At 44.4% G+C, this 1018710-nt stretch overlaps 10 protein-coding genes, 8 long non-coding RNA genes and 2 pseudogenes across 58 annotated transcripts in view; 13 read left to right on the top strand and 7 right to left on the bottom strand.

The window, feature by feature from the left end:
• The first annotated feature begins 10226 nt into the window (after nucleotides 1-10226).
• On the top strand, nucleotides 10227-22616 carry LOC309615478. Its single transcript, XR_014236865.1, has 2 exons — nucleotides 10227-12474; nucleotides 18608-22616. It is a non-coding gene; the product is annotated as an uncharacterized lncRNA (long non-coding RNA).
• A 26163-nt stretch (nucleotides 22617-48779) lies between these two features.
• Nucleotides 48780-241002, bottom strand: KATNAL1 (katanin catalytic subunit A1 like 1). 13 transcript variants are annotated; one of them, XR_014236887.1, is made up of 13 exons: nucleotides 240115-240999; nucleotides 224324-224496; nucleotides 222348-222508; nucleotides 204191-204359; nucleotides 187807-187934; nucleotides 187305-187410; nucleotides 182931-183089; nucleotides 182068-182194; nucleotides 180666-180800; nucleotides 167569-167695; nucleotides 165941-166164; nucleotides 161235-162117; nucleotides 153587-153762 (listed from the first exon to the last, which is right to left on the bottom strand). XR_014236887.1 is itself a non-coding variant. In XM_082365169.1 (12 exons), the coding sequence occupies exons 1-11, from the start codon at nucleotides 240173-240175 to the stop codon at nucleotides 165966-165968; spliced, it is 1545 nt and encodes a 514-aa protein (XP_082221295.1). In that variant the 5' UTR covers nucleotides 240176-240999; the 3' UTR covers nucleotides 161039-162117; nucleotides 165941-165965. The 13 variants fall into 13 exon arrangements, 11 of the variants coding, with proteins under 11 accessions (XP_082221305.1, XP_082221299.1, XP_082221304.1 ...); XR_014236888.1 differs by lacking the exon at nucleotides 153587-153762 and having other exon boundaries at nucleotides 161039-161428; nucleotides 162031-162117; XM_082365169.1 differs by lacking the exon at nucleotides 153587-153762 and having other exon boundaries at nucleotides 161039-162117.
• Nucleotides 241003-251049: 10047 nt separating this feature from the next.
• LOC309615511 lies at nucleotides 251050-345248 on the bottom strand. 2 transcript variants are annotated; one of them, XR_014236891.1, is made up of 6 exons: nucleotides 334375-345248; nucleotides 261538-261636; nucleotides 258821-258899; nucleotides 258426-258646; nucleotides 252746-252854; nucleotides 251050-252265 (listed from the first exon to the last, which is right to left on the bottom strand). It is a non-coding gene; the product is annotated as an uncharacterized lncRNA (long non-coding RNA). The 2 variants fall into 2 exon arrangements; XR_014236892.1 differs by having other exon boundaries at nucleotides 251050-252854.
• On the top strand, nucleotides 278182-288005 carry LOC309615513. Its single transcript, XR_014236896.1, has 3 exons — nucleotides 278182-285361; nucleotides 286499-287062; nucleotides 287552-288005. It is a non-coding gene; the product is annotated as an uncharacterized lncRNA (long non-coding RNA).
• Nucleotides 345249-345566: 318 nt separating the features above from the next.
• On the top strand, nucleotides 345567-374625 carry LOC309615510. 2 transcript variants are annotated; one of them, XR_014236889.1, is made up of 5 exons: nucleotides 345567-345701; nucleotides 345973-346092; nucleotides 348215-353860; nucleotides 362239-364292; nucleotides 364724-374625. It is a non-coding gene; the product is annotated as an uncharacterized lncRNA (long non-coding RNA). The 2 variants fall into 2 exon arrangements; XR_014236890.1 differs by having other exon boundaries at nucleotides 348215-348359; nucleotides 362351-374625.
• Nucleotides 374408-379592, bottom strand: HMGB1 (high mobility group box 1). The gene is made up of 5 exons (XM_082365180.1): nucleotides 379436-379592; nucleotides 377126-377289; nucleotides 376761-376906; nucleotides 376088-376262; nucleotides 374408-375050 (listed from the first exon to the last, which is right to left on the bottom strand). The coding sequence occupies exons 2-5, from the start codon at nucleotides 377273-377275 to the stop codon at nucleotides 374874-374876; spliced, it is 648 nt and encodes a 215-aa protein (XP_082221306.1). The 5' UTR covers nucleotides 377276-377289; nucleotides 379436-379592; the 3' UTR covers nucleotides 374408-374873.
• On the bottom strand, nucleotides 377529-379632 carry LOC309615796 (uncharacterized protein; the record flags this gene model as incomplete). Its single annotated transcript, XM_082365771.1, has 4 exons — nucleotides 377529-377602; nucleotides 377752-378907; nucleotides 379162-379522; nucleotides 379609-379632. 3 exons carry the CDS (start codon nucleotides 379630-379632, stop codon nucleotides 377937-377939), a joined length of 1356 nt encoding a protein of 451 aa, XP_082221897.1. The 3' UTR covers nucleotides 377529-377602; nucleotides 377752-377936.
• A 529-nt stretch (nucleotides 379633-380161) lies between these two features.
• LOC309615512 lies at nucleotides 380162-484887 on the bottom strand. 3 transcript variants are annotated; one of them, XR_014236895.1, is made up of 4 exons: nucleotides 484235-484526; nucleotides 482597-482749; nucleotides 382605-382662; nucleotides 380162-380361 (listed from the first exon to the last, which is right to left on the bottom strand). It is a non-coding gene; the product is annotated as an uncharacterized lncRNA (long non-coding RNA). The 3 variants fall into 3 exon arrangements; XR_014236893.1 differs by lacking the exons at nucleotides 482597-482749; nucleotides 484235-484526 and adding an exon at nucleotides 484753-484887; XR_014236894.1 differs by lacking the exon at nucleotides 482597-482749.
• On the top strand, nucleotides 474664-479117 carry LOC309615782 (pre-B-cell leukemia transcription factor 1 pseudogene; annotated as a pseudogene). Its single transcript has 2 exons — nucleotides 474664-474688; nucleotides 478311-479117. The product of its transcript is annotated as a pre-B-cell leukemia transcription factor 1 pseudogene (transcript).
• Nucleotides 484888-484978: 91 nt separating the features above from the next.
• USPL1 (ubiquitin specific peptidase like 1) lies at nucleotides 484979-524900 on the top strand. Of its 8 annotated transcripts, none has more exons than XM_082365158.1 (10): nucleotides 484986-485100; nucleotides 486171-486346; nucleotides 493505-493670; nucleotides 494187-494315; nucleotides 500111-500756; nucleotides 504471-504584; nucleotides 510246-510375; nucleotides 513491-513616; nucleotides 519129-519286; nucleotides 521219-524900. In XM_082365158.1, exons 3-10 carry the CDS (start codon nucleotides 493572-493574, stop codon nucleotides 523117-523119), a joined length of 3303 nt encoding a protein of 1100 aa, XP_082221284.1. In that variant the 5' UTR covers nucleotides 484986-485100; nucleotides 486171-486346; nucleotides 493505-493571; the 3' UTR covers nucleotides 523120-524900. The 8 variants fall into 8 exon arrangements, 7 of the variants coding, with proteins under 7 accessions (XP_082221289.1, XP_082221283.1, XP_082221286.1 ...); XM_082365159.1 differs by having other exon boundaries at nucleotides 486171-486316; XM_082365157.1 differs by lacking the exon at nucleotides 486171-486346 and having other exon boundaries at nucleotides 484982-485100.
• An 8432-nt stretch (nucleotides 524901-533332) lies between these two features.
• Nucleotides 533333-608231, top strand: ALOX5AP (arachidonate 5-lipoxygenase activating protein). The gene is made up of 8 exons (XM_082366310.1): nucleotides 533333-533600; nucleotides 536528-536625; nucleotides 541098-541138; nucleotides 577203-577328; nucleotides 584412-584511; nucleotides 598875-598945; nucleotides 602556-602637; nucleotides 607786-608231. Exons 4-8 carry the CDS (start codon nucleotides 577259-577261, stop codon nucleotides 607946-607948), a joined length of 486 nt encoding a protein of 161 aa, XP_082222436.1. The 5' UTR covers nucleotides 533333-533600; nucleotides 536528-536625; nucleotides 541098-541138; nucleotides 577203-577258; the 3' UTR covers nucleotides 607949-608231.
• LOC309616102 lies at nucleotides 608122-647883 on the bottom strand. Of its 5 annotated transcripts, none has more exons than XR_014237277.1 (6): nucleotides 647542-647883; nucleotides 632222-632423; nucleotides 620592-620782; nucleotides 619724-619802; nucleotides 611673-615529; nucleotides 608799-610307 (listed from the first exon to the last, which is right to left on the bottom strand). It is a non-coding gene; the product is annotated as an uncharacterized lncRNA (long non-coding RNA). The 5 variants fall into 5 exon arrangements; XR_014237278.1 differs by lacking the exons at nucleotides 632222-632423; nucleotides 647542-647883 and adding an exon at nucleotides 623497-624867 and having other exon boundaries at nucleotides 611673-611821; nucleotides 613102-615529; XR_014237276.1 differs by lacking the exons at nucleotides 608799-610307; nucleotides 632222-632423; nucleotides 647542-647883 and adding exons at nucleotides 608122-608208; nucleotides 623497-624867.
• Nucleotides 647884-728144: 80261 nt separating this feature from the next.
• MEDAG (mesenteric estrogen dependent adipogenesis) lies at nucleotides 728145-745417 on the top strand. Its single transcript, XM_082366304.1, has 5 exons — nucleotides 728145-728659; nucleotides 737330-737439; nucleotides 740210-740322; nucleotides 742094-742379; nucleotides 744216-745417. Exons 1-5 carry the CDS (start codon nucleotides 728382-728384, stop codon nucleotides 744338-744340), a joined length of 912 nt encoding a protein of 303 aa, XP_082222430.1. The 5' UTR covers nucleotides 728145-728381; the 3' UTR covers nucleotides 744341-745417.
• Nucleotides 745418-745517: 100 nt separating this feature from the next.
• Nucleotides 745518-812512, top strand: TEX26 (testis expressed 26). 9 transcript variants are annotated; one of them, XR_014237271.1, is made up of 9 exons: nucleotides 745518-751823; nucleotides 755740-755824; nucleotides 762924-763092; nucleotides 766539-766695; nucleotides 773457-773633; nucleotides 775669-775734; nucleotides 789461-789556; nucleotides 806836-807165; nucleotides 811281-812512. XR_014237271.1 is itself a non-coding variant. In XM_082366300.1 (8 exons), the coding sequence occupies exons 1-7, from the start codon at nucleotides 751682-751684 to the stop codon at nucleotides 789535-789537; spliced, it is 873 nt and encodes a 290-aa protein (XP_082222426.1). In that variant the 5' UTR covers nucleotides 745518-751681; the 3' UTR covers nucleotides 789538-789556; nucleotides 806836-812512. The 9 variants fall into 9 exon arrangements, 7 of the variants coding, with proteins under 7 accessions (XP_082222426.1, XP_082222427.1, XP_082222424.1 ...); XR_014237272.1 differs by having other exon boundaries at nucleotides 806836-806985; nucleotides 807082-812512; XM_082366300.1 differs by having other exon boundaries at nucleotides 806836-812512.
• Nucleotides 812513-812540: 28 nt separating this feature from the next.
• Nucleotides 812541-853559, top strand: LOC309616100. 3 transcript variants are annotated; one of them, XR_014237273.1, is made up of 4 exons: nucleotides 812541-814511; nucleotides 832270-832315; nucleotides 840385-840431; nucleotides 853546-853559. It is a non-coding gene; the product is annotated as an uncharacterized lncRNA (long non-coding RNA). The 3 variants fall into 3 exon arrangements; XR_014237274.1 differs by lacking the exons at nucleotides 812541-814511; nucleotides 853546-853559 and adding exons at nucleotides 843655-843868; nucleotides 850131-851445 and having other exon boundaries at nucleotides 827496-832315; XR_014237275.1 differs by lacking the exons at nucleotides 812541-814511; nucleotides 853546-853559 and adding exons at nucleotides 843655-843868; nucleotides 845851-849569 and having other exon boundaries at nucleotides 827496-832315.
• Nucleotides 853560-863075: 9516 nt separating this feature from the next.
• On the top strand, nucleotides 863076-888589 carry LOC309615797 (annotated as a pseudogene). Its single transcript, XR_014249805.1, has 10 exons — nucleotides 863076-863133; nucleotides 863201-863267; nucleotides 874176-874577; nucleotides 875384-875518; nucleotides 879915-880061; nucleotides 880454-880533; nucleotides 881519-881573; nucleotides 882600-882645; nucleotides 884269-884328; nucleotides 886777-888589. The product of XR_014249805.1 is annotated as an uncharacterized misc_RNA (transcript).
• A 2565-nt stretch (nucleotides 888590-891154) lies between these two features.
• LOC309616099 (uncharacterized protein) lies at nucleotides 891155-898180 on the top strand. The gene is made up of 5 exons (XM_082366311.1): nucleotides 891155-891399; nucleotides 893205-893350; nucleotides 895114-895153; nucleotides 895760-895848; nucleotides 896905-898180. Exons 2-5 carry the CDS (start codon nucleotides 893311-893313, stop codon nucleotides 897135-897137), a joined length of 402 nt encoding a protein of 133 aa, XP_082222437.1. The 5' UTR covers nucleotides 891155-891399; nucleotides 893205-893310; the 3' UTR covers nucleotides 897138-898180.
• A 17981-nt stretch (nucleotides 898181-916161) lies between these two features.
• On the bottom strand, nucleotides 916162-941596 carry HSPH1 (heat shock protein family H (Hsp110) member 1). 2 transcript variants are annotated; one of them, XM_082366287.1, is made up of 18 exons: nucleotides 941090-941596; nucleotides 938415-938472; nucleotides 936174-936314; nucleotides 935309-935431; nucleotides 933008-933107; nucleotides 931736-931869; nucleotides 931045-931289; nucleotides 930188-930416; nucleotides 928168-928274; nucleotides 927791-927924; nucleotides 925700-925908; nucleotides 923637-923768; nucleotides 921067-921204; nucleotides 920045-920170; nucleotides 918579-918686; nucleotides 918358-918477; nucleotides 917977-918138; nucleotides 916162-917058 (listed from the first exon to the last, which is right to left on the bottom strand). In XM_082366287.1, exons 1-18 carry the CDS (start codon nucleotides 941194-941196, stop codon nucleotides 916852-916854), a joined length of 2580 nt encoding a protein of 859 aa, XP_082222413.1. In that variant the 5' UTR covers nucleotides 941197-941596; the 3' UTR covers nucleotides 916162-916851. The 2 variants fall into 2 exon arrangements, with proteins under 2 accessions (XP_082222413.1, XP_082222414.1); XM_082366288.1 differs by lacking the exon at nucleotides 923637-923768 and having other exon boundaries at nucleotides 941090-941571.
• On the top strand, nucleotides 923775-925516 carry LOC309616103. Its single transcript, XR_014237281.1, has 2 exons — nucleotides 923775-924977; nucleotides 925270-925516. It is a non-coding gene; the product is annotated as an uncharacterized lncRNA (long non-coding RNA).
• Nucleotides 941597-967786: 26190 nt separating the features above from the next.
• Nucleotides 967787-1018710, top strand: part of B3GLCT (beta 3-glucosyltransferase) — a 115594-nt gene continuing 64670 nt past the window's right edge. Inside the window, exons 1-6 of the mRNA XM_082366312.1 lie at nucleotides 967787-968011; nucleotides 981803-981852; nucleotides 987631-987670; nucleotides 1001591-1001700; nucleotides 1017716-1017792; nucleotides 1018606-1018710. The exon at nucleotides 1018606-1018710 is cut by the window's right edge and continues 7 nt beyond it. Of these exons, the coding sequence (XP_082222438.1) occupies nucleotides 967939-968011; nucleotides 981803-981852; nucleotides 987631-987670; nucleotides 1001591-1001700; nucleotides 1017716-1017792; nucleotides 1018606-1018710 (455 nt within the window). The 5' untranslated portion in view covers nucleotides 967787-967938. The remainder of the gene's footprint in view (nucleotides 968012-981802; nucleotides 981853-987630; nucleotides 987671-1001590; nucleotides 1001701-1017715; nucleotides 1017793-1018605) is intronic.

The raw sequence follows: 1018710 nt of genomic DNA on the forward strand, positions 1-1018710 counted from the left end.
CTGTAAGCTTCTAGAGAAAAGGCCTATGCGTCTGTTGTGCACCACTGCAATCCTGTTGCTAGGCACATAGTAGACTCTCAATTAAAGATTATTGAATGCCAAATGAATGAAGCATTACAAGTCCTTTGTACTTCCTTGGGCAAATTTAATTATTCACACTAGATGCAATTCTTCAAAAGAGACCTTCAAAATGTTTTCACATGAGCAAGGACGAATGCTTTGATAACAATGGCAATGCTAACATGCTGTCCTTCCATGGGACCGTATACCTCTGGCTCTCTCTCGATGTTCTCTGAAAAGCTCATAAGTTTCACGTGATAATATCTCTGCAAGATAGATGAGTATTTTTCCATTTTACATATAAGGGAGCTGAATCACCAGAGGCTGGGTCATTCCATCAAGACCACAAATAGGGTGGATAGAATCTGACAGAGTTTGGGATCCCCATTTTGGGCTGTTTCTCCATCTTCCTGAGAACTCTGTGTTTTCGGAATCATAATATTTTCTCTCCATAATGTAGCATTTCAGCTTGGAGAAAGCTGGCCAATTCCTGTGGAAAGTTAAAGTGTCTCTACAATTTTGTTTCTGGCAAAATGCATAGTGGGTGTTCTTTCACAGGTGGATTTAGAACATGAAGGAAGGGGAGCTGGAGGAGAAGTCGGCAGACCTGGGGTTCAGTCCTGGCCCTACCAATCATCCCAGGTCCCCTCCTGAGACAGACTGGGGACACAGGCTGCTCTGCCTGGTGACCGCTGAGAGCTTGCATGTACCAGGCGCTTTGCAAAGTCCCTCCCTGGAGCAAGGGGGGCCCCATCTCAGGGGCAGTTTACATACCACAGTCATCACAGTTTCCAATAATTTTCTGACAAATGGAAATAAAATGTCTTGAGGAAAAGGCTTCTTGTTCTAATTTACCCAGAAGTTTCATATGTGCCCCAAAGCCTTCCTCGTCCTGTTATAATCCCCGTCTTCCAGAGGAAGAAGCTTTAGCTCAGTTTTTACCCAAAGTAAAATACAGTAGCTGACAGAGACTTCCCTGGTGGTCCACTGGTTAAGAATCCGCCTTCCTATGCAGGGGATGCGGGTTGGATCCCTGGTCAGGGAACTAAGATCCCACATGCTGCGGGGCAACTAAGCCCCTGCGCCACAACTAGGGAGCCCGCACGCTGCAACTATAGAGCCCACGCACTCTGGAGCCCTCGCGCCACAACTAGAGAGAAGCCCATGCGCCGCAACGAAAGATCCCACGTGCTGCAACTAAGACCCGACGCAGCCAAAAATAAATAAATAAATAAATATTTTAAAAAGATATATACAGTAACTGACAGAGCTGGGATTTAAAGCCGGAGTGTCTGACTCCAAAACACTATGCTGTTTCTGCTACCCCAGCCCTGCCTCTCACAGGGGTGGTAGGGCAGGAATGAGACGGTGGGTGTAAACAAGGGGCGTGCCCCCAGAGCACCATAAACCATGGGGAATCACTGTTCAGATCCGCCTTTGAGCAGGACGGTTCATGTTCCCGATGGGCTTTTCCTGGCGGGGGACGAGCCATCGTGCTATGTGGCCTTTGAAGAGCATCCCACACTCTACCAGGACAGGAGCGCCCAGAGACAGGAGCTACATCTGAATCAGACGATGCTGACGGCAGAGAGCAGTCATGGCCATGGCTCACAGTGGGCCCGGGTACCACATCTGCCACCATCGTGTGCACAGGCACCTCTCGTGCACACGCCCCCCTCTTCGGGGACAACTAAGGGCTTGGGTGAAAGTTACACTGGCTCTCAGCTCCCAGCCCCACACTCACTTTTGCTCGCCCTGTTCCTCGTGGCCTGTCCTTCGTGGCCTGTCCTCCGTGGTGCTCTTGTTCCCGCTCCTCTGTCCTGGCCGCCCACCCCCTAGCGCGCCTACCACGGATGTGTTCTGTCTGCCACCGGGGCCTCCCAGCCTGTCCCCTATATGATTCTGGCCTTTCAGATGAAGATCAGAAGCTCCACGGGCCTTTGGCATTTCTTTTATGTGCGAGGAGTTCGAGAATGTAAGCGATATTCACTTACGCTACCCCCAAGTGACTCAGAGACCGCGTGGAGGAAGGTGCCAGCTTCCACCACGCGGCCGCACTGGGCGGCCCAAAGGGGGTTTAGATGGTGTAAGGCCCCCCTCCCCTAGAAAGTTCCATCCGGTGCCCCCCAGAACTAGCCCCAGAAATATAAAATCTAAGCAGAAACGAGGTGCTTGCTGTGCACACCCAGAACCCCTTCCTTGCCGCCTCTGTAGGCGCTTCGCCGACCTACGCCCTCCAAGTTACAATTCCTGGGGCTGCCATCGTCATGCAGGCAGCTCCCAAAGCCCCTCCCCTGAGTATGCTTCAGCTGCCCGGATTGAAGGCCGGGCGCAGCTTTACCTGTTTTCTGTACTAGTCCAAGGCGAGTTCCCCCATGCCCCCCTCCTGAAAGCCATAGATATGACATCTAAGCCTAGAAACTAAAGTGATTGTCCCTCCCCTGGTTCTGGTCAACAGAATCAGGCTGACCATGGCTCGGAAGTGAAGACCAGGACAAGGGGCAGGGCTGAGGGCAGGCCTGAGCATTGCCCACGGTTTGAGAGGGGGCCCTGCACCTGGCCGTGAGCGGACAAAACCGCTGACCAGCCTCTCAGCCGTGAACTTCCAGCAGCGGCCGGGCCCCGCACACCGTGGGCGCGTGGTGAGCAGCTGTGGACTTGAACGCTCCAGATGCATGAAAAGCGGGCTATTGTCAAAGAAAAGGAAGAAAATCTACCTCATCTAAGACGTCCTGCTTACACGACAAAAAAGGGGACCTATTTTGACTTTTAAGGGCTATTTTCAGGAGCCAGCGAAGTGGAGAACTTCAGGGGTGCACAGCCCTGGCTTCACTCTGGGTCCGGCCAGTCACTCGTCTCCTCTGGAACTCAGAGGAGCTGGAGCTCCCGGTCCCTAAGCGAATCCAGCCCCGCCGTGCTGTGACGCTGATTCTAAAGTCATTTAGAAAACACGTGCACACATATGCACATAAGTACGTACATATTTTTTTTCTTTGTAAAGTAGGCTAATTAGTGCTTTTCAAACTCTTAGAGAAAGTACCAAAAAAAAAATGTTTTAAGTGACCAAAGGGCTTTTGTGTTAGCACATTGTGGGGAGGCCTTGTGGCCTGGTGGAAAGAGCTGTGAGCAAGAACCCAGAGAGCTGGATTCTAGCACCATCTCTTAGACCAAGCAATTCTGAGTGATCGGACATGTGACCTAACATCTCTGAGTCTCATATTCCTCATCTACAAAATTTTTAAAAGCTGGATTACGAGAGCTCTGAGGTTAGTCGCTAGTGGTTTTATCCACTCATAGGATCTGCTACAACCTTCTCCGTAGCCCTTTCTCCGAGATGAGTGAGGGGGGACCCACCGGTTGAGCACCTGGGCCACGCAGGTGCCAAGGGCTGCAGGCGGGGACGAACCAGGACCTAAGGGTGGTGCAGAATTGGAGGTCCCTACCCACCTCTAGGAGCATTTCTTTTGATTTCATTAATTGTATTTTATTTAGCTCATGTAAGAGCCAATTTCCGCCTCAAAGTCAAGTCACAGAAAAAGAAAACAGTACTAGATGGGGTGAAAGACGGGAGAGGCCCAGCATCCCTTGGTGTTCCCAGTGCCTCCCGCCCAGCGTCATGGAGGTTGTTTCCAGGACAAGCCCCCGAGAGTCTGCTTTCTTGGATGGAGCTGAAATTCTTCTTAAAATGCCCCACTCCCATGAGGAAGTCGATGCCGCTGAGCATAAAACACACAGAAGTGTGCGAACTAGCAAGAGGGGAATTGAACGAAAAGTTCTGGAATTCTTAAGTAAAATGTAGAGGAGGAGAAACCGGACCAGAAAGAGGGGAGAAGCAAGGGAGCAGAGAATCCAGAAAGCGACAGGAGGCGGCGGGGAGGGACCTCCGGAGAATCGGAAGCAGCTGCAGGCAGGCTGACCCTCGAACAGTCAGCCCAGCACCCGCTGCCTGCCTCCAGGGAAAGGCCCTGAGCCAGCGGACTGTCTTGAAATCGTAAAAGCAGGTGACAGGAGAAGGAGGTGGGAATCTTGCGCTCACTCCGCAGGCACCGAGGGAATCCAGGGCAGGGGGAGATGCCTGGAACAGGGGCTTCAGAGGGGGCGCCAGCCTTTCCCACATCACTCACTCTCCGGGAGCCACCCAGGGGAAACAGCTCCCTTGTCATCAGCTCTGATGTGTATTAGTATTTTTTTTAAAGACTTTAAAATACTATTTTTACCCAGAGCACTTTTTTTTTCTTCCAAAGGAACAAAAGCATCACAACCCACATGCTCCTCAAACTGGCAGCCCTGAGAAAAGGCAGGGCTGGGATCTGCATATGGAGGGAGCTGCTACCCCCGCTTTCCCACCCCCTCCTCATTCCCACAGAAATGAAACCAAAAGGAATGCCATGGGCTTGCTATTGTCACCCATCCTGAAATACACGAGCAAAAATAGTACGAAAAGATGAATGATGGGGCTTCACAGCTAATGTGATCATCTGTAGTAGTTTTGGCCATTAATAGTGTCGTGGTTCTAAGAATGGAAGGGGGTCTATCTCCCTCTCTCTCTCTCTCTCTCTCTGTCTCTCTCTCTCACACACACACACACACAGCCTGGTAGCCTGGGTTTTTCCACCACAAAGGAGTTATGTTCTGCTCTTTCGTATTTCAGATTTCCAACGTCCCTTAAAATTTCAGCTAATTAAGTATTATTGGGTCATTTGGTAGTTTAGGAAAGGCTGAAACTTCCACTCACTGTTTTTCTTGTCTTTCTTTACTTCAAAATAACTACCACTTAGGGATCTTGTTCAGAAACATCCACATGGGGTTCTCCTCCTTGTTTTCCCATGTGACTAGGTCAGAGTTTGATAGCGAAGGACTTAACCTCTGATGTGTGCGTGTGGGAGAGACATGTTTACATATATATATGAGGATTTTTTTTAAAGAAAAAAATCTGGTGAAAGTCACACAAGAGCCCCCGGTCTATCTTAGCTTTCTGAATTTCTCTTAAAGTGGAAAATATGAAGAGTATTACTCATACACTCATTTTAGAAATGGAAGACAAAGGGACAGCAGATGATTCATTCCAACACCAGAGACAAGGAACAAACCAAGGCTAGAATGACTTTTCTCAGGCCTTTGAACTTTGGGTGAAGGACTTGGTGTCCCCATGTGGGAGCTGCACGGGGCATCCCCCAGAGCCACTCAGCCTCGCTGCCCTCCCACCCGGAGCCCATATTCATCTGGGAGATCTTGGATGGGATCTGCCTGGGACCTTGCACACGACCAATGGGGCATCTTGGCTCTGTGTGGGGTGGGTATTCCTTGGGTACCTGCTTCCTGGCACACTGGGAGTTCCTCCCAAAGGTCACAGGAACCCGGGGTAGCCCCCTGCTGAAGGTCATGCGCTTCCTTACCACTTTCCTCCTGGCGTCATCCCTGATGCTCTGAAATGGTCTCGCCCATCAGAGGCCGAGGGGCCAGGTGGACAGGGCCTGGCTTAGCTCCTGAGACTTCCTGGGCCCCAAATCCACACAGCACTTAAGGCACAGAGAATCAAGAGAGGCACTGAAAATTCATGACAAAAAAAAAGTACAGATATGACTTAAGGAACACCCATTACTGGATATTTGCTGCAGAGGAAACAATAAATCAAAGTAATGATCCTTAGAGCAGGCACCTGATAACATTTTTTGTAAAGATAAGCCAGTCTATCTTAAAGAAGGATATTAAACAGATCCGTCAACCGCAGGCAAGCTAGGTTTGCTAAATAAACTGACAATTAATAGATAGCCCGGAAGATAAACACCGTTCAGGGAAGAGTCGCTAAAAGGCTGGTATTTTAAAGGGGGGTGTTTACCTTAGGAAAGAGAAAATGAAGTTAAAAGATCAAGTACCAGATAGAAAACGCTCCTCCCAGGCCCCAGCCCCGTGTCTGGTTCTGAACCGATGCTCTGCCTCTTAGAGCTGAAATCTTACCTTGTGAATCACTTTACCAGAAAAATCACCTCTCTTTAAAGGTCTGATTTTTAAAAGGTTAACCCACTCTTCAGTGTTTTTCTTTTAAATGCAATAAGGTCTTTTTTTTTTAAGTTGAGATAACTTTCCAAAACACATGATAGACACCTGGAAAGATGGTCTATTACTATAAAATAACATGATTTAAAGCAGTCTCCTAGGAACACACCCGAGCCCATACATCTGAAGACTTGTTTATTGTTATTTGTTCACAGCCGAAGACAGAAGGTCAACCCGAGGTCAAACTCAGGTTCATCAGCACATTTATTAACTGTGGTTGCGGTTTGTAAATCTATTCCAGATGTTAACTGTTTAAGTGGGAGCTTCTTTCTGATGATTTCTGATCGGGAACTGCTGTTTCACAGCCATGTTCTGATTTCTACAAGTGTCTCTTTTTCCGGTTTGCTGGCGAGCGGGGACCGGGGCAGGTGGAGAGCATCCGGGCGCGGCAGGGCGATCGCCCCATCTCTCCACGGGCCGAACCTCCTTGTCGCCACAGCACGGCCTCCCGTTCCTTTCCTAGGAGTGCTCTTGACATGAAATGACTCCACGTCACCGCAGCGCAGCTAGAACGGTCTCCATGCCAACTCGGGCTCCGCGGGCCCCTGGGAGGGCCTCGAGAACGCTGCGGAAGGCTGGTGTGCCGCATCTTCAGCGGCCTGGGCCTGCTGCATCCCTCTTCCCAAGCAGTCAAGTGAGAGCTGCTCTCCTCTGCCCCGCTAGCATCTTTCTTTTCCGGCAGGATTAGACAACAGGAGCGGGTCAGGGAAGGGAGGCTCTCCCCTTCGCAGCTTCAGTCTCTTCCCAAGTCCCTGCGTCCTTTGCTTTCTCCAGGACCTGTACACACACCGTGCACGCCTGAGTCCGGGACCCGGAAGGGGTTCCCTGTTTCTTCCACTTCTGCGCCATGTAGAGCCAAGGCGCGGCTTCCTGTGGTGTTACAGACAAGCCGTGTTCTGTTGCCACTCCCTATTTTGGCCTTTGCTCTGCCTTTGGGGTCTGGATGGCTGTCCCTAACGTCGCCGCGATCCTCGATCCCGGCAGCTACACTCTCTGCCTGACTGCCACCCAGAGCCCGTGCCCTCCGCCCTCCGGCCTTGTTGCTAACCTAATCCCCTTCCTGAGAGCACAGCACTGCCTCCCTGTGGGCACCTTTGCAAATTGTCCCCAGATGTCCCCGCCTGCCTGACATCCAGGTCCTGAATTCGGCTTGGGGTCCTTGCCCCTGGGCTCTTCCCTTTGAGGGGACTCTTCTTCTTCATTCCAGAATTCCCAAGATTAAATATTTCTCAGAACCACCCTGAGGATGTGATGTATCCTGCCAGCTCTGTCTCTGGTACCAGCTGTTTCTCTGAAGCTGGATGGGTTCCCCTGACTCAGCCCGACAGGTGGGCTGCCTCCTTGCTCCCTGCCTGCCCAGTGGTGTGAGAAGTCACAGGGCTGGACCCATGGCCACCCCCGGCCTTCAGGGAGGACATCACGCATAATGACACATCCGTGCAGCCTGGGACTGGGCAGTAACGGCCCAGCCATCGGACCATTAGGGAGATTGGGCTCCTGGCTGTATGAGCCCCCCACTGCCGAGTTTCTGCAGTAGTGATGCACCGGGATGTCCCCAGACCCGCTGACAAGGGGCTGCAGATGTGGGCACCAGGTCAGCACGGACCACTGGCCAAGCTTCTCCAGATGTGCTTCCTCTTGCAGTGTCAGCATTCAGATTTGGTCTTTGGGGTGTCCTGTTGCCGCTGAACCTTTTCGTACCCTCTCCTCACTCAAAGATGTTCTTTCTATTGTGAGAGAGAGAATATAGCAGTGTTCTGAATAATAGAGGGACAGTCACCGTTGTCCATGGCAACAAAGCTGTGCTAGAATGCACTGTTTGGTAAATAGAGTGAGTCTGAATCCTGTGGATGTGGGCTTATCGCACCTGGGGCGGGGGTGGCCAGGAGCAGGGGGTTGGGTATGGCCTCTCGTGGAATCTCTGCTAGATCTCTTCTGCCAGTGGACCTGAATCTCTACGTGGGATCTTGGCCTGCATTATAGGGAAAGAACCCAGAATAGATGCCTGGAGAGCATTTGCCATCATGAAGGGAAGGGAGGGAACTGGCTAAGGGCCAAGTTCAGACCTTATGTGCATCCTCTGTGTCATCATTTCGTCCTCCCAACAGCCCTGCATGGTGGATAAGCTTAGCCCATCTCACAGATGAGGGGCCCAAGGCTTAGGGAGAATCCAGCCACAGGCCCAAGGGCTTGAGTGCCGGCTGTGCACTTTGCAGCTCTGTGGCCCGGGACAGCCCCGTGGGTGGGACGGCAGCTTCAGAGGCTAATCCCAGTGGGGATTAGAACCAGGCCCATCTGACTCCAATGGCTGTGACATCCCACTGCGTCCTGAGCCGAGATGCTTTCAGGACCACGGCATCTTCTGTCCTTCCCTCTCCTGCAGGCGCCAGTGCTCTAAACAGCGGAGGGTTTTCCGAAGGCACCTGGCTTCCAGTCCAGCTCTTCTCAGCGGTGGGAAGATATTTGGGTTCAGTGTCTTGCTTGCTGACACTGTGGCAAGCAGGACGTGGCAGTGAGGAGTATCTACGAACAAGCGTTTTGTAAAAATAGAATTTGATTATAAACAGAGACTTCTAACCCCAGGTGTGACCAAGAGGAGATTTAAAGATGGGAAAGTGGACACGGCCGTAGACTCTGTGAACCTGGGAGAACATGACAGGCTGCTGGGGACAGCCCCAGGGTCACATGGGAGAACGTCCCCATAGGGCCTGGCCACCTCGGTTCAGGACCAAAGCAATCAGGTCGGAGATGGCAGGACCCAGAGCAGGAGAAACGCGATGGTTTCATTCTACCCCCAGGATTCACCTTTGCCTGTTTTCAGGCAGAGTGCCTATGCGCAGATTTTACAGCAGGAGGGAGGGGAAGGGGCCAGTGGGGCGGACAGAGCAACAGAGTCAGCGGCCGAGCTCCCGCCGGGGTTTCTCAGCACCGGGAGCCCCGTGCAAGCTCACAGGAGCCTGAGAGGTGCGGGACCCACGATGGGCTTCACGGCATGTTTGGAACCGTCTCCCAGTTCCTTCCACGCTGAGGGTCACGGGAAGGGGGCTTGTGGAGCGGCGAAGAGCACGTGGGCTTTGACAGTCACGGCCACGGCTTGAGCTGAGCTCACTCACGGCCACCAGTGAGAGCTGAGCCTCGGTTTCCTCAGGTGCAACAGGGGGGGCAGTGGACGTGTTCATCAGGGTTTTGGCGGGAACCAGGTGGCCCCACGCAAGTGGGATGGGGAGGGTATAATGAGACGTGGGTAGGGTGGTGGAGCACCCAGCTCAGGGCCTGGCAACCCAGGGAGGCCAAGGTCAGCTGTGTTGGAACTTGGTGAGAGACAGAGGTGGGAGAGGACACCCCCACCCCTGCCCCACCCAGCCTGCAGGGAGGGTAACAGATGCCCTGGTCCCTCTTCCCGCCCTCCCGGCTCCTATCTGTACCTCCCAGGGGCCAAACCCGGTCAGAGCCAGAGTACAAGGGGCCTGAGTGATGCAGCCCGTAAGGAGCAGCCCCCAGGACATGGGGGAGAGGGGAGGGGAGGGGAGAGGGAAGGGGGGAGGGAAGGGGGGAGGGAAGGGGGAGGGAAGGGGGAGGGAAGGGGGAGGGAAGGGGGGAGGGGAGGGGAGAGGGAAGGGGGGAGGGAAGGAGGAGGGAAAAGGGAGGGAAGGGGGGAGGGAAGGGGGAGGGAAGGGGGAGGGAAGGGGGGAGGGAAGGGGAGGGAAGGGGAGGGAAGGGGGAGGGAAGGGGGGAGGGAATGGGGGAGGGAAGGGGGAGGGAAGGGGGAGGGAAGGGGGGAGGATGGAGCCTCAGCGTCAAGCGCAGACGTAGCAGGACTTTGAACTGAAACTCACGGAGTGTCCCACACTCTGCGCCACGCCTGAAGCTGCAGACATGAGGGTTCACAGGCACCGTGGTCGTGGTCTGGCTGGGGAGCCAGTTAGTTGTTCAAAAAAGTGGAAATCATCACATAATTGCAAACGATAAGAGGTCATGTGAAGAAAAAGTATAAGCAATAATGAGAGTCACTCGCATAGTAGCCCCAGACCAAGGGCATCAGGAAAAGATGCATCCAGAAGCCACTCTCAGGACAAGGTTGGAAGGAGATGGGGAGGTCATTTCGGAGGGTGAGTCGGGGAGGAGAACGTGCGGAGCACAGGCTCTGAGACGGGGGTGGGGCTGTGCATACCTGACTTTTCAGCCGGTGAGGAATATGGTCTATAACAACATGAGCCCCAGGAGGCCGCTGGGTGGGAGAGCGAGTCGTGCATGTTTGTTAAGAATCAAGCTGGCTACAGAGACAAAACTAATTGGAAGGTCCAGAGTGGATGTTGGGGGACCGGTCAAGAGGCTGCTGCAGGGACCCAAGCGAGGGTGACAGCAGCTTGGCTTGCAGCCCTGGCGATCGTTCCTTCATCCGGCCATCCATCCATTTAGGACTGTCCGGGCTTCGGGCAACTGTCAAGGCCTGTGGATGGTGCAATGAACAAGACGATGAGGCTTCCGTCCTCATGAAGCTTAGATTCTCGTGGGGAAAGATGTGACAACGGCTGGGAAAAACGAGAAGACGGAATCAGGACATACTTAGTGGATGCAGCCAGTGGAACTCAGGTACTGGGTCAGGGAATCAGAAGTATGGAGGAACACCCGGGTTTCTGACTTACACCCCTGGGAGAACAGTTGGGCCATTCCCGACCTAAGGGACTGCGGTGGAGAAGCGGACTTTGGGGAACGAGTTCTGTTCTGGACGTGCTGGGCTGGAGCTGGCTTTGCTGTGTACTGCATTGCAGAGCAGCCGAGGTACCTGAATGATGGAGGGTCTTGGAGGGCACCGCGCAGAGTCTGGTATTAGGTGCTCAGTGAGTGTTAGCAGCTCTCACCCTGTCTGTGAAAAGCTCCAGTAAGAAACGTCTGTTGGAGGATCAGTCAGTGGCGGTGTCTGAAACAGCTGGACTCAGTGGCTTCTGTTCTGCTGGGGGGGACCAACGAAACCTCCCCCAGAGCAGCATCCGACATGCTGGAGGACTTGGCCCTGAGGGGGAAGTGAACTGTATCCCCCCTGGCCCTGGCAGTTGGCAGCTGGGTCGGCTCTGAGACAGATCTGAATTCCACAGACTCTTTGAAACTCTCAGATGTCTTAGGGTCCCCCCAGAACGATCTCAGTGGGAGAAGTCCCAGGGGTTGGTTCGTCTTGGAGTTTTTCCTGGTGGGCAGTTGGAGGAAGGTCCAGGTGGCTTCAGGCCAGTCTGTGCAGCTCCAGAGCCTGGAATGGCTGGAATCCTTGGCAATTCTAAATTCTGGGTCTGTTCTAAAATCAGGGACTTCTCAGGGGAGTCTGGGGCCCGACAAAACACACAGGGTAAGTCACTGCCCAGCCAACTGCGCTAAAACAAAGTCTGCTTAAGATAAAAATCAAAGAGAGCCTTGGAGCAAGAAAAAAAGGGAGAGGGCCTCAGAGGAGAGCAAAACGCAGCCTAGGGGCATCTCTGGAAGCAAGCAAGGCTGGACCCATTGATTGCCTTGTGCCTTGTTATGGCCTTTCTTTTTTTTTTTTTTTTTTTCCTTTGCAGCATCTGATGGAATCAGCTTCTGCTCACAGGCTGCCAATCCCAGCTTCTGGGTTAAAATAGGACGGGCCCCTAGACCCTGTGAAGCCTGGTTTATCACATCTCCAGTTGTAGCGACCACTGGGGATTCCTTGGGAAGGAGTGGCTTGGGCTGGCTTTGTGCTTTGTTCAACACCGAGCTCGTCGCGTTCTCCAAGGCTCATTTGTCAGCCTTTATTGAGCATCTGCTATGTGCCAGAAAATGTGCTCAATAGTGAGGCTACCACAGAATGAACCCACAGGTGCAGGAGTGGGAGGGGAAGGTGCAGAGGAAGGGTAGGGAAGAGAAGGGAGGGAGCATTTTGCCCATTGTCTTTGCTGGTCTATTGATTCAAACCTCAAAGAGGAAAGAGGAAAAACACCTGAGGCAATAACAGCCCAGAGCGATATCAGTATTGATGTCGGTTTTATTTTTAAATACGCATAAATAGAATCAAGGATGCTTGTTTCTGGAATTTTCTATGTGAGCCGTCAGAGATGATAGCATCTAGGGCATGGTTGATACCCAGCAAGCCTTAGATGAGAGTCAGTGCTGAAAACATTTTTCTGCCTTTAGCACAGGCGAGCTGACAACTGGGATACATTGGCTGTAGCTAGAATTCTTTTTTTCCCCTCCTTTCTTTTATAGTGATTTTTAAAATTTGACTTCAGAATTGGACAGAAAAAGCATCTCAACCAATGTTGTGTATTTGAAAAAGATGGCAAATCGCTCGACAGAGAGATGTATAATTCAGGCCACTACTGAATTATATGCCTAGAAGCCAACCAAGTAAGTACTTTGTTGCTAAGGGGATTAGTTAATACTTATAAAGGGCTTTAATGGTGAAAAATGCTCTATAAATGTAAAGTATTATTAATATCACCAGTAGTTCTACTGCCTTTATATTAGGTAGGAAGACTTGTTCTTTAGTCTGGTTATGGATTCTTATGGTGAAAATGAAAAGGAGAAAAAAGAACAGCAAGAACTTACAAAAGACTGCGACCCACTGGTTTTTGTTTATTTTAAAGGAATTTCCATAACTGAAGAAGGCTTTCTGGACATCTCGTCCAAAACGGGAATGTGTGCTTACAATTCTTTGTATTTTATATGTTGGCATCACATCCCTCTGCCTCCTCAGTTTCTCCTGCTTTCTTGGGCAAGTGGGTGGAGTTTTGGAAAACTGGGTCTTGCAGAAAGAGAGGTAGCTGTCGTCTCCCACTCAGTGTCAGGCTGAGAGGACGAACAAATGGTCCAGCCTGCCGGGGGAGTCTTTTTGGTGTGCGAGTGGCCAGTGGCGGTGATTTCCCTCACTGTGACATGCAATGCACTGCGGGGTTTGGTGACAACGTAGCCAGGTGTGACCCAGGTAATTCCCAAGGGCTTTGGGACATGAATCATTTTTATTAACATAGTAGCTAAGGTCGGTGAACTAGAGGGGGGTGGCCTTCCCAGAGACCTTCTTCTGGGAGCCTCTGGTTACATCTTGTGCCAGTTTAAATGCTAAAGCGTTGAGTCAAGGGGCCTAGGGACCTAAGGTGGCACCGATGGGGAGAAGGCAGATCCCTGGAAGGTTCTCGGGAAGCTGTATGTTCAGCAGTAGGTACCGACCACCTGTAATTCTGGAGGATGCCCTGGAATAGAGGACAAAACAGGGTCGGCCAGGCCGGAGGTGACCGTTAACACTGGATCCCTTTGCCACGTGACCAGGCACTTCCTCCTTATCAAGCACATATGACGGGCCTCCCCAGGTGTTGTTCACAAAGTTACACACTTTGTGAGGCTCAGAGGAAGTTAGGAGAAAGGCATGCGTGTAAATAAGATCAGGAAGAAAGCAAGGTGGGCAGGATGATGGAAAGCGGAGACATTCCAGAGGATGGGATGGGGTCTCGCGTGGAGCTAACCTCTCCGGTCTCCAAGTGAGGTCTCACCTACTAATAGGCCTGTGCACATATTTCATAGACCAGGGACTGAGGATCTGTTTTTGCAGCTGGAAAACGAATGCACACAAGGAATCACACGGCAGAGAGCTGGCAGTTTGACCCATGATTTGTGAGTTCGGCTGCACTTCTGAGTGCCGCTCTTCTGGGTTTTACATGGGCCCAACGAAAGGTGCCGTTTGGGGAAATGCGGTGGAGCCTCAGGCATCTTCACAAAGAAAACCATTTTTCAGAATGCCAGGATCGTTCCCCTAGTTCGACCGCTGCAAGGCAGCAATAGCACCCGTGACATCCCTGCAAAAGGGAGAACCCTCCAGCTGTCTTTTGTTCTGGGCTTGGTGTTGAAGCTGCTCCAGTGACTGTTTCTTCCCCGTCATTCTCCAAGGCTCCCGCATTTCCTTAACAGCCAGAAAGACCCACACAACGACGCCTGCAATCTCCTTGTCTTAGAATATTTAACCATCGCTCCTGACATGCAGTACCTGTGTCATTTTAACACCTGCCTCATGGCGGGAATACTAGAGTCAGGGAGAAGCCCAGGTACCAAGATGCTGAACCGAATGTCAGGAAGAGATGGGAAGGGATTACCAGAGGTAAACACCCCCCAGAGAAAGGAGAGTGGTGGCAAGCCAATTGCTCCCTCCCCTGTTGATGGGACTCTGCACCCCCCGTCACGGGAAGGTGGTCCCTAGGGTGCTGGGGTGGCAGAAACTGGGAGGAAATCACTAGATGGAGGCGTATAAGCCTCCTTCAGGATGCCCATTTTGGAGTTAGGCCGGAATCACCCACGCTCTAGTTCCCTGATTCCTATGGTGTTCAGCTGGATATCATGGTACCAATAAAATTATCATGAATCCAGCAAGGCAGACAGACCTTTGTTTTCTTCTAAGATAACCCAGAACCCAAAAGGGACATGGCTGCTGTAAAAGGAGCCCCACCACCAGCAACAATGCCGATCTATCAATCTTCCATCACTTCTGCATCTCTTCCTCCTGTTTCCATGGGTGCATTTCAGCAAAGCTGATAAAGGAAACTGCCAGGAGTGACCATGTAGCAGCGGAAACAGATTTTGTGTTGTGCATGTGTGTACGTGTGTGTGTGCTTGTGTGTCTGCATGCACGCCTGTGCACACGCATGTGCCTCTAGTGTGTGCATGTGTGCGCGTATGTGTGCATTTGTGTGCGTGTGTGTGCACACGTGCCTGTACCAAGGGTGGCCGGCACCGAGGGCAGCATGCGAGGCTGAGCCACTGTGCACTGGTGTCCACCCCACCTGCCCACGAGGCAGAGAACAGGCTGCGTTTGTCACTAGTAACCTGCTTGCTCCTGGGCCTCCGCCTTGACTGCTTTTTATTTCCACTGCCTTCACTGTCATTGTTTCATATTTTTCTGTCTAGGTTTGCTCTCCCAAGTGAGTTTATAAATTGCTTGAGAACAAAGACCGTGTCATATTTTGTGTGTGATTGTGAGACAGCTCCTGTGGACCTTTGTTCAGACTCTCCCGACCGCCGGGTGACTGCACCACGGCTGCCTCATTTTGGCTCCTGGAGTAATAAACGGGCCTGTCTGCAGACCGTCACGGAGGGTCCAGACCCCAGCAGCCCGCCATCAGTAGGAGGGCAGTCTCTGGCGGTGATGGCCGGCAGGTGGGACACACCGAGCCCCCCACTCTGTGCTCTGGGCACAGGGGCTGGGACTCCAGCGTGAGCATGTTCAATCCTTTCACCCCATCCCACCGCCCAGGGGACACACAGGGGCACCGGGTTGCCCCCTCTCATTGCCCCCAGCTCCATTCTCCCCCTTTCCCTGCTGCTCCGTGCCTGGATGCGATCCCTGAGGTCTGCAGCCTATGGGTGCTCTGGCCCTCTGGCTACCAAGTGGGTTCAGCCCTGGGAGACCAGAGGTGGGAGGGGAGAAGAGGTCAAGGCATTTGTCAAACGCACCCCCTCGCCCTCCCCCCTCCCCCCACCAGATGAGATTCTGATAGAGACTGCATCCTCTTCCGGGTCCAGCTCCTATAGGGTGACCCTCTCAGCAGAATTCTCTCGTGGGCTCTACTACTTCCTCTCTTGCCCCTTCGGGCTGCGGCAGTAACGGCTTCTCCTGTTACTGCCCTAGTGCCTGAGTATCCCTCACTGGTCCCCGTAAGCCCGCCCACCCTCAGTGAAGAGTCTCCTCCTTAAACTTGCCTCCGATGAATCCTTTTAACGTGCCCTCTTTTGTCCTCACCCACCCTCCAACTTAACAATAAAGCCACAAACTGTGAGCGCCCCGGGGGGCGGGGGGGCTCTGCCTGATTCCTTGTTGATTCCCAAGCTGAGCAGGTAGGTCACCAACGGATGTTTGTTAAATGAACACGGACCGGGTGATGCGCGGATGAATCATGTGTGTGAATGTCTGGTAACCACAGGGGAGTCAGTGGTGTCTTAAAGCAAAAGAACAGAACGCAGAGGGGACGAGAAGGGCCTTCAACAGGAAGGGCGGTGGAATTCTTGACTATGACGGCTGCGGCGTGTCACTCGGCCAAACCGTGTGACGGTGTAACGCAGTCAGTTTGTAGCTGGAGCTCCCCGTTCCAGCCTCGGGAATAGCTGCGCAATCGTTGGAAACATCCTCGGGCTTCCTGGCAGGTGGAGGCCACACGATGTTTCTCTGGAATGCTGACGATGGCCTTCAAATGCACCTGGAGAGGGGATCGCTTCCCTTCTGAAGCTGGAGCAGGCTAGAAAGAGGAAGAGGGACAGCGGCCGCAGAGCCGGAGGGCGGAGGAGGGGTGAAGGCTGCCGAAGTGGACCGGCCCGCGGACCTTTCTCCGGCCCCCACGAGAGCTGAGAGCTGCTGAGCGTAGCCCGTCGGAGAGACGGCGGATTTGGAGGAGGAATGAACCACGTCCGTGACGGGAAACTTCCTAAGCACGCTGCACATTCCCTGTGGAAGAGCAGAGATGCTTTTCGAGCAAGGATCCCTTTGGGTAACTCCTTTTGCATTACTGCCTAGGAAAGAATTGCACATGTAGAGGTAATGAATAAACATGTCCCGGAATTGGAGGGTTTCAGGGCAGGTGGTGGAAGGGACACTATCCGACAGTCATCCCGGGAGGAGACTCCAGGCTCTTACTCTCTGCTACAGGAAGTGAACTCACTCACGGGACGAATTGGGTCGGGTTCCCCCAGTGTCCCTCCAGGTGCCCGTAAAGCCACGCCCCCCCTCCCCTCCGCTCCAACCAGACAGCGTTCCCATCACTGTCTTACGTGTTAAGACAGCCCCATGAACAGCAAAGACAGTGAAGGCTGATCACAACGGACTACGCTCTGTCAAGGATCTGTTTCGTCTGGACGATTTAAAGCTCTTTCCTGGTCAGAGGGCATCCTCAGCTCCACCAAAGTCTCAGGGGAGCTTGGACTCATGATAGTGGTGCACGTGGCTGTATTTATTACTCATTCACTTACCCTTTAGGGAACTCTTTTGTGGCCTCTCACGATATTTTCTCCTCTAGAAGAATCTCATCTCTATTGAGCTGGACGTCTATAATGGGAACCAATTCTATTATAGATATATTTAAGGAAGATGATTTCCTTATCTCTCTGAATAGCATGCATCGTATGAAAGCTCTTTGTTACAGCATCTATCTCGTTCTTAACCTACTTATTAATCAATTGATCAATTTGCCAGGCACTATTCTAAATGTTCTGTGTGGTTTAACTCATTTAATCCTCTACAACCATGATTGGGGTATTATGATCACCTACATTTTTAGACTGAGACTCTCTGAGGCTCAGAGAGGTTAAGCCACTTGCCCCAGGTCACACAGCTAGGAAGTGTCAGTGATGGTTTTCATACTCAGGCATTCTGATTTCATAGCCAATAAATAATCATCCACTACATTCCCCTGAGTTTTTGAAAACATCTTTTATATAATATGGTTTAACTGGGAATAGAGGCTACCTGGGCACTGTCCCTGAACACTGTCTTTCTACACTACTTTGGTTTAGTATAATGTCTTTAGAAAAAGTGATCAAGTATGGGGTTAAAAGATGTGGCAGTCCATTCCAGCAGGGAATCCATTCCTATCAACGGGAAGGGTGTTCAATTCTCCCAGTGATCCTCCCTGAAGAATGTGAAGGATACCTTTGACTAGACTTTATAGGGTCTTTGCCTTGGTTTCCCGTCATTGAATACCTCCTGAGCATTTTAAATTACAATTTGTTCTAAATATTTTGTAAAAGCTTTCAACCAGTTTCCAATACTTTTCCTTTGAGTATATATAATTTCCATACAGTTTAAACAAATGAAGAGAAACACAAACAAATTGTTAATGATTTATTTATATATTGCTCACAAGGGTTCTCTTTTGGTCAGTTTAATGATAAACTGTCTCCAATATTTATGAAAATCTTATGCTCAATCTTTGGGGGTTTTTTCTTGTATTATCTACAGAGATAGAAATCTTATATGGGCAATAAGAGTTATAAAGAATTTCCTTGCCATGGAGTGAGTTGTATATAACAAATTGAGTTCGAAATGTACCAAAGTGAAATAAATTGGATTCGAATGAATCTGTGTAGAAACTTTATTTCATTTGAATTCAGATTCACTATGAAGTCAGAACATTGCTGGCTTGCTCTATTACGGCTTCTAAGACCACACCATCCTGTGGTCCCTCATAAGCTCAACGCCATGGCTCAGGGCTCAGGAGGGGCTGTCTCCCCTACACCCCACCCCCACTGTCCCCTGCAGTCTGTGGCAAATGACATCGACAGTTCTTTCAGTTCAGTTCAACCAACCTTTACGGAGCGTCAGGCTGTATGCTTGGTGGGTTTGGGGATGTTTTTGATGGTATATAGCGAGAGATGTGTCTTATAGAACTAGGAGTTACTAAACTCCAATATGTTACTAAATTTATTGATTGTCTCTTATTATTAATAATGTATTGTTTACAAAGCAGTCCACATATATGTCATTGTACCATCACACCTGTCTTTCCAGGTCTATTGCCCTGATCTTATTATATGGAAAGGAAACGGAAGCTGGAAAGGTCAAGGAAGTTGCCCCGAGTCGTCATACAAGTCCTAACATCAACAGCAAAGTCCACGGAGTCTCTGATGCTGCATCCGACACAACAGATGCTTGGTAAGTATTTGTTGAAAAAATCTATGAAGCAGTGGATTGGTGGGAGGTGGGCTGAGAGGATGATTTTTACTTTGTTTCCACGTCCATTGAAGGGAAGAGATAGCTGCCCGAGATGGGAGAAGGAATTTCCCCCCTTCAATGCCAACCACCCCAGGCTATTGCCCAGGATGAGTGCAGGTGCCATGTATTCAATAACGACGCAGGATGCTGTCTGTGCAGAATGGTCCAGGAAGTGGAGTACAAGGTCGGTTAAAAACGAAAAGAAATCAAAAGAAATGAAATGGGCTCCAAAGGCCTTGCAAATAGGACTCAGTCCGTATTTAAAACTAATGACACAGAAACCATTGCTCGTGGAAATGATGGAGGAATGTTGTCTCCTGGCCAGGACGGCACAGACCACCCTCCCCACGTGGCCCCAGAAACGTCGTCTTCTTTCTGCCCAGCTGCAGGCAGCTTCAGCCGACCCTGGCTTTCTCAGGATACCTGCAACCTTGGTGAAGTCAACAGATATAAAGCTGGAAACCAGAGGCCAAGCCAAATCACGCAGAAGCCTTTCACGAGCGACAGGTCTAAAAGTCAGACCTCTGTTTTCAGTACTGTCACATGACCACTTATGAATGGAACCTCCTTGGAAAGTGCCAGGGAATGCCTTGCTTCCGCACTATCAAAGGACCAAAATGACAATATAGCATTTGGGATCTAGGTGAGAAGTTTCCCATGTTGGAACTCTCTTCCTGAGCTGGGTGACAAGGCAAGATCCCTTTGACCTTGTGGACAAAACGTAATAGGCACCTAAAAGGTTTTTTTCTTTTTAATTTTTCTTTTTAATTTCAGTTGTTTCCTAAAATTTAGCTCATTCCCTCCTTTCAAAAGCTCACCACTGTCTATGGGATAAAGACCAAACTCTTGGGTGCGGCCTTCAGGTCTGTCTGTTCCAGCTGTTTACTCTCCCAGTGCCATCTCCCTGCCACATCTCTCCTTGCTCTACTTTGCTTCCAGAAAGAGCCCAAACAAACCCACATGGCCACATGGCTGTGTCTCTGCTCATGCTGTTTCCTCAGCCTTGGGTCTTTTTCCTCTTTTCCAGTTACCAAAATCCCATTCATCTTTAAAAAGTGATCCCAGGGCGTCCCTGGTGGCACAGTGGTTGAGAATCTGCCTGCCAATGCAGAGGACACGGGTTCGAGCCCTGGTCTGGGAAGATCCCACATGCCGCGGAGCAACTGGGCCCGTGAGCCACAACTGCTGAGCCTGCGCGTCTGGAGCCTGTGCTCCGCAACAAGAGAGGCCGCGACAGTGAGAGGCCCACGCACCGCGATGAAGAGTGGCCTCCGCTTGCCACAACTAGAGAAAGCCCTCGCACAGAAACGAAGACCCAACACAGCCATAAATAAATAAATAAATAAATAAATAAATTTTTAAATGCTTTAAAAAAAAAAAAAAAGTGATCCCAGTTGCCACCTCTTCTGGGATCGTTTATCCATTGCTGACCCATCATAAATGATTTCTTCTTCCAAACCCCCTCCACCCTTCGCTTCAACCTCCAACTTTTTGCCTATTTCGTTTGGCCTCAGGTTCCCATGAACAACCTTGTCTCAAATTAGATATCAGTTCTTTAAGGTTAGAGTCAATGCCCTGTTTTCACCCTCTCCTGCTCCAAAACTTCCCCGGGCTTTGCAAATGACGGCTACCCAGTGCATGCTTGCTGAACGCACTTGGTTGAATTTTCATGCACTCGGTCCAGAATGGGAAAGGCAGTTCCCACTGGGATAGGTGGCCGGGGATGTTTTCAGACTCGCATGACGGGGAAGGAGGCTGAGAGGTTACCTCATCTATCTCTGCCTTTAGGCAAGCTCAGCAAAGCCCGCCAAGAAAGATGAGCCTCGTTGTGCTTGCTAAGGAAGGGGAGCGAGCCTGAGATGAATCCTTAATACTCCTTGTCAGGAAATCCTCCTCACAATCCATCCTAAAGCCTGTAAGTTGGTCATTATTGTTACAACAGCGTTTTAGCTGCTGGTTGTTATTATTATGGGATTAACTGGGATCGCTTTGCATCCCCCCAGAGGCTTTTTAAAGCAACTGCGTTAAAAATTGAAAGCACCGTCAGTGAGTGGAGCTAATAAAATGTGCTTGGTGGGGACATCCTATTTAGCAAAATTTCATACCTCCAGCCCCCAGGACTGGTAAAAATTAAAGATTTCCCCGTATTTCCGCATTAGAAAAAAAACTAGCTGTGATTTTATCTTCCACATTGGTTTGGAGTCACCCTGTCATTGCAAAAGGGGGGCGGGGAAGAAAGGCTGTACGGCCCCCTCTTCTTTCCCATTTTCTTTTACATCATTAGTGGAGCCATTTCTTGTAAAATGGCTTTTTTTCAGCACTAACTCCCAAGCGATGGATCTTTACTGAGACGTCTGAGTGTTGGTGGCTGGATTCATTTAACGAATCTTTACACTATTAATTTAAATCATTGCCAAGCTAAATCCAATGAGTACTTGATGCAGGGGGTGTGGACCCCCAGTGGGGAAGTCAGAGGGCGGTCTGGCCCTGGGCTCCCAACAGGCAGGAAATATTCCCACCCCCATCTCCAGCTCCCCCCCCACTACTCACCCCCTTTCCCTGAACCCCCAAGACCCTTCCTGCCAAACAAGCTCATTCTCTGCCCCTGGGGGATTCCACATGGGCCTGTCAGGTAGAAAACACCTGACCACTGACCCTAGCCCTAGCCCTGACCTTGTCTAACCCATGAAACAGTCATGATATTCATGGTGGATGCTGGTGACATAGTCTAGAGAGAACAGTGTGAAGAATGTTGGCTCCGGTATCAGAAAGTCCAGGGTTTGAATCCCTTTCAGTAAACTGATTAGCTTTGTGACCCTGGGTAAACTACTTACCCACTGGGCCTCCATTTCCTCATCTGTAAAATGGGGATAAAAATAATGACCTCGGGACTTCCCTGGTGGTGCAGTGGTTAAGACTCAGGGCTTCCACTGCACGGGGCACAGGTTTGATCCCCATTTGGGGAACTAAGATTGTGCATGCTGTGCCGCGTGGCCAAAAGGAAGAAAGAAAGAAAAAAGGAATGAGCTGTTGATATATGCAACATGGATCTCAAAATAATTAAAATAATAATAGTGACCTCATGGGAGGTCAATCCCTCACGGGATTGCTGAGCTGACAGGATGAACCCTGTGAACAAAGCACTGAACAGGGTACTTGGGGTTCCATGGTACAGGTTTGCATGTGGACGCCACGGGCAATGCTATGATTTCAGTTTCAGTTCCACGGGAGGTTGCCAGTGGGCCGTCTTTGGGGAACTGAAGAACCTCTGCACCTTGATTGCCACCGATACCCTCCGCCTCAGGGCTTTGCAAATACCCCTCCTCTTTGCTGACCCACTATGTCAAATGGCAGTTGACTACCCCGCCTTTGCTTTATTTTTCTCCATCGAATATCTCCCCATCTGCTGCTCAGGACATCCCTCTAAGTTCATATTCTAACGGTAGGATCCCTCTGGTTTTTAATTCCCTAACTTCAAAGAATATACACATCTCAAAAGCAACATTTTCTTCAGCTGACGCTTATATAGGAAAAACGTATACTTCCATCCCACTGGCTCAGCGTGACGTCTTTAATAAAATGATGCACAGTAGAATCTTGAATTAGAGTCCAGATACGGTCGGTAGAACGTTGGAGGCATGTGTAGGTGTTTTGAAAGGCTTTCTGGGTGACAGCAAAGGGCTGTGCATCTAGACGTTTCTCCACCCCTCCAGCCTCAAAATTCTTCACTTGGGGAATAACAGTTCATTTTAGGAAATTGCTTTGTGCTTTTTACTGGAAAAATAAAAATTTACTGTAAATATTATCTGTGTTTTTGTCTACAAATGGTTCATGACTGACATTTGCCTTATTTATTTGCCATGACTCACCTTAAAGGTAATGCTTGTGACATGGCATGCAAACCATGTGTGTCACTGCACACAGGTGACTGTCAGCAACCTTATTAATTGGTTAGGGACCAAGAAGTGATGATTTAAGCATTCATAATTATGTACTCTATGGGTGTTAGCTGAGTTGGGTTACGCATTAGGAAACTGACTGGAGGTTTTGATAGATTTGTAACATCGTGATTTTCCCATTGAATATAATACATCGAATTATATTATTTATCTTTTTTATTTTCTATCTGTCCTCACTAAAGCCTGAGCTCCGTGTGAGCCAGAACTTCGGTCTGTTTTTTCCCTGTCACCTCCCAGCACGAAGTAGGAGCTCAGTAAGTACTTGGAGGAAATCTGTCTCTGGTCTCCTTGGGCTACAGCAGGAGTTACCTAATAAGGACCTGCTCGCCTCGGGGCAGCCCTGCGTCCTGTTCTAGGCTCACTCCTCTCCCCCAACGGAAGGCTGCAGTGTGGGGAGGGGGTTCCACCTCAGGGAAGATTGAAAAATCTGTGCAGCTCTGGATGGCTTGTGGCCGATGCCCGCGGTCCATAGACTATACCCTATCCAAGTGGGGATGTCATTGCAGCACTAAAGCTCTAGATGTCTGACAGCTAGAGGAAGAAGGCTGTGATGCCGAAAGCTCGGCTTCTCTGTACACTGGCGCTGATTCGAATCTCGGAGACAGAGTTTTGGGTGAAGTAGAAAAGGACAGCTTTATTACTTTGCCAGGCAAAGGGGGACACAGTGGGCTCCTGCCTCGAAAAACTATGTGTCCCCATTTGGAGAGGATAGTGAGAAGTTTTATAGTAATGGTTCAAAGAGGGCGTGTTCGGCTCATGGACATTCTTCTGATAGGTTGGTGGTGAGGTAAGTAGGAGTCGGCAACATCAACCTTCAGGTTCCAACCGGTCTGGCGTCTACGTGCTTGTGGGCAGCACACCATTGATAATCATAACTTCCCCCACCTGGAGAGGGTTTCAGTATCTGCAAAACAGCTCAAAGATATTGTTGTGTATATCCGTTGATGGGGAACCAAGACCTTGCCCCAAGGCTCCACTATGGTTTCTCTTGACTGTTTGTTTCTCCCTGGTCTTGCAACCCCTCCCTTCCCTAATTAGCAACTGCTTGAATCTGCCCTTTGGAACTCAGGGAAGTTCATGGAGGCTGAAAGAAGGCTATGTCCTGTAATCAAAGGAATGGGGGACACAGAAAGGCTTTGTGCCCAGGAGCCCCTCAGGGCCCTGCTCAGTATCAGCTGCTGCATTCACTGAGCACCAACCAAGGGAAGCAATGATAGGCACTTTATGTATGCGCCATGAGGTAGACTGCTTCTGAAATGTCTCCCAATGATCCCGCCTCCTGGTATCCAGACCCTGCATAACCTCTTCCTTTGGGAGGTATGCAGATCTAGTGTCTCACTTTTAACAAGTAGAATACAGCGGAAGTGATGGGATGTCCTTTCCAAGATTAGGCTATGAGAAACCGTGACTTCCTTCTTTCTCCCTCTAACTCTGCTCCCTGACTTGCTCTGATGAAGCAAGCTTCTGAGTTGTGAGCTGCCCTATGGGCAGACCCACATGGCAAAGAACTGAGAGAGGCCCCCAGCCAGCAGGGTGTGAGGACCTGGGGCCTCAGTCTGACAGCCCACAAGAAACCACAGCCTGCCAACAGCCACGTGAGCGAGCTTGGAAGTGACGCCTTCCACTGAGCCTTCAGATGACCTCAGCCTGGCTGACACCTGGATTGTCCTCTTACGAAACCTTGAGTTAGAGGACCCAACTGAGAAGATACACAGAAACTGTGACATAACACATGTTGTTGCTTTAAGTTAGTAAGTTTTGGGGTAATTTGTTATGCAGCAGCAATCGATCACTAATACAAGTTATTTCATTTACTCTTCACTACAGCTCATTTTACAGGTCTGGACACAGAGGCTCAGAGAAATAAGGCAAATTGCCAAAGTTCACTACTATTGCCAGACCAAAAATCAAACCACAGATTGTCTGGGTCCAACCCTCTTGTACTTTCCCACAATCTGGTTCTTCCTCTGGAGGTTCACCACAGACCTACCAGGAGTCCGCTCTCTGGAGCATCTGTGCTTTCATTTCACAGATTTCTGATTGTCTGTCTCACTGCAATACGCAACATAAAACCACATGGACATCTTCAGAGAGGATCCTTCAAACACTGGATCCAGCTACTTCCCCTCAAACAGGCTGCAAAACTTCAGGGGATTAAATCTATTTTTACTTTCAGGAAGCCATCTGCCTCCCTTCCAGTTTAGAAATTTGACCAGAGCTGGAAAATAATAATGAGATATTTGAGGACAGTGTGCAGTTGGGCTAATTTCCCTCACACCCCTCTGTAATCTTTTATTTTGTCAAAGGGCTGGTGCCAAGGACAAAGGAGGATTGAAGGATTGGTGTATCACTTATTATCAATACCTGAAGTGTGGGCTAAGTGAAGCAGATGTTAATCTGGGCTACACGCTCCTCAGAAAACATGCGGGGGGCCTGATGAGACAGAATGAAGTAGAAGAGACCCTCCCCGGCCTCCCTGAGCTCTCTGCCTCCCCGTGCCCACACTTTTCAGGGTGCCTATTCCCCACGACATGGCTAAAGAGCTCCCCTTCCAGGGACTGTACCCCATTCAGCATCCCCTAATCAGAAGGCAAGGCTGGCCAGCCTTTTCTGGAGCTCTTCAGGGATGACTTGGTGATGGAGTGGCTTCCATCTGTGCTCATCAGAGGCTGTGTCCGCAGGCTGGTTCCTCATCCTAGAATAAAACACTGAGCTGCATGGCTTTTATTATTTCTTCAGGGAAAATCTACACTAACAAATGAAATTAATTAATTCAAACCTGACCATTGTCAGTCATAACATAGACTCAAATAGACTCAAAAAGGATTTCTTCCCATAATAGTCGAAGTGTGGACCAGAATCACCCAGAAAACACGTCCGCTCTGCGTTTTGTCTGGGGGGCTGCCTTTCCTGTTCTACTTTCACTTCTGCACGTTCCTTCTGGTTGTAGAGAAGCAGAAATCCTCCTCCCTCTGACTCACTCTCAGGGTCATGAACTCTCTCTGGAAAGTTCCCCAGCAAAACACCGATTGGTTAGTTCAGAACAACATTACCTGGTTGGTTTTAGCTCTGGCTGAATAAATATGGTTAATCAATATCTAACCAGGAAGCAGGAGGTTATATGAGGTAGAGATTAGGGCTGTACATAAATAAAAATTAAAATTAATCTAACAAGACTAATGTGCTGTTTTACTCAAGGACACATTTTTTATTCACTATTTTTATTGCAATATCTTATTGCACATGGTAATTAGGCAGAAATTCAATTTATAAAAGTGATGGGTGTACTAACAAATATGGGATCCACCTGCTTCGAGTGTTCATAGTTTTCTTATGTAGTTGTAATCAAAAATGGTGGTCCCCATTCTCTACTGTACTATGCCCTCTCATAATTAAACAAAAGACAAAGGTAGAGATGAACACTCTGGACCTGGGTGCCATGTCCCCACTCTCTCTCCATGGCCCTGTCTGCTGGGCACAGAGACCTTATTTCATCAAAAGAGCACATCTTCAGGTTTTGCACTGGGAAAGAGATACTGCTCTGGTGGGAAGTGGTGAGGTCATGATCAGGGAACTTGGGGATGATGGGGAGGGAAGAGGGCAGTTTGGGCTGACCGGGAGCGTGGAGAAGGAGGCCAGGATGAGTGCAAATAGAAAAATGTTGAGCAGAGGAGCACAGGTGCAAGAATCTTGGAGGCGGGACTCAGGCAGCTAAGAAAGGTCCAGCTGGAAGAACAAACACCGGGACGAGGGCAAGTCAGGACCTGACCCGGGTGATCGGCAGGGTCCAGAGCAGAGACTGTCCCCAAGCAAGTCACACAGGGGGTGGAGCATGAAGGAACAGCAGGAGTGAGTATCTTAGAGAGGCATCTCGGGTCCAGAAATATCTGTTCCACTACAAAAAAATCCCAGCAACGAGCAAGCAGTGGGAATTACCAGGAAGTAGTATGTGCAGTGATCCCAAGCTTGGGCTTGCCATGCGCCAAACATTAGTTAACTAACTAGCTCAGTGACCTTAATTAACCTTAAACTAGTCAGCTCCCTTGCCCTCCATTTCCTCACCTGTAAAATGAAGGTAATAACAGTAGCTAACTTACTGGTTTGTTGTGAGGATTAAAGAAGATAATGCATTAATGAATGTGCTTAGCACAGCTTCCAGGGTAGTTGGTGCTCAATAAATGGAAACAATGTTTACTATTACCGTTAACAATAAGCTCGAGTGTGACGTCCAACGCTGGTCCACCTTAAGGGACGAGAGGAAGCCCAGTCAGACATCTCTTGGCAGGTGCCAGGTGATGCCGTTAAGATGCTGTAGGCGGGAATCTTTTACAGGCAACACTGAGACTTCCCACAAGGCGGAATTAAGTAATTCATCTGGACACGTGTCCAACAGTCCTCACCCTGGTTATGATGCCTGCGGTTTCAGACTCTGAATCTCCAGCTCCTGCTCTGAGGTGAAGCTTCCAGAACCTCAAAATAGCTATGAAAAGGAATATTCTCTGCACTGTATAGAGGAGGAAACCGAGGCTGAAGAGGTTAAATAAATTGCCCGAAGCTCACAGTGAATGAAGTGGTGGAGTTGAGATGAAGATCAATCCAGATTCGACTCCAGAGCTCTCGTCTGGTACCCAGCACCTCCCTGCCTCCCAGATGCATGGGACTGCGTCAGACAGGGAGAGGGCTGGAGGTGGCCTGGATGGTGAGTGCCTAAAGGGAGAGGGAACAGAGAAGGAAGGCTCGAATGCCCAAGATAAAGTCTCCAGCTTTACCCATTGCTCAGACCTCCTGAGTGCTTCCAGCGGGGTGTGTCCTGCCAGAGAAAGTACCCAGACATGGTTTGTGCTGGGGCCAGCCAGACACTTGTACACCAGGCCAGGGTCCACACCCAGGCCAACAATTACACCCAGGGCCAACAAAATATCCCTAGCCAGGCCTCCTCCCACCTAAATAAGCTGAGTCAGCAAGTTGGTACCACAAGGGCTGCAGAGACAGCATCTTGCATATCAAGGAGGTATTCCCGTGCCCAGGGATGACGGGCTTTCTAATTTTTAAAAAAGTATCAGACAAACAAGTAATCATCTCATTTAGGGTTTGAAAGCTTCATCAGAGTTAGTCCTCCACGTATAGGCCAAACATAGCATCTTACTCTTGTAAGCCCCCGCAAGCACTACCTCTAATTAAGGATTATTGGAAGCCCAACTGCCCATCTTTGCTGACTGTATGGGAACATCGCACTGGTCACCTTTAAGAGCAACCAATGTAGTTCAAAGTAAGGCATCCTCAACCTAACAGGAGGCTGTGGTTCCAAACATCCATTTGTAAGTAGGGTGCTTGGGATGAGGGCAGCATTTCTGCAAACAAACAGTGCTGTTAGACATCGGCTAGCACACAATTAGCACACACCTTAACTCTAGCACACAAACATCTAAAGAACCTATGGTAAACATTCTGTAGGGTTTGGCGTAGCCATGGAGTTTGGGCTTTGCTCTGAATTTCTTGGGGAGCTGTGAATGAATTTTCTTCCTGGGAGTTACTTGATGAAAGTGATGCTTCGAGACAGTGAATCTGGATGAGTTACGCAGTGTCAGCTGACGCAGAGAGACCAGTAAGGAGGGCGTTGCAAAATTCCAGTTTTGAGTCGCTAGAGGCTTGAATTGAAGTAAGGTGATTACAATTGAAACAGACAGAAATTTATTTATAGTCATTAATTCAACCAGTTCTTATCGGGCATCTCCTATGTACCCCGGAGATTCGTTGATTCGTTCTTCAATTATTAGACAAAAATATTATTGAGCATCTTTTATGTGTGGAGGACTGTGTGGACCTTATGAAAGTCTGCAGCCTAGAAAGGAATATATATATGAAAACTAATAATTACCGGCGTGATGCTCGAGAGGAAGAGGGAGGGAGAAGTGTGATGGAACTGTGCCCCAGGAGAAGAGTTAAGTGGTGAGGGTGAGTAGGAAAAGCCTGGCCAAGGAAGTGGGACTTATAAACTGAGACTGGAAGATTGAGCTGGGGTCAGTCAGATCAAGACACGAGAGAGAACTATTCCAGGGAGAAGGAACAGTGCATACAAAGCTCAGGAGGGAAGAGAGAGTAAGCGCGTTTAAAGAACGAAAGGAAGTTTTAATATGGTGGGAACAGAGTACACGGGAGAAGCTGGAAGCAGGTGCCAGGTTGCCAGTGGCTTTGTAAACCACAGAAAGGAGCTCCGCCTCAATGCTTAGGGTTACTGTAGTTTTAAACAGGGTAGTTATGTGATCAGATTGAGGTGGGCTGATTTTTTTTTCCCTAAATCACTCTTGGTATAACCTAGGGAAGGGATGGCAGAGGAGTAAGACGGGAGGCAAGAAAACCAGATAGGAGGTTACTGATGGAGCCCAGGTGAGTGTACCTGGTAGCCTACACTCAGCGGCGGTGGCGGAGAAGAAAGTCAGTCATTCTAAAGATACTGAAGAGGCTGACTGGTCAAGGCTTGGTAATGAGCAAGACGCAGGAGGAGAGGGAGAAAGAGAAACAAAGGATGCCGGGTGTCAGCAAGTGGGTAGAGTCACTTACTGAAGTAGGAATCATTAGGGGAAGAGCCGGTTGTCAGAGAAAATGACAAGATCGGTGTGGACAGGGTTTGCCCAGCACTTCCAAGATAAACGAGTAGAGATTTAAGTAGGGGGTTGAAGAGCTGAGTCTGGAACTCAGGTCATCTGAGCCCATGATAAGGATCCGGAAGTGATCAGCATAGAACTGGAAATTGTAGTCACCGAGGAGAATGGAGACATGGGGGTTGGCGGGGGAGTGACGGGGGGATATTTGGAGCGAGAAAGAGTTATAGGGACAAGTCAAAGAAGACTGGGCAGAAACTGATGTCCAGCTAGCTGCAAAGGACAGAGAGAGGAAGGAGGTAAAGATGGCCAGTGCATCCTGGGTGACGAGGAGAATTTCAACCTGGAGGATTTACCAGGCTCCTCTCCCTGTGAAGATAGAGTGGTAATGAATAGACAGATGATTGACTGATCATTCGATAGATAGAGTCTGTCCATATTTAGGGAACACCTGCCCTAAGTGTGTTAGCCACTTTCTCTTGCTCTGGAGACACTAAATAAAGACACTAACCCACTAGAGAAATCCCATCTCGAGGAGGAGATAGACATGAAAACAGATAATGATCCACATTGTGACTTGGTCAATTATGTGCCAGGAACTTCACTAAAGGTGTGAAGGAAGGAGTGGCCCTTCCAGTTCCCAGAAGGGGTTCAACCCAGGATCTGTATTGGTTTCCTAGGGCTGCCATCACAAAATACCACTGACTTGGTGGCAATAAGAAATTTGTTCATAAGCAACAGAATTTGTTCTATAAACAACAGACATTTATTCTCTCGTGGTTCTGGAAGCTAGAAGTCTGAAATCAAGGTGTGGCCAGCACCATGGTCTCTCTGAAGTCTCTAAGGAGGAACCCTCCCTTGCTTCTTTCTAGACCCTGGTGGCTCCCGGAAATCTTTGGCTTTCCCTGGTTTGTGGCAGTTTCTTGGCCTCTGTCTCCACGTGTCCTTCTTCCCTGTGTCTCTGTGTTCAAATCTTCGTTCTCCTATAAAGATGCCAGTCATTGGGCTTAGGCCAAGCCTTGTCCAGTATGACTGCATCTGAACTTGATTACATCTGCAAAGATTCTGTTTCCAAATCAGGTCCCGTTCACAGGTACCAGGTACTGTACAGAGGAATTGTACATATGTTGTATGTACAGGACTTGAACATATCTCTTGGGGGACACAAGTCAACCTACTAATAGTATTCTTCTCTTTCTAGCGCCAAGTTTGGTGCCTGATACCCAGTAGATGCTCAAACTATGTTTGTTTAATTGCATCTGTGGCCCTATCACATCAGAAGAGGAGAGATGAGTGCCTTTGCTGAAACGGATGGCAATTTGTATCTGATATGCAGTTCTAAGGTCAATTCTGGGAAAGGATTTTCAGCTCATGATCATCAGCATTTCTTTGCTGAATCCCTCTCAATTAATAAATGAATCTTACAGTACCTTGTACCCAGTTATAGGGTCTATTGAAGCCTTTCTCCTTTCAAAGGAGAAAAACCAATTACTTCACCAAGAAATATTCTAAAATGGAGTTAAGCTTTTGATCATGTATTTATCAGGCTTAATATGGATGACTTCTCGCCAGCACATTGAGAATTCTCCAAGAATTGGTACCACTTTGTGGAGACATATCAGCAATATCTATCAAAGTTAAAAATGTATGTACCCTTTGACCCAGTGATTCTAGTTCTAGGAATTTACTCCATGGATATACTCTCATGCATGGAAAACTACAAATTTTTCTTTTTTAAATCACAGTATTTTCCATCTAGAGAAGACTAGTTAAATAAATAATGATCTATCCAGACAATGAAATAGTGTCACATCATTTAGGATTGGATTCTACTGCACGTAACAGAAATTGGACAACTCTGGATTTAACAATTAAGAAGTTTCTTTTCCCAGATAAGGAGAAGTCCGGAGGTTGGTGGCCCAGAGCAGACATGATGGACCCATCCCATCCCTTAGGTCAGGATGGCATATAAGTCCAAGCTTCACGACTTGCCCTGGGGTCTCATATCCTTACGGGGCTCTTGTATGTACGTAATTAAATTTTTCTCTTGCTAATCTGTCTGATGTTAATTTGATTATTAAGCCAGACAAAGAACCAAGAAGGACAGAGGAAAAAATTTTCCTCCTCTATGGTATGTATACTTGGTATTTATAATGCTAGTCACATTTATGAGAAGTTGGTATGTAAGAGCAGCTAACAGATTAGCCTTGTGATTCCAACTTGATATGTAATGGAGTGATTGATTTAAATTTAAGATTTTAAGCTGAAAAGTGTAAGAGAATAAAGCTAGTAAACAAGATTGAAATGCCTAAGAGAATTTGAGTCACCATACTTATAAGTTTAACTTATATTTATAAAAATCACCGAATTTTAGGGAAGGCTGTGTTATTCTACTTGAAGTACTAAGGAAACAAACCAAAGTATTTATACATGTTTAAGGAAATTTAATTAACTAAATTGTAAACGGCTTTTGAAAGTAATTGTTAAATTTTACTAATTTTTAAAACAATTATAAGAGTTATACTTTCAAAGCCCAAGGAAAGAGTTTTTTTTTTTAATTTGTAACTTAAATTAAATATTAGATGAAGTAACAAAATAACCATAAACTACTTTTTTTTTCCCCCATTTCTCAGAGTTGCTTTCAAGGATCTAAGAAATTCTCAGTGACATCTTTGAGGCCTAACTAGCAGAAAAGCTTCTCAAATTCCCCTGTGACAACCTTGCTGGTGGCTGGGTTTCCACCAGGATGGCTTTCCCTGGCACCTGTACAGAGCATCACAGGGGGCCCACCTGCACAGACACTGTCCTACCCCCTTACCCTGCTGTGCCCGTTCTTTTCCATAGCACTAGTCACCTTCAAACATACTTCATAATTTACTTTTAAAAAGTTATTTATTCGGAGATTTTGGGGGTGGGTGGTAAAATATAAAACTTACCATTTTAACCAGGTGTAAGGGTAAGATTCAGCAGTGTTCAGTACATTCACAACGTGATGGGACCACCAGGTTGCCTAAGGAGGGGTGAACCAGCTCAGGTCGGAAACGGAGCAGGTCAAAATTCCCGTGCTGGTCAGGTTGCCTTTTTATTGTGCTTATTGCTTACTGTGACCTTCCCCTCAAGAACATAAGCACGTGGAGGGTGGGGGTCTGGTTTTGTTCACTGATGTCTTCAAGCACCTGGCCTAGCGTGCTCACCACCTGAGTGGGATCTGACCAGCTGCCCTGCACTCAGCTGCTGATGTGCTGGGGGAGGGAGCTGAGAGATGCAGGTTGCTGGTGTCTTCTGTAAACCACGGCTGACAGCAGCTCCCCTTGACTGTGATCGTGAAGTCTTACTATCAGGCCACAACATCCTCATTTTTCTATCCTTCATGCCCACTCGTCTACTATTAAAAATAGAAGTACCCTTGAACAAGCTCCTGTTAACACCCCCCTTGACTTACAGCATCAGTATTGAGTGTTCACCACTTGTTAACCCTGAAACTGGCTGCACCAAAGGAATTGATTAAGGCAGCGCTGCTCAAAGTGTGGTCTGCGGGTCTGTAGCTGTCTGCCAGCTGTTACCACCCCGTGACAAGAGATTGAGAGCAATCAGTAGAAACTTTCTAGCAATTTGACAGAATATTTTTATGTTGTTGACTTAATAGTAAAAACTGGCACTTACATTTTGCACGTTTGGAGGGATTTGCTGTTTCATTTTTATACTGATTTTTCTAATAATTCACATTTATTATATTTTCTGAAAGTACCAGTCCATGATGGGTTGGACATTTTTAAATGAACTGAATGACATGGGGAAGCTCAGAGATTCTCGCAAGGGCTGTGAATCAAGCTGGGAGGCTACCAGCCGGGAAGAAGGCTGGAAACATACCAGGCCCCTCCCGCCTTTGGACACCAGGCCCCAGCTCTCAGTCACAGACACCCCCATCGTATTAATTATCAATTAACATCACCTCCTTACTTCCTTCCACCATCTACTTCCTGAGCGAGGCTAGTGGAGCAAGGCCACTGCTGAGAAACCAAGAGACAAATTCTTAAAGACTACTCGAATCAGTAGGAGAGTTTGGTAACGTGGCCAGACACAACAAGAAAGTAGAACGAAGACCCCAAAACCACTAATATTAGTAAGAGAGTTTTGGTATTAGTAAGGGAGTTATATATATAATAGCTTTTCTCTTTACAGTAATAAGCACGTAGAATAGAAATATGGGGCTCCATTCATAATAATAACAAAATCTGTGTAATGTCTTATTGAAGAGCCTAAAACAAGATCTGAATAAAGGAAAAGATGTACTATGTATTCAGATAGAAAGGCTAAACAACAAAAATAAAAAGTGTCCAAAAAATTATCACATGTATTTAATGAAACTCAAATTTGAAATAACAAATGTGTTAGTGTTTTATTTGAAGTAAGTAATCTTGACTTTATTCGGAAGAATAAATGCCTGAGAATAGCCCAGAAAAGTACTTAAAAATGGTAAGGAAGGTTTTTGGTTTTAACCAGATATTAGAACATACTAGAAAATCAGGTTAGTCAAATTAATATTGTAACAGCATATAGAAAAATGAGAGTTTAGTAGAACAGACAAAATAATCCTAAAATTATAGATTTTATAGTCTATATAGATTTTATATATAGATTTCAGGATCTATAGAAATAGATCCTAAAAGATAAGGAATTTAATATAAGCAAAGGTGATATTTAATCCAACAGGAAATTTTGATAAATGATGCTATCACAACTGATTAGTCATCCAAAAGAAAAGTGGGACTCCAATTTCAGACCAAAAACAAAAATAAACCCCACTTGAATCCATGGCTTAAATGTGAAAACGAAAGCAAAATGGTTTTAAAGGAAATCTAGGAGACTTAGTAAAATCCAGGAGTGAAGCCCCTCTCAGCCAAGTCATAAAACCCAGAAAAAAAGACAGAAAAAAAAAAGATAGACATATTTGACTCCATACAAAAAAAGAAATTTTCTTAAATGACAAAAAAAAAAAAAAAGAAAAATTATAAAGGAGATCAGTAGAGGAACAATTGATTTGTAAAAACATTTTCAATGCAAGTAACAAAGGACCAGTATCTGTAACATATAAAAGACATTTACAAATGGACAAGGCAAACAAGCCGATGTAAAAGCGGGCAAAGGATGTATCACTGCAGTTGATAGAATACAACAGCTAACTTCCTTCTAGCATTTCTGCATGCTAGACACTGCTCTGCAAGCTTTGCATGTATTAATTCATTTAATTTTTATAACAGTCCTGTGAGATAGGTCTTGTTTCTATCTTTATTTTATATATGGGAAAACTGAGGCACAGAGAGTTTAAGTAACTTGCTTGAGGTCACACAGCTAGTGAGTGGCAGAGCTATGATTTTAACCCAAGCGTCTTGGATCTAGAATACCTGTTAAATTGCCTATTCAAATGACCAAAAACGTGAAATAATGTTCAAATCTGATTGACGTCAGGGCAGTCCAAATTAAAGTTACAGTAAACAATGAGTTACCACTTTAAATCTACTAAACTGGAAAAAAAAATGTATAAAAAACATTAATACCTATTGCTCTCAGAGATGCTGGGAAAAAGAGTACTCTCTTACATTACTGGTAGAAATGTGAATTGTAGCTGCCTTTTAAGAAAGCTGTTTGAAAAACAATCTGGCAGCATTTATTAAAATTTTTGAAAATCCACATTCATTTTTGAGCCAACAATCTCACTCGCTGGGAATCTAGCCCATAGAAGCCCATAAAAGAATCAATTTGAAGAATGTAGTTATAAAGTTATGTAACGCGTCACTGTTAGTACTGGGGAGGGAAACTTGGAAACAAAAGAAGGCTCATCAATGGAAAGGGGTTGTACTCATTGTAGAACCTTCTCGCGGTAGTTTGCTGGAATCAGCTCCCGACACAATGCACACACCTCTTCCCAGAGCCACTCTATCCCACCAGCATGTCACTCAGGTTTGAAATGAACCAGGGTGGGGGAATATTTAGGGCACGATATCAGCAAACACTGCCAATCAGGGTTTTCCCTGAGAGAGCTGGTTGTTAAACATTTACCAGCACAAAACTGCCTCCACTGCATAAAATGATATACAGCCATTAAAAATCGTGCACCAAAACTGTTACATTGTAGGTATTTTCATGAGGTTTTAATTGGGTGGAAGAGGAGAAGTATGAATACAATCCAGTTTTGATACAGATAATGAAAAAAACCTTACAGAAACATACGTGTGTGTTAACAGTTTACATGATTATATCAACTTGGAGGAAAGTATGAAAGATATGTAGGGAAGAGGCAATATCTTTAGGGGCAGTGGTGGAGGGGAAGATTTTTTTTTAAATGATTCCATACACAACTCACACACACATATGTTTGTAGGTGTGTGTTCATAAAGAAATTAAGGAACAAATACCAAGTAATTTCATATCCACAGAGTGGTAGGGGTGCCTACGATGTACCATCAAATGAGAAAGCAAGTTGCAAAGCCATCCACTCGGTGTGATTCCACTTCAGTAAATAGAAATAAACCCAAATCCCAATACAGGTGTGTATTTGCCTGTTTGAGCAGCATAAAAGCTTGTAAGTGCATAGACTCTGGATAGCCCGGGAAAGTAGGATTGGAAGTTAGTCACGGGGAGCTTTTCTTCATCTATCTTTAAACTGTTTCACATGTTACAACCAACAGGTATTTGGTTGAAAAAAATCAAATCCAAAAAAGTTTAAGAAAAAAAAAATCATCCATTCTAATTGTCAGTGCTCTTTCACCCACTGTATCACCTTTGCACCTCCTAACTGTGTGAAAAGAACAAACACTTTTATCACCATTTTACTGTTAAGGGAACAGAGCTCAGAGATGCAAACTGCCTTGCCCGAGACCACACAACTGTTCACGGTGGAACCCGTCTCCCATCCAGGCCTCTGATCTACAGTACAGCGGTCTGAGCAGATACCCCCATGGATACAGGGGGAGAAAAGCAGTAGCAACACCAGAAAGGGACCAGTGGTGTCTTTCCAGGTCAGGACAACTATGCAGGCAAGAATGAAGTCTGCTATGAAATAAAACACCCCTGAATACGTAATTATCAACATTTACCATGTATGACTAAGAAGTTTGTCTAACCTTTCTTGAAGCAGTCAGCATTTGCTAGCAATCTGATTGCATCATCTGGAGCCTTCGGTGCTAGTTTCACAGGGTTGTGTGAGGTCATGTGGCCCAAAGGATATTCAGAAACATCACCTACTGGGGGAAGAGGGAGTGGTGATGCGTCCTTCCCCAGGATCAGTGAGCTGCTGTCCGAGGCCCCGGCTGATGGCGCCACAACAAGGGGACCAAGTTGGAAACCTGGCCAGTTCTTAACCTGCTAGAAGCCTCCTCGGGGCGCGGATCTGTGTACTTTGCCATATCAGCGTCTTTAAAAACACACCTGTGCTTATTTAAGAGATCTCCGAGTCCCTAAAAATGGACGCGTGTGCACTGTGACGTGGCCAAATGAATCACAGTGGGAGCCCTGGGCGGCACCATGCCGGCTGGCACTGCCACACCCGTCTTATCTTCCTCAATGGCAGTGAGCACATTCTTGTCTCTATGGGCAATGCTTGTCTTTTGCAAATGGAATGGGAATTATCTTTAGAGGCTCAGAAATGCTCTTTCCACGTCTCCATTGCTTGGGGTGTGTTTGACCAAGACCAGTGAGTTTTGGTGGGTCTGGCTGTAATGTGTTGAGGACCTACAGACAGGCTCAGCTCTGCTACCAGCTGTGGGACTTCGAGCAAGTCAGAACCACTTCCTGGGTCAGTGCCCTCATCTCTAATATAAGGATTGTAAAATCCTTACAATCCTCTCTTGTGGACCATTGTGAAAATCGAACTAGGAAATGTATGAGAAGATGCTTTGCAGATCATAAAGCCCTTTATTGCTTTGCCATGTCATAAGAAATGAGAGATCTCCTCCATAGGGTCCCTATTCTCAGGTACATATTTTTAAAATATGTATCTATATATCTATACAGATCTCTATCTATCTATCATCTATCCATCTTCAATATGAAATCACTCATGGTTAATCCAAGTTCCCTGGGAAATCATTCTGTAATGTTGAATGAAATTCCCTCAGGAGATTCTGTTGATATAAGTGCAAGGACAAAAAAAACAGCAATGTTTGCCATCAACAAATAGGAATTTTTAAAAGATGCTTTTTTCTTGGCTGTAGTGATTTCTGCTTGGCGCTATACAAATGCCTTTATTTCAACAATGTTTTCTCCTTGTTTCTGAGAGGGGAGCTTTGGGAACAGGCTTAGTACAATGTGTTGCTTGAGACTTTTAAAATGCAAATAAGTCTTTCAATTCAAAGTTCAGAATATTCTTCTAAATTTAAGCGATATCTACTGTAAAATTTTGGAAAGCAATCTGGCAAAGATTGTTAAAATTAAAAATAATAATCCCTCTGGCTATGAATATGACAGAGCACGTCGTGACGCTAACATCTGTCGACTGTTTCCTACGTGCCAGGCACAAGGCTAAGTGTTTGGTGAGGCTGGTCTCATTTAATCCTCACAACTCAGTGAGTAGGTGTGTTTTTATCCCCCATTTTGCCAACCAGGAAAGACTCCACTTTTCCCCAAACGTATGCGTGGAAACGTCACTGCTAAAGTGCATATCGGTTGCATTTAGAACATCACCAAGCCCTGACAGATGGGCTAAGAGCACAGGAAGAGCCACCCTTTCTGTACGCCAGCCACTGTGCGAGACCCTTGTCACAAAGCATTTCCTTGCAGCTCCTGTCCCCCGCCATTCCCAGAGAAGGAAACGAGGCTCAGAAAGGGCGCAAACTCATACTTGCTGAGATGGCTCTTGGCTGCCAGGCCTTATCCTAGGCGCCTTCCAGCAGTTTTCCCAATTAAACACATAAGGAAGGGCAGAAAATACAGATAATAAGCAAACATGGGGGGAAATGATCACCATCTCTGGTGGTTCAAAATTACAACTTGAAACATCAGTGAGGTACCAAGGGCACCTATCACGTTAGCCAAAGTTAAACGCCGATGGCAGTGACTTCATAGTGAAGCTAACTTATGTATGCATTGCTGCTGGTGCTTTTATGACCAAACACTAAATGAAGAAGCAGATTACGAGTGCACGGTGCTCTCTCTAAGGGGATCCACGTGCATGACGGGGACCCGGCAAAATGAAAACAGCTGGTGTGTTAGAGGGGATGAAATTTTTAATCTCTTAAGTTGTCTTTACTATTTTCTAATATTGTTTTTACAAGAAATAAAACTGGGAAGGAAAGAGATTTTTCTCTCCCCATTGCACCATTTTACAGCTGAGGGTTGCCTTCCTGACTTAAATAAATCAGGGATATCACCCATAAATGACGGAAAAGCCAAGATTCAGTCATTTTGAACTTCTGCCTTCACCTGAATTATTGAAAGTGTACTTTAAAGTAGCAAATTTGATGATCATTATTCAACCCCTTCATTTTCTTGATGAGGAAATAGAGGCCCAGAGACTTGGATTTCCTGGTCAGGGTCACGTAGTTGCCTGTAAAGCTGAGGCTAGCGCCTGTTGTTTCATTTTATAAACATTCTATAAAATGAAAATGCATATATCATTTATAAGAAAGCACCTTGAGGTGTTCTACGACCAGCACTTCTGACCCCTCATGTGTGGTGCTTTTCCCAGCACCAGCAAATTCCCCAATTCTCTGGACACCAGCTGGGTGTCCAACAATCCGATTCTGGCGCTACCTCCGTGGAGTTGGTATAGACCCCCCTGGTTAAGGGCTCAGTCCCGCAAGACTGTCCCCACTTCAGACATCCAGTCACAAGCCCCAGGCTGTCACCTGTGCTTCTGACCCACTGGCCATAAACCTGGAGCGCCCATGAGCGCCCCCTCAGCTTCAATAACGTGTTAGCACAGCTCACAGAACTCAGGGAAAGGACTTATTTATTATTACTGGTACATGGTAAAGGATCTTATAAAGGATAAAAATGAACTGCCAGGGGAAGAGGTACACAGGGTGAGGTCCCGAGCATGGAGCTTCTGTTCCCATGGAGTTTGGCGTGTGCACCCTCCCAACACACGCATGCCTTCACCAACCTGGAAGCTCTCGGAATCCCATCGTTTCGGGGGGTTTGTGCAGACTTCGTTAGTGAAATAATTGACCCCTGGTGATTGAACTCACCTTCCAGGCCCTCTTCACTCCCTGGAGGTTGGGGGTGGGTCTGAAGCTCCCAGTTCTCTAATCCTGCCTTGCTCTTTCTGGCCACCAGTCCCCAATCTGAGGCTATGAAGGGGTCCCCAGCCCCTAGTTATCTCATGCAAAAGACACTCATACAAAACCAAACATATATATATATATATTTATATATTTATATATATATATATATATATATATATATATATATATATATATATATATATTTCTTACCGTATCACACCAAAAATTCATCACTGAAGAAAATGAGTAGACCTCAGAATCCAAACAGTGGAGTAAGCATGTCCCTAGAGTTCATTCTAGAACTTGTGGTCGGGTATGTTGGCCACCGGTCTTGAGGTCTGGGCTCGCTCTCGGGCAGTGTTCTCACTGTGGGGTCCCCGGACCCCAGCTGCATCACATCACCTGGGGACTTGTTAGACACGCACATGCTCAGGACCTGTCCACAATGTAGTGAATCATGAACTCTGAGAGGGGAACCCAGCAATCCGTCTTTTCTTGGGCTCTCCAGGAGCTTCTGATGCACGCGAAAGGCTGAGAGCCAAGCTCAAAGGCAGTGCTTCTCCAAACTCCATGGGCATCAGAATCCCCTGAGGGTCCAGTTAAATTGCAGGTTCTGATTCTGTAGGCCTGGGGGGATGGGTTCAGAGAAAAAGCCTTTCTAACAAGCTCAGGATCTGTCAGTGCTGCTTCTTTGGGGACCACAGTCCTAGGAGCAAGATTCTACTACAGCTGCGTGCCCACAGGCAAGCTGTGAATGGGTTCCAGCAGCTCAGATACTGAACGTCCGCCCTCCGTGTCCTCAAGACTCAGTGTGGTGCAGGAGTAGCAGCTCGGGCATCCAATGAAGCTTGTGAGAAAGGCAGAATCTCAGCACCTCCCCAGACCCACTCAAGAAATCTGCATTTAAACAAGATCCTCAGATTTGTTTGTAACATTAATGTTTGGGAAGTGCTTCTGGAAGCTGCTAGATGCCGAAGTTGCTGAGCCAGCCTCCTCCAGCCCAGGCAGACTCAGACGCTACCCCAACGTGACTTCCAAATGTTATCACCTTCCACTTTCGAAAAAGGCTGGTGGCTCAGGTGTAAGAGGTGAAAACCTAGGGTTTCACCAGACACAAGAACCAAAGTGGGGATGCGGGGGTGAAAGAATGGGGAACAGTCATCATGCAGAACTATTTTTAAATGTGAAAGCTTTGAGAAATGAGGACTCTGCCCCGTCCCCACCAAAAAAAAAAAAAAAATTGATCTTGATAGTTTTTCCCAAGCAGTACAACTTCATCCCAGGGGGGTGGGTGGTTGGCAAACACTGAGGTTACTTTTACCCCCTCTAAACCTTCCCTCCCACCCCTGCTCCTGCTCCTGACCCTTCCAGAAACAAAGGAAGCAAGAAAGAAATGCACGATGAAGAAAGCGTTCTATTTAGAAGCATTTTAGAGCAATTGTCTACAGTATTAGTTTCCTGTTGCTGCTGTAACAAATTACCACACACTTAGTGGCTTAAAACACCACAGATTTACTAATTTACAGTTCTGGAGGTCAGAAGTCAGGGACTAGTTTCACTGGACTGAAGTCAAGGGGTAGGAAGGCTCGCATGCCTTCTGCAAGCTCTAGGAGAAAATAAATTCCCTTGCCTTTTCCAGTGTCTAGAGGTCACCTGCATTCCTTGACTTGTGGTCCCTCCTCCGTCTTCAAAGCCAGATGCACAGCAGGTTTAAACCTTTCTCCTCTCTCCAACTTCTGCTTCTGTCACCCCATCTGCTTCTCTGATTCTGACTCTTCTGTCTCCCTCTTTCCCTTGTAAGGACCCTGTGATGACTTTGGCCAACCCAGATAATTCAGGATCACCTCCATCCCAAGGTCTTTAACTTAATCACATCTGCAAAGTCCCTTTTGCTATGTAAGGTAATATATTCGCAGGTGCCAGGGATTAGGACATGAACGTCTTTGGGGAGCATTATTCTGCCCACCCCAGCTCCTTTTTAAACTTCCTCTGAAGGGTCTAGGGTGAAGGATGCCACCTTGCCAGGGGCTCTGCTAGGCTCCAGTGGGCCCTGTCTTGGAACTGGTGATGGTAATGGATGTGTCACTGCCTCATTCAGAGCTGGGAACAGTGCAGTAGTTCAGTGTCAGACTTCCCACTGTCAGCAGGACTCAGCTTAAGTTATTTATAGTGTCAATGGCTTGCCTTTTGCATTAAGTAACCATTTGCATTAAATGAATTTTTAAAATAGGAGCCGCTCGGTGCCAAGCTGGAGAGTGTCTTCTGTTCGTGGGGCTCACAGTGAGAGCTGAAAGATGCTGAATGAGTATTTTTATTTATCAGGCCCAGCTGCCCACACACCAACCACAGTTACATCTGAAATACACTTATCTCATGACGTCTCCGTTGAGGACCGGCTCTTCTTTCTTGCTCTCAATGACCAGATCCAGTGATGGGCGTTGTATAGGAGCTGGTCATCAAGGCCTTCCGCTGCTCAGAGGGCCGTGACCTTCAGCAGGAAGTCTGTGGATTCAGAGGCCCCTCAGCCCCTGGCCGTTGTGAATTTATGCTCACACATTTCCTTCTGGGAACCGGAAGTAATGATAGAGGTGCTCCCTGCAGCTGGCGCTGGGGGAACCCGTATTCCTTCAGCAGCCCTGAGCACCTGGGGACACGACAAGAAAAGGCCCAGTGCCCACCCCGCGGGAGCTTCCTTAGAATGAGGAGGAAAGAGTGATCATGCAGAGTGGCAGGTGTCACACTAACGTTAAGTAAGGGGCATCATGGGGACAGAGGAGGAGCCCCCATCCAGCCTGGGAGACAAGAGCAGGGGCTTGGAGAATGGGGAGTTAATAGGCACAGAGAGAAGCAGGATGCGTGGAGAGCACTAGGTAGGTGTAACCTATTAGTACGTATGTTACTGTTGTTGTTGTTGTTATTATTATTATTATTAACTTACTGTTGCACTCATGCTACACACAAAGGCTGCTGTGATCATAATAACACCTAACACTTAACCCAGCACTTACCACATGCTGTGCACCAAGGGTGTTCCATCCACTGACTTCTGTAATGCTCACAACCACCTCCTGAAGCAGTGGCCATCATTATACTGGAAGGAAACTGAGGCACAGGGAGCTGCAAACAGGGATGACACACCTGCAAGTGTTGCCCTTCCTCAGGGTCTGACTCCCAGAGCCCTGGCTCTGGGACTCACGATGCTCTGAGTTCTGGGTACCAGGTACCACGGCAGACACAGGCGAGGTGGAGTGAGTAGCAGCATGGTACTGGATAAAGGGTTCTAGAATCTTCCAATCGAGAGCTCTGAGTCTTGAAGAAGGTGAACAGAGCCCAGCCTCCATGTGCCGCGTGTGGAAGCTGTAAGAGGGGAAGGAGGAGGTGGGGACAGGTAGGGGGCAGGGGGAGGACAAGCAAGCCTTCCAGGGACAGGGCGAGGGGGTCCCCGAGTTCGCCGCTCCCCGCTGTGGTTGGTGAGTGGCTCCTGGGCCCCCAGCAGAGACCACAGCCCACACTTTGGCTCTCAAACCTTTGAACCTGGGAGGACAGTGCCCTTCGCGAGGCCGCCCCTGTATAGCACAGCAGGTGCCTTGGCCCCAGGGGAGGAGCGGGGACTCCCTAGGCTCTGTGGCTGACAAGCCCACGACAGATGGCCCTGGAGTGGCCGATTCGAGGTGGTGGAACAGACCAGCGCCAGGGCCTGGGTCCAGGGAGACATCCATGGACGCTCACAGAACGAGTCCCAGAGACCCCACTCCTGTACGCTCTCCCTCTGCCGCCTCTGTTACAGCCCCTCTTCCAGCCCCGGCAGCAATGGGCTCTTCAGGGTCTGGTACAACTTAGCAACAACTCGGTCCTTCCGACGACCCACCTGAGGCCTCCAGAGCTCCGTCTCAGCCCTGAAACTTCTTCACTGGGAAGTGAGGAGCCATGCAAAGGCTCTTTGGGCAGGCTTCCCATCCACGTATTCGGTTAACTCAACCTTGCCAGCGGGCGATTGGTGGAGATTCTCGCTCTGACGACCTGGGTGCAGCCAGCCTGGAGAGGGAGCAGGGAGAGCCTCAGGCCATTCTGAGGAATCTCCCATCATCACGTTCTTCTCTCTAAACGCCCTATAAAAAAAAGTCTTGATATCTGAGGGAAAATTGGGTGTCTTGGGCAAATCATTCCAAGTGCCCTGCCAAGTATTACTGGCTTTTATTGTATTCTCTTAGTTGTTTTTAGTTGTCCTGATTATACTTTAAGAATAGAGTTGTTGTTTTGTTTTTTTCTTTTTTTACTTTTTGGCTGTACCACGTGGCACGTGGGATGTTAGCTCCCCGACCAGAGAGCGAACCCTCACTCCTTGCAGCGGAAGCGTGGAGTCTTAACCGCTGGACCACCAGGGAAGTCCCCAGAGAATTTTGAGTTAGTCAGATTCCTCTGTTCTTAACTGTCACCAGCAGCCATGGTGAAGAGCCGGCAGGTCCAAATCCTGGTGCCACCGCTTAGTGACCATGTGGCCTGGGCAGTGTGCTCAGTCTTTCTGTTAACTATGGATAAAAACGAGACCTGTGGGGGCTCCCCTGGTGGCGCAGTGGTTGAGAGTCTGCCCGCCAGTGCGGGGGACACGGGTTCGAGCCCTGGTCTAGGAAGATCCCACATGCCACGGAGCAACTAAGCCCGTGAGCCACAATTACTGAGCCTGCGCGTCTGGAGCCTGTGCTCTGCAACAAGAGAGGCCACCATAGTGAGAGGCCCGCGCACCGTGATGAAGAGTGGCCCCCCGCTTGCCGCAACTAGAGAGAGCCCTCGCGCACAAACGAAGACCCAACACAGCCAAAAATAAATAAATAAATAAATAAATAAAACAGCACCAAAAAAACGAGACCTGTCACCAGAGCCCGTCGTGAGGATAAAATGAGTAATTGCTCGTAAAACACTGAGAGCTGAGGCTGTGCGTAGTAGGTGCTTTGTACGTGTTTCTAATATTGTTATTATTATTGTTTATCTAACTTTTCTCCTTCTTCCCTGGTCCCTGTTTACCTTCCCCTCTCCAGGAAAGCAGCCTAAAGTGTTTGACATATGACCTGCTTTCCTTGTAGACAGGCTTTTCAAGTCAGAATTAATTCCGGGCCACAAGTCACAGCTAACAGCCCATGATGCTGTAGTAACAATTCCCACGAGGGCCGTGTGAATTATGACCAGCTACAGTGAACGCCATGCTCTGGCCTAACAATGCAATTTACCCATAAAGTAAATTCCTTATAGGCAGATCATTTTTACTGACAGAGTTTATGTCTGGATCCTTAGTGACAAGCAACAGAAATTGATCCTGGCTGAGAACCTCACAGAATGACCAGCAGGTGGTGAGAGCTGGGGAGGTGCTCCTTTAATCCACGCCCTCTTACTGGAACCTGGCCTGAAAAAGCTTCTGTCATCTTCAGCATCAGTCTTCTAAGGCTGCCCTGGGCATCAATATCCAGAAAATGGGAAGAGTAAGTGGGGAAAAAAAGAGGGGGTCATGCAGGGGACATCTCATTGGCCAGGCTTGGAAGTAGCTCCAAGCCATTGGCTAGAATTCAGTCACATGGTCTAACCACAAAGGAGGCTGGGAATATCTTCTGGCCACGTGCCTCGGAGAGAAAAGGAAACAGGTTTAGTGATTAGCGAGCAGTCTCTGCAACAGAAAGCAAGCATGTGGTCCTTTCAGGTACCAGCCGTCCTCAAAGCTCCCACTACACAGGCTGCTCCAGACACTGAGACCCCCCCCACCACGTGACAGGAGATTGTGATAAATTGCCCTGTTATTTCACTCTTTAAGACGCCTTTCTTCTCTTAGGCAAGGGCAAGTCCCATTTGATACATAAGGCACATAGCTCTTCCTTTCGTTTTACAATCCGGCCCAAAGGGCAGGCGCACAGCTGGGTTCTAACACTGGCGGGAGCTTGGGGGGTAGGGGTGGGGAAGCAACGTACCCCCTTCCCTACCTGCCTATCTTGCTGTCTCAGTGCTGCCTCGAAGACCTTTCTTCTCAAGCCTACCAAGCACCTTGTCACGTCCTGCTCAGAAGTTGTTGCTAAGAGGGCTGGGGGCAGGGCTGGGGGGAGAGGGAGTGAGCGTTTCACGGGGACAGAGCTCCATTTGGGGAAGATAAGAAAGCTCTGGAGGTGGATGGTGGGGAGGGTGGCAGAGCAGTGTGAATGTGCTTAATGCCGCGGAACTGTGCCCTTAATAATGGTTAAAATGGTAAAATTGTGTATTTTACCACATTTTTTTTTAACGGAAAGAGCTATTGAGAAAAAACAACAGCTTGGATGACCGTCAAAGGGCATTATGCCAAAAGAAAAAAGCCAAACGCACAGGGCTAAATGCTGGATGGTTCCATTGATAAGAAGTTCTGGAAATGTCAACACTACAGGGGAAAAAATCCAATCAGTCATTTGCAGGAGCCAGGGTTACGGGAAGGCTGCTCATTGCAGAGGGGCCTGGGGGAGCCTCTGGGGGTTCCATATTGTGATTAGGTACAACTGTCTACACTGGTCGAAACACACCATATGTACGCTTAAAATGGATTTTTATTTTATGTAAATTATACTTGAATTAGCTGATGAAAGAAACTGTTACCTCAAAATTGTGGGCTTCCTGCCCCCGTTTCCCAGGGACCGGAGGGACTCCACACACCTATAGTTTCCCACATTTAGAGAGAAAACAACAGGGAGTCCCAAGAAGGGGCAGAGCCACTGGCGAGATGGAGATGGGGAGGTGGGTGAGGACAGGTAATGGGGTGTCGCAGGGCCTGTCCGGCCCCGGCTCTCCTGCGGCCTTGCTGGCCCCGCCCGGTGAGGTGCAGCCTGTCGGGGCCTCCTTGCGGGAAGCCGTCGGGTCTCCTCGGGGGCCATACTCTGTGCTCAGCCCAGTGGCCCACCGCTTGTACCTGAGGGCACCTTGGGCAGGCTGCAACACACCGCCCTTCCTATTCCACACTCTTCTGGTGCTGAGTCTGGAAAAGCAATGCAGGCTCAGCTGAACATTTCATTTCTCTTTACTTCCCATCCTTGCTGTTCTCTCAGCTCTGGCCCTTGTCCTGGTCGGGACCAGGCCCTGGGTAACGTGCTCCAGTGTGATATCTATCGAGAGGCGTCTGTGGGTGTGGGGAGCAGAGCACCAAAGTGCAATGAAAGGGTCTGCGCTGGGTTGGGCCCCCTGCACCCCAGCACCTCCCTCGAGGTCCCAGCCCCCAGGCCCGGCTCATTCCTTACGCTTCTTTCCTCTGCGGCCCCTTAGGGGTCCCTGTCCAACCAGAAGTCAGAAGGAACCTGGCTCATGAAAGTGAGTTCCTCAGTCACAAAGACAAATCACTGTTAAAGGCAGACCTCGTGGGGAGAAATTGCTCCCTTCTGATGGGCTCCATCCCCCTGCTGGCTGTGGATTCTGTAAACTGGGTGACCGACTGCAAGGGTTGGTTATGTCCCCAAAAGATACGTCCAGGTCCCAATCCCCACTACCTGTGAGTGTGCCCGTATTTGGAAACAATGTCTTTGCCAATTTCAGGAAGCTAAGGCTCTCGAGATGAGATCATCTGGTGGCCTTATAAGAGGAAGGGGAGGGGGATTTGCGACTCAGAGGCACAGGGGAGAAGCCCTGGAGGCGATGAGAAGATAGAGGCAGAGCCTGGAGTGAAGCGTCCACAAGCCAAGGAATGAACGGAGCCTCCAGAAGTTAGGAGAGAGGTGAACAACAGGCTCCCTCAGAGCCTCCAGAAGGAGCGGCCCTGCTGACACTTTGCTTTTGGACTTCTGGCCTCCACAACCGTAAGAAAATTAATTTCTGTTGTTTTGTGTTAGTTTTTTAAGGCAGCCCTGGGAAACTAACCCACCACCTCTCCTGGAGCTCAGGGCCTGCCTTGGGGAAGCCCCAGACGGGGATGGAGAGAGCAGGTCCTCATCCCATCCTCCACAGACATGTAGCAGCTCCGGGCCGGCCTCCAGCTGTTCAGCCCCAGCCTCTCAGTGACATTTTGATGGCAGTCTGGAAGATGAATTTGATGGTCTTTGGGGGTCCCTTCCAGTTCTCATGTATATGATGGCTTACCAATTTAAAGAGCCAGCAGAGCACAATAAAGTGGTGTTCAAACTTTTTTAAGCAGTGGAACCCTTTAGGTATCAAAGGGAATTATATGCCAAACCTTAACCTATGAAGTGGCGTCATCTGCTTGGAGCATGATGGCGGGGCTGTCCTGGCAGACCCGGTGAGAGGCCTCAAGCCCCACCCCACCCGCCGCCAGCCTCTCCCTCCGCACAATCGCCTCCAAATAGCCACTCCAGCCCTGAAGCACCTCCAAGGTCCTGGGAATTCCAGAACACAGCCTGAAGCCACAGGTGCTGGGGAACCTGCATCCACCCTGGAATCAGACACGGGGGTCTCAGTGCCAGCTCCACCAATGGCCACCAGGTGGCCTCAGACAAGTAGTTGCTTCTCTGAGCCTCAGTCTCCTCACCTGTAAAATGGGGATCCTATTTCCCACTTCCTCTGATATTTGGGGGGTTAAGTGACAAACGTAGGTGCCTGCAGCAGCCCACAACAGACATAACATGACTTCCTGTCTCTCCTCTTTTCTCACTCCGCTGTTCCTGGCCCTCCCCTGTCTTACCTGGGCCTCGACCTGCAGCTTCATTCTGAGCCGCCCCACTCCACGCACACTCCTGATAAACTCACAGCCGTGCCTTTGCACAAGCAGGTCCCTCAGTGTAGCCTGCTTCTCCCCTTACTTGCCCTTCACACACACACACACACACACACACACACACACGCCCTCCAGGCCCACCTGACAGACCTCTGTTCATCTTTCAAGACCACCCCAAGTGGCTCGGCAGCGGTAGTCACCCCACGTGTCCCCTGCAGGGCCGCCCTGCCCACACACCCTGCTGCTCTGTAATTTTTCACGTGATCCTCCTCTCACACTGTCTCCCCTTGTCGCTCCACTGAACTGTGCCCATTTCCAGAGCATAAGAGCACGGCAGGCCCTGCGGGTTGACAGTGAGCAGCCGTGCCCGCCCCTCCCTCACAGAGCCCTGGTTCTACGTGAATCGCGCCTGGCCCGAGCCCCTCGTGGAAATTCCCTTCCCTGTGCCAGTTGTTGGTCCAGGGCGTCATGTGACCCAACCTGCCCAATGAGCTGGAAGGGGCGGTGGGCTTCCCCTCCCTGCCCACACCCCCCGAGAGAGAAGGATGCTGTCCTGTGAGGATGGGATGCTTGGCCCTGCTGCAGTCACAATGTCACCAGGAGGGACCAGAAGAATCTCGGAGACACCAACACATTGTGGAGCCCCTGACACAACTCTGGAATCAAGTACTTCCAAGCTTCTTCTGAAGCTGGGTAATAAATATCTGTATTGTCTGACTATAAGTCAGGAATTGTTAAACACATTGCGCACCTCACTGGGTTGGTCCGGTGATTAAGTGGATTAATTCATGCCGACCACTTGGCACCTAAAGCAGTCCAGTCAGCCTTGATCTCCCACCATGTGTCCCCGTGCCCCGCGCTGAGGCTGCCCATGGACCCTCCACATCCATCTGAGGAAAGAGCACACGGGTTCTTATTGCTGACGACCGAGAGGAAGCACCAAGCTTGGGGCCGCTTCCCAGCACACGCCTGGGACCGAGTAGCCTAATATCTCATCACTGGCAAAACCCACGTGCAGGTGCGTAAAGTACCCGGTGGGTGAGGGTCACCACGTTTGGCCTGAGTCAAAGGTTACTGACTTGACTAGAAGGTAGGCTCACAAACGTTTGTCCCTTCTCACATTATCACTTTTCTGCTCTCATGATCTTTTTTTTATACCCAACTCACCTTAAAACAGTTGCCAACAGAGCCCAGGGCCGCGTGGCCCACACAGCACAGCCAAAAGCCCCGAGGCTCCAGCCCATGAGGCACTTTCCAGGTGGAGACTCTGCCTCCCGGCCTAGAGGTCCTGGTGCTCCGCAGGCGACTGGACAAATGTCCACTTGCACCCCAGAGCACCTGACCTTGCACGGTGGACATATAGCTACTCTTGGAAAGATAAGGGGATCGTGGACAAATGCGCATTAGGCAACAGGGCAGAGGACAGAACTGGTCTCAGAATCACGAGCCCCAGGTTTTGGTTCTGATTTTGTCACTGGCAAACTGGGGCACTTCGGAAGGTTCCCACAACATCACTGAAGCCCCTCCCTTGCCTGTGCAATAGGAGCCTGAGTTAGCTAGCCACTGGTAGCCTGCGAACTTGAAAACTGACTCCACCACTTGCTAATTGTATAACTTTGGGCTAGTTCTATGTTTGACCTCCCAAAGTTCCAATTTTTCTTATCTGTAACATAGTAAGGCATGATAATAATCCCGATTTTGTAAGCTTTACAAATAACACGTGTAAAGTACCCGACACAGGACGAGCCACACAATAGGCAAGCACATAGATATTCTCATCGTCATCACTTCTGGCTTTAGGAGTCTTAACCTCGTGATAGACTTGTGAGCCAGGCCAACACTATCACTTTTTAAACTCAAGGATCACAGGAGGCCTTGCCCCGTGGGGCTGGTGAATAAATCAGGGATGAATCCGGCACAGAGCCAGGGCGGCAAGCCCCGGCCCCTGCAATGTTGCCCAGACCAACTTCCTCCCGAGTATGGGAATTTAAAAAGACATCTAGGTCAGAGTCATAATTAGAAGTGACTGAGGGTCTTCCATGAAAACAGCAGGCTTTCGCTGATCAATAGCTGCCATTTATTTCAAAGAGAGGAAGAGAGAATTCCAAAAGGAGTCTGGGATTGGATATGTGTCTGGAGTCCTCAGCCTGAGGGCTGAGTGGGTGTTGAATAGCAGCCCAACCTCAGAACGGGAAAGATCCTTCTTCCTTCCCCACCAACCAGCCCCACCGAGGAGAAGTACCCACCAGTAAAGCCCCTCTAAGCCCAATGACTCCCCGCATTGGGAACCCCCAGGCTCTGGTCAGCCAGCCACCCTGGGACCAGCTTTCTCAAGATTTCCAGCGTCTCGATAGTAAACCATCCTTCTGCTTTTCTGTTCTGGAAACCAAGCCCCTCTGACATGACATAGAACTTTTTTATCTTCTCACTCCTTCCTCCTAGACAGCTACTTTGCAACCAAACAAATGTTCACGTACTATCCTCAGACCTTAAATGAAGCCCCTGTGGGATTAAAAAAAAAAAAAAAGTTGTCAGAAGTCCCAAAATCAGAGCCTTAGGAGCTCCTGATACTAAACTCATGGACACGCCAACCCAGCCACACGTGGGCATACGCCCTCTCAACGTGGCCTATGTACTACCCAAGCACCTCCAAATATGCATGAATATTTTTGCTTGTTTGTTGCATTCTGGTTCAATTCTGGTTTAATTCTGGTTTTTAGTTGGCCAATGGTTTCAGTTCACTTATCTCCACATCTGTGCTCCAAAAAAGGAACAAGAGAGTTGTTTCAAAAGGACCTTTCAAATCCAAGCTATGAAAACTCTGAATTTTTTCAAGGCTACTTTTAAACAGATTTTCATTATGAGCATCCTTGCGTGCATGCACATACGCTCCTCTGGCCAGTTGCTGTTCAGCAAAACTATGGCGGAGACGATGCTCATTTGCATTCCTCTGTCTCTTGTAGCTCTGCCCCCCAGTCAGGTTGGTGTCATGTGACCAGTGCTGGCCAATGAAATGTGAGCAGAAGTCACTCCTTTCATTCCAGGCTGAGGTAGTTAAGAACTGGTATGACCCTCCAGTTCCTCTTTTCCAGCCACAGTGGCCTCCATCTCCCTCATCTTCTGCAGATAGTGTAGCTGCAAGATGGAGAAGGGCTGCCTGACCCACCCTGTGAGTGAGATTCAAGCCTGGGACTGAGGGGTGTGGCTACTGTTTCAGCATCAGTAACTTGGACTAATGTAGGATTAGTCTTCAGACTGACTTCACCTTCATTCAAAGTAGATCATTCACTTTCAGTCCATTTCATGTTCTTAGAAGTAGGTCATTGGTGTAATTCATTATCCCACACTCATCTCTCGAGCTTGTACGGAGCCCTACCATGGGCCAGGCACTTGTGGGCCTGGGGTTAGGGAGCTGAGTAAATCCTTCCCCACATCTTCCCTAAAGGATTGTACAGTCTATTGAGGCAAGACAGACACACAGCCAATGAGCACTCCTGAACACATCTGTCTAGATGGTGTGAGCAAAATAATTATCTCCAGGGAATTGTCTCAAAGCTGTCATAGGTGCTGACAGGAGATACAGGAATCAAAGCATATACTTTCTTTGATCAGACTTAATTGGACAGATGTTCCACTGAACGATATTCAGTTAGGCTATTGATTCTTTAATTCCTCATCTATTAAGCACATAGTGACCCAGATCCATCCCATGTGTGAGAAAGATACCCCACCCCAGGAAACAGGTAAAAATATGACAATCAAACAAACTCATGGCAAAGTGTTCCTTCTCTCAAATTACAAAAACTTAAAGCATGCCTGAGGGCTCATTTTGTACCCACTAGGTTGTAAAAAAATAAAGTTTTTATATGAAACGTCTATATTAGTTTGCTCAAGCTGCTGTAACAAAGTACCACAAACTGGACGGCTTAAACAATAGAAACTGATTATTCCACATTCTGGAGGCCAGAAGGCCAAGGTCAAGGTGTCAGCAGGGTTGGATCCTTCTACAGATTGTGAGGGAGAATCTGTTCAGCCCACTCTCCCAGCTTCTGGAGACTGGCTGAAGCCTTTGCTGTTCCTTGGATGCTTTACCTTGATCTCTGCCTTCATCTTCACATGACATTCTCCCTGTGTGTGTACCTATCTCTGTGTCCAAATTTCTCCTTTTTATAAGGACACCAGTCATATTGGATTAGGGGCCACCTTCTCCAATATGACCTCATCTTAAGTTGATCATCTACAACAACCCTATTTCCAAATAAGGTCACATTCACAGGTCCTGGGGAGTTAGGACTTCAGCATTTTTTTATTTTATTATTTTATTTTATTTTATTTTATTTTATTTGTATTCAACCCATAACAATACCCAGCACTGGCAAGGTTGGGGTAAACTTGTATGCTTATACTGTGATGTTTCTAGCAATAAAATGTTAGGCACCTCTAAATTAGACCAGTGCTTGGAACACAGAAGGCCCTCAAGATATATGTTAAGTATATAAATGATGGCTCTGGGGACCACATGCCATGTAGATAAGATTGCCAGTTTTGCTCTTTTCTCACTGTGTGACCTCAGGCAAGTGGCTTCCCCTCTCTGGGCCGTAGCTCTCAACTATGAACTTGGGATGGTCATGCTTGCTGCTTTGTAGGACTAATGTAAAGAGCTAATGAGGTCGTATCTGTCAGATGCTTAGCAGAGAGATATGCAAACAAGTGCTTAATAAACATTTGATATTATTGTTAAAAAATGTTAGGGAAGTAACGTGCATCAGTAACTATCAAGATGAATACCCTTTGGCCCACAGATCTCACGCTCAGGAATGTATCTTATACCTGCTGTGCGGGTCAAATCTGGGTGTTAGCTTTTCCAGGGTCATACAGAGATGAACAGAAAGAGTCAAAGCAATAGCTTACAAAAATTATTCTAGATCCAAGTCATTGTAATTATACTTAAATATACTTATATATTATAGTCACGGAGGTTCATTTTCTACTGCTGCTAGAACTTTGATGGGAAAGTCTGAAAAGATCTGTCTTCAGGAAATAATCCAACTGAAGCTGAAGCCGCTAGATACAAAGATGATTGTTGTGGCATAGTTTCTATTCCCAAACTGGAAACAAAGAGACATTATTTATTCAGCTAATATTTACGGAGCACCTTCTATCTGCAGGGCTTTCTGCTAGGGGCTGGGGATGCAGTGGTAAAGAATCATTCTAGTCCCTGTTTGCAAAGAGCCTACAGTCCCAACTGGTGAATGTTTTCATGAATTTTATTCTTAACATGTTGGCATAACATGCAGGCATTTAATGGTAATTAAGAAAGATGCAAATACCATTTGAAATTCACAAAGATTAACTTCGAATGGTATCTACGTTATACTAGAACTATTTGAAATATGCATGCTTGTTGACTTTAATCTATTTGGTTCACTTCTGTTTGCTCCATAAGAACTTGTTGAACTAAATGAATGCATTGAGGACTGGCAGGTTATATGCAAAATCAAAAAATCAAAAAAGCAAGAGAGACCATTGTTGTACTTGGGCAATAGAATTATGAATATGTTTTCCAAAAATTTCCTTGATACAGTTGTTACTATAGTTTATTGAAAAGTAAGTTAATAAATTAAAAAAGAGAGTCCTAACTGCCTCTAGAACTCATATGTCAAGGGAATGGAAATCTTAAAGAAATTAAAAATAAAAGAACTTTGAGTCTGGGATGTCCCCAGGGCTGAGAGGCTGTGAACCTGGATCTTGGTCATTCTTCAATCCTCCCCAGGGCAGACAAGTCCGAGGATGTTGCGAAGGTCCGAGGGAGACGTGGTGAGGGTCTGAAGTGAGAAAGTGACAGGAGTGGTGAGGAGGATCCAATAGGAGAGAATTGCTCATCTTCTGTGCGAGATTCTCCACTCCAACTTCCTGAATGCTGCACTGGCTCTGCTCCCCTTCCTCTCTGTGCTTTTCTAGAAGGAGTGAGACTTGTTATCCCACATTTGGATGACTTCTAGATACGTTTAGAAAAGCTTATTTGGACAACGTTCTGGTATGGTCAACCAGTTGAGACAGGAAGACAAAATTTCTGCCTGTTTTGACAAAATACGTGCATGCAAATAAAACCCAGAATGAACTCTTAATATCCAATGGGCCTTGCAAGCCCCTTGACTGATGTGACTTGACAGCTCCCTGTCTCTCACTGCCCCCAACATATACCCAAGCGATCCAACCCCCAAACCTGATAGATTCTACCTAAAACCACATCTCAAGTCCTTCCACTCCCTCCACCCCATAGCCACCGAGTCCAAGGCCCCAGAAACTCTCGCCTGGATTCCTGCAACGCCCCCTACTGGTCTCACGGCTTCTACCCTTGGTCTCCCTGGTCCATTCTATGCACAGGAGCCAAAGAGATCTTTTTAAAAACACAACTCAGAGTATGTCACTCCTGCTTCGAGTGACCTTCAGTAGCACCCATTTCACTTAGGCTACGATACAGAATCCTTAACACGGACGGCAAGGCTCCTCACGTGCAGCTTCTGCCCGCCTCTCCAGCCCTTCTCCTTGCTGGACCCTCACGCACTTCACTGACCACATTGCCCTCTTTCAAGCTCCCAAATGAGTCAAGCTCTTTCATGCCTCGGGGCCTTTGCACGTGCTGTTCTTCCCGCCTGGAATGTCCTCTCCACACTCTGCCTAGCGAACAGATATTCATTTTTCAGCTCTCAGCTTAAAGTCATCTCCTTCAAAGGGTCTTTTCTCACCTCTTCATATGGATTAGAAACCCCTGCTACTACTCAGTACTTTCATACAATTATCTAAATACATAAATTTCTTGTTTATCTGTGCGAGTATTGGTTTAATGTCTGTCTCTCCCATTAGCTTATAACTTCTACGAGGGCAAAGACCGTGTCTGTTTTGCTTCTCATTGTATACCCACCCGGTGCCTAGCGAGGTTCATGGTGAGCCCTCAACATTGGATTTACCGAATGAATGATTCAATGAACCAACCCAGACATCAGTTCAATCACAAGAAATATTTCCTGGTTGTGTCCTTCATCTGTTGAATGCAAATTTATTCAACAGTTACACAATGAAGAGTAACAGAAACATATAATAATTCTTTTGCTAACATGGAGGATGTAGTCCAAGGACATACTTCTTGGTCTGACAGTTTATTGCTAGAGATAGAAGTGCAGCAGGCAATGAGATTTGGCCCAGGGTGCCAGATAAAGAATTGTCTTAGAAACATCATTAAATACTTTATAAATTAGGCAATTTCAGGCTGTGAGGGATAAAGACATACTCAGTTTGTCTCAGTAAATGGAAGTCTATCAGTTAGACTCTTAATATTGTATGTGACAGAGGACCCATCTCAAACCGCCTTGAACAACAGAGAGGATTTATTGGCTTCATAATGGAAAAGTCTAGAGACAAGTCTGTCTTTCTTAGGGAGAGGCTTGATGCTGGGGCCTAATGATGTCACCAGGACCAGTTTCTCTCTGCCTCTGCCCTGCTCTCCACCCGAGGCTTTGTTCTGAGGCTGCACAAGGTCACCTAGGTTCTCATTTCATAAAAGCAAAAGGGTTGCAGCTGTCCAGACCTCACGTCCTCACACCCCCTGAGCTACAGAAGAGAACGCCTTTCTTCTAGAAGCTTCTATAGAACCTGACAGATCAGCAGAATCACATGACAAGCTGATTCCTGACACCCCCCCCCCAGCACCTCCCCGCACAAACGTAGTATAGCTGGTGGATAGCCTGAGAATCTGGAATTTTTGAATTTTTTTTACAGAATACTATAAAGGAGAAACCAAAATTGCTCCATCATTCCACCATCCAGAAGACACTTAAAGTTTTCCAGTAAAAGTAACCAATGCACAAAATAAGAAAATCAAACAGTACAGAATGGAGTGTTAAACCTTCTCTTCCCATCCCTTCCCTCAAAGGTGTTGCTGTTATCACTTTCTTGTATATTTTCCATCAAAAAAAAGAATGTGTGCATTAACCAAAATACATAGTGTATCATTTTTTAAATTTTATGGAAAACAGATCCTACTATTTGTATTCTTCTGCTTCTTACTTTTTTCACTACACAATGTTACTCAGAGTCTGTGCTATCTCAGCAAACGGAGTTCCTCTTCAACCTTTTAAAAAGATGTAAGAATGTAACCCCAGTTTATTTAACTGGTTCTCTGTTGATGGACATTTAGGTTGTTTGTTACAAGAACAACGCTGCAGTAGACTTCCTTCCTTATCTGTCTTGACCTTCTCTGTGGGTGATGGCACAGAGCCAGCTCCTAGCGGTGGGATCACTGAGTCAAAAGTTATCCACGTTTTAAAAATGTTAACAAGATCCTACTGTATAGCACAGGGAACTATATTCAATATTCTATGATAAACCATCATGGAAAAGAATATATATAATATATTCTTAGTATATATATTAAGTCCCCTACACACGAACCTTCAAGTTGCGAACTTTCAAACACGTGAATGTGCATTCCATCAACGTCAGGCGTGAGTGAAACTGCAGCTCGCCCTCCGTCTCCTGTTGCTGACGATCCTTCAGCTCTACCATCTCCCACCTCCTCTCTCTCCTCCATCAGTAACTCTTCTTGCCTGGTCACTCAATGCCAGCCCCTGGATGCCAGCTGTTGTACTGTACTACTGTACTTTTCAAGGTACTGTACTGTAAGATTAAAAATGTTTTCTTTATTTTTTGTGTTTGTATTTTTATTTATTATTTGTGTGAAAAGTATTCTAAAACTATTACAGTACAGTACTATATAGCCGATTGTGTTGGTTGGGTACCTAGGCTAACTTTGTTGGACTTACGAACAAACTGGACTTACGAATGCACTCTCGGAATGGAACTTGTTCATATGTAGGGGACTTACTGTATATAGCTGAATCAATTTGCTTTACAATAGAAATTAACACAACATTGGGACTTCCCTGGCCATCCAGTGGTTAAGACTCCATGCTTCATGCAGGGGGCACGGGTTCCATCCCTGGTCGGGGAACTAAGATCCCGCATGTCGCGCAGCGCGGCCAGAAAAAAAAAAATTAACACAACATTGTAAATCAACCACACTTCAGTAAAATAAAATTTTTTTAAAATGTTGATGTACGTTGAGGTTCACGAATGCAGTCTCTATTACCATTTGAACTTCACAGTTGTTGCCCTTAACTACACGTGGGTGAATATGATGATACTGGAGTGGGGGGTTCTGGGAATCTGTGTTGTTCAAAGCCCATTATGTGATTCTGGAGCTCATCCAGCTGTGAGGACCACTGCCCCGCCAGGCTTCCCAGGTGCCACCAAAGTTGCATTCGTTGTCACTCCCTCTGAGCTGTTAAAGGCTGGTCCTTCCCCCATATTCTCACCAGCCTGGGCGTTATGAAATTTTATGATCTTTATCAATCAGAGTCATGAAGAATGGTCATGTGTCGCCCTGATTTGCATCTCCTTACTTCCGAGTAAGGCTGAATGACTCTTCCTATGTTCATTGGTCTCTGGTATTTCTTCTCGCTCTGCCAGTTTGGATCTTCTGCCCCGCAGTTAGTAGGGTGTTTGTATTATGTACAGGAGCTCTTTGCAAATTAAAGATAGTAGTGCTTGTTCATCTGTGTTCCAAAGAGTCTCTCCCTTGTTTATGATTTCTTCTGACTGATTCATGGGTCTGTTTGCTTGGTTTTTTAGCTATAAAGGTTTCGTTTTGTTCTGTTCTAATGTGGTCAGAATTTAAAATCTTGTGCCTTTATGGTTTCTGGAGGAATTTATTTTTTAAACGCCTCCCCCCCCCAGGTGATTTGCCAAGTTTGTGAGTTACTGCCTTACAGGATATAAATAAGGAACAGAATACAGCCCCTGCCCTTAGGGAGTTTACAACCGCTTGGGAGAGAGAAGTCAACACAGGAAAGAGCACGAGTGATAACGAGCGAGCGAGATCTGAGAACTTTCAAATGAGCCATATCTGACCTGCCTCCAAAGACCTGCTTGGTCTCGGTCCTCTCCTGGGGGCTCCCACCCGCAGACCCCGTTGTGGAGAATGGGAGACCCTGTAAGGTAGCCGAAGGCACAGAAAAGCCAGCCACACAGAGTGAAGGGCGAGGTGACGGGGTGACAGTGCAGGGCAGTAGAATCAAGGCCTGAGGGCCGACTCCACACAACAGGGTCTCAGAGTACCTGCTGGGGGGCTGGCCCTGCCTTCCTCTGGATGTGCAGCGGGGAGCAGGTTTCTTTCCTCCTTTGTCTTGTCTAACCTTCAACAATCAAGTAAACAAGTCAAAGCACTTGAGTCAGTTTCTGTTTCTCGCCACCCAAAGATCCTGACTCACGTGGGGCTGTAGGAATTTGGAAAAAAGCTAGATCTCCACGGGCGGGGTGAAGAACATAAAGTTTTGTGGGAAAAAACAGAGAGATTTCTAGCCGGGGGGGTCTCTGGAGGGAAAGAACTAGTTTTCACTCAACTCTGTAGCCCTCATAGCTTCTAGAACAGGGTCCTAGTTTAGATATATTATGAATGATTGAGTCAATTAATGAGTGAGTCAATTGATCAATCAACATGAAAGGATTTGAGTTGGGCCTGCAAAGGCCAAGGGTGAGGACCGCTTCTTTCTCTTCCCAGGGAAAAGAACACCTGAGCACCTGCTCGGTGGCGCTGGTCTGAACTGCCAGGTGAGGTGGAGGTGAGGGCTCAGAGGTGAGAACCTGAAGATAACATTCACAGGGCAGGGAGAGTAGCCTATTTGACGACGAAGGATTCTATGAGGATATGCAAATGGAAAAGCAAGTTGAGGGTCTGGAATGCCAGGCTGTGGGTCTCAATCTGTCCACGGTATGGAGTCACTGACGATTTAGTTCAGGCGCAGACATGGCTCAAATCAGCGTTTCAGGAAGACTTGCCTGATGACGTAAGTGGAACGGATTCCAAGTCAGGAAGAAATTGGAAAACGTTCAGATAAGAGGGGCTCGGTATCTGGGCTACGGTTGGGACAGTGAAAATGGAAAAGTAGGGACAGATTCGAGAAACTTCATCAAGGGAGACCTGAGGGGACCCAGTGACTGATCTGTCCTGGAGGGGAGGAAGCGGGGTGGGGGGGGGTGAGGGGGGCACGGACAGGCCGGGAGACGCAGTTCACCTGCTCTCCCCATGCCAGCTGGTCCTTCCTGTATTTTCCAGTCCCTGGAATCTGTCACTAGGGTCTTCTTAACCCCACTCTAGTCTCACACTTTGTCTTCTTAGAACATCTAGAATGTCAAAGGGAAAAGCGTCAGGAAGACAAAGACAAAGACAATTGCCAGGCGGAAGCTACGCTCTGGGCCTGGGCCTGGGCCTGTGCTTGGGATCAGGGAGGAGACAGGACCCGCTGGGCAGGAGGGCCCATACTAGGGGGCTGTGTTTCCATAAGGGCTCCCAGGGAGGATGGAGCCCCATCAGGAAAGGTCTCGAATACCAGGCTGCCTTGGGACTCTTTCCTGCAGGGAATAGGGGAGACCCTGGAGAGTTCCAGGCAGGGGAACGAAATTGGCTGCCAGCTCCGGGTATCGCAGACTGGCGCACAGAACCCAGAGGCAGAGGAGCTGTTGCACTAACCAGGGCGGGAACTGACAAGAACTGACACTAGGGCAGCGGCAGCAGGAAGGAGGGGGCACGGTAAGGGAGGGAGGGACGGGACCGCGGCCAGACAACGAGGATGACGCAGAAGGAGGCCTGGAGCCGGCCCGGGGCCCCCTTCTCCTTCCCTCTTCTGTCCCCTTCAAGCCTTTGGCATGGCAACCCCAGAGGTGCAGGAGCCCTGCCAGTCAGGCACTGGAGGGAGGAGGGTAAAGGGTGCTGCCGGCTGGTCCCGCTCCATCCTGAGTCCCAGCACAGCTCACGGGGCTGGCACTACCGATGGCTTAAATCCCAGAGCCTGTTGCCAAGGGGAGAACCTCAGCTCTCGCAAGGTTGGTGTCGCTTCACGGGCAGCTGGTCCCCGAAGGGGGACTCTACCCGGGCTTCATTACGTACACAGGGTCCCCTGAACTGATGGTTCTTCCAGGAGCCTCGTAAAAAATATGTCCAAATTCTGACTTTCAGCTTTCCATACACCTGAAAGGTAACTTCTTAAATAATTAATTAATTGGCTGTGCCGTGCGGCTCGTGGGATCTTACTCCCCTGACCAGGGATTGAACCTGGGCCCTGGCAGTGAAAGAGCCGAGTCCTAAGCACTGGACCGCCAGGGAATTCCCGAAAGGTAACTCTTTAGAATTCCGTATTCTCAAGAAAATGGGGCTCCTCATTACGAAGAAAGGTCAACAGCTCTCCCAAGTTTAAATGCGTGGAGAAGAAAGGTTGATTTCACAGCACCAGCCTATGCCCAGGGTCTCTGCTCCTGACTTTGGGTCACGCCCATCTGCATCAGAATTGCTCAAGCCTATTTCCTTCTTTAATAAAAAATGGAGTAATATTCCGTACATCCCAAAGAATCAATATATTTACACAATTATAAATCCAATAATATTATATGATGATGAAGCCTATTCATAAAACCCACCATCCAGGAAGATTCTAGTCTTCCAGAGGTTGGGGAATGCCTTTAAATTCCAACTTCACAGCAGCTGGTGGCCGTGTTCCCACCACGGCACTAAGGATGTAATAAAAGCATGAGAATGAGCGTGCAGTACTTGAAACCAGTAAGGAAAATTATTGTACACTGTTTTAATCATGGCAACTCATGCAGTTTTGGTGTAATTAGCCTTTTCTTCTTACTCATATTTTAATTTTGAAACAAATATGCAGATTTATGCTAATAGTATAGCTAAGCAAATTATCCATTGCATTTGAGGAAGCACTCCAGCAAATTATAAAACGGGATCATCTTTCTGACAAAGAGATCCAGAAACAGATTTAGGAACAGTGGACAAAACGCGCGGTGAACTTGGCCCTAGAGACACAGCTCTTGGGAGAGCTTCCGTGAACGTGTATTGAGAGGTTCAGAGAGAAACGAATGTCCCCCACCCCTCAGTTCCTTCTGAGACTTCTGGATTCAGAGCCTGGATCTGCCCAGGATCCAAGAGGGGCTTGTGTGCTAAAGCTTCCAAGGGTGTGGAATTATGACGTGCTTCCTTACACGGGTATTTCCATAATCCCATTGAAGCCGTGACCCACGTGGTCAGTCTCAGACCAGCATTAGAGTCAAGAAACACCATCCATCAACCCCAGAGCGACCCAAAATAATCGACATTGTTTCTATGCATTTCCTAAACAGAGTAACAGACACTCGGGCAACGGCAATACTTCTTAAAATCTCTTTCCCTTTTCCATCCAGTTCCCTCGCATCTCTTTCCTCAGGTCTACCTGAAAAATCTCTCCCTGGCCATTGACTGAGCAGGCAAAGCCGCCCTCTGACAATGGCAGACCCTTCCCGGTGGACAGGGCAGGGAAGGAGAGCCTCCCCAGGTGCAAAGTCCTCCTGATGGGCAGGAAGGGAAGCCTGGAGTACTCATGCCTCACTCATTTCAGCCCATCGTCACTGTCTCCTTTTGCATACGTTAGACCGTGAGCCTCTGCAGCAGGGGGACCATCACCTGCAGAGGGAAATCCAGCCACAGATGAATAGCTTGGTGAGACCTGTGTTGCCTTGGATGCAACAAGCAGGATGCTGGTGGGGGGTCCCTGGGCGCAGCTCCAGTGATGAAATCCTTCTGTTACCAGAGGCGTAAAGAATCATCAGATCAAGTGAACAACAAGGTCGGAAACGCAAGCATCACCAGCAGATGCCATTTTAATAGATCTGGAGAATACACCCCTCCTTCCCTAGCTCGGGGTCTTAACTGAGCTGCCTTCAGCCGATGGCTCCTTTCACCAGCCACGCCCCCTGCTGCCATCTCCTACCTGGTGCCCACCTCCCTCCCCATCATGCCCTGTGAAAACCATCGTCTACTGAGCCACCAAGGGAGGGCTCAGAAGAAACCCCTGAATCCACCTTTTAAATGCATGGGTTGGTCTTAAACCCAGGCCTTTTCTCTTACTATTACTCCCCCAAGCTGAATAGTTCTTACCCTCTGCCAGTGTTTCCTGGGCCCATTTTAAGAGCTGGGTGCCCAGAGGAAAGCTTCAAGGAGATAGTAAGGTAAAGGGGGATATAAAAAGAGACTCCCTCCTTCACACCAGGGATCTGATCTTCCCCGCCTTGTTTTGCCCTCAAAGACAAACTGCTCTAGCCTGGCTTCCCACATTGATCTAATCAAAAGTCCAAACACAATTTCGGGACTGTCAAAACAAGCCCCGAAGACCTGACACAGACAATTAACATAAGTCAAGGCAACCCACCCTCCTCCTCCTGACTCTCCTCCGCGTCTCATCCAGACGCCTTGCTCCTGGCCCTGCCATCGCCGCCAGCAGGTGGTTGTGCTGGGATCTCCTGACTTAGGCTGGAAGCTATATTACCTGGTGTATAATTTGGCTGCTAAATGGACTGTTTACAAAGGTGCACGTGATGAAATCACAGGCATGGCGGCGCATAGGGATGAGGCTGGCTGGGAGGGGCCGGCTCCACCTGCCACCACGGCTGCTGCAGACTCTGAGTGCCCAGGTCACCTGGGCCCGGGGCCCCGTGACGTATGGAAATACCTGGCCTTCCTCCCTCAGGTGTCATCAGGTAATGAACCCCGGGCGGAAGCAGACTCCCCTCGGCACAGGACAGGAGATGGAGCTCTGCCAAGCCACTGGCTCCCAGCTTGGAAGGAAAACGGGCCCAGCGGGAGACCCAGGGTTCCAGTGGAAAGGTCAAGGTCACAGGGCTCATTCCGGGCAGGTCATGGAATTGGGGACTGTCCTATCAAAGTTGCATGGAACCACAGGCCATCAACCTCTCTGCACAGTGGCTGAGATGTCAGAAAGCCTTTCTGAGATCAGAGAAATGACTTGTCAAAAGGAAGATGACATCCCATAGGGACAAGGGCAAAGCCAAGACCCCATTTGGGAATCTGGAACGAGCTAGCGACCCACAATATGAATAAGGGGTTAAACACAAAACGACCCGCGGGGTCTGATCATCTCTCAGGTCCAACATGCTTCTGTAATGAAATGTTATTTTAAAACAAAACAAAAGAAACAAAAAAAAGACTCACAGACACAGAAAATAAATTTATGGTTACTGAAGGGGAAAGGGGGTGGGGGAGGAATAAATTAGGGGTTTGGGATTAGCAGATACAAACTCCTATATATAAAATAGATAAACAACAAGGTCCTACTGTGTAGCACAGGGAACTATATTCAATATCTTATAATAAACCACAATGGAAAAGAATATATATATATATATATATATATATATATATATATATATATATATATATAACTGAATCCCTTTGTTGTACACCAGAAACTAACACAACATTGTAAATCAACTATACTTCAATAAAAAATAAATAAATAAAACAAAGAAAAGTCCCAGGATAATCAACGGGTATTTACCTCCAAAGAATTTAAGAGTAAAAGAATTTAAGAATTTGAAAGAAATGATGTTTCTAGTGCTAAAAATGGAAATTTTGGAAAGGCATGGGAATATTAGAGAGGGTTGGTGAAGAGGAAATAAATAACTAAAGGGATGGAAAACTGGACCAATGAAGAACGGGTAAAGAATTCAACGGTATTCACTCCACACAGAAGCAGGTGAGGGGGATTATACCCTCATAGCACTAGGTGGTCTCAGAAATTCTAGGCACAGTGGTGCTGAATTCCATCTAACACGGGTCTTTTTGGACCATGTCCCAGGAGAGTGAGTTCATAATGCCCTGCGATAATAATAACATGAGTTTCATCTGCAAAGCAGTCCCGCTCTTCCTACCAGAAACCCAGAGACAGGCTGGTGGCTGGAAAACCAGGAACCAAGTCTTCTTTCTCTGCAACGGCGACACTTACAGAATATATGGGGCACCCACTTGACACCAGGCAGGCTGGGAAGCCTCGGCATCCTTGCCCAGCAACACGTCAGGCTCTGTCTTCACTGTCAAGGGGAGTCACAGTGAAGGAAGCGCTGCCCAAGAGTGTGGATGATAAAATCCACGGTAAATTCCCATCAATTTTAGGGACCTAAAGAATGGAGCGGACAACTTTACATTTTGGCAGGGGGACAAAATCTGACTGAGGGACTTCCCTGGTGGTCCAGTGGTTAAAACTCTGCACTTCCAATACAAGGGGCGAGGGTTGGATCCCTGGTCGGGGAACTAAGGTCCCACAGGCCACACGGTGTGGCAAAAAAAAAAAAATTCTGACCCGAGGACCCTTCCATCTCCACCAAGCAGCCAGTGGAGGAGCCTGAGATCGCTCAGAAACACTCTCAGCTCAGGGACCTGCCTCTCCTCTTCCCAGGCTGAATAGTGTTTCCAGGCAGCAAGCAGGAGTGACAGCTGTCTAGTCCTATCATGTGTCTGTCTGTTCCGTCTGGCCTGTGTGCTGACTCTGAGCTTGGGGTCCAGAACCTCCCAGGCTGCTTTCTGATGAGGTGGACAGTTTGGGTCTAGTCTAGCCCCTAACAAGAGCTGGGGTCCCCCAGGGCCCCACCACTGCCAGCAGGGACGGAGCAGAGGAATAAACACCCTGACTTTTCTCTCCTCCAGCCGACAGCCAAGCCCAGCTGGAAGAGAGAGGGCAGGAGAGCTGGGGGGACACAGCACCTGGGGCGCTGAGCAGGCTGGAGAACGTTGGAGAATGAATGGGGATTTGGGGGACAATTGGAGACCGGCCAGCACAGAGGGTAAAATATGCAGCCAGGACTGAGAATGACTGCGGCATCCAGCTTTTCCCAGTGAAGAGGAGAAGGCAGAGCATTTGCTGTGGAAAATCAGCTCCAGCAGGACTTCAGAACAAGCAGCCTCCGGGCAGTCCAGGAGAGCATTTTCAACAGATAAACCACCTATCTTCCTGCCCTTGCCATTGCCCACCAGGACCCGAGGAGACAGGGCTGCAATCTTGAGTCCCCCGCCTATCCTCCCACAATAGCTGAGGAGGGTGGTATGTGAGCATCTCGGGGAAAGCACTTCTGCAGCTGCACAGCATTTACAGCTCCGCAGCACAGGGCCCGGAGGGAGAGTGGGACAAAATAAGCTTTCTATTTCACAAACACCTTCTCATCTCCTTCTGTAAGGATGCCCTCTCTTTTTCTGACATTATGCTGTAAAACCCAGAGGATTCAGTCCTCTGCGTTCAGGTGAGCCAGGATCTTCAGCAGAAACAAGAGTCTGTGCTCAGCTACTCTGGGGGACGAGACAGGGTGCCCGGGGGGTGGGGAGCCGCATGGGATCGAGATCTGGAAGATTTGGTACAATCCCAATTAGAACAGCCACGGAAGATGCCTCACATTTCTGACAGAGAAGCAACAGCTCCTGATAATAATAACCATTTCCGCTTTGCTCAGTTATGATGCCTAGATTACAGGCGTCTTGTTACCGCCCCCAAACAAACAAACAAACAACTGACTTTATTCCATTAGAGTCAGAGCCGTCGGTTTCTTTTTGATTGAAGAAAGCCTACTTCAAGAATGACTGAACAAAAAAAAAAAAAAAAAAAAGAATGACTGAACGCATTCTTCATTCAAACCCGATCCAGAGCCTGGGCTGGGGCTGCAGTCATTTTTGTCTCCTCCTTGCCTCTGCCCGGGGCTCCATCTAGTGTCCTCTGGAGGGTACTACACTCTCCATCCCGCTTCTTAAAGATGCCTTTTCTCCTAATGAGCTGGCTTCACAGAAAATCATGAGACTTGAGAGGGGAAAAAAAAAAATTGGCCTCTATGACAGACATTTTACAAAAGTGGTTGAGCAATAAAGACTTCCCATTTATTGGATTTCACACATGATTTTGCTTGAGCCAAACCAAAGACTCATGACCCTTAAAAAACAACGAATAGGCAGAGTACAGAGTTTGGGCAATTTTCTCATGACTGTCTTGTTTTTAGGAACAATGTCTGTGTGGACACATAAAAAGCTGACTGATTTGCACATGGAGCATGGAGTTTTCAGGGTCAGGCCTCCTACGGCTAAGACTTATCTGAGCCCCTGTTTTGGGCTGAATTGTGTCCCAACACCCAAAATTCAAATAAGTCCTACCCCCAGTACCTCAGAATGGAACCACATTGGAGATGAGGCAGTTAAAAGGAGGTCTTTAAGGTGGGTCCTAATCCAACGTGACCGCTGTCCTTCCTTATAAGAAGAGGAAATTTACACACAGACCGTGCAGGCACAGGCGGAAAGCCAGGTGAGGACAGAGTGAGAAGGTGGCCACCCACCAGCCAAGGGGAGAGGCCTCAGGAGAAACCAACCCCGCCGGCACCTTGATCTTGGACCTCCAGCCTCCAGAGCTGTGAGACAATAAATTTCTCGTTTAAGCCCCCAAGTCTGCAGTGTTTTGTTATGGTGGCCCTACCAAACGAGTACACCCCCTAAACGTTTTTTCCCCCGCAAGCTGGGCAAATGTTGGGATACCAGAGGAAACATTGGTCACGCTGAGTTATGAGTGACCAATGCAAGTTTGCGTCCCTGCATTTCATACCCAGTGAGCCCTGAACCTTGCAATATTGGGCAGTAGCTCTGGGAGTCCCCCTTTGCCCACTCCTCCCTTCTATGAGCAGGGGAGCTAATAAGGGTTAAACCTATTCCAGAACTGGGTTCCTGGATGGAGGTTTAAAGGAATCAAGACCCTCCCTTGGGGTGGGGGGCGGCAGTTGGGTGACAGATCTGCCTTTGACCACAGCCAGGTGTGTAAGCTTTGGGAGTTCCTGCACCTCTCCCAACCCCGATTCTATCCTCTGTAAAATGAGGGCGATCAGGTTGCTAGGAAAATTAAAGGTGCTCATTTAGTCTGAGGCTTAGCGGGGCATCTGGCCTGTGCCTGCTCAGGACACTTCCGCCAGCCACACCTAAGCCAGGACGTGAAAATCGTGAAAATCGGAATCGCCAGACTTCCCAAGGTGAAGGGCTGCAGAACCCCGCCCGAGCGGGGAGAGGAGCTGGCTGCGCGGGTGTAGACATTAAACACCCGTGTCCGTGTCCCCCACCCCCCACCCCACCCCACTGCAGTGCCCAGTGGACTCTCGGATAAAAGCCAATTTCAGAAAATTGCTTCCAGTGACCTCTAATTTCAAATGATCTCCTATAAGGATAGGAGCCTTTGGCTGGAAATTTAGAGACACGATTTTTTAAGGCACAGAAGCACGATGGCTGCAGCGGTTGCACGAGGCAAGGGCATCCGGAGCGAGGAGCCAGACTCCGGGAACCGCAGCGCCGACTCAGCCGTTTCCGAGCGAGATCAATCTCCGTCCGGCAGGGCCATTTCCTCCGCCGGCGGCTCCGGGCCTGCGGCCGCGAGGCCCATTAGTGACTCTGGGACCCGATCGCGCAGCGCGCTGCCCGGCGCCGCGCCCTCGCTGCCCGGCGCCGCGCCCTCGCCACCCGGCCGGAGCGCCACCCGCCCCGCCGCCCGCTCCGCTGCGGACGCCGCAGGGCCGGGCAGGGACCAGCCCCCCTTATCCCCGCAGCCCGAGTCCCCGCGCAACGGGCGGTGCACACCGTGCGTCCCCGCGCGGCCGCGCCCTGCAGGTGCAGATGCCCTGGGGTCCCCCCGCGCGGTCCCCCCGGCTCCCCCTGGCGGACACCAGCTCCCTCGAGCCGTTTTAGAGGTTCAATTTCAGCCATCTGGGGGGTGGTTTTCCAGCTAACACACACACACACACACACACACACACACACACACAAAGTTGGCTGCATCAGCGATCTCGGTGTCAAGATTCACACAGGCTAAGGAGTCAAAGCACAGAAATGCAATAAAAATGAAAAGTGGGTTAGGCCAGAAGAGTGCTGAGAATGCTTTGTAACCGAACGCTACGTACCAAACAGCCACAGAGCACTCAGTGTTCCGTCTGGATTTATCTGCCCGGGGAAACAGAGGCGTGTTGGATTTCTCTCCTGGAACCACTGTATGTTTGGCAAGGAATGAATTCCTTACAAATGCAACATTTTTTAAATATATATATATTGAATGTATAGCACTGAGTGGGAATTTTCTGTCAGAAAGGGGAATGCATCCTGTAGGCTCAGTGAAGAAGAGAGTTAAAGCACCATAAACTTTAGGGGTTCCATTTGTTGGTTTGATGGAAACAGAAATGATAAATGTGTTTCCATGAACATCTGAAAAAGCTTGTAACTCTCACCGGCAACCCTAATCCAGCCTTGTGTTTTATTCCCTTAATAAAACATATAAATGTGGGAAATGTCCGGGAGTTTGGGCCATCTAAGTTGGGCAGTCAGCCCCCGTGATGTAGACCCTCTTCTGTCATTTGTTCTGTGCGTGGGCAGCTGTCAGTCATGCAGAGGGACCTCACATAAGCCTCAGCAGCCGTGACACGCTGACACCTCTGAACGAAGCTGCCGGCGATGGAGAGAGGAAAAAAGGAGGAAGAGGAGTCAAAGGGGAGAGAGATATATATTCTTGTTTACTTTGCAAACTAAACTAGCAGCCATATGCCTTTTGGACCAAACTGACAAGGTGGGGATGTGTCCCTCTGGGCCTGGCATCCTCAACCCTAGGGAAACCAGAGAGGCAGAGAAGCTGAGAGGGATGAAGGTTCTCCTGGGCGGCCCAAGGCCCAGCCTGACTTCGCAGACGTCTCTTGGCCAGCACTTGGCCACGTGGAGACCATCTTCGGCCACTGAGAAAAGCCAACGTGATGGTCTAGGCTTTGTACCCATCCCTCGGCCTGACCAAGATAGGACTGTCCTTCCTGCCTGGAGGAGGCCTGCCGTTACTGTTTAGGAGAAACAGAAGAGCCCAGGGCGCTGGAGGTTGAAATGGATCTAGGGAGAGGAGACTTTCAGAAGTGGGGGAGAGGAGTGGTCTTAAATTTACATAATTTGGATAAAAAATGGTATATGTTCTGCTTTAGCCTCTGTGTTAAGCCTTCAACTCAAGTCATCATGTGTTTACAAATGCTTTTTAACTGGAGAAGACAGGAATAATTGGAAAACAAAGAAGTAAGGAATGAAGGTAACTTGATGTCCATGTACTGGTGAAAGAATAACTTTTCCTACCTAATCGAGACTACGTAACACCAAAGAGAGCCAGCATCACTCCATTATTGTGTAGCAAATATGTGACACCTGTTGTGGCCAAACATGCTCGTGAGGAAAGTCCTGACATCTTTGTTGATCTGAAGATGTAATGGAACTCTGCCTACTTTACATCCGTGATTCCCAAAAAGCATCACCTTGGAACATATGAGAAATGCAGATTCTCAGGTCTCTCCCTAGACCTACTGAATCAGAAACTCTGAAGGTGGCCCCAGCAATCTGTATTTTAACAAGCCCTCCAGGCAATTCTGAGGCACCCTAAAGTTCGAGAACCTCTGCTCTGCGTTATGTCTTCCTTGTGGTGTCAAGTATTTAACTTTGATTTAAAAGTCAGAGTAAATCCATGAGTGATGGGTTTAAAATAGGGTTTGGAATATGGGAAATGAAGCTTGATAAATACGAAATCATCACTCCCAGCTCCTACTCAGTGCAAGACACTACATATATCAGCAGAGCGCCTATGAGAAGAGACAGATGAGATGAAAGGGGAGGGGAACAGGCTTCATGGAACCTGGAGGGAGGTTTCCAGTGATGTGTCACAGGGCTCTGCTTCCAGCCAGGCCCACGAACATCTTGATCACTGACTGATAAAGCTGCTTACCAACTTTAAAATTTACAGATTTAAATAAGTTCGTAGAAATCCCAAGTGTTTCATTGATAGGTCTGGGAAGACAGCAACAAAATTGGTACGATGGTTTAAAGTTAATAGCATGTCATTTATCTGGGATAATGTACTGTAGTCAGGATCAAGCAGCCAACAGCACCGATGCAAACTAATTAGGGTCTGTAGAGACAATATACTCAGTGTAAAAGTCAATAGTGTGAGGTGACCGCCAGAGGAAGTTTGTTTTTTTCTGGCTGCACCACACGGCTTGTGGGATCTTAGTTCCCCAACCGGGGATTGAACCCGGGCGCTGGCAGTGAGCGCGCAGAGTCCCAACTGCTAGACCACCAGGGAATTCCCAAGAAAGTCTTGTCTTTTAAGAGGAGTGTGGTAGACTGGGACAATTCCCTCCGAAGATATCCACATCCTTATCTCTGGAACCTGTGAATGCTACCTTACACGGGGAGAAGGGGCTTTGCAGGTGTGGGGGAGTTTTGGTTCTTGAGATGGGGAGATGATCCGAAATTCTCCAGGTGGGCTCTAAATGCAATCAGATGCATTCTTCTAAGAGGGAGGCAGAGGGAGAGTTGACTAAACACAAAAGAGACAGTGATGTGAAGACAGACAGAGGGATTTGAAAGCGCTGGCCTTGAAGACTGGAGCAATGCAGCCGCAAACCAAGGAATGCCAGCAGCCATCAGGAGCTGGAAGAGGCAAAAGATTCTCCCTTAGAGTCTCTGGACGGGGCACCATCCTGCCGACATCTTGATTTTGGCCCAGTGATACTGATTTTGGAATTCTGGCTTCCAGAACTGTGAGAGAATACATTTCTGTCGTTTCAAGCCACGATGTTTGTGGTAGTTTGTTACAGGAGCCACAGGGACAGAGAAGAGAGTTCCGTCCCATCTTTCCCTTGGTAGGACTGTGTTTGGTTCTGAGCACACTTGGGAGATGTATCTACCAAGTGTGGCATTAAGAGTTGTTCTGAACGGTCCCAAGAGGGCAAGTTAAGACCAACAGTTGTAAACTACAAGGTGACAAAGTTCAGCTTAACACAAGGAGGCTTCCTCTGGGCAAAGAGGGAATCAACAGCCTCAAAAGGTAGTGACTCCCCCATGACTGAAGGCGTTCAAGCAGAGACTGAGCAGCATTTGTTAGGAATGTGAATATCATAAAGGAAGCTCCAGCCCCAGAGGCAAGGTGGATTGAAGGCTAGATAAGTTCCCTTTGAACCCGGCAGGGGGGTGGGGGTGGTGATTTTACAGCCCTTCTCTGCTCTCACTGGAGCGGAGACAGACAGGAAGAAGGCACAAACGGTTGTAAAAGTCTGAAGGTGCAATGATTAAACCCAGGCACGGATGTGGCTTTGGAGATGGAAAGGAAGGAATGCATTTTTTAAAAGGTTTTGGAGGCTTAAGTAATCAGTCTTTGGCCGCAGCTTGAATTTGGAGACAGAAGAGTATTTATTAGGTGTCTACTAAGAGCATTGACCTGGAGCGGTGGGCAAAATAAATATAGGATGGATGCTTATCCCCGGGAGGGAGGAGAGCCTAGGGGAAATAATTAGGGAATCGGGTTCAGTAAGGAAGTTGCTGTGATGTGGGTGACGGTGTAGAATGGAACGGATCAGAGAAGGCTAGAGCCATCCGAGTTTGGTGTTTGGTTTTTGAGGAAGTGGGCGTTGAAAGGGGGAGGAGGGGAGTGGGGCTGGGCTTGGAGCTGCAGTGCCAACAATGACAAAGGTTGTGAAGATGCAAAACACCATCATTCAGTTGTCACGTTCAATTTGAATATGGCTGCAGCGCCTCCAGAGAGGATCTTGGTGGCCTCGAAGTGGGAAAGCACTTCTTAAACAAAAACTCCAAAGTGCAAAGCCTACAGCAAGCGCTTAACGGATTTGAATACATCCAAATTAAAGGATTTTAATCAGAGAAAGGACAAGGTCATCAGACAGATGACAGATTGGGAGAAGATACCTGCAATGTCAAAACCGACTAGGAACCAGTATCTAGAATATGCAAGAACCCTGTGAATCCACAAAAGGTGTCGAAGTCCCCTCTCCTCAATGAACAAAGGATCAGAAGAGGCAAGTCACAGAAGAGGAAACCATTCCGAATAACAGGCATGTGAAGAGATGCTCAAACTCATTAGCAGTTAGAAAAATACAAATTAAAGTAACAGTGGGGTATCACTTACACCCATTTGATTGGCCAAAATTGGGGAGCTGGATATTGCCAGGTGGTGGCCAGGATGTGGGAAATTCCCGGGCTCTGCGGGAGGCTTGTAGAACAATGCAGCCATTCTGGGGGGCAGCACTTAAGTCAAACTCAATATACGGATCTGTAACCCATCACCACCACCCCACGCATGTACCCTAGGGACATTCTCCTCTCCGTCCTAAGGGCCTGGCGGGAAGACGCTTACTGCAGTTCTGTTTGTGGCTGAGGGGGGCGTCCACCTATGGGCGGGGGGATGGGAACAAGTGGAGAAGGCGCTCTCTGAAATACTCTGCTGGAGTCGGAAGGAATGGCGGAAATGAATAGAACTTTGAAAACAGTGTGTGTCAGGAAGTGAGAAACAACGAGAGCTGCCGGATATTTGCGTACATTTCATAGCACGTGCATATGAAACAGCACAGGTTTGACGATCACGTTAGGGTGGGTGCCTGGAGGGGAAGGGGAAAGGAAGTGGGAAATGAAAACCAAAAAAATAAACGCGTGCGTGCATGCCTGGACGCGTGAAGGAATGAGATGGGGCTGTGCGGGAACCAGGGGTAAAGTGCAGTATCACCTGAGGACCGTCATTACCCCAACCCTCCGCTTCTGAGAGCAAAATGAGAACTCCTACGCATTATGTCAGTTACTAGTGCAATTCTAGACCTGAAGAGTAAACAGATGACTTCTGAGATGGGCTATAAAGTTGAAGTCATGACACACACAAAATATTTTTTAATGTAGAGAGCAACCAAACTAGTAGATCAAGGAATGTCGTTTAGACATGACATTGCATTTTTCCGCAAAACGTTGGCATGGTCTCTGTCAAAGGAGCAAAGAAAGGTGGCCAGGATAAGAAGTACCGGGTATGCTGTTTGTAGTTAAGCAACTAAATCCAATAACGCTTGGTTAATCAATTTAATTTCTGTCTAGAGCTGTGATTCTTAAGAGTTTTCAGGTTTGTAGTTTTCGAGACTCTTATCAAAGTGTTGGCCCCTCTTCCCAGAAAAATACACACAGGCGTTTACAAAATTATGTGTTCAATATTGGGAGTGGGGGCAGCGTGAGCCCTTGGAGCCATGGGTCTCAGGCTAAGAACCAAGTTCAAGGACCAAGTTTGTAACCAGTGATATTCACCATTGAGACTTGAATAGGAATCTCTAAGGGTCACATTTGTGGTTTTAAAAATGTCCCCAGGTTGTCTTGATATGTATCCATAGCTAAAGTAGTACATCAAAACTGCTGACCAACAGAATCACAGAAGGACCTTTTGTAAAGAGATTTTCAGGCCTCATCACCAAAGGGTTCTGCTATATTAGGGCCTAGGAGTCTGTGTGTTTCTACTTTTCCCCAAGTTGATACAAGGGTAGGACCTAAGCTGGGCCAATCGCAGCCCTTCCTTGGGATGTTTCTAAGTACAAGCAGTGTGGGAGATGCAATCTATAATCAACCTCAGACACTTGCCTTTGCTGGGAACTCCTGGGGGAGCATGTATCCTTCACTTACTAGCTCTGTGATCTTGGGCAGCCTACTTAACTTCTCTGCTTGGACATCGTTAGTAGTGAATTTGAGAGAAAAGCAAAGTAACTCAGAGGGAAGAATTCAACAAACTAAATGTTTGTTACAGAGCCTTGGCACCCAGGAGGAACTCAACACATGGTGTTACTACACTGTATCTTACTTTTATCATTATTTGATCATTATAAAATTATATAAAGTGATATAAATACAAGCCTCTGGGGAAGGATAAGAGCCCTCTTCAAATGTTTAAAGGGATAGTGATGAGAGAGGGATTAGACACATTTAGAGAATCACCAGAAAGCAGACCACCTGGACCCAAAGGATGGGCGATACAGGAGGCAGGGTTCACACAATATATCTAGCAAAATATATCCGGCTCTCTCAAGAGGTAAGGAGAGAAAAAAGTGGAAAGGAGCTCCCAGCCCTGGAAGTGTTTAAGCGGAGGTTGATTGAGGAATCTCTGGCCACATGACAATTTAGAAAAGTAGGACTAGCCTTGGATGTCTCTTCTAGTTCATAACTTCAGGTGTGTTAACCAGCTCTAGAATCCTGGGCTGCTAAGAGTTAACTCTCATTGGGCATGGACGCTGCCTTTTGAGTGTTTGCTCAAAAAAAAAAAAAAAAAATTTAAGGAAACTCAGTAATTGGGCAAGCATACAAAGGTGCAACAGTGTCTCAGCCTCATTTATACTAGGTGATGGGGAACAACCTAAATATCAATAGGGGATTTGTTAAATAAAGTATGGGATGTTCACATAACAGAGTAATCTATAGCCATTAAACATGGTCCTGATAAACATTAAAAATGATAACACAGACCTGGTCGGGGTCTGATGTCTGCAACGTTTACTAACTGGGAGGGCAGAGGCACTGACCCCGCAGAGTGGACCCGGCCACAGCCAGAGGCTCTGCTAGGACGCACCCCCAGAGGACTGTCCTGTGTAAGATCTATGCCCACTGACATTCGTGTAAAATCATGCATAGATTGTATGTGCAAAAGAGATACCTAAAAAGGTGGTCACCAAAAATCAACAGTGGTTATTTTCCATGGGGGTGAGACTTGGGGTGACTTTTTTTAAACTTTCTTCTTTACATTTCCTGTATTGCTTGAATTTTTTTTTTAAATGAGTGTACTTTGTTTTAATTTAAAAAATAAAGTGTTAATTTATAGAATGAAGGTAAAATCAATTAGCAGTCTTTCATGAAAGGGCTCTTGGGTTTCTGTGTCAGTTTGAAGGACCCTCTTTCAGAGTCTGGTTGGGCGCCCTGCTCCTTCTCCTGCTTCCACTCCTGAGAACTGCCTTCCTGCCTCCCCTTCTCCTGCTCACCCCTCGCATCAGGGGTCACTGCGGAGCATGCTGTGGTCCAGGCCGCAGGAAGCAGCCCAGCCTCTATCACTAACTAGCTGCGGGACCCTGAGAAGCTCTCTTACGTTCTCTGTGCTTGATGCCTTGTCTATGAAATTGAGGTGATTTAGACTGAATGGTCTTTCAGCTCTATGATTTCTGAAATCTGAATAACATATCCATAAGCTTTGGATAAGAGTCATGAACATGAAATATAAGCACAGTTCGAAGAACTCTTTTTGCCCCTGAACCTCTTGAGAACAAGCAGCCTTAGTCGACCTGATGCAGAGCCCCCTGAATATCTGAATGTGTGTTTCCTACGACCAAGGATATTCACCCACTTCACTGCAGGGCAACCATCAGAATCAGGAAAACAACGTGATGTGTTAGCACCAGAGACCTCGTTCAAGTTTCACCAATTGTCCCTTTCTAGAGAAAAGATCCGGTCCTGAATCACGAGCTGTGTTTAGCTGTCCTGTCTCCTGAGTCCCCTTCAGCCTAGGACACTTCCTCACAGCTCCCTGAACCCTCAGGAACTGGATGCTTTTGAAGATGACAGGCCAGTAATTTTGTAGAACGTCACTCAAATTGGCTTTGTCTGATTTTTTTCTGGTGATTCCACACAGGTTACACATCTTCAGAAGGAGTGTTCACAAGTGTGATGCTGTGTATTTCTCACTGGATCCTATCAGGTGGCACAAAATTGTGATTTGTCCCTTTACTGACTGACCCTTTGATCACCTGATTAGGAGAAGGCCAGCCAGTCTTCTCTGTAAAATCACTCATTTCCCCTCTGTTATTAATAACTATTTCATGGGGAGGTATGTTTAAACTGTACAAAAACCATGTTCCTTATCAATTTATCCTTTCATTTATGTACATATATTCTTTCTATTTATTATTTCATTTATTTATATCTATATATACTTGTGGTCTCCTCTTTTATTCATCAGGTTATCTCTTACTATAATTTTATATTTTGATGTTCATACTGCCCCTGGTTTGGCCACTGAAAGCCCCTTCAAGCTGTCTTCTGTTATTTAGAAACCAAGATCTGGGTGTTAAGTGTGCTCATTGCAATTTGAGTGTCACTGCTCCCAGACTCTCCCAGCAGACAGAGCTGGGGAAGGTATGTATAGATACAGATATAGACACAGATGTAGATGTCGATGTAGATGGATACATACACAGCTATATTTATCTCTATATCTATCTATTGAAAAATGAGTCCAGACAAATACCTCTAACTCTAGTCTAACTAGGGATTCTCATTTTCTCCCTCTCCATATTTGTGCCTTCTTTCCCTGACAGTGACAAACTTGCTCCTCACCATCCTTAATATATTCACTTATTTGGCCAGTCTCCCTGTGAGTGGCCCATCTCCTGCCTCCCCCATCACCCCCCTCCTCCCCCCGCTAGGGCTCTGACCCCCCAACTTTGCCAGCACGCTGCCCTTCCCCCTCGAGGATTTACCTAATTGAGTTGTCAGCTCCTAAGCTAACAGAGACCTTAAAACTATAAATAGCTCGAAAAACATTCAAGGTATTTTTACTTTACCTCCTATTTTAAAACCACAGTTCCTCCCACCTCTGTGCATAAGATGATGAGAAATCCGCCACCTCTGCTCGCAGGCCTACAGATCGGCACAGAACCTACACACAGCAGGTAAGCCCAGGGCAGGTAACCCTGCATCGCCACCGCCGACGCCCTCGGAGCCGCAGCTTCATGTCCTGCTGCCTCCTGGACGTCCCCGCACGGAAGCTTCATCAGCACCTGGACAGAACACGGCCGAGCAGACCTTCAGCCCCCGACCTGTCCTTCCACGGCCTCCTCGGCTGGGGACCGGAACCCCCGCGGCTCAGTTACTCTGCAAACCCAGAAGTTATTCTTGATTCTCTTCTTGCCCCAATACCCACCTCCACACCTAACACGGAGGCCCTTCCTCCCAAACGGAGCCCAAATCCGTCCCTTTCCGTCCACCCCACACCCGTCACCCTGACCTGGTTGCCTCCACCAGCCCTTGAGCCATCCCAGCCACTCCTCACGGGTCTCCTGGCGCCGCCTCCTCCCTGATGGGTGGTACTGCCATCCTACTGTCGCCGTCGCCACACCTCCTGCCCCATCAGCTTCGGCCTGTGCGCCTGTCCGCGGGATGGGATGTGAGCAGGGCTGGGCTCCACCGCTGGCTGCTGGTGTCAGCTGCAGGCGACGGTCCCTGTGTCCCCGCACCGCCTGGTCCTGGTGAGAAGGCGCGGGGGCAGGGCAGCGGCCTCCGGAAACATGAGCCGGAACTAAATGTTGCCATCGGAAGCGTAGGCAATTTGGCGGGGGCGTATCTTACCGCGGGAAAGCTTGCTAATAAGCCCTGGGCAGTCTATTCTGTGAGCAGCCGTAAGTCATCCTTCAAAAAAAATAAATGGGACTTCCCTGGCCGTCCAGTGGTTAAGACTCCGCGCTTCCACTGCAGGGGGCGCGGGTTCGATCCCTGGTCAGGGAAGTTCCACGTGCCGCGCGGTGGGGCGGGAAAAAAAAGAATCACTCCCAGTGACTTCACCCAGTCCCTGCACTGTCCAGTGGCGCCCCGAGTCCTGCAGGGGAAACGCCCAGCCCCTGAGGCTGCTCTGCAAAGGCCCTGAGCTCTGGGCCTCCTTGCCCACCACGTGGTTACAGTGACCTGCCCCCAGCCTCGCCGCCGGTCAGCTGTAATCGCAGGACTCCTGTCACTCATCTTCCTGAGCAGGAAACTCGCCTGCTTCTCCATTCACTGATGTGGTGGTACCAGCCATGCCAGGCAGTGGGGAACACACACTCCATAAATATTCATTCCTTACTTCTCGTGCGCTTTTCAGCAGTGCATTAACTTGGTCCTGCAAAGAAACGCTTTTCTGCCTTCTGTAAATTAATGCCAGTAGCCAACAGCCTTGGAGGGTTATTTTGCTCCAGGCTCTGGATTGGGTGTGTGTTGAACTTCTACCAGTGCTCTGTTGCCAGTTGCTTCTACCACCTCGGGTTCCAGCAGCAGGCTGTAGTGTGCCCTGTACACACACAGCTTGGAAAAGCTCTGTGGGATAGATGCACGGTGTTGGCTGGACATGAGTCATTGTCACAGGTGTGGCAAGGATTAAGTCGGAGCCAAGTGAGGCTACAGACAGAACACTCAAAACCACTTCTGAAAGCACGCAGAAACGCATCTTGCTCTTGAGCCTATATGTGTGTGTGTGTGTATATATATATATATATTTTTTTTTTTTTTTTTTTTTTTGGCTGCACATGGCTTGTGGGATCTTAGTTCCCCGACCAGGGATTGAACCCGAGCACTCGGCAATGGAATCGTGGAGTCCTAACCGCTGGACCACCAGGGAGTTCTCAGGACCTGATACATATGTAAAAATTCTAATTTTGCTGAAATGTTTTATTGATTATTCTAAAAATTAATTACCTAAAGTTTTTCTTTTTTTTCAATTAAAAAGCTCAGGGAGAAAAACTGGATTCTTCTGTGATTCTTTTTTTTTTTTCCCTAGGCTCTTACACATAATCATGAGACTTGTGAGCTGTGAGGAACTGTAGAAATCATTTACTTCAATCCCTTCCTGTTGTAGTGAGCGAACTGGGACCTGGAGACGTTACCATGTGGTCAAAGGCACTTGGTGAGTTAAAAGGAACCCAATTTCTAGGTGTCTTTAATCAGAGCCTCTCAGGTTAGGAACTTTAAGGACCAAATGAGTCCAACTCCCCTGCCAGAAAATTTGTGTCTCTTTTACAACCTGACCATCCTCTGTGCTTGAGTCTGTCTAGTCTGGCAGCCCTCAAGGGGGCCTGTCCATCTTTAAGGAGTTCTGAGTGTTAAAAAACGCTTGTTATTGATCAGGATGTGATCTCATGTGACTCCCACCTGTATTGACCTGCTGCTGGAACTCGAGAATTCAGAATCTAGAGTTTCTGAGTCCATTCCTGGCTCTGGACTACATGCAAACTACACATGTAGTTTGCCTGTACATTTCCCTGTGGATAAGGACCACCGAAAATAATATCACGGCTTGAGCTTATCCTTAGTTTCTGCTTTGGATGAAATTTTTCTAAACCTGGGCAGAGGGCTCAGCCCTAGAGGAGACCCCTCTGCCCTGGGCATCAATGCTGCTTTCACGGGTGTCGTGGTCAGGCTCGCGGCTCTGACGGTGCTCCCGTAAGAGAGCTCCCTGGGGGGTCTCTTCCTGTGCGGCCACCAGCTAAGAATCCACCCAGCCCATAAATCACAGCCAGCAAAGTGCTACAAAACCTGCCCAGAGCTTCTGTGCTGCACTCAAGTCAAGAACACCTTGTCAAGGTCTTGAATCAGAACCTACAAGGTGCTGAAGGCTAGCTGGCCTTTTCTGGGCAGAAAGTGGAGGAGCCAGAGTTTACACAGGGGTCCTAGCCAGCTGTCAGGTGGTGGAGAAGCAAAGCCAGGTGGAAGGGCACAGAATTACCGGGAGAAGGAAAGTCATCAAGTACACTGCATCTTAAAGAAGTCAGTTAAGAGGTACCATTTGTTAATTACTGGATGTCAGCCTCTATGCTAAACATCTTTGTATGTTATCTCATTAAATTGCAATTAACTTCACTAAACATAGTAAGGAAGTGACTGTCATTCTATTTTGCAGAGAGGAAACGGAGGCACGGGGAGGTGGGATCATTAGTAAAAGTCCTTCTTTAATAAACGGCAGAGAGAGGATTCAAACCTAGATTCTCCAAATTGAGACTCTGAACCCCTACCTCCTTTGCCTCCTTCCTGTGCAGACCCTCCCTGAAGCCAAGGGAAGGTGCCCCCCTGCCAGACACCTTGGCCTGGAAGCGCCCAGATCTTCAGCGTCTGGCTGTCTCCCACCCCCAGCCTGAGTGTCATATGCTGCTGCAGGATTCAGTTTTTTGAGCGAAACGCCAAGTCACATGGCGGACCTAACTCATTTCCTCTCTCAACGCTTTACCCTCCCCAGAAACCAAGTGGCCAGTCAGTGGTCAGAAAGGCCATTCTCTTCAGTGGAACGAGAGATCTGATGGAAGGCTCCAGTCACCTCCGGAGCCTCTAGGTACTTCAAGGGCTTCCAGAACGAAAGCTTCTGGAGGCCTCCTCCAAGCAAACCCCTGAAGCGCTAGCAATTATGGTGGGGCTGCCCCCAGCCGAAATCCGACCAAACTTCCTGAACACGGATAACCAGAGACTGGGGCCCAGAGCGTCTCCAGTCCATCCAGGGCAGCTGCGGCGGTCCCACCTGCCTGGGGGCAAGACTCTGCATTCCGACGCTGGCCGAGGCTCAGGGCGCCCCTATTCTTACCCTGCTAGCGATCCCCAGTGTCGCTCCTCCTTGCCAGCAGGAGCAGGCGGGGTCTGAAGGCCGTCTCACAGCACGCAAGGCCTTTTACAACCTCCTTTCCTAGTGCCACTTGCTATCTGACACACACTCCCCCTTCCCCGCTTCCACACTCCGTGACTGCCAAGGTCTTCCTTGGTCTGAGCCTGAGCGCACGCCACTCTCTCTACCTGGAATGAACTCCTGCTTATTCTTCAAGACACAGCTCAAAGGTCCCATCGTCTCCAGAACCTTCCCTGATCCCCAAGTGATATTTCCTCTTATGTATCACACGGTCAATTATTTGAACATCTGTTCTGCTAACGAATGTCCTGGACTCTTATTACGCATTTGTGTATGTCTTCTCTATCAGACCCCAAACTTCTCATAGCCGTTGTCATAGTAACAACAGCACTATCTCTACCTGGTATGGCATGTCGTCTGGTAGGACATTGCCATGACTATCAGTAAAGAATCACCATATCTATTCAATAGGTGTCAGGTTCTCCCCAGCACCTCACTTTGCTTATACGAATGGTCCTTATTTCCTATCTTGGAATCTTAAGTCCATATGGCTTGTTGGTGACTCACCACCTGGTCCTGCAATTTGATCAACCCTGCAGTTTTCACTTTTCTCCTTTCTAACCATTCCCCTTTTCCTCCAGGCTGTGGGTCCATATTCATGAAGTTGTCATTTGGATCTCATGGCCTGTTTGATCTCTCTTCCAGTGTCTGATTACCATTTCTGCATCTCTTAGACTTGTTATACACAAGTCAGCCATTTTTAATTGCCTAAAACTTCTAAACCTTGGATTAAATAAAATCTAGAAATGCATACAATTCTTCCAAAGAATCACTAATAGTTACTATATAGTGATATCAAAAGTTTAATCATCACCAATGCGGTCACGGCTGCTTGAATGTTACTGGCTAGTGTGGTCACAGCACCTCACACCCAGTGGTCCTTGGGGACATGACCTAGAGTCATTGGTGCAGGCAGGTATTGAAATTGGTATCCAGTTCCGGCGAGAGATGAAGGCATGACATGCAGAGGTGGTGATGGCACTTACAGGGTCCTAGCCACATGCTGCCAGCTCCACCTAAGGGCTTTATATGCTCAAGAGCTGCTGAGCCTTGTAATAACTTCTGAGGAAGCTGTCAGGACAAGAAAGTCAGAGGGGCTGTCTGAACACTCTTTCCCCTCCCTTTACCCTAGAGCCCAACATGGTGTTTCTTCAATAGATCATCCCTATACATGTTAGGAGAATTAATGATTGGGTAAGAGTAAATGAATGGATGGCAGCCTCATACATGTCATCAAGACATGGCCACTTCAGGAACTAATGGAAACATCGCGTCCACTGGGATATAAGATGCTGGTGACGGTGTCGATGGGAGGATGATAGGAGTAATGGTGCCTAAGAGTGTGGGTCATTTCACCCTTCCGAGAGATGTGGTCTCTTAAGCAGGTGACGAAGCAAATCTACTCAGATGTGGGAAGAGGAAACTAAAAGTTCTATATATAATCATTTGGTTTAAAAATAAGAATTTGAGTTCTTAGTTGATAATATAAATATTTGATATGTAGAATGACAGCAACAATATTTAAGTGTGCAGTATATATAATTTAAAATAAACATATGTATCTTGGGAGATATATGCTCAGAGGTTTTTAATGTTGGGGAGCAGAGTCAGAATCGCTTGGAGACCACTTATTTAGGAAGGGAGCAGCCAATCCGATTGGATTTACCTGGGGGAGCTTGGAAGGCCTGGAGGAAGTCTCCCATCCCCCTAAAAGGACCACAGACCGCCTGGAAGCAGAGGAGATACAAGTTTCTTTCCAGAAGAGCGGAAGTGTCTCTCTGAGGACCCCAACCGCCTATAGCCATTAGGAAACTATTCTAGATTTTTCGGCCCACAATAGCCCACTCCTCTTGTGCGCTGGCATCTCCGACACACAGAGCGGATCGCGGTCAGCGTTTCGAAGATCGCGCGCCACTTACCGAGGTGACCCTTGCCTTGTCAAAAGCTACACCGGATTCTCACCACCTCGAGATAGTTCCAGCTAGTGAGTGGCAAAGCCGAGATCCCCACCGAGGCCTGCCCAGCTCCGATCCCCACGCTCTTTCCCCGCTAAGGCTCGGATGACGCCTGCGCTGGCCGCGTGGAAGGCATCCTCTCCCAGGATTGCCGGGACCCCCTCCGGGCTTAGGTTGCTCTGTTCGCAGAAGCGACTTTGCAGTTCCTCACCTCAGCTGGGCATATGTCCGGGCGCCCTCCGTGGTGTAAGTTACTTAATATAATCAGGATAAAAGCCAGACATTAGAAACCTTGATCGGAGCTCCGGAACTGGACACGAGGAATAAAATAACTCAAGGAAGCCCTCAGGCCATGCCAAGGGCTATGCCGCGTGGGCCCAAACCAAGGGCAGACTCTTACCAGAAGACTAAAGTTTAACCAAACATACCCACAAATAGGGATGCCCACGCCTTCCTGCCAAATACCAGTGATTAATAAACACATTCACTTGTGTGTTAAAGAAGACACATGCCCATCCCTCCCAGGGGATCATTATTTCCCTGTCACACTGAAATAAATGTTCAGTTCTAAAAATTCACAATCCTGGTGCTGAGTTTGAGTTTTGAGAGTTTAATGATTACTTTCTATTTCCTTTCCTATAACTATTAACCTTTTTCTTGTCTTCTGAGATGAAATTATATCCAACACACATTGTCAACTTTCAACGGGCATTCAGTGTCAACAGCTGGAATTGGCAGGAGGAACGGCAGTAAGAAAGAAAATGAGGAAAAGAGGAAAAGGGTGAGGGAAAACCGCAGCTTTTAAAACTTTTAACAATTGCCTGCAATCTCCCAGGCCTGCTTCTCCCTTTGGTGGGAGGCGTTGGGGGCGGGGGAGCAGGGAGGGGGCGGTCCTGGTTCTCTCAGCCCGTGTGTGGTATCACCAAGCGTGACCAGCAGAGGGCGGCTTCTGCTTGTTTAAGGCAGAAAGCTGGGCACCTGGAGATGCTATTCTCCCCGAAGGATGCAGGTTTAAAGGAGCTTGCATAAGCAGAGATCTTCCCACCACGAAATGTAAATACATCTCCTCTTAGCCTTTGCCTCTGTTGAAAGGGCAAGAAAGGGCTGGCGAAGAAACAAACCGGTTGGCAAGGTCGTCAGCCCACACGCACACGTGTTCATTCATCATCCAGCTCTGGCTGAATAAGGGTTTGGAGGTGGGGCTGGGTGTGAGGACGGCAAAGCGGGACGAGACCCACACCGCTTGGAAGGAGTTCAGTCTTCGGGAAGGGGTCCGAGGTCCATGGACGAGCAAGGGGAGCCCAGAGGCCAGCCAGACAGCCCCGGGGAGGCGGGGGCACGCGTACCCACCCCTCCTTGGGTGAGCCGTGCAGGGGCAAGACCCCCGTGGTCTCTCCTCACAGGTCCCCAGAGCAGCCTCCCCTCCCATCCCTTCCCCTAGATTTCTGCTTCTCCCTGACCAACCCTTACCCCATGTCCTCGCTGCCATCAGAACCTTTAATAGAACCTTTTTAATAGAGCAGTGGGTGGGGTTTCTTGGGTACCTTTCCCTCCTCTGCCCTCCTGTCCCACCCGGAGGTGTTGGCCATCCACTCCTGACACAGGTCGGCCCCTCATGCATGGCTGTCACCAGCCCAGGCCACAGCCCAGCCACGAGGGGAGCTCCCCCACCTGCAGAGTGGGGCATCTGAGTCCAGAAGATATCCCTGGACAACTGGAGCTATTGTAACCTAAGAGGTCCACTAACTCCTCAGACCACCAGGCTGTAAGTGATGTGATGATACCCAGACTTTTTTTGGCCTCAGATCCTGGGCCCATCTCATCACACGATTCCATCTCTGGTGGGTTATTTATTCAGTGTTTTAGGTTGACTTGTCCTCTTTTACATAAACCAATAAAGGGAAAGTGGGAGAAAATAGGAAGTGGTACCAGGGTTATTAGGAAGCCAGAAATCTAAAACTAGCTTCTGTGAAGAGCGGCAGACTCAGCTGTGGTTTCTCTTTTATCTTGAAGAAGCCTCAGCTAATGACCAACACAGGCCTGCTTCATCTAGGAGGTAACGAGCCACCGGACACCGGCGGCATGGTAACCAGGATCACAGCCTCCTGAGGACAGGGCGCCTGCCGGCAGCAGGGGGCCAGGGCAGGGTGCCTGCAGCATCCTGGGCTTCTCTGGGGACTTCAGCTCGCTCAGCATCAGCAGAGAGGGGTGGGACAAAGGTCAACCAGCGAGGATATTTTAAAGTAGTGATCACAAATACTTCAGTTATCAGCCCAGGAAGCCAGTCACTGCCTCCCCCCCTTCAGATCTTATAAAAATGGGAAAAAATTCCATGACACCTCTAGGTGACAGCGGTGCTGAGTGCTTTACTTGTATCACGTTATTGAATCGTCACAACTCTGTAAGGTACCCCATCTTACAGCCAAGGAAATAAAGGCTTTAAGAGGTTAAGTAACTTCCCAAGACTTGCATGGCTAGTAAGCTGCAGAAGCTGGATTTAAACCCAGTTTTAACCGTCTTTCCGCCATGGTCTGAACTGCTATGCTCGGCTGCTTCAGCTATGAAACCGTGATTCGGTAAAAACAAATGTGAGCTCGGTCAAGCAGAAACAGTGTCCTAATCTGGAGGGCTCTCAAACCTTAAACAGCTCCTGAAGGAAGACAACAGACCTTAAGACATTGTTTAGCTCCCTGGGATAAGACGGGCTTGCACTGCACATGCCCTTGCAACTGTGCAACGCCCATCAACAAAGGTTTAATTGAGCACCTACTCTGTGCGGGCAACAGTAGCGCACAAGACCAAGTCCTCACTCTGATGAACTCGTGTTCTAGGAGGAGCGCAGCAGGTAATAAGCTGGTGAATGAATGTGCAAGATAAATCCAGGAAGTAAGAACTGCTGTGACAACAGGGTGATGTGACAGAGAACCTGGGGGAGAGGGGCAACCTGGGCAGGGGTGGGTGCAGCACAAGCTTTCCAGGGTTGTGATTTGCAGCTGAATCTGCATTCATTGTTCAGAACATCACTCAGGAAGGATCAGCTGTTTACCTTCTGGGGTAGGTCCTTTCCAGCCAAGGGACCAGCAGAGACGCCCAGGTGGAAGCAGGCTTGAAACTGGGCGGGCAAAGTGATCCGATTAGTGTTTTTAGGAGGCCACTCTGGCTGCTGTCTGGAGAATGGGCCGCGGAGGCCGGAGAGGACCGGAGACCGTGGTCCAGTGGACCTCAGTGGGCCAGGCCAGAGAGGACGGGGCCTGCCCTCAGAGGGCAGAGCGTCGGAGGAGACGCTACCCACCGCGCAAGCTCCCGCAGGCGGGGGTTCCACTCCAGTCCCCGGGAGAGAATCAAGGACCACTTCCGGCCCCGCCGCCCACGGGGAGATTGACGAGCCCACCGGGAAGAAGGGACGGTGGCCCTCACAGCTTCCTCCCTCGCCCTCCCCCCTTCCCGGTGACCCCCTGGGAGCCGTCTGTCCTCAGAGAGGACACATTCTGCTCGGCTCTCCTCCTCCAGGCTCTGCCCGAGCCCCGGGTGTGGGTGGGGTGGTGAGAACGGGGGAGAGAAGCTGGTCCAAGCCCTTCTCCAGCCCAGCCTCGGGCTCCAGCTGATGGTCTGGCCCCTGGAGGGCTAGGGGGACTGTCATTGATGGGCCCCTAAACGCGCCCCAGAATCGGCGCATTTGGGAACGAGCTTGGAGGGAGAGCCATCCAGGGGACTTGCTGGTTGATTCTGGTGGTGCCGGGATGAGGGATGGGGGAGGGGGAGGTGTTTAAGGATGCCTCTGGGGTTTTTGGTCCAGACAAGATGATGACAAGATGACCATTTCCTGAGACAAGGAAAATTCAAGAGTTCTGTTTATTTAAGTTTGCACCAGTCTGTCAACCTCCAAGTGGCGAAGTCAAGTCGGCAGTGGGAGGAAATAGGGAGAGATTGCTAAGGACTAAGGCTGTCCCCTCGCCCCCGCCCCGACTCGCCTTTCCACCCTCAGCCCTCACTCCCCTGGGACAGCAATGAGATAATCCAAGGGTGCAGGCCAACCCCAGACTGCTTTCTCCTGGAAGCTTAATTAAAAAGTAATTTTATTTTAAAGCCATGGGCTCAGTTATAGAAGAACTGACCCGACAGGGGAGATGTTGAGCCCAGCAAAGGCTGGTTATGTTATAAGGGGTCTTCTTCCTGCTGCTGTGTCTGGGGCCCCTCCCTTAAGGAAGTAGTAATAAAGCCAGGTGACATGAACGTGAGCCTTTGCAGTGAATCAGGCCCTGAGGCAAGCACTTCACATGTTTCATCCTTTCAATGACCCTGGGCGGTGGGTAAATACCATTGTCCCCATTTTCAGGTGGGGTAAGCGAGGTTTGGAGATTTTAGTAAGTGAGTAACCCAACATCTCACAGGTAATAATAATAATAATAAGGGACAGAGGTGATATTCAAACCCAAGCCTGCTGACCCTAGCATGCTGTGTTCCCAGCCTGCCCATGGGCCTCTGGAGCAGCCCGAGAAGACAGCCTAGGAAGAACCAGGCCTTTGCCTCAACGTCTGTTCCCGGCCTGTCCTCAACTGAGGCAACCCCACCACTGCCATCAGCACACAGAGAAATCAGTTTTCCACACGCAGGTTCCCAGCTACCGCTCGCTGCTGGATCCTTTCTCTCCTGAACCAGGCTCTTCGTTTGTACGTCGCCGCTTTTCCCTTCTTCCTCTAGGCTGGACCTTCTTGGTCTCCTTTGCTCTCTGCTCTCACTCAAAGTGCTCCCCCAATTTTGACATCTTCCAAGGACCAGACCTGGCGTGTCTTCATCTCACTCTGCACACCCCACCCCTGTGTTCTGTCTGCCCCTAAATCTGTGACAAGACACTGTGCCCAGACAATGTGGCCACACTGTCTCCCAGGCCGGGCGGTCCTGGCTGCTTCCCTCATTCAGCCCCGTCCATGGCTCCAGGAGGTGTGGAGAAGCTGGGAAGGCAGTGAGTGGAAGACCAAGAGGGTGATAGCAGGGCCCTGGGCGTTGCTGCAGCCACAGTTTCCCCGACCCATTCCTCCTGGAGCGCAAGCAGGAGATGACGTGAAGACCACGTGTGGGGAGGGGAAGCAGGGGCTCCAAGCAGAATCCGTAATCTGGCTCTGTCTCGTACTAGCTGATGACCTGATTCAGGTCACAGGCTGTCTCTGAGCCTCAGCTTACCCCATCTGTACAACGGGAACACCTACGTTTGTAGCTCTACTGGGAGATCAGTGATGGTGAACGTGAAGACAGTGCCACGCTGATCTCAGGCCCTCAGAGAGTGAATTCTGGAACAAGGCATTTGGATTCTGCTTCCAGTAAGTTATTTAACACATTTAAACCTGGTTTACTCAAATGTAGAAAGACAATAGCAACAGTACCTACCTCACAGGGTTGCTGTGAGGATTGAATAAAATGATGCATACAAACAGCTTAGCATTGAACCCGGCAATAAGCTTTAGCTGTTATCACCATAATCATTTTTTTAATTACTGAAAGGCCTAGAAGCAATGACATCTCAATAGCAATAAACACACTAGCACCCACGTTTTGTTTTCTAAATACCATTCCTACTAAAAGAGGCCAGAGCTCCTTAGAGAAATAGCCAGGTCCAGGTTGGGAGCAAGAAAAGTCCCAGGTGAGCCTAGAACATTAATCAGGGCTTGGCTAAGGGGCATGTGTCAAAAGTACAACAGGAGCCAACTTGAAGGAGCTCCCACTGACCAAATTTGGGACAATGAGGCCATCAAAATCAATAATGATGGCAGTTGATTATAACACATGGAATTAAAAATTTATAATCCATAGTGATACCAAAAACAAATCGAAGGGATTGAATTTTGCAACCCACCAGTGTAGTAAGTAATTCAGGCAAGGATCATCAACGGACCAATGGATGCTAAGGCCGTCAATGAAGTTTGCTGGGGAACGGAATATTCCCACGATCTTAAAGTAACACCCCGCAAGCTTCTCATTAACTACAGAATGTAAAAGGTGCCTTTTCTGTGGAAAGATCTGGCTGTCATTACTTGTTATTAAAGTTAGCATTACCAGTAATGGGGTTAGGGTCGTTGAAACAGCCTCCCAGGGTGTTTCTCTGGGAAGAGAAACAGAGAGATGGCAAATGTGGCAAAATGTCAGTTGGTGAATCCAGGTGAAGGATATATTCGTTGTACTATTCTTTCAAATTTTCTGTAGGTGTAACATCTTTCCAAATAAAATGTGTGTGTGAGTGTGTGATGGAAATGGGGGCGTGGGGGCGGAGCATTGGGATGGGGTGAGCTCTGGGGCTGTGTTGGCCTTGACTCTTCCTCAACTTTGTCCCAAGCACAAGGCTCAGCTCCGGCTGCTTGAAGCTTGATGCTCTAAGAAGAGAGGCAAGAATTTCAACACGGGAGAGCTCAAGCACGGCATCTTAGTAGTCGGAGGGAATCTCTCCTAGCTGTCCATAGGGAGATGGGAGCAGAAAGAGAGCTCTCTGGGCTAAAGGACCAGGGGGAGACGAAAGGTGAGGCCTGGCAGATGTGTAGGAGGAGCTGGTGCAGAAGACCTGGCATTCGTTCAGCCTTCTGATGCGACGGCACTGGGGCTGGAGACCTTCACGTCATCCCAGCGGGAGTCAACACCCTCCCTTTCTCTGTCCTCTTCCCTTTCTCACTCTGCCCATCACTCAACTCGGCTACCGCTGCTGGATCCTCTCTCTCCTGAACCAGGATCTTCAGCTGTACGCCTCTGCTTTTCCCTTCTTCCTCCAGGCTTCGCCTTCTCGGTCTCCTTTGTTCACTGCTCTTCAAACTGCTCCTCCAATCCTGCCATTTTCCAAGGATCAGACCTGGGCTGTCTTAGCCTCACTCTGCACACTCCGCCCTCTGTGTTCTGTCTGCCCCTGAATCTACGTCTTTCTCCCCAGTCGGTGGCCCAGTATCCAGGCACGAGCTCTCCGCTCTCTGCTGGACACCTCCATGTGCACAGCCTCCAGTCACCTTAAACCGGACAGACCCCAAATCAATGAGGCGCGTTGCCCGTACCCCAAACCCACTCTTCTCCTCTGTATCTTTTCCGGGTTAACGGTGACTCTGTCCATTCTTCTGAAATCTAGGCAACCTCCTGGCTTCTCCACCTCACCCATCCCCTGAATCCCATCAGCCACCCAGATCCTGCAGATTCGACCTTCTGAGTGCCTCTCGCATCCACCCCTTCCTTCCATGCTCACCGCCTTTGCGCAGATCTCACCAGTTTCCCTATGGATTAACTGAGAGAACGTTCGATCGCTCCCCAGGTTTTCAGCCTTGCTTCCTCCCAAACAGCTCCCACGCTGCCCACACAGCAAGCTGAGATACAAACCTGGGCCTGTCACTTTGCTGTGGAGCAAGAAGCCCTACTATAATTAGCCCCGGGTTCTGGTATTTCCCTCGTTCTGGTCAGAGTGGACTATTCTCAGAACCCCAGCGTGATGTTGTGATTTATAATAAGAAACATATATTTGGTCTCAGTCTGTCAGGTTACCTTGTCCCCACTTTCCTGGCAGAGTTCTTAAACGCTGGGAATTTCCTAAGTGTTGACAGAGATAAAGGTGGTTTTTGTTATGCTAATGAGGTGAGTTTTGGAAAGCCCCTAAGTCACTGAGGGATGGGGGCCCCTCACCAGAAGAACCAACCACGGGATTAGAGGGTTGGAAATTTCAGTCCCACCCCCAGACCTCCCTGGAGGAGAGAGGGGCTGGAGGTGGAATCCATCACCCGCAGCCAATGACGTAGTCAATCCTGCCCACGTAATGAAGCCTCCATAAAAACCCTAAAGGAAGGCGTTTGTTTGCAGAGCTTCCAAGTTGGGGAGGGTATCCACGAGCTGCCGTGCTAGGCCCCAAACTCCACGGGTGCCAAAGCTCCTTTGAGGGAAACCTCACCTATGTATCTCTTCATCTGGCTGTTGACTCTTATCCTTTGTAATAAACCAGCAGTCTAGTGAGTAAGCTGGTTTCCTGAGTTCTGCGAGCCCCTCTAGAAAATTAATCGAACCGCAGATGGGGGTCGGGAGAATCTCTGATTTACAGGCAGTTGGTCAGAAGCACAGGGCGAGTGATTGGCGTCTGAAGTGGAGGGTCTTGTAGGGCTGAGCCCTTGACTCCTAGCATCTGATGCCCCCCCTGGGTAGAGAGTTTCAGAATCGGGTTGAATTGTGGGATACCCAGCTGGTGTTGTGCAGGGAAACCCCCTACGCTGGACCTGGGGTCGGGATTTCACCCAGACGCCCCTTGCTGGTTCCCACCTCTAGGCTCTACCCCGGTTTCCCTCCGTCTACGGTGCTCACCACTTCAAGGACGCCTGACGTCCTGCCAGACTCAGCACTGACCGCAGAATCCCTTTCAGGGCTCCCTCAGCAACTCGGATGTGAGTCTAGCACCTCCAGTTGTGCACTGTGTTCTAAGAATTCACTTCTACGTGTGTGTCCCGCTGGGCTCGCGAGAGGCAGGGACAACATCTTACTCCCCGTATCTCCCCAGTGCCCATCATTGCGCTTGACCTTGTCGATATCTGACTGTTCCAAGAAATCAATCTGAGAACATCTTGGAGTCATGAAACATTTAGAACTGGAAGGGAAGCACAGAACACCTAGACAAACACCCTCATTTTCACCTGAAGAAGGTGAGGCTTGTTGTTGCTAGAACTGAGATTTATCTTTCCCTTTAGTCCGTGTGAAATCAGGTGTGTAGATGAATAAAAGAACGTGCGTGTGGGTGTGAGGGGACTCCAGATGCCCGCATGCCGTACCCGGGAACATCTCCTAGTTTTGGAGATCCTTGGAATTACAAAAGATAGGCAGGTACATCGCGTATCCTCTCTAGCGTCCTGCCTGCATTCAGGACTCTGACTCCTGGCCTGATTTCTGTTACACCCTCCCTCCCAGCACGAGGCTGGCTCATGTGACGGATGAATCTTCTGCCTGGCTCAGAGGGCATCTCCAGGGCCCTTGTTCCTTTTATTACCATTTTATACTCATCAGGGTTGTTAAGCCATTTGGTATCCCAGGCAACCTGAAAACAGCTCCTGGACATTTTAACCCAAAAAAAAAGATGGGGAAGAAAGAGCAATCCTCGCCAGGTTTTACCGTCACACGCTTGGAAAAGCTACTGTATAACCTTTCAAGGGACTCCTCTCCGGGGACGGGAAGGTCTTGGGCTTTGGGGGGTGGAAGGGAAGGACTGAGAGAAGAAGACCAGCTATGTAAGAACAGATCTTTGGTTTCTAGCTATGAAAATAGATTTCTGGGGTGTGAAACCCCAGCTGAGCGTTTCTGCAGGGGAATCCACAAGTTTCTCCATCAGCCTAAATGCAGGTTCGTCTTGAAATCGCTCGGCCTGAGTTATGAGGTGTAGACAGTGGTTTCCTGAAACGTTCTGAGAACCCCCCAACCCCCTTCCAGAGGGCATCATCCAGCCCACTGCCCCTCACACAGCCACAAAAGTGCTACCAAGCCAGCCTGCTTGCGAAGCTCGTTGCGCCTGCCCCCTCCTCCACGCCACCACCTCTTTTGCAGCTTCCTTTGAAACCTTGCCCTTGAATTCAGCTTCAGGATTCCTGCAAGTCCCCAGATAGAGAACATCAGGTGTGATGATTTTACAGGGCCTCCATTCGTAAAACGCTGGGCCACCACTTCCACGTGGGGTGTCTTGTTCCTCAAAGGAAAAGAAACAAAGGAAGTTGCCAAGCCTGCGTCTCCATGAGTCGTTAAACCCTCCCGCTGGAGGACCGCGGGCCTCTGCTGCCCCGAGGTCTGCACACTCGCAGTGGGGAAAGCAAAAGGATGTTTGTTCTGAGCCTCCAGGGCAAGCAGAGCCTTTGATAAACAGACACGTTCTTCAGGCCGGAGGGCGGCCTGGGAACTCTTTGCTGTGTCTTAACTGTGTCGTCGGCAGGGAGGCGCGGGGTGTCCACGCCGGCAGCTCGCTGCGGGGAGCAGAGCCTGGCGCGGTGCACCCTCCGCGGGTGGCGCCCAGAGGCGTGGCTGCGAATCCGCCTTGCGGAAGGTCCCCTGCAAGCTTTCTGGTGTAGCCCGTCCTCCCCAGGCCGTCCGCGAGGGGTGCGGGTGTTTCCCTCGCCCGATATTTCGCAGAACCTGGCGCCTCTTCGCTCTGTTACTTCTGGGGTCTCCAAGGCCATGTGACATGCTCACCATGAGCCCTGCGGGCGGCCTGGAGTCTACCTTGCCCCTTCTCCACCCCGCTCTGCTCCTGTGGTTTCTAATGCCCTGGTTACACGGGGGCTGTGGTCCTGAGGCTACCACCGATTGTCAAGGGCACAGGCCCCCCCCTGGATCTTCGAAAGGCACTGACCCCCATTAGCCCAGGAAGCTCGCACCCTGCTGATGCGTCAAAGCTTCACCACTTCCTGAGCCAAGGCTGGAAGAGCTCTCCCCCTCCCCATTCCTTCTGGCTTGTTTTCTTACCTGGTCATCCACCTCCCCCCCCTCACCCTGCCCCCCCAGAGCTCTGACTCAGCCCTAAGGTGTGTAAGGGTGGGGGAGAGTAGAGGTGTGGCCAGGGGACCCTGTGGCAGCAGATGCTCTTCCCCACTAAGATGTTGATGAGGACTCCAGTTCTTTCTTCCTTTAAAAGAACTCATTGCCTGGAAGGAAACTCAGACCCTCCTGGCAGGGCCATTCTCCCGATAGGGCTAGATCCTAGGCTGAATGCTGCTTAATCTTAAACTGAGACCCCGTATTAGTAAACATTAGCCTCCACCATGAATAACTGAAAAAAAAACCAAACAATAGTAGCTTAAACAAGACAGACGTTTGTGTCTCTCTTTCATCCCCACAAAGCCTGGAGTTGGTTAGTCCCAGGCAGTTATAGGGACCCTGAGGGGCCTAGGCTGCTTCCATCTTGCAGCTCTGCTATATGTGCTTCGGTTCCCAAGGGCTCCTTGGGTGTCGGCATCCCTGTTCCAGCAAACAGGGAAGAGAAAAGCCAGAAAGGGTACAGCCCCTCTTTTTAAGGGCGCTTCCTGGAAGCTGTAGCCACCACTTCTGCTGACATTCCATTGGCCAGAATGTGGTCACTTAGCCATATTGACCTGCAGGGAAGGCTGGGAAATGTAGTCTTTATCCCCAGTAGACTGTGCTCAGCAAAAACTTGGAGTAAGTTCTAAAAGGAGGGGACAATGGATAGAAGTCTCTACCACAGGGGACTTCCCTGGTGGTCCAGTGGTTAAGACTCCACGCTCCCAATGCGGGAGGCCTAGGTTCAATCCCTGGTCGGGGAACTATGATCCCACATACTGCAATTAAGCCCACGCGCCGCAACTAGAGAAGCCCGTGAGCCGCAACGAAGACCCAGCACAGCCAAAATAACTAAATTAATTAATTTTTAAAAATTTAGAAGTCTCTGCCACAGACTCCACTCCTTGTTCATGTGAGTATTAATGCCCCAGAAAAAGTGTAAGACCCTAAAGGGACACCCATTTTGGGAATCCTTAATTATCACGCTGGGCCCCTCACTTTCCTATGTTGATGAACACACTTGCCACTTCCACACCCACCCCACACACACCAGGCAGCTTCTCCAAGTGCAGTCTGCAATCCACCTGCCTCAGAACCCCTGAGCTGCTTGTTAAAATTGCAGATTCCTGAGTCCTCCAGGTTCATTGGATTTGAATCTTGGGGTAAGCCCTACGAATCTGCAATTTATATACACTTTTTAGGTCATTCTTACACACACTAAAATTCCAGGCCCACAATTTAGTCCATCTTGGAGAAATCAGAAGATGTCTGAGACTGCTAAACATAAGAATACCAGAACTAACACTAATACTTAGTGAGTTGGGGGAGAAGGCGTTTAGGAGATTACAAGTTGTGACGTCTGGTGATGCCACTCGAAAATCATCTGACCCTGCCTCGAGGACTTGGTCCCGGATCTTCAAGGGCAGGCCTGCTATCTTCTGGTCACCAAATAAAAATCAGTCATCATTGGAGGTAAAAGAGCCTTCTCCCGTGCAGTGGAGGCAGGGGGGCGGCCTCAATGGTGAGGCCATGGGAGAGAGGCGAGGGGTCGGACGTCAGGTAAGCACAAGCCAGCCCCACGGGAGCCCAGAGCTGGTGGGACCCTCTGAGAAATGGAAAGTCCAAACACCAGGGCTGTCACAGGGCTGAGGTTTAGGAAGCGAAGACTTGGCATCCGGGTGAGCTGGTCCCCGATGGGGACAGAGCTACTATTTGCAGGGAGTGGGTGGGCATTTTTATGGTCACAGTGATGGGGGAGGGGGATGTTACTGGCATTTAGAGACCAGTGATGCTAGACATTCTGAAATGTGAAGGACATTCCCACACCGTGAAGAGTTTTCTCAAGTCCCACGGGATATTAAGGTTTCTATAATAATTATCTAAGCTTAGAAATGAACTCCATTTGACATAATTTACCAAAAACTGCATGTGATATTTTTTGAACTACTTAAATATATATTGAAATCTTCAAGCGTGCAACTGTCAAGGTTTTTTTTCAGAACTCTATGAAGAGTTGTTCCCAGTTTCAGAAATATATGTCAACTGCCACAGCTCCATTCATAGTAACTGACTTGCCCTTGGAACAATTCAGCCTGTTTCTGGTGTCAAATTCAGAGGGATTTACATATATGTGCAAACTTGTGAGTCCCCTCTTAGGCCTTGTAGAAGAGACATGACCGAGCATTTACAAGTTTTTAAGTGTACTATTTTGTTATAAGTTACTTTCCCTCTAGTTTTTCTTTAGAGTAATATATGGATTTTTTCCCTTAATTCTATGAATTTAATTTCAGGCGGATAAAGGAAAGTCACAAAACATTTGTCATCAAAGGGGTTGCTGGGTGTGATGGGGAGACCTCTGCCAGGTGCTGGCCTGGGCGTAGCCTCAGAGCAAATGAAGGCTGACCATGACCTCTGTGTGCTTCCTGAGCATCTACACCTCTTCTCATTTACAAAGGCTCCTGCCAACCAGCCGGCTGCTCTCAGTTGACTGTGGGTCTGCGGCAAAGACCCAGCTCTCAAAACCCTCCCCCTTCAGTACAGGCCACGTGGTTTCCCGTGTTGCCGGCACAGACTCATCCAGGAGGGTTTGTGACAATTCAACACAGTCATTTTGTGACCAGGGACATTCCAACGTACTTGCTTTACTCTTGCTTTGACCCAAGAACATTTTGATACGGACAGAAATCAAGCTTTCAGCTATTTTTATTACCAAGTAACAAATGAAATAGACATTCTGTCCCCACGCCTCGGCCTCACCTATGTCTCCCGCCATGCCAAGCCCCCCACCTCCTGGGAAATGGGGTGCTTACGGCTCAGAGATGGGCTGAAGGTCAGGAAGGTCTGCTGTGCCAATTTCTTGGTAATAAGGATCTGTTTCTACATGTTGCTGTGGGTCTTTCTGGTATAGAACAGCCACCCAAAATGGCCTCATCAAAAGAATTTTCTCAAAATTCTCTGTTTCTCCCCAACACCAGAGGAAATAGGGCTAAGAAATGGGGCACACCAATAAGGACCATCTTGGCTGACCCCAGATGAGCAGAAAGCACCCAGAAAGCTCAGCAGAGGTGACGTGATGGGCTCTTCCTACCCCGCCTGTCTCTGCCTCTTCCCTGCCTTTGGACAGGGGTGACAGCCAAGGGGCCCTGGATGGGATTCTATAGCCCTGGGGTTCTCAACCTGTTGGAATCAGCTAGATTGCTTTAGACAAGTACAGACACCTGGGTCGCACCCCGAAAGGGTCACCTTTCATTGGTCTGGGGTGCACCCTGGGCACTGGTATTTCTCAACCCGCCCCTGCCCTCGGTGATTTGAAACCTGTACCACCAGGAACCTGCACTATAGCTGCTCTCAACAGCTCTCTCCAACATGCCTTTATTTTGGCATTTCCCATTTCTTCTAGCTCCAGGGAGAAGGCTTTGGTGATCAACTGCAAAGCAAAGCTGTTCATTACTCCTTAATAAGATGAATTTGTGTCACCCACGATACGGCATCCTGTCTCTGCCCTGATTCCACTCCTGACAAGTCTGTGTGCCAGCGCTGTCTTCTCTTCAGACTGATATTCGGATCAGTCCCTATATTTTGAAAGGCATCCTGGTCACCAGAGGGCTTTTTTGCAGGGGAGGAGAGAGGATGCTGTTACGGGGAGAGCTAATAGCCAGTACATCAAATTTAACCCAAGGAGATTTTGCAGAACTGGGAGCTTTGAGACACCTCTAGAGGTTCCCGGTCCCGGGCGGAGGGCTGGCACTGGAGTGGGTAAATTCTGGGAAGGGGCTAACTCAGCTCTTTTAACAAGTTGCCACTCATGCGTGGTCAGCTTATATGCCTTTTCTTTAGAGTCATGTGTGCCCACCCAGCTATAAATCAAAGTTACTTCCCCCTTGTTTTATGTTCAATGTCAATTAAAAATAATTACAGCACCTGTTATGGAGGGAATTACGTTCCCCCCAAAATAGATATGCTCAAGTCCTAATCCCCAGCGCTTCTGAATGTGACCTTCTTTGGAAATAGGATCGTTAGAAAAGTAACTTGTTAAGTTACAATATGGTCATAGGAGTAATCTGATATGACTTGTGTCCTTATAAGAAGCTGGCCTTGTGAAGACAGACACGCACATGAAAAACGTCACGTGGAGACGGAGGGTTGGTGTGATGCGGCCTCAAGCCAAGGGACACCCAGGATTGCTGGCAACCCCAGAAGCTAAGAAAAAGGCACGGGACAGATTCTCCCCTAGAGCCCTTGAGCAAGCACTGCCCTGCCGACACCTTGATCTTGGACTTCTGGTCTCCAGAACCATAAGAGAAAAAATTTCTGTCGTTTTAAGCTACCTGTCTCTTGGTACTTTGTTACAGCAGCTGCCGGAAACGAATACAAACCAAGTTATAATGCCCACTGTTGTTTGTTTAAAAGAGGCAGTAGATTGTGATGGTTGAGAGCATGGGCTTTTGTGTCAAGCAGACCTGGGTTCTGCACCCTCCTAGGACTACCTGTGTGACTTTTCTCATCTGGCAAATGAGGGCACCAACACCCTAATGCATAGAGCTGTTTAGGAAACTTGAAACAGATGATGTCTAAGAAGTACCCAGGCCCGGCACTCAGAGAGGCCCTCCCAAAGCACAGGGGCAAGCGATGGGCAGGGCCTTAAGCAGGGAGCCAGGCCGTCTGTCTGGATAATGGAGGGCAGAGGCCAGGCCAAGTGCCTGACCCTCCCGGGATGCTGTCAGGGTTGTGGGGGTGGGGGGGGGACGTGCGGGAGCCCTTGGAGTGAGCTGCGGCCTTAGCGTCATATCACCATCATTATTTTTCCAAATATTCATCACTGACTGTTTCAGACTTTCAACAAGACGGTTTTCAGTGCAACGCAGAGAGCTGTGTGCTGGGCCTTGGTTCACACCCCAGGCATCTGGCTGTCACGCGGCAACAGCAAACCCATTCACTTGGGTCTTGCTGCTTAATTATTGCAAATTGGCACGGCTTTGGGTGCCTTGAGAGCCCTTGGACACGCACCATACGTTTTGGGCAGGAAGGCTCTCCTGGCACAGGGAAGTGCCTGTCACGCCTGCAGCTCCGCTCTGCTAAGTGGTGGATCCTCTCCAAACGCTCGGCCCCAAATGCACAGGAAGCAAAGGCCTGGCACTCGGAGGCGCCAGTGCCATGCTCACCCAGGACCAGCCTGTCAGCCGTGCCGTCCAGCATTTGTCACCAGTGGCGGTTTCCAGCCTGGCAGTGGAAAGAGGCAAGCGGAGGGGAGTCAGGCAGTCGCTCTGACGTTTCATGTATGAGCAGGACTCACGCAGGACACGTAGAACCCAAAAGCCCCTCCCCGCCGGCCCGAGTGAAGAGCTATGTCCCTGCCCATCTTGGGTGGCCGTTGACTATGGGCACAGAGCAGAGGGGAGCTTGACCGGAACCTACCTCGCTCACTCGTTCATTCCTTCGATCAATCAGCCAATATTTACTGAGCATCTACTATGTGTCAGGGCTGTGCTCAGCCCTGGTGACACAGAAATGATGGAGAAAGGGGGCTTCCCGAAGCTCAGTGGGGAGAGGGCAGGGCCTGGGTGTGGGCGCCCTGTGTTCCAGGAGGAGCCTTGGCTAGAGCGCCCTCGGGAGGCTGGAGGGAGCTGGCCCAGTCACCAAGCCTGTTAATGACACTCATTTCCTCATTTCTACCTCTGTGATGGGCTGGGCACGGGCCTGGGAGCCTGAGTTTCACTGATGAATTTTACAAAGGTCTCAGCCCTCAGCGTTTACATTAAGGCCCCGGGAATGTGAAATCTGCAACCTGAATATTTTCTAATCCTTCTTGACCTGAGAATATTCCAGTGAAACTGGGCTCCTGGGAAACCCAGCCTCTGCCTCACCCACAACAGTCATGAGGCAGAGCGCTTGGTCTGCGCCCCCCTTAGGACGTGGAAACTTCTCCTTCCCTACTCTGCCGGCAGCGCGAGGTTGGCCAGAGGTGGGAGGGCTGCGTGTTACGCGCTGTAGTGGGACGATGCTGGTGGGAGGGAAGAGCGGGGGGAGGGCTGTTTTCTAAGGCCTGATGCCAGGAAGACTTGGCCCCAAGCATTTCCTAGAGAACTAGGAAGATATCCTGACTTCTCAAACTCCCAGCCTAGCGACAGGGTAAACACAGTACACTCTCTCTCAAAGAGCTGGACGCCAAAGCCAGAGCCCACGGGCCATCTCAGCGCTTCCTGCTGGACAAGGCAGGCCTCTCGCAAAGGGGGATCCAGCTCCTGCCCGAGGCCGCAGCAAAGCCACCGGCTCCTGGGAAGACTGACATGGCCGTGACCTACACGGTCCTCCTTGGGAGGCAGGAAGAGGGTCTGGCGCTGGTCAGGCAGAGGCACAGGGAGAGGGGCCCAGCAAGGAGGCCGTGCTGGCCTGTCCGGGGTGGCACGTCCCGTTCTTGCGCGGAGGCAGGGACAGCGGGGGCACATTCTGAAGGAAGAGAGGCCTTTATCTTTAGAGGTTATTAGAGGGATATTCCTGCCCCAGGAATTGACATGGAAGCCGAAGGCAAGTGAAATTTCAGAAGGGATTCAGGACCGGGAATCCCAGCCGGGACGGACATCTGGGGCCAGGTACTTAATTCTCTGTCGTGTGTGGGGGGGTGTCCTGTGCACGGTGGGATGTCTAGCAGTGTCCTTGGCCTCTGCCCGCTAGTTGCAGTGGCACCCCCTACCCCCAGCTTTGGCGGCCACAAATGTCTCCAGATACTGCCAGGTGTCCCCTGGGGACAAAACCACTCCCAGCTGAGAGCCGCAGGTCCAGCTGTCTCCCTGGACCAAGCTTCCCCCGCGCCCGCCCCGCCTGCTCTTAGGCTCCGCCTCCTCTTCCCAGTGTGCCGGGACTTCGGTACGGAAACTCCAGCATCCGCTCAGGCGCAGGCGGACTGGGGCGGGTGCTCACTCCCGGCTCCTCCCCCGCGCCCGCGGGAGCCCCATCCTCGCCATGCCCGAATCCGTGCTCGTTGCAGCCCCGCACCAACCTCCCCTGCGTTCCCTGTCTCTCCTATTCTGCTCTCTACTCTCTTTATTCCACAGCACTTACCACCTTCTAACATACTATTTCATTGAGTGTATCGTTTACTATCTGTCCCTCCTCCTGCCCACCGTCCACCGCCCCCATAAAAGCTACTTCAGGGCCGGGATCTTTGCTTATTCCACAGATGTGTCCCAAGTGCCCATAACAGTGTCAGGCCCATGGGAGATGCTGAACAAACATTGTTGCATGAAGCATCAGGACTCTACAAACACTATGAGCATCTGTGACCTTTGTCATCACTCCGCTGTTGGCTGCTTTCTCTTTCCCAGCATGTGGCCTGTCGGTGCTTAGCAGGAAACCCTTCACAGGAGCAGGGCCTGGCGTGCGTCTTTGGGACGGCTGAGACTCTGCCTTCCTGCAGCTGGTGGGGAAGGGGTGAGGAGAGAGAGTCCCAAGGAGTGGGCAGCCCAGGGTCTGGGGGAGGCCACAGGTGAGTTCCCTGGCCTGCTATGAGGATGGCGGGCGGGCGGGCCTGAAGCCAGCACTGGGGAGGCCAGTGCTACACCAATGCTGCCAGGGCCCACCTCTCAGCATCCTGGGGCAGGATTTGTCCTCTAAGGCCTGGCAGTGTGCTGGGCACAAAGCAGGATCTCAATAAATGCTTTCCAGACTGAGCATTTACAAGGAAATATAATGTAGCGCTGTAGGTAAGAGCTTGGGCTTTGGGGCCGGAGGCTTTGTGTTCCAACCCTGGCATTGCCACCTGTCTATCTGACCTTGGGCAAATCCCTTCCCCTGCCTGGGCCCTCACACCTTCATCTATTAGATGGAAATTAAAACAATACTCATCTCATGAGCATCAGTCTGTAAGTGGGAGCTAGTACAGGATTCCTTCCGAAGAGAGCAGCAGGAGGCACTGTACTTATTATCTAATTCTACAGAGCAGATCATCCTAAACTTTGTGGCTTAAGACCAGCAATGTTCCTTTATTGACATCTCTCACAGTTTCTGTGTGTCAGGCGTTCAGGAGCGGCTTGGCTGTAGGTTCTGGTTCAGGCTATGTCGTGAGCCTGCGGTCAGATGTCAGCCAGGGCTGTGGTCTCATCTGAAGGCTCCACCGGGACTAGAGGCCCTGCTCCCAGGCGGCTCCCTCACGTGCTGGCTTGTTGGCAAGAGGCTTCAGTTCTTCTTCACGTGGGCCTCTCCACCGGGCTACCTGAGTGTCCACAAGACATGTTGGTGGCTTTCACCAGAGTGAGTGGTCCAGGAGAACAAGGTGACGTTCATCGCCCCTTAGGTCTAGCCTTGGAAGATGCATATCATCAGTGCTGTCGTGCTCTGTCTGCTGAGGGCTCCCAGACGAGCCCTGGCCCCATGTGGGAAGAGACTACACAGGTGTGAGTACCAGGTGGAGAGGCCACTGGGGCCACCTTGGAGGCTGGCTCCCATCGATACACCTGAGAGTCAATCTCGAAACTGGGAGCGGCTCCATCCAGCCCCTGGCGACTGCATTGCATTTCCACCTTCGTCTGCTCCTCTGCAAAATGACATACATTGCTGAGCACTGTCTGCCTGGTTGGTTTAAGCATCTGTTTCCAGGCGAGTCTGTGAGCTTTTTAAGAAAGGGGCCTGCAGCGTCTTTGTATCCCTGTGCTCACAATGCCTCAGTAAATGCCGGAAGAAATGAATGTCATCTCACATCTCACTTTCGTACAGTTTCCACTTTGTCCCCGAGTTCTAACCAGCGAAAGCCCAGGAACATTCAGAGCCTCAAAGGTCCAACACGGCTCAACACAGGGCAGAGGTGTAGAGCTGAGCGGGCGTGGATGTGACCCTGCAGGGATCTGCCGGCACCCAGTAAGGGCCATTAAGACACAGCTGTGCCCAGGCCAGCCCTCAAGCCACCTCTGGACGCCTCCTGCCCTGATCACATCCATTGCCAAGCCTGGGTGGACAAGGATGAAGCAATTATAAATCACATCCTTCCTTCCTCAGTTTTGGGATTCAATCCAGGCATTAGGATCGTGGATGATCTTGCCTTTTCTGTATTTTTTCAGATTTACCACAATGAAATTGCATTTGTTTAATGATGAGAAAAAAAACAGGGAAAAATATAAACCTTACTCTGCTTGTGATTTTCACCATGACTGGTCCCAGTAGGGCCTGGGATCTGGTTCTTCCGCAGGACACGCTGAGGTCTGCCTGAGGGTCACTTCCCCTGAGTCCCCACTGTTTGCTGGAGGACTCAGTGAGCGATCTGTGAAATGGGCTGTTGAGTTTTACTTTTCATTTTGCAGATTGCTTGCAAGGATTAGTGGGGCACCCTGGACACATGGTTGATGGAGGCCAGATGGCCTGTGACAGAGGGGCAGAGGACGGACTCGTTGTCAGGATAACTCTGACCACCCCCTAGAAGTGAGTTGTGGCCTATATGGCCTGAACAGTTACACCAGCTCTCTAAGGGATCGTGCCAGAAGAAACCTGACTTTGAGGCTCACATTCAATCATTATCACCATTATGATGGTAATTAGCAATGCCTGGTGGATTCTGGACTTCCTGCTTTGCTACAACGTAACAGCTGAGTTCCCAGTTCCGCGCTGGGAGAAGACAGACATTCCGGGGTCTCATGAGAGATCGTCATGACATGTATTAACACCACTGACATCCTGATATCCACCAGGCCTGACGTTAATAAGCATTTTTTCCCCTGTTTCTTTTCCGCTCCCTCTCCAGAAACAGCTTCTCAGTGAAAATTGTCATGACAACCTGAGCGCGGGCACTTCGGCGGGCGGAGCAGGGACAGAGGGTCTGGGCGTCGGATGAAAGAGCCTGATGACGGTGGCGGCCCGGCCGCGGGAAGCTTGGCAGCGCAAAATCAAAGTGAGTGTTGAAGGTCACGCTCGGTTTCACGAATGGAAAGCTAGGTGAGGGGCTTCTCCGCGCAGAGGCTCCAGGCCCCCAGCATGGTCTGGAGGATGCCCGGAGCCTGCATGGGGCTGGTCCTGCCCGCCGGCGCCCACCCGCCCCGCCCTGGGGATCACGGTCTCATTGTGCCTTCAGCCTGGGTAACCTTTGTGCAAACAGGGGAGTGACACCCCTTTGATTCCTCCGACCCAGAGCCGTTGGGGAAAGCAGGTTGTTTACCACAGCAGAGCTGTAAGAGCTCTGTACAAAGCCTGGCGGGCTACTGGGGGCAGCGAGTTCTCCGCAGCCTGGAACAGAGAGCGAGGCCCGAGTCTCCTCTCTCTGGCTGCGCAGGCAAACCTTAGCCTCCGGGTCCCTGGCCTGTCCCTAAGGTGGAGCTCCTCCTGCCCGAAGTCCCCGGCCTGTCCCTGGCCTGTCCCTAAGGTGGAGCTCCTCCTGCCCGAAGTCCCCGGCCTGTCCCTGGCCTGTCCCTAAGGTGGAGCTCCTCCTGCCCGAAGTCCCTGGCCTGTCCCTGGCCTGTCCCTGGCCTGTCCCTAAGGTGGAGCTCCTCCTGCCCGAAGTCCCTGGCCTGTCCCTGGCCTGTCCCTAAGGTGGAGCTCCTCCTGCCCGAAGTCCCTGGCCTGTCCCTGGCCTGACCCTAAGGTGGAGCTCCTCCTGCCCAAAGTCCCTGGCCTGTCCCTGGCCTGTCCCTGGCCTGTCCCTAAGATGCAGCTCCTCCTGCCCGAAGGCCCTGGCCTGTCCCTGGCCTGTCCCTGGCCTGTCCCTAAGGTGGAGCTCCTCCTGCCCGAAGTCCCTGGCCTGTCCCTGGCCTGTCCCTAAGGTGGAGCTCCTCCTGCCCGAAGTCCCTGGCCTGTCCCTGGCCTGTCCCTAAGGTGGAGCTCCTCCTGCCCGAAGGCCCTGGCCTGTCCCTGGCCTGTCCCTGGCCTGTCCCTAAGATGCAGCTCCTCCTGCCCGAAGGCAGATGGCTCACCGGGCGCTCTCCCCAGTCGCTCTGACCAGAAGATCTGAGATCCCAGAAAACTGGCTTGTGCCACGGAAAGAACAGGCTTCAGTTGTCAGGACGATCTGGATGGAATCCTAGCTCTGCCACCCGCCCTGTGTGACCCTGGGCAAGTTACAGAAACTTCTCCAAAGTGCAGCCTCCTCACACACCCGGCTCTCAAGCCCAAGGGGGGGCTACGCTAACCTCTCGGCAGACACCGTTCTAAATGCTGTACGCATGTTAACTCAGAGCAGCCCTACAACGTGCGACATCTATTACCATACACTTCCATTTTATAGATGAGGAACCTGAGGCCCAGAGAGGTTAGGGTTCTTGCCCCAAATCACAGACTAGTGAGAGGCAGAGCCCAGAATTAGACCCAGGCGGTCTGACCCCAAGTCTATACACTTAGCCCCACGCAGGATTGTTCCAGACCCTACACCACCTCCTGCAAGACCCTCACCAGTCTCAGTTTTCACCACGCTCCTCCGTCCCTACGTTCCACGCACCCAGGCCTTCGTGAAGCGGCTGAGCCCACGCTGACCCCGGGGCCTTGGTGCACGCTGAGCCTCTGCCCGTGTCTTCATCCCCCTCGCTGCCTGGCGGCACCCTCCCCCTTTGCCCCTCCGCCTACACGTCCCCTCCTCAAAGGGACACCCTGACCGCCTGGTCCAGCGACAGCGCAACTGCAAGGAGAGAGGGCTCTGTTCGTTTCCCCGGGTCTGTGAGACCCGTGAGGACGCGCCCGGGTCCGCTCCCTTCGCCGTGGTCCACGCTGGCACAGAGAGCTCGATGTCCAGCTCTACTCCAGGTGGGGTACCTGTCAGAGGTGCCGGGGAGGGGACTTCAAGGCTGAAGTGAGAGCTAGAAGAGGTCGTACCGGAGGGCTGCCCGTCCAGCCGGCGGGGGGCCTCGAATGTGGGCACGGCAAAGGCGAGGCTGAGAGTAACACGGCCCGCACTGCCTGGAGCGGTGGCAGCTTGCCTCGAGCCCACCACCTTCTCCCCACAGAGGGCCGGGGCCGTTCCGGATCAGAGCTCGTGGGCGGTGTGCCATGGGGCCGACCAGTGCAGAGGAAGGGAACCGCCTAGACCTGCATCCGGGCCCCCTGTTAAAATGGACGTGTAACTAGATGGTCCTTATCCACCAAGGGGCCTCACTGTCACCCACTCCTGTCTGCTGGGGAAGACCATCCATCCCATCCTCTGGGCTCAGTGTCACCACACTGTCCAGTTCATCATCCCACCTTTACGGGACCCGGCGCAGTACAGGGGCGACATGCCAGCCTGGCCGTCGGGAAACCAGGTCTGTGGTCTGCCGTTACCTCCCTGATCTTGGACACGTCAGTTACGCTCTCTGGGCATGAAAATTTTCATCTTTCAAGTAAGAGGCTTAGATTAGAAAGGCAATCTTTCAACATTTTTTTAAACAGTTGGATACTTTTTTAAATTAAAAAGATTGAACAAATATTTTAAAAACTGAAATCTTCATGGAACTTCAATATCGAGGGCAGATAATGGTAAAACACCGCTGCTGTAATAGGGATGGGCAGGCCCACCTATTCACTGTCTCCCCAAACTCCCCTACCCCTCGGCTCCAAAGAACTGCCAGGGCCCCAAGGAGCGCAGCTTGAAGCCTCCTGACGCAGGTGCTCCCCAGGAACGTCCCTGCAGTGTCCCCCGCGCTCCCTGGAGGCAAGAGGCCTGAGATAGGGCTGGACCCCAGAGCTGCCAGGAGATGTCCGTGGGCCCTAAGGGCGTGGTGGCAGCACCATCATTTTCCATGCAGCCGGGAGGCCACGGAATTCCTTCCACGCTGGGGCAGCTGTCACCAGGCATTAACGGTTGGGTTAAGAGTGGACGCTGGGGAGTCCCAACCAGAGGTGTGATGCGTTGCCTCGGCAGGTACGGGGGCTCGTGCTGCTGCAGTAAATGTGCCGGCAGCCCATACACGGGGCCTGATGAATGTCGGCTTTGGCAAGTCCTAACCCAGGCACTGATGCTAGATCACAGACAACATCCACTGAGCCCATCACCCCACAAACATCCGTGAATGAGAACGCCTCAGGGCTGTGACTAATTAATGCTGATCAAAAACAAATGTTAAATGTCAAAAAAAAAAAAGAACACCTCGGGAACGGTACCACTTTGTGGTTCACAGCCCAGGCTGTGCAGGCGGCTAGATTTAGTCAAATCCCCCAGCTCGTTTTCTCATCTGTAAAATGGGAAAACTAATATTGACATCCTAGGGTCGTTGTTTGGAGTAAACGAGAAAGCGTGTGTACAGCTCACAGCGTACTCAGATACCATTATTATTAACATCACGGGGCCGGTTTCCAAGCAGCTGCTAGGAGGCATCACACACAAAGAGAACACACAACTACAGAAAACCCTGGACAGCACCCCAGCCATTTCTTAACCTGGATCTTAGAGCTATCTGTCTGCCTGTTTTGAATGCTAGATATGCTGCATATAAAATTATAGAGATAATCTGAGGGGTTTTTAAAAATTAATTAATTAACTTATTTTTGGCTGCGTTGGATCTTCGTTGCTGCGTGTGGGCTTTCTCTATTTGCAGCGAGCAGGGGCTACTCTTCGTTGCAGTGCGTGGGCTTCTCATTGTGGTGGCTTCTCTTGTTGCGGAGCACGGGCTCTAGGCGCGCAGGCTTCAGTGGTTGTGGCACACGGGCTCAGTAGTTGTGGCTCGCGGGCGCTAGAGTGTAGGCTCAGTAGTTGTGGTGCACGGGCTTAGTTGCTCCACAGCATGTGGGACCAGGGTTCAAACCCGTGTCCTCTGCATTGGCAGGCGATTCTCAACCACTGCGCCACCAGGGAAGTCCTAATCTGAGGTTTTAAAAGGATGTTATCTGCCTGCCTCCAGAGAAGATTTACTTTTATTTTGAGTAGTCACTTGGGCAGATTATCTTAACCCATCCTACATGAGCTGATTCAAAGCTGGTTTCAGTCTGTGAAGGCTGGTCCATTCCTGACTCACCCTTATGCCTGGGGGTAACCCCTTTGTTGCCCCACTCAAAAGCCTGGAGTAAAGTTTACTAAGCCCCCTCCTCCTTGGCAGGACCCAAGCTCGAATGTTTGTTCCTCCAGCCTCATGGGACTGAAAGTTCTACTCAGTTTCTCAGCCCCTCAGCTGGCACTTAGAAATTAGCAAATGCCTCATGGGGTAGGGGAATGGAAGGCTCCCCTCTCTGTAACTCCCTCTTCTCCTTGATTTTGGCCCCTCAAGTCCCGGCTGCCTTGGGAGCTCTCTGATAGCTTCAACAGAGTTTGTAAAAACTCTGTTCATCTGGTTTTTCTAGTTGTTCTCAAGGTGAGGTTGATGTGGTTATTAGGTAGTCCACCATACTGGAAGTGAAAGTCTCTGTTTGAGTTAATACTCATTTAGGTTTTTTGGGTTTTTTTATTGTTCTGTTTTCCCATGCTTTGTTAATTTAAAGGTCTCACCACGATGGTTGGGGGAAGTGAGAATCCATCTCTTTTATGCCAGTCTAGGATCAAATTCCTCAGGAGGCAGAAAGGTAGGATGTGAGGAGGGTGTCTGGTCATGGATTCAGATGGCACCTTGTCATAAAGCAAAGTCAAAGAAGGCATGTTGACTGCAGGTTTCCTCAGCAGCTGAACTCTGGAGGCATTTTTCCTCAGCAAGTCCACACACTAGTTTGATTAATGCTAACTTTTCCTCCAAATGATACAGCTTAGAAACAAGGTAAGAGAGCCATCTCCTGGTAAGAAATATGGTGATGTTGAGACTTACAGAGATTCTCAAACTGTGTGGGACCCTGAGGGTCCTGGGAAGAGGGGGTTTGGGAAGGTGTTCAGAGTGAGTGCATTCCTGTCTCTGTCTTCACATCACCTTCAACCAGTGCAGCTCCCACTTTGTCCATTTTATGCACTGGATTTCTGATCCAGGTTTCCACCATGTGGAATCTGAGAAATTATTCCATCAAACAAGTTTGAAACAGTTTCATCTTATTGATAATCTGAGTTCTCCAGACATAAGTGACTTTCCTAGGGCCATACAAACGATTCCTGGTAACGCCAGGACAAAACCCAGCTGTTCTGACGCCAGTTCAAGCACTTTCCACCACCCCACACTCTGTCACTTGGAGATTCAGTTTCCCAAAGGTTCTTTGCTTTAGAAAAATGTTTCTCTTAAAGAGCACTGTTCCTTGCTTTTTGTAGAGCTTCGGGGGCTCTTCTCACGAGCTCCCCCTGGAGGACATGGAGTGAAGAAGGCTGCTGTCTTTCCACTGATGGGACCAGAGGCAGCAAAGCTCCCTGGAAGCACAGTAGTACTTTGCAGCAGATGCCCCGGGGGACCGTGCCATCCTAGCTCTCGTGACTCACCATGTGACCTTGATAAGTCAGGCCGCCTCGCTGGCCCCAGTTTTCTCTTCTGTAAAATTAGAAAACCAGGAAGCTGAAGATCTTTGCACTTTGTTGTGGGAGGTCCTTCAGAGAATCCCCCAAGAAGGCCTGAGGCACCCCGACGTGGGCACGTGATTCCTCCTTCTCTTGGGAAGCCAAGGATGTCAACAAACCCAGATTATTGGTCCGTTCCAAGAGAGGAGCTACATCTCTGCCTCAAGGGAGGAGGATATATAACCTCAGAGTTCTGGGCTCACCTGTATCCCCCCGCCCAAATTCCTATATTGAAGCCCTAACCCCCAGTACCTCAGAAAGTGACTGTATTTGGAGGAAGGGCCTTTAAAGGGGTTAATTAAGGTAATAAGATCACTAGTTTGGGTCCCAATCCAATATGACTGGTGCCCTTATAAGCAGCCAAGGAGAGAGGCCTCAGGAAAACCCAAATCTGCCGACACCTTGATCCTGGACATCTAGCCTCCAGAACTGTGAGCAAATAAATTCCTGTTGTTCAAGCCCCCCCGTCCGTGGTACCTTGTACGGCAGCTCTAGCAATCTAATACAGTCGGCAAATTCCCTGCTCAGTGACCGACTCCCCGTTTTGGGAATCATCCCTGTTTGCTCTTTTAACAATCTCTTTGTCAATAAATTGGAGAGAAATGCATCCCTTAGAATGAGTAAGATAAATAAAGTTATGATGAGATGTGACTACGGACCTACAATTCCGGCGCTGAGGGAGAAGTCACGGCAACTCGCACGCATCCTTTTGCTAGAAGAGGCACGGGCTGTCCTTGCAAGGGCTGGGCTGAGATGGGCCAGCAAATCCTCTGTTTGCCCTCATCACTAAAGGATCCGTGCCAGCTCTAGGGTCCCGGACTGCTTGGATCATTGAAGGATCCCACGCTTCGCAGGGGGCTGGAGCCAGGAGGTATGACCTGGGTGGTACTTGGCATTGCATTTAGCAGGAAAAAATGGAACATGAAGCCCATAGCTTGTCTCTGCCTTTCGGCGTCCTGCAATTCCCATCTCATTGGAGTAAAATGAACCCAAGTACCATCTGGTACAGGAAGGTGAAGTCCATGTCTGTCAGACCCTAAAACACACCTGAAGGGGTTTACTGACTTGGGGCCAGGTGGATGGAAGCTTTATCCATTGAGGAAAGAACAAAACAATGGCTCCCAATACAGAGATATGTACAAAAAGCTAAAATAAAGTCCTCTGCTTAGCCAAGAAATGGCCTGTCAATCTAGGATTAATAAGCAAGTGTGGCTGGCCTCTGCTGCCCCGTCACCACACAAAGGTCATACATTCTCTTGAGTTGAAAGGCTGAGGAAAGAGCACGAGCTCTGGAGTCAGGCCTGAGTTCAGACCCTGGCTTTTCTGCCAACAGCGGCATAACTTGGTCTCTCTCATCCTCGGCTTCTCGATCTGTGAAATAGGGATAACAACGCCTTTCTCGTGGCTGTGAAGAGCACATGAAATAACGGTGTTAAGGTCCAAGTGCGCGGAGCCTAGGGCCCTGCTATTTTTCAGTGTTAACGTCGGCGTCTCCCACTGTCCATCACTGAGCCCACGGTGGGACCAGCACACACAAAGGCACGCCCGGCATGATCAACAACTTGAAAATTTGATCAGGTTTGTTAAGGCTGAATGGGGCTCGAAAGAGTGGAGAGACTCTTTTTCCTTTGACTTAGAAAGACCCAAGGGCAGGTTTCAGACAGGATGTCCAAATGCCCAAGGCCCCCTCCTGTGACGAGGTGTGCAGTTTTGATGAGGTATATTGAGCCCCATCAGTCGCTTGGCCCTAGAAGCTGAGTCTGCTGGCAAATAAGCCTAAAGGAAAAGTCTTTGGTCTGGTCAGTGAGCAGAGTTCACCAAGAACATATGCAAGAGCACAGCCAACCCCATGTCCCTAATTAACCAGGAAGGGAGGCCCAGCACGAGGAGAAAGGCTCTTAAACGGAACTCACTCCCTCTCCATGCTGATTAAGCAACAGAGTCTGTCCTTATGTGCACTGGTGGTCTTTACATCATAGCCCAGGGTAAGGGCTGCTGAGAGTCTAACATCCCATAATTAGTCCCCCACTATCATCGGGACTAAACCCAGACAAAACCCAACATGCCTTGACAGGACCCACAAGAGACGACTGCTTGCATGACATGATCTGGGAAAGCCCCACAGGCTGGCCCACTCTCAGATCTCTCTTCCAGTCTGTGTCAGGCACAGTCCCCATGAGACCCATGTCAGAATGGACGCAGGTCGCCAGAGAGGGAAGTTGGCCCATGATCTGTAATCACCACCTTCATACTGCCAGCCCACCTCAACGAGAAGACAGCTCTACGGGGTACTAGGACACAGACACTCTTTGAGAGAAGTAGGAGAGTCAGGGAAAGATGCTAGAAACAGGGTATCACCTGGGATCATCACCTGGGATCACCAGGTCTCAGTGAGATGCTAGGTGAAGCCCCAGTGTCCCCCGAGTCAGACAGCCCTGGCTTCCAATCCAGCTCCTCCACTCACCTACTAGCTCTGTGATATTGAGAAGATTACTTAACTTCTCTAAGTAACAGCATCTAGAAAATGCAGATATTTTCTACTCCGTGGTGTTGGAGGCCTAAAGGAGCTCCCGTGGGGGAAGACTAAACAGTGCCTGGCTCGCTAACTATGCCTTCCTCTCCTCTGCGGGCAGGACTGTGGCGGCTTCCTCTTCCTCGTGGTCCTTTGGCCTCTTCCTCAGGGTACCCTCTCCCAAATCTCCCCATCTTGCCTTTGCTTTTCCTCTAGTGACAGTTCAGGCAACACTAAGGGCCAATTCACCCGCAGCAGCTCTGGGCTGAAGTTGCAAGTGGATGCCCCCTTACCTGCAGCCCTGAGCCGCGCACACTGGAAACACTAACAAAGGCCAAACATAGTGACTTCTATGTTTTTCTTTACTCCCCAGGGACTATCTACAAGGGCAACTCAGACGGCTATTAATTTTTTAATTGTGTTACAATCAGCTCTACCTTTAGGCTTAATTGCAAGACTTGCATTTTTCACCGCTGAATCAATAGTGAGCTGTTAATTTTCTATTTCACCACGTGATGACGTGGACAGTTATAAGGTCAACAGTCTAGGAAGCCCCTGCTCTTCCCCAGCAGCACGCGGGCACTAGGAGAACAGATGTGAGACTAATCCGTACCCTCTTGGCATTCACAGCCTAGGTGAGGAAATGGAAATTATGTACAAGAAGAATGAGAAGGGTATCAGGGAGGAAATGGTTAGGTGGTAAATGGGAAAGGCAGGTGGTGAGCCTGAGAGGAGACTGACGTGCCCTTGGGACTTAGAACTGGAGGAAATCCGATTGCTGAGGCAACTATAAATCTACACAGGACAGGAGGTAGGGAGGGTGGAAGGGAGCCTTGGCTGTAATCTTAGAGAAGGTATTCAAAGCTGAGGAATAAATGTGTCAATCTGGAGAGACGGACATGGTAACCACAAAGGCAATGGTCCCCCCAAAGCAGGGGGCCTCCATCCCAGGGGGTACCAGAATGATCCACTGGGTAATGGGACAAAAACTAGAACTTCTTTTTACATCTTGTTTATCCTTTAAAATCTCTATATGTGGGTATGCTTTTTTCTTTAAAACATCTTTATTGGAGTATAATTGCTTTACATTGTTGTGTTAGTTTCTGCTGTATATAGTTTCTGCTGTATAACAAAGTGAATCAGCTATACATATACATATGTCCCCATATCTCTTCCCTCTTGCATCTCCCTCCCTCCCACCCTCCCTATCCCACCCCTCTAGGTGGTCACAAAGCACCGAGCTGATCTCCCTGTGCTATGTGGCTGCTTCCCACTAGCTATCTATTTTACGTTTGGTAGTGTATATATGTCCATGCCACTCTCTCACTTCGTCCCAGCTTACCCTTCCCCCTCCCCGTGTCCTCAAGTCCATCCCCTACATCTGCGTCTTTATTCCTGTTCTGCTCCTAGGTTCATCAGAACCATTTTTTTTAAGATTCCATATATTTGCGTTAGCATACGGTATTTGTTTTTCTCTTTCTGACTTACTTCACTCTGTATGACAGACTCTAGGTCCATCCACTGCACTACAAATAACTCAATTTCATTTCTTTTTATGGCTGAGTAATATTCCATTGTATATATGTGCCACATCTTCTTTATCCATTCATCTGTTGATGGACACTTAGGTTGCTCTTATGACCTGGCTATTGTAAATAGTGCTGCAATGAACATTGGGGTGCATGTGTCTTTTTGAATTATGGTTTTCTCAGGGTATATGCCCAGTAGTGGGATTGCTGGGTCATACGGTAGTTCTATTTTTAGTTTTTTAAGGAACCTTCATACTGTTCTCCATAGTGGCTGTATCAATTTACATTCCCACCAACAGTGCAAGAGGGTTCCCTTTTCTCCATACCCTCTCCAGCATGTATTGTTTGTAGATTTTTTTTTTTTTTTGCTTTCCTATATCCTTTATTTATTTATTTATTTTTAACATCTTTATTGGAGTATAATTTTGATGATGGCCTTCTGACCGGTGTGAGGTGACACCTCATTGTGGTTTTGATTTGCATTTCTCTAATGATTAAGGTTGTTGAGCATTCTTTCATGTGTCTGTTGGCAATCTGTATATCTTCTTTGGAGAAATGTCTATTTAGGTCTTCCACCCATTTTTGGATTGGGTTGTTTTTTTGATATTGAGCTGCATGAGTGTCTTGTATATTTTGGAGATTAATCCTTTGTCAGCTGCTTCATTTGCAAATATTTTCTCCCATTCTGAGGGTTGTCTTTTTTGCCACACCACATGGCTTGCAGGATCTTAGCTCCCCCAACCAGGGATTGAACCTGGGCCCACGGCAGTGAAAGTGCCAGGTCCTAACCACTGGACCACCAGAGAATTCCCCGGATATGCTTTTTTTTTTTTTTTTAATATTTATTTATTTGGCTGCACTGGGTCTTAGTTGTGGCGTGTGGGATCTTTTTAGTTGTGGCATGCAGGATCTTTAGTTGTGGCATGTGGACTCTTAGTTGTGGCATGCATGTGAGATCTTAATTCCCTGACCAGGGATCAAACCCAGGCCCCCTGCATTGGGAGCGTGGAGTCTTAGCCACTGGATCACCAGGGAAGTCCCTTTCTGGGTATGCTTTCTAATGTGCAAAATATACTAGTCCAGAAGAATATGATTTGTAAATAATTAAATAGGTTCTTCGGGAGTTCACACTCAAAATGTGTCTTTTCTGTGGAGCAGAAAATTAATGATCAAAGCAATCTGGTGACCACTGTAAAATCATTGTTTGGGGCTGGATTCTGTCCCCCCCTCCCCATATTCATATGAAATCCTAACCCTCACTACCTCAGAATGTGAGTCTATTTGGAGAGGGGGTCTTTAAAGTGGTAATTAAGTCAAAATGAGGTCACTAGGGTGGGTCCTAATCCAATAGGACCAGTGTCCTTATAAGAAGAGGAAATTTAGACACAAACAGGCAGAGGGGAGACCATGTGAGGGAGAAGAGAGACGCAAACAGGCAGAGGGGAGACCACATGAGGGAGAAGACGGCCGTCTGCAAGCCAAGGAGAGAGGTCTCAGAGGAAACCAACCCTCCTGACATCTTCATCTTGTACTTCCAGCCTCCAGAACTGTGAGAAAATGCATTTCTGTTGTTTAAGCCCCCCAGTCTGTGGCACTTTGTGAAGGTAGCTCTAGCAGACTAAGACAACGGCCCTCATTCTGACCCCTGCTGGAAGGAGACTGGAAATCTCTCCCATCTGAGTCGAATCCTTCCCTCTTTGTATAGAGTCCTGTGGGTTCTCCATCTCCTGGCCTCACTATTCTAAGGGTACCTCATGGTGGAGTCCTTTGTAAGCTGCAAAGACATATCAGGAAATACCTCTCCTGCCTGGTCCCACACTACCGCCAGCCCAGCCTTCCACTTGCCCACCGCCCCCCCTTATACACCTGGCCGTGGAGACCCTTATTCCAGCCCCACCAGGACTGAGGCCATCGCTGGGTCAGTGACTTGCCCAATTTCACTAAATAAGTTGTTGGCTAAGAATGGTGTTAAAATCCATCCCTAATTATTCAATCTATAACCTTGGCAAACATGTGTTCCCAATGTCTGCCAAGTGACTTCAAAACATTTTTGACCAACTTCCCCTCTCCTAGAATAAGTATCCACTAGTAGCCTGAAAAAAACCCTAAGATTTAATTAAAATTATTAGTTGCCAGTGTGAATGTCTTTCTTTCACCTGAGCCCTCTTGGCTGGAGTTAATTTGTCATGATACTGTAACCCAAATTTTATAATTACCTGGTTGTGGCACAGTCAAAAACTTTCAAGTGGTATAAAATGTCTGCTCTAAAGCAGGGTTACAGGTTTGGAAAATAAACCATTTAAAAGAAGTTCTAAGTCTAGCCATCCTACTTAAACCTGTTACTCTTAGTGTAATTGGTCACGTGCATCTGTGCAGTTTTTTGTTTTTGTTTTTTAATTTATTTTTGGCTGTGTTGGGTCTTCGTTGCTGCATGCGGGCTTTCTCTAGTTGCAGTGAGCGGGAGCTACTCTTCGTTGCAGTGCGCAGACTTCTCATTGCGGTGGCTTCTCTTGTTGCAGAGCACAGGCTCTAGGTGCGCGGGCTTCAGGAGTTGTGGCGTGCAGGCTCAGTAGTTGTGGCACATGGGCTTAGTTGCTCTGCGGCATGTGGGATCTTCCCGGACCAGGGCTCGAACCCGTGTCCCCTGCATTGGCAGGTGGATTCTTAACCACTGCGCCACCAGGGAAGCCCTGTGCAGTATTTTTCTAGTAGTTGACACACAATGTATTAGAATATTTGGCAAAAAACAAGCATGAGATATTTTTATTCAGATTGTGATTCCTATGCAAAAATGCACAAACGTAAAAAGAAATTCTTCCTGGGAGGTGATATTGATCTCACGAGGGGCAGTGGACACTGTTGTGAAGAAAACTCACTGGCTTTAAGCAAGGTATTTACGTTCTTTGGCCTCAGTTGTCCCATCAATAAAGTGGGATTAAAACAGTTTCCTCGCCTGGGTGCTGTAAGCATTGTGTTTAGTACCTAGTTAAGCTCAGGAATAGTCAAGAAATAACTTTTGGGGGAAAAAAAAAAAACGTAAAGTTGCATGACATACAGGCATACACATTTCTATTTCATTAATATCCTGTGACAAAGTGAGATGCAGAAGTCTAATGAAAGGATACAATAGTAGCTGATTTTTCATTGAGAGGGGAAAAGTGGTTTCTTTTTCCATCCCAGAACCAAGGGCTGGTCAGAGGAAAGAATGGAGACAATTTCAACAGAAAATAACCAAATGTTGGAAGAACATTTGCAAAAACAATGGATTTCCTTCCCAAGGACTGGAAATGGCGTGGGCAGTTGGGCAATAAAGGAGCTGCAGCCATTTTCTGTCCCATTCCTACAAATGACAACAAAAACATGATGGCGGAGAACAACGCCAAGTGACAATCTTCATTTCATTCCTCGGGGATAGAAAACACATCCGTTTATTAAGTCTTTAAAAGCCATAACCACAGATTGCAGCAACAAGACGCTACAGAGAAAAGAGTGCTTGGGCTGAGCCAACCGTATGTGGCAACCAAATGAAAAGATGATTCCCGTATGGAGGAGGAGCGGGCCAGCCCCCGGGGAGAGCATGAACACAGAGCTCTCATTTACAGTGGAGATGTTGACATGCGGTGTGTTTTCCTCCGCAGACAGGCAAGCTCCCTGGAAAAGGAAGATGAATGCAAGCGGAGAACATGAACTCTCTCTAGCAAACCATGTCCATTTTCTGCCTGGGGAGACGTCTAAGAAATGGATGGCCCTGACCCTGGATTAGGAGGATGTGAATGAGTTCTGCCCCAAGTACTGCCCCTGCTTGCCGACTCTGCCCAACTTGACTTTCGCAGTGAAGTCTCACTTGCCCCATCATCCCTGGGCAAAAGCTTGTCCACCTGAATTCATTTTACCAAAAACGGAGCCCTTCCCGTTTAAATTGCAAAGGTGTGTTTATGTCAAGTTTAACATATTTTTGTAGAAATCTTTTCAAAATGAATGTCAGACCCCCCTGATCTCTCAGCATACACTGAACGTTAGTGAGATGGCACACGAGTAAGTACAGAGCGTGTGGCACCGAACACGCACTAGGCGGTGCCCTATGCCTGTTGCTCTGTTTGTTCCTTTTTATAGCACAAGGTCATCAGTGTGACTATTGCTGATGGAGGGATGCCTCTGCAGAGGGGGACAAGGTGCAAGATGAAGTTGGAGAGACACAGACGACTATGCTTTTTGAGGATTTGTGTCTGTGGTTTCTCTCCCCTCCCCCCTTCACCATTAGGCTATTCATGGTCATTTCTTGGTCCCCTTCTCTACACTGTTTCGCTTACGCAGGCTCAGTCCCTTCCCTGAACAACAGATCTGTTCATAAAACTCTCTACGAGCAAACTCCACGAGGGCACCGACTAGGTGACGCAGCCACACACGCCCTGACACGGCAGCTGTTCGGGTTCCCCAAACCTCTGTCTACTACTCTTGCCCCTCTCAGCAAGGGAAACACCACCCTTCCAGCTGCTGAAGCCCCCAGACGCCGGAGTCATTCTTGACAACCCTCCTTGCTCGCTCCCCACCCCCAGGCAATCAGCAAATCCTGTAACCTCTCCTTTCAGAATAGGGACAGAAGCTGATCACGCCTCACCTCATCCTCTGCTACCACCTTGGTCCAAGGCACCGCCTCCTCTCTCCCAGATTACCGGCCTTGTCTTCCTATTCTCAGCTCATAAGCAGAGGTCATCCTTTTAATCATGTCACTCCTCAAAGTCGAACTCCTTTTAGTGGCCTGCGAGGCCCACTCATCTGGAGGCTCATGACCCCTCTGACCTTGTCTCCTTATACTCTTCCTCCTGGGTCACTCAGCTTCACCCACCGCCCTGGCCCCCTTGCTGTGCTTCGCACAAGCCAGACACTTGCCTGCCTCGGGGCCTCTGCACTTGCCCTTTCTTCTGTCTACAGTGCTGTTCACCTAGATGTGGACATGATTTTGTCCCAGCTTCAGATCCCTGCTCAAACATTACTTTCTAGCAAGGCCCTCTCTCTTCCTCTCCTTATTCTGCTTTAACACTTATCACTACCCAACATAAAGTAGAGTTTGCTTGTATATCTTGTTTATTGCTTCCACCAACTAGAATGTGAGCTCCATGAGAACAGGGATTTTTTTTTTCATATCTTGTTCACTACTATATCCCTAACTCCTAAAACAGTACCTGGCACACAGCTGGTCATTAATAAATATTTGCTGAGTGAAGATTGTTTTTTACTGTAGTCATTGAGCCTGCTCCTAGACGTATAGGGTAGTGATTACGCGCAAGGATTTTAAAGTCAGACTAATGAAGATCCAAAAACCTGCTCTAACCCCATTTTAGCTGCGTGACCTTAGGCAAGGTGTTGAACTTCTCTAAATGTAGTTTTATCATCTTTAAAACAAGAATGATGGTGTACAAAAAAGTATGTAAAGCACTGAGCACAGAACCTAGCAAACTCATCATTCAATACATATGCCTTGTTATGAGTACTATTCCCATGGCCACCCCTCAGTGCAGGTGGCTATCGTCTGTCCCCTGTTGACCACAAAACCCCCAGCTCATCTCCTTGACTCCAGCGTTTCCCCACACCCCAGCATCTTCTACACACTAGGACCAGATTGATCTTCCAGAACACAAATCTAATTGGTAATACAGCGATCCAAAAAATCTCTCTTCCAAAAAAACTGACAATAAATTGTCAAAACCAACTTGGCCAGAAGTCACGAAGTTATCAAAGGCTTGCAGTAATCTGGGAAGCTTTTACTCAACCTAAATGGCTAAATCTTGGTAAGAACAGTGAGGCTTATGGTGTTTTAACTTGCCCTGTTCCAATCTACCCACCTCCAGCTCCATGGTTGCCTTGAAAACCAGTCCTAGTAAAACCAGTAGCCTGAGAGCCATCAGACAGATGGAAATGGAGTCGGAGCTCCTCTAAAGCTTCATGCCTGGGGAACTGTCAGTGTTTGACCTCTCTGGTAGCTCCCTGGAAGACTCCACTTGCAAAGTCACCCTTGTTTCACCTGACTTGGCGTTCACTCCACCAAAATGCCTTTTCCCCGGGGGTGATTGTCAAAAAAAACCAGTAAAGGCAACTGTTTAACTTTGCGCTGGGAGCTTTGTAGCTGCCTGAGGCAGTGAACAACAGTTGGGACAAACAATTAGCTAGCCAAAAAGCTTCAGAGGAAAAGCTGAGGAATGAATCTCCAAAGGGGCTTTGAAAAGCTTCCACATATTCATGGGAATCTCGAAGGCCATGTGCGTGTGCAGGGCTATGAGTGTGCCTAGGGCTGTGCGTATGCTCACAAAAGACCTCAGAAGGCCCTACGTTCTCACCTCTAGCTGACCTTGATGCTCTGCACAACCAGAAGTGAAAGCTAAGGCATAGTTGTCGACTTCCTGGCTGAGTGTTGAAGATGAGCCCCACCAAGACACAGAGCCCTTGGCAAAGACTGGGAGGTTTACTGGTTATAGAAATTTAAGGAAATATCTGTCCATTCATTAACTGACCACTGAGCTAACTGAGCACAGAGTATAATGACTAAACATGAAAAAGATTACAGACTTTACAGAATTAGTTCGGAAAAGCTATTTAAAAAAAACCAAACAATAACAACAACAAACACTGGAGAAAGGGCAGAATCTGATTTCCAGAGTTACCATATTATCAGTTTGCCCAAAAAGTTCATTCAGGTTTTTCCATACGATGAAAAACCCGAACGAACTTTTTAGCCAACCCAACACGTTATTTAAAATGTCTACTTTTCGGGATGGAGTCAAGATGGCAGACTAGGAGGACACGGAATTCGCATCTTCTCACAACGAGGGCACCTACCAGGCACCGGTGGGGGACCACGGACACCTAAGGGGACGGGAGGAACCCCCAGCGACCGGGTAGGATGTGGGGCGTGGGGGGAGTGAGGGGGGAGGAGAAGTGGAGGCGGGACGGGACTGGCGCCCCTGAGGGGTGGCTGGGGGAGGGGAAGGGATCCCACGCCCGAATGGGGAAATTGGGGGACCATCGAGAGGGCAGAGGATCAAAAGGGAGCATGGCCAGGTTTCCCCTGCCCACATGGGCCCCCAGGAACCTGCTGAGATCCCGGGCCTGACCCTCTGCCCACCGAGGCCCCCTCCAGCCGTGCGGGTCCTGAGGGAGAGGGAGGGAGGGAAGGGGGAGCAAAAGTAAAGGCCAGACCTCCAGGACCGGCACCACTGGGGGCAGCTGGGGGAGGGGAGGAGTTCCTACACCCAGCGGGACCCACCCACGGTTAGGGGTCCAGGGGCGACAGGGGAGACCCTGGGGGACGCAGTGCGGGGGGGGCAGGGAGGGGGGCACGAAAGAACATAAGGGAATGGGAACAGTGCTTTCCCTGTCCGCTCAGGCACTGGGGAGCCTGCTGGGCTCCTGGGCCTAATCCTCTGCCCGCGGAGCCTCCCTCCTGCCGTGCAGAGCCCAAGCCCCACCCCTGCACCCCCAGCCAGGGCCCCACCTCTACACTCGGAGACCCCCTCCAACGCACTGGGCCTAAACCCCACCCACACACCCCCACTGAGGGCCCTACCTCCAAACTCCGGAACGCCACACTCCAGAGGCCCTCCTTCCACATGCTGCCTCTCCCCTTCTGTGCAGGTCCTAAGCAGAGGCCCCGCCCCATGCTTGAACATTCGCCACCTAGGCCCCACCCCACGCTCAAATGTCACCCCCCCCACCGCACCCGCCTAGGTCCCACCCCACCCAAAACCCCGCCCCTGCCTAAGTTCCACCCCCCCCACCTAAACTCCACCCCCATAGTCAAGCCCTTTTATTTTCTTTTTTCCTCTTTTAGATTGGGGTTCTGTTTTACCTTGCTGATTCATTGTTGTTGATTCGTTTATATTTTTACTTTTCCTAGTAAAGCTTCTATTTTTCTAATTTTATTTTAATCTTTATACTTCGTTATTGTTCTCTCCTTTTGGCTTCTTCCCCCCCACCCGCGCTTTTTTTTTCTATTTTCTTTTGCTGTTTTATTTTACCTTGTTGCAGTTGTTTCAATTATAGTTTTATTTTTCCTAATATAATTTTTATCTTTCTAATTTTATTTTGTTTTTTATTCTTTGATATTGTACTACTCCTTTTTTTCTTTCTTTCTTCCTTTTTTTTTTTTTTTTTTACTGTGCCACGAAGCTTGCGGGATCTTGGTTCCCAGGCTGGAGGTGGTGGGAGCTCCAAGTCCAAACCTCTGGACTAACAGAGAACCTCAGACCCCAGGGAATATCAATCGGAGTGAGGCCTCCCGGAGGTCCTCATCTCAGCACCAAGACCCAGCTCTATCCAGCTGCCTGCAAACGCCAGTGCTGGATGTCTCAGGCCAAACAACCAGTAAGACAGGACTACAGCACCACCCATCAAAAAAAAAAAAAAAAGAAACAACAAAAAAATACGTTACAGACGAAGGAGCAAGGTAAAAACCTACAAGACCAAATAAATGAGGACAAAATAGGCAACCTACCTGAAAAAGAATTCAGAGTAGTGATAGTAAAGATGACCCAGAATCTCGGAAACAAAATGGAGAAAATGCAAGAAACATTTAACAAGGAACTAGAAGAACTAAAGAGCAAACAAACAGTGATGAACAACACAAATACTGAAATTATAAATACTCTAGAAGGAATCAATAACAGAATAACAGAGGCAGAAGAACAGATAAGTGAGCTGGAAGATAAAATGGTGGAAATAACTGCCAGGGAGCCAAATAAAGAAAAAAGAATGAAAATAATTGAGGACAGTCTCAAAGACCTCTGGGACAACATTAAACACACCAACATTCGAATTATAGGGGTCCCAGAAGAAGAAGAGAAAAAGAAAGGGTCTGAGAAAATATTTGAAGAGATTATAGTCGAAAACTTCCCTAATATGGGAAAGGAAATAGTCACCCAAGTCCAGGAAGCACAGAGAGTACCATACAGGATAAACCCAAAGAGAAGCATGCCAAGACACATATTAATCAAACTATCAAAAATTAAATACAAAGAAAAAATACTGAAAGCAGCAAGGGAAAAGCAACAAATAACATACAAGGGAATCCCCATAAGGTGGACAGCTGATCTTTCAGCAGAAACTCTGCAAGCCAGAAGGGAGTGGCAGGACATATTTAAAGTGATGAAAGGGAAAAACCTACAACCAAGATTACTTTACCCAGCAAGGATCTCATTCAGATTTGATGGAGAAATTAAAACCTTTACAGATAAGCAAAAGTTAAGAGAATTCAGCACCACCAAACCAGCTTTACAATAAATGCTAAAGGAACTTCTCTAGGCAGGAAACACAAGAGAAGGAAAAGACCTTCAAAAACAAACCCAAAACAATTAAGAAAATGGCAATAGGAACATACATATCGATAATTACCTTAAATATAAATGGATTAAATGCTCCAACCAAAAGACACAGACTGGCTGAATGGATTCAAAAACAAGTCCTGTACATATGCTGTCTACAAGAGACCCACTTCAGACCTAGGGACACCTACAGACTGAAAGTGAGGGGACGGAAAAAGATATTCCATGCAAATGGAAATCAAAAGAAAGCTGGAGTAGCAATTCTCATATCAGACAAAATAGACTTTAAAATAAAGACTATTACAAGAGACAAAGACGGACACTACATAATGATCAAGCGATCAATCCAAGAAGAAGATATAACAATTGTAAATATTTATGCACCCAACATAGGAGCACCTCAATACATAAGGCAAATGCTAACAGCCATAAAAGGGGAAATTGACAGTAACACAATCATAGGAGGGGACTTTAACACCCGCTTTCACCAATGGACAGATCATCCAAAATGAAAATAAATAAGGAAACACAAGCTTTAAATGATACGTTAAACAAGATGGACTTAATTGATATTTATAGAACATTCCATCCAAAAGCAACAGAATACACTTTCTTCTCAAGTGCTCATGGAACATTCTCCAGGATAGATCATATCTTGGGTCACAAATCAAGCCTTGGTAAATTTAAGAAAATTGAATTCGTATCAAGTATCTTTTCCGACCACAATGCTATGAGACTAGATATCAATTACAGGAAAAAATCTGTAAAAAGTACAAACACATGGAGGCTAAACAATACACTACTAAATAACCAAGAGATCACTGAAGAGGAAATCAAAAAATACCTAGAAACAAATGACAATGAAAACACGACAACCCAAAACCTATGGGATGCAGCAAAAGCAGTTCTAAGAGGGAAGTTTATAGGAATACAATCCTACCTCAAGAAACAAGAAACATCTCAAATAAACAACCTAACCTTACACCTAAAGCAATTAGAGATAGAAGAACAACAACAACAAAAAAAACCCAAAGTTAGCAGAAGGAAAGAAATCATAAAGATCAGATAAGAAATAAATGAAAAAGAAATGAAGGAAACAATAGCAAAGATCAATAAATCTAAAAGCTGGTTCTTTGAGAAGATAAATAAAATTGATAAACCATTAGCCAGACTCATCAAGAAAAAAAGGGAGAAGACTCAAATCAACAGAATTAGAAATGGAAAAGGAGAAGTAACAACTGACACTGCAGAAACACAAAGGATCATGAGAGATTACTACAAGCAACTATATGCCAATAAAATGGACAACCTGGAAGAAATGGACAAATTCTTAGAAAAGCACAACTTTCCGAGACTGAGCAAGGAAGAAATAGAAAATATAAACAGACAGATCACAAGCACTGAAATTGAAACTGTGATTAAAAATCTTCCAACAAACAAAAGCCCAGGACCAGATGGCTTCACAGTCGAATTCTATCAAACATTTAGAGGAGAGCTAACACCCATCCTTCTCAAACTCTTTCAAAATATAGCAGAGGGAGGAACACTCCCAAACTCATTCTACGAGGCCACCATCACCCTGATACCAAAACCAGACAAAGATGTCACAAAAAAAGAAAACTACAGACCAATATCACTGATGAACATAGATGCAAAGATCCTCAACAAAATACGAGCAAACAGAATCCAACAGCACTTTAAAAGGATCATACACCATGATCAAGTGGGATTTATCCCAGGAATGCAAGGATTCTTCAATATATGCAAATCAATCAATGTGATAAACCATATTAACAAATTGAAGGAGAAAAACAATATGATCATGTCAATAGATGCAGAAAAAGCTTTCAACAAAATTCAACACCCGTTTATGATAAAAACCCTCCAGAAAGTAGGCATAGAGGGAACCTACCTCAACATAATAAAGGCCATATATGACAAACCCACAGCCAACATCGTTCTCATTGTTTTTCAATGGTGAAAAACTGAAACCATTTCCCGTAAGATCAGCAACAAGACAAGGTTACTCACTCTCACCACTATTATTCAACATAGTTTTGGAAGTTTTAGCCCCAGCAATCAGAGAAGAAAAAGAAATATAATGAATCCAAATCGGAAAAGAAGAAGTAAAACTGTCACTGTTTGCAGATGACATGATACTATACATAGAGAATTCTAAAGATGCTACCAGAAAACTACCAGAGCTAATCAATGAATTTGGTAAAGTAGCAGGATACAAAATTAATGCACAGAAGCCTTTTGTATTCCTATATACTAATGATGAAAAATCTGAAAGAGAAATTAAGGAAGCACTCCCATTTACCATTACAACAAAAAGAATAAAATACCTAGGAATAAACCTACCTAAGGAGCCAAAAGAGCTGTATGCAGAAAAATATAAGACACTGATGAAAGAAATTAAAGACGATACAAACAGATGGAGAGATATACCATGTTCTTGGATTGGAAGAATCAACATTGCGAAAATGACTATACTACCCAAAGCAATCTACAGATTCAATGCAATCCCTATCAAACTACCACAGGCATTTTTCACAGAACTAGAACAAAAAATTTCACAATTTTTATGGAAACACAAAAGCCCGAATAGCCAAAGCAATCTTGAGAAAGAAAAATGGAGCTGGAGGAATCAGGCTCCTGGACTTCAGACTATACTACAAAGCTACAGTAATCAAGACAGTATGGTACTGGCACAAAAACAGAAATATAGATCAATGGAACAGGATAGAAAGCCCAGAGATAAACCCATGCACGTATGGTCACCTTATCTTTGATAAAGGAGGCAAGAGTATACAATGGAGAAAAGACAGCCTCTTCAATAAGTGGTGCTGGGAAAACTGGACAGCTACATGTAAAAGAATGAAATTAGAACACTCCCTAACATCATACACAAAAAGAAACTCAAAATGGATTAAAGACCTAAATGTAAGGGCAGACACTATCAAACTCTTAGAGGAAAACATAGGCAGAACACTCTATGACATAAATCACAGCAAGATCCTTTTTGACCCACCTCCTAGAGAAATGGAAATAAAAACAAAAATAAACAAATGGGACCTAATGAAACTTAAAAGCTTTTGCACAGCAAAGGAAACCGTAAAAAAGACCAAAAGACAACCCTCAGAATGGGAGAAATTATTTGCAAACCAAGCAACTGACAAAGGATTAATCTCCAAAATATACATGCAGCTCATGCAGCTCAATATTAAAATGTCTATTTTTCAGCAAAAAATTATGAGGCATGCAAAGAAAAAGGAAAGTATGGGCCATACACAGGGGGAAAAAATAATTAATAGAGATTTTCCCTGAGGCAGCTCAGACACTGGACTTTCTAGATAAAGACTTGAAATCAATTATTTTAAATATGTTCAAAGATATAAAGGAAACTGTATCTAAAGAACTAAACAGGCTTCCGTGGTGGTGCAGTGATTAAGAATCCACCTGCCAATGCATGGGATATGGGTTCAAGCCCTGTTCTGGGAAGATCCCACCTACCGTGGAGCAACTAAGCCCATGCACCACAACTACTGAGCCCATGTACCTAGAGCCCATGCTCCACAACAAGAGAAGCCGCCGCAATGAGAAGCCCGTGCACCACAACGAAGAGTAGCCCCCACTCACCAAATTAGAGAAAGCCCACACACTGCAACAAAGACCCAATGCAGCCAAAAATAAATACCAATTTAAAATATTTAAAAAAAAAAGAACTATAGGAAAGTATGATAACAATGTCTTACCAAATAGAGAATATCAGTAAAGAGAGGAAATTAGGAAAAAAGAACCAAATACCAATTCTGCAGTTGAGAAGTGCAGTAATTAAAATGAAAAATTCACTAGAGGGACTCAACATCAGATTTGAGCAGGTGGAAGAAGCTTGAAGATGGGTCGATTAAGATTACCCACTGTGAAGAACTGAAGGAAAAAAGGAAGAAGAAAAATGAACAAAGCTCAAAGACCTTTGGGGCACCATCAAAAGTTCCATTATGTGCTTAATGGGCATCTCTGAATGAGAGGAGGAAAAAGGGCAGAAAGAACATTTGAAGAAATGATGGCAAAAAACTTTCTAAATTTGATGAAAAGCATTAACCCACACATTCAAGAAGGTCAATTCAAGAAGTTTTGGCTAGGATAAACTCAAAGAGATCCACACCTGTACATCACAATCAAAATGTCTAAAATTAAAGAAAAAGAGAGAATCTTTAAAGCATCAAGAGAAAAGTGACTCATCACATACTAGGCATCCCCAAGAAGATTAACAGCTGATTTCTCATAAATAACCATAGAGGAATGGGACCTAATTAAACTTAAAAGTTTTTGCACAGCAAAAGAAACTATCGACAAAATGAAAAGACAACCTACTGAATGGGAGAAAATATTTGCAAATGATATGACTGATAAGGGGTTAATATCCAAAAAAAAAACAACAAAAAAAGAATAGCTCATACAACTTAATGTCAACAAAACAAAACAAAACAAAAAAAAAAACTGAAATAAAAAATGGGCAGAAGACCTGAATAGACATTTTTCAAAAGAAGACATACCAATGGCCAACACACATGAAAACATGTTCAACATCGTTAATCATCAGAGAAATGCAAATTAAAACCACACCTGTCAGAATGACTATCATCAGAAAGAACATAGGGGCTTCCCTGGTGGTGCAGTGGTTAAGAATCCACCTGCCAATGCAGGGGACACAGGTTCCATCCCTGGTCCGGGAAGATCCCACATGCCACAGAGCTACTAAGCCCATGCACCACAACTACTGAGCCTGCACTCTAGAGCCCATGAGCCACAACTACTGAGCCCGTGAGCCACAACTACTGAAGCCTGTGCACCTACAGCCCGTGCTCTGCAACAACAGAAGCCACTGCAATGAGAAGCCCGTGCACCACAACGAAGAGTAGCTCCCTCTCACTGCAACTAGAGAAAGCCTGCGCACAGCAACAAAGACCCAACGCAGCCAAAAATAAAATAAAAATAAATTTATTTTTTTTAAAAACCCACAAATAACAAATGTTGGCAAGGATGTAGTAAAAAGGCAACCCATGTACACTGTTGGTGGGAATGTAAATTGGTCCAGCCACTGTGGAAAACAGTATGGAGTTTTCTGAAAAAAAACTAAAAATAGAACTATCATATGACCCAGCAATTCCACTCTTGTGTGTATATCCAAAAAAGAAAACACTAATCTGAAAAGATACTTGCCACCCCAATATTCATAGCAACATTACTGACAAGAGCCAAGATATGGAAACAACCTAAGTGTCCATCAACAGAGGAATGGATAAAGAAGATGTGTTATATATATGCAATGGAATACTAATCAGCCATAAAAAAGAATGAAATTTTGCCATTTGCAACAACATGGATGGACTTGGAGAGTATTATGCTAAGTGAAATAAATCAGATAAAGACAAATACTATACAATATCACTTATATTTGGAATCTAAAAAATAAAAGAAACTAGTGAATCTAGCAAAAAGGAAACAGACTCACAGATATAGAGAACAAACTAGTGGTTACCAGTGGGGAGAGGGAAGAAGGGAGGGGCAAGATAGGGGTATGGAATTAAGAGATTAAAAACTACTATGTGCAAAATAAATAAGCTATAAGGATATATTGTACAACATGGTGAATATAGCCAATGTTTTATTATAACTATAAATGGAATATAACCTTTAAAAATTGTGAATCACTATGTTGTACACCTGAAATATATAATATTGTACATCAACTATACCTCAATTTAAAAAAAAAAACGATGGAGGGCAGAAGGCAGTAGGATGACACGTTCAAAATGCTGAAAGAAAAAGCGCACCACCCAAGAACTCTATACCCAGCAAGAAAGACTATCCCTCAAAACATGAAAGCAAAGTTAAGACATTCTCAAATTAAAAAAAAAAAGAAAAAAAAACCTTGAGAGAATTTGTTGCTAGCAGGTTGGCCTTACAAGAAATACTAAAATGAGTCCTTCAGACAAATAAAAGGACACTGGATATCAACTCAAATCCACATGAAGAAATAAAGAGCATCAGTAAAGGTAACTGCTTAGGTAAATATAAAAAAGAGTATAAATGTATTTTTTGTTTGTAACTCTTTTTTTTCTCCTCTCTGCTTTAAAAGACATTTGCCGGGACTTCCCTGGTGGTGCAGTGGTTAAGAATCCACCTGCCAATGCAGGAGACACGGGTTTGAGCCCTGGTCCAGGAAGATCCCACATGCCGTGGAGCAACTAAGCCCGTGCGTCACAACTACTGAGCCCTTGTGCCACAACAACTGAAGCCCGTATCCCTAGAGCCCTTGCTCCACAACAAGAGAAGTCACCGCAATGAGAAGCTTGCACACTGCAACGAAGAGTAGCCCCCGCTCACCGCAACTAGAGAAAGCCCGCGGGCAGCAACGAAGACCCAACGCAGCCAAAATAAATAAATTTTTAAAAATGACAAAAAGGAAGTAAAAGTTCATGACAACAAAAAGTTAAAAAAAAATAAAAAGACGTTTGCCTACAATAGTTAAAATCCATGTTGTTGAGCACACAATTGTATAAAGGTATAATTTGTATGGCAATAACAGCACATAGAAGGGGGAAGTGAATGAAACTATCTAGAAGCAAAGTTTTTGTTTACTATTTAAGTTGATTGGTATTAATCCAAACTAGATTTTTGTAAGTCAAGAGTTAATTGTAACCCCGAGAGCAACCACTAAGAAATTAATTTAAATATACATAGTAAAATAAATGGCAAAGGAATTGAAATAATACACTAGAAAATATCTAACATAAAAGGAGACAGTAATGGAGGAATAGAGGAATGAAAAAGCCATGAGATATATAGAGAAAACAAATAGCAAGATGACAGACATAAATGCTGCCTTATCAGTAATTATGTTAAGTGTAAATGGATTAATCACTCCCATTAAAAGGAAGAGATTGGTAGATTAAAAAAATGATCCAACTATATGCTGTCTACAAGAGGTTCACTTTAGATTCAAAGACACGAATAGGTTGAAAGTAAAAGGATAGAAAAAAGATATACCACACAAAAACAGTAACCAAAGGAAAGCTGGAGTGGCTATATTAATATCAGACAGAAGAGACTTTAAAACAAAATTTGTTACTAGATATAAAGAAGGCCATTTTTTAATGATAAAAGGGTCAGTCCATCAAAAAGATATTTTCTAGTGTATCATTTAATTCCTTTGTCATTTATGCTACTACAAATATAGTCAGGAAAGTGAGACCAGCAGTCACGGCTCTGGGGTGCAGGGCTGTGCTCAAGGTAACAGAGGAAGTGCTGAAGGACATCATGAAAAGGGGGTGAGAACTGCCCCCGGCAGGAGAAACTGGGAAAGGCCTGGAAGTGAGAACAAACACAGTGTCTTGGAGAAAAATGAGGCACATAAGGTCCACTTGGGAGGGTTTTAAATATCATGTCAATGAGTTCAGTGTTTTTTCCTGTTGACAATAGGGAGTCACTGAACACTTTTGAGCCAAGGAGAAAGTGATGTCATGCCGAGTGGTGTTTTTGAAGATTAACCGGGCAGGGGTTTGTAGGGCGGTTAGAGAGGTTGAGGAAGGAAGCCCAGCAGTCCAGTCACCAAGCAGGGTGGCCCTATCAAGAAAGGAGGAGAGGGACTTCCCTGGTGGTCCAGTGGGTAAGACTCCATGCTCCCAGTGCAGGGGGCCTGGGTTCGATCCCGGGTCAGAGAACTTGATCCCGCATGAATGCCGCAACTAAGAAGTCCGCATGCCGCAACTAAGAAGTCCGCATGCCGCAACTAAGAAGTCCACATGCTGCAACTAAGAAGTCCACATGCCGCAACTAAGAAGTCCACATGCTGCCACTAAGACCTGGCGCAGCCAAAATAAATAAATAAATATTAAAAATAAAGAAAGGAGGAGATAATGAGACACGGGTGGGAGGGGAAGTGCAAATGCTCTGCATGTGCCAGCTCAGGTGACCTTCACACCCACCTGCGAAGGCACTGTTCTTATCTCACAGATGGTTCAAAACCAGTGCCAGTGCAGTCAGGTAACTTGCTGTGGTCATACAGCCAGGAAGTGGCAGGGGAGGCGGGGCGTGGCCCCTGAGAATCTGATGTGAGCATCCCTACTCTTCACCTTCAGGCAGATCTGCGGGGGGAACACCTGATGTGCCTTTAAAACACCCGCGAGCTGTTTGAAGTAGTCATTAGCTGAATAAATGCTTTTCCAGCAAGGGATAATAATTATATCAATAATCAGGTTCATCATGTATTGGGTGCTACACTTACAAGCACTACCAGAGCAGAACTGGTCTCTATCTTTTTCACACGCACCAGGTAGTTTGACACAGTCCCCGAGCCTCACCGGATATTCATAAGTACTTATTGACTGAAAGTCCTGGGGCCACTTGGAAAGTCACTGGAGCGAAATTATCGGAGTCCACGCGTTTTCAAGCGTCATTTCAATAGGTTTCCATCTGGAGGCAGCATGACATTGCTGGCGTCACCCTCAGTTCTGTCACCCACAGGCTACAGGCGGTTTTTAATGGACCTGTTTAACACCAAACCGGTAGGTGGGGTCTGAGTGGCCATTTTTAAAAATGGCTAAGCTCTGAACTGGTTAATTTTTGCTCGTGTTCAATAACTTCTAAAAACTAGAATACGCTCAGGGTTAAAAGACTTTCTCAATATCCCTGCCTCACAACGAAGAAGGAGTGTAGTATTAGACTCCACTGTGTGTCATAACCTTAAGTTGACATTCTGACCCGACTTTGGACTACACAGACTTAAAACAGTATTTCACAAGAAGAAACAATTCTATTACATCCTAAATTTTAAGAGCTTTTAACTTTGCCTTTTTTCTCCTCTTGTAACCATTAATGTAGATGGAGCATGGAAATCATCTTGCGGGAAGAATAGCATCCTTTGTTGGCTAATGTTTTTTCCTTTTACTCACTGTTGTGAAATGGAATTCTTTAATAGGTGATGCTTAATGTTCTGTGTTAACCTGTCTTAAGGCTCTGTTGAGCATGACAAATGTGTGGATGATTACTTCTCGGTTTTCATTGAGAAGATAAAACATTAATATATTAAATTTGTATTTTAAGCAAGTTCTTCTACACGAGGCCTTTAACTGTTTAGCCTTGTCATTGACACATATGAGTTGGGTTGCCCAGTTTCCAGCCGATGCTGCCCTTTCCCTTCAAGGTGCCGGGTGCTGTCCGGCTTCTGCACAACCTTCTCCATCCGGCTTTCCCAGGAGGCAGAGCTGGTGTCCAGAGCAGCTGCATCGTGTGCTCACTTCTAACTCTGAGGACTACAGAGCAGCGGGATGTCCCTCACAATTCGGGGGAGTAAGGGGTGCTGCTTTTGAATCGCACACTTCTCTCTAGCATGAGCTCAATCCAACACACGAAGGACTGCACATTCACTTCCTGTCTCATCAACTTGTCATGGAAAGTTTCAAGTTGCAAAACAGCCTGTCCTTTTATCTTCAAAGCTTGAAAGCTCTTGGATCTAAGAAGGAAATAGCTTAATTGGGTTGAAAAAAGACAATTTGATTTTAGGATGGTTAAACACAGGGTTACTGAAACATTGAAACCAAACAACTTTTAGCCTAATAAGAGATTCGGGTGGTTATCGATCTGCTGGTAACTCATTAATGCCACCTAAAACCAGGCATCCTTCCATTGGAGATGTGCAGTACTGAGGGGCTTACGGGGTGAGGGGAGAGGAAGCCGCCTTAGAGGCTCTAATGAGACAGGTAAGGAGAGCATATTTTGGAACAGAACTGTGAGCCATGAGACAACAACCACGTGGTCCAAAGTTATCTTGTGCCCAGACACACGTGTGCGCGTGAACAGACGCCCCCTCCCCTCCACACACGCACAGCCTACAAGCCTGCGGCGTTTGCAAAAGTCACTTGCCTGCAAAGCCAACAGGACTCTCACTAACCACGTGGTCTGGCAGGACTCTGACAGATGAGGTTCGACCATAGTGATTTAAAACCTTATTATTACCGGGTTATTCAATTACTCACTGTGTGACCTTAGACAAAGTACCCAACCTTTCTGAGCCTCAGTTTCTTAATCTATGACATTGATTAAATAATTCCTTTTAGGCAGGGTTGTTGGTGAGGATTAGCAATAACAGTGAGTGGAACATAGCCAGTGCCCAGTACACAGTACTGATTGCTATGACTTTCATTCTTATTTTTAATCAGGGGATGAAGATCAGGGATTTGAGGAAAATGAATGTCAATTGTCTTTTTAAAAGAAATGTTGCAGGGCTAAAGTAGTTTTTCTTTAAAATGTTGCCCACAGTATCCTTACCAGATCTTTAAGATTGTGACCCTGTGTGTGTGTGTGTGTGTGTGTGTGTGTGTGTGTGTGAGATAAAACCTGCTTTAACAGCTATTTTTAAAATTAATTATTTAATTTATTTTTGGCTGCATTGGGTCTTCGTTGCTGCACGTGGGCTTTCTCTAGTTGCGGCGAGCGGGGGCTACTCTTCGTTGCGGTGCGCGGGCTTCTCATTGCGGTGGCTTCTCTTGTTGCAGAGCATGGGCTCTAGGCACGCAGGCTCAGTAGTAGTGGCTCGCGGGCTGTAGAGCACAGGCTCAATAGTTGTGTCTCGCGGGCTCTAGAGTACAGGCTCAGTAGTTGTGGCGCACGGGCTTAGTTGCTCCGCAGCATGTGGGATCTTCCCGGACCAGGGATCGAACCCGTGTCCCCTGAATTGGCAGGTGGATTCTTAACCACTGCACCTCCAGGGAAGTCCAACAGCTATTTTTAAATCTTTTAAAATGTGTTGAAATTACATGTTTACAGGAAAGGATGGGACTTCTGTTTCTGGTTCTGCAGGTAAGAAGCTTGCAAGTTGCCCCTCTGTCCTAACAAGTAAAAGTTGAACAGACTGAAAACCAACCCTGGGATCCAGTAAGAGAGGGAGGGGACACAGGACAAACCTTGGCCCCCAAGATTTGGAGAGACAGCCAGGCAAGTACAGGGAGGGGCAGCTGCCCAGAGCAGACTCGGTGGGAACCAGTGCCGGGAGGAAAACCTCGGCTGTGACGGACAAACCCCTAGAGGCTCCGAGCAGACAAGTGTGAGAGCTAAAATCTCCAGGGGGACCCAGTCATAGGGGGCCCACAATCCTATGAGATTTACCTCCAGGAGCTCGGTCAGGTTCCCACAGTAAATGTCAGAACAAAGGCCCCTCCTGCTCCCAGTGGTGGGAGGGGAAAAGGAACTGTGTTGAAATACACCAGACATATTTCTCTTGGGACTGACACATACACACTACTATACATAAAATAGATAACTAATAAAGACCTACTGTATAGCACAGGGAACTCTACTCAATATTCTGTAATGGCCTATATGGGAAAAGAATCTAAGAAAGGGTGAATATATGTATATGTATAACTGATTCACTGTGCTGTACACCTGAAACTAACACAACATTATAAGTTAACTCTACTCCAGTAAAAATAAAATAAAATAAAAGGAAGTACACCGGAGCCCTCTATTCTTCTTAACAAGGCCTGCCATCAGGGGAAACTAGGTAACAAGACCTGCTGGGGTGTGAGCAGAGCCAGACTGACCGGGGACGGGACATAGTCACCTCCAGCCCACCCCAGCCATCCTGTCCCACCTAAAAGAGGAGAAAGAAAACCTGAGAGGGGCTTCCCTGGTGGCACAGTGGTTGAGAATCTGCCTGCCAATGCAGGGGACAGGGGTTCGAGCCCTGGTCTGGGAAGATCCCACATGCCGCGGAGCAACTAGGCCCGTGAGCCACAACTACTGAGCCTGCGCGTCTGGAGCCTGTGCTCCGCAACAAGAGAGGCTGCGACGGTGAGAGGCCCGCGCACCGCGATGAAGAGTGGCCCCCGCTTGCCGCAGCTAGAGAAAGCCCTCGCACAGGAACGAAGACCCAACACAGCCAAATAAATAAATAAGTAAATAAATAATAATTAAAGGTGCTAATAATTAAAAAAAAAAAACCTGAGACACACTTGTGAAGCTCACAGGCCAGAGGTACAGACTCACGAAAGCACTGTCACCTAATCATAGAATTAGAACACTTCCCCGCCCTTCACACCTCACTGCCACATCACTGAAGGCCTATTTACGGCAGTTCCTTTTATCCAGCTCCAGCACATCATGTCTGGCTATTAAGAAAAATTACAAGGTCTACCAAAAGGCAAAAATCACAGAGACAGAGAGAGCATCAGAACCAGACCTGGAAAGCACGTTGTAATTATCAGACCAGGAATTTAAAACAACTCTGATTAATATGCTAAGGGCTCTAATGGAGAAAGAAGACAGCACACAAGGACAGATGGGCAACGAAAGCAGCGAGACTGAAATCCTAAGAAGGAACCAAAAAGAAAGGCTAGAGATCAAAAGCGCTGTAACAGAAATGAAGAATGCCTTTGATGGGCTTATAGGCAGACCTTGTTTTATTGCACTTTGCTTTATTTTGAGTCACAGATACCGCATTTTTTTACCAGTTGAAGCAACCCTGCCTAGAACAAGTCTATCTGCACTATTTTTCCAACAGCATTTGCTCACTTTTATGTGTCTGTGTCACGTTTTGGTAATCCTCACAATATTTCAAACTTTTTCATTATTATTATATTGGTCAGAGTGCTATGTGATCAGTGATCTTTGATGTTCCTATTGTAATTGTTTTGGGATGCCTCATACCACACCCACAGAAGATGGAGAACTTAATAAATGTGTGTTCTTTTTTTTTTTCCCCCCCCCTTTTTTGGCTGCGCCACATGGCTTGCGGGATCTTAGTTCCCCAACCAGGGATTGAACCCGCACCGTTGGCAGTGAAATCACGGAGTCCTAACCACTGGACCGCCAGGGAATTCCCAATAAATGTGTGTTCTGACTGCTCACCAGGGCCATTACCCTGTCTCTCTCCCTCCCTATTCCTTGAGACACAACGATATTGAAATTAGGCCAATGAATAACCTTACAATGGCCTTTAAGTGTTCAAGTGAAAGAAAGCACTGAACATCTCTCACTTTAAATCAAGAGCTAGAAATGATTAAGCTTAGTGAGGAAGGCATATTGAAAGACTAGATAGGCTGCAAGCTAGGCTTCTTGAGCCAGTTAGCCAAGTTGTGAATAAAAAGGAAAAGTTCTTAAAGGAAAATGAGCATTGGCTTCAATTTAAAGTCACCAGCTACATTAGTCCTTAACCAGAGTGTCAGCCTGTCCGTTGAAGCTTTGAAGCCTTGAAGCCAGGCATTGACTTTTCCTCTCCAGCTATGAAAGTCCTAGAAGGCTGTTTAGTCCACGTTGAAAACCTGGATGACAGCACATCTGTTTACAACGTGGTTTACTGAATATTTTAAACCCACAGTTGAGACCTACTGCACAGAAGAAGAAAAAAAAAGATTCCTTTCAAAATATTACTGCTCACTGGTGACTGCTGAGAAAAAAACCCACCCACCTGGAATTCTGTACCCTACAAAATTATCCTTCAAAAGTGAAGGAGAAATAAAGACTTTTTCAGACAAACATTCAGGAAATTTGTTGCCAGTAGACCTGCAATATATGTCAAAAGAAGTTCTTTCAAGAGAATGAAAAAATATAGGTCAGAAACTCAGATCTATGTAAAGAAAGAAAGAATATCAAAGAAAGAATAAGTGGGGACTCCCCCTGTGGCACAGTGGTTAAGAATCTGCCTGCCAATGCAGGGGACACAGGTTCGAGCCCTGGTCCGAGAAGATCCCACATGCCGCGGAGCAACTAAGCCCGTGCAGCACAACTACTGAGCCTGTGCTCTAGAGCCCGTGAGCCACAACTACTGAGCCTGCGTGCCACAACTACTGAAGCCTGCATGCCTAGAGCCTGTGCTCTGCAACAAGAGAAGCCACCGCAATGAGAAGCCCGCGCACCACAACGAAGAGTAGCCCCCGCTCGCCGCAACTAGAGAAAGCCCGCACGCAGCAATGAAGACCCAATGCAGCCAAAAATAAATAAATAAATAAAAGAATAAGTGAAGGTAAAAAAACAAAAACTTTTATTTTTCTTATTCTCAATAATATTAGCAACAACATATTTGATTATGTATACTTATGTATTTGGTAACCTAGGTGAAATAGACCAATACCTTCAAAGACACAATCTGTCAAAAAAAATGGAAGATATGAATAGGCCTGTATCTATTAAAGAAATTGAATCAAGAATTAAAACCTTCCAACCCAGAAATCACCATGCCCAGATGGGTTCACTGGTGAATTCAACCAAACATTTAAGAAAGAAATTATACCAATTTCCTACTATCTATTTCAGAGGATAGAAACAAAGGGAATACCTCTAGCTCATTCTATGGGGCTACTATTATCCTGATACCAAAATCATACAAAGACATTACAAAGAAAAAATTAAAGATCAGTATCTTTCATGAATATAGAAGCAAAAATCCTCAACAAAATATTAGCAAATTGAATCCAAAAAAGTGTAAAAAGAATTATACACCATGACCAAGTGGGATTTATTCCAACTATGCAAAGCTGGTTCAACATTCAAAAATCAATTAATATAACCCATCACATCAACAGACTGAAAAAGGAGCACAAGAATGTTCTGGAAGAGTTTAAGCCCAGCTCTCACCATTCCCCACCACACTGTCTGGGGATTATTGAAGCCCACCTGTTCCCACAGAAATAGGCAGCAACAGCCCAGTTCTTGGTAATACCAGCTCCCCTCAACCCAGCTGAGCTGAGGTGCCGATGACCCCAGGACTGGAGCCTGGCAACCTGGGGGCCCTGAGGGTTTACAGGTACAGCTCTGGGCAGTGCCATCGGTGGTGGGGTGACTGCAGTGTTTCTGTGGTTCCCGGGGCTTTACTCGGGAGCTTCCCTCCCCTCCCCTTAAACTCACCGCGGGAGACACACGAGGGCCTCCATCGTGGCTTCTTGGTAACACACGTTAGCAGAGAGGGAAGCGGACACGGTCAGGGAAACAGAGCTCCTAGGCCAAACCACACCTCTGCGGAGAACAACCACTAGAAGAAAGACATCAAGCCAACAGCATGCATCCCTGAAGCAGAAGTGTTGGGATAAATGGACCAAGGGGTAAGTTAACACAATAAATAAGCTCAAAGAGGAAAGGGAGCATAAAAGTAATGCGAACCAGGAAAAGCAGTTACCGAATAGGAAGCAAGTGCCTGATATACTCAAAGTGGGGCCGGAGGTCATTCCGAGATCCAGTGGAATTCTCAGCACAGCAGATGGAACTCCAGCTCCCTTGTCTACCCCCCCAGTGAGAGTGAGAGAGGTTACGGGGATACCGTTAGCCGCAGCCCTCCTCAGATGTTAAGGGTGTCCTCTGCAGACCTTAATCAGTCCCTCACCACACACCAGCGAGCTGCAGCACAGACGTGGAGAACGGTGCACTGCACTGCACAGAGAGTTTATTTCTAAACCACGGGTCTGACTGGGTGATTCTCCAGCTTAAACACGTTTAGTGGCTTTCTGTCATCAGCAGAAGGAACTCAGAATGACACGTGAAGCTCTTTACATCCTGGCCCCAAACTACCTCCTGCCATTCTCCTCTAAGCACCTTACGATCTAACAACACGGAAGTCTGCATCCCAGATGGCAAAGCAAAGAGGTTCCTTCCAAGCACTGATTCTGCAGATCTGTGATCGCTGCCTGGAACCTCTGGGGAGGAGGAGTGGGAGAGACGGCCGTGGTCCATCGGCGTGTCTGCCAGGGGCTCACGAGGTGGGGAAAGCTTGCCATGCTGTGAATTAATGAGCCTCTGCCAGAAGTCCTCACGCATACCATGGTTTTTCATAGCTTCATGCCTTAGAAAATGCTGTTGCACTCGCCTAGAAGGTTCTTTCCCGCTCTATCCACCAATTAAGCTCCTACTCATCCTTCTAGACCCCAGCCCCTCACCAGGAGCCTTAGCATCTTCCTTTCCACGAGGCCGCAGCTAGGATTCCAGGCACACATCACACAGCACTGGGGGGTTGTCTATGGATTCATCTCTCCAACTGTGAACGCCTGGAGGGCAGGGACCAGGTTTCACTCCCCTCTTCATCCCCTGTGGGATGGGCAGTGCCTGTCACATAGAGACCATTTAATACATGCTTGACTTATTAATTAAATATGAATGTCTAGCTAGCTAATTAATCATAATGGATAATTATACATTACTAGAGGATCTGTCCAGGATGATTCCTTGGAATTCCTGCCTTGAGGGAAAGTAAAATTAGTCTAGTCGGGCTGATCCTAGAGGCAGCTCAGCATCATTTAATTACAGGTCTTGTTAGGCCTCCTCTGAGCACCTGCCGTCCTCTAGCCTGAGGCCCCCCTGAAGGGTCCCCTGGTTTCCACCACAGAGGCTGCCGGCCTAGCAGTGCCGGCCAGTGTCAAGCAGGGAATGTGTCCGAGATTAAAGGTTTGGTTTTCAAATCTCCCAGACCCCCAAAGATTACCCTGTTCTGCGGAGGGAGACTTCACGCTCTTTAACAGGCAGGAGAACCGGGGCTGTCTGAACAGCCAGAATGAATGATTTTCGGTACCAAGCTGAGCTTCCTTGAGGGTCGGGGCTCCGTCCAGAGTGAGCACAGGGGTCCTGGGCACCCTTTACTGTCTCGTCTCTCACTGCACCCTCCCCCATGCACATCCCCTGGGCTGCTTCGTCTCTGGGGGAGGTGTTTCCTCAACCTGGAATTCTCATCCCACTCCCGCCCAGCCCACCGTCTACTGGTAAACACCTACTCACTGGTCTTTTAAAACTCAGGTCAGTAGGTTCATTTGTACCATTTTTTTAGATTCCATATATAGGTGATGTCATATGATATTTGTCTTTCTCTGTCTCACTTACTTCACGCAGTAGGTCAAATGAACCTACTTACAAAGCAGAAATAGACTCACAGATGTAGAAGACAAACTTATGGGTCCCAGGGAGGGAAGGGAGGGAGGGATAAATTGGGAGGTTGGGATTGACATATATACACTAGTATGTATAAAATAGATAGATAAGATAGATAGATAAGGACCTACTGTAGAGCACAGGGAACTCTACTCCATACTCTGTAATGACCTATATGGGAAAAGAATCTAAAAAAGAGTGGATACATGTATAACTGATTCGTTTTGCTGTATAGCAGAAACTAACACAACATCGTAAATCAACTATATGCCAATAAAAGTTAATTTTAAAAAATAACTTAAAAAAAATAAAACTCAGGTCAGGCATCACCTCGCTGAGGAAGGCTCTCTGATCCCCCAGCCCCCAGCCCCAGGCCCCAGGAAGCACGGACCCTCCTTCTTTCAGGCCCTTCTAGCCAAGCCCCTCCCACTCGATAGTGTTATCTGTGGGACTGAGTCTGCAGAGATCCCTGCTGGGAGGCCAGGACAGTTAGGGACAAAGGGACAGGTTCTCCCACCATCGCAGGAAACAGTCCCAGGCCAAAGCCTGAGACAGCTACCCCAGCAGCAGGGCAGGCAGGCGGGAGCATCTGGCACAGCCATGGCGGGCTGTGTGGTCCTGCTGGGCGTAGACCATCAAAGGCGGGCAGGGCCGGGCTTTGGTGCAAGCAGAGAGGGCTGGCACCACTGCGGCTTCAGGCCTCCCCTGGGAATTTGTCTGCCCTCAATGTCGACATGCATCTTTGAAGCACTTCTTCCTTCCTGCCTCTGCTAGAGAAAGGAAACTAACTTGGAGCACAAGAATATATTGCCAAGTAGGGATTCCCTGGCCGTCCAGTGATTAGGCCTCTGCGCTTTCACTGCTGAGGGCGCGGGTTCAATGGGGAACTAAGATCCCGCAAGCTGTGCGGTGTGGCCAAATTAAAAAAATATATATTGCCAAATGAATTAGGAATGCCAAATATATTGCATTCCTTCATTGCAAGGAATGCACTCCTTCATTGCAAGGAATGCAAACCTCCTTGGCGGGCTGTAGAGGCCACCTGGGGTTGACGGGAGCTCAACCTGCCTCACTGAGGGATGGGAGCCCCGTGGGGCGACAAAGAGCCAGAGGCAGCAGAGAACACGCCCCCCCGCCCCCCATCAGAAGAGCATCAGAGCTAAGATCCTGAGTCAGTTGACAAAGGAGGATAAGAATTAGAGAAAATGGTACCAACTTTTTGTAGGCATTTCTTCCATGGTTGTTTTTCAAGAACTCTCTGCTTCAGGAGTTAATACTCAGCTCAACTTTTTTAGGGGAGAGAACTCTTTCTGAAAGTTACAGACAGAAAAGCATCTGGAATTCCCTCCCCCTCCCCTAAACGTGGTTTTGATTTTAGCCTGCCCATCCAGGCTGGGCGGCCAGGCACCCTAGGCACGATGCAAGAGCGGGGCTCCCAGAGTTACAGAAACAGTGTTTTACAGCTGGCTTAGCTTTTAAAGATTAACCTAGAAAAATAGTAAATGCATAGCACTTATTATGTGCTGGGCCCTGTTCTAAAGTCTTCATGTGAATTATTTATTTAATCTTCCCAACAACCTTCTCGGGTAGCTACCATTATGACCTCTGTTTAACAGATAAGGAACCTGGGGCTGAAAAGTGCCAGCGACTTGCCCCAGGTCTCCCAGCTAGAGGGAGAGACAGCTGGGGTGAACAGAGCCAGGCAGCGGCCGGCCTCCAGAGCGCCCACTTTTAACCACCACACCGTCCCACCTTCAGCATGAAAGCCAGGGGGAGGTGTGCAGGACACAGAGGATGGTCACCCCATCACGGTGGGGTGACGGAAAGGCTAAATTGGATTTGGGGGTGACTCAGGGCGAGGATGGATGAGGGAAAGGAATGAAAAGCTGGGGCGTCCGTGGGGCTCTGGTCAAAGATGCGATCGCCTGGGATGAATAAGAGCAGCCAGAGGGCCAGTGTGGACGCGTCGGAGGGACAGTCAAGGGTCAGAACTCGAGAGACCCAGAAGACAAGCAAAAGCCAAGATGCATCCTCAAGTGGAGGATAAGAGTGGAAGCCACCGGGGGCCGAAACCAACACAGACAAGGAACCAGGAGGTGGGAACCCATGTGCAGAGGCAGTGATGGCCCAGCTGGAGCCTCCTGGTGTGTCCAAAGATCAGCCACCTGAAGGCCACGGGGTCGGGCTGGGCACAAGGAGGAGGTCTGGGTCAGGGGTGTCATATGGTAAGATGACCACAGGTGTTTGAAGTCCTACCACCAGTGGTGAAAACTGCACCCTAGAGAGATGAACCAGGATGGACTCCTTGGGAGCACGTGGTCAGGAAACACTTGGACCGGCCTCTGAATCCCACTGGGCGGGGAGGCCACGATTTCGGGCCTCTCCCTAAAAGGCCCCGGGGAAAATCTCCCTTCTGCGGCCACTGACTCACCTGCCGTGGCCTCGCTCACTGAGGGTGCTGATGACAGGGCAAACCTGCCACCATGTCACGTCCTATAAATTCTGGGCACTAAGCATATATTAAGCTATAAAACAGGAGCATGGAAATCATTAGCAATGTACCAGTGATCTCATAATGTCACTGTGGAGATTTCCCAAGGAAATAATTTCCTTTCCAAACACCAAGTACCATAATGATACAACCAAGACAGGTTTCTATTTATTCCTGGCCAGTCTCTCTCAGATTTATGTTCCAATCCTGAGATGGGACCTCTCACTGCATTTCGGCGCATTACTTAATCGAATGGTATGCTGGTTGACCCCAGTGTGTTTTAAGGTTGCGGTTATTTATGGATATGGTTTCGCCTGTGAGGTCACTGTGAGGCCTGATCCGCACATGTCTGTCAGGAGAGCTGGGGCGCTATTTGCATAAGAAGCCCTAGATCTCTTGGGAGGGCCCACAAAGAGGACCGCGGCGCTGCTGAAGGGCAGATTCCGCCCGTTTAGGGACCAGCTACCCAAGGGAAGACTCTAGTCAAGCCCCAAAGGAGAGCACTTTGGGAAAGCGGGGTCCCCACCCCACCTCAAGTCTAAAGTGAGCCAGTGAACACGTGCTCTGCTACAGAGGGCATCTCAGTGGGTACCGTGCATCATGGCACCACGAGCGGCTGCAGTCTCCCCAGTTCCTCCCAGGCCCTTCCTGGAAAAGGGGGTGTCCTTATGGGCCACACTGCACTGCAATGGACTTTCACTAAATTTTATGAAAACCGTTTCTTAAGCACCTCCTGGGGCAGGTGGGGTGAGAGCACAAGACCAGTAGGTGTGATTCCTGCCCTCCAAGTCTCTTAACGGTCCTGTGAGGAAGAGAGACTTGTGCCATGGAAGCCAGAGCAGTGGTTTATCTTACTGCTTTATGTCTTCCTGGTGGCCTGAGCCTTCTGTTATAAGTAATGGCCCTCTTTGCCTCTAGTAATTTTCTTTGCTGTGAAGTCTACTTTACCAAATGTCAATATAGCCACTCCTGCTTTTTATTATTATTTTCATGGTATATCTTTTTCTATTCTTTTAAATTCAACCTACCCATGTTGTTGTATTTGAAGTGAGTTTCTTGTAAACAACATATGTTGGATTTTTTTATCCATTCAATGTCTGTCTTTTCATTGGTGTACTTAGACCATTCACATTTAAGGTAATTGTTGATGTTTCAGGGCTTAAATCTGCCGCTTTATTATTTGTTTTCTGTTTGTGTCTTCTTATTCCACCATTTCTCTTTTCTTACCTTCCTCTGGTTACTTGAGCATTTTTTAGGGTTCCGTCTTGATATATTTATAACGTCTTTGAGTATTTTGTTTGGCATAGTTTTCTCAGTAGTTGATGTAGACATTACAATATACATATACAATTTATCACAGTCTACTGGTATCAGTGGTACTGGTGCCACTTTGAGTGAAGTATAGAAACCTTATTAGTCCTCTTACCTTCCCCATTTTTAAAAGTTCGTTTTCTTAAGTATTTCCTCCTCCACATATATTGAATACTAGTCAAATGATGTTATAATTGCTTCAACCAACAAATATGTTTTAAGAAACTCATGAGAAGTAGGATAGTCTACTTACCTCTATTCTTACCCATTCTGAGGTTCTTGTTAAAGCTCTAAGGATTCTTCTGTTATGTCCTTTATGTCTATAGAACTTTCTAAAAGGATAGGTTTACTAGCAACAAAAATCTCCTCGTTTTTCTTTGTCTGAGAATGTCTTTATTTCCCCTTCATTCTTGAAAGACATTTTCAATAGATACAGAATTTGTGGTTGACAGTTCTTTGCTTTCAATACTTGAAAAATGTTGTGCCACTTCCTTCTGGCCACCATGTTTTCAGATGAGAAATCTGCTGTCATTTGATTATTGTCTCCATATAAGTAAAGCCTTGTTTCTCTCTGGCTGCTGTCAAGAATTTTCTTTTTTTGGTCTTTAGCTTTTAAAATTTATTATACGTCTTGCCATGGGTTTCACACCATTTGGGTTCATCCCATTTGGATTTCGCTCAGCACCTTGAATCAATAGATTCTTGGCTCAACCCCACTGGTAACCCTCCCTGCAAAAGTAGGGCACCTACTCCCACTGCCCCTTGTCTCCCAGGATCAATGTGAGCTCAGCTTCCCTCCAGGGTCCCACCGACACCTGGCAGTGGGGAGGTGAAGGGCTGACTCATGCTGTTTTGCTACTGCAGGGGTGGGGCAGAAGCTCAGCTCCTGCTCGGCCCTGCTGACACAGGGAAGTGGAGGAGGTGAATCAGCCTGCCGTCTAGCCCCATTCTGCTTCCCACCTCATTCTGTCTCCGATACCAGAGACAGGAGTGTGAGGTTCAACTAGCTACTGGACTCCACCGCCACGACCCTGGCAGGGAAATTGGAGCTCTGCCTACTTCCACTGAGCAGGGCGCAGAAGATCAAGTACCAACTTGGTCCCTAGACATCACCCAGCCAGAGGATTAGAGCATCACTGCTTCTACCAAGTCAGAGATGGAAGATTAGCCCTCTGCTTAGCTGTACTGAGCAGGGTAATCAGGGTGCTGCTGCCTGCTTCCACAGGGCAGTGGGGTTGTGGCAGAAGACCAGCTCCCTGCTTGGCCCTGCTGAAACTCGGGGGTGGAGATGTAGTTTTTCCATTGGTGTTTGGCTACAGCAAGGCGAGTATTGCCAAAAAGGGTTTCTGTTGTTAGGTCACCCCTTTCTCAGTCTTTGGGCTATGGGGAACAGGCTTTTCTTGAAGATATTTTCGGTCTGGGTGGGCCTGTGGGCAAGTCCAGGTTGGAGGTTTATGTAGAACCCTGTCTGGAATATACTGGAGGCAATAAAGAAACCCCGGGGACCCACCACTGTGATGTTCCTCAAGTCCTGAGGACCCTGGGAAGTCTGCTTTCTTCTTTCTGCCTTTCAGAGCCTTCTTATCCTTTTCTGTTGTGTTATGTCCACAGTCTTTTAGTTGTGAGAGGGAGGGGCTGGGAGGAATGCAGCTACTTCATCTTGGCTGGAACCGAAGTCTGACCGTATCTGGCATATTTAGGAGAGATCAGATATGTTCCGAGAGACCTATAGTTCCCCTTGGGGTTACAGGCAATCTCAGAGTTCCCTCCTGACCAAGTGGGGTGGAGAAGTAGCTGAGAGAAAGAGCCAGTGAGCGTGCCAAAAGGTTACCATGACACGATAGGAAGTTTTTATTGCTTTGAACATAATGCCTTTCCCACAAATTAACACTAAGTCATGATCCAGGAACCCTGCACACTGAGCCAGTTTCAAAACATAAACTACAAACTTTACAGAGCACAGCTCACTTTCCCATGTTGGTCGGATACATTTGGTTGTTAGTAATTACTCAGTAGGCGACCCAAGGCACTTAAAACACCACCATGAACACCATAAGTGAGTCAACGTTTCTAGAACCTAAATTCGAACATTGCTTAACTGTGGCTTTTTCAGCCTTGATCTTCAAAGGCATTTTATGAAGTATAACATACACAAGGCACCATGGTTGCATCCAAGCACGATGGAGCAGCGCGTGCGGTTAATCGATACGGGCTTTACTGGGAACTTGATGTGAAGAAACTGAGTCAATAAGATGCCCACTGAAAAGGAGGACTTTGATATGCTGCAAGAAATAGTGACTTTTGTCCTCGATTTCTGACATCTCTTTTAACATGACGTTTTTAAACATCTGTTTCTGAAGCAGAGCAGGAAATCTCTAAGCATCCATAACTCTTTGGTTGTGTCACATGGCAACTACAGGCTGTATTTTTTTTTAATCCAACCAGGAAATCTTTCTTTTTCCTTTTAAACTAGTTCAAAGCAGAGCATTTAACGGGCATTTATACGTAGGGAGAGTTTGAGAGGCCACTTTTACAAATGGTGTCATGAGATGAGTCATGGTAAAGGATGTGATTCTGCTTTTGGCAAGTTTATGAATGGGGCTGCTTTATTAGCAAGCTGGGGGCGAGGGAGGTGCCACCTGATATTCTGAGTCAGTCCCATAGAAAAGGAAGGCAAATTGCAAGTGTACTTGTCAGGTACCTCGCTTCTGGGCACCTCTTTGAAGCAAGAGTAACTGTTCTGGCCCTTTGTTTGACTGAATGGCTTTCAAAACTGTGTTTCCAATCTCTATGACAGAAGCTTCTATGGCTTCAGTGGTCGTGGATTACACAGAGAGGGTGTGTGTGTGTGTGCATGTGCGTGCCTGCACAGTAGGGGGAGGTCAAGGTAGTTTTTTTTCTCTCTGTGAAATATATGAGGTGCCATATGGTGGAACAACCTGAGAATACCAGGTGTGCCTGCATCGGAATCTAATGTGCCGTTACCATGGAGACCAGAGCTCCCTCAGCTATGCAGGGCCTCTACTTCCCCCATCTGAGGCGCTTACTTGTCTAACAGAAACAGGGGCTCTGACATACAAAAGAAGTAAACCTTGAAGGCAACCCTTTAGCAATTTCTAATTTGCTTTTCCTTGATTCTTTCTAAAGAGCTTTCTCCCTCTCTACTCATGGCTTATTTGAGCAAAGGGTTTGTTGAACTAGCAATAATAATAGCGGCATTTATTAAGATGGTGCTTTGTGTTATACATACTCTATCTACCCTCTGGAGTGAGTGTTCTATCTATATTTTTACAGAGGAGAAAACCAAGGCTTCAAGAAAATAGGATATTTTTCCAAGTCATAAATCTCATAAATAGCTGTCCAAGTTGGAACTTGAACCCAGAGCCATCTGATTTCAGCCTGTGCACTTAACTCCCTGCCAAAGGGCGTTGAATTCTTTACATCTGGAGTATGTCTTTTCAAAGGATCTCAAGCTTTTTAGTCCTATGAACTAAGAACTGAGAAGTAAAAGAAAAAGGATGTGAAGTTCCTGAAAGCTTTAGAATAGCCAAGTAATGACCTATTAACGGAACAAACCACAACCACATTGAGAACAAATGGCTAAGATTTACTGAGCATCTGTATGTGTCACTCATTCTTTCAGCAAATACATATTGAGACCTACTTTATGCCAAGCATTGTTCTAAGTCCTGTGGATGCAATGGTGAAGAAAACTAACGAATCAGACAAAAATCCCTGCCTGTGGGGGCTTCTTAGACTCCCCAGTTTGTGTCTGCATCAGACACTTGGCCATGGGAACTCAGAAGTGGTAAAACATGGTCCTTACCCTGGAGTTTATGATTAAGCAGCCAAGACAGACGCACAGATAACCTAACTGTAATGCACTGAGATAAGTGCTAGACTCCAGAGGGGTATGAAGTTCTGGGAATGCTGGCTACTGGGTGGGCATGGGGTCTTCCAAGGTTCTTCTTGCTAGCTTTAGATGGCTAGAGCCCTCAAGAGATCTCAGATCCACTGACCTGCCTGGAGGTCCTCTGGGACCTTCATGGCCAACTCTTGAGAAACAGGAACCCCTCAGGTGGCACATTCTCAGGCAGGCCTTTGTCCTGTAGTGACTATCCTACCAGGTCTCCCTCACTTGTGTATCAGGCAATTGATAAGTATAGGATTTTACATCTGTTCCTAACTCACTGCATTTCTTTACATTTCAGTTTGCTCATTCTAGTTCTTCCTTCCACCTGAGCCCTTTTTAAACATTGTTTCAATAACCTTAAATATAATCTGTTCTTCCCAGCTTTGGGTCATCTAGAAATTTGATATCTTCACCTTCTATTAAAACACTTGGAGAACAGGGTCAAGGACAGGCCTAGAGCAAGGTATTAAAGCCTTCTTTCCAGGCCAGCAGAAATCCACTAAATAATACCCTTTGGTGTAGTCGTTTGACCAGCCAAGTACCCACGTAACTATCACTGAGGTTACATCTCTCTGCAGTGTCCATAAGGACATCATTGGAGATGGTACCAAATGCCTTGGCAAAGTTCCTCCTTCCATCCCCACAGACACACACACGCGCGCGCGCGCGCGCACACACACACACACACACACACACACACACACTTCTATCTTGGTAGACGGTTGAGGAGATTGCAGTTGCTTTAAAATTCAAAATGTAAGATGAGAATACCGAATTATCTGGCTCTAGCCATGACAGTAAACTCAGGCCTGTTGTTTACACTTGGGTTTTGCTGAAATGGTGCCAGACTGTCAAACACATATGAAAAGTTACCAAACAATTGTCCCACTTTGTTTTATTAATTTTTGAGTAGACAAGCAGTATCGGAGCCACACATAAATGGAGTTTGTTGTTAGCATTAAATAAAACAACAAAGTAAATCTAATATATTTTAATGAAATGCACAGCCATGATTGTGCTGTATGGTAATTAAATAGAATTATAAGACATTAACAGCAATTGAAATAACTTTCTTACACAGTAGAAAATCCTGGGGGTGAGAACTGGGTAAAGAAAGATCCTTAAAAAAAAGGAAAAGATACGGGTAGGGGGAGGAAATTAGGGCCATCTAATAAGATCAGGGTTAGGGGTGGGTTTTGCCCTTATTTAAGCCAAGCAATTCCAAAGACTGTGAAGTTTCCAATCCCTGCCCCTGACTAAATTTACAAGCTGGGAATTTGGGCAGGGAGAATAGAGTCTAAGAATATTTGCTCAGCTCTTCTAAGAGAAAAGAAACTGAAGAGTTCTAAAAATCAAAAATCAACTAGAGCTGATTCTAGGAGTATTGTTAACGTGCTAAAAGGTGAAAGGCAGTGCTTCCCTCTATTACAGCAACAAGAGGAAAGCGGGTCTTCCTGTTCAAGAACTTGGTGAGTCAGTTCAAATTATCTAGGAACCCATTAAAAGTTCAGGCACCTAGATCACTCCGAAGCCTACTGATCAAGACCTCAAGGAAGGGAGTTTAGGCATGTGTATTTTTAAAAGTTCCCTAAGCGGTCCTGACAATTACCCAAGTTGATTATCTAGAACCTTTATGCAGATAAATTCTGCACACCTAAGGGTAATTAGAAATCACAGCCAAAGAGAGAAGAAAGATTGGGGAAAGCAAGCTGAAGTAGTAGAAAACCCCAAGGGCTACAATGCCAATGTGTGTAAGAAAATTTAACCAGGTTGCTTTCCTAACGCCTGCCACCACTCAGGGGAAAGGTACTCTGAAGGAGACGGTCGAGGGGGAGCTCGTTTTGATGCAGCATCGAGCAGGCCATGTGGGATATTAAAACATGAGGCTTGAGAAAACCTAAGTGAGGGAACTGAGCACTTGATTTGCGGAGAGAAGATGTTCTAGGAGGCGAGAGGAAGTGATGAAACAGAGGCCTTTTCAAAATTTAGTCAGACTGATCTTGCCTCTAGTCTGCAGAAGCCAAAGCAATTTTCAGTTAACTCCTTCCTCCTCGTTTCCCTTTCACTGCCACAGGCTAAGGGTGGAAACTGTGTCCAGGGAGGGGCGCTCTCTCTAGCCTAGAGCACAGCCCATATGAGCCACTTAACCTCAACGACGCTGGCAGCTCTACAAGAAATTCCGTACTTCTGTGACCTATTTCGTCTAACACACTCACAAATGCAAACAAATATTTAAATTATGCTGGTCACAGATCTAAGAGATTTTAGAATGTGAAGTGTGACTGTCAACCAAGCTTTGTGCATCGGTCGGTGCTTGCCTGGGAGCTGCCCCTCAGAGAGAGGGACCGCACTGTACACTGAAGGCTTACTGGGGCACACGGGCTGTCACCCCATTCGCGTTCCTTCTGAATCTTATCTGTGAGCCTCTCATGCAATAGGCACTGGTCTCCCCGGTAACCAGCCCCTCCCCAAAGCAGAGGCAGCTCCTATTCTGCCTCTTTCTGTTGTGTCCCAAACACAGTCCTCTACATGAGGCTCTTCCAGTAACTTCCATCTACTGTATCACTTTTCCATTGGTCCCTGACCTCAGAACTTGAAATCTCTGAAGAGCAGAAGTGGGGTGCTAGGAAAGCCAGTGGCTAAATAAAGGTTATCCACATTTCCCACAGGCAGTGCTGGGTCTTGCTATTTTTTATCAGCTGAACCCCTCGAGAACATTAGAAGCCCGTGGAATCCCCGGCGAACAGCTCTCACACAGTTTAACGTCTCCAGTATTGACAGCCCTCCACCTACTGTTCCCCCCCAAAGGCTAAACGTACTCCATACAGGTTTTATTTTAAATCAAATCAGCACAGGGTGCAGACTATTTATAAAATAGAGATGCAATCTGCCTTGGCAGGAACTGTGACTTACTATTGTACTAAACAACTCCGGGTGCTCTGTTGATGCTACGTGGTAAATTTAAATAAGTTGCCTCTAATGTGAATGTGGCTGGAAAAAAAACTGATAGAAAATTGCGCCAGTTTTCATCCCAAGACCGACCACTCAGGTTCTGTGTTATTCCTGCCTCCAGAAGGGGTATGATTTCAGCAATGGTAAAAGCATTTTCTTATCCGATTAGCAAAGCACTTCTTCCCTGAGATTTTCACGAGTTGATGTTACGAAGAGAGTACTGTTGTGAGGTCTTGCTGTGTGACCTTGGGCAAATCACCTCCCTAGGCCTCAGTTCCTCCACTAGAAAAATAAGAGCATGAGATCTCTAAATGTCCATCCAGCCCTACAGCTTTCTGGCCTTCTAATTCTAAAACCTCCAAAAATGAAAATTAAAAACAGAAAGCCAATTGAACAGCCTGCTCAGCCAGGATGGCAAGTGGTTGTGAAGGGCAGTTACATGGGTGGGCACCACCTGTGCGGAGTGCATTCCTGTGCCCAATTACTCACCGCCCCCCACCCCCGGAGGAGGGTTATACATCTCCAGCCTCCACCATGTGACGCCTCTTGGAGAGAATATTTCCCGGTTCCACTGACAAAAGGTTTGGCCATATGACTTGTTTTGACCAGTGGAACGTAACAGATACGACGTATGCGACATCTCAAGAGGAGTTCGAAGAGCCTCTGAGGGCTTCCGAGACCTCCTGCTCTCCTCCCTGTGCCACGAGGACAGGGGCCACTGAAGGTTTTAGGGGTCTCAAGAAGACACCGCGCAGGGAGCAGAATCAGAGCCAAAGCAGAGCTGCAGATGGCATGAGAACAGGAAGCACGCCTTTGCTAGTGCGGCCACTGAAAAGTGCGGGTCACTTCACTCCCTCAGTCTCACCTAGAGAAAGCTGACTGGTCCACCACCCCACGGGGCACATAGGATAAACACCCAAAGAAGGACAAGCATGATCTGGCTAACGTGTGCTCTTTGGATGAGCGCTCCTGGGGGCGGCCGCCTTATAACATGGCACCATGGACACCGGAAATACGCAACTCTCCAAATTCGCAGCACCGGCTGCCTCAGACAGGAATTTGGGGCTGGCAAGACGCCACCGTTACGGTGAGGCCCTCGGTTCACTATGCATCTAACTGGGGCTCAATGGGGTAAAGAGGGACCCGGGACGTATCAGCCAGAGGCGCCGGGCCACTCCCTGATGACTGAATTCCCGCATGTCTGCAGAAAACCTTGATCCTATCCCTGAAGCCAAGTCACGCCACCTTTGAAACCTCACAGCGGTTCTCAGTTCAGAGAGGTCATCTCCAGGGGCCAGTCTGGGCTTCTATTGTTTTGCGGTTGTTCATCTGAATGAAAACGCAGTATTTAAAGATTTCGCATAGAACAAATGTCTTCTCTCACTCAGTATGAGGAACGCCCGATTCAACGATCTGCAAGGTCCCTTTCAGCTCTGAAACAGACCAGGCTTAAACCATTACCTAATCTGGACGTCACCGTCCTCACCATTTGACAGGCGGATATCGTATCTATTAGTGGCACACATCAACTTTATGCAGCAAATTAGGGCAGAAAAACAGATGAATTTTCCAAGTGAACTGACATCATAGTCTAGGTGAGATGAACATGGTTATAAGGCAAACCTGCGCCTACTTATCAGTCTTTGTTCAGAGAGTAATGTGTATGTTACTTTAAGAGAAAAAAAGAGAAAGAGAACTAATTAGATTTACATGTGAACACAGTCAAAATAAAGAACTCAAATCTATTTTTTTTTCGTTCTTATACAGCCTGAGGGCAATAGCCAAAAGAAATTACTATTAAGTGTGAGTAATGCAAAACAGATTGTGTGAATTTCAATTTGAAATGTGCGAAGTTAATATACAACTGCAAATTAAGAAGTGCCTTTTGATTTATAAAGTAGGCTTGATCCACACGTGGAAAAAATTCTATCCCATAGACAACTCCAAGATGGGCTCCCAGGCCGCATGCGGACCTGGAGGAATGGAGGGGAATTTCGTAGCACTGAGAAGACCCTGTGACCGCGGAGCAGTGCCGTCACGCATGGCAGTCACGACCAAAGCACCCGAGGCGTGCTGCTGCGGGTGTACACGCAGGGACTATGCTGCTGCGGGTGTACACGCAGGGACTATGCTGCTGCGGGTGTACACGCAGGGACTATGGCCGGGCCACAGCCCTTCCTGAGAAGACCGGCAAGGCAGTCTCGCGACAACTCCACAACCAGTGCTCAAGATAAGGGACCTTTAAGCTACATAAAAATGAACGGAAATGAAGTTTTGTGTTTACTAAGGCCAGGTCCACAGACTAACGTCCAGCTTTGCCATCATCACACAGTGAATGTTTCTTCGTGTCAGTGTTCTTCGCAAGGGCTTTGCTTACGGGGTCACAGTGAAGAAAGAGGCTTCTTGTAGGATTCTCACTGCCCACTGGGGACGGAGCCCCTCCTGTGTGCGGAGTCCTGCGGGGGAGACGGCGATGACCCCCGCTCCCTGCCCTCCCAGAGCTCACCGTCTAGTGTGTAATAGAACCTGCTCTGGTAAAAGGCAACTAATAACTGTAACACAAGTCATCAGGAAGGCGGTGACCGTCGCCGCTACTGGGCTAGGATTCCCACTCTCGCCATGTGGTGAACTCCTCTTCATGATTCAGGACATCACCTCCTCTGCGGTTCTCCTCCTCCACACTGCTGCTCAGTCACATGCTCACTGTGGCTCATGCATCTAGGATTCGGTGATGGTTTGTTTCAGGGCTTTCTCGACCGGGACGAGTTCCTTAAGGCAATGGCTGGGCCTCAAATCTACCGGGCATTCAATAAGTTAAACTGACTTTATATAGGTCTAAATAATAGACCTACATAAATCAATTAACATCTGTATGAGATTCAAATTAGAAAACCTGGAGAACTAAGTCCTGGCTAGACCTTTCCAGGCGCCCTTCGTGCACAATCCCCCATGGATTACACAGAAAACTTCCTTACCCAGAAGACCTTGGAAAACTCCCCTTTATGGAAGCTGAAACCCTCTGACATCATGTAATGCTTTTTCTTTCTGTGAAAAGCAAATGGGACTAACAAACTGCAACTCTGGTCTGTGATTCTTAAGCGAAGTGCACGAAGCTCTACCTGTGAGACCTTCTCTAGGACATGTGCATGTATCTGCAGTAAGGAAAGACAGTAAGACAGTGTGTAGTTTGTAAATTCCATATTTAAAGTGCCTCTTTTTGAGAAATTATGCTTGCTTTTTTTGTTCCTATTGTAAAGAGGGAGAAATTTGAGCCTTAGTCTGCTAAATGAGGCAAGAGAGTTCGAGCTGAGCGCTACTACAACCCGTGTTTTGGTTCACAAAAGGTACTAAAAGCAGTGAGAGCAGGATCCTCTCTTCATCCTGCCTCTCTTACCTTTGCTGGAAAAATAGCCTAAGAGCTCTCACAAGCATTTGGCAAAACACTTCTGTGTACACGGGTCTACCATGACCGCTAGGGAAGCCACGCCAATGCGGGGGTGACTGCAGAATCTCACCTTTGCTGAGAGGCTGAAAGCAGTGTGGGTACCGCCTAGATACAGCTCAGGCAGTGTGTGTCAGGGAATGAAAGGGTACTGGGACACTTTGGTCTATTTCTGGTGTCCTAAGATTTCTGTTACATCACAATAAAAGTGTCGGAGCAAACTCTAGCTCAGGGAAGAGAGGGGTCCCTAATTACGGCAGATCCAAAGCAGCCATTCCCCCCTTGAGTCCAAATGGCGCACTGCCAAGCAAACAGACCCCATGCGCTCTGAGCACAAGGTCAGGAGTCTTCCTCACCACTGCATCTACGTATCTGAGAGGGACTGACAAAGAGCCAGGCTAGGCATCCAGAGCTGCTTTATTTGCAGGAACAAACAAAACCCATATTAAATAAAAAGAGCTAACCAGTGATGTGCTGTCAACTGGCTCCGCAAGGGGGCGTGTGGAGGAGGAATCCTCACTTGCACTGTTTGCCGATTTCCACGGTGTAAATACTCTCACCATAGCCAATTTCAGGCTATCAACAGGTTGAAAGACTTGCAACATTTTAAAATATTCAACAATTGGCTCCGAGGGACATTCATGGTGGCTCAGTGGTTAAGAATCCACCTGCCAATGCAGGGAACACGGGTTCGAGCCCTGGTTCAGGAAGATCCCACAGGCTGTGGAGCAACTAAGCCCGTGTGCCACAACTACTGAGCCTGCGCTCTAGAGCCCACCAGCCACAACTACTGAGCCCGCACGCCTAGAGCCCGTGCTCTGCAGCAAGAGAAGCCACGGCAATGAGAAGCCCGCGCCCCGCAGCAAAGAGTGGCCGCCGCTCTCCGCAACTAGAGAAAACCCGTGTGCAGCAACGAAGACCCAACGCAGCCAAAGGAAAAAAAACAAAACAAAACAACTTAAAAAAAAAATTGGCTCTGAGAAAGCCTGTGGGGAGCCAGCTCGAGCAGACGGGTGCGGCTCACATTTATTGAGGGTTTATTATGGGGCCAGAAACTGACAAGCACTTTATATTTCAAGTATCTCATTCCATCTTCCCAGCAGTCCTGTAGGGAAGGTCCATCATCATCATCTCCATCTGAAGGTGAGAAAACAGAGGCACAGAGAGGATGAGCAACTTGCCCCGTGTCACCCAGCTGGGAAGCGGCAGAGCTGGGGCTGGAATCCCGGTTCTGGCTCCCGAGCTGAAGTTCTCCCAACCCCACAGTGCTCGCCTGGGACAGATCCTTGTTCCCAAAACAACAGATCTCTAGCCAAAGGGCCGGGATGGTGCGATGACCAGAGTATGCACGGCCCAAATAAGACCAGACATTTGCAGTTCATGCCAACCTCCCTCACCCAGTCACAGAACACACGGAGATTGCTTCCCTCTGAAAACTCAGCCTCCTCCTTTCTCAATTCTTCCTTCCGGTCTGACTCTCACCCCTTTGCACTTCCCTGTCAGGAACGAGAGCCTCTGTCCTGCTCTCCGTCCCCCGACAAGCCCACTCACATTTAGCTGAGCAGCTCTATTCCTCCATGAACAAGGACAGGTGGGCAAGCGCCGTCCTCCTCGGGAGCGACAGCTACCTGCACGTCCCCCCAACCAGGACAGGAGCCAACGTTCCCAGTACAGGAAGCAGCGAGCGCACCGCCCGGGGCATGCTTTCCACACGCGGTGGAGGAACCGTGGTGGACGCGGCCCAGGGATCACTGATAAATGAAGAGGAAGAAATGGACAGTGATAGATTCATATCATATCCAGAAGTCAGGAATTATTCCAAGTCTGACGAGAAATGAAAACTCAGGACGGGAATTAAACTTGTCCTAAGTCATTTAAGGACCATCACCTCCAGACTGAGAAGAATCAGGAAAACAATCAGTGGGACTGACTGAGAACTGGAATTTATGGGCATATGAGGGTCAGGGTGGCCAGCGGAGGGAAGACTCCCAGGCCCTGATCTCGAGGATTTGTTTCCATTGTTCTGTCACTTTGTTGCCGAAAACAGTGAGTTTCTTATTAGAAACTCTAATATGTGCAATTTAAACTTGAGACAATTTTCCCTATTTAAATATCTTCCACATTGCAATTATTCAAAAAATATTGATCATTCACAATGCAAATTATGAAACACATATATGCCTGTGTAATACATTATGAAGCTAATTCACAAAGACAGATTTTAGAGACCTTGAGCAAATTCATCTTAAGAGGAACCCATTTTGTGTTCCAGCTATTACCACGTTTAGGTTATTAGATTCTCCTCAGCAGTGGAACTGTAGTCATTCACATTATAATGTGCACACAAGTGTTCTTTAGAATAAAATAAAATGTAAACTCATGGTGATAAAAAAATAATAATAAAAATCTTCCAAATGAAGAGGTTCAGTGGGTTTTGAAACTATTCATACAAAATGTAACCTTCCAATTAATTTGCAAGAACTGACTGACACCAGGGAAGATGCAAATTTAACAGCCAAAGTTAAATGAAAAGTTCTGCATAATTAGTGGCTGTGATTAAAAAATGAAGCTCATGATTTATAACTGCAGCCATTGATTTATTTCTTCCACTTGGATCTACACACTTTTGTCAGGTAACTTTTTCATCTACAAAAGTCATTAAAACTAAGCACTAAAATTAACTAAATCGCTGTACCTAGTTAGTCTAGCCCAAGGTTTTTTTTAAAAAAGTGAACCATATTTAATCTCATGGTTCTCGTTACAAATATTATTCATGATTTTTGGAGGGCATTTTATGCCAATAAAATTATTTTTCATGTTTTCATATTTACAGTACTTAAATTTTCTAATTTTGTGCATATTTTTATAAATTACAAATATTCTGTAGATTATCAATATAGTAAATATATTGTAATATGGTGTAAACTATCGTGTAAAACTCACAAACATCTTCCTGATGGAAGGCATCGTCACAGGAGTTTGTAGAGCACTGTCCCCGGCCACACGAAATGACCAGCACAACCCTGCCCTACGAGGCACATGCAATGAGGTCAAGAGCCACGACTGACTTTCAGGCCGAGGGCTTCTAGGAGGCAGAAGTAAGGGCAACCACTGACTGGATTTCTATAAATACTGCTCCTTAAAAACCACCTTAATAAATTTGTAAGCATATTTCCTTTGTAAAGTAAAATAATTATCATATAAAAGCAAAAGATAAAAGTCTCCCTTCCTGCAAGAGGTTTTTCATTTTAGTTTGAATAAAGAAAAATTCAGGTGCTAAATTTCAAAAGGAATTCATCTATCATAAAAGATTTTTCTAAAATATTAAAAGTTCATTTATAGTACAAACTAATAAAATATATAAGAAACTGGTATACTTTGAAAAGCACAGAAAAGATGTTTTCATTGTTTAATAATCCCACACTAAAAAAAAATCAGGGGGAAAATGAGAGCTGTCATTAAGAATAGGAACTAAAGAGGTTGTTTCTTATGATAAACAAATATGTATTTCATACCATTCCCTAATGAGAACCTAGGAAAATGGTGCTTTTCTTTTACCATGAATATTTCTGGATGCAGTTTCTAGCTGCCTTGAGCAAAGTCCATTCTTATGTTGCTATGTTTCTGCAAATCTCTTCCAGAGCCGCTGTGCTGGATGACATTTTGTCCAATTAGTTGTCAGCATATTTCCTTTTACCTTCACTGCAATAACCTTACTTTTTCTAAGAAGATTTCACACCATCAACCCGTTCATTTAAAACTATACAAAAAACTGTTCTCAAAGACCCACTGCTAGGCAACAGAAACCTGTGAACTAAATCTCAGGTGAAAAACAGTTCTCTTCGAAGAGAGATGAGAACAATTACGGTCATTTCACAGTAAATTATTAATTTAATCCAGAATACAATATCATCTTGTTAAATTTCTAAATAGAGGTCAAAACAAAAAAGACAACCTACAAGGACTTAAGCATTTTTATGAGTGTGTACATGTATATCTGAATACGTACAAACATGTATACACGATCAGCACACGACAGATCCCTGATGAACAGCTAATTCGGTTTGCTGTGTTTGATCAACGCACGTCTGTCCCCTGTGCTACAACTCCGGGAGACGGCACAGAATGTCGGTGCGCTGGGTTTTCAAGAGAGCACTGTTATTACCAGGTCTTCACAGAGACGTGCTTTGAAGAGACACAAACGAAGCCAGTTCTTACAGTAAAGGCAGAATAACTTGTACTAAATTCAGAACTAGCTTAGATTTTGAAACATGGGCTCTGCATTGTAAACCAAACTAAAACATTTCACACACATTTATCTTTGAGGAAAAAAAGTTTGATTCGGGAAAAGGCTTTTAAAAGCTTACAGATTTCATGAGAAGGGTTTCCTAAGGCCTTAGAAACCAAGTTGTTCTTAAAAAATAATTTCTATGAGTTAAGCACAAATGAATCATAAACTTATGGATTGAATTCACCTTGAAATACACAAGGGTTTAAAACTTAAAGGAAATATGCTTGGTAAAGTATGTTTGAGAAATGTTATAAAATATATTTCAGAAAGTTTGAAAAATAGCTGGAGGTATTTTACAAATCCCAAATGAAGCTTGATTCACCCATCTCTAATTACAACACTAATTACTAACACTATAGTTTAGGATTTATGTTATGGAATACAGTAGTCATACCATGATTAGTTATTTGTTGAAAGAAGTTATTTAAGATGTGCTGATTGAAAGCATTTTGAACGTTCAGAGCTAAACTCGGCTCTGGGGTAGTTCTTCAAATACGGACACTGAAGCCAGGGCAAGTACACGGGGCTGCTCTCCTGGTAACTGATGGCGACCATACGTACAGCTGAGGACTTTGGAGCTGCCGCCCTCTGTGCAGAACACGGTCAGGAATCTTATTAGTAAAAATAAACGACTGAGCTCTATATCACTTAAGTTGGTGATTTAAATATGATTCATGGAAACTCTTAGAATGATCAGTTCATTTCATAAAACCGGCCCTGAAGAAGAAACAGCTGTATATTGACACTCTGATATAACGTAGGGCAACAATATTCCCAAAGTCATGTCAATCCCACAACACAAGCCATTATTTTTTCCTATTATTATAAACATAAATACTGTAACAGAATATATCACTGTAGTCTGCCCAGAAGTCTCCTGGTAAAAAAAGCGTTACAGGAAAGGGACGGTAAAACGGTGATTAATAACCTCAGAAAAATGGGTGAATGTCAACATATTTATTTCAAGAATTGAGTACTTTTGCATTTAACGTTGTTGAAAGTAACCTTGGAATATGGCAAAGGACTAGGCTCTGGAACTAGACTGACTTAGGTTCCATCCCTTCTTCTACTTCTTAGGAGCCAAATGACTAGAGCAAATCACTCTATAAGCCTCAGTTTCTTCTTCTGCAACAAGAGCATAATAGTAAATACATCTTAGAACTAATGTGTGGATTTAATAAAGCAATAAAAGTACAGTATCTTGCATACAGTAAACATTATAAATGTTAGCGCCAGTCCTATGATGTTAATTTATCTGATACTTCTTAACTATCATCAACTTAGGTGAACAGTCTGTATTGGCACCATGCTGCAGAGGCTTTAAGGTCCTTAATAAATGTTCCCCTGTCTGGCTTGCTTTCTTTATACCTTACCTGCATATTTGTTAAGATCAGAAATAGATGCAAGTCCCATTTCCCAGTTCAGAATGTGATCTTGAACACAGATCTTAAAATCTCCCTGGGCACAGTTCCTTTACCTGTGACACGAGGGGACTGGACCAAGTCATTTGCTCCCAGGTTCGGGTCTGCTGGGCCAGGAGCAGCTGAACGCGGTGATACCCAGGCAGACAGGGAGGAAAGCACGGTGCACCAGTCTCCTGAATCTGAGCCTGGGTTGATGCAATCAGCCAGGTGAGACTTGAGCCCACCCTGCCTTTCCACCCATCCATTTGCAAGGCAGCTGCTGCCGCTGGCCAGGCAACGCTTCCATCTTGCCTCGCCGTTTCCACCTGAACTCCTGGCCCCGAGCAGGCCCCCTAGCACTCCAGTGTGCTCTGCCGTCAGCCACCTCAAGGCGGCACCGGCCATACACCTGGAGAAAGTAGGAAGGACGGAAGGGAAGGCCCGAGCCACACGTGTGTCCTACTTTTGTCCTTAATTAATTTTGTACCTCATTCTTTTTCTTCGTATCCTTTAAGAGATCAAAACCTCAATGGTGACAGCAAGAAAAAAAGTGGAGCCATGGAATTAAATTGTTGCTAGGTGCCTTCCAGCTATAAATATTATACAACTACATGACAAAATAATGATGCATAAATATCTACTTCACACTTGGTCTACCTGGAACACTCTGGGAACTAAAGATAAAGCTAGAAAGGGCACAGATGGCCTAGATAAATGACACAAACACGAACGCTCGAGGAACAGACCTCCCTATCACTCCTCATCCCCAAATGGCTGTACTCCTAATTTACCTGCAATTCTAACACGCCTAACAACTGTTTCTTTTCATTAGGTTCACTGAAGACCACAGGTTGGAAACTGGAAGAGAAATAAAGGTTGACAGCCTGATAACAGAAGAGTAAAAATGCTATAGAAGCAAACACCAAAACTCAAAGACCACTGAGTGACAGGCAGAAAAGCCCTGCTGTCCCTCCACTAGCTGCTGAGGGTAGCACATCACAAGGAGAACTCTGAATCACAAAGAAAAGGTTACGTTCAAATTCTCTACTTTACAAAGTCAGAGAACAAGGGTGGTATCTTTTAGAAAGGTTTCAATAAAAACCAATTAAAAATAGATAAGCATATGAAAAGATGTTCAACATCATGTCATTAGAGAACTGAAAATTAAAACAGCAATGAGAACCCACGACACACCTATCAGCACGGCACCGTCGGAACCCTGACAACACCAAGTGCCGGTGAGGATGTGGAACGACGGGGCTCTCACTCATCACCGGTGGGAATGCAAACGGTGCGGCCACTCTGAAAGGCAGTCTGGCAGCTTCTCACAAAGCTAAACATACTCTTACCATACATTCCACCAACAGTACTCTTAAGTATTTACTCAAATGAGTTGAAAACTTATGTCCAAACAAAACCCTGCGCAGGAATGTTTACAGCAGTTTTATTCATAAATGCTAAAACCTGGAAGCAACCAGAATGCCCTTCAGTAGGTGATGGATAAACAAACTGGCACATCCATGTAATGGAGTATTATTCCATGATGAAAAGAAATGAACTATCAAGCCACAAAAAGACAAGGAGGAACCGTAAATGCATATGGCTAAGTGCAAGAAGCCTGTCTAAAGAGGGTACATACTGCATGATCGCAGCTATATGACGTTCTGGAAAAGGCAAACTGTGGAGACAGTAGAGAGATCAGTGGGTGCCAGGGGTTAAGAGGAGGGGCAAAGATGAACAGGCACAGCAGGGAAGATTTTAGGCCAGTGAAACGATTCTGTACGACACTGCGATGGTGGATATGTGACACTATGCTTTTGTCAAAACCCAGTGAACTGTAATATAAACTATGAACTTTAGTAATAATCAATACTGACCCAACTAAAACAAGCAGATCACACTAAAGCGAGATACTGATAAAAGGGGAAATAGCGGGCGGGGGAGAAGTATATGAGAACTTTCCTCATATACAGGTTAATTTTTCTGTAAACATAAAATTGCTCAAAAAATAAAGCCTGTGAAGTAAAAAAAAAAAAAGTTTTGGAGAATTCATAACATAAAGACACAGTCATGTGGCGCAGATGTAGAGAACGGACTTGAGGACACGGGGAGGGGGAAGGGTAAGCTGGGACAAAGTGAGAGAGTGGCATGGACATATATACACTACCAAATGTAAAATAGATAGCTAATGGGAAGCAGCCGCATAGCACAGGGAGATCAGCTCGGTGCTTTGTGACCACCTAGAGGGGTGGGAGGGAGACGCAAGAGGGAAGAGATATGGGGATATATGTATATATATAGCTGATTCACTTTGTTATATAGCAGAAACTAACACAACATTGTAAAGCAATTATACTCCAATAAAGATGTTAAAAAAAAAATGGAAACAGGAAAGAAAAAAAAAAAAGACACAGTCACGTGGAAAATTCACCTTATGGAACATCCACTTTGCAATGGTGCTACACAAATACGTGTATTTGTTAAACCAGTTAGAATTAATTGAAAAGCCATTCTTATCTTACCCGCATCAACCTTGAAATTATTAGCATAATGCACGGCAAACACAGAATGTCAGGTTCACAATATGTGATTTTATAAGAACGAAAACTCCGGAAAAAGTCATCCCTTACTAGTGAGGGATTTGTTACTCCCACTGGCGGCAATAAGTGGACCAGCGACTGTAGATCAAATATGAACCACAAAGAAAACACCGACAAGCCACACTCTAGAAATTTATTACCAAACTACAACCTATGCACAGACACAGCTAAGCTCATGAAGCTAGTGATGTAGCCGCACAAAAGGTAAGGAAAAGCACATTTAATAAATACAATTTGGAAACGTCTTTTTCTTTAAATTAGGTTCAAAATACTGGGAGACAGACACTGAAACAAAAATCTTAACGAAACACTTACAGCACATAGTGATCTCGCTGGACACCGAGTCCGCACGGTGTTAACCGAAGGCGACGCCTGCTGCCCTGCTGCCGTGTGAACACACATGTCACGTGTCCACCTCTGTGTGTCTCCATGAAGTACTTAGGTCCTCGTACAGGAACAGTGAGGTCCCGAGTCTTTTAATGCTGTCACATGAGTCTGTATTTACGGAGCTATGAGAAAACGGGAGGACGTGTGTTGTGTTTGAAACCACTCCTTGACACGAGGCACACGGAGGGATGAAGCCGTCCCAACAACGAGGGCAAGCCTCTCCCAGACATGCTGTAGAGGCTTCACTTGGAATATATGGCTTTCCCAGAGGAGGAACAACAAATATTTCCAAGGGAAATTTCAGTGTTAAAAAAAGTGAGTGAGAGAGGAGAGGGAAGGAAGTGCTTAGACGAACACATAGGTACGATAGATGACGAACTGAATTTCAATATGGTTTCAATTCATTCGCACCTAAAACTAAGCCTGTTTGACTGAGGTAGACTCTGGAAATAACATGTGCAAAGATTCAGGTTTTCCAAAGGGCAATATTTAGTCATTTCAGAGGTTGTAAAACAAAGGTGCATTTTATAATTTTGAACATAAAATCAAATGGGAGTCCTAGGAGGAAAACCTCCACGTTAATTCCCTACCAAATTTCCATATGTACAGAAACCTACACACTGCTGGTGACAAAGCAGAATCTAGGTTATTTCTATACATATAAAATAAAATCAATCAACAAAGGAGAAAGGTAAAATAAAAAGAATAAATTTGATGACGTTACCTTAATATTTTTCCTGTTTTTATTAACAAGTCATGTGGAAATTGAGAAATATTCCTAAAGTTAAAGAGTTGTCCGGAGCCAAAAAACCTAATAAAAATTCAAAGAATTATTGTTAATTTGTGAATGTTTAAAAACATATGTGTTATCTTAGGGACTTTATTTTTTAAATATTCATACAGTTTTCACAAGAGAAAACAATATTAAAAGCAAATGTCCTAAAAAATCAAATAAATAAGTACAAAAAGCCTAATTTAAAAGTATAAATAAGTAAACATAGTAATTATTAGTTTTTAGCTTTTTCTGAAAAAAAAAAAATTAGCGGAGATAAGGATAAAACATTTGGGGTTTAAATATTTGTATTCCCCTAACACGCCTTCCAACTGTAATTCCTACCCTTTTCTATCGTGACAGATTCTTAGATTCACATAAATATTATGTACATCACAAATTAAGTGGTATGTAAAAACTACTACACAATCAAAACCATTATGGAACAGAAGATACAAAACAAATGTTAAAAGAAGGATTACTATTGTTTCTTCATATGGTTAAAGTGGCCCTTTCTTGGAAAAGGGCAGCAATTATCCTTAACATTTTATGCCTATCACACAGGAAATACCCTGAGGTGACTTATCATTCACAAGAGAAAAGGAGTGGGAATCTACTATTATGCCAAAAGATTCAATAATCAAGACAACACAGAAGGAGCCAAAGCCCACATGACAAGCAATACCTGCCTCATCCTTCACTTTACCTCAAGGTTGTTAGGGTCAGGAAAGTGAAACAGAACTGCATCAACTGGTCTATGATTCTCATCATGGATACGGCAGTGTATACAGAAACTTCCAAGGAGGGAATTCAAACAAACTCAAGCTGTTCAAAACCTACAGTATCAATACTTTCTGTTCAAAAGAGTCAGGCTACATGTAGCGAAGTGAAAGAGTGACACTTATATTGAAAATCTGGGCTGTATACACACATTTTTCCTGATGTAGATGTATGTTGTTTTACGGTAGATTCACCAGACGCTTGCTCACTTTTTGAGTAATTAGTGATTTCAGCCTATTTTTGGACAGTCAAATATCACATCATAAAAACTGCAGTCTCTGGAGCCCAAACGAAACCCCCAGTTAGGCAGCTAGACCACAACATGTTACCTCTTCCAAGCTGTCTTGGCATTTTGGGAGGTAGAGGTCCAAGCCCAAAGTGTGTTTGGTCATTCTGGAATGCCCACACTGCTGCTGACTGAAGATAAAGTCTGTGATGCCATCGTCTATTTTCTACGTGGATTACTAGAAGGTTTCAGCCTACATTAGAGAGCCATTTGTCTGGCACATTCCATTGATATTAATTTCTTTTTAAAAATAAAGGAATTGTGCAAGCAAAATGTTTGAAATAAACATGTAACATGTTTACATGTTTGCCATAATTGCATGTGTATGTGTTTACAATAAACATGTAGCTTGGGAAATGACAAAAATTGTTCATGAAAATAGCCAAGATCTATAATAGTTCTGTTGTTCAAGCAAATGGATACCACTTCTAATTTTAAAGCAAATTTAAAGAGAGAAAAACTTTTAAATGTTATCTTTCCAAAGCAACACGCAGGTTACTGTGCCTTCCATTTATAAACTGAAATCGCTTCATTAGTTGGAGCCAGAAGCTACACGGTGTAATTACAGGAAGTGCCCAGTCGGTACTGCACTGCCTGGTCCAACTCTGTGGCCACAGAGCGCCCACCCAAGGGACAGGTACACGGTAAGCAACCAACATGATCCTACTAAAATGGAGGACTATCTGATCAGATATCTGCGAGACAGAAGTGTAGAAAACTTAGTCCCGACATCACTGTGTTGAAGAACCCCAAGCACTCAGGTTTTCAGATGAATTAAAGGAACCAAATCTTTCTAATTTGATAATACAACAGAAAAAATAAAATAAAACACAAAAATTCTCTCATTCTGGGTAAGGCAACACAGTCTTACAATAAAGACAATGTACATACCACGTGCAGGAAAGGTTGGACAGAACGCCCTAGGGATCTCCTCAGGATCCTTTAAGGGGTTAATACATACAAAGCATTCACCATCCACTGACAGAGCAAAATGAGAAACAAGGGAAATAAAAAAGCACACCGGACTGACTTAACACAGTAAAGATAAGCTCCTAGGAGGCTTGAGTCTCCAAGTACTGCTCAACTGATAGTTTTTAAAAAATCAAAATTACCATGTCATTATGCATGAAGAATTCAGAAAAAAATTGAAATGTAAGCCAAGACAAATAACATGAAATCTAGAAAAATGGTCTGACTAATCAACTAAACTATGCAAACAAGTTTTGGCAATCAAAACACTAAGGTTTTAATGACTGCCCCCTAGGACTTCAGGAAAAAAATAACTTACTGGATGGCAATAGTCTGCAAGATTATCTTAGTGGGATTATTTATTTCTTTATTTTAAAAGTTCATGAATAAAAGGAAAGTTCTCTCATTTCAACTTTTAAGATGAACTAAATCAATTAAAATAAAATCATGATATCTCATGATTTTAACTCTTATAAATCTATGCCTCAGAGGAAAGGGGGGTAATTTAAAGCATTAGATGAATACTGTGGTATATAGTTCTAAGTAGGGGGAAGAAATCTCTTAAGGAAACTGTTAAGAGTTTATCTTTAACTGTCAAAAAAAGCTATATGTTATTTTTGGTTTTAAACTGTCCAAAATTGAAAATTCAGGATATCATCAAATACAAATTTTTTAAAGCTTGACTATTAAAGCAGAGGTTGCCCAATCAAAATAGGATAAATGCAATTTTTAAAAACTAACACTAGGCTACTCTACTTGTGACTAGATACATGGCCTCTCCTTTTCTGGCCTCCTTCTACAGTCTAATTCCTGCTGAAAAGAATGGGCATGTCATATTTCTAACCTAATCTTAGCGTGCGTACAAGCACTCAATCTAGACAAGGAATGATTCCTAAATGTTCGTTGTTCATTATGCACGATGTTATTTTGTTAATAAACAAGGCTCGAAAACCATAAAGATTTTGCTTTGTTTGTTTTGCATTAGCCACAAGAGAGTGGACTTGTTTAGAATACCAAAGCATTTATTTAGAATATGAAAGGCAAATTCAGCAAAAAACAATGTTTGAGCTGAGAAAAATCAAGGGTTTATCTGTTGAACATATTGAAAGAAAAGTGAAAACAAACTCAGAAGTCTAGAATGAAAAAGAGCATCTTACGCAAACATGATGTTCTTTCCACCCTTCCAATATGAAATGTTGCCAGCAAAAAAAATACTGAAGACCAGAGAAGCCACTTGGCAAAAGGATTCAAAAACCACAAAGCATGAGGCTATTCCCCCATAAAGCTCAATAAGTGATTAAATAGCTAGTAGAGGGAATGGTGAGGGAAAGGAAGGGAAAACTCAAACTATATAACAGACTCTAACAGTAGTAGGTGAATTCTAAAGGTTTAACTAGCAGATTCATTATTTAATCCAAAACCATAATTCTTAACAACAAATAATAGATCTGACACAAACCCAGTTTTGATGTTAAAAGCCAACAGATATAGGTCCCTCATGTTCAGAGCAAAGAATAGAAAAAACTAAAAAACAATGAACACTAGTGAGAAACAGAGCTCCTTCTACATTTTCTGTAAACAAGTTTCTACAATAGCACACTGGTCGCTTTCTTCAGCCCCCGATACTCTGGTTAGGGTGTGCAACTGTAATGCATGGATACGTGGATATCAGGCTCTCTATGTAAGCTTTTCTTACTTCTCAAGTATATGTATGTTCTTTGTGTTTTAAATTTTTTCTTTAAGAGAAAATCTCTCCAATGTAAAGTTCCAAACCTGTTTTTTTAAAAAAATTGCTGGAATTTCTTCACATTTTATAAACAAAAATACCAGAAATGAAAGAGCTGACAGAAATTCAAGCAGATCCAAATTCAACCATCCACTTTTCATATTTCTCCAAGTCTGCAGCAGAGACAGACTTAGCAATTTTCTTAAGAGCCAATTCAAAGTCTCCTTTGGTAACAGGCATCTGAAGTTCCTCTTTAGAAAGTGCACGGATCTCTTCTGGACTTAGGCCATTGATTCGTCGTCTCATTGCCATTAAAGAGGCATCCCTAAAAATATACCAAAATCAGTGAATACTTATTGTTGCAAATTTTTTAAACATACTCAATTATGATAATGTTAAGGGAAAACATTCAAAAGATCATTTTATATGTTTTTACCATGCTGCTCAGAATTTTCCACTTCAGAGACATCCTGAGGGCTCAGGAAAGGTTAAAACAGGATGCAAAGGACTTAAACATAAAAAGTACTGTAATGAATCCTAAAAGTCTAGGTTGGGCTCAGATGGTACTGAATTTTCTTTTCCCCACTTGCTCCTCAAAGACAGCCCAGAAGTCTAGGAAACTGAAGGAGAATTATGAAATACTGAATTGCATACTTGGAAATAAACATACGGCTAACATTAAGATAACTCAAATATTATACCAGTTTGTCTACAACCTAATTAGAGGAGGTAAAGCCAGGAATCTCTCTCTCTCTGGAGCATGAATATATCTAAATATAGTGGATGTGGAATTCCCTACATGGAATATTTGTGGGCAAGTGAAGAGAGAAAATCTGGCTTCTCTGGGTCCTATTTTCAGCTCATTCTGATCACTTGTAAATAATTACGCAGGTTAGGAAGAAGTGTACAACTAGTGCTCACGAAAAAGCTATTAGGCAGCCAAGCCAACCAAAACTTCAGATTTTTATACATTTTACTATGGTAATAGTAGAAGCTATTGTGAGCTTATTGAGTGCCACTAAACTTACACGCGTATAGGACAAATACTCGTAGAAAAAATGAGTAACACAGATGTTATGGTTTTAAAGAAAGGCTACTGATGTCAATTTAAGTATTGTTAGGGAAGGTAAGTACTAAAAACAAATCCTCTTCACTGAGTGATGTGAATTGTCTAAAAGTTATGATGTCACTAAATTGAAAGGGAAATTTACATACATATATCTATATCTATCTATCTATCTATATATATATAATTGATCACCTTTGTTCATCTGCGTATAGTAAAATAATGCCAACCAAAACAAAATGATATTATTTTATGTTGATGCAGCTAGTCTCCAATTTAGGGCTAAATTAACATTAGGTTGTCAAAGTCATTTATTACCAAGTTGGGCAAAACAATTTCTTAAAAATCAAAGGCTATAAAAGGTGAACTACAGTTGACCCTTGAACAACACGGGGGTTAGGGGTGCAGACCCTTGGCACAGTTGAAAATCCAGGAATAACTTATCGGCAGCCCTCTGAACGAGCAATTCCTCCTTACCCACAATTCCAGATTCAACCAACCGCAGATCCTGTAGTACTACAGTATATATTTAGTGAAAAAAATCCACACAGTTCAAACCTTCATCGTTCAAGGGTCAACTGCACACTGACTTTAAGACAAGTCCTCCTGATAAATCCATAACTAATGTCTAACGTCACGGATCATTAAAAAAAAAAAAAATACCTGCAAACATTAGTTATATCAGCACCAGAATAGCCCTCAATCTTCTCTGCTATATCTTCCAGTTGAATATCAGGATCCAATTCAACCTCACGAAGATTGATTTTCAGAAGCTCAGTTCTTCCTTTTGCTGTTAGAAGATTTTTTTTGTTGTTATTATTAGACGTTTTACTTTACAAATCATTTTGATAAGAAATCACCTATTTAACATTCAGGAAAAGAAAGAGTCTAATGCAAAGAAAAGTCAACAACTGTGAGTCCACTAATATTACTAATTCACTGCATGACTAGTGGAATCATTTAACTTCCTGTGTGCCTTGGCTGTAATAACTAATAATTGAAACAAAACTCAGAGTTTTCCTAATAGATTGTGAAGATACTTGCTATGAGAACAAAGGGTCTGAGATCCTTTATGAAAAATAAAAACATTAGTATTCAAGCACCAGAAATGCTTTTGTAAAAAAAATATTTAGCCTAGCTTTATGAAACTAGATTGCATGGTGTGTAACTCCTGTGAGTTACTTTGCTCACCTTTTAGTGTGACATAGGAAAAGATTTCCAGAACTCTAATCAGTATTTTTTTAAAATCCAGTTTTCTTTTCCTAGCAATCAGCAATTGGCACAAAACGCTTATTAACATATTTTTTACTTGGAGAGCTGGCCCACAGACATTTGCTGTTCCAATATGATTGAAATGTGTATCGAGTAAGCTGAAACAAACAGAATTTTTTAATAACCAATCTTGCTTGCTGTTTCACCATCAGTTTTTGTGACAAATCTGCTTAATATAGGACACTAAGATAATGCAAAATTAGCTCGGATCCGGCTCTCTACGATTTCCTGATATACAAAATGAAATTTAATTTTCCCAATTTTTATTCTGAAAAATTTTAAATCTTCAGGTAAAAAAAAAAAATAGTGAACACTCATTAACCTTTTCTCTAGATTCACCAATTGTCAACATTTTGCCATTATCACTCCCTTGCCCTCTCCTCTCCTCCCCACTCTCATTTATGAACTGAGAGCTAGCTATAGGCCACACAACACTTTATCTTGAATTCTTCAGCATGTATCTCCTAAGAACAAAGGTATCCATACAATCATCACACTTAACAGGAAATTTAACACTGGTACATTAGTATCATCTAATACACAATCCAGATTAAAATGTACGCATTTGTCCCAGGCCTTTATTACTTTCTTAAAAACCATTACACATTACATTAAAGTTATTGTCTCTCTTTAGTCTTCTTCAAACAGTTCCCCAGTGTTACTTTGTTTTGTCTTTCATGACATTGACAATTCCCCCCCAAATGATCTTACAGAGTTAAGGCATTCCATCGAAGACCCCAACGGGTCTGTTTGTGGAACCTGACAGGCAGATATGAAAATGTTAATGGAAAGAACCAAGAATAACCAAGACACTCTGGACAATAACAAGGCAGGAGGAACTGCTCTACTACAAAGCAATAGGATTCAAATCTGTCTAACACTCTTGCAGAGAGAGACAAGCAGATCCGTGACACAGAATGGAGAGCCAAGGAGCAGAGCAGAGCCTATACTATGGACACCTGATTTGTGACGCAGGTGGTTCGGGGCAGTGGGAGAAAGGAGGGTCTTATCAATAAACGATGCCAGAACTGACTACTCACAGAGAAAAAATGGGACTGGGTCATCCTCACCATACATAAAAATCAGTGCCAGATATATTACTGATCTAAACATAAGGTGCAAAATTATAAGCATTTTAGAAGATAAAACAGGAATCTATCTTAATGACCTCAGAGTAAATATTCTTAAGATACATTAAAAAATCGACTACAAGGAAAAAGACGGATAAACTGACCACATTAAAATTAGGAATGCCTATTCATCAAAAGACACTGTAAAACAGTGAAAACACACAATCTACAGAGTTTGAGAAAATATTTACACCAGATTTAACAAAAAACTTATATCTAGAATATTTAAGGACTTCCTACAAATCATTAAGAAAAAGTCAGACCACCTAATAGAAAAATGGACAAAAAACTTGAACAAATATATCACAAAATCAAAATGGCCAAACAATAAAGGAAAAGATGTTCAAATTCTTTAATAATATAGGAAATACAAATTAAACCGCAATAAGCACTGCACACGAAAAGACTGGTACGCATTTAAAAGTCTGACAATACCAAGTGATGGAGAAATGTGAAACAATGGGAACTCTCATACATTGCTGGGAGGAGTGTAAACTGAAGCAACCACTCTGGAAGACAGACTGGATTTATCCACTGACAAGTGTTTCACTGATGAAACATTGTATGAAACAATGTATCCACTGATGTTTCAGCTATGCAACATGACCTAGCAATTCACTCCTAGCATGGAATGCTCCATCCTGGCCTAAAGAAACTTAGGCACTTGCACCATTATACATGTAGAAGAATGCTCATAGCAGTATAATAGCCTAAAACTGGAAATAATCATAACGTCCATCAAAAAATATGATGGATAATTGTGGCAGAATCACATAATGGATGTTATGGGCTGAACTGTGTCCCCTGCTAAATTCTTATGCTGAAGCTCTAACCTCTGATACCTCAGAATGTGACTGTATTTGGAGACAGGACCTTTAAAGAGGTAATTAAGGTAAAATGAGTCAGATGGGTGGGCCCTAATCCAATATGACTGGTATCTTTACAAGAAGACTAGGACACAGAGACACACAACATGAGGAAAGACCACATGAGGACATTAAAAGAAAATGGCCACCTACAAGCTAAGGAAAGAGGCCCTAGAAGGAAACCAATCCTGCCAACACCTTCATCTTGGACCTGTAGCCTACAGAACTGTGGGAAAATAAGCTTCCCTTGTTGAAGTCACCCAGTCTGTGGGTGTACTGTGTTATGGCAGCCCCAGCAAACTAATACAATGGAACAGCACACCGCCACAAACACGAGGTGCCTCTACATGTCACAACATGGATGAATCTTAAAAACACACTGAGCAAAATATGCAAGATACAAATGAGCACAATTAACGTGATTCATTTATGTAAAGTTTAAAAGGAGGTAAAACTGCGTGTGGGGGGATACATGACTAGGTGATAAAGTTATAAGGAAAAACAATAAATTGTTTCCATAAAAGGAGTGACAGCGATCGCCAGCAGAGCAGGAAGGGCGCCGTGCTGGGAACGAGCACACCCGGGGCGTCGGGGGTCTGGTGCTGGGAAGGAACATACCCGGGGCGTCGGGGGTCTGGTGCTGGGAAGGAACATACCTGGGGCGTCGGGGGTCTGGTGCTGGGAAGGAACATACCCGGGGCGTCGGGGGTCTGGTGCTGGGAAGGAACATACCCGGGGCGTCGGGGGTCTGGTGCTGCCCCGCTTCCTGTCCTAGCAGATGGCTCGACGGTTGTTGGCTTTGCCAATTATTGGATAAATTGGACATTTTAACAGATTTTTCTGTATCTGAGTTATATTTCACTCACACACACACACACTTGAAGTAAGACGGAGCAAAGCAACGCAAAGAGCAGCCAGAGTGAAGAGAGAAGCAGCAAGCAGGCAGGACCTGCGTGTGACTAGGAAACTGTGACCTCCAGAATCCCTTCACCTCGGGCGCTCCCATCCTTGACCATCTTCAGCCACAGGTCCCCCCTGCAGTGAGCAGGGGTACCCACAGGCGGTGCGGGCCCAGGAAGTCCTCCGCCCAGGTGGTCGGCCAGAGGGCTGTGGGGAGAAAGACGGGGAAGGGAGGGAGCTCGCAGGGCCGCTGCTGCGCGAGGTGCTCGTGCCCCAGATGCCGCAGGGGAAGCTCCACGTTCAGCCCAAGAGCTCCACACACAGCAGGTGGACGGTAGTGAACGAACATCGCTTTGCTCTTTCAGTTCCCATGTTAGAACACCACTGTATCTGCAAATCAGAATGCTTTACTGTGGTCTGCCCTAAGAACTTAAAGCATCGAGTTTAATATAACGCATTCGCCCCCAGAAACAAAGTTCCTGACAGTCAACTTAAATGAACTTTGGAGCATAAACCTGCTCAAAAGTGAGGGCCTGGTGGGACTGAAGCTTAGTAGGAAGCATTCTCCTCTTCCCTAGTAACTATGGTTTGGGAAAGATAACTTTTAACACTGGTTGTATCTATGATTTGTTAGAAGATTCTAAGCAGGATTTATCATCTCTATAAAACTGAATTAATGATATGTAATAAGCTTGTGAAAGGATTTAACGAGGGGTTAATGTGTTAACAACAGTATAAAGAACTGCCAATGCTACGTAACCAAGTTAATACACATTTGAAATTTAAATAAACACTGTTAGATGGATCACACAACTTCTTCTTGAGTACCGGAGGCAGTCCAGCACGGCAGATAAGGAGCGTGTGCTCTGGGGCCAGATGGCCGGGGCGCACATCCCTGCTCTGCTGCACCGGGCAGGATACCTAACTGCTCGGGGCCTCAGTTCCTCATAAGTAAAGATAAGAACAGAATCTGCCTCACAAGCCTGATGTGAGGGTTAAATGAGCTAATACACGTAAAGCCCGGTCCACAGGCAGCGCTCAGTAAATGGCGGTTGCCCCATCACACACACCACCTTCAGTCAATCAACAAACAGGATTAGAGGGAGACAGAGAATAGCCAGATCCCTTCTATTAAGGACCACCTGGGGGATAGATAACAGAGGAAACACCCAGGGGAGTGAAGTCCACACAGGGAGAGAGACCTGGGCAAAGAAGACTTCATAGAATTGGTATGCTTTCATGTCGACTTTGAAAAATCAATAAAATTTAAATACGAAGGAAGAGAGAGAACAATCTGGGAAATGAGAGCACCATAAATTATGACATGGAAGTAGGAAGAAGCACGAATGAAAAAAAAGGTAAGTAGAAAAGTACAACACAGTATTAAGAAATGCAAATAGACACAAATAGGATAGATAAGGTATGAACTTACAGTTTAAAAAAAATGTACTCTGACCCTGATGTGATAGGAAATAAGAATCACTCAGAGTCTAAGAGACTCTGTGATGCCTTGGTGGTTTAGGGAGGTTAGTCTAAAAGCAAAACATAACTAAATGAAGGGGGCTGGAGAAAGGAGTTCATTAGGCTGAGCAGTGGTTGCTGCCATAATTCAGATGCATAAAGTAAGAAGAGACTTGGTGTAAGGCCAAGCTCCACCTGTGCCTGTTATCTGACTTCTCCCATCTGTTGACTACGGCAGATTGTATTTACCAAGATGGTGCAAGAGCCCCTCCTCCCACACACGCTTCTACAATGTGGCCTTCCACTCCTCCACCCAGAGGTAGTCTGATTCCCCTCCTCTTGAAAATGGGTGGGCTTGTAAATGCTTCAACCCAGAGTACAGCAGAGGTGACACTGCGTGACCCCCAAGGCTAGGTCATAAGAAGCAGTGCACCTTCCACCTTTTCCAGTGGAACAATCACACCTGGGGCGCTGAGCTACCACGTATGAAATGTGACAAGCTGAGGCCACCATGCCTGAGGAAGCCCAGGCCACATGGAATAACCCCAAGTAACACAGCGGTGCTCCAGAAAGACAGCCCCCCCTGAGGCCCCAGGCCTCAGCTGCCAGGCATGTGAGTGAAGACACTCCAGATGATGCCAGGCTCCAGATGTGGAGTCACCCTCAGCCGCTGATCTTCCAGTTGTGACCCAGACATCGTGGAACAGACACAAACCATCCCTGTGGTGCCCTATCCGAATTCCTGATCCCAGAATCTGTGAGCAAAATAAGACTGTTTGGAATGGTATGTTAAACAGCAAGAGTAACTGATACACTGACTTTTCTTGCCATCAAGTTCTAATTGCCTCGCAATCTTAAAGAAATCTGCATATTTCTTCATGTAAATTACATAACTTACAATATGCCTTTTTGGGTGGCTTTCCTTGTTTTATCTATTTTCATTCTTATACTTCTTGCCTTTTCCAACTAAAAATTGCTTTTCATGGTTGCTTTTGTTCATAAAATGTCCTTCAATTTTTTTACTTTAATATAATCTACTTTTCTTTCCATTAATTTTACCCTAGATTTCCAAATCATTCTTTCAGTTCTCTCATCTTTCCAAATTTTCTTTATAGTTCTGTCTCTTCCAGACCCTTTTATCCCACCAGATGCTCCGGCCACAACAGCTGTCCATTCACTTTCAAGCAACCATGCCTTTGTTTCTGTGCTTCTCTATGGAAATTCAGCGAAAACGCAACTTCCTCCATGAAGTCTCCCCTAAGCACCTCAGTCAGAATTTACTATTCCACGTTTCCACCCCAAAAGTACTATGGGCAACTCCAGTATCACATGCTCCCTTGTTTCCCTGCAGTTAGGGTAGGTGTATGCCCCCTTCCAACCACACGGTGAGTTCTCTAAGGACAAGGATTGTACGCTTTATATTCCCACAGTACCTAATAAATGTCTTTCAGATAGCAAAGAGCTAAATAAACACCTGTTAAATTAATTAACACAGATAAAAGAAGTTAGAAAGGGTGGGGTTCTAATTATGATTATTTGTTTGGGAGCCCTTTAGCAGAAAGCAATTTCTCAAGTTCTATGGTCATGAGGTACACACATTCAGACTAGTAATGAGCAAAGAGAAGCACCTAAAAGTCATTACCTATAATGACTATTACCTTTACCATTACCTATAACATAACCTTTTCATAAAGGAAAACAAGTTTAGAAAAAATCCCAATAGTCAGCCAGGTCTATGTCCTTCTCCAATATTTCAAAGAAAGCTGAATTCCTACCTTTGTATCATAAAGTATATCTTTCTCCCCAACCCAAGCTTTCCTCAGCGGTTTATAAAATTCCTATCATCAATTATTTTTCTAACTATATTTTTTCTGTCTGTTATAGTGGATTAAAGTTCAAAGTACAAAAGCTCAAATGATGTCAATTCAAGCAGTAAAGCTTTTATTTTCCTCATCAGTATTAATTTTTTATTTATAATCATTGTGCACAATAGCAAAATTAAAAGATTTCATATAAATATACTAGGTGTCATACACATATTTTGTTTAGAAAGCAAGGAAGAAGAGAAAAAAGGGGGAAAGAGAAAGGGAAGAAATTTATTAAATCAGAAGTGATAATAAACCACTCAAATTTCAAATCTTCATGTGACTAATATAAGAGCAAGACAGACACTAAAGAGCTGCTTCTGGGAGGAGTAATATTTCAGGACAGTTTGAATCACTTCCATTATTGCTTTAAATAAGTTTATTATTTTGTAAGCTCAATTAGTAAGTTAAGCATTATTTTAAGAAAATTTTTTCTGTTTAAGTAATGATATTATTAGAATTAATAGAATATGTAGTAGCAGTCAGGAAAGACAATACGAGATGTAATCTGTGAACTAGAAATCTACCAATTATTTATATACACCCTTGAGATCTAGTTGCAAAAGTGAATAAGGAATATATTACAATAATTAAGTTTCAAAAGTCATAGGTGAGGCTATGACTTCTGGCCATCATTAAAAAAAAATGGTATCAGACTTATCCTTCTATGGTAAACAACTATTAAAATATAACAGGCAACTGTTTTCATGCATTAGCCAACAGATAGTAAAGAACTGCAAAGTGACTTTTTAAGTTCTGCCCATAATTTGAGTGCCTGCCAGAACAAATCTCAACACCGTTTAAAAGAAAACAACATAATCCAGACACTCTAAAATGTAGAGCATACAATAAAAATTACTGAATGTGTGAAGAAACAGAAAAATGTGACCCATAAACAAAAAATTTTTTAAATAGCAAATAGAAACAGATGTTCCACATGTTAGAATTAGCTGACAAAAACTATAAAGTAATATATCAATTACCTATTTCAGAACAGCATATTATACTAAAACTTAGTGGCTTAAAACAAGTTATTACCCACATAGTTTCTGTGCATCAGGAGTTTGGGAGCAGTTTAGCTAGAGAATTCTAGTTTAGGATCTGTGATGGTTAATTTTATGTGTCAAAATGGTGCCCAGCCATAGTGCCCAGATATCTGTTCAAACATTATTCTAGATGTTTCTGTGAGGGTGTCTTTGGATGAGATTAATATGTAAGTTGCTGGACTCTTAGTACAGCAGACTGTGCTCCATAATGTGGGTGGGCCTCAATCTATCATCTGAAGGCCTGAACAGAACAAAAGAGGTCCCCAGAGCAAGAGGGAATTCTGTCAGCAGATGGCCTTCAGACAAAAAGGTTTAATCCTTTTTATGATCTAGCCTTGGAAGTCATATGGCATCACTTCTGCCATATTCTTTTCCTTAGAAGCAAATCACTAAGTCCAATCCATTTTCAAGAGGAGGGGAATTAAGCTCCACCTTTTGGAGAGAAACATCTCAAAGAATTAAAGGAAAATATACACAAAACCAATGATCAGATGAGGAATCCCAGTAAAGCAACAGAAACTATAAAAAAAAAAAAACCAGAAATGCTAGATTTGCAAAATGTCAATACATCTGAAATGAAAAATTCACTGGACAGGATTAAAAGCAGATTGGCGATGGCAGAAGAAAACAGTGTCAGTGAACATGAAGACAAGTGAACAGAAACTACCAACCTGAGGAATAGAAAGAAAAAAGATTGAAAAAAAATTTAACAGAGTCCCGGTGATCTGTGCAGCAATATCAGAAAGTCCAACACACATGCCGGATAAATAAAAGGAAAACCCCACAGAGGTACATCACAGTCAAACTGCTGAAAAACAATGATAAATAGAATATCTAAAAAGTCAACTGTAGAGGACAAACACTCAAGAAAATACCAGCTTGTTTTCTATAGTTAAACATATACTCACAGGTATTTATCCAAGAGAAATGAAAACATATGTCTACACAAAGAACTGAACATGAATGTTTATAGCAACTTTACTTATAACAGTCCCAAACTAGAAATCATCTAAATATCCATCAATAAGAGAATAGATAAATAATCTGTGCATGGTCATATAACAGAATACTACTCACCAATAAAAAACAACAACATCGATGAATCTCAAAATAATCATGCTGAGTGAAAAAAGCCAGTCACAAAATAATACCTACTGTATGATCCTATTTATGTGAAATTCAAAATAATCTATAGTGACAAAAATCAGATCAGTGGTTGCCTGAGGTGGGAAGTGTTTTGGGGAGAGAGGAATGGACTGCAAAGGGGCACAAGAAATCCTTTCAGGATGAAAGATATGCTCTGCATCTTGATTGCGGTATGTTTCATGGCTGTATGCAATTGTCAAACTCATCAAATTTTATGTGGATAAAGCTTATTATATATAAATTATTCCTCAATAAAGCTGAATTTAAAAAAATAACCAGAGGGAAAAAGATATATTACATACAATGATCGGAATGGCAGCTGACCTCACATGAAAAACACAATGGAGGCCAGAAGATTACAGAATGATATCTTTATAAGCACTGAGAGAAAAAAACCAAAACAAAAAACAAACAAAAAGCCCTCTTCCAACCCAGAATTATTTATCAGTCAAAAACAGCCTTCAGAAATAAGAGTGAAATAAAGACATTTCAGAAAACAAAAACTGAATTTGATGCTAGCAGACCTTAACTACTAAATGAAGTTCTTTAGACAAATGAGAGATGGACCCAGCTGGAAACTTGAACCTTAAAGAAGGAAAGCAGAGCAGTGGATGGTAAATATGTAGGTAAATAGAAAAGACTACTATTTGTGCTCCTCTTAATTTAAGTTTGAACTGACAATTTAAGCCCCATTATATGTTTGGATTTACAATGTATGCAGATGTAAAATACATGACAAAATAGCACAAAGGCTGGGGGAGGCAAATGGTTCTTACATTTTACATGAAGTGGTACAATATTAGCTCTACAGTGACTGTAATAAGTTACAGACGCATATTGTAAATCCCTAGAGTAACTGCTAAAAAATATACAGTTAAGTATAGCTAAAAGCCAATAAGGAAATTAAAATGGATACTAAAAAATAGTCGACTATTAAAAGAAATTAAGAAAGGAGGTACAGAGTAACAAACAAACAAAAGGGACAAATAGCAAAATGGCAGACTTAAACATAACCATATCAATAATTACATTATATTTCAATGGACAAAATATTCCAATTAAAAAGCAAAGATAAACTATACAAATAGTAAGACCCAATTATATGCTGTCTACAAGAACTGCACTGCAAATACAAACACGTACAAGGTGAAAATTAAAGGAAGGAAGCAGATATATCATGCAAACAGTAGCAAAAGAAAGCTGGTGAGGCTATATTAATATCAAAGTAAACATCAAGTCAAAGGATTTAATCAGAGATGAAGAGATGTTTCATAAAGGTAGAAGGATCAAGAAGATATAATAATGATAACTGTTTATGTACCTAATGACAGAACTTCAAACTGCATGAAGCAAAAATTTACAGAATTAAAGTGAAAAATAAACAAATTCACAATCATACTTAAAGAGTTTAACCACCCACTCTCAATAACTGATAGAAAAAACCAGAGCAAAAAATCATTAAGGATCTAGAAGATTTAAACAATACTATCACAACAACTTGATCTAACTGACATTTATGGAATATTGTCTCAACAAGTACAGAATAAACATTCTATTCAACTGCAGCTGAAACATTCAGCAAGATACACTATATGCTGAATCATAAAATCTCAACAAAATTCAAAAATTGACATCTTACAGAGTAGTTCCTAATTATAGTGGAATTAAATTAGAAATCAACAACAACAAGACATCCAGAAAATCCTCAAATATTTGGATACTAAACCACATACTTCTTTTTTTTTTTTTTCATTCTTGCCTCATGGCTTGTGGGATCTTAGCTCTCCAACCAGGGATTGAACCCGGGCCCTCAGCAGTGAGAGGACGGAGTCCTAACCACTGGACCACCAGGGAATTCCCTAAACCACATACTTCTAAATAACTCAAGAGTCAAAGATAAAAAGAAAAAGAAAAATTTTTTAATATTTCTAATTGAATAGTAAAGAAAATATAACAAAATTTGTGGGATGAAGCCAAAGCAGTGCTTTAAGAGAAATACAACCTTAAATGTTTATATTAAAAAAAAAGAAAAAAGGTTTAAAATCAACAGTCTAAGTTTCTAACTTAATAAAAAAAGAGAAAATTAAACTCAGGAGTATAAGGGAGAAATAAGAAGAGATAAAATCAATGAAATACAAAACAGAACATTAACAAAGCAAGAAGTTGGTTCTTTGAAAAGATTAATAACACTGATAAATGTCTAGCAAGAATGATCAAGAACAACAGGGATGAAACACAAATTACCTCTTCTGGGAATGAAAATTGAGCCATTATTATAGATCATACAGACGAAACAGAAAATAAGGTGTGTGGATTTGTACTGTGTCAACTTCAGTGAAGCTAGAATTTCACTTCTCAGAATTCTCTTCATTACATAGTTCTGGGTTAGTGCGGACCACATCAGTCATTATGGACGAGATGTGAAAGGCAGAACTGAAATCAACTCAGAAAGTTAGTTCAGGGCATGAAGAGCATTTGTAGCTGAGGCCCATTTCACACTTACTAGAATGACTAAAATTAAAATACTGGCGATACCAAATGTTGGCAAAAATGTGGAAGTATTGGAATTCTCATTCATTGATGGTGAGAGTGTAAAATGGTACATCCACTTAGGAAAATGGTTTGCGCATTATGAAGTTAAACACATACCTACCCTATGATCCACCTATTCTCTTCTTATCTATATTACCCAAAAGAATTGAAAACATTCATCTATAAAAAGATCTATACAAAAATATTTATAGCTTCATTCATAATAGCCAAAAACTAGAAATAACTCAAATGTCCATCAGAAAGAGAATAAACAAATTGTCATGTAATCACACCACAAATAAACTACTGATACATGTAACCACATGGATGAATTTCAGAAACATTATGTTGTGTGGAAGTAGCCAGACGCACAAGAGTACATATGTCATGGTTCCATTTATATGAAGTTTAATAATAGGTAAAACTAATCTATGGTGTTAAAAATCAGGAAGGTGAATGACTGTTCAGGGTTTGAATCAACTGGTAGGGGCACAGAGAAACCTTCTGAGGCGAAAGAAATGTCCACATCTTGAGTAGGGTATTGATTAAACAAGAGTATTCATTTGTCAAAACTCATCAAACTATACACTTAAGATTTGTACATTTCACACTGTATGTACATTTTATCTCAATATAAAAAGAAAAAACTCACTTATGAAAATGTCAACATTCATCAACAGAATATTTTTTTCAAAGCAGCATACTTCAAAAAAGATCCCAAGAGAACTTTATTTTTAATCACTTAAGTTTTTTTCATTATAAAATGTTTTTAAATTTTCACATTCTTATCAACGTACATTGTTTTTTGTAGTACAGGGACACGTAAGTATCACGTAAGTTTTAATGAAGACTCAAGTTTAAAAGTAAAACTTAGGGACTTCCCTTGGTGGCGCAGTGGTTAAGAATCCGCCTGCCAATGCAAGGGACATGGGGTTCGATCCCTGGTCGGGGAAGATCCCACATGCCGTAGAACAGCTAAGCCCATGCACCACACTACTGAGCCTGCGCTCTAGAGCCCATGACCCACAACTACTGAGCCCGCATGCCACAACTACTGAGCCCACACGCCACAACTACTAAAGCCTGTGCGCTCTAGGGCCCACGTCCCACAACTACTGAGCCCGTGTGCTGCAACTACTGAAGCCCAAGCACCTAGAGCCTGTGCTCCGCAACGAGAGAAGCCACCATAATGAGAAGCCCGCACACCACAACGAAGAGCAGCTCCCACTTGCCACAACTAGAGAAAGCCTGCGCGCAGCAACAAAGACCCAACGCAGCCAAAAAAATAAATTAATTAAAAATAAATAAATAAATAAAAGTAAAACTTAGATGTCTTATCAACTTATTAACACAACCACTCCTCTGAATGTAAGAAACTTCAGCAGAGTACTGCGGTCTCTGTTTTGATAAATAACAAATGGGTTTTGTGATGCTATAAACTTCTTTAAGCAGAATGCCAAGGGAATAAAGACTTAGAGAAATAGAAAAATGTAACAGAGAGTAAAAGAAAGATCAAAATATAGTAAAAGGAAGGCATCATACCTGTTGGGAGAGGTATATATATCCTTTTTTCTAATCTCCTTCGCAATGCTTCATCAATGTCCCATGGGAAATTAGTAGCAGCCAATACCATAACCATTTTGGAAGGATCGTCATTCTCTAAAGCTCCTCCAACTCCTATATACAGTAAGGGGGAAAGATGAGTGTTTTTCTTACAGTCCTTTATTCTTTCATTCAACTAACATTTCTAAGCATCAGCCACAGGCTTGGTGGTAGGCTCAATGACGAACATGACGCAGTTCTGACCTCTGGATGGTGTCAGAACCAGACAAATGAACAGATAGCTATAGAACAAACACAACACAGTCACTCCTTTCTCTCATATTATACTTTAACAGAAATTAAGATGGTTAACTCATTGAGGGAAGGAACTCCTGGTACTACATTATTTTATGTATCTTATAGTGCCTGGCAATGTATGCAACACACGTTTTAAGTATTCAATTAGTATCTATGGTTGGTGGATAACCACAGCTATTTTAAAACAATGCACTGTGGATATATATATATATATATATATATATATATATATATATATATAAATAAATATATACTTTTTTTTAACACACTTTATGTTTTCTCATAATTTGCCTAAATAGCCTCCTATTCACCATACAACTACCAGAGTGATACATCTCTAAAAAGTAGCTCTGGGCCCATCACTCTCTTCCTCCAATGGCTCCCCAAAGCCTTTTCTTCTTTGTCTGAATGACTTCTACCAATATTTCAAAGCCCAAGTCGGCTATTCCCTTCTATGACTCCCTTAGTCCGGGTGGTACCTCTTGTACTGTGTTTTCACTACACCCAGAGTTTAGTGCTACCACAGAATTCATAATGTATCGTAACTGTCTGTGAAGTGCCTGCTTCTCAACTAGATCAGTGGTTCTCAAACATTTTGGTCCCAGAATCCTTTTTATACCCTTAAAGACTACTGAGCTCCAAAGAGCTTTTGTGTGCATGTAGTATATCAACATTTATTATTAAAAATTAAAAATGAGACTTGTGAGAGAATGAAAGTGAAAAAGGTAAATAACATCTTGATATTACTATGAAAATAGTTTGGCCTTTGCACACCTTTTAAAAGAGTCTTAAAGACCCCTGGGACCCTGAGCCACAACTCTAAAGGCTTTGCTCTAAATAGTAAGCTCCTTGAAGGCCACATCAGTCCTTTTCTTTGTAACCTCAGAACCTGAGATGGTGCAAGTAAGCAACAGATGCTTTCTGAGTGCATGAGCAAATGCACAAGTGCGTGGACGAACAAATGATTACAAATACATTCAGGCTGCCTTCTAGTCCAGTCGTTGAGAATTTCCAAAGTATGAATCTACACACAATTCAAAAAGGAACCAGAACAGTTTAGAGACAGTAATTAAATATCAATTACCATCCATCTGAATGAGCAGCTCAGACTTGACCCTGCGACTTGCCTCATGCTCATCAGAGGTCCCTCTTCGACTGCAGATAGAATCTATCTCATCAATGAAGATGGTGGTGGGGGCATAAAACCTAGCCTTTGTGAAAACAGTTTAAAGACATCATTTAGTGACCTCCTGAAATAATCTGAAGTTTTTAAAAGACATTTCCTCCGACCAAAACAATGGTGAAAAAGCGCAGAAATTTCTCACTGCTTTAATGCCATCACTTGCTTATAGACAGAGGTTAAATTAATCAATCATATCAGACACAGGAAAATTTCTAAACATAAAAGATAAGTTATATGGTTGGTGAAGTCAGGTGACAGATACACGAGGATCCACGGTACTGTTCTTTCTACTTTTGTGTTTGAAAATTTCCATAATACAAAAAGTTTCTAAAGATAAATCACCAATCTATCCTCAAATATGCAATCTTAAGTAACTACTGCAAACTACTTTGAAAAAGGAACAAACTTTAATGATAGATCAATTTCTAATTGATTTGCAAAATGTATGTTAAAACATACTTCTGCTCACCAGCTCATGAGAGATCCAGAAATGTCAGTCAAACCACACACATTTCCAAAGTCTCTTCTGCCCTCACTGGACGGGATGCCAAAGGGCTCTTACCGCAGAGAGGAAGGTGCGCTGAAGACACGTCAGGCACTCCACAAAACACGCCGCCCGTGTCTTATTAGCGTGTCAACAACTGTGAAACTACAAGTACACTTGCCCTTTCTTAAAAAGATCCCTGGGTGAACGGATCTAGATTAGAGGGATACCATGTGCTTACACAAACAGTGCTTTGAAATCCGAATATAACATCACTCACCATTTCAAACAACAGACGAACTAACTTCTCAGATTCCCCTCTGTACTTCGATGTCAGCGTGGAAGAGGAGACGTTGAAGAATGTTGTGCCACACTCAGTGGCGACAGCTTTAGCCAGCATGGTCTTTCCAGTGCCTGGGGGCCCGGCCATCAGCACACCCTGAAATTCCAAAGGACACACAAAATGATTTACCAGATTAAAGTGCTTTCTTATAAAATATCAGCAACTATTAATGTACACAAAACTCTTCCCATCAAAAGATAAGCTCAACTGTCACCGTAAAATCATGGTGCATTTGGCACGAATATCGTTTCACAGAAAAAACAAAAATGAAGAATGATTTCTCAAAATGTCTCAAATCAGAGGTACTCAGAGATGGGCTAACAAAGGGCCTAGACAACAAGGAATCTCCTGGCACATTTAGAAAGGACCCACCGAGTTTACTGAACCTGGCAGAAGACAAATATGTGTGGTCTTGAGCACCGCTTAAGAGTGACTGCTCTGTTTCAGCAATGAAAAGAAGATGACATTTTCTACCACATGGAGCAGAATTATATATCCCTCGCCCTCCTAAGGTACAAAAGCTATCTTCAACAACACACTTACAATGTACACTTTTAATCAGAAATAAAGATCCATTCATCAGTTAATAAATAAGGTAGCTAAAATCTAGTGGTGATTCAAACATAATCAAATTAGCTAGCCTTTTATCAGTTTAACTGTGCTAGGCAGTTAAGAGTTTACATAAAATAGTGTTAGTAATGAAAAAGTCACTAAATATAACATAGACTAAAATATAAATTTTAGTTACTTCTCACCTTTGAAACGAACAGAAAAATGTTCCATAAAAATGAATCAATGAGGAGTAAAAATTATCCAAGAATACCAATCCTCTAGTCTTGAAGACTAACGGATTTTTAAATACATATTATTTTCTTCTAACACTTTTAATGAGAGTTCAGATATATAGTTAACACTACATTTCCTTTGCATAATAGTTCATGATCTTAAGAGGAATTTGGAGCCATTTGTTAATTTAATTCAATAAGCTTTTGGGGATTTAAACTTTGAAAACTATGTGCATATCAGAGTTTCATAAACTCTAAATTCAGAAACTGTCCAAATGCTCTTCTAGCTATAGAATTTTGATACCCAGGACAACCAGGGATCACTAGGATTTGAAACACTAGTTTTACAAGAAAAATTTGTGCTTTGCAAGAAGCCTTTATACATGAGATTGATATTTTGAAAACTGTAAAGACAACTAATGGTATTGGCACAGCTATAGAAAAGTTCCTATTTCTCTTTCCACCATCCCCTCTCAATGCCCCCTCAGTTCCCGTAATGTCATTAACGTGGTCACGTCCATCTCAGTTCCCATAATGTCATTAACGTGGTCACGTCCAGCAGGAGATAAATTCCAGGGTTAGCATCTGTGTGCAGACACAGCTCATAGATACAGTACAGCGTTTATAAATTTCCCCTCCTCATGACATTACCCTGTCAATTATCTCCTCTATTTCCTGTATCTCCTCCTGTGTTGGCTCTATTTATTTTAAAAATAAAATCCTTCACTTGACCCTACAAATCCTCTGGCTACTATCTACCTCTTCCTTCCCCTTCCCAGCCAACCTTCTTAAAGAAACGGTTTACGTTTACTATTTGTTCTTCACAAGCTACAGTCTGACTTCTGCCACTACTCCTTCACTAAAAATACCTAATTTACTAATCCAATGGTCACTTCTCTTTCCTTTTCTGTTTTGAGTTTTACGTATTTTTTTTTGGCTGCGCCACTGCGCAGTACGCGGGATCCTAGTTCCCTGACCAGGGATCGAACCCGCACCCACCGATTGGAAGCACGGAGTCTTAACCACTGGATCTCCAGGGAAGTCCCAACCAATGGTCACTTTTCAACTCACAGCTTCTTTCCATCTCTCGGACCTTTGATGGTGCCGATACCTGGTGTTCATTCCCTCCTCCCTGAAACCCTTTCTCCCTAGGTTGGTTCTATGACACGGTTCTTTCCTGACGCTTCTCCTACTCATGACCATCTTCAGTGGCTTTCAGGTCTCCTCTTCCCCCTGCCCTTTACATTCCCAAAGCAATTCTAAATCTTCTGCTCTTTTGAAAACCCTTTATAAAACCCCTTGAACAATTTCATCCATACCCAAATTATCAACCACCACTTATATCTCAAAATTTTAATTTAAACTTAAACTCTAGCCCAAGCTCCAGACCTCTATTTCCAATTACCCACTGAGTTTTCACCGAAATATATTTTGTTTCTATTTAAACCTGCTCCTCTCCTCAATTTCCAGTATCAGTTCACTGTATCCTGTTTAATGAAGAATTTGGCTGCCCTTTTCCCTAGTTCCTGGGAGGCAGACTCTAAACCTTTGGAATTTCCCAAGTGATAGGAGTGCCTTTGTTGTTCATGTTGGGCCCTGAAATTTTAGGCTAATGAGGTGGCTCATGGTGGGTCCCTATATAGATTATGCTAATGAGATGACTCAGGATGGGGGCTGGCCTTGCCCGAAAAACCAACCATGTGATTAGCAGGCTGGGGCTTTGAGCCATGTGATATCAATCAGACCTCTGGGGAGAGAAGGGAGACTGGAGATTGAGACATATGGGCAACAATTCAATCGATTATGACTATGCAGCGAAACCTCAGTAAAAACTCTGGACACTGAAGCCTGAGTGAGCCTCCCTGTTGGCAGTGCTGTACGCACTGTCACACATCCACGCGCTAGCTAGGCGCGTAAAGCATCCTGCTTGCAAGGGAAAGGACAACAGAAGCTACACTTTCAGCATCCTCCCAGATCTCACCCTACGCATTTCTTCCTTTGGCTAGTCCTGATTTGCCTCCTTTTGCTGTAACAAAAACCACAATCGGAAGTACAATGCTTTCCTAAGTTCTGTGAGTCATTCTAGAGAATTAGCAAACCTGAGGGTGCAGTGAGAACCCCCAAATTTACAGCCAGCTGTCACAGTGAGGGTGACCTGGGGACCCCCAAATTTGTGGTTGGCATCTGAAGTGAGGGCAGTCTTGTGGAAAACTAACCTCAACCTGTGAAGTTTGGTCCAATTTTGGGTAGTTGGTATCTGAGCAACTGCATACTCCTTCAATTCAAGCCTGGAATCTAAGAGTCATACAACTTGTTCCTCTCCCTACCCCTATAAACCATCACGTCATAATGTTATCACTTATACCTTTTAAATATCTCTCACAAATCCACTCATTCTTCATTGGCCAAATAACGAATGCCTTTGTCCAGGTCCTCATCGTTTGGCTAGACTATTGCAACAGCCTCCTGACCAGACTCCTCTCTGTATCCATCTACGCCCATCTCCAATCCAGCCTGCATACTGCTGCCAAGGTGATCATCATACATTTGCAAATTACCCTCTTGCTAAAAGTTTACAGGGCTCGTCATGATACATAGGTTATACCTACCATTCTAGCTGTTTTAAAACTCCTTTAAATACCTATTTTATCAAGGCCTTATTATTTATTTTAAACATTGTTTTTAAAGTTATAATAAAGGGGAAATTTATGGTAATATGGTCCCCAAATTAGGTAAATCTATAACAAACAGTCTATAAAAGTTTTTAAGTTGTGGGAGGCAATCAAAATGCCATGGGTGTTCCAAGCCATTTATGTAAACGCACAATTTCTCCTCCTCTCTACTTTCAGGCACATCGAACAAGGAAGAGGTACTGTGAAGGTAAACGACCTTCCCAGCTAATTCAGAAGGGCAAAGTAAGATCATGCTTTTATTTCACTCTACCAGTCAGAGTAAAGAAAGACTCTGCCTATGGCTAAGACCAAAAAAAGTTCCAGGCAGCAGCTGTTGGAAGGGTTTTTAATATGTTAAAATGAAAACACTGAACTTAGGAGGAACTAGTCCTGGGCAAGCTAGAAAGATATAAACATTCTGATTACATCTGAGAATTACACCAAGCCTAGATGAAGTGATCAAACTAATTAATTACTGAGAAATATGCCAGTTTTTAAAAAGATAATTTGATCAAACACTTATTCTATGACTATGCACTATTACTATTTAATTTGCTTGCTAACTTTTTATTTACAAAAACAGACATCTAGCAAATTCTTAAAACTCATCTCTAGCTCAGCGCCCCTGAGGGAAGTGACTTTAAAGACTACAGTTCCAACACTCCAGGCCCCTCTCCCGCCAGGCAGAGGCAGCATATCTCAACTACAAATCCAAATCCAGGTATCTGAGGTATGCCCAACCTCCCCCAACCTTTACAAACTGTGTTAATAAATACACAAAGAAACTACAGTGCTGGCTTTCTTTACCATGCAAGCAGCAGTTTTATACTTATATTATTTCAATAAATTCTCACCTTCCATGGCCTTCTAATCCCTTTGAAAAAGTCAGGCATCCACATGGGAAGAACAACAGCTTCCCTTAGCAACCTTTTAGCTTCTTCCAGATCTGCTATGTCATCCCTTTGTAAGAAGAGCAAAGTTTCATGCTTATTCAGGGACACCTTTGATTTATGATCAATACTAATTGTTTTAATTATTTTTAATTATGAAATTTTTCTTACATTAAGAACATTATTCTAATTTTTACTGTATAAAATGATCAGTGAAAACATATTGCAATTATAAATTAGGACATGTTATTCAATTAACAACCTTTGTCAGTTATGTCAACATCAAATTAGTATGAAAATGTCTTGGTTATATTCTGGAAGAAGAACTGTCCTACCAATTCTGCACACTCATATTACGGATGAAGTCATAATCAGGAGATGAATGGATAACAAGACAAGACTCACACCAAGCCAACCTACAATTTGTTTTCTCCACTACTGTAATTCAAGAACTTAACAGACTAACCAGTGAATGCTAGGATTCCTAGAGATGATGTCTCTCTCAAGGGCTTCCACCAGATCCTTATCATATGCAGCACCATCAAATTTGGGAATTTCACCATCACTTGCACCGTCTTGCATATTTTTCCTTCCCTGGGGACAGGTACAAAAAAATGCTGATCAATAACAAGATAATTTTAATTAACATCATTAAGCTTGCAAAATATTGCAATGTAACCATTTTAAATGGCTTACTATTTTTTTAAATACTGTTTGCTAATTACCCAAATGCCATCCTCCCCTATTTAATTCATCAGAAATAGATGAACTGGCCAACTTTATTAGACACTTCAAATTTACATTCTTGAGGGGACAGTTGCACGTAAGACTGAAATGAGCTAGGTACCTCTAAATTTGTGGATGCAAGGGATTTCTACCACCACTGAAAAATACTTGAGTATTAACACAGAGGAAGAAAAGAAATCAACTGAAAACCTACTGCATGGCAAGAAATCTCACATATATTATCTCATTTAATACAACTACCCTACAAGGTAGGTATTATAACCCTATTTTTACAGATAAGGAACTGGGACTCAGAAAGTTAAGTAACTTAAGTTCACAATTATTAAATGTCAGAGTACAGATTTTAACTCAGATCTTCCTGACTCCCCAGATCCATGCTTTTTCACAGCATCAGACCACCTCATGCCTGGCTGAGTCGGCTTAAAGCTTAAAAGCAGGTTATGGCGGAGAGGGATAAATTAAGAGGATGGGATTAGCATACACACACTACTATATATAAAATAGGTAACCAGCAAGGACCTACTGTAGAGCACTATACAGTACTATACTCAATATTTTGTAATAACCTATAAGGAAAAAGAATCTGGAAAAAAAAAAATACATATATATATATATATAAAATGTGTATAACTGAATCACTGTGCTGTACACCTGAAACTAACACATTATAAATCAACTATACTTCATTAAAAAAAACAAAAGACTAGGTTATGTATGGCAGAACTATCCTCCTAAGCATCCAAGAAAGAGGCTGCAGATGAGGAAAGAGGTGGGACTCTGAACTGCATCTTACAAAGCCTTTTCCCTGTCACTGTAAGTACCCACTCAGGGTTGAGGGTTTCTTCCTAGTAAGGTCCTTGGACCACATCATAAAGTCACTGTAATTACAACGATAAAAGGACCTTTTAAAATAGTATCATTAGGACCATTAAAGCAATACACTTTACCCCAAATTCTTTATTTAATAATATAGTAGCTTTAAAAAAGAATTATATGCTATGGAGTTCTGCCAAGATTTACTCGGCTCCGAAGAGCTTTAAATGAAACATGCTCAGCTGCCAGAGATAGTTCAACCACTGGAACTACTTCAGCAGACAGAGCCAAGCACCTCCCCAGAGCTTCAGCTCCACAGTTACTGTTAATGTAAAAATGAAAGGAAATATGGTCCAAAAATGAGTCAGTTTCCTAAGCTTCAATCTGAAGAGAAAGAAGAGGATGAACCTCTCCTACCACACTCCATCTGAGATAAACCATAAACTAGATCCTAAGTGCTGAGAGAAGCCTAAATGGCTCCCTTTGGGCAAACACTCTAGCTCTTTAAGCCACTAGGTAAATGACCAAACAGTACTCTGGTGACTTGACCCCAAAATGAATAATTTACTGTCTCTGGGTAGCATGGCAACAGTATTAAGCTAAGTTTTCAGAAAGATTCTTGTATTTCACATGACAGATCCCAATACTGACACTTAAAAGGAATAAATTTCTGGCATGCCTACACAACAAAAATAACATCAACAAATTTAAAACAAGCACGGCCTAGAATCACATTTTATAATAATGATAGGCCAAGGCTAGTCACATTCAAACAAATCACTGGGAACACTATGTAATCATTTTAAAACTCTTCTGGAAATAAATCAACCAAAGAATGCAACAGACACTGATATATCTGGGACTTAACAAGCTTTGACATGACTGTAACTTTATTTTATTTATTTATTTATTTTTGGCTGCGTTGGGTCTTCACTGCTGTGCATGGGCTTTCTCTAGTTGCGGCGAGCGGGGGCTACTCTTCATTGCAATGCACGGGCTTCTCATTGCAGTGGCTTCTCTTGTTGAGAAGCACGGGCTCTAGGCACGTGGGCTTCAGCAGTTGTGGCACACGGGCTCAGTAGTTGTGGCTCACGGGCTCAGTAGTTGAGGCACACGGGCTTAGTCGCTCCTTGGCATGTGGGATCTTCCTGGCCCAAGGATCAAACCCGTGTCCCCTGCATTGGCAGACGGATTCTTAACCACTGCATCACCAGGGAAGTCCTGACATGGTTATTTTAGACTTACCAAAAAATTAGTATTAAAAAATATAGGCAGAGTCATTTTAATATGAATGTCCAAGTGGTGGGGGAGGATTTGATAAACACTACCAAGGGAAAGGAAAAGCTGCACACTTATCTGGAAGTAATAGGAATCATAGGATTTTAAGAACAATAAATATGTGACCATCTATGTCCAACACATTCAGTTTCAGATCAGTGAATGAAAATACATTATCTGCCCTCACTGAGCATCCAGTCTTGTGGTGGAAACAATTAACAAGTAAACAAACCCAAAACGTACATAACTACAAATTATTAAGTGCTGTGAAAAAACTGAATGGTCACTATAGCTAAAAGGTATTGAGCAAAAAGAATAGGTTGGAGAGACGATCAGAGGCCAGCTCACTGGGCCCCTATAGGCCGTGGGGAGGAATTTAGATTTTATTCTAAGTACATGGGGAAATTTTTGAAATGTGCTAAGCAGGGAATGACAGGATCTGATTTACATTTTTAAATGACCCTGCTAGCTGCGAAATGGAAAAAGGATGGGCCGGAGGGAGAAGGAGAAGCAGAAAAACAAAGGCCTATTGCAGTAGTCAAGGTCAAGGCTCTCAATTCACAGAAGAGGATACGTGTATAAAGCTAGTCAAAAAAAAAAAAAAAAAGGTTCTGAAGAACCTAGGGGCAGGACAGGAATAAAGACACAGACTTCGGGTAGACTTGAGGACATGGGGAGGGGGAAGGTAAGCTGGGACGAAGTGAGAGAATGGCATGGACTTATATACACTACCAAATGTAAAATAGATAGCTAGAGGGAAGCAGCCACATAGCACAGGGAGATCAGCTCGGTGCTTTGTGACCACCTAGAGGGGTGGGATAGGGAGGGTGGGAGGGAGACCCAAGAGGGAGGAGGTATGGGGATATATGTATATGTATAGCTGATTCAGTTTGTTATACAGCAGAAACTAACACAACATTGTAAAGCAATTATATGCTAATAAAGATGTTAAAAAAAAGAAGCTAGTCAAAGGACTTGCCCCAGCACCCAAAGTTTCTCAATGGTAGAAATGAGACCTGAATATAAAATAAGTACTACAAAGAAGATTCTAGAACTTTTTCAAACCAAAATGGTGAGGTTACTAAACAACAAATTAAGGAAACTAAAAATAAATAATTTATTTGGTTATATTGGGAAATCAACAAAATGGGTGACAATTATCCTTTTTAACAAATACTCAGATAAATTAAAATAAGGATATCAAATATAAGTTAGTAGCTCTGGTTTCAGTTAACCAACTAGATTAACTACAACACCTAAAAGAAGTTTAGTTTTCAGGCAATAAAGCTAACCTCACCCAAGATATTATTACCTGTACAGTTTATAATAATAATAATAGCTGCAACATCACTGAAATGATCTTAGAAATCTTTGCTTAAATTTTCACATTAATTAATTAGCAAAAATTTGATTATTAGCATGAAGGCTGATATACTTTTTCTCATTAAAGTAAAGTATTTTAGCTTCTTTTTACGAGTGTCTAAATTACCCATATCAAAAAGTTTGGGGCTTCCCTGGTGGCGCAGTGGTTGAGAGTCTGCCTGCCAATGCAGGGGACACGGGTTCGAGCCCTGGTCTGGGAAGATCCCACATGCCGCGGAGCAACTGGGCACGTGAGCCACAACTACTGAGCCCGCGCGTCTGGAGCCTGTGCTCCGCAACAAGAGAGGCCGCGACAGTGAGAGGCCCGTGCACCGTGATGAAGAGTGGCCCCCGCTTGCCGCAACTAGAGAAAGCCCTCGCACAGAAACGAAGACCCAACACAGACAAAAATAAAATAAATAAATAAATAAAAATTAAAAAAAAAAAAGTTTGTTTATGATCTTTCATTAGTATTCTATTTGAGGAAGATGAGGCTAAAATTAGTGACCAACTCAACATTATAGAGTTAATTAATGACACAGATTGGCCTAAAATGCAAATAATAGTTTTTATATTTCACTGTGTGCCATCTAAGAGAAACATGCTCAGTTACTAGCTCTGGGTCTTACATTTTAAGAAAAATGTTGACAAATAAATTATAACGAGAGAAGAGTGATAAAGGGTTCAAAACCCATGTCATATGGAGGAGGATCAGGGACCCTAGAGACATTTAAGCTGAAGAAGAAAATGTTAACGGAGCAACAAAACCAACTGACCTCCTTACCTGTATGTACTCTGTATTACTCCAAAGGAAAGAACCAGGACCAGTACAAAGTGACAGAAGAGGTAAATTTCAGATCGACAAAAGAAAGAATTTTCTAACAATGAGTCCATCCATCGGGGGAGTCATCTCTCTTGTAGGTAGTGAGCTACCCGACGTTAGAATCACTGGCTAATTAGTAATAAAAACCACCGGCCCCCAATCACAGGGATGTCTGAGCTAAATTATAGCTGACCTTTGGTTCTTTGGGTAAAGCCACTGCCTCTCACTTGCCCACTTATTCATCTGTTTCCTGAGTTCAACAGCCCAAGGCAAGTGCAAAATTGCTTGGAAATCTCACTGTTTCTCTTTTTTTTTTTTTTTTACGTTATCTTTATTCTGTATCATACCTGTGTTAGTTCCCCACTGTCATGTTACCTTTACAGCTAACACGCGTTTACAGCTTGCTATATGCCAGGCACTGTTCTAAGCACTTGACATAACAATCTTAAAGGTCCTATGAGTTAGGTACTCGTATTATTTTTACCTCATAGATGAGAAAACTGAGGCACCAAGAGCTTGAGTAAATTGTCCAAGGACACACAGCTAGATCCTAGGCAGTCTGGCTCCAGAACCAGTGCTTTCAACCCCTTTGTACACTATGGCATAAGGCTGCACACTTTGCGCTACTCCTACCCCAGTGTGAGAAGCAAACACAGGAAAAGTTAGACAAGATCTCTAAACTGATATTTTAGAGATAAGACTTTATTATTTACAAGGGAAAGTACGTTGATAAATGCAAAATGCTTACTAATTTCAGTGTCATGCCTTGCATTAGAGTGTTAATACAAAATACATTTAAGTTGAAATAATGAATCAATAGCATTCTGCTTACTTATCAATAAATGCATTCTTGCAGCAATATTTATGAATACTTACTCTGTACCAGGCACTATTCTAGGTACTGGGAAATAGCAGTGATCTAAGCAGACAAAAATCCTGCCCTCAGAGGCATACACTCACATTAGGGGACACAATATACAAACAAGTAAAACACAGTAAAACATTCAGGGACAGAACAGCAAGTAACTACTTTACTATAATCTAATGTAATAAAATTTAAAAAAATAAAAATAAAAGCAAAAACCAACACTATTAATCAGCTGCCAAGAGAGAAAAAATCTGTGGAGTGATTTAATATCCAAAGGACAGAACAGGATATTTCTTAAAAACAAGTCACTGATAATACGAATGGCCAATAAACATATGAAAGAACTTTTAACCTCAGAAGTTATCAGATAAGTACACCACACATGGTAGATATGCTGGTAAAATCACAACGAGATTCACCCACAAGAGACAGACAATATCAAGTGTTGGCGAGGATGTGGAGCAACTAGAACTTTCGTGCTCTGCAGGCAGACGTGGAAATTGGTATAATCACTTTGGAAAACTATTTGGTGTTACCTACTAAAGTTTAACAGATGCATATCCTATGGCCCATCAATTCCACTCCTAGGTATATGCTCACTAGAAAGGTATATATGCTCACATATATACCAAAGGATAAGTATAAAACTATCCAAGGTAGCATTATTAATAATAGTTTCAAACTGAAAGCAATCCAAAAGTTCACTAATAGTAAAACAGATTCAACTTGGTATAATACTGTATATTAATGAAAATAAACAAACTTCAGATATATGCAACAGGATGGCAAAATCTCACCAACGTATGTTGAGCAAAAAGAGCCAGACGAAAAAAGAATACTTACTGTACGTAAAGTTTCAAAAAAGGTATAACTAATTTATGGTATTAGAAATCAGAATAATGGTTATCTTTGGAAACAAAGTGGCAGAATAGTGGTTACTTTTGAGAAAGAAGTGTCAGGGATCAGAAGGGATCCTGAGTATGGCTTCTGAGGTGCTAAATGTTCTATTCTTGACCCCTGAGTGATAGTTACATGGATTACATGGTAGTTACAGAGGTTAAATGCAGTCAGCCGAAGCAGACTCTTACTGGTTTGTAAGAGCCAATTATTAAATTTTCAGGAATTTTTCTATAAAAAACAGCCATTGATAAAAATTAAATTACACAAACAGAATAAATTATATTAAAAACAAAAGTGGTAATTACTCAAAACTCCGCACTTCTAACTATTTAACTATTACCTATGCACTTAGGGTTACTTAAGTCTACTGTGTCTACACTATAGAATGGCAGGCTACTACCCATCTTATCTTGACTCTGAGTTCAGTGACCTCATGTTGGTAGCTTGAAATCCATCATAGTGAAAGTATTTATACCAGAGAAACCAGCAAATGCTACAAAACAGGGCTTGATTTCTTGTTTTGTTAACTGTCTAGACTTAAAGTAATGGGGAAAATATTACATTTAAAAGTGTGTCATTTCTATAGTTGTTACAATGTAAATAGCACAAAAAATGAAGGAAATAATTTTCCAGTATTTGAAAACCATGATCTGATTCATCAAAGTTGCTCAAGTGATTGATCAATGAGTGAAGTTCCCACATATGTTTCTGTTGTTTCACTTTCATGTGACTCATTAATAAAAACAAAATATCAACCAATATCCTAACAGAACTACATTCCTAATCATCTGTCAACTGCAACCATAGGTTTGCAAGAGTTAAGCAAAAAGCAGCAAAGGCATTCTGTGAGGGTCCATTGGCTCTATAAAGTTTGCACTAAAGAGTACTGTATATTTTATTATTTGTAATACATCCTTTATATCAGTCAGATTTATAATAAATTTGTGTGTAAATATGTACGTGTTTATATACACATACATTTTTTTTTTCTTCAGAAAACTAGTTATTAAACATTTACCAGTACACTGCTGGTGAGACGATCATCATTCATCAAATATACCCTTATAATGTATACACTTTTCTTCAATAAAAAGATTTTTTTTTAAAGTCACTGTTTACTTGTATAACCACCGATCAACAGTTCTCAAAAGAATACTCCAACCCAGTTTACAATGTCTCTCCATATCAGACATCCCTACATTTAATCAGAGAAGGAAAATATTCAAAAAAATGGCCAGTTGTTATAATTCAATGAAATGAAGTCCTTTAATAGCTTTAAATGAAGTCTCTGAAGCTGATTTACCATACTTTAATCTTAATTCTACCTAAAAGCACACACAGCTTTAATCATGAGATCATAATGGAAGCACTGCTCATTTCACTAAGAGTTAATTAACCATAAAGCCATAGTCTTATAAATCCTTGAGAATCAGAATTTTATTAATTAAATTTATTTTTGGTTTATAATACAAAAACATCTATTCTGCTACCTAATAGTTTACTTTTAGACTATCCTTTTTAAATTAAAAAATGCATTTGCTATTTCTATGTATATTTCTACACTGACTCTAGACTTAGAGAGTAAAATAAAAATAACCATTTTTCTCAGGTACATTCAAATAAGACTAAAAAATATGGCTGTAAAGTTTAATTTATTCATCTGATTCCCTCTCATCAATAACAATCAACTTGAGGCCAGGAGTCACATATTAAAGTTTGCCTTCCTAGTACCTAGAAGTATGACTAACACAAAGTATGCACTTAATAAAGGTACATTAAGTAAATGGCGTAACAAACTGGCCTCATGATGACTCTGTACCTCAAGGGAAAAAACTGTAAGGCTTGAATAACAGATCACTATACACAGTGACTGTTATTTATTGAAAAATAGCATTTTTAAGATTGGACCTAACTTGAAGCCTGTTAGCAGTTTAAAAAAAAAAAAGAAGAAAAAGATTTAATCACTCTCAGAAAGTGAACTGGTACTCTTAAAACAAATAGATATTTGTGATACATTAAAATAAGACAGCAAGCATTTTCAAATAAGAGGCTGCATAGCATAATGGTTAAAAGCTCAGGTTATCAGAGTTCAAATCCTAGTTCCACCACCTACTTGCAGTTGTAACTTCAGTGTCTCAATTTCTTCATACACAGTACAGGGAAAATAACACTGAGTCCACAGGAATTTGTAGGGAGGACTGGTACAGGTTAAGAATGCTCAAGGCAGAGTGAGACCTGTTACTACTGCTTTTATTACTAGCTGCTTCCTCATACAGCTCACAAGACTAAACTAAGAATCCAAAGATACTGAGAGTCTTAAGCAAAACATGTAATTTCTCCTGTCCTCTCTTTTTTTTAACATCTATAAAGTTAAGTGGCTAGAGCAGAAAAGCAGCTTTCAAACTTCTGACCATGACACAAAGTAATAAATTCATCTTAGATCATGAGCTAGTGTATACAAATATATAACTAAATTTTTACATACTTATATAACAAATTTTTTTCTCAAAATAATACTGTCCTTATAATGGGCAATGCAGTCTGAATTTTCTAGTCTATTTCATTTTTTTTTAAGCTGGTTGCAACACACAAAACTGATTTTAAAAAACCAACAACACTGAGGACCCTTCAGTACTCGATTTCAAATTAGCTTTCAATGGCAATGGATATCTGTCAGTTTCATCTAAACTGCCTCAAACCCTATCACCGCTTCCAGTGAGTTTAAGGACTCCAGTGTTCTAATGAATATCTGAGTGCTTACGATGATCATAACTGAACCAAGCACACCTTTCATATTCTAATGAAGTTTCTATGAGTTTGTTGTTTTTTTTAACTGTAATCCCTTTTGTTTCCAGAGTGACTCAGAAAGTCTCTTTTATCTTCAAACAACTGTTCTTTTTCTTTTATTAAAAGGCTTATTTTCCAGTGACATTCCGAGTACTTACATGTGAATGAAGAACAACTAAGATTTAGAAAATTATTTGGAACTTTTTAAGTAAAAGGCTATTTACAATATCCAGAGAAATTTATCTGACATTCAACAAATGCTGCCTGGTTGTTTCGTTCTTTGCTTAAGAATCACATTTTAAAATCAACATTTATTTAATTTTTCTGGAATTCTTTTCAAATCCAACCAGACTTTTAATCTAGTTTGGTAGGGATACTACCAATATGAAAAATACTAAAATAAAGAAGAAAAAGATCTGTGATTCACAAAGCTCCATTCCTTACTCTATGACTTTGGTCATAAGATACTTTAGCTCTATCTCAGTTTCTTCATTTGTAAAAATGGGGATAAAATGACTGCCTACTACTTGGGATTATTTCATAAATTATTGTGTAATCACTCCAAATGGTACCTAGCAGGGAAGCATCCAATAAACCATGACCAAGATTCTTCTCTTGTGTTATGTGAAGTTAAGATAAAGACTGAAAGTTCCTTACCTGGTTCTAAAAGTTTACCTAAAAGCTACTAGCAGAGTGATGGGTGGACTTCAGTCACTACTTTATTCTCTAAAATGCAAACCAAGGTTAGCAACACAAAAATGAAGAACAGAGGAAGAAACAAAGATGACATATAAGATACAGATTTTTAAGTATCCATTATGTGGCTTTTGATAATGGGGAGAACCAGTTCAATTTCATCAGCAGGAAAATTTGTTTATATATTAGTACCCCTCACTGATCCCAAAAGGATATGAAATGGAATCACTTACTGTTTTACGACATAATAGCTCGAACAAATTACAAACATAAAAAAATCTAATTCATTTTCAGTGTCCTAGTGAGGTAGAGAGAATATGTCTTTGGCTCTATCTCATGAATAGAGATATTCAGAAAACATCAGTTTTAGTCCATTATGGACTAAAAAACCACAAGGTGTAGGAAGTTGGTCTGTGTAGAGTCCTTACCACTGACTGAAATCATATATAGTAAAAATATTCAAATATAGTATGTAATTTTTAAGGATAACCACTTGCTATTAGTTATAAGCTGTATTTTCACGATAAATATCACGGCATAAATGTGATGACATATAGAACCCTTAGCTAGGAAAATAAAACTTCTTTGTGGCAATTCAATAACATCCTCATTCACTTATGACATCAGAAAGGAAACAGGAAATGCTATCACTAAAAATTTATTTTTGTCTTTTCATTAAAATTAAGGCTAAGAGAAATGTCAGGTCATCCTGGCTCCTTACTATGAAAAATTATTTTCAGCACATTTTCCTAAAGTCCATTTTAAGGACAGCACAGAATTTCTACCCAGTATTATGTTTATTCACCAATCAATTTCTCAGGTAAAGTAAATGTACATACTGAACCCTAACCAAAGGAAATTTTCTCATTAAGAAAAAAAATCTTGTTTTGCTCTAAAATTTAAAGATAAATCAAAGTTTTAAAAAATTTTAGCAATAGTAAAGCATATCTATCATCTTATTCTGTGAACACTGCAGACACATCAACTTCCTTATAAATCTTTCCCCTACAATTATGTTTTCATTTTAATTCAGAATACTAGTTAAAATATTTTTTAAGTTTTAAAACTTTATTTTGAATATCTCTATAAAAGCTCAGGACTTCCCTGGCGGTCCAGTGGTTAGGACTCTGCACTTCCACTGCAGGGGGCATGGGCTTGATCCCTGGTCGGGGAACTAAAATCTGGCCAAAAAAAAGCTCCATTTTAGAGGGCAGACAGCAGGAGCAAGAACTACAATCCTGCAGCCTGTGGAACAAAAAGCACATTCACAGAAAGATAGACAAAATGAAAAGGCAGAGGGCTATGTACCAGATGAAGGAACAAGATAAAACCCCAGAAAAACAACTAAATGAAGTGGAGATAGGCAACCTTCCAGAAAAAGAATTCAGAAAAATGATAGTGAAGATGATCCAGGACCTCGGAAAAAGAATGGAGGCAAAGATCGAGAAGATGCAAGAAATGTTTAACAAAGACCTAGAAGAATTAAAGAACAAACAAACAGAGATGAACAATACAATAACTGAAATGAAAACTACACTAGAAGGAATCAATAGCAGAATAACTGAGGCAGAAGAACGGATAAGTGACCTGGAAGACAGAATGGTGGAATTCACTGTTGCAGAACAGAATAAAGAAAAAAGAATGAAAAGAAATGAAGACAGCCTAAGAGACCTCTGGGACAACATTAAATGCAACAACGTTCGCATTATACAGGTCCCAGAAGGAGAAGAGAGAGAGAAAGGACCCAAGAAAATATTTGAAGAGATTATAGTCGAAAACTTCCCCAACATGGGTAAGGAAATAGCCACCCAAGTCCAGGAAGCACAGCGAGTCCCATACAGGATAAACCCAAGGAGAAACACGCCAAGACACATAGTAATCAAATTGGTAAAAATTAAAGACAAAAAAAAATTATTGAAAGCAGCAAGGGAAAAACGACAAATAACATACAAGGGAACTCCCATAAGGTTAAGAGCTGATTTCTCAGCAGAAACTCTACAAGCCAGAAGGGAGTGGCATGATATACTTAAAGGGATGAAAGGGAAGAACCTACAACCAAGATTACTCTACCCGGCAAGGATCTCATTCAGATTCGATGGAGAAATCAAAAGCTTTACAGACAAGCAAAGGCTAAGAGAATTCAGCACCACCAAACCACCTCTACAACAAATGCTAAAGGAACTTCTCAAAGTGGGAAACACAAGAGAAGAAAAGGACCTACAAAAACAAACCCAAAACATTTAAGAAAATGGTCATAGGAACATACATATCGATAATTACCTTAAACGTGAATGGATTAAATGCTCCAACCAAAAGACACAGGCTTGCTGAATGGATACAAAAACAAGATCCATATATATGCTGTCTACAAGAGACCACTTCAGACCTAGGGACACATACAGACTGAAAGTGAGGGGATGGAAAAAGATATTCCATGCAAATAGAAATCTAAAGAAAGCTGGAGTAGCAATACTCATATCAGATAAAATAGACTTTAAAATAAAGAATGTTACAAAAGACAAGGAAGGACACTACATAATGATCAAGGGATCATTCCAAGAAGAAGATATAACAATTATAAATATGTATGCACCCAACATAGGAGCACCTCAATACATAAGGCAACTGCTAGCAGCTATAAAAGAGGAAATTGACAGTAACACAATAATAGTGGGGGACTTTAACACCTCACTTACACCAATGGACAGATCATCCAAAATGAAAATAAATAAGGAAACAGAAGCTTTAAATGACACAATAGACCAGATAGATTTAATTGATACTTATAGGACATTCCATCCAAAAACAGCAGATTACACTTTCTTCTCAAGTGCGCATGGAACATTCTCCAGGATAGATCACATCTTGGGCCACAAATCAAGCCTCAGTAAATTTAAGAAAACTGAAATCATATCAAGCATCTTTTCTGACCACAACGCTATGAGATTAGAAATGAATTACAGGGAAATAAATGTAAAAAACACATACACATGGAGGCTAAACAATATGTTCCTAAATAACCAAGAGACCACTTAAGAAATCAAAGAGGAAATCAAAAAATACCTAGAGACAAATGACAATGAAAACACGATGATCCAAAACCTATGGGATGCAGCAAAAGCAGTTCTAAGAGGGAAGTTTATAGTCATACAAGCCTACCTCAAGAAACAAGAAAAATCTCAAATAAACAATCTAACCTTACACCTAAAGGAACTAGAGAAAGAAGAACAAACAAAACCCAAAGTTAGCAGAAGGAAAGAAATCATAAAGATCAGAGCAGAAATAAATGAAATAGAAACAAAGAAAACAATAGCAAAGATCAATAAAACTAAAAGCTGGTTCTTTGAGAAGATAAACAAAATTGATAAACCATTAGACAGACTCATCAAGAAAAAGAGGGAGATGACTCAAATCAATAAAATTAGAAATGAAAAAGGAGAAGTTACAACAGACACTGCAGAAATACAAAGCATCCTAAGAGACTACTACAAGCAACCCTATGCCAATAAAATGGACAACCTGGAAGAAATGGACAAATTCTTAGAAAGGTATAACCTTCCAAGACTGAACCAGGAAGAAACAGAAAATATGAACAGACCAATCACAAGTAATGAAATTGAAACTGTGATTAAGAATCTTCCAACAAACAAAAGTCCAGGACCAGATGGCTTCACAGGTGAATTCTATCAAACATTTAGAGAAGAGCTAACACCCATCCTTTTCAAACTCTTCCAAAAAATTGCAGAGGAAGGAACACTCCCAAACTCATTCTACGAGGCCACCATCACCCTGATACCAAAACCAGACAAAGATACTACAAAAAAAGAAAATTACAGACCAATATCACTGATGAATATAGATGCAAAAATCCTCAACAAAATACTAGCAAACAGAATCCAACAACACATTAAAAGGATCATACACCACGATGAAGTGGGATTTATCCCAGGGATGCAAGGATTCTTCAATATATGCAAATCAATCAATGTGATACACCATATTAACAAATTGAAGAATAAAAACCATATGATCACCTCAATAGATGCAGAAAAAGCTTTTGACAAAATTCAACACCCATTTATGATAAAAACTCTCCAGAAAATGGGCACAGAGGGAAACTACCTCAACATAATAAAGACCATATATGACAAACCCACAGCAAACATCATTCTCAATGGTGAAAAACTGAAAGCATTTCCTCTAAGATCAGGAATGAGACAAGGATGTCCATTCTCACCACTATTATTCAACATAGTTTTGGAAGTCCTAGCCACAGCAATCAGAGAAGAAAAAGAAATAAAAGGAATACAAATTGGAAAAGAAGTAAAACTGTCAGTGTTTGCAGATTACATGATACTATACATAGAGAATCCTAAAAATGCCACCAGAAAACTACTAGAGCTAATCAATGAATTTGGTAAAGTAGCAGGATACAAAATTAATGCACAAAAATCTCTTGCATTCCTCTACACTAATGATGAAAAATCTGAAAGAGACATTATGGAAACACTCCCATTTACCATTGCAATAAAAAGAATAAAATACCTAGGAATAAACCTACCTAGGGACACAAAAGACCTGTATGCAGAAAACTATAAGACACTGATGAAAGAAATTAAAGATGATACCAACAGATGGAGAGGTATACCATGTTCTTGGATTGGAAGAATCAATATTGTGAAAATGACTATACTACCCAAAGCAATCTACAGATTCAATGCAATCCCTGTCAAATTACCAATGGCATTTTTAATGGAACTAGAACAAATCATCTCAAAATTTGTATGGAGACACAAAAGACCCCGAATAGCCAAAGCAGTCTTGAGGGAAGAAAACGGAGCTGGAGGAATCAGACTCCCTGACTTCAGACTACTATACTACAAAGCTATAGTAATCAAGACAATATGGTACTGGCACAAAAACAGAAACAGAGATCAATGCAACAAGATAAAAAGCCCAGAGATAAACCCACACATGGTCAACTATGGTCAACTAATCTATGACAAAGGAGGCAAAGATATACAATGGAGAAAAGACAGTCTCTTCAATAAGTGGTGCTGGGAAAACTGGATAGCTACATGTAAAAGAATGAAATTAGAACACTCCCTAACACCATACACAAAAATAAACTCAAAATGGATTTGAGACCTAAATGTAAGACCGGACACTATAAAACTCTTAGAGGAAAACATAGGAAGAACACTCTTTGACATAAATCACAGCAAGATCTTTTTTCATCTACCTCCTAGAGTAATGGAAATAAAAACAAAAATAAACAAATGGGACCTAATGAAACTTAAAAGCTTTTTCTCAGCAAAGTAAACCATAAACAAGATGAAAAGACAACCCTCAGAATGGGAGAAAATATTCGCAAACAAATCAACAGACAAAGGATTAATCTCCAAATTATATAAACAGCTCATGCAGCTCAATATTAAAGAAACAAACAACCCGATCCAAAAATGGGCAGAAGACCTAAATAGACATTTCTCCAAAGAAGACATACAGATGGCCAAGAAGCACATGAAAAGCTGCTCAACATCACTAATTATTAGAGAAATGCAAATCAAAACTACCATGAGGTATCACCTCACACCAGTTAGAATGGGCATCATCAGAAAATCTACAAACAACAAATGCTGGAGAGGGTGTGGAGAAAAGGGAACCCTCTTGCACTGTTGGTGGGAATGTAAATTGATAGAGCCACTATGGAGAACAATATGGAGGTTCCTTAAAAAACTAAAAATAGAATTACCATATGATCCAGCAATCCCACTACTGGGCATATACCCAGAGATAACCATAATTCAAAAGGACACATGTACCCCAATGTTCATTGCAGCACTATTTACAATAGCCAGTACATGGAACAACCTAAATGTCCAATGACAGATGAATGGATAAAGAAGATGTGGTACATATATACAATGGAATATTACTCAGCCATAAAAAGGAATGAAATTAGGTCATTTGTTGAGACGTGGATGGATCTAGAGACTGTCATACAGAGTGAAGTAAGTCAGAAAGAGAAAAACAAATATCGTATATTAACGCATGTATGTGGAACCTAGAAAAATGGTACACATGAACCGGTTTGCAGGGCAGAAGTTGAGACACAGATGTAGAGAACAAACGTATGGACACCAAGGGGGGAAAACTGCAGGGGGGGGTGGGAAAAAAAAAATTCAAACTACCTCCTCCTCATCCTCTTCTAAGTAAATGTGGACTACTATTTAAGATTCAAAATTATTTCCTATTTAATTTTGTCATTTTTTATCTTTAATTATTAGAATTGTGATGATATTTAATACAATTTTGAAATTCAAAAAAAGAAAAAAAGCTCCATTTTACTTAAAATTTCTGTGTGTGTGTATTAAGAAATATATACACCTCTGAGGTTACGGACATTGCAGAATGGCCTTCAAAATGCAAAGACTGCATAGGTTTTTGATTCAAAGTTTTTAAAAAAATCTCTTCCATGTCAAAACCAGGGTCCTCTGAAAAGCCCACTAGAAGTATAATAAGCAACAAATGTCACAGGCTTAAAGTGAGTGGGTTACAAAGAGGTAGTCTTGCCTTGTCATCTCTCCCTCTTGCTCTACAATCCTTGTCCCTACTTGTAGAGGGTTTTTCACTCTTTGATATAGGATGTGCTCGGCCTACAGGTCCCCGGGCTCCTCCTCCTGGCATTTCTTTCCTCAGAGGTCTTACTTCTCGATTGGGACGCCTTATCTGAGGTGGAGCTCTGACAAAAAAATAAATACATAAAATTAAAATTAATCAAAGGCAAAAGTATTTCAATACTACCTTAGTCAATAAAACTATTAAATCAATAAGCCCATAAGGTCAATTTTTCCCCCTTTTGCCAATTCATGGCCACAACTATTAGGTCAGTTTTTAAAGTGCTTTTCTGTAAAGTACACTGGTTGATACAAACATTAAATACATATAAATGACACATACAGCAATTATTTTGTCAAAAATAACATTCACCAATAGAGGGCAATACAGACTATTCCCATCTAATAATCTTAATAGTGTAACAGAAAATCAATTCCTTTATTCATTACTGTCCTAAGCCAAATAAGTAACTTTAAAAAAAAATTATTAAAAGCTGAAAGGACAATAATTCAAAGTATATTTATTTGCATAGCTTACTAGTTTATCCCTTACAACCAAAATGATTTTCTCTGCTTCCATGTTGGAAAAACCATTTCATTCATCAAATTACAAACAGCAGGGCTTAATGAAATCTTCTTAATTTATGTGCAAAGTTTATGTGTAAAAATATTACTCATGCTTTGAGGGTGTCAAAAATCACAGGATCATTCAAATTATACAGGCCCCCAAATGTGAATCAAGAATTTTGATAACTATATGTGGCAAAGGATGTTAATTCTATTTATGGTGTTGATCATTTCGCAATATACACAAATATTGAATCATTATGTTGTACAGCTGAAACCAATGTAATATATGTCAATTATACAGCAATTTTAAAAAAGAATTTTGATAAATACATAAATATAACTATGCTTACAAAGTGGCATATTTTGTCTCATGTAATGTGAAACATGTCTTCTTCAAATAGTGAAATTATGGGGCTTCTCAGAACAGTATTTATTTGCCTCTCTCTGGGTGTTGGGGGAGACTCCATCACTTTGTGTCTAAGCTCTTAGTTCTTCTTCCCTGAACTGTCTCTGCCTCTGTTTTCCTACCTTCACTCTCTTTACAGCTCTGCCTGTATTTGCAGCCCTTCACATCCCATATGTGTGTTCCTTTTCCACCCATGTGCCAAAATCTATTCTTATCCCTTTTCCAGCTTCATGCTTTTAATTCATCTAATTCATCACGGAGTTTCTCTTCCTGGTATCAGAAAAGGTTTCACATGTGTATAACTCAATGAACTCAGCAAAACAGGAAAATGGATGAAAAGCCAGGAAGGTTGAAAACTCAACCTAACTAAAAAATAGTTAACATATTGCAGCATCTTCAGACTACTGGAATTAGACCGCTACATGAAAGTGCTGAGGATGAGAGAGGCTGGTGAAAAGTGTATGTCTTTCTACTAGGTTACCATACACTGACATCTGAATCCTTGGAGTCCAATCCAGTTAAACAGTTATTTACTGAACACCCACACCTGTTAGGAGGTATATATCCTCTACTGTGCTAGGCCCTAGGAGGAGACAAAGATGAACAAGCAATCTTGAGGGGAAAAAAATCCACAGGAAAGGAACCTGAAAATCGTGTATAGTGAAATAGTTATAAGGCATTCTCAAATTTAAAGGTATTATTATGTTTTTGGTTCTAGCGCATTATTAGTCTTAAGTATTCTGTCAATAAGGTAAAAATGTAATGAGACTGGTAAAGAATAAAAAACTAAAAATGTTATGTTGCTCTACTCCTAGTATTTCATTGCAACCATTGTTTTTTGAATGAATTTCTGTTTTCTTTTGATGAAGAGGTGTAAAGTAGTAGAGTAGAACTTTACTGTTTTATATATACATAAAATATATGTATGTATGTATGTATGTGTAATGTCTTTCCTGAATCGGATTCCTGGCCAAAGACAATAAAAAGCGACTGACAATCTCTTCCACACAGAACACACGTCAAGTTTGCCCTTCTGTTAGCAGCTGCGCCTGCTATTTAAATAGTCTGTCATTGTTTGTGGTCCTGCTTTCTGGAGGCACAGCCAGCCCGAAGCTTTGGCTCACAAACAGCAAGCCCGTCCTTTACAGCTGCGCGCCAGGCTGCCCGGTGGGCTCGCTGAGGAGGGGTGAATTGTAGGGACCCTTGAAACACTTCTTCTGCCTCCTCAGCTTGTGCTCTCCCACCTCAGCTTGCTATTTAGCGCTCACCGAGGAGTCCTGCACACACATCCAGTTCAGTAAAGCTGTGCTGCGAGAATTATGTCAACGCTCGTACACAGGCTGCACTCCAAGTGTTTGCTGCTGCTGACCTTGTCCTGCCCCTCAATATTCTGACGGGCTCATAAACGGTCTGAATGAAACTGATCAAGAGGCCAGATGTGGCATTTGTGGCAAGTCCCACGTCTCACAGAAAGTGTGCCTGTGCTTTGCAGGTCTTCAGTTCCGTCTCACTGCAGTTTGGTATTACATTCGAAACAGACTCTGTCAGCTTCCCAAAGGACATCCTTGACTCTGTTCTGTACTTCTTCCTCCATTAGGGCATCACTGCCCAATGGCATGCTTCAGTTTAAGGACTCAGTGACAGCTTCCAGGCTGTAAAAAGTAAGTCTCAGGGCTTCTTTACTGGCCTCTTTTGAAAAAGAGACTGTATTCGTAGGGTTGCACATCACCGTCAGCCTCCGCCCCAATGGGCAAACACAGGCTGACACCCTGCTAGCTTACAGCATTCCAAATACAGAGAATGGCTGGAAACCTGCAGATAAAAGAGTAGCATGTCTACACTGAGCTCAGTTCTCCTATTGGAGGATATTTCCCCACAGGAATGGGAAGAAAGATGCCTTACCCTATCATATGCAAATAAGCCTGACTTCCTCCAAAAGCCAATACTCCCTTTCTAAACCATATTAAATATCAATATGATATGTAAATGTTCTTACAGCACTGCTTGTAATAACAGTAAACACCTGGAAACAACCCAAAGGTCCAGTATCAGAATAGATGCATAAATTATTATACGTTCACATACTGGGATACTATATTCACGTGAACATGAATTATAGCCACATGCAATAATAATAGATCAAACTCAGGACCACAATGTTGAGTGAAAAAGTAAGTTCAAAGAACACATACAGTATGATTCTAAGCAAAACGAGATACTGTGTGGAGATTAAAATGTATGTGGTAAAAGTATAAAGGAAGGCAAAGGAATGATAAACCCCAAACCCAGGAGAGGGGCTAACTCTGAAAGCGGAGGGGAGGGAAGAGGATGCAGAGGGGCCCACAGGGGCCTTCAAGGTAATGCTAATGTTCTTCGTCTTCAACTCCATGGTGGGTACATAGATCCTACTGTAGTATAACTCCTTATTCCTTACATAAATCTTATTATTCATATTACCTACTTGGTAGTTAATAAACTTTAAATATGATGAATATAACAACACCACTAATTAAATTATTTGAGCACCTAAAAAAATGAAATTATAGGGTTGCTACAAAGCTTTTGGCATGTTCTGGAAACACACATGTGGTAGTGATGTGGGCTCAGAGTACACATCCTCAGTTGAACCTACTGTATTTCTGCCTGGCAAATCTCCATAAAAGATTGTGCAACAGAAACAGAACTGTCTGTCAGACAGCACCACTCATCCAGGATTCCAGAAGTCAAAGGGAAAGAGACGTCTTCTGAAGATGCCTTCATTCCACACCATATTTAGAAACAGGGTCAAAGATACTATCACAATTTTCTCCAATTGCTATACAGGCCCCTTCTTAAGATTCCCATCTATTCAGCTCTTTCTGTTTCTTCTAGCTTTCTGTTTCATGATTATTCTAAATTCTTTGGTTATATCTGTTTGTTCATACATTGTTAGAATTCTAGTATAAGAATACGAAATTTGGAACAGGTCTTATATATGCCCAAGAACATAAACCAAATTACTGAAACTTCTGGAAAAGGAAGAAAAATAATCTTACTTTGCTATGACATTAATCCATATGAATTAAACAGGAAAACATACCTCCCCATAGCTAATGAAAAAAAACACGAGTTCCAAGTAGTTCATACTGATATTTTTACTATAAGGACTTGGAGTCAATATACGAGACTTTGAGTCCAAGAGAAATTATTTAGTAAGAAATCAGGAGGCAAGAAAACAAAGCTTAAACAGAAATTAGAGGACTTATTTTAAATTAATGATTAAGAATTTTAATGTCCACTCTCATCAAATATATGACTGCTATTTTTTCAAATCAGAAAATATATGTTTATCTAATAAGCACAGGAACTATACTGGCTGTTGACATAAAAACGTTGCAAACACTATTCCTCCCTTCACAGAAAAACAGCATGCTGATCTGGAGTTAGCATTAGTTTTAGAATCCTAAACCCTGGGTGCCTTCCTACTCCCAGGTCCACCAATCACTGACTATATGAGCGTATCACCTAACATCTACAAGCCTCATATTCTTCCTCTGTAAATGGGGATGATTAATACTTAACAGAATTTTTAAAATCTATTTTTCATTGAGGTATACCATATATTCAGTAAAATGTACATATATTAGGTATACAACTCAATAAATTTTGGTACTGTATAACCACCAGTAGAAAAAAGAGCATTTCCCAATACCCCAGAAAGTTTTTTTCATGGTCTCTGTTAGTAAATATCAGCTGGTAAAGGTAACCACTATTTTGACCTTACTATCATAGATTAGGTTTGCCTGTTCTAGTCTCATAAAATGGAATCCTATAGTACATACTCTTTCAACATTACCTGTGAAATTCATCCATGTTCCTGTATATAGCCGTTTATCTTTCTTCACTGCTGTGGAGTATTCTATTGCATAAATATACAACTTATCAATTCTGTGAATGGACACCTGAGCTGTTTTCTGTTTGAGGTTTATTATTAAAGCCTCTATGAATATGGGAATTATCCTCATGGTAAACAGAAGCATTCATTTCTTTGGGATCTGTACCCAGGAGTAGAACAGCTGCATCATAAAGTGTACATAAGATTAGTTTTAGTAAATATAGCCAACAGTTTTCCAGAGTAGTGATGCCATTCTACACCCCCATCAGCCATGTACGAGAGTGCCAGATGTCCCACCCTAGTCATTCTGGGGCGGGGGGGGGGGGGGGTGTAATGGTGTCTCATTGTGGTTCTACTTTGCCTTTCTTGAATGGCTACAGATGTTAAACACCTTTTCAACAAGATGCTTATTAGCCATGTGAATATCTTCTTTTGTATAGTATCTGTTCCAGTCTTTAGTCCATTTTTTTTCAACTGGGTTGCCTGACTTTTTCTTATTGATTTATTGATCGTTGTTCTTTATATATTCTGGATACAAGTCCTTTGTCATACATATGCATTGCAAACATCTTCTACGAGTATATGGCTTGCCTTTTTTTTAACTGCCTTTCTACCAGTATATGGCTTGTCTTAATGGTGTATCTCTGGATGAAAAGAAGTTCATAATTTTAGAATTCTGACTTATTGATCTTTTATCTTTAATGCTTTATTGTCCAGTTTAATAAATCTTTGCTACCCCAAGAAGATGATAATATCCCTTCCATGTTTTCTTCTGAAAGTTTTATTTTATTACCTTTTTACATTTTAGGTGGTGATCTATTTCAAATTAGTTTTTCTATACGATGTGAGGTAAGGGGCCAAGATTTTCCTCACCACATGGACATTCAATTAACCCAGAAGCACTTACTGACAAGACCCACCTTTCCCTACTGAATTGCAGTGGTGCCTCTTCATAAATCAAGTGACTCCATAGAATTTAACCTTTAATAAGTTCTAGTTCTAAAAAGAACTTTAGAAATTTTAGTTATTTGCTATCAGAAAATTATAAACAAATATTTTAGTATGATATATTCCAGAGTCTGTTCAAAATATTAATTTTTCAACAAATATCTGAACTTTTAATGAATGCAAGATACTATGCTACATAATATAAAAGGCTTTTTGTATACTGGGTTAAGTCGTCCCTCACTATCTAACAAGCAAATCAATCACACTCAGAAACACATGGAGTACTACAAGCCATGCTGATACGAGTTGTTTTATATCCTCAAGGGTACTTTTTGTGCAAAAAAATCTCTTCAAAGGTTTACTTTGATTTTTTAAATATTCAATTTATTAAAGTTAAAACTGCAAAACTTCAGTTAGTCCTTAAAGCTTTTAGATTCACTTACAAATCTTTTTCTGTGTACAAGAGTAGCAGATTTTAGGAGTCACTTAAGAGGCTTTTGAATAATGCTTGATGCCATTTACAAACCTGGCTAATTAAATGCCACTAAAATTTTTAACATACGTTTATAAATGTAATATATTTTATTTCCTTCTTAGTTCTTCAATTGTCTTACTTAACAAAGCATAACTTACATATAAATACTTTCATAAACTTAGTAAGTTAAACTTATAAATGAGGTAAGCCTAATTTCTCCTAAATGTTCCCCAAAAGTACTTAACATAAGTTTTCATGTAAAATCACAGATCTAAATTATTCCATACTACACTTAAAATTGGAATTGCATGCTTATCACCCTCATTAGCCATATTGTCTTAAATTACAAGTACATAAAAATAATAAATAAATATGTACATATCCCTTAACAAAAAATACTACTATTACAGTTTTGAGTCTCTTAGACATTTCTATTCTTAATTCTAAATGTCACTGGAGTTGAAAGATGCTTACCCACTATGGAAGACAACTATCCAAGTTAACCAAGGTAATATTTAGCCAAAAATTTCAGCTGGTATGAGATCTGGAGCTGCAGACATACTTCTCACACCAAATATTATACAGTCCCATTTAATATCACGGGGGCTGCCCTCTTAGCATTTTGATGTTACCCACAACTAGGTATTTCAGCAAGAACAGGGGTGAGAGTCTTGTCAGAGACTCTGATGGGACGTACTAATCCTTATTTAAAGTTGCTAAGCTAGTCATTCTATCACTTCTAAGGTAGGGGAAGGGGACGATAACATTACTAATTATTTCGTGTAATGGTAGAATGCCACTACTCCCAGGCAGGTTGATTATTTAATTTTACCTTGCTCTTCTTTGGTTCTAAAGATAGGCCCTTGCCTTTTCCATTTAACTCTAGAGACCTCTGAACTTGAAAAACTTAAAATATTTAATTTATCTTATGTCTAACTCTAAAGACCTTAAAACTAGATGGACAATGGCATTCTTTCAGAGTATAGGGACTACACAACTTTTACAGATTATATTAAAATACTATCATTTGAACTTTAAATATCTCATAGTTCTTTGTCTAGTTTATAGTCAAGTTCTGAAAATATTCTACTGATTTTCAAAACACTGGAATACAAAAAAATATGATATAGTCCATGCATTCAAGAAGCTTATAGTTTAGCTAAAAATATATACATATTTTATGTATTATATTGGACATCCCTTTCTATCCACATATAAATCCTGCAACTAAAGCCTCGCTGAAGAAGAGTTCCCAACTAAACTATAAATAAAAGTCCTCAAAAGTAACAAACTGGAGGATAAGACCCTCAAGAACTTATGATAAATATATAGATACAGTTTCTCTCTAATGAATTGAATTTTCTACCTTTCAGTTTTCTTTTCTGTAACATTAAAAAAAAAAATTCTGGATAAAATGTAACAAATATCCTGTTTATACATAGGTGATCTTACCAGAAGATAAGAGAAATACCTAACAACCAAAAAATAAATAAAATACAGCTGACGGCATGGCAGTCCTTGAGGGTTTCCAGGTCTCAGCCACCTAAGGGCTTCAGATTTAATGAGCACAAAGTGAGGCCTGAGCCAAGGCCTGAGGCCTACAAATGTCAAAGCTGAACTGAGACGGGCAAGTGAAGCCAGGACTCTCAAACGGCACACTTTAAACACGCACACGGAAGAAACAAGTCCGTCTGTCCATCTGAGCCTATGCTCTACATGTGTGGAGTAAGGTACAAGGCTCCCCTAGAAACAGTAACCAGGGCCTCCACTCATGTGATTTGGGATTTAGTTTTATACTCCCTTAAGTGAAGAAATTTACCTAAAAGTGGTCCAGGCAGGTGACATCCTGAAGGCACCTGGCTGAACCCAACACAGACCCTCTGAGGAGTGACATCCCCCTAAACAAGCCACACATTAGAATGACTCAAACCTTGAAGGGACATTCTCAACTTTACCACAAACAAGAGCCATCAGAAATAACCAAAAAGATAAGGCTCCAAATAACTTCTGATAATAGAACCATCAGTTATGAACTATAAAAATGAATGTTTAAAATGGTTAAAAGCATAAAAAAGAATTTGAAACAAAAGAAACACAAGTCTTAAGTAGGGTTAAATAAAAATAAATCCATATTCAGATAATCTGTAGTGAAACTATTTAACACCAAGACAAAAAATAAAATCATAAAAACAATGAGAGAGAAAAGAGAAGTTATCTACGACCGACAATTAGACTGCGCACGCAAACCAGAAGGCACAGTCCTCCTGTCACTCATGTCATCTGCAAAGCATAGAGAGAGTGGGGCTGGGTATGAGGAGCTGAAGTGAATATGGAACGAGCAGGGGGACAGCACTAGGGAACAAGAGGAGGAGATGAGAGAAGGGGCCACAGTTAGGAAAAAAAAAGAGGAAGGAAAATACAGTGTAACAGAAGCCAAAAGAAGAGGAGCATTCCAAAGAAGAAAGATGGTAAATACTATCAACTGTTACAAAAGTTAAATACCTTAACTCTTGAGAATTTGGCATTCCATTTTAAATTAGGAAGCGGTCTTCAAGAAGTCAGCCCCATACTGCAATGAATAGAGATCCAGGGTTTCTACTCATTAAGGAAAGAGAAGCAGTGAAAGGCAACACAGGGAGAGTACACGTCACAGCAGTTTGCCAGAGGAAAGAAGAAGGGAGAAAACAGTGGTAAAGCGCAGCAAGGCAAAGATTTCTTTCAAGAAAAACAAAACTGATGTGTTATGATTTCATTCTGACTTACCACTATCTTGTTCCCATTCCTTAGTTTATCTCTAATGAATTAAAATTTCTATCTTTCAGTTGTCTTTTCTGTAACATAAAAAAAAAACGATAGAAATACCAAGTTTTTAGGCACTCATTGTAATAAATACCTAGAATTCCAAAATAAAGATTTCAAATGAATGACTACTGAGTTCTACAAAATAAGACAAATGCTTCCTAGAAAACTTACATAAAAGAAATAAAATAGCCAAATGGAATGGATGTCCCCTCTTGGGACACTTCAGGTGAGAATTTAAACCCTGGAAAACACCTGCACCCCTGCCGTCACTCTCAGATGATCTTGCTTGCTCTTCTTCCCTCATCGAAATAATCAGGAGAGAACTTCCACAAGCGCTCACCTCCGCATCTGCCCACTTCTCTGCGTCCACAGCCTTTCTAACTAACTGCCTTCCCTCCGGCTACTCTGAATCAGCTATCCTGCCCCGCTCCACCTGTACACTGGATTCTGCCTCCTCTTGCCTGCTCAGGGACATCGCTCCAGTAGTGCCTCTTTCTCCCAGGCATCGTCAATCTTCCCCTTTCTGCTGCAGCATTCTCATCAGCATACAAAAGTCTCTGAAACAACAACAAATTTTGATTCCACTTCCCCAACTACCACTCAACTTCTATGCTCCCCTTTTCAACAAGACTCGCTGAAAGAACTGCACGCGTTCATTGTTTTCAATTCCTCTCTCCCCATTATCTGAACCCACTCCATTATTCTCCACCATTCCACCCAAACCACGCATCATGGTCACCAGTGAGCTCCATGTTGCTAAATCCAATCCAATTCTCAATCCTTATCTTACTTAACCTACATGCAGCATTTGATAAAGTTGCTTAGAATCTTTAAGCTTCAATTTCTTCTAAAAAAAAATAGGGATGATATTAATAGTACCTATTTTAGACGGTGGTTGTGAAGATTAAGAAAAAAGCCATGTAGAGAGTTTATTAGCATAGTACCTGGTTCACAGTTAAAAACTCAATAAATGTCAATGATTATTGGTTAATCAGCACTGCTACCTAATTCTTCCCATAGTCTAAATATAGAGTCCATCTCACACTCCAGAAACAGAATTCTGGAAGAGAATATGACTCCAGAATGGTTAGAAATGAGTATAATCTCAACCTGCCAATCATACTCAGCAATAACCTACTCTACCACATGAAGAATGACCTTAAAATTTCTTTCTTAAAATTCCATACTTGCTGATGATTCCTAAGTAACTGCTACTAATTCCGATCTCTCTTAAACTCTGGTTCTCATTTCCAATTCCTATTCAACAGCTTCATCTAGATATTTAATTACCTGCTCCAATTCTCTCATTCTCTTATCTCATTAATCACCAAATCCAGTCCATTCTACCTCAGTAATGGCTCTCACACCCATTTTACAAGACTGTAAGCTCAGGAAGGCAGGGACTGCGTCTGTTTCTGCATCCCACCGTATCCCCACCATAGTACTGGCACCCAGCATAGTATTTGGTATACAATAGGTGCCAGCATCCTAGGTTAAGCTTTCCAGAATGTCTGGATTATTTTTCTGATGGTTTCTTGAGGCCAAGGTCTGTGCTGTTTTTTTTAATTACCTTTATACTTTCCACAGGGCCAAAAATAAAGTTGAGTATATGATGAATGCTCATAAAATATACGTTGGATAGAGCAATAATAGTGTTTTTCTTCCTAAGACTTGAAAACAACTTTACAAAACAATCTCATCATGATGTACATTTTACAGAGGTGAAAAATGAGGCACAGAGAAGTGAAATTAACTTGGAGGACCACTCAATTAGTGGTGGAACTGATACAAAAGCTTCCTCTCCTACTTCCCAATTCCAGGAAAATTTCCCAGAGCCTGGGCGAGATACCAGTAAGGATGAGACGGCAGTTTACTATCTATCGGTACTTGACCTTGGCTTTAACTGATCTTTTTCCAGTGCAAACTAGGATTTAATATGCGAGCAGTTACTTAATCTATTAGGGTACCCAAAGAAAACATAAAGCAACAATTTTAATACCAAGTCAACAAGAATTTCCTCTTTGCTGAAATGCTACAGAATAGCACAAATTTGATAAAAATCAATCATCCTATCTATCTGTATACAGAAACACTCTATGCCATTTCCCTTGGTTCCAGATGAAATAACGTTAGAGAGCCTATCAGAGTTCTCTTTTTCAACCTGTATGGAATAAGCCAAATGATTATTTTCAGGCTTGTGTATCCTGTTGCTACTGCCATATCTCCCAAAAGATGTAACTTTAAAAGACCTAACACATTTACTTTTTAAGTTGAATAAAGAATACTTTATTGAATATAATCTATGTCAAATACTGTTCCAATACAGAAAATCTTAGCTTCATGGCCTCAGGTCTCACCAGGAGAGATCATTTTTAAATGGCCTCATTAAAGAGAATGTGCTTAATAAACTTACATGGAAAATATTATAAAATAATTTAATTAATACATATCTTGAATTAAGGTATCTCCTTTTAACTTAGGACACTAAGAATGATCTGGAGGCTTCATCTCTTTGGAGTTTAATTCTCATATTGCCAGAACCTCCCATTATAATCCTACTTTTGTAGCTCAATTTCCTCATACTTAAGGCAATAAATCTAATTCACTTTAAAAGGTTGTTCTGATTTATCCAAGCAGCTGCTGGTAAACAGGATCATGATTAAACCCAGAGGACACATGACATATAAGGTATAACTTCAAACAATGTGGCAAACCACCACCGAAAACCACCAGTGGTAATGGACATTACCTCACTGTGCCATAACAGGGACAGAGGAGAAGTTTTGTGTTAAAGTCCATGAGGTGAAAAGGACAGACCCACAAGCAGGGCTACCAAATTAGTGGCTAACAATAAACCCAACAGATGTGTCCCGGAAACATTTTGTACAAAACAAGGTAAATTATACTTTCCGACTGGCCTACACTGCAATTTCAGTGTGTTATTCTCAAAGAGAAATTTTTTAAATTACATTATTTATTTCATTGAGCATTTTCAGCTTCTTTATTCTCCTACCACCTCTAGTAAGAATTTAATCAAGTGGTTAATAGAACTATATATATTAGGATATATAGATAAATATCAAAATAGACCCATAGATACTACCAAGTATGTGCAGCAAAGTAACATGGCAGAGTGGATATAAATAAGACTCCTGAAGTGAGGAGATCTGGGTTCAAATCCTGGCTCTGCCACTTTCTTGTTCAGATGACTTTGGGAAAATAACAAACTTTGTAAGCTTCAATTTCCTCAGCTGTAAACGACAGCTTCACAGGATTTATTCGTAACAATAGATCAGCAATAGTAATATGGGTACACAATACAAGTAGCTACTTCAGAGGATCACTGTAGGTTTAAATAAGATATTGCTTGTAAAACATAAATTGACCAATAACTAGTTATCATGCTTTTCCTAAAAGTGACTGCCCACTTCATGAGACTTGGACATTTAAAAAACCATATTCTCTCTGCCAGAGTTATTCAAAATGTTTCAGAAAACTAAGGATTTATATCGAATGTACAGGAAGGAAAAAAAATTCCTTAAGGAATTTTACAAATGAGGCTATGTCATTTTTAAAATTCTGTTAGTCTCTTCCTATTTATCCGAAAGAACGCTGTAGTCTTTCATTTCAGAGTTGATGATTCACTTTACTTATTACATGGCAGTTACTGTCCTAAACATTAAATTTTCTTAATTAATTCCATGAGGTAGACACCCCCATTTTACAGACAGTGAAGCTAATGTTTAGAGGTTAAATAACCTGCACAAGGTCATAAAGCAAAGAGGTGTCAGAAGTAGAATTCAAACTCAGATCTCGTGGGCTCCAGTCAATTGTCTTCCCATTACACCAAGAATATCTAAGGACTATATCCACTTTTCACTATCTCTAGGTGGAAATTTTAGTACTTTTGCTTTATACGACCTGTAGAAGAAACAAAATTATAAAAGGAAAAAATTATACAATTTTAACCTCCCATAACTTTTAACCCTAAACTTACAATCTTAATATTTGCTTATTCTATCAGCTCATGCACACATTCTGTGCTACAAACCTGTGTAAAGTTTACTTCATTAACATCTGCCTTACATAGGTATCACTATGATGTTATTACTTGGTGAAGGATATGTGGATTTGCTTATGTAAAGATTTTATTCTTAAAGATTAAAACTGCTAATCCCATGATACTACTCAAGGTATTAAACAGAATTCCTTCACTAGTAGAACCTTGTGGAGTTGTTGGGTGTTTTTCCACTGTTGTTGATGATATATGTGGAAATGGGAATCTTTTTTTCCCCAGGCAATATACAATCTTAGATTTGCTTTTATTAAGGATTTCTGATCCACAGAGAAAAACAAAAAATACACACAATGGTTACACACAAGGGAAACTTTTTTTAAAATTTAGTATGGAGGAAGGAGGTTTGGAGAAACATATTCTGGTCCATTCATCTTTCACTTTCATTGAGAATAACGATTAAAACACAAGTATAAAAATAAGTCAGATCTGTGCTATGGGCAGTTAAAGGAGGCCAAAGAAAAAGAAATAATTGCACTCCTCCAATGAGGAGAAGTTTTCAGGAAAGTGTTCATCAATGGGAAAATGCCAGCCACACTTTCTATTCAGTCTGAGCCACAGATATTAGATATTAGAGTTATTATCTGTGGCCACTGCTTTCTGAAATACATCATGGTGCTCTAGCAATTACGAACAGGTACTTCCTATACTGAAAGTTATTCCCAGGACCAGATGGCTTCACTGGCGAATTCTACCAAACATTTAAAAAAGAATTAATGCCAATCCTCCTTGAACTCTTCCAAAAAACTGAGGAAGAGGGAACACTTCCAAACTCATTTTATGAAGCCAGCATTACTCTGATACCAAAGCCAGATAAGGACACGATGAGAAAAGAAAACTATAGACCAATATCCTCAATGAATACAGAGGCAAAAATTCTCAACAGAATATCAGCAAACCAAATTCAACCAAATTCTATTGGTCTATAGAAAACTATAAATCAATATCCTCAATGAATACGGAGGCAAAAATTCTCAACAGAATATTAGCAAACCAAATTCAATATTAGCAAACCAAATTCAAATACGACATGACCAAGTGGGATTTATCCTTGGGATGCCAGGGTGGTTCAACATATACAAATCAATAAATATGATACACCACATCAATAGAATAAAAGATAAAAATCATACGATCATCTCGACAGATGAAGATAAGCATCTGACAAAATATGACATCCTTTCATGATAAAAACCCTCAAAAAATTGAAGGAACATACCTCAGCATGATAAAGGCCATATACAACAACAGCTAACATTATACTCAACAATGAAAAACTGAAAGCTTCTCTTCTTGAACAGCAACAAGACAAGAATGCCCACACTCTCATCACCCTTATTCAACATAATACTGGAAGTCCTAGCTAGAGTAATTAGGCAAAACAAAGAAATAAAAGGCATCCAAATTGGAAAGGAATATGTAAAATTGTCTGTATTTGCAAATGGTATGATCTTAAATATAGAAAACCCTAAAGACTCAACCAAAAAACTATTGGAAACTAATCAATGAATTCACTAAAGTTGCAGGATATAAGATCAACATACAAAAATCAGTTGTGCCTCTATACATTAACAACAAAATATCTGAAAAAGAAACAAAATTATCCCATTCACATTGGCATCAAAAGCAATAAAGTACTTAGGAATAAATTTAACCAAGTGAAAGATCTGTACAATGAAAACTACCAGACTTTAATGAAAGAAATTGAAGAAAACGCAAACAAACGGAAAGATATCCTACATTTATGGATCAGAAGATTAATACTGTTAAAATATCCATACTACCCAAAGCCATCTACAGATTCAACACAATCCATGTCAAAATTCCAATGGCGTTTTTCACAGAACTAGAAAGAAGAATCCTAAAATTTGTATGGAAACACAAAAGACCAAAAATAGCCAAAGCAATCATGAGAAAGAAGAACAAAGCCAGAGGCATCACACTTCCTGATTTCAAACTATACTACTGATACAAAACTATAGTAATTAAAACAGTATAAAAACAGACACATAGACCAGTGGAACAGAATAGAGAGCTCAGAAATAAACCCCTGCATTTACAGTCAACTATTATGTGACAAGGGAGCCAAGAACACTCAATGGGGGAGAGGATAATCTCTCCAACAAATCCTGTTGAGAAAACTGGATAACCACAGTGAAAAAATGAAACTGAACCCTTATCTTACACCACTCACAAAAATGAACTCGAAATGGATTTAAAAGGCTTAAACATAAGGCCCGATACTGCAAAACCCTAGAAGAAAACACAGGAAGGAAGCTCCTTGATATTGGTCTTGGCAATGATCTTTTTAGATGACACCAAAAGCACAAGCAACAAAAGCAAAAATCAACAAGTGGGACGACATCAAACTAAAAAGCTCCTGCATAGCAAAAGAAGCAATAAAAATAAATAAACAAAAAGGCAACCTACCAAATGCGAGAAAATATTTGCAAACCATAAGTCAGATAGGGGGTTAATATCCAAAATGTTAAGTAAATATATATAAAGAACTCATACAATTCAATGACAACAACAACAACCCAATTAGAAAATGGGGAGAGGAACTAAACAGACAGTTTTCCAAAGAAGACATCCAAATGACCAACATGTACACGAAACGATGCTAAACATTACTAATCATCAGGGAAATGCAAATCAAAACCACAATGAGATATTACCTCGTATCTGCTGGAATGACTATTATCAAGAAGACAAGGGATAAGGGTTGGCAAGGATGTGGAAAGAAGGGAATCCTTGTGCACTGTCGGTGGGAATGAAAATTGGTTCAGCCACTATGGAAAACAGTATTAAGGTTCCTCAAAAAATTAAAAATAGAACTACCAGACCATCCAGCAATTCCACTCCCAGATATATAACCGAAAGAAATAAAAACAGGATACTGAAGAGATAAATGCATTCCCACATTCACTGCAGCTTTATTTACAATAACCAAGATATGAAAACAATGTAAGTGACCACTAACAGATGAATGGATAAAGATGATGTGGTACACATATACTACAATGGAATATTATTCAGCCGTGACAAAGAAGGAAATCCTGCCATTTGCAACAACATGGATAAACCTTGAAGGCATTATGCTAAGTGAGTTAAGTCAGACAAAGAAGGACTAATGCATATTACTTATATGTGGAATCTGAAAAAGCCAAACTTGTAAAAACAGCAAGTTGAAGGGTAGTTACCAGCGGCTGGGAGATGGGGGTTGGGGGCAGGGAGTTGGGAAGACGGTGTTTAACGGTACAAACTTGCAACCAGTAGTTAAATAAGTCCTAGAAATCTAATGCACAGCACAGCGATTAAACACTACAATACTGCATCACGTACTTCAGAGTTGCTAAGACACTATATCTTAATTCCCACCAGAAAAAGAAATAACTATGTGACGTGATAGAAGTGTTAGCTAAGGCTACTGTGATAATCCTATCACAATATATAAATATATCAAATCAACAGACTGTACACCTTAAACTTACACAATGCTATGTCAATTATATCTAAATAAAAATAGTGTCAGCTTTTAGCTTTAAACTAGAAATGTATTTCTAAATTAATGACTTTCAGGAAAAAACAAGGTATTTATTACGCATACATAATATTTTCAAGTCTGATCCATCAAAATGCCATTATATTTACTTTGGAACTTCCTATGACTCTTGAAACAGTGCTTTTTGAGGGGTAACAGTCACCTTAATCCAAAACACCTGAGGGTGGCTACATCTGAGGAAAGCACTATATTACTGTAGACCTTAGAAAAGAATCATCATCTAGTGTTTTTATAATGGGAATCATAAAATTATCTCTAACTCAGTGGAAAAAACCCTGAAGGAATAAATTAACTACTTTTCACAGTTCTTTAAATGCTTTGAGGAAATTTTAAGAGATCAACAAGCTAAATACATGATCACAGCTACTAACCAAAGGGATATTTATTTTCTATGATGCAACACTCTGGCCACAATATACAACTTCACAAAAAAGGGGACTGAAAGCCAGAAAGACCTAAGCTCAGTTCCTGGTCTAGCCTAACGTACAGGTCAAGGTCTCCCGGACCTCAGTTTCTTGTGGAATTAATGAAGTTACTCATTCAATGTTGGCTGAATGCCTACTATGTGCCAAACACTGTGTGAGCAGTGGAAGTTTGCTATTTGTTATCTGTTTTGAGTAAATAAAACATGGTCCTTGCCCTTGCAAAACCCCTAATCTTGTCAAGAGACAAAGAAACACAACATAACTAGGATGAACACTGTTATGTGGGGGCAAACCAGAAAAGGCTGCAGAGAAGACAAACAGTTCAGCTGAGACTCGAAGAATGAGCATGAGTTGCTTAGATGGGGACTATGGTTATTCCTCGAGGAAGAACAGACTATGCAAAGACAGGAAGACAGCACAGAAGAAGAAGAGAGAGGTTTAATGCAGATGATGCACAGACAGAGCATCAAGGAGATAAACGTCAAGCCTTATTGCCACACTAGGGAATTTGCCCTTCCACCTTTAAGGAAAGGTTAGGTTCCTTCAACACTAAGATTCAGGAAACTGGCTGTATGCCCAACCAGATGAATCCAATTTGTCCACCATTTCATCTAAAGTTGTTAGTCCTTTAAAGCAAAAAAGCTCTGATGCTGACATTATGAAATCTAAAAGAACTCGCTTAACTGATAAATTTATCAGTTAAACTAAAAATTTAGGACTAGCAGTAGATTTCTATTGTTTTGATTACAGTAGTAAAATATTCCAAAAGCAAGATATATGACAAATGATATACTTCTGTTCTTTATCAAATACAAACCCTGTAAACACACGTGTGAAAATTATAAATAGGTATTCAATTTACATGCCCCCCAAAACAGTTTTTCATACTTTGTTCAAATTAAGCTTTACTCTCGTCACTCTGAATATCAATTAACTATAGAAATACCTAGAGAGAATATAAAGTCCCATTTACCTGTGTTCTGCAGGTACAGGGGGCGGCCAAACAGCAGGATCTCTAAACGGTTCATCTTGACAGGACACAGGGAAATCTGGGGGCTTGTCGATTTTAAAACTTTCCAAAGTGCTGACAATACTTTTAACTTGTTCATATTCTTCCAATAATTCCTGCCGAACCTTAAAAAAATAGCCTTTATGCTACAAAATATTTATATAAATTACAAATAACAAATTGCTATAGAATGCTAGTTTTCTTAATGTCTTTCAAAGTATGCAAAATGAGTAATTAAAACATAGTTAATAAAAACAACTATTTAAAGTTACATAGGAGGCCAGGAATTGGTTTGAAGACATACGTGTAATATATATCTTTTCTTAGTGCAAGTCGTTATATATCTTTCATGAAGAAATTCTTTCTACCAAAGAATGTGATGACCATTAAGACAATTTAAAACAAGCAACTAAGTTAGTAAGAAGTTAACCATTCCCAGAAATCTATAATGTTATGCTAAATACTTTTAATATATTTGTAAATAGCTTCCTCAAAAATTGTCAGCCAAAATGCTGATAGGAAATCAGCATCTCCTATCCCCAATATCACAAAATACGAAATGCCCGTCGTGAGCATCTGAAAGCCTGAAGTGGTGTAATATTGATACTAAGACTTACCCATTTCCAATTTAAATTCTGCCTCACCAAAGTCTGAATTCTTTTCGCCTTGTTTAAAATCTTTCAAGTCCTGGCTAAAGTTTATTTTGAGCTCAAAGGCAAGATTTTTCCCATATTTAAAAAACTTCACTGAGCACCAACTATGTGGAAATTCTCATGTTTTCAAACTTTGAGCCCAAACTAATTTTCAAAGGCAAGCAGATAATAGATTGAAAGTTACATTTATAAATTAATTTTAACAATTTTAATTTTCTTAACCAGAAAGCACACTTTACTATAAAGCAGAGCATAAGAAACTTTCCCTTAAACTTTATCTCAAATAATATATAGAAAGGAACATATAAAGGAGTCACAGAACCAAAGAAAAATCTAAATTCAACTAATATATGCAATTATATGCTACACTTAGAGAAATGAAATTTCAGGACCTAATGGAAAGAAACATAGTAGAAGCACCAGAACAGAAATGGTCACTATTTAACACAATTAAGAACAGGTCAAAAATATTTCCATGCTAGATTAATAAACAACTCTTGCCTGGGGCTAGGATGCAGGATAGAACACAACTAAAAATTTCAACTTGAGTTAAAGCGAGTGTATTGTTCTCACTCAACATAATTTGGTTAACACTTAAGTTGGAAAATAAGCCAAATTTACCCTGAAAACTTAGTAAAACATCAATTTCTGACCAGTGGAAAACTTAAAAGAAACACTTGAAAGGCATTAGCACATAAATGAAACTTCAAAGAAATGCCTGACTTTGTACTTTTAATTTTAAAAGGATTTTAAGTTTTAAGAGTAAGTGGGGAAATTCTAATTCAAGTTTTTATTAACTGTAATATTATATAACCAAGTTGTATAGTCAAGAGGCACAGCAAATATATTAGTGTTTTTTATTAGATTACTGACTCCTTTGTATTTGTAAGGAGTCTTTCAAAAGAAGAGGAAATCTTCTTAAAGGAAAAGTTTTATGAAATGCGTCAAAATTACATGTAAAATGAAAGGGGAAAAGGCAAGTAGAAATACCTTATTTCAAGAATTTGTAATCACACAAAATTAGTCAACTGATCAGGAAAAAGAATTAAAAGTAGATTCAATTTGAATTAAATATCTTCAAAATATGTCTCATAAAATATACTATCGAAAGTATATAAAATATTAACTGGGAAAGACAGAAAATTATTCAGAGTACATTTTAAATATATTTCAGTATTCAGACAAATAAGAGCTATTTACAAAATCTCAAACTAATTCTCTAACTCTTATCTTTCAAGTATAACAGACCACTGCCCTTATTCACTGAATACTTGAACATGATCTTACCTGCTGCCATCTGCCTTTGACAGCTGGGTCTCTGATTGACTGGCAATGTCTCTGAATCTGCTGTATCACCCCCTGGTAATACACCATTGATGAGTCATAATTTCCAAGAAGTGCATATTCTCTTCCTTTCTTTGCATTGTCACAAATCTCAGCCAAATTCATCTTTCGGAGACCTAAACATAAAATATGACTTTTTATTAAGTTTTCAGTACTGACTCTAAAGCATTTCTTATTATGATTTAAAAGATCTGCTTAAAACTACTTTGAAAGTCAAAATGGTTCTCTCATTCTTTGAGGTTATCTGAATGCATCTTATAATACTGAACAAAATTCCCAATTTTGGAAATACAAAGGAGATCACAAAAGAACACACAAAAAGATAATAAGGAGACAAATTACACAGCTCTGAACTATCGATTTATGTTACAGGTACATAAATTAGACACTAGTTCTCCTTGCTCATTTATAATTACTATAAGCTGCAATAATAGTAAAGATGAACTTGCTTTATTTTAGTCAACTTATTCTTGACAATGTAAAAATAAATATATGAATATCTCACATTTTCCAATGACATCAATTAAAACTGCAGAAACTATTTCTCACTAAAACTATTTGGCCCCAAGAACAAAAAGTTAAGGAACTTTTTGACTTAAGGAACACATTTTAAAAGAACAGCCTATAGTTGTCCATGCATCATTTATATACATTTAATTGTTCCATACAATTTAAATCTAAGCAAAAACCTGTGAATTAAACTACCTGAGCTCTTTTTGCTCCTCATCTTGTAATCTTCTATGACCTTGTCATTTGTAGCTTTTTGTCTGTGCAAATAACTATCGTTAATCTTTCCCCTTCTATAAGATGCTAGGAAAAAATATCATCTGAACCTCTGGTTTCCACCAAAGCCCTCCAGCCCAGTAATTCTGGCTTTTCTTCCAGGCTTCTCTAAAGTCTCCCAAGATCATCCAAGGCTTCTAAGCAAAGTTGCTTTCCACCGAAAACTACAAAGATTAGGAAGTCCAGAGATACAGGAGAATGACATCTTGGGAAAGAGTCCAAATTGACCTACTCTTACTTCCTGGAACAGTAAACCAATGAATACACTTGGTAGAGAAAAATCAAAATATTTCTCCATGCCTTCCTGAGGGAATTAAATTTTGACGTGGGTAGCTTGGCTCTTCCTCTCTACTTCTTATCTATTCTTAAGGGGCTCAAAAACTCTTCCTCAAAATTAACCGCCTCTAGTTCTAGTCATTTCAGCTGACTCCAGTACCTTTTTGAGAATAAAACTGTTTCCTTTATGTGTTTTGGCATATTATTTGCCCCTTCTCCAGGCATAGGTTCCTTGAAGGCAGCATCTATGTTACTTGAGACTCACACTGCAGCAAATAGTACACTACTTTTACACAAATTTAAGAAATTTCAACATTCAGTAGATCTACCCACAGAAAATAGGACAACCATGGAAAGCCTCCTCTTCAAATTAGAACAATTCTTCAAATTAGTCATTGTGAGACAAAAGCATTAATTCTGCTAATATGTACAGGCACACAAATATGCAGACTGAAAATATCTCGATGTAAAGCAGGGGTCAGCAAACTTTTTCTGGAAAGGGCCAGAGAGTAAATATTTTTAGCTTTGAGGGGCAATGGGCAAAATCGAGGATATTATGTAAGTACTTATATAATGAGACAAAAATGTCCACAATTTTTATTGACAAAATTCAAAATATTATAGTAGTAATAGTTGAGTACAACTTTTTGCAAAACAGGTCTACTAATAAGAATGGAACTCTTCTGTAGGGGGATATTTCCTGTAGTTCGGATTCAAAGTTACTGTTCCCTATCATCAAAATCAATTGCAAATGTTCATATGTTAATGCTGCTCTTTAATAAGACTTATGCATTTCATGTTTAAAAGTATCTTTTTACCCAGATAGGTACTGTCACATAATGATATCAAATCACAAGCATATGATTTCATCCAGCATAGTCACTGTTTGGAAAGCATTTAAAGATTTTATTCTTCTCTTGATATGTCTTTTAGCATGTCATTACATTGCATGTTAATCACTTCCAATTGAAGGGTAAGTGGAAGTATCTCAATTACACACTTAAATGGATTTCATAATATGGAAATTTCCTTTGCACTTGCATCAAAGTAGTTTGAGCTCAAAAAAATATACTGAAAATCTGGGTGGGAATGGAGATCTCACTTCTTTGCTTTAACTTTTGACAGCAAGGAAAGCTATATAAAATAGCTTGGTATTACTTGTGATTCAAACATTAGTTGGCATTGAAATAACTTTTAGTTTTGCATATAAGCACTGTTTGGTCCTGTAATTTTCAGTTGATTCATAAAGAAACATTATCAAGTCTGCAGCCAAACTGATTTCCAAAGCCATTCAGTGTTCAGTAATAGTGGGTGAGAGCAGTTCCTCTCATTCAGAAAAATTTCAAATCAGCCCTTAGCTCAAACGATTACAATAGAACTTTACCACTACAAGCCACCAAACTGCTGTGTGGTAGGGGCAAGTCTATTTCTGACAAAAATTCATGGAACTGAGAATGGCTAAGTCCTCAAGAGGGACACTCAAGTCTTAAGACACTAATGGTTCCTTACTACATGAGAGATTCAAATATTCTCTGCAAAACACCTGCTGATAAAAAAAAAAAACAGTGAAGGGCTTCCCTGGTGGCACAGTGGTTAAGAATCCACCTGCCAATGCAGGGGACACGGGTTCGAGCCCTGGTCCGGGAAGATCCCACATGGCACAGAGCAACTAAGCCTGTGCGCCACAACTACTGAGCCTGCACTCTAGAGCCTGCGAGCCACAACTACTGAGCCAGCGTGCTGCAACTACTGAAGCCCGTGCACCTACAGCCCGTGCTCCGCAACAAGAGAAGCCACCGCAATGAGAAGCCCGTGAGCCGCAACGAAGAGTAGCCCCTGCTCGCCGCAACTAGAGAAAGCCCGTGCGCAGCAACGAAGACCCAACACAGCCAAAAATAAATAAAATAAAAAATAAATAAATTTTTAAAAAACAGTGAAGAGCCAACAACTTTAACCATGCTACATTTTCACAGCTTTGTAAATTTGTTCACCTAAGCCTTTTTCTGTTCTACACATATTTTCGGCCACCCCGAGTTTCAACACATCTTAACAGATTCTACTTCAGGTTGTACAGAATTCGTGTTTTCTCAACTTCTTATAAGTATTCCTGTCTGTAGCTATTCCACAAACACTATTCATTAAATGTAATTTTTCAGTAACTTCAAACTCAGCATTGACTTCTCAAACACTTAAGCTGTTTTGGTAACATCTGTCAATTCATCAAGAGCCAAGGAAAACCACTCAGAATCATTTGCCTTTTTTTTTTTTAATTGATTATTGATGTCCTCAACTCTTCTAGCAACTGTTCTCACCAGAAGGCTAATAGTCACAAGCAAGTTTATTTTCTCCAGACACATTTCTTTGGCTGCTACAATCAAACAAGATTTACTTAAATTACCATCGGTAAATGACTTCCTTGTTTGGCCAACAAATGAGACACTCAGAAACTTACTCTGGGTGCAGCCTGATTTTCGTTTTTTAATTTTGTGAAGAAATTCTGCTTAAAAAGATATTCCTTTTTAAGTTTTCTAAGTTTTCTAACCACTGCTTTCCTATGAATTGGGAATACCATGACGAATGATTAGTCTGGTAATGTCAGTGTAAATTGTATGTCTTTAGCACAGCTATAGTGTCATTGCATAATAATCACAATGCTTTGTCATTTAGTTCAATATTCTACACTCCACTGTGCTTTAAAAGCATAAATATGTCAAGTCCATTTTTCTCATCTTTTCTTGTTTTGACATGATGGGAATCCGCTGACAATAAATGAAGTAAAATGTCACAGTACAGTGATATGCAGGGCACATGAAACACTGTGATTATAGTGCACATCAAGCAGCAATGCAAAGCAATGAGAACATCACAAAGTCTCTACTCCAACTACTGAACTCTGCACAAAAGTAGCCATAAACAATATGTAAACAAATGAGTGTGGTTGTGTTCCAATAAAACTTTATTTACAGACACTGATATCTGAATTTCATTTATTTTCACGTCACAGAACACTATTCTTCTTTTGACTTCTTTAACCATTAAAAAAAAATGAAAATAACATTCTTAGTTCATGGGCCATACAAAAATAAGGAGCAGACTGAATTTGGCCCCCAGACTATAGTTTGCCAACTCCTGTTTTCAGCTTGTCTTAAGAATCTAGGAAAATAAACACATACTAACCCAAAAGAAGTAGAAGGAAGAACATAATAAGGTTAAGAGCAAAAATCAATAAAATAGAACAGAAAAAAATAAAAAAGAAATTTCTATGTAGCCAAAAGCTGGTTCTTTGGAAAGATCATTAAAAATGATTAAACCTCTAGTATTACTGACCAAGAAAGGGAGAGAGAAAACACAAATTACCAAAATCAGAAATGATGAAGAGGTTATCACTACAAACTTTAGAGCTATTAAAAGGCAAAAGAGGGCTTAATGAAATGGACAAATTCTATGAAAGTCACAACATACCAAAGCTATTTCTCAAGAAGAAACAGAGTAATTAATCTGAATAGTCCTCTGTCAATCAATGAAATTCAATTTGTAATTTAAAATCTTTCCACCAAAAAACAAAACAAACAAAAAAAACCCCAAAACACTCCATATCCAAAAGGTTTCACAAGTGAATTCTCTCAAGTACTCAGGGAAAAAATAAACCAATTCCAAACAAACTCTCTCAGAAAAAGGAAGAGGTGGAAAAACCTCCAACTCATATTTTAAGGCCAGCTTTACCCTGATACCAAAACCAGACATTATAAGAAAAGAAATTTACCTACCAGTATCCCTCAGGAACACGGATACAAAAATATTTAAATTTTAGCTAATCAAATCCAGTATATAAAAAGGATAACACATTATGACCAAGTGGGGTTTATACCAAAAATTCAAGGTGGTTTCTATTAAAAAACCAATCAATATAATTTTAAGAGACTAGAAATGAAACATATGATCATCTGAGTAGATGCAGAAAAAGTACTGGACAAAATTCAACATCATTAATGGTAAGAGCTCTCAGCAAACTGACAATAGAATTTCCTCAACCTAGTAAAGAGAATCTATGAAATACCTGCAGCTAACGTCACATTTACTGTGAAAAAATTGAATGCTCTCTCCCAAGATCAAGAAAGAACAAGGCCAGTGTATTTCCTCTCACCCCTTCTATTCAACGTTAAAACTAGAGGTTCTAACCAGTGCAACTAGCCAAGAAAAAAATAAAAGGGATAAAGATTAGAAAAGAAGAAGTAAAACTGCTTTTATTCACATACAACATAATTGTTAATGGAGAAAATCCTAGGGAATCTATAATAACTACTAGAACTAATAAGTTAGTTTTGTAAAGCTTCAGGATACAAGGTCAATATTCAAAAATCAATTGTATTTCTATATATTAACAATAAACAATTGAAAACTAAAATCAAAACAATGAAATCATTCAAAAATATTAAATATTTAAGGGATAAATTTAACAAAACATATGCAAGATCTGGACACTGAGAAAGTAAAGATGACCTAAGTTAATGGAAATACATACGTGTATGTGTATGTGCACATGCATTTATGAATTGAAACTCTCAATAATGGTAAGATGTCAATTCCGTGGAAAGTGAGCCACAGACTCAATGAAATCCCAATCAAAATCCCAGCAGCCTTTCTTGTAAAAATCTACAAGCTGATTCTAAAACTTAGATGGAAATACAAAGGACATAAAATAGTCAAAACAATTTCAAAAAATAGTAAAGCAGGACAACTTATATTGATTCCAAGATTTATTATAAAATTACAGGAATCAAGACAGTGTGGGACTGGCATAAAGATAGACACACAGACCAATGGAACAAATTACAGAGTCCAGAAAGATCCATACATATATGGCAAATTAATTTTTGACAAAGTTGACAAGGCAAGTCAATTAAAAAAAAAGTTTTCTCCAAAAAAGGGTGCTGAAACAACTAGATATCCATATGCGGGGGAAAAAAACTGAATCTCAACTCTTATCTCACATCATAAAAATTAACTCAAAATGAATGACTGACCTAAATGTAAGAGTTAAAACTACAAAACTTCCAGAAGACAACCCAACAACCTAAGATTGTTGAGGTTTTTAGCACTGGTCCCCCAAACCCCAGTTCCCACAGGGCAACACATAATGGGCCAAGTGATATCAGCATATGCAGGAGCCTGCGTTACAGGAGAAGAATCCTAAGTTTAGGGAACCCAAATCTATTATATTGAACACCATGCATGCCTACCCTTTGTTCCAAATGAAGATAATATCTTTCTTTCAAGGCTGTAAGGAAGCCTAACCTTTGCTCTGGAGGAAGACACTCCATCTACCCTCCAAGGCTGTTCAACCTGGTATCTCAATTCATCTTGGGGAGTCCCTTTGTCTCTTCTATTTTGAATCATGTTTTTGTCTATCACGTGCCTTTCTTTCTGGTTTTACTCCCTTACCTTTACGGAACACATTTTCCATAGATGGGGGGTAAAGTTTCTGAGCTCGTGCATGTCTGAAAACTCCTTTATTCTACCCTCATACTTCAGTAATAGTTTGGCTGGCTATTGAATCCTCACTTGCAAATAATTTTCCTTCAAAAATTTAAAGGCATTGCTCTATTACCTTCTAAGTTTCAAGATTAAGTTGAGGAAACGGAAGTCATTCAAACTGTCTTTTCCCCTTTCTGAAAATTTGTAGGATTGTTTTTGACAAAGTTTTCTAAAACTGTTGATGATATGCTTGATATGGGTCTATCTGGGATTCTTTCAATCTAGAAATTAATATCCTTCAATTTTAGGAAAATTGCTGAATTAGTTCATTGATGATTTCTTTCCATTTTTTCTCTCTTCCTAAAACACCATTTATTTAGCTATTGGACTTTCTAGGTTGATCCTCTAATTTTCTTATCTTTTCTCTCCTATTTTCCATCTCTTTGTCCTTTTGCTCTACTTTTTCGAGATTTTCTCAACTTTATATTCTAACCCCTCTCTAGAGTATTTTCCTCCTTTTGCATTTTATTATTGAAGTATATAACGTAGAGGTCCACAAGTCTGCAGTGAATTTTAACATTGGTTACACCCAGGTAACACCCACATCAAGATACGGAAAATTTCCATACCCCATAGAATCCAGGTCTCCTCACAGTTAGTACTTCTCCTCTAGGGCAATTACTATTCTGACTTCTGTTACCATTGAGTTTTGCCTGTTTCTTTAAAATAAGCTTTACTGAGGTATAATTTTTATGCAATGAAATTCACTAATTTTAAGAGTACAATTTGATTTCTTTTGAAAAATGTATACAACTGCATACATTCTTCTGTTCACTAATCACTAAAGATTTGTCTTTTCTGGAATGTGACATAAATAGAATGATACAGTATATATTCTGGTGTCTGACTTCTTTCATTTAGAATAATACTTTTGGGATTCAACCATGCTGTTCATATATCAGTAATTTAACGCTTTTATTGCTGAGCAGTATCTCATTATATGGATATATCAAATTTGTTTATTCATTCACCAGTTCTCCATATAGCACTTCACAGAAATAAACACAAAAGTACAGGATACATCCTTGACCAAGGCTTCACAGTATTTCCACTGAGGTTACATCCAAAATTTCAAGGTACAAGAAATACAATCCATCATGAGGGTGAGTCAAAGGCTACAACATATAGCTGAATCAGTGCTACTATCAAAAGCACTTGATAATCTAATAGTTACTATAAAATAAGTACATCTAAAAACATAGGGTCATTTAAAAATGAATAGGCACATGTGAAAAAGAATCAAAAAGAACTTCTAGCATTAAAAAATACAGTCACTGAAATGAAAAACTCAGTGGACTGAGAAAATAGCAGATTAGGCACAGATGAAAGGGGAATCAAGAAACCAGAACACAGAGCTATAGAAACTGCCCAGAATGCAGCATATAGAGATAGAATAAGTAAGCAAAGATAAGAAGTGCAGAGAGCAGAAAGATAGGATCCATCATATGTCTATTATGAATTTTAGAAGGAAAAAAGGAGAGAGCAATATCCAATATATAATGGCTAAAAAATTTCCAAAATATATAGAGGACAGTAACTCTCTGTTTCAAAATAAATAAAAATAAATCCACATCTAGAGACCGTGTAGTAAAACTGAAGAACCTAAAAGCAATAGAGAGAAATGATATATTATCAACAAAGGAAAAATAATATATTGACAGCTAACTTTTCAAAAAGAACGCTGGAAGACTGGAGGCAGCAGAACAGTACCTTGCATGTGCTGGGGGTGGGAGCTGCCAACCTAGAATCGCATACCAAGCTAAACTCTTCAAGCGTGAAGGCAATAGAAAAATTTCAGACAGAAAAACCTGGGTAGGGATCCAGGCACCACAAATTTTCTGTTGTGACCTCAGGCAAATCATGTAATTTCTCACTTCTACATCTATAAAAGAGGGAGAATAATATCTCTCGCCATAAGGTTATTGTAAAAATTAAGTGTGATAATACATTAGCATCATTCCTAGCGTATGATGACACTGAATCAACATAAACTATTTTACTCCACACTCAACATTAAAACAGAGGTTTGGAGCAGCTAATTTTTCCTCAAAAATAACAGTAAATCAACGGATCCAGTTTTCATTATAAATTCCTAGAAGCTATACCACAACTTTAATTACTTTTAACCATAATCTTGAAGTATAAGAGGGTTTTTTAAAATCTCCTTTAGTTTAAATTAGAAGAGTTTCTAGGACTTTTAAACGGTCAGGTTACATGTAAAGGAGGCATGAAATATTTTGGCAATGTCGCACACTTGACAATACTTCTCTTACTGAGGTATAATTTTATCATGTATTCAAAAATGAATCAGCATCTTCTTGCAACATTTACTACTGAACTGATCCAGTCATGCTGCCCTACACAGAACGATCCAAGTATATCTTCAAGGAGAGTTCTATTCTCAGAATGAAAAGAAGAGCTCAGTTCAAGTTCATGCTCAGACCAAGAAGAAAAAAACATTGCTTCACTTGGTTCTAGATAATTATGACTTGTCTCCTTCATGACTCAGATCTAAACATAACAAATAAACCCCTGGTTCCAAGCTCTCCCTCCAGCTGCACCTCCAACCACACCCTTCCCCCCACCATCCTGCACAAAACACACACACACGCGAGCACACACACACGCGCACACACAGCTTTCTCCGCCAACATACCTGGATTTTTATCTTATACCAAGACTAAGACATACATTTGGGAAAACTAATAACTAGTTTACTTTCAAAACCCAAAACTGCTTAGGATGTCACTAATAATTCCTTTTTAAATTAAAACATGGTATTTATAATTCTTTTGTCTCCACAGTAATGGTTTTTAAATAGGAAAGAAAACATTGTTTTCAAACTAATTTTTAATGTGAGTGATATCTATCCAATTCAGTTATAATACATGTGAGGCTTAAGAAAAAAGTCTGCGTTAAACTATTTTCATTCTTACACTTCTGTATTTCTCTCACATTGCTCCTTTTCCTACCACAAGCTGTAAATTCCTGAAAGTAGATATTTATTCTAGAAACACTGAAGCAGCCTCAACTATAGCAATGTGAACAAAATAACACTAGTTAGAATAGTGGTAGCAAAACAACAAATTGAGTTTAATTTTCAGCATTTTGTACCACACTGAATGCAACCAATGTCCAGGCTCCACATATTTTTTTAATGTTTATCCAAATCACCAAATTCCAGTTTATTTCATGCAATGACTGCTATAAATACAAGCAATCAAACAAACATATAACCACAACTTCTCAAATTACTGCATCTTGAAGTGTGTTTTAATAGCAATAAATTAACCTACTATGTGAATACTAGTCACCAAAATAGTTAACTTTGAAAGTCATGATACCTCCCACCTCTTTATGTGGGGTTATAGTCTCAAGGACTGTAGCTTGCCATGAATAATGGAGAATATGACTTAATCATATACCCAGAGATAAGACGAAAATATCTGTAGCAATGAAGCTTTTTCATTTGTTTCCTCACCTGAGCTCACTTCACAAATACTTGAGAAACAGAAAATAACTGTCTGTGCAACACGAGAGAATCTAGATAGAGAATTTGAACAGCTTAAATGTTTCTCAGAAGTAACCATTACAATAATTTCTGCCCATGTACTAAATTCCACTGGCATTGTTAAAACATTAAAAAAGATAGAAAATGTTTATCATCCGCCACTGTCTCAAAATGGCAGCTTAAATTATAAATTTTCTCTTAAGTGCATAAATACCCTTTAAGCATGAAAATAATAGTAAGAACATTTACTGAATGCTTACTCCACATCAAGCAGTGTGATAAAAATGGCTTTCTAGACATCTACTGGAGATGAAACAATGCACCTTGGAAAATTACTGCATTTTTTTTTTAACTCTTCTCAATCTACACCTTAAATTTATCTAGCAAATGCCTGTATATGCCTGATTTTTACTAGGTATTCTAAGGCATAGTTTCACTAGGTCTACCATTTGTATTACGATTATCGAGGAAAGAAAATGTTTAAAATAATGCTGAGTACATTAAAATATATACATATTTTCATTTACAAATAGATGCTCAAATATTATTGAAATCATAATATGGATCAGTCCAAAAATGAGATGAGTCAGAGAATCAAAGAATTTTGGAGCTGTTGGGATCTCAAAACTTGTACTGGAACCCCCTGTTTCTTTGAAGACAAAACTAAGGCAAAGACATTGTTACTATTAACAGTCTATATAAAATAACATTTTATAGCACTTAAGCTTCATTTAAAAGAATAATTGATGAATCTTTTTATATAGATCAAATTATCATTTTGTAATGTAACTACTACCTGATCTACCTGCTTAATATGGTCAAGTAAAGTCACAGAACATGGCCTTTTGTCAAAGAGAACTGACGATCCTGCCATGTTGTTGGTAAGGAAGGGGGAGAAGGGGAAGAGAAAGGCCTTCGGTTATGGAGCACTTCAGGTTCACCTCCATTAAACTGTCTAATTTTCCCCAAAATCTTATAGATAGTATTAACATCTTTTTTGAGTGGGGCGCAGGTTGGGAAACATGCGCACGATCACATGGAAAATAAGCTGTAGTTCCAGAAGTGGACAACAGATCTATCTGACCCCTCCCACTGCACCACACTCAGGAAATGATCCTTGGAGAAATGTTCTCTGTAAAAGAATATCACTGTACATGTTGAGAAAATAAAGTATTGATCCAAAAGCTCTGTCAGGGCCTTTCTAGTTTTAGTGTGATATTTATACAAATAGACAGCAATTATCAGTTTAAATGAATAAATCTAAAGTTACTGAGGAATGGTCCAATCATAAGTTCTTGGCCTGAATTCTCTTCTCTTCAGGAACACATTAGCATATTGGTTTCCTCAATATTTTAAGCTTTCCCTTAGTAAACCAAACAAATTTTAAGGAAAAAAAAAATTACACCGCCTGGTGTTTTGCTGTCATCTAATCAATGAAACAATTCTTACTTGTCCTAGCTCAGGTCCCCTTCTATAGTGGCTATTTCAAATCTCCACTATTCTCCTTTCCTAACCCCAATCTCATCTCTCATCAATTGACCTTTACTTCTCTCCACCTCTTAGGGGCCATAAGCTTTGAACTCTCACCTTTTACCACCCAACCTATAAATACCTGTATCTATTCGCATCTCTTCCTTTTTCAGAGCGTCTCCCCTCCTATCAACGCTAGCATCCTGCCTAGTAACACAGCTAGCACTTAGCTGCTGCTTAGGAAAAGTACCAAATTCATTCTAGCCTAATTCTTCCACCCTGCTCGCCCCATCCTTCCCCACTTTCTCAGGGACCTCGATCAGCTCTCTCCTCGCTCCTCGTCGCCTACATCGTCACACATTTCCTCTTTATTGGCTCTTTCCTTAATAGCTTGTCATCAATCTTTTTTAAAAAAAACAACCTACAAACCTCTTTTAGTTTGCCTCAACTCTTTTTCTTCACAGTCAAGCTTCTTTAAAAAGAAGTGTGACTGGAAATTTTATGTTAAGGAAGTACTGTTGAATTTTTTAAGTAGGTAATATTACAGTTTTATTTTTTTTTTTTAAAGAATCCTTAACTTTCAAAGATACATATTGAAATAACTACAGATAAAAAGATACGATACCTCAGACTAGCTTAAAAATAATACATGGGACTTCCCTGGTGGCACAGTGGTTAAGAATCTGCCTACCAATGCAGGGGACACCCTTCGATCCCTGCTCTGGGAAGATCCCACATGCCGCGGAGCAACTAAGCCCGTGAGCCACAACTACTGAGCCTGCGCTCTAGAGCCTGCGAGCCACAACTACTGAAGCCCGCGCGCCTAGAGCCCGTGCTCTGCAACCGACAACGAACAGTAGCCCCCGCTCGCCACAACTAGAGAAAGCCCGCACGCAGCAACGAACACCCAACGCAGTCAAAAATAAAAATTAATTAATTAAAAGAGAAATAAATAAAATAATCCAACTGCGGGCAGAGATGATAGATGAAACAAAATTGGTCATGTGTTCATTCTCCAAGCTAGGTGATGGTTACATGGGGCTCATTATTCTGTTTTCTTTTGTATATGTATTAATACGGAAACTTTTTTCAAGTAGCCTATGCCCAGATTCCTCTTCTTCATTTTTGCAAAGTTTGGAAATGATATGCAGTCACTAAATCCACTGGACACATTTCAATCTTTGCCTTACTCGCCCTCTCCGAGGCACCTGGACCACTCCCTCCCTGCTTCCTACTTTCCTCTCCTTCGTCATTTGTTGTGAAGCTCTCTGTGGTTCTTCTCCTTGCTCTCTGCCTCCTGACCTCTCAGCCTCAACTGTGGGCTCCCGCTTCCTTTCAAATACACCCCCCTCTCCCCAGAAACTCAACCCCCCTGTAAATGCTGCTGTTTCCCAAGAGTTCCATAGCCAAACCTCTTCTTTTTTCATAGCTACACATTCCTCCTATGTGAGCTGGTCCATTCTCTCCTATAACTACTTAACTACACGTAAACCTCTACCTCTGAGCTCTGTCCTGAACTCCGGATACAAATGCCTCCTTACCTGAATATCCTACAGGAACCTGGAACAAATACGCAAAAGTAAACTGATTTATCTTTACCTTTTGCCCCGATAAAAACCTGTTCCTCCTCATCTCAATCAGTGGTTTCACTATCCCATCAGTCACCCTAGCCAGAAAACTAAGAATCATTCGTCTTAGGATTCCAAATCTTTCTAGCCCCCAACATCCAAACTCTTATTAAGTCATATCAATTTTACCTCTTAAATACTCCTGCAATCCATCTCTTTCCATAACTCCGACTGCTTACTTTAGGCTCTTTTCATTTCCTTACTGGACATTTTTGGGTTTTTTTCCCCTAAAACTGGTTTTCCTATCACCACTCTCCTGGATCCATTCTCCACACTGGAGCCGGAGGTCTTTCTAAAATACAAACCCAATAAATGGCACTACTCCATCAGAAATTCTTCAACAGTCACCCCATGTTGAGGAAAAATTCTAAACGCTTTGTCATGGTACCAAGTACTTCGAGATCTGGTCTCTCCCACTACATTGCAAGTATTCTGGGATTTAGTCATCAGAATGACCTAGGGTTCCGCAAACACAAAGCACTCCAATTTTTCCTTTGCTTTTGTTATGCCATTTGCGTAGAATGACTTTCCTCAGCCTCTCTCCAGTAAAAGCTTAAGCAACTTTCCTAACACAAGTCAAATGTCACATCATTCTGGAGGCTTCTCCTAATCTCCCTAGACAGAGTCAGGCTCTTTCTTCCAAAGGGTGTGGAAAACGGCATCAGTGGTTGAGATCCTGACTGAGATGAGTTAGACCCACTTGGGATGAAATCCCAGGTTCACACCTTATCATCTATGACTTTGGGCAAGGTCTCTAAGGCTGCTTTCTCATCTCTAGATAACAGCAGCGACTTCACAGGATTGCTGTGAGGATTAAATAAGGGGCTGCATGCAAAATACGCCAAAGAGTACCTCCCACAGAGTAAGTATTCAATACACGTCACTGTGATATTACCACGTATTCCCACGCGAGGCTCACAGCAACTTGCACCTCTCTCCCACACTACTGTGATGACACGAATGTGTGCCCACGCAGGACACAGACTATATTCTATCATCTCTTAATTCCCACCACCTGGCATATATTGCCTGGCACATAATAGGTCCTTAACAAATCTTGAATGAATGAATAAACAAATCTTGAATGAATAAATAAGATATTTCAAATCCTTATACTGTATACCATAAGGTCTTGATTTTTTTCTAGTGGTCTTACTAAACCTACTTTTTATCTCCTCCTATGAAACTGCTACTTTAAGTATAGTTTACAGAGCCCAACTTCATTTAATGGAAATAAAAGGAATTTTATAGTGGCCTTATGTTGTTTTCTTGTTTTAAAACATACACACACAAAATAAGTCCACAATACATCAATAATTTTCCAACATACCACTGTAAAATGCCAAATTTCTAAGATGGTATTCTACCTGTCGAAAAATGTTAAAGGGTAGACAAGGCAGGTTTTCTAAATCTGTGTCAGCTTCCTTACCGCCAGGGCCTGAGCAAACTTCAGGTGCTAAGATGTATTCCAGAGCATTAAAAAAAAGAAAGAAAGAAAGAACATGGCGCTTTTCATTCTGAAAAATGGTCCTGAAAAATTCTGAAAAATGTTATAAAAAAGAGAATAATTACTACCCACTGCTAAAAAAAATGAAATAAAAAGACAAGTCTGTATTTCAAAAACAGTTATTTAAAGTTGAACTAAGGTTTCAAATAGAATCAAAATATGTGTAGGCAGTGTTCAGGCTAGTAGGCGGGGGTGGATCTTGACCCTCAATAAATAAAATACAAAATGCAAAACGGTAAAAATATCAGATACTACCATATAACAGCATGGTATCTTTTCTCTACTTCCACACTTAACCTTTAAACATTAATGCCCTTTGAGTAATTATTCATCAATGGGTTTAATTAATGCAAACACCTCCTACTTCAGAACAAATCTGATCAAATACCTAGAAATAAAGGAGGGAATCAGGGAAAAGGAGAAACGCCTGTTAAAATATAGTTTTTCGGGTCTCCCATCAAACGTGTGCGATACATACGGTTCTGCACCGAGAGGCAGCAACCTGGGGGGGAGAGGCGCCGAAGGCCCGAGGCCCTGCAGCCTGGGCGGCCGCTCCTCCCAGAGACTACGCGGGGCAGTGGCCGGGCCGGGGTGGGGCCAGTGCTGCAACCGGGGCGGGCCAAATGGCGGGGCGGAAAGCCCGAGTCTCACCTCCACTTCCCCTTCCCAGCGCTCAGAACCCAATTCCGCGACCACCCCACAGCCCCCCTCAACACAAAGAGAAAGATTGTCTCTCCCCGCTCGGCTCAGTTTATCGGTCTTTCCCAGCTGTCGGGGACGCCGGGCTTTGTAGTTCTCCCGTCCAGGCCGCCCCGCCAAGGCCGCGAGCCCAGGGAGCCGCTGAACTACAATCCCCATCATGCCATGCGCGCCCGCGGCTCTCCCCGTCCCTCACGGCACGCACTGCCTCCCCCGCCGCGCACGGCCCCCGCGTCTCCCGCGGCGGGAGCAGGGGTGGGGCTGTCAAGCCGGATACCCCACCGCCGGCTCTGTAGCTGGCGCCCGTCTCCTTCGGATTCATTACCTAGGTGCCGCAGGTCGACCGACCGTTTTGCTGCGGTCCAGGTGGGGTTGGGGTGGGGCATAGGCCGCCGCCGCCGCCGCGGAGTCCGTTAGTTCGCGACGTGCGTGTAGAGGCGGCGGCGGCGGCGGCGGCGTACGGTTGCCATGGCAGCCGTGGGCCTGTAGGGCGTGGGGCTCGAAGTCAGCTCTGGGGAGGAGCCTGGGAACCCACCCAGATGCCGGGGCAGGGAGGCACTAGGGTGCGCCTAGGAGCGGAGGGAGACGGTGGCATGGAGGGGGACGGGTGACGAATTGAACTCCAGTGCTGCCGATGAGCCCTGCGCGGCAGCGTCCAATCCCCGTGGCAGGACGCGTGTCCGTTCTCTCGGCGAGTGCGGCGAGCCTGCTCTATTCGGAGAGGATGCCTGTGGCGTCAGAGGAAGGAGCGGCGCCAGGCTCCTTAAAGGTCGCTGGTCCAGCCCTTCCCTCTCCGCCTATCCCGGCATCCCCGCGGGCCCTGCCTCGAGGCATGTTTGGAGCCTAAGCCACCTCATTTGGGTTTTTTCACCAGTAAAACCGAATTTGCAACCTCTCACATCTCCTTTCTGCCGTTTTCTGTGTAGGATAGAAACGAATCATTTAGTAAAGTGTAATGCATGCGGCCTTTAGGATTATTCGGGAGGCTTGAGAATTTGTAAATGGCATTGATTTCACTTGAACATTGATCTATAATATTTCTTAAATAATCGTATGTGGGCTGGCCATGACCCGTCTCAGAGATGCCGTGAGTCTATAACCCACTTCTTCGTTCACGTCCTGCCGCTACACTGGGTGGCTGGCTGATAACCAGGGGCAACTTAATTGGTCTGATGCTCAACGTTTTAATCTGCAAAATGGAGATAAGAGCCATTTCACAGTGCTCGTGAGAAATAAAAGCACTGATGCTGATGAAGCACTCTAAAACAAAGCCTGGCATTCAACAGTAACTTTAAAGTATTAGTCCTTTGATCCATCGTGATAAAAGCCAGAAGGGTGGGCTCCTGGAGGTGAGGGTGTGGTTTGAAGAGGGAATTTTTCTGTAGTGATAGAAAAGCTCTATATCTTGCTTAGATTTGGGTTCCAAGGGTATATGCGTTTGTCAAAACTCATGAAATGCTACACTTGAGATTTGTACATTTCACTGTAGGTAAATTTACCTCAAAAAAAGAACATTAAAATAGCAGCTATTATTATTAGAGCTGTAGACTCTAATTGAGACCACAGACATATTCTAGGTCCAATTTCCAGAATATGCAGGTGAGGAAAATGAGGCCTACAGATTTAAGTAAATGGAGGAGGAAGGAGGCATTACTGACCCTGTCATTTTCTAGTAATAAAAGCCTCTCGAGAATTTATGATTGAAAATAGCAAGCTGCTGTGTGTCATCAATTTTCAGTCGGGGTCACCTTGTCCATAGAGATTTTGTGGAAGGCCAGTGTTCTCTCCAAGACTGCATATTCCTTGGGGGCTTACAATTTCAGGGTCACTTCTGGCTCTGAGCTCTTGTTTTCTCTAAACAGACTGACTCACATCTTACCTCCTGCAACGCTTTTTTCTCCTGCTGACACACAATGTGGAAAGCAGACTCTTTTCTTTGGTTGTTCGTATAGCAGACTCTTCTGAAGGTTTGGAGCAACCAAAGGGTTCTGAATGAAAGATGCAAATAACCTAAAATTATAATTCCCTGCTCTTAAAAGTCCTTCAGTATCCCAGCGGCCTTGGTATCCACCGACCCCCATCCTCTTTAAGTATGAACCGCAGCTTCCCACTCTCCATCATCTCTGTGGTCCCATCCCTCCCCTCCTCTTTTCTCTTCTTATATAGCACTTTTACTTATCTCTGTCTCCGAATCTATACTTAGGGTCACCTTCCATTCCTAAATTGTTTATCAAAGTACTTTCCTACACACAAAAAAGTGCCTTGCCAAGAGAAACTGTAATGCCAGCTATTAAAATAATTGTCTTCACCCCAGAATATTTCTGCATATTCTATTTGATTCAGCCCACAGTATAGTTACTCAATAAGTAAGCAGCTTTTGCACATGACGTGCTTAGGCTACCTACAGAGTGGATTCAATTATGAAAACTATTTAGTATAAGTGAGGAAGCAGTTGATAGTAGCTAGAATCTGATGTCCAAGAGAAAGAAAAGAAACCAAAGTCTTCGTGATCACAGCTTATATTGTGCAGAAGAAATGACAGCATTCAAAAAAGAAAATCCAGAACAAAACCTGAGTATGAAGCAATCACAGAAGCAACACCCGGACCTGTCACCTCTAGCAATTTGGTCACAACTGTGCGTATATTTTAAGGCTATAAATAGACTCTCCTTTACTCCTGGGGAAGATGATACTGATCAGCTCCCAGCTGAACACATGTTTAGTCAGGGTGACAGGTTCACCTGATCCATTGATCCTTCACCTGGTGTCCTGTGTTCACAGTCACTTGCATTTGCAAAGCAGCTGGCCGGGGTCGCAGTGCAGCCTACAACCATGAAGAGGTCTCCAAACGCAAGGTCCCAACGCATAACCCTCCTTGTTTTCTGAAATTGGGATCCTAGAGCCTCCATGCAGCGGGACAAGCCCCTTGAGGAGAGCGGATGACAGCAGCGAAAGGAAACAGCTGCTTTGCAGGAAGCTGAAGGAGGGCAGTCACGCACAGGAAGACCACGAGCCACTGAAGCACAGCCTTAAAAAACCTGGCGTGGCTCTGGACGGCTGGGAAACTACGGGGACTGCCCGTAAACTTTAGTTGGGTGTTTCCACTGGATACTTTCTACCAGTTCAAGTGATAGTTAAACACACTGTGCAAATTCAAAAGATGGGGCTGAAAGTAATACCAGATTTATCTCCTGACATAGACAATATGGTCAAGAGCCACCGCCCTCATTAAAGAGACTCTGTGGGAATTCCCTGGCGGTCCAGTGGGGAGGACTCATCGCTTTCACTGCTGTGGCCCGGGGTTCTATCCCTGGTCAGGGAACGAAGATCCCACAAGCCACAAGACAGCCAAAAAAAAAAAGAGACTTGGCGCTTCTGGTTCAAAGCCAGAAGTTTTCCCTCAGTTCTCAGTCCCCTGGCCTTGGTAGCCTTTGACTTTACCGACCCCCCTCCTTTGTGCTCCGTGACCTTGGTTCTCTTCAAAGCATCATCACTGCATTCCTCACCAGCTCTCCTACCTGCTCCTTAAACGTGGGAATGGCTCCCAGCGTTCAGTCCACAGACCCTGTCCATGTGCAAGGCTTCATCCCGGCCCCGGGCGACGCTCAGATCTCCCTCACTGGTTCTGGCCCCCAGGTTCCAGCGCCGCACCAAGCACGCAGGGGCTTGTTCTATTGCTCCTAATGTTCTCTTCACCTGGCATGCTCCCCCCTCCACTAAATTCTACCTGTTCCATCAAAACTAACTCAGGCCTTTACATGAAACCTTTCCAGGTCATTCCTGCTCACAATCCTACTATCCTGCCCTGTACTCACAATATTTCCCACCTATATCACCCACCTGACAACTAACCATACTGCCTCGTGACAGATCATGTATTGACTTCTCATTGGCTTTTGTCTTTTCTCCTCACTAGACTTCAAGCTCCTCTGATGTGCATTTCCGGGTACTCCCCAAAGCACCTTTATAATACCTTTTCTGGAAAAAGGACACAATAAATATTTTTGATTGGTGGTTCCTTAGCTTTTCTCCTTAGTGCAACCTCTCTCTGGCGGTCCTCCCCCTTCTGGTACTATACAGGACACCTGCAGCCTCTTAATACAGCCTGAATCCTGTGGGAAGGTGGGGCCACCCACATGGATTCAGGGGAGACGTACCCTGGGAGACAGTTCCCTTAAGACTTTTGGTATGGAAGGAGTTCAGGAGATAAGTGGCACTGAGTCCAATGTGCAAAGTCACCGTTACCCTTGAAGGTGTCCTAGAGCAGAATTGAGCAGGCCCCATCAGCTTTTTAATATGTAAAATGTGCTAGGCTAAGGTAGAGTCGGGTAAGACGAAATAGAATAGAAAGTGATTGAAAATTAAATGCAGACTGTATCTCATATTCCAGCAAAGCGTTGTGAGGCAGTTACTGAGCTGCAGTCTTTCAGCTTCAAACCTACCCTCTACTGCTTTGAGTTGCTGGTGCTGGAACTGCACAAACCACACTTCTCCTTTGCCATCTGGCTACCGGGGGCCCTGGAGGCAGAGCATGTGCCGGAGGAAAGGGAAGGGACTTGCTCCGTGCCAGCATCGTCCCCCCACCCCCGACGGCCCTCTAGCCTGGTAGCGGTGTTTCCTGTCTCCAGCTTCTTACTGCTCTTCCAGAACCAGCCTTACCCCCCCTCTTCTCCCTCTACCCCCAACTTACCCCCATCAGCCAGGCAGCACCCCCTTCAGAAGTCAGGGCCCCAGCTCCATGGCACCTCTCTTCGAAGCTGCTGGGTTCTGGGTGGTGGTCCAGTGGTCCCTGGTGGCCCAGTGGTTAGGACTCCGAGCTCTCACTGCCAAGGGCCTGGGTTCAATCCCTGGTCAGGGAACTAAAATTCCACGAGCTGCGCGGCACGGCCAAAAAAAAAAAAAAAGCTGCTGGGTTCTGATAACCACAGCCCCCTCTCTGCTCTGATCTCCAGCTCCCAAGGCAGTAGCTGCTTCTTGCAGCTAATTTGTTCAGTCCTCCAACATCTGTTTAACCAACTCCCTACGTTAAATTCTCTCTGTTGAAACACACTCTGGTTTCTTCTTTCCTGACTGGTGGACCCTGACCAATACGGATCAGGAAGTAAAATATATTTCCTACTGTGAATGTCGGTGGAAAAGAGCCAAGAACACTACCTTAGAGGAGTCGGGGTTCTTAAATAAACAAGCAGACGTCCTGCATGTCGAGGGACCAGTCCTGACAGGTGGAGGTGCTCTGCATTTCAGGTCTGCGAAGAGCAAAGACCCAGCTCCTCCACAGCAGCTGTCTCTGTTGGACCCCAGGCCTAGTCTGGCCCCTGAGCCTCACTGCCAATGAGCCTGCAGTGTTCTCCCAGAGCTTGGCCTGAACCCCAAGCTTCGTCTGGAATCTGACCTCTCTCAGAATGTGGAAACTCAGCTTTTTCACTTGCTTCCCTTGTATTCCTCATTGGCAAGTGGGAGGAAGCAAATAGCTAATGATGCAAAAAGCCAGGAAGTGGTACCAGAGGCCTCATAAAGTGAACTGGAATTTGGTGAATGGAAGGGAAGGATTAAAAAGATTTTCAGGGCAGCAATTTTGTCTCTCTGATGCTGTCTTTTCTTAAAGGTAATGGAGGAGATAATAAGAGAAGGAAATGAAGAAACTTGTACCTGTGTTTCTGTCTTATCCAGCCAAAATGAGGCTTTGCTCTGTTTTATTCACGAACTGTAGTTCTGCTTCAGTGCTCCCATTAGAAGTGAGACTTTCTTTAAAGACCAGAACTATTTTAGACCAGCCTCACTTAATCACATATTCCTAATGAAAAGAACTGCTCCCCATTTTAGGGCTTCAGAATATTTCCTATGTGCACCAAAATAAACACAAAACCTCTTGGCAGTAGCCTATGGGGATTCTCCTTGCTTGTGATTCTGTATTTCTTTATGCTAATTTAGAAATATGAACAGAAAACTCAGGATTCAAGGTTGTTAAGTGGATTTGTAGCACTCTGGAGTGTTGTGGGTACATAACTCAATGAATGAACCCATAGTCCCCTGTGACAGCTGGAGTCATGGTATTTCTTTGAGCACTGCAGTAAGTCATCGTGAATACTCTGCAAGGTGCTAATATATTCGCAATGCTTCTTTCCCCTAACTATTGTAGGACCTTATATTTAGCAGAAGGATACATAACCAAATATGCATTACTCGAAAATGTTGGCAAGAGTTACTTCGTTTGTGACAAGCAGAATATCTTCTAGCGAATTGAAAAGCACGTCACCTTCTGATTCAGCCACTGAAGCATGTTACGATGTAGGTGGCGTGTCACAGAGGAAAAGCAGCTTGTGATCAGGTTTTCTATTCTTAGAAGGCAGTCTTGTGGCAAGCAACCCCAGCCATGAAACATTGCAGGTCTGAATGAAAAACGGAACAGTTCAGCTGGGATCCCCTTCCTCCTTCCCGTTGCAAGAAAATACAAGCCATGCTAGAGGGACCCTCCCGTTCCTGGAATACCTCTTTTTCCCCCCTGGTTTCCTGTGTCCTGTTCTACTGTGACTGTAGAATGGAGAATGATGGGGTTGGGAGGTGCAAATTCCATTTCCTTTTCTGGCTCTTGTTTTTCTGCTACATTTTAGGTCTTCTTTGTGATTTATGTGCATAAATGCTACAACATCATAAATATTGGCTGCATGAATCATTCCTAAATGGTTAACTACTCAAGCAAACCGTTCATCATCCCATCTCTCCTTGGTATTCTCTGCTTGTATTCACCAGGCTGCCGCCTTCCTTTCTCAAATCTCACCTCAAATTTCATGTTTCCAGAAAACCCTCACTGAGAGCTGTGATAAAGAATTCTAACAGCCCTTACTCAACCTCATCTCTGTCCCTTTTCCCCCCAACTCACGGGTTACCTGTTCTCGCTCTCTGAAAGTGAAGTTACAATGACATGAAGTAGGACAGCAATTACACAAGTTTTGTAAAGTGTCTTCTTGATCTGTGCCAGGATTTACAGCCTCATGGCCAATAAGCATTTCAGTTTTGTTTTGTTTTGTTTAACATGTAAAACATACATAAAAAGTATAGAGTTGCATAACAACAACACCTGGTACCCACCACATCCTGATTTGGATTTTGATTATTTTTCAGATGCATGTTTTTTACTATTACTCTATCTCTGTGTTGTAAGCATTCTATAATATTGTTTTATGTGTTTTCAAGCTTTTTATAAATGTTATACTATGCTTTCTTGAGATTGCCTTTTTCTGTTCAAAGTTGTGTTTCTGAGGTTGATCCATGTTTATAAACGTAAAGTTAGTTCATTCATTTTATTTATTTTATTTGTGTGTTATTTTTGGCTGCGTTGGGTCTTTGTTGCTGCATGCGGGGTTTCTCTAGTTGCGGCGAGCGGGGGCTACTCTTCGTTGCGGTGCACGGGTGTCTCATTGCGGTGGCTTCTCTTGTTGCGGAGCACGGGCTCTAGGCGCACGGGCTTCAGTAGTTGTGGCTCGCAGGCTCTAGAGCGCAGGCTCAGTAGTTGTGGTGCACGGGCTTAGCTGCTCCGCGGCATGTGGGATCTTCCCGGACCAGGGCTCGAACCCATGTCCCCTGCACTGGCAGGCAGATTCTTAACCACTGTGCCACCAGGGAAGCCCAGTTCATTCATTTTAATTGCTGTAACAATATAATACAGTTCGTCCATTTTCTATTGATGGATATTTAGGTCGTTTTCAACCTTGGTGTCTTCAGGCATTCAGGCTGCTATAACAAAAAACCGTAGACTGGACGGCATATAAACAACAGAAATTTATTTTTCACAGTTCTGGAAGCTAGGAACCAGCAGATTCGGTGTGAGATTTCTAGTCATGGACAGCTGTCTTCTTGCTGTGTCCTCACATGGCAGAAGGGGAGGGGGAGCCCTCTGGAGTCTCTTTTAAAAGGGCAATAATCCCATTCACGAGGGCTCCATCCTCATGACCTAATCACCTCCCAAACACCCCACCGCTAAATACATACCATTGCATTGGGGGTTAGGACTTCAACATATGAACTGGGGAGATGGGACAGAAACATTCAGTCTATAGCAGTCCACCCTTGGCCCTCCAAAATTTATGTTGTACTCACATGTCAACTCAAAAGTGTAAAGTCCAAAATCTCCTCCAAATACCATCTAAATCGGATATGGGTGAGACTCAAGGTAAGATTTATCCTGAGGCAAATTCCCCAGCTGTGAGCCTGTGAAAGCAAACGTGCCTTGTGCTTCCAAAATACAAAGTGGTAGGATGGGCACAGGACCGATATTCCCAGTCCAAAGAGGAGAAATGGGAAAGAAGAAAGCAGAGACAGGTCCCACCCCTGTGGCTCCATGGCTTGTTGGTCCCATCCTTTGAGACCTAGCTGGAGGCAGCCGTGCCCCCAGGGCTCCTACACTCTGGGGGCAGTATGGATGCTGCCCAAGTTTGCTGCCCGAGCCGCACCTGGGGCAGCCGAGGACCATCCTGCCCGAGCGCAGGTTGCAGACATGTGATGTAAAGCAGTGCTGACGGCTACCCCTGAGCTCCTGAGAGCGCCAGCGGCCCCTCCTGCTCTCGCCCGCCCTGAACACAGGCCTGTGATGGAAGTGGCAGCCCCGACAATCTCTGAATCACCTTGGGGGGAAAGGAGGGCTATTCTTCCGTTGTCATGGAGAAGACCTCCTGGCTTCTATGGAGATGGCAGATCCATACCCCCCTCCTTGTCGAATGCTCACTAGGCCACATCCTTAGTGTTCTCTCCCAAAGAGCCCTTCTCATTCTTTTCAATATGGACACTCTGAGAATTTTACAAATCTTTAAGTTCTGTTTCCTTTTTTTAGTAACAATTTTGTCTTTAAGTCATTTCTCTCTTTTCACATTTTACCCTAAATAGTCAGGAAGAATCAGGCTACTTCTGCAACTCTTTGCTTAGAAACTGCTTCAGCTAAATATCCAACTTCATTGCTTGCAAGTTCTAACTTCCACAAAACATTAGAACATGAACACAATTCAGTTCTTTGCCACTTTATAAAAAGTACAGCCTTTCCTCTATTGTGCAATAAAATGTTCCTCATTTCCAGCTAAGACTTCATCAGAATGGCTTTTTCCATCTCTATTTCTACAACATTCTGTTCAGGATTACTTAAGAGGATTGAGGCTTTCTCCATGGCTCTCATCAGAATCGCCCCTAATGGTCTGTTCATGGCCATTCTAGCAGGCATCTCGAAACTTTTTCTAGCAGGCATCTCAAAACTCTTCAAGCCTCTACCCATCACCCAGTTCCAAAGCCACTTCCACATTTTTGAGTGTTTATTACTGCAGCACCCCACTCCTGGGACTTCACTGATACTAAAGATTGTACAATGAATATTCTTGGATCTTACCTTGTGCATATGCATAAAAGTTTTTTAGGGTTTATGTCAAGAAGTAGAATAATGGATGGTAAAGCATGTTGATCTTCAATTTTCTGAGATTTTACCCATTATTTCCTAAAGTGGTTATTCCATTTACAGTCACAAGTGCAAAAGCATTCCTGCTTCACCATATCTTGGAATTATCCAGCATTTTTATTTTGCTGGTCTAATGAGCATGGAAGTATGAAGGTGTATTTGGGTTTGAAATGGGTGTCTCTGTATGAGTGTTGCTGGTCAGGAATATGAGGCTGAAACCAAGGAAGCAGAGGAAGGCAAATATAAATTAGACAGTGTATTATCTATTGCTGCATAATGAATTACCACAATCTTATAGGCTCAGTATAGCACACATTTATTATCACAGTTTCTGTGGGTCAGAAGTCCAGGGACAATTTAGCTAGGTTCTCAGCTTCAGGGTGTCTCCCAAGACTATAATCGAGGTGTTGGCCAGAGCTCAGGTCTCATCTGAAAGCTTTACTGGGGAAGGACCCAGTTCCAAGCTCACCTGGTTGTTGGCAGGATTCAGCTCTTTGCAGAAAGTTGGACTGGGGGCCTTAGTTACTTGCTGGCTGTTGGCCAGAAGCTGCCTTCAGTTCTCTGCCCTCTGAGCCTCTTCATAGGGCAACTTATAACATGCCAACTTGCTTCATCAAAGCCAGCAAAAGTAAGACTTGCTAACAAAATGGAAGTCAGTATCTTAAGTGATCTATTCGTGGAAATATCATTCTTGGCATATTCTATTGGTTAGAGGCAAATCACAGATCCCACCCATACTGTAGGGGAGGGGATTACCCAGAAATGTGATACCAAGAGGTGGGGATCATTACAGGTCATCTTAGGCTCCATCTGCCACAGGCAGGTATAATGGTTAAGGATATTGGTTAGCCTACCATTACAGACCCAAACAACAGTGAGCTAAACAAGACTAGAGCTTTATTTCTCTCTAATTTAGAAGTCTGGATAGGCAGTATAGGGCTGGTATGGCAGCTCCATAATCATCAGGGAACCATGCTCCTTCTGTCTCATTGATCTGCCATTCATAACAGGTGGCTCCTACCTCATTATACAAGATAGCTGCTCCAGCACTTGCCATTGTGCTGCATTCCAACCACTCAAATCCATTCTACATACTGTAGCCAGAATAACTGTAGCACAGTTGTGCTAAAATGCAAACCTAATCGTGTTGCTCCTCTGGGTAAAAACCTTTCAGTGGCACTTCCAGCCTACAACAGAGCATCTCAAACATGTTTTACCTGTACTCAGTACAGGCATACATTTTTATGTACACACACGCACACCTATAACTGAAACATAAGTTTCATGCAACAAAACTCACCCTTGCTACATATCATAGTCTCTGATAGTCCCTGTTCTATTTCATTTTTATTTAATTCATAAACTACTAAGGAATGTGGGAAAACACTGGCCTACAGGATATCCAGGGTATACGGTGACCCGGTTGTGCTTGCTTTTTCTTGCTCTCTGCACTCCAGCCTCCTCCGGCCCCTGACCTCTGTGCCTATATAACTCCTCTACAGGTGCCTATAATCACCTCTCCTCCCAACTGTCCATCTCACCTCCCAGCCCCTCTTGCTCTTCCAGAACCGGCTTACGCATTCCCTCTGGAACCCATTTCCTGGCCCCCAGTCCCCTTCCGTGTGCCTCCCACCATCACACACTTATGCTGATTCTAGTCATCTGTTCACGCTCTGCTTCCCCACAAAACAATCAGTTCCTTAAAAATGGGAACCATGTCTTTATGGCTGTTTACCCCCAGCTCCTGTATAGTGCCTGACATCAAGTCAAAACTTAATAAATGTTTCTTACATGAATAAATAAATGAATGAATGCCACAGAGAAAAAAGTTCCTGCCAACATTTATTGAAAATCTATTGAATGCAGAGTATTGTGCTGGAGAGAATTATGGAAAAAAATAGTGGAAGTTGACAGTGATAAATTTTTTAAAATAGGTATTAAATGACCTGTATTTATAAATAAGAAGTGTCTTTATATACAACGAAGTGCCATCAGATTTCTCACTGACAGCGCACTGAATGATGAAAGTGGGATTGAAGGAACGCATTTTTTTATCCCTTCTCCTAACTGATTCCCTATTTTTATCTCTTATGAGAGAAACCTCAGACATTCCTCAGACATCGCTCTCCTAACCCAGGTCTACTCTCCAACAGCAAAGCCCAGTGTTGAGCCAAGAACAGAGCTGTTCAAGTGATAATGATCAAGTACCCACATGACTAATTCAGGGCCCTCCATATAGGCCCAGGAACCACAGTGAGATATCACCTCACGCCTGTCAGAATGGCTGTTATCAAAACGTGTTGGCGAGGACGCTGAGAAAAGGGAGCCCTTGCGCGCTGCTGGTGGGGATGTAAACTGGTAAAGGCACCATGGAGAACAGTATGGACGCTCCTCAAAAAACTCAGAACGGAACCATCATATGATCCAGCTCTTCCACTTCTGGGTATTTATCCAAAGAATATGAAAACACTGATTAGATGAGATATATGCACCCCCATGTTCACGGCAGCATTATTCACAATAGCCAAGATACGGAAACAACCCAAGTGTCCATCAATGGATGAACGGATAAAGGAGATGTGATATATATGTACACACATATGATGGAATATATGTATATGATTGAATGTTACTCAGCCATAAATAGGAATGAGATCTTGCCATTCACATGACAGCATGGATGAACCTCAAGGATATTGTGCCAAGTGAGATAAGTCAGACAGAGAAATTCAACTACCATGTGATTGCACTCATATGCGGAATCTAAAAAACAACACAAAACAGGCCCAGGGAGCCCCAGTGAAGTAATGTGACATGTTACAGATCTTAACTTGGTTAAGGACACATACAGCAGCTGCTTCAGATGCCATCGTGAGCCAGAAAATTCAGAAACGCAGCAGGAAGGGAAGTGTGACTCCAATGTGGATTCAGCATCTCACTCAGATGTTCCTTTGACCCTGGGAAGCCCAGTCTGCTCTGATCAATTCTGCAATCCCGGCTGGTAAATCAGTGAACAAAGCAGACCAAAAACATATGCAGACTATATTGGAAAGAATGAAGTATTGTCAGGTAACAACTTATAATTTGCTAGTTAATTTTAAGTCCCAAGTGCAGGAAAACAGCATTATAAATAACCTGACCTCTCTCAAACCACTGCTTTTTCCCTGTAGGTAATAATAACAGCAGCAGTTTACATTTGTACTGACTTTTATAGTCTATGAGAAGCTTTATCCCGTTCGATCCCAGAGCGGCCCCGTGAGGTAGGTCCACGTAGTAACCCCATTTTATAGAAGAATAAAAAGAGAGGTCACATAACCACGCACAGTCACACAGTGAGTGAATAACTAGAACTATATGGGATTCTAAGTCATAATACGACCACTTGTTACAAGGGAATAGCAATCAGAAACCTGGATTCTAACCCCAGCGCTGCTAGCTACTTAGCTGTGTGGCCCTGGACATGACATTCAGCCTTTCTGAACTTAATTTCCTCACCTGTAAAGAATGTACATAACAATACCTTCCTCGGCTGCCTCACAGGGTCCTTATGAGGACAAAGCTGGCGGTATGTTGAACGTGCTTTATAACTGGGAGGGTGTTCCACAGATGTCGGGGCTCAGCAATCTTTTCTAACAAAATAAGGAGAGTAATCGTTGTCATCATCTTTTTACTTTGACAGGACCTTTCATTGCAGCCTTTTGATAATTTTGCGGCATATTATTACCAATACAACACCCCTGTTGCTACCATCTCTACAGGTATGCCAGCAACTGGCCAATGAGGGAGGAGGAAGCTTCTTTCTTCTAGAATGAATTTAGAGCAGTGATCAGTGTCACCTGGAGAAATTTAAATATACAGGCGTCTAGGCCTCACACTGCGGCCAATTAAATTTTAATCTGGGGGTGGGCAGGAACTGGGCATCAGGAGTTTTTAAAGTTCCTCAAGAGGACTGACATGTGCACACTGCTATATTTTAAATGGATAACCAACAAGGACCTACTGTATAGCACAGGGAGTTCTGCTCAATATTATGCAACAACCTAAATGGGAAAAGAATTGAAAAAAGAATAGATACATGTATACGTATAACTGAATCACTTTGCTGTACACCTGAAACTATCACAATATTGTTAATCAACTATACTCCAATATAAAATAAAAAGTTAAAATAAATAAATAAATAAATAGAGTTCCCCAAGAGATTCTAATTTGCTGCTGAGCTTGGGACCCACTGCTGTAGAGACTACAAGTCTGTCTACTTGTTCCAGAGATGGAAGCACATAACCTGAGCATGTCTGAGGTCACTTGGGAAAGCGATCCAGAAGTTGGACCTCGGACCTCAAAGATCCTAAAGTCCCACCATCACATATGCAGCAGACCTCCTTTCTGGACTGGCACCTTTGGAGGAAAGCATGGGCATTGTGTGTGGTGGGAAAGATGCTAAACACACGGGAGAAGCCTGAACAATGCAGAGTACCCTTCCTCATCACTGTTCCTCTATTAAGGTCTGCTTCTCAGTAACTTACTGCTTCCACAGTAACTTCCCTACATCATAAGGATTGGAAAAGTGAATACATTTATTTTAAAAAAGAAATCTCAGAAAATAAGCAAATATTCTACAAGTGGCCAATCCTATAATTTTTCCCACCGATAATAAGGAAATAATCATGTGTTATTTAATGTTAACTTCTTCCACTCAATTCCAATGCACTTGCAAATTAACAATGTTCTGTATGTTTCATTTTAGAGTTAACCAAATAAGCATAAAATTACAAGTGTCATATATTTCATATCTATTAAAAGTATTTAGTTTCTAGTAAAAATACAGGTTTAGCTGTTTGGTTCAAATTTCTTAAAGAAATTTCCATTATTGGAAGAAAATATCCAGCAAAAAGCCAGGGTATTACTATAATTAGAACTTTACCTTTGTGTCTTCATAGGAAACAAAGTAACACTTCCTCAACTATTCACTTGTGAATTCCCTTCTCATACCAGAAATGGAGAAACAAAGTAAATAAAATGATTTGATTTTTCAGGATCCCCTTTTAGATGTGGGCACCAGATTTTTATACTTTTAAGGGTGGGGGGGGACATCCCTCCCCTTAAACTGGCCCCATTAGAAACTATCTCAGGCTGAGTTACATTGTCTCATTTGATCACTTCTCTTAGGAGACTTGAAACAATTTGGTTGGAGTAAAATCCTCTTACAAAACCTGGAGGTTTAAATAATGAAGAGATTTATCTCTCATCTGAGAAGAGTTTATGGTCCAGAGCAATGGCCTGGAGACAAATACTCTGGCCTCTGTGACCCCACAAAAGCAGTAATTAGGCAGCACTTTATCCTGATGCAGTGAGGGTGCAAAAGATGGAGCAGGGCTACTCTCTGGGGTTTAGGAATGAAACTGGCTTCCTGGAGAGGCAACAGAAGAAATCAGGCAACCTAAAAATATTTAAAGAGCTAGGACGCCCCTGGGAGAAGTTCCAACTATTGAAGTAGAAAAGATTAGCATTTGCTAAGTCCGAAAAGGAGCTTTTTAATGAAAAACTCAGCAAAGTGCAGACTTTTATGACATCTTTAAAAATAATAATAATAATTAAGATCATACCTATCATATACAGAGTAATCAGAGACTTTATATTTTCTCTACAATGACCTAAGGAAAAGGATCTAAAAATAGACTCTACAGATAATGAGCTGTTCTTTCTCCAGAGTTTGTTAGAATCCAACACCTTTTTCATACAGACGGTATGTTCCATCTCACAATCTCTCAGGCATAAATCTTGACATGGTCAAGATCTTTTCCTCTGGCCTCTAATTACAATTCTGCTTCTTATTCCTCAACATTGTCTACATTTCATATGCTCCTCATATGAATGAGATGCATTGTGTGCTGTGGTTAAACTCTTGGGCACCAGGCCCAGCTGCCTGGCCCAAACTCTCTGACCTTGGCAATGACTTCCCCACTTGGTGCTTTGGTTTCCTTGGCTGTATAATGGGAATAACAGCCTCAGTGGGTTGTCAGGAGAACTAAAGCAGTTATGCCATGGAAAAACACTTGGGAAAGTGTCTGACACACAGTCAGAACCCAATAAATATTTACTGTTGTTATCACCACACTTGCACTTCCTTAGTGCTTACAAAAAATATTTAAGATATATATATATATATTTTTTTTTTTTTTTTTTAAAGATGCATGGTCTAACAAAGGATTGTTTTCAGATTCTTGGATTTGCTTGCATTGGAAGTCTCAACACACCACTGAATTACACATTTAGAGGATTTTTTTTTTTTTTTACATGTAATCCTAAAGCCCAGGAAGTATTCTATAATGTGGTCCCTGATCTCAACCTGTTTATACTGGTTATTTAAGAAAGAGAATATAGGCTCATGAAACGCTCATTAAAAATCAAAAGCAGGGCTTCCCTGGTGGCGCAGTGGTTGAGAGTCTGCCTGCCAATGCAGGAGACACGGGTTCGAGCCCTGGTCTGGGGAGATCCCACATGCCGCGGAGCAACTGGGCCCGTGAGCCACAACTACTGAGCCTGCGCGTCTGGAGCCTGTGCTCCGCAACAAGAGAGGCCGCGACAGTGAAAGGCCCGCGCACCGTGATGAAGAGCGGCCCCCGCTTGCCGCCAACTAGAGAAAGCCCTCGCACAGAAACGAAGACCCAACACAGCCAAAAAATAAATAAATAAATAAATAAAAAACCTAAACCAAAGCCTGGCTTAAAAAAAAAAAAAAAAATCAAAAACAGCTCGTGATTGTGTATAAAGTGAGTAGTTCAGACCATAACAGCTACAAAAATATGGAAGAGAAAGAATTCGGAGGGTACAAAGTCTTCACCGTGTACATAAAGTTGACAGAGAATAGCATGTGGAGCACGAAACACAGGAAAGGAAGATGAAGGGATGTTCCAACAGGAGGGACGCCATGAAGATGAGGGCAAGTGAACGGAACCGCCCGCCTGAAACTGATGGCCTGTGCTTAGAATTAGGTGAGATGGGTTGACAGAGCCACTCCAGGTACAGGCTGCACGGTTGAGGGCTTCAAATGCCAGGCTGAAGCGTTTGATTTCGCCCCAAGAGTTCCTGAAATTGTGTTCGTTGGGAAGTGGCATAAACACAGTTACATGCAAGACAGGTTAATGTGGGGAGAGACCAGAAGCAAGGAGAAACGTTGGATGGCTTTTAATAATAATTTAAACATGAGGTGATGAGGTCCTGGACCAAGGTGGGGACCTCGGGAAAAGAAAGGGACAGTCATGAAAGGCATGACTGTCCCCCTCACTTCATTCTCGCAGCCAAAGTGTTCCCTAGACTGTGTTACCTGAGCACACCAGGTGCCCCAGGAAACAAGTCCAACGCCCTGGTGGACCCTCTCGTCCTGATTCTCATCTGCTCCCTCTTGCCCTTCTGTCGTATGTGTGTGTCACACAGATTCCAGACAGTAAGATAAAATCATATTCATCTTGCTCCCTCTGAAGGTCAGATAGTATTTCCCAATTGTGTAGGGTTTTTAAATTATTTTTTATTTGTATTGGTGAATAATTTTTAATTAACAAGTCATTAGTAAGTTAGTAGTTTAAAAGGTTAGAAGAGTATGTACTTTAAATGGATGTAGTTTATTGTACCTAAATTACTCCTCAATAAAGTTGATAAGGGGCTTCCCTGGTGGCGCAGTGGTTAAGAATCCGCCTGCCAATGCAGAGGACACGGGTTCGAGCCCTGGTCCGGGAGGATCCCATACTCGGCCACCATCACCTACGAGTGCGTCTCGTCTTCACGAGGAGAACAAGGATCTTAGCATATTCTTTGCATCTCCTGCAGCTCTTAACGCACAACCTCGTACAGAGACACTTAGTAAACATTCATTGAGAGAATTAACGTTTCCTATACTCACTATTTTCCTTTTATATATATAAAAGGAGAATAGTGCAATGCTCATGATGTCTCTTTTTCAGGGAGACTCTGAGTTTTTCTTAGATTCTCAGCCTGTTTTTCAAGCACAAATGGATTCACGACTGCGTCAATCGTATCCTCCAACTTGTGCACCCACCAAACACACCCCACCTGTCACTGCACAAACAGAAATCTCCTCTATGGTTGCGTCTGCTGGGGGGCAACAGGCAAGTGGTCGGTGCTTTTAACTTTTTTTGGAGGGAGGGCTATGATAGTTTCAGTTCTCTGAAAAATGAATCCAAAACAATAAAACAGGCTGAATGTTTCCCTCCAGTAGAAGAAAAGAAAGCAAACCCTACTACAGGTAAATTGAAATCTTCAAATAGACCCATAACGCATCGCTGAGACATTCTTGAGATAATGGCTTTAGTTAGACTGGGGCCACAAATCTTTACATTTCTTCATTCGCCTGGCAGGACTAATGAGATTTTATGGCGGGCAAACTGTTTATCCCTTGGGTGACATTGGCAAGAACAACTGTATCTTTATCAATCAAGAGTTTTCTGCACTGCAGCTTCCTTCCCCACAAAAGACTGCCCCAGCCGAGATCACGATGTTTACTACACCTAAGAACCTCATTTCTCCGCGTAAACGCTCCACCCGTCCCCTTGTGTTGGTTGGGTCTACTCATTCCTTCCTACAGTCACATTATTCCATAAAAGGGGCTGGCAGAAGAAATGGAAAAAAGCAAAGAGAAGAAAAGAGAGTTTCATGAGGGACCTGGGAAGAGATGCAGGGCTGACGGCTGTGCATCCGGAATGCGACATGCACCCCACGGGCCATTAGGAAGAGAGCTGCCTGCGGCACCGTCACGTTAAGCAGGCGGGGCAGGCTCTGCGCCCGTCAGCGGTGCGTGGGCGTAAGAGGCGAACGGTTGCTCCTCCAGCCTGGGACAAGGATTGGGCCGCTCCCTAGAGGGTCCATGTTGCCCACGAGAGGCTGCAATGTCTTTTCTCAGCACTTCAGTAGCACAGACTCACGTTATTTGACTGACAACTGCCCTCATACACTCCTATGATGACATGTCCATTCTCCCTTTGGAAAGAGTCCCCAGTTCTCGGACCAAAGAGATCTGGAGAAATGGCTCAGCAAAAGTCAATGAACAGCTTCTAGATCGGGATAAGATGGAGTAAGCTCCCTCTCTCTACCCTGGCTCACCCACTGAGTTCCGGGACAGAATGCAGGGGCAGCTCTCTGAGGACCAAGCAGGCTGATGGAGAGAAAACATGAATTCACAGTACCATCAGCTGGCTGCGGATCCACCATTTTCCCCCTGGAATTCCCGCGAAGGGACGCAAGGCAGCCTGAAGCCCAGAAGCGGGCATCAGCGTGGACCGAGAACACTCCAGCAGAAATCTTCTAGTTCAGCCTCCAGGTGTGAGAAAGGAGTCTCCTGGCCGTGTAGACAGCAGTGTAAGTTCACAGCCTCGGGAGCCTCCTGCGTGAAATCTGAAGCCGGCCCCTGTACAGGGAGGGCAGGGAGAGACAGAGGAAAGAAGCAGCCTCCTCCAGATGGGTCGGTGGCAGGCTTCATAAGCAAGGGGACTTACATAAGATGCTCATCTTGAGCGGCCACAGGACAAACAGATCACTGCACCTGCCCGCCAGAATCTTAGAAGGTTATAAGAAGCCTTACCTGGGTCCAGTCACGTATACCGTCCAGAGGGTCTCAGCAACACCTGACTCCCAAGGCTGTGTCCTTGGAACAGCTCCCGCTGCGGGAATGGTGGGCAGAATGTACATTCAGGGGAGGGGAGGGGGTGAGGAGCCTCTGCCTGCCCCGGTCCAGCTCGTGGGTCAACTGGAGGTCACATCCTCTCCATCACCTCCTCTAACAAGCACGGAAGGCACGCAGCATGGAGAATGCTGGGGAAGGGGACACTTCCTCTCCAATTAAAGGAGGGGTGGTCCCAAGAGTAGGGGTTTCCCTCTCTCAGTGCCCCCACCATTTGGCCCTGGACATGGGCAGAGTCACAGGAATTGCACAGAAGAGCAGGGAAAATAAAAGCCCAGCTTTCTGGATGGACAACCAAAAAGGGAAACCCCAGGAAACTGGAAAATACCAGGGAGATTATAGAGAGAAAGGAGTTTGGGAAAACAAACCGTGACGTTATCTGCTAAATCCTGGGCTCACCGCCACGCCATGTGTGCTTGGATTTGATCACAAACAGCATAACAAAGACTCAGAACTAAACTAACAGATACGTCACCATCTAGGTCCCAGCCTGACCATGAGATGGTGGGCATTCAGGAGAAATGTGAATAGCGCTGCAAAGACTTTGAAAGTGGAACTGACATTAGAACCACAACCCACAGAAATCTGGTCAGAACTTGCAGACTGAGCCCAACTGTGTCGATCGTCTGCTTAAAAAAAAACAACAACAACATTCTCTACCCGATTTAAACAAGACCCAGTATCTCATAATACTCAAAATGTCTGTGATATGATCCAAAAATATTTGGCATATGAACCAGGAAAATCTCAACTCACATGGGAAAATGCAACCAATGGATATCAGTGCCAAGATGATACAGATGCGAAAGTTATCTGACAAAGACTTCAAAGCAACAATTATAAAAATGCTCCAAGAAGTAAAAACAAATACTCTAGAAAGCCTCAGCAAAAAAAAATAGGAGATGAACCAAATAGATATTTTAGAACTGAAAATACATTAACAAAAATGTAAAATTCACTGAATGGGTTAAAAAACAGAATGGAGATAACAGAGGGAAAAGCTGATCTACTTGAAGACTGAGCAATAGAAATTATCCAATCTTAACAAGAGAGAATGTATATATATATATATATATATATATATATATATATATATGTATAACTGAATCAGTTTACTGCACACTTTACCTGAAACTAACATAACACTGTAAATCAACTATATTCTAATAAAAAAATTTTTTAAAAGACAGGAAAAAATAAAAAACTGAAAAGAGAGAGAGCATGAAGATTGAAAACAAAAATGAACAGAGCTTCAGAGTCCTATGGAACAATTCCAAAAAGTCTAATAATTGTGGCATTAGAGTCCCAGAGGATAGGAAAAAGAGTATGATGTAGAAAAATAGATGAAAAATACAGACTGAAAACTTCCCAAATTTATCAAAACTTCCCAAATTTATTTAGATTCCAGAATCTCAGCAGACCCCAAACAGGATAAACCCAAGAAATCCATGCCCAGACACATCATAATTAAACTGCTGAAAACTGAAAAAAAAAATCATGACAGCACTCAGAGAAAAACAACATATTATGTTGGAACAACAGTTTAACAACTGGAATTCTCATCTGAAACAACTGGAGGAGAGAAAGTAGTTGAACAACAGTGTTTATGTGCAGAAAGAAAAAAAAAACTGTCATCCTGGAATCCTATATTCTAAGAAAATATCCTTCAGGAATGAAGGAGGAATGAAGGTGAAATGAAAACCTTCTCAGGTGAATGAAAAATAAGAGAATTCATCAGAAGCAGACTTGCTCTGGAAGAATTGCTAAAAGACTAAAGAAAGATCTTCAGACAAAATCACCCTGTGTGAAAGAAGCCAGACTCAAAAGGTTATGTACTATAATAATTTCATGTATATGATGCTCTCAAAGAGATAAAGCTGTGGTGATGGAGAACCGATCAGTGGTTGCTAGGAGTCAGGGGTGGGATGAGGGTGTGAGTAAATGGGATAGCAGGAGAGAATTTTGGAAGGACCAGGCTGTCTGTATCCTGACTGTGATGGTGGTTATAAAGATCTCTACATGCAGAAAAACGCATGGAACTCTGCAGACACACACATACAAAGTCAATACTGCTCCATATTAATTTCTTTTAAAAAGTCAACGAACAGAGATGTTGCTCCTTAAGAACCGCCTGGTCTTTGAATAATACTTGAGGCTTCCCCACCTCCCTTGGACGCCTGCTTGCAAGGGCAATCAGTAAGGCCATGGCCATGGCCGATGCCAGGCTGTTTCTGCTGCCCTTGAGTGCAGCTGATAGCTGGATTTACCCTCCCCACCTGCCTGGCTACCAGTTCAAGGGAAGAGTGTATCACATGCTTAAACTGGGCAGTGAATAAGAAGTCAGGAGTCATTTTGACAGCGTTAGAGTTCTACAAAAACTGTAAAGCTGACCTCCCCCATCCCTGCCCCCAAACAAGAAAAAACCCACTGGACTCATCAGCATCAGGGCTTACGGATCTATATGACCCCTCATCGTTGGAGCACCGGCTTCCGGGGCTGCTTCTTAGCAGCTGCACCCACAGAAGTGCAGCAAAACCCCGAGGGCCCCGGAGCCCCTCCCCCACTGTACCACGCTGGTGTTTGGCCAACGGGTGGAGTATTTCTCTTATGACACATACCCTTTCAGTCAAAGTAATGATCCTCCTTTTGTGTTCGGTGGTTGGTATCACAATTTTTGCCTTTGACAGACCCATCTGAGGAAGAGGAAATCTGCACGTCTGCAGGGGAAGAAGTAAGAGAAAAGCAAAGTCTTGAGCACCTTGCAGATACCGCATCGTTTAAAAGTTGTGTTTATGTGACTCTCTCCTCCTAAGGCAGGAATGGTGCTTTCCTCAGTCTTGTGTCTCCAGAGATGGACACAGTAACAGACAGAGCCGCTCGCACCAGTGTGGGCTGCAAGCTGGTGACGGATACAAACATAAATGGACCGCATGGCTGATAGAGGTCAAGTCCTGCAAACATATCAGGTGCCGAGCTCCCCCGTCCAACTTTGTCTCTTGCCACTGACGGGAGGTGATGGGCAGTGGCGATCCGGTGGCCTAGGAGAGACTAGGGTCTAACAGAGGGGCTTAGTCTGGCCGGGGGGAGGCAGGAGAATCGGACCACAGCAGGTGACTCACCATCCAGCCCCAGGCACTGGCATGAGCTGCCCCCTCTGGGTCGAGGAGGAAGGAAATAAGCAGCAGAAAACAGTCAGCGGATAAGATGCACTAAGTCAATGTGCAAACCCCACCGTCCTCTAAAGCATTTTCTGTTCCCTGGATGGGCCTTCAAAGTGTGGCCCATCTTCAAATATGGTTAAGAAACACTCTGTCCTGTGTCTCCTTCTTAAAGATTTATGATACATATTTGCTGGATTAACTCCTCTGAAAAGTCCCACCATAAAGAAGTATGTTGAACTTTTTGAAAGATTTAATTGCAGTATCATTAGCATAGGCGCACACCTTAAGTGTTCAGGTCAATGAGTTTTAAAAGTTGAATGAATCTACCACCACCCAAAACAAGATACAGGACGTTTCCATCACCCCAGGAAGTCTCCTCGTTCCAGTGCATCCCCTCTCCTGGTCCAGCAGTAAACAGTGTCTGACTTCTCATCATTACCATAGTCTGGCTTTGCTACTTCTTAGACTTCACAAAAATCGAATCATGTTGCATGGATTTATTTCTCTGTGTGTGGGGTGGCAGGTCTGGCTTCTTTTGCTCAGTGTGAGACTTCTTTCTTTCATCAAAGTTACTGTGTATATCAGCTCATTCTCTTTTTTGTAATTGCTGAGCTGTATTCCATTGTATATGGATAAATACATATATCTCATGATCTGCTTATCCACCCCCCTTTTGACAGAAATTGGATTGTTTCCGGGCCTTGACTATTATGAATAAGGCAGGTATGAACATTCTTGTGCAAGTTCTTTTGTGGTCATATGCTTTCATTTTTCTTGGATAAATACTTAAGAGAGAAATGACTGGGTCATAGGGTAGATATACTTAACTTCATAAAAACTGCCAAAACAGTTCTCCAAAGTGGTTGCACCTGTTTAACTTTGTAAACTTAGTATTTCCTGTATTCATTTGACAACAGAACCCTACACATCTATAAAATGAGCAGGTACGATTAGATAGCTTTTAAGATTCCTCCCAGCTTTACACTATGAGAAAATGGCCAAGGCATCAGAAGTGTAATTGTTTTGTCTTCTCTGTGTGTATCTTGTAGACAAAAGCAAATGAAGTGAAACCAGAAGGACCAGAAAGAGCTAAAAACGTTGGGACTAGGAAGAGAGAAGGCAGCCTTGAGTCCAAGGAGTGGGGGAAGAGGTGCCAGCAGGCAGCCATGTGGATGGAGGCATGAAAAAGCCAGAAGGAAGCTGAGATGCCAAAGTTAAAACGATTAAAGCGGAGACAATGGTGTACCAAGACTCCCACAGTGTTTAAGAAGTTTCTCTGCTCTGGGGACATCAATAACGACAAGATATTAATAAAACTCTCCAACATCACTTTTTCTAAAAGGGAGAAATGAGTAGACAATTTGGGGTAAAAGTAAAAATAAGGTACTGGATAATTTTATTCATTCCAACTCCATTTATTAAGAATTTAAGCTTATAAAGACATTACTGTAGGGGTATAATTCTTCATGGCTCTTTCAAATTCCTGCACATCCTGAGCAGAGAAACTGACTGCCTTTTGTTCTGGACTATCTTTTGAAGGATGTTTATGTAATGACCAGCCTTGATAAAGAGAGACAGTGTCTCCCTCTGGAGCAAAATGCAGGTTTGCTTACATCCTTGTAAGATAGAGATAATGTCTATCTCTGAAGCAAAGGGCATTATATGCCTATTGCTTTTTATAAAAGATTCAGGTTCCCTAAACTCAGGATTCCTCTCCTGAAATGCAACCCACTGCAGGAGCAGGTAAAATCCAGCCCTCTTTGCAATGCCCTCTGGGAATTGAGGGTAGAGAGATCAGTAACCCAAAAGTGCTGATAGTCTCTACTGCTATGGCTGTGAATAATAAACAGCCTTCCCTGACCCAGGAGTCTCCTGTCTTTACCGTATCCACGAAACTAGCCACTAACTTGTTAGTGTGCAAGTGGGGTAAAAGCTCAGTCCTTCAAACTTCTTGACAATTATGTGTAAACTTCTTGAATGATAATAGCAAAAACCCTTCCTCCACACTTTTCCAAAGTTTAATTTGTGAGCAAGGGGAATTAATTGTAAAACCAGGAGATTTTTAAAAAACAGAGTTCAAGAAATTTAAAATTTCTCAATACACTGTTAATTTCTAAACCTGGGCCCTGGGGCAAGTATTTTCCTGCCTGTTTTAGAAAGTTATTTTGTTGGCACCATTTGGGAAAAGATATTCCCTTCATCCTAAGAACCAACACAGTAAAACTTCTCTCTCAGATTCTGTATCACAAAGAAAAGAATCAAACTCAGCCTCAGCTGCCCAGCTCACTAGTGTCGCCCAAGGGCGAGGTTCTCTCCTGCTTCTCCAGTTTCAGAGGCTGACTGGTTCACTGCTCCCCAGGAGGCCCTGAGGAGGACATACTTCCTTCATGGTTTTTGAAAGGGAGAGGACAAGTGTCTGTCCACAAGGCAAACAGTCAGAGAAACCTTAAACAAATCTCCAGCCAGAAAGCAGAGGGTCAGCGGAAGGGCGCCCATCCATCCAACTCGCCAGGAACAATCCAGGTTCACACGTGTTCCCCGCGTGGACAGTAAATTGGTCATCCTGGTCAAAGGATCCAGGGAGACCCTTCACCCCTTAAGTCTAACCTCCAAGCCCACGCGTCGCCTCCTCTTACGTTCGTCACCTCATTGAATCACCTTGGGAAGCGACTGAGGGCACATGAGCGCTCCCCACACCTGCCAGCATCTTCACGTGAATTTCATCACCTCTAAAATCGTGACCCTTGGGCTTCCCTGGTGGTGCGGTGGTTGAGGGTCTGCCTGTCAATGCAGGGGACATGGGTTCGAGCCCTGGTCCGGGAAGATCCCACATGCCGCGGAGCAACTAGGTCCGTTAGCCACAACTACTGAGCCTGCGTGTCTGGAGCCTGTGCTCCGCAACAAGAGAGGCCATGATAGTGAGAGGCCCGCGCACCGCGATGAAGAGTGGCCCCCACTTGCCGCAACTGGAGAAAGCCCTCGCACAGAAACGAAGACCCAACACAGCCATAAGTAAATAAATAAATAAATAAATAAATAAAAGAAATTGATGATTCAGATTTAAAAAAAAAAAAAATCGTGACCTTCCCTCACCCCTTTCTATGCAGGACCAGCACGTCACCCATCGGGGGGGGGGGGGGCGAGCCCCGTCCCCACTTTGAAATCAGTGTTCCCCTTCATCATCAGCATTCACCCTCACCTTCAACTGTTGAACCGGATAATTTCTCGAGATTCCTTCCAGATCTGATATCTATCGTTCAGTGTTCCCCATTCACTTATTCATGCTCCTCAAAATATGCACGTCCCCCAAAATTGACAGTGACCCTTCCCCTTCTAATCCAACCCCCTGAAGGGATCGATTTACAAGTCTATTTGCTCCTGAATGGTTTCCGAGGTATATTTTCTGTCTGTATGCCACAGAGGCAGCGTGCTTCCTAAGCTCCCTAAAGGCCTACTCATTTCAGATCAGATGGGCTCTTCCCCTCCCTCCTCCTCCTTGCCCTTTATTCGAGGATGTGTGTGTGTGTGTGCACGTGCACACACATGCAGTTTACTGGTCCTTAATCTTCTTATGCCTGGCACACTATTCCAATGTGGTACGCTTAGGGTTCTGCGGAGAATACGCATTCTATTCTACACACTGCCGTCTGCATAGTGTATCATTCTGCTCAGGCTGCCCTAACAAAATACTACAGACTGGGGGCAATAGAAACTTATTGTCTAAACAACAGAAACGTACTTTCTCAACAACAGAAACTTACTTTCTCACAGTTCTAGAGACGAGAAGACCAAGATCAAAGTGCGAGCAGGGTTGGGGGTCTGGTGAGACCTCTCTTCCTGGCTTGCAGACGGCTGACTTCTCCCTGTGTCCTCACGTGGCCTTTCTTCTGTGAGGGAGGGGGAGCCCTCTGGTGCCTCTTCCCCTTTTCACAAGGACACCTATCCTATCGAATTAGGGCCCCACCCTTATGACCTATTTTAACCTTACCTCCTGAAAAGTCCCATTTCCAAACATAGTCACATGGGAGTTAGGACTTCAACGTATGAATTTGGGGAGACAGAGTTTTGTCCATAACAATAGGATACAAAGCATACGTGAAACATTAGATAATTACAGAGTGGCAGAGCTAACAGTAAAGGTCACACTGAAGGCAGAACGCTAGCTGTTATCGGTAGAAACAAGGAACAGAGTGCAAAGGCATGGGTCGTTTTGTTTATATTTTAAATAAGCTCTTCTTTTAGCGAATGTGTGAATGTCTTGCTTACTCACCTTTAGTGGCCATTGAGAAATACAACTGCTAACTTTCTAAGCACAATACATTTCACAAAAAGGGCAAGCTCAGTCGATATTTTCACACAGTCCCACACATGACAGAGGGGGGATATGTGACTTTAACATTAAATGCAGGGACTTCCCTGGCGGTCCAGTGGTTAGGACTCTGCGCTTCCACTGCAGGGGGCAAGGGTTAGATCCCTGGTCGGGGAACGAAGATCCCACACGCCGAGTGGTGCAGCCAAAAAAAAACCATTAAATGCAAAGAGGCAGATAAGTCATTAATGGCTCTGATTTCACCTTTCTGACATTAATTGGAGATCTTTGCTTAAGAACCAATCGTTTTGAGACATTTAGGGAAATTGGAACATGGGTTGTGTCTTAGAAAACATTAGAGAATTATTGTTAATTTTGTTCGATATGATCATGATATTCTGGTTACGAAAGAAAATGGAGAAACAGAGAGAAGTATTTAGGGGTGAAACAGAAGGAAGAGGAAGAGGAGGGGAAGGAGGAGGAGGGAAGGAAAAGAGAAATATGAAGCAAATATAGGAAAATGTTGATAACGAAGTGGGGGGAAAGAACATGAGGTTCTTTATATGATATGTCTACTTTTGTGTAAGTTTGAAAGTCTTCATTAAGAAGTGTTTTTAAAATTTTATCAGTGAACATTTACTGAATGCCTACAACAGGGGTTAAGTGGTTGCCTGCTATCAGGCGTAGATCCAAGTTTTGTGAGGCTTGAAGCTCTTACAATTTGGAGACCCCTCTTTAAGAAAAAGCATGAACACAAAATTCTCTTGGAAGGGCCTGTGAGAGGTCTGAAAACGGGTTTCATCAGCTTCATGGTAAATCTACCTCTGTCTGCCATGTGTTTGTGCTGGCTAGCCCAGTGATTTTTCCTCTTTTAGCCTTTTTTCCCCCTCTTTTTATTATGAACAGTTCAAATGAAGCAAAAATTAAAGCAATGAAGACAATGATCTTTATGCACCTGCCATCCTGCTTCTACAACGATCAGTCCTTGGCGAGCATCAGTTCATCCACAGTCCCATCCACCCGCCTCCACACACACTGTGTTATTTTGAAGCAAATCTCTAGCATCATTTTATCCCTAAAACATTTCAGTATGCATCTCTAAAAGATAAGGGCTCTTTCAGAAACATAACCACAATATCGTTACCTGGAAAATAATAATTCCCTAAGCAAGTCAGTGTTCAAATTTCTCTAATTGTCTCAAATATTTTTTTACAGTGTGTTTGAATCAGGATCCATATAAAGTGTATTGCAACTGGTTGATAAGTCTCTCTTAGTCTATAGGTTTGCCCTCCCAATGTTTTACTTTCCTTGCAATTTCTGTTGCAGGAACTGAGTCATTTTGTCCTGTAGGGCTTCCCACGGTCTGCATCTTGCTAACTGCATTCCTGTGCTATCATTTCACGTGTTCCCCTATCTCCTTTCTTTCCTGTAAATTGGTAGTAATATCTAGAAGCTTGATCAGATCCAGGTTTGACTTTCTGACAAGAATTCTTCTTAGGTGAGTGCTTCTATAGGAAGGCACCAGATAAATTGTGTTTCTTTTAGTCAGGTTAGTAGCCACTGCTTGATCTAATGTTTGGTTTGTATTTAAACATGAGCCCCTTTGGGCAGGTGGTGGGTACCAGCCAGCGTGCTGTTCCTTTTTACCCCAGGCCCGCTTCACACTTCACAGTTTACCTGGCTTGGCTCTCAAAGGCGCTGAGCTTTCGGGAGGATTAGGGTGGCGACTGCAGCAGACAAAGATAAACAAGGAGCAGACCTTGTACTAAAGGAGTTTATAGTGTGGTTGTCATGAGCACAGGAAAGTAACAATAAAAGAAGTGTCATAAAGTGGTACAAATAGCTCCTGCAGCGCTGCCGCTGGGGGGTACAGAGGAGTCACATACCAGGTAACGACTGTGACCCAGACACTGGCTTCTCTAACCAAAACAGAATACTGTACTGATGACAGCTCTGTAGTCCCAGATGCAAGTCAGCATCCCCCCCTCCCCGGGCTTCCTTTACAAACTGTCCTGTCCATCCTTCTCCACTGTTTTAGGGGCCAAAGGATTCACGGCCAGGTTTCTGACTCCCTCTTCATTCCATGTCACATGCTACCTTGTGGTACGACCAACCGTGAAGAAAGGGAAGAAGAGATCAACCATCATCTGCTGCGGGGAATGTAGGAAGAAGAATATCTATTGCACGTCTACTCCCGGGCGGGCACGGAGTGTTTTCTCTGTTATGCGTATCTAATGCACACCTGAGAGGTCTGCGTCCATGGCAAATGCTACTAGCTACTTACCCAGTATCTGCATTTTCCGTCTTTCTTTCTAACAGAATCCCAATTTTATTCACAAAGTGCCCACTACCACTTGCTCACCAAGATGCCCTCGTAGCTGGGAGTGACCGTGTGGATGGATGCTGACCAGTGAGTTCTAGCTGGAAGTCAGCTGGGGATTTCTGAGACAGTTTGCGGGGCTGCCCTTTCTTCCTTTCCTTCCTTCACCTTCCTGCCCGGGATGCAGAGTTTAGTGGGAGGTAGAGCAGCTACCTCGTGACCGTGAGGAGACGAACGTGAAGACGAAAGCCTCACACTGAGGATCACGCAGCAGGAAGAAAAAAGCAACCTTCCTGGTGTCACCAACCCTCCCCCAAATGCCTGCCTCTGGAATTCCTGAGAAGTGTGGAAAAAAAAGAAAGCCTTACTTGGTTAAACCGCCATAGTCAGCCTTCCGTTACAAACAGCCCGAATGTAATCTATCTGACAGTTGTTATTATTATGATAATTTGACTTACGTATTAAGATATCAACGTTCAGATAGGTAAAGAAACTCAGCCAGTTCGCACAGCCAGAATAAGGCGTAGCTGGTATCCAGCACTTAACTCCCGTCCCCTGCCACCTGATTATCAATGAATGAACCTTTTGCAATTCCATGATACACTGGGCAAGCCAGAGGCTCTCTCAGTGTTTGAAAGCCAGGTGGTAAAGGCATTTTCCCTTCCCCTGGAGTCTCTGCCATTCTTCTCCTCAGCACTGGACCATCGTGTTCTTCTGCCAGTCAGTCAGACCCTAGGTTTCTGGCAATGAGGACCCTCTCCCTTCCTTTCCGGGCCAGCCTTCCTGAAAATAGACCAACGGCAGCTTCTGGAAATCCCTTCTCCCCTCAAATGCCTCCTCTACTGGACTTTACCACACTGCCCACGTTCTACCACTGGAGCATAATCAAGACACCCCTGGGAAAATAGAGCTCTCTTGCCCAGTAATTCCCCACGAGGCATTCCGCAAAACCCTAGTCTCAAGCGAAGTTACTAGTATTACTGGATTTACTTAAGACTAAGATGAACAATCGTTCACATTTTAACATCTCTGAAATCAGGATGTTTGTTATAATCGATGTACCATATAATCTTCATTGACCATTTTTCTCTTTAATATCTCTGAAATCATAATGCATCTTATAGGCACTGGTGTCTTAATTTTGGAATACGGTACTTGAAAATAAAAAGGTTCCATGGTCAAATAAGTTTGGAGAACTTATTAGTAATGAATAAACTAATTCAAACTAAAGTTTTGAATGCAGACCTTCTCAGAGCCTTTCATATGCTAAAGTACATCTCAAGAGATCTGCTAAGATTATGTGGGCGTGAAATTCTCTTTTTTTTTTTTTTTTTGAGCACCTTATAGTGCTAGTGTTATATGGAACACAAATTTTAAAACACTGCATTAAGCCATTATATTCTGGATTAATTGATCAGATTTGCCAACCAACTCTCCTCCGTCAGAGAATTCTGTGAAAGTTGGTCAGAAAATATGTAATATGTAAACTGTGAAACTGGCAAGTCTGAAGCATGGCCCTTTAATGGGAGGGTCCAAGACCTCACAGAGGCACCATTCACCTGAGTCAGTCACTGGAAAACAGCAGATACCTTTTGGAGGGACTATTGGAAAGTAGGGGCTGCAATAATGCTAAGCTTTACCTATTTGACTCTTTCTATTGGCAGTCAAGCCTGCTTGCCCTCATCCAGTCCAAAGAGACAAGAGTGTGATTAGAGTCACAACTCCTTAAAGCCTGGGGACTGTGTCTGATGCCCAGAACCTTAGGACAACATCCTTGGTCTCAGAGATACATAGAATCCTGGTGTGGCTCCTGCAATGCTGCTACCTCAGTGCTGTAATGCTGAAGACCCGAAACATATATAATTCTGAGTACTTTTAAAATTCCCCAGGTAATTCCAGTACGCAAACACAGTCGAGGGCCATACTTTCACGGAAGGAACTGACTTGATTAAACAGAGTTTAACTGTAACAGCTGGTGAAAGATGTATTTAGCTGTTGCAGTAATCTAAGCCCTCGGCGATCACGGCAAAAAGGATGGTGGAAATAGAAACGGGAGATGGAGGCAAGAAATATTTCAGAGGAAGAATCCGCAGGGAGGGGCTTAAAAATAACTCTGATTCTGAGAAGACTGAAAGAATATTTTACCACTGAAAAGCACAGGACAGTGATGGGAGGGGTGGGGAGGTCCTGGGTTTTGGAGAGAAGATCATTGCTTGAGTTTACACGTGGAGCTGTAGTTTTTAGAATGAGATCCAAGTGGAGATGTCCAGGAGGCAGTTGGAGATGGGGACTAGGTCGCAGAGGGCAGATTATAAACTTTGAAGTCATTTGTGCCCGGGCGATGTTTGAAGTCTTAGGAGTTTAAAGATAGTCTTTCCCACAATGTGATCCTGTTCAGGTGAGCACACGTGCAGAACTGCTGGGAGTCAGTGTGAAAGACTCGAAGTTCAAGTTCAATGCTGCCAACCAGCTGTGTAGCCTTGCACAAGACCCTCTACCTTCCGAGCCTCAGTTTCCTTAACTGGAAAACAGGAACAACCATACCAAGCTGTCTGGGCTGTTGCAAATATTAAACAAGGAAATCTTTGTGCAGTGCCTGGCATAATGCCTGGTGTGCAGTATGACCTCGAGCCTTGCTAGGTCTCTCTGATGCCCCTGGGCCCACCCCATGCAACGCCCACGCAGGTCACGATACAAGTCCACTTCTCTTCGGTGTCAAGATTCAGTTCAGCAGCAACAAGCAATCAGTTTGCACTCACCTCAATGGTAGGTGAAGATCAAAGCTCGGCAGGCCAATTTAATGTTCTTCCATGATACATAGGCCATGTAGATAAGGAATGAGCAGGGGATGTAATCTCTCTGTGCTGAAGTATGACCTTAGATTCCATTGCCAAAGACTTTTCATCAGTGAGGTAGAAAGAAATAAGACTCTTTTCTTTCTTAAGAGCTGAATAATATCACCCAAGAAGTGGCTTATCGATGACTCAGCCTCAACCTGGAAGCATCCTGCGTGATCTCACTCGTGTCAGAGCTGGAGCTCATGCTGAACATCTCTATCTTTACCCCAGTGATGTAACTGAGAACTTCCTAATTAAGATCACAGATGACACCAAGTTGTGAGGCATTAGTAAAAAGGCAGGAACAGAAGTCAAAATAGCATTAACCGAACAAAGAGTTCATAAAGAGGGTGAGGTTCAACAGGAACAAGTGTAACATTTTTTTAAAACAACCTATGTAGACAAAAGGAAGGATATCTATTGACTAAGTCACCGGCTCATCACCTGTTTCACCCGGAGCTGTAGCAAGGTAAGCAAGGATGCCCAAGGGTGGCCGGGGCGCCTGGGTCCTCCCGATGCGTTTAACACATAACAGAGAAGAAAGGAGAAGACAGAAGGAAAGGGAAGGCGAGGCGGGATGAGAAAGAGACAGGGAGTGGATGATTCTAGTTAGCTGGAATTCTAATTCGCTTACAGAGTGAATACATAATTTGTGGAGCACATGGTGAGTGCAGGCCCTGCGTCCGGTGCTGGGCATGGGGCAGCGAACAAGACATTCAGCATTCTGCCCTCGTGCCTTCTTCCTCCCCCACCTGACTTCTAAATGTTGTTGGGCCTGTTATGAGTCCTGACGCCCCTTCTTTCTCTCCGCACTCACCCCCTTGGCAATGCCGTCCGCTACCCAGGCTCTCCGCACCATCCGCCTGCTGATGACTCGCCAATCCAGACCTCCGTCCCACACGCAGGTGACCAGTAGTCTAAGTGTCCTCTCAACGGATCACAAACTTGGTCCACGGGAAGCGGAGCCTCGAGGGTTCCTTCTGCCCAAACCTTTCCTTCCCCACTCTTCCCCTACCCCACACACGGCAGCAAACGGCCGAAACAGAGGACTTGTCCTTGACTCCTGCATCCCATGTCCTGTTGGTTTTAATTCTTCAGAATGAGGATTAGACCTCACAGCTGAAAAGCAGCGAGTCCTGATAATCTCAGCCTAAAGATGACGGCAAACAGCTGGGCAGACACTGCCCCACCTCCTGCTCTGTGCTCCCCCACCCAGCCCTGAGGTCGACCTGGCAGCCTGCGGAAGGAGCGACAGCGTTCGGGGTGCGTTGTCTCTGGAGCCGCAGCTGCAGTGTCCGTGAGGACAGGTTACCATGGGGGAAGCAAGGAGATGGATCCCCAGGTTATATGGGAGGCTCCGAGACACAGGGCAGTAAACTTGCTCCGTGAAGGGCCAGATGAAATACTGTAGGATTTGCTGTGCATACAGAGTGGTCTCTGCCACAGCTGCTCAACACGGCCACGTTAGTGAAAGCAGCCACAGACGTAATGAATGAGACACACATGAAGGAGCAAGGCTGTGTTCTAATAAAGGTACTTATGGACACAAATTTCCATTTCCTGTGATTTTCACACATCACAAAACAGTGTTCTTCTTTTGATTTTTTTCCAACCACTTCAAAGTTTCAAACAAACAAACAGAAAAAAGTCTTATCTCACAGGCTATGTGAAAACAGGCAGTGGGCCAGATGTGGGCCCTGGTCTGTAGTTTGCCAACCCTTAATCCAAGAGAGTCTTGCAGACGCTGGTGCGCCTGGTCCCCAGTAGACACCTGATGAGCCACAGGGCTTCCCGCCCAACCCACAGAGGAGCAGAGCACAGCGGGGGGTTTGTCCTCTGGAGGCTGAGGACACACGCGGCATAAGGCAAGGGCCTGCTTCCTCACCGCGGCTCTGAACACAGGACCCTTGGGGAAGCTGCTCTGGCCCCAGGAGGAATAGGACTGATTTGTACTTGTAACTCTCTCTCAAGGAAAAAACCCCGTTTCTTAAACTCCAGCTGTCTCTGCAGTAAATGTAAACTGTAGCAACATGGCTGCAGGTGATTTATGGGAGCTTCTGCACAGATTTTTGCAATTTAAAATTTTCCACTATTGTTGGTGTAACAAAAAAAAAAAGAAGTTATTCAGATGAAAACAGGTTGAGCACTGATACCAGTTAACAAGGGAGGCCGCAGAATGTCTATCCCGGGATCTTTAAAACTCTGATCAACAACCATCTGTTTAGGAGGTTTAAGGAGAGCCCAGCCCGCCTTAAGGGGCTGGGGGGCTAACCGCTCTGAGTTTCCTCCATCTCCATGATTCCACGTTACAAAAGGAGACAGATGCCCACAGGGAAGAGTGGTTAGAGAGAGTAGCTCTTCTTTCCTTCTCCCCGACAACAGAAACAGTGAAGATTAACTCCCCAAATCCCTGTGTAACACTGAATACCCAGCAAAAGAAGTTTCCTTTGAAATTGCATCTGTCTGCATAAGAGGTCCACAAAGCCTGTATTTTAATGCCGAAATAACTCGTTATTTGAGCTGCTGTTACTGCTGAAAGATTTTTGAAGAGGAAGAAGAAAAAGGGTTCTCAAGATGACAAGGAATTTGTCGGAAAGGACTCGGTACAAACAAGGTGCTGATTTTTTTCCCTACAAAAGGGGTGGGTACAGTTGAGAAATTGTCCCCGTCCCTGAAGAGAGGCAGATGGACCTTTTCGGGTCACAGATTTCTCTGCATCAGGTGGCCAATGAGTCTCTCTGCTGAGTGTCTGTAAGTCAGGCCATTCTCTCTCCACCTTCTGAGTTTTCCCTGGTGCTAGAGATTCTGCAAATCCAGATGTGATTGGCAAACGGTCTTGACATCACAGAGAGCAAAATGCAGTGCTGCTTGCTCTTCTGGGGCTGATTTCAAACCACTGCGTTAACAAGAGCCAGCACTGAGTCCCCACCCCCCCCACCCCAAATTAGACTGTATAATCCATTTTTTAAAAATAACGCAGGGATAGATACTATGTAAGATTTTCCGAAATTTTTTTCTGGCCATCACCTTTTCATGATCAATTTTGCTGCCACGGTACACAGCAGAAGGTTGGCAGTTTTGTGGTACTTTTTATACTATGTCATCATCAGTCAAAGTGTCCAGATAAATCACTTAACAGGGAGGCTGTAGAGACACTGCTAAGTTAGCTCCATAACCATCCAGCTGAGATAAGAGTCTGCACTCACTCACTCCCTTCTGTCCTGGACAGAATCGTGTGGTTTACATTTGCCAGAAATAGATGTGCAAATATTTTCTCTTGGCTGGAGCTCCTTCTCTCTATTGTAGTATCAATAATTATGAAAAGATGAATACAGAAGAAGAGCAGCATCGCTTTTGATAATCATCACCCTTCATCAAGCACCTACCGCAGACCTGCCTCCAGAATACAGCCTCCCCTCCCCTCCCCCAACATCTGCACAAGTAGGCATTTATTCATCCATTTTTACAGCTACGTAAACTAACCTGCAGGAAGTTAACTTGTCTGGGCTCACATTTCTGGTATGAAGTGGAGCCTGGCTTCCAGCCGAGCTCTGTTGGCCGGCAGCACCTCGCTCTTTCCAATATTCAGCAAAGCCTCCCTAAGTAACCCAGCACTTTCCATGACTGTCCCTCTGTCCCTTTGATTGACCCAGCACTTTCCATGACTGTCCCTCCAGCACATTCACTTACCTCTTTCCATGAACCTCTTCCCACCTCTTTCAAAACTGTTACTTTTCCTTGTAATCGCACACCGATGACTTTAAAGAAAAATTCCAAACGTGGGGTACCGCTCTCTCTCACAACTATTTTCAGTTTCTATGCTTTCTTCCAGTCTTCGCCTACATGGACTTAAGTAGTATATCGTTTTAAATACTAAAAATGTATAACCTTCTTTTGCATTTAACATTATATCATGAATACATTCCCATGTTTCTACATAGTTGTTATAATTGCTAATTTAACAACTGTATAATATTCCATCAAGTTGATAGACCCCAATTTCTTAAGCCATTTCTCAAACCATTTCTCCTCTGTTGTTTATAATGTTTCCCTACTATAAGTGATGTTACAATAAACGTTTTTCAAGTATATACCCTTTTTCCTTTCAGTGAGATTTTTCTTTAGGCTAAATTCCCAAAAGTATAATTACCGGACCAAAGGGTTTGAATATTTTATGTTTGGCTGTCTTTCTTACATCCTGAATGCATACGTATGAGTTCCAACATTCCCCTCCTCATCTTCTAAGCATAATCGGGGAGAGACAGTCAATCCATTGCTTCATTTCCCTCACACTTGACAAGGCATTGGCTGGAGCGGAGCCTACTTACACTCATAGATGCTGACAATTTCTGAATGTAAGTTAGACTTCTCCTGAAATCCTTGTGTTACCCATTCAGATACCAGGCCAGAAAGATAAAAATAGTTGCTCAGTGCTGGCAAGGGTATGAAGAATTAGACACATGAATAAACTATAAAGTGGTAGACCTCTCTGGAAGGCAATTTGGCAATATGTAGGAAAAGCTCTAAAAATGTATATGTGTTTAAGCCAACCATTCTACTTTAATAATTTAATCCCACAGGGGAAAAGTCAAGGAGAGGTACAAATATTTAGCTACAAACATATTCCTTATAACATTTCGTATAAGAGCAAAAGTAGAAACACATTTATGTCCAACAAAAAGAATTGGCTTAAAAAATTATGGTATCTGTATAATGGAGTGCTATGCAGTCATTTTAGATTATAATTGTAGGGACTTCCCTGGCGGTCCAGTGGTAAAGAATCCGCCTTCCAATGCAGGGGACGCAGCTTCCATCCCTGGTCAGGAAACTAAGATCGCACACGCCGTGGGGCAACTAAGCCCACACGCCACAACTACTGAGCCCGGGTGCCTCAACTAGAAAGCCCACGTGCCACAAACTACAGAGCACACGTGGTCTGGAGCTCATGCGCCACAACTAGAGAGAGAAAAACCCGCGTGCCACAACTAGAGAGACGCCCGCGTGCCGCAACAAAAGATCCTCCACACCTCAATGAAGATCCCACCTGCCGCAACTAAGAGCCGATGCAGCCATAAAAATAAATAAGTGAAAATAAATAAATTCCCTTTCTTTAAAAAAAATATATAATTGTAGATGACCTAATAGGTTAATGACATAAACACAGGTTCACAAAATATTTAATGAAAAAACGAGTCACAAACTAGCACTTATTATATTCTCTATTTGTGTAAAATGTATAGAGATAGAAATAGTTATAGAAATGCTTCAATGATTAACAGCATTTATTGGATATACCTGCATACTGGAATTATGGGTGCTTAATGGTCTTGCTTTTAAAAAAATTTTTATACCACATATATTACTGCTTTTGTAATAAGAAATAAAGTTTATTTTTTCTTATTTATACCCACTTCTAAAGCCTACATGTGCACAAAAGTTCTTCTCATACCCCTCCCAGCTGGGACACAGACAAGAAGAACTGTGTGTGTCATCCTGTAGATCCCGTGTGTACTTCTCATCCACGTGTCCAAACATCGGGGATAACAAAGGTGTGACAATGACAGCAAAGGGAATGAGGGTGCCTCGACCCCTACAATCAGGGGCCTGGACATCTCTCCCTGCAGAAGTAAGGAGGGACTCCTTGAGGAAATAAGGGCAGCAGGAATAAATACTGTCTCCCCTCCCTGTATGAATTTTCTATTGTTGCATAATGAATCACCCCCAGGCTCAGGAACTTAAAACAACAGACGTGTATGATCTCTCACAGTTTCTGAGAGTCAGGAATCTGGGAGTGAGCTCACAGAGTGGCTCTGACTCAGGCCCCTCATGAGACTGTAGTCAAGCCAGGACTGCGGTCATCGTGAGGCTCGACTGGGGCTGGAGGAGCCACGCCGCAGGGCACCACGCAGTTGTCATGAGACAGGCTGGGACCTGGGACCTGGGGCCCTTTGCTGCAGTGCTGCAATACTTGCACCCGGACAAGGGTCTCCTTGAGCAACAAAACACAAAGAAACTATAAGAGACTAAAACTAACTGCGTGCAAGGCAGTTAGGGCAAGTTATGGACAACAAGATACAAAGAGACCAAAAATCCAACTGCCACTTCTGAGGAGCCAGGAGCAAAAGGAGGGTACTGCGCGCGCGCCCTGCACACACCACCACCAAAAGGGTGGGCAGACCACCTAAGCCAGCCCTCTGGCCCGATCCCTGGACCCGCCCCTACCCTCACCCCATGTAAGGAACCAGCTCGCCGTCCCCTTGGGGAGCGAGCAAGCAAGGAAACCTGTTGTTTGTTCTCCCTCCCCGCTGCTGCAGCAGGGGCCCCGATAAAGCCTTGCCTGAATTTCTTGTCTGGCCTCTGATCAATTTCTATTGACTGGGGAAGGCCAAGAACCCTGGTCGGTAACAGTTGGGGACCTCAGTTCCTCACTGGCTCTTAGCTAGCAGTCTCATTTCCTTGCCTCATGCGCCTCTCCGTACACGGTGTGTCCTCGTGACATGACGGCGGGCTTCCTGAACGAGGGATTCAAGAGAGAGTGAGAGAGAAAGCACTTGACATGGAAGCTGCAGTGTGTTTTAAAACCTAATCTTGGGGGCTTCCCTTCCCTGGTGGCGCAGTGGTTGAGAGTCTGCCTGCTAATACAGGGCACACGGGTTCGAGCCCTGGTCTGGGAAGATCCCACATGCCGCGGAGCAACTGGGCCTGTGAGCCACAGCTACTGAGCCTGCGCGTCTGGAGCCTGTGCTCCGCAACAAGAGAGGCCGCGATAGTGAGAGGCCCGCGCACCGCGATGAAGAGTGGCCCCCGCTTGCCACAACTAGAGAAAGCCCTCGCACAGAAACGAAGACCCAACACAGCCAAAAATAAATTAATAAAAAAAACAAAACAAAACAAAACCTAATCTTGGAAGTAAACTCCAGTCACTTCTGTATCCTATTGGTCACACAGACCAACTCTGATATAGTGTGGGAGGGACCAGGCAGGAGCGTGAACGTCAGGAAGGGTCTTCTTGGAGGCTGCCTACCACACTCCCCAACCCAAGTGCTACATCACTGAAACCCCCTCCGCCAGAGAACCGGGGGCTCAGAAACTAAAAGCCACCTAGAAGAAGTAAAGTTGGGGGACCATGGCTAAAAATGAATCTACAGGGAATTTCCTGGTGGTCCAGTGGTTAAGACTCGGCACTTTCACTGCAGTGGTCCCGGGTTCGATCCCTGGCTGGGGAACTAAGATCCCACAAGCTGCGTGGCATGGCCAAAACATAAAATAAAATAAAATAAAACAAGATGAGATAAGATAAAATAAAATAAAAATCTACAAAATTCTAATAGGTAAGTTTTACTTTCATTGAAATAAAACACTAGACAATATAGTATGCAAAGCGCTTATCAAGGGCATATTAAATTAAAAGTAATGGGTGCTGTACAATTAATTTCCATTTCACTACGCTTTGCTTACTAGAATCTTTTTCAGATTCCCTTGCCAGCAATTTTAAGGAGATTCTTACAAATTTATATTGGTTCGTTGGATGCAGATACTACGTACACCAAGAAGGCTTTTTCTGTGTCTGGTCCTTTGTGCAATGTGAGTGCCTCTCTCACTGATTTGCTCTGAGCCTTGCTTTGGTTATAATCCTAACGGCACAACTTTGGCCAAATGTAGTTTACTATTCAGTTACATGAAGGTGAGAATGATTACATTCCCTCAAGGCTCAACATCAGGGTTATAAAGCCTCAACATCACCCTTACCTACTTCATGCCAAAGCCAGAGCACAGAGGCCTCCCACTTCCCTTAGCTCCTGGGCTGGCACCCCTGTAGGGCAGGCTGTGCCCTTTGTCTGCACTGCTCCCCACACCTGGCCCAAGGCTGCACTACATCAGTCTCTACTGCCAGGGCTTCCTCTTCACCTCCTTTTCCCTTCCTGGCTTCCAACCCGTTTTTTAAATTATTGTCAACAAGAATGACTGACAATCTGCTTATACTCTGCCCTGAATTTTGGAAGGTAACCAGAGGTATCAAGTGAAGTGAAGAATGGAATTTTAGGAAGAAGAGTTAGTGTGACCTTTATAGTCATCTAGTGACTTGACTGTAAGGTTGCTTTATACCCTCAGGGCTTACAGCAGCGTATTTACTAGACTTGTTAATAAATGTATGAATGAATGAAGAGTTGGAGAAGGATAAATTTCAGCCTTCTGAATCTATCTGGCAGAATGAAAAGTTGACTACTCTGTTACATTCCCCCAACATTCACCCTATCAAAAAAGAGGCTGGCCTGTGAAATTCTGGCCAATGGGCCATCGTATCTTTGTATTGTTAGTACCATGGCTTTTCTCTTGCCTCTTGAGGTCAGAAGACAAAGTCATGCATATGGACTCTTAAGCTGACCACATTATCACAATATAGCGTATTTGCATTAGGAGTCTTGAGCCAAGTAACAAGAGACAGAGAAGAATCTTATGGATGAGACGCAGAATGTGTCTAGAAGTAGAAGGAGGGCTGTACTGTGAGGAAAGTTTACCTGCTTGCAGACTTGACAGAGATTGGGCTAAGTCCAAAGGGGTAAATATGGTAATGTCTAGCAAGGGGATAGCAGGGGCTTAAACACTTGTGTTGGTCAGGCTCTCGCAGGGGCCAAGTGACAAACTGAACTCACACTAGCTTAGATAAGGGAGGCAGGGACTCAGAGGCAAGGATTTTAATTCCGTAGGAATTCTTTCTCCCCGTTTTGTCTCTGCTTTTTTGTGTGTGGATTTCATTCTCTCCTCCTACAGAGACCTTTCTTCACACAGCAGTGGATATGGGAGCCCACCTCACTGGGTTCCCAGTCAAATGACCCTTTGACCAGGGAAGGAAGGGTTCTTCTTCTGGGTCCAGCTCAGTATACCCTGAGTTGAGACTCTGTTGGGTGACAGGTCCATCTCTACACCAATCACTGTAGCCAAGAAGCTGGCTGTGTTTCCTTAAACTCTGTAAGCTTCACTTTCCTCGTGTGTAAAGTAGGGATAATATTAACACCAACCACAAGTTGTTATTGTGAAGATTAAATTAATTTAAATGAGATAACACATGTAAAGCACTAAATTCCATATGTGGCACACAGTAAATGCTCAAACAGTCTACTGTCTATTTGGGCAGTTGTTAATGCTCTGTGCTCTGCGCAGTATGGAGACCAAACCACAGTATCTGCTCTTCTACTTGTTACCCAAATGGCACAGTCTTCTGCTCTGGCCAACCCGCCCCTATTCCTAGAGCCAGACTGGAGTTACGTTGAATAATATACATAAAATACTATAAAATCATGCATGTAGGAAGGTGTGAGAGGGTCAACAGAGGTCAAAACCAGAATCATACAATTTAGACTTAAAAGAGCTTTTTGATATTTCAGAGAACAACACTTGCACCCTTACTTATAGAGGCAGAAAACATAAATTAGTGCCTAAGATCCTGTTATCATGAAATGATAGCATACTGGATTTGCAGGCTGACGAGCCAGTCTCAGCTATTGTTGATTTGCTTTTCGGCCTCTGTTTCTTCCTTCTGTAAAATGGGGATAATGATATTCCCCTTCAACTCCCACACTGGGGTGTGGTGAGACTTAATGAGGCACTTTGGGTAAAATGCTTTGAGCTTAGCTAATGAAACCCTCTGTGCAGTCACTCGATGCTATGACACGGTCAGGTGTGTCTGGAGTGAGAAGTTGGTTGGCACTACTTCAGAGATCTGCTAAGAAACACACATACACTAAACGGTCTTTTTAAAAACGGAGATTAAATCAAAACAGAAAGTTTGGCCCAGTTACTGCCTTGTCCTAGCAGGACCTCCTGCCCGATCTCGTTGACAGCCCTTTCCCCTGAGTGCCACCTGTACTGATTACCTACCCTCTCCTCATTGTCACTCCTCTATTTACTCTCAAGTCAAACATCATCCATTCCACTGAGGTGTCATCCTTCCCTCACCACAGCTGGAGATTTATAGTTAGATAATGTGAATTTTGGATGAATTACCATTGTGTTAACATCATATGAATTATATGTCAATTATATCTCAATAAAACTGGGGGGAAAGCCCCAATATATGAGGAAAGATAATTGTATGCTATAGAGCAGCAAATTGAAAAACAGTTTATTTAATTAAAGTATAGTTGATTTACAATATTGCATTAGTTTCAGGTGTACAGCACTGTGATTCAGTATTTTTGCAGATTATATTCCATTACAGGTTATTACAAGATAATAGGTGTAACTCCCTGTGCTATACAGTATATCCATGTTGCTTACATAGTTTACATATAGTAGTTTGTTAATCTCATTCCCCTAATTTGACCATCCTCCCTTCTCTCTCCCCTTTGGTAACCACTAGTTTGTTTTCTGTATCTGTGAGTCTGTTTCTGTTTTGCATATACATTCACTTGTATTATTTTTTAGATTCCACATATAAGTGATATCATATAGTATTTGTCTCTCTCTGACTTATTTCACTGAGCATAATATTCTCTAGGTCCATCCATGTTGCTGCAGTTGGTATTATTTCATTCTTTTTTGTGGTTGAGTAATATTCCATTCTGTATACGTACCACATCTTCTTAATCCAATCATCTGTTGATCGGCCTTTGGTTGCTTCCATGTCTTGGCTATTGTAAATAGTGCTTCTATGAACACTGGGGTGCATGTATCTTTTTGAATTAGTGTTTTTATTTGAAAAACAGTTTTTCCATAATGTACTGAAATGACAGTTAAACTGTTAAAAAGGCATTAACCCAGTGGTATGCTGGGGCCAGCTGATACTGACTTGTGAGAACTGATTGTTAAATTTTTAGGAATTTTTTGAACCAGTTGTTAAATACAGTTATTTTTGAAGCTAAATTATATAAGCTTACAATTTTAAAAATTACATTGAAAACAAAGCTAATAATTTCTCAAAACTTATCCCTTCATAGTAATTTTGCGATTATATATTCTCTTGAGGTTATTTATAGCTAGTGTTTATGTCTATTGTATCTGTATGGTGGAAATATTATATAATGATGTGCTTCTCTGTATTTCTTCCCATCTGCCTGTTCAGTGATACCCTCTTGGTTGCCTGAAATAGCCACAGTAGGAGCATTTACACCGCAGAAACTGGACTGCTACAAATCAGGGCTCCCCCTCCCCCCAGGAGCCACTTGTCAAACATTTACCAACACACTTTGTCTAGCCCCATAAGGACAAAGAGAGAACAGGAATGGAGACCACAGGAGACAAAAAAATGTCAACAATATTCTGGAAACTAGACAAGCAGATGAATGAGAGTTAATTAATTTAGCAGAGAAGATACAGCCAAAACCCAAGCCCATAGGGAGGCAAGCCTGGAAGAAGCAAGCCAGCTTCCACAGAACCTTAGAAAGAAACAGAAATTGGTTCCCTTTGTGCAGAATATAGGTGCAGGTGCGCTGAAAACAAATGTGTTGAAAATTTGTGCAAGGAACGAGGAGACTCCCTATTTCTTCCCACAGCCCTGCACAGCCAGGCCATGCCCCTGCCCAGCCCTGGGAGAAAAGGTTGAATCGGAGATCATCTGGGCAGCGGGCACAACTGGGAGCTGGCATGTGACCTGCTGCTGAAACAGGATTAAGTGACAGTCTGCATTTTGGATTATAACACCCTGCAGTCTCTTCCCCCCTCTTGGCTCCCAGAATGCTGGCAGTGAGGCTTATACCCCAAGGCAGATCAGATGATTCATCTCTAGGGAAGCTGGCAAGTCCAAGAGAAAACACTTCCAGAGACTGGCCTAGCAGGGTCCCCCCGTGAAACATCCAGGTTGCTGCAGGACCACCAACCCAGAGCCCACTGGCTCATAAACTTCGCCCAGGCACGCATCCCCTTACTGTGAGCACTAAATCACCAGACATTGGCGGGAAGCCTCTAACATGAAGAAAAATTAATTGCAAAGTCAAATTCTATATCCAGACAAGCTATCAAGTGCAACAGTCGAATAAAGACACTTACAAGGTCCCCAGACATTGACCTGCCATGAACCCTTTCTCAGGAATCTACTGAAGGATGGGCTTCAACAAAACAAAGAATTACCTAAGGAAGAAGAGAAAAGCCCCAGGAGACAGAGGATCCAACGTAGGAGAGAAGGAAAGAGGATTCCCAGGGTGATGCTAAAGGGAAGCTCTGAGCTGGTAACTGCCGTGGGCCAAGGGGGGAGCAGCCCCGAGCTTGGAGCAGGAAGACAGCTCCAGCAAGACATCCCCACAGGGAGGGAAACACAACTGAGAGATTACTAATGTGTTCACCACGCTGAGGAGCGTCTGGGGATGAATTACTCATAAACACCCAAAAAACTACACAGTTAAATAGATAAGGCAGTTATTAACTCGGGGTGGGGGGCGCAGGGAGATGCACAAGAACCGAAATGTAATTATAGTGCACGACGTAGACAGTCAAAATAATGCAAATACTGAGAGTGATTTAATCAAAAATTGTGCCGTCCCATAATTTATAGTATTCTAACATGCACATACTTCTCACATTTTAACATCTTGGAAGTCAGACTGCACCTCCTAGTCAATGTGATAAGAAAGTATTGTTTCTAAGTTTAACTGGGAGCACGTTCCTACTTTTGTAGCGACTCATAAATAATGGTACATCTTATAACGGATGGCATCTAAGATGGGAAGAGAACTCTATGGGAAAGTGAGGGAGAAGTATGAACACCTGTGTCTAGGAGAGGGAGGAAAGCTGAACACTCATCTTCCACAGCAGTAAGTCAGTAGAACATTTCTAAAATTATGAAAGTAAAGATGCAGCTTTATAAACATATTGTTTAGAACGATTGCTGCCAGTACCAGGAGTACCAGTAAGAGCACAGCCAGCCGTTGGCTCTGGGGAACAGTTAACTGGAGGTAAGAATGGGTGAGGCAGGAGGCACTGGGCTGTGATGTTTCTATAAGCCTCATAAACATGTGAATTTTAAAACTATATACATTAGAAGGAGAAGTAATATGTATAGAAATAAGAATAATAAAACGCAGCGCTCCATTTCAAGCCTCGCCAGATCGTAAGTTTTCGGATCGTGAAAATGAAGACACATCTTTATGGTCTCCTCTTTCAGGACAAGGCGCCTAACCATCCCCGGGCCCCATCCCAGGCTGGTCTCAGGAAGGGAGGCTCCTGGGTGACATGTACATTGTCTCACATGCCACCTCTCGCCTCCCATCTCAGGAAACTCTGGCTGCCTAATTTTTCACTCTCAGATGAGATAGCCGGTCTTCCGAGAAAGTGGAAACTGCAGGGCGTACGACACATTTTCCAAATGCTCCCGTTCCCCAGAGCCCTTGAGACTGAGAAAGGAAGCTGGCGGCTTGGCAGGTGTGGAGGCCCCTTCCCGCAGACATCTGTCAGTGGCTCTGGAAGCCTGGGCCCTCCTCTTTACAGAGACAAAACCCTGGATTCCTGCTGAGATGAGGCACCAGCATGTGCCAGCTGCACGGCAGCCTGGAAGGAGAGGGTGAGGAAACAAGAGAAAGATGCCTCCTGGTAAAGCAAAAGCTGCCGGCTCCTCGAATGTCAGCCACGCGCACACGAGTCCCACAGGCCAGGGGGCGCCCAGCTGCTCCCCGGGACATCCGGGCAAGGCCCGACTCTGCCAGGGAACGGGGTGAGGCCACCGATGCTGGGAGTGATTTGCAATAAGCACCCAGGGAGCTCGAGGCGGCGGACAGGCACTCGGGGCCGGCGGCTCTGACGCGGGGCCCCCCACACCGACATTCCGCTGCTGTGAGACGCTGCGGCCGCACCACGCGTTCGTGTGCACACACTTCACACCGGCTGGTAAACAGCCGCCGCCGCTCCCCCAACACCTCCCGCCCCCCCACCAGCCAGCGGGGAACACACGGCCCAGCAGAGGGCCTCCAGGAGCTGGCGCGGAGGCCCCCCCCCCCCTCCTCCCCACCGCGGACGGCGGCTCTGCTTGGTCGGGCTGGCGTGTTAAATATTTTAAATCTCTCCCTCTGTAACTAGATCAGTGAGACGCCAGAAAGCTGACTTCCTGCACAAACCCCTCCACCTTCCTCTCCCCGCCTCCTTTCTCCCTAGCCCAGCGTTTGCCAGTTTAGGACACCGGGGAGTATCTTTTGCAGTAAAAATGTCTTTTTCTACGTGCAAGAAGAGACGCCCTCTTCTCATTCCGTGGAAGATCCTGATACTCCAGACTGCAAGGAAATTTTCCTATGTGCCTCTTCCTTCTGCTTCCCTAACTTGTTTATCCTGATTAAATTAGGTTAAAATGGCCAGGGACAGCGTCCTAAAAGGGGAAGATAAAGTCAGTAGAGGCCAATGTGCAGCCTCAGGGGCGCGTGCCGACTGGGAGGAAAACAGCCGGGGCCCGGGGCGAAGTTGGGGGGGGGCGGTGCACAGCCCAGCCGGGCTTGCTGGAGGCCTCTGGGTACCACACGTTTTCATCCTGGCTGCCAGGGGCCCTCTTTCCCTTCACCTTCCCCCCTCTCTCAGCCGCATTTTCCATCTCCAGCCCCTGAAAGAGAGGGATCCCCTTGAGCCCTGTGCAGGGCCCAGGTCGCAGATCTGAGGACTTCCCTAAGGATACTCTGGGCTCCTCTTGTGCAGCCATGGGAAGGGGGCTGCTCTTTCCGCAGAGCGGAGGTTTAACGGCTGTCTTACCCTTGGGTGGAGGCAGGCTCAGGTCTTGCCAGCAGAGCCAAAGACAAGGCCCCCAGCTCTCCTGGCTCAGAGAGGGCTGAGTACCCAAGGGCACCCCACAAATGGCCTTTGGCCCTCACGGACGTGCACGGTGATATGGGGAACAGTTCAAACTGTTTCTTCTACCTCTATAGAAAACTTCCTCAATTCGTCAAAAGTATAAGACTTGGGACAATTTAGCAAATGATCATTTTGGTTTTGTTTTTGTTTTGCTTATTTGTTTTTTGGTTTGTTTTTAATGTAAAATCAAAGGCAGGCTGCAGAGTGGAAAGGGCCCACCCACTAAGGACTTAGAAGACCAATGTAAATGCTGATCTCTCTGACCGAGGCCTTCTCTTCCTGAAATGCCTGCCCCAAAGGGTCGTGGTGAGTAGTAAATTTAATCCAGTTTGTAAAATGCCTTAAAAAGTGTAAAGTAAAAAATCTACAAACAATAAATGCTGGAGAGGGTGTGGAGAAAAGGGAACCCTCTTGCACTGTTGGTGGGAATGTAAATTGATAGAGCCACTATGGAGAACAGTATGGAGGTTCCTTAAAAAACTAAAAATAGAACTACCATACAACCCAGCAATCCCACTACTGGGCATATACCCTGAGAAAACCATAATTCGAAAAGAGTCATGTACCAAAATGTTCACTGCAGCTCTATTTACAATAGCCAGGACACGGAAGCAACCTAAGTGTCCATCAACAGATGAATGGATAAAGAAGATGTGGCACATATATACAATGGAATATTACTCAGCCATAAAAAGGAACGAAACTGAGTTATTTGTAGTGAGGTGGATGGACCTAGAGACTGTCAGACAGAGTGAAGTAAGTCAGAAAGAGAAAAACAAATACAGTATGCTAACACATATATATGGAATCTAAAAAAAAAAAAAAAAAGGTCAGAAGAACCTAGGGGCAAGATGGGAATAAAGATGCAGACCTACTAGAGAATGGACTTGAGGATACGGGGAGGGGGAAGGGTAAGCTGGGACAAAGTGAGAGAGTGGCATGGACATATATACACTGCCAAACGTAAAATAGATACCTAGTGGGAAACAGCCGCATAGCACAGGGAGATCAGCTCGGTGCTTTGTGACCACCTAGAGGGGTGTGAAAGGGAGGGTGGGAGGGAGGGAGATGCAAGAGGGAAGAGATATGGGGACATATGTATATGTATAACTGATTCACTTTGTTATAAAGCAGAAACTAACACACCATTGTAAAGCAATTATACTCCAATAAAGATGTTAAAAAAAAAAAAAGTGTAAAGTAGAATTGCCAATTTAAGGATACTGGTTTTCTCTTCTATTCCAGCAAATCGTAATCACTCTGCTTGCACTAGCTGCTCCAGACAGGGTCTATCCTCTGCCACCGTGCATGGGCTTCAGCCTGTCAAGGATGCCCATGGTCCTGCTACAGCACTGCAGGTTCTGGGCCAGCCGGGCCAGGTAACCAGGTGGCAAAAGTGGAAGAGATGATGTAAAGATGCGGCTTGTTTAACCTGGCGAAGAGCAGCTGGTCCAAGGGGCCATGGTTAGAAGTCTTCAAATGCATGCGTTGTAGGAAAAAGATGAAAGTGTTCTGTACAGCTCTGAGAGGTGGAATCAAGTGGGCCCAGTGCTAGGATTTAAGAGGTCAGATTTTTTTTTTTCTAACCATCTTAACCATTTTAAAGTGTACAATTTGGTATTGTTAAGTATATTCACATCATTGTACAACATCTTGCAAAACGGAAACTCTATGCCCATTAAACACTAATTCCCACTCACCCAAGCCCTTGGCAACCACCTTTCTACTTTCTGTCTCTATGATTTTCACTATTTTAGATACTTCATGTGAGTGGAATCATACAGTATCTGTCCTGTTGTGACTGATTTATTTCACTTCGTACAGTGTGCTTAAAGTTCATCCATATTCTGGCATGTGACAGGATTTCCCTCTTTTTCTAAGGCTATATAATATTTCATCGTACGCATAGACCACATTTTATCTATTCGTCTGTCGACTGGCATTTGCGTTGCTTCCACCTGTTAGTTACTGTGAATAACGGTGCAGTAAACATGGATGTGCAACTATCTCTTTGAAATCCTGCTTTGAATTCTTTGGGGTATATGCCCAGGAGTGGAATTTCTGGATTACATGGTAATTCTATTTTTAATTTTTTTAAGGAAATTCCATACTGTTTTCCATATGGCTGCACCATTTTACATTCCCACCAATGGTGCACAAGGGTTCCAGTTTCTCCACATCCTCGCCAACACTTATTATTTTCTGGTCTTTTGATAGTGCCCATCCTAATGCGTGTGAGGTGATACCTCATTGTGGCTTCGATTTGCATTTATCTGATGATTAGTGATGTGGAGCATCCTTTCATGTGTTTGTTGGTCATTTTTATATCATCTTTGGAGAATGGTCTATTCAAGTCCTTTGCCCATTTTAAAATTGGGTTGTTGGGGCTTCCCTGGTGGCGCAGTGGTTGAGAATCTGCCTGCCAATGCAGGGGACACGGGTTCGAGCCCTGGTCTGGGAAGATCCCACATGCCGCGGAGCAACTGGGCCCGTGAGCCACAGCTACTGAGCCTGCGCGTCTGGAGCCTGTGCTCCGCAACGGGAGAGGCCGCGATAGTGAGAGGCCTGCGCATCGCGATGAAGAGTGACCCCCTCTTGCTGCAACTAGAGAAAGCCCTTGCACAGAAACGAAGACCCAACACAACCAAAAATAAATAAATTAATTAATTAATTAAGAAAAAAAATTAGGTTGTTTTTGTTGATTTCTAGAAGTTCCTTACACATTCTGGATATTAATCTATTATCAGATACATGATTTGCTAATATTTTCTCCCATTCTGTAGGTTGCCTTATCACTCTGTTGATTGTTTCCTTTGATTCACTGAAGTTTTTAAGTTGGATATAGTCTCACTGGTCTATCTTTGCTTTTGTTGCCTGAAGGCGTATTTTTAAAGAAGTAAAGTGATACATGTGCAGGGTAAATAAAATGTCAAAAGAAAAAAGAAAGATATATAGATATATACATATATATACATATATATATATAAAAACATATGTATATGTCTACCTATACATATATTCATAAACATATACACATAAAATTCTCCCTTCCACCCCTGACACCCAATCTCACAGTTTCCTTTCTCAGAGGCAACCACAGTTGCCAGTATCTTTCCAGATAAAACCTAAACACACACTCATGTGTATCCTTCTTTTCAATTATATAAATGTCAAATGTATTATGGAGCCAATCTTTTTCCCACTAAACAACATAACCAGGAGCAGAAGAATCGATGTAAAGACTTTTCTGTCAGTACATGAGAACAGTTTGTTTAACAGCTGCCTGATATTCCGCAGAATAGACATTCCATAACTTGTGTAATCAATCCCCTGGTTAAACATTTAAATGATTTCCAGGGACTTCCCTGGTGGCGCAGTGGTTAAGAATCCACCTGCCAATGCAGGGGGCACGGGTTCGAGCCCTGGTCCGGGAAGATCCCACATGACGTGGAGCAACTAAGCCCATGCGCCACAACTACTGAAGCCTGCGCTCTAGAGCCCGCGTGCCACAACTACTGAGCCTGTGTGCCTAGAGCCCGTGCTCCGCAACAAGAGAAGCCACCGCAATGAGTAGCCTGCGCACCACAACGAAGGGTAGCCCCCGCTCACCACAACTAGAGAAAGCCCGCGCGCAGCAACGAAGACCCAACACAGCCAAAAATAAATAAATAAATAAATAAATAGATAGATAGATAGATAGATTTTTAAATAAATAAATAAATAAATGATTTCCAACCCTTCGCTGCAGTGAATATCTTTGACACATGGCTTTGAGCCCATGGGGATTATATCTGTAGGATAAATTGTTAAAAGTGGAATTGCTGGTCAAAGGCTTTGTGCATTTTAAACTTTGATAGATATAGCCACATAGTGGGTAGATTTTACCTCAAAGTAAGAAAGAATTTTAGCAACTGAAACTGCCCAAAGTGGTGTGGATTACTTTAGGAGATTGTGTGTTTTAAGGAAATCAAGACCAGGTTACAAATCAACTTGTCGAGAATGCTATTGGATATATTCAAGCGTTGTAAACTCATTGATCACAAAGTCCCTTCCCACTCTGATACTGTAATTTTCTAATAAATGCTATAGCCCAAGAGACTTCACGCATTTTTGCTGAATGTTGTTCAGTGATAAAGCAAGACGTGGGCTTGATTCACACTGAAAAGTACATGAAGGATGCACATTAATACAACCCACCCCAAAAGAGGCCCTTGTGCGAAGCAATGCTCTGAATTAAGGACTCGCACATGGTATGCTTGTACCATGTGGCCCTGGGCAGGTGGTTTGAGAGGATGTTTGGAGGCCCTTCGTGTCCTCTCCATCTGTCATCACTCACATTGTGCACATCTGGAACTCCACATACGGAAAAGTGCTCTGTAGTAGATGTGGCCCAACAGGGAGAGCTGTTTCTGTGAAAGCCTTTGGTCAGGGCCCTCCGCAGCAAGGCCATGACATGGTGTGCTGTCATCTGATGCGACGAGTGTCCTCGTTGCGCATGCTAATTAAAGAACTGAGGCTTCCCAGGGATGGAAAGCTCCCTACCTTGCACCAGCTCATTTAATTTCCAGCTGTAGATTTTGTTTTTGGTAAGATCTTTCTTATATATGCTGAATTGAGCTGAAATCTGTCCCCCTTTAAAGTCTGTTTGTTGGTTTTATTTCTTCCTTTTAGAGCCATTAAATACAAAATTCTTCTTCTACATTCCAGACCTTCAGATACCTGAGAACAGCCGTCAGGTGCCCATCAGTCTTCTCTTCTTTGGGTTCAGTCTCCTCAAGTCATTACCCATTTCTTAGGTGTCGTGTTTTCCAGATGTTCACCATCTTGGTTACTCTTTTTGAACACCTCCCAAGCAGTCAAAGGCCTCTGAAAGTGTGCTGCCCAGAACTGGGCCTGATCCTGGCCAGGGAAGGATAAGATGGAATCATTTCCTTGTTTTCCTGTGGTCCTTTTCTTTTAAACAATGAAGCCTAAAAATGGCATGCCAGAGGTTTCTTGCTTCTTCAGCCTGTCAAACATGCCTTTCCACTTTTTTGGGTAAAAGCACCCTGACTTCCCAGTAGGAAATTACTCTTCCCTTATTCTGAGAAGTTTTGAGGGCACCCTAGTCAGGGTTCTCCCTGCCCCCTCCTGCTGGGGTGGGAGGGGGCACAGAGAACCCACTTTAAGCCATTCAGACTCTGGTTCATAGGGTTTTGAGCCTTGGGGAGAATGATGTAGCAGAAAACAGTACAGCAGAGAAGTTCTGATGGGGTAGGAGGAGACACAAAGTCGGTCCATTCATTCCTGCTAACGGCCCGATCCTCTTCTCCCTGAGGCTTGGTCCTTCAGCATCCACAACTATTCCGTACCTTTCCAGCAAAGGCCTTTTCCACTAAGAGTGTCCAAGTCTGTTTCCATCGCTTGCAACTAAAGAACCCTGAGACCGTCAGATTACCTTGTCGTGCCCCGCTCCCAACAGGGGCACACGTGGACCAGACACCTAAATCTATTTCACAGGTTATGATCTGTTACTGTTCACACTCCTGACACCAGAGGTATGGGTTTTTTTCCCACACCAGCCAATTCTCCAACTCTCTGGACACCAACTGGGTGTTCTATGACTTAATTCAATTCTGACACTAACTCTCCAGAGTTAGCACAGACCCCACAGGTTAAGGACTCAGTCCTACAAAACTGCACCCTCTTCAGATGCCAATTGCAAGTCCCAGGGCCTCCTGTACTCCTGACCGGCCAGCTATGAAGTCGGAGGTTCCCCAAGCTCCCTCTTCAGATTCAATGATTTGCTAGAATAGCTCACAGAACCCAGGGGAACACTTTACTTGCTAGTACCAGTTTATTATAAAGGACATTCTAAAGGATACAAATGACTAGTCAAATGGAAGAGGTGCACAGGGGAGGGGGGTAGGTGGACCTTCCATGCCCTCTCCGGGCACATCGCCCTCCCAGGACCTCAGTGTGTTCACCAACCCAGAAGCTCTCTAAACCCCATCACTTAGGGGTTTTGATGGAACTTTCATTACATAAGTATGATTGATCGAATCTTTGGCTTTTGGTGATTAACTCAGTCTCCAGCCCCTCTCCCCTCCCTGGAGGTCAGAAGGTGGGGCTGAAAGTTCCAGCGCTCTAATCACTTAGCTGGTTCCTCTGGTAACCAACCCCCACCCTGAAGCTCTCAAGCCCCCTCCCCTAAAAAAGTCACTTCAATAGCATAAACTCAGGTTTGGTTGAAAGGGGCTTATTACGAGTAACAAAAGATGCTCCTCTCAGCTCTATCACTCGGGAAATTCCAAGGGTTTGAGAAGCTCTTGTGCTAGGAACTGGGGAATAAAGACCAAATACAGATTTCTTATTATATCGCAGGATCACACAGATGCTGCCATTAAATCACATGTCCCCCCAGTTCTGTACTTGGAAAGTTGATTTGGGACAAAAACACAGCCTTTGAGGATCACGAGTCTCTCTCGTTTGTTCCCATCTATCCAACAGAAGATAACTGCCTGCTGATTTGCTAACGTACCATCAAGATCCATTCAAGTCACTGGCAAAAATGTTAAGCACCTGATTATAGCTCATGTGTATCGACTGCTAACTTACTCTGTGCCTCCCTTCAAGGCGAGAAAATCAGTGTTCACGGAGGTTTCCTAACTGGCCAATAAGCGATGGACCTAAGCTTCAAACCCAAGTCTGGACGCCCCAAAGCCAGGGAGAAATGAGGGATTCTCATAGGGTTCAGAGCCCACAAGTGACCTGGGGAGAAGCTGTTATCTCCAACGATTTCGGAAGACCTGGAAGAAAAGGGCAGAAGAGGTCCTTGGAGCCTGCTTCAGGACGCAAAAGCCTGTCTCAGATTCCATGTGCTAATTAACAGAGTGGTACAGCTAGAGGTTGAAGTCCCTGAGTGTTGAGGTGGAGGTTTAAGGCATCAGGTTTCCTGTGAGACGGAGACCTGGGTGGGAAGGCTCCTCCCACCTAGCTCGCTCAGCATCCCGAGCAATGGACCAACATACTGACGCACCCCACACGCGTGTGGCGGCATCTCGTGGCGCCCTCTTTTGGATTCGGAGGTCACAAGAAAGACACCCCCCGCGTCCTCACAGGACCTGCTCACCCCATCCCCTCTCCCCTACTCCCTGCCTTGCTGCAATAGGGATAGCTCTTAGTAGAGGGAATTAACCAACAGGAGAGATCCGACACGTCCAAAGACAAGACAAACATCCTGGGGAAATGTAAGCTATATTAAGGTAGATTCAGATGTTGCTTTTACTGAAGTTCTGGTTTTGTTTTGTTTCTCACCCGGATTTGGTAGTTTTAGATCCTAATTCTATAACCTTGGTCACGGGGAGAACCCTGACTGATTCCTATCACTTTAAAACAGCCTTTTATAGTCACAGAATCTACAGTACATTTCCTCTTCTTTTTCAACATATCACATTTCTTGGCAGAAATCTCTAGCAGAAAGCACCAAAATTTTTATAATGAGGATAAAATCAAAATTTCACACATCAGATTTCTCTTGTAGACTATTTCTTCCTGTTCAGTCTTTCCCTATTTTAACTTTATTTTAGTGGCTAACAATTTAAAATTTGATTTCAGCGTTATCCATTCATCGTATAGGATTTGGTTGCCAAACGGCATTTGCTCTTTGCTCTGACTTTAAAGTTTCTAAATTGAAGGACTTTGCCTCAGGAGCCTGACTGCATTCAGGCAGTGGTCCCCTCCCACTTGAATTCCCAGGGTGAACTCCGGAATAGCTTCCCTGTCTCCATTTCACTTGCCTGCTAAGATTTTCCATTTTAAAATGTGTGCTGTGCTCTTGCTTCCAATGTGAAGGTTGTCTGTGACTGCTGTTAAGAGTGAAGATCAAGTTCAAACCCCAAATACCAACAAGACCCACTGCAGGGAACCACATGAAGAATCCTTCACTTAACGACCAAACGAGGCCAGGAGGCCAAAGTGGCTTTTGTCACTTCTAGCCGAGTCACCATGGTCCCTGAACCTTTTGCTTTTTCCCCTGAATGTGCTTTCCCATCTCTGCTCAGTGACTAACTCCGTCACGAATTTGACCCAGTTTGTTTGGCAAGATGTGATTTTTTTTTAACTCACGCTGCTTTTCCTGGTCACGACTCTCTCCCAGGCATTTAGCGACTCCCTCTCGGCATCCATCTGGCCCTGCTGCCGAGCTGGATTGATGGCTGTCTCCCCAGCTGTTCCCTTCCAGCCCTCTCTCCTCTCCCTGGCAAATCCATATTCCACTTGCTTTTCTGCAGCATTTTGATATCTCCAGAGTCTCCTTAAAATAGATAGATAAACACTGCTCTCCAAGGGAAGTGGCAAAGCAGAGGCCACAGATTTGTACCAGCTCAATAATCTTCTCAGAAGGGAAGCATAATAACAACAGTAGTCACTGGTGTAAAGGCTTTTCATCATTTCCAAGTACTTTGGACTCACATGGTCTCATTTAACGTCCACGATCACCCACAGTGCAGGTATGAGTGGTCCTTCCATTTTACAGGTAGGAAAGCAAGGCTCAAAGTGGTGAAGAACTTGTCCATACAGGGAGTAAGAGAGGCCAGGAGTTGAACCGACCCTCTTAGAAACTGCTGTATAATTTACATTCGTAAAATACGCAGATCTTCAGGGCTGTTTGATGAGTTTTGACAAATGTATATACTTGTGTAACTACCACCTGAAAAGAGTCTAGAACATTTCCATCACCCACAAACTCTGGGTGGGTGGGAAATCAGGAAGACTATTCTGGAGTTCACCCAGGGAACTGTAGCACCCGTCCCCACCCTCCCCAGCCCTGTACCCTTTCCCAGGAAACCCTCCACCACTTTCTGGCTTCTACAACCTAGATTAGTTTGCCTTGAGCCTGTCCTCTGACACCAAACTCCATATTCCACATTCCGTCCTTTTTCTGTTATACCATGCCGCGTCTTTGAAATGAACTCAACAGCACCTACCTGGCTGGAATCTATAGACAGAGGACTGTAGGAAGCCAGGCCATAGTCTTTCAGCTGAAAAAGTAGGTCAGCTGGTGGAGTGGACGTTGAGGTCTGCAATTCGGGGTACGTAGGGAGTGCAATCCCAAAACCACAGAAAGGCCCTCCCTCCAAAGTCCACCGTGAAGTTCAACTCACTGCTCTCGGGCCTCAAAAGCACTTCTACGTACAGAGGGTTACTGAGGAAAAGGTTTAAAAGAGAGAGGTCAGATTCTGCTTCGAGATCAAAAACACCAGTCTCCAGTCCACACTTCCAGGACCTCCCTACCCCCCTGAGCTGCCACCGAGGTGTCTGGGGCCACCAGTGACAAGCAATGCTCTGAATTTTTACACTGGACTCGGGGACTTTTCATGACCATCAGGCATGTGTAATCTGTCAACTGGGAGTTTTGCAACTGGAGGCCTCTGTTTTAGGGGGAAAAAAAAAGAAAGAAAGAAAAAAGAAATAACAAAAGTCCATTCGATTACTTCCAAGGATATACAGTAAAGGGAACTAACTGCCGAGTCACTTTAGGTCAAATTCCTATCAGGCTTCCATTAATGAAGGGACACATAATACAATTAACCTTATCTGCTTATTTGTCCACAGTTTTATGCCAAACTCTTTGTTCACCGTAGCAGGTTAACTGGTTCCTCTTGCATCTTGTTTATACACAGTGGCGCGCTGGTCAATGTTTAACAGTTGATTCTCTGCGAGGGGAAAACGTAGGCCTGATTTGCAGCATTTGCCGGTTTCTGCCTGGCCCTGACGGTGGGTTTGGGAGACAGGCTGTGTAATCAGGCTCCTGCACCACCCGAAGCACGTAACACCTTCCACTGACTGAACACACGTTTCCCCCACAGGCAGCACAGGCAACTGGGAGTGGCGGGAGGGTTGGCGGGAGGGCGGCCCCGCCAGGCACGTCAGCCATCTCCAGGGTGAGTGATCTGTGGGTGGCCCTGTGCCCTCTGCCTGCTCTCCCAGGCTCTCCCACAGCAGTCTTCTCTCTCCAGAAGATATACTGTACAGTCAAGGGTCTGCAAGGGACGCCTCACCTGGGCTGGAATTTCCAAATAAGCCTTCAAAGTCATTTTGAAGTGCAGAATAAACATAAGCCAGCCTGAGATGAATTCCCACAAATCCTCAATCCAGAGAACCTGAGTGACCAGCCTCTACTTTTGATTCCTTTGCCTGAATTACTAGCTAGTCTTTTAAATGTTTTTAGACTCTCCCTAAACATCCAGCCTTCTTGTTTTGTTTTGTTCTTCCCTTTAGAAGACTAATTGCAGAAAAGCACAAACATGTAATCATTTCCTGCTCCCGGATGAGCATCTACAGGCTTGCAGAGAGGAAGGGATTGCAGGAAGGCGCTGCAGCCTAAGCTGCGGCCAGAAGCCGGTTCTAAGGTTAATTCGCGTAGGGAGCGTGCCGTCACGCTCCTCACCTATAAAGCGATGAGAGTAGGAGAAAAGATTCTTGGATATTTGCAGGCTCATAAAACAGTTTGTGTGGTGGAAAGACTGTGTTCCTTTTTTATCGACATGCGTTAGGTCAGCCAAGCAGCCCAGCTCCCACTTTGCTGGCATTCGCTGCATCACGCGGCCTCTTCACCCCTTTAATTAGCGCTCACGCCTTCCTCCAGAACTTGACCTGATTCTGCATGACCTTTCCCAGTCTCCCCTCCACTTCCTGTCCCAACTTGTCCCTGCTCTTTGCATTCTGCTCGCACAGTTCTTTTACAGAAGCATTGTGTTACATTTTTAAGCCTTCTGATGACTTTAACGTATTTCAAATAATTGTCTCGGCTTCCTGTCTCTCTTGTTCAGCCCAGCCTCTTTCATGTCATATGGTCATTAAATTCCTCATACGGGCACTTTGCTGACTGTTATGGAGGGATTCAAAGATATCCAAGAAGAGGTCCCTGCCCTCAACGATTTTGAAATCTAGGAGAGGGGATACTTATAATAATACCTAAGCAAAATTGACAGCTTTCTCTCTGTCAGGACATTTCCTTCCATTACCTTCAGCCTCATAATAATCCTTGAAATAGACACTAATGTTATTCTCACTTTACATATGTGATCACTAAGGCTCAGAGAGGTTAAGTAACTTGCTGAAGTCACACAGCTGGTAAACAGTGAATGTAATTACGACCTGGGAGTTCTAGCCCAAATGATTCCAAAAGCTGAGCCCTAACCACTGTGTGACATGGTAAGCACCAAGTAGCAATAACATGAGAAGGGAAAGTGCTGACGGCAAAGCCAAAACAGAATTTAAGAGCTGGGTGGTTTTAGAAGATGAGATAAAAACCAAAAGTGCTAGATGAGAACCTCTTCTTTGGGAAGGACCAGGCTCCCTGGCCCCAGGGTACTCAGGCAGAAGCTGGAGCCATCTGTGACGTTCTGGGTGCACGCCAGCACCTGGAAGAGGCCTCTGTAAGTCCTTCAGCTCTTGGTATGATGATTTTGGCAAGTGGCCTATAAGCTGAGCCTGGAAGGAAGGCTTCTTGTTTGGTGTGGACTGAGGGGAGAAGGTGTTTGGGGTGGAAAGAACCCAGGGACCAAATCTCCAGAGTCAGAACACACGAGGCATGCCTCTCATTTTGACTGGAGTCCCCACAAAGCTCACGCATTACCTGGGTCAGGAATATATATATATATATAAACACAATTGCTGTGTGACAGTTAAAGAAGCAATAAATGCGATCATTTAAGCCAGTGATTCTCAAACTATGCTCCTGAATTTATTCCATAAGCTAGACTCAGGAGTTCTGCAGGTAAAACTAAATAATTGCAGTTATTACAAATTTTCAGGGGCGGTAGAAGCATCTGGGTGTCCCAAAGGCATCTTGACCTCAATAGATTCATTTGAAATTTGTCTCTTAAATTTTTCTTCAAACTTTGGCAACTGCTATCCCTTATCTGCCAGTGAACGGTGACACAATAAAACAAATAAATGAGCAGAGCTAACAAAAATGAACAGAAAAACACAGAAATAACCAATTAGGCTTGGTATGACAGCTTGATTTTTCTTCACGGATAGTTGGTGGTACTTTTAGATTGCATACATATATTATAGTCATCCTTTCCACCCATAAGATTGTTCTTGGATCACTTCATAGAAACAAACACATCAGTATTTCATGGTGTTCTACAAAGAGCACCGCAGCTTCAGGTGCTCTCCTTTGCCTTCTGAATGTGCCGTGTGGCTGAGTGATGATTATGTAATTACTTTACTGCAGCGTGGATAAAAGTGTAGAAATTCTAGGGACTTCCCTGGTGGCGCAGTGGTTAAGAACGCAGGGGACACGGGTTCGAGCCCTGGTCCGGGAAGATCCCACACGCCGCGGAGCAACTAAGCCCGCGCGCCACAACTACGGAGCCTGAGAGCCGCAACTACTGAAGCCCGCGCGCCTAGAGCCCGTGCTCCACAACAAGAGGAGCCACCGCAATGAGAAGCCCGCGCACCGCAACGAAGAGTAGCCCCCGCTCGCCGCAACTAGAGAAAGCCCGCGCGCAGCAACAAAGACCCAACGCAGCCAAAAATAAATAAATAAATAAATAAAATTGATTCTTTAAAGAAAATAATAATAATAGAAGTGTAGAAATTCTAAATGTGGGACGTACGGTTAGGCTGGGGGAGGACATTTTGAAGGGTTGGTGGAACATGGTTCCATTTAAGGATACAACTACAACACAAGGAGGTGCCAAGCCTTCTCTCCCATTAGCTGTGCTTCCCCCGCAGCAGGGACCCTCCACCCATGAGGCTGCATCGGAATCACCCCGGGAGCTTTTTCAAAACGGACCCAAACCACTAGCTCCCCCGAGGACAGCTCACCCCCAAGCCTGTCTCAAGCCTCTGGCTTGTGAGAGTCTCAGAGGCCCATGGGAGGAGGAGGCCAGCACAGTATGAAAGGGCCCCACAGGAGATCTCCACCCCTTCACCTGCTTTGAGAACCTCCACCTAGACGCCAATGATCAGGACCTTTAACGATGGTTCACCAATGATCTAAATGTTCCCATTTTAAACAGTCCCTTTGGCCAGCAGGGGGCTGTGACCCTCATCTCCTCCCCGAGCCCACCCTTCTCCCCTGCCCTGCAAGACAACCAGCACTGGGATACGATGTCCCAAGCCCTGAAAGAGGCCCCTGTGACCGATCCTCCTGCAAAGCCAATGTGGACCAGAGCAGCTCTGCCCTCTGGAGCCTGGTCGGCACCAGTGCCTTGCGCTACTCAGCCTGGAGCTGATGCCACCCCAGCCTCACACCGCTGGTACTGCCAGAGCCCCCCCGTCTGCTCCCAGCGGAGCCCGCCAGGAACCTCCAACTCAACATACTCAAGACTGAGCTCGTCATCTCCCGTTCTAACCCAGCTCCTCTCCTGTAACTTCAAACTCAGGGGGCAGTACCACCATCCACCGGGCTGCCCAAGCTAGAAACCTGGGCGCCACCACTGAATTCTCATTCTCTCTCCCATGACCCTTCACCCATAACTGATCAAACATCGAGACCTGCTCATTTTATTTACCTGGCTTTCCTATGATCACAATCCTAGCTCAGGTCCTCATCATCCCATCTGGATTTACTGCAACAGGTCTCCTGGGCTCAGCCTTTTCCCCCATGAATTCCATCCTCCGTGATGCTGTCAGAGGGGTCTATATATTTACAAAGCAACTCACATAACCAATGACACCATCATTGCTGGACAGCCAATAGAGCCCAAGCCCCTTCATATATTACACAAGCCCTGTGTTCCCCACCTTTATCCCCTACCTCGCCTTGCCTGGTATTTTAAGCCCCATCAAGACAAAACTGTTTCTCTGTTGCCTCCCTGTTACTTGAACCTGATCATGCTACCACCTCCTTTTGCCTTGAAGGCTGACATTCAACAGATATCACCAGCCATTTCTGATCCCACCTCTCCCCTCCCAGGGTCAGATGCCCTTCCCAAAGCCCCCATGATCCCCAGTGCTTGCCCCCAGGTCACCCTATCGATTTATATTGTCTGTTTATGTTTGTCTCTTGCAGTGAATGTGAGCTCCTTGAGGGCAGGGGCTGTGTTTTCTACTGTCCCTGAATTGCCAGTCATAGAGCAGAATTTCACAGAGGGTGAAAATGTAAAGCAAACTGCAGCACAGAAGCATGGGCCTCCCCGGCCTTCCACCAGGAAGTATCAAAGTCGTGACCACCCACAAACCTGTACATGGTGTCTCATCCTGTGGGCGTCTCTTGCCTATTAAGACATCTCCCCTAGTCTCTAAAACAGAGGCCTGTGGGAGGGGAGGACGCACAGTGCCTTCTCTCATTCAGCCCTGATCATCCTTCTCCGTCTCCACATGTGGACGTACCAGAGACATCAGCCAAGACCCAACACCCCACCAAGCTCTGTTTCCCAGGACCGGAAGCCATCTGAGGTGCTCTGTCACCTCCCTAGACACACACACAGGTCAGGCGTCTCCTCCCTGCCCAGCTCTGCTCCCATGCGCCCCCCCACTGGCTTCCCCCATGGCCTGAGTGCCCCACCACTGGCTTGGCCCCATTCAGCAGCCACCTGACGATTGGCCTGACACCCTGCCAGACTTCTGCTTGCCCAACCTGACCCTCTGAGAAGCAGAGAGTACTGCTGGGCCTTCAAAGGGCCGCCCATGCCTCTTAGCATAGTGTCAGAGAGGAGAAACATGGCTTCTGACATGGAAATCTGTTCTGCTCCCCCTTTCTGATATTTAGTTGGGTATTTACCAAGTGCGTGGCACTCATCAACCATCTTACAAAGGGCAATTTAATGTCATGGGTGAGAATATGGGCTCCATAGACAGGCCCGGGTTCAAATCCCAGGCCTGGCACTTAGTGGTTGTGTGACCTTGGGCAAGTTACTCTCTGTGCCTTTCTGTGCCTCAGCTTCCCATCTGTAAAATGGGAATGATAGCAGCACCGTCTCCATCACAGGATCGCTCTGAGGAATAAACGAGCTAGCGAAGAACGGTGCCGGGGATGTCGTGAGGGTTACCCAAGTACCAGCTACCATCACACACCGTATGTGTGTATCTCAGCAACTCCTCACCACGACCTCATTTTACAGATGAGGGAGGACTGAGACGCGAGCCAGGCCAGAGCCGAGCTCCCCCAGCCTCCACATCCTCAACGGCACAGGCTGCACGCGGCCCAGATCCCCTCAGTCAGGGAGCCAGGCTTCTGTTCCCAAGGGTTAAACTGCGCAAGACGTTCTGCACCCTCATACAAATATTGCTTATCTTTTTAGTAGGAAGCGTGATCTAAGCTAATTCGGAAGTAGGGAATGTCTCATACTAAAAAACAGTTCTTTTTATGAAAGCCAAAGCGAATAAACAAGAACCCTTGCCAATTAAAACCCGACCAAGCCACTCCATTAGCAGGAAAATGATGGGGTGGCGGAGCAAGGGCTCAGGGTTTTGAGTTCTGACTCGATGTCTTCAACAGGCACCTCCACGGTGCCCCGGGACCATCAGAGACCGGTGCACACAGACTGTGGCTGCAGGTGGGGCTCCCGTGCCTTCAGCTGCCGAAGGCTGTCTGGCAGGAAGCACGTTGGTGCCCTGGCGGTTTCTGGGGCCACGTGAGCTAACTGCCAGGTTATACTTCTGCAATTACAGCCCCCGGGGACCAGCCATGTGAAACGGACATTGGTTGCTCTAATTTAGAAAGGCTCAAGCAGTAGCCCTTCTAGAGCAAGGGAAAACTCGGGAAGGAAAAATTGACTTGAGTTCAGGTTCTGTGGTGACAAACAGCATGATAAACAGGAGTGTTGCAGCTGGATGATTAATGAGGCTTGGGAGCCTGTGCATTTGGCTTTGAAAGATTGTAAATACATGGGGCTCCTCGAGCACAGCCCTTCGGTTACAAATTACAAGTCATCTTTCAATTGTTGTCCCGTTCCACCTCTTGTTTTGAACAGAGTGAGCACGCAACTTTCAACCCGCCAGCCGTGGAGCTGCAGGCACCCCGGGGCCTGGAGAACCACCTGCACCCACCAAGCTGCTCTGCGTGAGCACGGTTAACAAGGCATTCAGCTGGGATTCGACCGGCAACGTTCCTCCACCTCACTGCACGCTTTGGTGTCGACTGGGAGGCTTGGTTCTGACTGTTCAGTGTTCAGGGATAGTGACTTCATGAACACTTCTGAGATCCCATTTCTGCACGTATCACCAGTCACGGAGATAAAGAGCTGTGCAGGCCATTACTTTTAAAATGTAGTAGATGTATTTGTGTTTGGAGAGGCTTAATGATACACTCAAGAATCCACTATTAGGAGTTGTTTGCTTTCAGGAAGAGAACGTTATACCTGAAAGATATGTTTGAAGAAAACGGCCACGTGGCAACAATCCACAGTACGTCAGTGCATTTGTAGCATAATCATTACACCTGCTAACTGGGGCTTCTGTGTGATTTCAGTCCTTGGTGTGAGACACACACACACACACACACACACACACACACACACACACACACACACACACACCAGCAAGCATATATGCTCTGCAGCTTAAAATCTCAGGCTCAACAATACAAAAGACATCTGCGCCATTTGTCTCAGACTCAGTCAGAGCCTACTTCTCCTAACATGAATTCCCTTACCTTTTGAAATTCAGGACAGTAGATATTTAGTTTACCTGGGCTCTTTGTAATTAAACTCAACCTTCATCTTAGTTGGAAGAAATTCTCTTTCGAACTGAGAAAGAAGCTTCCCTCCAAGTTTAACCAAATCTGAGAAAAGTACAATTTGTTTTTGTTTTCATTTCTTTTCCTTAAATGCATTGGCCAGAATTGTCCCTGGTCTTTAAGCCAATCAGTTGAGCAATATCTGGTCAGACCCCCTTAAAAACACATTTCTTTCTCTTTGCTGTATTTCTCCCATACAGTTAAAGTATGAAATATTTCATAACCTATGGGGTTTGCACCTGGCAGAGTGGCTCAGCCAGAGCCGTCTGAGCTTCACGTGGTGCCGCCCTTGCCCCTCCGTTCTCTAGAAAGCTCTGTGAGTCAACAGCAGATACTTTACTTGAAGTGTTTCCTCCTGGGGGGAGAACAAAGGCAAAGGCTCCTGCCCTTATCTGCTCTTATTCAAAGGCTCTACTAGTTACGGGATAGAATTTCATCAGAAAAGATGGGACAATTAAATAAATTCTGTTTCCCAAAAGTAACCCACAGTCCGGGACTTCCCTGGCGGTCCAGTGGTCAGGACTCTGTGCTTTCACTGCAGAGGGCCGGGCTTCAATCCCTGGTCGGGCAGCACAGCCAAAAGGAAAAAAAACAGAAAAGTAACCCACAGGAAACCAGAGGTACCGAGAATATCCCATGACTTTTGTTGCTGCTGTGTTCGAAGACAATGTGGACTAAAGCACGACCACCCACCTCATCACGTGAGCCAGAAACCCGGAAGTCACCCATGTGCTCGCCTCTTGGCTTTGTCCCCACGTGCAGTCAGTCACCTCGTGCGGCTGAGCGCACCTCTCGCCAGCCTGGAATCCACCCGCGGGCTTCGTCCCCTCACCCCTGCCCCCCGAACCGGCGGTCTCTGTGCTGCAGGCCTGCCTTCCCCGTCCCTCCAGCACGGCTCCGGCAGTGAGGGCTCCAAATGCAAGTTCAACCAACTCCCCTTCCTAGCGGGCTCCTCGCCGCCCACAAAACAGCGTCGCAGCGCCTTAGCGTGGCGCGCAAAGACCTGCAGGACTGTGCCTCGGCCGCCCCTCTTCTTCCCGGTGACCACACACACCTCACCGTCCTGGGATTAGATGTGCGTGGGTCGGCCTCACCTCCTTCACTGCGAGATCCTTGAGGGCAGGCCCCGTCTCTTTCAGATCGGGACCACCAGCGCCTTACATGGGAAGAGCTCCCTTGCTAAATGAATCTATAACCTAAAAAATAATTTTTATGCCCTGCCTTAGTCCAGACAGGATTTGAGCTATAGCAAATGAGTAAAGTTTACAAATACAATCTCCATCCCACTCAGACGGTAAATACACTGACCCCTAGCTTATTTGACGTGTTCACATGGGTCTGTGAATGCATCAAATAAGCTATGAGGTCTGTGACCACCTTCAGAGGGCTCCGCTGTAAATATTAATAATATTAATAATCGCTGCCATTTGATGTATGTATCAAGCACTTCATATTACATCCCCACAAGTCTCTAAAGCAGAGTTTCCTCTTTCACAGGTGAAGAAGCTAAGGCAAGGAAAGCTTAAGAAATGTGTCCAGAGTCACACAATCAATAACGAGAGAAGACTCGGTCCCGGGGACTTTTTCTCTCCAAGGCCCGGGCTCCTCCCGCTGTGTCATGCTGCCTCTCTGTTTAAAGCCTGGCTTCTGACCTGACGAGCGCTGCCAAGAGTTTAAAACAGTTTGCTTATGTCATTGTCATGGGCGGCAAAGGCTGTGGCGGACACTGCAGTGTGGCCTTAAAGGAAGAGGCGAGAACTTATGCTTAGAGGAAGTATTACCCGAACCCTGATCACGTCTGCCTTTACCCCTACCCGCACCTCCGGGCTCATACTCGGGAGCCCTAGAAGCTGCCGAAGAGACACCCTGACCGAACCTAGTAAACAGGCAACCTGACTATTGGCATCGATTGCCCAAAGGGTACCCTGGAAACAACTGTAAGATCTGCAAGCCCCTGGGAGAGAGGGTTTGCTCCAAACCCCTTTGCAACTCACCCACGACAGGATATCTGGTCTGCTTTCTAGGGATGGAATCAGCCCCGGAGGCTCCCAGGACAGAGGCGGCACACCGGGGTTCCAGGCTCTGGGGATGGGGGTGTGGAGGGAGGAGCTGCGGAGACCGCTCTGGGGAAAGACGCAGTGACTTAGACCCCTGTGAGCCAAGCGGAGCGACCCCTAGATGGGAAGAGCTTCAGGCCAGCTTGTTGCAGCAAGCATTCTGCTCCCCTGGATAGCCAGTGTGTTCAAAGAGCCCACCTCATTGCTGGAAAAGGCAGAGAAGTGCCCAGCCAGGAGCCAGGCAAACCCCCAGCCAAGACCCGGCAGCACGCTGTAGGGGAGTGACTGAGGCTAGCAGACCAGGGTGGGAGGAGAGAGGAGGGAGCTATCATTTACTGTGCCAAGTCCTAGGGCTTAGGCCCTGACCCAAGATGAAAAACGCCGTCCATGGAAGATGCTGCTCCTGCCTCACTCAAAACCACTCCAACCTCCTTCTAGCAAGACTTCCTATGCACTCAAGTCCGTAACGCTAGAGATCTTCCAACGCCCCTGCCCTGGGGTTTCCGTAAGTAACCTCCCAGGTCAATTATAAGAACAATAGCATCTTTTCCCAGGCTTACTCCCTGCTCCAGGTGCAGGATGTAGTGTGAGACTGTTCGTGGCCACCACACTGCCCTCCGGAACCACAGAGGTGGGCGTGCTTTGGAGCTTCTCCAGCAGGGGTGACAAAGGCACTAATGTCTAGTCAATCTCTAACCTCATGGGTGCCGAGCAGCACCAACACAGCTTCCTGGTTCGGCAGCTTTCCTGCCTGCAGCAGAGGCAGCGTGGTCTGGGCAGCAACGACCTGCCCAGGCCAGTTTTGCAGCCGGGCTCTGGGAGCTGGACCTGCATGCCCTGCCTGGAGCCTCCTTCTCCAGCCACCATTCTGTAACCCGGTGGTTCTCAGAGGGAGACTACTGGGCCAGCGGTATCATCAGTAACTGGGAACTAGTTATAAATGCACATTCTTGGGCCCCACCCCAGACCTGCTGAATCAGAAGCTCTGGCAGTGTGGCCCAGTCATCTTGGCTTTAACAAGCCCTTCTGGTGATTCTGACGCATGTAAAGTCTAAGAGCCTGTGCTACAAGCCAACAGCCTACAATAAATCCACTTTGGCTGAAACCAACTAGAGTGGAGTCTGTTGTCTGCAACTGAACCCTGACTGAATCACGGTTCCCGCTCTCATGCTGTCCATAAGGATCACAATCAATTATGACAAAACAGCAGGATGTTCTGGAGAAGAACAAAATACACTCACTTCACCCAGTCAAGAATGGTGATCTCCCAACTTCTTTTATTATATAGCCTTCTCAAAACTTTTGAACATCTACCCTCAATAGTTACACTTATTCCTAAATTGTATAAATACTCTATTAATATATCATAAAACACATATAAACAGAACCTTAGCAGATGAGATTTTTAAATGAACATAAAACAAAAATTCTAATGTTTTCATCCTGCACCCCTATGGGTGACACTTTTAGTGATCACTGGTCTAGAATGTAGGAAAACCTTCCAGCAGAAGTAATAGCAGAATCAAAGAAATTAAAAGATGGTGAATGATGCATTTGTGGAAATGTAAGTAGACAACAGTGACTGTAAAGAAGGAGGGAGTAACCAGAGATGATGATGATGATGGCGACAATAAATAATATTATTGAGCAAATAACACTGTCATTTAGCTCTGAAAGCAACCCTATGAAGTAGGGTTATTATTACCTCCATTTTTCAGGTTGGGAAACTGAGGCTCAAACGTCTCCTGTCTAGTAAGAGGCAGAGCTGGGTTTTAAAACCAAAATCTGAGTCTTTCTACTGGCAGTTTCTGGCTTGGGCTACTGTGTGGTTCGTAGAGCCATTGGCTGGGACAGAGAATTCCAGAGGGAAGATGATAAGTTTTGTTTTGACGTTTGAGGTACCCATGGGATATCCCACTGGAGCCATCCAATACACAACTTAATATATGACAAAGATGCTGAAACAACTGAACATCCATATGCAAAAAAAAAAGCACTTTGATTCATACCTCATACCATATATAAAAATGAACTTGACATGGGCATAAACCTAAAGGTAAAACCTAAATCTATGTTTTGAAGAAAACATAGGAGAAAATTTTTGTGACAAGATTAGGCAAAGATTTCTTAGATATGACAGCAAAAGCACAATCCATAAAAGAAAACATTGATAAATTGGATTTCATCAAAATTTTAAATTCTGCTCTTTGAATGACACTTCTGAGAGAATGAAAATAAAAATCACAGATTCCAGAAAATATTTGCAAAGTACGTATCTGTACCTGTATCCAGAATACATAATGAACTCTCAAAACTCAATAGGAAGAAAATGAACAATGCAATTTAAAAATAGGCAAAAGATTTGAGTGGACACATCATTTAAAAGGAGATACATGATGGGGACTTCACCGGTGGTCCAGTGGGTAAGACTCTGTGCTCCCAGTGCAGGGGGCCCAGGTTCGATCCCTGGTCAGGGAACTAGATCCCACATGCATGCCACAACTAAGAGTCCGCATGCTGCAACGAAGATCCCACATGCTGCAACTAAGACCCGGAGCAGCCAAAATAAATAGGTAAATAAATAATTTTAAAAAGGAGATATATGAATGGCAGCGATCGATGCTCAACATCATTAGGGAAATGCAAATTAATATCATAATGATATACCACTACATACCTATTAGAAAGGCTAAAATCAAGAAGACCAGCTATACTAAGTATTGGCAAAGACGGAGAGGAACTGGAACTCTCATATGCTGCTGGTGACAATGCAAAATGGTGTAGCCATTTTGGAAAAAGTTTGGCAGTTTTTAAAAAGTTAAATGCACCTTCCATATAATCCAACCATGCCACTTCCAAGTATCTTCCCAAAAGAAAGAACAGCATGTGTTCATACAAACACTTGTGCATAAATGTTTGCAGCAGCTCTATTCAGAGTCTCAAAAAATTATAAACAAAAAAAATGATTAAACCAGGTGAAAAAAGGAGACAAAACCATTATGGTTGAAGATAATAACTTGGTATAGTCAAGAATCAACTAAAATCAAGATCATGTTCTTGAAACCCCCGTTCTAGGACACTCCAACATTAAGAAATTAAACCCTTATAGGAAAACAATAGGGAAATTTATCATCAGCAGAAAAGTTATAATTATTTTCATATTTTTAAAATAAAATAACATGGATAAGACAGTAAGTAAAGACAATGTGGTACTTCATCACTTTATATTCCTATTAATAAATGAAAACTTATTTTTTATTAGAAAGAAACTGTAAACAAACTTTAACATGTCCTTTCACAGGTAAATGGATAAACTGTGGTGTGTCCATCCCAAGGAATACTACTTAGTCGTGAAAAAGGAATGAACTATTGATACACACAACGACCTGGATGAATCTCCAAATCATTACACAAAGTGAAAGAAGTTACACAAAAAAGAGTGCATACTATATGATTCCATTTCTATAAAACTCTAGAAATGGCAAATTAATCTATAGTGACAGAAAGGAGATTGAGTGGTAGCCTGGAAGTGAGGGAAGGAGGAGGGACAGAGAGATTACAAAGGAGCTGGAGGAAACTTTGAAGATGACAGATACGTTCATTATCCTGATCATGGTGATGTTTTCATGAGTGAAGACAGATGTCAAAATTTATCATATTGTACATTTAAAGTATATATAGATTATTGTATGCTAATTATCCCTCAATTAAGCTGTTAAAAAGGAAAAATAAATTAAAACAAAAAGTCACTCAATTTACATGGTAATTTTTTTTTTTTAAAAAAGGTTATTCACAATAACCTTTGTGAACTGATTGATTAAAAATCACAGTGCAGCTATGATTAAACCATGGATTGGTCTGCTAGGGCTCCCATAACAAAGCATCACAGACCTGGTGGCTTAAACAGCAGAAATGTATTGTCTTACAGTCTGGAGGGTAGAAGTCCAAGGTCAAGGCGTCAGCAGTGTTGGTTTTTTCTGAGGCCTCTCCCCTTGGCTTGTAGATGCCACCTTCTTCCTTGTCCTCACATGGTCTTCTCTCTGCACATGTGCAAGTCTGTGTCTTAGTCACTTCTTCCCATGAGGACATGAGTCATATGTGATTACAGCCCACCCTAATGGCCTCATTTTAATTCAATCACCTCTTTAAAGACTCTGTCTCCAAATACAGTCATGTTCTGAGGTTCTGGGGGTTAGGGCTTCAACATATGAATTGGGGAATAAGACACAATTCAACCCATAATAAACCATAAACCGTGTTTCCATTTATATTACAGCACTTACCGCACAGTTCATTTAGACGTGGCCTAATTTCTTTTAGGATGTTCTGGTTATATGATTTGCATGATTCATAGAAGAGAGATTTTCTTGAATTAGCAATTCTACTAAACTGCCAAAAGCTGTACCTGAGCCTCTAAAAAACCCCAGACAGACAAGAGATAAACAGGCAGGAGGAAATGTGATCTTTGGGGAGGTGGGTTGGTGGGGGAGACAGGGCTGGAGACATAAAGGAAGGCCTGGCAGTTATTCCTTCCAATGACATCCAGTAGGAATGAGAAAAGAGACAGGATCACAAAGTTGGTTTCCCTTTATGTCCGGTCCTGGCTTACCATCAGTCTGCCTGGATGGACCCACATGACGTTTCTGTCTAGTCTGGTCTGAGGCCTATTAGTCCTGGGTAACTGGAGAGACACCGCAACCTCCAAAGGAAAATCGTGACTTTACGACTTGAACAAACGGCCACATTTCCAGGCAAAGCTCCTTCCTTGCTGTGAGGCCAAACTGGCAGCTGCTGCATTTGTGAGCCCCCCTTTCTGTAGATGCCAAGGGCAGGAAATTCAAGCCAGAAATTCAGGCAGGTGGGAAGATCAGGTGTGATGTGAAGCAGGATACCCAGCGGACAACCACCTGCTCAGTGAAGCCCAAGCGTGGGCCTTTGAAAAGCCCTGGGTCACTAGTTCACACGCTGAACTGTGTTTTTGTTCAGAGGAGCTAATAAAGTTCGATTTAGAATCTGCATGGGTTTCTAGATGTCAAAGCATTTTTACTGGACCTGTGATGAAAATGTCCCCTTTGGTGTGAGACCCTTGGACTTGTATGTGGAATCGGGGAGCAAATATCTTACCTTGGGCTGGAGTTGAATTACCTGCAAACTGATAACGTGAGTGACAGATGAGCATCATCCGTTTAGCTGTCAGATATGCACCCCTACCTTGTACTACACCCAAAGGAATCATAATCCCTTTTCCAGAGACGTTTTTAAAAGAAAAGGTAAATTACTTCATTTAGTTACGTGTTTGACAACCCTCCCATACATTATTCCAACGCTGAGGTGGAAATAGGAGGATCCGAGGACCCAGCTGTGCTGCCAATTTGGGGGATTCATTTTGCCCTCTCCAGGCCTCCTTTCTTCACAAGGAACTGCTGCTGATTCTTTGATTTCTACCTAAACCCTCACAGAGTAAATTAAGAGGCAGGAAGACCTTAATACAGTATTTGAGCTGGACTTAAGGTCAAGTGGGCAACTAGAGAATTATGATTATTAAGGATTATGATTTTATTGATAATTATTATGGTGACCATTTATTATCTGCTATGTGTCAAGCACTGTTCCAGACTATAATTATAAAATTTAATTCTCACCATAGCAAGAAGTAGATAATAATATTCACCATTTTTACATCAACAAAAGGAGGTTCAAGGAAATTCCTTGCCCAGGGACACACAAATCTTAAGCAGCAAAGCTGAATTCAGACCTCGATTTGTCTGATTTCAAAGCCCACCTCTTGCTTCTCCACCACCTCTCACTTTTCCGAAAAAAGGCCCTAAAATATATTTTGGATTGTGTTTGAGTGTTGTTATTTGGTGAGTTATCTTTGTATGTCTATTTAGAATGTAAGCTCCTTAATACGAAAAGACTAGGTCTTTTTCTGGCTTTTGTTTAGCAGAATACACAAATTTGTCTCTTTAAAATGTGACTTGAAGGTCTGTATCTGACTCGATTTTTGTACCAACATCAGGCTCCTGGTTTTGACAATGGACTGTTGTTACATAAAATTGTATTGTCAAAAAAAAAAAAAAATTGTATTGTCGGGGAAGCTGAGTGAAGTGTACGTGGGACTTCTCTGTACTACTTTGCAACTTTTTATGAGTCTTTATCTAGTTCAAAATAAAAGTATTTTTTAAATGTTACTTGATAATGATAATAAGGGGCACTGTGGTATATAGAACAAACAGAACCTGGGTCCCAGGTTCTAAAGCTGCTCTCCAATAACTGCTCTGTGTGGCTTTGTATAAGTCCTATGTCCACCTGAGGCCTGGCAAAGTCCAGATGGTGTCCAAGTCCCATTTAAGCCTTGAGTTATAATTTCTGTTGTTAAAAATAATACATTCTACAGGAGTTATTAAGTGACCAGGTTGGGATTTGAACTTTTGATGGCTGGGTACCAACCTATATTCTTTCCTCTATAAAACACTGGAAAAGAAGTTTCTGTGACCGCAGAGATGATTTTTACTTGTTCTGATTAATTGTGGCTAGTTGCTAATAATTGTGCAAATAATTGCTAATTAGTAAACTGTTAAAGTAGCATTCTGGAATTCCCAGGACCGTCTGACTGTAAAAAAAAAAAGAAATTTTAAATCTTGGCTAGGAAAAAAAAAAAAAACAACATTCTAGACTTCCACTTTTGGATGCAAGAGTCTATATACATCTAACTTGCTCCCTCCCAAAACACACTAAAACTATAGTAAAGAGATGTTTTACAGACATATCCACAAGGACAGACGGGACAGGAGAGGAGACAACAGCAAGGAAATGACAGAAGCTGGGAGGCGGGTGAGTGAGTGAGGAAGGATTGACAGGCCTGGAGCTGGCGGCAGTAGACAAAGCTAAGGACGAACCCATTTCACACTCCAGAACCTTCACGAAGCCCAGGAACCAACAGCACCCGGTACCTCTGGAGACGGGAACACAAAGAGGGTGGCTAAAGGCCTGGGTGAAAGCCCCGGAGACACAGATCTCTAGACTGCTTTCCCCACTCTGCACCTCTGGGAGCCAGCTTTTCCTCATCCGACCAGAGTGTAGAGATTTCACGCTCCTAAGAGTGCAAGATAGAAGTGTGTGGGCCGGGAAGTTGAAAGTATCATGTGAAAACCAAGACGGGTAGATGACTGTACACACAATGAACGCTGAGCACTGAGACCTCCCTCCCTCCTCCCCCAGCTTAGCTCCCAGAACACGGGCAGTCAAGTCTAAAGCTTCCAGGCAGGAGGCTAAAATTCTGCTATGGAGAATCTGACCAGCCCAAGAAAAACAGGCCCAAGATACTGAAGTTCGGGAATGCTCAACAAATGGTCCACGCAGCCAGCTTGCCCCACAGGGAAGCTCACACTCAGCAAATCCTGCCTGGAGCTCAGAGCTTCCCGTTAGCTTTTTGGTTCTAACTCTATCATGACGACAGATACAAAACAAACAAGAGAAAAAAAGCGACTGGGAGTTTATGCAGGGAGAAGAAAACTTTCCCCCAAATAATTAATATCCTCAGAGAGTTGACAGAGGAGATATGCAAAAGGAACAGAGTGCTATTAAAAAAAGAAACATGTAGAGAACAACAGCAGAAAGAGCTCTGGGAATTAAAAACATGAGTGCACAGATGACAAATTAAATAGAGAGGCTGGAAAAAAAAGTTGGTGGGAAGTATCCCAGAAACTAGAGCAAAAAGACAGAAAATGCTAGAGAAAAGAAAACTAGAGGATGAGTCCTGTAAGTGTGATGTTTAAATAGTAGAAAAAGTCTCAGAAAGAGAGAAAAGAAAAATAGAAAAGGGAATAGTCTCAGAAAGAGAGAAAAGAGAAACAGAAAAGAGGAAATCATTCACAAAACTCTTCAAGAAGTTTTCCCAGAACAGAAGTACAGGAGATTCCAGAATGAAAGTGTCTACCAAGTACCCAACACAATGGATGAAAATAGACCAAGGAACATCACTGGGACATTTCTAAACACTGGAGACCACTGGGATCAAACAAGATCCTACGGGTTTCCATAAAGATAAAATAGGTCAAATTCAAGGATCAGGAAACACACTGACCTCAGACTTTTAAAAGGAAAAAGACAATGGACAGAGGGTCCAGTTCTCGGTAAGATGCCAAACGGATCCTCCACCCAGACTCTCCTGTGGATTGCCCTTATAAAACCTGGGCAGAATGACACAGCAGCTGCTAGAGGAATCTGAAAAGTAAACAGAAACAGGCAGATTGACAAAGAAGACTGGAATCCAAAGTACCACTAAACCAACAGTGTGAGCGTCATTTTTTCCTCTGGAATATCCAGCTTTGACTCAAGGCAGTGTGACAGTCATGGCACCAATAGCCTGGAGTACCAGAAAGTGGAATATTATTCAGCAATAAAAAGGAACAAATTATTGACTCATGCAATAGAATGGATGACTCAGATGCATTTTGCTAAATGAAATAAGCCAGATGCAAAAGACTATTATATGCTTCCCTTTATTTAACATTCTGGAAAAGGCTACACTATAGGGACAGAAAACAGATCAGAGATCACTAGGAGACAAGGTACAGGGAGGGACTGACCATAAAGAGGAAGCATGAGGGCATTTTTGTGATAGAATTATTCTGCATCGTAACTGTAGTGGTAGATACACAACTCTATGCATTTGTCAAAATCCATAGACCTGTACACCACAAAGAGTGAAATTTGCTACGTGTAAATTAAAAAAAAAAAAAAAAACCAGGATGTGGGAGTGACCCCACAATAATTGAAGCCGTAACAAATTAACTTAAGTGTCACCAATGAATAACATAACCACACGGAAAGGGGTGAAGAAAAGAACTTTTGGAGCTTTGAAAACAGTATTTAACAGGATACTGTCAGGTTTAAGACAAAAAGCACTCTATACAAATATAATACCTACTCCAGTCAGTAAATCTGTTTTTCAGAGGGGATGGGCTAGCACTTCTCAAATTACTTTATGTGCATACTAGGGTTGAACAACACAGTAAATACCATGTAGATCATGAGAGCCAGGTTTCTCATTGTCAGAGAAAGAAGTTACAAATAGGGAAAGGGGGAAGGTTGGAATGAACTTTGTGGTGCTGGGTTAGAATCAGAGGTATCATATGAACTCATGTGATTTAAGTTGTGATTTAAGTATGTATACAGATTGATAAAGAAGGAAAGAAATATGTGTATATACATGGGTCATTAGATATACATACATTTCCTAGCCCTGTCTCCTGGGAAGACCTAGAAGCAATGACACCACAGTAACAGTGAGCACACCTAGTGCCTGGATGTTGGTCTCTAAATAAGATGATTTATTAAAGGGAACCAGGGGTCCTTGGAGAAGTGGTTGATCCAGCTGGGAAAGCGAAAACATAAATGAGCCTGGGGTATCTTGTGAGGTCAGAAAGTAAGAAAGTGTTCAAAAAAGGATGGGGGGACAGGACTGAAATAACACAGAAACCAACCTGAAAGTGTTCCCAATGGCCAAAACTGGAACAATTCAAAATATAATATAAACGACCGTATAATTAGATTAGCGCCCATAGGATAAAATAAATACCCATGAGTCCATACTAATGTATATACATACATACATACATAGGGGGAGAAGAGGCAGCTCTTCCTTACAGAAGGATTCCAATTAACAAATGTAGAAGAAATGAGGAAAATACAAAATCACCATTAGAACACCACAGTAATAACTGATGCAGGCAAGAGTCACCAATGAACGCTACAATTAGTGAACAAAAGCTTGAAGAGAAACGGGATATTTGCATAATCTAACAGTATCTCCCCCCAAGATATTTATTAACTAAAAAAGGAAAAATAGTAACTCTACCCAGTCTCTTAGGCAAATGAGGAAGGTAAACATCACCAGTAATAAGAATTATCAACATCACGAATCCCTTGACATGATACACTGAGAAGGGCACATTCCTTCTGTTGTATCCTTGCTAAGAATTCATCATGAGAAATCAACAGACAAACCAACCCAAACGGAGGGATGTTCTACAAAATAACGGATTGGTATTCTTCAATAGTGACAAAATCATGAAAATGATCAGGTGAAGACTGAGGAACTGTCACAGATTGGGAAAAACTAAGCAGAAGTAACATCTAAATGTAACGTGGGATCCTGGATTGGATCCTGGGACAGAAAAGGGGCATCAGTGGGAAAACTGATGAACTCCAAATAAACCTATAGTTAATAGTATTAAACCAAAGTTAATGTCTTGGTTTTGATAATTGTACTATGATTATGTAAGATGTAAACATTAGGGAAAGCTGGGTGAGGGATATATGAATATCCTCTTACTATTTTCACTTTTCTGTAAGTCTAAAATTATTGCAAAATAAAAGGTGTTTGTTTTTTTTTTTAAGTACATACTACGTTAAAACGTCACTTTACATCCTAAGCTGACCTGTCCCAGCTAACTGCTGAGGTTTATCCAGTAATGATGTAGACTTATAAATCACACCAGAGCTCAACCCTAACAGACGTGTGAGTTGGTGTCCGGGCCAGCTGCCTGGCCGGCCCTCTTGCCCATTTCTCTAGTATACGTCAGCCACAGGCTTGGTTACAATTCCCAGGCCTTGGACTTTGCTGGACCAGAAAAAGGAAGAGGAAGGGGAAGCGAATAGCCTCTGGGATGGAAGCTGCCTTCTGTGCTCTTTTCAGCTGCTTTCGGCTCCGGCTCTGTGGCGCTCAAATCTCTAAGGAAGCTACTCTTTCACCGTGCCCAAAAGATTACAGAATGATAGAAGGTAGGCTGGACCTGTGCCGTCTGTTTATGCCCTCAGGATTTTAAAAACCGTCTCTATGTTTACAGATCTGAGTTTCCATTTCACGTTTGTGGGGAAATAGCTAAGCAGCCTTGCCAGGCGGTAGCAAGACTCTTCATGTTCAGAAGCTCCTCCATGTAGAAGAGCAGGTTAAGTCCTGAAAGCCTTTCTTAAGAGCACCGTGTCCTTCCAGTTGCCTGGGAGGGGTTTATGCTTGCAGCCCTCAGATTTACTTCCACTAAACAGGAGTGTTTCAAAACCAAGCCTAGGCTCCTCCTCTGAGCTGGTGTACGTCCTCTCAAGCATATTTTCCCCAGCAAATCAGCGTTCTCTGCACTGGAAGCGCACTGGGAGAGACCCCATCCGCAAATACTGTCAGAATCTCCCCAGCAGTGTCACAGACACCGCCCCACGCACTTGAAGTCAGGCACGTTCAGAAGGGTCTTGTATGGAGGAAACATCCATGGCTTGGGGCCAATGCGTCATCACTCCAGGTCTTCAGACAAACTCCTGGCATGCTCCTGAGGGAGCCTGTTGATGTGGAACCTCCAAGCCAGGACACTCCAGATCCTTTGGGTTTCGTCTATCACTTGTCCTGTCTCTTGCTGATTATTGTTGACTGTTGAGAGGAGGCAGCTTCAGACATTACACAGCTACCCTTGTCTTTTAGAACCTTTCCTAACATTGAATGACTCGGTCCATACACAAGGCCGACATTCACGATTTTTTTCACTGTTTTCCATTTTTTTCTAATCCTCTCTTGTTTGTAATGTATATTCGTAAACCCCTCATGGACATGACATAGGGTTAAAAATGTTGGTAAAATACCTCAGGCTCAGCATGAGCAGAGCAAGCACACTGCAAACCAAGGTGCTTGTGGCCAAGACCCTGACCCTGGTCACTGGTGGGGAGCAGAGATTTCTCAGGAGGGCACGGCTTTGTCGTAACCACAGAGAGGGCATCTGCAGCTCCCACAAAGAACAAGGAGATTCTAAAGCTGATGCTTGGTACACTGTTTCCAGAACCAACACAGCGGGAGGTTGACACAGTTATGTGGAAGGTTTGCGCAGAAATCTACTTGTCTACATAATTCTAAAAAAATCAAAGATTGGTTCAGAAATTTTAAAAAGGGTTACATTGTTTAGTCGCTTACTATGTGTCAAGCACACACATCGCCTCATTGAATTCTGAGAGCCGCTCCACAATATAGATGTTATGGTTCCCAGATCACAAACAAGGAAACGGAGGCAGTGACAGGTAAAGGAACTTGTCCAAAGTCACACAGCTAATTAGGGGCAACGCTGGGACTCAAACCTGGGTCTCTGACTGCAGAACTCTTAACCACCAAGCTAAACTTTCTGGGTAACCACCCCAGTTGCAGGGGCCCCAGGTTCACTCCCTGGTTGGGAAACTAAGATCCCACGAGCCACGAGGTGCAGCCACAAAAAAAAAAAAAAGAATCACAGTCTCTTCAGTGCACCAATAGCGCTAATATGCATCATGCATCATAGACATGGTGACAGGATTTAAAAAAACAAAAACAACTGTGGAGAAGTGAGTGTGCTTCTCCCATCAGAGGTATGACCCTTCTCCTCACACTCTCATCCAGGAGGGCTGGACTGTGAGCCCCAGGCCGACCTCAGGACACTCCCACTGTGGTCGCCTCCCTGCGTGGCCTGACCCCATGCCTTAAGAATCCACACAACTGGAAGCCAATGGCAGCTGTCTGCTGACAGGGCTCAGGAAGTGGCCCTCAACCAGGGGCGATGTGGCCCCCAGGGGACATTTGGCAACGTCGGAAGGTAGCTTTGATTGTCACAACTGGGTGTCTGCTGGGGGGTGGGTACTACAGGCTGCAGCCAGGAGGAGGGTAATCATCCTACAGAGCACAGGGCGGGTCCCCAGCCCCTCACCCCCGTCCAGCCCTAAAAGACAATGGTCTTGAGGTTGAGAAGCCCGCGCTAAAGGAGCAGCAATGCTCCTGAGCTGTCGTCCAGCTGGGCACGGACGAAGGGTCACTGCTACCTCGGTCAGGAAGCTGGGTCAGACGACGGCTCACTGGGAGGGCGGGAGGGGCATGTGCCACTCACTCTGGGGCTCCTTCCATCCAGCTAATGAGCGCATTTACAGACTGTCTGAACCCACAGCTACCTCTCCCCCATAAACAACACGTTGGCAAGCCGTTCCAAATTCAAAATACTGTCCGGATAAGCTAAGCAAATGATTCGACCAGGTGACTCTCCACTGTGCTGCGGCGTATCTCAGGGGGATCCATGGGAGAGAGAGGTGTGGCAGCGATAAGGTTGCAGGGGCCTTGGCAGGCGACGCCAGAGAAGAACGTGACCATCAGAGGAGAAGAGGAGGCCCTGAGGCCTGGCCAGGAGTCCTGGTCCCTAACTACGTGAGCAGGCCAGGAGATCATCTTCTGCAAGAGGGGAGGCAGGTGAAGGGGGAGCTATAACTGGATACCGCTGCAGACACAGCTCCGCTGAAGGAACTAAAACAAGACGTGTGTTACACTCACTTCTTGAGAAGTTTAAGGTCAGAGTTCTGCCAGGAAGGAACCAGCCTGGGGAGTCAGACAGACCTGGCTTTGAGTTCCAACCTTAAAATGCTCTTGCCATGTGACTGCGGCCAGGAAACAATCTCTCTGAGCCTCCTGGGTCTCTCATCTGCAAGCAGGACTAATTATCAGCCACCTTGCAGGGTCCTCTGGAGGAGCAAGGTGTGACGCGTGGAACAAAGCACGTGGTGGCGCTGGGTGCAGAGCACAGGCGGAGGAAGTGCCATGCCCTGCCCACCCCACCTGCTCCCTGCACTGGCACATGCGAAGGAGACTGGTTTTCCCTGAGTGTGGCTGGGAGGAGGGACCCTGCGAGGGGCTGAGTCAGAGCCCAACAGCGGCTTCCTTTTTTTTTTTTTTTAAATATTCATTTATTTATTTTTGCCTGCGTTGGGTCTTAGTAGCAACATGTGGGATCTTTCATTGCGGCTTGTGGGCTCTTCGTTGAGGTGCGTGGGCTTAATTGCCCCACGGCATGTGGGATCTTAGTTCCCCAACCAGGGATCGAACCGGTGACCCCTGCATTGCAAGACGGCGTTTTAACCACTGGACCACCAGGGAAGTCCCAAGGCTTTTTATTAAATGGAATTTACCTTGACGAATCATTCCATGCAAGACACCCAGATAAGCAAGCTTGCCTCAAACAAGTATTTTTGAATCTAGGACCCAGAAAATGACTCCCTGAGATACACTTACTATGTACCTAGAAGCAGATTTAGCCCGAAGCTAATGAAATGAAACTTCAGGACTCTCACTTCCCCGCCCCTGGTGGGGGCCCAGGCAGGAGGCGCAGCCGCACATTCATGGTCATTTGCTTCTGTAAACTTGGCAATGGTAAGATAATATGACCTTAATTTCTTAAGATCGCTGCCTCTTTCTCCTCTGACTTCTCTTTGGCCATACTCCTCCTCCTTCTGGGTGACTTTGGAGTGGCCACGGACATTGTGGGTCTGGCAAAGAGGAATCTGAGCTAAACATACCTTTACTTTGGCTTAAGATAGATTTATAAATTTACAAACTATATTTATAGTTAAGTTACTGAAGGCTGTTCTGGAGTAGGGAAGGTTTCCAGGAATGTTCCTATGGCCCACTGTGCCAACTCCCCAGCATGGAGATGGGAAGGCTCCGATCCAGAGGTCGTATCACAATATGAGTGTGTCCTGCAGGGTTTGGCAACAGCAGTATTGTGGTCGGGGAGGAGAAACAAGATGAGAAATAGAGCCAGAAGAGACCAGCCCGAAGCTAGTCAGGAGAAAAGTATTCCGATCATCAAACTTGTACAATTGTAAGCACACGTAAAACTGATTAAGTGCTCAAGAAAGTTCTCTCCCTTCAAGAACATGAGACCGTCAAACAAAGATGCACCCCAAAATGCAGGTTAAAAGGATTTTAGAGGTGTGTCAAGCAAGCAATAAGTATTTTTCTGAATTTTGTGGTACTTTGATACCTAGTTTTCTCTGTAATTTTCTATTCTCTTCAAAAGGGTTCCCAAATTGTAAAAGCTTCAGGCCTTACAAAACCTGGATCCACCCCTTTAGGTCACACATTTTTATCTTTTCGAAGAGAGTAAAGTGGGGCAAAGGTGAAGAGGGAGACAACTAAACTCCCTAACTAAATTTCCTGAAATAACTATATTTCAGTGATACAGTGAACCTAGAAAATCGGACATTCTTTGGGTATTTGTTCTTTCCGAAGAGAGTTAAATAAAATATGAATATAAGGCTCCAGACTACACCAGGAGATTTTCTTCTGAGTCTGTATTGCACCGTGTTTTGGAAAGTACTTTATGTATAATGTGAAATGAAACACATGTAGGTTTTTTTAAAAAGCGTTGTCAGTTTCTGCTCGGGCCTTTTATCTGTATTTAGCTATCCTTTCCCTCCAGCCAAGATTCTAAACTCCTTATTCACTCCCACTATTGTCGCCTCTACACTAAAATCAAAGAAACTCAGCTTGATAATTACAGTTTTTGAAAGCACAAAGTAACACTATACAAGTTCCAGAAAGTGAAAGAACTTCTTTCTAAATTCAAACGACTGAACAAGGAAACATTCAGGTAGGCAGAGTGCTTGCAGTCTGTGTTCTCGCCACAGGAAGATTTAAAGGAGCCACACTCTGGATGCTGGCTTTCATTTTAATGACAACTCCAGAAGCGCCCACGGGCTCCCCGTGCCTTTCCCCACCCTTCACCCCTCCCCGAACTCCACCCACCCAGAAGCACGAATGTCCTAAGGGAGAGGAAAGGGGGCTTTCTGCTCCTGGAGAACGCGGTCCTCCACCTCCCGAGCGCGGGGCCAGCGCCCAATCCGCCTGCGCCTCCCGCCGCTCCTCCCTGTTTGGAAAAGGGGGCTACGCTGGGCGAGTTTGTAAAGTCCTGGGAGCAGAGCAAAGCCAACGGAGTATTTGTTGGCTCTTTTCCTTTCCTTGGAAAGCACTTCGCAACAGAAAGTCACCCCACCCACCCTGTCTACCTTCGATCGCAGTCCTGGTTGTTTTTATAAAAAGAGAGTTCGTGCCTTTAAAACCTTCATTTTCTCCCCGGGAGTAAGCATTAGTTAATGATTGCCAGCCGGTTTCTGTGTCTCGGCACCACCTGACCAGGACACGTGACTTGGAGCCGGCTGTGGTTGTTCCTTGTAGCTGAATAAAAAGATCAAGCTTATTACTGCACGAAAAGCCTGGGGAGCCCATCGGGGCAACGTGGGCAACGTGATTCCCGGGCGGGTTACACAACGCGCGGCCCCGCTGGGCTCGCAGCTCTCGCCGCCCGGCCTCGCTCCGCCGCGGCGCAGGGAGGCGTTTCCTAAAGAACACAGAACAAACGCGGTTTTATGTTTTCCGAAGTGAGAGTCCATTTTCCCCTCGGAAAATGTATGACGATCCTGGAGAAGGATGACACCCAGTTTCTCCAAGCCACGTTCGCCCTCTTGCTGGGATAAGATAGGACGGCTGCACAGCACACAGATACCGCAGCAAAGAGGAGACCCGACCCCCTCTCAGCTGAAGATTCAGAACTGACCATTTGCCTTCCTCCCTCCCTGGAAAGTCTCCAAAATGTGCTCTTCTCTATTTATACAAAAGGGAAACTAAAAATGACATTTGAAAATTTAAAATTTAAATGACATGTTCATCTCGTGTTTTCCCCCGAAGAGTTCTAGAACCTTAGCAATTCAATTTTGATTCAGCACATCCTGCAAAGGAGACAGCAGAAGGATTAGTCTTTTCTAGGTAGAAAGAGCCGGGCGTCCCTTTGCAGGTTCGGTGTAGATGTGTGTATGCAAACATATGCAGATTTGCCTCCAAATGGCCCCCTCCCCCGCCCGGAAGGTGCCGCCCTTACTGTGCTCATTCTGCTTTCTCTTGTCTCTAGCACAGGCTTCAGTGATGACTCAATTACAGGAGAAAGATAGGGGAGGAACAATAACCTTGGTTATGTACAGCCCAGGGCCTCCTCTGGATGGAACTGCAAAGGAGAACCACAGTCACTTTCCCACCAGCGCCTGTTCTAGAACAAGAGGCGAGCGAGCCCTTCCCAGCTCAGGCCGGGTTTCAGCTAAGGATCGCCGAACTCCACGAATGTTGACGGAGTGACTCCTCCGCCTGGCGCAATTCCAGGTGCTGAGGAAGCAGGAGCGAGCAAGGGAGACAGCTCCCTGCTGCCGGGAGCCGGGCCCCCGAAAGGCAGAGTTATCTCCAAGAGGCCAAGCCCAGGAGGCCGGCTCTGGCCAGGAGGCGGGGGAGGGGGCCGGCCTGTGAGACCTCCTCCTGCTGTAGCCCCGGGGCTCCGACCACGAGGGCCCCTTCTCTACTGGCCGTTAAGGACTAACTCATTCGCCAACTGATGCTTTGGAAATAAGAGCTACATCTTTGCTGACAGGTTGGTGGGATCCTGTCTCTTAGACACCTTCTAAGTCGGCATTGAGGAGCCTTCTCTCCCGTTCCTCATCCTGCACGGTCAAGAGTCTGTGTGGACGTCTCACTGCTGCTGGCAGCGGGACTAAAAATATAGCAGAGCTTCTGGGGGGTGATCGCTCCATGAGCTGTAATCAAAGCATTGCCCGGAGAGACAGCCCTCCTTCAGAGGGCACCTGAGCAACTCTGGCAGGAGCTGCGTGAGAGGCCAGCGGGTCTGGAGTGCCAGGGGGCCACGGTGCGGCTTCGGGCAGGCTTCCAAAGGACAGGATGCCAGCCAGGACTGCTGGCGCTCCTCCACGAGGGGCGGGCATGAGCCTCCCAACTTGTCAGATCGGACGTGGATCAGAGAGCGCAAGTGTGTTCTCAAAGTGCTCTGACACCCAGAAAAAGCACTGGCCAGGGAATAGGAGTGAGAAACTGAGGGAAAGGATGAGCTATTACCTTCTTAATGAGATCCTGACTGCATTCTGATGGACACTCAGTAAACACTCTTCTCTAGAACTGTACAGTCAGCCCTCCATATCTGCGGGGGGGTTCCGCATCCTTGGATTTAACCAACTGTGTATCCAAAATATTCACACACACACACACACAGAATTTTCCAGAAAGTTCCAAAAAGCAAAAGTTGAATTTGCTGCACACCAGCAACTATTTACATAGCATTCACAACTATTTACATTGTATTGGGTATTATAAGTAATCTAGAGATGATGTAAAGTATACAGGATGATATGTGTAGGTTATATGAAAATACTGCACCATTTTATATAAGATTTTGGTATTCTTGGCGTCCTGGAACCAATCCCCCACGAATACAAAGGGGTGACTGTATACCACATCAAAGGAAAAGGAAGATGGCAAGCTTAAACAAAAGTCAGAAATGCAGGTGCAATTGTCTGCATCACCTCAGAGAAGGTCCTTGATATCCATGTCTGATAAGCAGTACAGATGTCAGACCTTAGCCACCCAACCCTGACCTGTGCAGCAGAAGAAGAGAGGACACAGGCTCTGGGCCTGGGAACTCAGGGTATTTTAAACCACATTTCTTCTCCCAGTCTATCTCAACAACACTTCCCACAGGCCCTGGTTTTCCTGAGAGGAAGAGTAGCTGCCATCTTCCTTCTGCAGACGGGGAACCTAGGGCAGAAACATGGTGACACCCCCAGCATCAGCAAGTCCTTGGAAAATCAAAGAGTAAAATTCATGTCCTCTCCAGGCCCACCTCTTGCAAATTCCTGTACTACGAATAGTGTCACGACAGTGCAGCCACTGTGGAAAACAATATGGCAGTTCCTCAAAAAATTAACCCTAGAATTACCATATGATCCAGCAAACCCACTTCTGGGTACACACCCACAAGAATTGAAAGCAAGGACTCAAACACATTATTTGCACACCCATGTTTGTAGCAGCATTATTCACAATAGTTAAAAGGTGGAAGCAACCCACATGTCCATAGATGAAGAAAATGTGGTATACATATACAATGGAATATTATTCAGCCTTAAAAAAGAAGGAAATCCTGTCACATACTAAACATGGATGAACCTTCAGAACATTATGCTAAGTGAAATAAGCCAGTCACATAAAGGACAAATACAATTCCACTCATAGGGATTACTTAAGAGTCAAATTCATAGAAACAGAAAGTAGAATGGCGGTTGCCAGGGGTTGCGGGGAGGGGGAAAATGGTGAGTTAGTGTTTAATGTGTGCAGAGTTTCAGTTTAGGAAGATGAAAAAGTCCTGGAGATGGATGGTGGTGATTTACAACAGCGTGAATGTACTCACTGCCACTGAGGTGTACACTTAAAAATATTAAAATGTTAAATTTTCTGTGATGTATATTTTACCACAATAGAAATAATTTTTTAAAATAGTATCAGAGTATCACCTAAACATTTTTTGGAGTTTCAGGTGATCTCAGACAATCTTTGTCCTGGAAGTTGTGTCCTGCGTATCAGCAGAATCTGTGAGAATTACCCACATCCATCCCTTTTGATGTCCAAGGAGATGGAGTAAAAAAGTGGACACATGGGCTGTGATGCTATCTCTCTTGTCCTTTAGCCTTGGTTCTACATTGCCTACAGTCCTTAGAGGTTGAGAACTCCCCTTCATCAGGCCATCCTCACCTCCCGCAGCCCCTTCAGCCCATTGATCTGATTTGCTAGCAAGAGAAATGGTAGCGTATAAGAAGGAAGATTAAGGATTAAGCTCCACCCGCCCAACCCCTCCAGTGGAAAACGTTATAGATTTAAGATAGCAACTTCCCTGGTGGCACAGTGGTTAAGAATCCACCTGCCAATGCAGGGGACACAGGTTCGATCTCTGGTCCGGGAAGATTCCACATGCCGCAGAGCAACTGAGCCCGTGCGCCGCAACTACTGAGCCTGCGTGCTGTGACTACTGAGCCCGCGTGCCTAGAGCTCATGCTCCACAACAAGAGAAGCCACCACAATGAGAAGCCTGCGCCCGGCAACGAAGAGCAGCCCCTGCTCGCCGCAACTAGAGAAAGCCCGCGCTCAGCAACGAAGACCCAACGCAGCCAAAAAAAAAAAAAAAAAAAGATTTAAGATCAATTTTCTTGCCCACACTGTAAATTTTCTCTCACCTATTAATAGACAGATTTTGTGGAAGGTTTTGGGAAATACCTGATGGAGTGTTAGCACAGAAGCTGAGCTTCAAAGGACATGAGGGAAGCAGATACCAGGAAGCATGAGAGCAGAGATTGTAGACTGCATGTTTTAAGTGCTCTCTGCCTTGGCTTTATGACTTAACACACAATAGAATAGTGCATGTTACCAGAAACCATAAACAATATTCTATCCTTCTATAAAGATTGTACTTAATAATTCTAAGTAAAGAGGGTCTTTTGAGCTGCTTGAAAAGAAGGATAGCCCTCATGTGGAAAAGCCACAGGCCTCCTTGGAAGAAGTTAAGCTGGTGGTTAGAATAGCCAAGAATTGTCTGTATTGACAGCTGACCATCGCCGTGAGTCCTCCATAAACCTGCCAGTGGGTCGGGAATGGAAGCCTTCTGCTGCAACTCTCCAGCAAGCTTGGCCCCTGCTTCCTCCTTCCTCAAGTCAGACCTCACGTAGGCAGAAAGGTCATTAGGAAAAAACGTATGGATGACGAAGCCATAAATAAAGATACTACCTTAACCTGTCTCACCTACCGGCCTCGTTTGGTGGTCAAGCAAGAGTGCTTACTTAGCTCTGTGCTTGTCATTAACAAACGTTTGGTTTATTGGGTGTCATTATTATTATTGTTATTCTGGATATCCCACAGATACAGCAGTCATGTTTTCCAAGTCCCAAATTAGGAACTTCTGGTGTAAGATTTGTACAGTTTACTCAGGCAGAGAGCAAGATAGGTTATTTCAATCCAAAGCTGTCTGGAAAATTCCAGGCCGTGTAGCCCTTCTTGTGGGCCCACCACTGACAGACACTCTAACTTAAATATGAAACTTACCCAAGTTCCCATATCTCTGGGGGAAGGTGAGGGTAATGGTTTATCCAGCTAACACAATCCGCGTTGCTGCATTCAATTCAGTTTGCAAACACACATGGACACCTAAATGCCAAATAACTGAGTTGAATGCTGTGAGGAACAGAGAAGTGAAAAGGAAGTGGCCGTGTCCCCCAGAAGCTCAGAGACCTGGGGGGATGGGAGCAGGGGACACAGGGAGCTGGGGGAGCTGATCCACTACTAGTCCCTGATCACGCCTGACCGTTGCCTCCAAGGCTTTCGATGGCAGTTTAAGGTATTTACACTTGATTAGAGCTCAGAAGGTCATGAGTAATATCCATCAGAACCGGAGGAAAAGACTTCACAGCTGGAGCCTGGCTGAGGCCTCCAGCGCGGCCAAGAGAATGACCATGGTCCAAGCTGAGATTCTCACACTGCCCAGAGAGATCCACTTTCCCTGTGCTTACAGATCTTTCAGGAGCCTTTCTACATGGTCAAAATAAACCTATCCTTGAACAACTAATTAGTGCTAATGTGTCAGGAGAGGTTAATAGATTCGTGGTTCTACACGCCCCTCGGCAGGGTACTTGGGTTTGATGGTGGAATTTTGGTGCGGTGAGCAGTGAGGGAACAGTTTGAGCAGAGAGCATTTCCATTTCCTTCCTCTCGGGTGATGGAGGCCATCTCCTTTGCTTGCATGCACAGCTGCCTCCAAGGGGAAAATTCTCCTCATGGCCATGTCCTATGCAGCCACGAACACAGACGCATTCCTACAGCCCTTCAGAAACCACGCAGAGAGCGCTGCTGGGGCCCAGAGGCAGCCATGGGAGAACCTGCAGGTGGAACATCCCACAGAGCTGGTCTAGCCCGACTCACAATCCCAAGCTGAGAAACAGCGTCCCTTCTTCAGAAGAAGAGACGAGAGCCTTCTTGAGCTGCTTTCTTCCTGCAATCATAGCCAAGTTTAAAGTCAAAGACATTAGTACCTACTCAGGGGCCCTTTTGATACCAGCAGAGCTCACAGCATTGAAAAATGGAGAGTGTGGAGAATCTAGAACAACCCAGCAGAGCAGCAATGGCTATGGGACGGGGTAGTGTGTTCAGACACGGATTGGGGGCATTTCTGGCTTAGCCCATCCTAGGCCTTTTATATTCACTAAGTGATCTTCTGACTTGAACTGTTTCCCAAACAGGCTCTGCCGTCAGAAAGAAAGAGTCATTCGTTTTTTTCAACAAATATATTGATCCCCCACTATCTAAGCCAGAATGAAAGAATACAGTAGGAAAGGTAGATGGTAGTAAAGAGGCCTCTCATGGTGTGTATGGCCACCAGGGGAAGCCCAGGGTATTACAGTGGCATGGAGGGGGCATCTCGATCAGAGGGTTGGGTCAGGGACAGCTGCTGACTGGAAGATGATCGGATATGAAGGACAAGTACAAGTCGAGAGACGAAGTGAAGGAAGGCATCCCAGGATGAGGCACCCACATGGGTGCACCAGGAGGAGGCATGAAATGTCCTGGCCCCTCCCTTACTGCTCTGGAACAGTCCCTCAGGGCTGAGACTCTGCCATCCCGGGCTAGAGTCCTCAGTAAGGCCACCAAGTAAAGCAGAATTCTCAACACAATGCTGGAAATCAACTACAATTGAAAAAAAACAAACACATAATTCTCAACTTTTATGTTGTGCGTTTTTTTTTTTCAGTCAACATACCTTAAATTATGACACTGAATTCTTGTGGGTATGGTCTGCCAAGCAGGTCATCCTGGGACCACATCACCCACCCTAGTCTCGTTTCTAAGTCTCAAAGTTGCAGCCCAGAGGATGTAGGAAACCAATCCTTGGAATCCTGATGTGTGGCCAAGACTTGCCTTTTACCCCATCTGGAGTAAAGGGGTGCAGGCCATCTGTGTAGCTGCAGGGGACGGAGTGGCAGGTGCTAGAGCTAGAAAGGAGAGCTGGGGACCAATTTCAAAAGGGCTCCTAGGCCATGCCAGCAAGTTGCCACATGTCTTATAAGCAAAGGATTGTCTGTATGTTATCAACGTGTTCCATTTTCAACCTAATGCAGGAAGGACATATTGAAGCCTGAATACACATTGTTGAAAGTGGTGACTTGCCAACCACTCTTCTGCAACCCCTACAGGGCATAGGGAGGCAGCGGGGGACATACTAGTACTAAAACCCCGCAGAAATGATAGATGGTTGTACTTTACCTCATCAGCTTTCATCTAAATTAATGGAAAATGGTTTCTTGTTCCCTTTACTCTTAAATTTTACTGTAGGCTCCCTTATGGACCTGAGGTTGGAATCCCAGGTGGGGAGGTGATATATCTCAGGCCTTGTTCAGGGGTGGAACTCGCTTCTCAAGTCTCAACTCCAAGATAAATATGTCGTTCCTGCCAAGCACTTAGCTTCCAGAAACACGGCCATGATGAAAATGCTTTGTGCAATGCAGTGCCAGAGGCACAACCAAACTTCAAAAGGGTATCGACTGCGTCGTGTTCAGGAAAAGTGTAGAAAAAGAAAAGCCCCTCGAAAAGAAAAACTAAAACATCCCACCACCTAAATTCATCCTGGGAAGAAGGAAAAGAAACTGAGCTGATCTCTTGGGGCACCACATTTGCTCCAAGAGGTCCTCTGTTCACATTGTGTTGGAGTGTGTGGACTTGTGTCCAGCCGTGTCCAAATCTACTCTTTGTAAACAGACAACTTCCAGGATTCTGGTTACCATCATGCCTCCTGAGCAAAAGAGGTAATGAAACATTTATATAATTATCACAAACTATATAATTATCACATGCCAATATATTTCATGTTTTTTAGATCATTTTTTTTTTGGGAAAAAGGGCAAGGGCCCTAGAGACAGATGGCTCGTTTCAAATTCTAGTGGAGTCTTTCTGACCTCCCTAAGCCTCAGTTTCCTCAGCTATAAAATAGAGGCAATAAGTAGCACCTACCTTAGAAAACTGTGGCAAGGGTTAAATGAGTCATTGCACAGGAAAATTCAGGACTCAGATTGGCACATACTGAATAGCCAATAAATATTAACACCTATTATGGTTTGATCATTCCCACCAGGAGTCAGAGTCTCAGGTTTTGTCTGGGACACATCAGTTTGTTTTGCAAAGACAGACTTTGCCCTGTAGCTAAAATTTCTGCCTCTCCTCTCAGCTAACACCTTTAAATGCATGTTTTTAAGGGCCTAGGCAAGAGGGTGAGCATGAGTCAGCTACCAAACATCAAATTAAAGTCAGTGGCATTTTGTCCATATATAAAAAGCAACACTTGTACTATGAAATGATATGGATTTTTAAGGAAGAATCATGCCAGGGGTCTCCATTCCAAACCTACTTAAAGATATGTCAAGCAGAGAAGCAACATACATCACCATTCAAAATCCCAAAAGTCACACTTTGCCAAAACTTCAAATTACTAAGGATGAGATTGGCACTATACTTCTAAAGACAGAAATCCTAAAGACAATGAACAACAACAACAAGAAAAAAGACACCTTACAAAGGAAAACCCAGCTCCTTTCATACCTGTCTGTAGCTGTCTGGGCTTGCTTAACATTGAAGGACTGTTTTTAAAAAAAAAAAAAAAAAAAAAAAAAGCCAAATCAGGTTTCATGAACTAATCTGTGTGGTTTACAAAAAGGTAATCATTTGGTTTGTCAAACAGTTGACAGCCCGACTTCCGATTTTAAATTTTGCCACCCTGAATTATTATCATCTTTAAAACGTTAGGAAAAGTAGACGCAAAGCCTTGCCCTTTTTTTTCTGGCCTCTCTTGTTTGCTTGCAGTGAGGCTCTATTTAATACCTTCAGAATTTGCTCTTGCCTTGAAGCAATAGACAAGTATGTGCTGCTCTGTTCTAAATATGGGAACCGCGAGTACAAATAGAAGATTGAAGATTTGCTTTGAAGCTGGATGTTGCCAATGCACAGCCTCTCCCAAATGCTGGGAGCAGGCAGCAGGGCCCTGCAGAGGGAGAGCTCCCTGCTTTTAACCATAACATATTAATTCTGGGCAGTGTTTGGTTAGACCGAAGGTCAGGAATCTGATTTTGACCTCAGTGCTCACAGGAATCCCATGGGAATCCTGAGAGTGGCTGAATGAGTACTGTAATATTACTAATAATTAATAATGATAATGTCCCAAGTTTCTTGTTTTAGTGCTTTTCACCTCCCAAAGGTTTCAAATCACTTCACAGACCCCTCGTTTCACTCCCTGTTGACCTGTAACCGAGTCAGGCACAGAATATTGCCCAGTTGTCAAGAATACAGCCACACTAAGCCTGTTTAAGCAGGAACTGAAGAAAGATAACCACTGAAAATTAAAGTGTAAATTTTAGGTAGGCAGGTTATAATTATCCACTTGAAATCAAGCCAAGAAATGAAATTTAATACCCTTCTTTTGTGAAAAGCACCCGGGCAGCTTTTCCTGACCATAAACAGAACTCAGATCTTCATCTCCTGTAACTCACCGTTTCTCAGCCTTGGCACTGTTGATGTTTGAGACTGGATCATTTTCTGTTGTGGGGTGGAGTGGCGTCTCGTGCGCTGTAGGGCGTTTAGCAGCAACCCTGGCCTCTACCCACTAAATGCCAGTAACACACACACATACACACACACACAGAGTTGTGACAATTGAAAATGTCTCCAGACATTGCCAGATGTCTCCTGGGGGGCAAAATTGCCCTCAATTGGGAACCACACTGCTCTAACTCAATACCTTAGCAAGGGAGGTTAGAAGCTACTGAATTCCCAGAACCTTTCGTTCCTCCAGATTGCTTAAAGGATTCCTTGTGAAAGAGGGACACTTACCTGCTTTTAGGATTCAGAGAAACTTCAATTATGAAATAGGACTCCGATTATGAAACAGAGACCTAAAATTAAGTAACCCCCCCCCAAAAAAATTTAAAGAAAATACACAACCCTAGACTATCAGATGCACCCTCCCCCGGGTAACAGGGGGTCTCTTCCTGGCATGTAATCTCCCCCAAAGGACTGTTGTAGGTTATAACAGGATAGCACTGCAACATCCAGACATCCACTGTTCCCACCCAGCTCTCAAACTTCCTCGGGTCGGAGTGCCTCTCTCTTCTGGAATCTACGGCCTCTGTCAAACTGCAGAACTGAGGCCTGCATCTAATTGCCTGCAGACACTGTGATAATCCCAGCCCCCCCCTCTCTGACCACACCCATGCCCTGCAGCTTCTCATCCTCCCCCAAGGCACCCAAAAAACCTCCTGGGACCTCAGCTCCAGGAGCGCTCCCTCACTGCCTGGTCCACATGCCCTCCACACCCCAGAAGACAGTGGGGATCTCAAATTTTCTCATTATAGTTTGTATCGTGAACCCCTTCCCTGCTCACATCTACAAAAATACATTTTGTACTTTTTAAACTTTTTATTTTGAACTAATTTTAGACTCACAGAACAGTTGCAAAAATGGTACAGAGATTTCCGTATATCCCTTTTTATGATCTGAATGCGGTGTCCCCCGGACCCCCCAAATTCATATGTTGAAACCCTATTGCCCAGTGTGATGGTATTAGGAGGTCAGGTTTGGGGAGATGCTTAGGTCATGAGGCTGGGACCCTCATGAATGAAATTAGTACCTTACAAAAGAGGCTCGAGAGCTCCCTATCGCCCCTAAGACACAGCAAGAAGGCAGCATTTATGAACCAGGAAGCGGGTTGTCACCACAGACTCTGTCGGCACCATGATTCTGCATTTCCAACCTCCAAAATGGTAAGAAAGAAATGTCTGCTGTTTATAAGCCACCCCGTCTGTGGCATTTAGTTATAGCAGCCAGTACAGACTAAGAGCTCCTCATCCAGCTTCCCCGAGTGTTAACATCTTACAGACCCATACTGCAATTGTCAAAACCGTCACTCGCAAAGCCTACTGGGGTCCCTGGGGAAGATAAGACGGCATCTAGGTGATAAGGTCTAAACTCTTCTTTTGCGCTTAGTGTAGTTTCACTTGCCTGTAGGGGGCCACGTGCAGAGGCATCGCACCTAACGAGTCGCATTAGGGTTCCCAGCGCAGGACTGCCCCATCAGACACTTCAGCTGCAGGCCGTGCGCAAAAGCACCCCACAAGACACCGCGATTCAAGATGGCGGAATCGGGCCGAGTGCAGAGAGGCTGCACCCAGCACTGGATCCGGAGCTGGAGCAGCACAGCTGCGCATGCGCCTGTCCCGCAATAACCCCGCCCCCTCCCTGCCGCCGGAGACCTTATAAAGCAGCCCCGCCCACGGCCTGTCCCGGGAGCACATCCTCCCTCTAGAGCCTGAGCTCCCACCTCCACGTTCCTCGATCACAGAATAAAATTTTCCACAGCATCTGAACTGAACTGGGTCTTGTTTTATTGGCTCAAACAACACCAGCCAGGAGAACCCTTGTTGGGGACCGATGTGAGAGAGAGCCAATAACAAAACCAGGAAATTAACATCAGTGCAATACTGTTATCCAAACTAAAGGCCCCAGTTTTCAACTAATGTCCCTTTTCTGTTCCGGGATCCTATCCAGGATCCCGAACGGCATTTAGTTATTTCTCCTCAGTCCCCTGAATCTGTGACAGCGCCTCAGCCTTCTCTTGACTTTTATGATCTTGACGCTTTTGAAGAATATTGATCAGTTTTTTTGTCAAGTCTCTCAATTTTGGTTTCTCTGATGTTTTTTCAAGTTGCCCGAACGTTATACATTTTTGGCAAGAATGACACAGAAATGATGTTGTCCCCCCCCCAAAAAAAACATATCAAACAGAAGTTTCACGAAACCCTATCTTTGCTATGTAAGATACACGCTGACATTTTCTATTACTCTTTGAAATGCTGGTTTCACACCCTTATTGCTTCACAGCCGTCTAATGGGTCAGAAAACACTGCCCTAGGCCAGCTCGTGTCTGAGACCTCCTCCTCCCAGTGGTTCTTTCTTGAATCTCTTTCCTTTCTTTGCCTCAGTGGCACCGCACTGACTGGGTTTTCCTTCTTCCTCACTGACCAGCTCTTCCCCGTAAGTTTTGTCCCACCCCCATCCCCGTGTCCTAGATGGTGGCGATGGGTGTACAACACCGTGAATGTTCTATCTGAACATATGTCACTAGGCTTATTTCCTCTGTGAGCTGACCCACTCCTTCCGTTGCAGCTCCACACAGGTTTGCCCACCCCGGCTCTCCCACCTGTGTTCCAGGCTCTGCCTTCCCGCTGCCTCCAGGAATTTCCATGTGGGTGTCCTGCCCTCACATCAACGGGACCAAAATAACATTTACTCAGCACTCTCTCCCTCACAAACTGGATCCCCTTCCCTCCAGCCTATGCCTGTCAGCGTTACGCCCTTATTCCTACTTACTTATTGGCAAGAAGCCCGGCTTTCACTGTCTGGCACCGGGACGGCCACCCAGCCGGCTCCTTTATTCTCCATTTCCTAATCCAGGGGTTCTCAAACTTTAGAGAACACCACAATCACCTAGAGGGCTTGTTAAAAACTGATTGCTGGGGCCCACCCCCAGAGACTGTAATTCAGTGTCCAGGGTGGGACCCCCAAATCTGCATTTCTAACGAGTTCCCAGGAGAGGGTGATGCCGCTTTGAGAACCATCGCTCTAACCATCCCAAGTAGGAATTCCAGACTCATTTTGCACTTCCGGGACCGCAGGGAACCCGCGGCGGCGCGCACCATTCCACCTGCCCTGCCCAGCCCGGAGCAGCTCACCCTAAGCCACTGTTTTCCCGACATGGAAGGCCTAATCCATCCCCTTGCCTTACAAGGACTCAAATCTCCCTCATTCTGAGGGGATTCGCTCCAGACCAGCAGCCCCAAGATTTTTTTTCTTCTCCAGCCTTCGTGGAGTTGTTTCTCTTAGGACTCGGTGGCAAGGAAAGTAGCGATTACCGTCGCAAGGTTAGTCCTGCCTCTCCAACTAGGTCCCAGGCTCGTAGTAAGTCGTTCTTCCTCTGTGCTCACTGCAGTTTGTTTGCTTCTCTCATTGCGATTTCTAGTACATCCCGTTTTCACCTTGCACACCCTCCCATACACGCGCGGGCACACGCACGCACACACACACAGAGGTACAGGCACTGGTTTAGGACTCTGCCTGAAGCAGAGCGTGGGCAACTGCTTGCCCGAGAGCCGTCTTGCTAGCCTCCGTGAACTTGAAAGAAACAGAGTGAGGCCTTGCCCTGCCTTTCAAGGACCCGCTGCTTGCGGACGGCGGCTCTCGGGTTCTCTCCGCCCGGGGGCTCTGCGAACAGTCGGTGCGAGGGGCCTGGGTGGCGGGAGACGTCGAGAGGAACCGAGGCAAGGGGACATTTGGGCTGCCCTACACGGGAACACATGTCTTTTAAAATCTTTTGGAGGGCGTCCAAAGAAGAGATCACGTTGAGCCCTTGGAGGTGGAATCAAGACCTGGCTCGCGAAGGACACGAACGCCCCGTGCCGCGCGGACCCTCCCCGGCTCGCCGGCTCGCCGGCTCCCGGGGCGCAGCCTGCGCGGCGGAGGGCGGAGCCGCAGCGCCGCGTCCCGCCGGCAGGGGTCTCCGTCCTGGCTCCGGAGCCGACGAGGAACTCACCAAATGGAGGCGTGGGGGAGGGAGCGCGGCGGGGCGGAGAGCCGCGCCTGCCGCTGCCGCCGCCGCAGTTCTTCAGCCCTCACCTTTGAGACACTTGGTGGCCGCGCGGATCCGGCAGGAGTCGGAGCAGTGACCTTGTCACGTGGGGGAGGAAATGCCTTCCTCGCCTCCCAACCTGCCGGCTCTGGTTCTGGGGCTTTTCTGGCGTGATGAGCGAGGCCGGGAACGCCCGCTCACCGCGGCAACCCAAGGCCGGCGGTCCGTGGGGGACCGTGACCCTGGGAAGTCTCGTCCCAGGTTTCTCTTCACCTTCCCAGAGAGCGGTAGGAAAAGGGCTGCTACCCCAACATCTTTGCCCTTCAGGGCGATTCCGTTTCCTAACGTGCCTCTTTTGAAAGAGGCCCATTTAGTCGGTAATAACAGCAGCCGAGTAGGCACGAGTCGGGCCAGTAGCGATAACTTTATTTTAACAAGTGCTCGTGGGTCATCTCCGGGTGCCAGGCACTGTACCCCGAGATTCAATGGTGAGCAAGGACTCAGACCCTGTCCTCACTACCCGGACCGCCAAAGAACTGAGTTTTCAGGTGACCAGATGGGCTTCTGGTGCCCATTACCTGAACATCCAAGACCACATGGCGGAAGAAAACCCTCCCTCAAACCCAAGCGCGCAGTCTGTGCCACCGTTCGAAGCGGGTTCGTTCAGGCTTGCGTTAACTTTTTGGACCTTTTCACTTCATTTAACAGTAACGTGCAAAAAACCTTCACTGACGGCTGCCTTCGGGGCTGGGCCGTGCTGGGTGCTGGGGACGCAGTGGGGAACAAGATGTGTCCGTGTCCTGGGGAGCGAGAAGCCCAGTGCAGGTAGTGGGCGGGTAAAGCATAAACAAGAAATTGCAGTGTGGCTGGGACCCTGGTCCACTAGTTGTCTGGATTCCACTGATCTATTCTATAGGGCACAAGAGGGACCAGGAGAGAGAGGTCCCGCCCACACTGCTGGGTCAGACCCAAAGCCCAGCCCCAATGATGAAGAGTCCCTTAGGAAAGCCACCATCTGGTGCCGAGGCCCAGGGAAACATCAGTTGTCCTGTATCCCCGGACCAAGTAACAGGAGCATCCTAATTTCTGACCCTGGGGTTGCTCTGGCTTCACTGATCTCATTTCCCTTCAAATTCATTTCCTGGGAAGTTCCTCAGGAACTAGTATCCAGCAACCAAATACTCTGCTTCCCATCTCATGAAACTGTGCTCTAGAATCTGGCTGATGCTGGGAGAGAAAGAAGGTTCACTCTTTATTTATTTATATTTTAAAATTTATTTGTTTGTTTGTTTTTTGGCTGCACCCCGCGGCTTGTGGGATCCTAGTTCCCAGACCAGGGACTGAACCCAGGCCCTCTGCCCTGAGAGCACACAGAGCCCTAACCACTGGATCGCCAAGGAATTCCCAAGGTTCACTCTTTATATAGCTTTCATATAGCTCAGTTTCTGCTGCTGTTGTTTTAATGTGCTGAAATTATGTTTGGGCTTTCTTGTTCGCTTTTTGAAATAAGTTTTAAAAATTCAGACTTCCAGGAAAGACCTTCTTTTCTACATATTAGGTTAACAGAACACTAGCTGTGTGGTTCCAACCTCCAACGTTTCTAGGCAGCAAAAATCTCATCGCGTAGCCAGAGAAACAGTCACAAATTCCCATGACACACTTTCAGGCCGTATCTCTCTGCTCTGGGCCTGCTTCAGGACTGTGGGAGTAAGGCAGTGCTACAGAGATTAGCTAGGAGGCACTTGGAATCTCTCCACACTGATATTTTGTGCTTTTTCCCCGAGTGAGAAACACAGAGTCCTCTACAAGCACTGTTATGTTTTTTTGTTTGTTTTAATTTATAAAAATACACAGACCTCTATGTTCTGTGTTCTCTGAGCTCTGTGTTAATACACAGCATTTAGTGCTATAAGAAAGAAAACTGCCTTGTTGAAAAAGCAAAGCAGAGTCTTGTTTACTCTTGTCTGTCTGTCCACACCAGGATAATTCCTGCCTGACTACCTAAAGTGCCCGAGCAGTTACAAAGGGATAATTCACTTCCTTTCTCAGCTGTTGAGTGCTAAAATCATTCTCCTTGGGAGAGATGCCATGTCTTATCTAGAAAGATACTCAGAAAGCAAAGTTTATGATTATTTATAAGTGTGGTAAGCACATCAGACATGTGAATAAGAAAAATTAGGTACATTCTGATGATTCTTAGGATGCCCTCAGAGAATGACACACATTTCCCATGAAATCAAAGTCTTTCTCCTCTAAATCTCACATATTCTGTTCTGTGTTTCTGAAAATGGGCATCATTTCTACAAACTGAATCCCATTATCACATGCAAAACACTAAAAATGTGTTCACATAGAAAAACTATTTCAGTAGACTAAATTCAAAATTGTTTTAACGAGAAAGAGGTGGGCTGACCTGCGACAATCTCACAAAATTTGGGAATGGAAAAAAAGTCTTCAGTACTAGCGAATTCAACTTCCAAACAATATCCCTGGCAAGTAGCCTCCTCACACCTGAGGACACACGCCTAGTGGCAGGGATGCTCCCAGAGGCCCACCCTTTCCAACTCTTGGAAACAGTTCTTTACCCGGAGCCTGAGATTCCTGAAGCTCCCTTCCTCGGTGCCCACTCGCCACTCTAGCCCGGCCACATGGGAAAAGCCTCATCCACGAAGTAGCTCCTTCAGTGTCTGAGTAGCTCTCAGAGGTTTTACTCTTGTAGGTTTGCAATAGGGCCTCGTTGTACTCATTGAGTCTGTTAAAAATTGCTCATTGAGGTGTCTGGGGGGCGGGGGGGGGGGATGGAAGAGGGAGCCGGACAAGGCCCCAGCCCTCCTGGTTCTCGTCTTCTATTGAGGAAGACAGAAAATAAACAGTTAAACAAGTAAATGGATAATATTATGTCAGGTAATGATAAAAACACTGAAGGAAAAGCAAGTTCAGAGACTGGGAAAGGGGAGTGCCTTTCCCCTAGGCTGGGAGGCAAGGGAGCCCTAATGAGGAGATGACATTTGAGCAAAGACCTGAGTGAATTGAGGGGATGAGCCATGTGAATGGGGGGAGGGGAGGGAGTGAAGGCCCTGCAATGATATATGTGTGATGTTTGAGGAATATCAAGGAGGTCAGCAAGACAGTAAGGGGAAGTGAGACAGTAAGTAGGAAGTGAGGTTTGAGAGGCAGCCAGGAGTCCTGTGGCCTCGACAGGGCCTCACTCTGCAGGGTTGAGAGCAGGGATGTGATGTGATCTCAAGACCCTTCCCATCTTAGTTGCTGCCTTCTCTATTTTTCTGGCTGGCCAAAGTCTCTGTAAAAGGTGGTAACCCAGACTTGCCTCCAACATTCCAGGTGAGGCCTAACTTGCAGAGTACAGCAGGACCATCCCCTCCTTTATTCTGGACATAATATTCCTATTAATACAATCTGAGACCTCTGAGATGGCATTTTAGGAAGCAATTTATTGAGTTTGCTGTTTTCTTTTGCACATCATACTTTTTTTCTCTTTCTTTTTCTTTTTCTTTCTTTCTTCCCTCCCTCCTTTCTTTCTTTTCTTCCTTCCTTCCTTTCTTCCTTCCTTCCTTTCTTCCTTTCTCTCTTTCTCTCTCTCTTTCTTTCTTTCTTTCTTCCTTTCTTCACATTATACTCTTAAACCACATGCCCCACCTGAGTTTCTTCCCCACCGTCACCCTCGTCCCCCCCTGGCCTAATACCTACTGTTACCATGGAGCTTAAGGAAACATCCTAGAGCCAAGTGGGAGCCTACTCAGAACAAGGTCTTTACAGACACATTTTTGTATTTGCCTCATCCTGGTTCCATTTAACATGTCAGGTTCCAAACATCCTAGACTTGTCTGGATGGCTTTTGGGGGCTCAGTGGTGGATACTTTCCTCTTAAATTCTGTCTTATTAGACTGGGCACATTGTTTCAGTTTTTAAAAATATTTTTGGACCCTGGTTCTAGCATCTTAATGTATAAGCTATTCCTCCCATCTTTGCCGTCAACAGATTTCTTCAGGATATCACTTATAACAACGTTGTATAGAGGGCAGCTGAAGATAGAGCCCTGTGGCAAGTCAACAGAGACCTCCGTCAAAGTTGGAATGGATCCATTACCAAGACTTTTGGTAAGTGATTGTTCAACCAGCTGCAAATCACTCTAATTTGCCCTATATCTACCCTACATCTCTTCATTAATCAACGAGGACACAATAAAAGATTTTTGTCTAAGATACTAAGACGTACACGCACTGTCTTGACCTTCCAGCCCAACCATGCTATAAAACAAAGAAATGAACTTATACCTCACAGTTCTTATTTGCTTTGCCACCTCTCTTACCAACTCCGGACTTTTCCTCCTGGCATGAGGCTCACCTAACATCAGACACAGGCCATACCTAGAAGCTTACTTCCTTCTTTTTTACTGTAACTGTACACTGTAGTTTTGTCTTCCTAAATGCATTATACATGTTACTGAAAAGCTGTGATAATTTGAATCATATTCTAAGTATACAATGAACTGTTCATTCCATCAATAAAGGTATTGATCATTCCCTTGATAAGTCCAATATTTCCAAAAAGAAAACTCTTTTTGAAATACAAGTATAATACTTTCTAATATAGATTTTTGTTTACCTGTACTGAATTTTCTCAAAACGTATCATACCTTCCAAGACAATAATAACAGACCAGGGCTGCTGTAACTTGAATCACCCGTAAATCCAATACCTGGCACATGATGTCCTCCTGCCAGGAAATTCTTTAGCCTCAAATCTTCAGACTCAGTAAAATAAATAGTATTTCTTTTAATTGGTAGTTCATGTGAAGATAAACAAAAGCAGTTTCCATCTGGTTTTACATTGATCCTGAATTATTTTCAAGTCAACCTTGTGCCCCTTTTGCAAACTAGATCACAAATCTCCACGAGGGCAGGGAGATTGCCCTTTACTGCCTTCACAGAGTCAGGCAGCACACCTGGAACATACATAACAAGGGCTCAATAAATGTTTCTTGAATAGATAAAATGAGCAATAAACAAATGTATGTTTACAAAAATAATACTTTATTCATAAAACGATTTTAGTTTTGCCAAGGATCAAACAGAGACATGCCCAATGCCTTCTAAAATGGAATTTTGGGGGCAAAAATCACCATCTCAGGTACATAAATAATAGTGAGATTCTCGATAGCAATTCTCGCACATTTTGGTCTCAGGACTCCTTTAACACTGTTAAAAATTATTGAGAACCCCAGAGTTTTTGCTTATATAGGATATATCCATCAACACTTACCATATTAAAAATTAAAATTTATTAATTCATTTAAAATAATAGCATTGACTCAAAATAGATCAACATAATTAATGGTTTGTGAAAATACATTTTACATAATAAAAATAAATTAGTGAGAAGAGTGATATTATTTTAAATTTCTGTAAATCTTTTGAATGTCTAGCTTAGTAGAAGACAGCTGGATTCTCATACCTGCTTTTGCATGCAATCTGTGGGCATGTTACATGACATGTAGCCTTTAGAACATGGGTCCCCAACCCCTGGGCCAGGCCACACAGCGGAGGTGAGCGGCCTGCGAGCGAAGCTTCATCTGTATTTACAGTGGCTCCCCATCGGTCGCATTACCGCCTGAGCTCCGCCCCCATCAGCATTATGGTGAGTTGTATAATTATTTCATTATATATTACAAGGTAATAATAATAGAAATAAAGTGCACAATAAATGTAATGTACTTGAATCATCCCAAAACCATCCACCCCCCCACCGGTCCGTGGAAAAATTGTCTTCCACGCAACCGGTCCTTGGTGCCAAAAAGGTTGGGGACAGCTGCTCTAGAAAACTCCACTGTACACTCATAAGAATGAGACTAAAAGAGGCAAACAGTGTCTTGATTTTATTATGAAAATAGTTTTGATCTATGGAACCCCCTTGAAAGGGTTTTGAGGACCCCAGGAGGCCCTGGACTATATTCTGAGATCCACTATTCTAGATGTTTCCACTATTCTAGATGTTTCCATCTAGATGTTATTCTAGATGCTTAAATAATAATAGCCACTCAATTCATAAATTTTCTTCTTTCTCTTGAATATTAGAAAGTTCAGAGCCAAGTTGAGTAATCAGTTCAGGCCAGGAATTAGAGTTTGTCCATCTCGGCCACTCTGCTCAACTGCAACCTGTTTGCTACTTGACTTTTACATCTTTTTAATGTTAATGGTTTTTTGTCATATTTCTCCTATTTTTATTAGAATTTGCTCCAATCCTTTCTGGAAGTAGGTTGGATGTTTTAAAATGTAGGTATGGACTTCCCTGGTGGTGCAGTGGTTAAGAATCTGCCTGCCAATGCAGGGGACACGGGTTTGAGCCCTGGTCACGGAAGGTCCCACATGCCACAGAGCAACTAAGCCAGTGCGCCACAGCTACTGAGCCCGCGCACCTAGAGCCCGTGCTCCGCCACAAAAGAAGCCACCGCAATGAGAAGCCCGCGCACCGCAACGAAGAGTAGCCCCTGCTCGCCGCAACTAGAGAAAGCCCGCACGCAGCAACGAAGACTCAACACAGCCAAAAATAATAAATAAAGAAAATAAATTAAAAAGAAAAAAAATGCATTTTTAAAAAGTACTCTTAAAAATAATAATAATAATAAATAAATAAGTAAAAATGTAGGTATGTGTACGTGTATGTATATGTTAGGTTGGCCAAAAAGTTCGTTTGGGGCTTTTGTAACATTGTGCGGAAAACCCCAAATGAACTTTTTGGCCAACCCAATATATACATACGCACATACCTATATATATCAACCATACAAATTTAATATTACACCTTTATTTCATTCTCAGTATCTATCCAGCTAACACCCTTCAACAGGACGAAAATATATATGATAACCACATAAAGGATTAAGACCTTCCTCAGGTTGATTGAATGGGCTTTCTTAGAGTCCAGAGGACAGGGGTTGAACTGCAAGGAAACAGCTCTCTAAAAAGACAGAGTTACATGATAGAGAATTTGTCACTCAAGAATTTAGGCAAATTAAGTCTCTAGAGTGTCTGATTTATCCCAGACTCCCACCTGCATCTACCACTTTTCTATATCAATGGCTAATTGGATCGAAGCCTAGGATAGTCACCCATGGGAAATGTCTGCCCACCGCACTTCATTCTCCTGTCAGGGAGAACCGCCCCTCAGTCTGCCTTGGGGCACCCTACCTGCGGCCACCTTGTTTGGATCAGGTTGTGTACCTGCCTCAGGCTGGGCCAACCACATTCTCCCTCCTGGGAATTCGGTATTGGGCTGAGGACGGCCAGTCGCCTGGCTAATCTCTGCAGGAGAGGAGATGTAAGCGTGGCAATCATAGCAGATCATCTCCTCCCCAGTCCAGCTGCCCACCAAGAAGAAGAAAGTCGATCGCAGAGCGAGACGGGAAGCAGAGACAAAGCTGGAGAGGGGTCCTGCCTCGGTGCCTGGCAGCCATCCGTCCTTGGACTTGATGACACACGGCTTCGTCTACACACTTCCCTGCACGCTTCAGCCAGCTCAAGTTGATGACTTGCAACCCAAAGGTGTTAACTGAGGCAAAGACAAAGCCAGAACCATCTGTGGGTTTTTTTTGACAGCCGAGTCCCTTAAAGGATTCTGGAGAGCACTGCAGGCCCTAAATACACATTTGCTCTTTGAAGGCTTCCACTGGGCAAAAGCATCTTTCCATCCAAGGCCAATGAGATTAGGAATTGGCATTTCCTCCAGCCTTACATTCCCGGAGGGCAAATGTACAGATGACTGGAGTTGGCAGTTGACTCTGTGGGTTAGTATTTGCTGAGGGCACACACCCAGGGACTCGAGCGACAGAATCCCCAGGCGCCAGCCAGCAGGCTGGCTGCTTTGCTTCCAACCACCTGCCTGTTCTCCCTCCTCTCAATCAGCACTCACCAGAGCCCTGACCCTCAATGACCGGCAGGATGACCCACTTTTTAAAATGCCAATTTTTAGCAGCTGGAAACAATAAACGTAGAGGGAGGTGAAGATGCCGGAGGAAGGATTTCTCTTTGCCTGTTTTCAAAAGTCGAAAGATGCCCTAGGACTAGGGAACAGCAAGGATGGAGTGCAAAGGTCACAGAATGCTGGTGCAACTCCTGCCTCGGAGCCGCTGTGGGACCGTCAGTTAGTCCACACACCTCCCTGGGCCTCGGCTTTTACAGCCGCGGAATGAGGAGGTAGAAGTAGATGGTCTTTAATATCCCTTTCATCTTCCACTTTCTATAATCTTTGTAAGCTGGAAAGATTTACACAGAACTTCGTCTTGATTTTATTACTTGTAGTTCATCTTCTTGTGACAGAGCCGGCGGCAGAGCCGGCGTGCAGAAGTAAGTGGCTCTCTCTCTGGGATGATTTAAGAGGTGCTGAAAACCCCAAGTACCTCCCTCACTGTTCTGCCACAGCAAAGGCCTGAAGCTTCCCTGTCCCAGAGCCAGCCCTGGCATCCAAGTATTGTCTGTCGATGGTCCTGGTGAAAAGGCAAACACCTACATTGCCCACTGTTTCTCACGGAGCAGATTAGCCTGGACTTGCCTCTGGATTCCCTAGGAAAGGTACTAGGAATGGGATCCAGCAGAGGCACCATGGCCGGGAAGGGTCTGGGGCCCAGGGCACGGCGGTGGCAGACACGCCCGGGCAGTCAAGGGTACAGGGGAGCCCACGAGCAGCAAAGGCTCCAAGGCCAGATGAGGAAGCGGCTCTGAGCCAACTGTCCTTGCAAAGGGAGGTGGGTTGTCAGATTCATTTGACTCCCCTGATTCTCTTCTCCTCTTCAGGGTGCCTGGCAGGAAGCAGGAGATTCTCTGACCACCCTCCAGGGGTCCCTCCTCAACACAAGGAAAGCCTGCCCCTAGGCCCCCACAGGCTGTCATGAAAAAAGACTAGGGAAGTTGACCACCTGGAGGCAATAGCCCGATTCTGCTGGGGAGCAGCTGCCCAGATCCACCGAGGCCCCTCGCATTGCCGGGGTTCACGACTACTGCCACAGCCGGCCCGGGCACCGGCTTCCTTCCTCTCCTGGCTGTCTGCCTAAGGAGCCGCAGGCCCACCACGGCACCCACCCACCCCAAAAACAAGGCTTGGGTGTCAGGTTGTACTAATTCTCATTTCTGGTGGCTTCAGCTCTTAACCTGTAGAAAAGGAGAAAGGATAACCAGGAGGAGAACTTCCTAGTGCTCCTATGGGGGATTTAGTCAACATGGGAGCTGTATGAGGTTTAGGAATAAATGAAACATCAGCTAGCACCCTGAGGTATTATTCTACAACACAGCATCTTAAACACCGATTCCCCTGCACTGTATTGAAACGTGTGTCAAACATGTTCCCTTGGACTTTCTTGGAAGGCTAGACTTGTCAAATCTTTACCTCGTTTTGGGGTGACGATTAGGGTGTGTTCTGGTGACTGATGAATGTGTAGATACTAAGTAGAAGTAAAAATAGCAACTGAAGCCAAAACCATCCTTAGTGGTATCTTGAAATCTTCTGAAAAGAAACTACTATCCAAGAGCCTAAGTGAACCAGGTGTATTTTGTATTTGCTGGGAATAAACAGGAAAGGGGCACACATACTTGGGGGACCACAAATGTCCCATCACCATCACTACCCATCTCCTTAGTCTCCAGAGTAAACAGTTTGTAAAATACCAAAGGGGCCAAAGTCCCAGTTTTTCCCAGGGGTTCTTCATGGTCCAGCAGAACTTTCTGGGTATGTTGCAAGAGTGCCATTAAACCTTCAAGTTTAACTTGCCTTGCTGGTCTCCCCGCCCTCACTATCATAGATTTCCTTTGTAGGAGAATGGGAATTGGGGGGATTTAAAAACTCTTATTGGATAGTCCAGCAATTATGCACCGGGGATATGGGCCTAGGGCCCAGGGAATCTCCCTAATGAGCCACAAGGAGACTCGGGTTGACTGGAGACAACAGCTCCTTAAGCACTCCCTCTGGAGAGAGTCTAGGAATTCAGATTCCTGCTAATGAAAGGCCTCCTCAACATCCTGAGGGGTAAAGATGCACTGATTATGTCCATTGTGAAATACAAGTCTGGATGAATTCTGAGCACATACCTACCTGCAAATCTACCTGCCTGTGCTCCAGACAAGGCATGGATTCAATCGGTGCTAAAGCTAAGCCATTTGTCTGAACCAGCAAATACTAGGTCACAGTAGAATAGGGGTTTGGAGTCAGAGAGATGTAGGTTTGAGTCCTGGGTCGGCCACTAAGAGCTGTGTGGCGGTGGCCGAGTCACTTAGCCTGTCCCTGCCTCAGTGTCCTCCTGTGCAAATGGGAATAAAACAGACTCACGCGATCTGATCTGGATCTACTGAGCCTGAAGAAGTGGGAAACAAGACTGTGTGGCCTCATTTCGGGCAGCAGAAATACCACACACTTCTCTGCCTGGGAATCCGTTGTCCGGCCACCTTGTCTTTGCACCCACCCACCTCTGCGCGGAATCCGACGATGCAATTCCGCCCTAAAGGACCCTCCATCCCCAGCCCACCGGCGCCAACCTGCTCCCCGGCTCTCGCGCCACCCCCTCGCCTCTCTCCCTCTCGGTGCCATTCGGCTGCCTCGTTTTCTTCTCTAAAACAGAAAGGATTGCCGCTCTTTAATCCGTGCTCAACTTCAGGGGCAGAATCGTCGTGAAAGTGAGCAGACAAGCGGAGGGCGCTGCCACCCGCCCTTGTGTGAATGCCGCGCTTTCCGGGCGCTGACGGGCCGGGCCCGAGGGCGGCCCAGGCGCTGGAGCTGCCAGCAAACTTTCCCGTCTGAATTCCAGATCGAGAGCCTGGGAACCACACTCTGCCCAGACGTGTGTGCGACGCCGAAACCAGGGAGCCGCCCGCAGCCCTGGGGGCCGGGGGAGGGGAGAGAAGGGGAAAGGGATGGGGTGGGAGGAGGCGGAGGAAGGAGGAGGTGGGAGGTGAGAGGAGGCGGGGGAAGGGAAGAGTGGGGGGAAGTTGGAGACAGGGAGGTGGGAGGAGTGGGGGAGGGGCGGGTGGGGGAGGGGCGTGGGTGGGTGGGTGGGAGGGAGGGAGAGAGGGGAGGAGGGGATGGGAGGAGGAGAAGGCGGGGGCATGGGGAGGGGGCGGGGGAGAGGGGGAAGGGAGGTAGGAGGGTGGGGGAGGGGCGAGGCGGAGGAAGGAGGAAGTGCGGGGTAAGAGGAGCGGGAGGGAGCGGAGCCCTGCCGGCGGCCAGAGGACCGGCGGGCGCTGACTGCGACCACCGCTCTCGGGCAGCGGACGCGCTTTGGAAGATGAGGTCAGCACCGCGGAGCTTTCCTGAAACACACCCCCCCCACCCCCCAAAAAAGAAAAAAACAAGCGCAGCCCGCCCCGCCCTGGCCTGGGCAGCAGCGGCGGCGGGGGCGGCAGCACGCAGGCCGGTGGGCGCGGGGCGCGGGGCGCGGGGGGCGCTCCCCGTGGCCGCGGCCGCTCAGTCCGGGATCTGGGCTCTGTCAGACTTCCGGGAGAGAGGAGGTTTTTCTTCTCCAAAATCCACCAGACTCCTTTGATTCGCTTTTGTTTTACAGTGGAAAACTACAATAAAAAAAACATAGCCATGAAAATAAGTGAGATTAAAACCTGCCGGCTTCACTTCCTGGAGGCTTTTTGTTGGGTCTTGAAACTAGGAGTCTTTGCGGGTCATCCTCGTAAGTGCCTTTTTAATCCGTTCCCACTGATGCTTGTGCGTCTATACTGCGTTTAACATCCATTATTAGACGGGTGACGTTGTGACATTGTGTTCAGTTGATTTGATGATGATTTGTGCTTTGGTCGGTTGACGTTGCTTCACTTGATAACACGACATAAATGCATACACGTTGCAAGAATAAACCCTGTCTTAAAATAGAGATGAAAATATTCCCTAAGGCGCTGCCAATACCAAAAGAGTGAAGTGTTATTTAGACCGTGGAAGTGTTAGAAACAACAATAATTCATTGGCTAGTTCATAGTCCTTCTACGTAAGTTAACATTTTAAATCATTAAATAATAAGGATAGAACCCCTATTAGTTGTTCTAAACTTCCTGTTTTCGAACGTGTATCATTACATCATATGTAGCGAATCGCATTATTAGCTCTCTATGTGAGAGAGAATTTCTGCTCTAAAACAGAGCAGTTTTAATGCTTAAGTACCAAGAAGTTATTCTTAGGAAATCTCCAAATGCAGTCAATTAATATTAAACAGATGCAGGGACTTCCCTTGTGGTCCAGTAAAGACTACCCACTCCCAATGCAGGGGGCCAGGGTTCGATCCCTGGTCAGGGAACTAAATCCCACATGCCGCAACTAAGACCTGGCACAGCCAAATAAATAAATATTAAAAAATAAAATTAAATTAAAAAAATAAAGCAGATGCAGTAGGGGGGTGCTTACTAAAACTGAAGGCTCTTCCCCCGGAGAATTTACTCCGTTTTCCTTTAAAATGAGCCAGCGAATCATTAATTTTAAATTGGCCAATGCCAATTGAAGATCACTCCAAAACCAGAATGAGGCATCCCAACAATGGTAAGTAAATAGAAAGGCCCAATTCAGTTTACAAAAATGTGGCCTTCAGGCTGTGTCTCATACACCTGCATAAAGTCAAAGACGATGTGATGCACATTTTATCACATTAAACCAGAAGCAGTGATAGGGTGTACCTTCATGTAAACAGGATGCACAGACACACGTTTCACGGAACTATTAATATCCCAGTTACTCCATGTAGCTTAAGTCCCTGGGAGGGAGCTCCAGACCAGAGGCTGTAGACTGGCGCTGCATGGGCCCGTCCTTGTTTTCCAGACCTGTTTGTTTGCCCTTTGAAGTGTGTTTTAAACTTTTGAATTCATTATCTATATTTAAAAATCAGGCGACTTCCCTGGTGGCGCAGTGGTTAAGAATCCGCCTGCCAATGCAGGAGACACGGGTTCGAGCCCTGGTCCGGGAAGATCCCACATGCCACGGAGCAACTAAGCCCGCGAGCCACAACTACTGAGCCCTCACGCCGCAACTACTGAAGCCCGGGCACCTAGAGCCTGTGCTCCGCAACCAGAGAAGCTACCACAGTGAGAAGCCCGTGCACCGCAACGAAGAGTAGCCCCTGCTCACTGCAACTAGAGATAAGCCCGCGCTCAGCAATGAAGACCCAACGCAGCCAAAAATAAACAAATAAATTTTTAAAAATAAATAAAAAATAAATATCAGGATATTTCACAGGGAAAGCTGGACTTTTGGCTTCTCTTCTTTGGCTGCATTGGGTCTTCGTTGCTGCTCACGGGCTTTCTCTAGTTGCTGCGAGCGGGGGCTACTCTTCGTTGCGGTGCGCCGGCTTCTCATTGTGGTGGCTTTTCTCGTTGCGGAGCACGCGCTCTAGGCACGCGGGCTTCAGTAGTTCTGGTTTCTGGGCTCTAGAGCGCAGGCTCAGTAGTTGTGGAGCACGGGCTTAGTTGCTCCGCGGCATGTGGCATCTTCCTGGACCTGGGATCGAACATGGTCTCCTGCACTGGCAGGCGGATTCTTAACCACTGCACCACCAGGCAAGTCCTTTGGGCTCTCTCTGAAATCTGAGAAGACCTGGAGCAGAGCGGCAGTGTCAGATGTGACAGTCTGCACCTCCCCTGTTGTCCTCTTAAGGTACTTGTCTGCCCTATGCGCGAGTTTTCTGCCCCAGACAAATCACTTCATTTGGTGTTTGGCCTTTTTATAAGGATTATTAAAGTCATAGGTGGTTTAGACACTCTCTGTCTAGACCTAATGCATGTATAATTAAAACCTCAAATCTTGATTTCCAGAAATTCATCTTGACAGATTCAACCAATCAGAAACTGAGTCTGCGTACATTCCCTAAAGACAGGCGCTACGGAATGTCCGGATTCCCTCCAGAATGTCCGGATTCCCTCCATTCTGCATTCGCCCAAGATGCAGCAAGACATAGGGGTGCGTGTGGTCTCAGGAATTAAACAGACCTGGTTTGGATTCCCACTAGGTACTTGCTGTGCAGTGTTAGGCAAGTTATATACTATCCTTGAGCTTGTTTCCTTAAAAATAGATATAATAAAACTACCCCTTTGAATTATTGAATATTAAGTAGTTATATGTGAAAGCATCTTAAACAGTCCCTGCTCCATAGGAACCACCCAAAATATTAATTTCTCATGCCCTGGGGATTTCAGTTACTAATGCGGATACTTGAGAGAGAATTCTTACTAGATCTTTTTTCTTGTCTATGAAATCCTACTTTAGTAGAATCCAAACTTTGGTATGTGTAGGAGACTCACCCAGATACTTGATTACAGTGCTAGTTTCTGGGTCCCTCTTCTAAGATATAGGAAGTCTCAAGTAGGGCCATGGGGTTTGACATTTTAACATTTCATTCTGGGGCACGAGTCCTCAGCCCTCATTCTGGACTTGGCCCTGGTCATTCAAGGGAGTGAGGTGGAGACAGAGGCAGGCCTGAGCCGAGTCCCAGGCTGGTCCCGGCCAGCTTGCTGATCCCAAGGCTAGATTGGATGCCTCCCTTGATCCCTATTGCCAGCTCCTGGATCCACAGGCCTTTATTGAGCACCTGCTGGAAAGTGCCCTGAGCGGGCACCAGGCACGCAAGGCAAAGGAAGCAGTGCCTGTCCTCGGGGAGCTCAGGGAACTGAATTCCAAGGTTAGGCCTGGCATTTGGGTCCCAGTTTCTGCCTTTCCTACCGTCCAGCATTTAATACCGTCCCAAATGGCTGTATTCCCGAAGACACTCCTTGATCTCATCAGCGCCTCTCTCCCTCCATCCCCCCCACCCCTGCCCAGAGCCATGCTTTCCCACGCGGCACTGCAGCGACTTCTGCATTACACAAGGACACTTAGCATAGCACTGCTTAGGTGCTCATTAGATATTTGTGGAATTTAATTTCCTTGGACAAATATGTCTTCTGAAACTTAGTTTATGTTCATTCACTCATCAAATATTTATAAGCCAGGAACTGTTCCAGAAGCTGGGGATAACTGCCATGAACAAAATGCAAAATCCCTGCCCACGTGGAACTTCTATTCCAGTTGGGGAAGAAAGGCCATATCAACAACCTACTTTGAATTCTTGTATATTGGGTTGTTATCTGTACCTGGACATTTGCTGCAATCTTGTTTGCTCTGACTGCCACCTCAGTCACCTGCCACATGGCCTTCTTTCCCAACCCTGGTCTACACAACCCTTACTCAGCGGCGATTCTATCTGAGGCCAAAGAGCAAACCGGTTATCTTATTGCATCTTGAATCAGTGTCTGCATATCTCCTCTAGGCTTTAACCAAGATCAGCCATTCATTTCCAAATGCGGGAGGCTTCCACAACAAATGCAACTTGTATATTCTCTTACAGAATATTAGGGAGAAGACTTGATAGGAACCAAGTGACTCTGCTGTCCCATTGTTTGGTCCTGTTATAATACTGCATTTCTTTTTAAGCTTCTTAGCTATTATGCCAAATATAAAAGTAACTCTGACTACTTTGCATTCATATTCTGTAGCTTAATTTGAGTAGACTTCTAATCATTTATCAGTAAGAGATAATCTTACCTTTAGATATGTGATTTTGCGGGGTACATTTTGCTGCATTCTTACTGAGCGCTTTGTATTTTTCTGGGTCTAATACTTGTTATAGAGAAATACAAGTCCAATTGTGTCATAAAAATGAGAGAGGATTTCAGTATTCCAAGTATTCTACAAAGTGAGTTACACCTGAAAATTCAGGTAAAGAAGTATAATTTTAATTTCTTCTCCAAAGGGGTAACTTTTCGTGAAAATGCCCCCAAATGTATTATTTCTATCTCTTTGCATGTGTATATTTTTATATCTGACCTCTAACTATGATCATCTTTGGCTCTCAATTGCATACATTCGATCATTTCCTGAGTCTGTATGACTTCCTGTTGAGAAATATGAACTGGGTCAATGGAAAGTCTTTGGGAAACAAACTCAGACACCCAGGATTTCCCTTTGTCCTGTGAAATGCAAGATAAGCAATTTGATTTGGACATAATATCATTCTTTAGTCAGGCAACTGATGAATAAGCAGGTAGAATTAAAACATGCTGGACCATGGATGGTCACTCTAGCAAGTGGGCCAGTTGCTGTGCTTCGCACAATTTCAGACTGTTCCGTCAGAACTTCAGTTGAGAGTCTGTATATACGCACTATTGAAAGTGGCCATTAGGGACGTGCCTGGTGGTCCAGTGGTTAAGACTTGGCCTTCCAATGCAGGGGGTGCAGGTTTGATCCCTGGTTGGGGAGCTAAGATCCCGCATGCCTCATGCCCAAAACATAAAACAGAAGCAATATTGTAACAAATTCAATAAAGACTTTAAAAATGTTCCAAATCAAAAAAAAAAAAAAAATCTTAAAAGAAAGTGGGCATTAATAGATGCAACTACCCATCAGAGCCGTTGGAGTTTTAAAGCCATGAGATCTGGCTACTCTGATAATCAAAATTCAGACTGTGTGTTAATATCAGGATATTAACACACAGTCAGACCAGAACCGGAAGTTTACTTAGAGAAACTGAAAGGAAAGAAATTATATGCTCCATGCCTTTCTAGTACTTTTTTTCCCCAACCGGGAGTGAGGGTTGAGAGGGAAGGTGGGATAAGGGTGAAAATTTGGAACCTGGGCCTACGCAAGCCACAATAATAATTGTGAGAAGTCCACTTTTGTTTTAATTGACGTTTCCCCTCACTGAACTGACATTTAGTGATTGAAATATCTGGAATGCACACCATAACTTGGGTGTCTTTACTTTAGGCTAAAGGTGCAGACGGCAGAAGGTAGGGTACAAGGGGTCAGATGACATTGGTAAAGGGAACAAAACAAATGCGAATTTCCCAGGCAAAAAAGGTAGCTTCTCCAACTCTAGGCTGTGCTGGGCTGCTCTAAAGCGCTGCATCTTTTTTCAAGCCTAGCCCTGCGTTCCCCTCAGTGACACTGTCAGGTGCTTCCCATCACCTTTTCAGTCAGATCTTTAACAAGCGCGCTGGGACCCCTGCACTTCCGTTTAGTAATTGGTGGTAGGATTTCTCCTGTAGTACAGATACGCATAGATTTGTTCACTCTCCTGCTTTTATGATATTATTTTAGAAATTGAGCTGTCAAAGGTTGTGTTTGAACACTTTTTGAATCAGCACTTTAATTAAGGGATCAAAAAGCTTAAGCTCATGCTTTTTAATAACTGAAACCAGTGTCTATAATTTTTCATATCTAAAATCTATAGATGCTAATATCAGCCTAGCTTCTTTTACTTTCAACTCGTAAAGAAAGTTTTCCTTCTTCTTTTTTTAAATTTTTAAATTTTATTTGTTTATTTTTTGGCTGCGTTGGGTCTTTGTTGCTGCGCACGGGCTTCCTCTAGTTGCGGCGAGCGGGGGCTACTCGTCGTTGTGGTGCGCGGGCTTCTCATTGCAGTGGCTTCTCTTGTTGTGGAGCACAGGCTTTAGGCACGAGGGGTCAGTAGTTGTGGCTCGCGAGCTCTAGAGCGCAGGCTCAGCAGTTGTGGCACACGGGCTTAGTTGCTCCTGTGGCATGTGGGATCTTCCCGGACTGGGGATCGAACCCGTGCCCCCTGCATTTGCAGGCGGATTCTTAACCACTGCGCCACCAGGGGAGTCCCTCTTCTTCTTCTTAAGTTCCCTTTTTTACATCCAGTAGGACCAGCTCTTGTGATTATCGTCAGCAGAAAGCGATATACCACAGTGGGCAACATGAAATTGCCAAGTTGTCAAGAATTCTAGGGATTTTCTTTCTTCTCTAGTTATTGTCACAGCCAATGTCTTCTTGAAAGATGTATCTTCATTTCATTGCCATATTAGGTGGCTAAGAGTTTTCTGGTCAATTTGGTAAACTTTAGACTATCTTAGAATTTAATTAGCTCAATAAAGTGGCCAAAGGAACCTACAGATGACCACATGTACAAATACATATGAAATCAACGATACAGGCTGACTGGGGTAGGTGGGCCAGTCCTCCTGTTACTCTGGGGATGTGTGTGTGAGCTGCTTTGTTTTTGTTCTGGAGGGTGAGGGCTACTGGTGTGGGTAAATTTCCAAACTCCCCAAGAGAACATAATCAGAAAACACACAGCAGGCATGGAGAGGAGTCACACAGCTGGATGAAAAGGGAACTAGAAGGAGATTGGATTGTTAAAGGAACTAGAATTGTTTCACATGCAAAGTATGAAGCAGGGGCAAGAGAACTGGAAGAACCAAGGTGGTTCCAACCAACTTCTACGATTATTTTATTGAATCGGAGAAAATATGAGCTTCAACCACAGCTGAACCTAAAAAGGGGAAACTTTTCGTTTAGCACCAATCATTGCCATGCATTGATTAATAACATTAGCTGGCATAAGGGTAGTGTGGAAGAAGCTTGTTCAGTCGCCCACTGTACTCCCTTCAGCCTCTACCATTTTGTCTCCAGTACAAGCATCTAGGTAAAGACAGAAAAAAGTGGCTATTTGGGAAGTCAGCTTTCACCCAAACATAAGAAATTTAAAAAAAAATTTTTAAGTGTTTTATTTTATTTTAAATTTTTTTAAATTAATTAATTAATTTTTTGGCCGCGTTGGGTCTTCACTGCTGTGCGCGGGCTTTCTCTAGTTGCGGCGAGCGGAGGCTACTCTTCATTGCAGTGCCCTGGCTTCTCTTGTTGCGGAGCACGGGCTCTAGGCGCACAGGCTTCAGTAGTTGTGGCACACGGGCTCAGCAGTTGTGGCTCGCGGGCTCTAGAGTGTAGGCTCAGTAGTTGTGGCGCACGGGCTTAGTTGCTCCGCGGCATGTGGGATCTTCCGGGACCAGGGTTCAAACCTGTGTCCCCTGCACTGGCAGGCGGATTCTTAACCACTGCGCCACCAGGGAAGTCCCAAGAAAATTTTTAAAATGTCAAGTGGGCTTAGATGTTGGTCTTGCCACTCGGGGGCATTTTTCTCGCAGTTGGGATAGGGGTGGGAAAGTCATGAGGGCCCTGACCTGCTCCATGAAACCCACTTCAAAAGCTGGAGCTATCTTCTAGCTTCCTAATAACCCAACTGTAGCTTTATCATGAGATAAGTTTTCTACAAACTTTTCTGAATATATTTTTATTTTCACTTCGTTGGCTTGGGAGCCGTGAGTAAACGCTAAATGATTTCCCCCCTTCATCTACATGTCGACCATTTAGAAACACAGACTAACAGACCTCCAAAATGAATAAATATCTCCTGCTGTTTAATAGCCAACCTTCAAACTGATTCAGGAGCCACCCAGGCAGGCACTCTGAGTTCCCTGTGATTCCGGACATGTCACTGACCTCTCTTCAGGCTGAAGTGAAGTTAATGTTTTTCCCTCCCATCAACTCACAGCGGTGCTTTGGGGATAGAAGAATGGATGTGGCAAAGTCCAGTGCAGAGTTTTAAATGCCACCAGCAAAACCAGGTAAAAAGCACTTGTCTTTTGTGAAATGTAGCTGCCGTGTAAGAGACCCACGGCACACTGTCTTCCGGCCTCGGGAACACACAGGTCCGTCTTTCTAGAATTCAAAACTGAAGGTGGAATGACACGGTGGAAGGTTTTTTGTTGTTGTTGTTTTTCTTTAATTAATTAATTTTTGGCTGCATTGCAGTGGCTACCAGAGGTGGATGGAAAAGTTTAAAGGGCGTTTGGATTTCTGTTTGGTTGGTTGGTTTTTTGGCCTCGCCAGTGTAGCCAGATGGTTTGGGAGACATAATTTAGAAAGCACCAATGCCTTTCTCCAGATTAAGGTTCTCTTCGATTCCCATGGGAACTTTGGAGAAACAGACATTTAATTTGCTTATTATTCTTTCATTAATTTATCCAACAAAATTCATGGAGCATCTACGATGTACAAAGGCACTGCGTTTAGTCCTGGAGATACAGCATAGAGGAGACCAGAACCCTGAGTTCAGGAGCCTCCAGCCTGTTCTCCAGGTTCTGCAGGTGTGGTTTCAGGCAAATTTGCCTAACTGGACCATCCATTCTGAACATCAGAATCAGAGACAAGTGATTTCTTGAACTCATCAATAACCAATTCTCACCAACAATGCTGTCTAGATATAAGAGATTCCTGTGACCTGTTTTCAAAGACTTCATTTAAAAATACACTTGGAAAACAAAACAGCAGACTTTTTAATTCTAAAATGAGGTGGTGTTACTTGGCACCCGTATATGTTTGTGTATTTACAACAGCAGAGCAGGAAAGGGGAGGTTGAGGGGAGGCTTGCTGGGGCCCCTTCAGTTCATCATCTTAGACTCGTAATCCCTCTTCTCTGCATTTGAGAGGCTTAGGAGGCCGTCACCCACGAGAGGCCAAGGAAGCAAATCCAGCTGTAATGGCTTCACACGGTGTAATCAGACAGACTTGTTTTTTCAGAGGAGAAAAAGCCTTCCAGATAATGAGACTGGACAGAGCCTGGATGTGGAAGTAAACGTCCAGTCTTGAAATGACCCCTCTGATATTTGCCTTGGGCTCTGGCCAGTCACCTTACATCTTTGGGGCTGCAGTGTCCTCACTTGTAAAACGAGGGCACTGTGCTGGGTGACACCTGATGCCCTTCCCATTCTAACCTCCTATGATCTGTGATAAAGGTGGCACCATGCAGTGTGTTTCGTGATTTTAATTCATTGATCAGGCATTTCATCAATGGCCAAAGTTGCTTCAATGCTGAGATTAGAATAATTATGGTGAGGCTTCAGGGTTAATAATTAACTAAAATAACTGAGCCATTTCACACCTCTGCCAGTGTTCTCCTTTCCAACTCTCAACAAAAGAACAAATAAACAGCAAACAGCAATGAATTAATTCACAAGCAAAGATTATTTCTGGCAATTAGAAAAGTTGGACACTTCTCTGTTTATACATACCCCTTATATACATAAATAGGTGTATACATTTTAAGTGTGTATGTATATGCTACCATTTGTCATTAAATGTGCATATTCCTGAATAATAAAATTATATAACTAATATTCATTGAGCACATACCATAGGCTGAGCACTGTTGAAGACTTTATCTACATTTTTTATTTATTTTGGCTGCACCGTGCTGCTTGCGGGATCTTAGTTCCCTGACCAGGTATTGAACCCGGGCCCTGGCAGTGAAAGCGCCGAGCCGTAACGGCTGGACTGCCAGGGAATTCCCAATTTACATTGTCAATAACTTCTTTTCATTAATTTCTTCTGTTTTCAGTCTTAACACCCACAATTGATTGCTCAAAATATGGAAGTTTGTGAAGTTTATTGCAAACATCTTGTCTGGCAGGCATAACTGTTAGGGTGTAAAGAAACGATATTTCATAAAAAGGACTCCAATTTGTCTGAACTTTTGGGCAAAGCCTCGCTGGAAAGGCATGCATTTGATCACGTTTATGTCTGGGGGTGGGGATTCTGCCTCGAAATGACTCTCTTTTGGAGAGAGAGGGAAAATCTTGGAGTTTATGGAGAGTGGAAAACATTTTCATCTCTAGTGAGATCAGAAAAAAGAATCTCAGTGAGGCTCAAGGAAACTTTTCCTGGCAATGAGGGTTATATTTGATAAGTTACTATGATATTTGAATCACAGCTTCTGGAAACAGGTTATAAAATAAATTTTCACAGAACTGAGACAGTTCCGGTGCGGGTCTTTCTGTCCGGCCCATACACAGTCCATAGTAGTACTGAAACTTCACGGGATCACGAATTTCTATACTATCTGCCCATGCAGCGTTCCCGAAGCAGAGATGAAACATTCAGTAGCATAAGGGACGTGTTTCATATTATGATGATTATAATTCTACATGTTTTCCCAAAATGTACAAATATGAAATGTGCTATGTTCTACTCATATGCTTGCATATGGAAAACAGAAATAAAAATTGTTTACTTTGGCTACAACAAATGTCATTCTCTTGCTTAGTGGCTTTTGATATCCTTCAGCCAAACCAAACGTGCAGCTTCTCAAGATACCAGGATCTGTATTTAATACAATAATGAGTTTCTCACTCCCAGCCTCCCTCTCTCTCTCTTTTTTAATGACTCCGTTGTTAAATAAGAAATGGATAATGTCAACTTGTCCAATAGCACCACTAGTATTTGTTGCTGTTTCATAAGTAATTTAGGAAAGCAACTGAAGCATAAAGAAGCTAAATTATTTATTATAGTATTTTCCTCTCCTGGATATCATGATAATCTTCAATATTAATGCCCTCCTTACAAGTGTAAGGTTAGGAAATTGAAGTCAGTGGGTTAAATTGATCAATTATACAATTATGAAATGTTTTCAGGTGAATAGTTGATTTTATCATCAAACCAAAATAGTGCCTCATTTCTTGCATGCATTATCTAGATATTTATCTAATATGTGTTGATGTATTCTTAATTGTTGTAATACCTTCTCTGAATGATTCGCTTTGAGAGTCATACGCAGTTTCATTCAGTTCTCCTAAGTCAAGTGCAAGCTTACCCATCACAAATTCAGTGACTACTGTGGTGTGGGCAAGACGGCCAGGATAAGCAGTGCCCCCAGTAATGAAAACCAGTGGTCAGAACCCCACCTTGCCAGAGCTGGTAATCTGGGCAGTTTACAGGTTAACTCAAAACCTGTGGTTAGTAGAGACGTGTCTGACGTGTATGCTGTCTGGGAGTTTGTGCATTGGGCATTCAGAGTAAGTTGGAAGAAACACTGGTTCTAATATGCTTCTCTCCAGCCAAACATGAAAGGATTTAGGCAGAGATCATTAAGCAAATGAATAACCAAAAAAAGCATAGGAGACTCCTTGCCTGGTTCAGTTATCACCTCTGTAGGGCATTCCACGTAAAGTCTGCACAGGTAACCTTGATTTCTCACCTGCTTGCCCAGGGAACATCTTGATTCAAGGAGTATGAAAATACCTGAAGCTTTTCAGCTGAAACCTGAAGTCATCTTCATTAAGTGAGCATCACCTCTTCCCGTGTTTTCTGGAATTAGGGACACTAATGTCATCCTCTTGATTCCTGTGGAATTTTTGTGGACCCTGTTCCTTACTGTCCGTTTCAGCTGCCACACTCTGACCCAGACTCCCAACTCCAACCGCGCTGGAAACCAGCAGCACACCCTGCCTATGTCGCTGTTTTTAACCCTGCCCATCTCCTGCTTCAGAACGTACAGTGGCTTCTGCTTGCTTCAGCAACTGTGCCCTCCCTGTGACCCCTTGCTGCCTCCAACTGCTGAGCGCCTCTTCTATTCCTGAGCTAATCTATTTATTATCTCCCTCTGTGCTTGGCTTATAAATCCTGAGCCCAAGCCTTACCATTTGCTAGTTTCCTTCCAAATTTGCATTTCCTTCCCCTCCCACCTCCCCCATCTCCTTAAGCCATGCCCACTGTTCCTTTTGCATTTAAGACTGTGTTGCTTTGTATCTTCTCTTCTTGGGGGCATATCTGTGATGGGGGCATAAGGTTTTAATTATTTTGGTTTGTTTTTTTTTAAATTTTTATTGGGGTGTAATTGATTTACAATCTTGTGTTAATTTCAGGTGTACAGCAAAGTGAATCTGTCATACAAATACATAGACCCACTCTTTCTTAGATTCTTTTCCCTTATAGGCCATTACAGAGCATTGAGTAGGGTTCCCTGTGCTATACAATAGGTCCTTAGTAGTTATCTATTTTATATATAGTAGCGTGTATGTGTCAATCCCAATCTCCCAGTTTATGGGCACAAGGTCTTGAGCGGCCCCTCCCCCTCCTCGAAGAGTAGGTACCCAGTGAGTGGATGAAGGCATGCGTGAATGAATGTTGGGATGGTAGAGGCTGCTCCAGTGCTAAAGTGACATTGCTTTTCAGTATAGAAAAAGCTAGGAATATTTTTCCAGCACACAATAAAGAAAATGCTACATTGAAGCAAATGAATATATCGTAATATGATGGAGAGTGCAGTAGGAATTACTTTTTAAATGATGTTTGGAAATAGAAGAAGCTGAAAAGACAGTGGAGAAATGAATGCGACTAATATCTCCCAACAGACAAGGAAGGGGATATAAATTTGTGATGGGAGATACCATACTGCCGCCTTCACACACCCACACACTGTGTGACTTCTGAGTAGGATTAGAAAAGTCAAATTCCATGGCCCCAAAATAGTAGGCACGACTAACTGATGAATAGGTTAGTCCAAAAGACAGCTTCCAACTGCCCACCGGCCCTACCCCCAATTAAAGTAACTTCTAGAAATAAATTCTTCTTCGAATTGAATTATCTATGCAAAGGATTCGTTTTTAATAAACTACATCAGGGTTTGGCGAACTATCCAGGGGCCAAATCCAGCCCACCTCCAGTTTTGGTAACTAAAATTTTCCTGGAACACAGCCCACCCCTTCATTTTTGTGTTGTCCCTGGCTGCACCCCACTATAAGGACCCAGTTGAGTAGTTGTGACAGAGACCCTGTGACCCACAAAATAAAAAATGGCCCTCCAGGGGAAAGGTTTGCCAGTGCTTGACCTACATGATCAAAGGATATAGTAATTTGGTCAGATGTGCCATTAACTTGCTTTCTCCGGTGGGAATGTAATATGGTTGGATATATTATTTTCTGAAATAAGTGAGGGATTCAGGCCTCCCATCCTTCCCACCGGGGGCAGACCTGGGGCCTGGAATCTGGTTGGCTGGCTAAGGGAGCAGTAACCTCTGGTTACCAAGTAGAGTAACCAACATGTCCTGGTTTTCTGGGGACTGTCATGGTTTTAAAACTGAGTCCCATGTCCTGGGCAAACCAGGACAGTTGACCACCCTGACATGTAGTGAATAGCTTATGGGGTCTGGGGCAGACTGACTCGGGTTCAAATCCCATTTTTGTGACTTCACACTGTGCAGCCTTAAGTTACTTCATCAATTACCCTATCTATGAATCGGGATTGATTCTATTTTGAGGAGATATTGTAAGGATTAAAGGAAATTATGCACAGAAAGAGCCTAGCACAGAATAGGCACTTACTAAATATTCATTCCCTTCCTACACTTTAGACCATTATAAGCTAATTTGCTTATCCAATCTTTAGCCAAAATTCCCTTTTTCATAAAATAATCAGAAGGGAAACTTTAAAATACCATTCTTTTTCAAACAAAAAAAAATTATTTAATTGGTTGCTCCGGGTCTTAGTTGCAGCACGTGGGCTCCTTAGTTGTGGCATGTGAACTCTTACTTGCAGCATGCATGTGGGATCTAGTTCCCTGACCAGGGATCGAACCCCAGCCCCCTGCATCGGGAGCGCGGAGTCTCATCCTCTGTGCCACCAGGGAAGTCCCTAAAATACTGTTCTTATCCCCTGTATTTTCTAATGATGTCATTTCTTTGCCCCTGACAAATAAATAGCCAAATTAATAAATAACTTGTACTGCAGTGGGGGAAGTAGCCCATCCACGTAAAATTGCCTGATTTTCAACTTGATAACTGTTTTATGTTTTAAACATAAACACTTGGAGACAAGTGGTGGTTGAATTTTGTTTTGTCCAGCTATGGAAGCATCCCAGGAAGGTCTGCTGTGCCCAGCTACTTCAAGTAGCTTGTGATAGGAGTTCCCAGGCGGTCCAGTGGTTAGGACTTGGCGCTTTCACTGCGGGGCCCGGGTTCAATCCCTGGTCCGGGAACTAAGATCCCGCAAGCCTCTCGGCGCAGCCAGAAAAAAAAAAAAGTAGCTTGTGATGTCTCAGGTCCATGACCAGATCCAGAACTTCTGGGGAACAAGGTTCAGGGACTTTTTCTAATCTAGCATTTTGTGTGTCCAGCAGAAAATGTTGACAGGAAGTTGACAGAGGCTGTGAATGCTACCTCACTCATGATTCACCTGATGGGTCACTATGACCGAAGCGCTAAGTGGACGAACACGCTCCTTAATTTTTTTAGAGAGGTTAATTATACACAGACAGTGGTGTCCAAATCTGATAGCAACCTACATGCTGTCAAAAGTCCCCAGGACGAGATCAAAGGGACAAGACAACATTAATCTCATCCCAACTATCAGCATTTTCATTTAATAACCCGTTGGTTAGCAAGTGTGCAGGACGGAATTAAATAGTGTGTACTCCTGTAGTAGTTTATATTCCCAATTACACTTAAAATCCTAGTTGGCCCCCAACAAATTCAATTTCCGTTAGCCTGTAGCTATAGGACTTTGAGAGATCAAATATTTTACTGAACGAATTGGTCAAATCAGTCCAAAACTATCAGCATTTTTATTTAATATCCTATTTCTTAGCAAATGTACAGAATGGAATTAAATAAGGTGAACTTCTGTGGTAATGTACAATCTAAAAACTTCCAAATACCTACACAATCATAGCTGATTTCCAACAGATTCAATTTACTTGAGGCTGTGGCCATGTGATTTCAATGAATCAAACTTTTTAACCGAATTAATTGGTCAACTCAGTCAAAGCTTATAAATTCAGTGAATATATAAGTCAGTCGATTGGCTGATTTGAATGGCTAATGCAGCAAAATGAGTCAAATTATTAGCTCAGAATACAGACTGCTTTAATTTTATTTGAACTATAAACATCTGCTTGCCCTTTTGTCTAGGGCAACACCAAAAAGCACCGGTTTCCAAACTTGGCTGTACATTAGAATCACCTGGGGAGCTTTCAAAATTTCCAAAGCCCAGGCCACACCCCAGATCAGTTAAATCAGAATCCCTGTGGGTGAGACCTGGGCATCAGTCCCTTTGTAATCTCCCTGGGTGATTGGGAACCACTGGCATCAAATTCAAATAATTAGGAATAAAGCCACTATAGTATGTTTTGCATTAAGGTGGAAGCCCAAATTGGAGGAGAAAAGAATGAGACTTTGTAATAACATAATAGTAATTATAATAAGCTAATAATTTATTATGTAATTTGTTATTGTTATGTAAAAAGTAGTAGCTCACTATTTATTGAGTTCTAACCAAGTGCCAAGCATTGTGCCACATTTTACATGGATTATTTTATTAAATTCTCACACATGGCCGTGAAGCTTTATGAAGTCAATTATTGTGCCCATTTTACAAATGGGTAAATCAAGGCACCGGAGGTTAAATATTTGTCCAAGGACATGCATGTAGCAAGTGGTCAGGTGAGGGCTGGCACAAAGCAGTGTGAGTCCAAAGCCTGTGCTTGAACTATTTTTGAAAATCAGTGACTTGAAACTCAGTGCTTTATAGGTCTTTGGACGTCACACTCTTATTTCTTTGGGGCATTGTTTTTGTTTTCTTCTTCCACTTTTGTTTCTGGATGCAAAAGCCTCACCAAACGGTGCACAAAAGCAATTTCTGATGCCCCTGGGAGAGAGGTAGGCCTGGGTTTATGCATACAATAGGCAGAGGAGTTAATATTCCACATTAAGAGCTCCTTCTCTCTTGGGGGAGATTCTGGCAGACTAAAGCACTCTCAGGCAGCAGAAAGGAACCCTGAAACAAAACGCCCACCTGAGGGGAACAGACATATTTGCTAAAGCATGTTTAAAATTTAATTGAAAAAGGGTAAGAATATAATGGGGCTTCCCATTCACTGCAAATCTGGTTATTTCACAAAATCTTCAGTGTTGACCTGTCAACCTGTATGGGTTTGTTTTAAAAGTTTTCTGGTTTTTGTTTTTTGTTTTTTTGAGGTAGTCCTCCTAAGTAACACGTATTCAGTACCAGCTGAAATCTTAACATTTTTGGTTGCACAATGAAAAACAAAATAAAAAGAAGAAAGAAAGATGAAAATACGATATAATGTCACGGTCATTTGCAGCCGTTTCCTGTGACAGTTACGGTGCTGTACACTCATTTCTGAATTGTGTCTTGTCTCTCCTTTGCTGAGAATGAAGCTAAAACTGTCCCGAGAAGCTCCCCCAGGACCGAGGCCGACCGTCAGAGCAGAATCTGGGCCGGTCTCAGCAGCTGTGTGTGTGCTTTTGTTTGATTTTTTTCAGCCCACTTACCTCCGGAGAGCAGGTTTTCTCCATCCAAAGACTCCCTGACCCCAGCACCTCCGGCCCCGGGTTGGGCTCTGGCTGCAGCCTCCAGGCCACTGCCCGGGTGGGACCGGGCCTGCGACACCAGCCAGCCTCCAGCCTCCCTGCTAGGACACCTGGGCCTGGGAAGGGACCGGAACTCCCCTCCAGCACCAGGCAGGGGCTGGGGGGAAGCGACCCCCTGTCCCCGTGGAAGGCCGGGTCCCAGCAGCTCCCTGCTGCCAGCTGCGCCCCCATCAAACGTGCGCCCACCTTCGAGAAGGGTGAGTGCCCTGGGCACCAACTCCACTCTCCTTCCCCGATATCACCTGCCACTTGCCTTTGGGGAGAACTGCGCGGGGCTGGGGGCCACCAGGACCCCTTCCCCGTTCTGAGTGTGGGCAGAGCAAGGGGTCCGTTTTAATTTCCTTTTAGGCTTCCTTCTTTCAAGATGAACTTGCAGGGCTTCCCTGGCGGTCCAGTGGTTAGGACTCCGCGCTTTCACAGCCCGTGGGCCCGGGGTTCAGTGCGGGGCAAAAAAAAAAAAAAAAAAAAAGGATAAAGCCGAACTTGCCATAGTGCTTTCTAAATAAGACCTATGTTTGCAAGTTCAGGAGTGTGGCCAGAGGAGAATGTGAGTCTTGTAACTAGCAGGAAACTCAGGAGAAAAATATTTTAAGGCGATGATGTCAAAAGACTGAACAAATCCGAGGGGAAGGCCAGGCACCGAGATCCCGGAGGGCCTGGACTGGCTTCCCGGCCCCCGGGCGTCAGCCCTGCTCACCGCGGCCCGTCCGCTCTCACCTCGCGCGGAGAGGGCATCAGTGGTGCGGGCCGCCCCGGCCGCCGCCGTGGGGGGAAGTCGCAAACGTTGCACGCGCACGCGGTAGTTGTTCGTCCCTCGCCCCGGGCGCGCCAGCGGGGCGGTAGAGGGCACCCTCTGCGCCGGCCGCGGGGCCTCAGTGGGCGCGGGTTCTGCTCGGCGGCGGCGGCTGGCGCGCTTCCCGGCGGCTCCCGGCCGCAGCTGGCCGTGCTACTTGCATCCTCCACATCCTGAGAGCCGAGAGCAGGCCTCTCCCTGGAGCGACTGGGAAAACGCGAGGCCCGGCAAGGCCTTCCCGGATCGGGGAGAGGCCGGGAAGTTGGGAAAGAGCGGCCTGCAGGGGCCCGAGGAGCTGCGGCTGCCCGGGGGCGGGGGGCCTGAGCCTCAGGGCCCCGGAAAGAGGGCGAGCAGGCGGGCAACTAACCGAGCTGGAAAATGAGCGAACGTTTTTGCTACATCTTCTGGAAAGAGACCTTTCCTTCCAGACGGCCCCCCGTGTCGCCCACCTCCACCACTCAGCCTTTATCACATTACCCTGAGCAGCATTTTTTTTTAAATAAATTCGTTTATTTTGTTTATTTATTTACTTTTGGCTGCGTTGGGTCTTCGTTGCGGTGCACAGGCTTCTCACTGCGGTGGCTTCTCTTGTTGTGGAGCACAGGCTTCAGTTGTGGCACGTGGGCTCAGTAGTTGTGGCTCTCGGGCTCTAGAGCGCAGGCTCAGTAGTTGTGCTGCACGGGCTTAGTTGCTCCGCGGCATGTGGGATTTTCCCGGACCAGGGCTCGAACCCGTGTCCCCTGCACTGGCAGGCGGATTCTTAACCACTTCGCCACCAGGGGAGCCCCGCAATGCTCTTTCTTCTGTGTTTGTTTACTTGTTCATGTTTGCCTCCTCCAGGAACATGTGGGCTCCTAGACACTCGTGCGGGCAGCGCTGGGTCTCCAGTGCCAAGCAGGGTGCCTGGCTCCTTTGCAAGTGAATGAACGGACCCTGAAGCAAAGCTACCTCCTAATCAGTCAAGGAGCTGGATTTCTCAGCTTTCCATTCTTAGGCGGTGTTGTCATCAACCTGTGGAGAGAAACTGGATTTATCTGGGGGGTAAGGAAATTCATTCTCCCTGGCTTTATATATTTTCCAACCCACAGTGTCGGATCGGCTAAATATTAGTGGTCTTTAGTTTCTTTATGTGATGTATACCACTTGTCACTGTTTAATGTAATCTTATGTCATTTAAAGGTTAAATTATAGGGTAACTAGAAAGCGACAATAATACAATCTTAAGCACAATCATTTAGAGGAAGATTTCCCGCTAAAACTTGGTTAAAATAAATTTGAGAAAGATGCAGTTCAGTTCATTCAACAAATTTGACTTTGTGACAGATCGAACGTAGTCTGTTGTATTTAATAAGAATTCAGCCCATAAAGGAAGATTTAATGACATTAATGAAATTAGCTTTATGTATTAATGGAACTGAAGGAGTCAACTCTAAAAGCAAATGTTCTCTAAACCTAAATATTTTATACTCAAGAAAATCCGCTGGGAACTTCCCTGGTGGCGCATTGGTTAAGAATCCACCTGCCAATGCAGGGGACAGGGGTTCGATCCCTGGTCTGGGAAGATCCCACATGCCGCGGAGCAACTAAGCGGGTGAGCCACAACTACTGAGCCCCTGCGCCACAACTACTGAAGCCCGTGCACCACAACTACTGAAGCCCGCGCGCCTAGAGCCCATGCTCCACAAGAGAAGCCACCACAGCGAGAAGTCCGCGCACCACAACGAAGAGTAGCCCCCGCTTGCTGCAACTAGAGGAAGCCCGCGTGCAGCAACGAAGACCCAACGCAGCCAAAAACAAATAAATAAATAAATAATTTTTTTAAAAAAATTGAAAGACTTCTTTGTACTGGGTGAAAACTTAAGATTTCAAACCTAATTTTGATCAGCTTTATCATGAATACATTTTGCTAGTTTATTCCTTAAAAATCTTTCTCAGAATCTCTCCTCTTAACTCTCTGAAGTGATACCAGATGGGTTTTATTTTATGTTTTTAGCTAAAATTGGATCCTGGGAAAGAATCTAGAATAGATGATAGGAAGATGACTGTCATCTGACAATTTCCATTACTTACCTAACTCCCTTCCTCCCTGGAATTAAAGAGAACAGACACTTTATGGAGACCCACATTCCCAAACCCTTGGGAGGAAGAATAACAGTTTTAGGAATTCCTTTGTGTTTCTGAAAATTAGTAATAGCTACTCCTTGTAAGTCTATTGCAGTGAAATCACAGCCAGCTGCCTATCTCTAGAAAAAAAGGTTCCAGGTTTCCTTTCCCTGGAATGTGGCTCAAGAGAGGCTGTTCCATTTCAAAGGAGGTGCTCAGTAGGTCCCTCAAATAAGGCAATGTCAACCGTTGTAAAGAAAGTTCCCTAGAACAGACCCTCCATACCCAATTACCTGGGAGCTCCTGCTCAAGCTTTGGGTCAGTTACCCTGCCATCCATGCTAGCTGCCATCCTTGGCCCAAGTGTTGTCCGCTAACTTGCCAAAGCGTGGCTGGAACATCATCAAACTCCCAAACAGTATCCCAGGCTCCTGGGTAAGTCCACTTATTTATCATATGCTTTACTCTTGGTCTACAGATTTAAATAAAAAGAAGTAAAGCATGGATTAAACTCTGACATCAGCATTTATTCATTTTTTTGGTCATCCTTTCGTCCTATTTGATGGTGGAGGCATGAAAGCTAGTAAAGATATATTTTGAGGTTAACTTCTGTTTGCACTAGCAGTTTCTTAATAATTTTCCCATTTAAAAAGAGATTTATAATAAAACAAAATAGAAATGTTTCTATGATTTTTAAGTGAGGTTTTAAACATTACTATTATTATTAATAATAGCCTACTAAGACTCCTTGGTCTTAAAGGTGAGAAAAAGTTAGATTTGGCCTAAAAATGAAGACATAGCAAAAAACAATAATAATAAAACTGCATCTCTGTTGTTTTTTTCAAGTCAGTTTGATTCTGAACTACAATTCTTTAAAAACCCTCAAGATGGGCTTCCCTGGTGGACAGTGGTTAAGAATCCGCCTGCCAATGCAGGGGACACGGGTTCGAGCCCTGGTCCGGGAAGTTCCCACATGCCGCGGAGCAACTAAGCCCGTGCGCCACAACTACTGAGCCTGCGCTCTAGAGCCCACGAACCACAACTACTGAAGCCCTTGCGCCTAGAGCCCGTGCTCCACAACAAGAGAAGCCACCACAATGAGAAGCCCACGCACTGTAACGAAGAGTAGCCCCCGCTCGCCGCAACTGGAGAAAGCACGCACGCAGCAAGGAAGACCCAACGCAGCCAAAAATAAATAAATCAAATACATGAAAAAAAAAAAAACCCTCAAGACCTTAACATTTAAAAAAAACTTCAAGTATTATATTTACAATAACATATCTCTTACCTAAGTAAAAAAAATAAAATCAGTATTATTTCTAATGGTTCATTATAATTATCTGTAAAAGCTCAGTGTATATAAATTCATGACATAAAGTTTTGCAATGTTGACCTCTAAAATTTAGGTCCTTAAAAAAATGAGAAATTTACACTGCTTTTCAGGTTTGATCTATATAGTGTAAAATCCAGTACTCAACAGTGTATGAAATAGATCCCTATGGGACTGACTAGAAGATAAGTTTTTTTATAATTAATCCAATCTCATGTTGACCTGTTGGCCACCATTTGATAAGACATGTACTCCCCAGAACTGTAGACTGTCTTGGTCTTAAATCATATGTGAAAACACAGTTAACCTTATTTAAAGAAAAAAATTCTGATACAAATGACGAATACGTTTTGGAAATCATGTAGATTATTATGAAGAACAATGATACAATGAAATGAAAAGCAAGAAAGCTCTAATGCTTTTGCAAAATTTTCACAGTTTTTTCACCCATTCCAATTGATCTACACGTTCTCTTTTTGCAGTGCTGCAATTACTTGTATATAAAAGCTCTTTCTGTTAATCTTCAACCTGAAAAGTAGTAAAATAACAGAAGCATAAAGGGGAATGGACATTTCAACCCAATGGCTCTCCAGTTTTTTCAAGCTTTTCATCTGCTCTCTTTTGAAGGTTTATCCCTTTCACGATTTCCCCCACTGCTATAGGCTCGAACCTTTATGGAATCTTAGAAATCATGACCCTACATATCCCTTATATGTAAAATTGTCTCAATAGCCTTTTAAAAAGTTACTACATTTGGGTGAAAACTTGCTGAAGGCAGCTTGGTAGCACTCACCAAATTCATCGTTTCACTTCAATCAAAAACTGACTTCAGGGCTTCCCTGGTGGCGCAGTGGTTGAGAATCTGCCTGCCAATGCAGGGGACACAGGTTCAAGCCCTGGTCTGGGAAGATCCCACATGCCCAGAGCAGCTGGGCCCGTGAGCCACAATTACTGAGCCTGCGCGTCTGGAGCCTGTGCTCTGCAACAAGAGAGGCTGCGATAGTGAGAGGCCCGCGCACCGCGATGAAGAGTGGCCCCCGCTTGCCACAACTAGAGAGAGCCCTCGCACAGAAATGAAGACCCAACACAGCCATAAATAAATAAATAATAATAATTAAAAAAAAAAAAAACAACTGACTTCAATTTCGGCCATTTCACTTTGAGGAATATATTTATAACCTAACAAAATAATCATGGACACAGAAGTATGGGTATAAGGAAAGTCTAGTCATCTTAGCCTTGGTCATAATAGTAAAAAAAATCCATAAACAACAAGGTCCTACTGTATAGCGCAGGGAACATTTCAATATCCTGTGATAAACCATAATGGAAAAGAATATGTAAAAGAATGTGTATATATATGTATAACTGAATCACTTTGCTGTACAGCAGAAATTAACACAACATTGTAAATCAACTATGCTTATGCTTCAATAAAACTAATTAAAAAATCAGAAACTACCCAAATGTCTAATAAGATGGGATCGACAAGATAATTTATGGTATTTTACATTTATTCAGTGGAATAACATGCAGGCAGTAAAAATGATGCAGTGCAGAGCGGAATAAGGATATATGATGACAAAGTTTTGTTTAAGATAGACTCTTAGCAGTAAAAGTAGTTTTCAAGTAGAGTGTTTGTAAATATATTGCCATTTTTTGTAAAGCAGACATATATATACAACAACCAAAAGACAACCTAACTTAAAAATCGGCAAAGGACTTGAATTAGTTCCCCAAAAAGGTATACAAATGGCCAACAAGCACATGAAAAGATGCTCAGTATCATTAGTCATTAGGGTAATGCAAATCAAAACCACGAGATACTACTTCACACCCACCCACTACGATGGCTATTATTTAAAAAAAAAAAAAAAGGCAATAGGAAGTGCTGGTGGGGTTGTGGAAAAATTGGAATGCTTATACATTGCTAGAGGGAACGTAAAATGATTCAGTTGCTGTGGAAGGGTCATCTTAGCCATTGTGGTCCCTCAAAAAGTTAAACAGAATTACCGTATGATCCAGTAATTCCATTCCTAGATATGTACCCCCAAAGAGTTGAAAATAGGGAGTCAAACAAATACTTGTACATGCATGTTCATAGCAGCACTAGTCAAGTGTCCATCAATGAATGAATGAATAAGTGAATTGTGATATATATACATGCACTGGAATATTACTCAGCCACGAAAAGGAATGAAATATGATACATACCACAGTGTGAATGAACCTTGAAAACATTATGCTAAGTGAAAGAAGCCAGACGCAAAAGGTCACATACTGTATGATTCCATTTATGCGAAACAGCCACAATAGGTAAATCCATGGAGATGATGCAGATTGGTTGTTGCCAAGGGCTAAGGGGGAAGGGCAGAATTAATGGGTATAGGATTTCCTTTTGGGGTGATGAAAATGTTTGGAACTAGAGGCGGTGGTTGCACAACACTGTGAATGTACTAAATGCCATTGAATTGTTAATTTTAAAATGGTTCATTTTTTGTTATGTGAATCTCACCTCAGATTAAAAAATTATATATATATATACACATATAATTTATATATTAATCAAATATATATCTGTATATATATATCATGTTATATATATAAAACTAGAAGGGCACACAATATGTGAATAGTTTTCCTGACTAATAGAACTGTAGATGTTTGTTTCCCTGCTTATTTGTTTTCTTTCAATGAACGCAAATTTCATTCACAATAAGGGTAAACAAGTTTTTCAAAAGTGATTGTAGTGTATTGCTATCCTTCCTTCTACTTCTGGAAGTTCATGCTGCAATTCTAAGGACACATAAGCAGTACACATTCTTCTGGTGCTTCCCAGCCTGTTAGAATCAGGTAGCTCATCACTTTCTAAATGATCGGCAGTATTTTAGTTTTGTTTTGTCAGCAAGTGTCCTGAGTCCAAGTAAAGCTAAGGAGGAAGGCCAGAGAGGAATCACAGTGATGGCGGAGTGTGCTGACCTGCTTGAATATCCACAATTGTAGCCGAGGCAGGAGGACCCAGGCAGGAAAGTGAGGGTTAGGGAGGAAGCCTTCCAGCCCCTAGTTACCGTCCTTACAGAGAAGGGGAAGGAACTCGAAAATTTTCTGCACCTGCTGTGAGCCTGGCACTGCTATTGTTTTGATGCTGCTTTTGGTCCTTGAGCCTCTGAGTCTTGATGGGCCTTTGCCCACTGCTCTGTGAAAAGGCACAGGTTGGACTGCAAGAGCCTAGAGCCTTTTACCTCTAATGCGCTAGGACCCTACACTGGTGCCATACTTTATTCTGTTGTCAGTCCCCAAAGCAATGGCACCTCTTGTTCCTCTTGTTAAAAAAAAAAAAAAAGTCTGTCTGGTCCTTCTCAGCCTGAGTGTGCCTAGCCCACTCACTATGCCCAAGTCCCAGCCAGGCAGACTCCAGATGGCAGAGCAAGACCTGAGCTTCCCTGAAATGTAGGCTGGGGAGTGGGGAAGGGGCTGCCATATCCTTGCTCTGAGTAGCCTGCAAGTTCTTACTCTTCCTTCACACATTTGTGGGCATTACACTGAGTACTCTTACCCTCAGTCGATACTTCTTTTGCTTTAGGACTTATTTACTTACCTGGTTATGTTCAGAACACTTTATAGGATGATCCGTAGTTGAAACCCAGTGAACAAAAATATGGTGAAGACTGTAACTAGAGATTCTATGTACCTCTAAGGAACTAAGTTTAATTCCACTTCAAAGTCTGTTAATACAGTTGCATTTATAAATGCGTTTGGGGTACGCCCTTTACCTAAAGTACCATCTCCAGCAAGGAGGTGAAGCAGTGGTCAATTTTATTCCATTTAAGGCAGATCCTCAGTATCCATTCCTTTTTTACAAATAACTATCTCCTAATGCCCAGAATCCAGCCCACACAATCCTTGACTAGTTTCCAAAACCGTTGGCTGTAGCTTCTGTAAAGATTGACACACAATCTCTGCTAGAAAAAGCCCTCCCCAGATAAAGCTACTGGATTGAAGATGCCAAAATAGGAAGTTCCTCATTTTCACACAATGGATTACTTAAATATTTAGTTACTGCAGTAACTTTATAGAGAAATAATTTGTTAGAGTAGTTTAAATAGTCAATAGTCAACCCAAGGGTCTTTCAGTTCTGATTCTACCTTCTTGTGTTGGCGTGGCTCTGAATAAATGGCAGTATTTCAGTATTTTAATTTCTTATCTTTTAAAAATGGACATTTATTTCATGGAGCCAAAGAAATAGCCATTAAAAACCTGATTTATTATATCTTAAAAATCATTGTTAAAAAGTTTCACAATAAGGATAGTCTTGGGGGAGGGGTCAATTTGTCAATATCTGCCAAAATTTTAAATGCACCTATCTGTTGACTCAGCAATTCTACTTCAAGGTATCTAGAGCTACACAAGCCTAACAAAAATGTACACAGACGTTCATTGCAGTATTGTTGGGAATAGCAAAAAATAGGAAGCAACATGAATGACCGTCAGCAAAAGTATCAAATATATCACGGGGCATCATACCATGAAATGTCACTTATGTTTGAATTGTGTGACTAAAGAGAAAAAAAAAAGTACATCATAAAAATTTACAAGAATCTCTTTAATCCCTTTTCACTGATTTTCTCACCACTACTGGCTTTCAGTCTCCACATACCTCACGCTACCACTTAAAGGTCTATCATAATTCCTCATCTTATTCCAGATCTATATTACCACTTCCTTTTTCAGCAGGTGACCGATAAATACAGAAGGTTCAAACCAATGGACATGCCTAGAGGCCTAAGTGATTAAATTTCCTCCTGGTAGGTATGATTTCAGACTGAAACCCACTGGAAGATGGGGCTATACATTCTGGAGTGTGGCTTGTTCAGTTATGCCTGTCATTCTTTGTCCTGTGTCATGGTGTAACGTTAAATAGCAGCATTCCTAGAACAGGGCCACATTTTGCCTTATTACTGCAGGGAGCAACTTGGCTTAGACCCAGGGAACTTCCCAGGTTCTGGCGAGTGTTAGCCCTGCTGTTCACGTCTTTGCTATGAGGGGGACAAGAAATGAACCAGCTTGCATCTTTTGTTGCATAGGTATCCAGACCGTTTCCTGGCTTTTACGTTGCTTTAAAAGCATTTCAAGAGTCATTTTAAAATGACAAAGCACAAATATGGAAATATTTAAAAATAACTTAACCACAACTTATTAATTAAGCAAGGTAATTACTGGCCAATGGTTCACACTTGAGCAGCAGTTAATCCTGATTTAAGCTGTATTGGATTTGTGCAAATTTACAGTGATACCATCATACGCAAAAAGTACCTGGCTGGTACTGAAAAAGAGCTATTTCAGGCCCTTTCAGAAGGCCTGTTGTACCAAGCAGACCTAGATCTGAACTTCTGTCACAGTTTATGTGATGCCAAGCAAGGGAGTTGGCCACGCTTTCCATTCAAAAATTTCCATCTTGTCTTTCCAGTGCAGTTTTCAATATAGCCAGATACTACCCTACCGTCTAAGCAACACTTACAATCCCCCAGGCAGTGAGGGAAGTATCTGAACAGCTTCTGTGACACAGGCACTTTCCATCTCTATCATTTAAGTCTTACCCCTGTGGTGCACAGCACACACGAAAGATTTTTTTTCAGATTTCACTCTAATTAATAAAAACAGAGCAAGTATCAACACCTGATGGAAGATCATGAGAACAATTACAGGCACTAACCAGCAACAGCTCCCAACCTTTAGGAGACAATTACTTTGGTTAAGTGTTAATCAGTATGCCGCTTTTGTATCAATTTTTAAAATGCAGACAACTTAATACTGAAGTTTATACTGTTTAATCTTTTGATGTTAAGAAAATCTTTATACCCCATAGTGCTGTTAACTATTTCTAGACATTAAAACAGTTCCTATGCATTAACTTAAAAAAAATCTGTTATGCCTCCTACCTCCCATTTACTTGAGTTTTGCACATCCAAGTTTCAGGGTATACTGTTGAAATACTAAACAGAGCTAGTATGTTTTCAGATTGAAAAGGGTTTTTGTCCATGTCTTCCTGTCAAGATCTGAATCCAGTTAACCCAAAAAAACCTGTTCCCGTTCTCAACATCTTAAAAAAACAGTAGCTGTCACAAGACACCCACTGAAGTTCCTTGAGGCAGAATTCGTTTTAACTGGATCACCTACTAGCAATAAACAATGATTCTATAGCTACAGCAAACTTCTATGTAAATGAGATAACTGCTTGTTCCTCTTGACTAAAAATTTGATAAATTCTGACACAATTTCAGCCCCTCTACTGCGGTCCTCTCCTTTAGCTTAGAAAACTTAAGTTTAGATTTATAATCACTATTCCTGCTTTTCACTTACATGTGCCTTGCTTTAGAAAACTATCTTGTTTAACCCAATAGTCTGAAAGCAAAATTAGTTTTTCCTGATTCATGTAAACAGCAGCCTTTAAGAACACATGGAATGTTTCACAAAAATATTTATCAGCCCATTAACCTATTTACAAGGGTAAAGTGAGTATTTTTTAAGGGATAAACTTTGCCCGCCCTTACACTTATTTAAATGATGTTGCTAAGAGGTATTAACTGAGACTAAGATTAGAATATGTATATAACAAAACCTTAAAATCTTAAGTGAAAGCCATTTAACTAATATTTAAAACCTCTGCAATTATTAGTTTATTAGTATCATCCAGGACTCAGATGTTCAGTATTCTTCCTGAAATTACATAAAACAAATGCAAATGGAAAGAATCCAAGTCAAAATTATATAACAAAACAGCACTCCATCACAAAAGCGTGTAAAATTACAAGAACGCTATTTTAAAACACTGGCACTTTAAGAGAACGATAATCTCAAAAACCACAAAATTGCCAAATTGTTCCCTAAACTGTTAAGCAGATAAACATATGACCCTGATCAATGAGCTTGAGTTTTGTAAAGAAAAATCAAATTCAAATAAATCAGGTAATTCATACTGAAATACAAAGTTTAAGTGTCTTCTTCCCTCATGTCTATTTGATTTATAAAGGGGCAAACCATAATATAGGAAAATATACCTGATTTAAAATGTGGTATAGAATTTTAAAAGTTGGCCCAATTAATTAAAAATACCTTTAATGGAGGATCTCAAGTTTCCTAAACAATCCATATTTAGATAAACAGGAGAAGACATTTACAGCCAGCACTTTTTCTCCAGAGCCTTTGTTGGGACTAATATCAACAACAAAAAAAAACATAATATGGCAGTCTTGTATTTTAAGCTCACGCTTTTGGGGATACATTCTCAGTCTTAAACGTGGGAACTGCAAATATAACTGCCATTACACGGTAATGGGAGTTAAAGGATGTAGAGTCCTCATGTAAAGATTAGAACATACTTTTCTATTAGTCCTTCAAGGACAGACTTTCAAAATGTTTGATTCTAATAATCCCGTGCTGTGAGTAGATTGGTTACTCTTCACTTTGTAAATGAACCTGGGCTATGTGAAATCTGTTATCAACCGATCAAGATTTGAGTTTCAGTTATGGATGAAAACTGTCTCAATTAAACTTTTATTACCCTCATCATGAGTATGCAGGGTGTGTACACAAAAGCTTTTTATCAGCTAACTATACGAAAGATAAACACTGTAATAATTCGTGTGATCCAAAATGGGCAAAAAGCAAAAGACTAGCTTCCCCTTAAGAAGAAAATTTTCAGACCTATGAAAAGGACAACAATACTAATAAAAAAAATTGTATTTACTTAGAAGCATTCAGAATGTCAACAAAACAGCTGCAACTTTTTTTCTTTTTTTTGCAATTACAGAGTGGTATTCAGTTAACAGAACAACAATTATTTCATATAAGCTGCATCAGAGACAACTGAAGATGAAAAAACTACCATCCCCATATATAACTAATTTGTGCTGTGCACCAACAAGAACCTGCTTTAAATTTCCATGCCAATTTACAACCCCCATACTGTACCAGGCAAGGTTAGTGGCTATTGAAAATACCACCAGGACAGGGCTATCTAAAGACACATTCGGTAGTGTGTTAACTATACAAAAAAAGACACTGTACAGTTTAAAAACAAATCTTACACAGCCTTACATTTCAATTTTTTTCTTTAAAAGGAGTGAGTTGTGTACAGGGGGGTTAAATGCTTTATAGACAAGAAAAAAAAAAAACTGCGCTAGAACCAACTTATTCATCATCATCATCTTCTTCTTCCTCTTCATCCTCTTCATCTTCCTCCTCCTCCTCATCCTCTTCATCTTCCTCATCTTCCTCCTCTTCCTTCTTTTTCTTGCTTTTTTCAGCCTTGACGACTCCCTTTTTTGCTGCATCAGGCTTCCCTTTAGCTCGGTATGCAGCAATATCCTTCCAAAATAAAGGCAGGAAAAAAGTGGTTGGAAAGACAAAACAGTTAAGGAGAGAAATAAAAGTAACATGGCAAAACTTTATGAAAAAACAAGGACTCAGATATACTAAAATAACACATTATCTGCAGACTCACATCTGTGGACTTTCAGAAACACACATGAAAATATTATAATTGTAAATAGTCCGTAACTCATGGAATGACATGGTTTGAGATTGGCATTGTTATGCCTCACTGAAGTACAACCACGTACCACATCCTAAGTTCAGTTTATTAAAACTAGAATGTAGAGACTGATTAAAGGGTAGACACTGCCACCTTCTGAATGCAAAAACGCATTCTACAGGTTTATACTGTCAGACCCTAATCCATAGTAGAAAACCTTGTCTTAAAAAAAAAAAAAAAAAGTTATTTGCCACTGAGCATGCAATTTGGTTAAGAAACATCTAGAAATAGATACATTTCTCCAAAATGACTAAATAAGCTAAACTCTAACTTTACTTTTAATATTTCAACTCAAAAGTATAGAGGCTACAGCTTTTTCTTATTATATCAATTTACTGTACAGATCAACAAACTCATAACTTTCTGACTTAGTAAAGTTTTTTTTTTTAATCTAAGGGAGGGAACGTAAGTGTTTCAGGGTGTTTATGAACAATACAGATCTACGTTATTTGGTCCAGCCTATTTTTATGTTGTGTGCCTGATCATTTAAAATAGTTAAACCATTTGACTCAAAGTGACTACCAAAATCTTCATCAATCTGGATACTGGAGAATAACAAAACCACCCGAGTCAAATAATGTTAAGTCAAACAACACTGACAATTTATTTGACCTTCTACGTTCTTTAAAACACGGAATGGGACTTAAGAGTACAGCCAATGGCACACTGAATAGCTGTTATACTTAAAACGGCATTACACCTCCAACTCTTAGGAATCGTAATAGGAAATTAAGATGCAGTACCAAGTATAGTCATTCATCTGACATCTGGCACACCCTTCCATCACTACACCACGCCAATCCATACTCACCTTCTCGTACTTTTCCTTCAGCTTAGCGGCCTTCTTCTCATAAGGCTGCTTGTCATCTGCAGCAGTGTTATTCCACATCTCTCCCAGCTTCTTTGCAACATCACCAATGGATAGGCCAGGATGTTCTCCTTTGATTTTTGGACGATACTCAGAACAAAACAAGAAAAAGGCCGAACTAAAAAGAGAGATTTAATTTTAGAATTGTAGGTTTACTAACAACTGTGTTGTATTGCTGTATAAAAGCTGCTTCTAATTTCTACCACGTATCTCACAGGATATAAATGTTATAAAATGCTAAATATCCCTCATTAAACTTAATTTACACAATGATTTAACTTATGACACCACTAGCTGAACATACACTATTTATTAGCGTTCCAAGAGAACATTCTGCAAATTACTCTCAGACTGATGGTATTTCTCAAGAAAGAAAAGGAGCAAAATTAAAATTACACTTAGGAGATATATTGGGTGAAGGAGGCCAGAATCCAATTCCACTGCTCTAACTAAAACTGCCATCCAACAGGAATTTTATTTACAAAATTTAAACATACCAATGTGAGTTAGCGAAGAAACTTTGATTACAGACTCCAAATCCACAAGGTGGCTTGCTAAATTTGTCTGATTCTACTGCAAAACACTCCTTGAAAATAACAACAGGCAAGATACTTACGGAGGCCTCTTGGGTGCATTGGGATCCTTGAACTTCTTTTTTGTTTCCCCTTTAGGAGGGATATAAGTTTTCATTTCTCTTTCATAACGGGCCTTGTCCGCCTTTGCCATGTCTTCAAACTTTCCTTTCTCTTTAGCAGACATGGTCTATAAAATAACAACTCGTGAACTTAACTCGACAACAAAGTTTTAACAAGTTGTCCTCTTAAGTATTAAAATGAACAAACCCAGTGTCCTTTGCTGAATATTTAGCAGCCTGTTCCAACACCACCACTCACGTTATGCAAATTGCACCGAGGCTTTTGAGAAATCCCAATGTGGACGTCACCCTTTCGTACCTGCTTAGTACGTTTTAGGCCCTCTTACCTTCCACCGCTCTGAGCACTTCTTAGAAAACTCTGAGAAGTTGACGGAAGCATCTGGGTGCTTCTTCTTGTGCTCCTCCCGGCAAGTTTGCACAAAGAAGGCATATGATGACATTTTGCCTCTCGGCTTCTTAGGATCTCCTTTGCCCATGCTTAATTATTTTTCTAAAAAATAAATAGACGCGTAATGTTAACAATGAAATTTACGGCATTTCAGAGCACTCTAACTTCTTGGAGAGGGAATGAAAAGCAAGGCACTGGTTGTTTAACGCGGCAGTGGCATTAACCCCTCATAATACCACAGAAAATGGCAGTGATCGTCAATTCCTAGAAAAGGCTACACCACGCGAAAAACGGTCCTTGAGTGTGATCTCCAAAAAGCGGAGACACAGCGGTATACTCACACGGCGCTTGTTACTTCGCTGCCTGTATCTGTTCTGGGTGAACACCCAACCGGTCATTTAAAAGAAACGAAGAACTAAATGCAAAAAACCGTTTTCAATCAACAAAACCAAAGGTCAGAAAAGCGACGCTGCCGATTCACGGCTCCGCGCTACGTAAGGAACAAATAGGTGAGAGCCAAAGCGGGCAGACCTTTCCGGATCGTGGGCCAAGTCCACGGCTCACCTAAAGCTGTCCCAGGGATCACTGAAAAATACTCTCTCGGCATAAAAGTTTGCCGGGAGGAGGGAGCGGGAGGAGCGCCAGCGCTCGGGCCCGGGCTGGGGGATGGCGGCGCTATCTGCGCGGCTGCCACCGCCAGGCAGCTTCCTTTGCTATCGGCTTGGCCCCGAGACGCATTTCGGTTCTGACTAAACACGTCCGGTCTGAAGTTTCTTCGAGTAAACAAGGATGAGGGACAAAAGCCACTCCTGCTCGCTGCTCGGGCTGCCCCCCGCCCCCACCAGGGCAGTATTTTTTTTTTCTGAGCCGTGGAAGTCGGGGCGCCGCGCGGGGCGGGCTCCGCACACCTTCCCGCCACCGCCCCCCCCCGGGCCGCCCGCCCGCTGCGGGGCCGCGAGGGGAGGCCGCCCGGGGCGGCGGGGCCGCGGCCCGGCCTCCGGGCCCGGCTCCCCGCCCCGCGCGGCGCCGCCACGTGCGCCCGGCCGCCCGCCGCCCGCGCAGGCCTGCCGGCCTCCCCCATTTTGTCGGCTCGGCGGAGGGAGCAGCCCCGCTCGAAATGGGGGCTGGCTCCGCCCGCGGCCGCCGGGGCCGGCGCGCACGGAATGGCCGCTGCGCGTCTTCCCCGCCTGCGCCGCCGCCGCCGCCGCGAGGGCGAGCGCGAGCGAGAATATGGCTCCTTCCCTTTGTGTGTGTGTGTGTGTGTGTGTCTGTGTGTGTGTGTGTGCGCCAGTGAGTGTGCGAGAGTGTGAGTGCGAGCGCAGGCGGGCGGGGTGCGCGCCGCGCTCTGGCGCACACACTCGGCCATGACGGCCGGGGGGAGGGGCGGGGGGCGCGCGGCCGGACCCTCCCCCCGCCCGCCGCCCGCGGGGGGGCCGCCCCGGGAGGCGCCCCCGGCCCGCCGCTCCCCTTCTCCCTCCGCGCGGCCCGCGCGCCCCGCTGCCCCCGCACGGACGACGCGGGGCTGTGAGAAGACGAAAAAAAAAGTTGCCTCGGAACTGCTGCGCCCAGCTCCCCCGCCCGCGCCCGCCCGCCTTGTTTTCTCTCCAGCCAGCAGCGCCGGGCCGAGTCAGCCATGTTCCAGCGAGCGCCGCGGCGCCGCTCCCCCCGCCGCCGGGCCGCCGCCGCCGCTGCCGCGCCCGGGCACTGGCTCGGGCTCGGGCTCAGGCCGGCGGGCCCGGCCCCGCGCCGCCGCCCCCGGCCCCGGCCCCGCGCCGCCGCCCGCCCGCCCGCAGCGCCCGCCGCCCGCGCTCGCCCGCCGCCGGCGCCCGGCTCTGCGGCGGCCAATGCAGCCGTGAAGCGCCGCCCGCCCGCCCGCCGGCCCGCCGCCCCCCGCGCACGCCGGCCGCCCGAACGCTCGGCCCGGGGGCCGAAAACACGTTAAAAAATTTTTTTAATGAAAAAAAATTTTTTTGCGCCAGTCAGCGCGGACGCCGCCGGGGGTGGAAACTCGCGGGGCTCGGGGCTCGCGGCGCCTCCGGCGGCCCGGGGGCCGGGGCTCCGGCGCGCGGCCGGGCTCCCGGCGCCCGAGGGGAGGCTCGCTCCGTGCGCAGTTCCCCCCACGGTCCCCCCTCATTTGCCTTTGTGTGGATCCTGACCCGCCGGCTCCCGGCCGCGGGGATCCGGCCGCCGCGCGGGCTGGGGAGCTGCCGGAGGCGCTCTCCCCGCCGCGGCGCTGCCCCAGACTCACCTTCCGCGAGGCACAGAGTCGCCCAGTGCCCGTCCGGCTCTCACTTGCCCCGGCGCTGTCTCTATGGAGCTCAATGTACTGCAATGGCTGTGAGAGCGGGAGCCAGACGCAGCCTCCTCACTCTCTCCGCTCTGTAACATTACTCTCCAGCCAGCGCGGCTCCTATTGGCTACCGCCAACTCACGGGGCTCGCTCATTGGCCCGATACCTCCCATTGTCCTGACCAGAGCCCGTTTGCTATTGGCTGTCTCCGGGGACACGTCATCAAGGATTGAAACAGCGCGCAAATCTGAATGTGTGTGTATGCCGGGCAAAGAGGCTGAGGCGGGAGAGGCAGAGGCAGAGGCAGCAGCTGCTACGGGAAAGCAGAGCTCTATGGTGTATGTGTGCATGTGTCTAACCCAAGCCAGCCCCACGCCCGAGCGGCCGCCGGAGCGAAAAGGGCCTGACTTTTCCACAAGTGTCTCCAACTCCTCAGGCAAAAGAGACACCCACAGGCCTCCCCCCCCTTCTCACCCCAAACTCACTTCCAAAGCCGTTAAGATAAGAGGCCCCAGACTCTTTAACAGACCTTCAAAAGTGAGAGCGACACGATGAGATCACGGCCCCTGAAAACCGGGGTTTCTGCTCGTGCAGAGGGGCGAAGGCAGCCAAGATTCGAGCTCCTCAGCAACATATGGTTGCATTACACTCTAGATCTCTGGGAAGGCAGGGCTTTTCCTATAAGAAAGTGACACGATCCAGTCAGCCGGCTTTAAAACACCCCTTTTCTGAGCTCCTAAACCCGTACCGTCGTCAGGCTTGCTGAGCAGCTGAAACCTTGACTCACCGAACAGGCATTTAGTTTCACCCTTTTTCTTGGTTTGATCGAGTTTCACAGCTCGTCTGGAACTTTTTATTTAAATACAAAGCACGGTCTCAACTTCCTGGAAATCAAATGATTATTCCATGTAATTAAAGCACACAGCCACTTCGTTTTGATATGGGGTACTCTAGCAGGAAATGTTTGCGAGGGCCTGCTAGAATTAGCAAATTCATTAGAGACCACCTTTTTAACTGTTTGGCTGTTTTATTTGACTTGGTGTGGATTACTGTTATAATCAAACGAATCCTTGTGATGCTATCTTTCCCTCCCATCACACCACTTAGTGCATCCATGTAACTGCTCTAGGATTACAGGAGTTGTAGGTATATTGTTACCCGGAGGATTAGATAGAGGCAGAGAGTGTGTTTCTCTAACTCACCAAGCTGGCGGTATTAATAGCCATACTTATTATGTCTGTAAAGAAAAATGTGCTAGCTATAATAGCCAGTTCTGAAGACTCTACAGTTATATCAGCCCTTTATGAAACTATTATCTATTCCTCTGTAGCCTGAGCAGACCACACCCCTATTCAGTTATAACAGACTTCCCTTTTTTTCACTCTCTGATGGTATGTTTATACACTTCTAAACCCACCAGCCAATTCCTCCAAATGTAACAGACCAAAGTTAAAATCACTCATTTTATTATGTTAATTCTATTTCATATATCCAGTCTAAGCATCCATAACATAATGTATTTGCTCAAATTTATTAAGCTATTTGAGAATAGACTTAGAGATAACCTCTCCTGACCTATGATGTTAATGTTTATTCCTTTTATTAAAAAAATACATAATTGGTCTCAGGGATTATAGTCTTGGTGAATGGACAATGCATGTCATATGATCATGAAAAAGTATGATATTAAGACCATATAAACTAGTATAATGTACACTCGGTGTTTAAAAAGCAAACATCTAAAGTTAACCGTTATATTGTTACGTTCACACATATTTACTCTTCTTTACTTCCCTCTATTAATCAAATTTTATGCTTTCTTTAAATCCAGGTATTTATTTCAATTCTGTTTTATCTTCTCGATGACTATATTACAAAATATTCATGAGAATTATCCACACTTTAGATGGCATCCGTGATATCAAAATTTGACTATTATCTGAAGATAGCACTATCAGTATTTTCCAGGAGCAGTGTTGGGTTTGCCCTGGTCCAACCATTTTTTTAGGTTCTTTTACCAGTTGTCTCTAATAGCTTACTCCTGCCAGGGTAAGTTTATGGTCACAGAACAACTCAAGAGCAATGGGCCCACACAGGTTTCTATTTCAGCAGGATGGTACGGTGAATTACAGGCACCGGATTTAAATAGACCTGGGTTCAAATCCCAGCTCTGCTACTTACTAGCTGTATGATCTCTGGCAAGTTTTTTTTTTTTTTTTTTTTTTACTCCTTTGTGCTTCCAATCTCTCAGCTATAAAATGGAAGTGATCACGGGCTTGTTGTAAAGATTAAACTTTTTCTTCAAAGGTTTAAAATTATGTTATGCAGACCTCTTCAAACCCATGACTTAGAAAACATCAAGTGCAGTTAGTTAACCTTGAGTTTTTCTTCATATTTTAATTTTATATGAGGGCAGTGGTTGCAAATTAAGTTTTTTTTTTTTTTTTTTTTTTAATTCTAGCCTCAGACAGCACTAAATCCTCATCCAGTCTAGTGATGGTGCCTTCAGTTATTCCCAAGTATAACAGAGGCCATGTCACAGAGCATTAAAACCTGCACTTCTAGGCACATTTCTCTTATTTGCTTTTTGTGATACAAAGGGAGGAACATAAAAAGGAGAGAAACTTTTTAAGTAAACCCTACAACTTCTAGCTCTAACCCTGCAACCTTAACGTTCACTTACTTTATTATATTAGACACTCTCCGTCTTCAACATGAATCATTAGCCACAAATTGGCATATATTTTACTTTAGGGTAATTGGGTGTTTTAATCCCAACTTACGAAGTTATCTAATTCAAAAAGCCTGAACACTCTCTCCCATGCCCAATTTAGCCAACTAAATTACAGATTTTCATGAATAGGGGTTATGCCCTTCCTGGAGCCTGCCTCTAAGATAGGAGAAGTGCCTCTCTTCTGGAATCTCATAATATTCTGTACATTAATTACTGTGCTCACAATTGTAATTATCCAGTTATATGCCTGTTTGTCCCATGGCAATGCACCCCTTAAAGGCAGGAATCCTATCTTATCTTTGCATCCCAAGCACCTAGCACAGTGCCTGGCATACAGCAGGCAGTAAATAAAGTCTGTTGAATAAATGATTTAATAGCTGAAAGAGTACTTACTGCAAATTATTGTTTTAATCTTCCTCTTCCATCTTTGGCGATAAACATTGGGGTATTTCTAAATCAGAAGGCAGGAAAATAGAACAATACATAAATGTTAGGATTAATATTGAGGATGGATGTCAACTGCACCTCATTCTTATAACTTAAAAAGAGGAAGGTGGAGTTGGGGGCTAGGGGCAATCGCAAATAAAGACAAACACATATATTTGTAGTATTTACCAGCTCCCAACTAGGCCAAGGTTATTCCTAGTTGGATACAGTGAACTATGGCAAGCCAAATAAGAATTTATCACAGAAAACTGCAAGAATGTCTGCCCAAAGGTTGCTTCCAGTGGGCCTTTGAAACAACTCTAATGTAAAAAAATACAAAAAGCAGACAGGGGGCTGTAAGTCTTTGGCTGGAGGATATTGATTCCTCCTCATGCAATGAAGCCTAAAGTCAAGTTATATGAATTCTCTGTTGTCTCTCCTTCTCAGAAAGGGCCAGTTTCTGAAAAGGAATAGAAACAGTAAACCGAAATGTCTGATGAGGTCAGCCGCACTAAGGATCCTGTACACTTAAAACCTTCTTCTTCTTCTTTTTTTTTCTTTTTTGGATGCTGACAATAAAGGAGAGGAATTCAGGCAGAGAAAAGTGTACAGGTTGTGACCCAGGACACTGAGTCCCACCCCTCGATCCACCACGTGTGGCCTCGGGTAGCCACTAAGGTCTGTGCTCATTTCCCTAACTCTTGCTTAGATGTAGTGCTGCTTCCTCTCACTTGCAAGGACATTACAGGATTAAACAGATGGGCACAAAGAAAGACCCGAGGAAGGCAGAGAGGTGGTGTTATTATATCTGTCAGCGTGTGGAGAAGGGGAACCTTGTCCTGGGCTGCTTAAGTACTTCTGCCTAGGCCCGAGTCTTCTGTGCCGATGTGGCTTGCAGGTGGGGAAATCAGTGGCTTCAGCTGTGGGCAGCACTGATGGCTGAGGCAAAGAAAACGGTATGGAAGTGATTTTTTTTTTTTTTTTTTTCTGGGTTGCGCTCTGCGGCTTGCGGGATCCCAGTTCCCTGACCAGGGATTGAACCCCAGCTCTCCACAGTGAAAGCACAGAGTCCTAACCACTGGACTGCCAGGGAATTCCCAGAAGCGAATTTATACCAATAATATCTCTAGAATTGTAATATTTCACTGGTGAATAAGGAAGAAAAATTACCTTTTCTTAATAAGGTTCCTATTCTCTGGTTAGCCAAAGAATGTTACACATGAAGAGGGGGACACTCATTAGCAAATGTTTTTATAAAATGGTGATCTAAACTCAGAAAAGATCAGTATTTTAGGTCTTGATCTCAAGAACCACGTCAACAGGCCAAATTCAGCTGCCCCATGAGAAGTGCCATAAACCTTAAAAACAAATGTCTTAGCTCACCTGCTAGGATGGCTATGATCAAAAAGACAGACATGGGGAGCATGAGTGAAAATGGAGAAATTGGTAGCATCATACACTGCTGGTGGGAATGTAAAACGGTGCAGCCGATTTGGAAAACAGTCTGACAGTTCCTCCCAAGGTTAAACATAGAGTTACCACGTGACCCAGCAATTCCACTCCTAGGTATGTACCCAAGAGAAACAAAAACGTGTCCACACAAAAACCTACACATAAATGTTCATAGCAGCATGATTTGTGATAGTCAAAAAGCAACCCAAATGTTCATCAACTGTTGAGGGGATGAATAAAATGTAGTGTATCTTTGTGATTGAATATTATTCGTCGATAGAGTGGACTGAAGTAATGACACATGTTACAGCATGGATGAACCTTGAAAACATTATGATAAGTGAAAGAAGCCAGACACACACACAAAAACCCACATATTGTATGGTTCCATTTATATGAAATGTCCAGAAGAGGAAATTTATAAAGACGGAAAGTAGATTAAGGGTAGCCAGGGGTGGAGGATGGGGGGAAGGGGGGTAACTGCTGGTGGGTGTGACGCTTCTTTTAAGAAGATGAAAATGATCTAAAATTACATCATAGTAATGGTTGCGCAACTCTGAAGACACCAAAAATCATCAGATTGTACGTATGTGAATTATCTCTCAATAAAGCTGTTTTTTAAGAAACGAATTAATGTTTTATGAAACAAACACAGAAAGGGACAACGGATCGCTACCCACTTGCTAATTTTGCCCCGTATTTTCCTGCTGCCTCGTGAAAATGATGTTCTTCCTCTTCATTCGGTGGAAATTTCTTCTATTAGTGGACTTATATATTCTGTGCTTAAAGTGTGTTTTTGCTACAAAATTATGTTAAAAGAGCACTCTCCAGGGGTACCTTGGGAGGTTTCCCTCGAGCGCCTGAGGTGACTGTACTGTCGGCTGAGCCGTGAAGTGTTAGGTCAGACGGTGCAAACCGGCAGGGCCTCTGGCTTATGTGACCCTCAGATGTGCCAATTGGTTAACATGGTGTTTTTAAAAAGTTGGATGTTTTTTTTTTTTTCACGTTAAAAAAAATCCAGATATTTGGCTTCTTTTGAAAAAGCAGAGATCCCATAACCTTGGCTCCATGGCTGGGCAGGGTTACGATACTGTGGCGTGAACAGGGGCCGCCTCCCTCTGAGGAGGTGTGTTCTGTCTTCTGCGCGGCCCCACCGTTCCCTAAGCACCTGGCCTGCCGTCTTGCCTGCCTGGCTCCTGCGGACATTTGAGTTCTGCCAGTCCTGAGTTGGGTCCTTAGAATTTCAGCACTACGACCTGCGGTTCGGAAACGTCCTTCCTCAGAGACTCTTTTCGTAGGAAACGCTTATCATCATCACACAGGACACAGAGCGGGAAACTGAACTAGAGGGCTGCCTCCGGTGCGGAACAGAACCACGTTTGGTGCTGTCACAGGTAGCATGTACTCCTGATGTGAAACAGAGTCGGGCTGTGCTGCAGACGATGTCCTACAGCCCAGACGAAAGTAAGCTTTATTGATCCTATCTCTCCTGTATGCTGAGCACTTTACACGGATAATTTCGTTTAATCCTCACAGCGATCCTATAGGCCAGGATGCTTATCTCTCTTCTACAAATAATTCTAAGGAGGCTCAGAGAGATCCCTTAAGTTGTCCAAGGTCACACAGCTAGTGAGAGAGTAATAGTAAACCCAGTTCTGACTCCAAAGCTGAAGTTTTCTCCACTAAGCCGCATGACCTTCCAGTTATTAGCCTAGCTAATAAAATTAAAAATGATCACATTTTCCCACCTAAATATAACCCATATCCTCACGGGAATCTGACGTGAGTTTACAGCCTGGACTCTCAAGATTTTTGAATAGGACACATACATTTTGCATATATAAAACTTGAAAAAATGTATGGGAATTCCCTGGTGGTCCAGTGGTTAGGACTACGAGCTTTCACTGCTGAGGGCCCGGGTTCCACGATCCCTGGTCAGGGAACTAAGATCCTACAAGCCGCGCGGTGTGGCCAAAACAAAACAAAACAAAACAAATTTATGGGACTTCCCTGGCGGTCCAGTGGTTAAGACTTCACGCTTCCACTGCAGGGGGCGCGGGTTCGACTCCTGGTCAGGGAACTAAGATCCCACAAGCTGAGTAGTGTGGCAAAAAATACAAACAAACTTGAAAACAGTTTCATGAAACAATACCTACCATTGTGATGGAGTCTGACATTTTTTTTTCTTAAAGTCCTAAGTTAATTTTCCAACCCGCGCCAATGGGCTCTGCAGTTTGCAAAACATTGCATTAAAGCCCGAGTAAAGAAGCCCCATTTCCCACCAAGGGTAACTTCAGCCCTAAGTGACAAGTGTGGGTGCTGCCAGCTGATGGGATGGGACTGAAGGGAGGAAAGGCCAGGACAGATGCCTGGAATCCAGGACCTGCGACCAGAGCTCCCCAGCACACTTAAGGAGGCTGGTGCCAAGACTGTGGACCGTCTCAAGTCCAGAGAAACAGTCTGGAGACAGGAAAGGAGAGCGCCTTGCTCTGCCTGGGAGACCAAGACAAAATCAGGCGCTCCTGGCCTCCAGGAAATGCAAAGGAGACGTCTGAAAATCCCCGAGGCGTAGGAGAGAAATCCTAGCAGACCTGATAAACACCTTCCTCACCTGGGTGGGGTTCACCACCTTGGATTTGTCTTTGTCAGAGGCGGAGAGCAGGAGTCTCTGCCAGCAGAAGCTGCACCGATGGGAAGATGGCCTCAGCTCCCACAAAGACAGCATTTTTGTTTAAAAAACAGTGCCCAAAATGGCTTGTGGGCTAAATAGAAGGTGACCGCCAACCCATACCTGTTGTTCATGAAGGTGTTGAAAAAAAAATCAACAACAACGAAAAACCTGTATGCTTTTTTTTGAAAGGTTGCTGTTGATCCTTGTTCTAAGGTTTCCTTTTGCTTTCCAAGAACGGAAATAAGGAAGTAGGAAGGAGATAGCATGATTTAGTATATTCTAACAAAAGTACTACCAGCAAATTGAGAGTCACATTCAGGAACAGAACCCTGCCTTGGAAACATTCATGGCATTTGACCAGTGATTTTGCTTCAAAAAATACTAAGAAAATAATCAGAAATAAGTAAAAGGCACAAAGATGTGAATAAGAATATTAACTGCAGAATTATCTATAATGTGTCAACAACCTAGATGTTCAATGAGAGTGGGTTGGTTTAATACGTTTTGGTCCATCCTCATGATGGTTTATTATTATGCCACTATCAAATTGTTATGAATACTAAATTTAATGCCACGTAAAAATATTCATATTACCTTATCATGACAAAGACTATTTTCAGAAGGATCCCTGGTTTGAAAGAAGTGTGTATGTGAATCCAACAAAGATTGGAAGAATATACTAAAAAACATTAATAGTGTTTATTTCAGGTGAAAGGTAAGCTTTGCTTTCTCCTTAGACTCGTCAATATTTCCTTAGTTTTCTACAATTTATACTACTTCTAAAGTTAGAAACAAAAACTCCAATTTTTTAAGAGAAGAAATTTGCTAATAGAAGACTCAAAGATTTACATCATTTAAAGAAATTCAGACCTCATCGTTACTCTAGAAATTCTTCCCTGTAAAGAGATATACACTATATATAAAAATCATGCACATTTATCATGGCCCTAAAGTTAAGGTGTCTCTACTGTCATCCAAATACGACCACCCTGTTAACACAAATCAGAATCAGGTATGTGCTAGGAGGAAAAGTATCAGTGTTTACACGAAAACCTTGTTACCTCTCATCACTACTGCTGTATCTTCTTTAATCACTATTCCTTCTTTTCCCATAATTCAGTCCTGAGTCATCTTCTCTTTGCTTCTCTACTCTCTTAGAGACCCCCGTGACCAACTCCACGTGGAGTTTTAACCTCCATTTCTATGTAAATGACTCTAAGTTTCCCTTTCAGCCTTAGGCTCTATCCTGGACCCCACCGTGTACCAGTTTCTCAAGCTCACAGGTTTGCTCTCTAAGCCAGACCCCTTTCTGATTTCCCTACTTGCCAACTTCCCACACCAGCTCCAGTTCTAGGAGTCTAATTCCCCCTCTTCCTCTTCCCTCACATCAAATTCTGTAACATCTATGTCACAGTACTTTTGAATCAACGCCCCACACCTTTATTTTCATTTCTATTGCCCCCAACTCTAGTTCTGGCCTTTATTATTTTGTGGTTAAGAATGGTGGCTTTGGAACCAGACACTACTAGGTTAAAATCCTGGCCTTTGCACTAGCTAGCTGTGTTGCCTTGGGCAGAGTGAATTAACTTCTCTGAGGCTCAGCTGCTTTTGTAAAATGATAATACCCCTTTCAAAGGGAAGTTGTGAGTTTAAATTAGCTCATATACATAAAGAGCTGAGCCTAGTATGCAAATTGCTTAGAGTTCTGTAAATGAGCACCAGATGTTGGCTGTTTATTTTAGATTATTTTAAAAACTGGTATTATTAATATTTTCCTAATGCATAAAGCTCCACCACTGCTTAAAAACTTTCCATTTAATTACAACATTTTCTTCCCAATTAACTACAAGATCCTCACCTGGCCTTCAAGTCCTTCCCTAGTCAGGCAAAATTTCTCCCTTGCTTTCCCTCCCACTGCTTTCCTAATTTCCAATCAAACTGGACCTTGTACTTTCCTACTTTTGAGCTTCTGGCCACACTTTTGCTTTGTAGCGTCCTTCCCCCACCTGTGCTGCAAAATCCAACCTGTCTTTTAAAACTTTCCCAACCGTTTACAGTTGTCAACTTGATGAGCATTCTTTCATTTTTGAGCTCTGTCACTTTTGGTTGTACCTTTCTAATGGCTTTTATAGTGTTATAAATATAATGACAATAGATTATTATATATTTTATAACCTATATAAATATATTACATATTATGTTGTTTTACTCATCTTGTTTCTCCAGCACTCTTTGCCCATCACAGGTACTCAGTAAATGATAGCTGAATGTCAAGGTGAGGTTCGATTTTCTGTCCACACCTATCACACCGTTGATACTCAATTTTAATAAACCATGTCTACAATTCCCTTCCCTTCATAGATTGAATTACATCCTAGTACGACATGGAGCAAAACCTATTGTTGTGTTGTCATCTTTGTTGGTCAAAATCAGTGGATATTGGCAACTTTATGTGGTTAAATTCTATTCAGGTTGGCCCCTATCCTGACGATCTGGGGCAGTGGTTTGATGAACTGCTGTTTTCACAGATTTTCTTTTTTGCTTTTTACTGGGTAAGGTTGTTATAGTTCAGAAGCTTGTAAATATATTTATTTTTTAAATTCCCGGATCTTATGAAAAGTCCTTAAAGTCAAAACAGTAACACCAGGTTTCTTATCGGTTGCATTCATGTGGCAGATTTTGAGGTTAACACACTTTTTTCCTGCATATTACCAGATATCACAAAAATTAATAAACTCCCCCAAAATGGTACTCCTTCTTGTGTAGCAAATTCATTTTGGCACCAAAATGGGCGCCATCGAAGAATTCAACAAATTCAATCTAGGTTTTACATTTGGGTACAACTAGTTCAGATTTGCCTGAAACCACTCCAGATCTATTGGGAGCAGTATGGGTGACCAGGATTCCCTGGGTGGAGCCGGCAGTGGTGGGATAGGGGAAGTCAAGCAAGGCGGACCTGCAAGGCCCCAGCAAGGACCGGCTCTCCCGTCTGGGTCACTCCCACCCACTGCTAGGGTTTCTAGCCCCAGCGCTCCGAGCTCCCTCCCTCCCCAGCCTCGCTCCTCCCCGCCCGCGCCCTACTAACAGCAGTTCCTGCTTCACAAACACAGTACTTAAAGCACCTAGTTCCTGGGATTTATACTTGCCAAGTGGCTGTGAGGAACAAGTTTTTCTCGAGCCCAGGCATCAAAAGGCACTTATTTCAACACTTCAGGGAAAAATAGTAACTAAGAAAATCAATAATCTCATCCGAAGCAGAAGAATGGATTTTTGTCAGGCTATCTCCATGGTTTCCTGCCCATGTTTTAAAAGAAGCGTAGTATTAGTCTCTTGAATCATTTTTCGTCTTGTGTTTTCTTACCTTACCTAAAGAAATGTAATCTTTTTGCAGATAGAAACTATATCCTGACCTAAATATTATATGGTAACAAGGTGTCTTTAAAAGCTACATGTTTCCTAAAGATAATTAGAAGACTCAAAGAATATCTTTATGTGGCTACAAATTCTTCAATGGCTAAAATCGAGCCTCCTATCTTTTTCAAAGGGTTTTTTTGCCTTTTTTTTTTTTTTTTTTTGATGGAGCAAAAGAACACAAATGAGATTAGAGGAAGAACTGCTAGAGCAACAGAAGGAAAGAATGCCAAAGAGGGGAAGGGGGACGGCTACCGAAGTAGAAGCCAGTGCCAAAGAGTGTTCCACTCAAAAATGTTCCCTGAATCTATCCAACATCTAAGAAAGTTAGCCTGAGGCGGGTTGTGAGCCCTAAATGCAAGAGTCAGATGCTATCTAAAACCAGAAAGAGTAGTAAGAAAGAATGTACATGCATATCTCCCAAAGCAGAAAGATCTGAAGAGGACTCAAGGCAGAAGACCCGCATTTTTCTACAGTGAGCTGCCGATCGCATCATAGCTTAGAACTCTAAGATTCAAGGACAGACAGGTGAAGCCGAGTCAGCCTATTAAGGGAGGGAAGCCACTGTCTTACTCATGAGCCTGGTATTCTCCCTCAGTTCAAGTATTCTTAGTCTTAACTGTGCTACCAAAGACCCATACGATTGTCACAAGCCATAGGTTAACATTTGTAGTTGAGAAAGAACCGATGTTAAGACACTTGAAAGAGTTTTAGGCAAAACTTACACTTAGAAAAGTTCCCAAGTTTAATTCGGATCCCTTCCCCCTCCTCTCTTCTTTCCTTTTCTCTTCCTTTCTCTCTGTTGCCTAAGAAATTTAAAAAAACAAACAAAAAGATCCCACCCATTTTAAAGTATTTATTTATTTATTGGCTGCGCAGCACGTGGGATGTTAGTTTTCCGACCAGGGATCGGACCTGCCCCCTCCTCCCTCCCCGCTCCTCCCTCCTCGCATTGGAAGCGCGGAGTCTTACCCCCTGGACCGCCAGGGAAGCCCCCAAACCCTCCCATTTGTTAGCGAGACAGTAAAGGGAAGGGCAGCGCGGGGCTTCTCCCATCAGAGTGAGAAGGCAGTGTTGTTCAGGGGTCAGTGTCCACGGATGGGGGTGGGGAGGAGGGCAGAAACTAATACTTAGTGGGCATTTACACGTGCTAGGCACCGAAAATGCTTTTACCTCCTTGTAATTCTCGCAGCAAGTCCTTGGCGTGGGTGCTACTTTTCTTATTTTACGGAGCAGGAAATTAAGGTCGCCTAGGCTGACCCACTTAGTCTCTCTGGCTCCAAAGCCCAACCCCTTTACATGACGTCCGGCGTGGATGTCTCCTTATGGTCTCTGCTTTGGCACTAAAAACCAACAATCTCAAAAAGATACATTCCAAAGGTAGCAAAATGACAGCTGTAGCCGAACTGTGCAGTACTGCTTCCTTCTAGGGTCTGTGTGGGAAGTGAGAAAACTGATGTCCTTTACCAATTATTGAGGAGAAATTTCAACGGAACATTTGAGAGGTCAGAGAATCTCCTCAAGGGGTAGCGCCCCAGCACTCTTTTTTTTTTTAAATAAATTTATTTATTCATTTATTTATTTTTGGCTGCGTTGGGTCTTCGTTGCTGTGCGCAGGCTTTCTCCAGTTGCGGTGAGCGGGGCTACTCTTCGTTGCGGTGCGCGGGCTTCTCATTGCGGGGGCTTCTCTTGTTGCGGAGCAGGGGCTCTAGGCGCGTGGGCTTCAGTAGTTATGGCACGTGGGCTCAGTAGTTGTGGCTCGCGGGCTCCAGAGCGCCGGCTCAGCAGTTGTGGCGCCCGGGCTTAGTTGCTCGGCGGCATGTGGGATCCTCCCGGACCGGGGCTCAGACCCGTGTCCCTTGCATAGGCAGGCGGACTCTCAACCACTGCGCCACCAGGGAAGTCCGCCCCAGCACTCTTGACCCAAAGGTGAGTGGGCCACGGAGGCACAGAAAACCCACTTCATTCTTAAAATAGTCCCTCATCATTCTGAGTCCTCCAGGATTGGGAAACTCAGCACTGCGTTAAGGTGGCCCTGAGAATCAAGGTTTCATCCAGCTTTGCACGCATCATTAGAAACTTCTCCTGGCCCTCTCTAGCTCAGCACCCTGGCCCAGAAACCTGAATTGCATCATTGATTCCTCCCTTTTCCTAACTCCCGACAATCAACAAATCATCGAGTCCTGTGGTCTCTACCTCTTTCATTTATGTCTCTGATCTACCCACTTCCCTCCTTTCGAAGACCACCATCTTAGCTGAACCTATGGTCTCCTGCTTGGTTTACTTCAACAAAGTACCTAACGTCTCTGGGCCTTAGCCTTAGAAAACTCCAAGTGATTTTTCTAAAGTAAATAAGATAATATGGTCATGATATTCCCCTACTTGAAAAATCCCTCTATGACTTCCCACTGCCCTCAAGAGAACGTTCACACATTTTAGCAGACCATCGTGTTCAGCATCTGCCGATAGATCCAGCCCTGTGCTCTGAGCTCCCACTGTCTTGAGCCATTGGGAGGTCCTAGACTGTGTGCTTCTTCAGGTACTTATTCCTTCAATCAGGATAATTCTCCACTGACCCACCTCCTGCCTTCCAGCTTAAACATCTCCGCTCTGAGAAGCCTCCCCTGACCGCCCCACTCTGGGCCCACTCCTACCCTGGCATCCTCACCCAGGCCTGCAGCTGCCCATGTGTGTAGCTGTCTAGTCTGCAAATCCCTCAAGGGCAGGGTGAGTTTTATTCACCATTTTTCTTGGCATCTAGCCTAGTGCTTGGCCTATAGGAGCCACTCAGTCCATGAGTAAATGCTTAAATGTGATGGAGTGGGGAAAGTAATGAAGAGATGTGAGTCTAATCATGACTTTGCTACCAACTCCTGTATAACCTGCCACTAAAATTCACGTTAAAACAAAATGCTAATGGTACAAACTACTCTGTATAAAATAAATAAGCCACAAGGATATATTGTAGAGCACGCGGAATATAGCCAATATTTTATAATAACTATAAATGGAGTATAATCTATAAAAATTTTGAGTCACACATACACACACAAAATGCTAAGTTTTCCCGTCCTTCAGGTAGGATCTGCATCTCATTCCTCACTCACCGTCCCCCACCAACTGCTACCCTCTCCCAGGGAGCAGGATGAGTATGAGAGTTTGTTTTTTTTCAACATTTGGAAAAATAACATGGGGACTTTCCTGGTGGTGCAGTGGATAGGACTCTGCACTCCCAATGCAGGGAGCCTGGGTTCGATCCCTGGTCAGGGAACTAGATCCCACAGGCATGCCACAGCTAAGGAGCTGGCGAGCTGCAACTAAGACCTGGTGCAACCAACTAAATAAATAGATACAAAAAAAAATTTTAAATAACATGGAAGTGGAAATATATGGTACAACTTTCAATTCTGTAGATGATTCCTCTTCCAGGTGATAAAGATCCAAGGGGATGAACAACCAAAAGATCTCACAAAGCTCTGTGAATGTGCAAAGAGTGGGAGATATGTACTCATGTGGCAAAGAGTAAAATATTGGGGGGAAAGTTTCAAATGTTTATAAGATGATGGACTCTGAATTCCTATTTATAACACAGGAAAGGCATCTTGGGAGGGATTGTGGGCAGCCCCCCAACGACACAAACTCAGTGTGCTGCTGCTGTCACAAAGCCACCAGACTGTGGGGTAAACAGTAAACACCATTATCCTGCCTTGAGTTCGGATTATTTCCTTCAGGGCTAAGGTCTCTCTTAGAGATAGGCAACAAAAATAATCTCTCTTAGAGATAGGTAACAAAAACAAGAGCATCTTGAGACCTTGTTGGAAAGTTTATAAAAGTAGATTTATAAAGAGAAAAAAAAGGGACTTCCCTGGTGGTCCAGTGGTTAAGAATCCGCCTTCCAACGCAGGGGACTCAGGTTTGATCCCGGTCGGGGAATTAAGATCCCACATGCCTCAGGGCAACTAAGCCCGCACGCACGCCACAACTAGAGAGCCGCAACAAAGACCTGATGCAGCCAAAGAAAGAAAGAAAGAAAGATTAAAGAAAAAAAAGACAATAGGTCTGTAATCAGTAGGGTAAACCTATAAGACTAGAAATAGAGGTATTTCCTTAAAGTTGAACCAAAGTAATGCAGGGGCAATTGTGGGGGAAACAGTATCATACGATATTATTTTACTATTTATTTATTTATTATTTACTTGGTTGTGCTGGGTCTTAGTTGTGGCAGGTAGGCTCCTTAGTTGCGGCTCACGGGCTCCTTAGTTGTGTCATATGATATTATTTTAAATACTATTTTCTATTTACTATACTATTCAGTAGTAGTTTAAAGAAGACTCATGGAGTTTTAGAACACGGTTGTAATCAAATCCAGACCCCAGTGTTTTAAATGAAGGCCCAGAGAAGGTAAATGCCCAAAGTCATACCTTACCATATGACAGAGCTACAGAAAGAACCCACGATTCCTGACTCTGAGCCTAACTAATGCTCTTTCCTTTAGATTATTTAATACAAAAACACTGTGACGGATGATTGAGGCCCAAAATAGAGAAATTGGAGACAGTGCCAGATAAACATACTGTTAAGGAAAACCAGAATGGCGTGTGCAGTAATCCTCAACGTTTGAGGTTGACGTGGTAGAGAGCAACAATGTTTTCTCACAAAATAGCCCTTTGTGCCTCTGTCAGAGGCAGGAGACTGGCCTGGCTGATCTGCTGAGCTAAACCCATCTGACTTGCTTACTCAGACCACCTATTCTCTGAACTCGGATGATACACACTGCCCACAGGGGTAGTGCCCAAGATGGTTCGCTCTGTTGCATTCCCTTCAAGGTTGGATGTCCATGCCAATCCCAGCCCCTCTAGGAATGTTGAGGTCAGTGGAATTCTACCAACACTTGCAGGGTGGGGAGGGGAGACAGCTGCCAGTGGAAGTGGTATGGAGGATGGGAGGGCCGAACATCCCAGAAAATCCGACTGCTGCCTCTGCCGGGAGTCTGGTGGTCAGAATGCTTAGTACCCAGGAAGACTGGGAGCGGGAAATATCTGAAGTATTCCAGTCCTCCCCTCTTGGCACTGCAGAAGCAAGAGAAAATAAAGCAGGGGAACCTGTTGGACTAGACCGTCAAGGCCGCTGGCTTGCTGTTGGCGGCTGCCACCTGCTAGAGGGGGCCTGATGGTTCTTCCTTCTGAGCGGAGAATAGAGTGAGGACCAGAGAGACCCGAGCAAGCAGGCGGGATGCCGATTTGCCAAGATGTGTAGGGAAGAGCTTGGGCAATGCTCGCTGGGAGAGGCCAAGTTTGCGCCTGGTCCTTCCGGGCTGGGGTGACCCGTACAAGTGCCCAAACAGCATCGTCGTGGGGAGAAAAGGAAGCTGCTCGAACAGAGAGAGAAATACTCGGCAGAGGTGTGCAGCCGAGGGATCAGATTTCAAAAGTTTGTCTCAGGAGGGAAAAAAGGGACACAAACATTTCACCTTTTGAAATGCTGGTCTTCTTTCCTCTGGGTCATTTTATGTTAATGAAAAGATGGTTCTAAGGGGAAAAAAGGGATACGAGGACTAGGACAGAGAAAGGTATGAGTGCGGGGCTGAAGGACAGAAATGCAGATGAGTGAGAGATGTGTGGGTGCCTGTTTTGGGGAGAGATCTCGGTATCCTTCCCTCTGACACCCTGCAGGATTAGGAAGTGGCTGTTTTCAACTATGTAGAACATCTGTCCACTAACAACCTCTACCCCGAAGAGGCCCATGTCCCCGGCTCACCAGGCCTGAGTTCTGCACTCAGTGAGTTTTGAGTTAAGCATTTTACCTCTGTGTCTTCACCTGCAAGGGGTGGGATTAAACATTCAGCAAAGAGCAGACCACAGGAGATGGTTTGTTGGACACACTTCTGGAGGTGATGACCAAAAGCGATGCTCTTTCCCCCACATTTTTCTCAGGGAGGGGCCGGGATTCATGTGCATTTATGCAGAAATTTGCAGAAAAAATAAGTATTCAAATTGAATTCTGACTTGGTGATTTCTAACAACCTATATATAAACTTTGTGTAACTCAATATCTAAGACATAAGGTACTTATCTTTTCATTGTAAGAAAGAAGCTAAATGACTTTTTTTCCTTCTTACCATTCCCTCCCCCTCCCCTCATTTTCTTTGCAAAAGCTGCCATATCTATTTTATTTTATGGTCTAAAAAAGGTTGTATCACATTTGGTATTCCACAAAGAGGAAATGGAAAAAATTATTAAAAAATGAAGAAAAACAGGACTGCTTGCTTAGAAAATAAGATGTATGAACCCTTAAGAATGGGAAAACACCAGCTACTATGGCAGAGAGAAGGCATTTTTGCCAAATTTAGAACCCACTTGAAAATCACGGGTTCTAAGTTTAGAACTGAACTAAAAAACTTGAGCTCACATTGCATTTGGCATTCGTTAAAAAAAAATTCTAAAATACTAATTAAAGGAAAAAAAATTTATTCTCTTAGTAGTCCTAGAAGCTGGGAATTATTTTCAAACAAATTCTTTATTGGCTCAATAGACTGGCCTGCACTTAGAAAAGAAACATCTTTTTTCCAATTAAATTTTCCTTACAAAATAATGATTTAAAATCAAGAGGGAAGGCACTTTGCCAAAGTCTTTAAAGAGTTACAGAATTGCTGTGTAACCTTTGGACACAAGCGAATATACCAGGTGGTCGTACAAACTTTATGTTTATGTATTAGATGGAAGTAATTATATCTACTGCTGATAAACTTTAAATAATAAAAATGCAATAAAATTGGAAACTATCTCTCTAAACAAAACAAACTCTTAACAGCATTATTTTAATTTTCTAATTTAGATGCTACGCCAGTAATTGCAACATCATCAAGAAGTGGATCAGAATTGCTGCTTGGAGGTCAACTATAAAAAGTTTCAGACTCAAAAGGTCCAAAGAAGTAAATCAAGAACTAGTAGTGGATAGACAGTGTTCAAAATGCATCCATTGGCTTACCATGATTTCAGACAGCTAACAACTTTTCTAATTATAAAAATTATAGAAAACGTCTTATGCTGTCTTACACACACACACACTCACTCACACATATCTATAGATATAGATATATAGATAATACCTTGAGAACCTGAATTCAAATAATTAAACAAAAGGTTAAACATGAATATTCAGTGCAAATATATGCCACGGCAAACAAAACCACAAATGTTGGGAAAATTTTTAATTTATTTTTTGGCTGTGTTGGGTCTTCGTTTCTGTGCGAGGGCTTTCTCTAGTTGTGGCAAGCGGGGGCCACTCTTCATCGCGGTGCGCGGGCCTCTCACTATCGCGGCCTCTCTTGTTGCAGAGCGCAGGCTCAGTAAGTGTGGCTCACGGGCCCAGTTGTTACGCGGCATGTGGGATCTTCCCAGACCAGGGCTCGAACCCGTGTCCCCTGTATTGGCAGGCAGATTCTCAACCACTGCGCCACCAGGGAAGCCCCCAGGGAAAATTTTTGTTTTCCTTTCTGTTTATTGCCTTGGAATCTAAATACATTTTTTTTTTCTAAATACATTTTTAAGTGACTTTAGGGGCAGGTTTAGCAACTGGTGAACTTGACACTTTTTTTTCAGGAAGCTCATTAACTCAGCAGTTCAAAACCCTATAACTTTAATTTCCAGGCACTTTCAGAAACTCTTGTTGAAGGACGAAAGAGTGATCCTTGAGTTGACTGACTTTATTTTTCTTACCAAGAAGAGGCAGTTTGTACTGGCGCAAAGAGGGTCAAAATTTTAAGTTGTAAAAGCAAAAAAAAAAACCCCCCAAAACACTGCATATGTAAGTGGGAAAGGATTTGTCTAGAATATAATTTTAAATTTACTTGTTATTACATAAGCATAGGTAAGCAGACATCATGCAGTTCTCCTAATAGCACGTGTAGCTCTCATTAAGACACGGGACAGAGGTGACCATTTCTAAGATGTGTGCCAAAATCAGAATACGAACTTAGATCCCCTGGGTCCACTGGGTCACACACTTCTGAATCCACATTCTTCAGCAATCTTTCTCTCCTTTTAAATGAGCCACTAAAACTAAATTTCATAGTCTCTTCTATTATGTCTTCAAAATTGCCCTCATATTTATTTAAAATTCTTGTTTATAATAAATTTAATATCTTGGACCAGTTTCCTTCTTTCCTCAGGTCTTGATACCTAGATAAATGGAGGGAAATAAGAGAGAACCTTTGTGGTAACAGAAAATATTTCTTGAACCTCTGTGAGGTGGGAGGGGCACTATTCTCAGATGGTGGTTGAATCCATTTCTGTGAAGGATTTGCTTTTCTTGGAGTCTAGAGACAGAAAGGCCCGCACACCTACACCCGTGCCAGGGAAACCTGGCCAGTGGTCCTGTGCCCTGGAAGATTACTTTATGCGGCATGAATAGGACCAAGAAAAAGCTGAGTAGTCTGCTGATGTCCAGATTCCTGATTGTCTTTGCAGAGACAGCTCCCAGATCCTTAAGGTGTCTTCCAGGCATTTTCATTTCTTTCTCCTGTAAGTTTTTCCACAGAAATAACACATGAATAAGTTTAGTAAACAATTAGGGAGCCCAAATACTTGGTGCCATTGTGCATTCGACCAAGTCTTAACCCAAGTTTTCGTATTTTCCTTTGCCTTATAATTGTAGGTCTTGGCTCTAATTCTAGCCCATAAGAAATATGTATTTCAATCCAGAATTTAAGAATTGAAGAGCAAACTTGACGGCGGGAGGTAGGCTTTCCTGAAGAGAGATGCTTTTCTCCGTGGGCTGGGCAAAGATATATTGCTGATAGTCAGCAAAAAAAAAAAAAAAAGCTCCAATTTCCTATATCAAACATCTTTTTTTAAAAAAAATTTTTAATTAATTAATTAATTAATTAATTAATTAATTAATTTATGGCTGTGTTGGGTCTTCGTTTCTGTGCGAGGGCTTTCTCTAGTTGCAGCAAGCAGGGGCCACTCTTCATCGTGGTGCGCGGGCCTCTCACTGTCGCGGCCTCTCTTGTTGCGGAGCACAGGCTCCAGACGCGCAGGCTCAGCAGTTGTGGCTCACGGGCCTAGTCGCTCCGCGGCATGTGGGATCTTCCTAGACCAGGGCTCGAACCCATGTCCCCTGCATTGGCAGGCAGATTCTCAACCACTGCGCCACCAGGGAAGCCCCAAACATCTTATTAGATACCTCCACCTGGAACAGAACAGAGACTCCAGAAAGAGACCCACATGTATATGGTCAACTGATTTTCAACAAGGGTAGTAAGACAGTTCAGTGGGGGAAAGGAAAATCTTTTCAACAAATTTTGCTGAAACAACTACAGACCCACTGGGGAAAAAAAGAACAGTGACCCTTACTTCACATAATCCACAAGAATTAACTCAAAATGAGTGATAAACCTAAATGCGAAATGTAAAACTAGAAAAGGCTTAGAGTTAATCAGAGGGAAAAAAATCTACTCAATATTGAAGGAGGCAAAAGTGTCTTACAAGGGACACAAAAACAAAATTTCATGCAAAAGAAAACTGATAAACTGAACTTTATCAAAACTTAAAATTTACTCTTAGAAAGATATTGTTAAGAAAATGAAAAAATAATGCATAGAATGGAAAATATTTACAATACATAAATCTGATAAAGGGCTGGTATCCAGAATATATAAAGAACTATTATGTCTCAGCAAGAAGACAACCAAGGCAATTTTTTAAATGGGCAAAGATTTGAACAGACACGTCACAAAAGAAATTACATGAATATCTGATAAGCACATGAAAAAGTGGTCAACATCATTAGGCATCAGGAAAGTGCAAATCAAAACCACAATGAGATACTACTACACACCAATTAAAAAGGCTAAGTTTAAAAAGTTGATAATACCAAGTGTTGAGGAAGATGTTGAACTGCTGATAAGAATGTAAAATGGTACAATCACTTTGGAAAACTAAGAGTTTCTTTTTTTTTTTAAACCAGAAATTAAAAAATAAATAAATGTATGTATGTATGTATGTATGTATTTATTTATGGCTGTGTTGGGTCTTTGTTGCTGCGCGCGGGCTATCTCTACTTGTGGCGAGCGGGGGCTACTCTTCATTGTGGTGCGCGGGCTTCTCACTGTGGTGGCTTCTCTTGTTGCAGAGCACGGGCTCTAGGCACGCGGGCTTCAGTAGTTGTGGCACGCAGGCTTCAGTAGTTGTAGCTCACGGGCTCTAGAGCACAGGCTCAGTAGCTGTGGCGCACGGGCTTAGTTGCTCCACGGCCTGTGGGATCTTCCTGGACCAGGGCTCGAACCTGTGTCCCATGCATTGGCAGGCAGATTCTTAACCACTGCGCCACCAAGGAAGTCCAAAACCAGAAATTTTTTTCAAATTTATTTTTATTTATTATTTGGCTGCGTTGGGTCTTCGCTGCTGCGCACGGGCTTTCTCTAGTTGCTGCGAGCGGGGGCTACTCTTCATTGCGGTGCGCGGGCTTCTCATTGTGGTGGCTTCTCTTCTTGCGGCGCACGGGCTTTAGGTGTGAGGGCTTCAGTAGCTGTGGCGCGTGGGCTCACTAGTTGTGGCTTGCGGGCTCTAGAGCACAGGCTCACTAGTTGTGGCGCACAGACTTAGTTGCTCTGCGGCATGTGGGATCTTCCAGGACCAGGGATCGAACCCGTGATCCCTGCATTGGCAGGCAGATTCTTAACCACTGCACCACCAGGGAAGTCCTACTAAGAGTTTCTTAAAACGGTAAACATGCAACCCTGTCATTCAACTCCAAGGTATTCACCCAAGAGAAATGAAAACAGGTGTCTACACAAAGACTTCACTGGAATGTTCATAGTAGCTTTATTTGTAATAGCCAAAAACTAGAAACAAACCAAATGCCCAATAACTAATAAATGGATAAACAAGCTGTGAAATATCCATACAGTGGAGCATCAGTTAGTAATAAAAAGGAATAACTACTGATGCAGACAACAACATGGGCGGTTCTCAGAATCATTATGCTGTGTGAAATAAGTCAGATACAGAAAAACCACATACCATATAATTCCGTTTATATAAAACTCTAGAAAATGCAAACTAATCTGTAAGTGGCAGAAAGCGTATCAGTCCTTGTCTGGGGGAGGGATGGGATGATGGAATGTCCAGTATCTTGGTTGTGATGGATTCATGGGTATATGTGGCTCTCAAAACTTTTTCAATTGTAGACTTTAAGCAGGTGCAATTTATTGTGTAAAATTCAATAAAGTTGTTATTTAAAAAATCTCCATCTGAATGTTCTTCAGGCCACTCAAACTTCATATTTCTAAAACTGAGCTCATAATCTTCCCCTCCCAAGCCTATTTCTCTCTTTGGTTAATGATCTCTTTCTTGGTTGATGGCCTCATCATCTACCTGGTCAGCTCAGCTAAATAGCTTGGTAACTACCTTCACTCCTCCTTCTTCACACCTTTAAACCTTCTCTAGTTTCTCTCTCTCTTTTTAAAAAATTCAGAAGTGTATTTTAAAAATTATGGTAAAACATACACAGCATGAAATTTACCATTTTAACCATTTTTATGTGTACAGTTCAATAGCATTAAGTACATTCACATTGCTGTGCAAGCATCACCACCATCCATCTCCAAAACTTTTTCATCTTCCAAAACTGAACCTCTGTCCCCGTTAAACACTAATTCCTCATTCCCCTCCTCCCCCAACCCCTGGTAACCAGCATTCTACTTTCTGTCTCTATGAATTTGACTACTCTAGGTACTTCATATAAGTGGAGTCAGACAGTATTTGCCTTTTGGTGACTGCTTTATTTCACTAAGCATAAAGTCTTTAACGTTCTCCATGTTGTAGCATGTGTCAAAACTGCCTTCCTTCTTAAGGTTGCATAATATCTCACTGTATGCATAAACCACATTTTGTTGATCCATTCATCCGTCAATGGATGGCTGGGTCATCTTTGACTCGGAATGCCCACTGCTACTGAAATAATGCTCTGGAGTATTCCAGTGGTCTATTAACTGGCCATCCTTGCCTACTTCTTTCACGCACCTTCTAAACTGCTGCCAGCGTGGTTTTTCTGTCCCTCCACTGCTCAAAGACTTTGTGTACAATTTCACACTAAAATGGGATCATATGTCTAATGCTGTTCTGCAGATTTTTTCCCATTCCACTTTTGACCACCTCTCATTAGCTGAAATTTCTTTATTTTAATCCAGTATATATTTCCTGGTCACATCCTCCCATTGCTCCTAGTTCTGCCCTTCAGAACAACACTGAATAATAACTACTTTGTTCTTCTACATGGCAGACAACCCTTCAAGTATCTGAAGATAGTCACTGGGTCTCCGTTTTCCAGGCCTTTAGTCATTTCTCGGAGAACAGGGTGGCCCTGGCTATTCTTCTCTGCCTGTGATCCAAGTTGGTCAGTGTCCCCCTAAAAATGGGACGCCTAGGACAGTATCTAGTCCTCTAGATGGAAGGTAGGATTGCCACCTCCTTTCTTCTGCTGCTCTATTACTGTAATGCAGCCTGACATGCCACTAACCTTTTTAGCTCCAAAGCTGATGTATATTAACTTGCAGTAAATTCAAATATTCAGAGGGGTTTTTTTTCCAAGTAAATTTTAATGACACCATCGGGCATCTGAAGAAAGGGTGGCCAAAAGAAGGAAGAGGGTGAGAGTCGAAGATAGGAGAGAATTTCTTCCTTGTCAATTCTGCCTATTTATTAAATGTTTACCACTCCTGATAGCAAATGCAGGCCACGTCCACACCCACTCCTCCCTTCAGGCCTCCTATCAGTTAGTTACCTACCGAACTCCAGTCCCTAGTAAGTAATCGCCTCTTCGACAATCTGCCTGCACGCACAATCTCACACACGGGTCTCCTCCTCGTACCATCAGTTCTATCCCTGATAGCTACTGGGCACTTGTGGCCAGTGATTAGAAGCAGGAAATGTTGGCAATTGCCGTAGAACACACATATCCAGGAAATGCATTTATCTTAAAGTTCCTGGCAGTTCAGATGCTGAGCATCAAATAAAAGCCTTATCAAAAAATATGCAGGGAGGGCTTCCCTGGAGGCGCAGTGGTTAAGAATCCGCCTGCCAATGCAGGGGACACGGGTTCGATCCCTGGTCCAGGAAGATCCCACATGCCGCGGAGCAACTAAGCCCGTGAGCCACCACTACTGAAGCCTGCGCACCTAAAGCCTGTGCTCCGCAACAAGAGAAGCCACTGCAATGAGAAGCCCGCGCACCGCAATGAAGAGTAGCCCCCGCTCACCGCAACTAGAGAAAGCCCACGCGCAGCAACGAAGACCCAACGCAGCCAAAAATAAATAAATAAATAAATAAATATGCAGGGAAATGGACCAAGAAACCAGTCTCTTATCTTGCCTTTTTCCAGGGAGATTCTTCATGAAAGAAATGTTGCATCTTTTTTGTTGGATTTTTAAAGTAAAGTACAATATATTCAATGGGAGAGGAGAAGGACTGCTTTTCCAGGCAATTTCCTTGAAACTTCAAGTCATTTAGGAGGAAAGACAGTTGAACAAATTTTGGTACTTTTTCCTTTTATAGTCAACTTCAGGCTGATGGTTACTTAATAATCCTCCATACCGACATTCCTTCCATCAGATCAAAGACGTCCACCCTCCTAACACACACACTACCAACACTGTCATCATTCTCAGAGCCTCTTAGAAATTCAGAGCTAATATTCTTCCGCATGGGAAAACTATCCCCTCCGTGGCGTTCAGCCTTCTCTCCCTTCCATCCTAGACAGGGACGTTAAGGACCTCGGTCATCCCTTCTTTTTCCAAAATTATCCCCTAGCTCTTTCCATTGGCTCTTTCCTCTCCTCCTTTCAATACAACCAGGACCCTCCAATGTGGAAAACATATTTGTTCAATACCACCGCACCAACCCATCTCTCTTTTTTTCCCTCATAGCTGAACATCTCAAATGATTATTCAACATTTATTCCTTTCTTGGATTCACCATTTACTCCGTTTTCGTTAACCTGCAAAATTATATCCTCCGAAGGTCAATAGGGACGTTGGGTTGGACAAATTCAATGGTCTTCATTTGGAACTGATCTTCGCATATGCTTTTCCGTATCTCTTTGGGATCCAGCAGGAGTGGGGGAGACTTGAGAGCAGTAATAGATGCTGGGGGTTTGTGGAGGTTGCTGGGATTGGTTTCCCCTGCCAGACTGTCATCACCCACGCTACGCCCTTAGGCACAGCCCTATGGAGAAAAGTTTCTTCGTGTAGGAAAGCAGCAAATTCTTTGCCCTGAAGATGGCGTCAGAAATGACCCCAACCCCTTCCTTTCCCTACTAATTGTAACTGGATGATAGGTGTGCTTAGGTCTGAGATGGGCCCCGTTGCATCTCTGATTTCCACATTGGGTGGCTCGTCACCTGAAAATCTCTCAGTCGTCCTTTTTCAAGAATTGCAGCTCTCAGCCATCCTTAATTCTTTTTTTTTTTTTTTTATAAATTTCTTTATTTTTATTTATTTATTTTTGGCTGTGTTGGGTCTTCGCCTCTGCGCGAGGGCCCCCTCCAGCCGCGGCAAGTAAGGGCCACTCTTCATCGCGGTGCACGGCCTCTCACCATCGCGGCCTCTCCCGTTGCGGAGCACAGGCTCCAGACGCGCAGGCTCAGCAGCTGTGGCTTACGGGCCCAGTTGGTCCGCGGCATGTGGGATCCTCCCAGACCAGGGCCCGAACCCGTGTCCCCTGCATCGGCAGGCAGACTCCCAACCACTGCACCACCAGGGAAGCCCCCATCCTTAATTCTTAATTCAGTATCTTCTCCATTTCTTTGTCCTTGTTTCAAACTGTGTTTCTCTCGGTATCGTTGTCTTTCACTCAGCCTCGTGGTCTGTCCCAACAATGATCTTTCCATTATCACGAGCATCCCCCAAACCACACTCAAAAATCACAATTCCCTCCTCTTGTTCTCACAGAAGCACTAAGTTGAGAAATAAGTCTTAATTAATTGTAGACTCCCTCTTCTTTAAAAACCATAGTTGCTAGTCTTGAACTTCTTACTATCATAAGGCCAAAACGGAATCTTGAGAAGTCAATCCTTTAGTTACATCACCTTTAAACAATTATGTAATGACTTTATCTGAAGAACTCAGAACTCTGCCCCAAGCCACTGGGGTTTTGGTTAATGTGAACCTACAGTTCATCTGCCAATCATCCTAGAGTCACCTGAGTACCTTATACCTGGAGAAGCAAGAATGATATTCTAATAAGGGAATTTGATAGCTTAAAGAGCCACAGGTTAAATGTGAAAGTCTCCATCAATACAAAGCTAGGAGCCTTGGTCAAATTCCATGGGTTCAGGTTAAATATACGGATGTGAAGATATCTATGATACCTCCATTCATTTTAATGATTGAGAAAGTTATTAACTTGAGGTTTGAAACCAATTTCAAATGTGTACAGTTTTCTAGTGCAAAGGTTCATCACTTTCATCAGATCCTTAAGGGGTTTGTGGCCTCCAAAAGGTTTAAGAACCTCTGTGTTAGGGGAAAGATAAGATTAAAATCAAGATATTACTATTTTATGCATTACTAAATGCAGTAAATAGAAACAGCAAATAACTTCCATTTCAGCAAACAGCAAGAAAAAATGTTGAATACTGTAACTAGTTATAACATGATTAGTAACCGTTTGAATGCTAATATAGACAATATTATTCTAGCATTTTAGACACATATGGACAAGTATTTACCTTAATATACATAAAACAAGTTTATCAGGGAGGGGCAAGTTCAAATACAGATTTTAACCTAGATTGAAAACTACCAATAGACTTATTTCCACTATTGTCTAAGAAAAACTTCAATCAGGCAATTTAAAGGCAATGCGAATACAAATAAAATCACAATTTAACATAGTTCCTCAGTTACAGCACCTATTTTCTTATACTGGATAAGAAAAATAAATTATTGTACATGCTTTATAACAGACTGATTAATAAAAGATATACTGTGGAAACTCCTTTCATAGGCAATTTCTGCAGCCAAAAATCAAATTCAGAGCCCACATTTTTAAAGCCAGGTCCCATTCAGAGTATTCTAAGAATAGTTCTCAAACTGCTGAAAAGCATCACTTCCATAAATCTTAGAAATGGGTTTTTAAAATTAGCAAGTTTGTGAGAGCCATACACAAACCCATCAAGTTTCCGTGCACACTGTTTTTTTACATTTAAAATGTAATTTATTTATTTATCCATTCACTCGACAAATATGTATTGAACCTCTGCTATATGCAGGTACTGATCTAGGTGACACTTACAGCAGTGAACAACACAGACCAAATATATATAATAACACATAAATATAGCTTCATTATAAAACATTCAGATACAGAAGCATATAGAATAAAAAAATCAAAGTTGTCCTCCTGGAGGCCTGCTCCATCTCAGTTCTTCTTTTGTAGTAATTACTATTAGCAGTATTTTCCTCCAGACTTTTTGTTTATTTATCTTAGAAGGATTTTTAATTAATTAATTAATTAATTTAACATCTTTATTGGAGTATAACTGCTTCACAATGGTGTGTTAGTTTCTGCTGTATAACAAAGTGAATCAGCTATACATATACATATGTCCCCATATCTCTTCCCTCTTGCATCTCCCTCCCTCCCACCCCCCCTTTCACACCCCTCTAGGTGGTCACAAAGCACTGAGCTGATCTCCCTGTGCTATGCGGCTGCTTCCCACTAGCTATCTATTTTACGTTTGGTAGTGTATATATGTCCATGCCACTGTCTCACTTTGTCCCAGCTTACCTAGGAAGGATTTTTAAAACAGCCGTGGGCCAGGGGTCAATCCCTGGTCAGGGAACTAAGGTCCCACATGCCTAGCGGCACGGCCAAAAAAGTAAAAATAAAAATTCACTTGCGTAAAGTGTACAATTCAATGAATTTTAGTATATTTGCAGGTTTGTGCAACCATCATCATAATCTAGGTAAGTGGATTTTAAAATTATAAATATATGTATTATATCTATAATTTATTTTAAAATTCACTTATCTAGATTATGGTGATATACAGATATATGTATATATAACTTTCATTTTTCAGTTAGGACTAAACCTTGAAGACGGTCTCTCAATGTCAGCATAGACAGATTTGCAATTACTTTCTACAAAGAGAGGAATGTGTCCTAGCTCCGTCTCCCTTGTCAGATTCCTTAGAAAAAGGATGCTGAAAGACAGCAATTAGACAGGACTGAATATAGTAACCCTGTTATTTCAACAGACGAAGAGAAGTTAGTTGATTTACAAAATGTCTTGAGTCCAAAAGTGAACTGGGAAAAAAAAAAAAAAGTATAGAAAATATTTTAAAACACACAAAAAGCTGGCAATTTTGAGTATCTTGAAATAATAACAACATTAAGAGCTAACAAGTTATTTAACCTTTACTACGCGCAAGACACTGTTCTAAAAGCTGAACACACAGTAACTCCTAAGTCATCACCATTCCATGAAGTATTTTTACTGTTATCATACCCATTTTACAGACGTGGAGACTAAGGCACAAGAGATCAGGTAATCTGTCTACGAAACCAATAAGCTGAAAAGAGGCAGAGTTGGGCTTCACATCCAGGCAGACTGGCTTCGGAGTCCACACTCTTAACTGATTTGATGGAATGCTGGGGAAGCGGGTGAAGGACAGGGAGTGGTTTAGGATAAAAGTCAGACAAAGCAGGTAAAGGGTTTAGCATAGTGGCTGGCTCCTAGTGAGCACACAATAAAAACAAACAAACAAATACAATAAAATAATTATTATATTCTGTGCTTATCTTTTAGGGAGAATGCTCCTCCACTATTAGAACAGTAACATTTCTGTCGCCAGTCTACGGGTTTGTTTAATTAGCTGTCCTCATCTTGAGCTGCTCCCATTCTGCAGGGTGACTGATGCCACTAGGCTTTCTGGGGGAGCCTCCCGGGTGTGAAGCATAGTGCTGCAAAGGTAAAGGAGACTACAGCTGAGCCCAAGGAGCTTGTAGGAGGGAAAACAACAGTTAAGGTGCTGAGGGCTGGATCCTGCGGCAGCCACCAGTGGAGAAATCAGAATGATTTAGGCACTAAGGAAGGTTCCCAGGAAGGAAACGTTGAGACAAGAGTTGAGAGGTGGGTTGAGTCAGATGTCAAGTAACCTTAAATGCCCCTGAAGAAAACGCAGAGTCGCTAAGAAGGTGGAAAGGAGTGGGGAGGCCTGGAGGGAATACTTAGGAGGCTGAATGTGAATGACTCCGCCCCAGCCTGGGACACACGCTCCACCCAAAACATCTGCTGTTGTTGCCAGTTGGTTCCTTATCTTTTGAGTCATAAACTTACTTGTCTTTGAGTTTCTCAATCACAATGTAGTCTCAACTGAAAATAATCTCAGACTGGTTTTGCATGCTTATTACTGAAGCATCTTTTCAGCGCTGGAGAAGTTTTAGTCCCTTTTTAAAACATCAGAGACCTATGAAAAAGCTGGACAAGAAAGTATTTTACAGACGCCCAAGGGGGTAATTTAAAAACAAGTATGACAACCAGCAAATCCCTGTCACTTCAAAGTCACAGCCGGAGTGGAAGGAAGAGCTTAGTCTAGGGCAAGGTTTGGGTTAGGTCTACATGCAACTTCCTTACAATCAGGGTTAGCCTTTCAAATTCACAACAGAGATAGCGGAAGGTGCCCTTTCGCAAGTATGCTCAGACAGAAGGAATGGATTCTGATTAAAACCAAGGAGGGAAAATGCCAGCTTAGCACTGTCAACAGGCAGAGCTGGAGGTGAGAGAGGAAGGAGAAATCCAAACCAGCAGTGTTCTCTTAAGACAGTTCCTGCATTTTTTTTTTTTACACTGGTAAATAATATATGTTTATTCACATGAACTGGCAAAAATGAAGTATTATTGTAAATTCACAGTATTTTCAAATACCAACTATTTTATTTATTATATTTCAACTTTTTATTATGGAAAATTGCAAACATGCAAAAGTAGACAGAAGAGTGTGATAAAACCTCGTGTACCTACTGTCCAGCTTTAACCATTACCAACACACTGGCTGATCCTGTTTTCATCCGTACTTCATCTTACTGGATTATTTTGAAGCCTTCATTTCATCTGTAATTCCCTCAGAGAGCACAGTCATTTTATAGTGTGTGTGTGTGTGTGTGTGTGTGTGTGTTTTGGCTGCGCCGCGTGCCCTTCGGGATCTTATTTCCCCGGGATCCAACCCGAGGCCCCTGCAGTGGTCCTAACCACTGGACCTCCGGGGAAGACCCAATCATTCTCCGGTCCAGCCTGCTTTTCCGATCCTGCCTTTCTCTTCACTCTCTTCCATCCACTCTGGGCAGTAATCTGAAGACAACAAGGAGACCGATTTCAGGAGAGAAGAAAAGTCTCCATAGAAATACCAAACTGGCCCACAGGGAGAGAGTGAAAGCCCCGAATCAGGAAGAGATCAGGAGGCGGACCCAGGCCCTTTCCCACCCCCTTCCCACGTGGGGACGTCGGGGGCCTCTGGGAGCTGGAGTGGGGCCTTTGAATGGCAGAAGCCTTTAAGATCTGCTGACTTTCATTCTGGCTGCTTGACATAGCTTTAGAGGCAGAGGAAGCAGGCACTGCCTGAGGACAGGTAAGATGCATTCCCAGAACCACCCGAGGGTGCTGCTGAGGACACGGTACTGTGACCCGACTGACCGAACCAACCTCTGGTGAAACCCTGTCTGTCCCCAAGCCCCTCTTTACACCAACCTGTGGCCTCATCTACCCTGACACCTTTCCCTCCAACCTTAGGAGGATGTGTCCTTTTTTTTCCTAATAAATTTATTTATTTATTTTGGGCTGCATTGGGTCTTTGTTGCTACGTGCGGGCTTTTCTCTAGTTGTGGCGAGCAGGGCTACTTTTTGATGCAGTGCGCGGGCTTCTCCTTGCAGTGGTTTCTCTTGTTGTGGAGCACAGGCTCTAGGCGCGTGGGCTTCAGCAGTTGTGGCACACGGGCTCAGTAGTTGTGGTTCGTGGGCTCTAGAGCACAGGCTCAGTAGTTGTGGCTCATGGGCTTAGTTGCTCCGCGGCATGTGGGATCTTCTTGGACCAGGGCTCGAATCCGTGTCTCCTTCATTGGCAGGCAGATTCTTAACCATTGCGCCACCAGGAAGCCCAGGATGTGTCCTTTTTGCTCCTGGTCAACGTGTCTCCTTCCACCCTGCGCCCTCCTGCTCCCTCCTCTGCTTTGCCCAGCGGCCATTCTGCCTCTCAACGGGCAAGTCCTCTGCAACACACCCAAATGCCATCTATCCGTCCACACGCACTCCGACCGCCCACCTCCGGCCCTCCTCTTGCGGCTGCTCCCCCAGCTCTCCCTTCTTTGAAGCCTCACCATCTTCAGGAAACATTTCTGAACTTGCCACTTTCCCTGCCAAGTCACAGCTCCTGCCGTGCCTGTGCTGACTCACCGGCAGTGTGCGTTTGCACCCTCTCCGTGTGCTCAGTGTACCGCCCGCTGGTGCGGTGTGGGGTGCATCCCTCTCTTCCAGCGGGGCTGAAGCCCCGAGGCCAGAGGCCGAGTCTTTCTACTGCATCCCTGGCTCTCAGGCTGCTCACTCAGAAGGTGCTCAGAAGTGTTTGTGGGAAAACAACGGGGACCCAAAGATGAACAAAACCATCCGTGCTCTCAGAGTAGCTCAGTCTATACAGTGGCCGCCCTCCAAAAGCGAGGGGTCAGAGTGCTTGCCTACTTCCTGTTCTTCAGGAGGCTTCCCCTCACTTTCACGGGAAAACTCCAGATCCTTTGGCACGACCTGCAGGGCCCTTCTGAGCCTCACGACCTCTCAGTCCAAGCTTCTGCTGCTCACTGAGAAGAAAGCCACCTCCCACTACAACAGGAACTTCTCCCAGCCCCCTTCTGAGTTCTCTCTTGTGGTTCTCTCCCTTGCCGGGGATCTCAACCCTCAATCCAACTGGCCACTTCCTGCTGAGCCTTTCAGACTCAGTTTCAGTGTCAGCACCTGTGGGAAGCGAGCCCTGGCCCTAACCCTGGTGTCTTCTCCACCGGACTGGAAGATTCCTGGGGGCAAGGACTTTTTCTTCAACCATGCATGTGTCCCTAGCCATGAGCACGATGTCTGGCACATATAAACGCCTCAATAAACGTTTGATGAATGACTGAATGAGGGGAAAAAGGAGCCGATTCCTTTAATTTCTGCCACTGTAGAAACACAAACTGATTCTTCACGCCAAAGGAAGGCTAGCATCGCAGTTTGAATTTTTAGGCCTTACGAATTAAACTTTCAGGAAACAAGCCCACCGTGCTTTGCTGAGAGTAGATTAAGCAAATTTCTAGCACAAGGTGACCCGTCTTTCTCCCCAGTTTAACTTCTGAGACACAGTGACTACTTGCACAGTGGACATACCTACGCAGCAATTAACACAAGCCAGAAAACTCAATGACTCACTGAATGTGGCATTGAGCCACTGCTCCCATACCATACTGTATAAAAAATTTAAAATTGAGCGTAAATGTGTCCCTTTCTATTCCCAGTCATGTCCTAACCCATGGAGTTAGTTATATTAACATCATCCATAAAAATAAAGATTAATCTATGAAATTTGCTTTTAAACCATAGTTTCACGGAGCTGAAAATGACCAAAACAGTAAACCTTTAAAAAAAAAAAAACCTCTTTGTCACCTATTAACATCTTTGTACCCAATCAAAACAGTGCTGCTACACTTAATCTCCTCCAGTTTTGCTCTGAAGGTATCCTGGTACCTCTTCTAAAGGTATCCTGGCTTTCCCCTGTCTTTCATTTTGACAATCAGGGGCTTTCCTGATCAGAACTTGAATTCTTCCTCCCAAATTTCTCTAAATTCCCCCTCCTCCTCACTTTTCAATGGTCAGAATATCTGAAAATATTCTTTGCCCGTTAATCATTCATTAGTTGTGCTTTTAGAAATCACGCTCAACAGCAGCACAGCCATTCTGCTTTCCATTATCTTCCCGCCTCTCGGTTCCTGATTAGATGGGTCTTTCATATCTAAAATACACTTCGGAATCTCATATTCTTAATTTCTATTCAAAGCCCAGATATCAAGACCTATTCCTATTTGGCTCTTTGACCTCTGCCTGGGGGTGTGATGATAATGAGAGAGGACTATTAGTGCAAAATTTTGGTCTTCTCTGAGGAATTTGCTAAGCTGTTTGGTTAGAGAAGATGCTGATACTATAGTGATGAAAAATCAGTAATAATATTTTCTTTTCTTTTCGCTGCATCGTGCAGCATGTAAGATCTTTGTTCCTTGACCAGGGATGAACCTCGCCCCCTGCATTGGAAGCACAGAGTCTTAACCACTGGATGGCCAGGGAATTCCCAATAATATTTTCAATTTACGTAATGCTTTGCTGTTTTCCAGGCCCACTCATGTTCATTTGACCTAAGATAATGCTGTGATGTAGATGCTATCTCCTTCATTTCCCACAGAAAGAAACTGAAGCTCAGCATTGTTAAGTGTCTTAACCAAGATCTCTCGGGTCATCTAATCCACTCTCGGTTTTAACTTTCACCTATAGGCTAATAATTTCCAAATCTGTTGCATATCCCAGACCGCGTCCCTGAAAAAGCCAAACTTTTCTGTAAAATTACCTACTTGGCAGTTGCACCCGGGTGTCCACAGGCAGCCTGAACTCACAGGGTGGAAATCTGGGCAATCAGCATCAGATACTCCACCGTTTCCTGGGCAGGCAATGGCACCATCATCTATGTGGTAGCCCCAGCCAGGAATCTGGAAACCTAGCACCAGTGGCTAGACGGGGCACATCATCGACCCTCAGGAAGGATTTGTTGTATGAGTACTTTGGTGAGTGAATGAGTGAGTGAGTGGGGGCAGGGCATCCTATCTCTTCCCTCACCCTCAACCAGAAGATTAATTGGTCATCAAATCCTGCTGTTTCTACATCATAAATCTCTTTCAAATCCTTTCCCTCTTTAGAATCCCCACCTTGCCTCCCTTGCTGGATTGTGTCAGAGCTAAAATGAGATTAATACACATAAAAGTGTTTTGCACAGAATAAACCTCTGGGAGAAAAAAAAAAAAAAAAAGAAAGGATAAATCCCTCTGGAAGCTGTTACTAAACTTACTTGGCCCCAGTTTGCCTATTCCTTTCAAGCTATGATTTTTCTGCCCTCCTGACCTTGCTGTTTTCTCTGCTGTGGCTTCCAGAGGCCCATCGCCCAGTCTGTACCTAAATACCGCTGATCTCCACGCACCAGCTTAGCAGCTCAGCTATGTACCCTTTTATGTTACTTGCTTCTTGATGACTGATGGGCTATGGCAGACAGAAAAGAGGAAAACGTGACCTACTAATTTTCTTCAGTTACATGATTATTGGCAGTGTTTCAGGTATTTTAATTAACGTTGTACTTTGTTGCAGGTGTATGTTTACAAGCACTATACATGTAAAACGTTCTGGTTTTCCACGGACACGGGAGAATGTGAGCCTGCAGGCTCTGACGCAAGCGAACACTGGAATCACCCAACCATCCCCTTCGCCCCCTCACGAGCCCAGAGCAAATTCCGACCAGTTGGGTTTCCCACGGAAGGGGTCCTGGTCAGCCCGGCAGGAGTACCGCCCCTCCTGCAGGTGGATCACTGCCTTCGGGTGTGTGTGCACGTGTATGAGTGATCAGTCGCGGTGAGCTTGGTTAACGTGAGGCCACTGCTGAGAAATGGAGCCGCTTCCGCTCCAACCATAATAATGGTCACTCACAAAATAACTCAGATTTCTGAGCCGGACAAAGAGCGTCACGACCACAGCAAAGTGGCCAAGGTAAAGGTGCTCTGGGGAGGCCTTGTGGTAGATAGTCTGCTCACCTTGTGGGCACGGTGCCCACGTCACTCTGTGCTGAGTGCACCACTGGAAAACCACGTTGCTAAATATAACACTATCTCTATCCAGATTCCATTTTCTCTCCAGCTACCCCCATTTTTGGCTCTCTAGGCATTTTTCACTTGTTCTACAGAAGATCCGTTTCACTACTCCCTCCTGGTTTTACTCCTGTCTCCCTAGAATCATTGTCTTAGGCAGTCACCCCACATGTAGGTCGTGCACGTGCCCATCACATCACTGCAACGTCTGCACGTGTGTTCGGATGTCTCTACGTACTTGGATGTAATACAGATAATTCAACCTTAATTTGGCCAATACTGGATTTTCCCTCCTTACGGCAGTCAGTGGTACCATCATCCAAACAAGCTAAATCAGACCCAAGAGTCATTCTAAATCTGTCCCTATTCATGTCCTACATCTCATCAGTCAGCAAGTCTCATCTATTCACTGTCCCTTCACATTGTCTGCTTTGCCTCTTACCTCAGGCCCCTGACATCACTCATCTGGGTTGTGATGTGGTCTTCTAACTGGTATCCCTGCTCTCCTCCTGTTCTTCTCAAATATATCCTCCACTTGAATACTAAAATTATCTTTTTTGGGTATAACTCTGTCCATGTTATTTTCCTGCTTAAAACAACTCAATGGATTCCCTACTTATGAGATAAATCCAAACTGGCCACTACGTCCTGCAAGTCCCTTTATGACGGCACCCCTGGCTTCTCTTCCAGCCCCACCTCTTATCTTTCCCAGTCACCCAGGATCCAGTCGTGCAGAACCACCAGGATACACTAGCAATTTCGGAAGTAGGTCACATGGTTTCATTCTTCCTTGCCTTTGCCCACATCTGGAATTTCTCCTTGTGCGTCCCAACCCTCCACACTCTCCTGGAGAACTATTCATTCTTCAGATCTAGCCCAGGTGTCAGTTCTTCTGAGAAGCCCTTGGTAACCCACTGAAGCAGAGCTGATCGCTCCTTGTTCTGTGAAGCCATTGTACTGTTATTGCATGTTACATACTCTAGGGCAATGATTTATTTTCTCAACCCTCCCTCTTTTTGTGAAGTCCTAAGGGTGGGAATTGTATCTTACTTTTTTTTTAGCAGCAACTAGCAAAGTGCCTGGCACAGCGAACAAAGGTTTGTTACACTGAATAGTGAGGAGGAGTTCACTGGCTTGACACTGCTCCTGGCTCTGCCACTGGCCAGTGCTTTCACCTCTCTAAACTTCTGTTTCCTCAACTGTAAAATGGGAATAACTACAGGATTTTTGTAAAGATTGAATGAGATAATACTGGTAAATAGCACAGTACCTGGGCTTATAAGCCATTGCTTTTTTTTTTTTTTTTTTAACAGTTTTTTCTTTTGGCCGCACGTGAGGCTTGAGGGATCGTAGTTCCCCGACCAGGGATTGAACCCGTGCCCCCTGCAGTGGAAGCTCGGAGTCTTACCCACTGGACCACTAGGGAAGTCCTGTGTCATGCTCATTTTATATTTGTTAAATTGCTTAAAACACATTATATTCCAGAAGCAGTGTTTTTTATAAAACATGAAAAGAATTACTTAAGCAGAGATGCACCTAGAGACACACTGCATATACCTAGGGACTACACTTTAGTTTGAGGACCCCAATCCTACCAATCCAGTTGGTAGGATTATTTTACAAATGAAGGTAATCATCAGAAGAATTTACAGGCAAAATTTCTTTGCATAAATTACCATTACAAAGGAGAATTCTATATAACAAATATTTCCATGTCAATGCAGAAGGTCCTTGGAAACAATGCTTTATTGATTTGTGCCCCCCAAATTTTTATTAGAAAAATCTGGCGCATGCTGTGTAGTACATACCCCCTGGAGATTCACAGTACATATTACCATACTAACAACTCAAAGACGTCATGAAGGGAATCTACCTATTTCTTTCTTTTTTTTTTTTCTTGCCACGTGACTTGCAGGATCTTAGTTCCCTGACCAGGAATCAAAGCCCTACAGTGAAAGCGTGGAGTTCTAACCACTGGACCACCAGGGAATTCTCCCGATATTTAATTTTTTTTAATACAGCATTCCCCAGATGTATGTACCACAGAACCTTTGCTTTGAGAAACAACTTGACATCTTGCAGGAACCCCATTTGGGAAATGCTGATCTAAACAAATTTTTCACTTCTCCAGTCCAAGTATCAAATCAAAATATTAGTAGAGAAAGAAATATTTCAGAAACCAGAAAAGTATCTTCCCTCTTTCCCTATTGGCTATAGCTAGTTTTCACTATTTTTTTTTTCTAGAGTCAATAAATTGGAAAAGTGATTTTTAACAACTATATTAACAAAATACCTATTCAGCAAAATAAATGTGCCAAGGAATTTTCTAGAATAGTTTTAGTGACATCCTATATCTATTTGTGCATTACTGAAGAGGATATATTTCAAAATTAATTGGAACAAGGTGGTTTTTGTCATCAAATACCTTACAATTTAATGCAGACAACCCTTCAGACTGACAAATACCTTAACAAAAGGTATTTTTAGTCAATGTTCATTGCTAAGGAGGAGAGTAGAATAGGTTCAGATTTTTAGGCTAGGATACTTGTGCTTTTAAATACTATACACGCTGAAAGAGATTTAAAGTATAAAATATGAAAATAAATATTTTAAATTGAATTTGAAATAAGAGTTGTGGTGGATTTCCAAAAAGGAGGAATAACCTTAGGATTCTACCCAAATTTTTGCTCCAGTTCAGGGGTTCTCACACTTTAGCAGGCTTCAGGAACTACTGCAAGGCTTCGTCAAGCACAGATTGCTGGACCCCATACCCAGAGTCCCTGGTCCAGAGGTCTGGGGTGGGGCCCAAGAATCTTCATGTCTAACAAGTTCCCAGTGATACAGATGCTGCAGTCCGGGAAGCCTATTCTGAGAACCACTGAGAATCTAGTTCTTGTACTGACTCCCTTGAGATTCTCACTCAACAAGTCTGGAAAAAGCTTCATAGGTGGTTTCAATGTGTGCCCATCTCAGAGCTCCTTTTTAGCTCTGAAGTCCCATGTTTGGGGATTTGGGTATAGGATATCCTTGTTCTGGCTCTGTACCTCAAATCCTTTGCAGTTCTCTCCACGGGTATTTCAGCACACAAAAGCAAAACCAGAATGCTTGGAGAATAAAGGTGGAAGACAGAAATGTAATTAGTTTTATAGCTGATCAGCAGAATTTACTTGAGGAGATAGTTGGAACACGTAACTACAGATTCTCAGTTGTCTTTGCTCCGACCTCCTTCCAGTAACCTGGAAAACGCAGTTGACCGAGCTGACCAGCAGTGTAATTAGAGGTTGCCCAGAAGTCTGCAACTACCATATACTTCTACATCCATCTTCCTTTTCCTATTTCCCTTCACATTTGTTTAATTGTCTGTGATTTTAAGACTCAATTTAGAATCAGCCATAAAGGTATTCCGGTACAGTGGTCAACAGTCAGATGGATTCAAGTCCTGGCTCTGTCATTTAGTTGCTGAAGGACTCTGGGAGAGTTATTTAATATTTCCTAACCTCAGTTTCTTTTACTATAAAATAGGAAATACTTCGTATCATTGTTGTTAGAAGACAATGAGAAAATGCATGAAAAGCACTTAGCCAGTGCCTGGCACAGAGTAAGGGGGCGATAGATAACCCACAACTCATATTACTAACAAAAACTCTATGAAAGTCCTATAACAAGTGTCAATTTCAATCTTGAGAATCAAGAATCATATTAAATATTTTCCTTCCTTCCTTCCTTTTCTTTTTTCTTTTTCTTTTTTTTGATGGATGACCAGGTAGGCAGGTCTGGGGCCTGGCCCGACAGGCCTGGACTCACTATAGTATTTTTCAATGAAACAGCCAGAGATGTCACTTTCAACGTAGAAGTTCCTGCTACCCTCATGACCACCTTTAGTATTGTTATTTTTTTGGCTGGGCCATGCAGCTTGTGGGGTCTTAGTTCCCCTACCAGGGACTGAACCCGGGCCCTTAGCAGTGAGAGTGCAGAGTCCTAACCACCGACCACTGGACTGCCAGTGAATTCCCATGAACTACCTTTAGTAAGTACCAAATATGATCAAGTATAAGGCTTCTGATTCTAAGATGCAGCATTATATTATGTAGCACTTAGGAATAAAAAAGGCTACCAACTTAACTATGAGATAATGCTTTCTTTTTTTTTTATAAATTTATTTATTATTTATTTTTATTTTTGGCTGCGTTGGGTCTTCGTTGCTGTGCGCGGGCTTTCTCTAGTTGCGATGAGTGGGGGCCCCTCTTTGTTGTGGTGCGTGGGCTTCTCATTGCGGTGGCTTCTCTTGTTGCGGAGCACGGGCTCTAGGCGCACCGGCTTCAGTAGTTGTGTCACTCAGGCTCAGGAGTTGTGGTGCACGGGCTTAGTTGTTCTGCGGCACGTGGGATCTTCCCGGACCAGGGCTCGAACCCGTGTCCCCTGCATTGGCAGGTGGATTCTTAACCACTGCGCCACCAGGGAAGGCCGGCAGGCGGATTCTTAACCACTGCACCACCAGGGAAGTCCCAATGCTTTCTTATTTACAATTTTTATTTTATACTTTATGAAGCTGTCTTTTAGACTTAGATTTTTAAAAATATCTATCATTCTTTTGCATACACAAGAAGGAAAATACAGGCAAAACAAATTGCTTTAAAATATTCCTAAGTTGTCTCCACATTCAGAGTCCCAGTCTTCGGAATCCCTGCTTGACTCAGAGTCTTGTCACTGCCTATTCACTCAATGTCATCCTTTGTACCATCAAGGGCACTGGCGATGCAGCATTTCTTAAGAGAATCCGAAAGTACTGAGAGCTCTTGGGGCTAGATTCTTTGCTTGCCTATTTTTGATTCCTGTTTTAAGAATATTGCCAAGCACATGATGATTTATCATTTCCCCCACTCCCTTTCCCATAAACATTTGGTTCCCAGGGATTAAAAGAGTGCTTCACTCTTCCTTCTGGGATTTTATTGCAAGCAACTGACACCCGTTTTCCAAGTCCGGACACTGGTGTTTTTGATGTTCACGGATATGTAGGCAATGACAACTGTAGCCTGGCCAACAGATTGTGAGAATCCTCATTTATAAGAAGTGTCTTGATTTCATAGATGTTGGTAATAAGTAAGTCAATCAAGCCCTGAACTGATCCTTGCTAGAGTTCAGCTCTGTATGGTCATTTGCAGAAAACACAGTATTATTATTATTATTATTAAATAAATAAATTTATTTATTTATTTTTGGCTGCATTGGGTCTTTGTTGCTGTGTGCAGGCTTTCTCCAGTTGCGGCTAGCGGGGGCTACTCTTCTTTGCGGTGCGCAGGCTTCTCATTGCGGTGGCTTCTCTTGTTGCGGAGCACGGGCTCTAGGCACGTGGCTTCAGTAGTTGTGGCATGAGGGCTCAGTAGTTGTGGCATGCGGGCTCTAGAGCTCAGGCTCAGTAGTTGTGGCCCATGGGCTTAGTTGCTCTGCGGCATGTGGGATCTTCCCAGACCAGGGATCGAACCCGTGATCCCTGCATTGGCAGGCAGATTCTTTACCACTGTGCCACCAGGGAAGCCCAGTAGTATTATTATTAATAGTCTTTGCATTGCACCTATTTTTCCCCCCATAACAGCTTGAGATAAAATTCACATACCATATAATTTACTCATTTAAAGTGCAAAATTCTATGATTTCTAGTGTATTCACAGAGTATAACAATAAATCAATTTTAGAACAACTGCATCACCCCCAAAAGAAACCCTGGTTTCATTAGCAGCCAGTAACCATTCCTCCCCTCAACTCCCAGCCTTCCTAACAATTAATCTACTTTTCAACTCTACAGATTTGCCTAATCTGGATATTTCAAACAAATGGAATCACAATATACGGTCTTTTGTGATTGGCTTCTTTCACTTAGCATATGTTTTCAAGGCTCATCCATGTTGTAGCGTGAATCAATACTTCATTCCTTTTTATTGTTGAATAATATTCAATTGTATGGAGAGACCATATTTTGTTTATCCACTCATCAGGTGATGGACACTTGGGTTGTTTCCACTTTTTTGGCTCTTATGAATAAAACTGCTATGAACATTCATGTACAGGTTTTTGTGTAGACGTCATCGGTCTTCATTTCCCTTGGGTATATACCTAGGAGTGAAACTTCTGGGTCACATGGTAACTCTAGGTTAAACCATTTGAAGAACTGCCAGACTGTTTTCCAAGGCAGCTGCACCATTTCGCAATCCTACCAGCAATATACAAGGTTCCCAATTCCTCCACATCCTTGACATCATTTGTTATTATCTGTCTTTGATTATAGCCATCAATATAAACATAGTGGGTGTGGAATGATATCTTCATTGTCTGGACCGCACTTATTATTTTTTTGTATTTTTATTGGAGTATAATTGCTTTACAACGTTGTGTTAGTTTTTGCTGTACAACAAAGTGAATCAGCTATATGTATACATATATCCCCAGATCCCCTCCCTCTTGAGCCTCCCTCCCACCCTCCCTATCCCACCCCTCTAGGTCGTCAACAAAGCACCGAGCTGATCTCCCTGTGCTATGCAGCAGCTTCCCACTAGCTATCAGTTTTACATTTGGTAGTGTATATATGTCAGTGCTACTCTCTCACTTCGTCCCAGCTTACCCTTCGCCCTCCCTGTGTCCTCAAGTCCAGTCTCTACGTTTGTGTCTATATTCCTGCTCTGCCACTCGGTTCATCAGTACAGTTTTTTTTAGATTCCATATATGTGTGTTAGCATACGGTATTTGTTTTTCTCTTTCTGACTTACCTCACTCTGTATGACAGACTCTAGGTCCATCCACCTCATTACAGATAACTCAATTTTGTTCCTCTTTTATGGTTGAGTAATATTCCATTGTATGTATGTGCCACATCTTCTTTATCCATTCATCTGTCGATGGACATTTAGGTTGCTTCCATGTCCTGGCTATTGTAAATAGTGCTGCAATGAACATTGTGGTACATGTGTCTTTTTGAATTATGGTTTTACTCAGGGTATATGCCCAGGAGTCGGATTGCTGAGTCATATGGTAGTTCTATTTTCAGTTTTTTAAGGAACCTCCATACTGTTCTCCATAGTGGCTGTATCAATTTACATTCCCACCAACAGTGCAAGAGGGTTCCATTTTCTCCACACCCTCTCCAGCATTTATTGTTTGTAGATTTTTTGATGATGGCCATTCTGACCGGTGTGAGGTGATATCTCATTGTGGTTTTGATTTGCATTTCTCTAATGATTAGTGATGTTGAGCATCCTTTCATGTGTTTGTTGGCCATCTGTATGTCTTCTTTAGAGAAATGTCTATTTAAGTCTTCCACCCATTTTTGGATTGGGTTGTTTGTTTTTCTGATATTGAGCTGCATGAGCTGCTTGTATATTTTGGAGATTAATCCTTTGTCAGTTGCTCATTTGCAAATATTTTCTCCCATTCTGAGGGTTGTCTTTTTGTCTTGTTTATGGTTTCCTTTGCTGCGTTGCACTTATTTTTAAAGTACTTTCACTTGCACTTTCTCATTTGATCCTCACAACATGTGTCAACATTCTTTATCCACAATTAAGGAAGCAAACACTGACTGAATCACTGACTTTCTCAAGATAGTTCAGTTTGTGACAGCATATGAACTAACACGCTTGTAGATTCTGAAACCATGGCTCTTCTACCACACCAGGCTAGTCTAACCTCAGCATAGCTACCTGCTACAGAGTAAGGTCAAGAATGATGGCGGGTTATAGGTAAGATGTGGAGGGTGGGAGGAGGTTGGTACAGGATGTAGTACTGCCATAGCATTTTTGGTGATGTGACGTTGTTACTGGTTTTCACAAGGCAGTAATAGCTAGCGGACCATAATGACCTGCAACAGCTCGGTAAGATGAGTCTGATTTTGGGAAAAGGCCCAGTTGCAGTTTGGGAAGTATAGAGGCAAAAGAAGTCTACAACTTTCAACAAAGTCTACGGCTTTGCCTTCACAGCCTACAGTAAAAGACTGTGCAATCCACGTTAGTCTCTTTTTGCCACATCTGTTTTTGAAATTATAACATTAAGGAAGAATAATATTCTAGGTCTGCCTGTTTCACAGTAGGTATAGTAGACAGCAACCTTGGTTGGTAAGCTAGATTCATTATTTTTGGTGTTCATAAACCGAGAGACCACAAGAATTTTCGCTTATGCTTACATTTTCTATTCATGAACTATCTCCTTTATGTGTAAAAAAAATCAGTCTTTTATGAAATAATCTCCTTGGAGGTGAAGTGCTTCAGCACCACTCTTTTCTAGTTAAAGAAAATCTGCATGATACTAAAGGCAGAAGGCGTTTAAAAGGAAGCTTTCCTACCTCACTAGTAAAGTCTACTTCCAATCTTTGGACCATGAAACATTACTGGAGTTAAGGAGTGCAGCAGGTTGATTAGCATGTGGTAGTATGTCTACTGAAGCCAAAAATTTTTTTTCAGAGTTTTTCAGATGTGTTACATTCTTAGTATAACAACAACAAAATGATGTTATTGATAGGGCCCACTCTCCGAATATGCTGGTGTGTTGAAAAGGATTGGTGTCCTTTGCACATCTGAGACATGCTGGGGTTACCCTGATCATGCTGACAGCAGCTGCTACTTGTAGCACCTGGCACTGCTTTGTTTTTATTTTTTTTTTCAATTGGAAGGCAATATATAACAACATTAAATAACTTATATCTAACAACTTTTAATTATTATATTTTGCTTTGAAACCCTTGCTTACACTGTAATTTATAGTTGTCACCAACATGCATATACTATTTTGTATATTCTTTATTAATCTAACATAATATTATAAAACTTTCTACTTTATATTGTATTCATAAATATTTTAGTGGCTGTATAATATTCTGTCATCAAGTGCTAAGCCTTTTCCTATGGTTGGACACGAAGCTGGCTTCTAGGCTGTATCCTTGTACCTAAGGCCTTTTGCTCCTTTTTTTTTATTATTTCATTAAGAGTAATTCTCATGGAGGAAAATTTACAGTTACTGAACACCTCTTGTACACCACAGACTTGATGTGAATTATTCATTATTTCTCCAACTCTATGAAATCGTGTTTTTTAAATTCCCATTTGGCAGGCAAGAAATGAAGGTGGAGAGAGGTTGGATAAGAGAATAGTGACACTGGCTCCATCTGTGGGCATTTAACTTATGTGTCTCACATTCCTCATCTATAAAATAGAGAAAATAATAGTGACCACCTCATAGGGCTATTGGGAGACAGCAGCTATAAAGCACTGAAAGTGCTCGGTACATAGTAAGACCTCAATACTCATGAAGAGCAAGAACCACTATCACGGTCCCCCTTCCACTGTCACTACTAAGTCACATGTCCTAAGACAAATAACCAGAAGGGGCCTGGCCTATTTGACAGCAAAGCTCATGCTTTCCCCCCCCATACCACATTGCCTTCCTGTGGGAGGGCTAGGTCAAAGAAGACCTTTATTCTCTTGCCATTTCCACAAGTGTTCTAACAGCTTAGAAACACCTGGCACTGTTCCGTCTCAGCCTCTCTGATCACAATCAGCCTGAAGTCTTCGCTCCTATGAGCCACTTGTTTCTTATCTCAGTGTTTTCAACACCTCCTGCTGACGGCCCCTTTCTTTGCTTCACAGCCATGCAGGCTCCTGGGCCGGTCAGATCACCAAGGGGGCCGAGGGTCTGCATTGCCAGCAAGCAGCCTGAGTAGTCAGGGTTGGCGGCCAAGAATCCGCACGAGAGCAGGGTCCACGGTGGCCACGGATCAGGGGCGGTGTTCTCCCCGCAGGGAGGTAGGGGAGCAGGCAAGAAGGAGCGGTTACCTCAGAAAGGGGACAGGACCCTGACTCGGGAGACTGGTGCTGGGGCCCAGGACTTAGGCCCACTGGCTCCTGTTCGCCGGAACTTAAGCTTCAGTTCTGAGAGAAACTTCGGGGACAGGGGACGCTGGTCCGAGACAGGAGGCTGGACAAAGTCCTTGGCCTCCTCTCACCTTGCCCTTCAGCTAATCCAGGAAAGAACTGCTTCCCCTTCCCTCTAGGGGACCCCAGAGGCAGTGTAGCTGGGTGAATAAAGCCTGAACATTAGGCGACAGCTCCCACCACTGAGCCTCTGCTCACCTTTCCCGGGGTCCGCGAGTCTGCGATGATTCAGGCCGGGACGTGCTTCTATGGGTGAAATATGATTGTCTGTCTTCTAGCTCTTCCTCCCCCGTGGGCTATCCCTTCCTCAGGGTCAGCATCACCATGTAGCATCCAGAGCTCCCTTAAATACCGATGCACTGGACGGCTCCGATTCATCGTGATAGAAAACGAGACGGGAAAGGAGATGGGCAAGTACCCCTTACTGAGCCAGGACCCGGCGCCAGGGGTCTGCTGTTACGATTTAATGTTCACAACAAGCCTGCAAGGTAGTAGTATCCCACTCACCCGGATGTGGATCAAGACTTAAAAGCAACTTTCCCAAGGTCACGATAGCCAAATATTTGGTGAAGCCAGGGTTCAAAGTCAAAGACGTCTAATGATGAAAACCTTGTGTCCTTCCCCTTATATTGGAATGCCTTCCACAGCCCCCAGATCTACACTCTCCCCCTGTCCTACCTCACACATCAAAAAATTTTAAAAAGCAAACCAGGACTTCCCTGGTGGCGCAGTGGTTAAGAATCCACCTGCTAATGCAGTGGACACGGGTCCGGGAAGATCCCACATGCCGTGGTGCAACTAAGCCCGTGCGCCACAACTACTGAGACTGCGCTGTAGAGCCCGTGCTCTGCAACAAGAGAAGCCACCGCAATGAGAAGCACGTGCACCGCAACGAAGAGTAGCCCCCGCTCGCCGCCAACTAGAGAAAGCCCGCGTGCAGCAACGAAGACCCAATGTAGCCAAAAACAATAAATACATTTATTAAAAAGAAAAAGCAAACCAGGTGTTAATTTCTTTAAAATTTTATTTAAAGTGGAGAAGAACTGTTTACAGAAACTGTCAGGGGACTTATGGACTCTGGTAAAGCTAAATTGAAAAGGAAGACACTTTTATAGCACCTCATCTTCCTGTGATCTTAACAACCTGATCCCAGGCAGGGAACTCGATGTGCTGTAGCACCAGTGACCGGGCAACTCGCTTCCTAGGCTGTTTTCTGCATAAAATTTTGGACTCAGTGCTCCTGTCACTGGCAAAATGTGAACGTGAAATGTCCTTTTTCAGGTAAGAGAGTGAGGTGAGTGATCTTGAGCCACTTACTCTCTTTCACGACCAACCACAAGCTAATTAGGAAAGCCGGAGGGCTGGAGTAAAGGAAATTCGAACCATTTAGAAGGGATAACTTAAGGGGTTCCCAGCCCAGAGCCCTTCCCTTTTTAGGAATATAAGGAAATTAACTACTGTGTTGGGGGAGGGTAAGATCATGTTTACCCACAAAAGTACTAACATATTACCTTCCCTTGCTGGTGACTGAGTTTACATAAACTCATGAGGTAACAGTGGTTGCCAAAGGTTGACCAGAAGCCCTATGCGCAGTCATATACATATTTGAATATGACTTAAAAAAGAAGAGAAACAACGAACTAGTTGTGAATGCAGAGGGTTCGGAAGACATGAACTCTCAAGATGTGAAAAAAGATGAAAACCACTGGGTCTACCTGGAAAGCAGCAGAAGAAGGAGGGAAATTTCCTTGACTGAAGATTGCGTGAGATTGAATCGTTTCTGGAGGAGCTGAGAGGTCAGAAAGAAACATGTTCTTTCACAAGTAGGTATCTCTGGATCGGGAGATGGAGAAACCAGTAAGGACATTCTCAACAGTGAACAAGACAGCAGTGTCTGTTCATTCCTCACTGGGAGCCCCGTCTCTCTATTTGCCCCCACCTAGTGACAGCCCCTGCTGATCAGGGAGGCGTTACCTCTACCAAGGCTACTCGTTCTGAAAGGGGGATATAACGTGTATTGGAACAAACTTTATAGTTCACATATGCTGGGTCACAGATGCCCTATAAACCAATGACAACTAAGGGGGTGAAAGTGACTGAACTATTACCAAAAAACTGGTTGCAAAGGTATCTGAACACTCTTTTTGCAATGGAGGTCTTGCCTACATTTTTCCACATTTACAGAGTTTGTTGACAGAGGTTTGAGACGTGACCGTTTCAAGCAGTGACTCTGAGATGGAGTTTCATGAAATCCCTTAGGCATGTGAGGCACTGTTACGTGATGGATGCGGACTTGATAAACTGGTACTGGCTCCTCCAGATGCTGAACCAGTATCATGCCAGATTTCTGTGGGGACAAATACATAGAGAATAACGGACCAGATTTCCACAGTTTCAAGAAAAGCTGGCCTGGAATGGAGGACGCATTTCAGACAGGTGAGGGGCTCGGGAATGCTGAATCAGCAGCCATACACTTACTGAGTTCTATGCATGGAAATATGCCACCATCCAAACCGTCCCTCACCCCTGCCATAGTTGTCCAAAATGAAGCCATAAATACACTAAACTGCACCATCTTCTCTGTCTACTCTTCCTCAATGCTCTATCTTGGACCACATACCAAAGCATATTAATATGTCCTTACCAGCATGTAGCAAGGACTGCAAATTCTAGGCCAGCCTTCCTGTTAGATCTGCAGAAACTGCACAAGATTTCCAAATAGGTGGTGGCAACAAAGAGACGTTTATCTTCACCCAATGAAAGAAATTCAAACTGAACAGTGAGATCTGTTTTTTTTCTCTCACATATTAGATTAACAAAGATTTGAAGACAACAACAATAATAATAATAGTTTCAATATAGGTGAAGGTGTGTGTGTAGGGAAAGGAATTCATACATTCACTGCTGGTAGGAGTGTAAATTCATGCACCATGATAATAATTATTATCCAGGTAGATCTATTTTGACCAACACTAATTCCACTTGTAGCAACTTATTCTACAGATCTCCTTACTGAAGTGGGAAAAGGTATATACAAACATATTTTTGCAGCACTGCTAGCCATAGCAAAAATTATATCAGTAGGGGAATAGTGAAATAAATGATACACCTGTAAGGTAGAATATTATGCAGCTCTTAAAAAGGGTCTAAGCCTATGATATTTATTGGTATTTATCACATGATCTTATTTGTAAAACAAAAATACACATGTTTGCATATGTATAAAAGTTTTGAAGACCATACATGGAACCAGCTCTATCTTTGGCGAATGGAACTTAAGGGCAAGGGTGAGAATGAGGACTTTAAGTTTTTATTTTACAAACTTCAGTATTGTTTGAATATTTAAGATGAGCTTAGATTGCTATTATGGCATAGCCTGTGAGGGGTGCCCTGAGCCCACTGATTAAAGCTAATAATAAAGAAGAAAAGAGAACAGGCCTCAACTATAATAATGAGTCTATCAAGAAATAAAAAGGAACTTCCCTGGTGGTCCAGTGGTAAAGAATCCGCCTTCCAATGCAGGGGACGCGGGTTCGATCTCTGGTCGGGAAGCTAAGATCCTACATGCCTCGGGGCAACTAAACCCGTGAGCCACAACTCCTGAGCCTGCACACCTCAACTAGAGAGAGAAAACCCACACGCCACAACTAGAGAGAAGCCCGTGCACTGCAATGAAAGATCCCGCATGCCTTGACAAAGACCCTGCATGCCGCAACTAAGACCCGACACAGGCAAAAAATAAATAATAAATAAAAAATTTTTTTTAAAAAAGGTGGGACTTCCCTGGTGGTCCAGTGGTTAAGACTTTGCCTTCCAATCAGGGGGTGTGGGTTCAATCCCTGGTCGGGGAGCTAAGATCCCACATGCCTCATGGCCAAAAAACAACCAAAACATAAAACAGAAGCAATATTGTAACAAATTCAATAAGTACTTTAAAAATGGTCCACATTGAAAAAAATTAAAGGGACTTCCCTGGTGGCGCAGTGGTTAAGACTCTGAGCTCCCAATGCAGGGAGCCCGGGTTCGATCCCTGGTCAGGGAACTAGATCCTACTAAGAGTTCGCATGCCACAACTAAGGAGCCCTCCTGCCACAACTAAGACCTGGCACAACCAAATAAATAAATAATTTAAAAAATAATGCTAAATTAAAAAAAATTTTTAATTAAAAAAGGTATATTTTCCCTTGTCAATTGCAAATAAATAAATAAATAAATAAATAAATAAAAATAAAAATAAAAATAAAAAATAAAAAAGGTATATTTTCACACAGAAATCCTAGGCACAATGGTTGTTCCACAGGTACAGGAATGTTTGATTTGAAGATGCAAAACACCCATGCTGAAACTGAATTCTCATAACAACTACCATGAGGGTCTAGCTATGTGCCCAGAATTACTATGCTAGGGTAATACATGCTTGTACATGTATGTATATTCAGCTAAACTTTTTTCTGAATATAAAATTCACACACGCCCACTGTAAAAATAGAAAAATTTACAAAACAGAAATTTAAACTCCCTCATAATTGTGACTTCCAGAGACAACTACTATAGCCATCTATATGTGACTACAGCATCTTTTATGCATGTCCAAAAAACTATATATTTTCAAAAATGGGATAATGGTTTTACAACTTTTCTTTCCAAATAATAGTACTGCAAGTATCTTTCCATATCAGTAGATCTAGGTCTGTCTCATTCTTCTTAATGGCTGCATAGCATTCCATTCTATTGATACATCATAATTTAAAAAAATCAATCACCTATTAGATATTTAAGTGTTCCTAAATTTTTGGTTGATAAGATTGCAATCAACCATCCACGCATATGAATCTTTGCACATATGAGTATTTACATAGATATGCTCCTAGAAGTAGAATATAGCTTGACAGAAGGGGACATATATTCTTTTAAATCCTCATTATAACCTGTGAGATAGGTATGACTTCCTCCCATTTTTACAGAAAAGGCAACTGAGGCTCAGAATGGCTTAACACCTCTGTCAGTAAGTGGCTGAACTAGCTTCAGACGCAGGGCCAGCTGAGTCCGAAACATGTACTCCTACTACACTACATGGACGGACTCACACTCAGGAGAGAGTGAAGGACTGAACAGAGGTGGGGAGTCCAATACACCTTGGGATACACCTTGGGAGGTCCCGAGCCAGGGGGGGCTGGGATTGGAGCACGAGGAACATCTGTGCTCCCACAGCCTGAAGACCTCACAGTAGTGTGGTGTGCTCTGACATGTCTCTATGCCAGGGCTTCCCAGTATTTTAAATCCGTGACAGAACCACAGGGTTTCTTCTGTACCAGTGTCTTTGATTACATAATTCTCAGTAAGAAAAACATTTCACCTTGTGACCCGGCATGCGTGCACGCAATATGCAACTGAAACAGAAGTGTCATGACACAATACTTAACGTTTGCTATATGCAAAGCATTGTGAAATTTTCTCTTTCATTAAAAGAATAATGCTGGTCAAAACCCCCAGTATGAAAACTCTGCACTATATCCTGGATAAGATCATCTTTATTCCCCAGGTGGGTGGGCAGAAAAAACAAAGAAAGTCCATCCAAATCCCTCATTCTGTATTCAGGTTCCTTCATGACCTGCTCCCCTTTCACCTACTCAGTCTCAGCCACTTCTCAAGTCTTCAGGCAAATCACACCCTACGGTCTAGGCCAGGTTCAGTCCTGCCTCTCATTTTAGCCTCACAGGGCTCACCCTTTAGGGGAAAGCTCTGCTTTCTCTAACCTCTAGGTTATCAATCCAAAGAGTAACATTCCTTAGAAGTCCAGCTGAAGTACAACCTGCCCTGGACATTCTGCCCCACACGGATCTCTTTCTTTTCTATCTCTTAGAACTTAATACCTGAGCCTGTATGTTGTGACACAGATCCTGTCCTGCACTGTCCCATGTGAGAGACCAGGCCTCGTCAATGAGATCGTGTGCATTCTGGTGGCCATGTCTGACTGACAGATTGATTAACGTGATTGATGTGATGCCTCATTCTATCTAGAAAGGATATGGGGTACTTCATGATAACAACTTATCACAGCATAAAAATATAACAGAAATATGAATTAGGAATCTGGACCAGGAAAAACTTAAATAAGAGAAGAAGTTCAAGGCCGAGGCAAGAAAAAAAAGAACATAAACTTTTGGATCATGAAGGTCCACATAAATGTTACAGTTGAACCCTGATTTAGCCTGAAAGCTTCCTGACCATCAAAGGCAAAAGGGGATTAAAGACATACATACAGACCAAAGGTACAAAAGAGAGAGCCCAGAAATAAATCCTTGCATAAATGGTCAAATTATATTGAACAAGGGAGCCAAAACTACTTAATGGGGAAAGAACAGTCACTTCAACAAATGGTGTTAGGAAAACAATATTCACATTCAAAAGAATGAAATTGGACCCTTACCTTATGCCATATACAAAAATTAACTCAAAATGGATTAATGTAAGACCTAAAACTATAAAATTCCTAGAGAAGAACACTGGGAAGAGCTTCATAACATTGGACTTCTTGGATATGCCACCAAAAAAAAAGCACAGGCAAGAAAAGCAAAAAGTATTATCAAACTCATAACTTCTGTACATCAAAGGACACAATCAACAGAGTGAAAAGCCGATCATCTGCAAATCACATATGCAGTAAGGGGTCAATATTCAGAATATATAAGGAACTCCTACAACTCAACAATAAAATTCAAATAACCTGATTTAAAAATGGGCAAAAGACTTAAATAGACATTTCTCCAAAGATAATACACAAATGGCCAACAAGCATATGAAAGGATGCTCAGATGCTCAACATTACTAATCATCAGAGAAATGCAAATCAAAACCACAATGAGGGGCTTCGCTGGTGGCGCAGTGGTTAAGAGTCCGCCTGCTAATGCTGGGGACATGGGTTCAAGCCCTGGTCTGGGACGATCCCACATGCTGCGGAGCAACTAAGCCCGTGCGCCACAACTACTGAGCCTCTGCTCTAGAGTCCGCGAGCCAAAACTACTGAGCCCGCATGCTACAACTACTGAAGCCCGTGTGCCTAGAGCTCGTGCTCCACAACAAGAGAAGCCACCGCGATGAGAAGCCCGCAAACCACAACGAAGAGTAGCCCCTGCTCGCCACAACTAGAGAAAGCCTGTGCACAGCAACGAAGACTCAACGCGGCCAAAAAATAAAATAAATTGAAAAAAAAAAAAGAATCAGCCATCCTGAATTCCTGACTCACAGATACTGTAACAGATAATAAAATGAAATTGGTGCAGCCACTATGGAGAACAGCATGGAGGTTCCTTAAAAAACTAAAAATAGAATTATCATATGATCCAGCAATCCTACTCCTGGGCATATATGTGGAAAAGATAAAACAAACAAAAAAACCCCACAATGAGATATCACCTCCCACCTGTTAGGATGATTACGATCCCCTCTCCCCCATCAAAAGAAAGAAGAACCGCTCCCACCCCTCCACAAAAAAAACCTGGAAAATAACAAGTGTTGATGAGGATGTGGAGAAACTGGAACCCCTGTGCACAGTTGGTGAGAATGTAAAATGGTGCGGTCACCATGGAAAACATGTGGCCCAGCAATCCCACTTCTGGGTATACATCCAAAAGAATTGAAAGCAGTATCTCAAATTTCCATAAACAAAATGTGATATATCTATACAATGGAAGATTATTCAGCCTTAAAAAGGGAGGTATTCTGACACATACTACAACATGGATAAACCTTGAGGACATCATGCTAAATGAAATAAGTCAGTCACAAAAAGACAAATACTGTATAATTCCACTTATCTAAAATATAATAAGGTATCTAAAATAGTCAAAATCATAGAAACAGAAAGTAGAATGGTGGCTGCTAGGGTCTGGGGCAGGGGGAAATGGGCAGTTGTTGTTTACACAGAGATCACAAAGTTTCAGTTCTGCAAGATGATAAAGTTCTGAAGATCCACTGGAGAGCGACGTGAATATACTTAACACTACTTAAATTGTACACTTAAACGGGGTTAAGATGGTAAATTCGGTTATGCATATTTTACCACAATTGAAAAAAGAAAGGTAAAACGTGAGACATGGTCAGTTACATCATTTTCTTATCAGATAGAATCATACACTTTCTCAGGGATATAAGGTTTTTCCTAATACCAAATTCTAAAAGAATCATAAGTCCCTTCCCATCTGGTCTATAGCTGCGATTACCCATAGTAAAAACAGCTGCAGTTACCTCCTTAGCTGAGGAATTTGCTGTCATTTGTCTCCAATCCTTTGTGAAACCTTTCTACTCTTCTTTGCGTTTCCTTATCCGTCCCCCCCCCCACCCTTGGCTTGGCAGTGTATTCATCCTTTCCTTGGCCCTAGGACCAGTGACATTCACCCCTGCATTCAACCTGGGTTCCCTCTCCCTGTACCTCCAGGCAAGGTGCCCAAGTCTGGCGCCCTACTTGCATGAGGGGGTAGATTTCACAAAAATGACAGAGAAAACAATGTTCTAGACCACTTTCCTACAGCAATTATATATATAATTTATTTCTTATAATGCCCTTTAATTAAAGCCAAGGGCAGAATATCAAAATGCAAATCAGCAGTGAGGATAATTCTTTAGTGGGCCAAAATAATATGCAAAGATTTGTGTTTTAAAGTCCCTCTTCTCTAAAGAAAACACTTCTTTTAAGCCCTGAGATACTCTCTCCTTCTGTGCCATCTCTGTACATTTTCCTGAGTTCTTGCATTGCAGCTATCTGTTTGTATCATTTTGTTTTTCCTGTTACACTGTGAGCTCCATGAAGGCAAGAAATATATCTTATTCATCTCTGTATCTCTAATATTAAGTAAATAAAAGGGTATGTTTAATGTTGGCTGTGCTCTTTATATAAAAATGTGTGAATTTTATTATAGACTACACCATTGAGTCATGCTGTACACTCATTAAGCGTAGACATTAATCAATGTGAAAAATAACAGATACACCTATAAAATACATTTTAAAAGTAATAGAGGAGATGCTTACACCTAAAAAAAAATGACACCAGAAAAGGCCACTTAAAATCAATTCACATGAATGGGGCTTAAATTTTGGAATAAAACTTTCAGAGAAAAAAGGTTTAATTAATGAAACTAAATATTATGAAAATGTTTATTTCATTTTATGTTGATCAAAATTTAGGTTTAATTTCAAAAACATGCCAGTTCTTAGAATAACAAAGTGAATAAATTACTGACTTTTGGGGGTGTATTTTTCTGATAAAATGCTTGCTAGCACAATACAGCACGCTTTTTTAATTTTTGGCTGTGTTGGGTCTTCGTTGCTGCGCGCAGGCTTTCTCTAGTTGCGGCGAGCAGGGTCTACTCTTCGTTGCAGTGCGCGGGCTTCTCATTGCGGTGGCTTCTCTTGTTGCTGGACCATGGGCTCTAGGCGTGCGGCTTCAGTAGTTGCAGCACACAGGCTCTGTAGTTGCAGCACATGGGCTCAGTAGTTGTGGCATGTGGGCTCTAGAGTGCAGGCCCAGTAGTTGTGGCACACGGGCTTAGTTGCTCAGCGGCTTGTGGGATCTTAGTTCCCCGACCAGGGATCGAACCCGCGTCCCCTGCATTGGAAGGTGGATTCTTTACCACTGGACCACCAGGGAAGTCCCCGCTAAACATTCTTAGTGAAGGTTTAATAATTATGTATGGTGGCAAAACCTAGTGAACCTAATATAGGGCAAGGTTATATATATATATATATATATATATATGTTTAAATATTTATTTATTTTGGTTGCGCCGGGTCTTAGTTACGGCCTGCGGGATGTTTTAGTTGCGGCGTGCATACAGGATCTAGTTCCCCGACCAGGGATCCAACCCAGGCCCTTTACATTGGGGGCACACAGTCTTACCCACTGGACCACCAGGGAAGTGCCATAGGGCAAGGTTATTTTCATCTGACTAAATATGTGTCCTTTACCCACAGCTTGAAGCAGAGCAATCCAGCTGAGCCCATCCTATATAAGTTAGACCTTGGTCAACCTTAAGACTTGTGAGTATGAGAATAAATACATGGTGATATAAACCACTGTGTTTGGGGTGATTTGTTGCAAGACATTATTATTGCAATAGCTGTCTAATACCATGGGATAAGGGTCTTTACAAACAGGGCTCTAGCATTTAGAAAAATAAATAAAGGCACCTATGTTTAGGAGAAAGTAAAAATTCTCACTCTACAATGGAAAGCCCTTTCTCATCATTTGTTGTATTTCATCTAAAGGCGTTTTCCTAACAGAACTTGAGACGGGAACGCCGTTATATTTCAGCGTTCTAAATCGTGACATAAGCACCTGTCATGGGAAACTGTGACATCACGAATATTTTTTTCTTTCCACTAAGAAGGATATTTTATTAATAAGCAGTGACTAGTGTGCAAATTACATGAAGATCTGTGTGCCTCTTTCCCCAAAGATAAATTATATGCATTGTAACAAAATAGAGAATATGTACTGTTTGCAAAATTCTTATGAGAGAAGTCCTTCTTTGCCCAGAATTATGCTTGCTTGCTGCTCAGTGTTTCCACCGGGTTATGATAAGATGTCACTCAGGACCTGGAGTTGTTGCCCCAGGGGACGTATAAAAGAGTCAGAACATCTCTCCCAGGGAAGCAGCTGCCCACAGAGCTGTGCTGTGAATTGTGGACTAACTCCTCAAGGTCCCTAAGGCTAAACGAACCACTGTTTTGGAAGTGCTGACCTTGGGCAGCAAAGGCCATTGTGCAGAGAGCTGGAAGCGGTCACTATTAAGTGTCCCTAATAGTAAATAAAGGGGATAGTGTGAGCCCCTTTGGCTGCTTTCTCTTTTGGTATCCCGAAATTTTCATTTTATTGAAATCAGAAGAACTGGAGAAAGCTCTGGCCAGACTGGGGCAGTACCCTTGTATTTGGCGGATCCCAAAACAACACTTCAGGAATAAGTACTAATTTGTAAAGCATGTGAGCTTAGATGATTTTACAAGTTAATATTCATATTTACTAGAAAGACTTTAAATGGAATATGTGTGTATACTATTTAAAAATCTCATGTTTTCTTTAAAATACTAAACTGCAACTGATTACAAAGAAAAGGGTTAATACTAGTCCTGTTATGACTATAGGGACCTGTGATCCTTTTGGGAAGTCATGCATGTTCATTCGTCCGTACGTTCATTCATATATGTAAAAAACCACAGAGCTCTGACCTTGAGCTAAGCACGATGTTAACTGCTAGGGACACAAGGGGGGTGGCTTTCACAGGGCTTATGTAAAGTCTAAGGAGGATAGTAAACAATTATAAGCTATTATAACAAGTGTAATACGTCTGTGGTTGAGTCAGATGAGAGCACACGGTTTCCCTAATAGGATGGGGGAGGGATGTCAAGGCCAGAAAATCTAAATTGAATCCTGGCGTCTTTCATGTTTCCTTGGCTTAGGGAGCCTCTTTCTGTAACTACCTATCATTTACTTGTCTTCTTTGTTCAGCTCACCACCCACCAAAGGAATTGCTCCCATCCTAGGGATCCTTTGATGACACACCCAGGCCACCTCTTCTTTTGCCAGAGTACCTGCAATGTCTAGGTGTGCCTGGCTTCAGTACCATATTTATTCTGTCACTGCTTCTCAAGCACAGGCATTACTCCTGAGAAGAAATTTTATATTGCAAGTTCATGTTATATGAAATATGTTTATAACTTTGCAAGTTCTGTAAATGCACATTTCATGCATTAAGTTTACTAAGAAGCAGAAATACCTGTACTTTTAAAACTGAGACAATAAACTAGTTGGTGGAAGACAAGTAATTCTAGACACATCTGATAGATTTTAAAAAGTGCAGGTACTTTAAGTGGCACTACCCTGGCATGTGCTCATTGTAGATTGCATGTAAAACAGTCCAACAGGTGTTAGGAGACAGATGTTTGCCAAATGCTTAGCCCCCAGGGAGAAAACATTAACAAAATATAGAGCCTATTTCCCCTGATATCAGCAACTGAAGAAGGCATTTTACTATCCACTTTCATGATCTTTAAAAACAATTTCAAAAATTTATTGAATACTCACTATATGCCAAGCAGTACCAGATATGGTGATAAAAGATAAATAAACCCTTGATGTATAAACCAATCTCCTTAATTTATCAGTCATGGCTAAAGAAGTTGTAGAACTAATTTCATCCGTCTCATGTCTTGCTTTTTCCTTTGGGTTTAAAAGACTCATCAAACGGAACTGAACCAAGTCAGCTTTCTTACGAACTTACTGAAACTGATTGCCAAGTCCTGGTGATTCTTCTGCCCTATACAGTCTCAAAGTTGGCTTCTCCCCTTTATCTTCGGCACCATTTTCCTTCAGGCCTACAGAATTTGTCATCTGAACTATTATAATTTCTTATGAACTAATCTTTCTGCCATGATTTTGCCCGTTTCTAATCCATCCTTGTTAAACTGCTGCTAATGTAGATCACCTAAAACACAGGTGTGTGGAATCCTTCAGTGTCACCCTGATGCCCTCGGGATACAGCCCAGGCACTCCTGCACGGCTCACAGCTTCTCTCGCCTCACCTCCGTCATTCCCCTCCCATAAGCATTCCGCGTTCCAGTCACACCTAATCACTAGCAATTCTTGAAAAGCCCCAAGTTTCCTCCTGCCTTGGAGTCTGTGTCAGTCTCATCCTAGATTGCTCCCCCCCCCTCACATTCTCCCAGCCCCTGCCCATGGCCCCCAATTAATTAACTTTTCCCTCCAATTTTTTTATTTTGGAAAATTTCACAAAGTTTAGTACAATAAACACCTACATATCCTTCACCTACATTCATCACTTGTTAAAATTTTGCCACATTTGTGTTCCTTTGTTCATTTGTTTCCCATGCATGTTTACTTTTGCCAAATCATTTGAAAGTCAGTTGCAGACATTAGGACACTTTACTCTTAAATTGTTCAGCATGTATCTCCAAAAAATAGGGCATTCTCTTACATAAACACAACACAATGATCACACTCAGGAAATTTAACATTAAAATACTAAAATTTAATTGGAATACACAGTCAATATTCAAATTTCTCACAATTCCCCAACTGGCTGACTATTATTTATCATTCAAGACTAAGCTCGAATCAATTATACGCCAATAAAAATTTTAAAAAAAGATAAAGCTTTAGAAAAAGGACATGCCTTTCTAACACACACACAATGCGTCAGGTGTCTCTCTTCCTTATTTTTACTACACTTTTCATACTTCTATGGAAGCACTTCCCACACTATCACATTGTCTATTTCCTTTTTTGTAGTATCTGAAACTCAACTAGACTCATTTCAACTTCTCTTGCACTTCGTAAGTACCTGCCGTTCGTTGTTGACTGAATGGATGAATGAATGGTGACATTCGAGATGTTCATTCCACTCTCTCATTATAACTGGTCAATGTGTCTCACAGCCTCTGGGCACCACTCACGTCTCCTCAATTTCACCTCTTATTTCAAAAGCTGCCACTGGTGCCCAGTCCTGTATAGGCTTCTACCAGCCTTGTAAGCAGATGCGACCTGACAGCACCTCAGCCTGTGCTGTGAACTCCCCTTTCTGGCCCCAGGGTTACACTGGTGTGGGGACAAAGGACTCCAACGGGAACCACTTGGCCTTCCATCTGGCACGCACAATATGGAAACAGGGTGGTGAAGGTCTCTAGGGCCACCTCTGACCATTGAGAGACAGGAGCTCAAGGAAAAATGCTTCTCCCACTTCTGACCCCAAGGTGGCCCATTCTCAGATACATTCTGTAAGGTTCCTCAAATGCTCCCACAGGAACAAGCAGCAGATATTCACATGGTTGCCAATTTGAAGAGGATCCACAGATGGGCCTTCTCTCCTTGCTGGGGTCATTCCCCTGTCTCTCACAGCCTGTTCCCTGGGGTCACATTCTCAAACGAGCTGCCTGCATCCAAGTCTTCGGGACAGTCTCTGCTTTCAGGAGAGCCCAGACTGACACGGTGTGGTAAAGGGACAAGAACACAGGCTTGGGAGTCAGACAGACTTGAATTTGAATCCCAATTTGGTCATTCACTAGCTATGATCTTGAGCTGGTAATTTAACTTCTCTCAGTCTCACTTTCTTCAGTTCATAATGAGGATAATAATACTTTGCAGGATTATGATAATTAGAAATTAAAAATTCCTTCCTGGGAATTCCCTGGCGGTCCAGTGGTTAGGACTCCGTGCTTCCACTGCAGGCAGCACAGGTTCAACCCCTGGTCAGGGAACTAAGATCCTGTATGCTGCGTGGCGTGGCCAAAAAAAAAAAAAAAAAAAAAAAAAAATTCCTTCCCTTCCTCATATATGATGTGTGTGTACATGTACATGGATTCCTAGAGTAATACTTGAACATAATAAACCATGTTGGGTGTCTGTCCAGCCTAGGAACCATCTTCCTCCTTTCCATTTCCCTTAAAACTTACCACCTCTCGCCCTCAGCTCCTTGGGAGTGGGCTCATGTGCTCACACGTCTACTAGGAAACTTTGTGATCCTCCCTCTCTAGCCATAGCTAATTGGTCTGTGAGTGGATTCTTTATCTTAGGAAATTGAACTTTAGAAAAAAAAAAATAGTTAACCTCTCACATGGCTTTAGCTATAAAATATAAATTCCGGGTCTGTGGATTGGTCATACTCTGCCACGTGGATGAAGACACACAAAAACCTAGCCCACAGAAAGAAGCAAATATGAAGTGTAGTACTTCATTATGGTATTTCATGAAGCAGCAGAGACAAGGGACAGAGAGGACGGAGAAAGAACTTCCTGGAGTCTTGATGGCTCCTAATACCAGCGTCCATCCCCTTCTTGAGGCCCAGCTGCATTCTTCTACCTACATCCCTTTTTTCACATTGGCTACTTTTAATTAGTCATTTTTATTAGCAACCAAAGTTCTAACTAATGCACTGAATACACTAGTACCCTGAAAAAACAATGTATACAATTATTTTAAAAAATAACCATCCTAAATTTAGGAAAAGACAAACCACATTACACAGTACAATGTAACATAGTAAATCTAAATTTCTGGAAGAAATTCTCAATCCGTAGATGAGAAATTTAAGAAAACTAGTATAGCATTAATATCTCATAGGAATATGTTGTCTTATTTCTACCTAGGATTTTCAAAGCCTTGGGACCTCAGAAGCAGTCTTGATCAAAACCTCTATTCATTACCATAATCTCCATAATCAAACCAGAACGTATAAGGATTATTATGCTTGAAATATTAATCTGTATCTCACAAAATACTCCAGGTTGCTTATACACTTAGTGGGAAATGAGAATTACTCAGAAGAAAAATTTTACTTTCTCAACAGGAGAAGTGTCAGAAAGTTGCAAAGACCTCAGAAAAAGCAGCTTTTGGAAACAGCTGCCACACTCCTCAAAAACCAGGAGACACCAGCAAGTCATCAAAGACAGAATTAGTTGCAACAATTTATCGAATCCTTAAGACAGTGAAATTAATTTATTTACACAACAAATTAAAAACAAATTATGTCTTATGCTAATGTTTTTTAACATCATAGCTTTTTATGATTTTATGTAAATATTTTAAATGTGCACAGTACGGAAGAGTAAAAATTGTATAATGTGATTTTATAGACTAATAAAATTTGCATTGAATGCCACATTTTTCAGGGTTACCTTTTCCCATGGTTTCATCTTCATTTTTATATAAGCAGTGTTCTAATGGAAATAAGTCCCCCAATCCTAGTAAAAAAAATCCTTTGGTTGCTGCACATCAATCTAAATAAAGTAATCTCTAAGAATTTAATTCTAAACATAATCATAGTGATCTTCAACACAAGTTCTGCGGCTAAAAAGATAATGCTTAGCCTGTATTATTTTGTGCTGTTATTTTTTATGTGTGTATGTGTCTGGAGGGCAAAGATCATGCTTATATCTCTTGTATGTGTCCAATGCCTAGTTTTGTCTATAGCTGCCCTCCAATAAATGTTGATCAAAGAATCCTAGATTTATAGATTCACCTTGGAATTACAAGGGCTTTGGAGGTCATCTAGCCCAATTCTCTACCATCCTACTTCATGAAAAGCCAGTCTTTGCAAAAACATGTCCAGAGAAAAGAATGTCTCTACGCCAAGATAAACAATTTCATTAACCATGACAAAGCTAATTGCTACATAATTATTTCTTAAACTGAGTCAAACTTCACCTCTTTTTAGTTTTTCACCCATTGGTTCTAGTTCTAACCTAGGGAATTTTGTAGAATAGTTATGGAAAGAACAGGGGACACTGGGGTGAGTTAGACAAGAAAAAGAGTTAATCCTGCGTACTGAGAGACGTACTTGAAACTCAGGTCTATCAATTTGGTATGTGTTGAAGAGGTCACTGAGCCTGGAATACTGTTACACCAGTGTCCCAGAGGTTCCTGTGCCTGACTCCCTTCTCTTTTCACACGTCTGGCATATTCTGTGTATGCCTGAGAAGGATGCAAACTAAAATTGTAATGACATACATACCTAAATTAGCATCATACAACCTCCCCAAATCGAGCCTATGCAAAAGCTATTAAAAAAAAAGGATAATGGAGGGAACAAGGATTCGAGCTACTGCTGCTTGCCTTTCCCTTGGAGCCTTCCCAGGCAAATATGGAGCAGAAGGCTTTTCTTGTCAATTCTGACTTGCGGCAATCTGGAAACTTAACCCTTGCTACCTTGATTGCCTGACTATAGTTTTCAATGGGAAAAGTAAAAAGAGATAAAATATTCTAGATACTCTGTTATCTATAATATGATGCGATTCAGTTTATGTTCACTTGGCAAAAGTGAACAATGCTGAATTTTAAGAACTAGTGTCTATATCTTGCATCTCATTGTTAGCCAAAACTGTGGAGTTTAAAACCATTTGCTCACCAAGATGTCAGCAGGAAAATACAAAAGTGATAACTGAAATGAACACATAATTCACATAAAAAAATAAACTTTTTTTTTCAGATGAAAAAATGTTCAACCTTGCTAGCTTTACAGAAACATAAATCAAAACAGCTGAGCTTTCAGCAATAATACTAGTTCTCAGTGAAACACTAAGTCTATCTCTAGCGGCCATGGGCTATGAAATCTTCCTTCCTCCAAAGACATTCTGACAGATACAATCAAGTCTTAGTGTCCCACATATACTCCCAATGTTAAACTTGTTTTAGCTTGGCTGCTATACCAAATTACCATAGACTGGGTGGCTTAGACAGCAAACATTTATTTTTCATGATTCTGGAGACTGAAAGTCCAAGATCAGGATGTCAGCACGATAAATTTCTGGTGAAAGCCCTCTCCCTGGTTACAGATGGCCATCTTGTATCCTCACAAGGCGAAGAGTAGGGAAAGAGGAAGCAAGCTCTCTCTTCTCAAAAGGGCACTAATCCCATTAATGAGGGCTCCACCTCCTGACCTAATTACCTCCCAGAGGCCCTACCACCTAATACTATCACATTAAGTAAGATTCAATATTTTTTTTAAAATAATTCAATTCTTTAGGGGACTTCAGAACTGGGTTTTTTTTTTCTTTTTTAATATTTATTTATTTTCCTTATTTTTTGGCTGCATTGGGTCTTAGTTGTGGCACACAGGATCTTCGTTGAGGAACGTGGGATCTTTCGTTACGGCGCGCAGGCTTCTCTCTAGTTGTGAAGCACAGGTTCCAGAGCGCGTGGGCTCTGTAGTTTGCGGCAGGCAGGCTCTCTCATTGAGGCACACGAGCTCAATAGTTGTGGCGTGCCAGGCTTAGTTGCCCCACGGCATGTGGGATGTTAGTTCCCCGACCAGGGATCGAACCTGCGTCCCCTGCATTGGAAGGCGGATTCTTTACCACTGGACCACCAGGGAAATCCCAAGTAGGATTTAATGTTAAGATTTCAACATATGAATTTTGGGCGGGACACAAACATTTAGTCCATCGCAGAACTACAGGTGTTTTCTTTTCTGTATCCCCTAGAGCAATGGTTCTCAAAGCGTTATCCTGGACCAGCTTCATTGGTATCACTTGGGAATTTGTTAGAAATGCAAATTCTTGGGCTCCACCTCAGACCTACTTACTGAATCAGAAACTGGCAGTGGGGCACAGCAGTGGATTTTAATAAGCCTCCAGGTGAGTCTGCTACACTGTTAAAGACCACTACTGCAGACTGGATTATGTCCTTAAGGGCAGGGACCAAAACTTGTTGAAAGTTGAAACTGTGACACATGGTTCATTGTTGAATACATAAATAACCTACCAATTTCCCCAGAAAACTCTGAATCTATGTAAAATTATTTTTTAAAATTAAAATTACCTTTTGAGTACTTCACTACAAATAGGTGAATCTGTTTCTGGCATCCCTCGTAGGTGCAGTCACTAAATTGTTACATTTCCATTCTTCCTTAGATTAGGATTTCTCACCTTGGGTACTACTGGCATTTTGGACCAGATCATTCTTTGTCGTGGGGGTCTGTCTCTTGCACTGTGTGATGTTCAGCACCATCCTTGGCCTCTGCTCACTAGATGCCAGTAGCACCCACCCAATCATGAGAATCAAAAATGTCCCCCACACATTATCAGACGTACCCAGGGGTTGGGGACAAAATCATTCCCTGTTGAGAACCACTGACTTAGATCGTTCCTTACCAATGGAGATGAGGCGCCTGCCTCACTCCAGGGCTGCTCACTTTCTGTGCCTTTAGGATGGTTAGGGAAGCACACCATGGCCCGGGGGGGGGGGGGGTGGGGGGTGAGTGGGGGGACGACACTGCTTTCTCACTGTGACGACTGTCATTTACAAAACAATGGACGATTTTACAGGTTAAAGCCCCAATCCCAGTCAGATCGCCAGAGCTTCAATGCTGATTTTCAATGCTTCCTCCAGGAGCAAATCCAAATAATTGGTCCAAATTCTGAAATGATGCAGGTGAGACTCAAAGCAGCTGTGTATTCCGTCTGCACCTCTTCAACAACATGGCACATCAAAGAGGAGTGCTCATAGGTGTGTTTGTGGTAGGCTGCCTACTCTAACACATGGCATCTAAATTTAGATTGCTACACGTGGAGAACCCGACTTTGAAGAAAGTGAATGGGATTCCGTTTCAGAAAGATGGGCGCCTGGAATGCTGTGAAGCCCTGCTGCTGCCTGCTCAAGTAAGGCAAAGTTGAGCTGAGAAATTTACAGAAACGTCCCCAAGCCCGAGACTCCACATCACTACTAACAGGAGGCTGAGAAGGAGACTGTGCACAAAAAGGCTAAAAATACCTCCATTTGGAAACAGCAGATTGTGAAAGCGTATGTGACTGACAGTTATTAAATAATTAAGGGCATGACTAAGATGTATATGCATTCATTCACCAAAGTTTCATATTGAAGAAGGAAGGCAGTACGGTCTGATGGATGACTCCTATTTATGCTTAAGACCTCAGGTGCCCTAAGACTAGATTAGGCCCCTAACACATGCTCTCACAGCACGGTACCAGAATTCGAAATGATTTATAGTTATTTGTGCGATTATGTGATTGTCTCTCCTTCTTTGTACCCTGGAAACTCCACGAGGGCAGGGATTATATTCCACTCATCACTGTAGCTCCAGCGTGTAGCTCAAGAAATATTCGTTGAGTGAGCAAATGAAGAAAGTGGGGCTCCCAAAGAAGCTGCAAAGGAAAAAGCTAGAAAGATGGGAGAAGTACTAGGGCAAAGTAGGATCCTGTAAATCGAAGGAGAGAAAAGTTCCAAGGAGGGCGATCAGCAGTGTCTAATATCACAAAGGCGCAACGAAAGATAAAAGACAGCACACCGTCTATTGGTTCTGGCAAGCATGAAGGTTGTTGGCAAGTTAGCAAGAGCTATTTTGTCAGCTTTGGGAAGAGACGTTAATTGTAGTGGGCTGAGGAATCCAACAGGCATCAGAAGTGGGGATAGCCGATTACCGGCCACTCTTTCAAGAAACTTGAATCTGAAGGGAGGCAGAGCTAGGTCCATGACTAGAAGAACATGTGGAGCCAAGGGACCGGATTTTCCAAAGAGTATAAGAGTGTAACATTGGGTGAAACTACTTGAGATAAAAGCCAATATCAACAAGGAAGTTAGTTAGAATTCATTCCTGAAAAGCTGGGACGGGATCGGATTAGGCTTAAAGAGGTAGAAGCACATTTCTTCCCCTAAGACAGAAAATGAGGAAGATTGGGTGGGAAGTAAATTTCTAAGTGTTACGGAGGAGGCTCAGAAAATTCTAGCATCATGCCCTCATTCTCTGCTCCCCACCCCCCTTTTTTAACGTAAAGCAGGTGGCAAAGTCAACTGCAAAGAGAGAAGGTAGTGGTTAACAAGATGAAAGGATTTGGAAAGTGATAAAAATTTGGAATAACTACTTAGACCAGCAGAGGCTGGAGTTCATACATCAGAATTGGCTTCAGGTCACAGTTTTATATGTGGCGCAAGAGACAAGAGAGCAAGGTATTGGAAGAAATGAAAGATCAGTACAGCTAAAACTAGTGTGAGGTGGGAAGCATCTAGAGAAGTGGGTAGGAGCCAGAAAATGACTGGATTTATAGTTCACCCTGAATTCAAATAATTGAAGTGCTTAAGTAGGAAAGTGACAGATTTAAGAAGACTAAGAAATATTTGAGAAAAAAAAAAAAAAAAGAAGAAAACCAAGGCATTCTGGAACCAGGGAAGCCAAGAGAAGAGAGTATTTCACAAAGGTGGGAACGGCCAACAACTTCCTTGTCTGGAGCTCAGAACGAGGAGGTGACTCTATCCACTGGTATTAAATCATGGAGGTAGCTGAGATTACCCAGTCTGCATGTGTCAAATGAGAAGAGAAGGACCAGAAGTTTCTTAATGTTCCAGACATTAAGTGGGGCAGTGGTGGGAATACATGAAAGGCTTCAAAGGAGACTGGGCAACTGTCCCCAGAGAGGTGGGACAGTGGACTCAGGGAAGCTGAAGGAAGATGTTTCCAGAAGGAAGAATGAATCAGTAACAGTGAGATGGCTGCCAAATATGGGTGACAAGGAAATCTCCGAGGACCCTGTTGAGAGTGAAGTCAGTGAAGCTGCAGGAAAGAAGACAGATTACACTGGATCGGAGAGTGAGAAGAGAGTGAGAAGAGTGTGTGTGTGTGCAAACAGAGCACAGACCACTCTTCCAAGACCTTTAAGCGCAGTTAAGAAAGAAAGGGGAGGGACTTCCCTGGTGGCGCAGTGATTAAGAATCCGCCTGACGGGCTTCTCTGGTGGCGCAGTGGTTAAGAATCTGCGTGCCAATGCAGGGGACACGGGTTCGAGCCCTGGTCTGGGAAGATCCCACATGCCGCGGAGCAACTAAGCCCGTGAGCCACAACTACTGAGCCTGCGCGTCTGGAGCCTGTGCTCCGCAACAAGAGAGGCCGCGACAGAGAGAGGCCCGCGCACCGCGATGAAGAGTGGCCCCCGCTTGCCGCAACTAGAGAGAGCCCTCGCACAGAAACGAAGACCCAACACAGCCAAAAATAAATATAAATAAATAAATTAATTAAAGAAACGTTTAAAAAAAATACTTAAAAAAAAAAAAAAAAAAGAATCCGCCTGACAATACAGGGGACACAGGTTCGAGCCCTGGTCCGCGAGGATCCCACACGCTGCGGAGCAACTAAGCCCGTGTGCCAAAACTACTGAGCCTGCGCTCTAGAGCCCGCGAGCCACAACTACTGAGCCCGTGAGCCACAGCTACTGAAGCCCATGTGCCTAAAGTCCGTGTTCTGCAACAAGAGAAGCCACCGCGATGAGAAGCCCGGGCGACGCAACAAGAGTAGCCCCCGCTCGCCACAACTAGAGGAAGCCCACGTGCAGCAACGAAGACCCAATGCAGCCAAAAATAAAAATTAATTAATTTTTTAAAAAAAGAAAAAAAAAAAAAAAAAAGAAAGGGGAGTAGCTGGAAAGCAGCCTGTGGCTGAGGAAGACTTTTTTTTATTAGACAGGAGATACTTAAGCATGTTTAAATGCTGGTGGGATGGACTCACAGACCTGAAGAGAAAACTCATTCTTGGAGACGGTGGGGTCAGGATTTGGCCAACACACTTAAAGAGGATAGAACTGCCCCTGGGTTGGCTGGAGTAGGTGCTGCTACTACGATGGCAGGGGCTTGACCCTGATGACAGGGAGCAAATCAAGGAGAAAATCTCTGCTTCCCTCTGTTAGTATGTAAGCTAGAGGATTCCAAAAGGGTTATGGTTAAGAAGGTTTATAGAAGGCAAAAGATCATGAGATTATCTCCAGAAAAGGAAAGCAAGCAGATTAAGCGTTAATGACTGCATGTCAGAGTTAGACCTGGGGTGGATATTCTACACAGTCTGGAGTCAGCCTCCAGAGCACAATGCATAAGGCTCCACGTAGCAGTGAGAGCAGGAAGTCTCCTAGCCTTGCATTCTGAGGGCAACTACTCAAGCAAATTTTACTAGAACAAGGGAGATTTGCTTCAAGGTCAAAATGGATTCCTGCATTTACAGAAGCATCTAGCAGTTCTCTTGTTTAAAGAATAGGGGAAAATTCCCACAAACTTAATGTCTGACAGGGTGTCCCTTACACTGCCTGGCCAATATTAATAATACTGCCTGGCTATTAATAATACAGCATTTTCATTCATTGGGTACATTATAGCCATGTGCTTCAAAGCCTAGTAGCGATTTTTCTGCAAATCTACATTTAGGTTGATTCTAGTCAAAAGTAACCTGAGACCTTCACGTTAGAGGTGTCTTTAAAACAAGTGTAGGGACTTCCCTGGTGGCGCAGTGGAGAAGACTCTGTGCTCCCAAGGCAGGGGGGCCCCGGTTCGATCCCTGGTCAGGGAACTAGATCTCACATGCATGCCGTAACTAAGAGTTCGCATGCCACAACTAAGAAGCTGGCAAGCTGCAACTAAGGAGCCAGCTGCCGCAACTAAGACCCCGTACAACCAAATAAATAAATAAATAGTTAAAAAAACAAGTGCACATGGGAGAAATGTATTAATCAACTGAGGATAAAGACACTTCACTGCTAACCGACATATAGCTTAAGGATTTTATGTATCCAGTTCATTTATTAACAACTTGTTTAAGCTTTATGAGCTGGTTTTCGACTCTATAACTGTGTTCTTCCTTAATTTACAGGGCAATAAAAATTAAAATAGTAACTGGAAAACCTATTTTGCTTTTCAATAAAGAGTTTATTTTAATAACTTCAGGGGCATTGTGCCCAAAACGTTTTAGCTGTGGAAATAAAAATTCACATTTTTTAGAATCAATTTTATTGAAGTGATAGATTCTCGAAGGAAATGTATCCAAATGATCAGGGATAGCACATGCTTAAGATACCAACCACTGCCCTGTGCTTGCAAAGATCTGTTTTTCTTCAATTCCAAGGATTGTTGGTAGTAAATTTCAGTAAGTTTATGGTAACTAAAAGTAATCATGTCTACCCTACAGAAAGGTTCTTCTGAGATTTTTCAAGTGTAGTCAGCAGTGGCAATATTCCAGAAGTCATATTTAAAGAATATCCGTAGGTATAGTCAGCAGGTTTTCAAATATGTACTTTTAATATTCGTGATAGCAATTTATCAAATTGTCCTGATGGTATAAGCAACTGTTCTCTATGATGCCTCATGATGACAGAAACTGGAGGCAGAAACAGAAGTTGAATGCCTAAATCTGTAATCCAGAACTCAGCATAGATCACTCAGCAGCAGCAGTTGTAGCAATTCTATTGCAAACTGAGTTAATAAGCTCTGACACTTTGGTTAACTAAGGCATAAAATACCATGGTCTCTGAATGGAGCAAATTAAAACGAACGATGATAGCTGTAATAAATGGAGTACATAGTTCTTGCTGAGCACTGTGGTATCTCCTTTACATAGATGATCTTTCATACTCATATTGTTAACCCCACTTTAGAGATGAGAAAACTGTGGCTCAGGAAGATTATGTGAATTACATAAAAATCACAAAGTAAGTGACAGAGTCTGGGACTTGAATCCAAGTATGACTGGGTTCATATTAATCTTCCTTTTCTGATTTTATATTAGGTCAATAAACTCACCTGTGGCCCTTTAAAATATTATTTGGCCCTGTGACCTACACAGGCAAGCCGTCGTTTATAAACAACCCACATCTAAATGCCCTCTCCCCCATTGCCCACTTTCACTGTTGGGGCTCCTGGTACACGGCCGTGGGAAATGCTATACGCTTAAGAGGTTTTAAATCTGAGGGTTTAAGAAAGGAAGAAACAGAAAAGCAGGCACAGCCGAGGGGAGGAGCTTCCCAGGGACAGCTCTCATGTTTATAGGTAACCTGCAGGGCCAAAATATGTACCCCCAAGCCGCCTGAATATTTCCTTTCACTTCATAATACTGCCTGGAATTCTGCCAAATTAGGACTTTATTAGGGCATCATCTCAATTTTTAATGCACACGCAAATCACCTGGGGATCTTGTGAAAATTCGGAATCTGATTCGGGGGGTCAGGAGATGGGCCTAAGGAGGCTGCGCTTTGAACACGCTCACAGGTGATGCTGATGCTGGGTCTCAGACCACAGTTCGAGTAGCAAAGATGTAGAAAATGTTTGATTTACATTCTCTGGCCGCCTACCACGGCTTCTCACTTGGGGTAAATCTCCTTCGTGCATCATAGTGGGAGGGATGAGTTGAAAATCAGCACATTAGAACGAGTACCTCAATCTCCTGTATCCTGACAATTAGGTGTGGGCATGTGGCCCGGGTCTAGCCAACCAGAAACTTCTTTCCAGGGCCGTGATTCTTGAGGCCACGCTGCAAAGATGCAAGGACAGTTTAGAAATAATTCCCAGCATGAGTGGCATTGAGAGCTCAGTGTCAGTGGTGCCAGAGGGTGTCCTGTTCAGACTGTTCCCTGGCTTGCCCGCCTAACTCTGTTTAGTCATTTCCTGAACACTGTGGAGAGTCTGCCAATTACAAATGCCTGGACACTGCCTTCAGCCCATAGGAGGGAAGCTGGGCAGCTATTTGATACAACACATTCCTACTTTCCTTGGGTCAAACTGAAGATTGAGGGGAGAAGCTCAAGTTCTTGATATTCTGAAATTCAAAAATCAGCATTTTGATAAACACTGCACTATAGCAGGAGTCATCAGACTTTTTCTGTAAAGGGCCAGAGAGTAAATGTTTTAGGGATTCTCAGCCACAAATGGTCTCTATTGCAACTACTCAATTCTGCCATTGGAGGGCATAATTAGCCATGGACAATATATAAACAAATGAGCCGTGTGCCAATAAAACTTTATTTGTTTTAAAATAAACTTCTGAATTTCATATACTTTTCATGTGTCATGAAATATTATTTTTCTTTTGATTTTTGTCCAATCATTTAAAAAGGTAACCACCATTTCTTTTTAAACTATTATTTCCCCCACTGAATTGTCTTGGCCCTTAACATGTGTTTTTATTTATCTATTTTTTAAAACAAATTTATTTATATATTTTTTATTTATTTTTGGCTGCGTTGGGTCTTTGTTGCTGTGCGCAGGCTTTCTCTAGTTGCGGCGAGCGGGGGCTGCTCTTCGTTGCGGTGCGGGGGCTTCTCATTGAGGTGGCTTCTCTTGTTGCGGAGCACGGGCTCTAGGCATGCGGGCTTCAGGAGTTGCGGCACACAGGCTCAGCAGTTGTGGCTTGTGGGCTCTAGAGCGCAGGCTCGGTAGTTGTGGCGCATGGGTTTAGTTGCTCCGCGGCATGTGGGATCTTCCCGGACCAGGGATCGAACCCGTGATCCCTGCATTGGCAGGCAGATTCTTAACCACTGCACCACCAGGGAAGTCCCATAACCACCATTTTTTAACCTGCAGGCCATATAAAAACAGGCAGGGAGCTGGGTTTTGCCCACAGGCCATAGTTTGCTGCCCACTGTTTAGAAGCAGTAATACCCTGATCCGATTTATATCAACAAATTTTTCTCCTTGAAACTGTGCATTCCTTTCTTTTTACCAAGAAAACAAGAAGTTATCCTGAAAAATTAAGTTCATACCTATTCAATCCAGCATTTAGGTGATATCGTTTACTTTCTCAATATTTTGATCTTTATGGAAATCAATAAGAGCAACTTAAAAGGTGAGCAGTGATACACTAAGTAGTTGGCTGATTAAACATCTCCTAAGTAAGCACTCTGATAGGAACCACAGACACAAAAAGGCATAATGTAGTAATTAACTTGAGGATGTCTTGGTCTAGGTAGAGATCTGATGACCTAATGAGTTGATTTTAAAAATCTGTGCAATGCTCTTTTTCTGGGCAGCTTGCTGTGCATGTTCGTAGGAAATTTTATCACCTGCCGTTACAACCCTCTACCAGCCTGGGTCTTTTTGAACTAACCATCATTTTAGGTAGAACTACTAGGATCAAACTGTATGTCTCAGGTAAAGGGCCCTGATACTAACAATGTCCTTTTTCCAGTCACAAGTCACACTACTGTGGTGAATAAAATTAGGTGATTTCCTTTATCTTTCCTTACTCAGCCCTTGCAGCCAATTTCCAGTGCTCCATTCAGACCAAAACCAAAAATGTCAAGAATATTAATCCCCTCCACTTATTTACTTGTTAACCAAATTTTCAATTACACACCCCTGAGGCATGGTAAATTCCTGCTGAAAAGGGGTGATGGTGGTGAAGTGATTGAAGGTGTTAATAAGTACTATGACCTATGGCTATCTTCCTCAGCTGGTGCTTCTTAGAACATTCCACCATGGCTCTCAAGCCCAAACCACAGGCATGCACTTCTAGCACCACTGCTTGTTCTTTACCCAAAGAAGAGTTAATAGGCTTCAGAAATTAGACAGCATTGACATACTTGGAAAAGAAAGGAAAACTGGACAAATCCCAAAGCAGTTCACTGCAGCTGAAGATGAAGACTTGCCAGTTGGGCAGAGGTTTAATTGTACCTAGAAAACTAACCTTCCATGGTCCCCGTGGCCACACTGGCAGCGAGGCTCTAGTATTCCCACTCCGTGGGATCTTCAGGAAGTATGGTTTTCCTTTCCCAGTTCATCTTTCCATTCTCCTGAGTCTGGTTCTCTTACACCGTACATAGTGGTTGAATGGTGGTTCTCCAAAAAGGTATATCCACGTCCTAATCCTGGAACTTGTGAATGTGACCTTATTTGGCAAAATGGTCTTTGAAGATATAATTAAATTAGAAACCTTGAATGAGATCATCCTGGATTTAGAGTGGGCCCTAAATCCAATGACAGGTATCCTTATAAGAGAGAGGCAGAGGGAGATTTGAGATAGACACAGAGGTAAGGCCATATGAAAGATAGGAAGAGATTGGAGTGATGCAGCTACAAGCCAAGGAATGCTGGCAACCCTGGAAGCCAGGAGAGATGCATGGGACAGTTTTTCCCTCAGAGCCACCAGAAGGAGCCAACCCTGCTGATACCTTGGTTTTGGACTTCTGACCTCCAGGACTGAAGAATAAACTTCTGTTGTTTTAAGACACCAAGTTTGTGGGTCATTTGTTTTGCCAGCATTAGGAAACTAATTCACAGTATAAAAAAGTAAAAACGGTTCATCCTAGGACACAGCCAAGCTTTAAGTAGCAAAGAGGTTGATAAAGGTCTGTAGTTCAGTATTCAGCAAAACAGGCATGTGCCTATGGTTACAGGAGGGCTGGGATTAGCTCTTTTAAAATAAAGCCTTTTCCACCAGCTGCACTGTATTCCTAATTTCATATTTAGAGATTATTTCCTTATCCCTTGTTAAAAAAGTGAATTTTTTTGAGAAAAGTCACACATTACCTTATAAGTTAAATCCATCAGTCTAGTTCCTTTTTCATTTTTAGCTATTTATTCAACAGTATGCACTTCTATATGCTTGGTAGTACACTAAGCACCTTAAATGCACTACCTTGTTTAACCTCTACAGAATTGTGAGGAAGGCACTATTCCTATTTTACAGATGAGGAAATGGAGAAAACAATGCCATTAAGGGTCTCACTTGTCTGAGATGATATATTTATTGTGGCAGAGCCAGGCTACGAGCTACTCTGAGTCTGGTTCCCAAAGCCTCTGTTATTAACTACTATAATGCTTTTCCTATATTGCCTTCAGAGTATGGTTTGATGGATAAAGAGCAGAAAGCACAGGTCACAAGATAGGAAAGGAATGTGGAGGGAGGAGGAAAAGAAGATAAAAAACAAAAAATAAGGTTTTAAGACACCAAAACCAAACCTATATACCTAGAACTTGAATCAGTTCTTGTGTTAATGAGGCCAAAGGTCATGCATTTCACCTCTGCATGTTTTATCCTTGCTCAAGTCTAGAGAAAGCTTATATTGTCTAAGCAGAGTCTGTAGCCATCCATGGTTCTCTAACAACCTGACAAAAATTTATAAATTCATGGACTTAATTAAAAGGAATATGAATAAAGCAGAACTGATGATTATAAATCCAGTGCATTCCCTGATGATGGGTGTTTGTCCCACCCCCCCACCCCATTCATATGTTGAAGCCCTAATCCCCAACATGAGATCTGGAGGTGGGGCCTTTGGGAGGTAATTGGGTCATGAGGGTGGAGCCGTCATGAATGGGATTAGTGCCCTTACAAGAAAGACACAAGAGAGGCGATCTCTCTCTCCCTGCCATGTGAGGATACAGCAAAACGGCAGTCTATAAACCAGGAAGAAGGCCTCCACCATAACCTGACTATGCTGGCACCCTGATCTCAGACTTCCAGCCGCCAGAACTGTGAGAAATAAATGTCTGTTGTTTAAGCCAATGGTAATTTATTATAGCAGCCTGAGCAGACCAAGACAATGGGTCAGCAGCATTTTCTTTGTGTGTGAAGGAAAGCACTCTGGTCTTGATGACTCAAGCAGGGAGAGCAGGAGTGAAAAAGAAATCTGAGGCACTGCATAGAAACTACCCTTCTGCTTAAACAAGTACACTAATAAAGCAAGCAACAAATGATTCAGTTCTCATTCTTTGAAAAAAATCACTCGTGAATTTCTAGATGTTAGTGAAAACTTTTAAGTGTTGCAAAACTGCTTTAGTGCATAATTGGGTTCTCATTTCACTCCTGGTCTAAGGTAACTTTCTCACTTTGAACTTCTGCATTTTATTTTATCATCAGTTAGTTTTCAGAAAGCAATTTCAGTAAGTGCTTAACTTAATTTACATCCACATAATGACACATGGGGCTCTACTAACATATCCTTCATGTAATTGGGTCTCCATAAATCTTGATCTTTCTACATGGTATACTTCTGATTTTGTGTGCAGCTTTCTCATTCAAGCACTATATTAAAATGCTCTGCTTCCTACACTTGTAGAGACAATGAGAATAAAAGCAGTTTTGGCTACTTCATATCTAAGGAAGTTCATTTCCTGATTATTAAAAGCTTTTTGTTAAATGCCCATCGTTTTGTGCAACTGTGCTAGGTACTCTACCAAGACGCATCAAATAGGTAAGCCCCGTGCTCCATAGAGATAGTTCACATTTTCTGGAGGAGTTCTATTTCATACAATTCTCTCTTCTTAAATAAAGGCAATTTGCATTTTCATATCCTCATAAGATTTTTCAAATAAATTAATTCCCAAAAAATAGTATCATAGGTCCTTTAAAAATTCTTGTTCAAAAGTCAGCTTCACAAATGTGTGTATTCATTATAAATTATGTTTTCATAAAGTCAAACGTAAAAGAGCAAGAATAGCTGGAAGGTGGTACAAAAATCTTATTCTGACTAGAAATGCAAGTCATAAGGAAATTTTTGACATATATAGACATTTTATTCTGTATTGTTTTACTTTGGTTATGGTAGGGAAGCACTTTTACAGGATTAGCAAAAAATGACTAAGTTATTTTAAAGATAACTAAGCTCAAGAATGAAATTCCACTTTTAATAGATGGCATAGTCTTGTGGTTTTGAAGCCACAAACAGATTAATGAAAAGCATTTGAATCTATTCAAGTCTGGAGAAAACTGGGATTGTCTAAGCAGAGACTGGAAACAGTTTAAGATTAGTAAGAAAAATTAATAAATTTGAGTATTTTACAAGTATTACTTTGTATATTTTTTATATTATAGTATTAGTAGTTAATATTTACATCCACCCATTTTAGTGAGTTATATATATATTTAAAAATTAATGGAAAACGGATATATTGGCTCTCAGTAAATTTAGTGTACCATAAGTCTAGCTGTATGGACCGTGAGACTACACTTGAGACTGCTTCTGTATTGATATGTACCTGGATAGCAGGTATTACTTTGGAGGAAAGAAAATAGCTTCAGGCCTAGTTCTGCGGGCTTATGAGGGTGCGAGTAAGCATGACTTCATTCAAAGAACTGACTTTGAGTTAAAACTTAAAGGATAAATGTGATGTCACCAGGTATGAAACGATTCCAGGACTTTTCATGAGTATTAGGGGTAAGTGGTGTTAATACTCCAATTAGGAAGTACCTTTCTTTCCTCATACACGTCAGCAACAGACTGCAAGGACATATCAGAGATATGCAGAGTGTGCATCTTGGTCTTTGGAGACCAGACCGTTCAGTTACATTTTGTAATGGCATAAGAATTTAATTTTGAAGGCAATTCGAAATGCGAATTCTCCACCTTATTGATAGAAATTGGACTATTTATTATAAAAACTTAAAAATTAAGTAAAATATATAATTAGCATTATACTAGCACAGGCAAATTTAGAATTCAAGACTTCACAATCATGGTTAAGATTATTGTAATGCAACTCTGTTAATTAACTAAAATTTCCTTTAACTCACACATCTGTCTTTTATTTCTCAAAACATTTTTCTAGTATTTCACCAGAGCATGATATCAGAAGAGTAAATCTTGTATCAAAGAACTTTGCTAATTCTTAGTAACTCTGGCATAAGGTTTAAGGAGAAACAGAATGAAATTTTCATAAACTTCTGCTTTCCTTAACTCCTAAGACCACTCTAGAGAATAAGTATTTATAGATACTACTTAAAAATTTGGATTGAAAGAGACCAGGATTATATGTCATGGATTTTATCAAAACTTAAACAGTTTCATTAGAAAAGCACAGAGGCCTCCCACATTCGTGGTTTAATTTCACAATTATCTAGATATCTATCAACAAAACTCTTTAAGTAGTTGTTAACTACAGATGTCAAGGTCTGACAGTTTCACTTTCAGTTTTCAGAATATCTACTGTTTCAGTGGTGTAAGAACATCATTAGAATCTCTATAAAATAATTAGTTATAATTGTACCTTCCATTAAATTCAGTACTAGAGAAATCTAGAAGACATAATTCACTATGGAATTTGACTAAATTCTTCCGGGGGGTTCTGAATTTCAAATGAAGGCATCTTTGCAAGTCAGACTGAACTCCTAATTACTCTGTGATGCAGGCTCCTCCAAATGGCAGCAGAAATGTATTACTGTCTAGAAATTCTAGAGTGGTGCTAAAATTTTATGGCTCTGTAGAGATAAGGACAAATTAAAAGAAATATATTCTTAGAAGAATAGTATTATTTAAAATAAAAATGCTGTCATGACTGCTTACCAGGATAGCTTCTCTAGAATACTAAGTTCTTTGCGATTTTCAGTACATTATTTAGATATTAGAATTGTATTATTTCAATGTGCAAAAAATAAGTGAATTGTTTCAAAATATGACATTTTTGCCTATTATTCAACAAAATTAAAATATGTAATTAGTAGGTAGATATGCTCAAATACAAATGTTTGATAAGCTTTGATTATGAACAAAGTATATCGATTATAAAAAAAACTCAACTATTCAAAACTTCATGCAACTACAGTGACCAAATTAATACTGGAGGGGAAAGAAAGGTAGTCAAGTGATTCTAGCATTTTCCATAAGGAAGGATCCAAGGGTGAATGGTAAAATCACTAACCATGTTCAAGACTATCAGACATGTGGGTCTGGGACAGATGGGTGGAAGAGGAAAATAAATGAATACACCAATGGACACCGTGGATTTGAGATGCCCAAGATGCCAGTGGGATATTCTTCAAAGTTCAACTCATAAGTCACTTCCCCTATGAAACCTTGCCAAACACTCCCACCTCCAAATGGAATCAGTTCCTCTTCTGGGATCACACAGCACTTTGTATTTTGATAATATCATAACTATATTTTGTTCGTAGGTATTCGTATGATTGCACTATTTAATAGTTATTTGTCTTCATATTTCTTCTGTGGCACCAATCATCTTTATCAGAGCTGTTTACAAGTTCTTCCCCAATCTCACCACTTGAAGGTCCATCTTACTCATTTTTGTATTCCTAATGCCAACACAGTGAGCATCTACACATAGACGATGCTCAGTAAACAACTGCTAAATGAATCCTCTTATGATAACAGCACAATGTTAATACAACTCCCAGCCAAAATTTCTTCTTAATGTTTTACTTAACAGAATGCATTCATTTAATAAACATTTACTGAATATTAATTTCCATGAACCATGCTAGCATGGGAATATTAATATGAATATGATAAGCTTCCCATTCTCCTGAAAGTTTTGACTAGTGCAGCATTATGGATCAAACTTTTCATTAAATGCCTTCAGTGGTAAGATTTCATATTTGTGGGGCTTCCCTGGTGGCACAGTGGTTAAGAATCCACCTGCCAATGCAGGAGACACGGGTTCGAGCCCTGGTCCGGGAAGATCCCACCTGCCGCGGAACAGCTAAGCCCATGCACCACAATTACTGAGCCTGCGCGCTAGAGCCTGTGAGCCACAACTACTGAGCCCGCGTGCCAGAACTACTGAAGCCCGTGTGCCCTAGAGTCCGTGCTCAGCAACAAGAGAAGCCACCGCAATGAAAGGCCTACGCACCGTAACAAAGAGTAGCCCCCGCTCTCCACAACTAGAGAAAGCCCGCGCGCAGCAACGAAGACCCAACACAGCCATAACTAACTAACTAACTAAATAAATAAATAAAATTTCATATTTGGAATAACACATACCATGGGCCGTGCCAAGATTCTGATCCCTCTGAAGCTATGCTTTGCCTATTTCACAATTTTGCTGAGGGTTCTCCTGATGCAGAAACTTACTGTATCAAACACAAACATTCTTTTTATGATGCAAAGTGCAGGCTATCTAGTCCTTTTATATGATGCTTACATATTCCCAGCTTGGTTTATTTTCCACATAATGTGCTCTTTGTAACTTGCGTATACCATATAAAAATTCTGTTAATGGCCTAGTACCAAAGCTGTGTCTGTTGGTGAATCAGTTATTTTCTGTACAATTCTACCTTATTTGATATGTTAAAATCTACCAAAAATATAAATACAGAGTATCTTTATGGTATGTATATACTTATTATTTTAAATGTTAGCTTACACAGTTTCAAACTACAGGGTTATAAAATGGGAAAAAATAGTTTTTTTATTGTGTTACTAAGTCAAATTCATGCTTGCTTAGCTGGTAAAAAATAAGAAAGCAATTAATACACAAGCCAAGATGGTGGCTAAACTTGCTTCAGTATTGTTTGTTTTTAAAATATTGAAAGGGATAAATACAAACCAAAGGCAGCTCATATCTTCAATGGAAAGTACTGATGAGGACATACCGGCACTATTGACCCCACTGACACCATTAAAATACTTGTGAGTCTAAAGGTTTACGTGACATTATTGGTACCTGAAACAGATTCTGTATGTCTTACAGAGGGACTGTATCCAGTTCATTAATATTGATACAACCTACAAACCTGAAGTGCTTAGCATAGTGCTCTATTTATAGTTAAGACTCAATATGTACTTCATTAACTGAATTACAAGACAAATGGTCTCTCTGTTACCAACAGAAATTTTCACTTAGGGGAGTCCATGAGCTGAAGGCAACTGTGAAATCCTGTAAAAGAGCGAGCTACTCCTCTCCAAAAGTAATGAAGTCTGACAGTTTGAAGCCTATAATAAGATACTGACTTAACGCTAATTTTCTAATAATACGGTATTGCTAAATTCCTAATATGGGGTTAGTCATTGATAGGAAAAACATAAAAAGGAGTCACATGTATAAATGTGTGCCCAGGGCCTAACACGTGACCCTGACAATGTGCCATTTCCATTCTAAACAGAGAAAAAACAGAATCCTTGTCTCTAAGCCCTAGTCAATTTTCTTATCATCATTCAAGGTCAACATGATTAGTCTCTCCTTTCGAGTTTTAGACATTTTATGTACTACTTCTTCCTTTACCCAAATGCATACAATAATAAAATTCTGATGCTTCTTTCTCCATTTTATTTAGTGTAATTTTTTTACAACCTAGACCCAATTTTCAAACCCCACAAATAGATTCAGTCTGATATACTGTAAAAAGCACTGGATTGAAGTCAAGAGGCTTGGGAGACCTAAATTCTAGTTCCTCCTGTACCATGAAAGAGACAAATCCCTAGGCTTTGCAAGGCTTCAGCTTCCTTGTTTACAGAATAAGGGGATTGGAAAATCATCTCTCTGGTCCTATTAGGCAATAAAATGCGATGATTCTGTGACTGTTTCCTTTTCTCACCTAAGAATACAAATCTGACACCCAAGAGGCTAAAGAATTTGAGTGTTAAGGATTCCCTATTGCTTGAAATACTCTCTTCCTTTGGATTCAGGGATAGAAATCTCCTGTTTCTTGTATCTCCCTTTGCTGTTCGTCTGCTTACCTCATAAGTACTTTTCCATTTTTGGCAGTACTACCTCTGTTCACTCCACATTATTTCTCTAGGTGATTTTACCCAAACTGTGGCTTCAACTACCATCAGATGCTGATGCCTCTCCTCATATCAGTATTGCCAACCACCTCCTGGATGCTTTCCAGGTGCTTCTGATTTACTATAATCCCAACGGAACTGTCATTTCCCCCAACTAATTTGCTTTTTCTGTATCCTTTGTGAGAAACCTGAGAGTCATCCTAAACTCTCCCTTCCCCCTTGCTTTCCACATCAGATCAGTCACCAACTTGTGCTGATTTTATCTCCTAAATATTTTCTGGAATTGTTGTTATGGCTTGAGTATCTGTGCCTTCCCCCGCACCCCATTCATACGTTGAAACCCTGACTCCCAGTGTGAATGTATTTGGCCAAGGGATGCCTCTAAGGAAGTAATAAGGTTAAATGAGGTCATAAGGGTGGGGCCTGACTCGACAGGGTTAGCGTCCTTAAAAGAGACATCAGAGAGCTTGTTCTCTCCACGTGCACACACAGAGGAAAGGCTAAGTGAAGGCACAGCAAAAAGGCAGCCATCTACAAGCTGGAATGAGAGCCCTCTCAGAACCCAAACCTGACAGCATCGAGAGCTTGTACTTCTAAGCTCCAGAGCTGTGAGAAGATAAATTTCTGTTGTTAGGCCACTCAGTCTACGCTATTGTGTTATGGCGGCCCGAGCAGACTTCTCTCCATCTGCTACCATTACCCCAGGGCAGGTCATCATAATCTCTTCCCTATAGTCTGGCCACTCGCTCATCTACCCAGCACCATATCACTTTGGGTTAGAGTCAGATCACTGGGATTGAGTCCTTGCTCTGCCCCTGACTGTGTAAACTTGAGCAAGTTACTTAATCTGTGTCAGTAATTTCCCTGTAAAATGAGACTATTAACAACAGGGTTGCTTCAACAAGGTGATACATGAAAAATGCTTACAAACAGTGCTTGGCATATGACATGCATTCAATTAAAGTTAGCTGTTATTATCCTCCACATTATCAAAATAAGCCACCTCAACCACAAAGTTGCCCATGTCAGTCCACAGGCTCCCCACCAGTGACAGGATAAAGTCTAGGCTCCTTAGCATGACTGATGGGCCCCAATACAAACCTGCAAGTTCCACTACAAGAACTCGTGGGAACCTTTCACTCCTACTCTGGGCTCATTCGTATCATTCCTCATCCACACTGTGCTCCAGCAGTACTAAACTCCAGGTAGCTCCCCGCAGGTTCTTTCTCAGGACTGCTTTCCTCTGCCCCCTGCCTGTAATGCCCCTTCTCTCATCTTTGCTCTTTTCATACTTTATGCAAGTCTTTGTCATAACACTTGACCATTATAATACAGAACTGATCTATTTGTTGTCTTTGTTTCCCATTAGACGGAAAACTCAAGATCAGAGACCAGTTCTTATTCTTTTTTTGTATCACAGTATTTAATAACCTGACATACAGTTAACATTCAATAAATGTCTGAAAAACTGAACTGTGGAATTCGGACCATGTTTTCCATACTTAGCACTGCTATCTTAGTTCAACCTTTTATTTCTCATTTGAAGCAATGCAAAGAATTTCCTGTCTCTAATATCTCTTTTATCCTTACCACCCCTTAAAGAGCCGACATAACTGTCTTCCTAAAACACAAATATCTTACCTTACAAATCAAAACCTCTGGGCTTCTCACTACATAAGAATAAAATCTAATCTCTTTAACAAGGAACACAGGTCTTTCAGTCTACCTCTCTGCCTTATTTATCTTTAGCTCCTGAACTCTTGCTACACTGAACTTCTTACTGCTGCTGGAACAAGTTCCACCCTTTCATACTTCCTGCCTGTGCATACAGGTCCCTTTGCCAAGAATGCCCTTCTCTCTTACACCTGGAAAATTCGCATTCATTCTATATAACCTAATTTTCATAAGTCACCTCCTGTACTAAGCCTTTCTTGGATTTCTGCTGGGAGAATTAGTTGCTTGCTCTTCTCTGTTCCCATAGTACATTTTTTATTCTGATATTATAATACTTACTAAACGTTATTATAACTTTGTCTGTCTTACCCATTTGAGTTCAAGGGCAAGGACTGAATCATACTCATCTTTGTATATCTTGGGACCTAGAACTGCATCTGACGTACAGTAAGCACTCAATATGTACAAACACTTAAAAATAAATTAATGAACAGAATGGCTAGAAAAAATGAGATGAACCTCTCAAATGGCTTACTGAATATCATACTGTCATACTGAGAATACATACCGAGTAAAATCACATTAGATCACTATTTTTCAAACTGTAGTTCATGATCCATTATGAAAAGAATTCAAATAATTGAAAGCCTCAGAGGGCATCACATACAGTAGGGGTGGGTACTAGTTCACACAATTTTGTTTCAGTTGCACGTATGTATGTGTGTTTGTGTACTAGTTGAAATGTAAAATGCTTTTGCCACCGTGGAGTGTGGTTTTAAAAATCAGCTTGGAAAACACTGCGTGTGATCATTTCTTAGTTTAGTATAACTTATTATTTTTTTAATGACCTCAACTATAATATAATGCCCATGACAGAGTTTGGGGAACATTCAGTGAGCTGTGAAAATATGTTAGGCAGACTGGGTTCATAGCATAGCTCACAGTGATACCTTATAAAAGTTTCCCTAAACAAATCTACTGTATCTATTTAATTCAATTACGACCTTTTACATATTTCAATGTTATATATGGCAGTATAAAAAGAGATATTTCAGTAATCTTGTTAAAATCCTTAGATATCACAGGATATTTGGAATCACCTTGGGTTCATGTTTGGACATTAGTTTTGGCTTGTTTTATTTATCAATTCATCCATTGATTCAAGTTAACTGAATCCGTAAGAGAGTAATTTACAAACAATATCAATTTATTGATTTATAATAGGAGATACTAATTCAGCCACAAAGATTTATTAAGTATCTTCTCCATGCCAGGGAGTGAGCTATATATGCAAGAAAGCAGATGCCAATTGTTTATATTAGGCATCTTTTCCTAGCAGAAGGATACTCTCAGGAGACACTGCTTAGCACTACACCTTGCACCTAACAGACATTAACAACTATTAGTTGAATAAAATTAGAGGCTAGAATGACATCCAGAGGCAAGAAAGAGGGTAAAGCTGGAGAGACAATAATAGGTTTTTATCTATTTCCCATTTTTTCCATTACCACTGGTCATCATAATTGAGACACCCTTTCCCTAGAAGCCACTGGCTACATAAAGACGTTCTTCCTCTTCAGCATTTCTACTGTAGATGATGCAGACTTACAGCCGTGTGTCTACCTGCTTTTTTTTTTTTTTTTTTAAAGGTTACACACTATATGATTTTATTCACATAACATTCTTTTTTTTTAATTAATTAGTTAATTTATTTTATTTTTGGCTGTGTTGGGTCTTCGTTGCTGCGTGTGGGCTTTCTCTAGTTGCGGCGAGCGGGGGCTACTCTTTGTTGCAGTGTGCGGGCTTCTCGCTGTGGTGGCTTCTCTTGTTGCAGAGCACGGGCTCTAGGCACGTGGGCTTCAGTAGTTGTGGCACGTGGGCTCAGTAGTTGTGGCTCCTGGGCTCTAAAGCGCAGGCTCAGTCGTTGTGGCGCATGGGCTTAGTTGCTCCGCGGCATGCGGGATCTTCCCGGACAAGGGATCAAACCCATGTCCCCTGCAATGGCAGGCAGATTCTTAACCGCTGCGCCACCAGGGAAGTCCCTGTCTACCTGCTTTTTACAAAAAAAAATTTTTTTAAACAAACGCAAGAGGATCAAATCCAAAAACTGAATTTTACAATTTAGATTACTTAGAGGAGTGGATATATGGTGGCTCCTTCTAATCATATTCCATAAATAGCACAGCCCAGCTTTGATGAGAGCTGAACAGTGTAACAAGTTTGTCCTTCAAAGGCCTAGAGAAGGGTTTAGCAAACAATGGCTCATGGGCCAAATCTTGCCTGCTATTTTTGTAAAGTTTTATTAGAACACAGCCATTCCCACTCATTTTTGTATTGCCAATGACTATTTTCACACTACAAGAGCAGAGCTGGGTAGTTATGGCCCACAAAGACTAAAATATTTATAACCTAACCCTGTATTAGTCAGCTTGGGCCACTATAACAAAATACTACCATAAACTGGATGGCTTATAAACAACAGAAAATTTACTTCTCACAGTTCTGGAGGCTGGAAGTCTAAGATCAGGGTGCCAGCCCAGTTGGGCTCTGGTGAGAGCCCTCTTCCCTGCTGCAGACTGCTGACTTCTTGCTGTATCCTCACGCGGTGGAGAGCAGAGAGAGGGAGCAAGCTCTCTTTGACCCTTACAAGGACACTAATCCCATTCATGAGAGCTCGACCCTCATAACCTCATCTAATCCTAATTACTTTCCAAAGGCCCTACCTCCTAATTACATCATGTGCGGGTAGGGTTTCAACATATGGATTTGGGGGATACAAACATTCAGTCCATAACAGATCCTTTACAGATAGTTTGCTGATTGCTTAGAGAGTACAAGTACTCTATGTCGCTGATTAAGACCATAACTACATGTATTAGAAACCAGACAAGCAGGTGATACGGTTAATAATCTATAATGGAAATTGAGGTTCCTAATCAGGACTTCTGCTTTGATATAAGGCCACCTTAACTCAACGAGGAGGGAGACACCTGTAGGCAAAGTCAGAATTTTCTGCAGGAAGAAGTTCTGAGTTCATTTCAACATGTGAACAAGTGCTCAGTTATGTATTTAACCTGTTAACCATGTTTCTATAGGTGGTTCTCCCTGGCAAAGACTGCTTTTTTCAATAAGCCCCAGGACCTTCTGGGAAGGTAGGGGAGATGGGAGAAAAAGTGTCTCAGGACTTTCTGAAGGGAGCGTTTTATGATTTTCAACAGAATTACCATATCATGCCAGAACAAATCGGAATCAAGGCTGGAGCCAACAGCAAGAAGGTAGAGTAAAACAAGACATGAGTAAGAGAAGTAGGGTAGTTTAGAATTATGGAGTTTGATGCGGTATGTTTCAAAAAAATTGTTTGAAAAATACATTATTTTTTAAGTACTAAGAAAATTAATTTTATGGTACCATTTAGGTGGTGAAAAAAACACACAAACCAAAATGGGAAGAAGTGATGAAGAATTACTATCCAAGAAGGAAGGGAAATAACTGCTTAAATCAATCTGTGTATCTGTTATCTAACATGGCACCATATAAGGATAGGTACTTACAAATGTTTCTGCTGAATATGATGATTCTCTTTTCCTTACACCCCATGTCCAATCCACCCTGAATCTACCCATTCCCCACCATCTCCACTGTTAAAACATAGTCTGAACTGTCGCAATGTCTCACTTGGACTGCAGATGCCTCATGTTCCTCACAGCATTCAGATTGATCTTCCTAAGCACAAATCTAATCATGTTCCTTCCCTGATTAAAACCTTTCAATGGATTCCTATTAAGGAAAAAACTCAAATCCAAGTTCCTTACCCTCCTAGTCAATAAAACTAATAATCCTAACTAACTCTCTGAACATTTCCTACCATTCTATTCCTAGATGACTCCAGATTCCAGTCACACTAGCCTTACCTTCCCGCTGCTAGCCAAATATAATCTTGCCTCAAGATGTTGACACTTGCTCTTTTCTCTGACTATAACCTCCTGCACCCATTATTCAGTCTTTTTTAAAAAAATATTTATTATTCATTTATTTTGGCTGCGCTGGGTCTTAGTTGCAGCATGTGGGATCTTTTTTTTAGTTGCAGCACGCACACTTCTTAGTTGCGGCATTCGAACTCTTAGTTGCAGCATGCATGCGGGATCTAGTTCCCTGACCAGGGATTGAACCCGGGCCCCCTGCATTGGGAGCACAGAGTCCTACCCACTGGACCACCAGGGACATCCCCCTTTATTCAGTCTTAATTCAAGGTTACCTCAAAGAGGCTTTTCTTGACCACCCAGCAAAAGTAGTTATCGCAGTCACACTCTAGTACATTTTCCTCACAGTACTTGCTAACACTATGCTAAGTACTAAGTAGCACTATACTAGGTACTTAGCACTTACTACTATACTAAGTAATATGTGCTTGTTGTCTTCCCCCCACCTCCTAAAATGTAAGCATTCCTTGAGGGCAGACACCATTTCACTCCTGTATCACTGGTACCTAGGACAGTGCCTGGAACATAGCAGTGCTTAATAAAATTTTGTTTACTGACTAGCTACAAAACATTCTACTTAGATCATCTCATTTTCTCAGCAAAACACAAATGCTTTGAAATGTAATTAATCAAATGTTGTTATTTTGCAGGTATTTTCCAATTATTTAAATAAAATATTTACTATTTTGGTCAACCAGAGGCATTACATTGGAAAGTGTTTTAGCAACTGGATAGCCTCAAAAATGCTTACATTAATACCAAGTTTGCAATGATGGAAACATCTGATATGTGCACTGTCCAGTAAGGTAACTACTTGTCACATGTGGCTACTGAGTACTTTATATGTGGCCACTGCAGCAAGAACTAGATTTTTAATTTCATTTTAGTGACTTTAAAGTTAAATATAAATGGCTACATGCAAGTACTGGCTATCAGACCACACAGTGCAACTCGAACTGTGAAAGATGTGAGCAAGGAAATGACAGACTGTTAAGTGTTGTTAGAAGATGAAATGCAAGGTGGACTGAGGCAGAAGCCATATTACAAAGAAACCCATTTTAAGGCTGAATAATATAAAATTTCCAATATTCAATCAGTTTTGATTTTAAAAAGGCAATTTTATATACTATATTGTGCTATGAAATTTATAAGATTTTGTATTCTGCTAAGCTCTGTGCAAAGCAACAGGGATTTTAAAATTTAAGACAACCTAGTCAATTCTAAATCATTATTAACAGTATAAATAAGAAATAACCTCTACGTAATCTACATTCCATTTATCATCAGATTCAGAGCTTACCTTATGTTTCACAATACTGTCCTACTGTAGGCAGCCGAACAACTAAGGTCGTTTGAAAGATCAATATTTATACACTAAAGTTAACTGCATTTAAGCTGCACAGGTGAAAAGCATCTGTGTTGTTTTCCTCTCAATTTTAAGAGAAGACAAATTGTCAAAATTAGCTTATTTGAATGTCATATCAGAGAATTATTTTGATTAAAATACATACTTATCAATAAAATATTTCTCTTTGGTCAGTATTTACCAACATAGGAGCAAGGACATATATACAGTGACTTGAAAAAAAAATCTTTCCCAATCTTATATTAGATTTTCGGATCTTCTTGAATTCCTTTCTGTTCTCTAGGTGCCTTTTAAAATCTCATTTCTGACAATATAAAATCAGAGTTCCTTTGCTTTAGCCTGGTATTTGGTTACTGTATTAACAAAATATAATCTAGAATTTAGAATAGATATTACATTTTCTTTATTTTTATATTGAGAATTACATGAAAATATCAATCATTCATGTAATATAATTTTAGTTAAAGATAAAGAACATCTTCTACAATAGTACAACCATATCCATTCCCCTATGTTATATTTGGGAAAAAAATAAATGATCTTTAGTGGTACTCTTATTAGAAATTATCCCAGTTTCCGGGCTTCCCTGGTGGCGCAGTGGTTGAGAATCTGCCTGCCAATGCAGGGGACACGGGTTCGAGCCCTGGTCTGGGAAGATCCCACATGCCGCAAAGCAACTGGGCCCGTGAGCCACAATTGCTGAGCCTGCGCGTCTGGAGCCTGTGCTCAGCAACAAGAGAGGCCGCGATAGTGAGAGGCCCACGCACCGCAATGAAGAGTGACCCCCGCTCTCCGCAACTGGAGAAAGCCCTCGCACAGAAACGAAGACCCAACACAGCCATAAATAAGTAAATTAAACAAAAAAGAAAAAAAAAAAGAAATTATCCCAGTTTCAGCATATTAGCATTTTATTTCCAAGCTTAAATTACAGTATTTTAGGCAGCCATGTATAATGACATTTCCCTACACCAAAATCACAAAGTTAAGTGGCTGAGAATACACTAGTCTTCAGATGAAATGAACTGCCTAGGACACTGCCACATGGAAAGAGTCAGGAACAAAGCCATAACTATGACCACAGCATCAGAAGATTCAAAGTTGTTTTCTTTAGCTTTTAAGAACATTTTTCACCTTAAAATAAAAGTTTTAAGCCTTTACCTGTGATACTGTTGGGAATGATGCATACAAAAATAGATATACAATTAAAACTTTAGTGCTATTATTTTTTAAAAAAATGAATTCCTAGGCATTTTATATAGTACAAAACAACTGCAACAATTCAAGATTTTAAGCATTAAAAGAAATAAACTCTTATCCCCCAGTCTCTTAAAGGGATTACCTGCACTAAATTATTGAACTTGATCTAGTCATTTTTAATACACCACAATAGGTAAAAATGCCAAACAACAGCAAGATAAGTTTTTCTAGCAGGTGGATGCGACTCTTACAGAACAACAGGAATTTCCTTTTGGGCAGAAAAGAGCATTTAGGCTTTCCCACTCCAGTGTGGTTACAACTATTCCCAGGCAGAGGCTCCTTCTGACCTCTGTGGCATGTCGGCCTCTGTGACTGTCTTTTAATAGACAGCAGGGCACACGAAGTCTGTTATATTCTTCTTTGTATTCCCAGGATCCACTCTAGTGTCTGGCAGATAATAAGAATTTAATAATGTTTGTTAAATAAATTTAGCAATAGTTGGAAGAAAATCCTTTGTTTCCACAGAAAGATACCACTGGCTTTCTGGGGAGGCAAGTTCATGATGAAGCTAGATGAAACCACCTAAGGTCACCCCAATGCCAAGACACTGATTGACTTTTAAAAATCCAGTTGTTGAGTCAATCAATACTGTTTACAGGAACATGAAAGATAGAAAACTCTCTTATTCTAAACATTTTCTAAGATTCTACAACATGTTTTGGTTTTCCATTTCAGCTTCTAATAATTCCTTTGAACTAAGTTTGACCTAAATGTTGCTTTAAATTGATCCTTTGAATGGAATACTGTTTTCTCACTTTAGAAAATTTAAAAGGATACTGAATCTAATTCACAAGGAAACACCAGACACACCCAAAATGAGAAGCATTCTTCTAAAAAAGGGGAGGAAGAACAGAATGTTCTTCCAGAATGTCAATGCCATAAAAGACAAAGTCTATGGAAATGTTACAGGTTTAAAGAGACTAAAGGTACACAACTAAATGCATAACCCCATACTCAATCCTGTACTGGGAAGGGGCAAAATGGCATAAAGGACATTACTGAATCAATTGACAAAAGTGGAATACCAACAGTAAAGTATCAATGTTAAACTTACTGAAGTTTGTTAACTGTACTTCTCAGGAATTACACACTTAAGAATTTAGGAATATAGGGCTATGATGTAGGTAAGCTACCCCTGAATGATTTAGAAAAGATACAGTGTGTGTAGATACATGCATGTATGTATCTACAAACACATGCTCTGAGAGAGAGCGAGCACACAGGAGTATAAATGATAAAGCAAATGAGACAAAAAGTCTTAATAGACAAATCTAGGTAAAAGGTATATAGGTATTCTTCTTGTTGTTTTTTTCAACTTACCAACTTATAAGTTCTGAAATTACTTTCAAATGAATAAAAACAGGTAATCAAAAAAGGACATTCTTTTTTCTCAGTAAATTCTTTAAGGGTGGCCAACTCCAACTGTTCTTCCTGGTTCTGCTGTGAGTCTTTTCCCCAAATTGTTTAGACACTTGTTAAAATGTTAATTCTCATATAAATAATTGTTTTTGTTTTATTTACATTGTTCAAACACTCTAACTCCTTTTGCATTTACTTTCAAATAAAATAGCAGAGGTAATTTACAACCTTTCCAAACAGAAGCAATAGCTGCAACCCAGTTGTTCTAGGCTTTATATAAGTTAATCATATACAATTAAAAATATTTTCAGTGCACTGTAATAACCTCTGCAAGGCCTACAAAAGTGAGCTTAAGACCCAAACTCTGCCCTTCAGTAGATAAAAATCTAGCGGGAGATAAAGATATAAACTATGATCTGAAAAAAGGGGCAGAATCAACAAAGGTGGTATTTCTATTGTTGCATAACATATTTCCCCCAAACTTGGTAGCCTAAAACTATAAACATTTATTATTTCACAAAGTCTCTGTGGCCAAGAATCCAGGAGGGCTTAGCTGGCTCAGCTGCAGACAGGAGGTGGGCTGGGCCTCCAGTCCTTCTAGGGCGTGACTAGGGCTGCAAGATCAGCTGCCCAGGTGGCTCACTCACATGCCAGGCAAGTGCGTGCCATCGGGAGGAGGCCTGAGTTTCCGCATCACGTGGGCTTCTCCACAGGGCTGCTCTAGTGCACGCATGACATGGCAGCTGGCCTCCCTGACAGCGAGTGATTCAAGAGAGCACGATGGAAGCCACAACGTCTTTTATGACCTAGCCTCAGAAGTCACACGCTGTCATTTCCACAATATCCTACTGGTTACACAGGTCAATCCTACTTAGTACAGGACGGGACTTCACAAGGGCATGAATAACAAGGGGCAGGAATCACCAGGGGCCATCTTGGAAGCTGACTACCACAAAAGATAGAAAATACCAAGGGAGTACCAAGAAGGTGCAAATAACTCCATTCCTTGGGCTGCCAGTGATAAAAAAAAATATTAGGTTATCTCTGGGGTATAACCTTTTAAATTTAGTTCTTCACTCAGAAAGTAAGCCAGTAATTGTAACAGAGAATACAACAGCCTGGCAACGTTCCTCCCTCTTTTAACCACGCATACACTAGAATGTATCCAAAGAGAGCTTCACAGTTTTTTCTAATCAGATACTGGGGCCCCACGACTTACACTCGTATGTACTACTTCAGGTGGGCACATAAGTCTCAGTCCGTACAGAGGTGTGCCGTACACTCCTTCATATGAAGTTAAGTGTAGAATTGCCCCTAACCAGTAAGTACCTCAAACGCAAGAGAGTCTTACCGCATTCACATTCACAGAATTACAGAATCCTTGAATTACAAGGGATTTTAGAAAACCTCATCCCTTCTTTTAAAGAAGCAGGAATGAAAACTTTAGGCAACACAGATCCAGACCAATGCACATCCCCACAATGTTCCAACAGCCACTACCTAGTGTATACTCAACACGTATGCTTAAATTCTCTCCAGCAACAACAGACCTTCAGCAAATTCTTTCTCAGCAAAATGTACTAAGACGGTTTCAACCCAAAATAATGCATGATGTGCTTGTTTTTCTAATGGAAATGAGGGATTAATTCTGATCCACTTATAATTTATTGTTTTTCTGTGATTAGTGGAAGGCACATAAAAGATGACTGGAATAATGCAGCCAGCATAAACAAGTACTGTACTTGATATGAACCTCATTACTCTATAATCAATTGTGTATTATGGCATAAAGCATGTAGGTGAACAACTACTGGACCAGTCGGAGGACCTTCATTTTAATATCAGTTCCGCTCCTAGATAGCTGTAGGGCGTGTGAATGACTTCTTTATGCTTTCTTGGCCTCTGTGTTATTTGTAAAACAAAGGCTTGGGTTGAATTGTGTCCTCTAAAAAGATTCACAGTACCTGTGAATACAACCTTATTTGGAAATTGAATCTCAGCAGTTGATAAATTAAGATGAAGTCATTTAGGGTGTGACTGTGTCCATATGAAAGGGGGAAATTTGGACAGAGACAGAAATGCACACAGGGAAAATGCCATGTGAACATGAAAACAGAATTTGGGGTGATAACGTCTATAAGCCAAGGAACACCAAAGTCTGCGGGTGAACAACCAAAAGCCAGGAAAAAGCATGGAACAGATTCTTCCTGACAGTCCTCACAGTGACCCAACCATGTGACACCTTGATCTTGGACTTCTAGCCACCAGAACTGTGACACAATCAATTTCTGTTGTTTAAGCCATCTGGTTTTTGGTACTTTGTTACAGCACCCCTAGCAAACTAATACAGAAGAGACGATCTCTTAACATTCCAGAAGGTCTAAAATTGAGTAATTCTATGAAATACTACAAATATTCAGGAAGATTTCTCATATTCAACTGTTTACAGTATACCACCAGTCTTTCAACAGAAAACAGAAAAGATCCTCTGTAACTATATGCAAGGGATGGCAAACTTCTACAGAGTCAGATAGTAAATATTTTAGGCTTTGTAGGACATATAAGATCTCTGTCACATATTCTTATTTTTTAAAAACTCTTTAAAAATGTAAAAATCACTTAGTTCAAGGGACATACAAAAACAGGCCTCAGTCCACATTTGACCCACGGGGAAAGTCTGCTCACCCACGACGTGTAGGGCGAACAAGCCTCTTTTTCCTTGGGTTCCTTTTCCTCATAGTTCCAAGCCCAGGGAAACTATTTCACATTCTTTTCACAACTAGATGGAAGATATTTTACACTAGACAAGGCATGCTTCCAAAGTTCTTAGAGCTAGCTGTCCCTTCTTGACTATTATAACTATTACACTGTAACAGTCCAGAGCTAGCAGCTTTCCCCATTTCTCCTTCAGTTACTCTCCATTAAGAAGGAGGCATGCACATGCAAATTACTTGTGACTGTCAACTACACACTCTCAGAAGCACTAGTACCCCCATGCTATTTCCAGGGACATTCCCCAAGAATACCCCAAGGATATGCTGCTTTCACATCTCACAAAATGATTAACATCTAGAGGTTTAAACAGTTAAGGTACTTTTCATAATCACCAGGTACTGTGGATCTGATAGCAGGGCTAAGTATATAGAAAACAAGACAAAGGCCAGAGACTTAAAGTTTCAAGGTGATGCCACAGGCTATTACTGTTGCTTTTCCTTCTCTTTTTCTAAATTGGGCCACTGCTGTTTTCTCACTAAAGGAGCTGGTTTCTGTAAAGTGAATAACGTAGTACCTAGCATAAAGTAGGTGCTCCATAAATGTTAAGGCCCTCTCTCCTTCTTTAACTGGGCTACTCATGTGTTTTACAAAGTGAAGATAGAAAAACAAGATGGATGATTTTCCTGTTGCTTAGGAAAAATAACTAAAGCTTGTTTAGAGAATATACCTGAAAATGCAAGGTGAAAGAAGCCAGCTTTCTGTTATGCATGAGTGTTGGAATGGCTCAGGGTGATGTAGGGTCAGGTGAAAAGGATTGAGAAGTGGAAGGAAAAGGGGCTACTATGGCCACAGTGGTAAAATAAAGGAAGATACTTCTAACCTGATTTATTTCAAATACCACATCATATAACTTAATTGATTACTTATTAAGAAAAGATTCCTATAACCCATTCCTGATTTGTTCTCCTACAACAAAAATTTTCGGTTTTGAAAAAACAACAAATATTAAACAGCATCTATAAGGGTGGAAAATGGGCCCTGTATTAGCTTGCTTGGGCTGCCATAACAGAATACCAAAGACTGAGTGGTTTACACATCAGTGATTTATTTCCTCACAGTTGGAAGCTGGAAGTCCAAGACTAAGGTGTCACCAGGTTGGTTTCTTCTGAGGCTTTTCTCCTTGGTTTACAGATGGTTGTTTTCTCACTGGGTCCTCATGTGGTCTTCCCTCTGTACATGGTACATCTGTGTCCTGATCTCCTCCTCTTATAAGAACACCAGTCATAATGGGTTAGGACCCACCCTAAAGATTTCATTTTAACTTAATCACGCCTTTAAAGAACTTATCTCCACATACAGTCATATTCTCAGGTACTGGAGGTTAAAGCTTCAACATATGAATTTTGGCGGGGGGGGGGGGGGCACAATTCAGCCCATAACAGGCCCAAACTTTAATTTGTCAGCACTGTAGTTTGCATTTATAGTACAATGACTGCATCTCTATTTATCTACACGTCACATAAGCAAATGAAGTAATATAGTATGATGACCTCAATTTATTAAAAAGCATCTCTTTTTCCTATAGAAACCCAAATCTATAAATTGCACACAAAGCGTGGTGATTTACTTGATAATGTGCCAGGACTGGCCCACGGTAGTAGGTGGGCCACAAGGAGCACTAAAGTTCCCTTTCCTAATCACTGCTTCCTCACTGGCTTGCCATAAAACCTAAAATTCTTCTATTCTATTCCTTCACTGGCATTTTGTTTCCTCTGAAAATGTAATATATTAAGTGATCATTAGCCACTAACACCTTAGGGTAGAACAACTAAGATTGTAGTCTTAAAATAACTAATTCCATCATAATGGAATTTTCTTTATTATTGCTCTGCTATTGGAATGTTAAAGACAGTCTTCTTTTTTTTTTAAACACATTGTTTATTTTTGTTTATTTATTTATTTATTTATTTTTGGCTGTGTTGGGTCTTCGTCTCTGTGCGAGGGCTCTCTCTAGTTGCGGCAAGCGGGGGCCACTCTTCATCGTGGTGCGCGGGCCTCTCACTATCGCGGCCTCTCTTGTTGCGGAGCACAGGCTCCAGACGCGCAGGCTCAGTAATTGTGGCTCACGGGCCTAGTTGCTCCGTGGCATGTGGGATCTTCCCAGACCAGGGCTCGAACCCGTGTACCCTGCATTGGCAGGCAGACTCTCAACCACTGCGCCACCAGGGAAGCCCCAAGACAGTCTTTTTTAATAATAATTCTAGTATAGGTCATTCAAGTTTTTTTTAAGATAAAGACAAATATCATGTATAAAAACATTTCCTCAACTAATAAAGAAACCTGAGAAGAGTAAGAGGAAGGTGATGAATTAACATTTTTTTTTTTAAAGGGAATGCACTATTTATTTATTTATTTATTTATTTATGGCTGTGTTGGATCTTCGTTTCTGTGCGAGGGCTTTCTCTAGTTGCGGCAAGTGGGGGCCACTCTTCATCGCGGTGCGCGGGCCGCTCACTATCACGGCCTCTCTTGTTGCGGAGCACAGGCTCCAGACGCGCAGGCTCAGTAGCTGTGGCTCACGGGCCCAGCTGCTCCGTGGCATGTGGGATCTTCCCGGACCAGGGCTCGAACCCGTGTGCCCTGCATTGGCAGGCAGATTCTCAACCACTGCGCCACCAGGGAAGCCCATGAATTAACATTTTTGAGTACCTGCTCTGCATCGTGTACTCTGCTATGTACTTTAGAAAGCAAATAATTCAATCTTAAAAATAATTCTATATAGTAGTATTAACCCCATTTACAGATGAGGAAACGGGCTCAGATAAATTAATATCACAGAGTTTGCTGATAGGTAAGGAGAGATTAAAACCCATGTCTGGTTCTATGGCTTGCCTGTTGGGTACCTGTGGTCAAACTACTAGTACTGAGCTCCAGTTTCCTCATTTTAAGAAATGAAGGTAATAATGGTACCCTACTTTTTATAGCACTATTATGAAGTTTAAATGAGTAATGTGCATACACAACAGTGTGGTGGAAGGCAGCAGAAGTGATGTGCAGCTTCTGAGACTAGGCCTAAAAACCTTGTCGCCTTTTGCTCTTGCCCTCTTGGAACACTTCTGCTGCCTTGTTAAAAAGTCCAAGGGAGACTATGAGCTCACAGCAGCTGCATGAGTGGACCCAGGTGAGACCAACAGAACTTGACAGTCACCTACAGAATTAGCAGAAATTACAAATCATTTTTAAAGCCACGGAGTACAGCAGATGCTAGGGATACCGCTAAGCATCCTACAATGCACAGGACAGCCCACTCCCCGCCAAAAGAATTATGGTCCCAAATGTCAATAGTGCTGAGGCTGAGAAACTCTGCTATAATGTGTCATACAATGGCGGCAAGGATTAAGACAGTAATGGGGAGAGGTGGAGAAGTGCTTAGATTCTGGATGTATTTTTAAATATTTTAAAAGTAGAGCTGACTGTATTTGCTGAGGGGTTAAATGTATAGTACAAGGGAAAAGGATTCCTATCAAAGATGACACCAAGGTTTCTCATCTAAGCAATTAGAAGAATGAAGTGCTTCATACTGAGATGAGCAAGGATGTGGGAGTAGCAGGTAGGGAACAAGTGCTTTGTTTTTATTTGGGAGTGAGAAGTAACTGATGGAATTCAAGCATTCGGTTTTGGACATACTAAATTTGAAATATCTATCTACTTGGCGCCAAGTGAATAAATACATCAGGTAGGCAAATGGATATGAGTCTGAAGTTCAGGGGCAAGGTTGGGGCTAGAGAAAACTTGGGACTCTTAGCATCTGTATAGTATTTAAAGCTACAGAACAGGCTAATATTATTTAGAGAGCAAATGCAAACTGAGAAGAGCTCTGAGCTCTGAGGCATTCCAATGTTTAAAGAGGAGGAGCCAGTAAAAGATACTAAGAAGATGAAGAAGACAACTTGAGGTAGGAGGAGGAGAGAAGAGAATGATCAACTGTGTCAAATGCTGCTCAGATGTCAAAAGGAAAATGAGCACTAAGAAATGACCACCAAATCTGACAACATGTTTGCTAACACTGATGTGGAAATGAACAGTTTTGGGGACATAGGAATGAAAATCTGACTCGCCTGGACTCAAAAGAGTTAATAGTAGAGGAAGGTAGAGATAGTAGCTATAAACAGTGATCCACTCTCTCGAGGCCTTTGTAAAGCTGAGTAAAGAAACAATAATATCTGGAGGGGATATTTTTTCTTCCAACTTCTTGTTTTACATATGCACACATACAGAAAAGTTTACAGTATGATAACTCCCCTTATATCCACCCCAGAGATTCAAATTTTAACACTATCATATTAGTTTTTCCTGTATATACATATACACATATATACACACACACATTTCTGAATATTGAAGATAACTTCACCTCTACATATACTTCAGATATAGCTTCTTTAAAAAAGGCCTTTCTCCTGCATAACCGTGATAACCATTAACACACCCAGGAAAATAAAAAATATATTCCCAAATATATTCTATAGCTAGGCATACTCAAATTCTCCCAATGTGTTTTACAGCAGTTTTGTTTTTCTTTTTTTCAAACCAGGATTTAATCCAAGTCCATGCATTGCATTTGGTTATCAGGTTTCTTTGGTTTCTCTCAATGACTTTTTAAAAAGACCTGTTTTATAAAATGGATTGGATTGGTTCTTTGTTATGACATTTAACTTGTTCTTCTATCCTGTAAGGGAAGTTTTTGAGGGTAGTAAATGCATTTATTATTCCTGGCACAATATCCTAAAATTAACATTTCCCAATTTTCTGATCTCTCTCTGCAAAGCCCTTCAGTTTCAGAAAATTCTCAATTTACCCCAAGATTTTTGAAAAAATTTAACTGCCACCTATTAGTTCTGAAGACTCAACTGAGCAACTTTCAGGGCTCATACACTCTGTATTCAGAAAAAATATACTACCATCTTTCATTTACTATAAGAATTCAAGGGAGATCTCATCTTAAAGCTAATCAGTACCCAAACCATACAACATTTTATTGATTAACCACAACAAATTACATTTAGAAAGTAAAATGAATTATCTGGAATTTCTTTCCTGATTAGCAAAATAGTGCCTCCTAATACTTGAGGGTGAAAGCTGCTGTCAAATATGCCTACATGACTGGAAATTATAACAGCCAGATGAGTTCACTGGGCTGGTGCTGGTATGTTCTGTATGCCCTTCTGTCTATGTAGTAAACAGCTTAAATACAGATGAAAAATTTGATTATACTCATATTTGGGCTTCTATAACTGGTCATTCATATATAAGTTCTTTAAACAGCTTAATGAACATCCTTTAAGCAACTTAAAATGCAAATCGACCCAACAATTTTTACAGCTAGAATTCCAAGGAACATTTAGGCGTTGTCAATTTATCTTAAAACATTTTCTGCCATAATCTTCAAATTACTGTCTTTTCCACAGTGTTGGAAAACATTAAAAATAGAATGTTTTATACAAATGAATTTTATACTCTTTAATTCAATGAACATTTCAAGTTCCCTCTAACTTGCATTGCTATTTTTTTATCTTACAAAACCTGAAATTATTTAGCATGTTATATGAGATCTAAATTAGGATGAAATAAGTGAGTTCATCTCATATGATGAAATAAATGAGTAAAATAAAATGGTTAATGATTTTTGGTTAATGATTTTTAATGCCTTTGCACTGGAATCTGAATCAAACCACTGGTGCTTACTTAGAGTGACGGCAACTCCTTTGGGCCCATGGACCACCTCAGGGAGGTAAACGCCCTTCACTAGCTGTCCAGTCCACCTCACCCTGATTACGACTGCAAAAAACCCTCCCTTGAATAAATCAGAAGCTGGGAATCAGACTTTAAGAAGCACCTTCCCTAAGATCAGAATTATTAATTCATATAAAAATCAAAACTGTAGCTATTATTACCTTATAATAAGTCAGCCTGTAGGTCACTTGAACTTTCACAGACTATCTGGAAGACCATAATCATACTATGTAAACTTTAGATTTAGACGGAGAGCTAGGCGAGAGGGAGGGACCAACCAGCAGCGGAAAATCATCCTCTCAATTTATTCTCCAGCTAGGAAATTATACAGTAATATATACAAAAATACAGTTATTTCACAGAACTACCTTAATACTTTAACAATTTTAATGGGATATTAAACATTACTGAATTACTTGCTCTCATATGAAGCAACGTGAGGTAACAAAATCAAACTAACGTTATATATTTGTGGTAGCCGCCTACAAGATGGGCTCCAGTGGGCCCTGCCTCCCGGTACTTACAGCCTGGGTACATCCCTCCCACATTATATCAGGGTGGATCTGTACAACAGAGCGATGGTGTGTCACTTCTAAGGCTATATTATAAAAGACATTGGGGTTTCTGCTGCTCTCTCAGACACTTGCTCCGGGGGAAAGCCAGCTGTCATGCTGTGAGGACACTCAAGCAGCCTTCAGATGAATGCAACCACAGGAGACCCTGAATTGGAACCACTCAGCTAACCGCCGCTCCCAGTTTCCTGACCATCAAAAACTATGTGAAATAATAAATGTCTGTCGTTTAAGCTGTTTGGGGGAAATTTCTTACAAAGCAAAGGATAATATAATAATATATACTAATTTGACTGGTTGAAGTTATAACTCTGTAACTACTCATTTAGGTATTAAAAATCACAGCATGCTGATGCAATGTAAGGTAGTGAAAAGATCCACTAACAAATACCTACTGAGTACCACTGAGGGCAAAAAAGCTCTCTCATACTCCACATGCAACTTCCTTAGGGTAACAGTCATGGCTGACCTCTAACCTCTCATTAACTCCTCCCTAGGTAGGAGGGAGTAACTGGTCTGATGACAAGTTTGAGAGAAGGAATTCTGAGGCTCAGCTACTTCTCCTCTCCTTTCCATTTCGCATTTGTCTGACCGAAGAGAGCCATTTGTTCTGGTCTGCTCTGTCACACAGTAAACGTAGTGGGACAAGCTTTACTCCTGTAGACACTGAAACCTGAGGTTTAAGTCTGCGTGATTCTGGAGTGCAACACTAGGAAGCTCACTGTTGCTGCAAACCTCAGCTGCATTTTCCAAACAACTTTTTCGGTAATTAAACTTACATTTGGGCGGACTCTAGGGGGGCTCATGCCAAGGAGTACTTCCCACAACTTCTGCCGCCCGTGTCCTTGTCCCCACGGTGAGCCTCAGCCACCCCTGCCTCTGCAGGAGACCCTCCAACACTAGCAGGTCTCAGCATCAGAGGAGCCCAGGAGGAGGACCCTCCCGATCCCCAGCTAATGCGACTGGACAATATGCTGCTGGCAGAAGGGGTTTCAGGTCCTGAGAAAGGCATGTAATGAACTCACTACACACGTGATGAACCTTCTCCAAGAGCAGAGTAGAACACGTCCCATTTCCCCAAAAGACACAGAAAGAATGGTAGGCATCATCCATCGAAAATTCAGTTCCATTCAGATGCAGCTCAAACAAAGCACTTGTGGAGCAGTTATGATTTTAACATCAAGGTTCCTTGATGCCAGACGAAAAAGGCGTAACTTCAGTAAACAGGCCACAGAAATCTTGAATGAATACTTTTACTCACACCTCAGCAACCCCTACCGCAGTGAAGAAGCCAAAGGAGCTGGCCAAGAAATGCAGCATCACAGTGTCACAGGTATCCAACTGGTTTGGCAACAAACGAATCAGGTACAAGAAGAATATCGGCAAGTTTCAGGAAGAAGCCAATCTCTGCGCTGCAAAGACAGCCGTGACAGCTGCACACGCAGTGGCCGCAGCCGTGCAGAACCACCAGACCAACTCGCCCACCACGCCAAATTCTGGTGGATACCCTCCGTCATGTTATCAATCAGATGGGAGGCTACAGTGATGGCCTTGGAGGAAACTCACTGTACAGTCCACATAATTTAAACGCTGATGGAGGCTGGCAGGACGCAACAACTCCATCTTCTGTGACTTCTCCTACAGAAGGCCCAGGACGTGTGCACTCTGATACCTCTAACTAATCTCTGGCAACACTCTTCCCTGAGCTGACACGCCTTGATAAGTGCACTCAGAGCAACAGGAGGAAAAGGAAAGCGTTTCTGTAGCCCAGCATCTACAGCTTTACTGTAAAACCTTGTGTTATTAGAGAACTTGGTAAATCTGTTTTTTAAGGAATCATAATCATTTGTATTTATACTTAAAAACACACACTGTTAAAAAAGCACTTTATCCAATTAGGCCAAGATTTAACATTGTTGACAGTCCTATAGCTATTTTATTATAATTTATTACCAGTATTTTACATTAACGGTTTCTCACTTGCCAATTACTTGGCCTTAAGGGTAAAAAGTACAATATATGCTAAACCTCAGTCGCTAAAGCAGATACAAAGACTCACCTCACCTAAATTGAACTTCTTGCATATTTCCATTGCAGACTTTGTCCTTCTTTCATATCACTAATGGAGCTGGAATACAGGAGCTGTTTGGCTACCTGTTAATGATGGTTGTGTTTAAGAATCTTCCTCGTCACACTTGGGTTTCGATCTCTTATCTTATAATTAGATCAGAGACCGGTAGCATCTTTTCACTCTCTGAAAGCACCAGTGCCCAGAGTCTGCTCGGTAATTAAATTATGGATGCAGATTGTTTTGAGAGCTGAAGATACTTGCTGCTGATAGAGGTGACCACGAGATCCGTCTGGGGTTTCATGGCGTGCACTGGGTGCTGCACAGACTTGTCAAGGTTTGCTACGTCCTCTGGGCATTCACAAAGGCCCTGCTCTCTGGAGTGTTGTACACAGTGTAGCAAAAGAGTATTTATACATCTCACCAACCAAAACACAGCTTTATTACCTCATGCGAACTCATACAAACCAACAGAACTTCAACATGTTCTGTAGCTTAGAGTGCTCACTAACTACCTCTGAACAATACTCTCGCTGTAGTTTGTCTCTTTCTTATCTTTTTGCATCTTGTAATTAACTCTTTGCTTCCCTTCATAAAATGTAATGTACATTGTAATCTTTTAAAAGAAAAATCAGGGTTGCATTTGCAACTTTAAAAAAACTGAGAGTGGAAACATTGGGTCTTAACACAGGATCAGTAAAACTGTTGTAAATATAAATAAATAAATAAATAAATAAAATAAACTTACATTTGAATCTTCATCTATCTGACTCTGTGTCCTATTTCTAAACTGGATCCAAACTTCAGTAGGGAAAAGAAAAAAAAGGGGGGGCAACTTATCAACCTTTAAACTAAGTACAAAGTACTATACGGGTATTTTGTGCCCTTGTGGAGTTTATGGCCTATTTGGGTATAAACTAGAACACCTGAAAGGTTACATAATAATATAAGAATTACCTAACAAATATAACCTATAAGAAGCACATAATTACTACCAAATATGTGAGAAATTATGATCACCTTTGAGAATCAGAAAATCTGAAGGAGAAAGGTAAAAACACAGATGCCGTGACCTCCCCCATGCCAAACCCATAAAATCAGGAATGGGACCCAAGCAACTGCATTTTTAATAAGTTCTCAATACAATGCTGACCCATACCAATCTATCAATAAGAACCCAAGATATACAAAGCAAGTGCACTGACTCTGGAAAAAAGGAGCATGCTATGATGTAGCAAAGGAAAGGTTATAGCAAACAAAGCTTGAAGCAAACTTTAAATGATATGCACAAAAGTTCTCCGCGGGTTCAGGGCCAAGAGGCCAAGAGGCACATGAAAAGATGCTCAACAGCACTAATTAATAGAGAAATGCAAATCAAAACTACAATGAAGTATCACCTCACACTGGTCAGAATGGGCATCATCAGAAAATCTAAAAACAACAAATGCTGGAGAGGGTGTGGAGAAAAGGGAACCCTCTTGCACTGCTGGTGGGAATGTAAATTGATACAGCCACTATGGAGAACAGTATGGAGGTTCCTTAAACTAAAAATAGAACTACCATACGACCCAGCAATCCCACTACTGGGCATATACCCTGAGAAAACCATAATTCAAAAAGAGTCATGTACCAAAATGTTCATTGCAGCTCTATTTACAATAGCCAGGACATGGAAGCAACCAAAGTGTCCATCATCGGATGAATGGATAAAGAAGATGTGGCACATATATACAATGGAATATTACTCAGCCATAAAAAGAAATGAAATGGAGGTATTTGTAATGAGGTGGATGGAGTTAGAGTCTGTCATACAGAGTGAAGTAAGTCAGAAAGAGAAAAACAAATACAGTATGCTAACACATATATATGGAATCTAAGGAAAAAAAAAAAAAAAGGACATGAAGAACCTAGTGGCAAGATGGGAATAAAGACACAGACCTACTAAAGAATGGACTTGAGGATATGGGGAGGGGGAGGGGTGAGATGTGACAGGGTGAGAGAGTGTCATGGACATATATACACTACCAAATGTAAAATAGATAGCTAGTGGGAAGCAGCCACATAGCACAGGGAGATCAGCTCGGTGCTTTGTGACCACCTAGAGGGGTGGGATAGGGAGGGTGGGAGGGAGGGAGATGCAAGAGGGAAGAGATATGGGAACATATGTATATGTATAACTGATTCACTTTGTTTTAAAGCAGAAACTAACACACCATTGTAAAGCAATTATACTTCAATAAAGATGTTAAAAAAAAGAAAGAAAAGAGAAAAACAAATACCATATGCTAACACATATATATGGAATCTAAAAAAAAAAAAAAAAGGTTCTGAAGAACCTAGGGGCAGGAATGAAGACACAGATGTAGAGAATGGACTTGAGGACATGCGGAGGGGGAAGGGTAAGCTGGGATGAAGTGAGAGAGTGGCATGGACATATATACACTACCAAATGTAAAACAGCTAGTGGGAAACAGCTGCATAGCACAGGGAGATCAGCTCGGTGCTTTGTGACCACCTAGAGGGGTGGGATATGGAGGGTGGGAGGGAGACGCAAGAGGGAGGGGATATGGGGATATATGTATACATATAGCTGATTCACTTTGTTATACAGCAGAAACTAACACAACAATGTAAAGCAATTATACTCCAATAAAGATGTTAAAAAAAAACTAAGAAACATGGCAAAAAAACCAAAACCAAAACGAAAAATAAATAAATAAATATGCGAATGCCTAGCACAAGTGTACTGCCAAAAATATCAATATAGGTTCACATTCCTTAACCAAAACCCAGGGGCTGAATGTGTTTTAGAAATAAGAAATTTCGGAAATTAAAGAATGTCACAAGGCACACAAACCATTATGTAACACCTCATATACCAGTGGCCAAGAGCAGCACCCCATAATCAAACATATTAATATTTCTTCAGCAAAACATATGCGATAAATACAGAATATATATAACTTCTCATTAGTTCAGGTTGTAGTTTGCTACCAAATGAATTCTGTCTCCAAGCTTAAAACGTTTCTGGTTTCAAAGCCTTCTGAATGTTGGAATTAGATACGAGACTACAGACTGTACTCACAACGGTGCTGCTAGAAAATATGGTTAGTCACTTCGACGTTCATCTTTTTGATGAGCCCGGAACAAGCAGTTATAGCAGGCAGCTTTTATATCCCATGTTTGGGCAGACTTGTTTTGTTATTAAGGAATCCAATCTAGCAGAGAGGGGCAAAAGCTGAAAATGCGAGAAGAGGAAAAAAAAAATCCTAATTGTACAACACTGTATTCCTATTGGGGCTGCTTATTATTAATTTATAAAAAACTCCATTTGATTAAATCATGTTAGTTTTTTAAATGAAAATAGGTAAATAAAACTTCTCCTGACAGGAGTTTTATACATTGCTAACAAGGGTATGGAGGCAATGAGCTTGAATCCTACTGGAAGGTAACTGCACTCTTGGGGACCAATGTTCATAGAAAGAGGCATTCCAAATATATTGGTGAGAAATAAGCAGAAATGTACACAAATTTTCTCACCTTCGGACCATTACTCTAATACAAACGAAAGGGGAGTTTTCTAGTCAACCTCTCCTTATTGACTTCTACATTAGTATCCTTCCTTTAATCGTATAAACTCTTTTATGCCTTTTTCTACTTTTTACAAGAGGAAAAGTTCTGGAATCAAAACACAGCACACACTAAAATCCATTCTTTTCTTTCCACAACTCAAGCCCCACCTCCATTTTGTTTCTGTTACTATTAAAGAATTTCTCCTGGCAAAAAATCAAATTTGCACTAAAAGACTATAAATCAACTTTGCAGACAACAACGACTGATATGATTCAGTTTGGGCATGTTGACTTTCAATCTTAAAATTTTAGCGACATTTTAACTGAATCAATTATTTGTTCAATGTATGACGTTTTCAGCAAGTGTTCATTACAAAAAAGTGTATTCCATTCTAAAAATGGAAATACCAGGGGTGAAAAAGAAAAACCTTCTGAATTACCGCTACTATTTCAGGAAGAAACACTTACTACATCCTCGCATTTTCATCATAACTCATTAAAATAAAAGAAAATCTAATTAGCTAGATCTGACAACCAATACACCGGCACGTTAGGTATCTAGTACAACCACAGAAAAGGTAAACAAAAACCAACCAGCCTATTTTTCAGTTTTCTGGAGAAAAACAAAACAAACTCTCTGTTGGATTCTTGGCCATTTGCATTCAGAAGAACCGAAAACTAAAATTCCTTCTCACTGAAGAATTTCTTGGTACACGGGACTTCCTTCTCTATACCATCCTATCAAAATTATCAGCATTATTCCAGAATATAATTAGTTTGAGACCACTTTAAAAAAAAAAGCCACAGTCCAAAATGCCCATGGTGATTATTCTGTAAAGAAACGGTCAGAAACTACACATTGTTAATCCAGGACACAACTCAATCGAGCGAAGGACGTCTGGAATATGCTGCCCCCAAGATTCAGAACGCAGACTCAGAAATAGCACGCGCGGTCACGATGTCCCTTAAACCACATGACCTTCCTACGAAAGCAGAGCCTTAAACTTAGAAACTCCATGAGAACTCCCCCCTCCTCTGAAGTTAAAACAAGGCAGGGCAGCTGAAATGAGCGCAGCAGGGACACGTCGGCCACTGCCTAGTAAGAATGGGTCCTGGAGAGCAAAGTCCCTGTGCTCGGGTACTCCCCTTACCGTTAGAAGATCTGGGAGGGAGGAAAGGAGGAGAAACACCCAGAATCCTGGTGGAAAAGCCCCTGGCCTCGCAGATGGGGTTTAGGGAGACAGGGAGGGGCAGCTCCGTGTGTGGTGACCCTTTGTGAACACGCTCTGTGGCAGCTCGGCTCTCACCGAAGCTTTAGGAGAGCGCACTATGGGGGCCTCGCGCGGCCCGCCGTCGCGGTGACCTCGGCGCTGCAAGGAGGCGCCGGCCAAGAGCCTCCATCGCACCCTCCGCCGGCTGGGGAGCCCTCCCCTCCTCGCCCGCCCACCCACCCAAGTCACTCAAGGGCGCGTCGCCTTCCGACCCGGGCTCGCGCGGCCAGAGCGCAACGAGACGCGTTCCCGTTTTTTTCCTCAGCGTAATCCCTCCGCTGCCGACCGCGCACTAGTTTTAATCACGCCCCACCCCCTGGCCGCCGGCGTCACCTCCGCCACTCGAGCGCTTTCCAGCAGCTTCCAGAAATGTCGCCACCCCAAACCCAGCCACTCACATATGGCGGGCTCTGCAGCCACCGGCCCCGCCCCTAGTCGTCGCCGCAGCTGAAACTGCGACTGCGGCAGCCGGGCGGACAGCCACGCCTCTCTGCGGAGGCCTGACGGAAGTGCTCCCGTCCTCGCCTTCCCCGCCACGCTTACGTTCTTTCAGGCCCCGCGCGGGGCAGGAAGGGGAACTCTTTAGCCGCGGACTCAAACCGGAAGCTGCTTTTCTAGCTGAGGGGCCGGTGGGGGAGGGGCAGGCTGAGGGGAACGTGGGTTGAACGTTGCTCTCTGGTGTGGAGCTCAAGCTGGAACAGGAGTTCGGAGCGATCCGGCGCGAAGAAGGGGAGGACCCGCGGCAGGTAAGGGAGAAGACGGAGTAGTTTCCCTCAGCTCCTGAAATAGGGCAGGGGGACACAGCTGGGGTGATCTATGGGACGGTTGCTCGCTGAAAGGAGGGGCTAGGCTGGGAGGGGGAAAGGATGGGAGTAGGTTCAGGTGGGAAGGCTTGGTGGTGAAGGTATTAGAATGGAGTCACAGATTCATTCGTTTGAACTCAGAGAGGTAAATGCTGAAGAGAAACCAGAGTTTCCCCCGCCCCCGCTTTCCCAAGGAGCGTGGAGACGGGGGGAATTAATGGAACCCTGCTCCTCCTCGGTTTCCAAGGTTGGGTTTTGCAAGTGACGTGTCTTAGTCTGTGATTCTGGACGGCTGGGTTGGGTACCAGACAGGGCTGGGCGCCGAAAGCCGATCCCGTTCCTCGGTCTCAAGTCTGCTGTGGCCTTACCTTTGACAGTTCGCGTGCCCACTTGGTCTTGGAGGGAAGGCTCAAACGGGTATAAGGCCTTCTTCGAACCGCTGGTTCTCTGGGTTTCCCCGTTTTGCACATGGGGCTGTGAATTAAGCTTAATTGCTTCTTTCGCTATCCCCAGAGCCAACTTCACACTTTGGTTGTGCTGTAACTGGGTCCCTACTGGGTTAGTAATTGACATTCGGGCTTTTGGAGCATCAGTGGATCACAGAAGTAATGAGAAGGGGGGGCATCATGAAAAAGATGCGGAAGTTGAAGTGAAGTAGAGGAAGGTAAGGCTGGAAAACCAGTGGTCTCATAGTGCAGTGAGCTTTAGGTCATAGCACTACCTTTAGGTCATACTGAGCTGTTTGGACTTTCCTGTAATCAGACTGGAGTCAGTAGAGGATTTTAAGTTGAGCAGCGACAGACTCGGACTTGTTTTACAGAAGCATCACTTTGGCATGATACTGAGTGGGAATGGGATAGAAAGAGAGGTGGGGATTTGAGATGCTTCCAAAGAACTGTCCGTAGGATTTGATGACTTTCACTAAGTAAAGAAGAGGGAAGTGAAAGAGTAGAGAACCACTCAAATTTTTCTTTTTCTTTTTTGTGCGCGTCGTGTGACATGCGGTATCTTAGTTCCCCAGTTCCCCAAACATGGATGGAACCCGTGCCCCCTGCATTGGGAGGACGGAGTCTTAACCATTGGACCGCCAGGGAAGTCCCGAGAACCACTCAGATGTTCTAGTTTGTGTGTTTGTAAGGATGGAGGTGCCAAAATCTAGGTGAGATACAAGCAAGAGGAGCAGGAACAGGTAATTTTGAAGGGAGGACAATGAAGGCAGTCATTTAGAAACAAATTAAGTTGTAAGAATCACCCCAGGGAATTGTACATAGGACCCAGTAAATTGTATTTGGAAGACCTGAATAGCCTACCTTTGGTATTTTTTTAAGTGAATTTTCTTTTGGATGTTCTGCATGTTAAGGATTTCAACCACCAACCTGCCTGTTTTTCCCATTGAAATGTTGGGTGATAGGATCAGGAGAGCAGATTTGAAGGCTCCTCATGTTTTACTTATAGCAGAGAGAGAGAGAGAGAGAACCAGCTGGAAAAGTTTTCTTCACCCCTCAGGTGGATGGAAATTTTCATCAAAAAAAATTTGTTCAAGATACATAGCTTACCAACTTCTCTTTTGAGAATACTGCATAATGATCCAAGCTATGCTGCATATTTTCTGCATAAAGTATAAAATAGCACCAAATAGTGGTTGAAATGTACTATATGTCAGGTGCTAAGCATTTTATGTGTATTATCACATTTAATTCTTAGAACAAACTAACTTCACAAATAAATTTCTGAACGTAAAGTTCATGCTTTTATCCACTCTGGAACCAGAAGTTTGACACTTTATTATATAGTTCCCTTTTGTGAGTAGATTATAAATAGAACCAGCCAAAGTTAACAAATTAGTATTGTCTGTGAGGAGCTTAAAAAGAAAAAGTTATCACTACACTTGTTTTTACCCTTTTGGCAGTGGTTCTCAGTGGGGTGATTTCCACCCCTCCCCCTGGGAGCGGGGAGGAGGGAGGGACATTTGGCCATGTCTAGAGACATGGTCACAACTGAGGGGTGGGTGCTGTTGGCAACTAGCACACAGCGGTCATCGATGCTGCTAAACATCCTCTTAACACACAGGGCAGCCCTCACAACAAAAAAATTATCTGGTTCAAAATGTCTGTAATCCTGTGGTTGAGAAACCCTGCTTATGGGTATTTCTTTAGGAATAGCATATTGAGATCCACTGATACTTTTTTCTTTTTGCATATTTGAATTTTATTTTATTTATTTTGTATACAGCAGGTTCTTGTTATCTATTTTATACCTATTAGTGTATACATGTCAATGCCAATCTCCCAGTTCATCCCAACACCCCCCCCCCCAACCACTTTCCCCCCTTGGTGTCCATACAGTTTGTTCTCTACATCTGTGTCTCTATTTCTACCCTGCAAACCAGTTCATCTGTACCATTTTTCTAGGTTCCACATATATGCGTTAATATACAATATTTGTTTTTCTCTTTCTGACTTCACCATGTATGACAGTCTCTAGGTCCATCCACATCTCTACAAATGACCCAATTTCGTTCCTTTTGATTGCTGAATAATATTCCACTGTGTATATGTACATCTTCTTTATCCATTCGTCTGTCAATGGGCATTTAGGTTGCTTCCATGACCTGGCTGTTGTAAATAGTGCTGCAGTGAACATTGGGGTGCATGTGTCTTTTTGAATTATGGTTTTCTCAGGGTATATGCCCAGTAGTGGGATTGCTGGGTCGTATGGTAGTTCCATTTTTAGTTTTTTAAGGAACCTCCATACTGTTCTCCATAGTGGCTGTATCAATTTACATTCCCACCAACAGTGCAAGAGGGTTCCCTTTTCTCCACACCCTCTCCAGCATTTGTTGTTTGTAGATTTTCTGATGATGCCCATTCTAACTGGTGTGAGGTGATACTTCATTGTAGTTTTGATTTGCATTTCTCTAATGGTTAGTGATGTTGAGCATCCTTTCATGTGTTTGTTGGCAATCTGTATATCTTCTTTGGAGAAATGTCTATTTAGGTCTTCTGCCCATTTTTGGATTGGGTTTGTTTTTTTGATATTGAGCTGCATGAGCTGCTTGTAAATTTTGGAGATTAATCCTTTGTCAGTTGCTTCAAAATATATGCAAATATTTTCTCCCATTCTGAGGGTTGTCTTTTCGTCTTGTTTATGGTTTCTTTTGCTGTGCAAAAGCTCTTAAGTTTCATTAGGTCCCATTTGTTTATTTTTGTTTTTATTTCCATTTCTCTAGGAAGTGGGTCAAAAAGGATCTTGCTGTGATTTATGTCATAGTGTTCTGCCTATGTTTTCCTCTAAGAGTTTTATACTGTCTGCTCTTACATTTAGGTCTCGAATCCATTTTGAGTTTATTTTTGTGTATGGTGTTAGGGAGTGTTCTAATTTCATTCTTCTACATGTAGCTGTCCAGTTTTCCCAGCACCACTTATTGAAGAGGCTCTCTTTTCTCCATTGTATATCCTTGCCTCCTTTGTCATAGATTAGTTGACCATAGGTGCGTGGATTTGTCTCTGGGCTTTCTATCCTGTTCCATTGATCTATATTTCTGTTTTTGTGCCAGTACCATATTGTCTTGATTACTGTAGCTTTTTAGTAGAGTCTGAAGTCAGGGAGTCTGATTCCTCCAGCTCCGTTTTTTTCCCTCAAGACTGCTTTGGCTATTCGGGGTCTTTTGTGTTTCCATACAAACTTTAAGATTTTTTTGTTCTAGTTCTGTAAAAAATGCCACTGGTAATTTGATAGGGATTGCATTGAATCTGTAGATTGCTTTGGGTAGTATAGTCATTTTCACAAGGTTGATTCTTCCAATCCAAGAACATGATATGTCTCTCCATCTGTTTGTGTCATGTTTGATTTCTTTCATCTGTGTCTTATAGTTTTCTGAGTACAGGTCTTTTATCTCCTTAGGTAGGTTTATTCCTAGGTACTTTATTCTTTTTGTTGCAGTGGTGAATGGGATTGTTTCCTTAATTTCTCTTTCTGATCTTTTGTTGTTAGTGTATAGGAATGCAAGAGATTTCTGTGCATTAATTTTTGTATCCTGCAACTTTACCAAATTCATTGATTAGCTCTAGTAGTTTTCTGGTGGCATTTTTAGGATTCTCTACGTATAGTATCATGTCATCTGCAAACAGTGACAGTTTTACTTCTTCTTTTCCAATTTGTGTTCCTTTTATTTCTTTTTCTTCTCTGATTGCCATGGCTAGGACTTTCAAAACTATGTTGAATAATAGTGGTGAGAGTGGACATCCTTGTCTTGTTCCTGATTTTAGAGGAAATACTTTCAGTTTTTCACCATTGAGAATGATGTTTGCTGTGGATTTGTCATATATGGCTTTTATTATGTTGAGGTAGGTTCCCTCTCTGCCAACTTTCTGGAGAGTTTTTATCATAAATGGGTGTTGAATTTCGTCAGAAGCTTTTGCTGCATCTATTGAGATGATCATATGGTTTTTCTTCTTCAATTTGTTAATATGGTGTATCACATTGATTGATTTGCGTATATTGAAGAATCCTTGCATCCCTGGGATAAATCCCACTTGATCATGGTGTATGATCCTTTTAATGTGCTGTTGGATTCTGTTTGCTCATATTTTGTTGAGGATTTTTGCATCTATGTTCATCAGTGATACTGGCCTGTAGTTTTCTTTCTTTGTGACATCTTTGTCTGGTTTTGGTATCGGGGGTGATGGTGGCCTCGTAGAATGAGTTTGGGAGTGTTCCTTCCTCTGCAATTTTTTGGAAGAGTTTGAGAAGGATGGGTGTTAGCTCTTCTCTAAATGTTTGATGGAATTCACCTGTGAAGCCATCTGGTCCTGGACTTTTGGTTGTTGGAAGATGGTTAATCACAGTTTCAATTTCATTACTTGCAATTGGTCTGTTCATATTTTCTGTTTCTTCCTGGTTCAGTCTTAGAAGGTTATACCTTTCTAAGAATTTGTCCATTTCTTCCAGGTTGTCCATTTTATTGGCATAGAGTTGATTGTAGTAGTCTCTTATGATGCTTTGTATTTCTGGGGTGTCTGTTGTAACTTCTCCTTTTTCTTTCTGATTTTATTGATTTGAGTCCTTTCCCTCTTTTTGTTGATGAGTCTGGCTAAAGGTTTATCAGTTTTGTTTATCCTTTCAAAGAACCAGCTTTTAGTTTTATTGGTCTTTGCTATTGTTTTCTTTGTTTCTATTTCATTTATTTCTGCTCTCATCTTTATGATTTCTTTCCTTCTACTAACTTTGGGTTTTGTTTGTTCTTCTTTCTCTAGTTCCTTTAGGTGTAAGGTTAGATTGTTTATTTGAGATTTTTCTGTTTCTTGAGGTACGCTTGTATTGCTATAAACTTCCCTCTTAGAACTGCTTTTGCTGCATCCATAGGTTTTGGATCGTCATGTTTCATTGTAATTTGTCTCTAGGTATTTTTTGATTTCCTCTTTGATTTCTTCAGTGATCTCTTCGTTATTTGGTAATGTATTGTTTAGCCTCTATGTGTTTGTGTTTTTTACGTTTTTTTCCCTGTAATTGATTTCTAATCTCATAGCGTTGTGGTCAGAAAAGATGCTTGATATGATTTCAGTTTTCTTAAATTTACTGAGGCTTGATTTGTGACCCAAGATGTGATCTATCCTGGAGAATGTTCTGTGTGCACTTGAGAAGAAAGTGTAATCTGCTGCTTTTGGATGGAATGTCCTATAAATATCAATTAAATCTATCTGGTCTACTGTGTCATTTAAAGCTTGTGTTTTCTTATTAATTTTCTGTCTGGATGATCTGTCCATTAGTGTGAGGTGTTAAAGTCCCCCACTATTATTGTGTTACTGTTGATTTCCTCTTTTATAGCTGTTAGCAGTTGCCTTATGCATTGAGATGCTCCTGTGTTGGGTGCATAAACATTTGTAATTGTTACATCTTCTTTTTGGATTGATCCCTTGAGCATTATGTAGTGTTCTTTCTTGTCTCTTGTAACATTCTTTATTTCAAAGTCTATTTTATCTGATATGAGTGTTGCTACTCCAGCTTTCTTTTGATTTTCATTTGCATGGAATATCTTTTTCCATCCCCTCACATTCAGTCTATATGTGTCCCTCGGTCTGAAGTGGGTCTCTTGTAGACAGCATATAGATGGGTCTTGTTTTTGTATCCATTCAGCAAGCCTGTGTCTTTTGGTTGGGGCATTTAATCCATTCACGTTTAAGGTAATTATCGATATGTATGTTCCTATGACCATTTTCTTAATTGTTATGGGTTTGTTTTTGTGGGTCCTTTTCTTCTCTTGTGTTTCCTACTTAGAGAAGTTTCTTTAGCATTTGTTGTGGAGTTGGTTTGGTGGTGCTGAATTCTCTTAGCTTTTGCTTGTCTGTAAAGCTTTTGATTTCTCTGTCGAATCTGAATGAGATCCTTGCCGGGTAGAGTAATCTTGGTTGTAGGTTCTTCCCTTTCATCACTTTAAATATATCATGCCACTTCCTTCTGGCTTGTAGAATTTCTGCTGAGAAATCAACTGTTAACCTTATGGGAGTTCCCTTGTATGTTATTTGTCGTTTTTCCCTTGTTGCTTTCGATAATTTTTTTTTGTCTTTAATTTTTGCGAATTTGATTACTATGTGTCTCGGCGTGTTTCTCCTTGGGCTTATCCTGCCTGGGACTCTCTGCGCTCCCTGGACTTTGGTGGCTATTTCCTTTACCATGTTAGGGAAGTTTTTGAGTATAATCTCTTCAAATATTTTCTTGGGTCCTTTCTCTCTCTCTGTCTCCTTCTGGGACCCTTATAATGCAAATGTTGTTGTGGTTAATGTTGTCCCAGAGGTCTCTTAGGCTGTCTTCATTTCTTTTCATTCTTTTTCTTTATTCTGTTCTGCAGCAGTTAATTCCACCATTCTGTCTCCCAGATCACTTATCCGTTCTTCTGCCTCAGTTATTCTGTTACTGATTCCTTCCTAGTGTATTTTTCATTTCAGTTATTGTATTGTTCATCTCTGTTTGTTTGTTCTTTAATTCCACCATTCTGTCTCCCAGGTCACTTATCCGTTCTTCTGCCTCAGTTATTCTGTTACTGATTCCTTCCTAGTGTATTTTTCATTTCAGTTATTGTATTGTTCATCTCTGTTTGTTTGTTCTTTAATTCTAGGTGTTTGTTCTTTAATTCTTCTAGGTCTTTGCTAAACATTTCTTGCACCTTCTCGATGTTTGCCTCCATTCTTTTTCCGAGGTCCTGGACCATCTTCGCTATCATTGTTCGATTTCTTTTTCTGGAAGGTTGCCTATCTCCACTTCATTTAGTTGTTTTTCTGGGGTTTTGTCTTGTTCCTTCTTCTGGTACAAAGTCCTCTCCCTTTTCATTTTGTCTGTCTTTCTGTGAATGTGGTTTTCCTTCCACAGGCTGCAGAATTGTAGTTCTTCTTGCTTCTGCTGTCTGCCCTCTGGTGGATGAGGCTATCCTCCACTGATACTTTTCTAAAAAGCATTTTTATTTTTGAAATTATTCCTTGGCTTGAATGGTGTGTAAAGTTTATATAGCGGGAAACAATAGCATAACTAGTTTTTAAAGTGAATCTGTGAGCCCCAGTTTCCTAGGAAGTGGTTGCTATAGAATCATGGATTCTTAGATTTGGGAAATATTTTGCTTCAAAGTGTTTTACAACATCCCTGTGAAATGGTGATTCACTCTGCTTAAAGTTCTCCTTTATCTTGTTTTCCTTGTATTTTAAATCCATATCTAAACCACTGTTAACAATTACTTTTCCCTTACACTGAGCTCCAGTTTCATAATTTCAACTTTACTAAATGTGATTCTACTCCATGGGTCTACACTCAAAACATTGTACGATTGACAGTGTTTATATTTTTGTTCTGTTACAGATTATTTACTTTAATGTAAAATAGTATTTTGTTGGCAGCTTTTATTTAAAAAGTGGCACTGTTCTCAGTTGGTGATGTATTCTTGGCAGTTGAAAGCAATAGGAATGTATGGGGTTCTTTTGTCCTTGTTAAGTAATGGCACAATGGATCTGTGTTTTATTTAAATATTTTCTTGGTATAATGCTTACAGATTTGTTTCGAGTTGTGCGTAGACTAAAAACTTAGGTTTTCAAGGTCTCGTCAATATATTTAAGTAATAGCTATCTCTATTACAAGTTTTGATAAATTTGCTTACAAATGAGTCTACTGTGAAGACTGGTCCTATTGCCAGTTTTTGCCCTCTCTCCACAAATTTCCTAGATCTTTAAATAAATTTAGGTATTTTGTTTTCACTTCAAGATTACAATTTCAGAATATGTTTAACATAAGATATATAGTTCTCAAAATATACTTAATATACATACATCTGATAAAAATTGTCTATTAACTTTTTTTTTTCCAGGGTTCATTGAAAAATCCTTAGTGATATTGACATGTTTCAAGTGACATAAATTAGCCAATGACTCGGAATGATGGATTCCCCGAAGATTGGAAATGGTTTGCCAGTGATTGGACCAGGGACTGATATAGGGATATCTTCACTCCACATGGTGGGGTATTTGGGAAAAGTTAGTGAACTTATTTTTTGCCTCAGTGCAAAGTTGGTTTTTTTCTCTCCTATTTTTAAGACTTAAATTTGGTTTTAATTTTACCAGTTAATTTTTTAAAAATTGTATCTTCCACGGAAATCTTACAGTAATGGCGAAAGATTGTTCTCTGTTTACCTCTCTATGTTTTATTGATATGTAAAAGTAGAAATAAAACATAGACCGTATAGTTTACTATTTGAAAACGTTGAACGTATTTTCAGTGACAGTTGACATTACTTTTTGTCTTGCAGATAAAACTGATGCTATTTTTAACACTTAATTTAATATTTAAAACTAGAATATATTCTTTCTGGAACAATAGCTGTATTAAAGCCTATATGCATTTCTTTTATTTGCCATCTTTAAGATATCTTGCCAGGACACTTCTAGGTGAAAATTGTACATTTTTTTTCTGTTTACTTTTCCATTTAACTTTTTGTAATTTGATACAATCTAGGAATGTCTATATTTTAATTTACTTTTTTTCTCTTTTAGAATTATGACTCAGCTAAAGTACCGTCAGATGGGTATTGCCCTGCTTGTAGGACGAAGGGAAAGTTAAAAGCCTTAAAGACTTACCGAATTAGTTTCCAAGAATCTGTCTTTTTGTGTGAGGATCTGCAGGTAAAGTATTAATCTTAGATGAAGTATTCAATCTTAGATTGAAGTTTTCGCCTTTTGCTTTTTTCTTCAGTGTTTAAATTTGTACTGATTTTGTAGTTTTTAGACTGTATGTTTTTAATATGTAGATAATCTCTAGATCTGTCTGGTATGTAATTTTAAATATTTTGTTTTATTTTGCCACTTGATTTCCTGAGTTATTACATGAAGATGTTTGTTTTTATTGTCATTAGACTTGTGAGAAGAGAGAATATATTTCAAGATTTTTTTTTTTAAACCTTGTGTGGGTCCTTTTAGCTGTTGTTATTCTCATGTGTTGGTTTATTAACTTTGGGACTTATTGAAAAGGTTATTAATCTCTAAATATTATGTACTTAAGGCTCTAAATATCTTAGAATTGTAGTAATTTGTACCCACTGGTACAACTTTTTACACAGGAGCTCGTTAAATTCCGTAATACTCTATATTTTACTGTACTTGACAACTTATGAAACTGTCATATACATACTTAATTCTCAAAACTTTGCAAGGTAGGTATTCCCATGTTGTGAATAAGAAAACAGATGCAGAGTGTTTAGGAACACAACATCTTCATAAAGCAGCAGAGCAGTGATTGGAATACAGTCTTCTAATTTCAGATATGTATTATTCCAGGTAAACTAGCAGTTCATCAGAATCACTTGGAATGCCTTTTAAAAATTTCTGGGTCTCACCTAGGTGCTTATTAAATAGAGTAGGCCCAGAATTCTGTAGTTTTATAACTTTTATGAACTGTCTGATGATCAACCAGTTTTGGAAAATACTAGACTATGTTATACTGTTGGTGATAGATACTTTTGTTGGGTAACACTTAAAGAAAATTTCAGGTATTCTTACAAATAGAAATAAATTATTTTTTTGCATTTATGCAATAAATATTTATTTGTGTGTCACCATGTTGGCACTGTTCCAGATGCTAGGATACAGTGAATAAAACAAAAATTTCTTGCTCTCAACAAGGCTGTATTCTAGATTGGGAAAGAAAATAAAAAAGGAAAGCATATTTTTTTGTGTGAGGTAATGAAAAGTGCTGTGGAGAAAAATAAAGCCACAGGGACTGGAGTATCAGAGAGTGGGTAGTTTGCAATTTTAAAAAAAGTGTAGGAGGAAACTCTTCATTGAGAAAGTGACATTTGAGCAAAGATCTGAAAGAGATGAACAAGTCCTGTGGATACCTGAGGAGTGAGCCTTCCAGGTGGGGAGAGTAGCAGATACAAGGTCCTGAGAGAGGGGAGGTTGCCTGTCCCTGTTTGTGCTACTGCAGGGAAACCAGCAGAGCTGGATCGGAGTGAGTGAAGCAGCATAAGGGAAGATGGGATGGATCCAGTAAAGCCTTGTAGGCCATTTGCTGGCTTTTACTATGAAATAAAGAACCATAGTAGGGATTTTGGCAGAGGAGTGACATGATCTGATTTTCATGTTGAAAAAAAATGTGATGAGCAAGATCTGAAGCAGGGAAATGGTTGGAAGGCAGTTGTAGTATTCCAGGGAGAACAAGTAGCGGCCAGGTTGATGAGGCATGGTTGGATTCTATATGTATTTTGATAGTTAAAAGGATATGCTGAAAGAGTGGGGTACGTGGTAGGAAAGGGAGGAATCAAGGATGATCCCCAGATATTTGGCTTGAATAATTGGAAGGATGGAGCTGCCGGTTGCTGAACTGAGAAAGACTTTGGGAAGAGGGAAATCTGGGGGAAAGATCAGGAGATCAGGAGCAATCAAGCTTGAGGCATCTATCTAATAACTGGGTTAATGGAGTAAACAGTTGGATCTATGTGTCTAGTGTTAGGTGGAGAGTATAAGATTGGATATATACATTTGGGGGTCATCAGCAAACTTACATGAACTTACATGGTTCAGTAAGTAATTGAACCATGAGGCTGGGTGAGTTTACCAAGAGTGTGGATAAAGAGTTGCAAAACTGAGCCCTGGAACACTCCAGCATTAAAAAGTTTGGGAGGTGAAGTGGAACCAGCAAAGAAGTGAGAGACATGGAGAGTGAGGTAGGCGTAATCTCAGGAAGGAAAGTATATTGTCCTGGATGTCAAGTGAAAAAATATTTAATGAAGGACGGAATGATTTACTGTCAATTCCAGTGAGAACTCAAGGTGGCTGAGGACTCACCTCACCATTGACTGGAGTGTCATGGGGGTCCTTGCAGGCCTTGATTAGAGTAGTTTTGGTAAAGTAGTAGTGGTAAAAGCCTGATTGGAGTGAGTGATGGAAAATGAGAGAGGAAGAATTGAGAAATGTAGATGTGAGGTAGTACCTGGAGGGAAAAGTTTTACTTTTGTTTGTTTTTAAGTTGGGAAAAATAACAGCATGTTTGTATGCTGGTTATATCCAGTAGAGAGGGAAAAATAGGAGAAAGTGTCACAGAATTGCTGGAGGGATACCCCTAGAGCAAATGACAGGCTCTATTGCACAAGGGGAGGGCTTGACTTTAGGAGACTTGACAGCTCAGCTCATCTGTAACACCAGACTCTACAGAGTTTACTAATTAACTAGCTCAGAATAAAGTTGTAGAATTGTGAGCACTGGAAAGAGAGAAAAATAAAACTTACTGATTCTAGAAGAAAATTACTTTTTTCCCTCTTCTGAACAATACGTAATATTTCAGTAGAGTTATTTAACCAAGGACTACCAGAATAGAGAAGTCTCTGTTCTCAGAACAGTGGTTTTAACTATTACGGTTAGATGTGTTTTTTGCATTTTTAGTTTTTGAAGCATTCTTTTTTTTTTTTTTTTTTAAATTGAACCATCTTTTTCCCTTTATTTATTTATTTATTTATTTATTTATTTATTTATTTATTTATTATTTGTGGCTGTGTTGGGTCTTCGTTTCTGTGTGAGGGCTTTCTTTAGTTGCGGCAAGTGGGGGCCACTCTTCATCGCGGTGCGCAGGCCTCTTCACTATCGCGGCCTCTCTTGTTGCGGAGCAGAGGCTCCAGACGCGCAGGCTCAGTAGTTGTGGCTCACGGGCCTAGTTGCTCCGTGGCATGTGGGATCTTCCCAGACCAGGGCTCGAACCCATGTCCCCTGCATTAGCAGGCAGATTCTCAACCACTGCGCCACCAGGGAAGCCCCTGAAGCATTCTTTTTTAAGCAATGAGGGAAAAAAAAATAACCAAGAGTTTCAAGTATATACTTTGCAAATGTAAAAAAAGAACTTTAGAGTAATTAATTATTGATCTAGTTTTTAGAAAATGTTCTAATCATCAGTAAGAGCCCAGTGTATTTTATGAAGTACATTGGTTTACACCAGGAGTCAGCAAACTCTTTGTATTACCCACTGGCTAAGAGTGATTTTTGTTGTTGTTGTTGTTTTTAATTAAGTAGGGGTGCTGGTGGGATGTGCACACCATGATTTTGACTCTGCTTGAGAATGGTAAAGGTTTTTAAAAAATTTTTTGCCTTTAAAAAAAAAAGTAAAAATTTCTTTAATTGTTAAAAAAAACATAAAATTTACCATCTTAACCATTTTTAAGTGTACAGTTCAGGAGTGTTTGCTATATTCACATTGTTGTACAACATATCTCTAGAACCTTTTCATCTTGCGAAACTGAAATTCTGTACCCATTGAATAACAACTTCTCCCTGTAACCCTGGCAACTACCATTCTACTTTGTCTCTATGAATTTGACTACTCTAGGTACCTCATAAAAGTGGAATCATACAGTTTTTGTCTTTTTGTGATTTTACTTAGCACAATGTCCTCAAGATTTATCCATATTGTCGCATATGACAGGATTTCCCTTTTTAAGGCTGAATAATAGTCTATTGTATGTATTTACCACGTTTTCTTTATCCATTTGTTTGTCCATGGACATTTGGTTTGCTTCTACCTCTTGGCTATTGTGAATAATGCTGCAGTGAATATGGGTGTGCAAATATCTCTCTGAGGTTTTGTTTTCAATTTTTTTGGATGACTCTGAATACAAAATTACTGCTATTGATTTTTAAAGTGTTCTCTGTCTTCTGACATGTGGTAGGACTAAGGAAATAATCTCAAGGTATAAAGTTGAGGGTCAAGTTGTTAGTTGATGGTGGCCGCACAGCTAGTTGGTAACAGAAAAATCAAAAACTTGTCCTGTTAAACTAGAGAATTTCGAAGTAAGTACAATATTATGCATATAGTGTTCGCTTGTATAGAAAATGCTATACTTTATTTATTGATTTATTTTTTAAAGTTTATCCCTTCATTTTGGAAGGCCTTTTTTAAAAAATTTTTATTTATTTATTTATTTATTTATTTATTTATTTATTTATTTATTTATTTATTTATGGCTGTGTTGGGTCTTTGTTTCTGTGCGAGGGCTTTCTCTAGTTGCGGCAAGTGGGGGCCGCTCTTAATCGCGGTGCGCGGGCCTCTCACTATCGCGGCCCTCTCCCGTTGCGGAGCACAGGCTCCAGACGCGCAGGCTCAGTAGTTGTGGCTCACAGGCCTAGTTGCTCCGTGGCATGTGGGATCCTCCCAGACCAGGACTCGAACCCGTGTCCCCTGCATTGGCAGGTAGATTCTCAACCACTGCGCCACCAGGGAAGCCCAGAAAATGCTATACTTTAAATGAGAGCCTTTCAGTTAGTTGTTGCTGTGAAGTGAACCATCTCAAAACTTAGTCACTAAAGGAACTTAATGGCTTCACTTATGATTCTGTGGGTTGACAAGGCAGTTCTTACACTTCACATACTGTTGGCTGGGACAACTAAAATGTACACATGGCAGGCTGTGGATGCTAGCTGCCAGCTGGGAACTCAACTCAGGTAGTCAGGCAGGATCTCAGTTCTTTTCCGTGAGGGTCTCTCGGTGAGGCTAATTGGGATCCTGACAGTGTGATGGCTGGGACTAAGAAAGATTGTTCAGAAAGAGGGCTCCAAGAGGGCAAGCCCAGTAAGCCAGTGCTTATGAAGCATGTGCATCCTGGTTGCTAATGTCCCATTAAAGCTAGTCACGTGGCCAAGCCTGAGGCTGTGTGGCAGGGGGCTGACTGTACAGGGGCATGAGTATCTGGAGGTATAGTTCTTTAGTTCACTGGAGGCCACCAAGGGAGCAATCTACTGTACTTGTGTAGAAGAAAGCATATTTTAAATGAGGGCACACGGTATGTAGATTTCTTGCATTTGTCTTGTAAAATATTTCACTAGTTTTCAAACTTAGGGAAAATTCATTGATTATTTTAGTGATTTGTTTACTCTTGATATTTGCCTGAAATTGTATTCATGCATGGTGAAGTTATTAAAATTCAGCCAGTTTGATTCTTAGACCCAATATGGGTGTAAAATTGATATGCTGATGTGCTCTCAGATTAATACTCAGGTTCAAAACTGAGAAACAATACAGATTACTCTGCGACTTTTTTGGTTTGAAAATACTTTTCTAGTTTTTAATGCTATGCAGTGTACCTGTCTTAAAAAGAATAATACACTCATAAAATGTTGGAATTTTTAATTAACTCAACATTAGATTCTTTATTAAAGCAAAATTATGTATGTTTTCCTTGCTAGCTTACTCTAGAGTAACTCAGATTAAACCCTTGATTGTTCAAATTAACTAGGAAAAATAACTCTTTTGGGGATGAAACTTTTGATTAAATAGCTGTTTATCCCTGGTTCCTTCAAATTTAGATTGATAATATTATATACCCTCTCATGTCAAATTAATGCTAAAATTTTATACGTATTTTTCATGATATAGAATCTGTGAAGTTAAAGCTTGAGCTTATTTGAATTTTTAGTTTTTGTTATTTTTTTCTTTCTAGTGTATCTATCCCTTGGGCTCTAAATCACTTAATAACTTAATTACTCCTGATTTGGAAGATTGTCACACTCCAAATAAGCCTCAAAAAAGAAAGACCGTGGAAACCAACTATAAAGATTCACCTCTTGTAGCAAATTCCAAAAAGACTAAAAATCATAGTGGTATTGATGGTGAACAAGTTTTGAACAGTAAACATAATGAAGAAGAGTATGATGAAACCTCATCAGACTTACCTGGTTTACTACACGGTGGTCAACAGAATCCAATTAGGACAACTGATTCCTTGGAGAAGAATGAGATTTTGGAAGCTGATATTGTTGACACGGCTGCTGAAGAAGATTCTACTATGGTTGATGTTTCTGGAACTGGAGGGACTTCCCCTCAAAATGAAGGATGCACATCTGAACTGGAAATGCCGTTGGAGAGCAAGCATACCTCATTTTGCCAGACTTCATGTGTCCAGTGGAAAAACGCACATGCTCTCTGTTGGTTAGACTGTATCCTGTCAGCATTGGTGCACTTGGAAGGGCTGAAAAACACTGTGACTGACCTGTGCTCTACAGAGGAGTCTGTGTTCGGTCAGTTGTTCACTAGGTATAATCAAGCCAATGAGTTTCTGCACACCAGTCAGTTGGATGGAGTTAAAGGTTAGTAATAACATTTTATTTCTCTTTAATTTTTGAAGAGGTTAATGTTGAACGTTGTCTCATAGCACGCGAAAAGATGCCATCAGTAGCTTTTGTTTTACGTAGAACCTTGGAGCAAGGAGCACAGGGACGGAGTCTGTCGTGAAGCTTGAGTGAACACCAGTTGTGTTATCACGACTGCCCAAAAGGCAGTCTTTTTCAAAAACTAAGAGTAAAGAATAAAGAGGCTATGGCTGTATCTTAGCTGTCAGGGTAATGGTGGTCAACATAGAGTCCATCAAAGTACAACTTTAAGTTTTTGAGTTGCCGTAAAGCAGAATAAAGAAGTAAATACAAACCATCCATAATCCCACAACTCCCCAAAAATCTCTCTTCACAGTGAGGACTATATTTTTATTTTCTATAAAATAGGATACCCATGAACCCACCTCCAACCCAAGATAAATTAAAATATTTCCAGTGACTTACATCTACCTATGTGTTCCTCCACATCCCATCATCTACCTCCCCCAAAGGTAATCATTATCCTGAAATGTGTTATATCGTTTCTTGTTTTTTAATAGTTTTTCCTACATGTATATGGCTAAGCAATATATTGCCTAATTTAATGTTTTGAACTTTATAAAAAAAGACATACTGTACAGTATTTCTTCTGGGACTTCTTTTTCTTTTTATAAAGATTTATCTATGCTGCTGCTTGTATTTGTGTTTCATTGATTTTTGTTGCTATATAATATTTCCAGTTCGTAGGTGTATCAGTTTGTAAGTACATAAGTGTATTTATTCATCTGTCATTGGGTTGTTTTTTGCAATTGTAAATACTGCTGCTGTGACTATTCTTAGGCAAGTCTCCTGGGGCACAAGAGTTTTTCTTCGATATACCATAGGCTAGGCTCTGAGTTCAGATTTACTAGATAATGGCTAATCGTTTTCCAAAGTGGTTGTACCAGTCTACTCCCGTTAGCAATGTAGAAGAGATCTTCCTAATCCATATTTCCTCCCTTGCTTATTTTCACACGTGGTGATTTTTGCAATTTGAATGATAGAAAATGGTTTGTGGTCTTGATTTGCTTTTCCCAGATTTTAGAGAGGTTGGACAGCTCTTCGTATGTAGGTTGACCCTCTGTTCCCTCTGTGAAGCCTGTTTGTGTCTTATCGCTGTTTGTTGTATTGTCATGTTCTTATTGATTTGTGTGAGTTTTTATATGTCCTTGTTGCTATATTTATTCAGACAGGTTACTGAATCTCCCAGTTTGTATCTCATGTTTCTACTTTTTTAAAGATATCTTTTGATGACAGAAATTGTTAATCTTTCCTATTATAGCTAGTAATGTCTGTGGTTTTAAAAAGAAATGTTTCCTTTCTCGAAGATCAGAAAGTCATTTACCTCTATTTTCACTGAGAAGTCACAGAGCTTTGCTTTTTACATTGAAATTCTTAGTTCAACTGGAGGTAATTGTGTCTGGTATGTGGTAACGGTTCATTTTTTTCCATTGCGTAGCCTGTTTTTCTAGCTCCACCTTTTTCCTCAATTGATCTGCCATGCCCCCTTTGTCATATAACAGTCTATGTATGTGTGCAGCTGTTCCTTAACTCTGTTTTGTTTTCTTGGTCACTTTATCTGTCCCTGCACCAATACCACACTATTTTAATTATTAGGGCATTTTAGGTCTTGCTATCCTCATCTTTATTCAACTTGACTTTGATCATGCAATCTTTTATATAGATCTTATACATTGTTTCCCCATTGTTGACTATTTTTTTGTCTCTGTACCAATGCCATACTCTTTAATTATTATGGCTTTTGGGGTTTTGGTATCTGGTAGGTGGAGAATCCTAACCTTTATGCAGTTTGACTTCGGTTGTGCAACATTTTACTTTATTAGTATACTCTTATACATTGTTTCCCCATTGTTAACCATTCAGGCTACTTACCATTTTTTTCTGCTACTATGTGTAAATACCATGGCAGATATCCGTGTGTCGTTTGAATCTATTGCTGATTATACCCTAGAAGGGATGTTAAAATATTTATATAAAAAGTAGACCCCTGCTGCCCCCCCAAGCCCCCAACCCCCCCCCCCCCCCAGTCCGGTCACACTGCAACAAGAGAAAGCCCACGCGCAGCAACAAAGACCCAACACAGCCAAAAGTAAATAAATAAAATAAGTAAATTTATATTAAAAAAAGAAGGGGATCCCCCTGGGGATCCTTTTAAAAAAAAAAAGTCTTTCTAAATGGCTTTCCGGAAGGGTTATACCAACATAATAATCCATTTTCATATGTAGAAATAAACATCCCAGAACACTCTAATCACCTTTGCGTAGAAACGTTTAAAAAGCTGTAATTTTTTTAGATAAAAAATATTTTGTTTCAGTTTGAGTTTCTTTGAGATTGAATTTTTTTGCAGTTTTTAAAATTCAGTTTCTCACAAGCATATTTGCTTTTGCCTTTTCTCTTTATTCCTGTTTTCTATAATTATAGAAACCCCAGTACTGAGTTGGTGACAGTTGTTTGTTGTAGAAGAACATACCTCATTCAAATTTTGACTTGAATATTAAATAAATATTAACTTTTAATTTTAATATTATATTAATTTTTTACAAGATAATTGTAGTTTTTACAATATAGTTGTTATTACATTTGTTCAAGCTACATTACTTTGGATTGTAAGGTTTCTCTTATCTTCAGTGTGGTCAAATAACAAAAATTCTGGTTAATGCTTACTTCATATTACAGAAGACTCCAGATGTTTTCATAGTGAGACATATAAGCAGGGTGTGATCAGGCTATATGAATTATTTATTCGTAAGAGATTTGAGTGAAAAGATCTATTTGTAGCTTAAGAGTAACTAGAGTCAGATGCATATGGCGGCTTTTATTCAAAATAATTTTCTTATTAATCTTAGGTAGTTTTCTGCCAAAGTAATTCCATCTTGAGGACTTTTACCCTAAAGAAATGATTAAAAACATGGACAGGTGTGTGCCCAAAGATGTTTAACATGATAGTATTTATAATAGTAAAAAAAGAAACAAATGTCCAGCAATAGGGAATGGCTAATAAAACTATGGTTCAGTCAGAGTGTAATTACTAGCCTGCAAATTTTTTAATGAAGCAGATTTGTATAAATAAAAAAGCAGAATGTAGAATTATATGAAATGTGATGATGTCATTGAAGAGCCTTCAAAAGACGTAGGAGGAGGAAAACATACCAAATGTTAGTTTGGGAAATAATCATGAATTTATTAAGACTCCTTATAAATTTATCTGCTCCTGTGATCTAGTTAAGTTCAGTAAAAGTTATACAGAGAGGATTAAATGATCAGATTTTGTCTCTAGCATAAGTAATAATTTCATGAAAAGAGAGAGCTTCAGCTGTTTCAGTAATGGGCAAAATATCTGAAAGTGTGGCTCTTTAGCTAGGCCTGTCTGTGATTATTTGGATGAGAAAGACTTGCACTGAGATTTTACTCAGGCAGAATGATGTTGAGGCAGGCAGTCAGTACTAATGATATTGTGCTGTTAACACATATTGAGGGAATATATGGTATGCCACAGAGAGAGGAAGAAGCATTAAGGAGTTTTGTATTTTCCATTTTTGTCTCTACAAAATTTGTTGACTCTGGTAAACTTTCATTTTGGTAATGTCTTAATTGTCTGTAGAAAGAAATAGGTTGATGAGAAATTGATAATGTTCTGTATTTTATTATCAGATGGAGATTGTAAAAAACTTCCTTCTGAAATATTTGCAAAGATAGAGACCTGTCTGAATGAAGTCAGAGATGATATTTTTATTAGGCTTCAGCCTCAGCTTAGGTGTACATTAGGTAAGTAATTTATGGAATTTAACTGTATTACTCATCTACCATAAAGACATACTTATATCAAAAGGAAATATAATACTGTTTTGTTACTTGGGATGATCAGATTCTTGGAATCTGAGCATTTAATCACTGGTTAAATCATTCGTGGATGGAGGTGTTCTATATAAATATGCAGGCATGTGTTCCACCCCTTCAGCGTGGATGCAGTTCTCCGAACCAGCTGAATACTCACGGAGTGCACCATCGGTTGCTTTCCCAATACTGTCCCCCAGTAGACTACTCCAGCGTTTTCAACCTTGACTGACTGTGCATTAAAAAAGCACCTAGGAAATTTAAAAGTAAATAACTAGTGCTGGGGCCCATTATATAAGAATCTCAGGATGGAGTTCAAGTATCAGTAATTTTTAGAAGCCTCCATGTGATTCTTATGGACGGATGGGGTTGAGAATCTCTGGTCTACACCAACCATAGTAATTCTGTTTCCCCTGCCAGTGATTGGTTTAGGAATGGACATATGGAACAATTTTAGCCAGTGGACTATGAGGAGATATATACTGATGACCTTTTGGGAAAGTTTTCTTACTTTTAAAAAGGGCATAAGAATGAGACCTGCTTTGTCCTCTATGAATTGTCTTTTGGCCTCTGGGAGCAGAGTGGAACAGGGGCGCTAGAGTCTCCAGGTCTTTATAAATTTTTTTTTGTATTGCAAAAAGGAGCTGGTAGTAATTTTTTTTTTTTGAGGGGATGCCTTTTGTTTTATTTCTCTTTATGTTTTATTTCTCTCTATCTTTTTTTTTTTTTTCCTGCCACACGGCTTGTGGAATCTTAGTTCCCCGACCAGGGATTGAAACCAGGGCCCCAGCAATGAAAGAGCTGAGTCCTAACCACTGGACCGCCAGGGAATTACCATATTTCTCTTTATCCCTTTTTTTTTCTTTAAGTCTATTTTTTTAAAAATTTATTTATTTATTTTATTTTTGGCCGTGTTGGATCTTCGTTGCTGCACGTGGGCTTTCTCTAGTTGCAGCGAGCGGGGGCTACTCTTTGTTGCTGTGCGCGGGCTTCTCATTGAGGTGGCTTCTCTTGTTGCAGAGCTCGGGCTCTAGGCTTGCGGGCTTCAGTAGTTGTGGCTCGCAGGCTCAGTAGTTGTGGTGCACAGGCTTAGTTGCTCCGCGGCATGTGGGATCTTCCCGGACCAGGGCTCGAACCCTGCATTGGTAGGCGTATTCCCAACCACTGCGCCACCAGGGAAGTCCCTCTCTTTATCCTTGTATTAACTCTTCTATTAATATTGTGTTGTAGTAGCTGAATATATGATATTCTTATTAGTATACTACTCCTGTTAAATTATGTAAAATATCAATGCCTTCAAGTTTTTCTCTCAACAAGTGGCATTTATTTCATCAGACCCAGATAGTGTATCTGGAAGCAGTGTCTTTTTTGCATGGTTGTATCCCCTATATCTTTGTCCCACAGTTCTGTCCCCTAGTTTTACTATTTTGTTTTTCATGAACTCCTACATATATAAGTTTACTCTGTTCTTATAAACTGATTTTCCATATGCCAGATCTTTGGCATTGCCTCCTCTAGGACTAAAGGGCTATTCTAATTCATCATAAGGTGGGATCTCAGATGGGATGAATATTCTTTTACTCTTTTTATCAAAGTATGATTTACATATAGTAAAATCCTTTTCAAATGTATACAGTTGTGTTACCATTTCCACAATCAAAATATAGAACAGTTCTATCACCATGAAAATGTTTTCCTGGCTCCTTTGTGGTCAGCCCCTTTCCTTACCCCCAATCACTGATCTGTTGGGTGGATACCCATTTCAAAGGAGCCTTTTTCATAAGATCGCCAGAGTGTAGACTGAGGGACTCCCGTGTTGCATTTTGCAGGTATCATATCCCTCCTAGAGTGACCTGAGACGTTTTATTCAGGTTCCCTACTCCACTTCCCAATTGAATTAAAGAGTGGTTTCTTCCCCAGTCTGAGTCATCACTCTTCTTATCCCTGCTAATTGTATTTACAAGGTGGCGTCTTGCTCCATTGCCACCTTGGGTCTGGATTTCTGTGTAACAGAGAAGGGATTTGTAAATTTTGTGCACTCATAGCAATTGGACAAGCATACAGCTCTTCCAATACAGTAGAATCCTCTCATTTGTGTTTGTACTACTCAGCAGTGAGAGGTGCTACATTAGAGGCTAAGATCTTACTAATGAAATCTTTGTTTCAGGGAGCACTTTAGAGTCTTACAACATATGTGTCCTCATTCTGAATATTAACGTGTATTTTAAAGTACTAAAGAAAGAGAAGTAGAATCTGTATTGACCTGGAATGTTCGTTAAATTTTTAAGATCAGCCAGCCACTTCCTTATTTTGATTATTGTTTTTAAAAAACACATTGTACACTGTCCTCTCTGCTCTCCCTCCCCACAGTTTAAGAAATATAACATTACAAATACAACTGAAGCCCTTTTTGTACTCTTTCCCAATTCTTCCTTACCTCCCCACAAAAGTAACTACTATCTTCAATTTGGTGTTTTCTTTCCCTCTAATGTGTATATTTCTTTCTTTTTTTAAAAAAGGAAAAAAGCTGATATTGTTATGGTTTCTACTTATTTATGTAAGTGTAAAGAGTAATTTAGTCTTTGAGTGTTGTGTACCAGTGTAAGGATAGACAGACCACTAGAACAGAATAGAAAGTTCAGATCAGAACCCTCTCCGTTTGGTTACTTAGTAACCATGATGGAGGTACTGATGCAGGTAGGTGGGGAAAGAAAAGGCCATCCAGGAAACGGTGCTTGGGACAGTAGTTTCCTGATACAGGGGGAAAATTAGATCCCTACTTCACACCATAATTAGAAAGAAACTTCAGCATATTTAAAAGCCTAAACATGAAAAGCAGAGTTGTAAAACTTTGGAAGAAAATATAGGTGAATATTTTACCACTCAGTGGGGAAGAATTTCCTAAATAAGATACATAAAAGAAGAGATTGTTGACTGTGATTACATTAAAGTTTAAAACCTCTGGGCAAAGATAGAACAAAGAAATAATACCCAGGATATCTTGCAAAGAACTCCTGTACATCAGTTTAAAAAAAAAAAAAAAAAAGACAAAAACTGATAGAAAAATGGCCAGAAGACATTCATGAGAAATTAACAGAAGAGGAAACTTGAATAGCTAGACAACAAGGAGTCACTGAAAGGTTTGCATCCTGGTAATAAATGAAGGTACTTTAGGGAAATATGCAAACTAGGTACAGATGGTCCCCATCTTTCAATGGTCTGACTTTTGATTTTTTGAGTTTACAATGATGTTAAAGAGGTAAATGCATTCAATAGAAACTGTACTTTGAATTCTGAATTTTGATCTTTTCCTGGGTTAGTGGTAAGTGGTATGATACTCACTTGTGATGCTGGACGGTGGCAGTGAGCTGCAGCTCCCAGCCAGCCATGCAGTCATGGGGTAAACAACCGATACACTTACAACCATGCTGGACCCAGACCACCGTTCTGTTTTTCATCTTCATTATAGTATTCAATAAATTATATGAGATATTCAGTACTTTATTTTAAAATAGGCTTTGTATTCAATGATTTTGCCCAACTGTAGTCTAATGTTAAGTTTTCTGAGCACATTGAAGTTAGGCTGGGTTAAGCTGTGATATTCAGTAGGTTAGGTGTATTAAATGCATTTTCGACTTAATGATATTTTCAGCTTACAGTATAAAGGTTTATTGGGACCTAACCCTATCATAAGATGAGGAAGATCTGTAGTTGGGTAGGAGTTGGGCATAAGGTACTAGAGGCAAAGAAACCACTTAACTAGGGCTTCCCTGGTGGCGCGGTCGTTAAGAAGCCGCCTGCCAATGCAGGGAACACGGGTTCGAGCCCTGGTCCGGGAAGATCCCACATGCCACGGAGCAACTAAGGACGTGCGCCACAACTGCTGAGCCTGTGCTCTAGAGCCCGCGAGCCACAACTACTGAGCCTGTGTGGGACAACTACTGAAGCCCGTGAGCCTAGAGCCTGTGCTTCGCAACAAGAGAAGCCACCACAATGGGAGCCCCACGCACCACAATGAAGAGTAGCCCCCGCTCGCCGCAACTAGAGAAAGCCCGAGCGCAGCAACGAAGATCCAACGCAGCCATAAGAAAGAAAGAAAGAAACAAACAAACCACTTAACTAATTTAGGCTGGAGGTTCTAAAAATTAGAATTAGGCATTGGCATTATATGTTCTCTAATAGGATGCTTTATACCCATAAAACTTACAATCAAAGGAAAAATAATTAAGATCAATTTAGGAGCTATGTAAATTATCTAAAATGATCTGTAATCATGTAACTTATTTAACTGTGTTTTGAGCTCTTTCATGATATTTTGATTCATTGAAAACTTCATGTATTTTTAGACCTAAAGATTCTATGTCGTCATTATGAAATATAAATTATTTACTTTTCACTTAATATTTAGTTACAATAGAGTAAACATTTAAAGACTGATAACTAATTACAAACTCATGCTATACTATGCACTGTTTATGCATATGATGTTGCATATGTTCATTTTTAGGAGATTGATTTGTATTTATTTCTGTTTATAAAAAATATTTTAGTTTTATGTTTTTTGTACAAAAATAGCTGTGGGACTATACCACAAAGGTGACTATTAAAATAGCCTTTGTGACCACCGATATTTATAGAGTGTGCTTAGGCAATAAAACCCACTGTTCTGCCTTTTGCCCTGCCAAGGTGACTCCTCCTGGCTGTGTTCCAGGCAACTGTAGTTCCAGGCCAGGGGGAGAACTGAACCACGGAAGTGAGACTGTCCCAGGGGAGGTAGAGGAGAGAAGGACTCAGGTTCTTTCTCAGGCCAAATCAGTAAGGCAGCATCTAAGCTCCCTGGAGGATAGGAAGGCGAGAAACCAATTGGAGGATGAATGTAAGAGGAGAATATAAATCCTCCTACTAACTTGCTTGCTGGTCTCTAAATTGGAAAACAGAATCCACAGTTGGGTTTTTGTTTTAATGACAACAAAATTCAGATCTTCTTTAGCCTTAAAGTTGTTGAAGTTTAATTTTAATTGTTAAAAGATTAAGAAGAGTAGTAGGTAAGGAGTCTGGAGATTTAAATCTGATCCTCTAAGCCTGGTTTCTCATGCCCTCACCATGTGTAGAACAAGAGAGTCAGAATAGAGATGGCTTTTTAATGGTTTTGTCCAGCTCTGAAATTATTATCATACAGTGTTTCACCAGTCATATTACTTTTAGTATCTGTACCAAACAAACCTGTACATATTTTTGCTTTGTTTTTATAATACTCTAGGGCTGTTATAGTTCTGAGGATATTTTTTCCCAGAGAAAGCCTAAAAAGATCTGAGGAGACAGTATGAGCCTTTTCTATCTTTTGTCTTAAGAAGTTTTCATAAGTGTCCACCAAGACGAATGAAAGATACTGAGTGTTAATTAAATCTTTATGATGGACATTTTTAGAAAATGCTTTGAAAACTTCCCTTGCCCAACTGTGAATAACTTACTCTGTCATACATATTCACATATATTCACACTGTGAATATAGTGAGAAAAGACAACAATTTGTAATTTTGGTTTATCTTTTTTCAGTTAATTATGAGCAATAATTTTTTTTTCTTCTTCAAGGTGATATGGAAAGCCCTGTGTTTGCATTTCCCCTGCTCTTAAAGACAGAACCCCACGTTGAGAACCTCTTCACATATTCTTTTTCTTGGAATTTTGAATGTTCACACTGTGGACACAAATATCAAAACAGGTTAGTTTTTCTATTTTTTAAAATGGATTCATTCTATTGAAAATGGCTCCCAGTAATAAAATTTGAAGAAAACTTGCTCCCACTTGTAGCACTGCTCTCTCTACCCTTGATAAAATTTCCCACCATATATTGAAGTTTCTCCACCATTAAGGTTAAAAGGAAAATCTTGAGCCTCAGAAATTGCAGTTTGCTTGCTTCTTCATACTAGAAGAGTACAAAAAAAAATGGTTTGATAGATTACTAGAAGGAATTTTCTTAAGAAGTTCTTTAGTGGGAAGTGGGGACAAATGGGAACGTAGCATGTTCCCCTGTACTCCCCTCCCCTCTGGATTCCCTGCTGAGTAAGAATACCTCTTAGAATTCTTTGAAAAACTATGTGTGTTTTGTTTACTCCAATATTAGGGACTAGGGCTTTTGTTTGCTTGTTTTTAGCATCATGGAAACTTGATTTTAGGCTCCCAGAGTCTGGTAGCAGTCCTCAGAGGTAACTTATGCTTTCCCATTCCTTCCCTTAGTCCCATGAAAGACCAGCCATCACCAGAATCCTTCCACACGTGAGCTGTCTCAGCCATACTTTCTACTTCCCTGATGCCTCTAGGTGAGGATTAGAGGGATCATGATTGTTGTACATGACCCTGAGATTGGTACTTGGAAGGAAACCTGGAGAAGAAAGAAGCTGCAAATTTATTTTGCCTCCATACACCTACCACATAAATAAGGAGAGAAATTAGGTTTTAGAAGAGGAGTCAGGGAGAGAAAGTTCATCAGGCATGCTACCCTCACTTTGTCCATATATGAGAAAGTCTCTGGCTGGCTGGCCTTTCCTCTTTTCTGAAAGTCAACTATTAGTAAACTAGAAAATTTGGAGTCTCTCCAAATTATTAAATAAAACTATAAGAGAAAAGTATTACTTTAGATATTCATTATCTTAATTGAGATTACTTTTAGGTATTTAGGGATCAGTTGAGGAGAGTTGGGACTGAGAGAACACTCTAGGGAATCCAAGCTACAGAACCAGGAAACATTTGTTTTTTCACCAGTTAGCTTGAAAGTACTAGAACAGAGTAAGAATTAGCATTTCACTCATACCTAGGACTTAAATAATGTTGTGTAAGTGAGTATGAGAACAAATACCTGCTTCTGGGTCTTCTGTCATTAATTTCTATAAATTATCTGACTTTCTCCTCATTTGACAGTGTGAAAACTGAAGCTTTAAAGGGGTTAGATTGATGCCCAAGGTGACACGCTAGTAAGTGGCAAAATTCAGGTTTAGGTTTTCTGTTCTCTAAGACTTTCCTGCTCACTGTGGTATACTGCCTAATCACCACCTGGATTTTAAATAATATAAATAACATAAACAAGCCTGATGATTAAAATCAGCTTCATTATAGCTTTTCCAAAATCCCCATCTCAGTTGTTTGACAGCTTTTCATTGAGCATATCCTATGTGCCAGGAACTCAACAGAAGTAATCTTTATTCTGGCCAAATTCAGACCAGTTAGTTAAATAACATATGAACATAATAGAGGACCAGTGACTTAGTCGTTATTTTGATCTGCTGGCTTTGAATACAAGGTGATAAGTGCATTTTGGAGCTGTATAGAAAAAACTCTGAGAGCTCAAGGCACAGAAGCCACCAACCACTTGGGTTTGCCATTGGTTTTTTTTTTTTTTAAGTTCTTTGTTCTAAAAGTAAAAGGAGTTATAGAGGAAAAGCTAAAATGAAGTGGCATTTTACTAAAACTATTTTCACTTAATCTGGTGGAAGAATACCCAGCAAACTCATTCATTTTTGTGCTGCTGTTTTTAGTGCCAGTTGAACAGCTTTTACTTAATTTAGAAGATATGTTCTGGAGGCAGTTAAAAACATGGTCTTTGGAGTTGGACTCCCTGAATTCCTATCTCAAGTCTGTCATTTATCATCTGATGTATTTCACTTTCCTCATCTGTAAGATGGGGATAAGAATAGTACCTGCCACTTTCCTCATCTGTAAAATGGGGATAAGAATAGTACCTGCCACTTCGATTTGTTTGGTACATGAGTGCTTAGCACAGTGACTTGTACATAGTAAGTGCTCAGAAATGTTAGATGTCATGTGGAGCATTAACCCTTATTTGCTGAGACAAACTCCCTTTTATTAACTAAAAAATAGGAGCCTTTACTTAACGTTTATCTTTGAGAACTAAGAATTTAGCAGAAATATAGTCAGTGTATTTGTTGATACCTCTGTGGCTTTGCTTTTAAAATGTTAGCTTCCCTGATCTATGTCTAATGGCCTGTGCTTATCTCACTTATGATTTACCAGTATTTGTTACTGTTTAGAGAAGAAGGTGGTGTCTCCTAGATAATAAATAATTGCTCTTTTAAAGATAATACTAAAGCGAATCTAGTTGAGGTACAGTGTGCATCTGTAAAGATCATCTTTTTAGATGCCTATTGCTATCAAGTATTCAGGCTAAAGTGCAAATTTAGGACTTATGTAAACTGTGAAAACCATATTCTTTCACAGCTGATATTCTTATACTTTAAGGATCACGATAATTAAGTTGTCTCTATTCCTGATTGTATATATTTGTAAATGCCCCTTTTTGTTTTAGGTTGTCAATAATGGATAGCCAGATTGTGAATTTTTTGAGTAAGGGATGAGCTCTTAATAAATTTGAAAGCCTTAGAACAGTGGTTCTCAACTAGGGGCTAATTTTGTCCCATGGGACATTTGGCAATGTCTGGAGATAACTAGTTGCTACAGCTGGAGGCTGTTACTGGCATCTCGTGGGTAGAGGCCAGGGATGAGGCCACACATCCAGCAATGCACAGTACTGTGCCCCACAGCAAAGAATAACCCAGCGCAAAATAGCAATGGTATTGCTCTTGAGAAACTCTGCCTTAACAGTTTCTTCATCTCATAGCTGAAAAACTATAGGTAATTAATGTGGAGAGTTCTTACGAGAGCTTTACTAGAGTAGGGTTTGAGAGGAACATTGATATATTGATTTGAGGAAATAGGAAAGTATGAATAAACAAATAAAGGAAAGTACCTTTTTATTTTAGATGTTGATTGAGTTAACATAAACGAATTTAACTTAATCAAAGTTGTGTCTTCTTTTTTTATAGATGTATGAAGAATCTGGTCACCTTTACAAACGTCATCCCTGAGTGGCACCCAGTTAATGCTGCCCATTTTGGTCCATGTAACAATTGCAACAATAAGTCACAGATAAGAAAAATGGTCTTAGAAAAGTGAGTTTAAATTGCCCTACTATTTTTAGAACAAAATGAAGGTGGATTTACTTTTTTTTTTTTAATGTGTAGACTTGAAAGTGATGACTACAACCTACTTTCAGAAGTTTGAGTTAACGTATGTTTGTGAATTGCCAAAATGCTTCTCTCTGTCAGGAACTCTGGCCAATAAGCAAGCTGTTCAGGCGACATACCACTGCAGAGCTGACTTAGGGTGATTGTCTGACCCCACTGTCCTACTGTCTTACCTTCTTTTGCCTTTTTTCTCTCTTTAAGGGTATTAAAGTTCCATTTTTCTCACCTCTGCCAAGTGCCTGGAGTCATTAGAATTCTGGGATGTCCTTAATCTAATTTCAAGAACTAAGATGATTCAAAGATGAGCCATAGGCTCGTCTGTCTGAATTTCCATCTTCTTCCAGACCTCGGCCTGCTAATTCTTCATCCTTTTGTAAGCTTTCTGCTGCCCTTGACCAGATGTATCTTTTTTATATTTTGCCCGCTCTTCTATTTTTTCCTCAGTGGGAGGACTGATCAGAGTTATCTTTTCCAGTGTTATCAGAAGCCCCATATCTTTAAAAACTCACAGGTAAATTCCATTTTAGGCAGTTTGTCTCTCTTTTGTTAATACACTCACACACATACCTCCTCTTTAACCTTTGCTTTCAGTTGCCCTTATCTCTACATAAAAGAAATGTTTTGAGGTTTAATTTGATGTGATAAAGAACCAGTGACATTAACCTTTTCTTAACCTTTTTCTGATGCCCTTGGATGTGCCAAGAAACCTCTCAGAATCTTTCCTAAAGGTTTATTATCATCCAAGTAATAAATTCTCAGTTAATCTAATAGTGCCAAGACTTAAAAGGAAAAAAGAGCAGTGCCACTCCTACCCCATCTCCAGGCATCTGCTTTTTAAACCTTTAAGGTAGTATTTACTTTGAGATTTCAAAACAGTGTACTTATTCCACCTTTATATAGTCTTCTTTTATAGTAGTTGAGGACTAAGGGCTCTTACACCAACACCTGGGCCCCATCTCTATTTAACCTCTCCCTGTCCTTCCAATATGATTACATTTTTGGTTAAATCGGTGCTTCAGTACTTATTGTTTGTTATGAATATGCATATATTCCCTCTCCAGCCAAGCAGGATACGTGGTTATGTTTCATTTCTTTTATAACTCTTTATTTTTCCTGGAATTATTAATGGCCTGTGTTTTCACTTGCTTTGTTATATATGCATTGTGATTTTTTCCCCAAATTCTTCAAATACCCATTAATAAATTTTCTAAACACTCAAATGCTTCACAGTTTTTTAAGTTCTCCTCCCCCTTTTTTTCTGGAAACCTCTCTTCTGGCTGCCTTTTATCCTTCTGCTCCAGGGTTCTAATCTACACTGGTTCCTCCCTGGGCCTGCTGCATGGGAGTCTTCTTTATACACACTTGCGGTCACTATCTCAGTATTCAGCCCAGGGCCTTACCCCTACCTTCTTCAACATCTGTTGCCTATCAATATTGAGTCTTCAGGGGTTCTTTGGGGGCATATAAGCTCTTCTCATCAGTATCCCCACTCTGTAGCATTTATTTCATCACTTCATTCATTCTGCTAAGTTACCATTTTTCTGTTTGCTTTTTGTCTTCTGAGTATTTATTGTCTTCTCCTTTGCTCATGTCTCCTTTCCGTTTTTTTGTCCTTTTGGTTTATTACCTTTTTTTGTCCTTTACTATCATTTGATAGCATTTGACTGGGGAGACAGTGGAGATACCTTTAACCAAAAGTCCATAGGCTGTCTGGGGTCCAAGCTTTGAGATTTAAGTCTTGAGGGAATCCCCCCCCCCCCTCACTTTTATTTTATTGACTGTGCTGCATGGCTTGTGGGATCTTAGTTCCCCAGCCAGGGATTGAACCTGCACCCTCAGCAGTGAAAGCACAGAGTCCTAACCACTGGACCGCCAGGGAATTCCCAGGGAATCCTTTTTTTTTGAAGTGCTTTCCTTAGTGATGAGGTAGAAGGGCAGCAGGATTGGAAGTCATCCTGCCCTGGATCATTGGATCACTTGAGGCTTCTTGGTATATATAATTATAACAGTTTATAGTGCTTTTTCTCAAGCCCTAGCATTGAAGATAAACTCACTACTATTTTGTTTAATCTATTAATTTGTTGCATTGCAACATATAATTTTTAATTATACAAATATGTTGCTTTACTTACATTAAAGATTCATGCTCTGATCTGGAAATGTATCCAGACAGTGTTTCAATGGGAAATGTGTTTAGAGTTCTAATGAATGGGCCAATTTATAAGCAGAATTTATAATTTGGACATTTACTGTATTCAAAAGTAAATTGAACTAGTATGTAAAATTTCACTTAAATTTTAAATGACAAGGTCTTTATAAAGTCCCTGGTAATTTTTTTACTTTGAAATTTGTGTAACTTGATTGTTGGTATCTAATGGAATTTAGAAGCAAATTTAATATAGCTTTTAGGGATAACTTAAAAGTAATTAGGTCCATCATGATATTGTGCATAACTCAATCTTATAGCATTCTAAAAACTAATAGTGTTCCCTGAACACCTTGTCTCAGGTAATCCCCATCTCTATATGTTCCCATTGGGAAAAGAGTCCATTGATAAATCTAGTGGGTCCAAATCTGCTACTTTTCTTTAAGTAAATTTGAATAAATTGTTTAGGAATTATATCCAGAGCATGATGACATGGACTTAGAATGTGATTTAATTTTACTTCACAAACTCTTGAAATGAACCTCTCATTACTGCCACGATCTCCTTTAGGAATCTGGTCATACACTATCCTGGATTGTCATTTGAAAAGCTTACTTACTTAAAGTTTTAACAATGATCTGTTTTTTAAACAACTATTTCTAAAAGATAGGGGAGTAGGGAGAATTGAAATAAGACATTTCTGCTCTGTGCTTATAGAGAGAGCTTTGTTAAACTGTCTAATACAATGATTTTCAGACTTTTTAAAAACATAAATAAACTACACCCTCCCCTACAAATTTTGGATGGAATACTGATATAAAAATAGTTAAAATTATGTTTCTTAATTTAAGTCTTCATTGTTTGGCAGGAAATGTTTCATTATTTGTGAGATCCTTGAACCACCTTCAGAAAACACAGTTTGTAAACCTTTGTTGAACAGTTGAGTTTTTTTTTTTGGCCACGCAGCATGTGAGATCCTTGTTCCCCAACTAGGGATTGAACCCACACCCCCTGCAGTGGAAGCGTGGAGTCTTAACCAGTGGACAGCCAGGGAATCCCGAGCAGTTGAATTTTTTTCTAAAGATATATATTCTTTTTTACAGTTAACATGAATGAATTCTAATTCTTTGAATTGCACCTAATTTTACTCATATTTTTCATTTTTTGTCATATTGCAAATTCAAACAATGGTATAATAGATCTAAAATGTAATGAGGTTTAAAAATTACATTTGCAGATTGTTTTCTGCCTAAAGCCTACATTATTACAGTTCAGAAGTACATATGTGCACATTGTTAAATATGCTTTTTCTAAAATATGAATGATTATATTACATTAGTTGGGATGAAAATCAAAAACTTGTACTCCAGGCCATTAGCACAAGACTGGCTACTTTTTGTGGAGCTGACTCAGTGTGGCCTGCTGACTTGCATAGCAGGGCAGCTAGCGCAGTTCCCTTGTGCTTGCTTTCTCTCTTTCCTATTTTTTCTTCTCTTCCTGAGGGTAGATCCTTACAATAGGAGTAGTTGAATCTCATGTTAGGGAGGTGAGTACAAATGGATCGTAGCTTGAAATCTCTTGTGACTCTTGGTTCCAGTTCTGTTAACCTGTCCCATCCAGTTTTTTATGGTTGAGTCAGAACCTGACTTGCTCTCTTCAGCTCTGAGCACTATCTTTGACACTCAAGGTACTGTGGGTAGGAAGAAGTGTGAGAACAAAATCTATTATTGCCAAGCTAGAGGTAAACTTCAACCCTCACCTGAGAGGCTGGAAGTGAGACAAGCTGGAATTATGGGTAGGAAAATACCATGCCTTTTAGGGTTTAGGAGACATAGAAAGGAAAATAAACTAGAAAAGGAGGAGGCATATGCTTTATTTTGTTGACTCTAAGAAGCCAACGTTTCTAAGTTGCACTGTTTTAAAATTATGCCATTAAGAAATAAATGCTGCCTATTTAACCTTTTCCACGCGTAAACTCACATAGAAACTAGTAAGATTGTGTAGTCTAGGGATCAAAAAGAGAATGTTTCAGTAGCTAGCCTCAGAAAATATATTGAAAAGGTAACATTTGAGGCCAAAAGAACTAAATATTAATACTTGAAGAGGCCTAAAGCCTGCCTATCCAGCTGTGAGAGTAAATCTCTGGTTTTACTGTGGATCACTGATTCAAAGACACAGTTTCACCTTTTAACATGTTTGAAATGGGAATACATCTAAAAGTCGATGGTGTGGTATAGTTTAATTGGCAGTCTTCTTTCATAATGGTACATTTTATATAATCAGTGGCATCTCAGATCAATGTGTGGCAAAAAACAATGGGAGTTTAGTGTTATGGACAGTTTTGCAGGACTTCTTATTTATTGGTACTTAAGTTTTAACGACTTGATTATTCTCTAACAGAAAGATTGACAAGGGATAATTTACAAATTATCTCTCGTCAGTTTGAATAATCTGCATTTTGGACATTGATTCAAGTTTATTTCAGCTGAATAAATTTTGGTAAGCTAAGGAAGTTTTGACAGCTGTTTAAATATTGGGAAGAGGTATTCAACATTTTTTGTAAATCCTGAGAGCTTTGTTAAATTTAGTTATTTGAGGCCTATTTTGGGTTCTATTTTCTGGTTTGTCATGTTACTGTAATAATAAAATGTATTTTTGAAATTATGGATGTCTTGAAGTTTATAGTAAATCAACCATCATGTTATATTTTCTTCTCTACTTCCTCACAAATAAACTTCTTGTAAGTAGAAATTTTAGTTTGATGGGTCTCTCTACTTCCTGAGAAAACTGAGAGAAATAGGCCAAAGTATTAGCATGTTGGGGTTTTTTAAATGTTTGTTTGAATATCTTAGGTTTGTTATTTTGTTTCACATATCACCTGTCCCATCTAACAAAGGCAATTAATTTGGGCACTTGATGCCAAAGAGAATTCTCAAAGGTCTGGATTTTTTTCTTTTGATTCCGCGAAGTAGTTTCCGAGAGATCTTCTTTAAGCCAAAGCAGCATCGCGGCTCACAGAGCAATTTTTGTTTAATGGTCTGTGTTAGAGCCTTATTGCATGATGGCTTCCAACTGTCAGTGATACCATTCTGAGAAGGGTTTACTGTTACATTCTTCTTAGAGTGAGTTCTCCATTTCTAATTAAGGCACACATCTGGAGGTTCTCAAGAAAAATCAGTGCAGTTGGCCTTGAAAATGTTATGTGTGACTTACTCGCTTCAGACCATCTTTTGTATAACCAGACACATGGTATTACATTTGTTTGACTTCTCTTACCTTTCTCTCCCACAGAGTATCTCTCATATTCATGTTGCACTTTGTGGAAGGCCTACCGCATAATGACTTGCAGCACTACTCATTTCATTCTGAAGGCTGTCTTTATCAAATAACTTCTGTAATTCAGTACCAAGCAAATAATCATTTTATAACATGGATTTTAGCTGCTGATGGTAAGTGTTTAAACGTTTTTCTTTTATGATAATAGGCATGGAGACTAAACTGTAGTTTGTTCTTTTAAGACAGACTTTGCCTTGGCTCTTTTTTCTCTCTTCTTGTCCTTGCCTGTTACTATTCTGCCCCTCTCCTCTATTCCGTCACTATGCTTTAGAATCACTCCTAACTTTTAACTTTGCTTATTTATATTAGCATATTTATGGGTATACACATGCATATGCATATTTCTTTTTTAGACAGATTGAGGTGATATACTACTTGTTGGTTTACAGTTTGCTATTTTTCACTTAATGCCTTTGCTTTCATTTTTTTTTATTATATGAGTAATACATGTTCAGTATAAAAAATGGTGGCAATTTTGAGTTTTTAGATCTATAACCTTGTATTTCTTTTAAAAAGAAAGTACATTGTTCTGGAGGTTTTTTAGTTGAGAACAAAAATAAAATAAGTTTTGCTGAGTTTGCAATTGTTAGTAATATAAATAAAAGTAAACATCTATTTCTAAGACTCTTAGACATTACAGACTTTGTAACCTTCTCTCACTGTGAAGTAGAATATCTGAAATCCATAGTTTGCTAATAGCTACAGTCAAGGTAAAGCCTTTATTTAAATAATTAAACTTTTCAATACAAGGTTAACTACTACAGCTCATGAATTTTGCTTTTTCCCTTCTGTATACTTAATGTGGTTTATTATTGAGTTTGTTTCCCCTCACGATGTTCACTTTGTCTTAGACAAGATAACCCAGTCTCCTTAAAGTGTTAAATCAGTTCATTGATAAGGGGTCACTTTGATTTTGTTCTATTTTTCCATTTACTATTGTTAGGAAATTTTTCATATTTGATATTTTCTTCCTGGGGATAGTTTGGTTAGATGACACAATAACGTGTTTATAAAAGCGCTTTGCAAATTGAAACTCATGTTATAAATATAGTTATTACCTTAAAGTTTTACCCTACTTCAGAATTTGGGGGGGGGGGGAAGTGGTTCTCAATAACATAAAAACACTTTGAAAAAATTTATTTTACTTTTTTATTGCATTCTAGAGAAAGAAAAGTCTGCTTCAGGTAGAAGAGGTTAGATGGTTTCCAACTTTGACAGCATATAAAAATTGTATGGTTAGCTTATAAAAAATATCCTGGCTCTCTCCTAGACCAGTGAATCAGTCTCTGAGAATTCAGCCCAAATATTAATCAGATGATTCTAATGTGTATGTGTGGTGGAGAACCACTGACCTAGGCAAAGAAAATATTCTCAAAGTTTTAATGGGTATAGGATAAAAAGTGGTGGGTTCAGATAGTTTATAAGGGTGTATCCACATAAACTTAACAGATGGTTTTGTTTGGGATATTTTGGTGTGTAGAGAGGCATTAACCTCTTTCCCTTCATCCATCATCTCATTGCTACTTGACAAATGACAAAACAGGAGCTCAGAAATAAAATAAGAGCAGACACCTAAAAACCTAAGCTGCTTTTTCTAACCCCAAAAAGAAATAAAATAAGAATTGAATTAAGTGTTGGTACTTGAGGTAACAAGCTTCATTTATCTTGAAAATTTATAATATTATGAAAAACTTAATCTATTTTCTAATATTGTTAGATATATTAGGTGATACTGTACTGTATTCTAAGTTCCAGAAGTTAAAGATACTTCTGTCTTGATTTTTGTGGGCATTTTAGAAAAGAGTAAACATTACCTCAGTTTTTCACATTTCTGGATGTTAGTGTATAACTTTTGTTATCCGAATACGGACTTTTAACATTTGGCAGAGAAAAATGGTGACATAAGGATAAGGCCATGTTTTCAAGCATTCTCCTTTGGTGGATATCCAGTGATACAGCGGTTAAAAAGGCCAGAAGAAAGTTAACCCAGGATGGTGGTTTTTTTGAATGTCTAACATCTTTCACTTTCATTCCCCATCCCCCAGGAAGTTGGCTGGAATGTGATGACTTAAAAGGCCCATGTTCTGAAAGGCATGAGAAATTTCAAGTTCCTGCTTCAGAGATACATATTGTTATCTGGGAAAGAAAAACATCCCAAATGACAGATAAAGCACCTGCCTGCTGCCCACTTAAAAAGACTTATGATCAACACGCTTTCGGAGATGAGAATCAAGTATCTCCAGCATTGTGTTCTGTAGGTGGTGCTGCCTCAGCTGAAATGTCCTCAGGAACTCACCCCACAAATGTGTCAGTTGCTCCTAATACTCTTTCACAGGATGAAGCCGTAACTTTTGAACATCATTTATTTCCAGGTCTGAAAGGTTTGGTCGACAAGAATATTTCACCTTTGACATTTGAAGAAATACAGGTTAACTCTGAAGGTTTTTTATTAGAAAATAAACCTGTGGCAGAAAATGCAGGGGTTGTCAAAACACATACTTTGCAATCGCAAGAGTCACTAATGGCTTCTTTAGTATCGGCTCCATGCAAGGACAAGCTTACCCAAGACCAGGTTGTGGATTTAAGTTTTTCATCTCAACTTGTAAATACAAATGTGCCATCAGTACAGCTGACTACAGAAGATACTGTAGTTACTCAGCCTGTGAATGATATTTGTGCTACTGACCTTACACAGAGAGTAAAGTCAGTAGAAACTGAGGGTACAGTTGCCCTAGAGAAGGATGCTCCATCAAAACAATTTCTTTTACCAAAAACTGAGAAATTAAAACCAGAACGACATGTTACATCTCAGGTGTCTGATTTGAAGGAAAAAGAAACTGCAGCATCTTCTCAAACCGTAACAGCTAAGCCGTCACAGAATCCATCTCTGAAAGAAAATCAGAAAAAACCATTTGTGGGAAGTTGGGTTAAAGGATTATTAAGCAAGGGTGTTTCTTTTATGCCGTTTGGTGTTTCAGCTCATAATAGAAACACTATGACTGATTTGCAGCCTTCAGTTAAGGGGGCAAGTAATTTTGGTGGCTTTAAAACTAAAGGTACAAAACAAAAGGGTAACTGGGCGTCCAGGGAAGCTCATAGGTGTGCAAGTAAGCCTCCTCCAGTTAGTAATCCTGCACCAAGCCATCCATCACCGGTTAGCACAGCTTCTCCTCTCCCTGCTAATGGTAATGGTGATTTGGAAGTTTTGAAGAAATGTGAAAACGCCTCATATGGAGCTCACCTCAACCACAATTCTCATGGAAATGAAAATGGTGTTTCTTCAGCAAACCATGGAGACTCAGTTGAGGGTCAGATTCATAAACTTCGTCTAAAACTTCTTAAAAAACTTAAGGCAAAAAAGAAGAAATTAGCTGCTCTTATGTCTTCCCCCCAAAATGGAACACTTCCAAGTGAAAATTTAGAACATATGTCCCATTGTGGATCTCCAAATGATTGTGAGTCAATAGAAGACTTGTTAAAAGAACTACAACATCAAATTGATATTGCCGATAGTAAATCTGGATGCGCCACAGTTCCTAGTGTTTCCTCATACAGTAGTCAAACTCATGAAGAAATTTTAGCGGAATTACTGTCCCCTACAACTGTTGTTTCAACAGAGCTCTCAGAAAATGAGGAGGCTGACTTTAGGTACTTAGAAATGGGAGATAATCATATCCCAGCACCAGTACCTAGTGAATTAAACAATATTCCCCAAGACATACATCTGAGACAGGACCATAATTACTGCAGCCCCACCAAGAAAAATCAATGCAAAGTTCAGCCAGACTCACTCACAAATAATGCCTACGTTACAACACTGAACTCGGAAAATCCCATGAAGACTGATATTTTTGATGAGTTTTTTTCTACTTCAGCGTTAAATTCTTTAGCAAGTGACACATTAGACTTCACTCATTTTGATGACTATCTGTTTGAGAATTGTTGAATGCTTGTTAACTCTTTTTAGTTTAATATTTATTATTAATCATGGAAAAATTTACTATGTTTTTAGGTAGTGTTTACACACTGGCCTTGTCATGAACAAAATGTAAGCTACTGAAGGTTTTACCTTTGGTTATGCCCACAAAGCATATGATCTGTTTCACAAATTAAATGATGAAGAATTTGTCTTCCTTGTTGGCTTCATTTTGTGTTTGTAGGAGAATGAGGATTTCAAAATGTTAAAAATGAAAAGTAGTTTATAGTTTCTGGTAGTTTGTACAGTTGGGTACGTTAAATTTCTACATTTTAAATTTTAGTTATGTTGGTTCAGGCAGAACACTAGTTGATACAAACTTAAGTCATTGTATATGATACATGAACACATGACAGTTTTGCTAATGGTTTTGTGGTGTTACATAAGAGCCTAAGCCTGTGTCTTCTACCAGTAGAGTGGTGTAGAATGTAAGCTCCCCTCATACAACTTGTTTCCTCTTTCTCTCTTTACAAAAGATGGCAGGAAACTTGTTACTAGAACTTTATATAATGTTAGGTGATCAAAAAAATGATCTGTAACAGGAAAAAGTAACCTATTTTTGTGTTGATGTGCTAAGAGTTTACATTATAAGTATCATCTTTCTCCCCCAAGACATTTATTTCTGTAACCAAAGTGGGACACCATCTAAGTTATATTTTGGGAGAAATAGCCAGTGCATGTAAGGCTTGCCTATGTTGGATTCTACTATAAATGAAAACATTAATTCATTTAAACCTCAACGTTCCTATGAGCAAGGTACTCATCACTTTTAACAGACAAGGAAACAGCACAGAACTAGTAAGTTGTAGAGCTGGGACTGAGTATAGAGTGGTTACTACAGTGCTTGAACTTAATATATGTTCTACCTCTAGCTTCATTTAAAGTTTGGGTGCCCAAACAGCACTACTGCTATAGTGGTTTTAGTTAGTAGCAGAGTTACTAAGGTTTGAAGGTGGCAGTCTTGGGGGAGAATACTTTGTTAGGGACTCAGTACTGCAAAAATGATTTGTCAAAATTACTCCCAAACCTCCCCCTCCCTTTTTTTCTGATTGCAAAAGTAAAAAGTCATGTTTATTGTAAGGAAAAACTGGGAAAATACAGGAAAACACCAAGAAGATTTCGGAGCATTCATCTTAACACTTAGTGGTAATAACTACTGCAAACATTTTCATATTTTTATACATTTAGACTTTAAGAAATAAATATGAGATTCTGTTGTACCTATTTGTTAATGATCTGTGTTAATGTTTAAAGAGCATTTTTCCATCTTAGTTTTTGACAACTTTTGGATAGCTATATAATGTTACATTGTGTGTATTACCATTGTTTCACCAATTTACATTTTGAGGTGATTTGTATTGTTTTGTTATTGTTAATTATCCTTATTGATAAAAATTTTCACAGATTCAGGTTTTATTTTCTGGGAGTGGAATTTCTGGGTCAAAGAATATGCACGTTTTTATAGTCTTTTAATGATTGTTTGCATGGCTTTGCTGAACCCTCACCAACACCAGGTAGTAGCATTGAAGGGGAAAAAACCTTGGCTGGTTTTGGTTACATTTCCATGATTATTAGTGAGGTTGAATATTTTCTGTAACTTTATTGGCCAGTTGAGTTTCTTTGAGGAATTGCTTATCCATCCTTGTTATTAATTATTCATTCGACTATTTCTAGATTACTGCTGAGTGCCAAGCACTGTTGTAAACCTCAGATATAAGGCAATAAAACTAAATAAATAAAAGGAAATTCTTGCCTTTTAGTAATTTGCCTTCTAAACAAGGAGGTAAATATATAATGTTGGGTGGTAATAGGGGATACATACGGTTGACTCCTGTTATTTGCGGTACTTCTGTTGTATCAAGTCACCACAAACACTGAATTAGCAAATGCTGGACCACTGCTCCTGGGGGAATACAGTTAGGTTCCTGTGAGCCTCTGGTCACAACATTTTTGTCACCTGATAAACAAATGTTGTTTTTTGTGGGTTTCTGTTTAAAGACACCTTATGTAATATATATTGTTGATTTATTAATATCGAACACAAGGTCACCAGCGCTGTAACTCCTGCCTGAATGGAACTCATCCCACGCATGTTTTTTTCCATGAGGCACGTCACACCTTTCTTGCACTTTGGAATACTAGACAGCACTTGAGCACCACACTTGGGGGCCATTTTAAACAAGTGAAATAACCAACAAAAAGGACAAAAAGTGTCCATAAGACATTTGGTCCATGCCAATGGTCCTTGAAATCTGGTCCTACCCAAAATGTCCATGAGCATATTTGGTCCACGCCAAATGATCCGTACCAAATAGCAAGAGCCTTGATATTTGGCATGGACCAAATGTACTGCAAGGGTTTCAGATTTTTCACTGCTGTGTACATGTCCATAAATGACCACAAGAGCACTGCAAGTATTGATTTTTAGGGTTACAAATAAATTTTTGCAAGTAGGCAAATTCACAAATAATAGACTCTTCAAATAATGACAATTGACTAATGTCAGGTGGCACTAAATGCTATGGAGAAAAGTGGGAGAATGATGGGAGGACCAGTTTAGACTGAGTGGACTTGGAAGGCTGCTTGGAGGGACGTGACATTTGAGCAGGTACTTCAGTGAAGTTAGGGACTTGGCCACGTGACTGGACGAAGGGCATTCCAGGAAGAGCAAAAGTCCTGAGGAGCGAGGGTGCTTGGCATGATTGAGAACAGGGAAGAGGCCAGCGTGCTTGAGTAGAGTGAGGCAAGGGAAGGAGAATTATAACAGGAGATCAGAGAGGGTGGCAGAAGCGAGATCACGTATGGCTTTGTGGAGCATAGTAAAGACCTTGTCTATGCTTGAGAAAAACGGGAAGCCACTGGGAGGTTTCAGGCAAGGGAATAACACGGTCTAGTTTTTAAAGGATCACCGAAGCGTGGAGAATGCAGTTGGTCAGAAATAGAAGTGCTAGTGTATAACAGTCTCAGTTAAGACAGGGTGACCCGCTGTGGAGGTGGTAAACAGCTGGATCACTCTTGCCTTTCCAAGGCAGAGCCAACAGGTCGTGTTGATGGTTGAAGGTGGGCTAGAAAGAGGAGGCAAAGATAAATCTCAGATTCTGTTGCCTGAACAAGTGGGTTGCGCTATTTACTGAGATGGGACAGACTTGGGAGGGAGAACATTTAAAGGAAAGAATTTATTAATTCAGTTTTGGATGCGTTAAGCATAAGATCTCTATTAGACTTCCAAGTGGAGATAATTTAATAGGAAAGTGGATCTGCAGTGTTGGGCCTCAGGAGAGGGCGCCGCTGGAGATACTCTTTTAGGAATTATGAATGCATGGATCCTATTTAATGCCATGATATAGGATGGGGCCATTTAGGGAGTTAAAACAGCTCTGGGGAACAAAAGGGGCAGTTAGGAGGAAAACCAGACGAGTGGTGTCCTGAAAATCAGGGGAAGATCTATCAGATCTGCTGCTGATTTGTCGGGTGCTGCTGGGAAGTAGAGAAATAGGACTGAGACTTGACATTGGCTTTGGTAACAGGGATGTACATCCTTGGTAACTTAGCCAGGACGGTTCAGTGGAGCTGTGAGAATACAGTTTATTAGAGTTTTGTTTCTTCCAGTTTTACTGAGATATAATTGACATACAGCACTATATAAGTTTAAGGTGTAAATTTAAGGTGTTTAAGGTAATGGTTTGAGTTACATATATTGTGAAATGATTACTGCGGTAAGTTTAGTTATCTTAGTGTTTTCCTGGGTACCGCAAATGCAAACAACACAAAATGGACTAGCTTTTCCAAACTCAGAATCTGGGGCCAAAGACAGTGATCCGTGTCCATATGTGTTATGGCAGGGGAGGAAGGGGAGGCAGGGGAGGCAGGGGAGGCAGGGGAGGAAGGGGAGGCAGGGGAGGCAGGGGAGGAAGGGGAGGCAGGGGAGGAAGGGGAGGCAGGGGAGGAAGGGGAGGCAGGGGAGGCAGGGGAGGAAGGGGAGGAAGGGGAGGAAGGGGAGGCAGGGGAGGAAGGGGAGGAAGGGGAGGCAGGGGAGGAAGGCGAGGAAGGGGAGGCAGGGGAGGAAGGGGAGGCAGGGGAGGCAGGGGAGGCAGGGGAGGAAGGGGAGGCAGGGGAGGCAGGGGAGGCAGGGGAGGCAGGGGAGGAAGGGGAGGAAGGGGAGGCAGGGGAGGCAGGGGAGGAAAGGGAGGCAGGGGAGGAAGGGGAGGAAGGGGAGGAAGGGGAGGCAGGGGAGGAAGGGGAGGCAGGGGAGGCAGGGGAGGCAGGGGAGGAAGGGGAGGCAGGGGAGGCAGGGGAGGAAGGGGAGGCAGGGGAGGAAGGGGAGGCAGGGGAGGCAGGGGAGGAAGGGGAGGCAGGGGAGGCAGGGGAGGAAGGGGAGGCAGGGGAGGCAGGGGAGGCAGGGGAGGAAGGGGAGGAAGGGGAGGCAGGGGAGGAAGGGGAGGAAGGGGAGGCAGGGGAGGCAGGGGAGGAAGGGGAGGCAGGGGAGGAAGGGGAGGAAGGGGAGGCAGGGGAGGCAGGGGAGGAAGGGGAGGCAGGGGAGGAAGGGGAGGAAGGGGAGGCAGGGGAGGCAGGGGAGGAAGGGGAGGAAGGGGAGGAAGGGGAGGCAGGGGAGGAAGGGGAGGCAGGGGAGGAAGGGGAGGAACGGCGGAATCGAGCTGGCAGGTTAGAGGGAGCATCCCAAAGGAGTGACCTTAAACTAATGACTTTTTCTGAGCCGTTTCCAGAGGCATCTCCTCCTGTGGGGGCTCCTGCCGTAGGTAAAGAGCCCCATACAGTTGGTGGTTCTGAAACAGGCCTGTTCAGTGAGCTTATCTGTGACTGTCTTTCTGGCCCTGCTTTGCTTTTCACCTCCAGGAGCTCCTCACCCCTTTCTCCCCACCCGTGTTCCCTCAGGAAGCCACAGAAGAGGCAAAGGTGGCTGACAGGCACTACAGGATGCTTCTGAGTAAAGCAGACCCACAAAAGGCGCTTATTAACTTCTGCAAGACAGCAAAGCGCCAAAGCGACGATAAATCTGGTACTGGAGAAGTTTAATCCGGAGATTAAATGTAACCACCGAAGCAAGAGGTCATCAGGAGAAAAGGAGCTCCTATGAAATACTTCAAATCTCAAAATGAAAATGCATTTTCTGTTTAGTTATTGCAGGCACTTAATAGCTTGATCAAGCACCCTTCTTGCCAGCTTTCTCATTATTATAACCTTCCCACTGAGTTTGGAGGCAGAGATGATATAAATATGCTGAGAAGTTCAAGTGTGTCTACAACTCACGTGATATTTAAAACTCCCCCAGCCCCAAGGCAACGTAAACAGGGCCTGTTCAGCAGGATGTCAAGATGTTTGAGTTGTAAACTGGAGTCCCACTGATATGGACCTTGTGGTTACTGTAAAGCATCCCTGTGCTTGGTAATTAATAGGGAAATTCTATATTTAAAACTTCAGTTCTATATTTAGTTCTTATGCATTGCAGATTTTCACCTCTGTAGTAGTATTATAGTGAATTCCAATTATCAAGCCAGCCTATGTTCTTATACAAGTGAATATATTGGATAATTAAGTATAAATAAACTATCATTATGCTCACACATGCATATAATAATCTAAGATCTACTTTGCAGTTTATTACTAAGGTAGTTGAAGATCTCCTTATTTTAAAGTGTATTTGATTTACTTGTTTAGGAATAACTAGTTTGAGTCATCTTTGACAGACAATAATTTTTGGTTTGTTTTTACTAAAAAAAAAAAAAAAAAAGGCTCAATTCCTATGAGGGGGTGACTAAAATATGATAGTTTGCTGGGTGTCATTAAAGTAACTCCCAAGGAAAGAAATACAAATTGGTATCTGGTGATGGTGTAAATCCCTATAGAAGGGACCCTGGAAAGATCACTATATTAAAGCCCTTCACAGCTAGTACCTCCAGTAGCTCCAGACTGTAACAATAAAGCATTAAATGTTAAAACCTCAAGGCAGTTTTTTTAGTCTCAAGTCCTTTATTACTAATTTTACATATGTAATTAATTGCTCAGCAAAAAAAAAAAAAAGAAAAGAAAAGAAATTGGCTACTGGCTTCTCTTTGCGACTTGTCAATACTATTAGACTCTTCTAGTTCTTTGTGTTACCTTAAAATCTTCAGTTTAGTAATTTTTCCGTACCTAAACACTTTGGATTTGACATGCTTTATGACCTTTATCAGTAGTTAGAATACAAATCCAATAAATAAAATACAAACCCGGGCCTTCAAAATCTGGGGGCCAAGAACTCTACACCAGAGGCTCTGTGACTCTCTTGGACACTGTAAATAAGATTTTCTCTGTGAATGTGTACATTCTGGGGAGAGGGTCCTTAGCTTCCCATTCAGATTTTCATAGGGCTCTGTGGACCCCTAAGTAGTCTCTTGGGAAGTTTATCTTAAATAAATGAAGTTTAACTTAAAATGAAGATTGTTTCTGAGACTAGGTTCTAGATGAACTCCATGGTGGAGAACAGGCCACAAGTTAGGAAAGCTAAGAGTATGGACAATTTATAATTTTTCTAATTTCAAGGTTTCTTTAAGACCCCTCCAAAGTCCCACATCAAGCAATGGTATCACCATTTTCTGGGTCTCCCAGGCTCTAAATGCGGGCTTCACCCTCAAACTTCCCTCCTGTTTCAGTCCCTAAATCTTGACCAGGCTTCCCTTGAATTAATCCATGCCTCCTTTCCTTTACCCACCTTAGCCCAGAGCGTCACTGCGTCTCCTTTGAAATATAATTGCATCTAAACTGTCTTCTGATCTCTTATTTCTTATTGACATTGTTGCCAACCCAACCACCTAAAATAGATTTCATTCTGTCCTGAAACAGAAACCTTTAATAGTGACTCTCTTACTCTACAGGGTAAAGTGCAGCCTCTTCTCTCTCCCTTTTTTTTTTTTTAACTTTTTATTTTATATTGGAGTATAGCCGATTAACAATGTTGTGATAGTCTCAGGTGCACAGCAAAGCGACTCAGCCATACATATACATGTATCCATTCTCCCCCAGACTCCCCTCCCATCCAGGCTGCCACATAACATTGAGCAGAGTTCCCTGTGCTATACAGTAGGTCCTTGTTGGTTATCCTTTTTAAATATAGCAGTGTGTACATGTCACTCCCAAACTCCATAACTATCCCTTCCCTCCACCCTTCCCCCTCTGGTAACCATAAGTTCATTCTCTAAGTCTGTGAGTTCATTTCTGTTTTGTAAATACATTCATTTGTATCATTTCTTTTAGATTCTGCATATAAGCAATATTATACGATATTTCTCTTCCTCTGACTTACTTCACTCAGTATGACAATCTCTAGGTCCATCCATGTTACTGCAAATGGCATTATTTCATTCTTCTTTATGACTAATATTCCATTGTATATATGTGCCACATCTTATTTACTCATTCCTCTGTCGATGGACACGTAGGTTGCTTCCATGTCTTGGCTGTTGCAAACAGTGCTGCAATGAACATTGGGGTGCATGTATCCTTTTGGACCATGTTTTTTTCTGGGTACATGCCCAGGAGTGGGATTGCAGGGTCATATGGTAGCTCTGTTTTTAGTTTTTTAAGGAACCTTCATACTGTTCTTGGACAGCCTCTTCTCTTGGTCTTCAGGGCCCTTCCACAAGCTAAGAACGTTTTCACTGCTCCCTATTTAAGTACACTTTGTCCATCACCCCCATCATGCCCTCATCTTGTCCTGAAATTTCCCCAGCCTTAGATACCCCTCCTCTGCCTCTGGCCTGTCCAGATCTTTCAGGGTCATTTCAAATCCTCCATGAAGACACCGTCCAGCCCATCTAAGTTGACTTCTTCCTTCAAGGCCTGGGAACATTTTTCTGTGTTTCTCATGCTGACCCTTCATCATATGCATTTTTATCTGACTGTCGGTCTCTGTTAACCACATACCCCGACAAGGCAGGGATTGCTCTGGTCCTGAGCGTGTGCCATGGGACAGGCCTGTGCTGGATGAACGGAGACATGGTTCCTACTCTGAAGAGGTCATATTCCTGTGCAGGGGACGAGTAACTCCCTGGTTTCAGGGTACTGTGATGCATGTGTGGAGGATGGACCTCTAAATCAGACGGAGGCAGTGTCAGGGGAGGCTTCCTGAGGGGGTAGCTCCTCAGCAGATGTTACCCAGGTAAGCAGAATGGGGGAGGGGGTAGGGGCACATCGGGGTGTAGGGACAGGTGTCTGGCCGGGAAGGGGGTGTAAGTCAGCCTGGGCCATTCAAGGAACTCCTGGTAAGTGCTTATAACCTCTAAAAGGTCTCATGCGGAAACTGGGCAGGAGACACAGCTGCGGATCATGAAAGCCCTTGTGCGCTAAGCTCAAGAATTTGAACCGTGTCCTGAAGGAAATCCTTTGGACCCTAAATTGATCATTAATAACAGAAAATGGTCTCTTCCCTCAAGGAGCTTATAACCTAGTGTAAATATAGTCAGCTTCAAGGTGGAAGGACATGCTAAGTCCCCATCACTTCAGTAATAGCAAATATTACACCTTCTTCATCTGGAAATGTGAGACTCAATTTCAACAGTGTATAAATGATCTTATGACATAATTCCACTGCCACCCCCTCCCCGTTTCTTATTTCCATTGTAAGCTATCTTTTTTTTTAATTGAAGTATAGTTGATTTACAATGTTGTCTTAATTACTGCTGTACAGCAGTGATTCAGTTATACATATATATATATACATTCTTTTTTTTATATGTTTTTAAAAATATTCTTTTCCATTATGGTTTATCATAGGATATTGAATATAGTTCTCTGTGTCACTGTAAGCTATCCTTAAGTGTAGGTGGCAAGTTTGGAATTTTGAGAAGCATCAGAAAGGCCCCTACCTAAGAACAATTTTTGGGGTGGCTATCTGTCATTCTGCCTGGAATTCCACCGTAAGTGCAATATTGTGTCTCCTTCCTGAGGGGTCCTAACGAGACAGTAGAGGATATTTTATTATCAACCATAATTTGATAAATAATTGTCAGCCAGCATTTGCCAAGGCATTCCCTAGGAGACACCCTAGTGAGACAGTCAACTATTCCTTCTTCTAGGTCTCAAAATTCTATCCCTGATAAGAACATCCCAGACAAAAAGCACCTACCACATGACCTCAATCTTGGCAGAAATGAATTACATCTTCATCTTATCATATTATTATGTGGTTCTCTATCTTTATAGAAACTCGTATGTATACAGTGATATACATGTCAATTATTTCTCAGTAAAATCAGAAAAAAAGCAAGTCATATGCAAATCATCTGCTTGAAAAATATTTGTGTCTTCTGTGAGACGAGTTGAAAATATGTCATTTGAGACCTTTTAACAGGAACCCATACAAACAATTTCTGCTTGAGTTTAATTTCAGAAAAAAATCTGCCAGCAATCTACAGAAAACGTTAAGGCCTGTGCCTAGATTCAAGTCATTGATCCAAAAGCTGTAACACAGCTTAATTCAGCAAATAGTTTCTTGGTATAACTGTGCCTCCACATACTTTGACTTTGAGATGTCTCCTCTTGCATTTTTGCATCTGCATTTGCTCCTCAAATCCTTTTGGCCGCAGATGTGGCAAAATTGAACAACTACATTTGCTTTTTGGTGGTATCAGATTTTCTGAGAGAAACCAATGGTATTTATTCATTCACCTGTCAATGGGCAATTGAGTGTTTTTTGTTTGTTTGTTTGTTTTTGCCATTACAATGTCTGCTGTTGATGAACAATGTTGGGCAGGTCTCCTGAAGCATATATGCACATTTCCCCCGGATATTCGGTAGGACTAGAATTAGCAAGCCACGGGCTCCCAGTTCAGCAGCAGTGTCGCTCTTGGACTCACTGCGTTGGGCACCGAATACTCTTAAGCGGACGTTGTCTTCCTCTGTCCTAGAAACGTGGCAGTGTCGTACTCCTATTTGATTAAAAATCTCGGAGTTGTAGTTTTAAAATGAATCCTCCTACAGGAAAACAAGCTCTCTCGTCCCTGGGTGGGCTCGAACCACCAACCTTTCGGTTAACAGCCGAACGCGCTAACCGATTGCGCCACAGAGACCCGGCTACCGAGGCGGCGCTGCGGTGTGTACAGATTTCCGCGGCCGCGGCGGCTCTCTCGCCGCCCTGGGCGTAGCCGCGCTGGCACCTCGGAGGAGCGCGCCGAGGAGGCGGCGGGAGGAGCCGGGCTGCGGGCGGAGGCTCGGGCGGAGCCGCGGGGCTTGTCGGGGCCGGAGCGCGTCGCGCGGGACCCGCCTACGACGTGAGAGCCGGCCCCGCCCCCGGCTCCGGGGGCCCGGGGACCGGGGGGCCCGTGGGGGACCCTCCCCGGGGGACTTTCTCCTGCCCCGTGCGCGCTGGAGCGGTTGTCCCGGGCGGCCTCGAGCAGTGACAGTGAGCGTGACGACGACCTGGCCGACTGGGTGCCCGGCCGCGGAAGCTGGAAGGGGTGAGGTCGCGCGTGCCCTCCTGCCGGACCACACGCGCTCGAGCTGTGCGAGAAGCCCAGAGGGCTGTGCGGGCCTGGAGGCTGGAGCCACATCCCGGAGCCCCCTAGCTTTAGGGCAGTGGTTCTCAGCCTTTGCGTGGTTGTGTTTTTGCCCCTCTCCCTCTCCTTTGGATATTTCCCCCCCTAATAACCAACCCCCCACCATAAAATTTTGATACCATAGATACACCGCGTATGTGTGAATTTGCCCTTTGCACTTCTGTGCTTGGTGCATAGAAAGAATAAGATTTTTTCACCTCTAAGAGACAATTTTTGCCCCCTTGGCGAGGATAGGGCCAGCGTTGAGAATGCCTGGTTTGGGACATCAGAAGAGCCTTATGGAGGGAGTGGCAGTTAAGATATGCCTTTAAGTTTGAAATGGCCTCTGCAGGCTCTCCCCGCTCCGCGTTCCCTGACTTCTGCACTGAGGCCTTTGAGATCTGGGATGACCCGTCTGCCCAAAGGTGGGGAGTGGGAGCCTTAGCTTTGTGCCACACCCTTAGAACTTCCTGGCTTTCATTTTACTTTTGCGAAGCCGCATCTCTTGAGCTCCTTTGGGATCGCTCCCCTTGTCTTCTCCGCCCACGGAATAGGAAATTCACCCCAGCTCTCCACGTGCTAAATCCAGTCCTGTGTGTTCCTCGTTACCGTTCAATTTACCTGTGAGGGACCCTCCTCCAACTCCTACTTCTTCTCCTCCTTCCCTCACCCCTTCCTCTCCCCTTCCTCCTAGTTCTTTTCTCATCATTTTAACTGGTTGTGTTTTTTTTTAAGCGCACAGCTCAGTGGCATTAAGTACATTCACACTGCTGTGCAACCGTCACCACCATCCATCTCCAAAACGTTTTCATCATCCCAAACTGAAACTCTGCACCCATTAAACGTTACTTCCTCCTTTCCACATCCACCCCATCTCCTCGACCTGGCAACCACCATTCTACTTTCTGTCTCTATGAACTTGACTACTCTTGGGACCTCATGTAGTGAATTTGTACAGTACTTGTCCTATCTTGTTTCACTTAGCATGTCTTCAGAGTTCGTCCACATTGTTGCATGTGTCAGAATTTCATCCCTTTTGAAGGCTGAATCATATTCCATTGTGTGTATGCACCACGTTTTCTTTACCCCTTTATCAGTTGATGGACACTTGGGTTGCTTCCACATTTTGGTAACTGTGAATAATGCTGCAGTGAATATGGATGTGTAAATATCTCTTTGAGACCTTACTCTCAATTCTTTTGGGTACATATCCAGAAATACAACTGATGAATCATATGGTAATTCTGTTTTTAATTTTTCATACCATTTTCCACAGCAGCTGTACCGTTTCACATTCCCACCAACAGTGCGCAAAGGTTTCTATTTCTCCACATCCTGCCAACACTTGCTATTTTCTTTCCCTCTTCCTTTCTTCCTTCTTTACTTCCTCCCTCCCTCCCTTCTCTTTCTCTCTTCTTTCCTTCCTTTCCTCTTCCTCCCCCCCTTCCTCCCTCCCTCCCTTCCCCTCCCTCCCTCCCCCTTCCTTCCTCCCTCCCTCCCTCCCTCCCTTCCTTCCTTCCTTCCTTCCTTCTTGTCTGTAATAGCCATCCTGATGCGTGTGAAGTGTTACCTCATTATGGTTTTGATTTGCATTTCCCTAGTGATTACTGATATTGAGCATATTTTTTGAATTTTCTTCTGGATCTGGGTTCTCCAACCCTTCTTCTACTTGCTTCCTCCTAGCAAGAGCCAGCTCTGCTTCACTGAGGAGAAAGCTGAGGGTGATGGAGGCCAGCTTCTGATAAAGCTCTTCTGAAAGAGCTAAGTGGAGCTGCAGAGTTGAGCCTGTGCCGTGCAAGGAGAGGGGATAAAGGAGGAATCTTCTGAGTAGGACTATCTAGAGATCCTGTTGTCAGGAGGTTCTTGCCCATCTGTGCTGGGCAACTTTTGGAGTCAGTTATGTTTAATCTGGTTCTGTGGAGTTATTTATGCATGTGGTGCTTATGAGTGGCCAACAGGTGAAGAAGGAATTGATGACCTCCACCTTGGAATTACTGGAACAGATAAGGTTTTCCAAACTGCACCTTTAAAAGTTAGCTTAAACTTATACTAATTTAATGGAATTTTTCATTTGCATTTTCAGTTTCTTCTTAAGGACTGTGGGAAATTCTTTTTTTTTTTTTTTGGCCACGTGGACTGCAGGATCTTAGTTCCCCAATCAAGGATCGAACCCGTGCCCCCTGCAGTGGAAGGGCAGAGTCCTAACCACTAGACTGCCAGGGAATTCCCAGCATTGTGGGAAATTCTAATTTAAGTGTTTAAATGATGACCTCTCTCTCTCTCTTTCTCTTTCTTCTTGTGATTCCTCTTAAAAACAAAGTGATATCTTTCAGATGTATAAGAAATAGAACCTTATCTTTCTATCACTCCATTCAACTTCTGTTTTGATTTCCTGTTCTGCTGCTGCCCCAAACGCAATCTCTGTCAATTCAGGATTCCCTCTGTCCCCTTCCCTGGAGTTGTTTCCAAGTGCTGAAGCTTTGGAGGGTGGCCACTCATCTGGTCCTTGAGTCACATGTGCACACAGTTTGCTGAAGAGGTAGTTTTGCTCCTATTGCAGGTCCCATTCCTCTCCCCACTGAGGGAAAGGAATCTCTTGTGAAATTGGCTGTTGCATCCATCATTCCATAAAGTCATTCCTGGCGCAGTCTCCTCTACTTATGGGACCTGTTATGGACTGAATGTTCGTATCCCGTCAAAATTCACATGTTGAAATCTGTTCGCCAATGTGGTGGTGTTTGGAGGTGGGGCCTTTGGGAGGTATTTGGGTAGGGATGTCAAGGGCATGGGATTAGTGCCCTTTTAAGAAGAGGCTGGAGAGCTAGCTCCATCTCTTTCCTCCATATTAGGACAGAACATGAGGTCAGCAGTCTGCAACGCGAAAGAGGCGCTCACCGAAGCCTGACCCTGCTGGCACCCTGATGTTGGACTTCCAGCCTCCAGAACTGTGAGAAATAAATTTCTGTTATCTATGAGTCACCCAGTTTATGGTACTTTGGTATAGTAGCCTGAGGTAAGACCCCAAACTTCCCTCTTCTCATCAACCCCACCTGGATGCCCCCATTTCTCCAGCCCCAGATCGTGAGGTATACAAGTGGTTGCAAAAAAGATTTTTTTTTTTATAAACTTATTTATTTATTATTTATTTATTTTTGGCTGCGTTGGGTCTTCGTTGCTGCTCGTGGGCTTTCTCTAGTTGCAGCGAGCGGGGGCTACTCTTCATTGCGGTGCGTGGGCTTCTCATTGTGGTGGCTTCTCTTGTTGCGGAGCACGGGCTCTAGGCGGGCAGGCTTCAGTAGTTGTGGCACGCGGGCTCAGTTGCTCTGTGGCATGTGGGATCTTCCCGGACCAGGGCTCGAACCTCTGTCCCCTGCATTGGCAGGCAGATTCTTAATCACTGTGCCATCAGGAAAGTCCGGCTGTAAAATTTTAAGAGGCACCTGTGTGGAAGGGAGAAAAGGAAATAACCACTGAGTGTGCTTGAGTCCCAGCTGAAAGTCTAAGGGTGTCTTTTTCGTCATACTTGTTTGAAAATATTATCAGATTTTCTCTGTTAGGCTGAGCTCTGGGGTCTCTCTTGCTCCATATTCATGTGGGTACAATGCTTTTCTGAAAGGAAGATGGCATTAATGGGCCAATTGTGTTTAAGTAATTATAGGTCCTTCTCAATTATAGGTCATTCCAGGAACTAGATGATTGTGTCCACTGAAATGACACCCTCAACTAGAAGCTCCGACTAAAATGTAGGCCCTCCAGGGACAGAGATTTTAGTCAGCTTTGCTCCCTGCTGAATCCGCAGCACCTACCACGGTGCTCAGCACATAGCAGGCACTCCGTAACCCCATGCTGAAGAGATGAGTAAAGTAAAACAGAAACCATAAAGGAGACTGGGAAAAAATAAAATGTGATGGAAAAATTAAATTCCTAATATATAAAGTGCATGTATCAATTAATATGGAAAAATACCTCTTTACAACTCAACTAAAAAAAAAATCAGACAAACAAAACTGGGGACATGAACAGAAGATTCCCAAAAGAAGAAATACCCACGACCACTATAATCATAAAAGTTTAACCTCACGAGTTATCAAAATCAAAATGAAAGGAAGTAAAAAGTTTCCTCTTCTCAAATAGCAAAGAAGAAAAAGAGATACTACTAAAATTCTATCAATGGCATAGTTACGGGCCACTGTCACACAGGGCTGCTGAGGGTAAACTTGGCCTGTTATTTCTGGATAGCAGTTTGGTAACATGAACATTGAATGATGTTCATTCTAGAAATTCGACGTTAGAAATCTATTCTAAGAAAGGGACCAGGGATGTGGCCCAAGTTTTAAGTATATCATCACAGTATTATTTATAATACTGATAAATAGGAAACAACTTAAATATCCAGCAACAGGGGAAAATGATAAATTGTGGTATATTTAGAAAATAGAGTATTAAAATATAGACATCAAGAATAATATTTTAAAACATATGGTCAGGGTAAAAGTGTGAAGTAAAAAAAGGTAGGCTACAGAACACTATAACTCTAAAAATAGTATTTTCAAAAAATATTTGACAACAGGGTTATGATGAAATGTTAAGTTAACAGGTCAGATGGGGAACTGTGTCATCATGATAACTCCTAGCTGCATCTTCTTTCTGTGTGTCCCATGTTATTACGCACTTTATACATAACGTCTCATTTAAGCCCATAACAAGCCTGTGGGGCAGATACTATCAATATTCCTCTTATTCTAATTTTGCAGGTGGGGGAATGGGAGCAGAGAGCGAGCATCTGTTCAGGTTACAGAGCTTGTGAGTGTAGGGCCGGGCTCCACACCTAGAGTCAGGCTCCAGCAGCTACGCTTGTAACCTTGACCCACACAGCCTCTCACATTGCATACATGGTATGAGCACAAATTGTGTGTGTGTGTGTGTGTGTGTGTGTGTGTGTACACATGAGTAGTGCTTATGGTTATCTCTGAGTGGTGATTATAATTTTCTTCCTTCCCCCTTTCCACTAGTTTCTCAAGCATCTGCAGCAAGCTGTCTTTTAAGGGGCCAGCAATGAAGGGCAGCAGAAGCAGTTTCCCTGAATTGCAGATAGAGGGTGGTAGGTGGTTAGTCTCCGCAGATCTTCTCTGTCTGGGGGCAGAGGAGTGCCAGTTTGTGAGGTGGTAACTCACGGCAGTCCCGTGTCTGCGCACATGGGTCTCTGTCAAGCATGGTATACCCGTCACGCTGGTCTCCCTTCTCCAACTCTTTTACCCGCCTGAGAAAAGGTGTCTGAGGGACACGGAGACCACTCCTGAGGAGAATTTTACAATGTGCGACTCTTCAGTAATAAATGTGCTTTCATTTAAGAACTGGTATCTGGGCTTCCCTGGTGGCGCAGTGGTTGGGAGTCCGCCTGCCATTGCAAGGGAGACGGGTTCGAGCCCTGGTCCGGGAAGATCCCACGTGCCGTGGAGCAACTAAGCCCGTGCGCCACAACTACTGAGCCTGCGCTCTAGAGCCGGCGAGCCACAGCTGCTGGGCCCTTGAGCCACAACTGCTGAAGCCCATGCGCCTGGAGCCTGTGCTCCACAGCAAGAGAGGCCACCGCAGTGAGAGGCCCACGCACCACAATGAAGAGTGGCCCCTGCTCGCCTCAACTTGAGAAAGCCTCCGCACAGCAGCGAGGACCCAACACAGCCAAAAATAAATAAATAAAATAAATAAATTAAAAAAAAAAAAAAAAGAACTGGTATCTGAGATTTTAGGTGACTTTTATTTTTTAAAAATTTGTTTATTTATTTATTTAATTTTTGGTTGCGTTGGGTCTTTGTTGCTGCACACGGGTTTTCTCTAGTTGTGGCGAGCGGGGGCTACTCTTCGTTGCGGTGCGCGGACTCCTCGTTGCGGTGGCTTCTCTTGTTGCGGAGCAGGGGCTCTAGGCGCACAGGCTTCGGTAGTTGCAGCACACGGGCTCAGTAGCTGTAGCTCGCGGGCTCTAGAGCACAGGTTCAGTAGTTGTGGTGCACAGGCTTAGTTGCTCTGCGGCACGTGGGATCTTCCCGGACCAGGGCTCGAACCTGTGTCCCCTGCATTGGCAGGTGGATTCTTAACCACTGCGCCACCAGGGAAACCCTATGATTGCGTTTTTGAAGAAAGAAGTTCTACAACTCTCCTTACATAATAGATGCTCAATAAAATTTTTGATGCTGTAGGCTGTTCTAGGTGCTCTGTTCTATTGCTGTAGCCCTCAATAACAAGGCTTACTTTCTGCTTTCTAATCTAAATATTGCTATATTTAAAAATCCTGTTTCTCAACTGAATCTTTTGTGAAGAATAATAGTTATTCTCGCTGGTGTGTTACAAAAGGCATGCTTCACCTTGGCCTCATTAGGACAAATGGTAGCACCCCCTTTTACATTTAAGTCCAATTTTGCAATAAAAAATTGCTTATATGAGCATGGGGCTTATACAAAATAAAAATTGGATTTGTGCAATTTTCTGGAGACCAACAAACTAGAAATAATTCATTTATTCAGCAAATATTTACTGAATCATTACTCTGTTCCCCAAAGAAGACAGAACAATGTCCTCGGGGTAAGAAATGATTTCATAAACACAACATAATAAGCGTAAACGTGAAATAAAGAGTTGATGTATTTGATTATATTTAAAATGTAGTAAAACTTTTGTTAAACGAATAAGCAAAAAATAAATTTAAAAGACAAAACCATTGACTGAGTGAAGAATTTGCAATGCACGTAGCCAGCAAAGCCTTAGTATCCAGAATTCATAAAGAATGCCTGCCAATTAGCAGAAGACAAACAACAAAACAGAAAAACAGGCAAAACATTAATGGAGAGGAAATCCATATTGTCAATAAACTCATGAGAAGACACTAAACTCTTCTAATAATCTGGGAAACATAGAATCATAATGAGATGTTATTTCACACCCAGCAGATTGGCAGAATTGAGGAAGCCTGACAAACTCAGTTGGTGTGGGTTGGAGCATTTGGCACTCACTTTCATCTGCTATGGATGGAAATCAGGACACATGCCCTGGAGAACGATTCGTCAGTATCCTGGTGACATTGGAGAGACTCATTCCCTCCAATGCACGGGTTTCACCTTGAGATATACATAGACAAGGATATGTACGAGATGATTTGATCCAGTATTGTTCACAGTAGTGAAATATTTTGTTTATTTTTATTTAAATATTTTTATAAGTCCTAGGTGTACAGCATTACAGTTCAACATCTATGTACACTTCAGAGTGATAACAGGACAAGTCTAGTTACCATCCATCACCATGCACTTGGTCCCCTTCAACCATTTTCCCACCCCATAACCCCTTTCCCCCCTGGTAACCCCAAATCTGTTCTCTATCTATGAGTTTATTTTATTTTATTTCATTTGTTCATTTTTTTTTTAGATTCTACATATGAGTGGAATCCACATATGAGAAATTATAAGGTATTTATCTTCTCTATCTGACTTATTTCACTTAGTATTATGCCATCAAGGTCCATCTGTATTATCACAAATGGCAGGATTTCTTTTTTTTGGCCGAGTAGTATTCCACTGTATTGTATATATGTGTGTGTGTGTGTGTGTGTGTGTGTGTGTGTGTGTGTGTGTATACACACATATATATGTATATATATATATCTCAAATCTTCTTTATCCATTCGTCCATCAATGGACACTTAGGTTGTTTCCATAACTTGGCTATTGTGAATAATGCAGTAATGAACATAGGGGTGCATGTATCTTTTCAAATCAGTGTTTTTGTGTTCTTTGAATAAATACTCAGAAGTGGAATATCTGGATCACATGGTAGTTCTATTTTTATTTTTTTGAGAAATCTCCTTAGTGTTTTCCACAGTGGCTGCACCAATTTACATTCCCACCAACAGTGCACGAGGATTCCCTTTTCTCCACATCCTCTCCAGCATTTGTTATTCCTTGTCTTTTTGATAACAGTTATTCTAACAGGTGTGAGGTGATATCTCACTGTGGTTTTGATTTACACTTCCCTGATAATTAGCGATGTTGAACATCTTTTCATGTGCTTGTTGGCCATCTGTATGCCTGCTTTGGAAAAATGTCTATTCAGACCCTCTGTCCATTTTTCAATTGGGTTGTTTGTTTTTTGTTGTTGTTGAGTTGTCATAATAGTGAAGCATTTGAAATGACTCAACTTCATCAAAAGGATGGTGGATAAATAAACATGGTATCTTTAAACATTGCAATACTATATAGCAGTTCTAATAATGAATTGGGTCTTTATTTACCAGTGTGTATAAATTTTCAAATGTGATGTTGCACGAAGGATAGGTACAGTACGTTACCATTTCTATAAAAGTAGTCAATAGACAAAGCAATGCTATGTATTATTTATGGATACGTGGACATGCGGTCATAATATGAAACATGCATAGGAATGATAAAAACCAAATGCAGGGAAGCAGATACCTCTGAAGAGGGAAGCAGGAGAGTAGGGTCATGGAGACAGAAGGCTCTCCCATTGTCTGCCACCCTTTGTTCCTGGAAAAAAAACTGAAGGAGGTGTAGTGAAATCTTAGGATTTGATAGTGTTCCAGGGTGGATACACAGATTTTTGTTATTTTTTTTACTGTGGAAAAAAACACATAAAAAATTTACCATCTGAACCATTTCTAAGTATACAGTTCAGTAGTGTTAAGTATATTCGCATTGTTGTGTGAAGAGCTCCAGAACTTTTTCATCTCGCAAAACAGAAACTCTATAGACATTAAACAACAAGTCTTTATCCCCCGTCCTCCCAGCCCCTGGCAACCACCACTCTGCTTTCTGTTTATATGAGTTTGCTTCCGATTCTTCATATGAGTGGAATCATAACAGTATTTGTCCTTCTGTGACTGGCTTATTTCACTTAGCATAATGTCCTCAAGATTCATCCATGTTGTAGCATATGTCAGAATTTCCTTCTTTTTTAAGGCTGCGTTATATGTATATAATATGTATGTATGTATGTACATGTGAATATATATCTGTCTAGACCACATTTTCTTTATCCATTCATCTGTCAATGGATATTTGGGTCGCTTCCACCTCTTGGTCGTTGTGAATAATGCTGCAATGAATAATTTGCAATGCGTGTGTAAATATCTCTTTGAGATCCTGCTTTGAATTCTTTTGGATATATACCCAGGAGTGGGATTGCTGGGTATACAGTAATTTTATTTTTAATTTTTTGTGGAAGCTCCGTACTGTTTTCCATAATGGCTGTGCCATTTTACATTCCCACCAACAACGGACAGGGGTTCCAATTTCTTTACATCTCGGCAAATACTTGTTATCTTTTGTTCTTTTGATAGTGACCATCCTAATGAGTGTGAGGTAATACCTCACTGGGATTTTTATTTGCATTTCTCTGATAAGTAAAGATGTTGAGCATCTTTTCAGATGCATTTTGGCCATTTGTATATCTCCTTGGGAGAACTGTCTCTTCAAGTCCTTTGCCCCCTTTTTAAATGTGTTACTTTTTTGGTTGTTGTTGTTGTACGAGTTCCTTATAAATTCTGGATGTTAACCCTTTATCAGATATATGATTTGCAAATGTTTTCTCCCGTTCTGTAGGTTGTTATTATTTTAACTGATTTTTGTGTTTGAAATATTTCATAACAATACTTTAAAAGGCAGGCGAGAATTCCTTATCAAAACCACCGAAGACGCAGTTGTTGCAGATATAATGCCTTATTCTAATTCTTTCTTTCTTGGGAGTTTCATGTTTGACTTGATCATACAAGTTGAGAGTTTGTATGAGTTTGTATGTAAATGGGAAGATTTAAAATGCTATAAGATGTGAATTTTCTTACAATTAATCCATACATCATTCAGTGCTCTTCCAGGAGGATTTAGGGGACATCTCTATGTGTAGTATAATATATACACACGTACGTATTTGTGTATTTGTACAAGAAGATCTTGAAAGAGACACACTAAACCATTCAGTAGCTACATTTGGGGAGTGGGGATGCATCAAGGTTTCGACCGTCGCCAAGAGTCCAGGAAGGGCCATGATTTGTGCTGAACATTGCTCTCTGGTCATGGAAGAGAGTTCCTCGGGCGAGTGGCTGAAACTGGCCTGATGCTGGATGCTGCCGTCTCACTGGGGCCTGTTGCTCTAGCCCGGGTTTGCATTCTTTGGGAAACAATCTGCTACAAGGCTCTCTCATTTGGGGGAAGTGCAAGTTCCCAGACGTTTGCCTCTCTTGGTTGGGGCCTCTCGAGTTAAATGATAAAATTGAGGTGATGGTTTAAGTGATACCTACAAGGAACGTGGCAGAAAATGCTGAGGGTGGAGAGCTTACTTTGGGTGGGGAGGAGGGAGGAGTGACGAGGAGGAGTTCTGGGGACGAGAAGGAGATTGAGTGGGAGATACAACAGCGTGAGTGGGGAGGACTTGTGTGCTCAAGTGGGCTGGGGCTTTATGTGGGGCTTACAAGGGATCCAGCGAAGAGTCCCAAGCCTGACAGTGAGCTAAAGAAAATAGCATTTTAACATCTTTCATTTTGCAGTGAATGGTTTACAGTTTCCAAGGCCTTTTAACATACATTTCTTATAACAGCTATGCAATGAGGCAAAAAAAAAGTCAGTGCCCATTATGTGAATTTAACTGTAATGATAGAATGTAGGGCTCGCCTGCCAGTATTGTAATGGCCCAGTATTTTTTCAGACAGTATTTGGGGCACTAGCTTACAGGCAACAAAGCACAGTGGTTAAGGTTGTATCCTTGCTAGCAGGCTATTCAAATTCTATCACTGCTTACTACCCTGGGCACCAGGACATGTTTCTTTACTTCTCTGCCTTAGTTTTCTCATCTGTAAAATGGGGATGATGATAAAAAAACACCTAGACCTTAGAATTGTTATGAGAATTAAAAGAAATAGGCAAGTAAAACTCTCAGCAGAGTCCTGGCATCCAGTAAGCGTCAATAAGTGTTTGCTCTTATTGTTACAATTACTTGAAGTGGTCCCATCTTATAGCATCTTCTGGACACTTTCTGACCAGGTAGCTCCTGTCTCCTAGTAACTGACAAACACTGCTGAGTCTTAATAAGCAGGTGTTTGATGCCTACGTTGTGACTGAATTTCCAAACCTCATTACTCGAGACACAATTCTCCTATTTGATTTTTTCCATTTATTTTTTTAACATCTTTATTGGAGTATAATTGCTTTACAATGTTGTGTTAGTTTCTGCTGTATAACAAAGTGAATCAGCTATACATATACATATATCCCCATATCCCCTCCCTCTTGCGTCTCCCTCCCACCCTCCCTATCCCACCCCTCTCAGTGGTCACATCCATTTATTTTTGTTACAGTAGTGCATGTGCGTGGCGACAGAGCAAATAATACAGAGCAGATTATAGTGGAAAGTCATGGTCTCCCACCTTTCCTTCCCCACCATGAATTCACAACTCAGAGACAATGTTCTTTCCCCCTTTCTCCCTCCCTCCCTTTCTTTCTTTTTTTTTAAAAAAACAGTTTCTTTATTCACCTCTGCTTCTGGTTACCCTGATAACTCAAGACTGTATATGTGTTATCACCTGTATTGACCTATTTAGAAGGCTTTGACATTAACTTTTAACATTTCAATATGAAGATTTACTTTGCAACGCCCCAGTCCATCATCCCCTTCCCAGTATTAATGTTCATATTTGTGGCAGGCAGACTTTTAAAATTTATAAGCACTCTTTTGTGGTTCTCTGAATGTTCCATTTTTATAGCAACCTGTTATTGTTGCATGGGTACAGGCAGGCTGGGAGGTCTCATGGGGCAGCCTGCAGGACTTTTCACTTAATGCCCGGCTCTCAGTATGGTATCACCAGCTGCAGCTGTGCCTGGCCCCGAAGTGGAGCCCCTCATTTGCCTGGAGAGCCCCAGTGGTCTGCCTACATATGACAGGAAAAGTGAGTGCCTGATGTGAGCTTCCTCGGCTGTTGTCTATTTTCAGGCAAAGTGTCTCCACCAATTAGGACTTCAGACTCAGAGCTCTGGGTAAGGTGGGCAAAGAGAGGGATTTCAGGCTGCAGGGGCCTCCAAATAAGGGCCCAAAGCGGCTGAATTTTGGGGTTCCAACCTATTAACCAGAGTCTGAGCGCTCCTTGAATATTTTGTTCAGTATCTTTGGGTTTTGTTCTGTTCCGTCTGCCAGTAAATGCTGGCTCTCTGGGCGGCGGTGGGGAAGACGGTGTCTAAAGGCTAGTTGTCCATATGAGGCATTCACATAATCTCTCTCTTTCCAGCCCACGTCCTGCTTCTGCCCTCTAACCCAGCTGCTGACTCCAAGCCCAGAAACATGCCAGGGTTCTGTTAGATAGATCAGCTGCCAGCATCTCTGCAACAACTACAGAAAATTCTAGACTGTGTTTTCTCTTCAGGCTTTGTCGGTTAACTTGCTTCATTGGTCTTGCATCTTCCAAAAGTGTATAGATAATCTCTCTTATGTTGGAGTGGCAGAAACTACTAGTTGACCACCTAATATTCATATTATTGTGCTTCCTTACTAACAGAACCCCTGTATTGTTGAGAGTGGCAGCTTATAATACATCCCATGTCAATGGAAGTCGTGGGAGAGACTGCCAAGAAAATTCTTAGAAGAGACAGACTCAGCTAGCTGTTCTTTCTGTTTATCTTTGCCCCTTCTTTCTCCTTCCTGTGTGGAATAGGGCTGTGATGCCTGGAGCTACAGCAGTCATCTTGGCACAATGTGGGAAAGGACAAGAAACTCTCAGAAACCTTAGCCCTGGCATTTCTGTATACTTCCAAATATTTGCTCCCTTATAGGAGTGTTACATATTTTTGCCTGTTGCTTTGAGACTGTAGGAGGAGTATGCTTCCCTACCTCATTGTCAGGTTTGGCCATGTGACTTGCTTTGGCCTATAAAATGTGAGTGGGAGAAACTTGAATGTTTCTACCAGCATTTTTGCTCCCTTCCCTTTGCTATTAGGAAGGCATGTCCAGGATAGAGGTTGTTCTTTCAGCCTGGATTCTGTGATGAGAAGACATCTAGAAGAGACCAGTAACATACTAAGTGAGTTAGAAATAAACCTTTGTTGCTGTAAGCTACAGAGATTTTAGGTTACCACAGTACTGTCTAGTGAAAGTTGACTTATACAATATGTAATAGGATAAATAAATATGTGGAACAGGATGTTAAGTGTTGGTGTTTCAAAGCTGAGGGAAAAGGGTAAAATGTGCTCACACACTCTAAAGAGAGATGCTGGCTCAACCTGCAGCATTTACTATGATTTAGGGAAACTAGTTCTGAAATTCTCCATTACTGCTACAGTTTGGATCCTCTGGGGAACAGACATTGAGTTATGAGTACAAGAGGTTTATTGTGGGGCGATGGCTATAAAAGATGATGGAGGTTGCAGGAGTGGACGGAGAACCTCAGACTGTGATGGAGATCTGACAGAGCACTGGCCAGCCCAGTGGGGAGCCCTGGACCAAAGGTGGCCCATTAGAGGAGCAGCACATGGGGCAGAAATGGCTAGGCCCTGTCCCCCTGATGTGGTTCTGAAGTGACCCCTCTGCTGGGGAGTTTGTGTGTCTGTCCCTTCGAGTGGGTGATTCCTCTCCAGACGACCTCCTACAACTCCAGTCGGTCCTGTTTCTGGCAGCAGGACAGCTCCTGCCTCTTTCTGCTTGGGTTTCTCGACTTCAGGCAGTCCTCTGGGCAGGGACCCTTTCAGGCTCACAGCAGCTGCCTTCCACTGCGCCTATTTGGGAAAACGCATCTCTTTCGTATTTGTTAAGTTGTGGTTAGAACACACACACACCAAAAACCAAAAAGAACCCCCAAAACCCACATACCGTAAACTTCACCATCTTAACCTTTTTAAAAAAAAAAAAAAAATTTATTTATTTATTTTTGGCTGTGTTGGGTCTTTGTTGCTTCACGCGGACTTTCTCTAGTTGTGGCGAGCGGGGGCTACTCTTCGTTGTGGTGCGCGGGCTTCTCATTGTGGTGGCTTCTCTTGTTGCAGAGCACGGGCTCTAGGTGCGCAGGCTCCGTAGTTGTGGCTCACGGGCTTAGTTGCTCCACGGCATGTGGGACCTTCCCAGCCCAGGGCTCCATCCCAGGTCCCCTGCACTGGCAGGCAGACTCTCAACCACTGCGCCACCAGGGAAGCCCTTAACCATTTTTAAATGTACAGATTAGTAGAATTGTATGACACGCACACCCGACATGTACATACATAGAAGAAATCCTGGAAGGCTGCGTGCTGAGGTGATAACAGAGGTAATCAAGGGGTGATGATAGGTGTTTGTCCATTTGTTTATTTATTGATTACATCTACTTTCCAATTTTACTATAATAAACATGTACAATTTCATTATCAGAAAGATAAACTGCAAACATTAGTTTTGATTGAAAAAACTGAGCCCAAGTCTTGCTTCCCAAGACCACACCCTTCGGGCTGTCCCTGGCTGCTTTCCCTGGAACCATCCCACCGTGCGGGGGGCGTAGTCCACAGCCCGGATGCCGACCTCGGCCTGTGGGGCCTCCCTGGGCAGCCCCTGGCTCTCTGCTCTTGGGTTTCGGGGCACACGTCACTTCCAGGAGGAAAGGACGGCCGCCTTGCCTTGGACGTGGGTGAAGACTCACAGAGCGTGGCTGCTTCCACCCTGGAGGGTTCCGTGAAAACCCTGGTACGGGACGTCCCTGGCGCTCCAGTGGTTAAGACTCTGCGCTTCCACTGCAGGGGGCGCGGGTTCGATCCCTGGTCGGGGAACTAAGATCCTGCATGCCTCGGGGCCAAAAATTAAAAAAAAAAAAAAGACCCTGGTAGGAGGAATGTAAATGAGATCAGGACTTATCTGACATTGGAGAGGATGCTGAGAGGACAGACGGTCAAGGTCTAGCTCAGGGAGGACCCTACTTTGCAACAGAATGAGGGCTGGCTCTTGGCAACGCAGTTGAGCCCAGACACAGGAGCAGACAGAAGCGCGCGGCACAGGGAGGTGGCAGGAGAGAGGGAGCTTAGAGAGAGGGCAGCAGGAGAAGGGCTGGAATGACAGTCATTCCAGAGTATAGAGCAGAGGAGCCGCGTCAGGACGCCCCCGTGCCAGGTTCAACTTTCACACCGCAGATTAAAGGCCACGAGGATCTTCATACTTCCTGTTAGATGTCACCGGGTGGTGACCCAAAGTCTTGAACCGGATGGCAGCACCCTCCAGTGCTGTCTAAGCACACTCTTTTCCTGTAGTCATTCCCACGGAGCATTTTATCACCTTTCTTGATTTGCCTTAATATAATACACGTATGAGAATATCTTCCCTTTTGAAATATTTGCGTTCCTTTAATTGCTCTGGAGGCTGTGCGTTTTGTCGTGTGGTGATTTACTCTGCCAGTAAACCTGTAGTCCTACCGTGAGCATGTTTTATTTGTGTAATAAACCAAAATAAAAAATAAAGATTGCGCTGACTACGAATTAGATGTATTGATAGGTACCAGGATGACAGAGGTGAATGAGATGTGGTCCCTGTTCTTGAGCAGCTTGCAGTGTGGTTGGGAGACTGGGCATGCACGTTAAAAGGATTAAAGTAATAAAAGTGTTTATTAAGTGCTGGGTGAGGGCCACAGAACACAAATGCCGAAGGAGTTTCATGCAGGGAGAGAGCGAGACTAACACAGGTGATAAGCGTAGATAAAGCTATCGCATGCATTTAGAATCCGCCCTTGCGTGGTGGGGTATGACTTTGGGCGTGGGGCACTGGCAGCGGCTTCTCAGGCTGGTTCCCAGGGAGACTGAGGAGGATGAGGTCGTGGGCAGCGAAGGGGGAAATGGTCACCTTCGGCTGCTTCCTCTCCTTTACAAGCCCTTACGACGGGTCTGTTCAGTCAGCGTCCTTTTAGGAGCCACTCCAGGAGAAAGAAGGCAGGAAGGAAGCTTCCAGCAAAAAGATCCAAAGGGAAATGTGCTTTATATGCATAGCATTGTTTTGCTGTCTTTCCAGATGGAGTGTCTCCTAAAAAAGCCCATTTCTTTGACAACGGCTCTAAAAGGAGGAACCGTCCTTCGCAACAGACGCGTGCATCTCTCATTCCCCATCCACTGAGTGTCAGACCCTGTTCTAGGTGCCACTTGGCTTCTGTCTCTCAGCAAGCATGGCTAACTCTTCCCTGAAGTCTCAACCATGATTTTTTTTGTAAAAAAGGAGGCAATTGCCTCAACCTGGGTCTGCTGGCCTTTCAGAGATTCTAAATTCCCTTTTGCAAGTCAGGCTGGGGTGAACGGCTCTTTCTTGCCGCCAGTGCTGAGCAGACGCTTTGAAAGGCTCACTTCCTGTCTCCTGCGTGTGCGAGTGGCCACTGGAGGCCACGGGAGGGAGGAGGGAAACCTCAGAAGAGCCGGCCCCACAGTAGCAGCCGCGTGGACCGTCCTGTCTGGCTGCTTCCCCAGTAAAACCCAGGCAGGGGGAGAAAAGCCAACGTTTTGAGACAGAATGAGCAAAGGAGGGGAAACATTGAAAAGTGCATGAGCAGGGCCCCCGGGGAGGGAAGGGAGAGGAGCGGGGAGGAGGACAAGCAGGTGGGGAGAAGTGGCTCCAGAAATTGGGGAAGAGCCCATCTTACTGGAAGACCAGGATGTACTGAAGGAGAGCGAGAAGGAAACAGAAATCAGCCTGTCGGGTGGCAGCTGGCATGGACCACCTTTCTCATTTTACAGATGAGGAAACTGAGGCCCGGAGGGGGGAAGTGGTTTGCACAAGGGCGGGTCCGGGAAGGAATCATCTGCTTTCTCGCTCTCTCTGCACTTGCTCACCTCCCCTTCTGTGGTGAGGCGGTACTGGCAGACAGGCTGCTTGAAAGCCCTACACGGACAGGCGTGGGGCAGCCGTAAAGCACAGGAGGGTCCTGGGTGAGGTTTGAGTCTTGATTCCAGGTCAGGAGAGGGAGATCTTTGAGATCTCTGCCCTCCTGCCGGCAACGTCCCTCAGAACTGGAGGTGGGGAGTCTGGCGTGGCTGCCGCACCTCTGGACAAAGGTCCCGGAGGATGTAAAGCTGGCTGTGAGCTGGGGTTGTGTGCAGAGCTGGGGGCCCCCGCGGTTGCGCAAGCAGGTGCTGAAACTCTCCATCAGCGCCCTTTGAAGATACGCGCATCTGTCCTCCATCTTTTCTATTTCAGTAAGATCTTATGGAAAAACCCGTACGAAATGTTTGACCAACCTGATATTTAGCACCCTCACAAAGAGACCTCGGAGATAAGAGGTGCAGGCCCCTGCCTTCTGCTCTGTTTCCACCTCCTCCAGGGACACTCCTCCTGTCTGCCGAGTTCACCTTGGCTCCCCATCGTGCCTGCACACTGGTATTTTTAACTCTACCTTTCTAGTATTTTTATAGTACCTTTCTGGTACCTTAGCCGGCTCAGCCTGGATTTCAGTTATGTGGACCTCTGTCTGCTTCCTTCTCTGGATTGGACATTCTCCAAGGCCAGGAGGTCCCCGTCTCGTTCATACCTGTACATCGCCCACCTCTGGCAGTGCACAAATATGGGATGCTTTGGAGTTTGAAACCAGCTGTCAAAGCTGGAACGTTTGCCATGAGCTCTCCAAGAGTTCCGAAGGGTGGAAAGAAGAGGGATTTGGGTGCCGGAAATGGAAGGTTATTCTAAGAACGGGTGTGGCAGGAAAGACAAATATAGCTGGTGGAGTGGAGAGTGAGTGGGAGGAAAGAAAGTGGAAGTGGAAGAGGAGGGGCGGAGAGTGAGAGTGTGAACAGAGAAGGAGGAAGGAAGCGGGGACACAGCCCACAGGGCAGTGCAGGCTCCAGACTCACCCCTGCCCGCCGGAGCCTGCGAGCTGTGGACGCCCAAAACCTCAGCCTCAGGCCTTCCTGCCCTTTGTCTGTCATTCCAATGCTGGGTCATTGAAAAAGATCTTTTGCTTAATTTCCACCAATACTCCGATTTGGGAAATTTGGCAATAAGAGGTCATGGCCATGGCATGCCGTCCTACTAAGAGGAAAATAAATACCTCAATTTAAACAATTTGTATTTCTTGAAAGTTTTTTGTAGTATTAAAAACTCCCATGATTGTTCTGGCTCTAACGTTGTTCTTGGCTCTCAGGGGTAAGGTTTGTAATCTGATGCAAAATCACCACGATGCATGAGACTGTGTGTGTCTCGTTACCTAGCCAGGCATGTGGGTAATGAGTTTTTTTGTTTTTTTTATCATTACATCTTTTCCTGCCCTGTGTTTCTGCCTTCACATCCTTTAAATTTGCTGCTGATTGACAACCACAGCCTGGATCTGGTTTCCCAGGAGTTTTTTGGTAGGAATGAACTGCCTGTTGGCTCTTGGCTCTGTGATAGGGCCCTGGGCTGGCTTACTGGGAAACCATTGCTGTAACCTCTGGGCCAGAGGTGCCTGGGGCGTGAGCTGCCACCACTTGCTCTTCCCTCGGCTTGAGCCCCATCAAGAAACCTAAAGATTTTCTTTGACATTTTATAAAGTCACTGATCCTCATTTGTCAAAATGTGTCCCAAGGAAGTTTTCTTGAAAGTGAAACCAGTCCATAAGCTCATCTTCTCAGGAACCCACAGAAAGTGTGTGGCCACCCTCAGTGGCCCAGGTAGCTGCTCTCTCCTTCCCCGTCGGATGTGCAGGTGAGTTGAGTTCTCCTAAAGATGACCCAGGTGCCTAGACACACAGTTCTCTGCGACCCCCTGGATGCTGGCGGGAAGCCTCACAGCCACGCCACCCCCATTTCCATCCCATTCCCCAGGCCCCCCCCTCCCCCCGAGGTTGTCTGGCCGGCCATTCCTGTTCTCCAGCACCCTGTTTCAGAGGAGGGCTTCTCTCTTGTGCTGGGCTCCTCCTCCCCGTGGACAGTCAGTGGCTTCTGCATGTCCGGAAGGGTGCAGCTCGTGACCGGGACCCAGTCTGGGTCCCACCTCCTGGTAACAGGGAGGACATCACTTTCCTGTGCAAAGGCTTCCCGCTGGGCCCTGAGTTCTCAAGATGTTGCAACTCTCCCTCCCAATCATTGTCGTGAAGACTGGACGGGGGCTCAGTGGCAAGCTCTCTCCCCGGTCCCCTGCCTCGGGCTGCCCCAGTGACCCTGGGGGGGAATCTCTGCTCTCACAGCCCATTGCCACGCTGCAGTGTGGCCTGGACATTAGTTCTGAGGATGGTGTTGACTGTTCCAGGAACTGAAGTTGACTTTTTCCATGAAGGTGATTTCTGCAAGGAGGGGAACAGAGGACCAAGTTCCCTGAAATAAGTCTTTATGCTCAATTATTGGAAGGGAGCACGTTAAAGAAGAAATGTGGGCATGGAGGTTTTATTGAATTGTTGTGTGCTATAATATGTGAGCCAGTAGACAGAGGTGAACGGGCCACGTTGCTAAAAGTTAGTTTCCCTTCCATTCACCTTGTGGCTATGGAAATCCCCTTGTTCTTATGTCTGCTGGAAGGAGAGCATGATACTATCATCATTTGCAAAGAGGAGGGTATTGTGGAGCATTTCTGTGGGCAGAGGGTGAAGAAGTCAGCTCTGGGGATAATTTACATAGGCTTTTCAAACTAGTAAACATTGGTCTTATCTTTTTATGGGAAACAGGACATCGTCACTAAACAACTGGGACGTCAACAGAGGGACAATGAAAGGAAAGGGAGAAAGAGTCACCAAAGTGTCCACTCTTCTCCACATCCCTCTGTCTGTCGGCTGCAGAGTCTGAAACGAGCGTTTCCTCTGTACACAGCCTCCTGCCCCTCCTCCCTGTAGCTCCCTCCACCTGACTGATAAGGCTGTTGTGAGGATCCATCCCATAATATGTGAGGTGCTTAGAACAGTGCCTGGCACGTGATAAGTGCTCAGAAAATGTTAACTCTTCTTATTACTAATAATCTGACATATATTTCTTGAGCAGGGTAGTGGGTCCGTGGTGTTCATTTTATTAAGCTTTAAACTGTACATATATCTCATAAATCCTTTTTATGTGTATCATATACTTCACATACATTAAAATACATGCCTTAAAAATAAATGAAGGTGGGGGACCCTGATGCCCAAGGAGACGGGAGGAACCCCCAAATGAACCGGTAGGACGTGGGTTGACTGAGGGGGGAGGAGTAGTGGAGGCCAGACAGGATCAGGGACCCTGAGGCCAGGGAGATCAGGAAAGGCAGGCAGGAGGGACCCTCCGGGAGGAGCGGAGGGCGATTGCCTAGCCCACTCGGGCTGGGAAGTCTGCTGAGCTCCCAGGCCAGTATTCCCCCCTCCAAAGCCCCCTCCAGGCCGCATGGGTCCTGGGGGCATAGGAGGGAGGCCGGGGAGATCAGGAGAGGCAGGAGGGATGGGCCCTCCCGGAGGAGAGCGCATGGGTTAGCCCCACCCACGTGAGCCCAGGAAGCCTGCTGGACTCCCAGCTGAGGTCCCCTGCCCTCTGAGACCAGGGGTGGGGGGCACGCCTGGGCCCCTTATGTTCCTTGAGCCTAAGCCCCACCCCCCACGGCCCCCAGGGCCTTTTCCAGCCCTGTGGGTCCTGAGCATTGGCCCCGCCCCCCACCCAAACCTCACCCGTGCTTAGACCCCGCCCTCCACAGCCAATGCCTTTCCCCCTTTTTTTTCTTTCTTTTCCCTCTTTTTTACTATTGTGGTACTGATGTACCTTCCAGTTGTTGATTCGTCTATATTTTTATTTTTATATTCTTTCTAACATATCTGTTAGTTTCCTAGTCTGATTTTATTTTTTACTTTATTATTGTTCTCTTTTTTTTTCTGCCACCACATGCGGAATGTGGGCTCTTGGTTCCCGAGTCGGGGATGGGGCCGAAGCTCCTGCAGTGGAGCTCCAAGTCCAAACCACTGGACTAACAGGAAACCTCAGATCCCAGGGAATATTCATCGGAGTGAGGTCTCACGGAGATCCTCATCTCAGCACCAAGACCCAGCTCTACCCAATAGCCTACAAACTCCAGTGTTGGAAGCCTCAGGCCAAACAACCAGTAAGACAGGAACACAATCCCACTCATTAAAAAAACAAACAAACAAAAAAAACTGAGACAGCAAAAAAATATGTCACAGATGAAGGAGCAAGGTAAAGACTTACAAGACCAAATAAATGAAGAGGAAATAGGCAATCTTCCTGAAAAAGAATTCAGAGTAATGATAGTAAAGATGATCTAGAATCTTGGAAATAGAATGGAGGCACGGATTGAGAAAATACAAGAAATGTTTAACAAAGATCTAGAAGAACTAAAGAACAAACAAATAGAGATGAACAACACACTAACTGAAATGAAAAAATACACTAGAAGGAATCAATAACAGAATAACTGAGGTGGAAGAACGAATCAATGAGCTGGAAGACAAAATGGTGGAAATAACTGCCGAGGGGCAGAATAAAGAAAAAGAATGAAAAGAATTGAAGGCAATCTCAGAGACCCCTGGGACAACACTAAACGCACCAACATTCGAATTATAGGGGTCCCAGAAGAAGAAGAGAAAAAGAAAGGGTCTGAGAAAATATTTGAAGAGGTTATAGTCGAAAACTTCCCTAACATGGGAAAGGAAATAGTCACCCAAGTCCAGGAAGCACAGAGAGTCCCATACAAGATAAACCCTAGGAAAATACACCAAGGTACATATTAATCAAACTAACAAAAATTAACTTCTAAGAAAAAATATTAAAAGCAGCAAGGGAGAAACAAAAAATAGCATACAAAGGAATCCCCATAAGGTTATCAGCTGATTTTTCAGCAGAAACTCTGCAGGCCAGAAGGGAGTGGCAGGATATACTTAGAGTGATGAAAGAGAAAAACCTGCAACCAAGATTACTCTACCCAGTAAGGATCTCATTCAGATTCGACGGAGAAATCAAAAGCTTTTCAGACAAGCAAAAGCTAAGAGAATTCAGCACCACCAAACCAGATTTACAACAAATGCTAAAGAAACTTCTCTAGGAGGGAAACACATGAGAAGAAAAAGACCCACAAAAACAAATCCAAAACAATTAAGAAAATGGTAATAGGAACATACATATCAATAATAACCTTGAATGTAAATGGATTAAATGCCCCAACCAAAAGACACAGACTGGCTGAATGGATGCAAAAACAAGACCCATATATACGCTGTCTACAAGAGACCCACTTCAGACCTAGGGACACATACAGGCTGAAAGTGAGGGGATGGAAAAAGATACTCCATGCAAATGGAAATCAAAAGAAAGCTGGAGTAGCAATACTCGTATCAGATAAAATAGATTTTAAAATAAAGACTGTTACAAAAGATAAGGAGGGGCACTACATAATGATCAAAGGATTAATCCAAGAAGAAGATATAACAATTATAAATGTCTATGCCCCCAACATAGGAGCACCTCAATGCATAAGGCAAATGCTAACAACCATAAAGGAGAAATCAACAGTAACACAATAATAATAGGGGACTTTAATACCCCACTTTCACCAATGGACAGATCATCCAAACAGAAAATAAATAAGGAAACACAAGCTTTAAATGACACAATAGACCAAATAGATCTAATTGATATTTATAGAACATTCCACCCAAAAGAGGCAGAATACACTTTCTTCTCAAGTGCACACAGAGCATTCTCCAGGATAGATCACATCTTGGGTCACAAATCAAGCCTTGGAAACTTTAAGAAAATTGAAATCGTATCAAGCATCTTTTCTGACCATAACGCTATAAGATTGGAAATTGCTTACAGGAAAAAAACTGCAAAAAACACAAATACATGGAGGCTAAACAGTGCGCTACTAAATAACCAAGAGATCACTGAAGAAATCAAAGAAGAAATAAAAAAATACATAGAAACAAATGACAATGAAAACATGATGACCCAACACCTATGGGAAGCAGCAAAAGCCTTTCTAAGAGAGAAGTTTATAGAAATTCAGTGTCACCACAAGAAACAAGAAACATCTCAAATAAACAATCTAACCCTACACTTAAAACAACTCGAGAAAGAAGAACAAAGAAAACCCAAAGTCAGTAGAAGGAAAGAAATCATAAAGATCAGAGCAGAAATAAATGAAATAGAAATGAAGAAAACAATAGCAAAAATCAATAAAACTAAAAGCTGGTTCTTTGAGAAGATAAACAAAATTGATAAACCTTTAGCCAGGCTCATCAAGAAAAAAAGGGAGAGGATGCAAATCAATAAAATTAGAAATGAAAAAGGAGAAATCACAACTGACACTGCAGAAATACAAAGGATTATAAGAGACTACTACAAACAACTACATGCCAATAAAATGGACAACCACGAAGAAATGGACAAATTCTTGGAAAGGTACAATTTTCCAAGACTGAACCAGGAAGAATTAGAAAATATAAACAGACCTATCACAAGTAATGAAATTGAAACCGTAATTAAAAATCTTCCAAGAAACAAAAGTCCAGGACCAGATGGCTTCACAGGCGAATTCTATTGAACATTTAGAGAAGAGCTAACACCGATCCTTCTCAAACTCTTGCAAAAAATTGCAGAGGGAGAAACACTCCCAAATTCATTCTACAAAGCCACCATCACCCTGATACCAAAACCAGAAAAAGATATCACAAAAAAAGAAAATTATAGACCAATATCACTGATGAACATAGATGCAAAAATCCTTAACAAAATACTAGCAAACAGAATCCAGCAACACATTAAAAGGATCATACACCATGATCAAGTGGGATTTATCCCAGGGATGCAAGGATTCTTCAATATACGCAAATCAATCAATGTGATACACCATATCAACAAATTAAAGAATAAAAACCATATGATCATCTCAATAGATGCAGAAAAAGCTTTTGACAAAATTCAACACCCATTTATGATAAAAACTCTCCAGAAAATGGGCATAGAGGGGACCTACCTCAACATAATAAAGGCCATATATGACAAACCCACAGCAAGCATCATACTCAATTGTGAAAAACTGAAAGCATTTCCACTAAGATCAGGAATGAGACAAGGATGTTCACATTCACCACTCTTATTCTACATAGTGTTGGAAGTCCTAGCCACGGCAATCGGAGAAGAAAAAGAAATAAAAGGAATACAAATTGGAAAAGAAGAAGTAAAACTGTCACTATTTGCTGATGACATGGTACTATACATAGAATGTCCTAAAGATGCCACCAGAAAACTGCTAGAACTAATCAATGAATTTGGTAAGGTTGCAGGATACAAAATTAATGCACAGAAATCTCTGGCATTCCTATAACCAACACTGAAAAATCAAGAAGAGAAATTAAGGAAACACTCCCATTTACCATTCCAACAAAAAGAATAAAATACCTAGGAATAAATCTGCCTAAGGAGGCAAAAGACTTGTACTCAGTAAACTATAAAACACTGATGAAAGAAATCAAAGATGACATAAACAGATGGAGAAATATACCATGTTATTGGATTGGAAGAATCAATATTGTGAAAATGACTATACTACCCAAAGCAATCTACAGATTCAATGCAATCCCTATCAAACTACCAGTGGCATTCTTCACAGAATTAGAACAAAAAATTTTACAATTTGTATGGGAACACAAAAGACCCCGAATAGTCAAAGCAATCTTGAGAAAGAAAAACAGAGTTGGAGGAATCAGGCGCCTCGACTTCAAACTATACTACAAAGCTACAGTAATCAAGACAGTATGGTACTGGCACAAAAACAAATATAGATCAATGGTACAGGATAGAATGCCCAGTGATTGATAAACCCACGCACGTATGGGGAACTAATTTATGACAAAGGAGGCAAGAACATACAATGGAGAAAAGACAGCCTCTTCAATAAGTGGTGCTGGGAAAACTGGACAGCTACATGTAAAGAATGAAATTAGAACACTCCCTAACACCATACACAAAAATAAAGTCACAGTGGATTAAAGACTTAAATTTAAGACCAGGCAGTATAAAACTCTTAGAGGAAAACATAGGAAAAACACTCTTTGACATAAACCACTGCAAGATCTTTTTTGACCCACCTCCTAGAGTAACAGAAATAAAAACAAAAATAAACAAATGGGTCTTAATTAAACTTAAAAGCTTTTGCACAGCAAAGGAAACCATAAACAAGACGAAAAGACAACCCTCAGAATGGGAGAAAACATTTGCAAATGAAGCAACAGACAAAGGATTAATCTCCAAAATATACATACCTCATGGGGCTCAATATCAAAAAAACAAACAAACCAGTTAAAAAATGGGCGGAAGACCTAAATAGACATTTCACCAAGGAAGACATACAGATGGCCAAGAGGCACATGAAAAGATGCTCAACATCACTAATTATTAGAGAAATGCAAATCAAAACTACAATGAGGTATCACCTCACGCTGGTCAGAATGGCCATTATCAAAAAATCTAGAAACAATAAGCACTGGAAAGGGTGTGGTCAAAAGGGAACCCACCTGCACTGTTGGTGGGAATGTAAATTGATACAACCACTATGGAAAACAGTATGGAGGTTCCTTAAAAAACTAAAGATAGAACCACCATATGACCCAGCAATCCCACTACTGGGCGTATACCCTGAGAAAACCATAATTCAAAAAGAGACATGTACCACAATGTTCATTGCAGCACTATTTACAATAGCCAGGACATGGAAGCAACCTAAGTGTCCATCAATAGATGAATGGATAAAGAAGATGTGGCACATATATACAATGGAATATTACTCAGCCATAAAAAGAAACGAAACTGAGTTATTTGTAGTGAGGTGGATGGACCTAGAGCCTGTCATACAGAGTGAAGTAAGTCAGAAAGAGGAAAACAAATACCATATGCTAACACATATATATATGGAATCTAAAAAAAAAAAAATTGGTACTGATGAACCTAGTTGCAGGGCAGGAATAAAGATGTAGGCATAGAGAATGGACTTGAGGACGTGGGGTGGGAGGGGAAAGCTGGGGCGAAGTGAGAATAGCATGGACATATATACACTACCGAATGTAAAATAGATAGCTAGTGGGAAGCAGCAGCATAGCATAGGGAGATCAGCTCGGTGCTTTGTGACCACCTAGAGGGGTGGGATAGGGAGGGTGGGAGGGAGACGCAAGAGGGAGGAGATATGGGGACATATGTATGCATATGGCTGATTCACTTTGTTGTACAACGGAAACTAACAAACACAGTACTGTGAAGCAATTATACTCCAATAAAGATCTATTTTAAAAAATGAGCTTTCATGAAGTTTGCTTTAGCAGTCGTAGGTCCCAGTGTTCCAGGACAGCAGTGAAGGAAAATATTCCACCTGATTACTAGACCCACGTGCCAAACAATGGGACTAGCCAGGTGTTCTTATTCATGGATCAAAAAAATACGGTAATGATAAGAATAGTCCTGATTCCCTGGGAATTAATATCTGAGCATGATTTCATTTTTTCCCTTGTTTTTGGAAGATTAGCAGGTGCTGGATTCCTTGGAGTCCCTAGTGTTGAATCACTGGTGTACCTGTCCTCTCCAGGCCGGCCACCGTGGTCCAGAGAGGGGACAGCCAGCACTGAGCAGTCCAGGGTGGGGACTGGCCCATTTCCTTTCTGAGGGAAGCACACTGCCGAGACTTTTTACCTAGAGAATTTCAATGCATCCCTGTTCCTGTTTCCTTTCTTGGCTCTCAATTCCCTGCATAGAAAGAGGGAGAGATTGGCAAGGATGTTTTGTTCTGGGGATCAGGGGACGGTGTCCAGATCTTGCTGGACAAAAAAGACACAGCTTTTTAATCTCTGGTGTAGTTTGTGGTGGTTCCTGTGCTCTCAGCAGCTCCTATAGCAGAAGCGAGGGTCCTGCCCCTCACGCGCTTGCAGAGGACCATCTCCTGAATCACTCTCAGAACTTGCTGCTGCCGCTGTGCTGCCAGCTGCGTTATAGTCATCTTTGTGCTCATTTGTTTCCTCCACTGGATTACAAAGGTCTTAAAAGGAGAAACTCTCTTGTTCATCTTTGAATCCCCACAGTAGGTGCGTGAACGAGTGAATGAATGAATGCATGAATAGGAACCATCACAAGAAAGCTGAGAAGAAAGTGGAAGGATTGGGCCATAAAATCTTTATAAAATCTTATTTTAAAATACTTTCAGTAATACTCTAATGCACTGAGTTTACAGAATAGAGATTTTTAAATGTGGTGCCATTTGTCCAGTCATTTGTGAGAAGTTATCAATGTTTCGCTAGGCTGAAAACTCCGTGGAAGCAAGAACCATGTCTGTCCCCAACAGCTGGCACATAGTAGACCCGTAGTATGATGTTAAATGAAATAGTCTCTTCCCAGTCTGGCAGGAAGAAAGACACATTCAATTCAATTTAATTTCTGTTTTATAAATATTTATTTTTTATTTTTGGCTGCATTGGGTCTTTGTTGCTGCGAGCGGTCTTTCTCTAGTTGCGGCAAGAGGGGGCTACTCTTCGTTGCGGTGCACGGGCTTCTCATTGCGGTGGCTTCTCTTGTTGCGGAGCACAGGCTCTAGGCGCGCAGGCTTCAGTAGTTGTGGCATGCGGGCTCAATAGTTGTGGCGCATGGGCTTAGTTGCTCCGCAGCATGTGGGATCTCCCCGGACCAGGGCTCGAACCCGTGTTCCCTGCACTGGCAGGCAGATTCTTAACCACTGCGCCACCAGGGAAGTCCTCAATTTAATAAATTTTTTATAGAGCATCTTCTTCAAGTATTTTGCCAAGGACTGGGTGAAAATGCGAATGTCAGGGATTTTCTCCTTAGGAGTTTTCAGTCTTTTGGAGGTAGATACATTTGCACCCAGCTATAATACAAGGCAGAGTGTGATAAGTACTGCAACGGAAGTAAAAGTGCTAAGTGAACCAGGAGTTTATTAAAGCTTATGGGATCTGGGTTGCCTTCATGGCAGAGTGAGCTCTGGCCGAACTGGGAAGATTTGGGCAGCTAGGAGTGGGAGGAGGGTCATTTTGAGTGGCTACCATGCAGGGTGCCCAGGATGGGAGGGTGAGGGTCACGATGGAAAATCATGGCAGCCAGCCTCCAAGGTGGTGCCCGGTGGTCCTCGCCTTGGGGCATTCATGCTCTTTCATAGTCCTCCCAACGCTGTATGAAGGTTGGTCTGTGTGACCAACTAAATATAGTGGAAGTGATGGTGTGTGGCTTCTAAGGCTAGGTCATAGAAAATGTTTCCACTTCCCTTACTGGATTTTGGATTGCCTGCTCTGGGGAAGCCAGCCATCCTGTCATGAGACACACACGTGGCGTCGGGAGAGACCCACGTCGGGGAGGAACTCAGGTCTCCTGCCAACAGCCAGCACCCACTTCCTGTCCCCGTGAGCGAGCCACCTTGGAAGCGGATCTTGCAGCCCGAGGTCCAGCTTTCAGACGGCTTCAGCCCCTGCTGACAACTTGACTGAAAGCTCCTGAGAGACCCAAGCCAGCACTGCCCAGCTAGGACGTGCCTGAATTTCTGACTCACAGAGAGGGAGAGATAATAAATGTTTTCTTTGTTGCTTTAAGCCACTCATTTGGGGGGTAATTTTTTTTGCAGCAAAAGATACAGAAATGAAGGAGGCTAGGGGAATCGTTTGGGAAGAGCCTTGAGTTTCAAGGCTTTGCCATGGTGTTGTGTGCAATGGGAGCAATGTTTTTTGTTTGTTTGTTTTGCTTTGTTTAAAAAAAACACACACAAAGGGGACTTCCCTGGTGGTCCAGTGGTTAAGACTCTGCGCTTCCAATGCAGGGGGCCCAGGTTTGATCCCTGGTTGGGGAGCTGAGACCCCACATACCGCAACTAAGCCCATGCATTGCAGCTACTGGGCCCGCGGACTCTAAAGCTGGCGCCCCACAGCGAAGACCCAGCGCAGCCAAAATAATAAATGAAAAAAAAAATTTTTTTTTAAATAATAAAAAGAAAACAAGCACAAAGAATGATAATTCTGATGATGTGCATAGTATCGGTTGTCAAAAGGTGTGACCGGAGGTGGGAAGGTAATTTCGGAGGCCACTGCAGTAGTCCAGACAAGTCGTAATGAGAGTCTGAACGCAGACACTGTTGGGGGGATGGAAAGAGACACCTCGGGGGCAGGTCCATGAGACCCTCGACGTGGGGAGGAGTGTGAAGGAGCAGAGGAGGGTGACTCCTTGGTTGGGAGCCTGGGGATGCGGGAGGGCCAGGATCTCATTTACCCCAAGAGGAAACAGGAGTGAGCGCTGGTGCGGAGGCCTGGCGGGTAGGAGAGAAGCCGTGTAGACGTCCAGCAGCGGGGACTGGGCACCGGGCTCGTTCACAGACCAGACTGGCTGAGAAACCTCTCCCTGAAGGGTGGGGCTTTCCACGTCAGAGCGTCTCTTCCTCGATGCCAGGTGTTCCCCGGTGACAGCGTCTGCCATGGAGATTTTTAGCGTGTGACCTTTCCCAGCCTGAAGAGCAGAATCCCCTTCCAGGAACTTGTTCCCCAGCAGACAGTCAGTGAGCCTCAGGGGAGGGAGCTGCCGGGGCCTGACCGGCCAGAGTCTGTGGCAGCGCCGGTGTGTGTGGGAAAGAGGAGGTCAGACCCCGGGTTTTACAGAAAGCCTCCATCTCCCTCCCTTCTAGGGTACCAAGTTCCATGCGAATCAGAGGCTGAAAAATAAAAAGCCCTGTCCATAAATCCCAAGTGGAAGGGAGCTTCTCATGGAATTGCCTTACATGACAGTGACATCAAGCCTGGAGGTAATACTTGGCAAGATAATGTTAGGAAACCACCAGGACATAAACATTGCTTTTAAAGATCCTAGAACAGGCCCGAGCAAAAGCACTCTGGGATTCGTTACATGCTTTCTTGCAACAAATAGAGTCTGATTTGGAGCAAAGCAAGAAAGCACTGAGGGAAACTTGAGAAAGAGTGAGGAGTGTCTCAGACGGGGTCTGCAGCCCCCGGCCACAGCGGGGCGGTGGGAGGATACACCTGGCTGTGGTCCCAGAGTTGTGAGTCCTCTGCAAGGGATCGTGTGTTAAGACCGTGTGTTTTCATGTTTATGGTCATCTGAACAGATGGAGATAAGCCTATTCTGTGCTCTCCAATGACCCCCTCAGTTCGGAGTACTACTTTGCCACCTCAGGACCCGTATCCATAAATGGGTTTATAATCATTTTGATGCCAAGTGGCATTTTTAAAAGTGGTTGCAGATTAATGGAAAAGACAAGAGATGGATTTCATACGAAACAAAGTATTTGCGTCAAGTGAAGGACAAGAGACATCTCAGTGCCTGGCATGAGTGAAGACGTAGCAGCAGGTCACACCAAGAAGCCAAGGAAGTTGCCTGACAGGCAGGGCCACCTCTGTGGTTTGACGGAATTAGGGTTCAGCAAAACAATAACATCTGTCGCTCTGAACTAACGTGGTTCCCTGGAATTTTAGGGCTTGGAAGCTTTTTGCATTTAATTTGCAGCTAGTCAGGTGGAAGAAAATGCAGGTGAAGTTTGCTCGGAGGACAGTCCCCTCAGGGCACTGAGCTCCACATGCCCAGTTCTTCTCCCTGGCTTTCTGGGAGAATCCCCTAGAAATACCACGATCACTGTTCCTGCTGAGCTGGAGTCTGATAAGCACAATTTCTTTTACTTTCTAAAGCAAAGTTTTTCTAGGAGATGTGTGACTCCACCCAAAGAAGAAAGAGCCACTATTGTGGGGATATAATCCGCAAAATCACCACCAGCACCAGCACCATCATCATTGTCAAAGCACTTATCAATACTTGGCATGTGCCCTAGGAACTGCAGTAGGTATTAGTGATGGCATGTGTTGTTGTTTTTCAATGGGAACCACATGGATGCTGTGGGATCAGAACACAAGGTCTTATTGCTGATGCTGTGAAAGCCCCACAGAAGTCTACCCCAGAGGGTGAGGGGCAGATGCACAACTGTGGGATTCTCTTCCTGGAGCCCCAGCTGGGCTGGGCTGGGCTGGGGGTAAAGGGGCCAGAGGACAAGACTATATGTGTTGGGTGGTAATAAATGGGCAAGGGAAGTGGCCTTCCATAAGAAGGTCCTATACTGCTGTGAAAACGGCTTCGAGGTGAAACCATACCCCTGCAGCATGTAACGGCTGGAAACCAGGATGGGGACAGAAACACAACGAGACCTCAAATGGGGTCAAGGCACCAGGTATAACCCCTCCTCTCCCCTTAGCAGACCCAACTCATACGTTAGTTTGGGCCTCTTAGAGCTTCAGAGATTTAGGTACGTTTGTTCACATACCCAGTTTCCTGGCTGTGAGTTTCTAAAGCTCGTCCCATGATGCCTGGAATACCCGAAAGCCTACCTCCCCTTGTCCCTTGAGTGTCCCCTCAGGAAGAAGCACATGTGATCTATTTCCACCCTGTACACAAAGCTCCATCTTTTCAGTAGTCTTCCCGCCCACCTGCACAAGAAAATCCAGTTAAACTATGGGATCAATGCAATTAATTTGACTGTGCTTGTGAAGGTTTAAGGACTTGCGAAAGGAGGTCACACTGTATGCCACACTGCCTTCTGTCCGCTCTTCATTTCACCTTTATTATCTTTCTTTTTGCTCTGGTTCTTCCTTCCTGAATCAACGACGGATTACATTTGGTAGCATTAATAAAAACCTGACCACAGCGCTTAACCAAATAGGGTAATTTGTTTTTTGGAGGTGTTGTTTACATGATGTAAATTCCACACAGTTTAAGTGCACAGTTCAATGAGTTTTCACAAGTGTAAGGTAGCTATCTAAAACCACCCACTCAAAATAGAAAACATTGGTATCACCCTAGAAAATGACCTCATGTCCCTTCCTTGTCAATCTGGGTCCCCTGTCCCCAGGCAAAAACAGTTTGGATTTTTCTCACCATAGCTAAGTTTTGCCTGTTTCTAGCACCTCATATGAATAGAGTAATACAGAATGTATTCTTTTGTGCTGACTTCTTTTGTTCAAAATAATATTGCTCTGTTGGCAACCAGAGTGGTCCCAGAATCTCCATCCAACTCCACCTACTTCCAAACCAAGTTTCTTCTAAAGTTTTGTTCCATAAATCTGAACATGGGGCCACCCTCCTAGCAAACTGAGAGTTTGAGGGATTCTTATCTGCCTTGCATTAAATAACTGTGATCTCCCTGAGTGGTACCTCTGCGCCCTGGCTCTTTATAGATGGACGCTGAATAAGCATTAGGGTAAGTGATGGATTTACTAACCTTAGAACAAAAGACCTGAGCTGAGTGTTCAGATTGACGGAGAGCTTAGAACGTCGCTCCGCCCCTTTGGAGGGAGAAGCCGGGCGATCCTTTCTGCTCTCCTGAGGAAGACACTCGGAGGCAGTCACTGTATTCCCTCCTCATGAGTGGCCTCTCCAGGACCAAGGGCGAAGGGGGTGGAGCAAGTGGGGGGGAGACTCGAGGAGTAAGTGTGGGTGTCACCGTGTATGGACACTGGTGGGATCGCTCAGCGTGAGTGGTCCATTTTCCGAGGCCTCATTCATTCTTTCCTGCCCTCCCCGCCTTCCCAGTCTCCTCCTGAGAGAGGCAGGGGGCTGGCAAGGGGCCTGGCGGGAGGACTGCCAGCTGCCCTGGGTCGGAGGAGCTCCCGGGACCCAGCACCTAGTGGGCAGCCTGCGGACGGCTCTCACAATGCTTTGGGCGGGACGATGGTCGACTTGGGGAGCATTGGTAGGAGGTTCTGTTGGGGGCTTCTGTGGCCTCTGAGAAGCCAGCTTGCCACTGGGCCCTGGGCACTGGGCAGAATGTCTCCACTTAGCTTACAGGCTGTGGCTCCTGTTGGGAAATTCATCTTACTCTGGGAGCAGTGCCACTCCCAGCATCATCATTACTCACCGTGGTACTGTGCTGGGTTCCCCTTTTGGAACTTGCATCAGGGTTGTGAGAGACTGTCCCTTGGCTGGGGAGAGGGCACCTTGTGGTCAGATCACTTCTCGATTGGCTATGGCTCCCAGGCTGTAGCAGGGCTGCCCTCTTCCCTGGCTTCGCCACCTTGCTCCTTCCCCAGGTTGATGTGCGCCATAGATGGGTTGCCTGAGCCTCCAGGGCCTCCAGAAGAAGTAACTAAGTTTCACTGGCTTCGGAGTCGACGAGACTGGCTTTGAGTACCATGTTTTTATTTGCTTTGTGACTTTAGTCAAGTGACTGGGGTTCTCTGAGCTTCAATTTCCTCATTTGTAAAAAGGGCGATAACAATAGGGTTTTGTCCATGTTAAATGAGGCATTGGATGAAAAAGCTCTTGGTACAGTGTCTGGTGCATTTGCTGTATTTGCTATATGTTAGCTTTTATTCTAAGAAACATTCTAAGACCACATAGTTGTGCCACAGTGCACTGGCCAGAGTGAAGGTGGTAAGGGTCTTCTTGAGCACTGGGGGCAGAGAATATCTCCATGCCCAGTTTTACTTGCTCCTGAGCCTGGAGGCCTCCCTGTCAGTACATGCAGAGGAAAAGGCGGCAGTAACCTCCAAGGCCTGTAGGTGGACCAGGGAGGCTGGGACGTGACTTACGGGGTGGGAAGTGGTCCAGGCGCCCTGCTGCCCTGCCCCGGTGGCTCCTCCTGGCTTGAGCCCCCGTGGAAGCCGTCCTCATGGTGGGAAGGGCCCATCCATCAGGATGTGTTTCGAGGCCAGAACAGTTTGAAAAGCTCCCCGTCGAGTTTCCTTCTGTAACACAGCATCCCTTTCCTCTCTTGGGCTTCTTTTCAGGAACTAATGTTCAGGCAAGTGGCCCCTTGACTTCTAGGATGATCCCTTCCTGGCTACCAAATCCAACATTCAAAGTGATAAGAAAAATATATGGTCATAGTCAAATAGGAATGTCAGCATTTAAGGGCCTGATGATCACCGTGATGCTGAGTTGGGGGCAACATCTGCCAACTCGTGACATCGAGGCTATGCCCCCCGTCAGAGCTGAGCTGCCTGCAGGGGTCCGAGTCACTGGGCCTGTGATGTTGGAGTGATGAGAGCTACCAGCCCAGAGGAAGCGATCCCCAGGGGCCAGGGGAACCCCACTGGGAGACATGCTCCTTTGTCAGTTTCACAGGGTCTGGGCTAGTTTTTACATGTTTTCCAACCATAAGCAGACCTGTGGGGCTACATCAGCGGCTTGAGGTCACATCAGGAGGTGGGATCAGGGTGGCCCTGGCTTCCCAATGCAGCTTTTGAAACGCCCGTAAAATCCCTGAGCTTTGAGGTCATGACAGCCCCCTCCCCCTCTATTCCTAGCTGCCCTCTGACCTCCCTACTCTCCCTCCCCCAAGTTCACTGAACATGTGGCCACAGGCCTCACAGTCTTCCCCTCCCCCAAACTCCTGCCCTCATCCTGAGTGACAGCTGCATCTTTTGGACGCCTCAGCCTGGGCAGCTTTATTTTTGTGCTCTGGTTGCTTCTTAATTTTTTTCTTTTTTCCTCTCTTGCCATCAAGTTGCCCCTTCTTACTGTTGCCATGGTACCTGTTTCCTGCTGTCCCTTCCCCTATCAGTGCAGGGCAGACTGTGGTGAAACCCCATGGGCTTGGAGTCACACTATCCCGGGTCTGAGGCCCGTCTCTGCTCTCGGTGGGTTGTGCGATGGTGGGAAAGGGACCGAAAATTTCCTCAGTTCACTCATCTGTGACATGGTCACAATAGAGAAGGGTGACAAAGTCTTTTTGTAAGAATTAGGGGTTATAGTGGATATAAAGTGCTCAGGACAGTATCTGGCACACATAGAAAACAACCAATAAATGTTAGTATTTATTGTTATTATTATGATTCTCTAGAGTCAAACAAGCCTAGGCTAGGATTTCAGCTTCACCACATGCTCGTGTGACCTCTCTCAGCCTCAGTGTCCCCAGCTGTAAAATGGGACAACAATGCCTCTTCAGAGGGTTGTTATCGAGATTAAATAATGTGCTGCGGTTGCTTGCACTTAGTTGCATTCAACAAATGTTCCCCAAGCCTCACCCTCATTCCTCCTTATCTCTTCCTGTAGGTGTACAATTTAGAGAACAAGTCTTGTTACAATCCTGCATACAATGACCAGGCTCGTTAGGGCATTTCAAAGAATCAAATGGTGTTTAGTGAATATTCTCTGTTAAACTTGCTTGGATTGCCTAGGGCTGTCTTTGCCGTGTCATAGTTCATGGTGCCGTTAATGGACAAGCTCCAGGTCGAGTGAGGAGTGACTGTTTGGGATGTTTTGTTGATAAGCCTGTGTCAGTTCTAACTTGTGACTGTGATTCAGACACAGTCAGAGAACAATAGGGCTGCAGTTCAAATGCTTTGTTTTTCTTCTTTTTAAGGATACTTTTTTTTAAAAGGGATTTAAATATATATATATATATTTATTTGTTTATTTATGGCTGCGTTGGGTCTTCGTTGCTGCACATGGACTTTCTCTAGTTGCGGCGAGCGGGGGCTACTCTTCCTTGCGGTGCACGGGATTCTCATTGCGGTGGCTTCTGTTGTTGTGGAGCACGGGCTCTAGTCACGCGGGCTTCAGTAGTTGCAGCGCGTGGGCTCAGTAGTTGCGTCACGTGGCTTAGTTGCTCCGCGGCACGTGGGATATTCCTGGATCAGGGATTGAACCCATGTCCCCTGCATTGGCAGGCGGATTTTTAACCGTTGTGCCACCAGGGAAGTCCCATAGATGCTTTAAAAATATGTGTTCGCATTTGGAAAATGTGATTGGCATTTTTTTCTAACTTTATAATATCAGACTTTTTTTCTAACTTTATAATATGACAGAGAAAATCAGATGCTATGGATTACTGAAAACTTAGCCACCTAAGAAGATCTCTAAGTGGCTCTCAGCACCCTTCGTATACAGTGTAAATTGTAATATCTCTCAGGATATGTGAGAACATCTGTTTTTCTTCTAATGCAGTAAACATATAAGGGTCTCTTGGGATATCTTTTAAATAGACTTAATACAACATTCAGGAATGATAAGCAAAATATAATCACAGTCGTGGGGAATGTGAGCATTTCATATTAATAACATTGGAACCTTATGTTTAATGCAGTGTTAAAAGTTGACGATTAAGCATGTTAAGAGTCAGGAAATTCAATTAAAATTATCACAGTAATAGGAATTTAGCCACATCCTATATTAGTTATGAAATCCATTTAACGCCACAAACAGTAATGTTTTCAGCTAGTTTATTCAAAAGGAAACCAGGAACAAAAACACTTCAATGCTGTATATACTCTGTTAATGTGGTCAGGCTAATTTTGCCAGAGGAAGACTCTTAACTTTTGAATCTTTGAATGCCCAGTCATTTGATCGGAGTTCTATGTACTTGCTTGTTGCATAATTTCTGTCAATAAAGACAGAACGACAAACAAAGGAGTTCTTCTCTCTTCTGCCTGCTGCTCCCTAAGAGAATGGGGTGTCTGCACCCTGAGGCCATCCTCCAGCGAACACAGCCGCCGTTCTAATTTCTCTCCCCACCTCTCTGTGGGCACAGGTGCTCTTCGGTTGTAGGAGTTGAACTTCATTGTGGATGCTGCACCTCTAATCTCCAGCTGGGAACCCCCTGTGGCCGTGTATTTGGGGGGAAACGAAGCTTGGAATTCAGTTCTCCAGTCATCACACAGGGTTCATGGACTCTTTGTTGAGTCTACCCCATACGCCTTCCTTCTGATAGCCGGGCACACCTCCCTCTACTCCTGTCAGGAGACCATAGGAAATGGGCATTCATTTTTAATACACGTACCTCTGCATCAAGTCTAAATTTGCTATATCTCAATAGTACGGTCAAGTGGATCATTTGGGAGCTATGACGCTTATCAGAATTCATTCGAGAAGAGCCAAAGTCAACCGAGCACTGGGGACTTCAGCTACGTGCCCAAATGACCCCTGATGAGGTACCATAAGAATGATGATAGCGAAAGGATCTCGAGAGGAACTTCTCAGGGAATTGCGCCAACACTCATCCAGATCCAGAACGTTGTCAGAAATCTGAGAATCACACTTGTCTTCTCTTCCTTATCCCCCATCCCTCACTAAACCTCATAGTTACTATTTAATAGCCCTCATATCCACCATCTTGTGCCCAAAGCCATTTTTCTCCATAGATCTCTGGAACGGACCCCCAACTGCTCTCCCGTCTCCCTGCTGGCTCCTCCAATTTGCTCTCCATACTGTAGCCAGCGTGATCTTCCAAAATGCAAATACAGTTGTGAGACAATCCTCTTAAAATCCTCGAGTGGCTTCTCTTTGCCTCTGGGATCATTTCAAAACTTCTTATTTTATTTTATTTTTATTTTTGGCCACCCCGTGCAGCTTGTGGAGTTTTAGTTCCCTGACGAGGGATTGAACCCAGGCCCTTGGCAGCAAGAGCGTGGAGTCCTAACCACTGGACCACCAGAGAATTCCCTTGAAACTTCTTGATGGCACTGGTAGGGCCCTTTGTGATGGGGTTCCCCAGGTCCCTCTCATACCACCTCTTCAATCTGGTTTCCAGCTAAATGAAAAAGATTTCAGCTCTTCAACTGCATCATGATCTTCCTTTTGCATACAAATTCAAATTCAGCCTGCTGTGAAAGCTGCTCTGTCACTGAGCCTAAAGACTCTGCTGATACAATGCGATTCAGTGGTGGTTGAAGTTCTATTGGTAGGTCGCTGGTAGAGGTAGGTAGGAAGATGCGGTTTGGAGCCTTTGGCAGGCCTCTACAGGTGAATCCTAGCAAAGCTCCTTAGGATGTTGGAGCAAAGCTATGTTATCCTCTGAAGATAACTATTCTCCTTTTAAGAAACACTTGGCTTGCTCTTGGTAGTAAATGCTGACTCTTCACCATGGGCCATCATGGTAGCTTGTGAACTGAGTTGTCCATAGTGACTGTCATCTGACCCAAGCTAGAAAGTTGGGCTCACAAAGCCACATTCCATCATCAAATGGAAGGGGTATATGTATACGAGACTGGGCTCAAGCAGTGCCTGAAGCCACAAGTAAATTGCATGAGCAAGTAGGTTTCAGAGGCAACGTGGCCCTGCCAACAACTTGATTTTGGACTTCTGCTCTCCACGACTGTGAGACAATAAACTTCTGTTGTTTTAAGGCACCCAGTTGTGGTACTTTGTTACATCTGCCCTAGAGGCAAATACATACATGCACATAGGCTATTTAATCACACAATTGTGTTAGGTCATATCCCTATAATACATCCATATATATATATATATATATATATATATATATAGTCTTCTAGTGGTTCTGCTTCTCTGGTTGAACCCCTGCTGATATAGGACATATGTTTTTACTTCTTTTGGAAAAACACCTAAGAATTGCTAGGTTAATAGTAAGTGTGTATCTAGCTTTTTAAGAAACTGCCAAGCTTTTTCCAATGTGTTTTTATTTATATTTTGCCATTTTTACATTTAGCATTTTACACTCTCACCAGTTACAGATTAGAATTTCACTTGTTCCACATCCTTGCTAACCATTCTAAGAGCTTTATAGTAGGATCTCATTGTGGTTTTAATTTGCATTTCCCTGATGGCTAATGATATTGAGCATCTCTTCGGGCGCTTCTGGGCTGTTTGTCTATCTTCTTTTTTTGAAATATCTGTTCAAGTCATTTACCCATTTTTAAAATGAGTTGTTTATATTCTTGTCATTGACTGAAAATAAGTTCCTTATGTATTCTGGTTATAAGTCCTTCATCAGATTTATGTAGTACACGTATTTTCTCCGGGTCTGTGGCTTGCATTTTTATCTTCTTAATGGTCTTCTGAAGTGCAGAAGTTTTCAATTTTGATGAAGTCGAATTTATTGATTTTTTTCCCTTACATAGCTCACACTTTTTGTGTCTTATCTAAAAAATCTTTGCCTTCCTCATAGTCACAAAGACTTTCTCCTATATTTTCTTCTAGAAGCTTTATAATTTTAATTTTTATGTTTAGGTTAAAGACTCATTTCTAGTTATATTTTGTGTGATTTTGGGGCGGGGTCAAGATTCATTTCCCCCCCCCCCCATATGAATATCCAGTTGTTCTAGTGCCCTTTATTGAAAAGACTTTCCTTTCCTCATTGAATCACTTTGTCAAAAATCAGCTGGGCATATATGAGCATCGCAATTTTTAATACTATTAGAACTGAACTTTCCCAAGTCAGGTCATACCATTTCTGATCTCCTTTCCTTGGTGAGTCTATAAGGCAGACTAAGCTGATACTTGGGTGAAGGAATCTATGTCTAACCTCTGTTTTTGTACATAGAACACAACATGATGTCTTCTGCACTTGTGGGTTACTTGCTTAATTTTCCTATTAAACTCATAACAGTACACTGTGTTGTATGTTTGTGACAAGAGAGAAAGAAGCTTTCCGGATATATTATCTTCGTTTCTTGCAGCCTACGGATTTCTGCTTCTATTTGTTTCCTTGCACTGATATTATCAGCCTGTAACTTGAGCTTCTAGAGAACTGAGGTCATATCTGTACATGTCATTTTGATTTGTGAGGCATCTAGCTCAGTGCCCTGAGCATGCGTGGACTTTTATCGGTAGCATTGAGGTTGTAGCATACTCACTACCCCTCAATTTCCTCATCTGGCATGAGGGCTCATCTCTATCTAACTCAGTTCGGTTCGGAACTGCGGGCTGTTCATATAAAGAAAGGCCATCTGACTGTGGTCGGGGAAGAAGACATGACACTTTAACCAGGCTGGTTGGTTCTCTTGGAGACTACCTATGTATGACATCTGGAACAAATTGTGGTCTGATCTTTGGTCCTATCACTTCTCATTCAGATCAATACTGGTCTGAATATTCTTTTTTTTTTTTTGGCCACGCCGTGCAGTTTGCGGAATCTTAGCTCCCCAACCAGGGATCGAACCCCTGCCCGCTGCAGTGGAAGAGCAGAATCCTAACCACTGGACCGCCGGGGAAGTCCCAGGTCTGAATATTCTTTAGATTAAGTGAAATTAAAAGGAACTGCTTTGTAGCCACCTCCAGTGTGTGCCTACAGACCTGGGCTATATCTGCATGCCCCTCTAGAGTTGACCCGCAGCCTGGGGGCACTCTGCGCCCTCTCCCTCACTCCCAACGTTTATGTGCGGGGAAATCCTCTTCCTAATGAACGCTGAGGGCAACCTTGGCCAGAAAGTGAAGGCAAGAGACGTCATGAAACGGCAACACTCCACCCACCCGTGGTGCGGTGAAGGATGCATGAATGTTGTTGCCTGAAGTGGGCCCGTGTTGCCATGGTGATGGAGGCGCGCTGCCGCTAAGTGGATGAGCCGCAGCTCCCATGGATTTTAATGGCAGCTGGTCAGTGCCACCGCCTTCCGTGAATTGCTGCCCCCGAGTCGCTGCTTGGCCCCGGCTGTCCTGATCTCTGTTGACAAATGGTTGTCTTCACAGTCAAACTACTAACTGTACTCTAATTAATGAACGTGCTAATTATTCTTCCCTACTCCCAGCACATTTGTCTAACTAACCTGTCACACACGGATAAGTGCAGTGTCTGCATCAGCACCGAGGGCGCTGGGAGGGGGGGGGTCCGGGAGGAGAGGGTGTTGGGCCTACAGCCGGGATCTGTGGGCTCTTTCTTGTTAAACTACCTTTACTAACGGTCAGGTGTCCGGAAATATGTTAATTTCCCCTTTCTCTTCTTAAAAAAAAAATCTCCTTAGGGGCTGAGCGGCCATTGGTCACTTCACTAGCCCCTGAGGGGATTGCCAAATTCGGATGCAGAAGGACCAGGAGCCCCAAGCTCTGAAAACTATTCCAGAAGCAGCATTCGCGGTGGTTAAAAACCCAGACTTTGAAGCTAGACAGGCCTGGTTTTGAATCCTAGGTCTGCTCCCTGCTTCCTGTGGTTTCACCGCTCTGCACCTCAGTCTCGTCTTTTGGGCAATGGGAGGGATAATCTGTCCCCAGAGGGGTGTGTTGGAGAGCAAACGCACAAGCTAGGTCCCCAGGACACAGCTGCTCAGGGCCTTGGGTCCAGGGCTGGGTCTGGTCTGGTGTAGGCCGGACCAGGGCCGGCTCCAGGCCTGGAGACCGTTCTGCTAGGAATTCGGAATCCAGCGCGGGCCGCTGCGCCCCTCGCGCCCCCTGCGCGCTCCTGCCCCGTGCCCCTGGCCTGCCTCTCTTTTTGTTCTGTCTCAGCAGCTCTCTGTTGAGATGAATGGCATTTCCAGAGGCTTCACCTCTGCTAAGTGTTCCTCTGTAGCCGCAGCCAGAATCTTAATGTGCTCGCTGTAATTTAATGGCCATCTCGGCCGACTGCTAAAACGCTCTCTTCCTGGGTGAAGTGGACTCGCTCCACCGGTACGCGCGCCCCGCCCGGGCGGGGAGGCTCCGGGAGGTCAGACGTGGAGGTCCCCCCACGGGAAGGGTGAACCTCTTCCCAGGCGCCTTCTCAGCTTTCTAAAGTGGGGCTGGCTGGGTATTCCGCTCCAACCCCCGCGCCCCCATCCTGTTTGCGGGGCTCCTGAGGGTCGGGGAACGAGCCGGAGAGGCTGCTCCTTCCTGCGTTCCTGCGTTCCTGCGTTCCTGGCACCTGGCGAGATTGCCACAGACGCCCTGGGCTGACCACGTAGGATTCTGTTGATGCTGTTTTCTGTGTGCCTGCAGATCCTGGCGCAAACTCAGACGCCACAGACAGAAACACGGGAGCAGGAAGGAGATGAGGACGAGCCTTAAAGACGTCAGGCTGTAACATACAGAGAATTCTTTAAAGCTGGGCATTTAAAATCTGGGATTATAAGCGGTGAACAGTCACAGCGTGGCAGCAGACGCATAGGGCACTCCTCACCCCACCCCTGCCCTGCCCCAGTCTTTATGGAGCAGTGGCCCTCAACCACGTGACAGCTGTGGAAAGCACCAGGTCCTTTCATTGTCCTGCCGTCTGGGGGTCCTAGGAGTAGATATCTGACCAGCCTGGGCCAGTGGGATTGTCCTAATAGTTCACTGAGAAGAGTCAGTCCTTTACAGGTGACAGAGCTGTAAGACATAAAACTCCAGAGTTGGAGGTGGAGGTATTTTCCACTGTGTGGAGAAAACTGGTCTGCAGAGAGAATATGGCTGCTGAGTTGTGAGAAAGTGGAGAGAAAAGGAGAGAGACTGAGACAGAGAACTCCGTTTGAGAGGCCCAACCTCATCTCTGCTCTTTTCAGTGTTTGGTTGTTCAGTTCCTTGGATTCTTTGAGTCAATAAATTTCCCTTTTTTGCCCAAGCTAGCTTGAGCTAAGTTTCTATTGTTTGCAACTAGAGTACTTTTCAAGGGGCCTGGCCTTCACTTCTGATGCACTGTCACTAAGACAGCAGGGGTCTTAGAAGGGCCAACACTTCATGGGGACCAGACCCCTTGTCTACTGGGACCTAAGCGTTCCCTGACACTTGCAAATGAGATCTCGTTGAGGTGAATACACAAAGCTTGCTAGTGCCCAGCCCCTAACCAATCTTGTAAAGACTCCACACGTTGTGAAGTGCCCCAGGCACTCAGAGAGAGTTCTCAAGAGCATCATGACCAGCCAGGGCTGCCCTTGCTACTGGCCTCTGTGCATCCAAACTCCAAACGCTTGGGTCCTCCATGGACCCCCATGGACCTCTTTCACCCCAACTGGCCTCAGCTGCTTTAGGTATGAGGACTGTGTGATCTCTTCCCCGTGCTGGCCTCTCCCACAGCAAGATGCAAATCCTGCTGCCACTAAGTAGAGTGGCCAATGTCCTTTTTATTTTTACTTTCTTTCTTTTTGTTGTTGTTGTTGTTTTTTCTGGCTGTGTGGCACGCGGGGATCTTAGTTCCCCGACCAGGGATCGAACCCGTGCCCCCTGCATTGGGATCGCGGAATCTTAACCACTGGACTGCCAGGGAAGTCCCCCAATGTTCTCTTTCAAAGTGAGGTTTTGATAAGAGCTCTTCTTCATCACTGCCAAATAGTTGTTGAGCCTGGGATGAAGTTTGCAGAATCTTGCATTATCTGTGTAACTGCGGAGGGAAGAAAACTGTCCTATAAGATGCCAGGCCACCACCTCCCTCACTCAGCAGGTTCCCTCTTACACCTTCTCTCTACTCTTATTATTATGCTGAGACGATTCCAGGGAAGTAGCTCAGTAATTACCTCAGAGAAGCCAGTTGCGGTGGTTAAGGTCCTTCCCGTGTGGAAGCTTTCCTAGGTGACCCCCTTTCTGCTCCTTATCTAAGTTCTTTGGTTTAGTTTTCATTCTCTTGTTGCTTGTTTCCCGTGGAAACAGAGGCATCAGCCGTCCACCTCATCATCATTCATTCATTCATCCAGAGCTTATTACTCGGCTGCTACTCTGGACCCTGACATGCGTCAAGTAGTTACTTTTTCCCTAGGAATTCAAGGAAAGAGAGAAAGACAGTACTCTGGACACAAACCTTTTTGGTGCTCAATAAATAAAAAACATGCTTCACTTTTTCTTCCCTTCCTGCCTCTCTCCCGAGCCCTGCTTCTTCTGGCAGGACACGCTGAGCCAGGGTACTTTGGTGGCTAGTTTAAAAAAAAAAAAAAGAAGAAGAAGAAGCCCTGTAATTGTGCTGGGACCTTTGGAAATTCTAATGATGAAAGGCAGAGTCCAGCCCTCACTTCCCCTTCCTGCACAGTGCGGGCCTGGGGTACCACGGAGCTGATAAGTCCTTGCTGGGAGCCGGAAACAAACATGGATCACGAAACCCTGGGCAATATTGTCCTGCTGGCCATCGTCACCCTCATCAGCGTGGTCCAGAACGGTAAGGGAATCCCCTCCCTCAGGGTAGATTTTGTTTCTAGTTGTTTGAAAGTCAGGCTTACACAGTTGTGTGTGTGTGTGTGTGTGTGTGTGTGTGTGTACACTTTTGTCTTTATCTATATTTGTATCTTTATTTGAATGTATAGGGGTTTGTGCCTTTCTGCATGAATTTAGGTTTTTCCTTCTCCCAATCGTTCTTTCACTTTAATGGGGATGATTAATCATGTCTGTAGAGCCAGGACAGCAAGCTGGAGGTTGTACAAAAACCGTCACTGGAGTGTCTGCAATCAGCATTTTAACTATGAATTACTGTGGCCAGAGACCAGCTGGAGGGCAGGAAGGCTGGAAAGGGACAATCAGATATATGTTCACCCAGACACTGGGTTATACTAAGTGCAGCTGGGCGCTCTTCACCTGTCACCTGTAGGCTAAAAAAAAGGAAATTTATGCGGTGTGAGGGGGATTTCACCTTAACATTATTTTACCTCTGTATTGCTTTCTTTTTTTTTCTTTTGAAGAAACATCTTCTTTGCAATACTTTCTTTTTCTCTAGCAATGCATAATTTTTGAAGCATTTTTTGGTAGGCATTATGTACTTATATAAAGGGAGAGAGAGAGCGGGGAGGATTTTCTTGTTTGGGGTTTGCATTTCCATGAACTCTGCGATCACTTAAACCAAGCAAGGGACCTAGAAGTGAAAAAGGCAGGACTGGGTAGAACTTTCTCTTTAAAGTTCTGAGCTAGGACTGCCTCAGGCTCTCTCTATCAGTACGGCCAGTGTCTTTGGGATTTGCAGTTTACAAAGGTAGAGGAAAAAGGAGAGGAATTACTAAGGGCAGCTCTGTAACTTAATGGTAATTACTGAATGCTCACACCCTGGCACACTTTGGAAACTTGGGTGTTCAATCAACTGGGGATATTCGGATATTTTCCCCCATCTCGAGTGTGGACAGAGGCTGGTGATGCGCCTTCTGGGCACTGAGTAAGGCTTCCCATGGCCTCCCCGCACCAGAGAGTGGCCACTTTCCATACTCCGAGTATGTTTCCTCCATGGAACAACACGTTTTCTTTTTTCTTTTTTGAATTTTTGAATTTTATTTTATTTATTTTTTATACAGAAGCTTCTTGTTAGTTATCTATTTTATACATATCAGTGTATACATGTCAATCCCAATCTCCCAATTCATCCCACCACCACCAACCCTCCCACCACTTTCCCCACCTTGGTGTCCAGAACAGCACTTGGCAGCTTTCTGACCCAAACATTTTCATTCTAAACCTCACACAACAGAGTTGCAGCTCAGAGAGGGGACGAAGGGCCGGTTGAGGCTGCCACAGTCTCAGGCCATTGCTGTTTCATGTTGGGGCTCCCTTAGTCTTGTCAGTCGCCAAGGGATTCATTCATTCGACCTGCATACACCCACAGGGACCCTGCTCTGTCCAGGAAGGGTCCCGCATCCATGAGGATGTAGCAGTGAACAAGAAAGCTAGGTTCCTGCCTCCCAGGAAAGGAGAGGCTGGCGGGAAAAGATGGGCAGGCAGGAAGCAGGAAGCCTGCAATGATGCTTGCGGCCCCCGTGGAGGCAGTCGCATGGGTGTCGGAGGGCGCTGCTTGTTCAGCTCTCCCCCTCCGGCCCTCCCCCGGATCCCCGTCAATCTCGGTGACAGTGGACGGGGGCCAGGGTCCCCTCAGCCGCCTGTGCAGATGGGGCTGAGCAGAGGTTCGAGTGCACCCTGAGCTGCTCCCTGTTGGTCCAGGCCGAGTCGGGGGAAGCTGGAGGGTCTCCTCCTGTGAGAACAGACTCTTTTCATCTCTCCTGAGATGCTCCAGGATCTGGCCCTGGTCTGTCCAGGGGATCCTGGGCTTTTCCGTAGAAGCACAGCAAACCCGGAGCAGACTTGAGGTGGATGATGAGATTTCTAATTATTTTTTGGCAGATGAGATTAAGTCTTCTTCTTTGGTGCAAGGGGGGAGGAGAGATTACAGACGGCCACATGTCTGAGTTTGAACCGCAATCTTTCGGCCGATCATTTCAGATAGATAACGACAGGACACAGCGGTCTCCCTGACACGGTCCCATGAACTGAGGAGGCTTCCTGGTGGGGGAGAGACAAATGTGGACCAGCTCCTGCTTTGGGCTGGAGACTTTTCATCCTGGGCACACAGATGATTGGGGTGCATGTGTAGCGGTGTGGACGGCACGGCCCCAGCATCACAGCCTCTGTCCGTCCCCATCCAGTCCCCCCACTTCCCTTTCACAGCGTTGTCCCACCCATGCTCGGGGGAAAAGACATGCTGCTGCCCTTCTGAAGCCACAAAAGGAGCCCTTGCCTCCCCCTCAGAGGCTTAGGATCAGCCCTGCTCCCCTCTGAGGCAGAGACCAGGGCTCCCGTGTGATGCTGAGATCACCCTGTGAGGACTTCTTCTTTCTAACTGTTAAATGTGCCCGTGCAGGGGAACAAGAAAAATTCAAATGACTTGGAAGATAACACCTCTACCCGTTTTAACCGTTGAGTTTTTAGGCAAACACAAAGGTCCAAATGTAGGTCCAGAACTTCTCTTTGCAATTCTAATTAACCTCGATGTTGCAGCCATAGGTCTACCTTATTGAGTGCGGAAAACATGCAAAAGCTCTGCCTCCACCCCCAATTACATTTGATACCCTTTCTGTTAGCTTTAGGAACTATTTACATGTTGTTGCCAGGCACGGCACACTTTGTCTTTGTCCCAAGACAAGGAGGTCAGTCCCCGTGTCTGTGACAGTGTTGGAGGGCTCTGTGCTCTCGGCACATGGTGTGCGCCCGATTCCCCGGGGGAAGGGCCAGAGCCCACCCGCCTGGTGGAACCTTCTCCTCTGCCTCCCAGATGCTCATTAGTCATCAAGATCTTTGAACTCGTGGCCCTCTTCCAGCTTGATCCAGCAGAACGCACGTTTGGAAATGCAGACCAAGTTTAAAGTATCTCGTTCCGAGAGACCTGGACCAGAACTACCAAAGCCTGGTTTCCCAGGGAGTGGAGAGAGATGCATTTCCCATGCGTAGCATCCAGAGGGCCTCCAGCTTCTTGGCCAAGGTGCCAGCAGCTTTGCCATGAAGCAAACCTGGGAAACACAGATTTAGAGAAAGTGATTTCCGTAGGAAGCCAAACTAATTAGACTGGGAGGAGAGGGTGAGCTGAGGGGAGGGACCCGGGCCTCGTGCGTGGAGGCCTGAATGGTGACAGCAGAAATCTTCTTTACAGCATCCTCAAGAGCCCCTGCTGAACACTCCCCTGACGGAGGGCTCACAACGCACTGGCCTTGCCCTTCCCACTGTTAAGTGTATTGAGAATTTGCTTTGTGTCAAGTATGGTGCTGGGCATAATATTATCTCATTTAATCCTTGCACCCTATGAAATATATAGTATTATATTTCTTTGTTTTTTATTTTTAAAAAGTTTTTTAACATCTTTACTGGAGTATAATTGCTTAACAATGGTGTGTTAGTTTCTGCTGTATAACAAAGTGAATCAGCTATACATATACATACATCCCCATATCTCCTCCCTCTTGCGTCTCCCTCCCACCCTCCCTATCCCACCCCTCTAGGTGGTCACAAAGCACTGAGCTGATCTCCCTGTGCTATGCTGCTGCTTCCCACTAGCTATCTATTTTACATTTGATAGTGTATATATGTCCATGCCACTCTCTCACTTCGTCCCAGCTTACCCTTCCCACTCCCCGTGTCCTCAAGTCCATTCTCTACGTCTGCATCTTTATTCCTGTCCTGCCCCTAGGTTCCTCAGAACCATTTTTTTTTTTTAGATTCCATATATATGTGTTAACATACGGTGTTTGTTTTTCTCTTTCTGACTTAACTTCACTTTGTATGACAGACTCTAGGTCCATCCACCTCACTACAAGTAACTCAATTTTGTTTCTTTTATGGCTGAGTAATATTCATTGTATATATGTGCCACATCTTCTTTATCCATTCACCTGTCAATGGACACTTAGGTTGCTTCCATGTCCTGGCTTAATTCACAGGTAAGCAAAGTGGAGCTTGGAGAGGTTAGAACATTGGTTGGAGGTTCCAGAGCCAGTAATGGTGAAACTGGGATTCAAACCTACTCCAAAGGGTAGACCTTTACACAGTGTATTTTTTCTTGAATTCATTCATTCAAACGCTTACTACTCAGGAAGTTCTCTCTTATATGGAACTGAAATCTGCTGCCTTATAATTTCTATCCACTAGTGTGTTTGTTCTTTGGAAAGGCTTCGACTGTGCCTGCTGCTTCTGTGTTTACAAAGTCACCTGCAACATCCCTTCTTCAATGTATCATTCCTCATATGACTTGGTTTCCAGAGTCCCTTGTCATTGGGTTCACCCTCCTACCCCACTCCCCACCAACTTGCCATGTTCTTTCTAAGAGGCAGGTGGGTGTTTTCCATGCAGGGAAACTGTTCCCGAGGTTCAGACACCAGTTCTGTTAAAATAATGGATGTGTGAATTATTCTTTTGTATCACGCTGCTGGCTCATACTAACTTAATGAAAATCTCAAGAGCTTTTTATGTGATCCTGAGAAAGTTATTTACCTTCTCTGACCACCAGTTTCCTCAACAGAGAGATGGAGTTACTAATATCTTCTATGTGTGATGGTTGAAGGTATTGCCTGAGATAATTAACATAGGTAGAGTAGCCAGCAGAGCCCAGCATGCAGTAAGTTCTTGGTCAGCGTTTGTAGCCTTCTCTCTCCGTGTCTCTCTCTGTCTCTCTGGTTTGGCCTGATGTTAGCAGCCAGCCAAGAGAGGTGTGTGAGTGGTCTTTGCATGCATAGTTTCTGTAACATGGTCAAGGATAATAGGAGTTGGAGTGTCAGTGTTTGGAGGAGTGGACAAAGGTGGCCCAACTGTTTCAAGTTTAGCTTAGAAGGAGGGAGAGGTAGACCCTAGTGGGATACAGGACTAAGGCAGGCTTGTTTTTGTTTTGTTTTGAGGGTAGGAAAGATCTGAGTGTGTTTCAAAGGTAAAGATTAGGAGGAAAACAGAGACTGAAGGTTCAGGAAATGGGGCAAACACTGATGAACAAAGACCGGAAGAGGGTGGCAGAAGCAGCGTCAAGGTTGCAGGTGGAGGGCTAAGGCTTGGAAAAGAGGAAGGGGTTTGTTATCAGGCAAGGAGAGGAAGAAGAGAGGCAGACTCGGAGAAGGACGGCCACGCTGTGCAGTTGGTTGCAGAAATAACCTCAGACTTTCTTAATACTGTCTCTGTTTACATGTTCAGGGGCAAGGGGTGTCACCTTGGGTTCTGGAAAGACAATGATCAGAATTTTCTACTGTATTCTATGGTAAGAAGGGACGTCCAGAGTGGACAGTTGGATACTTAAACCCTGTGTAGTTGATGGAATCCCTGAAGTGAGCTTCTATGTGACAGTAGGAGGATAAACACACCCTCGAATGCCCAGCTGGAGTTGAATGCCAGCCTCCCTGCTCCCCGGTGGAGTGACTCTGAGAAAGTCATTTAACCTCCCTGAGCCGTAGGGCCCTTGTCTACAAAGTGGGGACAGTACCACCCACTTGACAGAGCTGGTGCCAGGCCCAATAAAGGAGCATATGTCCAGTGCCTAACAGAGGGCCTTCAGACAAGCCAGCCCTGCAGCTCTGCTCAAAACGGGCACAGTTCTAGGAGAGGAATGTACTTTTGACACAAAGGAAAACATGAAGACTTTTATTCATGTACACAATGGATAAGGCATCCTTTTCATGTCTTTTTGAGGAATCTAATAGAAAGTTGATGGAAAGAAGTCCTGTGAGTGGATCCCTGACAATCACGCTTTTCCCTTTTTCACTCTTGAAATAGGAGGAAAGGAATAAAATAGGAGAGGTGAGGGAGAGAGAGAGAGAGAGAGAGAGAGAGGGAGAGAGGGACAGACCTTTATCCCGCCATCCCCACCATCCAGCCTGCAGATTCTGTCCCCTCGGCATCTCCTAATCCCACAAGCATCACCCTAACCAGCTCCCTTCTGTCTTTCCCCTGTCCTGGGTCTCACCCCTTTAAACACTCACCATGCTAAAGACAGAGTGGCTTTCTGGCGATGCCACTCCTCAACTTACATCTGTCAGTAACTCCTTGTTGCTCTCAAGACGGAAATAAATTCACAAGTTCTTAACGTGGCTCTCATCAAGGTCACGGTCATGCTGCTAAGTCCGGCAGGCACTTCTCAGCCACCGTCTTCTTCAGCCTTGGTTCACTTACAGCTTTCTCCCTGGGGCTCCCTCCGGCCACCCTGTCTGCACCCCCAGCGGCCCCTGTCGTGCTGTGCCTTCTCTTTCGTCCACAGCTTGGCACACTGTGTCGTTTTAATTTTTGCGTTTTGTTTACGGTGTGTGGTCTGTCTTCTCTTCTTGCATCCTCGCCAGAACAAAAGCTCCTCAGGCCAAGGCTCTTTGTGTGTTTTGTTCTCAGACGTAAGCTGAGTGTCTGGCACGTGGCAAGTGATAATAGAGAAATGTCATTGAAAGAACAATTCACCACCTACCTCTTCGGTCTCATTTGTAATTGTACCAGGTTCCACTTCCCATTCCCCACCACCAATAAGCTGGATGTACTGAACCCCAGAGGTTCTTGCCTCTGAACCTTTGCACGTTCCGTTACACGAGAGTGGAGTGGTCTCCTCTGCTTGCCACACTTGTTCTTCAGATTTTATCTTAAATATCACCTCCTCTAGGAATCCTTCTCTGTCCCAAACACTGAATTAAGTTGCCCCCTTTGACCCTCGATGGCTCTGTATTCTCACTCAATCTGATCTTAGCACGAGTCACTCTGTAGTGTAATTTCTTTACTTGGTTGTCTATTTCTTCCGACTGTCGGATCCTTGAAAGTGAGGGTCGTGTGTTGCTCACCATTGAGTCACCAACACCAAACGCAGTGATTAGTGGAGGGTAGCTGCTGAGTAAATTTCTGCTCAGTGACATTTGATGGAGGACATTTAGGGCATCTTAGAGGTCAAGTTAAGGAACCATCTAACATTCTAGTAAAATAATGGGATACCAGGCTCGTGAACGTTCCCCATTATAAACCAAATCCAAACTTTTCCCTCTGGCAGGGTTCTTTGCCCACAAGGTGGAGCACGAAAGCAAGACCCATAATGGGTGGAGCTTCCAGAGGACGGGGACACTTGCCTTGGAACGGGTCTACACTGCCAAGTGAGTCCAAACCCTGACACTGCTAACTGACAGATGGGGGGGCCTGGGCACAGGGCTGCATGTCTGTCTGGGCCAACCTTCCAAAGGCCGGGGAGGCGGGGTTTCCAGGGAAGCTTGAACTTCACCTGGGAGACTTTGGGGGCACTTTTCATCATCTTAACAAGTGCTGGTGTGTAAAGAGGGGAAGCGGGGCTGTGGGATGGGGGGATGGAGCTCCGCCTGTTCAGGAACCTCTCAGCCAGTCATTCAGTCGTGGAGTTGACCGATTTTCTGGGGCGTTAGTCCAGAGGGGCTGCCGGGAAAACCAGCCATCACTCACCAGCCGGCTTCGGAAGCAACAGGCAGGACCAGCTGGCAGCTGCCTGCAGCCCCTCAGGTCCCCTCGGTGGGGTCTGGAGGGGACTCTAGTGCGTTTCCTAAGCCAGGTCTCCTGGAGCAACCAGAACGGAAAGAATGGGGGAATTATGCAATGGCTTCTCCACCTCTCCTGCTTTTACTTCTGAATGAAAAGGCTGTTTGAAAACACCTGAAGAACTCAGTGAAGGAGGCGGGTGCTATTTGGGATGCAAATCCAACATTCATTTTCCTCTCTGCTGAATGCATTCAGACAGAGGGTTCAGCCAGCGGCCTGTCACCTGCTTCTCTGAGCCTGTGATTGGCCTGTGAGAAAGGGAGGCTGCAGCTCTGGGCTGGCCAAGGAGCTGGCCTTCAGTCTTGGCTCGGAGGTGACTTGGATGTCTCCAGAGAACCTTCCAAAGTGGGAGTCGTGGCCACACAAGCAACGTTCTCCTAGAACTGCAGGAATAACACAAGCAAATGCAGCCACTCGAGGGCCCTCTGCCTCCCGTCGGCCCCAGCCCCTCAGACCCAGCACTCCTGCGCAGTCTGATTCCGAGGAAATCCCTTCCTGAACTACTTGCAGGGAGATTTCCATCTTAAGATTTGGACCTTCGGTGTGTTAATTCTCAGAATCCACTGAAGAAGTGGAAGGATGTGATTTAAGCCATATTAGATGTTCACATTTACAGGAGGTGGAGGAGAGAGTGTGCGGTGCTGTCAGCCCCTCTGTGCTGTTTGCAGGGGAGACGGGAGAGGTCCCCGCAGACACACCCATGTGCAAGAGTGCAAGAGGGGCAAGGACAGTGTCCTCCATCGGGGTAACGCCAGAACCTCCCCCCACGCGGAACCCAGAAGAACGTGAATACCATGCTACCTGTTCGGAAAGGGAAGCTTCTTCCCGCCCAGATCACTGCATTCTCACCAGCTGCTGGGTTCTTAGGAGCACGGCCGGGCCCGTCTGGAGAAGTGGGGCAGGGCTGCACGCAGCAGAATTCCTCTGTACCGGCTGAGAAGCTAAGTTTCCATCCTGCCGAAAATGAAGAAGAACCGGGGCAGGCCAGGCCGCCTGGTGTCTGCCGTTTCCCCCAGGAGTGACCTAGCTCTGCTTCTAAGAAGCCGCCTCGCTGACACCTGGTCCCCCGCTGCCAGCCTCCAGACTGTGGAAGTGCCCTCTGGGGATGGTTGCGCTGTCGTTTGGAAGGTGGTTTGGAAGTTCTGCAATGGCTCGGGGCCCCTGCCGTCAGAAGGCGCTAGAGGAGAGTGGTGGGTGATTGGTGCCGCCTGGGGGTCCCCATCGCATGGGTGCTGCCGCCCAGCTCCCAAACCCACGTGACTTTCCCACTTACCCCCCGAGAGAGGGCAAGGAGAGGGAGGGGAGGAGAGAGAGCTGTGGAGAGGTAGGAGCTTTTGGGGGGAAGGGCGAGTGGAGGAGAATTTTCTGTAATTAAAAGGTTGCCCAGACACTGCTGTGGTTCTGTTGCAAAGACTACTTCCTCCCTGACCTAGCTGGCAGCGCCCTGTGTGTGCCTGAGGTGGGTTGTGGAAGGTGCTGAAGATCAACACAGAGGCTGCCGCCTGCTGGCGACGCCAGGAGCCCCCAGTCTGCATGCCTCAGCCAGGAAGCTACCAGGAAGGGCCTTACGTGTTAGCCCGGTAGCAAGTCATCCCCAGTGATAGCTTCTCCAGGGGCCTCCAAAGCACCAAAGAGGGGTACAAGAAGAGCCGTAGGGGTGTGAGAAGAAAAGAACAAGTATTTAATGTTGCTATCTAAAAAATAGGAAATTGAACTTTACTTAGTTTTAATATACAGATTGAGAGTAGGATGTGTATATAATTTGTACATAAATATACCCGTCATAGGGTTGCATGATCAAAACTCTTGGTTGATGGGGTGTGGGATCATAAATGTTTAGAGACTGTATAAAGGGAAAATAGCATAAAGAATAAATGATGCTGGTGGATTGAAATGGCTGATGCATGCTTTTCAGCATAAAGTATGACTGTTGACTGATACAGATAATTCAAGATTTGGGGGCTGTTGGTAAACAGACATCCCAGCCAGGTGAGGGCTTCAGCTCAGACTCAGCCTCGGTTAATGGGCTGCTCTACCACCCATCTCCCTCGAGGGCAGAGCTGAGTCAGGGTTCGAGAGTTCAAAGGATCTCGACCTTGACTCTCTCTTCATGTGTCTAAAATATAGGTCAAAGCCCTGTTCCCAGTTGATGAGCGCAGCCAGAGCCGTCAAAGTTTGATTTTTGGAGAAAAGCCTCAGTTAACTGACCTAAGATTCTTCTCCATGAGTGCGGGTGAGCACAGGTTGTGGAGAGAAGATGGGTCTCTGCAGATGTGTCATTTTCCAAAATGTGACCCATAGATTACAAGTTCATGGGCTGTTAACAGGTGTTAAAGAGAAGAACAAGTTCTGTACAGCAAGACTTTTGAGAACCTTTAAAGTACTAAGACACTGTGATTCTTGGTTCTACAAGAAGGGGAGGTCTTATTTAACTACAGACACCCCTCCTTTTTTTTTTCTAGAGCATATCAAAGGTTTAGTGTTTCATAAGATGCATTTTGGTAAATGATACCCTAAGGTCCCTTCTCCCCCCACACTTCTCAGAATCCACTCTGGACTCACTTCCAAGTAGCAGGGACTTGTGAATGATTTGAAGGTGATACATCTACATTGGTTCTATTGATTAGTATTGATACTATTACTGTTATTACCAATATTTACTTATTTATGTATTTATTTATTTAAAGTTCTATTGCAATGTAGTTGATTTACAATGTTGTGTTAGTTTCAGGTGTAGAGCAAAGTGATTCAGTTTTATATATATATGTATATATATACACACACACATATTCTTATTTAGATTCCTTTCCATTATAGGTTATTGCAAGATATTGAGTATAGTTTCCTGTGCTATACAGTAGGTCCTTGTTGGTTATCTATTTTATATATAGTAGTGTGTATATTTTAATCCCAAACTCCTAATTTATCCCTCCCATATTTACTTATTTTAAATAAACCCAAATTAACTAGCAAAACATTAAGTGCTTCTATATCTCATTCCTAAAGATGGAGAAAAATGAAAGGGAAAATTGCAATGAATCCTTTTCTCCATAAAAACACAGGCAGTGCAGTGCGTCCAGTTGAACAAAGCACAGTGAATTGTTGAGAGATCTGCTGAGTAGCTCGTAGTTAGACCTCAAGAAATGACAGACAAAGTGGGTTTGTCAGTTTTGTCCTGCAGAAAAACTGGCACAAAAGAATATTTGGAATAACAATAATTTGTCAGTAGGAAAGACATTTCCATTGGGGGTTATAAGAAGGAAGAGGTTGGAGGAATAATAGCCACCATTTATTGAATGCTTACTACGAGCCTGGCGCTGCTTTCCCTCGTTTTATTCTCACAACAGCCAGGGAGGTATCAATAAATACTCATGTCTCCATTCACCTTCAATTGATGAGGAGATTGAGACTCAGTGAGGCTAGGAAATGCACCCACAATCGCACAGTCAAAAAGTGGCAGCCGGGAGACCTTCCAGATGGCGAAAGCGTAAGACGTGGAGATCACCTTCCTCCCCGCAAATACATCAGAAATACATCTACATGTGGAACAACTCCTACAGAGCACCTACTGAACACTGGCAGAAGACCTCAGACCTCCCAAAAGGCAAGAAACTCCCCATGTACCTGGGTAGGACAAAAGAAAATAGAAAAAACAGACAAAAGAATAAGGATGGGACCTGCACCAGTGGGAGGGAGCTGTGAAGGAGGAAAGGTTTCCACACACTAGGAAGCCCCTTCGTGGGTGGAGACTGCGGGTGGTGGAGGGGGGAAGCTTCGGAGCCGCGGAGGAGAGCGCAGCCACAGGGGTGCGGAGGGCAAAGCGGAGAGATTCCCGCATGGAGGATCGGTGCCGACCAGCACTCACCAGCCCGAGAGGCTTGTCTGCTCACCCGCCCGGGCGGGCGGGGGCTGGGAGCTGAGGCTCGGGCTTCGGAGGTCAGATCCCAGGGAGAGGACTGCGGTTTGCTGCATGAACACAGCCTGAAAGGGGCTAGTGCGCCACAGCTAGCCGGGAGGGAGTCCGGGAAAAAGTCTGGAGCTGCCGAAGAGGCAAGAGGCCACTGTTTTGCAGTGCGCGAGGAGATGGGATGCAGAGCACCGCCTAAATGAGCTCCAGAGACGGGCACAAGCCGTGGCTGTCAGCGTGGACCCCAGAGACGGGCATGAGATGCTAAGGCTGCTGCTGCCGCCACCAAGAAACCTGTGTGCGAGCACAGGTCACTCTCCACACCGCCCCTCCCGGGAGCCTGTGCAGCCCGCCACTGCCAGGGTCCCGTGATCCAGGGACAACTTCCCCGGGAGAACGCACGGCGCGCCTCAGGCTGGTGCAACGTCACGCTGGCCTCTGCCGCCGCAGGCTCGCCCCGCATTCCATGCACCTCCCTCCCCGCGGCGTGAGTGAGCCAGAGCCCCCGAATCAAATGCTCCTTTAACCCCGTCCTGTCTGAGCAGGGAACAGATGCACTCAGGCGACCTACACGCAGAGGCGGGGCCAAATCCAAAACTGAACCCCAGGAGCTGTGCGAACAAAGAAGAGAAAGGGAAATCTCTCCCAGCAGCCTTAGGAGCAGCGGATTAAATCTCCACAATCAACTTGATGTACCCTACATCTGTGGAATACCTGAATAGACAATGAATCATCCCAAAATTGAGGTGGTGGACTTTGGGAGCAATGATATATATATATTTTTCTTTTTTCTCTTTTTGTGAATGTGTATGTGCATGCTTCTTTGTGTGGTTTTGTCTGTATAGCTTTGCTTTTACCATTTGTCCTAGGGTTCTGTCTGTCCTTTTTTTTTTTTTTTTGTATAGTTGTTAGCACTTGTTATCATTGGTGGATTTGTTTTTTGGTTTGATTGCTCTCTTCTTTCTTTTTTTTCATCTTTTTATTACTTTTCAATTTTTTAAAATTTTTAATAATTATTTCTTATTTTGTATTTTAATAACTTTATTTTATTTTATTTCTTTCTTTTTTTCTTCCTTTTCTTCTGAGCTGTGTGGCTGACAGGGTCTTGGTGCTCCGGCCAGGTGTCAGGCCTGTGCCTCTGAGGTGGTAGAGCCGAGTTCAGGACATTTGTCCAACAGACACCTCCCGGCTCCACGTAATATCAAACCGTGAAAGCTCTCCCAGAGATCTCCATCTCAATGCTAAGACCCAGCTCCACTTAATGACCAGCAAGCTACAGTGCTGGACACCCTATGCCAAACAACTAGCAAGACAGAAACACAACCCCACCCATTAGCAGAGAGGCTGTCTAAAATCATAATAAGGTCACAGGCACCCCAAAACACACCACCGGATGTGGTCCTGCCCACCAGAAAGACAAGATCCAGCCTCATCCACCAGAACACAGGCACCAGTCCCCTCCACCAGGAAGCCTACACAACCCACTGAACCACCCTTAGCCACTGGGGGCAGAAACCAAAAACAACAGGAACTACAAACCTGCAGCCTGTGAAAAGGAGACCCCAAACACAGTAAGATAAGCAAAATGAGAAGACAGAGAAACACACAGCAGATGAAGGAGCAAGGTAAAAACCCACCAGACCAAACAAATGAAGAGAAAATAGGCAGTTTACCTGAAAAAGAATTCAGAGTAATGATAGTAAAGAGGATCCAAAATCTTGGAAATAGAATGGAGAGAATAAAAGAAACGTTTAACAAGGACCTAGAAGAACTAAAGAGCAAACAAACAATGATGAACAACACAATAAATGAAATTAAAAATTCTCTAGAAGGTATCAATAGCAGGATAACTGAGGCAGAAGAACAGATAAGTGACCTGGAAGATAAAATAGTGGAAATAACTACCACAGACAAGAATAAAGAAAAAAGAATGAAAAGAATTGAGGACAGTCTCAGAGAACTCTGGGACAACATTAAACGCACCAACATTCAAATTATAGGGGTCCCAGAAGAAGAAGAGAGAAAGGGACTGAGAAAATATTTGAAGAGATTATAGCTGAAAATTTCCCTAATATGGGAAAGGAAATAGCCAAGTCCAGGAAGTGCAGAGAGTCCCATACAGGATAAATCCAAGGAGAAACACACTGAGACACATATTAATCAACCTATCAAAAATTAAATACAAAGAAAAAATATTAAAAGCAGCAAGGGAAAAACAACAAATAACATACAAGGGAATCCCTATAAAGTTAACAGCTGATCTTTCAGCAGAAACTCTGCAAGCCAGAAGGGAGTGGCAGGACATATTTAAAGTGATGAAAGGGAAAAACCTACAACCAAGATTACTCTACCCAGCAAGGATCTCATTCAGATTCGACAGAGAAATTAAAACTTTACAGGCAAGCAAAAGCTAAGAGAATTCAGCACCACCAAACCAGATTTACAACAAATGCTAAAGGAACTTCTCTAGGCAGGAAACACAAGAGAAGGAAAAGATGTACAATAACAAACCCAAAACAATTAAGAAAATGGTAATAGGAACATACATATCAATAATTACCTTAAATGTAAATGGATTAAATGCTCCAACCAAAAGACATAGACTGGCTGAATGGATACAAAAACAAGACCTGTACATATGCTGTCTACAAGAGACCCACTTCAGACTTAGGGACACATACAGACTGAAAGTGAGGGGATGGAAAAAGATATTCTATGCAAATGGACATCAAAAGAAAGCTGGAGTAGCAATTCTCATATCAGACAAAATAGACTTTAAAATAAAGACTATTACAAGAGAAAAAGAAGGACACTATATAATGATCAAGGGATCAATCCAAGAAGAAGATATAACAATTCTAAATATTTATGCACCCGACATAGGAGCACCTCAACACATAAGGCAAATGCTAACAGCCATAAAAACACAGGGGAAATCGACAGTAACACAGTCATAGTAGGGGACTTTAACACCCCACTTTCACTAGTGGACAGATCATCCAAAATGAAAATAAATAAGGAAACACAAGCTTTAAATGACACATTAAACAAGATGGACTTAATTGATATTTGTAGGACATTCCATCCAAAAACAACAGAATACACTTTCTTCTCAAGTGCTCAAGGAACATTCTCCAGGATAGATCATATCTTGGGTCACAAATCAAGCCTTGGTAAATTTAAGAAAATTGAAATTGTATCAAGTATCTTTTCCGACCACACGCTATGAGACTAGATATCAATTACAGGAAAAAATCTGTAAAAAATACAAACACATGGAGGCTAAACAACACACTACTAAATAACCAAGAGATCACTGAAGAAATCAAAGAGGAAATCAAAAAATACCTAGAAACAAATGACAAAACTCAACGACCCAAAACCTATGGGATGCAGCAAAAGCAGTTCTAAGAGGGAAGTTTATAGCAATCCTACCTCAAGGAACAAGAAACATCTCAAATAAACAACCTAACCTTACACCTAAAGCAATTAGAGAAAGAAGAACAAAAAACTCCCAAAGTTAGCAGAAGGAAAGAAATCATAAAGATCAGATCAGAAATAAATGAAAAAGAAAAGAAGGAAACAGTAGCAAAGATCAATAAAACGAAAAGCTGGTTCTTTGAGAAGATAAACAAAATTGATAAACCATTAGCCAGACTCATCAAGAAAAAAAGGGAGAAGACTCAAATCAATAGAATTAGAAATGAAAAAGCAGAAGTAACAACTGACACTGCAGAAATACAAAGGATCATGAGAGATTACTACAAGCAACTATATGCCAATAAAATGGACAACCTGGAAGAAATGGACAGATTCTTAGAAAAGCACAACCTTCTGAGACTGAACCAGGAAGAAGTAGAAAATATAAACAGACCAATCACAAGCACTGAAATTGAGACTGTGATTAAAAATCTTCCAACAAACAAAAGCCCAGGACCGGATGGCTTCACAGGTGAATTCTATCAAACATTTAGAGAAGGGCTAACATCTATCCTTCTCAAACTCTTCCAAAATCTAGCAGAGGGAGGAACACTCCCAAACTCATTCTACGAGGCCACCATCACCCCCTGATACCAAAACCAGACAAAGATGTCACAAAGAAAGAAAACTACAGGCCAGTATCACTGATGAACATAGATGCAAAAATCCTCAACAAAATATGAGCAAACAGAATCCAACAGCACATTAGAAGGATCATACACCATGATCAAGTGGGGTTTATCCCAGGAATGCAAGGATTCTTCAATATACGCAAATCAATCAATGTGATACACCATATTAACAAATTGAAGGAGAAAAACCATATGATCATCTCAGTAGATGCAGAAAAAGCTTTTGACAAAATTCAACACCTGTTTATGATAAAAACCCTCCAGAAAGTAGGCGTAGAGGGAACTTACCTCAACATAATAAAGGCCATATATGACAAACCCACAGCCAACATCGTTCTCAGTGGTGAAAAACTGAAACCATTTCCACTAAGATCAGGAACAAGACAAGGTTGCCCACTCTCAGCACTATTATTCAACATAGTTTTGGAAGTTTTAGCCACAGCAATGAGAGAAGAAAAAGAAATAAAAGGTATCCAAATCGGCAAAGAAGAAGTAGACTGTCACTGTTTGCAGATGACTTGATACTATACGTAGAGAATCCTAAAGACGCTACCAGAAAACTACTAGAGCTAATCAATTAATTTGGTGAAGTAGCAGGATACAAAATTAATGCACAGAAATCTCTTGCATTCCTATACACTAATGATGAAAAATCTGAACAAGAAATTAAGGAAATGCTCCCATTTACCATTACAACAAAAAGAATAAAATACCTAGGAATAAACCTATCTAAGGAGACAAAACACCTGTATGCAGAAAACTATAAGATACTGATGAAAGAAATTAAAAACGATACAAACAGATGGAGAGATATACCATATTCTTGGATTGGAAGAATCAACATTGTGAAAATGACTATACTACCCAAAGCAATCTACAGATTCATTGCAATCCCTATCAAACTACCAATGGCATTTTTCACAGAATTAGAACAAAAAATTCCACCATTTGTATGGAAACACAAAAGACCGTAAATAGCCAAAGCAATCTTGAGAAAGAAAAATGGAGCTGGAAGAATCAGGCTCCTGGACTTCAGACTATACTACAAAGCTACAGTAATCAAGACAGTATGGTACTGGCACAAAACCAGAAATATAGATCAATGGAACAGGATAGAAAGCCCAGAGATAAACCCATGCACCTATGGTCACCTTATCTTTGATAAAGGAGGCAAGAATATACAATGGAGAAAAGACAGCCTCTTCAATAAGTGGTGCTGGGAAAACTAGACAACTACATGTAAAAGAATGAAATTAGAACACTCCCTAACATCATACACAAAAATAAACTCAAAATGGATTAAAGACCTAAATGTAAGGCCAGACACTATAAAACTCTTAGAGGAAAACATAGGCAGAACACTCTATGATATAAATCACAGCAAGATCCTTTTTGACCCACCTCCTAGAGAAATGGACATAAAAACAAAAATAAACAAATGGGACCTAATGAAACTTAAAAGCTTTTGCACAGCAAAGGAAACCATAAACAAGATGAAAAGACAACCCTCAGAATGGGAGAAAATATTTGCATATATTTTGAAGCAGCTGACAAAGGATTAATCTCCAAAATTTACAAGCAGCTCATGCAGCTCAATATAAAAAAAACCAAACAACCCAATCCAAAAATGGGCAGAAGACCTAAATAGACATTTCTCCAAAGAAGATATACAGATGGCCAACAAACACATGAAAGAATGCTCAGCATCACTAATCTTTAGAGAAATGCAAATCAAAACTACAATGAGGTATCACCTCACACCGGTCAGAATGGCCATCATCAAAAAATCTACAAACAACAAATGCTGGAGCGGGTGTGGAGAAAAGGGAACCCTCTTGCACTGTTGGTGGGAATGTAAATTGATACAGCTACTATGGAGAACATTATGGCGGTTCCCTAAAATACTAAAAATAGAACTACCATATGACCCAGCAATCCCACTACTGGGCATATACCCTGAGAAAACCATAATTCAAAAAGGGTCATGTACCACAATGTTCATTGCAGCTCTATTTACAATAGCCAGGACATGGAAGCAACCTAAGTGTCCATCGACAGATGAATGGATAAAGAAGATGTGGCACATATATACAATGGAATATTACTCAGCCATAAAACAAAACGAAATTGAGTTATTTGTAGTGAGGTGGATGGACCTAGAGTCCATCATACAGAGTGAAGTAAGTCAGAAAGAGAAAAACAAATACTGTATGTTAACACATATATATGGAATCTAAAAAAAAAAAAAGGTTATGAAGAACTTAGGGGCAGGACAGGAATAAAGATGCAGACATAGAGAATGGACTTGAGGACATGGGGAGGGGGAAGGGTAAGCTTGGACGAAATAAGAGAGTGGCATGGACTAATATACACTACCAAATGTAAAACAGATAGCTAGTGGGAAGCAGCCGCATAGCACAGGGAGATCAGCTCAGTGCTTTGTGACCACCTAGAGGGGTGGGATAGGGAGGGTGGGAGGGAGACGCAAGAGGGAGGAGTTATGGGGATATATGTATATGTATAGCTGATTCACTTTGTTATAAAGCGGAAACTAACACACCATTGTAAAGCAATTATACTCTAATAAAGATGTTAAAAAAACGAAGTTTAAAGGTGGTAAAGAGAATATAAAATTAAACATTTTAATACTGAAAAAAAAAAAAGTGGCAGCCCCGAGTGGGACCCAGGCTTTGTGACTTTAGGGACCACACGAGTGACCTCTAAGGTCCCTAAAGGCAGCCGCATCACTGACCAAAGGACAAAAGCTGTTTGAGTTCAGCCCAGCAGTGGCCCTCTGGCGAGGAGAGGCATGTGTGCATGAAGCCGTGGATGGAAGATGTGTCAGAGATCCTGGATGGGGAGAGGGACCGGCTTGAGCCAGAATGGGGGTTAGGACTCTGGGCGTATTCTGGAAATCCAGAGAAGAGCCCGTTTTCTTAGAGTTGGGAGAGTTTCGTTCAATTTCAGGCCGACTGTGTTGTACCAGGGCCCATGGTGACTTGATATAAGAGGCAGGAATGATTGAATGGCTGATCTAATGTCACATCACTAGACACTTCTCTCTATGAGCACATTCCTTGGACAATAAAGAATTTTTTATAATTTTGCATCACCCAGACAAAATCACAACTTCAAAACAAACAAAACAGAAGCACGAGAATGAGAGGAAGCAGGGAGAGCTTTGATATTAATAGATTTTCAAACTGTTTTGAGTGTCAGGTATTAGATCCCATCAGACATGGAACATTATTCAACTAAATAAAAGGGAATTTTCTCTCTAGTTTTCTGGAACTGGGAGATGGATCTTCTCTGAGTCTTGAGGCTGCAGTTTTGTGTCTCTAATGAGGCGTAAGAATAGATGTGATGCATTTGCTTACCGGCTGCTACAGTTATCACTTTGGGGCTTGTTTACTCACTAAGTGCTTCACCCCAAATGGCAGATTTGTAAGGGACTCCCGCCCTTTGGAGTTCTTACTGTGTCCATAGATCAATGGAAATCCTGGGTATCCATTGCCCCCAGCAAGGTCAGCAGGGCTCTTCTGGCTCTCCTGTGTCTATCCAGGACAGGGTACATTGGTTTCTTACCTTTTCCATTTGTTGACTTCTCCGGTAAGGGATTTTTTGACCATCAGAAAGATCTGAAGGCCCCCGTGACCCAACCTCTCTGGGTTCTCTGCAGGGGACAGACCAAGGGCTGGTCATTCCAGGGTTCTCAGCGGTACCAACTGAATCTTGAGATCCTATCAGTTTGAACGAGGCTTCAAGACTGATTTTTAGGAGAAACTTTATGAGAACCAGATCAAGAAGGATCCAGATGAAGAATCCAAGGAAGGAATTTGGATAAAAGGCCAAATGTAATTTGAAAATTGCATCTTTGCTTTTACCTATACAGTTCGAATTACCTCAGACCAGTGGTTCTCAGACTTGAGTATGTATCAGAATCACCTGGAGGGCTGTTAAAACTCTTGCTGGGCCCACCCTCAGAGTTTTTAATTCCTTAGGTCCAAGGAAGGCATTAACATTTGCATTTTCAACAAGTTCCGTGGTGATTCTGATGTGGCTGATCCAGGGACCACACCTTGAGAACCAGTACATTAGACCATCGACTCCTAGAGCTTAAGTGGATCTCAGAGTTATTCTTTATTAGTCTCTTAGTTTTACTGGTAAGGAAACTAAGTCCAGAGAGTTTGCTTTGCCAGTGACAAACAGCAGGTTAATGTCAGGTGGGGGACGAAATCCTAGTCACCAAATCCTTCCCACTCTATTGCATTGCCCCTCCTCTTTTGAGTCTTGTTGTGTTGTGTTTCCATGGATGTGCGTATCGATTGTCCTGATCTAGGCTGTAAACTGAAGAAAACACTTGCTGTTTGCTTTAGTGCAGGCATACCTCTTTTTATTGTGCCTCACAGACACTGTGGTTTTTTTTGTTTTTGTTTTTTTTACAAATTGAAGGTTTGTGGCAGCCCTGCATTGTCAGATGATGGTTAGCATATTTTAGCAATAACGTATTTTTTAATTAAGGTATGTACCTTGTTTTTTAGACATAATGCTATTGCACATATATTGGACTACAGTATAGCATAAACATCACTTTTATGTGCACTGGGAAACAAAAACATTCCTGTGACTTTCTTTATTGCGGTATTTGCTTCATCGTGGTGGTGTGGAATTGAACCCACGCTATTTCTGAGGTGTGCCTGTGGAGTCGAAGAGGTAACACACCTGGTTTTAGAGTCGTACTGACCAGCCTGTGAATCCTGGCTTTGCTACTCTGTAGCTGGGTGACCCTGGGCAAGTTATTCAACTTCTCCAAGATTCAGTTTCTCATCTGAAACATGAGACTAATTGTGGTAGGCCGAATAATGACTCCCCAAAGGTGTTCACATCCTAATCTCAGGAACATGTGAATGGGTTATGTTACGTGGCAAGGAGGAATCAAGTTTGCTAACCAGCTGAATTTAAGTTCAATTTAAGAGATTATCCTGGATTATCTGGGTGGGACCCAGTGTAATCACAAGGGTCCTTCAAATGTGGAAGAAGGAGGCAGAAGAGTTGGTGTCGCGAAGAAGACATGATCAGACATTGCTGGCTTTGAGGTTGGAAGAGGCCACAAGCCAAGGAATGCAGGCGATCTCTAGAAGCTGGGAAAAGCAAGGAAACAGAAGCGATGCATCTCCAGAAGGATTGCAGCCATGCGGACACCCTCATTTTGGCCCAAGGAGACCGATTTCAGACTTCTGACCTCCAGATAATCAATTTGTCTGGTTTTAAGCCACTGAGCTTGTGGCTAGTTGTCCCAGCAGCCATAGGAAACGCATGCAGTCACCATGTGTGCTCGCAGGATTGCCTGAGTTTAAAGGAGACCAAGGGTGTAAGACACCAGCACAGGGGTGAGGACTGAGCCCTGCACAAAGCCATTGCTCCAGCAGCAAGATAACGCCGTGAGCACCGGCTTTGCTGAATCGACCCCTGGTCCCTCTAATGCTTGAGGCTCGCCTTGCCTTCCTCAGCCTGGCCCTCGTGTCTGGGCTGACTTGTGTGTCTGACCTGAAGGTTTCTTAGTCGGGTCCCTCTTCCCTGCTGCCCCGACCCTGACCGCCGCCCAGCCCTGCTGTCCACGGCGCTCACTTTTCAATTCCAAGAAGCGCTTTGGTGTAACCGCGAGCAGGAATCCTGCCAAGGCGAATCCATCAAGAAAGCGGGTCTCCGATCGGCTTCACCGAGGAAGGGAGTGGATGGATTCCGAACACGTGTCCGCTTTACACACACCACCGTCTGTTTCTGACGTCTTATCAGGTAGAGGTCAGTGGAATTATGAATGGGGTTTGTGCTGTGCGCGACAGTGATTATTAATTCGGGGTTTCAGGTAATTTTCAGACTGCGCTGCAGTAACGTGTCTTCTGATGTTCCCCCTTGTGTGTTTATTCTACAGCCAGAACTGTGTCGATGCGTACCCCACCTTCCTCGTCATGCTCTGGAGCGCCGGGCTCCTCTGCAGCCAAGGTAACCCAGGCTTCTCCTTGGGTGTTCTCTTTCTGAAACGTGATGCGTCACCAGGAGGTTCGAGTGCAGGCTTTTTGTTGAAAAGGCTTTGCCTGCCCTCCAGCTCCAATCCATGAAGCCCTGGAGAGGCGAGACCCTCCGGAGGCCGTGTTTCAGCGGGCGGGGTGCCCGCGTGGAGCCCTGCGGTAATGCATCGCTCACGCTGGCTCCCTGGTGGCTGGTGGAGAGTGGCTGCGCTGGCAAGGGTGGTTTAAGGCTAAATGTGACTCAGAATCCTTAAGCAGTGTTAGCTCAGATACAAGGGCGTTCTAAATGAGAGCGCCCGAGGGGTCTATTCTGGGCCAGCTGTCACTTGGCTGTCCTGCTAATCGGCTTCTGCGTGGTGGTCCTTCTTCGGGCCTGGGTCCAGGTCTCCAGCCTCCCCGGTTCTTAGCAGCCTGCGGTCTTGACTTCAGCAAGTTGACATCCAGAGTTGATTTAAAATTAAACAGAAACCCGAGTGGCGGTTTGTTGGTTTTTTTTTTCTGGCTGTGCCGTGCGGCATGTGGGATCCTAGTTCCCAGACCAGGGATCGAACCCGCGCCCCCTTCATTGGAAGCGCAGAGTCTTAAGCACTGGACCGCCAGGGAAGTCCCTGTGTGGTATTTTTGGTCCCCTTTGAAGACTGGCACTGTGTCTGGTGAAGGCTTGGCATGACTTGGCCGGCTTCCATGCTGTGGCCCAGTGGTGCATGAGAAAAGGCCACTAGTGTCCTCTGATAAATGATTTCATCCTTATTGCCTTCACTCATTCTATAAAGTAAGTAAAGTGGATATTATTTTGCCCTGTCACCTTTGAGGACCCTTTGGTCCAGGGACATAAAGTGACTTTTTCAAGGTTGCTCAGCTGGTGAATAACAGAGCCAGGATGGGAGCCCAGGTCTTTCAGACTAAATCCTGGATTTTTCACAAGTATCCTCGTACTTTATTTCCATAAAAATATACATTGAACACCTACTATGTGCCAAGCCCTGTCCCTGGATATGCAGCTATAAATAAAACAGAGATGGTGGTAAAGCACACAGCAGTTGGCGAGGTGGACCGTAGAAAATAAATGAATGGATAAACTTTTGCCAAGAGTGAGACATGCCATGAAGGAAAAGAATAAGGTGCAGTGAGAGAGAAGAGAGGTGAGGGATGGTAGCAGAAACCACTTCAGGAATATCATGTGCGCCGTAAGGCTGTCAGTAAGTGCACTCTTTATTTCCCACTTTCTGTCCTCAGTTAAATAAGAAACATGTCTGGCATCACTTGAAAAATCAAGTCAAACTACACTTAGAGTAGGAGTGATGATTCCTTTTATGTCTTAGACGATACATGATACAGGTGAATCTGGAGTTTTTCTGGTTAGTTAAATACAAAGGGAGTTGGAAGGGGTTTCAGGGTCCTGGAAATATGCATTTTCTGCCAAAACAAGTGTTGGCATTTCTGGGAGACAGAAGTGTCAGTCACCCCTGTTCAATAATCATCACTTCCTATGAATATGGTAGATTGTAGAATTTTTTAGGTGAAAGGAACCCCAGCCCAAACCCATCACTTTACAGAGCAGGAACCCAAACCCCAGGGGAACTTGCTCAAACCTGAGAATTTTAGACCCTGGATTTGAATCCACGACACCTCTCCTGGTGTTCCAAGCAGCCCAGGTCCACACCAGAGGTGGGCGCCATTCGCTGCATATGGGCAATGAATTCAGCCACTTTGCACCCTGATTTCTTTTAAGTCATGTTCAACTTAGCTCCCAGTGAAAGAGAGATGGGCCGATAAGTTAGAGCAGAGCCACCAGGAAGGGACCAACCAGGAAAGACTTTGTCCAAGGCAAATTGTGAATTGTGACAATTTTGTGACCTTCAGAGAAGAGAAGATCGGACACCAGAGTACCCGGTATGCCTCGGGCAGTACCTGACACATAAAAAGTGCTCGGTTAATGCACTTAATTTGGTATTTGAATAACGCTGGGGGGGTCTTCACAGAGCTTTTATACCCATACTTCTGTTTCACCCGCATATTAATTCCTGGTAGGTAGGAAAGCTGTAATCAGCCCTTTGTCCAGAGGTAGAATGAGTTAAGCATTAGCTCCAGATCATAATAGTCCTGGTGGGGCTGGGTTTCCTAACTCTCAGCTCCAAGTGTTCAGGACTCCATGGGGTTATTTGGCTGGAATGCAAAGGGCATTTCTTTCCCCGGAGATCTTTCCTGAACTGTAGCAATTGTTCAGAAAAGGTTGCGCATCGCAATTCCTGGAGGCCCACAGGTGAAGGGTGTACTTTGAAGAGAACCAGCTTCAGAGCAGGGCTCTGGGTTCAAGTCCAGCTCTCCTCCCAAACACACACACACACACACACACACACACACACACACACACACACACACACACACACTTACAAGCTGACAGTCTTACACAAGCCCCTTGGGCAATGGAACCCATGTTTTCACATCTGGAAATAGAAAAGATGATATCAGTCATCTGAAAAGGATTCAAATTAGATGAAGGGTTTGAAAAGACTTTGTAAACTACACCATGATGCCAATACAGGGTAACATGACTATTATTATTATTTTTTTTATGTGAACATAATTTTTTATTTCTCTGAGATAAATGCCCAAGTGTACAGTTGCTGCACCATATGGTAATTCCATGTTTAGTTTTGTAGGAAATTCTTGAAGTCTTTACCAGACTGTAACATTTCACATTCCCACCAGCAATATGTATCCTCATTGGTGTTTGGTGTTATCGTTATTTTTTGTTAGCCATTCTGATAGGTGTGTAGTGATGTCTCATTATAGTTTTAATTTGTGCTTCCTTATAATGTCTAATGAGAGTAATCTTCATGTGTTTTTTTTTTTTTTTTTTGGCCATTTGTACATCCCCTTTGCTGAAATATCTTTCCTGTCTTTTGTTAAATTTCTAATTAGATTGTTTCGTTTTATTTTTTCTGTTGAATTTTTTTTTAACATCTTTATTGGAGTATAATTGCTTTACAATGGTGTGCTAGTTTCTGCTTTATAACAAAGTGAATCAGCTATACATATACTTATATCCCCATGTCCCCTCTCTCTTGCGTCTCCCTCCCACCCTCCCTATCCCACCCCTCTAGGTGGTCGCAAAGCACTGAGCTGATCTCCCTGTGCTAAGCGGCTGCTTCCCACTAGCTATTTTACATTTGGTAGTGTATATATGTCCATGCCACTCTCTCACTTCATCCCAGCTTACCCTTCCCCGTCCCTGTGTCCTCAAGTCCATTCTCTACGTCTGCATCTTTATTCCTGTCCTGCCCCAGGTTCTTCAGAACCACTTTTTTTTTTTTTGATTCCATATATATGTGTTAGCATGTGGTATTTGTTTTTCTGTTTCTGACTTACTTCACAACATGACTATTATTAGAGATCTCAGGTTTCTTCCAGCTGCAGGCTCTTTGCTGAACTTCACATCGGCCCCGACTGGCAGAAGCTGAGGCCTCTGCTCAATTCTGTGACCAGCGTTGATTGCATAATGACTGTATTAATATTGGGTTAACTTAGCATGCTTTGGTGTCAGCGACACTAACACGAGGTGTTTTCCTTTCTCCACTTAGTTCCTGCCGCTTTTGCTGGACTGATGTACCTGGTTGTGAGGCAAAAGTACTTTGTTGGCTACCTGGGGGAGAGAACGCAGAGGTAGGCCCCTGGGACTGTTTAAGAACCGTGCGGGGAGTCGTACTTTTCCAGCTGGAAGAGTGATCATTCACAACAGTGTTCTGTCTACCATTTAAGGCCCTGTGGGACCACTCAGGGTGCGAGGGCAGAGGCCGACTTGGATCCCTCGTCCTTTTCTCCTTGAGCTTGGCTGGTTCTGAAATACAGCTGGGGCCCTTGACTAGTTTTCCCGTTTAAAAATTCCTCCACACGGTGCTGGGCTCACAAAGGATGCTTTAACGCATTCTTTGCAACCCCACACCCTCTACTCCCACCCTGCAGAGTCTGGGGCTTGAATGACGGTCTCTGTCTGGCTTCCCAAGGCCTCCAGCGAGTGAAACATTTCATTGTTTGCCTAGAGAGACGAGAACTAAAGCTTGCACCTTGTGATGAGTTCTCTTGAGTAACAGATCATCCGGGGACCGGCAGAAAGAATGCTGAGAAAGTAAGATGCACGAGCAGACATCAGACGGAGGCAGTGGGTAGAGTCACCACTGCGCTGCTTACAGATGTCGCCCAGAGCGGCAGTTGTGCTTTCCCTAGACCTGGGTTGGGAAGGCTGGATTTTAGTAAAATAAATGATAATACTTGAAGAAGAAATGTTTGAGTTACAGTTTCCACAAGTTCCTGAGCGATCAGAATTCCTGATGGGCTCTGAAGGCCGGGAAGATGCTCTGGGAGCTCCGCCCACACGCTGACCCCAGCCTCCCGCTCCATCTCTCTCCCTTGTCTGGCTTCACTTCTCTCTGTCTCTCACAATCGCGCCCCCTCTAGTGGATAAGGGACTCTCCGTTCAGAGAGCCTCCTTCAGCGGTGACAAAGGCAGTGCCATCCCAGAAGGTCACCAGGTGAAAGCACTGCGTCTGGGGAACCCGGGGGCCTGCGAAGCTGAGTGATTTCGGGTGGTTGGATGGTGAGCTGCAGCCGGAGAGGAATGGTGGTGCCCCCAGCAAGTCTCCTCCAGGCTCACCTCCCCCTCATTCCTCTCTAGCGGCGTTTTTAGTTATCCTCTAAAACCGCAACTCCATTACCTCTCTCATCCTTATCAACGCTGTCCTCAGTGATATTCTTTATTCTCCTTTACCCTGGAAAACCTCTATTCTGCCTTTCCCCAGAGGATTACCTGTTGTCCAGAGTCGAAGGGGGCAGAGTAACTACCAATGAAATGAGGGGCTCTGCTCTCCCGGCTGGCTCTCCCGAAGCCCCGTCTTCCTCCCGCAAAGTCCCAGGAATTCAGACCAGTCACTTGTCTCCTCTTTATCCGTCACCACTTGCCTGAGATCTTAAAGTTGCTTTATTTTTAAAATTTTTTTGGCCACGCTGCGCGGCTTGCGGGATCGTAGTTCCCCGACCAGGGATTGAACCCGGGGCCACGGCAGTGAAAGCATGGAGCCCTAACCACTGGACCACCAGGGAATTCCCTTAAAGTTGCTTTAATTCCAGGACACTCTGTGGGACATGACAAAATATGTCCATCACTACCAGGGAATGAATAAGAATAAACAACAGGATATAGACTCAAAAACGGACACATCTCTGGACCTCGTTGCAATGAGGCCTATGCCCTTAAATCCCTCCCTGGTCTCCCCCATTAGGTGGCAGGAAGAAGAGCCCATCGCCCCTTAGCCCACTGTCTGTGCCCGTTCTGGGCCCTTCTCACCACTCCTGCGTGCATTACTAATCATCGTGGTGCTCCTTCCTGCCGAGACAAAGCGTGGCCTCACAGTACTTTCTCAACACAGTGTTCTGGGCAGGTGTCATCAGCAGAAATGATATACACTAGATGAAGTGTCTGATCCTAATTTAGACCAAAATATAGCCTGAGGTAGCTGTGAGCCTGAGGGCCTCTGGGGTCATGTCAAGGGGATTTTTTTTTTTTTTTTTTTTTGCTGTGCCGTGGGGCATGCGGGATCTTAGTTTCCTGACCAGCAATCGAACCCATGTCCCCTGCATTGGCAGCGCAGAGTCTTAACCACTGGGCCACCAGGGAAGTCCCCAGGTCAAGGGGATTTTTAATTCTGCCTTCTAGAAACGACTTGCTAATCCCTCTTCTGTTGTAGACTCCTCTCCTTCCCCCCCTCCCCCTTCTGTCCCTGGGCTGTGTCACCCTTGGACTCTGCAGATGCCTTAATGCCCTCCGGACCTGCTTTAGTTCTTGGCCTCACCAACAGATGGAGGTTACTGCTCAGTGAGATCCTTCCCCAGAACTTTCTCCCTTGGGCTCTAGATCATCTTTTGGCTCTGCTCCCTGCAGAAGTTCTAGCGTCATTTTTGGTCCAGTGGGTAGGTAAGTCACTCCTTGAGGTATCTCCCTCGCCAAAGCTTCGCCTTCCGGCTTCAAGCTGCCCTGCAAGGATTTTACATCTCCCTCCTTTATTCCTCCTGGAAGTTATGGCTCTCATTCTCAGTCCTTCTCCTTACACGGTGACCCCTTTCTCCCTGTCCTGATGAGGTCATCAGCAGCATCCTTAACGACACTGCAGTGTAGGATGAATTTGAGTTTCTTCCCCTTTCATTCTGAGCTACTATCTGGGCCCAAACTCAATGGCAGTTAGCATGATTTTACAAGACTATCTGCCTTTTATCACCTCCCTTGCATCTAGGCTGCCCTGTCTGCTTGTCCCTCAGAGCCCTGTTCCCTGTTGGAGCTCCCACTAAATTCCTCTTTGCAATTTGAAGTTCTCAGCTCAGAGCTGGATGGGCAAAGATTGGCTGCGACTCGAGCCCTGTGAATTCGGGTTACCCAAGCCCACCTTCTCCTCATTGCCCACACCCGCCTCGTTCACTCAGCATCGTTCAGGACCTTTACTGACCACCTGCCCTGAGCAGGTGCTGTGTCAGTTGTGAGGTGATAATAGTAAGCATGGCAGAGACCTGGGAATCTCCCAGAGTCAGGGGCACCATGCAAGACCCCAAATATTGAGCTTACAGAAATGATAATGGACACAGTTTTCAAAAGCCCATCTCTAAGCTTGAGACTTAAAAAGGCAGTGAATGAAGGGCCGGAGCTGGGGACCCCGCTGTTCACACTTAGCCCTGCACATGACAGCGTGCTGAGTTCTTGTCTGGGAAGAGTTAAAGCACCACAGACCCATCTCCTTAGGGGAGATATGCCTCGAATCCTTAGAAACATCCTACCCAAATCAAGAACACCACTGTTTCATCAGGAGGTACTCCCGTTTCATCCTTCACCACAGATTTATCTTGAGCAGGTTCTGAAATAGCTTCACAAATCACTTTTCCTTGTTTCTGTAATGAGCATATGGTGGCCTCATTCATGTGATAAATCTGAGTCACTACAATATTTGACTTTTAACAATTTAATTTCTCTGAAGCCTCTATTCTCTGGCTGAAAAATAGACTCCTTTACTTTCTTTTCCATTCCTTGTCAGCATTAGCAGGTAATTCTCTGTATCTGTCTTTGAGGACCGCCATAACGAAGTGCCACAGACCCGGGGGCTTAAACAACAGAAATGCATTTTCTCACAGTTCTGGAGGCTGGAAGTCCAAGACGAAGATGTCAGGAGCGTTGGTTTCCTCTGAGGCCTCTCTCCTGGGCTTCTCCCTTTGTCCTCAGTGGTCTTCCCTCTGTGCATGTCTGTGTCCTCACCTCTTTCTATAAGAACACCAGTTATGGTGAGTTAGGGCCCACCCCAGTGACCTCATTTGACCTTAATTACCTCTTTAAAGACCCTCTTTCTAAATAGTCATTCTGCGGTACTGGGGTTTAGGAGCTTCAACACGTGAATGCGGGGGATACAATTCAGCTCACGACGCTCTCTTTTGGGACCAAACTTTTTTTTCCCCAACAAAGAGCTAGAATGTGTCACTTCATAGCAGGACCGTGAACAGGAAACCAAGGAGAGAGGAACACAGCCGGCTAAGGAGCCGGGTGCTGGCAGCTGGCAGCGCCTCTCACACTTTACTGGGCCCGGGGGTCACGGAGGGGGCTCGTCAGGGGCACAGATTCTGACCCAGTGGGTCTGGGGAGGGACCTGGGATTCTGCATTTCCAACAAGTTTCTGTGCTGCTGGTCCCCGGGACACCGTGAGGAACGAGGACATTCATACTCAACTGTGGAATGATTTTCAAATTCTCGACACAGGAATATTAGGAGTTGCCTTATGCACCTTTGGGGTCTCTTTCAAAAAGATAAAATTTCTAACGTCGAACCCATGGATGCCACATTCTGGTCTCCGATTGTAGCAAACAAGGGCCAAGCAGCATTAAGGCATCCGTTTAGCTGAGCTGGCTGATCTCGGGGAGCACTCCTGATTGCCAAAGGGGCCCCTCGCCGGGGTCTTTACTAACAGCCTTAGAGACTCACTTGGCTGGACTTTCCAAACACGCCGGTGCTGCACAGATGGACCAGCCACAGCCGTCACAGGAGGATGCCGCAGGGGAGAGAGGAAGCCGGGGCAGCCCCTGTGCACAGCTAGGTGGTCACAGGTCACTGGGGAGGTGCCTCCTGACCCCAGCTGATGCTCTGTCTAAGCGGCTTAGGATTTCGAGCCTCTGGGAGAAGGCGAGGAAAAGTCTCCCTCCCCTGATTCACTTAAATTGTAAGGGCCTGCGTTCCAGCGCTGGGGCTCGGCTCTCATTAATGCGAACATGAGTTATTCCCAGGCGGCCTCAGGAGACCAGATCGAGCCCTCAGATGCCAAAGCACCTCTTAGATTCCACCAGCCTTCTTCGCTCATTTAAACCATCCTTCTCACATAGAGGCACTGAAAGTCCTGCATTCTACACATTGGCCAGCACAGCTCCTACAGGAGCTCCTGGAGAGGGTCTTAGTCAGTGCATGGGTTCCTAGTGCCCGGTCAGAACCCCGATGACCAGCGGAAGCCCCCACCTTCATGCCATCCAGGAGCTGGAGTTCCGATGGCACAGAGAAGCCGGAGAGCAGAGCCCTAATGGTGATGGGTTTGAGGCTCTTTTAGCTTGGTTTTGAAATAGATTCAATGACTAATAGTAGCTAAGACACTTCCATCCTTCATATGAAATAAACGGAGCATTCCTGAGTAAAAGGAGCTGTAATTTAAACCCCGTGTATCTCAAAGTGATAACATTTTTTGTTAAATTGGTATCATTTGTGCTGCTCCTACAGTTTTCTCTTTCCTTTTTTTCCAGCACACCTGGCTACATATTTGGGAAACGCATCATCTTGTTCCTGTTCCTCATGTCCCTGGCTGGGATAGTCAACTATTTCCTCATCCTCCTTTTCGGAAGTGACTTTGAAAACTACATCAAGACAGTGACCACCACCATCTCCCCCCTCCTTCTCATCCCCTAACTGAATTCCGGGTGGGTGTGCTCAGCTAGTCAATACCTAGAAGCCATCATAACTCAACCCTTTAAACGATGCTGTAAATCTGATGACACTCTGGGCTTTGCAGCTTGAGTGAACCTCACTTTTCCTGGAAGAGAATATCTTCATGTCAGCTCCGCCCCCCGAGCATGATGGTGGCACCAGATTTGCTCTTCAGATCCCGTCTGTGTGTTTCTTACTTATCCTGCTTTCTGAAGATGTTTTGTGACCCGATTTATGTTTTCCTAAAATAAAATGCAGACACATATGTGAGGCTGGTAGTTGAGTTTTACGTGGGTAAATTGCTACAGTTGAATAACTGCTTTGTTTTCCTTGACCTTGATGATGATGATAAAAAATACGCTGTCTTCACACACACACACACACACCTGGAAGGTCACCAATGGTCAAGTGTGATTATCTCTGGGTGAAGAGATTTGGAGTAAGCGTTAATCTCTTATTTATATTTTCATGTATTATTTGAAAATTTTTAAGTGGCAAAAAAATACCACTAAACAAAGAAAGAGACAGGACACAACTGAAGATTCCTTTTTCCAGGTTGGTCTCGTGTTGCCCCTGACCCCCAGCATAGCACCCTATGCACGTCTCAACCGCGGCAAATCCATATCACAATGTCAAGGTGTTTATTAGTATGTGCCACCCATCCCCACTAAATCATCAGCTCTTGAATGTCCCTATTTATTTTGCTTTTCCTGTGCCAAGCTTAGAGGCTGGCACATAGGAGGCACCCAATGGCTCAGACTATTTGGGAACTCAAAAAAACGTCCTGTACAGTGATGTATTGTAGGGGACAGTAGGTGTGAGTCGTATGAGATTAAGATTTTTTTCTAACAGTTTTAATGAGATAAATAAATTGGGGATAAATGCAAAAACAAACAAACAATCCTTCCTATGGACAAACAGACTTCCTTAAGAATCTTTTGTTTCCTTAAGAATCTTTTGTTGAATGTGTGCCCCCTACCCACACCCCATGAGAACTAGGTTGGTATCTTTATGTGCTAGCATCGTGCCCAGCACTCTTCATATCATTCAGTTTAAAATGTGCTGTAACTCAGTGTCAGAGTCTAAGATGATGCCAGACCCATCGTAGGGGTCCCCAAATATTAGTAGGACAAATGAATAAGTAAGTGCATGAGTTCATGAGTCACTGGCTGGTAATACTTAATAAAGTACGTGTGTTGAGCCATTTCCCGTATCAGGTACAGATTCGTGGTGGTCCAACCACTGTCACACCTGCTGTCCCTTGACAAAAAGAGCACAATTTGGAAGACAGCAGGGTGTGCTCAAGAGTCTAGGACACCCAACGGAGAGAAGCCAGCTCATTGGGACTGAGCTCCCAGTTGAGGTGACCAGCAGTAGATGAGTTCCCTTTACCCCCAGCCGAGTTGCATCACGGTCACCATCACAGGAAGGATGAGGCTGGACGGGGGCCAACTCTCCCCCCGGCTTTCTCCTGTTGGGAGCAGAGCGGATGGAGATGTGGAGTCTGGCCTCAGTGATGTCTGCATCAATGTGTTGCATGTGTGATGTTCAAGGCAAGCAGGTCTCTCGATTCACGGGAACAGTCCTCACGGGGTCATGGTTTCCTAGGCCTGTCTGAGGGTCTAGGCTGAAGACCCCATCCAGCAGGAGCCAATTGCCCCAGAGGAGTTGCTTCTGCTCTCAGCTTTCGGGGCGGGTGCAGGACTCAGTATCCTAGCCGGGCCTTTCTTTCCTTCTTGGTGACAGGAAAGGTCACGGCAAGCTGCAGGATGCAAGTGGCCCCTGGGCCTACCTCAGCCTGGGTTGGTTCAGAGGATGGTAGGGTGAGAAATCATCCCAGTTTGCCTGGGGCCAAGGGCTTTCCTGGAAAAGGTGGAGCTTTTGTTTTTAAAACTGGGACAGTCCTGGGAAACCAAGAAGAGTCGGTCACCCTAAGGGTGGGCTAGGCCAGAATATGCCCAGTGGAGCGTGGGGACACCTTAGCTCCCAGAGGCCAAACTGGCCATGGGGCCTCCAGAGGGCAGGAGAGGAAGCAAGGTGGTGGCCCGTCAGAGGAGGCTCTGCAGGCCATGACCTGGGCAGGCCGGGCAGGGCTGAGGCACCAGGCGGATAAGACGCGGGTAGAGCAGCCCTCCTCCACATTGTGAAGAAGGGGCTCTCAGGCGCAGAGCTCCTGCATGAGGGACCCCGCCCCTGATAGGAGGCAGCGTTGCGCAGTGACCAAACTCTCTGCAGAGTTCCGGCCTCGGCTGGACCCCTGCGCTGTCACGTCCTCAGTTCTGTGCCGTCTTCCTAAGCCTCAGCTTTTGCATGTGCTAAAGTGGGCTAATAACAGTGCCAGCTTTACGGGGTGTTGTGAGGAATAATGAGATAAAGCAATTGAATATGTTTAGCATATAATAAGTGCTGAAGATTATTATTGCTATATTTATTATATTCATTGTTGTTATCTTACTGCATTCGTTTTCTGTTGCTGCAGAACGAAATCCCACACACTTCGTTGTTTAAAGTCAAGTGCGTTGACTATCACAGGCCTCGCGCTGCCGGCTCAAAGGCAGTGCTCTCCTCCCAGACTGCTCCGGGGCTCCCTCCATCCTTTCATTCAGTGTCTGTGGTCATCTCTTCCCAGAGCCCCCAAGACCACCGCACTGCGCCTGCATAGAAGCCCATCCTTCCTCCGCCCCACCCCCTGTCCTCCTGCCTTCCCGCTTTTCTTGTCCGTACTCATCACCACCAGAAATCAGACCACTTATTTACCCCTTCCCTGGTTTATTGTTTGTCTCCTCCACTGGAATGTAAGCTTCCAAAGGGCAGGGACACTGCTTCTATTGTTTATTGCTCTACCCCAGAGCAATAAATACCCCAGAGCAATAAATACCCCAGAGCAATAAATACCCCAGAGCAATACCCCTATTGTTTGTTGCCGAGAACAGTGCTGGAGCATGGTCAGTGCTCAAGAGACACTTGTGAGCCAATAGCAGAATAGACTGGGTTGTGAGGTTGTACCTCCTGGTTTATATGACGTGTGGTGGTGAGACAGGCCTGGGACCTGGACCCTTTGCTGCAGTGCTGCAGTGCTTACACCTGGACACACCTCTCCTCGAGCTACAAAATAGAAGGAAACTGTACGGGACTAAAAATAACTGTGCGCATGCGCAGTTGGGGCAAATTCTGGACCCAAAAGATACAGAGAGACCAAAAAAAAAAAACTCAACTGCCACTTTTGAAGAGCCTGGAGCAAAAGCAAGGTATTGAGCCTGCCCCCTGCACACAACACCACCTGAGGGGTGGGCAAACCCCCTAAGCCACCCCTCCAGCCCGACCCCTGGACACACCTCACTCTCACCCCGTGTAAGAAACAAGCCTGCCCCGCCTCGGGAACGAACAAGCAGGGGAACCTGTTGTTTGTTCTCCCTCCCCCGCTGCTGCAGCAGGGGCCCCGGTAAAGCCTTGCCTGCATTTCTTGCCTGGCCTCTAGTCAATTTCTATTGACTGGGGAAGGTCAGGAACCCTGGTCGGTAACAGTGAGGGTTGTGGTGGTGATATCTGAAGGACTATGAGCCAATTTGGGACAGGGAGCCTCACCGATGTTCTCGAGTTTTAGTAAGCAAAGCTCCAGCTACGGAGCTGTTAAAAGATGCAAATCCCTCAGTGCCACCCCCAGAGATATGATTTGGTAGGTCATGAACAGGGCCCAGGAATTCACCTTCTTATTAAGATTCTCAGGTTGTTCCTGATGTGAGTGGTTGCAGACTACCTATTCAGGAGCTCTTTGCTCTAGAGCTGCACCACCCAATACGATAGCCACACGTGGCTATGGAGCCCTTGAACTTGGCTTGTCGGAATGGAGATGGGCTGTAAATGGAAAACGCACACCAGATTTTGAAGACGTAATATAAAAAATGTAAAATATCCCATTAAGAATGTTTTTATATTGATTACACATCCAAATGATAATCTTGTGGATATGTTGTGTTAAACAAAATGCATTCATTAATTAATTAGAATTAATTGCGCCTGTTTCTTTCTACTTTCCTTAATGTGATGACTCGAAAATTTTAAATTCCATATGCAGCTTGCGTTGTATCGATATTTCTATTGGACAGCACTGGTCCAGAAGTTCTGTGGGAGCCAGCAAGGTCTCCTAGCTGAAAAAAATGCTGGACCAGGCCAAACACGTGTCTTTGGGTAACGATTCCTTGCAGACGATATTGAAAAATTACCACAAGAAGCAAAGAGGTCCTGTCTAAATCTGGAAAAGAGTTCTTTGAAGCTTGTTACCCATATGATCATGAGAGTGTTTCATTAAGTATTTCTGATCACAGATGTGGCACATTATTAAAATATCATTTTTCTGGTCACCCTAGAGGCGAGGGTTATCTAATGTGGAGAGAGAAACAGCTTGTGGAGCTGTTGTATAAATGAAATTACTAGAAAGCACTGCACTCGATTGCACATTGGCTCAGGGGCTTATTCTTATTAAAATGTTGAGATAGCAGTTTCTGTTCATTTCTGCAGAATTGCTCTCCAAATTAAAAATTCGGCTTGGCACACAAATAGACCAGAGTCCCAGGAGAAGTTTATCCTCCTTTCTTCTTGTTACTCTGGCCTATGCACTTAGATGCTGTGCTGATAGGTAGTACAGATTGTAACCAGCAGATGTATTAAAATTTCCTGCAGCTCTGCAAACTGGCACACTCCTGCTTGCCTAAAAGATGTCAGCTTCAAGGAAATCAGAAATTCTATCTATAGAAAAGCAACAACTCTGTCTCTCTTTGGATAATTTTTGAAAACAATTTTTAATGGAAATTGGCCTTAATGGTTGAGGAAGTTTGCTGCAAAAATGGACATGCTATTAATAGACTGGAAACCACTGCATAAACATAATGAAACATAAGCCTTCTCAGAATTCCAACGAATAAATATCTGCTCAGCCAGTCAACAAGAGAGCAAAAGAATGAACATTTGGTGCGTGATTACTTGCTTCTGTGCGTATGTGTTCGGTTCTCATCGTCAGTGCTATGGCGACCTGACCGTGGCCACAGCATTGTCTGGAAAGGTCGATTCTCACCTGGAGCCAGGAGGCCACGCCCACTGGGCACACTGCCTCCCTCCCTCACCCCAATTATACTTACACTTATGGATGCGCCGGCCAGTGACAGATGAAAAGAGTGCTGGCTGGCGTGACTGACGCCATGCGGCTGGATGAGGCTTGTTATTTCCAGCCTCTGAAAAAGGCTGGGGGAGGGGCTGGAGGGAAAGGGGTGTGTGTGTGTGTGTGTGTGTATAGTTCGTGCCCACTGAGTGGAAGAAAACCTCAATAGCATTCTGTGATTCAGCTGACACATCCTTCCATTGCCCTTTCAATCACCTGGGTTAATGGGGACCACAGAAAGCAGAGCTAATGACTGAACCTCATTTCAATTTAACCTTCTGTTTCAAAGCCTTTCCTTCCATGAGTTCCCTGACTTCATTCTTCCGTTCGGTGGGGCTGTTATTGAGACATGAAATGGGAGAGGCCGGGCAGAGAAAGGAAGTGGGTCTCCAGGAAGCTGAGAGTTGCTTGTGTACTTTTCTGAAATGTTCCACTTTACTACAGTGAGGGATTCTCAACTGGTGTGTTATCATGAAACAAGTCAAATAAATCTCTGAGCACAGGGCCTGTCTTTGATAAAATGCCAAAAACAAACAAACAAACAAATAAATAAGCCATTCTTTGTTACTCTTATCACTCTTTATATTGTTCTGTTGGAAGCATTTTAAAGCATAGCATCAGAAAAACTCCTACCATTGAGGGATAACTCAGTGTTTGGTTCACTCAGACCCGAAATAGGAGAGAAGGAGAAAGAAATGCCATTGAAGGGATGGGAAAGAAAGAGGAGAAAAGACAAGAAAGAAAGAAATCAATGTAAAATGGAAACGTTAAAGAGACACTTTAAAGCAGTTGAGGAATACAGAAGATGTGGCTGAGGGCTGTTTTTGCTCAGAGCTCCGTGCCACACCCAGGGGAAAAACACTGGTGTAACAGAGGGTCTTTGTCTCCGAGAGCCTACCTTTTATCTGGGGGAACAGAATTCTTTATGAAAAGATGGTCCACAGTTCAAGCTACAGTGAGTAGGATCTCAGAGGAGGCGGTGACTGCTGCCCGAAATAGTCAGGGTAGGGAGGAGGGAAGCCAGGAGAACAGACTGTGGGCTTGTGATGGTGGGGAAAATGGTGTTTTGTGGTAAGCTAGAGGATTCACAAACCATTGGCTTACCTGGACACATCTGCTCGGACCCTGGAGATTGGACTCATCCAATCTTACAGAGTGGTTATAATCTAAGATGTTTATGTATTAATACAAACACGGATGGATATATTATGTGCTAGGAATGCAAAATTCATATGAGTTTTTTATATAAAACACGGGACTTGAAAGCAACATCTCCCTCTATGTACTTGAGCCACCCTCCTCTGTAGTTTAGGGAGCCTTTGGTGGAGATGTTTGAGAGACACTGGTCTGTGAACACAGGGGTCAGCAGAGATAATGAGTAAACCGCTGTGACTGGAGTGAAGGATTTCCTGAAAGGACGGTCCATGGATTAGGTCGTGGAGACTCCAGTTGCCAGCCAGCCAGCCTGTGGGATTTGGATGCTCTCAGTAGAGAGTTGTTGAAAGTGGGTTTTTTTTGTTTTTTTTGTTTTTTGTTTTTTGAGAGAATGATGATTTGTGCAGAGTTCTAATAGAATAATCTGGCTGCTTTGTAGAAGACAGTTTGAAGAAAGAACTAGCCAGACACGGGAGGGGAAACAAGCTGGATATAATCAGTAGGTGAAGATGTCAATGGTCTAAATGCAAGATGGTGCCTGGACTACGATGGCGGCTGAGAGGCTGGAAGGTGTAACACTATGAATAAACAACAAACGGGAAGCATGTTGGTGGAATGAGAGCAGGGAAAGGAGAGGGAGAATAAAGAACTCCTGGTTTTGAGCTTGGATAAGAGAAGATGCACAGTTCAGTTAGGTCCCTATCATTCCCCTGCCACATTCCAGGCCTGGGTCCAGGTGCCGGGCATCATCAGTGACTAAGAGACAAGATCGCTGCCCACAAGGAATGTTCATCCCAATGGGGACCTTAAAGACTCCAAGAGGTAAAAGAAGCACCTGAGCAAAGTCGGTCACAAGAGCCCAAGACTGGGCACTTTCGACTTACAGCTCTGCGTAAAATTGTCGTGAAAAATAAACATCTAAAGACGTTGGAAAGCCACTTAGAATTAGGAGAAATGAGAATCCCTAAACACTTGATCATAACCACGATGATGCCTTTATTACTCTCTCGCTGTGTGCCAGGTACTGTGCACGTGCTCTGTATGCCTTATCTTATTTAATCCTTTAATGACCCACAGGTAAGGACATCTGGGTCAAAGGGCTAGGAAGTAGCACATCTGGGAGTCAAATTCAGGTCTATCTTATCTTAAAGCTATTGTGGGGACTTCCCTGGTGATCCAGTGGTTAGGACTCCGCGCTTTCACTGCTGGGGGCCCAGGTTCCATCCCTGGTCAGGGAACTAAGATCCTGCAGGCTGTGCGGTGGGGTCACAGGGAAAAAAAAAAAAAAAAAAAGCTACTGTGAACTGACTTAATCCAATAGGGCTGAGCACCACTCTTGGGTAATTTGGGTTTATGACGTCACTGAGACATTGAAGGTGGGTGAGAGTTAGCTGTGCCCTCAGACCTCATTATCATGTTATTAGGAAAGCAATTCTCAGACCAAATTTGGACACAAATACAGAACTTTTATTAAACAAGGATTCCTTTAGAAAGCAGGCCCGGGACAATTCGTACAACTGTGAGCTTGATGGATTCTATCTCTTGACTAAAAATTTCCCCTGAGGCACAAGCAACAACATTCCAGAGGTAGGGCCCTAGAACTGTCATTAGGCAACCAGAAATTTTAACCAATGGCAGCTCACAGGACTGTCTTTGGCCTCAGTGCCATCTCTATGCACATGACCCCAGCTGCACTGGGTCCTACAGCATGCATTGGGGAGCATTTTTACAGTATTTTACCCAGTCTTCCAAACTTGAATACCTTTAATTCTACCACTGAGAGTCTATTTCTGATATTCATCATGTAGACTAACAAGTCTCTCATTTTGCCAATAAAAACTCATTTCTGACATGCATTATCTTAATATGCAAAGCCTCAGGTGGTGCTTGAAATTTGAAGAGCCGACATCTTTCTGATATCTTGCCAGCTGACCACTCTCGGAGGCTGAATTTTCTATTACAGCAACTCAATGCCCCAAGAGTTAAGGCTTCAAATAATACAAACTCATGTTTCCATTCTCGATGTCAAGCTATTTTCAAGTAAACTATGGACATTAAAGTAAACTAATGCTCTTAACTGTTACTCCATAAAACCTGCCATATAGATTTTTAAAAATTGATACAGGGACTTCCCTGGTGGCCCAGTACTTAAGAATCCATTTGCCAATGTAGGGGACACGGGTTTGATCTCTGGTCCGGGAAGATCCCACATGCCGTGGAACAACAAAGCCCATGAGCCACAACTACTGAAGCCCACGCGTGCCTAGAGCTGGTGCCTCGCAACAAGAGAAGCCACCGCAATGAGAAGCCCATGCACTGCAACGAAGAGTAGCCCCCGCTCGCCGCAACTAGAGAAAGCCCGCGCGCAGCAACGAAGACCCAAAGCAGCCAAAAATAAATAAATAATAAATAAATAAATAAATAAATAAATAAATAAATAAATAATTGATACAGATAAACTACAAAGTACCTATATTATTCTTTTTGACCAGGGAATCTTAAACTCATGGCCCAGGCATGAAAATAACAGCTAACGATGACCAGCTTTCATTATGGGCAAGGCATTGTGCTGAGAGCTTCAGATACAGCTGCTCATTTAATCTTTAAAGTCGACTGATGATCAAGGTATTGTTATCACATGCCCACTTATGAAGGAGGAGAGTGAGCCTTAGAGAGAGCAAGTAAGTAACCTGGATCACAGAGCTCAGATGTGGTTTTGGGGTCTGGACCTCTGGGGTGGCGATGCTTGAAAACCTTGAAATTATCCTCAAAACGTACATGTGTGGGTCTCCATGTTGTTCATGTTGTTTCTGAGGATGGGGGGTGGGAAGGGACTTGCTAAGGGTCTTCGAAGGCTTTCAGCCTGGGGGTCTAAATCAGCTCAGCCAGAATGCAGACGCCTTGTCTGACAGCAGCCCATTGTAAGTCATCTTCTTAATGGAGGCACAAAGCAAATGCTTCATGTACTCTTCCGCGGACAGACATATTGAACTGGGTCTTTTAATCTAAAAACCTAGCATCATTGTCCTAATTTATGGAAAATATGTCAGGTAAGAAAAATCACATTCATAAGCAATCAATTGACCCTTTGTATTTCCCAATTTAGGACCGGGCTCAAAGAACAAGATGTCTCCATACCGGTGAAAAAGAAAAATCCAGGTCTTTTGCTTACTGTTTGTTAAAGAAATGTGACTTGAGGGAATTTTCCTGATAATGGCCTTGCAAGCCTTCCAGACTTTACAGGTGATTTCTAACTCTATGGTCCTTGGCTGTTTGAAAAAATAATCTACTCGCATATTTATTTATACCAAAACAAAATGATCATGTTTACCTTGGCTTTGGTGAGGTGTTGACAGAACGGATAATTGAAATATCTTACTGTCGGTAAAGCAAACTGACTTGAAAAAGAAGATGAGGAGAGATTGAGGAAGTAGACATTTTTTTGGAAATACTTTGTCCTTCCATCTTCCTTCTGAGGTATCTTGAGTCTTCATGGAAGAGTACTTCAGGAATTAGTACAAAAAAGAAAATAGATGGTGTCTTTGATCCCTTCTCAAGCCATACACATTTATCTTAAGAATTGCCTGAGATTTTTATAGAAAGAGGTGTATAAATTTTGCAAAAACTTGAACCATGTTCTACTTACACATGCCCAGCAATCCATCACTTTACTGCCTTTCTTACACTCTAGAAATGAGGCTAAAACAAGTAAATGCCTGATTGTCCTTTGAGGCTCATCTGCCCCTTATACAAAGAGTTCCTGTGAGCACTGAAGCCTTGCTCCTTATAATACGAGGATTTGGTTATATTAATGCAGAAATTCATGAATTTCCCATTATAATGCTGGGGTATGCAGAATTGAGAACCTATTTCGAGTTAGTATATCAGACCTGAGAGAGAAATTGGTGTGGAAATTGATTTTTCCAAAGCCTCCACATTTCAAATGCAAAACCTCTTTTATCTGGTTACTTCTGGGGAAATCACAGCTGGGAGCTAATGAATGGGAAGAGACACCAAGATATCTTAGCTTCGTGTTGGCCCTAATTCCCTTTCCACCACCAATCCTAGGGGATGTTAGCTCTGAGCCTGAGCTCCTAGGAAAAGTCTCCTCCTACTGTCAGTCTATGGCCCGTGGGCATTGAGGTCATTTTTCAGAGGTTGTCATGGTCATGCTGATTTACTCACATCCTGTCACCTGATCCCCAACTTCCTTGGGACTCCCAGTCCCAATACATATGTGAACCACAGCAGAAGGGAGACATTTCCGGCTGGAGGACGGTAAGAAGACCTTTCAATAATGAATAGCTTCCTCCTTCTTCAAACACCTAGAGCATCTCCACTCTCCACTCTATGTCTCCTCTAAATCTCCACGACTGGATTGTAAATTCCATGAGACGAAAACCTTTGTCTTGCCTTTCTCTTGTGTATTTTCAACCACAAGCAGAGGGCTGTGAATATAGCAGACACCTGGTGAATACTGCTAGATTAATTCCTTCTTTGATGCGGCAGAAGCTTTCGTTGATGTTGTATTTTCTTTAGTAGATGGAAAACTTCATGAGGACAGGGAGTATGTATTAAACACTTTTGCATCTTGTGCAACATCCAGTTTAATTACTAATCAGAGTAAACGGAGAGACTGAAATAGATAAGGCAGCGATGAGTAGACAGGTTTTGTGATGCTTCACCGGAACAATTTATAACGTTGGAAAATGGGGAGGAGGTGGTATTTAGTTTTTCTTCCTGGCATGGGAACACTTCCCTGGCATGGCTGGTCGCTCTCATCTCTTGGAACACTTTCTTCATTTGGCTTTCTTCTCACCTCATCCTACTTCTCCACATCCTCTGCAGGGTTAGAGGTTAGAGCTCTCAGGGAGGAGAGCTCAGCTTGTGGGAAAGGATCTCCTGGATGTACTCTTGCACCTACACTGAATTCTTCAGTGCTCTTCTCTACATTTGCCAATTTCTAAAATTTTTTTCCTACAAAAAAAGACCTCTTTTTAAAAATTTATTTATTTATTTATTTATTTGGCTGTGTTGGGTCTTCGTTACTGTGCAAGGGCTTTCTCTAGTTGTGGCAAGCGGGGGCCACTCTTCATCGCGGTGCGCGGGCCTCACTATCGCGGCCTCTCTTGTCGCGGAGCACAGGCTCCAGACGCGCAGGCTCAGTAATTGTGGCTCACGGGCCTAGTTGCTCCGCGGCATGTGGGATCTTCCCAGACCAGGGCTCGAACCCGTGTGCCCTGCATTAGCAGGCAGATTCCCAACAACTGCGCCACCAGGGAAGCCCCTAGACCTCTTTTTTTTTAAACCTCCAGATTAAATCTCCAACTTCCCTCATCTCCACTTAATATGTCCACAACAAAACCCCAGATGTGCCCAACCGCCAAATCACTTTCTCCCACCTTCCCCATGGTCCTCATCTCAGTAAACGGCAACTCTGTACTCACTGCTCAGGATGAAGCCTTGGGGTCAACTTCGGCTCCTCTTTCATTCTACCCAATCCTTAGAAAATCCTGTTGGTTTTACCTTCAAAAGATACAAAAACCCGGCCATTTTCACCCCTCTGCCACCTCCACCCTGTTCTAAGCTTCCGCTGTCATTGCATTGTAAACTCATGAAGGCACAGACCTGGTCTGTGTTGTTCGTCGCTGTATCTCCAGTTCCTGGAACATTGCCCGGCGCACAGTAGGTGCTCAGTTGCTATTTAATGAGTATATCTCTTGCCTAGATGATGGCAGTAATCCGCTAACTCCGGATTTCTCGACCCTGGCACGACTGACCTCTGGGGCTGGATAATTGTCCCTCGTGGGGATTTGTGTGCAGTGCAGGGTGCTTGGCAACATACCCGCTGATACTCACCGATGCCAGTAGCACACTCCCTGACTCCCCAAGTTGTGACAACCCAACGTGTGTCCAGGCACTGTCGGATGTCCGCTAGGGGGCAGAACCACGGCCATGGCCTCCCCTTTCACGCGCATGCCACTCAGTGTCTGAGCAGCCAGAGTGACTCTCCAAACCTGTAAGTCAAACCATGGCTTCCTGTTGACTCAGAGCAAAATCCTAATACATTACAGCACCCATAAGTCCTCTCCCTTCCCTGACCCCGTCCCTGCCCACTGCTCCCCCGTCTCAGGCCCACTCCTGCTGGTCCTCTGGACACACCAGGCACGTTCTGCCTCGGGCCCTCGCCGCTCGCTGTCCCACTGCCTGGAGTATCCTGCTCCGCAGTCTCTGACGTGGAACCTATGAAGCGGCGTCCTCTGTTGTCCTCAGCATCCCACCCCCGACCCTGCTCTGTGCCTCTGTGGTACTTACCACCTCTTGATAGGCAGATGTGCCCAGAGTGGCACGGCGCCTGGCGGTGATTGGGCGTTGGGTGAACGGCCAGTGGATGGGTGGGTAGACACGGGCAACAGTGGTTCTATTGTGGGTCCTCCTTCACCCTCTGTCTTTGGCTCCCTCCTAAGTCTTGCCAAATCACACGTTGGTTCTGCTTCCTCCTAACACTGAAATATGACCAGAACTCAACAAACGGTATAAAAGAAACCAACGTATTCAACCAAAAGCCTCACAGGGAATACCTTCCAGAAACACGGCCCCTTTATGTCCCAGGATTTGGGCTTTATTTGGGGCTAGCAGCACAGCTTAGTGATTGTGCTTGGAGTTGGGGTTCGATTGCCTGGGTCCATCCAGGCATCCTCTGACCCATGTGGTCCCAGGCGAGGACGTTTCCTACCTGCGCCCCAGGCCCTTACCGGTGACATGGGATAATAACATGACGGAATTCCCAGGGCTGTTGTGAGGATTAAGAGAGTTAATTATACATGTGAAGTGCTTAGGCAGGTAGCGAGCCCTGGATAAATATTTGCTAGTGTCATTAGTCTGTGTGTGTTTTGTCTTCATGAGGATTTGGTGCCTGGTGAAAAGATGAGCCTTTGAAAGTTTCTACAAGTCATTCATTCAGTTGGTCCACAGGTATTGATGGCCTACTCTGTGCTGTGCTGTTCTAGGGGCTGGGAATACAGGTTGAAGAGGATAAACAGGGTCCCTGTCTTTCTGGAGTTTACATTCTACTTGGAGGATACAGCCAATAAGCAAATAAACAAAAAATGATCAGATAGTAGTAAGTGCTATGATAAAAATCAGACAGCGTGATGAGATGGGGGGAAAGGGGTGGCTTTAGGTTTCACGATCTGGACAATTTGCCTGGAAAGGCAGCTTTTAGGCTGTTACCTGAGTGACAACAAGACAGCAGCCAGGCAAACACCCGGGGAAAGGATTTTTCAAGCACAGTTACCAGCTCATAGGGAGCCCTAAGCGGGCGTTGGACTAGGTGTGCCTGAGGAGCAGAAAGAAGGCTGATGCAGGGGTGGAGGGGTGGACTGAGTGTGACGGGGAGGGTGGGAGAGAACGCGGTCAGAGGATTGAGTCATGGGGCACTGGAGACCACAGTAAAGGGTTTGGCTATTTTGTTCAAGGCTGGGGACTCATCAGAAGGTTTAAAGCAGGGGAATGGCGTTTTCCAAAGCCCTCTATGGCTGCTGGGTGGGGAACAGACTGCAGAGGGGCACGCATGAAAATCGGGACTCCTGCGGGAGACAATGACAAGTAAAGCACGTGACCAGTGGGATGACGATGGTGGAGGTTCTGTCACGACGTGACGCTCAGGTGCAGCTGTCCATCCTGTTGTTGACGAGAGGCACCAGCACCCAGCGAGCATGTGGTCCAGGTACACGACCCATCCTCCCGACCCCGGAAGGAGGTTGGCTTAGCCCTTCAGGCCTCTTGCCTTTTTTCTCTCCACGGAGATTTTCATGTAAAATTGTAATGTGATCAGTATGGGGGAAAAGGGTGAGGCTAGACTCCCTTTACTTCTAGAACTTTCTCCCATGGCTCCCAGGAATATTAAGAAAATAAACTAAAATAGTGAATCTAAAGGGACAAAAACAGCATCTTTGCAAACGCTGACCAAGAATTCTGCGCTGACAATGGATTTATTTATTAAACAGCAAGTTTTTAACAGGCGCAATAACTACATGTGGAAAATGTTTGTTTTAAGAATTTGGAAAAAAACACACAGAGAGACTTCTTCCAAAGGTTCAAAGCAGAAAGGCCCCTTGTTCTCCCCATTCTATAAATTGTGTTCTGAATGAGGCCGTATGTTTCACATTTAATAAACTGTCACTGGGTTGGAAGAATTTCTTCTCTGGATCTAGTAGACTGAAGGCCAAAGGGTTTTTTGGTTTGGTTTGGTTTGGTTTTGGTTTTTTTGAGTTTTTTTTTTTTTTCTCTTCTAATTTACACCACTATTCACAAACCTGCCATTTTCTGTACTTAGAATACTTTCCAAAATGCAGAGAAGAGGCCCAGTGAAGTTGTTAGAGGTCTTCTACCTCCTGGCTATTCAGAAGAAGCAAACAACTTCTGATCCCTGAAACAGTGGTCTTTGATCAGCCTATGTCAGATGTTTCCCCCGTTTGTCCTTACAAGATCACTTATTGGGCAGCCTAGATTAGGGTTGCCAGATCAAGTACAGAACACCCATTTCAATTTGAATTTCAGATTTTAAAAAGTGAATAGTATTTTAGTATAAGTATGTCCCAAGCATCACAAGGACAAATAAGAGTTGTTTATTTGAAATTCACATTTAAGTGGGCACCCTGTCTGTGTTTTTATTTGATTAAGTGGCATCCCGAGCCCTGGCTGGGGCTGGCTGGGAAGCATTTCCGGCAGCAGGAGCTGCTCGCTCACGCCACACATCTGCTGCCTCCTTGGGCCTGTCCATCTCTGGTCACCTGCTCTTCTTTACCCAGCTGGACTTGCCAACATACCCTAAGAGGGTGCTGTCACTGGAGTGACCAGCTCTCTCTCTTTACCTTCTTTCTCGTGCCTCAGTTAGACTCCCATGTCTATATTTAAGAGAGTCCCTCCTTCCCCTGCCCTGCAGTAGAAGCCATTATCCATCCATCCATCCATCCATCCATCCATCCATCCATCCATCCACCCATCCATCTATCCATCCATTCAATAAATATTTATAGAACACCTTTTAAGTACCAGATACCATGCAGCAAAGCCATAATCTCTCTGGCAACACGTTATGTGAACAATTATTGCTCTGTCTTGGAGCCAACTTCTTGGAAATCCTTCAGAGCACAGGAAGAAGCTATCGTGATGAACATACCAGCATCTCTGGACCTTTCCAGCTGAGCCTACATACCTCAGATGCCACCAGTTGTCCTGGAACTAGTCCTGTGAAATGGAGTACAAGGAAGCCGAAAGCTTCCCGTCCCACTGTTCAGTTAGGGAAAGCTACTTGTTGTAACAAACAGACCCCGTGTGTAGTCACACGAGAAGTTTATTTCTTGTCCAGGCAATACTCCTGCGCAGGGGCGGAAATTGGTGGGCAGCCCGATTGAGCACAGTTATTCAGGGGCTTGGCTTGGCAGAGGCTCTGTCCTCTTCACCAGGTCACTGGTCACTTCCAAGTTTGCCCAGAGTCATCGTCCTTCCAGCCGGCCAGGAGAGTGTGGAGGCACGCATGGGAGACTTAGAAGGCCACGCCTGGAAGAGGCCCAAGACGGTAAGAACATGGACTCGGTTAACTTCTCTGAGCCTCAGCTTCTTCAACTGTGAAATACTCCACAGATGCTTCTCAAAGTCACTTGGTAAAACCTCTGCTGGGATCCACCATCGGCAGGCCAGACAACATTCCCTGGTGCCCCTTTCCCAGCATCAGACCTCCCCACACACCCCAAAAGCCACCCTGTGGGTAAAGGAGAACTGATCCCTCTTCGATTTCCCCATCCTGCCTGCTTCTTGGTTCTCGCCCTTTTCAACTCGCTGCCAAGTGTGAAGACACTTCATCTGACAGGATGTGCTCCGGCAGTGCATTTACTGGCTCGTCTCTTTGGAACCTTGAGTGCCTTTTTCCATAAAAGCAGCTGTAGGTGGGGTGGTCCGAGCCCCACCGAAGCCCAGCCCCCATCTTCTGGCCTAAGGCATGGGCTGGAGGGAGGCGCTGGTACCTGGGAAGTTCCCATGGCAGCATGTGAGGAAGATCAGCAGCAGGGAGTGGGGGGCGGAGTTCAGGGCTCCCTGGAGGCTTTGTGAGTGGCTGGTTCCCATGGCAACCGTGGGGTGGCCTCCACGACAGCCAGGAACCAGCGGCCCTGGCTCGAAGCTGACGGTAAGTTCTGTGCTTGTAAGTAAGCCTGGAGCCACCTGTGGATGCAACGTGGAGCAGACCGCCTTTCAAGCTGGGCTGTTTCCATCACCAGCAGGCCCCGAAAAGCTCTGTTTCTATCTCACTGGAAGAAACATTTACTGAGCATCTGTATGCCAAACACTGTAGTGGATGCTGGGAACCCCAGAAGAAGATGGTCTCTGGCTCTTGCCTGGCAGGGCTCCCAGCCTGGAGGGGGAGTGAAACAAACATCCACACAGAGGGCCAGTGCCCATGTGACCCAGGCAGGAAGGAGGTGGCGGGAAGGCTCTGGGAGGAGGAGAGGCCGGAGGATGAGTAGGGTTTCAGGAGGAAGGGGGAAGGTTTGGTCTAAACAGCACCTGCAGAAGCTCAAAGAGAAGCTGCAGAGGCTTTGACAAGGTCAAGTGCAGGGTGAGTGTGTGTGTGTGTGTGGGGGGGGGGGGTGGCACAGGGACTGCTGGTGGCCTTCTGGCAGGAGCTCCTAAGGACTCTCGATCAAGCTCCGGGTGGTTGTGGACCCTGAAGCCTGCTCAGAGATGAGCACTTGAGGACGATGAGTCCAATGGATACATGAATACTTTCAAAAATTTTACTTAGATTTAGATTTCTTGGATTCGTTAAAAAAAAGAGAAAAACCCCAGGATGTTTCTCTGATGTTTGGCAAACCTTGCCCACTGACAAGTCCTGTGTGCACCCTCCAAATGATCATGATTATTATATTCTGGCCTGGAGACCAGCTGGAACTTTTCTCAAAAGTTGGAAAACTTTACACGGTGGTCCCTGCCCTGCAGGGGGCGTCTTGTGGGCCATGATCTTTCCCCTTGCTCCACGCAGCCCGGCATCTACACTTGAGGCCACGGTAATGTCCAGGTATCCACATTCCCACGTGGGGTGACCAACTGTCCCGGTTTCAGCACCCAGAGTCCCTCATCCCAGGAAACCCCTCAGTCCTGGGGCAAACCTCCAGGACAGAAAGGAAAGACTCAGCCCAGACCTCAGGCTTCTAAGACACTGCCGGGCAGGCGGGGTCATAGGGAGAAGGTTGGCTTCGAAGCCAGGCCTGCCCAGCTGATGCTTGATCTCTCTGCTTAGCTGCGTGATCTTAGAGAAGTTACTTCACCTTTTGGATCCTTTGTTTTCTCATCTGTTATAGGGAAAAAAGAATACCTATCTTATGGGTTTGGAAGTAATGCATGTTAAACACTGACACGTAGGATGTGCTCAGTAAATGACAGTTCATATTTTCCAGGCGAAGGCATAGCAACAGTCACCATGTAATGTGGTACAAGCTGTGTCGAGCTTTTCTATAGAATGTTGAGGATGTAGAGGAGGTGCATATAACTTGCAGTTGCTCCCAGGTGCTGACCAGACTCGCAGGTGGGGCTCTCCTGCCTTGCACACAGCCACTGCGGACAGTGGTTAGAAGTTAGAGGAGGGCTTCCCTGGTGGCGCAGTGGTTGAGAGTCCGCCTGCCAATGCAGGGGACGCGGGTTCGAGCCCTGGTCTGGGAAGATCCCACATGCTGCGGAGCAACTGGTCCCGTGAGCCACAACGACTGAGCCCGTGCGTCTGGAGCCTGTGCTCCGCAACAAGAGAGGCCGCGATAATGAGAGGCCCGCGCACCGCGACGAAGAGTGGCCCCCGCTCGCTGCAACTAGAGAAAGCCCTCGCACAGAAACGAAGACCCAACGCAGCCAAAAATAAATAAATAAATAAATAAATTAATTAATTAATTAAAAAAAAAAAGAAGTTAGAGGAAAAGCAAGTGCAGTGCAGGGAGGATGTAGCGAGTAGCAAGAAAATTTGAGCACAGAAGGTAACACTCACAAAACACATCCAGTCTCTGAACTTGAGTTTCGTTCATGTCGGGGAAGGACATGCAGGGGGAGATTCTGAAGCCTGCAAGTGCCTGGAGCAGAGAGCTGGGTTGCCTAGCTGGAGGGTATAGGCATTCCAGAATTCCCATGGAGTTCTGGAACATTCTAGTATATTCTGGCATGCCCTCCCTGTGGGCGAAGCCAGGGGGCAGGGAGAAATTCACACTCTGTTTGTGAGAAGTTGCTGCTTTTGAGGAAGTGGTTGAGTCTGCTGACTTGTCTGCTTGAGGATGTCTCCAGGAGGACCACAGCAGCCGGGTGGCCGCATCTGGAGACGGCTGCCGCTCTGGAGAGGTCAAGACTCTGGACAGTGAAGCAAACTTCCTCCAAGAGAGTGGCCAGGTCGAAACTGTACTGTGATTTCTTTCCCAGAAAGTCAGAAGAATATTAACTGTGAATATTAATATTTCCTCCCACGCCCTCTACAGCTGGATGTCTCCTCTTGAAGGTCATCTTTTGTGCTGAAGCTGCAGAGAAAGCACTTTTCTTTCTTGTTCAGGAGCCGGAGCTCCTTTAAGAACGGCATCTACAGTGACAGGAGGCAAGGCTAGTGATGAGAAGGTGTCCAGCCTCCCAAGGCTGCTCCTTGTCTCAGGACCAGTGGCTCCAATAATGGTGATGGGGAAGATGAGGCTGGAAGGAACAGCTGGGCCTGGTGGCTTTGCTCACCTGCCACGTAAAACGGCGGAGAATTCATCACCGGCCACATTTCCCTCCCGGAGCTGTGTGAGGAGGCAGCTTACTCACAAGGCCAGGTCTGGGTCTACTGTCCTGTGAGGACCAGAGCAGTGTCCTGCCTCGCCTTCTCCCCTGAGCCGTCTTTCCACCCCTTGCCTGTGCACCTCTGATGGCTAAATGTCATCCCCAGGGCCACGTGCATCCCCTTCACCTGTTGACGCCCTACCTGGGGGGCCACTGATTAGAGACAAGGACCACGGGCGTTTCAAATCTGAGCTCCTTCGGGTGGAAACGTCCTCGATGGTAGCATTTCACCAGAGTGGCCCTGGCAGCAGGTGGAGGGTCGTTTTGTGTGCTTTGCCTTTTTCTCTGCATACTTTGGGTTCTTAATAAATATAGTAAATTCCTAAGCAGGGCCCCCCAAATTCAGTCTCATAAAATGTGGGCTTGTGTTATAATGGGGTAGGTGAAATGACCACGTGAGCTTGGTGCAGAGGGCAGGAAATCAATGACCCCTCACTTTATAGCCACCCGATCTTACATTATTGTAGGTGAGCTATCTTGGGACTTCATTCTGTATGGAATGAAGACATCATTTCCACCAGGTGCAAAAGGAGCAAATTTTACCTGCATTTTGCAGACACAGTTAGTGTGATGATGAGAGATTCAGACGATTAGGTCATGGTTTGAGCTGGGGAGGCGGTCCTGGGGAAAGCTCTGGCCTCGGTACTACACTCGTCCTATCGCCTGAGAGATAGGACGTCCATGTGTGCGAGCGGCTGACCCTGGTGCACACCTGCAGAGCCCTGGGGTCAGGCAGTGGGGTTGCTGAGCCCCCAGGCCGGGCAGGGAGCCCCTCAGAACAGCGCCTGCACACCCTTCCCCCAAGCGCCCGCTGGAAAGCTGAGCACGGCTGCTGGATCTCATTAGGCCACAGCTGCCCCGCAGCCCGGATACCGTGAGCAGAGCGCGGGCCTGATTTCCATCACCTGAGTGCTGATTCATCCTGTAATCATCATCAGAGAGCACATTCCAGGTCCGTGGTTTAAGAGGAAAACAAACTTTTGTCTACAATCAAGGAGCCATTCCTCTCTGAGCGTTTAATGCTTCGCCGAGGCTCAGCACCACTCCTCCTCCTGTCTGGATCTGACCATCTAGCTTTGATTTCAAAGGCAGACCAGGGGGATGCTTGGAAGGGCATGGGGGCCCCCAGTCTGGATCTGCCTAAGATCTTAAAAGTGCAGATGTGGCCAGATGAATGTGCGCCGTGTGGATTCCCCAGGGAACGTTGGGCCCTGCACCTTTATTGGAAACACCCAATAAACCACGGGCCTCAAGGCTCTGTCGTTTTAGTGCAGGGCTTAAATGCAGCCTCCTTCAGGCTGCCAAGGCACCTGCGAGCCCACTGCTGCACGCGGTCCCCAGCAAACACGACGCCCTGAGGCCCCAGGCCGCTCCAGCGAGCCAGCTGGGAGCAGAGGAGACTCCAGTTTGCCCTTCACGTGCGGGGCGCGTTCTCACTGCAGGAACCCACTCTGCTCTGTGCACCAGATGACACGAGGGCCACCTGTCATCAGGGATGGGGAGGCGGAAGAGCTGTGCCCACCCAGGCACCCGCTCACCCACGGGAGATTTTGAAAGCCAGCTGGCTGGGGCTCAGGGTGCGCCCTGGGGTGAAGGGACAGAGTCCGTCTGAGTGCGGCCAACCCACCTTCAACATTTCTCGAGGTTACAACCAGCCCAGCCAGCTATCCAATAATCAAGCTCAGACAGAATTACTATTGGCCGGAGAGCCAGGAAATTAAGGCCTGTGTGTTGCCTAGCTTCGCGTAAGAGGAAGTATGTGTCTTAGTTACAGGGAGGTTCTGTTGTCGCTGAGGCCTGGAGAAGGCTGGCCTCCCGGCCTGGCTCATGCTCGGAGGGTGCACTTCCAGGCTGAGCTCAGTGGAACGCCACCAATGGACACGTGCACAGCGGGCCGGCCAGACACAAGTCGGGGCAGGCTCCTGGCGCTCAGGAATCTGGGGTCAATTAGGGGTCAGTGGTGCCAGAGGACTGAAAACAACTGCGAAGAGCAGGGCAGGCACTGGTGGTAACAGCAGGGGAATGCAGAATGCACAGACACAACTGTGCTGTCCCTAAAGTCAGTCAACAGTTTACCCCGTGCCAGGCCTTTTTCTCAACCAGTGGGATTGTCCGTGGTCAAGGTCGAACCACTGGTCAGCGCAAAGACCAATGACTTGATTGATCACTTACCCTTTGCCATGGGTGCCAAATTCACAGTCATTTAGGGGAGGTGTCTGCAAACTTCTGAAGTACCACTGTTGCTTTCCTCCTCTGATTTCACCCACACCTGACATTTTTTTTTTTTTAAATAAATTTATTTATTTTATTTTATTTATTTTTATTTTTGGCTGCTTTGGGTCTTCGTTGCTGCGCACGGGCTCTCTCTAGTTGTGGCGAGCGGGGGCCACCCCTTGTTGAGGTGCGCGGGCTTCTCACTGTGGTGGCCTCTCTTGTTGCGGAGCACGGGCTCTAGGCGCGTGGGCTTCAGTAGTTGTGGCATGCAGGCTCAGTAGTTGTGGCACACGGGCTTATCTGCTCCGCGGCATGTGGGATCTTCCCGGACCAGGGATCGAACCGTGTCCCCTGCATTGGCAGGCGGACTCCCAACCACTGCGCCACCAGGGAAGTCCCCACACCTGACATTTTTAAGCTACAGGTTTCCGTGATTCTTTGACTAACCAGAATGCTAGGTCTTTATTTGTCTCTGTCATTTTTTCTCATGGCTGTGCCCGCTGTTACCTCCACGGCAGGGGTTGGGGGTGGGTTGAGTTTCTAACACAGAGGGAGGGACACTGACTCAGGGGAGTGGAGGGTAAGTGGCGGCTCTTGGCAGAAATCAGAGGCAGCCGGACAGGACCCGGACACCCCGGTGATGACGTCTAGGAGATGACAGAGCCTTCCCAGGCCTCCTTTCCCCACAAGCTGCTGTGTATACACTGAAGTTTGCGTCCTGGATCAGAATGACTCCTTCCTGCTCTGGCTGCCTGTTCCCCCCCCCACCTTTGATGGAACTGCCTTTGGTCCCCAAATGGGAGCTGTCATCCCTCCCTCTCTAGGTCTCTGCCTCCCCTGGAGGGGAGGACGTCTGAGCCAGCCCATCCCTGAGATGCATCCGGATGACAGCTGGTGGGGAAGAGGTGCTCCTTTCTGGGAGAAGAGCCTGGGGGCCGCTGGTGGTCACGGTCCCCACCTCCTGGAGAAAAGCGTCCACCACCTTCTGGTGACAATGAAACCAAAACGTGGAGAGCAGCATATGGCGAGAGCGGCCTGCAGGTTCTGTCTGAGTTTGAACCCCTGCCCCCGTGGTCCCCGCGGTGCTCCTGCTGTCTCTTGGGTCTAAGAACCGATGCGCCTCCTTCTGTCCAAGTTCAAGTTGCATTTCTTGCTATTATACTTGTTAACAGATTCTTAGTGTTCTGCGTCATATTGTCACTATTATTTCTGGTGCACAAGTTGGGGCACATTTTCGCAGCTGAGCACCCATTCATTTCAGCAGCTCCCGACACGTGGGGTGGGCTTGGGCAGCGATCATCCCAAGCGAAGGCTCAGAAGACAGGCAGGACTTTGCTTCATTCCCATCAGAATCTGGCATTGAACGAATACGTTCAAGCTCCTGTTTTATAACTGGGTCAAGACTCAGTTACACTCAGTTATAAATAGCCAATACTCAGTATAAAAAGTGTTATTTCATTTTGCACTTAGTGAAACATTTAGTATTTACGAGGAAAGATGAAAGGCAACAACAAGAAAAGATAAGCTGGAGGTGACTCTATAACCTCTTGTGAATCCTAGGGTTTGCGGTCCTTATGCAGGCTGGCAACCGTTAGCTTCCTCTCCAATGAGGAGTGAGCACGTGGGATGTAGATCAGATGTCAGATTTCCCCGTTCTTTCAATCCATCCTGCAAATCTTAATTCAGTCCAACAAATAACAATGGAGCAGGCACCAGAAAGGTAAGTCCCTGTCTTACAGACAGACCCATAAGAATCCCTAACACATTGATCTCATTGATCTCATCCTGTTACTCAAAAACCCTTCAGCAGGCCTTCCCAAACGCCCTCAGCATAAAGTCTTAGCTGGACATAGCTTTCAGGCCCTATGGGACCTCCTGCACTCAGCCTGTCATCCTCACGTCCCCAGAGGCTGGGGGGGTCTCTGTGCTGGGCTGCTCCCCACACTGGCCCAGCCGCCAGCCTCCGGGAGGACCAGCCTCCACACTGAGAAGGTTCCTCCTTCACCCCCAGCCCCCAGCCATCTACTCCCTATCCCCCCGGAAGTTCTGACTCCCATCCTTGCCTCTCGAACCCTTCCCCACGTCCAGTGCTTATACATCTTTCTGGTGGAATTTCCCCACCGTTTACTTTTAAACTCTCTCAGACAGGGACTCCTATGGTTGATTTAAACTGTGCCCTCAGCGTGCATCTGGCTGTCCCTTTGTAGACGATATATTCCTCGAGGGCTGCCAGCAGCTTAGTCATATGTGCAGCGACCCAAAGCAGCAGAAAGTGCAGGGGACGGAAGGTCTAGGTCTCAGCTGTGGGATCTTGGGCAGCCGCCCAGCCCCCCTGGGGGGGGTCCCTGGCTCCCCCCTGCCTGAAGCTCCCTCCCCTGGGCCGCCTGGTGGTCTCTGCCGTCTGCCGTTTTTAGCTCAAGGCTCTCCTCATGAGAGGGACCTCCCAGTTAGCCCCACTCTCCTTCCTCTGGGTCCCTTCCGATCTTGGGGTTACTGCTAACTGGCCTGGTCACCCGTGCTGGCTGTCCCTGCTGAGGTGTCTGCCTCGTCTCCTGCCAGGAGCTCCCAGGATTCCTCTAGGGTCCCTGGCGTTACTGCAGGACCCGGTGTCTAGTAAGGACTTAATACGGGTTCATCTCATGAGTATAAGGTGGATCTGCTGACCTCACAGGATAAGATCTCCCAAACAAACAACAACAAAATAATAATTCTCTGGTAACACTGAGTCACTAAATGGCCTTGTCTTTGTCATGTGTCTCACCTAACAGCATAGCCTATGCGGTAAGTAAGGACTATTGTTATCTGCATTGTAAAGATGTGTGTATTAAATTACCTGTCATAAATTACCACACACCCAGTGGCTTGAAACAACACAAATTCATTACCTCATAGTTCTGGACGTCAGAAGTCTACAGTCAAGGTGTCGGCAGGGCTGCAGTTCTTCTGGGTGCTCTCGGGAGAATCCTTGCCGTGTCCTTTTCAGCTTCTGGAGGCTGCCTGCATTCCTTGGCTCACGGCTACATCACTCCAACCATCTGCTTCTCTCACCTCATCTCCTAGGACGGACTCTGACCCCTTGACTTCATCCTGTAAGGACCTTGGTGATGACACTGGGTTCATCCGGATAAACCAGGATAAACTCAATCTCAAAATCCTCAAACCCATCTGCAAAGTCCCTTTTACCACGGGAGGTCACCTATTCACAGTTTCCAGGGATTAAGACGTGGGCATCTTGGGGGCGCTATTCTGCCAGCCACAGTGAGGAAACTCAGAAACACAGAAGCAATTCTGTGAAAGTGTGCTGAGAAGTATAAAGCGCTTTGTAAGCAGGCGATCTTAATAATTTTCCTCATAGCGTCAAGCACTTGGGAGATATTCAACAGACGTTTTGGAGTTGAAGTGATTCTTTAAAAGGGAAACGAATTGTCCCAGTATCTATTAAAATACCTGCTTGAAGATTTTAAACTTTGGTTTTCCAGGGTTTTTTTTTAAATTATCTTTGAATTCTAGAGGTCTTCTTATTCTCGTTTTCCTATGATCTTGTGACCGTTAGGTTATTATTTAGTTCCTGGTTGTTCCTTAGGAGATATCTATGAGACAGTGTAAGCTTATTTACTACCTGAGGAAACAAAGTCATAGCGACTATCTTTGAGTGAGAAAGTACTGCATTAAGTTTGCAACAAAAGCAATGATCAGACCCTTCCTGTCACAGAATATGGATTGGAAATGCGTAGTTTCTCTTTCCAGGCCACTATGCCTTCATTCCTCCGCCATTCGGCATCTATAGGGCGCCTTCCATGCACCAAGCCCTGGACGACATACGCGCGGAGCATAGATGAACACAAGACGATCCACCCTCTGAAGAGCGTGCAGTTCATAGAGGGGGGCACACGTATAAACATGCGATTATGACGCCACGCAAAAGGAGTATAAACCAGCAGGGAACAAGCAGGCTGTACTCCTCGGCGGGGGTGACCAGGGAGCTCAGGCACCAAGCTGTGTAAGGAGGAAGTGTGGACGTAGACGTGGCTGTGGGTGACGCAGGGAACAGAGGCTGGAAGGGTCTGCAGTGGCTGGTGAACCCTGAGGTCTGTGTGAGGAGAGGAGGGAGGAGGGAGCGGGCACAGGGGCCGGGGTGAGGGGAGGGGGAGGGTGAAGCGGGCTCTACGTCTCTTACGGTTTGGCTTCCTTGGTCCTGTTCACTGCCCAGTCCCTTAATCCTGCATTGTTCTATTTACTTTTGTCTCTGTCTTTCCATTCCCTTGAGTCTTAATAAATATATACGTTGAGATAAGACAGAATATATTTGCCCAGTGGGCATCCAGGAGGCATCAGAGGTTTAGCATTGACCTGGGAGAGACCTGGAGGCGTCCCGACCAGCACGAGGCTTCTCTCTAAGTCTCTGAAGGTAAGTTACTGACGAGGCTGCAGGGTTAAAAAGAGCAGCACGGATTCCCTCTCTCCATCAGCAGAGCTCCCAACTCTGGCCTCATCCTCTAGCCCCCTCGTTCTCTGAGCAGACAGGTTAACCTCTCTGAGCCTTCATTTCTTGGTGACAATAATAAGAGCCCCTTCTCTGGCTGTTGCAAGGATTAAAAGATTCAATGCAGACGGTCCCCAACTTACGATGTTTCGGCTTATGAGTTTTCGTCTTTACGATAGTGCAAAAGCAGTCTGCATTCAGTAGAAGCCTTCAAGCACTTCAAATTTTGCATTTGGATCTTTTCCTGGGCTAGTGGTCTGTGGCCCGAGCCTCTCTGGTGATGCAGGGCGGCGGCAGCGAAGACAGCTCCCTGCCGGCCACGTGCTCGAGACGTAACCAGCTGATACACCTGCAACCATTCTGGACCCAGACTCTGTTTTTCAGTCTCAGCATAGAATTCAATACATGACATGAGACATTCAACACTTTATTGTGAAGTAGGCTTTGTGTTAGGTGATTTTGCCCAGCTGTAGGCTAATGTAAGTGTTCCGAGCACGTTGAAGGTAGGCTGGGCTAAGCTCTGAGGTTCTGTGGGTTAGGTGTATTTACCGCATTTTCGACTTAAGATATTTTCAGTTTACGATGGGTTTACCAGGACGTAGCCCCACTGTAAGTCAAGGAAGATCTGTATATGTAACGTTCTCAGCTTAGAGCCTGGAGCTTAACGGGCACACAAGAAATGTGTTAATTCCCATCACTGGGAAATTTTGCCCAAGGGAAGCTTTAATTACAGTTCCTTTCTCTGTCTCTCCCAATTCAAGGATTTGTTTCCAAGACGATTAACAGGCCACAGAATTCTGCCACCCATCAGCCGCTGGTAGCCAAGAGACTCCTGGTATTGGCATCACACCGTCTCTCTCGAAGCCGGGACGCTGAGGCAGGTGACAGCGTGTTGCTCCACGGCTCCCTCTGCATCCAGATTGGTGACCGTTACCCAAGACATGTGCTTAAATATTTACTATACGCAGAGTCACCCCAGCATGGCAGGGCTCAGGAGAATATCCAAGAAGCAAGACGGCTTTGGTATCATCCGCTCCCTAGCCTGGTGGAGCATATGCCTTGATGGGAGCTATCGTCAACAGCCTGGGCAACTGTTGCTTTAAAAAACTAACAATAATTATCTCCCCTCAGGGACTTCCCTGGCGGTCCAGTGGTTAAGACTCCGCACTTCCACTGCAGGAGGCAGGGGTTCGATCCCTGGTCGGGGAACGAAGATCCCACGTGCCGCGCGGCGTGGCCAGACCACCTCCCACAAAACAATAATTATCTCCCCTCAAACTCAGGAATAAATATCAGGTGTGACAGATTGGATGTCAATCGTAGGCAGTTAGAATGACTCCCTGGTACCATTTCCCTGAGTGGCCCAGTGCCTGAGTTCCCAGCTCGGATGCCTGGTGAGAATGCTATAGGCGGGGGGGGGGGGGGGGGGGAACAGACATGTTTCACATCATCTCAAAGCTGCAGGGACATTATCTTTATTGTTATTATTATGATTATTTCTCTTTTACAGGTAAGAAAATCTCTGGCTCAGAGAAGGTGAGTAATGTACCTAAGACCACGCGGAATGAGAGGCAGGGCCAGGGTTTGGCTCCCAGCTCCTTGCTTCTACAGGCATGGCACAGAGGAAAGGCTCACACAGGAAGAATGTCCCAGCATCCTTTCGAAAGTCTCTTTGAGGAGATGGGTCTCAAGGGCTACCCCGGTGGCCAAGAGGCCCTGGCTTCATTTGGCAGTCAGAGGTAGGGAATTCCTTCCACTAAAGGCGGCCCTGATCCTCAGGTCTCTCTGTAAATTTCCTCCAGAGAAGGTTCATGGCAGTGTCTCTGGGGATGCGAACACGATAGGGCCAGATCCAATGCCAAACAGGCGGCCAGGGGGACCAAGGCCATCGCCAGGGTAACCAAAATCCATGCTATCGAGGGATTTCTGGAGGGATTCGAATTCTCTCTTGGATCCTACCCAGGGGCATGGAGATGAGAACAACACCGGCGCACACAAGAAGATTTCAGAGTCCGGAGGGGAGGCAGGCACAGCCTGCTGGCCGCTGCATTGGGAGGGCACGCCTCAGAGGGCCCCTGCAGCCTCCAGGCAGCGTTGCCTCAGACTATCATGGGAGCCCAGGAGGGCAGCCTGTTTCGGGGACCCAGAGGCTGGTGCAGAAACCCTTTAGGTCTCTGCCCTGTATCGAAGCCCCGTCACCCCCCAATCCCTGGGAAGATTCTGATTCTGGAGGTGGCGGGGCTGGTGGTGACGGTGAGGGAGAGTCTGCATTTTCCTGGTGACTTTGATGCGGAGGCCTGTGGGCCGTATTTTGAACGCTGATGCTTTTCCTGCCAACACAGCTTCCACTGCCTCCAGTCTGGCCACGGCAACACTTAGACAGCCGCCTGGAGTCTCAGGGCATTCTCTAGAAGACGAATCCACACTGGAGTCAAGGGGAGTCTTCCCTGGGCTCATCATAGAGCTGTAGGGGGCCCGGGGGCAGGGCTGCTCCTGTGACTCTGCCCGGGGAGCAGTGTCCCCACCAGGAATGGTGTCCCTCTCCTGCCCCAGAGCCCGGAGAGGGCAGTCTGGGCTCCCAGAGACGGGCCGGCGTGAGCTCGGAGGAGGACGGCTCCCGGCAGCCCGCTGGCCCCGAGAGGGTTAAGGGTCTGCCTGGAAGCCTGGATTGCAAGGAGTAATTTGAGCACCGGGAAAACAGGCCCCTTTCTGTATGGCGCTCCGGGCACCCCAGCTTTGGTGCCTGCCCCTGGGGGGGGTCAAGACCCCGAGCCTCCCCGCCACGGTGGGAAGAGCTTAGCCAGCAGCCCCAGGACAAAGAACGCGCCGCACGGGGGGAGGATGGGGCCCCATCTACACAACACTTCTGAACGTTCTCGAAAGGAAAATAAAATAAACAAGTGCGTGAGGTAGTGACTGAGATATTCAAACTATTTCCCTCTGAAGCGGGAGAAGTCTGTCCCCTGTCTCTCACTTCACTTTAGGCCCTTCTGGCTTTCTTGATCTTTCAGGGTTATAGCTGCTATCTCAGTGACTAGTAGAAAACTCCATTAGGCTCCTTCTGGAGGAAGGGAATTAATGACTGAAAATTTAGTGCTTTGTAAACACAGTAGGGAAAGCATTTCCCCCAGGCTCGCTGATTCCTTGGCAGGGAGGGAGGCTGGACGGGAAAGTGAATGTTTCCAGGCCGTGGAGAGGCCTCCACACCAAACACTGCCTGCTTCTCGTAAAGTCCAGCCCTACGGCACTGGGGTGCTCAAAAATCCTGAAAAAGGAATCCCAGAGAAAGCCAAAGAGCCAGGAGCCAGGGAGGAGGAGACCCGTCTGCTGAGCTGAAAAAATACCAATGGGTGAAATTTTCTAACCTAAATGCACATTTTCAGTAAAAATGTATGTCCTTGGCAAGTCCAGCTTTTGACCTGAATTAGAGAAATCAGTTGTTTACACAGCCCAAACCCGCAGACTAATTACCCTCTTTGTTCTCTTAAACGTTTAGGCCTGGCCAATGACATAAAACCCTTGGAAACAGAAAACCTCTCAGGACAAGCATTGAGGAGTAGGCATGGGAATCGGGATGGTGGTGTTACCATTGCTGGCATCCATACAGCAAGTTACTAACACTCGAGGGAGGGGAGGTCGGGGGAGAAGGCAGGGAGCGGGCACATTTGATAAAATAGCAATGTTCCAGGCCCTTTCCCAGCGAAGTTTCCTGGGCCACCAGATCTTTCTCCTTCAAAGCTGCCTTTCCCAGAGACTGGCCTTTTCCTGCCTAGTTACTTCCTCCTTGAGAAAACCACAGTAACATCATTTTAGCGAATCTTCATAACTCTGAAAGTTGGCCAGTCCCACTTGGAGACCTGGGGGATGGAACTGCCAAGGCCTGACCCAGGAGATTCATTCATTCTTCCCCAGCTTCTTGGTTTGGTTGTGTGAACTCATTTATTCTTTGAACAATAGTACTGAGTGCTTACTGTGTTCAGATTTTGGGGGACGAATCTTTGAGATTCAGGAATTGAGGCCTTCAAAGACTGTCTCATTATCTGTCATAGCAACAGCAGCCAAAAAAGTGTATTACTTTGGGGATATCTGAGTTTTCGAGTCAACCCGCCATGACTTTCTCTCTGTTTCTTCCTATGTTTCCACGGCACCAGCCAGACTCGTGAAATGATATTGCTGTGGGTCTTCTAGGCCTCGGAGCTCAGAATGACCCTTCCTATTATTTCAACATCATTATGAATTTAATTTAATTTGCAAAAAAGTTCAGCAATCATTTATAATAGGATTGTAAACCAATCTAAAATTTTTAAAAATGAATCTGCTACCTAAGTCCTCTGAGAAGTTAGAATATACTTTCCGAGTTTAGAAAATCAGAAAAAGTAGGCTTTGTGTATCACATACAAAAGAGAAAAGTCTAGAAGACACAACTTGGAGGTGTCCAAATCAAAGATTAAGCAAAATTAAAGATGCTGGTAAGTAAAATAAATAGCATTGGAAAATGTCACCACTCAGGTAGGCTGGCAGAGAATTTTAAAATTCTCTTTTCTTGCAAAGGAGTACAGGCAACAAATACTCAGCAGCCCTTTGACCTAACGCTGTGCCACAGAAAGAATGCATCTGATGTCCATTTTATTTTATTTGCATTTTGCTCTGTTCCACAAAGGAAGGATTTAAGGGAGTTTACAGAGGAGACACAAAATATAAGTTTAATATACACTGAAAATAGGAGCAAGTGAAAAAGGAAAGATAAGGGTGGTTGACATACAGTGGAGCCAGGAGTGAAGTGAGGAAAAAATAGAAAGTATACTGTTCAGGTTCATAGACTTCCCTCCAATGGGCCACAAGTTTGGCACTAGGAGTTAATGAAGAAAGGGAAACAGATGAGTGTTTAACATAAAAGGGATCATTTACTTCTGAGATCACTATTTTTGGAATCAAGGAAAGGCAGGCATTTCTCCTGAGGGCCTTTCCTCGCGCATCTGTGTAATGTACTAAGCCACAACCTTAATAGCACCCTGTATCTGACCTCGCCTCAAATTTAGAACTGTGAAACTTGCTTAGGACTTCATTGTTTTCTTGGTGCATAGTCTGCTCCCACATACTACATACCTGGGCACATACTTATTCAGTTTGGATCTGTGTACTTTGGTCCAGACAATGGCATCTTCCAGAATCTGCCCTACAGATCAAGTAGGCAGAAAATATCACCAATGACTGTAGTTTTCAATCCCCACATTGTAAGGAACGTCCCGACAACGTGAGTGTCCAAGTGGGACAAATAAGAAAATTGAGTATGATGCAAAGATCACCTGATTGGTGTGGAGTATTGGACAAGTCCCCAACCTTCAGCCTGTCGGGGGAGGGGGCGGGGCTCCGTGAGATCCAGGCACTCTTGAGACCCTTCCCAGGTCCAATCTACAGGCCACGGAGACCAGAATGGGCGGTTTGATATTTTTAAACGGTGACAAGTCTGTATTCCATCCCTTAGATGCTTTCCCCCTATGGTCACATTAAATGTGTTTAATTGATGCTTCTTCATGTTAGAGTATAAATAAGCTGTTCCCTTTGATAGAAGCCTGGAGCTTCCCCTAGGAGGAGGGCACATCGGGATCAGCCTTCTCATTAAATGGCAATTAAACGACCAGTTTCCTCACCTAGTGCCCGGGCTCCCGCGCTCCCGGAGTAGGGAAGGGCGGACACGCCATCTAGTGGTCGCTCTCAGAACGTCCCCCAAGGGCGGGCTCCTGAGGCTCCCGGCGCTCTGGGATGAGAGGCCCCGGCATTCCAGAGGTTAACCTAGAGCTTGTTGGGTCTCGCGTTCTCCTTCCAGCCTGGCTAAGCCTTTCCGTGAGGGTGGTCGCAAAGGGGCCTGGGCTGATGGTAGGCAAGAAACCCGGTTAAGAAAGATGCGGCGTACCCTCCCTGCAGGGCAGCGTGCCTTTGCCGCAGGGACTTCTCCCTGACTCAGATCCCTGGTCCTTCTGCATCCCTGTGCTACGTCTCTCTGCTGCCTTCGCCGCAGAAGCCCTGGGACGCCCCTGGCTCCGCACCGCAGCTGCTTCTACCCCCTAATGCTGGCACACTTCTCCTTGTCCTCTACTGTGCAGGGCTCCCTGGGCAACTCAGGGGAGCTCGCCCTTGCCGTCTTCCGGGTCTTGGAGCTCAGGATGACCGATGACCCTTCTTACTATTTCAACATCATTATGAATTTAATAGGTTTTTGCAAAAAAAAAGCCCCGGGAAACATTTGTAATAGAATTTCCATGAGAAAATGTATTCCATATTCCAAACAACCAGCGTGTATACAATCCAATCATAAGATAAGGGCTTCCCTTGTCTATAACTTCTCCTACCTGGCATCTCATCCCCCTAGTTCTCTTCCCCAGGTCAAGATCAGGGCCCAGGACTCTGGGACCCGGTATTCACTAAGTCAGGGGTGAGGGGCCCAGCTTGGCTTAGGCCGGGCCACTTGTAGGATTCAGATCAGATCTGCCTGGGCAAGTCAGATGGAGTGTGGGGTGGACCGGCCAGGAGCTGTGTGCAGTGCCGCCCAGAGCACGTAGCAGGCACAGAGATGCACGGCCCAGATGCCCTTCCAGAAAGGGCCTGAGGCCCAGTTACAAGGAGCGCGGCTGGCTGACAGCATCCAGGTGTCTGCTCCTCCAGGACATGCCTCGGCTTTCAAACCTGGTTCTACTCTTCTTCGGGCGGCCCAGGCCAACCTCAGAGCAAGGCTGTGGTCCAAAGGCCCAGTGTTTCTGCCCAACACAGGACTCCTTTCCTGGGCAGGCTGTGCTCCAGAATCCCTGTTGAGATGCCCCTCTTGCCTGATGGGTCCCCTCCCACAGGAGTTTCTCGGCTGCATGCTTAACTCCATCTCTGGGTCTTTCCTGGAGAACGAACCTAACAGATTGACTTACCCTATGGAAGTCAGCATCCTTGGCATTTTGGAGATCATGTTCCCCTTTTGAGAGCATGACAATAACTCTGGGGGTCTTCCCAGGAAGTGTACACACACACACTCAGTTTCACGGAGTGCAGACCTCCCAGGCCACCCCAGGGGGCTCTGAGTCAGGTTGAGAACCCCTGGTTTGAGGGAGGGTGTGGGCGCAGGAGGGGAGGGGAATGGTGAGATGGGGGTGCGGGTTGATAAGAGAGCTTCAGGCGTTTGCAGAGAAGGCTTAATTCTAATTTCTGCCTCAGATGTGACCCTCAGCCCAGCTTCCTATGAGCTCATGGACTCTGTGAGGACAGATCGGAAGCCAATTCCCTTAAGTGCTCTGCAAGGCCCTTCAGGCAAGCTGCCCAGCTTGGTCCCCTATGGCTCTGGCACAATGAAGGCTCAGAGAACAGAGCTGGTTCAGCCTTGGAGTGCCAGGGCCCGGTCGCCCATCTGGCAGGGATGGGGGTGGGCACCACGTTGTCTGGAGAGACCACCGTGTCTACCAGGCCCTGGAGAAAAGGTTCTAGGCACCTTGGAAGGCAGCATCCTTGAAGGTGGACATCACCGAACAATGTCCAGCCGGAGAGAAAGAGATGCAGCTCGGAACTTGCATCTAACAGGACCTCCTCCAGAAAGTCCCCCTGCCTGAAATAACTGGCATGGGTTTGCAGGGGGTAGGTGTCCTCCATGAGCAGGTGGGAAAAGGAGCCAGAAAAACAGGATTCTGCAAGCTGGGCAGTGGTGCTGTAGGACTTACAAAGGCAGACGCAGAGCACTTATTATTTACCAGGCACCATTTAAGCACTGACATATAGCACCTGATTTCGTTCTCATATTAAACCTGTGTGATAGGTCCTATCATGAGTTCCATTCTGCACTCAAAGCCACTGATGCACACAGAGGTTTAGCAACCTGCTAAAGTCACACAGCTGAAAATCAGCGGAGCTCGGATTTGATCCCACACAGCGGGGGGTCTGTGTTTTTGATCTCTATCTGTGCTGGCTCTGTGCTCCACAGTGGTCAAGAAGTTGGACCTTGATGTCAAATGGCTTAGAGTACATTCCCAGCTCCCCCTCTTACAAGTTGTATGATGTCAGTAGGTTTCAGACCTCTCCATGACTCAATTTCCTCAACTGAGTGTAAAATGACATTAATCCCACCTCACAGAGATCTGTGGGGTTTAAATGAGTTAGTCCTGTAAAGGGCTTTCGCTGGCACTCAGAAAAATGCTCAAAGTGACATTGCATGTATACGAAGTCTTGGACGTATGCCATTCACAGAACTCAAAGTGGCTTCTTCAAAGAAACTTGTGTTCCAAACCTCCCAGGCTGGCCCAGGCCAGCCCAGCCACAGAGGGCCTTGAGGTCAGGAGGCCTGGGGCAGGCACGGAGTTAAGGAAGCCAGGCGCATCTTTCCCCGCGGGTTCCTTGCTGGGCCCGGGGCCCCACAAGCGCTCCTGGTTGCCTGGAGCTCTCTATCTTCAAAGGGTTTACATCCTGGGAGCCTGCCCAGGCCCTGCTCATTCCTACCAGTGCCTGAATCAATAATGCTGTTGTTTCCCTGAGAGACGAGGGGCGTGTGGGAGAAGGCTGAGGGGACCCTGTCACCCACCCAGCTGTCTGAAGGCTGGCCTGAGCCGGGAGAGGGAGCGCCCACGTGGGTCCCGGGTCCCGCCTGCCTTCCATCAGGCCAGCCCGTGGCCTTGCACAAAGGAGCAGTTACAGGGAGCACGGCTTGCTTTGTAAAAGGACACCCTTCTAGGGAGTTTAAAAGCCTCTGATGAATACAAATTTAATCAACGTGAAACTTTTCTACTACACGTACTTCGTACTTCGTGTAAAGCAATACGCACTCACATTCAGGAATGCTGAACCCCAGTTCTACAGAAAAGTTCCTACAGGCAGAAAGAAGAGAGAATCCCGGTTCTAAGACAGGGGAGGTTGCGGAGAGGCGGTGGATGAGGGCGGGGCTGTGTAGGTGTAGAGCGTGGGGTGCAGGGCTGGGAAGAAAGGAGGAGTTTTTAGAATGGATTTTCACCGATTAATACATTATGTGGGTGTTTGTTTAAAATCGGATATGAAATAATTAAAAACACAACGCAATTTCACTTTATAATTTGCATTCCATCAATCAGGATCCACAAATACTCAAAGGCCTTCAATGGAGGCTTTTCTTGAATGAACCTAAATTTTAATCTTTTACTTCTCATTTCAGAATTCATTACTCTTGTCTCCTTAGAGGCTTTTTTTTCCCCCTGGCATGGCATTAAGAGCTGGAGAGTGTAGTCTCATCATATAAAGGAACTTTACAAGCCACAAGTTCCTCCATTCTCACTTTAGCTGGAAGCATGAGCTACTTGCAAGGACTGCAAATAGTCATTTCACCCCTGACTTTCTTTCCCTGTATGCAGCATCAGAACTTAGGTCACTTTGGGACTTCCCTGGCAGTCCAGTGGTTAGGAATCTGTGCTTCCACTGCAGGGGGCACGGATTTGATCCCTGGGCGGGGAACTAAGATCCCAAAAGCCATGAAGTGCAGCCAAAACAAACAAACAAAGAAACAAACAGAAACCAAACAAACAAAAAAAACCTTAGGTCACTTAGCATCTTTTACAGATATAGCAATAAGAGGTGGTTTTTTTTTTCACACAAATTTGTATAAAGATATTTTTCCTAACAAATGATGCTTGATTAAATCAGTTAATTTAATTATAAGAGCACCAGAAAAGTTTATTTTTAAAAACTGCCCTAGTGACTTCCTTGGCGGTCCAGTGGTTAAGACTCCACGCTGCTCCCAATGCAGGGACCACAGGTTCGATCCCTGGTTGGGCAACTAAGATCCTGCATGCCACATGGCATGGCCAAAAAATAAAAATTAAAAAAAAATAAAAGAATCAGCCCAACATGCTTCAAATAATTCATCGATGTGGCTCTACTCCCTGTAGATTGGATTATATAAGAGATTGCCTATTACTTCCTGCTTAAAAAGAAAAATAAAACTGCCCTATAGTTATTAGTTTTCACTTTTATTCTTTTTTGTTGGCTTTACTCAACAAATTGTAAGTGCTTATTATAGACCAAGCATTAGTCTAGCCATGGGGATATAACATTGAACAAAATAGACAAAGGTTCTGCTTTTCTGGAGCTTTGATTTTAGAATAAGCATATTTTTCAAGCGAGTGAACTAGTTTCTGAGTGTTATGGCAGTGGTGTGCGGGAGGGATGAACTGGCCAGTCCTTCAAGGCGGGAGTGTCTGGGTTGAGAGGTGGATGCCACGGTAGAGCCAGCCACGTAAATGTGGGGCAGTAGGCTGTCTAGGGAGCAGGACAGCAAGTGCAAAGGCACTGAGGTAGGGATCCACTCAGAGAGTCCAAGAACAGAAGGGCCTCCTGGCTGGAGCGGAGTGAGAAGATGCCATCCGAGTGGTCAAGCAGTGCTCCGAGTGCCCCAGTGAGGTTAGGGCTTCACTGTCAATACCTTGAGAAGCTATGGTAGGTTTTTAAACTAGGAAGTGACTAGATCTGATTTGCTTATAAAGATCCTCTGCTGTCAAGGATTTGCTGCAAAATAGTGTGGGGAGAGGGGAGAAGTGGGTCGGGGTCTAGTTAAAACAAGACTGGCCATGGGGTGCTAAGTATTGAAGCTGGGTGGTGGGGTTTTGGGGGGGTATTACATTCACTTTTGTTTTGTGTGTGCTTGAAAATTGCTATAATGAAAGTTTACAGAAGAACTCTTTAGACTGCAGAAGAAACAAAAGTGGGAAAAAAGAACCCTTTAAACTTCAAACGGACAAAACCAAGCAATAGCAAAATACCTTCTCTGGCCACTCTGGTGAACAGATTATGTTGGGATGGAGGGCAGGGGACATCCAAGTAAAGGGTTTCTGCAGTGGTTCAGGCAAGCACCGTGGGGCAGGGGGAACGGAAGACATGAAGTAGGTCTGGGGCATTTTGGAGCTGGAGCCCACTGGAATTGCTCGTGGGCTGGGGGTGTGGGGAAGGGTGGGAGGCATCAGCACAATGGACTGTAGGGCAAGTCATTATCCCCAAATGTGCCTCTTGCCGCTAGACGGGACTGTCATCTATTGAACTGCATTAATTAGCTTATTAGTTGGAGGATGTGTATTTATCACATCTTTGAGTTTCTGTATTTTCTGGTGCTTTGACCTGTGGGCCTTCCTGTTCCTGGAGGGACTGCCCCTCCCAGGGTTACCAGTTCCTAGAAAGAAGCAGCAACTGGCCTGTGAGAACACTTTTCAAATACAAACCAACCAATCCAGAGCCCACAACCCACATCCCAGCCACCTCCCTTATCTATCGGGCTCTTACACCCGGGGCCACTAGTCCCCGGCCCTAATCACCCCAGGCCCAGGAACCAGACAACTCAGGATAGCCTGTATACCCTAGAGCCTGCTGAACTATTCCCAAAACCAATCCCAAGCCTGCTTCCCCTGCCTTGTCCATCCCCTGCAGTGGATAAACCATAGTGAAGACTCTTCCCCATCATCCCCGCCTCCGTCTCTGGCTCCTGATTGACCTGGTGCTTCCCCGTGTGGCCCTGCTCTTGGAAACTGTGAGTCTTACTTTACAATAGCAATTGTCTCCTGATCTGCTGGCCTCACCATACCTGAATAGTCATACAACTTACATTTCAAAACAGAGGGCATTGCCTGGTTCTATTCGACACCAGGAAGCCCTCCCCACCAAAATGGATGACCCTCATGATTGGCAGCCTGAAGTCCTTCCCTTTCTGTCTGCACGGATCTGTGTCTGCCACTGACCTCCTGCTTAGAGGCAAGTGTCTCAGAGTTGAGTTGTGTTGTGTTGTCGGTCCTGGCAGGAAACCCAGTAGGACTGCTCTCTTCCAAGCACCCAATATAAGCCATGTTGAAAAGGGGGAATTTGATGAGAGAAGAGAGAGAAAAGGACCATTTGCCAATGGAGCCCTCTTGGGGCTGATAGGCCTGGCAGGGTACTGAGGGATGCGGGCAGCCAGTGGGGCCACGTTAGGGCACCGCTACCTGCTAGAGCCTTCCAGAGAAAAGCCAAGAAGAGGGATACAATGAACAAGGGAAGTGGAAGGTACCTAAAAATTCTCTCGTGCTCTTAAACAGGGCTGCACGTTACACAGTTCCAGGGGCGTTGTAGCTGTGTGGACGGTGCCCTGGAGCTTGTAGGGCACTTGGCTCTTCCAAGAGGGTACGAGAAGTGGCAGGAGGTCAAGAAGTTACCAGAGCTTTCTTTCCTACAGGCTGTGACCTGCTGCCACGGCAGGGTCTCTCAGAGTCCCCTTGTGAGAGCTATTGCTGGACAAGGCTGCCCACCAAGGTTTCATCTCTCATGCCTCTGCCCAGTCCCTGTATCGCCATGGGGCCGTGTGACCACCCGGCTAATGGAACTGAGTGCAAGCTGTGTGCATCACTATTGGCCAAGAGGGTGAGGTGTCCAGGTGTCTTCCCATGATCTCTTGTCTATCAAGGTGACCTGGGAGGCCAGGTGTTGAAGATGGAAGTGCCACATGATAGAAGGAGCCTTGAGTCACTCCTTGGTGGAGGACATTCATGAGTGAGAAATGAACTTTTACGGCTTTCATCTGAGCTTCTGAGATTTAGGGGTTATTTGTTAAAGCAGTCGGCCTATTCTGACTACTGCCTGCTCTGAGTGGACAGAAATCTCATGGATAACTGGAGTCATAAATAATCCCCACATGATCGCTTAGCCAGTAATTAGAGCTCTGGTCTGACCAAGTCCTGTGTGGACTCAGTGAAAGAGAAGCAAATGTCTTTTTCTACCCACTCCATGATAAGGATTGTTAATGAGCATCAAAATGGCCAGGAGACTGAGAACAAAAGGCAGGAGGAATGAAAGGCCTTAAAAAAAGCACAGATCGAACAACCAAACCTGAGAACATCATTTAGCCTAATTGTAGAGGGAACTGTGAATAAGAAACAAAGTTTAACACAGTGACTGCCAAATCAGTCATCATTTATGCAGTAAACATTTAGTGACCACCTGCTACGTCCAGGCACTGTGCTGGGTGTGCCGTGGAAAATAAGTCAGACAGGGTGCCTGTCCTGAAGGAAATTATAATCTAGGTGTGGGAGATGGAGACAAAAATGAATATGTAAAAGAATAAGTGAAATAATTGTGAGTTGTATCAGGGGCTTTGAAGGACTCAAAAAAGGGATGAAACAGAACAACTGTGGGAAAGCGTAAGGGGGAGAGGGGAAAGCTCTCCCTCAGAGCCAAACAGAAGAGAAGGGTGGGTTACAGGCTGAGCAGGGTAAAGGTCAGGGCTTGGAAAGCGAGGAGGATGGAGAAGGGGAGCCAGAAGCATTCCAGGCAGGGGGGAGGGCAGCACGTGCAAAGGCCCTGAGGCTGCAGCTGTACATGCTTGAGCAGCTGAGTAAAGACCACTGTGAGACCAGGTCAGGGTGAGGGAAGGTGGCATGAAATGAGAGACAGAGAGGCTGGATTAAACAGGGCCTGGGCCGTGGTGAGAATTTTGACTTTTATTCTCATTTCAGTCTCTCACTGCTTCCTGGACTTTCTGTTTCAAAGGGCCCACCTCCTACAAACTATTAGGTAGAAAATAAACTACAAAGATCTATTGTACAACATGGAGACTACAGCCAGTATTTTATAATAACCATAAATGGAATATAACCTTTAAAAATTGTGAATCATTATATTGTACCCCTGTAACTTATATAATATTGTACATCAACCATACTTCAATAAAGAAATAAAGAGATTAAAAAATTAATAAATAAAAGGGCCCACCTCCACCTTCATCCAGACACTCTGGAAGTTTTACAGAGAACCTCTTTCCAGCCTCTTCTGAGGGGGTGGTCATCTGCTCCAGACTGAGCGCAGCCCAGCGGGGGCTTCATTTTCTCCACCTCCTCCAACTCCGGCACCAGACGCAGGGCATGGCTTCCGGCCACGTGAAAGGCAGGACCCGTGCTTGCAGGTACCTGGACCTGGTCATCGCGGCTGGAGGTTTCCGTCCTGTCTCCGAGGGGCCAAGTCAGCCTGTTGCTGCCAGGAAGCTTCACACCCTGTGCTTTTGGGATCAGGGGAAGCACACACACACAGAGGCCCATCCTCCCAGGGCCGCGGCCTGAAGCCAGCATCAGAGGGGAGTAAGCTACAGAGGAAACTGATCAGGGAGCGCCCTGGGGGCACCGAGGGGCGGGGCTGAAACTGCCTGCCCCGCGGCGGCGGGCGTGGGCGGTGGGCGTGGTGCCGGTGAGGGGGCCCTGCCAGGGGTGGTGAGGTCAACGCCAAGGCATGCCCGGGGCTTGCCTGACACGCCCTCTGACACCAGCCGCAGTGGCCAAGCTCTGCCTTGAGGAGTACTCGTACAGGGTCCAAACCAGCCCTTGTCACACAAGCCACACTACTTCTGACGGGCGCCGGCCGCGGGGCAGGTGTGGAGCCTCCAGCCTCAGGCTCCTTCCACCGTCCTCCTTCCCACCCAGTTAACTCGCCAGAGACCCGGCCTGAGGGCTGATTTGTCATGAGGACGGACAACACAAGGGTCTGCAGTGGAATCCCAGGCGCTCTTTCCTAGCGGGTCCTCTGCTCAGGTCGCCTGCCTTCAGCAGAAATCCACAGCGGAGGCCCAGAGCTGCACCAGCACCTGCACTGCAGAATTCAGAATCACAGGTAATGGCTCTCAATGGGCAGACTTTCATGAAAATCCTACCAGCCTTCAAGGGTTCAGCTGCCACGGGTCACGTAAAACGTACGTAGCTTTAGTATACAGTTGCATTTGCTTGACTAGCAGCCTGGGTGCAGACCATCAAAGAATGGCTTGGGCTGGACAATTCTGTATGAGAATCCAGCCAGAGCTGCCAAGCCATGTATGTGTTAATGTTGCAATTTCCACCCTGGACTTCAGGTCAAGATTAACTCAGTGAAAAATATTATTTCACAATGTAGTAGACACCTTCTGAGTTGGAGAGCAGGAGGGATCCAGGGGGATAGATGAGGCATGGGGTATGTTTTGCCAAATGGTGAAAGTGGGGAAGTCTTTGAGAGAGGGTTCCAGGGAGAGCAATATTTTTCTTTGCGTCAACTACTCAACTCTGCTGTCATAGCCCCAGAGCAGCCCCAGACGGTACATAAATGATGTCGCTGTGTTCTAGTAGAATTTTATTTGTGGACACTAACATTTGAGTTTCATATGATTTCACATGTTATGAAACAATCTTTTTGTCTTTTTCTACCATTTAAAAATCTAAGATAACTCTTAGTTCATGAGCAGTGCAAAACTAGTTGGTGGGCGAGATTTGGCCCCCAGACCTTAGTTTTCTGACCCTTGAGATGGTTAAGGATTCTCTCTACCCATCACTCAGTTTCAGCAAAAATCAGCTCATGGCCCATCTTGTTTCATCTCTTCCCCTATTCTTTCTCCCTCCCATTGGATTCTTGGAAGCAAACGCTAATCAACAAATTATTTCATTCATATTTATATTTCAGTATTGATCGCCAAAAGAGGCTCTAATTTTAAGTATAAAACTACAATACCATGATCACATCTAAAAATATTAACAATAATTTCTTAATATCATAAAATATCTAATTTGTATTCAGTCTTTCCAACTGTCTCATCAATGTTTATTATTGCATGTTCTGAGGGTTTTTTTCGCCCAGTTTGTTTGTTTGACTCGGGATCTAAAGAAGGTCCCTATATTGTAATTGCTTGATAGGTCGCCTAAGTTTCTTTAATCTATGAGTTCCCTTTCTATCTTTTTTGTTTCTCTTTACAAATTATTTGTTAAAGAACTTGTAATTTTGTTCTGTAGTGTTCGCAATTGTCTGTGTTTTGCTGGTTGCACCCCTGAGTTGTGGTTGGATGTACTGCTTTGTTCTGCATATTTTCTACAATGTGATGGTATTTTCTGCCGATTGGAAGCTAGAGCTAAAGGTTTGATGAGATTCAAGTTTTCTTTTGTTTTTGGTTTGTTTTGTGGTACCATTATTCTGCGGGTGGTATTCTGTTCTTCCATTAGGAGGCACGTAACCTGCGGTTGTTCCGCTGTTTGTACATTAGCAGCCGTTGATGGCTGTTGCCTAGATCAATTCCTTTTTAAAGAATAAATAGAGTTAATTTTTTTAGGAGCAGTTTTAGATTTACAAAGAAATTGAGCAGACATTACAGAGAGTTCCTACAGACCCTCACGCTGCCACCCACAATGCCCCCTATTAGTAACATCTTGCAGTAGTGTGTACCTTTGTTACAACTGATGAACCAATATTGATAAATTCTTATTTAATCCATAGTTTACATTAAGGCTCACTCGTTGTTTTGTACAATTCTATGGTTTTGACAAATGTGTAATGACGTGTATCCACCACACACGATCATGCAGAATAGTTTCACTGCCCTAAAAATACACTGCACTCCACCCCTGCATCTCTAAGTCCCTGGCAACCAATGATCCTTTTACGGCCTCCATAGTTTTGCCTTTTCCAGAATTTCAGGTAGTTGGACTCATACAGTCTGTAGCCTTTGCAGATCGGCTTCTTTTACTTAACAACATGCATTTAAGTTTCCTCTATATCTTTTTGTGGTTTGAGAGCTCAGTTCTTTTTATATTCTTTTCATTTCTTTTATTTACATGCTGAATAATATTCCACTGTATAGATGTACCATAGTTTGTTGATCCATTCATCTACGAAAGGTTCCAGTTTGGGGCAATTACAGATAAAACTGCTATAAACATTCATGTACAAATTTTTGTGTGGACATAAGTATTTAACTTGGGCAAATACCAAGGAGCACAGTCACTGTAACGTAAGGTAAGAATATGTTTAGCTTTTAAGAAACTGCCAAACTGTCTTCCAAAGTGGCTGCACCATTCTTACCTTCCTACCAGCAATGAATGAGAGTCCCTGTTTTTCCACATCCTTGCCAATTTTTGAGATGATCACTTTTTTGGATTTCGGTCATTCTAATAGGTGTGCGTTGGAATCTCGTTGTTTTAATTTGCAGCTCCCTAATGACATGATGTGGAGCATCTTTTCAGATCCTTGTTTGCCATCTGTGTATCTTCTTTGGTGAGGTGTTTTTGCCCATTTATAAATTGTTTTTTTTATTGTTGAGTTTTAAGAGTTCTTTAGACACAAGTTCGTTATCAGATTTGCGTTTTGCAAACATTTCCTCCAAGTCTATAGTTGTCTTAATAATGCCTTTCACAGAACAAAAGTTTTTAATTTAATAAAGCCCAGATTTGGATTATTTTCTTTCTTGAGCCATGTTTTCGGCGTTGTATCTAAAAACTCATTACCAAACTCAAGGTCATTTAGATTTTTTTCCTTTGCAATCTTTTAAAATGTTTTATGTTGATATTTGGCATTTTACATTTAGGTCTGTCGTCCATTTTGAGTCAGTTTTGTGAAGGGTATAAGGTCTGTGTCCAGATTCATTTTATGCCATGTGGATGTCCAGTTGTTCCAGCATCATTTGTTGAAAAGACTATATTTTCTCCCTTGTACTGCTTTGCTGCTTTGTCAAAGATCGATTGACTGTATTTGTGAGGGTCTATTTCTGAGCTCTCTATTCTATTCCATGGACCTGTTTGTCTGTTTTCTCACCAATACCACACTGTCTTGATTACTGTAGCTTTATAATAAGTCTTTTTTTTCTTTTGGCTGTGTTGGATCTTCGTTGCTGCGTGCAGGCTTTCTCTAGTTGGGGCGAGCAGGCGCTACTCTTCGTTGTGGTGCGCAGGCTTCTTATTGTGGTGGCTTCTCTTGTTGTGGAGCATGGGCTCTAGGAATGTGAGCTTCAGTAGATGCAGCACGTGGACTCAGTAGGTGTGGCACGCGGGCTCAGTAGTTGTGGCGCACGGGCTTAGTTGCTCTGCAGCATGTGGGATCTTCCCCAACCAGGGATAGAACCCGTGTCCCCTGCATTGGCAGGTGGATTCTTAACCACTGCACCACCAAGGAAGTCCCTATAATAAGTCTTGACATCAGGTAGTATCAATCCTCTAACTTTGTTCTCCTTCAGTACTTTGTTGGCTGTCCTGGGTCTTTTGCCTTTCCATAAAAACTTGAGAATCAGTTTTTTTGATATCCACAGAATAACTTGCTGGAATTTTGACTGAGATAGCACTGAATCTACAGATCAAGTTGGGAAGAACCGACTTAATAATATTGTCTTCTTATCCATGAACATGAAATCTCTCTCCATTTATTTATATTTTCTTTGATTTCTTTCATCAAAATTTTCTAGCTCTCTTCATATAGATCTTGTGCATATTATTTTAGATTTACTTGAGTATCACATTTTTGGAAGTGTAAAGTAAATGGTATTGTGCTTTTTTAATTTCAAATTCAAATTTTCATGCTAGTGCAGATCCACTCTTTTTTAGGAGGCACAGAATAGTGATATGCTATCATCCCTTCATTTATTAGCTGACAAACTTCTATATTAAAAAATTCCCCTCATTAACTCTTTGGTTATTCAGAAGAATGGATCCTTTAGGGAAAAAACTATCTTTATGTGATACTTTCTTTAGTTATCATTATGAAAAATATTTTTTGTATTTTAGTATCCTATTGTATTTAGTTTCCTTATTGGTGCTCAAACTGTCCCCTTAGCACTGGGGGACCTTTTCAATTGACATCTGACATGACCCTTGTCTTCTGATAGTTTCTTTCTTTCCTTATGTGACAAAGTGGTCCAGGCTCATCTTATACATGTCCTCTCTCTGACCTATAACCAGCCATTTATCCAAGGAGCCCAAGTCCCTTTCAGTAGGAAATGGTGTTTAGAAGCCACTGAAATACACATGTCTGTCTTTTCAGTGGTCAGAGCTGGGAATTGTACATTTCATTTGTTTAAGATACAGTATATCATGAGTTTATACTGATATACTCAATTTAGAACAGAGAGGTTTTCACTTAGTCCCATTGGTTTTGTAATGTTTTCCTTTCTTCCATCTTGGAATTGCTTTATTCCACAGTACACATACAATAGTCTCAGAATATAATACCACTGTTACCACCAACAATGTATTTATTGAAAACAGTTTAGGTTGTTTTTTTTCTTTCCTAGTCCTTAGGGTATATCCCATTAGAGATTTACAATAGAACATGGTGTTTTTAAATTTTCTGGTGTCGTTCCTGTTTCTGTGGTTACGCCACCACGAGGTTATAGAGTGAAGTTTGTTTCAATTTGGTTTTGCTTTTTAAAAATTTAGGCATTTAAAAATTGCTACGTGCGTTTGTCTTTTCATATTTCTTTTTATATTTTTGCCAGTTTATCTTTGGAATGAATTCTTAGAACTGGAATTGCTGCTTCAAAGGGCAAATACATATGTAATTTTGCTAGGTACTGCCAAATTCCCCTCAGCAGGGGTTGTACCATTTTACATTTTACTGGCAAAAAGAACCTGATTCCCCATCTTAAAGGTTCATCCCTTACATTTGTAAAGCGTGTTAGGGCGTGCTAAGTGTTTTCTTACAACATATTTTATTTTATCCTGGCAACAGCCCTAGGAGTTAGGTACCATTCTTACGCTAACTTTGTAGATGGCAAAACTGAGGTCCAAGAGAGCTGAAGTGTCCTGCACACAATAGGAAATGAGCCGAGCGTAGCCTGGGATCCACGCTCAGGATCCCTTGGCACACTTGGGCAAGACAGTGTCCTGTCTCTTGTGTCCGAGTGGCTCTGCCCGCCAGCCTCCAAGTTTTCTTTGAGCTTATGGAAATTTGCCAGGTGTGTTCCAGAGCAGATCAGAAGTATGGGCTCGTTAACGTGCCCTGGGGTGTCCTCCAGCCACAGAGAACGGGAGCCCCGCATCCTTCAGAGGCACGGTTCTGAGACCCATTATTCCTCAGGGCGCCTCCAGTGAGATGGAGCCCGTTGTCACAGCCGTAACCTGCTCAATAGCTCACCTTTCACTGGTTTTCCCTTCCTTCCTGACTCCCTCCCTCCTTCTTCCCGGGATCACCTTCCAAATAAACACACCAGACCCAAGTCCCCAGTGTGGGCTTTGTTTCGGGGAAACCTGAACTAGACAAACGGTAACAGCATCTGCCTGGCTCTGAGCTGAGCTGGGCTTCGGGCACCTTGAGGTCCCAGCTGGGTGGATTGTAGCCCCAGCTTCCCGGGGATAAAGCACCCCGACTCCTACGGGGCCACCTCATAGCCGACCCCTGGCCCTCTGCCCTATAACCACGGGCACAACACACTCTTGGAACAGATGCACTGGGAAGTATGGTTCTATCAAGGCGCTCCCTGCAGCGTTTGCTCCTCACCCTCGACAGCCCCAGACCATTGCTTTGTATGAGCTTTGTCTGAAGTTGGACCATCACTCGTGTAGAGAGGCGAGGGATACAGCTGTGGCCCTGGGCTGGCTTCAGCATTCTTTGCTTTAGAAGACATTTGCTCCTGACTCTCTGGTCTTTCCTTGGTGTCTGGAAGCAGGCGATTGGACACAGGGTCTTCTAGATACAAAACCTGGGAAAGGGAAGGAGATGCCAGTGCCTGCTGGCAATGGCAATGCAGTTGCCTAGGTGGCCGTGATGGTCTAGATGTTTCTGCAAAGGTCGTGTGACCCGTGAGGTGTGTACTTGGAGTTGCCCAGCAGAGCGGAGGTTTCTTGTTTCAGGGAGGGGCCCATTCTCCAAGGTTCAGTCCACACTCATCTTCCGTGGCCTGGCCTGGTGGTTCCTCTTGGGACTACATACCCTGGGCCCTTCACACTCATGGGACGACTCCTCACGTGGGCCTCACGGAGAATTTTTTCATCCTCCCACCCCCATCCCACGTAAACCGTTCATGCAAACCAAAGTGCCTCTCTGGACGGCTCCAAGCTCAGTCCCCTCCACCCTCTTGGTAAGAGAAGCAGAGGTAGATTAGATGAGGCTCAGGATTTGCAGTCAGGAAGCAGCTCTTGGTGTTTCCTTGTCTTGTTTTCGGCTGGATTCTCCTCTCCCACTCAGAGTCGGAGGGTGAGGGCATGGCCCCAGCAGGGTCCCTTGGCTATTTAATTCCTTCATTCATTTATTTAAGAAAAGGCACTAGGCAAGGGGCACATGCCAGGGAAGGTGAGAGCTCACTCAGGGCTCTCGGTCTGGAGAGGGTACATGTGTGTAAGTCTGCCTCTGCTATGGAGGAAACCTGGGGAATTGAAGAAACTGCAAAGATTTCCGAAGGACTGTAAATTGTAGTGTGTCTGGTTATAGAATTGCAGGTAGGTTCCTTAGAAGTCCCACAAGAGTGTCTGGCTTACCAGGTTTTGGAAATCCAAGTCTGTGACATGATCGTAAATATTTCAGGTCCCGCCACCTTCCTGTGCCTGCTGTCACCGCCCCAAAGCTTCTGACATTAGGCAGAAATGACTGTTTCTCAGGGGTCTTCTCATGTCTCCCCCACCCAGCCTGGTGGGAGCCACTGTGGACCAAACTCTGCTGGTGACTGGTGTACCAGGACATTCTGAGTGCTAGCCTACCAGCGAAAGGCAACATAAAAATATGCAGATTAGACAGCGATCGGATTATAGAAAACTGTATCTGGGAAGAGAGGGAAAGGAAGAAATGTTTTTCGAGTGTTTACAAGTCTGAATTTGCCTTTGTTTACTGGAACAAAAAGTTGGCTGGTGAGTTAAGGGACTGAGAATTACACCGAACCTTGATCAACATGTTCTTGGCGGGGGGGGCTGATAAATAAAAATAAAGATCTTTGCCCCAAGATCAAATATATCCTCGACCTGCTTGATAGAGGTTAACAAAAGTAGTGAGATTAATGAGCAGTGATCCTGGGGCAAACCTCCTTTATTTTGTATGGGCGAACCCCAAAAATAAACCTTCGGCGCCCACAGTAGACACTGAACCTGCCCCCGACTCTGCTGCATCAACCTGGTCTCTCCAAACCATCCAGGGCACATGTAGGTACATCTGACTGAAACGTTGTGATAAATGACTTTTTAAGCATTGGAAACCCTAAGGTTTCTCCTGTGTAGAGATAACAGTGATCCTTTAACCTAGCTGTTAATGGGTTCCCTAGAACAACGAATCAGTGTGGATATGAAATTTAGGAAGTTGGATGTGAAGTTATGTCACTCAGATCATTTCCGCATTTCAGAATCATTTTCCAGAAACCCGAGGTCTGTTCTTTTCTCTCTCGTCTCATTCATGCCCAAGACAGCCATGGCCATCTAGACAATGATAAACTAATTCCCAGTTTGTATCTCTAGCCCGCATGTCTTATCTGCATGTCTTCCAATGGCTGCTCGGATGTTTCACTGCCACCCCATCCTGCAAATCTGTCCAATTCTGGTGAGTGAGACCACATTCTTCAAGATACGTAAACCGAAAGTGTAGGAATCCTTACTGACACGCCCCTCCCCCTTGTTCCTGGGGATCTGTTTATTCCCAATGCCTGCGCATTTTATCTCCTGTATGACGCTTGCATCCATCTCCTTATTTCCATCTGTCCTCCACCCACTTTCCTAGTCTCAGTACCAATCACTCAAGGCTAACTAGCTTCCTAACTAGTCTCCCTGTTTTCCTCTGCTTTTGCATCTCTCCAATCCATTTTCTGCATTGCCACCTAAACATTATTTCTATGTGTGAATCTGATGGAGTCACCCCTTCTTAAAACCTTTGATAGGTTCCAGTTGCCTTTAGAATGAAGACCAGTTCTTCTTCTTTGTTTTTTTTTAAATATTTATTTACTTATTTGGCCACGCCGGGTCTTAGTTGCTGCACGCGAGGTCTTTAGTTGCGGCATGCGAACTCTTAGTTGCTGTATGTGGGATCTAGTTCCCTGACCAGGGATCGAATCCACGCCTGCTGTATTGGGAGCGAGGAGTCTTAGCCACTGGACCACAAGGGAAGTCCCGAAGACCAGGTTCTTGAAGGGGACTCCTGGCTCCATTGGGTCAGGTCCCGTCGGCACCTCTCCTGGCTCTTGTGCTCAGGCCACACCTGTGTCCTTCACTGCACATCACAGGCCACGTCCATACCCCACCCGCTTCTCAACGTGCTGATCCTGTGGCCTTCCTGACCCCGACCATCCCTCGCGTCTCGGCTCAGGTACGTCCCTTTCTCCGCCACACCTTCCCTGACCTTCAGCTTAGACCAGGTGTGTGGTCATCTGCTCTCAGAGAGCTGCTCCATCTGTGCTAACGTGCAGCCCAGCTTGGGATTATACACTGTACGTGCCATCACCCCATCTCCTGTGTCTCCCTCGCCAGCCCAGGGCTTCATCAGACCAAGAACTGTGTGTGTTTTTACCGTTGGACCCTCAGCTACTTGCACGGTACCTGGCACAATGTGCCTGCCCAATCCACACTCATGGGGGGTGAATAAAGCAACCGAATCGCTTCCAGGAAGGGCCTTTGAGGTCTGTGCCAACTCACCAGAATAATCTAAAATAAGCAGCTCTGGAAAAAAGTACTGTATGCATTTGATGCCGCAAAGTAGAATTCTAACAGAAAAGCGTGCTCTGAACCTTGTAAGGCACTTATACTAGGGAGATGGGGTCTAGAATGAATAGCTTGTCAGTTTAATAATGAGTTTGATGTTTTCTTTCCTGTAGGATTATGACTAATGTAACATGACTGTAGGTATAATTAGCCCTGGTGTTTGAACCTTACCTTTTGCACCTATCAGTTTTCGTGGAAGTAAATCTTGACTCCTAAGCTGTCATTGAAGTGGATGCTGGAACTGCAATGACATCATGGTGCTGATGATGTGGAGTATTTACGACTGAGCCCTTTGGTGTGCGCGCTTGTGATGTCTCTTCTGTTCAGTGTTACTATATCCCCATGGTAATTATTCGGCTGATTATTTGTTAAAACAACACAGACCCACATTCCAGAAGAGAATTCGGTGCCATCGCGTGATAACCTGCTCTAAGCAGAGAATGATGGAAACATTGAGATTTGCTCCCAGCGATTCAGAACTAATCCTGAACGAATAATAAACTAGGTCATATAGTTAAGTCTGCAGAGAATAAGTACATCCTCTGAGCGATTAAGACCTCGGAAACCAGTACGGCTTCCAAATGGGAGAAACTAGTTAATTTCCACATACTGTGATGACCTCAGGGGAACCTCAGTCAGATTTTAGAAATGTCACAAATACATTTAACGCTGGTATCCTGGATTAAGCAAGGGTCAAGAACACAGCAGGATGAGAAGGAGCATGTGTGTTACGTGTGTATGTGTGTTGGCCAGGAACTAATTTGCAGGTATATTTTAAGCCTTCAATTTGAGCGCATAACTCCCATTGACAGTGATAGGAATTGAACATCCAGACAAAGAGAACAAAATGCAAACCAATCCCCAGGGCAGAGTGTAAATTAGCTACGTAAAAGAAAATGGAACCAGGGATTCACTAGGTGAGTCTAAGAGGAGGAAGACATCTTAAAACATTAATAAGCATCGCCTATTAAAAACTGGTCCAAAACTGTCCTCTCAATCCTCTTAATGCTGATGGATGTGGCATTACTCTCCGAGCAGTGTGTGTGACCAAGGAAATATACTGTTCCTGATTTTTATGCTTGGACCATCTTATACACAAATGGACATTTTTCAGGAATAGGACGCACAAACTGACATAGCTAAATAAGGAAAGTCAGTGCATTAATCTTGTTTAGCTCCAATTCTCTGAAAGCTTCAGCTTCCTACTAGTCTAAATAAAAAGAAAATCTCTTATGTTCATTCATCAGGCTGTGCCTATGCCATAAAGGCAAAATTTAATTCATTTTGGCCAAATTTTGACCCATTTAGGAGGTCTGGGAAGTAGAAAGTGTTAGGTTGATTCCTTTCCCATGTGAATTCTCCAAGTCGCCTGTTAGAGGGATTTGTAGCCAGAAATCATACCTACTTCCTCAGTTATTATATGCCTACCCTTTCATCCTAATTGCAGAAAGGGGACGTCTTTGAAATAAATCTAAGAGTAGTTCCCAAACCAATCTGATTAACAGAGTCCCCTGGGGAGCTTTAAGAACATGCAGATTCCCGGATCCCATCGCAGATCCACTGAATCAGAGACTCTGTTGGTGGGGACAGGAACAGAGGTCCCCAGGAGATTCTGATGCAGTCAGCCTGGGCCAACAATTAGAAGAAGCCCCAGCCTTTATCCCAAGAGAAGAAGGAAGAAAATAATCGCAGGGTGGAGTTTTAGAGGAAGGAAAGTAGCCTTTGTGGCAGGAGCTGAGTTGTAGCTCTGAGCCCAACTCAGACCCTTCTAAGCCCTTAGAGCATTTCCAGGCTCTTTACTTGCGGGTGATTCTGGTCCAGTGTGTACCTGGGCATCTAAGGCCTCAGTTTTCCTTGGGTGGCTCTGGGTAGCTGCCTCCTGGAAGGAACATTCTACTCTGTCCACTCTGCACTGCTTTCCCAAATCCAGAGCCTCTTCAAGGCCCAGCCGGAGATCCACCTCTTCCATGAAAACGGCATTGAATACATTAGCTTCTTCTCCCCCTGGGCTAGTCAGAGGCATATAATTTAACACTTAATTGTTTTCTAATTGCTTCCGATCTGTTCTGTTCCCTCACCCTATTATAAGCAGCTCAAGGGTGGAGTCCGCAGCGGCTTTAACAAGGCTGGTCGCCTGTCTGCCTCACCACTGTGGCCCCAGAGCTCCGGACTGGCTTGGAGTTGGTGCCCCATGAATATCTGTTGAATTAATGACTTTGGTGATGGAATGCTCATTGGAGCATTTAGTCAGAAAACCACAGCCTGAAAGCAAATTACCCATAACATGCTCCGTTCTGTTCCAGTCAATCAGCATCCAGTAGATATGAACCAACCAACCACCTCCTGTGTGCCAGGCACTGTCCTAGGTGCTGGCGGTACAGCCGTGAATGTCTCTCATTGTCTACTAAGTGCTAGCTTTTAAAGGAGGGTAAATTTGAAGCTTTTGAAATTGCTCCTGCGGGTCCTGTAAAATATGAAAAACAGGACACAGATCGGTTCAGTAAGAACCATTATCTCTGAGAAGCAGAGGATGACAATCCAGTGCCTGTAATTGGATTTTGCAACGTTATTGTGCAAAGTGGCCCAGTGACAGCTGGGTTTCTTCCCTCTCAAAGCCCTCCTCATCACTTTTTCGGAGTGATAAAGGCCTCTACAAAAAAGGCATTGTTACCCATTTTCGGTTTGGTATATTTTACGTTAAAAGTTTCGCTCTTTGGCAGCATGTGCAGAACAGGGCTGAGTCTTGCCCATTGGCCATCGGTGTCCTCTGATGTCGTCTCTTTGTGTGTGAAGAATTCTAGAGCCGAGATGGCAAGACTTCACTCTGGGCAAGTTGATCTCAAACCATCCGAGACTTGGTGATTTTGGTCTAAATGGATAACGGTGTTAGTTTTGCAGAAACAAATTCTCTTTTTCTGTTCAAGGTGATTTTGGTTTTGAAAACGTGGTGGCTCTGTCTGCGCCTCCTGCTCCGCGTTTCCGCTGTAAGCGTCGTCTTTCTGTGCACACGCTGGCGTCAGCAGCCCCAGAATCTCAGCCTGACCCGCTGCCCCTCCTCAGCACGTGGCCCCGGCTGCTCAGGCTCGTGGTAATTACCGAGCGAACTGATTGGGCGAGAAGCAGCCCACGGAGATTTCTACTGCCAAGCAATTAGGGCCAGAGAAGTTCCATAGACCATTAGTGTCACTTTGGGGAACAGGATTTTACAGACATCGTGGCAGGCACCTGATCCGAAGTCCTGTGTCTTTTCAAGTAGGAATGAATGTCAGAAAAAGAGAGGAAGGGACGGAGACGTGAATGAGAAAACAGAGGGAGAGAAATTCATCCAAATAGGGATGAGGGGGAAAGGTAGAGAGAAAGAGAGAGAGGCTTAGGCTGGGGCAGTTTTCTATTTATCAAAGAAGACAGCCAGAGTATTCACTTAAAGGATCAAGGAGTTGTTTTGACCCTGTAGCTGTCTCTGAGCAAGTTGGTATCCAAATGACACCACCGATGTGTCTCCCATAGGCTTCCCTAGGTTGGGGGCCATTTGCTCTCAGGCTGCCCCTGAGTCCCTGGCAGGGGACTTCCTATAATGGGGCACCTGGTGCTTCACCTCATGCCCTTTGCCAGGAGTCCAAGTCATTCTTCCCAGCAAAGGTAGCTTGGTGATGTTTTGGTAGTTACTTTGAGGCATTAGTAAAATGGATTTGGTTTCAATAAATGGTCTATCTCATGAGGTAGGAGTGAGATTGGGCTCAGAGAGGCAGGGAAATGACTTGTTTTCTCCGATCATGCTCAAAATACATTTGAATATATCGGTTTTCTGGTTTCCTTGAATAGAGGTGCCACCACATTGTACCAAGGCAGGAGTCAGACCCATCCCTGCGTAGTGTCCAGCATGGATTTCTGATTTGATGTTATTCTGATTTCTGTACACCTGGATTTCCTGATTTGATGTCATTGAACATATTCAGTAAGAGCAATTATTATATGACAATATAAACAAGACCTTATTTATTTATTTATTTATTTATTTATGGCCGTGTCGGGTCTTCGTTGCTGCGTGAGGGCTTTCTCTAGTTGCAGCAAGCAGGGGCTACTCTTTGTTCTGGTGCGTGGGCTTCTCACTGCGGTGGCTTCTCTTGTTGCGGAGCACGGGCTCTAGGCACGGGGGCTTCAGTAGTTGTGGCTCGCAGGCTCTAGAGCACAGGCTCAGCAGTTGTGGCACACGGGCTTAGTTGCTCCGCGGCATGTGGGATCTTCCTGGACCAGGGCTCGAACCCGTGTCCCCTGCATTGGCAGGTGGATTCTTAACCACTGTGCCACCAGGAAGCCCAAGACTTCATTTTTAAACCTTTGTAAAACCTGATGATAAAACAAATCAGAAAAGTAAAATGATGGCAGTCTGTGCAGAAAATTTTTATTTTAAAAACTGGGTCACTCTAGGAGACCCCAGAAATCTTGGGCTACATACCCCCAACTTGGCTATCTATCTATCTATCTATCTATCATCTATCTCTGTCTAATCTATCAGTCACCTATCTATCATATACCTATATCTATATCTTATCTATCATCTACCTACCTATCTATCTATCTATCTATCTAGTATCTATCTGTCTATCTATTTTTCTAGCACTTGTTTCCTCACAGCAAGCTGTGTCCCTGAGTTCTGGGTGATTCTTCATACCGTCCTCATATCACATCTCAGAGTCTAGCATTTGTCTGGATTCTTAAGGTAATGCCTCCATACTGTGGGCTTGTTCCTTGTCATTAGGCTTCCCGAACACTCTGAAAGCTGAGGGCCCAGCCAATCAACACCTCAGTGGGGATTGTGCTAGAATTGCATCTGCGGGACGTGGTCACTCTAACTTGTCTCAGGAACAACCTGTTAGTTCCCCAGCTTGAAAACAATTCTGCTTGTGAAGTTCTCGCCGACAGGCTGTTCTCTAGCTTGGTGCCAACAGCAGCCAGCAAACGACATCCAGGGGCCAGGCCCTGCATAGGCTGATATGCACACTCTGTGTCCACCTGGGCAGCTCTGCCTGTGTCCAGAGCTCAGCTCTCCCATCACCTTTCCTATGAAGCCTCCTCCAGCCACTTCCTGATGCTTCCCTGCCTCTCCCCATGGTGCTCTGTATTTGTGTCTCCGGTTGTACTTGTGTGGCAACTCTGCATCCACATGCCAGGAGCCCCACCAGACAGACCGTGACCCCCCGGGATGGAAGCTGTGTTAATTCATCCTTGTTTTCTGAAGACAAGTACCATGCTCAGGTCTGGGCTGCAGGTGCTATGTGGCATGTGGGATCTTAGTTCCCCGACCAGGGATGAAACCTGCGCCCCCTGCATTGGAAGCGTAGAGTCTTAACCACTGTACCTCCAGGGAAGTCCCGGGTTTTGTTTGTTTTTAACTGCTCAGTCTAAATATTTATCACCGATTGGCGGGGCCTCTGCTCTGTGTTGCCCTCTTTCTGGGACCCAAGTGATGGAGAAGCTTCCATCTGGATTGTTATTGGTCGATGGGACACAGGTGAAAATACTGCAGTGAATCACTCACTGGCTCTTGAGATTTTCTTGCAGAAGTGACACCATTACTGTTCACATTTCATTGTTCAAATCAAGTCACACAGTCGCACATAATTTCAAGGGGGCTAGAAAATGCAATTCAGCTGTGTGACTAGGAGGAGGACCACAAATGTTTGGCAAAAGGTATTGATGACGACCACAGCCCAAAAGAGGATATGTGTATGTATGTGTGCATGTGTATGTGCATGTATGTGCATGTATACATGTGTGTATGTGCGTGTGTGCATGGATGTGCACAGATAGAGGGAGAGAATGAGATTTATGGCCACACCTCTGCTTTGCTGAACCCATTTTACTAAGCTGGGGGCTTCTTTTATCCAGGTATACTCCCCCCCTTTAATACCTCCTGTTACAAAAGGAACCCCAAAATGAAGGCGACACCTGGGCTTCTCCGTATATTCTGACCCAATATCCAACCCGACCCTGAGAACCGCCTTCCATGACGGCCTAATTCTATCAATTTCATTTATCACCGCCCCCCCGCCAGGTCCGGGGTGGTGATGGAGGTGGGGACCAGGAAGTGTCAACAGCCTTGTGGGAAGGCAAGCAGGGGGGTGCTGAGGCCCCACCAGGCCAGTTAGGACTTTAAGCCTCAGGCTCTCTCCACAAATGACCTGCTGCTCTGTCCCCTCCGTGAGCTGAAGCCTCAGCCTTCTCCCCTCTTTGCCTCTGTCTCCCTGACTGCATCTTCTCCGCGTGGGTCTCCTGTGTTCTGAATCTTATTGTGGCTACGGAGTGGGGAGGGGACCCTGTTCTCCTGGGTGTAGGGCAGGTCCTTCCCTAATGTCCCCCCGCAAAGCAGAAACCAGGTTGAAGCGGAGTCCACGGGGCTCGAGAAGGTCCAGGGATACATGGAAGGGAAGCATGGCACAGAGAATGTGATCCTTACAGACCCAGACCCCTGGCATCTCTTACTGGGCAGGCCTCCTGCTTTCTTCCAAACTTGGCTCCAAGGGCATCATAAACGTCCCTGAATCTCTGTGCCTCGGTGTCAGGGCCACCGCGGACGTCTGGCTGCAGGAAAGGACATTTCCTGCCTCCTTTGTGTCCCAGGTGGGCTGCTCCCAGCATGACAAGCTGTGGGAACGTTCATTCCTTTCTAGGGACAGTCCGCGTCCAGCCTTGGTCAGGTCAGGTCTTCCAAAGAGCAGACAAGGGCACAGGATGAGATGCGCTAGAGGCGTGTTGGGGGAAGTGCAGGTGAGGCACCAAGGGGAGGGGCTAGGAGGAGGTGCGGGGGGCGGGCTGCAGTCAGGGGGCGGGACTGTCGCCGCGGAAGGACACCGAGGAAGGGGGTGTGGGAAGAGCCTCCGTCTGCTTCAGTTAAGAGGGTCTCCGCCTGGCTTTGGGGTTGACCTCAAGCAAAGGGTTCCTGTAGCAGGAGGCCGGTGCGTAGCCATTGGCCGGACGCATCCCGGGGGCGGGGAGTGAGCTCAGCGGAGGCCCGGGGGGATCTGGAGGTGCTGGGGCTGCAGCAGGACCCTCACAGGGGAGCTGAACGCCACACTCCACGGCCGCCACCGTCCACGCTTGTGCCGGACCGATTTGCTCCTGCAAGCAGGTTTGGGGAATATGGTCCCTTGGGCCTTTCTTCCTAAGAGGAGACTTAGGAGAGGGACGGGGTGGGAAGAACACCTCCCCTGTCACCACAGTTGGTCTTGCGATGCCACAACTGGTACCCTTTGCCTTTTTTCTTGGCTCTGCCTTTTAAATCCCCCTCTCCCTCGGCTGTCACCTGGACAGGTCTTGGTGGTGTGGCCCGTACCCTGATTCCTGAGCTTCTGAGCTCCTGGTGATGTACCCTTCTCAGGCCAGGATGGCTGCTGCACGTGTTCGTTTACAGTTGTAATTGGGTCAGGAAGGACCAAGAGACACCTAGGGGGTCACCTGGATTCCAAACGTACTCCCACCTGAGCAGCACCATCTCCTCCTGCAGATCAGAATCAATGACCTCTGCCAAGGTGTGAATCCCCCTCTTGCCTACTGGTCAGTGGACACAAGCTGTAACCCACAAGCTGGGACCCTCCCTGTGGTGTCCCCCGGCAAGAGGGCATCCCCTTTGGGGACCGGGATCTCTAACCCCGCAGAGCCCAGACTTGTAGGAACTGGAGCACAAAGTTCCTGCTATGGTTTAAATGTTCAAAATTCATATGTTGAAGTCTGCTAGGGAAAAAAGCCATCCTGTGTGTTGCCTCTACTTTCAACACACTATGATGATAGTACTGCATTTCTGACACCAGATGTGTGGGTTTTCCACACGCCAAACAGTTCTTTTTTTTTTTTTTAATAAATTTATTATTTATTTATTTATTTATTTTTGGCTGCATTGGATCTCCGTTGCTGTGTGCGGGCTTTCTCTAGTTGGGGCGAGTGGGGGCTACTCTTCATTGCGGTGCGTGGGCTTCTCATTGTGGTGGCTTCTCTTGTTGCGGAGCACGGGCTCTAGGCGCGCGGGCTTCAGTAGTTGTGGTGCACAGGCTTAGTTGCTCTGTGGCACGTGGGATATTCCGTGGGACCAGGGCTTGAACCTGTGTCCCCTGTATTGGCAGGGGGATTCTTAACCACTCCGCCACCAGGGAAGTCCCCACCAAGCAGTTCTGTGACATCAGCTGGGTGTCCTACACTTTCACTCAATCCTGACACTTACCTGGAGATAGCATCAGGTCCCATAACTTATGGGCTCAGTCCCACAAGTCTGCCCCCTCCCCCTGCTTCAGAGGCCAGTTTCAAGTCCAGGTAGTTACCTGTGCTTTTGACCAACCAGCTATAAATTGGAGCTTCTGATTAATTTGGGTTTGATTAATTTGCTAGAGTGGCTTAGAGATCACAGAAAAACAGTTTACTTACTAGATTACTGGTTTATTACAAAGGATATTAAAGAATATACATGGGCATAGGGGAAGGTCCAGAAGGGTCCTGAGCACAGGAACTTCTGTCCCTGAGGAGTTTGGGGTGTGCTACCCTCCCAGCACTTGGATGCATTCTTTTTCATCAATCTGGAAGCTCTCTGAACCCCATTCTTCTGGCCTCCATGTAATGGAGGCCTCATTACATAGGCATAATTGATTAAATCATTGGCATTGGTGATTGAATTCAATCTCCAACCCCTCTCCCCTCCCTGGAGGTGGGGTGGAAGGAGGTGCCGAAAGTTTCAACCCTCTAATCACATAGTTGGTTCCCCTGGCAACCAGCCCCCTCCTTAGGGACTTTCCAAAAGTCACCTCATTAAAATAAACTCAGGTGTGGTTGAAAGGGGCTTGTTATGAACACCATAAATCACCCATTTCACCTTTATCACTCTAGAGCTATCTCAGGAGCTGGGAACAAAAGATGCCCCTATAGCTCTTATCACTTAGGAAATTACAAAGGTTTTAGAAGCAATGTTCTGGGAACCATGGAAGAAGACCAATTATATATTTCTTGTAAAATACTACAATATCATAAAATTCTAATACCCAAGGTGATGGTATTAGGAGGTGGGATCTTTGGGAAGTGATTAGGGCACGAGGGAGGCGCCCTCATGAATTAGATTAATATCTAGTAAAAGAGGCTCCAGAGAGGTCCTCGCCCCTTCTTCCACGAAGATACGACAAGTCTGTATCTGGAAGCGGCCTCCCCTGACCCTGCCAGCACCCTGATCTTGGACTTCCATCCTCCAGAACCATGAGAAATAAATCTCTGTTGTTTCTAAGCTACCTAGTCTCTGGTATTTTGTTAGAGCAGCCCAAACTAAGTCAGTCCCCAGCGGGGCGCTGGGAATAAGGGTAAGTGTGTTTTCTATTTGCTGTAACAAATCACCACAAACCTAGTGGCTGGAAACAACACAACTTTACTGTCTTACAGTTCTGTAAATCCTACCGTTCCCACCTGAGAAGGGAGAGAGGGATTGGCTAGGGGGACCTCGGATTACAGCACGGTTAGTTCTGAGAAAGTCTTGGCCGGGCCGGTTGGGTGACCCAAGCAAAGTGTGTCCATGCGAGGAGTGCCTTGCTAGGCAGCAATGGCCCCGCTGGACTGCCTTCCTGGAAAGGCTCTCTTGAAAGGGGAGCTGAACGGCGCCCTCCTGTGGCCACCACCCCCCCAAGAGCCCGATGGTCCTTCAAGAAAACACTTACACTGTCCTGTCACCTCCGTCCCTTCCCAGTTCTGGTCATTGAGTCTTTTTTTTTTTTTTTTTAATTAAACTTTATTTATTTATTTATTTTTGGCTGCGTTGGGTCTTCGTTGCTGTGTGCGGGCTTTCTCTAGTTGCGGCGAGTGGGGGCTACTCTTCGTTGCGGTGCGCGGGCTTCTCACTGCGGTGGCTTCTCTTGCTGCGGAGCACAGGCTCTAGGTGCGCGGGCTTCAGTAGTTGTGGCACATAGGCTCAGTAGTTGTGGCTCGCGGTTCTAGAGCGCAGGCTCAGTAGTTGTGGTGCACGGGCTTAGTTGCTCCGCGGCATGTGGGATCTTCCCAGACCAGGGCTCGAACCCATGTCCCCTGCATTGGCGGGCGGATTCTTAACCACTGCGACACGAGGGAAGCCCCTGGTCATTGAGTCTTAGTGGCTTCACTGTAGCCCTGGTCAGACTGAGCTCAGCAAGGTCACGGCAGTTCCTTCCAGCCTCTCCTCACCAAGTACTTGAAAATGCTTGGGACCCACTCTCCCTCAGAGATAACTTGTCTTCTAATAAGGAACTTAATTGGAAGGAGAGTGGGAATAAATTTGCATTCTTTAAAGCTATGAGGGACTTCAGGGAATTTTGTTTTATTCCTCCTCCTCCCCTTCCATCCATCAGGGTCCCTACAGGCAATAAAAGCCACACTCACATTAGGGCAATTTGTCAAGGGTTTGTTTACCGAGGTGTGGGCGGGATGTAGAAAAACCACAACAGGGAGTGCAGCGTCCTGGGTTAGTAAAAGCACAGCTCTTAGCATCCTGGGTGGATGGAGGGACACAGAGAGGGAGTGGTCTCCAGAATCTGGGAAGACAGTCATGGAGGGTGGACCCTCTGGAGAGAAGTGACCCCTGGGTACAGGACACGTAGAGTCTGCGGCAACACCCCAGGGCGTGGGCATGGGATTCAGGGCCTGACCGCATTCCCTGTCCTCCTGGGGTCTGCCAGGGCTGCCACTGACCACACCCAACCAGAGGCCAGGAGGTGGGCATACGGGTGGACACAGCCAGCATAGCACCTAATCGCATAAGTGAGGTGCAGCCCAAGGTCACACAAATGGCGGAATAAAGGAGATAAACAACAACGCGTCCTTCATTCATCGACTCAGCAGATCTTCTCTGGAGTCAGCACGGTGCTAGGTGCTGGAGATACGAAGATCCCCAGTGACTTGTTCCTTGTTGGGAATTCGGAAGGGTGACAGCCTGTGAATGGAATAAGGTTGGGGGGAGAGGCTGCTGCAGTTTTATTTGCCTTCGAGTCGTCATGGCCTCGTACGGCTGACACGCAGCTGAGTATAAGGCACAGCTGCTCCTCTGAGTGAGACCCGCCTGCGTGTAAAGGTCAAGAGATGCTGGGCAGGGTAGCCTCGCCCACTGAAGCCCGAATCCTATAATGCAAGTGCAGAATTGGGTCCCCAAGGATTTTTTTGCTTTTAAGTGTCCACTATGAAAATGCAAGCCTGCTCCCCGCTCCAGCCCTCCCCGCCACCCCGAAGAAGCCATTCCTTCAGTCTTTGCTTCGCCACCCGGCCGCGCTTGGCAGTCGCCAAGCGAGACACAGATCTGTAAGACACAGATGCCGGGGCCCAGCCCAGAGACTCTGTTTAATGGACCAGTGGGGCCCAGGCGGCTGCATGTCTGGTTGCTCGTGTGCAGCCAGGGTTTCCTGAGAGCCGTGAGCCTGAAACCTTCATCGGTTGAGTCTGTGTGCCCAGAGCCATCTATGAGCAAAGCTGGTGCCAGGTGCAGGCCGACGGTAGATTGCGGGGGAAACCGGGGGTGGGAGAGTGGCTAAAGACCTTCATAGTTTTGTCCAGTGCTGGCCATACTGGGGTAGAGAAGATTCGGGGACCTCCGGCAGGTCTTGTTGTGGTCCAGCTGGCCTGGGACGCGGGCTCAGGAGATGCCCATCTGCTGGGAGGAAGGCATTTGGGAAACTGTGCATCCGAGGTACACATTGTGCCACCAGGGAGCGAACCACTCTGGAGCAGGACGGTCCAGGGCGAGCTGAGGGAGGACTCGCCTTCAGGTCCCACAAATGCAGGCTGGATCTTGTCTCTCTTTCTTTGTTAAGATTTGGTTCATCATGGATGTTTTGCACTAATTTCGATTTTTTAAATATTGCATTCAAACGTTGTTTATTGTCATTGAGTTTTTGGTGCTCGGTTCCATTTTGCACCGGAAGCCAGTAAGACTCACCTCACTCTCCTCCTGGCCCTGCTCTGGGGAAGGGAAGTGGCATTTACTGCCACCCTCCTGGGTGCAGCTTACAGTTATGGGAACAGGCTTTGTGGTGGGACGCACTTGCGTTTGAATCTCAGCCTCAGCTGTGTGACCTTGGACAGGTCACTAACCTCTCTGAGCCTTAGTTTCATTCACTGTCACCTGGGGATACTAATCCAAGCCCTATTAGGAGGGTTTGCTGTGGGCGCAAAGTTAACCAATAGGGTGTAAACGCAGTGGGTAACTCAGCGCCTGGTACAGGGTGAGTTCAGTGAAGGACCGTGCGCCTGGAAGTACATTTGGGCATCAGATGGGAAGGGTGGAAGGCAGGGCTGCCCCACAGGGCCCCTGCACTGGGCCTTTTGTTCCCTGTGGGTTTGGGTGCCTTCTCTTTCTAGGTATGAATGATCCTCGGCAGCCTGAGGACCCCTCCACGTGTCCCCCGTCACCCACTGCACCCAGCGGCCAGGGTGGGGCCGCAGGCCTCCCCTGCTCCGGGCGCCACTTCTGGCTCCCCACGTGCCTGTCCCCGCCACGCACAGGAGGCCCCTTCGTCTGTGCCCACACCTGACTCGCACGGGGAGGTGTGGAGAGCGCTGCTGGGTGCGGCCAGGGCACCCTCACCAGTGACAGCAGTAGTCGTGCCTCTTCCAGAAACCGCCTCGTAAACCGTTTCGGGGTCTGGGTGGCCCTGGGTGGGCGTTTTTCATTTCCTTTCCATGTTGGTTTTTAAAGGCAGTCTGCTTTTTTGTGCCAAGCAGAGACTCTGGGTCAGTCTTGGGTCGGCTCCCTGCTGCTCCGGCTCCAGGGGGCCGGTCACCACGCCGGCCCCCGGCGAGCTGTCCAGTATGAACTGTCCCCCACCCCCGACACCACACCCAAAGGCTCCAACATGAGTGCAAACCTCTAGGTCCCCTGCCACTTAGGAGGGTCACCTTGAAGTCGCCTCCTTTGTTCCCAGAGCAGGTGCTGCCCCCATCACTGGCCCTGGCCCTTCTCCCCACATGCAAGGCTGCTCAGAACTACTGGTTTTCTGAACCATCCCTGGGCTTCCATCAGCGGGGAGACAGGAATCACGTTTGCATTTGGAACGGGGATGACAGTAAAACCTGCTCGCTCAGCATGTCGGGATGTGACAGCCCTGAACTAGATGGGCTCCTTCTCAAAAAGCCCTGGGACCCGTCACCGGGGGGCCCGGGCACTAGGGGGCTCCTGGCCTGGGGGTGAGGTGGGACCGGCAGTAAGATTTGAAGCCGGTTGTCAGTACAGCTGAAAACTGGAGTGTGCTGACTGAGGTGTTCTTTCTGGCTGTCCGAGGAGCTTTGTGTTTTTCTCTCCCCATCCCTACCACCCGGGCATATGGTAGGATGACATTTTCTTGTCTTGTTGAACTCGGGCATTTGTGTCCAAGTGGCCGGGTCGCTTCTGAGTGTAAGTTTTAAAAGCCTGTGCTTTGCTTTGCAGCCTCCTTTCCCTTTGCCATGGTAACTGGCGATGTCCTAGATAGTGATCTCCCCTCCCACTCCCCACCCCTCCCTCCAGCCTGGGTCCTGGAGGGGGGATGCGGGCTGCTTGCACTGGGGTTTGTGTGCCACCTCAGTGTGACCCAGCCCGTGGGGACTGCGGCACTGACCCGCCCCTCCCGGCTCCTTGCTGGCCACAGTGACAGGCAGGAGAAAACACGGTGCCCACCCCTCCCCTTGTGGACCTGCAGTTTCTCCTTGTGAGCCGCAGAGGGACGTCTCTGCAGGGGTCAGAGGGGCACGTGAAAGTGTGGCAGCCGCGGCTGTCTATGTGCCCACGTCTCCGTCGTCTTTGAAAACTTAGATGAAATGTTGTTTACTCCATGAAGTCTTCCAAAAACAGGGTAGACAGGTTTAGCACATAAAAACCCAGGACACACAGTTAAATTTGCACGTCAGACAAACAGTGCTAAACAATACATCATTTTGTTAGTATGGGAATGTCCCAAGCAATATTTGTGACATAATAACAAAATGTTCATTGTTTATCTGACATGCAAATTTAACTGGGCATCTAGTGTTTTTATCTGGCAACCCTATCTGTAAACCTGTCTTGCCTCTAAACTATATAGCATCGGAGGTCTGTTTATCATTTTCTATCTGGTGCTGTAATAATCGTGACCCCACTTCATCTGTCCCATAGCACTTCCGGCTTCTTGAGGGCACACCCATATCTGATGCAACTTGGTATCTCCCTCAGCACCAAGCCCCAACCTCCCTCACACAGCACAGGTATTCATTCAATGAAACAGTTGGTTTTGATGTGGCAAAAGGCTTTGAGAGGTACTTAAAGAAAATCAAAAGTGCAAGGTATTAGACATTTCTGTACTTTTTTGTTTTCCTGCTTCCTTCCAAATGTTAGGAGAATCTAGCATTTTACATCCTGCCGTGACCATGGTTCTAGCAGCTGGTATGAAAGCCTGGCATCTTTTTCAGGTTATGCTCAACTTTCCCAGCAGATCCTGTGCAGGAAACTGACCCGTTCCTCCAGGGACCTCCAGGGTCCCTACATCACCCCGGGAAGGTGCACAGCAAATGCAGTGTCCCAGGGGCAGGAAGCACACCTCTGGAAAGTGAGCATCTCATGGAGGGTCAAATGCCCGGGGGCCTTCCTGTGCGTCGGGCACCTAGGCTGACCCCCGAGGCACCTCTGCTGATGCAGGTTCTGCTAAAGACACTTGAGGATGAAACGAAAGGTGACCACATGGGAGGCTGCTGGGCTGAGGGTCCTGCCGGCCTCCACTCGGTCAGTGGCGCCTTTTCGGGGGGGACACACTACCCCACCTCGAGCCTTGCAGACCATCTCCGAGGTGCTGAGGTCCCTGCAGGCTGGACTTCCGCCAGCATCTGCGTTTTGGCCCTCAGAGAAGTGCCAGTGGGCAGCTGCCTCTCACCTCTCTTCCATACCGTGTCTGTTCATCCTCCTGTCACAGAAGCTTCACCCAGCACTGAGGCCCCGAGCGGCTGGCCATGTCCTCCCCAAGGCTCCTGGGACAGTGGCGGGGGAGAAGGAAACTAACCCAATTTGCAGAATCATGAAATTTTAGACTACGACTACTGCTGGTAGTAGCCAATCTGATGCCTCAAACCCAACTCAAAGGGGTAAACTTTCCTAGACGTTTATGCAGCCAGTGCATTTCTCTACATTGCAATATTTCCGCCACATTCATTCCAGTTCAGTTCTCCCCCGTCTCCATAACAACCTATATCCCAGAATAAGCGGAGAGAGAGAGAGCTGTGACCAACAGAACTGGAAGGGGGTGCTCTGGGTATTTCTTTATGGGGTTTTCTTATCTTCTTGTAGGCCCTTGATATGTGGCTCTTGTATTTCCCCCCACCTTAAACTGCTCACATGAAGCTGTGGCCAGGAGGGGCTCACGAGGCAGGGCTTCTGAGATCCTGGCCGTGTTCTCTGTCTTAACTTCGGTGCTGGTTACGTGGGTATTTGCTTTATAATTAGTTTTTAAACTGAACATATATGACCTCCTCTTCTATAGGGACATCTCACATACAAAAGAGAAGGAAAAGAAATTCCTGTTCATTTCTTACGTGCTGTGGTTCACTGTCTCTTGCTTATCTCCTTCTAACCAGGTCTGAGAGCCCCGTCTTCTATCCCAAGGCAGTTTGCCTAGTATTTTTCTAGTATTTTGCTCTGTGTAGGCAGTTCTCCCCCCAAGAGGAATGGCTTTAACAGAAGTTTCTTAGCAGGATGGGCACCACACAGTTTTGAAAACAGCTTGGCTCTAGTATGGCCGGAGAGTTGGGGATGAGGGGGAAGAGGCAAGAGACCAGGCTGGGATGGTGAGCTGGACCCAGCCGAGGCCCTACACACCAGGATCCGACATGTACCTTCCTTCTTGGAGCCAGAGGAGCCACGGACCTGAGCGCAGTCAGGCTGGGTCAGAGGTCACGATGGGGTGAGTTTAGCGCCTGGGAGGCCAAAGAGGAGGGGATGCAATGAGTTCAGGGACAAGTGGGCTTGAGCTGGGGCGATGGGAGTGGAGAGAAAGGGACACACAGCAGACGTGCTTTGCAGATGGGGAGCACAGGACTGGATGACAGATGAGGTGTGGCGTGAAAGGGGGAGGAGTCTGAGATACAGTCAAAATTCTAGCTCGAGCACCATGTGGATAGTCCTGCCACTGTGAGATGGAGAAGGTGGAGGGAAGCAGGCTTCCTGCCCTGGGTTGTGCCCCTGTGGTACCCACGGGCAGAATGCAGAGAAACGGAGGCAGGGCACTCCTTCAGAACCCCAAGGCGGATAACGATGAACACAGAGGGCTCGCTCTTTTCTTTCCTCACCCATCTAGGAGTCAACAGTTTCCCTTCTGGTTAGTTAAGATGGCAAGTAGGCAACCCCAGCCCTTGGTCGACACGGCCTGGGTGAGCAAGCTCCTTAGCTGTGAGTATCACCATCCTAGGCAGGGACAGTGGACAAAAGGCTGGGAAGGAAAGCGGAGGAAAGACACGGGGTGGGAGGGTAAAGGCAGAGGGAGGGGCAGGAATAGCAGCAGAGACGGGAGGGGAAGAGGGGGAGGATGGAGGTGGGGAAGAGGGGGAGGATGGAGGTGGGGATGGGGGAGGGTAGGCCATAGGCGGCAGTTGTTTCATCAGGGTGTTCATTCACTCATTCCAGCATGCATTCACTCAAGAAGTATTCCTTGAGTGCAGGCTCAGTGCAGGTTCCCTGATAAACCAGACACGGTCCCTACCCAGCTGGGGCTTACAGTCTGGTAGGTGAGGCAAACAACGAGCAAATAAATACAAATTAAATATATAATTACAAAGTGTGATAAGGGCGATGAAGGAAGTAAAGAAGGCTGTGAGAGAGTAACAAGGGGGACTGAATTTAGGGGTGTGTGTGTGTGCGTGCGTGTGTATGTATGTAAGCAAAGCCGAGGAAGACTTCTTCATGGCAGGTTGACGATCTCTCAGCCAGGCTGCACTGGGCAAAATAGGTGGTAACAACCAACCCCCAAATCTCTATGGTGTAGCCCATTAAAATGTGACTTTTCACTCACATTAGATCAGCTGAGGGTCTGGGCAGCTCTAGGACAGCTGCCTTCCACATGTGGCTCAAGGTCCAGGAGGCTTTGATCTGACGGCACCTCCCCATTAACTTGTCTCCCGAGAGCAGCGTGGCAGAGAGCGGAGCGTGGAGGAATGCACTCCCCCGCTTAATGCGTCTGCTGGGGGTGACGCATGTCACTTCCCCGACATCGCGCTGCACACAGCAAATAGCACAGCCAGGCCCAACTTCAAGGGGATGTGAGCCCAGGAGAGAGAACGAGAAATCTTGGTGAGTGCTAATAACGTCTACCCCCTCTGCTCTGGCCAAGAGTGGGGAGAAGGACATTCCAGGGGGGAAAAGAGCTCAGAAATGGGGGTGAGGATGGGGGTGGGGTGGAGGGAGGGAAGTGAGCAGAGGTAAAGTGGTGAGAGTTGATTAAAGTGGTGGTCAGGGCTCAGATCGTATACGGGAAGGGTTATGTATTCTGTCATATCCTATTCTGTGCTATGATATACAATTGAAGGTTTTAAAGCAAGGGGTGTATAATTTATTGCTTAAAAAGGTGGTTTGCATTATTGTATGGAGAAATGGATGAAGAGGCCATTGAAATAGTGCAGGCTAGAAATGATGGTGGCTTAGAGCAGGATAGTAGAGATGGAGAGAAACGGTATAATTGAGAGATATCTTGGGGGTAGAATTGATGAAGTTGGGTGATGGATTGGAATGGAGCGAGAAGAAGGGTCAAGGATGACAGCAAATTTTCTGACTTAAGCAACTTAATGGAGATGCCGTGTGTGAAGGCGGGGAGGCTGTGGGAGGAGTAGATTCTGTGTGTGTGTGTGTGTGTGTGTGTGTGTGTGTGTGTGTGTGTGTGTGTGTGTGTGTGTGTGTGTCTGTGTCGGGGAGAGCTCTATTGATGTACAGTGCAGGTAGAGATACTTATGGAACACCCAGCAGAGATGTCAGGGGGGCAGCTGGATACGATGCCTGGATCTCTGGGGTATCAATATTAGATGAGCCAAAGCCTCACTGTGGCTCTTATAGGAAGCCGGAGACTGACGGGACAGTGCTGGGTTCTCTCTCTTCTCACCCAAAGGCCTTTCCCCAAGTACAAGAGTTACTGCCGGTTTTAAAATGTAGTGTATGAATAGGAAACCTGAGGCACAGTAAGACCAACAGATCGGGAGCTGACTGCCATTGAAAGATGACTTGTTACTCACAGTTTCCAAGAGGAGGAAATGTGCCAGCCCCGGCAGGCAGGGCCACGTGGGCTGCTCCGCAGGCAGAGGGAGAAAGGGGAGCCTCAGGCCAGAGCCTTGCCTGTGGTTTCCTAGGGAAGGAAGGGCTGAGGCAGGGCCAGCAGGCTGAGGCTTGGCTAGCTTGGGTGATTTCAGGGGGCTCTGGGGCATAGGCTCTCCCTAGGTGTCTGGTCCTGGCCCCCGGGCTATCAGGGCAGGTAGAGGATGGCCCAGGGTCTGAGAGCCCATAACGGAGGTGGTGGAGATGTGGGCTCTGGATTAGTTGGTTTGCATTTGAAAAGCATGTTGCTCACTAGCTCTAGGGCTTGACTAACCCTGGGGGGGTTCAGTCCCTCCAGGGTCAGCAAAGCCCCTCTTGGCAAAGCCTCAGAATATAGAAAATAAAAGGCCTGGTCACAGAACTGCCACCCTGTGTAACGGATTCCCACACTGTGCCCCTCAAGGTGACCTAAAGTTCAACCAGGCTTAGAGGAGGACTGTTTAATGGCATTTTGAAAAGCATTTGTGAGCTATGTTTTTAAGAGATATCCCAACATGTTCCCCACCCAACACATTTGTTAGCTGTCTTGGCCCAGAGCCCCATATAACCACAGTATATATATATCCACCCCACTCCCGACCAAACAAATACCTTTCTTGGCCTCAGTGACTCTGTAAATGAAGTCAGCGTAGCCCAAACACATGGAGAAAGATGGAAAAGCCTTGGTTTTATATTTAATTCTAATTTGCTCTTCCGAGAAGTGGTATGTTTTTGTGAGAGAGATGGGTTGCCTGGGAGACACGGTTCTCAGGCCAGAATTTCAGTTGTCTGCAAAGTAGCATGGATGTCATTTAAGACGTTCTCAGACGATGGAAAGATGGAGAAGAGACACTTGGATAGATGGAGATGCAGAGGCTGCGGCCTGGTGTGACTACGCCACACACCCCTGCCGTGTACGCCAGACGGCAGGGCTCATCACGCAGATGCCTAAGTAGGTCGAGGTGCCCACAGCGACTGCCCTGGAACTGCTCACTCCCCAGGAGGGGGGGGCGGCTTGCCAGCTGCCGGCTACAAGGCTTTCTGCTCACTCAAAGAGCCCTGGACCCTGGGCTCCCGAGCTGCTGAGTGACAGTATGTGGTTGGTCATGCAGCTCCGTGGACTTGGGGCAGGGGAACCAGGGCAAATGTGTGGACACTCTGTGGAGTGAGATTGCTGTGAATAATAGTTTTTCATCTCGGATTCCGGCATCTCGTGTCCGGGAAACATCTTAGCTTGAAGGTGAGGTAAAATCACAGACCCTCCGCAGGTCTGGACATAAGAAAGCACTGTTGCATCAAGTATAACTGGGGGTGAGTTACAAAGCAGCCGTCAGTCCACTGAACAAGGAGACCTGGGCTGAGGTGAGAAGGACGCCTAAACACTGATGGCTGTTTTAACAAGGAGGCCAGCACCTGTTTCATTAGGATTCGAGGCTGTTGCGCATAAGATGACATGAACCTACAAGAAAGAATCAAGATGTAGTCAGAACACACCTCCTTCTGCATTCCTTATAATTACAGTGTTCCCGGCAAGTTAATGATGCTTTGTTTTAAAGATGTGTAGAGACGTGGATGGACCTAGAGACTGTCATACAGAGTGAAGTCAGTCAGAAAGAGAAAAACAAATATCGCATATTATAACGCTTATAGGTGGAATCTAGAAAAATGGTAGAGATGATCTTATTTGCAAAGCAGAAATAGAGACACAGACGTAGAGATCAAATGTATGGATACCAAGGGGGAAGGGGTGGAGGGATGAATTGGGAGATTGGGATTGACATATATACACTATTGATACTATGTATAAAATGCATAACTAATGAGAACCTACGTATAGCACAGGAAACTCTGCTCAGTGCTCTGTGGTGACCTAAATGGGAAGGAAATGCAAAAAAGAGGGGATATATGTATATGTATAGCTGATTCACTTTGCTGTACAGTAGAAACTAACATGACATTGTAAAGCAACTCTACTCCAATAAAAATTAATTAAAAAAAGAAAGATGAAAACTCCTAGGGCAAGAAGGGGTCACTGGGAAGGAAGAACGTAAGCTTAACAATGATCCGTGGGGTGATTTTCTGGAGAGGAAAGCACACTTTGTTCAGGTGGCGATCTTCCTGGGGATTTCCATGGAAGCCAGGGAAGACAGCCTCCCCAGTCAGTCCCCACCCAGGGGTCGTCTCCCACTCGTCCAGGCAGGTGGCTGGAGACAGCACTGGTAATGGGTGGACGGCACGCTAGCCCAGAGCTGCCCTGCAGCCCCGAGAGGCTGTCCCTCCATCACCGTGGTCCCTGGTCACTGCAGTGGGCAGAACGCACACAACCCCTCCCTTCCTCTCGTCTACTCCAAGCATGTCTCTGTTGCACCCGTGTTCAATTTTAGCCTCAACATCTGTCCTTCACCACAGGCTCCTCACATCTCTGTGGGAATTTAATGATCAAGAGATGAAGACAGGCCCCATGTGAAGGGATGATTCACACCCTTTCACTTGACAATCTCAGTCTCAAACCTGCCAGGGAGTGATTTGTGATGTAGCTATTTTTTCCCAAGTTCGGAGTGAGGGCAGCCAACGGAGGACCAGGTGGGTATCTTAGTCTGTTCTGGCTGCTATAACAAAAACCACAGACTGGGTGGCTTACAAACAACAGAAACTTATTTCTCACGGTTCTGGGGGCTGCAAGTCCAAGATCAGGGTGCCAGCATGTCAGGTGAGGGCCCTCTTCCAGGTTGCAGATTTCTGGTTGTGTCCTCACATGGTTACAACAGCCAGGGAGCTGGGAGCTCTCTGAGCATCTTTTATAAGGGCACTAATCCTATTTATGAGGGCTCCACCCTCATGACCTGAGCACCTCTCAAAGGTTTCATCTCCAAATACCATCATGTTTCAGGGTTAGGATTTCAACATATGAATTTTGGGGGGACACAAACATTTAGACCACAGCAGTAGGAGACTAAATGTCTCTTGCCTGGTGATGAAGACTTCTAACTGGTTTCCCCTCTTGTCCCTTTCAATTTCTTCTCTTCACACCAGCCAGAGTGAACCCGTTGAAATGTAAGTCAGACCAGGATCCTCCAATGTTCAGGAAACTCAATGGCATCCAACCTTATTACTCAAAATAAATAGCAAAGTCCTAGCATGTGTCCTAATGTGCACACGTGAGCCACCGAGGATCTTGTGAAGATGCAGATCCTGACTTGGGCCTGGGGTAGGGCCTGAGATTCTGCATTTCTATCAAACTCGGTAGTCGTTGGTGTACTATTAATCTCTCTCATGATGGGCGAGGAATTAGATATATTTTCACCAATCATAGCAGGTGCCCAAATGTTTTTGAATAAATTAAAAGTAAGAACTGAGCACTCTCTGTGCCAGGGACTGGACTAAGTGTTATACTTACCTTATTTTCATCCTTCTGTGATGGTTAGTTTGGTCAACGTAGCCAGGCTATAGTACTCAGTTCTTTAATCAAAGACTAATCTAGGCTTTGCTGCGAAGGCATTTTGTAGATGTGGCTAACATCTCCTATCAGCTGCTCTTAAGGAAAGGAGATGACCCTCCATAAGATGGGTGGGCCTCATCCAATCAGTTGAAAGGCCTTATGAGCCAAAACTGAGGTTTCCTAGAGAAGAAGAAATTCTTCAGAGTATCAACTCCTGCCTGAGTTTCCAGCCTGACTCATGGCTTCTGACTTGCCAGCCCCCATAATCCTGTAAGCCAATTCCTTAAAATAAATCTCTTAATATATATGAAGGATAAATCTATATATAGAGATGGAGATATTCTGTTTCTCTGGAGAACCCTGATACATCTTCTAACAATTCTATGATTAGCTCCGTTTTGCAGTTGAGTAATCTGAGGCTCAGAGATGTTGAGTTAGGGGATTTCCTCCAAGTCCCAGTTACCAAGAGGCAGAGCTGGGTCTGTCTGTTTCCAAAATCTGTGGTTTAAGTGCCCCAATCCATGGCCTCACCAGGGCAGCTGAAATAAAAGAAGTCCAGCCAGGGAGGGCTGGAGAAATGAGTGCTGAAGTGTATAGGTCAGCTCTGTAGTCATTCCTGAAGGGTTCCCAGGAGTTTGAGTTGAAGACGGACTCTTGATTCTTGGAGAACCGGCTTCTTCGCAACCTGGACGTTGCTGACAAACCAATGCTGGCTGCTGCTCCACTCTTTTGGCCGCAGCCCACCTTGTGGGCATCCCGGCCAGCCTGGTCCACCTGCCCCTCCGTCAGCACCCGGACCACACGCGTCCCCAGCACACCTGCTCCCCGCTGCAGGGTAACTGCTGACTGGTCCGTCTCCCCCACGTTTCTGTCTCAAGGGCAGGACCATGTGTTCATCTCTATCACCGGGGAATTCCAGACACGCGGCTCAGTGCTTGGCACGTACTTCTCCCCCGTAAGCGTGTGTTGAAGGAAGTCATGAATGGCTGCTGTGAATGTTTCCACTTTGCAGGGTGATTTGAACTTGTCTCCATCCTCCATTTCTGGGAAAGTGCTGAAAAAGGGCCAATAGCCCCATGACTTGCAGTCATTATGGAAGCAGATCTCAGATTTCAGCTGTTGGATGAGCTGCCAGTGACTGCACAGGCAACCTGCTGCTTATTATCAGCGAAGACCTTGCCCGGGGCCTCCAAGGGCCGGGAAGGCACAGCCAGAGACACCAACCTGCTCCTAGGTGGTCTTCACCCAGGAAATCCGCGCTCACCGCACCCCCATTGGAGTGCACTGTCAGAGTCAACAACCTAGGGATGGATTTGCAAAGGCCTGTCATCGAGTATGTAACAAGGGCAAACCTTTAGAAAATGAGCATTCCTTTAGACTCAGTAAACATCCGCAGGACAGGCAGAAACCAGCCCTTGGGATAGAGCGAGCTGGGCCAGACAGGGGTAGGGAGCGCTCGGTGTTTGTCATGTGACTGTCGGGCTGTCGCCCAGAGTCGGCTGGGGAATTCTCAGAGTCGAGTGATCTGGTATGACATGTAAAATCATGATATAGTAAAAAGAGCACTGGTTTGGGAGTTTGATGATCTGGGCAAATTCTTATATCCTCCAGGCCTTAATTTCATTATTAGGGTAATTGGTCATCAGGGGCTTCCCTGGATGTTAAGGCAGGATTGCCTCGAACCTCCACTCGGGCAGCGTGGATGTCCAAAGTCCTCGCTGAGTTTGTGCAAAGCCCTGGGGACCTCCCCCCTCAGTTCCCTCTCCCTCTCACCCAGCAGCAGCTTGGATCCCAAATTCAGCCACAGCAGTTGTTTCCCCATACACCCCGCTCTTGCTAAGATCTGTCCACCACAAGGTGGTGAGTATGTGGGGTCCACACCGGCATCACCTCCACCTCTACCCAGTGCTGCACCCGAGACCCCGGAACTTTGGACGAACCAAGGCTGCCCGGCCCTCTGCTCTAAGACGGGGCAGATCCTCGCTGGCACCAGGGGGCCCCACTTGTTTGCTCACGTCTTCCAGAGGGTTTGGCTAAACCACCACGCCCTGAGATGCTGGCCTGGGAGACCAAGCTGGTGTCCCTTGCCGGGCAACGTGCAGGAGCAGCTTTCCTCACTTCCCTCGGACCGCAGAGCCACATGGGGTCCCTCTGCTTCATCTTCTCCCAGTGTGGGTTCTTTAATGCCTCAGTGAACATGGTCACGGTTGTGGTCCTGTTCTCCCAACATGTGGGATGAATACTGGGGTGGATGCCGCTCAAGTTCAAGGGCCTCCACTGCAGAGGAACAGGCGAATGAACCAGGAAACCTGATTCCAGGGCAAGTTCCAGAATGGACCAGCTGTGTGGCTTTAGGCAAGTCTCCGACCTCTCAGAGCCTCAGTTTCCACTTAAGATGGCAAAAGAGCCACGTTTTCCATTCCTTCCACCGGTTGGGTGAGGCTCAAATGAGCTAACATATGTGAAAGAACACACTTTATTTCACACGCAATCTCAATATAAGGTGTTACAAAAACACAAAGCATACGGAGGGAGCTTATCTCTCAGTGTTCACATTTAGGATTCTCCTCCTAGCTCTGCCTGGAATGGAGGTGTGGAGGGGGGTGAGCTCAAATTTTGCCATTTTTTATCCAGAGAAACTTGGAATAAAATCTGACAGTTGCTCACATAAGGAGGAAGCTGAAAGCATCAGGATAGTTAATGCTTGGTCAGATGCTCATCTTAGAAAGGGTTTGAACGATGTGACTGGATTTTTTGAAATGTCCAAAGGATGCACACCTGGGCTTGAGCCTCTGTGGCTCTTGTCACAGTGGTGATGCCCTTCCTTCCCCGGCTCTGGCCATGCGCATACACTGGCCAGTGTCTGTGCCGGCAGGTGCACCACGAACCCCTCCAACCAATCCCGCTAATCAGGCAGGATCATCAGCAGGAAGTTTGGCTGAGTTTTCCCCTGAGTTGGGTGCCCACCTGCACCTATGGGATAATTATTGTTTTCTGACTTTCACACGTGAGCTGCTTCCTTCTGGGAGATTTCTCAGGCGGATGGGTCACCTGAACTCTCCATATCCTCAACTCTCTCTGCCCCACAGCACCTGTGTTTCTTTATTTTGGTATACTCTGTTCTCTCTCCTCTTAGGATAGGAAATTGAGATCTGGGTTAGCAGTGTTAATTCTGAGATGTCCTTTCCACATCCAAGTAGAGGAGGAAGTTAGATACGGTATCAGTGATCTAGTGCCGTGTAACAAATGACCCCTAAACTTAGAGCTTTAAAACAAATGGTATTTCACAGTTTCTGGGGCCAGCGTCTGGGTGAGGCCTCGCCGGGTCCTGTGATTCAGGGTCTCTCGGGCTGCAGTGCTGTCCTTCACAGCTTTGGGCTGAGGGCCTCAGGTCGCCACTGGCTGTTGGCCAGAGGCCACGCCCAGCTCCTCGCCATGTGGGCCTGTCCTTAGGGCAGCACGCAGCGGGCCGCTGCCTCCATGCAGCCAGCAAAGGGGAGGGCAGGAGGGCCAGCGACGGGAGCCAACTGCGGAAGCAGCCTCCCATCGCTTTGGCTGCATCCGATTTCTCAGAAGCAAGTCATGGATCCAGCCCACACTCAGGGGGAGTGAACCTCAAGGGGGGGAGACCACAGGGGTCATCCCAGAGGCTGCCCCAGGATGTCAGGCTGGGGTTCCAGGGAGGGGCGGGGAGCTGCCGGGCCGCTTGGAGACAAGCTACCAGGAGTGAACGTCTACACCGGAGAAGAACTTGGAGGCCTGAGCCTTGAGGAGTCAGAATCTGGGAAAGAACAAACAGGAGGGGACCAGGACCAGGAGGGCCAGTGAGGTTGGATAGGAAGAGTGGGCTGCGAGGGATCAGAGATGCACAGTGAGACGGGAAGGGAGTGGAAGGGGAGGGGCTCACAGAGGATGTGGACGCAGGGGGATGGAGTAAGAGGTGGGGAGCGGGGGGCGAGCCCCAGCCCCAGGGCCACTCCCGGCGTTCTGCTCTTAAAGAGGCTGCTCACTGAAAAGAGGAGCCCTTCTCCATCTGCAGAGCTCAGCAACCCCTCGTCCCCACCCCCAACCACTTCAATAATGGACGGTGAGCTGGTGGTCAGCCCTCTTAGCTCATGGCTGGCAGGGAGTCCTGGGGACGGGGCGGAGGGCAGGCGTACAATCCAGGAAGCATCTGCATAAGAGGGAGAGGGGGCTCGCTGCTTCCCCTGATCAGTGCATTTAGGCCTCAGCAGGCAGGACCGCTTGGGTCAGCACAGGAGCTGCGGGAGCCAAGCCGTTGACTTTGCCCCGAGTCCCCCCCAGAGCTGAATTCCCAGCCAGGCAGTCAGATGGGAAAAGGTGCAACTAAGCAACAGAAACAAAGAAGGACATAAGGGCAGGCAGGCAGGCAGGGAACTGGCGGCAGTGCGAGAACGACTGTTTCCTGTCTTCCAGGCACTCCCCTGACTTAGGATGCCGGCTGTCCATCCGTTCATTCATTCAGGAAATATTTCTGGAACAGCTTCTATGCCTCAAGTCCGGTGTAGATGCCAGGAATCAACAGTAAGCAGAAATCGACCATGGTCTTGTCCTCGAGGAGCTTACAGTCTGGAAGAGGAGGCAGACAGAATGATGTGGCCACACAGGTCCATAAGCGTTAGAATGCTGGTAACTGACAAAAACTCTCCTCGACCCTGTGGTAGCCGGGCTTCTCAACTAGACCTCACCCTTGGCCCCCGTCCTGTCCTTGCTGGGCTTGCATGGCGCGTCTTAGCAAGAAGCCTGCTAAGTTAGTGTAGTGAGACTCTCCCTACCCTTGATTTCTGATCACCTAAGATATGGGATCGAATTCCTCATCCCCCGCCCTTGACACCTGACCATGCTGGCCTGCCTTCAGATAGGCTTATTAAGTCGGGTTAGCAAAAAGCCCTGCCCTGGACGTCTCCTGTTAGTAATTTCCATCCACTGACCCCCCTCACTCTGCTCGTTGCCTATAACCCCACACTTTTCTTGGTGTTGGGAGCTGAGCCTGGTCTCTCTCCTACTGCAATAGTCTCAACACTATTGCTGATCCAGAATAAGTCTTCCTCACCATTTTAACAAGTGTCGGGATAAGATTTTCTCTCACCTCGCTGCTGCGAAGGGGAGATGCTCGATGCTGTGGAAGGAAATGAATAGGGGGATCTGAGCTTGTCAGGGAAGTCAAGGAAAGCTTGTCTGAGGAACAAGGCTTGAGCTGAGACCGAACGGCTTAAGGCAGGACGGAAGAGGGATGCTAAAATTGGTCCAGAACATGGAAATAAAGCAAGAGGGTGACTGCACGACCATTCAGGGTCAAATTGGAACATTGTTGAAAAGGCCCATGCTAGAACCATCTGGAGGAACAAACCTGGTTTGACCTACTCACTACTTGTGATTAGGGCCCAAGCTCTGCCACGTTAGAAGTAAGTTGACTTGTAGACAATCAGTCAGCTGCAGATGATTTGTTTGTCCAGTAGAGATGCACACATTTCCATCCAGGTGAAAAAATAACCTGAAAGGTTACAGTTGTCTTGCCCTGTAGGTCATTAACTTGCTTTGTATCTAACTTAGCAAAATTATTTCAACATGCCTTTCCTGAGAGAGCATATAAATGTCTGTTCCACAAATGCTCTTTGGGCCAGTTTTACCATCCTGCTGGTTTCCTCACTAGTGAGAAAAAGAACTTTTCAGCAGGTGCTCTGTATATATTTGTATGAGAGTCATGCTTTGGATGATTTAAAAATCATTAAAAAAAAAAAAAAACCACTTGGTCAGAGATGGGTGGAGGATGTCAGAAAAGTGTGGGTGGTACTTATTTACTGAGGACCCAGAACCTGGACTTAGAGAAAAGCTGGCGAAATCTAGGGACGTGGTAGCTGTGTTCGTTGAGTTCCTGGACTCATGAGCAAATGAGAACATCACTAGATTGTCTCCTCAGCGAGGTGTCGCACAGCGAGGGCCACACTGTCTCCTAGTCAGCCGTCGTCGTTGGGGGCTATCGGCGTCCATCACTTGACACTAGTTTATAGATCTAAACAAGCCCTCCACCCCCATCTCTTCCCTTTCCATCTTTGCTGGGGTTTTTTGTCAAGGAGGCATTTTCTCTCCATCTTCCAGGTTCAAAGCCCCGATGTCGCCCTTGGGTGGTCCTCCTCCCTCCCCTTCCTCAGCTAGTCAGTTACTAAGTTCCATCAGTGCTTCCTTCAGCCTCGACTCTGGGAACTGCACCTTCGCCTCTGTCGCCATGGTCACCACCCACTCCAGGTGCTTGAATCCTTGAGGACCTATCCTGGAATCCTCGTGATTCTTCCGGTTTTCAGGCTTTTCCGTCTCCAATCCATTCCCATATGTTTTTTTATAAATTTATTTTACTTTTTATTTATTTACTTTTGGCTGCATTGGGTCTTCCTTGTTGCACATGGACTTTCTCTAGTTGCGGCGAGCGGGGGCTGCTCTTCGTTGCGGTGCGCGGGCTTCTCATTGCGGTGGCTTCTCTTGTTGCGGAGCACGGGCTCTAGGCGCGCGGGCTTCACTAGTTGTGGCTGACGGGCTGTAGAGCACAGGCTCAGTAGTTGTGTCTCGCGGGCTCTAGAGTACAGGCTCAGTAGTTGTGGCGCACGGGCTTAGTTGCTCCGTGGCATGTGGGATCTTCCCGGACCAGGGCTCGAACCCGTGTCCCCTGCATTGGCAGGCGGATTCTTAACCACTGCGCCACCAGGGAAGTCCCCGTTCCCATGTGTTGTTGCCAGATTCGTCTTCCTTATAAAAATGCTGCTTTCACTTGTCACCACCCTGTTTAAAATCCTCGGGTGCATCTGCAGTTGTAACTCAGATTTATTTCTGGACTTTCAGAAACTTTGTACAGGAAAAGCCGAGTGAGGTGCTGGCTGGGTGTATTTTCTCCTTCTGGGAGTCCTCAGGGTGTCTCTCCCCACCCCTAGGGTGGCCCAGCTAGTGGGATCTGAGCGCAGCTTGCCAAGCCGTGAGCGCCTCTAGTAAATTGGTTAGCCCGTGCGTGGGTACTAGATTCCTAAGCAGCCAGCACAGGTGGCCTGGCATAAAGATGTGCCCGACAGGAACAGCTGTGCTGGATGGATGGAGGCCCCTGGACGAATCTGATCCTCTCCTGGGCGTCTAACTGCAGACGGGGCAGAGGAGGAGAGTGAGCAAGGGGCTGAGGATGAGTCACCCCATCCGCAGCACCGGAGTGCCAGCCACAGGGGCAGCAGGACGGCAGCGCTGCTAGAGCCACACCGGGTCCTGGATGAGCTCTTGGTGTGTTAACCATGCATGTCTTTACTTTTCTATATTCTGATTCTCTGGCATCTGGGGCTTTGCTGGCCCTGCAGGAACTGCCTCTCCTAGGGTTAGACGAGTCTTAGAGCTGGTGAACAACCCATGCAAGAACATGCTTTCCAAACACAAACCAACCAAGCCGGATCCCACGCCCCACCACCTCTTTATGGCTCTCACACTCGGGGCCACTAGTCCCCTGCCCTAATCACCCCAGGGTCAGGGACCCAAAAACTAAGGACAGCTCTATGCCCCAGGGACTGCTGAAATGACTCAAACCGGCCAATCCTAAACCCACTCCCTCTTCCTCACCCACTCCTTCTGCATACACCACAATACAGGCTCCTGCCCCAGCTCTCCCCTCCTCCCCCTGCCTCCGGACTGGCCCTGGTGCTGCCCCGTGAGGCCCTGTGTGGTGTGGTGTGCCCCCTCCTCTTGAGAACTGTGAGTATCAAACTATCCTTTCAGCGGAAATCATCTTCTGACCTGTTGGCCTTACTATACCTCAACTTTCCTATGAACACACGGGACCTTGAAGCACTCTGTTCCCACACTCCACTGTCCCTGTGGAGCTTGGCAGCGTGGTTGTCCCTGCTTTCCTCAGAGGCAGGGCTGTGCTCTTCCTTCCTTATCCCTCACGTCTTAGATTCAACCCCCTTCACTTAAGGTAAATTAAGTGGTTCTATTCCTTGCATTCCAAAAAAGCCAACTACAGAGATTCCAGATCGGACCTGTACCTACTCCTCCCGCCCTTTCTCCTACTGTGCTTCTCAGACCTTTCAGCTGCAACCACACAGGGTATCTTTTTATTCTCGAATGTTCCCAGTTTCCACATCTTGTTCATCCAAGATCTCTGTCAGGAATGCCCTCCTCCTTCCCTCTGTTGGCTAAGTCTACTCTTCCTTCAAGGCCCAACTCCAGCCTCACCTTTCCTTTGAGGTTTCCATGATTTCATCACCATAACAACCATATCCTTCTCTGGACACCTGCATCTCCTGCTGCCTGGGACGTTTATAGGACAGTCCTTGCCCCTCACATTGGCAGCACTCACCTCTCAATGTTCTGAAAGTATCTTAACCTAAGGTTTGTTTTTTTTTTTTTAAGATTTTTTTGATGTGGACCATTTTTTAAAGACTTTATTGAATTTGTTACTATATTGCTTCTGTTTTATGTTTTGGTTTTTTGGCTGTGAGGCATGTGGGATCTTAGTGCCCTGACCAGGGATCGAACCCGCACCCCGTGCATTGGAAGGCGAAGTCTTAACCACTGGACCGTCAGGGACATCCTTCTCCCTAAGATTTTACATTCTTTTGGTTCAGGGACCAAATGCTTGATTCTGTGCAATGATGGGATGCATTTGATACCAACTATGTCCTCCACATCTTCCTTCTCACTGAGCTGGGATATAAAATCCCCGGATGCGACAACAGTTGTTGCCATGTTGAGCCAGGGTCTGGCCGGGAGGGGAAGCCAGGGAACTATCTGTTCACCTGTCCATCCTGGCCTAACCCATCTGGGCGGTGGGGCTGCCTGACCCCAGCTTCCGTGAGAGGAGAGCCTGCCTTCTCCTGACACTTCCTGACACTCAGGAAGAGCTTGCTTCCTTTAGTTCCCTCTCTGGCCTGGGAGGGAAGGTGAAATGTAACTAAAAGAAATGAGAGAGGAACTAGAGGGGGTCCCAGGTCACAAGGGATGCGGGGACTCTTTCTTTGTGGAGGCTTGGAAATCAAACGGGTCCTTCACAGTTTGGTCTTGGGCTGACTTGTTTATAATAAAAACATTTGGTTTGACTTCCCGAGAATCCAACCTATGATGTAAATGCTCAAGCGTTCCAGCCCACATTCCTTTTAGTCCCCAGAGAAGTTCTGTTCAGAAAGCGTGAGGGGTGGAAACAAACAGTTCCTGGGACTGTCTCCAGTCTGCGACCTTGCATTTAGAGTCTGAGCTGTGGAAATAATTCAGATACTAAAATTCAAGCCCTACATATACCTTTTAAATGACATATGAATTATGTGTCCAAGGAGATGGACAGTGTCTCTTTAAATGTTCTTTCCATTCCTCGGGCATGTTGTAATCGGCAGATGGCCTGCCCTACCTTCCCCACGGCCCCCCTTTCAGCAGACCCTTCTAATAGCTAATATCCTGCAGTGACCAAAGCCATTAGAAGGATTAGGCCGTTCCTATCCTGTCCAGCAAACACACAATGCTCACGAGGACTGCCTTTTCCCCTTTGGTTGTTGCCTTCATGGATGAATCAGGACCCAATGACTGATTGAAAAATCAAAACGGGGAGGGCAGAGGGTTATGGTCATTCTTTTCGGGGACACCTCCCAAACAGCCTTGGGATTTGAGGTTCCTTTGTAAGAATGAGGGCAGATATCAGCTTTGCGGCTTAAGCAAGGTCTGAAAGTACACAGACAGCACGCGGACCTCTGCCCTCGTCACCGTAATATCTCATTCCTGATTTCTCAATTTCTCGAGCACCACGGCGAGCCTCTTTGCTCTGCCTATTCACGCCGCCGTGTTTGTGCCGCCCAAGACAAACCACCAGCCCAGCCCCGAGCCACGTAGCAGGCTGAGGAGTGCTCTGAAACACTGCCACCCAGTGGCGCCTCCGAGGCACAACAGTCCACAGCCAGGGAGCAGGGAACCTGGTGCTGGGAGCTGAAGGACCAAGGGCAGGGGTGGGGGGCTGGGTGTGAAAGCTGGTCCAGAACCGCGAGGCCGAGCTGCAGAAAAGCACGCTACTAGGCACCAAGGCAAGTAACTAGTTTGGAGCTGGCTAAATCGCGTGGGTGATGGAAACATGGAGAGAGGCGGCTGGGATATAAAGAGAATAAAGAAGGTAATGACGTGCTACGGCTGAGCCGTTTTTTCCTAAATGGAAGAAATACACACTTTCTCTAAGTGAGAGCTGGAGAAAGATGACAGGGAGGTGAATCAATGCAATGCACTCTTTGGAGGCGGCCTCAGTTTGCATGGCTCAGTCTCTCACATGTCTAGGTGTTTAAGGATCCTTGGGCTCTATTGACTCGGGGGGACGTCACTAGACCTCGGTTTCTTTACCCAAAGAAGCTGAACAAGGTCTCTAAATCTCCTTGCAGCCCTAACATTGTGAGATTTTATTATCCGAGCAAACAAGCAACGCAGAAATACAGGCAATGTAAGCCGTGGGCAATCCATAAATCCCTGGTGTCTGACTTCCAAATGCAATACGAGAGAACATAAAAGATGCCTCCGTTTTCACCTCTTGATGGCCCCGTGCTGGGACAAAGCTTGGAAGGTATCCCTGCAGGACGCTGGGTGATTCTCAGAAAGAACCTGCTGTCTCACCTTCCAGCATCAGTGGAGGAGGGCCAGCTCCCCGGGATCTGGAAACTTCCAACACTTTCTGTGTGTAGGGGGAGGGGGGAGAGGGCTCAGAAGGGAGGTTCTACTCCATTAAAATCGAAGCTAAACCAGAAACGAGTGGGTCAGTCATTTAATAGGTCACTCTTTTCAGTAATATTTTTATTTTTAAAAGGAAACTTCTGTTAGAAGGCAAGTTATTCCAAAGAAGTCAGATTCTGCTGGTTGAAATGTGAGGAATGCAGGCCGGAGGGAGGGGGAAGGCGTTTCGGTTCCTCTAATCTTATCTGATAGCTCCCATCCAGCCCCAGTCGGCAGTATTTCTTGAGAAACAGCATATGTGATCACAATTTTAAAGACTGTTGGAATCCCTTTCCAGCCAAAGTCTGAAAGAAGATTTGGGTTCAGGCTCTATTTGAAGAAACCCAGGTTGTACTTCTCCCAGCATTCAAGGCTCGGTGGTTTCTGCTTATCTGAAGTGCTCACATTGCAAATATGAGCAGCAGAGCCGGGGATTTAAATTCTGTCTTGATGGGAATTTGAACTGAAATATTCTGCCCACTGCCACTTTATAAGCCGGGAATCATCAAGCCGCTACAAATACCTCGAGGGGGCCTTGCAGTTGCTCAACATAAATCAGCAAAATGACAGGCAATTGACTTTGAAGACAGCTCTCACATGGCTGAGTGGCTGGAGCTGCCGGAAGCAGATGAGGGCATTTTCCCGTAAACACGTCTGTGATCAGCACCAGAGTAAACAGGAGAGTGAGCTCTATCTGTCAGACTCCAGGCTGCTCTGGAGTTTTCATTAGGTAGAAATCAACGTGTGACTCAGTGCAGCAAAGCTGGCAATTCTGAGAAAGAAGTTTGTATTCCAACACCTGGTGAATACTTCTTCTAATCTCCCCGGAAGGTAAGCAAGAAGATCACTTGATCTGGCCGTGTTTTTCTGGAGCAATAAAATAGGAGTGTGGGAACCAGACCGTTCAAGGTAAAAGCAATTCGGCCTGTAGTCCATGATCTGATGCTGCCTAACAAAGTTTGGCACAGCTCGGACTTTGGCGAAGTGGAAAGGTGCACCTTTGAAAGGCTGACCTTACTAATGCCATCTGAAGTCACCCACGCACAGGCCTGGAGAGGTCAGGAAGGTGACATCAGTAGCAAAGCTGCCTGGGGGGCCGAGGCCACCTGGAGTGTGCAGGGCGCATCCAGGGAGGCAGGCTGATCCTGCTCCAGCTGGGGTTTTGCCAAAGGGGAAGAGAGGCGGGGGTGGGCATACGAACTGATTTTTCAAAAGAAGCCAGAAATCAGGATTCTCATGAGACACTATGTCTGCCAAAGCAAATATGCCTACAGGCCAACAGCAACCTCTGGTACAAAGGGAACCCTCCTACACTGCTGGTGGGAATGTAAACTGCTGCAGCCACTATGGAAAACAGTATGAAGTATCAAAAGTATCAAAGTATCAAAAAAAAAGTATCAAAGTATCAAAAAAAAGTATCAAAGTATCAAAAAAAGGTATCAAGGTATCAAAAAACTAAATAGAGTTGCCATATGGTCCAGCAATCCCATTCCTGGGCGTATATCTGGACAAAACTATAATTCGAAAAGATGCATGCACCCCTATGTTCATAGCAGCACTGTTCACAATAGCCAAGACATGGAAGCAACCTAAATGTCCATTGACAGATGAATGGATAAAGAAGATGCAGTATATATATACAATGGAATACTACTCAGCCATAAAAAAGAATGAAATAATGCTGTTTGCAGCAACATGCATGGTTGGACCTAGAGATGATCATACTAAGTGAATTAAGTTAGACAAATACCATATAATATCATTTATATGTGGAATCTAAAATATGACACAAATGAACTTATCTATGAGACAGAAACAGACTCACAGACATAGAGAACAGACTTGTGGTTGCCAAGGGAGAGGAGGGGTGGGAGAGGAATGGATTTGGAGTTTGGGATTAGCAGATGTAAGCTATTATATATAGAATGGATAAACAACAAGGTCTTACTGTATAGCACAGGGAACCATATTCAATATCCTGCAATAAACTATAATGGAAAGGAATATGAAAAAGAATATGTATATGTATAACTGAATCACTTTGCTGTACAGCAGAAATTAACACAACATTGTAAATCAACCATACTTCAATAAAATAAATTTTTTTAAAAAGTAAGATTGGTTCAAGATAGTGGAGTAGAAGGATGTGCTCTCACTCCCTCTTGTGAGAGCACCGGAATCACAAATAACTGCTGAAAAATCATCGACAGGAAGACACTGGAACTCACCAAAAAAGAAACCCCACATCCAAAGACAAAAGAGAAGCCACAATGAGATGGTAGGAGGGGCACAATCACAATAAAATCAAATCCCATAACTGCTGGGTGGGTGACTCACAAACTGGAGAACACTTATACCACAGAAGTCCACCCACTGGAGTGAAGGTTCTGAGCCCCACGTCAGGCTTTCCAACCTGGGGGTCTGTCAATGGGAGGAGGAATTCCTAGAGAATCAGACTTTGAAGGCTAACAGGATTTGATTGCAGGACTTTAACAGGACTGGGGGAAACAGAGACTCCACTCTTGGAGGACACACATAAAGTAGTGTGTGCATCGGGACCCAGGGGAAGGAGCAGTGACCCCATAGGAGACTGAACCAGACCTACCTGCTAGTATTGGAGGGTCTCCTGCAGAGGCGGGAGGTGGCTGTGGCTCACCGAGGGGACAAGGACACGGGCAGCAGAAGTTCTAGGAAGTACTCCTTGGTGTGAGCCCTCCCAGAGTCCGCCATTAGCCCCACCAATGAGCTGGGTAGGCTCCAGTGCTGGGTCACCTCAGGCCAAACAACCAACTAGGAGGGAACCCAGCCCCACCCATCAGCAGACAGCAGAATAAAGTTTTACTGAGCTCTGCCCACCAGAGCAACACCCAGCTCTACTCACCACCAGTCCCTCCCCTCAGGAAGCTTGAACAAACCTCTTAGATAGCCTCATCCACCAGAGGGCAGACAGCAGAAGCAAGAAGAACTACAATTCTGCAGCCTGTGGAAAGAAAACCACATTCACAGAAAGATAGACAAAATGAAAAGGCAGAGGACTTTGTACCAAATGAAGGAACAAGATAAACCCTCAGAAAAACAACTAAATGAAGTGGAGACAGGCAACCTTCCAGAAAAAGAATTCAGAATAATGATAGTGAAGATGATCCAGGACCTCAGAAAAAGAATGGAGGCAAAGAACGAGAAGATGCAAAAAATGTTTAACAAAGACCTAGAAGAATTAAAGAACAAACAAACAGATTAACAAAACAATAACTGAAATGGAAAATACACTAGAAGGAAGCAACAGCAGAATAACTGAGGCAGAAGAATGGGTAAGTGACCTGGAAGTCAGAATGGTGGAATTCACTGCCGCAGAGCAGAATAAAGAAAAAAGAATGAAAAGAAATGAAGACAGCCTAAGAGACCTCTGGGACAACATTAAATGCAACAACATTTGCATTATAGGGGTCCCAGAAGGAGAAGAGAGAGAGAAAGGACCCAAGAAAATATTTGAAGAGATTATAGTCGAAGACTTCCCTAACATGGGAAAGGAAATAGCCACCCAAGTCCAGGAAGTGAAGAGAGTCCCAGGCAGGATAAACCCAAGGAGAAACACGCCGAGACACATAGTAATCAAATTGACAAAAATTAAAGACAAAGAAAAATTGTTGAAAACAACAAGGGAAAAACGACAAATAACATACAAGGGAACTCCCATAAGGTTAACAGCTGATTTCTCAGCAGAAACTCTACAAGCCAGAAGAGAGTGACATGATATATTTAAAGTGGTGAAAGGGAAGAAGCTACAACCAAGATTACTCTACCCGGCAAGGATCTCATTCAGATTCGACGAAGAGATAAAAAGCTTTACAGACAAGCAAAAGCTAAGAGAATTCAGCACCACCAAACCAGCTCTACAACAAATGCTAAAGGAAACTCTCTAAGTGGGAAACACAAGAGAAGAAAAGGACCTACAAAAACAAACCCATAACAATTAAGAAAATGCTAATAGGAACATACGTATCGATAATTACCTTAAATGTGAATGGATTAAATGCTCCAACCAAAAGGCACAGGCTCGCTGAATGAATACAAAAACAAGACCCATCTATATGCTGTTTACAAGAGACCCACTTCAGATCTAGGGACACATACAGACTGAAAGTGAGGGGATATTCCATGCAAATGGAAATCAAAAAAAAGCTAGAGTAGCAATACTCATATCAGATAAAATAGACTTTAAAAAAAAGAATGTTACAAGAGACAAGGAAGGACACTACATAATGATCAAGGGATCAATCCAAGAAGATATAACAATTATAGATATATATGCACCCAACATAGGAGCACCTCAATACATAAGGCAACTGCTAACAGCTATAAAAGAGGAAATCGACAGTGACAAATAATAGTGGGGGACTTTAACACCTCACTTACACCAATGGACAGATCATCCAGACAGAAAATTAATAAGGAAACACAAGCTTTAAATGACACAAGAGACCAGATAGATTTAATTGATATTTATAGGACGTTCCATCCAAAAACAGCAGATTACTTACACTTTCTTCTCAAGTGCACATGGAACATTCTTCAGGATAGATCACATCTTGGGTCACAAATCAAGCTTTGGTAAATTTAAGAAAATTGAAATCATATTAAGCATCTTTTCTGACCACCATGCTATGACATTAGAAATCAATTACAGGGAAAAAAATGTAAAAAACACAAACACATGGAGGCTAAACAATACATTACTAAATAACCAAGAGATCACTGAAGAAATCAAAGAGGAAATCAAAATATACCTAGAGACAAATTACAATGAAAACACGACGACCCAAAACCAATGGGACGCAGCAAAAGCAGTTCTAAGAGGGAAGTTTATAGCAATACAATCCTACCTCAAGAAACATCTCAAATAAACAACCTAACCTTACACCTAAAGCAATTAGAGAAAGAAGAACAAAAAAACCCAAAAGTTAGCAGAAGGAAAGAAATCATAAAGATCAGATCAGAAATAAATGAAAAAGAAATGAAGGAAACAATAGCAAACATCAATAAAACTAAAAGCTGGTTCTTTGAGAAGATAAACAAAATTGATAAACCATTAGCCAGACTCATCAAGAAAAAGAGGAAGGGGACTCAAATCAACAAAATTAGAAATGAAAAAGGAGAAGTTACAACAGACTCCGCAGAAATACAAATTATCCTAAGAGACTACTACAGGCAAATCTATACCAATAAAATGGACAACCTGGAAGAAATGGACAAATTCTTGGAAAGATATAACCTTCCAAGGCTGAACCAGGAAGAAATAGAAAATATAAGCAGACCAATCACAAGTAATGAAATTGAAACTGTGATTAAAAATCTTCCAACACACAAAAGCCCAGGACCAGATGGCTTCACAGGTGAATTCTATCAATCATTTAGAGAAGAGCTAACACCCATCCTTCTCAAACTCTTCCAAAAATTGCAGAAGAAGGAACACTCCCAAACTCATTCTATGAGACCACTATCACCCTGACACCAAAACCAGACAAAGATACTACAAAAAAAGAAAATTACAGACCAATATCACTGATGAATATAGATGCAAAAATCCTCAACGAAATACTAGCAAACAGAATCCAACAACACATTAAAAGGATCATACACCACCATCAGGTGGGATTTATCCCAGGGATGCAAGGATTCTTCAATATACATAAATGAATCAATGTGATAAACCATATTAACAAATTGAAGAAGAAAAACCATATGATCATCTCAATAGATGCAGAAAAAGCTTTTGACAAAATTCAACACCCATATATGATAAAAACTCTCCAGAAAGTGGGCATAGAGGGAACCTACCTCAACATAATAAAGGCTATATATGACAAACCCACAGCAAACATCATTCTCAATGGTGAAAAACTGAAAACACTCTAAGATCAGGAACAAGACAAGGATGTCCACTCTTGCCACTATTATTCAACATAGTTTTGGAAGCCCTAGCCACGGCAATCAGAGAAGAAAAGGAAATAAAAGGAATACAAATCGGAAAACAAGAAGTAAAGCTGTCAGTGTTTGCAGATGACATGATACTATACATAGAGAATCCTAAAAATGCTACCAGAAAAGTACTAGAGCTAATCAATGAATTTGGTAAAGTAGCAGGATACAAAATTAATGCACAGAAATCTCTTGCATTCCTATACACTAACAACGAAAGATCAGAAAGAGAAATTAAGGAAACAATCCTATTCACCATTGCAACAAAAAGAATAAAATACCTAGGAATAAACCTACCTAAGGAGGTAAAAGACCTGTACTCAGAAAACTATAAGACACTGATGAAAGAAATCAAAGATGACACAAACAGATGGAGGGATATACCATGTTCTTGGTCTGGAAGAATCAATATTGTGAAAATGACTATACTACCCAAAGCAACCTACAGATTCAATGCAATCCCTATCAAATTACCAGTGACATTTTTTACAGAACTAGAACAAAAAAATCTTAAAATTTGTATGGAATCACAAAAGACCCCGAATAGCCAAAGCAGTCTTGAGGGAAAAAAAAAAAACAGAGCTGGAGGAATCAGACTCCCTGACTTCATACTACAAAGCTACAGTAATCAAGACAATATGGTACTGGCACAAAAACAGAAATATAGATCAATGGCACAGGATAGAAAGCCCAGAGATAAACCCACACACCTATGGTCAACTCATCTATGACAAAGGAGGCAAGGATATACAATGGAGAAAAGATAGTCTCTTCAATAAGTGGTGCTGGGAAAACTGGACAGCTACATGTAAAAGAATGAAATTAGAACACTCCTTAACACCATACACAAAAATAAACTCAAAATGGATTAGAGACATAAATGTAAGACTGGACACTATAAAACTCTTAGAGGAAAACATAGGAAGAACACTCTTTGACATAAATCACAGCAAGATCTTTTGTGATCCACCTCCTAGAGTAATGGAAATAAAAACAAAAATAAACAAATGGGACCTAATGAAACTTAAAAGCTTTTGCAAAGCAAAGGAAACTACAAACAAGACGAAAAGAGAACCCTCAGAATGGGAGAAAATATTTACAAATGAATCAACGGACAAAGGATTAGTCTCCAAAATATATAAACAGCTCATGCAGCTCAATATTAAAAAAAACAAACAACCAAGTCCAAAAATGGGCAGAAGACCTTAATAGACATTTCTCCATAGAAGACATACAGATGGCCAAGAAGCACATGAAAAGCTGCTCAACATCACTAATCATTAGAGAAATGCAGATCAAAACTACAATGAAGTATCACCTCACAAGAGTTAGAATGGGCATCATCAGAAAATCTACAGACAGCAAATGCTGGACAGGGTGTGCAGAAAAGGGAACCCTCTTGCACTGTTGGTGGGAATGTAAATTGATATAGCCACTATGGAGAACAGTATGGAGGTTCCTCAAAAAACTAAAAATAGAATTACCATATGACCCAGCAATCCCACTACTGGGTATATACCCAGAGAAAACCATAATTCAAAAAGACACATGCACCCCAATGTTCATTGCAGCACTATTTACAATAGCCAGGTCATGGAAGCAACCTAAATGCCCATCGACAGACGAATGGATAAAGAAGATGTGGTACATATATACAATGGAATATTACTCAGCCATAAAAAGGAATGAAATTGGGTCATTTGTAGAGACGTGGATGGATCTAGAGACTGTCATACAGAGTGAAGTAAGTCAGGAAGAGAAAAACAAATATCGTATATTAACGCATATATGTGGAACCTAGAAAAATGGTACAGATGAACCAGTTTGCAGGGCAGAAATAGAGACACAGATGTAGAGAACAAACGTATGGACACCAAGGGGGGAAAGTGGCGGAGTGCGGGGGGTGCTGGTGGTGGTGTGCTGAATTGGGTGATTGGGATTGACATGTATACACTGATGTGTATAAAATGGATGACTAATAAGAACCTGCTGTATAAAAAATAAATAAAATAAATTCAGAAATTCAAAAAAAAGCAACCTCTCATGTTGAGTGGCAGGACTATTTTCATTTTGGTTCCTCCAAACTCATTCCAGCTATACCATGTCTCTGAGCCATTTAAAAGGATTTCCAGAAGGAGAGAGAGAGACCCCCTTGGCAAGAGAACAGAAAGTCTACCAGCTCTCCAGATCTAGAAGAGCTTTTTTTTTTTTTAATTTCAAATTTAGATCTTTCTTGCTGCAACTTCAACCCCTTCTTTTTATTCTCAGTCAGTGGAAATTCAGAGCTGCTTATCATCACCGGAATAATCATAACTCATATAAGAATTTTAAACTCAATTGGCAGTTAGCAGAAGGGAACCCTGTTGGTCGCTCTGGAGCCCATTCCCTTGCAGGTAGCTTGTGCCGTGGGGGAACGAGAAGGCCGTGGCTCTGCTGGGCCTGGGACTGGTCACCGGGTGCTGTGAACCTCCGTTTGCCCTTTATAGAAAGACCCCTCCGCCTCGCGAGGTGGTCTCCTGTGAAGGACAGCTTCTGGCCGAGTGCAGGAAGGTGTGTCTGTCTCTTTCGGGTTCAGCTCGTCTGACTATGACTCTCAAAGCCACTACTCGCCACTTGTGTGACTTGGGGCAAATTTCTTCCCCTTTCTAAATCTTGGTGTTCTCCTCTGTAAGATAGGCTTTAAAATAGTGTTTGCTCCATAGACTTCTGGTGAGAAGTAAACGAAACAGTCTAAGTCAGTGCTCAGCTCTGGTCCTGACATGTGGTGAGTCTGGAAGGAACAGATTAGGTGACGAGCTGGGTGCAGTGGTGGTGATAGGGAGGGGGGAGTCTAAGGGGATTCCAGGTTTCTGGGTGACTGGGTGGGTAGTGGAGCCATTAACCAAGACGCGTGATACCAGAAAAAGACCAGGTTGGGAGACACGTGATTTGCTTAATGATATACTAGGTGGAAGTCACCTGGAACTTTGAGGTGGGGCGGTCCAGCCGGACGCTGAGACGTGGGTTTGGATCCTTAGTTGGCACCGTCCGTCTCAGCTTGGAGGCAGCAGTGGCGACTGTGTGTGGGTGCGGTTGCCCAAAGTGTAGCTTCGGGGGGGAAGGGGCCACAAGAGGACTGAGACCCTAAACCAGAAGTTCAATGGCAGGGGAGCCAAGGAGGAGAACAGAGAGGGTGTATGTAAGACAGGTGGAGGGAGGGACCCCAGAAAAGAGTTTCATGGGAACCAACGGAGAAATGGAGGGTGTGGTCCCACCTTTGAGAGGTTTGCAGTCTGCTGGAAAAGCCAGAACAAACACTGGCAACAACCAAAGGACTTCTCAAGATGATGTGTCCAGAGAGGTGGAGGGAAGGACCCCCGGAGCACATCTCCACTACAGAATAGGAACGACGCTGATAGGTGATCCTTGGGGCTGAGCATTGTCTGAGGTCGTGTAGGTGAGGCCCTTTGGGGACAGTGACAGCAGAGGTTTGGGGTGTCCACACGGCTCAGTGGCCCACACTGGAGGGCACCGGGGGCCCCAGAGGGCTCTGCAGGGTAGAGTGGGGGGCAGGCCTTCTGCCTCCAGCAAGTGCCCCCCAGGGTCGCGTCTGCTTGCTCTCTGCTGAGCCTTCTGGGGCCTGACTGGTGAGCAAAGGCTCCAGGTCGCCATCTCCCGGGAGGGGCAGCAGCCTCTCTCTGCCTGTTTAGGGCTGACAGCAGGTACCACAGGGAGTGGCGCGTGCAGGGGGCCCAAGCACCGGGAGGAGAGCGGGGCGCTGGCATCGCTGCATGGTGCTCCGTGAGCGTGAGGGGACCAGAGAGAGGCGCCAGGAAGCAGAGGGATGGTGGAGGCTAAGGAACCCCGGCAGATGGACGGAGGAACACAGGGAGGGATGGAAAATCCCAGAGAATGAAGAGAGATGTTTCAGAGGGGAAACATCATTGCACCAGAGGAAGTAGCTGTTACATTTTGCTGATGGAGACAGGAGCCCACCAGACAGTAGTGGAGGCTGCAGATGGTCACTGGAGGCCAGCCAGCGTGGGCCTGCAGCCCTGAGCCTGCCCTGGTCCTTCCCTCTGTGTGGCCGGGACCTCCCTGCCCCCTCCCCCCTCCCCCCGGGGGAGGAGCAGCCAGTGGGCACTAAGCTTTCGGGAAGATCCAGTTGCCTGTGCCTGGGCGCACGTGATGGAGACACAGGGTCACGTGGCAGGGACCTGCCCGCCAGGGGCAGCCAGATAGCCCAGCGAGGCTGCCACCGGACAGCCCAAGTCCTTCCCAGGCTTCAGGAGGGCCCCAGCTGGGGAGACTCCCTAACTGGCATCTGTTCCGTGTCTTCCTTTGAACTCGAACCCAGCCAAGCCAGAGCCACACTAAAAACAGCAACGGGAGCAGGTGCTGAAGCAAGGTGCCGGGTCAGGCCCCCGGCTCTTCTTCCCAGGCCAGCCCGGTACCCCTGGAGCTGCTGCCTTTGTTCTCTTCCCACGTAAAACTGCTCAGGACCCACGTCAGCTCCCAGTTCCGACGCGGAAAATATAGCAGCACACAATATGTTGTTTTGGCAGAAAGCTATGAATTTGAGTATGGAATGTCTGTCACGGGGGCCCATCCAATTAACTCGCTTGTCGAGAAATCAGAATAAATAGTTGAGAGGAGGCGAGTGATGCAGTGCTCAGACCTTTATTTCTTACTTGCTCTCCTGGTTAAGCAGGTGCACTCCCCAGGGCGTTGATTTCGGGCGGAGGAGGAAAGAATACGTGTCTTCCCCTTGGTTCTGCCCTTTGAGGGAAGAAAGGGGGTCATTTCCATGCATTTCGCACTCTAGAATTCTGGTGAAGTTCAGTTTATGAAAGAGTTATAGGAGCAATCCCGGCAAACTGCCTGGAGTCTCAGGTTTACTGCTTTTGTTCAGTCTGAGACAAGGCCTGGGCTTGACCCCAGAAGGCTTCCCTCCCTCCTTAGGTTTTCCTCTGAGGCTGGCGGACTTGGCCGCGTCCAGCAAGCAGGGGGACAGGCCAGCCTGACACACGCGCCCGCGGGAGCTGGGATCCCTGGACAAGCCCTGAAGGGAGGGCTCCAGGCTCTCGGGGTGAACAGAGGCACTGGCCCCCTGAGTCGGGAGCTGATGTGGCCTCCAGGGTAGGCTTTGCGAGAGGACCCCCTACACTAGCGAGGCCCTTGAGAAAGAAGCACCCAGGGCACGTGCAGGTCAGAGCCCCAGGCAGGAGCTTTCCCAGAACCAAAATTGCCCAGGATGATCTTAAAGGAATTCAGCAGATAAAACTCTGCTCAGAGAATGTCTTCCTTTGAGCTTCTTCCTGTGGCTCTCTGTCTTAACATCCTTGCTAAGGTGGAGGTGAAGCCCAAGGGCATTCGGCAAGGCACCTGCATCGCTGAGTTCTGAAGAATCTATGGTGAGTGAGTTTCCTGCAGCTACAGGGGAAGCCGAGGGATTGAGCTTCAGTGGCCCACGAGGGGACGGCCCAGAGCACCCGCACACCTGTGCCCAGCTCGGTGCTTCTGTAAAAGCGCCCTCCCAGCATCCGAGGGCCCCCGTCCCTACCCCCAGCCTCCAGCACTGCAACCTCCCCTTCCCAGCGCCCACACGCTCGGGGTTTACATCACTATTCCTCCAATAGTGGTGCAAAAGCTCCATCCCAGGCAAAAGCATTTTTGGACCTTTGCTCTTGGAGGCACGCGCCCCAAGTAATGAGGACCTGGAAGAAGGAAAGGGCATCCTGTCTGCAGCGCTGCAGCCCAAATTCCACACCTTGGGCGTCATCAGGAGTCAAAGCCTCCTTCTTCAAGGGCTGCAGACTAAGTTTGTCTTTGTGCTGCGGTACTGCTTCCATTTCAAAGGCTTCATCAGCGAATCTCGTGAGTCATTCCTGGAACCTTCAGGAGTCTCCATGGTGACGGGGTTGAGTTGGGGGGGGGAAGCCAGCATTCACTCCACTTTCCGACTAGTTCCTCTTCTCTGATTTTTTTTTTTTCTTTTTCAATAGAGACCATGGCTGAGGATTTAGCTTTTTTGTTTTTTAAGCAAATCATAAAATGGGAACTCCCTAAGCTCCTTTTCTATTTTGTCAAAAAACCTTCTATGTAAATATGTATTCTTGTCTTTACCTGCCTTTGTTGAGACCATAGAAAACAAAACAAAACAAAAACTATGCATTTGTAGGTTTGTTTTTTTTTTTTTGTCCAGTGTTTTGAGAAAGGGTCTGATTTTCCTGTTTACCTCAATGGAAAGGTTCTGGATAAATCGTTGTTGTCTGGAACAAAGACATCAGCTTCATCAGCCCTAGAGGGTTGAACGCCTTTCTAGTCCACCAGCCACATAGCAGAGGTCGACCAGAAGTCTGAAAATACCATCCACTCACAGTTGGCAGAGATGTGCCCCCAGTTCTCCTTCTGTGATGCTCAGGGCAAAGCATGGTACTCTGGGCCCATTAGGGAATAAGCGTTGCCATCACTGTCTTGGTCAGAAGAATCTGAGCAGGAATCTAGGGGATTTTTTTTTCAAATAGAGCTGAGTATTAAAAGCTGTCCCCACCGTAATGAGCATTGGTCAACCTAAATACATTTGTATAATCTTTTTGTGGTACAAATCCTGTGTCACAACGGTGTGCCACCTGAATGTTCTCATGTCTGTGGGTGGCGATGAGCTTACAGCACGTGACAACATGAATTCTGCTGCTTTCATTGTCCCCCTGGCTGCAGCAGGACACTCAGCCCCTGAAGCTCTCCCCCATCTCTGGGGTCTCCAGAGCCATCGTGTGTGTGCTCTGCTCTGTAGATGCAGCCAATCTCCATTGGTGGTTACTGAAGGCTCAGTGGACCAAACCTTTGCAGGGCCCCTGGAAGGGGGATGGAAAATGGCCTTCTCTGCTGCGTTAGTCCCTGACGGGACCCCAAAGCAAGGGCACCCGGGCCTCCACATACCAGTCTTCTCCCATCGCCTCAGACCCAGCCTTGCCTCTAGGAGTCCTGTCAAGTAGAAGCTGTGTCTTTGGAACTAAAATTTCTCTGACAGCTGAAGCTGTTCTCATGGGTCTTGCTCACTAATTCTTCCTCTGGTTTCTTAGGGCACAGTTTCTTAATTTTGGGGGTCACAGAGGCTTTCAAAAGGGTAATAAAAGCCCTATCTCAGAAAAGTGCATGCACACATGCAGCATTTCACAGACATACTCAGAACTTTACAGACCTGGGAAGCCAGTGCCTGGGCCTCTGGGTAAGAATCCTGCCAAAGGAGGAATTTTCTTGCAAGAATTTTCTTAGCACTGCTTTGGTCTCTGGTCCAATCCAACTCACCAGTGTGCCAGACACACCCAGTACAGCTGAATCCCCACCGTGGGTGTACCCAGGCCCAAGCCGAGGATATTCACACGTGCACATGAATTTTCAATTCCCTTATTCCACATATGCTGTCTATAAATAAGCATGTGCAAGAAAGTGTTTCCTAGTCAAGCCTGCTCTTCAGGGCCTCTTGTAAAGATGAGTCTAGCTCTACTTGGAAAGGCAGATTGCTGGGGTTACGTGCCAAACCCCAGACAGCCCAGGACTCCAGCACTTGGGGTTGATGGATCCAAAAGATATGTGCGTGGGTCCTTAGCTAGCTTGAATTTTTAAAAAATCACACATACCATTAATTTTCCTATTTTTCTGCCTATTGTTTTCTTTCTTGTAAAGAACCTACTTATAAAGTAAATTTTATCTAACGTTTCCCTGCCCTGCATTTTGTCCCTAAGCTTCTGGATGTTGGGATGGTCCCCTGTATCCATTTCCTAGGGCTACTGTAACAAATTACCACAAACTTGGTGGCTTAAAACAATAGAAATTTATTCTCTCACAGTTCTGGAAGACAGATGTCCAAAATTAAAGTGTTGGCAGGGTCACGCTCCCGCTGTAGACTTTAGAGGAGGATCCTTCCTTGCTTCTTCCAATTTCCGGTGGCTCCAAATATTCCTTGACTTCAGTCTCTGTCTCCATCTTCCCATACCTCCTCCTTCTCCCTGTGTGTCTCTTATAAAGACACTTGTCACTGGATTTAGGGACCACCCAGCTAACCCAAGATGATCTCATCTAAAGATCCCTAACAAAACTTAATTACACCCACAAAGACCCTTCTTGCAAATAAGATCACATTCACAGGTTCCAGGGATTAGAATGTGGACATACCTTTGGGGCCACCACTCAGCCGCTATGGTATTGCTCATTTATATCCCCAGGATCTCACAGTGGCTGGCCCATAGTCACAGCCCAGCAGGCATCTGTGTATTTGTGTTTGATGGTTTGGAATCAAACTTTGCACCGGGTATTCTATCTGCCCGATTCTGAATAAAGGTGGTTTGTGCTGGGAAGAAGCTAGTGTCTTCAGTGTTCCTTGACTATGAAAATAGCTACCAGACTAGTTAAAGCATATACTTTCTTGCTTTCCTTGGGGAATTGCTGATAGAGTATTTGATGCCATTGTTTCAACTTACCACATTTTATGTATGCAGGAATTATCTGGGAATAAAGCAAATATGTTTGAAGATCTTTTGTCTCCCCTGAAGTGGGGTCTTTTCAGACCCTCAGTGTCTGAAAATAAGTTGAGTTTTATTTATGAGATAACCTTTTGTGTATATACTTCATACTATTTATTAGGATAAAAGATACGCATTTATAAGAGTACAACTATAAATTTTCATGTAGGTGGTCTCATTTCTGTCATATGGCATTTCATTGACACCTAATATTGACTTCATTTAGATGATACACGTACAAAGGAAGTGACATGCCTTTTCTTTCTTTAAAAACACATAATAGAGGGGCTTCCCTGGTGGCACAGTGGTTAAGAATCCACCTGCCAATGCAGGGGACACGGGTTCGAGCCCTGGTCCGGGAAGATCCCACATGCTGTGGAGCAGCTAAGCCCGTGCGCCACAACTACTGAGCCTGCGCTCTAGAGCCCATGAGCCACAACTACTGATCCCACGCACCGTGTCTACTGAAGCCCACACGCTCTAGAGCCCACGCACAGCAATGAAGACCCAACACAGCCAAAAATAATACGTAAATAAAAATAAAATAAATTTATAAAAAAAGAAATATTTTTAAAAATACATAATAGATGCCATCATAGAGCATAAATGAATATAATCAGTTTTTCCCCTACTCTAGAGTGCAAATTTTAAGCTTTCAATGTACCATGAAGTCTCGCCAACCTCCCTATCTGGAGTGGTTTTATTTGACAGGGTTAAAAGTGGCAGTGAGAAGTCTGGCTTTGCCAGCAGGAACTTTTGAAAACAACGTCTCCTTGTGAATATAATTCCCACAGTCCATACCTTGCAATTTCATGCGGCTGGTCATATTTTATTTATGAAATGTTTGGAATCTGGAATCCAAAATTAGGGAAGGTCCAAAGTCTTTGTTCCCTATTCATAGTGTAAATGAGTTCAAGTTGCTTTATTTTCATGGCTTTGGTTCCACATTCTTTTATATATAAGGCTTTAAGTGGGGGGGGGGGTTATTAATAATTTTTGTCATCATTTATCCATTTTCTAATGAAAAAACAACAGAAGAATCAGAAGAGAGCCAGAGAAAAAGCAGGTTCCCTGTCTCAGTGGTCACACCACGTGGATTGGGGAACGGCAGAAACACCCAAGCCAGACTGCCACCCCATCAAAGCACATGCCCAGCACAGATAAGTTTAAACGAGGGTGTGCGTGGTGAGGCTTGAAGCTGAAGATGCATTAACATCAAGCCTTTCAACTTCACATAGTAATAAACCCCAGCAACAACACAGCATCAGTCAACTAAACGAGACTTCGCTAAAAAAGCCTACACGTACCCCTGCGGGATCCCTGCAGACAGATTCCATGTCCGAGTTGAAAAGATGGTTAGAATTGCCTCCTTCGGGCTTCCCTGGTGGCGCAGTGGTTAAGAACCTGCCTGCCAATGCAGGGGACACGGGTTCGAGCCCTGGTCCGGGAAGATCCCACATGCCGCGGAGCAAATAAGCCCGTGCGCCACAACTACTGAGCCTGCACTCTAGAGCCCGAGAGCCACAACTACTGAGCACGCGTGCCTAGAGCCCCTGCTCTGCAACAAGAGAAGCCACCGCAATGAGAAGCCTGCGCACCACAATGAAGAGTAACCCTCGCTCGCCGCAACTAGAAAAAGCCCACGCGCAGCAACGAAGACCTAATGCATCCAAAAATAAAATAAATAAGAAAATGCTCTTAGCTGCTTCTTTTTTATATTAAAAAAAAGAAGAATTGCCTCCTTCTTGTCCTGCCCTCTGCTCTGTGAACACTTTACTATTTTCTTTCTTTCCTGAAAGTATTCTAGCTCATCTACAAATAGTCTGGCTCCTCTGCAAAAACTAGCTGATTTGTCTGCCACGATTAGTAAGCCTCATTGTTTGAAGTTACTGTGTATTTGATTTTTAAGCTCCCTGACAGCTCTATGTGGTTTTAATTAACTTCTTGGAATACAGTTTTTTTAAGCTCAACAGTGTTCCTGGATAAAAATGATCACGCTCAGTTTGTGTCAGTGTGTGTTGTAAGCCCGTGGTAAGCTTTTTCCTTGCTCTAACTGGCTGCAAATAGATGGGAGGCTATTTATTTATCAAAGCCTGGCTTTTCCTGCATATCTTTGTGATAGATACCCACTGAGATTATATTGTATAAAGTTGGGCCCAGACCAAATAAGGTGTAGGGAAGAACAGCTGACTCTGGCTTTCAGAACTATCTGTGGTTGCAGTTACCTACAAGTTCAATGTCCGAGACCCATCTTCTTTATAACACTTAGCTAGCATTGTGACACAGGCTTTTAAAAACACGATTTCTTGAGCACTTTCAGTACACCTAAGTGTTGGGCCCTACCTATTGGCTCTTTGAACTTGCCAGATACAGGGTAGCCATATGCTTTTTTGTCCCTGAAAGTGGATGGGAGATGGGATGCCATGACAGCAGTTGTAAACCAGGACATCCTGGCAAACAGGTACCTAGGGTCCTCCCCAGACACATGGAACTCTTCTGCCCCCTGGGCCACTACCAAGGGCTTTTGAAGGCCCCATATGTGCTGGAAATGTCGCCAAACTTCACCTGCTAATCGTTCTTATAAATTCAGACATCTTCTCTTCCTGGAATCATCCGTTACTTGCTCCTTGGTCCATGGATCTCAGTAATTCACTACTTCTGGACCCCAGGACACTCCACCAGAAGCCCTCCTTCTGCTGACGGCGCTGCCGTTTGTCTTTCCCATCTCCACCCACGGAGATCCTAGTGACTGAGACCTAACTCAGGGGTGCCTTCTCTGGGAAGGAACGGGTGGGGAAATTTGTGTTGCCTAAGACCCCACACGGCTGTATTTGCATCCTTCTTAGGGCACTTGCCTCATCCCATTTTGTTACAATTTATGTGCGGCATTGTGTTCTCTGCTGAACCAAGAGGAGGGACCACTCAAAAAGCCTGGACTCCTCAGCCCTCCCTGGATTTGAGCCCCTCCTCTTAGCTGCTTCTCATTTTAATTCTGGTCTTTTTGGTGTGTTCTTTTCTAAAGTGAGGTAAGAAACAAGCATACAAGAAGATTGAAAGCCTTGTTGAACTTGACGCTTGTGAGGAACAGACCCTCACTATTGCTGGGTCTGAATGCTGGCTCCTCCACTGAAGAGCTGTGCAATCTTGTGCCAGCTACTTAACCTCTCTGTGCCTATAAAATGGGGATACTCGTAGTCCCTACTTCCTAGGGCTGTAATGAGGACTGAGTTCTCACAGAACAGAGCATGATGGTATTAAATTCTCAATATGTCGCAGGAAGGGGGACCCCTTACAGGGCCCGAAAGTAGGCTGTTGTCTAACACTCAGAAATGAATTGTCTGAGGAGACACACGTACTGACAAAGCAAAAGACCTTATTGGGAAGGGGTGCCTGGGCGGAGAGCAGCAGGGTAAGAGAACCCAGGAGAATTGCTCTGCCATGTGGCTCCAAGTCTTAGGTTTTATGGTAATTGGGTTAGTTTCCAGGTTGTCTCTGGCCAAGCATCTTGTGTGGCTCATATTTGGTCTAGGTTCTTCCTGGTGACACATCTATCATTAAGCCAAGATGGATTCTAGCACAAAGGATTCTGGGAGGTTGGTAGGACATAGTATGGGCTGGTGCCTCCTTTTGGTCCCTCCTGAATTCTCCTGGTTAGTTTCAGCACAGTGTTCCTTATTGGGACCTCCTATTGTGAGACAACTCATGCAAGTGGTTGTCATCAAGCCTGGCCAAGGCAGGTGGTTTTGGTCAATGGGTCCCTAACAACCATCTTAGCTTTTGTTATTGTTCAGGCTGCATCTTCTATTTCTTAAGACTTTATTCACATTTTTTAATTGCACTGTAACTAAAAGAAAACCAAGAGCTATGGGCACATGTAATATCGTGAAGCCTGATGTCCACTGGAGAACTATGGCTTTTATGACCCAATGGACACTTGATGGGACAGAACAATGAAAACTGGTTATGGCAACGCAGCAAAGAGCAGAACAGACCGCCTCCTACCCTCTCACCTTGAGGTCAGAGAGTCGAGGTGCTGGGTCTCTGCACATCTGTAGGATAGGAACATGATAGTACCTACCTCAGGGGCTTGAAGCAAAGATCAACTGAGTTAATATACGTGAAGTAGTTGTCATGGCGTCTAGTGCATAAAAGGCCCCTGGTGTAGATTGTTGTTCTCAGCATCTGTCCTGGAACTTGAGGTGACGGTCGTTGGGAGACGTGTGTCGGGGGTCCTGGAGAAGTTGTCCTCATACTTCCTTCAACTGTGGGGAGCCCTGTGTAGTTCCACCAGGGGAAGTTCAACAAGGAACTGAGAACACAGGGCCCCTCTTTTTATTAGAAACACTGGTGAGGACAGCACCTCCCCCTCTGAGAGCAGGAAGGCCAACGTCAACTGCTGGAGAACCATCAGGTAGAGACGGATACAAGAGTGACCATTAGCAACACAAGTGGAGACAGATTAAGGCCATTAGGTCACAGGCTGGAAACAGGCAAGAACTCTTTATTAGTCACCAAGGAGAAGAGGTGACCTCTCAGAGCCTCTGCCAGGAGGAAGGACATCAGAGCACCCCTGGTTCGTCTGGGTGGCGGCTCAAAGCCAGTGAATTGCCACCAGCGTGGTTCTTGCCCCCTGCACCCCTCGTATGACTCAGACTATGGTGGTCTGTAGAACTAGGGGTTACACACAACACAGAATCACAATTCCAGGGAAAGAAAACTGTTTCCAGGTGCATCTGTACCTAACTCATACATCTGTCTTGTTCCAAGAATCCGCAAGGAAGGGAATTCCACCAAATTTTCTTGCCACTCTGTGCCAATAATTAGCAATTTTTCTTTATGGGTATTCTTATTAATGCCTTTTTTTTTCTTCATCTCTGCTCATGGAAAAATAGATAGCTAAGGGGGTTTGCAGTCTCCTACAGCAAGCACGACTCAGAGAATCCAAATGGCACAGTTGTCGTCAGTTAATTTCCACTTAGATCTTAACCTCTCAGTTTATTTCACTTGGACTCTGGATATTAAAGTAGAAATAATGCTTTGTGACCTTTAAGCAAGGCACCGGCTACTCCCCACCCTTTCCCCTGTGGTTCTGTGAGCCACACGGTCCATTTCTGCAATATCCTTATTTCTGGACTTCCAACCTCTTTCCTAGCAGGGAGGTGACTAATGCTAAAAGCCACATATTACACCATGGCTTACTAGGCACACCAAATGCTCCGTTTGAGACATCCTTTCAAATGGCAATCTCTGTCCTTGGAATCAAGGTTAAATTTAGTTAAAGAAAGAAGTCCCAACTTTGCCCAGACCCCTCTTCAAGCCTGGTGCCTTTCCCTCCTTAATGATGTAATGAGAAAGATTTCAGAGGGGAGCACACCGGTGGGTCTCAGAAACACCCGGGGGAGTTCCAGCGAGTGCTGTGACTCTGTGACGCCCTGAGGGAAGCATGACCATGGAGTGGGCCTACAGTAAACTCGTCCTTGGCAGGAGCTGCGCGCATCATTATTTCTGCTCTGGTAAAGCAGATTTCAAGGGCAGCGTAGGGAGGGGCTGCAGTGGGGGTGAGGAAAACTTTCTTTAGTGTTCTCCAGAGCTTTCAAACCAAGCTTTACTCCGTGTTGCCATTCCCCTCCCATCCCCCCACCTCTACCCCCCCGCAGAGGTCTGGGTGGTAGCTCAGGCTCTGAAGTTGTCATGGCTTCCACGTTGATGGCCTGGAGGAGGCCAAGGAATGAAGAGAGGTCAAGGCTGGAGCAATCACTTGCGCGGGGACAGCGTTCAAGGACTCCATCCACTCACCCACCCAACACTCCTGTCCCAGCCCGGCCCCACGCTCCCCATGCCCACCTCCAAAGAGGAAGAAACCTGGCTGCATAAATACTCTGTCAAGCTACAGTAGTGAAGACCGGAGGGAGCCGGCTGTGGAGAGAGGGAGAGAAAAGCAGGGCCGGCTGTCTGGACAAGCGTGGGGTGAGAAACTGTCAGGTGGGCTGGAAATACACAGCGGAGTATGCTATGGACCGGCTCTGTGGGTCCCCTTCGGTTTTTAGGAAAGTGAGTCAAAGATTGGAGTTATTTTGAAATTCCATTTGTTTGTAGAACTCTGTTTGTTCTGCAGCTCCCTGAGGGTCCAGGCTGGGCAAAGACCACACGGGGAAGCAGACGATGGGCCTGGGGAAGGGTTTCTACCCCCTGGGCCTTGGGGTACCATAACCCTTGTGGAAAAGGAGTGAAAAGGGAGACGCTGGGGTGTGGGGTGTATGGAACAGGCAACGGTGGGAAGAAGTGGGAGCGGTGCTGTAAGTGGAGGTGGCCTTGGTTTATATGCAGACACCTTGACTATTGACTTTATATTCTGCCTGCCAGGAAGCTGGAATCCCGGAGTCCTGACTGGTGGGCTGTAGGTGGGGAACTTCCCTTCCTTGTGTCCTCCGTGGTGTCTGTTGTTGGCAAGTGGAAATAGGAGGGGACCATGGAGAGAATACTAAAGTTTAATGTCCTTTTTACGACCAACGTTTGTTGCTGGCGCCTTCCTCTTGGAATAAGACACTGATTCATGACTGAACAACCGCTGCACCCGGAGAAAAAAGCCTCCTCGGAGTCTCTCGGTTGGTTTCTGTTTACAAAAACCGATGGTTTCCAAAAGCTCTTCAGAAAATGGCTGAGAGAAGTCAGAGCAAAAAAGTTAATGTTTTTATTTCTGTCTCTTTCTTTCCACGGAGGAGTCTGAAATTCTTGCTTTGGGCCATATGGAGTGGATATTCCAGAAGGAAATTATATACGGCTCTGTTTCTGCTCAAATGCTTTTCACTTTGTCAAGCAGACCCTTTGAAGCAGCCTTCTCCTTACCTCAGATTCTGACATGAATAATTGTTTAATTGCCTTTCAGTCTACACAAGATAAGGACGCACGTCTCAAAATTGTGTAATTCTCTTAACCAAACAATAGCTGCACCACCCAGAGCATTTTTCAAAGGAAGAAAAGAATTCCTCACATATGTTAAGCATTTTATTCTTTGCAAAGTGCTTTGCTCTGGAGTGTTTTGTTAAATTGGATAATGCGTATGAAGCGCTGTGTAAATTGTATCATATAACAGAAAAGTAAGATTTTATAACAATTATTGATTTGATTTTCCATATAAGAAACTGAAGCCCAGGGGAGGGAAGTTACAGCCCAGATCACAGCCGTCAAGCTCAGCTCAGACAGAGGTTTGTCTCCTTCCTCTGTCCCAGTGGAGGCCAAGATCACCCTGGACCCACCAGAGACTTCCCGGGAGGGCTGGGGCCGGAAGCGGATCCACACAGGAGTGTTTCCTGATCTGGGTTACCTCCCCCTGACCCGCTGTCTCCCCTCACAGGCTTCAGGCAAAGACTTGCCTTTTTATCTTGCTCCTTTTCTGTCAGTCATTCTCGGCAGAGCCCTTTCCCTCAGGCTGGGACAGAGGAATTGTTACAATCCCTAGATTTAAAAAAACATAGGTTGCTTTCTCTTTTAAAAAAAATATTGTCCCTGAAGTAAGTACACAACCCATTTTCTGTATTTTTTCAAAGCTGTCAGTAAATTCTCCTGGTAGGATGTCGTCTTTAGCTTCCAGTGTGTTAGGAGAAGGCCTGGGGCAGCCCTGCTGGGGGCTGGGGTCACAGGGAGTTGGAGCACCCACTATCCCATCCCCCACCCGCTGCCAGGACAGAGCCCACCTGGCGAGGCAGCAGGACGCAGGGCCGAGGAAGGTCCCAACGTCTGCTAACATCCCTGTGGGGATGTGCAGGGGAACCTGAGAGAAGGGGCTGGATGCAGGTGGGGACGGTGTTTCATGTGCCACAGGAGATGGTCCCTGTGCAGCAAAGGGCACACTCAGAGTGAAAAGGCAACCACGGAGTGAGAGGTAATATTTGCAAATTACATGTCTGATAAGGGATTAATATCCAGCATATATAAAGAACTCACAAGTCAACAGTAACAAGAAAACAACCCAAATAAAAAGTGGGCAAAGGACTTGAATAGACATTTCTCCAAAGAAGATATACAAATGGTCAATAAGCACGTGATAAGATGCTCAACTAATCATCAGGGAAATGCAAATCAAAAGCACAATGAGATTCCACTTCACACCCATTAGGGCCACTATTGTAAAAAAACAAAACCCAAAAAGACCCTCAACAAACCAGAAAATAACAAGTGTAGGTGAGGACATAGAGAAACGCACTCTGTGCACGGCTGGTGGGAATGTAAAATGGTAAAGCCACTGTAGAAAACAGTATGGCAGTTTCTCAAAAAATTAAACTTAGAATTAACACATGATCCAGCCATTTCACTTCTGGATATATACTGGAAATAATTGAAAGCAGGAACTCTAACAAATATTTGTATACCAATGTTCATAGCAGCATTATTCACAATAGCCAGAAGGTGGAAACAACCCGAATGTCCACTGATGATGAATGGATAAACAAAGTGGGGTACATACATACAATGGAATATTATCCAGCCTTTAAAAGGAAAGAACTTCTGACACAGGCTATAACATAGATCAACCTTGAAAACATAGTGAATATAATGGCTAGAAGTTCCACCTGTGGAAGAGGTCCTTTATAATTGTTTTATGTGGAATTCTGAGTGTATAACTCTGACCTAGGGGTGGCCCAGCCTTATCCAGATAAATTATTCAGAGGTTTTATTTTTTTAAAGAAATGAGAAATCATCATACTTGACTAACTAGTGATTTGAATAAGATATCTAAACAGGAAAAAACTTTTTTTAAATCCTTGAAAGTATCTATCATCAGACAGGCATACCCTTATTTTTTTTTTAATAGTTGTATAAATGTCAAAAATTCACCTAAACTATATGGCTATTATTTGGAGTAGAATAGCGAATTACGTCAATGAATCTGTTAATTATCTTACTTATCAGAGCCCTAATTATGTTTCTATAACCTTTATATATATCATAGAATGTCTATTCATGCCTCTAGTTTTTCCAAATATTGAGATTTTTTTTAAGTTCATCTGGGACTATAAAATGGATTTCAGGCAGCATTGCTGGTTGACTCTTGCTTCAAATTCAGCTAATGGTTGCGTATTCTTCGTCCATTTCTCTCCATCCCCATTCTCTACCCAGGAGCCAACCACTTTCTACTGGGGATCCATGTGGTTCCAGGGAAGCTGATTTCATGTCCATCTTCTGGGTTGGGGTGTGTAGTCTATGCTAAGCCAATCAGTGCCTTCCATCCCTCTGGACACAGACATTGGTTACAGAGCGGGCACGTGACCGAAGGAGGACCAGTTGGAATGGGTCTTAAGATTTTTTTTTTTTTGGAAAGGCTGGGCAGGGAGGCTCTCTCTTCTCTTCTGGACTAGAAGCAGGAAGTACCATCCCTGAGAGCTGCTGGAAGCTATGGGGGACCTTAATGGGAGTAAGCCTTAGAATTTGACTCCAAAAAGGGCAAAGTGAAGAACCTTGATGGTTTAAGCCATTTTAAGAGAAGCTTCCTGTTACTTGCATTCTAACTGATAGAGCTTATCAACGATATATTAGTATACAACTAAACAGTTTACAAATCATCTGATCCTACTTCATTTTCACAACATCTCCACGGGAATATTCAGAACGGCTGTAATTCCTCTCATAGTATATGAAGAAAAGAACCACGAAGGCATTGCCCCAGGTTAAACAGATGGTTAAGTTAAAAAGTTATGTGAGGATAGGCAGTATACTGTATTCTCAGCATCTTTTAGAGTACTTGTCAACTGGATAGAATAAATGTTGAAAAAATAAATACATTGAAGAACAGAACCAACATAGAAAAAAGAGTAACAGGCTTCGTTTTAATTATTCATTCCTTTTTTCAACAAATATTTACCAAATGCCTACTATGTACCAGGCATGAGACTAAGTGTTCAAATTCAATACTTTCTGTGTCAGCACCTCCCATACAAAAAAAAAGAGAGAGAGAGAAAAGTGTTGAAGTCTTTAATATTCTTATGCTCTTTTAAAAGTTTCAAACAGTTAAGAGATTATTTAAAGGTCTGCAATGATTTGCTAGAGAGGATCCTTGTGTTTTAAAATCTCTTCTCTTTTCTGTTGCTTGTATCCATGGTTTCTGCCTCATTGAGCTCGGGTAGAAAGACACGTCGGTGGTTGTATGTTGTAAGTGCTCCATGCAGTCCAATACCTTGCAAATACTGAATTACAGTCTCTTCAATGTCTGAGTCTTTCTCTTACAGTATGTTAGGATGTCTGCTCATTCAAATCTCTGGGGGACCATTAAGATGGACTTTTACTATTTTAGTATGTATCACAGTAGATCAAAAATCCATACTTAACCGGAAAAGGCAATATATAGAATTGAAACCCTGTCAGTTTTTAGAGTAACAAGAAAGTACAAGGAAGATTACCCTGTGGGAATGAGGCACTAACCAACTAGTCAGAAAAACAGCCTGAACTGTAATTTCCCAGGGATGGAATGTGGAACTGAAGAAAGACACGACCAAGAAAGGTAAGTCCTTATATCAAATAGAAACCTCAGAGAATTAAATCCACAGAATCAATGGATGAAAATTGTTTCATGATTTAAAAACTCAGCAAGGTTTTTTTCCCCTTCTCCTGTCCTGCATGAGAGCAGAGAAAAGAGCTGCTCGTTAGATGCCTTTTGGAGGTCAAATTTAGGAAAGTCAGCTGTGAGCAGTGAGTGGAAAGAGCAAACTCTTTAGAGAAGACTGAGCTGGGTTCAAATCCTACCTCTGATAATTCAGGCTGGTTACTTAATCCTTCCGAGATTCCTTTCCTCACCTGGAAAACAGTGATAATAGTTACTTAACAGGGTGCTGTGGCAGTCAGATACGTGCATATCAAGTGCCTGGCGTATACCAGGCACGTAGGAAATGGCAGCTATTATTTTGTACTTTTTATATAAGTAGGACAAACTTGGACTTATTAAAAAAGCGTTGTCACACTTACTTCTTGTTTTTCTGATCAGAAGAAAAGATTTCTCTTCACAAAGTGTCCGATGGCACAGAAAGGAAAAAGCAAATGAAGAACACATGGTACTTTGCAGAGCATTGAAATTTCTTACTCAAAATTCAGTCACGGCTGCATAATGAGGGTGGAACACGGCCCTCGTGTACCTCTTACTGCTAAATTTACTACATTCATCTGAGAAAACGAGGGAGGCTTTGTTCACATCCTTGAAAACCACTCAAAGTGCCTCATGTTTCTGATATTGTCCTGCAGGACCTTGAGCAAACTAACAATAAAAGAGATGGATGACTGAGGATTATTCAGTGGGTTATTGGCAGCATTTCAGAAATGTTAAAAACAGTTTTGTAACTGTTTACTCATAAACTTGTGCTGTTTCCCCTTAGGTAATGTCTCTCATCTTTGAAGCTGAGTCCACGTCAGCTGTCAATGGCACGGTCTGTTCCTGTTAAGGACCAAGGAGGAAGCAGAAGGGTGAGTGGTTGTGGGCCCCCTCCTCGTCCCCTCTGGTGATGGATCTGGAGCACACTGGGTCCTGGTGCAAGGCTACGTGTGGGTGGAGGCAGCTCTGAGCCGAGCCCAGAGCACGGAGGCTGAGCGGGGTGGCCTCGCCAGCCCTCCGACCTACCCCTTATCTACACTATTCTGATTAGAGAAAATAACAAGGCGAAAGTTTGCAAATATTGTGCAGTAGAAGTGGCAATCTTGCATAATACTAATAAATTTGCCATGAGGTTTACAGAGAATCAAAGAAATTTAGGAAATGGAAGTTTTTTGGGTTTTTTTTTTTCCAGCTGAAATACATAATAATAACCACTTCTAACTTTTTAAGTTATAAAACTTGAATTTTACTTTTTTTTTGGACAGGGTATAAAGTCAACTCTGTGATATTCTAAAGGTATAAAGTGTCGTTGACATGTTGAAACCATACCTTTACGCTATAAAATCTCAAATGCCTCCCTGCTCCCGGCTTTAGTAAGCTTATTGGTCATTCAGAATCAGGGAAACTTAGAGCTGAAAATTCTCACTTCTCCTCAAAGTCTTGGAAGAAATTCTCAAACCTTTCAATTCTGTGTCTCACGCCTTTCACATCCTAAAGTTGAATTTGGTGGTAATTATGTACACTGCTATGTCACTTAATACTTTTCAAAATGTGTATATTCACAATATAACAAGCAGGGGAGATTTCATTATTTTCACTTTTTGAAGGAGAACAATGCTGTTCAAAAAAATTGACTGAGTTGGATAATGATCACTTTATAGAATCACTGAGTCTATGGGAGAAACCGTGCATATTAGATACAAGTTGCCAAATAAGCTTGCTATAAACTCAATTTTTAAATGTAAAAATGAAATTATAAGTATTTTGGAAGAAAATAGCATAATTGTTATAATTTGAAGGGTGATTGTAGAGAGGGATTTTATAACCATGACTTCTAGGACAAAAGTCATAGTGGAAAATATTGCTAGATTTGTGTACTTAAAACTTACACATGCACACAAAAAAAACTTCTGAATGGTGAAAAATATACTCTGATATACTTTGGCATTTAACAAAAGTTAAAGGCAGACGATAAACATAAAAATATAAGGAACACCTATAATATATAAAGAGCTCTTACAAACCAATAAGGAAATGATGAATCCATATGTTAACAATGGACATAAATAGCAAATTCCCAGTGGAAAAATTAAAGTAGCCAATAAACATACACAAAAATGTTTAACCTTCCTGGTATCAAAATAAATAAAAATTAAAACAATAAAACTCCCCAACCTGATGAAAAAAATAGAATAGGATGAAAATATCCAGTATTATCAAGAATTTAGGAAAAGAGGCACCTTCATGCTATGCTGCTGGGATGTTAAAGTGGTAAAACATTTTGGAGAGCAATTCAGCATTATGTATCAGAATCCTTAAAAAGGAGCACAGCATCTGACCCAGCTTCTAGCCATAAATTCTAAGCAAGTAATTGGAAAAGTTGCCAAAGATCCAAGTGCAGAAATGTAAATGGCAGATTTTTTTTTTTAACAATAGTGAAGAATGAGAAACAACCTAAAATACTGACAATATGAGGTCATATATATCATAATTAACCCACAAAAAAGAAGATCTACCAAATACCGTGAATAGTTTGATGTATTTGTTTAAGAAAAATGCATGTATATATTAATGAATACACAGACACACAACACACACACGGAGAACAGTGCCAGTCTCTGTCTCAGTGCTTTACATATAATATTCCATTTAATTCTCACTACAACCCCGTGATGTCGGTGCTATAAAGAACTCTACAGCACAATTGAGGAAAATGAGGCAGAAAGAAGGCAGCATTTGCCTAAAGTCACACAGCTGGCAAGGGCAGAGCCTGGATTCCCGTCCAGGTCCTGTGGCTCCAAGGCGCCTGGTCTTAACTACCAGCCCGGCTACACTGGGTCAAAAAGTGTGCTTTGCGCACTCACTTTACACAGAGAAAGAAAGGAATGAGGGTCACACACTGCCCAGCCTTCAGTGCTGCCTCTGATGGGGGAAGTTACAGAGGGAAGACTTCTGTTTATTAATTTAAAATTAGAGCAATGTCTTCTGATTTTTCCACGCTTGACACACATCCCTTACTGGTAACAAATTACAAGCTTTCCAAAGCTGCAAGATTGTGGAAAATGGTGAGGAAATAGTCATTCTCCCCCTCATTCCGCTGTTTTGGTAACTTACAGACCAAAATAGGATTAAGGAAGGGCCGACTCAGCTTTCCCAACCCCTGTCTCTGCTAAGCCCTTGATTGTAAAGCCTCACAAGACACAAAATGTGTTGTTTTTTGTTTGTTAAATTTCACTCCTTTCTGAACATTCCGTGCCTGTCCTTTTTTTCTTCTAAAAGGATTACTGCACTAGGGCCCAGCATTCCAAAGGCCTGACGTTGGGACCGGGAGTTCGGGCCCCTCTTCCCACTGCTGTCGGCCCGACATTGCCAAGATCCTTATTATTTCTGTTCTGTGTTTTCTCAAAAATCCCAGAGGATCTTGGTGAGAGGAAAATTCTTATTTTTTTCCTAACTCAAATCATTTTGGCTCTTGAGATTGTAACAAATACCAAGGGGCCTAGAAATAGTACAGTGTTTCCTGGTATAAAAAGACAGAACACACTCAGGGTTGTTTTCTCTAAATCTGTGTCAACTTTATCTGCTCCGAGGTGGGGCTGACTGGATTCTTCAGCAACAAGAGAGATGTCCGTGGTGATGCTGGTATAATTCTCTGGAACTGGTCCTGTGCACCCTTCCCCCGTACAAAGAACTTTGCACACACTATTTTCCTTAGCGCGCCACACAAAAGCGAGGTGGGGGGTAAAAGCATCCCCACTTCTTCACTTCTTCAGGGCTCATTAGTTTAGATGCTTTTGTGCAGGCAGAGTTCGCAAGTGGCAAAACCAGGATCTTAACGCAGTTCTGTCCAAGTGCCAAGTCTGTGCCTTGACCCCTGAGGTCAGGGTCTAAGACTGGAGATAACTACTGACTCTGTGGAGACTGAAGGTCCACTCCCCACTCCCTCACCCACCCTAGAGAGCACCAAGGCCAAGGGACTCGACCAGTGTTTGTGGAATGAATGAATGGGTGAATGAACGTGTGGACAGGGTACCGCCAACCTGCCAGAGTGTGAAAGTGGCCGTGAAGTCAGGTTACTTTTTTTTTTTCTTTGAGAGAGAGGTTTGGGGGGTTGAGGGTCTGGGTTTTGGGGGTGGCTTTTATTCTCCTGTGGTCTGGAGTCTCTTCCGTGGTGGGGTGTGGTGGGGTACCTTATGCTACGGAGAGATTGCGGGGGCAGAGTGCTGCCTCCAGCACAGGGAGGTGTCCTGGCGAGGGGAGCTCACTCCAGACTCCAGTCTGGACCCAGAGCAGGGACTGGCACGTGTATTCTGTAAAGGGCCAGGCAGTAAATATTTTATTATTTTTTAAAACTAACTCATCTTTATTTTTAATTGAGGTAATGCTGGTTTATGACATTACATAAGCTGCATGTGTACAGCATTATATTTCTACTTTAGACGTAAATATTTTAGGCTTTGAGAGCCAGGCATGCCCAACCCTGCTGTTATAGCAACAGCAGCCAGATGTCAGCAAGAGTGTGGCTGTGTGTCAAAAAAACTTTATTTATGGACACTGAACTTTGAACTTCTTAGAAGTTTTAGGCATCATGAAATATGACTCTTCTTTTGATTTTTTCTGACTATTTAAAACACATCCATAATCACAAGTGTACAGAAACAGGTGACAGGCTGCACTTGGCCTGGGGACCATGTTTTGCCCACCTGTTCTGGAGTCAAGGCCAATGAAAGGAGTGAACCTATCCATCTAGGGTGTCAGTTCAGCCACCTGGGGTAGGAAGGGGCTTAGGAAAAGTGCTTCTCCATTGTACCACCTCTGCAGCTTCAGGCAAGTTACAGGTGTTCGGGGTGCATCTATTTCTCCATCCATACAATGGGACTATGAATAATCCCTAGCTTGGAGGATGCAAAGGGATAATCCATTGAAGTCACTTAGGACAGGGAAGTCTTCACTAAATACTAACCATCATCGCTACGGTTACTATCGTGGCTAATGCTGTAACTGGGATGCAGAAAGATGCAAAATCCCAGCAACAGTTTGTCGTGCTTATTTCTTCCAGGGACAGCAGTGATTTTGAGGGTATTGAGTGGGTCCCTGGGTCCATCTCTCTGCCCTCCCAATCTGCTCATTTTAGAGTCTTAAGTGTTCAGAGTTGGAACCTCTTATTCCAACAAGACAAGTTGCGTTTGGAATCTTATCTGCAGCCACTATTACAGAGCCAGCTCCAACCAGTGAGATTTCAAGTGCATCCAAACGCATTAGAAGTTCTGGAGATGCCCTTGGTTCCCTCTGTATCTAATTAAGACTTTGCAGCCTGACACTCTCCACCGTGTATCTGGATGCCTTCACGTCCTCCTCCTTTCTTCCCTTTGTCCTCCTCCATCTCCTCTTCCAACAGTTATTGCATACTTGTAACTGGCTTGGTTTGAGGTCCCTAGAGGCAGGCAACAGATCTTAGGCAACTTTGCACCCCAAGCATCCCAAGCCCACACGAGCATCCAATCAGCATTTGTAAAATTGAATTGGCCGTTTGTTCCCACACTTGGTTGTCGTCGACACAGCACTCTTCTCCAGTCATCTGCGCTTCCTCCAGAGGCTCTCCTTGTGCCAGGTGCTTCCAGCTGCTACAACATCCTAACCCACATTCGCCTCCGTGCCCACATCACTCGGTGCCCCACCAGCAATTAAAGAGGTTTAACCAAGGGGGCTTCCCTGGTGGTGCAGTGGTTAAGAATCCGCCTGCCAATGCAGGAGACATGGGTTCGAGCCCTGGTCCGGGAAGATCCCACATGCCGCAGAGCAACTAAGCCCGTTGCTGCAACTACTGAGCCCGCGTGCTGCAACAAATGAAGCCCACGCACCTAGAACCCGTGCTCCACAACAAGAGAAGCCACCACAATGAGAAGCCCATGCACCGCCCCCGCTTGCCACAACTAGAGAAAGCCCATGCGCAGCAATGAAGACCCAAGGCAGCCAAAGATAATAAATAAATAAATAAAATAAAATTTAAAAATAAAATAAAATAAAGCGGTTTAACCAAATCTCCAAAAGAACGTAACAGGATGAACCAGCTGGCCTGGGTAGGCTTGCATGTGAACTCCGCCACGGAGAGGGAGTGTTTATTTGGGCAGACAGTGAACTCAGAGATGAACACAGCCAGAGCCCGATGAGGTCAACATACAGGAAAGGAAGTGAAATTTTCCATTCCAGTTCAGCCATGACTAAAGTTGTCAGGAACCAGTGCAATAACTACGAGTTTGAAGTGCTTTGCATGGGTAAATCTCTTTGCAAATCTGGGCTTTTATTTTCCCATATGTTCTTACTTTAGCTTTCATAAGACTTCAACAGCTACAATTGCAGAAAAAGTGATTCAAAGCATGTTCAGTATAATTTTGTCCATTTAATGAGCAAACACTCAGTAGTACGTATTAGGTGTCAGGTACCGTTCTAAGAACTTTATGTATAATGACACAACGCTGCCCTTCATTCATTTATTCATTCATTCAATAAAAATAAATCGGATGTATTCTGTGAAACCACACTGTGCTAGGAATGAAAAAGGCATCGGGTACAGTTTTCTCTCTCTCTCTCATGGGCTTAGTGGGAGAGACAGACAAAGAAATCAACAGCACCATGCCTGGAATAGGGGCACGCACAGCAGGTATCGTTTGTCCCGAGGATGAGGAGGAAGGGCATGTAACCTGCCCTGAGTAGGTGATGTTTAAGCCGCGTCTTGAAGGGTGAGTGCGGGGCTGCAACGGGAGCAGGGGCAGTGCCCCTGGAGGAGGCTGTTCACGGGCCTGAGGGGCAGCCGGCCTGTACCTGAGGGAGCGGCCAGTGCCACCCCACAAGCCCAGAGCAGAGGGTGTGGATCTGAGGCTGAGGCGGGGTCTCAGTCTGCTCAGGCTGCCATACAAAAACCCAGGGACTGGGGTGGGGGGTGGGGGAGCAGGGCTGAAACAACAGACATTTATTTTCTCACAGCTCTGAGCCTGAAGTCCAAGATCAAGGTGTCGGCAGTTTAGGTACCTCCTGAGGCCTCTCTTTGGCTTATAGATGCTGCTCTCTTGCTCTGTCCTCACATGGCCATCCTTCCGGGCAAGGCTGTCTGGTGTCTCTTCCTCTACTTATAGGGACACCCATCCTATTGGATGAGGGCCCCTCCCTCATGGGACACAATTCATCTGAATGCCACGAGGAGGAAGAGGGATGGAGGGGGTGAGGCCAGTATGGCAGCTACTGAAACAGTCCGGGGGAAGAGTGATGGAAAGCTAAGTGAACAACAGCATTGGGCGTGGAAAGAAAGCAGGAGATTCTTGAGATTTGTATCAGTAGAAGAATCTGCAGATGGAGGCAGCCAGTCGGCTGGGAGGACATGGGTGGAGGGAGGAAGTCAGTGGGTGGGGTGACTCGAAAGTTCTGAACCGAAGGATGGCGACGCTTCCTGGAATTAGGAACAGGGCAGAAGGAGCACAGCCGGAGGTGGAAGGAAGATGGCGAGTTAACAGGGCCAGTGGAAAACCACGGGGAGAGTTTAGCAGGGAACTGGGATGTTAGCCTAAGAATCTGAAAACAGGTCTGGCCTGCAGCTAGAGATTCGGGAAACGTCAGCTAGCTTGGGGCCAAGGATTTGCAGCCAAGGATTTGAACAAGGTCACCCAGAGAAAGAGAAGGTGGCCAAGGACAGACCCCTGGGACTCAGGAAAAGGAGTGGCCTGAAAAGTGGGAGGAAGCCTAGGAGATGAGAGGGAGCTGGCACTGACTAAATGTGGGCCTGCACCGTGCCAGGCGCTGTGCTAGGTGCGGTGACAGCATCTCATGTGACTCTTACAGAAGTCCCCTCCTGTAGGCGTAAAGCAAACGCTTAAAGAGCACTTACTGCATGCCAGGCACTGTTCAGAATAATTTGTGGTAGATCATCGAGTTCTCACCAAGCCCCACCATTTACACACGAGGAAACTGCAGCACACAGGGGTGATTGCTCACGATTGCAGAGCTAGACATGGAACTGGATTCCAGGTGATAAGGCACCAAAGGCTGAGCTCAGAGCCACAATGCTATTCTGCCTCCACCTGCCTTGCACTGATTTTAGGGATGAGAAAGTCAAGGACCAGACAGGTGAAGACGACATGGCTAGTAAGTGTCAGAGTCAGGTTTTAAACTGAAATCCTTGCACTTTCCACTGTCTGTGCAACTTCTTCACAAGCTAAGGGAGGAGAGAATTGCAGGGACAAGTGTCATCTAGTGAGATTAGGGCAGAAAGCATCTGTTAGATTTGGCCACACGGAGGCCACTGGGGACTCAGGAAGGTCAGTTTCAGTCATGTGATGGGGCGGAAGTCAGGTGGTGAAGTCTTGAAGAGTGAATGGCGGGCTGGAATTTAGAAGATCCTTTCAGGGAGTTCGACTATAGAGAGAAGGCGAGAGATGGGAGAGCAGCTAAAAAGAGAGGTGGGATATAAAAATGTTCAAAAATTTATTTTTTTGTTTAAGAGGGAGAAACTTGCAGGTATTTGTATGCTGACAGGAAATCCAAGGATGGGGGTTGTGGTGGTGGAGAACTGGCTTTCAGTCTGCTGTGAGTTTGGTTAATTGGAGTCAGGGTCTCTGGGTCTGGCTGACTTGAACCTCCAAACCTGAGTAACCAAGCCTGTAAGCCAGTGACGTCACCAAAGCACAGTCACCCCAAATGGAGCATATGGGGATGGCAAGATCTTGATTGTCTTGCTTTAACTGCAAACATAGCCACAGACTCACCCATGTGTGATTGTTCTGCTATGAACAGTCTCTAAATTTGAATGGTAACATCACAGCAAAGCTGTTATCTTCACTTGTAATCTAAGAACTACAAATGTAAATAGCTATGCGGTACCAAAGATTTGAAACTATGAGAATTCACTGCTGGTGAGAAGACAATTTGATACAATTCTTTTGGAAAACAATGGTACATGTTTCAACGGCCTCACATGTTGTCATATCACTTATCTCAATAATTCCATTTCTGAGAGTTTGGATAAGAAAAATTAAAGTGCAAAGATGTTCATCGCAGCATTGTTTATAATAAGAAAAAACTGGAAACAATGTAAGAGATCAAGAGCAAAGAAATGTCTAGACAAACAATAGTACATCCACTTGATGGAAAATAACATAGTGGCTTAAAATAATACTTACAGGGCTTCCCTGGTGGTGCAGTGGTTTAGAATCCGCCTGCCAATGCAGGGGACATGGGTTCAAGCCCTGGTCCGGGAAGATCCCACATGCTGCGGAGCAACTACTGAGTGCCACAACTACCGTGCACCACAACTACTGAGCCTGTGCTCTAGAGCCCACGAGCCACAACTACTGAGCCCACGTGCCACAACTACTGAAGCCCATGTGCATAGAACCCATGCTCCACAACAAGAGAAGCCACCGCAACGAGAAGCCCACGCACCACAATGAAGACCCAATACAGCCAAAAATAAATAAATAAAATTTTAAAAATAATAAAATAACACAAAGACAATTTTTGAATTGTCTATATATATATAAAGAAAAAGAAACTACACATGAAAAGATCTCTATAGCTCTCCACTGATTAGCATTAGCTGGCATTACAATGAACATTATTCTTTTCTGTTCACTTTTTCATATCCTTCTCTGACATTTTGGTAGTGCATAAATTGTCCATAAAGAAATGCAGGTGTTTTACTGAACATGCATCAAATGAAACCTCTAGATAACACATCAGGAAAGCATCTTTAAAATGTTTTTATTATGTTCCACATCATTTTTCTGTTCTAAACAATACACATTCGTTTGGAAAATGCAGAAAAATTGGAAAATCAGAGAACTATGGAAAAGCAAAGAAAAATCTCATTGAATTCTTCTATTCAGGTAATAAATGTTGATATTTTACTGCAATGGAAACAGATTTTGATGGGAGGGACCACTGTGCTCATCTTAACCAAGTGCATATAACTCTGACATAAAACTCTGATGTTACACTTCACCCCCCAACAAAGTCAAATCATCCATAGACAGTGCAGGTTTCAGGGTGATCAGTAGTATTGAGCTTGGTCCATGTGGGGTTGGGTGGGGCAGCCCACTGGACCTGCCCTCATGGACCTTATAATTGAGAAAGCAACTTTTGGAGCTGCTATTGTTGTTGTTGGGGCTTTAGTCCACCAGTAGATCAGAGAGAGGCTATAAGCAAAATATAACTAGGCTTCAGCAACAAGTCTGGACATGGCGCCAGAAGACTAACTGCGCTCATCCCTGCATTTTTCTGTTACTTGAGGAAAGGGCCACCCTCTATTCATTCACCTTGGGATCTCCAGCAACCACTGGCCCTGGAACACAGCAGGCACTCAACAAACATTTGTGAAAGTCAACTAAAGGCTTGGGTTCAAATTCCTATCCCCTCACCTATTAGCTAGGTGTTTCCATCCACTCCTTTGGCTTTGATCTCTGTCTTTGAGCTAATGGCTTTCAAATTTCAATCATTAATCTTATCTTCGCTCCAAAACTCCAGACCCAGCTCACTAGCCGCCTCCCGGGCTTGTCCAGCTGGGTGGTCCATAAGTAGCTCAAAATCAGTATGTCTCCACCTGTACTCATCATATTCCCTCCCAAATCGGCTCCTTCTGCCACGACCCCTGGCTTCATTAATGGCATCACCCTGGAGGTACCCAAGCGAGAGACTAAATGTCTCTCTACTCCTTTGCCTCGCTCTTTCCTCTTCCATTGATTAGCTCATGAAATCATGCTGACTCTAGTTCAAAAACGTCCCCAATTCATCCTGTCATCTCCACTCCCACAGCTGCTGTGTCAGACCTTCATTAAATCTTACCTGGACCATTGCATCAATCTCCTCCCTGGCCTCTGGCTCCAGTCTTCCTGTTTCAAAACCTCTTCTACGTGGCCATAACCGAAGGTATCTATCTAAATTCAGGCATAATTATACCACTTCCTTCCTTCAAAGCACTCAAAGTCTCCCCAATGCCCTAAGAATCCGAATTCTTAGACAACTCAAAGGGCCTGTCACAATCTGGCTCCAGCTTCCCTTTCTGGTCTCATTTCTTACAAAACTCACCCTCTCTCACGCTAAATAGGCATTGCCTGCTTTGGCCACACAATTTCCCACTCTTCCCCCAGTAGACCATAGTTTCTCTCTTTGCATAGGTTGGTCCAGGATCTTCTCTCCTAGCTTCTTATTGATGGTGCGTCTGCCCTGTATTCAGAGTCCAGACCATTTGTCACCCCCTCTGAGAACCCTTGCTGGGACCTGCCAGGTAGAACCAACCACTCGCTTGACCTTGTTCTCATAGTACTTAGTCCATACATCTAGTATAGCTCTCATCTTGATCGAGTCCTTTGTTTCTTGTTGTTTTGGGTTTTTTGGTACGTCAGTGTTTGGGGTGAGAATGAACACCTGAGTAGGGTGTGACAGGTCTACTCCCGGTGCCACCTCCCTCCCTGTGAACAGCCCAGCCTCTGGGTCTTATCTACAGCCTCAGCCCCCTCTACATAAACCCTCAGTGCAGTGATCCCCAGGCTTCATTCTGTGAAGGAATTCCCTTCAGTGCTTGTTTCACAGGCAGAGTCCCCCTTCCTCCCGCAAAAGACTGATTGAGTATCAAGGCATGCTGGGCAAATTAGATTTGCTCAGAGAGACTCAGTCATGGGGACGGATCCTGGGGCAAAGGGACCCATGTCTGGAGAAAGGAGTGAATGGAGCTCATTTATATTCTAAGATTTAATGAGAGGTGACAGAAAGACTCTTCATTCCACATGATTCAACCTATGCAGGGTCCTGGTGGGGATACACAAAGACAAGTTAAAGATATTCTCTAAGTTCTACTCAAACTTTCGGATCTGGCTTCGAGTCAGTCCTAAACTACAGTATTTGAAGAAGCCTCCCCAGCTTCTCAGCACTGGGCTGGATTCTCCTCCCATAAATCCAGGTTTATCCTCAGCAGAGATTTTCATTCAGTGCATCAGAATCGCTGGAAGGCTTATCGGCCTCTCTATTGGATGGTAAGTTAGGCAAGGGCAGGGCTTGTGTTTATTCATTCTACTCTTCTCAGAATTTAGCTTACTGTCTGTCTCCTGGTAGAAGTTTTGTAAATAGTTGTTCAATTAAATTGAATGGGAAAAGTCCTCCGTTCATACCTCAGGAGACCGGGCACCGTCAGTCTGTGCACAGAATGAGCCACAGCTTGCTCTCAAATATCTACCAACTGAACACCTGAACATGTTCCAGGACTCGAGGGGCTCAGCCTCTGCGGAGGCAGGGGACGGGGAGGACCGCTGGGTCCCTTCTGTCCCCACCACTGGGCACACTGCGCCTGTGGCCCACCACGCAGGAGAAGCAAGCAGAGCAAAGTGGTGAAATCCGCGGGGGATTCGCGAAGCCATTATGGAAAAGTGACTCAGTGATCCGTGGGATTTCTACAAGGAAGGGAATCTGAAACCGAGAGGGGCCCTGGGGGCTCCCAGGCACGGAGGCCTTTCCCCCCCATTTCTTGTAGGCAAGACTCCAGCCTCCATGACCTTCCGGGATTTCCAAAGGGCAGATTGAAACAGTTGCTAATCAAGGGAGAAGCCGCCGAGAAACCCCCGGAGGCGAGATTAAAAGGACCCGAGAAGCTCATCAAGATGAGGAGACGACTACCTGAGAGGAGTTTAAGGGCGTGCAGGCCCTGCCCACACCCTAATCCTCTCAGCAGCCCCACCCTTGAACCATTGTTATAAAACCCCTCATCAAGTTGGGACACAGAGGGCAGGAGCCTGCTGTGGCCCCCTTTGCCTGGCAAAGTTATAAAGCTATTCTTTTCTACTTCACCCAAAACTCTTATCTCCAAGATTCCATTGGGCACCGGTGTACAGAGGCTGAGATTTTGGCAGCAAATTCAGGGGAAGGAATGGTGCCGGGAAAGGCTGAGAGGGGGGAAACGCAGGAAATGATCTGGAAGGGAAAAAGCAGAAACTGAGATTAGGAGACCCTGGTTGGCAACTGACTCCAGTTTGGGGGCGGGGCGTGGGAGCCGAGATCAGAGGTCCAGCACTGCCCGGGCGAGCTGGGCCCAGGTGGGGAGCGGGGAGAGGGACGCGCGCCTCGCTCCGACCAGCGCGCGGAGGTGTGGTGCCTTGGGGGAGGGTGGGAGCTGCACGCCCTCCCTCCCACCGCGGGCCAGACCCGGCACCCCCGGCGGACTCTCCCCCACCCGCCCCAGCCTCTCCCCACTCCCTCTCCCGGCAGCATCCCCCCACCTCCGGCAGTGTCCCCCCCCCCGGCAGTGTCCCCCCCCGGCCGTGTCCCCCACCGGCAGCGTGTCCCCCCCCAGGCAGTGTCCAGGCAGGGGCGGGCCCAGCCCCAGGCGTGGAGCAGCGCCCCCCAGGGGGATGAGTAACCCTTGGCTGCGAGCGGGCGCAGCCAGGCGGGAGCGTGCCAAGTCCTGAGATGCCGGAACGCGCCCGCGCCCGGAGCGTCTGGGGTCGTGCCCGAGGGCCGGGAGGGGCGCGGGGCGGATAAAAGGGCCGCGCGGCGCCGGGGCCGCTTTCTCCGCGCGGTGCCTGCAGAGCTTCGCTCCTCGCCGGCGGGCAGGCGGCCGGGCAGCACCTGAGCGGCGACCCGGGCGCGGGGCCGACCGAGTCGGGGCGCCCGGCCCCTGTCGGGGACCATCGACGGCAGGAGCGCGGGCCGGGCCATGGCGGGGTTGGAGAGCGCGCCGGCGGCCAGGCCGAGCCTGACCTCCATCTCGTCGGGGGAGCTGCGCAGCCTGTGGACGTGCGACTGCGAGCTGGCCCTGCTGCCCCTGGCCCAGCTGCTGCGCCTGCAGCCCGGCGCCTTCCAGCTGCGCGGCGACCAGCTGGTGGTGCCCGGCCCCGCGGAGCCCGCGGCCACGCGCGGGGGCTTCAACGTCTTCAGCGACGGCCACGTGCGCCTCGACGGACAGCGCTACCGCCTCAGCAGCTACATCAGGAGGTGGGTGGGCCCGCCGCCCGGTCCCCGCCGAGGCCTTCGCCCCGCTGTCCATCCCAGCCCTCTGGCCTCACTTCCTGAGATCCAGCCTGGATCCCCTCCTTCATCACACTTTCAGATTTTTCTCATTGCTAACGTCACTCGGAGGTGCAAAGCTCCCCCCACTCCCCCCCCCCCCGCCCCGCTCCGCCCCCGGCCCTGGCTTTTTCTGCCCTTGGCACTGACATTCTGCAGCTGTGCAAGCTGCCCCGGGAGGCACCAGGGCAGGCGCCTGAGGGAGAGCAGGGTGGGGAGAGCGTGAACTGGCGGGTGATTCTTCCTTCTGGCTCCTTAACTGGATCAAATGAGCTCAAACTGGGGGCACACCCTTTGGGGATGTTTGCTAAGCAGAGACTCACACCCTGGCTTTAGACTGGGGGAAGGGAAGGGGAGAGGGTTTTCTCTTCTGTGCCCTCGGAGCTTTATCCAGTGAGGAGACCCGGGGAGAAGCATGCAGAAGTTTAAAGTTTCCCATCTTTGGCCTCAGTGAATTTTCAAAAAATAAATCAATAAACGGTGGCTGGGAAGGGACCAAAGACCGGTGAAGTCCAACCCAGGGCCGTGTGGGCTGTCGAGTGGGCAGTTCAGTTCTGGGAAAATGGGAGGGATGAGCGTGGCTTCCAGGATCCGGGGACAGAGCTTGGGCCAAACCGAATTTGATGGAGGGTCTCAGGATGCTTAACCATGGTGGCCAAAGTGCCTGAAGCACTTCCTAGCAGACTCGAAGCCAGCAGGGATGTAGTCTATGGGAAGGAGGCTTTGATGGGGTAAAGGAGGAGGGAGCTTCACGCTGCGTTCTGCGCCTCTTGCTACCAGAGGTCACCCTGTGCCTCCAGAGGTCACGGGGGGGGGGGGTGCGGGGGGTGGTGGTGCTTATATTTGTGTTGCAGAGCTGAGTGTTGGGAAGCGGGCAGTGCAGTCTCGAGGTTGGTTCAGAGGTGGGGAAGCTGGCCGGCTACTAAGATAGAAAGCCTTTGCTCCGGGGAAAGACAAGGGCCGGGGTCACCCTGTGGGTGGGATGGAGCCAAGAGGGGGAAGCAAACAAAAGGAGATGTTTAAAATACCTTCTTCAAAGCTGCTGGGGAAAACCTTGCTTTTCCACACAAAGATAGTGAGGGCTTTGAGGGCCTGAAAAACCATTCCCCAGCAAGAATTTCTCCCTTTCTTAGTGAATTGAAAATTCCAAGCCATAAGCAGGGGACGGTGGGAGGAACTGAGTTAGAAATAAGATTGGCAAAGATTTTAAAAGAAGATAACTGTTGTATTAACAGAGTATGAAAAATAAAAATGTCCAGAATTAATTGAAGCTATGGGTTAGGCTTTGACAGAGTCAGCTCTCCTGGTCTCAGCAAACAGTGCTGCAAAGCTTAAAATGGTTTTGAAGTCTGGTTGTTCAGCTCTTGCTTTGAACACTTCCTCCCCGAAGGAAAATTAAACAGCAGTGTTCCCCTGGCAGTTTAGAGTCCAGAATAAACAATGATCAGGTGACACAGACCAGGGTGCAAACAGGAATCAGCAAATACAAGGTTCTCGTTGTCTAAGCAATCGTGTGACGGCTTTTGTACCCTGGGAGTACCAAGGCGCCCCTGAGAATAATTGGGGAGATGGAAGGAACAACCTGTGTTCCTCTCAGGGAACATACTATGTAAGCGGAGCAGCCTCTTATACCTGGGTGTACAGTCCTGAAGGACGACTGGGAGGGAACCTGGTCTGAATGGAGAAAGCCTTCTAGAAAGAGGGGGAAGATGGCTGTGGACAGCAGTGAGAGGTTTTGCTCTCATGGATCAAGAGTGGGGTGCATAGTCGGATACAGATGTCTGAAGCGGTTGCTCCTCAAATTGACACAGATTTACCCAGTTGTCTTTGGTCTGGAGATAGCATACAGCTTCCTCTCTCAAAATAGCGCTCAAAAAGCAGTACTTCATTTCTTTCTTTCTCTCTTCCATCCTTCCTTCCTCTCTCTTTCTCCCTCCCTTCCTTCCTTCAGTAAGCTCTAGCCAGTTTAGCTGAGAAGAATTTTACATGGTTTCCTTTTTACCAGTCAGTTCTGGCACACTTCTAAAGATCCCAGAATCACGTGGCTCAGTGACAGCCCCTTGCATACTCTGTAGTATTTCTTTCAGGCTCTGCCCAATTCAATGTCATTGCCCATGTGGTCCTGGACACCAGTTTTGGCCGACGTGGCATATTTCCTCGAGGTCAGGCAGTTATTGGCGAGGACGGCCAGTTTTGCTTTGCCTTCCTAGTCTATCATCTGCAGAGTCACCTTGTACCCCACCATGTACTTTCCACTTTTTATAACACCTTGGGGCCTAGAGTTGATGGACTCCAGTGGCTTTTTTGTCTTCTTTGTGGCCCATATTCCTGCCTTAGGTGTGGGATGGTCCCCAACAAAGAGCAGCCGCCGAGATGGCTGGAGAGTAAGAAACACAGAGTGATGATTCTTAATCATTTCGGACCATCAAGCTTTTGAGAATCGTAGGTAGACCTTCTCCCCAGAAAGGCTGAGATACACCTAATGTTGCTGACCATGTAGGTAGTTTATGAGATGCTTGGATCCAGGTTAAGAATCTGTCCTCTTTACTTAGTTTTTTTGGTTTTTTTTTAATCATTTAACAAATATTTTGGTGTGGGATAAGCCCACAGCATAAGCAGGATTTCTTTTCATGGCCTCAGAAGTGTGTGCTGTGACTTTCACAAGGTCCTTTCCCAGAGAACCCCAAGGGGCTAAGAGCTACTGACCCTGACATTCATATGATTCACTTGCTGAGAGAGTAAGAGGAGATTTCAGTGGTTCTACTTACTCCAGTTTGTTTTGTAATACTGGAACATTTTCCTAAATATGTACCTGCTAAATAAGCCTCAGGAAAACTAGGGTGGTGGGAAGGTCTAGTGATGGCACTCAGTCCTGAGAGCCTGCTTTAAAATTCTTTGTCCTCCTGTCGGGGATTTATGGCAAGATCTTTATTGCTATTTTTTTCTTTCAAGCTCAGGATTCCCACCCATGTTACAAATGAAACTTGCTCAGGGTTCCAGGTGCAAATTACCATTAACTACCACACACACACACACACACACACACACACCCTTACCTTTTTTCCTAGAATGCAGCCTTGTAGTGGGATGTAATGGCGAACATTTGACAAAGAGGAGCTCTGATTCCCTGTTTTCAGTGGTCCTCCAGCATGAAAGAGGCTGCGTGGAAAAAAGAAAATAAAAATTTTTTTAAAAAGAAGCTGCTTGGGTAATAAAAATAAGAACAACAATAATAATGGTGGCCACTAATGCTTACTAGAGTACCAGCAATGGGTGCAAAGTATTTCACAGCTATTATCTCACAAAAGCTGACAAAGTCGGCACCATTGTCTGTTTCCCTTTTTTACAGATGAGGAAATCAGGACTCAGAGAGATTAAATAATTTCCCTGGGTGAGCTGCTGGTGGGCTGCGGGACCAGGGCCTCTCCACAGCGTTATCTAACAATACAGCCCACCCTGTCAGCAAACTGCCTCGAACCTGGAATAATTCTGGCTTCCTATAGGCCACAGCGGCTTTCTTATAGATTTCCGGAACCTCAAATTAATAACTGGAATGACGTCAGCCAGTACGCATCTTATATAATCAGCCTAAAAGAGAAAGTAAGTCCAGTGGTTTGAAGGAAGCCACTAAAAGCAGTGCTGTGACCTGCTTCTGCCCAGGTCCGACCAGCTGTTAGCTGGGTGACAGTCACACCTACCTCGAGATCAGCTGCCTGGGGCAGGGGGCACAGGGGAGGAGAGTCAGGGTTGGATCATACTTAAGAGTTTCACTGGGGGGAGGTGCTTGGGCTCTGTCTGTGGCCCAGGCCACCTCTCAGGAACATCCCCGTGTGCAGCCCGGCCACCTTTGCTGTTGCCCTCAGCAAGCTCCCGACCTGTCCTCTGCTTTGGTCCCCATGTCTGAGTCTTGGATTTGATGACCTGCCCAGGACAGCAGCCCCTAAACAGGACTCATAGTGATACTGATGAAGTCATAATCTCTCACGTGTCGAGCTACGATTTTTACGGGATTCAGTTCGGAGTAAGTGTGGACAAGCACGAGCGCCGGGGCCAGGCTGCCTTGGTTCGAATCCTAGTTCTGCTGCTTACTAGCTGAGTGACTTGGGAAAGTGACTTAATCTCAGTGACTCAGTCTTCTCAGCTGTAAAATGGGAATAATAATGCCAACAACCTTATAGGGTTGTTGTTCAGAATTAAAATGTATAAAGTTCTCAAAACAGTCATTGGTACCTATTAATCATGGGACAAATGTCAGCTTATGTACCTACCAAGCAACCCCAACGCCAAGTGCTTCACACACACTATTTAGTCTTTCAGCCACCTCATGGGGTACCTCTTATCAGCCAGATTTTACAGGTGAGGAAATGCATCTCAGCAAGGTTAAGAAACTTGCTGAAGTCACAGAGACAGGAATCAAACCCAAATCGGGTGACTCAGGAAAAAAGGACACTAGCCTTTGCTGCCTTCTTCCTCGGGAGACTTGCTTTGCCCTTCCAGCTACACCCCGGTCCTTGCAAATGCCTGCCCGTGGGCCTGAATGCCGCCACTCGCACTCCGCAAGGCTTAGCTAAACCAAGACTCCCCCCGGGGTCCCCATCTCCCTCCTGCCTCTGCACTCCCATTGGCAGTCTGTTTGGCCCAACGGAACAATCCCTCCTCTGTTCCTGTCCCAGCTCAGTAAGTGGTTCTAGCTCCAAGCCCCTTGGCTTTGCTCCTTCTTATTTACATTACTAGGACATAGCCCTGTGGATGTCTAGCTCAGAGAACTGTGCATTCCTCTGGCATGTGTGTGTTTGAATGATTAACTCGTTTGTAAGCCTCTGAAAAACGGGGACCGTGGCTTAGACCAGTGCTTCTCAAACTTTAAATAAGCTTGCAGGTCTCCTGAGGATCTTGTGAAAATACAGATTTTCGATCAAATACATCCGGAGAGGGACACAGGATTCTGCAGGTTTGCAAGCTCCCTTGTGATGCCAGTACTGTTGGTCCAATGATCCAATGATCAGACTTTAAGCAACAAGGCCTTAGATGTGTATCATTTCCCATTGAAATGATACATTTTCTTAGCTGTCTCCCCAGTAGACTACATGCTTCTGGAAAGTGGGACTGTTCCCTTCTTCATTTTGTGTCCCCAGTGCCCAGCACATAGTAGGCGCTCAGTAAATGTTTCTTGCACGAAGGAATGAATGAATGAATGAACACGTGTATCGTTGATTAGAGTTAGAGACATTAGAGTGATAAATCTGAAATTTTTGCTTATTTAACTAGAGTTGGGGCAGAAGAAGGAGGTGAGGGAGTGAACAGAAGGAATTTTTTAAGTGTGTAGGGAAGGCTTTGCTTAAAACTAACAAGTTAACACTGGAAAGAATGTCCCTGTAAGCTTTTGCTTAGTCACAGCAAAGGATTGTGGAAGCTGTTAGCAATTTCTGGCCCTTTTACACAAGGACTATTCCAATATATTTCTCTTTTTATCTGCTCCTTCCTCCATACTTTAAAAAATGAACACACACACACACACACACACACACACACACACACACACACACACAGAGATAGGAGCCGTGTGTTTGAATTCCTATTTGTCTTTGAGTATTCAATTATCAGGGGCCAGGGAAATTTGGAGCAGCTTTTCACATCATGCTAAAGATGATGTAAAATTTGAAGAAAATTCTGGAGAAGGGTTGGCATCTTAGAGGGTGGGTGATCTTTCAGCTACTCCTGACTTGCTAGAAGCAAAAATTCAGTGTTCTATCTTGGTCCCATCTTTCAGGTGTTGCCTTCGTTAAGCTACTCCCTCTAGCCTTCCAAACTGAAAAGATGAGGAAAGAAATTGGAGCAAGGAAAGAGAAACCCTTACTCACTTATTTTTCAGATATCCATTTAGTCCTCCTTTGCTGGTAACTCCAATGAACACAGCCCTGGTTGTGTGTCAGAAGCTTACAGAACTTCACCCTAAGGCCAGCGGAGTTGGCCAGAATTAAAGACACTAATAATGTTTGTTGAGCATCTACTATGGGCCCAAGTACGTATGTCTATGTTACTGGCACTGCATTACATCATCAAATGGAAGGCAATACTGTTATATCCCTTTTACAGATGAGGGAATGGGTTCAGATGGGTTAAGTAACTCACTGAAGGTCATAATGAGTTGTGGCTCTGGGACTGAGTTCACACAGCCAGTCAATTAGAACGTGAATTAAATCTTCTTATTTCGAATCACTATGCTTTCCATCACATTGTTCTGCCTTTCAATCTTTGGATTAAAGCCAGGCGTAGAAAGTTCCAGCCTAGCAGCATTTTGGGGCCAGGATAAAAGCAATGAAGAAATGAGGGTTTAAAGGAACTATCTTAAACTGTTTGCTTCTCATCCCTAATGATAACTTAAGCGAATAGAATAAATATCCAGGACACAGAAGCAATATTTGCATGAGTAATTCATAAATATGCATGATTAAAGATGAGATAACTAGTCCCTAAGGTCGGCTCGTCAGGCTCATCTTAAAACAAAACTGGTGGTTGAATGTCAGATACTTAAAGACCTGTGAGATTTAGCAACTAGGTCCTCAATCTTTGTATTTTAGTGACTTACATATCCAAATTTCATACCAGTGAATTCCAAAGGGATGCTCACATGTATTTATTCCACTGCAGTTTTGAGGTGTTTAAACCAGGTCCTTGGCAGCCGAATAGATGGATGGCGGAGGGGTGGGGCGCACAGGGGGCCCCTGTACTGCCGCCCTGCTACGCCATCCCCACTTCCTGGGCCCTGAGCTCCTCAGATGTGCAAGGCACGTGTCAGCACACCATCCGGTGCTTAGTGAATGCTGCTGAATGAATGAATGAGAGTGAATGAACCCAGCAAATCGCGGTTCCCTTTCTCCTTCCTTCTCCTTCGCTTCCTTTCTCCAGTACCTTTCGGCAGTTGGTCAGTTGGGACAAAGAAGAACAGGAAAATTCTCCCTCTGCTGATGTGGGACACAGTGCCGCTCTCGCCAGGTGCCCCTTTACCCCATCCTCACTGCGCACTGTTCTGCCCAGAGGAGGATGGGGGTAGGGGAGGCACGGAGGGAGAACCGTAGGAAATCCCTGGTCTGCGGCTGCATCATCATACCCAGTCCATTCCTCTGCTAACCCCCTTCTCCATTCCCACCCTCCTCTCCCCTCGTGCCCACACCCCTGAACAGCGACACCTGCACGCGCTCTCCTTCCCTGGGTGCACCAGCCTGTGTCCCCCTCCCCACCGCAGGGCCAGCCCCCTGACCACCCTTGTGCCCAGGGTTGGGAGATGGACGCTACATTAAAAGCCTGGTGAAATAGAAGGCAGGAAGCATTTTAGATGCTCCATCGGGGGTCAGGTTTTAAAAGCTCTCAAAATCAGATCTGACAATCCAAGAAAAAAGGATAATGACACAGATTTCTAAGAAACCAAGCTGGAGGCAGACAGTGGAAGCTGTGTTTTCCTGACTCGGTGGGTGGATATTCTCCCACTGCGCTTGACCCAGGCCTGGGTCCCCGTCTCGTGCTCCGGCCCCTCTAAGTGGACTGTGGGAAGAGGACCATGGGGAGGGAGGCTGAGGGGACTTTGCGGCCAGAGCTCTCCGCCTCGGGCGCTCCCCAGGGCTGTGATTTTCATGTCAGGCTCTGGAAGGACAAGAAGCCAGAAAGAAACGGGGGGAGCCGTCTCTGCCGGGGACTAGATGTCAGAAGCCAACATGCGGCCCTTTAGCAAAAGCAGCGCATTCAGTCCGTGCAGACCTTGCAGTAGTGCCTGCCCGTGTCCACGCCGCTTCTGAGCTTGGGTTTGGTTAGAAAATTAGCCCTCTTCTTGAAGGAAGCCAATTTGCACTTGCATCTGTCTTCTATAAAATCAATAATGCAGGTAGAGACACAGAAAGGCTGCTTGGAAAATGTGCAGAGTAGGGAGAGAAAGCTGACCTATTGGAGGACAGAGTCAAAAAGCAAAAAGATCTTCCTGGGCTGGAATAATGAACTAAAACCAAGGAGGCTAAATGTAATAGGGCCCTGGGCAGAAATCCAACATTAGTTTTGTTTTTTGTTTTTTTTTTAAATTGCACAAGCTCACGATCAGGGAGATGTGAATTGGTTCATATGAATATTGGTTGATTGTCTAATCAATGGAGCGATCTGGGTTTATCCTGGGATTAGAGAAGGAAAGGAAAATTTCAGACCCACCAGTTAGGATGACTACACTGGAGAAGACCCAAAAATTCCACTTATTGAGTATAATTCATTCTCAACCCAGAGAGACATAGGACTCCGGTAGCTTCAAATGAACGCTTACAGCCCGAAGATAGATGGTACGAGTCATCATCTGGTACAGGCTGCCCTTGAGAGCCAGGTGTTGGTGCCAGGCGCCCTCAGGACCAGGGCCACCTTTAGTTTGCATGTTGATCTGTCAGCTGATCAGGGGAGGGGATTTATTTATTTGGTACAAGATACGGTTGCCTCCCGAAGGACACTTTAGGGGACTTCCCTCAGAGGGTCTGAGGATGTAGTAAGCACCTGTCCAGTATGTCCCCTTCCTGACCTCGATGGGAAGGTACATCGCACTTGTAATCATCTCTTGTTTTTTCATAGATACGTGGAACTGACCAACTACTGCGATTATAAAGACTACCGGGAAACTATATTGAGCAAACCAATGCTATTCTTTATTAATGTACAGACCAAAAAGGACTCCTCGAAAGGTAGGTATGTAAATGTTTGGGTTTGGTTCTGCCTTGCTGGGCTGTGGACTGTAGCCTGCTGATGAGGTAGAAGTTGGGCGTGGAGAAAGCAGGGCGGATGTCAGCTTGTGCAAGGCTGGAAGCCTGGTGTGTGAGGCCATCAGCACAGCACAAGCCTGCAGAGCAAACCTCTAAGTGATCCTACGGCAGAAGGCATCTGTCTCTGAGTCTTCTTTCATACTTCCTGTCTAAGCAGGAAGTGATCTCTGAGCCTGCAGGGGTTGCAAAAATGACCAGAGTGATGAAGATGATGATATATAATATTGCCTACCACGTATCAAGCACTTCTGTGAGGCATGTGCTAATGTCAGTCATTGGCCAACAGCCCGGTAGGGCATATCATCCAAAGGAGAACATTTTTGAGCATGAAAGCAGGAACTGTAATAAGTATGCTGGGATAAAGGTATAAACTAGAACTGACTCAGGCATAACTAGGATGCCTGGCCGTCCTGCCTATGCGGTACTTATCCCATCCCCATTTTCTAGATGAGAAAACTAAGATAAAGAAAATAAACGCTTATGTGGATGCTTTTATGTTTCATGCTCTGGCCTTTGAATTTCAATTTTAGAGATATCTCTTTATTGTTTCTTCCAGGAAATCAGACTGATAACAACTATATTAACTCAAGTTCCAATATGAAAATATCTCAATTTTCCCTTCTTCCTCCCGCTCAGAGTGATACATGGGGAAAGTCATGGGCATAAGTTCTGTAATAGTGGTAGAATTTCTTACACTTACTTCTAAATAATGTTCTTAAAATGAGACCAAGAGAGTAAGAATTGACCTACAGATTCCAAATAGACTTCCTCAAACATGCCCTTCCTCATTCAGATTCGTGGACCTGATTCTCTGCTCGTCTCATTCAGAGTCATTCAGATTCCCTTCTCACTTCATAATTCAAAGTCACAATGTCCTTCTTGGCAGGAGGGGCCGGGAACAGATCACACTGTAACAAGCAATGCTCATTAGAGCATCTGAGCCCCTGGTGTTATTTGGCTTGCTGGTGACCAGAAAGCCGAGAATTCTCTAAGAATGTAATGCACAGATGTATCCAGTATACCTCCCGCATTGATCTCTCAGGAGGATTCTTAAGAAAGAATAAGAGACCTCTCCATTTTAACATTTTAATGAACATACAGGGAGTGGTATAAGGAAATATTTGTGGTGGCCTTGAAAAGATTCACGGTTATATAACGCTTGTGGAAGGAGGTAGAGAAACCCAGTCCTCACTGGCTGTGAGGAAAGCCATGAAATGAAGAGATTCTGTGACACAAAGCTTAAGATGGTCAAGTTTAAATTATGAAAATTGTGATTAGGGCAACATGTCCAGCCCTGCTGCTATCCTAAACTTGTACTTTTGTGCAAATTTAGAAGAAGCCACCATTAACTCAAGACAATTTACTAATCCTTCCCAGAAGTTTGTCATAATAAATGTACAAGTAGACAATGTGGAAGCAATTGGCATCCTCTAGGATTGTGCAGTGCACAACCTGCCCAACCTTCACAACGGTGGATGGAGGGTGGCGGCCTTAAGTATCTAATGAGCCCAAAGGTCTTGGTTTAGTTTATGTGAAAGTTAATTCAAGGTATCAAATAGCTGGCTTGCTTTACTTGCTTATTTATATCTTTTCTCAAAGAGGAGATAAGGTAGTTTCTATCTAAAGTGCCCCAAAAAATAATTTGGGAGAAAGGAAAACAGGGGAAGGAAAAATAAGATGGATAAGGTTAGTGCAAAGGTTAGTTCAAAATGTATTCCCCAAGGACGTAACACTTGCTATTGGTGGATCACAGGTTTGATGCTCAAAGCCAGTGTAGAATGTTCAGTTCCCCAAATCACATGATGGCTGGTCCATGGCCTTTAAACAAAGGGTGGCATTCTATGTTATGGGTCTCCCTAGAAAAAGTGCTTGAGTAATGAAGGGCATGGAGCTTGATTCCGGGGGCTGGAAAAGTTAGGAGGTTGTTGGTTCGCAGTATTTAAAATTTCCTAGGGAGTAAACAACCACCCCTTTGCTTAGATTAGATAGAACTGGACAGAATTGGATTTAAACCAAACCAAACCGATCAAATAAACAACAAAAAACAACTGCCAGGACATAGACGTGGCATTATTTAAACAATGGGAGGGACATTTCCGCTGGGCTTGTGCTGGGCTGGGGCGTGGAGGAGATGCAATCTCAGATTGCCTTGGTCCTTAGAATTCTAGACTAGCCCTTTGCAGACTGAAAGCCAGGCCTCTGGGGGAGGACAGGGAACGATGAGGGAAGGGGAAGGCAGGGGGCAGCGTCCTCCCCTGGACTGATTTTCTGCTTTGCAAGTGGGAAATGTGGGTGAGAGCCAAGTTGCTGTTTATCCAGTAAGGCGGTGACACGAAAACCAGCCATCTCCAGTTTTCACTTTGGCTCCTGTGCTGGCTGCACACAGAGGAGACTCAGTGCTTATCTGTGATAATTATGGACTGGAACTTTCGATTTCTGAGGCAAGAGTGACAAAGTGCAACCTGGGGGGAGCTGATTTTCTAACCTGCTTTGACAGTATCCTGGAGCTTCCTCACACCTGCAAATTTCTCGGAAACATTTCTAGAAACCTGGTTAGGCTTTGCAGTGAGGGAGCAGCGAGGGAGGTTATAAATTAATAAAATCTCCAAATATGGTGGGAATCACTGCTTTGTCAGATACTAAGAAGTACACATGCACCCTTGTTTTTTGACTTCTACTTTCTGATTTCTAGAAAGAACGTATGCGTTTCTTGTGAACACCAGGCACCCCAAGATAAGAAGACAGATAGAGCAGGGGATGGACATGGCCATTTCCTCAGTGATTGGAGAAAGCTACTGGCTTCAGGTGAGGCTGGCTTGTGTGAATCCAGGGCTACCAACACACGGAAGAGGGTCTGGGCGTTTCAGGCCAGGACTGAGTCCCTAGAGCTTAACTCTAACTTAACTGAAACCAGACACAGACCTTTTCTATTGCTTCATTATCACTACCAATAAAATGAACTTAGTTTCTAGCAACTTCTTAGAAATAGGGCAAGAATAAATATAAATTTGACCAAGCAGTTCAAGGTCTTTACACGGAATTTGATGCAAATGCAAAGATTTGTTTTAAAAAAATAAAGGCAACTGATGAGGGCAGACACGAAAACCAACAGGAACTACGAACCTGCAGCCTGCGAAAAGGAGACCCGAAACATAGCAAGTTAAGCAAAATGAGAAGACGGAGAAACACACAGCAGATGAAGGAGCAAGGAAGGAGCAACACACCAGACCAAACAAATGAAGAGGAAATAGGCAGTCTACCTGAAAAAGAATTCAGAGTAATGATAGTAAAGATGATCCAAAATCTTGGAAATAGAATGGAGGAAATACAAGAAACGTTTAACAAGGATCTAGAAGAACTAAACAGCAAACAAACAATGATGAACAACACAATAAACGAAATTTAAAATTCTCTAGAAGGAATCAGTAGCAGAATAACTGAGGCAGAAGAACGGATAAGTGACCTGGAAGATAAATAGTGGAAATAACTACTGCAGAGCAGAATAAAGAAAAAAGAATGAAAAGAATTGAGGACAGTCTCAGAGACCTCTGGGACAACATTAAATGCACCAACATTCGAATTATAGGGGTCCCAGAAGAAGAAGAGAAAAAGAAAGGGACTGAGAAAATATTTGAAGAGATTATAGTTGAAAACTTCCCTAATATGGGAAAGGAAATAGTCAATCAAGTCCAGGAAGTGCAGAGAGTCCCATACAGGATAAATCCAAGGAGAAACACGCCGAGACACATATTAATCAAACTATCAAAAATTAAATACAAAGAAAAAATATTAAAAGCAGCAAGGGAAAAACAACAAATAACATACAAGGGAATCCCCATAAGGTTAATAGTTGAAAGTCAGAAAGAAAAAACAAATACAGTATGCTAACACATATATATGGAATCTAAAAAAAAAAAAAAAGGTTCTGAAGAACCTAGGAGCAGGACAGGAATAAAGACGCAGACGTAGAGAATGGACTTGAGGACACGGGGAGGGGGAAGGGTAAGCTGGGACGAAGTGAGAGAGTGGCTTGGACATATATACACTACCAAATGTAAAATAGATAGCTAGTGGGAAGCAGCCGCATAGCACAGGGAGATCAGCTCGGTGCTTTGTGACCCCTTAGAAGGGTGGGATAGGGAGGATGGGAGGGAGACGCAAGACGGAGGAGATATGCGGATATATGTATATGTATAGCTGATTCACTTTGTTATAAAGCAGAAACTAACACACCATTGTAAAGCAATTATACTCCAATAAAGATGTCAAATAAATAAATAAAAGATAAAGGCAACTGTTTAAAAATATGTCAGAAAATGTATACATATAGCTGACTCAGTTCATTGTGCAGCAGAAACTAACACAACATTGTAAAGCAACTATACCCCAATTTAAAAAAATCTATACCTTCTTGTTTGGAAAAAAAAATATGTCAGAAAGAAAGAGAAATAAGAGTTGTGATATTTTGGACATTTGGACATTTGTTAATTCTATAATATAATTCTATGATATAAGTCTGTAATACAACATTATCGTTATATCCATGAAATTAATTAAATGCTTCTCTCTCTTTCAGTTTGATTTTCAAGAGGCAGTAAAGAATTTTTTCCCTCCAGGAAACAAGCTGGTTAATGGAGAAGATTTGAGCTTTGTGTATGAATTCAAAGCTGATGCGTTATTTGATTTCTTCTATTGGTTTGGGCTCAGCAATTCCACTGTAAAAGTGAATGGAAAAGTTCTGAATTTGTCAAGTACAAGTCCAGAAAAGAAGGAGACCATTAAATTATTTCTGGAAAAAATGAGTGAACCTTTAATCCGAAGAAGCAGTTTCTCTGACCGAAAATTCAGTATAACTTCCAGAGGTATGTTAAAAATTCTCAAGTACCCGAGGAACGTAGTTAAATTAAAGGGTAGAATAATATCATGGAGGAGGAGAATCAATTAATGGAAAAGGTGAGGCTTCTTGGTAAAGGGGAAATATAATATCACATATTTCAGAAACTAGGAAGTGAGAAACATTTACTACCAAAAAGAAATATAGTAAACTAACACAACATTTAAATCAATTACACTTCAATAAAAATTAAAAAAAAAAAAAAGAAAAGAAATATAGTGACTTTTCCTTTTAGGCTCCTTAAAGTTTTCTGACATAGCAGTTTTACAGTGCAGCATACCCAGAAAATAATTTTAAAATATATTATTAACGTAAATACGTGTTAATACTCATTGAAATATTATTAACAAGAATTTAACTATAGAAGAATGATGCTTTCCTGATGTGCATATTCAGGGCAACAGAATGTTAAGGAAAAGTGTTGGCTGAGGGGGGAAGACACATGGTGGAGATATCCATCTTTATAAATATTTGGAAGGGTTCTCCAGAGTTTCTAAGACCACAAAATAGTATCTCTTGAGACTGCCTCACTTCACAGACCGCAGGTCACATCTGGTGCGTTCTAGATTTTATATCCAGGGCCTCCTCCCCAGGACTTCGGGAAAGTTTTCAGTCTGATGTGGCTAAGGCAGTGATATCAGTCAAGTCTCATCTGCATCTGTCTTCTGCTTAGCCTGCTCTCTCTCCCAGGCTAGTCTGTGCTGGAAGGCAACTTCCTTGAACCAGGACTTTTGCTGCTCATTGCAAATAAACAAACAAACAAAAACAAGCAAACGACAACAACAAAACACCAGTCTCTACGAACCTGTCGTTTTCAAAAAGTTAAAAAAAAAAATACAGAGGCTTCGTTAGTTGCATTTAATGACAGTTGCTTTCTTCCAATGTTTCTAGCAAAAATGCTTACTCCTAGCTATTTCTTATCCTGGAAAGTAGCTTCCCTCTGTCTCTGTCTCTCCCTCCTTCCCTCCCTCCCTCCTGCCTTTCCCCCTCCTCCTCCTCCTTCTCTCTCCCTCTTTGTTGCTTTGCTTTCTCTGTCTGGGTGCTTCTTACAAAGATGCCTTTGTGCTCTGCTCCGTTGCTGCCATGGTTGGGGGAGGGGAAGTTATATGCTCATCCTTTTGGGGGAGGATTACCTTGCCTGGTTGTGGCCATCCCAGATGCCAGCTCCTTCCTGGGACACCCTCCAGCCCACCCACTGGCCACAGCAGCCTGAGCAGGGTTTTTCTGTTTCACCGTCGCTCACCCGCTGTCCTTTAGGCTGCCCCGCTGTTCACCGGCATCCTGGGGAGACTGAGGGGCATGTGAAGTTGGGCGGTGCTTCCTTGCAAGTTTACCCTGAGCCGGCCCTGGGGCCACTTCTACTTCAGAGCAGTGGGGAAGGATTCTTCAGGGCCCACCTGAGTCGTCATTATGCACCGCAGATGACCCAACCACGCACCAGCCGCTCGGCAGGCAGCTGCACCGGCTCAGCCCTGGTGATCACTTAGCCCGGCTTCATCTCCTTCTCAAAAACAGACCTGTGTCCTAGGCATCTTTTCCCCACCTGTGGGCCTTTTGTCATCAAGTGAGAAAGGGTACCTGTAACTCCAGCCCATGGAGAAGCAAGTGACAATGCACATCCTCCTGGTGAACAGAAAGCAACACGTTTCTGTCAGCTTTTTCTGAGTTTTTCTGAGGAAGCCAGGATTCTCTATTCATTATTGAAATGGTTACGTTAGATGCTGCATGGGCTTTAGGTACTGTTGGATTTTGGTTTTGGTTTTCCAGAGACGGTAATAACACAAGCCTTGTTTACTTTTCTCAGGTTCACTAGATGAAGTTTTTAACTGCAATCTGTCACCCAGATCATCTCTGATGGAGCCTCTTTTGGCAGAATTACCATTTCCATGTGTTCTGGAATCTGAAGAGACACCCAACCCATTTATCTGATTGGATTGGACATTTTGCGGCTCCTCCTATACCCCAGGCCTGTGCCAGAACCGAAGGCTGAGGGGATCTAAGAGAGATGGGAGGCGGGTACCTCTGCCCTGTGCTCCTACAGAGACCCCTCCTTTCCACTTTTGTGGGTGATGCCTTGGCAGGGCTGATGCAGCTGTCTTCAGGATGGGAGGGCTTTGGCCCCATGGCCTGGGCGGTTCCTCCCCTTTTAACACTTCTCCAAAGAGTCGGAGTGGCAGAGTCCTGCCACCCTGAATATTTTGCTTATACCATGGCGTCCTGGGAGCTCCCTGGGCAGCCTTTGTGGGAGACATCTGACCTGGGTTTTGCCCTGTGATGCTTCGTAAATCTGGGTTTAGCCCTCTGCTTGTCTGAACCCAAACCCAGCAAGCTTGGGGTTAGCAGTGCCGTTCTCTTGCAGACCTTGCTGAGCAAAAAGCCCAGGACATCTTTCATCGGAAGGCAAGTATGTTTTTCATCCTGCCCATAGGATGAAACCTTAGGAGAAACATTCACGGTGAGGCTCGCGGGAGGATTGGCCAGGTTGATAAGGCGGTAACCCTGCCACCCGCTGCCTGAAATTTGAACTCCCTTGACCTCCCTCTTAACAAAGTGGCCCGTGTAGAAAGAGGCCAGGTGATGTGATACCAAACATGACAGGAGAAGGATAATGTATGCGGCATTGTCCTCTCTATTAAAAGCACATTATGTCAGTTGGGTATTTCATAAGCTTTTAGCAATCCTAACACTAAAAGCAAAATAGAAGAAAGCTATACCATTACCATAATACATTGTTACACCAATACATTTTTCATCTCATAGCTACAGTGGAGTTCTTCAAAAAGAAAAAAAAAAAAATCATCCTATTTACATCCTAAAACCCTGCATGAATGAGTTGCTACACAGGCTTATAATGAGAAAGATTTCTGGGTTCTGAGTATAATTTTTCTGTCCTTTTAAAAAATATTCTTGTATTATACATTATGATAGCACTACTGACTGTCCTTTCATTTATATTTGAAATGGTATGTACTATATTTGTGCAATTAAATTTTTCTTTAACATTCAGCATTGAATTGAGTAAATTTGTGACCAAGTATGTGTGATCTTTCCGTCATGCTCTGCAGGTGGTATGTTGGCCTTGTAACTTACTTACAGTAAGAATTGTGGTTTTACAGCTACTTTATCAAGAAGAGCCTTCTTTGAAGAATAGGTCTATGCAGTATTTGGAGAAAAAAAAATTGATACTGATGTTTCAGAAAAAGGGAATGTTCCTTAATAACAGAAGATGGTAAACATTTGTTATTCAAACTCGGTGCAAAATGAAGAGAACAAAAAAATAAGTTATACACCAGAACAAACAAACCTTAGGTGAATATCAAATAGTATATGCTTCCCAAAGGAAATAGAAACTCTATTCACAAAAATTGACAAAGTCCATTTTTTGAAAATAGTTGAATTCAGGAAAACCATTGGTAATCGCTCCAGGAATGGACTAAAGATCTGGAAGTTTTCTTTTTTTAAAAATTTATTATTTTATTTATTTATTATTTTTGGCTGCGTTGGGTCTTTGTTGCTGCCCTTGGGCTTTCTCTAGTTGCGGCAAGCGGGGTCTACTGTTCGTTGCTATGCGCGGGCTTCTCATTGCAGTGGCTTCTCTTGTTGCGGAGCACGGGCTCTAGGCATGTGGGCTTCAGTAGTTGTGGCTCATGGGCTCTAGAGCGCAGGCTCAGTAGTTGTGGCACAAGGGCTTAGTTGCTCCGCAGCACGTGAGATCTTCCCAGACCAGGGCTCGAACCCGTGTCCCCTGCATTGGCAGGCAGATTCTCAACCACTGCACCGCCAGGGAAGCCCCTGGAAGGTTTCTTTTATCGTTAAAAATTGTTTTCAGTCAACTCAGAGCCAAATGCATTTACTCAATTTGATACTCACTTACCAAAGTTTTATGACTGCCTCTAAGGAAATATACACTGTGCTAATGTATATTTCATTAGCAAATGTCACAAAGAATTGATACTGGGAAATCTATAAAATGGGTGAAAAGTCTATTGGGACAGATCTTCCTGGGTAAAAGAGACCTCAATCTGGATGTATATTTGCCCTAATTCAGACATCTTCAACAGTTTAAGATCAGTAGAAATGTATAGGACAAGAATGGCCTAAGCAATCATTCATTCCATTCATTCATTCATTTATCACATATGATTGAGTGCCTACTGTATGCAGTGCACTGGAGCTGGTATATAAAGTTGCCTAAAACATGGCCCTTGCTCTCAAGGAACATCCAGTCTTGTAAAAGACAGGTATACAGCTAGTAAGAACAATAAAATCAGTGCTACGGGAGAGATTCAAAAAGGAAAGCGTCTAAAACGCTTATGATCCAGTTTTGGAGATAAAATTAATAACATGTAACTGTAAAATTTAGTTTTAAAAGAAACATGTAAGGATCAATTTATCCAAGCAACTGATTTACTGAAGCTCTCAGTGAAAGAGTCACCTTGGAAACTATTAATTTTTTCCAACAAGAATGCAATCCGGACATTATCTACAGAGTAAGGGAGTTTTTCTCTTACTACCTCATGGTTAGAGTTTGATTTTTGGCCAAAGGAAAACATTGTCCAACTTGATTGCCTACCTTAATTATCAGCTCGAATGTCTTCTTACTGTTTCAAATACCCAGTCTATCTTCAAAGAGCAAAGTTATACCCCGATTTAAGAAATTCAAAAGAATGTGCATCAGTGTTTGAAGGGAGTTTCTAAAGAATTTCAAAGATGCTTTAAGCAATGGCAGTGTCATTATAATAAATGATTACTTTGAAGAAGAGACATTCATTTGGATGGCTAACTGCTGGTCTAACAGATTTAAAACGAGTGTTCACACTTGATACTCACGGCTTGAATAAACTTGAGAGAACCAATATTGCAAGTCATTAGTAATTGTTCTTAAGGGTTCAGAGAAGAGAAAAACACAAGAATCAGAGACAGCAGAGATGGCCCAGGAAGGAGGTGACATTTATATACGATTGATGAGGTTTTGATAGAATCAAAGGTCTGAACTTGCTGTTATGGCTTCATTTGGATAAAATGTGAGTTTGGTGAGTGGCAGGTTAGAAGCAGAGCTTAGAATTTACCCTGTTAAACTGGACTGTCCTAATAAAATAAAGACCATTATAAAATTTTCTTTTCTGGATTTTTCAATAAAAACATAGCAATCATTCTTGGACGGCTTAAACACAACCCCTCTTAGTGGCAGATATCAACCAGGTGACCTCAGGAAGACCTGGATCTCTGATGGTAATTTTAAGTGTCAGTTTGGCTGGGCCACGGTGTCCAGATGTGTCGACAAACATTATTCTTGATGTTTCTATGAGGGTGTTTTGGATGAGGCTAACATTTAAATCAGTGGACTTTAAGTAAAGCAGATTGCCCTCCACAATGTGAATGGGCCTCTCCCAGCAGCTGAAGGCCTGAATAGAACAAAAGTCTGACCTCCCCTGAGCAAGACGAAATTTTGCACAGATGACCTTCAGGCTTGAACTGCAATATAGGATCTGCCCTGGGCTGCCCTGGGCCTCTGGCCTGCTGGCCTACTTTGCAGATTTAGGACTTGCCAGTCCCCACAATTGTGTGAGCCAGTTCCTTAAACTAAGTTTCTTTCTCTCTCCACACACACACACACACACACACACACACACACACACACACACACACACACACTATTGGCTCTGTTTCTCTAGGGAACACTTAATAATACAGAGTCCATCACAGAAATGGAGAAAATGTTTTACGAGTTAATCCATCAGCTAAAACAAAGAGAAAAGGCAGTATTTTTGTTTTTTACATGAACACACTTGAATAAAAGCATTGCATACCACATAATAACAGGAAGTCTTGCCAAAATATAGCAAGCAAGCTGGAAAAACTTCACTCAGTATATTCATATCCAAAGCACTTGGCATTGCTGAAGAATGTCCGTGACCTCTCCTGGGCTTTCGGAAACAGTCACCAGCCAAGTCTCCCATCAACTCTTTCACATTCTTCCTCTCCTTCCGGAGACAACCTTGCCTCTCATGTTACCCGGAGCAGAGGTCCTCAAACTTGAATGCGCCCTGGAATCTCTTGGAGGTTTAGCTGCAGATCCTGACGCAGGAGCTCGGTGGGGGAGTTAGGGAGAGCTGCGTTTCTGCGTTTCTAACCAGTTCCCAGGTGATGCCGAGGCCGCAGGTCCTGGGACAAGGCTCCAGACCTGTCCTTCTCAAGCGTTACGAATCACCTGGGGATCTTGTTAGAAAAGCAGAATCTTGCTCACCCCCCGACTTACTGACTCAGAACTCGTGTCCTCGTCAAATGCCCAGGTGGTGTGGACACGCTCAGTTTGGGGACAGCTTGCTGGCACATCTGCTTTCTCCAGGCTGGGACCCTGTCTACTCTCTCCTGGAGCATCAAGTTCTCTCTCCCTACTCCTTACCCTTGGCCTATGAACTTGTTATTCTTCTCTCCTTTCAAGTAATAACTCTCTATGTGACCCACGCCCTCTTCCCCCGCTAGACCCTCTTCTCCTTCACAGGCAAAATTTGAGTGTTCTTTTGTTGCGGTCTCTTCCCTCCACCACCCACCCCCATCTTGACTTCTTCATATCACGCTCCCTCTGTACGTGTGTGTGGCAGAAAGAAATTTCTTGTGATAACGTGAATTGGAAACCACCAATTACCATTTAACCCATTCGATACAACTACTCTCAATTGGTTTTGGTCAATTCAAAACTCTGTCACAGGCGCGTTGGTAACCTCGAGGTCTTAGTTTCTGTGTGATGGATCTACTCTGGCAGGTGAATGGAACCTTGCTTCTCTTACTCCTGGAAAAGAGGATTTACTTAAACCACTGACCTGACCCCTCATGCTGTTGCCTAACCCACTCCGTGCACACTCCTCATGTTTAGGTGGAGCTCCTCAGCATGGCTGTGGGGCTGCTTGGCCCTCCCCCTTCACAGTATGGCAAGACCAAGCTCTCAGGGCCTCTGGAGGACACAGGCTGTTTCCCCTTCCTGGGTCCTTCCTGGGCCTTGGGGCACCTCTCCCTCTTCACCTGGTTGCCTCCCGGGCATCTTGGAAAACTCAGCTCAGGCAATTCCTCTCCCCCTCCGCCAAGGTCCCATAATACTCTGGGCACTGCCCTTAATGTCATCATACGGCTCACTTCAGGTGTTCAGTATTTGTTGAGGGAAAGAAGAAGGGAAAAAAATTCTGCTTAATCCTTAAACGGAGTTGCCTCAAGGAACCCAAATTCAAAGGCAGGAAGAGTGCTGTACTGCTCATAATGAAATGGACCTGTATCAACCATCCATTTGCAGAAGCAGAAGCAGAAATGAAAGACTATAAAAAAGCATGAAGGACTTCCCTGGTGGCGCAGTGGTTAAGAATCTGCCTGCCAGTGCAGGGGACACGGGTTTGAGCCCTGGTCTGGGGAGATCCCACATGCCGCAGAACAACTAAGCCCGTGAGCCACAACTACTGGGCCTGCGCTCTAGAGCCTGTGAGCCACAACTATTGAGCCCACGTGCCACAACTACTGAAGCCCGCGCACCTGGAGCCTATGCTCCACAACAAGAGAAGCCACCACAATGAGAAGCCCACGCACCGCAACGAAGAGTAGCCCCAGCTCACCGCAACTAGAGAAAGCCTGCACGCAGGAATGAAGACCCAACGAAACCAAAAATAAAATAAATAAATAAATAATTTTAAAAATTTAAAAAATAAAGTTAAATTAAAAAAAAAAGAACGAAGATCAAAAGAGCAATAAGACAAAAGAGCAATACCTTAGGTGTGTGTGGCTTTACGATTTATAAATTATCATTAGAATTATTCATCTTTACAGCCCAGTGAAGTGGGTACTCGTATATTCATTTTACAGATAAGGAAGCTGAGGCTCGGAGCAGTACCTGCTTTACACCCAATGCCTTCAGGTAGAAAGTGACAGATCTTCTGGCTCTCGATTCAGCGCGTACCACCCCCCCCCCCCCCCCCATTTCACAGCTTGCCTAAGATGAGACAAACGTAAGATATTAATAAAAATTCACTGCAAAAATTCTATATACTCGCTGCTCTATTTTGAAAGTGTATTTCTCTTAAATTATGCTATGCTAATTAGCTCTACTATTTCCAGACAGTAATCTGTTATTGGGTGTTGCTTTCTTAATTTAGACTCCACTACTAAATCCTAATTTAGACTCATTCCTTCTAATAACATCGACAGAAGTCTGTGTGTCCCACCATTCATTGCTATAAATTTGAGAGCCTAAATCTGTTATATTCATTCCGTTACATGGATGGGACTCTACTCTCAGAAACTTCTGGTTGAGCTCTTCAGTTTAAAGAAATCCTTGCATATATACATGGGATCCTTACTTTGATGCCTATTCTGTCTCCCTTGATAAATTCCCCTTTGTTACTTCACTGTTCACTTAAGGTCTATGTTAGAATAACCCCTTGAAAGGTTAAGGGATGGTTGTAAGTTGCTTTCTAAACATGGTGCCAGCAGTCTCCAATGCATACTTACTGTTTCCTCTTCGCATCCAAGTGGGTAATAGCTGTGTCCTAGCCGGGAGACAGTCAATATCACTAAGCACCTACTATGTGCCAAATGACCAGGTAGCTGTCAGGTAATATGAATATAAAAGACCCTCCACATACTGGGAAAGCTCTAACATATATGGGGGTGAGAGACACAGCTGAACCTGTGGGGACAGAAGAACAATGAAATTGACCGTCCCAAAAAACAATGTTTGGTGCCAGGAACATGGCCTGGTGAGAAGAAAGGTGTCACACACGTCCCTACTCACTCCTCTTTCCAAGCACACTTTCCTTTCACCTCCCTGCCGGCTCCTAATTCCTGTGCAGAGATGACCAGTTTGATGGCATGAAACTAAGTCAGAAACTCTGGTTCTAGTTCCACTTAATGCAAGATGACTTGTGATTTTGTCCTCTTGATCGATTCCTAATTCCTCTTGCTCGGATCCTGCAAGATCCCTGACGACTTCGCCTTCATTCGCTTAAGCTGAAAACTATGCATAGCTGAAAATTTGCAGTTGAAAATCTGACAATATTACTTTCCCTTCGGTCTAATCCCCTTTTGCTCCTCTCCCCAAATATATATAAGACACTGCTCGGGAAAGCTCATTGCATGAACTAGACAAATACACGAAAGTAAGGTACCCATCATATTACTAGAAGCACGTCTTTTTACTTTCAGCACCGGGTCCCCCAGCCGGCCCGGTGAAGCGCCCTGCACCTCGTCTGCCAGGGGCTGAGCAGCCGGGAACCTCCCCGCGTCTCCATGGCGAAGCGTCACAAAGCGGCCGCGCAGCGCCCAGTCCGGCTGGTGCAAGGGGCCCAGCGACGGCCTCTTCCAGCAAGAATGGCAGAGCCTGGGCCCGAGGCTCCGTGTCCTTCTCAATGCGGCCACAAGATCCGGCCAAGTAAGACTGCGGACCCTGCCAGCCGGCGGGGGGGCGGGAACGGGGTCTCCCCTGGAGACGCGGTGCCTGGAGCGAAGGCTGCTCGGGTCTTCAAGGGTGTGTGCCTCCCCCTTACGGGTGGGACTCAATTTAAGGAGAGGCTGGGAGTCAGGGAAAATGAAAGGGTGTTCACGACCTTGCCCCTTTCCAGCCCTTCGCCATACCTTCTGTCAAAGCCCTCCCTAAACAGCTCGGAGTTTTAAACACCCCATGAAATGTCCAGGAGGGGACAAGCAAAAGGAAGGCCTAGTGTCTGGAGAACAAAGACAAAGACAAAGAAGCAACAGAGGTCGGGAGCTCTGAAGAGAGCAGACCCAGCGGGGGCCCTGATCCCCCGCAGGATCTGGGAAACAGCACAGAAATGGGGCGGGGAGGGGCTGCAGATTGCGGAGAAGCGACCCCCAAGTGGATCTACAGCGTCCCCCCCGCCCCACCCCGTGGCTGTAGCAGAGGCTGGGGACTATGGCATTCAGCTGTCGCTTCTAAACTTCGCTGATTTTTCTTTCAAAGGGATTTTGTATTTAACAGAGGCAGTGCTTTTAATACTAATTTTGCATGCGAATGCAGCTGGTTTACTAACTCAGCTTTTCGTGTCAGTGGAGGGGGAGCCACTCTGGCTGTGATACTACCGGCCTGATTGCTGTGTAGTCAGCTCCATCCTGGCCTTTCTCATGGCAATAATAACCCATCGCAGCCCTCTAGCTGGGTAATTGTGGTTCCCTGGTGGCTACAGAGCCGTGGGGATTGTTCAACTGCAAATTCCCTAGAATTGTACTCCCAGAATGAATGAAATGCATACTTTCATCCCATTCATCCCTTTGTAAATTACGAACAGCAAATGAAAATAATTAATACAAAAATATTTCTCTGTGGTGTCCAGGCAGAGAGGAGAGGCAGAGGAGCTGAAGCCTCTTCCCCAGGACCACCCCCACCCCACTCCCCCTTGAGTCTCATCCTTCATTTCTAGCCACCGTGTCTTGGTTTCTTTCACTGTCTGCTCTCGCCTCTCTTGTCTGGGAATGTTGGCGTCCTCCAGATTTTCTCCTTCTTGGTTTACATCCCCTATGTGAGCGGCCATATCCTGCCACAGGGCTTCAAGTCTACATAAAGGTGCCAATCAATGGCTCTCTCATCTTTATCTCTAACTCAGATGCTCTTCCTAAATCTCAGACCAAAATATCCATCTGTCTACCAGAGGCATTTGGATGTCACAGAAGGGCCTCAAACGCAACATGTACAAAATTACACTCCTTGTCCTCCTAGACCTGGCAGCTCAGTAAGGAGGGTCCCAGCTGCTTAAAGGAGAGGGGAGGGCAGCTTCACTGACACCTCAATGTCATCACCAGGTGTCCCTTCCCCTGGGGGAGTTTGCCCCTTCACATCCAGCCCTGAGTCTCTAACAGCCACTCTGTGCTACTCCCTCCTCCACTGATGGAAGGGTCACGCTCTAAAAGCTGGGCCTAATGTGTCACTGTCCAGCTCTGGTCTCAAAATAGGGTGAGACTGATGACGCCTATGGACTAATTGCTATCGAACTATTACTATCGACTGGGCTCTTAAGTGCTGTATTCCTTCCAAGGACTGCCATAAATCTCCACAAACTGGTGGCTGAAAACAATAGAAATTTATTTTTTTCACATTTTGGAGGCCCGAAGCCTGGAATCAAGCTATTGGCACGGCTGCACTCCCTCTGGTGGCTCTTGGGGAGAATCCTTCCTTGCGTCTTCCAGCTTCTGGTGGCTGTCGGCGTTCTTGACCTGTGGCCCATCACTCCAGTCTCGGCCTCCATGGTCACATCGCCTCCTCCTCCTCCGTGGCCAACCTCCCTCTGCCTTTCTTATGAGGACACTGAAATTGCATTTAGGGCCCACCGGATAATCTAGGATGTTCTTCATCTCAAATCCTACTTGCATCTGCAAAGAGTGATCAGGCCTAGATTGGTGTTGCTTGCTTCGGAAAAAAGTCTCTGTGCAGAAGATCCTTCCCGATCCTTCTAAGAGTCAAACTCAGAGCTTCAAATCAGGTGAAGTGATAGTTTATTTTAAGAGCAACACAGCCTCACAATTTCTCCCCACCTACTTGTCCGTGCTTGAAATTCTCTTAACAAAGAACATTAATTCTGCTGTTGGAATAAAATGCTTTAAAGTATAAAGTGGTTCCCACTAAAGCAGAAGAATCAAAGGATAGTGTCATTTCTAATATAACGGGATCAGAGCGTAGACATCAGCCAAGAGTCTGCGAACAGAAGGACAGAGTGTGACAGGCAGGGGCTAAGGCTTTAGTTAGCCTGGGGAAGCCTCAGGTGGAGGTGAAACTCACCCCGTGTGAAGGCAGCGGGTGAATAGTTACAGAGGGGCGGATGCAGTTGCCTGGCTGGATTCAAGGACCGGTTCAGTGAGAAACAAGCCCTGGATGGGAGAGACGGGGAGATGGGAGAGATGGGGAGAAGTATACAGATGGCAAAAACTAAATGTTTCTTTAGGGTTTTATATGTAGGCAGTGGCATATAGGTTTTCAGACTATTTGGAAATTGAAGGCACCTTTGAGAAAGATGCTTTACGGCAATTGTATTTAGGATGCGTGAACGGGAGGAAAGGCAGGCAGTGGCGCGGCTGCGGTGTGAGAGGTGAGGTGATGGACCCCAGATGGCTTTGCTTCGAACATGGAAGGGATCCTTTCACCCAGGTGCTAGTGAAATCTAAAAAGCCACAGCTAACTGCCTAGATATGAAGAAAGAGAGAATGATCGAATTAAATTTTAAAAATATATTCCGAAGTAATCTGGTGGTACCTCCATTCACAAGGGGAGGTCGGGGCAGATCAGTCCTCGTGTCTGCACACCGGTGAATTCTCCATCCTCCCCCTCCCGGCCCGCCAGCAGCATTTGCCGCTGTAGGTGCCCCTCCCTCCTCCTGGAATCACCTTCTTCCTTCGGCCATCAGGACACCACAGCCTCCTGGGTCTCCATGCACCTCCCTCACTGCTCTTCTCGGCCTCCTTCACCGGCTGCTCCTCATCTCCCCGGCCTCTTGACACTGGGGGGCCCCGGGCTTCAGCCTTTGGACGTCACCTCCTCTAATGCCACTCCCTCCCTTGCTGAGCTCGCTCACTCTCACAGCTTTAAAGAACAGCTCCGCCGCGGAATCTTGCACAGACGTTACAAAGAATTAATTAGAGCTGCACCAGACAAGTCAGACGGGTTTCCCATACGGCGCCGTTAAGTGACAGGTAGAAGAGAAGGACACTTTGTGTAAGCTGAGCCCGATTTTGTAAAACAAAATAGGACTAAAACCCAATGTGATAATGTACTGATATACGTATATATCAATGTGTATATGATTATAGTAGCAGTTATAAAAGTCTGGAAAGAAACAGGCACAATTGTTAACATGGGCTACCTGGGAGGAGGGTGATTACAAGCAGGGCCAGGAAGGAGCAAGGACAAGGGGTCCAGGACAGAACCTGACATGGAAACTATGACCCTCTTGGTGTAAAATCAGTTCATGCATTTACAGGTATATCTAATCTGATGCATGAAAAGTCAGGCAATAAAACAGCGATAGTGAGCATCCTAAGATGATAGAATTTCAAATGAACTCTTTTCTTTATATTTTTATGTATTGCTCGAATTCTTTAAAATAGTATATGTGAATTCTCAAGAAAAACAATAGACCTATTTTAATCTAGGGGGGGAACTCATAATTAAATTGAGCTTCACCTCTTCCCTAGTGGAGCTCACAAGTTGGCCTTCATTCCTTTACACTCCGCATTACCACCCAAAATGTTTGTCTCTTGCAAAATTATTTTAATTATTAAAACAACATTTGATCAAAATATGCTGGCTTGCCACATTTAAAACTGTTTTATTGTGCTTTTAGCAGGTGATACCAAGTGGGATTCCTATGCCACCACGACGAAGACTGCATTCACACCTAAGACAGGAGCAGTGCCTGCTTTAATTCGGTACATCCCTATTCGAGTCAGATTGATATACGCACTTGAATTTGTTCACCTTTCTTCTATTATTCAGAGTCCAAAACCAATGGAGAGTAATCAGAGAAGGCTTATAGAAAATGCACTCAGATAAGACCCACTGCACGCCCAGATCTCCTCCAAGCATCAGAGAGGGTTTCCCCTTCAAAGAGTATCCCAAGCTCCTACAGGAGAATTGAGAAAATTAACACATGGGTCCTTCATAAAGCCACTGTGTATCCTGCTTTACAACAGAGCCAGTATACAGTTAATAGAACTGTGCTACCTAAACATGGAGCATGAACTGAGTTCATTACCTGGTATATAGTAGGCAGGCAATGACAACTGAATGACTGGATAAGTGAGTAATTGTTAGCACCTCCACCCAACACTAGTCTTGGAAGCTGGAACAAGGCCACAGTCCCCTTACCCTTACCTTCACTCCTCCAACTATTGCTTCCTAAAGCAATGTTTGCTTGCAACTTCTCCCTCAATTCCACCTGAACCGAGGGTGGTGGGAATTTCTGTCCATCAGCTGCCTCTCTAAGCTCATTGGTGGGTGAGAGAGGGTGGGGCTGGGAAAGCCCTGCCATCTTTCATTGCATCAGTGGTAGGTGGGAAATTAGCATGGAGGACCTTCCCTCGTCTGTGTTCACTCTGTAAATTACTTCCAATATAGAGGATCTTTTCGCCTTAAAAGTTCGCATTGTCGAGAAGTCAAATGGAGTATTGTCCAGACTGTGTGGTGCAATCAGGCAGAAATGGGCTCCAGCCTCAGCTCCCTGCTCTAATTACCCCTTATTTTCTCTGCTCCCTTAGGCAAGTAACCAGCCAGCTACCGCTTAGTTTTATGGTTGGCAAAGTGGGAATGATGACTCCTGCATAAGGTGGTTGTTCTGAGGACAAACTGAAAGCAGTAGTCCAGTGACTAGCACGAAGAAGTTACCCCCCAAATTTTCATTCATTTTTCCCCGGCATAATATACGACAGACTTCCAAAAAGTGCAGGTCTGCAAGACTCCTAATTTCTGAGTTACCGGCTATCCCACTGAGTCACATTATATCCCCTACTGGGAGATTTACCCCCTGACGGTAAGGATTATGCCAGCTTTCCAAACAGTAACAGTTGTCTGAAGAAGAAATATTTGGGATGAAAGCCAAAACCAAATGGGTACTTATGGAGTCTAGGTCAGTGGTCTTCAAATTCACATATTTTTAAAGTTCACAGAAAAGTTCTTATTATAAATTTAAACAGCTGTAAAAGATAAAACTTCCAGCCCATCCTAAATATTGACATTTTAAAACAAGACCATTAAATCATTTCTTTACATATAATCAGTGGATAATCTAACCACCTTAGCAAATTGATACTCACTCTGACCCTTTTTAAAAAATATATACAAACAAGCTCTTCTTTAACAGATCATTTATTTCATTCTCTTTCCTTCTTGAACTCTTACTCCCAGTCTACTTCCTCCATAGAATTTTACCCTGCTCGAATATATTTTGTGTTTGAAAGCAATTTATTGATCACTCCATTACACCTCTTTGCAACTATTTCAGTATATTAATTGAGATTAATTTTTAAACATGTTATATGACCCTAAGTATTGAGTTATCACAATTATTTTTAGTACAGAATTGCTCAAAGCAATAAACACATTACAAGTGTTAATAATTACTAAACAGAAAAAGTAAATTTTTTGGAATTGCATCTTAATGAGATAAATGGGGCTGTTTTGTTTTCAATTACTTTATGTCTCCAGATTTGAGTGTTATTATGTTTGGAATGAGACCACGTTCAGCATCAATTTTTCCTGCTTTTTTTTTTTTTTTTTCAACTTATAAACGCTAGTGTTGAGAAACCTTGTTCTCATAATTAAGTAGATGTGAATGAAAGGAGTTTTAGTGTAGCAATGCCATTCAATACTCTGAACTCTTTATGGTTATATGCCAAAAATCACAAGGTGATTTTTAATGATTGACTGGCTGACAGCTTGGTCGTGTACTCCTTCAGTTTCATTGAAAGCAAATAATTAGATGATTTGTCATCCAGTTATTGAGTTATTCCCTATCTCGTTTTTCTGAGAAGTATACTGAAAAGGCCTGTCTTTTTTTTTTATATTTGAATTTTATTTTATTTTTTTATACAGCAGGTTCTTATTAGTTATCAGTTTTATACATATTGGGGTATATATGTCAATCCCAATCTCCCAGTTCATCACACCACCACCAAGCCCCCCTCCCCCACTGCTTTCCCCCCTTGGTGTCCATACGTTTGTTCTCTACATCTGTGTCTCTATTTCTGCCCTGCAAACCGGTTCATCTGTACCATTTTTCTAGATTCCACATATATGCGTTAATATACGATATTTGTTTTTCTCTTCCTGACTTACTTCACTCTATATGACAGTCTCTAGGTCCATCCACGTCTCTACAAATGACTCAATTTTGTTCCTTTTTATGGCTGAGTAATATTCCATTGTATATATGTACCACATCTTCTTTATCCATTTGTCTGTCGATGGGCATTTAGGTTGCTTCCATGACCTAGCTATTGTAAATAGTGCTGCAATGAGCATTGGGGTGCATGTGTATTTTTGAATTATGGTTTTCTCTGGGTATATGCCCAGTAGTGGGATTGCTGGGTCATATGGTAATTCTATTTTTAGTTTTTTAAGGAACCTCCATACTGTTCTCCATAGTGGCTATATCAATTTACATTCCCACCAACAGTGCAAGAGGGTTCCCTTTTCTGCACACCCTGTCCAGCATTTGCTGTCTGTAGATTTTCTGATGATGCCCATTCTAACTGGTGTGAGGTGATGCCTCATTGTAGTTCTGATTTGTGTTTCTCTAATAATTTGTGATATTGAGCAGCTTTTCATGTGCCCCTTGGCCATCTGCATGTCTTCTTTGGAGAAATGTCTGTTTAGGTCTTCTGCCCATTTTTTTGATTGGGTTGTTTGTTTTTTTAATATTGAGCTGCATGAGCTGTTTATATATTTCGGATATTAATCCTTTGTCCGTTGATTCGTTTGCAAATATTTTCTCCCATTCTGAGGATTGTCTTTTCGTCTTATTTATATTTTCCTTTGCTGTGCAAAAGTTTTAAGTTTCATTAGGTCCCATTTGTTTATTTTTGTTTTTATTTCCATTACTCTAAGAGGTGGGTCTAAAAGATTTTGCTGTGATTTATGTCAAAGAATGTTCTTCCTATGTTTTCCTCTAAGAGTTTTATAGTGTCCGGTCTTACATTTAGGTCTTTAATACATTTCGAGTTTATTTTTGTGTACAGTGTTAAGGAGTGTTCTAATTTCATTCTTTTACATGTAGCTGTCCAGTTTTCCCAGCACCATTTATTGAAGAGACTGTCTTTTCTCCATTGTATATCCTTGCCTCCTTTGTCATAGATTAGTTGACCATAGGTGTGTGGGTTTATCTCTGGGCTTTCTATCCTCTTGCATTGATCTATATTTCTGTTTTTGTGCCAGTACTATATTGTCTTGATTACTGTAGCTTTGTAGTATAGCCTGAAGTCAGGGAGTCTGATTCCTCCAGCTCCATTTTTTTCCCTCAAAATTGCTTTGGCTATTCGGGGTCTTTTGTGTCTCCATATAAATTTTAAGATTTTTTGTTCTAGTTCTGTAAAAAATGCCATTGGTAATTTGATAGGGATTGCATTGAATCTGTAGATTGCTTTGGGTAGTATAGTCATTTTCACAATATTGATTCTTCCAATCCAAGAACATGGTATATCTCTCCATCTGTTTGTATCAACTTTGATTTCTTTCATCAGTGTCTTATAGTTTTCTGCATACAGGTCTTTTACCTCCTTAGGTAGGTTTATTCCTACGTATTTTATTCTTTTTGTTGCAATGGTGAATGGGATTGTTTCCTTAATTTCTCTTTCTGATCTTTCATTGTTAGTGTATAGGAATGCAAGAGATTCTTGTGCATTAATTTTGTATACTGCAACTTTACCAAATTCATTTATTAACTCTAGTAGTTTTCTGGTAGCACCTTTAGGATTTTCTATGTATAGTATCATGTCATCTGCAAACAGTGACAATTTTACTTCTTCTTTTCCGATTTGGATTCCTTTTATTTCTTTTTCTTCTCTGATTGCCATGGCTAGGACTTCCAAAACTATGTTGAATGAGAGTGGCAAGAGTGGACATCCTTGTCTTGTTCCTGATCTTAGAGGAAATGCTTTCAGTTTTTCACCACTGAGAATGATGTTTGCTGTGGGTTTGTCATATATGGCCTGAAAAAGCATGTCTTAACAAATGACTATTAAATTACATCTGTTACTCCTTCATTTGGAAGAAACTTATTTAATACTATATACTCAAAAAGGACTTAGAAAATAGGAACATTAATTTCAATAAAGGTTTTCCAATATAATCTTTTTTTTTTATAAAAATGCTTTTGTCATTACATACTCTAAATATATTTTTATCCAAATCTTTGAGCTGAAGATTTAACTCATACAATTTACACCATGTTTACCTAGCTGGTAAAATCAGTCCTTGTGGTCCAACCAACAAGTGAAATTAGGTTTACTTCCTGGCAAAATAAAAATCTGACTACAATTCTAGTTTAAATAAATGTTAATATATGTTTTGAGGAATATTATGAAAACTACTGATAAATTATGGAATATATATTGTAGGGAAGATTATTAAAAGTAGACAGGAGAAGTGTAGAAAGATTCAGGTCTAATATGATTAATTACATCCAAGTAACAAAAATAATGCAATGAAATGTGTAGCTAAATATGTAAGTTATCTGTGAAGTGAGGAGTATGATAAAAAATATGAGTTTCCTTAGTTAAATATGTTCTCATGTGTGCAGAACTCTGGTGCTTGACTTTGGAAAATAATTAAATAATATCATGCATAAAAATCAGAAACAATTTCATTGATTTCTTTAGAAACCAAATCAAACATTTACTATGTATTTAATGAAAGAGAAAGTTATATATGGTAAGTATATAGTTATATATGGAAAATTACTAGTCTGACAAGCTAGTGTATACTTTCATGTATTGTTAAATATTTTACATCATAAAATAAAGTGAGGACTGGCTATATTGAAGTAAATATTTCATAATATGTTTGGGTTAAAAAATTAGCTTTAAATACCTTACTGAATGATGAATACAAAATCTGAAAAAAAGATCACAAGATTTTTATGTACCAGTTTTATCCAGTGAATCTTTAAAAATTTGATAGTCTCAGAAAAGATTCCAGGTACATTGAAAAGAATCAGCATCGCCATCCTGTACTGCTTTATCTAAACAGAGATGTTCTTCTTTCCAGCTAGTGACATATCCTAGGGAATTTTTAAAAGCTGGAAAATGCTTACCTTTAAATATGTAGGGGAAAGAGCCATTTTCAGCAATTTATATTCTCTGCTTTCCTCTTAGAAGCTTCTCCTTAAAGAGGGATGAACATTTGATAATTTTTAGGACAGGGAAAACTAGCCGTTACTCTCAGCCGCACCAACCTACAGTGTACCTACATTCAGAACATCCCTGCACAGGCCATAATGCTCTGGTTATAGCCCCATCCTTTACTCTTGACCTAGAACAGCAAGCCCTAGGTAAGTGTATGGAATTTGGGTTACAAGGGAGTTCCCTGAAATCACCATAATGAAGTTCCCTTTGCCCGGCGCCCCTCTCACCATTGGCAGCTAACACACTGAGGTGTAATGCACCTTAGTAAGATCCTATGGTGAAGTGGGGAAGGGAGAAAAGGATGCGGGAAGGAAAAGACCCACTAGATATGCAGCTTTGTTCTCAGGCAGATACATGTTAAGAAAGAATATATTGAGAAATGCGGATGTGAAAATCTATTCCTTTAAAGCGGTTTGTGCTGTGATCCCTTTGGAAAGGTCTTCATGCACCTTCGATGACTTCAGTTTGATTTAGGACCACAGTCATGCTTGAATCTGTACATCTGAATGACAAGTGAAATAGTCCAGCATCCAGATGTATCCCACTTTCCAGATGTTTGGTTTCTTACAGATGTAACCTGAATCTTACCCAGCCCTCTTTTTTAAAAAAGTCAATATGAAATATTTTAGACACACAGAAAGGAATATACAATAAATCCCCAGCTATCATCCAGCTATAATAATCAACAACACATGGACATTTTTAATGTATATCCTCCACTTAGCCTTCCCACTGGATAATGTTGAAACAAATTCCAGGCATTATATCATAAGTCTAAATATATTTTTATGTATCTCTGAAAGATAAGGATGCTTTAAAAATATGTAGCAATACCATTATCTCACCTAAAAAAGCAATTCCTTAATATCAAATAGCCAATAAGCGATCAAATTTTCCCCAATTGTCTCATAATTAAAAAAAAAAACAACAAACAGTTGGTTAGAAATTGAATCCAGACAAGGTCTCTGCATTGTTTTCTCTTACTTCATTTAATCTACAGGTTCCTCCATTTTTTTTTCTGAGAATTTCTTTGTTGAAGAAACAGATGATTTGTTCTGGATTTTTCTGACTCCATCCCCATCGTGTCATTTAAAACTATCCTTCTTTTCATGTATTTCCTGAAATCTAATATTCCAAAGACTTCATCTGATTCAGGTTGGGTATTTTCACAAAAGTATTTAATAGGTGGTGTTGTGTATGTATATCCAGAGTGGCAACTGCTGATCATTGCCTAGATGCATTATTTCATTAGGGACTTGCAAACCAGTGGTATCCTAATTCTTATACTTTTCCTTTTATTAACTGGAATACTTTTTATAGAGAGAAACTTTCCTTCGCCAAGTATTTGGTTATACTGAAGTACTGTTTACACAGAAGAGTACTCAGCTCTTTAAAAAAATTAATTAATGAATTTCAGATTATTCTTTTAAATTTCACATTAGGACACTCTTACTTTTGTTAAGGGGCATCATAAGATACAAGATTGTTTCTTTTCAGGGAAACCTAGAAATTAAATTATTTCTGGCATCAAGTCTTAAGGCAGCTAATCTTTAAAAAATTATTTGACATGTGTACTGTTGTGAAATTTGGTATTTAATCCCTTACTCTAGTTTCCACCCTTTTCTTACAGTCAGAAAAGTACCAGAAGATTAGGATATACATATGCACTTAGTGATGCTATTCCCAATCAGACACAGTACAATGACGAGTATGTTTGGAAATCATATTCTAAAGAAGATTTGGTCAACATTGGAACTTCAAGAGGAATCAAGAACCACAAATCTTATTACCCCAGTCAAGTAAGATAATATCTACATATCTTCTGAATGTGATATTCTATCAATAATCCATAAGAATGAGAGTTTGGATATATCCCAAAGATCCCCCATCATCTACAGCTGTGGTCCTTCTTAGACTCTTTTTTGCTCACCTTCTCACATTTATTTTTAACTACTACTCCCTTTTCCCCTTAAATAAGAAACATTTATTTAATACATTTATTTATTTTATTTATTAATTTTTGGCTGCGCTGGGTCTTCACTACTGTGTGCGGGCCTCTCACCACAGTGGCCTCCCCAGTTGCGGAGCACAGGCTCCAGGCACGCGGGCCCCAGCAGTTGCAGCACGCGGGCCCAGTAGCTGTGGCTCACGGGCTCCAGAGCACAGGCCCAGTAGTTGTGGCGCACGGGCTTAGTTGCTCCGCGGCATGTGGGATCTTCCCAGACCAGGGCTCAAACCTGTGTCCCCTACCCTGGCAGGCACACTCTCAACCACTGCGCCACCAGGGAAGTCCCTGAAACTTTTTTTTTTAATTGAAGTGAAATTCACGTAGCATGGAATTAACCATTTTAATGTGAACAAATCACTGGCAATTAGTACATTCATAATGTTCTACAACCACCACCTCTGCCTCATTTCAAAATATTTTCATAATCTCAAGAGGAAACCCTATATCCATTAAGAAATTATTTCCTGTTTCCCTCTCCCCTAGTCTCTGGCAACTACCAATCTGCTTTCTGTCTCTATGGATGACATATTCTAGATATTTTATATGTGGAATCATACTATACAATATGTGACCTTTTGTGCCTGGCTTCTTTCACTTAGCATTGTTTGAAAACATTGTTTTCAAAGTTCATTCACATTGTAGCATCTATCAGCACTTCATTCCTTTTTATGGTTGAATAATATTTTATTGTATGTATATACCACAAATTGTTTACCCATTTATCTATTGATGGACATTTGGGTTGTTGCCACCTTTTGGCCTCTGTAAACAAAGCTGCTATGAACAGGCACGTACAAGTATTTGTGTTTGGTGTAAGCATTCTCAAACCATCAGAACTTTTATCATTTTGTTGAGTATCCAGAATGCTCTTCTCTTATCCACCAAGGAAACTTAGAGATTCTTCAAGGCTCAGCTTAAAGAGAGCCATCTCTAATTCCCTTCTCCTCTAGATGAAAGTAACTGACCCTCCCTCTGTTTTCTAGGCACTGTGTACCCTTCTCCCATCATAAAAGGCAAAGCTCAATTGTAGTAAAGGGTTTCATTTACTTGGTTGCCATATGGCATGGTGACACCTGGGATGGAAGCACCTGGACACATTCAATAGATAATATGGCAGTAGAATGGTCAGGATTTGATGACTGAAAGGATGTAAAAGACAAGGGAGAGGAATGAATGATGATCTTCCTGTTTTTTACTTGGATGCCTGGGTCTGTGCTGATGTTATTTACTGAACTGGAACATTCGGGAGGACCGGGTTTGGTGGGGAAGGGCTTGGGGGAAATGTGAGTTCAGTTGAAGACATGTTGGTTGAGGATATATCCAACCTGCAGTTGAATACACAGGTCTGGAACTCGAGGGGAAGAGGCGAGCTGTAGACGTGGGTAGACTCTGGAGTCATTAGAACATACACACATACCCCATTTAACTTGGTTCCTCATGGCACCCACTCATGTAATCTATTTACCTGTTGAGTATTTTCCTTAAGATTTATAATTAATGCAAAATAGTCGGTTACAATATTACATTGTATATGTATACGTATACATACACATACATACGCACAGCATTTATTTCCCCTTTAAGTGTTATTGAAGGCTCTCAGCCAATGAGTGTTCCTGTGCCAGCCTGCAGACCCTCCCAGCACGTGAATGCCCTTCCCATCAACCTGAGTTGAGGGTATACTGCATTATTTACTCTTCTGAGGCCTCTCTGCCATTTACCTTTGTTTTCTGTTAAGCAGTTTTGACTCTGGCTCAGGGCCTGGCAACTAGCAAGTTGCTCCCTCTCTGCTAACAGAGTCTGCTGCTCAGGAACAAAGGAAGAGTATCACCCTAAGAGTTAAAGTGCAGACTGGTGGTTTGGGGCTCCTTCAAGGAGAGGGCGGTGGAAAAGGAGGGCCCATGTCTGCAGCAATTGCAATGCCTTGACATGTGGGCGGTCACGGGGAAATGGGCTGGAGGCAGCTCGGGACTTGCCCAGTGAACGGGAGACTCTGCAGGTGATCCCACTGGGTGGTCCTTTTTGCTGGTAGGGTTTGCGTGTTTATGGGTGCAAATGGGTGTAGGCTGGGTGCAAAAAGAGATCATTGCCATGTCAGGTATCTCTGCTACCTATTTGGTGCCCCATCAGACATCACTGGTGAGGTCAATTCCCACTCAGGGTCTTGGAGAAAACCAGCTTACCTGGGCTTAGCAGTGACTGGAGGGCAAAGCCTTCAAGTAGTGGATGGTTATGTGTACTACCTTTTACTCGTCCATTCAAGCAACCAATATTTATTGAAGCCTAGCATGTGCCAGGCACTCTTCTTGTACATTTCCTGCCATTTCTCCAAGAAGCCCCCCATCTCACACTAATCAGGCATTCCTCCCTACAACTCTACCAAAATTGCTCTTTTCAGGGTCACCAAGGAACCCCAGTCTGCTAAACCCAATGGTCAAATCTCTGTCCTCACCTCACTTGACCTGCCAGCAGCATTTCACACAATGATCAGTCCTTTTTCCTTCACTTTCTTACTTGGCTTCTAGTACAACACATTCTCTTGGGTTTTCTCTTTCATAACTGCCTGCCCCTTCTCAGTCTCTTTTGCTGCTTCTTCCACTTATCTTTGACCTCTTAATGATGAAGTGCCCCAAGGTTTGATCATCAAACCTCTTCTAATTTCTAGCTTGGTGGTCTCATCCAGTCTTAATTTATTTCAACTGTATGAGATGACTTCCAAAATTATCTTCAGCTTAGTCCACTCCCCTTAACTCAGATTCATATATCCAACTGCTTTCTTAAGATCTCCTGCTGGAAGTTTACTTAAAGACTCCTCAAATGTCACATCACCACAACTGAACACCTGAGTGTCCCTCTAAGTCTGGACTATTCCATGTTTCATTTCATGGCCACTCCACCCTTTCAACTGTTCAGACCTCAATCCCTGGAGTCATCCTTGGCCCATCTCTTTGCTTCACATCCCACATTCTATGCATCAGAAAACCTTATTTACCTACAAATATATTTAGAATATGATCACTTCTCCCCAATCACATTTTATTGTCTTCAACGTGAAAAGCCAAAGAAATGACAAAGTACCATGTTACAGCTGGGTCAGCTGATGGCTCCCAGAACACACTGGCACTTCATTGTGTGTGTAAAGGACTCGAAAGAATAGGTACACAAAAACACACATGTTCTTCATTCCGTGAGGTGAACTCATGTGGATTTTCTTGAAAATTGTGTTTGTACTGATAGGACTTCTTTCACTGGACACTGCCTCAAGGTCAATCGACAGCCTCAGTAAAGAGCTACTTCCCTTGGAAAATCGCTGCTTCAATGGAAGAGGTTCGGAAGGCAATAGCAGATCAGTTTATTTCCCACACGAGGAGAGACTTTGTGGACACAGCAAAAGGTAAACGTTCATTTTTCTCCTTTCCCTGGTAGAAAGGCACTGGAGTCACAGTGGTAAGCAACACAGATGCAGTCTTCTCCCTCAAGGAACTCACAGTACAGACGTGGAGAAAGGCAATTTAGCAAACAATAGTTGACCTAGTTAGCACCTATGAAAAGATGGACGTTGTGGGAAATGCAGGGTGCTGTGGGCGCACAATAGGACACCCACCCTAATGTGGGCGGGGGCTGGGGATAAGGTCAGGAAAGCCTTCTTGGGTCCAAAGGACAAGGATGAATGAGCCAGGAGAAGATGACGGAGTCGAGTTAAACGTGCAGTTTTCAATTCTTAACTGCTGGTTCATCATTTTTAAATTACTTGAATTAAAATTCCTTTATTAAACCAATACATGCAGAGAGTGAAATTTCATAGTTACCTAAAGGCTCACAATGGAATAGCAGTTCCTTGACCCACCCTTCTCCATTCTCGGTCCTACTCCCACTGGCTGTCAATTTCCATCCTTTCAACTATGTCTTCTTACGGGAGCCTCCATATTTTAAAATCATATGCTCAATACTGTTATTTTTGATTCATCAATTTTAGACATTACAATTGACTTCCTGTTATGGTAACTGAGGATTTGGTCCTCCTATAATTTTTTCTCATGACCCCTCCATCCATCCTCTCAGTATAATCATATTACAAATTTGGGGTTAACACAATTGCTAGTGTTTATATTATGATTACGATGATATGATATATTATGATTATGTAAATATTTACTGCTGAGCCAGATGGTATTTTATGGTTATGTTTCCTTTTAGTTTTCTTTTGTTTTTTACCAGAGTTAATAATTGATTCTTTTCATATGCTTAGTTTTCTATGTGCCTGTCACACTCACTGAATCCATTTTTTCTGGTCCAGCATCTCAGTACATCACCTTCTACTGTGCCTGGTGTCCCCGAATCCAGAGCTTCTTTGGTTCGACTTTGCACCAACAAATCTTCTGGCTAGGAAAGGGTAGCCATATAACTACCATGGCCACTTGCTCTTCCTTGAAACACTCTTCCTTTGAACTTCTGTGACTCCACGCTCTCCTGGCTTTCCCTACTTCTTTGTCTCCTTCTTTCTTGTCTTTTTTCTATTTGATCTCTAACAGAGTTCCTTAGAGTTCCTGATTCCTTTAAAGAGCAATGATCCATCTTCCTGAGGAATTCTGCATTTGTTTCTCTTCCCCAAGCCCTTCCTCAGGTCCCTGGTTCTGTGTATTTGGTGACCGAGTAGAAGTCTCACAAGGGTCCCAGTCATCACCTTCTCCTCCCCCCGGCACTGATCTTCCTGCATTAGCTACAGATCCCTGCAATTCTATCACTACATGGCAGCCAGAGGCTCTTTCACAGTCTAAACTGGATCATATACTTCTACTGCTTCCTTTCACTGGCTTCCCTTGCACTTTGATTAAAATGCACGTTCCAGTTACTTCCCTTGGTCCACAACGTCCTGCAAGGCTGGCCCTTGCTTATGTCCTCACCTTTCCTCCTCACGCCATCCCTCTCGTTCACTAGGTTCCAGGTCCATGAGCCTTTTTTCAACTCCTTTAACCTCTTTCCCACCTTCAGTCAGTGTGCAGCCTGTCCCCTCTGCCTGAAAGGCTCTTTCTGGGGTTTCATTCTGTCACTCTCTTGACTCCAGCTTAAATGTCACCTTGCCTGTGAGACCTTTCTTACAATTTTATCTGAAGAGGCGTGCTGCCACCTTGTTTGTCTAGCACCCTTGCATTTTTCAGTCATTTGTTTACTGGTTCGTGTTTTCTGTTGTTTGTGTTTTACTCTTTCCTCACTATTCAGTAAGTGCCCCAGAGGCCCTTATTCACTCAGGACCTAGTGCAGTATATAACCTCGTCCTCGTGTATAGGAGGTGCTCCGTAAATATTTGCTGAATGTTAGAGAGAACGTATGGGAAGTACATTTTCTGAAGCTGGATGGGTGTGGAATCAAAAGACCTCCATACTTGTAGATAAACACTCAGGGTCATGGGAAAACATTTGAAACGTCAGCATTCTTTTTTAAAAATTATTTTATTTATTTATTTATTTTTGGCTGTGTTGGGTCTTTGTTGCTGCACACGTGTTTCTCTAGTTGCAGCGAGCAGGGGCTCCTCTTTGTTGTGGTGCGTGAGCTTCTCATTGTGGTGGCTTCTCTTGTTGCAGAGCACGGGCTCTAGGCGTGTGGGCTTCAGTAGCTGTGGCACACGGGCTCAGTAGTTGTGGCTCAGGGGCTCTAGAGCGCAGGCTCAGTAGTTGTGGTGCATAGGCTTAGTTGCTCCGCGGCATGTGGGATCTTCCCGGACCAGGGCTCGAACCTGTGTCCCCTGCCTTGGCAGGCGGATTCTTAACCACTGTGCCACCAGGGAAGCCCGAAATGTCAGCATTCTTAAAAGATGTCTTTGAGCTTCCAGTCAGAGTCGTCCTTTCAGCATGCACAGATTACCATTTCTCCATGTGTGGATAAATACCCAAGACCTGCTACGACTCCCTCCTACATCTCTCCCCTCCATCTGCTTCTCTCCCTCCGCACGGCCCCTGCCTTCGTTCAGGCTACCATAGTCTCTGCCTTGGATGAACTCTAATTCAGTCCCTCGTCCAGTTTGGTCTCCTCCAGTCCACAGTCCATACTAGAGCCATAGTGAGTTTCCAGATGAGCAAACTTCACCTTCCAGCTTAAAACCCTTCGGTGACACCCTGCCCCCATCCTCCTCGGATAAAAGCTAAGTGCCTTACTGTGAGCCCTGTATAATCTGGTCCTCGCCCATCACCCCAGCAGTCCTCCTCGCCAGCCCCCCATGCTTTTTATGAGACCGACTGCCTTCCATCCTCCAGGCTCATGATGCCTCCTGCCCGAGGAAGACGTCTCCCTCCCTGTTTTTAAGCCTACGTCTGTCCATAATTTAAGTCTAAATGTAAGCTTCATTTCTCTCCCAGGAGTCTTCTCTGATCCCCCAGGTTTGGATCGGTGCCCTTCCCGTGTTTTTATAGCACCTGTTCTTCCCTCTTACACAGCATTTGTCAAATAATATTGTGATTACCTTTTATGTATCTGTTTCTCTAATACCTTAAGCTTCTGAAGCACAGGGACTATGTCTTATCTTTGAATCCTCATTATTGAATTAAGGCGAATGAGTGAGAAGCACTAAAAGATGTTTGTTTTCACACGCAGGCTTGGAGAACTCGGCTTTGATGAATTAGAAGAGCAGATAAAGACAGCAGAACTAGGTCTCACCTGGCTATAGACTATGGGCCCATGGTCCTAGTGGTTTTGAACAGTCCTTGCTGTAGATTTACTGGGGCCTTTCTGCAGATGCCATACCTAATCTTAAAGGGTCAGTTTCTCCCTTTGGGCGATAACTACTCTGGTATCACCTTTATCAACTGGAAAAGAAACCAGTGGGAGCTGATCTCCTGAGGGGCAGGGATGGTCCCTGGGAGGGGTCCAGGCCTTGGAGGCAGGGTTAGTGTTGGGTCAGGTTATCTTCTCTGTCCAGACTTTAATACAATTATGGGGACTTCAGGTGTTGGTCAGGTCCTTTTGTATCAGGAACTTCTCTTAATAATGCCAAAGGAACTCATTAACATGAAATTTTATACAGACAATAAAACCATTAGTTAAGAAGAACTAAGAACTAAGAGGTACTTTAAGTATATATCACATAGGCAGTAACTAGAGTGTGTTTCAAATGAATTGCTAATACATAGCAATTACATGTCTTTTTTTTTTCTTTTGTTCACTCATTAATTTAGTAAATATTTAATGAGGTCTATTACAGTGATATGTACTAAGGATCAATGAAGAATAAGACTTAATCTTAATTAAGTACATAAAGACACAGACCTGGAGAACAAACATATGGATACTGAGGGGGAAAGTGGAGGGATGGGAGGAATTGGAGATTGAGATTGACACATATACACTATTGATACTGTGTATAAAATAGATAACTAATGAGAACCTGCTGTATAGCACAGGGAACTCTACTCAGTGCTCAGTCGTGACCTAAATGGGCAGGAAGTCCAAAAGCGAGAGGATGTATGTATATGTATGGCTGATTCATTTTGCTGTACAGTAGAAACTAACACAACATTGTAAAGCAACTCTACTCCAATAAAAATTAATTTAAAAAAAAAAGCTTAATCTTTATCTTCAAAGGAACTCAGAGTAAATCCAGAGTCTGATTTTTGTCTTTTCTGGGTCTTCATCTCCAGTTGCTCTACTTGTATGCTGGTCCATCCTGGTCCACGTGAACCAGCCCCTCAAGACCCTTTGCAACGTGGTTCCTAACTTCCCTCTCCTGCTTCACCCTCAGCTACTCCTCCTCCCTTCCCTGCGTTCCTCACACTCACACCAACTAGACTACATTTCATGAACACTCTGTGCATCTTTTGCTTCAGTGTTGACCCATTGTCAAAACACGCCTTTTGCTGTGTCTGCCTTTTGATTCTTGTCTTCCTTCCCTTCCGGTAACAGAGCCTGTCACACTCCCTCTGGGCTTCTGTAGCACCTTATCCACAGCTCTGAGTGAGTGATTCTTATGAGAAGCTTGTTCACAATGTAAGTGCCTGGGTCCCACTTCTGGAAAGTCTTAATGTCTGGGATGAGGTTCAGCAGGTATATTTTGGAATAACCTTCCTAGGTATTTCTGATGTATTATCTCCATGTGAGAACCACAGTTCCAAGTGTTATGGTTGCAAGATATCACATTCCATATCCATGTATCCTGTATATCTCTTTCTAATCACACTGGTTTGAGATTGTCTTAAGGTAGAACAATGACTTAATTACCTTTAACCTTGACACAGAATCCATATAGGAACTGAAAACATTTGCTTTTGAGTGTCAGCTAGGGGAGAAGGATAGGCATCTGTATCAAGTATTTCAACGGGAATTTATTTATTAATAAAGCCATTAGTAATTTACAAAAACCAAGTTATAGATGCTGCTTACTAGGAACAATACCAGATGATTTTCCGAAATAGCTTAAGGAATGTCCTGATGTTTGAGCCCGAGAGTTTTCTTCTCTCTCTATAACCTTGCCTTCTCCTCGGGTGGTTTATGAGGTCATTATGAGGACCATTGAGTACCCATGGCCTCTCTCCCTGAGTCATCTAAACTAAGAGGCACCGTGTAGTGAAACCCTTTCCCACTGTGCTGGTCTGGACAGAGATCATTTTTTAAAAATCAATATTAAAATGCTCTTGAGTACCAGTAGATGACATCACATATTGTTTGATATACAATGTACATTTGAATTTATTTTGAAAAAACCTATTGAAAAACTATTTTGGAAAAAGAATAGAGGTTAGTGTTAATAGTAATTAGCACCGTTGGGACATTGCTCATGATATTTGTGGCTTTTTAATTTTTTTTAAGGTTATGAATACTTTATTTTTTCTAGTACCACTTATTTTATTTTTTCAAAGAAGACTTTGATCTTTATTTCTAATCTCTTTTTCATCTCCTATCACAAGTAGCTGATTTTGTCCATATTTCCACAATTTGAATTTTTTCTCTTCATTTTATTTATTTTAAAAAAAATTTTATTGGCGTATACTTGATTTACAATGTTGTGTTAGTTTCAGGTGTACAGCAATGTGAGTCGGTTATATGTACACATACATCCACTCTTTTTTAGATTCTTTTCCCACATAGTCCATTACAGAGTATTGAGTAGAGTTCCCTGTGCTATACAGTAGGTCCTTATTAGGTGATATTCATGTTTTTAATATCTTTGTCCCAATTAAAGTTGGTGCTGTATGATGTGCCTCTGAACCAACAGTTTGTAGCAAGAATTAGGGGTGAACTCACTCCAGGTGAAATGACTTGGGATTCTCTCCTCAGTTAATCTGGTAGTGCTTGTGGAACGTGGTTTTAGTCAGTGCTTCAGAGGTACTTAAGGATCATATGTTTAATGAATATTTGTAAGCAGAGTTATTTCCAAAAATAATAGTGCTGCGGTCCACTAATGACAATGATCTTACCTAACCCTCCATCGGTAAGGTTCTTTTCCTTTGAGTGGTTCTTTTCCAGATAATGGGGATGATACGCACTGCCCCATCTAAGGTTGCCAGGTTTAGCAAATAAAAATACAGGATGCCCACTTAAATTTGAATAATGGTGTATAACAGGTAAAAAATGAGTACCTATACATACTTACACTAAGAAATGATTCATTGTTTATCTGAAATTCAAATTTAACTGGCATCCAGGAATTCCCTGGTAGTCCAGTAGTTAGGACTCTGTGCTTCCATTGCAGGGGGCACGGGTTTGATCCCTGGTTGGGGAGCTAAGATCCTGCAAGTCACATGGTGTGGTCCCCCCAAAATTTAACTGGCACCCTATGTTTTATATGGCAACCGTAGCCCTAACTAAAATCTCTCACTCTGCACACTGACCCCTGCCCCGGGGACTAGGCAGGACCACTGGAGTGAGACATGCTTCCTGAGTCCACGGAGCAGAAACACATAAGCACTCCTAACTGATGTACAATGTACTCATTAGAAACTACTTCTAATCATTTGAGCTTGTACTTCCTGTGCCTGATAAAGCAGAAAATTATTTCCCGGTTGAAATGTCCCTAAAAAGTACATTGACCGTACCTCTAAATGCGAGAAGAGTGTGTTTTAGTGTGATAAATTGGAAGTTACTGCCAGCAGCAGAATGGAATGAAAATATGAGGCTATTTAGAAATAGCTTACAAGGAGTAATTATTGCCTTCCATTTGTGTCCCAGCTCAAAAGATGAAGCAACATTCTCAGATGTTTCTGGAATGGAAAAACTTCCTTCCCCGACCAGCAGACACTGAATTTCGATGGAATTACCAAATTCCAGCTAAAATTCCTGAGCTTCAGGATTTTAGTTTCAAATACGGATGCTACTCAAGCCTACCCATTGCTTCTCAGGGTCTAGGTAAGTACACCTGTAGCTTTTAAAACAACTTCATAGACCGTTCTTGCTCCAAGATTCCTCAACACATAGGGCCCTGGTGGGTGACCTTGATAACAGTCATAGAGAATGTCAGTGACCCCTGAATGGAATCAAAACTAGGACTCTGGGGCACTTAGCCTCAAACCCAGGGAATGAGGATGATGTCTCAGAAGAGAAATGACTGCTTGTGCCGTGAAATGAGTACATCCTCTGCCTGGGAGGGACAGTTGTTGGGATTGGGGGACACGCCCCCTCCCCCCCACTTATAAAATGAAAGGAAGGATTTAGTTGCTATTAAACAACCAAAAGAAAAAAAAAGTTCCTCGGGAATCAAATTAGACTTGTCAGTTATCCCCTGGAAGTTTATCCACACGGCACATCCTTCAAGCATCTTTACATTTAGCAACGATTTTACTTGAGTGTTCTTTTATGACCCCAATTGCTATTGTTTACAACAGAAAAGTTTTTAAAAGTTCCATGACCAAGCCACCTCCGAGTTCCTGGTTAAGAGGATAATCTAGTGTTAGTCTGAGAAAGTGATTTATTCCTTGCATGGAGTTGGGATCAAGTAGAGCTTTAGACAAAAATCACAGAGCAGAAGCTGAGCATCTTGGGTTGGAAGGCAGCCGAGGAGTACCTAGTCTAGATCCTCCCATCACGTACAAATCCCTTCTCGCCCATCCTTGCCAAGAGGAGACAGTTTGCCTGCTTAAACTCTTTGGAGGGGTGTCCCATCCCCCAGTGTAGCTCCTTCATCCTTGGATACTCTGAAAGTTCTCAACAGCTAGAATCTTTCTTGCTAAACTTCTGGCCATTGGTTCTACTTCTTCCCACAGAGGTTAACTACTAGAAATCCACTATTCAGTGAAACCCTTATTATATGCCCTCTATATTCTCCACTTAAAGCATTTCCAGACCCTTCAAACACTCTGAATATAGTTCCCTGTGCTATACAGTAGGACCTTGTTGTTTATCCATCCTTTACATACCAATTTGCATCTGCTACTCCCAAACTCCCAATCCTTCCCTCCCCACTTCCCCTCCCCCTTGGCAACCACAAGTCTGCCCTCTTCATTGTTTTTTTAAAAAATAAATTTATTTATTTATTTATTTTTTTCTGTGTCGTGTCTTTGTTGCTGCGTGCAGGCTTTCTCTAGTTGCGGCGAGCAGGGGCTACTCTTCAATGCAGTGCGCGGGCTTCTCATTGCGGTGGCTTCTCTTGTTGCGGAGCACGGGCTCTAGGCACGCGGGATTCAGTAGCTGTGGCTCGCAGGCTCTAGAGCGCAGGCTCAGTGGTTGTGGCGCATGGGCTTAGTTACTCCGCGGCATGTGGGATCTTCCCGGACCAGGGCTCGAACCCGTGTCCCCTGCATTGGCAGCTGTATTCTCAACCACTGCGCCACCAGGGAAGTCCCTTCATTGTTTCTTTTTCATGAGAATTCCATGACTAGCAGAGCCCACCTTAAATGAACAACATTCAGAATCAAATATAAGTGATTCTGGGTTTACTTGTACCACATACCTCTATCCGTCCAGATGTACAGAGAGTGCTAACTGTAGATGTCATTGTTCTTCCAAACTGCTCCTCCTGAGACACCTGGGTCCCTGAGGGAGGTCCATCAGTGTGTCCATCCACGTCTGCACAGGAGATGGCATGAAAGGGAAAGAAGCTTCTAGGAAGGTGCTGGTTTGCTCAGCAGGTGGTGAATGCTGCCATCCCAACAAGCTGACCTGCAGAAGAGTCTATTTCAGGGAGAATGGTGGTCACACTCAACCCTCTGGCCATCATCTCCAGTCATTCCTACTTCCAACAGCAACAGCCCTGAGTACCCCAGCAGCTCTGCATGGCCCCAGTCACGGGAGGAGACGTATAGCTCCTCACTTCCCAGTACAATTAAGGACGCCGATTAAGCTCCAAGTTGGGCTCAGGGCTGTCAGGGGCGCGTCCCACAAATAAAGGCAGGAATTCTTTGCTCAGTGACAGCTCTTTCTTTTTTCCTTCCCTTGTGTCCCCCAGTCCCTTCCATGCTGTACCGACACATGAGGAATCAAGAGCGCAGGAAGAAGCAGACCACGTACCAAAGTGAGTACGGGAAAGTCTACCTGGATTTCTTAACAATTTTGAGCTCATTCACTCCCTCTCAAGTCACAGAGTACCTTCAGAGTGTTTCCTACAAAGGTAAGATGAGGTCCTGAGTTACTATTTAATAAATTACAGATCATAATCATTGCTTTACCCCAAATAGAAATTGTTCCAACTTCTAGCCACTGGAGTTATATGTTCCCAAAATATATATATATAGCCTCCAAAAAAATCCCATAGTTTAGTGCAAATGTCAACCCATTGAAAATAAATTTTTCTTAAAAGAGAACCCAGTGGCTATATCCCCACTTATTAAAGTAGAAACATCTAGCTTTTCACTAATATCTGATCTCACTTTGCTGTGGTTGGATTGCTCCAGGGTGACTTCTCTTTTTCTTACGGTTAACTGATTTCTCCAGTGGGTGTCTGTACTATCTCACGGCTTTGTTTTAGGTTCTGTAAACTTTATTTCCTGTTTGGGGGTACTTTTTTGTGAGAGGCTTTTTAGGGTACATGAGAATCTTCATGTATCTCCTCCTCAAAGAGATAAATGCCATTCAGCATAGGTTGGGTCACTCCACGCAACAGAGATTTACCCCAGTTCGGGGTCTACTGACTGGAATTTGTTTGGGAGCATCTCAGGGGCAAGTGGTCAGTCTGAGCGTGTGTAAAATGTCCACTCAGAGAATAAGACTTGGAGGAGAGGAAACTAAACTCTTCCAACAGCTGCCTCTCAGCACCCAATGCTTGTGGTCACACAACCTATCACCCCTCATTTTTAGCACATGCCCTAATGCAAATGTATATATTTCTATAAAGTATCTTCATATACCACTAAACTAACATGTTATGTACATTATAAAACATTCAAAATGTTAAAGAAGCCAAAAGCAAATAGAAATAGAGATCCTAATATTTCTTCCCACACCCAGTGGACCATCTCCTACACAACATGCTCTGCACGATGTGGAGGTCACTGCCTTGCTTTATGCCGCATGGTCAGGCCTAAGCTCAGAACATCCACAGGCACTCAGTAAGCCCCCAACTCCTACCCCTGTCAGTAAGCCCCCTGTCTCCTACCATTTTTTTTTTTTTTTAGATTCCATATATATGCATTAGCATACGGTATTTGTTTTTCTCTTTCTGACTTACTTCACTCTGTATGACAGACTCTAGATCCATCCACTTCACTACAAATAACTCAATTTCGTTTCTTTTTATGGCTGAGTAATATTCCATTGTATATATGTGCCACATCTTCTTTATCCATTCATCTGTCGATGGACCCTTAGGTTGCTTCCATGTCCTGGCTATTGTAACTAGAGCTGCAATGAACATTGGGGTGCATGTGTCTTTTTGAATTATGGTTTCATCAGGGTATATGCCCAGTAGTGGGATTGCTGGGTCATATGGTAGTTCTATTTTTAGTTTTTTAAGGAATCCCCATTCTGTCCTCCATAGTGGCTGTATCAATTTACACTCCCACCAACAGTGCAAAAGGGTTCCCTTTTCTCCCCACCCTCTCCAGCATTTATCGTTTGTAGATTTTTTGATGATGGCCATTCTGATCGGTGTGAGGTGATATCTCACTGTAGTTTTGATTTGCATTTCTCTAATAATTAGTGATGTTGAGCATCTTTTCATGTGCCTCCTGGCCATCTGCATGTTTTCTTTGGTGAAATGTCTATTTAGGTCTTCTGCCCATTTTCTTTTTTTTCTTAATAGTCACAAACTGGATACAACTCAAACTTCCATCAACAGGAGAATGGATAAATAAACTGTGGTATATTCACAAAATGAAATACTACTAGGCAATAACGAAGAATGAATTATTGATGTATTCAACAAAATGTATAAACCTCAAAGACATTATGCTAAGTGAAAGAAGCCAGACACAAAATAATATATTTTGTATGGTTCCATTTATTTGAAAGTCTACCACAGGCAAAACTTATCTACAATGAAGGAAATTGGAACAGAGACTGTCTTGGGGTAGGAGGGATTGACTGGGAAAGAGCAAGACAGGACTCTCCAGTGTGGTGGAAATGATCTTTATCGTTACATGGGTGTGAGGTGCACCTATGCAAATGTCAGCCCATTAATCTGTACATGCATGATCAGTGCATTTCACTTTATGAAAGTTTACCTCAACTGAAAAACGCTGAGGTCAGGAAAGACAAGGAGAAGGATGAGTGTGGGGTTGAAACTTAAATGTGAAGTCACAAACACAAATAAATGCAAACATAACTGGAGAGTAAACCAGGAACACCCCCCGCCCACCCCACACACACACATGATCTCCAGCCCTCAGCTGGCATTTGTAACACTGCGCATGACAACATGGACATTGAATAGGAAAACATGTAATCACTCGCATTCTTCCTTTCTCTTAGTTTTGGCTGCAGAGATGGCAATTGCTAGGAGTGACAAAGCTTTACAGCTCCACAAAATACAATTAAAAAATATGTAATTAGGATTAGGGGACCATAGATGTTCAGAACCAGAAAAGACTCCTTCAATTTCTAGATGAGGAAATGGAGGCCAGGGGGTTGAAGGGCCTCCCATGATCAGTTATCACTCAAAGATTGCAAAGCCTCCCAACACTGGGGGGCAGAAAAGCAACCCTGGCTTGGATGAAACTTCTGGAACAATAGTCTCTATTGTGTTGTTTATCATCACATCACCCAGACCAAGCATTGTCTAGGTGCTTCACACATAGCATCCCTCGTCCATTCAACTGCGCTAGGTAAGTATCGTTACCTGTATTCAAAGATGAGGAAATGAATAAATGGAGGGGACAGATGTATTTGCCAGCACAGAACTGAAACCTAAGTTTATTTCATTCTGAAATCCATGCTCTTTCCAGGAAGTCTTGCTGATCCCTTGAATACTGTTTGCTCTTTTTAACCAATAATTAACATAATTGTGTCTTTTTAGCTATTAGACATACTATCCTTTGATTATTTTGGTCTCATTGAATTTATATTTAGAGTACTATTATCAGATATTTGCCTCCTTCCTAGAATTTCTCTGTTTAGCACTTAAATAGTTAAATGGAAATTTTCATCCTGTTTTTCTTCATAATTTTCAGACCGACAGATTCTTGATCGCTTTATTTACTCTTACTGTGACATTGACAAAGGGACGGATAAAAAAGGAAAATAGTTCAAATGAAGAAAATCTGAACGTACCTAGGTTATTTTCTCAATAATCAAGGAAAAATAAGATCCAAATTGTTCTAAATAAAATTTCATCATGACTTTGTGTTATTTTGTTTGTGTGTGTGTGTGTGTTTAATTAATTAATTAATTAATTAATTTTTAGCTGCGTTGGGTCTTTGTTGCTGCGCGCGGGCTTTTCTCTAGTTGGGGCGAGCAGGGGCTACTCTTCGTTGCAGTGTGCGGGCTTCTCATTGCGGTGGCTTCTCTTGTTGTGGAGCACGGGCTCTAGGCGCACGGGCTTCAGTAGTTGTGGCTTGCAGGCTCTAGAGCGCAGGCTCAGTAGTTGTGGCGCACGGGCTTAGTTGCTCCGCGGCATGTGGGATCTTCCCAGACCAGGGCTCGAACCTGTGTCCTCTGCATTGGCAGGCAGATTCTTGACGGCTGTGCCACCAGGGAAGCCCCCAATAGCTTTTGATATAATGTTTTTTTCCTATTCTCTTTTGGATACTTAATTTGTGTCTTCAATTCTGATTTCCTCTTTGAACTAAGAATTATGTGGAAGAGGTTTCTTAATTTTTCAATAATTAGGGGATTAAAAAAACCTTTTTATTACGGATTTCCTATTTGAAAGTTAAAGAACAAATCTCTGCTTTGGGAAAATTAGCAAAAACATTTTTATGCCAAGATTAATTTGTGTATTAGATGAATATCAGAAGAAAAAATGTGTCGTTTATGGTATTTTTCAAGCCCTTTCTATCTTTGCCTTAATTGCATATTTGACCTGTCAAATTCTGAGGCAATAATATTTAAAACATTCCACAATAAAAATGTTTTCATCAATGTCTCCTTGTATTTCTGGGATTTTTGCTACATATTTTTGGCTACTATGTTGTTTATCAATGCTTATGACTTATACAGAGCTTCTTCATTAATTAACTTTTTTCCCATTACATGTTATTCCTCTTTGACCCTGTTAATGATTTTGACCTTAAATTACACTTTAATTGATATTCATGTTGCCATTCATGCTGGTTTTGTATTTTATTTGCATTTACTTACTTCCCAATTTTTCTCTTTTGCTGTTTACGTCTTTCTTGGAGCACTGGGGACTGTAGCTGTGGCCAACCAGTAATTTCACGTGGATTCTCTCTTAGTTTAGTGCATACAGTGGGACTTCCTGTCCTCACAACACTCTCCAAATCATGGTCCATATTCCATTGGGATCTTAAACCAAATAATAAAAAATGAGTAGTCCTTCATTCAATAAATATTTATTGAACACCTGCTATGTGGCAGTGTTGTAGGTCATGGGAATATATTTGTAGTGAAAAAACATACATGGAGCTTACATTCTAGAAGAAGGGACAGATCATAAACAAGTCAAAATGAACAGTATAATTACAAAATATAAGTGCCACACACAGTGTAAGCAGTGCTATGATGGGGGGCTCCTGTGAGGAGGCCTCATTTAAGCTGACCCATTAAGAAGGGAAAGAGCCAGCCATGTGAAGAGATGAGCAACAGCTTTCCAGGCTTGCAGAACAACAAGGCAAGGGCGTCAAAGTAGGAAAGAGCTTGAAGTGTTTCTTGAAACGGCCTAGAAACAGTCAGAAGGCAGAGTGGCTGAAGCATTGTGAGTTGGCGAGGGACAGGGCAGAGGGTCAGTCATACAAAAGAGGTCAAAGGGGCAGGCATCAGATCACGCATGGACTGAGTGCGTTGGCTCCTAATAGCATGGACTCTCTTGTTGTAGTTTCTGTGTTTCAGAATATTCAATAAATTTCTGTTGGTTCAAGTTGTGGATCCCTCGTGAACGTGGTTTGGTTTTACGTTAATCCTCTTACAAAGCCTTGTCTGGGGAGGGAGTGTTCATCCCTGCAGACATGTTGTGGCTGCATCTTCAGCTTTCGCTGTCCTCCGGGAATCCCAAATGGGATCCTTGACCTCTTAAATGACTTTTAAAAAAAATTTATATACATTAAAGTTCACTCTTTGTGCTGTAAAGTTCTATGGGTTTTGACAGAAGCATAATGTCATATCCATCATTACAGTATCATACAGAATAGTTTCATCATCTAAAATATCCCCTTGCTTCACCTAGTTGACTCTCCTCCCAAACCTGTCATTACTTCTTTGGAGATAGTTTTGGTATTCTAAGGGCAGAACAGCCAAGAAAAGCCACTATCACCCACTGCCTCGCAGCAGACAGCCTGTGGATGAATGCACCCTCCCATCTGGCTGGAAACAGAAAGGCATCCTACATACAGAATTGTAGAACAGATAAGTGACTGCCACTCTAGAGCCAGAAATGCTACATTTATAAACACGCACTATTAGACAGACTTTTTCTTTGGGCACTGTGGTAAACTAAATTATTGTCCCCAGTTCTTCATCTCTCCCTGTCTCCACACTCTTTGGAAGGTACCTCCCCAACCTTTGACTGTGAGCTTGGTCATGTGACTTGCTTTAGCCAATGGGATGTTAGCAGACATAAGTCTGGGCTGCCCACTGGTCCCAGGAGAAGGATGAGAGTCATGTGGATGAGAGCTACTGCTATGGTCAGTTTGTGTACCCCCAAAATTCATCTGTTGAAATCCTAATCCCCAAGGTGGTGGTATTAAGAGGTGGGAACTTTGGAGGTGATTAGGTCATGAGGCAGAGCCCTCATGATTGGGATTAGTGCCCTTATAAAAGAGACCCCACAGAGCTCCCTTCTGCCATGTAAGGACACAGAGAAAAGATGGCCATCTGAACCAGAAAGTCCTCACCAGACACCAGACCTGTTTGTGCCATGATCTTGGAATTCCAGCCTCCAGAAATATGAGAAATAAATGTTTGTTGCGTATAAACTACCTAGTTTATGATGTTTTGTTTTAGCAGCCCAAATGGACTAATACAGCTACCCTAGCTGACCCTCCCTAGGGACCCACAAAGTGTGAGTGAGAAATAAGTGCTTCCCATTGCATGCCACTGAGATTAATACATCAAGAGCTAATAGATACAGGCACAGTATTTATTTAGATGAGACGTCTCTGGAACCCTCAAAATGAAATGAAAGGCTTGGTAGAATCCATTTTCCCTCTTCAAAATATTAAGTCTGATCACCACTGACAAATGCATTTAAAAAATGATTGTCTTCTAAGACAGGAGAGTGTGGTTGTGGTCCTTTTGTATTTTAAAACCCGCCAAATAATGAAGGCATTTTAAATGTTGAACACTTCAAAAGTTCTCACGAGGTCAGTGGCCACTGCTTATTTTAATGTGCCAAAGGATGTGAATGAGTGCTTTAATATGTTCCTTTTTTCAGAGCAGATTGTCAAGACCAGATCAATGTACTTGACGTGGGTTAATTATTTACCTCCATTATTATATTTCAAAGAGAGCAGTGTTTCAACACAGATAATGATTCTGAAATTCTTTCTCTTGTGGTATACCCTGATGGCCCTTTTTTTTTTTTTTTTTTTTTAATTTTTATTTATTTATGGCTGTGTTGGGTCTTCGTTTCTGTGCGAGGGCTTTCTCTAGTTGTGGCAAGTGGGGGCCACTCTTCATCGCAGTGCGTGGGCCTCTCACTATCGCGGCCTCTCTTGTTGCGGGGCACAGGCTCCAGACGCGCAGGCTCAGCAATTGTGGCTCACGGGCCTAGTCGCTCCGCGGCATGTGGGATCTTCCCAGACCAGGGCTCGAACCCGTGTCCCCTGCATTGGCAGGCGGATTCTCAACCACTGCGCCACCAGGGAAGCCCCTGATGGCCCTTTTGATTCTCTTTCTAACCTCCTGCAAAACTCACTGCCCCCTGCGGACACACACACATCCTATTGCAAAAAGTACATGTTTCTATGCTTTCCAGAAACATCTGTTCTTTGTTTTTACCCTCTCGAAAAAAACTGTTTTATAAATAGGATTTTTTTTCCATTTTTTTTCTAGTTTTATTGAGATATAATTGACATATAACACTGTATTAGTTTAAGGTGTACAACATAATGATTTGATATATGTTTATATTGCAAAATGATCACAATAGGTTTAGTTGACATCCATCACCTCACGTAGTTGCAATTTTTTTTCTTGTGATGAGAACTTTTAAGAGTTACTCTCAGCAACTTTCAAAAACACAATACAGTATTGTTAACTATAGTTACCATGCTGTACATTAGATTCCCCAAAACTTATTTATCTTATAACTGGAAGTTTGTACCTTTTAACCACCTTCACTCATTTCCCCTCCCCTCAACCTTCCCTACCACCCAACTATCACCAGTCTGTTGTCTGAACCTTATCATTCAGCCTAGCTCTATCTCTTGGTTGTCTCCCTTTTTTTTTTTTTGAATTTTATATTATTTATTTTTTTATACAGCAGGTCCTTATTAGTCATCAATTTTATACACATCAGTGTATACATGTCAATCCCAATCACCTAATTAATCACACCACCACCCCACCCTCCCGCTGCATTCCCTCCTTGGTGTCCATGCGTTTGTTCTCTACATCTGTGTCTCTATTTCTGCCCTGCAAACCAGTTCATCTGTACCATTTTTCTAGGTTCCACATATATGCGTTAATATACCATATTTGTTTTTCTCTTTCTGACTTACTTCACTCTGTATGACAGTCTCTAGATCCACCACGTCTCTACAAATGACCCAATTTCGTTCCTTTTTATGGCTGAGTAATAGTCCATTGTATATATGTACCACATCTTCTTTATCCATTCGTCTGTCGATGGGCATTTAGGTTGCTTCCATGACATGGCTATTGTAAATAGTGCTTCAATGAACATTGGGGTGCACGTGTCTTTTTGAATTATGGTTTTCTCAGGGTATATGCCCAGTAGTGGGATTGCTGGATCATATGGTAATTCTATTTTTAGTTTTTTAAGGAACCTCCATACTGTTCTCCATAGTGGCTGTATCATTTTACATTCCCACCAACAGTGCAAGAGGGTTCCCTTTTCTCCACATCCTCTCCAGCATTTGTTGTTTGTAGACTTTCTGATGATGCCCATTCTAACTGGTGTGAGGTGATACCTCATTGTAGTTTTGATGTGCATTTCTCTAATAATTAGTGATGTTGAGCAGCTTTTCATGTGCTTCTTGGCCATCTGTATGTCTTCTTTGGAGAAATGTCTATTTAGGTCTTCTGCCCATTTTTGGATTGGGTTTTTTTTTTTTTTTTTTAATATTGAGCTGTTTTATATTTTGTTTTAACATGAGCTGTTTATATATTTTGGAGATTAATCCTTTGTCCATTGATTCATTTGCAAATATTTTCTCCCATTCTGAGGGTTGTCTTTTCGTCTTGTTTATGGTTTCCTTTACTGTGCAAAAGCTTTGAAGTTTCATTAGGTCCCATTTGTTTATTTTTGTTTTCATTTCCATTACTCTAGGAGGTGGATCAAAAAAGATCTTGCTGTGATTTATGTCAAAGAGTGTTCTTCCTATGTTTTCCTGTAAGAGTTTTGTAGTGTCCGGTCTTACATTTAGGTCTCTAATCCATTTTGAGTTTATTTTTGTGTATGGTGTTAGGGAGTGTTCTAATTTCATTCTTTGACATGTAGCTGTCCAGTTTTCCCAGCACCACTTATTGAAGAGACTGTCTTTTCTCCATTGTGTATCCTTGCCTCCTTTGTCATAGATTAGTTGACCATAGGTGCGTGGGTTTATCTCTGGGCTTTCTATCCTCTTCCACTGATCTATATTTCTGTTTTTGTGCCAGTACCATATTGTCTTGATTACTGTAGCTTTGTAGTATAGTCTGAAGTCAGGGAGTCTGATTTCTCCAGCTCCGTTTTTTTCCTCAAGACTGCTTTGGCTATTCTGAGTCTTTTGTGTCTCCATACAAATTTTAAGATTTTTTGTTCTAGTTCCGATAAAATCGCCATTGGTAATTTGATAGGGATTGCATTGAATCTGTAGATTGCTTTGGGTAGTATAGTCATTTTCACAATATTGATCCTTCCAATACAAGAACATGGCATATCTCTCCATCTGTTGGTATCATCTTTAATTTCTTTCATCAGTGTCTTTTCAGTGAATTCTTTTTCTGGAAGGCTGCCTATCTCCACTTCATTTAGTTGTTTTTCTGGGGTTTTATCTTGTTCCTTCATCTGGTACATAGCCCTCTGCCTTTCATTTTGTCTATCTTTCTGTGAATGTGGTTTTTGTTCCACAGGCTGCAGGATTGTAGTTCATCTTCCTTCTGCTGTCTGCCCTCTGGTGGATAAGGCTATCTAAGAGGCTTGTGCAGGTTTCCTGATGGGAGGGACTGGTGGTGGGTATAGCTGGGTGTTGCTCTGGTGGGCAGAGCTCGTTAAAACTTTAATCCGCTTGACTATTGATGGGTGGGGCTGGGTTCCCTCCCTGTTGGTTGTTTGGCCTGAGGCAACCCAACACTGGAGCCTACCCGGGCTCTTTGGTGGGGCTAATGGCAGACTCTGGGAGGGCTCACGCCAAAGGAGTACTTCCCAGAACTTCTGCTGCCAGTGTCCTTGTCCCCACGGTGAGCCACAGCCACCCCCCGCCTCTGCAGGAGACCCTCCAACACTAGAAGATAGGTCTGGTTCAGTCTCCCCTGGGGTCACTGCTTCTTCCCCTGGGTCCCGATGCGCACACTACTTTGTGTGTGCCCTCCAAGAGAGGAGTCTCTGTTTCCCCCAGTCCTGTCAAAGTCCTGCAATCAAATCCCACTAGCCTTCAAAGTCTGATTCTCTAGGAATTCCTCCTCCCGTTGCCAGACGCCCAGGTTGGGAACCTGACATGGGGCTCAGAACCTTCACTCCAGTGGGTGGACTTCTGTGGTATAAGTGTTCTCCAGTCTGTGAGTCACTCACCCACCAGTTATGGGATTTGATTTTACTGTGTGCCTCTCCTACCGTCTTATTGTGGCTCCTCCTTTGTATTTGGACGTGGGGTATCTTTTTTCTTGAGTTCCAGTGTCTTCCTGTTGATGATTGTCCAGCAGCTAGTTGTGATGCTGGTGTTCTCGCAAGAGGGAGTGAGAGCACGTCCTTCTACTCTGCCATCTTGGTTCCTTATCTACAAATATGGTTAAACCTGTTCTATTTTGTTAAAAAATGCTTTCACGAATAGAAGAGTAGAAAAATAACATCACTTTAAACCGAAGACTGCAATAATTTGTAAAAAATAAAAATTAAAAAATCACAATGGGGCATGTGTAGTTGAGTTTTCATTAGGTGTTAAAAATCTCCTGTCTGTACAAGAGGCATATGAGCCAGAGCAATGCTTCTCAATCTTGACTGCACGATAGAAGGGCCTGGAGAGATTTAAAAAATCCTGATATCCAGGCCACCCCCCAGACCAATTGCATCAGAAAATCTAGGGGTGGAACCTGCAGCAGTCTGTTCTAAAATTCCCCAGGGTGATTCCAATGCACAGCAAAGAGCAAGCCCCACTGACCTAGGGGAGCGGCAAGTTGTACCTGCTAAGTTTAAGTGGATGGCTCAGTTACGCTCTAGGCAGGAAACAGAATCCACCCTATTTGTTTCACAAGATGGGGCTTGAATGAACGGACTACTTCTGAGGGTGAGGTTTGCAGAGGCTAACAATGGAAGGAAGCTGTTACCAGCTCTAGGCCTGAATGGACAATGTGATTGGAGCCCAGTGAGACCCAGTTGCGTGGAGGAGCAGCTGTCCCCTGGGGCTGTGGTCACAGAGAGAAAGAGCCATGGCCAGAGACGTGAAAAAGGGAGAGACAGGGGAAGAAATACTCCACTCTTGCTTTCTCTTTCCCGCTGATACAATCTGAGCTCCTCCAGTGGTTCCCATTGACCAAGCCCAACGGATGCCACCAGAAAGGTACTGAGGAAGATGCAGCCCAAAGGGTCAGGCTCCAGTGGCACAGAGTGGGCTAGGGAAGGGTATTAAGGGGATTTGGAGGCCAAACAGAATATAACCAACACAGCGGGCCAGCTTTTCTCAACCAAAACCAAAAGCAGAGTGTGTGGCCAAGTACTGAATAAGATTTCTGAATGTGATTTTATAGAACACTTTATAAAACAGGGAATTTATTCATTTAAAGAATCATCTTTTAAAAAGTAATCACATTTCATGAATTGGGATGGTTCCAGAAAATCCAAGGTGTATGATTATGACAGTTTAAACTTTATCCCTCATTCAACATTTTAAAAAAATATATTTTTGGGAATTCCCTGTCGGTCCAGGTTGGGACTCCGAGCTTTCACTGCCGAGGACCCAGGTTCAATCCCTGGTCGGGAAACTAAGATCCCACAAGCTACATGGCATGGCCAAAAATAAAAATAAATTATTTTAAAGTCTTTTGTGCCAGACACTGTGCTGTACTAGATACCAAAATCAAAGACAGAATAACCATTCTTAAAGATTTAAGAGTCTAGTGGGAAATACAGACAAGTTAGCAATGTTATATTTTACCAGCCCGGGGTGGTGTACCCCACTTCGGGGGCACTCCCTGCCCCCAACTCCAGCCACATGGTTCTGATGTCAGCTGAAAACTCACTGCAGTCAGCCTGGGCCATGTTTGGTACCTCTCTTCTCTGGCCACTGTTGGGGTCCAGCCCAGGTTTTCCTCAGTGGAGATGTGGGCAGAGCTCTCTTTCCTCTGTGCTTATGAGGCTGTAAGACACATCCAGAGCTACCCGTGGTCTTTCTTCCAGCCTCATGGGGACAACCAGCCAGAGAATGGAGACATGGGGGAGGATGCATGAAAGAGAGGGAGGGTCCTGATGAGACTGGAGTGAGTCCTTGAGTCCAGCCGCACCTCAACCACACGAGCCAGTTCATGTCCCCTTTTGACGAAAGCCGCATTGAGCTGGGAGTCAACAGTGTTCTAACTAATACAGAAAGAAATGTCAATCAACTCTGAAGAGACATATGATAGAGCCAAGCATAGGGTGTTATGGGATTTCTGAGAAGCTTGCTTAACCCAGCCTGAAGGGTCAGGAAGGTTGCTGGAACGATGTTGGGCTTAGGTCTTTCCTGGAGGCAATGGCATTGTAATTATGCTATTTTCACAAGCAAGAGTCTCAACTTAATGCCTACAGCGGCCTGGCAGGTGGCCAAAATAAGGGCAGTGGGCCAGGTGTGAGGCCATAGGGAGTGGTGAGGACTATGGTGAACTGGAGAGTGCCTGCCATGTCTAGAAGGGGCTGGTGACATCCTTTCTAGACAATTGTAGCCCTGTTAGCATGTATCAGTTATGTAGGGTTTCAGGAAAATCCCTTTTTTCATTGTATCACTATAATGTCCCTCTTTATATTCCATAGTATTCCACATTCTGAAGTCTACTTTGATATTAATGTAGCTATTTCTGTTCTTTTGGTTAGTTTCAGTATATTTTTCCATCCTTTTACTTTTAACCCATCTGTGTCTTTTCATTTAAAGTGGGTTTCACATACGTATAATACACCATGTAAATATATAATACAATGTTGAATTCAGGAGTATGAAGAAAAATACAGCAGGCTAAAGACAGAGAGGCATGGGGGTTGCTATTTTAAGTGGGGTGGTCAGGAAGGCCTCTATAACATGGCACTGAGCTCACTCCTGACAGAAGTGAGGGAGGAGGGGAGAAGCTTGTGGATGTTTGGAGGAAGGACTTTCCAGGTAGAGGGAACAAGGGCAGAAGCCCTGCAAGTTCTAAGAGAAGGTCAAGGTGGTCCTGGAGAAGTGAGGGGAGAACAGTAGGAGATGAGGTCAGACAGGTAGAAGGGCAGATCAGAGAAGCCTCCAAGGTTATAGATTTTACTTTGAATTTTACTTTGAATGATATGAGAAGCATGGCAGGTATTCGAGTAGAGGGTTGACATTGTCCAACTTCTGTTTTTAAAAGACCACTCTCTACATAGAACATATTGTAGTGGGAGCAGAAATGAAAACTGGGAGACGAGTCAGGAGGTACTGCCAAGGTCCAGGTGAGAGACATGGGTGGCTTGGACTAAGAGGTATTGGTGGCAGAAGTGAGAAGTGGCTGGATTCTGAAGACACTTCAAAGGTAGAACAAATAGGATTTGTTGGTGGACTGAATGTGTGCTTGGGAGAAAAAAGAGGGGAGGGAGATGACTCCAAGGGTTTTTCCCTAGGCAATTAGAAAAATGGAGTTGTTATCTGAGACAGGGCAGGTGGAGGAGGCGTGGGATTGGGTAATCAAGGGTTCCGTTTTGGACAGTGGATAGCACCCACATATAATTACTATTAATTGCACCCTGGCAGGACAAGATGGTAAGAGAGCATTTTTAATACCAGTTATTTTCCTCTTTGTTCACTCCCTGGCATTTCCTCCCACCCCACCTCCCAGCTTCGTGCTAGCATCAATTACCTTCGCATGTGATGGGATTAATGCACGGGGGGGGGGGGGGGAAGGGGAGGGGGGGAGGGGGGAGGGGAGGAACCTCCCCAGGTACTCCAGTTACAAATCCTGGCACAGTGAGGGGCGAGCCACCACTGTGGGTATAGCTCATCAGCACTGGCTGCTCCCAGCAAGAAAGTAGCAAGATTTTCTTCACCTGGCGTCTCTGTGATCATCAGTAATTGCCCCTGGGGACAGAGTAGATGTGATTCTAATCAGTACAGGAGTCCCTGGCAGGTTTTGCTGTCTGATACCACGAACTGGAGAGGAAGAAGAGCAGGTTCTGCTTTGGGAAGGTTAAAAACATCTCATGCTAACAGGTAAGAAAACGTTCTCTTTGTCCTTTTCTTTTCTTTTCTTTATAATCTCATAGAATTTTCTAGAATTCTGCTTGGGGTACAGGCAGAGAGCTGTTTGCAGTAAAAACGGGTATTATAAGGTAACTATTTACATTGTCAAGGAAGCAGGTTTTGCTCCTCAGGAGGAAGGTAAAGGGAAGTTTGTCCCATTCATTGTAAAGACTGACCACGCGCCCCACTCGGCCTGGCACAAACGTGGGATGCAGCAGTGCACGGGGCTTAGTGTGCTCAGCTAGCTGTTGCTATGGAATTTTGTCCCTGCAATCAGAGCCTCTGCCTTGATAACTTAATTGCACTTTAACAAAAAAAAAAAACCTTGAATTTGAGTAAATCCTGAGAATATCATGAGGGCTTTTGATTAATGTAAAATTAAAGCTCTTTCAGAAGCATTAATTGAATAAAAAGAACACTATTCAAAGAGCTGTAAGGATGGCCCGAACCATTTGAAGATACACAGTCATTATCTTAAAATCTGTTAATTAAGGCACTAGGTGTCATCAGACATCTTGACTTCAGGGCACTTTATTTATATTTAAGTTTCTATCTCATTTTCTTGTTGTTCTGACCCTTTGATAGCTATTTTTCCTTCCTGCATTGCCCTATCCTGAATCTTTTCCACGTTAGCTGGAAAATAAACCCTAGAATATTTCCAGCTCAGTCTTTCTCAGCATCCTTCTTGCTGACCAGGTGTGGATGAGATGTCATAATTAAAAGTGACCCATTTCTTCTGAGATTGCTGAGAGAAAACATGCTTTGAGCTTGGCAGAAGAATTTTGTTTTTGACTGTTGAAAGAAACAAACTGTAAGCATAATATTAAATCAGTATTAAGAGTGACAAACAATACACTTAAAAGTTTGGGAAATTACTATTCCCCCAAATAAGGTAAAAGAAACCATTAAGTTCTGAGCGAAACATCACCCTCAAGCCCTTGGCATAATCATATTACCAGCAGGCATGAGTCACCTTGATCTCTGTCGTGTGAAACCACAGGTACCACCTAGGATGCTTAGAGCTACACACAGGTCGTAGAAGACCCACAATGCCCGAATATTTAGAAAATTGATTACCTTACAAAATAAATCTGTTGGTAGGGAGTGCTCCACGGCTGGTTAATTCAACAATTCAAAGGTGTAATTTAACACAAATATCCTTTGTAACTTTGTTGTTTGGACTTTGGGGCTCACATTTGTCCTGTTTGCAAGATGGCTGCAGCATCTCCATCCAGAGGCCACATCTGAGGCAGGAAAAGCACTCCGTTTTCTCCCTTCCTTCACTTTTCAAAAGCATGGGAACCTTTCCCAAAACCACCCAGTGGACTTCCACTCACACTTGATTGGCCAAAGTTGTGTCACGTGCTCATGACTAAACCCAAACCAGCAAGGAGAGCAGATTACCATGGCTGTCTTAGACCCCACGATTCACCCCACGAGACTGGGGAGAAGCTCTGCCTCTCATGAAGGGCATGACCCCCAAGACCTACACGAGGCAGAGTTCCGTTAGCAGGGGAGGGCTGGGGGGAGATGGGTGCTGGGCGGGAATGATGGGCAGACATCTATGTTTTCCACTGCCCATCTTCCTGTCTCCCTAGCTGCCCCTTTATAGCCCCCTTACTTACTCCTCTTCCCTCTGCCTGTCCTCGAAATACTAGGATTCCTCAGCACCCAGCCCGGGCCATCTTCTCTTCTCTGTGTGTGCTCTCTCAGTCCTGTGGTTTTAAATGCCATCTACACGTTGGCAACCCTCTAAATTGGTATCTTCTGCCCAGACCTCTCTCCTCTGAGCTCCATATTTGGACATCTAACTGCCCACTTGACGGCTCTACTTTCATGTCTCAGAAGCATCTCACACATAATACGCCCAAACCGAACTTTTTATTTTCCCCCAAACCAGCCCCTTCCCAGGTTTTCCATCTTAGTAAATGGCACCTCCATCTGCCAGGTGTCTCATGACAGATGTTTGGGAGTCGGTCTTGACTCTTACCCTCCCTAACGGCCCATCACAACCACTCTTCTTTTATTCAACATGGCATCGAGCACGCTGCTCCTACAATAGGTGTCCAGCCCACGGTAGGTGCTCAACAAATATTTGTTGAAAATGACTGAGTGTGCTTGTATGGTACATCCCTTGACTGGAGAGTGGAAACATGGAAGTTTAGAAAGAGCTTGAGGGTAATAACATGTGACATTCTGATAAAGGTGTTCATTTGGGGATGAACTGAAAGAAACATTGACAGTGCTTTCTGAGAGTTATAATGCCACTCTTCCTCCCCAATTCAAACATAAGCCTACCAATCTTTTGGCAGGACTTTCATGAGCACTAAAAGAGTAGAGATGAAATCTCACAACTTACTTGGAGCTTCTCTCGGGTACATTGACTTCCTTATGGCTCCTGGTAGCAATGCCACATTCAATGGTACAGTGCACAATGAGGGCCCAACGTGAATTGAAATTGTGATGCATGATCTGCATTTTCTCTCAATAAAGCTTGTGATCAGCAACTACTGAAATGAAGAGTTGAGGGATGTTGTTCTTTTCTTTTCCAACATCAGTGACACTGATGGCTGTGATGTTGAAAAGATGGAGGATTTAACAGTCAGCTACTGCTGCATAACAAGCACCTATAAAATCTTGGTGGCAATGAGAATTTATTTCCCATGCATCTGCAGCTTGGCTGAAGTGGCTCCTCTGGGCTGGGTATTGCTGGGGTAGTGCTTCAAACCATCGATCTGGCTGGGTTTGATGGTGAAGAGGTGAATGTTCCACATGTATTCATTGTGGGTCCCACTCAAGGGAAGTTCTTCTCACACTGATGACAAAAAACACAGGAGGGCAAGTGGAAATTCTTGAAGCTTCTTAAAGCCAAGACTCAGAGCTGGCACACTGCTACTTTGGCTAGTTAGTCAAAGCAAGCTGTAAGATCAAGCTCAAAGTCAAGGGCTTTTCTGGGATGATCTACAGAGCTACAGGGCAAAAAGCATGGATACAGGGAGGAGTAATGAATTGGAACAATACTTCAATCTGCCCGAGTATATACTACACATCAAAGAAAACAGAAGAGAAAGCTTGTGTTCAGCTTGAACTGATCAAGTCCAGGGTGGGGCTGCATCTCTCTCTGCTCCTGTCTGCTTTTCATTGTAACTCAAACTATACCTTATGGTCCCTTTGAAATAGACTACCCAATATAGGTTCCATCCCTCCCAAATTCATTCCATTTTTTATCTATTCAGTAATACCCAGACTACTTCCCGGGATGGTGCCCTGGATGTTGATTTCTTAGTATGGTTGTTATGGGAAGCTTTTCATTTCACATCTGCTGACACAATTTGCTGTCTCTCTAAAATTAAAAAAAAAAAAAAAAAGAGAGAGAGAGAAAGAGAAAGAGACTCATACTCTGATGGCTGTAAAGGATAATGAGTAATTTATTCAGAGCTATATACAAATCAGACTATCATCTTCCAGACAGAATCAATAATATAATTTTAAGCCCACACACATTTACAAATGCGAACACTCCAGTGCAGCTGGGTTGCCATGGGCAACCAAGGCATGCCAGCTTGTGATCTGAAACAGGCTGATGTCTCCCAGCCTGGGAAGCACATTCTGCAGACAGACTCCAAGGGAGGAGAGGAAGTTAGCGTTGGCTCTGATCTGGCTGCCACACAAATGCACCCCTGTGATGGTTTGGATTAGTTCTCATCTGAACTGCGCAGCTTTTTAAAACTCCTATTTACACAGGACTTCTTCAGTATCCCTTCTATGTCTGTGTTGAAGCAGGCTGGGGAATGGAGTGGGGAGAGTGTGATGGAGCCGTGTGGACTAGAGCAGTCAACGAGAAACTCCATCCATAGCTGCTGACGGTCTGAGGTCAGAGCAGCAAAAGGGATGCTCAGGTCAGAGGCCAGGAGGCAGGCTGGTTGGTCAACTGGAAAGTGGGCTCAGTGGGTCTTCCCCAGAAGAGGTCCTGATCAGATGTCAGGAGCTGATGTACGCTGGTTGGAAAAACAAGAGCAAGAAACAGGAAGGCATAAAGAGGAAAGAGAGGGTGGTTTTGGGCAAATACAAACACTGGGCGTGGGGTGAGGGGCAGACAGGTCCCATTAAAAGGGCTGGGGGGATGGGATGGCACACAGGAATGACCTGTGATGACTCCATTTAAACATGTCAATACAAACCTAAATTCATTGTCAAAAGAGCCTGTCTTGGTCAGCTTGGGCTGCCATAACAAAATACCATACACTAGCTGGCTTAAACAACAAACATTACTTCTCACAGTTCTGGAGGGTAGAAACCCAAACATCATGGTGGCAGTGTGGTGGGGTCCTTGCTGAGGTTCTGTTCCTGGTTTATAGATAGCTGACTTCTCCTTGTCTCCTAACATTGTGAAGAGAGATCACCTCTCTCGTGTCTCTTTTTGTAAAGGCGCTAATCCCGTTCGTGAAGCCTCTACCCTCATGACCTTACTACTTTCCAAAGGTCCCATCTCCAAATATCATCATATTGGGGATGAGGGCTTCAACATATGAATTTGGGGGAAGAGGACACAAATTATGAATTATAAGATGTTCCTGGTGAGAGCGCCACTGATATTCACAAGAATCATGAAAACATTTAGTTAAGAATTAGGTGATTTTTGATGATACCATAACATGATCTGTCCCCACCTCACTGACTAGTCTTGGTCAGATTCAAAGAAGAGCAGACTGGTTGAGAGACCCAGAATAGATCCCACACCCGCCACTGAAGAGCACACTCCTTGACTTAAAGCTGAGGTTTCTCTGTCAGTTTGCACACCTGCTACAACAGGGAGGTGCCTCAGGTGGGAACAACGAGAGCAGGAGGTCTTAGATGAAACTAACACCGGGTGTTCCTGGACCATGCGGAGACCCAGAAGCCTCAGGGTTTGTGTGAACTGGGGTGGGAACCCATCAGGAAAGTCCTTTTTTCCTACCTTTTTTTTGGTGAGAACATTTAAGTTCTACTCTCTTAGCAAATTTCAATTATATCAATACAATACAATGTCATCAACCACAGTCACCAAGTTATCCATTAGATCCTCAGACCTTATTCACTTTATAACTGAAAGTTCATAGCCCCTGACCAACCTCTCCCTATTTCCCCACCTCCAGCCCCTGGCAACCACCACTCAGCTCTCTGTTTCCATGAGTTTGACTTTTGTTTTAGATTCCATATATAAGTGATATCATACAGTATTTGTCTTTCTCTGTCTGGTTTATTTCACCTAGCATAATGCCCTCCAGTTTCATTATTCATATTATTGCAAATGACAGGATTTCTTTCTTTTTTCCCCTCTTTTTTAAGGCTGAATAATATTCCATTAAAGATATAATGTATATGTGCGTATATATCACATTTTCTTTATCTATTCATCCGTCCACAGACACTTAGGTTGTTTCCATACCTTGGCTACGGTGAACAGTGCTACTGTCAGCTGGGGAGTATGGATATCTCTTTGAGACAATGATTTCATTTCCTTTGGACATATATGCATTCCAGAAGTGGAATTGCTGGATCATTCTATTTTTAATTTCTTGAGGAACCTCCATACCGTTTTCCTTAGTGACTGCACTAGTTTACATTCCCACCAACAGTGCACATGAGTTCCCTTTTCTCCACATCCTGGCCAGTACTTGTTACTTCTTGTCTTTTGGATAATAGACACCCTAACAGGTGTGAGATGAGGAGAGTCTTCGAGGTGCAGCAGAGAAATCATAAAAAGCACCTGGGAGATCACCTGGTCCAACCTCCTCACTTCACAGACACTAAAATTAAAGTCACAGAAGTTAAACAATTTGTCCAAGGTCAGAAAACTAGAGAGGGGCATGTGCGTTCAGACCATGGAGCAGCGGGGAGCCCCTGGGCTCCAAGCAAAGGGATGGGGTGAGGAAAGGGGGCTTCAGGAAAGTGGGTCTGGGGTCAAGAAGGATCAGGGATGAGAGCAGCAAAAGTCGGGGAGACCCAGAAACCACCCAGGCTGTGGGTTGTGGCAACAGAGGGTAGTAGGAGGACTGAATGACTTGGTGACTGGGGATGGAGGGTGAGAAAGAGGAAAATAATGACTCAACTTCTGAGTTTGAGAAGCTGGTCAAATGGTGGTTCTGCTTCCAGGAAAGTGGGCAGTAGAAAGAATCAAAAAGGACTCAGGCTCTGAGGATGGTTCAAAGTGGGGGTCATTCTGGGGAAATCAGGCTGGAGCAGCATTTGGCAGGCTGGGATCCAGGAGCCAGCAAGACAGCCAAGAGGAGAGATTCTGCAGCCAGTGAAGGCTGCCTTGGATCTTTAGGAACAGAGGGACCCCCACCTCCGCCTCCCAAACCTCATTCGAGGGCCAGCATGGAGGCCTGGCTCCAGAGCTTGCCTCTTGCTCGTATCTCCCTCGTTCTTAAATCCTCTGGCTTCATATTTCCTATTATCACCCCCAAGCTCTGATCCTTTATTAAGCTGTGTGCACAATCGCCTCTGAATTACTAACCTTGACAATCACTCCCTGCGCATGTGGACTTCAGTGACACTGACATTTCTGAGTGAGAACAAGTTCCCCTCCACCCAAGACTTCCCTGGTCCCCTCACCCTACCATGACCCCTGTGGTGACCTCATTCGACAGTGACCCCTCTGGTGACATGTCCAGACCTCTCCTGTGCTCCAGACCTCCATTTCCAATTGTTGGATGGACCTCTCTACTTGGATATCTCAAAAGGAGATTCAATTCAATATGCCCCCAGTGGAATGAATTATCTTATATTGTACGTCTTTTTCCTCTCCCCATGTTTTCCTAATAGCCTCTTCCCATTCACCTCATCCAGAATCCTGGTGCCATCTTCCATCTCCCCAGCCTCCAGAGTCATGGGACCCTGTTACCGACACACATCCTGCATCTCCATTCCCACTACCATCTTGGTTCAGGCCCTCTGCAATTCTCTCCGAGACTCCTGCAAATGGTCTCCGTCCCTCCCCATCTCTCTCCTTCGTGCTGCAGAGAGAATGGTCCTACAATGTCTTGTTAAGGTGGCTTTTCATTTTCTTAAGGACAAAATCCAGCCTCCTGAGTATGGCATACACTAGATACACGGGGGTCAAGATCTGACCCCCACTGTTTGACTTGCTCTGTCTCTTCCTGGAAGGCACTGCCCCTCTAGTCTGCCTGGAAAACTAATACTTATCTTTCCAGTGGCTTCTCCCTTGAGAAGCGCCTCCCCACCCTGACCTCTCCAGCCAGCATTAAGTGCTTCCTCTCTGTGTAGTTCCAGGGCTCCAACAGACCTGGTGCTTATCAGAGTGTTAAAATTACTGGCTCACCTGTCTGTCCTCTGTTTTGTCTTCATAGTCCCAGCGTCTAGCCCAATATCTGGTATAGGTCAAGCACTTAATAAATGCTGATCAAGGTGAGAGAATGGATGGAGAAATGAATGAAGAGTTTCATAACGTTATACCACCATGCACACACCCCCATTCTGAAGGGTCACTGCTTCCAGAACTCTGAGTTTGACTCAGGAGAAAGCCACCCTCCTCAGACCAGCTACAGGTGTGGGAGTACAGATTCTGACAAGCTGGGTAATAAGTGAGATAGCAATAGTGTTTAGAACCAAAATGAAACCTAGAGATTCCTTCACCCACTTTCTCATTTTAGGGGTCAGGGCACAGGACTGGATAAGGAGAAAGCCACTGGATGTAGATCTGACTTAGAGTTCACTGATCTTTCCCTGGCAAATGTTCTAGTTGCTGCGAATGTGTGGGCCAATTCTTTTACTTAAGAAGCATTTTTTTTTTCTGGTTACAAAATAAGTCTTCTTTATAGAATATTATAAGTTGATTGTATAGGCTCATTGTAGAAAATATAGAATACAGAGAAGAACAAAGAAAAGGAAATAGGAACCATGTGTGGAGCCCTCACCAGAGACAATTTGCTCTTTCAATTTGGCTTTTTGGAAGAAACAGAAATCCCCTCAAGGTGGCTCAAGTCAAGGGCCTTTGTCGTGAGGACACACATGCAATGACAGGGAATCTCATGGAAATCTTAGAACAGAAAGCTGTCTCTGAACCGGGCTTTCATGAGGCAGAGTCGGGAGTGGCTTTGGATTCAGAGGATATCTGGGAGCCAAGGTGCACTAGCTCAAAAGCTCTACTCTGGGGCCTCCTTGTTCATGTAGCTCAGCTCCCTCCACTTGTCTGCTTCTGTCTGTCCTGTCTCCATTTCCTGAACATTTTCCCACCATTTCCTGAACACTTTTCAAAAGTCCTAGTTCAGACACTGAGACAGAGAGAGACTCTCACTGGCCCAGCTAATCTTTTCAATAGTCCGCAGGTTGATGGACATCTTTTACTCCTCTAATCAGCTGTGGGCAAGAGGGTCAAGGGTACCTGATCAGCCTTTGGTAGGATAGAAGGAGCAGGGCTGGCCTTAATAATAATAATAACAACAATAATAATAGCTACCATGCCTGGAGCACCTACTATGTGCCTTGAACTGCTCTAAATACTTGACATACATTATAACATTTACTTCACTTTTTACCCGGTGAGGTGGGCACTATGATTACGACCATTTCATTTGGGGAAATTTAATATTATGATCCATGTAGCTGTATGTCTATATTCTGCCACCCCAGAAAAAAAGGTTGCGTGTCTGCAACACTTCCATATCCTAACCTCTTCTCTCTCTTTCAGCCCCCACACCCTGCAGAGATTTGTGCTCTCATTTTAGTTGTCCAAAGTGCTTCATTTAAATGCCCCATGTCCAAAACCATCCCTACTCCTTCTCCCCTCCCCCACTCATCCAAATCCTCCTCCACTCTGTTCACTTCCAGCTCTCCGCCCCTCTCTTCACCTGACCCCAGCAAGCCTGATGCGTTGTGTGAGGCCTGCCATTATTAGAGTGGTCTTTCCTCCAGGACAGATTTTATGTTCTTTTGGTTACAATGAAATAAAATTTCAAGGCACCAAGAGTGAGAAATTCTTCAAAGAGTTTCACAGGCTCTGTAGACTCAATTCCTACATGCAGCATCCAGGATGCTCTAAAGGGGGCCCTCTTAATCATCCAATAATCCTGAACCCTGACGAGGACACACAGTCTGCCCTAAGGCCTACAGCTGGGCCTCTGACGGGATAACTGGTCTACCTTTTAGTTCCGTTTCCCAGAGCCTAAATATGGACCCAATCAGCTGAAATGAGATTACAAACTTCTTTTGCTTTATTTGGCAACAAAAGAGATGAGTTTTCCCCCCAACCTCTATGTTTCAAAAAGATCCAATAAGCAAGATCTTTAAATCAAGGAAGTTTAAGAGAGAGTAGTACTACTCTGAGAACAAATACAAAAAGGGCACAGTACTTAAGTAAAAAGTCTCAAATCTATTATTGCCTCTGTTTCCTTAAGATGGAAACACATGGAAAAACCAGCAATCCCAGGCACCTTCGGGGACTTTCCTGAGCAGCCCCTATAACAGTGTTGTCAAATTAATAGTAATTAGAATTACTGCTTAAACAACTTGTCATTTATACCTAATTACTACACACTACAATAAAAATTATCATGACAGATTCACTTTGTTGTAAGCTTTATTTAATTACAATCCTTAACTTCCATGGATTTTGTCTTAATAGTTTACTGACTACTTGTTACATTGTCTGTTCAGAACTGAAAACATTTAAGAAACTCGTAGTTCTGGGGCTGTATCAGGGGTCTCTTTTTTTCCCCCCTTTACTTAAAGCAGAGTGGGAAGGGCTCAGCTTGATGCCTTCCATCGTGGTCAATTAAGGCACAGATCCTGCCTCCACATCCCCAAAAGTCCTGTCCCGCTTTTGGTGCCACCTCTGAGAAGGTGGCTTCTCAAAAGGGAATTAGACGTGGGGTCATGGGCAATGGGGGTGGAGGGGGACCCAGTCTCCTTACCGAGACCCCTGACAGGACTGTGTCTCGGGATGGGGTCCGGGCAGCGTCCTGAACGCCGTGGCGATGCCGGGGGAGCCGCTAATGCTTCGAGCTCAGACTTGCCCCGCCGGACCTCGGCCTTCGGGGGAGCAGGGGCTGCGGAGAGCAGACCCCCCAGCCTGGCTGCTGCGGGCCTGCCTCATCCGGGGAAGATGTGCAACCCCTCGGTTGGAACCGAGGACGTGGCCCGGAGGAGGGTGTCGCCTCTATACGCGGACCTGGCGCGGAACCTGCGGACGGAAAAGGTGAGGGAGCGGCGAGCGGACCACCTTTGTGGGCCATGCGGGCTCTCGCGCAGGGCTTAGGACTGCGCTGGAGCCCCCTAGGGTCCGTGGCCAGTGACGCTGTTTAAAGCTGGGGTCCATATCAGGTGTGCTCTGGCCTCCTCTTCCCACGGAAGACCCATCCAGACCCATCCGCTGTTTGCTGCTCCTTAACCGACCTTCCCAGCGTGCACGCACCTCGCGAAGCATCCCTATAATCGGCCGGGGCCAGCTTCTGCAGGTGTCTTTCCTCTCTCCTTTCCACGCCTATCAGCATTTTCCTTTCTTAGGTCCACCTCCTTTCCAGTCTCATTCTTTGCTTCCCAAGGTCACAATTGCCTCTCCGGATAAATCAGATTCATGCTAATATGTTAAGGGTATGAATAAATTCCAATTAATCCATCTCATTTGATTTTAATTTGGCAAACATTTATGAAGCAATATCATATACCGAGCCCTAGAGAAAAACTCAAATTTAAACAAAATATAGCCCCTCAAGACTTTACACAACCAGCAGTTTTTCCTCAAAGGAAATGTTTTAGAGTACCAAAATGAGATTTTTAAAATTTAATAATAGTGTATTTATGTTAATGTTCCCTGGAAATCTAACAAGCACATCGAACCCAACCATGATTTCATGATTACTATTGTTTTGGATGAGGCTAAAGAAGGTAATATGTACAATAAGCGAGTCTATTTAAAGAAAAACATTAAGTAAATAAAATAAATGACAAAAATCTGTACAGATAATGCACTCATGACTAAGTTTCAGGAAAACAGGAGCTCAGTAAGAGAGAGAGATGTGTATCCAAAGACATGTGCCCCTGATGGGGAGACGGGGAGGGGGAAATGACTTCTGGCTTTTGGGGACAAGGAAGGCTTCTGGGAGAAAGCGGCATATGAGATGGGCCTTCAAGGATCTCTAGGAGTTTTTCCAAGATATTACAAAGTGGAGGCCACCCCACATGGAGGAAACAGCACACCAGGCCACCCAAGTGATTGAAGTAAATGGGGCCCGAGGAGCAGAAATGGGACGAATGCTGGACAGTGAGGTTGGAAATGGATGATGAGGAGCTTAAAAAATAGGGAATTCCCTGGCGGTCCAGTGGTTGAGACTTCGCACGTTCACTGCTGAGGGCCCAGGTTCGATCCCTGGTCAGGGAACTAAGATCCCACAAGCCGCGTGGTGGGGAAGAAAAAAAAAAATTGGGGTTTTGTTCTTTTTGTCATTGTGACCTATGCAGATAATATGTCAAAAGGAGCTTTCCTCAGGGCAGAGATCTTCATAGTGAGGGCGAGATCAATTAATGGGTCAGGAGATTGATTTGCTGGAATATGACCGGCATCTAAAATAATGACAGCTGTTAATTCATATCAGAGTGCATCTTCTGAATAAGCACAAGTCGTGTATTGTGAAACTTTTGTTACCTAGCGTGCATTGAGTCATGATGTCAAACGGGTCAGGAAATTTGAAACGAATTGCCCCCGTGTGATCTCAGCCAATGAGGATCTTCATGAACAATCTATTTCCGGTCACCTCTCAAGTCAGTGCATAGAGAGTTCAACCGTGTAGGTCATACTCCGACTTTCACTTTGCCCATCAAACACTTTTTCAGTCTTCCAGGGTTCCATGAGAACTTTTCAGTCCTTGTCAGAGGTTATGGGGCATTTCCTGGTTGAGGGTGACTTTTTCACCGACTGCGGCCAGGCCAGGTTTTGCTCCTTTGCTGATTGGGTTAGCCAGTTCGGAGCCTGCGGTGACCCAGGCCGTATTGTTTGTAGCTGGGCTGTGTTTGACGGGGTTGCCTCTGAGGCCTGAGGCTACTTGTTGCCATCTCGGAACGGTGACAGGATCTGCAGCTCCTGGCTCGAAGTCTGTGTGGGCTGGCGTGGGATCGAGGCTGTGCCAGGTGGATGTGCGATGATGCCACTTCAAAGGAAAAGGCATGGCTTCAGGGACACGTATTTAAATGAGCTGTGGGAGAACGGGCACACAGCAACTATTTTTTATTTGTGTTAGAACTACAAGAGCCAGAGTTGCTCATGCAGTACTGGCTTTGGATATAGGAGATGAAGACTTTTTTGGCTCTACCACTCACTTCCTTGGGGACCTGTCTTCTCCGATCCTCAGCTTCCCCGCTGTAAGGAAGGGGCGTGACTCTAACGGTTCTGAGACCCCTTCCAGCTCAGTTCTTCTCTATTTCTCCATCGCCTTGTTCTCGGTACAGGTATGTTGCTTCTGTTCTCACTCCTCCCTCCAATGCTCGTGGCAAACTGAGCGAATCCATCCTGGCTTTTCCCTGCCAAGAGCCTCAGAATCCTTCTCAACACAGTACTCGACTGCTACAACCGATCAGTGCACACGTGCAAGGTCAGCTTTGCCATTCTTATTTGCTAAGGCTGACAGAAGCATTTGTCTTTTTTTTTTTAACCACTGAGAGGCCATGGAATCTACCCAAGCAGCTGGAAAAGCAGCAAAGTATTCATTTTAGATTGATTTAGAGAAGCAAGCTGGGAAATGCTTGGGCTGCTCCTTGCAGCCCATTTGGATCCTCTTAAAAACTTGTAGAGGGGACTTCCCTGGAGGTCCAGTGGTTAAGACTTTGCCTTCCAATGAAGGGGGTGTGGATTCGATTCCTGGTCGGGGAACTAAGATCCCACATGCCTCGTGGCCAAAAAACCAAAACATAAAACAGAAGCAATATTGTAACAAATTCAATAAAGACTTTAAAAATGGTCCACATCAAAAAAATCTTTAAAAAAAAAAAAAGTCTGTAGAAGCTGTAGAATGTGCCCATGGTGGAAAGTCTTTAATACTCACTGAATGAAGGAGGAGGTTTGACTCTTCAATTGTCACCGTACTTTTAACCATATAACATATAATCATAACTAAAACAGCAAGGTAAAAATGCCTCCAAGTAAAGGGGAATTTGAGGTTCACTTCTAGGGGACTAGTCACTTGGGTTGAAACAATCCACTCTGATTTTTAGACTCTCCAGAGAAGAGACGTGAGTGATAGTGGACATTGGAGGTCTGGAAATCCACACCCCTCCGGTCTACCCATCTGCCTGTGTTCTCTTGGGAGATGGCGCAGGAGCTGGCTGGGGACCTCTGGCAGAGGCGGGGCAGCAGAAAAGAGAGCTGGTATTAGGTCCTGGTGCTAGCACTTACTGGTTGTGGGAAAGTGGGCAAGTTAATTGAGCTCTCGGTGCCTCAATTTCCTGATCTGTGAAATGGGGACCATAATACTGTCTCCCTCACAGAGTTGTTATGAAGATTAATGGAAACATGCGTGTAAAGTATCCAGCAGCTTGTACATAATAAGCTCAAATAAAGGTTAGATGTTAGTGGCAGTGCTGTTTAAGGCTGCATTAGTTTAAAATGGAAGCCACCTTCTAATCTTCCTGCTCCTAAGATGGCTAAAAAGACAATCTTTTTTTTTTTTAAGCCTCATTTATCATGAGTTTGAAAGTTCCTGGCAGAATCACCCAGGCCTTTTTTTGACCCTTCTTCCTGTGGTTATGATCTTGTGTCACACAAGAAAAAGATTACTTTCACAGTCTAGGTTCACTGGAGAACTCCCTACAGCCTCCCCTTTTCCTCTTCATCAGGACAATCCACCATGGGAGCCCCTAAATTTCAACCCGGAGAACCCCTCAAATCTTCTGGCGTTACTATCTCTTTTAGAATCTTAAGACCACGAAATCGTAACTGTCTGTTTTCTGAAGCTATAGAGACAGACACTCAAGGAACAGATTTTCAAAAGGATACTTTATTCAATTAATTAGTCAATTCCCTTGTCATAGATGTGAAATTACCCCTAAACCATCCGGACTGAGGAGACTCTACAGTGAGAAGCAAAGAAATGTTGGGATGTTAACAATAGGAGAGCTCATTTGCATTGCAAATGAGCAACCAGCAGGCAAATGAACCCTTATGGGAAAACCACTCTAATCATAAAAACTGCTTGCTTTCGGGGAGACTGCAGTGTAAGGACAAACAGAATCACAGCTCCATGAACCCTCTGCAATATAGGATATTAGAGAACATCCAGGTAGTTTTTTCTGAATATGCATTTGAATACAGCAAAATGCATTGCTGGGCAATAGACAGTATGTTTAAAACTTGACTCCACAACTGTGGGCTCAATTATTTATGGTTGTCACTATAGCTATGATAGTCTGGAAATAGTCAGGCTTTTCTCTGTTTTTATTTGTAGGAAAACAAGTCATTCAAGCTTTTTAGTGATGCAATGTGACTGGCTGTCGATGGCAGTTACAAATTTTCAAGCCCTGCCAAACACAGGAGTACCCGAAAGGGACATATGTTTTCTCTGCTTTGTGTTCCAAATTTGCCTTAAAAACATGCAATTATGTGAAGGCCTGACTTATATTTTCAAGGAAGAGCACAATAATGGCTCTGTTTTGTAGCTGTGTTTCTCCAAAACGTATTTATATTGCTGCCGTTTCAAAAGAAGTTGGCTAATGATCACTGGATTTTTGCATTCCGTCACGACATGTGAAAATTTGATTAGGGCTGTGAGATTTAAGAACTGATTTTTTAAGCGCAACAGAAATTTAGTTAACATCATTCGGTACTGCAGCCCTGAAAAGTCTTCTGTAGTTAGGATTAGGGTTAAGGTTAGGGTTTTCATTCACTTCCTTATTTTTGTGGACAGTGGGAGGAGGGGAGGCCGGAAGCACGTGTATTTGTAACCAGAAGGCCAAGTTGGAATAGAATGACCAGGATAACAGAGAGCAAAGCTTGGAAGGTGCCAGAGGCTGTAGGTGTGTCATGAGCATATAGGAGGCAGGCTGGGTAGGATATTTCGGGGGATAGAAGGATGGCTCCGGGGAGAAGTTGTGAAGGGAGAGAGTGAGGCTTTTTGGTCACATTTTATACTTAACTGAAAATTGCTGTAAAACCTTTCATAAATTATATAATCACTGGCTTTGGTTTCATGCCCTTCGTTACTATTATTAATGATGGCATTCACTTCACTCTCGCAGAAGCATTTCTAGTAAATTTAAGGAGAGAAGATGAATTAGTCTCTTTCTGGATTGGGGAGCCCCCTCCTGGGAGGTAGGAAATTTTTTGTTATTTGTTCTTTTTCAGAAATGGAGGTAGAGAAGGGTGAAAGGCCCATTTCACATAATAAGGTGGTTAGTGGACAAGTAATGATCATGGTATAAATTTCAGGAAATTCTGAAGCTAAGAGAAAAAGATATTCAGGGACAGTGGAAGGATAGAAGTCTGCGGTAAGGATAACATATATGCAGTATGTTTTGACTGCTTTGTACAAATCTAGAGTCACCACTTTTTAGGAATATAAGTGTTTTTAGGAATATAAATTTAGGAATAAAAGTCTTATGTAATGTATAGACTCATAAAGTACACTGTGTATTTAGAATTGTAAAGGCTCAGGAAAATACAATATGAAAATTGAAATAATACCATGTTTTTCCCATAATATTCCAACCTTAAGGGGAATAATTTTCAAATCCTTAAAAAATTGTTTCACCCTCTGGAAGTCACATCTGGGATGTAGGATAAGAAGTCACATGCTCTTAGAGGCACCATCTTCTTGTTAGGTCTCAGATTCGAGTACATTTTTCTCATACTTGTTGTGTGTGAGCCTGATATGAGCCTGGTATACTCTCACTGCTTTTTTGGATGCTGGAGAAGGCGTAGTCTAAGAAAATGTTGAATTCATTCAGTGGTAATATCTCTTACTGGGGAGGGGAAATGGCCCCTCAGTGTGATGGAATCATCTTTCACGTGTAGTCAAATATTGTTGGGGTCTTTCTCCCAGTCAGCTTTTTAAACATTACCTCCTGGGCTCAGGTCTTGCCAAAAGAGCCCTACCGGGAAATTTTAAGTGGAAACTTCAGGTGGAGTGTTTTCCCGTTCTAGAGCTAGGTTTCCAATTTTGTTCCTTGGTGAAAGCAAGTTAAAAAGTAATTATTGAGTCATTTAGGACAGAATTTGAAAGGTGCTTCAACTTTACAAAATTGTGGATCTCCCAGGAGCTTTGGTGTCAGTCTGAGTTTTATGGTAAAGGCCACCACCTTGGAAGCTTGGAGGTGGTCAGAGAGATTTCAGAAGATGATCCTATTGGGGAAATAGCCTATTTCCTCCTTTGCTATCTTCCTCGGGCCTCAGGAGATGGTGCAAGAACATCAGAGCTTAGCTCAGCTCTACCCACTGGTGACAGTTTATTCATTCTTTCTAAGCCAGAAGTTTAAGGATTTTCGTTTATAAAAGCCAAATTGTTGAGATAGTAGCTAAGAGACTGGAGGTGGGGCAGAGGCATTCTCTGGGGATCTGTTTATTGAGCTAAGGACAGGGGACTAAAAGGTAACCAAATTCCCTAACACCAAGGGTACCAAGAGCCTCTGGCCATAGCTTCAGAAAATTTACCCCAGAAAAAGAGGCCGCAGATCAGTTCCCCCAGGGCCTCCTCCTGGTTCAGCCTGGGGTGAGACGGACCAATGAGCAGAGGATGCGCCACTCGGCAGTTCTAAGGCACTGGTCTCCTGACAGGGAAGAGAGCATCTTTGGAATGTGATCTGGCAACATATTTTCACTCTCCCTTTTCTCATATCAGTCCCGTTCCAGATCTTTTCTTTCCCAAGTCATTGTCTATCCTCTCCTTTCCTTCCACCACCTCGCCACCTCTTCCTTCCTTCCTTCCTTCCTTCCAGCCCAGTTGAGCCAAGCCTACCCCAGAACTTGGGGCTGAATTGGAGTAGACACTGGGAACAATGACGGTTGGAATAGCCTAAGTGTTACTCAGAGGCTTAGCCACCCCATTGGCCTCCCATAGAGAGAGGAATTATGGGTTTCCAGAAATTGCATTTTATGGGCATTACTATTAGCATGGTATGTTTTTAATTTATTTTCTTTTTGCTTTGATGAGATTGAACATCAAGTGACCCTTGAAGAGCTACAACACTTAAATGCACTCTTTCAGGTAGGAATTGAGCAGGTGAGCTTTCTAATTTGATTCTCTTTTTGATGGTTGATTTTTCAGTGAAAAGTACACGCCTTTTAGTTCCTATAAAACAGCAATGAAGAATAAATTCTCTGTAATTGTCACTTCTTAATGGAATTAGAAACAAAGTATGAATGCATCAGAGAAATGAACAAAAGGGATGGCATGCTAGAAGTTGACAGAGTTCAGGTAGGTCCAATTAGACATTCCATTCTTTGGACTTTTACTCCCAGACTAAACAAAATGCAACTATGTTCAGAGCTAATTATTCTTTTTCCCTCCTAGGAGTATGAGAAGAGAGGAAGGCAGCTGCTGGATATGGAAACTTAAAAATGCATAATGAAGCAGAGCATGAGGTCACAGAAGAAAGTAAATGGGTTTTATAAATGTTGGATCATTGAAACCCAGTTAAAATTTCAACCATAGGAACCAATTAGGCTTGATGATCTATCTGTACAATCACTCTCAGCTCTGAACTGTGATTTCTGCTAACACCCAGCTGACTTACTGAACAGTTCATATAGGAAAATATTTTTAAATTACTTAGTACACTAGGCCAACAAGATATTTAGAGACTTTTCTGGAAAAGGAGAAAAATGCTCTTATTAGATCACTGGTTATTTCCACGTGGGTTGTTTCCAAAGAGTTTGGACACTTCTCCCACCCCCAAACTGCTGGAATTAAGGATTTTAAATATTTTCTCTGCAGTCTTGTTCAGCCCAGTTTTTAGCCCAGAATATGAAATCTTATTGAATATCTTAGCCTGTTCAGGCTGCTGTAGAAAAAAAGAAAAAAAAAAAACCATAAAATGAGATGAGAGGCTTATAAACAACAAGCATTTATTTCTTACAGTTCCAGAGGCTGGAACTGAGGTCAGGGTGCCCTCAGGGTCAGGTGAGGGCCCTCTTCCAGGCTGCAGACTTCTCGTTGGATCCTAGCAGGGCAGAAGGGGTGAGGGAGCTCACTGGGGTCTCTTTCGTAAGATCACAAATCCTATTCTTGAGGGCTCCACGTTCATGCCCTAAGCACCTCCCAAAGCCTCACCTACTAATGTCATCACATTGGGCATTAGGGTTTCAACATATGAATTTGGCAGGGAGGCGGGGACACAAAACTCCAAACATAGCAATGAACAAGGCTGTATTCATAAGATAAAATACATATGATAACAGGAGAGGCTGTTTAAGCTCTACTTGCTAAGGTTTCATGATTACATCTTAAACTATAGAAAAAAATTATTCAAGGTAAAGCACTATGATCTTGTCCCTGGAGTTTAAACAAAATGCCACCATTGTCAAACTGTAGGCTGATGAGGTCCCCAATGCCCCTTCTAAGTTACAAAGCCCTCGGTTTCCATGGCTCGAGTGGAAGTTTATGTATGTTTAGAGTTTCATCTGCTGTGGAGAAGTGATCGTTAAAAAACACCCATCTTTTAAAAATATCTACTCTGTATGCATAATATTAAACAAAAAACTATGGGGTAGAGAGAGGAGTGTTTTCAATGGATAAATTATCAGGTGTTTTAACAACATCCCAGATCTTTTTAGCCAAAGCAGTCTAATTATCTGCATTTTTAGCATGCCTGCCCCCCTAGTCAGTGATCTACTCATTCTCTTCTCCTCTCATTCATTCATTCATTCACTCACACATTCATTCATTCAATAAACATTTACTAGTGGCACAGAATCAGTCAAGTGGGCTCTGCCCTCGGGGAGGTCAGAGCTGGCCTAGAATTCAGGCTGGGTGCTATGTGAGCATCTAAAGCAGACCAGGGAGCCAAAAAGGTCTCCTGGAGGAGATGAACCTTGGGCTGAGTTTTCAGGGACACAATGTACAGGGTGAGTGTTTCAGATATGGGTGCCACCTAGAGGAATGGGGGTCTTACACCAAACCTTGTGGTTCCCTTGGGGAGCAGAGAAGGTGATGCCCTATTTTCCTATTTCCATATCTTCCCACGTGCTGTTCCCTTGCCTAGAATGCTCTCCTCCCATTTTTTGCCTGAGTAATAATTCTCCCTGGATTCTGGTTTTTCTTATGTTCCCAGAATTTAGGACCATGCCTGGCCCATACAGATGTCCAATAAATGCTGTTGAATGAATGACTGACTTTAACGCAGTACAGTCACCATGGGCTCAAATGAGTCTGTCCGAACTTTCCTAGAAAGAAGTAGCTGCTCCCCCTTTTAACCTGAGAGTGGTCCGCAGTTTCCTGTAACACAGAATCTGTTTTCTGCACTGCATTGCTGGTTTGCTGTGACCCCGCTAGACAGCGAATGCCATGAGGGCAAGTAAGGCATCTTTCAGCTCTGAAGCTGCAGCATCTGACACAGGGCTTGGCATGCCATTGGTGCTCAATGAGTGAGCGATGTGAGGAGGAAGTGGTCCAGTGTCTCTCACATAATCATGCTGAGAAGGCAGCTCCCCAGGGCAGGGCCAGAGGCTGTTCATGCAGACCCCAGCGCCCCTTTAGCTCTGACTGATGGGGGAGGCTGCATCTCTCTGGGCAGAGCCACGGTGCTGCAAGGCCAAGGACTGGCCGTATGATGGCCCATGTACTGCCCGAGGGCCCACTCCCACCGCGGTCCACAACGCTGCACGGCCCCTGCCTCACGCCACCTTGTCCGGAGCCCCAAGGTGCCCGGGTGGACCCACACCTCTCCCAGGCTCTGCTCTGTGGGGACAGGGGTGGTCTGGGTGGGCAGCCTGAGCCCAGGCAGTGATTGCCCTCCTCCTGAGCTTTTTTGTTTCCTGTTGCATCTCTGATCCTTGTCTCTCTGCAAGCCATCCCTCTAGCTGTTTTGGTCTGTTTGGACTTTCATTCCAAAAATATTTGTTACTTATTATGTGCATGGTATTGCCTAGTTGCCATGGTAATGTCTGCGCTGGCAGCCACACCCAGGGGTGTGAGATGTCTCCTTTGGAGCATGACGTAGAGGGAACTGGGGCTGAGCTTAGTCCCACATCAGGGTCTCTCCTCACGACCCCTACACTGGCACTGGGTATCGACTCACCAAGGGGCAATGCCCTGGTGTCTTGAAATAAGGCATCATCTCATTTTTTCCATTTGGTATCATCACTGAGCAAAGGCAAACACCCCTGAGACTTATAAGACAAAAGCCAACACCTCATTCCCCAAAATAGACATAAAACCTGACCATCTCTATTGAAGCTGCAATTACAGAATCCTGGGGTTTGAAAGGACCTTAGAGGTCACTTAGTATATAACCACTTCAATGCATAAATTCTATTCTCTGCTAAGCCAGGAGCCAGCATATGCTTGAATACCTTCAGCTTAAGGGAACTCGATACTTTATAAGGTAGCCCATTTCAAGGTTGGAGAGCTCTGACCTTAAATTTGTTTTTTTCCCTTTATGAGCTAAAATTGGTCTTTCTTGACATTCTACCCATTAGTCCCATTTCTAAGCTTTTGCACCACTCTCTGAGTTATCCATTGCACCAGAACAAAATTACCACAAACTCAGTAGCTTAAAACTACACATTTATTACCTCACAGTTTTTGTAAGTTAGGCATCCAGTCTTGGCTTAGCTGGATTCTCTGCTTCAGGGTGTCTTGTGAGGCTATATCAAGGTGGTAGCTATGCTAGGGTCTCATCTGAAAGCTTGACTGGGGAACAGTGCCCTTCCAAGGACACATGGGCTTTGCCAGGATTCAGTTTCTTGCAGGTTGTTGGACAAAGGCCTCAGTTCCTTGCTGGCTGTTGGCCATTTCCATGTAGGCATCTCTATAGGGCAGCTCATGGCATGGCAGCCAGCTTCCTGAAAGCCAGCAAGGGAGAGAGAGAGCCTACCAGAAGTTATGATTGGTTACCAGCAAGTTACTCAAAGAGAGGGGGTTTTATCGGCCTGAATACCAAGAGGCAGGGATCGTGGGGTCCATCTTATAGTCTGCCTGTTACAGCCACACAGAAGAAATCTACTCTCTCTCCCACAGAAGGTCCTTTCTAACACTTGAAAGTCATTTTTATGACTTGTGCATCTTTTTGTCCTGGCTACACCCAAGTGAGTCTCCTCGCCATCCCAACCATTGTCCTCAAAACTTACTTTGCTGTGTATCTCAAAGTGGGGATACACTCAAAGATACTGATACACTTTGAGTTTCAGTATCTCAGACTGAAACTCAGTTCAGGCCTCTGGCTGGAACTGACCAGGGTGGAGTGGGACCCCCTGGGAACATACGCACTGGGAGACCCACAGCTCCTCCTACTAATTAAGGCTTGATTTCAAAAATAGACATTCTAGGAACTCAGTCTCTTGCTGGGGAAGAGTTTTGGTGTCAGTGCACTGAATTCAGATTAACAGTCCTATTAATGTTTTGGAGCAAACATTCCAGAGATCTTAGAGTAGTATGCATTTTTGAATATGAAAATTGGAAAAATGAGTATTTCCCCCCTCCTTCTGTATCCTCTCATCCACCAATCTAGTGAATAGTTTATTCTAAAAACAGATTTATTTTTTTCTCTCTAGAGTACTGAACAAATAGAACAACTTTTCATGAAAATAGGCTATGAAGCAGTGGGCAGAATTCAGTGGGTAAGTTGGGTTGTGTTTTGTGAATCAGACTTGAAGTTGGTGAGGAAAATGTATAAAATGTTTGGTTCTGAGCCTTTCTGGAGTATTCTATGCCCCTCAGTACCCTTGCCAAGTTGAAGCTGAACCAAGGGGACATGCATATTCACAATTTTCAAGTTCTTGTAATGTCAGGATATGCTTGGAATAGCTTAACTAGGAATTGCAGTAGCTCAGGCAAGTTCCAAGAAGGCGTTCCTAAAACCAGGAAATGAAGGCTGCATCTGCCACCTCACCCAAAAGCAAAAGTGAAACACCAGTGAGCAAGAAATCCTGTGAGCAAGCAACACCTGGTGATAATCAGATCACTGACGCACGGCAAGTGTTTAGAAAGGGGGCAGCCACAGAGTAATTTCTCAACAAATGTTATCATCATCGTCATTATTAATGTTTCCCAATTTGGGTTGTATGATAATGAGGAGCTGAGACATCTGCTTTTAAAATTCTCTGCCATTGTGCATCAGTATCCTTCCATTGTTCTAGGATGAACTAAGTTCTAAAACAACAAGCTGAGCAGCATTCACCTCTATTCAGACCTCGGGCCAGTGCCCCAACCAAAGCAAATACAAGTGTTTTCACTGTCATCTGATTTGAAAGGGAACAGTCGGGATTCCAGGAAAGAGAAGGGAAGACTCTAGTGAATTAGGGCTTTGGGGGAAGTGGAGAGAAAATGGAGATGTTCCCAGGCCCTGTAGGCACGCCCACCCCTTCCCCAGACCGCAGGTCTGCTTTTCCCTACGTGCACTGCTGAGATTCGAAATGAGGCATACATCCTGGTGGGTCGGAACTGTGCGGTCAGACCAATGGGGGCTCAAGTCTCAGGCCAGCCACTTACTAGTTGTTTGACCTTAGGCAGATTATTTAACCTTTCTAGGCTTGAGTTTCACAATTTGTAAAACGAGGAGAGCAACAGTACCTACCTTATCCAGCTATGGCAAGAATGGAGGTGAAGGTCCACATTGCATGGAACAGGGTATGTGCTCAACCATCATCATCACCTTTAGACAGAGAGACTGGGCAGGGAAGCGAGACACTGGGGAGCAGATTTCCAGCCCCAGCCGAACAGGCGCACCCCAGTTATTAGCCCCGAGTTTTTGGCAGCCAAGTTCACATCGATGAACCAATAATTATGTCAGAAAAAAAAAAAATAATAATAATTATGTCAGGACTTATCCATGTCCTGAGGATAAAGAGAATTTTTGAAAGCCAGAAAGACAGTAGACGTTTAATGAATTTTCCTTTCTTCACCAGGATGGCTTCTGCACATACCTGCAGCTAGTGTATTCAGAGCAAGCTGGTGCTCTGGCTCGACAGAAAGAGGTTTCCTTCCAGCTGCCTGCTGTGCTGCAGGGGCTGTCGTATGGGGGTCCTGTGCTGCGCGTTCTCTCTGCGCCTGATGACACCTTAATCATGATCAGAGAGGATGGGGCCGTTTATTTCTGGTCCCCGCAGCTGAAGCTGAAAAGAAGAAAGCGGGTTTTTGTATGTGATTCTCATTTGATAAGGATGCTGAGTGCTCCAGTTTGATTTTATTTGCTATTTTAAACTGCTCCTCAAGTGGCATGATTACAGAAATTGTGTCCTTGAATATAATATATTCATGTTGGATTTTGCCAGTCTATGGAATGCAAATAAAATATGATCTCTATATGTAGTGCAAGATAATTCCTCATTTTGCTTCTAAATCAGATGGATGAATTACTTGTGATTCCATCATGTAATTTATCATATGTCTTAATGAATGACAAATGGAAAAGAATTTTCCATTTTTCTCCCTGTTAATGGTTATTTCAGTTTAGGTTGCTCTGTGAGGGTTTCTCCTTAGAGAACTTACAGAATCACAGAATCAGAAATTCAGAAGGCAAGAAGCATTTGGGAAGTACACTTAGGATAGGAATAACAATACCTGACCCATTCCAGAATATATTCTATCTTTAAAGTCTTTTATTATCTCATTCAACAAATAGTTGAGCCCTTGTCACTGCTCAGGTTCTGTGTTGTGTGCTGGGGGTACAGACACCCATTTCTGCCCTCAGGAAACTTATCATCCACCCTAGAAGTTACAGCTAAACCATAACCCACAGGCTGCCAAATAAGCCCGCTCTAGAGAGAGGGAATAAAGGTGGTTCTTCAAATCTATATAGCAAGTTCTCTATATAGGCAGACCCTGTTTTATTGCATCCCACAGATACTGCATTTTTTTACAAATTGAAGGTTTGCGGTAACCCTGCATCGAGCAAGTCTACAAGAGCCATTTTCCCAACAGCATTTGCTCATGTTGTGTCTCTGCACCACATTTTGGTAATTCTCACAATAGTTCAAACTTTTTCATTATTACTGTATCTGTCACGGCGATCTGTGATCAGGGATCTTTGATGTTACTATTGCAAAAAGATTGCTACTCACTGAAGGCTCAGATGGTGGCTAACATTTTTTAACAAAAAAGTATTTTTAAATTAAGGTATGTACATTGATTTTTTTTTAAGACATGGCACACTTAATATACTACAGCATAGTGTAAACATAACTTCTGTATGCACTGGGAAATCACAAAATTTGTGTGAATTGCCTTATTGCGGTGGTCTAGAACTGAACCCTCCCTCAATATTTCCGGGATACGCCTGTAGTTGAGGGCAAAAGTCAACTAAAGAAAACTCTATAGAGTGGCATGGACATATATACACTACCAAATGTAAAATAGATAGCTAGTGGGAAGCAGCCACATAGCACAGGGAGATCAGCTCGGTGCTTTGTGACCACCTAGAGGGGTGGGATAGGGAGGGTGGGATAGGGAGGGTGGGAGGGAGATGCAAGAGGGAGGAGATATGGGGATATTTGTATATGTATAGCTGATTCACTTTGTTATAAAGCAGAAACTAACACACCATTGTAAAGCAATTATACTCCAATAAAGATGTTAAAAAAAAAGAGAAAACTCTATAATGTTAAGTATGCATATTAAGGACCAGAGTGGCTTGAGACAATGGAAATTGTCTTATCATTAAAAGGGCATATTTTTGTTTATTTCCACCCTTCAACCCTTTGGGACAAGCCCATCATTCGGAAGCCCAGGTGGGTGACGGATGTCACCAGCATGCCACAGTACAACAGACTGATCCTAGGGACTGGGTGAGTGCCTGCAGCTCTTCAATGGCTAAGTGAATAATCGTTGGGCTATGAAATTCATTTCCATGTGTGGGTTTACATAGACACATACCCATCTGTGGTAATAGGGTAAAGTATGAAGCCCTTAAAAAAAAGCTGCTGTGCAAAGAAAGCTATCACTTTGGCCTATTGCGATGATACTGTCCTTGCCTCAAACTGACGGGGCCCTCTTCTGGAATACTTCCAGAGTGAGAGAAAATGTTACCTTTTAGCACCATTTATTTTAGATTCAAAATAATATTGCCACTTTATTGTCCACCAAAATTCAGTCCAAAGTGATTTTATTTTTCAAAAAATAAAATCCACAGTAAAAAACAAAGAAAAAATAAAACAAAACAAAACAAAAAACTATGCTCACTGCTGGAGAGCCTTCAAAGAATGCGTCTCAGGCTGTGAAGGAAGATACTGAAGGTTTCCATCAATGGCAGCATAATGAAAATGAATGTGCAGCGTCCCGGGCGCCAAGCAGCTTCAGTAATGGGCCAAGGCAAGGGGGGTGCGGCTTGGTGCGAAGGAATTTTGGAAAACTCCAAAACAAGGTTGAAGCAAAAGAAAGTTCAACACTGGAGGAGGGTGAACTGTGATGGGGGTGGTGGTGTCCAGGCTGAGGAATTAGGCTGTTTAGCAAGGGGCTGGGGGCATGGCTAAGTGAAGGGGCGGAGCTTGAATGTGGTTCCCACCGCCCTGTCTGACTCCTCCCACCTCCTCCGACTCCACCCAAGCCCAAACTTGCCTCATTTAGAAGCCCCTGGTTTCCTAGGCTTCAATCACCTTAGTGAACAGTTAATACAACCTCACATCCTCCGGGCTATTAAATACAATTAAGTTTAATGTTAAGTTTAATTATTAAAATATACTTATTAACATATTAATATATAATCTTATAAGTAATGTTAGTTATTAAAAAGCAACAAATTTGGATTTCTAAATTCAGCCCAGTTTGATTTTAAAAAGCATGCTCAGGAGTCAAGATGGTGGTGTGGGAAGACACGGAATTAGCATCTCTCCACAACTAGGGTGCCTGCCTGCTGCTGGTGGGGGACCCTGACGCCCAAGGAGACGGGAGGAACCCCCAAGTGAACCGGTAGGATGTTGGGGGGGCTGAGGGGGAAGGAGAAGTGGAGGCCAGACAGGATCAGTGCCCCTGAGGCCGGGGAGGTCAGGAAAGTCAGGCGGGAGGGACCCTCCGGGAGGAGCGAGAGAGGAACAGAAGGCAATCGCCTGGTCCACTCGGGCCGGGGAGCCTCCTGAGCTCCCAGGCTGGTACCCCCGCTCAAAAGCCCCCTCCAGGCCGCGTGGGTCCTTGGGGGCATAGGAGGGAGGCTGGGGAGATGAGGAGAGACAGGTGGGAGGAGCCATCTGGGAGGAGAAGGAGAGGAGAGGAGGGTGTTAGCCCCTCCCACTCGAGCCCAGGAAGCCTGCTGGGCTCCCAGGTGAGGTCCCCTGCCCTCTGAGACCAGGGGTGGGGGGCATGCCTGGGCCCCTTCTGTTCCTTGAGCCTAAGCCCCATCCCCCACAGCCCCCAGGGCCTTTTCCAGCCCTATGGGTCCTGAGCATTGGCCCCGCCCACCACCCAAACCTCACCCTTGTTTAGGCCCCGCCCTCCACAGCCAAGGCCTTCCCTCCCCCTTTTTCTTTTCTTTCTTTCTTTTTCTTTTTTTTTTTCTTTTCCTTCCTCCTCTGTTTTACTATTGTGGTACTGATGTACCTTATGGTTATTGATTCATCTATATTTTTATTTTATATTCTTTCTAACATATCTGTTAGTTTCCTAGTCTAATTTTATTTTTTACTTTGTTATTGCTTTTTTTTTTTTTTTTTGCCACCCCACACGGCTTGTGGGATCTTGGTTCATGAGCCAGGGGCCGAAGCTCCTGGGGTGGGAGCACTGAGTCCGAACCACTGGACTAACAGAGAACCTCAGACACCAGTGAATATTGATCAGAGTGAGGTCTCACAGAGGTCCTCATCTCAGCATCAAGACCCAGCTCTACCCAACAACCTACAAACTCCAGAGTTGAAAGCCTCAGGCCAAACAACCAGTAAGACAGGAACACAATACCACTCATTAAAAAAAAAAAAAAAATGAGATGGCAAAAAAATATGCCACAGAGAAGAAGCAAAGTAAAAACCTACAAGACCAAATAAATGAAGAGAAAATAGGCAATCTACCTGAAAAAGAATTCAGAGTAATGATAGAAAAGATGATCCAGAATTTCGGAAATAGAATGGAGGCACAGATTGAGAAAATACGAGAAATGTTTAACAAAGATCTAGAAGAACTAAACAACAAACAAACAGAGATGAACAACACAATAACTGAAATGAAAAATACTGTAAAAAACACAAATACATGGAGGCTAAACGTTGCGCTACTAAATAACCAAGTGATCACTGAAGAAATCAAAGAAGAAATTAAAAAATACATAGAAACAAATGACAATGAAAAAACGATGACCCAACACCTATGGGGCGCAGCAAAAGCAGTTCTAAGAGGGAAGTTTATAGCAATTCAATCTCATCTCAAGAAACAAGAAATATCTCAAACAAACAATCTAATCCTACACTTAAAACAACTAGAGAAAGAAGAACAAAGAAAACCCAAAGTCAGTAGAAGGAAAGAAATCATAAAGATCAGAGCAGAAATAAATGAAATAGAAATGAGGAAAACAATAGCAAAGATCAATAAAACTAAAAGCAGGTTCTTTGAAAAGATAAACAAAATTGATAAACCCTTAGCCAGACTCATCAAGAAAAAAAAGGGAGAGAACACAGATCAATAAAATTAGAAATGAAAAAGGAGAAATCACAACTGACACTGCAGAAATACAAAGGATTATAAGAGACTACTACAAACAGCTATATGCCAATAAAATGGACAACCACGAAGAAATGGACAAATTCTCGGAAAGGTACAATTTTCCAAGACTGAACCAGGAAGAATTAGAAAATATAAACAGACTTACCACAAGTAATGAAATTGAAACTGTAATTAAAAATCTTCCAAGAAACAAAAGTCCAGGACCAGATGACTTTACAGGTGAATTCTATCAAAAGTTTAGAGAAGAGCTAACATCCATCCTTCTCAAACTCTTCCAAAAAACTGAAGAGGGAGAAACACTCCCAAATTCATTCTACAAAGCCACCATCACCCTGATTCCAAAACCAGAAAAAGATATCACAAAAAAAGAAAATTATAGACCACTATCACTGATGAACATAGATGCAAAAATCCTGAACAAAATACTAGCAAACAGAATCCAATAACACATTAAAAGGATCATACACCATGATCAAGTGGGATTTATCCCAGGGATGCAAGGATTCTTCAATATATGCAAATCAATCAATGTGATACACCACATTAACAAATTAAAGAATAAAAACCATATGATCATCTCAATAGATGCAGGAAAAGCTTTTGACAAAATTCAACACCCATTTATGATAAAAACTCTCCAGAAAATGGGCATAGGGGGAACCCACCTCAACATAATAAAGGTCATATATGACAAACCCACAGCAAACATCATACTCAATGGTAAAAAACTGAAAGCATTTCCACTAAGATCAGGAACAAGACAAGGATGTCCACAGTTGCCACTCTTATTCAACACAGTTTTGGAAGTCCTAGCCACGGCAATGAGAGAAGAAAAAGAAATAAAAGGAATACAAATTGGAAAAGAAGAAGTAAAACTGTCACTGTTTGCTGATGACATGATACTATATATAGAAAATCCTAAACATGCCACCCAGAAACTGCTAGAACTAATCAATGAATTTGGTAAGGTTGCAGGATACAAAATTAATGCACAGAAATCTCTGGCATTCCTATACACCAACAATGAAAAATCAGAAAGAGAAATTAAGGAAACACTCCCATTTACCATTGCAACAAAAAGAATAAAATACCTAGGAATAAACCTGCCTAAGGAAGCAAAAGACTTGTACTCAGAAAGCTATAAAACACAGATGAAAGAAATCAAAGATGACATGAAAAGATGGAAAAATACACCATGTTCTTGGATTGGAAGAATCAATATTGTGAAAATGACTATACTACCCAAAGCAATCTACAGATTCATTGCAATCCCTATTAAACTACCAGTGGCATTCTTCACAGAATCAGAACAAAAAATTTTACAATTCGTATGGAAACACAAAAGACCCCGAATAGCCAAAGCAATCTTGAGAAAGAAAAATGGAGTTGGAGGAATCAGGCTCCCCTACTTCAAATTATACTACAAAGCTACAGTAATCAAGACAGTATGGTACTGGCACAAAAACAGAAATATAGATCAATGGTACAGGATAGAATACCCAGAGATAAACCCACACACATGTGGGCACCCAATTTATGACAAAGGAGGCAAGAACATACAATGGAGAAAAGACAGCCTCTTCAATAAGTGGTGCTGGGAAAACTGGACAGCTACATGTAAAGGAATGAAATTAGAACATTATCCAACACAATACACAAAAATAAAGTCACAATGGATTAAAGACCTAAATGTAAGGCCAGACACTATAAAACTCTTAGAGGAAAACATAGGAAAAACATTCTTTGACATAAACCACAGCAAGATCTTTTTTGGCCCACCTCCTAGAGTAATGGAAATAAAAACAAAAATTAAAAAGTGGGATTTAATTAAACTTAAAAGCTTTTGCACAGCAAAGGAAACCATAAGCAGGACAAAAAGACAACCCTCAGAATGGGAGAAAATATTTGCAAATGAAACAACAGACAAAGGATTAATCTCCAAAATATACAAGCAGCTCATGTAGCTCAATATCAAAAAAACAAACAACCCAATCTAAAAATGGGCAGAAGACCTAAACAGACATTTCTCCAAAGAAGATATACAAATGGCCAATAAACACATGAAAGGATGCTCAACATCACTAACCATTAGAGAAATGCAAGTCAAAACTACAATGAGGTATCACCTCACACCAGTCAGAGTAGCCAATCATTTTTTATATTGAGAAATACAGAGAAAAGTTGATGCATTTAGAAGGAAGTGATTGAAAAGCAAACCTGTAGCCGAGTGTGTTCTCAGAGAACAAAGCCAGGCAGAACCCGTCCCCAGCGCCCCTCGTGGGCATGTGCGGTCCTGCCCTAGGTCCCACTCCTCCCCAGAGGGCTGCGCACTTGACTCCTCAGGAGGGGGGTCGGGGGAGAGGGCATTGGAGCCTTTCCCTGTGCTGTGGGGCCCAGGTGCCCAGCCTGGCCCAGTGAGGGTGGCACATGATTGAGTTGTGAGTGATTGATTGCTTTTTACTCACACCATCTCGGAGAGTTTCCTGAAAGTGATATTTTGTGTTATCACTGCTTTCAAGAAAGGCCACTTTGATGAGAAAATAAAAAGGGCAGCCCTGAGAGGACTCGTGCAGGCCCAGCAAAGCGAGTGCAGCTCAGCCCGGCGGGCTTGCCTCCTGCCTCTCCCACCCCCGGGCCAGACCCCAGCTCCCAGCATTGGGGGCGGGGCAGCAGGTCTGGGCTCCACCTGGGGCAGCTTGGGGACTCTGGCGAAGGCAGGACTTTGTGGTGGACTCAGATCTCAGTCCCTTCACTCATCTCTGGGGACCTGGGCAAGTCCAGTCTTCATTCTCAACCTCAGGTGGCCCATCTGCACGACGGAGATGATAAGGCTGGCCTCACAGGGCTGTGGTGAAGATGAGACATGCGCCCTAGATGTAGGCGCTCACACTGCGCCCAGCAGAACAGGTGCTCCTCACAGCCAGCGCCCTTCCTCTTCCGGTCCCGACGTGTTGGGAACGGCATGAACAATGCATGACCGCCCGCGGGCCTTCTGTGCCCTCACCATGGTCTCAAAGCTCTTCGGACCCCCTCCCACCTCACTCGCTCCCGGTCTCTGGAGCTCCAGCCTCCATGGCCTCATTCAGTTACTCAGATGCCCTCAGCAGTTTCCCATTTCAGGGCCTTTGCCCTTGTTCCCTCTGCCTGAAGCACCACGCCCACCCCACCCCCACCTTTCCCTTCTGATCTTAATTTAAATCTCACCTCCTCCTTATCTGACTATGCGCCCATTGACCCTGTTCATTTTCCCTATTGCACATGTCATGGGCCTATGAGTATAGATGGTGAATTCTTTGTCTACTGACTGTCACTAGACTGGGAGGGTAAGAACCACAACTGTTTTGTTCCCCACTGTAGGTCTAACACCTATCACAAGGCATGGCACATTATAGCTGTTCAATACTTTTTTTAAAAAAATGAATAAGAAATCACAAACTGAGACTCTGATGTCAAATCTCACTAGGATTTACTGGCAGGTGGTCTGAACTCTTTGTGCCTCAGTTTTCCTTGTCTGTGAAACTGGTAAATAAAAACAGTACCCAGCTCATTGGGTTGTTAGGAGGATTTCATGAGATAATACTTGTCAGGTACTTGTCTGGTACTCAGGAAGGACACTATAAATTCTGGTTTCCATTATCATGATTAGGTGAACTCTTGACAGGGGAGGGCTGAGTGCACAGCACCCCAAATTAGCAAAGGTTCCAGGGACACTGTGATCCCAGGACATCATGAGGACCTTGTCCTGTCCCATCACTCTTGGGGCTTGGAGCTGGGGGGCGAGGAGGAGTCTTTTGCTATGGGCTAGGGATTCAGGGATTGAACACACAGGACACCCAGCCTCAAGGAGAGCACATTCTAGTGAATGTGAATGTATAAATCTGCTGGGGCTTCCCCAACAAAATCTCACAGACTGGGTGCCTTAAACAATAGGAATTAATTTTCTCTCAGTTCTGGGGTCTGGGAAGTCCAAGATCAAGGTGCCATCCCATTCTGTTTCTGCTGAGGGCTCTCTTCCTGACTTGCAGACGGCCACCTTCTCACTGTGTCCTCACATGGCCTTTCCTTGGTGTGTATGTATGGGGGAGGGGCTCTGTAGTGTCTCTTCGTAATCCTATCAAGAGCCCCACCCCCATGAACTCATCTAACCCTAATTACGTCCCAAAGGCCCCGTCTCCAAATACTATCACATTAGAGGTTAGGGTTTTAACACACAAATTTTGAGGGGACACAAACATTTCGTACACGACAGTGAATATTTACTGACTTGGGTTTTATACTCTAACAAGTCACCCCTCCCTTACTGAGGGGTTCATTGGGATGGAGCCAATGGTATTGGCCATGTACCAATCCCATCAACCAATGGGACTGTTTGTTGATGATGTCATTCTCTGAGAGCTCCTCTGTTGGACTAGGGGTGAGGTTCAGGATACCCTGCTCCTCTGATGTGGAGACTAGTTTTCTAGTTTTGTCATTTGCCTTCTGATATTCATCTTCCAGACACACCCAAAAGAAAACGAATTTGAAACAGCACTTATAACCCCCACAGAGTGGGCATGGGTATGTGTTGTGGGGTGGGTGGGATGTCTCTGTGTCACCCCAAAACCTCACTTAAGGATTGCTGGCTTGGTTTCTTAGTGAGTTCCAGCTAAGCAACCAGAACATAAACTTTGCATTTTATCTCCATTTCATCTCACCACCCCCTCTCACACCCAGACCTAATCACTTACAGCAATATTAGAACCAACATGGTACTTATCATAATATCCTGGGAGAATAGGGTTCCGGTAAGTACAATGACAGCTAGTTACAGAGACTGAAGGCTCCAGGGAGCATTAATCACGGTGTCTGAGTGCATTTGTGGGAGCACATTGTAAACTAATTGCCATGTGCAAAACTCACTCTATTATTACCTTTAATACACAATTTTACATACAACTTCTTTTTTGTTGCTTTCACACCCCTGCAGACACACTCTAAGGTATGTCTCAGCCTTAAAACTCTTAGCTATAAAAACAAAACCGGAAAGCAAGAGAAATACTTTTGATGAGTGATAAATGTATCTGCCTAATAGAGCCCTTAGATCATAGAAGACGTTCAATAGCTATTTTTTGATTAAATAAATGAATATGTAAAATATAAGTATTTTTTTAATCCCAGCTTGATTTACTGCTAATTTGTCTGCTAACCTAGGGCAAGACATTGCCCTCTTTGAACATAAAGTAAACTAACAATAGAAGAAGGGGAAAAAAAACACTATACTAAGGGATATGACATTACTACCCCAGAGGATTTCTTGCAAGAAAACTTCATTTTGTTGAGATACTTTCCTTCTATTCCTAGTTTTTTGAGAGTTTTTATCATGAAAGAATTTTGAATTTTGTCAAACACTTCTTCTGCATCTATTGAGACAATCATGTGATTTTTATCTTTCATTCTGTTAATGTGATGTGTCACATTAATTGATTTCTGTATCTTGAACCATCATTCATTTCAGTGTGCTGTTGGATTTGGTTTGCTAGTATTTTGTTGAGGATTTTTGTGTCTAGATTCATTGGGGATATTGACCTGTTGTATTCTTTTCTTGTGGTGTCTCTGTCTGGCTATGATATCAGGATAATGCTGGCCTTATAAAATGAATTTGGAAGTGTTCTCTGCTCTTCAATTTTTTGGAAGTTTCTGAGGAAGACTGGCCTTCTTTTTTTAAATGTTTGGTAGAATTCACCAGTGAAGTCATCTGGTCCTGGGCTTTCAATTCAATTTCTATACTAGTTATATGTCTGGTCAGACTTTGTATTTCTTCATGATTTAGTCTTGGTAGATTTTATGTTTCTAGGAATTTGTCCATTTCTTTTAGGTTATCCAGTTTGTTGGCATATAATTGTTCATAGTAGTCTCTTGTGACCCTTTTTATTTCTGTTGTATTATTTGTGATGTCTCTTCTTTCATTTCTAATGTTATTTATTTCAGTCTTCTCTCTTTTTGTCTTCGTTAATCTGGCTAAAGCTTTGTAAATATTGTTAATCTATAAAATAAAAACTCAGTTTTATTGTTGTTTTGTTTGGTTTAATTCTTTTCTAGTCTTTGTTATTTCCTTCCTTCTGCCAACTTTGGGCTTAGTTTGTTCTTCTTTTTTTTAGTTCCTCCAGGTGTAAAGTACACCTGAATGTATATTCTGCTGCTGTTGGGTCAAATGTTCTATATATGTCTGTTAGGTCTATTTGGTCTATAATGTTATTCAAGTCCTGTGTTTCCTTACTAATCTTCTGTTTGGATGTTCTATCCATTATTGAAAGTGAGGTATTGAGGTTTCCTACTATTATCCTATTGCTATCTATTTCTCCCTTGTACTCCATATTATTTTATTTATATCTCTATTCCAGGCATTATCACCCTCTGCCTTGTATTATAGTCAGCTGTGTTCATTCACTCAACAAATACTACAGAAGGACCCCCATGAGCCAAACACTGTTGTGAGTACTGGAAATCCTTCAAAGTACAATATAAATAAGATTTTCTGCCCTCAAGGAATTTTCGCTTGAACAGGGGAGTTTGACAATAAGTGTTATAAATTGACAATAAGTGTCATAAATATACAAATGATACAGTATGTTGGAAGGTGATAAGTGCTATGGACAAAAAGAAAAAATAACGCCAAGGAAGTATGTGTGTGTGTTGGTGAGAATGGGTTGGTTGCAGTAATAAGTAAGGTAGTTAGGGTAGGCTTCAGTGAGAAGGTGACGTTCAAACTAAGACCCAAAGCAAGCAAAGGAGTGAGCTGAGGAAGCCAAGGGGATACCTGGGAGAGAGCAATGCAGACAGAAGAACAGCAGGAGCAAAGGCCTGAAGAGAGACAGGCCCCCTCACCCTGCACGTTCAGGGACTCACAGCATCTTGTCCCTCATCCTCTGCTATGTGCCCATGACACCATCACTGCCAGCCTTCACTATTTCTCACTGAACCTAATACAGCAACATCCTAAGAGACAAATCTTTTCCCTCTATTAAGTCTTCATTATACCAAACTGTGTGACATATACTTTTTCTTCCCTTGACTTTTGCAGTAGAGCCCTCTCTGGTTCTCCAACTCCTCCTGCCTTTGTCCTCCTCTTCCCTCTCACATGCTGAGAGCCCCTCAAGTGCTAGCTTTGGCCTTCTCCTTTACCACATTATCTCCTTAAGTATTATCTTTCCTTTTTATGGCTTTGGTATGATTTAAAATCTACTTCTTGACCCCTGTCCTCTAAATCCTAGGTTCATCCTTGAGTGGATATCCTACAGGCCTTTCAAAACTGAAGTGTCAAAATACAACAGCCCTCCCCCACCGCCCAGATTCTGCAGTGTTTCCTATGTTTTCTGTCCTGATTACAGCCTCCATCTCTTCATTCAAATTGAGAACCTTGGAATTCCCTGTGGTTGCTTCCTCTCTTCCTCACCTTTTACTTCCAATCACTGACCGATTCTTGTCCCTTTTCTCCTCTCATTTCTGTAGTCACTGCCCCAGTGTAGGTGGGAACAATTGCTTGTGTGTTCTAGTTGATTGGCTCACAGCCTCCAGTCTCTCCTCTTTCAACTTGGCCCACAAACTCTAGACAGCTTTGATTATGCTCCGCTTACACTCTTGAACAAATATCAATGATATTTGGCCCGTATCCCAGTGGGTCAAGGCCTTTTTGGACACTGACGCTTGTCGTATGATCTGCACTCCCTCCCAGCTTCTTTGAAGTACAAAAGCGATCAGCATCACCATTGTTTTCTGGTTTTCATCCAGGTTGATGGTAAGACATGGCTGGCTCTCTCAAGACATGGTTCATCCCATAATGGCATCCCCATGATGCTGCAGATGACACTTCTCACATAAGTGACAGAATCCCAGCCACCCTTCAGTGCCTTAGTACAATCAATTTGGTCCAGGTCAAGCATGCACTGAGTAAAAACAGCCTGCCTTCTTTCCTGAGCTGAGTTATGAACTGGGAGCATTGATGATCCACTTATTTTATTCCTGGAAGGCTGATATCTAGAGAGGAAGAATCTAACATCAATAACTAGGGACACGTTCAGTGTGATCTCTTATCTTACTGGCCTTTCTCTCTTTTGCCACCTAAAAAAAGAAACACTGATGGGCCCTTGTGGACAGTTGTCATTGGCCTCAGTCTCCCCATCACCTTTCATAACTGGACTCCACGATCCTCTCCATTTTGAAGGGGAAAACCAGGAGATGTATTCTATGCTTTAGCTTACTGTGATCCGGACGGAAAAAATATGGAGATGGTAAGATCATTAGGATTTAGAACACTAAGACTTGTCAGAAATTGACTCACTTATCATAATGCTTTGCAATTTAGAAAGGTTCAAAGAAATGAAATCTGGAGCCAGTCCAAGCCCTGCTGGGTGCTTCCAATTTCCTGGCCCCCCTGTTCTTTCCAGCGGCATATGCTGAGTACGCCCTGGGTCTGGGGCCCTGTCCTAAGCATTGTATGAAAGCTTCAGGTTATTAGATGTGACAAAATGCTCTCCTGAATCCCTGGGCTGCAGCTAGTTGGATAAAACTCCTCTAAACCTAACTCCTAAATGAGATGAGAGCCTTGCTGCCCTTACTGGGATTAAAACACACAGATTAGCTAGAGAGATTTCTGAAGAAGGGAGGAAATTATCAGTCCTAAATTGGACCTCTTTGCATCTTAAAAAAAAAATCAGAGATAGCCCCTTTGAAAAACTCAGTCCTTCTAGATTGTTATCGCCCATGTCTATTGCTGTTACTGAGGCACAATGAAAGGTTTCAGATGCCTCGAATTCCAGGAATTTGGTCTCTTGCCAGAGCTGCAGAGTGATATGAATAATTTCTGGGCTCTGATACTCAGGATGGATGTATTTCTGGGATTTTTTTTTTTTGGCAGAAATACCACTGGAGTCTCTCTCTTAGAGAAGTCGGTGATTTCACGCTTTGAGGCAGGCTCGGAGCCTCCTTTCAGGGTAAGTCAGAGCAGAGCAGAGATCTCCACTTCAGGCAACTCTCTCCATTTTTTAAAGTCTTGTTGTAAGAAAGCTATGCCAACATCCAGGGGCAAAGATTTGTGAAAGATAAGCCAGCGGTGCACGACACTTTGTTTCCCCTGATTTTAATGTACTTAGAATAACGGAGCAAGTGTGAATCTTAGTCTGTAACCTTGGATGTGCAAGAAGTATAACTTACTTTATTTTCCAAAACTCGAGTTCAATTCTATTTTGAGCACCCACCATAATATCAGTCACTGCAGGGGTTCCCCCACCCACATGGTGCCAGAGTTCGGGGGCCCATTGGTGGGAAGCCATCACCAAGGCCCCTTCACGCCTGAGGCTGTCTCGTACACAAGACTCTGCACCAGGTGGCACGTCAGCCTGGAGCTCCACGCAGCCACTTTTCTCACGTTCCTGGGGAACCACTGCTCCCCCGGAAGCCCCTCCGGGAAGCTGGGCTGCGTGCCCACTAGGACCCTCAGCCCTCTCTTCCTGCCCCTCCCTTGTGGTTCTTTTGCTCTTCTTACTCTTCCCGCAGCCCAAGGAGGCTCTCCTTCGGTTCTGGGGGAAATCCTCCTCCCTTTATTCTTCCTCCACGCCACTCTGGCCCCACTAGGACCCACCCTGCTCCGGGTCTCCGCATGCCTTACTGCTCTTTGAACACCCCAAGCACACGTGCACCTCAGGGCCTTTGCATTTGCCGTCATCACCCCCAGGAGTGACCTTCTTTTCTGAAATCCACGTGGTTCGATCCAGTGTCACCCACTTCTCCGAGAGGCCTCTCTGACCATGAAAATACACTCTCCCACCCCCAGACCCAAATTTCCTTATTCCTTCACCCTGCTTTATTTATCTCCATAGCAATTCGCATTATCTGACACACGATATATTTATTTGGCTATTTATTTATTATCTGCCTACCCATTCGAATATGAGCTCCACAATGGCAAGACCTTTCTCTCTTATATTCCATCAGCCTAGAACAGCACTGGGCACACGGCATATAGTCAATAACTATTTGAAGAACGAAGGAATGAATGGCTTGGGGGGAGTGCTTAGCCAGTGACAGACACTGCACTAGTCACACATTCATTCAACAGGGTGACAGAGCCAAGAGCGGGCGAGAGGCTGCCCTGAGTTTGGCTGGGTGACTGAGGCTCGGCAATCAAGGAGGCCAGGGGCAGTGGGGAGTGTGTGTTGGGAGCCCTGTGACCTCCAGGTGAGGCTGTGATATTGGCTGAGGCTTGGAGACCAAGCAGGCGAGGGTGAATGAGGGCCGCCCGGAGGACTGTGGGTGCAGCGTGCAGGCCAACCCCCTGCACCCAGCTAGTGCTGGACAGTCGTCCAGTGCACGCTCACGGTGACAAGTGTGGGAGTGGATCACAGAGAACTTTGTAAAGGATGCCTTCTAAGGAAGTCCCATCCACACACGCGTGCCTGGCACTGTTTGGGTGGTGGGGACCCAGCAGGAAAAGAAACAGATAAAAGCTCTGCTCTCAGGGGACTTCCATCCTAGTGGAAGGAGACAGGCAACGTGCAAGCTCAACAAGGAGTGAGTTAGGGAGCGAAGGCCAAGGAGAACAAATATAGCACGGAAGGTACTAGAAAGTACTTGGGTGGGGGGGATAGGCAATGCTCACTAGACACTGCTGGGGGAGGGAAAAGCACCAGTGAGCCACAGGGGTTGCAGGCGAGGCCGTATGGCGGGGCCTGGTGTGTGCAGGGAGTTGGGCGTGGCCAGCCTGGAACGTGTGAAAGCATCAGCAGCAGAGATCACTGTAGCTTATTATGGGCCCGACACTACTCTGGGCACTGGGGCTATGTTAGCTAGTGAGTAAAATAAGCAAGAACCCTTAACTCTAGTGGAGCCTGGCTTTCAGATAATAAACCACTAACGTAATAGACGATTACATAGGCTGTTAGAAAGTGATAAGTGCTATGAAGAAAGAAGGACCAGGTGAGGGCGTCAGAAATTCGTGGTGGTCAGGGTGTGCATGTTGGGGGGAGTCGGAGTCATTGGCATAAGGAGGTGGAGTCAAAGCCACAAGGCCGATGGCTCACGTGTAGGTAGCAAGGGCTGAGTCCTGGGCACTCAAACCTGGGTGACCAGCGGCAAGTGCAGCTGCTAGAAAGATGAGGACCCAGAATTTCCACTGGAAGTCACTGCAGTTTTGTCCAAAGTGGACAAGCCAGATGGGCTTGCTATTGAGTGGGAACAAGAAGAGAGAAATGGAGACGGCAGGATCAACCCCTCTCTCCCTTTCCTGTCAAGGGAAGGAGAAAAATGGGGTGATAGTTGGTAGGGCAAGGAGATTGAGACAAGCGTTTTTGTTTTTTTTTTTAATAGATCTTTATTGGAGTATAATTGCTTCACAATACTGTGAGACAAGTGTTTTTTATTTTCCCCAATGAGAGAAATAAGAACACATTTGTGTGCTGATGGGAATGATCCAGAATATGTATGGATGGTGCAGGAGAGAGAGGGGAGAGGTGCTACACGGCAGGCAGCCTTGGGTAGGCAAGAAGCGATAGGATCCAGTGCACATGTGAAGGGCTGACCCCAGGGAGGAACCGGGGACCCAAAGGAAGCCCGAATGGGTGGGTCCATATGTAGGCGAGTGTGTGCATGTGTGCTGGGATCTGGTGGAGCCTCTTTTGAGGGTTTCCATTTTCTTGATGACTCAGGAAGCAAGATCCTCATCTGAGAATGGACATTGGGAAGAGGCGTTGGAGATTTTCAGAGAAAAGAGGAAGCGTGAAATGGTCTTGGAGAGTGGGAGATGAGGGACAGCTGCCAGGAAGCACCAAGAACTTAGTTGTGGTTTGTGGTCATGGATCTGAAGTCGGACCACTTAGCAGAGTGGTGTGGTTTGTCCCCAGCCACATTTTCACATGCGTGCATGCAGGGGGTGGGTGGAAAGTCAGTTTGAATCAGGGGTGTACTTTTGCCAAGAAAGAACAGCAACAACAAAAGAGAGAGCTGGGGGTATATAGAGGAAGTGGTTATAACTGACCATGGAATTTAAGCCAGATATGAAGGAAAATGAGGCATGGAAGGGTCAGGGACAGTGCAAATGTGTTAGGATCAATGGATTGAAAGTCCTAAGTTAAAGCTGGAGTATAGTGCAAATAAATTGGAAAGACTGGAGGGAGGATGTTTGAAATAGAGATCCTGGAGGGGTTCCAGGTATTACTAACAAAATCAAGGGTACGACCGTGGCAGTGAGTGGCCGAAATATGGTAGAAGACAAGACCATTAAAAGGTAGGTCAAGGAAATGAGAAACCAGTAGGCTGGGCAGATTATTTATGATCTTCAAATCCCAAGAATTATGAAAAGCGTTGTGCTGGGGAGAATGGCAATGTGTGCAAGGAGTTGAATTTTATATTTTAAATCTTCTATAAGAATATAAGGTATAGAGAAAAATTGGGGGTCCAAACAGGTCCTTTTGATAGCTTAGTGGAGAGCCTCTGAACTTTGTCTTCTTGAGGGATGTGTAGGATTTATTTTTTTAATTTTTTTGTAATTTATTCAACTGCCAGTAGTTCTTAGATAGTATTTCCAACATTGTACATGGGCTGAACTGGTCTTTGCTGGGAAAAGGTATGTCAAACCTTTGCAGGTGAATATGGCGTCATAACAGGAATATCTTGGCTGTGAGGAACTTGACTCTTTACTATCTTCCTCACTTCCTCTCTGTCTAAGGAAGGAATTGACTGGTAGACCATTGATTATTCCCAGAAATAACCTTAACAAGAAATGTGTGAGATATATCTAGAGCAATAACAACCTTTCTAAAAAAGAGTAAAAGAAAGCCCAAATAAAAGGGAAGCGACTATGTTCCTCAACGGGAAATTTTAATATTGTGAAGATTTTACCTCTCCCCAAATTAAATGTCAACTTCAGTGGAATTTCAATCAAAATATCTAAGAGATTGCTTTGAAGCTCAACAAGTTGATTCTAAAGTTCATCTGGAGAGTAAATATGTGAAAATAGCCAAGAAAATGTTGAAAAAGAATAAGGAGAAAAGACTGGAATTACTGGGTATCAAAGCAAGCTGTTAAGTTAAAGTAAATGAAAGAGAAAAGATACTGGTACAAAGGAGAGACAAATAAATTGATGACAGACCTATGTATAAAGGGAAGGTAGTATTTGATTAAACAAACATTTCAGATTAGTGGGAGAACAGTCTAACAAATAATTGTTAGCTATTTGTTAAGGGAAAAAATTAAGTCCTTAAATTACAGTATACATAAAAATAGATTCTGAATAAAAATCTAAATATTTTTAAAGTAGATACTAGAAGAAAATATAAGAGAACATCTTAATAAAATGGGGGTGAAGAAAAGTTTTTTGCAAAAACAGAACTCTAAGGACAGAAGTCCAGAAAAGATTAACCAACAGATTTGACAGCAAAACTTGAGGAATATTCTGTGCAATAAAAGATAAAAGTGTAAGAACTTCCAGGATAGGCAAAAATGTATTTATTTGTGTTTTTGTTTATTAGTAATTGCATTATCTAAAAGAGGATTTGGGGACACTTACAGCAATGAATAGAGAATAGAATAAAAGATAATACACATGCACACAGATGAATGAAGGTGAAGGGAAAAAATATATATAGGAAGACAAAGTCAATGAACAAAATATATTCCATAATACCCTAAACAATTTTTTTAAACGAATAGCATATTTTTCTTTGAGTTTCCTAGAAGCCAGAAAAAAGAGGAAAACAGCATTCATTGGTCACTTCATAGTGTCCATAAGATAACAATTAAGATGTTTAAGACACATACAGATTTCTGATACTGACACTAGAAAGAAATATGTCTAGTAGGTCCCTTCTACCTTTGGAAATAAAAAGAGCAATAAATTAATCTAATACAAAGTGACAAATTATTTGTCAAATTTAATGTAGCCATGTACGGGGACAGATGGTTATTAGACTTCTGGTGATCATTTCATAATGTATGCAAGTGTCAAATCATTATGTAGTACACCTGAAACTAACATAATATTGTACATCAACTATATTCCTAAAAAAAATGTAATGTAGCCACATAATGTCAAACAAGCGTTGTAGCTGTAGTGTTGATACTTCCCAGATATTGGCAGGCCTTCACCTCTTGTATCTACCAGGCCACTTTACTGGCTTTGACAAGAAATCCAACCGCACCAAGCATTTAATGATTTTTGTAGATACTGAGATTTGATGGGTCACTGGGAAAGGTCACACAGTCAAGGTCTTGCCACTTCGTTGCCCACTGTCCCCACCCCCTCCTCCTACTCTTTCTTGGCCCCTTCATCCCCTCTCCCAGCCAACTCCACCCATGCTCAAGTCTTCTTCCATCGGCAGCTGTTTCCCTTCCTCTGGTCCTGGCACCAGCCAGTGGGCACCCTACCCTTGGAGCCAGCCATTTACCCAAAGTGGGGTGGTGTAGCATTTCCCCATGAAAATCTGGCCGCTCTCCATCTTGTACACTAGGATCGGGAAGCCAGTCGCTCCTTCCTCACTCCCTCCATCTCCCATCTGGCGAGGGAATTGCTGACCATGTCAGGGAAGTCCCTTCCTCTCCTTCCAGGCTGGCCGATGCAGTTTGGGGTCTACGTGACAGAGGGTTCATCAGCCTAAGCATCTCCTTATAGTTAGCTCTCAGCTCCAGCACTGGTTTTATAAATAAATTTCTTCTTTTAATTATGAACCTGCACAGTGGAAGGAAATGATTAAGCGACGAGAAATCTGAAATCACTTCTGATCTGGGCGAAGTAAACAAGTGCCTATTTCCAAGACTGTTCTGCAAATAGAACACAGACATGACATAAAGGACACTCGTCAGATCCCCCCCTCCCCTGCGCTGTTGTTGTCCTTGATGTCTGAAGATAATTTCTTTTTTCGTTCTTTGCTTTAGTTACGAGGATCCTGACAAGTGCCTGCTTCTCTATGGTGATGATCAGGTAGGTGTGTGGAGGGCAGGAGAGGGCAGGAGGGGGCAGTCGGCACTGATTCAGGCGCCAGAAGACCATCTGCCATCCTTTCAGGGAGAAGCAAGGGGGAGGGAAGCGGGTGGGAGCATCTGTGTCTTGAAGCCGAGGTGCGAGAAGAGGAAAGAGAAGAGGAAATAGTGCATTATGGCAAATATATAAAATACTGAGAAGTAACACGTACGGAGTGCTGGCCTCTGCCCGGTGCCGTGCCCGGTGCCTTCAATCCTGACACCACTGCCACCAGGCGATGTTCTTACTGCCCTCTGTGAGAACGGAGACAGTGAGGCAAAGAGCAGTCATGCCATTTCCCCAGTTTACATGCTGCTGGGAGGTGACAGAGCTGGGATTTGAACCCAAGCAGTCTGATCTGAACCTGCATTTAACCACTGTGCTTTACTGGTTTTTAAGTAAAACGAAAGGGATGTTCCAGGTAAATGTGTGAAGAAATGGGGCTGGGAATGAAGGAATCACTCGGAAAGCTTTAAAGTGGGAGCACAGGGGGAAACGCACGTTTGGTTTGCCTCCCATTGGGCAGGGAAGGCTCCTGTTAATCAGGGCCAAGAGGAAAGGGGCCAGGAGGGAGGAATCCTTCTCTGGATTTTGCTTCACAATTAGAAATAAGGTTTAAATGCAAATTCTGGTGGAAGAGGAGACAGAGTGATGTAAACACAACTGAAGGTGATGGTGTGATGTCCTAGAATCTTTTTGAAGAGCACATTGGAACAGGACAAAGACAAACCTTCAGGAGGGCGCCAGATCCTTGGATCAGAGAGTGGGACAGAGGAAGAAGGAAGAGGGATCGTGGCAGACACTGAAATCCACTGGTCCCAATTTCTAATTTTGCTCGGGTGTCACCCTTCTATTTTCCCTAGAGCCCTTTAAGGCAGATTTTTTAATTTGAGGAGCAGAGGGAGGGCAGATGGGCACTCCTACAGAGACCTACAGACCAGAGCCCTGCACGGAGGGAGCAGGGAATCTGCGCTCACTGCCCAACTCCAGGGGGCGCCACTCACACAGACTGCGACATGAATGGTGTCCCTGGATGTGTGTTGCGCAGCGTCCAGGCCTGGAATTCGCCCCCCCAGTGGACGCTGGCACCGGGGTGGGATGGGAGAGGGAATCCCACCCCCATCCGCGCAGGGTCATTCGTGCCCCTGTGGTCTCCAGCCCCAGGCGACTGTTCAATCCGGCTCCCGGGCTCTGTCTGTCCCCCGCGCTCTAGTCCTGGGCGCCGTCCAGCCTGGTGACTGGCAGCGGTCCAGCAGAAGCCAGGGGGGCGAAGCCAGGGCCCATCCAGGCGACACTGCCTGCTCATTATAATGCAAGTTCATTGGCAAAAAATGCAAATGATTCATTTCACTTCATCCTTCTGACAGACTGTGCTGGTAGCAATAACTGGCTGCTCCCTGCACCTGTCATCGCTGCCGCACTGCTCACTTTGCGTAGAAGGCCTGCCACACTTCAGGTGTATATATAGCTACCGTCGTGAAAGCCGCCTGGGGGAAACCCGATCATTCACTGCCCCCTAGTGGACCGGACGTGAATGAGCCCCGCACACCGTGTTCCTTTGATTGAGGTTCTAAGCAAATCAGAGTTGGCGTTTTTGTTTCAGGAAGAGTTTGCGGGGTCTGCTGCTTTCATCGCTTTTGCTCGTGGCTGTGGTTCTTAATTAACAGCACTTTAATATGATAAAATGTCAATCACGGGTCGCTCTTTTGTGGAGCTAGATTTGAATGTTAAAAAGTCTCGACATTTTCAAACGGTATTGAGTCTTCATTTGATGCTCATTTTAAAAATCAAATTTTCTTTAGGCTGAAAAAAGGTTTACAGTGAAGGTAGCGTTCAAGAGCTCATGTTGCCATCTAGCAAAGTTATGAGTTGTGCCTGAGAGAGAAGTAAGTTTATTTATGAAGTAGAAGCACTGGCTCTGCCTGTTTTATCACCTAAGGTCACCTAACCACTCTTTGGCAGCTTTCAAGGCCTTCACAATTTGCATATTTCTTTTTTTTTTTTTTAACATCTTTATTGGAGTATAATTACTTTACAATGGTGTGTTAGTTTCTGCTTTATAACAAAGTGAATCAGTTATACATATACATATGTTCCCATATCTCTTCCCTCTTGCATCTCCCTCCCTCCCACCCTCCCTATCCCACCCCTCTAGGTGGTCACAAAGCACCGAGCTGATCTCCCTGTGCTATGCGGCTGCTTCCCACTAGCTATCTATTTTACATTTGGTTGTGTATATATGTCAGTGCCACTCTCTCACCCTGTCACATTTTACCCCTCCCCCTCCCCATATCCTCAAGTCCATATTTCTTGATGGGCACGTATCCCTGGAATCGGGGACACGCTCAGCATAAGGGAAGCTACACTGACGACCTGCTGACAAAGACAAGGGAAACTTGATTCATCATCGTTGTACCAAAAAAGGCTGTCTCGATGAGTGACTATCCTTGGGCTTCTTTCTTTATTGCATCCGGCCCAGGATTACACACTTAAAGATCATTTGATAATAATACTCATCAGTGTTGCATTCAGCATACTAAGAAATCTGTTTCTTTTTTTTAATTTTTAAAAATTGAAGTATAGTTGATTTACAATGTTGTACCAATCTCTGCTGTACAGCAAAGTGACTCAGTTATATACACATATAGGCATTCTTTTTTCATATTCTTTTCCATGATGGTTTATCACAGGATATTGAATATAGTTCCCTGTGCTATACAGTAGGACCTTGTTGTTTATCCATCCTGTGTATAATAGTTTACATCTGCTGATCCCAAACTCCCAGTCACTCCTTTCCATTCTCCACTTCAAACCCCTTGGCAACCACATGTCTGTTCTCCATGTCCATGAGTCTGAAGAAACCTGTTTCTTAAGAAGGTTAATAATCTACTTTTATACCCTTTCTAAGCTATTTGCGCATTGCAAGAACCTGAACGGATTTGTAACTATTTCAGGGTTAAGTGACATCACTGTTCTGGTCTTTTGGCATATCTACCACTAGAATATTGTAGATACAAAATAACTCCCTTTCCATAGCCTGGACTCTTGCCACAAAGACCTCAATTAATAAGGTCTAGGCCAATCATGTCCAAAGCATCCCTTGTATGTATGGATTAGCTTTTAACCTATGCATCTAGAATGATGCTAGTTATGTGCCATTCTTGGGAGAACTGAAAAAAAAAAAAAAAAAGTCCCTCGAATTATTTTCTGTGCTTAGTGGTACAGATGAGGAAACTGGGCAGAGATGGTTACATAAGAAGTGGTATCTGGGTGAGATTAGCATGGGGGTAGTGCTATATTTCCCCTAGGACAGCCCTGTTCATTTAATTCACTTATTTCGGGCTGACTATAGGGTAGACAGAGTCCTGATGATAGGAAACTTCTAAGAGAGAAAAATGTTGGTGAGAGAGCTTTGGTGTATCAGCATAGAGCAGAACTCAAATTTTTCCACGTCTGTGTAGATCAGAAACCGCAGTAAGTGAAGTGCTTCGGAGTTCTTCCTAAGCAAACTGTAGTTTTCCCCCAGAATGTCACAGGAAGTGCTGCTGGTGATTCATCAGGTTAAACTTTTCCTCCTTAGTCAGAAAAAAACGAAGCTGCTGTCCACTGTGAAGGCCCAGTGGGTTCTGGGCCCTGGGGATGGGGTGGGGTGCAGGGGGAGCGGGAAGCAGGCTTGTTTACTGACCGGTCAGAACATTCCAGCCGTGAGACTTGAATGGCTGCTGAAGAACATAGTGAAAACCTCAACCCATGGAAATTTTCAATCCAATAATAAAAATTAAATAGGCGTGGGGTATAACTTATCAGAGAGAAATAGGTCAGTAGAGCTGCCTTCCTGTAGGTCCTCATACCAGCCCAATGAAGGCTGCCTATTTTTTAAAGTTGGGAAAGACGCCCATTTTGCCTGACCTAGTTTAAATCAGTCAGTCAACATGTCTCATGGACCCAGAAGCCCCAGAACTGAGTGGTCATCTGGTCTACCCCTGGCCTCCTCAGCCAATATCTTTGAGGTATCATCTCTAAGGAGGTGCTGGAGTAGGACTGAATTAGGTGCTAGAGGCAAGGAGAAGGGAAAACAAATTGGGGTCGTAGGCAAAGCTAAGAATATTCTTTCAGCCACGTTGGGAATTTGACAACCTAACTAGAAGAACCAAGGCAAAATACATGGGAAATGATTTAAAAGTACACATAAAGAAGGCACGTAGAACACAACCAATATTTCTGCTTTCTGACCTTATCCTGGTGCTTCCTCCTATTAAGATCACTCGCCTCCCTGCACGTGGGAGGTGGGCGAAGTGGTACAGCAGGCGGAGGTGCACAGAGAGAGCCCCCGTCCCGACCTGGCCATCATTCAGCAGAGAAGCTGGCTTTCCATGAGGCTGCACGCACGCCATGCTGCAGAATCCTCTCCAGCTGGTCTCCGGCCAAGCTGCCTCATTGGTGATACTGAGCAGGTTTTATGTAAGAGTTTCAAAGCTGCTGCTGTTGCTGCTGCAGCAGCAACTATAACCTGGCCTTTCATGTCTCAGTCTAGACAGATGCAGGGTTGAATAAAGGCTTCCTCCAAGCCCCGTGTCACGTTGGCCATCTGGAACGTAGCCGACCACTCATTTAGCAAATTGCTCTGTTTAAATGCAGCTGCTGTGTCTCAGTGTTTTCTGCTACCAAGACAGATCGCATGATTCCTCTGCCTTCATTTATCTAAGCCGTTCCTCTCAATCTGCCTGGGAACTTAAAAAGCCTGTTAATGCATGACAAGGCACTTGACCTGCATGATTTCAAGCCCGGAAGGAGCATTCGTCTTGTGCTGGGCCGTCCTTTCCTCAAAAGCAAGGGCACCTTGCCTGTGCTCCCTGTCTTAATGAAAGCCTCCTTTATTAAGAATCCCATTAAGCTCCACCGTGCCCAGCTATCCAACACTGTAAATATTACCCTTTAGAAATGCACCCAGAGGCCTGGCGCAGGCAGCTGGCCTGGCAGCAAGTAGGGAGGTGACCTCAGACCTCTGTGGACAGAAAGGTGTTGCTTGACAGCTTGGTGCCTCTCTCCTTTTGGAAAGAGGGATTACAGTCATTAGCAGATAATGTCAACAAAGCCCCTGAGATGGTTTGAATAAGAGTTGGAAGCAAAATGATTTCAGACTAGCAATGAGCGCTCAGGTTTTGTTTTGTTTTCTTTTACGTTGGTTTTCTTTTTTCCAAAGGAAAAGGAAAAAGGGGAACCACCATGGCTAAGCAGTTTATTGTCAGGATGTCACTGGTCACCGCAGCCTGGTCTTGATTATCATCTGCTGTTTATCAAGCAAATAATCCTGCTGTGACCACTGGTTTCACCAACTGCTTAACTCATTTGGGGTCACAGTATCTTTAAGTCTAGAAGTCAGAAGCCAAAAAAGTGAGTGTTTATTAAATAAATATCATGTGCTCCACCCTTAGCTAGGCCCAGTGGAAAAGAAGAAAAAAAAAGTACAGTAAATGATCTTTGCCATTGAATCCTTTAGGAGACAAAAAGAAACAAATACAGAGTATTTAGCACAGGGCAGTTGGGAGGTAAGTGGGCTTTGGAGTCAGATTTCCTGGGTTCAAATCCCAGATGCAGTTTGGGGCAAATTCACCTTCTGAACCTCAGTTTTCTATCTGTAAAACTGGGTGGACATTTATTTATCTATTGGAGTTATTTTTAGTAGAGATTGAATCCATTTTGTACATTGTAAGGATTCAACAAACCCTACGAATGGTAGTTAAAGGATGCACAGTCTTGACTATAAATGCTAGAGGAATTCAGAGGGAATGAAGAACATTTTGGACTGGGAGAAACAAGGCAATCAATGGATTGGCTAGATCCTGAAGGAAATATAAACTCTGGGTAGAGGAAGAGATCTGATATGAGCAAGACATAGAGACAGGGGGCAGATTAGGAGGCAGGGCAGCTGGGGGGACCAGACCGGAGGGGAAGAGCTCCCACTTTGGGGTGTAGGGGTGGAAATGTTGAATGAATGAGGAGCCCCACTGATGGAGAATCTTGAAATCAAGCTAGAGGGTTTTTACCTAATCTAATTGGTAACAGAGAACCATCATGATTTCTTTAGCAGGAAAGTGGCAGAGGGAGAGCCGTGGGTTAGGAAGACTTACCTGGTGCCAGGGAATAGGGTCGTTAACTGGAGAAACCGGGGCTGGGAGACAGGGTCCAGGCCCCGCACTGTTCCAGGCCCGATGGATGAGGGGTTAAGTGGAGGTGGCCCCAGGGTGGATGGGGTGGAATAAGGGTGGTGCTCCTTTCCCCACAAGACAGCCCCATGCCTAGGTAAACACAGGGAGGGAGGAAGGGAGGGAGGGAGGGAGGGAGCGAGGGGGAAGGAAAGTGCAAGAAAACCGTTTTTATGGAGCACCCTTTCCGAGCCGGGCTTCCTCAGCCCTTCTCATTTTATCCAGATCCAACCATAGGTCCTCAAGACGCCAAGAGACTAGCAGGCCCTGGGGCTACGGAGCCTCTCAGAAGGGGAGCTGTGTTCCAGCCCGATGGGCTAATCGGTGTGGCTTATACATGTGGAGAATGTGACATCCTACACATGCAGGGTCGTGTGGGAAACTGCAATCCCAGCTCGGGATTCAGGGTAGAGCTGCAGACACGGGCGCCACTAGCTTAGGGAAGACAGCTCAGCTATGATACTACAGGAGCATGAGAGAAAGAGAGACTGTGTGTTTTGGAAGAAAAGAGCAGAGGACTAAGACCCCAACCTTAGAGGCACGAGGAAGGAGCTGAGAGGGGCAAGGAACCAGAAGACGCCATGGGAGGAGGGGTGTCCAGGAGGAAAGAGCTCATTAGTAGCTGAACATCCAGGGAACTCGGGGAAGATAAGAGACTGAGACAATTGCATTTGATGTATTAGAAATGGAGCCTGTAGCGAGAAAAATGTCAGTGGAGGAACAGGGAGACAAGCCAGATTGCAGGGCTCTGAGGAGGGAACGTGGGGGAAGAAAATGACACATTGACTAGGAGAGATGTGGAAAGAGGGCAAGAGTATACTGTGATTTCTTGAAATAAAATGAGTTTCTAAATGGTACTGTAATCACAGGAAAAAGTGACAGAACCCAGTGACACTAATGTAATTCTCATTAATAGACTATGCACTGGAAAAATATTACAAAAGACACATGATGCAGAATTTTGGGTGTATGTCATAATAAGGTTAAAAGAAACCAAAAAAATAACAACACACTGAGATGCCTTTTGTATCCAGACTGAGCAAGAAAATGACATGACCTACTGTGAACTCCACAGACTGTGAACTCAGCTAAGACCATAGCTCGATCCAGCGCTAATCCACCTGAGCTCAGAGACCACGTGAAATGTAGCAAGCCCAGAGCTTATGCCACTTAAGACTTCTGTTACCTTCGGCATGCCATTCAAGCTCTTTCTGCCTCAGTCTTCTCATCTGTAAAATGGAAATAATAAAATCGCCTACCCCAGAGGATTATTGTGAAGATTTAATGAGATAAGGCATGCAAAGCAGCTCATTAGAGCAGTGCCTGGCACTTACTCAAGGAGATATTTCATCATGGGACACCATCAACAAACTAGCAGTGTTGATTTCATATGAGAGACAGCAAACTCTGCTATTCTACACGGCCTGCTGTTATGCAAGTGTTTTTCTCTGTGTCAAATGCTGTTCCAAGTGCAGGCCACTGGGAGAAATGTCCCGGAGTGATCAAGGTCCTCCAAGTGCATGGTCACATGCAATAAGGAGCTCCCTGTGACCCCGGTCTGAGCATTTGGACAGGGCAGCCTGTCCAAGCTCATGTTCTGCTCAAGGTTATGGCAGCTCCACTTGCTGGATATGAAAGCCCAGCTGTTTGGCGAGAAACAGAGACACCTGAAAACTATCCACTCCCTTTTAAATGGAAAAAGATTGCTTGTTGTTTCTGCCAAGGGAACACAAGCGTTTAGTGTGCAGGAAATAAATGGAATGTGTTGGCTTTTTACTTCTGAAGGGAATTTATTTTTCTTTTCTTTTTTAAACTGTGTTGCAGGGATGTGTGAACATTCTGTTTTTGGCTTCTGTTGGTGAACTATTAAGGTAAATATTGAAGTTTAAGTCTAATTTCTAAATGAAGGGGAATAGCACTTTTTTTTAAAGCAAGGACATAATCTCTTTATGTAACTGTTGCCATGGGGTAAAAGAATAAACCCAGAAAATGCTCTTACGATAGCTTAGGGGTTGGCTTTGCTTTCTCTTCTTCTTTCTAATTTTCCCATTTCCACCCCCTGCTGTACTCATTTGCCTGCTCTGCTCTGATGTTCCCCTCTCCTGGATACCACTACGGACCTCCAAAGTTGGTACATTTATTCATTCATTCAAGAAATGTTTTCTGAGCATGGATCAGATCATTCTGCTGTGTTCAGAGGATAGAGCAGTGAAACCAAAACTAGCCACAGAAAGTCAGGATGGACATTGCAACTAAACATAAAATCTTCAGAGTATCGGGTAAAACATCATCCGCCTGTGTCAGTCAGGGTGGACACACTGCTGTAACAAACAAGCCCCTACATTCAGTGGCTTCTCACATTAGAAATGTCTTTCCTGCTCGTGTAACAGCTCACTGCCTGTACTGGGTGGGTGGCTTCCATGTGGTGATGCAGGGACCCAGGCTCCCCTTGGGCCTCGGATCCTCTGCATCCAGGTGGCATTTGAGGAAGAGATTGGGTCCTGTGGGGGATGGTTTGGGCTATGCCCGGAAGTGCTGTGGATCGCTTCTGCCCAGATTCCCAAAATCAGGCACATGCCACCCCGATTGCCATGGAGGTCAGGAAGGGTGAACAAGCACAGAGGGAGACGGGTTTGGTGAGTTGTCAGCCTGTCATTGCCAAGTAGCCTGAGAAGGAGGTACCAAGAAAACAATACACCGTATGTCTCCTGGGACATTTCTGCTGCTGGCACCGAATCCCCTGTCACCAGGGATTTCTCTCTTCCCATCACCTCTCCCTTTGCCCCTCTTTCTGCTCCTCTTTGCCACTGGCGGGCCCGCTGAGTCCATCTCCTCACAGCCTCTGGGAGAGGCCATATTTGCCTGGCTACAAACGTCACATTGGGAATGAGTCCTTCCCTCCAACCCAGCTTTTCAAATTCCTCTCCCACCTTCAGCGCTCAGATCAAACCCCGCCTCTTCCACGAGGCCTCCCTGATTGCTGCACAAAGCCCTCCCTCTGCAACATCATCATCTGTCCCTGACCCAGGCCTTTCTTCTTCACCTCCTCATTGGGCGCTTTTGTAGATACGCCTCGTCTTTCCAACAGACTTAACGCCACTAGAGAGGGTAGCACCTGCCACCCAGCAGGAGCTTGAAACATGGCTTCGAGAGAGGAGAGTGAGGTGATGGGACACAGCAGCCCAAGCTCTGTCCTCCGAGGCTTGGCTGTAGCCAGATCCTACGGCTGCCCCGGTGTCCTCATCCATAACCCAAAGACAGTAATGTCTGCACCACCTTTCCTCCCAGAGGGGCTTTGAGGTTCGGATGAGGTCATTCAGGTGTATCCAGAAGGAGGGCAAGGAAGGTTAGTCACCAAGTGATCTGACCGAGAGGCAAACGTGAAGTGTCCTGGGGGGAGGGGGGGCTCAGGTGGGTCCCAGCACCTGCCAGGGAGCAACAAACCCCCATGTGTGAGTGAGACAAGGAGGTGAAGGGGTGGCCGTCTGTGGGGCTTCTTGGAAATAGGAGGTGTACTCTGAAGTCAGTGGGAAGGGGTAAGTCTGGAAGGAACACCCCTGACTTCTGGCACTGAAGTTTGCAAAGGAACAGGTTTTGCAAACAAGAGAAAGAGTTGGTAAAATCACCCTGTGGCCGCATTCAGACTCAGCTTAAACCCGCACCGGACGCCCTAAAGACGAGCACAGGTGCGCCCAGGACCCGGACTTAAGTAAACCCGGTCACTGCCCCCTGCCAGTTTTGCCTTTGCCCCAGCCTCTGGGTCCCCTCTGGGATGTCACTCAACCTAAAGGGCGGCTCCAGGCTCGGGCACGGAAGGGCCTGCTGAGTCCCATGCTGACTCAGCATCTGTGAGATGTGGGGCGGAGGGAGCTGCGGAGGAGAGAGGCCTCCCCCCGCTTGAAAACGTGGGAGCAAATACAAGCGGCAGCCCAGACTTCCAGAAAAGGCTTAAAGTTAATGCTGAGCCCAACACCACAGCTTAAATGTAAATCCCACCCTGCCTCCAACGGCCTCTTGATGAGGAGACACGGATTCCTCTGAATGGATGTAACACTGGTTGATTTTAAACTTCTGGGCTAATGAGAAAACCACAATCTCTACAGAACATTTAATTTCTGCTTAAGCAGAAGCCAAGTGGATTGAAATCCAAGCATCTTTGCTCTTTTGCTCATTTTTGGAAAATACCGGAAAGACAGGTGCCGGACATGCCTCGTCTTCACTCTCTCCCAGCTAGTCCTAGAGATGACAAGTGCGTGCTGTGATCAGTGGAGAATCCCAGGTGTGTGGTTGAGACCCCTGGATGGGGTGAGACCTCATGGCCATGTCCACACAGGCAGCGGTCAGCAAGACCTGGCCGGCTCCCTCTTAAGGGAGGTCACACACCCCACTCCCACTCAGGAGCATGTCACAGCCCAGGTCCCTCTGAGGAGGGGCTCACACGCAGGTTCCCTCTCAGGAGGGAGGTGACACCCCAGGTCCCTCTCAGAGGGAAGGTCATACCCCACGTCCCTCTCGGGGGAGGTCACACACCAGGGCCTCTAAACCTGAGGTCCTTCTCAGGGGGAGGGTCCCACCCCAGGTCCCTTTAGGGGGAAGGCCCCACCCCAGGTCCCTCTCAGGAATGATGTCACAGCCCAGGTCCCTCTAAGGGGAGGTCACACCCCAGGTTCCGCTTGGGGAGGGCATATCCCGGGTTCATCTCAGGGGGAGGTCCCACCCCAGGTCCCTTTAGGGGGAAGGTCCCACCCCAGGTTCCTCTCTGGGGGAGGTCACACTCCACATCCCTCTCAGGGGAGGTCACACCCCAGGTTCCGCTCAGGGAGGGCATATCCCGGGTTCATCTCAGGGGGAGGTCCCACCCCAGGTCCCTCTCAGGAATGATGTCACAGCCCAGGTCCCTCTCGGGGGAAGGTCACACACCACGCCCTCAATCACTCAGGGAAGATGTCACTCCGGGTCACTGCGCTGTCACTCTTGTGACTGTGGGCCCTCAGTAGATGGCTGTCTTCGGCCTGTCACAGCGACACTGGGGACACAGGAGCATGGAGGTGAGGGCCGTCCTGGTGGAGCATTCAGAGGCCGTCTCACTTTCAGGTGTGGTGAATCCTGACACACGAGCTGCAGCGCAGGCACACAGAGATCCGCGGAGGCTCCCAGACCCAGCAAGCCCTCCACCGACACTCGGCACAGACGCCCTAGAGACACCCCCCAGGACTCCCGCGGGTAAAGGTGCAGACGCTCGTGGATGCGCCACGGTCCTCCACACCTGCAGAGGCACCTTCACGTTCACCCCGTAGACGCCCGACAGGTACTGTCAGTCACACTCACACACGCCCCGCCTTCCCCCTGTCGCCACACAGGCGCTTTACAGGCACCCACGTCCTCCACAGGCACCTCCAGGTATACCCCAAGCCCCCTGCGACAGCGCCCCACGGGTCTCCCCCAGATTCCCACGCCGGTCTCCCGGTTTCATCCCACCGTCTCCCAGCGCAGACACTCACAGACGCCCTAGAAAGCGTTCCCCGCCTCCCTGTGCCCCGCGCAGGCCCGGCCCTGTCACCTCCAGCACCGCTCACAGGCCAGGGGCACACACGGTGCCCCCCGACCCCGCGCACGTGGGCAGCCTCACACCCAGGCCCCGTGCACACGCACGCACAGAGCCATGTCCACACCCGGACACAGCCCGGACGCCCAAGCGTGTCCGCCCCCTCCCTGCGCTGCGGCGCCATCCGCACAGACAGACTCTCAGCCAGACCTCGCAGAGACCCCCTGTCAGACACGTGGACGTGGAAGCTCACGGGCCCAACAAAGGCAGACGAGACACAGGCGCCTCACCTTCACTTCTGCCATTTGTCATTGCAAGCGCTCTCCTGGCTGTCATCTTGAAAATCACTAACAGACCTTTAAAAGCTGTTTAAAGACAACTGAGAATATGGTGCAACCCTCTCTGGTCCTGGGGAAGGGGACAGAAATCTGCTGAAATGAGATCAAATGGTGCCCGTGAGAAAGTCAGCGAGGGGACACCTCCCACCACGCCCTCCAAGAGTGGCCAACAGAGCCCACAGACCCAGGGGTGGCTTCTGGGACACGCTGGCCCCTTTGTCCCCCAGTGGCCTTGTCAGGAAACAGTCTGTTCTGACCCCTTTCTCGCGGGAGGCTTCATCCTGCTCTCAGAGACAGCTTTTCCTCCCATACAGCCCTGCAGCTGGTCTCCGCACAATACAAAAGCAGAAGAAAAAAGAGGTGTTGCTCTAAAAAAATCCTCAAATTCTCTTAGAAAATAGGTGCTTCCAAAGAGGGGTAAATTGTGCCTGTTAGAAGGAGGAGGGCAGAGACAAGGAGATCAAAAAGAAAACCAAGAGGATGGATAAAGGGGCTAGAATGCAAGAAATAGCCCAGACCAGCTGGTGGCCATCTGGGAGCTGCAGAGAAAAGGAAGAACAAAGTTGCTGAGTTTCTAGCAAGTGGGTACAGTTTATCATGAGAGGAGATTACTGCTTTGAGGAAGTGGAAAGAAGCCAGGGCCGTTAAAAAAAAAAAAAAAATCGAGTGGTTTCCCTAAGGGTTGGATTGCAGTGAGTTTGCTTCGGTCTGAAGTCAACTAGTTAAGGACATTATCATTTGGGGGAAAGTTTGGAGGTTAGGAGGCATCCAAGGTGTAGTGATATAGAGACTTCACCTCTGGATGTCAATGTAAAAATGGACAGTGGAGAAAAGGGAAAGATATCTGGATATACCTCATACAGATGTTTTTTAAACCTCAAGTAAGACCATAAAGAAGGCCAATGGCTATAGGATAAGCAGTAAATTATTGTAACCAACTCTTTTGATTTCGGTAAAAATTTGAGGTAAATTGAATGTGTTTGCATAGGGGCTGTCTATAGACGGGAAATACATAAATTATAAAATCAGTATGTACTGTGCAATATAGAAAGACCCGCCCCACAGAGAACTGAAGGACGGCGTGTCTGAAACTAAGCTCTTTGTGTCTTTGCCATCCACCAAAAATTAGCATGTCTTCTCTCTTCCTCCGGACCCGGGGATGGCACCACTTAGCTCCCACATCCAAATAATTGGTCACCATATCCTGACAACTCTGTCCCTTTAATAACTCTAACCTGGACCCTCCTTTCTCTCCCCGTGGCCACTGCCCCATTCAACCTGTCATCATTACAGCAAACTCCTAACCGGCCTCTGCGACCCTAATATCGAATCCCTGCACAGCGACCTCCAGATTTTCATAGGGTGGTTTTGTAAAAAAAAAAGCAGATCTAATTTCTCTTCATTCAGTATTTGTTCTAGGTGCTGGGATACATTGGTGAACAAAGCAAAGATATCTGCCTGTACAGAGTTAGCGTTTAATGGGAGGAGAGAGACAATAAACATAATGTTTTGCATGATATCTTGGAAGGTGATAAATGCTGCGGAAAAGAGGAAAAAAACAAGCAGGGTACAGAGTATCAAGAGTGCCGAGTGTGTGTGTGTGTGTGCCTTTAAGTAGTGTGGCCAGGATAGGCCACAGTGAGAGGCTGGCATCTGCTCAGAGCAGGGGATGGAGTGAACTCCATGAATATCTGGGGGAAGCACATTCCCTGTAGACACAATAGCCAGAGACATGCCCTAAGGTGGAACGTACCTGGAGGGCCCTTGTACCAAGAGCAAGGGCCATGTGGCTGGAGCAGAACAGATACAGGGTGAGAATGGAAGGGGTGCAGAGAGCTAAGGGAGGTTGGTCACATGGGCCTTGTAGCAGGTGGACCCACTGCAGGGTTTTAAGCAGTGGGTGACCTGCTCTGACTTCCATACTGAACAGTCGCTCTGGTGATGATGGTGACCAGGGGTAGCAGAAGAGACTGTGAGAGACCGTGCTGTGTCTGTCCTGCTCAGAATCCTGCAGTGACTCCCCTTTGCTTTCAGATAAAATCTAAACTCTTCTGTGTGACCCACAAAACACTTCAGGATGAGGACCCTGCTTCTTTTTCCAGATTTATCTCTTCCTGGCGCTTTCACACCCCCAAGCCCTGCCATGTTCTGAAGCAGATGGGCTTCTAACAGGCATCCTCGTCTCTCATGGCGCCATGCATTTGTGTAGGTGGTTTTCCCTGCCTGAACACAGTGCCCTTGTGGGCCTTCACTAAGCATTTCTCCTCAGGGAAGCCTTTCTCTCTTCTTGGAGCCACGCATCCCCAAAGCAGTCTGTGCGTAGTTCAATGATTGGGCTTATAGCCCTGAGTCAGAATGTCCTGTCCCCAATCTGTCTCTGTCACCAGACTGGGAAATCCTAGAGGACTGAAATAGAGCTCTTATTTCTGAGTCCCTAGTAGACATGGATGAGGGATGGATGGATGGATGGATGGATGGATGCTGGCTCTTTCATCAGATCTTGAATCCTAGGGATTTCGTTTTTAGTTTAAAATTAGTTAAGCATTAGAAATGCTTAAAAACTGTCTATGAGACATTAACTTCTCCGTCATGGAGGAGATGGCTGCAGGAGTGCACTCAGGTAACTAGTTGTGAGCACGTGTACATATCAACCGCACGTGATGGCTGTGTGGCTGGAAAGTTGAATATAAGAAAAATTTGTATAAATGGCACCTAATTTGCCCATTGACCAAATATAATTTCATACATGCTTTATTTTCTTGTCAGGCTGTTTAATTAGCAGTAGCTCACGCTGTGACTTTACGTTCCTTAATACTCATCTTTCCCTGCCAGCCGCTGTCAGATATGTCATTTGGCTGCAAATGATTGATCTCTGTTTGGCAGAATACTGAGGAGAACCCTTTCGGAACATGAGAGTCTTTCCACAATACATAAGCATCTCTCAGTGCCTCTTGTTTTCTGGTGTTGTCACCATCCAGTTTGGGTTAGCTTTAGGGTCTCCTTTTTTTATCTTGAGAAACGCTGGAACATGCAGACCATATGTGTTTGACCAGAAGTGGATTTCATCCCCACCTCCTGCTGTTTTAGGGAGGCCTAGGAGGCAGTTCCCTGACAACGACTAAAGACTGACTTCTTATCACCTGTAACATTTTGATGACAGAACCAGAAGATGCAAACTTTCCCCCAGGTGTCCCTTCTTCACCAAGGCCATTCCTCCACAAAGTACAGAGTAAGCTGTATGGAAAATGAAACAGAAACAAAAGCACATTTTCTCAGAGATATCTGGATATGAACATTACTCCAAGCCTGGAATAAGCATAATGTAATCAGAGTTTTAAATGAGTGGGAAAGTCCCAGGTAGGCATCTTATCTAACTGGTGACCACCCCAGTAGAAGCAGAAGCCTCTCTGCCACATACCTGAGAAGCAGACATTCCAAACTGGCTCAACCCTTCCAGGAAAAGGGAGCCCCTACCTCACAAGGCAGCCCTTAAAGATGTGGATTATTTCCAAATATTAGAACGCAGTCCCTTAGGTGATTCCAAAGAGGCGTTCCACACTTCCAGGAAACAGAGCAGGCTGAATTCCTGCATCTACTTTTATTCCCTCCTAAATAACACTCATCTAAACAACAGAAAAGGGATTTTTTTCCCCTTGAAGGCACAGCCCCACAAGGATGGGGTGAATGAGAGGAAACGGCAGCAATAAAATTTGAAAGTTGGAAAGCAGATAAACAAATGGTAAGTGACTTAGGGACTTAGGAAACCCCAAAAAACTAAATCCTTGGATCAGCTGTGGGAAAAGCTGAGTCAACATATTTCATAAAGCAGAACCCACATCCTCACCGCCCCAGGACCAAGAACTGACAGCACTGCCTCCTAGATTGCTGACAGCCGTACTTTCCCCTTCTAGGCAGGAAACAACGACACAATGCCTTTATTCTCTTCGGAGAGAAGAGATGAAATCCATTAAATCCGAAGATGCCACTACAGAAGAAAATCCAGAGAAAAAAAGAATTCTTGGATATTAAAATTGTGATTTAAAAAATTTAACTTAATAGAATGGCTGGAAGATAATATTCTCCCAGAAAGTAGAATAAAAAGACCAAAAAATGTGAAATAAAAGAGAAAAGATAAGAAAACCATAGGACCAATCTGGGAAGTACAATATCCAAATACTAAACATACAAAAAGAGAAAAGAGAGGGAAGAAAATAATCCAATAAATAGTTTGAGAATAGTTTCCAAAACATTGAGAGCAAAGAGAAGATTCTAGAAATGTCCAGAGGAGGAAAAAGTCAGTTCACCATGCATAGGATCAGGACTCAGTAATGGATTTGGACCCCACCACGGCAGCGCTGGGGGGCTAGAAAGCAGTGGATCGATGCCTTCAAAAATGTAAAGGAAAATTGTCTCCAGTGTTGAATTCTATACCCAGGTAAACTATTATTGAAATTTGGGGGTAGAATAAAGTCATTTTCAAAGATGCAAAGTTTCAAAAATGTACTTCCCATATATGTATCCTTCTCAGGAAACCACTGAAGGATTTTCTCTATAAAATGAGGGGGGAAACTGAAAAAAGAAGAACCAGGATACAGGAAAACAGGAGATGCAAATGGCACCCTCAGGATAATGGTGAAGGAAGGACCTGAAGGGCAGCAGAATATATCACCCCAAAATATGCCTTTTTGCCATAAGGATTATATCAGGCTGATTATTTTTAAGAAACAGCAGACACAGGAGAAGCTCTGAAAGCCAAGTAGAAGTTACCCTTTTGTAAGAGCATTTTACATGTATAAGGGAAATCTTCATTTGTAGGGGTATCTCCTTCTCTGTACTGGGAAGGGGAGGATGGTTCTAAAACCCTAGAAATACTCATCAGGAGAAAGCAATGACTTAATGACTTAATGACTTAAACCTGCGTAATGACCTTACCCTTGTTTACTGTTCTTTGCCTGATAATCTCCCATAACTGGCTCCTCCACCCACATCTTCTTTTGTCTTTAGCTGAAGACAGTATTTAAGGTGATGACTTGGGCCATTTGGGGGATTTACTCAGTTTTTCTGTGTATCTCCCATGTATACGGAGGTATACATGTTATTAAATTTGTTTGGTTTTCTTCTGTTAATCTGCCTTTTATTGTGGTAAGGAGGGTGGGGTCTCAGCTAAGAACCTAGATGGATCTAGGAAAAATTATTTTTCCTCCCCCGTAGACCCAAGATGGCAACTGTGTACCAGGCATAGGGCAGCCAGGGTCCTTAAGAAGGCAAAACCATTGCAATGAATATCTGGTGGAGCCGAATATCTCGAGAGGAGATTGACATGGTTGGTAAATACGAATGCTAAGTACTCAGAAGTCTAAGCAAATGAAAGTCCAGAGTCAAAAGATCATACCCCCAACTGAAAAACCAAGAAGAAGCAGTGCAAACATGCTATTTAGAGACATGGAATAGATACCAAATAATCATCTAAAAGAAGGAAACGTGGAGGCCTTCGGGGATAGAAATGAACAAAGGGGTCAAGCTTCTTGCAGAACTGTTTGAGTCTTCAAGCAACTGCATATAACTTAGATAAAAATAAAAATAAATTTAAAAAAAAAGGAAAAGAAAAACAAGCAAAACTTCCAAAAAAAAATTCCAGATGATCTTCAACAATTTGAAGATGACTATTAAGTTTTCCCTTCTCCCAGGTAAACTGTTACAGTTTTCTTAGCTGTCCTTCATCCAACCTCATTTCGAGATATCTTGTCATCCTGGCATCTCTTCTGGACAACGTCCCAAGTGCTCAGAACTGAGTACCACAAGGTATCACACAGCCCACCAATGCTTGACCCACTGGCATATTACAATACCTCCCACTTTAAAGCCATGTATTCCTCATCCTTTCCTTATAAATTGATGTTCTGAACCTAAATCCAGGGCTTTCATTCTTACTAAACTTCATTTCACTGAGTTTTTTGCATCCTTATCGTATTTGGTTAAAATAATTTTAAATACTGATAATACCATCCAGTAGATTAGCTCTGTCTCTCTCTCAGCTTTGGGTCGTCAATAAATTTAACAGTATTTCTGTGTATTTATCCAAGTCTTAGAGGAGATCATTGAACCAGTCACAGTGAGAACAGAGTCCTGAGTCACTAAACTTTCCCCTGGGTGGGATTCACCTGGCATCACGCACTTCGCTTTGAGTAGAGGTATTCATTCATTTGCTCGAAGATGTAATACAAGGACACTTTTGGGAGAGGAATGGAAAAGAAAAGGTACTGGTATTAATTCTAGGAATTATTCCTTCTGAAGAGTCACAGCAAGGCAATTCACAGTATCCTTCAGTTGCATCTGGGTGAAAGAGAATGAATTTGTCAGAGTTTTGCCCTATGATCGACAGCCACACACACACATACACACACAAAATTGAGTGAAACAATTTCTCTGTGCATTTGCTAGAAGCTAGAGTCCCATGTAGCATAAGCCTTCCACAGCCATGGAGCCAGGAGGCCGTGCCCTTGTGAGGTATGGAAAGGTACCACACTTCACCCCCTCTCAGGGGACCCTGGATGGGGGCAGCAGATTTGAGGTTCCAGTTGCAATGACAGCCCCCTCCAGTCTCTGCTTCTTTGGTGATTCATGCTGGTGCTTGGATAAGTGTTAGATTACTTTTTGACAAGCTGAAAGATGAAGTTCAAGGTGAACAATTGGCTGATGACCCAAATGTACTCAAATTCAACAAGCCAGCACTATGCAGGACTGTTACCTGTATCTAATCAAACCAATTTCAGAGTAGATGAAAAACTGATAGAGGAAAGGCTATTTACATCTCCCCTGTAGACGCCTTCAAAAAAGAACAGCTTTTGTCACAAGTATCCCAGGAAATCTCTCTGTTTTATGCTTGGCGGAGATTAAAAAAACGGAGATAATATGATTCTTGTCTGAATTAAGAAAATATTGGTGGATAATACAGAAACTATCATCAGAATGAACTATAAATTACAATCAAGTCCTTATTTTAAACACGGATTCGATCCCTGGTCCAGGAAGATCCCACATGCCGTGGAGCGACTAAGCCCGTGAGCCACGACTACTGAAGGCCCCATGCCTAAAGCCCGTGATCTGCGACAAGAGAAGCCACCGCAATGAGAAGCCTGCGCACTGCAATGAAGAGAAGCGCCTGCTCGCCGCAACTAGAGAAAGCCCGCACGCAGCAACGAGACCCATCGTGGCCAAAAATAATTAATTAATTAATTAAAAAATTTAAAAACAATACCACTCCCACAGTAGAAAGGAAATGTGAATTAAGAAAGCTAGATACAAAAAGAAAACAGTAATCTGACTGAATAAGCACACGTAAAATTGCCATGTAATACCATGTGTTCCTCGAAGGTGGTTGGAACCAGATTCTTTCCTTCAATTTGTTTGAGGTACAATTTACCTACCATAAAATTCACCCATTTTAAGTGTACAATTAATGAGTTTTGATAAGTTTACTGAGTTGTGCAATTATCACCATAATCTAGTTTAAGAACATTTCCATCACCCCAATAAAATCCCTCTTAATCATATACAGTTATTTCCAATTCCTACTTCCAGCCCCAGGAAACCACTAATCCACTTTCTGTATCTATAGATGTGCCTTTTTTGGCCATTTTCTGTAAATAAAATCATATGATATATGACCCTTTGTGCCTGGCTTCTTCCACTTAGCAAAGTGGAGCTGTGCTTTTGTAGAGTGTGGACCTTATATCCCACTGAATTGCCGGTCCCCAGACCCTGCTTTCTCGGCCAGCCCATCTTCTCTTGCTTTTTTCAGTCCTCTGTGCCTTGGAAAGTGGAAGGAACAATGCTGAGATCCAGAGCCAGTGCTGACCGAGGGGTGACCACACACGGAGGGGTGCAGGGAGGTGAAAACGAAGCCGGCGCGGGCCGTACAGAAACGGCGCCCAGCAGAGAAGAGCCGCCTGTTGGGTAGAATTCCCCAGGGGCCCCTGTCCTTCTTTCTCGCCCTGCGCCTCAGAGGGTATGTTCAGGGCCTTCCCGAGAGGTCAGCCTTGTGAGCTGCCTCTGGGGAGCCTCTGCCCATGGAGAAAAGGCAGAGGACGGTTCTGGGCTCAGTGGGTTGCTCTGGCCACGGACTCTCGGTGCCTGTGCCACACCCAGCTCCAGACGCCCACCCTCCCTCCTCCGGAGCCTCTGGTCTGTGGTTTCTGTACTCCACGCGGGGTAGGGTTATCTTCGTCTCCGCCTCTAAACTAAGCATAATGCCTGGAAGGTCTAAATGAGCAGGGATCGCCCTTTGTAACCAACATGCTGCTCTTTCAACACTGCTGTGTCTTTATCCCATCTTTACATCCTCTTTTTTGGCCTCGCCGCGGGGCATGTGGGATCTTAGGGGATCTTAATTCCCCGACCAGGGATCGAACCCGCGCTCCCTGCAGTGGAAACACCGGAGTCTTAACCACTGGACCGCCAGGGAAGTCCTCCGTCCTCATATTCTTACTAAGGGCTTCTGCAGGGGGAGAAGGAGGCCTGAGAGGGGAACTCCTCAAATTCCACCCAGTCTCGTTCCTTGCCCCCAAGACCGACCTTGAACCCCACACAGGGTCCTGACAAAAGCTCTGCTTCCCCAATCCCAGCACATCTGCTTCAGAGCCCAGCGCACCATTTCCAAAGCCAGGGGGAAAGAGGCCATTACCCTTCCCAGTACCACACCCAGCATAGCTTCCAACTGAAGTCTGATTTACAGTGAAGTATATGCTGTTTTCTCTGTGAAACCCCTGTGGCTATGCAGGCAGCATTCTGATTTTCTCAGAAATATCCAAACGAGGTAGTAGAAACTTCGGCACGGTCTATCAGACAGGACGCCCAGGAGTTGCTTGTTCTGCTATCAGCCTGGAGTTGGTGTAAAGGGAAGCGAGCCCCCCGCGCTCCGTACCCACCACGCCGCCCCACACAAGTGTGATTTTGTAAAGACGCACCTGTCCTGTGAACAGGGGCTCCTTTCTCCCTCTTGAAATGTGTGTCGAGAGAACGCCTTGGATATTGTTACAAACTCTTACTTGACCTGCTGTGTGATCTTCGCGTTAATTCGCTTTTTTTTTTCTTCATTTCTAGCTGAACTACTACGATTCTATCAAAGCCGTCATTGCAAGCTCCAAGCGTAAGCCCCCTGCTCTAGTCATAGGTGCTGCTCACGCTTCTCTTAAGTTTGCCATGTTCTCTCTTTGTGTGTCAGGTCCTTGGCTGTCTCCCACCTTTAGAATTTCTGCATTGCAACAGGCATCCCACACTTCGGTAATAATTCCCAGCGCAGCTCAAAATGGGACATCCTCCCACTGCTGAGTTCTATAAACTTCACTTTAGGCTGAGGGGGAGGCAGAGGGAGGGAGGGCAGGCCTATCACAGGCTTCGCACAGGCCGAGAGCTCGATCAATATTTCTTGAGTTGAAATAAGAGCAAAGTCCACTTCAAGCGATCTCAGCCTGTACCATCTGAGCAGCCCTAATGTGCCACATGATATTAAATATACAGTGATATCGACATAAAACAGTGGTCTTGGGGCCTTCGTATAAAGTGGGATTTGGGAATTTTTAAGACTTCAAAAGGCATGCTGGATGTAACAACTGTCAGCGATGGCAGCAGGAAGACCCAGAAACTGAAGACGTTTGGATTTTCTGGAAGCTGGACTTGGATCAAGTGAATTCAGAGAAAGGAGAACCCAGGTCCCAGTTCAGCCCACCCTTTTACAGCCCCAAATGCACAGCAGTCTGGGCGCGGACTTGACCAAGCAGGTCTTGGGTCTTTGAAGCAGGGCATGTGACAAGTCTGTGCTCTTCACACGCGAGTCATTTTGTCTGGACCAGACAGAAGCTGTACGTCCTGGAACTGGATGAACTCCAAGAGGTCGGTGATTCAGATTAGAACCGGGAACCAATCCCTTTACATTGGATCATTCCCTGGTTACCAGCTCATGGTCTGAAGTAGATGCAACCTCTGACTGACCCTGGGGTATTCTAACTAGAACACCTAGTGCCAGGCACTGTACTAAGTTCCTTCCATGTATTCTTTTATTTAATCTCCATAATTGCCTTATGATTAGATCCCACTACTAGCCCCATCTCACAGGTGAGTAAACTAAAGCACAGAGTAAGTAACTTGTCCTCAGGTATGGTTCAGGGCTTTTTTTTTTTTTTTCCTGTATTGAAAGAAACCCAAACTCAAATTGACATAAGCAAAAAGGACAATTTTTTTGGATGTCTTATATAACACGAGAAGGACAGGAAAGCAGCTTGGTGTCCCCCAAGATGGCAACGAACCCAGCCTCGCACGGCCTTGCCACCAACAGAGTCTGGCTGATACTCCTGGGCCCCAGTCCAACCACCCCTGGGAAGGTTCTCACTGGCCAGTTTGGCCCATCTTTGGGACCATCATGATCCACCTGACCGAGGAAGGGCAGGGGCAAAAAAAAAAACCTGGCAGTGCCCATTCAAACCACATGATTAGTGTACGGGAAGGGGTGCTTTCCAGAAGTGGGAAGAGGAAGAGGGGGATTACTGATTACAAAAAGTGAAGAATGGCTACTGCCCTGAGCCACGCAACTTGGAAATGGAAAGCCAAGAGCTTGAACCCAGGTCTGCCTCCAAAGCCTGTGCTTGTAATCCCTAGACCCACAACGAGGGCATCACTTGGGAGTGTGTCAGAAATGCAGAGTCTCGGCCACCTCTGGAACTACTGAATCTGTCTGCCTCTGAAAAGAGCTGAGGGTGACTTGTGTCCATGTCAAGTCCGAGGGGCATTCTTTAATCACGATAATACTATTTTTTTGCTAATTTTTTCCCTATCTTTTCTATATTAGTCTATTTTTTTAATTAAAAAAGTTTTTTTAATTGAAGTATAGTTGATTTACAAAGTTGTGTTAATTTCTGCTGTACAGCAAAGTGATTCGGTTGTATATACATATACATTCTTTTTTATATTCTTTTCTATGATGGTTTAGGACCTTGCTGTTTATCCATTCTATATATAATAGCTTACATCTGCTAAACCCCATCTCCCACTCCATCCCTCCCCCAACCCCCTCCATCTTGGTAACCACAAGTCTAGTCTCTCTGTCTGAGTCTGTTTCTGTTTTGTAGATAGTTTCATTTGTATCATATTTTAGATTTCACATATGAGTGCTATCATATGGTATTTGTCTTTCTCTTTCTGACTTACTTCACTTAGTATGATAATCTCTAGTTGCATCCATGTTGCTGCAAATGGCATTATTTCATTCTTTTTTACAACTGAGTAGTATTCCATTGTGTGTATGTATGTATATATATATATACATATATATATATACATATATATACATATATATATATATATGTATATATATATATATATATATATGTATATATATATATATATATATATATATATATATATATATACATACCAGACCTTCTTTATCTAATCATTCATCTGTGGACATTTAGGTTGTTTCCATGTCTTGGTTATTTTAATAGTGCTGTTATGAACATAGGGGTGCCTGTATCTTTTCAAATTATAGTTTTGTCCAGATATGTGCCCAGGGGTGGGATTGCTGGATCATATGGTAGCTCTATTTTTTGTTTTCTGAGGAAGCTCCATATTGTTTTCCACAGTGGCTGCACCAACTTACATTCCCACCAACATCGTAGGAGGGTTCCCTCTTCTCCACACCCTCTCCAGCATTTGTTATAGACTTATTAATAGTCTATTTTTATCATTGTTTTGTAATAACTTGCCACTTGAAGATCTTCTTCTTAATTCTTCACACTTACTTTATTAAACTTCATCCTTATTTTGTGAAGCTCTTGAGAGCATGTTGAAAAGCCCTATCCAATAACTCAACATCACCACTATCATATTTAATTTTCAAGTTGATACTGGTGACGATTCCTTACATGTGTTTGGCATGTACTAATTTATAAAGCATTTTCACATTTTTCAGTGGTTCTGAGTCGTGGCTGCCCTTAGAGATCTTCCGGGGAACTTTATAAAATCTGATCACTATCTGGGTCTTGCCCTCAGAGATTCTGACTGAATTGGTCTGGGATAAAGCCTGGGCATTAGGGCTTTTAAAAGCTCTCCCAGGGACTGTAGTATGTGGCCAAGATTAAAAGCACTGTTCAAGGGGTGTGGCCCAGGTATTTGTATTTTTTAGACATTTCCCAGTGACTTTAATTTGCCGCCACGGTCGAGAACCACTCACATATATTTATTATTTGATCTTCACGGTAGCAGGTGAGGTATGCATGTGTGCACTCCCATTTTACAGGTGAGGGAGTGTTAAGTCTAGAGAAGTTTGCCCATCAGGTCACTTAGCTGGAAGAAGTGGAATTGGGACTGGACTCCAGTTTTTCTGACCCAACGCCTGTATTCTACCTGCCATCCCCTAGACTTGGGTTGGTAAAGCCCTATCCCACAGGCCCTGGGGCTTGTTTGGGGCCAGCCTCATTTCAAAAGGAGATTCTGACCCTTGAGCAGAAAAAACCTCTGAACCATCATCATTCACCCTAGGGTGGTGAGAAAGTTGTAGCGGTAGAGTCTGCCTTGATCTTCTTTGTGATCTCTGGGTGGGGTCCCTGCACATCTGGGTGGCAGCAGTAGCAGCAGAAGCCTGAGAAAAGAACAAGTGAGGAGGCCAGACACAGACATGCATGTCCACTACCCAGCCCGGCCCAGCAGACAGGAGGTGTGGAAGGCTGGGAAGATGGGGCTTGTGTGTTCATCACCCAGAGGGGAGTTATGACTTGGGTCTCTTCCTACACGAGATCGTCTCCAGGTATTTCATTTGCTGGGATGATCTTTACCTTTTTCTCTTGGCCCTCCTAACTGCCCTCACCTTTTCTCACTCTTCCTCCCAACTCCATCCCCAGCCCCACTCTTGGATTTTAAGGGCCTGATTTCACCAAACAGCGCATTTGTAATGAATAAGATATTTAACATCATCTTCAGCAACTCAGACATCAGCCACCCACGCCGTGACAGCCATTTCTTTTATGAAGCCTTTCAGCTGAGCTGCGCCCGAGCATTTCTGAGCTTTGGGAAAGCTGAAATCTTAGGGTTTTTTTTTTCCTCCTTTCCTTTAGAATCTTGTTCCAGTGGCCACTGAACATCATGGAAAATCAGTAATGAGTCGTGTTCAAGGTCTCAGCCACCTGTGAAACACCACCTTGCTTCTTTCTTGACAGGACTCTGACAGAGGCCCCGTCCACCTCTGATTCATAGCTTTGGAACTCACATTTATCTTTCAAGGAAAGCTTCCTTTATCAATTTCTGATTCGCTGACATTTAAATCACCAAAATGTTAGAAAGAGATGTGCTGTGAGTATGAAGTTTCTTGGGAATTTTCATTAGACTATCCTGGAACTAGGGAACTGTGGTTTTCTAGAACGGTAATGGATAGGAATCCTAAGAAACTGAAAGTCAGCATTCAGAGACTGAAGACGCTCAGAATTCAGTGTTCGTTGTGACAGAACAAAAATCAATGAATCCGGAAGGAGGGTGTCTGGGTTCTAGCCCTGGCTCTGCCACTCTCAGAGCGGTGACCTCAGGCCTCAGTTTCCTCTCCAGTTCAACATGGAAGTTGGACACCAGGGTCTGTCCGGCTCAAGTTCACAGGTCGTCATTCTGCTGTAAGGCCCCTGTCTACCCCCTCCTCCTTCTCACATCACGGAAAGCACGGGCCACTGTGAAGTTTCTCTAGAGACCTAGACGACGCTGCTGTGGAAAGAATCACTCCACCCCAACCCCCGGTCATCGTCACTGTATCCATAGTTTCTCTGTGTTGGGCGCCTATGATGTGCCCGGCGTCGTACCAAGATGAGAATGTGGGGGATCCTTTGGAGCAAAACTCCTGGGAGAGTTGCCTCTACTTGCCCTTTCCTATGCCTGCCCTCCCAGCCTGTCTAAAACACGCTCGAACCCGGTTTTGTCCCTGCCATGCCACCAACATCCCTCTTGTAAGGGCCACCAGCGCCCCTCGTGTGGCTGAAGCAGTGACCGAGCCACATCCCACTTGCCCTCCTAACACGTGAAGCCGCAGGTCACTTGGCTTCCTTCCTGAACTTCTCTCACTCGCCTTGAGGACTCCAGCCACTCTTGGTTTCCCTTTCATCCTGCTCGTTGCCGCTTCTCTGAGTCCCTCACTTGCTCCTCTGCGTGACGTAATGTCCATGACGTAATGTTGGAGCCCCCAGAGCTCAGCCCTTGGTCCTCTTCTCTTCCACATCTGCATCACTCGCTTGATGATGTCGTCAATTCCCAAATGCACATCTCCAGTCTGGCCCCCTCCCTGAACTTCGGTCTGGTATTTCCAGCTGCCTCGGATCTATCTCTAAAGGACTTCTCCAACTTGGGTATCTCACAGACATCAGAATGAAGCCCAAACCTGAATCCAGATCTTCTCCCTCACACCGTCTTGCCCGTCTCAGTTGGCTCTAAGTCCATCCTTCCAGCGGCTCTGCCCACAATCTATCAGTCGCCCTAGACTCCTCTTTCTCGCAACCTATTCTGACCTGTTGGCCCTGCCTTCGTAATACGCCCGGAATCTGGCCTCTTCTCCCCAGCCCCACTGCTCCCATCGAGTGAGAACCACTATCTTCCCTTCCCTGGATCACTGCAAGAGCCTTGCTGCTCTCCCTGCTTCCATCCTGCCCCTATAGTCTATTCTCCACGCATCAACCAGAGATATGCTGTAAAACAAAAAGTCAGATCTGTCCAAATCCTCCAGGGCCCTTTGTGTCAGCCCGACCCTTATGTCTCTGACTTGCCCCTACTTCCTTCCTTCCTTCTCTCTGTGCCAGTCACACAATTTCCTTGAATATATTTAGGATTTTTTCACTGCTTCGTCCCTGTCCCTGGAAGGTTCTCCCTGCAAATGTCTGCATCGCTCACTCCCTCAGCTCCTTGAAGTCTTTGTTCAAATGTCATTTCTCAGTGAGGCTTCCTTGTCCACTTTACTATATATTGGAACAGTCCAGCCCCTGCCTTGGTAATCCCTATTTTTCTTACCTTGTTCTGCCCTTGTTTAAATCCATGCATCTAATCACCTTCTAATATAATATCTAATTCATCTATTCTGTTGTTGTTTGTGATCTGTCTTTCCTCATCAGAAGGCAAGCCCCTCGAAAGCAGGGGTTTTGTCTGTTTTGTTCACTGTTTTGTCCCACACACTTAGAATAGCACATGGCACATAAATAGGTGCTCGATAAACATTTATTGAATGGGTTCCTTTATGAAGTCAGAATTCATAACAAATCCATGTCTCTCCCAAAGCAGTGCTCTGAAGCATTTCACACCAGGAGAGCTGAGATTCTGTAATGACAAGCTCTCCAAGCGTTTCCTCCTGTGCCTTTCTCCTCCCGTCTCCCTGTCCGCCCCCCCGACACATCCCCACAGCGTCCTACACCTGTGTCATGCTCAGTCGGGTATGTATGTGTTCCCTCACACGCCACCCCACACACTCATACACTCCACCATATGCTACAGCCCCAGCACCCCCAGCCCTGAGTGGCCACTAGAGACCATAACCCTGTCAGGAGAAAAGGTAGATGGCTCACCCCATCCCACAACCCCCTGTAAATTAGTTCTAGTCTCCACTTCTGGTCGGTCCCCTTCCACAGCCCCTTAGGGACCCCCCTTTACATACTCCTGGACTTCAAAACTCAGCTTCAGATCAGCCAGCTATTCCCAAACGGGATCATCTCCAGCAAGAGGGAAAAACCATAACAGAAGAGACCAAGAATGGCACAGAGGCTCTGTGGCATAGGAAGTGCTTTCAAGTGCATTTGTTTATTTGAAGTGATGGAAGGCAGGACTTCCTTGCTTATTTTGGTTATTCATGAACATGAAAGGGGACATGTCTTGGTCAAGGTCATAGACCAGGCTGGGCCTCGAATGGCCTCTCTCCTGCAAACCTGAGCAGGGTCCCATTTTGTGACAGCAGATCTGTGGGCTCCTGCCACACTGAGGAAATGGATGGAGTGGAGGGAATGAAATATAGGGAGAGGTAAGCAGGAGAGGCCCCAAGGTCATCTCAGAACAGGAAGAGTAAAGGTCTGAGCTTTGGGGGGACACCCTCACCTCAGTGCTGACCCCCTGGGGTGCTCTGAGCCCGTGACTGTGGATGCGGCCTCTGGCTCAGTCCTGAAGCTGCAGTGGCTTGTCAGAATTCACCCTCCACCAGGACCCCAGAACCTGAAGACTTAGCTGCTAGTTAGTGTTCTGGGATCTGAACCCGCCTTGAATCTGCTCTAGGTTTCCATGGTGATTGCTTAAACTTTTCATCATCCCGTCTTTCAGACCTTGGGGGAGAGCAATGCGCTCTGGTTTCCATGACAACCACTTAAACATGTATCTCTGTCTGGCTCCGTTGGTAAAGAACTGCCAGAGATCATGCAAATGAACTGGCTGCTCTCCTTTTGCTTAAAAAAATAAAAATAAAGTGACACACCTGCTTAGACGTTTCAGGTCTCTGCTCATAACAAGAGGGGTGAAAGTGTCAAACTGGTGTTTGTGAAGGGTTTGCTGCATTGCTTTGACATTTCAAGTGCCCACCCAGATACACAGGCTCATGTTGCCATCTGAAGTAATTATCTACACTCAGCACTTGCCCTCCTCTCCCCTCCGCCTGGCAGATGAAAGAGCTGCAAGTTCAAGGCTGTTTACCTTCCCGCTGCACGCTAAAGGGGGAAGGAAGGACAGGGCCAGAGCCACTGACCCGACCCAGCCCTTGGCCCCTGTGGGGAGGAGCCACGGAGAGCAGGGTCCTACCCTCAACTCGCTGTCCGTAAGCCGGCCAGGGGTGGCTCCGGACTCGGGCTACAGCCCCAAATAACGTGGAAGCCACAGACCCCAGTCGTTCGGAAATGACTCTGCTTCCCTGTCGGAATTCATGGAAGGGAGAACAGCCACGTGACTCTGCAGAAAAGCTCACAAGGGGAAAGATGGGGCTCGTTCCCCCACCCCAGACACCTGCCCAATCCTCCCAACACGCCCTAAACCAGAGGCCCTGAGAGGCATAACGGGCCCAGCAGCCACAGACAGAGGTAAAGCATGTTTTGAAGCTGGGTACCACCATGTACAATTCTGGCGGTTTCCAGTGAAAGCTAGAGATTTCCCACTTCTCCGGGGAAATCGGCAGGCCTACCTCAGTCCTACCTCCCGTGGGTCCGCTGGGTGGCAGTAGCTCCACCCTCGGGAGGCGAGGCCTCCACCCGCTTTGACTGAACTTTTCTGAGTACCACATTCTTCTCCCTGAGTCCCGGAAAAGAGTTGAGCTTATAATTTGTGATAACAGGCACAAGACACAGACCAAACCAATTATCCTTCGGCCAATTGCTGAAGTCACAAACGACGGAAGAGGATTCTTATTTGGGGGTAGAGGGACGGAGAGGGGGTGAAGACAAATGTTCTTCACCTTCTTCCTCCAAGGTCCTTTAGGCACCTTCAAGGCTGCGGTCGGAGGGGGAAAGGCAGACGGGTGGACGGGAGATGCGCTGGTAAGGGTGTGATCATCTTCGGGTGAGACCGTTACCAGCTCGGGTCCTTGGACTCTTTAATCAATAGATATTCATAAGAGGCCCAATGAGGAATTCAGGCAAGGCTTTATTGGGACTGCAGAAAGGGAGCGAGAACAAGTAACAGGTGCCCTTGCTCGCTTCCGGAAGCGGGGGGAGATGGTTCCTTAGATGCGGGGTGGGGTAGGGGCAGGGATCAATGGGTCAGGCCCACAGTGGTGGCTTAGGTGGTCTGCCCACCCCCTTGGCGGTGCTGTGTGCAGGGGGCATGCGCAGTACCCTGCTTTGCTCTCCGCACCTCAGAAATGGCAGCTGATGGCCTTTTTGTATCTTACTGTTCACAATTGCCCCAGCTGGGCACCCATGTAGTTATTTTTAGTCCCTTATAGTTACTTTGTATTTTTTTTCTGGAGGAGACTTTTATGTAAGTGCAAGCACTCCAGTAAAGGGTCCCAGGTCCCAGCCTGTCTCAAGACCAACGTCTAAAACCTACAGGAAGGCCCTTGAGCGTTTCTGTGTGATGCTTCTGTATGATGCTACTATTTTGACTCCACTGTTCAGTACATTCATAAGCCCAAAAGTCATTGGACTAAAAATATCTGTCCAAATAATTGTAGGATGAAATTGGCTGGTTGGCTGATGAAAACCGTAGGCCCTGATTTAGGGGTCAGACGGTGCTCCTTGGCCCTACTGTTTTCTTTACATCAAGTTTCTAACCTCTCCAGGTGTAAGTTTTCTTACCTATACGGTAGCGGTAAAGGTGCTTGCCCCTCTGAGTTTCTGTGAGGTTCAAACAAGATTGTGTGTGGAGAGGCTCTGGCCCAGCGCCTGGCACACAGTATAGATCTGGGAAAACCTTGCTTTTCCTACAACATCATTTTCATTCTTCAGACTATCTATAGTTTAACACCTGGTGTTGAAAAAGAAGAAAACACTAGTCATCACTGAAAGTGAGCCCGAGACCTTTAAAAATTAGTAACTTGTCAGGAAATTGACTGATCATGTTAAGAAACTGTGTTTTGTTTTTCTGTGAATATTTTTAGGGCGCACTATGGGAACAACAAACTGCCAAGCAAAAGATGAAAGAGATAAAGGATGTTAGAAAAGATGTCAAAGCAAGAAAAGGCCAAGCGTTCCTCGGTTTGCCCCAAAGGCGAGCAGAATGTGATCAAACAGTTTTTCGCATCTATAAAGGAGTCAAGGCGTTTTCATCTGTAAAGGAAAGAACTTGCTGCTGACAGGTGGAATGGATTGAATAATTAGAGTCTAGGATCCTTATCTGCCTGGGTAAGTCTTCCTCCAACCAACGGTGCCCTTGACCTAGTAAGTACAGGAGAGCAGGACTGGGGATCACTAATTCCCCTTTAGAATAACTTAAGAACCCCTGTCCAAAATTAATCTCCCAGACACACAGAGCCTGGAAAACTTCTGCTTGTGGCTGTTAAAGAGTCATTCTTTGGGGTTAATAAGGAACTCACTTAAAACGCAAATACTTTGCAAGGACAAAGAGATCGTGTGGAGCCATCATTCACTCATGATCAGATGGATTTTCTTTGATTAGACGGCTATCTTCCCTACAATGAACGATGATCAGTTGTAGAGAGCGATTAGGGATTGTTATGTATAATCAATGTCCTTTCTGTGCACCTCACTCAGATGGTCCTAAGCTTACACTCACTTCTCCACTGGAGTTGTTTAACCCCATGTGAATCAAGGACTCTACCACCCCTGAGGTGTAGCAGAACTGACCTAAGAAAACAGGGATTGTTCTGGAAAGCCTGGAATTGAGGTAGCAGGGTAGCAAACTGTTGCCATCACCCCCTCAATGTGTAATCATCATCCTCCTTAGAATTGGGCCCCTACCTCTCACGTGTGCCCCTCCAGAGCAAGTCTCAGTAACGCTTTCTTGGAAATAACAGTAACTGTCATTTTATTGAGCACCTACTTTGTACCGGGCACTATGCGCCATATCCATTCTCTCTAATCCTCACATCAACTCCATTTACCAAGGAAGAACCTGAAGCTCAGAGGAGTTAAGTAACTTTTTGGAAGTAGTGGCAGACAGGTTTCAAACGCAATCTGGCTTCTAAAAGCCTGTGTCATTTCTGTTGATAAGTGTTGGAGAAGGAAGGAGAGGGGGAAATGGAGAGTTGATAGTGGGATTTGGGATAAGAACCAGTCATCTAGGGAAAGCCAAGTTTCCTTGCTGAGCCTCTGTACAGGCATCACTTAGGAACTGCAAGATGACCCTTGTCCCTCTCAGCCTTGGGGCAGTGCTGCGTGGCAGTGAGCACGTGGGATCTGGTCCCGCCTCTGTCCCTTTCTAGCTGAGTGATCCTGAGCAAGGGCTGCAGCCTCTATGCCCTCCTCTATAAAGGCAATAACAAGAATACCCACTCCTGGAGTAATAGTAAAGATAGCAAATGAGATCTTCTATGTAGAGCACTCAGCACAATGTCGGATGCCTAATAAGAAAGAAAGAAACATGATTTTTTCTACTCACTTCTATTACCTTAGACTCCCATGTGTATGGAGACTGAGAACAATTTGCTTCGTTTCCAGGGACTTGGTTATAAAAAGACATTGTTCTCTCCCCCTCGACCTCAGCCCTGCTTCCCTTCTCCCTACCTCCTCACCCGCCCACTACACACCCAGCCCTGAGCCCCTCGGGGCACTGTGATCTCTCAGAGCTCCTTAAAATAAACTCTTATTAAAAAGACACTCACGCCAGATCTGAATACTGCACAAAGCAACAACCTGCGTGGAATCTGTCAACCCCATGCTGCGCTCTTCCGTGCTTATTCCTTTTATAGTGATATTGTCAGCCATGGGAGAAACCAAGCTCAGGGCTTCATCTCACATGGAGTTGTGCTGCTATAACTGGGTCCTGTCTGCCTCAGACCTTTTATCACACAAGATATGTACTTGTGTCGTTTCAGAGGGAGACATAACCCTCCTCAGGCTGAAGAGAGCTGCCAAATCCGGGACAAGTTTAGTCTTGCATTTTTATTTAGAAATCGCAGATAGAACTGCTTGGTGTTCATCTGTTCTTTTCCATTCTAGAAAACCAACAGGTATGCTGAAAAGCCACACGGCTCCAGTGATCTGCATCCATGTGTCTGCTGAGGATAACAAAATATTTTCCACGCCCACTGACAACACTATTAAGGTCTTTGCCCTCTTATGTTTTGATGCATTATCCAATGCGGTTTCAGACAGAGAAGGTGTTCCCTTCATGTTTTCATTCCCCTCTCTGTAGCCTTTGGGGCCTCTGGATTAGCAGATACTCAAGTGTTATTTACTTTTGTGGATTTGCTTTGGAAAAGGAGAATAGGTAGGCAGTGGAAGGGCAGCCTCTTAGAGAACTTTCTATACCTGGTGTTTTGTTGGGAGGGGTTAACATTATTGCATTGAGGCCCCTGCTTGCGTTCTGTCCAAATACTCCCTTTGTCTTTGGAGAGTGCGGGTTGGGGGATGGAGAAGGGGATCTGGGGACAGAATGGGGACATAGGGAGGCACAGTCCCTTGCCACTAGAGGTTATCACCTTCTCTTGTAACACACTAGGGCGAGTGGGCCCTTTCTGAAACGTTGTCTATGAAACTTAGAATTTAAACCTTTCTGACCCTGGCAGAGGTAGCGACATTACCACCTTCATTTTGTTTGCCTTCACACCTCTTTTTCTAGCGAGGGTCCTGTCTACCTCTAAAACTCAATCACTCTGTTATCTTTGGAATACACTATTTTTTATACAAAAAAGCAAAAACAAAAAAACCTCACTGATTTATTTCATCCATCATCTCATATGCTTTTCCAGTGAATATGACACGTTTTCATGACTCATCCACCTTCTTTTCTGGACTGTCACAGGGCCAGAGGGTGGAGATTTAGAGCAGCATGAGTCAAAGGAATGCTGGAACCTTGGGAAGGAGATCAGATTCACTGCTTTGTACAGATGCATGAACCAGCTCACTGACCCCTCACATAATAAAGGATTGATAGATGTTAAGGGCTGAATCGTGTCCCCTCAAAATTCCTACGTTGAGGTCTTAACCCCCAGTACCTTAGAATGTGACTGTATTTAGAGATAACGCCTATAAAGAAGTACTGAAGGTTAAATGAGGTCATACTGGTGGGCCCTAATCCAATATGAGTGGTGTCCTTACAAGAAGAGGAAGTCAGGACACTTAGACTGAGAGGCAACCATGCAAGGACACAGCAAGAAGGTGGTTATCTGCAAGCCAAGGAGAGAGGCCTCCGAAGGAACCAAACTTATCCACACCTTGATTTTGGACTTGCTTCACACTATATCTTGCTTCACACTATATCAAAAGGTTAACTCAAAATGGATCATAGACCTAAATGTAAAAAGAGCTACATCTACAAAACTCTTAGAAGAAAACATAGGAGTAAATCTTCATGACTTTGGACTAGGCAATGATTTCTTAGATATGATAGCAAAAGCACAGGAGACTAAAGGGGAAAAAAAAATGAGTTGGACTTTCTCAAAAATAAAAACTTGTGCTTCAAAGGACACTATTAAGAAAGTGATTAGACAACTTACAGAATGGGATAAAATATTTTCAAATCATATTTCTGATGAGGGACTTGCATTTAGCATACAAAACTCAGCAATAAAAGTACAAATAGCTTAATTTTAAAATGGGCAAAGGACTTGGACAGAAGTTTCTTCAAAGAAAATATTCAAATGGCCAATAAACACAGGCCAAGATGCTCAGCATCATTAGTGCCTATGAAAATACAAACTAAAACCACAATGAGATACCACTTCACACCCATCAGAGTGGCTAAAATCAAAAGAGAGACGATAGCATGTGTTGGCAAGGATGTAGAGAAATTGGAGCCCTCATGCGTCGCTGGTGGGAATTTAAAATGATGCAGCCACTTTGGAAAATATCTGGCAGTTCCTCAAATGTTAACCAGAGTTAACATACGACCTAGCAATTCCACACCTAGGTTTACACCCAAGAGAATTGAAAACGTCTGTTCACACAAACACTTGCATATGAATATTCATAGGAGCATTATTCATGATAGCCAAAAAGTAGAAATTAACCAAATGTCCATGAACTGCGGAATGGATGAATGAAATCGGGTACATCCATACAATGAAATATTATTCAGCAAGAAAAAGAAATGAAGCACTATCACATGCTACAACACGGAAAAGCTTGAGAAGCTTCAAGTGTTAAGTGAAAGCCAGTCACAAAAGGCCATGTATTGTATGATTCCATTTATATAAAGTGTCCAGAATAGGCAAATCCATAGAGACAGAAATGAGTTTAGCACTTGCCAGGGGATGGGGTGAGGTGGAAATAGGGAGTGGCTGCTAATGGGCATGGGGTTTCTTTTTGGAGGAATGAAAACTTCTTGAAATTAGATAGTGGTAAAGGTTGCACAACTCTGTGAATATGCTAAAAGCCACTGAACTGTACGCTTAAAAATACAAATTTTGTAGTATGTGGGTTAAATAGCAATAAAGCTGTTATTTTTTTTTTAAAGGAGAGAGGGGAGAGAGAGGGAGAGGGGAGTCAAGGATGGCACCAAGAGTTTAGGCCTGAGCCAAACACCGCAGTGAGGAAGATGGTGGGTGAGAGGAGCATAAGGTCAGAGGCCCAGTTGTGGATGTGCTGGAGAGAGTCATCCTGAGTTGAAGGGAGATGTCAGGGCTGGAGATATAAATGTGGGAATAATCAGCATTTAGATGGAATTTTAAACCATAAAGTGGATGAGATCATAAAGGGCGCAAAAGTGGGCAAAGGAGAGAAAAGCCCCCAAGACAGAGCACAGGGACCCTGTGATGCTCTGGGATTTTACTGTCTGTAGGGTCCAACATGGCTTCTGTGTAGTGAACTTAGAGTCTATCTCATGGCAATGAAGAGGATATTTTATACAAAACTAGGTGTTGAGATCACAGTCAGGGATACAACAGGACCCAAACTCAATTCAGTTCTCCAAGAACATTTGATTAAAATGGTAAGATTTATGGACTTTAGTTTCTGATTTATTTTGAAAATCAAATTTATGTAAAGACATCCACCAAGGCCACAAAGTTGGAGATTTCACTTTTTTTTTTTGAAATTTGCCACCATCAGATAATCATAATTCTGTATGTGAGGACATGTTTTCTATCCTATTTTCTTTTCTTAGTGCCTCTCCATTTTCTCCCAATCTAAACTCATGATTACAAGATTAGCATCTTGCCTGTGATGATTCAGGCATATTGAATCACTTCCCAAAGTGTGTTTAAAATATATTGAAATCCTATCTTGGAAATAGGGTGTGTAATTTATTTCAGAATATATTATTTCTATCAAATAAAAACTAATCAACTAGGAACCAAACAGCATGCCTGATCAAATAGTCTTCGTTCTTTGATTGATTTTTTTAGCCCAAATATTTCATGTCTCTAAATCATGGGGACACACGAAACGTTTCAGGAGTCTGCTGGTTTCTGGCATTCTCTAAAGAAGAGTAAAGTGACAGATTGAGATTTCCATTTTCACTTGTTATTTTCTGTGAATTTAATATTGCACACCACAAAGAGAGCTGTTTTGTGTCAACAGGAATTAGGATGGAAAGAAAGTTATTTCTTGGAAGGAAGATAGCATGCTGTATTAGTTAAGGTAAGGCTTGCCACTGTAACAAATAAACTCCATATTTTCCATAGGTTGAAACAACAGAAGTTTCTTTCTGTCTACTGTAACAATCCTGTGCCAGTGCCCCTGGTGAGGGGCACTTTTTCTCCCTTCAAGAACAGGGCTGTCTCCATATGGGGGTTCCACCTTACTTAGGTTCTCAGATTCCTCTTAATCCAGGTGCAATGGGTATGAGAATAGAGAAGGCATATCTGCCTCTTAAAAAATCCCAGCCATAAATGATACATCACTTTCTCTCACATTCTATTGCCGAGTTCATGACTCTGGGTGAAAGGGAAGCTGGGAAATGCCTTAGTCCAGTAGCCGCTTCCCAGTAACTTTACACTGTAGACAGGGAAGCACAGATTTGGAGGAGGTGGGGCAGAATGCCTTGGAGACAGACAGATTTGAGTTTAAATTCTGAAACTACCACAAACTGGACGACCTCGGGTGAAGTACTCAATCCTTCTGAACTAAGTTACTTAATTCTTTGAGACATTGGTTTACTCTTCTGCAGTATGGGAGAAAGGGTCGTCTTGTAGATTAGTTGTGTTCATAAAAGATAATTTATGAACTGTGCTCACCGCAGAGTAGTTTTACCTGGTAAGATTCTTTTTTTTTTAATTCATTTTTGGCTGCGTTGGGTCTTCGTTGCTGTGCCCGGGCTTTCTCTAGTTACGGCGAGCTGGGGCTACTCTTCGTTGTGGTGCACAGGCTTCTCATTGCGGTGGCTTCTCTTGTTGTGGAGCACGAGCTCTAGGTGCACAGGCTTCAGCAGTTGTGGCACGCGGGCTCAGTAGTTGTGGCGCACGGGCTTAGCTGCTCCTCGGCATATGCGATCTTCCCAGACCAGGGATCCAACCCGTGTCCCCTGCATTGGCAGGCGGATTCTTAACCACTGAGCCACCAAGGAAGTCCCTTACCTGGTAAGATTCTTTTGAGTCAAAGGGACAAAAATCTAACTGAAACAGTTTAAGCTGAAAAGGGAGAATTTGAAGGACTCAGTGCACTATTGCTGGTTTAAAGACAGAGGAGGCAACAGGATGAGGGATGTAGGTGTGTAAGAAGCTGAGAGAGAGAGGCCAACAACCAGCAAACAGGAACACATCCCTCCAAACACAAGCAAGAGGGCTCAAGATGGCAGCACAGGAATATCCTGAACTTATATCCTCCCACAGGCACAAACCTACAACTGCTAATGGAATAATTCCCTCAGAAAGAGATCTGAAAACCGGATGGACAGAGCCTCGCGAGAAAAGGTAAAAGGACAGCATTGAGACGCGTGGGAGAGACAGAGATACGGGCTCACCAGGGAAAACCACGCCCCAGCTGCACCACTGGGAGGGACCCCAAAGAGGTGGAGCTTTTCCCTGAGGAGTGAGGGATTCGAGCTCCACATCAGGCACCCCAGCCCCCAGATCCTGCACAGGAGAGATAAGCCCCCAAATCACCCGGCTTTGAAAACCAATGGAGAATAAACCCAGGGAAACTATAGAACTGCAGGCAACAAATACCCCGCTCTTAAAAGGCTCATGCACGGCCTCACCCAACCTGAAAACCAGCACAGAAACACCAGGTTGAAAAGTGTATGTTTCATAGGTGAAGGGCACCCATTTACTAATCTTCAAGTGTCTGCTGAAGAAGCAGGAGTCATTTGGGATGCTTCCTGGGGATAGAGTCACTGGCAGGAGACATTTACGTGACCTCAGGCTTCCTTGCTAACGCCAGTGCTGGTGGGCACCACTTTGGAATTCTCCATGTGACCCAGTAGCGCCGATGGGCACGTCCCACTGACAGCCCCGCCCACCCTGCGTCCTGGCAGCCTCTCACAGCCAGCTGAATGATACCAGCCTGCCAGCACTCCAAGGCAGCCAGAGGCCCACGACAACAGGAGGGCGCACATAGCCCACGTAGGGGACAGCCCTTAAGCACCCGGCTCTAGTGGCCAGGCAGGATTGCACTTCTGAGCCCCACAGGACAGCTCCTAAATAAGAGCATGCCTTCAGGACTGGGAGAGATAGCTAATTCTTAATACGTATATATATACTTAATACACAGAGAATTAGGCAAAATGAGGAGGCAAAGAAATATGTTCCAATTGAAAGAATGAGACAAAACCTCAGAAAAGATGTTCAGCATCACTAATTATTAGAGAAAGGCAAATCAAAACCACAATGAGATATCACTTCACACCTGTTGAAATGGCTATTATCAAAAGGACAAGAAATAACACATGCTGGAGAAGATGTGGAGAAAAGGGAACCCTTGCACACTGTTGGTGGGACTGTAAATTGGTGCAGCCACTATGGAGAATGGTATAGAGACCCCTCACAAAAACTAAGAATAGAACTACCATATGACACAGCTATTAAACTTCTGGGTATTTATCCAGAAATCATGAAAAAACTAATTCAAAGAGATATATGCACCCCTATGTTCATTGCAGCATTATTTACAATAGCCAAGACATGGAAACAACATAAGTGTCCATTGATGAATGGATAAAGAAGATGCGACACACACAGACACACACACACACACACACACACACACACACACACAAAATGGAATACTACTCTGCCATAAAAAATAACAAAATTCTGCCTTTTTTTTTTTTTTTTTTTTTTATTTATTTATGGCTGTGTTGGGTCTTCGTTTCTGTGCGAGGGCTTTCTCTAGCTGCGGCAAGTGGGGGCCACTCTTCATCGCGGTGCGCGGGCCTCTCACCATCGCGGCCTCTCCCGTTGCAGAGCATTGGCTCCAGATGCGCAGGCTCAGTAATTGTGGCTCACGGGCCTGGTTGCTCCGCGGCATGTGGGATCTTCCCAGACCAGGGCTCGAACCCGTGCCCCCTGCATTGGCAGGCAGATTCTCAACCACTGCGCCACCAGGGAAGCCCAAAATTCTGCCATTTTTGATAACATGGATGGATGAAGAGGGCATTATGCTAAGTGAAATAAGTCAGGTGGAGAAAGACGAATACCATATGATTTCACTCATATGTGGAATCTAAAAAAAACGAAACAAAACAAACAAAATAAAACAAAAGCAAACTCATAGACACAGAGAACAGATTAGTGGTTACCAGAGGGGAAGGAGGTTGGGAGGCGGGTGAAATGCATGAAGGGTCAACTGTATGGTGATGGATGGCAATTAGACTTGGGCTGGTGATCACTCTGTAGTGTACACAGATGTCAAATTGTAATACTATATACCTGAAACTTATATAACAAAAAGGGGGGAGAAATTATTGTTTATTGAAACCAGATCCTAGGACAGATGGACTCATGGGCAGCTGAGCTCACAGATGGCACTGTGGTTCCCATGCTGTATGCCTGCACTTTGCATGTCTGTTCCTTGGTTCACATTGGTCTCATCAACACCTACTGCTGAATGGCTTTCTCCTTCCAAATGGCCAGGACCCGTCCAAGCCCACAGCCTGAACTCATGTCCCAACTCTACTCTTACTAGCAGCTCCAGCCAGAAGAACCTAAAGGAAGGACGCAGACTGACCAGGCTCAGATCCTTTGTCCAGTGCTTACAGCCAGAGAAGCCGTTCTCTTAACAGAAGACAGGAGGGTGCTGGAGAGACACTAGCTACATCCGGGGTGCTTAATTATTGTAGCTGTTTTTATTTGGGGGACATCACTATGAAGAGCCTCTCCCTACATTTTCCTTTCACTGACTTTGTCAGGGTCCCTCTATAGCACCCCAGCTGAGATCACTCTTCCCAGGCTCCAGAATTCCCTCTGCCCTCCCCTCATCAAAACCCTCTTTCTCTCAGTAATGTTAGCTCATGCACTGAGAAGAAATTAACATGTAAATGGATTCCCATTGTGGTACAAGTGACTGATAAGAAGGATGTGTGTTACCTTTCTACCCAGAAAGAAGAGAATCTTCAAACAAATCAATTCTCCAGATTGGGGCCAGGGGGTGGGGATGCCCCTTGAACAAGCAGCCTTCAGGGTCACTCTTTCCATGGGATTATTTTACTTTGATCACTACTGTCACCCCCATGCTGACCTCCTAGGATACATTGCTCCCGCTTCTATGCCATGATCTAAAATCACAGATTAAAAGGTAGGCTGGAACTCTCAAAATGAGTGTGTTAACTCCTGGGGAGAACTAAAGGAAAATCAACAGTATAAATACAAGAATTAAGAGTCTGACTCAAGGGGTAAAGTCTTCAAATCTCACAATAGCTGATTTGCTTCCTCGAGTCTCAAAGGAAGAAGGAAGAAGCCCCATCCAAGCACACCCCACCCAGTTCAATCTACATTTTCCTGTGTGCTCTGGAGGCAGATGGGCCAGAGGTTGACTCCTAGGTTAGTTACTTACTAGCTCTGTAAACTTGGCTGAGTCACTTAACCTCACTGTAATTCGGAGGATAATGTCTCCCTCCCAAAGTTGATTTAAGAGCCCATCAGTTTGCTAGGGCTGCTGTAACAAAGTATCACAGAATGTGTGGCTTAAACAACAGAAATGTGTCGTCTCCCAGTTCTGGAGGCTGGAAGTCTGAAATCAAGGTATCGGCAGGGTTGGTTCCTTCTGAGTGCTGTGAGGGAGAATCTGTTCCATGCCTCTCACCTAACGTCTGGTGATTTGCTACAACCTTTGGCCTTCCTTGGCTTGTAGAAGCATCACCCTAATCTCTGCCTTCATCTTCACATGCTGTTCTCCCTGTGTACGTGTCTGTCTCCAAATTTCCCTTTCTTATAAGGAAACCGGTTATATTAGATTAGGGGCCACCTATATGAGTCATCTTAACTAATTACATTTGCAATAACCTTATTTCCAAATAAGGCCACATTCTAAAGTACTGGGGGTTATTCAACATACACATTTTGGGAGGACAAAATTCAACCCATAACAAAGAGTAAAATATACAGCCTTTAACACAACGCCGGGCACATGTTCACTCACTAACCGAGGCTGCCTTTGTGATGATCATGATCTTCCCAATTTTACACTTGACCCACCCCCTTCTCCCCAGGGATGCAGCCATCCCTTGCAGCTCTCATCAGATCACAGTATCTTACGATCCCACAAGAACCATGGCATGGCTTGTGTGCCAATTAAAATAAATGATTAACGATAATATTATTATTCTAACCATATTTATACCATTTTCTAGCACTCTATCTTTTATTAAATTTTCAGATTCCTTAAATCAATTTTATAAGGTAAGTACTATTATTTTTCTTCCCATTTTACAGACGAAGAAACTGAGGGAAAGCGAGTGTAGTAATTCGCCCAAGGCCACACAAGCCATTAGGCAGTAGAGCTGGGATTCCAACCCAGGCAGGGGGCTTATGCTCTCAACCAATAGCCGCCCCGAGGTTTGTAGCCCGTGTCCTCCAGTGGCGGGCTTTGAGGACCTGTAGTAAGAAATGGGAGCATAGCTGGGGGACAGCAGTAGCTCGGAGCCCCAGGTCAGACCCATGCTGTGAGCCCCCACTGTGGAAGCTGGGTCCATGGGAAGAGAAGCCATCTCCTCCTGGGGGAGTAAAGCACAGTTCTGGGGTGGCTTGGCCGCAGAGTCCCTGGCACTCGGGAAGCTTTGGCCTGGCAGAGGGGCTCAGGAACTTGGTGCCCACTTCGTGCTTCCTTTACAAACAACAGAGGAGAAGAAACCCCTTTTACGACTTTTCATTTGGATGAGGCGGGAGCGGGGCAGTGTTTAAACCTCCCTCAAGCCCAACCAGACCCCCAACAGGTGACGGCTTTGGAAACCCAGCAAAGCAGGCTCTTCAAGAGCTCCCATCTCTTCTCCTCACTTCCTCCTCAGATCTGGGATCTGGAGACCAAGAGCTGCTTGTTTACCGCCTCCTCCAAAGCCAGCGGTACTCGGGGCCAGCCCGGGGCCTGCCTCTATCTCCCCGGCCCCAGAGCCCTGTGTGTGGCGACGGACACCGTCGCCCTCCTGCACCTGAGGCTGAGGTAGGCCCCGAGCGCTCAGCTCTCCAGAAGGTCCTGCAGAGCCCAGGGCAGCTGTAGTCGACCTTCTACTTAATGTGTGAGCCCTCTGTGTGAGCCCTGGGCTGTACGCCCCACATCCTGTCTCACAGTGTCTATTTGGCGAGCTCTCTTTAACATTCCCACTAATTGCTCTGACACCGCCTCCCTATATTATCCAAAAGTCTGGAGTCTACCCCTCGAGCCCCCTTCCACCCGCCAGCCCTCCCCCGGTAGGAAACTGTCCTAGAAGCCCCGGGGTCTGCCTATTCAGTCCGGAGGCGTCAGCCTACTTGCAGTCCCACGGCTGCAGGGGTGCTCGCCTCCAAGACCCCATCCCCCAAGCAGGGCAGCCGCCCAGGGACACCCAGGGGCGCGGCCAGGCCATCACCACAGCCAGGCCCGGAGGCAGGCTCTTCACTCAAGATGCCAAAGCAGCCAGCTGAAAGACGGGAACGTCAGTCAATCAAACTGCTCTCTGTTCTACATGATATCACTGTGCAGAACAAACAGCCTGTTGGATTGACTTTCTTTCTTTCTTTTTTTTTTTTTTTTTTGGACCCAAGTGTCTGAAATTCCACCTCATGGCAAAAGCAGCCTCATTCCTAGCGCCAGCGCTTAGGTGCCAGATACTGTCTGCCGGTCCCCGCTCTGTCACTCGGGAGCTTGTGGTCTTGACCAAGTGAGCCGACCCTTCTCCACCTCCTGCTGTTTCCTCATCTGTGAAGTGGGCAGACTGTGGTCCCCTAAGTTCTAATCACCCTCACGCCAAGTCCCGTTCTTCCTTGAAGAGGATTCGCCCACACCAAGAATCTTCTGGCACTACGTCTGAGGTTTCAGAGCCCCCAGATGTCTATTAGTGGCTCTGGCTTATGGCTGACCGTCGCAGGGCACTACAGAGAGCGAAGGCTGGCCACCAACATTCGGTTAGTCAGTGTCTACTACATGCCAGCCTCCTCCGGACATTTTACATCCTTTCTCACACTTCCTCCTCACAAAATTTCTATAAAGGATTCCATTTTACAGATGAGGAAATGAGTTTGAAGGGTTTGGGTGGCTTCACTCCAAGGGCTGTCGGTTCTGTGTGCTGACCTCCCAGACATGGCTCAGGGGGCAAAGTCCAAGGGCACAGGTGGGTCCTTTGCACCTGGGTACCCGTAGGAGGCATGCTGCAGGGCCCCCCGGGGCCTGGCCTGGCCTTGTCCCTGCTGTGAGGGAGAAGCACTGCCATTCAGAATGGGATGATATGGTTTGTGTTGGTTTGGGGGAAGATGGACATTAATAGGGAAGAAGGTCCACTCGGCAATATCACGAAATCACACTCCTCCTACCCCAACAAGGAGACGTGGTATCAGTTTTCACGGTTAGTGGCTACTCTTCATTGCACGTGCATTATGTTATGTGAGGTTCTGTGCTCAGGACATTACATCAGCCCTCCCTATCCATGGGTTCTGCATCAACACATTCAACCAACCATGGATGGAAAAAAAATTTTTTTTAATTCCAGAAGTTTCCAAAAAGCTGAAGTTGAATTTGCCACATACCGGCAACTGTATACATAGCATTTAAATTGTATTGGATATTATAAGTAATCTGGAGATGTATATGAAAGGATGTGCATAGATTATATGCAAATACTATGCCATTTTATATAAGGGACTTGAGCATCTGTGGATTTTGGTATTCTAGGGGGTCCTCAAACCAATCCCCTATAGATATGTAGGTACCGCTGTATATATGTTTTCTCATCTAATCCTCAAAACAATGCTTTAAAGTAGATACCATTATCCCCATTTAACAGATAAGAAATTTACAGTTTTGAGCAGCTAAGTGACTTGCCCAAGGTCGCAGACCCATCATTTGAACTCAAGACTATCCTCTTAACCATTCTTTAATAAAGCAATCGATGCCTCATCCTGGGTATGCGTGTCACATACTCAGTTCCGGTTTTCATTCTCTCTCTCCCCCCCCCCCGCCCCTCTCTCTCTCTCTCTGTTTTTCACGAGCAAGATCTCCCCTCGAGCCTCACCCGGTGGTTTCCCACAAGGAGCCCGTGGTGTGCTGCCAGTACAACCCCCTCTTCAGTGGGGATGATCGGGGACATCACAGCCCAGACACGTCCTCTTCATGTGCCCGCTCACTTGAGCTGCACTCCCAGTGACACTCGACTGTCTTTGCATCTGTTCTTGTCTAGCTTCTGCTCCAGAGATCAGTGGTTAAATACCAAAAGAAGTAGATCAAAAATTTTTTGTGATGACTCAGTCTCAATTCATCTCAAAGAAGGCGGGTTCCTGCATAGTTTGGGTTCAAACTTGCAAAGAAGCATTTATCCTCCAAATTTATCAGAGTCACCTCCGAGTCCAAGGAAGCCAACATCTTCACCTTCTCAGCGTCCTGCACCTTCCTGCCCCTGGCTCTGTGCAACCTTTTCTCATCTCCACCCCAGAATTTCCTGCTTCCTCCTCTTTTCCTACGCACACCTGAGCAATCCTTCAAGGTCCAACTCAAGTCCTATCTCTGCCAGGAAACACTTGCCTTCACTGCCCTGACTCATGCAGGCACCTCCCCCTTCCTGATCACCCACAGTTAGTGCTTCCCCTGGCTGCTGGAGTGTGTTCTCTCCTGCCCTGCTCTGTTTCACCTGTGTGAGCCTCGCCTCTAAACAATTTCTGCAGGCACTTGAGAGCAGGGATCAGAGCATCTATGTTTCCCTCTTCTTTCCTCCTTGATCTCTCAAAACCGTTCTTATTCTTTAAGGCACAACTCAGATACCAGCTCCTCTAAGAAGCCATCCTAGATCCCCTCCCACACCCAGGCAGAATGAATGGCTCCGTTAGCATCTGGGCTCCTAATTCCATGGTAACACAGTCTGTCTCCCTCAATAGCATTATTTTGATATGCACGTCTCCCCCAGTGGTGGGTGGTAGGTAGGTGTTGAATTGAGATATAAACACCCTCACAGCTATTACTGTATTAGGCACATGCTGGTAATAAACTCTCCAATACTTACTGAGTTAAATTATTGATTTGAGTGTTCGCTCACCTTGCAAATCTGTCGCTGTGTGAAATCTTTGGATCATTGTCATGCCCACCGTCACAATTCATGACATCTAAACCACATTACACTTGATATTTGTGGAGGAGAGAATATAGCCCAAGATCTTGATGAAGCCTGAATTTATGAATACCACTATACCACACTGTGTTCATTCAGTTGCATAAGCAGAGTGCTAGGGACCACCAACTTCGCCTCTGAAAATCCTTGTAAACTGTACAATGAAAATTAATAAATGCTCAATTAAATGTTTACAGCACATCACTTATGAACTGCAACTTAGCACACACATAGTTATATGTAATACCAAAGTTTATAAGAATAACAATTTTTTATCAACTGAGCTTAAAACTATATTCTTTAAATTATTTTAAAATTTACTAGCAAAATTCTATTATATTTAATTGGGGACATGGTTGCATTTTAATATATTTAAATGGATGGGATCTCCAAAAGGAAGAACAACATGGGGCAGTGAAATTCTTTTTTTTTTTTTTTAATATTTATTTATTTATTTGGCTGCACCGGGTTTTAGTTGCGGCATGCAGGATCTAGATCCCTGACCAGGGATAGAACCCAGGCCCCCTGCTTTGGGAGCACGGAGTCTTAACCACTGGACCACCAGGGAAGTCCCTGGGACAGTGAAATTCTTAAAGGAGCCCTGCTATGGCATGAAATTCCCTCCACAAAATGCAAGTGAGGTAGGTATACCTGAAAAGTATACATAGCACCTTTAGACTTTTCTTGATTCTGTAAATAGAACCCTAAAGTCATTTTCAGAGAGGTTTCCCTTGCTCACTTCAGTCTTCAATCTTTTCACTTCCGTTACCAGCAGTAGCAGGTGGCTTTCTTGGGGAAATAAAAAAACAAACAAACTGTGTTTTATCACACAGCAGCAAGGCAGGTCCTCCCTTGGGTGTTGATCCTACCCAGCTCATGCTGTCTGCTCATTCGTCCACGCCATCAGGTACTTAAATCAATTCTGGATCTCAACCATATCACAAATCACTGCATGTTGTGGAACTTTGGGATATTTGCAAAGATTGAAACCACTAAAGTAAAGTAAAGATTAAAACCACTAAAGTAACACTAAGGGTTTATTGAAATATTCAGAAGAACAGATGAATGCCCCTGAGCTGTACATACCCCTGGGAACCCTGGCCTTATAGAAGGACAGAAGAAAGGAAGCAAAGTGTACCCTACTGATCTCAGCAACTTGCAATCAACAACAGTGCTGTCTGGTTTTTGGCTTGGAGACCCAGAAGTTTCTCTAATATCAATGGGGCAGCCTTTTTACAAAGTGGTAGGCTAGAAGGACCGTTCAATAGTCCTGAGAAAGAGTGCTGTCCTCAAGTGTTTCTCCTCTGACACTGTCACTGCTTCTGGGTGCAGGATCCAGAAAGCCTGCCCCAGAGGAGGTCCTTCCTGGGGGGGTGGGGGGCACTTACCCCAACCAGTCATGACAGATGCTACTCACCTCCCTTTAAAGATGATTCTCATTCAAAAGCTGCTCAAAGGTTGGAGCTAAAAGAAAGTAACTACAAGACTGGAACGAGTTGGACTGAGTGAAGTCTTAAAGCTGAGGGTTTAAATATCCTCCCCAGAAAATGGGTCATCTACCCATTCAGCTTTGCTTTAATGGTCAATAAATTTTGCTGCTCAAAATTCAATCCACACCTATCTTCTCTGAGTCTAGGTGGCCAGGAGATATTCATCCAATATTTCTAAATTTTCTCATCTTCTCAGAGAGTGCTGTAGACTGAATTGTGTTCCCCCCAAATTCATGTGTTGAAGTCCTAACACCCAGTACCTCAGAATGTGTCTGTGTTTGGAGATGGAGCCTTTAAAGAGGTCATCAACTTGAAATAAAGCTGTTAGGGTGGGCCCTAATCCAGTCTGACTGGTCTTCTTATAACCAGAGGAAATGTAGACACATAAAGAGATGCTGGGTTGCACAGGCACAGAGGAAAGAGCTTGTGAGGACACGGTGAGAAGGCGGCCATCCGCAAGCCAAGGAGAGACGCCTCAGAAGAGACCAAACCCTGCTGGCAACTTGATCATGGACTTCCAGCCTCCAGAACTGGGAGAAAATAAATGTCTGTTGTTTGAGCTCCCCAGTCTATGGTATTTTCTTATGGCAGCCCTAGCTAATGAATACACTCAGGTAACCAACTTGTATTGAAAGTACGGAAACTTTTGGGGTAAACTTTCATCTTTCATATCTATGACCCTAGACCTCTAAATGCAAATTCTCTTTAATTTGATAGCCAGTGTCTCCAGGCTACTTTTTCCAACTTCCTGATACAGGTGGTGAAAGTATGGGACTTTGAAACAGGAATACTGTTGTCTGATTTTATTGAGGCTCATGGCAATGCTGGAATACGTTGTCTGACCTTTGGCTCCAGTGGAAGAGGGTATGTGCCTTCTCCAGAATCTTTTTTTTTTTTAATTTTATTTATTTATTTATTTATTTTTGGCTGCATTGGGTCTTCGTTGCTGTGCGCAGGCTTTCTCTAGTTGTGGTGAGCGAGGGCTTCTCATTGTGGTGGCCTCTCTTGTTGCGGAGCATGGGCTCTAGGTGCGCGGGCTTCAGTAGTTGTGGTGCGCAGGCTCAGTAGTTGTGGCACATGGGCTTAGTTGCTCCGCGGCATGTGGGATCTTCCCCAATCAGGGCTCGAACCCGTGTCCCCTGCATTGGTAGCGGATTCTTAACCACTGTGCCACCATGGAAGTCCCTCCAGAATCTTTTACTGTTAGGCAGGGTGACCCCTGACATGCAGTCCTGACGGGGGTCTCTGTTTCCTAGGCTAGTTACTGGGGGCAGAGATGGCTGTCTGAAAATATGGAGCTACAACAACGGACATTGTCTTCACACCTTGAAACATGGTGAGTCACCTCCTACCAAGGGTCCCCATAAAATAATGATGCAAGATTAGGCATTTGTAGTAAATGTAGAAGAAATCAAATGAGATAAAATCTAAGATGCATGTAAAAATCCTACATCCTTTTTCTCTGGCATTTCATTGCCAGTGACTCTAAACTTCTATGTAGGAAGGACATACATTACATACATGTTTGTTCTCCCATCTATAGCCCATGCATTTGTTCCCTCACTGCCTGGTGTAGGCCTCATTTCTTAAAAGAGTTTAGCTTTTTAAAACATTTTAAAAATCACATAAGTCAAACATCACAAAGTCTAGATGAACTAAAAGCTACTCTCTTTTGTGTGTCATTGTGATTTTTTTCAAGGCTGCTTATTCCATTTGTTCATGTGCTGTGTCCGTTCTTGGTAAAATTTCCGCAGTTCTGGCCTGTGAAACTAGGGGGAAGATCAGAGGCAAACGTTCTTCAATTCTCAGTACAAATGAAGTCCAAGTAAATAAGATAAAAATTACTCAGAGTAGGGACTTCCCTGGTGGTCCAGTGGTTAAGACTTCGTGCTTCCACTGCAGGGGGCACGGGTTGGATCCCTGGTCTGGTAACTAAGATCCCTCATGCCTCATGGCTCTGCCAAAAAAAAAAAAAAGTACGCAGAGTAATGAGTGTGTGATTCCTAGTTCTGCCTTTGACCTCATGCATTCATCTGCTCATTCACTCAGCCAGTAAGTGCCAGGCACGTGCAGGGTCCTGTCAGGAAGAAGGTGAGCCTCTTCCCATAGCTGAGCGAGGGCTGAATCAGCCTTTTAGGGCAGTGAGAGTGGCATCAGCTGTGTTTTGGTGGCTTGAAAGACACCTAACTGTGGTTTGAAAACTAAAAAGTAAGTGCTGAAGTTTCCCCAGTCATCAGTTGGGTTAAGTCAATATATGTAAACTGACTCAAGAACTAATAAAGAAAAATGCTTACTCTAAGTTGATAATATTATCTTTCTAGATGAAAAGCAAAGTGAAGTCTGTGATTATACCTACTTGGAGGTAAGCCAAAATAAGTGAGTTCTATTCAGCTTGAATAGAAGAGGGTCATCTTGGATATTTAGTGGGACATATATTTTGATACAAACTTTGTCCTGGGCTTCCCTGGTGGCGCAGTGGTTGAGAATCTGCCTGCCAACGCAGGGGACACGGGTTCGAGCCCTGGTCTGGGAGGATCCCACATGCCGCGGAGCAACTGGGTCCGTGAGCCACAACTGCTGAGCCTGCGCGTCTGGAGCCTGTGCTCCGCAACAAGAGAGGCCGCGATAGTGAGAGGCCCGCGCACCGCGATGAAGAGTGGCCCCCGCTTGCCGCAACTAGAGAGAGCCCTCGCACAGAAACGAAGACCCAACACAGCCATAAATAAATTAATTAATTAAATTAAAAAAAACTTTGTCCTGGAGGAGAACACCAAGATAGTAAAGGGAATTTTCTGTAAGCAAATGTATCAAAGAATTCCCCAAACTGCGGTTGCTCCCTGATGGTAATTTAGGCAACTAGACTCTTCCAGAATATTGGAAACATTTCTCCGCACATTTTGATAACGGTTTAGAGGTAGAGATAGGAAACAGTGTATCTCTCCACCAAATGCTTTATTAAGGAATAAATCACAAGCTAGGGTAGTTAAAATCAGCAGCCGTAAGTCAAAGAATAAAAACCCAATAAATTCTCTCCTGAACATTAAAATGTTAAAAACAATCCTTGATCAATTTCTGTTTGTGCCCTTGCCTCCACGGTTCAGCCATGCTCTCAGGATCAAATAATCCTCCGGAAGGCAAGCTGCTCGTGGAACAGACCATGAAGACAAACCAGGGTATCCTGCTTCTGTTCCCTAATCCTTTAAGAACCAGTTAAAAAACTGACCCTAGTTTATCAAATCACATTTTATCTTGCTCTTCATAAAAAACAGAAGCGGTGATTTTCTTGCTCTCTTCATTTATCACATGGACACAGCAAAATGAGGCCACAGTACTGATTCTGTGCAAAAATTAAACAGATGATAAGCTTAAGTATCAAAATGTAATAGTCTGTTATTGTTCTAAGTGTATCATAGCTGTTGGATGGGATAGAAGAATAAATGTGTACTTTGTAAGTGAAGTGTACAAAATTATGATGTTTCAAAACCCTGCTTCAGACTTCTCCCCACCCCCATGCCCTGTTGATTCTTTTCTCTCTAAAAACAGATTTTGGAGAAAGTCTTTATACCTCTATCTGGTATAAGCTAAGCAGTGATACGGACAAAATAGTTTCCTCCTTCCCTCTCTCCCCCTTTCCCCCCCATCTTTCTTTCCTCCCTCCCTTTAAAAAACATTTTTAGTTTTTCTGTTTCAGTTTTTTAAATTATTTTCTATGGGAAGAAGTGTAATGACTCTGTACCCAATTCCAACATGTGGAGGTTTTTCCCACACCAACAAGCAATTCTCCGACACCAGCTGGTACCCTACAATTCCGCTCAATTCTGACTCTATCTACCTGGAGAGAGCATCAGAATCCACAGGGTCAGGGTTCAGTCCTACAAGACACAAGACTCCTGCCACACCATTTGCAAGTCCTGTCCAACTGGCTATAGATCAGAGGTTCCAACACCGCCCTCCTTGGGTTATATTAATTTTCTAGAGCATCTCACGGAACTTAGAGAAATATTTCACTTACTGGATTATCAGTTTATTATAAAAGGATATAACTCGGGAATAGCCAGATGGAAGAGATGCAGAGGGCAAGGTATGGGGAAAGGGTGAAGCGCTTGCATGGTCTCATCACTCAGGAAATTGCAAGGGTTTAGGTACTCTGAGCCAGAATGTGGACAAAGACCAAATAGATATTTCTTATAAATCACGATCTCACAAAGTACAGGGTATGAAAGCTATCAGGGGCAGAGAGGGCCTCTTTGGGGATCTGCAGGCTGGCCATGTTCCCTCCTCCCCAGGATACAGGGGCTTCCAGCTGGGTCTCGAATATTCTCACCCCTAATTGAAGATTAACCAGATTGTCAACTGTCCAGCCCTTTAATTTTTTTTTCCTTCTTCCTCCCACCTTGTCTTTATGCCGTAGTCCCTCTCTAAATGGGAAGAGGAGGTGAAATGCCATCCATAAGCATCTCTGTGGGAAAAAAATCTTTTTTTATGGCTTAGAGATGGGAAAAGGGATTAAGAGACAGGGGAAGATGAAAATGCTGACTAAAACTACGTTTTAAATCTACCTGTGGCATTGTATGTCCCCTGCTGGCTCTGCTGGATGGTCCTGGATCTCCAAAGTCTTTAAACATTGTAAGTTCTTTATTCATTTGAAAGTATGCTGTATGTCAGAGCCTAAGCCTAGCATCCTCAGATGATTTGAGACATGACTGCCTGAGAGGTCTTGGTGTTGAATTTGTCCTTTGGTATTACAGGTTCCCGGGCTGATGGCTTTTGTTTTAGCTCATGCATCAGCTATGGGTCTTATTACAGAGGCGAAACTATGCAGACCATCAGAGAAGAGCTTGTCAGTTGGCATATGATTTGCTGAAATGCAATCACCCAAACGTCAGGAGTGGATTGCTTTTTATTCCCACTGGCACTAGGGGAATTTGCTTTGACATTTCAAAGATCTACATCACTGATGGGGTGAAGGGTAGGGCTGTAAAATGTGCCAACATCTCTCTCTGAAATTGTGAGTGTGTTGGCAGCTCATTTTACTGCTTGTACAACATCTCCTGTTTGGCTTTGGATACAGGACACACCATGTGACTTTCATCACTTCCGGAAGCCATAGCCACATTGGCAGGATGACTTGGTGAGCCCTGGTCCACTGTCCGACTCTCCACCCAAACAGTGACAGTTGGTGGGGATGTCCTTCACTCCTGGGGCTCACCCCTGGTCTCCCGGGCCTGCCTAGGGTGGTCACAGCATCTCAAGAGCCTCTGCTGTGGTGGGATTCATGATTGGGGTCCAGGTGGAGCCAGGAGCGCTGAGCTCCAGGCAGCTGCTCCTGCTCCAGGAAGAGTGATGGCCTCTGTTCAGGTTGGGGCAGGAGGCCCAGGAGCAAATCCACACAGCTCTCCTTGAGTTCAGCCTGGAGTCCTGGAGTGCAGGAATGGCAGCCCAGGATGTGATGCGTGTGACTTTCTTCAAAGAAGCGTCCACTTCCTGCTTCTGCTTGGCACGCAAACCCATATGCATTCACTCTGCCGTCCTTGGGTGGCCAGGGAACCTAAGAGATGACATTCCTGCTGCCCTGTGGCTTGTTAGGGGCCCATAACCAGGGGACTTCTTAGGATTCTTATTAGCCCCCAACTTTCTACAGCTTCCCAGGGTTGAATGATCTCCCTCAAAACTGTCTGGATGTCAAGCCATTAAGACAAGCAGTAAGAAAGGAAGGTCACTGTGCACAACCATTCCCCACCACCCAACCGTACCTTATGCCTCTGTAAATATTCCAAAAGCCACAAGTCACTAGAATACAAACTCAATGAAGACAGACCTTGCCTGTTTTCTCCATTGTATTCCCAGGATGTAGCTCAGGGCCTGGTTTATAGTAGCTGCCCAACTAATATGCTGCCATTCAACCAACATGTGTCAAATGTGGGCCTAGCCTGTGCTGTTCACTGAACATACAGTGACAAGCCCAGTGGTCATCACATGATCCCTGCCTTCATGGAGTTTGCAGATGAGTGATTGTTGAGTGAAAGAACAGAGTTTGCAGAAAATGTCCCCAGGAAAGCCATGGCCATTGCAAGGGCAGAAGTCATGCAAGAGTCAGTGAAGTGTTAGTTCATTCAAATGTTTTTTCATTCACTTATCAATTCTTTCAACCCCCTATTTATCAAGCACTGACATAGTGCCATCCTTAGTGGGTAGGCACAGAAAATACAAACATGAATAAAATGTGATTCCCGGCCCAGAATCTCACAGACTGGCAAGGAGATAAACTAAGGAAGTAATCATCATACGATGTGACAGATGATATAATAATGTATTCATTAATGTAATAATGTTTTAATAATAATATAAAATGCTGGACAAACCCAGAGATGGGAACTACTAACTTTTGCTCTAACATCGTACAGGATATTAAAAGATTACTAGGATTTTTCTGGGAGGCCAAGGTAGGGAAAGGCCGTCTAGATGAGGGGAAAGGAGGAGAGCGTGAATCAAGTCTGGAAGCCTGAGAAGCATGTTGTTCGGAAAGACTATGAATATTTTGAGGGGCTGGAGCACCAGGTACAGGAGGGAAATGAGGTTGGAAAGCTAAATCAGAGCCTGAAAGCCGGGCCAAGGCATGTAAACTTCATTCCGCAGGCAGTGGGACCAGGGAAGGAGAAGCCCAGACACAAGCGCTCACAAATTTCAGAAGGAGGCAAGATTTGGAGACAGAAGATTGTGGGGAGGAGAGGGCCACTGATCTGCTCTTTTCCAACTGTCCTACCCACCGCCTTCCCAGCTGCTTTCAAGCAGAAGCGGCTTCTTAGGTGATCACGGATAGGTCCACAAGGGCCTCTCTGTGGGAAGTCCCTGAGGGCAAGGGAGAAAGAAGATCTTTACAACCCTGGGAGAAGCCAATTCTTTTCACAAGGAAACTGTACCCTGGTGAGAAAGTTGAAAGGATAATGGCCAGGGACTCTTTGAACTCTGCAGCTCTGGTCTCAAAACCAAAAACATTTTCATTTCGTTTCTTATCTTTCTTAAGGATCCATATACCTAAATCCTCCTTTCAAGGAGAATAGGCAATTCCAGTTCCTAACAGCACTTCAAAGCCACAGTGTGGAGCAGATGGGAGCCCTGGAGGAATTGAGTTGAGGGACTCCACACCCCGGAATTTAGACCTGGGGCTCTTGGGAGGCCAGACCCCCTTGGCCAGTGCTTGGGTTCCATTGTCACATTCCCATCAAGATTTCAGCCCCAAAGAGGGCTCCTTGTGAATAACCTCCTTGCCAGCATTATGGGGAGGTAAGGAAGCTGCTAGGAGTAACACCTCCCTGGGGAAGGTGACAAAACTGACCCAAGGAGACGCAGCACCTCTCTGGCTGACCTGCAAGCAGACTCCTACCTGGAGGGATGTCCCTGTCCCCCTGGGCTGGGCCGGGCCAGCAGGTTCCGCAAGAGTCCTTAATGGGGGCAGCCACAGGAGGGGCCCCTCTGTCTCCTCTGTCTCAGGCATCCAATGAAGGGAAGTGAGCTGTGGGTGACTGGGGACTGGATTTCTTACTCTGTCCCTCTCTGTCTCTCTCTCTCTCTTTCCCAGAAGCACGGGCAAAAGGAGGACATCCTCTGTGTGGCTCAATGCCCGCCTCTTCTCCTTGCCACCTCCAGCTACGACGGGGAGATTATCATTTGGAATGTCATCTCAGGGCACATGCACTGCAAGCTGAATACCCCCAGCCCCTCTGATGGGGCAGAAGATAGAGAACGTAGGGTCAGGGCGGCCTCCACAGCCACTCTGCCCAGGCCCGCAGGCTCCGACTCCTGGCATGTTGTCTAAAGGAACCTCAGCTCTGGACTGCTTCCCGGTTATAAGGGATTGGCCTAGTTTCAGGCTTAACTTGTCAGATGGAGATTCCCAGAGCTGGGGGGGAGCTTGAGAGTTCAACTAGCTCAGTCCACATCTCCGGGCACCCGTCCATCAAAGCCCATCTCACATTCACCTGAAACTAACACAACATTGTAAATCAACTATACGCCAATACACTATGGAGAACAATATGGAGGTTCCTTAAAAAACTAAAAATAGAACTACCATATGACCCAGCAATCCCACTACTGGGCATATACCCTGAGAAAACCATAATTCAAAAAGAGTATGTACCACAATGTTCATTGCAACACTATTTACGATAGCCAGGACGTGGAAGCAACCTAAGTGTCCATCGACAGATGAATGGATAAAGAAGATGTGGCACATATACACAATGGAATATTACTCAGCCATAAAAAGAAACAAAATTGAATTATTTGTAGTGAGGTGGATGGACCTAGAGTCTGTCATACAGAGTGAAGTAAGTCAGAAAGAGAAAAACAAATACCATATGCTAACACATATATATGGAATCTAAAAAAAAAAAAAGGTTCTGAAGAACCTAGGGACAGGACAGGAATAAAGACACAGATGTAGAGAATGGACTTGAGGATACGGGGAGGGGAAAGGGTAAGCTTGGACGAAGTGAGAGAGTGGCATGGACATATATACACTACCAAATATAAAATAGATAGCTAGTGGGAAGCAGCCACATAGCACAGGGAGATCAGCTCAGTGCTTTGTGACCACCTAGAAGGGTGGGATAGGGAGGGTGGGAGGGAGGCTCTAGAGGGAGGGGATATGGGGATATATGTATACATATAGCTGATTCACTCTGTTGTACAGCAGAAACTAACACAACATTGCAAAGCAATTATACTCCAATAAAGATATAAAAAAAATCATACTCCAATAAAAATTTTAAAAATAAAAATAAAGAAATAAAATGCTGGGGAAAAAAAGCCCATCTCACAGGCCAGCCCACCACCTCCAGGACCACTTTTCTCATCCACTGCCCCCCTAGAAGACTCTCTCCCCTGCTGAGCCCCTTGGGCTTTGTTGGTACAGCTCTTCCAGCACTGATTTTACTCCTCTACCTTCAAGACCATCCTCCCCGTGCTTCTTTCACCCAGCTAGCAAGCTGGCTCCCCCGCCTGGCTCAGACATCATCTCCTGATGGTCACTCATCTGTGTGGCCTCAGGCTTTATGCCACCCTCACCATCAGCCCCCTCTGGTGGCCTCAGGCTCCCAGGTCCTCACATTGCCCATGGCCGCCTCGCCTCCACTGAGGCCTGTCCTTATTAACTTGTATACTGTATTGCAAAACTTTACCCCACCGTCCCACTGCACTCTTCCCAATTCTTCTGCCCTGGTTCCAGTTCTTCATGGCCCTCTCTCTCTGCTGGTGTGACCATGGGTCCATTCATCCCCTTATTCATTCAAAGAATATTAACGAGTTCCTGCTGTGTGCCAGGCCCAGTGCTAGGTCTTGGGGCTGGTAATCACATCCCTCTCCCTGCAAGTCCTGAGCCATGTGGAAAATACACAGGAGAGGGTCCACTTATCTGTCAGTTTCATTGCTGGTGGTGCTGGATTGGAAAACCGGCGGGGACCCACAGCCAAATGGGCTTCCTACCGCTGCTTTCCCCACGTGCAGAGTCAAGCCTCATCCTTCCCAAGCGGCTATCAGCAGACACTCATCTGCCGACAGCCAGAGGACCCACTCCTCGTACCCATGGGGCCCCAACAGAGGACACACAGAGCGCTGGGCATTTTTGCATAAAACCGGGGAGTTCCTGCCTCTCCTGAAGCCCAACAGCCAGCCCTTAGTGAGCCATGAGCCCCAGACGACAATCCCTGCTTTAGGCATTTGATGACTTAGTAGCCAAGGAAAAGCTCCCATGACTCATTGGATCAGAAAATATCTTTGAGCCGCTCCCAAGGGCATAACCCCATGGGAGATGCATAGAGAGAGACGTGAGGCCTGGTGCTGCCCCCAAGGGGCTCAGGGTCTAAATCCAGAGACAAGACGTTCCTGCCCAACAGGTAAAATAAGGATAAAGCAGTGCAGCCAGCCTCGCTGTGCTTGAAAGACGCTCTGGAGGGCAGTGGTTAGAAGCTGAAACCTCTGGACACCACGAGATTAAAAAGAAATTCTTACCTGTACATTTATTATCCAGTCTATTCCTATCCCCTTTACTGCATATAAAAAAGACTCTTCTGTGAAGCTCTTTCTGAATGTGCCTAAGAGCTTTAAAAATCTTTGGGGAAAAAGTGGTGGCATTTCCTTCTAAAGGTTTATTTTCATTGCATTAAAGTGAAAATTAAGTCACTGGCCAAGAATGCAATGTTGACCTTTCAGCCAGCAGTTCTAATTTAAAACCCTGTTTGCCGCAGCATTTATTGCTTAAAGTTATGTGACCGTTGGGTTTTGAAAAACTCCTCTTTACTCCAAAAATGCAAAGCCAGCCCTAGTTCCCAATTATGCACATTTCAACATTGCAAAAGTTGCACAGATTAGGTGGAGAGATGTGAAAGTTCCCCTAGCCTTCCGGGAAGAGCAGTACTGGATCATCTGGAAGGTCAAAACAAAACACGGTGGTCTTTTTCACAAGGGATTTGGCTAGGAGGCTGCCATCTTATTTGGAAAACCATGTGGACAGTTCTTCTGAAGTCATTCTCAGTAGAGAGGAGCTAAGAGAGAAAGGCAATTGTGTGAGCAAAGCTGAATGAGCTGAAAACATATTCCTTCTGCCAGCTTTTCAACACTTTAGCTTCATTCTTCCTTATATATATTGAGAATTATTATGTCTTCCCCCATATCAAAAAGAAAGAATTTGAGAGTGAAAGAGAGAGACCAAGAGATTTCAACCAGGCTAAAATCCAGGAAATTAGTCAGCTCACTGGGAGGCTTTTTCTTTTCTTCTTCTTCTTTTCATAAAAAAATTTTATTTATTTATTTATTTTTATTTTTAAATTTTTTTGGCTGTGTTGGGTCTTTGTTGCTGTGTGTGGGCTTTCTCTAGTTGTGGCGAGCGGGGGCTACTCTTCGTTGCGGTGCGCGGGCTTCTCATTGCGGTGGCTTCTCTTGTTGCGGAGCACGGGCCCTAGGCGCACGGGCTTCAGTAGTTGTGGCTCGTGGGCTCTAGAGCGCAGGCTCAGTAGTTGTGGCACACGGGCTTAGCTGCTCTGCGGTATGTGGGATCTTCCCGGACCAGGGCTCGAACCTATGTTCTCTGCATTGGCCACTCAACCACAAAAAAAAAAAAAAAAAGACAGAGGTGGCCCCTGTGTTGATGATGCTTCAAGTTCAGCAGGAGGACTGGAAGGTGGGGAAGTAGGGAGATGGGTTTAGAAGTTATTCCAACACTTCGGTGTGTTGTGAAGATCAGAGCTTGACGTCTTTCTCTCCCTGGACCTCCCCTGGCCCTGTGCTGCCCAGGGCCCAATTCATCTCTCGAGATTCCAGATCCAAAGCCGCTTCCCCTGAGAAGCCTACTCTGACCCCTCCCTTCTCCACACACAATAACCCCACCCTCTTCCATGCGCCGATAAAATCTTGCTCATTTCTCAGGGTAGTTCTTTTTGGTTTGGTTCAGCTCTCTGCTTCCCCAGATTTCCACAGCATTCAGCATGATACCTAGTCCCTACTAGGGAGGTAACAGACTTGGGGGAAAAAAGGGGGGGGGGAGGAAGGAATGAATTCTTTATGGTTTTGAGCAAAGCTTTTAACTGTACTAAGTCTCCATTGCCTCATCTGACCCTGGGACAAATAATCCAGTACCATGTGATTTCACACGGTTTTACATCTTGGTAAATGTAAAAAGTGACATAAAGGTTAATTAGTATTATTCCAATCCAGGAATTCCAGGGAGTGGGAACCTCTTGGGAAGTGCCCATCGAGTTCCAGGCAAAGCCCCTGACCGCCCTACCAGCTCTCTCAGCCCCTCCCTCCAGCCCAAACCAAGTTCCCAATCCCTGTCTCTCTGCAAAAGTCCTGGGGTCCTGGGGCAGCCCCGGGGTGCCCTGGGCCACAGGGGCCGTTAGCCTTCACATCAGACCTTACCCCCCATCCAGGCTGGGCTGGCTCTGAACCAGGAAGGCCGCCTGCGCTCCTGTGTGCCCCTCGCCTGCTCCAGCCCAGGTCCAGGGGCAGCTGTGCGACTCCGGGCCCAGGGGCGGCCACAGGAGAGGATGAGAGGAGAGCCGGGAGCTGCATGGGGAGGGCACCCGAAACTCTCTCCTCGTCTCCAGGCCCGGACAGAAGCGTTTCCTGCCTCACCTTCCTGAAGATTCGAGGGAAGCCAACTTGGAATCAGCCGCCACTGCCCTAATGGCCAACGGGCCCCGAGGTGAGAACGGAGCCCACAGGGGCCGTGCAGCGCTTCTCCAAGACGCGGCCACTGCAGGCCCGGGTCCCAGGAGGCAGGGTCCCCAGGCATGCAGGACCCCCCGGAGCTCCCCGGCTGACTAGCCCCGCCTACTCGCCTGCCAGCTGGGCGAGGACTCCCTCCCAGCCAAGTATCCCTGCCCCGCCGCCTCCCCAGAGGCCCCTGACAGTTCCTGGAAGGGCATGGGGCTCACAGGATGGCATTAGTGGGGTTAGATACATATCAAGCATAGCCTGTGAGGGACAGACCGTCCCAGCCCCTACAGGCGGCTGACAGAAGAGCCGAGAATTATGTAACGGGGGTCAGCCGTGGAAGCCAGGCCGCTGAGACCTAGAAGACGGCTTCTGGGCCCACCTCCGCCACTAACTAGCTCGCTGACGTCACACAGATGACAGGACCTCCCGGCTTCGGTGAAACGTAACGGGTGGGCCAGCATCCTGCTGCAAAGCGCTAGGGTTTTGTTTTAAATCGCAGTGTAAAAGCAGCCACCTGTGTAGTTCTGGTTGCAAGAGCAGGCTGGGGCCGTGAGCACGGAGCCCGGGGCGCTCGGTTGTCTGTATTCTCCTCGCTAGAGAGGGGACCCCCTCCTCTGTCTGCTCGCACGCCCAAGGGGGCCCACCTCCTCCCGCAGCCCGACCCGGCCCTGCCCTGAAGCTTCAGGCCTGTCGCCACCGGGTGCCCTCGGACGCTTCTGTCCACCCTCCACCCTGGGCGTTCCTCGCTTCTGCTTTCCCTGGTGGGAGCACAGGGCCGCCCCCCCTGGGAGAAGAGGAGGATCCCACAGTCTGGAGATTTAGGGAGCTCCCGAGAGGAAGAGGTATGCATGGGGCCCCTACTTCACAGGCTTGCTGTGAACACCCACATGCCAGCCAGTCAACAATTGCGACTGACAGGCCAAAAGGAAGTGCCAGAGAATTCCTTTGACTAGGCAAATTCCACAGTGGGTTTAAAGGAAGTGCTTACACACATACACGCACACACACACTCACACACACACACACACACACACACATTAAGTATCACCATAGCACAAACTTCCATACCTTCCCTCCACAGCCCAAGGAAGCCTCCTCCGTCAGGAAGGCTGCCCAGAATAGTGGAGAAGGGAGAAGCTATTGAGCCATTTAATCCAAAACCCACCAAGAGGACCCCCTGCCCCAACATACACCAATTGATGGTTCTAACTGGTCAGATTAAGCCAAGGGACACAGCAGCAGCCCTGGAGTTCTGAGGTTGCAGGGCCTCTGAGCGGAGGCTCCCAGACTCAGCCCCAGGGAGCTCAGGAACCACAAAACGCAAACGCCCAGGGACCCTTCCTCCCGCTTCCCTCCTTCCAGGTTCTGTCACCTTCTGGAGGCTATTCGGCCGGGCCTGCCCCTTTGCAAACTTCACTCCTGGAAGTTGGGCTGTGGATTGGAAATAAGTTCCATGCTTCAGGTTTGGGGTTTTGTTTTGTTTTGTTTTTTGACACTAGCCTATGTGACACAACAGCTGGGCTGGGCTCTAAGCCCTTAGCTTTATTGTCTGTATTTCTACCTCGCTGGAAGTTTAATACAGGCACGGTGACTAGTTCTGTCTCCCATTTATAGTTCTACTATAAATAGAACTATAAACGGAAGACAACATTTCACTTGCCATTGTCTGACACATAAGCTTTACCTGTGATGGACCGTGTGTGTGCGTGTATGTGTGTGATGGACCCTGTGTGTGTGTATGTAACGGGCCCTCTGCGTGTGTGTAATGATCCCGGTGCGTGTGTCTTTCAGTCCAGAGACAAAGCCTGGGTCAGCAGCATGGCGGTGACAACAGGGGACGCCTGTGCCTACGTGTCTGACCAGGACGGCTTTGTACACGTCTACGACATCGAGGAGTATGGTCTGCAGGGGCCGGAGCCGCAGCCTCCCAAGAGCAGGTAATGAGCTCTCCACGTGAGACGCTATGATGAGCACAGCTTCAGTTTTAGTTAAATATTCTGGTTGATAAAATTAAATTGTACCAGTGAGGAAGGGGTCTCTTAAAACCCTTTAAGAACAGATCAGAGAAGAATATTTTCATGAAAGTGTTCAGTGTTGGCAAGGCAACAGGAAAATGGCACTCATACACTCTTGGATGGAGGGTAAATTGGTGTATACTATCTGAAGGGCAAGTTGCCCATGTGCATTAAAGCTTTGAACCAGCAATTCTACTTCTAAGGATTTGGCCTAAAGAAAGAATAGGAAACGTGCACAAAGATTTAGTTATAAGGTTGTGAGTCAACATATTGTTTATGAGAGAGAGGAAAATAATAGAGAAACCTAGACGTCCCACATAAGGGGCATTGATTAAATATATGATGGTATAATACACTGGAATATCATTTAGTCATTAAATATGGAAGCTGTATATGAAAATGTATTCACAGGGAAAATACTCATGATAAAATTGTTAAATGAAAAAAAATCAGATCACAAAACAATATTGCAATACTATTCTACCCTTGTTAAAATGAAGAAGTATATGGAAGATTGAAAGTCTGGAAAGATATACATCAAGGATTTAACAAATGTTATCTCTTTATACATGAGGTTATAGATATGTTTTATTTTCTTCTTTTTAGAAATCTGTCTTTTCTAATTTTTCTGGAAATATAGTGCTTTGGTAATAACAAAAATATGTTTAAAATGTTAAAACCCTTTCATACAATTATGGAAGTGTTCATGTTTAGAAAAAAATCTAACAGCGTGAAAGAATGTAAAATGAAAAGCAGTAGTTGTTTCTCTGACCTCCTCTACCACCCTAACCTGCCTTTTCTGCATCCTAGCAACACTGTTAATGAATTTCAACTTCCTTCCAGAAAGTTTCTATGCATGAATATATGCATATACAGGAACACATACATGCACACCTACAATACATCATTTTCAGGACTTGTTTTTTTCTTTGTATCTCTTGGCCAGCTTTCCGTATAAGCGTATTTAGGTCTATTTAGCATATTTAACATTTAACATATTTAAATGGCTGTGTAATATTTCATTACATTTCTGTGAAGCCAATTTAGAAGTAAATATTCACATACATCCCCCCGCCGTTTTTTTTTCTGTTTTTCTTTTTTGGCCACACAGCACAGCATGTGGAGTCTTAGTTCCCCAAACCAGGGATGGAACCTGGGCCCTCGGCAGTGAAAGCACAGAGTCCTAACCACTGGGCTGCCAGGGAATTCCCTCACATACCTCCCTTTATTCACTTTTTCCTGTTCCACCACTGGAGAAGTTTAAATGCTAAAGTATGAGAAATGGGAATTTAGAAGTAAGAGTGATCAGCCTTACGTTGGTCTTTGCTCCAAGTACTGGGAACGTAGCTTTCACCAAGCTATTTTAAAAATCATATTTGATTACTTACGTACTCCTGCATGCTTACCAACCCCTAAGTGCTAAAGGAAACCATAGGGTAAGGACCTTGCACAGGCCCCATTTCATATGTCTTTGGAGCTGGCATGGGGTCTTGCACATAGTAGGTGCTTGACAAACATGTATCAAATTAACGTAGCAAGACCAATGACTTGCTACACCAGTACCTCTCTCCCTGTTGGACGCTCATCCAGATCCGACCCCATCCTGCAGGGACTGTTATACGGCATCTAGCATGAGGGTGGTACCTCTCCCACCATACTCAGGTGTGCTCTTTCCTCTGACTTAGATGTGATGTTCTGGCGGGTCCATATCAGCATGGTGACATTGTGAGTACCATCCGTTTTAGAGCTCAAGAATGTGTAAAAGAGTTCAACTACTTCTCACAGCTTGGATCAAATGGATTCTCTCAGAAGCCCTCCAAATTAGCCAAAGGAGGAGAGCAGTGCTGTAATTCTGCTCTTGATGAGAATAGGATGTGTACGCTATCGACACAGAGTAAAGGAAGAGACTGAAGTCTTCATTTTTCTTGTAAATGGATGATTGTTCTCCTTGAATTGATCTGGTATTTTAGGGTAAGTTTCGAAGCTTAGTAAGTTTTAGATTTTTTTCGCTGGAGTTAAAAGGAGTCAGTGCTGGAGCGGGACCTGAACCCTGGCAGGAAGTTTCTTTCCAACCTCTTGATCTTCCCCGCATCGTCCATAAGATGTTTCCAGTATATCTTGTCTGATGTCTTGGGTCTGGAGTTGGGGAATGTGGAGGGGGAGTGGCATGGTAGGAGACAGGGAGAAGATGCTGCCAAGGGTAATTCAGGAGATTAACCTGGCTTCCTTCTATATTCCCACTTTAATTAATGGAGTATTGACATATTGAGCCGATGTCCCTTTCATGCTGGAGCAGCCCTGGGGCATCTCTCCTCTCCTTTATCTCATTAGTTTGGAGCTGATAGAAGAAGAAAAGGTTCTGCTGTCATCCTCCCTGGACCATACCGTGCACCTGTGGAGCACAGACGGGGAGTACATCGGTAAGGACCGCCCTACCTGGCCAGCTGCTCAGTCCCGGTTCAGGGCTTCAGGCGGAGCCTCCATCGGGTCGTGGATTCTCCGAGGTCAAGTGTATTAGTCACCTCAGGCTGACATAACAAAATACCTACCATAGACTGGGCAGCTTAAGCCACAGAACTGTATTTCTCACTTGTGTTCTCACGTGTGTGTGTTTCTCATGTGTTCTTGCAGAGGGGCTCCTTTTATGGACACCAATTGTTGAGTCCTTATATGGCCCAGGGAGTAGGGGGAGGGGTGGAGAGAAAGAGAGAGAGAGAGAGAGAGAGAGAGAGAGAGAGAGAGAGAGAGGAAATGCAAATACTCTGGTGTCCCTCCTTCTAAGAACACTGATCTTATTAGATCAAGGTCCTTGTCTTATGACATCATTTAACCTTAATTACTTCCATAAAAGCCTGCTCTCCAAATACAGTCACACTAGGGTTTAGGGTTTCCACATAAGAATTTGGGGGAGGGGGACAAAATCCATTGTATACCTTAAAGTCAGTTTACTTTCACAGAAACTATCAGAATCAGAGACATTTAAATTTAGAGAACTCGGCGAGGCTGGAGGCTGTGAATTTGGTACGGAAGCATGTGATCACGTTTTGCTAGGAAAGATTCAGGACTGGGGGAGCTGTGTAATGGGAAAGCTCTGGCCTGAGTGAGCTGGGGTGATGAAATGAACCCGATTTACTGCTCAGAGAGACTCTGTACCTGTTTCAGCAGGTTCTCGTCTCCCTAGCTGATATTTCTTGAAGAAGGTGCCAGAATGATTTTGGATTTATCCTGCAGGTTCTTAGTACATGCTGAGTTGCTTGCACCCCGATGTGATACATTTTGTAGGAGGCGTTCTGGCTTGAGTCTCCAGGGCTAGTGGCCATGGAATCGTTTCTTATGAAACTACAGGAGCAGAACTGAATTTGATTACGTGGACCTAGCAAGGGTTAAGGAGACCTAGCCAAGCTTCACTCTGATGAGAAGACAGGTTACCTCCCATCCTATGCTTACTATCTATTAATTTATCTCTGTTCTTCCAGGGACCTTTGGGCAGGGTAGCCCCTGGGAGATTTTCACTCCTGTCTCCTGGAGATACCCTGGAGTGCCCTGGGAAGTTCTGACAGATCCCCAGAGCCTGCCTGCTCACCCAGCGCTGGAAGGAGATGCTCCTGTCACGCACACAGGAGAAGAGGAGGAAGACAAAGTGGTGGAGGGCAAAGCCAGTGCTAAGGCTGGTCCTGGCACATCCAGTTCCCCTGGGCTTACTTTGTAGCTTCCAGGCAGATCAGCACGGGTTATAAAACGCACCCTGAAAGGATCAAGGCATGACCCAGAGAACCAAGTCAACACAGGAATAAAAATATGTCCCAAGATCGTGCTACTGACCAGGGTCAGGGGGCTTCCTGGTCCCTCGGGGGTGGGGGGGGGGGAGTGGGAGCTGATCTCCCAGCATCACTTGACTTTGTCCTCCTTTTCACCAGCAAAAGGCTGTTGTCTGTGGCCTTGGAACACAGAGAGACTTGGCATCATGCTCGACCCACTGTCACATCAGAGAGACAGATATGAAAATCCAGCCCGCGGCACACGCTCACCGTTAGGAAATACATTTTAACGCTGGGCTTCCTGGCGAGTGAAAGGAAGGAAGGGTCAGTTTAGTGCCTGAGTCTGTGAAAGTCAACGTCGGGACAAGAGATGTTGAAAGGGCCCTGGTAGAGGCCGTCTTGATTTAGAGCTCAGTGAAGTAGATGGATTTCCAAGAAAGGCTTGCCCTTTAATAAATTGAAAAGAAGGTCATTTCATGAGCTATTGCTCACTGGTTATGTTACAACTCAAAGCAGGACACCTGCTTTGCCAGCAAAATCATGTGTCTTAGATTTTGCCTTGGCAGCGCCTTGGAATACTGACCACACAGTGTATCCTCATCACTGACATCCTCGTGGAGCCCCAGACATGCTCGGAATGGGGAATAGAGGCACCAGGCAAGCATCGGGCAAGAAAACCTCCTGTCTTGTCAGGGCTCTCTCACATTTCCCCATCCTGTTCTCACAAGGGTTCCCAAGGTTGTAACACGTGCTTTGGTAGCTCCCAGGAGGCTCAGGTGCATCCACATGGCGCCATTGGCCTATTTAGAAATATAATCGTTTTTGGTGTGCATTCAATAGAGAGAAAATAAATGAGTTCATTAATTTTGATAGGCCCATAATTTGGAAAACAAAAGCACAGGGGGAGGTGGGAAGAGAGGAAGGAAGGAGCAAATGGGGAAAATGTGCTGATCTGCCCAAAAGCCCAGGTCCAATGCTAGGCTCCACACCAGACCCGGAGAAAAATCAGACTGCGATTCAGATGCAGGAAGGAGGGAGCAGAGGGAGGGCGGGATGGAGGGAGGGGGGAGGGCGGAGGGGAGGAAGGATACTCACTTCAACACAATCCAAACACCTAACTCACGTGATGTTCGCTCTCCACAGGTAAAAGAGGGTGATGCAACAGACTTCATGAGTGACCTTGATCTTGTGTAGGGAAACCATTAGGTGCTTCCATGTTTGTAATTCTGTCCAACTTGACTCCAAATACCCCAGGAAGCAGTCTGTCAATTCTTTCCAAGAAAAATACACACACACATAAAGAAACTGAGGAGCCCTTATATAGTGTATCTGGATAGGACTTCCCTGGTGGTCCAGTGGTTAGGACTCTGCACTTCCAATGCAGGGAGCATGGGTTTGATCCCTGGTCAGGGCACTAAAATCCCACATGCCGCGAGGCGCAGCCAAACAAAAAACAAACAAACAAACAGACAAACAAAACCTACAAAACAATGTGTTTGCAGCACTCTTTACGAGTTAGGGTTAACTGAGGTCTACTCTGAAGTTCGCCTTCATTAGCTGTGTGACCTCCGGCAATGGCTTCCACCGATTTATAAAATGAGGGGTGGGGCTGGCTGATCTTTCAGTTTCATTTCAGCCCTAAAAATGTTATCTTTCTCTGCACATCAGTTTTGCACAACTGAACGTGTTGATTGGATTCTGGATGTCAGGAGTGATTCTTCCAGGATGTCAGCCTATCAAACACAACCACAACTAGCATAAGCTGACTGAATGCAGAAAGCCATTCACCTGGAAAACATCACAGATGAGTTGGTAGTTTGAGAGTTGAGTGAAAGCTCAGGGGAAAATGTTCCTGTTATCTAACGGATTCAGCCAGCCTGGGTCTTGTTCTAACACAGAAAATCCATGTAACTGACGAGTTACCCTTGGCTCCCTGTCACCAGTGTGATCCTGGGTTCCTCTTCCCATACCTGTTCCTTCTCCTTCCAGCCTGAAGAGACCTCTAACCCTCTCTCCAGAAGACGCCGTCCTTGAAGTGAAGGAAGACACACATGGATGGGACGCATTTTGCAGTGACAGGTCAGCCTAAAAGAAACGCCCAGGTTGAGGCGAGGGCCCTCCTGAAATAAAAGGCAGACTTCCCTGGCTGAGGTATCCCAGGCCACCCTGTCATCAGCATGAGTCCCTTGTCCCTAAGCCCCACAGCCTGTGAGTATGGCGAGGTCACAGCTCAGATCTCACCAGTTTAATGTCCTGCCTGCCTGGCTCGGGATACTCTAAGGAGCGCCCGTTTTGTCTGGCCATCCCATGTGGTCAAGGGCTACCTCTCAGGTCCTTTCCCTTGAGCTCCGTGGCTGTCATTACTGCCCACCAAGCTGTTTGAGGCAGGACCACCTCGCCGTTCCTCCCACAGGAGTCCAGTGCAGCCCCTGTGACCTCCTGAGGGGCTGGGCTGGGGGCCAGGGCCTGGGGCTCCCAAAGCTGGGAGTGTCCGGGGTACCGCCGTCTCCCTGCACTGAGGCTTGGGTTCTACAGAGAAGTAGGGCGAGTGAATACTGCCTCTCGCTCCAGTTCTGTGAGGAGTTTTGTTCCCCAGACGCCAACACCAGCCTTCCTGAGTCCCAGTCACCAAGACAACTATAGACACGGCCCCTTCAGTGTCCCCTGCCCCTCCTCTCAACATGGGACTTAGATCTGGGTCATGGGGCTGCATGAGCAATGACGATCCCTCACCCCAACTTCCCCGGTTTCTTGGTGCAGCAGCTCCATGGCCATGAGCCCAGGCCGCTTGTGCACACTTCTACCCCATCTCAGCTCTGGCTTCTGTCTTCACAGTGTCTGGAGGTACAGACGGCTGCTGGGGCCTCCTGCTTCCACCCGCACTCCAGGCAGCGCGGATAAACAGGGGCGTGCAGAACAGGGGTCCAGGACAGAGGGGGTGCACCTTCCAGCCAGACCATCTCCCTTTACAGACTTTTCCAGGAGGTCCTGCACACTTCTGCTCACATCTTGGTGGCCAGAACTTAGCCACACGGCCACACCTCCCTGTAAGAGAGGCTGGGAGTTCTGTAACTAAGGAGGAAGGTAGGAATGGATTGGGGGTAGACAACTAGCAATCTCTGTTCCGGGAGGTCGGATAGTGAAATGCTTCAGATGCCATCAAAGTCAGAGGGTATCACACATAGAAACACCATGCATCATGCATTTCATGCAAGAAAGAGGCAGAGAGCCACAAACAAAGTTTGGTTTGGGAGAACACTAGGCTTATTAGAACGTGTCATGGGCTTTGGTTATGGTCAGAGGTCTGTCTTTGAAAACAGTGTGGGGGACTTCCCTGGCGGTCCAGAGGTTAAGACCCCGCGCTTCCACGGCATGGGGCGTGGGTTCGATCCCTGGTCGGGGAACTAAGATCCTGCATGCCACGTGGTGCGGCCAAAATAAAAAGAAAGCAGTGTGACCTCAGGCGAGTCATGTAAACTCCCTGTCTGTACACCTGGAGATCTCCCAGGTGGGTCTGCAATCTCATGAGATGGTGAATGTGTCAGTGTGTTAGAGTCTGAGACTGGGAATGGAGGGGGCTCCTCTGTTCACCCCGGCTGGTGTCGGGGTCTGGGGTTTGAGGGTTTGACATCATCGGCATCTTCCTGGTTGGCGGCAGCAGAATGAGTGCCATCCTCTATACACTTTCCCAGGACCTGCTGTGCTCTTAGTTGCCTCTCTTTAGTTGCCTCAGAGTGTGAGTCTGCCCAGGCTGCTGTGACAGAATACCATAGACTAGATGGCTCAAGCAACAGACATTTATTTCTCACAGTCCTGGAGGCTGGAAGTCCGAGATCAAGGTCTCCACCAATTCAGTTCCAAGCACAGGTGGGCCTTCATCCTGGCTTGCAGGCCGGCACATTCTCTCTGTGTCCTCATGGGTAGAGAGAGAGCAAACTCTATCCACTCCTCTTCCTATAAAGCCACTAATCCTATCCGAAGGGCCCCACCCTCATGACCTCACCAACCCTAATTACCTTCCAAAGACCCCATCTCTAAAGACCATCACACTGGGGGGTAGGGCTTCAACATATGAATTTGGCTGGGGGGGGTCAGGGTGCAGGGGACACAATTTGATCCAAAGCACTGAAACTGCTATGGGATGTAAGGTGGGAAAAGGCTTCCCAACAACATAAACACACAACTCCCACACAGCAGGAGGCGGCCACAGCAGATGCTCGTACTCTCTTGCTTTCATCCGCTCCAAGTAGAGGCAGCACAGGAAGTCATCTCTGAACTCAGAGGTGGTTCTGATTCTTATCCACTTTTTGGTGAGTGGCTAAATGAGTGGAACGGAAAGTAGAAGATGTGAGCAGTGAACGAGACCAGAATGGGGCTGCTTAGAGGGTCCCAAACAGGAGGTTGAACAGCAGAAGCCCCTTCATCCAGCTGGATCAATACCAGTGATCGTTGGGTTAATTTAAAAATGTACATTTGAAGGCAAGGAACCATTAAAAAATTGTATGTACACCCTATAAACATTTTAGTTCAATTCTCAAGAGTAGAATTCATCCCCAGTCTTTTGATGTCGGGCCAAGGCTTTTTCTTCAAGTCAGAAGCAAGTTCAGCACAGTCTGCCATAAATGCATTATTCATCATATTCAGTTTCTGCTTTTTTAAAGTAGAACAAGAACTTAAAGATATTTGCAAAGCAATGAGAGAGTACTATACTTTTAGTTTTTTTATAATTTCCCCCAAGCTTTAACTGTTGTCTCATGTATCCTCAATTCAACATGACCCTTAATCTAGTCTTTTCCAAGTACTCATCTTAGTTTTCACAAAGTTTTTTCACACTAATTTTATCAATTTTCATTTTGTTTAAATACATTTATAATCACAATAAAATGTACAACTGGCACACACAAGTTTGGGAACAAATACAGCTGATTCTTGTTAAGTATACGACTCAACCCCTCAGCCACTGGGAGCAGAAGTGCCATCTACCAGACATGAACGTCTAGAACATTCTGTGGGCATTTGGCAGGGTGTTTACAGACAGTCAGTCAATCCATCAGTTCAGTTAAGAGAGTGTCTACCACATGTGATTCTTTGAGCAACACGGATTCCCTGGAAATCAGATCGGTGCTTTCCCTGGCAGCTTGGCTGTAGCACCGAGGACGGGGAGGGAGAAAGTGCGAAGGGGGAAGGTGAGGCTCTTGCCATTAGTCTACCCAGGTTAGTGTTACCTCACCTGCATCACCTCAGTGGGGCCCATCCTCCTGCAATAGCACAGGCCTCATTCAACGTCAACCACTGTCGAGGGTCTTCCACCGAGGGCCACTGCTGACATTGACGTAGGGAATTGCTACGTTACTTTGTTCATTCTCACAGCTTCCTGGGGACGCACTCCTTGTTATCTCCACATACAGATGGGGAAAGTGAGGCTTAGGGGGATTTGTGATTTGCCCAAAGTCAAGCCACTGGTCAGTGGTAAGGCAAGAACATGGTCCCACCCTCTGTCCATTCCCCAACAGTGAAAGGACCGGGCCTTGGAGAAGGGCTTTTGTTTGAGCATCGGAAGGAAAGGAGTAGAAGCTATTGGCAATGGGCAGATTATTGTGGAATCAGGAATCCTCCCCAGAATGCAGGCCTGAGTGATGGCGCCGGTGTTACTTGCTGAGACACACAATGGCTGAGGTTCCTTGAGTGGAAAGGCGTGGAGAGGTGGCCAGGAGTAGGCACTTCTCAGGCTGTGCAGGGTGAAGTGAGGCCGGAACAGGCAGACTGGGAAACCACGTCCAGAGACATGACGCCAGGAGGCCAGAGGGTGGCGGGGTCTGTGCATGCAGCACAGGGGCTGGAGACACTGCTGGGCTCCCCAGGAGACAGCGGGTGCTGACCTGATGACGTGGGGTTGCAGGAGAGGCCAGAGGGTCAGCAATCGGATGGAGAGCCACGCCTTAGAGACAAACCCCATGCTCCAGCAAAGGTTAAGATTCCTCGTACCCCTGATAGATCAAGTACGTGCAGATTTGGGCTCAAGGTTTGTGCTGGAAATTGTCAGCAAAAGTTTGTTCAACATTTACGCTGCAGTATTTGTTGAGTCCTCTCTGCTGGGCATGGGGCTGTGATGCAACACTGGGGTACAGCTGGGAATGAGGAGGCGTCTGTACCCCAAGGAGCTATGCTCAGTGGGGGCAGAGGGGTCTCTGGGCTCCGTCCCTTCTCTGCCTGGCTCTCCCCTGAAGGAGGGCGCCAAGCACGGTGGAAGCACCAGCAGCGGGGGTCGACGCGGGGCTTCCTGGAGGACAGGAATTCATACTCAGACCTGGAAGATGGACAGGACACAGCCACTTCAAAGGGAACGTTAAGAGGAGGAACAGCTGCTACAGCATAGATGAGCCATGAGGACGTTATGCTCAGTGAAATAAGCTAATTGTAAAAGGACAAATGCTGTGATTCCACCTACATGAGGTTCCTAGAGTCGTCAAATTCATAGAAAGTAGAACGGTGGTTGCCAGAGGCTGGGGGAGAGGGGAAGGAGGAGTTCTTTTTTTATGGGGTACGGAGTTTCAGTTCTGCAAGATGACAAGACTTCCAGGGGTGGACAGTGGTGATGGTTGCACGACGATGCGAATGGACTTGATGCCACAGAGCTGTACACTTAAAGTGGCTAAGATGGTAAATTGTATGCTATGTGTGTTTTACCACAATTAAAAATTAAAGAGAGCAAGAGAGGGAATTCCCTGGCGGTCCGGTGGTTGGGACTCCGCGCTTTCACTGCCGAGGGCACGGGTTCAATCCCTGGTCGGGGAACTAAGATCCCGCAAGCTGCACAGCGCAGCAAAAAAAATAATAATAATAAAGAGAGACAGAAAGAGGGAAATAAAGGAGGAGCATGAGGCAAGGCCCCAGGCAAGGCAGAAAAGGGAGGCTCTGGGAAATGTTGAGTTTTGTTAGCACAGAGCTGGGGGGAGGTGACAGTGGCAACGACTCGGCCGTGAAAGGAAGGCGTTTGAGGGGTGGAAGTAGCTGGCTTTCCAAGGTGCTCGGAAATGAACAGGGGGACAGAGGTGGTGATAGAGGGTCAAGTAGAAAGGATGAGCGTACACATGTCTCTGCTAGTGGACCACGTGCTGTGATGACAGAGCTCCACCCGGGGCTTACACGTAGACAGGAGGTAGCAGAGAGCCTCCAGGTGCCCGAGGAATCCACCCTCACCTGGTTCTTTTCTTCCAGGCCGCCCTTGGGGCAGAGCAAGCCTGCCCGGGGGGCACCTGCGCTGGGGGTGCCCAGCATCACCAGATCCTCTGGCGCCACAAGGTTGCCCGCGTGTCAGCTCTCAGGGAGAAGCCGCATTTGTCCATCCTCGGCGCAGGTTGGTTTCATTTAGATTTTCTTACACAAGAAAAAGAAGGGCGTGAAGCTGCTCGAAAGGAATACTGATCACACAGCAGTTTCCTTGTTTGAGTTCGGAAGAAATCAGGCTGCTATTTTCTTTTCTTGGCAAATTCTTCTTCCCCGGTTAATCAAAAAGTCTGACTGAGATTAAGCTTTGCCCCACAGGGGCAAGAAAAGAACGAAACAAGAAATGATTTCAGCCAACGTGGGCTTCTTCCCAAAGCAGTTAGAGCTTGGATTTAAGAAAACAAATCGGATTTGAGGTTTTTCTTCCTCCGAAGCCATTATTCCATTGAGTGAAGATTGCACAGGGCCGATGGGTCCTAAAGCAGCTCCACAGAAGCCCAAATATCACAACAGCGGCTGCCCACGACTGGGCCTAGGACAGCAGGAGAGAGAAAGGAGGTGTTGGTAAAAAAATAGCGGGCAGTTTTGAAAGTTTGCTTTGTGCCAGGCAAGCTTTGGTTAAGCTCTTAGGTGGATCATCTCACTTACTCCTAATGGCATCCCTAGGGATGGATGCTATTATGGTCCCATTTCGCCAACAAGGACGCTGAGGCCCCAGGAAGCTAAGCGACTTGCCGATGGTTCACAGTTAAGTAAGGGCGTGAGGAAATCAGAGCCCACACTCCTAACTACCAACAGCAGTGACTCTCAGAAAAGAGGGAATAAAACCAGAAGGCCAGTGGGCCTCTCCCTTCCAAGCATGGCCCTAGAGCAGTCATTGAAAAGCTGTAGGCCATCTCAGAGGTCCCAACAATAGCAGAAAAAGAATAACAATGCAGCTGCTGGTTACAGAGCACCTGCTATGCTAACCTCCTCATGGACATCATCTAATCCTCAAAGCAGCCTAGAGAGGGTATATCCCTACTTTACAGATGAGAAAACCAGTTCTAAGAGAAATTAAGTATTTTGCCCAAAGTCATACAGCAAAGGGGAAAAAACCCCTCAAAATTCGAACCTTACTTTGGCCCCAAACACTGGGTTATTAATCTCTGCCTCTGACTCAGAGCCATCATTTTACAAAGACCTTGCGGTAAAGAGAGCCCACGCTGCAAAGCTAGGAAGTCTCCTGACATCCCCAGTCCAGTACTTTCTAAGACCAGCTCACCCCTTCTCGAGCCAGCCCATGACCAGTATCCTTCCCAGAGGGGCGAGAGGGCGCTGTCCTGGTCATGCCCCTCCCAGGGGGCTGGGGGTCTGCAGGACCAAGGAGAAAGCATCCCCCCAAAGGCTGCACCCCCTTCTAGACCACGCTGCAGGTCCCAGGACCTGGAGATCCTGTGCCCAGGTGGCCACGGGTTCAGGTTCAGAGCCTGTGCAGCTTCCCTGGGATCTGTTCATCCACAGGGGGGACCACACGGTCCCAGCCCCTCCAGGCGGCTGAGGGGCGGTGTTTGCTGGGCGCAGACAGATATGGGACATGCTGGCTGGGGGAGCATGCATAAGCACGTTGAGGACCTTGGGGTGCAGGGAGAAGGAGGGCAAGCCAGGGGCTGGGAGCCAGGGGCTGGGAGCCAGGCGCTGGCTCTCCCCACATTGCCACATTCATCACCGATCTACGAGGACGCCAAGAATTCTACATCCAAACCGGCCTTCCGGGGCCTTGTGGAGTGGCCAAGGTAGGAAGAAAAACACTCACCATGTGTTAAATATTGTATTTCACAGTTTGTTAACTTGATACTTAACTTTTCAAACCTGGGCCTCCATTTGCACTCTTGCCCTGGACCCCCCAAATATTAGGGGTGAGCCTGCCCTGACTTCCTTTTCACTTCTCAGACTCCTCTAGCCCCACACGTCGAGGCCTCAGGGGCCTCACTCCCTCTTCACAGACCATCCTTGCCAAGACGGCTGGATCCTCACCAGGCGCTTTTCAGGAGCCCTGCCCTCACCTCCACCATGACTGACATTCCACACGTGTCTGAACTGCCAGCAGCTCCGTGGGAGAGGCTGCTCCGCTACCGAGTTAAATTGTCTGATTTCCCCCCAGGATTTCTCTGACCCAGCCAGCCGGAAACCCAGACCTGGGCACCTCCAGCTCGTGCTTGCGCAGAATGCTCGCATCAGTGAGGACTTACCCAAGAGGAAATCAAAGTTAAACAAGCTTAGGCAAAAAAAGTTTATTGGCCCCTAGAACTGTGGGGAAAACTATGACCAGGAACCTAAAAACCCCATCAGGACTGTCCTTCCAGCTCTTGACCCTGAGTGCTGCCTGTTCTCTCTCTGCAGACCAGTTCCCTCTGTGTTGCAGGAAGCATGGCCACAACAGTCTTCAGGTTTAATCTGCAGCTTTAGCTCCAGAGAGAGATGGACTTCGAGTTCTCTTGGGTTCCAAGTCCCAAATCCCTAGCAAAGGGACTTGCTGACAAATCTTGGGTCAGCACTTACCTCGGCCCAACCAACTGAAGTCTGGGGCTGGGTCCCCAGAAAATGGCTGTTCTCCTAGAGCCACAGAGATGCAAAGGCCCTGTGGTCACTGTCACCGGGAGAAGAGGAGGACGCTAGGTACACAGACAATCCTCTGCCTGTCCCGTAAGGTCTACAGTCGATTCTCCTTGCCTCAAACCATCAGACTGTGCCTGTCTGTCTGCCTGCCTTCGCCTTCCCCCACCCCTCCTTCCCTCCCCACTTCTCCTTCCTTCCTTCCTGACCTGGGTTTGATTCCGGAGTTTTCTCCTTCCCACTGAATCCAGGCTCCAGCGGCAGTGAGGGAACCCGGTCCCAGCTCTGCCGCCAACTTGCTGACGGGCCAGAGCATTTTATTGCTTTATTCCCTGGGCCTTTATTTCCTCAGCTATTAATAAGGGAGTGGGGAGAACTTTGCTCCCCAAACAGGCATCCCCACCTCTGTTTCTAGACCTCTGAGCAGTCAGCCTAACTTGTCCAGACCTCTTTTTCCACCCTGCTTTCTATAAACCTTTCAACAGTGGATTTCTCTCTATTTTAATTAAGTATTCATTTTTAATCCTTGATTTTGGGACCAAACATTTAGAGTTTAATCCTCGGGGTCCCAGCCTGCTTACTTGGTACTGTTTTAAACCGGGAGCTCTGCATTAGCATTGTGTTGCTGAGGGCAGTGTCCTCTCTATTAACTAATCCCTTGAGGAAATGATGCCATTATCGGATTAGCCTCGGCTTGGCTAAGCCTCAGAACACGAAGAATGATGTCATTTGTGTGCATCTTTATCACCATCAGCAGTGTTGAGAACAAAACCCATCTTATAAATCAAGCCAAGCAGGGTTCCAGATAATTCCAGGTGCCACCTTCCAACTGGTCTGGCCTGGTTAGAAGAAAGTGGGGCAAAGTCATGAAACAAAGGAGTGAAACATCGGACTTTTCTCCGACCTGGCTCCTGAGCCGTCTCTTCCCTCCTCCTACCCAGATCTGACCAACAGGGTCCGTGAGCCTGACGACCCTGGCGCGAGTGACCTGCCATCACTAATGAAGTCTAGTCAGGACCCCGGTCTCTAAGCAGTGGATTAGAGGATGAGGCTCTCTTCTCTCCTCTTGCCTGGACAACCCAAAGGAGCACGGCTTGGCTAAGCCTCAGAACACAAGTTGTTTGTTTTTTTAGGATGCTTTGGTAGAAAATAGGGGCCCATCAAGGAGGGACTGTGGTCTTTTCTCCACCCCAGGTGCTCAGGGAGGAGGCTGGCTACAGCTCCTGGAAGCTTGGTCAGGTCCCTCTGAGATTCAGGGTGGAGCCAGGATCATTCTTCTAGACCCTGGAGGCCTCTCTGTGCTTCCTGAACCCTGACTACTCGGGGTTCCTCCCTGAGGCCATCCTCTACCTTCCATCCCTCACACCAGCCCCTGCCCTTGCTGAGCTCAGGTGAAACCTGGGTCCCCCCTCTCCTCGGTTTCAAGATCCCCAAGAGAATATTTTGTAGTTTATCTGCTAGTCTGAAATACTTTGGGTGGTTTGACATGTCACACCTTCCCTGACCTCTCCTCCTGAAACGCACCTATCAGCCTCCCCTCTTCCTTCTACCTCCTGCTCGTGGGGACTCTCACGAAGAATGATGTCATTTGTGTGCATCTTTATCACCATCAGAGGTAATACTAAAGGCTTAACGTTTCAACTTACTCGTTTAATTTTCCTAGACCAAAACAAAGCAAGCATATTTTATCTGGGAGATTTCTCTCTGGTGAAGCACAGACAGGAAAAAATTGCAAGGAAGATGTAGGCAATACTTTTTTCATTCACTGTGGAGCGCTGTATGGGCTGAATCACAGTCAGCCACAGCACAGCAAGTTCTAATCCCCAGAAGCAGTGCATGTGACCCTATTGGGAAGTGGGTCTTTGCAGATGTGATTAAGTTCAGCATCATGACATAAGGAGATAACCATGGATTTTTTTGGGTGGGTCCTAAATGCCATCACAATGGTCTTTATGAGATGCAAAAGGAGACGACAGGGGCACATAAGGGAAAGGGTGAGGGAGAAACAGAGGAAGATGTGACCACAAGCCCAGGAATGCGTGGAGCTACCAGAAGCTGGAAGAGGCAAGGGAGGATTCTCCCTGAGAGCCCTCAGAGGGAGGCCGGCCCTGCCAACAACTTGATTTCAGACTTTTGGCCTCCAGATCTATAAGAGAATAAATTTCTGTTGTTTTAAGCCACCCAGTTTATGTTTACTAGTTACACCAGCCTCAGGAAATGAATACAGACACTATGGTTTCTAGAATGGGGCATGGTTTTCCTTCTCAAGAATGTGGGATCTGGGACTTCCCTGGTGGTCCAGTGGGTAAGACTCCAGTCTCCCAATGCAGGGGGCCTGGGTTGGGGCCCGGGTTTGATCCCTGGTCAGGGAACTAGAACCCGCATGCCACAACTAAAGATCCCATGTGCCACAACTAAAACCGGGGCAGCCTAAATAAATAATAAATAAATAAATAAATGTTTTTAATTAAAAAGAAAAGAAAGTGGGATCTGGCCAGCACCTGTCCATTAATTATTTCATTTATTCGTTTAGTTAACATTTCATCTATGTATCAGACTCTACACTAAGCTCTGGGTACACAGATGGGATTAAGAAACTGTTACTGTCCTCAAGGAGTGCACAGTCTAGTGGGAGAAAGAAATATAAAGAGATCACTATAAATGCTTTAAATACAACAGGAGAGACATAAAGGGAGCTCCCCAGGGGGAGCTAATGGATGTTGTCAGGAAGTTTGGCCAAGATTCCTGGGGAGGCCTGGGCAGGGAAGATACAGGGCAGGGCCATGGAGGTGGGGCGGGCGGTGGTGTGTGTGTGTGTGTGTGTGTGTGTGTGTGTGTGTGTGTACTCTTCTGGGAGCTGCAGCCCCCTGTTCTGAGAAATGCCCCTCCCTCCACTCCACCCATGGCTTGAATGGAAGTGGCCAAGCTCTTACAGAGCTCACTCCTGGGCATATTTTTATCCCCAGGAGGGCACCCATCACAAGTTTTCTCTGGACTCTTTGACACAGGGAGATGTGTGTCAGCACATCTGCTGGGGGCTTCCCGCCCTGCCCAGGAAGCAAGACTTCAGCAAGGACGGTGGGGAAGGGCATGGCGCTTTGTGTCCTGTGTCCTGCAAACTCTTTAATCACATGCCACCAACTGGGAGGCCTGGTTAGTGCTGTGAAGACGATGGTCCCGCCTGAGGACCCAGGGCTGCTGGGCAGAGGAATTCCAGCCAGACAACCACTCCTGGTGAGCGTGACCAGAACTCATGAGCTGTGTGTGGAAAGTGTGTAGACCAATTATGTGCAGGACACACACTTACGTTCCATTAAAACATAGCAACTGTAAAGTAGAGATCTCCTAATCTAGTTTTTTTTTAATAATTTAAAAAATTTTTCATTTTATATTGGAGTATAGTTGATTAACAATGTTGTGTTCGTTTCAGGTGTACAGCAAGTGATTCAGTTATACGTATGCATGTATCTATTCTTTTTCAAATTCTTTTCCCATGTAGGTTATTACAGAAAACTGAGCAGAGTTTCCTGTGCTATACAGTAAGTCCTTGTTGGTCTAGATTTTATTTTTGTGGCTGTTAAGCATTGGGACTGCTTATGCCTGGACGTGTATTGCATACTAATGGAAGAAAGTTTATGACCCTATCACTAGATCACCCCGGAAGCTTTTATAAAGATGTAATTTAGTAAGTACATTCTACAAAATTTATATAAACCTTTTGGTTGACGAGCCACATTTAAGGCTGCTTTTTTTTTTATATAAGTGGATACAAGTACTGTCTAACAAAAATTACTTGAATGATAAGGAGCCATCTTCCAATTCCTCTAAAAAAGCTATCCTTTAGGCAAAACGCTTATGTATAGTATTGCTGTAAAATGCCCAAAATTCTCAAACAAAACTTATACCATTTAAAAAGTGTTGGGCAGATTATGACAACCAAATGAAGCATATAATCCTTGATTGTATCTTGAATCCGAAAAATAGCTGCAAAGGACATTTTGGGGACATTGGACCTGATAATACTATCGTGTGCACAGGAGGGCTCTTGGATGTGATGATGGACTTGGCGCTGGGAAGCGGAGGTCCCTGTGCTGAGAAGCGTCGTGGTGAAGATGTAGGGGTGTTGCAGCGACTGGTCCTGTGTTCATTGCACTATGCTTTCAACTTTTCTAAATTAAAAGGTGGGGCATTAAAAAAAAAAAAAAAAGAATGCTACTCTGGGATTGTTGTCGTTTGAAGGGAAAAGGATATTATTAAAACGACTCTTGCAGAGAGGCTTTCTACGTTAGTAAACAAGACAATTCACCAATTCTGACAATCACCACATCTTTGGAACTGGGAAGATAGTGTTCTCTGCTTACGGACTGTCAAGTCGACATTCTCCAGAGATGTTTCTGGCCCTATCTGGCTTTCAGAACATTCCCCGGCCTGGAAGTGGTTAGCAAAGAGGTAGCCCTGGGCAATAAAAGCAGACGCTGAGTTTCCACTAAACCCATAGTGGCTGGTTCATTCACCGAGCTGGAAGAAAGGCATGATCTGACTGCCTGTGTCTATTTAAAAAGCCACACTTTCCACAGAAAACATGAAAGGGAAGACATTTTTTTAAAAACTCAGTGTGTTTGTGTGTGTGTAGTGGTGGGAGGTGAGGAGTAAACAGGATACGCTGACGGCAGAGAAGAAAACTAGCAAGAAGGAGACAGACGATGGAGCCCTTCAGTCATCGTTAACGGTGCCCTTCACTGGGTGTCTGCTCTGCGCCAGCGTCACCAAACACTTCTCTGCACCAGCATCACCTTTAATCCCCACAACTACTTTGTGGAGGGACAAACCCATCTTAACGGAGGAAACTGGCCAGGGAAGGTCAACGCCAAGGCCATGCCGATCGTAAAACGTGGAGCCGGAATGTAAACCCACGTATGTTTGACGGAAAAGCCACGCAAACACTTACTTTACTATCAGTAAAGCCCCCAACTCAGCTGAAGCCAGGATTCAGTACAGAGGGAGTTGTTCCCCGATTCTCTGTACTTTACTTATTTTTAATAATAAAAGACAAAAGCACATTTGTAGGAAACCTCTGGGATGGAGCATGTGTTTGTGCAGAGGTTGTTGAGGTGAGGGGTGGTGAACATCTATAGCCAGTGAGAAAAGGCTAAGTACAGAAAAATGTAAATGGGTGAGCATGCATCAGTATCTACAGAATACAGCATCGTTGCTCAGAAAGTGAAACTGCAAGTTCTTAAGGCTGAGATAACAAAGTTATCACATAGGACAGTTCACATATAGTCAAGTCCAGTGGTTCTTCAGTTTATACATTACACTCACCTGGGAAGCTTTCCTGATGCTCAGGTCCCATCAGGACCTGGGGCGGGGGCGTGGGGGGGTGCGGTGGTATTTTTTTAAAAGCCTCTGAGAAATGCTAAAAGGCAGCCAGTGTTGTGAATCATTGTTTCTAATCCAGCACTCAAAGAAAAGCCAAGCTTGTTTCTTGTTTTTTAAATGAACAATTGCAACTGTCTAACAAAAGCATCAAGAAATAATACCTCACCTGCTTCTGATGCACTGCTATTTTGTTTTACTCTCTTTCTGTTTTTAAAGAAAAATAGTGGTCTTGACCAGGTTTGAAAACACTGGATTAAGAATCTGTATTTGGTAAAGAAAAGCTTTGGTGTTTCGTATAAGCATGGCGTTAGAAAACTGGATACAGCCTGGTGAAAACACCGCAGATCCTACCATGATTGAACTTTATGGATCATTTCAGAGAACAGATTTTGAGTCCTCCCATTAAAGAGTTTTCAGTGAGGATGAAAGTGTATTTTGACAGTGATCAACTTCTACGCCTGGGTAAGTGCATGCTGTGGTCACTTTACTACCACGGGGAGAACACGGGCTTTGGAGTCAGATCGAAGTTCTGATTAACCTTTTAACTTGGTCACATGGTCTTTCGCCTCATTTTGCCATCTATAAAACAGTGAGAGGATTATTGTGAACCTACGAGCACAGAGCACAGCCAAGCTCACTAGAAGGCATTCAGTTAAGCGCCGGTTTACTTCTCTCTCTTTGAAGTTCAAAGTCACTTTTCCTACAGCAGAAGTCCTCAAGGGGCAGGGGTCATTTCTGGTTGTCACAACAAGGCCTTCCAGTGGGTAGAGGTCAGGGATGCTGGTAAACATTCTTCAGTGTACAGCGTGGCCCACCACAATTACCCAGCCCATACAAACTACTACGTATAAAATAAATAAGCCACAAGGATACCTTGTACAGCACAGGGAATACAGCCAAAATGTTATAATAACTTTAAATGGAGTGTAATCTATAAAATTTTTGAATCACTATGTTGTACACCTGAAACTAATATAATATTGTAAATCAACTATACTTTAATTTAAAAATTCAAGTAGGGACTTCCCTGGTGGTCCAGGGGTTGGGACTCTGCGCTTCCACTGCAGGGGGCACAGGTGTGATCCCTGGTTGGGGAACTAAGATCGGCATGCCACACAGACAAAAAAAAAAATTCAAGTAAAAAATCCATGATGAACAAAATACCCAATTTTTACATAGAAACAATCTGTGTTAAATTGAAAAAAAAAAAATTATCCAGCCCAAAATGTCAATAGAACTAAGGTTGAGAAACCCTGCCTTAGAGGAATCCACAACATCAGAGACAGACTCGGTCAGTTATGTTCTATAGATCTGGATAAGGAAATGGAGATTAGAAAAGTTAGGTGATCGGCCTAAAAACCACAGCGCTGGGGCGGAGTGGCGGGGCGCACAGCTTGGACCCTTGGATAAGAAACCAGATCTTTTCCTACCCCAAAATGTGCTCTTTCCACTATACCGTACTGCCACCGGTCCTTAAGCAGAACAATTCTGGGAAAGCAAAACCACTAGTTACTAGAAAAGCTAAATTTATACTAAAGTTTTCAGTTATGCTATACACGCTTATATTGTTTAAAAACTAAAAAATATATATATATATATGCAAATAAGACTCAAAAATAACTAATATTGACTGGTTGTCTTTTAGGAAGTACCCAGAGCTAGCAAAGTTAGACCACTACCACAGAACCATCGCACATCTGCCGCAGACAAGTAGCAACAGCATGGGGAAACTTCCTCATCATCCTGCCCACCAGGAGAGCTTAACCAAACCAAACCTACTCAAAACTTTGAGAAAAGGAATCTTTCTCCAAATATTAAGACTCAGTCACCCCCAAGAAAGTATGACATAACTGTTTTGTGCTATGATTACATATAGTGAGACATTCCTCCACAGCAAATACCACAGGCAAGACAGAAGTCTGGATATACATAAATTGACAAGTGGTAACAGGGGAAAATACCTTGAAAGCTGCTGATAAAAGTGAGTGCTCATTGATCACATTAACTGAATGTGAAATTTATTTTTTGGCCTTTCAGAAAGTAACTCTCCGTAGGCTATTTTGGAGGCGGGCATATTACACTTCTTTCTGATGAGGAATCAAGGACAAATAGAAATCAAGTCAACTTTGGGGATTTTACCCAAGAAATTAAGTTAATTGTTGCTCAGGCTTTACCAGTGTTTATGGTGAACTAGACTCAAGGTTTAATTTTCAAAGTTCAATTACTAAAATGACTAGACATTTTTGGAAATATTGTCATAACGTGACAATCTAAGGGAAAATTAAATACAAAATTCAGTCTTTTGTGAAACAGCATTTATCCAAACTGGTCCATGTCCTGAGGATTCTAGGTGATTACTAGGTATGATATTAAAATGTATTATAGTCAACATGACAATGTGTTCTCCCATATCCAAAATGCAATTCTGAGGGCTGCAAACTATAGTCAGTTGAGCCATTTTTTGAAATTCTGCTTCACCTTTACAGAAAAGTGATGCTATTGAAAATTTCTAACCCTGAATAGGAAACAAACTGATTTAGGCCAGATTGATACTTTCCCCCATTATCATCAGGTGCTATTTTGGGGTAGAAGAAAAAAAAATGTTTTCCCATTCATACTTTTAAAAATCTTTGGGTTTTATGAGCTTCCTGATTGTACACAGAACACTGTCTTCTCTCTATGGGTAAACGTATACCCATTGAATAGACATTAGTGTGCATTAAGAGAACATAAGAAAAACCATAAAAACCCTGAGATGGATTACACTTAAATGTAAGGTTTCCAGATGGCAAAAGGTCAAAGATATTAGTGGGAAAATGTTGACCACCTGGCAAACGGTTAAGATCCTTATAAGAACGTTTTACACAAAAACCAATATTCAAACATTACAAATGAGAATGAATAAAATACTCAATTCATGAAACACTAATAGGCAAATTTAAAGTGTTGAAGAACGCACCACACAAATGAAGACACGTTACTTAAGGCAGAATGGCTGTCTGGACTGTGGGCTTTACACTCTGAGTAACTTGAGCGCCCAGGTTTGTTCCCAACTCTGATAAATTCCTGTGCGATCCTGTCAATTACTTAACCTCGTGGGTGGTTTTGAGAATCAAACTATGTGAAGTACCTGGTACAGAGTAGCTCAGCAGTAGTTATTATAATAGACTGGCAACAGGTAAAAGATGAACACCCCCCATTGGTGAGGGAGGTAACTGCTGCAGATTGGTGGGTAGTAATGGTTACGCATTATCCACCCTAAGTATCCAGGCTTCTCCCCAACACTGCTTCAGTTTTGTCCTGAGACAAGATTCATTGCAGCATTATTTAGAATATGAGAAACACCTAAAGCCCACCAACACTGGGACTGGCTAAAGTATTTTTATGTATTAATATGTATGTCTTTACAATGGGCCTCGGTACAGCAGTGAAGTTATAAAACCTTATCATATTTACTGATTTCCCTGATGCACAGAGCTTTAAAAAACAGCCTACACTACAATAACACACACCCGTGTGCTGACACACACACACCACCTTCAGGAGAGAAAGGCTGGAAGAGTTGTTTTTTCTGGGTGGTAGATAACTTACATTTAACTTTGTAGTTTTAAAAAATTGTAATGTAATCAACATATGCTACTCTTCTATCAGGAGAAAGTCATTCTCATTTAGAACAGTGATAGCATACATAAGAAACAGCAAAGAAGGAAAGTTGGATTTTCACAGTTTACACCACGCTGCTCCAATCCCATTTTTAAATTAGTGACAAAACTGTTTAGAAATGACACCGTAAGATGAACTTTATTTTAAAGCTCATAAGAGGCTTCACAATATCAGTTACAAACAGAATCAACGTTTCTTCCATGTTACACCTTCACATGACAATGCACTGTATAAGGAGAGATACATTTTAAAGGCTTTGTTCTGCATGCTGCTAACACATTTCACTAGCTTTTGCTTTTAGTCACTGGATTTTTAATAATATCAAAGCAAAAAGTGAGATTCTATTGGACAGAATTAATTTTAGAAAGCCCTTATGAAATCAGACTTAGTCTTGTTTATAAACATCCACACCCACACGCGTGCTGAAACGGAGAGCAAAATGCACGAAAACTACCTTGGCAGGAACAAATGCTTAAAGAGTTTAATCACAGCCCTCTTGAATACACTTTATTTTCTCCAAAGACAAAAGTCAATTTCATCCTCAGTGATGCAAATGGTAATACTGCACAGAAGCTTAGTATGAATTCACAATTCCACAGGAATCTGAAGTTACCAAGGCAATTTTCCCTTTTAGGATCATAAAGACTACAGACTTAAGCTTTTTCTTTTTTCCATATAATACACAAAATTTCTAAACATCCTTAAAAAAGAAAATATAAATAGTCTCAGTATGTCATGTAGAATCACATACTATGGCAAAAATATTTTATTAATTGAAGGACTAAGTCAGTTTAACGTCATCTAGTCCAAGTCCATATTAATGGAACTCTTCTCGTTAGGGTAACATTCTCCATTCTGATGTGGAGGTTCAGCACTGAAATTGTTTTTGCCTTCTAGGTCCTCTTCCTTTTTATCAGGACTCGGGCCATTTGGAGTTCTTTCCAGTTTGGGTGATTCAATTTTTGGTTTGGGTTGTGTTACAACAGGTTCACAAGTGTTATTCAACTCCTAAGAAAGGAAAACAAAACTAATAATCAGACTAACTCTAGTTCATTTTCAATTACTTTCCTACATACCCGAACCAGTATTTTTCTACCAACTCCAATTATACACATCTCAAAGAACGCCATTTGCTCAACACATTTGCCCAAAACTATAGCTTGAAGCCTGATCAAAAGAGACGTGAATATTCTTCTACGGTATGTCAGGGACTTACTAACTACTCACATATTATTAACCCATTTAATCTCACAGCAATTATCAAAAGGTAGGAATTATCATTCCCACCTATGGAGGAGAGGTTAAGTAACTTAACCTCAGGAACAGAAAAAGCAGTGAGCAAAGAGCTGGAATTCAAGCTTATAGCCCATGACCTCAAAGGCGCATGTTAACCTTCGCTGTGTTTGAATATTCTTCCAGGCAGAAAGCAGTTCCTTGGTTTTCTTCCCAACTTCCTTCAAGCCTCACGCACTCAGCAAGGCCTTCCCTGATAAATACTAACCTGGGTCCCTCTCCACCACCCCAAGTTTCCTAATCCCTTTTGACTACTTTCCGCTCGGCACTTGACACAATCTGCTATCCTTCCATGCTTGTTTACTGTCAAGTCCTCCTCACACCCGCAGGTGACTTCCACAGGGGCGGTGACTTGCTTTGGACACTGACAGTTTAACTCTTAGAACGGTAACTGGCACACGGTAGGGGCTCAACAAATGTATTTGTTGAACTAAATGAACAAATGAAGAAATAGAAATTTAACAGAAACTTACAAGATATTCCACATTTTGTAATATCAATAACAAACTCAGAAGTCTGGTCTTGGGATGAGGTAAAAAGATTTAAGCAAAAATGTCTATGTTCAAGGTTCAAAGGATTGCAACCAGAATCCCTAAGAAAACACAGCAGTACACACTAGACAATGACACTCACCTTTATTTTTGCTCTAATTTCCTGAGCACGTACGACGGGATCCTGATCGAGACTCTTCTTAGCCTGGGCGTTCATGATATTATTCATCCACTCCATCACTTCATTAACAGACTTCTCAACCTTTTTCATTTCAGACTCATCAATATGGTTATATTTCTCATCCTAAATGGAAAAACTTGGTCATTCTGTAGAATTAAGTGTATTTAACAGTAACATCTAACTTGACCCAATTTTCCATGAAGTTCACATGTACCTCTGGTCTCACACACCAAAACCCAGTTTCTCATTTAGGAATGAACATTTGTTCACAATGAAGGTTCCTCAACTTAAATACGAGCTTATAAGTCTAGGGTAGCTTCCTCGCTCTTTACAGAGACTTACATTATTCCTAAAGTCAGCTGCTATCTTGGCATAGTGCTGCAGCCTCTGTCCTAGTTCTTCAAACATTTTTGGCCGTTCTTCAGCTTCTTGAAATCGGACTTTAATTGGAGTGCCAATTTTCTAAAACAGAATGTAATAAATCAGTATTTGTCATAATTATATTTTAAAAGTCTATAATCGAAAACACAAGTACTGCTTTCTAGGGGGAGAGGAGGGCCTACCATTAATTCCTCCAACTTGTCGACATACGCCTGCTTAGCCTGGTCCTCTCCCTCTTCATAGAGCCAGTTCTCAGTCTCTGTGAGCAGCCTCAAAAAATTCTGATGATCCTACATACCGAACACAAGAATCAGTACTAGGGGCAATCTTACTTTAAAACAGTCGAAATAGTCATCCTCAGAAGTGTTAAACATCAAGTAGCTCATTTCATTTCTAGGAAGGCACTGATTAGCTGGATTCTCTTCACTGAAAAATATCAGGGAGCAATAACCACTCCACTATTAGCGCCATACAATATTTTACAAGAGGGACTGACAGTTATTCTTAGGCTATTCTCTCTTTTACACAGGGATATTTGAAAATTTGTGGTAAAATGCTCTTATTGACTTATAATATTGTATTTCAGTAGTCCGATCTTGGACAATTTGTACACTGAAATGTGGTTATAGAATCATAGGGACTTCCCTGGTGGTCCAGCGGTTAAGACTCCACGCCTCCACTACAGGGGGCGTGGGTTCCATCCCTGGTCAGGGAACTAAGACCCCACGTGCCTCGCAGCGCAGCCAAAAAGTAAAAAAAAAAAAAAAAAGAATCATCTTCCTACTCTCCAAAACAATTAGGTCTCAATTAGTAACTTTCTACTCACTTCCACAACTACCAAATACTGAAAGGAAAACTAAACAAGTTGACAATTCGATCACTGAACACACAAAAAAGCCATTCCTAACAAACTCACATAAAGTATGCAGTTATACTCTAGCTTTAGGAGGTCTAGCTGGTTTGGGTCATCTCTACTTCAGAATCCCAACCATGAGAAATCCAGCTTCAGAGCTGAGAAAGAAATATATTACAAAGTAGCCTCAGGATCTTAGGACTAAAATAGACTCCCGAGTTTAAATTCTCTTAAGTTCAGAATTAATTCCGAAACCACTCTAGATTTCTAACTAGCCAATTTCTCTCCAAGGCCCATCATTCACAAATGAGCTTCGGGGATTTGCTTAGAGCCATACTGCTTCTGGGAGCTGACAAAAGCCTAAGGGGAATACTGGTGCCTGATAAACTTTGGAATGACTGGATGAACAAGCCTTATGGGATAAAGCAATGACAGAGAGCAACCAAGGCACCAGAGTCATAAAAAAAAAGTCTGAGGCCTTTGAAAGCAAGGATTTTCTCTCATTTATGTTTCTAGGCCACAGTAACTGTGATGTCACAGACTATGAACAAAAGTGCCGACGGGTTCTTTCTTTGATGGTAAAAACTAAACTCATTGGGATAAACTAGAATAAAATGGCACATCACTAGTGAGCCTCTCCTTCCATGACTTTGTTTACACAAATTCTATTTCAAGCTGTTTTGTTTTCAAAAAGCTCAAGTTACATAATCTAGTAGAGGTTTAAATGTCAAATTTGATATTAAACACTTCATAATGAGATTATCTGAATAAAAACAGACAGAGCCCTAAACATACCTGCTCACATATAAATTTCTCGTACGGCCCACACAGCTTGTCCCTGAACTCATACACATACTCCTCGACTGCATTTTTAGCGTCATTTCTCTCCTTTTCCAACTTATCCTGCATTATCATCTTACCCTGTCAGGAAACAGAAAAGGTTAATTCCAGTCTTCTGCTACCTGTAACTATATTTTAACTATTTAGATTCTGGAGTTAACAAAATCAAGGATTATATCAACAACAACAAAAAAATCAGTCTTAACAGTTCTAATTTATACCTTATAAAATTCTTCCAACAATTCCTACAAAGTTCTTCATTTTCTAAATACACAGAATGAGGTTTTTTTTAAACATTATATAATAAATTACATAGCTTTCACATTTCAGATTTAATACTAAGGAAAAAATCAATCTATTGCTTTTATACAATTTTGTTTTCTTTTATGTAGTTACTTGGTTGTCTCCTACTGGGATTAATACTGACCAATGTATAACAGCCACACAATTCTGCCACCACATTTTAAAATCAAGGATAAATAAATGTACTTAGAGTCTATTTATTTACCAAATATAATATAAACGGAATAGAATTTATTATTAAATTTCTAAATACAATGTTCCCATCTCAGTAAAGGAAAAATGAATCTCAATTATTTCATATATGTAGACTACAAAGAAGCATCATGTATTTTAACAGAAATATTTAGTGTGGCCTGAGATACCAATTGTATTGCTCTCTGGGCTAGAAGATATTAGCACTCGATTTCTTCATAAGAACTTGGGCAATCAATTTTATACCAAGCAGAATGATCTATGGTATAGATTTCTGTAACAAGGTTACAAACATATAAACAAAACTTGCTAAAAAAAATTTAACTGAAAAAACCATTAGTTTTGGCTTCATCCTATCCCTAAAAATTATATAAACTTATGAGATATGAGAAAGAATTATAGCCATTTATCTATTAGAAATACGCGTAAAAGGGCCAAACTAAACACATTCCAAAATAAAAATATGTAAATGAAGTACTTACCTCTGTTTCAATATACATGTTAAGAAGGTCTTTCCCTAACTGCCACACCAAGTTGGCTTCAACTGGCAGCTCAACATTCACCACCTTTATTTTGGGTTTTTTAGCTTCTGGAGGCTGGTCAACTTTCTTTTCATTAGCCTTGGGAAGAGGGGTTAAAAAAAAAAAAAAAAAAAAAAAAAGGAGAAATTCTTAAATAGTCCTTGAATAACAAAAATCTCCCTATCATGCTTACTGAGGACTCAGGAAAAATTAAAATCCCTAAAACCATAAAGTTGGAAGAATGTATAAGAGATCATCTAATTTTCCACCCATGCATTTTAAATCAGGGCTGCAATTACACTTAAACATGCCACACTTCCCTTCAAGAATTCACCAGGATATTTTTCATTTCATATTAAATTTAAATTTAATCTCTCCTGCTAAAGCTTTTCTTCATCAGCCCTTGCTTTCTAATCCCTTTAAGCAATGTTTGCGACTCCAAAAAGGCAAAAATATTATTATTAAATTACCACATCTTTAAATTATAGTCTACAATCTAATGGTAACACCAGATGGACTTTGACCAGCTGCTAAGCATGTTAGGACCAACTCTATTCCTGTAATATATATATTTGAGGCCCTATATCCCAGCATTAAATGTGCTTTAATTACAATTATCACTACACACTGATGAGTGCCTTTTAAAATTTCCTGAATTTGGAAATTACGTACACACACGTATATGTCTATATATATATCCTTATTTCTACTATCTGCCTTTGAGTCAAACCACTTCTCATTAGCAACTCTGCAAGGTCAAAAGATTTTAAAAAGTCTTAAAATGGAAGCGAATGGAATGATGTGGCAAATGCTAAGTTTATTGTAAGTTTTTCCAAAATACGTAAATACAGGGCTAAAGAAGTATCTCCTGTGGCCTTTAATTTTCCAAGCCTTTCATAGTATTTTCATTTCTGCAGGTTCCTATAAGCACAGATGACAAAGAACGCAATTTAGGAAACTCAGCTGTAGGACAGATTAGAAGATAACCGAGGGTTATGTAACATGTACCCTGATTGGCTGAGATGGTAAAACAGGGACAAGCCCACGAGGCACAAGCACTGGCACTGGGGAATTCCGGGGAGTTATGAAGGATGTTAAAATTCTAGGCTCTTTATATAAGAAACTGGGACTTGAAAGAGGTTCAATGGCTTGGCTAAAATTATAAAGACAGAGATGGGACTAGACCGCACGTTTCCCAGACTTCTGCTTCAGCGTTCCTGAGAAATCACACGTCTGTGGCGTGCTGTGAGCCGCACCCCTAGCAATGATCTGTCAGTCAGCCTGCAAGGTCCACATCTTCTTCTCCCTCTAGTGCACGAGGACCCCCCAACATTTTGTGCATGCTCTGGGGGCATGAAGCACAGAAAGAAAAATGACACCTACACCTGGCAAAACACAGGAGTGCAACAGATATTTGGGAATCAAATGGATGACAGTCACATGTATGCAGGTTAAGTCAGGATAAGACTATCTAGCCGAACAAAATTAAACCAACTACTGACAAAACCAACGTATCACAAAACGGCATCTGACGTGGCATGGACGAGGAATCCTCCAAGGGGGTCTGTGGTAATGTTCCAAAGGGTTTGACACTAGTGGTCCCACTGACAACAAAGAACGTAAGACGCTACCCAGTGTCACGTTCTAGACAGGTACTGAGACCACTGGCCTGAGTCAGTTAACGCTCGACACTCAGTGGGGAAGGGGAGGGGTGCTGAAATTAAGGAGCCATCACTGCAAAGAGAGCAACGCTGCTACACCGTCAACACAGCCCTCTTCACCAGGAGAAAGAGAAGGAGGCTTCCGGAAACCACAGTCAGGGCCTGCAGCTCCCAGCAGGGCCCCCAAAGGATCAGTCAGGGAATGGGAGATTAAAAACCAGAACCTTTCACCAAGTGCAATGTGCATTTGGGCCCCAAGGGACAATTCTGTAATTCATGTGAGGGTAAAGGATTCTGTCCTCAGAATGAGAGAAAACCAAACTACTAATGAAAGTTAACAATTTACATCCAACCTGCACAAAGAATGAAGTTCTGCAAAGTGCCGATCTGGGATAACAATGGAAACTTATGACCAGATCATCATACTTAATTTATATAAATTTGACAGGTAATTTGAGAGGAGAAAAAAAGTTTACTAGACTACTATAGCCCGCGTATTTATCATTGGATGAATTCAAGTGGAAACTAATCACACAGCACCAGGATGCATCTGTTTCAGGTGCCCGCAATTGCAGACACCTCTAGCACTAGAGAAGACAACAAGAGGTATGCATTCGCCTCCTGTTGCTCGGAGTGGCAGTTGTTGAAGAGAAGCTTTCAGGTCTAAAAAGCAGGATACTCAATTCCCTCAGTTGAGCTGGAGTACCTCTAACTGGTTTTAGTTGGAAAATATAGAAAATTATCAGAAAAAAAACCCTACATGGAATACGATAACTGGGTGCTTGCTCTTGAAACTGCGGATTGAACGATATCATTAATGATCACATGTTGCAACACTGTCTCATGGAATGAACTGGAAGAGTCACTCACTTTGTCAGCATCTGGGGTTTTGTTTTCTTCTGAGGGAAGTTCAGGTGAAGGGGGAGACTGTGAGGTTTGACGACCATCAGTTTGTACCTGGGGCTGTGTTCCAGCTTCACTGTTGTCTTGCTGGATATTTTTCTGAAATGAAAGCCCAGGCACAAAGGATGTAGAAAGCAGGTGTACTTGTATAAATTTAAAAGGTTATAGGGCACCAAAAACAGTACACTCAATTTCTGAAATCTTAATAGGTGGGGGGGAAAAGATACTGATAAAAGTATACAAACACAAAGTATTTGAAAACTTCTTAGATACTGTAAACCTGTAAGAAATTCTTTGAATGATAACAGTTAATGGAGTTAAACAACACAAGTAGTAAGCGTTTTGACTGAAGTGATGACAGTCAAGAACTCTCCTTCAAGAAGCTTCCATCTAGCCTTGTACAGATATTAACTCTCAAAAGCACAGGAAGTAGATTTACTCTAGGCCTCTCTCCCAGAAACAAGCTCCCAAAACCTCATTTCACAGCGGCCGTCACACGTCTCGACACATCTCCATTTCAGTGAACTGAACAATTACATAAAACAGCCAACAATCAGTTATCTGGGGGTTCACCATCTCAGTTTAGAGAGACGCAAGACCCTCTCTGTCCCCACTTTCTTTTCGTGATCCAACTATTTACACCTCAAAAACTCCCAGCATAAAGAACAAATGCTACATGTCAATAGACACCTCAATCCCCAGTAAATCAGTGCTTGCTATGATCTTTTCCCATCTCTGGGAGAAGCCTGAAACATTCGAAGTTAACTACTTGCTGCCCACCTGGAAGTGTCTCATATTTTTCTTTCAGAGCTTCAGGATCCTAAGGCAGACACTGAAGTATCCAGAAGCAAGGCACCCCTGGTGTATATATATCCAAAAGGTACTAAGAGATTAGATACAACAGGCATTAGAATAATGGTGTCTGTAGCCTAATGAGAAAGTATGTGGCCCCGGTCATTTAATTCTTTACACTGAAGTTCTTCTGGATGAGGACAAAACGAAGGCTCAAATGCTAACGTTCCTTAAATGTTCTGGCAACGATCTTCGTTACAACACCTTTTCCACACCTGAGCTGAAGCACGGTAACTGCCGGCACCTCGTCACTCAACCTGTTGCTGATCGTTACCCGGAAGTGAACTATAATAGCTCGTCTAGTTGCAAGTTTCCCAGAATTCTTCTGGAGACCACGTGAAACCAGCACCCACGCTAACGCAGTCTACATTAACATCGTGTACAGTAACAACGTCTGTACTCCAGGCGGGTGCCTCACCTCCACCCGCCCGAACGCAGCAAACCGTGTAAATAAAAGTAGGTTCTATCTGCCTGCTAATGCAGGGGACACGGGTTCGAGCCCTGGTCTGGGAAGATCCCACATGCCGCGGAGCAACTAGGCCCGTGAGCCACAACTGCTGAGCCTGTGCGTCTGGAGCCTGTGCTCCGCAACAAGAGAGGCCGCGATAGTGAGAGGCCCGTGCACCGCGATGAAGAGTGGCTCCCACTTGCCGCAACTAGAGAAAGCCCTCACACAGAAACGAAGACCCAACACAGCCAAAAATAAATAAAATTAAATAAATAAATAAATTAAAAAAAAAAAAAAAAGGTAGATTCTAAAACGCCAAAGCCAAATGTTGCCATACGATCAAAAAATAAAACCAAAAAACCCAAAAAACCACAGCATTAATATTTGCTATGTATTTCACTAAATAGTTCTTGTATTTAGTCTTTTTTTTCTTAATCATCAGTCGACATTTGATTTCTCAAATGGCCTATGTCCTTAAAAAAACAATTCAAAGAAATTTTACCCACTCTGAATCATCACGTGCCAGCTCAAATAAAGCTACACAGAACTCAGTCCCAGTTCCCCAAACTCCACGCTGTATGTTACTGTCACCTAGCAACTGCCTGTCATCATTAACCAAAATTTTAATCACAATTAAGAAAAATATATTTTAAGCCTTCCCTACCCGTCTCTTAGGGCTTAGAATTAAGTCAACCGTATATTCAAACTCAAAGGCTTCCCACAAACTTACCTCGGCGTCTGGGTTTTCTGATGGTCTCTGATTCTGACACTCCATGTCTGCTTCGATAGAAGACACTTCGTTCTCCTCGGCTGGGATTTTCTCCACCATAGATGCTGTAGATATGGTGAAAATGCCATGTGTATTGACTCGCACTTTGACTTTCACTCTAGATTTTTCTCCATCCTTCTGTGCTGAAACATTCTGAACTATGAAGCGGCCTAGAACAAAAAGAAATTGACAATTTCAGAACTGAATCTAAATCTGTCAAGCAAAGGCTAAGAAATATTGCTATTCCAAAATCTCCCCGTTTTCTCTACCAACTGACTTACATTTAAGCCCTTTAATGTATACTACAAACATAACCTCTTAAAATAGACTCATAAGTACACAGTCTACTTATCATACTTGGGATTAGTCTTAATATGTCATAAAACCTTCAAAGGCAAGGGCACTCTTGTGACTTTCTGTTGAACACTCTGACACAGACACTGTGTGAAGGCTGATGACAAGCTGTCCCCGCTGTCTCCTACCCTATTTCTCCAGGTGAGCACAACCTCGACTTGGAAATCTCAAGTGTAAGGCAGATGATATCAAGCGCTTCCTGCATTTTGATTCTGTAGGGCCTTTCCCGGGAATACTGTTTTTTCTGACTGAATGATCTAAACATTCTCCTATGTTTCAAATAGGAGGGGTGAGCTAAAACCTGTATCAAAGCCTGAAACTATCATGCATTATAGAGCAGTTCCAGAGCATTCCTGAGTAGGAGTTCAGAGTGCTGACTCTGACCCAGACTCTCTGGGCTTGAATCCTGGCCGTGTGACCTGCTGTAAGTTACTTTATCTGTGCGTTTGTGGTTCGAGTTGACAAGTGTTTTACACTGAGCACTTAAAACTATGGAACCAAGGGCTAAGTGTTAGTTATCACCTCTACCAATAGTACTGTTATTACAGAAACTGATAAACAAAATTAAGTAGTTTGAACCTGTTATGTGCAGAGCACTATATGGGATTTAATAGCCTTGTAGTTAAAGTGCTGTCTACACAAACACACAGAAAGTTAGATTTATTTAGTAGGTCGGTGAAATATGTTGGAATAGACCTTCATTAATTATCAAATCACTAGGTTCAGGAAATAATTGCCATAAGATCCAGTTAAAGAAACAGCATTTACTAAAGGGTATCCAAGAAGGCTCACAGGAGAGAGATGTAAGATGGCTCTTTAAGTCTGTGCAAGCTTCTCAGTTTTGGGGATAAAATGAAAAAAAGCTGATGCCATGCTAAAGAGCTTAGATTTTATCCTCTGCACGATGGGGACCAGAATCCAGCCTGTCTAAATTTTAGTCTATGTTCAATGATTTTCTTAAATTATCTATAAATAAATTCACAAAAGCTGTTTTAAAAAATAAAAACTCCCCTGTGTCAGAACACTTTTAGTGTTAAGTAGTAAGAAAGAAAACACAACTGGCCAGGTTAGACTCCTTCAAACAATTTCATTATGAAATGGTGTGGGGAAAAGGTGAGCCCTGAAGCGATCTAGCAATATTGGCAAATTTTACCAGTAGCGTGGGAAAGAGACACGGCCATTGAAGAAGATGCCTGTAACTCTCCCAGATTTTCAGAGTTAACTATGGGTCAAAATAGATGGATAGTGTCAAACCTCCCCAGGAAAAATGTAGCAATAAAGATGTATTTTTTTAAAAAAGATTATAGTACAAAGGTACATTTGAGAAGTAGCTTCAATGGTTTCCAAGCCAGGTTTTAAGCAATATTCTGCAAGTAACATTTCACCCAGAGAAAAGGTTAATATTAAAAGTAGGTGATAATCCTTTAAGTATAGACTGTATCAGAAAAGGAAAAATACTCAAGTGCTCCTATATATATACACTTGGAAGCAACAGCAGCACCGGCAAGTCATTGCATCTCTATAGGCCAGTTCATTCACCAATAAAACAAAGAGATTTCCCCATCACCATTATTCCAAAATGAAAATGTCTTCACATGGCATCGTTCCACTCAGCATTGCTAAGAACAGAAAAAATGTTTAAGTTTGCACACTGACTAAGTCAAGTCTTCAAAAGAGTAATTACAATGAATTGCTTACCTATCTTTGCTTCTGGATATGGAACTCCTTGAGGATCAGAATAGAAAGCTTCCAGCTCAAAAGGCCCACTTCTCAAGAAGGTGAGAACTTTGGAGAAAGGCGCAGCATGGTTTCTACTGAACACTTCATGGACGCTAAGGGGAAACAAAGGCATTCAGCTCAAGTGTTCAAGCTCACTGTGCTACGCAAACAGCATAAACACGTTCTAAGAGAGGTATCAATCCCATCTCACCATTTATAACTCAAAATGAGAGAAATATTTTGGTAAGTCTGGTTGTTGAAAGATCCCAGTTCAGCAAACGCTCTACCATGAAACTCATTTGTTAATTTTCTTTATATTAAAATAAAGTATCTGAAAGTTATTTTCTCCTACATACCCTTCGGCATCTTCTGAATCGTGACTCCAGACCAGAGATATTGGAAAAGGAACTGCATCAGTGACGGAAAATTCTCTAACTTTAAATGCTGGGGAAAGGATTGCACACTTTAAAAAAAAAAAAAAAAAAAAAAGGAAAAAGTTATCATGAGCACATGAAAAATTTCACTCAGCTTTTAATATAAAAATCAATTCAAGCCCGCCTGCCACAACTAAGGAGCTGGCGAGGCACAACTAAGGAGCCCGCCTGCCGCAACTAACACCTGGCGCAACCAAATAAATAAATATTAAAAAAGAAAAAAATCAATTCAAACAGAACGGGTAGGTTAATTCAAATTCGAAATTGCTTACAGTGTATGTGTCTTAAGCGTAAGTGATTTATCATCTAAATACTATGGCAATCACTAGATATAAAGATAAACAGTACAATGAATCTTAGGCTAGCAACTGTTAATTAGTAACAAGTTTCACAGGGGCTGAGGAAAAAACACTGGTCTTTCCAGAAATGCCCTGCTGATAGCAATTTTAATTACAAGCTGTATCACTCTTGAATGTGTACATACATCCAAACAGCTCTGTCCACATTGCCTTTCAAATGTCTAAGACTGAAAAAGGGTAAAACCAAAATGTTCCTATTTTCAAGTAATTTTAGGAATGAAGGAAGCGATGGTCAATTCAAATTTAGGGTAGACAACACCCAACAGACCAACCGGTGGATTTAGACTTGTCACATAAGAATAACTAAATAGATGACTAAACTAAAAGTCAATAAATCTCTGACTCTGTCAATAGCACAGGATTCTTCAAAAGAGAAGCCAAAATAAGCTCTACTTCTAAAGAAACTGTAAACTTCCAAAGTTCTGGGGAATTAGAGTTAGTGAAGGAGGCACACTCCATTGTCAAGGAAGAAGCAAAAACAAAAACCCCACAAAACATGAAGAATCTTGATGATGCAATGGATTACAGGCAATAGTCAGCATCTGTATGTTCTTTTTTAAAAGTTTTACACAGTAGTCAGTCTAAATACTTTTCTGTAAAGAATCTACTGCTTTATATATATATATATTTTTTTTTAATTATTAATTAATTTTTGGCTGTGTTGGGTCTTCGTTTCTGTGCCAGGGCTTTCTCTAGTTGTGGCAAGCGGGGGCCACTCTTCATCGCGGTGCGCGGGCCTCTCACTATGGCGGCCTCTCTTGTTGCGGAGAACAGGCTCCAGATGCGCAGGCTCAGCAATTGCGGCTCACGGGCCCAGCTGCTCCGCGGCATGTGGGATCTTCCCAGACCAGGGCTCGAACCCGTGTCCCCTGTACTGGCAGGTGGATTCTCAACCACTGCACCACCAGGGAAGCCCTAATGCTTTATATTTTTTTAAAAACTGTGCTAACTAGATCAAATTTAAACAAATTAACTTAAAACTTTAGTTAAAACTACTCAGATTTGACTATAATATCCTAAGTATAAACCAATACTAATTTTTTTTTATCAGTAACTTCTAGATTTTGTGCTTTTATACTTTGCCAAACTTCATGCCTCTGAGCTGCCTCCTTATTTGATAAGCTACCATCAGTTTGGAGGGGGAACAGCTATTTCATCAAACCACCTGTTAGCTAATACCCTTAACCCTGCAAACTTTCCCCAAATCAATTCCTTACTGCACCAGATTTCTGCTCCCCTTCCCTCCTCGGTGCTCTGTAACAACCGTCACCACCACACAGCTACTTCGCGCTCTACAGCTGTGTGTTCTACGATCCCCTCAGAATCATGCCTGTTCCTAATCCCCAGTTTAAGAAACACTAGCTCTGTAGTTCTTTTAATCTTAAACTTCCTAAATCTTCCAATACTTGAAGCAGATCCTGCGTCTCCACGGCCGCACCGATTTATGGAAACGTAAGTAAGCCCCGTGTGGTGTGTAACCGGCCACTGGGCTCTGCTTTCTCTGCGACCTCACCTCGATGAAGTAAAGCAGAAACAGTTCAAGGAAGGAGCCCCCAGGGGGAGAAGGGCTGAGAAGGCAGTACCTGTAGTGCACACCCTCTGGCCACTGCTTCATCTGCGTTGAGCGTCGTGCTCGTATCTTTTCCAAAGAATTTGGCAATTTTTTCTTTCACGGCTGGGATTCGTGTAGCGCCTCCAACTACCTCCACAGCGCTCACGTCTTCTACTTTGAGCTGAGTTTGTTCCAGCAATGAATAAAGGGGAACTTCTATCTTTTGCAGGAGCTCAGCACAGAGTTCTTCAAACTGTGCCCTTGGCAATTAAGAGGAAAACTTTAGAAATCTTTAGAAAACTTATCTTAAGGCCAATATCCTGTCCTATTTTTTAAAAAAATAAGTCTTATCAACCCAACATTTTTTTTCCCCCTCAGACACCCTGAATTCCACATGGGCCAAGTTCAACCATACTGTAATTTGTAACTTTGCTTTTTCAAAAAATATACAAAACAGATGCAGAAAGGGCATGAGGAGAAAATCAATTCGACAGGTATTACTAGAAGAAATCATTTCTATATTAAGATTTCCATTTTATTCCTTAATGTTTTAGGTGATCCTGTTTTCATTACTTTGAATATTTCCATTCTCTTCAAAATATTTCTGCAAAATATTCTGTGAAACCATTATTGAATTACTGGCCCAGAAATACTAAAAAGTGAACAATACCCAAAAGACTTTACTACAAGGGCACTGAGCACAGATCTTCCTAAAAACCCTCTTTGCAGAAGCAACCCTAGCTCTAATGACGTTGACAGTCTTTCCAGCAGGTACGGTACAATCCTGAAATGTGGGCCAAGACTCACAACACCACGGCTAGAACTGACACGCAGACTACAGTTTCAGCAAGAAATTCCTTCTTTAATCTGTCAGAATTCAAGACACACCTGTTCATCTTTCCCGAAACATCTATGTCATTCATAAAGCACTCGATATTCAGTGGTAGGTCCGTGCTGTTAGAGCTCATTAGCTTTTTCAATTTTTCACACTCCTGATACAGACGAAGCAGTGCTCGAATTTTGGATTTTGCATCCAACTTGTACTTAGCTTTAAATTCTGCACAAAAATGTTCCACTAACTTTGCATCAAAGTTTTTTCCTCCTAAGAAAGGATCAAAAGCTGTTCCCAGTACCTAATTTAGTTAAAACAACAAATAATCTGGTTATTTCAATCATATTTGTAACTAGAATCTTAAATATCGCTATTCAAACCACCAAAGACTCCTAGGCTCAAAATTTCTATTTAAACTACAACATGAAATCCAAGTCAGTCAGGAGACATGTAACTACAAAATCCAAATGAAATGTCAAGTCTCTAAGATATCTTTAATTTTAATGATTACATAGAAGATAACCTTAAAAAGCTTTTCTTTCCTAAGCAAGAACAATTACAGAGTACGCTAAAATGATTACATCATCTTTACGGAGGATCAACCTTAGGAACAACTCTTAGTTAATATCTTTACCTAAAACTCTTCATTACCTAGAAGAGCACAATCCAGAAGCTCAGTAGCCTAAAGTAATGACAATTGTCACACATTTAATATTTGGGTCACTTAGTTCCGATTTATGACTTTACCTTCAATTTTCCCTTGTTAAAGGCACAGGCAGACACTTGAAAAGCTGAATGTCCCATATCAACAAAAACCACTACTCGAGGTTTCTCATCCAGGCCTGGGAGATCCTGCTTATAAATTCCATAATTCAAAGCAACTAAAAAAAAATTAGTATGTTTCAATTCTTTGGTTCACATTTTCTTAGGAATTTCATTGTTACCAATATAATCACATGCAGGAAACCTGATTGTACTTCCATTAATTAAAGCTGAACATATTTCTTTTATATCTGACTTCATGCTTTGTCCCTTTCTGATTTTAGAACAATGTTCTATCACTTTTAAATATATGGAGAGATGTGACAGAGAAGACATACGTAATGCAAAAACAATGGCATGTAAACCACATGTAACCACACACAAACAATATCAGACTCATTACACAATACTTACATTTTAACCACAACCTGCTAGGAGACTGCTTATCCAAAAAAATTAAGAATTTAATATATAACTACAGCAACTGCAGTTCCTACCAATTAGATTCAAGGCAAATAACTGATCTATCTTTAGTCTGTGTTAGCTTTTTCTGAATTTTGAAACCACTGTATTTCTAAATATGTATACTTAAGAACACACCTTTGTCAATACTTTAAGAGTTCTTAAAACATCTATTAAAAACATACTAAACAAAGTCTTATTTGCTTTGCCTGAATACACTACATTGTAACTGACTTTGAGTCCATCTGTAATCACAAGAAACTGATACAAGGTCTAAGAGGAGATAAGTGAGTGCTTTGCTCCCCACTATGTCCATTCCTACCAAGGTGCCTGGCAAATGGTACAGCTGAAATCAATATCTGATATAAGATGAATGATCAACTCCTAACCACATACAATTGGGAAGCATATGAGGGAAAAAAATTTAAGCTAAATCAATAGTCAAGGTAGTTGTAAAAGCCAATACCATGAGGTTTTGGGAAAACTTGTTTCTTAACTATAAAAACAATGTAAGGAAATAAAAAACTAAATCCAATACAACTAATTTAAAGGATTAAAAAATTTATATACAAGAATTTCCTAATGAAAACAGATTCATATATTTGACAAAATCCCAACTTCTCATTAAAACAAGCATCTGAAAGGCTAGAATTTTTGCTTTCAAACCTAACACATGTTTTTTAATAGGCTGTGTTTCTACACCTACATGAAAGTGTTTGATAACAGGACCTGGTGTGTCTTAACTTTAGTTTCGAAAGTATATTAACTTCTGCACAAGAACAGTTTTTTTCTTACCAGCTGTCATGTCATTCATGAGTTTCAAGCAGTTTAAACCAACAATTTGTGCAGCATCTAAGACAGATCGCCTCTCAGCATCTGTGAAGAAAGAAGGGACCTACAAACAAGAAGGGAAAGAATTTTAACTTACCTAGAACACACAAAAAAAAACATACAAATCCCTCACAACCATCTGTAATCAATTCACAACAGTCCAGCTACGTAAGTGCCTAGCCAAGTCACAAAACGGAAAAAGAATGGCAAGTTCTTTAACTTTCAGAAACAGTAACTACTTTTGAAAAGACTGCCCTAAAATTATAAGTATCAAATTTATTATAACCAAATTTTAACCTGAAATAAAAACCAATCAGGAGTATTCATAAGACATATTAACAGTTACTTAAATCTAATAGAAAGCTTTAAATTTAAGGGGATGAAATACTATTTCCCAACGAGTCTTAAATTTCTACAGACATTTGGAAATTATTCTGCTATGTCAACATTAAATGTAATTAAACTATAAACCCTACAGGAACTTAAAGATAATACAGCTAATTCTAGCCTCTGCCCTTTAGGTTTGCTGTTCGTTGGTTTTAAGCATTAATCATTGGGATACCTTCTAATTCAGTAAACCTGTTAAGATTACAAAAACGAAACTTTTTGTCAAAGCCTGTTGATTTTTCTAACAGGAAGAAGAACAAAAACAGCTCAAGGGATAAAGTTTCTTACGGTGTTGTCTTCTAGCTAGATGAATTCTTTTGATTGCTTTCTAGGACAGCACTTTAACTAGCACATTCTTCCAGAAGAGCATCTAACAATACATTCATATAATCACTTAACTGGAAAGTACCTAAGAGAAAACTTGGTACAGTGGCTTTTGCATTTTCTCCCCAAGTTACCTATAAATGCTTCAGAAAGAGTGACAAGAGCAAAGGTGGGTCTCTGCTCACCTTTCAAATCAGAATGCTTTCAGTTTTCCATATTAGGTTATTTAAAGGGGGGTGGGAGAGGAAGGAAGGACCACTGACTTATAACTTAGTTCTTTAATTTTACCAGAGATTAATAGCATTTCTCCAAGCAATACCCAAACATTTCTTTAGTAGAACACCTTCTGTCTTGCAAGAGAAATTTCAGCCTTTCTGCCTCTCTTCTTGCATATCCCAGGATGCACTGCCATAAAGGCTTCTGCCATAAAAGCCTTCTTTCACTAGGTCTGGACAGGCCACCCTGCCAAATAAAAGATGACTTTTCCCCATAGCACAAATTCTCCACAGAGACAATAATAACGTTGTAGAAGGTGAAAATTGGTACATAAGGGCAAAAAAATATTTAGCTAGTTACAATGGCTTGTGGCTGTCTAAAGGGCCACAGTACAGAAACAGATATACACTACATCTGTACTACTAAACTTTCATGTGGGAGAGGTGATTAGGTATAAAATGTATGTAAAGGATCCTTGGGGCAGGGCAAGTGACACCCTGTCCTATACAGTCAGTATCGCCTGGCTGCAATCTCCAGCTCGAGGTAACAGCTGTTCTGAGACATGGGCTAGGTAGAAAAGAGAGATAGTGGGAGAGATTAGAGTAGCTCTCTTAATTAACTTTACTCAGAAGAGAAAAAAAGAGAACTAAGTCTTCAAAGGAAGAAGGAAGGCCTCTCTTTTCCTTGTTTCTCTAACCTCAATAACTAACACCTAATCTTATTTTAATGTATACACTTTCCCCCAGATCAAACCTTTACCTATAAATCAATTAACATCATATTTCCTAATCCCTTACATAAACGAGGGAGTGTTAATAAACCTTAATTTATGTAAAAAAAAAAAAATGACCTTTGTCCATTGCAAATACTCCTTAGTAACCTAATTATCAACTGTCCATTGAAAGTAGTGGGCTTGCCAATGCTAAAAAAGAAACCTAGGTTTTGTCACTACTGGTAGGTTACATTTTAAAACTACCTATCACCGAGAACCAACTCACTGGTTCTCATGTGTGGATAAAATTCTGAAAAGCTCTCGTTTAAGTATACAATTCTCTCTCAATACATCAACTAACTTTAGAATATCCTCCAATTCAACCAATCAGTCTGTATTTTCAAAAAGCCTGACAGGAGATTTTGACATGTACCACCACTCAAAAACCTTTGCAACTTCTGGCTAAAATTACCACTCAAACCTACCATGCAATGCTGCTGAACACCATGGTATAGAGTGCAGCAGGATTCTGATCTCTAGGAGTAGGACAGCTTTCACACATTCAATACTAAAAAGTAACATGAAAAAGGCAAATTAAACACATTGCCTTGCTGAACTCTACTTACTGAAATAACACAATCTGTTACTGGCTTCTTGAGGTTGTTTTCAGCCGTTTCCTTTAACTTCGTCAACAGCATGGCTGTTATCTGTTCCACACTAAACAGATGCTCTTCATCCATGTACATTACCTGTATTGAGGAAAGAAATGCTTTAAACACTGTAGTCCTAAAAGTTACATGCCAATAATATTAACTTACAAACATTATCACTCATTCTCTTCCAGAAAACCTTTACTGTTGTAACTGTTTAGAAAAGAAGAAGGAAAGGAAAGGTAAAAGGAAGAGAAAAAGGGAAAGGAAAGCAAAGCAAAGAAAAAAAGGAAGAAAGATTTTTCCCCAGAGATGAAGAGAAAAAAAGCTGGGGCAGATTTTTCCCCTATCCAAAGTACTAGTCAAAGTATTATAGAAGATAGTAAATTTCCACTCTAACTGAAGAGATGAATCACTGGGATAAATATTATTTTGCGCAGATCATAAGACAAGAATGCCTCTGTAGTTTAAAAAAAGATTTCTGGTTGTATTACACTATAGCTCTCCAAACAACTGCAAATGAGCTGTACTGGAACAGACTTTTGTTTGATATGACAACACAATTTAGATTTCTTTAAACACCACGAATTCTAAATTTTATAATTGTCAAGATGTTATGAAAAACACAAATTAAGTTACAGCAGTATATACCATTTGAATAATTTTCAAGGATGATTTAAACATAAACCTACAGTTTAAGAGAGACTAGATAAAAAATAAAAGACCACCTTCTCCAAATAAGGAAACTGAGTTACATATTTATTATGAATTAAGTACTTTTCTCTGTAGATGAATTAAACAGTTTCCTAGTAAGGAATCTAAGGTTGCTCGATTATATTACCTTTATTCCAACTCCACCATTTTTCATTGGAACCAGATCATAACTTAAGTTTTCTTTCTCCTTTTGAATGAAGGGGTCATTGAATGCTCGGCCATGAAACCTCTTGAAATTAAACACTGTATTGTTTGCATGAGTGATTTGCTGCAAAAAAAAAAAAAACTGAGATTTAACTTTTTTTCTAATTTCAACACCTATTAGTACTTACAGCAATTAAAAAGAAAGTCACCTGTACAACTCAAATCATAGGGATATAAGTAACCTTCCCCAGAGCCCTGACTTTCTCCATCAATGAACGGACTTTATTCTTTCTCCTTTTCCTATAGAAATGCCAGGAGGGACGCAGTGAGAGGGATACACACAGGCTTCAAAGTCTGCAAGATAAACTCAGATAATGAAACTATCCCTGGAGCTCTGAACAAACCCCAAGAACTGTATGTATCACTTTATTTCATCCCTTTTCTCCCACTACAGTTGTTTTATACCTAATGAATAAATGAAAAAGGATATCTAGAAGCACTATAGTCTGGTCACGTTTTTTTTAAAAAGGAGTTAATTGTTACAGTAGTCTATTTGTTGAGTCGCTAAGTGGCCAGGATAAGTACTTTGTGCCACAAAATATATTGATTGCTACTTTTCCTATCAATAGCGTGGAATGTTAATTATCTATACCAAAAAGCAGAAAATGCAAGGATAATTCAAAAAGTTTCTACATGAGGTAATGCTTTCAACTGCACGTACATATTTTTGATGATTAGGCTCTGGATATACAAGTCCCACTTCATAGCATATTTCACTCAAAGATGTCAGCAGTGGGAACCTTATTTAAAACACAAAAATAATTAAAGGATGAAAAACAAAGACTTCTAAAGTTATTAGTTTGAAATACCAAAACAGTTTACTGTTTACTTCTTTCTCTGACCTACTTCTTTTAAAGAGAAAAATATAGCTTGGCAACACTAGTTTTCAAATAATATGGAATATGGAATATTTCAAACAATGTTTAAGTACTAAAATTCCTTGCGATTCTAAAACCGAGATGACGTATGTCTAGTAATCTACAGGCTAGATCTAAGCCTCAATAGATTTTCCTCACATAACCGCAAAAGTGCAGTGGGATCTCAGGTCCGGGACATCAGTCTTCTGAATGGCCACATCTGGGGAGGCTGTTACTTCACTAGCGTCCCTCCCCTTTGAGTAGGTTACTTTGAGTGGGCACGCCCATTTCTCCTCCCTGCTTGGTTTTTCTGCTCTTTTGTTCCTCTCTTCCAACTAGCCATAATATAGTACTCCAAGGTTTAGAGTTTTCTTTTTTAGCAATACTATTTTCTGTATTAAGAGAATTTTTTCAACTTTTTATTAAACTAAATAAATCAACATGTAACATCGTGTAAGTTGAAGGTGTACAGTGTATGTTACTTTGATACGTTTACATATTGTAACAGGCCTGCTTTCAGTCCCTTTCTTAAAAGCCTCTCACAAAACGGATTTTTGTATTTCATATTTATTTTTTTTCTCCCCAATCCCCAAAGTTCAAGTTATAATGTGAGTCCTAAAGGGAGCCACATAGGTAAATTTTCAAGTCCCATTAATACATAAAATTAATTCCAATAACTTATTTAGCCTAATTTATCTAAAATATTGTCATTTCAACATGTACTTGATGTAAAAAATTGATGAGATTGTTTACCTTTTTATTTCATTTTAAGCCTTCAAAATCACATATATTTTATACTTCACATTTTAATTCAGATTAGGCACATTTCAAGTGCTCAAGAGCCACATGTAGTAGCTACTCTACAGGACAGCACAGGCCTAGACAAGTTCTCCTCGTACTACCTTAATTATTAAGTAACCTGAAAACGTTTTTAAACACATAGCTTCTTAGAAGTTCCTTCTATAAAAGGAATCTTTAACTCTTAAATGAGTATCATGAGAAACTTCACATGAAAGAACTTCATGTGTCTCGTTTTTAAGTTTTAAAAATTAGATACATTAGAAGGTAGGAAAGTTATTAAAAATTAAGGTTGGAAATTAGAAAGTTAAAGATCTTATTCAATAAAACAAAAGGAAGAGAACAGAAAAAAAAATAAGTATCTACGGGCTCTTAAGGAATATCTGCATTACAATTCTAAAACTCAAAAATAGATAGGCTTAGGTATTTCATATTTTTGTATGTCTCTGAGATTCTACTTTTAAAACTTCTCTCTTAAAAAATGATCAGAATCCTCTTCAAGAACATACCTGATTTTTCGCTGCAACTCCAATTGTTCTGTTTTTTGATCCAAATGATATGACTGATCTAGAAGAAATTAAAAAAAACATGTTTTACAAATGTTAAAAAGCATAAATGTGGACGTTTTTAACTGACAAGAGGAAAATTGTAACATAAATTTCCTACCCAAAAAAAGGAAAAAAAAAATATCCTACCCATTCTTGGGGAAGGGGGCACAGTACAGCACAATTTTGGACTCCAAAGCTTTGGTCAGCTACTCTAAGAGGGCCTGCTTAACTGCTCCTCTGAGAATCCAATCCAGGGGGCAGCCGCACCCCACCCTGTCCCCCCACTCCCGTCTGCTCAAGGCTCAGAGGACGTTTTCCAGTGCTGCAAGCACCAGCCTAATTCTCCAGGCCCCAATTACTTAGCAAGCTGACATTAACTCTGAAAATGCTTTGACTAGTTAGAGTATGACTAACATGGTCCTAGCCACGATTAACAAAAGAGGGTGTGACTACTTCGCAGTTACCAACTGCATACAAATCTAAACGTCACTATCATACCTATTGCTGTCCTGATATACCATCTGACTCTTTATGATCAAAGGTTTTTAAATAAACGGAAACAAGTGGGCCTAAGTTATGCTTCTGGAGTTTAAAAGCACAAAAGAGGGTCCTATACAGAAGACTCTACTTGAGGAAGCCAAGTAAAAATGATGCCAAGCAAGTACCACAACAGAACCAAGTATAAATGCTGAGCAAAAGGACTGAATAATCAGTTACATGTTAAGTCAGCTCTGAAGAGATGAAGTGACTTGTAACTGTTAAAGAGCCTTCTGAGCAACGGAAATAGAATGGTAGCACAGAGCAGAGAGAAGCACAATAAAGTCTTGTCAGAAGGATGGAAGTGAATTAGGTTTTAGATTACAGGGCAGGTAGGAATAATGGGGTGATATGAGCAAAATGGGAATACACTGAAGGCATTAAATATCAAGCTGAATCAAATTTAAACTTGCTATAACAGAGACATCTTAGACCTAGATTATCTGAGTAGGTGCTAACTAGCATCTTAACAGCCAGAGAACTGTTGGAGCAAAGGCTAGAGCTTTAAAATACCTTCCGAAAACAGAGTATCACTCCGAGCTCAGAGTAAACACACAGTTGCGGAACGAATTTACTCGTTTTCCAAGAAGAGAATCAAATTAATTACACTAAACAGAAATTAATAGTAGCCAATGCAGTTGAGTCAAACATCTATTATATAAAAAATATTAAGGGAAACTCCAGTACTGCCCTTGGTTTACATTTTTGAGACACACCTGTCATCTTTAGTTTCACAGTGGTCACTATAGCCACATACATAATTTTTCTGTACTCTCCCTTCAACAACTCTTCTTCCTTTTACTGGACCAAAGAGAACAAAGATGTAAACTGCACCTAAGCATGAAAACCTGAGATACTATCTTCTTCCTTACCATACTCCAATCAGAGCCCTTTGCACAGCTAAACTAAAAGACTAGCTTTATATAGAGGTTGACGCACGAGATGCTCAGTGAATAGCAGTCTTCCCAATGCTACCGATACTGTCACTGTTTGGTTATTTTCTCACTTTCGTTCACTTTCATAAACGTTCATCTGCACTCAAATAGTGATATAAGCCCAGTCATTTCACCTTTGGGCTCGATGTTTCATTCCATGATTTTTATCTTGGGATTAAGGCACTTAAAAATAAATACCTACACCATTTTCCCTGAGAAGTAAGCAGTTGTTTTTATCAATGTACATGCAGGCATGTTTGCATACAATATATTCATAAATTGACTCACCTCCAAAAAAGTTGCTTTTTAAAATGTTACCCTTTGCCCACCCCATGCTGCTGTAGAATATACCATTTAATTCAGCGACAACATCCATCCTCTAGAGGAGTTCTACCAAAGTGTGCAATTTTTCTTTTCTCTCCTCATTTAAGCCGTTCAAAATTAAAGAAATTAGAACACGACTTAGGATTCCTCTTTAATGGCTTTCATGAAACGAGCAAAAAGGCCGTTTACATCTTTCACAAATGATCCAAGAGTGAGCAAGAAAAGGTAGATTCATCATCAAAGGAGTGATTCTGTGGTCGCTAACAACAATCCGCCCGCTCCCCGCACAAGAAGCAGCATACGCGCTCTGGAAGCTTCCAGCTCATTTCGAGATTCACAATGCGGAAGAAAAAGCTCGGCAGCCCCAGCTCCGCGGTGCGCAAAGACATGCTCGGAGGGAGGGGGACGAGCTGGGGGCGGCTCAGCCAGCTCAGAGAAGCCGGGTGGGGGAACGGGGGCGGCCGCGCAAGGAGCTGGCTGAAGCTTCTTGCCAAGAAAAGGGAGAGAAGTCTCGGGCTTGGCCGCAGACCGGCGCCCAGGACGGAGCCCGCCAGAAGGGACGACACCGGGGGACTCGACTCCCGGGCTTCTCATGGCCCCTCGAATCCCGGAGACCCCCTCTATCCGATTCGTGGCAGCAAGCCCCCTCCCCTACCCGGCGGCCGGGCCGCCGGCATCCCGACCCCACGGAGGGGCGCACCGCTCCCCACATCTCCCTTCCTTCGCCCCGGCGCTCCGCGGCCAGCCGCAAGCCTGGGGTCCCCGGGATCCGCAGCCCCCGCCGGCTTGCTGCCCTCGCCCCAGAACCTCCCCCCAGCGCCCCCACAGGCTCCCACTTACGGGGTGCACCGGTCGCTGAACTCGTTGGCGATGGTCTCGATGCCCCCGGCCCGGGCCACCGCTATGTAGCAGCTCTGCGAGCCCACGTCCAGCCCCACCACCGACATGGCCGGCTCTCGGTCCGCCTCCGCTTCGGGTAGGTCTGAGTCTGGCTCTGTGTCCTCCGGCCGCCTCTTCCTGCCCCGGCCGCACGCGGCTCCCGCGGGGTCCGGTCCTGTCACGCGGACGGACACACGGACGGTCTGCCGGTCTGGCGCCGCCGGATTCCCGGGGACAGTGGAGGCTCGCAGAGGAGTAACCACGGGAGAAAGCTGCGCTCGATCTCCGCAGGTCGTTCCGCAGTTCGGGCTGCCTGCCTGGATCTTCAGCCGCTCGCTCACCGGCGCGCCGCCGAACTACCGACCCGAAAGAGAAGGTCCCAGCGTCTCAGCCTTATGTATCGTACTGATCGGAACTTTCCAGAATCTGCGGCATTTACTCACCGGCGCCTCCACCGGCCCCTCCACGTGCCACTTCCGCTTCCTTCTTCTCGAGCCTTCTCGAAAGATTCCACCCAATGGGTGGCTGGTCCCTCTGGGGACGGCCGCCGTTGCCATGGCAGCAGGACAGCCCTTCCGACGCTATTGGCTCAAACTGGCCAAGCTGACACGCCTACGCCCCGCCCGCCCTAGCCTGAGGCTCTTTGGTGTCTTAATAAAACGGGCAACGAAGAATGACTCGAAAAATCGTAATCTTCGTTATTTACTAGTGGGCGATGGTATCTGACCCTTAGACTCGAAGGAGAAGCTGGGCGGGCGGAGACACACCCCCCTCCTGCAGAGACCCGAGACCCCCGGACTCCAGAGAGGTCGGCCCGCTGTCAGGAGAGCGTGTCGGGAACCGTAGTTCGACTGGGAGACCGTGTCGCCTTGCATGCTGGGATGTGTAGTCCCGGTCGCAGTGCGGGCTGGGAGCCGGCTTTGTCTTGGGGGACTCGCGTGAGAGGGGGAGCTTCCCTTTATCGCTTTTCGCTCGTTTTCCAGCCACAGCGTTATTTTGTTTGCCTGCTTGTTCGGTATTCGCTTCTATTATTGTCTAGATTACCCCACGGCTGGTGAATTATGAATTAGAAAAAGGAGTTTACGTTTCAACTTCTAGTAACAAGCGTAAGGGTTTGTGTTAAATATTCTTGTATTCATCAGTGGCAGGATATTCTTTTGTGGAATAAAATGTCAGGGTTCTGTGGGTTTTGGTTTTTTTAAGCGAATTTTAGGTGTGGCGTAATTTGGAAAGCTCTCTGTGGTATCACTTTCTGTTTATTTTTGATACAGCTGACTTGAACGGACCTTGTTCTGCCCCGCCACTCCCGAGTCATAAATTATAAGTTTTGCTTCTTGCTTGATCAGAATCAGCTTTTGTTTCTTTCCCTGAAAAGCGATATCCCTATTAACTTATTTTCAGTAATGAGATGAGCATAAAAAGAAAAGAAAAAGGGGGGGGGGAACTCTGCTGGTATTGTCAGGTCTTTTCTATCCTTCAGTGTCCTTTTAAGTTTGCTCCTTGCTGACGCTCCCTCAGGGACGTAGGAATACATATGAAATCCGTAGGAATTTCGACCTGAAGTTAGAAAAATTAAGAGTATGGCAGTCTTTAGGAGGTTAAATCAGAGACAAGGCTAAAAGGCCAGGTTTATGTTGCCTACAAAATCAATTGTATGTTTGACCCGGCAGTTAGACAAAAGGTACTTAATCCTTACGTGCTTCAGTTAACTCACCTTTAAGGTGGAGAGAATTTAATAAAATAGTCTCTAAAGGTGACTGTATTCATAAATTTGAAAATATAGTTAGCTATAATTATTTTTGGTTTGCTTTACAAAAACTTCTTGACTCCCCCGCCCTCATTTTTTTTTTTTTTTTTTTGGCATATGAAAACCTTATATTAAAATCCATGAAATCATAGCATTTTTGAACAGAAATAGAACTTAGAGATTTTTTGGTCTGCTTCCCACATTTTTATGGGAAGCTTGTGCAGAAAGGAGAAAGGAACAGTTCTAGGTCTTTGGAGCCAGACGGATTTGGATCAGATTCAAATCCTGGGGCAATACTGATATGCTTTATAGTACAGCTTGTGAGAGCCCCTGGAGTTCGACTTCATGGGCTTGAATCTTGGCTATGTATACTTCTTATTAATTGGCCAGCTCTGTGACCTTGAGATAATTACCAAGCCTTCCTGTGTGCCACCTCACAGGATATGTGTAATGACTGAAGGGCTATGTAAAGCACTAAACATGCGTCATTATTATCTGATATCCGTTTAATATTCTTTGAATTCTTCCTGGGGCTTCAGTTTCAACATGGGTAAAATGGACATATACCTATCTTGTTGGGAGTTTGGAAGGATTAGATACAAATAAAACATCTAGTTTGGTAATAGATATTCAGTAAGTTGTAGTCATAGTAGTAGTAATACTAGTCAAGAAAAGCCAGTACCAGAACTTTTAGCTCAACTTGTACTGTTGTGGATGCCGATTTTGTGTAGCCCCCTTTTATATTTAATCAGTCCACTTTAACTATTTACTTACTGGAACAGGTGAATGAGTAGGGGCCATATGAACTACCACGTTTATTATCTAATAATGCATTTATGATGTTCTTAGAATCCTTGTCATTTTTATTATTTTATTACATTTTATTTGTTTTGATTTATTACGTTTTTAATATATACACAATTTCTCATACTATTTCTACCACAGTGTCAGAAATTGTAGAATAAAACCAGATAAAAGTCATCCCAACCAACTGCTATCTTGTTGTAGATCCAGAAGTAAACAGGGAATTAAGGTGACTTTATCCTAAGTCTGCTAGCAGCTACCATTGCAGTTATTGGGGGTTTTCCCCATATTTGTCTTAGAGAACAAAGAGGGTTCTCAAACCTGGAAGCAGAGACAGCTCCCGAAGAACAACAACAAAAAGACAAAATATGCACATGTAAAAGAAAAAAGTTCAAATAAAAATGCCTCTTAGAGAATGTGCAGTAGATGTGAAGAGCTGTGACAGGCGCTTCCTTGGAAGGAAGGAAGTGATGGGCAAAGAGTGGATATATAGATAGACTAATATACATGAAAGTGCTTATTACCTTCAACTTCTGGTGTGAGTCAGTATTCTTGTGGTCTCCTCTGTGTTCAGCATGGTGCCAGGTGCTGGAGGTTACAGAAGGAGTTCAAACTTGTTCTAAATCAGGGTGCCTTTTGTACAGCTTGTCTGTAATGCCAGTACATCTGAATGCCCAGCTATCTGAAATCTTGTCCATTGCAGCCTCTTTCAGTGTTTTCTTTCTAAAGTTTTTTTTTTCCTTCTCATATATTAACTTGAAATTTATTCTTTAAAAATTAATTGGTACTGGAACTTCCCTGGTGGTCCAGTGGGTAAGACTCTGAGCTCCCAATGCAGGGGCTCCGGGTTCGATCCCTGGTCAGGGAACTAGATCCTGCATGCATGCCACAACTAAGAAGTCCGCATGCCTCAACTAAGACCCGGCGCAGCCAAAATCAATCAATAAATATTTTTTTAAAAAATTTAATTGGTACCCATAAAATCTATTTTGTCTTGTTTTTAAGTTATATTAGAAAGAATGATCACCTAAAAATAGTAATACATGGAAAAATCCTGAAGGAAACAAAGACTATATGTTTTTTTTCTTCTAACCTACAAAGGATCATAATATTTTACAACAACTGTGGTTAACAAAAACTCAGATTATAGGATTAATGTTCATATCTGCCCCTCCAAGCTCACTGAGAACTACTTTCCCCCTGGAGCACCATGGCCTTTTATCCTACCTCAAGGCTTCTGTGCTTGTCTGGCCTGTCTAGAAAGCTCTTCCTCAGGCTCTTGGCTAGGGCAGCTCCTTCTCATCCTTCAAGGCTCAGTGTAAATCTCGTCTCCCACAGAGGAAGATTCTGAATGCCAGCCAATAAGCACATCACCCTTCCTGAAGGAATACCCAGTGTTTGTTTAGTTATTAAGGTGAACCTGGCGCCAAGGGTGGGCACTGATTGGCTTGAGCCAATCAGCACATTCATTTCCCTTGACCACAGTCATTGGTTCAGGGGTGGGCCCGTGACCTACTCAGCCCAACCAGAGGACTCTGTGTACCATCACGTAGAAAAAAGGGATGGGAACCTTACCTCTCTACCCCTCTCCATCTCCATGCCCTCCACCTCCTCCTGTTTCCTCCAGGCAAGGTCTTGTGAGGTTATGACTATTACAACGCCCTCACTACAGACCTGAAAAGGAAGCTGGCATACAGAGTTGGATAGAAGTTGGAGCCAGTGGCATAAGCCAACCCTGAAACCCACCCTACCTCTGGATTTAAATTGTGTGAACCATACGTTTCCTTACTGCTTAGGCCAGCTTGAGTTGGGAGTTTGTTAGTTGCTGACAAAAACGTCCTAATTTCCTCTGCAAGGTAGGTCTTCCTTGGCTCTATTATCCGAAGCATCTCCTGGTTACCCAGTTACCCTGTATTGTTAATCCGTTTATTTCTTTTCCAATATATACCACAAACTGCAGTTACTTATTTATTTATGTATGCATTAACTTATTTTTTCTCTTTCAGTTGTATGGTTCAGGAAGGCAGTGACCTTATAAACTTATTAGGAAAAAGGGACATGTATCAGCTTTCCTCTAATACAGGGTTTTTCAACTGTTGACATATTAGGGCAGGTAGTTCTTGGTTGTGTGGGGACTGTCCTGTGCATTGTAGGATGTTTAGCAGCAGCCCAGGCCTCTACCCACTAGGTACCAGTAGCAGCACCCCTCGCCCCCAAAGTTGTCCCCGATTGAGAACCATAGCTGTAAGATTTTATTTAAGCTTCACTGGCACAAAAAAGGTATAGTCTTAGGACATGTTTTTGAGAGAAAAAGTATGTTTGATTTCTGAACCGCAGAGACTAAGATGGGAAGAACGATGGCCTCATTATGAATGAGTCAGGCAACGCCAGCCTGTATTTGGTCCAATAGGTGCAGAGGGGTAGGATGCCTCCCGTTTAGCTACAGGACATGCTTATTGTGAAAATGTGCCCTACCCGCTCCAAGGAGTTCATTTTGACTGTGGTTGAGAAGTATTTTTGTGATTATAAACTATTTCCCTCAGACAAGTATGCATAACTCACCACTTTTCTTTGGCTTAGTTTCCTTGCTTGTGAAATAGTAATTTGAATGCCTGCACAGTTACTGAAAGTTATTAAATAATTCTTACATTTATGGTTACCTTAACCATTCTGTTTTAGTAGAAAAAAGAGAGAAATTTAGTGTTTGGATAACCAGGATCATTGCTGCCTTACATACCATTCTGATTTTTCACCCTGAAAACTAAATTCACATGCTATAAATAGATGCCTCTTTTCCTCTTCTCTTTGTTTCTTCAGCACATGGGAGAAAAAGCAAAGGGACAAAGAGGATCCTGTGTCTTCTCTATTCTGAACTATAATGGGGGTAAGTTCAAAGTTCTTACACTTAAAGATGAGTCATTTCAGTACAGACTATTTGGATTTGCCCTGTTGAAAGGAAGCATCTTCCTTTCAGAGAGGAAATAACCACCAAAGTGTTGGTTTTTTTTTTTTTTTTTTTGAACCAGATAGACTCTGAGACCAGGATGTGTCTGAGCTCCAGAGATGGTAGCATTTATGATGGATGCCGTTGGTGGGTGGCACATCAGGTTCTTGGAACCGAGGGTGTATTCAGTTCCTCCAACAAATTAATAATCCACTCGGGAGGGTGGGAGTGGTAGAATGAATAACATTTTCAGGCTGTGTTTTTATTGGACAAGTGGGAGTTCTTACATCATTTGTGCCAAGTGAAATGAAATCCCTTCTTCGACACTTGGGGAGAGCTGGCTACCTGATTGCAAAGTGAAATCTTGGCAAGGATGGATAGAATCACAAGGAGTCAGTTGTCTCGTGGTGAACAACTAGAATAATGTGGGAAAGAGAGAGACGTGAGACCTGAGAGTCATGCAAATTCAAGTTACTTTAATTCCCCAACACAAAGGAGAAACAGCAAAAAGGGTATTTCTTGCCAATTCTGAAAGACAAGGCACTCCAAAATAATTGCACATGACTTCCAACTGCTTTCTACATCAGCAAGCATAAGGCTTAAGGTATGTTCGAAGGAATGAGTAAAGCATTGAAGAAGATGTATCCCTCTAACCTCCTAGAGAGGGGAAAACACAGTTACTGTTGGGAAGCTGATATTGCCGACTAACGACCCTGAAACCAGATATTTAAATTCTGAAATGTTCAGTTTTTTTCCTGAGGAAGTTTGTAAACTGTTATTTTTCTTTCTTTCTTTCTTTCTTTTTTTTTTCTTTTTTCTTTTTTTTTTGGTCATGCTGCATGGCTTGAGGGATTTCAGTTCCCTGACCAGGGATTGAACGCCTGCCCTCAGCAGTGAAAGCACTGAGTCCTAACCACTGGACCGCCAGGGAACTCCCTGTAAATTGTTTTTTTTCATTTTAAAGAAAGTACACTCCACAAATATGTTATTGCACTTTAGGTTATGCTTGCAAAGCCTCTCTTCTGAGGAGTTCACAATTTATCAACTCTTTTCATTTTTTGACTATATAAATTCTTCCCCTTCACCAACTGAAGAATGTCACTCGCCATCCAGCTCTACAAGGATTAAGTCATTAGCCGCTGCTGTCACTGACCTTCAACACACCTTGAAAGGAGTTGACAGAGGTCAGGATGAGGCAGTCTGTGCTCTGGGAGAGCTGGCAGAACAGGCCTTTAGAAAGATATTTTCAGGAGAAAAGTTTATGAACCCAATTTCTTACATCTTCCCATACTTAGAAAACACTAAAAGCATTAAGATTTTTGTGCCTTGTGGCCAGCAGTAACCTTGTACCAAGATGTGTGCTTGATTGCACCTGTCCCTTCTCCAAAATCACAGGAGCAGGACCCCAGGGTCCTCCCCACCTCCCCCCCATGTCCTCCGCCTGCCTTTTGTCTGTGGAAAATCTTTAGCCAAAGAATAAGTTTAATCAGAGAAGTGAGAAAGTGCAGAAACAAAGGGAAACAGTCCAACAAGACTAAACAATAATTGTTTAGTCATTAAGCATAGTCTAGGACCTTTAGGTCCTCTTCAAGGGCTATAGATCTAAGCCCTATCCTGTGAGCTGTCTTATAGATACTGAAACCCCCAGGTGGAAGAAGTTAACTACCTGATGACCAGGCTGTAGCCATGACAGAAGCTGCCACAATTCTGAGGACTGGCCTCAAAGAAATGGGAACAAACTGACCCTGGAACTAGAGACTAACTGCATTTAAAACAATCGCGATGACGCTGGTCAGACCACTGCATGACTGACTTCAAGATGCCTGTCAGAGCTGCCTGTGACTGTGCTCTTTCTCCAGGTAGCCCCCTCCCTCCATGTGTACAGCTCTTGCCCCCTGATTGTCTGTGAGGGGAATTGGCCTTTGGAGAGGAGTCTGCCCTCCCTCCCTCCCCACCCCAGTTCCGGTTGCTGACCTCCAAAATAAAGCAAACTTCCCTTTCCACCAACCTTGCCTCTTTATTGGCTTTTGAGCAGCAATCAGCCAGAACCCCACTTTCAGGTAACATGCTGACCTCCTCCCTTACCTCTTGGGAGCGGTTCCTCAGAGCTCTCTGAAAGACTGTCTCCCCCGCTATTGTCCTCAGTAAGTCCCCAGATGAAACTGAAACTCACAGCTATCAGGTTGTGCATTTTTATTTCAGTTGACACCTTTGTCTCTGAAGGGAGGGAACAGGGTCAGCCCAAGACAAAAAGTCAGGAAAGTCTGTCTTTAGCTCCTGACACCTGCCTCTCTATACCTGTCTCCAGCCTCCTCATTTACTATTAGTTGCGTCTCCTAACTGTCCCGGAATGTAGATCCCTGATCACCCACTGCCAAGGTTCTTAAGCCCTGCACGCATGTTCTGTTCCTGTCCAATTTCTTCTTGGCCTTCCAAGGGCTGAGGGGCCTAACGAGCAAAAGGCAACCGCAGTCCTGTCTTACATCATCAACTGTAAAAAAGTGCCCTTCTCTCCTGGAACAAACCACAACAGACCATTTTCCCCTCTGTCCCTGCACTGGCCTTGCTTGGTCTTCCACTGGTGAGGACACGTCCTAAGGAGGAGCAGAACCGATCTAGGCTCATTACCACTGGGGCAGCGATGAAAGAAAAGGACATTTTTGTTTCCTGAGAGTACGGAAGCCCCACTTTCACTACTGTGACCTATGACATGTCCTTGAGGATGGCATTTGTCCTTGAACAGAATCAGAACTCTTCCCTGGGCAGAGTAAAGTGTGTCTGTTTGCAAGGGAATGATGGGGTGCTTGGCAGGAAGGGGGGAGGGGGTACCCCAGTACTGAACCCTTCCAGGAACGGTTCCAAGTACCTCGCTGACTTTTTTCAGTAGCAGTGGGGCTCCAGGAAATTAATCATGCGTGATGCAATAAAACCAATACGGCCAGACCTTTGTGCTTTTAAACATGTCCTTACAGATTACATAATGAAAATGCCTGTTAGCCTTCAGCTTGACGTGATTTTTCCTAATTAGTCAACTCTGCACGCTTGGCTTCACCTACAACGGATGAGCACCTTCGGCGCGCAAGGCCTTCGCTTTGACTGGAGACGTGGTGAGGACCGGCCCGAGGCCCTGCCCTCAGGAAGCTGAAGGGGAAGCAGCTCTTAGGACAAGGTTCGGGGCCCGGCTGGCCGGGCTGTGGATCCGGTGTTGCAGTGAGAGTTTCAAGACGGCACACTAGGCTCTGTGTCTGGAGTCAGATGGGTCTGGGTGTAAGTCCTGGCCCACAGCCTCTCGTGCGCGTGTTTCTTAACCTCTGTGAAATCGTACCTGTAATGTGGATAGGAAACCTACCACGTTGTGGCTTTGCAGAGACCAATTAAATAATACAACGTAAGCAAGGTGCCTGCCACAAGAAGGGAGCACGCTGAACAGCAGCTGCGGTTGTTATTGCCTGATGACTTGACCTCCTGCTCACCAAAGACACCTCCACACTTCCTTCCCCTCATAATCCTCTCCCAGCACGACAACACGCAACGGCTTACCCTTCCTCATCTTTCGCAGGGTGCCGCTTCTGTAGCATCGCTGCTCAGACAATCGACAGTCACAGATTTCAAAAAGTTCGGTAGATCTGTGTTAATATCTTCGCGGATAATTCAAAATCAGAGAATCAAATTTTAGCAGGGAGATGCCTTCTTTCTGCTGTGAGAGAGTCTTGAGAAGATTCTGAATGCCATAGATTTTTAACTTTGTCAGTGTCCTGGAAAGATTAACTTTATTTTTTTTTAAACCTTTATTTCTATTACATGGTTCTTAAAGCCCTTTCTCCAGTGTTATTTTTTTTAAATGGTCATAGGAACATACATATATATATTTTTTAAGTATTTATTTATTTATTTATGGCTGTGTTGGGTCTTCGTTTCTGTGCGAGGGCTTTCTCTAGTTGCGGCGAGCGGGGGCCACTCCTCATCGCAGTGCACGGGCCTCTCACGATCGCGGCCTCTCTTGTTGCGGAGCACAGGCTCCAGACGTGCAGGTTCAGCAATTGTGGCTCACGGGCCCAGCCGCTCCGCGGCACGTGGGATCTTCCCAGACCAGGGCTCGAACCCGTGTCCCCTGCATTGGCAGGCAGACTCTCAACCACTGCACCACCAGGGAAGCCCCTCCCCAGTGTTATTTTATAACACATTACATTTCTGCTTAGCAGATCGTTCTAGTGACACTAGCACATTTTCTAAAGGAATGTTACAATACCACGCACTGCAAGGGCTAGTCAGCCGCCCTTGTTCAGCGCGGGAAGTTTCCCCAAGTCTAGCCATTCATCCATTCATCCGACAAATATTTATGGAATTCCTTCCATAAAAAGCCATTATGTAAGAGTGTTACCGTTGATTCAAAGATTCATTATCAACAAAAAATGTTTGCCTACCTGCTGGGGTGAGGGATGCCGGGAGATACAAGTGAAAGGCCACAGGGAGGTGTAGGTGAAACCAAGGACTTAGGGACCAGAGAGAGCTATGCCCAAACCTCAGTCTCTAACTGTGTGACTCTAGGAAGCAGCTTAAGCTCTCTGAGCCTCAGCCTCTTCATTTTCAGAATGGGGATCCACCATCAGTCATTCAACAAACATGTCCACCGTGTGCTAGGTACGTCCCCTTGTTAAATTCATTTACTTATGCTCTCCTGTTAAATACCACCGTGCTCTAAGACATCTAGCCAGTAGATCCTCAACAAATGCTATTTTATGTTCTCCTGTCCTTCTAACTTATATATTCATTTACTAAACTTTGGTGACTTCCCTGGTGGTCCAGGGGCTAAGACTCCGGGCTCCCAATGCAGGGGGCCCGGGTTCAATCCCTGGTCAGGGAACTAGATCCCACAGGCATGCCGCAACTAAGAGTTCTCATGCTGCAACTAAAAAAATCCTGCGTGCCGCAACTAAGACCAAGCACAGCCAAATAAATAAATATTTTAAAAAATAAAGGAATAAATAAGAACATTTTGAACCAAGCCCAGTGCTAGGAAGCAAAAAGAGATAAAGACCACACCTCAAGCTTCCCAATCTAGTTGGGGACACAACCCCTAAACAGATAATTATCCAGGAATCATTGTAATGACAGCGCTGTGCATGGAACATCATTGGAACATTATTGTTGGAACAATAATTGGAAAAGAAGTGAGACCCTAGCCCAGCCTGGGGCAAGGGCGTGGGAGGGGGAATAAGTTGTTGACCCCTGAGCTGAGGTGGGCAGCTGGAGGAAGGGTCCCCCATCTCAGGTCCAAATGTGCAGATGCACAGGAGGTGCTGATAGCTGTGAGGACAAGCAGGTTTCTGAAATAAGGAACGGACAACAATGATGTAGAAACGTAAGCACATCAGAGTGAACACATGCTGTGTGTTTCCAGACTGCCTCTGAGTATGAAACTGTAAGCATTCCAAGTCATAGCACTGGCTCTCCAGGAAATTGATCTGCGCAAGTGAAACCCATATGCCCAAATCTTTGTGTTTTTATTTTTAATTTTCTAATTAATTAATTAATTTTCTGGCCGCACCGCGTGACATGTGGGATCTTAGTTTCCCGGCGGGACGGAACCCGCGCCCCCTGCAGTGGGAGCATGGGCTGCCAGGGAAGTCCCTTTGTGTTTCTAATACGTCCTCACAAATTACATAATGGAAATACCTATCCGCTTGACTTTTTTTTTTTTTTTCCCCAATTTGCACTTTCCTCATTTGGAGTAATCTGGATGAACCCAGTTCACCTGACTGGGGCTTTTAAAAAAGCGTGATGGAGTCACGTGGTTGGCGAAACCTTCTAATAATATCAAGATGGTGCTTCGTGTCCTGACTGGAGGAGGGTGACCCGCTGCCCTCCTGGCTCGAGCCACTCACTACACCCCTGACCCAAACCCAACGGCCACCTGGAACAGGACCAGTGAGGGGATTCAGTGGGCTTACAGCAGACACAGCGTGACCACAGCCAGGAGAGCAGGTGAGCCATGGGAAAAAACCTCTGTTGAAACATTTGTGGGTTAAGAGCAAACCCGAGTGTATCTGAGACCAGAGGAGTCGAAGTGTAAATAAATTGTAGAAATGAGGATGCTTATGCAGAGAGTAGGAATCCTAGAAACGTGAATTTATTCTCTTTGCCACCCAGGGGAGCCAGAGATTCATGAAAATCTTACACAAAGCTGCCTAAGTTAAGAGCCAGGGACGAGAAATGTAGTATTTCAGTTTGGGCTTTTGCAACTTCAGGCAACAAGCAGACAACCAACCAACAAAAAAGAACAAAAAAGGAGAATGTATTGATTCACGTAACTTGAAAGTTTTGAGGTGCATCTGATTTGGGCTCAGCCATATCCAGGGGCCCAGGTGGGCTCATCATGACTTGCCGCAACTTTCTTTATCCACCTCTCATGTGAGCTTTGCCCCCGCGATGCATTCCTTCCATCGTGGGCCTTGCTCAGGTGGGGGCAAAGCCAGGCCCAGCTCCAGCTTGACGTAGTACTTACCCCTGGGAGGAGGAGAGGGGGTGAGCGTCAGACACGTTTTCCAGAGAACCTCCCAGGTCTCGCTGAGCCGGGTGCTTTGTATTTCATCCTCGTTTTACAAATAAGACTCAGCTGGATTAAGTGATTCCCCGAACTGTGAAGCGGTTAAGTGGTGGAGCCGGGTGTTAAACGCGGAAGCCTGTGCTTGCTCAGTAGGGGCGGGGGAGTGATGGGGACGGTCCTGGAGGCTTTGGCCAGCAGGGTGGAGGGTGAGAGGGGTGGACATGGGTGCAGGTGGGTGTGAGGAAACAGAACGTGCGTTTAGGTCATTCTTCCCTTTGTTCAAGCACAGCCTAAGTCATAACATCCCCAACAGGTGAGTCCCAAAGACTGGGACAGAATTTTCACTCCATTAGGGGCGCAGGGCAGTCTGCGGGGATGGAGTGGGGAGGCTTCAGGAGGGTTGGCGGGGACAGTACTCCTGTGGGAGCCCACACGGGGCGGGGCCCAGCCCTCCCCTGGGGAAGGGGCACGGAGGGTCCGCCGGCTGCTCTCAGGCGGTGAGGCTGGCCCAGGAGGGCCTCTTACCCTCTGCAGCCCCGCAGCCTCGAGGCTCCCATTTCCCTGTTAGTTGGGACCGAGCTGCTGAATCTGGTCTGTGTGGAGGGGGGCACTGCCTTGAGCCCAGAGGGGTGGGAACAGCCCACAGAGATGACACCCGAGGCCAGTGGGGGCAGAGTAGGGGGCCGACCGAAAGGACAGGGATTAACTCAGCGTAGAGTGACTGAACTGCGATCTAGAGGTCTCTAGAAAACAAGGGTTTCTCAGCAAGCAAAGCTGACGTTCCAGCTTCTCCTTGAATGGTCGAGAATGTTCAGGAGAACGCTAGGTCATGGGAAATGAGGTAATGTCCAGAGCACAGATGACCTGGAGACAGATGAAAGCCGAAGCCCGAGGAAGCCAGGCCTCGCTCTCGAAAATTTAATCCATCTGTGACTTGACTCTAGTTATTGTAAGAGCACAGCCCAAGCCTTACAGTAACTGGTTTTATGCGCTTTGGATTTCTTTGCTTTCTTTTGATTTTACCTAAGAATTTAAAAATATTATATTTCTCATAAGAAAAAGCACTGAGGGACTTCCCTAGTGGTCCAGCGGGTAAGACTCCACGCTTCCAATGCAGGCAGCCTGGGTTCAGTCCCTGGCGGGAAACTTGATCCTGCATACCACAGCTAAGAAGTCCAAATGCCACAACTAAAAGATCCCTCATGCTGCAACAAGGATCCCGAGTGCCGCAACTAAGACCCGGTGCAGCCAAAATAAATAAACAAATAAATATTAAAGAAAAAAAAAAAGAAGAAAAGTTTGAGCCTTGAATGCCCAAACTGAATAGAATTTTCAGAAATGGGAATTGTGACTATTTAAAGTATATTCCTAGTTTTTTGTTTTTTTTTTTCTCTGACTCAAAACTTGTGTGAATAGCTGGGCTTTTGGCTTGTTTGGGAGGAATTTCACATTTGCAAATTAATGACCCAGTTCTAGCTGAGATGGTAATGTCCAGATACTTCATTTCCAAACAAACTCAGATCTAGAATTTTTAATAGCCCAGGCCTGGGATTGGATTGTGTTCATTTGTGCCCTAAGGCGTACATCCGAGACTGACAGGAGAAAACCCAACTGAGCACGAGTGTTGGGACAGTGTGAGTGAAGGAGAGCAATTTGCTTGAGTTTTAAACTGCATTTTTTTTCCGTAAGTCATTTAATGCACTAACTTCTACAATCAGCCATTACTGAGAAATTATGGGAACCTTGAAGTATTTATAAAAAATGATTTCTAATGTTATATAAGTTAATTCAACAGATAATTATAAGCACCTACTTTGTGTCAGGCACTGTGTAGATACACAGGCAAATTAGACAGGGTGTTGAAACAGAATTATAATAGGTTGTGAGAGATGATATGAATATGATAGAATTATGCCCAAAGGGTGTGGTCCCAGGGATGGGGGTGGAGAGGGACAGGAAAGAAATATTAGAACTTGTCTGCATATTTTTTATCTCACACTTTAAATTTTGCTATTTTTGTATTTTTTAGATAGACATTATTGGTCCAGTGACACACATATAATTTATAAACAGACATAGGTAGCTGTGGTGTATAATTGGTCGTTTAGAGAACACTGCTAAATGAGACCAGAAACAGGAATTGATTGAGGTGTGATCTGAGGTGTGGAGGACTCAGAATAACTTCCCCTAATAAGCAATACTTGATCTGAATTCCCCAGGAAGCCTGTGATTTTGCCAGGCAGAAAAGTGGAGGGAGCATGTTAGTCAGAAGAAAAATATCGCAGTGTCTTTCACATGTGTGAAAGAATATGACACTTTAACCACATGTGGGGAGGCTGGAGGGAGCCCTGCATCCGTGTTGGGATCAGCAAGGGGAGGGAGAGGCGGACCAGCTGGTGGAAAGGTAGAGACCAGGGTGTGAAGGACTTTGTTTGCCAAGCTCTTGGCCCTGTGTTTTACCCCATGTGAAGGACTGGAGGGGAAGAAAGAGAAGGACGGCTGATCACACCTTCCCACTGCCCCACTGGACCAATCTGTGGGATCCTCTTCCTAGTTGTGATGCTGAGTGGGTCTACCTCTGCAGGAGGAAGAAGGAATGAGAATCAAAAAACTCTCCTGCCTCACCGAACCTCTAAAATGTAGCCCCGAGCAGGAGAGGGCCTCAGATTTTTAACTCTTGGACCATAATGGTCCTCCAGCAGTCCATAGCCAAATCCATACTGTTGGTGAGCACAGAGTTGGTCTCAGACATGGGGTTAGATAAGCATCGTCTTTGTACTGACTGTCTTTTCCACTCCTAATAACATGTTATTCCTATTACTAGATACTTGTCTGAAATCACAAATAACCAAATTGTGAAACCAAATGCCCTCTTGAACAGTCTGCAGTACTTAACATTGTTGGCAACATTTTTGTACTAGTTCTGGGTCTTAGTTGCAAGTAGCAGAAATCGCTCAGGCTGATTTAAGGAGAAAAGGAACAGAAAGGTACTGGGTAGCTCAAATAATCTGGGGGGATTGGGGAGTGGACATGGCAGAGGGGCAGGGAACCAGGCCTGAAGGCCAGGAAACCAAGAATAAGTCCCTGAATCCTGCTGGAGATTGATCCATGGACTCTGCCGCTGGCCCTGGGCATTGCTGCTTACACTGTTGGCGGCACCGACACTGGATGACCTGTTGCTGCGGCCGCCTTTCACTGCAGTGTCCGCTGCAGCATCCCTAGCCACCTGTTCAGAGGCTGGGACGTGAGTGTCTGATCGGCAGGGTCAAGGTTATGCCCCCACTTCCTCCCTAGCTGCAAGGGAGGCTGGGAAAGTGATTAGGCTTTGCTCAGTAAGGTGAGGAATTCCCTCAGCGTAGCAAAGGGCTGAGATGCTGGAGAGTCAAAAGGACTTCCCTGGCAGTCCAGTGGTTAGGACTCCACGCTCTCACTGCTGAGGGCCCGGGTTCAGTCCCTGGTCAGGGAACTAAGATCCCATAAGCTGCAAGGTGCAGCCAAAACAAAAAAAGGAAAGCTCCACATTCACTTTCTACCTCCTTCTGAAATGCCTGGTCTGGCTCCCCCCAACCTGTCTGAGTGCTTTGTCACTCGCTTCTCTTCCTTCCCTTGACCCTTAGATGAGGACAGCCTCTGTGATATCATGAAAACGTATTTGGTCTTTTCTTTGGCTCCTGGCACAGAGCTCCTAAAACCCTTGGAACTTCCTAAGTGATAAGGGTGATAGGAGTTGCTTTCGTTCTAATGAAGTGACTCTCGGTGGGCCCCTACATACTTCAGGGTGGGGCTGGTTGCCAGAAAGACCAAGCCTTGATTAGAAGCTTGGAGCTTTCAGCTCCCCTCACCCCCATCACTCCCAACCTCCAGGGAAGAGAGAGACTGAGGCTAGAGGCTGGAGATTGAGTTAATCACCAAGGACCAATTCTTTAATCAATCATGCCTATGTAATGAAACCTCCATAAAAACCCGTAAACGATGGCATTCGGAGTGCTTTCAGGTTGGCCAGTACTTCCATATGCCTGGAGGGCGGTGCACCCCAATTCACTGGGGGCAGAAGCTCCTGTGCTTGGGACCCTTTTGGATGTTGCCCAAAGTACCTCTCCATCTGGTTGTTCAAATACATCTTTTGTAATAAACTGATAACCCTAAGGTGACTTCCTCAGTTCTGTGAGCTGTTCTAGGAAATCACTGAACCTGAAGAGAAGGTGGTGGGAACCCCACATTTTTAGCCCCTCGGTCAGAAGTATGGGTGATGCGGGCTTGCAACTGGCCTCTGAAATGGGGCAGTCTGTGGGACTGAGGCTTTTAACTTGTGGGACCTGACAGTAAGTCCAGGTAGATAGTGTCAGAATTGAATCGCTGGACACCCAGCTGGTGTCAGAGAGTTGGAGATGGGGTGTTGGAAAAGTATTTGGTGTCAAGAGGAAAAAACCTAACAGCCCTCAGGATGGTGCCCCTAACTTGGTGTTCTACCATTTCCCACTCTCTTTGCTCTTAATGACTCCTGTGAAATTTTTTTCCAATTCTTTTGTGGGTCACTTCGAATCTGTACTTCAGTCACTGTCCCTTTTCTTGGTTTCATTCTTCGTGTCTATCTGCCTACTGAATGTTTCTATTTAGCTGGCCCACCTTCACCTCGAATGCAATTTGTCTAATACAGAAAACAGAAACACTTAACATGCCCTTTTCCCTCACTTCTCTGACCATGGTACTTGGCCACTCAGATTCCAAATTCAGAATCACGCTTGTTTCCTTCTGGTTAATCCTCAGTCTTTTCGATTTATCCTTCACGATGACTCCTACATTCCCTTTCTTTTCCTAATTCTGCAGACACGGCTCTAGTTCAGCTCCTGTCGACTTATGCCTGGACCATCACAATAGTCTTCAAACCACCTCACTGTCGTCTGTCTACACTCTGGTGCCTCCAGATTCTCCCTCCAGAGACTTCTTTGGTGAGAGTCAGTCTCTCAGCAACACAAAGGGTCACTACTGACTATCAAAGACAACACAGCTTTGTAAGCTTGCCATTCAAGGCCTCAACCATCTTGCCTCAACTTCCTTCCTCTGTGCTAGCTTCATATATTCTGTGATTTAACCTCAAATATTTAAGCAGACTGAAGGATGCTACCTTGAAGGAATCATAGAAAGAAGAATATGTTGATTCCAAACATTGAGAGGTCCTTTAAATTCTGTGCCTGCCATGTTTTCTTCTCTTCCAACACCACTGCCCCACTTTAATTTCTCCCTATTCTCAACCAACCCCTGGGTGCTTCAGTGAGTCACGGCAGCTTCCCTGAGCAGAGGCATAAATGGATCTCAAGATTTGGGGTCTCCTTTCTTCTCCTTCCCTTCTGTCCCTCCCAAAGTAGATGTCAGTGTACAAAGCAGGGAAACACCAAACCAGGACTTACCTCCTCTCGAAAGCCAAAGAACATGACAGTTTAATTTAAGCCAGAGAGTCCAACATCCCCTTGACTTAAAGCTAGTAAAATGTTATTTCTGAAAATTGTGTTTCAATTGTGGGAGACATTATCATGCCACAGCTATTTTATTGTTATTGAAGTCAAGGAATTATAAAGGAGGTATATTTTTAGAAGAAAAGAGACATAAGTCACATTTTGGTTGTAGCATTTTCAATTAAATGGTGTCCGTATCGCTAAGCCTAACATTTCTCTCGTGGATTAATGAGCTGTCCTCAGGGCCCTGTGGCCTCCTTCCGTGGGCCTGCTCAGGTGCCCCCTCCCCTCCCAGGGACTTGTGTCCTCACCAGGGCCAGTGCTCACTCCTGGGCTTGCTACTGTCCCCTGCAGACAGCTTTCCTGTCTTCTCACCCTGAAATCATCTGTGTGCTAGAAGACACTTCCTGATGTGATGAACTGTGGTCACACTGTCTATGCGCCTTCCTGCAAGTATTTCTCTTACTTCACTGACTTTATGTCTTTACATCATTTTCCCCCTTTTTCCATTTCTACCAGTTTGGGTCCTTCCCCCATTTCATGACCTCTATTCAAATTCCACCTTCTCCCTGAAACCATCCTGGATTATCCAAGCCAGAGTTTTCTTTCTCCCAAGAACACTCGTAACTGCTCAGTTCGTCTAGATTTCTCCTCTAACGGCCTTGTGTGCGATTATTTGTGTGGTTACCTGGTACATAGTGAGGAGCCGTACACAGGTAAGGTGACATACTTGTCGTCTCATCTTTTTTTTCCAGATATTTTGTGAGTTTCTGAAGGGGAGAGGCTAAGTTCTAAAAACTGAACCCTTAGATTCCACCTATAAGTGATGTCATATGATATTTGTCTTTCTCTGTCTGACTCACTTCATGTAGTATGATAATCTCTAGGTCCATCTATGTTGCTGCAAAGGGTATTATTTCATCCTTTTTTATGGCTGAATAATATATTTTACATATATATATATATATATATCTCACCAAAAAAAAGGGATACATAGAGTTCCCTGGTGGCCTAGTGGTTAGGATGCGGGGCTTTCACTGCCGTGGCCCAGGTTTGATTCCCTGGTTGGGGAACTGAGATCCTGCAAGTAGTACAGTGCAGCCAAAAAAAAAAAAAAAAAGAGATACAAATGAACTTACTTAAAAACAGAAATAGACCCACAGACATAGAAAACAAACTACACATAAAATAGATAACCAACGAGGACCTACTGTATAGCACAGGGAACTATACTCAATATTGCAATATTCTGTAATAGCCTATAAGGGAAAAGAACCTGAAAAAGAATATATATATTCAAATATATATATACACACACACACACACACACACATATGAATCATTGTGCTGAACATCTGAAACTAACACGGCAATGTGAATCAACTATTCTCCAATAAAATAAAAAAAAGAAAAAGAAAAGAAAGCCTTGAACCTTGTTGGTACCCCCTCACACCAGCTGGCATCGCATCGTCAGAGCAGATGCTGGGATGTTACAGGACGGAGGTGCAGAGCAAGGATAGGTGGTGTGTAGCACCGGGCTCAGCAGTAGCCAGCTCTCCTCTCCTCTGGCTAGGAGGACTGCACCCCCCCCAGCCTGCAGTGAAACCTGCGCAGGGGGGTGACTGTCGCAGAAGCACTTGTCTGCTGGCACGCATGCTCCCACTGCAATGATGGCCGTGAAAGGGAACTCGAGCTGAGATGGCAGCTAGCCCGGAGGTCACCCACGATGCAGAACAGCTGGCCTGGAGGCGCTTCCAGGCCAGCAGCAGACCTGGCAAGATCAAGAAAGCCTTGGTAGCTTTAAGCCACTGAAATTTTCAAGTTGTTTGTTACCATAGCATAACGTTGCCCATCTGACTGATATTTGTTATTTTAAATCCTTAGTGATTAGGAGTATAAATAGGTAATTGAGAGGCAAAGTGGGATTCTTGGAAATTTGGCACCTTAAATGCAACAAATCTAAACCAAAACGGGGAGCAATTCAGGGTAAGAAGGAGCATTTTTGGAGCCAGACTGACCAGGGATTGAATCCTGGCTCCTACAGTTTACAAGTTATATGTCCTGAACTGGCAGTTTGCAAGCTTTTTGGTCTTAGGACCCCTTTGCACTCTTAAAAATTATTGAGGACCCCAAAGAACTTTCGTTTATGTGGGTCATGTCTCAATATTTGTTGTACAATATTAGATATAAGACCAAAGATTTTTAACAGTGATTTATCAATTCATTAAAAATAACTATACTTAACCTATCACATGTTAATATATTTTTATGAGAAATAACTATATATTCCCCCCAAATTAGAAGACTGTCATTAATTTACATTCTTGTAAATTCTTTTTTATAAATTTTTTTTAAATCTATTTATTTATTTATTTTTGGCTGCGTTGGGTCTTCGTTGCTGTGGGCAGGCTTTCTCTAGTTGTGGCGAGCAGGGGCTACTCTTTGTTGTGGCACGCAGGCTTCTCATTGCCATGGCTTCTCTTGTTGCGGAGCACGGGCTCTAGGATCAGGCTTCAGTAGTTGTGGCACGCGGGCTCAGTAGTTGTGGCTTGCAGGCTCTAGAGCGCATGCTCAGTAGTTGTGGCGCATGGGCTTAGTTCCTCCGTGGCATGTGGGATCTTCTCGGACCAGGGCTCGAACCCGTGTCCCCTGCATTGGCAGGCGGATTCTTAACCACTGCACCACCAGGGAAGCCCCCATTCATGTAAATTCTTTAATATCTTGTTTAATAGAAGATGGATTCTTATATTTGTTTCTTCATTTTATCTGTTGGGATATATTGTTTTGGATGAAGTAAATGAAGAAAATCCAGCTTCACAGATACACAATTGGAAAATGGAAGGGTTTTCAATAATCCTTCCATAAAATTGTGGGCATTCTTGGATATTACACCAAAATTTGAGACAATCAGGAGTTTATTAAAGGTTAGTTGTAACATGAATCTGAAGCCCTATCAGTGAACTTCTGTACGAGGTTACATTAAAACCCATTGGTCTGTCTTTTACTTTGAATGGAACTTTTAAAAAGCCCATTCATGAGTTTGTAACATCTTACATAAGTTGTTTGGAAAATATTGTTTCCCAGAAGTTGCAGGACTTCCAAACGTTGACACATGTTGTTATACAGTATCAAAAAATCACATTTATTAACACCGTCATTGACACTGAAAAGTCTTCACGGATGGGGAGGCTATGAAGCTCATGGGAGCAGAAACAAGTTGTCCAAAAGTCAAGTCTCACGTCAAAGCTTGAATCTTATAGTTGTCACAAGTAACATCAGTTGTTTTCCTCGAAGTGGCAGGCTCACTTTATTTTTGAGAACATGTTTGCCCAGTCCCTAAGGCTGAATAACCATAGTTTACCTGTCAGTCTATCAACTAAAAACCATGTTCTGTGAAACAAGCAACTAGTTTAGCTTGCAACTTGAGCAATCACACAGGTGCTTTTCCTTGAGACAACATCCTAGTTTGATGTACAGCAGGAGTACTTTAATGTTACGCCTCAGTTTGCCCCACAAAATGTTAAAAAGATGTGTGCTCAAAGGTGTAGTTTAATAAAATTATTAATTTATTCCGCTTTAGCAAGGATCCTCTTAAGTGAACTCAGCTTTTTGTTGTTGTTGTTGCCACTGCCTTGATTAGCGCTAAGGCAATAATACTTTTTCCCATGAATGCTTTTGCACCACTGGTGGGAATTCAACACAGAAAAAACCCCCAAGTAATGTTGTAATATTTAGTACTGTTATAAAAAGTTTTGACTTGTGAACCTGGGTACCTGAAGGAGTCTTAGGGACCTCTGAGAGGATCACGGACCACACGTGAGAATTGCTGTCCTCATGTAAGCCACCTGACCTCTCTAAAATAGGAATAAAGCTGTTTTGAGAACTAAGTAAAATATTATTGAAGAAGAAATATTGCATGGAGAGCACTTAGTATCGTGCCTGGTATACAATAAGTTTGTTAAATGTTTGCTACTACTATTAGTCTATTGATACTGTGAGGGTATAGCTACCATTTACAGTAGTAGTCATGATGATACTCTATTATTTTTCTCCATAAACTCATTCCTTTGGCAGATCTCCGTTTTAGTTAATGGCTCCATCTGTCTCCTTTTGTGGTCCCTTTCTTCACTCCAGCCAATATCTACTCACTCACAAGTACTGTTGATGTGACCTCTGTCACACCTTCACAATGGTCCCTTTTCTCCCGTTCCTGCTGCTACCACCCTGCTTACAGAGTGTGATTTGGTGGAAAGAAATTTCCATTAAAGGCAGTTCTGGCTGTTGGTATTTGACCTGCCTGAGACTCAGTTTACTAATCTGTAAAGTGGGAAAAACAATAGTCCTTTTATATATTTTTTAGTGAGGGTTAAATGAAATAATATATTTGAAAGTAACTGGCAGAGTGTCTACCTATGGCAAATGTTCAGTGCACGTTAGCACATTTTAACAATACAGTATAAATTCTTCAAATCCATGAGCATGGATATCTTTCCATTTATTTGTCTTTTTCTTTCATTTATGTCTTGAAGTTTTCAGTGTACAGGTTTTTCACCTCCTTGGTTAATTTATTCCTAGGTATTTTATTCTTTTTGATGCAATTGTAAACGGGATTGTTTTCTTAATTTCTCTTTCTGATGTTCATTATTAGTATACAGAAATGCAACAGATTTTTGTGTATTGATTTTTTATTTTTTACTGAATTCCTTTATTAGTTCTAACAGTTTTCTGATGAAATCTTTAGGGTTTTCTGTATATCATATCATGTTATCTGCAAATAGCACAGATCCCACTACTGTTGGTGGGAATGTAAATTGGTAAAGCCACTATGGAAAGTAGGAAGGAGTTTCTTCAAAAAATTAAAAATAGAACTACCAGATCCAGCAATTTCACTTCTGGGTATTTATCTGATGAAAACAAAAACACTAATTTGAAAAGATATGCACCCCATATTCACTGCAGAATTCTTTACAATAGCCAAAAGATGGAAATGACCTAAGTGTCCATTGTTGGATGGATAAGGAAATTGTGGTCTATATTTGGTGGGGTATTTTTGAGCCATAAAAAATAACGGAATCTTGCCATTTGTGACAACATGGATAAACCTCGAGAACTTATGCTAAGCTTATGCTAAGAGTTATGCTAAGTGAACTCAGACAGAGGAAGACAGATGCTGTATGATCTCTCTTATATGTGGGAGTTAATATATACACACACCAAGCTCATTGGTGGTTACCAGAGGTAGGGGGGGTAGAGGATGAGAGAAATGGATGAATTTTTTTAAGTTTAAATAAATTGAATTTTAAAAATGGATCATAGAGGGGAAATAAAATATACTTAAATTGCAAAAAAAAAGAGTTAGATGCAGACACTTCCTATTGCTCGTGTTGATAAGCCTATCAGGAGCAATTCCTGATCTCTACTCAGAAGGGAGGCTATGTGATTCTAGAAAGGAGAACAAAAGAGCCAAGTGGATAATCTATTTCTGATCAGAAGTTTCTAGGAGATAGCTTTTTTTGGTAGAGAGGACTTTACACCTTTTTCTATCTTAAAAAAAACCCCAAAAAACAGAATGGCAACAGCGTCAGATTTCTGGGCTTGTCCTGGGGGCCTGCCGAGATGGTAACCTCTGTTGTATTTCCTGGATCTTGGTTCAGGTCTGATAGTCTGTAGGAATCCCACGGTTAAACCTCTTATGGAAAAAATTGTGGTTCCGCTTATAATCTTGGAATAGCTTTGGAAGCAAAGGGAGACAAGCTCCTCCAGGGCGTGGGAGAGACCCCCATGTGAATTGTCATTGGAGTGTTCCTCCTGAGCGCCTGCTGCAGAAGAGGCTGTGGCCAATGGGTCTACTCCAAGCCATGCAGGGTTTTGCTGTCTCTTCTCCCGTAGGGGATAAAGATTCCCTTGCTTCCCTAAAGGTTAAAGCCTCAGGTGAAGTGACTGGTTTCTCTCCCATGACCAGGCGGGTGTGCACCAACTCTGGGGGTATGGGGCATGGTTAGCAGATGGTTAAATCATGGGTCTGATTATCACAAAGACCCAGTTTTAGACATTCTAGTCCTCTGTCAGACGCCAGGCTGGATTTTAGGTTTGGAAAATAACCCCCAAGGGCACTCATAGTTCATAAGGCCACTTTTCAGTGTGCAAAGAGAATGGCCTTCCTGACGCCGTGTAAGAGGGCCCTGAGAATGGAGAGTTGGAATCTGTCCCTTGGTCTTTGCTGACTCAGGACAGGATGCCAAGTCATGGGACGGAGGCAGCCAGCTGGGCGGGGCTGGGCAAGAAGCCTGTGCCCTTATTGCCACTCCCCAACCCACCAGACAACTTTGAGTTTTGCTTTGTGCATGCGTGCCTCTGCCTGGGACGCCTTTCCTCTTTTTCTCAGCCTGGGAACCTCCCATTTCCCCTTTAAGACCCTGCCCTGAAGTCACTTCTGCTTTTCTGACCAAATCCCAAGGCGCTGATAGATTCTGTTTTCGCCTCTGTATGTTCCAAAGTGTTTCCACCTGTGCTATAGCATAACGTTGCAGCAGGAACATTACGTCTGAACGTTTCTATCTCCCTCACTGGACTGTTGAGTTCTTGTGCCCAGGGCCACGCGTTATGCTTCTCTGTATCTGCCCCAGAGCCTAGCAATGGGCATGCCAGCTAGAAGGCGTTCAGCGTCAGCTGAATAAATGAATGTAGTCCAGTCTTTTGGGCCTACAGTTATTATGAGATCAGAAACCATCTGTTTGGAACATACTAGATTATTTGGCTATCTATGGTTTTCTGCATATATCTTTATGTTCTCCTTTAGTATTTAGAAAATTCTTTTAAAAATTACCGGTTTTTTTTTTTTTTTTTTTTGGCTGCGCTGCGAGGCATGTGGGATCTCAGTTCCCTGACCAGGCATCAAACCCGTGCCCCCCTCAAAATTACCAGTCTGTTTTAATCATGATGCAATAGGGCCCCCCCAAAAGAGGTGACACCCTGTTCTACCCCTGCACAGGGGAAGGGCATACTTTTGAGGGCCAGTGTGGGGACGGCATCTGGAATTCAGGTGAGTGAAACCCAGGAAGGCAGAGCTGTGACCTGCCCTTTTTTCATATCACAGTCTTACAGTGTGTGAGATTAATTGTTCTCTGTTGAAAGGCGTCCCCTTACAGTTGGTGTTTCAGGTGCTGAGGCAGGCCATGCATCACCAGGAATGTTAGTGTCCCCGCGAGCACGTCTGGTTCCAGGAAACTCTCAACCTGTAATCGGGAGGGCGCACTCCCAGCAAGTCCATTTATCACATGATTAGTAAGTGAAAGGTAATCCTTTCTAAAATGTGACTTATGGAGCTTTGTGATGTGCCATTTATCTGTGTCTGCTGTGGGAAGGAAGAACACTGGGTCAAGTTTATGACTTAGACGGTGCTCTCGGCTGTATTTAGGGCTCTTTCCCACACCTTTACTCCACATGATGAATTTGGATGAAAATTTTGATTAAGCACCTAGAGTTGCTTGTTACCAAATATGGAGTAGGTATGTGAACACGTACCCAGTAAGTAAGCTGCTTAATTTCTAGGCTTCTGTGTCTGTTTAAACACCTTGGTTTAATGTTTAATATCTAATACACGTGAAGAATATTTTCTTGGAAGAAAGCTAAACAGCTTTGGAAATTGGAAAACTTCTAGAACTCTAAACCAGGAAGGTGGGTTTTAAAGAAGGATAGAAGGGATCAATGCAGTCAACCATAAATTTGCAAACCTTCACTAAAAAAGGCACTAAAAAGGAAGGCACTTCACTAAAAAGGAAGCAGTCTTACATTTCTTTTCCCTCCCAGATAAATGGTGTTGACGTGGAGCCACAAACCTTGGCTGAATGGAACAAATGGCACTATTTGCATTCACATAAAATGGAAAACACACAAAATACTCAGTTCCCAGTTTTAAGATGGCAACATAAACCAGAGAGAGAAAACCCTTTGTCTCCAGACTTCCTTTTAAAAAACTTGTAGCAGCTGTTGTAAGGACAGATGACCATACTGGCCTCGTGTATTCAAGGTTAAACCTCCCAGTGAGCATTCATGTTTATTAGTCTCAAGACAGCAAACATTCATTCAGCACCTGCTTCTCTATATTCCCCACATCTTACTGGTATCCCTAGGGCCTGGCACTGGTCTTCATGCCATGTTTAGCAAGTGGGTGAACGTTGCATGTTCATGTGGAAGATGCTGGTGTTCACGGGGTGCCTGGCACACTCCCGGCCACAGAGTGGGCATCCAAAAAATATGACAAAGTATGAATGAAAACATTGATGTGACCTTCAGGAGGTCACGGTCTAAACTCAGGTGAGCATGGCCACTTGGTCCTGCCTCCTTCCTGGGAGACAGAAGTGAGTCAAGGCTTGGGGGAGGCAGAGCGGGTGCAGGACCCTCAGAGGGGGCTGCAGTTCTTCCTCTGTAATTGCTTCCTTTTAGGCCACCATCTTCCTGGCTGGGGAGGGACAGTCACCTGGGGACAAGAGGGGCTTTCCAAAGGAGGTTTCTGTGGTCCCTCCACTCTTCTGCATTCTAATGTAATTTATTTTCTATCAGACTTTTGAGTAAAAGTCCCTCCCTCTTCCATTATGGTGAACACTTAAAATTACATTTATACAGAATTACGTTTACACAAATTTCTATTAAAAGCCAAATTCCAGGCCTAAGCTATTGGCCAAATTCCATTAAAAAAAGAATATGAAGTAAATTAGTTGAGCTGATTAAAAGCACCTTCATCAAAGTTGAACATTGGTGCCAACGATGTTGAGTTGAATTATTGATTTTTTTTTACAGAGCAGATGGTACATTAGCAGGGAAGAAAAGTGATTCTCCTTCCCCTCCTCTGCCGCCCATCCCTCCCCGCTTCACTCTGGGGATAAGAAGGGGCACCAGTGACTTACTGGCGACCAAGGAAAGGGAGGTGATGGAGTAAGAGGGGAGGGCACGAAGGCAAAGGATGGGGTCTAGGTGAGGGAGAGGAAGGAAAAGTAGGGGTGGAGACCGCAGGGAGCAGAGGTCAGATGCCTGGAAGGAGGGCGCTGCCCCCGCGGAGGAGCGGCCACCTCTACCCGCACCCCGGCCGCGTACCCCATCCCCGGCCGCGAGCCAGGAGGGCGCGGGAAGGGCGCTCCCGATACCGGCCGCCAGAGGGCGCGTCCGGAGCCGGCGCGGAGCTGGGGGAGGGAAGAGGGGAGCCGGCGGAGGAGGGTCAGCCGCGGCGGCAGGGGCGGCGGCGGCAGCGGCGCAGCTCCGTTCCCTGCGCGTCTCCCGTCCCCGCGTCCGGACAGGGCGCGCAGCCCCGCCACCGGGATGCGGCCGTCTGCCCGCCGCGGCCGCCGCCTGGCGCTCCCGGCACTGCTCTCGCTGCTCACCTGCTCCCTGGGTAAGTAGCGGGCGGCCCGGGCGCGCACGGGAGAGGCGCGGGCTCCCCGGGAGCAGCCGCCCGCGCCCCGCGTCCGCGCCGAGGGAGACGCCGGGCGGCCCAGCCCTGCCCCGCGGGCGCCCGCGCCCCGCCGCGCCCGCGGCAGCGCCCTCTCGCGGAGCCCCGGCCGGACTCGGCTCCCCCGGACCCTGGGACCCCGGGGCGCGCCTTCCCGGCCCCTTTCGGCTCGCGGGGTCCCGCCGCCGCCGCGGCCCGACTCGCGTCTTCCCGCTTCCTTCCGCTGCGAGCCGGCGGCCGGCCGGCCCGCGAGGACGCGGCGCCCACCCCCACAGGAAGCGCGGAGTGAACGCAACTGCGAGAAACTTTGGATGGAGGGAAGCGGCGGCCGCGGGCCCGCCCCCTTGCCTTCCGCCCGCGCCCCGCCGGCCCCCCCGCGCCCCGCCGGCCCCCCGCGCGCCCGGCGCTGGCGGCAGAGGCTGGAGGCGGCCGGGCTCCGTGGCCCGGGCCCCCGCGCGCTCCGCCCCGCCCCGCCCGGCCCGCGAGGGCGACCGGCGGTGCCCCCGGGGCTTCCTGAGCGGTCTCGCGGACCTGCCCTGGCTCCCTCGGCTGGGATGCCCACCGGGCACCAGCCTCTTCTACGGATTCCTTGACCAGGAAGGGAGGACCGGTGTCCGGCTGGGCCTCCGTGTATCGGTCGTGCCTCTGGGGAGGCCGTGGGGAAGCCTTCCCGAATCTTGCGTCTTCATGGGGGAAAACTAGAGAACACTTCTGTAAACATCAGAAGTGCTTGTCTGCTGCTGCTGTAATGCCCCTTCCCTTTTTTCTTCCATGCTCCTCACAAGAGCGTGCTCCCCCCTTTATCATAAAACAATGTGATGAAAGTTTTTTAAAAAAATCATTGCAATCGACTTTCATGATGAGATGTGTTCAAGCTTGGAGGAAAAATTATTCCTTTTCAGTGTTCTCAGGGTTGTTGTCTTCTACCCCAGACTTTTGTGTTTCCAGCCTGTTAAGAGGCAGTAATTTCAGATTTTTAGAAATGGCAGACTGGTGCAATTTAGGAAAAGACATAGCGTCATCGTACACTGCTGTTTTGGTAGCCCACCGGACAGCCGTTTTGATTTGGACTTAAATTCTCTGAATAAGGACCTCAATCCGTGTACCCCTGGCATGTCTATAGGAGCTCAGTAAGTGTGGGAAAATCGAGTGAGATTAACTGGTAATTGTTCAGATGCGTGATTAGGTAAGTAACAATGTAATTAAAAATGTTTGGGCACCTTGGGCAGAGAAGGCTATAACTGATGGTGGGGAGCAACTGAACTTGGCGGGGATCTGCTTTAGTGGAAGGAAGAGTGCATTGCTTGGGAGGGGGGCGGGCAGCCCTGGGAGAAGGGGAGGCTGGAGGGGTGGGACCGGGGCTAGGGGACTCGTGGCTGCATCAGTTGGCCTGCTGCCTAGACGTTTTGCAACTCACCAAATGGGGTGGGTGGTAACTGAAATTGGCATTCTATTTATAGCCCTGCACTTTGTAAGATGTACTGGGGATATAATACATGTATATAATATATTCACTATACAGGCTGAAGTGCACACTTGTGTTGCTATGTGTATCTATTTTTCACTGCACGTAAGGGAATATCTGCACTGTCTACACTTGGTGTAAGGGAGTATCTGCACTGTCCACACTTGGTAATACATTAAAGGATGTAAAGAATGAACTAAAATGTCCACATATTTTTAGAGATGTCTATTAGCCTTGTGAAGTTGTCAGATAAGCACGATAAGTAAAACATAAAACCTATTAAGAGTTCCCCAGGAGACATTTGGCTTTGTGAACTAGCTTTCATGGGTTGGTACAGAGAGGAAGCTGTATTCTTCCAGGTCTGAAGTAAATCTTGAGTTCCTTTTATTGAGCTCTGCTTTGATGTAGTGGAGGGGCACCAAGAAATAAAAAGCTGTGGTACCCAGTCTTTGTATATCTTGAAATCGGGGTTCTTGGACTCTTGCTGAAATAGAGAACATGATGGGAGTTCCAAAGCATGTGAACAATCCAGACAGAGTAAAGATACCTTAAATATTACCTTATAAGGGCGGAGTGGGGGCTGACTGTATATAATTTAGTTTTCCCACAAATTGTAGTATATTCATTTGAGCTTTTAGAGAAAAGTCAATATAGAACATTTATTTTAAACCCATATGGTTATACAGACAAAATCCACTGCAACTTCAGTTCTGAAGTCCAAAGCTAGTATTAGACACAGATTTATTCATGCCTCTAGGTCAGCCACTGTGTGGCTTCTCGTTGCCTTGAGTCTCAGTTTTCTCATATAAAACAGGAGGCATAGACTAGATAAAATACTAGAACTTTGCCATCTCTTGCAGTTTTAACTGATTCTGTTGTAGCAGAATCTGCTATCTGCTACTCCAAAACCCCTAGTTCCTTCTTTTCCTGGATGAAAAACCTCTTAGATAATCAGCACTGTTATGGACTGAGTTGTGTCTTTCAAATGCCTATGTTGAAGCCTTGATCCCCAATACGACTGTATTTGGAGAGGTGCCTTTAAGGAGGTAATTAAGGTTAAAAGAGGCCATAAGGGTAGGGCCCTAATCCAATAGGACTGGCGTCCTTATAAGAAGAGGAAGAGATGCCAGACAGGCTCAGAGAGAAAAGGCTGTATGAGGACACAGTGAGAAGACATCCATCTAAAAGCCAAGGAGAGAAGTCTCAGCAGAAACCAACCCTGCTGGCACCTTGATCTTGGACTTCTAGCCTCTAGAACTGTGAGAAATGAATTTCTGTTGTTTAAGCCCGCCAGTCTATGGTTTCTATTATGGTAGCCCTAGCAGACTAATAATACAGGGGTAAGGGGAAGGGTGTAGGAGTGGTAGTGGTGGTGGCAGTGTGTCTAGTGGACAACATTTTTCAGTGGCCCTTGCAAACAGCGGTAGCCAGTGAGCTATCTGTAGAGCTCTTTGGGTGCGTCTCTTGGTAAAGCTTATTAAAGGTGGCTGACCCAGCTGAGATGCAGGTCCTCTACCATTGTTTCCTCCTCCTTCCCATGGCCTATTATGTGACTCTAATGGCTGGAGCTACAGTGGCCATCTTGTGACCACGAGGTGACCTTGAAGACAGAAGCCAGTAATAAGGATGGTAGAGCAGAAAGGATGGCACCACCTGGGTGCAAGGTGGATGTGGAGTGCTGTGCCAGGCCAGCATTGCCTATTTCCATACTTGTATTGCATGAAAGAAAAAAATCTGCCTTGTTTAAGCCTCAGTTGTTGGTGTGGGGGGGGGGGCATTTATTACATGCAGCCAAACCTAATTCTAATTGATAACATCTGTGAAGAAGCGTATTTGAACCAGTGGTAAAATAATAGATGTTAACGTTTGTCTTTCGTATCCCTGTGTCTACTCTGAGTCGGGATTATATTTCTTAGCGCCTGCCAAAATTAGGGGTGATTTTTCATTCTGAGACAGGTCTTGCTCAGATTCTTTTCATTGCAGTAAGTCAGACATTTTAGGACCCTAAGAGTCACACCTGGCTCCAGGTTGGTTTGTGTTTTTTTTATTTTGGATTTTTAAGCCTTCCGTTTATTTCCTCAGCAGTACTCAGATGTTACTGGCACAGATTTTAACCGTCTGGATGGATTCTCTGTTGTCCAGGTGGTCCAGGACCCCCAAGCTGGCATGGCCCCCTTGCTCATGGACTTGACCCAAGGGAGTTGGCCTGTGGCCAGTAGTCTGGCTGGGGGTGGGGGGGGCGGGTGGTGGAAGGGGAGGGAGGAAGAGCAGCTGTTTCTCATGGGGGTGGGGGAGGGGAGGAGATGTCCAGACCCTCTTGTTAACTACCTCTGAGGAAAACACTGTGGGCCCAGTACTTGAGCAAGTGGTAATTACTGATCTCATTTGGACCATTAAGGGCCAGGTGTTTTGCTTTCATTAGAAACATTATACAGCAAGCCTAATTTGCAAATGTTACACGTTTTGCTTCCTTGTAGCATTACAGGTTGTCCATCTTGGTGTTGAGCAGATTCTTGCTGAAGAACAATATACAGGAGTGCTAATTCCATCTTTCCAAATATAAAGGAAAAATGATGGTGGGTGTCAGGGGTTTATCAGACCTCTTAGTGATTGAGAGTCTCTCTTAATGTCACATTTCAACCGTCTGATCACTAAGCTCCTTCCAAAGAAAACAGATTCAGTGTAGGTGCTGATTTGAACTACGAGAACGTGTTAATAACTTAAATAGTATTAAAAGGAAGAGCTGTACTCACAGTTTCTTCATCTATTCCGGAAGGGCCGAGTACTGTCTACTATGTGTCAAGCCCTGGGGTTGACAGGGCAGGAAGGAGACCGATCTAGTCTGTCCCTACCCTTGTGGAGCTTGCAGTCTTGAAGGGGACATTGAACACGAACTGCACCAGGAGCAGGATTGCAGCCTGCCCGGTGCTATGGTGACGGCGTCCAGGGCTCTGTGCTAAGTGTTGCAGGGACGGTTGTGGCTTTTTACCTGGAGTCTGGAGCAGTGGTTCCCAGCAGGGGGCCGTCTTGCCCCCCAGGGAGCGCTCGTAGGTGGCTGTCACAGGGGCTGGTTTGGCAGGAGTGCTGCTGGGTGGCCTGCAGTGCACGGGACAGCTCCCACCCCAAGAGAGTCGATTATCCGGTCAAAGCGTCCATAGTGCCGGGCTGAGAAACCTTGGAGTTCTTTTTTCCTTTTTTTTTTTTTGCCACATCGTGTGGCTTTTGGGAACTGAGATCCCAGACCAGGGATGGAACCCAGAGGGCCCAACATTGAAAGCCCGGACTCCTAACCACTAGGCCACCAGGGAACGCTGGAGTTTCTCAAGGAAGGGCATCAGAGCTCAGACCCAAAGTGGAAGCAGAGATCAGGTACCTGGAGGGAGGGAGGGAGGAAGGAGGGGAGCACGCCCGCAGGGGCAGAGCTGTGCTGGAGGAAGCTGGTGGAGAAAGGACAGGGCTGGAGAGGGGAGGGGCTGGACGGTCAGTCGGGGCCGCTTATGCAGGGCTGTGAAGGCTGGGGGAGGAATTCTGGACTTTGTCCTTAGAGTGGTAGGGGGGTATTGCAGGGTTGTCTTAGGAGAGTGACAGTGATTTGACTTCCATTTTAAGAAGCTCACGCTCGTTAGAACAGGGATGGGAGGGGCCCGTGTGGACGTGAGGGGCCAGTGAGGAGGCCACGTGAGAGCTGATTAAGAATCTGAGGTGCGGTGGTTGACTGGTCCCGTGGGCTGAGAGGAGGGTCAAGGATGTCATAGGTTCTTGCTCTGAGCTGTAGGTGGAGAGCGCCTCCGTTTACTGATACAGGCACTGATGGAGAGGGACCAGATTTAATCAAAAGAAAAAATTTTTTATCGTAGTTAAATATATACAACATAAAATGAATCATTTGAACCATTTTTAAGTGTACAGTTCTGTGGCATTAAGTACCCAGATGGTTTTCTAAAATTTACTTTTAATTTTAAGGGGAGGTGAGGATGATGAGTTCCATTTGGTCAAGTTGAGTTTGGGGGTGCACGTGAGATGCTTAGGTACCATGTCTGGTGGGCAGTTAGATCTGCCGGTCCGGAACTCAGAGGAGAGGTCAGCTCAGGAGAGATTTGGGGGAAATTTGAGTTTTTTTTTTTTTTTTTTTTCTTTTTTAAAGAAGAGAGCCTTGGTTGACAACATACATTTATTTAAACGTTTACTCAAAATGTATGTGTACTGAAGATTTGGAAGAAGTTGGGGAAGCAAACAGTCTATCTGTAAAGCTGATACGATGTAAAGCTGTAGGTTTAGACAAAACAAATGAGTTAAAGTACCATCAAATAAGATTTGAATGCATCTCAAGTATAGCAATGCTGGTCTCTCCGAGGGATACGACTTGCTTCCACTCATAAAGGAATATTTTATGATCTGAAAAGGTGATATGTTTTGGTTTACGTCATTGCTTCCCATAAGAAGCTTAAGGCTCTTTGCACATCACGCTGAATTTATCTTCTCCAGATCCTCGAGGGTGGGTATGCAGGAGCTTGTTTTTCATTTATGGAATGAAGGAGGTAAAGGAAGATAAATGGCCAGAGCCTGTTTGGGGAAAAGCCTCGTTCCGTTCCCTTGAGTGCCAGTCTCCCTGACCACCCCAGGGCGTGTCAGACTTCAGCACATACGGAAACACCTCAGTGTCTTAAAGAGTCCCCTTGGTTAAGGTCCCCTTTGTTAAAATGCAGATTTCTGGGTCCCAGCCCGAGAATTTTCTGATTCGAGAGCCAAAATGAGGCCCCATGGATCTGCATCTTTAATAAGGGGCCAGGTGAGTTGTGTGTGCTGGCAGGTGCAGAGCCCTTCTCAGGCCCCCCTGGCCCAGGTGTAAACTGGGACTGTTACTGGGTGATTTTCCTGCACGTCTGTAGAATGTAAAGGTGATTGCTGGTTGCTTTGTCTTTGAGATGAAGTAAGGAGCTGTTCTGGAGAGAGCAAAGTGTGGAACTGAGGCCTGATATTCGGCAGTCAGGTGTTCTGTCTCTTTGGAAAGGGAACTAGAAACCCCAGAGCTCGAACTAAGAAGTCTTCCTCTGGTTCCGGCATCGTTTGGCAGATTTATAGACGCTACTGGAGGGGCTGTAGTGCGTGGGGCATGAGTCTCAAAAACAGGAGCAGTACGTTGTTGGAGCAGAGATTTCTGGCTAATAGACAGGTGAGTTCCCAGAGGCGCTAGAACACCTCAGGCTGTGGATGCCACGGATTCAGTGGCACCAACGGGGGTGCTTTTTGGGACTGACTTTTTATGTTATAAAATTAAGATACCAAAAGCCAGGCATAAATGAGCCTGACAGTTGACTGCTGAGTAGACTGTAGCAGTGTAAAGGAATTGTACGGAGCGCCCATTTCCTCGTGGTTGTATGTTTGCTCTCCCGGAGCCCTTCTGTGTGTTCTGGAGTGGGCTGTGTGGTCAGGATTCTTCGGCCCCTCACCCATGACTCAGCCTGTGGAACGTGCTTATGACTCTCTCCCCAAGCTCTGTTTGAGTTAGAATTTTCTTGTGTTCAGATCCTGAGTGGCATATGGGTTTTCGTATCATCTGTTTAAATGAGATACGAATCAAAGAAGCCAAAGATCTTTTCCTTCCTAAAATACATGGTTATTTCCTGTTTCTTCTTTTTCCTCCCATTTAGTGTCCTTCCTGCGCGTATGCTTACCCTCTGGCACGTAGAATATATTGGTCCTGGCAAACGTCGTTTCCAAGTGAGGGAAAATCTGTGTTCCAAACTCCACTTTCCCACTGACTTCTGTGAGGAAACAGGGGACGTGTTTGGAGCGAGAGCAAGTGTGGGCAGCCGTGGGCTCGGGCGAGGAGGAATGTCAGGTCTGTGTGCTCCCTGCCACAAGGGGCTGCGCCTCTCGTTGCTTCTCCCAACTGGCTGCATCCTTTGTAAGTGAACCCGTGGAACACCGCAAAGGGGTTCCCAACACGAAATGCCATCCAGCTCTCCACCTGCTGTGCTGGCAGAATTGCGCTGGCATTGTCCCCAGGGCGGCAGATCTCTTTCCCTGAGAGTTTGCTGTTGGTACCCGGCACCTGAGCAAACGGCTCAGCTGCAGCTCTTCCCGCAGGCCAGGCCCGGCCCTGGACGTGTACGAGCACTGCCTCAGTCCTCCCTGGTTTAAGTTCCCGCTGTACAGGGAAGGAGGCGGACGCGCCCAGAGGCCTCGTTGCTGAGCTGCTCAGCGGCAGGTTGGATGGCACGTGGTGTGTGAGTTAGGCTCCGCGTGTGACCCGGGGGCTGCGCTCGTCCGCGTGGTCACGGGGCCCCGCGATGCGGCGTCTTCCCACGTTCTGTGGAGCTCTCAGGAGAGGGCTCCTCCAAAGGACACCTTGGAGGCGCCTTACACGCCTGCCTCCTCCTCTCTGCCTGGCCATGCCTTTTTGTCTCCTTTGCAGTTCTGTCCCTGAGATATCGGGGCTCCCCTGCCCCCGTCTTCCCCGTCCAGCCTTGCGCCCTCAGTTCCCTCGCGCGTGGACACACTGAGTGCCTGTGCGCCGAGCAGCTCACCGGGGCCCAGGCTGCCGTGGGGTGTGTCCGCTCTAATGTCCAGCAGCACCTCGGGAGACTGGGAACCAGACTGAGTTTTCCCACAATCCGCTCACCGCTCGTTATACTCTAGCGTGTGACGGGCACCCCAGTCTACCCGCCCCTCGGGTGTGAAACCCGGAGTCACCTGCACTCGTCCTCTGCCCGCCCCTTCCCTGCCCTCATCCACCTGCAGGGTCCGTCTCAAGGCCTGGAGGCTCTGCCTCTTCAGTGTCTCCAGCTCCACTCTCGCTCCCCACGCCGCTCTGCCCAGGCGCCGCCTCGTCTTAAGTCAGCCCCTGACCTCCCATTGCCTGGCTCCGTTACCCTCCCAGCTGGCGTGCGCGGGTGTCTTTCTTTGTCCCTCCACAGCCCACCCCACACGCTGCCTCTGGAAACTTGTGTAGGGCACACATTTCCACATGGCAACTCCCCTCCTTAAAAGCCTCCCAAAGCTTTTAATGGCACTCAGAACAAAACCAGACTCTCTAGCACTAACCCCTTTCCCGTGTGGCCCTGTCATCCCCAGCCTCACCTCTGGCCCCAGTCACACCCTCCCCCCGGGGTGTCCACGCCCGGGTCGCTCCCCTCCCCCCGGCTGTCCACGCCCGGGTCGCTCCCCTCCCCCTGGCCGTTCACGCCTGGGTCGCTCCCCTCCCCCCGCTGTCCATGGTCTGGGCACACTGGGCTGTTTAATGTGCTTTGTGTGCAGAAGCCTGTTTCCAGGCCTCCTCCTCTGTACTTGAAGTCTCTGCTGTCTGGAGTTTACTTGCTCAAGCCCCGCGTTGAGCTTGCTGCCCTGCTTGGTGCTTTGCCCTCCCTCTTCAGGGGCTCCCTTGGAGGTGCCACTAGAACAGCTGCCATCAGAGGGTGCCCATCTGCACTTGGTCATTGGTGAAGGGACTCGTCTGTCACGTGAGACCATCAGCTCCTTGGGGAGCTGCTTATTCATCTTCACCCGGCTCCTGGCAGGATGCGTGGCCCGTGATACATGCAGCCACTCTTTGATTTTCTGTTGAACAGACAATAGCACAGATTAATAATGGTAGTGACGGTAGCTGCTCACGCCCAGAGCCCTCAGCGTGTGCCAGGCCCTGTTCTAGGCCCGTTCCATGGGCTCCACCACTGGATCCTCAGCCGCCAGCGGCTGGCTCTGCCTTCTGTCCTCAGCCCTGCGTAGTGACGGGCCCTCCATCCTGTGGTTGGGTGCCCCCTCCTCCCCCTGACATGTCCACAACCCTGGAGACAGTGGACTTGTCAGAGGAGGATGAGGAAAGCAGGTCCTGCCCCAGTTCCTGGACCAAGCGCGTTTGTTTCTGTTTCCTCTGCTGCCAGGGATTATCTTCAAAGCAGGTAGTTGGAACAAAGTAAATTGGCTGCAGGCCTTGCATCCTGGAGCTTCAGGCCCCTTCGGAGGAGCTGCGATTAAACCTGGAAGCCCTGGGGAGCCCGAGCCGCTGGGGCAAGGCTGTGCCACTGAAACCTATTCAGTGAAGTAGGTCGCAGAGAAGAACGGACCAGGGGGAGCCCCGAGCCAGGGGGCTCCAGCCGCGGGCTCCCGGGGGTACAGTGAGCTCTGACGTGTCCGGCCCGGCTCAGATCCCTCCCTCCGGGCTTGTATGGAGGACCCACGACCACCCGGCTCCACGGTGGTCGATCATTTGTTTCCTCTTCCAGCAGGGCTACCGCCAGCACCTCCTGAGCCTTTAGTCTATGCTGAGCCCTCGCTGGACACTTTCCGCCTCGTCTCACTTCATCCCCGCAGCTCTCCTCTGAGGGGGTCATTGAACGTCTTACTGCTTTCGGTTTTTGGTGTTTAATTTGGTTTCTCTGATAAATGTTACCGGGAGAGCTTGGGAGGGTAAGTCCGGCACAGGAACGAAACAGTTAGGCGTTAGGAGGCGCAGTCGCCTTCCTGCCTGGGCTGGTCCTGCTGCCTCCCTCCCTCCCTCCCAGGAACAGAAGACAGTAGGTTAGTGTTGCTTAAATCACTGCAATTAATTCCTCTCCCGTTTTCTCGCACTCAAGGGCTAGGCTGGCCTATAAATCTTAGGCCCAGGTTAGTTGTACAATTTGATTTATCTCTCGGGATAGGTGTGCTAACGCACATTAGCTGGCTTGAATCATTTAAAGTTATCGTGAGAAAGGTCTTATTTCTGTTGCCTGCCCTGATTTGCACTTTAAATATAGTTCCCTGTAGCAACTCACAGGAATTCATGTTGAAAATAGAAAAGGGAAAATTACTTTTAAACAGCAGTTTGGCATAGAAGAGCACGATTTACTTTGGAATATTTCTCCAACTGCACATTAAGGCCAAGCTTTCAAGAATATTTTTTTTCCCCACTGAACCTGGAAATTATGAAGCCAGACAGCAAACACTGAGCCTCAGGGCCCCCCCCCCCCCCCCCCCCCCCGCTGTGTGAGATACCTACTCTGTGCTCTTGTTAGGGTTGTTGAAGGTGACAGGTCGTTTCTTACCTCACTTGCTAATTTTTCTCACTTTCCTCCTCTATCAGCACCATTTCTCCTTCATTTCCACGAACTGCAAAAGCTGGCATTTTGTTGGTAGGAATTCTGTAAATGATTCATTATTTTAAATTTGGATTTGTTAATGGCGTAGCATATAATGTGCCTTCAAACTGCATTTGGTTCCTTGATGATTTCTTTTGTTTTATTTAGATTATGGAAATGCAAAGATAAAACCAGCTAGTATTTTTTTGTAATATTCATCTAATGGGGATTATCTTGCCATATTATGATTTGCTCTTATGCCTGAAAGTAACGGCATTTCTTATGTTATCGCTTTAAATATTGTATAATTTATTTCTATCGTGGGAAAAAGGAGTTCTTAGTTTCACAGCAGAGTGATAGGGAGAAATATGTTTTGTATCCTTTTTTTTAGAAGGATATTTTACCATTAGGCCGATGTATTTTTGGGGAGAACTAAAATCTAGTTTACCCTTCCCTCAGTGCAGCCTTGTCTGAATAAAATTATGGTGTCTTTATTCCATAGAGACAGGGAGGATTTGTGGAATTCACTTGACTTACGGGGAACATCTTTCCTCTCTGTAATTCCTACTTTAAACTGTAACACTGTCAGCTAATATTAGTTGCTTATTTATGAAAGGTGATGTGTTAGTAGTATTTAGAACCAACACCAACTAGACAGTTTTTCTTCAGTACAGAGTCTGTGTTCTGAAGGGCAGGGGCTTTTGTGTTGACATATTCTTCTTCTTCACATAGCTACCGGGCCTGGCAAAAAAGTGAGGTAAGACTAACCCTGGTTATTAGCTGAGGGGTCACTGAACTTGTTAAATTGGGAAGGTTATTTTTCTTGATAAAAGAGGAAATTCTGGGGGCTTCCCTGGTGGCTCAGTGGTTGAGAGTCTGCCTGCCAATGCAGGGGACACGGGTTCGAGCCCTGGTCTGGGAAGATCCCACATGCCGCAGAGCAACTAGGCCCGTGTGCCACAGCTACTGAGCCTACGCGTCTGGAGCCTGTGCTCCGCAACAAGAGAGGCCGCGATAGTGAGAGGCCCGCGCACCGTGATGAAGAGAGGCCCCCGCTCGCCGCAACTGGAGAAAGCCCTCGCACAGAAACGAAGACCCAACACAGCCAAAAATAATAAATAAATTAAAAAAAAAAAAAAAGCTGACGCAGCCACAGATAAAATAAAAATAAAAATAAATTAAAAAAAAAAAAAAAAAAAAGGAAATTCTTACCCAGAGAGCTTTGACTGTCCATGTTTGGAATAAGGCATCAATGGGTTTGGGGAAGATGGATTTTTGAGTCTCAGGTCCTGCATTAGATTGACCTCAGTTTTTATATCTCGCAAGTTGCTACGGTGTTCTGTTTTCTGGAATCCTGTGATGCTGGGTGGTGTTGATGTGTTGCAACCTCCCTGTATGATGTTTATTAATAATTCTATTTTTGAGATCTTCTTGAGGGTTTTAAATGTGCATGCTAGTTTAGAGATAAACAAAACCAAAATATTAAATACCCCGAAGCAGAATTTAAATGGTGTTTGAGGTTAAATCTCTCCTCTCCTCTTAGAACTTAATGAATGATTTGGGCTCTGCATTTGCCTTGGCGTGTGTGTGTGCGTGTGTGCGTAAAAAGTGAGAAAGCAGATCATACCCTAGTGAACATAAATGGGGGCACTAAGCTCCTTTGTTCTGCTGGGTTGGCAATGTTCGTTGTAAGGAAGAGACAGCCCTTAAGTGACGGATTGGGAAGACTTGCATTCATTCGTTCAGTCGCTCATGTGGATAAATATTTATTGACCTTCTGTGTGCTGTCTGTGTTCTAGATTTGGGGGCAAACAGTACATAAAACCACATTCCTAAAGAAAAAAACCCCATATTCCTGCCTTCATGGAGCTTACATTAAACTAATATATAAGACAAGCAGTAAACAAATAAGTATATATTATGTCAGTGGTGGTAAGTGCTCTGGAGGAGAATAAAGCAGAGGGAAGGGCGGGGGCAGTGGTGGGCTTTACTCACGGGAGCCACATACAACACCTGCTGGCATCTCAGTTCCCCCAGAGAGGTTCATTTGGATTTCACCCTGCCTTCTGAAATGTCATCCTGGAAGTGGGAATGATTAAACCACGTTAGTCGTTTGCTTCTTAGCGTGAATATGTGTTAGATTATTTCCTTTGAGCAAATGTTGGTTGAGAGAGAATTTGAGGTAGCGGATGTCTGGGGATAGATAGGGTGGGAGGGGTCAGAGGTTCGGGATGGGTGGCGTTATCTCCTGCTTCTGAGTGGGACCTCCTGCTGCCCAGGGACCACCCCCCAACCCCCATGGTCCTGGCACTGCATTACTGCTCCTTGGAATTGCCTGGCCAGCCCTTCAGTACCTTCTTGCTCCATGGCATGGCTCGTTTTTTTTCCTGGGAATGCTAATTGGAGAAAGCAAACTGTACGAAATGCTTTCCTCTTAGCTTTTCAGGAGAAGCGCACTGTAAAATTAAGGCGTTATTCTTTGTCTGGTTAACCTTCCTGACTGTTTGGTTTATCATTTTGCTTTCTATTTTCCACATGTTACTGTCAGGTTACTATTATTATTATTTTTAATGTGGAGCCTGGATGCGTCTCTAGGGATATCTTTGTCTGTTTACGCGCCCCGACTCACAACATTGAATCATTCTGAATGGGGACTGATTCCAATTCCTGTCGCTCCCCTGGCCCCGTGGCTTCAGCGGCGTTCTGGTAACTCTCCCCTGCGTGCAGCATGCTGCTGACCCGAAACCGCCGAGGCGGAAGGCTTGCCCCAGATTTAGCTCTGCGGCCCGCCAGGCTCTGGCAGGGGTGTGAGAGCAGAAATGTGTACTTCTTCCTGCTCGATTCTCAGCAATTCCCCTTTGCTTCAGGAGGCACCAGCATCCAGGTTTCTAAGAAGTCGTATTCCGTATGCATCTATCTTGTGGTTTATAGCTACAGACACGAATGGTATACTCAGATCCTAACTCCTTTGATGTAGTATTTCCTTAGCTGGTAACCTAAGCATGTTGCCTTCACACCGGTGGATAATCTTAAGTCTGGAGAAAGGCGGCCTGTGGTACCAGTTTGTAGCAATTGCAGGTGCTTTTAAAAATGAGCAAAATTGATCATGTTAAAGTATGATTTTTTTCCCCCTTTCAAGTAAAACTGTTGAATATGAGAATGAATCCTTATTGCTGATTTTAATGTAAAAATGTTTCTCTTTTTTTCCAGCTTTTGCTTTGGTTTCTAAAGATGTGAAGAAGGAAGTCAAACAGTCTAAGGTACTAATTATAAAGTCAAATCTATTCCTCCTATCTGAGATTTGTCTGTATTTTCTTTAATAGGAGCTGTAATGATTTCATCTTTCAATGAATTAATGAAATGTTGGTTAACATAGATTTTTGAACCCACAGCAGCAACTTACAGATAGGCTTGCTTGGAAAAAAAAAATCCTTTATAGTTAAGGCAGATCCACTTGGTTTTAAATTTCATTTTAAGAAAAAAGGTGCTTGGTTATGAAGCTAGACATTTTAGAAGTCTTGCTTGGATACCGTAGTTTTCTCCAGTCTTACTGCGTCTTAACCTTGGCCTTAATTTTCCCAGCCTGTGAAAGGATTATGCTGTGTCAGGGTCACAAGAGCCTGAGTGTCTCTCACTTTGAAGGTGGCACCGTCTGAGAGGGCATCCTGGGGACTGGTCAAGAGACCCCAAAAGTGACTGCCAGGCTCCTTGCACAGTCAGAACCCGAAACCAAGACGTGGGGGACCCATGGAGAGGGGATAGCACTTTTCCAAATCTCAGAGCTGCTCCTTTTCCATCATTGGTCGCATTCAAGAACTGCATCTAAATTTTACCATTTGGGGTTGCGTTAGATCAGTTTAGCATATGAGAAAGAGAATGTTTTAAAAATATGAGTTGTTTTTGTCACATTAATTAAGACTCAGCTGACTATTTTTTTACCTCACAATTTAGTATAAAAGCATTTTAAATAGAATGTTTCTTTTACCAACAGAGTATGATTGTTCTAACTATACCATGGGATCCCTAAATGCGAATAATAATTCCTTACAGTTTTAAGATTCTTTGTGATTAATAAAGCATTTTCAGACATTTCATTTAATTTGATTTTCTCAGTGATCATGTTATTGCTAAGCAAAGCAGACATTCCCATGGAGAGCAGAGAAAATTTACCCTTGGAGAAGTTAAGTGATTTGATCAAGGTCACATGGCTATTGAAAGGTGAAGTCAGAATCCAAATTTTCAGACTCCTTGAATTTTTCACACTGCAATTTTGTATTACATTGTCACGTGCATTGTCACGTGTGTGTTTGGCAATAATAAGGCTCGTTTATAATGAATTTAAGGGTTATTAATAGGGAATTAAAATTTTGTGTAATAAATTTAGAAATTATAGCCCATTCTTTCAAATGGAGGTTTTTGCTAATCTTTTCAAAAGAGGAAATATATATATATTTGGCCTTAAATGCATATATAACTAGAGATAGAGATAAGGTGAGTCCTATATCTTAGTGTCATCTTTCATGCAAAAGTATTAAAGCCCTTGACAAAAGGCCGTTAACCCCATCTGTGCTTAGGCTGCAGAGCCGAAAAGCCATTAATCCCATGAGGAGCGGCAGTGATAAAATGTCTACTGTAGGGGCTTCCCTTGTGGCGCACAGAAACGAAGACCCAACACAGCCAAAAATAAAAGTAATAAATAAATAATAAATAAATAAATTTTAAAAAAATTTAAAAAAAAATGTCTACTGTAGCCCATACCCAAGGCTGGGAGATGGAGGAGAATCAATTTGTCCAAGGTCATCTGTCAATGAATCTGAGATAGGAGTTAAGGCTCTTACCAATAACCGCATTAATCCGGGATTATCATTAGTCTATCACTCTTAGCAGAACCGATCAGGATCTGACACCGCTGCCCAGAAGGCCGCCTTCCGTCCTGCTCACCGCACTGCTCGCTTTGGTCGAGGGCTCTGGTTCCCTAGAACTAGGCCAGCCCTGCTCAGGGCTGGGGTCCTTCCCCAGACCGCTCAGATTCGCTGGTTGGCAGCTGGCGGCTTCCTACCAGAATCCCGAGGCTGCGGGTGCCCTGTCATCCTGCCCGGGGCTTGACCTCTGGCCCAGGCTCCCGTCCTGGGCTCCTGGCCCCTGGCTCTGTCAGATTCTCTCCCACCCCAGCTTTCCGCAGAGCCTGCCCTCGCAGGTTCGGGCTCAGGCTGCTACCTCAGCCAAGCCGCCAAACTGTCTCCCAGTTGCAGTTTTGCCCGGCCTTACATTCTGTGCTGGCTTGTGATCCTGGACCCTGTGGGACGTAGGCTTAGAGCCGGGCTCTGGAGCCAGACTGCTGTGGTTCACGGCCCTTCTACAACCCTGAACCCCTGCGGGACTCACCAGACCTCACTGTGTCCATCCTCCTCGTCTGTAAGACGGGGTAACAGGACTGCCCTCAAAAAGCGGTTTTGAAGATGAAGTGGGTGTGTGTCCACCACCTAGAGCAGTGCCATTCCCTGTTTACATGCTGACCTGCTGTAACAGCAAGGAATGTCTTATGCAGCCTTTTAAGAGGTACCCACACAGATCAAAGTAACAGAGGAACCACAGACCTTACTGCTTTTCTCAGTTAAATTTCTTTTATGGCGGTTGTTGACTTCATATGAAGCGGATGATGAGGATGATAAAAAAGAGTAGGAGTTAATAATTACTGAGCATTTGCTTTGGGCAGACATTACGTCATCTGACGAAACCCTCACAACAACCCTGGCAAGTAGGTCTTGTAATTGGGATTCCTATTTCACTGAAACCGAGCCCTGAACTAGTGCATGGTAGAGGCAGAATTAGAGCACGGGCCCAGCTTACAACTGAGTGTAATGATGACCACATCTGAATCAGATGAATGATTCATTCATGAAATGATTCATTTCATTCATCAAATGAATGATTCATTCATTTTATTTGAGATCTAGGGGGTGGTGATTGTTTGCAACCGTGTAGAAGATGCCAGTTTACGTCTCTTTCTTCTTAAAAGATTTCATAACAAATTCTTTGAGGTTGTTTTATTTTCTTTTAATGAAGGATTTATAAACTAAGCATCACATATATGGATTGCAAGTGTTGAAATCTATTGTGCCTTAAAAATAAAACCTGCATGGAAGGGTGACTTGGATTTGTCTTTTCCTGGCTAGGGTAGGAGCTGTCTGTGGGTTAGATGCCCTGGTAGCAAATGTCGTTCCTGTCTGAGTAGCAATTCCATTGACTTAGAAAACTTTGACATTGAGCACATTTTGATGGATATTGATGTCAGTGTCAGAAACATGCGGCAGCAGAGATAATAAAACAAACCATGTGTTTCTTCTTAGGAAGAACTAAGCCTTTTCACGAGGGAAGCTAGAGACAGAATTTTAAATGTTCTGTCAATTCGTTCATTTAGTCTAATTTTCTTTCTCAAAGGGGAAATTACTGAAGACCATTCTGGTTCCGTTTCAGTTCACCTAATTCAAGTATTTCTTGGATATTTTATTTTTACAGTTTACAAATTGAGCCATTTGAAATGGCTAATCATGTCCTAGCTATTGTGTCAGGCAGTCGGAGCTGCAGGGCTTAATAACAAATAGAAAGCTGTGGAATTTTGGTTGATTTTCTTTGGTTTTACCAAGGCATCTGGTAGAAAGTCCAATTCCTGTTCCAGCTTGTTTAGTCTGGAATCACTGAGTTCAGGATATTTCTTGTGTTCTACTTCTGGATAAAGCTCACTTTTGTTGTAGGTATTACTCTTAGTGTACTCTCAAAATATATTTCCATCTAATGACACATATTTTCTGAAGAACGCCTCTGGAGGAGGACCGGACATGTGTTATCAGTGGGTGTAAGGAAGGAATGCTGGAAAGGAGAGAGAGACCTGGATTTTAATCCTGGCTCTGTGGCTGGAATGGCTGTTGGATGTTGGGCAAATCCTGTATCTTTCTGAGCCTCCCTTACTTGCAAAGGGGGAGTGTTGGATTGGATCATCTCCTGTGCTATTTTTTAAAAATTGTGGTAAAATACACATAACATAAAATTTACCATTTTAACCATTTTTAAGTGTACAGTTCAGTAGTGTTAAGTATATTCATACTGTTGCACAAGGAGTCTCCAGAACTCTTTTCATCCTGCAAAACTGAACCTCTGCACCCAGTAAGCCACAATTCTCCATCCCCCTCCCCCAGCCCCCCACCACCCTGCTTTCCATCTCTGTGAATTCAGTGGTCCTAGGTACCTCATGTAAGTGGAGTCATACAGTCTCTGTCTTTTTATAACCGTCCTATTTCACTTAGCATAATGTGCTCGAGGTTCATCCATATCGTAGCAGGTGTCAGAATTCCCTTCCTTTCTAAGGCTGTTGTATGGAGGGACCACATTTTCTTCATCCATTCCAGTGCTATTTTAAAATCTAAAATCTCCAATTTTCCATTATCCTCATCTGGCAGCCAAAGCCATGGCCTGGCAAGGAGAAGGCAGCCTGGCCCAAGGGGAAGCCGAGGGTTCCCTTCCCAAGCGCAGGCCATGGTCCTGGCCAGAGGGGCAGTGAGTCCACACGCGCTAACCTAGGACGATAGCCTGGCTCTGCTTCAGCACATGTAGGGAAGTGGCTTGAGCTTTCCAGTCTTCTTTAGTGGCTCTTCTGAAAAGAGCTTTATCAGGATTAGGTAAAGTGTCACTTGATCCCGAGGTACAGCGAATCAGTACGTAACTCTGAGGTTCTTCTCGACTCGGTGGTATTTCTGTTCTTGAGACAAAGATAATTTCAGAAAATGCTACCAGAGGTGGCCGCTCTCCTGTGTCCCTCTCCCTCTCCTCCATTGGCTGTCATGGTCCCTCCTGCATCCTGAGAGGACACGTCTCTGTGGCAGCGTCTTGGCTTTTAAGCTGTTCCAGTTTTGTTGATAAAGGCTCACAACTGCATTTCTTGTTGCAGTCTGTGAAGAAAATGGAGGGGTATTTGCCACCGTCCATTTGTCATAATTATAGCATGTGGCAGTTGCAAATGGAAAGGAGCAGTTAGAGAGAAAATTCCTTCTGCCAGAGAAGACAATGAAAGTGGCAGATTTAGCTGCTGGCACTCTGTGCTTTGTCAGAGAAGCCTTTGAAGAGCTCCTCCCCTGATTCGCCCATGATCAGGATCAGGTACTTCTGTGCTCATGTGCCCACGTCCAGATTTCTGCGTCTGCAGCTCTGCAGCTCTGAGTCGTCCCTTCTGTGCTCATGAAATCTCATGAGCCCGAGGCTGACCCCCTCCACGGTCCTACTCAGGCCCTCAGGGCTGCTTCTCAGGTAGGAGAGAACACGGTGGTGTCATTCTTTTTTCTGTTTTTTTTAGATACACCACGCAAGCACAATATTTATTTATTTATTTTCTGGCTGCGCTGAATCTTCGTTGCGGCGCCTGGGGCTCTCTAGTTGTGGCGCACGGGCTCAGTAGTTGAGGTGTGCAGGCTTAGTTGCCCCGTGGCATGTGGGATCTTAGTTCCCCGACCAGGGATCGAACCCACGTCCCCTGCATTGGAAGGAGGATTCTTAAGCACTGGACCACCAGGGAAGTCCTGGTGGTGTCATTCTTGAGGGCAGTACATCTGAGCCCCCAAAATGTTAAATATGATAATTAGTAGAGCTCATTTACCCGAGGAACACACAACTAGAATCGGTACTATCTCTGATATGTTTGTAACGCTTAGCATTTATAAGTTTTTAAAATTAACCCTCCCAAGAGCATCATGAACCATCTTACTCTGGAAGAGCGAGCCTCACCTCAATTCAGTGACTTGCTCAGGATCACATAAGAGAGGAACGGCCCCATAGGAATCTTCTGCTGTGATGCAGAAGTATTGATACATTGTTGCTGCTTTCCCCACCCCCTTAATTTTGGTCTCTTTCTTTAGGGAAGCATTTCCAAGCTCTCATTTTCAATGTCTACCCCCAAATGTTAATATGTACCATACATATTTATTTGGTGTATTGCTAGTTTTGTTATGTGACGAGATTTATCTTTTTCTCTTTTATTTAAAATACAGAATTTGGAGAAAAGTGGTATATCAGAGAAAAATGACATAGGTGAGTAATGATTTCTTTTTTAACTTAAGAGTATGTATCCAGCTGTATTTCTTGTAAATTATATTTCAGTGAAGTGAATTTTCCTTTCTGATTTTATTTATGGGATAAATATTGTTGTCCAAACAGTCCGTCTTTGGCTCAGCCTGGTGTTTACCCTCATGAAGACACAGGGAGAACACTTTTCAGATTGACATATTGGAAGTAACAGCTAATATGTTGGATTTAATTCCCTCGGCCACAGTTTACTGAGTTGCCAGTAAGGACAGATTCCCATGCCAGGGGGGCCACCGTGAGGGTGCAGAGGCGAACGAGACAGAGGCTGTTCTCCGGGTTGCACACTTCGCGGGATGAAGGGTCAGCCGTGGCCTTCGCTCACGTGCCGTCCGCTTGGAGCCGGTCGCCACTGCTGAGCTTCAGGCAGCGCGCCCGTCCCCTTCGGGTCAGCTTGGCAGCCGCGCCTTCTGTCGAACCGTGGGGCGAGGCCGCTCCTGGCTTCCTTGCAGACACACCGTACCCGCCTCACAGCCCATCAGCAGCCGTGTCCGCGCTCCCTTTTACACACATCTTTCTCCCCCCATGTATTGTGAGCATCTTCAGGGGTGTGACCGTGAGTTCCGATTCGGATTCCGTGGGCAGCGGGCCCCAGGGTGTTGATGGCAGGGCAGGGCCGCGCCTCTGTGCGTTGGGTCTCTTCCCAGAGGGTGTGAACTTGATCATTGTCAGTCATCCCAGGGTGGGCCGTGGAGACCTGGGAGGTGGGCCTTTGGAGGGGGGAAAGGGACGCTTTCCTTCCCAGGCCCTCCTTGCCTGGGCCTGGGTTCTGAGGCGTCTAGAAGGCAGGAGAGGCCCCCCTCCGGGTGGCAGGGTAGGATGGCCTGTGCTGGGCCCGGTGTGCGGGGACCACACGGGGCGGGCTGGGGTCTTCGGATCTGAGAGCAGCCGTGTTTAAGGAGCCACAGGGGTTCATTGCTCTGCCTTCCCTGCGTAACAACACCCTGTGTGGCCGAGCCACTCCTCACGGGAGGAGACTTAAAATCCTCAGAGATTTTACCTCTGCGGCCAACCCTTGTGCGTTTGGGCATTTGGCTGTGTGTTTATTTTGTGGGAGCTGGTGGGCCTCTTCGTAGTAAGTGGTTCTTAAATGAACAATGGCCCTGGTCTGGAATGTGGTCTTGAACGTACCTGGGGAGCTGCCTGAGCAAGTGAATCTACAGTCTCCAAGTTGCAAATGGCAGATCCGGTGATACTGAACTTGGTATCAGTTCATCTGAAAAACGACTCAGGGAGCTTACTTGCTCCAGTCTTAACGTCAGTCTACAGGACCGGGGTGGCGATGGGGCTACTAAAGCAGCCATCCCAGCAGAATCAGTGCCTGGATCCTGGTCTCACAGTGCTCAGGGCTGGGTGACCGACTCCAAGCGTGGGGCAGTCTTTTTTCCTCTTTTGACTCATTGCCTAATCAATACATTCACTGGTGACCATTGTTCTCACCAAGTATGACATCACTCGAGTGGCTCTTCCTCTGTGTGTGTGTGTGTGTGTGTGTGTGTGTGTATGTGTGTGTGTGTGTGTGTCCATCCCCCAGCCTGAAGTCCCAGGCACTTGTTATGCAGCTTTTGTCAGAAGACCATCACATTGATTTCTCATCAGAAAAACACCAGCATGAGATAATTTTTGACCGGGAGAGATTAGTACTTAGTGGAATGATTGGTGCGTAGTATATACTCAGAAATGGGAGAATTAGAGAACCTTTGATTGCTTTTTCTTTTTTTGAATTTTTGAATTGTATTTTATTTATTTTTTTGTACAGCAGGTTCTTATTAGTTATCCATTTTATACATATTAGTGTATATATGTCAATCCCAATCTACCAATTCATCCCCCCCCCACCCCCACTGCTTTCCCCCCTTGGTGTCCATATGTTTCTTCTCTACATCTGTGTCTCAATTTCTGCCCTGAAAACCGGTTTATCTGTACCATTTTTCTAGGTTCCACATATATGCGTTAATATACGATATTTGTTTTTCTCTTTCTGACTTACTTCACTCTGTATGACAGTCTCTAGATCCATCCACATCTCTACAAATGACTCAATTTCATTCCTTTTTATGGCTGAGTAATATTCCATTGTATATATGTACCACATCTTCTTTATCCATTCATCTGTCGATGGGCATTTAGGTTGCTTCCATGACCTGGCTATTGTAAATAGTGCTGCAATGAACATTGGGGTGCATGTGTCTTTTTGAATTATGGTTTTCTCAGGGTATATACCCAGTAGTGGGATTGCTGGGTTATATGGTACTTCTATTTTTAGTTTTCTAAGGAACTTCCATACTGTTCTCCATAGTGGCTGTATCAATTTATATTCCCACCAGCAGTGCAAGAGGGTTCCCTTTTCTCCACACCCTCTCCAGCATTTGTTGTTTGTAGATTTTCTGATGATGCCCATTCTAACTGGTGTGAGGTGATACCTCATTGTAGTTTTGATCTGCATTTCTCTAATGGTTAGTGATGTTGAGCAGCTTTTCATGTGCTTCTTGGCCATCTGTATGTCTTCTTTGGAGAAATGTCTATTTAAGTCTTCTGCCCATTTTTGGATTGGGTTATTAGTTTTTTTAATATTGAGCTGCATGAGCTGTTTATATATTTTGGAGATTAATCCTTTGCCCGTTGGTTCGTTTGCAAATACTTTCTTCCATTCTGAGGGTTGTCTTTTCGTCTTGTTTGTAGTTTCCTTTGCTGTGCAAAAGCTTTGAAGTTTCATTAGGTCCCATTTGTTTATTTTTGTTTTTATTTCCATTACTCTAGGAGGTGGATCAAAAAAGATCTTGCTGTGATTTATGTCAAAGAGTGTCTTCCTATGTTTTCCTCTAAGAGTTTTATAGTATCCGGTCTTACATTTAGGTCTCTAATCCATTTGGAGTTTATTTTTGTGTATGGTGTTAGGGAGTGTTCTAATTTCATTCTTTGACATGTAGCTGTCCAGTTTTCCCAGCACCACTTATTGAAGAGACTGTCTTTTCTCCATTGTATATCTTTGCCTCCTTTGTCATAGATTAGTTGAGCATAGGTGCGTGGGTTTATCTCTGGGCTTTCTATCCTGTGCCATTGATCTATATTTCTGTTTTTGTGCCAGTACCATACTGTCTTGATTACTGTAGCTTTGTAGTATAGTCTGAAGTCAGGGAATCTGATTCCCCCACCTCCGTTTTTTTCCCTCAAGACTGCTTTGGCTCTTCAGGGTCTTTTGTGTCTCCATACAAATTTTAAGATTTTTTTTTCTAGTTCTGTAAAAAATGCCATTGGTAATTTGATAGAGATTGCATTGAACCTGGAGATTGCATTGGGTAGTATAGTCATTTTCACAATATTGATTCTTTCAATCCAAGAACATGGTATATCTCTCCGTCTGTTTGTATCATCTCTAATTTCTTTCATCAGTGTCTTATAGTTTTCTGAGTACAGGTCTTTTGTCTCCCTAGGTAGGTTTAGTTCTAGGTATTTTATTCTTTTTGTTGCAGTGGTAAATGGGAGCGTTTCCTTAATTTCTCTTTCAGATTTTTCATCATTAGTGTGTAGGAATGCAAGAGATTTCTGTGCATTAATGTTGTATCCTGCAGCTTTACCAAATTCATTGATTAGCTCTAGTGGTTTTCTGGTGGCATCTTTAGAATTCTTTATGTATAGTATCATGTCATCTGCAAACAGTGACAACTTTACTTCTTCTTTTCTGATTTGTATTCCTTTTATTTCCTTTTCTTCTCTGGTTGCCATGGCTAGGACTTCCAAAACTGTGTTGAATAATAGTGATGAGAGTGGACATCCTTGTCTTGCTCCTGATCTTAGAGGAAATGCTTTCAGTTTTTCACCATTGAGAATGATGTTTGCTGTGGGTTTGTCATATATGGCCTTTATTATGTTGAGGTAGGTTCCCTCTATGCGCACTTTCTGGAGAGTTTTTATCATAAATGTGTGTTGAATTTTGTCAAAAGCTTTCTCTGCATCTATTGAGATGATCATATGGTTTTTCTTCTTCAATTTGTTAATATGGTGTATCACATTGATTGATTTGCGTATATTGAAGAATCCTTGCATCCCTGGGATAAATCCCACTTGATCGTGGTGTATGATCCCTTTAATGTGTTGTTGGATTCGGTTTGCTAGTATTTTGTTGAGGATTTTTGTATCTATATTCATCAGTGATATTGGTCTGTAATTTTCTTTTTTTGTAGTCTCTTTGTCTGGTTTTGGTATCAGGGTGATGGTGGCCTCATAAAATGAGTTTGGGAGTGTTCCTTCCTCTGCAATTTTTTGGAAGAGTTTGAGAAGGATGGGTTTTAGCTCTTCTCTAAATGTTTGATAGAATTCACCTGTGAAGCCATCTGGTCCTGGACTTTTGTTTGTTGGAAGATTTTTAATCATAGTTTCAACTTCATTCCTTGTGATTGGTCTGTTCATATTTTCTGTTTCTTCCTGGTTCAGTCTTGGAAGCTTATACCTTTCTAAGAATTTGTCCATTTCTTCCAGGTTGTCCATTTTATTGGCATAGAGTTGCTTGTAGTAGTCTCTTAGGATGCTTTGTATTTCTGCAGTGTCCGTTGTAACTTCTTCTTTTTCATTTCTAATTTTATTGATTTGTGTCCTCTCCCTCTTTTTCTTGATGAGTCTGGTTAATGGTTTATCAATTTTGTTTATCTTCTCAAAGAACCAGCTTTTAGTTTTATTGATCTTTGCTATTGTTTTCTTTGTTTGTGTTTCATTTATTTCTGCTCTGATCTTTGTGATTTCTTTCCTTCTACTAACTTTGGGTTTTGTTTGTTCTTCTTTCTCTCGTGCCTCTAGGTGTAAGGTTAGATTGTTTATTTGAGATGTTTGTTGTTTCTTGAGGTAGGATTGTATTGCTATAAACTTCCCTCTTAGAACTGCTTTTACTGCATCCCATAGGTTTTGGATCATTGTGTTTTCATTGTCATTTGTCTCTAGGTATTTTTTGATTTCCTCTTTGATTTCTTCAGTGATCTCTTGGTTTTTTAGTAACGTATTGTTGAGCCCCCATGTGTTTGTCTTTTTTACATTTTTTTCCCTGTAATTGATTTCTTATCTCATAGTGTTGCGGTCAGAAAAGATGCTTGATATGATTTCAGTTTTCTTAAATTTACCGAGGCTTGATTTGTGACCCAAGATATGATCTATCCTAGAGAATGTTCCGTGCGCCCTGAGAAGAAAGTGTAATCTGCCGTTTTTGGGTGGACTGTCCTGTAAATATCAATTAAATCTATCTGGTCTGTTGTGTCATTTAAAGCTTGTGTTTCCTTATTAATTTTCTGTTTGGATGATCTGTCCACTGGTGTAAGTGAGGTGTTAAAGTCGCCCACTATTATTGTGTTACTGTCGATTTCCTCTTTTATAGCTGTTAGCAGTTGCCTTATGTATTGACATGCTCCTATGTTGGGTGCATATATATTTATAATTGTTCTATCTTCTTCTTGGATTGATCCCTTGATCATTCTGTAGTGTCCTTCCTTGTCTCTTGTAACATTCTTTATTTTAAAGTCTATTTTATCTGATATGAGTATTCCTACTCCAGCTTTCTTTTGATTTCCATTTGCATGGAATATCTTTTTCCATCCCCTCACTTTCAGTCTGTATGTGTCCCTAGGTCTGAAGTGGGTCTCTTGTAGACAGCATATAGATGGATCTTGTTTTTGTATCCATTCAGTGAGCCTGTATCTTTTGGTTGGAGCATTTAATCCATTCACGTCTAAGGTAGTTATCGATATGTATGTTCCTATTACCATTTTCTTAATTGTTTTGGGTTTGTTTTTGTAGGTCCTTTTCTTCTCTTGTGTTTCCCACTTAGAGAAGTTCCTTTAGCATTTGTTGTAAAGCTGGTTTGGTGGTGCTGAATTCTCTTAGCTTTTGCTCGTCTGTAAAGCTTTTGATTTCTCCATCGAATCTGAATGAGATCCTTGCTGGGTAGAGTTGGGTAGAGTAATCTTGGTTGTCGGTTCTTCCCTTTCATCACCTTAAGTATATCATGCCACTCCCTTCTGGCTTGTAGAGTTTCTGCTGAGAAATCAGCTGTTAACCTTACGGGAGTTCCCTTGTATGTTATTTGTTGTTTTTCCCTTGCTGCTTTCAATAATTTTTCTTTGTCTTTAATTTTTGCCAGTTTGATTACTATGTGTCTCGGTGTGTTTCTCCTTGGGTTTATCCTGTATGGGACTCTTTTCACTTCCTGGACTTGGGTGGCTATTTCCTTTCCCATGTTAGGGAAGTTTTTGACTATAATCTCTTTAAATATTTTCTCTGGTCCTTTCTCTCTCTCTTCTCCATCTGGGACCCCTATAATGCGAATGTTGTTGTGTTTAATGTTGTCCTAGAGGTCTCTTAGGCTGTTTTCATTTCTTTTCATTCTTTTTTCTTTATTCTGCTCCGCAGCAGTGAATTCCACCATTCTGTCTTCCAGGTCACTTATCTGTTGTTCTGCCTCAATTATTCTGCTGTTGATTCCTTCTAGTGTATTTTTCATTTCAGTTATTGTATTGTTCATCTCTGTTTGTTCATTCTTTAATTCTTTTAGGTCTTTGTTAAACATTTCTTGCATCTTCTTGATCTTTGCCTCCATTCTTTTCCTGAGGTCCTGGATCATCTTCACTATCATTATTCTGAATTCTTTTTCTGGAATGTTGCCTGTCTCCACTTCATTTAGTTGTTTTTCTGGGGTTTTATCTTTTTCCTTCATCTGCTATATAGCCCTCTGCCTTTTCATCTTGTCTATCTTTCTGTGAATGTGGTTTTTGTTCCACAGGCTGCAGGATTGTAGCTCTTCTTGCTTCTGCTGTCTGTCCTCTGGTGGATGAGGCTATCTAAGAGGCTTGTGCAAGTTTCCTGATGGGAGGGACTGGTGGTGGGTAGAGCTGACTGTTGCTCTGGTGGGCACAGCTCAGTAAAACTTTATCCGCTTGTCTGCCTATGGGTGGGGCTGGGTTTCCTCCCTGTTGGTTGTTTGGCCTGAGGCGACCCAACACTGGAGCCTACCCAGGCTCTTTGGTGGGGCTAATGGACTCTGGGAGGGCTCACGCCAAGGAGTGCCTCCCAGAACTTCTGCTGCCAGTGTCCTTGTCCTCACGGTGAGACAGAGCCACGCCACACCTCGGCAGGAGACCCTCCAGCACTAGCAGTATGTCTGATTCAGTCTCCTATGGGATCACTGCTCCTTCTCATGAGTCCCGATGCGCACACTACTTTGTGTGTGCCCTCCAAGAGTGGAGTCTCTGTTTCCCCCAGTCCTGTCGAAGTCCTGCAATCAAATTCCGCCAGCCTTCAAAATCTGATTCTCTGGGAATTCCTCCTCCCGTTTCTGGACCCCCAGGTTGGGAAGCCTGATGTGGGGCTCAGAACCTTCACTCCAGTGGGTGGACTTCTGTGGTGTAAGTGTTCTCCAGTTTGTGAGTCACCCACCCAGCAGTTACGGGATTTGATTTTATTGTGATTGCGCCCCTCCTACCATCTCATTGTAGCTTCTCCTTTGTCTTTGGATGTGGGGTATCTTTTTTGGTGAGTTCCAGTGTAATCCTGTCAATGATTGTTCAGCAGTTAGTTGTGGTTCCAGTGCTCTCACAAGAGGGAGTGAGAGCACGTCCTTCTACTCTGCCATCTTGAACCAATGACTGGTGGCGTGGTGGTTAAGAATCTGCCTGCCAATGCAGGGCACATGGGTTCGAGCCCTGGCCCTGGAAGATCCCACATGCCATGGAGCAACTAAGCCTGTGCGCCACAACTACTGAGCCCATGTGCCGCAACTACTGAAGCCTGTGTGCCCAGAGCCTGCGCTGTACAACAAAAGCCACCACAATGAGAAGCCCGCGCACGGCAATGAAGAGAAGCCCCTGCTTGCTGCAACCAGAGATAGCCTATGCACAGAAACGAAGACCCAACACAGCCAAAAATAAATAATTTATAAAAAAGAAAAAAAGAAAAAGAAAAGGATAGCTTTATTGCTTTGCCAGCAAAGGGAGACACACTGGGCTTCTGCCTCAAAGAACTGTGTGTCCCCACCTTTGATTGCTTTCCCCTTCACAGAAGAGTTAATCCTCCTGCAGGGCTCCCTCTGCAGACATCTCCGGTCCTGTTTCCTGGAGGTTCTACAGCTACCGTAGGCTTTAGCACCGAGTGAGTCCTCGCTGTATCCTTGACTATCTTCCCTTCTCGCCCGTCACACTCATCATTATTGTCAGGCACTTAGTGCGTGACCCATTTATCACGCATTCCTGGAGGAGAAACAATGACAATCTGTCTTGAGTTGTGACAGTGTTTGCTAAAGGCAAATTGAAGTGGGTTTAGGGAAGTATCAGCAAAGGGATGGGGAAATAGCGGAATCGTCTAATTTGGTTCCACTGACCGGGCAGTGAGAGCTTAAGAGTCAGGTGGTTGAATGGCATGAGCAGAGAAGACAACCCGGATATCTAGACTCGGCCAGAATGCGATGCAGTCCAGGAGGGCTTAGGATGTATGTCAGGAAATATTTCTTGGTGCCGATATAAAGAACAGCAGGAATTTAAGAACCAAACTGTACTATGCTGGTTCTTTTCTGGAATAGGGGTAGGGCTGAATGTGATCGTCGTTCATTGTGTCAGGGTTGTAGGACCTGGGTACACCTTTCCGCTTTTGCCTCATACAGGTAACTCCAGCACATGCATTCCGTTCCTTACCTCACCGTACAGCCTCCCCTAACTGTAATACTTTCAGGGCCCAACACTCCATTTGCTGTCCCAAACCTTCACTGCTCTCTCTGTTGGAGAAGTCGTCCCTGGGTGTCCCCAGGACTTGGTGTCCTCATCACATCCTCTGGGGAGGCCCTGCTCTCTGGGGTCCCGGAGCGCTCTGGGGCCCTTCCGCAGTTTGAAAGCTGTTCATCTATAGACCTGGCCTCTTTGCGTGGCACGTAAATCCTTCCTGACCTGATCTGGCTAACGTAGCCTTCCTCTCTAACTTGATCACTGACTGTTCCCTTCATCCTTTTCTCAGAAATGCCCAATAAACTCCCTGGTCACCTCTCAGGGCTGCTCCCAAGATAAGGTAGACTGTGGGCTCTGTGATAACTCTCTTCTTTCTGCCACTGATCTGCTACCTTCTGTGCCTGAGTCTGTAGGAAACTGTGTTTTATTTTTTTTTACTTTTTAAATGTTTATTTCATTTTTATTTTTTTATTTTAATTTTTAATTTTAATATTTTTTTGGTCGCACTGTGCGCATGTCGGATCTTAGTTCCCCGACTAGGGATTGAACCCGTGCCCCCTGCAGTGGAAGTGCGGAGTCTTAACCACTGGACCACCAGGGAAGTCCCACTGCTGCGTTTTAGAGGAAACTCAGGAAACACCCCTCCCCAGAAGCTCTCCCTGCACTGGCTCTCCTCCTCTGTGCCCCCGGGGTCCCCGCTTGGCTCTGCAGTGACACCCACGGCCTTGTGCTGTGATGGCGTCTTCTGAGCTAGACTCCCGTGCTGGGGTCACGCTTGCTCCTTTGTGTATCCTGGATCCTCGTGCTTAGGAGAGGCTTGGAGATGTTTGCTGAATGAATGCACACAGCATGCGAGATCCAAGCACGTGATAAAGGAAGGGGATGATCTCTCAGGAGCAGAGGAAACAGCACAGGACCCAGATAGGAAAAGGGGAAGAATTCGCGTTTTTTCTTCTCCCCAAGCCTCGTCCCCACACCAAAGAGCTGCTTCTGTGCCAACAGTGGGAACTTTGCTGACCTGGTAGAGGAGGTGGTAGGAGTTGATTCCTGCAGGGTTAACCTTTTGACAGATGGAGCTGCTCTTTTTTTTTTTTTTAACTTAAAAAAATATATTTATTTATTTATTTAATTTATTTTTTGGCTGCGTTGGGTCTTCATGGCTGCGTGCGGGCTTTCTCTAGTTGTGGCGAAGCGGGGCTACTCTTCGCTGCGGTGCACGGGCTCTAGGTGCACAGGCTTGAGTAGTTGTGGCACACGGGCTCAGTAGTTGTGGCTCGCAGGCTCTAGAGCACAAGCTCAGTAGTTGCGGCGCACGGGCTTAGTTGCTCCGCGGCATGTGGGATCTTCCCGGACCAGGGCTCAAACCTGTGTCCCCTGCATTGGCAGGAGGATTCTTTTTTTTTTTTTTTTTAAGGAGTTTTTTTTTTTTTTTAATATTAATTTATTTATTTTATCTATTTTGGTTGTGTTGGGTCTTCGTTTCTGTGCGAGGGCTCTCTCCAGCCGCGGCAAGCGGGGGCCACTCTTCATCGCGGTGCGCGGGCCTCTCACCATCGCGGCCTCTCCTGCCGCGGAGCACAGGCTCCAGACGCGCAGGCTCAGCAATTGTGGCTCACGGACCCAGCCAGTCCGCGGCACGTGGGATCCTCCCAGACCGGGGCACGAACCCGCGTCCTCTGCATTGGCAGGCAGACTCCCAACCACTGTGCCACCAGGGAAGCCCCAGGAGGATTCTTAACCACTGTGCCACCAGGGAAGTCGGAGCTGCTCTTTTAAAAAAATTTATTATGAATTATTTTGAACATACAGGAAGCTACAAAGAGTAACATTGTGTATCTACCACTCAGATTAAGAAATAAAATATTCCTAACACAGCTGTAGCATTTAAACCATTATCTTGATTTGGTGTTCATCATTCTCCTGTGGTCTTTTATACTTTCCCATCATATTTGATATGTATACATGCATATATATGGTACATATCCATTTTTTATATATTTGTGTTTATATTTTTGTAAACCATTGATTTATACTGTGTGGTTATTCCCTCGTGCCTTGCGTTTTCAGCATTCTGTCTGTAGGGTTCATCTCCAGTGTCCATCTGGCTTGATCCATGAAGTGTCAGTTGATCTTTATTGCTGTGTAGTAGTCCAATTTGTGTATCCTGTTAGTGGGTATCTGGTTTGCTTCTAAGTTTTTCTTTTTACACAGTGCTGCTGTGAGCACTCTTGTTACATACCCTTGTACACGCATTGAGAGTTTGTCAAGGATGACTAATAAGGGTGGAGTTTCTGGGTCATTGCACATGTGCATCTTCAACTTTATTAAATTTTGCAAAAATTATTCTCTGAGGCTTAATGACTACAGTCTTAAAATAATCTTTTTCATTTTGGTAAGTCAGTTACGTTAATGTTTCAGATGTAGTGGATCGAAGGTTACATTTCAGTTGAAGTAGAAGATACCCGTTTGAGCCTTATCTGTGTGTCTGATTTATAGAGCCAAGAAGCTGATTTAAAACAGAGATTAGGGGCTTCCCTGGTGGCGCAGTGGTTGAGAATCTGCCTGCCAATGCAGGGGACACGGGTTCGAGCCCTGGTCTGGGAAGATCCCACATGCCACGGAGCAACTGGGCCCGTGAGCCACAATTACTGAGCCTGCGCGTCTGGAGCATGTGCTCCGCAACAAGAGAGGCCGCGACAGTGAGAGGCCCGCGCACCGCGATGAAGAGTGGTCCCCACTTGCCGCAACTAGAGAAAGCCCTCGCACAGAAACAAAGACCCAACACAGCCATAAATAAATAAGTAAATAAATAAATAAATAAAAGAACGTGAATTTCTTTAAAAAAAAAAAAACAGATTAGTATGTGGAAGGTTCATATTTATATAAAGTCCTACAAAGAAAGAATGAGGTCATATTCAGCAGGTCGTTCAGCATTTCCTTTAAAATTTTTTGTTGAGTTTTAACCAGAGAGCATTTTGGATTATTTTTAGGATCTGGACTGCTCACTGTGGAGCTATTTGTTGTATGAATATTTGAGTGAATAAACGAATGGAACTATAGAACTGAACATGAGAATGATAAAATATAATGGAATAAATTAAAACCAAGTTAGCGTCCCTGAGTCGAGGGGTTAAAGTGAAAAGCTCCTGGTGGGGGGAGGGTCCTCACATTCATTTACTGTCAGCCTGCTGGAGGCTACAGTTTTTTAATTTTAATTTTTTAAAAAAATTTTATTTTATATTGGAGTATAGTTGATTAACAGTGTTGTGTTAGTTTCAGGTGTACAGCAAAGTGACTTAGTTATACGTATACATATATCTATTCTTTTTCAAATTCTTTTCCCGTTTACAGAGAAAATTCTTTTCTCTATTTCCCAACAGAGTTCCCTGTGCTGTACAGTACTCCTTGTTGGGTATCCATTTTAAATATAGCAGCATGTACATGTCAACCCCAAACTCCTAGTCTCTCCCTCCCCCCGACCCTCCGCCCCCCGGTAACCAGGGGTTCATTCTCTAAGTCTGCATCTATTTCCATTTTGTAAATAAGTTCAGTTGTATTTTTTTTTTTATTAGATTCCACATATAAGTGATATCATATATTTGTCTTTCTCTGTCTGACTTACTTCACTTAGTATGATCATCTCCAGGTCCATCCATGTTGCTTGGAGGCTAAAAGTTTATGTGACATCTGCCTTCGGCCAACACCCCTGTCTGGTGGCAGGGTCCTGACACAACGGCAGTTTCTTTTCTTTATCACGAGCTCAGAACCTGGGCAGGCCTGATGTGCTTCCCTGGTGCGGGGCCTGAGCAGCCCCCTCTGCGGCGAGACCTCTGTGGTCTCCCCTGGTCTGGACCCTGTCAAGACTCCGGCTGCCCTGAAGCCCGTCTTAGCTGGCGGCAAATACGGCCAGTGTTGCTGACAGGCTTTTATGCAGCCCTTCCTGCCACAGCCCTGCTGTGTGGCATCGTGGCTGTTTTCCTGGAGATAACACTGCGTCCTGGCCAGGTGCCTTGTGAGGTCATTGCTGAGTGTCACCTTGAAGGGCTGTCCAGAAGATGCTTGAGGTAGAGTGTTAGCTTGCTAGGGCTGCTGAAACAAAGTGCCACAAACCGTGTGGCTTCAACAGAAGTTTGTCTCCCGGTTCTGGAGGCTGGGGTGGTTTCCCCTGAGGCCCCCTTCCTTGGCTTGCAGGTGGCCGTCCTCTCCCTGTGTCTTTTTTTTTTTTTTTTTTTTTAAAGATAGTAACATGATAGGTAGCATGATCTTTTTTTTTTTTTTAATTATTATTTATTTATTTATTTATGGCTGTGTTGGGTCTTCGTTTCTGTGCGAGGGCTTTCTCCAGTTGCGGCAAGCGGGGGCCACTCTTCATCGCGGTGCGCGGGCCTCTTACCATCGCGGCCTCTCTTGTTGCGGAGCACAGGCTCCAGACACGCAGGCTCAGTAGTTGTGGCTCACGGGCCCAGCCGCTCCGCGGCATGCGGGATCCTCCCAGACCAGGGCTCGAACCCGTGTCCCCTGCATTGGCAGGCAGACTCCCAACCACTGCACCACCAGGGAAGCCCCTCCCTGTGTCTTCACAGCATCTTCCCTCTGTGTGTCTCTTGCCCAGATTTCCTCTTTTTATAAAGACGCCAAGTATTGTATATCAGATTAGGACCTATACTAATAACCTCGCTTTAACTTGATCACCTCTGTAAAGACCCAATTCCAAATAAGGTCACGTTGTGAGGTACTGGGGGTGAGGACTTCAACACATGAAGTTTGGGGGACACAATGCAGCCCCTAACAGGTAGACACACTGTAGGATTATGTGTGAATTGTTAAAAGGCTTCTTGCAAACGTTGGATTTTCAGTGACTAGGGAAGTGAGTGTTCTTTCCCACATTAACATTTGCTTACTTTCTGACAGATGCAGGAGCAAACACAGTTTGCTACCACAGACTTGGTCTAGTACAGCGAGCTTATTTACTTGCTAACTTCTAGGAAGGAAGTTGCAGAGATCAGTTTAAAAAGGGAGATTTTGTTTTTAGAATTACATATAAATTGATTTTTTTCCCTAAGAGTTTATTGCCTGAAGGCTTGCCTTGTGGTTGTTTTTTTTTGACTTGTTTTCAAGTTTATTTCAGTCGTTGTTAAAAAAAATACCTGAAAACTTTTTGTTATTGTTGTTCTAGATTTAAAAGGAATTGCATTTGTCATCCAGAGTCAAAGTAATTCTTTTCATGCAAAGAAAGCAGAACAGTTAAAACAAAGCATCTTAAAGCAAGCTGCAGATCTTACACAGGTATGTGGAGATGACTTGGAGTGTCAGATAATTACTTATTTCTGGATTCATGTATGTTTTCCAAAGCTCTTGGTCCATAGATGATCAATTTTATTGAGATAAAATACCTCTTTTTCATTTTGCGGGCTTAATATGGACTATACTGTTTAAAATGCTCTAGTTAATTTCTAATGCTCAAAGCATTGTATTCTAAATTATTATATATATATTTTAAGAGAATTATATAAATGTATAGGACTATCATGGTTTCATCATAAAGTATGATAGAAAAAAGTGGAAGAAATAACTTTTTAAAGGCAGAGCTTAAAATAGCAAAGATAATTAATGTTCAAAATTTTGGTAACAAGTTCTAAGGCAATTTTTATGTTGAAATAACACTTTCATTAACCTTAGTGCGGTACTTCTGTGAGTTTCTTAATCCGTTTTTTAATTGGATCTTATTAATTGAACTTTTGATTTGATTTATAATGTAATATCCAAGAAGGATTATGGAGAGAAAGATTGACACGTCCAGGTACACTTTAATGACGTTTAAAATAGGCGTGAACCGAGTTTAAATCTGTTCTGAATGATGCTGGAGGTTTGGGGCAAAGGAAGATCTACCTTCTTGTGCTGCCATATAGGAGCTTTCTTCTTTAGCCAAGCAAAGAAATTCCTCCCAGCCCGCTCCACTATATGGCTGTGGCCTTCAAGACAGAAGTGCTGTCTGGAGGTAAAAGCCATCAAGAGCTCTCTGACAAGAGACGTGTGTGTTTGACAGACAGCTTCTTTCTGTTGGTGGGAGCTGGGAAATAAAGGGTTGGAAATATCAATGGAAAAATGAACAACTGTAATGGTATCCAAGGTTAAGGCACTGCTGACAGAAAGGCTTACTGTGCTTAATCTTTAAATGCTTTACGTATGAAATTCATCCCCCCTCCCCACGTCCCCGCAAGGACAGACCCTTGGCTCCTCTACTTGGAGCATCATACCTTCTCAAGGGAGAGGAAAGTGTTGCAGCCTCTAGACAGGTGGTTGGTTTTTTTTTGTTTTTTTTTTGTTTTTTTTGGGTACTTGGGGATAGGAGCAGCTTGATGAGTTTAAAGTTCCCCTTTGTCTGGAAACCCAACTTTGGAGATTTTCTTCTACTAAACCTTTTCAGATTCCATCAGAGAGGAAGTCCTGCAGCAACCCTGACAGGCTGGGATTCCTCCGTGGGCTCTGGTAGAGGCCTCTGCGGGGGTCGGGGAGCAGGGGCCCACATAGTCCCTCAGTGGGGTCCAGGTGAGCATCCATGGAATTTAGCTCAGTTGGGCCTTGGCTGTTACCCAAAACTGTGAATCAGTGATGATGTCAGGACAGAGTTGTGTATCGTTTGAATTCATATATGAATTAAGGGCACATATATCTCTGTACCTTGTTCCCAGAAATACCTTCCCTTTTGTAGAGGCAGATTCATGTGTGTTTTATTTATTTATTTTTAAAATAAATTTATTTATTTTTTGGTTGCGTTGGGTCTTTGTTGCTGTGCGCAGGCTTTCTCTAGTTGTGGCGAGCGGGGGCTACTCTTCGTTGCGGTGCGTGGGCTTCTCATTGCGGTGGCTCCTCTTGTTGCGGCGCACAGGCTCCAGGTGCATGGGCTTCAGTAGTTGTGGCACAAGGGCTCAGTAGTTGTGGCTCATGGGCTCTAGAGCGCAAGCTCAGTAGTTGTGGCGCATGGGCTTAGTTGCTCCGCGGCATGTGGGATCTTCCCAGACCAGGGCTCGAACCTGTGTCCCCTGCATTGGCAGGCAGATTCTCAACCACTGCGCCACCAGGGAAGCCCTCACATGTGTTTCAGATTATTTATCTTCCCCATTTAATTCATACTGATAGACCTTGCTGTTAATGTGGGTGACTACATACTTTGCCAGCCAAGGCCAGTTGATTGAGTATACCCCCAGTACTTCCTCTACTATTTGTCAGCTCCTTTTTTGTTGTTTTTTAATTGTGTGGTTTTTTTTTTTTGGCCTTTTTTGTGCAAATGGGTGCACATCACTGGCTCCCTACCTGCCTTTCCCCCTTCCCTCTTCTGGGAAGAGTAGCTTCCAGGGAACCAGGGGCAGGACAGTGCTCCCAGGACTTGGTTCACAGTGGGGAAAAGGCATGGGGTACCTTTTGGTGGGAAGCAATATAGATTATAAAATGTTCCTCCTTCTTTTCTGCCCTGTAGGCGGAAGGTGCCGCTAGCGGCTGGGAATGCCCGCTTCTTCGGGAGGCCTGGGGCTCTTTAGAGGATCGGGCCTGGGATGCAGGACCACTGGGTACTTAAAACTGGCAGTAGACTCTGGGGAGGATGGTTACAGGGTCCCATCTAAGCTGCGCTTGGTCGTCATATTTAGTGGTGGAGGCCAGGTGGCTGCAGCTGATAGGGTGTGGATCCAGTGGCGCTATGGGAACCTCCTTAGCTTTTGCCAAGACGGTCTCACCAGAGCTTGTAAACTAGAGTCCCCGTCTCTGATCCCAGCTTCATTTCCCACCACTCATCCCCTTGCATTTTTTTGCTAATAGTTTCAAACTCCTCGTGGTTCCTGGGGTCATTTGAGATGCCAAGCCTCTGTTCCCTTGCACAGGATGACCTTCATTTTGACAAGCTCCTGGGTCCCAGTGAAGCCTTTCTGTGCAGCGTCTTGACCTGCAGGGACAAATCACTTCCTCCTTGGTTCCACTTTTATTGTATAGTTTTCACTTTGTACTATTTTTATTTGTTACATCTCTGTCTCTTTTATAAATTTCGAGAGCAGAGAGTGTGTCTTACTAGTTTTTGATGCCTCAGAACCAAGCACAGAGCTTTCCATGTACTGAACCTGGTCCTCAGTGAATGTTCATTAAACTGAGTCCCTGAAATTCATTATCTAATTTTTCCTTACTCTCTTTTCTGTTGTAATAGAAGTTTCCTTTTATTTCTCTTATAGTATGGTCACTTTTTTTTTTAATTGAAGTATAGTTAATTTACAATGTTGTGTTAGTTTCAGGTGTACAGCAAAGTGATTCAGTTTTATATGTGTGTGTGTGTGTGTGTGTGTGTGTATATATATATATATACTCTTTCTCAGATTCATTTCCATTTTAGCTTATTATACAAAAGTAGGTCTTTGTTGTTTATCTATTTTATATATACTAGTGTGTATATGTTAATCCCGAACTCCTGATTTATCCCTCCCTTCTCCTTTCTGCTTTGGTAATCATAAGTTTGTTTTCTCTGTCTGTGAATCTGTTTCTGTTTTGTAAATAAGTTTGTGTGTATCATTTTTTTTACATTCCACATACAAGTGATAGCATATGATATTTGTCTTTCTCTGTTTGACTTCACTTAGTATGATAAATTCTAGGTCCATCCATGTCGCTGCAAATGGCAATATTTCATTCTTCTGAGTAGTATTCCATTGTATATATGTACCACGTCTTCTAATCCATTCATCTGTTGATGGACACTTAGGTTGCATCCATATCTTGGCTATTGTAAATAGTGCTGCTATGGACACTTTTGTCTACACACACACAAACACACACATAGGCTGTATGAAATCACAGGTTCTTTGAAGGCAGGTGCTGAGGCTTGTTCTGTTTTTGATCCCTCCATAGCACCTTCAGCATAGTGGGTATTCAACATCGGACAGTTGAAATGAATCCAGAATAAATTGAACAAGTGCAAACTAAACATTATTTTAAGTAAATTATTTTATCTATTAAAAATTTTTTTGTTAATTTTTAAATTGATAAGGGCCAACCCCTATCATATTAAATATAACTACTATTTTACTTCTCCCAGGGAAGCCACGGAGTTTAGGGAGAAGAGTAGACTAAAACACTGAGTATGAGTTGATGCTTGGAAAGTACGATCTCATGATTAAGTGAATGACAGTATGGGAAAGCAGCAGAAAGCTCACTGACTGCTCTCACACAGACAGTATAGCAATGACTGAGGGGAAGCAGGGCAGGCTCTGTCCCCCATCACAGAAGCGAAAATGGCTCATACTCCTTTCTTGGCTTCCCCTGTATCCGGGGAGCAGAAAACCATCAGGCACGCTTGCCCCCGAGTCTGTACTGGGACTGGGAATGGTCCAGGAGTAATGCTCTCTGGGATGTGGCTGTGATAAATGCGGGTTCTCGGGCCTGAAATGACGGGGGTGCTAGTGGCCATGACAGGTGACCAGTGCTGGTGGGGTTGGTGGCAGAAGCCAAGCCGCACTGGCTGTGACAGAACTCCTATCACCCCCCCCACCCCCCCTCCCCCCCCCCTCCCCCCCTCCCCCGCGGGCTTCTGCATTAGGACTGGGAGTGTTGATCCATTCACACAGTGTAAGTTTCTCCTCCAAATTCTAATTTTGAAACATTTCCAATTAGGAGGAAATTGAAAGAATACATCAAAAACCATGTATCTTTCTTCAGAGTCAACAATGTTTCAACATTTTCCATCTTTGTGTGCACGAACCCTCTCTCCACACACATAAACAGATTTGTTGAACCATCTGAACCTAAGTTGCCCACATCATGACCCTTCACATCTAAATACTTCAGCACGTGTCCCCTAAGAGGAAGCACATTCTCTAAGTCCATGATTGCCTTGTCACTCTTAAGAAAATTAAAAACAATTCTTTAATATCATCTAATAGCTGCCCCTTATTGAAGATTCTACAATTCCTAAAAATACTTTATGTCTTTCCGTTTCTTTAATATTACAAGAGTCACTCCCTTTTCCAGCCATTTTCTGTATGTGATGCATTTGAAAAATACTTTGTTTCAGATTCTTTTAAGAAGTTCCTTTTCTGCTCAAACCAGCCCCAGTCTCTTCCTGTTAACACATCTGGTCTGGTCCACACAACTCTCCTTCCTGAAGGAGCACATCCACGTGCACAGGAAGGTGACTTTCCCACATGCTCAGAAAAGAGTAGTGATTCCGAGAATGGGCTATGAAGTCAGAGGGTCTGGGTTGGAATTGAGCCCCATCACTAGCTGGGTCAGGCAGGGCAAATTACTTAACTACCATGAGGGTCAGCTTCCCAAACTATTATTACTGATTACTGCCCAAATTATTACGTGAAAACACGTAATAGTAATAATAGTCTCTACTGAGTAGAGTTGTTGGGAGGATTAAGTGAGTTCATGAGTGTAAAGGGCTTAGAATCATTGTCTGGATACACTGGAAATGCCGTGCAAAGGCTCTCTTTAAAGATGCAACCTCTTCCTGGTAAGTCCTCCCAATTCCTCCCTCTGTAGCTCATTAGTTTCCTAAGAAAATAGCCCCTGATGGAAGACATTACAGGCATACTTCATTTTATCGTGCTTCACAGATACTGCATATTTTTTTTTTTTTTTTTTTTTTAAACAAATTGAAGGTTTGAGGCAACCTTGCATGGAGCAAGTCTACCGGCATCAATTTTCCGACAGCATTTGTTCACTTCCTGTCTCTGTGTCACATGTTGGTAATTCTTGAAATATTTCAACTTTTTTTTATTATTATTGTATTTCTTATGGTGATCTGTGATCAATGATTTTTTGATGTTACTATTGTAATTGATTTGGCATTTTTTTTTTTAGCAATAAAGTATTTTTAAAATTAAAAAAACAAAAAAAACAATGACTAAGGAAGGTGGTGATTGACTTCCCCCGCAAACAGTCCATCTTGGGGGAGGCAGGGGGAGGCAGGGGGAGGCAGGGGGAGGCAGGGGGAGGCAGCTCTGGCCTGGTTTCCTTCTGTCTCGTTACTTTGCCGTAAGCTGAGGAGCCTGGTCTTCATCTGCGTTGTTGAAGCGGGCTCACCACCCTCACGGCTGCGTGCTGCTGTGTGGACAGGCAGCTTCCTTTATAAGGATATAGCCTTGAAGTTGTACACACGCAATATTAGCAACTGTGTTTTTCATGGATGCATGATTCTCAACTCTCAAAACTTAGAAAACAGTTCTATTTCTCTAAAGCCTTGAACTTTTCTAGCAGTTTATTCTGTGCTTCTGTTTAGTTTCAGTATGCTTCTACTTAATTTGTATTGTCCTTTGCATTTACAGTTTGCCATTTAGACCACCTGTTTAGCTGGTGACTTAGATTGCCACTAGGTGGCAATATTGGTTTTACATTTAAAGACACCTAATTAAGCAGTATCATCAAGCAAACCCCTCTCCCACAGCATCTAATCTCCGTGATAATAAATGGAGTCTAGACTAAAGCAATTGGAAACCTCCCTTTAATTATCAGATAGTCTGTTTTTCTTATTCTGAAATTCTTTCCTAGCATGGAAGCCAGCTATGAGTACTGAAGTAGTTATGACAGAACTTCGTTTTAGCACTTGGATTTAATTTGCTCACAAGATCCAGGGTGTACTGTTACGACTTAGGTAATTTCGTATTTGGGTTAACAGGTCTTTTGGTAGTTGAAATGGCTGGAAAGATTTTACAGTCTGCAACTGTACATGATACTGGTTCCTTTTTTTCTCTTTGTAGAGTTCTTTATGTTACATGTGTGATTTAAAGTTGAATTTATTCCATGAATAGCATCTTGGAGATCCACAGATTGTCGAAAGCTCACACCGGGTCTGTAGACAATACCTGGGGCCATGATGAGCTACCCTGACCTTAGAGCTACATGAAAACACAGAAAGAAGATTAACTGCAGAGAATTAGGTGCTGAGATGCACAAACTATAGGGCAGCAAAGTCACTTGGAGAGGCAGGTAATGGCTCCCTACTTGCAAACGTGACTGGAACTTGTTTTAAGAAACTGACGTTTTCTTGAAAAAGAATTGACAGCCTCGTCATCGGCTGGGGAAGACGAGGACGGCCAAATCCGGGGCAGAGTTGTCAGGGCATCCCCAGCGCTGTGGCAGGAGCGGGCTGGCTCCTCTGAGGGGTCAGCCCCATGGTTTGCCAGGTATGCACTGTGCCTCTAATGGGACAGCATGTCACCTGCGACCTGAATCATGAAGTCTTCAGGTTGCAGTTTTGGTTTTCTCCATCGATATGCCCACCACGAGCATTCACCACAGTTGCTTAGTGAGGGAGGAATCAGCCATAAGTTTTATCATCTGAATATTTATCTGACAGTCCAAAATATCTCTTCCACACCACCAGATGTCTAGCACTGCTGTTTGTTTATTCATTACTCCTGTCGGGTTGCACTTGACTACGAAATCTGCCAAAAATTAAGGTGCAAAAATTTAATGGTTTCTGCACTTAGGCATCTGCTTCTAGCTGTTCTCTTTTGCTTTGGCAAGTCATTGCCTACGCCTGTTTTGCCTCAAGGTGCTAAAATGTGGTCTTATTGAAAACACAAATGTTTTTCATTCTTCACATGTGAGTATAGAAACAGGAGCCTAAGCGAACTTTCTATCTGAAACATAACACTGTACTCGGAGCTGTTACCAGAGTGGTGAAGCTGTTTCCCTTGTTTTCTGAAACAATCTGGGTCATTGTGAGTTGTCACTCCCATTTCCAGGTTTGATGCTTATAATGCAGTTCATAATGGTTTTGAAGTCTATAATGATATAGTTCTTCTAGTCAGGAAGCTAGCAGACTTTACCAAGTGCTTCCTATGTACAGAGAACCATTCTGGATTGCTGTGGAGCAGAGTGAGAGAGGAATTAGAAAAGATACTCTAGTTCTTTGAATTACTTACAAGATAGATGGTAGCGATCTCATAATAGAAATGACTGTATCGTTAAGTAGAAATTAGAAATCCAAAATAAGCCTATTAAAATGTCTATTCAACAAATATTAATTGCACATCTGTAGCTAATTAGGTACTTTTGAACGTAACAGGACATCTCTAGACAGTCCATGGGGCCCTTGAGAAAGACGATGGTCACGAAGCTGTTTAGGAAGTAGAGCGATGTGTAAACAGCACATGAAGGAAGACTTTTATCAGATCAGATAGGAGAGACAGGAACTTAGCTGGAGGGATGTTGGTTTGGAACAGGGAACCAGATCTGGAAGACGAAGACATGAATCATCAGGAAGGTTTGCTTTTGGGATGCTAGGGGACCTAGGATTTGTTCGGGGGGGGTGAGGAGAGCATGTTTTAGCAGGAATAGTGATCTTTTTAGATCAAAATGGATGGAAATTAGAGCTGGTAATATGGTTGACCAGTACAGGGTTCCTAAATGTACATCTACAGGTAGAAGAATGCAGATTTGGAAGAAGTGCTACCTTTTTTCCGGAGTGTTTTCTCCCTGCATTACAGATGGAAGGGTAATGTGAACTTATAAAGATTGACTATTCAAAGAGATGCATGAACAAAAGCCAGGTGGAGGTAAGGCTAACAGAAACCCATAAGGAGAGTTTGTGTGACAATCTCTGAATTAATCAGGCACTTGAGCGTGTTTTGTTTTAAACACCTATTATGTGCATGGCATCTGTGTGTCAATTGCAATTTGACTTCTGCTTTTTGAACTTGAAAAAAATTCCTTCTTGGGTGAATGTCCGTGTGAAAATTCTTTTTTTTTTTTTTTTTGTTACATGAAATGGGCACAGACAGCTCAGTCTCTGGCGAAGACTCTGTTGGAGAAACTTGAGTTTATGTTGTGATGGAGAGGCTGTCAAATGAGAGTTTTTTTCCCCTTCTGGGACCTGGGATCCGGTAACCAAGGCTGATCCTAGATTGACATAATTTTTACTGCACCTTCAGAAATGTATCAACACTAGCTTAAAATTATAGAAACCATTAATATTCACCAAAGGAATTTCAAAATAAGATTAAATTGGAAGCAATAAAGGAGAGAGGAGAAAGCATCATTGTGTTTTTTTAAAACTAGGTTCTAGTGACATAAAGACTCATGCACATTTTGAAGACTCTGAAGTATGACCTTAGCACAAGGCACAGGTCATGTATGGTTGGGGAATCACTTTGAATGGGAGACAGGGAATAAGTCCCTGTAGGAGTGACTACTCAGAGAGAGGGGACAGGCTGAAGTTAGAATGAAGGCAGGACCTGAGGGAGGGGCAGAACCATGGATAAGTTATGGATCCTTTTTTTTTTTTTTTTTAACATCTCTATTGGAGTATAATTGCTTTACAATGGTGTGTTAGTTTCTGTTGTATAACAAAGTGAATCAGCTTTATGTATACATATATCCCCATATCCCCTCCCTCTTGTGTCTCCCTCCCACCCTCCCTATCCCACCCCTCTAGGTGGACACAAAGCACCGAGCTGATCTCCCTGTGCTATGCGGCTGCTTCCCACTAGCTATCTATTTTACATTTGGTAGTGTATATATGTCAATGCTACTCTCTCACTTCATCCCAGCTTACCCTTCCCCCTTCCCGTGTCCTCAAGTCCATTCTCTACGTCTACGTATGGACCCATTTTTAAGGCATTCTCCAAATACAGAAAAGAAAATTCAGAGGTGGGTTAGGCTTATAAGGTTTTCTTTTTTGGGGGGGGTGGTATGGTGCCCCTGTAAATTTCATTTTATGGCGATACTGGATTACATTTTCTGTTTTAGGCCAAAAGGGGCCAGACTAGCTGCCTAGAAACCTTCATACTCTGCCTTCCCACAGCTAAATAGCTTCTGAAGAGAACAGACACTTCCAATTTTGTTGCCTTCTTTTGTGGTATGAACTTTATTTAAAAGCTGGCAGAATCACAACCTTACAGATAAATGATTCTTTCTGCTTATTCACAGAAAGTTTTGGAAATCACTGTTTTCTCAAGAAGAGTTAGGTCTTGGCTCATTAGTTTAAAAAACCTCATTTCCATGCGATAAGCCAGGAAAGCTGGGAGCAAAGCCTTTCATAGATTAGCATGAAGAAGCTTGAGAAAATGGCCTTGTGTTTTCTAGTTTTAGACTTTTTTTTATTGTCAAGGAGACAACGTGAGGTGCTTCATTAAAACGTTAGCCGTGAGAGTCGAGTCGCTTTCACAAAACTTTCGTTTTTAGGGGAGAGCAATTGGATGCTTAATTACTTAGTGAAAGTTTGTTTTTTGTTGTAATCGGTAGGTGTTAAGTAATCACATTAAGTTGTTTATTAAAGTGGAGTTCTTACTACGTTGCTGTTGAGTAAGAATTTATGCATCCATTTACCAAATCTTTGTGGAATATTTGCTTAGGCAAGGGCCTGGGCAAGATGCTCCAGGAGAAAACAGAGCAGTGAGACCGAGTGCACTTCCTCAGCTGTAATGAATTCTTCACACCATGTGAACGTGGGTCTCTGTTTGGCGCCCAGCATTTGGACACCTTCCCTTACTGGAGATTTCTACCTGGTGTGAATCTAGTGGGAGTGGGCTTGGCCCACTCAGGACATCAGAGGCCAGACTCGGGGTCTCCCCAGCTCCTGGAGGGTGGCCAGCTGGCTGTTGCCGTGCAGGACTCTGAGTCTGGAGCTAGGGACCCATACAAGTGGTTTATTTATTTATTTACTTACTTAATTTATTTATTTATACTTGGTTGTACGGGGTCTTAGTTGCGGCAGGTGGGCTCCTTAGCTGTGGCTTGCCAGCTCCTTAGTTGTGGCATGCAAACTCTTAGTTGCGGCATGCATGTGGGATCTTAGTTCCGTGACCAGGGATCGAACTCGGGCCCCCTGCATGGGGAGCGTGGAGTCTTAACCACTGTGCCACCGGGGAAGTCCCAAGTGGTCGCTTTAGCTCTCACTCTCCTGGTGGTGACATCGGTGCCCAGGGGACCAAGTGAGGTGGCCGTGCATGCGTGCACGTGTTGGAGGAGGCCAGTGCTCTGGGGCGGGTGATGCCCTGCAGGGTGACCCTCTCCCGGTGAGTCACGGTGGAGGGGGGCCCTGCCTGTGCCACCCCCTGGGAGGCTCGTGCTGGGGGCGGGGCCCTGCACGTCACTTCCCGCAGCCGCACGAGCACCCACCGTGAGAACCCAGGCCAGGCCGCAGCCCGCCCGCCCTGCCGGGAAAGGTCGGCGGAGGCTTTGTCATGACATTTGAACTGAGCCTTGAAGAAACAGGAAGAGTTTGCCGGGGCGACTGTGAGGGCCCTCACTGATGGAGAGAGTAAATCTTGGGTCTCGCAGGACGTTGGCAAAGGGGTCAGCTACTCTGTGAGCTACTACCATGAGTTCACATTTGGGGAGGTGGGCTTGGAGGCACTAGTGACACACCTAATACGCAGCGCCAGGGTCTGCAGTAGAGACCCCGGAGGAGGGTCGGAAACCATAGCAGTGACCACAGCTGACGTTCACCGAGCGCTCACCGTCACCGGTACTTTACCTCGCGCTCATGTCAGTACGCTGTGCCGCCTTCAGGCGTCAGCTCATCTAAGTCTATGAAGTGGTTTCTGTAATTCTCCCCATTTGCAGAGAGGAAACGGGCTTAGAGGGATTGAGCGACTTGCCCAGGCTCACATCACTAACGAGCAGTGCGGCCAGGCCTGCGTCTCAGTTCTGATCTGCCTGCTGACACATAGGTGGGGCCTTAATCACGGGGCCAGGCGGCAGATCGCTGCGACTGCTGCGTGCACGTAATTCCACACCAGTTCGTAAACAGTGGTCCGTGCCCTCTCTCACCTTACCCGGCTTTTTTTTTTTTTTTTTTTTTTTTTAAATACCATTTATCCTTGGCATTATATTCTAGATATATTTGCTTATTGCCTGTATCCTTCATTAGAACTTGAGATCCAAGAGGTCAGATCCAAGACTCTACCCGGTCTCTTCACAGCTGTTTACTATGTTCCTAGAACAGCGCCTGGCACATAGTAGTTGCTCAACAAATATTGTACAATCATAACAATATTAATAACCATCACATGCAAGCTTGTGCCAAGTGCTTGGCGTGTATTAACTCACTTGATCCCCAGGACTGTTGTGACCCCCATGTTAGAGATAACAGACCACAGGCAGGTCTGGGAACTTGCTCGAGGCTGCAGGGCTCAGAAGAGCTGCAGCGAGCACTTTGGCTCCAGAAATCAGGTCCCTACGTGCTAAGCTTTATTGCCTTTCATGAACGAGTGAATGATTAGTTAAAACAGAGTTATGTGAGCTATAAAAATGTACATAGTAATGCATTTCAAAGTAAATATTTAATAAAAAGAAATTATATCAATGATGAGGTGATATTTTTCTCTTGTTAGGAAATGACAGGTTTCTGGGGAAAAAATATATTTTAACGTAGGCTCAGATTCCTGGAATGTTTGTTATTATGGCATCACTGTAATCTCCTGGTCCACATGTGAATCCTGGGTTTTTAAAGGCTAGTAAATGTGTCTGATACATGTTCCAAACAGGATATTATATCCTCATAAGATAGACCTACTTCTTATGGAAGAAATAACAATAAACAGATGTTAATTTTTGTCATGATTTATTTGTTGGTCTAAAAGCTCAGTTCAGTGCCTAAGAACTATGTAATAGTTGGAATTTGGAAATACAGTTGAACTGGAATCAGTCTTAAAAGCAGGATTCAGTCCTTTAGAACTTTTGCCTAATACTGAACAAATATCTTGGGTTTTGCTTTCTGATTTAGTACTTGGTCTGAATAATGAGACCGAATTAGACCATAAACTTATGTACTTAAGGTATGGACAAGTAACAAAAATTGGGAAATAGTCTGTTGACAAGGGAAGAGGCCAGCATCATGGAGTTAAATTAGTTGAACTTTCTCCAGACAGAGGCAGAAAGACTAAAGTGGTTCAAAACCAAATTTGCCTAATAAAGTTATTTATGACATTTAAAATATTAATCTGCCTTGATCCATGTTCAAATGTTGGCATTCATACTATTTCTAGATATAAATTTTTAATGATTTCTGCCTCCATATCAAGAATAATGGGTTTTCTCCATTCTCAAAGCATTTTTAGAATGCTCAGCTATGAAATCAAATCTCTTTCCCAAATGAAGATGATGAATATGTATGAGAACCAGGTAATGAAGTAGAGTGTTGGTTTTGAATTTGTTGGTTCTCAATAATTATTAATGGCATTAAATATGAATATGCCTTGATAAAAAATGTTCAAAGGAAGTACTGCCTGAAGGTCCAGTAGGCTTTCTGACTTCAAAATGCTTATTAGGATAGCAGTAGATGCCAGTGATGGAAATAAAGGTAGATTTTGGTTCAACAAGACAAATAGTGTTAACGTAAGATGTTTAAATTACTGTGATCAACTTTTTCTTTTTTTTTTTTCCTTTTCTGTCATTTACCCATATTTGATTATTTGTATTTTTAGTCCCTTTATGCTTGCCTCTGTTATGGTGTTATCTCATTTTTGATAGAATTTTACCTTCAACTTTTAGGTTTGAAATAGTTTCATGGTTTGGTGAATAGGCATCATTTAGATTGCTGACAGGCATGACTGCCTTTGTTATAGCTTTTAGCTTTTATTCCAAAGGGCTCTGTTGATAGAACATTTTCTTACTTTTTCCTTGATTTTTCGTTTGAAAACTCTTCCTTATTCATCCCTGCAATTACATACTAAAAGACTCTCTTTTCATCTAAAAATGCTGTCAGGTGGTGATGTGGCATCTTTAAGGAGGTTTAAGTCTTGTGGATAGAACAGACAGTAGATATAAAGAACATAAATTATTACAATCCCGAGTGGTAAGAACTGATATAAGATCATTTGATGGAAAATTTTATTGTGACCTTTTAAATTATTTTATCTTAGAGGTGCCAATACATATGAGTATGTGTGTATCTAAGTCTGGGTCTGTGTGTGCAGTCACACACAGAATATATACACACAGACACACAAACATACATGCATATATATATATGCACACATATATATAAAACAAAAATAAAAGCTCTTGGTCCTTTTTGAGGATTAGTAGACAAAAGTTTATAAGTAGAATGGCTTTGGCTTAATCAAGAGTTAATCAAGACCAGGTTTCTGAGTATCAGGGGAGGACCTATTTTATATTTTTGAGACAAAGGTATTCACACATACTTGGAGATAGTTATCAACATAGCATACTAGTTTTTGAAATGTTTCTATTTGGAGATACAGGGGTACAGAAAACTTGATTGCCATTTTTGTGTTCACCAACTGAAGCAAATACAAAATCCAGGCATGTGATTTAGTAAACAGAAAGTAATGGAGATAGGAAAGATTGTAACCCACTAGTAATCCAGAGAGTTTATTTTAGTCTAGAATATAACTCCTCCTTTGTGCTGACTAAACCTTTGCCTGCTGCAAATTGTCATGACAGAAGGTATTTGTAGGCCTGCCTCTGCACCTCTGCCAGGAAAGTGCCCTCACAGCCTTTCTGCAGAGGTTACCTGTCTGGGTGTAATACTTGTTGACATCACTTGTATAGTTCCTAAAACTCGGAAGGGTGGTTCTTGATTGGTGACCACATTTTCGTATTTATTTTTGCTCAAAACAATTTTTTATTTAAAATATATTTTAAAGCATATATGTAATAATTTCATCCTTCTAACCCAAATATTTTCATTTTTCTGGCTCCTTTCCAGTTTCTATTCATCTGTGATTTTGTTTTACATGGTTGGAATTATGCGTTTTAACATTTGACAGAAAGACATTCCCATTGTCATAATGTCTTCATTATTATAATTTAAGTTGCTATATAATAGCTCATTTGCAACTTATTTTCTTGTAAGACTTCTTTTAGTGTTTGCTGTGTTTCTTTTCTAGCTAGTTCATATTAGCGTGCTCCCATAATTATTTGAAAGTTTTATGCAAATATTAATGTTACTAGTTTTCTTCACACATGATTTTTGCTCTTATATAATCCTCATGAATATGTATGTGTGTGATATATATGTATGTATATATGTATGTATGCCATATGTATGTACAAGCATATAGCTATACATGTATATGTATAGACATGTATATATATATATGGCATATATATGTATGTGTATACAGCATATAGCTAATATATGTGTATATATATACACATATACATATAGCAGTTTTTGAAAAGACAATGAAAATTACTTCATTATTCAGAATCAACAGGAAAGCCCAGATTACATTGGGGAGCTGCTAATTCAACCTTTAGGAGTTTGCTTTTTCTCTCTGACGTGCCATATTGTTAGTGTGATTTAACCTTTGATTACTGTTTTTACGTTTCATATTTGTACACGGCAGTTAAAAAAATACTGCATGTGATGAAGAAGTGAGGCTTATTTGATATTCCCGAAGATTTATATTGGAAACCATTCTTTTCTTCTTAAATAATAAACTTATGTGAACTTAAAGAATGGTATGGCTTCTACTTTAGTGTGGTAATATTTCATATAGTTAAGCATGTATTCTTAAAGTCTTTTGTAACAATTACCGGGCTGTAGGCACTACAAAACACAGAATATCCTACAGTTTGTTGGGGGGTGTCCAAGCATATTAGGTGTCTGGGTTTTGACTTGTCTCAACTTGAAATAGATTAAATAGTGCTTAACTTCAAAGCTCACATTTATAGCTTTAAAGATATGACTCTCTCTCTCTCTATAGTAGAGCAGGTATGTATATGTAACCGTAGTTGTGTCTATTTCTGGATCTTAGTTCCTCCTAAGTTTATAAATTTTGATATTCCTTCATTACGCTATTACTGTTGTTGCCTGAATACTTGAGGATTCTATTTCTAGTGTTTAGACCCAAAGCTCTTCATTATGATGGTGTTTTAGTGTTTTTAGGGCACTCTAAAATTTTTTCTTCACTTGAGGTAAATTGGCTATTATATCTTCTTGTTTAGCCCGAAGTGTTTTATTTTCCACGTGCTTCCTCTGTTGTGTACACAGGGAAAGCTGTCTTTATGCCTCTGAGTTTGCCCTGACTTCCACTGGGCTCTTGCCTTCCAGTCCCCTTTGCACGTCTGCAAATTCCAGGTCTGCTCCGGGTGTCACTGGAGACCCTTCCTGGAGGACCTCTGCGCCGTGCGGAGCCTGGGGGCTGAGGAGGTTGTGTGGCTTCAGCTAAAATCCTTCACTTCTAGTAGCTCTCAAAGGGAAGGAAAAAAAGACGAGTAGGAAGAGCAAAGCGTCAGATCTTTAAAAATACCTGGTTTTAAATTTGAGTCTTTTTAAGAAATTGTTGCGGTCATATTGTGTTTTTTATTTGTTTCTCTGCTTTGATGATTGTTTCTTCAGGAAGTCCCCAGAGTCCTCCTCCTTCACCAGCTGGCTCAGCAGGAAGGCGCGTGGACCATACTTCCGTTGTTACCGCAGTACGTTTCACGTGACACGTGCTCATTATTGGCATCTCTACCTGACGCTCGTAGGCTCCCTAGTTTTCTTACTCAGAGGGTGTTTTTTCCTCAGAGTTAGGAAGTAAAGCCAATTTGGACTCTATGACCGCTACTGTAATCGGATTTCTTGGTGATTGATTCTTTTTTCTTTTTTTTTCCTGTTTCACTAGGCAGTGGGTTTTATTTGAATTAATCTACACTGACCGTAATTCCCCAGCTCCTTACTGTTTGTCTTGTATCTAAAACACTTCTTCCCAAGCTATACATCATAAGTACTACTTCAAACTAGTTAGGTATTTCTTGGATTTTTTTACAAAAATGATTCAATTCTCTGAGTCTCCCGTTTTTATATCTAGTGTACCATGTGTCTTTAGAACTACTTTAACTTAATATTAGAGAAATTAGATATGTTTATAGTCAAACTGCATTATTCATAGTTTAAGCATTGATGATTGATTCTTAATCATGAATCGCTTTTATTTTTAAATATGTTTCTTTCCTAAAAGATATAATGTCAATATATTTGATATTTTATTTGAGAATTATGTCTCTTCTGAATTGGGGTTTGTCATAGAAAGAATTAACTTTAAGAAGTCTAGCTGTTTCATAAACCATTAGTATCTGTCTTTCCTATAAGCTTAAACTATACATGGAAGAAAAATATTATGGGAAAAAAATCCAGATTTCTTGCCATTTTGTATGTCCTTCATCCGCTTCCTGTTTATCAGTTTTAAACCTTATTATAAACTCACTTTATAAAGGTGATTACTATAACCTATTTGTTTTTGTCAGCTTTTCTGTAACATATAGCAGAAATTCATCATGGATTTTCTTCTGTGAAGAAGAGACAAGAATACAAATTCCACAACTCTTAGAAGCACTCAGAAGATATGACCC

This window comes from Balaenoptera borealis (assembly GCF_965194805.1).
Source record: "Balaenoptera borealis genome assembly, chromosome: 18".
Lineage (NCBI taxonomy): Eukaryota > Metazoa > Chordata > Mammalia > Artiodactyla > Balaenopteridae > Balaenoptera > Balaenoptera borealis.

What these genes read in the sequence shown, in the direction of transcription:
- KATNAL1 (XM_082365169.1), bottom strand. Translation starts at nt 240,175, where the DNA reads ATGCCCCACCCCAACCCCACCTGGACCGCAGCAAAACGGTCGGTCGAC. An exon ending in TCAAAGGCAGATGGCAGCAG is followed by an intron (nt 222,509 to 224,323) that starts GTAAGATCATGT and finishes TATTTTTTTAAG; the next exon opens with GTTCGGCAGGAATTATTGGA. An exon ending in CAAGAGGGAGAGATGACAAG is followed by an intron (nt 187,935 to 204,190) that starts GCAAGACTACCT and finishes ACCTGTCCCCAG; the next exon opens with GGAAGGAAAAATATGCAAGA.
- HMGB1 (XM_082365180.1), bottom strand. Translation starts at nt 377,275, where the DNA reads ATGGGCAAAGGAGATCCTAAGAAGCCGAGAGGCAAAATGTCATCATAT. An exon ending in AGTGCTCAGAGCGGTGGAAG is followed by an intron (nt 376,907 to 377,125) that starts GTAAGAGGGCCT and finishes GTTATTTTATAG; the next exon opens with ACCATGTCTGCTAAAGAGAA. An exon ending in TGAAGGAAAAGTACGAGAAG is followed by an intron (nt 375,051 to 376,087) that starts GTGAGTATGGAT and finishes TTATTTTGGAAG; the next exon opens with GATATTGCTGCATACCGAGC.
- USPL1 (XM_082365157.1), top strand. Translation starts at nt 493,572, where the DNA reads ATGATGGATTCCCCGAAGATTGGAAATGGTTTGCCAGTGATTGGACCA. An exon ending in TGGTGGGGTATTTGGGAAAA is followed by an intron (nt 493,671 to 494,186) that starts GTTAGTGAACTT and finishes TTTCTCTTTTAG; the next exon opens with AATTATGACTCAGCTAAAGT. An exon ending in AGAAAAATGGTCTTAGAAAA is followed by an intron (nt 513,617 to 519,128) that starts GTGAGTTTAAAT and finishes TCTCTCCCACAG; the next exon opens with AGTATCTCTCATATTCATGT.
- ALOX5AP (XM_082366310.1), top strand. Translation starts at nt 577,259, where the DNA reads ATGGATCACGAAACCCTGGGCAATATTGTCCTGCTGGCCATCGTCACC. An exon ending in CATCAGCGTGGTCCAGAACG is followed by an intron (nt 577,329 to 584,411) that starts GTAAGGGAATCC and finishes TCCCTCTGGCAG; the next exon opens with GGTTCTTTGCCCACAAGGTG. An exon ending in CGGGCTCCTCTGCAGCCAAG is followed by an intron (nt 598,946 to 602,555) that starts GTAACCCAGGCT and finishes TTCTCCACTTAG; the next exon opens with TTCCTGCCGCTTTTGCTGGA.
- MEDAG (XM_082366304.1), top strand. Translation starts at nt 728,382, where the DNA reads ATGGCGGGGTTGGAGAGCGCGCCGGCGGCCAGGCCGAGCCTGACCTCC. An exon ending in CAAAAAGGACTCCTCGAAAG is followed by an intron (nt 737,440 to 740,209) that starts GTAGGTATGTAA and finishes TCTGATTTCTAG; the next exon opens with AAAGAACGTATGCGTTTCTT. An exon ending in GAGAAAGCTACTGGCTTCAG is followed by an intron (nt 740,323 to 742,093) that starts GTGAGGCTGGCT and finishes TCTCTCTTTCAG; the next exon opens with TTTGATTTTCAAGAGGCAGT.
- TEX26 (XM_082366297.1), top strand. Translation starts at nt 751,682, where the DNA reads ATGGCGAAGCGTCACAAAGCGGCCGCGCAGCGCCCAGTCCGGCTGGTG. An exon ending in CTTTGTGGACACAGCAAAAG is followed by an intron (nt 766,696 to 773,456) that starts GTAAACGTTCAT and finishes TTTGTGTCCCAG; the next exon opens with CTCAAAAGATGAAGCAACAT. An exon ending in CATTGCTTCTCAGGGTCTAG is followed by an intron (nt 773,634 to 775,668) that starts GTAAGTACACCT and finishes TGTGTCCCCCAG; the next exon opens with TCCCTTCCATGCTGTACCGA.
- LOC309616099 (XM_082366311.1), top strand. Translation starts at nt 893,311, where the DNA reads ATGGTCTGCAGGGGCCGGAGCCGCAGCCTCCCAAGAGCAG. An exon ending in CCGCAGCCTCCCAAGAGCAG is followed by an intron (nt 893,351 to 895,113) that starts GTAATGAGCTCT and finishes CCTCTGACTTAG; the next exon opens with ATGTGATGTTCTGGCGGGTC. An exon ending in CATATCAGCATGGTGACATT is followed by an intron (nt 895,154 to 895,759) that starts GTGAGTACCATC and finishes TTATCTCATTAG; the next exon opens with TTTGGAGCTGATAGAAGAAG.
- HSPH1 (XM_082366287.1), bottom strand. Translation starts at nt 941,196, where the DNA reads ATGTCGGTGGTGGGGCTGGACGTGGGCTCGCAGAGCTGCTACATAGCG. An exon ending in CAGAAAACCCAGACGCCGAG is followed by an intron (nt 923,769 to 925,699) that starts GTAAGTTTGTGG and finishes CTTTCATTTCAG; the next exon opens with AAAAATATCCAGCAAGACAA. An exon ending in CAGCTGACTTTAGGAATAAT is followed by an intron (nt 918,139 to 918,357) that starts GTAAGTCTCTGT and finishes TTTTCCATTTAG; the next exon opens with GATGAGAAATATAACCATAT.